General features: G+C 43.9%; 8 protein-coding genes across 20 annotated transcripts; 3 read left to right on the forward strand and 5 right to left on the reverse strand.

Moving 5' to 3' along the window:
• Positions 1 to 592: 592 nt before the first annotated feature.
• On the forward strand, positions 593 to 9,451 carry Gramd2a (GRAM domain containing 2A). Of its 2 annotated transcripts, none has more exons than XM_038324262.1 (10): positions 593 to 699; positions 1,938 to 1,995; positions 2,317 to 2,392; positions 2,917 to 3,020; positions 3,686 to 3,784; positions 4,039 to 4,110; positions 4,751 to 4,813; positions 6,406 to 6,550; positions 6,792 to 6,888; positions 9,343 to 9,451. In XM_038324262.1, exons 1-10 carry the CDS (start codon positions 617 to 619, stop codon positions 9,449 to 9,451), a joined length of 906 nt encoding a protein of 301 aa, XP_038180190.1. In that variant the 5' UTR covers positions 593 to 616. The 2 variants fall into 2 exon arrangements, with proteins under 2 accessions (XP_038180190.1, XP_038180189.1); XM_038324261.1 differs by having other exon boundaries at positions 617 to 699; positions 4,751 to 4,850; positions 6,410 to 6,550.
• Positions 9,452 to 34,161: 24,710 nt separating this feature from the next.
• Positions 34,162 to 47,379, reverse strand: Senp8 (SUMO peptidase family member, NEDD8 specific). 6 transcript variants are annotated; one of them, XM_038324403.2, is made up of 4 exons: positions 47,246 to 47,291; positions 44,129 to 44,208; positions 36,837 to 36,941; positions 34,162 to 35,373 (listed from the first exon to the last, which is right to left on the reverse strand). In XM_038324403.2, the coding sequence occupies exon 4, from the start codon at positions 35,335 to 35,337 to the stop codon at positions 34,693 to 34,695; it is 645 nt and encodes a 214-aa protein (XP_038180331.1). In that variant the 5' UTR covers positions 35,338 to 35,373; positions 36,837 to 36,941; positions 44,129 to 44,208; positions 47,246 to 47,291; the 3' UTR covers positions 34,162 to 34,692. The 6 variants fall into 6 exon arrangements, with proteins under 6 accessions (XP_038180331.1, XP_038180330.1, XP_038180333.1 ...); XM_038324402.2 differs by lacking the exon at positions 44,129 to 44,208 and having other exon boundaries at positions 47,246 to 47,297; XM_038324405.2 differs by lacking the exon at positions 44,129 to 44,208 and having other exon boundaries at positions 36,805 to 36,941; positions 47,246 to 47,297.
• A 280-nt stretch (positions 47,380 to 47,659) lies between these two features.
• Myo9a (myosin IXA) lies at positions 47,660 to 236,617 on the forward strand. Of its 5 annotated transcripts, none has more exons than XM_038322373.1 (43): positions 47,660 to 48,023; positions 84,316 to 85,226; positions 91,730 to 91,824; positions 93,315 to 93,377; positions 96,249 to 96,348; positions 97,856 to 97,912; positions 104,891 to 104,988; positions 110,105 to 110,231; positions 112,647 to 112,736; positions 116,939 to 117,055; positions 121,858 to 121,992; positions 136,152 to 136,273; positions 141,241 to 141,382; positions 145,059 to 145,254; positions 151,979 to 152,098; positions 158,726 to 158,801; positions 161,539 to 161,685; positions 162,943 to 162,982; positions 171,047 to 171,169; positions 172,389 to 172,469; positions 172,969 to 173,079; positions 175,565 to 175,687; positions 177,882 to 178,031; positions 179,177 to 179,496; positions 180,118 to 181,719; positions 184,984 to 185,065; positions 185,573 to 185,788; positions 196,892 to 197,004; positions 200,222 to 200,364; positions 202,122 to 202,345; positions 202,760 to 202,876; positions 203,356 to 203,544; positions 205,511 to 205,558; positions 210,009 to 210,120; positions 212,535 to 212,596; positions 216,352 to 216,544; positions 218,010 to 218,138; positions 218,814 to 218,919; positions 220,119 to 220,250; positions 220,810 to 220,933; positions 230,949 to 231,151; positions 232,720 to 232,841; positions 233,962 to 236,617. In XM_038322373.1, exons 2-43 carry the CDS (start codon positions 84,351 to 84,353, stop codon positions 234,420 to 234,422), a joined length of 7,887 nt encoding a protein of 2,628 aa, XP_038178301.1. In that variant the 5' UTR covers positions 47,660 to 48,023; positions 84,316 to 84,350; the 3' UTR covers positions 234,423 to 236,617. The 5 variants fall into 5 exon arrangements, with proteins under 5 accessions (XP_038178301.1, XP_038178304.1, XP_038178303.1 ...); XM_038322376.1 differs by having other exon boundaries at positions 202,161 to 202,345; XM_038322375.1 differs by having other exon boundaries at positions 185,576 to 185,788.
• Positions 124,726 to 125,255, reverse strand: LOC119809523 (60S ribosomal protein L21-like). The gene has a single exon (XM_038322379.1). It carries the CDS (start codon positions 125,253 to 125,255, stop codon positions 124,773 to 124,775), a length of 483 nt encoding a protein of 160 aa, XP_038178307.1. The 3' UTR covers positions 124,726 to 124,772.
• Positions 236,618 to 257,043: 20,426 nt separating the features above from the next.
• On the reverse strand, positions 257,044 to 264,074 carry Nr2e3 (nuclear receptor subfamily 2 group E member 3). Of its 2 annotated transcripts, XM_038324381.1 has the most exons (9): positions 264,046 to 264,074; positions 263,594 to 263,685; positions 262,963 to 263,089; positions 262,724 to 262,827; positions 262,405 to 262,626; positions 262,162 to 262,319; positions 261,133 to 261,373; positions 260,772 to 260,877; positions 257,044 to 257,176 (listed from the first exon to the last, which is right to left on the reverse strand). In XM_038324381.1, the coding sequence occupies exons 1-9, from the start codon at positions 264,072 to 264,074 to the stop codon at positions 257,044 to 257,046; spliced, it is 1,212 nt and encodes a 403-aa protein (XP_038180309.1). The 2 variants fall into 2 exon arrangements, with proteins under 2 accessions (XP_038180309.1, XP_041910748.1); XM_042054814.1 differs by lacking the exon at positions 264,046 to 264,074 and having other exon boundaries at positions 263,594 to 263,690.
• A 15,157-nt stretch (positions 264,075 to 279,231) lies between these two features.
• Thsd4 (thrombospondin type 1 domain containing 4) lies at positions 279,232 to 852,477 on the reverse strand. Its single transcript, XM_038322684.1, has 18 exons — positions 852,370 to 852,477; positions 827,435 to 827,542; positions 812,234 to 812,303; positions 759,548 to 759,909; positions 726,850 to 727,297; positions 710,843 to 710,945; positions 566,110 to 566,246; positions 362,876 to 363,080; positions 311,451 to 311,626; positions 307,997 to 308,093; positions 306,011 to 306,292; positions 297,496 to 297,625; positions 296,287 to 296,491; positions 295,639 to 295,812; positions 291,491 to 291,664; positions 287,298 to 287,477; positions 285,450 to 285,594; positions 279,232 to 281,363 (listed from the first exon to the last, which is right to left on the reverse strand). Exons 2-18 carry the CDS (start codon positions 827,461 to 827,463, stop codon positions 281,221 to 281,223), a joined length of 3,060 nt encoding a protein of 1,019 aa, XP_038178612.1. The 5' UTR covers positions 827,464 to 827,542; positions 852,370 to 852,477; the 3' UTR covers positions 279,232 to 281,220.
• A 78,033-nt stretch (positions 852,478 to 930,510) lies between these two features.
• Positions 930,511 to 1,037,899, reverse strand: Lrrc49 (leucine rich repeat containing 49). 2 transcript variants are annotated; one of them, XM_038322968.2, is made up of 17 exons: positions 1,037,665 to 1,037,899; positions 1,036,981 to 1,037,037; positions 1,034,850 to 1,034,937; positions 1,031,058 to 1,031,255; positions 1,030,626 to 1,030,728; positions 1,027,364 to 1,027,567; positions 1,022,135 to 1,022,201; positions 1,013,487 to 1,013,630; positions 993,258 to 993,319; positions 970,338 to 970,485; positions 957,919 to 958,002; positions 953,295 to 953,458; positions 945,092 to 945,329; positions 943,816 to 944,001; positions 939,930 to 940,039; positions 935,307 to 935,460; positions 930,511 to 931,118 (listed from the first exon to the last, which is right to left on the reverse strand). In XM_038322968.2, exons 1-17 carry the CDS (start codon positions 1,037,710 to 1,037,712, stop codon positions 930,915 to 930,917), a joined length of 2,259 nt encoding a protein of 752 aa, XP_038178896.1. In that variant the 5' UTR covers positions 1,037,713 to 1,037,899; the 3' UTR covers positions 930,511 to 930,914. The 2 variants fall into 2 exon arrangements, with proteins under 2 accessions (XP_038178896.1, XP_038178897.1); XM_038322969.2 differs by lacking the exons at positions 1,013,487 to 1,013,630; positions 1,022,135 to 1,022,201; positions 1,027,364 to 1,027,567; ... (3 more) ...; positions 1,036,981 to 1,037,037; positions 1,037,665 to 1,037,899 and adding an exon at positions 1,011,881 to 1,012,101 and having other exon boundaries at positions 957,919 to 957,998.
• A 20,887-nt stretch (positions 1,037,900 to 1,058,786) lies between these two features.
• Larp6 (La ribonucleoprotein 6, translational regulator) lies at positions 1,058,787 to 1,077,615 on the forward strand. The gene is made up of 3 exons (XM_038324426.1): positions 1,058,787 to 1,058,986; positions 1,071,116 to 1,071,326; positions 1,076,548 to 1,077,615. The coding sequence occupies exons 1-3, from the start codon at positions 1,058,787 to 1,058,789 to the stop codon at positions 1,077,613 to 1,077,615; spliced, it is 1,479 nt and encodes a 492-aa protein (XP_038180354.1).
• The last annotated feature ends 44,026 nt before the right edge of the window (positions 1,077,616 to 1,121,641 follow it).

The raw sequence follows: 1,121,641 nt of genomic DNA on the forward strand, positions 1-1,121,641 counted from the left end.
CTCGCAGCCGCTCTCACTTGTAGGCTGATTGGAATCTACCTTCCACATCTCTAACGGCATTTGATAAACGACCCTGCACATTGCAGCCTTTCCCAGAAACTGATAGTTTACAGTAGCTGCCAGGGCACCTTTTGAAACTTCCACTTTCAACATGAACATGTCTGTGTCCGTCCTCCAGGGTGGGGCTGGAGGCTCAACTCTTCCTGGACTAGCAAGCAGTTGCCTAGAAGTTAAAACAGGGTAGACAGACCGATCTTTTGTTCTGGGCCAGGTGTTAACTGAACTTTAGGTTTCCTGGCAAGACGCTGTGGAAGACACCTCCCCGTAGACAAAATGCAAATGAAGGTGACATAGTATGGCCTATCAAATGGGCAGAAGTGAGGACAGTGCTTGGAAATGGGAAAATGAGCTCCCTCTCCGAAGGCTGGCCACTGGGTTAATGGGCACAGCCTTTGGAAGTGACTCCAAATTATGACATCGTCAACTTTACCTTGTACATCAAGCAAGGGCAGGGGACAGACCGGCTGCTCCGGATGGACAGAGTGAGGCCGATAGGAAAAGACGCCCCCTAGTCTTCCTTTCTAACGTGGGCACATTTCCCTCTAGCAACCAACAAATGCATGGGAAGACAGCGTCTCTGAAGAGCTCTGCGCCCTGCACAGAGAAACCAGAAAAGGTCCAGGAGCCTCCAGGGGACAGGTGAGGCCCCTTTCCTATCAGACAGAAGTCCAGACTAAGAAGGGTGGGGACTGTCAGGAGGTGACCTGCTAGTGGCTGGACATTAAGGGACTGGAAAGATCCCTTTGCCAATAAATCACTTGTCTTTCCAAGCATGAGGACCTGAGTTCAATCCCCAGTGCTCATGTGAGAGAAAAAGGCTGATCGTGGCGATGTGTTTTTATAATTCTGGTGCCAGGGAGGTAGAGACAGGAGACTCTCCGTGGACAGCCAGCCTAGCCTAACGGGAGGGCTCCAGACAGGTGAGAGACCCTGACTCAAAAGAGGTAGATGGCTTTCTTGAGGATTCCTCTCAAGGTTGTCCTCCGGCCTACACACACACACACACACACACACACACACACACACATACACACGCACGCACACACATACACACACACACGCACGCACACACATACACATACACACACACACGCACGCACACGTGCGCGCGCACACACACACAAAGACATATAAATATGAGAGGTGGGGAAATCGTAGGTCTGAGTCAGGCAGAACACCTTAGCACACCTTGTAGGCTGAGCATAGCCTGCTGAGGCCTCTTCCTCCCACCCTTCCAGCCTGACCCAGTGCATTGGGACCTTGCAGGGACCAGGCTTCTCAGGTTACCAGTCTCCTCCCTGCCCACCTGTCCTTGGGCCAACCTGGCCAGAGCACTGCTTTGTATTTCAGCACGTTCTTTCCTGCTCAGTAGCCTCAGTCAGTCAGTTGAATGTGCTGAGTGCCTCAATGAGGAGGTGCAGGCTGCCCCAGGAGGCTGCACGGAGGGCAGATCTGTCTGTATCATGGCCCTGGAGCTGTGAGTCTAACGCTTCTGGCTTGTACACCCTTAGACTGTGGTCCTGAACCCACATTGCTTGTGCCTCTGTCTACTCCTTGGCTAGAGAAATTGGGGTGTCTTTGCTGCTCAGGGCTGAGTAGCTCCTCAGCATTGTGGGAGACAGAGGCTCAGGCCAAGCATACCTTCATGGGTGTTGCATTCCAATCTGCTTAGGAAGGCGGCCTCGTGTGTGCCCTTCCCCAGAGATGAGCAGCGTGCTTGCAGTTCTTACCGTTTTCATGTGTTTCTTAAAGAAGGGCCTTGGTCGCCAATCTCTGCTCCAATCTTCTGGCTCAAAGCCAGGGCAGAACTGGCACTGAGGATACATGGGCCAGACTCAAGGGTTCCTTGTCCCTGGAATGGAATGTCTCCTTTGCAGCCTACACTGGTCAGAAGGCTCGAAGGGTGAAGAGATAAAGAAGTATGGCCGGGAAGGGGTAAGTGTGTGGAGGCCACCTTTGTCTGCTCTCTGAGGGAGGTGTGCTGGGATGCCCGGATTCACTATTGGCCTCTTGGCCACCAGGCCTGTTAGCAGAAGCCCAGGAGTCCTGAGTGAGCTCCTTACCTTGATGGGGATGGTGTGTCCCCTCTAGTCACTGCTCCCTGTGCTCCCTGTAAGAACTCAACGTTACCAGGAGATAAGCTAGACTTGGAACTCAGCCCTTCACACCCTTGCTGTTTACCAAGGGGTAGACAGCATTATCTCTCCTGAGGTGGTCTGACCGCTAGCCTCTCAGAGCCGGGTCTTATGTTTGCAGACACCACTGAGCAAATACAACCAGCAGTACCACAAGCTGTTTAATGACATCCCCTTGGAGGAGATGGTTCTCAAAGGTGAGCACGGCTGGTGGATACCCAGGCCTTTCTTGGGAGCCTTTGTGCTTAATTTACATGTGGGAACGATTTAGATGGGGCTGGTCCTTCTTCAAAAGCCTGAGGAGACTGTGGTTTGGGATGTGCGGGTGAGTGCTGCAGGTTTGTGGGAGGAAAGCTCTTTCCGTTCTGCTCTCACTGCGGACAGACCCCTCACTGAGCACGTAGGGACATTTGTACAAGCTAGATCCTCTTCTCAGGGCAGGGTAAAGCCTCTTCCTGAGGTAACAGGAATCTGGGGCTAGAGACCTGGACAGGAAGTTGCTCAGACCTGTGGGTAATGGAGAAAGAGGAAACATCTAGCAGTCTAGTGGGGTGGAGTGGGACACTCAGGATTCTCAGAAGGACCCTTTGCGTGCTTGTGGGATAGACTGGGGATGGGGACAGGAGAGTCTGAGGACAGGTGAAAAAGTAAGAAGATCCAGACCTGGGCCTTCTCTGGGTTTTCCTTCCTCATGGCCATTCTTTCTCCTATGACTTCCCAGTGTGTTCCTGTGCCCTCCAGAGAGACCTCCTTCTCCATGGCCGGCTCTATATCTCTCCTAACTGGCTGTGCTTCCATGCCAGCCTCTTTGGCAAGGACATCAAGGTAGTCATGAGTGGTGAGGGTTGCTATGAACCAATAAGGCCCCTGCCCGGGACCAGGGAGGGACGGTCTCCTGCTGTATGGATGCCTCTAGCCATACCTGTTGTCCATGTCCTCAGCACATGGCGAAGCCTCTCACTGTCCGGATGAGCAGCATCAAGGTATCTCATCCCATGTTCAGGGAAGGAGTTCTCCTCCTAAAACACAGATGATCCTACATCTGCTGGCCTGAACGATGGACAGCTAAATTATACTGGCTTCAGGTATCTCAGAAATGATTTCAGGGTCAGAGTGTGGTGTCATTTTCAGGGAGAGTCACTGGTGTGATTAAGGGCCAGCTCAGGGGACTCAGTGAGTAGTCAAACAATTGTCTTTGGAGTCTTGGATAACAGGGATCATGCGCAGAGGAGAATCTGAAGCAGCGCGTGTTATCCAGGCTGGGGCACAGAGGTAGGGATAGTTGGAAGGGGACACTGAATGAGACTATGAAAGGCCTAGATGCCCCCTGCTACCACACACAAGCAAGGCTTCACCAGGGTGTGCATTCTTGGCTGTACCAGCTGTGTCTATCCTTTGCTCAAGTACAGAACACCAAGTGAGAAGGGCCTGAGAGAAGCATGCCTCCCTCTCTCTCTCTCTCTCTCTCTCTCTCTCTCTCTCTCTCTCAGGTGGTCATTCCTGTGGTATCTGTGCAATTGATCAAAAAACACAAGATGGCGCGACTCCTTCCCAATGGACTGGCCATCACCACCAACACCAGCCAGAAGGTCTGTGGGTCTCTGGGCCAACAACTTCTCCTGTCCTTCTCCCCACCATAGCTCTAGAGACTCATGGCCCCATGCCGGCCTGGTTACTCCCAGACTTGGACTTCTTACCCTGTAGCTGTTCCAGGTGGTGGTCTTGTTGGTTCTCACGGCCCCGTACACCTCTGGGCTTGGCCCTGATCTAAGGACATGGTCTGCTGGTACGGCAAGAAGCCCCATCTCACTCTAGAACTTTCTGTTTCCTTTTCATGCCCCAGTACATCTTTGTGTCTCTGCTCTCCCGGGACAGCGTATATGATGTGCTGAGGAGGGTCTGCACCCACCTACAGGTATGGAGCCCAGAAGCAAAGGTTGATCTAGGAGACTGCACCCAGGTCCCGGGAGAAGGCAATTAGGGGAGATTAACCTGTCTCTCTAGCACCAGGAATGGGAGCAGAGAGAGACTTACTGTCGGAGCTCAATACACCAGAGGCTGTATTTGAACTCTGCATCACTGGGTATATCTTTTGGTTTGTTTTGGTTTTGGTTTTTTGAGACAGGGTTTCTCTGTGTATCTCTGGCTGTCCTGGAACTAATTCTGTAGACCAGGCTGGCCTTGAACTCACAGAGATCCACCTGCCTCTATCTCCCTGAGTGCTGGGATTAAAGGTTTACACCACCACCACCTTGCATTGGCATATCTTTTGGGCAGTCTTGGTGTGTCCCCACCTATGCTTCCTAAGTGTAGAGATACAGGGGCATATGGCTGCTTCTCAGTGTACCCTCTGGCCAAGGTGAAGAAAGGGAAGCAGGGTGGGGGCAGGGACATGGAAAATGAGTTGCTTGGGATTTGCTCCCCTACAGTAGTACAAAACACCCCCAATTCCCCACTGTGCAGAAACTCTGACCTGGGCTTCACCCGACACAGGCAGCGTGTTTGTGGGGCTTCCCCGTGTTTGATCTAGCCTGTTTCTCCCCTTTCCTCCCCAGCCTTCCAGCAAGAAGAGTCTGAGTGTGAGGAAATGCCCCGAGGAAGCTGAGTGCGAGTCTCCGGTGAGAGCTGAGGCTGGGAGCCAGGGCCTGCGAGGGAGCGGGGCTCCAAAACCTTAGGGCCACCATGTAGAATTAGGGTATGGGTTCTGGAGCCGGTGGCCACACTGGTAAGGGCTCCTAGACTGCATGCCATGCGGAGCACACAGGGCCTCAGCAGATTTGCCGACTCTGACAGAAGTATGTCCCCCAAACACTGGCTGGGCTGAGTCCCAAACCAAATGGATGCAAAGCCAGTCATCCATCCTCTTTCTTTTCTCAGAGGAAGGAGGACTTTCAAAGCCACAGACATGTCCTTAGACAAGAACTCCAAAGTCAGGGGCTGGGGAGGTGGTTCTGTGGTTATGAACACTTTGTGGTTAAGAGTTGTTGCTGCTCTTGCAGAGGACATACAAGCAGGCAACACACATACACACACACAAATACAAGCAGGCAAATGACACACACACATACAAACAAGCAAAACACACACACAATACAACAGGCAAAACACAGGCAGACAAATACAAGCAGGCAAACACACACATACACATACACACACACAAATACAAGCAGGCAAATGACACACACATATACAAACAAGCAAAACACACACATAATACAACAGGCAAAACACAGACAGACAAATACAACCAGGCAAATGCACACACGCACACACACACACACACACACAAATACAAGCAGGCAAACACACACATACAAGCAGGCAAAACACACACACATACACACATACACACACACACACAAGCAAAATGTATACATTAAAAAAAAAAGAACCCCAAAGCTGTCCCTGACAACCCAGACTTCTGCTTTCCTTTGGGAGCTGAGGCCCTGCGTAGGGACAGTTGAGTTTTGAGGGCAGAGATGAAGTGTTGGTGACCTCAAAGTGTTTAGAGCTCCTCAGTAACTATGAAGCATTTAGTCCGGCATGCAGTATACAGAGGATCATGCCAGGGGTAGAAGTCATTGTTTCCTTTTGTATTGATTGGAACCATATTCACCTCTGCCAAGGCTTGTTCAGGGTTGGGATCTAGATTAAATAAGCCATAATTTGTACCATCTGAGGCAGTCTTGAACTCAGATCTGAGCACGTACTCGGGTTGTCTGACCGAAGATGACCACTGTGTGGTCTTCAGACATATTGTTTGGGGGGAAGGGTTTCATTTTCTTCAGTGTTTTAGCTACTGATAAGTTGCCCATGCTCATACAAGCAAACTCAAAAACTCAGTAGATCAAAAACAACAACAACCATAAAGCAATACAAGATGCTAAGACAAAAAGGACCAGCTGGGGCAAGAGAAAAAATGTTAAGAGAAGGTAACAAATGGTTATGGTGCATTGTATATGTATGAAATTATTTAAAATGACATAAAATTGAACCAAATGTCTTTTCAGTAGTAATATTGAATGGTATAATTACAGTTAATAATACTTAAAAGATGTTTTCTAACCAAAGGATGATATAGCCAGGGAGTTTCCAGAAGAGACATCCTGTTGCTGTAGTCCTCTCCTGCGTAGGCATCTGGAGAAAGTCTTGATAACACTGGAGTAGGCTCCTTAGGACCAAGGATGCTCATGGTCCGTCTTCTCCACAGGAAGTCCTTATTCCTGAGATGAAGTGGAGAAAAGTTTGCCCAGCCTCCTCTTCCCTGTCACTCCCAGACAACATCTCTTGTGTCTCTCGGATACCTACAGACTCCACAGATAGCTGCTTCCCCTCCAGAAAGCCTCCAGGGTCTGGTGAGTTCAGGATCTTGTCTGTGGCAACTGCTTGCTGAGTCTTAACCCTTTTCCTTACTTCTATGCAAAGAGCCCCGCATGGCCAGCCACGCTTCTGAGAGCTGTTTCTTTCTTTCTCCAAATCCATGTGGAAAATCCAAGAGCCCAAGCAGCTTCAGCACATGAAGGGAGGGGGAGCTGCCCCACTCTGGTTGGGACCCCAAGTGCCCCAGGAAGATGCCTAGCTGCTCTCCCATTGCAGAGGCCGTCTGTGAGGAAGATGTGTTGGAGGAAGAGCCCACCATGGACCAGGAATTGAGGCTGTGGGATTCTCGGCTTCTCAAAGTCATCTTTGTGATGTAGGTGTCTATACCAAGCGAGGTCTGTAACCCAGAGTGGCGGTCGTCGTGGTGATTATGGTTTAATGGGGGTTTTAGAGGGCTGACTGTTACCTAGACCCAAGGGGATGGTCCAGAGCAACTCTAAGCTCTGAAGGCGCCATGACCCATCCTCCCAGCTTTATGTCTGAGTCCCCATATTCAGACCTCAGGCAGCGCTATGGCAAGGGGCAGGGTAAACTGTTGAGAAGTGGAAAAGTTGCTGCCCGGGCTTGGGGAGCTATCAGATAACTGAGAGAAATACTAGTCAGAGAAACCTATTTTCTCCACTGCCTATCATCAGGACAATTTTCAGAACCCCTGGCTTGTCTGTATCCCTCTCTCTTTATTCTTTTTTTTTTAATAACATGTGTATATATACATGCATGTTCAAATGTATGTGATTGCATGTATATACCTGTGCCCATGAAGGCCAAAGGTTAACATTAACACTGTAAGTGTCTTTCCTGATTGCTTTCCAACTTCTATATGGAGGCAGGGTCTCTCACTTGAACTGACCTGGGGGAGAGGCTGTAGTCATTGCCCAGGTCATCACCTAGGGTTAGAGAGCGGCTGAAGGGGGGAGCCGCATCCGCAGAAGAGGGCATCCCCTGTTTATGAAAATCATGTGGTCAAAGCCTAGGAACTCCCAGAGTTGTGGAGGGCCTGGGTCCAGTACACCTCCAGACATTAGCCAGGCCTTACCTTCCGCTGAGTTGGTGGTGCGTGCAATCCAGTAGACAATTGGCAAAGGGCTTCTGCTTTGGAGAACAGAAGACCGTAACAGGAGTCAGGGTGAGTGGGGGAGGCAGATGAGGGGAAAGACCCACACTGATTTACTTTGCCGGCCAAAACCCCAGAGGTTTCAAGTTGAGACTGGTGGCTGTTAAGCCCTACTAAATTGGCAAGGGGCCACATGCTATGTGATATGGGTCTCAGAAAAGAAACTGATATGCAAGGGGCTGGGATGTGGGACCCCAAAACATCCTGCTGGTTTGGGCACCAAATGTTAGATGGGATCAGCGGAGGGAACATGGAAGTACAGGGTAAAAGATGGGCTCCTCCAGAAACAGAATTGTTCTTTAATCAGGACAGCTGAAGGGTGCAGCTTCTCTGTGGAAGTGAGACTGTGTCTGTGTGGCATGGGGGTCTTGGGGCTTAATAGGGTAGAAAAGGGGGAGCTTTGGGATGGAAGAGTCAGCAGGTCAGTTCCCCTGAAGTCTGGAAGTGGGAGATACCAGTGAGGTTAGCTGTGGAGCTCAGAAACTCCCACAGGTGTTCTCAGTCAAGGCAATGTTCCTGTCTGGAGCATCTCAACCCACCCAAGGCTTTTAGATAGTTAACCCTTCATCATCCACATCCTCTGTCTCTGCCGTCTAGGTTGATTTTCAGCCCCAGCCTCTGTAGGGGAACGGGCCAGCTTAGAGATTGACATCACCTTAATGGCCCCTGGAAGAGCTATAGGAAAAACCAAGGTGGCTAGTAAGAAAGAAAGAAGGATAATCATTTTGTCTGGTTTCCTCCGTGGCTCAGCTGAAGGGCATAGATAGAATTCTTGCTAACTGTAAGAACGTTTCTGCGATGATGAGTCTCAGGCCATCCCTGTGGCCTTTGAGAAGAATGATGGCAGGCCTATCTAATGCATCGGAACAAAGGGCTCTTTAAACCCTCCAGTCTGGAGAATAGGAGAGTGCTCCTGCTGTTTCTGGTGAGCCTCCACTAATGCCCTTTCTTCAGGAGAAAGGCTCAACTCCTAGGTGGCACTTGATGCACATGCCTGTAATCCCACGCTGTAACTTGGAGGCTAAGGTAGGAGGATCATGGATTTGAGTCTGGACTGCTTGGTAAGTTGCAGGCCTGCCTGGGCTATGTATTCAGACTGTCTTAAAACAAAACTAAACTAAACTAAAAAAGCATATGGAGGTGTAGCCCAGTTGTAGGGTGCTGCCCTAATAGGCACAAAGCCCTGGGTTTGATCCCCAGCACCATATAAATGAGGCATGACGGCATGTGCCTATAACCCTAGAACTGGGAGTAGAAACAGAAGGCTCAAGACTTCGAGGCCAGCCTGGGCTACATGTAATGTAACCCTATCTCAACAAAGCAAACCAGGGGCTGAAGAGCTGGCTCAGCAGTTAAACCTGTTTGCCTTCCTTACACAGTTCTGTTTCCTAATGCCCGTGTCGGACGCCTGCAACCACTTGTAACTCCAGTTCTAGATGAACTGATGCCGTCTTCTGGCCTCTGTGGATGTGCGTGCACGCGCACACACACACACACACACACACACACACACACAGAGAGACACACACAGAGAGAGACAGAGACAGAGACAGAGACAGAGAGAGAGAGAGACAGAGAGAGAGAGAGAGAGAGAGAGAGAGAGAGAGAGTATGAAGAACCAGAGTCACCCCCTCCCTGCTCCTGTTTCTCCAGGATCTGCTTCTTAGTGGTGTCCTCGTCCTATCTGGCGTTCCGCATCTCCCGGCTGGAACAGCAGTTATGTTCCTTGAACTGGGGCGGGCCACTCCCAGGGCACAGGTGAGGCCCTTTCTCTTCCTAATGCCTTTGGGATTGAGGGTAGAAGGTCAGGGCCAGGCTGCTACAGCCCTGATTGAACATGGCTCTGTTTTGAACTGGTTTGATAGCCCTAAGCCGGGTTGGGTATGTATGCAGGGTACCAGATCTCACTCTGGCCCACTCTCAAGGGGAGCAGGGTCTCTGGACCTTCCCTCTGATCTGAGCATCTTTCTTGTGTGCAGGTAACAGTTGCTCTGTCTTCATCCCCACACCTTGTCCAAGGATGCTCTGGGTGCTGTCTCTACCAACGAATTCCTGGGGTTTATACTGCAGTTGTGCTGAGAACGAGTATGAAGGACAATATTCTGGATCTTTCCTCCAGCCCCTTCCCCCAACACTTCTTCTCCCAGTGAGTGATCTGAAGTACCTGTTTACAGATTAACTGGCTTCTACAGTTTTTGGACTCAAACAAGATGTTAGATCTTTTGTTTTTTAATCAGTTGAGGAGTTCTGTACACTAAGCCTCAGCAACCACTTAAATGATAGAAAACATATTAACTTGTTTTTTTGAAAGCAGTGGTTCTGGCACACTGACAGAGCCCTGGGGGCCTCCTCCAGGGACAAAGGGCATGCTTTGATACCTGGATTGCTGCTTGTTGTCACATGACACACTCCAGTGAGTGTAGGGGGATGTGGGGGTTCGGGGAGTGACAGAGGCACAGCCAGCCTCTGTGAGCTCTGCTGCTTCCCTACACCCTGTGATCTCACGTGGGCCTCTCAGAATCTTTGCTCTGGAGCCCTCAGGACTTCTCTGCATGGAGCCAGGCACTTTCTCATCTGTGAGAAAGCTGGAATGTAGAACAGAGCTCACGGCAGGGGGTTAGCAAGACCAAACTTAGTGCTCTTAGCTGAGCTGGGGCTCTGGGCTGTCCTTGAACTTGGAAAGAGGCTTTCTGCAGGAGAGAATGGGGGTGGGGCTGAGATTGGAGATCCCAGAATCCCCATTCTGCAGCAGCCCTCTCTTTGGTATGACAGGTGGAACAGAGACTTTGGTATTTGGTACTAGGTCTGTTCCCAGTGGTCACAGACATTTCTAAGGTCCTGGACATAAGCAACGGAACAGTGAGGAATTTGAGGTTCAGCTGCTGGCCTACTTCCTTCATGGCCAACTGTACTTCCAGGGCAGCTTGGCTGGACGGTGGGATCTGACAGTGTTGAGCCATGTCTTGGCAGAGCTCACTTATGTTACCTATAGTCCTTAGGCCACCAGCCAGTCTGTAGGATCCAGTAATCATAAATAAGAGGTGTTGGGGGGTGGGGGGGACAGGTTCAGTGAGAGACCAGGTAAAATGATCTCTCTGAACCCCTTGGGAAGAAGATGGGAGGTAATGAGATGGGTGCCCTGATGTTTTGGTTTTTGTTTTTTTTTTTTTGCCATAGTCTTCCCCTGTCTACTTTTCTCTGAAAAGAACTCTGGTTCATCTCCTCAGGACTCTCATCTGCTAAGACAGTGCCTTAGACGGTTCTAGAAGGGCCTTAGGGAGGAAGCTGGAGGTTATCATGGGAAGGCACAGGTGGTGGGTGGGGTGGCACTAGGAATAGCCACTGTTTCCCCCTCTGATGCCGGGAGGTTAGCTGGGGGAAGAAACCCAGGTGGAAATCACTGCAGAGCTGTGATTGTCTCATTGAGGACAAACCCAGACAGGACTGGAGAAAGGACAGTAGGTGACAACTCCCTGAGCTCAGACTAGAGGTCTCTGCGTCATCCCCCTGTTGTAGGTTCTGGGACTGAACCTGTAGAGCCTAGCCTTGTATGTTGTTTGTACCAAATCTTTACATCTCAGGTGAGACCCAGTGTCCCCTTGGTTCTCCTCCTAGGGCCACCCTGTCAAATGCCCGTCCTTTAATGCCTATCCTCTTTGTTTTAACCACTCCCCATCATAATTTCCCATCGAATTTTCATGGAAACAATCCTCATTGCCCTAGGACTTTCCCTCCGTGGTCCCTGCCAGAAGATGGGAGAACAAATCCATTCTCTAAGCCTTGCTAGGTTGAGCCAGGGTTCATGAGAGGTGTGCCAAGTCACAGGTGGCTGTGCCAACATGCCGTGGAAAGCCTGGTCTCCAGCCAGACCAAGGCTCAGAAAGGGCAGGAGACAGGCTGTAGGGTAGCTGGCTTTGGAGGTAAACTTGGGGCCAGGGCCTTGAGTGATACAGGTGTGTCCATCCCTCTGGAGGGTCGTCTCTTTCCTTCACCTCTCTATCCCCACATCCAGCTTCTCTAGAGGGTCTGCCTGCCTGCTGTGACCGTTCATAGTCTATGAGTATTTATACCTTACCAACTGCATTGGCTAATGCTCTTCTGATTCTCAGAGGGTTTGGTTCAACAAGCGTGGGTTGTTCCACTATGGCATTAGCCTCTGAACTTTAAAAAAAAATGGGTTAAAGCACAGGGACTGAAAATAATGTTTTTTTAAAAAAATAAAATCTTGATTTTTCTAGTGTCCTGTGGTATGGAAGTTTATTTTTATCATGGCTGTGTGTGCGTGTTTAAGCCAGAAAACAACTTGGGGTATTGTTCCTCAGGCACCAACTTCCTTGAGACGGGGTCTCTCGATGCCTGTAATCGGATGAGAGTAGACTAGACTGGCCTAGACAGCCTTAGTGGTGCTCCTGATTCCACCTCCCCAGCGCTACAGTTATAAGCATGCTCCACCGTACCTGACTTTCTTTTTTTAAAAAAATTATTTGTTTGTTTGTTTGTTTACTTACTTGCTTGCTTATTTATTTATTTATTTATTATTTATTATGTATACAATATTCTGTCTGCATGTATGCCTGCTGGCCAGAAGAGGGCACCAGACTTCATTACAGATGGTTGTGAGCCCACCATGTGGTTGCTGGGAATTGAACTCAGGACCTTTGGAAGAGCAGGCAACAGTTACTGAGCCATCTCTCCAGCCCCTTTCTGGGTTTTTTGTTTTGTTTTGTTTTCTTTTCTTTTCTTTTTCTTTTTCCGAGCTAGGGTTTCTCTGTAGCTTGGGAGTCTATCCTGGATCTAGCTCTTGTAGACCAGGCTGGCCTCGAACTCACAGAGATCTGCCTTAAAGGTGTGCACCACCACCGCCAGGCAATACCTGGCTTTTTTTTTTTTTTTTTTTTTTTTTTTGTATGATAGGATTGACCTCAGGCCATCATGCTTGTGTGGCAAGCACTTTACCGAGCCATCTCTCCAGTCTCCATTTTTATCATCAGTTTTTTTTTAGATTTTAGTTACTTATATGTGTATGAGTGTTTACCTGAATGTATACCTACAAACCACGTGAGTTCAGTGTTCATAGGCATTAGATCCCTTGGAAGAGTCAGCAACAGTTGTTAGCTGTTATGTGGGTTCTGGGAACTGAACCTGGGTCTTTTGTAGCCACAGAGCCATCTTTCCCAGTGTATGAAAGTTTAAACCAGAAAACTCCTGTGGTCTCTTCTATAAGTGACGATGTCTAGTGTCCTCTTCTAGGACATCTAAATTCCAACTGTTATCATAACACTATTTATTTATTTATTTATTTATTTATTTATTTATTTATTTATTGTTTTTCGAGACAGGGTTTCCCTGTAGTTTCTAGAGCCTGTCCTGGAACTAGCTCTTGTAGACCAGGCTGGCCTCGAACTCAGAGATCCGCCTGCCTCTGCCTCCTGAGTGCTGGGATTAAAGGCGTGCGCCACCACCGCCCGGCATCATAACACTTTTTAAAAATTTATTTATATGGGATTGGAAGGTGGCTTAATAGTTAAGAACACCATCCTGCTCTTTCCGAGATCTGGGTTCAAGTCCCAGAACCCACATGGTGGCTCACAACCATCTGTAACTTCAATTGCAGGGCATCTAATACCATCTTCTGATGTCCACAGGCAGGCAAAACACCAATACATATAAATTTTTGTTTGTTTTTTTGTTTGTTTTTCGAGAAAGATTTCTCTACACAGCCCTAGCTGTTTTGGAATTCACTCTGTAGACCAGGCTGACCTTGAACTCACAGATATCTGCCTGGTTTTCCTGGAATTAAAGATGTATACCACCACTGCCCAGCTAAAATAATTTTTTAATTATGATTTGAGTGGTGGGGATGGCAAAATCAGTACAGTACCTGCCATGCAAACATGAGAATCTGATGCCAGGCGGTGGTGGCGCACACCTTTAATCCCAGTAATTGGGAGGCAGAGACAGGCGGATCTCTGAGTGAGGCCAGCCTGGTCTACAAATTGAGCACCAGGATAACCAGGGCTACACAGAGAGAAACCCTATCTTGAAAAACAACAAAACAAAACAAAAACACTGGCGCTGGAGAGATGGCTCAGAGGTTAAGAGCACTGCCTGCTCTTCCAAAGGTCCTGAGTTCAATTCCCAGCAACCACATGGTGGCTCACAACCATCTGTAATGACGTCTTGTGCCCTCTTCTGGCCCACAGGGATACATGCAGTTAGAATATTGTATATGTAATAAATAAGGAAATCTTTAAAAACAAAAACAAACAAACAAACAAAAAACCAAAAACACCACCAAAACTCCATGAGGATCCGAGTTTGGATTCCCAGAAGACATGTAAAAGCTGAGGGCATCCATCTGGTAACCCCAGCATTGAGGATCTCAGAGATAAGCAATCCCTGGACCTCACCAAACAGCCCATCTAGCCAACTGAATGAATTCTAGGTTTGCAGAGACCTCAAAAAAAAAAAATACAGTGGAGCACTCAAGAGATGGATCAGGTCCTGAGACCGCTTGCTCCTTCTGCAGGGGCCCCAGGCTAGATTCCCAACATCACAACAGATGGCCCACAACTATCTGTAACTCCAGTTCCAGCAGATCTCAAGTCTTTTCCCGGCCTCCAAGGGCAACCAGGCACACACATGGTGCACATACATACATGTAGGCAAAACACATACACATAGAATAAAAATAAATATTTAAAAGACAAAACAAAGCGGAGAGCCTGGAAAGATGGCTTGGGGGAAGGTGCTGGCCATCTCATCTAGCAGTCTGAGTTTGATCCCTGGACCCCAATGGTGGAAGTAGAGAACCAGCCCCAACAAGTTTTCCTTTGATTTCCAGACACATATCATGGCATGTGTCTGCATGCACATGCACATACATATACACAATAAATACCTGCTTTTAAAAGTTTTAAGGTGAAGAGGGGGTGGAGAGATGGCTCAGTGGTTAAGAGAACTTGTTCTTGCACAGGACCTAGGTTCAGTTCCCAGCACCTACACGTGGCTAACAACTGTCTGTAACTCTAGTTCCAAGGGGTATGATATCTCTTCTGACTGCTACAGGCTCCTGAGTGTATACACACACACACACACACACACACACACACACACACACGTTGGAGAGATGGCTCCATTAAGAACATTGGTTGTTCTTCCAGAGGTTCTGAGTTCAATTCCCAGCAACCACATGGTGGCTCATAACCACCTGTAATAAAATCTGGCGCCAACTTCTGACCTGCAGGGACACATGCAGTTAGAACATTGTATACATAATAAATAAATCTTTAAAAAAGGACACACACATATCACTATATATATATAATATATATATATATATATATATTTAAAGGTGGAGAGTCATCAAGGAAGACCCCTAATATTGATCCTTGTCTTTCATACACACATATGTACACAGATGAAGGTATACCTTCATCTGTGTACATCCATATGAATACACACATGCACTCATGTACACCCATATGAACACACATGCACCCATGTACACCCATATGAACACACATGCACCCATGTATACCCATATGAACACAATGCACCTATGCATACCCATATGGACACACATCCACCCATGTATACCCATATGAACATACACATGCACCCATGTACACCCATATGAACACACATGCACCCATATGAACAAATACATTCACACCTGTATGCACAGACACAAAAAATTAAAAGTAAAAAAGTATTTCTTTTAAAATTTATATTTTCAATTATTTCTTTTAATTTCCTGAGACAGAATCTTGCTGGCTAACTCAGACTGGCCTAGAGTTCATGTAACCCAGGCTAGCTTTGAGCTCATAGAACTCCTCCTGCCTTAGCCTCCTGGGTGCTGAAATTATAGGTGGATGCCAACATGCACAGTTTACTTTTTTAAAATTAAAAAATTAAATTCTGTTTAATTTTTGTGGTGTGTGCACATGTGCAAATTCATGTGTATGAATGTGGGTGTGCGTGTGCTGTGCTATATATGGAGAGGCGAGGACAAGCTCAGGGCCAGACCTTGGTTCCCTTCTAGTTTAAGACAGGAAAGGTTGCTGGCAGGTTTTACAGGTTGCTCACACCTTTAATCCCAGTACTTGGGAGGCAGAGGCAGGTGGCTCTCTGTGAGTTTGAGGCCAGCCTGGTCTTCTGATCTACAAAGAGAGTCCCAGAATAGTCAGGGATACACAGAAAAACCCTGTCTCAAAAAACCAGTTCAAACCAAAACAACAAACTAAAGGCCAGGTCTCTTTGTTCTTCCTCTGTTGCATGTGTCAAGCTAGCTGGCCTGTCTGCTTCTGGGATCCTCTGGTCCCTGCCTTTCATCTACTCGTGGAAGCACTGGGACATTCCTGCTACTGGATCTGAGGATCCATCCACTTAGCCGTCTCCCACCCCACTTCAAATTTCTTTAGATACAATGTCTGGCTGCATCACAGAGGCTGCCCTTGAACTCTGTCTTCCTGAAGCAGCCTCCTGTGTGCTGGGATTTCAGCTATGTGCTACTCTGCCTGACTCAGAGCACATTTTTAACTTAATCAAAAGTGTTTTCTTTTTTTAAAGATCTTTTTAGATTTATTTATTTATTATGTATACAACATTCTGCCTCCATGTATGCCCACATGCCAGAAGAGGGTGCCAGATCTCATTACAGATGGTTGTGAGCCACCATGTGGTTGCTGGGAATTGAGCTCACGACCTCTGGAAGAGCAGCCAGTGCTCTTAACCACTGAGCCATCTCTCCAGCCCTCAAAAGTGTTTTCTTATGGTGTGTGTGTCTGCTTTGGGGATGGAACTCAGGTTGACAGGCTTATGTAGCAAGCAGCTCACCCACCGGCCCTCTTGCTGGACCATATCAACCTTTTCTTTTTTTCCAACAATGCTCCCTTCTAGTAGTGTATTCATTCAGTAAATATTATTGAGTCCAGACTATGTGCCAGCATGCTAGGCACTGGAGATACAGCAGCAGCCATGCTAGGTAATGTCTGTGTTCTAAATACATTTAATTTAAATTCCATATAAAGGTGAGTTCTGATTAATAGGCAAACAGCCAGGATAACTATAGCTTGATATTGGGTTCCATGAAAGAAAAACTGTGATGTAAGGTAAGGAGAAACTAGCTTCAGACAGGGTCATCAAGAAAGTCCTCTGAAGCAACACTTTGCTGGTACCTGAAGGTGAGGAGCTGGAACAAGAGCCATTTCTGGGAGAGGCTCAGGGAATGCAGAAATTGGGAAAGGGCATTTATGGCTAAGAAACAGAGAAACCATCTACATGACTCTGAAATACCAGCCACGTTGTGGAGTGAGAAGAGGCCGGAGAGCTGGCTAGATGGCTCAGTAGGTAAAGGTGCTTGCTGTACAAGCCTTAACCATTTACACTTGAACTCTGGAAACCACGCAAGGGTGGAAGAAGAGATTCTGCTCCACAGCGTTGTGCTCTGAGTTTCACACGTGCAGTGGTATGTACGCCCCACCCCCGCGTCAAGTACACTCTCGGCAATATGAAGTAAATAAAGTACTTTAAAAAGAGGCTGGAAGGCTGCGCGTATAGCTCGGAGGATAAACCGTTTGTCACACACGTCTGACAACCTGCGTTTGTGCCCTGTGTGTGCGCCCTGGGAGTGACTCCGCACAGCTGTCCTCTAACCGCCACACACATCCATCGCATTTGTGTGCACCGTGCACACATCACACACAACAGCAACAATAACACAGCAACAACTAAGTGTAAAGAGGTTAGTTATAGACATCAACGGCAAAAACCAAATGGTCCAATAGAAAACAGGCAAAAGATTTGCATAGACATTTCTCTTCATAGATTTTTAGAAGTAGTCATTAACCAGTGAAAGACCGCCAGCATTTCTACTCACGTTAAAAACCATGGAGAGGCCATCACGGCGATTAGGATGGTTGCTGCCAAACAGAAAATTACAAGTGTTGGTGGGGCTAGACACAACTGCCCTCCATTGCACTGATGGGAATGAGGTCGTGTGGCTATGGCTGGGGTGTAGTTCAGTGGGGGAACAATTGCTTGGCTTGCTCAAGGCCCTGCATCAATCCCAGTACCAAGGGAAGGACGGACATACTTACTGTAACAAGATGAATGTTACTCGAACAAAAATAAATAAAAATAGACAACTAAGACATTTCAAGTTTTGGTCGGATATGTCCTAAAAAGACTTGAACGTTTGGGGTGGTAGGCCGTTTAGTGGTTGCTGGAGCCAGGTGCTTTGTGTAGCCAGAAGAAATAAACATTTGGATGTAACAGGAAAATACGGCTGACCGGTTGCAGACTTATGAAGAGCCCAGGGAAAGTCCGAGAAACCTCTTCAAGCTCCCTTCTCATTTCTCATCTCCCGGACAGGGCACATAACCCCATCTTCTCAGTTTGGTGTTGAAATGACTTAATCTTATTGGCAGAAATCACGAGATGAATATCTCTGGTAGTCCTTGAACAGAGAGTCCTGGAGGGACCTTAGGGGATCTGGATAAGGGGAATTTCTTCCAGACGGTTCTTTTGTTTGCCTCAAGAACACTCAAGTTTACTTGACTATCAAGTTGCCTCCCGCAAGAGGGAGAGAACAAAAATATGCCACTAGGTGGCAGCAAAGTCCATCAAGAGGCCTTCATTTCCTCCCAAGGTCCCTCCCGGTTTATCTCCTCGCTGGGTGAAATCTGGCCCAGGCTTCTAGTTTGTAATGGAAGAGCAGAGTCTTCGGGCAGGTGGTGGGGCCATCTCACCCCATAGGAATAGCTCAACCCCCTGTCCCTCATCACCTCCTCCCTGCTCCCAGCCTGGCGACAGGCCGGCAAACACTTCCAAGGACTCTCCAGATCTTCCGAAGATTTGGCTGCCAGGAAGGCAGGCTGGTTTGGTGTGAAGAGCAGGTGTGTCTGGATCGCACGGGTGGAGAGCCGCGGGTGGGGAATTGAGTTTCCTAGGGCTTGGAACCCAGGCTCCCTGCCCCCATGCACTCTTGCTGTAAATAGCATCCTCTGAGCACAGAATGAAAGAAATCTGGCTCCAGTAGGGTGTGAACCAAGATGTCAACAACACTCCTTGTCCTCTTCCTTTGCTTAGAGAGGCTGGTTTGAAATGTGACTGTTACATGTGCTGGGTCCACCCATGCTGGGGGAGAGAGAGAGAGCCAGGCATTTCAGTCTCTGAAACGGTAACCAGAGAAACTGGACTCCTTCCCCCTGCATGACTGATCTCCAGATGAGCAGCACCTGGTGCCCAGCGGGGGCCCTGCTTACTGGGCCCCTTCGCATCGGCAGGGCTCCCTGCCTCCCTGGAATGTGTTCCTTCTTGTTTGGCACTCAGCAGCTGGCTCCCAGCCAAAGCTGGGGTTGCGTGGAATGTGATGCCCCCACTCCTTTCTCTCCCAGGCTCTCCGACAAGGCTCTCTCTTCTGCTATGGGGAAAGGGCAGGCCTAACGGGCAGCCTCAGCCCACTGGTGCGATTTCTCCTCTCTAAGGGCCTCAGACTCTTCTGTGACTCAACGCGGAAGCGCTTGGGTGGAGGAAGAAGGGGGGCACTACAGAGCTGAGTCCCCAGCAAAAGCAGAGGCTGGGGCATATTGCTATCTTATCCCCTTGGCAGGCTTCTAAATTGGGCTGGAGTGGGCCAAGAGTTACTCACAAGCTGTTCATTAACTTGCTAAACGCAGAAAGGTTGGCTTGGGCACCGCTTTGGGAAAATGTGACACCCACTGCTCCTGGATTCAGTGGCGCATGAAGGCGTATGAATTGGTGTAGGATTTCTGATGGAAGTTTTTCTTTGCTGCTAGTTCCAAATAGCAGGCTAATCCTGAATACCATGCTCTCTCCAACACATAACTACCTGGGAGTAGTTTATTAAGTGTTTGCTATGAGCTCCTAAATGAACACTTCTTACAGATACTAGGATAGTACCACTTTCTGAACATATAGCAGCTCACCAGGCCCTACACAATGTGATTTTATGCTTGGTATCTCATTTGACTCTCAATACAGCAGCGCAGCTTTCGCACTTGACTGTCAGTACTGAGACAGATAAGCCTGAGAGGTGACGTGGATCCCCTCAAGGGAGTTTGGTGCAGAGCAAGCTAGAGGCATTAGCTATGCAACAATGTAGGACTCATGGGTAAGACTGACTCAGCGGGCGGGCGTGCAGCGTGCGTGGGCTTCAAAGACTGAGATTTGGATGAGAGGAGAGACATGTGCTTTGGGGTAATGTCAGGAAAAGGATGGTGTGGAGGAAGGTGCAGGTGAGCCCCTCAGCAGAGTTCCTGCAAAATCTCTTAGGATCCAGTGCCAGGGTGAGAACGGGAGACACGGTCCTTCAGGGAAAGAGGAGGCTACTGGACCGACTGCAGCCTAGGAGTGATGAGTAGCTCATGGTTTTAAAATGTCTCATAGAATAGTCTGGATCAATCACTTCTTGGTCTTTTGTCTAAGACCAAGCGCAGAGTCTAGACCATGTCCCCAATGGCTGTAGTACTGGCATTTGGGACTGGATAATTCTTTATTATAGGGGCTTGCCTGCATCTGATACTTAGCCATACCGTTGAATTTTGCCCACCTGATGCTAATGCACCCCTTACTTCTGGTTGTGACAACCCAAACTACCCCCAACATTGCCAAATATCCCCTATAGAGAGGGGAAAACTGTTTCCAACTGATAATCACTGATCTGAATTGCAGGAAGTTAAAGACTTACCTCAGAATATTGACAGGTTTTGAAATTTATTATTGTCATTGCTGTGTGTGTGTGTGTGTGTGTGTGTGTGTGTGTGTGGTGCCAGGGAGTAAACCCAGGGCCTTGTGCTGCACTATACATCCAGGCCCTGAGCTACAGCTCCCAGCTCAGCAGGTATTTTATTAGCACTCTGGTCAAATCTATTGACTTTTGGAATAGCTGATAAAGTAAAAATTGTCTCCTTGCCACAGGAAATGTTGATGCCAAAGAATTTCCTGGCCTAAGAGGTTTCAGAAGTAGATGGTTCTGCAAATCAGAACCCTAAGGAACATAGACTAATGTGTAGATAATGTCCTGGAGAATCACCAGCAGGAGAGTGGCTGATGGCAGGCTTCACTTCCTTCCCAATCCCCCAAGGCCCTCTTCACCCAAGGGCCCCACTGGCTGAGGAGTGTGCAAGCCGACTAGAAGGGCAGAATGGCTGAGCTTGGGGATGTTCTGAACGGAGAAGCAAGGCCACCTCTCAAACTGGAGACAGGGAACTGTAGGACTTAAGGATGACTTCACGATTTGTGGCTTGAAAGGATACAGACATCCATGAGCAGTAGAGCTCGGAAGAGGAAGGTCGGGAATGTAGTGCTTGCTAGAGGCAGCTGAGACAGCTCAGGGGCTAACAGCTGCTAAGCCCGATGACCCGAGTTTCATCACAGGGACCCACAAGGTGGAAGAAAAGAGCCCGCTCCCTTGAGCTGTCACCTGACTCCACCCCACTGAAGAAATAAATAAAATGACTGGGTGAACACCTTTAATCCCAGCACTCAGGAGGCAGAGGCAGGGGAATCTTTGTGAGTTCGAGGCCAGCCTAGTCTACAGAGTGAGTTCCAGGACAGCCAGGGCCACACATGTTTCAAAAAACAAATAAATAAATAAACAAATAAGCAAAGCAAAATAAAATCAAATAGAAAAGAAATAATAGTATTGGCCATGCCAAGTCTGAGGTAAGTTTTAGATAGCCAAGTGTGGATGTCACACAAGTGATGGGAGAGACACCGGGGCTAGTGGCTGTTTGAGTCTCACCGTGTAGCTCTGACCTGGAACTCAGAGGTTGGTCTGTCTTCTGCCTCTCTCGTGTTTTGTTTGTTGAGATAAGGTTTCACTCTGTAGCTGGCTATCCTGAAACTCACAACTGAGTTGCCTAGATTATCTTGGGACTCATGGCAGTCCCTCTGCCTCAACATTTCAGGTGCTGGGATAACAGTTGTGAGCCTACATACCTGGATATAGTAATATTTAAAAGGATGACATGGGATGAGATCACCATGGAAATGAACGTGTTGATAGACCAGGAACTGGAGGCCTGGGGACTGATGCACAGTCGCTGAGAGATCAGGAAGAGGAGGAAGAAGTGGCAAAGGAAACTGAGCAGCACGCAGGGAGGCAGGGGGAAACCCAGAAGGGCTTGGTGTCCTGGTGGCCAGTGGCCAAACATTAGTGCAGAGACAGGGACTAATGATAGCAAATTTAATTCATTTTACTCTGTGTCAATAAATGCCTTTAAAAAAGTAGACTTTTATTCTGTAGCCCAAGCCATCCTGGAACTAACTATGTAATCCAGGCTGGCCCCAAAGCTGTGATTTCAAGAATTAGAGGTGTGTGCACAGTACCAAGATTCACTCGTGATCTTTTTGAACTTAGAAGTGACCAAGAAGTTCCCAGTCTGGACCCTCAAATATTTTAATACTAATCATTAGTCCTTCTTTCTCCTTCCTCCCACCCTTTCCCTCTCTCCCTCTTCCTTCTCTTTGATTTTTGAGACAGTCTGGCTACATGGGCCAGACAGTCTTGAACTTACAGTTCTCTTGTCTCAGTGTCCTTGCATGCTGGGATCACATAAACGTGCTCCGTGTCCAGCCCTACACACCATTGTTAGGACTCATTTCCTTTCATGGTGGAAAGTCGTTCTGAGATCTCAGTCTTCTAAGGCTTCCCAAGACTGCTTCTGATTTTCTGGGTCAGACCATGCTTGTCCACTGTCTCCTGTTCCTTTGGCTGTGGCCTTTCTGCTTCACGGTTTGTGACTTCATTCTTCCAGCTGCTGCAGGGAGTGCAATTGCGGGAAAGGCTGACGAGTGTTCACCTAGTAGTCCTTCGGCCACAGGCAGCCCCTTGTGACCAAGGAAAGCCTGCGTGCGGCTCAGTACAGAAACTGTAAATGCACTTAGAACATTTTGAGCCTCGGTTTTGACAATTAAAATAGATTATGATTTTGTGTGTGTGTGTGTGTGTGTGTGTGTGTGTGTGTGTGTGGTGGCAGCACACACAAGGCAGCTGTGGAGGTCTCCCCAGGACTTCAGGCTTGCACAGTAGGCACTTTTACTTGCTGAGCCATTTCATAGCCCCCCCTTTTTTATCAACTCATTTTTTTTTTTTTTTAGTAACTCAGTTGTGTAGTTCCCCACTGTAACCTTTGAAGATGATTTCATCACATTACAATGTCAAAAGGTTGGACATGCCTGGTAGACTTACTAGAATGCCACAGCCCACAGAGCAAGGTGCGAATTCAGTGGGTAGATGTCTGATTTGAGAAGCTGGATAGCCATTTTCTGCAATAGTAAGTACTTCTCAGTGGCGGTGTCCTGTGTAGCCCCCAATCTCCTGCCCTGCCTCTAGGATGTTCCCATCTCTCTGACCTCCACTATGGTGGCTTTCTTTCTTTTCGAGGCCTCATTCTATTTCTCTGAGATATTAAAAGCTCTGAATTTCGTTTCTTTTACTATTTGTAATTGATCTCCCTTGTATCCTCATTGTCCACTTAATTTTTTTCCTTTACATCTTTTTTGTTTGGTTTTGTTTTTTGAGACAGGTTTCTCTGTAGCTTTGAAACCTGTCCTGGAACTTGCTCTGTAGCCAAGGCTGGCCTCAAACTCACAGAGATTTGCCTGTCTCTGCCTCTCAAGTGCTGGCATTAAAGTTGTGCGCCACCACTGCCAGGCTGCTTTACATCTTATAAGATTTCTTTATTGTTATATGTGCATTTTGCTTGCAAGGATACATGTTCACCACTTGCATGTGTGGTGTCCATAAATGTTAGAAGAGCATTAAATTCCCTGGAACTGGAGTTGCAGATAGTTGTGAGCTGCCATGTGGGTGCCAGGTAACAAACCCAAGTCCTCTGCAAGTGTAGCAAATACTCTTAACTACTGAATCATTTTTCTAGCCCCTCCCTCCCTCCCTCCCTTCCTCTTCCTCCCTCCCTCCCTCCCTCCCTCCCTCCCTCCCTCCCTCCCTCCCTCCCTCTCTCTCTTCCTTCCTTCTTCCCTTTTGTCCTTCTTTTCCTCCTTCCTTCCTTTTGGTTTTTCAAGACAGGGTTTCTCTGTGCACCCTTGGCTGTCCTGAAACTCATTCTGTAGACCAGGCTGGCCCTCAAACTGAGAGATCTGCCTGCCTCTGCCTCCCGAGTGCTGAGATCAAAGATGTGTACCACCATCCCTAGAAACTAGGGAGGCTACATTCAGGTTTTGATTCTAATAGTAATTTTTTCTTCTCTACTGTATAAAACAGAAAAAGCACCACTACTACTAACCATCAAGATATAACAGAGTATGTTGGTTAAGAACCTAAATACTAAGCTGGGCGGTAGCTGCACATGCTGTTGTCTGAGTTTCTGTCCTGCTGGTTCCCGCAATAGTTAAGTTCCAAAAAAATCACACAGAGGTCTACATTAACTATAAACTGATTGGTGCATTAGCTCAGGCTTCTTATTAACTTTTATAACTTATATTAGCCCATTATTCTTGTCTATGTTAGCCACATGGCTCAGTACTTTTTTCAGCGAGGCAGTCACATTTTGATTCTTCTGTGGCTGGGCAGGTCTGCTGAGGAATGGGCTTCCTTCTTCCCAGAATTCTCCTGTTCTCATTGACCTGCCTCTACTTTCTGTCTGGTTGTCCCACCTATACTTCCTGCCTTATTACTGGCCAATAAGCGTTTATTTAAAATATAATTGACAGAATATAGGCCATTCTCCCACACCAACATGCCTTTAATCCCAGCACTCAGGAAGCAAAGGCAGGTGGATCTCTGTGAGTTTGAGGCCAGCCTGGTCTACAGAGTGAGTTCCAGGACAGGCTCCAAAGCTACAGAGAAACTCTGTCTTGAAAAACAAAAACAAAAACTAAAAACAAAAAACAAAAGCAAAAAGAACCTAAATTCTGTCTTGGCTTGGGGCCACACACCTGTAAATCTCAGAATTAAGGTAGGAAGATCAGGGTAATTCTCAGCTAGAGGGGTAGTTTTTTTTTTTTTTTTTTTTTTTTTTTTTTTTTTTTTTTTTTTTTGGTAGGTTTGTTTTTGAGACAGGGTTTCTGTAGTAGGAGGCAGCTTGTTCCTTCCCAATTGTCCAGACTCGAAATAACGACACAGAAACTGTAGTACTGTTTGGCCTATTTGCTCTAGCTTCTTATTGCCTAGCTCTTACACCTTAATTTGACCCATTTCTACTAATCTGTGTATCATGGTATGGCTGTGGCTAACAGGCAAGTTTCTGGCTTGTCTGTTCCCGGTGGCAGCTACATGGCCTCTCCCCGACTCCACCTCTCTATCTTTTCCAGCTTGGCTATATTCTGTTAAGTCATTGGCTGAAAGTAGCTTCTTTATTAACCAATGGTATACAGAAGGGAATCCCACATCAGGTTTCTCTGTAGCTTTGGAACCTGTTCTGGAACTCATTCCGTAGACCAGGCTGGCCTTGAGCTCACAGAAATCTGTCTGCCTCTGCCTCCCAAGTGCTGGGATTAAAGGTGTGCACCACCACCACCCGGCTTACCTACACATAATTAAAGATAATAAAACATTCTACAGTTTGGACCTCCCTAATCCAAAACCTAGAAAGTTCCAAAATGTGATTTTTGGGCACGGTCTGGGTTGACAAAGGGAAAACTCACAGGAGCTATCCAGTCCAACTCACCTTTCAGGTTAGCAGTGATGTCACATAGAAAAGCTCATGCCCAGTCCTCAAGCATTCCTGATGTATAGAAAGAACTAATTCAAGAAATAAATGTAGGGGCTGGAGAGATGGCTCAGAGGTTAAGAGCACTGGCTGCTCTTCCAGAGGTCTTGAGTTCAATTCCCAGCAACCACATGGTGGCTCACAACCATCTGTAATGAGATCTCGTGCCCTCTTCTGGTGTGCACACTGTATACATAATAAATAAATTTAAAAAAAAGAAATAAATGTAGAGTATGGTAATGCACGCCTGTGATTTCAACATTCAGGAGGCAGGAAGATTGACACAGGATTAAAGACTACCCTGGTCTGTATAGCAAATTGCAGGTTTGCCAGGATTATATAGTCTTAAAAAAACCAATACGTAAGCAAATACAAAACTCGATGCTGGCAGAGCTATATGGAGCTGTATAGTTTTATATTATACAATATGGTATTACATGATGAATTTTAGACAGTCTTGGCTTTCTGTAAGAAAGGATATAAATGGTATGCATACTTTGGTGCCTTTTGTGAGGGTGTAGGGCAAGGACATTGAGACAAGATCTCCTGTAACTGAGACTGAGTCTTGAACTCCTGATCCTCCTGCTTCAGCTTCCCAAGCGGTGGGATTATAGTCAATGTGTCACCATGCCTGGCTCTGCCTTGTGGTTTAATTGACACATAGTAATTATACCTATTTCTGGAGTGCTTCTTGGATGTTTAAACCATGTTTTTTTATTCCTCGAGGAGAAATTTTGATTTTAAAATATTTTATTTACACATTTTAAAATATATTTTATTTTTAATGTGTATATGTAGAGATCAGAGGACAAACTTGTAGGAGTTGGTTTTCTTCTCCCATCATGTAAGATTTGAACTCAGGTGTTGGAGTTGGCAGTAAATGCCTTTACCTGCCGAGTCATCGCTTTGACTCCTTAAGGAGAAAATGGAAATAAAAGTTATTGAAGGATCTCTACAGCACTGGAGTTCCTAAAGCCTGAAATCAGAACTAACCCAGAGCCCAACAATGGGACAGCCATGGCTTAGAAAATGAAACTCTAGTAGCTCAGTAAAACTCCTTGTTACCTTTAGAATTGTGCTTGCAACATGCATTGCAACTGGGCAAAATGTGAAAACCCCCGAGAAAGCAGCAGGCCAGCTAAAAGGATGTCCCTGGCAGACTGGCCAGTTTGGTGGGTTCCTCGTTCTCTGTCAGGTCACTTAAGTTCACTAACCCTTTGCCCCATAACTTGGTCTTATGCAAACATGGAAAGTCACATAGATTGGTTTTGATTTTTGTGGCTATGCCGTGGAAGGATGGTAGTTTTCCTCTTCTTCTTCTTTTTTTTTTTTTTTTTTTTTTTTTTTTTTTTTATGAATTGCTTCTACATTCTTACTTATCCATTCAACAAACAAACAAAAACAAATGTGCTTATGCCAGGTAGTGTGATGAACAGTGCCCCCCCCCTCTCTCTCTGTCTCTCTCTCTCTCTCAACAGGGTTTCGCCGTAGTTTTGGAGCCTGTCCTGGAACTACATCTTGTAGACCAGGTTGGCCTTGAACTCACAGAGATCTGCCTGCCTCTGCCTCCCGAGTGCTGGGATTAAAGGTGTGTGCTGCCACTGCCTGGCTGACCTCTTTCTCTTACAGCTTAGTTGGGAGGAGACACAATACCAAAGATTATATGTGATTTGGACCCACTGAGAAGATTCCTGATTCTAAGAATAAACGAGGGAAGCAAACTGGTCTGGGGTGTCCCTGGGGAGGAGCAGTAGAGGCTGGCGCTCATTCTGCAGTCCTCCCTCTCCATATCCTAAGGCTATGTGTACTAGGCAAGCACTCTACCACTGAGCTAAATCCCTTAGTCCTGGGTGAAAGCATGTGTGTGTTGGAGGAAATAAGGACAGGGGCGTCTAAGGTAAGATTGGGGGGCTGGTAAAGAGGCGATGTGACTAGGGAGGACCAGATTATCCAGATCTCTGCTGGGGACACTGGCAGAAGACAGTGGGGAGTGGAGTCTGGGGAGCCTGAGAGCTCTGGAAGACTACTTTAGAAGACACTTTCAGTCATCTAGACAGGAGAGCTGCTGTTTTCTGAGTTTTTTTTTGACAATGTGTCGTTGTGCAGTTCAGACTGGCCTGGAATTCACTGTGTAGACCAGGCTTAAGCTTGCAATAGTCTTTCTATCTCAGCTTTCCAAGTGCTGGGATGACAGGGGTTCTCACCATACCTGGTGTGGAGAGAGAGACAGAGACAAAGACAAAGACAGACAGAGAGAGACTTGCTGAGAAAGACAGAGACAGATCCGGACACACAGAGAAATAGATACACAGGGAGACAGAAATACGTGGGTTAAAGCATAATTCAATGTAGACCAACAGGAATAGAAGGTGTAGTATGTGAGATAAAAAGTCAAGGTGACTCGAACAGTTCTGGTTGGAATGGGGTGGAACAGGTTGGATGGGGAAAGGTGAGTTGAGCTTTGAGATTTGGTGCATGTGAGGATGCTACGGCATCCAGAAGACATGCAGTGGGTACTTGGACATACAGGCTGAAGCTTGGAAGAGGAGTATAGGTCTGATGCACTAAAATCTATCATTGGTTTAGTAGTGGAGAGCGCAGGAAGTGTGCAGTCAGAACAGGACTGTGTGACTAGACCCCGAGAACACAGGGTGTGTCAAGTAAGAAAGTGATTTAAGGGCTGGAGAGATGGCTCAGAGGTTAAGAGCATTGCCTGCAGAGGTTAAGAGCACTGCCTGCTCTTCCAAAGGTCCTGAGTTCAATTCCCAGCAACCACATGGTGGCTCACAGCCATCTGTAATGGGGTCTGGTGCTCTCTTCTGACCTGCAGGCATACACACAGACAGAATATTGTATACATAATAAATAAATAAATATTTTTTAAAAAAAGAAAGTGATTTAAGAGTAATTTATAGCCAGCATGAAAACTCACCCCTACTATGGGCATTGAAGACAACTGCCATGTCATTTGACACACAGACATGGTAGTTGCCTCTTACTCAAGAACATTTTTCTTTTATTTGCCTGTATTTATGTATGTGTACCTTACGCATGCCTGGATCCAACAGAATTCAGAACAGAATGTCAGATCCTTGGAATGGAGTTCCCAACGGTTGTGAGCCACTACATGGATGCTGGGAATCAAACTCAGGTCCTCTGCAAGAACAGTAAGTGCACTTAACCACTGAGCCATTTCTCCAGCCCCAAGAACATTTTATTCAAGAACATTTATCACTTCATTTTCCTTAGTGGGGATTCAGGCTCATGTTGAATTTGAGGACTAATTTTCCCTATGTTGTGTAGAACCACTTTATCTTTGTTTAGACCTGATTTTTTGACACATCCCCTCTTTCCATTTTTAATAGATTCTCCAGATGTCTGCTCATGTTTTATTCCCTATCTTTCATAGATAAGAATATGAAAGGCCATCTAAAGTAGGAAGTGCACTGTAGGGCTTTTCAGAACCTTAGATCAGTACGTCGACATCAGGAGCTGGTCCAAGGATGACCTAATGTATAAAACAAAGCCAGTTACTATCCAGGTTCTGCTGCTTAACAGTTACATGGCAGTTACTGTTGGTTTCTGCAGAACACCAGCAGACTATGTCAAATCCAGAAAGGAAAGCAAGATTGTACTAGAATATGTTCCAGCAAGGACTTCTTGCCACTGTTTTCTGGAGGCAGGGAGGAATAGGTGCAAAGAATATGAGGAGACAGAGGTCACATGACTGATATTCTTTGAGTTTATTTCTTATTATGAAATGGAACTAATACCACTTGGAAAAAACATTGAGATTAAATGAGACTAGCCGGGAGTGGTGGCATATTACCTGTAAGATCAGCCCTCCAGGGGTGGAGGCCTTAGGAGCAGAAGTTCAAGGTGTTAATACTTATCAAGTTGGAGGCTAGCTGGGCTATGAGAGACTATTTCTGGAAACAAAAACAACCCAACAAATAAAAAATGATGATATATGTTTAAAATATATATATTTAGTACTCTATAACAATATATAGCACATATATTTTGATGCATGTCTAAAGTATTCTGTACAATACAGAATGTCATAGAGGTTATTTGCTGCTATTTATCATCCTTGAATAAGTTTCTTATTTTGTTTTGGTTTTTTGAGACAGGGTTTTTCTGTAGCTTTAGAACTGTCCTGGAACTTGTTCTGTAAACCAGGCTGGCCTCGAACTCACAGAGACGTGCTTGTCTTTGCTTCCCAAATGCTGGGATTAAAGGCGTGCACCAATAAGTTTCTTGTGTATGTTCATCAGGCTTGTAGTATCTCTCAGGCTTGCTGCTGTTGAGACAGGTCTCACTATATAGTCCTGACTGACCTAGAATTCACAGAGGTCCGCCTGCCCCCTGAGTGCCCACCACATCCGGCTCATCAGACCACTTATAACCATATGACAATCTAACATTAATTTTGTTTGTATTTGTGTGAAACTGGGGACCAAATTCAGGTCCTCGTACATGTTAGACAGGTGCTCTACCACTGAACTACCCCCCCCACCTTTTTTACTTATTATTTTATTTCATTTTTGTTTTTTGAGACAGGGCTCTCTCTGTAGCTCTGGCTGTCCTAGAACTCACTCTGTAGACCAGGCTGGCCTTGGACTTGGAGATCGGCCTCCCTCTACCTCTTGAGTGCTGGAATTAAAGGTTAAACCCTTTTTTACTTTTTATTTTAAGACAGGGTCTTGATGAGTTGCCCAGGCTGGCCTTGTATATACACTCCTGTTTCGGCTTCCTGAATAACTGGAACCTGTACCACCATGCCTGGCGAAAAACAAGTTTTTGAAAGTTGCTATTAGTCTTAAAAATGCAAGTAGATGGGGTTACAGAGGGAAATACTGTTTATTTTAATGTCTGTCGTACGCCTCACACTGCTGTTCAGTCTTATGATACTTACACAGACTAGCCTTGCTCCACAGCTGAGGTCCTGAATCTCAAATTTACCTGAGGTTATACATTTATAATCAGCTAGACACGGTGTCTCTACTCTCAAATCCCAGAACTTGGGGCCTGAGACCAGAGAACTGCTGCAAGCTCCAGGCCAGCACTAACTACATAGAGTTTCAGGCTAGTCTGGACTATAATGTGAAGTCAAAAAAAAAAAAAAAAAAAAAAGAAAAGAAAAGAAAAGTTAACCCCAGCACTTGAGAGGCAGAGGCAGATTCATCAGAGGCAGGGGGATTTCTGAGTTCCAGGACAGCCTTGTCTACACAATAAGTTTTTAGGAAAGTCAGGGCTATATGGAGAAACCATGTTTAGAAAATCAAATCAAATCAAATCAAATCAAATCAAAACAAACAAAAATCCCCCCCCCCCCCAAGTGAAAAACTAGACGACAGTACTGAAGGTTTAGCCCATAGAGCCTAGGATGTGTAAGACTCAGGGTTCAACTTCTTATGTACACACATACACAAAAAGATAATGGCTGGAGATGTGGTTTAGCAGTTAAGAGCACTTGTTGCTCTTGCAGAGGACCAAGAATCAGTTTCCAGCACCCACATAGTGGTCTTTAGATAGTAACTCAGCTACTAGAATTGAGTTCCAAGGGATCCAAACTCTCTTCCGATCTCTGAGAGCATCAGACACACATATGGTGCACATGTCTATAAGCAGGAAAAACACTCATGCATATGAAAATAAAATAAAGCTAAAAACAATATGGAAATTGTAAAAATTATAGCATCAGCTGGCTATGGTGTTGCACATCAGTAATCCTAGCACTTAGTAGGCCGAGGCAGAATGACAAATTTGAGGACAGCCTGCACTATAAAGCAAGACTGTTTCAAAAGAAATCTGTAGAATAGTAAAAATAAAGCATATACCAGAACTCTCATACTAGTAATTACTTAGTACACTTAATAATACTTAATTTTTAAATTATTTTCTTTTAGTCAGAACCAGTGTTTGTAAACTTCAACATCCTAGCTAATAAGGATGGATATAACTGTGTAGACAGCAACAAATAGAAAACCTGCTGAAACTGTGCATGTATGTGTGTGCATGTGCATACATACATATCACTACCTGCTAATGTTGCACTTACATGTGATAACTTCTCAATTCCATATTGAGACCCAAGTTGGACAAACGTGAATGTATTTATGGGGCAGTGCAATAGGATATTTGAAATCAAACTAGTATTGTATTAATGTTGTAGATGTTTTGCTCTTTTGGCTCTTTAGTCTTTTGGGGGGCCCACCACTCAGCTCCCAAATAAATCATACATGGAGATTTATTCTTAGTTATGGATACCTGGCCTTAGCTTGGTTTGTTTCTTGCCAGCTTTTCTTAACTTAAATTATCCAATCTATCTTTGGCCTTGGGGCTTTTATCTTTCTCTGTTCCTGTATACCTTTTCTTTCCTTCTTACTCCACGTCTGACTGTGTAGGTGGGTGGCTGGGTAGGTGACCCCTGAAATCTTCCTCCTTCCCCTCTCATTCCCAGATCCCTTTCTTTCAGATTTCTTCTCATATTTATCCTCTCTGCCTGCCAGCCCTGCCTATTTCTCTCTCCTGCCTTGCCATTGGTTGTTCAGCTCTTTATTAGACCATCAGGTGTTTTAGACAGGCACAGTAACATAGCTTCAGTGTTAAACAAATGCAGCATAAACAAAAGCAACACACCTTAAAGCAACACTCCCAACATATTAATAGTATTATTAATAAATTTATATTACTAGTAATGTAGTATTATTAGTATTGCATTAATTGTTATGGTCAAGCAGGTGCATAAATTTATTTTTTGTTTTTTCAAGACAAGGTTTCTCTTTAGCTTTGGCGTCTGTCCTGGAACTAGCTCTTGTAGACCAGACTGGCCTTGAACTCACAGAGATCCACCTGCTTCTGCCTCCCAGTGCTGGGATTAAAGGTGAGCGCCACCATTTCCCGGCTGCAGGTGCATAATTTAAGACTATCCTAGTATCTAGTGAAATACTACATGTCAACTCAAAATCTGTTATTTACAATGCCAACATTTTCAAATGATACACTCAAGATTTTATTATACTTATTTATTTATATATACACATGCCATGGTGTACGTGTGGGAGACAGAGGACAACTTATAAAGAGCCAGTTCTCTCTTTCTACCGAGTTTGACCAGGGGATCAAACTCAGGTCATCAGGTTTGGTGTCAAGTGTCTTAACCCTCATCAAGCTTACTCAAGCTTTTTAAAAAGAGACTAACTTGGAGCTTACTTCAACCGTGTTATATATTTGGGAAAAAATACTGTATATCTTTGTATTTTTAAACAAAGACTTAATAGTTTAGTTAAGAAAGAATTCATTCTGGGACAAATCTTAGGGAATTAGTCAAGACTGCTCTCATATGCATTAGTTTTTAAATGGGAGACAGTCTGATATGTAAGCAAATAAACATGCTTTGCACTATAAGAAAGACAACTCTCCCCAGAAAGGGCAGACTCATTGATGGTCTGCTCAGCTGCCTAAGTCAACAGTCACTGAAATATACTGCTTTGCTACCCATCTCTACTGGTGGCCTATCAGCAACCTGTATACCCCCCCCCCCCCCCCACGTGTCCTGTTTCATCTGTGGCTCATTGCCAGTTCCTGTTTCTTGTCTCCTATCTTTCATTTAGTCTTTTGGTTTGAAAGTACTAACTTGAAATGGAACCTTCCCCCCCCCCCCCCTTTTCTAACTTGTTTCAGATCCCATTCACAGAAGTCTGTTTATGCAGCTTGTGTTTTTACACTGTCACCATCTTCCCCTTCCTGGCTCCAGGGAACTGAGTTACTACTTCTGTGCTTGCTGACTGGCAAGGTTATTTTGGGCCACGAAGGCTGGGGTCAGGGTTAGAGGGCAGAAGTAGCTGAAATTAGTTTCAGTTGGTGAATCACATCTTTAGTTTTATTTTTTTAAGATTTATTTATTTGAATATTACATGTATATGAGTGCTCTATCTTCATGCACACCAGAAGGAATCTGATCCCATTACAGATGGCTGTGAGCCACCATGTGGTTGCTGGGAATAGAACTTAGGACCTTTGAAAAAGCAGTCAAGTGCTCTTAATTGTTGAGTCATCTCTGCAGCCCCCACATCTTTGGTTTTTACATCCTATATGTATTGCAAATTGTCATCAGGGACCCAATTAATGTGTGTGCTCAACTTGTTGTGTAAATTACTCAAAATAACTGAAAAATGTCAAAGGAGTTATGGGGATACTATTTCCTTTAGTCTTGGTTTCACGGTTTCACAATTATACTGTCTGCATTTTGAATGGAATTTGAGGAAGGTGACTTATCTTCCTTTATATTTAAAAAATAAACTGGCTCTATGTTTCAAATCATTAATGGTCTGGAGATTACCATAACTAAAAACAATTTTGCCAGATTAGTATAAAAACTATAGCTACCAAAAAGTAGAACTATGTCTGAAAAAACACCTAATCCTGCTTAGTTATCAACTATTGAGTTTTAGAACCAAAGCATGTTCAATAAAAGGAGGCGATATGTGCACAGCTAACAGACAAGGCAAAGGAAAGTCATGATCAATCTAGAGTAACCAATTCACCCACTCCCTTGGCCCACCACAGCAGTGGGTTTTGTTTGTTTGTTGTGTGTGTGTGCATGTGTGTGCATGTGCATGTTTTAAATTTTCTGCAAGTTGGGACTGAATCCAGGGCTTCTTGCACACCACAGCAGGTGCTCTACTGCTACCTTACGTCTCCAGCCCAGGCATTTATTTTTAATGAAGTTCCCCTTTCTTAAAGCATTCCAGGAATCAGGAGAAGATGGGCTAAAGTCATCTTTATTAAACATTTGCAGATGGGAAAGGCTCTGCATCAGAAAATTCCTTATTTCTATAATACGAAGGCCCTAAATGGAGTTAGGTCATGATCCACTTCCAATCAATGGCTTGCAACAAGATTTTGCTTCTTCTGCTGTTTTCTTTATGCATGTCTTAGACGGCATATGTCATAGGTTTGCTTTAGAACGTTGCTCTTCCATTAGAGTAAACCAGAGGGGTGGAGAGACCAAAAGGAAATTAATGTTATAGCAAGAAGAAAAGAAGAATTTGTGTAATGAGTGTTTTTAATTTTTTTAGGTTTTGGTACATTAAGTTCAAGACATTTTCACAAAATGGACTGTTCTTTTCGGGGTTAAAGTGAAACTTCCCATTCAGATAATGCAGAGGCTGGCATTTTTTTCAAGAAAACAAAAGTAGGAATAGTGAAGTTCCATCTCCTAGTGGTTTTCCCGCAGGCACTGAGGCTGTCAGCATAGGGAAGGGCAGAAAGAGGAGACTTCAGCATTCTTCAGGAGCTACTTCTTTTTTTTGGCAAGTCTGGCGATTAGATCTTTCCATTCTCCCCTCTTCTTTGTGATGTATGTCGGTGTGAGTAGCTGCAGTGGGGATTCTGGCTGTCGTCTAAAGAAGTTCTGACACAAGGCCTCGGTGTTGCATATCACGTACATCCCACAGTCATAGCTGTTTTGTTGAGCTGGGGCTTTCTCTTCCACAAAGACCAGTTTGTCTCCTCTGCTCCCTAAGAAAGCCTTCAGTTTTTCTGCCACTTGTTTTGCATGGATTGAGTTGCTTCTGCTGTGCGAATCATAATGAAAGAAGCTATCTTCATCTTGGAGATAAACCAACAAACTCCAGTGGGTACCCCCAGCTGCCTGGTTGGAATTATCGTTGATGGCTAAAAATACAACTCTCTTGTGGGGAAGGTCCAGGGGCTCGAGGAACATGGCAATCTCTGCAGGGCTGCTAGTGCACTTAATGAACTGGGTAACTTCGGGGCTGATGAAGCAGACATGGTCCGAGCAATCATGAAACTGACTGTTGGCAAAATATTCAAAGGCAAACCCAATAATATGATCATTAAGCCAGCTTGGAGGATCCAATAGTGAGACATCTGACTGCCGCAGCAGACTGTCCATATAACTCAAGACTACTGGGTCCATCCTGTATTGAGCAGGGCTTCTCAAAAATCCCAGAAACTGGAGGAGAGTCAGAAGACAATATTTACTGTTGAATATGATAAAAGGTTATACAACAGTAGCTACTCTTACAGGATTATTGTAAAGATGACATATAATTATAAAGTCTTTATCAATAATTTCCAACAATGCTAACATCATAAAACACTAAAGTTGGGTGGTGGTGGTGGCACACATCTTTAATCCCAGCACTCGGAGGCAGAGAAAGGCAGATCTCTGAGTTCGAGGTCAGCCTGGTCTACAGAGCGAGTTCCAGTACAGCCACGGATATGCAGAGAAACCCTGTCTTGAAAAACCAAACTAACTAAATTAACTAATGAATTAAAAAACACACTAAAGGAACTTTAGCTTATATACTGAATATGAACAATTAGAATAAAAATGAAAAGTTTCAAGCAGTGTAGAATTTTAATTTTATATTTAAATGTAGAGAGAGATTGGTTAAAATTATAGCTGAGCTTTTGCAAAAAACCATAGCAAACACATTCTAACTTGAATGATTATGTGCGGTCATGTACATCAAAAAACCATAGCAAACACATCCTAATTCTAATGAACACGTGTGGTCATGTACATCAAAAAACCATAGCAAACACATCCTAACTCTAATGAACACATGCGGTCATATACATGCCATGATGCACATGTGGCCATCAGGTGACAAGCTGTCAGAATGAATTTTCTCCTTTCAGCAGGAGGTGTCAGGCCCCGAGCTCAGGTGATCAGGCCTGCATGCCAGTGCCTTTTCCTGATAATCTATTTTTCTGGCTTATTGTCTTGGTTTTGGTGACCGCTTAAAAGAGCATCTTAAAAAGGAACATTATATAACTCTGCAAAATTGGCCAAATAAATTTCCTTGAAGATAATTAAAGAGTTTATTTATTTTAAACAAGCTCTCACTATGTAGACATGGTTGGCCCAGAACTCACTATGAAGATCAGGTTTGAGCCGGGCGGTGGTGGCGCACGCCTTTAATCCCAGCACTCGGGAGGCAGAGGCAGGCGGATCTCTGTGAGTTCGAGACCAGCCTGGTCTACAAGAGCTAGTTCCAGGACAGGCTCCAAAGCTACAGAGAAACCCTGTCTCGAAAAACCAAAAAAAAAAAAAAAAGATCAGGTTTGTTTTGAGCTCAAACAAATCCATCTGCCTATGCCTCCTGAGTACTAGGATTAAAAGCATAAATCAAATAAGTCCATTTAAATAGTTAAAAATGTTGTATACATAATATTCATATTATCAACGAGCTAATACTATAGATACAGTCAGAAAATCCAGCTAGTATTACAAACCAATTATAGCAAATGAGGGATGGAAACAAAACAGTCATTCACATTCATTTGTTTAAATAACAGGTTGGTTAACTTAGAGGAAACACAGACAAGATGTCTCATGGGAATTAATATGCTTGTGAACAATCAAGGGTGTGCTAACAGGCAAATCTGCAGGTGCACAAGATGGCTTACTTGAGCCTAAAGACTCAACTGAGGTAACGGTTAATTGCTGTGCAGTAGCCTGATCACTCAGCAGAACTTCTAAAACCACAGACCAGGAGAAGGATCACAGGCAGACTGAAAGAACAAAACAAAGCAAAATATAAGAACACAGAATGATGATACCAATTTAACCAATTCTGACCATTAGGTCAAGTATTTTTATCATTTGGTTATACTACTAAAGCCATGCAAATTTGATATAACCAATTTCACGTAATCAAACCAAACAAAATTGTACACAGAGTTAAGCATTGTGGTGCACACCTTTGGTCACAGCACTCAGAAGGCAGAGGCAGGTAGATCTCTGAGTTCGAGGCCAGCCTGGTCTATAAGAACTAGTTCCAGAACAGTCAGGGCTATACAGAAAATCCTTGTTTTGATAAACCAAACCAAACCCTTGAAGAGTTGTACACAAAAAATACCTTTCAAGAAAAAATGTTAAAGTAAAATGAGGTGATTAATGATGTGTAGAAGACAGTTTTATATACACACAGCATGTGAAAATCTGAACGACTTAAAAAACAATATAAGGCTGCTTCTGAGAAACTACATGTATTTTTGTATACATATATGCCCAGCACAAAAGCAAGAGAACGGGGGGAGAAGGGGGAAAGGAGAGAAAAGAATAAATAGCTAGAGTTCAGAAAAACTGGAGTCAGGGGTGAAGTTAACGAGGCATAGAGCACATTGGTTATTGGTGAGCCACCAACTTGGCTCTAAGCTTTTTGGCAGCTAACCAGAGAGTTAGGTTAAATATTCACAATGTCCATAAGGCAAAGAGAAAATGCTTACTCAGGGAGGTAACAGCATTCTTTGTATTAATATCTAATCGTTCATTATTATTGTTGTTTTGTGTTTTGAGTCAGGGTATAACACTATAACCCAGGATGACCTGGTACTTGCCTTGTAGCTCAGGCTGGCTTCAAATTCATAGTAATCCCATCTCAGCCTCCCATGAGTTGGGATTATTAGCATGAGCTACCACTTCAAGCTTTTGAAAGTTTTGTTTTTTCTCAAGAGATTTTCATAAAAGCAAACATGGTACACCATAATTTGTGTGTTCCACATCATCTTTATGACAGATGTAAAAGTTCAAATAAGATTGCTTTAAAAACAATCCTTATAGCCGGGTAGTGGTGGCACACGCCTTGAATCCCAGCACTTGGGAGGCAGAGGCAGGTGGGTCTTTGTGAGTTTGAAGACAGCTTGGACTACAAGAGCTAGTTCCAGGACAGGCTTCAAAGCACAGAGAAACCCTGTCTCGAAAAAACAAAATGAAATAAAACAAAAAAACAAAAAAGACAAAGAAAAAAATGATCCTTTTAGCCGGGTGTTGGTGGTGCACACACACCTTTAATCCAGCAATCCAGAACAGGCTCCAAAACTACACAGAAACCCAGTCTCGAAATACCAACCCCTGCCCTACCAAAAGATCCTTTTAAAAGATCCTTTTACTATTAAGCCGTAGCCTTTAAACCCAGCACTCGGGAGACAGAGGCAGGTGGATCTCTCTGAGTTTGAGGCCAGCCTAGTCTACAAAGCAACTTCCAGGACAGCCAGGGCTACACAGAGAAACCCTGTCTCGAAAAATAAAACAAACAAAAAAATTTAAGCCTGATGACAAATGACAGTGTAGTTGGTTTGTCAAGTGCAACTTGGTGGAGGCTAAGTACTTGGACTTAATATAAGAATACCTTATTGGGCTGGAGAGATGACTGAGCTGTTAAGAGCACTGGCTGCTCTTCCAGAGGTATTAAATTCAATTCCCAGCAACCACCAAGGTGGCTCATAATCATCTGTAATGGAATCTGATTCCTTCTTCCGGTGTGCTAGAAGAAAAAGCATACACCCACACCTACACTAAATAAATAAATCTTTTTTTGTGTGTGTTTTTTGAGACAGGGTTTCTCTGTAGCTTTGGAGCCTGTCCTGGAATTAGCTCTTGTAGACCAGGCTGGTCTCGAACTCACAGAGATTCGCCTGCCTCTGCCTCCCAAGTGCTGGGATTAAAGGCGTATGCTGCCACAGCCCGGCAATAAATATTAAAACGAAAAAAAAATCTTACTATGAAGGGAAATGGCTAGTCACATATGTCAAGCTAGGCTTCTGGACACATGTCTCCCTTTAAGGCAGTCTGTGGGTTGCAACCACCTTGGGGGTCACATATCAGATATCATGCATATCAGATATTTACCTTACAATTCATAACAGTAGCAAAATTATAGTTATGAAGTAGTTACAAAATAATTTTCTGGTTGGGGGCATCACCACAACATGAACTGTATTAAAGGGTTGCAGCATTAGGAAGGCTGAGAACCACTGGTTTATAACATCGATAACTACAGCATAGGGGTGAATGTCAGGATATACAACTTGGTAAATATCTGAGCTGTCTAGCTCTTAGCTCTCCATGACCCCACTTAATAGCCACCTAGAGATAGAAGCTTGCAAGAAAAGCACCCGAATAACAGTTTGCCTTACCTTGGAAGAAGTGACTACAAGATGCCACATGGTGTTCAGTGTTACCACTTACCATCTAATCATCCTCTAACCTGTGTTTACACTCCATCTAGTCCCACTTCATTCCAGGCACACTCAAGAGTCTCTACATACTTAGAGACACTTTTCCTATTTATTTACTTTACTTATCGGTTTGTTGATGCAAGGTTTCATGAAGCCTAAGATGGCCCCAAACTTAGGCCGATCCTCCTGCCTTAGCCTTCTGAGTGATGGTATTACAAGTATGAGCTACCATACCCAGTGAAGTTCACATTTTATTCAAATAGTTTTTGTGGTTTAGGGATTAGCTCAGAGGCAGAATGTTTGCCTAGTACACAGTCCTGTGTCTGATCCCCAGAACCAAAAACTGAGGGGAAAGTTTTGTGTTTTGTCTGAGTTTTGAAACACCCAGTGTGGTGGTTGTAGAGATGGTTCAGCAAGTAAGAGTGCTTCCTACTCTGTCAGAGGTCTGGAGTGCAGAACTCAGCGTGCTCAATGCCTTAACTCTAAGGGATCTGATGCTCATTTCTCTGTACCCTCTGAACACACACACAGGCAAAGAGACACAAACACAGACAGACAGACAGACACAGACACAAATTAAAAAAATCAAGTATGTAGGCCAAAGATTGATTTGATTTTATACAGCGTGATTATGGTTATGATTAACTCCCTGAATTATAACGAAAATAGAACTAAGCTTAGGCCAAACCACTCTGGCCAAGAAAAAGAACTCTAAACATTCAACCTAAACACATTTGGTTCTGTTATTCATCAGCTATATAACCATAAATAAATTACTTTTATTAAGTCACAGTTTCCTCTTTATAAAGTGAGACTATTAATAGACAATTTTTATCATAGGATATCTGTCACTGGAAAATGAAGAAGATAAAAATTACAACAGAAGGTATACCTATATATCTAACATGTCATCAAAAATTTTACATCCAGAAGCTAGGGAGATGGTTCAAAAATAAGACTTGAAAATAAGTTGGTTTTTACAAGCATTAGAAGATTAGATCTAGCTGGGCGGTGGTGGCACATGCCTTTAATCCCAGCACTCAGGAGGCAGAGGCAGGTGGATCTCTGTGAGTTCAAGGCTAGCCTGGTCTACAAGAGCTAGTTCCAGGACAGGCTCTAAAACTACAGTGAAACCGTCTTGAAAAACAAAAAACAAAACAAAACAAAACAAAACAAAACAAAAGATTATATTTAGCTGGATATGGTGGTGCACACCTTTAATCCCAACACTTGGGAAGCAGAGGCAGGTGGCTCTCTGAGTCTGAGGCCAGCCTAGTCTATTGAGTAGTTCCGGACAACCAGGGCTACACAGAGAGACTCTGTTTCAAAAAACCAAATCAAAACAAACCCAAACAAAATAATATAAAAAGATTAGGTCCACCATCTAATGTGTCATTAAATATCCACTTTCCTAGAAAAGAATCATCCAAAAAACAGATTTGTCAGAGAAAAAGCTCAAGCTTTTTTATTAAAAGAAATTTTTTTTTTTGTTTCCATTCTCCTGGACTTGTTCTGTAGACCAGGCTGGCCTTGAATGCACAGAGATCTACCTGCCCCTGCCTCCCAACTGCTAGGACTGAAGGCGTGCACCACTATGCTTATCCTTTGTTCTTGACTTCTTTAAAAACATTTAAAATTTAGTGTGTGTACAGGGTTTATGAGGACAGCTTTGAGTTGGTTTCCTCTTTCCACCAAATGTGACTTGGGAATTGAACTCAGATAGGCAGGCTGGAGGCAAGTGCCTTTACCTGCTGAGCCATTTTGCCTGCCCCTTGGTTATGCTTTGGACCAGGGATATAGACCAGATGATCCTTTGGAATTTATTCTAACTCTTGGACTTTCCATTTGTTGTTTCATAACTAGAAATAGCTACCAATGGCTAACATAGCACGGGCCAGTTAGGCCTGGTGGTTCAGGCCTATAATTCCTGATGCTTGAAGGCTGGGGCAAGAGGTAAGTTAAAGGCCTGCCTGGATTATAAATAAAGTCAAGCCTAGACAGTTTAGCATTTTAAATTAATTTTATATAACCTTATAATCACACTATAGGCCTCTTAGAATATGAAAATTAATACAAAACAAATTTACATTTAAGACAATAAGATTACTCAGTAAGACAATGCTTTTATATGTGTTATATATGAATGTGTGTGTGCTGTTCATGTCTCTCTCTCTGTGTGTGTGTGTGTGTGTGTGTTTGTGTGTGGGTAGAGGACAGAGGTCAATGTTAGGTCTTTTCCTCAATAGCTTGCCACATATTACTGAGATAGGATCACACTGAACTGAGAGTTCACAGACTTGCCTAGATTGGCTGGCTAGCAAGAACTAGAGATCCTCTGGACTTCTTATCAAGTGCTGGATTACGCTGTGCACAATGCCTGCTGTTTTACATTGGTGCTGGGGATTTGAACTCAGGTATTTGTGTTTCTGTAGGAGGTGCTTTACTGAGCCATCTCCCCATCTCAAGATGGCATTCTTAATTAGCTTGAAAATGTGAACTGGTCTATGAGGGTGACGAAGAAAATAAAATTGGACTTCAAATGATTAAAAATAGGTTCTACAGCTGCTGGGTGTGGTAGCACATGTCTATAATTCTAGTACTGAGGATGCACAGGCAGGAAGATCATGAGTTCAATTCTAGCCTGGGTTCACAGTCACTCCATTAGCCCCTTTTAAAAAGTTTCAACTGAAGAAAAACTGAAACATAAAATATGAAGTTCTAAAAGCATTACTTATCTTAGTCACTTTTCTATTGCTGTGTTAAGAGACCATGGCCAATAAAACTGACAGAACAGTTTATTTAGAGCTACAGTTTGAGGGGTAGAGTCCATGACCATCATGGCAGGGAGCATGGTGGTGGAGCAGCAGCTGAGAGATTCTCCAGACAGGACCATGAGGCAGAAAGAGCTAAGTGGGAATGGCATGGGCTTTTTAAACCTCAAAGACCACTCCCCAGTGACACACCTCTTCCAATAGAGGGTAGGACTAAGATTTTCGAGCCTATAATACAGATACACAAGATAATAGCTATAATTGAGACAACTGAGGGTTTCTTGGTGTCCAGAGTATGATATAGTCCCTTTATAACAGATAATTATGGGAGAGGTAGCCATTTAATTGGAAGTCATAAAAAGGATCTTATGAAGATTTTCTCCAGGTAAGAAAATTCTTAAAAAAAATCACTAGTTTTTAGTGTTATTTCTGTCATCAGATGGTTTTGTTCCCATCCCTCACCTCACAAAGGGACGGATAGCCAAACCTCATACTCTATGGAGCTTGAGATTTTAGTCTGTGCTGAATCTGTTTCTGCAACCCTGTGATAGATAGAAAGTCAACACAGGCTAGTTATGCCTTTCTGAGAAGAAGGCTTCTCAGAGAACCTGGCTCTGGAACTTAAGGAATTTTTCTCATTATGATTAGTCATATAGAAACCCCACATTCATGATCTGACTATACTTAATAAGCACTAACTGGGATCTTAGCAGTAACTTGGTACACTGTCCAACACTGATTAGTGTCTGAAGGAGACAGGTTATCTGGGCCACAAGGGTCTTTTTGTGAGTTTTACTCATCTTAGGTGTTGAAAGGACTGGCAAGAAGAGAAACGTCCTCCCATCTCACTACTAACAAGGTTTGATCCTGCTTAGCTTCTGAGATCAGAGGAGCTCTGGTTTGTGGAGGTGGGCATGGCTACAATTGACCCACAGGCATCTTGACTTCAAGTCTGAAATGAACACATGGATAGAGGCAATCTGACTGGGAAGCTGTTATTAAAAATCTCTGAACACGTGGTTAGGTCATTACTTAGCAGAGGTACTAACAGTACTAAAGGCTGCGCTTACCTCTTGACCATACCAAGTACAACCGGGGTGCACTTTTTCCCCAATTTGTTTTGTTTCTTTCCTTCCATTCGTCTTCCTGTCTCTGTTTCTTTTGAGACAGAGTCTTATCATGTAGCCCAGGCCAGCCTCAAATTCTCTAGGATCCTCCATCTTTACCCTCTCAAGAGCTGGGAGTATAGACAGTCAATACTCTATTGAGCCTCAAGAGTCTATGCAATTTTTCTTTTTTTTTTCCTTTTTTTTTTTTTGGTTTTTCGAGACAGGGTTTCTCTAGCTTTTTTAGAGCCTGTCCTGGAACTAGCTCTTGTAGACCAGGCTGGCCTCGAACTCACAGAGATCCGCCTGCCTCTGCCTCCCGAGTGCTGGGATTAAAGGCGTGCGCCACCACCGCCCGGCTCAATGCAATTTTTCAAAATTAGGTTATTAGCTAATCCTTTCATTTTTACCCTACTACCCCCAGACAGGGTCTTGATATGTATCCCTGGCTGTCCTGAACTTGTTTTGTAGATCAGGCTGGCCTTGAACTCACAGAGATCTTCCTACCTTTGCCTCCTAAATTCTGGGATCAAAAGCCTTTGCCACCACTCCCAACTCTATCTTCCCTTTTGACAATTGACCTAAGTATGATTCTGCATTAACTTTTTTCCAAATAGAACTGTAACCACATTCTTAAAAACTTTAACATCTCATTATCTTCAGCTTAGCATATATATTTTCAGCAAAAGCTCCAATTTACCGTTCTGAATAATCTTCTAGAATTGTAATTACATATATATGAATTTACAAGTTTACTGTCAGTGAAGGTTCTGGCTATTAGGGAATAGTGGGTTATTATTGGATTAGTTAATGCTCCAGGGGTAAAGAAGAAACAGAAAAGTAACCACTTTCCTGTACTCACCCCAGCCTATCACCTTTCCCAAATATGGATCTGATGTGCCATATTCTTGCTTGAAACTATTCCACTGGGGTATTCAGAAACTGGGGATCAACAGAGCATGGTGTGATTAAAATTTAAGGGTTCTAAGACCTTGGACTAGGAAAAAATGTACTTTAATTTTCAAATAATTCTGGTTCAAAGTTAGCATTTCTTCAGTAATTGTAGGTAATCACTGTAGTATTAGCAGTATGTCTTTGTCACTAAAATTTGATTTTTTTGTTTTGTTTTTTTGAGACAGAGTTTCTCTGTGTAGCTTTGGAGCTTGTTCTGGAACTTGCTCTATAGACCAGACTGGACTCAAACTCACAGAGATTTGCCTGCTTCTGCCTCCTGAGTGCTGGGATTAAAGGCATGTGCCACCAACGCCTGGCAAAATCTGATATTTTTACATTATATTAAAGTTATTGCAGGTATCTTAATATAATTTATATTCATTACTCCTTTGACATTATATAATTAGGCCTGTTGCGACATGCTAATTAATGCATAAAGAAGTACATCTATAACTACACTACTTGTTTTAAGGTGTTTAAATACTTAACATTGGCTTATTTCTATGTATTTTATTGTATACCCTTAAATAAATTTTCTGAGATCAGGTTGACAGACCAAACTGCCAAAGGAATCTAGATTGTGAGAGGTTAAGAGCTTTTGTCATTTATATTAATAAATTGCTTAAAGTAGATAACTTAAGTCCTGTGACTAGAATTCAAGGCTCCTCATAATATATCTACACATTTTATCATCTTTATCTTTTAACCACCCTACTTCTCAGACTGTGCTGCTGCCACAACAGACAACACTCTTATCTGGAGGCAGATAGACAGGTTTTTTTTTTTTAATTAACCCTAATTAATATACAGCAGTCATGCTTTCTTGGGCTTCATACAGCTCTTTCCTGAGTGCCAAGTTTATTATACTTGTTTAAAAGTTCATTTACCCAAATCTTCTGTGATTCTAAGAGGGCTGCGTTTTAAACATCTTTATATCTTGTTCTTAAATGATTAAGAAATTAGCAAGACACTTAGAATTGTCAAGGCAGTGTACAGGAATGTCTCAGGGGAGTGGATAAAAATGTGGATGCTTCTTGAGCTCTAAGACTGGAGACAGCCCTGGGCGGTGGTGGCGCACGCCTTTAATCCCAGCACTTGGGAGGCAGAGACAGGCGGATCTCTGTGAGTTCAAGGCCAGCCTGGTCTACAGAGTTAGTTCTAGGATAGTCAAGGCTACACAGAGAAATCATTTAAAAAAAAAAAAACCCAAACCAAAAAGACTGCATGTAGCTTATAAAACTTGGCTGTCAGGAAGAAGTGGGCAGTAACTGAGATGGATCTAATTAGGATTGAGGATGCGAAGCAGAACTGGTGGCGGACGCAGGGAGGATCTGAAAGTTTAAGGCCTGCCTAGGCTATAGGACAAATTCAAGGTATGCCTGCCCCTGTTACAAAAACCAAAAGCAAAAAGCAGAAAGAGGGTTGTGGATATAGTTCAGTGGCAGAGCACTGCCCAGCATGCACAGAGCCCTAGGGACAAACCTCCTGCCTCCTCCCTGCCCCCCTTGCACAGGGAACAGTGTTGACTGGAAGGCAGTAGAGGCTTCTCTTCCCTCAGTTCCCAGAGCAGTTATTTAATTCTTTCAATATTCTGCTCAAGCTCCTCATCTTATCTACAGCTCTTTGTCAAAAGATTCCAATTTTAACGTTGTGAGATCAACTCCCTTAACTTGGTTTCTGTTCCCAGTTCTCACGACTACTTCACCCTTATCACTGGTCGCCTGGGGAACTACAGTTTAATGGTGGTGGTGGGGGAGGGAGACACAACAGCATTAGTTTTACTTAAAAACAGTAGCATCCCAGGCGATGCTAATGGACAGGCTGGTGTTCCACTTTTATTCTCTGCCCTTCCTCACTCTCCCGTCACTTACTTACAGGCTCCATTTCAAACCTTCAGCCCACCCCCAGGAAGGACCGACCCAGAGCCTAGAGCTTGTCCTACTAGCTGAGTTAAACTACTTTTTTTTCTTTCTTTTCTTTCTTTTTTTTCGAGACAGGGTTTCTCTGTAGCTTTGGAGCCTGTCCTGGAACTAGCTCTTGTAGACCAGGCTGGCCTCGAACTCACAGAGATCCGCCTGTCTCTGCCTCCCGAGTGCTGGGGTTAAAGGCGTGCGCCACCACTGCCCGGCTTCTATTGTTTTTTGAGACAAGGTTTCACTATGTATCCCTGCTAGCCTGAGACTCCCTAAGCAGACCAGGCTGGCTTGTCTTTGCTACAAATGCAGGGATTATAGGCCTGTTTCACCACATCTTTTTCTAAAAAACTCACTCCGACAGGCTTCCTATTTGGCAATCCAACTGTTTTACTCTTTCAGGAGCTGGAATTATAGGCCAGACAATTCAGATAACTGGTCATCTTTTAAGATAGTGTTTGTGTTTACATTTGGTTCTTCATTTCCCTCACTCGTTCTAGTAAGTTTTTTTTTTCTCTTGTGATCAAGATATTTCTATTTACTCGTCTGGTTGTTTTAATCGGCGGTATATGCTAGGTAAATGGCAACCCCCTTGCTTTTTAGTCTTCCAGGTCACTATCACACGCTTTTTTGTACTAGCCATTCTCATGGCCATGTTACTTTTCCCACTTTCTTCCGACTAGTTACGGGTTCTAATACAAGTTTTCGACAGGCCTGAAAGCTACTTGGGAAAAGTCCTCTGCAACCATGGATTCCCCCAGTTTGTGTTCAGATCATCCTGTGTTATTTCACTGTGTTACCACCGAGGATTCTTTGTTTCCTACATCACAGCGCCTCGAAAAACTGAGATTACTTCATTTCCCTCAAATATGGTGGGGCTTACAGTACAGAAGCAACTCAGTGAACAGTCTGGAATGAATGGAAAGAAATACTTGGACTCGAGGGCGGGGACAAGTGGGGGGAGGGGCACGCGTGTGTGGAAAGGGGCGGCGCTGAGAATCCAGCCGCAGAATGGGAAAGAGGATGGGATACGCTAGAGTCTGCGTGGACCGCGAAGCGACCCACTGTTTCCACAAACTGAGACAAACCCAAGTGGGGAGGAGGCGTCTTACCTATTCCTCAGGCCTCACCAACCCAACCAGCCTTCAGGGATCTCTGTGTTGGCCGGAAAGTGAGACCTAAGGTCGCAAACTCAGAGTTTGCCCCTCCAGCCTTACGACACTTCTGCCTAGAAGCAGAGAGACTCTAACGAGGAGGCCGTAAAGTGAGGAAGGAAAAGGGAGGCGGGGCCAGCAGGGGTGGAGGAAACGGGGCGTGTCCGCGCAAGCGCATGCCGCACGCTCCAGTGGCGTCACGTGCGGAGGCGGGGCCGGGCGGGGCTGTCCCGGGCTTGGCAGCAGGGGGCGTGGGAGGTGAGTGCGCGCGCGCCTGCTCGTCTGCCGCTGGAGAGTCGCGCGGGGCGGGGCCGCGTGAGCGGGGTCGGGGGCGCGGGCGCGCAGGCCCAAGCGGACTGGGGACGCCGAGGCAGTTGGCGGCGGCTGACGGAAAGTCCTGGCACGACTGGGAGGGACTGCAGCGCAGATACCGGTCCCGCGGGCAGAAGCGGAGACCGCGGGTTGAGGCGGCCGTTCCAACGCGTGCTCTCTAGGCGGGGTGCGGCGGGGGATGTGCCTGCCCCGGCCGGGCGGAGTCTCTGTGACAGGGCGGGGGATGCGCGGACGCCGCTTGCTCGGACCCTAGGGCGGCTGGGCCCACCCTCGCGGAACCGTCCGACACCCAGCGGCCTCGGCCTCTGCTGTTTTTGTCCGGCCTGACCCTGGAAACCGAGTGTGGGAAGCGGCTACTGCAGAAGAGGAAGGGGCTGTGGTGGCCACCGCGGCACAGCCCGAGGTAAGACCCGCCCCAGCGCCCAGCGGCCCTGCCGCCCGGCCTGGCCCGGCCCACGTCTCCCGCTTGGCTCTTTGGCTCCCAGCGGGCTGCCCCGCCCCGCCCCGGCGGAGACGCCCCGCGAGCGGCTCTGTCTCTGTAGCCTGGCGAACGCCCGTATGCGGCCGGAATCCCCCTCTAGACTCTGCCCCCTCATATCTTTCATTGACCAGACACCATTCTGTCCACCAGCGGCCGCGGCGATTCTTGTCACCGGCCCCCACCCCCAATCCCCCGCTGCTAGAACCCCTTCGACTCTCTGGACTCTGATTGTAGCCTCTAGACTCCGTTACGTCTGGACGAATCCCAGTCCCGGAGCCAGGGCCACTAGTGCTTCCTACCTCATTGCAGCGTCCCCAGATCTCTGGTTCTCCTACGAATCATCGCTACCCACTGCCTTCGTAGGGTCCCTTCCGCAGTTTACTTCCAGTCTGGTTGGCTAGCTTTTCCCCCTACCCATACAAGCTTTCAGATAGCCTCAATGTCATGATGCTGTTACCTAGTTGGACTCGGGTCAGCCCTTCAAATCACCAACATAGTCCTGGATCTCCCTCATGCCCCGGTGGTGTGTACCTTTTCTAGAAGATCACTTCTTAAGCAAACCGTGCTACCTGTTTTCTACCCAGTCGGGATCCTTTCTTAGCTTGTAAAGAAATTTCCAGGAAAACTTAAAGAGATTATTTACTTAGTCCAGTGTATTCACGCCGTTGAAGCGGTCAGACTGAGACCCATGTTTGGACCCTTTGGGCTGGCTGCTGAAAGGGAGAGAGGGAAGAGTGTAGAAGCTCAGAGAAGGAGGGTGTGTGTACCATTACAAGGTCAGCAGCTTGCTTGCTCCTCATTTTGCCTTTGTAGAACGAAAGACCCAGTCTAAATCAGACGCTTTAGGGGTTTCTGTAAGGATTAAGTTGCATTATGCCAATGAAGATAAGCAAGTCTCCATACAGTATTTATCTCACTTCTTTGTAGATTTATACAGATATATAGGTTTTAATTAGAATTTTAAATGTACTGTTTTTGAACTTGTTAGGAAAACAGGGTTTATAGCTGTTCTTAACCCCTGAAGACTAAGGTTGTTTAGTAATTTTTACCAACGGATGTTGCTGTCTTCTCTACGGGGCAAATATAAATGTCATTCAGTGTCGAAGTCATTGCTAACAGCCTTCTCAGTAGTAGTAGAATAATGAATAAAATGTTTATTGAAGTTGTATTCCTGAGATGCAAAAAAGGAAATGTAATGTTAAATTAAGTGTTAAGTATATAATTTTAATGTTGATGGAAGGGTGAGGGATAATAAGATCTTTGTAGTTAGTACTTAAAGTTTTGTTTTTTTTTCATTGTGTGTGTGCCTTCGTGTAATATATAGAGAAAAATCAATTGACATTATAGGTACTAGTGAGACACCGTTTTAAAGTCAAAAGGGTCAGAACAGTAATGTAGTTTTAAAAAGTTTAGTCTCCAGCCACTCATTTTCTATTTTTCAGCTTCTGTAACTGGTATGGGGTGATATTTCCAGCATTTACAAGCTTATATCCACTTCAGTCTTAAGATACACAAATGGTTCTGTTTTCAAATAGCACTGCTAAGTCCTCGTTATCATTCAACAATAGTATGCATGGAAAAACCTCATTTACTGACTGATAGTATTCTAGTTTGATGGATATGGATTTATTTTCAGTCCTTTTCCAAAAATTTCTAAATGCTTTATTTTAAATGTATGTTTTGTTATGTATAAATGATTTTCATGATTTGAAAAAAATCTGGTGTTTTGTTTTTGTGTTGAACCTATACAAAGCAGTGTATCTAAGTGATGTTCTCGTTGACTTTCTGCGATATACAAAGAAGTGTATCTAAGTGATGTTCTCATTGACTTTCTGAACAACTGTCTTGACTAGTTTTGGTGGTGGTTATATTCATCAGAAAAATGTTCAGATTTGTATTTTTAAAAGTCACTTTAGAGCAGATTAAAAGTAAAATAAAGTTGCTGGGCAATGGTGGCGCATGCCTTAGACCCCAGCACTTGGAAGGCAGAGGCAGGTGGATCTCAGCAACTTTCAGGACAGCCAGGACTGTTACACAAAGAAACCTTGTCTTGAAACACCAAAAATACCCAAACAAATAAATAAAATAAAATAGAATAAGCTAGTTGACTAGTCTTAGTGACTTGAGGGAAGAGAATCCAGAGAGGACAGAATTCTAGATATCTTGCTAATCTTTTCCCTTATTAGTGGGGGCCACATGATGAATATTTTTACTTCATGACAGAAGGATAGGTTCAGTTGTGACATGTTAAATTATTGGCTGTTAGGTAGCTGAATTTGTGACCGAAATTCATAAAATGGGGTTTGTGTTAGTAGTAAATTTTGGAGGCAAAGATGTATATAAATAGAGGGAAAAGATTTCAGAAACCATAGTTAAAGCTCATAAAAACCTAGATTAAGTTCTTTTCAAAAGTTTTTTTAGTGAAAACCACAGCCTAATGTGTTATTTTTACTACTACTATTACTTTTTAAAATCTTATTTTTATTTCTTACAGTATGTCTGTGTGTGCTTATGTGCATGAGAGTGTTTGGAGCCAAAAGAGTGTGTCAGAACCCCCTGAAGCTGGAGTTAGAGGTAGTTAGAGCAGCTGGACATAGGTTCTGGGAACCTTACTAGGGTCCTCTGCAAGAACAGGATGAACTCTTAACCTTTCAGCAACCTCTCCAGTCCCACTATTACTATTTTTTGTAATAGGGTCTCATATCCCTTAAAACTCATGTAGCCCAGGCTGGTCTTGAACTCCTTAACTCTACCTCTGGAATGCTGGGATTGCATGAATATGCTGCTGTCTCTTTTTAATGCAGTGCTCTAGGCTGAACCCAGGACTTTGTGTATGCCAGGCAGACACTGTCAGTTGAGCTGTGTCTCCAGTCCATTTGCTATTTTTGTGAGATAGTGTTTTTCCATTTAGTATAGTTGTCCTAGAGTTCTCTATATAGCCTAGACTGGTTTCAAACTCTTGAGCACACTAAGCCCTCAGATTAGAGGTGCTAGCACACAGTGCTAATGTAGGACTTTAAATTTTTTGAATAATTTAGTGATATACAGTTTATGAAGAGATGGTATAAATTCATTGTTTTTGTTTTGTTTTTAATTTGATGGTGATTTGCTGCTTTGTATATAGCTGCTGATGTATTTTGAACTCTGTGGCTCAATTGATCTTCTTGCCTCAGCTACTTAATTAGGTAGTTGGAACTGCTAATGTGCACCATTCTGCTCAGCTAAACATATGTTTCAAAAGAAATATTACTTAAGTAGAAATTAGTAATATACGCCCTATTTTTTCTCATAATTTTGAATTATGTATATATTTATTTAATCTTTATTATTATTTATTTAATTATTTTAGTTTTTATGATGTATGTGTCTACCAGTGTCAGTGGGGGCCAGAAAAAGGTATCAACTCCCCTAAAGCTATAGTTATAGGCATTTGTAAGCTGCCTGTCATAGGTGCTGGGGTTTGAACCTCCATCCTCCGAAAGAGTAGCAAGTGCTTTTATCCATTTCAGCCTTTCAGTCATTAACATTTTCAAAGAGGTACAGAAAGTTTGAGAGTAAGTTGGCCAAGGATATTAAATATTAAGTTTTTAAAAATTTTTTGAATGGTTAATTTTTTTGTTTGTTTGTTTTGTTTTTTGTTTTTCGAGACAGGGTTTCTCTGTAGCTTTGAAGCCTATCCTGGAACTAGCTCTTGTAGACCAGGCTGGTCTCGAACTCACAGAGATCCGCCTGCCTCTGCCTCCCGAGTGCTGGGATTAAAGGCGTGCGCCACCACCGCCCGGCTTGGTTAATTTTTTTTTAGGAATAATAGTTTGAAGTAAACAGTCAGACTTTTTAGATATTTTAAAAATACATCAACTTGAGTCAAGCATGGTATTATAGAACTGCAGTTCCAAGCCGGTTAGTGGTGGCCTTTGCCTTTAATCCCAGCACTTGGGAGGCAGAGGCAGAGGCAGAGGCAGGCGGATCTCTGTGAGTTCAAGGCCAGCCTGGTCTACAAGAGCTAGTTCAAAGACAGGCTCCAAAGCTACAGAGAAATCCTATCTTGAAAACCCAAACCAAACCAAACCAAACCAAAACAAAACAAAAAAACCCTGCGGTTCCATTACTGAGAGAGGCTGAAGCAGGATTGCCAATAATTCAAGGCAAGTCAGGCTGAGTAGACTGTCTCAAAAAAGAACAACCTTCAAAGCAACAACAAAACATAACTCCACAACCAACAAAAGCATTCCAATTTAATGTATTGATTCCTGCATCTACAGAGGCTATCTAGAACTCTTGTCTTTGCTTTACACCTCATTTGGTAAAAGACCTCTGCATGGTGGTGTCACATTTCATAAGTACTCCAATCCAAAAATAAAACAGAACTGTCTCTGCCTCTTCCCCACAAAAGTAGGAACAGAGCAGACAGAAAGTGCTATTCAATTTATCTTGATTTCTTAATCGTGATTAATGGCACCCCTCTGTTCTCATCAATTTTTTAGAAAATCATGAAAATCGTCTTTTATTCTTTTCAGTTGTACCACTAATATCCAGTTTGTCTTTTTTTTTTTTTGAGATAGGGTTTCTCTGTAACTTTGGAGCTGGAGCCTGTCCTGGAACAAGCTCTTGCAGAGCAGGCTGGTTTCGAACTCACAAAGATCCGCCTGCCTCTGCCTCCCGAGTGCTGGGGTTAAAGGCGTGCACCAGCACTGCCTGGCTCAGTTTGTCATTATTTCTTGCACCTTCTTTATCATAATATTTCACAACCTTCTTTTTTTTCTGTATTTTTTATTTTAAATTCAAATGCCTCTTAGGCTTCTGTGATGCTTTCCAAATGGTTAATCTTTTTGCTTTCTATCTTATGCTGTTTGTTTCTTGTATGTTCTTTGCACTGTTAAAATCAAGTATTCTAAAATACTCTTAGGCTCATCCAGTTGCAAGGAAGAGACTCAGGTTACCTTAACTAGTTAAAGAGTGCTTTCGGAAACATGCAGAAGAGAGCCCAGTAAAAATGAAACAAGTTTACTTCAAGAAGAAAAGGAACCTATTAAGTTGGAAACAAGAAAAAAAGTTGGAAACACTAGAAGACAGATTTCACTTTAATTTATGATGGTTCTGTGAATAGAACCCAGGGTCTTGTGCATGCTGAGGTCATTCTACCTCAGGTTAGTTACTGCTTTATTATTTGTTTTTGCTTCTATTTGTTTTTGCTTAATCTCTCTCCGCCTTTTCCTCTTCTGTTTTATAGCTTCCATTTATTCCTCAGTTCTGGCTTTTGTAACTACCACGTCATTACCACAACACCTTGCTTTCTGACTGTTGTCTTTTATTTTATTTTGGTTTTTTTGAAACAGAGTTTTTCTGTGTGTAGTCTTGGTTGTCCTGAAACTTGATCTGTAGACCAGGCTGGCCTTGAACTCAGAGATCCACCTGTCTTTGCCTCACAAGTAGTAGGATTAAAGGCCAGCGTCACCACTACCCAGGGGCTGCTGTCCTTTAAACATCAGATCTTGAGATAACTCCTTTGCATTCTAGGACTTTATCATTTGAATGCTCATGAAATAATTTCTTTGGCTCAGTTATTTTATTTGCTTTTTTCCTCCTCTTCCCAGTGGCTGCTAGCTATCATTGAGTGACCATTCCTGGCCACCCATATTGGTTGTGTAATATGTATACATATGTGTGTTGGGGCAGAATCATGGTTAAAAGTATAGAGTGGTATTCAGGGTAGTTTCTACCAAATGGGATTGTAAGCTTGGAAGGCAATGTCATTGACATGATGGTGCGAATACACATTTAATTGTCCTTTCCAGTTGAAAGATCCTCAGTGCTTTCTTGTTGCTTTCAGGATAAATTTTAAGCTGTAGCATGGCTTGTCACACGCCACGTCTTCTCTAGCTTTGTTTGTTTGAGACAGAATCTTACTGTGTAGCCCTGACTCTCCTGTAATTCACTGTGTATACCAAGTGGCTTTGAAGTCACAGAAATCTGCCTGCTTCAGCCTCTTGAGTACTGAGATTGAGAGGGTCCTACATTGGACCCTAGGCTAGCCTTGAACATGGACCCGTTCTTCTCTCTCTGCCGCCTGAGCTTTTCTTCCTTTGCTTTCTCCCTGAATTGTTTTATGCATTTTATACTGAATTTAGTTTCCTTGTCTTCTGCCTGTCTTTCCTTTCAACCCTTTCCATGCTTGGTTAGTTTCTATCCAACCTCTAGGGTTCAGTTTGGGGATATCTTTTCCAGGAAGCTTTCCTTTATTTAACTCCTGGATTAAAGTGCATGTGTGTTGTCTGTGACAGCTCTCTATGAAAGTCACCTCATTAATTGTCTGTTTTCCTTTCTAGGTTTTACTTTCTTTGGTAAAGGTGATAGTATAAGTGCCATGTAGTAGTAACACAGGTATTTAGATTGGAGATTCTATTTATTGTGTATATGCACACCTGTGGATGCACATGGGCCTCTTGTAGTTCAGAGGACAACTTGGAGTCAGTTCTTTTTTTCTGCTATATAGGTTGCTGGAGGTTAGAACTTAGGTCATCAGACTTGGCAGTAAAGGAGCCCATTTTGCCAGCCTATTTTCTTACATGTGTGTATGTATGTATGTATGTATGTATGTATTTTAGAGACAGGGTTTTACTGTGTAGTGCATGCTAACTTGGAAATCATAATAATCCTCCAGTTTTTGTCTCTCTAGTGTTAGAATTCTAGGCCTGCATTTAAATACTGTAAACTTCCTATGAAATTAGAACATTTTGATAAAAACATTGTAAATTTAAAAAATATATTTTTATTTTATTAATATTTATTGAACTCTACATTTTTCTCTGCTCCCCTCCCTGACTCTCCCCTCCTCCCTTCATCCCTCCCCCAAGGTCCCCATACTCCCAATTTACTCAGGAGATCTTGTCTTTTTATACTTTCTACTTCCCATGTGGATTAGATTTATGAAAGTCTCTCTTAGTGTCCCTATTGTTGTTTAAGTTCTCTGGGATTGTGGTTTGTAGGCTGGCTTTCTTTGCTTTATGTTTATAAACCACCTATGAGTGAATACATGTGATAATTGTCTTTCTGTGTCTGGGTTACCTCACTCAAAATAATGTTTTCTAGCTTCATCCATTTTCCTGCAAAATTCAAGCTGTCGATTATTTTTTTCTGCTGTGTAGTAAAAAATTTCTCCATTGTGTAAATGTACCACATTTTCCTTATCCATTCTTCAGTCGAGGGGCATTTAGGTTGTTTCCAGGTTCTGGCTATGACAGACAAAGCTGCTATGAACATAGTTGAGTACATGTCCTTGTGGCACGATTGAGCATCCTTTGGATATATACCTAAAAGTGGTATTACTGGGTCTTGAGGAAGGTTGTTTCCTAATTTTCTGAGAAATCGCCACACTGACATCCAAAGGGGATGTACCAGTTTGCATTTCCACCAGCAATGCAGAAGTGTTCCCTTTACCCTACAACCTCTCCAGCATAAGCTGTCATCAGTGTTTTTGATCTTGGCCATTCTTTCAGGTGTAAGATGGAATCTCAGAGTTGTTTTGATTTGTATTTCTCTGATGACTAAGGATGTTGAACATTTCCTTAAGTGTCTTTCAGACATTTTAGATTTTTCTGTTGAGACTTCTCTGTTTAGGTCTGTACTCCATTTTTCTTCCATTGGGTTATGTGATCTTTTGTTGTCCAATTTCTTGAGTTCTTTGTATATTTTGGAGATCAGACCTCTGTCTGATGTGGGGTTAGTGAAGATCTTTTCCCATTCTGTAGGCTGTCGTTTGTCTTGTTGACCATGTCCTTTGCTTTACAGAAGCTTTTCATTTTCAGGAGGTCCCATTTATTAGTTGTTTCTCTCAGTGCCTGTGCTTCCTTGTGCCAATGTGTTCAAGTGTACTTCCCATTTTTCTCTTCTATAAGGTTCAGTGTGGCTGGCTTTATGTTGAGGTCTTTGATCCATTTGGACTTGAGTTTTGTGCGTGGTGATAGATATGGGTCTATTTTCATTTTTCTACATGTTGATATCCTCTTATGCCAGCACCACTTGTTAAATATGCTTTCTTTTTTTCATTTGATATTCTTTGGTTCTTTGTCAAGGATCAGGTGTTCGAAGATGCGTGGATTGATATCCAAGTCTTCTGTTAGGTTCCATTGGTCCTCCTGTCTGTTCTTATGCCAAAACCAGGCTGTTTTCAGTACTGTAGCTCTGTAGTAGAGTTTGAAGTCAGGGATTGTGATGCCTTGAGAAATTCTTTTATTGCCCAAGATTGTTTTAGCTATCCTGGGTTTTTTGCTTTTCCAAATGAAGTTGAGTACCGTTTTTTCGAGGTCTTTGAAGAATTTTGCTGGGCATTGCGTTATATCTGTAGATTGCTTTTGGCTAAAAAAATATTTTAATTAGTTATGTGTACAGTGTTCTGCCTGCATGTATGCCTGCAGATCTCATTACAGATGGTTATGAGCCACCGTGTGGTTACTGGGAATTGAACTCAGGGCCTTTGGAAGAGCAGGTAATGCTCTTAACTGCTAAGATATATTTAACATAACTAAACCTGGTAATGCCATAGTTTGATGACATAATACTGCTTTTATACCATGAGAAAGTTCAGCTGTTGTAAATTGTCATCTGCCTACAAAAAAAGATAATAGCCGGGCGGTGGTGGTGCACACATTTAATCCCAGCACTCGAGAGGCAGAGGCAGGCAGATCTCTGTGAGTTCGAGGCCAGCCTTGACTACAAGAGCTAGTTTCAGGAAGGCTCCAAAAGCTACAGCGAAACGCTGTCTCTAAAAACCAAAACCAAAACCGAAACAATAACCCCAAATAAGTACTCAGATAATGAAAATCCAGTGAGTTTTCATCAAGTGTATATATTTATGTAATCAGTACTCAGTACCTCAAAATAGAATATTTTTAGGATTTCCCAAACTACTTTATGCCTTCTAATCCTACTCCAGTTCTTAGAGGAATTTATTTTAAATGGGATAGCTTTTTTTAAAATTTTTTTTTATTTTTCGAGTGCTGGGATTAAAGGCGTGCACCACCACTGCCCGGCTAAATGGGATAACTCTTAACATACAAGTTTCTCTGCTTTTGTTTTTATTTTTTCCAGACTAGGTTTCTTTATGTAGCCCTGGCTTTTGTGAAACTGAATTTGTAGACTAGGCTTGCCTTGGACTCAGATCCTCCTACCTCTGTCTCCCAAGTCTGGGATTACAGGTACATTCCATCACACCCAGCTTTTGAGTGTATCTTTAAATAAGCATGGCAGGTAGGAATTTGATTTTGTAGAGAGAACATATATATAACATATTATAAAAACATAGTTGCTCTATTTTTATGTAGCAGACAAACTAAAACCACATTATACTAAAATTATAGTATAGAATGTTATATTAGGAAGGATTTGTTGGTTAGAGTGGTATAAAAGATTAGATAAATTGAAGTATATTTGGTGAAAGTGACCTATTTTGATGGAGAACATGCTCAGAATAGGCATAGTAAATGTGTAAAGTACTTTCAGAATTGTGTTTGGCATTTGGTTTTTAATGTGAATTATGTTGTTTATTCTGATAGTGGGGTCATCCAGGAGGCACTGAATATGTTTACCTCAGAGTGAGGAAAGGACTAGTTGTTGTGTGTCTTAGACAGCTAAATTTGGAAAAAAATGTTTCTTTTTCACTGCTAGCAATAATTGTTACTTTTCTTAAACCATTAAGTGTATATATAGTTCTTTGACTACGTAGGTATTCTTTTAAATATATGTTTCCCGTAGTTAGGCTTTTCTGTCTGTTAATCTTAAATCCATGTTTTCTAATTAAGTAGAAAGAATACGGACTTTTTTTTGTTGGGGGGGGGTCAATGACGACACAGGGTTTCTTTGTAGCCACCTGACTGTCCTGGAACTGGAATTCAGAGATATGCCGGTCTCTGCCTCCCACGTGCTGGGATCAAAGGCATGTACCAACACTGGTGGGCCAAGAATATGGACCCACCAGGGGTGTCCATCTGTAGCCCTGACTGTCCTGGAACTCACTCTGTAGAACAGGCTGGCTTTGAACTTTCATAAGATCTACTTGTCTGCTGGGATTAAAGGTCTGGGCCTCTTGCTGCAGACTGGAGGTGGAATCTTGATATGCATTTGCCAAGGCTGTTTACAAGCCTGGGCTAAGGCTGGTAGTGGTGGTGTACACCTTTAATTCCAGCACTCGCGAGGCAATGGCAGGCAGATCTCTGTGAGTTTGAGGCCAGCCTGGTCTGCAAGAACTGGTTCCAGAACAGGCCCCAAAGGTATAGAGAAACCCAGTCTCGAAAAACCAAGCCAAACCAAACCAAATCAAAAAATCCAACCCTGGGCCATAGCAGTTTGAATTACAGATGAATGTCACAGACTCTGGCTAGAATTAAGTATGTAAAAGCTTCTTTCTACAATATAGCTATCTCTTGTTATGTTTAAGAATTTCATTAGGATAAGTGACTAATCATAGTGACTTTTTTTACTATTTTTTTGTTGCTGTTAACAGAAGTAAATATTAAGGTAATTTACAATCTATCATATTTTACAAAATATTTGAAAGAAATGTGTTGCTAGACATGGTGCTACACATCTCTAATCTTAGTGTTTGGCAGAAGGATTGCTGCACGTTTGAGGTCAGCCTAGTCTACACAGTGAGTTCCAGGCCAGCAAGGGATATGAAGTGAGATTCCTTCTAAAATGGGATATGGGAAGAGGGAGGGCTTTTCTTGTTATCGCAGTACATAGGATTAATGGATAATAGAATGTATTTTGGGTCAGGTATCATTTTGAATGTGTTGTGTTTGGCAATGACAACCATTCCTTAAATCATTGACAGGTTTTAGTACTATTGCTGTTTGTAGTGTGTTAAGTATTTGTTTGCAGTCTGCTTACTCTTATCGATCATCTGATAGTGGCCTGAGTAATCTTTCTTTCACTCTCTGTTTTTTTAATGTTAGGGAGAAAGTTTTTCAGGAGACAGTAGACATCTTCATAAGTGATTTTTCAGTCATTTTTTTTCCTGAATACTGTTTCAAACTTTATTTTCTTTTAGTTTTCCTGCCCCCTCCAATTCTTTTTTCAATTATAAAATCTACTCACATTGAAAAGTTAAAATGGAAAGGGGAGAATAAAAAGGTTGAACGTATATGCTGTCTGTATTAGAACTATTTGCCTTCCATAGCGATATGAATTATTGGATTATTCTTTATGTGTCTGCATATTTTGCTGAACTTCTTGATAGTAAATGACAGCTACCATGACAAGATTGTTTCAAAGTACTTTGGAAAATGTTTTTTAAAAACTTGTTTTGTGTATGTGTATGTGTAGGTGTGGAGACCAGAGGAAGCTTGTGGGAGTTGATTTTCTCCTTTACTATGTAATTTCTGGGGATGGAGCTTAGGTCACCTTGCTTGGTAGCAGGTACCTTTACTTGCTGAGCCATTTTACTGGCCCAGAAAATATTTCTTAAAAATAGATATTCTTTGCATTTCTAGTTTACCATTGCCAAAACCTTAGGGTAATAATAATTCTCCAGAAGTTAAGTAATTTATTGTGTTTGTGCTCCATGGTGTGCATGCTGAGGTCCGAGGATATCCACAGGGGTTATTCTTCTCTACTGTGGGTTCTGGGGAGTGAACTCAAGTTACGAGCTCATTGGCAAGTGCTTTTACACACTGAACCATCTGGCTGACCTTCTAGTAAAAATTTTAATTTTCAGTCTATATTTGAAATTTCCTAGTTGTTTTTTAAAATAAAAATTTCAAATTAGAATTCAATTTCCTTTTTCATTTCATTTATCTCTTTTATTGAGAACAGTTTCTTCTCCCCAAGATACTGAAATTGCCTTAAAAAGAGCAGATTGTTTTGAAGAACAGCTTATTTTCTAGAGTTATTTGTTTATTGACTGTTGTTTAACTTGCTCTTTTCTGGGCTCTGTTTTCGAATTGGAGGCTATGTTCTTTTTTTTTAAAGATAGATTTATATATGTATGTATGTATGTATGTATACAACAATCTGCCTCGATGTATGCCCACATGCCAGAGGAGGGCGTCAGATCTCATTACAGATGGTTGTGAGCCACCATGTGGTTGCTGGGAATTGAACTCAGGACCTTCGCAAGAGCATCCAGTGCTCTTAATCACTGAGCCATCTCTCCAGCTCCGGAGGCTATGTTCTTAAGGATTGAATGTATGCTATTTTTTTTTTTTGTAAAATCTTTCCTAAGAGTCGGTGTATTTCATGTATGATATGTATGTATCATCCAGGCTGTGGCCACAGATATGAGGATAGCTATAACTTCAGTCCAACCAAAAATTGTAAACTTAATAAATCTTAAAATTCTTATGACAACACTATTGAGAGGTTCTCAAGCATGAACTTTGCAGATGACAACATGGTGTTACAGTGTTAAGAGGTTGAACAAGTCTGGAGACACATGATATTCAGTGTCCCACTATTAGTGATCCAAGTTTGACAGGGTTTAAGGTGGTATTTGCTATAACTTTATATTTTAAAACTACCTTTTTTTGCTCCTAAATCAAGTATACTTATGTGAGTTGTATTTTCACACCATATTGTACTCTGTTTTTTAGTGTTATAATAATTGCCAATTCTTTGTAGTTTCAAAAAAAGTACTTGGGGCCGGAAAGATGACTTAGAGGTTAAAGAGCACATTGGCTGAGCTTCTTTCCAGAGATTGAGTTCAATTCCCAGTAACCACTTGGTGGCTCACAAACATCTGTGCTGAGATCTGGTGCCCTCTTCTGGCCTGCAGGCATACACTATAATAAATAAATAAATAAATAAATAAATAAATAAATAAATAAATTTTAAAAAGTACTCAGCAAAGTTGAAGTTTCTTTTTCCTTTTGTCAGTGGAGTATATTTTAATAAGGCTATATTTGTTGTTTAGAATATATAGCACTCTTTATTTTCTTTGTGTGATTGGTACCAGTTGATATGTCTAGTTTTTATTTTAGAATTCATTTCTCTTTATTATTTCTCTTGTTTCACTATATAAAATAGTTGCATAGTACAAAAGGAGAAACCATATGGCAAGATAAACTTGGGAATCTCATTTATGTGAATATGTATATATGTATATTTTTCTTTCAAATTCTTGTTTATACACTCAAATTAGCATACTGTATATGCTGTTTTATACTTGATTTAAAAAATTGCATTCAGTGTGTTTCTGGCGACCATTCCTTATTAGCACATAAAGATTCTCTCTCCCTCCTTCCCTTTCTTCCTTCTTTCAGTGTGTCATAGCCCTGGCTGTCCTGGAACTCACTGTGTAGACCAGACTGGCCTTGAACTCACAGAGATACATCAGTCTCTGTATCTTGGGTGCTGGGATTAACGACCACCACCCCGGCTCCATTTTCTATTTTAGTTTTTTTTTTGTTGTTGTTTTGTTATTTGAACTTTGAGACAGGGTCTCTCTATGTAGCCTTGGCTGTTCTGGAGTACAGAAGCCTGCATGCCTCAACTTACAGCATGCTTGCTGGGTTTAAAGCTGTATGCTACCACTCCCGGCTTTAAAAATAGTTTTATGTGTATGGGTGTTCTGCCTGTATATTTATCTGTACTACCTGTATGCCTGGTACCCACAGAGGCCAGAAGAGGGTCTTGGATCCTCCAGAACTGGAGTTAGAGATGGATCCCACCTCTTTAGGCCCCTATCCCATTTTAAAAAAGTGGTGACATGATAGTCTTTGTGGATGTGTCGTAATTTATTCAGTGTATTTTTTTTTAGTTATTAATTTTTGTTTTTGATACAGGGTTTATTCGTACAGATTTATCTGTCCTAGAACTAGCTCAGTAGACCAGTCTGGCCTTGAATTCATGAAGATATGCTTGCCCCTGCCTCCAGAGGGCTGGGACTAAAGGTGTGTGTCACCACTGCTTGGTTATTCTTAAGCACTCTTTTCTTTTTTTCTAAAAACATTTTAAAAGAGAAACATTTTAATTTGTGTGTATATGTGTTTGGGTGAACAAATGCCATGTTTGTGCAGATGCCTGTGGAAACCAGGAGAAGGTTTTGGGAATCTTTGGAACTGCAACTATAGGTTCTAAGCTGCCTGATGTGGGTGCTAGAAACTAAAGTAGATTCTCCTGGAAGAGCAACAGAGCAGCAAATGGCTCTTAACTTCGGAGCCATCTCTCTAGCCTTTGTTTATTCTATTTTATTTATTTATTTATTTATTTATTTAGGTTTCTCAAGACAGGGTTTCTCTGTAGCTTTGGAGCCTGCCTGGAACTAGCTCTTGTAGACCACGCTGGCCTCGAACTCACAGAGATCCGCCTGCCTCTGCCTCCCGAATGCTGGGATTAAAGGTGTGTGACACAACCACCCAGCTCTTTTACAGACTTTCTTTCCTTTTCTCCTCCCTCCCTCCCTCTCTCTCTCTCTCTCTCTCTCTCTCTCTCTCTCACGTTCCATTAATTGTGTGTGTATTTACATACTTACATAGGTCAGAGAATAATTTTCTGGAGAGATTTTTCTCCTACCATATGAATATGGTGTCAAATTCAGGTTATTAGACTTGGTGGCAAGTGCTTTTGTCTCTGAGCATCTCATTAGCCCTATTGTTGTTGAATCTCTGAGTTCAAACAAACCCAAAATTATACACTGAGATCAGACTTATTATATTACCTTATTAAACTAGTGAGGCGGTGGGGGTGCTGGGGAGGTAGCTGTCAAAAGTATTTCCCATGCAAACAACCTGACTTTGCTTCCCAGAATTCATTAAAAAAAAAGCAGTGGTAGTGTGCACTTTTAATTCTGGCACTAGGGAGGTTGAAACAGGCAAATCCTTGGAGTGTTCTGGCCAAGCAACTTACCCTAATTGACAAGCCTAAGGACAGTAAGAAATCCATTTTTAAAGTTTTTTTATTTTAAATTTTTTAAATTACAACTTTTTTCATTTAATATATTTTAATTAATTTCTTTCTTTTCTTTTTTGGAGACTGGACTTCACTATGTATCTCTGGCTGTGCTGGAATTATATAGATCAGGCTGGGCCCAGCTCACAGAAATCCAATTGCCTCTGCTTTCCCAGTGCTAGGATTAAAGGCGTGTGTTACTATTCCTGGCCATATAATATTTTTTAATCTTGTTTTTCCACCTTTCTCAGTTCCTCCCAGATCCTTTCCAATTCCCTACCTACCCAGCTTTATGTTCTTTCTCTCAAAAACAAATACACACCTACAACCCCCCAAAAAACCCAGAGCAAGAAACACACCTCAAAAATGTAAACCAAAAGATGCAGATAAAAGACCAAAAAACAAAACCAAAATTCACAACAAAACAAAATGAAACAAAGAGTTCATAGAAGCATCACTGAGTTTATTTTATGTTGGCCAGCTAACTTCTTCTGGACATAGGGCTTGCCCTGGAGTGTTGGTAGATATACACAGTTACATTCCATTGATAAAAACTGATTTTCCCTTTGCCAGTGGGTATCAGTTCTTCATTAGGGGTGGAACTATTTTTTTTTCTCAGTACTGGGACCCCCATCTGACTTAAAACCAATTCAGGTTTTCTGTGCACTGCCACAGTTTCTGAGTTCATAGTGCATTTTTTTTAAGGATGGGTAGGCCCAAGGGAGGATTCCCAAGGTTGCTTTGATGTCGCATGCATGCAGTGTAGAAACCTGCACCTGCATACATACACATGTATATGTTTCATTGTCTAGACCAGCAAACCAGAAATACCCCTTTCCTATCTTACTTTATTTGTCAATATATGTCTCTTTGTAGTAGTAACCTTTCTCCTGAATTTATGAATATAATCTTGATTTGCTTCTCCTCCTCCTCCTCCTCCTCCTCCTCCTCCTCCTCCTCCTCCTCTTCCTCTTCTTCTTTTTTCCTCCTGGTAAAAATGAATTAATTTAGAACCCTATACTTGCTTGCTGGTCAAGTGCTCTGCTACTGCTGTGCTAAATCCTTGACCCAGTCTTTCAAGATTTTATTCATTTATTCATTCATTCATTCATTCATTCATTCATTCATTTATTTATTTATTTATTTATTTATTTATTTATTTATTTTGGTTTATCGAGACAGGGTTTCTCTGTAGCTTTGGACCCTGTCCTGGAACTAGCTCTTGTAGACCAGGCTGGCCTTGAACTCACAGAGATCCGCCTGCCTCTGCCTCCTGAGTGCTGGGATTAAAGGCATGCGCCACCGCCGCCCGGCTCCTTCAAGATTTTATTTTTTTTTTTTTTTTTTTTTTTTTTTTTTTTTTTTTTTTTTTTTTTTTTTGGTTTTTCGAGACAGGGTTTCTCTGCAGCTTTAGAGCCTGTCCTGGAGCTAGCTCTTGTAGACCAGGCTGGTCTCGAACTCACAGAGATCCGCCTGCCTCTGCCTCCCGAGTGCTGGGATTAAAGGCGTGCGCCACCACCGCCCGGCTTCCTTCAAGATTTTAAATGCCAGTAGCATATCCTTAAATACTGTATTGCTTTCATTTTTAAACATGTGAGTTGAATAACTTTATTTTATGTGATTAAGAAATTGAGTTTAGCATAATGATTGCGAAATTAATTCCAGATTGTTATAGTTAATCATAATTTATTAGATTTTACTGTGGTAAATTGATCTATTAGATTATATTGCCAATTACCCATTCTAGTTCTGATGAACATTTGAATTGATTTCAATTTCTCGCTCTTATGAGACAAATGGTAGAATGGTGAGTATGCTTATGTCTAATAACAGTACATTTAGGGCTGGAGAGATGGCTCAGAGGTTAAGAGCATTGCCTGCTCTTCCAAAGGTCCTGAGTTCAATTCCCAGCAACCACATGGTGGCTCACAACCATCTGTAATGGGATCTCTTTCCCTCTTCTGGCCTACAGGCATACACACAGAATATTGTATACTTAATAAATAAATATTTTTTTTTTTTAAAAAAGTACATTTGTATACAGACAAGTTTTCAAAAATGCATGTGATCAGAATTGCATGCTCACAAGAGCAGTTAGATAGGTCACAAAGAATGAGCAAATGAAAACTTAGATGTTAACAGGAGTTTTAGTTTTTACTTTTAACTAACACAGTATAAATTTCCCTTGGTCTTTATCCACTTTATTTTATTTATTTATTTATTATTTATTTATTTTTATAAACAGGGTTTGTGTATAGCTCTCACTGTCCTATTATGTAGATCAGGCTAGCCTGTAACTCACAGATTCCCCTGACTCTGTATTAAAGGTGTGTGCCATCACACCTAGCTCTTAACTATATCTTCTACATAATCATTACAGTGCAGACTTTATTTTTTTTTTAATTTTTTTTTTCTCTTTGGAGACAGGAACTTTGTATTTCATTTTGTTTGTTTGTTTGTTTGTTTGTTGTTTTGTTTTTTCCTGTTTTTCTAGACAGGGTTTCTCTGTAGCTTTGGAACCTGTCCTGGAGCTAGCTCTTGTAGACCGGGCTGGCCTCAAACTCACAGAGATCTGCCTGCCTCTGCCTACTGAGTACTGGGATTAAAGGCGTGCCCGGCCTGTATCGACTTTAGCACTAGATGTTGGTAGATTCTTCAGTTTTTGCCAGATGATAGTATCTTATGATTTAATGTTTCATTTTCATGATTGTTATTGAAACTGGGCATTTTTTTCTGCCTTTTAACTTTTTTTTTCTTACTTTTTGATCTTAAACTGGCTTTGAAGCCTAGATTGTCTTAGAACTCTAGCTCCTCTGGCCTCAGCTTCTTTATTGCTGAGGTATAGGCATGTACTTCATTATATGAATTTCTTCTTTTTTATTTTTTAAAAAAAGTAAAAAAACTTTTATTAACTGCTTCTATTCAGTAATTTCCTAAGCAACTACTTTGGTAAAATTCTTAACCCTTCTTTCTCACACACCACATCTAATTAGCTCAATCAGTAGACAGTGCCTTCAAAGTCTTGGCAAAACTTGACCCTTCGCCGCCTGTGTGGGTATAAGTCACAGTCCATCTGTGATTCTGTGTGTCCTTTTTATACAGTTGCTATCCTTCATTTCTCACCCAGAACAGGAGTCTCTTGTTAAAGCCTTAATCAGATCTCGAGCTTCTTCCAATGACTTTCTATTGCAGGGTGAAAACTATAATCATTACATTGCCCACAGGACCCAAAAGATTTAATTCTGTCAAGGAGAATGCTTACCTCTTCTTTTTTTTCCCATGATATTTATTGAGCTCTACATTTTTCTCTGCTCCCCTCCCTGACTCTCCCCACCTCCCTTCATCCCTCCCCCAAGGTCCCCATACTCCCAATTTACTCAGGAGATCTTGTCTTTTTATAATGTCTACTTCCCATGTGGATTAGATTTATGTAAGTCTCTCTTAGTGTCCCTATTGTTGTTTAAGTTCTCTGGGATTGTGGTTTGTAGGCTGGCTTTCTTTGCTTTATGTTTAAAAACCACCTATGAGTGAATACATGTGATAATTGTCTTTCTGTGTCTGGGTTACCTCACTCAAAATAATGTTTTCTAGCTTCATCCATTTTCCTGCAAAATTCAAGCTGTCGATTATTTTTTTCTGCTGTGTAGTACTCCATTGTGTAAATGTACCACATTTTCCTTATCCATTCTTCAGTCGAGGGGCATTTAGGTTGTTTCCAGGTTCTGGCTATGACAGACAAAGCTGCTATGAACATAGTTGAGTACATGTCCTTGTGGCACGATTGAGCATCCTTTGGATATATACTTAAAAGTGGTATTACTGGGTCTTGAGGAAGGTTGTTTCCTAATTTTCTGAGAAATCGCCACACTGACATCCAAAGGGGATGTACCAGTTTGCATTTCCACCAGCAATGCAGAAGTGTTCCCTTTACCCTACAACCTCTCCAGCATAAGCTGTCATCAGTGTTTTTGATCTTGGCCATTCTTTCAGGTGTAAGATGGAATCTCAGAGTTGTTTTGATTTGTATTTCTCTTATGACTAAGGATGTTGAACATTTCCTTAAGTGTCTTTCAGACATTTTAGATTTTTCTGTTGAGACTTCTCTGTTTAGGTCTGTACTCCATTTTTCTTCCATTGGGTTATGTGATCTTTTGTTGTCCAATTTCTTGAGTTCTTTGTATATTTTGGAGATCAGACCTCTGTCTGATGTGGGGTTAGTGAAGATCTTTTCCCATTCTGTAGGCTGTCGTTTGTCTTGTTGACCATGTCCTTTGCTTTACAGAAGCTTTTCATTTTCAGGAGGTCCCATTTATTAGTTGTTTCTCTCAGTGTCTGTGCTTCCTTGTGCCAATGTGTTCAAGTGTACTTCCCATTTTTCTCTTCTATAAGGTTCAGTGTGGCTGGCTTTATGTTGAGGTCTTTGATCCATTTGGACTTGAGTTTTGTGCGTGGTGATAGATATGGGTCTATTTTCATTTTTCTACATGTTGATATCCTCTTATGCCAGCACCACTTGTTAAATATGCTTTCTTTTTTTTCATTTGATATTCTTTGGTTCTTTGTCAAGGATCAGGTGTTCGAAGATGAGTGGATTGATATCCAAGTCTTCTGTTAGGTTCCATTGGTCCTCCTGTCTGTTCTTATGCCAAAACCGGGCTGTTTTCAGTACTGTAGCTCTGTAGTAGAGTTTGAAGTCAGGGATTGTGATGCCTTGAGAAATTCTTTTATTGCCCAAGATTGTTTTAGCTATCCTGGGTTTTTTGCTTTTCCAAATGAAGTTGAGTACCGTTTTTTCGAGGTCTTTGAAGAATTTTGCTGGGTATTGCGTTGCATCTTTAGATTGCTTTCGTTAAGATTGCCATTTATACCATATTAATTCTGCCTATCTAAGAGCATGGGAGGTCTTTCTACTTTCTGGTACTTCAATTTTTTTCTTCAAAGATTTAAAGTTTTTGTCATACAAGTCTTCCACTTGGTTGGTTAGAGTTACTCCGACATATTTTATGTTATTTCTGGCTATTGTGAAGGGTGCTGATTCTCTGCTTCCCCAGCCCTTTTATCACATGTGTACAGGAGGGCTACTGATTTTTTTTTTTTAGTTAATCTTGTATCCTGCTATATTGCTGAAAGTGTTTATGAGTTGTAGAAGTTCCTTGGTAGAATTTTTGGGATCACTTATGTAAACTATCATATTACCAGCAAACAGTGAGAGTTTGACTTCTTCTTATCCAATTTGTATTCCCTTGATCTTTCTTTGGTGTTTTATTGCTCTACCTAGGACTTCAAGAACTATATTGAATAGGTATGGAGAGAGTGGACAACCTTGTCTTGTTCCTGATTTCAGTGGAATTGCTGGAGTTTCTCTCCATTTAGTTTGATGTTGGCTGTTGGATTGTTGTATATTGCCTTTATTGTGTTTAGGTGTATGTAGTGAGGAGCTGCGGGCAGCTTCCTGCCGCCCTGCTCTCGGCCACTGGCTAGCTTAAAACCGAAAATAACAACACACAAATTGTATTCTTTTAAACACTGCCTGGCTCATTAGTTTCTTTTTCTTTCTTTTTTTTTTTTTTTTTTTTTTTTTTGGTTTTTCAAGACAGGGTTTCTCTGCAGCTTTTTTAGAGCCTGTCCTGGACCTAGCTCTTGTAGACCAGGCTGGCCTTGAACTCACAGAGATCCGCCTGCCTCTGCCTCCCGAGTGCTGGGATTAAAGGCGTGCGCCACCACCGCCCGGCTCTGGCTCATTAGTTTCATCCTCTTACTCACATCTTGACTAACCCATATCTAATAATCTGTGTAACACCACAAATGGTGTCTTACTGGGAAAGATTCTAGCCTACGTCCATCTTTGGCAGGAGCTTCATTGCATCTGGCTCCCTGAGGAGAGGCACGGCAGTCTGCCCCAGAGAGGAGAGGCGGGGCAACTGTCTGAGCCATCTACCTCACTTCCTTTTTCCTGTTCTGTCTACTCCACCCACCTAAGGGCTGGATAAGGCAGTTTCTTTATTAAAACAGAAGACCCTCTTACATCATTTAGGTATTTTCCTTGTATCCCTGCTCTCTTTAAGACCTTTACCATGAAGTGATGTTGCATTTTGTCAAATGTTTTTTCGACATCTAATGAGATGATCGTGTATTTTTCATTTTTCAGCTTGTTTATATGGTGGATTACGTTGACAGATTTTTGTGTGTTGAACCATCCCTGCATCTGTGGGATGAAGCTAACTTGGTCATGTTGAATTTCTTTTTGTAAAGTACCTGGTCAAGTTGTTTTAATTTTTTCTTCTTCTAAGGGTTCTGTCTTTATCTTACTGATTGTTAGGGATCTTACGTATATATGTGTTTTAGATATTAACTCTTCAGTTATATCTATTGTAGTAATGTTTGTATTTTAATAAATAACGCTTGCCTGAAGATCAGAGAGTAAAACAGCTGCCCTTATCAGCCTTACAGACCAGGCAGTGGTGACACACACCTTTAATCCCAGTAGCCACACTAGTTTGCCATAGATACTGGGCAGTAGTGGTACACACTTTTAATCCCAGCACTAGACAGGAATATAAAACAGGAGGAGACAGCTCCCAGACAGTCTCATTTTGAGGATTCCTGGAGGCAGGATCGCCATTTTGGTCTGAGGTAGAGGTAAGAGCCAGTGGCTGGCTGTTGAACCCCAGTATCTGTCTCTGGGTTTTTATTAATTCAACTATAATCTGTAACAAGTACATTTGTTTCTGCACCTGCTCCCCCCCCCCAAAAAAAAAGCTCAAGATAGTTATGTAGTTGAAGATGACCTTGACTTGTGATCTTCTGCCACTACCACCAGAGTACTTCCCTCTACCCTCAATCATAGCTGTTGTTACATATGCATGTTGCCCTGGCCATTATTTTTATTTTGGTTTTGGGGATCTGAACTCATGTAGTCATGCTTGCTCAACAAATACTTTATCTAGGAAGCCATCTTTCTAGCCCTCTATGTCACATTTTTCTATCTAGTTAGAAATAACTATCTTTAAAATATTACTTTGTAGTTGTATAAAAACAGTATCCATTTATGTCTGTAGACTTGTAGATTACCTTTGGTTCCGTTGGATTTTTTTTCCCTTTGTTTTTTTGAGACAGGATTTCTTTATGTAACTGTCCTAGCTGTCCTGGAACTAGTTCTTGTAGACCATGCTGGCTTTAAACTCACAGAGATATGCCTGCCTCTGCCTCCTGAGTACTGGAATTAAAGGCATGTGCCACCAGTGCTCGACTAGGTTCTTTAAATTTTATACAAATTTTATTACTGTTGGACCGGTGTGGTTGGTAAGGCCTTTAATCCAAGCACTCAGGAAGCAGAAGCAGGTGGATCTCTGTGAGTTTGAGGCCAGCCTGCTCTACATAGTAAATTCTAGAACAGCAAGGGGAGTGTGTGCTTGTGTGTGCAGATAACCAGCGAGGTCCAAAAGTGCATTGAAGCTGTCAAAGCTGCAGTTAAAGGCAGTTTGAGGCGCCTGACTTGGGAACTGAATTAGGGTTCTCTGCAAGAGCAGCAAGCCTTTTAACTGCTAAGCCATCTGTCCAGCTCAAAACCTTAAGTGTTTTAGTTTTCTGACAGTCCAATGTTCAAATGTAAAATATAGTTTTACTTTTTTTTTTTTTGACAAGTTTGTTGGCATCAAATTTGAGATAGTCCCGTTCCAGCCTCCCAGATGCTTTTGTTTTCTTCTTCTCCCCCCTCACCCTGCCACCAAGAATTAGTAACAAGTAATTGTTCCTTGTTTGGGTAGTCACTGTTGAGCAATTTAAAATTTTGTTGGGTGCAGAAATGTTTACAGATAAAGCTGTACCTCTGGTGCTATTTTTTTTTTTTTTTTTTTGGTTTTTCGAGACAGGGTTTCTCTGCAGCTTTATTTTTAGAGCCTGTCCTGGAGCTAGCTCTTGTAGACCAGGCTGGCCTCGAACTCACAGAGATCCGCCTGCCTCTGCCTCCCGAGTGCTGGGATTAAAGGCGTGCGCCACCACCGCCCGGCTCTCTGGTGCTAATTTATGACAAGGTGTTCAACCTTTAAGTTTTATAAAACAATTTGAAAATAATTTTCAAATTCTGAAGGCTGCATTTAGAATACACAGTAAAGCATGGCGTGGTGGGCACTCAGTAAGGGAGGAAGAAACAGGCAGATCTCTGAGTTTGAGGCCAGCCTGGTCTGCAGAGTGAGTTCCAGGATAGCTAGAACTAAACAGAGAAACCCTGTTTTATTAAACCAAATCAAAAAACCCAACCAACCAAACAAAAAAACCCAACCAACCAACCAAACAACAACAAAACGACTATAAAACCTAGAGTGTACAGTTAATTAAAACCAATTACTCTAGGTAGGCAGTGGTGTTGCCTCCCAGCACTTGGGAGGCAGAGGCAGGTGGATCTCTGAGTTCGAGGCCAGCCTGGTCTACAGAGCAAGTTTCAGGACAGGCTCCAAAGATACACAGAAAAACCCTGTCTCCAAAACCAAACCAAACTAACATCCCCCCCCCCCCAAAAAAAAACCCAAAACAATTGTTCTAGATGCTTCCAATTCAGATGAAAATTTATGGGTTAAGCTCTTTGTCTTGTCCTTTCTGTTCCTTCTGTCTTTGTTTCCATATTATTTCCATATTATTTCCTTGTTGGTATCATACCCAGTAATTTTATTGCTGTAAAAATCCTTGTTTCATCTTTTTTTTCCTATCACTTTTCCTAGACCTTTTGGCAACCATTAATCATTTTGATTTCCTGTAACCAAGTAAACCAAAGTTCTGTTTTGTAAGTTTTTAGTCTTGTCAATAAAACATTTCAGAAATGGACTTGGAAGAAAGCTCAAAGGCTGTTTTATTAGTTTGGAAGAAAAACAACGGAATGCAAGCTGAAAAATCTCAACATCTGCTGAGAGGTTGGAAGAGGAGAGAAATTCAGCCTTTGTTAGGTGTGGAGCTCAGAAAAACAGTGAGAAAGCCTAGAGTTTCAGAGAAAGCATGCTAATGCCACGAGTCAATATCTGAAAAAAGATAAAAAGGAAAAGCACTCTTAGGTGGCATGTAGACCAGTGCTCAGAGGGTTCTGCATTCCAGGCTCTTGTGTCTCAGAACAAAGGCCTGTACCAGATACACACACACAATTAGGAATAGAAATAACAGTTTCCTAAGATAGAGAAAGCACTTCACAGAACAGGAGTAGGTTAATAAGCTTAAGGGAAAAGCCCTAAAAAGCCTTAGGCTCAAGGAGCTTGACCATTTTCGGGACGTTTACATGTCTGCCTTTCTTACTTTGCCTGGCTTTCCTAACACACACACACACACACACACACACACACACACACACACACACACACACTCTGTTAGATAAAGCTCAGGTGAGTCAGGATTTCCAATTTTTGTTTATTGGTTTCTTTTGTCTGTTACTCTGATGCTATAGTCTCTAGATTTATTCTGCCATATCGCTATTGTTTTGCCTTTTCAGTGATGTTATATAATTGGAACCATACAGTATATAGTTATTCAGATTGGGTTTTCTTTCACTTAGCTATATGTATTTAAAGATCCTGTGTGTCTTTTCATCATTAGATTATTTTTATCCTGGAACATTCCCTGTATCACTACTATTTTTTCCCCTTCTGTGTAACAGCTCTGACTGGCCTTGAACTCACAGAGATCTGCCTACCTCTACCTCCTGAGTACTGTGATTAAAGGCAAGCCAGGTACCACTACCACCTGACTTTGTTTTGTTTGTTTGTTTTTTTGGCACTACTACTTTTTGAAAAATACTTTGGTTATTATAATTATCCTTGTTGAAGTTTGTTTGGGTATAGTTTTTAGCTTGTTTGGGTAAATAACAAGAAATGAGATGACGGGGTCCAAGTGTGTAAGAAGCTGAAACATACTTACCTAGTGCTTGTGCCCTTTTCATTCCTACCAGTGCCTCACATTCTTGCTAGTATTTGGTAGTGTTGTTGCTTTGGTATTTTGCTGTCTAATAGGTATGTGGTACTATCTCATTGTTTTACTCTTTCATTCCCAAATATGTTAATTTGCCATTTATAGGTCTTCTCTTATGGGAATATTCAGATCCTCTCTCCCGTATTTCCTCTATGCTTTATTTTGGAAACTGTCCATTGATCTTTTTTGAATTTATAATCTGTGTGCATGCACGTGTTCGTAAGCCTTCCAATGACCTTTTCATTTTCACTTTAGATCTTATTTCCTTTTTCTTGACTTTTGATTGTTTGTTTGGTTTTTGTTGTTGTGACAGGGTCTATTTATGTAGGCCTGGAACTTGCTATGTAGAACAGACTCATTTTAAATATTATATATTATTTGTTGAATGTTACTCTTTGGCTCTTTACTTTAAATTTACACTTTTCTGCCAAAATAATTAAATCATCCCCCCTCTCTGGTGGTATACACTATATAAAATACATTTTTATGAGATTTATTTTTATTTTAAAATCATTCTATTTGAGTCATCAATGGTTTGCATTTTCCTGTTGTTTATCCATCACTTTCATGATCCCTTAGGTACCATTATTCTTACTGTGTATGAATATTATGGGTGCTAAGAACAACGAGAATTAATGTTACTTCTTAGAAAAAAGGCATGTTAATTCAACTAAAAAGGCTAAATAAGCTTAAATATGTATTTTTTCTGACCTGGAATTGATTTCTGGGTGGGCGAAAACTATAGTTAATTTTGACTTTAATTTATCTTATGTAGATTCAGTTTATACTTTGTAACAAAACTTGCTATTTAATTTGAACTAGTTCCTATAGACCTCTTTGCTTTATACCTCTGTTCTTGACTTTTCAGTTCAGGAGACTTACTTTTTCTTCTTCATTCACTGTGATTAGTACACAGTGATTTATGTTTCCATCCAAGTAGTAGCCAGGTCTGACCCTACTTAGTTCCTAAGGTCAGACAGGATGGAATAGATTCAGGGTAGTGTGGCCATAGACTGATGTTTACTCTATGAAAGCTCCATTGGAAAAACTTTTTAGCTTGTGTTGGGTAGCTTTGCTTCTGAAACTCCTGAATTTCAGTCTGTCATGTCAGTCTGAGGATTGATTATTTGCCCCTTTGCTCACCTTGCGCTTAAAGTTGAAAGTAGTAATTTTACTGTTTACCTAGAAAGGGCGTATCCCTGTCTGGAACTGAACTTGTTTAAATTTTTTTGGGGGGTGGGGAGGAGGTATTCTCAGTTCTCAGATGAGTTTTACAATTTTGATTTTTGTAGTTTATCACCCCTTTCTTTTTCTTATTATAATAAGTGAGAGGTTTTTTATTATGACCTGTACTCAAACTAGAATAAAAACTCAGTATTTCATCTTATTAGTGTCTTAATTTGTACAGATTCGAAAGTTATTCTAATAACTAACAGATTTGCTGGAACGATGGGTTGACTTAAGTATTCTGTTTATTTCTGGTTTCCATTGAAGGTGGTAGAAGCTACAGGAGTTTATGGTTAATTTCTCCTTATTATTGAAACACAGTAATAATGCATAATCAACCTCCCTTTCCATCAGTTGTTTTTTCCCATGAGATTTCAGCTTTTATAAATAAAAATTTATTCATTGATTATGTATAGTGTTCTCCCTGCACATACGCCTGCACACCGGAAGAGGGCACCAGATCACATTATAGATGATTGTGAGCCACCATGTAGGAGCTGGGAATTGAACTCAGGACCTCTGGAAGAGCAGCCAGTGCTCTTAACCTCTGAGCCAATCTCTCCAGCCTCAAGATTTCAGCTTTTAAAAGCAAGTGATCTGAATGAAAGGTTTTCTTGCCTTTTTGTATATGTGATGTATGTGTTTTAAGTGAGCTTTATTGTAATTGGTTCCATAATTATGAGAGCATCACTGCAAGTAGAAACTTGTATACAAGTAAGTGTTTTTTTTTTGGGGGGGGGACTTTGAGACAGGGTTGCTCTGTGTAACCCTGGTTGTTCTGGAACTCACTTTGTAGACCAGGCTGTCCTTGGACTAAAAGAGATCTTTCTGCCACTGCCTCCTGAGTGCTAGGATTAAAGGCTTGTGCCACCATACCCAGCTGTATTTGTTTATAGCTGTTCTCATGTAAAGGCAGATGAAGTAGTTGGGGATAGAGATCATATGACCTGCAAAAGTATAACATATTCACTGTCACAGAAAAAGCTTAATAATTTTGAAACTAGACCTTGATCAGATGTCAGTGAATAGCATTTCAATTAAGTAAGTACTTCACAGTACATAGTTACTGCTTCCTAACTATTATTCCAAAAATTTCATGGAGTGTCTTTGATATATTAAACTGTAATAGGGAATTCACACATTCCGTCAGTGTTGTTATTTTCTGTTGGTTTCTTTTGATTAGTAACCATCTCAGTTCTACTTGTAAAGTTGTCCAAATAGGGATTTTTTTTTTTTTTGTATAGCAATGCATTTTAAGTCCCTCAGGGATTTGCTGTGGAATTGTTGCCGTGGTGAATTTTGCTAAACAGCTAATCCTAGCTATACTTACATGTTTGTTTTAAAGTGTAGCGCTTCCTAATCTGTATTTTTCTTTCAATAGCTCTGTCTGTGCTTTTGGTCCTGCTACAGCAGTTTCTTCAAGTCCTGTAATCGTAGGCATGTACCATTATTCCTCCTAGCTTTAGATCAGTCTCTCAGAGATTATCTACTTACTGTATTTTCTTTCTTTTCTTCCTTCTTTTCCTCCTTCCCCCTTTCTCTCTCCCTCCCTCCCTCCTTTTTTCCCTTTTTCATTCCCATTTATTTATTTTTCAGTTTTTCAAGACATGGTTTCTGACTCCTGGAACTCACTCTGTAGACAGTCTGGCCTTGAACTCAAAGAGATCCACCTGCTTCTGCCTCCCTAGTGCTAGTGCTGGGATTAAAGGCGTGCCTCACCACCACCTGGCTACTTACTGTATTTTAAGGTAGACTATACTGAGACATGAGTGAAAGGATATTTAGGTTCAGTGATGAACTACAACACAATGTGTAAGATATAATGGTTATAGTGCCAAATGTGTTACAAAACATTGTTCATAGACACTGACAATCATGATGATAGCTGATTTAGATAGTTGTGCTTTTTGATTTATTCTTGTTATAAGATCATGTAAATGAGAGGACTGGAGAGGTGGCTCTTGGTTAAGAGCATTGGCTGCTCTTCCAGATGTCCTGAGTTCAATTCCCAGCAAAAAACACATGGTGGCTCACAATCATCTGTACTGAGCTCTAGTGCCCTCTTTTGGCCTGCAGGCAGAACACTGTATACATAATAAATCAGTCAACCAACCAACCAATCACTGTTTTTTTTTTTTTTTTTAAAGTGTCTGGGGAGTGGCGCACGCCATCAATCTTAGGGAGGCAGAAACGGGCAGATCCTCTGTGACTTCAAGGCCAGCCTGTCTACAAGACTTAGTTCCAGGACAGGCTCCAAAGCTACAGAGTAAACTCTTTTTAAAAACAAAAACAAAACAAAACAAAAGAAAATTCTGGTAGAAAATGATGTGGGAAATTTATTGGTCTTGTTATAAGTCCTATGATCTTTAGAGGTAAAATGATTAAAGTCATACTTGGGCTGTACCCCTAACGGACCTCCAACCTTTATGTATTCTCTTTCAAGCAATTGGAGTATCTTGTCTATGTGAGTATACATATTGGTGTGTGTATATACATCATATATGTGTGCAGCTGCAAATACACTTTTGAACTTCTGTGTGGAGGTTGGAGGTTGATATTGGATGTCTTCCTCAGTTACTCTCCACCTTGTTGAACAAAGCAAAATACAGTTTTAAAATAAAAGATTCAACTATTTATGTTTTGTGTGTATGTAAGTGATTTGCCTGCATGTATGTCTGCATCATGTGTGTTCTCAGTGTCTATGAAGATTAGAGGGTGTTGAACCCCTGAAGTTGGAGTTAAAGAGTTCACGTTGATGCTGGGAATTGTACCTGGGTCCTCTGGAAGAACATTCAGTGTATTTAATTGCTGAGCCATCTTTTTAGTCCCTCTATCTTATCTTTGAGGTCTCTCATTGAACTTGGAAATCATTTAACTTAGATTTCGGGGCCAGTAAGCTCAGGGATCCTTTTTCCTCTGCCTCCTAGTGCTGGGGGAATTACAAGCAGTTTGCCTGGCTTTTTAAATATAGGTCTGAGAATCCTAACTCAGGTCCTTAGTATAGCAAAACATTTAGACCAGGTAATTTTCTCGGTTCCCAATTGGAATATTTTTAAAAAATAGGCTACCATTAATTTTTTAAGTTAAAAAAATCTTACCACATATGTGTGTATCTTTACTACATGTATGTCTGTGTACTGTGTACATTCCTGGGCAGCCTGCAGAAGTCAGAAAAGTGCATCAGATCCCCTAGAGTTGTAGTTACAGATTGTGAGCTGCAGGGTGCTAGTACTTGAACCCCGGTCTTCGAAGAACAGGTAGTCTTAACTACTAGGCCATTTCTCTAAGCACTGTCATATTTTTAGAGAACAAAAACAGCTGTGTGGTGGTGCATGCTTATAATCCCAGCACTTGAGAAATGAAGGCAAGAAGATCATAAATTGAAGCTAACCTATAGCATTTGAGGATAGCCTAAGATACATGAATGAGATTGCCTGAAAAAAATAAATAAGAAAAGTAACAAATCCAGGAATTTAGGGACTTTTACATTTGTTTGTTCATTTTTTGTTCTTCATATATATATTACATTCTGACTGTTTAAAAAATTTAAAAAATGTTGTGAAGAGAAGTCACACCATGCAACAAGGTTCATATAGGTTTATTGGAAGAGGAGAGAGAAGGGGCAGAGACCGGTACCTGGGTACAAGAGTGGTGGAAGAGAAAAAAAGAGAGAGGAAGAGATAGAGAAAAAGAAAAAAAGAGAGAGACGGGAGGTGGGTAGGTGATGAGGGATGTCCTTTTGTATATGTGTTGCTTTTTATTGGTTAATGAATAAAACTGTTTTGGCAGAGTGAAGCCAGAAGGGAAATCTGAACATATATATATATATATGTGCACACACACACACACACACACACACACACACACACACACACACACACACACGCAAGAAGCCGCCATGTAGCTGCCAGAGATGGTTGCCGGAACCTTACTCGGTAGGCCACAGTCTCATGATGATACACAGATTAATAGAAATGGGTTGTTTTGAGGTATAAGAGCTAGCCAATAAGAAGCCTAAGCTATTGGCCAAGCAGTGTTGTAATTAATATAGTTTCTGTGTGATTTTTTCTTTTTTTCTCCTTTTCTTTTCTTTTCCTTCCTTCCTTCCTTCCTTCCTTCCTTCCTTCCTTCCTTCCTTCCTTCCTTCCTCTTTCTTTCTTGCTCGCTTGCTCTCTTCCTCTCTTCCTCTCTCTCTCTCTCTCTCTCTCTCTCTCTCTCTCTTTTCTTTCTTTCTTTCTTCTTTCTTTTTTGACAGGGTTTCTCTGTAGCTTTGGTGCCTATCTTGGAACTAGCTCTTATAGACCAGACTAGCCTCGAACTCATAGAGATCCACCTGCCTTCTGAGTGCTGGGATTAAAAGAGTGTGCCACGACTGCCCGTCCCGCATGCGCACGCGCGTGCGTGCGTGCGTGCGTGCGTGTGTGTGTGTGTGTGTGTGTGTGTGTGTGTGTGTGTGTGCGTGCGTGTTTTCTGGGCCTGAGCAGTCAGGAATGAACAAGCAGTCTCTGGTTGCATGCAGTCCTACCTTTTAAAAGGAAATGCAGCAAATGTGCACAGGAGGTGCTCTTAGTGGCTGCAACTGAGGATGTATTCTGTCAGGACCCTAAGGGCAGGCCAGTACTGATGCCAATACTGACGCAGTTTCCCCTTTCCCCTTTCCTACTAGTCCCTTACCCCACTTCTTCTCTTCCCTCTTTCCCCTAGTCTGTTCCTCTTCTGTCTCTATTCAGAAGGATGCACACCTCCCATGGATATCAAGTTGCAGTAAGACTGAACACCTTGTATTAAGGCTGGTCAAGGCAGGTTGGTCCCATGCAGGCTTCCTGGTTGTTGGTTCAATTTCTGTGAACTCCTATGAGCCCAGTTTAGTTGAATCTGTTTTTTTTTTTTTTTTTTTTTTTTTTTTTTTTTTTTTTTTTTTGTGATTTCCTTGGCCACTCTGGTTCCTACAATTCTTCCTCCCTCTTTCAGCAGGATTTCCAGAGTTCAGAGTTAGTTGGCTTGGTGGGCATCTGCATCTGTTTCCATCAGTTGTTGGATGAAGCATCTCTGATGACATTTGGGCTAGGCACCAATCTCTTTGAGTATAGCAGAATATCATTAGACATCATTACATTGATTTTTTTTTTCTTCCAGTTGTATTTGGTTTTATCATAGGTCTCTGGGCTCTCCAGCCTCTGGGTCCTGACACTCCAATCAGTGTCAGGGATGGGCTCATTCTTATCACATGTGTCTCAGACTGGACCAATCATTGATTGGCCACTCCCACAATCTCTTTACCACCCTTTCCCCAGCACATCCCATAGATAGGGCAGATTGTAGGTTGAAGCTTATGTGGCTGGGTTAGTGTCCCAATTACCTCCACTGAAGTTTTGCCTGGTTACAAAAGATGGGCAGTTTAGGCTACATATCTCTTTTTTTTTTTTTTTTTTTTTTTTTGGTTTTTCGAGACAGGGTTTCTCTGCAGCTTTTTTAGAGCCTGTCCTGGAACTAGCTCTTGTAGACCAGGCTGGCCTCGAACTCACAGAGATCCGCCTGCCTCTGCCTCCCGAGTGCTGGGATTAAAGGCGTGCGCCACCACCGCCCGGCTTACATATCTCTTATATTGAGTCTTAACTGGGGTCATCCTTGTGGATTATTTGTTTGGTTTTTCAAGACATGGTTTCTTTGTGTATTCTTGGTTATCCTGTGAACTCTACCTGTGTGCCATGTGAGCACTCACACGCGTGTGTACACACACACACACACACAAATCTTTAACAAAATAAGCAAATGGATGCTAGTGCTCACATGGCACACAGAGTTCAGAGGACAACTTATAGGATCCTTTAACCATCTGGGTCTCAGGATTGAGCTCAGGTCAGGCTTGGTGGTAGGCACCTTTACCTGCTTGAAACATCTTGCTGGTGCCCTCTTTTACATTTAGAACAGAACCTCAGACTACAAGGAACTGTGTAATCTGATCTCTTTATATCTCTGACCTCATGTTTTTACTACTTTCCTTCTTGACTTGAACCACAGTGATTTCATTTCTCAAAGTTCCAAATTTATTCTTGGTTGAGACATTTTTGCCTTCTTCACTGCTCTTAGCTTGAAGCATATCTCTCATGTGTTAGCATAATTGGCTTCTGCATGTCTTATAGGCTTTACCACCTCAGAGAAGTTACTGCATACTACTGATAACTAAAATAGTGTGCTGGAGCTCTTTAGTATAATGTTAGGCAAACTGCCGCCCACAAGCCAAATCCTGCCGGTGGCCTGATTTTGTCCTGTCTGAGAGCTAAAAATGTTTTTCATATTTTTAAGGCTATAAAACAAAACACAAACAAAAAACTTCATGTGAAAGACTCCGTGTTCCCCAAAATGTAAAATATTTTCTATCATGTCTTTTAGAGAAAAGTACTTTCTGGATTTATTTTGTTCATTTTTTCCCTTGTTTTGCCCATCATACTCCCCCCATGCTTTCTTGTTGAGTCTTGGACTGTTGATTGTGTGAAAGAACTGAGCAGAAATAAGGAGTATTATAATTGCAGTTGAAAGGCCAGCAAGTGATAAAAGTGATAGTTGAGACTTCTTCCAAAATAGACAAAGGTGGTTTGTTAAACAGTCAGTTCATGACTCTGAACACCTCTCATGATAGTATGTAAAGAAGATGCAAATGTGAGTTTATAAAGTATATCTCTGAAATTGTTGAAGTAATTAGCAGTGCATGTATCTGAAAACTCTCCTTCCATTGGGCTTAGCAACAAATGATTTATTGAGCCATGTGCCTCTTCTGGGATTAAAGGCGTGTGCCACCACCGACCTGTGAAATGTTTAACTTAAGCAATAAAAATGTTTGCTAAATTGACATATTTATTAATGTATATGTGAATTTCTTATTATTCTCAACACATTTAAAGTGATTTTTAGATTTATTTATTGTATTTTTATGCATATGAGTGTTTAGTCTGCTTGTATGTATACAGTGTGCCATGTACATACCTAGTTCCTGCAGAAGCCAAAAGAGAGTACTAGATTTTCTGGGATTGGAGTTACAGATGATTTTGAACCACCATGTGAGTGCTGGGAACTGAACCTGGGTTCTTTGTAGGAGCAACAAGTGCTCTTAACTGCTGAGCCATCTCTTTTGCCCCTTACCATGTGTTTTTGAGGTATGAATACTCTTTGATGGAATGATGGAACTCTATTACCTTTTAGTGGGCATGTCAGACTTAAGAAACAAACCTAAAATAAAAATAATCATATGTTTAGGTTGTGTATCAAGTTCTCTGATTAAAAAGTAAGTAAGTAAAAAAAATGAGAGATACAATAAGGAGATGCAGAATAAAGGGTTATTTTAACTTTTAAAATTGTTTTATTCTTTCAACAAGGATATTTTAGATAAATAAGGAAAAATTTTCTTTTTAGGAGTTATCATTTGAGCAGAAGTCTTACTGTGTGTAAATTAAAGGATATTTCAAGGTGGTGATCCTTGCCTTTCACCTTGTTTGAGAATATTTTTTGTTTGTTCACTGCTAAGTACAGTGTGCTAACTGGTCCACCCAAGAGCTTTTGTGGATTCTCCTGTCTCCACCTCTCATCTCATTGGTGGATAGGCTAGGAGTGCTGGGATTGCAAATGTGTATTTCTGTCTCTGGTTTTATGTGGGTTCTGGGGATCTAAAGTCAGGTTCCTTGTGAGCATGGTAAGAACTTTACCCACTGTGCCATTTCCCCAGCTCCAATATTAGGTCTTGAACACCATTTTCCCATAGTTACACATCTAAAATAAGTTTAGAGTACTTAATAGCTCATTCCCCTAATATTTACAGTTGTAGGCAAATCATTTATGTTTTCTCAAATGGGCCTTGCCTCGGTAATACATTGTGCCATTTCTCTGTATACTGGTAAGACTAGGATTACAGGCCTGTGCTACCATACCCTAACCAGGTTTTTATTTCTTAAAGATGCATACATTTGTCTGGTTTATTTCTTCTGTCTATCTTTATACTGAATCATACTGTATAATTCTGCTTACTAACATTTGTCAATACATTCCTATGATAGGGGATGGAAAAATGGCTCATTAGTTAATAATAGCATTAACTGTTATTGCAGAGAACCCAAGGTAAGTTTCTAGCAGGAATATGGCAGCTCACAACTCTGTAGTCCAGTTCCAAGGATCTGATATGCTCATCTAACCTCCAGAGATACCAGGTACACATGTGATGCATATACATAAATGCAGGCAGAAAAAATTTTTTTTTTTGAGAGTGAAAGCTAAAAGATAGAGAAGTAGAGCAGCAGCTACCAGAGAGACTTCTTACCTCTTCAGATTACTCAAACTTAAGGGGCGATCCTGTTCCTACGAATTCTCAGACTAAATGCCTGAGCTCCTGTCTATTCTTGTCTTATATTTCTCTTTCTGCCCAGCCATATCTTGCTTGTCCCCACCTTCCAAGTGCTGGGATTAAAGGTGTGAGCCTTCACTACCTGGTTCTGTTTCTCCTTGAAACTTGTTCAATCTCAGGTAGCCCAAGGTGACCTTGAACTCACAAACCATTGTCTGCCTCTGCCTCCTGAGTCCTGGGATTAAAGGTGTGTGCCACCACTGCCTGGCTGCTATGTTAACTAGTGGTTTAGCTCTGCACTCTGATTCTCAGGCAAGCTTTATTTGTGCTTTTTTTCCTGTTTTTTTTTAAAAGTAGATATTTATTGAGTTGTACATTTTTCTCTGCTCCCCTCCCTGCCTCTCCCCTCCCTCAAGGTCCCCATGCTCCCAATTTACTCAGGAATTCTTGTCTTTTTATATTTTCTACTTCATGTAGATTAGATCTATGTAAGTCTCTCTTAGTGTCCTCATTGTTGTCTAAATTCTTTGGGATTGTGGTTTGTAGGCTGGCTTGCTTTATGTTTAAAAACCACCTATGAGTGAATACATGTGATAATTGTCTTTCTGTGTCTGGGTTACCTCACTCAAAATAATGTTTTCTAGCTTCATCCATTTTCCTGCAAAATTCAAGCTGTCGATTATTTTTTTCTGCTGTGTAGTACTCCATTGTGTAAATGTACCACATTTTCCTTATCCATTCTTCAGTCGAGGGGCATTTAGGTTGTTTCCAGGTTCTGGCTATGACAGACAAAGCTGCTATGAACATAGTTGAGTACATGTCCTTGTGGCACGATTGAGCATCCTTTGGATATATACCTAAAAGTGGTATTACTGGGTCTTGAGGAAGGTTGTTTCCTAATTTTCTGAGAAATCGCCACACTGACATCCAAAGGGGATGTACCAGTTTGCATTTCCACCAGCAATGCAGAAGTGTTCCCTTTACCCTACAACCTCTCCAGCATAAGCTGTCATCAGTGTTTTTGATCTTGGCCATTCTTTCAGGTGTAAGATGGAATCTCAGAGTTGTTTTGATTTGCATTTCTCTGATGACTAAGGATGTCGAACATTTCCTTAAGTGTCTTTCAGCCGCTATAGATTCCTCTGCGACTTCTCTGTTTAGGTCTGTACTCCATTTTTTTTTTTTATTGGATTATGTGTTCTTTTGGTGTTTAATTTCTTGAGTTCTTTGTATATTTTAAAGATCTTTTCCATTCTGTAGGCTATTGAGGTTTTTGATCTATTTGGACTTGAGTTTTGTTCATGGTGATAGATATGTGTCTATTTTCATTTTTCTACATGTTGGTATTCAGTTATTCTAGCACCACTTGTTTAATATGCTTTATTTTTTCTATTTGATATTTTTTTCTTCCTTGTCAAAATTAGGTCTTTGAAGAATTTGAAGAACTTTGCTGGGATTTTGATGGGCATTGTGTTGAATCTGTTTAGTACCTTGTTCTTTTTATTTATTCATTCATTCATTTATTTATTATGTATATAGTGTTTTGCCTGGGTGTATACTTGTACTCCAGAAGAGGGCACTAGATCTCATTGCAGATGGTTGTGAGCTACCATGTAGTTGCTGGAAATTGAACTCAGGATCTCTGGAAGAGTAGTCAGTGTTCTTAACCTCTGAGCCATCTCTCCAGCTCCCATTAATACTTGTTCTTGTTGTTAGGATTTTGTGTTCAGAAAGCTGCAGTCAATATGTTTGTTAAGGATTTCGTTTTGGAGCACAGAAAGCAATATCCAAATTTGACTGCTCAGTGTTTCTATCTTTATGTTACAGTTATTTTGCCAAGAAGATGGTTTTCCCAGTCCTGAATGCATACTGTCCGTTCTGATGGGACAAGATCCAATATGAATGTAAGTGATGGAGGAAGACGACGCTTTGAGGATAATGAACACACATTACGAATATATCCCGGGACAATTTCAGAAGGAACAATTTACTGTCCAATTCCTGCCAGAAAAAGCTCCACAGCTGCTGAGGTGATTGATTCTCTTATAAATAGACTTCACCTAGACAAAACAAAATGTTACGTCTTAGCAGAGGTAAAGGAATTTGGTGGAGAAGAATGGATACTCAATCCAACCGACTGTCCAGTTCAACGAATGATGTTATGGCCCCGGATGGCTTTGGAAAATCGCTTGAATGGAGAGGATTACCGCTTTCTTCTGAGAGAAAAAAATCTTGATGGATCAATCCATTATGGTAGCCTTCAGTCATGGCTACGGGTAACCGAAGAACGCCGCAGGATGATGGAACGGGGTTTCCTTCCACAGCCTCAACAGAAAGACTTTGATGATTTATGTAGCTTACCTGATTTGAATGAGAAAACTCTTTTAGAAAACCTACGGAATCGCTTTAAGCATGAAAAAATTTATACTTATGTTGGCAGTATTCTAATAGCTATTAACCCATTCAAATTTCTTCCTATTTATAACCCTAAATATGTCAAAATGTATGATAATCACCAGTTGGGAAAACTTGAACCCCACATATATGCTGTGGCAGATGTAGCTTATCATGCTATGCTTCAGCGCAAAAAGAATCAGTGTATTGTGATTTCAGGAGAGAGTGGTTCTGGAAAGACGCAAAGCACAAACTTTCTTATTCATCACCTTACTGCCCTCAGTCAGAAAGGATTTGCTAGTGGAGTAGAGCAGATTATTCTTGGAGCTGGACCAGTACTTGAGGTAAGGTATATAAAAACCCCTTTCTCTCTCTCCCTTTCTCTCTCTCTTCTTTTTTTTTTTTAAAGACAGAGTCTCTCTACATAGCCCTGGCTGTTCTAGAATTTGTTATGTAGTAATTCCGGCTTGCCTTGAATTCACAGAGATCCACCAACCTCTGCTTACTTAGTGCTGGGATTAAAGGTATGTGCCACCACACCCAGCTAGACACAATTTTCTTAAATCTTCAAGAAGAAATTGGTAGATTTGAAAAGATGAAATAAAACTATAATAATAGACATCATTTTTAGTGACCAGGAAACCTTTAAGGTGGCTAAGAAACAAGGCAGGTGTGATACTAATTATTTATTTTTGGAAGTGATTCTTGCAGGGTTTTATCTCAGTGATAGAGCACTTGCTTGGCATGTGCACACCATGGATTTGATCATTAGTACCATCAAAAGAAAATTCAACCAAAAACTGTTTCTTTGAGCCACTGGAATAGTAGTAGTCTATCTCTTTAAAAAGGTGGAAGAAGCAGGGCTCTGTTTGTATTGGGCTTTACAAAGGAAGAAGATGAAAACTAGAATTTAACATAATGTACTTCTGGAAACAAGATTTTCTCAGGAGTTGTGATTATTAGTTATGTTACTCCTGTTTTGTTGTTTCACGAATTCTGAACTAATATTCTAAATACTGTATTCCTTTTGTGGGGGATGGGATCATATAATTCTCCATTGTTTCCTGTAGTTCTGATTGAATGGAGACTTTCATAAATTCCTACACATTAATGCTCTCAGATTTTTCTTTGAGGTTTTTTTTTTTTTTTTGGTTTTTTTTTTTTTGGTTTTTCGAGACAGGGTTTCTCTGCAGCTTTAGAGCCTGTCCTGGAACTAGCTCTTGTAGACCAGGCTGGCCTCGAACTCACAGAGATCCGCCTGCCTCCGCCTCCCGAGCGCTGGGATTAAAGGCGTGCGCCACCACCGCCTGGCTCTTTGAGGTTTTATATGCTTGGTGAAGCATTGTTTTCATCCACAGCTTGGAAAGTATCAATTTTACTTTTCCCTTTTATTTTCTGCTATCATGCAGCTTCTCCTTCAGACACAAGCCTGAGCTCTTTTCTGAGCATACATATATTTTTTGACATTTGTAACCCTCTTGCATGCAGATGGCCTTCCTCATGAATGTAATCTTTAATGCCTTATTTTGACTTTTTATATTCTTATTTTATGTGTATGAGTGTTTTGTCTGAATGCATGTGTGTGTGTGCACATGTATGCAGTGCTTGGAGAAGCCAGAAAAGGATATTTGATCTTCTGGACCTGGAGTTCCAAATGGATGTTAGACCCATTAGAATTCTCTGAATTAAACCCTGGTCCTTTATTTATTTTTAAAGATAGATATCTTTTCTTTTTTAGATTTATTTATATGTATGAGTGCTCTACTGCATGTATGCCTTCATGGCAGAATAGGGCATCAGATCCCACTAGAGATAGTTGTGAATCACCATGTGGTTTCTGGGAACTGAACTTAGGACCTCTAGAAGATCAACCAGTGCTCTTAACTCCTGAGCCATCTGTCCAGCCCATCCCTGGTCCTTTAAAGAGCAGCCAGTGTGTTTAATTGCCAAGCCTCCTCTCTAGTCCTAACTTTCATGTCCTTTCAAGCCCATTTTATACTTGTAATTTATGAAGGTACCCTCATCCCCATTATTACCACTATTTTCAGTGCTTAAACAATTGCCTCTGATTGTTTTGGAGAAACAAACATGGTGATAATGTGTATAGAGAGGTTGTTCTCAGTGATCAGTGAGTCAGTTTAGATAAAGACAACCCTTAGAGTGAGTTTTTTTTCCCTAGGGAAATGCTGACTGGACAGGTTAAATCGTGATGAACAATGCTTTGGAAGAACCTTAGCTTTGTTCTTGTGGTATTTAGAATGCTTTATATAAATAAATAATTGTGGGAAATGGGTGTACTCTTTTATTGTAGAGGTAGGGAGGACGAATGAATAGTAATAGATAAAATGCTAAAATGCTAAATCCTAAAATTTAGCCAGTGTTAATAGTACCCATCAATTGAGGATTATTGAAAATCTTGGCTACTTAATAACGTTTTTAACAGGTGTTCTTTGGACAGTTCTTGTCTGAATTTTTGTTTGTTTTATGAAGGAAGATTTTTAGAGCTCCTTATTCTGACATTTTTGTTGACCTCAGTGTTGAAAAAGTAGGATTGTTGTATTCTAGGTAGAGTGGTTCTATTATCTTTTCAACAACAAATATTAATGTTCTAGTTGCTTCGTATCCTCAGTAACATTGGTCATTACCATTTTTCTTTTAACCATTCTGATAGACGCCTAATGGCTCTGTATTGGGTACATTGAGGTCTTAAATGAAATCCTATCGTTGTGTTGTTGAGCATGCTTTCTCACATGGATTTGCCATCCGTATAACCTTCTCAGCATGGTTCCATAGGATTTCACCTGATTGATAGGTTTATATTCTAATAAAAATTTACACAACAGGGAAAGCTCTGCTTGTTTTTTTTTTTTCCAGTATATCCTATATTATAGGATAGGGTTGAGCGTGCTGTATGCCCAGGTACATTGTTGCAAATCTGTAATCATAGCACTTTGATGGTTGAGGTATGTGAGTCTAGAGTTCAAGGTAAACCTAGATAGACTACATAGTAAACCTCAGGCCAGCCTAAGATACAGTGAGATTATTTTTAAAGCAAAACAAAATGGTTGCACATGTGAAAATAATAATAGTATTTTATGAAATGGCCTTGGTGTCTAATCCTGCTTTTTTCCTTAATATTTTGCCAAAGTAGCATATGACTTTTAAAGTTTATAGACCTTTTTACATTTTTTTGATTTTGTGATATTTTTGTAAATCTTTGGGAAAAATGTCTTCTATAGTGGACAAAGGAAGGACAGAATTGACAAATTGTTTGAGACATTCAAATCTCACCACTACTAAGACCACTAGTAAGGTGTGTGTGTGTGTGTGTGAGAGAGAGACATGGTGTATGTATGTGTATGTATCACATTGTGTATATATCACATTGATTGTGTTTGAGCTTCCAAACTCTTCGCATCACTTATTTAAAATTACATAATGGATTATAAACACTCACAAGCAATATTTCTAGAGATTTTCAGGAATTCATATTTGCTATGTCACTGTAGCATTATTTCTAGTATTCATTAAAATTTAATTTCAAAGAAATTGGAATACATGCATACTCGATAATGTTTCTCAGACTTTACATTGTATTTGAACAAGTAAAGCACAGATTGCTGAACCTTATCCCCAGAATTTCTGACAGTACTGTGTAGGTTCTAAAATTTTGTGTTTCTAACAAATTTTCAGGTCATGCTTCTGGTCTTGATACAGTAATACCTGTTGGAGTTGAAGTGTAGTATGAAGTGTCAGTTAAGTTTTATCTTTTCAGCTAGCTGTGTGTGTGTGTGTGTGTGTGTGTGTGTGATTAGAAGGATGTGATTCTTCTGGATCTTTACAAGAAGAAAAAAACCTTCAGCGAATCATTTCAAAATCAAAGTCTTTAAAGATATTGTGAATAGGCTACTCTAGGTAGTGAATAATTTATTTACTTTTGGTGGTATTGAAATATACCACAAGCTTCTGCTTTTGAAAATTTTAATTTTATTGAATTATAACTATTAATAAGATACATTTAAAATGTATGGTTTAATGAATAAATAAGCATGTAAAAATATTTACCCATCTGTCTTAGTAGGGTTTGGTTGGAAAAGGTTTATTTAGTTTATACTTCCACGTTATTTTTCATCATTGGAGGAAGTCAGAACAGGAACTCAAGCAGAGCAGGAACCCTGGAGGCAGGAGCTGATGCAGAGGCCATGGAGGGCTGCTGCTTATTGGCTTGTTCCTCATGGTTTGCTCAGCCTCTCTCTTATAGAACCCAGGATCACCAGCCCAGGGACTGCACTACCCACTGTGGTCTGGTTCCTCCTCCATTGATCACTAAATTGAGAAAATGGTTACTGTTGGGTTTCATGGAGGCTTTTTCTCAACTCAGGTTCCTTCCTCTCTGATGACTCTTACCTTGTGTGAAGTTGACATACAAAACCAGCCAGTATACCATCTATCATATAATAAGGTTTAGAACACCTTACAATTTTTAGATATTGTGTGTGTGTGTGTGTGGTGTGTGGCGTGGCGTGTAGCCACACCACATATGTGGAAATCAAACATCAGCTTCTGGCAGTCAGTTTTTTCTTTTGACCATGTAAAACCTGGTGATCAAACTCAGATTTCAGGTTTTCTGGCAAGGGCTTTTACTTCCTAAGCCATCCTGCAGGCCTCAGAATATCAACCCATCATCCCCTGTGGAACCAATTCCACCTCCATTCCAAGACAACCTCTTATTTACTTACTGTTACTATTTTATTTTCATATTTTTTTAAGAATTGGATATGGATAGATTATATAATTATATAATTATATAAACTCTGTCTAGTTTTTTTTATTTAACATAGTGTTAGCTATTCATCATTGATTTTGTTTCATTTATTCTTTATTGTTGACCATTATTTCATTGTTTGGTATATGCTTTGGACGATGATACAGGAAGTTTATAGCTCTTTTATCATCTATACAATAGTTTTGTTTTAAATAGATAAACATAGTGCTTTAATGAAACTTTTTATATACTTCTAGAGTGATCAGTCTTTATATTTTCTTGTTTTTTTTATTAAAAAGTATTTTTTTTCATTTTACATACCAACCACAGTTTCTCTTTTCTACTCTCCTCCCACCCCCTTCCCCTTACCCAACCCTCTATTCACTTTTTCAAAAAGAGTAAGGCCCATGGGGAGTCTACAAAGTCCAGCATATGAAGTTGAGGCAGGACTAAGTTTCTCCCCACGTGCAGCTGAGTAAGGTATCCACTGGGGATAAATCCTGGTCTCATTGCCAGTGACCCCACAGACTGCCCAAGCCACAAAACTGTCATCCACATTCAGAGGGCCTAGTTTGGTCCTATGCAGGTTCCCCAGCTGTCAGTCCAGAGTCAGTGAGCTTCCATTAGCCAGCTGTTTTGGTGGGTTTTCCCATCATGATCTTGACCCCTTTGCTTATATAATCCCTCTTCCCTCTCTTGGGCTGGAATCTGGGAACTTGGCTTGGTAATTATTATTTTCTTAACCTCTTATTTCAGCTTTGTAACATGCTTTAGTATAAACTTAAGAAATTGGCTGTCAACAAAGAGAACCCTAAGAGAGACATACATGGATCTAATGCCCTTGGGAAATAGAAAATGACAAGATCTACTGAGTAAATTGAGAGCATGGGGACCATGGAAGAGAGTAGGAGGGGAGGGAAGAGAAAGGGGAGTGAATGGTAAAAATATAACTCAATAAAAACAATTAAAAAATGAATTGTCTCTGGAATATGAAGACATCTTGATGAATGAGATTCGTCTTTTAAAAAATAATTTGTTAATATTAATGAACCTCTTTATTTTAAAAATAATCTGTTAATATTAATGAACCTCTTTATAAGGCTTCAGGCCACCAGCACACTTTTACATCCCCTCCAAAAAACAACAAAACATTATAAAATAACCCACCCCCCACCTTTAATTTTCTCTTCAGCTCTTCTACATAAGCATTTGGTCTTCATGACAACAGACTACTTAAGCAGCATCATATCTGTGTTGGAGGCAGCCCCAGTCTTGTTTTTGGCAACATTTACCCATCAATCAGCATTGCTTACTGACCATTGGCCACAGTTTCTCAAGGTTGGCAGTTAGGCAGAAGCTCTGCTTCCTCTCTAAGTGGTAATGCTACTTAAAGTTATCTGATGATATTTGTTGAATTTGGTCCTGTGTTGATTTATGCCATCAGCATTATCTCAGCCTCCTAGGTACTTCTTCTGATGCCTACAAATGTGGCTGTTGCTATGGCTCCTGTAACTGTGAAGTTGCCTGGATTTTTGTTAAAGAAACGTGTTTTTATTTTAATAATCTTGTGTATATATGAATGTGTGTTGTATGCACGTGTGTGTAGGTACAGGAACCTAGAAGTGGAGATCAGACAAGGACATGGTTCTATATTGTCACTCTCCACCTTATCCCTTGAGATAGGGTCTCTCACTAAATCTGGAACTAGTTGAAGTGGCCAAGAAACCTCAACCTTCCTCCTCTCTACCTATTGTGTTGGCATTACGGGTGCTGTGTATTGTCATGCTGGGCTTTTTACAGGAGTGTTGTGGTCTGAATTCAGATCATGCTTGCACAGCATGCGCTCTTAACAACTGAGTTTTCTTTTTTAGTTGTATATATTAGATTCTAAAACTTGAGATTCGTTTTGCTGAATTAGTATGAGTTGAAAATCTACTTTCACCCCCAGCTTTTTCTTTACTTTATTCTACCTCAAATATGAATGATTCTAAACATATAAATAAATTGCCTTATTGTTTTTCTTTAGTATTAAAGCAATGTTTAAAAATTACTTTTAAATAAAAGCAGTATTTATTTTGACAGGCTTTTGGAAATGCAAAGACAGCTCATAATAACAATTCAAGTCGTTTTGGCAAGTTTATTCAAGTAAATTACCAAGAAACAGGCACTGTACTTGGGTAAGTACTGCCACTTAGAAGCAATAAATTTTGGTAATATGAGCATACATGTATATAAAGTACACACATACATATGTACATGTTTGGTACATACATGTATATGCATTAAGATCTATTTTTTTTCTGTGTATGTGTATACCACATGCATGGAGTGCATTGGAGGACAGAAGAAAGGGCATCAGACCCCCTGGAACTAGAGTTACAAATGGTTGTTAGCTGCCATGTGAGAGCTAGGAATTGAACCCAGATCCTTTGAAAGAACAGCGAGTGCTCTTAATTGCTGAGTTATATTGTCATCCTCTGGATCATATTTTTATTTTAGTTATTACTCGTTTCATAATCTATGTATTATATTGGTACCTGCATAAAAATTGTTTCCTTTTTAGTGGGTTCAAACTGAGAAAATTGTTAAGACTAGTCATAATCTTAACATCCTTAACTTATATTTGTTAACTGTTAACAATTGCATGAATTTATGTTTATATTATAAATCTTCAAAAATTTATTTTCAGATCAGAAAATGTCTCTTTAATTATTGTATTTTCCAGCATAATCATACTTTTACATATGTATATTATTATTCTTCCAGTCAAGGTATTAATTTTGGTAAAGTAAAAATCCTTACATTTCCTATGATTAGTCATCTGATTGTGCCAGCAATATATTTTATAGATTAAAACATTAATAGGATATTCTTTAGACCAGTTTCAGAGTCATAGCAGAAGGAAGTGGGAATTATAGAGAGTTCCCAGGTATCATTTCCATTCGTTTAGCATAGCTACTCCTGTTAAAAATATCTGTGTTAGTATGGTCTGTTTGTTAAAATTAATGACAGCATTGTTGCTGCAGATTTATTAATTGTGAAATCCATAACTTGTACTGAAGTTTGCTGATTGTGTTGTACATCCTGTTGGTTTTGAGAAATGTAGAGATGCTATTTACAGTCTCCATTTTAGTACTATAGCATAGTTTTACTGTGCTAAAGTCTTTTGTGTTTGACTTATTCAGCCCTGCTACTACTTTCCAGGTCTTGGTAACTTTTGTACCATTAGACCTCATGGATTGGTATAGAAGAAAAAGCAGTGTCTAGGGAGTAGTAAAATTGAAAGTCAGCCTTGGTAATGAAATCAGACCTGGGTTCATATTCATAAGGTCATTGTGTTGCTGATTACTATTATTATGATTTTGGTTAGTTTTTATTTTTTGAAATGTGACTTTGTTGTGTATTTACTTTTGATATAGTTCACCTGCTTATCTCATTCTCTAGTCATTTGATGATGTAGGTAGGTTTTTTAGAATTTAACATGGATAAAGCTAATATATATATATATATATATATATAAATTATAATGGTAAATGTACTGCTATCATCTAGAGAATGCTTCTTTATACTTTTGAACTTTCTAAATAATAAAATCTATCATATATTAAACTTTATTTATCTAAACCAATTTTTATTGTTTATATCAACCAATTTTATTTTCTTCCAGGGCCTATGTTGAAAAGTATCTACTGGAGAAATCTAGACTTGTTTATCAAGAGCATAATGAACGGTATATATTTTTATTTATATACTTAGATCAACTTTTAGATTCTTTGTATACTGTAACCCTTAATTCATTGATATCATACATAATTTTTGTATGTAACTACTATTTCTTTTTTGTGGGGGCAGAATGCATGATTGGGAGATTTTTATTGGATATGCAGAACTGTTATTCTTTCTCAGTTATAAATAAATTGAGAACAGGAAAGTAGATTTTCAGGTGATAAACTCATTCTTACTTGAACCATCTGTCTTTATAAGACATGGGTCTTATATTTCTTAGTGGTCTTCTTGTTTGAAAGTAGTTATAAGCTAGGTGTGCTGAGTCACACCTGTAATTCCTGTATTTGGAAAGCTGAGGCTGAAAGATTACCCTGAGTTCAAGGCTAGCCTAGGGTATGTAGTAAGTACCATGTCAACTTGGGGCTGTAGTGTTAGAACCTTTCTCCAAAATCAGTGAGTTTTCACAAAAGCTCTTAGTTCCATTGTCATATTTGAGGTACGTGGAACTTTAGAAATGAAACGTTATATTTTTCAGATAAAGAAATTTAGGGAGGTAAGTTAATTGCTTCAGATGTCGGTACGTTAGCAGTAAAGTTATGACCCGGAGTGTGAAGTTAAATAGCCCTGAACTCTCGTGCATACCTTGATCTCACTTTTCTTATGTACTTAAAATCTTTTCTGTATGTATTTCAAGGCCTAAATGAAATAATAGGTTTTCTATTTTTAAAAACGTCTTAAAATTAATTAGTTAATTTTTGAAGCAGGGTTTCTCTGTGTAACAGACCTGGTCATCCTGGAACTTGTTCTGTAGACCAGGCTGGCCTTGGACTCACAGAGTTCTACCTGCCTCTGCCTCCTGAATGCTAGGATTAAGGCATGTGCCACCATGACCATCTGTTTTTCTTACTTATTTCGCTTTTTAAATTTTATTTATTTATTTATTTTGGTTTTTTGAGACAGGGTTTCCCTGTGTAACAGTCCTAGCTGTCCTGGAACTAGCCCTTGTAGACCAGGCTGGCCTCAAACTCAATGAGATTTGTCTGCCTCTGCCTCCCGAGTGCTCCTGATTAAAGGTGTGAGCCACCACCGCTCAGCATTTCTATTTTTAAGGAAGGGTATTACTATGTAGCCTTCGCTCTTGGAACTCCTTATATATATCAGGTTGTCCTTAAATGCACAGCAGTGTGCCTTCCTCTGCTTCCCAAGTGATGAAAATAAAGGTGTAGGATATCATATCTGGTTTTGAAGGACTGTATATAACATGATTAACATGGTCCTTATATGTAATAAAGGCTCAGAAATTATTGACTAATTACATAATGAAAAAGAATTTATGGCAGGATTAGGTTAAGAATTTAGTGGTTTGTGTGTGTGTGTAGCAGAAATAAGAAATAAGAAATTAGTGATGTTTGAATATGTAGAAGAAGGCTGTAGGTATACTTAGTAGAACACATTCACAAAGCTGTGGCTCAGTCCCACTATTACTAATCAGTGTGGTTTTTTTGAACATTATAATAGAGTAGTGGGGATATAATCTTGATTTCTTGTGTTAGAGAATGAATTCGAAGTGACAATACAGAGTTTACAATCTGATTGTTTTGATTGCTTTATTTGACAGATTTGTTTCTCTGTATTATGTGTTTCTGGATTTGGTTTGCTGTTAGGTTGGTCTTGATTTTTTCTGTCTGTATTCATAAGATATAATGCTCTAAGACAGTGCTTCTCAAACTCCTTCACAGGGCTCGCCCCAAACCATAGGAAAACACAGATATTTGCATTATGATTCATAACAGTAGCAAAATTACAGTTTTGAAGTACATGTGACTCAATCTTTTCAGAAGCTTTTGCAAGAAATTACAGCGAGGAATAACTTTCATCTTGTTTTAAGGAACTATAAATTAGACCTAAAAGGAAAACCTTAGAGTAGTGGTTCTCAACTTTCCTAATGTTGTGACCCTTTAATTGCTTTTCTTCTGCTTGTTGGGTTTAGTTTATCCATTTACTTCCTTATTTGTTTACCTATCCTCCCTCCCTCCCTTCCCATCTCTCTTCCTTTCTTCCTTTTTTCTTTGTTGTTCTTGGTAATTTGTTATAGTTTTTTTGTTTGTTTGTTTTTTCCGAGACAGGGTTTCCCTGTAGCTTTGGAGCCTGTCCTTGAACTAGTTCTTGTAGATCAGGATGGCCTCAAACTCACAGAGATCATCCTGCCTCTGCCTCCCTAGTGCTGGGATTAAAAGCATGTGCCACCACCATCTAGCTTGTTTGGATTTTTTAAAATTTATTTGTTATGTATACAATATTCTGTCTGTGTGTATGTCTGCAGGCCAGAAGAGGGCACCAGACCTCATTACAGATGGTTGTGAGCCATCACGTGGTTGCCAGGAATTGAACTCAGGATCTTTGGAAGAGCAGGCAATGCTCTTAACCACTTAGCTATCTCTCTAGCCCATTGTTCGAATTTTTTGAGACAGGTTTTGGTCTAGCACAAGATGGTCTGGAACTTACTGTGTAGCCCAGGCTTGACTTGAGCTCATAGCAGTTCTCTGTCTCAGCTTCCTGATTAATTTTGGAGCTCTGAAAGAGTAATTCAGTCAAATTTGTGAGTTTTTTCCCTATTACTTTTAGAGAAGACAATTTTTGAAAGCCCTTACTTTCTCATTTTACTGCTTTTGTTCTCCTTTTTTTTTTGTATTCTACATTCAATTTTGTAGGCATGCTAAATGTTGAATTTGTTATGTTGCCTTAAAAATAAAGTAAATCAAACATTGTACTAAGTAATGTGTTCTATAAAAACAGAACAAAACAAACAAACAAACAAACAAACAAAAAACTAACCAGAATTAGTCATGTTCATTATATGCTTTCTTTCCAACAGGAACTATCATGTATTCTATTACCTCCTCGCAGGAGCAAGTGAAGAAGAGAGGTTAGCATTTCATCTTAAACAGCCTGAGGAGTACCATTATCTCAATCAGGTGAGAGTTCATGAAACCTACTTAGAAATATAGGTAATGATTAGATTTTAGTTACTGAAGAAGTTTTTTAATGCTTTTTTCCCTCAAATCAGATGATGGATGGTAATCAGTACCTTTATGTAGGCAGTCTAAAATTTAATTGGTAAATTTCCAGATTTAAAAATGATTAATCCTTCATATAAGTGGTAAAAAATTAAATGCTCTTCATGCATTTTGTGAGATTCTTTTAAGAATATTAAGCTGTTTCATAGTACTTTTCTTATCAGAAAAATGTTACATTGTCTATTGTGACTTACTTTTACATACCTCAGGATGTTAATGTAACTGGTGACTAATCCTTACCTGTTGCCAAGAGATTGCTTCAAACTTGATCTAATGCGCATATGTCTGCATGCTGTGGATACTGATACAGAGTATCACTGTATAATTTAAACGAACAGCTCTCTTAGACATTTTGTGGGAAGCCAGGCATGGTGGCTCATTCTGGTAATCCCAGAATTTAGGAATCTGAGGCAGGAGGATTACCATGATTTTGAGGCCTTTATAGTGAATTCCAAGGCAACTTGTGCTGCCTTGTAAGTTTCTGTGTTAAAAACAAAACAAAATAGAACCATATGAAATTTCTCAAAGCCAAATGATTTAGAGAATATATCTTTCTTTAAAATGTAGAATTCAGCCTTAAGCTCCCGTGATGAGAAGTGATCTTCACAAATTTTCACGATATTCATTTCTCTATTTTTATTTCTCATTAAAATTCCAAATCTAATTTTTAGTAGATTGTTACTATATTAGATCATTTAAATAATAAAGCAACCTCTCATTTTTGTTTGACACAAAATATAATATTTATGGGAAAAAGGCCTATATGGCGATGAAAAATAATCTTAGGATTTTTTCCATTTAATTTATACTTGAGTGCATCAATATTATATCATTAAAAATAATGAAAGTAATGTCATGGACTTCTCAAATGTACAGTATACTCTACCTGGTTGGTATTTTTTAACTTTAAAACTTTATATTAATAGAAACCATCTTAACTTTGTTTTACTAGATCAAGAACTTAGAAGTTACATCACTTTCTGTTTGAATGCTAGAAAATTTTACTGTACAAAATTAAATATATTTTTAAAAATTACAAATTCAGCTCTTGTGATTATTTTCTTTAAACAGGTGATAACCACTTATATGCGATAATTTTTACTGACTCAGAATTTTATAGTCCTGAGTCTTTGTGGCTATGGCATACATAATGTCAGTACTTACAGGATAAGGAACTCAGTGGTTAATACAAATATCAGACATGTATAAATTGAATAAAGTAATATATGATATCCTGTAATCTGAATATTTATTTTATTTTTATTAGTGTATGTTGCCATGCAAAATAACTGTTCTTTGGATAATAAGTAGTCTTGCTTTCTGAATACTGCATTTCAGAGATCATTATAAGAAGTATAATTTCCTCCTAATAACCTCTACCTAACTAATGTGCCTTAACTTTCAGATAACAAAGAAACCCCTCAGACAGAGCTGGGATGATTATTGCTATGATTCTGAGCCGGTCAGTACAAGTACCTAAATATGTTTTGTTCCTGCTAAAGGGACTTCACATCGCTCATTTCCATCCATCTTGATCAGTCAGCATGAAGATGAGCTGATGTGCCAAGAGGGCTAGGAAAGAGGATCACTAGTTTTTAGTTACTTTGAATGGTTGATCTGTATGTAAAAGTTTGTTGCTTATAGACCAATTTACTGTTTTTGTATATTAAGCCTAATGTTTAATCTTTATTTAACATTCATGTTCACAAACAGTAATTGATTACACCTGTGGTTGCCTAGCACTGGAGCAGCTCTTTAATGCTAGTATTTTTTTTCCTTTGAGGTTTTTATTGTTCTGTTTGGGTGCAGTGTGGCTGTTATCCACACTCTGTGCCATTTTACTTCATCTCTAGCTTGATTCTTGTTTTTTGTTTTGTTTTGTTCTGTTTTATGAGACAGGGTATCTCTGGTGCATGTCCTGGAATTAGTTCTGTATACCATGCTGTCCTCAAACTCACAGAGATCCACCTGCCTCTGCCTCCCGAGTGCTGGGATCAAATGTGTACACTACCACCACCCAACTGATATTTATTTTTTAAAATTAATTTTTAGGGAGCTATAGAGATAGCTTAGTGGTTCAAATTGCTTGCTGCTTTTCCAGAGTATGGGAATTTGTTTCCTAGCACCCAATGTGGCTTACAAATTGTAGCTCCAGGTAATGTAGTGCCAGTTCTGAGTGCACACATCCACATGTATATGCACATATGAGCAAAATAAAAATTACTCTTTAGGAGCTACAGAGATAACTCATGGGAGGAAATGCTTCTTGCAGAAGACTGAACACTTGAGTTCAGATTCTTAGTACCCATATAAAAACTGTGTGTGGTGTAGGTGAGGTGTTTAAAAACAGATTTCAGGTGCTCTCTGGCTAAATAGTCTAGCTTAAACAGTTAAGTTCTAAGTTCAGTGAGAGCCCCTGTCGCAAATATATAAGGTAGAAGATGATAGGGATGACAGCTGATGTAATATGATCTCCATGTGTAAATATATGTTCCCTGTATTGAGTCTTAATATTTTTCATATAATGAATCTCTTGTACAAATATTAAAAACCCAGAGACAGATATTAGGGTTCAAGCTGAAGATAAGAGAAGTAAAGTGGCCAGGCAGTAGCTCTAATCTCTACCTTAGATTGAAATGGGCAATCCTGCCTCTGTGAATCCTCAGACTGAGACTGAAAATGAGACCTCTCTTCCCTTCTAAAATTCCTCTCTAATATTGTTATTAAAGGCAATCATGACCACTGCCTTGCCTGTATGGTTGGCTAGTATGGCTGTTTTGCCCTCAGGCAAGGCTCTATTTATTAAAACATAAATAATATAGATCTTCAGGCAATCTTTATATATTAAACCCATTTTATTTCTCCTTTTTTTGTCTAAAATAAAGGCTGTAGATAATATAAGAAAAACAATATACAATGTGTAAAATAACTATACAATATATAGGCAATAAATACATCAATGTCTAGTCCATTTGCATTTGACAAATTCAGAGAAAATAATCCCTATCTATCCTATCTTAATGAGTCCAAAAGGTTGTTCACTTTCTAAATTTGTATTATCAAATTATCTTTTAATGTCTGTCAGCCTTTTACACTTTACACCTCTTTAGGGAGTTTTTTTTTTTCTGAGTCTTGTAAACAAGAAAAACTATAGCTATAACTTTTTAACCTTCAACCTCCTCAGAAACCCAAGAAGGAAATATTAGCAGAGTAAATAGGAAGTGTGAATTAAACGACTTCCAAAAATGTGAGAAATGACAGAAACAGCTGCCTGCCTGGACAGCCAAACAAAGTTCCTCTGCAATGATGGGGCTTCTGTCTTCAGCCTCAAGGCCTAGAATACTTGGCAGACTTTTCTGTGAAGCAGGATTTTTGAAGGTCTGTTCCACCTTGTCTTGATAAGGTGTGGCAGTTATTCTCCAATTAGGAAAGCATATTGTTAGCATTCGAGGTAATGGCATTTTCTTGCCCATTGGCTTACATTTGCCAAAAAGAAAGCAAACTCTTTGTGGAATTGCCTTGATGCCCATCTTATTCTCTGAAGTAGATTGATGCTGCCAGGAGCAGACGTCTCATTGTCATAAAATTAAAACATATGTTATTAAAACATCTTAATGCCATATTCTGTAGATCTCTGAAGTGTTTGAAGATGACATATCTATCTAAAAATATATATCTGGGGCTGGAGGGATAGTTAAGAAGTTAAGAGCACTGGCTGTTTTCCCAGAGGTCCTGAGTTTAATTCCCAACAACCACATGGTGGCCCGTAGCCTTCGATAATGAGATCTAGTGCCCTCTTCTGGCCTTCAGGTGTACATGTATACATAATAAATAAATACTTTAAAAATATATATCTGTTTGACCATGTAAACATATTTAATATGACTACAAGTTTAATTGTAATAGGTGACTAATTACTAATGTGCATTTTCTTATTATCCTAAACAGTTTGTAATAATAACGTTCAAGAATTAGAAATTTGTATTAAATTGTTAAATGAGCTGTATAGGTACAAAACCTTAAACAAGATTAGAAACCTATATATAGAATGTTTTAACAAGATTAATCTCAAAATTGCATCAATATATAAAGTTTGTATGCAATATACAAAAGTCCACTCCATTATAAAATATTTAAAACCAGTAGTTGCTTTTTAAAGGTAGATTCAATAACTTTTTTGTGTGTGGTTTTTTCAAGACATGGTTTCTCTGTAGCTTTGGAGCCTGTCCTGGAACTAGCTCTTGTAGATCAGGATGGCCTCGAACTCACAGAGGTCCACCTGTCTCTGCCTCCTGAGCGCTGGGATTAAAGCGTGTGCCACCACTGCCCAACTTTCAATAATATAACTTTTTATCTTATATATCTATATCGTCCCCTTTTTATTTTATGAGTAGATCAATAATTTATCCTATTGTTTCTATATCTTTTTTCTTTTCCAACCAAGTAGCTGATCATTACCAATGGCAGTTTGAACCAGTCACTCTAAACAATGACAAATACCCATAATCCAATGAAAGACCAAAAACCACCCATACCACCTCTTGGGAATATAGGCATTGTATTCTTAAATTTACTTCCTATTGTCTGTGGCCATTGACATCTTTAGAGGATCCTGAAAAGAAAAATTTGGGTTACTTGTCAAGTCCTGGGAGATGTAGTTCTATCATTTGTTGTCCAGTCTCTGTGTAATGGTGAAGCAGAGGGCTTTACTCAAGTCCTGGTGAGAGAAGTCTGTGAGGCTGGACCATCTCAGCTAGCCACCTGCAAATTGTTCTGAGCAGTTTGTAGTTCAAAGCCAAAAATTGGTGTTTTTCACCATAGTGGTATTATTATCAGAGTCCTGAAAGAATTACCGTTTTGGGGTCCCATCCTCTATTAGGAGACATTTAAGGTATCTGTTAGATGGGCTCATGGTTCACTGCAGAAAACTGATAGAGACTCAAACCTAAAACCATGTACAGTAAGGTAGATGAAACCTTTTTCTATAATTAGTATTCTGTATGACCATTAATATCATGACAAAAAGTTTAATATATATATGTATATATATACATACATATATATACATACATATATATATATATATATATATATTAACCTTAAAAATTTTGAGATGAGACCTGTTGGTGGTGGTGCACGCCTTTAATCCCAGCACTCTGTCTCGAAAAACAACAACAAAAAAACCAAACCTGAGATGATGTTTATATCTTTTTTTTTTTAAATTTATTTATTTATTTATTGTGTACACAGTGTTCAGCCTCCTTGTATGCCTGCAGGGCAGAAAAGGGCACCAGATCTCATTATAGATGGTTGTGAGCTACCATGTGGTTGCTGGGAATTGAACTCATGACCTCCAGAAGATCAGCCAGTGCTCTTAACCTCTGAGCCATCTCTCTAGCCCTGATATTTATATCTTAAGAAAAGCTATTAAAGAGTCAATATAGAACCAAAGAATTATGAGATTAGTGGCAATAAAATAGTTGATTTTCTTCTGTCCCATATCAGGTGGCTTTTCTGACATGACACAGAGCTTTTGAATTTTACTTGAATAAGCATGCTTGGATTTAGAGAAGGAGAGACCCACACTCCAACTCCAAAACCGGCTTTAATCTTTAACTGGACTGGGACTTCAAAAAGACCATTTTACATTATATGTCTGTAAAGAACAGCAGAAACAAACATTTGAGAAGATTTATGAAATTTTATTCTATTGGATATGTGATATACTAATAGTCCAATTCATTCTTTTTCTTGGTACTTTCTTTCTGGATGATTTGTTCTTTTTCTTTAGATGTCTCATTTGTCCAGTGGTCTTTAAATTCCTTAGCTGGATGCCTTTGTTCTCCTGAAAAGACAGAAACAAACTCTTTCCCAACCTTAATTCTGGGGATATTCTCTTTTGGCAAGTTATATCTGATAAAATGAAAAGCATTTGTTAGTTTTATGGTTAGTTTAGATAAATCATTATATTTGATGAACTATCATCATCTCTTCTAATTATGAAGTGTCTCTTGTTCAGATTGAATCTTTATTAATTTTGATGGTATCCATAGCTTTTCTTCTTCCATGGACACAAAAAGCAAAGCCCTTTTCCCAACATAACACATGTCCCGGTTTCCATCTAAGGTCAGTGCATCTTTAAAATATACTGGCTAATTTAATCCTGTAGTTTTTTCTACTTTCCAACTGTTTCTCCATAACTGTTGCTTCTTCTCCCCACAGTTAGTAAAGCATTATGCAGTCTATTTCTGAGGGTCTTTATCATCTCTTTCTGTTTATTTAACATATTCTTTAGAGTGTGATTTGATCTTTCTGTAACTGCCTGGCTCATAGGATTGTGCTAGTATGCTTTATATTATAATCAAATAACAGCTTCATTTTTTTAGAGACATATGCTGGAGCATTGTCTGTCTTTATTTGTGCAGGTATACCATATGGTGGCCATAACTTCTAGCAAACGTGTGATTATCGAATCAGCCTTTTCTGAATTCAAAGCAATTGCTTATTGAAAGCCTGAATAGGTATCAGTGATGTGGTGTACATATTTTAGTTTTCCAAATTCTACCAAATAGAACACATCCATCTGCCAGATTTCATTCCTTTAAGTACCCTTTGGCTTACTTTGTGCAGGTAGTGTTGTTTGGTTGTATAAAGAACAGGTAGGACATTGCCTATAATTTCTTTGTCTTGATGGAAAAGTCTTTCTTTCAATATTTGCTATTGACAAGATTTTTTTAAAGTGAAATTCTGAGGCTTTCAACACATTTCCAATCAATAATTGATTGATTTCTGCATTACCTTGTGCTAGCTGACCTGGCAGACCCTTATGGGATTGGATGTGTTTTATGTATATGGGATGATTCCTATTCCTGATTGTATCTTGTAACTGAATAAATAATAAGTTAATTCTGTATCATCTGGTATAAATTCAGCGGTTTCAGTTTTCAAAACTACCCTTTTTGCATATTACGATTCAGTAACTATGTTGAGATGTTCTTTAAAATTCTTTAGTACCACGAGAATAGCATATAATTCTGACTTTTGCGCAGTCATAAGGGCTTTGATCCACTTAAATATTCTGATTTGTAACCTGCCTTTCCTGATTTGCATCTATAAAGAATGTAGGGGCTCCAGATATTGGTGTTTCCCATACAATGAGAGGAAGAATCCAGCTAGTTCTCTCAATAAGTTGAATTCTCTTGCTTTATGATATTTGTTATTAATCTCTCCCAAAAAATTGCTTCAAGCTCTTTGCCAAGGTTCACTTCTGCCCTTAATTTATCAATTTCATCATTAGTAAAAGGTACTACAATTTCTGCTGGGTCTATTTCTGCTAATTAACACAGTCTCAATTTTCCCTTTAGAATCAACTCAGAGACCTTTTCCACTTTAGTTTTTAATTTTTATCCTGCTTATGTGATAAAAAAATCCATTCTAAGATAATATATTCCCTTTGCTTTAAAATTCCTGTGCTTAGAGACTAATATGACCAGAATGCAGTTAAGCTTCAGATCCTTCACCAAAGCCAATTCTCTCAGCATGAGCTGATAATTTCCTGGGACTATTTAAGTCCTTGTTATCTTCTAAGGTTTTGAACAAATTACTCAGTTCATTAGGTTTTATCTCAGTAGTGGGCTCTAGATAGGAAATGTCTCCTAGCAATCTTTGGAAGTCATTAAGAGTCTGGATTTCTCTGTAGCTTTTGGAGCCTGTCCTGGAACTCGCTCTTGTAGACTAGGCTGGCTTTGAACTCACAGAGATCCTCTTGCCTCTGCCTCCTGAGTGCGGGGATTAAAGGCATGCACTACCCTGCTCATGATGTGTATTTTTTGAAGGGTCTTCAATTTTGGCATAATTTGTTTATTTCGGTTGATCACTATTATGTGTGTATTTATTTAAATGTTTTTGCTACTCTAGCTTTCCTTCATATACCTACTGTAACACCAACTGGTTTGTACTATATACATCGAGGTTTCACTTCTCAACTGTTTACTGTCTGTTATCTCTTTTTGTTTGTGTATTTGTATGCTTTTCATTCAAGGCTTTACATAAAATAGGCACCTGTTAAAAATTTGAATAAATTAACATCTGTGTATGGACTTGAGCTCTCTTCTATGTTTTAAATCTCTGAAACTCTTTAGTGCTATTAAAAATCAAACTTGGTATCCATATATTTTATAAATGCTACTAACTCTCCACCATTTTGAGATCCCGTGCCGGTGATTGTTAAGGGTAGAAAAAAAGGTACTATTAATATTTGGTAGATATATTTACTTTGCTTATCTGTACTCATATAAGAGGCTTAATGAGCCTGACTGTGTATAAATATTCTACTAGTTCTAATCATTTACACAGGAACCTACTTAAATTAATGAATGGCTCACATTGTTTTTAAATAGGTCATCTTGATATACTTTCTCCCATCTCTTGTCTTAAGTAGGATTGCTTCACAGTGGAGGGAGAAGATTTGAGGCATGATTTTGAACGCTTACAATTGGCCATGGAAATGGTAGGATTTCTCCCCAAGACACGAAGACAGTGAGTTTTAAAATTTTTATTCATTTACTATAGTTTTGTATTTCAGGTATAAAATAAAGCATGATGTGTCTTTGAGAAATTTCTCTTAGTTATTTTAAAGACATTTTTATTCTTTGGCAATTTCATACATATATACGATATATCTTTATCCCATCTATCTTCAGCTTTCTCCTATTCCTTTTCTTTCTTCTGTAACTCACTGAATAGAATTTGTGTTGCTTGCATAAGCATGGAACCTACCTGCAGCCATTCCATGAAGAAAAAAAAAGACTTCTATTTTTTCTAATCATTATGTAAAATATAACATTCCATGCATATTTACATGTGTGTTGCTGTATTAAAAATATAAAAATTTTTATCTGTGGATGTAGCTCTGTGGTAGAATACTTATTTTGTATACATAAGACTATAGACTCAATCCCTAACAACAATATTGTCAACAAACAAACAAAAAGCAAACCAAACTAACCACAGAACTTCTTTACATGTTAATATAAACAGAATGGAAACATAAAAATATTTTAATAGGGCTGATGAAGATGGCTAATCGAATGAAATGCTTGCTGTCCAAAAATGAGGGCTAGAGTTCAGATCCTCAGAACCCACATCAGGAAAACCTGGTGAGCATGATGGCCTCCCTATGATCCCAGTGAATAGGAAGCAAAGATAGGAAATCTCTGTAGCTAAGATGGAAAACATGACAAGCTCTGGTTCAGCAATAGACTTTACCTCAATATATGCCTCAAGGTGCAGAGAAATAAGAAAGGACATCTGTGAACTGGAGTGATGGTTCAGAGGTTAATAACATTGGCTGCTCCTCCAAATGAGCCGGTTCAATTCCCAATACCCATAAGTAGGGCTCCTCACCATCATTTGTAACTCCAGTTCCAGGAGATTTGCTGCCCTCTTTTGACCTTTGCAGGCACCACATGAATGTTGAATAGACATGCTTGTAAAATACTCATACACATAAAATAATAAAAAGTTGAAATTAAAATTTAGATAAAAGATAACTGATATTTAACTTGGCCTCTACATGCATTCACTCACATGCATGTACCCTCTATGTGTTCACCCTCATACGTGCATTAACAGATCAGCAACATACATAAACCAAAAACATTTGTTTTAGAAAATGAAGTAATTTATGTTTCAGTAAAGTATTTAAAAATAAAAATACAACCTTGTCTCTTCCCAGAGGAATGTTTTTGTTGTTGTTGTTGTTGTTGTTTTAGATACATGGTTTCTCCGTGTAGTCCTGTCTGTCCTGAGCTCTCTCTGTAGATCAGGCTGGCCACAATCTCACAGAGAGCCACCTGCCTCTACCTCCTGAGTACTGGGATTAAAGGTGTGCACCACCACCATCTGACTGCCGTAGCAATATTTTTTCTTTTCCTTTCCTTTCTTTTCTTCTCCTTCCTTCCCTCCCTCCCTCCCCCCCTCCCTCCCTCCCTCCTTCCCTACCTCCCTCCCTTCTTTCCTTTTTGTTTTTCGGGACAGGGTTTCTTTGTGTAGCCTTAGCTGTTCTGGAACTCACTCTGTAGACCAGGCTGGCCTTGAACTCAGAGATTCGCCTGTCTCTGCCTCTGAGTGCTGGGATTAAAGAAGTGTGCAACCACCACCCAGCAGGAATGTTTTTTCATAACTTTTATCTGTTCAGTTTTGGAGGCAGGGTCTTTATATCATGTATTGTTCAGACTGGTGTAAGGGCCTTAGCCTCCAAAGTAACTCAAACTACGAACACACACTTTTGAATATAGCTGTTTTTATAATTGTGTCTGTGGGATTCATGTTGAAGATAATGTCATATTTGGTTGTGTAATGAATGAATAATCTCTTGAGTTATGAGTTTCTATAAGGAGAACGTTAGCTTGACCTGTTTTTCTGTGTATTTGTATGCCTCTTGAATTTTAAAATTCTCTTCTGGATTCCTTTTGTTAGAAGTTAGTTAAAACCAAACAATAAAATCTATAAATATGCAAACATACTTACTGCAATACACTGAAGGTCAGTATAGGAGAAAACCTCCCTTGGTTTCTGTTATCTCTTCCCTCAGGGTCATTTACATAGTGCATATGATCCTGAGTGGATGACATATAAACTGAATGAAGTATGAGAATATGTCCTGAGTAAGTGACCCTAATGCTAAAAGCTGAATTCTGGCTTGGTGGTGGTGGCACATGCCTTTAATCCTAGCACACAGGAAGCGAACGTAGGTGTATCTCTAAATTCAAGGCCAACCTGGTCAACAGATTGAGTTCCAGGACAGCCAGGGCAATACAGAGAAAAAAACAAAACAACAACAAAAAAGATGAATTCGAAATGATCTGAAATTTAAAATATCTTGAATATTGACACATGCTCAAACTTCTTCAGACTTTGGAGCATTTGGGATTTTTAGATTAGGAGTACAAAACAAAGTCATGGACCTATTCTACAGTCTGAAAAATTCCAAAACATTAAACATTTCTTGTCACGATAATTTTGAGTGAAGTGTACTCTCTATATTAAATACCAGTGAAATGGAAGTTTTGGCAATATAGTGCTTATTTTTAATGTGTTAAAGCGATTATTCGGTATGACTGAATCCCATATTGTAAAATTTAGGAAGCAGTAAGTATTAGTGTGAGCCTTCCCTGTCTTTTATCTTCTTTTCAGATATTCCTTCACAGAAAAAAAATTTTAACTCCGTGGGTCATATTTCTAATTTTTTATTGCATAGTACTTTGAATATTAAATAATTTTCCATCTGAAATTACTTTTATCTTTTTTCCGCTCATTCAGAAAATTGTGTTGTTTTGGATAGAGAATATATTGTGTGTACCGCTACTTCCCTTTCTTGTGCCCTCAGTTATCTCAGCTAATAAATTGTAGGATTCTTTCTTATTTCCTATAATATGCTTTAGAATTGCTTTCCATAACTGTGTAGTCATCCTTAAATTTTGGCAGTGTTGAAAGTTTTTTTTTTACAATTTTTTTATAGATAGGCATATGCTATGTAGCTCTGCTATGTGGGCTCTCTGATCTTCCTTTCTTAGACTAATGAGTGCTGGGATTTGCCACCATACACAACAAAATCTGTTTTAAGAACTGTTAATGTCCTGCCTTTATTAAATGAAAAAAATTGTCTGTTATGCTGTTTCTGCATTCTATATTTTAAGATACCTACTTTTTAGTTATTTGTGTTATCTTTTAATGTAAAATTATAAACATTTTAAGACTCAAGATTCCAACTGGCATGGTAGCATAGACTTTTAATCTTCAGCGTACTGGAGGCAGAGGGAGGTTGATCTCTGTCACTTCCAGGACAAACAGGGTAATATAGAGAGACTCCATTCTCAAAAAACAGAAAAAAAAAATCATGACTCCTGTTATTTTAAAATCTTTTAAATCCTGACTTATCACATTAGGTTATTTTTAAGGTATTATTGCTTAAGAGTTGTATGATGTATTTTTGAGAACATTAATGTGCCAATTTTTGAAACAGATATGAAAAGTGGGTCATATATTTGTGTTAATTATTGACTTCTATATTTTATGATGTTTAAGAGATTCTGAGTTTATTTTTTATATCTTAGAATACTTTTATGAATTATTCCTTTGGGATTGCCTTGTATTTTCTAATTTTAAATTACTTGAAAAAGAACACTTGTGAATTAGATGCTGATTAAATACCTCTTAAAGTATATTTGGTTCTGGGCTGGAGAGATGGCTCAGCGGTAAAGAATATTGCCTGCTCTTCCAGAGGTTCTGAGTTCAATTCCCAGCAACCACATGGTGGCACACAACCATCTGTAATAGGGTCTGGTGTCCTCTTCTGGCCTGCAGGCATACACACAGACAGAATATTGTGTACATAGTAAATAAATAAATATTTTAAAAAGTATATTTGGTTCTGAATAACTATATTTTAATTAGAATATTTTATAATTTTGCAAAGTCAAATTTCAGCTATTACAAATTTTTAATTATAATTTAATTATAAATATTTAATTTAAATTTAAGAAGACACATGGTTAAGTTTTAACAATGGGTTAGATTTATTCTGAGGAAGTAGTAAGTCAATAGGCATATGGATATGTACATTTAGGATTTAAAAATATTTTATTTTTAATCACATGTATATGTCTATGTGTGGGTTTGTACTCATTAGTGCAGTATTCATGGAGGCCAGAAGAGGGTGACTGATGCCTTGGAGCTGGAGTTGCAGGCTTTTGTTAGACATCTGGCCATGTGATGTGAGTGCTGGGAACTGAATTTGTGTCTTCTTCAAGAGTAGTTGGCGGTCTTAACTGGTGAACTAGCCATCTTTCCAGCCCCTCTTGAGGGCTTTAAAAAGGTGTGTGTACACATTCATTTATGTGTATGCTTCTTTGTGAGTACAAATGCACATGTTTGCGTGGGTGGGTGTGCAGGGAGACTAGAAGAGGGCATTGGGATCCTTGGGACCCGGAGTTATGGGCATTTGTAAGAAGCCTGGCTTGTTATGTGGGTGCTGTGTTTAAACTCAGATTCCCATGATTCTACAACAACCACTTAATAACCACTGAAGTAGTAGAATGTTCAGCTGTGTTAAATGTCTGAAATAGCAGATAAGTTAGGGCATGTTTTTTTCTCAGCTAATTGGAAGTAGTTCTTAGTTGAAGCAGATGTTAAATGATAGTGAATACAAATAGCAAAGTGCCGACAAGGAGTTTGAGTTAGTATTTTATTAAACTTTTTTGTAAAGAGAAAGAGAACATGTTGAATTTAGGGTGATTTATTTAAAAGAAGAGAAATAAACAGTATTTTGATTAAAAAAAAGTTCTTCAAGATCCAAGTAAGAGGTAGGAAATGAAGACAGTACAACTCCGGAAATCAACTGGAGTTGATGGTATATAGTGTACAAGTGGAGATAAATTAGTTTTGTTTTATGCCATATGTTGTATGTGAATGTTACATGTTAATAATTTATTAACTGACATAGTTAATCATTAAAGTTTAGTTAAAGTTACCATTCTTTTGTGAAGATGAAAATACTTCATAATTTATACTGGTGAATTTGTTTTGGATTTGGAGTAAAATGAGCTTTGATAATGTATCTAGCAAACTTTAATCTGTGCTTTTATTTTCATAGGATTTTCTCTCTGCTCTCAGCAATACTACATTTGGGTAATATCGCCTATAAAAAGAAGACCTATCGGGATGACTCTATTGACATCTGTAATCCTGAAGTGCTGCCTATTGTCTCAGAATTATTAGAAGTGAGTCATTTATTCTCAGTCCTTATTTTAGATAATTGGTAACTTCTTATTTTTAATTTATATGTTCTTTATTACTTGTAAGTGGGTATATTTAGTTAAAATGATTTCATTCGATACTATTTTAAGATAGTGTTTTCAGAAGTTGAAATTCCTCCTGGATCCCTGCCTTACTTTACTTGTGAGTGTGCCAAGATCATTAGGTGTAATGTTTTCTCCCTTGCCTTCACTTCCCCTCAACACATGTATTCCTTCAGTTTGTTGACTAGGATGAATATTTCCACTCTAGGTTGTTTAAGGGTTATGTTAATGTTTCTCTTTCTAACTTGAGGTTTCTCCTTCCTTCTCTCCCTCCCCGTCCCTCTTTTTCCCCTTACCCCTTCCTCCCTCCCCTTCCTTCTTTCTTTCCTGAAACAGGATTTGTGGGTTTTTTGTTTTTGTTTTATTTTTGTTTGTTTGTTTGTTTTGGTTTTTCGAGACAGGGTTTCTCTGTAGCTCTGGAGCCTGTCCTGGAACTAGCTCTTGTAGATCGGCTGGCCTCCAGAGATCTGCCTGCCTCTGCCTCCCAAGTGCTGGGATTAAAGGCCTACGCTACCACCGCCCGGCTCTGAAGATTTATAATTTTAAAGGTCATAGACTTGATTTCAATCAGGCATTTCAGATATTTTAATCAAACATTTAATATTATGATAAATTAGGACATTGTGCCTGGGGTCCTATTTTAAACTCAGACATAAATAACAGGGATTCTAGTCTTAACTAGTATTCATTTGTCAGAGGTTAGTTAAGAGAGGTTCAGGGAAATTAAAAGAGAAATTCAGGGATTTGGAATGTCTCAGCTGGTAAAATGTCTGTTTTATCTGAGTTTGGACCCACACACTCAAATAAAAACTGGTCTTGTGCACCTGTAATTCAAGTACTGGGAGGGGAGAGTGAGAGAAGGATGTCAGGAAAGGCAATACCCTAGCTTACTGGTCAGTCAGTATAGCCAGTCGGTGAGGTCTGGTTCCGTTGACAGACCCAGTTTGAAAAAGTAAGATGAAATCAGGCATGGCGGCCATTCCTTAAATCTCAGCACTCAGAAGAGGCAGATTGATGTCTAAGTTCTAGGTCAGCTTGGTCTACACAGTCAGTTCTAGGACAACCAGGGCTACACAGATCTTGTTTTAGAAAACAAAAGAAGAGCCGGGCGGTGGTGGTGCACGCCTTTAATCCCAGCACTCGGGAGGCAGAGGCTGGAGGATCTCTGAGTTCAAGGCCAGCCTGGTCTACAAGAGCTAGCTCCAGGATAGGCTCTAGAAACTACAGGGAAACCCTGTCTCGAAAAACAAAAAAAAAAAAAAAAAAAAAAAAAAAAGAAGATCACGAAAATAAACAAATACCTGACATTGAGTTCTGCTTTTCACAGTGCCTATATACATGCACACACATACACAGAGCGCACATACAGATGCATATAACAGTTTTATTTGTATTGAAAATCCTTTTATGTGTATTAGTGTTTTACTTACATGTATGTATGTACGTCATGTGTGTACCTGGTGCCCACAAAGGTTACAAGAGGATGTAACTTTCTCTGGAACTGGAATTACACATGGGTGTTCAGAACTGAAACAAGGTCTTCTGTAAGAGCAAGTGTTTTTAACCATTTATTAGTCTCCATTTTTCTTTTGAAAAGAAAATAATTCAGTCAGCTGTTGATGGTGTATGCCTGGAACCTCAGTACTCACAAGGTTGAGGAGAAGGTTCACCGTGAGTTTGAAGCCAGCCTGGGCTACAGAGTGAGACCGTGTTACAAATAAATGTAATATTGTTTACTTCTGGGATGGGAGTAAATGCAAAGTAGTACCTTTATCTGAAAGTTTAATATGCATGTATAAAAATAAATGTAGAGCAAAAGTACTCTTTAGGAGTCTTAGATTCTAGGAGTGCTTTCATCCTTTGTCCATAGCCTTATCTTTAGATTGTAAAATCTGGAGAATGAGTGTGCCAGATTTAGATTCATGTCTCTGTTTCTAGACGTGTGTGTGTGTGTGTGTGTAAGAGAGAGAGAGAGAGAGAGAGAGAGAGAGAGAGAGAGAGAGAGAGAGAGAGAGAGAGAGAGAGAGAGACGTGGTGAGAACCCATGACCTTTTTTATGCTAGGCAAGCTCTCTAGAGTTAAACGTTTCACTTGGAAGCATACTTTGAGAAGAAACCATTTGTTGCTTTTTTCTTCTATTTTAGGTGGAAGAATTATCGTTTGTTGTATGCTTAAATTCCATTTTAGCCATTATTAAGATTGTGTATGTTTCTTTGCATTTCTTTATATTCACTGTATATTCCTAGCATTACATTTTTTCTCTAGTTAGCTTTTCAGTGTAATAATTGAGTCTCTGTCATAAATCTTGCATATTGAATTTACCTTTCTACTTTATAGGTTAAAGAAGAGATGCTCTTTGAAGCATTAGTTACAAGGAAGACGGTGACAGTGGGAGAAAAACTTATTTTACCATATAAGCTGGCAGAGGTATGGTTTTCTGGGGCATCAGTACTTTGAATACTCTAAAATATAGAGTTTGTAGTTTTTTTCTTTTTCTTTTCCCTTTTTTATGTAATGAAAATGACATTAGGCATAAAGGTATTAGCGTACTTTTGTGAAAAAAACTTTTCTGTAGGTTTGGAAACTTAAAATTCAATGTGTTTTTTTTATCTATCTATCTATCTATCTATCTATCTATCTATCTATCTATCTATCTATCTATCTATCTAAATATGAAAATATAGCCAGGCACACGCCTTTAATCCTAGCACTCGGGACATAGAGGCAGGTGGATCTCTGAGTTTGAGGCCAGCCTGGTCTACAGAACCAGTTCCAGGATAGCTAGGGCTGGTTACATAGAGAAACCCTGTATTGAACTCCCCTTCCCAATTAAAATATAACAAAATATAATAAGATAAAACAAAATTATCATGTCGAAGTTGGACACAACAAGCTAGCAGAAGGAAAAGAACCCAAGAGAAGCATAGAAGTCAAAGACCCATTTGTTTGCATACTCAAGAATTCCATAAAAACACCAAGCTGAAAGCCATAGAGGACCTGGTGTAGACCTGTGCAAGCCCTACAAGTGCTGTTTCAGTCTCTGTGAGTTCATATGCGTTTTACTAACGTTTATTTAGAGGGCATTGTTGTTTTGGTGTCTTCCATCTCCTCTGACTCTTGCACTATACCTCCTCTTCTAAGTGGTTTCCTGAGCTCTGAGAGGAGTATTTGATGGAGATATCCCATTTAGGGCTGGGTGTTCCAAGGCCTCTCATTCTGCTTAATGTTGGCTGTGAGTTTCTTTATTTGTTTATGTTTGCTGCTGGAGGAAGCTCTGATGATGGCTGAACAAGGTACTGATCTATAAGTAAAACAGAATATCATTAGGAGTCACTTTCTCAGTTTGGTTTTTGTTGATTTGGTTTTTGAAACAGTTTCTTTGTGTTCTGGAACTTGTTTTGTAAACCAGGCTTGCCTTGAATTCATTGAGATCTGCCTGTCTCTGTCTCCTGAGTGCTGGGATTAAAGGCGTGAGTCCTAACTGCCCACCTTGTTTGTTTATTTTAGATCAGTGTATTTGATTTTACCCTAGATTCCTGGACACTCTGCTCTCTGGTTTTTGGTCGCCCAAGTAGGGTCAGGGATAGGTTCTATCTTGTGGAGTAGGCGTTAAGTCAAATTAGACATTGGTTGGTTTCTTCCACAAGCTTTGTGCCACCATTTCCGTATCATATCTTGCAGGCATGATAACATTGTAGATCAACGGGTTTGTAGCTGACTTGGTGTTTACATTGCTGCTTTGGTAATGTGCAGGTTACCTTCTTGTACCAGAAACTCAGAGTGGTTTTAAATAGTAGGCTTTCATTTTTCTTCAAGGATCTTAAAAAAAACAACAAAATAAAACACCTTATTAATTTGTATGGGTGTTTTGTGTGTGTGTATATTTTTGTACCAAATGTATATAGATACCATGGAGGCAATAGTTAGAGACACTTTTGAGCTGCCATGTCGGTACACAGTGTATAGAAGGATTATTCCACAACATTTTTTGTCTAAATAAAAAGGACAAAGAATGCTTTTGTGTCCTTGTTCTGAATGCACATAAACTTTTAAGATTTATTTATTTATTAAGTATATAGTGTTTTTCCTGCATGCATACCTGCAGGCCAGAATCAAGCACCAGATCTCATTACAGATAGTTGTGAGCCACCATGAGGTTGCTGGGAGTTGAGCTCAGGACCTTTGGAAGAGCAGGCAATGCTCATAACCACTGAGCCATCTCTCCAGCCCCAAATACATAAACTTTTAAAAGTAGCATACAAGTATGGAATATGTGGTGTGCCCAAGTCAGTTAAAGTTTTTTTTTTAACAAGTAAAATATATATGTTATGTGTCTTGTAGCTTTATTTTTTTATGTTTGAAGTCAGAATTTTCACCAGGTCTTCCCTGATAAAACTTGGTCCATATTAACCCAGAACAATTCCATAGCTTCTCATGTCCTATAGGAATAAAAGCATGACCTCTCTGAATCTGAATGCGTAAAGAGAGTTAGGAGAGACAGGAGTCAACTAATCCCAAAATAACTCCAAAAGATTATTTCAAGATTATTCTTTATTGTAAAGTGAAAGAACAGGAATGGGAAGTCCAACCTCAAGGTTTGGAGTACCGGAATAAGAGAATGAGAGCTGGGCTGGCCTGTGGTTTTCTCGGGGTACCCAAAAACTCATGCCCCAACCTGGTCCAGACTCTTAAAGGTCTTTGGCTGGAGGAGGTTCCCCATCACTTCTCCCCCAAAGTAACCTATCTTTTTGACTTCCATTTTGAAGTGAAGACATTTAAAAAATGTCTAAAAATATATAGGTTGGTTTAATTCAGCAGTTTTTATCGTACAGTTTTTATAATGTGTCTTAGCAGCTGTTGTACCTTCATTAGTGATCAGACTTTTTTTTCCTGATGCCAGTTCCCAAATAACTGACAGAGAGACTTCATATTAATTATAAATGGTTGACCCGTAGCTTGGGTTTTTTACTAACTAGCTCTACCAACTTAAATTATTTATTTACATTTCTATTAATTTACATTCTGCCAGTGATGTTGCCTCTGTTATCTTGGAGCATGCTATTTCTTTTCATTTGCAGTTTATTTCTTAAGTACCATTAAGAGAGTATTAGATAAAAGGTCTCCAATTCCTTTTAATGAGGGTTTTCTAATTAAACCAAATCCACTTAGTATCTTTCTTTAGAACAGTTAAAAAATCAGCTAAGGAATGCAAGATAGCTCAAAAGGTGCAAGTACTTAACTGCCAGGCAGTGATATGTTCCCAGATAAATAAATATTTAAAAAGCAGCAATGGTATACCAACCCGGAATCTCATGATCTCTTAATAATAAATGTGTAGAGTACAAGCCTTTGCACCATGCCTGACTTGGAACATTTTTTTAATTATTGAAATTCATAAATAAGTTCATCTCTTGTGTTATGTGTTATATCTCCACTTTACAGATATCTAAGCTGTAGCCTAGTAATTCAAGTGTCTTGTGTGGTCCATATAGCTAGAATGAGTTCAGAAACAGAAATTGACTGGTAGTCTTCTCTTATTTCCTCACCACTTGAAAACAGAGATGTTAATATAAACAGTAAAACATTAGCATTTATATTCTTTTATGTGATAGGACTCAATCATTTTTTAAAAGTTTTTGTAAAGTGTTTCTTTTTCTCTCCCTCTCTTTTGGAGAGAGTTTGACTTTATGATTCATGCTGGTTCGAACTCGTGACAGTATGCCTGCTTCAGTTTCTTGAGTGCTGGAATTTACTGTTTTCTAAATGTGAATTTTCTTTAATCTATATCCTCTCCCACCTTTTTTTTCATATGTTCCCAATTTTGATACCTGGAATCTTTCAAAATTAATTTTTCATTTTGTTTTATTTTATTTCAGATTTTTTGATTCTATCAAGAAAATAGTGAAGTGAAATAAAATATAAATTTCATAATTGCCTAATTAAGAGATTACTACTATTTTTTGTTTTTTGTTTTTTTGTTTTTTTCGAGACAGGGTTTCTCAGTAGTTTTGGAGCCTGTCCTGGAACTCGCTTCATAGATCAGCCTGGCCTCAAACTCACAGAGATCAGCCTGCCGAGTGCTGGGATTAAAAGCGTGCACCACCGCTGCCTGGCTTGTTTCTGTTTCCTTGAATGAAACTGTTATATAGTACTGTGAATGACAAACTGAAGATAGCTAGTATAATGTCTATATTTTAAGAGTGAAAGAAGGATTCTACAAATTATAATGTCCTCTTTTGCTGTCAGGTTTTTTAACCTAGACTATTTTCTCCAATTATAACAGTTATAGTTATTTGTTTTCAGACTTCCCATTTTACCACCTTTGTTTGGGAGAAAATATGCCCCCATAAACAGTAAAAAAAATGCTTTGAATTGAGTGATTCATACATAGTTTTTGTTTCATGGAAATTTTTTTCTAGATTCCTGCGTTGGACTAAATTAGAGTACATACAGAAAACTTCAATTATAGGATATTTAAATTGACAATCTAGTTTTCTAATTCAGAATAGGTATTCCTTCTGAAATGAAAGCAAAAATATTCTTTGTTATTGTATCTTAGTGAAATTATAATCATTCCACTTTGCAATCTTAATTCGCTTTACACTCATAATTCTCTTTGTGTTTTTTAGGCTGTGACAGTGAGAAACTCCATGGCTAAATCTTTATATAGTGCTCTGTTTGACTGGATCGTGTTTCGTATTAATCATGCACTTCTAAATAGTAAAGATTTGGAACATGATACCAAGGTAAAGACCTATTGTATTATATTTTACCAGAAAACTTTTCAATAAACTGATGAGTATTTGAAATTTTAAGGAATAAAATTACATAGAGTCAAATCAGCTTTACTTCTGTTACTTATTTCCATATTCAGGTTAACTGTTCTGTGTGTCTTTCTACATCATTGCCCTATTTATTTACATGCTAAGTACCTTTATATACAAAGTTGATCTAAAAATATAAATAGAATCAAACTTTGTATTGTTCCAGTTTTGTTTTTTATATAAAAATGTCTTAAAATAGATTCCTATAAAATACATTTTCATCTAAGATTTTATAAAATATATCATTATATATTTTTAATAATTGTGTAATACTAGCTGAGCATGGTTGCATATACCTTAAACCCAATCCTTGGGAGGCAAAGCAAGTGGATCTCTGTGTGTTCGAGGCTAGCCCACTCACGTGACAGAATGAGTTCCAAAACCCCCCAAATTGTAATATTTAGTGTGATTTGAGTCTTAGATGGTCTCACTACAAGTAAATATTTTAGCTTCATCCTAAACAGTACTAAAATAAATACTTTTTTTTTTTTTTTGACAGAGTGCTATTGTATAGCCAGGTTGCTTTGAACTTGAGATCCTTCTATGCCTGACTGATAGGTTCTTGGGGTTAGAGGTAAACTCTACCATGTTGCAGTATAGATAGATATTCTTTTATTGACTTTTGTGTACTTCTCTGTTGGATAAATTTAGCTTGTTCTTCCTGGGTTTAAGGATGCTATCTGTTGCTCCCGAAAGGACTGTATACTTATTTTTCGTTTTTTTTTCTTGTTTGTTTGTTTTGTTTTTTGTTTTTCGAGATGGCTTCTCTGTCACTTTGGAGCCTGTCCTGGAACTAGCTCTTGTAGACCAGGCTGGCCTGGAACTCTCAGAGTTCTTTCTGTCTCTATCTACCAAGTGTTGGGATTAGAGGCTTGTGCCAGCACCACCTGGCAAGGACTGTATGCTTCTACCAATGAGCTGTAGTTTTTTTTCTCTGAACTTTTATCCATATTGTTTATTATCGGTATTTATATTTTCTAATATAAGAGAAATTATCTTCCTTTCCAGTTTTCGCCATTCTTTTTAGGAATGAAAGCCAAACATCTTGTCATGCTTTTCTTTTTTGTTTCCTTTTTTTTTTTCTTTTTTGATACAGCTTTCTCTGTGTCATTTTGGAGCCTGTCCTGGAACTAGCTTTTGTAGACCAGGCTGGCCTAGAACTCACAGAGATCCACCTGCCTCTGCCTCCCGAGTGCTGGGATTAAAGGCGTGCGCCACCACCGTCTGGTTCATGCTATAAGTTTTTATGCATTTAGTTTTGTCATTCTTTTATAATCTCTCATTTACGTATTTGCTTATGTAGAAAGGCTTGTTCTAGTTTGGGTTTATAAAATATTTAGTATTCTACTTTTAGAATTTGATTTTGTTTTCAAATTATATCTTTTTGTTTGCTTGGGTTTTTTTTTTTTTTTTTTTTTGACATGTTCTCTCTATATAACCTTGGATATTCTGGAACTTACTATGTAGGTGAGGCCACCCTCAAACCAACAGATCTACTTGCTTTTGCCTCCTGAGTCCTAGGAATAAAGGCATGTGCCATCATGCCCTGTCTTTTCTTGTTTGTTTTTTTAGGTTATGAAGTTTAGGCATAAGCTGACCATTTTTCTGCTTTCTCTTGAATGTTGTAATTATAGTTGTATGCTGCCATGCTCACCTCTGGACATTATTTTAATGTGACAGATTATATGTATATATAAAACTTTAATAATTTTAGATCCATTTTAATTTTTAATAAACATTACGCACCAATTTACTTACTGTGAAAAAGTTTCAATCTTTTTTGTTTAATCCTACTAACTCAATATAAAATTAATTTTTTTAAAAAAAATAATTTTTATTTTATGTGCATTAGTGTTTTGTTTACATGTATGTCTGTATGAGGGTGTCAGATCCCCTGAAAGTGGAATTACAGACAGTTGTGAGCTGCTTGTGGGTGTTGGGAATTGAACCTAGTTCCTCTGGAAGAACAGTCTCACCTGTCCCATAAAACTATTCTTACATTATATTTTATTTTTCACCTAATTCCATAACTTATAAAATTAAAATCTCAATCTTATTATTAAATTAACTTATTTGTGAAGAATATTATTTCATTTTCTTCCAAGTGACTAGATTTTTAGTGACCAAAATTGAATAATACCCTCTTGATACAGTTTTTTTTTCTTTTTTTTTTTTTAAACTTTATTTATTTATTTACTATGTATACAATATTCTGTCTGTGTGTATGCCTGCAGGCCAGAAGAGGGCACCAGACCCCATTACAGATGGTTGTAAGCCACCATGTGGTTGCTGGGAATTGAACTCAGGACCTTTGGAAGAGCAGGCAATGCTCTTAACCTCTGAGCCATCTCTCCAGCCCCTTGTTTTTGTTTTTCAAGACAGGGTTTCTCTCTGTTGCTTTGGAGCCAGTCCTGGAACTAGCTCTTGTAGACCAGGCTGGCCTCGAACTCACAGAGATCTGCCTGCCTCTGCCTCCCAAGTGTTGTGATTCAAGGCGTGTGCCACTACTGCCTGGCATGATAACAGTTTTCAAAACATCTTTTTGTACACCATATTAGTTTGCTTACTGCGTCTCAGCACCAGTGGAGGCATTTTATCAGTTAATCAAGAGTGTTATATCCCATGAGATTGAGTTTGGGGTTGTGGTGCATGCCTCTAAACCTAGCACTCAAGAGGCTAAAGTCGGAAGATTAGGATTTAGAGGTCAAGATCCATTTTTAGAGTTGGGGATAGGGAAGTGAGAAAGATAGAATGGTTCATTAGGTTTTATTTTTGTTGCTGTTATAACAAAATACCCGTCAAGAGTAACTTAAAGACACTATATTTTAATTACATTATGAGGGTACAGCCCTACACCTTGGGTAAGTAATTCTAGCAAGGGCTTGAGGTGGTTGATCACATCTTATCTGCAGAATGGAAGCAGAAAGAGATGGATTCTGGCGTTCAGCTCTCTCAGCCTGGGATACCTCCCCCATGTCCCTGTAACCCAGCCAGTGCAATAGAGCTGCCCACCGACATTAAAGGTGGATCTCCCCACCTCAGTTAAACTCTCTGGAAATGTCCTCACAGACATGGCCAGAAAGAGACCTTTCTCCTAGATTCTGTCAAGTTGTCAATGAATATTAGTAATCAAACTTGGTAACAGATATTAGAGTTGAATCTGAATGAATCATAGTAAGATATTACAAAGGTAATTTCTAGAAGTCAAAATTTAAGAAAGAGAACACTAAACATTTATGTCCTCTACTAAATAGCTAGGATTTGAGTGTTGTTGCAGAAGCGTCATGAGTTGATTTAGTGGTTTGTTCTTTTTTGGCGGGGAGGCAGCCTAGGGTGGTCCTTAATCATTTTTCAAACATTCATTCATGCTATCTATCTATCTATCTATCTATCTATCTATCTATCTATCTATCTATCTATCTATCTATCTATCTATCTATCTATCTATCTATCTATCTATCATTTTACAAAGTCTCCCTATGAATCCCATGGTGTCCTTGGCCTCACATTCCTCCTGCCTCTGCCTCTGGAGAACTTCTATCTGGAGGTCAGAGGACAGCTTCTGGGAGTCAGTTCTCCCATTCTACTAAGTGGATTTACTATTACTCAGCTAGAATTCAGGTCCGGTTTGACATCAAGTACCTTTACCTACTGAGCTATGTTGTATGCCCAGTACTGATAACAAAATTGTTTATTTGTGGTTTAGATCAAAGTAAGAAGAATTGCATCATGTTTTGTCATAACCAGAAGTAATTTTATTATGCTGATCTTTCACTTAGCTAACCTTTTTTGTTTTTACCTGTTGTTTCTGTTCCCTCATAGGACTTAAGATTTCTTGGTTTTCTCAAGATAATAGTTCACTCACCCTGTACTTTGTATATTTTGATACCGTAGTGCAGACATTATATGTTTAAATTTGTATTATTAAAAGAAATACTTACAATGAAAAGAGCTTACTTTAGTTAATTTGCCTATTAGCCTTAAGACCCTATGGTGTGAGTTTTCAGGAAATTGTCAATGTATACTCACACTGCTCACCCTAATCACATCTCAATTAGTTCTTGTCAATTAAATGTTATTTTTAAAGTTGAGAAAAACTGTTAAACACTAATATCAATTATCGTATTATAACCACTGTAACAGGAAAGTATAGTTTGCTCTTGTTGATTGTCATTTTACATGTTTTACCATTTGTTATAAATCTGTTTTCTTAAAAAAATCCATTCAATATCATGTCCAATGATTAATAAATATCCATGTTTTTAAAAATATTTATAACAGATTATATGGTTATCATTACATTACAGATATTTCTTACTGCATGCCTGCCTGTGTGCGTGTATGTGGGTGTGTATGATATGCATATATGTCCAGTGTCCACAAAGACCAGCCGTATCAAATTCCCTGAAGCTGGAGTCACTGATTGTTGTCAGTCACCTGATGTGGGTTTAGGGAACTGAATGTGGGTCCTTTGCAAAAGATAGTATGTGCTCTTAATTGCTGAGCCATCTCTTTAGCCCCCACATATGTTTCTAAATTAGAATGAAGTACATTTTCCTGTTATAATGGTTTTATGTGATAATTTACATAAACGATTAACAGATTGCTGTATATTTTACTTAAATACTAGACAGCACCAGAACTGTTATAGAAAGGAGTATTTTATTACTTGTAATATGAGTAAGTTGGAGACTTGTTTTTAAATGTTTTCTTTTGTTTTACAGACTTTGTCTATTGGTGTTCTTGATATTTTTGGGTTTGAAGACTATGAAAATAATAGTTTTGAGCAGTTCTGTATTAATTTTGCTAATGAACGTTTACAACACTACTTTAATCAGCATATCTTTAAGTTGGAGCAAGTGAGTATCTAAATTTGTGTATGTCTGCCCTCTTGTCCAAACTTTTGAATATTTGTCATAGCTGTTTTACAGCTTGCATTTTTTTTTCCAGATAGTGTGGTGGTCATATCACTCACTGTAAGGAATGACAAATCAGAGCACAGATTTCAGCCATGTCATACTGAAGTTTCTTCTTTTTTCAGTAGTTGCCAGATACATTTGTTAATTTGTGTTTGTTTACATTTATCTTTGAATGAAAAAATGCATGAATGTGCTTCTGCTTTTTTTTTAGGAGTATTTTTGTTGCTTTTGGGTGTGGTTACTTATCTTTAATTTTTTTTAAATATTTATTTATTTATTATGTATACAGTATTCTGTCTGTGTGTATGCCACAGGCCAGAAGAGGGCACCAGACCCCATTACAGATGGTTGTGAGCCACCATGTGGTTGCTGGGAATTGAACTCAGGACCTTTGGAAGAACAGGCAATGCTCTTAACCTCTGAGCCATCTCTCCAGCCCCTTATCTTTAATTTTTATTTAACTGCATCAGTATCTGTTTCTTATGTGAGATCAAAGAATCTTGAGTGTGGATACAAAAGTGTTTCTGGTACTGGAGAGATGGTTGAGTAATTCAGAGCACTTGTTCCTCTAACAACCTAGTTTCAGTTCTGACCCCCTACATATATGGTGCATCACAATCATCTGTAATTCCAGTTTCAGGGGATCTAACACCTTTCATCTAACCTCGATGGGCACCAGGCATGTATGTGATGTACATAAATACAGACTGGCAAAACATTCATATACCTAAAATAAATAAATCTAAAATGTAAAAATAAACCAAGAAAACCACAAAGGCTTTCTTTTTCTTCCTTCCTTCCTTCCTTCCTTCCTTCCTTCCTTCCTTCCTTCCTTCCTTCCTTCCTTCCTTCCTTCCTTCCCTCCCTCCCTCCCTCCCTCTCTCTCTCTCTCTCTCTCTCTCTCTCTCTCTCTCTCCCCCTCCCTCCCTCCTTCCCTCCCTCTCTCGCTCTGATTTTTCTCTGTAGTTTTCGTACCTGTCCTGGAATAGCTCTTGTAGACCAGGCTGGCCTTGAGCTCACAGAGGTCCTCCTGCATCTGCCTCCCAAGTGCTGGGATTAAAGGTGTGATCCACTAACACCCGGCCGACTTCTATTATTCTTAGCTGTCTGCTAATTCAGTCTATTTAGATGAAGAAACCATTTTAGAGACCATAAATAAGATGGAAGGGAAGCATGGACATAAACTAGTGTGAATTAAAGCTAAGTGAAGTGTACAGTACCATAGTTCCATGGGGTGGGGGCTGTCTAGAAAGTGATGCTAACAGACGTGAACTGTAAGTATGGTTTTGCTGGGTGTGATGGCGCATGCCTTTAATCCCAGGAGTCAGAGGCAGAAGGATCTCTGAGTTTGAGACCAAGTTGGTCTACAGAGCAACCCTGTCTCGATAAAAACCAAAATAAATAAATAAAGTTAGTATGGCCTCAAGAATAATTTTATTTTAGTAAATTTAGATTTTTTCTATTAAAATTTTTAAAATTTATTTAACATATCAACCACAGTTTCCCTTCCTTCCTCTTACTGTTCCTACCTCCTTTCTATCCTCAACCCCCATCCACTCCTTAGAAAGGGTAAGGCGGGAGTCAACAAAGCATGGCATATCATATTGAGGCAGGACCAAGCTCCTCTCCCATGCATCAAGGCTGATCAAGGCATCCACCATAGGAAACAGGTTCCAAAAAGCCAGCTCATGCATCAGGAGCAGATCCTTGTCCCTCTACCAGGGACCATACAAACAGACCACTCTGCGCAACTGTCACCCACCTGCAGAAGACCTAGGTCAATCCCATATAGGTTCCCTAGCTGTTGGTCTAGAGTCCATGACTCCCACGTGCTCAGGTCAGCTGTCTCTTGCTTTCCGTATCATGATTTTGACCTCTTTGCTCATATAATCTCTCCTCCCTCTCTTCAACTGGGCTCCTGGAACTTGGCCTAGGGCTTGGCTGTGAATCTCTGCGTATGCTTCCATTAGTTACTGGATAAAGGTTCTATGATGACAATTAGGGTAGTCAACAGTCTGCTTACAGGAGAAGGCCAAATTAGGCACCCTTTCTATTGCTAGGAGTCTTAGCTGAGGTCATACTTGTGGATTCCTGGGAGTTTCCCTGGCACCAGATTTCTTCCTAATGGCCCGCTCTATCAAGATATCTCTTCTGTTGCTCTCCTTCTCTGTTCCTTCCCCAACTCAACTATTCCATCCTTTCTCCTCTCCCCTTTCCTGTACCTCATCCCAGTTTTCCCAGGAGATCTCATCTATTTTCCTCTCCCAGGGTGATCCATGCCTCTTAGGATCCTTGTTACCTAGTTTCTCTAGGGTTGTGGATTATAGCCTGGTTATCCTTTGCTTTACATCTAATATCCATATATGAATGAGAACTTACCATGTTTGTCTTTCTGGATCTGGGTTACCTCACTCAGGATGATTTCTTTCTAGTTCCATCTATTTGCCTACAAGTTCAATGTCATGATGTCATTGTTTTTTTTACTGCTGAGTAATACTCCATTGTGCAAATGCACCACATTTCTTTTTTTTTTTTTGCCATTTTTCTAATCAAGAATGTATTTCCAACACACTTAAGATGTATCAATTAGCAGAAAAAAAACTAGTAAAATCTGAATAGGAAAGACACAGTGAACCAGCATTTTCTTTCAGGGAGAAGAGACCACACTTCAACTTAAGAAAAACCCTTTACAGTCCAGATCTTTTATTTCTTTTTGTACATCAGGCCATGAATTCGTATGGAATGGGCTCCAGCAGCTCAGGCTCCTTCCCGTTAGTCCTCACAAAGTGTGCTTCTCTGGGTGGAGCAGGCTGGCGCTTCAGCTGAACCCAGGTGCCCTTCTCTTTGGCTTCCTTTTTCTTCTGGTCGTTCTCCTTCACCCGCTTCAGGAAGCTGTCTCTGCTCTTCGAGTGCTTGATGTGTTCAATCCGCACATTAATTCTCTTGGCAAGAATCTTGCCCTTAACTTGCTTGTTTACAATGGTGCCCACAGCATGCTGGGTGACATTGTAGACTCTTCCAGTTTTGCCATGGTAACATTTATGGGGCATTCCTTTTTGAACAGTGCCCATTCCCTTGATATCTACAATATTGCCCTTCTTGTAAATTCGTATGTACGTGTCCAAAGGAACAACTCCTTGTTTCCTAAAGGGCCTAGAGAACATATAGCGAGTGTCCCTCCTCTTTCCCTTTGTGTTTGTCATGTTGGCGAGTTACTGAAAGATGGCTACCGAGGCCGAAAGCACCACATTTCTTTATCCGTTCTTTGGTTGAGAGGCATCTAGGGGTTTTTTTTGTTTGTTTTTTTTTGTTTGTTTTTGTTTTTAGGTTCTGGCTATTACGAATAATATTGTTATGAGCATAATTGAGCAAAATATCCTTGTGGTATGATTGAGCATTCTTTGCATATATGTCAAAAAGTGGTATTGCTGGGTCTTGAGGTAGATTCATACCCAATTTTCTGAGAAACCGCCATACTGATTTCCAAAGTGATTGTACAAGTTTGCGCTCCCACCAGCAATAGAGGAGAGTTCCCCTTACTCTGCATCCTTTCCAATGTAAGCTGTCATCAGTGATTTTGATTTTAGCCATTCTTACAGGTGTAAGATTATGGTATCTCAGAGTTATTTTGGTTCGCATTTCCCTGATGATTACGGATGTTAAGCAATTCCATAAATGTCTTTCAGCCATTTGAGATTCTTCTGTTGAGAATTCTCAGTTTCAATCAGTACTCCATTTTTAAATTGCATTATTTGATACTTTGATGTTTAGTTTCTTGAGTTCTTTATATATTTTGGAGATCATCCCTCTGTCAGATGTGGGGTTGGTGGGGATCTTTTCCCCATTTTGTAGGCTGCTGTTTTGTCTTATTGTGTTCTTTGCCTTGCAGAAGATTTCTGGTTTCAGAAGGTCCCATTTATTATTTGTTGATCTCAGTGTCTGTGCTATTGGTGTTATATTCGGGAAGTAGTTTTCTATGCCAGTGTGTTCTAGGCTACTTTCCACTTTCTCTTATATCAGCTTCAGTGTAATTAGATTCATTTTGTGATCTTAGATCCACTTGGACTTGAGTGTTGTGTACGGTGATAGATATGGGTGGGTCTGTTTGCATTCTTCTACATGCCAACATCCAGTTATGACAGCGTCATTTGTTGAAGATGCTTTCTTTTTTCTATTGTACAATTTTGGCTTCTTTCTCAAAAATCAGGTGTTGGTAGGTGTGTGGATTTATGTCAGGGTCTTTGATTCCATTGGTCCACATGTATGCTTTTTTATGCCAATATCAAGCTGTTTTTATTACTGTAGCTCTATATTAATGCTTCAAATCAGGGATGGTGATACTTTCAGAAGTTCCTATATTCTACAGAATTGTTTTAGCTATCATGAGTTTTTTGTTAATCCATTTAAATTTAAGTATTGTTCTTTCAAGGTTAGTGAAGAATTGTGTTGGGGATTTCATTGAATCTGTAGATTGCTTTTGGTAAGACTTCCCTTTTTAATTATGTTTGTACTACCTACCCAAGAGCAGGGAGATCTTTCCATTTTCTGCTGTCTTCTTCAGTTTCTTTCATCAAAGGCTAAAAGTTCTTTTCATACAAGTCTTCACTTGTTTGGTTAAAGTTACCCCAAGATATTATATATATTTGTGGCTATTGTAAAGGGTGTTGTTTCTCTTTTTTTTCTCAACCTGTTTATCATTTGTATATAGGAGGGTTACTGATTTTTCTTAATCTTTTATCCTGCATGTTACTGAAGGTGTTTATCAGCTGTAGGAGTTCACTGGTAGAATTTTGGGGTCCACTTTTTTATACAATCATATCATCTGCAAACAGTGAAAGTTTGACCTCTTTTTTCAATTTTTATCCCCTTGATCTCCGTTTGTTTTATGGCCCTAGCTAGAACTTCAAGAACTATGTTGAATATGGAGAGAGCAGACAGCCTTGTCTTGTTCCTAATTTCAGTGGGATTGTTTTGATTTTCTCTCCATTTAGTTTAATATTGGCTGTTGGCTTGCTGTATATTGCTTTTATTATGTTTAGATATGTTCCTTCTATCCCTGATCTCTCCAAGACCTTTATCATGAAGTGGTGTTGGATTTTGTCAAAGACTTTTCCAGCATCTAATGAGTTGGTCTTGTGGTGTTTTTCTTTCAGTTTGCTTATATGTTGGAGTACATTGGTAGATTTTCGTATGTTTAACTGTCCCTTCATCTCTGGAATGAAACCTACTTGATTATGATGGGTGATTTTTTTTTTTTTTTTTTTTGATGTGTTCTTGGATTCTGTTTGCCAGTATTTTATTGATTGTATTTGCATCAGTGTTTTTTAGGGAGGTTGATCTGTAATTCTTTTTTTATTATATATTTGTGTGGTTTGGGTATCATGGTACCTCTAGCCTCATAAAAAGAATTTTTGGGGGACTGGACAGATGGCGTGGCAGTTAAGATCACCATGGCTTGCAAGTATCTATGAGATTTGGTGCCCTCTTCTGGCCTGCAGGCGTACATGCAGGCAGAACGCTGTATACATAACAAATCTTTAAAAAAAGTTTGTCAGTGTACCTTTTTCTTTTGTGTAGAACAATTTAGGGCATTGTTATTAATGCTTTTGAAATTTTGGTAGAATTCTGTGCTGAAACCATTTGGCTCTGGACTTTTTTGGTTGGGAGACTTTTAATGACTGCTTCCTTAGGGGGGTTATAGATCTATTTAAATCGTTAATCTGGTCTTTATTTAATTTTTGGTACGTGGTACCTATCTAGAAAATTGTCCATTTCTTTTAGATTTTCCAATTGTGGATTAGAGGATTTTGAAGTATTACTTAATGATCCTCTAGATTTCCTCAAGTTTGTTGTTATGATCCCCTTTCCATCTGATTTTCTTGATTTGGTTATTCTCTCTCTGCCGTTTGGCGTAAGGCATAGGTTTGGACAAGTGTTTGTCTATCTTATTGAAATTCTCAAAGAACCAGCTCTTTGTTTTATTGATTCTTTGTATTGTTCTATTTGTTTATATTTTTTATTTCAGCCCTGAGTTTTATTATTTCCTGCTAAATACTCCTCCTGGGTCAGTTTGCTTTCTTTTGTTCTAGAACTTTCAGGTGTGCTTTTAATGCTTTTAAGTCACTAGTGTGAGATTTCTCCAAAATCCTTTTTTCCCCTCCAAGACAAGTTAGAATATGTCCTGGAACTTGCTCAGTAGACCAGGCTGGCCTCGAACTCATAGAGATCCTCCTGCCTCTGCCTTCCGAGTGCTGGGATTAAAGGCACGCACCACTAGTGCCCAGGTAGATTTTTCCAAATTCTTTATGTAGACACTTAGTGCTGTGAAATTTTTTCTTAGAATTGCCTTCATTGTGTTCTAAAAGTTTGGATATGTTGTTCATTTATTTTCACTTGTCTTTAATTTCTTTATTTCTTCCTTGACCCAGTGGTGATTCAGTTAAGCATTGTTCATTTTAATTGACTTTGTAGGCTTTCTGTAATTTAGGTTGTTGAATTCTAACTTTAAGCCATGGTGATCCAATAAGATACAAGGTGTTTCCAGCTTTTTGTTAGCTGTTGAGATTTGCTTTGTGACTGAGTATGTCCTCAGTTTTAGAGAAGGTTCCTCAGATGTTGAACAGAAGATATGTTCTTTTGTGTTTGTGCAGAATGTTCTTTGGTTTTTTGAGACAGGGTTTCTCTATAGCTTTTGGAGCCTGTCCTGGAACTAGCTCTTGTAGACCAGGCTGCCCTCGAACTCATAGAGATCTGCCTGCCTCTGCCTACCAAGTGCAGGGATTAAAGGCATGTGCTATCACCACCGCCCGGCCAAGGGCAGAATGTTCTATAGATGTCTGTTAAGTCCATTTGAGTCATAACATCGTTCTCATATTTCTCTGTAAAGTTTCTGTCTGGCCATGTGCTCAACTATGTTCATAGCAGCTTTGTTTGTCATAGCCAGAAACTGGAAACAACCTAAATGCCCCTCGACCGAAAAAAGGATAAGGGAAATGTGGTACATTTACACAATGAAGTACTACACAGCAGAAAAAAAAATGACATCTTGAATTTTGCAGGCAAATGGATGGAGCTAGAAAATACCATTTTGAGTGAGGTAACCTAGACTCAGAAAGACAATTATCACATGTACTCAGCTCATAAGTGGTTTTTAAAACATAAAGCAAAGAAAACCAGCCCACAAATCACAATCCCAGAGAACCTATACAATGAGGACCTTAAGAGAGACATAAATAGATCCAACTACATGAGAAGTATAAAAAGACAAGATCTCCTGAGTAAATTGGGAGCATTGAGACCTTGGGAGAGGGTTGAAGGGGAGAGAAAAGGCAGGGAGGGGAGTAGAGAAAAATGTAGAGCTCAATAAAATTAAATAAAAAAATAAAAAAGTTTCTGTTTGGCAGACCTGTCCATTGGTGAGAGTGGGATATTGAAGTTTTAAATTTTTAATTTATTTTTATTATATGTATATGTGTGTGTGTGTGTGCGCGTGTGCGTGTGCATGCTTGCTTGCTTGCTTGTTTTTATGTGTACTGCATACCTGCAAGTACTTGAGGCCAGAAGAGGGAGTCAGATCCTGGAACTGGAGTTACTATAGGTAGTTCCCAGCTGCCCACTCAGCATGGTTAAAGGAAGGACACATTCAGTATCATATCCCTTACTGTCAGGTCTGGTTATAGGTATAACAGGAATTCTTTTAGTAGAAAGAGATTTTGGAATTGCCTCCCTGTGCATTTCAGGATCTTGTAGGAATGAGGTCATGGTCCCAGCCTGGACTCATGGCTTATTTACTGTAAGTATAGTCTCAGACAGCTTGTCATGGTCTACATCTCTTGAGCTACCTTTTTTACCCTCCTCTTCTCAGGGCAAGGAGCTTGTTGCAGTGTTAAGGTCAGATTTAGTCTTTAGCAGATACTAAATGCAGTCCTTGTGCTTGTTTGAGTGTGCCAAGCACTGAGGGCCCAAGAATGTCACTGCCATACCACCACATGGGTTCAGATATTGCTGAACTTGTACAGGAGTTGATTCTTCATAGATACCAGCGACATTCTTTACATTCTGGAGCATTTATCTTATATATTCTTTTAGATCCTTCAGTTGCTCCAAAATTATTAGATGCCCCCCTGTTAGACTTGCTTTAAGGAACAGCTACTTTGGAAAAAAACTTCCTGTTTTTCCTCCAAGGGACTTTGTCAGGAGCTTAACCAACTGTCCTTACCATGGAACTACTACCTCATATCACTTATTTGTGTGTGTGTGTGTGTGTGTGTGTGTGTGTGTGTGTGTGTGTGTAAAACAGCAATAATTTTTTTCAGAGGAAATAGTGGGAGACAGAAGACAATAAGATAGTTTTCTTAAAAGCTTATTGCTAGGTGGTGTTGGTGCACGCCTTTAATTCCAGCACTTGGGAGAGGGCAGGGACAGGTGAAGCTCTGTGAGTTCAAGGCCAGCCTGGTCTACAGAGAAAGTTCCAGGACAGGTTCTAGAGCTGCAGAGAAAAACCACCCCCCCAATAAAAAATAAACACTAAAGCTTATTCTTTAGACCTGCCTATTAATTATATTCATATTATAACATAGATGTTTAAAATGATATGCAAAATAGTGAAATAACAATTCATTACTCTCAATAATTATTATTTTTCGAGATAGGGTTTCTCTGGAACTCATTATGTAGTCCAGGCAGACCTTGAACTCAGATATTTGGCTGCCTTTGCCTTCTAAGAGCTGGTATTAAAGGTATATCTACCACCACTTGACTGTGAAATTATTTTTTTAAGTGAGTGAATATAAATGAATATATTACTAAATTTAACAAAGATAAGGACTTTTTTACTTTAATGTTTCAGTAGAATTAAAATACACATGGAAAATAGCATATGCATAAGATTATGACATCTTTGTATTAACACGTAAGTTATGGAAACTTTTATTTGTGGTAAACATTGAAAGTTAAGCATGTTATAATTTCTAGAATAAGAACAAAATAGTAGCCGGGTGGTGGTGGCGCACGCCTTTAATCCCAGCACTCGGGAGGCAGAGGCAGACGGATCTCTGTGAGTTCGAGGCCAGCCTGGTCTACAAGAGCTAGTTCCAGGACAGGCTCCAAAGCCACAGAAAAACTCTGTCTCGAAAAACCAAAAAAAAAAAAAAAAAAAAAAAAAAAAAAAAAAAACAAAATAGTAAATAAGTATAAAATCTTTTTCAAATTAATATAGATTATAAGTAAAGCAAAAATGACCCAGGCAATCCAAACACTAACAAAAGGAAGTATAAAAGAGTACCTGTGACTGGGGCATGTAGTTCCAGCTCTTTGGAAGGGCCTGGGCTACAAAATGAGAAGCAATGCCAAGAAAATATGATAAATTTGTGAAAGAAGAAATAGTAAGGTACCAGTGAGTGCATTAAATGTAAATGAGTTGATTGCTCTAGTAGTTGAAAACTGTCAGACTGATAAATAGCAAAGTTTGTCAGAGGCAGTCCTACTATTATTATACACAAAGCTAAAAGTAAAATGGTATAAAAAGGGTTTATCAAACATTAACAAAAAGTATTTGCAGCTCTATTACCTAATATAAAAGGAACTATCTCATATTACAAAGTAGATTGGTTTTTTCTGTGTGGTTGCTTTTAAGACAGGATTTTTCTGCCTAGTCTTGGCTGTCTTGGAGCTTGCTCTGTATACTAGGCTAGCCTTGAATTCAGAGATCTACCAGCCTCTGTCTCCATGTTGGGATTAGCAAGTGTATAGTCCCAAATTTATAGGTATCTGATAATTTATTGTCAAAGTACATGAATCAAAAATTAATAAAACTAAAATCAGGAACATGCATCTGTAAATGGGATATTTTAATTTCTTATCTTGAATAACTTAATAGAACCAACATTCATAACATCAGTAAGGCTGTAAGATACTTAAAACATCAATAACAATTGATGGGTACTTTTAAGGGTATCCAGTGCTCTCTGCCTTGCGGTATGAAAGTTTTCCTGAACTTACTGATTATTGAGAACCAGTTAATGAAATGATGTGTAGAATACTGAACTCCATCTGAAGAATGCATTTTTTCTAAATTCACATGGAATATTTATATAATTAGTGTTTATATTGTTTTGAACCATAAAGCAAAAGCCAACTTTCTAACAATTAACACATATTTTAGTACTGTAATAAAATTAAAAATATAAAGGTAGTGGTACACACCTTGGGAAGCAGAGGCAGGAGGATCTCTAAGTTTGAGGCCAGCCTGGTCTACAGAGCAGAGTTTCAGGACAGTCAGGGCTACACAGAGAAATGCTGCCTCGATAAAACATAAATAATATTACCATAGAAACTAATAAATAATGAGACTAGAAAGTACATGTAGAGGTAAAAGTTAGGAAATGCCCCTTTAACACTAGGGATATTGTAGAATGGGAAAACACTTGTTAGCATGTATGTGATTCTTAGAGTTCAGCACACACTGTGCCGAGCAACCCACAATAGCCAAACCCAAGTAAATATGCTTCTTAATAGTTTAGAAGATGAATAAACTAGAAACTAGCTACAGTTAACCAGCATGCTGTGGGGGTATAGTTAATGTTAGAACATTTCATGTTAAGAATCAGTGATCTAGAAAGATATTACTAAGAAAGAGAATTACAGACCAATCTCACTCATGAACACTGATTTAAAAATACTAAATAAAATACTGTCAAATCGAATCCAAGAAAGCCCCACATTGGGCACCATTCTGTAACATGAAGGGGCCTGCCATTCTGTAACTTGAGGGGTGGCTTGTTGGGGTTAATGTCCCGCCTGCTACCCCACAGCCGGCAAGCCCCAAAGAAAATCACACAAAGCTCTCTATAAGTTATAAAACTGATTGGCCCATTAGCCCAGTCTACTTATTAGCTCTTGTAACTTATATTAACCCATTGTTCTTATCTATGTTAGCCATTTGGCTCAGTACTTTTCACAGCAAGGCAGATCACATGTTGCTTCTTCGGAGTCTGGGCAGGTGTGGGAAGAATGGGCTTCCTCCTTTCCAGCATTCTCATGTTCTCATCACCCCGCCTCTATTTCCTGTCTGGTTGACCCACCTATACTTCCTGCCTGGCCAATCAGTGTTTTATTAAAATACATGATTGACAGAATACAGATAATTCTCCCGCACCAACATCAGAACCATCATCCACCATGATCAAGTTGGCTTCTTCCCACAGATGCAGGGATGGTTCAACATATGAAAGTCTGTCAACGTAATCCACCATATAAACAAGCTGAAAAATAAAAGCCACATGATCATCTCATTAGATGCCCAAAAAGCTTTTGACAAAGCACAACATCCCTTCATGGTAAAGGTCTTGGAGAGAGCAGGGATACAAGGAACATACCTAAACATAATTAAGGCAATATACAGCAAGCCAACAGCTAATATCAAACTAAATGGAGAGAAACTCCTAGCGATTCCACTGAAATCAGGAACAAGACAAGGTTGTCCACTCTTTCCACATGTATTCAATATAGTTCTTGAGGTCCTAGCTCTAGCAGTAAGACACCAAAAGGAGATCAAGGGAATACAAATTGGAAGAGAAGTCAAACTCTCACTATTTGTTGATGATATGATAGTTTACATAAGTGATCCCAAACATTTTACCAAGGAACTTCTACAGTTTATAAACACTTTCAACAATGTAGCAGGATACAAGATTAACTCAAAAAAATCAATGGCCCTCCTGTACACATGTGATAAAAGGGCTGGGGAAGAAATCAGAGAATCAGCACCCTTCACAATAGCCACAAATAGCATAAAATATGTCGGAGTAACTCTAACCAAACAAGTGGAAGACTTGTATGGAAAGAACTTTAAATCTTTGAAAAAAGAAATTGAAGACACCAGAAAGTGGAAAAATCTCCCATTCTCTTGGATAGGCAGAAATAACATAGTAAAAATGGCAATCTTACCGAAAGCAATCTAAAGATGCAACGCAATGCCCATCATATTCCCAGCAAAATTCTTCAAAGACCTCAAAAGAATGGTACTCAACTTCATTTGGAAAAGCAAAAAAACCCAGGATAGCCAAAACAATCTTGGGTAATAAAAGAATTTCTCAAGGCATCACAATCCCTGACTTCAAACTCTACTACAGAGCTACAGTACTGAAAACAGCCTGGTATTGGCATAAGAACAGACAGGAGGACCAAAGGAACCGAATAAAAGACCCAAATATCAATCCACACATCTTTGCACCCCAGATCTTTGATAAAGAAGCAAAAAATATCAAATGGAAAAAAGCTTATTTAACACGTGGTGCTGGCATAACTGGATATCAACATGTAGAAGAATGAAAATAGACCAATATCTATCACCATGCACAAAACTCAAGTTCAAATGGATCAAAGACCTCAACATAAAGAGCCACGTTGAACCTTATAGGAGAAAGTGGGAAATACACTTGAACGTATTTTTAAATAGAACCCCAGCAGCACAGACACTGAGAGAAACAATTAATAAATGGGACCTCCTGAAAATGAAAAGCTTCTGTAAAGCAAAGGACACGGTCAACAAGACAAAACGACAGCCTACAGAATGGGAAAGATCTTCACCAACCCCACATCAGACAAAGGTCTGATCTGCAAAATATACAAAGAACTCAAGGAATTGGACAACAAAAGATCACATAATTCAATAATAAAATGGAGTACAGACCTAAACAGAGAACTCTCAACAGAGGAATCTAAAAATGGCTGAATGACCCTTAAGGAAATGTTCAACATCCTTAGTCATCAGAGAAATGCAAATCAAAACAACTCTGAGATTCCATCTTACACCTGAAAGAATGGCCAAGATCAAAACCACTGATGGTAACTTATGCTGGAGAGGTTGTAGGGTAAAGGGAACACTTCTGCATTGCTGGTGGAAATGCAAACTGGTACATCCCCTTTGGATGTCAGTGTGGCGATTTCTCAGAAAATTAGGAAACAACCTTCCTCAAGACCCAGTAATACCACTTTTAAGTATATATCCAAAGGATGCTCAATTGTGCCACAAGGACATGTGTTCAACTATGATCATAGCAGCTTTGTCTGTCATAGCCAGAACCTGGAAACAACCTAAATGCCCCTCGACTGAAGAATGGATAAGGAAAATGTGGTACATTTACACAATGGAGTACTACACAGCAGAAAAAATAACGACAGCTTGAATTTTTGCAGGAAAATGGATGAAGCTAGAAAACATTATTTTGAGTGAGGTAACCCAGACACAGAAAGACAATTATCACATGTATTCACTCATAGGTGGTTTTTAAACATAAAGCAAAGAAAACCAGCCTACAAGCCAGAATCCCAGAGAATTTAGACAACAATAGGGACAGAGACTTACACAAATCTAATCTATGTGGGAAGTAGAAAGTATAAAAAGACAAGATCTCCTCAGTAAATTGGGAGCATGGGGACTTTGGGGGAGGGTTGAAGGGAGGAGGGGAGCAGAGAAAAATGTAGAGCTCAATAAATATCAATTAAAGAAAAGGAAAAAAAAAGCCAGTGATCACTCCCAAAACCTTGGAAAATGATCAGCAAATGAACTCTGATTTTAATTACTTCAGATAAAAGGAAAATACCTTGAAATAAACCTAACCAAGGAAGTAGAAGAGCTGTACAATAAAGTCTTGAAAACTTAGAGTAAGGAACTGGAGGCACTTGAAGATGGAATGATCATCCATGATCATAGATTTAAAGAATTTTGTAAAAAATAGCTATACTGTCAAAAGTAAGATATAAATTCAGCGCAGTCCCCATCAATGTCACTATTTATAGAAATAATCCTAAAATTCCCACGGAAGTGCAAAAGACCCCAAATAGCTGGAATGGTCCTGAGCACAAAGAAGGATACAGAAAATACCACTATATCTGATTTCAAGTCAAAAAGTCTTATTAACAAAATAACATGGTACTAGTACAGAAACAAACATTTAGATCAGTGTGATAGACTAGATTACCCAGATAAAACCACATGTAACTGCGGTCTAGTTAAAGAAGAAAAAACTTTGTTGTCATATGCTTGTCATTTTCTGAAAGACAAATAAGTTGATATTTTGTTCTTTGTGTTTTTCCAGGAAGAATATAGAACTGAAGGTATCAGTTGGCACAACATAGATTATATTGATAATACTTGTTGCATAAATCTTATTAGTAAAAAACCAACAGGACTGCTCCATCTTTTGGATGAAGAAAGCAAGTGAGTATAATGCTTTTCAGTTTCATAATTGATCTTTGTGCTTTTTGAGTGGCTTCCTCTTCATTTGAGACAGAACGTCATTCATTGTGTAACTATGGCCAGGTTGGGACTAGGACTACTGCAGGCCCATGTTAGCTTCAAGAGTCACAACAGTTCTTAGGCTCCTTAGTGCTAGCGTTACAAGCACGTACCACTAACCAGCTTATGTCTAAGTAAGGATAAATGATCTAATAATGTTTCAAATGAAGAATTAAGGGTTCTTATATATGTGTCTGTAATATATATATTATATATAACCCATATATATAAGGGTTCATATATATATATATATGCTGTAATATATATATATATATATATATATATATATATATATATATTTCCAAGTAGACTGCACTTTACTCCTGAACAAATTTTTTTTTCAGAATCCTCTTACAAAGTTTGATACTTTTTCTATGTATTTTATTCTTGAGAATTTCATACATTTATGCACTGAAACATTCACCTTCCCTTCCCCTCCAACCTTCCTCTTTCCTTCCAAATTATCTCCAACACTCCAAATTTCACGTCCCATCCCCTTTTCCCACCTTTTTTTGTTGGCATGGAAGATTCACTTGCCTCTGCCTTCTAGGTTCTGGGATTAAAGGAGTACTTGATCACACTCAGTTTTTGTTTTGTTTTGATTATTCACTAAGTTCTACCCAAATATGTATGGATGTTGATCTTTGCATGGGAGCATCACTGGCCACATCCTGATACACATATTTTAAAGATTTTTTGCACTCTCTCTCTCTCTGTCTCTGTCTCTCTCTCTGTCTCTCTGTCTCTGTCTCTCTCTCTTTCTTGCCCCCCCCCACCCCTTAGACAGGGTCTAGCTACATAGCCTTGTCTGTTCTTGAAGTTGAGATCCTGTCTTTGTGTCCTGAGTGCTGGCATTATAGGGATGCAATAATTCACTCAGTTCTTTTTTTTTTGTTTCCAGTTTATTTATTTTTTATTAAAAATTGCCATCTCCTCCCTTCCTCCTCCCCCTTCCCTCCCCTCCCCTCCACCCATACCCCCACTCCCTCCCTCTCCAGGCCAAAGAGCCATCAGGGTTCTCTACACTATGTTGAGTCCAAGGTCCTCCCAACTCCCTCCAGGTCCAGGAAGGTGAGCAACCAAACTGACAAGGCTCACACAGAGCCCGTCCATGTCGTAGAGACCAAGCCCATCACCATTGTCCTTGGCTCCTCGGTCAGCCTCCACCATCAGCCACCCTCAGAGAGTCCGATTTGGTCGCATGTTCCATCAGTCCCATTCCAAGTGGACTTGGTGGTCTCCCATTAGTTCTGTCCTGCCGTCTCAGTGGGTGAACGCATCCCTCATGGTTCTGACTTTCTCTCTCATGATCTCTCTCCATCCGCTCCTCATCAGAACTTTGGGAGCTCAGTCCGGTGCTCCAATGTGGGGCTCTGTCTCTATCTCCATCCATCGCCAGGTGAAGGTTAAGGCTCACAGTGAGCCCGTCCATGCTGTAGAGTTCACATTCATTGCCGTTGTCCTTGGTTTCTCAGTCCTCCTCCACCGTCAGCCACATTCAGAGAGCCCGGTTTGGTCCCCCGTTCCATCAGTTCCATTCCAACTGGACTTGGTGGTCTCCCGTTAGATCTGTCCCACCGTCTCAATGGGTAAACGCTCTCCTCACGGTCCTGACTTCCTTGCTCATGATCTCCCTCCTTTTGCTCCTCATCGGGACCTTGGGAGCTCAGTCCGGTGCTCCTATGTGGGGCTCTGTCATTTTCTCCATCCAATGCCAGGTGAAGGTTCTATGGAGATATGCAAGATATTCATGAGTATGGCAATAGGATCTGGACATTTCTGGCACCCTCTCCTCAGCTGCCCAAGGAACTAGCTGGGGGCGTCTTCCTGGACACCTAGGAACCCCTCTAGAGTCAAGTCTCTGCCAACCCTAGAATGGCTCCCTTAAGATATATAATTCCTTGTTCCCATATCCACCCTCCCTATATCCCAACCATCCTATTCCCCCAAGCTCTTCCCATCTTCCACTTCACACTTTTCTCTCCCCATCACCCCATCCCACCCCACCCCCAAGTTCCCATTGTTTGTCCGGCAATCTTGTCTACTTCCAATATCCAGGAGGATAACTATATGTTTTTCTTTGGATTCACCTTCTTATTTAGCTTCTCTAGGATTTTTTTTTTTTTTTACGAATTATAGGCTCGATGTCCTTTATTTATGGCTAGAAACCAATTATGAGTGAGTACATCCCATGTTCATCTTTTTGGGCCTGGGTTACCTCACTCAGGATGGTGTTTTCTATTTCCATCCATTTGCATGCAAAATTCAAGATGTCATTGTTTTTTACTGCCGAGTAGTACTCTAATATGTATATATTCCACACTTTCTTCATCCATTCTTCCACTGAAGAGCATCTAGGTTGTTTCCAGGTTCTGGCTATTACAAATAATGCTGCTATAAACATAGTTGAACAAATGCTTTTGTAATATGATTGGGCATCTCTTGGGTAAATTCCCAACAGTGGGATTGCTGGGTCCTGTCACCCTGCTTCTTTAGAAACTTTTTTGTCCATTTCAACGAAAGAGAAAAATTGATTGTATGCTTTAAAATTACCCCTGGGCTAAGTGGGCGGTGGTGGCGCACACCTTTAATCCTAGCCTTCTAGAGGCAGAGACAGGCGGATCTTTGTAAATTCGAAGCCAGCCTGGTCTACAAGAGCTAGTTCTGGGACAGGCACCAAAGCTACAGAGAAACCCTGTCCTGAAAAACAAAAACAAACAAAACAAAAATTACCCCTGGGTTAGGAAGTAAACAAATTGTTGCCTAAAGACAGTAAGATGAGAATATTCTACTTGAGTTTTATTTTGCAAATGCTAGGCTTTTTTAGGCTGGTACTTGGAATTGTTTACTCTTCACTTTCACTATCCATACCTGTTTTAAGTAAGAATACCACACAATTAAAGAATTCTTAAAGGGACATTTATTTTGACAATAGGTTTAGTGGCTTGAAATAAGGTAGGATTAGATTTGGTGATAGTACTGTAGAGCTATAGCTTCTTCAAATTTCAGGAATTTATAGTCCTTTCTAGAATGACTTTAGAGCTTTGGAATGAGCTTAGAGAGAAAGTTTTTAGGGCAGGATAGTATTTGAATGCACAGCTATTAGAATAATGTCAGTGTTGAAAACATACAAAAAGACTGGACAGTCGTGGTGCCTGCCTTTAATCCTAGCACTCAGGAAACAGTGGCAGGAAAACTCTACAAGGCCACCTTGGTCTTCAGAGTGAATTCAAGGTCAATCAGGACTACACAGAGATGTGCTATCTTTGAAAAGCGGAAGGAGGGAGGGAAGGAGAGAGAAAAAGAGAGAACAAATGAACATAAAAAATCTTGTTACTTTTGTTTAATCCCTGTAGGTGGCAGGTAGTGGTGGATGCAATTATTAGTAGCATTTGATTCCATTAACACTACTATACCTAGCATTTCGCTCATCATATGAACTAGAAAACCAGCTGTGGAAGGTTGCTTGACTTGTTTCAGCACACTGACAGAACTGGTACTATAAGCTGGGATGATCTGAAGCCAGTAATCATTCTCTTCCCTGATTCTATATTTGTTATAATTTTGAATAACTTCTACACATTAAGATTGGTGTGTAGCATCTTCATAACCATGTCACAATATTACTCATTACTTATGCTAACATTAAACTGTTTTCTGAAAGAATCCCCTTTTCTGTCATAGATCTTCTATTTGAAACTCCTAGTATTTCCATCCCTGTGATGAAAATACTTGAAAGATGAAAGACTGAATGATTTACTTTGGATCCCAGTTTAATTCAGTCTGTTTCTTTGGCTCAGTTGCTTTGAGCTTGAGGAGGCTGCACATCCCAGGACATCTTAGAAACAAAGATAAGGGGGTGAACGTGGGTCCTAGTGACTTACTTCTTTCAGTTAGGTCACACCTTTTAGTAGTTCGTTCAGTTGTGAATTATTATGACCCTGTCACTTCTTACCTGTGAACACTGCTACATTGAGGACTAAACATTTCATGTACAAATTATAAACCATTTGCCCCTGGATCCCAAAGACTTATGTCTCGCTCATAATACAAATTATTTAGTTCACCTCTAAGAGTCCCTGTATAGTTTGAGCTTTATCCCAAAATTCAAGTCCAGAAGGTAACTTTTAGTTGTAATCTCCTATACAATTAAAGATGCCTGTTGTGTACATTAACATACAGTTGTAAGGATGGCCACAGGATTAATATTCCTCTGCACGAGGGAAGGATGGGAGCATAGAAAGGAGGAGGGTCCTAGCCAAGGTAAAACCAAAACCCTCTTGGGCAACATTAAATTTTCATTGATCATCTATATCTATCACCCAAGTGATGGGATGGTATAATCTGATTTTTAATGGACTTTTTGGCTTTGCAGTCTCCAGCTTTTCTGGCAACTCTCTGAGGCTGGTTACCTGTAGATTTTTTTGGAGATCTTCTATGTTTCTGGCAACTCCAACTTCCTGAAGTCTCCATTGCAACTTGGGCTCACTCATAGCCATCTTCCTGGTTTCTGTCTCTGGCTGGTCTCCCTATTCTTTCTCTCAAATCTGGTAGAATTCCTTGCAATATCACAACTCTTACAAATTTTACATGTTTACAAAACCAGCATCACCTGGATGACACTAAAAACTTTTCTTTTGCTGCAAACTTTACTGTTGGGGCCCACTTATCCTTGGCTGGAGTAACCTCTTGAGTACTTAGACAGTGGTCATTAGCAAATAAATTTTGGGAAAACAGTTTTCTTGGAGGCCCTGTTTGAATTAGGCATGGCTTACTCTTGATTAACTACATTAATAGTGTATATTAGACAACTGTAATTATAATGTACTTTAGTGTTATGTTATATAAATGATATCTTTCTTATAATTTGTTACCTCTCCCCAATTCAGTTTTCCACAGGCTACAAATCAAACATTACTAGACAAGTTTAAACATCAACATGAAGAGAATTCTTATATTGAATTTCCAGCTGTGATGGAACCTGCTTTTATCATAAAACATTATGCTGGAAAAGTAAAATATGGAGTAAAGGTCAGTAAATTTCTTACTGAATGTGGTTTTAGAGCAGAGGTATGTCTTTTAAAATATAGAACATTTTATTCCTTTACAGTGTTTTTGCATGTAAGCATTGTTTATGTTCTTTTTTTCCTTTTTCCTCTTTTTTTTTCCCCCAGACAATGTTTCTCTTTTTACAAACTTAGAGATATTCCTACCTCTGCTTCCCAAGTACTGGGATTAAAGGTGTGCACCAACACAACCCAGTGTAAACATTGTTTCTTGATCATACCTATCCCCCAGTCTTCCTCCAGATGTGTGGTTACTGTCTCTGGCATACTACCCTCTCATGCAGTTTTGGAGTTTCTGGATCATTAGTAGCCTTTGGAGACATTTTGTAAGGATAGAACTAGAATTGAGATCTGTTTTTCTTTTCTTTCTTTCTTTCTTTCTTCTTCTTCTTCTTTTTTTTTTTTTTTTTTTTTGGTTTTTGGTTTTTGGTTTTTCGAGACAGGGTTCCTCTGTAGTTTTGGAGCTTGTCCTGGAACTAGCTGTTGTAGACCAGGCTGGCCTCAAACTCACAGAGATCCTCCTGCCTCTGTCTCCTGAGATCTGTTTTTCTTTCTTTTTTTTTTTGGTTTTTCGAGACAGGGTTTCCCTGTAGTTTCTAGAGCCTGTCCTGGAACTAGCTCTTGTAGACCAGGCTGGCCTCGAACTCAGAGATCCACCTGCCTCTGCCTCCCGAGTGCTGGGATTAAAGGCGTGCGCCACCGCCGCCCGGCTCTGAGATCTGTTTTTCAAATTGAACTTTCTGCTGGTTTCCTTCTTTAGATAGATCTATTAGGTCATTCTAGTGAACTTTTCAAATTTAGAAGAACAGATTGTGTCTATGTGTCTCAAACTCATTGTTTATTCTCATAGTTCATTTGTTTTGCTTTGATGTGATACTCAATGGTCTTTTAGGAACTTCTGAGCGCTGTTAGGTAGTTGTGACTTTTCATTTTACTAGGTTTATTAATATTAACTTCTGAATATATTTTTATGGACCTGATGAGTTGGTTAACTCTTAAATCTTCAGAAGTTTAAACTTGCCACTTAAAATACTAAGTTTTCCTGGAATGCAGCAATAAAATGAAATCTTCAGATGAATGTCTCAATGGTTTTTTTGTTTTTGTTTTGTTTTCTATTTTTGAGACAATCTCCTGAAGCTCAGACTAGTCTCTGACTTTCTATATAGAAGAGCAAGTCCTTGAACTCCTAATTTTCCTGCGTCTAAGTTCAAAGTGCTGGGATTACAGAGGTGTATCACTATGTTTGGCTGTAGTAGACATCCTAATTAAGGTCATTTATCCATTTGCTTATCCATTTATTTAAGAATTATTTACAGCTGAGTATGGTGGTTCATGCCTTCAATCCCAGACACTGGAAGCAAAGGCGGGCAGATCTCTGTAAATTCAAATCCAACCTGGTGTACAGAGTGAGTTCCACAACATCCACGGCAGTTAACACAAGAGAATCCCTGTCTTGAGAAACCAAGAAATAAAAAAGCAACCGAATTATTATTTATTAAATACCATGTGCCACATTATCTGTTCAGTGTTTACAGTGATAAAGTGATAAAACTAGACAGACATTTATAATTATTTCATATGCATATCATATGTATCATATTTATACTTATTTCTAGCTATGTGCTGTAAATAAATGTTTTCTGTGAGTTAAAGTAATGAAGTAATTACATTTAAATTTTTAGATTCATAAGTACCTTTCTAAAACACTTTGACTTAAGAGAGCACCTAGAGTAAATGTTGTTGATAAGTTAAGATAGTGAATTACATGTTGTAAAGTGAGAACGGAGGTTAGTATGTTGAAGTAGTAGATTAGAGGTTAGTGAGATGATACTTTTTTTTTTTTTGAGACAAGGTTTCTCTGTAGCTTTGGAGCCTGTCCTGGAACCAGCTCTTGTAGACCAGGCTGGCCTTGAACTAAGAGATCCGCCTGCCTCTGCCTCCCGAGTGCTGGGATTAAAGGCATGTGCCACCACCGCCTGGCGATATGAGACTATTAACTAATAGTGAGATAATATGAATTCCAAGAGCAGACAGCAGGTTAAATTTTGAAGAGCTTCTAGGCCACATTGAAGAAGCTTAGGTTTTTTTTTTGTTTTTAATGGAGTTCAGGAGTTTCTTACTGTGTAGCCTAGCCCATGGTGTTGGTGAAGTGACAGTCCTGCTTCAGCCTTCTGAGTGCTTTAATTACAGATATTTGCCACCAACCTCACCATTGGAATTTAGGTTTTTTTTTTTTTGGTGTGTGTGTGTATTTTTGAAATTATTATAGGAACTGTGAAACCACGTTAAGCAGAAGATTTGTATTTTTACAGACAGCAGAAAGGGCAAGACTGGATCCTTTTCTGCCTCCTATTCTTCCCCCTTTAAATTGAGGAGAAATCTTAAATTGAATCACAAGAATAGCATTAGAAATGGGGGAAGATCTTATGCAAGGTATACTGTGAAGATATCCACATACTTTATAAATGTTCTAAGTGAATGATTTATGGTTGTAAATAATTGAGTCTGTTGGAGGAGGTACCATATCTGAGAAGGAACACACAGGTGAGAAGCAGTTTAGATATAATTTACAAAGTAAAACTAAGCAAAAATATTGAGCCTATTGCTAGATATTGGAACCAAGTATTCAAATGCCCCAGACTGAGGGGACATTTATCATATATTACACATTCCTGTTTATGTGATTTTTGTTTATGTTACTGAGTTGATTGAAAGTAATAAATGATTTAAAAGGTATAATTGTGGCTGGGTGGTGATGACATACTCCTTTAATCTCGGCAGAGGCAGAGGCAGTAGAACCTCTGAGTTCAAGGCCAGCCTGGTTTACAGAAAGAGTTCTAGGACAAGCTCCAAAACTACACAGAGAACCTCCCACCACCCAAAAAGTGTAATTATATAGGCATTCAAGAAATTAGACAAAAGTAAAGATATTACTGGAGATAAAAAGGGATATTTTATAATGATAAACGTGTCGAGTTGATAAAATGTTAACCAAAAGTTAAAATATTCAATAAATTTGATTCAAACTATAGTAAACAGAATGAGACCAAAAGTAGGGTTGAGAATGTAGCTGTGGTAGAATGCTTTTCTAGTATAAGTGATGCTCTAAGTTTAATTCCTAGCACCCCAGAAGCCATAACAAAATAAAAGTAGCTGTAGACAAACCCACTGTTGTTCCACAGGGCTCACAAACAAAATGTCAAACAGAAATATTGGGCATCACTTTTGTGCAATTGTGTCATAGGTTACTGGGTATATAATTTTGGGGGGTAGGGGTGGGAGGAGGTGGTTTTGAGACAGAGTTTCTTTGTGTTGCCCTGACTGTGCTGGAACTTGCTCTGTAGACCAGACTGGTTTCAAATCCACCTTGCTCAGCCTGCCAGCCTGCCTGCCTGCCTGCCTGCCTTCCTTCCTGCCTTCCTGCCTTCCTTCCTTCCTTTCATTTTGGTTACTAGGTATAATATTAAAGGTGTGCACCACCACCGCTCGGCTTAACTGGCACTTTTTAGAAGATACATGGTCCAGATAACTATCCAGAATAGAATTCAGTTCCATAATTTCTGTTCACATACCATTCAAACCTGTCATTTATTATCTTCTTGATTTTGATAGTCTTTTCCACAAAATCTTTTTTCACATAGGATTTTCGGGAAAAAAATACAGATCATATGCGTCCAGACATTGTGGCTCTTCTGAGAAGTAGCAGGAATGCTTTTGTCTCTGGGATGACTGGAATTGATCCTGTAGCTGTTTTCCGATGGGCAGTTCTCCGAGCTTTTTTCAGAGCTGTGGTTGCTTTCAGGGAAGCTGGAAAAAGATACATTCAGAGAAAAACTGGTAAGCCATCCTTGCTAGTATTATTCTGCATGATAATACCTATTATTTTGCTCTGTATTCTTACTATACTCTGGAATCATGTTTCCTTTAAGTGATTAAATGCAGGTTTCTCTTTTATGTAGGCATACGTCATTATATTTTCATTAATAGATAGTGATAGGAATAATGAGTGTCTTAGGGTTTCTGTTGTGTGATCAAGCGCCATGACCAAGTCTAGTTATAAATGGGAGCTTTAGATTGGGGTTTAAGCCAGGCGGTGGTGGCGCACGCCTTTAATCCCAGCACTCGGAAGGCAGAGGCAGGCGGATCTCTGTGAGTTCGAGGCCAGCCTGGTCTACAAGAGCTAATTCCAGGGCAGGTTCCAAAGCTACACAGTGAAACCCTGCCTCAAGAAATCAAAATAATAATAATAATAATAATAATAATAATAATAATAATAATAATAATAATAATGGGGTCTAGTTCATGGCTGCTATAGTGCAGGCAAACATGGTGTTGGAGCAGTAGCTGACAGCTTACATCTGACCTGAAAGTTCCAGGCAGAGAGAATGAGACTGGGCCTGGTGAGGAGTTTTTCAAACCTCAAAAACCCAGCCCCAGTGACCTTTTCCAAGACCACACTTCATAATTCTTCTCAATAGTTCTGCAAATGCAGGCTAAGCATTCATATATATGAGCAAATGCAGGCTAAGCATTCATATATATGAACAATGCAGGCTAAGCATTCATATATATGAGCAAATGGGAGCACTCTCATTCAAACCTCCACAACAAGTTTAAAGCATGAGGTAGTAGGAACAAAAATGCATGCTGATGATCATATATTGATTCAGAACTTAAGTGTTTTCACCATTTTGTTTATCTGTATTTCTTTCTACAAATGAAGTAGTAATTTAGTATGAAAAACAATTTAGGAAACAGAAATATTGGAGTCAATCAGTATAATATCGTAGAGTCTTGTACCACAGAATTACCTTATTGGTTGAGCAGTTTTGTTACTTAGAGCACTTTTTTAAAGAATCAATACTGCATCTGTTCATTAAGTTTTTTCCCTTCCTGTTTACCTTCTCTCAGTCCATTGAGTTTTTTAGTTTGAAATTTAGAAGTGATTTTTTTAATGGATACTTCCTGTTTAAACCATAAAAACCTTCCATTTTATTTTTTATGAGGGCACTTGAGGCACTTGAGGTCCTTTGGAATGTGCTGTAGTATTTGCTCTCTCTGTAATCTTAGTCCATTGCACGTAGTTAGAATTTTCTAATCTATATGTAGTTGAGACCCGCGTTTTAAGTGCAATTGTGAGAATGTTTCCTTGTTCTTCTGTGGTTCCCTTCAAAGTCATCTTTTAAACTTCATTTCTTATTTTTTAGACTATATGTGTGAACTGCTTTTTGTAAACATGAAAAATTAAAATTTATGGAGAGCTGGGTGGTGGTGGTGGTGGTGAGGCACGCCTTTAATCCCAGCACTCGGGAGGCAGAGGCAGGCGGATCTCTTTGATTTCGAGGCCAGCCTGGTCTACAGTGAGTGCCAGGCCAGCCATGGCTACACAGAGAAATCCTGTATTGAAAAACAAAACCAAAATAAACAATTTATTGGAGAAATAAATGAACTACTTTAAATCTGCTTTTCCTCTAAGTGATTTTTTTTTTTTTAAAGAAGCTTGTAGGAAAGTTTTTTTTAAAGATACTTTGATATCTTTATATTAAGATATTTATTTGGAAGAACAGGAAGAAAATAGGATGAAATAAAAATCAACGAAGCTAAATAGGCCTGTTGGACAACATAAAGCATATCAACATCTGGCTGTCCAGAAGAAAAGAGAGTCAGAAACAATATTTGAAGAAATACATATTTTTAAAATTTGACAAATTAATTCACACATGCTACATCATCAATAATGATAAGAGAGATGGGTTCAAAGAGACCCAAACATAGATATGTGTAATTAAACTATCTAGAGATAGGCCAGATGGCTTCACAGACAGGTAATGGCACTTGCCGTTAAACCTTATGACTGAATTTCATCTCTGAGACTCACAGGAAGGAAAAGACCAACTCTTGCAAGTTGTCCTCTGACATCCACAAGCCTTGGCAAGTGTGAACCTTCTACCCTATGAATAAATGTAACTAAAAATGTAATGTAAAAGAAACAATATGAAAAACAAGTGGTCATATGAAAGTGATTTGTCATGTAAAAACCTAGACTAAGATTAGCAGATAATTTTTAAAATCAGACCTCACTAGAGTAGAAGGTAGTAGAATATTACATATTTTAAATGTTGAAGGAAAAAAGATTTAATGAACAATTCTACCTTCCAAAAATTGTCCTTCAGAATAACAGTCGTTAAGCTGCTCTGAGAAAAAGCCAGGCATGGTGGCACACACCCTTAACCCCAGCACTCAGGAGGCAGAGGCAGGTGGATCTCTTGAAGTTCCAAGTCATTTTATTCTATTTAGTGAGTTTCAGGACAGCCATGGCTATTTAGAGAGACTCTTTCCTCAAAATCAAAACCTAATATCAAAAGCAAAAGTATAGTCCTAGAGAAATAAATCCTAAGTGATTTGATTATTAGCAGACTTTCCCACTATCTTTGTGTTCTATTGGTGTGAAATGACATCATGGTTACAACTCTTTTTTTAAAGACTTTTTTAAATTAATCTTTGTAGATTTCACATCATACATCTGTATCCCATTCATCTCCCCATCTCTTCATATCCGCCCACTTCCCTTATAATCTCCCCCCATAAAATAAAATTTAAAAGAAAAATGAAAAACTAACATACCAAAACAACAACTACCAAAAAAGTCTCCGCATGGAAGCTATAGTGTGACACAGTGAGTCACACAGTTTACCCTTTAATCCATACATCTTTACTTGTAAGTGTTCATTGCAATGAGTCATCAGTCTGGTTTGAGGCCCGTGGTTTCTGCTACACCCTTGATACTGGGCCCTCACTGGGACTCCTTTTGTATAAAATGTTGTTGCCGTGTCTTGTGGAGATTCAGCACCTTTGGATTTGCAGGTCTAGCCCTTTCACATACTCCAGCAGTTTATAGATGAGGTGGATGATGGGGTGGGCCAACTCATAGCCTTGGTTCTGAGCATGAGTGGTAGCTGGGTTGGTCAACCTGCCACAATGACATCACCAGAGTGAGCTCTTCAACATTGCTGTGACTAACTCACTACAGCAGGCAGCAAGAAGCTGGGCCAGTTCTGCTGTCAAACCCTTGGAGCCAGAGATGTCTCACCTGCACCCATGCCACCAGGGCCACCTCTACTGTTTTGTCCAGGTGAGATGCAGGACTCACTCTCCTGAGTGTACAACACCTCTTATAAAAGAAAACATTTAATTGGGGTTGGCATACAGTTTCAGAGGTTAGTCCATTATTGTCATGACCAGAAGCATGGCAGCAAGCAGACAGACATGGTGTTGGAGAGGTAGCTGAGAGTTATACATCCGGATGGGTAGGCAGCAGGAGGAGAGAAACACTGGGCCTGGCTTGAACATTTGAAACCACTGCCTATTAATACTACCCTTGTCTCCAACACTATCAGATATTGGGCATATTATTTTAAGGTGTGCTACTTTTGTTTGTGTTGCATTTGTTTAACTCTGAAGCAGTGTTACTGTGCCTATCTAAAACACTTGATGGTCAAATATAGATAGGAACAGCCAATAGTGAGGCAGGATAGGCAGAGCTGGCAGGTAGAGAGAAGATATAGAATGAGAAATCTGGGAGAAAGGGTTTTGGAAGAAGTAGCCCTATAATGAGTAGGACATCAGGGGTCAGCTACCCACCCACCCAGCCAACCATGGGGTAAAAAGGAAAGTAAGATATACAGAATTAAGAAAAGGAAAAAGCCCCAAGACAAAAAATTATCCCAGGACAACCAAGTCATCTTAAATGGGAATTGCTGCACACAAAAAACAAGAAGAATATAATTTTAAGGTGTAGAAATGGTGTTGTAGTCTGGAAAACTGTGTTTAGAGCTTAAAATGCTTGTAAAAGTTAAAAAAAGTAGAATGAAAGGATTAGGACACAGGTTATTTAAAACATTATACATGACATTGAATCACAAAACTACAAAGATGCAAAAAATACCTCAGTGACATTGTTATATCAAATGGAAAGTAGAGAACAATTGGTATAGTAATATTTAACAGTTTCTTAAAATTTAGTATATTTTAATAACTGTATTCTCACAAAGTAATTTTTATATCTTCTTGATTTATTTATTTATTTATTTATTTATTTATTTATTTATTTATTTTTGTTTTTCGAGACAGGGTTTCTCTGTGGCTTTGGAGCCTGTCCTGGAACTAGCTCTTGTAGACCAGGCTGGTCTCGAACTCACAGAGATCCGCCTGCCTCTGCCTCCCGAGTGCTGGGATTAAAGGCGTGCGCCACCACCGTCCGGCTTCTTGATTTATTTTTAATAGATTATCAAATTATGTATTGGTTGAGTAGATTATGAGTATAATTCATACAGATGTCCTCTTTTTGTTCTCAAACTTGTGCATGTTACCTGACTGCCATCCATATTCAGGCTAGTGTGATACCTGACCACCAAGGGTAAAATTACTGGTAATAATGAAAACTGAGTATTTTTTATTAAAGTATCTTGTGGCAATGAAATGATGGTGAGTTCTCTTTTATAAAACACTAAATATTTGCAATTATTTTGGTAAAGGAGGATCCATTTTAACAACATATTTACTTCTCAGCAGCTTGTTAAAATGCTTGAAATGGATTTTATTTTTAAGTTTTCTGTTTTATGTAAATTATCTGAATAGCTATAAGAGTACATTTTTTCTGCTAAATGATGTTTTTAACATAACATTTTAATTTTTAGCATTTTGATAAGATTCTTCTTTATTTTGTGTGTTTTTCACATCATGTATCTTAATCCCATTCTTTCCCCCATATTGGTGTGGAATATTAATTTAAGATGTGTTACATTCATTTATCCTGTGGAATATTTGCTTAGCAACTAGCTGACAGAAATAGAGGGAGGAATCATGTGTAGCTAGGGTTCTTAAGTTGGTGGCAGAGCAGAAAGACACCCCATTTTGGGGGAGATGTGAGTTAGGAGAGAAGGTTAACTACTTGCTTGCTATTCAGCCTTTTTGAGTGAACAAAATTTCATCTTAACCTTTGAATCCTGGGTTCTGTGGAGCGCTAGAGATCTAGGTAACGCTCGCTTTAGCAGCCTTATTAGAGTCGGTGTTTGAGGGAACAGAATTTCCACCTGACTGGGGCCAGCGCAGTCACACCACAACTGGTAGCTGTGGAGTTGCAATTGCTTATCAGGACAGCTACTGAATTTAATGAAAAACAATACCATACCATTGCATCTGCCTTTGCAACCCTCCCTCACCCCCAGTAAAATAAAATGAGAAAAGTAAAACAGAGAATGCTTTAAAATCTTATCGTGGAAGCTGTGGTACGACCTTACAAGTCATGCCCAATACACCTTTGTCCATACATATTTACTTGCAAGTGTTCATTGCAAAGAGTCATTGGTCTGGTTCGAGGCTCCTGGTCTCTGTGAGCCTAGCGGCTGAGCCATCTCTCCAACCCAAGTTTGATAATATTCTTTAAGTAGATTTCATCTTTTAAAAAGGCCTATTTTTATGTACTAGCTAATGAATAATAAGATTGTATTCTTTCTGCTAAGTAATATAATATTCACTGAGTTTAGAAATAAAGCTTAGGGAATTTTATTAAGATGAAAAAAATACTCTGCAAGGGTTTTGAATTAGTCTTTCTTTGAGTTTTAAAATGACTATCTTGAGAACTATTTATTTGTAAGTTATAACATTGAATCCCATTCCTAGCCGTATAATAAAGTGTACTGATGGACCTTCAGTTCATTATATTTCTCTTAATTTGTCCCTAAATTATATAGTTTTCATTTACAAAGGCAAAATTGTTAAATGTAATCATTAGTCCCTAACTCTTAAGGTTATCACTAAATGAATGACACCGAGAGTCCATCTTTTCTGAAAAAATGGGAACTCTGTATTCTACCTTAAAGCAATTTCTTGCTAATATTTGTGGTATTAAAGCTGCCCTCCCCACATCCCTCAATGTCTTATTGCTAGAATGATTCTGGTTAGCACTCATTTGGGGCTTTGGTCTTTACTTAACTCTCTCTCACACATTTACCTTTATCTTCTTTTCCAGTGGTGAGATAAAATATTTTCCATCTATTTCTTCAGATTTATAAATACAAAAGTGCTATTTGGGTTTCTGTTCTTTGGGGCTTTACTCCTTACACTTAGCATACTCTTGACAGAATACGTTCAAGTGTGGTTGATTGCCAGATTTGTAAAGGAAATGTTAAATATTTTGTTAAATTGTTCGGGTATAATTTCTCTCGGATTCTATCAATGTTGCCAACTATATACTAAAAATATTTCAGAAAGGAATAGTTTTTGAAGAACAACCAAATGATACAAATTGTTTGAAATGTTCCTAGAGTATTTAATATGGCATTAGCTCAGAATACTTTGATTAATAAAATAAACATTTTAGATGTTTGAAAAGAATATCTTTTCCTATTATTTGTTAATTGTGTAAAATTGTTCACATTATTTGATATTTTACAATATATTAAGAGAGTTGGCAGCATTGTCTTTTATTCTCTTAATTGGTTTGGGCTCACATGTCTTTTCTTTTCCCCATTTTTTGTTTTGCTTTGTTTTGCTTCTTAAGGACATGATGATACAACGCCATGTGCAATTTTGAAAAGTATGGATAGTTTTAGCTTTCTCCAACACCCAGTCCACCAGAGGAGCTTAGAGATTCTACAGAGGTGCAAGGAAGAGAAGTACAGTAAGGCTGCAAATCCTCAAACCCAGTGTTGTCACATCTATTTGGAAATGGAAATCAAGAGCATTTATGAAGGTGGCATGGAAATTGTATAGGCAACATGACCTTCACAATCCTTTATTTAGACTCTAATTTTTTCTCTTGAAATTGGTGATATGCCTGTTCTTTAATGTGGGTAACTGTTTGCTATGATGGTCACCACATAGTTAATTATCTAGGTTGCCACCACTGAATTGGATTCTATTTTTGTCTTTAAAGATTTATATCATAAAAATGAACAGGACTTTTTTCCTTTTTGCTTTTGAAAGTTTTACTGAAATATAATTAAAGTTAAATATAAGAGAACAATTTGGTAAATCTTACATATATAGAAACTCATGCATTTATCACAGTAATCATGATATTCAACACTTTTCAAAGTTTCTTCATATCTTGCTAAATTTTGTACTTGCTTACACTTGAGTCCTTCATCAGCAATGTTATAATTTCGAATCTCTGGAGCATCCATTTAAGTTGATTACAGCTCTTGATTGAGACTTTCTATGTCTGATGTAAGAGAAGTCACCACATCACTGTTTAGCATAAACAATAATAGAATCAGAACGCATTTCTATTTATTGTTTAAAATTGATATAAAAGATGTACTTGATCTCCATTTCTTCCTTTGGTCTTTGTAAGTCTGCATGAAAATAAGTTCTTTTATCTGGTGTGTGGTTACAATAATTGGGCTTAATCCTGTTGTGATAGTAAATGGGTTCTTCAGAAAACTAAGTTATTTGTGTAGACCAAATTTATTCAAAATATGCTTTGGTCATCTAATAAATTATCACAGGTTTAGGTTACTACTTTTATTAGTTTTCTAGTTGAAATTCCATAACATTTTACTTAATAAAAGATTAAGTGGAAGTGCTAAAAATAAATATGGTGAGTTTTTTTTATTGTATTGGTATAAAAAATGTATAATGTATTTTGAAAAAATTTGTAATTTTTTTGTAGGAAGAAGGTAAGTCATTTTAAAGAGGTGTCTTTAGAATTTATTCCTAACTATTGCTATTATTTCTTTTTTAATTTATTTAACTTTTTTCATTTATTTTACATACCAACCACAGTTTCCTCTCCCTCCCTCTCCAACTGTCCAGTCTTCCTCCCACTGTAGTATACCCTTCTCCCTATCTGCTTCTTCTCTGCCTCCATTCAGAAAGGGCCAGGCCTCCCATGGGCTTGAACAAAACATGGCACATCAAGTTGAGGTAGGACCTAGTAGTGAGCTCCTCTCCCTACATCAAATCTGGTCAGTGTAATCCAGCATGGGGAACAGGTTCTCAAAAGCCACCTAAATGCCAGGGAAAGGTCGTGATATCACTGCCAGGAGCCATATAAACAGACCAAGCTACACAACTGTCACATAAGCAGAGGGCCTAGGTTGGTCCCATGCAGACTTCCTAAGTGTTGGTTCAGAGTCCTGTCTCTGTGGTTACCCCATCATGACCTTGAATTCCCTAGCTAGTACAGTCACTCCTCCCTTTCTTCAGGAAGACTTTAAGAGCTCCTTTTAGTGCTTGGCTGAGGATCTCTGCATATACTGCATAAAGGCTCTCTGATGACAATTAGGATAGTCACCAATCTGCTTGTAGGAGAAGGCCAGTTCAGTCACCCTCTCCACTATTGCTAGAAGCCTTAGCTAGGGTCATCTTTTGATTTCTGGGAGTTTCCCTGGCACTAGGTTTCTTCCTAAACCTGAAATGCCACCCCCCTATCAAAACATCTCTTTCTTTACTCTCCCACTCTGTCTAGAACCCAGCCGGCACAGCCTGCTCCTTCAAGTTCCCATTCTCCCACTTCTTTCCCCTCCCCCACTTTACCAAGGACTTCTCTTATATTTCCCCTTCTCAGGGAAATCCATGTATCCTTCTTTGCTATCTAACCTCTCTGGGGCTGTGAATTGTAGGTTGGTTATCCTGTATTATATTCCTAATATCCACTTATGAGTGAGTACATAACCATGTCTGTCTTTCTGGCTGTGGGTTACCTCACTCAGGATGATTTTTTTTCTAGTTCCATTCATTTACCTGCAAATTTCAGGAGGTCAGTGTTTTTAATAGCTGAGTAATACTAAATTGTGTAAATGTACCACATTTTCCTTATCTGTTCTTGACTTGAGGGGTATCTAGGTTGTTTCCAGGTCTTGGCTATTCTGAATAATTCTGTTAGGAACATAATTGAGCATGTGTCTTTGTAGTATGATTGAACATCCTTTGGGTATATGTCCAAGAATGGTATTGCTTAATCTTGAAGTAGATTGATTTCCATTTTTCTGAGAGACCACTGTACTGATTCTCACCCAAAGTGGCTGTATAATTTTGTTCTCCTATCAGCAGTGGAGGATTGTTCTCTTTATTTATTATTTATTTATTTATTATTGTGCCTCTCCAACACAGTGTTTTTGATCTTAGCATTCTTACAGGTGTAAGATGGTATCTCATAGTCATTTTGATTTGCATTTTCCTGATGATTAAAGATGTCGAACAATTCTTTAAGTGTATCTTGGCCATTTGAATTTTTTCTTTTGAGAATTCACTGTTGAGATCTGTACCCCATTTTTAAATTGAATTATTTGGTATTTTGATATCTAGTTTCTTGAGTTCTTTATATATTTTGGAGGTCATCCCTCTGTCAGATGTGGGGTTGATGAAGATTTTTTTTCCTATTCTGTAGACTGCTGTTTTGTCCTATTGATAAGTGTCTGTTGGGGGTAGAGGAAACTGGGGTAGGTGTGATTGTGTGGCTGAGTATGTCTTGTAGAAACAGAGTCCAGTGGGTGGCAGTAGTAGTGGGGTAGCCTGCCTGCAAGTCTTTCACCTGCTGGCTGGCTGTTGGGGTCTACACCAGTGCTCTGGGTTTCCACCAGCTATTATTATTTCTAAAGATACACAATGTCCTCATTCTAATTGTTCATTTTGGTATTCTCAATCTTTCAAGACAGTCTACAGATTCTTTGAGGACAGCTTAAATGAACTTTACTTAATTTTAAAGTAGTTGCATATAGGTCAGTTGCTTTTCTTTTTGATTGAGCCTGGAATCTGTAGATTGGACCATATTGTAGTTTATGTGTCCCATTTCAGCATAGGCTGCATGGAGAAATTGTGCATTGGCAGTTTCCTAATTTCTGCATATTGATACTTTTCAGTTTTTTTAGGTATGTATTCTGTTTTCTACTGCAGTTACATTCTGATGCAGCTTTAAAATATTTTGGTACTATTCTTACACAGCACACTACATGTCTGGAATGCATTTAAAGTGTTTATAAAGAAAAAAAGTAGCTTTAAATTCTTCCTTTTAAAAATTACTCCTTTTTATTTAGGGGTGTGTGTGTGTGTCTGTCTGTGTGTCTGTGTGTATTTGTGTATACCACATATATACAGGTGATTTTGGAAGTTAGAAGGGCTTTTTGTCAGATCCCTTGGAGCTGGAGTTACAGGTTTTTGTGAACTGCCTGTTGTGTGCTGAACCCAGTCTTCTGGAAGAGTGGTTAAGTGCTCTTAACCACTGAGATCTCTCTAGCCCTTAAATTTGCACATTAAGAAAAAGTGCACTAAAAATAATTATTAAAGCTTTCACCTTAAGAGTCTAGAAAGATGAACATGTTAGATCTTTAAAAGGAAAAGCAAGCAAATGATACCAAGAGCTAAAAATCAGTGATACAGAAAGTAAATAATAGTCTATGTTTATGCTGTTGCTTTAGATAAGGCAACATATTGTAAGATTAGCAGGTAGAAGAACAAAACTTACTTCAAGGCTAGGAAGCAAGGAGAAGAAGAGACTGGAGGCCCAGGATCACTGTTGTGCATGCACTATTAATGATCCACATAACTACCACCAGGTCCAACCACTTTAAAAAGTTCTACCATCTTAGGCTAAACTGAGAGTCAGACTTCTAATGCATTGGCCTTAGGGAGACAGCCAAGATCCAAAATATGTTAACTCACTGTGTTAACCATCTATAAAAAAAAGTATGTGATCATATCAGTAGATGAAGAAAAAGTCTGCCATAATTCTGTACCCATTTCTCTTCAAAACTTGGCAGCTAAGTAGTGGGAAACAGTGGTCCCAATTTATAAAAGGTTGTATTAAAAAAAAATCTTAGAGCAGACTTTACTTAGAACCAAAGTAAAGACACTTTCTGGTAGCCACTTTAGGGTCACAGGCAGAGTAGTACAACAACAAAGGAGGAATTAGTTCATGTGACTGCTAGTAGAGAAAGGTAAAAACCTAAAACATTGTCTTAGGATTAAATGTGAACTTAACAGTCTCATAGGATACCTAATCAGCACACAAAATTATGATATTTCTAATACTTCTAGAAAATGAAGTTTATAAATGCCAGTATGGGACTTGAGGCAGCCAGTCCACTCCCACATTTTACAAGAGTGGGTCTGTGTGCAAGAAGTACATGGTAGGTGTGTCCCTTCTGATTACTATTCCTATTTTTGATGTACGTTTGTTAGTTTTCACATCACTGTCAGAGAAGCCACTTTTGTGAGCAGCACCATTCAGAGTCCCAGCAGAACTTCAGCCAACAGGTAATAAGGAACTAGGTTTCCTCAGCAGCTTGTCTGAATGACCTGAAAGTGGATCTTCATTCTAGTCCCAGGATGACTGCAGTCTTACTAGGCAGCTTGAGTACAAGCTAATTTGAGACCTGATTTAGAACTACCCAGATAACTCCTAATTCTCTGTATTTTGGAAACTGAGGTGAATGGGCCTTGAAGCTAACTTAAAATCTTACATTCCTATGAGTCAGGCACAAGAAGAGTTTAAAAAGCCAGCCTGAGTAGCTTAGTGAGAACTTTTCTCAAAAGTTAAAAAAAAAGTGTGTGTTGAGGAGAATTTGGCTCAGTCGTAGGGCAGTTGTGTATCAGGCTCAGAGCCCTTGGTTCAGTACATGGTGGTGCAGAAAGGGAGGGAAATGGAAGGAAAAGAGCCGAGGAAGGAAGAAAGGAAATCTGTGAACCAAATAAAAAGTACAGAAATAGATCCATGTGTGTGTGTGTGTGTGAGATATAGTTGTTTTCTACCAAGGTGCTGAGATAGTTGAACAGAGTAAAGAATTCTCAACAAACCAATGGCATTGAACAACCTGGTATCCATTTATTTTAAGAATACTCATTTTTTTTAAAAAAAATTATTTATTTAGCCTGCATGCCTGCACACACACCAGAAGAGGGCACCAGATCTCATTATAGATGGTTATGAGCTACCATGTGGTTGCTGGGAACTGAACTCAGGACCTCTGTAAAAGTAGCCAGTGCTCCTAACCTCTGAACCGTCTCTCCAGCCCTAAAGAATACTCTTATGTCATAAAAAATTACCTTGAAATGACTCATGCTGATTTAAGGATCAAAGTCATTAAATTTGTCAGAAAAACTTGGAAAAAAGAAAACAAGCAAAGGTTTCTTAGGATAAAAAACTTGAGCTAAAAGTAGAGGAAAATGGTAAGTTAGGGTTTTCTAAATTGAGGACTTAGTGCTTTTCAAATTATATTAAGAGAGCAAAAACCATACCACAGCCTTGGAAACAACATCTTTAATGGTTTATAATTCTGATATCCAGTAATGTATTTACAAGCAAAATATAATCAAAGATTTATCCATGTAAATTATTTTGAAGAGTAAAAATCTTAAAAGTGTACTGCCTAATCATGACTATGTATATCATTCTATTGATTTGACTCTTGATTTCTTTCTTAGTTTTATATTATTTTTTGATCATTTATTATAATTGTGCAGAAATAGAATTGATTTCTACATATCAATTAATTTCCTGTATTTTTGCAGTATTAGATTTAATATTTTTGTATATTCTTTAGGATTTTCTCTGTATGACTGTTATTTTTTAGAAAGATACATTATTTCTTCCTTTCTAGTGTATCTTAAGTGTGTGTGTGTGTGTATAATGAAATTGACTTGTATATACAGGGCCTATAAGAAAATTCTCTTGTTAAATATTCACAAGATCCTTATGGAAACTTTGTTTGATTTCCAGTGTCTTTATTTGTAAGATCACTAGATCTCTAAAGTACATGTTTACACATCAGCAGTGTATTTGTTGCCAAAAAATGATACAAAGGAGTCAGGATAGAAGTGTTTCAAGTATTTGTGAATTTTATGTGTTTTTAGTCTTCAGCCCATTTACTTCTATATTTACTAATGTTAATGCTTAAATGAAATAATTAAGATTTACTCTTTTTTTAAAATATTTATTTATTTATTATGTATACAATATTCTGTCTGTGTGTATGCCTGCACGCCAGAAGAGGGCACCAGACCCCATTACAGATGGTTGTGAGCCACCATGTGGTTGCTGGGAATCGAACTCAGGACCTTTGGAAGAGCAGGCAATGCTCTTAACCTCTGAGCCTTCTCTCCAGCCCCAAGATTTACTCTTGAACTTCCTATTTGGGTTCATTTAATCAAATTGTGGTTTTGATAGTTATTACAAAACTTTTCCTAGTACCTGACATTTATTCAAAAACTAAGTTTATTAATTCTTATTTGTCTTTAGAAAATATTTTCCTTTAGTATTTTGAAGGTACACCGGTTTGAAATTTTCTCTCTTTTTCTCTTTTGTTAGGTATAACCCGTAAAAACCCAAGAACACCTCTTTCTGATCTTCAGGGCATGAATACTCTAAATGAAAAAAATCAACAGTAAGTTTGGTGTGTGTGTATGTTTACAAGGAAATAAGAACTGAATAACAATCTTACTGATAATTTTGGATATTGCTGTGCAGCCTGGAAGCCATTCATCTTTTAATTTTCCTGCCTCAGTTTGAGTGTTGGGATTATAGGTGTGTGCTACCACCACACTTACTCAGATTTATGTTTTTGTATATTTGTGAGAAATATGTTGGGACTTATTTGTATGTGTAAGTATGAAGGCACATATGTCATGGCACATGTGTGGCATCAGTCCTTGTATTTTACCTTGTTTGAGGTGCCTCAGTCTCTTTGTTGTTCACTACTACATCAGGATAGCTGGCTCACAAGCTTCTGGAGACTGTCGTGTTTCCACCTTGTGTCTTAGCATAGGAGAACTGGGGTTACAGACCTGTGCTATGACTTCCAATTTTTACATTAGTTGTGGACTTGGTGTTTGTTGGGGTGGAGAATGTGCATAGTATGTGTCAGAGAACTTAGGGGACCAGCAGGGGACCAGGTTCTTTCCTTCACCCATGTGGGAGCCAGATATCAAACGGATATAATCAGGCTTGACAGTAAGTGCCTCAACTTGTTCAGCTAGCTTGCTAGTCCTACCCTATGATTGCTATTCTGTTTGCTTGGAGGTTTGTTTGAATCGTGTCTCGTATAGTATAGGTTAGTCTAGAGCTTGCTATATAGCCAGGGACGATCTTGAATTTCCGATCCTCTAACTCTGAAGTATTGAGACTACAGTTCTGAATGAGTATATGTTTTTTGTGAGTATGATGTTTCATTTATTTGATTGGTAGGTGGTGGCCATTTGAATGTAATAATATGGTAAATAGAAATCAGATCATTCTTCCTTTGCTCGTGTCGTCTTTGTTTGACTTGGTTTGTTTTCTTCTTGCTTTTTTTGTGCTTGTTTCTTTTCCTTCAATTGTAGACTCTTTCTGTGCCCAAGATCAGCTTAAGGTATGTTAAGAACATCACAGCTGTTTTATGATTCTTTTCCATGGACACATGCAGTTATTTTCCATTATATGCACATATGTGAATTAATTTCTTGAGTTCTTTGTATATTTTGCAGATCAGACCTTTGTCTGATGTGGGGTTAGTGAAGATCTTTCCCATTCTGTAGGCTGTCGTTTTGTCTTGTTGACCGTGTCCTTTGCTTTACAGAAGCTTTTCATTTTCAGGAGGTCCCATTTATTAATTGTTTCTCTCAGTGTCTGTGCTGCTGGGGTTCTATTTAGGAAGTGGTTCCCTGTGCCAATGCGTTCAAGTGTACTTCCCACTTTCTCTTCTATGAGGTTCAGTGTGGCTGGCTTTATGTTGAGGTCTTTGATCCATTTGGACTTGAGTTTTGTGTGTGGTGACAGATATGGGTCTATTTTCATTTTTCTACATGTTGATATCCTCTTATGCCAGCACCACTTGTTAAATAAGCTTTCTTTTTTCCATTTGATATTCTTTGGTTCTTTGTCAAGGATCAGGTGTTCGAAGATGCGTGGATTGATATCCAAGTCTTCTGTTAGGTTCCATTGGTCCTCCTGTCTGTTTTTATGCCAAAACCAGGCTGTTTTCAGTGCGTAGCTCTGTAGTAGAGTTTGAAGTCAGAGATTGTGATGCCTCCAGAAGTTCTTTTATTGTACAGGATTGTTTAGGCTCTGCTGGGTATTTTGCTTTTCCAGTTGGCTAAATTTTACCCCACAATTTATTCCAACTGACTATTTGGATTATATAGTCTTAGCTGTTCCCATTCTTGGAGAAGTTAGATAAAAAGACTGAGTACTAGCGTGGCGGTGGTGGTGCACATCCTTAATCCTAGCACTTGGGAGACAGGCAGGTGGATCTCTGTGAGTTCGAGGCCATCCTGGTCTACAAGAGCTAATTCCAGGACTGACTACAAAAACCAAAAGCCACAAAAAAAGAGAAAAAAAAAAAAAACAAAAAAAGACTGAGTACCTCTATTTTCAATATTATTCTTAACTTCTGTATAATATTACTGTCCTCACCTGTGTATACTGTTGTTCAAATTACAGACTTTCTCTCTTACCCCTTGTCCATGTAAAGAAAGAACAGTCAAAGCGCAAAATGTGACTTCCATATTGCAAGGACACATCACTATTGCTCTTATTCTCTTTCTTCTTAAGTGTTAATTCCTTTAAAATATTTATATTTTTATGGGCTTCTGAAGAGATTTAAATCTATACCTTTACCTGGAAAGCCCTTTGTTAAGTATTGTGCTATAATTACTGATAATTGTGTGTTCATTCCTCTGCCCCTAGTGCTGATGATAGTGCTCAATCTGTAGCAAAAGCTCAGTATTTTTGGTTGATGTGTCAGTAACATCTATTTATGAATAAAATGTCTCAGGAAGAAATTAGATAAACCATAGAATCATGTGGCCTGTTAATGTTATAAATCCCAGTGGGAGGTTTTGAATGTTCTAAAAAAGAAAAGCATGATAGATTCTAATATGTATTAAAATATATACTTATTTTTAACAGTATGCTAACGATGTCATCTATGTGATGTATTCATCTACCTGTACATTTGCATAGAATCTAGTAAAATTTTTTCTGAGTGACAAAGACGCCCCACTTGATTGGTAGTCACTGTAAAAAAAAGCCATTTTATGTTGCTTAACATTGAAATCTTTTAATGCTTCATATCTATAATGTAATTTTTATACCAATATAATATAGAGACAATTAAGCAAGTTATACCAATTTTTTTTCCACAGTGATACATTTGATATTTCTTGGAATGTCAGAACTGGCATTCGCCAAAGCAGACTACCGACTAGTAACACTTCCTTGCTTGATAAAGATGGGATATTTGCTAATTCAGCAAGCAGCAAACTCCTGGAAAGAGCTCATGGAATTCTCACGTCAGTATTATTAGTAATAGATTTTGTAAAGGAGTATTTTATTAAATTTTCTTACAAAACGAATAATGAAAGATGAAGTATTATTCACGGGTATAATTTTGATTTAAAAAGATTGAAATGTACTTAGTTTTAAAAACTATGAGTTTAATGCATAACATTGCTTTATCTTCTGTTTCAGTTTTCCCTATTCACTAGCACAACCCCAAAAGGTTAAACGTATTAATTACAGAGAATGATTATTGTTATTTTCTTGTAGAGAAAAAAATTTAGATCTTTTTGGGATTCCCTGTCATTGCTACAATTATTATTCTTTATACTTAGCACTTGGACAGAAAAATCTCATGCATATGCATGTGTAGTGTCATATAAATCTTATTTTTCATTACCTGATGAAGTATTGGTTTGGACATGGAGATAATCATGTATGATATTTCTTTAAACTAAAGCATTAATGTATCAGGCATTTTCCAAGCATTTATTTTTTTATGTATTATAAACTAGATATGCCTAAATTAGAGTCTAAATCTCTATTGAAGTAATTGCTTAATAGTGTCAGTAGGCTTAATTTATGGAAGTCTTGCTCTTCTCTGGATGTGTGTATTAAGTCCACTTAAGTCTCTCAACAATGCTAAGAAACAAATGGTCTTAACTGTCCTAACTTTATAGTCTATCATAGTAAACCTAACGTTTAGAGAAGTTATACTTTGATAGGTGAAAAACTTTAGATTCATTGTAGTCCTATTAACTTAGCCAATGTTCTAAGCAATGAACTGTATTTGCTCATTTTCTGAAGCCATAATAAAAGTTAATTTTTGTTGATGAATAGGAAAAATGAATAGAAAAAATTTAATTTCTAAAATGAAAGATTGTTTTATGAAATATATATTTTTAACCATTTATGAAATCTAGGCATATCTTAAAAATCTTTTAATGATAGAAATCAGTCAATCTTAGTAGGTGTTGGAAGTAGAATCCTGCCTATGTACAAGAAAGTGAAGCTTAGAGCTTAGAAATTACAGCACCATATCACTAACCTTCAGGCTTAACTCTGCTTATTCCTAAGTTACAAAGCTGGTATTTCCTCCTTGTCTTGTCCTTGCTTACTCTTTTCTCAATGGTACCTGCTTGATTCAGCCAGATAACGTTTTTGTACAGAGGGCCCACATTTCCCAAATGAGGTATTTAATTGTACGAGAGAGCTCTTAAAATCACTCATTACTACTGTAGTTTCTTTTAATGAATGTTTTATCTTTATAGACGAAACAAAAACTTCAGATCAAAACCTGTTCTTCCAAAGGTGAGTACTGTGGAAAAAATTTTTTTGTTCCCATTGAGTAACTTTTAAGAAATTGTTTGTTTTATTTATGTTCAAAATAGAGACTGTGTGTTCTTAGTTGAATCTATTTTAAAAATAATAAAGTCTGCTAGGAAGACAAGCCTAATAATTCAGGCAAATAAATTACTTTTGAGAAACACCATTCTTCTGTTTCTCCAAGCTTCTGAAATATGCAAGTACTGTTTACATAAGATCTTTCATTTTCTGTGAGCCAGGTTAAAGCAAAAATGTGAATTCTGAAACATGTCTAGTTAGAGATTATGTAATTCTCTAATTCTCATCTCTTACTAATGTTGAACAGCATTTCTATAAAGAGTTGAATAATCTCTGTGAGCCAGTGGTCTGTTTTAAGTACTAGGTCTGCTGTTGAAGGATAATAGATAATAACTTTAATAATAACAACTTTAGATAATAGGTAACTGAACAAGTATGTTCAGATGCTGAGAAAACTTCATTTGTGAATACTGACATTCGAATTTCTTTTTTTCTTTTTAAAGATTTATTTATTATGTATACAGTGTTCTGTCTACATGTATGCCTACAGGTCAGAAGAGAGTACTAGATCTCATTACAGATGGCTGTGAGCCACCATGTGGTTTCTGGGAATTGAACCAAGGACCTCTAGAAGAGCAGCCAGTGCTCTTAACCTCTGAGCCATCTCTCCAGACCCGACATTCAAATTTCATATAAATTTTTATATTAAAAACAGATTTTTTTAATATAAAGAAAGGTAATGAGGGTGCTGGATTGTTTTTAGATCTAGTATGTATTGTAGAATTAATAAGAGTTTGCACTTCATGGGTCTCTCCCCTTTTTTGTTCTTGAGACTAAGTCAGGTCCTAAATGTCTCTGGAATGAGTTCATCTCTACATTAAATCTCATGCTTCTACTGCACCCTCCCAAAGGATGGGCCTTTTCAGTTACCTACCTCTGGGAGTTGATGGATTCCAAATTCCTGCAATTCTCTAGGCTACAGTTCTCAACCTGTAGGGTCATATATCAATGTCCTGAATATCACATATTTACATTAGGATTCATAGCAGCAAAATTACAGTTACAAAATAGTAACAACATAATTTTATTGTTGGGGGGTTTACCACAATATGAGGAACTGTATTAAAGGGTCCCGGCATTAGGAAAGTTGAGAACCACTGCTGTAGACCACGGGGAAGGGCTTTAGGTAGTCATTCAAAGAACCTACTTTTTATTGGATTTTTCTTTCCAAAACAAGTCTGAACAGAAGTTTAGGCATTCTGTAGCAAACTAGATCAAGGAGAAGAAGTGACAAATACTGAATATGGCCTGAGGGACTTAAGGGACACCATCAAATGAAAGCTCTGTACATTATTGGTGTGTCTGAAGACAGAAAGAAAGGGACAGAAAACATTTTAAGGAAATAATGGCAGAAAAGTTCCCAAGTTTAGGGAAAGAAATAAGTCAGGGCCAAGGTATTAAATAATATAAATCTGGAGAAATCTATACCAAGAAATAGTCTAATCAAAACTTTAAAGATAATATTTTAAAAGCTGAGTCTTGTGTGTGTGTGTGTGTGTGTGTGTATATATATATATATATATATATATATATATATATATATAGGTCCCATAACCTCTGTGCTTAGCAGTCCTGCCTTTCAAAAATAGAGATACATTTTTTTCATACAAAAATTTGAGAGACTCTAGTACATGCTACATGTGCTCTATAAAAAAATACTACAATCAGTTTTTCAAGTGGAATATAAATAGTGCTAATTAGTAACATGAAAACATAAAATATAGAACTGAATGGTTGGGTTGGAATCTTGGCTTTGTAGGTTTAATTGCTTCCTGCTCTTTCAGAGGACTCAAATGCAGTTGCCAGCAACCACATCTAGCTACTCACAACCGTTTGTAACTCTAGCTTCAGGGATTTGATACCCTCTTCTGGCCTCTACCATTAGCACTTACACACGTGGCATACTCTCTCTCTCTCTCTCTCTCTCTCTCTCTCTCTCTCTCTCTCTCTCTCTCTCTCTCTCTCTCTCCCTCTCCCCTTCCCCCTCCCTCCCTCTCTCCCTTTCCCTCCCTCCTGCAAACTGGATCCATTAGCATAGCTAAATGACTGTACACCTTGATCAAGTGTGATTTGTAGCTCAGTGAATGGAACTTATGAGCAGTAAATGAAGAAAAACTATTTGATAAAAGTCTCCATCCCAGCCGGGCAGTGGTGGCGCACACCTTTAATCCCAGCACTTGGGAGGCAGAGGCGGGCAGATCTCTGTGAGTTCTGGAACAAGAGCTAGTTCCAAGACAGGCTCCAAAACTACAGAGAAACCCTGTATTGAAAAAACAAACAAACAAACAAACAAAAAACAACCCACCAAACAAACAAACCAAAAAGTCTCCATCCCTACATTTTAACACTCTAAAGGCTACGTATTTTGTAGCTAAATCAGTTCTTACTGAGTGGGGTAAGAACTGTAGGGCTATAACACGGGTGCCTTCTCATACCAGTTCTATTAAAATAACAAGTATTAACCAGAGAAATTAAGCAATAAGAAGAAACAAAAGTCACCCACCTTAGAAAGAAAGCAGTGAAATAACTTCTGCATCTTGTGACATGTTCTTACAGCAATCCTTAAAGATCCTTCTAGCACAAATTCTAGTTTGTCTTAATAAATAAAACCCAGAGTCAGAGTCAGATATTAGGGGGTGAAAGCTGAAGGATCAGAGAAGCAGTGTGGCCAGCCATTAGAGAGACCTTTTATCTTCACTATTGTTTAGATCAAAGGGGCAATCCTGCCTTCAGGCTGTCATAGTGCAGCTGTCTCCACCAAACATCAGTCTGCACTGAACTCTTGTCTCCTCCTGCCATATATTCCTCTCTCTGTCCAGCCTTCCCCCTTCCTGTCTCTAACTCCCAGTGCTGGAATTAAAGATATGTTATCCCAAGTGGTGGGATCACTTTTATGTGAGCTCTGTTTCTCCTTTAGATTGGATCAATTTCATGTAGCCCAGGGTGGTTTTGAACTCAGATTTGTCTGCCTCTGTTTCTTGAGTCCTGGGATTAAAGGTGTGTGCCACTATTCCCTGGCCTCTAGTGACTTAGCGCTGTATCCTTCATGCAAGCTTTATTTGTTAAAACACAAAATATCACTACACTCTAAGCACTGTTAGATATAATAAGTGAATTCAGTAAAGTTTGAGAGGACGAATGCAATGTAAAAATCATGTTTTAATAAACTGACTAGACCTGAAAAAAATTACAAAACAATTCTGTTTATAACAGCACCATAAAACATAGAATGCTTATTATAAGTTGAACCATAGAAGTAAAAGAGCTATATACAGGAAACCATATACAGCACAATAAATGGAAGTGAGCTTTCCAATTCATGGCTTAGAAAAATTATTATTAAGATAATTTCTAGCACCTAATGCCACTGATAGATTTATATATGGGATACAGTCCCTATTATCACTTTATACAGATGTGAAAAAAATAATCCTGACAGAAATGCACAAAGTCAAAGCAGTCTTGAACAAAAAGAATGAAGCTTGATATGTTGTGCTATCCATTTTTTCTTTTTTTTTTTTATTTTTTTTATTTATTTATTTTTTTTTTTTTTGGTTTTTCGATACAGGGTTTCTCTGCAGCTTTAGAGCCTGTCCTGGAGCTAGCTCTTATAGACCAGGCTGGTCTCGAACTCACAGAGATCCGCCTGCCTCTGCCTCCCGAGTGCTGGGATTAAAGGCGTGCGCCACCACCGCCCGGCCTATCCATGTTTTAAAAGAGTTGTAGCAATCAAAATAGTATTAAATTCCATTTACAAAAAAGGTAACTCCGTGAGAAAAAGTACTTCCTGCATAAGCTTGAGGCCCTGAGTTTAAATCCCAAGAACCCACATAATACTACATACAGTAAGTAGCATGCATCTTTGTTTCTAATGTTTGTACAGCAAGATGGGAAATGGAGACAGAGTCCCCATAAGCTCATGGACTTTCTGGCATGTGTAGTAGTGCAACAAGGAACTGTTTCAGACTAGATGAAAGTTGAAGGCCAACATCCAAGGCTGTCCTCTGACCGCCACAATGTGTACACTTGAACACAGACATGCACCTACACACATCATTATCCCGTCTATAAAATATTAGAAGTTTAAAAAAGGGCACAACCAACAGTGGGAAACTATAATGAACCTAGGGAAAAACCTACATATTTATGATGATTTTTGACAAAGCTTATCAAGAACACACTGGATAAAGAACAGTCTCTTCAATAAAAAGCGTTTTAACAATTGGATGTAAAAGAATGAAACTGGACTATAATCTCACCTCAGATACAAAATACCTAATGTACGTTAATGAATTAAATACATTGTATAAAAGCTCTATGACACTTGTGTGGGTGTAGTGATTTCTTAGATATTTCAAAATACACAGGAGGCAAGCAAAAAATAGACAAATAGTATTATATAAAACTAAAAAGCTACATAACCATATGTCTAATCAAGGGTTTATAGCCATAATATGTACAGACAAGTAATAGGAATATTACTCAATTAAAAAGTCCCCAGAGAGATGTTTCTCCAAAGGAGGCATGCAAATGGCCAATAGATACATATTTTCCAAATGCTTAACATCACTGATCTCTTCTGGTTCTTCCTGGTTACATGTCTACAAGAGCTGAAGCCAGCATTACAATGTTAAGTGTTTAAAATAGGTTATTTCTGTATCTTGGTATCTTGTCTAAGTGCCTACTCAGTGAATTGAGGGATGGGATAAAGGATATGTAATTTATAGCCATAGTGGAAATTAGCATTTAGTTTGTATGCATCCAGATCTGAGATGACGTGTTTCTTTTAGATAACAGGTTAGTTTTATGCACAGAAGTATCTACCTGAAATGGGACTATCTGAGTAGGTTACAGTTCAATCCATCTGCAAGATAATAACTATAATAATAGTCCTTTTGGGGGTTTTCCTCTTAGGCTTTATTTTATCCCATAACTCAAAATGGTCACTTCTACTTTAATATCCTTTCTTAAACTATTCTGTGGAGCTATATTCTTGTAATGATTTTGCATTGCTCTGTCTTAGTTACTTTTCTGATGCTTTGTTAAGACACCATAGCTAGTGCAATATATAGAAGAAAGAGTTCATTGAGGATTACATTTCCAGAGGGGTAGAGTCATGGAGCATGGCAGCAGGCATCACATCTTGTTCACAGCCATGATGCAGTGAGAGCTAACTGAGAATGAGGCTTTCTTAACCTCAAAACCTACCCCTAGTGACATACCTCCTCCAACATGGTTACACCTGAGTCCTTCACAAACAATTCTGCCAACTGGGGACCAAGCATTCAAACATGAGCCTATGGGGGCGTTATCATTCAAACCATCAAATGCCCTATTGTATATTTCTGTTTTGATATCCTCTTTTTCTCTTATTTTTCACACCTCAAATGATTTTACTGTGTTCCTCCTCTATCAATTTTTTTTTTTTTTTTTTTTTTGGTTTTTCGAGACAGGGTTTCTCTGTGGCTTTGGAGACTGTCCTGGAACTAGCTCTTGTAAACCAGGCTGGTCTCGAACTCACAGAGATCCGCCTGCCTCTGCCTCCCGAGTGCTGGGATTAAAGGCGTGCGCCACCACTGCCCGGCCTTTCGGTGTATTTTTAAAAAGTTAAGCGGTCAGCTACCTTTGCTACTTTTGCTGTTGGACCCGAGACAGATGCTGTCACTATGCTTCTTTCTGCTGCTGCTTCATTAGATAAAAACAGCTCAGTCTACACTACTAAGAGTACATAAGGAAAGTGAACTTGAGAGATGGGTTTTATTGGGTTCAGCATTTCAGCATTAGTTGAGGCAGCATTAGATTTTGTCTCACAGCACCTGGGCAGCTTTCCTATAATAAGAGGTGTGCTGGGCCAACCAAGGTGCACTTTGTGTACCAATCACAGCACACCACCCTTACAAAGAAAAGTTTATGTGCACCAGTTGACACTTTTCATCTTTCCCATCAGTTAGAACAATTTAACTGCTGTTCCCTTGGAGCAATTGATCCCTCTCTGGATTAGGTTTAAATGTTGCAAGGTCTTCTACAATTCATTGAAATTTACTGTAGCTAACAGTCTCTGGTACAAGTTGTTTAAAATAGCCCCTAGCTAGGCTAAGCTTCCAGGAGCTGGAGTAGTCAGCTCCAGTCACTATCTGATTTTGCCTGATTGTCCTTGCAATGCTCAAAACAGGGCCATAGTGGCACTGGTTATTCTTTTGCTTAAGGCTTCCAGGGCATCAAAGAGAGTCCAACAGCTGCTAATCAAGGAGTCAGATTGCCCCTTCTCCCAATGCCAATACTTATTTAGATGAAAAGAACAGCAGGAGTGCTTGCAATAAAAACTTTAAAACCTTACTACTAGAATGATTTTTAACAGTGCTTAATGTATGCCTGGAGCTCCAGGGAAAGATGTATCTCTCATTTCTTTCGTAGTGCTGAGGTTTCATTGAATTTAGTCACATTATATGTCAGGTTTCAACTGGAGAGAATTGAGTAATTATTTTTAAAATTTCTAAAATAAGTATGCAAAAAGGTAATTAGTGGAGATGTTTTTTAAAGTAAAAAGAATGTAACTAGTTAAGACACATGACTATTTAAAGCCTAAAAAATCAAGAGTAGTAAAAAACATCACTGCAGAGTGAGCCCCAGTTGTAACCAGTAAGAAGAAGATGCTAGTGCACCCAACTGCTTATGGGTACTTCTATGTATTGTATAATGAGGGGATCACAAAGATAAACTGCATTTACTCTGTAGTAATTGTGAGAACACAGATGTCTTGTACTTTACCTCTGAACACTCAGAGATTGGTAATAGAGAAAGCGGAAAATGCCTTTGTGTGCATTTTGCCAAAAGAATAGAACTAGTAGCCAGAGCCTCTGCCTCAGTTGTACTTTTCCAGTTTCATACAGTATTTGACTGGCAAATTTAAGCCACTTCCAGAACTATAGATGCTTTAGTTTGTGAAATATAGTCTAATTTTTGGTTTTGTAGCTTTTGGAGGAAGAAGGGAGTAGAATGGTTAACTCGCATTTTTCATTTAATCTTATCATTCATGAAATGTTTGCATACCTAGTATTGGAAATGAATGCTCACAGTGTTGCACAAAGGAACACATGATCAAAGTGAAAGCAAAACTGTACCACACTTTTTATTTGGGGCCACCAACCAGCTCCCCCAAATCATGATACAGAGTCTAGTTTTGAATGGTTGGCCTTAGCTTAGCTCTTTTCTGGCTAGCTCCTTTAACTTAAATTAACCTTTTTGTCTTCATCTACCATTTTCCTCAGGGCTTTTTACTTTTATTTCTGTATATCTTACTTTTGCTGCTCCTGGTGACTGCTTAGCTTCTTGCTCCAGGTGTCACCCTCGTTGTCTCCTCCTCCTCTTTCTTTCCCTTCCTCCCTTGAGCCTAAATTCCTTCTCCTATTAATTTTCTCTCCCTGCCAGCCCCATCTATTTTTCCTGCCTAGCTATTGGCCATTCAACTCTTTATTAGATCAGTCAACGTCCTTAGGCAATCAAGGTGAAACAAATACAACACTTTACATAATTAAACAAATGCAGCATCAACAAAAGTAACACACTTTTATACAGTTAATGTACTGCAGCGAAAACAAATGTAACACATCTATACAGGGTTAAAATAATATTCTACAAGAGTAAGTCTTCAAGGTGATTGCTCTTTTTTGCAAAAAGGGTATGCCAGAAACCAAATCTAGCTAGTAACTAATTTTGCCAAAATGGCTTTATCTTTTAGACCTCATGTAGGTGGTGTCTCATCCTATTGAAGGGTACAGGGCTTCACACTCTGACATGATTGGCTTATTGACACAGAGGGAAAGGGGGAGAGCCCTTGTCAGACTAACCACCTTTGGTAGAATAAAATATTTCTCACAACTGGAAATAATGAAAAGTGGCTGATGATATTTTATCATATAAGTATGTGTGTATGTATATATATTATATATACAGATTCCCCCTTCTCTTTAGCACTTGCTGGAGGTAAATTCTTTGAAGCATCTGACAAGACTCACCCTACAGGATCGGATTACCAAATCCCTTCTTCATCTGCACAAGAAGAAGAAACCTCCCAGTATCAGTGCCCAGTTTCAGGTTATTACATTTTCTACTCATGATAAATACAGTCTGTTTCTTAAAGGTTGTTGTAGAAGGATCAAAGTAAGCTGAAGATCATTGATGTGATGTGATTCATTGCCTATGATGGCATAAATTGAGAGTACTTTTATTAGAAAAGGAGTTAGGTTGTATATCCAAGAATCAGAGGTTTTTCTTTAATAAAATAGAAAGTGAAGGATACATTTAATCCTAAGCAAAAAGAAAGAAGGAAAATTACAAAGATAAATAGAAGTCTGTGAAGCTATAAACAAGAGGGTCTGGAAAGAAGGTTTAAAGTGCAAATGTGCTTGCAGAGGATTTTAGTTGGGTTGCCAGCACCAATATAAAGGGTGTTTCACCTCCAGAGAATCTGATGCTTCAGGCCTTTGTGGGCCTCAGGACTCTAGTACACACACACACACACACACACACACACACACACACACACACACACACCTTTAAAAAAATCTTAAAAAGACCTGAAGACTATTGAAGGAGAAGGAGATTAATTAAAACAAAAGCTCTGGTTCTTTGAGCATAAAAAAAAAACTGATACTCCTCTATGCAGACTAATTGGGATATATATAAAACTAAGTATAGAAGAGAGAATATCACTACACAGTTTACAAACATTAAAATTCATTTAAGGTAGTAGTTCTTTTCTGAGTGATTTCTAAAACTGACAAGAATGTAAGAATATCAATGCAGGGCATGGTGACATATGTTTGTAATCACAGTACTCAGAAGGCTGACATAGGAACATCACAAGTTAAGGTCAGCCTGAGCTTCACAGCTTGTTATAGGCCAGCCTTGAACAAATATAAAGGTCCTATCTCAAAACAAACAGGAAAAAAGAAAAGGAAAAAAAAGCAAGACTACCTTGCTTTTGTTTTTTTTTTATAAAAAAATACATTTGAATATTGTTATTTAATGAAATGTAAATAGTGAAAAATCATTCTCTAAAGAGTATTCTAAGATGCATCTGCAATAATGAATATTGCCAGGGCCTCAGCTTTAAGATTAAGTTTAAAGTGCATTCCTTATCCTCAGCAAATTCTTGATTTAACCAGAATGGGAATGTATACAGTTTCCTTTTTAGAAACAAACCCTGTATGTATAGAAGGTTGTTTCCATATTTTGCCACACTTGTTTATATTTATAAGTCACTTGTCAGCTTCTAAGTAAAAGCATACTAATGACACTACTTTTATTGCAGGCCTCCTTAAGCAAGCTGATGGAGACACTTGATCAAGCAGAACCATATTTTGTAAAATGTATTCGCTCCAATGCAGAAAAGGTAAAAGTATTCTGTATAAGACAGCACATCACTCAGGTTACTTCATAACAAAGCTCGAATTACATTAAAAGGGAATAGAGAGGAATTTTGCATAGTTTTTATATGGAAATTTATATTTCATAAATATTACTTATAGCTAGTCTTTTAATTTTCATATTACCCATCTGTAAGGTGTTTGTGGATTTGATTCAACATGTACTAGAATCTCCGGGATAAGTATTAGCAGCCCTTGAAATTCCATTAGAAGAAAAAAGATTTTTTTTCTCTGAAAATTGTATTACTATTAATACTAGTTAACCTCTTCTGTTTAGATATTATTTAGCATTTTCGTGGTTAGAAATTTTTACCCTTAATCTTTTCTATCTTAGTGCCCTTATTTATAGTTTATTGAAAGATAATGTGTAGATATGTTTGTCAGTTGGATACTCAAAAGTCAGCTGTACTTTTAAGACAAATCCGAATTTGGAGATCTATTAACCTTTTTCTTTCTTTGTTTTAGCTGCCCTTAAGATTCAATGATGCTTTGGTACTAAGACAGCTTCGGTACACTGGAATGCTGGAGACAGTTCGAATTCGTCAATCAGGATATAGCTCCAAGTATTCTTTCCAGGTTATATACTTTATATTTAAATATATGATGTATATTCATATCAAGTGAATTTGTACCACAAATTCCAATTGTTCTTTTTTTTAAGACAAGGTTTTTTTTTTTTTTTTAAATTTTATATGCATTGGTGTTTTGCCATGGGGGTCAGGCTCCTAGAACTATAGTTACAGACAGTTGTGAGCTGCCTTGTGGGTGCTGGAATTGAACCCGGGTCCTCTGGAAGAGCAATCAGTGTTCTTAACCACTGAGCCATCTCTCCAACCCCCAATTGTTCTTAATAAAAAATCCAGTCAGATATTAGAGGGTGAAAACTGAGAGATCAGAGAGGCAGTGCAGCCAGCCACTAGAGAGACCTGTTACCTCTACCAAATCCTCAGACCAAAAGAGCAATCTTGACCTCAAACTGCCTCCTTAGACTGTATCCTCAGACCGTATCTGTTGCCACAAACCTCAGACTGCACTGAGTTCTTGTCTCCTCCCACTTTATAGTTCTCTCTCCACTCAACAATATCCCTTCCTGTCTCCAACCCCTTTAATGCTGGGATTAAAGGCATGTGACTCCCATGTACTGGGATCAAAGGTGTAAGTCAACATCACCTGGCTCTTTGAGATTGGATCAGTCTAGTATAGCCCAGGGTGGCCTTGAACTCACAGAGATCCGTCTTCCTCTGTCTCAAATTCTGGGATTAAAAGTGTGTACCACCACTCCTTGGCCTCTAGTGGCTTAACTCTATACTTTGATCTTCAGGTAAGCTTTATTTGCAAAAACACAAAATATTAATCAAACAAATTATTTCTACATATTTTACTTATTATATACCTGTGTAACAGCCCTGGCTGTTCTGAAACTTGTTTTGTAGACCACGCTCTCTCGGAGATTCACCTGCTTCTGCCATATGAGTGCTGGGATTAAAGGTGTGAGCCACCATGCCTGGCTCATTTTTTAATTTTACCATTTTTAAACAAAGTTGAAAAAGCGTTAAGAGAATACTCATTTTTTTGGAAGTGCAGCAGTCTTGTTGAGTATGCTGTGATACAGTATGTGACTATTCCTATTTGTCTATTCTCATTTGATAAAAATGTTTGCTAAACCAGGTGATACACTTGGGAAGCAGAGGCAAGTGACTCTCTGTGAGTTCAAGGCCAGCCTGGTCTACAGGAGCTAGTCCAGGACAGGCTCCAAAACCCTGTCCAAAAAAAGAAAAAAGTATTTGCTGATGCTAAGTTTGACTATAGTTTAGCAATTTCCACACTGATTTTTTTTTCCAGTAATTGAAATAATTCAATCAGAATGATCTTGTCAGATAAAAAGGTTCCAATTGGTTTTTCCATAAATTTTCTTAGAAAGACTTCTTACATAGAAGACTTCTAGAATGTTACTCAGCAATCATTATCAGATATACTGCTATGTTTGTAAAAATTATATTGGAAACTTTCAGGAACTAAGCAGTTTTGTTGTATGTAAAGAGAAAACCTGATTCTCATTTGTATGTTCCAAAAGCTGCTTTATTTCCTTTCCCTCCTTGCTGGATTTCAGGTTCTTGCTAAATGATTTTTATTTGGTCTTTGGTATGGCTTTCTCAAAAAGAATAATTAAATTCTTTTTCTTTCTTTCTTTCTTTCTTTCTTTCTTTCTTTCTTTCTTTCTTTCTTTCCTTCTTTCTTTTTCTTTCTTTTTCTTTCTCTAAATTCAGTTTTCATTTGATAACATGTTTCAGACTCAGTATCTTTCCTCTTACTATGTTTTGAAACTATTTTTAAGAGATACTTTCATTTTTATTTTATGTTTATGATTGTTTTACCTGCATGTATGTCTATGTGCCATGTGAGTACAGTGTCTTTGGAGGCCTAAAGCAGGTATTGTATTCTCCTGAATGAGTTACAGATGGCTGTTAGCAGGCATTTGGACACTTGGAATTTAGCCTAAACCTTTGGAAGAGCTTTCAGTGCTGAGCCATGTCTTCTGCATCTCCTATTTATAATAAAGTAACAAATAGTTTTTTTTGTTTCATCCTACTTTTTATTAATAAGTTTTTTCTTTGACCATTTCATACATGTATATAATAAATTCTCGTAACTCTCATACCCATTCTCATTTTTCTACCCCTGCCAGTTTGCTACCTTCCACTTTTAAAAGAATGAGAAAGGCGGGGCAGTGCTAGCACACGCCTTTAATCCCAGCACTCAGGAGGCAGAGGCAGGTGGATCTCTGTGAGTTCGAGGCCAACCTGGTCTACAGAGCTAGTTCCAGGACAGGCTCAAATGCTACAGAGAAACCCTGTCTTGAAAAACAAAGAAAAAAAGTTGGGGGAAGCATGCCCTAGAGTACCTTCACTCATGTAGCCCCTGCCCTCTTCCACTGCCTTGCTTTAAAAACTTTTTTTTATTTATTTATTAAAAGACTGAGAAACCCCTTATTGTTAGTTTAGGGTTTAAAATTCATCTAGTTCTTTTGTGGTTTGATAATCATTTTCTTTTCACTTTTTAGGATTTTGTGAGTCACTTTCATGTACTTCTTCCCCGAAATATTATCCCTTCTAAATTTAACATTCAAGATTTCTTCAGGAAAATAAATATTAATCCTGATAATTACCAAGTTGGAAAAACGATGGTAAGTATATAGAGCCTTAGTCAAAATTGAGTGCATTTTATATTTTCATAATACCTTCTTTGTCATGAGTTTTACGAAAAGATAGTATGTATCAAATATTACAAGCAAATTGATTAAGCTAGGTGGCTTTAAATTTATGCTTTTATTTATTTGTATGTATATGTATGTGTATGGGCACAGATGTGCCATGGCATGAGTGTGGCGGTCAGAGGAAAACTTGTGAACTTGATTCTCTCCCTTTACCATGTGGATCCCAGCGATGAGTCTTAAGTTGTCAGGCTTAGTGATAAGTACCTTTACCCACTATACTATCTCGTTGGCCCCAAAATTTTATTATTTTTATTATTATTCTTGTTATTGTATTTGTATATGAGCAATGTATGAATGCTAGTGCACCCATGCAAGACAGTTTTCAAGAGTTTGTTGTCCTTTTGTCTTAGGTTTGTAAGACAAAACTCAGGTTCTTATGCTTACATACCAAGCACTTTTACCCAGCAACCCTCTTAACCCTCGTATCTGACCATAGGGCCTTTTCTTTTTTAATGACTTAGTAGTAAAGGTGCTTGCCATCATGTCTGATGACCTGAGTTTAATCTCAATCCATGTGGTAGGTAGAAGAGAACTGACTTCTACAATTGTTACCTGACCTACCCACCCCCACAACCTAAAATAAAATGTTGTAATCGGTACTAATCATAGAATTCCTGGTCGATGTTCTATTTCTAATTACAACTTCAGCTGTAATTCAAACCATCTCTGAATAAGATATTCTATTGTAATGACCAACTTAGCTTGTCTACAGTAACATCATCCAGATTTTTCTACTGCCCTGTTCAGCTATTTGTTACCTATTATTTATATTCCTTCATTTTGTTCCTCCTAGGAACTCTCTGTAGGCTAGCTTGGTCTACAGAGCAAGTTCCAGGACAGCCAAGACTACATAGAGAAACCCTGTCTCAAAAAACAGGAAAAAAAAAAGATGATTTCGTATCTCAGCCCATTTCTCCATTCCTGATTCCATTTTGTTTCTGATCCATAGCTCTTTTCCTCTGTGTCATTTAAATGTGTCACTTTCTTTTTATTGACTTCATGTCAGGTATTTTCCCAATAGACTCCTCATTAAGTTTATATTATCTTCCTCACGCACACTGTCTGACCCTCCATATTGTCTTGGAAATAGTACTACATACCTGTAGTCCCAGCACTAGAAAGCAGTGCCAGAAGACTCACTCATTCAAGATTGTTTTCAGCTACATAGAAGTTTAAGGCCAACCTGGGCTACATGAGCATCTGTCACAAAATACAAGACAAACAAAATCCACTTCCATATTGTAGCTTCATAATATTTAACAGTACTTTTTGAAGACTAATTCAGTTATTCAGTTGTCTCATGTGCTTTAGTTTTTCTAACTAGTTAGAAACTTTTAGTTTTTCCAATCCTTTTATTCCTCAGGTAAGATCTTTTGTCTCCATCCCATAGTAGTTTAATCTTTAACTCTTGATATATCTGCCCACTCCTAAAGATAAACCATAAGTTCTATTTCAAAGAGATATGTCTATTTTATACTTACTTTTGACTCTGGGAATGAAGAAGCTTTTAGTGCACTTTAGATGTCAAATAGATGGTTACTGTTGGTTCCTTCAGGTTGTACTCACTTTTTAAGATCAGCGGTTATTAGTTTTTCCCCATTCCAAAATTTTAAAAAATTGTGACGTGTTGACTAGTGGAGTACTGATCTTTTACAGCAGTGACTTTTCCGGATGAGAAGCAGCAATGTAGCGGGGTGTTTGACAATGAAATCTGGTACATTTTCTAACTTTCTCCATCTCCTCTCTCATGTACTCGTATCTTTTTTCAGTTTGAAAATGATTACTTTAGTTCAGGTGATAGAACTATTTTTGGTTTTCTGAGACAGGGGTTCTCTGTGTAGTCCTAGCTGTCCTGCAACTAGTGCTTGTCAACCAGGCTGGCCTTGAACTCAGAGATCTGCTTGTCTCTGCCTTTCTAGTGCTATGATTAAAGACCTGCACCACCACGGCCCAGTGTGATAGAACTATTTATCAGTACTTTATTTGCATGTCTGCCATTATATGTGTCTTTTTTTGAAAGAGTAGCTTACCTCAGAAACAATAATTCATGAATAGTGTTCATTTCTTCTTAAGCTTTATCCTTTGTTTTTCTTCCTTCTCAAAGGTTTTCCTAAAGGAACATGAACGACAGCACTTACAAGATCTGCTTCACCAGGAAGTGCTTCGCAGAATTGTACTATTGCAGCGGTGGTTTAGGGTCTTGCTCTCTAGGCAACACTTCCTCCATTTGAGACAGGCGTCTGTTATTATTCAGGTGGGATGAGACTAGGATTCTTTGTGTAAGAGTGAGTTTGGCCTCATTTAGTAACCAGAACCATTTTACTGTGAAGCATTGAAATAATAATGAAACTTCAGAGACAAGAATGAATTATAATCATTTCTTAAATGCGTGTGACACCCAATAGATTACCTTGAAACAGCAGGTAACACCTTGGGATTTAAAGGCCAGCCTGCCAGCTTGTCTACGTAGAATTCCAGAACAGTCAGAGCTACAATAGAGAGACCCTGTCAAAAATAAATGAATGGATAAATGAATGAATGAGAAAATAGAACTAATTAATCTATAGAACCTGAAAACATCTAAAAAATTTAAATTGTATAATTAACCTCAGCTAGGTTATATTATTTAAAATAGCTGTGGTGGGGCTGTTATCAAGACAGGGTTTCTCTAAGTAGTTTTAAAGCCAGTTCTAGAACTCGCTCTGTAGATCAGGATGGCCTCAAATTTAAAATAGCTGTTTTTGATAAGCAAAAAAGTTTTTTATTTCTTTTATAAAAAAACCAATTTTTTACTTATTAGCTTACATTTGCAGTATTATTGGATAATGGCCTTACCTGAAGTTTTTTACTTTATCATCAACCACTACTATATGAAATTTTTTTACCCTTGATGAATTTTCTCAGAGGCCATTCCACTCTCTTAGTTTCTTTTTGTCATCAACTTTAATAGCATTGATTTAGTGCTTAGCATAAAGGGCCTCCATCAACTTGGCATATATAGGCTCATAGTTGGGTGAAAGTCCACAAAGATGGGCATGACACTTGCTTAAGGCTTTGACAACTTTGTGAATTCACCTGTTAAGTCATTGTGGTCTTAGAAGAGGTGAGCTTCAACACCTCTTGTAAAGTAGTGTCAATTTTCATTACACCTGCAGCAGCAGTACCTTTTGTGGGCACAGCAACAGCTTGCAGGTGAGACCAAACTCAGACCGACCAGAACATCAACACAACTCAGTGGCAGCATAGAAAGAGTTAATATTATAATAATATTATTATTATTAACCACCAACAAGTTAGTTGCTTATATGCTTAAAGTGCTAATGACATAGAAATTTAGCCTTTTTTACCTATTCTATGAAATGAGTGATAACTTGACAGACATTTTCTCATTTCCTTTAGCGTTTCTGGAGGAATTACCTAAGTCAGAAGCATGTCAGAAATGCGACTGTGAAGAAAGATGCTTTGATTATGGCTAGTGCAGCATCCCTTCTCCAAGCTTCCTGGCGTGCTCACTTAGAGAGACAGCGATACTTGGAGTTACGAGCTGCAGCTGTCATTATCCAGCAAAGATGGAGGGAACTATGTAGATGCCGACACAGGGCTGCTACCTGTATACAGGCAAGGTGGAGGAGCTACAGACAAAGTAAGAAGTACAATGAACAAAGGAACAAAATTATCCTTTTACAGTCAACATATAGAGGATTCAGAGCAAGACAAAGGTAATCTATGTTAATGAAGCAGTTGATTCTTCTGTTTTTATAGGTCCTTTATTTAAACCTTTGCTTTAATACTTTAGTTATTACCTATTTTTTTTTAATCACTAGACTGTGATAAATTTCTACCAGTTTTTACCTGCAATGTCTGGGCTATAGCAGAAGTTAAATAAATGTTCATTGAATTAAGTCAAGTTGGAAACCTCCATAACTTGTGGTTATAACTGCTAGGAAAAAATAAAAACTTGGACATATGGTTTAATCTTATAAATTTGGAAATATTCACCTCCTTTTTTTTTAACCTTGGGAACATTGATCTCTGTTGTACTAAATTAAAGTCACACTATTGATGGATCTTTAGTTCAGTTAACATTTTGTTGAGGCTATCCAGATAGGAATTACTCGTATAAAGAAGATAATTCAACCTAGTATAATCAAGTTAGTTTTTGTAGGTGAATACAGTGGTACATTCTAGTCCTAGCTAAATAGGGGACTGAAGTCAGGAAGATTACATTGAGCCTGCAGTTTAAGGTCAACTTTGAACATAATTAAGGATAGCAAGGTTCTATCTATTAAAAAATTATAGTAAATTAAATTCTCTAATCCACTTTGTCTATTTTTGTATAGATATAAAGCTTTAAAAGAGCAAAGGCTGAAAGAAGCAGAACTAGAGCATGGATTGGTGCATATCAAGGCCTGTGGAACTCTAGAAATTCAGGGTTCAGACCCTTCTGAGTGGGAGGATTGTTCTTTTGACAACAGAGTGAAAGCCATAGAGGAATGTAAATCTGTGATAGAGAGTAATCGAATTAGCCGTGAAAGTTCCATGGATTTCTCAAAGGAGTCTCCAGACAAGCAGCATGAGAGAGGCAGAAGCCGAAGTGGTACAGACTTGCAGGAAGAAGTGATTGTAAGACAGAGACCCAAGTCCTTGGAGGATCTCCATCAGAAAAAAGTAGGTAGAGCCAAAAGAGAAAGTCGGAGAATGAGAGAATTAGAGCAAGCTATATTTAGCTTAGAATTGCTGAAAGTTCGTTCTCTTGGTGGGGTGTCTCCTTCAGAGGAACGTAGATGGTCTTCAGAACTGGCGCCTGAAGGTCTGCAGTCTCCACAGGGTACACCTGATAGTGAGAGTTCACAAGGAAGCTTAGAACTTCTGACTTGTGAGGAGAGCCAACAGAGCAAACCAGAGTCCCTCATTTTAGATGAGGGAGAATTGAAGATTTCATCACCCAATATATCTCCTAATCCAAAATTCCATTCACAAGACAATGTCCTCAGTGCCTCAAGGGAGACTAGCTCTACATTGACTAGAAAAGGAGCATCTTGTGACTCAGAGCATTTGAAGAATGGGACTGCTAAGGAAAAGCTGGTCTGTTGTTCTGAACCTATCACCTGTAAACCCCAACTGAGAGACTCTTTTGTTTCAAGTAGTCTACCTACATTTTTTTATATTCCCCATCAAGAACCTCTAAAAACAAGTTCCCAACAAGACACAAGTATCCAAAGAAACAAACTGCTGGAAAGAGAAGCCACTTTGAATACAGCTATTACTTTAGATATCAACAGGGAAGCCAGGAAGTGTCAGTTCTCAGGAGATCAAGTGATTCCTTTGAATACAGATGCTTCGTGTACTGTGCTTAAGAAGTTGGAAAAGCTGAATACTGAAAAGGAGAAAAGGCAAAAGCTGTTACAGCAGCAGAATGAAAAAGAAATGATGGAACAGATTCGTCAACAGACAGATATTTTAGAGAAGGAACGTAAAGCCTTCAAGACAGTTGAACAGGCACGCACTGAGGAATCTCTCTTGGCACCATCCTTTTATCAGCCAAGACAAAGAGTAGAGAGGCCATCTTCTCTGCATATCCAAAATACCCTAAGTGAGGGAGAAGCTGGTGTACTAGGTTCCCCATCAGCAGTCACTAAAAGAGATACAACTCTTGCCACAAAAGATAGTTCCTCCATTCATTTATCTCCGAAAGACCGACCTGTCACTCTCTTCTTTGAAAGAAAAGGAAGCCCATGCCAATCAAAGACTGCCAGGGAATTACCCAAGACAGAAAGAATAGGCACCCAACATGTTGCCTGTAAACTCTCTAATAATCGCATTACAGAAAGAGAACACTATAGGTCAACTCACTCTTATGGCCACAGACCTGATGACCCTTCCAGAGGGGGAAATTCAAGAGCCATTTTCTTCACACCAAAAGACAATATGATTATTCCACTGTAAGTAAAATTTGTATTTTATATGTTAAGTAGGAAGTTTCCTAGGGTAGTTTGTTGAAGCGCTTTTTTTGTGTGTTCCACTCTTGTCTATATGCATGCTACACTATCTAATCTGTAGGAATCGTTGAGTGTAGATAGCACATTTCTTTTTATTCTTCCTCATTAATTGAAAAGCATTTGTAAAGGGCAATATGGTGCTTGTCAATGTTCCAGGCATTCAGCATGTGCTGGTCGATGTAGAGCTATAAAGTGGAGTGATTCAATCTGGTTATTTTCAAGACTTTTCAGAACATGTTTTGTCACAGCTATTGGCCCTATTTATGGTCTTCATTAATATCTTTTATCATAAAATTTAAGTGTATTATATAGTAATATTAGTTGTATAAAAGTTGTTATCAACAGGTCTTTTATATCTTTAGTACTAAAACTCACTCACTAAACAGCTTTTCCCCCAGTTGCTGGCTGCTATCTTCTACTTTATAGGGTTTATGCTGGGATTAAAAGCATGTGCCACCACTATCCAGTTAGAGTTTTGTTTTGTTTTGCTTTGTTTTTCTGTATTTTTGAAACAGTATCTTACCCTGTAGCCCACACTGGCCTGGAACTCACTATGTGGACCAGGCTGATCTTAAACTCACAGAAATCTGCCTGCCACCTGGGACTGCTAAAGCCATGCACCACTCTGCCCAAATCTGTCTTATGTTTCTGAGGGTCAGTCTGCTTTAGGCATCTATTTTAAGTGGGAAGTTTTTTTTTTTATTTTATAATTTAGGCGTTTCCTTTAAGTGATGATAACCACAAGGAAAGAATTTTTATTTATTTATTTATTTATTTATTTATTTATTTATTTATTTATTCATTTATTATGTATACAGTATTCTGTCTGTGTGTATGCCTGCAGGCCAGAAGAGGGCACCAGACCCCATTACAGATGGTTGTGAGCCACCATGTGCTTGCTGAGATTTGAACTCAGGACCTTTGGAAGAGCAGGCAATGCTCTTAACCTCTGAGCCATCTCTCCAGCCCCCAAGGAAAGAATTTTTAACTCATGGCAGACATGAAGAACTGTTTTCTGATTTAGGGTTTTTATTATTATTTTTTTGGTGTTATTTTTGTTTTGTTTAATTCTAATGCTTGGAATCAAACCTGGAGCATCATACTTCCTTATTAAGCTTCAGATTTAACACAGCTAGTACTCACTGAGTCATCTCTCCAGTCCAAGATAACTTTTTTTTGAGGGGGGGGGGTTTCAAGACAGGGTTTCTCTGTAGTTTTGGAGCCTGTCCTGGAACTAGCTTTTGTAGACCAGGCTGGCCTTGAACTCAAAAAGATCTGCCTGCCTCTTCCTTCCCAGTGCTGGGATTAAAGGCTTGCCACCACCCAGCTCCAAGATAACTTCTTATAACCCCTTATGAAAGTAAAATATTTCTAATGGAAAAGTGTCTAGCTTATCAGCTAATTTTATAAGTTATTGTCTATTTTGAAGTAGTCTGATGATAGTAGTTAAGTCATGATTCCCAAGGATTTTATAGTCTAAGGATGAATTTTAAAACCCATAATACTAATTAATCAAAATAATTAGTGCCACGAAAATCTAGTTACTGTTCAAATTTTCTTCAGATTCTGACACTCTATTTCTACATAGAATTTTAATAAAGCAGTTCTATCCCTGAATTTTTCAGATAAAATTAAGTGTTCACAATCCAACTCTAATTCTAGAGTCTGTATTGTTTGTAGAATACTTTGTTTTGCTTAATAACAATTTATGTCCTGCTATTGTTAGTATTATTCTACATTGCCTCAAGTGTTAAAGTTAAGGTAGTGGATGAAAATTTAGAAGAGTTTAAGAAGTGATTTTTCCCCCCTAACCAATAGGAACCATCCCAAAGTAAAATAAGATCCTTATTATCATCGTATAAAATGATTATATAAAAAGCCTGTTTAAAACAAGTATCTTAAGGATGTGAGAGGTTTGGAATTTTTATTTTCTCATTGAATTCACTTTGGTTCTTTTTTGTTTGTTTTGTTTTTCGAGATAGGATATCTTTATGTAACAGCTCTGGCTATCCTAGAACTCCTTCATTGGTCAGGTTGTCCTTGAATTTATAGAGATCCACCTGCCTCTGCCTCAGGAGAGCTGGGTTAAAGGCGTGTGCCACCACTGCCTGGTTTGCCTTGGTTCTTAACTAGTTTTGTTGCTGCCTTTCTTAAACATAGCCTACCATAGTGTAATGTACCCAATGATTATCACCACAGTGGCCTCTAGGAACTCACCATGCATGTAGATTCCTTTTTTTTTTTTTTAAAAAAAAAAAAACCTTATTTTTATTTTGTGCCCGTTGTTGTTTCCTGCATATATATCTATGTGAGGGTGTTGGATCCTGGAATTATAGACAATTGTGAACTGCCATGTGGGTGCTGGGAAGTGAACCCAGGTCTCCTGGAAGAGAAGTCAGTGCTCTTAACTGCTGAACCATCTCTCTAGCCCCGCATGTAGATTCTTGAATATAGTATTGATTATGTAAGAACAAGAAATCTAGAAACTTGAGAGGTAGTTCAGTGGATAAGAACATTTGTTGCACAAGCATGAAGACATGAGTTTGGATCTCCAGCACCCACTTTAAAGCTGAGTGTGGCTGCACACATCTGTAGCCCTCTTTTTGGGGGCCAGAAGCATTGAGACCAGGAAGTATGAACATTACTGGAGAATACTGGCCAGTCAGTGTGGCCAAAAATGTAAGATCCGGGTTCAGTGAGAGATCATTTCTAATGATGACAAGGCAGATAATAACACAGCAGGACTTCGAGTGTTGTCCTCTGGCTTCCACAGGATAGCATACAGATGTGCAACTGCCTATATACATGCATGAGCACACATCTGCATACAAAACTACACACACATGCACAGTTAAAGACTATGAGGATGAAGAGACTATGAAGATTAATATAATAAATCCAATTTTGGAATTGACTAAGATATGGAATTATAGAATTTTGTAGGCTTCTTTGACTTGTCCTGTTCTGTTAAATTATAATTCACAACTGGGTGTGTTGTCACACACCTTTAATCCTGACACTAAATAGACAGAGGCAGGCAGATTTCTGTGAGCCTAAGGGAAGCCTGATCTGCTTGTTGAGTTCCAGTGTAGCCAGAGCTACATAGAGAGACAGTTTCAAAAAACAAAATTCTTAATATACTTTAGGACTACTTCAATAGAATATCAGCTAGAAATTGAAATGTGATCCTGTTTATTTTATTTAAAGTGTACACAGTGGAAATCCTCAAGTTCACAAACAAGATGAACCAGCTTTGAAATCTAAATTTGCAGGGCCGGGCCAACGAGAGGTAAGTATTGGATCTTGTTTATCTTTTAATTAAGATAGCTGTACCTTATTTTTGAGGTTACTATTCTTGTAGGTAGAACACCATATCTGCCTGTTTATTCCCAGGTGAATTTAGAGAAAGAAGCTATATAAACTAAGCCTTTTATAACTAGGAAGGTATGTACTAGGCAAGGAATGGTGCCTAAAAATATAAATGGTATGAAAAAGAAAAGTCACTAAGACAAAAAAAGGACAGTTTGTTCAGGTGACTTTGGTGAGACCTGTGGCAGTGAAGGGTGACTTAGTTCCCTATGGAGAATAGTGCAGACTTAGCTTCCATCGTTATCTGTTGTTCACAGTAATGTGTATGGATTCTCTTTGGTCGTCCCTGTTACTTCTGCTAATGAACAGGGCATGGTTGGGGTGGAGGGAAGTTTCCAGACTTTCATGAGCCCTCTTTCATTGGCATCTTCTCCCAAATTACAAAGACAAAACATTGTTGTGTTATTTGTTTTATCATTTGGTCAAGCAGGTTGCCAGACCGGCCCATAAAAAGAAAGCTCGAATGGCGCGGACGCGCTCCGATTTCTTGACTAGAGGTACTTTTCCCGATGGGGAGGGGGATACAGAGGAAGATGATTACGATGACATTATTGAGCCCCTTCTCTCCCTTGACCAAGCTTCTCACTCTGAGCTAGGGCCTGTATCCAGCCTGGGTCAGGCCTCTCACAGTGACTCCGAAATGGTAATTTTTGCAGCAATAAGAAAAACAGCAAGCAGATCTTCTCTGAGTAGTCCTTGCTAATCTAAAGCTAACCTTCACAGCTTTTTTCCATTTAATGGCTTGTACATGAGAAGCCTCAGTGAACACAGCCGAAAGCTAAGTCTAATAGTACTCAAATAAAGGCACTTTAACTGTACATAGCAAGTGATGATTCATGCAAAAGTAGGATTTAAATTAGTACTGACATAGAAATGTTGATTATTATACCTTAAAGGGTCTAGAGTAGGAATCCTTAGTTTTATTTTTGCTTTTGTAAAGGCACAGATAATAAATATTGTAGACTTTGTAGATCATAATCTCTGTTGCTTGCAGCATCTAACTTGACCGCTACCATGTAAAAGCAATCACAGACAACAAGATAAAAATGGGAAGATTTTTCTAGTAAATATGCAGAACCAGGCAATGAACTGTGTTTTACTTCCTGGTCACAGTTTATTGACCTGGTATATAAAGTAAGATACCTTTTAAATAAATTCAGACTTTAACTGAAAGATTATTCACTTAAAAATTAGGGGTACGGGAGCCTTTAAAGCTGCTACCCTCTCCTTTATGTTCAGTTATAGAAAAGATACATGTATTTTATAAATTTTAATTAGGTGCGGTGGAACACCGTTATCTCAAATTCGAGGCCAGCTTGAACTGTATTGTGTGACCATGTCTCCAAAAAACAAAAATTAAGATTTGTTGGTCACGCATTTAGAAGGCTGAGGCATGAGAATTGACATAGTTTATGCCAACACAATCTTACATAGTTGAAGGCCAGGCTAGACTAGAAAGTAAAACCCTGTCTTAAAAACACTAAAGGAAACAAGCATATGCAAGTAAGACTCTCAACTGATCTCCAGCAAAGCCCAGACGTCAGTAATTTAATGAACAAAATGTGTCATCCTGGAGCAATCCAGCCAAGTAGAAGGCTATGTATGGTGTGAATTTGTATTAACCAGAAATTATAACATTGGAGTTGTTTGATTTACTATACTTATTTGACTTAAAATATAAACTATATTATCTTCTGAACCAAAATTAGGTTAAACATGTTACATGTGTTATTGTATTTATAGATATCTTAGGGTAAAAAGTTTCATTCTTGGGGTTCTGGAATAATGGCTTAGTAGGTAAAGTGCTTGCTGCTTGAGGTCCTGAGTTTAGACCTCTAGCCTTCATATAAAAAGCCAAGCATGCTGGTATGAGCCCTTAATCTCAAAGCTGAGAGGCAGAGATAGAAGAATCCTGTGGTCTCTGTGGGGTACTCAGATTTACCAAATAGCTAAGTTTCAGTTTCAGTGAGAAACTCTGTCTTAAAAAAACAAAAACAAACAAAACCAACACACACACACACACACACACACACACACACACACACACACACACACACACACTGACCTCATATAGCCAAACATTGTTACTTATGCCTTTAATCCTAGCTCTTGGGTGGCAGAGGCCACCTTAGTCTATATACCAACTGTCAGGCCATCCAGGGTTACATAGTGAGACCCTGTCTAGAAAAAGTAGAGTGATAGAGGAAAACACACACACACACACACACACACTTTATTCTGATTGTTCTAGGAAATGAATAGCATAGAGACCCTAATCAAATAGGAACTAAAACGTTATGGCTGATGAAATAGTTTTTCATTTACCTAAATAAATTGACTCTCCAATCTTTAATAACTTCACTTTGGAAGATTTTTATGATGATCTTTGGGTCATTACTATTTGAGGTTTGAACTGTTATAAGATGTTTGAATCATGTTTAGACCTGGTTAGTTAGAATTTCTCCAAATTTCTAAAATACGTTGATTGTATTTTTCTTACATGGAAGACTAGGCTCAGTTTTTAGTAGTAACATTGATATTCCGTAGAGAGCAAAACAAAGACAGAAAAAAAAGCATGACATGCTCCCTGTTAAAACAAAATGAGTTATAAACATGAAGATTGTAGAAGTTGGAAATGATCTGTACTCTTTTGTTAATTTGTATAAGTAGAGCTCAGATCTCTTGACTGTAGGATTAGTATTATAAAGGTGCCCTATATTTGAGTTATGTTTACTGAAATACACACATATATATGTATGTATGTATATATATAAATTAAACTGAAAATTTTATAGTGGAACAAACAAGTCTTAATGAAAATACAACTTTATCTTGTTCATACAGATTTGTTGTTTATAGAAGAACTTAGCTGTAACTGCTACTTTGTTCCTGAGAGTTTCTTTTGTAACAATCCTTAGTTCTTTTGGTGATAAAACATTATTCACACTGGGAGCTCTTGCTGGGATGAACCAGGGAGTTAGGCTTTCTGCTTGGAGCTTTTGGCTCCTTTTGGTATTGTAGCCTCTGTTCACCTGCTTGACAGTCACTGCATGCCGGTAGTTGTAGAGCACCTTCTTGTACAGTGTGTTAGTCACCTCTAGCTTTCTTACTATCCTTTTTATCCTGTTTTAGGAACAGGTGGTGGTGCTGGTTTCTTGTGGATGCTTGCATGAAGCAGCTTTGCTTTGTAGAATAAGCTAGTAAATACTTACTGGAATGGGGGTGTGGAGGGGAGGGAAGGGGAGGAGTGGTTTTAAAATGTATCTGTTGATCCTGAAAAATGTGTCATATTCTAACATTTTCTGAAACTGTGATGATGAATCTTACTGTTTATAAGGGAAATTGATTGCATCCTCAAAATACACATTTTTTTAAAAGGTAGATTTGAGTTTATTGGGCACATGAATTTCTAAAAACTTGATTTTCTCCTCCCCCTTTAAGCCTGCTATTGTGGCATAATTTCTTTCTTTAGGGAAGTTGTTTTTGCAGCATATTTCCTAATGTAATACATTTTGCTAAACTTCATTTTTTATTGTTTATAAAGTTATGCATTTCATCCAACTTTAAATATTTACATATAAGTCTGGAACATAATTTTTATGATTCTTTTTTAAAGAAGCTTTTTTTTGAGTGATTACTTCCCTCCTCGTTTTTAAGACACTGTCTCACTATAACCTGCGGGGCTGAAACTTGCTATAGTAGACTATGCTGGCCTGGAAATTCTAGGAAGCCCTATATTAAATTATATGTTCTGAAAAAGAAAAAAGTCTGTTTCCTTAGTGCTGGTATTAATGGCCTGCACCACTACACCCAATTGTCTATTTCTTATTTTATAGATCTGTGATTTTTTTTTTTAAGTTAGCTGTGTTCTTTCTAGATTGCCATAACTATAACAAAACTACCTAAAGTAACAACAGATCATTGGCTCTGTTGCTTTGGTTCTATGAGAAGGTAGTATATCTTTGTGGTTGCCAAAAAAGGGAGGAAGGGGTGTACCTTTCCGAGCATGGCCCACTAACCTAGTTCTTCCCACTGTGTTGCCTTCATGAATTTATTAATTTGCTGATCTATAAGGTCAGAGCCCTAATGATGTAGTCCCCTTGTACCTTCCACAAGCCTTATATCTGAAAATTGTTGCTTTGAGATCCTAAGCAAAATCCTTTGAGAGCCACACCATTTATAGCACTAGTCCTTATCTAGATCATCTTTTCCAAAGTAGAATTCTTATTATGTCTATTTTTTAATTTTTTGTTTTATTGGTTTATGCTTTTATATTTATATATGTAATACTTATAATTGGTGGAATTCGTTTTCTTTGTTATATAATATGATCAGTTTTGTGAATATGCTGCACATTATTTGATAAAAAGTATTCTGTTCAGAGTGTATAGTTTCAAAATATACCCACAATCTCTACCCTCTTTGTTACATTGTCTTCAATATATACTGATCTGTCTCAGGCTGAAAACAGTAGGCTAAATCTTCTATTCCTTCATAATTGTGACTTTGGTATTTAAAGAAGCACTCTTGTAATGTTTTTTATCTTTAGTTATTGTTAATGTTTTTCTTTCCTTATCATTTCACTTGTTTTATATACTTTTGCTTAGCCTTTTATTTTATCTTCACTTAAATGTTTTCCATCAAGTATAGTTGAGTCCTACTTTGAATAAATATGCAAGTATTTTTCTTTCATGGATAAGTCAAGTCTTTATTATTGCTTTAATAGTCAGTTATAACTTTTTTTTCCAGAACAATACCACCATATCCAACTTAGTCAATTTTCAATAAGTAATATCTAATTAATTAACACCTGTGACACAGCGATCAGTCATTCCTCTTTTCTTTATGTCTGTTTTGAGAGCCTTTTTCTTTGTCAGAACATGGAATTTAATAATATTTTGCTCTAAATCCCAATTTTGTATTCACCTCTGATCTAAATTTATTTGCTTAGATGAAACTTTTCTAGCAGGCAGTAGGTAGGAAGGACTTAAAGATATTCAGTTATCTGACTTCTTTCTGTAGCCTGGATATTTGAGGAACCATATTAAATCTGTCATTTAGGAACTGTAGAAGTGCCTCAGCGATTAAGAGCACTGGTTGTTCTTGTACCTGCATGGTGGCTCACAACCCTCCATAACCCCAGTTCTAGGATATTCTGCAAGCTTGCACATTGTGCACCTAACATGCACACAAGCAAAACATTCATATACATAAAGTAAATCTAATTTTTAATTAGTAAAATAAATCTGAGATTCAGATTTTATTGAAAATACTGTCTTATTAATATCTTTATGTAGTGTTGTCTATTGCCATTCCAATCCTTTTGTATTTGTGAATTGTTTGATCTTTTAGTTTAGAAGTTCTCAGAATTCTTTTTTTCTGTATAGGATATAATTTCAAGTTGATCATTAGAGATTAGTGATCCATTGTACCTATACTAGGCTCTTTCAGTAAGTTCTTGTCTTACCTTTGTGTTTTGAAAAGTTATCTTTATAATATTTATTAGCCAAGTTTCACTATTTTGTTTCTCTTGTTTAGGAACTTCAGGTATTAGTGGGTTTTTTTTGTTTGTTTGTTTTGTTGTAGGGTTTTCCCTTCTTCTTGACTGCCTTATTTTACCTCTGACAATTTTTGTTTTTTTTAATATTTGTTTTATATCTTATTATTTTTCCCAATTAAAATTTTGTGGATTTCTTTCTTAGGTACCTTGTAAGTTATTTTTAAGTGAATTTTATCTTCTTTTATTAGTTACATTTGTTTGTTGATAGTTAATACATGTTTACTCAGTACCCACCCTTTACTTATCTTCCTCCGACCTCTTCCACCTCTACTTGGAATCCACTTTCTACATTTCATGCCTTTTTGTTTGTAACCCGCTGATTTTTAACCAGGACTGTAACTGGAGGTTTCTCTCCCACCTATTAGTTCCCAAATAACCTCTCTGAGACTTACTAATAAGCCTGAGATAAATAGCCAAAGAGTTTTGTAATTAATATTAACTAGTTCTTACAACTTTATCCATTTCTGTTATTCTGTATTTTACCACAAGACTTGTGGCCCGTTACCTCATTTTTTTTTTTTTTTTTTTTTTTTTTTGCTTCTCTGGCAACTGCTGGTGTCCCATCTCCCCCACAGACTCCACCTTCTTTCTCCTTATATCTCTGCTTGGATTGCCCACCTGGCTCTATTCTGCCTGGCTATTGGCCAAGTCAGCTTCTTTATTAACCAGTGGTAATAAAACATATTCACAGCACACAGACTGTCTTTGTGGCCCCCAGTTTGAAACTATTTTTGCACTACTGAAGACAATGACTGTCCTTTCTTTAGAGCTTATCAGTTGGAAGTGGTTCAGCATGGAGGGATTGGGCCTCATAAATGACCCCCATCTATGATAGGTTTACAGGCCCAGTGCAGGCAACTACTGCTTTTTGCAGTGGTAGGTGGCATGCCTTGAAGCAAGCATTTTACAGTCTTCTTCCTTATGGTGTGCTACTCCTTGTATAATGTTCCTCGAACCTTAGATGGGATGTTGTAAATGTCCTGTTCAGAGTTGAGCTGTCAACTATCATTTATTCTAAGCCTCTTGAGTGGCAAGGAGACTTTCTAATCACCACTGTTCACTGCAAAGAGAAGCTTCTCTGATTAATGATGAGAATAGCATTTTCTATGGAAATAAATATTTAGAATGCAATTGAGTGTCTTATCAGTTAAAAGACAGTGAGGTCTTTACTCACTCACCTGTGACTGCAGTCTTTTTTTTAAGACAGGTTTTTTTAAAGATTTATTTATTCATTTGTTCATTTATTTACATTATGTATACAGGGTTCTGCCTGCATGACAGAAGAGGGCACCAGATCTCATTATAGGTGGTGTGAGCCACCATGTAGTTGCTGGGAATTGAACTCGGGATCTCTGGAAGAGCAGCCAGTGCTCTTAACCTCCAGCCCAAGACAGGTTTTTATTACATAGATAGATCTGGATTGTAACTTAATAGACCAGGCCGGCCTTAAACTCATAGAGATCCTCCTGCCTCTGTCTCCCAGTCATGGGTTCTTGACCAGACTTACAGTACCAGATATGTACTCTTTCCAGTGGAGCAGAAAGCTTTTGTAGTGTTAGAAGGTGCTGTGCATGCTGCTGAGGTAGATACAGCGTTAGAAGTCTTATCCAGCTGTGAACCCTAAGAACTAGAGTGCCAGCTTCCAGATAAGATGTACCCACTGGTGTAATACTGACACAGATGTTATGGATTGTAATGACTGAGTTGTTTTGATTCTTATTTTGTTTCTGACTTGATATGCATTTGCTTTATTATTTTACCTTTGTATAGGTGATGTATGTTTTAATTGATTCATTTTATATATTTGTGTTGAACCTCCTCTCCATCTGTGTAACAAATAGTTTTGTTATGGAAAGCCTGTTCTTGTTTGGTGATTAAAGCAATGTGTTATTCCCCTTCTCTTTTAACTTTTTAGATTCTGGATTTTTAGCTTTCTCTTTATAACTCATTCTTCAAAGGGAATTTCTTCCCATCCTTTTGCAAATTTACTTTCCTCTAGAAGTAATGACTTTAACAGGTTCTTTCCTTTATTTTCTGAGGCAGAAGTTTCACTCTGTAGCTAAGGCTGGTCAGGTTCACAGTTCTTCAGTCTTGACCTCCCCAGAACTGAGATTCCAAGTATGAGCTACTATACTCAGCTTCTCTTTTTGATTTCCAACTCCAGGTATCCAGGTAGATCTTTTCTTTCTGCTGGTTACTGGTAAGCATAAAGCCGCTGTCAATTTTATCCTTTGTGCTTCTTCAGTTTTTTTTTCTGAGTTTATTCTTGGCAAACGTTTATGGTGAAACTAAACTAAGAATTTCCTGGATTTTGTATCACTATCAATTTTTCTGTCTGGGTAATTTGAAGTTGAGTTGAGTGCATTCTTATTTGCAATTGTTTACTAGGTTTTATGTATTTTTATTCTTCTTTGATAGTTTTTTGAGAATGTCACTATATATTTAAACATGAGGAGTTTATAGGTTGAATATCTTTTTTTTTTTTTTTTTTTTTTGGTTTTTCGAGACAGGGTTTCTCTGTGGCTTTGGAGCCTGTCCTGGAACTAGCTCTTGTAGACCAGGCTGGCCTCGAACTCACAGAGATCCGCCTGCCTCTGCCTCCCGAGTGCTGGGATTAAAGGCGTGCGCCACCGCCGCCCAGCTTAGGTTGAATATCTTAATACTTTTTCACCCTCTAGCAATTATACTTGTTTGGGGATATAAGGCCATTTTGTCTTGAGTTTTCTCTCCAGTTGTACAATTTACTAATAGTAAACTTGTGCCATTATTTAAAATAGCATTTACCAGATATCAAAAATATAAGAGGGGACCAGGAATGGCACACAGCTGTACTTCTAGCACTCAGGAAGCAGAAGCAGGTGGATCTCTGTGAGTTCCAGACCAGCTTGACTTATGTAGTGAGTTCCATGCCAGCAAGGGCTACATAGTGAGTCCCTAACTTAAAATAATGGGGCTGGTTCCAGGATAGCCAAGGCTGTTACACAGAGAAAACAAAACAAAATAATGTGGCTGGAAAGATGGCTTAGTAGTTCTTGTATTGCTCTTGCAGAAAACATATCTTCAGTTCCCAACACCTTTGTCAAGCCTCTCACCACTGATTGTAAGTCCAGCTCCAGTAGCATCTCACACATTCCCAGACACTGCACTCACCCCACAAACCCACACTCACACACAAGAAAACTGAAAAGTATGTGTATATAGGCATCTTCTAGGGCTAGCACCAACAGTGGCTTGGTGGGTGTGGTTTTCCATATAAGAGGCCTTAGTGGATGACCCCAATGTGGTAGAGCCCACCTCTTCAAAAGGATTTACTACATCAGCTGTCATTGGCCTAGTTGGATCAGAGTCCACCTTGATAAAAAAAAAATCTCTAGGCAGTTTAAATTTTTTCAGTTCATGCCACCATTCTAGGCCACCTTCTCTTCTTTCTTCTTCTGCAGAGAAGGAAAAATATTTAGGTTTATTATTCATATATTAGAAGAAAAGGCCTTATATTCAAAGTATCGTTCTGCTCTGGTCTGATTTCCTAGCACAAAATTCATGTTTCTCTGGATCCTCTTAGAGCCATGGAGCACAGTCACCATACCACTACTGAATTGCCATATAGGCGTCTGTCTTTAGGAGCAGCAAAGTTTCTGCCTTCCAAGTACCCTCTGTACTTGTGTGTTTGAGTGTGTCACACACATTGGTGCCTGTGTGCCCTTGAGTGGAGCGTAGCCATTAACTTTAGGTGTTGATCTTCAGTTGTGGTCCACATTAAATTTTGAGAGAGAGTTCTTTAATTGGGGTTGAAATTCACTGATTTGTGGGGCTTGCTGGCTAGCAAGCACAGCAGTCAGCCAGTCACTGCCTTTCCAGTGTACACCACCCTGTCTGGTGTATCATCATCGTCGTCGTCATCATCAGGTATGTGGGTTCTGGAGCTAGAGCTCAGGTCCTCATACTTGCTTGGAAAGCACTTTATGGACTGAGGATCTCTCAAGCCTATAATTTCTTTTTTCTTTTTTTTCTTTTTTTATTTCAGTGTCTACATCTTATAACCAGTCACCTTCAGTTCTGTTCTATAGCTATGCCAGCATGTATATTCTGTATCCCAAGCAAGGCTAAACAGTAAACCTGTGGATTAGCAGTATATATGAATTTGAACCAAAAATAAAGTCTCCACATTATTTTTCTTAGAAAAAAAAAACTATGTACACACACACACACACACACACACAACACGAGTAATTCTAGAGTTAGACTGACATTTGAGTTTAAAGTTCTTTTGAGGAACATAGTTATTGGTAGTGAATATATTCTTTTAAATCATATATTAAGTGCTATGATTGGATGCTATTGACTAGATAATTGATTTATTACCATTTATTAAAGTTATTTATTAATGAGGTCTAGTACATACAGTGACTTTTACAGATCTTCATTGGACAGTTTGTTCTTTTGAGGGATATGTACAAAATTATGAAACATACGATTCAATTGTCAAGATTTCTGTAATATTAACAATTTTCTCATGTTTCTACTCAAGTTTCCCTCACACTACTCTTAAGAAACAACCACTCACTATTCTAGAACTTCATAGAAACATAATTAGATAGTATACGACAGGAAAAATTCTTTTTTAAAACTGATATTGAGGTTTCATCTCTGGAATTTTGACTCTTACATAAATTTTTGCTTTCCGTTTCTGTTTTTCATCATGTAGAGTACAATTATAATTACCATTTTAATATCCTTCTAATTGAAAAATTTTTCAGTCAGTGTAAATGGCTTGATTTTTCTTGTTCTGGATCATATATTCCTACTTCTTTATTTTTTTTTTATAATTGTGAATTCTTTCTGCTTAGTTGAACTATCTTTCTCCCAATTAGTATTCTATATAATATGGTTTTCTGGTAATGTTCTAGAGCTTTGTTCTGGAAACAGTTTTTTTTTTTTCAGGCCATTCAAAAGCAGTAGACCCAATCAGTACTCAATGGAGGGTAATTATTCTTGACTACTGAGGCAAGTTCATCTGTGTACTTAGCAGCCTGTGCAGCATAGAGTTCAGTTCCTGGCTCTTGAGCCCTGACATCATTACTAACTTTATCTTTAATCATTTCAGGTGGTTCTATCCTTGGTCTTGGGTTGTTTTCACATATAATAGTGTTGATTATTACTAATCCAAATATGCAAAGGGAACCTTTTCTAGATCTCCAGATTTCTTCTATTATTCATCTCTGTTATTTGGTCACTAGTTACTTTGTTTGCCATGAACATTTATCCTCATATGTTAGCTAAAGGAGTCTAGCAAATTTCCCCTGGGCCTCCCTCTGTGTGTCACAGCACAGAAACTAGTAGTAATACCCTGAGGTAGTAAGCTGAGGCAGGTGTAAGTTACCTACTTCTTTTCTTTCTTACCAGTTGTCTTCAAAACTGTTGTCTGTCTGTTTTTATCTGTTAGATGCGCATTTACTGCACTCTATATTAGCCACAGAAATCTGTCTTTAACAACTCTGGTTATTTTCTGTTTCTGTGCCATAGTCAAGCATATCAAAAGGCTGAGGGATATTTTGGCAGATGAAATACAAGAATATTACTTGAATAAGTAACAAGAATCTCAGAACTAAATTGTCCTTAGAGTACATTAATTGCTAAATGAAATTGAAGTCCTTGTTTGATAACATAATTATTTATAATTTAGAACATAGGTGATCCTTTGGTTTTTATTCAATGTGGCCTAGCTTGTTTGTTTGTTTGTTTTTCAAGACAGGGTTTCTCTGTGGCTTTGGAGCCTGTCCTGGAGCTAGCTCTTGTAGACCAGGCTGGCCTCGAACTCACAGAGATCCGCCTGCCTCTGCCTCCCTAGTGCTGGGATTAAAGGTGTGCGCCACCACCGCCTGGCCAGCCTAGCTTTTTAAACTTTGAATGGACATAACAATAATCTATAACCTATAAAAAGTATTCCCCACCTTAAGGCACAAATAAAAAGAGGTGTAGAAAAATAATATTCTGTGTTATCTTATTTCTCAGCCTCATAGTCTTTTAAATTTGTCTTTGAATGGTCTTGACCATTTTCCTAAGTTACCAGATGAGAGTCTTGCTAAATTGTCAGGAAATGTGAACTGACGGTTGCTGAGTTATAATTCAGTCATACTATCATGTGTTTACTTGGCTTTAAGTCTGTCTCATGTGTAATTCCTACAGACATCACAACGATTTTCTTCAGTTGATGAGCAGGCAAAGCTCCATAAGGCTATGTCTCAAGGAGAGATTACAAAATTGGCAGTAAGACAGAAGTCTTCAGATTTGGAGATAAGGTATGATGTTTATAAAAAATAGGAATAACTAATTTCAGTGATTTTATTTAATAATTTATATACTGAGTTTTTAATTAAAACTATTTGCTTTTTTTAATTTATAATTTACAATTTAGGTCCTTTATTTCTCTTTGTATACTAAGCCATGAATTTATAGAACATGGGCTCCAGCAACTAACCTTTCTGTTAGTTCTCATACATTATGACATTATGCTTCTCTTAGTAGAGCAGGCTAGTGCTTCAGTTGGCTTTTTTTTTTCTGATCATTTCTTTTTATCTGTTTCAAGAAGCTTTTTCCAGGAGTGCTTAGTAGATCCAATCCTCATCAACTCTCTTTGCAAGAATCTGGCCCTTCTCTTGTTTACAGTGATGCCCTTGGCATGCTAGATATCTTCCTATTTTACCACGGCAACCTTGTAAGGTATTTCTTTTTGAACAGTGCTCACTCCCTTGTTGTCTACATTATTACCCTCCCTGTTCTTTAAGGAAAGGTCTAGAGAACACAGAGCAGGTGCTGCTCCTCTTCCCCTCATTTTGATGAGTCACTGGAATGTGGCTTTTGAATTTTAGGAAATGAGTAACTGCATTGCCAAGTACATAATAGTATATACTGAGCTTTATCTTGTGTGGGTAGCAGTGTATTTGGGGGGAAATTTCTTAATCATTATATGACTTACAATAATATATTGTAAAAGAAGAGAGATGAAATAGGATGAGATTGCTATCTTCTATCTTTGGACTTGTAGTGTATTCTGCGCTAAGTGCTTTAGGAAAATACTTTCAAAAAAGAATTTTCTTCTCTTTAAAAGTGCTTATGGGGAGCTAAGGTGAAGCTGCAACAAGTTCGCTCTGGAAGAATGAGGATTTGAATTAAAATATATACCCATGCTGGGCGGTGGTGGTGCACGCCTTTAATCCCAGCACTTGGGAGGCAAAGGCAGGTGGATCTCTGTGAGTTCTGGTCTACAGAGTGAGTGCCAGGACAGATTCCAAAGCTGCACAGAGAAATCCTGTCTCAAAAACAAACAAAAATACACACCTTATTAAAAAAAAAAGTCTGGGGCTGAAGAGAGATGGCTTAGCAGTTTGTGAGCACTTACTGCTTTTGCAGAGGACTGATGTTCAGTTCTCAGTGCCCACAACGTTCTCTCTCTCTCTCTCTCTCTCTCTCTCTCTCTCTCTCTCTCTCTCTCTCTCTCTCTCTCTCTCTCTCTCTGATCATGGTCACAGCAGTAGCCTTGCACTGTGGAGGGAACAGAGACAGAAATATCACTGGGACTTGCTAGTCTCTAGACTAAGCTCTAGGTTCAAGGAATAAGACAGAGAGAGGTAGAGCAGGACACTTGAAATCCTCCTTTGGCCTCTGGTACACATAGGGATATTCATTGGCATGGACAGGTGGATGCATACACCCAAACACACACACACACAGAGAGAGCTCATGGGATTTTTATTTTTAAATAAATACCTTTTAAAAATATTATATAAGCATTTGGGCCCTTAGTGAAGATGTCATGTATGTTTAAAAATTTTTTTTAAAAGTTTGTTTCTTAATTGTAGACCACTTTTTATAGATTGTAGAGGAATTCACAAGGGACTTAAAATAAAAAAAGATTATGGCACAAATCAGAATTGAAAAAGAAGATACAATAGACTAAAGGACATATAATTAAAGGTAGTTAAGTATATAAATTTAATTTCTATTTTATTTGCCCTATTTAACCAAACCCACAAAGGATGAAACAAAACAGACAAAAATCAAACACGCAAATGTCTTAATAGTTCAGAAAAAGTTGAATATAAACCAAGTAGGAAAACCTGAGAAAGACACACCTTACGGGGTGGCAGCAAAGATCTGATTTTAACTTCTATCTCAATCGGTTTTCTAAGCCTAAATTTGCTCAGGTGTAAAATACAGATAATAATGCTTTTTTATCTTTTTAATTGTGAAAATTAAACATAGGCTTTTTAACCTCGTAGGTGGTGAAAATTCAGCTTCAGTCTGTATGTTCATTCACCAGTCAGCGCCCCCAGTACAAAATTATAGTACATGTTGTGTCAGTATTTATGAACTGCTATTATTATTTCATTGTACTCATTGATTTACATGAAAAAAGAGGGTATTTGTCACTAAAAAGAGGCATAATAGTGTAACAAATTTCCCAATCTAGTGGCATAAACCTTTAGCCCTAGTTTCTTGAAGGTGAAGCAGGATGAACACAAGTTCAAGGCTTGTCTGATCTATAGAGTTTAAGGTCAGCCAGAGCATCTTGTGTGATGCTGTCAAAATGAGTTCTTCACTTCTGCCCTCATATCAACACTCCAAAGTTTTATTTTTATTTTAGAGCAGTTAGGATTTAGATTTAAATTTTTTTAAATTATTGATGTGCAACCTGAAATGCAATTAAAGTAATAACTATATAAGCACTCTGCACTATGCCCTTAGCAAATGTTCAAATAAGTAGTGTCTGTGGTTAATTATAACAGACAACTCAATATAAATAGAATCATTAAAACTTTCATAGTGTACTAGTGAGTGGACAGATTTAAAACTACCTTGAAATCATGATTTTAGTGAGTAAAAATTAAGATACATGGACAAAGATTAGAAAGAAATTGCTAACGATATAAAGGAACTTTTTTTAAGAGTTGTTAGTTATTTCTTTGAATGTGTTTTCTTTTTTTATAAGCTTCATGCGAGATGTAACAATGAAAAGGGTATCAAGAAGCTTAAGCTGAACTCCTAGTTCCACTGTTTTGAGACTTTTATTTTATCAAATGATTTTCTTTTCTTTTTTTTTTTTTTTTTTTTTTTTTTTTTTGGTTTTTTGAGACAGGGTTTTTCTGTAGCTTTGGAGCCTGTCCTGGAACTAGCTTTTGTAGACCAGGTTGGCCTCGAACTCACAGAGATTCTCCTGCCTCTGCCTCCCAAGTGCTGGGATTAAAGGCTTTTTCCACCACCGTCCGGCCTATCATGTGATTTAATCTGTCAGGTTTTTGTATTTTATATTCAAGATGAGGAAATTGGGATGTGTGGTTCAGTAGTAGTGTTGCCTAGCATATGGCCTATCAGGAGTTTGATACCTTGTACTGCTCCCGCAAATACACACCTAAGTTAAAATAGATTACTACATAGGAAAAGTATATAAAGCTTAAGAGGATACATAAATATTACTGGAACATCTGATTTCTATCTTTCATTTTGCTTTAAAAACAGACCCCAGAGAGCGAAGATGAGATTCTGGGCCAAAGGGAAACAAGGAGAGAAGAAGACTACTAGAGTAAAACCTGCTCCCCAGTCAGAGGTCTCGTCACTCTTTCCTGGCTCAGATGGGACATCTGCTAATCCCTTTTCAGATGGTAAAAATGAACAAAGAATGGAACTTCTTTAATTTCTATTACTCATTCTGAAAGTGTGCTGTGCCTTTCCTCTTCATAACGACAATCCTCTTGGAATGATATTTTAATGAGATAGGAGTAGTGTTGCTAAAAGCTTCCTTTCTTAGTAAAGCAAGGCATACTCTACTTGTATGAGAAGCTCCAAGAATACCTGGTGTAGAACAGTGAAGCAAACCACTTCAGTGATGATGAGTCTTGGACTAGCCTTTGTTTTCTTTTTTGGTAATGCTGGGGTTTGAACCCACATCATTGTTTTCTAAATTGTAAAGGTTTAACCAAATTCACTTATATCATAAATACAGAATACGCTTAGTAATTCATAGCATTAGCTCACAGCACCCATTGAATGCTATGTAAAACCATAATAAATGTGTTATATATATTAAATCTATTGATTTTTCAGGACAGTTTTTCTGGTTTTGCTATGATTATTATTCTTGGTTTGTAGGTGAGAACACCAAAGTACAAGTTGTTATCTATTTACACATGTTGAAATGAGAAGGTTTGGATTTGAGTCAAGGCATTCTAACTCCAGAATTATTGCTTTTGTTGTCGTTGTTGCTGCTGCTGTTGTTTTGTTTTTCTTGTGGTTTTTTGTTTTGTGTTTTGTTTTTAGGATAAGTTCTCTTTGTAGCTGTGACTATACAGATTAGAACTATATAGATTAGGCTGGTTTTGAACTCAACAGAGATCTGCCTCTTTCTCGGGTGCTGGGATTAAAGGAATGCCCCACCACACTCAGAAAGAATCACATTCTTTTTTTTTTAAAGAAGTCTTACACTGTAACCTAGGTGGCCTTGAATTTGAGACAGTCCTGACTCCAACTTGGCAAGAAGTTCCCATTCTTAGCCATTGTAATATCTGTCAGGTATTTACCATGTTAGTTACCTTCCTCATTGTGGTGGCAAAATACCTTATCAAATCAATTCTTAAAATGAAGGATCTTCAGCCTGTTTTACAGAGAGAGCTCCAGGACAGCCAATTTATGTGGTTTTTCTAACCCTGACTCTGTTTGGGAAAATTTAATTGCCCCCCGTTGCATTACTTAAGTGTTCATTTTCTTTTTTTAAAAAAATATTTACTTATTTATTATGTATACAATATTCTGTCTGTGTGTATGCCTGTAGGCCAAAAGAAGGCACCAGACCTCATTACAGATGGTTGTGAGCCACCATGTGGTTGCTGGGAATTGAACTCAGGACCTTTGGAAGAGCAGGCAGTGCTCTTAACCGCTGAGCCATCTCTCCAGCCCCCAAGTGTTCATTTTCTTAATATCATTATAAATTTATCATTTTTAGTTATTATATTCTAATATAATTCCTCCCAAAAGGAGTGATAAGGCTCATTAACTGAAAATATACATTATAAGCAGATGTCTTTTATATAAGAGAAAAGGCAAGCCAGGTGAGCTACTTGATTCCCTAACAAGTTGTTAACTATTAACAAACAGTATTGCTGATGAGTTCATGGATGTAGACTGTAATAAAAGTTATAATTATCAAATTCTCCTTGTGAGTTGGTTAGACTTACATTTAACTGGATGCTCCTTCAAACAAGTGTAACAAAGTACAACTGGATGAGCAGCATTTAATATGCTATTTTGTTGCATATTTTTCTTATTCATCTTTGGTACTAAGTATTTTTACAGTAAGGATGAAGATTTTCAGTATTTTTTTTAATTAAGTATATCTTTTTACTTAACCTGGTTTGAATTGTAGAATTAACTCAGTATCACCCAACACCTCCTTTGAGCCCAGAACTGCCTGGGAGTTGCCGAAAAGAGTTCAAAGAGAATAAGGAACCTTCTCCAAAAGCAAAGCGCAAAAGAGGTGTGAAAATCAGCAATGTGGCTTTGGATTCTATGCATTGGCAAAATGACTCTGTCCAAATCATAGCAAGTGCCAGTGATTTAAAAAGTATGGATGAATTTCTTCTGAAAAAGGTACGCTTTGCTTGCTGAGTTAGCCTCCGAGCAGATTTGACTTAAGAATGCTTGTGTATACAGGATAGGCTGTTGTGAAAAGACGGGTTAAAATTTCTTTAATAACTCAGTCATTGAATGTTTCGATAATAGGAAATGCACAGACAGGATTTAAAGTTTTAGTCTCCACTGTGATTTCATAATTGTCATATATGAAGGTGAAACTTACTGCATATTTGTAGTTGTTGTATTAAAAGAACTATAGAATCAACATGTTAGAAGGGAACTTATGTGATCTGGTATACTGTCCGTTTCTTAAGCTCTATGATGGCCAATGGCTTGTAATTTTAGAAGAGTCATTGCTGAAGAGACATTTCAACCAAGTTATTTATATCTTTTTTATGATTTGTTAATTTTTCTGTGATTGGTCCCTAGATGAATGACCTAGATAATGAAGACAGCAAGAAGGATACATTAGTGGATGTCGTATTTAAAAAAGCCCTTAAAGAATTTCGGCAGAATATCTTCAGCTCTTACTCATCTGCATTGGCGGTAAGCTAAGACCATGTTAGGAGATATTCACGGTTTGGCATAGCCTGGAATTTTAATCAGCTATAAAGTCAGACTCAAGGGTGCAATACTTAGAACTTGTTCAATTACTATGTTACTTCAACTGTTAGGACTTGCTTAATTACTGTATTAGTTTAACTGTTCGGTCTTTTACTCATACTATGTCAAGCTCCTAACCTATCCCACAGTACAAGTTGAATCAGTCTTTAAGAATGTCTTTATAGGGGCTGGAGAGATGGCACAGGGGTTAAGAGCATTAGCTACTCTTCCAGAGGACCTGAGTTCAGTTCCCAACACCCACATGGCAGTTCAAAACTGTCTATAACTTCTGTTCCAGGGAATCTGACACCCTCACACAGACATACATGCAGACAGAACATCAACGTTCATAAAATATAAATAAATAAATTATTTTAAAAAAAAGAATGTCTTATAAAACTTAACTTTTTTTTTCACATTAGATGGATGATGGGAAAAGCATACGATACAAAGACCTGTATGCACTGTTTGAACAGATTCTGGAAAAGACCATGAGGCTTGAACAACGTGATTGGAATGAATCTCCAGTGAGAGTTTGGGTTAACACATTCAAGGTGTTTTTAGATGAATACATGAATGAATTCAAGACTCTGGATAGCACAGCTTCAAAGGTAAATGAGTTACAGTTTGGTTTCCATTAAATTATAAATTGTTATAAGGAACCTGTCTAGGAAACATTTTAAAATTGATATTAGTTTATATTATTTGTGTAAAATGATAGGTTTTGCCAGGCGGTAGTGGCGCATGCCTTTAATCCCAGCACTCGGGAGGCAGAGGCAGGCAGATCTCTGTGAGTTCGAGGCCAGCCTGGTCTACAAGAGCTAGTTCCAGGACAGGCTCCAAAGCTACAGAGAAACCCTGTCTCGAAAAACCAAAAAAAAAAAGATAGCTTTCATTATGGTTTTCCTACGGTTTTCCTACTTCTATGCAATGTATTTTGATTACACTGTTCATGGTGGCACATGCCAATAGTCAAATACTGAAGAGGATGAGGCAGGAGAGTCACAGTTCAATAGCACCCTGGACTATGAGTAACAGTAAAACAATGTATTTCAACAAAATATTACAGAGAACATGGTAATGTATCATTTCTTCAGATCCTCCAAACTATTCTAAGTTTGCCATATATTTTTTGAACTTTTTTCATTAAACATATCCTTCTAATTATAATAGTGTGCTCTCAATATTATACTTTCAGCTCTAATGAATATTAATACATGAATTCACTTCTAAAAAATGATTAAAGGTGAAATGAATTATGTGTATCACTTAGCTTTTACCTAAGAACCTACAAATTAGATCTCTCTTGAAAAAGTTTTTAGAAAAAAAATGTGTATTTTTGGGACATCTAAACATCAGTAATATTAAGTTTTACCTTTTGGTCCTGTTAGTAGTAATATTAAGTTTTACTTTTTGGTCTTGTTAGTTACTGCTTGATATTTTAATTAAATTATTATTATTTATAAAATTATAAAATTATTAAAATAATTTTAATTAAATCTTGCTTTAGAGTTAGCAAATACTTTGTAATCTCTGTTACAAGAGATAGTTGAATAGGAGTTAAGAACATAGCTCTATTGATAGAGTGCTGCCGAGTATGCATAAAGCACAGAGCTTCAGTACCATATAAAACAAGGTGCAGAGGTACATATCTCTAATCCCAGCACTCTGAAAGTAGAGGCAGTAGGATCAGTTCGTGGTCGCCCTTAGCTTCACAGTGAGTCTGAGGCCAGCCTGGAAAAAAAATCATATACTCTTTGAGTGTGATGACATATATTTGTAATTTCATCACTCTGGAGACTTAAGACAGGAGGATGGAGTAGTCAAAGACAGCTGGATTTACAGAGAAATTCTAATTTTAAAAAAATCTTTAAAAAATGTATGTGTATTTTAAATATAGTTTTCTAAGTAAGGTTATCAGTGCATTTCATTATAACAGATGTAAATTATTTGTTCAGGAATATCATTAGTCTTTGTGTTGATTGTACTTCATTTTATTTTTACTATTTTAGCTTATGGATTAAATTTTTAAGCCATTTTAAATAATTTTAAGGTAATCTAGATTTAAAAAGTTCTAGAAATCCTAGATTTTGTGTTGTGGATGCCAGGCTTATAATGCAGAAGATTCTTACAGGTTTATAAACTACTTTGCAAGTTGATAGTTGTTAAAGGGTAGATTTAAGCTCTTTTGTTCTCTGTTATCAGGAAAGGTTCTCTGTCTACAGAGCTTTTCCATACTCCATATGGCTCCTTTTATATTTATGTCCATTGTAGATGGCAAAACCTTTATAGTTGGTCATTTGACTAGTGAATAAAATGTCTAATAATGGTGTGTCTTTTAGATAGAGCTGATATTTAAAAAGATCAGTCTCTAAAGAGTTCTTCCATTTGTCCGATTTTGTTAGCACTTCATTTTACCAAACTTAAATATTTTCCCAAATTTGGTTTAGCTTTGCAAGTTCCTCTTGAAGAATAAAGAACTGCTTATTATTTGTAGAAGCTGTTCAAATGTGCAAAGAAGAGAGTATGGTTAGTTTTTTGTAATTTTCAATTTATGTTTCTACTTTCCCCTGCCAGGTACCTAAAACAGAAAGAAAGAAAAGAAGGAAAAAAGATACTGATTTGGTAAGTTACATTCTTGGTATATTATAAGAAATAATATTTTCCAGCTCACTAGCTTGATGCAGATCTTGTATTCCTGTGAACAGGCTTACCAGATCCCTAGATGTACTCACATGCCTTTAAAAAAGTTAGAAAGATAATGGATGGACCTGAGATCCCAAGAACACCTACTTTTAGTACTAGTTTTCTAAAATGAAAGAAAATTTAGAATATTTTCTTATGTAATTAACTGTTTTCTAACTTGCTTACTATTTGTTTAACTTAACTCTCTAACCATCTCATGAAAGTGGAATTGTACAATTCCTGGCTTTTGCATGTGGTATTCTTGAGATTCACCCACGTTATTTTATCAGTAGTCAACTACATTGAGTATTCAATAGAATTGCATTATAAACATATCACTTATGGAAGGTTGTGCTGAGGACTTTCGGCAAGCTAGGCAGTTATTCTACCACTGATTTATAGCCCTACCCTTTTTTATTTTATTTAAATTTTATTTACCAGTTCATAGACATTTGGGTTGGTTTGTGGTTTAATTTGCATTTCCCTCATCGCTAATGATGTTAAACATCTTTTCACGTGTCTGGTAGTCATTTGTATTTCATTGTTCGGTTATTTATTCAGCATTTTTAAGTTGGTTTGCTTTATTGGGTTATGACCTTAATATATTAGATTGGTGCTGTGAAAGCTAGCAAGACTGTAAAACAATGAAACTATCTTCTTATCTGTCAGTCTTCATCAACTCCAAATGAATCAACAACCTTAGCATTAGGCCTGAAACTGCTAGAGAAAAAAGTTGGGACAATAAAACACTTCAAGATGGTGGGCATGTGGACAGAAAAATGATTAACAATTGACAGGTGGGACTTGTGAAATTAAGAAGTTTCTTTATATCAAGAAAAACAACCCAGTCAAAGAAAAAAAATGGTTCAAAGTATTGAACATAGAGTTCTCAAAAGAAAAAAAATACAAATGAGCAATAAATATTTCTAAAAGCATTAACATCCTTAGCCACCAGGAAAGAAGTAAATTGTAACTACTTAGAGATTCCAAATCACACTGATCAGAATGAGAATCAGCAGGAAAACAAATATTTTGTAAGTTGCTTTCTAGCAAATTTAAGAAACAATCTTCCAATAAAGTAAAATTGAAAAGCAATGGAAATACTGCTTAATTCCATCAAACCTTTGAAATCATTCTCACCCTGCACTAAAGCCAGATAAGGATACAACACAAAGGAAATTGTAGATCGGTCAGTGTTCTTTATGAATGCAGACAAAAAACTCTCAATAAAACATTTGCAAAGAGAATTCAAGAACTTAGTAAGAAGATTGTGGTAGTTTGAAAAAAAAATGGCCCCCAGTGGGAGTGGCACTGTTAGGAGGTGTGGCCTTATTGGAATGGGTGTGGTCTTGTTGGAGGAAGTGTGTCCTTGTGGAAGTGGGCTTTGAGGCCTCATATATGCTTAAGCCATGCCCAGTGAGACAGACCACTTCCTGTTGCCTGTGAGTCAGGGTATAGAACTTTCAGCTACTTCTCCAGCACCAGATCTGTCTGTAGTCTCATCACAGCAATAGAAATCCTAATTAAGACAAAGACCATGAATGTACCATGACCAAGTTTCTTTCATTCCAGGGATAGATATAAGGATGATTTGATATATGCAAGTCAATAAATATAATAAAGCTCATAAATACATTTAAGGATCCAGATTACATAATTATATTAATAGATATGAAAAAGGTCTTTACCAAAGTTCAACATCCCTTCATGACAAAAGCCATGAAGAAACTGGAAATAGAAGATACATGCACATAATAAATGGAATATATGATAAATCCAGAGCCAACATTATATTAAGTAGGGGAAAACCTGAAAGCATGTCCTCTAAACTCAGGAACAAAACAGTCATGTCTTTTCTCTACTCTTATTTCCTGTAATATTCAAAATCATAGCTAGAGCCATAAGACAAGAATAAAAGGAATAAAAAAGAAGTCAGATTATCCCTATTTACAAATGGTTCTATACTCACAAAACCCTAAAGACTACCATAAGCCTATTACATGTAGTAAACACTTTATGCAATGTGACAGTATAAAATTAACATAAAATAGCTTTTTATTACCAGTAATGAACTTGCTAATGGAAAAAAAAAATCCCATTCATAATAGCTTAAAAAAAAGAAAAGCCCTTATCAAGGAAGAAGATACTAGAACATGGAAAAAAATCTCCATGCTCATGGATTGACAGAGTCAATATTTAATACTATTAGCAAAAACCATCTACACATTCAGTACAGTTCCTAAAATTTGGATGGAAGCACAAAATCCCCTGAAAGTCAGAGCAATCCTAAGAAGAAAGAGCAGTGCTGGAGGTATCACAATACTTGTGCTCAAACTACGCTATAGAGCCATAATAATACAAACAACATGGTTCCAGTACAAAAATAGCCTTGTCAGGTCAATGGAATAGAATAGATGACCCATAAATTAAAACTTAAAAACTTAATATTCGACAAAGGCATCAAAAAAATAAAATGGAAAAAAATTTAGTCTCTTAACAAATGGTACTGAAAAAACTGGATGTCAATATCTGTCACCTTGTACAGAAATCAGTTCAAACTGGAAAGACCTTAATATAAAATCTGAAAAATATGAGGTGGCTAGAAGATCATAAGCAAAAATTTCAAGATTACAAGTATAGGCAAGGACATTCTGACAAGGACTTACAACATAGGAAATAGTCCCAAGAATTGACAAATTAGAGTTGCACAAAATTAAAAAGCCGCTTTACCAAAAAACGAAAACACAAGTGAAGAAACAGAGGGAGGGTCCTGCCAACTATACATCTGAAAGAATCTGTAAATTATTTCAAAAATTAAAAACCAAAATAAGACCTTTTTAAAATTAATAATCAATTGAATTGAAATTTTTCTTGACAAAAAAGTAAAAAGGCTCATACATGAAAAATGTTCAAAACCTTCATCCATCATGAAACTACAGCTACAGATTAAAACTAGTTTGAGATTCTACTTCATACAGCCAGAATGACTGGCGTTGAGAATATGAGGAAAGAGGAAGAATACTTGTATGCTACCAGTGAAATTATAAACTGGCACAGTCACGATGGAAAGCAATATAGCAATTCCTCAAAAGAATTTCCATATAATCCAACTGTATCTCTTTGGGGTATATACTCAAAAGATTCTAAACTGGCATACTACAGAGATACTGCCCAGCTATGATTATTGCAGCACTATCCACAATATTCAAGGTATGAAGCCAGTTAGTTGTTCAACAGATTAATGGGTAAAGAAAATGCTACAGGCTGGGCAGTGGTGGCACATGCCTTTAATCCCAGCACTCAGGAGTCAGAGGCAGGAGAATCTCTAAAAGTGCAAGGCCAGGCTGGTCTACAAGAGCTAGTTTCAGGACAGGTGCCAAAGCTACAGAGAAACCCTGTCTCAAAGAAAAAAACAAAAGAAAGGAAATAAAAAAATTTACATACATACAATGAAATTTTAAATGGTTGTATAGAATGTATTTGTGACATTTGCAGTAATATGTATGGAACTGTCAGACTAAAATAAGCAAGTCTGAAACAAATATCACATGTTTTATCTTGTGTAGCTTACAAATTTAAATTTTTATATATGTTAAATGTATATGTGCAGCATTAAAGTAGAAAGTGGAATGTGAGAGTGAAGTCTAAAGTGGGGGAGGAACAAGAAAGGGTAATGTATGTCATGAGAGCAGAACAAGGAACTGTTTCAGAGAAGGAAACCAGCAGGAACAGTAAGAGAGCAAACAAGAACAGATTTCCCAGGCAAGTCAGTGGCCTTTAATCCCAGCACTTGGGAGACAGAGGTAGGTGGATCTCTGTGAGGTCAAGGTCGGCCTGATCTACACAGGGAGTCCAGGCCAGTCAGGGCTACATAGTGAGATCCTGTCTCAGCCAAATCAACAAGATATGTATGCATTGAAAATGTCACATTGATACCATTTTCTCTTTTATAGTAACCAAAAAGTTGATTTAGGGAAAAAACATAAAAATGATTATTTATATTGATACTTAATGTACTTATATTTTCAATATTAATTCAAAATTAATTTATTAAATAGGTATAATTTATGAAAACAAAAGCCTTTCAAGCTCATGATTGATTTCCAATAACATAAAACATTTTTGGAATTTAAAAACATTTTAGAAATGCTGCTTTCAATTTAACATGCGTAGTCACATAAAATAGCTATCACTTGCTATAATATCTACATATCTAAGGGAAAAACTATATTTTATGTCATTATTTCTTGGAGGAATCATAATTCTCTACCTGGAATAAATACCCACTTAAGTCTTAGCAAGAGGTTGGAGGAGTTCCCATTTGCCAGCCATGTTAGAGAAGCGTCTACTTGATTGGCTGTTGTATAAATAGTGAAATCTCTTCATTCAGGTGGAAGAGCACAACGGCCACATCTTTAAGGCCACCCAGTATAGCATCCCTACATACTGTGAATACTGTTCTTCCTTGATATGGATAATGGACAGAGCCTCTGTTTGCAAATGTAAGTATTAGACATCTTTGAGGGAACAGCCTTTATGGTCTTCTCTTGTGTCCACATGTGTGCAGAAGTAGTACTGTGTTTGTCAAGTTCTGCAGCCACTTGGACTATAACTGCAGTACTTCTTAGTGCCTGAGCAGCAGCTGAACTTTGGAAAACATTTTGCTAGTTAGCCCTTTGTGACTTTAACACTACGGTTAATAACCCTCTTTAGTGCAGTCTTTCAGATGAACTCTAAATTTTATGCCACCCTGGAACTTGCTCTGGGAAGGCTGTATGACTGCTTGAAATGTCTTCAAGGAACCTTTCCTATGGTTCCAGTGCAAATTTACCATCTTCTTCTTTTTTTCTTTTTTTTTTTCTCAAGACAGGCTTTCTCTGTGTTGCCTTGGCTATCCTGGAACTCACTCTTTAGGTCAAGCTGGCCTTGAACTCAGACATCTGCCTGCCTCTGTCTTCCCCAGTGCGGGGATTAAAGGTGTGCGCCATCACCGGCTTTTCTGTTAGCAGTCTTGTTTTCCAGCCTTCTTCCATAATATTCTCATCAAGTTCTATTTACAGCATTCTAGAACTAGGGCTTTTTTTTTTTTATCCTCAAGCTCCATATTTTTCTACATTTCTGTTTGAAATCAGTTTCAGAGGTTTAAAATAATTTTTAAGTTATAAGTTTAGCAAAGACAACAACCCTACTTCTCTGGTACCAGTTTTCTATGTTTATTTGTGTTGGTGTGACCACAGTGCCTGATAGAAACAACTTAAGGGAAGACACATTTGTTTGGGCTCATGTTTTCAGGGATTGTAGTCCTTCATACCCAATGGGCTGTGTGGTAGAGGCAAACCAAGAAGCACAGGTTATGACCCACATGAGGGCAGGATGTAATCTTCAAATGCCCACCTTTAGTGACCTACTTCACCCAGTTGTTTCCACCTTGTAATGGTTCCACAGCCTCCCCAAAATGGTGCCAGTAGATGGGGAATAAACTTTTAAATAATGATCCTATGGGACTTTCAGATTCAAAATTGAATAAAGCAAGAACTTTCATTTTATTATCAGTTATCTTAAGAATTATAATGAGTTAGTAGGAAGTAATCTGAAATGTACTTGATTCAAACACTTTGACTTTAAACTAAGCAGTAATTCTCAATTTTCCTAATATTTTGACAGTTCCTCATGTTGTGACCACAAACCATAAAATTATTTCATTGCTTATTCCTAACTGTAATTTTGCTGCTGTTAGGGATTGTACTATAAATATTTGATATGCAGAATATCTGATGTTATCTACAAATGGTTCGAGATGCACCTGCTGATTTGGAGAATTTGCTTTTTTATGGCCAAAGTGCATTTAGATTAATTTTTTTATAGGATTAATGGTTTTTATGACTGTCTTGGCCTCTTCTACTTGATTTTAGTTTTGAAAACATAAAAATTTAGAAGTTTGCCGGGCGGCGGTGGCGCACGCCTTTAATCCCAGCACTCGGGAGGCAGAGGCAGGCGGATCTCTGTGAGTTCGAGACCAGCCTGGTCTACAAGAGCTAGTTCCAGGACAGGCTCCAAAGCTACAGAGAAACCCTGTCTCGAAAAACCAAAAAAAAAAAAAAAAAAAAATTTAGAAGTTTAAGAAAGAATATTTTTGTTAGTTTGCAAGAAGTTCAACTGGTATAAGCAGAATGACACAAGTCATCTTGTTCTCAACATCCCCCTATCAAGTGTCTCCTACTTAGCCAGCTGTCTGGCTACATTATTATCAAGCTATTCCAAGAAATTGTTTTTTGTTTGGTGTTTTTTGTCTTTGAGTGTTTATCTATGTAGCTTTGGCTGGCCTCAAACTCCCAAAGATCTTACTTTTGCCTCCCAAGCCTAGACATTATTTTTGCTCTAAACTTTTTTTTAATCTTATGTTTCCTACCATAGCTAATACTCTGCTTATATTATTCTTTGGAGCTCTATTCTGGTACTTTATGAATGATAAGTAAGTCCTTTCCTATTTTTAAAAATATACTGCCAATTTCATTTCAGTAAGCATTTTTGACAACAAGGCCTTTGAGCGTAATCAAGATTATTAATTGGTATTTTTGGAGTTTCAACAGGCTTTGGAGATAGATAAATAACCTGTTGGAGTTGTCGGGGTGGAGGGATATAAGTGCAGTAGAACTGGCACCCTAGAAAAAATAAAAAGCTCATTGTTCTATTGAAACAATTTCTAAAGAAATTGTTCATTGACACTGACTGAAAATGTTAGGTGTTTTCAACTGCATGTCCATTAACAGAGGTTAGCTCAAACAAAATGTATTCATGACCTTAGAGCAGATTCAGCTTCAAAGAAACAAACTATATTCAAATAAATTGTGAACTTGGTAAGTTCTTGCTATTGATTTGCAGACTAAAATTGCTACATCCTTAACCTGTTTTCCAGTGTGTAAATATGCTTGCCATAAGAAGTGCTGTCTGAAAACCACAGCCAAATGCTCCAAGAAGGTAAGATAGTCCCACCCTCAGGACTACACAGTGGATCTGCAAGGTTTTTGGCCACATGGAAAGAAGTTAGAGCTTCTTTGGGTTTATAATACAGTAGTTTTCAAACTTCACAACCCCAGATCACATTACAAAGTATGTTTTGTTTGTTTGTTTGGTTGGTTTGGTTTTTTAAGACAGGGTTTCTCTGCAGCTTTGGAGCCTGTACTGGAACTAACTCTTGTAGACCAGGTTGGCCTCAAACTCACAGAGATTTGCCTGCCTCTGCCTCCTGAGTGGTGGGATTTAAGGCGTGCACCACCACCACCCGGCTATACAGTGTATGTTTTATGTCATAATCCAGTATACATATATCTGGAGATGTATGTATATAGCTGAATTAATTTTCTTGAAACCTTTTATCTTGACTTTATATGAACTGCTAAGTTGATTCACAAGGTACAGTTTGAGAAAAGACTGCTCCTCCTGAGCTAAATATTCAAAAGTCTTCTGAGGTTCACATTAACATTTTAACCATGAACAACAAACAGTGCATACTAAGAGAGCTAGTATTTTCAAGTATTTACTTGTATTTGAATACAGAAATCTAAAAAATACTGAACATGAATCAAGGAAACAGCCTTTTTGTTATTGAGTTTTTTTGAGACAGGGTCTTTCTGTTATGTATTGCTGGCTATCTTAGAACTCACCTTGTAGACCAGGCTGGCCTCGAACTCAGAGATCCACCTGCCTCTGCCTCCCGAGTGCTGGGATTAAAGGTGGTATCCTAAGTTTTGTAAGAAAGCAAACTGAGCAAGCCATGAGAGGAGTAGGCCAGTAAGCAGTATTCCTTCATCACTTCTTCACTTCCTGCCTTGAGTTCTTGCCCAGACTTCCTTGGACTATGATGTGGAAATATAAGCAAAATAAACCCTTTTATCCTAAGTTGCTTTCGTCTAGTGTTTTATCACAGCAATAGAAACGTAACCAAGAAAACAACAACCAAACAGTATTCTGTCTAGACATCTTACACACCAAAGTCAGAGAAGGTTGTTGAGATTTTAGCAGTGGGGATAGTTCCATACTGTCAAGATTTGAATCACTGTACTTTTTTCATTAGAGAAATAAGACTAAAATTTAGAAATATTTTGTTTCAGGATATGGTTTTTAACTGAAAAGCTATTTAGCATCAATGGCAAAGAATCTAATTAGGATAGGATTTTTCAGAGTTTCACACTGCTAAGGAGGGCAAAGAGAATTTTAGGACTATTCAAAGAGAAAGCAGTTCCCCAGACTCTCAGTGAGAGCTATGTCAAGAAATACACCCTAGGAATGGGGGTGAATCATTAATAGACTGAGATTAACAATTTACCAATTAGCTTTAAGGTGGTCCTTAATTAGATTATGGTGCTATTTCCTTATTCTGAGCACCTACAAGAGAGGAAGAACCTCTCCAAAGAAAGAGAGCATCACTCAGCACTATTATATTTTTTCCAAATATACTAGACACAAAGAATTAGACAACTTAATAGTCAATAAAATATATTCCAATAGTTAAGTATCAAATATATAGCTTTAAGCTTTAATGAATATGTTTAAGTATTATCTAGTTCTGTTTCACAGTTTTCAACTATTAACTTTGATACTGAAGGGAGAACCTAAACATATTAAAAGATGATAAGTGTATTATGCATGCATCATATTAATAGCAAAACTTTTTGTTAATGTTTATTTATTTGTTTAAATCATTGCATGGAGCATTATTTTATTTTTTCTCTAATTATTATATGCTCTATACTAAGTGGTTCCAAGCCATATATACTTAGCAACTTAGTAGATGTTTAGTTAAGTTGATATGGTGACAGTACTAACATTTAATATGTATCCCTTAAACTTTCTAAATATTTTGCCTCAGATCTTGAAATAGTATTAGAGATGTTATTTTATACTGATTTAACATCCTTCAAATAAAAAATGGAATTAATTCTCTGAGAATTAAGTGCTTATACACAAAATGTATGCATGCACAATAAGAAAAAAACCTAACTCTTGGCTCTTTGAAATTCTCCAGTAGTGTCTCTTAGCTGTCAGAATAAAGTCCAAATGCACTTTATAGCCTCTGCCTAGCTTTTTGTTCATTTTCAGTTTCGCCATACCAGATGGTGTAACATCACAGACTCTGTGACTCCATGTTTCCTAGTCCTCTCTTGGTTTCTAAGGTATCACCTGCTTCTCAACATCAGTGTGAAGCATCAGATCTTTTTGAGATCCTTCGTTGCTATTTTTTGTTGTTGTTTATTTTGGTTGGTTTTGTTTTGGTTTTGGTTTTTTTGTGAGACAGGGTCTCATGTAGCTCAGACTGGCCTGGAACTCTCTGTGTAGCCTAGGATGACTTGGAACTTCTGATTCTCCTGCCTCTCCTTCCCAAGTGCTGGGGATCAAACATAGAGCCTCTTGTAAGGTAGGCCAGTACTCTGCCAACTGAGCTAAGCCCAGCCCAATCTTTCCTTTTCGGACTCCTGTGTTTCTGTAATTACCCAGTGAATATTACCTTTTTTTGGTATGTGTTAATATAGTTTTAGGGGAAATGTTCTTTCTTTACTTTTGTTTGCCTGCTACCCAGAACATAATGGTAAATATATCTATTAAGACTAGAAAGAGAAAACAGGATCAGTTCTAAGTAAGGCCTTGAGTTTCAGTTCTAACAATGCATGCACTTCACTTTTATCTATATTAGCTAGCCACTGAAAATGTCTAAGGATAGAAAGTCAGAATGTATGGATGGGATGTTAAAGGAGGAGAAAATTAATACTGTTAGAGTAGTTCAATTGAGCAGTTACACAGGTTGAAAGAGAGTAATGAGACTCACTGGGGAAAAGGTGTAGAGGGATAGACTAAAAGCTTACTGATTGGACAAAGGTTGAATGTGATGATGGGGGCATATAAAGGAGGAGGAAAGAAAGATTTGTAGAAATGGTTTCTGTCTTAGAGAGCTAGGAGTTGTCATTTTGTGTATGAATTGCTAAAGTTTTCTCCATAAGGTGTTCTGTTGCAGACACTTCAACTAGTTCATCATGTATGGTATTATATATGCCACTGAAGTCAGTGAAGGAGCACTAACACTAATCATGGACCAAACTATGTGTTCCTTTGCTTAGGAAATAGTTGCGAATAAAATTTTTAGGAAGTTTTGTCTTTGAAATAGCATAGTGTTTTAGAAATTAACAATTTTTAAAAAAATTCTGTGGATTTCCCAAAGTACATGGCAAATGATTTAAGGTTTTTTTTTTTTGTTGTTGTTGTTGTTTTAGTTTTTGCATGCAAAATTGAACCCCCTTCTCCTACAACTAACCTCATCTTCTGCTGGAATTGATTTTTTTTTTTCTCCCTGAGTTAGGATAGCCCTAGCTTTTCTGGAACCAATTCTTGTAGACCAGGCTGATCTCGAACTCACAGAGATCTACCTGCTTCTGCCTCCTGAGTGCTGGGATTAGAAGTATACGCCACCACGCATAGCTTGGAATTGAATTTTGATGGGAAGAAGTAGCAGCCCATTGCTACTGCCTCTAGTCTTTGTTTTCTTTTGTGGATTCCCAGTGGAGATGACTGAAAGTAGTATCTCATCAGTTTATATCTTTTAAGCCATAATTCCCTTTCCTCCAAACTCCAGGGGTTATCTGCATAACACTAGGAAAATAAAAAGTAATTTCCTAAAGATTGACTAACCATGTTCTGTAGTATTTGAATGCATTTGGAAACAAAATTTATCTTCCATTTAGTATGATCCAGAGCTGTCATCTCGGCAATTTGGGGTTGAACTGTCCCGTTTGACTAGTGAAGACCGAGCTGTTCCTTTAGTGGTTGAGAAGCTCATAAACTACATTGAAATGCATGGGCTTTATACTGAAGGTATTTACCGAAAGTCTGGTTCAACTAATAAAATCAAGGAGCTTCGACAAGGTCTAGATACAGGTAAGATAGTGTGCCCCCCCCCATTAAGATGTAATACTTTTATTTTAAAGGTGTTTCAGTTTTTATTACATACTGCTTCTCTAAATGTAGGGCCAGAACCTTTTCTATGGTACTTGTTTGTCTTTTTTGAATCTTTGACTGTATTCAGTTAATTCATCAAGCATGTGTTAACACTATTAATTGTACAAGGTATTGTGAGGTACTTGAAAAAGATCTGAATCTATATGACACACTAATTCGATCGTGACATTCTTCATTTATGAAGAGGAAAATGTAGGTTCAGAGAAATTAATGAAATGTTGATTCAAGGCAACAAAGATTTTTAGAAACAGTTGTGAATTTAGGGATGTCCTTTATCTTCATTTACAGATAAGGGACCAGGCTAATAGAGCAGTTTATCTTAACTACTTATCACCAACAAGTGACCTTTAATCCAGTGTTTTCTGGATCTGTAATTTAAAGTACTGCCTATTAGTCTTCACTGTCTATCTACAGGTGGTATTTTTTTTTACTGTTTTTATTGAGTTATACATTTTTTTCTTCACTCCCTCCCTTCGTCCCCCTCCCCTTCTACCCTCTCCCATAACCCCCACACTCCCAATTTACTCAGGAGATTTTGTTGTGCTATTGTTTGCAGTAGATTTTCCTATTCCTGTTTGTATTGAGGACTTTATTTAAACTGCTAGTGAGTTGATCACTTATTAGTGTACAGCTTAATCCCAGAGTATATGAAAGGGCTTGTCTTTGGTTTCATTCTCATGTTAACACTTTTTGTCATTTTTGAACCAAATTTAGATCCAAAGGTTGCATTTATGTGACTAAGAACCATAGTGTTTTTTTTTTTTTTTAACTAATCAGTAAGAAATGAATTAGTAAGAAAACAACCGGAAATGCCTGATAAAACTCAGGTAGTAAATTTTGACTGTCAGAACTTGATCTACTCTATGTTATGGGCATTTGTCAGGTTTGGCTCTTGACCTCTGCAACAGAACAAATGTCAATCATTTTATTCTGTATTCTAATAGTCTAATCAGTAACCTTGAGTAAAACAGGATGAAGGTGTTTCCATCGCATTTCCCTGCCTTCTAGTCTCTAAGAATGTCAGCCTTGCTTTTAGAAAATGTCTTTTAGGGCTTTCCCCTTAGACTTGTAAAGCATGGGTGCTCAAGTGTGAGGCATATGGGCCATTCCAAGACAAGTACAAAAAATCAAAAGTAAGCCTCTAGAAACTTCTATAATAGTTTGATTCTTCTTCCACCAAAACAATCTTTTACATTTGTGTTCACAACAGGTACAAACATTATTCCTTCAGGGTCAGAAGTGACAATTCCAAGCATAAAATTAGACTGTGGAAGATATACAGTAGTTTAGTTAGGAAACATGAAGCCTTCTTTTAGTCATAGATTTACTTTGAACTGTTTGAATCTTTTTGCATGCTTTGTTATCTATCCATTGTCCCTAATAGATGCTGAAAGTGTAAACCTAGATGACTATAACATACATGTTATTGCAAGTGTATTCAAACAATGGCTTCGTGATTTGCCCAATCCACTCATGACCTTTGAACTCTATGAGGAATTTCTTCGAGCTATGGGTAAGCACAAGCTTCATGGGTTTAAAGGATAGGCCTAGACTTGATAAAGCAACACCATCTGTTGTATTCATTATTAAGTCCTTCTGTAGGAGTATAGCCTTTAATGGTCCTAAATTAAGCTTGTGGCAGTGTACAAACTGCCAGTGTACTGTTACCTATTCATCTGTTGATTTTTTTTTTTTTGGTAGATTTTCTAAAAGTTTGAGTAAGCCACTTTGTTGCTTCTCAAAAGGTAACTGAAAGATATGGGTTATAAAAACAGTAAAGTAGCAAGTAGGAGATTTTAGGGTGGGCTAACATTCTGTTGTGAATCTAAGCAAGAACTGTGAAGCTAGCTGTTTTATTCTAGATGGGCTCTGTGCTTTAAATGTGTCATTTATTTGTAAAGGTCTGCCTAAAGGTATTTAGAGCCTGAGGACATAGAATAGTTAATTTTAATGAGAAACCAGTAAGTCACATAATGGCTGAAATACTAGAATACTTGCTGCCATCAAGGGCTGCTAGAGGGCAAACTAGATTGTGGGACTTCAAATACAGGGAGCCAAGGGGCTGAGAGCTATTTCTGCTTCCTCAAGCTGAAACCATCATTCTCTGCTGTAACGTGTCCATCCAGGAGGAAGATAAAGCATGTAACAGGAATATTCAGTGTAACTTGCTATTCTTACCATTTTTTAGGCCTTCAGGAGAGAAAGGAGACAATCCGTGGAGTGTACTCTGTAATTGATCAGCTCTCCCGAACTCATCTCAATACACTGGAACGCCTTATCTTTCATCTAGTTAGGTAACTTAACAGTTTCTTTAGGATTTTCCTTCCTTTTTTTCTCCTCCCAAGATAGGGACTCATTATGTATCTTTGTCTATCTTGGGACTCACTATGTAGATCAGGGTGGCTTTGAACTCAGAGATCTTCCTGCCTCTGCCTTACAAGTGCTGGGATTATACACCACTGTGCCTGGCTTTTTTTCAGGGGAGGAGGTCAGGATTCCATTCAGTTGAAGAACTTGAATGTATAAAGTCAGTACCTTTCCTGGGAATGTAGTTCAGAAGTCGAATGCTCATTTAGCGTGCACAGAGCCCTCGGTTTGGTCCTTACAATGTTTATAAAACAACCCCCCCCCCCCACTCCTTTCTGCTTTTCTACCTTTTGTACCTTAAAAATGGGGTTAGGGCTTTTTCAAGCAGAAATTTGCTAAGTCAAGTGATTGTTGGTCATGTAGCTGCTCCCACCTCATGGTAGCACCAAGTAATTTAGCCATTTTGACACCTGAACTAGAAAAGAGTTTATGTCTGTGAACATCAACTTTCTGGGAGTTGGTTCAGATTATACTCAGGAATTAACTGACTAGAGGATTCAGGAGTAGGTCTTTTTCTCTGTATGTAAATATTAGAAGAGGTTGGGAATATAACCCTCTCTCTGGTCAGATGTGTGAGATGTTTGGAAATGTGTTAAAAACTTCTACTCTAGGTGTTCGAGAGATGTCTCAGGGGTTAAGAGCATTGGCTGTTCCTCCAGAGAGCATGAGTTCAATTTCCAGGACCCATATGACAGCTCACAACTATCTGTAACTACAATTCCAGGGTATCTGACACTGTCACACAGACATACATGAGGCAAAACACCAATGCACATAAAATAAAAATAAATAAATCCTATTTTTAAATATTTTAAAAAAGCACCACATCTTCAACTCTGCATTCTGCAGACATGTTTATGATGTTGGACCTAAGCAGCAGGTCACAAACTTCCCTTGATAGGCTGTAATGTTGACCTATGAACCAGACTGTTTGAGAGAGTAGTAAAGTCCATTCTTCAGGTAAAGGGATAACTTTGGGGAAGTCTAGAATGTCTTCCTTAAATTTAGATGTGTATCCACACCGAACTATGGGGTTGATAGCATACTGTATTCTTTTCCATATTTTCCCACTATTATTTTATTTTTATCACCTTTTCACTGGTGTTGGTTTTGCTTTATTCCTTAGGATTGCGCTACAGGAAGACACTAACCGAATGTCTGCTAATGCTCTGGCCATTGTGTTTGCACCTTGCATTCTCCGTTGCCCTGACACTACTGACCCACTACAAAGTGTACAAGATATCAGTAAGACTACCACGTAAGGCCAGCCACATTCACCTCTACAGCCTCTACAGGATTTTAGTTGGTGTAGTTTTTTTTTATCCAAATATCAAACACAGTGAATGATTTCATAAGTTCCAGTGTCTGTAAAGCAGATTCTTGGGTATTCTAAGGCTTGCTTCAATTTAGGATTACTTACAGTTTTTAAATGCATTTCTCTTTTGTCAAGTTATTTGTAATTTATATCTCCTTGTAATAAAACATGTAGTCTAATCATGATCTTAAGACTCTGAATCTCTTCAGTATTCCCACATTTCACCCTGACCTTTTTTCTTAAATCTCCCCCTCCTTCTCCCCCTCCCCCCACCCCCCCCCCCTCTCAGCCTGGGCATTAGATTTGGTAACTATTTTCAGTTGGTTTCTAAAATGCAGACAATTATCAACCACCATTCTGAATCTTTTCTCTGAGCTCATAAAATAAAGGATGCTTCCTTTATCCTTCAGCTATCCAGGTCAGTTAAAAGTAGTCTAGGGATGCCACACTTCATTTGATTTACTTCTGCTTGTAATCGTTTTTTTCTTTCTTCCTGTTTCAGCTGTGTGGAGCTGATTGTTGTAGAACAAATGAATAAATATAAGGCTCGTCTCAAGGATATAAGTAGCCTGGAATTTGCTGAAAATAAAGCAAAGACCAGACTATCACTGATTCGTAGATCAATGGTAAGATGCAAAACATGGAACCATGTTTTGGGAAGGAGTTTTCTGTGTTTTTTGAGTATTTGTAACATGGATTATGCACAGAAGGAACTTTTCAGAGGAAACACTGGTGCTAGGAATATCTGATGATCTTTAAGTTATTTTAGCTATAATGTACAGAATATATGTAATTAAATCTGCAGAATATTTTAAATATTTTGGATAAAAAGTTGGTGGCTTATTATCTTCCTGCTTACTTTACCTGTTCATGCCATATACACTTAACTTTACCCTAACTTTCTCTACATTCTTCCACTATCTTTTCCTACTCTCAGCCATAAAATTTTTGGTGATCCTTCCAAGATTCCTGACCATAGAGAACTTAGTCATTTAGAATTGAATATGAACTAACGTGTTTGATTCCTACAGAAGCAGAATTCTATTTATGAGTCTTCTATGATCAGATAAAGATTTATTTAGGGATTTGTTGTTGGTTTTTGAGATGTGCTAATAAGTGATAATTTATTTCCTTCATTTGCTGACTTTTGTATTTAGTGTCTTCTGTTGTAATCAGTGACCAGCAATTATGTAGATAACTCCAGTTACCACTAACTGAAACAGTAGGATCTGATGTTCTGGTAAAACAACTGATGCCTTAAAGTTTAACTTTTGCCTACTTATTATTCCTCCTTTCAGTTGTAAACATTGTAGCAGCAGGCACTTATTTCAGATTCTCAGCAAATCTCTTAAAACAGCAGCTTCCTGGTTTTCTTATTTTTCTAGAGCTCCTACAATGCTTCTTCCATGTCATTATAGTTTGTATTTAGATTGGCGCTGAAATAACTCTGCTTCTTCCTTCCTATTTCAGCTTCCTTGCACAGAATAAATGTTCAACAGAGGGAAAATAAGTGTTTCCAGACATTAAATGAAGCTTGTCTTAGGATTCCCATTACTATGATAAAACACTGTGACCATAAGCAGCTTAGAGAGGGAGGTGTTATTTTAGTTTAGAGTTTGTAGTCCATCATTCATTAGGTGAGAAGCTTGAAGGGAGAGACTATGGAAGTGGGCTGCTTACAGGCTAGCCTCTTATGGCTTGCTCAACTTGCTTGCTTATATATATTACCCAGGACTGCCTGTGCAGGAGTGATACCAGCCACAATGAGCTTGACCCTCCCATATAATCTTCAATCCGGAAAATGCACCACAGGCTTGCCCACAGACCATTCTGATGAAGGCATTTTTCTCAACAGAGGTTCTGTCTTTGAAAATGACTCTAGCTTGTATCAAGTTGACATAAAACTAGCTAGCACAGTCATCATAGGATACGACCTAAATCTCCCCACAAGACATTACAAATAGAAATCCTATCTAAAATTAAAATTTTGGCTTGAGGCTTTACATGAGTTAATGCTTGTCTTTAAGACAAAGTTTATCCTTGGCACTGCAAACAAACAGAAAAACCTTTTCTGTATTAATAATTTTAGCTCAGTATTCAGAGATCTAAATTATTAAACCTAAGAAGGAAGGAAAGAGCTTCATTACTACAAAACTATATTTCAAAGCAAGTGGAAAAGTTGTGCATCCCTCCTCCCCGGTACTGCAGAGAATGGATATATCATTCCACTGAAAGGTTTAGCCTTCTCTTTTAATGGGGCAATGACATGTACATTCTAACCTTCTGCTTTCCTTTTCATGTCCTTCCTAATCCAGAAACCTGTACTAATTGCAGTTAGATTTATGAGCATTACCCGCAGTTCAGTCTCGGTATGTATTAATATTGCAATGTGTCTTAGTCACTTCACATCATCGTGTCTCACTCATCCAGGAAATGTTCTGCTCTGTCAGTCATTCGTGCCTGTCTGCCTTACATGTTCAAACCCAGTTCAGGGCCCACTTTTTGATCAGCCTTCACATGTCTTTTTCTTAATCACTTTCTTTACGTCCTTCACTTTATCTGCGTATGCAGGTGAACAGTGTTCATTTGAAATATACTGTTTTTCCTTGTCAGATAGTCCTTTAGAGTTTCTGTTTTGGTTAAATCTTTAAAACATGGGGGTTGAAGATAACTGAGGTTCTCAGATTCGTTCTGCTGTATGAGCTATATTCCTAGCAAATTCACTTTATTATTTGAAATACCTGTATGATTTTCAGTATCTATCATGAGTAATGCTTATGTATCTGTTGTTCATAACTATGACTCTAATGGTATCTTCCAAGATGTAGAAATACAGCTCTTACCTACTTAAGTGTTTGCCAGACAAGATTATGTTGTTGCTGCCTCTCTTTATTAACACTGTTTATGCAAAGGAGAAATGGTGAAAACTAATTCCAAAATACCCATCTCTGTATACCTATTTTACCGGGAAGCATTATCTTATTGATCTGTACAGTATCATTCACTAGTAACAAGAAACTGTAGAAACTGTCAATTCTACTATATCAAGCTTCCCTTTTCCTCAGAATATAGCCCTAATAGCATGTCACTATTACTTTCTTTCAGATGCATTTTTTATATTAAAATTTCAGTCATAGACTTGGTATCCTGTATTCTTCTCACTTCTTTACAGACTACACCTTTATCTGGGGAGTTGTAGGGTAAACTTCCTTTGCAGGGCAGACTCAGCCTTTATCTGGAGGAAGAATTTTGGAGTAAACAGAATTCTGCATACTGTTGTAGTGTTGTGTGGCAGTTCTGTTTGGCTGTTTTGCACTGCCCTTCTGACAGTAGTCTAACTAAAGATGAGTGGGAGCTCCAGATTTACTCTCCTAACAGTCAGATAAGACCTATCATCTCTGTGTATGTTGCCACTAACGTTTAAGCCAGTGATCCTCAACCTTCCTAATGCTGTGGCCCTTTAATACCGTTCCTCATGTTGTGGTGACCCACCCCAGCCATAAAATTATTTTTGTTGCTACTTCATAACTGTAATTTTGCTACTGTTATAAATCATAATGTAAATATTTTTGGATATAGAAGTTTGTCAAGGTAGTGACTAACAGGTTGAGAACTGCTGGTTTAAGAAGATGGTTTCATCTTCTGCCTAAATTCTTAGTGATGGCATTGACATGGTATTAGAAGCTGTCAAACTTTCAAGGGCAGTTACAAGTTTTCCAGATTTCTCCTATTTGCTTAGAAAGCTTAAAGTGTTATCAATGACAAAAATTGTCACTTTGAAAATAGGTTCCTTTCAAATAGGATCAAAGTCTGTACAATATACTCCTATGTGAATCTTTGTCAGTCAGCCCAGTATTGAAAATAAAAGCAGCTGAGTCATTCAGCTTGCTAAGCAGATTGCTGTGAGTCACAAGCATTGTACAGTAAAATACACTTGACATATCTATAGACAGATCCACAAGTATGATCTGGTGGAGAACCTGATTTGCAGAGCTTTGGGAACACTTGTCTTTTGGGTAGTCACTGTCAATTCTGGCTCTTCTCCCTTTTATAATGGGATTCATCTGAAAATATCCCAGCAGTGTATAAATCATTGTGATAACTTCCTCCTGTACTAGCAACTGGATGACCTTTTCCCATTACCCCACATTGTAATGGGGCACTGGTATGAAAGCATTCGCTCAGCCAAACCTTTGTTCTCATAGTCAAATCTACACAAATCTAGTCCCCCACAATTATCCATATTGACAGGACTTATTGACAAGAAAGGAGCCCTGAGTAGGAGAGATAGTATGTCTGCTTTTACTGATAAACAGGTCTGGGTGACCCTGAATTCTGTAACAGCCGATTCAGGAGAGTATAGTCTGCTGGCCTTTGCTCTGCCCTAGCAAGCTATTAATACTATGTATTTACCTTTACCTTTTATTTGACACAAGCTCTTAGTCTAGGAAACTGTATCTTTACCCCTAAAATATACAAGAAAAAAACCTGTCTTTTATCCATCCTGTTAATCCTAAGAAATGCATGCTTGGCATTATTGTTATTTACCAGAAAATTGTTTACTATGTCTGTGTGGGTATATAAACTGGAAACTTTGTGGGATAGGAAGGACAGCAAAGAACATCAAAAGAGGAACATTGAGGAGAAACATTGAAAAGGGAACATGGAGATGGCATTAGAGCATAGAAAGAATAAATGGAACATGATTTAAAAAGACCTATGTGAGCTAATTTATTTTGTTTACACTCAGACCTTATTAGTGAGGTTTTCACCTGCTATAGTGACCCTTCTGAGAGGTTTAGTGGGGCTTAAACCCCAACATAAACCTTGATAGTAGGTAGTTGTACAAATACTGTTTACTAGGACAACCCTCAGCATATTGCAGGGGGAAGTACTTTTTGTGTGCCTGTCATTTTATCATACATAAGTAAAAAACGAATTTAGTTGTTAATGATTAATAATTATATGACTTAACTGAATGCATGTGAAACTATTTTTTAGCTGTGAATACATGGTATTAAAGAATATGAAGACCAGTAGTACAGTTTTGTACCATTGTCTTAGTCATGTGGAGGTGTCAACAGTGTGTTTTCACCCACTGTTGGTTTTTATCTAATTAGAGTAAAGGTCAGTAAATGGAAAGAGCAAATAGCATCTTAGCATTATTATAAAAGCAATTTCAGATTGTACATCCTTTGGGAATGCCTCACTATCCCTAATGGGAACCTGTGAACTATATTCAGAACCACTGTACCAAGGCTGGGGATATAGCTTGGTGGTAGAGTACTTATCTCAATCATGCTTGAGGCCCTAGGTTAAATTCTCAACTGAGAGAGCAGGGAGAGAGGGAGAGGAGAGAGAGACTCTTGTACCACCATACTCTGGCTGGCTTATGCACTACACAGAAAGTCTAATGACATATGCAAACATACAGTGACTATATTTAAAGTATTTAGTAACTCTTATTATGGGATGAACCATAGTTACAGGTGTTAGGATACAACTTTTGAATCAGCCTCAATACCTACTACCATAGAAAGCTCCTATCTCGATATCATACAAAGTGTGGACTTTATGCAAAACTACCAAGCAAGGCTGGTAGTCTTCTAGAAAAAACTTGGATAAAGAACCTTTCTTTTCTAGGAAAGAAGATCCCTCAGACATAGTCTGAGAATTCAGTTCCTGTTTTTGTGGCTCAGTGAATGACAACAGTGATCCTTTAGTATTTGGGGTAAATTGTCTGTTAGGATTCTAAGATATGTGCTTCTAGCTATTTACATCTAGTTCTATCTGGATATTGCACAGTTCTTCCTCTTGATGTATTCAACCCTCAAACCCCAGTTACATGTACTTTCTTTGAATCATCAGAAAATATAACTCCACCATGAGGGAGGTGTCTTTCTACATAGTCAGAATCATATTTCGTCATCATTCTTTAGCTATGTAGGCTTACAATGATTAACGATATTGAGCTTGTGTCCACCTGTATGTCTTGCTATTCCTTTCTGCGTCCTTTTTTTATTATGAACCTTATAGCAAACTTTTATAGGCCATAATCATTTTAACACTAAAGTGTATTTTCTATTCTTCATTGTTACCGACTTAAATCTTAAAAAAAAAAAAAGCAATGTTAGAGAGATGACTCAGCAGTTAAGAGCACTGCTTGCTGTTCCAAAGGTCCTGAGTTCAATTCCCAGCAACCACATGGTGGTTCACAACCATCTGTAATGAGATCTGGTGTCCTCTTGATGAAGAGACCTGGTCAGTCATCCTCATCAACTTAGACCATGACACCCAATATGGATAAGTTCAACAGAACCACCTTATATGGGCTGCCCATGCTTGCTTCAGGAAAAAAATAAGTAAACTGAATCCTTCACATTAAAGCATTTGGACCCATGTTTTTGCTAGTTTTGGAAACCAACTGTAGGCTAGGCTTACAGCATTCTCACCTAGGTTTATTAGTCAGAGCTTTCTGTTTCTGATGTTTTTTTCCCATCATATATATCAGGCTTGCTTTGAACTTGCAGTCCTCCTTCCTCAGTCTCTCAAGTGCAATAGAACTACAATAGAGCATCAATATAAGATGATAAAAATCAAAACAGGGTACCTAAAAACAGACTAGGCATTTAAAGACTGACTGCAGCAAATACTTCCTGTTTTCTTTGTTGTATGCCTCCAAAATTTGTATCCTTACCACAGTGCTGTTTTGTTTTGTTTTGGTTTGGTTTGGTTTTTCCAGACAGGGTTTCTCTGCAGCTTTTTTAGAGCCTGTCCTGGAACTAGCTCTTGTAGACCAGGCTGGCTCTAGATCCGCCTGCCTCTGCCTCCCGAGTGCTGGGATTAAAGGCATGCACCACCACCGCCCGGCTCTGTTTTGTTTTTGAGATGCATACTAGTGAAGTTGTATACTATGGATTATTTTGTATCTGACATTTCAGTCAGCTTTTTATGTATAAGACTTATCCATGCTGTGCTTAGTTGTAACAGCTCGCTCTTGTTCCTGTATCCTGTTTTAGAATGTATATACCACAGTTAATCCAGTGTACTCTTTATGAACAGTTTATGGGCCTGTTTATGGGCAGTTGAGTTTTGTTTGGAGGAATAGGCAGCATACACACATTTTTGTTAGGGTAATATATAAGAATGAAATTGAGCTGGGCGGTGGTGGCGCACACCTTTAATCCCAGCACTTGGGAGGCAGAGGCAGGCAGATCTCTGTGAGTTCGAGGCCAGCCTGGTCTACAAGAGCTAGCTCCAGGACAGGCTCCAAAGCCACAGAGAAACCCTGTCTCAAAAAACAAACAAACAAACAAACAAAAATTGCTGGGTCATGGGATATATCTTTTAGCATTTTCCAAAATGGCTGAATGTACCGGAATCTCTGAACGGTTTGCTGGCTTTTCAGCCCTTCTGTAGTCGCTTCACTCTTGGCCGTGATCATTTGCCTGCCACTGACTCCAGTGTGCACAAGTGGGTTCAGCCTTCAGATACACACCTTGTTTTCTCAACATGCTAAATATGCTCTTCTGTTTTTCTATACTTGGATTGTTTATCTTTTTTCTAATTCTTTCTGAATTCTGCCTATAATCCTTTGATCAGTTATTTCTGTTGTAGGCATTCCATTTTATGGTTTGATATTTTTTAAACTCTCTTAAAAGTGGCTTTTTGAGCCATTGGTGGTGTCAAGTGCCTTTAATCTCAGCACTTGGGGGCAGATGAATTTCTTGAGTTCAAGGCCAGCCTGGTTCAGAGTGAGTTCAGGACAGCCACATCTTCACAGGGAAACGCTGTCTCAACAACAAATCAAGTTGTCTTTCAAGCCAGGCATGGCTGCACATGTAAGCAGTCCCAGCACTTAGGAGTTAGAGGTAGGATGATTAGCAGTTGAAGCCCAGTCTTGCTTTCATAACAAGTCTCTGACTCAAAATATGTTATCTTGATAGACAAAGGTTAATTTTAGTGTAATCTAATTTTATTAATACTTTGAAGGTATGTTTAAGAATTTTTATTATTTACTAAGATTGTAATCAATATCTTCTCAAAGCTTCATTTTTTTTTTATTGAGCTCTACATTTTTCTCTGTTCCCCTCCCTACCTCTCCCCTCCCCCATCAACCCTCTCCCATGGTCCCCATGTTCCCAATTTACTCAGGAGGTCTTGTCTTTCTCTACTTTCCATGTGGATTAGATCCATGTACGTCTCTTAGCGCCCACATTGTTGTAGCTTCATTGTTTTTTCTGTATTTCTTATTTGTTTTTATGGAATCTCATTTTGATTATCATATTGATAGTACTACTACTTTACTTAATCTGGCTTTTTTGTATTGTGTTACAATGTTTGTAAGCCACCATGTGGATGCTGGAACTGAACCCAGGTTGTCTGTGAGAGCAACCAGTATTCTTAACCACTAAGCTGTATCTGCAACCTCTATATTTATATTTTAAATCTGTTTTACTGTGCAGGTTTTGTTTATTTTGCCTGACACGTTTCCTTTTCCTTTCTGGCCCCCTTTGTATTTTATTGCTTCCCCCTTACTTGATATTGTTCCATTCATTTTTTTTTCATTTTTCTAAGAGGTTTTATCCTCCTTTAACCTAAAGATCACATCATTAAACTGTACCCTTTCAATGTTCATTAACTGGTACTTTTGACCTTTTTCCTAGATAATGTCCAGGACTTTAATGTGTCATTGTCTGACTTCATTTCTATTAGCAGATTTTTTATTTTTGCTATTTTTAGATTTTAAATACAAAACATCTTGTTTTAGGTAATCTGTACATTGTCATTGGTGTTTTCATTCCTGAATCTCTAACTTTTCTTTTGGGCATTTCCTCCCTGCCAATAAAAACTTCTTTTAGATGTCCGGCAGTGGTGGCACATGCCTTTAATCCCAGCACTCCTTTAGCTTAGCCTGGATCAAATTTTGTCTTCTCTTTCTCTACTTTATTCCTGAAGATTTTTGTTCAGTTCTAGATTGGTGGTGGTAACTTGTTCCTTTCATAGCCTAAAAATATCATTTTACTATCTCCCCCCCCCCCCCCGTATGTTTGCTTCTTGTATTTGGCTTATTTTTTTTCTTCCATTGTTTCTCTGGAGCTTAGAACCTAATTATTGTTATTTGTTTGCAAGTATTTTTTTTGTTGTTTTTTTTTCCTGACTGCTTCTAAGATTTTTTTTTCTTGACTTGGGTTTTTAGTAATGTTTCTAAATACCTTGACATTTTGGTCCTCACTTGAAGACATATATGGACTTCAAATCAGTCACTTAACATCGTTAATTGATTTTTTTAAGTGTTCTATTGACTTAGTATCAATATCTATTATCTCTTCACCTCATATCCACCTAGTAAACCTTAAACATATGGTGGATTTTTTTTCTCTCTCTTTTACCATCTTCTATAAAATTATCCATTTGTGTTGATTTATCCTGACTTGATTCTGGATTTTTCTTATGACCTAACTTCCATTCTACTTAATTTAATTATGTTTTACCACCTGCTTGAACAGGTTATTTTTAAGTTTGTCTGATAGTCCTTGAGAGCTTTTGTCTTCTGTTTATTTATTTTGCTAGTTTTCATTTGCATTGTCTTATTTCCTCTTATTCCTGACTACTTATGATTTGAAAAAATGATTTATAGAAAGTATTTTGAGGCCTGGGATAGCAATGAATACCTACAAAGAGTAATTTTATTTTTTGTGAGATCCTTGGGCACTAGCAGGTTCATCATTTTCATCCAGTCTTTGAAGTTTAAAATTTTTTATCAAATTTATATATAGATTATTCAGATGACTTGAAGCTAGGCTATTACATCTGTAAGAACTGTGATAATTTCAGTTTACCCTTCTGTCTAGAATGCAAACCTTGGAGGTCTTATGGGGCAACAACTCATACACTTTTATTCTGTACTTCAGGAGTTGGCAAGCATTTTCTCTGGAGGGTCATGGAGTATGTAATTTTATTAGAGTTTTAAGCCATCTCTGCCACTGTTGAACAAAACAGCTGTAGCTACTTCATTAATAATAATAAGTTTATTCTGATAAAGATTTGTAAACGTACTGTACTGTAGCTGCCAGCTCTAGATGTTCACAGTTCTGCTCAGACTCCACCATCTATCTCTTCTGAACCTGCAGATCACTAGGAAATGCTGGGCCGTTTTTATGCCACTTAGCTATCCAGTATCTTTAAGCATGAGTTTCAGGACATGTAAAAAACATCTTATCTTTCCAGAGAGATTGTCTTTATAGGGTTAAAGCTGCCAAAACTTTTTATGATGTGGAAAACAACATGTATCTTCAATGTTAGTGTGGTATGACTCTGGAGCACATGAAATGTGGCTCCTGTCACCACATAACTTAGTTTCAAGTTTTAATTGACTTGAAGCTATTTAGTGCATAGCTTAGATTAAAAGAAGACATGACAATTCTTAACACCTGGGGCTGGAAATGTGTGTTCACGTTTCAGTGTTCTTGATATAATTCTTTTAACTTAATTTGTTGACTTATGATATCTTATTTAAATATCCTATGCCTGTTCAGACCTATCATTCTCATGATGTGATGGAAGGACATTTGTTATCCAAAGTGATCAACATAAAACTGACATAGTTAGTTTACCTTCTAAAATGAATTTTCTCTGCAGGGAAAGGGGCGTATACATCGTGGAAACTATCCAAGTCCCTCCTCTCCTGTTATAGTCCGATTGCCTTCCATGTCTGATGTCCCTGAAGAGACCATGACTAGTGAAGCAGCCATGGAGACTGACATCACAGAACAGCAACAAGCAGCAATGCAGCAGGAGGAAAAAGTACTGACTGAGCAAATTGAGAATTTACAGAAAGAGAAGTAAGTGTCCAGAGGAAAGGAGACACCAGTTGTCTTTTATGATTCCTTGCCCCCTTTATTTTTCCTTATTCATTATCTACTGTGTCAAGCACTACGTCAGGTGGTCCAAATGACGAAGTTGTCAGATTCTTATTACCTATACTCAGGGTAAGTGTGGAAATTCATGAGGTAGGAATCTTGATGCAGTAGGAATAGGAGGGTAAACATCCACAATGTATGCTTTCTTAGTCCATATTCCAAAGGCATGAACAATGGAGAGCCAAGACGAGGGTATCACATCTTGACAGGTCAGAGACCAGCCTGCAGAACCAGATGTGCTTCACAAAAGGAAGAGCAAGAGTCCTTGGCTAAGACAAAGTTCTCTCCAAGCGTAAGCATTAGTTGGAGTTACATAAAGGAATGATAACATAAGTGTTATTATTTAAAAATCACTATGACCATGAGCCCAACAACTAGATAGAATAAGGCAGCACCTGTACTGGGTTCTGGGGTACTAGAGAGAGAAACCTCCATCACTCTGTCAAGACTGGGTTGACATTACCCCTTAGGGATTAACAGCCCATGGTTCTCTCTGAAGAACTAGTTATGTACTATGTTATGGTTGACATAGATCACTCAGAAATTCTAAAGCTTTCCTTGAGTCCCTATAGCTTACCCCTTAGGTCTGAGAACCTGATTCATGAAGAATCAAGAAACTTTAATGTCAGGATTGATTCTGGAATTTAGGGCAACTGAAAAGCAGCTAAGGTTCAGCTGTGGAAAAAGTGAGGCATTAGCTACAAACCCGGGGCTAAAAAGATGACCTACCTCAGCTCTGGTGAACATAGTATTAGAATTATAGAGGGGTAAATAGGAAATGGTTAGGGTGACTGCACATGAAAGTAGTGAGCTACTGGCAAGGCTATGCTTAAAAGAATAGTTTGTGTGTCTTGTTGATTTCCCAAGGAAGGCCTTACTTACCTCCTCTGAAGAGTGCATGGGGAATGGGAAGCGGGAAGAGGGTAATGGGAGAAGGGGAGGGAGGGAAAACTGGGGTTGGTATGAAAATAAAAAGTAAATTTTTTTAATTAAAAAAAAGAGAGAGAAAGATGATCTGTAGATTTCAGACTATTTTAAAGTAGAAGTAAGGCTAAGAAGGGTCTGACAAGAGAAGACTTGATTTAAAGAGAAAGAATTAGGTTCAGAGCGGGCTTATTACTAGGGATCGACAAGCTGTGTTTTCTGGATGAAGAAGCTGAGGTCCAGAGAGAGAGAACAGGTCTTGCTGATATATCATGAATGAATTTAGAATCTTCAACTCCTAGTTTTCAGTCCAAAGTTCATCTCAGAATGTCTCAGTTACAGCAACCTACATCAGCCCATCCACCCCTAGCCCCACCATTGCTCAGATTTGCTGTGATCTTGTGCTTTCATCCATCTCCTGCTTTGTATATAAATACTCTTGATCACCTTAGTGGGACAGTAAGAAATGTCTTTGTCATTTAACTTCTTTGCTTTAACGAAAGTCTTTCTGTCATCTTTCTTCTGCTCCCTATCATGTTAATGGGTTTGTTGATTGTATCTCATAGGGAAGAACTAACTTTTGAGATGCTCGTATTGGAACCTCGTGCCTCTGATGACGAAACCCTTGAGTCTGAGGCTTCTATTGGGACTGCTGATAGCTCAGAAAATTTGAACATGGATTCTGAAGGTACCACTTTTGAGAGAGCTGATAAATATATTATACTAGAGACATAATTTGTTTTGTAAAGAAGGAATAAGAATTCTCAAGCTAGGGTGGAAGAATGGCTCAGTGGTTAGGGACACTCAGGTTCAGAGGAACGGGTTCAGTTCCCAGCACCCACATGGTGGTTACAGCTTGTAACTCCAGTCTCAGGAGATCTGATGCCCTTTTCTGGCCTCTGAGGATACTGGTCACTTGGTGCACATGCAAGCAAATTTTTAAAGAAAAATTTAATGGTTAAAAAAAAAAACAATTCCCAAGCTAGGTGTGGTGGCACACATCTTTAATCCAGGAAGCAGAGGCAGGTGGATTTCTTGAGTTCAAGGCCACCCTGGCCCAGGACAGACAAAGCTATTATGGATAAACCCTTACTTTACAAAATAAACCAAAACAAATTCCCAAGCTAAGTAGAGTTTGTTTTACAAAACCACTGATTTCACACGAAAATGCAACAGATTGCTAAGGAATCACAGGTCTTTGTGATGCTTCCTCATAATTGTTCATTAGACTCACAAATGGTCATTGTAATGCAGTTAGTAACTTAATTTTGGTAACTTACTATGGAGGGTTGGGGAAAGCCAGTAATCACAGTGTATATCCATCTCATGGTCATTTCCCAAGAATGAGTGCCAAAACTGTCCTCTGCTATGAGGTGGAACTGTCACACCAAAGGAGGTGCTTGACTAGGTGCTTTATCTCAGGGAGACAGAGACTTTGGAATGATGGTGACTGTTCTAGGTCTCTGCTGGCCTTATACTCAGACATACCAGACTTCCCTGGGACTTAGTGTAAAGTATTTGTGGAACTGGGTGGAGAGGATTTGTTTGTGAACAAGTTCTCACTCTGTAGTTCTTGGGTGGCCTGGAACTCACAGAAATCCATCTGCCTCTGCCTTCCAAGCTCTGGGATTAAAGGTGTGCGCCACTAGGCCCAACTCGAGAGCTTTTTGTCATTTCTGCAAAGTAGATCATTTCAACCCTCACAGCTGTGACACATACATTTTTACTTGTGAGCACTGCCTTCTGTTCATTATCTGATGTTTAAGAGACATTGTCACATACAACTTTGTCTTCTGTGTCTCCATTAGAGAGAAGCTTAGTCCTTAGCTCCCTGAGAGTGGCTGCCAAGTCTGAGCCTTCAAGCAAGTTGCGAAAGCAGCTAAGAAAGCAGCCAGACTCTGTGGACTCAGTCAACTCCAGCGTCTCTTCCTGTTTATCTAACACTACATCATCTCACGGCACTAGAAAGCGATTTCAGATTTATTCCAAGTCTCCATTTTACCGAGCTGCCTCAGATTGTGAGGCCCTGGGTACGGAAGGACCACTAGGCCAAGCCAAATCCCTGGAAGACAGGCCTCAGTTCATCAGCAGAGGAACCTTCAACCCTGAAAAGGGCAAACAAAAACTAAAGAATGTGAAAAATTCACCTCAGAAAACCAAAGAGACCCCAGAGGGGACAGTCGCATCTGGCCGAAAGAAAACTGTGGACCCAGACTGCAGCTCAGCACAGCAGCTACCACCTTTTGGAAATAATGAGTTTATGGTCTGAATGACAGATGTGTCCCTGTGTGGCTAGAGTGGTAAACACATCTCATCTCTGGGGCCTCTTCTGGTCACTTTGTCCATAACAGTCAGTCCTAATGGTCCTGCCTCTTGTTCCAGCAGTTTGTGTGCTGGATCGCTGGGCTTCCTGCAGAAGTGGCCTCTTTGAAGGTTGCTAGGGATGGGCCAGCTGTGCCTTGGCTGCTGTCTTTGATTTGAGATTCCACTAAACAAAGCCACCTAGGACCTGGAGGATTTTGATCTACAGTTGTTGCCTCTCCCGCACCTACTCTTCCCTTCCCAACAGATACTTGTTGAACTAGGAGGCTGTTGTGATCCTGAGGAATACTCTCATTTCTAGCATTTGAAGAAAATATACAAACCTCTCTTAACCATGAAAGCAAAAGTTTTTGAGTTTGTATTGGGATAGTTAGGAGCTGTGGTAGAATATATTTTCCCCAAGGATTTATAAGCAGAAAGCCCAAGCCCTCTATTTTAAATTTAATTTTAAAATACTCCATGTTATATTTTGGAAATATGAACTATGATTTCCATTAAGCCATCAGAGCATGTCTCAGTTATCTGGTCATACAGTGAAGAGACCATGCTTTGTGTTTTGTTGATGTTGATATCATAATAATTAGTACTGGTTTAACTCCGGGTGAGTTCCTGCCGGCTATGCTGCATGGGATAAAGTTCTGGTAGCCATACTGTCATGATAGACTTGATTATCAGGTCAGAGTCCTCTAGTCTTTTGTTTGTTTTCTATGTCACAGACACATTTAGGTAATCCCTAAATGTGAAGGCTTTATCCTGATTGATCCAGCTTTTTTTGTTGTTGTATAGACTAAACTGAAGACTGTATCCGAGCCTATTCACTTGCTGGTGGAATACCACCATAGACTCAGACAAATAATGTGACCATTTTTCTACAAGTACTCACATACAACATTGCATGAGTGTTATAGAAAGCTGCCAAAAGAAATTTAGAAAGTTTTAATATGATCTATTTAACTTTTATCTTCTTTTTTTTCCTCAGACCATCAGTATTAGATGAAAAAAAAAATCAAGGACTACTTGAAGCTATTTTTGTTAATATACTTGTTCCTGAAGTTTACTGTAAATACACATGTATAGTATGCCTAGTTCTTTTAACTTTGTGCTTCACCCTTTTTCCCATGGAGTTTCTTCCTACAGCTGAGAGGCCATTGGACAGGTGGTGAGAACCACTCACCCTGGGTTGAGGGAAAATTAAGTCTTCTTCACTGGTGGTCTCCATGGACCTAAGTTATAATTTCTGAAACATGTCCTAGCAGTTGTGGGAGTAGAAATCTTTTTGCTATTTATAATGTATGTGAGATGAAACATGATGCCCTTTCTTAAGTATGTGAAAATGTTTATTTTTAAAGTAACTAAATACATTTTGTCTTAACTACCATATGCACTGTTACAAAAAGAGCCTTTACCACCTATAACCTGAATTTCGGTTTTCTTCATTTTCTTTGGTTTGAAGTCATGAGAATAATAAGTTTTTTTGTTAAGGCAGGGTCTCTCCTCTTGCACAACACTGAACCTCATGCCCCTGCTTCAGTGGTCATTGGCCAGCTCTAGAGATGAGACTTGTAGCATCATTCTGCGCAGCAACTCATGGTAGCAAGCATCCTCCCTCACCCTGGTATCTATAGTTCAGCATCGAAACACATGAAGGAAGCTTTGAAACTCTCCCCAATGATGATGGTCAATCAGTAAATGTTAAGTTTTATATCCCACAAACATTAACAACAAGAATGTTGGATATTGTCCTAACGGAACCCAGCATGGCTATATCAAGGTGGGGTAACTATTTTGGGCCTTGCACAGTCTGTCTGAGCACTGGGGAGAGCAGCTACTGCTGGGTGTTAACTGTTGCTCTCCACTTTGATCAAAATGTTACTTAACTTTTTTTTTAAGCTGTTGAACAGTTTCCCTTGTTTCAGAGGAATGGTCTGGGGAAACTTAACACTTGACATACATTCTCCCACCTAAATTTTGAGATTTTTGTCTTGTTTTTCTATAAGGTAAATTTGGGGCTGAGAAAAAATTGTCTACATAGGTCACTTTGTAGGAACTAAGTAATCGATATTAAAAGACTTTATAATTTTTCTCAGGGACCTAAATCCTGAATTTGAATAAAGTTAAATAAAAACTTTTTTTCAGTTGCTAGATTTGTAAATTTCTAATCATTTAACAAGCTGCCAGGATGCGGTGGGGGAAATCCACACAATCATAAGAATGTCTCAGCAAGTGTAGGCCCTCTTTGAGGAAAAGAATGCTATTGTTCTTGTGGGTCAGCAGGCACTGTTGGTCTGATAGAGATGAAGCCATAACTCAATACTGTCAGAACCAAATGTTCTACTCCCATCAGTTCTTGTCAGGGCCTCTGCATCACCACAAAGGGACAATGTATTGCAGTCCCTCATGATACAGTCCGCATCAAGTTCCACAGTTCTCTGTTGCTTCTGCCTTGCTGCTTTTCTTCACTCAGAATGCATCAAAAGAATCTCCATGGCAGCAGCAGAGTGGCTTACATGTGGAACCCGTGTTCCCAACTTCAGAGCATTCTAGTCACATCACATACGTCTAACCCTCAATAACATCTACATTTTCTTTTCTACCCACTTATTAATACATGTTTGTAGCTGTGCATCATAGAAAATGTAGCAGAAACAAATTCATTCTGCATCACAGATTGAAGATATTACAGCAAATGCAGGCAGAATTCAGGGAGGCAACATGCTTAGTTTGCACATAGTTTGTACTTCCTGCCATTTAGATATATATGGCCACTCTGGGCTGTTGAAACATAAAGGGAAATAGGAGGGACAAAAAGATGTGAGTTCAGGGCACAGGTCACTAGGGCCAACTCTCAGGCTTTGGAAATCTGCTGTGACTCTTAACCATGCATAGGGTGTGAAGATATTATGTGTTGGTATAGTCAGATAGGGCCAGAGCAGTATGCTGACATGATGGGATCTGTGGAGGTTGTATTGTCCCATATCTGCCTGTGAGCTCTATGTTTTTATCTGTAACTGATAAGCTAGAGAGAAGAAAGGATTCTCAGGAGGTTTGTGAAGCTGAGAGAGTTGTCCAGCTGGTTTTCTCACCTACTCTTAAGTCTTGGTGGGGAATGGATCGGCATTCTTCTGTATTGAATGGTGTGTTATATGCACCCACACACTTATGATAACTTCCCAGCACTGTGTCCCAACACCATGCTGGCCTTAGTAGTAAAATTTTTAGTCATTTGTAGGAGACCCAGCTTTCTGTGTCCTTAGACCATGTTTCTCTGGAACATTCCCATACTTGATTTGATGTTGACTGGGTAATCTCCAGTGTATTAGATCTTATTAATCTCTTGGTTTAAACTTCAAAAAAGCTCTACCAATGCCCTGTTGCCTTTTACCCATCCATTCTTAATGCTTCTTTATCAGCCCTCTTAGGTCATATAAGAGTTGCACCTCTTGAACAAAGTATTTGTATTTGCTATGGGAAAGGTGTGGACTACAGATTAGTATTATATTATTTTAATGGATTTAAAGTAATTTATAAGTATGGTTAGTGTAAATTTTTAAAATACTGTATATTATAAAAGGACATATCCTGTGAAATATGCCACTTTACTGTTTAACAATTCTATTAGAATGACTTATTCACAGAACTGATTACATTCCTGATGCAATCAGCAGCACTTTGTAGTTTTCTTTTTTTTGTTGTTGTTTTTTTGGAGGGGGCAAGACATTTGTATGAAGTGCAGTATGCGTCACTCAGAATATGCACTGTATGGCCACACAAAAGCAGCTTGCTGAACAAATCACTCCATGGCTCATTAAAGAACAAAGCTTCCAGAAATGGAATATGTGTGGTTTGTTTTCTGGCTCCCAATCAGATTCATAACCCAAAGGAACAACACTGATTTCTTATACTGATAAAGTTAAAAGAAAGGACCCAGTTCAATTGATAAGTGCAGAAGTGACTTCTGTTAGAACTCAGCTGAATTCAAAGGAGGAGCAAAGCCAAGGTACTGGTCTGTTGACTGTCAAGACAGTTGAGAGGGAATACCAAAATGGAAGATTAAAGGCACCTAATGCTCACTTTCTTTGAAGAAAAAAATGTATAGCTGCATTTTGAGGTGAACAATAGTTAAAATCAGAACCAGCCAGGCGGTGGTGGTGCAGCACTTGGGTGGCAGAGGCAGGCGGATCTTTGTGAGTTCAAGGGCAGCCTGGTCTACAGAGTGAGTTCCATAACAGCCAGGGCTGTTACACAAAGAAACCTTGTCTTGAAAAAGCAGGGAAAAAAAACTAAACTGAAAACATCAGAACCTTGTGAGACTCAGAGACCTGAGACAAAGTCATGGCAAGAGAAACAAAATATCCTGGCACCTGCAACTCTCACCCCATAATGGGGAGGGGAAAGCTGCCCCTCTATAGAGATGCATGTGAAAAAGTAGGCTCAGCTAACACAGCCAGTGTGGATGCTGACAATCCAGCTGTCAGAAGATTTCACAATCCACACTGGCTTGCTGTCTAATTAGATAAGTAATCTAAAGTCTATATAGCATCCTCACTTTAAAAACAATTTTTATATCATCTCCCTATGAACCCTTAGTGCTGTCACCAAGAGCTACTTTAGAGAACGTTTGATTCTGGATGGCTCCAGGGGTCAGAAAACCCTCCATGTTCCCATCCCTGAGAAGCCATAGACATTATATTGTAGTTATCAAGCTCATCAACTAGCTGCCTTGTAATCCAAACTTTGCCCAATAATTTAGTTGAACATGCTGGGTAGTCTGCACTCTAGGTACATATTATGACATATTATTGCCTATAGTGTCATGAGTAATTGATTTCCATCACGGGAGCATATTGCTGTATCTGAACTTGGCCAGGCAGGCAGTCTCTTTAGTGGTGGTGACAGGCCTGAGTTCTAGAGGCTCACAAGCTAGGCTTCTAAGTCTAGACACTTAGCTCTCTCTTCGAGAACTACTAGGAACTTATAGGTCTATGCCTTCAAAGCTGGAAGCTCACAGCTTTGGCCTCTTAAGGCAGAACTTACTCTCCTGAGCTTAAGAGAAACAACACCTAATGGTTGGAGTTCTAGCTTTCAAACTGTGTGTGTGTTGGAACCCTTGACTCTTGAATCCTCAGCTCTCTCCAAACTCTCTAGCAAGGGGGATGTACTATTTTTGTAGACTCAGCTCCAATATTAAAGCCTCCTCTTCCATAGTCAGCTTCTCTACCTTCAGTACCTCCACCATATTTTATAGTTAGCTTTTGCTCTCTGGAATTCTTGGCCAACTCTTGATACCATAGCTTTGAGTTTTCTGAGGGTATTGGAGCCTTCAGCTTCTGATATTCTGGAACTTTTCAACTGCCTTTTCACTGTGCAACCCATGTGAAAGAGGCTTACACACATGGCCAGAAAAGATCTTTACCATAATATATAGCTGTCAAAAGTATAAGGATTTTAAAGTCTGTAGAAAAGCACCAAGACATATCTTAGTGAAACGTCACAAAATTTATAGTAGATTTTCCAGCAGAAACACTATAGGGTATGAGGAAATGGAATGTCACTTTCCATGTTCTGAAATAAAATAATTGGCAACCAAGATTATTGGATTCTACAAGACCAGACCAGTCTTGACCAGTCCAGACTGGACCACACAGAACCAGACTGGTCTTGGCTGGACCAGACCAGTCTTGACTAGAGCAAGTCAGACATGACCAGTCTCTACTGAACCAGACTGGGACCCATCTTATCCTACTAGGAACTAACATCTTAATTACCTCCTTATACTCCATGTACATAATCATCACCACACAACAAGGCAAACTAACCAGCCACATAAATAATCTCCAACCCTTTCACACATGAGAACTAACACTAATAACCCTTCATATTTTACCCCTTATTCTGCTTACAATTAACCCTAAACTAATGATAGAACTAATATGTAAATATAGTTAAAAAAATACCAGACTGTGAATCTGGAGATAGGATATAAGCTTTCTTATTTACCAATAAAGCATGCAAGAGCTGTTAACTCATGCCTCCATATTTAAACATATAGTTTTCTTTTATAGAAGTAATCCATTGGTCTTAGGAACTAAAAACTTGGTGCAACTCCAAATTAAAATAATAAACACAATTACATCCTCAATTTTACTTATTCTCATGCTACTGGTTTTCCCTATAATCATTTCATTTACCAATATAGTAAAACACATCAACCTTCCCAACTATGTAACCCTATGCATCAAATATGCATTCTTTATTAGCCTTATTCCACTATCCTCATTCTTCAACTCTGACACAGAGTTAATAATCACCAACTGACATTGAATTACTATTGGCCCTATAAACTTGTCCCTAAGCTTCAAATTTGACTTTTCAATTATTTTTCTATCAGTAGCCGTATGTCACATGATCAATCATAGTATTCTCCACATAATATATACACTCAGACCTGTACCTAAATTGATTTATCAAATATTTACTTCTATTCCTAATTACCATTGTTATCCTAACTTCAGCCAATAATCTATTCCAACTTTTCATTGGCCGAGAAGGTGTAGGTATTATATCTTTCCTACTAATTGGCTGATGATATGGTCAAGCTGACACAAACACAGCAGCCCTACAAGCTATCCTCTATAATTGTATTGGCGACATTAGCTTCATCCTAGCAATAGCCTGATTCTGTATAAACTAACTCCTGAGAACTCCTATTTTGATAATAGACAACCCATATAATGTCCCCCTAATAGGTCTCCTAATTGCAGCCACAGGTAAGTCAGCACAATTTGGACTACACCCATTGACTCCCATCAGCCATAGAAGGCCCAGCTCCTTCCTGTATCCACACTCCTTCCATCAAGCACTATAGTTGTAGCAGGTATTTTAGCAGTCACCTAAGCATATTTACAGCAATCTGTGCATTAACCCAAAACGACATCCAAAAAGATTGTAGCATTCTCTACATCAAGCCAACTAGGGTTAATAATAGTTACACTAGGTATTAGCCAACCTCACCTAGCTTTTTTACATATCTGCACACATGCATTTTTAAAGCTATATTATTTATGTGTTCCAGATCCATCATCCACAGTTTAAATGACAAACAAGACATTCGAAAAATAGGTAATCTTACAAAAGCCATACATTTTACATCTTCATGCTTAACCACTGGCAGCCTAGCCCTCACAGGAATGCTTTTCCTCACAGGCTTCCACTCAAAGGACCTAATTATTGAAGCCAACACCTGCTACACCAATGCCGAGCCCTCTTAGTAACACTAGTAGCCATCTCAATAATAGCCACCTACAGCATACGAATCATCAACTTTGCTTTAAAAACTAAACCCCAATTTCCTTCTTCAATTATTATTAATGAAAATGACCCATTATTAATTAACCCAGTCAAACACCTAGCCTTAGGAAGTATCATAGCAGGCCTCTTCATCTCATACAATATCCCACCCACAACCATCCAAGTCATAACTATATCATGATACTAGTAATCATTGCAGGATTTGCCATCACATTAGAACTTAATAACAAATAGCCTTTCACCAACCAAGCCCTCACCTACTAACCTATTTTCAACCTCCCTAGGATATTTCCCAACAATTATATATTGAATTCTCCCTCTCAAAACAACGTAAGTTTTACAAACAGCTCTAACCCTACTGGATCTAATCTGACTAGGAAAAGCTATCCACCTTCCATAACTACACTCTGCAACCCTCAGTAACCAAAAAGGAATAATTAAACTATATTTCCCCTTATTCCTAATTACACTCCTGTCTATCCCAATCTTACTAAGCATTTAATTACCCCGAGTAATCTCAATAATAAGAAATATACCTATAAATAAAGTTAAACCAGAAACCACTATCAGCCATGCAGAGCAACTAAACAAAGCAGCCACCCCAACACCCTCCTCACCCATTAATCCTAGCCCATCACCATCATAAACCATTCATCCACCAACACTATATCCAACCCCTCATAATAATTAGTCACAAATAATATACCTATCTCCATAAGAACACTTATCAATAAAACTCCCGATACCAATCAACTAGAGACCCATGTCTCAGGATACTCCACAGACATAGCAGTAGTGTAACCAAATACAACCAACATCCCCCCTAAATAAATCAAAAACACCATTGACCCTAAAAAAGACACTAAAACCTAATACCACTAAACAACCTGAACACCCACTAACATAACCCACCATAAATAGAAGGCTTCAAATAAGTGCCTAAACAACCTAATGAAATCAATAGACTTAAAATATAGATTCTGTCATAATTTCTACATTGACTTTAACTATGACCAATGACATGAAAATCATCATTGTTATTCAACTATAGAAACACTTAATGACAATCATCCGAAAAAGACACCCATTAATCAAAATTATTAACCACTCATTCATTGATCTTCCAGCCCCATCAAACATCTCATCATGATGAAATTTCGGCTCTCTCCTGGGCTTATGCTTAATTATTCAAATCCTCACAGGATTATTCCTAGCCATACACTACACATTAGACACATCAACATTTTCATCAGTCACTCACATCTGCCGAGACGTTAACTACGACTGACTAATCCGCTATCCACATGCAAATGGAGCCTCCATATTCTTCATCTGCCTTTTCCTCCACGTAGAACGAGGAGTCTATTATGGCTCTTACAATATAATTGAAACACAGGAATTGTACTTCTATTTGCCATAATAGCAACAGAATTCATAGTCTACATACTCCCGTGAGGACAGATGTCATTTGGAAGGGCTACAGTAATCACAAATCTCCTATCAGCCATCCATCCCTTACATCGGGACAACCCTTGTAGGATGAATCTGAGGTGGCTTCTCAGTAGATAAAGCCACGCTAACATGATTCTTTACATTCCGCTTTATCTTGCCTTGCATCATCACAGCCCTTATATCCGTTCATCTCATTTCTCCACGAAACTGGCTCTAATAACCCACCAGGCCTAAATTTGGACGCAGACAAAATTTCATTTCGCCCTTACTGCACAGTCAAAGACTTTCTTGTCATCCTTCTTCTATTAATGGCTCTCATAAGTTTGGTTTTATTTTTCCCAGATATTTTCAGAGACCCAGATAATTATACCCTAGCAAATCCACTTAACACCCTACCACACATTAAACCAGATGATATTTTTTTTTCGCTTATGCTATCCTCCAATCCATCCCCAACAAACTGGGCGGAGTACTAGCTCTAATCCTATCAATCCTTATTCCCGCCCTTATACCCTTTCTCCTCACCTCAAAACGACGAGGACTAACCTTCTGCCCAATCACACAAACAATGTCTTGAATTTTAGTAGCTGACCTCCTTATCCTTACATGAATGGGAGGCCAACCAGTTGAACACTCATTCATCATCGGACAAATAGCCTCAATCGGTTATTTTGCCATCATCGTAATCTTCATTGCTATTGCAGGCATAATTGAAAACAACATTCTTGACCTAGATTAAATGTCCTGATAGTATAAACATTACACTGGCCTTATAAACCAGAAATGAAAAAGCCTTTTTCTCAAGACATCAAGAAGGAAGGACTCCTCCCCCACCATCAACACCCAAAGCTGACATTCTTTTTAAACTTCTTCTTGTACATAAATTTATATAGGACATTAATACATTTATGTATATTGAGCATTAAATTATATTCCCCAAGCATACAAGCATGTACTATTAATTATATGACATTAAATTCTTTATCAACATATAATTAATTCAACCATGACTTTAATTTACAACTATTTAATTAATGCTTATTAGACATATCTGTGTTACCTTACATGCACCATTCTGTCATAAACAGCCACCAATAAAGCGTTATAGCTCAACACTACAACATCTAAATCCCACAAATCATAATGACTTCCTATAAGTACTAATTGGGTTCATCTATGAGTATATAGATGAAATACTGTTAACATGCGTAACAAGAACACTGTTCTCCAAGCACAAGCCTATAACAACCCGATGACCATTGTTAGTTAACCCCAGGTGTCAATACTACTAATAAAACTCACCTGTATGTAAAATGTTAATCCAAAACAGGCGTGCCATAAAGAAAGATTAAAAGATATAAAAGGAACTCGGTAAACACGAATCCTGCCTGTTTACCAAAAACATCACCTCTAGCATAAAAAGTATTAGAGGCACCACCGCCTGCCCAGTGACTAATGTTAACTGGCTGCGGTATCGACCGTGCAAAGTAGCATAATCACTTGTTCCTTAATTGAGGACTGGAATAAATGGCTATACAAGGATTCAACTGTCTCTTACTTCCAATCAGTGAAATTGACCTTCCCGTGAAGAGGTGGGATAACATAATAAGACAAGGAGACCCCATGGAGCCTCAATTTACTAGCTTAACTTTCCAACAAACCTCCCTACTGGACCAAATAACAAGACATAAGCTAGGAATTTCGGTTGGGGTAACCTCAGAGAACAAACCAAACTCTGAATGATTTTTTAACCTAGACCCACAAGTCAAAGTGACCAAAATCTAACTGACCCCACAACTTTTGATCAATGGACCAAGTTACCCTAGGGATAACAGCGCAATCCTACTTGAGAGTCCCTATCAACAATTAGGGTTTATGACCTCGATGTTGGATCAGGACATCCCAATGGTGTTTAAGTTTACCCTGAAGCAATACCTGGCTGCAGAAAGAACCACAAACTGAGATTACCTAACACCACCCAAAAACAGACTGTCCAAAGGAAATGCCTAACATTCCAACCACTGTAGATAGGATCACCTGCCAGAACACACCAGGACACCCTAGAGACAATGTCAGCCAATCAGGGCTCCTAAACCTCAGAAACCCATCAACCCCACCTTTACTTCTATAAAAACCCAATTCTAACTGAGCTCAGGGCTCTCCGTTTATTCCAATACATTGGACATACGGAGAGACTGAGTTTGTAAACTTGCATAAAATAAAAGCTCTTTGCTTTTACATACAGGACTCGGTCTCCTTGTTGGCTTTTGTGGGGACTTCGCAGATGTGGACATAACACTACCCTAGTAACTGGTGATTTTGTCAAGGCCGGTCCTTGACAATAAGTAGAAAAATCAAGATAAGCATAAGTTCCTACATTTCAATAATAACCTTAATATAAGTGGACTAAATTATCTAATCAAACCTATATTCTGACTGGATGAATTTTTAAAAGTAGATGCTATGATACACACCTCTAATCCCAGCTTTCATTTGCCTGAGGCAAAGGATCACCATGACTTTGAGGTCAACCTAAGCTATGTAGTAGATACCAGACCATGCAAGATCCTATATGAAAAACAAAATAAGAATAAAAAATATGGTATGTATAAGAGACTCATTTCACCAGTATAGGCACATAAGAGCTTGGAAATGAAAGGCTGGAAAATAATATTTCAAGCAAGTGGGATCCTAAAGTAAGCAGTAGTTGCTGCACTTTATCTAAGAAACTAGACTAAGTGGGGAAGGATATCAAAAGAGATTTTTTTTTAAAGTCACTAAATAAGAACCAAAGGATCGGTTCATCAAAAAGACATGTTTCTGGGCTGGAGAGATGGCTCCACAGCTAAGAGCACTTGTTGTACAAGCAAGAAGACCAGAAGTCAGATCCACAGGACCCATGTAAAAGTCAACACGGTCCCAGGCATGTTTGTAATCCACCACTGCAAGAGGTAGAGAAAGGAGAATGGCTGGGATTTGCTGCTACCACCCTAGCCAAAGAACACAAGCTCCAGGTTGAAGAGACTCCAAGAACAAGACAGAATAACAGAAGACACCTCAAGTCCTCCTCTGATCATCACACGTGTACAGGTGCATAGCATCTGTGCACACACATACATATACTATACACACTTATAATACACAGAGACACACAGGATCATCAAATGGGTTGGAAGCAAAAGCATTTGCTGCCAAAGCTGATGACCTGAGCGCAGTCCCCAGGGCCCACATGGTGACCGGAGCGCAGTCCCCAGGGCCCACGTGGTGAAGGAGAGAACCAACTTCTGTCGGGTGACCTCCACACAAACACTGTGGCACATGCATATGCCCATACATACACAAAAATAGAATATAAAATAAATAATAAAAAGTAAATGATTGTAAATATATGTACTTGATGTTGGAGCACCTAAGTTTAAAAAACAAGCACTAGAGATAGTGAGGAATTTCAGTACTCCACTCCCATTCCCTTCCACAGAAGACAAGGCAAGAAAAGCAAGAGATGTTTGAGGTGGACCGACAGACATTTGTAGAACATTGCATATAGTGACGTGCAGGATACACATTCTCAGTGCACAACATTTTCTTTTGAATATGCCAAGTGCTAAAAGCCACAGAGCAAATCTTGACAAATCACAAAAATTGAAATACCTTCTCTGACCATAACAGAATGGCACTACCATTGTCAACAAGAGAAACTTTTAGAAATCATGTTAAGTTCATGGAGGCCAAACAGCAATATGTCACTGAGGAAGTTAGAAAAAAATTCAACTTCTGAAAACACATAAAAATGGAAGCACAGCATGCCAAAGCTTGAGCTATGCAGCACAAAGAGCGATAGAAGCAGAAAGTGTATAATAGTTAATTCCCCCCTTTATAAAGAGTGGGGGAATCACTGTGTAGGACCAGTGTATATATGTGTGTGTGTGTGTGTGTGTGTGTGTGTGTGTGTGTATGAAATTGTCTAAGAATAAAATACTAAAAATAAAAAGAATGAGGGAAAATTTTTGAACAATCTAATGATGCAAAGACAACGAAATAAGACAACCTCCAAATTTGTAGGAGAAAGGTAATAAAAGGCAGAGTGGAACTGGACATAGAGGCGCATACCTTTAGTCCCAGGACTGGGGAAACAGAGGCAGGTGGATCTCTGTAAGTTTGAGGCCAGCCTGCTCTACAAAGTTAGTTCCAGGACAGGCCATGGCTACACAGAGAGACACTGTCTCAACAAACAAAGCAAAACCTAACAAATCAGAGTGAAAATAAAATATAGTCTAAAAGGAGAATACTAAAGATGAGTAAGTCAAAATTTATTAAACAGAATTGGAAAACTTTTAGCTTAACTAACCAAGAGAGCAAACGGGAAGACTGGAGATGAAACTGAGAGATGAAAAAGGCATTTCAGGAAATGTGGTATACATACAAAGGATGATGACTGGGGACTGTTGTGAGAAGTCGATATGCCATAGAACTGGAAAGTCTGTAAGAAACGGACAAATATCTGTGATGTGGGATCCCCCTCTGTATGCTATGAATGTTCTATTGTCATTGGTTAATAAAGAAGCTGCTTTCGGCCAATGGCATAACAAGGTAAAGCCAGGCTGAAAGAGATAAACAGAGAGTAGGTGGGGTCAGAGAGATGCCATGTAGCCGCCAGAGGAGAAAGACAGGAGCTGCCCCCTGAAATCTTGCCAGTACGCCATAAGCCTCGTGCATGGTAAAATACAAAATAATGCAAATGGGTTAAGATGAAAGAGTTACCTAGAAATATGCATACGCTAATAAACCAAGCAGTGATTTAATTAATACAGATTTCTGTGTGATTATTTTGGGAATCTGGGTGGCCGAAACAAACAAGCAGCCTCCCCCAACATATCTGGACATATAGGACCTATGAAAATGGAACCTAGAGATTTTGAATTTGAACAGACCAATAACTAATGATGGTAAATCAACATTAAAACATTTTTCAAGAAAAAAATTACAGAGTTGAAAGGCTTCGCTGCTAAACCTTGTTGAGCTCTTAGAGAAGAACTAACATTGGCCCTCATGATGTCCCACTGTCCCGTGGTTTGGGAGGAGATCCTTGCATACTGGTTCTATCCAGTCAGCCAGCAATACTCATACCAAAACCTGACAATGGCGGGAAAGAAGGAGCGGAGAAAGAGTGGGGACCAGTATTCCTGATGGACATATATACAGAAGTTCTCAACAAAATAAGAGAGAATCAAATTGAACAATGCTACAGAACAATCCCTGCGACAAAGAGGAACAGAGTGACACACCCCTGTAAGGCAGAAGCAGGAAGATCAAATGAGTGCAGCCCTAGCTACATAGTTAGGTCCAAACTGGCGGTGGTGGCGTACACCTTTAATCCCAGCACTCGGGAGGCAGAAGCAGGTGGATCTCGGAATTTAAGGCTGCCTGGTTTACAGAAACATGTTCCATGAAAGCCAGGGCTACACAGAAAAACTCTGTCTCAAAAACCAAAAACAAACAAGAAGACCTGAAAGATTAAGAATAGAGGATCAGAACTCAACATACCAATGGCTTTCTAGAATAAATAAATCCATAGCCAACATCATACTGAATTGGGGAGAAATGGAGTATTGTCTCTAAGACAAGGCTGTCTCTCACAGATCTTATTCGGTACAGTATTAGACATTTTGACCAGAGCTATTCAGCAAGAGAAAGAAAGAAACAGCATGCAGATAGGAGAGGTAAATTGTCCATTCACAGATGAATAAATGAATGTCTCTATTCATTGAAAAATACAAGATCCCTGAAAGAGGATTGGAAATGAGGAATTCAGTAAGCTAGCAGGAAATATATATAATATGAAAATCAGTGCTTTTCTGTGTATCAATAATACATTTGCTGAGAAAAAAAATCATGAAATCAATTTTATTCACAATAAACCATACAAACAAACAAAACTCCAGGGATGAATTTAGCTAAGGAAGTAGACTTTTACAAGGAGAACTGCAAAGCTGATGAAAGTGTTATTCTTTTGGTTGGCCCTTTAAGGGGCAAGCCACGCCCACTCCCTGCAAACCCCCCCACCCCTCTCACTGCCTTCTTGAATCTTTTCTTTCCCTGACCCTGGGCATGTGCACGCCTGTCTCTCTGTCTGTCTGTCTCTCTCTCTCTGTCTCTCTCTGTCTCTCTCTCTCTGTCTCTCTCTGTCTCTCTCTGTCTGTCTCTCTCTGTCTCTCTCTGTCTGTCTCTCTCTCTCTGTCTGTCTCTCTCTCTCTGTCTGTCTCTCTCTCTCTGTCTGTCTCTCTCTCTGTCTGTCTGTCTCTCTCTGTCTCTCTCTCTCTGTCTCTCTCTCTCTGTCTCTCTCTCTCTGTCTCTCTCTCTCTGTCTCTCTCTCTCTGTCTCTCTCTCTGTCTCTCTCTCTGTCTCTCTCTCTCTGTCTCTCTCTCTCTGTCTCTCTCTCTGTCTCTCTCTCTGTCTCTCTCTGTCTCTCTCTGTCTCTCTCTGTCTCTCTCTGTCTCTCTCTCTGTCTCTCTCTGTCTCTCTCTGTCTCTCTCTCTGTCTCTCTCTGTCTCTCTCTGTCTCTCTCTGTCTCTCTCTCTGTCTCTCTCTGTCTCTGTCTCTCTCTGTCTCTGTCTCTCTCTGTCTCTGTCTCTCTCTGTCTCTGTCTCTCTCTGTCTCTGTCTCTCTCTGTCTCTGTCTCTCTCTGCTGTCTCTCTCTCTCTCTGCTGTCTCTCTCTGCTGTCTCTCTCTGCTGTCTCTCTCTGCTGTCTCTCTCTGCTGTCTCTCTCTGCTGTCTCTCTCTGCTGTCTCTCTCTGCTGTCTCTCTCTGTCTCTCTCTGTCTCTCTCTGTCTCTCTCTGTCTCTCTCTGTCTCTCTCTGTCTCTCTCTGTCTCTCTCTGTCTCTCTCTCTCTCCTTCTCTTCTCCCTCCCCCCTCCCTCCTCTAAGTAATAAATGTCCAGTTCTACACCTGCCTACTGTGTCTATGTGTCTTTTACCCGCCGCATGTCCAAACCCGCCACAAGCTGTCTCTCCCCACTCGCCACGTGGAGTAACCAGCTTGCCCGGGATGAGCCACCCACCGCAACCCGCCCGGGGATCTTGGGTGACCTGCTCAGGGACCGTGAGTCTCTGCCTTGGGACTGGCTGCTCCCAGAGTCCTCTGCCTGCCTACAGCTGCTGCCTGGGACTTCAAAGCATTTTTAAAAGAACAACAGAAAAAAACTGAAGAAACCATTAGAAGATTCCTTTAGAATCAGGGATGTACAGAATTAGCATTCTTAAATTACACACTTATACAAAGTGACGTATAGACTCAATGGAATTCCTGTCAGAGTATCCGTGGCATTCTTCACAGATCCCAAAATTCATATGGAAGCAGAAAGTACCCCCACTTAGCCAAAGCAATCTTGAGCAAAATGTTGGAAGCATCCTAATCACTTAATTTTAAGACATTTTTTACTGACTCACAGTCACTAAAACAGCATAGCATGGACATTTAAACACCTAGACCAACAGGACAGAGTTCCACGCCAGACCCAGACACACAAGTTCTGTCAATTTGTTCTCATATTTTGTTGGAGAAAAAAAAATAAATGGTGCTGGGTACCCTGGATATCCTCATGCAGAAGACTGAAACTCGGCCCAGGTTCCTCACTCTGTATTAACATCAGGATGTACCAAACGCCTTATCTGAACTCTGAAAACATGAGTCGAAAGAGAGAATATGGAAGAAACACACTGGCACAGGCGATGCTTTTTCTGAACAGGACTCCAAAGCACAGGAAATAGAGCTAAGCCTGACAAACTTCAAAGGCTCTGCCTGGCAGTGAGCAGAGCAGCAGCCACCCACAGCCAGGGATGTGGCTTAGTGTTGGAGGGTTTGTACTGGTGGCCTTGTCAGAGGAGCAGCAGGTGGCAGCTGAAGTTTGAGGTGTCAGCCCACAAGGAGGAACAGCCCTGATGGGTGGTTAATCTTGGATAGGCAAGGCTGAGACCACAGACTCCAGAATGTCTTTTGCTTCTGCTGTGCCCTCACATGCTTGCTGCTCTGCTCCTGACATCTTTCTCTGCTATCTGGCATTGTTAGTAGCCAGGCACACCTTGGCCCTGCCCCTTGGGAACCTGGCACCCCTCTACCATGACAAGCAGTTCCCTGACTATATGCAGGTGCAAAGATCACTTTAAGAGACAAGTTCCACCCACTCCCGATCTCTCTCTGTCTCTCTCTCTGTCTCTCTCTCTCTCTCTGACACACACACACCAAGGCAAGCAGGTCTCTGTCTCTCTCCCTTTCCCCCCTCTCTCTCCGTTTCTCTGTCTCTTTCATTCTCTCTTCTCTTCCCACTCCAATAAAGTCCACACCCAAACTGTCAGCATGGCATATTCTGTCACCTGCTGTGGCCCCCACCTGCAGTGGGACCTGCACCCTAAAGATCTAAAGTATAACTGATTCTTTTTCATATATAAAAGTTTAGATTTGTGGTTCCTTTAAGATTCCTTATAAGATTGCCTTTCAAGATAGGTAATAAATTGATTGGTCCTTTCTTTGTAACCGCAACTGCCAGTAAAAGCATATCTTGCTTGCTTACACACTGCTAAATTATAACAAGTTGCATGGATCTCAATGTATGTCAATTCAAAGGATTACAAGCTATACAAACAGTCTCAGACCTAACCATAGTTAAATGAATAATAGAAATGATATACATACACGATGGCATTTTACTTGGAAGGACAGCAAACTGCCCAGGCAGTGGTGGTGCACGCCTTTTAATCTCAGCACTCAGGAGGCAGAGAGGCAAGTGGATCTCTGGGAGTTTGAAGCCAGCCTGGTCTACAAAGTGAGTTCCAGTACAGCTAGGACTGCTACACAGAGAAACCTTGTCTCAAAAACAAAACAAAAAACAATCCCCCCAAAAACAAAACAAGAAAACAAAAACAAAAAAGCCAAGAAAGCTGAAATCTCGCCATTTGCAGCAAAAAGGATGGTCCAGGTGGACAGAGTGAAGCACAATAAGCCAGGTGCACAAAGATAAGCATGAAATGTTATCTTTCCTAAGTTGAAACTGAAAAGGCCACCCTGGAAGTATGTGGATGATTACAGGAGCCATAAAAACGGCAGAAGGCGGCAAGGGTGAAGACAGGTGGGGCAGGGAAGACAACTGTCTGGTTTATAGCTCGGTTTCTGTTGCTGGGGCCAAAAGCAACACCAGAGAGGAAAGGGTTTGCTTCGGCTTGCAGTTTGCCGGAGAAAGTCAAGGAGCTCAAGACAGGAGCGGAAGCAGAAACCATGGTGGAGCTGGTTTAACTAACTTATCCAGCCCCAGGCCCACCTGCGAGGGGCAGCACCACCCTACAGCCATTAGCAAATACCCACAGACAGGTGCACAGGTGAATCTAATGGTGGCAATTCCTCAACAGACGTTCCTTCTTCCCAAGTGACTATGGTTTGTGTGAAACTGGCACTAACTATGCCAGCAGTAAGTGCATATCTAATGCAAAGTCAGCATTTTCCCATCACGTGGACATCTTATTTATTATTTATTTATTTAATTTCAAGTGTATTGGTGTTGGAACTGAGTTACAGACATGTGTGAGATGCCATGTGGGTGCTGGGAATTGAACTCGGGTCCTCTGGAAGGGCATCTTACAACATAGCAGAACTGACTGGGATGCTTTTAGTTTCCCTGAAAGGCAAATTAACACTTCACAACGGGAACAATTCCATCCTGAGCTGTGTTTCTGCCGCCCTATTATATGACAAGGTGCTGGGAAGGGGAGGAGGTCATTTGCCCTCTCTGAGTGTCAGTTTTCCTATCAGGAATTTTATTAGTCCTCTGCTAACTACTAACCCCACTCTCCCTGTTAAGGATAGTGGTTCTAGGATTGTCCTCTGCCCCTTTCAGCTGGCTCAACCTTCCCCCAGACCTCACAGCTGCCAGAATTAAGATCATTCAGTGGGTGTCAGCTTCCTAGGAGAAGGATTTCCTGGGTTGGGTGCCTTGGACTAGGTAGGTACTTAGATCCTGAATGAGAAGCCTGACTGGGGTGAAGTCAGGTTCAAGGTGAAACAGAAAAAAAAATTAGTAAATTTCCCTTCAATGCCAAATACATTCAGCCTTTACAATTCTGAGATGGCCTTCCCTCTTTCTACACTAGAATAAGAAGACCGAGTGTTGTTTCTTAAAATGTCTATAATTGGCCAAATAAAACCAAGAAATCATATTATTAAGACTTGTCCCTGAGATAACTGAGTCCACCAAGCCCTTTTCTGATTCCAAGGCCCTGCAAGCAGAAAGATGTGAGAAAGGTCTAGGCAGATCACAGGTTGCTGGTTCTCCTTTTAATTACTCTCTGCCGAGGGTGCTCGGCAGTAGGGTCTCTATGAATCAGGGACCACCATGAGAGTCCATATGACACAGTAGGACCTGGAGAACCTTGGGGGCAGCCAGGACTCCAAGGCTGGCCTCAGGCTCCTGTGGTTATTTCTTAAGGAAACCCGGATCACACGCCTCCAGCACCCTAGTGCTTGCAGCAGAACAGTGGACACAGTGAAGTCCCCCACTCATCCCCATACTGTCTCCCACCCCCCCCCCCCCGACCCCATACTGAGCTTGCAGTCTAGTGGCAAAAGGACCAAGGCGCGGCAGACAGCACGTTGCTGGCCTAGCTTCCACTCTCTGGTTTTAGTTACTACTTTTGGTTTTTCTAGCCGTTTTGAAGTCTTTCCCAGCCCTTCATGCTTGAAATACCGACTTGGGAATGGAAGAGATGCATGGTATGAATCGGAAAAGGGCAGTTTCTCAAGAAAAGAATAGGCCTGAGTAAGCCCAAGAAACTTTTGTGGTGCTGTACAGCTTGAGAATGCTTCTGGTACTGGCGGTGAAAGCCAAACCAAATGTCTTCCAGAAAGGACCCTAAAGAAAGCCATTGCCGTCCACGTGTGCTCATCGACGGTATGTTAGCGTGATGGAATACCGAGTTCTGTTCCTAGCACCCATTTTGGGCAGCTCACAACTGCCTGGAATTCCAGCTCCCTGGGATCTAAAACCTCTAGGTTCTACAGACACCTGCACCAATTAACGATGTACACACACTTTAAAATGACTATTTAAAAAAAGAAAAGAAAAGAAAGAGTTTGGCTCACAGTTTCATCCATGGTCGATTATCTCCTTGCTTTCAGTTGGTAGAGGAAGAGGCAGCTAGCTGGTCAGGTGTTCTGTGTTTGGAGGACCAAGGGTTAGAGGAGGAGCCAGGGTCCCAACTCCCTTCCAAATAGGACCCGCCTTTTAAAGGTTGCACGGGCTCCCAACAGTGCCATAGGCTGGTGCCCACACTTTACATACCCCGTGAGGCATTTAAGATCCAAACCAAAACACCTATAAGGGAAAGCCCTCGGAGGAGCGGCCGGCTTTGAGACCAAGCTGAGGGCAGATGACTCAGCTAAGGTAGCTCCTTGAATTCTCCCACACTTCCTCCCGGAAAAACCCAGAGCTCTTTGCCAGAGAACTTCAGCAGGGCCACCTTAGCACTCTAGTGTTTCCAAACGCCAGCTTGAAAACCGAACGGTTTGGGCTGATGTGGCCCATTGCAACCACGTGCGTGTTTTTATCAGGCATCTTTGCCCCGGCCTTAAGAGGCTAGGCATAAACTCCATTAGAGACATTAGAGAGTGCAACCGCAACGCAGACATCAGGAAACCCAATAACAGGCCAGACTGATGCTTTTAACTTTCTATTTATTTGGGGTGGGAGTGGGGGTGGTAAACAGGGGGCATGTGGAAGTCTGTGGATTTTCTCCGTCCAACAGAGATCAAACTGAGGTCAAGCTTGGTGACAATTATCATTTCCCCACTGAACCACCCTGCTGGCCCCAGGCTGACACTTTAGAGGACAGAATCTCAAGTAGTTGGCCTCCTCTGGTGTGGAGGTCTTCCACCGCCAACTCTTTGCTCTCTTGGCCCAGCCCACCTTCGGCCCCACCCACCTTTCCTGAGCAGAGGGTACCTTCTTCGGGGTTGTGGGAGTCAAAGGAAGGTAGAAGGCCAGAGAACCCCTAGACTTCTAATGGCCTTCTCACATATTGTTTTTCTTCCAGCTCCTTACATTTCTGCTCTGAAGACAGGAAACGCAACAGAATGCTCTAGCAGATTCCAGAGTGGAGGGGAGAAGAGAGGAGGCAACATCAGAATTAAGCAGCCGCTGATTAAGCAGCCGGTGATAAGCAGTACAGCAAGAGGGGAGTTCACAAAGGCTTTTTTTTTTTTTTAAATTTAGAAACTGTGACAGCTGGGCCTCCTTGGAGCTATGTGAGGACGAGACAACCCAACCTGGGTACCCAGCTCACTGCCTGTTTTACACATTGCCTGACGTATGTAAATCCTGTGTGTTTGGGTGGTGGTGGGAACTGAACCTAGGACTTCATCTGCCATTTTAAGCAAGTGGCTGGACGACAGTTAACTTTTATATGTTAACTTTCATGATTATTTTCCAGGTCTCACTAACTTGCTTGGGTCTGTCTTTGTAAAAGAGGGTTTGTCTGAGCCAGGTCTTTCCCTGAGGGATTAAGGAATGATAATGAAGAGTTCACACACACACACACACACACACACACACACACACACACACACACACACACACGGATCCCCCCCCCCTTTGGCTCACCTGTTTAACATGTCCAATTAAAATGAAACACCTCATCCTAACACGGGGTTCCCCCTTTACCTTCACAGACTGCCTTTTGCCAGTGTGCCACGCATGTCTCCTCTCTATCCAGAGGCAGATCCTTTGTCCCTCCAGGACAAACACCCCTCTCCCTTTCCCTTGTCCCTGTCCCCTTCTCCCTGTCATCTGTCTCCTTAAAAAAAAAAATCACATCTGCAGGGTCATTTGCTGCTGGTTTCTGCCTGAGTCAAAAAGCAGCCACTTTCTATTTTAACTTTTCTTCCCTGCTAAATAAAGGATCTCTCTGTGAAAATGGGTGTTTGGGTGTGGTTTGTACCTAATCCAGGAGGAAGAGCCTGCAGTGCAGGGTCTCCTTCAGATACGAAGGGAGGTATTATTTGGATCCCATGGGAAATAGTGCCCAGAGCCTGGATTTGTGGCACCCAGACTCTGGCTGGGAATGGAACCAGACAAAACTTAAAAGACCTTGTCCTCATCTCTTCTGCATCTACAAGAAGAAAGCCTGGGATGCGGTTTTCTGGTTTTATTTTAACTGGGATCAAACAATACAACAAAGTGCATGGATTTTAGGTGCTCTACGAGTTTTAATGACGATCAGTTTATTATCAAGATCAAAACAAAGGGCGTCCCTAGTGCAGGAGGCTATTCCCCTCTTCCTAGTGCAGGAGGCTATTCCCCTCTTCCGGCCCCACCCAGAGGTGACTCCGACTCTTACCACACTTCCAGACTTCCAGTCTTATCTGCATCTTTTTCTTTTCTCATTTCCTTTTTCTCTTCTTTCCCATTTTCCTTCCTTCCCTTTTCCCTCCCTGGTCTTGAACCCTGTATAGAAGTTACTCATGCCTGGCTTTTGTTAAACGTCTAGCCTATGAAATGTCCCTATGTTGTCACATGGACCCACTGTTGATCCCTCTAAGTTTTTCCTACAATATAACACAACAACATCCATGCATTCTGCTGTCCAGACAGAGCTAGGGGGTGTTCCAAATAAGATGGCCATGGTTATTCCAATAAAGTATTTTGGGAGAAATTTCTGTCAGGTACAAATACCTGCCATATGGCATTGCTGGATGAGAAAGGCAGGAAATACTTAGCTCCAAAAGAGTGTTGCCCAAGTGCCTGAACACACTTGGTCTGCCTGCCCACTAGTTTTTGAACATATCACAAAGCAGCTTCTCCATCGGCGTGTTCCCTATGGTCTTTCGGAAGAAGAGGAGCTCGATGCGCTCAGCAGTGATGAACCTCAAAGACGGGAGCAGGAGGAGCAACTTCCCAAACCTGAACAGGAGAAAGGATGCTGTCAGGCTTAGGGCTAGCTGCTGAGCAAGGCGGTCCCAGATGGGGGAGGCGTGCCCAGGGCCTGCCAGGGGCATTTCAAGGAAAGACCCCTGTGTTAGACGGCTCACTTCTACCTTCCCACTGGTAGGAGCATGAAAACAGGGCCTTGAGAATATTGTCCATTATGTGTCAAGACTATTGAATGAGAAGTTACTTCTTTGCACATGTATGTGGTGTGTGTGTGAATACACTCTCATTGAGAGTGTTTCTGTGTGTGCATGTGCTTATGTGTTCAGGTGGAAGTTGAGGTCAAACATCTTCCTGGCTCACGCCACTTTATTCAGTCCCTTGGTGAACTGGAAGTTGACTGATTCTGGCTAGTCCAGCTAGCTAACTTGCCCCAGGGAGCCACTGCGTCAGCCTCCCAGTGCTGGGATTGCAAGCACTGCCAGGTCTGCCAGCCTTTGTGCCAGGTCCTGGAGCTGAGCTCCAGTCTGGTCTCCATGTTGTGCAGCCACCTCCCAGCCTCTGAGCCATTCCTGAGAGCTTTTATAGATTTATTCATTGATCATATGTACATTGTAAGTTATTAGTTTTATGTGTAAGAATATGAATTCCTGTCTCTGAAACACCTATGGTGATAGTAACTACTACTGAAAATATCTGAAGTCAAGGGAGAAAAAAAAAATCTAACCTAGCTTCAAGTAAGAACCATTTGTTAAAACAGAGGTCCCAGTGGGGAAAAAAAAACAAAGAAAAGAACAAAAAGAAAAAATAAATAAGAACCAGACGTCCGTGTGAGGAAGTCATACAACTGGGGCCACCAAGATGCTGTGCTCCACCCGGAGCTCTGCTTTCACTGGTCTAGGGAGGAGGAGGAAGGAACTGTGAAGTCTGTCTGAGAGTCACTGCAAACTGTGGGTATGGACCTACCTGGTAGATAATGATACGTAATTGCCTCACGAGTGTACTTTTAAAATTAAAATAGAAAATAAACACCAAAATGGAGACTGAGCATATTATAACTCATTAGAATTTTTTGTGTGTGGTTTTGTTTTTTTAGACAGGGTTTCTCTGTATAGTCCTGGCTGTTCTGAAACTCATTCTGTAGACCAGGCTGGCCTTGAACTCACAGGAGATCCACTGCCTCTGCTTCCTCAGGGCTGGGATTAAAGGTGTGCACCACCATCACCCTGCCTTGGTAGAGTTCTTGCTTAGCAGGCACAAGGCCATGGGCTCCAGTCCCTGCAGCATGTAGCCTATGTGTGGTTGAACATACCTGCCATCCCAGTGCTTTGGAAGGAGAGGCAGGAAGATCAGGAGCTTAAGCTTACCCCAGCAGCACGGTGAGTTCAGGGCTAGCTAGGACTATATGAAGCTTAGTCTTAAAGCAGTGTGTCAGAGTGGATCATACAAAGCAAGTGTGGGTTTCAGTGTCTCTGTGTAGGCTGTGCTAAGATACATTGACCCAGAGACTGGAGACCCTGCAGTGACACTTAGTTCTGCCTGGAGCAATTAAAGGGCAAAAGTAACCCCGAGAGTCTGTGTGTGCAGAGGCCAGAGATCGTCTTCTTCAATCACTCCCCCCCGCACCTTATCTACATTTCGTATGTGTGCATGCACACGCATGTGAGTACACACACACACACACACACACACACACACACACATGTGTCCACATCCGTGTGTTGGTGTATATGCCCACAGAGGCCAGGAGAAGACACTGAGCATTCTGTACATCCCTGCTTTCTTCCTTTGAGATGAGGTTTCTTTCTGAACCAAAACCTTGTTATTTAGGCTGCCTGGACAGAGAGCTCCTGGGATCTGACTGTTTCTGCTGCCCAGCACTGGTTTTATTTATTTAACCTGCTTTACCTAACATTTTCAGCGTTTTCACATGGGTGCTGGGGATTTGAACCCATGTCCTCATGCTTGCATAGCAAATGCTCTTATCCACTGAGCCATCTCCCTAGCCCTTCCTCCCTGTGTCTTGAGACATGGTCTCTCAATTGAACCTGGAGCTCCTCAGGTCAGCTAGGCTGGCCGGCCAGTGAGCTCCATAGATCCTCCTGTCTCTACCCAATTCAGCGCTGGGCTGACAGACACATGCCACCACGCCTGGCTTTTGTGTGGGTTCTGGGGATGCATGCTCAGGTCCTTAAGTTTTCTTGGCAGACTCCTGAACACCGCCCCCCCATAGAAAACCTTCCTCAGTATTTTTGAAATGTGATACATGATCAGGTGCCTCTGAGAGCTGGCCTCAGAGGGGACCTGTGGCTTCTGGATGTCTGTTAGGACCACTCTGGTGATGCTGTGTCAGGGCTTAGTGCCAACATTTCACCACGCTCTCGGCTCCTGCACCACATGGTGCTGACCTTGCCTACTGGAGAGAAGCTTGAGCATGCTCCTGCTGCCAGTTCTTCCGAAAGAATGCAGATAATGTGGTCTAGAATGGTCCACAGAAGCCTGGCTGAGTGGGATAATCCAGCTGATATTTCAGTGTCTTTCCTGATGCTAAACTAAGTCGGGACCCTCCACCTGCATCTACCACCCACACCCAGCCTGTGCCGGCCACATCCGTGTTCACTCATGTCTGGCTTTTCTGCACATCATCTCCGCGGTATACCTTCCACACTTCCTCCAGAGCTTGGCAAGCTCCTTCCAGACTCTCAACTTTCCTTTTAAGTTTTGAAAGCCCATTGCTCCCAAATGCATCTCTTTGCTCCTTCCTTGCCTTTAGCCAAGGGTTAAATCTGTCCCTTTCTAATTCCCAGAGTTGTTCACTGTTGTCTGTCTCCTGCTCCCTATGGTCACTCCCCAAGACTATGACAACCTGATGGAACCTCCCAGAGATGTTGCTGCTCTACCTTTTGTGCCCACAGCCACACAGGTCTGCATGAGATCCAGTCCTGGGCATGACACCTCCTCCCACAGACTCTCCAGTGTTCCCCTCCACCTCTCTTGTCAGATGTGCCTTCAGTGGGCAAGCCGAGCTCTAATCGGGCTGGTCCCAGGGCAACTCTCTGCCTCAGTCTCCCACCTTCCTACCAACAAGACTCTTTTGACCCTTCCGTACTGGACTCCTGCCTAAGGATGTGTACTTCTGGTCTCTACCTTTACAGGTAAGACTTTCTCTTCTCTTTAGACCCTATCTTGGGATGGAAACAAGGTTCCTGTCAAAGGCTGGGGTCATAGAAGGGCACACCTGTGAGCCCAGTGTGTGGGAAGCAGATGCAGGAAAACCCCAAATTTGAGTCCAGTGTGGGACATGAATTGAAATCCTGTCTTTAAAAAGTAAAAAATTAAGTCTGGCCTTCGCTATCCCTTCAGATACAAGTCACTCTCCACTCCTGGCCTGGGTGATCCTTGTGTTTCATGTGACTACATGCCGAGCATCCGTCCCTGCAGCTTCTGTCTTTTAATGCCCTCCTGGGACCTGGCACTGTGTCTGCCCACAGGAGGTGTTGGATAGATGCTGCCGACTGAGCCCTTTATCCTGTCTAAGCAGGGAAGCCCAGAGATGGTGCGGGAGAGGCAGGTAGAGGGAAGGAGGAAGGCGAGGCGGGTAGATGGATGAGTGGGTCATTACTGTCACCTAACAGGCTGGCTGGGATGGTGAGCCTTGCTATGCTGGCTGAGCATCACTTGGGACTGGTCCTGCAAAGCCTCCACATGCTCAGGATCCTTCAGGCCGCGCGTCTCTGCGGAGAAGCAGTACCAGTGAGCTCCCTTCCGGAAGCCTGCCTGATCCCACAACCCCCAAAAGTACCAGGCCACACATCTTTTCTCAGCTCCCCCGTCCCCCAGAGGAAGACTATCCATCTATACCCAGGTAGGTGGGTTTATGAGGAGCCCAGTAGAAGGAGGTCACTAGAACCCCTGAACCCCTCCTCCTCTTTTTTTTTTCTCCAAACTCCCAACCATGTCTCTGGAAAACTTGGGCCAAGGCTCAGTACCAGGTTTGAAAAGGACCAGGGCCTTCATGCAGGCAAACTCCGTGGGGTCTACTGCCAGTGCACGGAACCGGGAGATGGTCTCCTGCAGGAAGCGCATCTCTGCACTGGCCAAGACCAGCCTGCTCTGAGAGCCTCCGGAGGCCTCGGGTGGTGCCAGCAGTGGGCAGCTATCCAGGGGCAGAGACCACTGTATGGCTCCAAGGAGGAAAAGTTCATTCCACGCCTCTTCCAGCAAGATCACCTGTTACCAGAGAGGGTTCAAATGTCAGCACAGGTGCACAGTTCCTAGTGCTCCCTGCGTGCCACTTTCTCCAGGGACAAAAGGGCTGCTCCCAGGTGCCCCAAGTCTCCTCCTGTCCACTGCCTACACAGGCTCTGGCTCAGCTATCTACACAGCTACCTAGGTTTCCAGATGCCTTGTGGATTCTCTCCAGAGCTGTGGCTGGGCAATTCAGGATAAACCTAGAGCCCAGGCATGCTGGACAGCCTTCAGATGATTCCAAGAGTGAGTTTAAGAAACTGGGTGACTTTTCCAAGCTGTTCCCTCCAAACACACAGCCTTGTTGGGGCTCAGCACATCTGGCAGTCACTCTCTCCCAGATCAGTGTGAGAGCTTTGCCTGTTCAATGTGGAAAGGCTGGGGTGACACTCAGGCCTGAGGTCATGGAAAGTCTGCACTCCAAAGGTACCGAGGGTCAACCACTTTGTTGTTCGGGGTATGCAGATCGTTGTCTCAAACAGAATGGCCATAGGTCTGGCAGTGTGCGGAAGGAAAGACAATGGACACGGAGAGCCACAGGTCTTACTTTGCATCCCAGGCTCTATGCATCTCGGGCGAACATCCTTCCCCCAGAGACATACATACTTACTCACACTGCCCTGACCATTCCCAACTCAGAGACACATGTACCCTTCGGTCACCATCTGAGTCATGTAAGCCTCCATTCATTACCAGCCCAGGAGTATATGTTCCCTCAAGCTGCCTGGCCGTGCCTGGCCCAGCTCCAGAGGGCAGGCTATGTGGTGTACCTGATCCCGGAAGGGCAGGCTGGAAAACACAGGCAGGTTTTTGGCCCATTTGACGGCCATGAATAGTAGGCGAGCTGATGTCTCGTGGATGCCATCCAGGCCGCAGGGGGATGCAGGGAACTCGGGGTCGTTGCCGGTGACATCAATATTCTCTTCAGCTATTGAGGGAGGAGGTTGTGGTCTTAGTGCCCACTCTGTGGAAGCCGGGGGAGAAAGATCCATGCCCACTACCCTTCCACTTACCATCCTCCGGCTCCAGCTTAGCACAAGTTTCGGCTGTGATAAGGCTGGCCATAAAGTGGTGGCCCATGGCTCTGGCTGCCGATGAAGATGTGGGGCCTTGGGAACTGGGCCCTGCCAAGGCAGGGGAGGCTGCCAAGGGCTCAGGTCGGGGATCACTGCCTGTTTCCATGCTGTCCAGCTGGACTTGGGCCATGCTTCGGGGTTGTCGTTCATTCTGCACAGCTTGGAAGGCAAGGAGACTCAGGACACCTCCCACGGACCTCGGCAGTGCTACTACCTGCTCTACCGCCTTTCCCACCCCGCTGGGCCCACCACTCACCATCTTGGTTCATGCCTGCTTGTAGGCACTTCTTCAGTCGGCAGGCCTGGCACTGGTTGCGATGGGCCTTATCCACTGGGCACATTCCTGCCCCCACCTGGCATCTGCGGAGAACAGGGAGGTCCCAGGGGGCCAGCGTCATGCCCAGGCCGCAGGCCTTGAATGTGGACACTCACTTTCCCCGAACAACCTCCACTCGTGCTAAGCATACTGGGGCAGGCCGGAGGAGCTGGCGGCACCTGTAGATGAGCCTCCGCCTCACGCTCCTCTTGAAGAAGCCACTGCAGCCATTACAGGCGTAGATGCCATAGTGCTTCCCACTGCTGCTGTCTCCACACACGCGGCACTGGAGTGAGGGGCCCACGCCTGAGTGGGAAGACAGGACTGGATTGAGAAGGCTGCACATTTTCTCCCCTGCTCCCATTCATCCTTTTCCAAGTCTACAGGTTCCCACCTTCCCGAATCTAGACGGCCATGCCACTCCCATCTGGAAAAGCAGCTTCCCTACTGTGGCACCAATCCCTCCTCTTAGCATCTCCGCTCCCTTCACAGCCTGTTTCCAGCAGACATCCATGCTGCCTCCACTCTCCCAGCCCCCTTCCTTCCCTGTGGGGGGCTGCAGGCTCTCAGGAGAGCAGTCATAAAACACACAAGAGCACCCATTGCCTTCCTCAGCAGCTCCATTGTTAGGCCTTGATCCATGGGCATCTGAGTTTCTAGGACTTTGGAGTTGTCAGCAGACCCCTTCATGCTTACTTACAGCCTGGGGACTGGGACCAGATGGCTGGAGCTCCTCTCCTGGCCCCTGGAACCTACGGCTTGTAGTCTCTTCCCCAAGGGCCCAGACCTCGCCTCCAGACATACCCGTACCTGTGGGATCCTCTCCAAGGCCCCACCTGCCCGGGGACTCCTTCTTGGAGGCTGTCACAGCCACAGCCACAGCAGAGGCAGCCACTGTAGCACTCATTGGATATGGCAGGTCCCAAGGGCAGCCTGTCAGCTGCCTGTGAGCAGCTGCCGGGCCCAGCCTATGTCTCCGTCTACTGTGTCTGTCGGTGCCTGGTTCTCCTCTGCTTCCCTCCCTTGTGAGTTAGGAGTTTTTCCTTCTGGAGCTTGGCTCTGCGTCCAGACTTCTCCCAGCACAGCTCTGGATGCAGCATATGATCCTCTTAATCTTTACTGTTTCCACAGGGGATCAACCGGCCACACCTGCAGCATTACCCAAGTGCCCCCGGGAACCGCTCAGTCCTGCTGTCTTCACATCGACTCCCAGGCCGCCCAACATCCCGGTCCATTCTTTGCTGTTGCTGCACATACTGAACAGAACCAAGGAGCCCGGCTGAGACTGCATGCGCTCGACTATTACCCAATGACAAATCTTCTGAGGGGGGCGTGTTGTCGACCCCACCTCCCCAAGGGCTTTAAATGTTTTTAGTGACTTTTGCTATGTATTTGAGGCATGGGTACCTGTTTCCTGGGTCCCTGACCCTGGGAGCTTACTCATTTCGGGTCCTGGGAGGCCCATCCTCTGTCCTGATATAGGACTGCATGGAGCCTGTGCTTTGGAGACCTGCCCTCTGGAAGGCTGGCATCAGCAGCTGTGTCTCTGCCGTCAAGTTGAGCAGAGGGTGTTGTGTAGGCTGGGGCCAGCGGAGAAGCTGGTGGGCATTTCCCCATGGCATGATGCAGCGAGACACAGCTGCCTGGAGCAGGTTCTGAGTACCCAGGTGGCCTCTACTTCCTCCCCTGACCTGGACTCCAGGGCTAGGCAGTCACTCTGCTCAACCCGAGTCCCCCACCCAGCTGAAACCCGGGATGGTTGGAGGGAGACAGAGTGGGAGTTTGTGCCTCCTGGTGCCAGGATCCCCACAGGAAGAGAGGTGAGGGCAAGGATAGATCCACCTCCATGTATATTCCTGCTGTGATGGGCCATGCATCTCTGAGCAAGTGACTGTCTCTGTGAGCCTTGGTTTTCTCCAAATGCCTGTCTTCCAGGGTGGTTGGGAAAAATGAAGTTAAATAGTTCCCAGAATGTGTTTGGTACCTGGTACTAAGAAGGCTGAAGCAGCACCCCAGTGAACACCCCATCCTGTCCCTGCCAATCTACCCTTTGCCATCTTCTCCCAGGGCCCAAGAGGGGCAGGAAATAGCATGTTGGTCTGCAGGGGAGGGGAGTCCCATCCTCAGCTGCCCTTGCCTCGCAGGGTGGGGTAGGGCAATTCTGTCCTGCATTAGTGCCTGGGAGCTTCTAGAGGGATCATGGAGTTAAGGGAACAGAAAGGTGGGGCATGGCCCCCTAAGTGAGGCTAACCCTCACTGTGACAGGGAAGCACTATTGGGGATTTGGAAAGTCAGCTCAGGGGCTTTGCAGGGTGATCCGCAGCGGCCCCGAGCTTCTCGCCTGCCCTCTCTGTCCTCGCTCCAACCCTGGCTGGAAGCTCCAGTTAGCAGCCAAGCCAGGGCATCACGGCCCAGGTCTATACACGGAACATGACATCAGTGTCACACATCCAAAAGCCACTCTAGGAAGGCTTCCATCCTCTTGTGGGCAGTCTCAAAGGCTCAAAGGCTTCAAATGGCTTCCGTGACAACTCCACGCCAGGCTCCCCCCAGAGTCTCTGTCCTCAGCTATGCCCCCACATCCCACTCATCCCCAACTGACCCGCGCAGACATGTAAGTGGGGCCCAAGGACTTGGTGGGGGGGGGGGTTAATCAGATGCAGGGGTAGAATGGATCAGGCTGAGCTGAGGGCGTCCAGCCCAATCAATGCGGAGGGCAATGAAGAACCCGTGGGTGTGGAAGAGACGGTGGGAAGGAGGAGGCAAAGATGGCGTCTCAGCAGTAACAGCTCTGGGAAAGCGTTTGGAGACCTCTCACACAAACCACCACCTCACGGTGACCCTACAGAGAAGCTGACATCGAGCATCAACTCACAGCTGGTAGACTGAGTCAGAGAGGCCCAGAGTGGGGAGGTAACGTGCCCTAAGCCACACAGCTGTGGAACAGTAAAGAGGTCGGGGAGGAGCTGGTTGTGAACCAGTGCAGGTTCACCCCAGAGTCTCACAGGGAGACACCGGGGTGAGCTTGTGGCGGGAGGTGGGACCAACTAAAGGCAGGCCCCGGCGCATGAAGCACGGTGCCTGGCCAGCAGCAAGTCTGGCCACATTTGCTGAGCTCTGTGCACATCTCCTTCCTCAGCTCTAGAGTGGGTGGCTGTGTCCTGGGGATGGACGGGAGGTATTCTGTCCGTGGTTAGGGGGGTGGAGGGAGGAGCCAGGGTGAGGCCAGCACCAAAGGAGTTTTTTTCTTTTCTCCCAGGTGGCCTTGAGCCTCATTTGGGACTGATGGTGTAGAGGCAGGACCGAGGAAGGGATAAAGTCCTAGGATGGCCCCAGGGGGACCTTGGGGAGGCTTTGTGGAAAATTGTACCTAGTGACCTTGACCGACCAGGTGTGTGCTCCAGGCAAGTGCTGGGAACATCAGACCACAGGACAGATGAAATGCCTTCCCCTTGGGCATTGCTCTGGTCAGACCCTGAAGGCAGAGCAAACTGGTAGAGTGGATAAGGGGGTGCTAAGGAGCACCCCTCCTGCTCACCTGTTTCACCCCTACCCATCCTTCCAGACCTGCTCAGTATCCCCTCAACCTGCCCATTTTCTACTGCTAGGTCTCCTGCAGGGCCAGGCCCTGCCCTTAAAGTTGAAGCTTCCTCTGGGTCTACTTTCTCTCCTCTGTTGGGATGGAAGATTCCAGAAATGGGGTTAGAGTTTAGCTTAGCATCTGGTCAGAAAGCATTTAACAGACAGAGTTCTGTTTCTGAATTTGTATCCCCGACATTCTCGCCTCTGGCAAGCCGGGCTCCCTCAGCATTGAGCTGAGCCGGTCAGAATGGTAAAATGGTGAGCTGACACCATGTGGGGTCAGCTGAGCCTGGGAGGGGTGGTCCCCTAGCCTGTGACCGCCAGCTGCTGGGGCAGACGCCAAAGGATTACTCAACTCAAAGCCTTGAAACTGCTGACAAAGCCACCAGAGGCCACCTTACTAATGCAATTATTCCTCTAGGGGACAGGTCAGCAATTTCTTCTGACTCCCCCAGATGCCTGGGGTAGGTGATGAGCCTGGGTGAGCTGCCATACTGACCTCCTTAGGGCTGGCCTTGGAAGTCTGGCTCTGCCTGGCGGAGGAGGTGGCTCCTGAGGACCAGGCTTGGGGCTGACCTATCAGGTTGAGATGGCAGCTGCTGCCTGTCAGCTTGATTGGTTTTCGTTCCAGCAGCTGCGGGTCGACAGCATGGGGTTCCTGGAGCAGATCTTCCCTCCCACGGTTGTTGGCAGAATCTCCTTCCTGTGCTCTAGGCTGGCCTCAAGCTCACTATGCAGCTGAGGATGACTTTGAACTACTCTTTTGTACTTTTATGTCGTTTTTTGGCAACTTCATACATGTATACTGTACATTCTGATTATTATATCCTTCCTAAATCCCCCCCGACCTGCATCGTACCCCCCTCCCTAAAAATTCCCTTCAAACAAACAACACATTTTGACTTTGTGGGCTGTTTTGAGACCCAATGAGTTTAACTGGAAACACCTGTATAACCATGGGACTGAGCTGGAGGGCACCTCAGTGGCACACAGTGACTAACTGCCCCTCCCTCAGAATCTATTGGTAGCCAGTATTCAGGGGGAGAAGGGCCCCATGAGGTTCTTTCTGATGCATATTTACTATGGACAGACCCGGTATTGTGTAGGCAGCCATTGCTGCTCTCAGGTTAACCTTGAACTTCTGATCCTCCCACCTCTGCCTCCTTAGTGTTGGGATTACCAGGCGAGCCACTGCACCTGGTTTGTGTGATTCTGGGACCGGTACCAGGGCTCCATGCACACCAGGCAAGCACTCTGCCAGCTGAGCCGTACCCAGGTATCCTCCTTCTCTTTCTGAGGAGCTACAGTTAGTTGAGTGCGCAGGCTCTTCAGAGCTAGAGGCCTGGTGATGTCACTTCCCAAACCCAACCAAGCGGACATTTCCCGAAGACTGACTCCTGCAGCATTTTAGTAAAACATCCACCTGCGGATGCTGTGTGTCCACCCTTCCTACAGAACCCCAGGCGACCGCTTCAAACAGTGGGCTCTCTGCTGTTCTCTCCACTTCAAAGCCAAGACAGTGTTTCCAGCTTGATTTCATCGCTCTTAGGAGACTGAAGATCACAGGATGCCAGGCTCCTTGGCCTGGCCTTCCTGAGGCAATGGCTTCTTTATCTAGCACCGGCAGCGGCCAGGCCAGAACTCAGAGAGGCAGGCACTCGAGGACAGACTTGAGCAGTTTCTCAACAGAGGCTCCTTATTCTGCACTCCAGATAACATTTAGAAGGAATCAGATACTCCCCTACACAGCTGCCCAGCCCATCAATGGAGAAGTCTTTGCCCTGAAGCATTTAAGACCTGAGAAGACCTAGAAGGCCCTGTCCCAGGTTCCAACTGCAGGGGAGTTGCTTTCTTCCTTCACCTGAGATGACCAGCTGTGATTCTATCTGGGTCAATTCTTCCCTCCTGCCAGGCTCTCTAAAGGGTGGGCCTCTCTGTTCCCTAGCAGAACAGTGTGTGTGTGTGTGTGTGTATACATACTCGTGCATATGCCGAAAGAGGACAGAGGCATCTTGTCTTATTCCCTTGAGACAGTTTCTCACAGAAGCATCCCAGTGCAGCCTAGTCTGGCCCCTGGATCTGCCCAAATCTTCCCCCAACACTGGGATTCCAGGCACACACAACTATGCCCTATTTTTATGTAACTGCCAGGGATTTGAACTCAGATCCTTGTGCTTATACAGCAACCACTTTATTTACTGAGCTGCCTCTCCAGGCTCCTACTTGAAGAACATTCTAGAATCACCACAGAAGTCCTCATCAGAAGTAACATTTTTTTGCTATTTCCCGATGAATAAGTATTGCTGAAGCGCACAACACCTCTCTAACGCGCTACCATACAGTTCGCGAGCTTTGGGCAAGGGGCTGGAGGTTGAAACACACAAAGACAGAGACACGGACCTCTAGACACTGGTAAGAAGTACTTTATTCAATAGCACCATGGAGGCTTATATACCCAACAGTCAGGTGGGCCAACAGGTGAAAACCTTATCCTCTGATCCTCAAGGCAAGGCAACACGTGCTTGTGAAGCAGAGCTGGTAAACAACTTTGACACAGCTTTCAGTAACTCAAATCAGAAGGAAAGTAAAGATCTCTAACAGGGAAGAGCAGCTGGAGGCCAAGACTCCAAATGGTCCCAACATATTGCAGCTAAAATCAGGATAGAAGAAAGTGCTTTCCTTTCTAGTAAACAGAGTGAGTGGGTGGGAAATCATATGACCCTGAGGAGTTCTGATAAGGAACACTTTTGAATAAGTTAACCATAGGGGGAGCACGCCAAGGCTTTTCTAACCCTTCCTTAAACTATAAAGCCTACACATCTGCAGCTGGCCCGGCCCAACCTTTGCTGAGCCAACAGCTGTTGCCTGCAGCAGCCCATCCAGGGGCTCCCACCCCACCCCAACCAACCACCTGCTCAACTTCATTGTTGGGCCATGGGTCAGATCTAGGATGGGGGTTGGGAAGGGTTCTCAGCAGGGGTTGAGGAAGAGTAAAGAAGAATTTGAAAACCAGTCTAGCAGCATTTTAAAAATGGTCTTTGTTCCCTGAGACAGGGCCTTGACATACAGTTCAGCCTGAGCCCCAGCCTCCAAGGGCCGAATTACGGCTGTGGGCCACCATGCCCTGTTAACCAGCAGCAACAGGCCCAGCCACACCAACACACAGGACAAACAAAGGGATTTCTCTGCAGGAACCCCTTTGCCTTGCACGCTGGCTTTCCACGGAATGTTCCTGCAACTTCAAGGGTATTCTGGAGAATTACCATAGCTGTATATGTGAGTGTGCAGGAATGCACACATGGGTGAGGCTAGGCCACAGACCTTGGACGAGTGACGTGTTGCCTTGGCACTGCATGGCACTCCCACATCTGTTTATTCTTGAGTGCTGGACAATGTCACGACAGCTGCAAGGATTACAGAAAATCCCCAGAGGAGCTGGGCTGAGGGGAATGCTCTAATCTCACACACAGCGCCTTTTTCTATGTGACTTTCGATACAGAACCATTTGCTGATACCGCTTCCGCTTCTGAGTTCTATTCTCTCTCTTGTCAAAGCTGCTGAATTGAGGCTCACCTATCCTGCCCCTGCAGGGAGATGAAAGAGGCTTCTTTAGAAAAGCGTTTTAGAGGAAACACAAGCACTTCCTTCTCACAAGGCAGCACACATGTGTGCACAGGGAGGCCCAACACTGATGTCAGAAATTATCCTCCATTGCTCTTTCCTGGTATTCTGTAAGACAGGGTCTCTCAGTCAAACCCAGAGTGCATCGTGATGGCTAGTCTTGCTAGCTAGCTCTGCCGATCCCATCCCCACTTTCTGCGGCTGGAGTTACAGGCAGGTCACCACACCTACCTGGCATTTACATGGGCTTCTAGGGATCCAGGCTCAGGTTCTCACGCTTGCATAGCCTGCACTTTAACCACAGAGCATCTCCCCAGCCCCTCCAGGGCCCTCTCCCAAGTGTCTTCTGTCTGACCTTCTTACACAGACAGAACCACAGCCCACCAAGATGTGGTTTTCTGTCACCGAGTCCCAGACAAAGAAATCCAGTCTGTCCCACCTGCCATATTATGGAACTTGTCTCCCTTCCTCAACTCTGTCCTGGGTTCTGTCTGACCACTTGGTTTTGGCTCACCAGATGTCAGCACCGTTTCAGCTAGTATTGGCGAGTCTGTGCACTCGTGTCTCCTCCTAGCAGGAGGGGGACGTGTCGCTGGGGAGCCTGGTCTGAGGTCTTCTCATCTTGTCTATTCTGGACTCCAGAGACTCCAACCCTTTTCCTGCTTACGTTGGATCAAAAGTGCCTAACCCGCCTACAGCATCACACTACACTTAATTCGACCCACCTGCAATACACAAAATAACCACAAGAGGGCAGCACTATCCCATATCGACAGCTTTGCCTCCGTGGAGTTTTATTTCTGAGTTCTTAGCATATTTACTGACATTTGAAACTATAGAAGACTTCATCAATACACAAGTCGAAACTTCAAGCAGAGGTCTGAACTCTTAGTGCGGAATTGTGGCAGTGTTTCCAGTTTGGTTTCCTCCATCAAAGTGAAAGATTAACACATTACCCGCAACCTCCCTTAAGAACACCCGCTGGGCTTTGTTCAGACACACTGGCTCCCACGTCATTCAAAGCCAGAAGATCGGGGTTGAATGGAAGGGATTTGGATTTGTTGAGCCAAACCAAAGACTGGAACATTAGCATCAAATATTCTCTAGAAACAAAGATGTTTGCGTTCTCACGAGAATCGAGATGATGTCACAATGGCTGGAGGCAGATTTTTGGCTAGATCTTAGGTTTTCTGCATTCAGATTATCTACCTGAAGGATCCTTTACTGGGATTTGGGGAGCAATGAGTAGGAAGGACAGTTACTGAATTCAAACTCAGAAACTGCTAGCTCAAACCTGGACAATTTACTGTTCGCAAGAGGTTGTTGACACACAGATCGGCAGCGAGGCTTGGTGAGGGGTCCTCTCTGTTGGAAAAGGATAAACACAACAGGATAAGGATACACAGCCTGCCCTGAACCACTCTCTGACTGCGATTGACTGGGGTTAGCATCAGCACAGGATGGGCCGACTTCCGGTGATGGTGGGTCGACCTCTGGGGAGGATGAGTGAGTCGGGAAGCCTGAGGCCTGGAACAGGTGCAGAGGGGAAGCTGCAGATTCAGAGCACTTGGGGAGAAATGTCCTGCAAGAGGGGCAGCTGCTGAGCACAAGGGCCAGAGAATATTCTGGACACAGAACTGCCCGCTGCTTTCCCACGGTGTAGTCACAGCCAGAAGAAGTGACCTGGCTTGAAGACTTGAATGATAATGAAAACAAACCCAACTATGTGGGGCACAGTGGATTTTTTTTTGTTGTTCTTGTTCCTTTGTTTTTGAGACAGGATTGTCTGCCCTGATAGGTTTTTGTTTGTTGTTTTGTTTTTTGAGACAACCGTGACTGTCCTGGAACTTGCTTTATAGACTAGGCTGCCCTTGAACTCAAAGAGACCCACCTGCCTCTGCCTCTGAGTGCTGGGATTAAAGGTGTGCACCACCACTACCCGGTTTACAATGGAGGTGTTTTTTTAAGAAGCAAGTTCACATTACTAATTGCCCCCATTAAAACAACAACAACGACAAGAAGTGGTGAGATCTTACAGGTTTTCATATCCTGGCTGGAGCAGCCTGTGGGGACCCCATGGAGGAGGCAGGATCCTGGGAGAGCTCTGGGGATGACTGGCTGCCTTGTTTATGTCCCAGGCCCTTGCTGCAGCCAAGCCCTTCCTGAACGGACTAAGGTCGGGCTCCTTGAATTCTTCAAGCTGCTTGTTATTCCAGCCACGTGCAGCCGTCAGAGGCCAGCGAAACCATCTCTGGCCTTGGCGGAATGAATAATCTAACGTTTGAGACTGAGTAGAAGGGTGACCTTTCATGTGCCGAACTCAGAGGAAATGGCTAGCCAAACAGAGACAGCTTCACAACGGAAGTGAGCTAGCAACACCGCTAACAACTCCGCACAGAGACCTCATTGCTGCTGCATCTTGGGGGTTGGAAGCAACCGTCTGAAACAAGTGGTTCCCGGGCCTGCATATAATAACAAACTCAGCCCGTGCCCACACGTTGTGCTCCTGCTTTGGTTCTGACATGAATGATGGTGTTGGGCTCAATAGCAGCTCAGCAGCTAAAGCAAATGGGGGTGTTGTCCAACTGTGGGTACTGAGCTCAGGGGAGCCCCTGGGCAAATGTAAGAGCACCTGGACTCAGATGCAGGAGGCAGCCAGGAGCCCTGTGGTCCGGGTGAGAGGATGAGGATGTTGACGTTCAGTTCAAACAAATTTAATTCCTTGTACCCCACTGCACTTGTCCCCTCCAGCCCTAGATAGCCTCTGAACAGAAGTGACCTTGGCCTTAGAAACTTTTTTTTTGGAAGAGGTTTCGGCCTTCTACTCCCTGTGTAGCAGAGGACGACCTTAAACTCATAACTGTCTTACCTCCGCCTCCTAAACGTTCACACTTGAAGCCCATATCACCATGATCAGACGTAGAAAACCAACTTTGGGCTCTACCTATGACATAGGACTTGGAAGTAGAGGTGGCTCACTGAAGCCTCTTCCCTGGAAGCAGATGGTGGTGGGGTGTCACAGCAGGATGGCACCCAATGTCCTAGGTTCTTATCCTTCCAGAGTGGGCAGTCTGTGCAAGGCTACCACTATCAGCAGCATTTACCATGATCAACACCACGCAGGCAGGAAGTGGGTTCTGGCCTCAGTTCAGGCCCACAGGGAGATTTGTGTGATTCTTCCGGAACAGGCAGTCAGGTGCCAAGGGATTGAGTACAGGCTTTGAAGCTGGATAGACCTAGATTTGATGTCTTGGCAGGCATAGCCTGTGTGATCACGAATCCTGACGGGGATGAACCTGACTCTCCCGACTGTAAAATAGAGTAATAAGTGTCCAGACATCAGGGAGCTTCTGAGTGCTAAAGGGAAGTTGATAACAGGCAGAGAATGTGTCGGGAGAGCACAGCTTCCCATTGCCGGGGCAGGGAGGAGACCTGCAGATACACAGTGCAGGGCTGGGGTGCAGGGTTGGGGAGCGACTCGATATAGAGAGTTTGCCCAGCAGGTGTGAATGCCCCAGTACCACAAACAGCCAAAGTGAAATACACCTGTGGGACCCCACCCATCTCAGCTGTGAGAAAATGGAGCACCCATGAGACAGGCTCTTCTCTGTAGAAGCCAGGTGTGTGTGGTTGTGTGTGGCCCCAAGGGAAGGGTGGAAGCTCTGACTCTCCTGTCTTGAGGTTTGTGCTGTTTGAGGGAACAGTGGTCATGTACAGAGCCCTCACTGCACAGGGCTGTGGCACGGAGATCCTGCAGCTTCGGATCTGCAGGACTGGCTCTGATGTTGCGGGTTTGAAGTGAGGGGAAGATGGCGGGAGTGTTCCAGTCTGGACGTACGGCTCGTACGGCTCAGTGTAGAGCGCGTGCCACACAAGGCTGTGCCCATGGTCCAGGTTTGAGTCTTAGCATCAGGAAAAAGAGTGGTATCAGTGTTCTGCCTCTTGTCTGGTGGGGTCCTGACTCTTCAGTCCTGACTGAAGAATAAATGAAGTTTGTGCGTAAAGGCTGTGCCACACAAGGAAGGCTGAAGTTACCACTTAGCTGTGTACCTGACATGATCATCATGAGGATTTTACATTAAGTGAATTCGGAAGAGAATTAAGTGAAAGGGAAGTTTCCAGTAGGCAAAGATGAATATAAGGGAAGGAGGTAGCAACTTAGACAAAACACAGTTTCCAAGGGGTACTACTGATGAAGTGGTAGTGGGGTAGTCAGGACAGAGCTCCAGGCTTCCTAACGGCTGTCACCAAGGACGGCTGCCAGTTGTCATGGTTTGTTTCATCAGGAATCAAGATGATCTGAGTAATTTTGTCAAATAGAGAGCGAGGTGAAGTCAGCTCAAAGGGAGCTGGGGTTCCACTCACAGCTTCTCTGGAGTATAACCACGTTGGGGGAGGTTACGGAAAGACCGCAGTCCTGGGAGATGGATGGTCCACACCTATTTCCTCTATTCCCATCTCTACTCTCATTGCCAAGGGAATGTCCTGTAGAAACCAGGAGTCAGAGGCTCCTTTATGCAAGGCTTGCAGACTGGGTTCTCAGACTGGCTTTCTCCCAAATGGTATGCAAGGCAAAGGTCTGAGACACCAACGGTGGCAGCTGGGATGAGAATGCCCCATTCCCATTTAAACACTTTGTTCTCAGTGCTTGGTGCTCTTTGGAAGGTGTGGCCCCATGGGAGGAAGTATGTCACCAGAGGCGGGCTTTGAGAATTTAAAGCCCCTCACTATTTCCAGTTCATTTTCTCTGCTTCCTGCTTGCAGTTAAAGCTGTGGTCCCTCAGTTTCCTTCTCCTGCCACCATGCCTGTGGCTTGCTGCCTTGCACTGATGGACTCTCAGCCCTCTGGAAGAGTACGCCCCAATCCACTCTTAGCTAGCCTTGGTCATAGCATTGCCACAGTGACAGAAAATGACCTAATCTACCAAGGCCCCCGTCAAGGAAGTGTTGATTATCCATGGGAGCTCTAAACAAGATTGTTCCCATTAGCATCTGTCCTGGAGCAGGAAGTGCTCACCAAGTTCCCCGGCTGGGGATAGACAGCATTGCTGGTGTGATCAGAGCCATTGTCTCCAGTGCCGTAACCACTCATAGGTTGCCCATGCTCTATAGTAATCTTGTTGGATCACCAAGTTAGACTTGAGTGGTATTGCTCTGGTGTCTCGGTGCTTTACCCAAGGTCAGCAGCAGTTGATTCGTCTCTCTGGGAAAATTGCACACAGGTGTGAATAAAGCAATGTGGTGGTGTGAATAAGAATGGCCCCATAGACGCATGCATTTGAATGCTTAGTCAGCAAGGACTGGCACTATCTGAGAAGGATCAGGAGGTGTGGCCTTGTCGGAGGAAGTGTGTCACTGGGGGCGGGCTTTGAGATTTCAAAAGCCCAAGCCAGGCCCAGTAAGTCTCTATTTTTCTCCCTCTCTCCCTGTCCCCTCTCACCTCCCCTCTTCCTTCAGATCAGGAGGTAAAACTCTCAGCTACTGTTCCAGTAACATGCCTGCCACCATGATGATACTGCGCTAAGCCTCTAAAACAATAAGCAAGTCACCAACTAAATGTTTTCCTTTCTAAGAGTTGCCTGGGTCACGGTGTCTCTTCACAGCAACGGAACAGTGACTGAAACAAGAACACGAAGACATTAACTATTTACCCAGTTTATTGTATTTTTACAATAAAAATAAATTAGTTGTACACAAAATAGTGCTGAAAACAGCCCATATTTGCTCATATAATTCACCTTCTGCTCGTCTCCTCCTTCCATAATAATTTAACACTGTAAAGGAGACACAGACTGGTGTTGTCCTCAGTTCCCCAGTGGGCTTCTCGCTCCTGGCTCTGCAGTCCACAGGTCAGCCTTGAGGCCCTGACCCCAAGAGCCCCCAACAGGGACCCTGGGGTTGCCATCAGAGCTGAGAGGCTGCCACAAGTCCCCAAGCCTCTCATAGCCCCTTCAGCCCAGGTCGTCCACAGCTCTGACCTGAGGCATGAGGCCGGTGAAGCTAACCGGTGAAGAGAAACACAGCTGCCTGCCCTTTTCCAAGAGTTTGAGTGTGAGTAAAGGGCAGATTATATGAAAAAAAAAAAAAGAATATTTAAGACAGAAAGGTGGCAATCTTAGGCACAATACTGGTGGAGGAACCCCTGAATATGTCACAAGCAGGGTCAGTTATATTTGATCTTAAACTCCCAAAAGTTTGGCCAATCACTGTTCTAAACGACTATCAGGATTGACTTAGAATAAGACACCATGGTACAGCCATATACCAGGAGGCCGGGTTAGTATGATCAAATGATTTTATGAAAATATGGATGGCATATGTAAATAAATACCTATGTGTCCCTTTAACAATGAACATATTCTAAATAAACAGAACTATTTTGGTATCACGAGCCACTCTGCAGATATAGTTCAGAATACACTTTTCCTATAAACATCTTGTATTTACAGATAACATGATAATAAGTTATAGCAAAGTATATCCTTCTGTCGGGTAGATGTTGGGGGGCTTGGGGACAGGAAGGGGAGAGTTAGTGGATGTAACAGAATGGATTTGTCTCTCACTCAGGCCAGGGGCTCATCCTCTCAGGAGGCGGGGAGCTTCCACATTCTTGGGGCTACTTTCCATAATGTGATGGGCATCCCACCGGAACAAGGATTCAGACATAAAGGATGGTATGGGGTTGAGGGTTGCTCTTTGTCAGCAACGAAAGGTGTTCCTACAAAAGAGACTGGCGGTGAGTGGCCCAGACTAGTCAAAGCGGCCTCCATGGAGGCATATGACCTCAGGAAGGCAGCTAGCTGCTCCCCATGTCCCTGTGCCCCTAGGTGAAGCAGACGTGGAGATGGCTCTGACTAGGTTGCCAGTGGCTGCCACATGAGGTCACATGCTGTTCACAGGGAGGGGCACAAATGGGTTTCAGATGGTGACAAGGTGGTGGCAGCAGTCAGTTGCTGTCTCTAAGCAGATGCACTACCCAAAGCTGTGCCACTCGGAGAGCCACCAAACCCTGGACCTGGAGATGAACCTTGAGCAGCGAGTTGCCGAGAAAGATATCTGGATCCCTTCCCACATCCTGACACACCTGTCCTGTCTCAGCTGCCACCCCTAAGGGGTGACTGTCCCCAGCAGCCCTGCCTCCATAGATCTACATCAGCTTGCAGAAGTTTGCTACTCTGTTTCACTGAGGGTTCTCATGGTGTCTCTTCTGGGATGTCACACCTCAGAAGTCCACCACACTGTCTCTAAGAGTCTGTCCTCTGTATCAGGATTGGAAAACCACACCTGAACGTTACATATGAGCGGTAGTCTTCCTACAGACACATGGACCATGACTCCCATCTATGTTTCCTCTGTGGCCTTGGTGGCTTGTGGCATGGCATATATAGATACACATGTGTGTGCATGTGGAGATCAGAGGACATCAACTGTTGGGCTTCAGGTATCATCCACAATGTTTTTTTTGAGACACGGTCTCTCACTGGCCTGGAACTTGCCCAGTAGGTTGGGCTGGCCAGCTACTGAGCCCCAGGGATCCACCTGTCTCTGCCTCTCCCATGCTGGGATTACAAGCGAGCACATCACATCTGGCTTTTTGTATGTGGGTCCTGAGACCTGGGCTCAGTCTTTGTCTGAGCACTTTGTCAACTGAGCTAACTCGCTAGTCCGGAGTCAGCTACATCTTGATGCTTCCTCCCCACTTTCCTGACTCTCTTTGATCTTAGCTGAAGTTCTTCCCTTTCCGTCAGTTTTCAACTGTACAGTTATTCTTTTAATCCAAAGGTCGGACTTCAGCCGCTTTCCAGGGAACTGTGAGGTCTGGGCTTTCTCTTTACTTCTTCTTCTTTTTTTTTTTAAATTTCCTTCATAAATCTTTCAGACTCTTCTTGCCCTGGCTCTTGGCTCTCCAAGGCCAGGGTATTGGCCAGTTTTCTTCTAAGACATCCAGGTTACACACACAATGTTTTATCTGTCAAGGATCAGACGCTGGTCTCCCCCTGCGGGGCTGACACCTGTTATAATGTAATCACCCTGTTGTAATGTAGTCTTTCATTTTGTTCCTCATATGGGAAAACTAATAGGCCAACTCTAAGACAGCTATTAATTAAGACGAGGAGACGATCTTGGGCAGGTGTTAGCAGTATCTAGAACTCTCCACACCACACAACAAGTTGAGCTAGCATCTTCCATTTTCCAGCCCTCTAGAAATCTACCTTTACAGAGAGAGTGTTGGGTGTAAACGCTTAGAGAACAAACAGATGGAACGTACTAAAAGCAAGGCGGGAAGATAAAACACAGAAATCCTGGGCTGAGAAGAAGTAATGTGAAGGAGCAGCTGGGGCAGTTATGAGAACTCCCTCCCTGAGCCACTGAGAGATGCTGAGCAGAACTCCTCTGGCTTCTTAACAGGATGAGCATGGTTTACGAGAAGAGAACTGCTCTCTCTAGTGGTTGGGTAGCATATTTCCTGCAGACCCTGAAAGGTGAACTGAAATTCTACAGGGGCTGCAAGGAAGGTTCTTTTTCCAGGGAGTGGAAGAGAATCAGCACAGGCTTTTAATTTGGGGCTTTGTTGATGTTTGTTGGGAAAGACTACACAGAAGCTTTAATTTATCTAGTTTTTCACTCAGGGCTGGGGATGTGGCCTCTGGCACACGGGGTGGGGGACGGGAAATCAGTGTAATATGTTTCAATTCCACGTCACAGTCAATGAAGGGGATGTGAAGTGACCCGAGAAGTGATGGCAGATAAAGGATCATCTTCAGGGACTGGTATCCCCTCCCTGGTGATCACTGGGGATTCCCAGGACCCCGCTGCACACACTATGGAAGGGAGAAAGCCATGCAGATAATGGAAGAAACCAGGACATATTTGCAAGATTGGCTTCTACAACAAAGAGGTTAATCGACCCCATTCTAGAAATCCATAACCTTTTAAAGGGGACTGACCTCCGGAGGTCATTTTTCTGGGAAATTCCTCTGAACTCAGGAGAGGTGTTTCTTTTCTTTGCCTGAAGACCGGGGCCTGCCCCCTTTGCTCTGATCATCCTCATTCTACAGGAGGATCACTGTCCTTCCTATAAGAACTCTGAGGTGATGCCTGAGACACAGGATAGACAAAGTCATCGTCAACCCAGCCCAGCCCTGAGAATTTGCGAGCTGGAAGGACCAAGAGGCCCACTCTCCACAGAGAAGGTCTTTAGTCCCTGTTAGCCTGACGCTGGGTGGCTTCAGATGCTAGTACATTTTCCTTCATGGGAGCTAATGCCAGGCTTTGCATTAACCAACAGATCTTGCAGGCCTTACCCTGTGGCAAGCACACAAACACCTTCCAGTGAATTCTTCAGATGACTGGCTTGTCCAGCAAGGTGACAATGGCTGCATGAAGGAAAGGTTACCTGGGACAGGCAAAAGCATGCGGTGAGAGAAGCAGGGAGGAAATGGGACAGAAACCGCGTGTGCATCGGCTTCTCCTCGTGCTTAGCACGGGTGGCACAGTCTCTGCTGGGCTGTGTGTCTACATGCCATATGAACACGAGGAGAGGTGGCGCTGCGGATGGACGCGGTGCCTGGCTTCCCAAGCAGAGAGAGATGCTGGAGATGCTCACAGAAGACCAAAGTCAGTGATCCTGACAGAGTGAGTCAGACCAGACAGGCGACATTATTCCCATGGCTGAGAATGATTGCCATGCTGGCTGGGGCAGGTAATGAGCTCATGGAGGGACCCTGTGCTATGGTACATGCCTGCTTTAAGAGAAACATGCCCAGGACCCGAAATAAGAGAATTTCTGTAAGTTTACAATTTTTAAGAAAAGAATATTCCTCTTAATTGTCTCCCCCGACCTCCAGATATGGTTCACCTTTCAATATGCACTGAGTCCCTTCAGGCCTGGGGCCTCTGGAATTACAGTCGGCTAAAGCATGTCAGCGAAGATGGGGAGGACTTCGGAGCTCCTTTTCCAAGACCCGCATCATTAAAACTGATCTTGATGGTCAAGTCTTGTGGGAAGTAAGAGTCATGAATCACAGGGGAAGAGGGGAGGGGAGGGAAGGGGGAGAGTAGGGAAGGATGTGAGACTACCACACAACCCACAAGGCCCAAATAAGACTCCTCCTATTGCAACGTGGAGATTTCCTGATACTACTGGCTTGGCTTTCCAGCAGGGGGTACGCCACAGAGAACCCAGAAGAGATGGCAGAACTAAAGCTTGTGGGATTTTAGAATTTGTTCCAGCTCCAGAGTGCCCCAGAAAATCCCTGGCCACCTTCTTGCCTTCCCTGTGGCTTTCTTGTCTTGTGGGAAAGTTCTGTTGAGGATGGAACTTAGCAAACACCACAGAGTCCTGTCAGCAGGAGCTGCGCCTTAGGGAAGGGGAACAGGGGTGCAGACATCTTGAAAGGACTAAATACTTGGTTGAGGCAGCACTTGGGGACAGAGGAAGGGCTTCAGAAGCTTGGGCTCCATTCATAAAATACAACTCAACCCCCTGGTCCGATAGGAAGCCCCGGTCATTCTTCAGACTATAGGCCAGTGGACAGGCCCTAGGCTGGTCACTGGAGGCGCTGTGGGGTGAGATTACGCTCAGCCATCTGAGGTAGGCACTCAGCCCTGCCACAAAATGGCCAGCTCAGTTATCTGAGTTGAGCCTCAGTTCCTTGTCAAGGAGGAGCACTTATTCAACCCCTGCTTCCCGTTCTGGGACACCATGGCCTCCAGTGAGCTAAGGTCTGAGAATGTATGAACCTGCTAAACAAGAAAGCACTCTGCTGCGGGATACCTCTGTCCTGAGGCAGGAAACAGTCTACTGTCTTTAAGAATGGTGACAGGCACGGCTGGCTGAGGTAACAGGGATGCACAGGTCTCAGTAAGGTTTGTTGGTGACGTAGGATGGGGTGCTCGCCTCTCTTGACTTTCCAGAGGGGTGCTAATTCTGGACAGGCCAGTAGCACCAGGAAGGAGGCCGTGCTGGGTCAGCGGTCCAGTTGCTGACTTGGACAACAGCAAGCCTGAAGTTGGGATGAGAGCTGCATGCACGTGACTGCTTGGGTTTTGGTAGGCCCCATTAGCAGGTGCCAGTTCCCAAGGAAGGGCGTCAACAGGACAGAGTGATGCTCAAAGGGCGTTCTAGCATCCTGGGTCCCAGGTGGTACACTTTATGAAGGTGAGAGTGGGGGTCCCTGGCGGAGCACCAGCCCGCCAGGGGCACTGCTTGCAGCTGCAGGGGAGCAGGAGTGTCATGGGCTTCCCAGGAAGCCTGTGTGTCTGTTGGCCACGCGGGTGCAGGAGGCACAGCAGGCGGTCTTGTAGTAGGTGTAGACACAGAGGCGCGCCTGGCCCACCACATTGCAGTTGTAGTACTTGTCCTTGCAGTTTTCATCTATGATGGAAGAGAACAGAGATTCCTGAGCCCAAGAGGCAGCCAGGACCAGTGGGAAGAGAAGAGAAAGGGTGGGGGACGCAGAGCTTCCTCTGGGTCCTATGTGTCTGTGGGAGCCTGAGTGAGCACATGCAGAGACCAGAGTAGGATGTCAGGGATGTCCAGGAGGGGACTTGTTAGGGCTCTGTAGAAGTGGGAAGAGGGTGAAAGGGGGTGATGAGGGGGTGAAAATGACCCCCACAGAATGCACATGTATATGAGCTTGTCAAACAATAATAAAGAAAAAAGATATTTGAAAAATAAGTTGAAGAGCAATTGAAGAAACTATCTGATGATTTTTGCTTCCCTTCAGGGAGAGAGAGAGAGAGAGAGAGAGAGAGAGAAATGGAATATGTCTTCAAGAATATTCAAGGATAGCCGGGCGGTGGTGGCGCACGCCTTTAATCCCAGCACTCGGGAGGCAGAGGCAGGCGGATCTCTGTGAGTTCGAGACCAGCCTGGTCTACAAGAGCTAGTTCCAGGACAGGCTCCAAAGCCGCAGAGAAACCCTGTCTCGAAAAACCAAAAAAAAAAAAAAAAAAAAAAAAGAATATTCAAGGACAGTGGGCATGTCTGTAATCCCGGCACTTGGGAGGCTGAAGCAGGAGGACCAGGAGTTCGAGGCCAGCTAGGGAAGCATAGTGAGATGCTGTCTCAAACAAATAATAATAAAGTAGCAATCATGATGAAGAGGTGGCACTGGGATGGTGAACGCTGGTTTTGAGGGATTTTTCCCATAAATTGTAAGGAGAAAGTAGAAAATGATCGTGGGGGAGTACCTGAAATTGGCCCATTTTAATGTCGTGTTAAAATAAGTTTAACTGGTGCTTCTTGCATGGGCATCTGTGTGGGGTTATTTACCAGAGCACAGGCAACTTACAGTAGGTACAGCAACTAAGAAAGAGACTCCTTCCCCAGCCACCAAGAATACCCATGTGCAGTTCCTTGGCTATTCATGGGTATGGTCTCACAGTTCTTCCTCCTTCACCTAGTGATCTGGTCACTGAGCCAGGACTTCACCGACTGGATAGACAGGCTGGCCATCAGGCCCCAGGGAGCCTTCCATCTCTACCTCCTCAGAGCTGGGGTGACAGGCACGTGCCACTGCACCCAGCATTCATGTGGGTGCTGGGGATTTGAACTCAGGTCCTCACGCTTGCGCAGCAGGCATTTTCCCCACGGAGCCACATCCCCAGCCTCCGAACCTTTCCTCATACCTGAGCTGTGCGCGACGGTGTCCATAACTGCTGTGTGGACTAAACTTAAGAAACTGTAGACTTTACACATAGTTCCTGGCCACTTGTTTGACAGTGAATTTGTGCATTCATTTTTATTATTGGGGAGGATATATCCACATAAATATATAACTTATCCATTTTCCATTGGTAGACATTGTTTCCATTTTTTCCAGTTATAAATAATGATCGTTTAAGCATTTTTGAAAGTCTTCTTTCCGGGTTTTAAGACACATACAGTCTTACTAGATGTGATGGCTGCCTTCCAAACTATGTGGAGCTATTTCTATTTCTCTTGGAAGAAGAGCAGAATTCAATTATTTTTTTGACAGGAGGATGGGAAGAAGATGGGGTCTCACGTACCCTCAGCTGGCCCTAGTACTGGAGGGTGACAGTGACCTGATCCTCCTGCCTTCAGCTCCAATGTCTGTGGGTGATCCCAGGTGTGTGCTATCATAGCTGTTTTATGCTGTGCTGGAGATCAATCCCAGGATGCTGTGCATGCTAGGCAAGCACCCTACTAGCAGAAGTACACCCCCGGATCAGCAGATCTGTCCCCACCCCATGCTCTATTTTCTTCTGTCTAGTGGGTGCAAAGCAATCCTGGGGTCAGGTGGCACACACTGTAGCGGTGTTCCTGTTCAGGTTCCCTTTGCAGGGAGCAACTCTTTTTGCTATTGGACTCAGGATCCAAAACTTTACTGGTTCCTGTGTTGCAAGTATCTTCTCTGGCTCCTAGCTCTTCCTGGTGCTTTCTTTATGAGGTCACGTGATAAGCAGACACTTGACATTTTAACATTATTGGAATTCTAGTATTTCCCTTGTGCTTTTTGCTCTGGGGTTTTTGCTTAAGAAATTTTTCCTTACTCCAAAAGAAATTTGTTTTTCTTCAAAGTCTTTTTTTTAAAGTTTAAATTTTCTGATTACATTTATTTCCCTAGCTCACTAGGAACCGGTGATGGTGATGGTAGCATTTGTGTGTGTGTGTGTGTGTGTGTTGAGAGGCAGGGATTCAGTTTGACTGTTTCTCCATATACATGAGAATACACAAACTGTTTCATTACCATTTGTTAAACGGCGTATCCTTTCCCCAGACTCATATGCTGACCCTATCACATAGCAAGCATCTTCGGTTCATCTGGGGACTTTTATACTTTTATCTTATTCTTCTCTCCCTGTGCCAACATGCCTTGACTCGTGGCAGGGTAAGTCTCCCAACACCACTCATCCTCAAAATTTCCCTGGCTATCCTTTGCTCTTATTCGATATAAACAATTTGACATAGCCTTATAAATAATTTGATATATCCAACTCATATTCGATATATCCAATTAAAAAATCCTGTATGGATTTTGATTACCATCACTTGAGTGCTGGGGAGCTCGTGGTTACTGTGGAAGCCTGAGGACCTGGCTTTAATACCCAGGACTCACATGGAAGAACTGGGCATGTAGTGCATGCCTGTAATCCTGGTGTCGGGAGGATGAGACACGGGATCTCGGAAGTCTGTCGGATGGCCAGCCTAGCCTACACAGCCAGGCACAGGCCAAGAGGCTCTGCCTTAAAGTGAATACAGAAAAACGGAAGACGAGCCGGGCGGTGGTGGCACACGCCTTTAATCCCAGCACTTGGGAGGCAGAGGCAGGCGGATCTCTGAGAGTTCGAGACCAGCCTGGTCTACAAGAGCTAGTTCCAGGACAGGCTCCAAAGCCACAGAGAAACCCTGTCTTGAAAAACCCAAAAAAAAAAAAAAAAAAAAGAAAGAAAAAAGAAAAACGGAAGACGAGATGTGGGAAAATACTTGAAGCACATCTTAGGAAAGTGAGTTATGATCAGTAGAGAGGACTGCAGGCAGGAGGACTCAGAAGAAATCTGGATAGATCCATGGCTGGGCCATGTACCCAAGCTATATATCTGTTTGCCTTGGTAACACCACACACTTGAAGTGATTTAAATTCGGATCGTCAATTGTTCCTTGCATTGCTTTTTACAAAATACAACATCAAAAAGGAAAGTTGTCTCAGGCACACACACATGGGTAATTAAAGACGGTTAAAATGGCCAGATCCTTGGAATGGACTGTGTAGGTTTCAAAGCAAGGAGTGGTTGCCATACCAGTCCGTGTACGTAGCCCATGTCTCCTCAGCCAGGACATGCATGTCAAAGATCTCTCACTAATAAGATGTGAGAGGGGTTTTGTTTCTGAAACAGGGTTTTATGTGTGCCTTGAACTTGGTAGTAGGAGAGGATGACCTTGATCTTCTGATTCTCCTGCCTCTACCCTGGAGGGCTGGAACCACAGGCACTTGCCGCCACACCTGGTTTCTGTGGTGCTGGGATCAAGCCCAGGGCTTTATGCGTGGCAGGCAAGCTTTCTGACACTGAGTCCCAGCTGTGATTTTTCTTCAAAAACTGCTCTGGTTTGGTCTTCTAGATTTAGCTATGGTATCTTTCCAAGGGGGCAGGTGTATATCACTTCCAATATAAAACCCAATAATGGGGGAGAAAAGGAAATTATAAGATTAACAAAATGGAGTATATAAACAAAATTTTGATGACCTCTGATGTGTCTCAAGATGACACTGTCAAAGATAAAGCTGCTAAAATGTCAAGGCCAAGAGCTCGCATTATGAAACTCCGAGGAAATCCCAGTTGTAGTGTGAAATTATAATATCCCAAGCACCCCAGGACCTCCACCATGGCTGTGCGCAAGGTCACAGAGAACTGGCTAAGCCATTTTTATCCTGGATAACTTGATAGAGCTAGAGAGGGCCCCTTTCTCTTTTCTCCCAGATGGGAACCCCAAACTCACCAACTTCAGGGACACAGTCCTGAGGGTTACAGGATTCTCTCTCTTCTGGTTTCAACTGGGGGTCGCAGAGGCTACCAGGGGTCATGTCATCTGACAGACACCGCACTTCCCGGACCCGGAATCCACCCTGACAGCTCTTGGAGCACTGTGTGGCAAAAAGAAGGACAATAAATCAGTCTTCTCAGCAGGCTCTTGGATCGTCACGCCAGAGTGGAATATCAGGGGGAAATGCAAACATCTCCAAAAAGGGAAATTGAGCACTAAAATACACCCCTGCAAGCTTGCTGACCAGTTCCAGTACCCAGTAGGTCGGACTCCTTGTCTTGTCTGTCTCCCTCCCACTCCTACTCCTTGAGGTGTTCTGAGCGAATTCTGGACTCCTGTCACAACGTCCATAATATTCTAATTTATGGCTCCAAAAAAGGAGCCTGGAACATGTCCCATAGATGCATCTTATTATTTTCAAATCTATATAGTGATTCTAGTCCCATTTTAAAAATTTTGATGAATTTTATCTATTTTAAAAACAGATTTTCGGCCGGGCGGTGGTGGCGCACGCCTTTATTCCAGCACTGGGCGGGGGGGAAGGCAGAGGCAGGCGGATCTCTGTGAGTTTGAGGCCAGTCTGGTCTACAGAGTGAGTGCCAGGACAGGCTCCAAAGCTATAGAGAAACCCTGTCTCCTAAAACAAACAAACAAACAAACAAACAAACAAACAAAAAACCAAAAAGACAAAAAAAAAGAAAAAGAAAAAGAAAAAAGGATCACGTTGGAGGGAAGCAGAAATGGATAGATATAAATCAGTGTGTAAGTGTAGGACATTTTCAGATGAGAAATAAAAAAAACTAAACAAAACAGGAGGCTGGAGAGATGGCTCAAAGGTTAAGAGCACTGATTGCTCTTCCAGAGGACCTGGGTTCAATTCCCAGCACCCACATGGCAGCTCACAAACACTGGTGACTACGGTCCCAGGAGATCTGATGCCCTCTGCTGTGGGTGCTACATACAGGTGGTGCACAGACATACATGGAGGGAAAACACTCATTTACATGAGATTAAAATAAGCAAAACTTTAAAAATAACAATAATAAAAATCTCAGGATCCATATCTCCGTCATACTTGGAAATTAACTGATATTTTTATGATTCTAAATTTAAACCCACAGGTCCCCCTTCCATTGTCTTATGCTTGCTTATTTTTAACTTTTAAAAATTACAACAAATTTTCTTCAAGACAGGGTTTCTCTGTGTAGCCTTGGCTGGCCTGGAACTCACTCACAGAGATCCACCTGCCTCTGCCTCCCAAGTGCTGGGATCAAAGGCATGCGCTACCACTGTGCCTAGCTCTCCACTTTACTTTTAAGACAGGATCTCTCACTGAGTCTGAAGCTTATTGTTCAGGTAACCTGTCTGGCTGTGAGTCCCAGGGATCCTCCTGTCTCTACCTCCCCAGGGGTGGGTTGCAGGACTTGCTGCTGGGCTAGCTTACAGTGTAGTACATTTAACATTCTCTTACAGTCCCTTCAACCACCATTTTCTGCAGCAACGTTTGTCAAACTGCAGCCCAAACTGCATCCTGCTTGTTAAACACACACATTTCTTAACCAGGAGGGGTCCAGAACTGGTCTTTTCTAGCAAGACCGCCAGATACACCCCAAAGCTCAAGAATCACATGTATTATGAACACGTTTCTGTAGAAACACAAATCTACAAGTTTTGGGGATCCCCGACTGAACAGGGACCTCTCATTGTGACTTCCTAGAGTAGATGCCACAGAGGATCTAGCGTCTCTTCTTGGGTTGGCCCCGGGACCCTGCCTGGAGCCATCTATGGATGATGGTGACTTACCATGCTCCATTCTGTGCTAAACCATTTAGCTCCACAAGGCTTGAGGTGGCAGGCCTGCTGGCTCGGAGGCTTCTCCAGGAATGAACATTCATAAGGGTCTAGCACTTCAAAGATGTCTGCATTCTTCCTAACACAGATCACCTCCCTCTGCTGTGTCCCGCTGCCACACTCAACGGAACACTGGAGAAGAAGCAGAGACAGACAGATGTCATATCATGCAAAGGGGAAGAAGACCACGCTCCTGGAGGGACGTCCTCAATTCTTCCAGCAGGGCACATGAAAAAGAGCAAGCAAGACAGAGGATACAAGAAGAGAAGTTGGCGCAGCCCTGGTAAAGTCCATTGCTGATGAGGAATATAGGGGCCGGAGGGACAGTTCAGTGGGTAAAATGTTTGCTGCCCAAGTGAGAAGACATGAGTTCAGATTCCTAGCACCCACGGAAAGGCCCTGTGTGACTTTTAGTGCTTTAGTGTGTGCTGGGAGGCAGAGACAAGGAGAATCCTGGATGGAGTCTTGCTGGTCAGCCAGGTTAGACAACTAGTGAGCTGTAGGATTAGAGAGAGAACTTGTCTAAAAAGAATAAAACAGAGAGAGATGAAGAGGAGACACGGACATTGGTCTGTGTCAGTGGCGGGACAGTGTCCCGGTGCAACCGAGACCAGACCCGCACTGCAGCCCTGTCTCTGGGACCGCAGCAGCAACAAGTGTCAGAGAAGATGGGCCTAGGGCCCAGTGGGTTCTCAAGGACATGGAATGACAACCCAAGGATGGGTCCATTTCTGCCTGTGAGTGACAGTGACCTGGGGGGCAGTGATGATGGTGTCTGTAGGGGTGACAGCTGTCACACCGCTCATGGTACCCTCTGGAGCACCCACTTCTTCCACTGTACCACTGCGTGTCTTCCCAGGGGGCAGTGCTGTAGCTGGTGATCAGTTGGGATCTGGACTTAGAAACAACCTTGGGTCACACAAGCTGGCAGTCCCATGACTAGCAGATCTGCTCCAATCCAGTTTACTGTCCCATGTCTGCCGGGTGAATGCGGGCCATAAGCATGGCTTCTTGGCGCATGGTTAGGGACAAAGGCATGGCATGTCTGCCAGGTAAAAGCAATAAACACAGAGAGAAGAGATCTAATTTTGACCAAGTGCTTCCCCACTGCCAGCCATGGGCGACACCTTGTGTGACCTGACTCCTAAGCTCTCTGGGACAGCCAACCTTGACTGTCAACCTGGCACAACTCCATCAGATTGGCCCGTGGGCATTTTCTTGAGTTTAGTTCATGTAGGAGGGCCCAGCCCACTGTGGGTGGTGCTGACTGTGCCTGAGGGAGCCAGTAAGCTGCCGGCTTCTGAGGTTTCTACTGCAGTTACTGCTTGAGCCCCTGCCCCACTTCCTTCAATGGTGGCCTGTGACCCAGAAGCATGGATGAAAGGAGCCCCTTTCCTCCCCAGCTTGGTTTTGGTCAGAATGTTTATTACAGCTACAGGAAAAGTAGGCTACCTCCTGACAGCCCAAGGAGAGTGCCATTGTCCTCTGTGTCTTAAGACAAGGAAACAGACTCAGGGAGGTGAAAACCTCACCAAGTCAGGAATCCCACGAGACTGGAGCTGAGTTCAGTTACACAGGCATCCAACAGGGACGCTCACGAAACTAGCACTGGAAATAATTCAACCTATTCCCTTTGAATCTTTTGAATTTTACAGATTCTATCAATCAAAACATTAAAGGAAATCAAAGAAAACATTTCCCCATGTTGTCTCCATAAAAACAATCCATTATAAAGTGTATATATATATGTACACACACACACACACACACACACACACACACGTTTCAAGACAGGGTGTCATGTAGTTCAGGCTGTCCTCGAACTCCCCATGTAGCCAAGGATGATCTTGAACTTCTGATCTTTCTGCCTCTACTTCCCAAGTCCTGGGATTACAGGCATGCACAGCATGTCTGATTTTGTGTAGTGCTGAGGATTGAATCTCTGGCTTCATGCATGTTAGTCACGTTCTCTACCAACTGAATATGACTATATATACACACAGATATACATATATTAATTTATGTGTATGTGGGTTTTACCTACATGTATGTATGTGTACCATATGAGTGCCTGATACTCACAGATCCAGAAGAGGGTATCGGACCCTGGAACTGGAGTTAATGATGGTTGTGATCCACCATGTGTGTACAAGGAACTGAACTCAGGTCTTGGCAAGAACAACAGTGCTTCTGACTGATGAGTCTTCTCCCAAACATCCCTCCAGCCCAGTTTTTACATTTTCATATTCTCTCATTGGCTACTGTATTATGTGCACCTAGGACCAACTAATGACCATTGTGTGTGTGTGTATGTCTGTGTGTGTATGTGTGTGTGTTTTGAGACAGCATCATGTGTAGACTAGGCTGGCCTTGAATTTTCTATCTTCCTGCCTTAGACTCTTGAGTGTTGTGATTACAGGTGGGTCTCACCATCCTTGCTTGATTGTTGTTATGGTTACAGGTGGGTCTCATCATCCCTGTTGTTGCTATGGTTATGTGATATTTTCCTGGGTAATGGCAAATGAGAACATCCTAATGTCATGAGCATTCCTGTTGAAGAAGTATTTTTTCTTTGGATAATTGCCTTTGTAAAATTTTATTATAAGACAAAATGTAGTCCTGGTTCTCCAGGAACTCGCTGTGTCAACCAGGCTGTCCCTGAACTCACAGAGATCGGCCTGCCTCTTTCTCAGAGTGCCAGGACTAAAGGTACGTGCCACCATGCCCAGTCAGTTCCTTAACACTGACCCCCACGGTGGGGCGACTGAGGAAAGACAAACGGGCATATTCTGCCTCCTGCCCTTTGCTGCCAACTTGCTTTCCAAGGGGCCTGTATCATTACAGGGCAAAGCCAGCCAATTTGACCAAGGTCTGTTTTTAAAGCTACTTAAAAAAAATTCTCTATGGAGCTAGAGTCTGGATAATGTGTAAATCATGACCTTCAGCCAAAAAGGCCTTGAAGAATCAGCCAGCCCTGGGAGCCAGGTGCTAAGTGGGCTGAGAACTCAAATCCTGGGCGGTGCCAGGGTGGGTGGAGTACAGGCTGTGACAGGGCAGTCAGTGGGGTGGCTCTCTATACTCCTCAGGGGTTCATGTTCAGTGTTAGAACAGGGAGGGGAAACTAGCTCATCAATTTGTAAGTTAGTTTAGTTTCTTTATTATTTGCTCTTTATAATGTACACTCACAGCTTGAAAAAAAACTTTGTGTATGATATATGTGTACGTGTGCAGGCAAACATGGACCATGGTGCTTGCATGTTGGTCCTCACATTCTACCTTGAGGCAGGGCATCTTGCTGTTCGCTCTGTGTAGTCCAGGCTGGCTGCCTGCAAGGCTCTGGGGATTCCTCTGTCTCCGTCTCCTATCTCAACAGAGAAGTACTACAGGTGATCACTACCGTGAGTGCTACCGTGCTCGGCTTTCACATGGATTCTGGGGAGTCTAAGCACGGGTCCTCATGCTGGTGCAACAGGAGCTTTCCCTGCTGAGCTATCTCTCAGGCCCTGTCTCTAGATTTTTAAAGGGAAGCTTCTGGCATTGTCAAGTACTGACAAAACCAGCTTCAGTCATGGTAGCGATGAGGCAGGGATGGCCACTGGCTGCACCTACTGTATGCCTGGTACTGGACTACTCACAGATGTAGCTCAAGTGCTTAAATGAGCACACAGTAGGGGTACACTGAATCTTTTTTTTTTTTTTGGTTTTTCGAGACAGGGTTTCCCTGTAGTTTCTAGAGCCTGTCCTGGAACTAGCTTTTGTAGACCAGGCTGGCCTCGGACTCAGAGATCCGCCTGCCTCTGCCTCCCGAGTGCTGGGATTAAAGGCGTGCGTCACCACTGCCTGGCTGCACACTGAATCTTGTTATCTGAACGAGGCGCTTAAGTGAGCACATAGTGGGTGTACCTGTGGGCTGAACGAGGTGCTTAGGCGAGCACGCAGTAGGTGCACCTGTTGGCTGAACGAGGCACCAAGAACACGGCAGCTTTTCCGGGTCACGGCAGCAGCGAGTAGCACAGTCAGATTTAAAGCTGGTTTCTAATCCCTCTGCTATGTTGTCTCTTGCCAGGGACAGACAGATGGACCCCAATCTGGCAGCTCCCCTGACTCCGGGGCCTACAAAGATGTACCCAGCTCTGGCCACTCACCTGACTCCAGCTGCCGGAGAACCACTCCACCTTGCCTGTGCAGGGCCCGTTGTCACACGGTGTAGTCTCTGCCGGCCTGTTGTTCCCGCAGCCTTCCAGAGGCAGGCTGCTGACGTGGTTGGTCATGCACACCACTGTGCGAGTCCTCACGCCAGCCCCACACTCGGCTGAACACTGTGAGACAGAAGGAGGGCGTATGAGTGGGGCCCTGCGGGTTCTGGGGATACTTCCAGATGATGCCAAGGACTTACTGTCCCTCAGACTCTATAGACAGCTGACAGCCTCTCTCACACATGACACGCTTCCACAACAGGACATCTCTGCCTTATCGCTCGCTGCCTTATCTATTACTCTTGCCTTCTACAGTTTCAGTTACTCATGGTCCAATGCAGTTTGTTTGGGTTCTATGGGAAAATTCCAGAAACAATTCATCAATTTTAAGTAGTCGCAACCAAAGCATTCTTCTGGACTTAGGTTGCGGTATTCCACCCCATGCCCTATTCTGGACAGAGTCAGTGTGGCAGCAGTCCCCCGGTCACATGAGAGCCCTTGCACATGGCTCCTTCTTCCTGGATGCCCTTCCCTTCACCAGGAAACACCAGAATCCTTGAGGGCTGGGCTCAGATGCCCTTTTGTCTGCCCAACATCCTTGCTTTCCCCTTTAACATATTTGCCGCAGTCTCCTAAGTCACATGGTTTCTCTATCCCATTCCTTCATTTCTAAAATTGTTTAACAATTTTGCATGTGTATACAATGCATAAGTATGTATACATGGTGTGTGTCTGTGTGTCTGTGTGTCTGTGTGTGTAGACGGGGACCAGAAGTTCATGTTGGGTGTCTTCCTCAATTGCTTTCCACGTTATTTTTTGAGTCAGGGTGGCTCACTGACCCCAAAGTGCACCAGTTTAGCTACACTGGCTGACCAATGAGCTCCAGGGATCCATCCCTCTAATGCCAGGCTTTCTGGAGAGAAGAGAGAATTCCTGCCAGCAGAGGTGGGGAGTTGACTGTGAGCTGACTGATTAAACAGCCTTTCTCTCCGGTCACTTTGCTCTCCTGTCCTCACCCCCTCCATGGCCAGCCCCCCTTCTCTCATCTAGTAACTTCTTCGTATGTTTCCTCCTTGGCAGAGCAGACACAAACCCTCCAGACAGCTCCTTTTCTTCATCCTTACTTCTTTCCTATGAAGTTCTCTTTGCCACAAAATATATTAATATCAAATTAAAACCTGTCTCTCTCGTTCAGCAGTTCTCAACCTGTGGGTTGAGATCTCTTTGGGTTGAATGACCTTTTCACAGGGATCGCCTAAGACCAATGGAAAGCACAGATATTTATATTATGATTCATAACAGTAGCAATATTACAGCTATGAGATAGCAAGGAAAATAATTTTATGTTTGGGGGCCACCACAACGTCCTTAAGGAACTGTATTAAAGGTCACAGCATTAGGAAGGTTGAGAACCACTGTTCTAGCTAACAGTTGGTTAGTTCAATCACAGGCTGAAGCCAGAGAACATAATGGCAGAGGGAGTGTTCTGCCCCATCCCCCCCCCCCCACACACACACAGGGTCTCACATTGTCTTTATGACTTCAGCTCTGTTTGTATCACTGTGAGAAATCTGAGACAATGAATCAGCTCCTTGGGTTAAAAAGAAGCCGTTTGTTACAGTAACTGGAGACATTTTTGTCCTAGCCTTGTGTGAGCTGAAGTTCATGACTGTGTAACTCAAGGTGTTTAAAAACCTCTTGTAAAGAATAAAAAGCAACTCAAGGGCTCTGGAGAGATGGCTCAGCAGGTACTGGTGCTTGCTAACTGGGCGTGGTGGGACAATTTTTTAATCCCAAAAAATAATGAATGGGAGGTAGAGGCAGGAGATCTCTGTGAATTTGAGGCAAGCCTGGTCCTGGTCCACACAGTGAGTTCTAGGCCAGCCTGGGCTGCATAGTGAGACACTACATCAAAACACCCCAAACAAAACAAAAACCAAACAAACAAAAACAGAAAACAAACTAACAACCCGCCCCCGCCACCAAAAAAAAAGCCCAAGTGCTTTCTCCTTTTGCAGAGGACCTAAGTTTGTTCCCAGCACCCTCACTGAACATATCACAGCAGAATGTAATTCTACATCCATGGGATCTGATAGCCTCTTCTGTCACCTGTGGTCACCCAAATACACGACATCCATATACATACACAGAAACACAAACACAGATCAATAATAGTAACAATAAAGCAAACCTTCAAAAGTAACCCAAATGTTATTTATCTCTGTCTCAACTTTTCCAAACATTTCTCCCTACACAAAACATACACATTTCCACCTGACAAACAGACTTAATCTGCTTTCCATATTTACATGCCCCTGGGGCAGGTGGGCTCTCCAAATCCCCCAGGTGCTTAGTCCATCAAAGATGGAGCCAGGGCCCAGTGAGAGGACCCGGACGATGGGGCCTGAAGAAGGAACTTGTCTTTATTACGTCAGTGGCTGGGAAGGCATGGTAGATGTAGACCTGAAAGGGATTTCCCAGGCCTAGGAAGTCCGCCAACAGATATGAGGGAAGATGGGGTACCCTCACACAGCAGGGACTAAGCTGCACAGATCTGTTCTCGGTCCCCTAGACATGTTCCTGAAAGGCGGGCCACATCTGCTGGGGCAGGCAGAAAAGAGACAGAACCCTAATCACACTTGGGGGCTGAGGAAACAGACACACAAGGATACCTAAGCCATGTCCCCGTAAGGGTCGCCTTCTCATGACAGCAATAGTTCCGTGTGTGGCTCTCATAACTATTCAACACTGGGTGGCTTCCATCCGCTGTTCTCCACCCTGTTTTTATTATTCATTTATCTTATTTTGTGAGATAGGGTCCTATTTCGTAATCCTGGCCATCCTGAAACTTACCATATAGAACAGGTTATCCTTGAACTCACAGAGATCCACCTGCCTCTCCTTCCTGCACAATGGCATTAAAGGTCTGCACCACCATGTATGGCTTCACACTTTAGTTTTTCAGTCAAGGTCTCTCGCTGAACCTGGAGCTCACAGGTTCAGATAGGCGGGCCGGCCAGTGAACTCTACCTCCCCTGAGCCAGTGTTACAGATTACATCACAGGATTCCATCACACCTGACTTTTATGTGTGTGCGGGGATCTGAACTCAGGTCCTCATGCTTGAGCAGCGATCACTTTACCCACTGAGCCATCTTCTCAGCCCCTACCTTTTTTTCCTTTATTTTTAAAAACAGAGTAAATACATGCAAGAGCGCTCGGTTCAAGCGTCCTCTTCATCTCTTTCGTGCTTTGCCTTACTGTGTGACTCTTTTTCCCGTCTATCCTCAGAGTCCCCTTTCATAGAAGTTCTAGTTTTGTCCCTGGTAGATGACGTCCATCAGCTGCTGGCCTCTCTTGCATATAGTAGTGAGCAGAGTGAATCAGTTGTATTTGCCTTTGAGTTTTCTCTACTGGCTAGGCCCTGACAATGTCTTGTCTTCCTGCTGCCTGTGGATCCTGATCTGGAGGCAGAACTCTCAACTTCTCCAGATTCTTGTCTGCCTGCATCTGCCATGATGACAATGGCAACAGTCCCAACTAAATGCTATCTTTTATAAAAGTTGTTGTGGTCATGGTGTCTCTTCACAGCAATAAAACCGTGACTAAGATAGTAACCAAAGGGGTTATGCAACTATGGGGTTCATCTATGCAGCCATGGGGTCCATCTATGCAGCTATGGGATCCACCTATGCATCCATGGGTCCATCTATGCAACTATGGGGTCCATATATGCAGCCATGGGGTCCATCTATGCAACTATGGGATCCATATATGCAGCCATGGGGTTCATCTATGCATCCATGGGTCCATCTATGCAGCTATGGGGAAGCTGCAATGCAGCACTCCAATGCTGCTGTGCTGTCATCACCTGCCCTCCTGCAGGAAATCCCTTGCCCATGCTCTGTTAGAAAGCCCAACATACTCTTGGGTTTCCCAGGACTAACTTCGCCAATGCAATCCTATGAGGACAATTTAGACTTTATGGACACCTCCCTGGGGGAGGAGTCAACTTTGGGATTCTGAGTGACCAGCGTGCCTCTGAGTGGTTCCGGGAGTTCCTGTGACACAGCTGATCCCTGCCGGGGGCTCACTCACCCTGTCACTCCATTCTGTAAGGAACCAGCTCTTGGCGCAGGGCCCCACGTCACAGTTCTCGATGTCATTCGGTCGGAGCTTCATGTTGCACTCCTCGTCATCCACCACATCCCCGATGTTGCTCACGCACTTCACGTCGCGGGTCCGCTGCCCCACGCCACAGGGCACCGAGCACTAAAACACAGCAGGCTTTGGGGTCGCATCCTCATTCTTTGTCACCTGACCCTCAGGACCCCGTTGTTGCGTCCCCTGCATAGCCTGTAATTCCCCGGGGAGGTAATGACCATGGGAAAACTTCCTCTGAGGACCTTTTGAGTGGCATCTTGTTTACTGGCCTGCGCAGGGCCCAGCCTTTCCATCTCTAGGAAGGATGCACAACACTAGAAGGTGCTAGCTCTACTAGTGGTTGCCAGCCTTCTCTTCATACATGCGGGGTGCAGGGCCGCGGAAGTACAAGACTCACATAGGCTCACTCTTGAGACTGGATATAGGCCATGTACACCAGCCTGAACGCTGCTGAGCTGCTGGCAGGAAGTCTGTCGGCAATCAGGCTTTCCAGCAAACATTCCCCACCCTACCCATCACGGGTCCTAGTGGAGGAGACCAGAGAGTGGTAGTGGGTATCGGAGGGAGAGGGAGGTCCCATACCGAGGTCCAGTCGGTCCGAATCTGCCACTCACTGCAGATCTTGAGCTGGCAGGTGCTGGTGGTCTCAGGCTTCTCCAGGTGCTGGCAGCGGTAGGGCTGCACTGTCAGGCTGCGGTTGGCATACACCTGGCGGCACAGAACCTGGCGGTGTTGCATGCCCAGGCCGCAGGTTTTGCTGCACTCAGACCACTCCCCGATGTCCCAGCTGGCTCACAGGATGGATGGGGGGAAGGGGAAAGGGGAGAAGATTGGTTAACAGGAACACAAAGCAAAAGTCACCGAGGCCACTCCCCAGAGCAGTGCCTAAAGGTCATGTGACTGTAGGGGAGCCTGTAGGACACCCTAGTTACTGTGACTAGGTTGCCCACATTCTGTAGACAGTTATAGAAAGAGTGAGAAGGTACAAACGATTTCTATTTGGTAATCAAAGCAGACTCTCCCAATGACCCCCAGGTTGGTTTAATTTCCCTATAACACTAACCATCCTGGGAGCTAAGAGATGTCACCTAGGCATTCTCTGACGTCCACTATTTCCATGTCCTAATCCTCCTCTTCCTCTTCCTCCTCTTTTTTTTTTTTTTTTTTTTTTTTTTGACAGCCCTAGTTGTCCTGGAACTAGCTGTGCAGATCAGGTTGGCCTTGAACTCACAGAGATCCACCTGCCTCTGCCTCCCCAGTGCTGGGATTAAAGGCGTGCGCCACCACAGCCAGCTTCCATGCCCTAATCTTGACAATTACTGAATGAGACACAATCAAGTGTTTAGCACATATCTGGATAAAAATTATATTTTTCTTTACTCCAAGGATCAAGCTTTGACCTTTTGAGACCTGTCCCAATACATCTGAGATGGTCTATTTATCACTCGATAGCCTGTGGCCAACCTCTCCCAGCGCGCTTCCTGACTCTTCCGGGAAGATTTGGCACCATCTGTCTGTATACGCAGCTCACTTACGAGCTGCCTCATTGGGTTCTCATTCCTATGGCCTCCCTTGTTTTCCTGATGGGATTCCTGGCTAAGCCTGATGCCTGCTACAGACAACCAACTCCCCAGTTCTTCCAGAAACATGGGCAGGCCCACTAAGTGGTCTGGATCCTGGACACAGTTCCTTACACAGGTAAAAAACTCAACTGTATCTGCTACTGAGATTTTATGCCCATCAACCCGAAGTGACCCAAGGAAAGGTGACCTAGCCAGAGAGGCCTCTTACAAGGCTGGGCAGGGGAAGAGGTTGCAGGGTTCCTCCTCCGGGGTTGGCTTCATGCTGGAGTCGCAGTAGCTCTCGGGAACCTCCTCATGTGTATTCCTGTGCACACAGCGGAAGATCGGGTACTGTGATCCTGTAATGAGAAGCAAGATGCTGAAGGTCAGCTCACACCCTGGGATGCTAGCCCATGGTGAAGATGCTGAAGGTCAGCTCACACCCTAGAATGCTAGCCCATGGTGAAGATGCTGAAGGCCAGCTCACACCCTGGGATGCTAGGCCATGGTGAAGATGCCTGGGGGCCAGCTCACACCCTGGGATGCTAGCCCGTGGTGAAGATGCTGAAGGCCAGCTCACACCCTGGGATGCTAGGCCACGGTGAAGATGCTGAAGGCCAGCTCACACCCTGGGATGCTAGGCCACAGTGAAGATGCTGAAGGCCAGCTCACACCCTGGGATGCTAGGCCACAGTGAAGAAGCAGAAGGCCAGCTCACACCCTGGGATGCTAGCCCGTGGTGAAGAAGCAGAAGGCCAGCTCACACCCTGGGATGCTAGCCTGTGGTGAAGAAGCTGAAGGCCAGCTCACACCCTGGGATGCTAGGCCACAGTGAAGATGCTGAAGGCCAGCTCACACCCTGGGATGCTAGGCCATAGTGAAGATGCTGAAGGCCAGCTCACACCCTGGGATGCTAGGCCATAGTGAAGATGCATAGGCATTTAGATGCTGATGAAAGGAGGGTACAGGACTAGCTAGTTCAAGTCCCATATCCCTTCATCTTGTTGTTTATATAGACATACCCACAAGGCTCTGCTGGGGGCTGTTGAGTGTGCAAAGGACACACATACACACACACGGGAGGGGGGTATTTTTCGTCCACAAGGAGCTTACAATCTATTTATAAAAGAAAGCTAAAAAATGTTTATAGTTGTTCAAGTTAAATAAGATGTGTTTGGAAAAGTGGCTCAGTCAATTAAGCCCTTGTAAAAAAATTAAAAAAAAAATTAAGTCCTTGTACAAGGACCCATGTTAGATTCCCAGTGCCTATCAGAAAGCCAGACACAGAGGTACAGGCTTAGAATCCTAGTGTTGGGGAGGTGGAGACAGGGGGATTCCTGGAGCCGGATGACCAAACACCTAGCCTAATTAGTGAGCCCCCGGTCCCAACAAGAGGTCTTCTATCAAAAACAAGGATGTTCTTCCTGAAGGATGACAGCCAAGGTTGTTCTCTGATACCCACACACACATGCAGTCATATGCACCTGGTTACCCATGAACTCACGTACATGTGCATATACACATGGACATACATGTATGTATACACAATGCACCCACAGAGACAGTAAAAGAGCTCACTAGTCAACGGAGTGAGCCTAGAATGAGCACAGACAGAAACTATTCCAAGGCTCTCCACAGGCGCAGAGGGTCTAGCTGTGAATAGAGACAGCCAGGCCTGGGTGTGTCTGTGCACATGTGCAAGGGAAGGGGGCTGTCTCCTGGACTAGTGTGGCATGAACTCGCCTGCCAGCTAGGAGCATAAGTATCCAAGAGGTTGAAGCAGAGGAGACGCGAGCATTACAGAAGAGCAGCTGCCTTCCTGCTTTGAAACACATTTCACACGATCCTCTCATAGTTTCCTGATCCAGGGTCTTGGTCTTCTCAGCATCTATCCACTTCCCAGGAGGCCCTGCTTCTCAGCGCAGCCCCAGTTCACCCCCGTAACCCCAGTGCCTAACAGAGACCTAAGCTTTTAGTACTATTTTGGAAAACTAGTAACTGCTTTATGTTTTTGTTTTGAATACATACAGTAGTTTCATTACTTTAATAAGGACTAACTATTTTCTATAAAAAGCCAGTGATGGGCAATTTCTGTGTCTTAATTCAATTTTGTCTTTCTCTCTTCTGCCAACTGCTGGCCAAATTTGAGTATTGCTGGTGTCATTATGAAGTGGGAGTTAACTGTTGGCCCTACAAACTAGGCTAACATACAACTCTAATTCATTTAAAAACTATGCCTATTTGTGCTTCTAACTGGTCAGATATTTTTAAAGAACTGTAACTCACTATAATTTTAATTGCACCATGAAGGCTAACTTTTTTCTTTTATAGTGTCTTTTAAAACATTTTATTTTAATTTGTTCTTTGACAATTTTATATGCACACATAGAGCATTCTGACTACTCCCTCTCTCACCCCTTCCGCCCCTATTATCTCCTGCTCCACACAGGGAATCCATGCCTGGTACTCTAAATCCAGTTAAAAGCCCACGGCTAATAGGTGTTAGACTCTAGGACAACTTACTTCTGTTCTCAGTGTCACCTCCAAAGCGACAGACCATCAAGCTGCCCCCTAGATACCTGTGCTTATGCCCACAAGGAGAGGCCACTCTCTGTCTTCCCTTCGTAAAGACTGGCAGAGCATGCACAGACACAGGGCTGGTCAAGGGACCGAGAGTAAGAAATGGCTGAATGCCCGGCCATAACGTTTTTTTTTTTTTAAATTTCACATATTTATTTACAATTTTATTTAGTAATAAGAGTTCAAGAGTTTAATCCAATTTTCAGATCAATCTCCTAAACAATCTTCATTCTGTTAAAGGGATAAATTAAATATTCTCATTTCTTAAGAAGCTGGTGCCTCACTATGAAGAAAGGAGCAGCAAATCCAGATCCAAAGTACACAGTCATCATCGCTAGTAACCGCCTCTTGTTTTCTACCGAAAATGGCAAATTCTTCCCCGGCCCTCCTCGTAGTGGCTGCGACGGACACTCTGGCCCAACATGGCGCGGCGGGAAGCTCCGTGAGGGGCGCGGGGGGCGGGGGGGTGGACGGCGGAAGAAATGGCCGCACCACCACACTCTTCTTCCTTCACGACCTTGCTCTACCGCTCCCGGCCATAACGTTTTAATGTAAGCACCTCAGTATCATCAGTGGATGTGACCAGGGCTCCTTCAAGCTGACCTTGTGTGACACCCTGAGCCAGAGGGTAGTTTGTATGAGAAACATGGCAATTTGTAAGAGAGTTTTGAGTCTGAGATAATCACTGTCGAAATTACCGTGGCAGTAAAGATGTACATATAGTTATAACTCAAGACCGCTATTCAAAATGTTCCAATTAAGCCCAAGTATCAGCTGAGGTCAAAGCAGCTGAGACTGTAAAACAAAGCCTTTTTTAGTGTTAAACGTTTTCCAGCCACATGCCTACATCCATTATATAGCATATATTGTATTTTAAAATACTGACTCATTTTTATGTGTATGGGTATTTTGGCTGCACGTCTATCTATGCACCACATTTGTGTGCAGTGGCCACAGAGGCCAGAAGACAGTGTCAGATCCCCTGGAACTGGAGTTGCTGATAGTTGTCAGCAGCCATGTGGATGCTGGAAATTGAACCTGGAGCCCCAGAAAGAACAGTGTTCTTAACTGCCGAGCCATTTCTCCAACCCTAGGAGATTTTTTTTAAATTAAATTAAATCCACATTAAGCACATTGTGCTAGATCACAAAGCTGGGTAAGACTCAGTCCACAGCCTGCACATCTGAAATCAGCTCTTAGGGGATTAAGTAAAGATTTCAGCTTGTCTGTTCCTTTCCCTCCAGACGGTGCGGCTATAACTGTTCCACTTACAGCTCTGTGGATTGAAAAGTAAAGGTGAGGGACCCCAACTGCTTGGCACTCATAGAGGGGAAACCTAAGACATTCAGCCCAAACGATACAAGATACCATAGGAATGTTCCATGCCTGGAAAGATGGATCTTGCTTGGGGTTGTCTGGCAGATGGCCACCGCTTGCCTCCCCACCCATTTGACCGCTTTTACATGCATTGCCCATTGTCCATGGTCCAGCTCCGTGGAAAGATACCAAATAAATGAAATCAGAGGCTCTTTGTCTCTCCGGTGCTGAGAAAATATCAGCTTTATAACTCTTGCTTCTGGTGACTGCAATGTTTCTTTCTTTGGGTTAGCTTTAGTATCTGCAGAAAGGGATAATGTCACTTGGCATGTCATCTGGAGTCCTACTGTTCGAGACTGAGATGCAGTGATTCCTCTGATTGCTAACAAACAGGGGCAGGGGGGTGGGGCAGGTGCTGGCTGGGTGGCAGGATGGACCCAAGATTGGTTGTTCTTGCTTGTGCATGGGCATACTGTTCAAAACAGAAGCATGATTTACTGGAAGAGGAAGCAGAACTTGGGGAGCAGTGTTGAGACACACTAACTTGAGTTAGGCAAAAGAAGCATCAAGAAAATAATTGAGTAACTCCAGACTTGGAAATACAAGAACTAACAGAGCCAAGCCAGGAGACAGGCAGAGGTCTGGGCATTGTGGCTGATGGCCACAGTGATCAAGGGCCACTCCTGGGTACCATCCTGAGAGAAGGAAGGCTTGGGTAGTAGGATGCTGCAGAAATGGTAGAAGCCCAGGTGTGGTTCACTTCACCAGGGAGGATGGGGGCTCTGGGAGGGGGCTGTGAGGAGCAGATGATGCTCTCTCAAGGGCAGGGGCTTGGGTTTGATAGCAGGGGAAGACACATGGCCAGCACACTTGCTGAGGATTGTGCACTGGCATTGCCCTGTCATGGCCTGCATGTCTGCTGCCATCACTCAGTGGAGCACAGGGCTCCAGGTGTGTCCCTCCTGTGGATCTGAAGCCAGAGAGATTCTGAAGAGGAGCCTTGAAGAAAAAGCAAAAGTGGACATGGACTTTCTCTTCTTCTCCCATGTGACAATCAGCAGGAGCTGGTGAGCGTCTCCTTCGCTCCCTTCAGTCCGCATCTCCAACCTTCTGCTACTCTGTCACAACATTGCCACCTACAAAGTTCCTGCTCAAGAGCCTCACAATCAAGTTCAAAAAATCTTTTTGTCTTATTTTAAATAAGTTTACAACTTTGGTCTCCGGCTGCATCCATAGCTGCCTATGGTCACTTGCAGTCCCTGGCCATAGGAGGTTCCTCCATCCTGTCTATTGCAGAACAGAGAGGGGCCTGCCGAATGGCCACCTCGATGGGCCAGTAGCGCCCACCCAGGGAACAGTGGCAGGGTTACATATTCTGTTCTTGCCTAACAACACTCACAAATCAATATTGTGTAGTCCCTGGACAGGGTGGGAAAGTATCTCCTACACACGTCATTCTGGATTGCAAATCATACAGGGACAGTTTTCATCTGAGCTATCGGGGCACCACACCAATTCCTAGGTGGGAGAAAAGTTGGAAAATAGTCCATTTGGGTCTCAGGTTCCTTTGTCAATGCTGAGACACCATGCTTATCTCTATAATGACTTGGATAAAATCTTATTAAAATGATTTTGGCCTTTTGGCAGAACTATCTCTAGCTCTCTGACTCTGTTAAGACACAGTCTACAGGCATCTCGTTTCCCCTCACAAACCTAAAACAGAAGCCAGCTCAGTCCATCTTCAGCCTGCGCTCTCTGCTTACGTGGTCTGAGCACAACACAACGCATGCAATAAGAGCTCATGCAGTAATTCTCCAGTTAGCAGGTGGAATCACTGTGAAACCATCAAGGCTTTGAGCATAAAGAACTCCTGCCCCTACCCTACCCCTGTGTACCCACAAGGAACCAAAGACCTAAATCCTAGTCCCCAAAGCCACTAGGCCAGTGCTCCTATGAAAAAGAAGCAGCTGTCGAAGCTTTTTGTTTTTGTTTGTGTGTATGTATGTGTTTGTGTATCTTTATGTCTGCACGTGTGCTAATTATCAAACTTGCAAAGCTCATACCCTCAGCTCCACAACTCACTCTCTCTCTCTCTCTCTCTCTCTCTCTCTCTCTCTCTCTCTCTCTCTCTCTCTCTCTCTCTCTCTCTCTCTCTCTGTGTGTGTGTGTGTGTGTGTGTGTATTCACATGTACGAATGTCAGGGGATAACCTCCTGGGGTATTGTTCTACTTTGTTTCAGACAGGCTTTTTTGTTGTTGTTTCTGCTGTGTATGCCAGCTAGCTAGTTTGGGAGTCTCTGGAACTTTTTGTGTTTGTTTGTTTTTTGAGACAAGGTTTCTCTGTAGCTTTGAAGCCTATCCTGGAACTATTTCTTCTAGACCAGGCTGGCCTTGAACTCATAGAGATTCTCTTGCCTCTGCCTCCCAAGTGCTGGGATTAAAGGTGTGCGCCACCACTGCCTAGCTGTCTCTGGGATTTCTGCTGTCTCTGCCTCCCACCTCTCTGAGGGGTGCTGAGGTGGATTATACTCATGCTACATGTCCAACTTTACTTGGCTACTAGGATTTGAACTCAGGTCTTCATATAGAACCATCTTCCCAGCCCAGATTCAAGTCTCTTGAGAAAAAACAACAAACTATTCGCCTATTAATGTCTGGGGTGAGTCACACAGTCTTCCAGGTTTTAGAAAACTCTGGTGGAGGGGGAAGGTGGGACACAAAGTCTTTGTTTCTGTAGTATTGTCCCCTCAGAGAACAACTATTTCAGGGTGACAACAGAGCAAGATGTCCTCATCCTGTATAGGGCGCAGACTGTAATTACGTAGTAAAACGGCTGTTCCTATTCAAGGGACAAAACCAACTTCATTTTGTGATAGGCCCCAAGGTAGATATCAGTGAAGTGGGAAATCCCCTAGACTGCAGCCCAGCTGCTCAAGGTGGATATCAGCAAAGTGGAAAGTCCCCTAGACTGGAGCCAATCAGAGAGTCACTGTACCCCTTATGGCCATAACTGTAGATTTATGGGGTTTTGCCTTTTAAACCCTGCCTAAGAACGGTGGGGCACCTCCCCTAGCCCCTGCTGCGAGACAAGGTCCCTACTACAGTTTGTACTGATTAAACCTTGGTTTTGCATTTCGGTGGGTCTGTGTCTCTGGTGGTCTTCTTGGGGTCTCCGTGACCTGGGCACAACACTATAACTGTGTAGTACATGGGTGTTTTCTGCAAGGAGGACCTCAGGTCTCTTCGAAAGAGTCAGAGTCAATTTCCAGTCCCAGGAGCCTGACAGCCACACAGGGATTTCCAGACATCACTTTCCCCATCTATCCTGACTGGAGTCGCCGAGGGAAGGACCCTGCATCTGTGTCACAGTCTAGATGTGATGTGGATCCCTTCATATGTCACCCTTTGTATAAAACTGCAGCTGTGTTCTGCTTTGAGCCTAGTCACTGAAACCCCACCTTTCTCCTCAGCCCTATAGTCCTAGCTCTCTTTTGCTTAGAGAGAGGCTACATGCTTCTTGTGGCACGTGGGCTCCCTTCTTACAAGATAATACACACGGCATTGTTAGGCTAGGGGTTTTTCTTGGTGGTCCTAGCTGACTGGGTTAGGACACTGGATGAACTTGAAATTCAATTTTTTATCAGGAAGATATGAAAGGAGTAGATGAAGACGAAAGCTAATGAAGGAAACCTAAGCCCCCCAGATATGTTGTTTCCCACTGAAATCTTTAGATTTGAGGATGGCCCTCACATCAGCCACCTATAATTGATTTATCAACTTTCAGACTCTGAAGTATATGGGTATGTTCTCCAATTGTGGTTCCTGGCACAGGGAAAGATCAGCTCAGCATGCCCGAGTTGCTCAAATGCTATGGATTTTGTTGTTGTTGTTGTTGTTTTGTTTTTAACTGCCTGTCTTTGTTGAGTAGCTTCCAGGACGCAACCTTGGAGCATGGCAACACTCTGCCTGGTGCCCCCAAGGTCCATTCCCTTATTTGGGTACTTCTGTCTCCTGAGGCTGACTACCAAAGTCCAGCTATCAAAGTATTAAAGTCCAGCAACCATAGCCCCCTTTGGTTCACCTAATTAACATGCCCGATTAAAATACCACTGCATCCTAGCCCATTCTAACACACACCTTCCCTTTTCCTCTTAAAAATCACACCTGCAAGGTCTTTGCTGCTATTTCTCTGCCTGAGTCAGAAAGCAGTCACCTTAACTTTTCTTCCCTGCTTAATAAAAGATCTCTCTGTGAAAACAGGTGTTTGGGAGTGGTTTGTGTCTAATCTGGGGTCCAGGAGGAAGCCCCCACTGTGCGGGGAGGGTGTGTGCGTCTCCTTTATTGCCTGGGTGTTTTCTATACTTGTGATCTTGAGCCATGAAGGCCCTGGAGTGACGGTGAATGTCTGTTTCTGTGTGTTCAATGCCCTGGTTCTCTGGGTCAGCCTGGCCTCTGGGATGCTAGAGTGAGGCCTATGGAATGCTTGGAAGCACCTGCGCACCAAAGCATGGGTGAGCATCCCTGGAAGGCAGTATTCCACACCAACTGTCACATGTCATTGCTGGGGGATTCTGGGTGGCTCTGCTGGAAGGGGTCACCTGGAGCCTGGTCTCTCCTGGAGTTGGCCCATGTGCCCACTTGCTCAAATCTGTGTTCCTTCCCTGTGACCAACAGGGGTGTGAGCAAAGATTTCACGAAACTGGATGGGCCTGCGGCTCATCTTGGGAACCTCTAACACCGTAAGCAGATGTGCAAGCCATCTTGCAGGTGGTTTATGTGCTGAGGGGCTCCCCCATTGGCTGGGCCCTCCCTTACCTTCCTTCCTTGGGTTTTCAGCCCAGGCTTACCTTTCCCACAGGTGGTGGAGCATTCTGTTGTCCCCAGCTGCTTCCAGTTGTGGTCCCGGCTTCTCCTGGGGGGCTGCGGTGCTGGTGGCACCAAGTTGTCCGGTCGGTGGGCAGGGAATCTATCAGGATGCCTGACGGGGAAGGTCTGCGTGTGCGAGGATGCCGAAGTCAGTACCTCAGGGGCCTCAGCATGTGAGTCTTCCTTCTCCTGGTTCTTGTCCCGGTCGTCTCTGTCCTCCAGGTGTCTGTCTTCCGCTTCCAGCTGCCCATTGAACGGTTCTCCTGGGAGAGGCAGCACAGCACAGCACAGGGGTGAGCACAGGGGGAATGATGGAGAGGGCCATTTCAGACAGAGACGTCTGAAAGCCCGGGCAGGGCCCGAAGCTTTGTATTGTCTGAGCACCAAGGACCCTGACAGGCACCACACAATGTCCTTGGAGCAGACCACATCTGGGGTGAGATTGGGGGTCGGCTTTCAATCTCATTCTTTCAATCTCTCCTCCTATGAGCGCCTCAGTGGAGTGAGGGCAGAGAGACAGTAGGGGTGTCCAGGTGGTGCTTTAGCTCGTCCTAGATCCAGGGCCTTTCCTTAAGCCTGCATACATGTGTATAGCCTTTCTGACTAGGTTTAGCTGACTAATTAAAAACGATGATATTTGATATGTAGATAAACACTCAAATTATCTGCAGACAGACTGTATTTGAACAGAAAAGGGCAGGGCAGAATTCATTGCACTGTTAAGAGAGAGTCCCTCTGGGAGGAAAACAGAGGTGAAGGCTGATGCTTTTCCTTTGTTTTGCTTTAATTTGTTATCATTATTTTTTCTCTTTGTGTATGTGTACATATGTATACATGTGTTTACATGTATGTAAATGCACAAGGGTTGGAGTGCATGTGCACATGCATATGGAGGCCTGAGGTTAAAAATCAAGAGTCTTCCTTGATTGCTCTCTGCCATATTCAGGGCAAGGTCTCTCAACTGAACCCAGAGCTCACTTTTGGAACCAATTCTGTCTGCTCTGGTGATTCTGTCCCTGCCTTCTGAGTGCTGGGACTGCAGGTGGGTTGCCATGGCCACCTGGCAATTAAGTTATTCTGGAGATCTGAACTCTGGTCCTTCCCTTGCTGGGTTTAAGCCCTGATGCTCTTTTTAGAACAGTGTTAGGTAGGCAGGAGGCACGGCGTACCAAGGACTGAGGTGTGCAGAAGGCACGAAGTTCCAAGGTCTGAGGCGGGCAGGAGGCATGGAGTATCAAGGCCTGAGGTGTACAGGAGGCATGGAGTTCCAAGGTCTGAGGTCTGCAGGAGGCATGGAGTACCAAGGCCTGAGGTGTGCAAAAGGCACAGAGTACCAAGGCCTGAGGCGGGCAGGAAGCATTGAGTACCAAGGCCTGAGGTAGTCTCACGGGTCCTTACACAGGACAGAGGTGGGTGCCTGAGAATCAGAGGAGATAGAACAGTGGACAAAGCCCAATGGGAGTGAGACTTGAAGGGGGTACTGTGTTGACGACTTTAGAGGTGGAGGAAGGGGTCACAGGCCACAGAGGCTGAGGCTTCTAGAAGATGAAACAGGAGACCTCTGACCTTCAGCACCACAAGACAACTACCTGTATCTTATCCTAAAATCCTGGCTAGGAGGTCACTGCTCCAGCAGCAAGAGCAGCCGATGTAATCATCCCAGTTGTGGGGTTGGGATGTCGAACTCTGGCTTAGGATCCAGTGAAAGAAGTATCCTATCAGGGAGACACATGTGTGAAGCATGTTCTGATCCCAAGTCCACTAACCTGAAACATGTGTCCACGGGGTTGTCTGCATTGTTCAGGACACAGAGGATAAAGGTGTATGTGTGTGCATGTGCGTGTGTGTGTGCGTGTGCGTGTGTGTGTGTGTGTGTGTGTGTGTGTGTGTGTGTGTAGAGAGAGAGAGAGAGAGAGAGCGTGTTAAGAGAAAGTAACTCAGAATACTTGATGAAAGCAAGTATTTACCTGGTCTTCTGTGGGGTGGCACCTGTGGGCTGATGGCATTGTTCCCCATGATCACATACTCGTAGTGGACTCCTGGGTTGGGTTGCTGGTGTATCATCTGAGAACACAAAAATCAAAGTCACCACAGCCCTCACACACCCCAATTTCCTGCTGGCTTGGGTCTCAATAACGGAAGTGGTACCACAGCTAAATGTGCAGGCTCTTGTCTAGTTACACTAGTAACCCCGTGGCACATTAGATTATGTCACTTCCAGTGGCTTCCTGGGGGCTGCTTTTGAAGAATCCAAGACTTCGTGTGTTCATAAATCAGAAGAAAAGTGGGTGAACGGTCAAGATTTTTTTTTTTTTTTTTTTTTTTTTTTTCTCTTGGTTTATTTTTTTTTTATATTTAAAAATTTCCATCTCCTTCCCTCCTCCCCCCCCCTCCCTCCCCTCCTTCTCCCCTTTCTCTCCCCTCCTTCTCCCCCTTCCCTCCCCTCCCCTCCACCCATACCTCCCCTCCCTCCCTCTCAAGGCCAAGGAGCCATCAGGGTTCCCCACTCTATGCTAAGACCAAGGTCCTCCCAACTCCCCCCAGGTCCAGGAAGGTGATCGACCAAGCTGAGAAGGCTCCCACAGAGCCCGTCCATGAAGAAGAATCAGAGCCCAGAGCCATTTTCCTTTGCTTCTCAGTCAGCCCCCGCTGTTGGCCACACTCAGAGAGACGGGTTTGGTCGTTTATCAAGATAAAAGTTAAGGTTTTAGAAAACCCAAATAGGACAGGGTCTACAGTAGCAAAATCTGTGGCTGGCAGCCATCCTCAGCTAGGGCTTGGATCTGTGGCCTCTAAATGTCCCAAGATGTCTACACTGCAGAGGAACACGATTGAGCACTAGGTGGTGATACAGAGTCAGGCAGACCAGCTTTCCTGGGCATAACAGCCCAGAACATCAAGGGTCCTTTAATGTCTTCTAGGCCAGGGAGGCTGGCTGTGCTCCGTGTCTGCTCCAGTCCTCAGCCTTCTCTACTGCCTGACTCTCAGCTCACCTTTACACGTAGGAAAGCCCAGAACTATAATGAAATGGAACAGAAATTCAAAACCCAGACCAAACAAGCAAGTAAGCAAACAAATATCACTAACAACAAAAACCCAAACAAACAAAAACAAAAACCAACCAAACAAACAAAAAAGCAAAACACACACAAAAAAACCCCACATATAAAAAATGTAAGTCTGCCTCAGTCATATTCTTTGAGGAAACATTGATAAAAACAAACAAACAAACAATAAAATAATAAAAGTGAGTAGGATGGCCAGCAGGAGGCTGCGTGGGCTGCAGAGGTCTGGAGCAGAGGCACGAGGTAAGTAAGGAAGGCCAACAGAATTAATCCTGTCTAGCAGGCCTTCCTGTGTTCACAGCTGTTATGGTAGAGGGCAGGGTGATGGGTTGATTGGAACAACAGCACTAAAATCTACACTAGAATTGGGAGCCAAGCAAGGGGACACTGTCTTGTTGCTATTTCTACTCTGTAAAGTGGCTCTTGGTGACCAGCTTTGCAGCCCAGAGCCAGTCGCTAGACTCCTATTTTTAATTTCTTCATCAGGAAGAGAGAAGAGACTAATGACTGATCTTGAAGTCTGTTACCCTGCAAGTAGCTCCGAGTCACGCCTGCACTGGAGCCCTGGCGATCTCGCTCCTGCTACCACCTCTTGCCTTCTCCAGACTAGGGAACAGGCTTCCCCCCCACCCCCCGTCACTCACGCAGAGGCAGGCAGATGTGAGAGGCACTGGGCTCCTCACACAAGCCAAGACCATCTCATTGGCGTTGCAGAAACATGGCGCTGAGCACTGGACCCCGGAGGGACACAGCTATGTGACTGCCCATCCTCGCTGTCTACCCCAGCCCCTTCGATCCCCTCAGCACATACTGTTTCTCCTTCTGCCCTCTCCCGTGCCTCTTCTGTGTGAGGAAACACTCTGGACTTGGCCACTGAAGTCCTTATGCTGTTTATGGGGTTATTGTTGGCCACCTTTCCCAGACCACCCAAAGGAGGCTTCGCTGGCAGAGCCTTTACCTCTGATGCCGTTCAAATTTACCCAGAGCCAACCAACCAAGCAGATGGCTCACAAACCCCCCCAAGTTAACTAAAACAAGGCGTCTTTTGTAACGTTTAGCTTCTATCCCTGGAGAGGAACAGCTCAGAACTGCAGAGATGAAGAAGCAGTCCCAGCGGTTACTGTTTCTAAAAGCCTGACAGGCAAACGGTTGAGATCAGCACGGCCCTGGGAACAGTAGGCATCAGTGTGTTTATTTTAAGCTTTTGTTTCTTGTCACCCTTAAGTTCCTCATCTTTTCAGAAGACAGGGTTCTATTGGCTTCGTGTGTGCTCACATGTGTATGTATGTGTGTGGAGATCTAAGGTCAACCTTGACCTTTGGGTGTCATGACCTTGGGTGTCACGACTCAGGAGCTGCTTGAGACAGGGTCTCTCCTGGGACCTTGGGGCTCACCTATTAGGCGAGGCTGGCTGACCAGCGAGTCCCACTCATCTTTACATCTCTGCCTGCACAGTTCTGGGATGACAGGCATGTGTCATCCCAGCCACCTTTTACATGGCTGCTGAGGCTGGAACTCAGTTTCTCATGCTTGCAAGACAGGGACTTTATAGACAGAGGGAGCTCCCCAGGCCCTTCTAGTAGTTTCTTTTTAAAAGAACATTAGAAACAATGCTTGGGCAATTTAATATTAACACTCTGGCTTCAAGTAAAGTGATCACAGGCTGTCTATGTGAAACGGGGCCCTGTGGTGCAGACGTAGCCCCGTGTGTGTGTGTGTGTGTGTGTGTGTGTGCACGTGTACGCGTGTGTGTGTGTGTGTGTGTGCACGTGTATGCGTGTGTGTGTGTGTGTGTGTGTATGTGTGTGTGTGTGTGAAGCGGGGCACTGCAGTGCAGCTGCAGCCCCGGCTGTGTGAAGCCGGGCACTGTAGTGCAGCTGAAGCTTCACCATTTCATGCAGGGTAACAGGGAGTGCTCCTTCTCCATTTGCCTTGATGGGGTTGAGAAGGCTGGGCCTGGAGTGGATCGCTTTGCCCTTGGCATTTTCTTTCTCTTGCCATAAAAGAGAACACGCCAAATTAGCGCTGAGAGGAAAGAGCCTGGAGGAACCCCAGGGCTCATGAAACATGGCATTTGTTTGCCTCTGATTTGGTTCAACAAGTAAAATTGGTTTTACTGGGTCCATAAACTCCGAGGGTAATAAAGCACCTGGTAGACTTTATGGTTTCTGTGAGTCTTGTACATTCAGGGGTAAATGTCAGAGACCAACGCCAAGCATTGAAAGGGGTCCCTCAAACAGGCCTCACTCAAATGATTTTATCGAGCCCAGGCAAAGACATGTTATTTGTTCAGTGTGTTTCTTGGAAGCCATAGGATCCCAAATTTAGAGGGCACCCACAAAACACTGACACTCACATAGACATCCAGGATCTCATTGGTGGGACCTTCAGCCAAAAAGGACTCCCCGGCAGTGCTGGAGATCTCATTGGGTCGCTTGTAGGTGAACATCGTCCCTCCACCCTCATACTTCCCCGGGCGATCAATTGCCCAGTTCCCGTTGATGATGGAGCGGCCAGAGCGACTTCGCAGGGCTGTGGAGACAAATCAGACAGTTTCTCTGGTGAGCTCAGGGTGTGCCCAAGAAAGCAATCTGAACACCTAAGTCACTCATCTAATGGCCCTGAGGCATGCATAGGGTTTGTGAGCATATCATCTCAGGCTTGATGGCCACGTCAGCTCAACCATTCCCTTCCACGTGGACCTGGACCAAAACGAAGGATGGTGGGAGTGGCTGGGAGCAAAGGCAGGGGAGAATCAGGCACGAGGGAGGGAAGCTACCTTATATAACTGTGTCATTCCCGATGTGAGGGCTGTGCATTCCAGACCATGCGCTGATTCTGGCCCATGGATGGGCTTGGTTTAGCTTTTGTAGTGGTTTTTTTTTTTATTTGTTTTGGTTGAATATAATGAAGCCTAAATTTAAGAACTGGGAGATTTCACATTAAAAAAAAAAGAGAGAGTCCTGGCTCTTCTTGTGAAACAAGAAGGTGTGTAAACACTGGATTCTCTCAGGGGTAGGCAACAAGTGCTCAGAGGTTCTACAGGGGATTGCAAGCTCTGATCAGTCTCTGTTCCCGCTCATTGTTCATTGTTCCTTAACAGTAGGACCTTTGTTGTTTTTAACTAAATCTCAATGGGTCGATTTTCTAATAATGACTCAGGAGCCCGGTGCTGGGGTGAAAACCTGCTAGCTCAGAGAGGCAGAGAAAGCACCCTGCTGCTTCCTCCTCCTCTGATGTCCCAGAAAGAGAGCTTTTTCCTATACCATCAAAACCAAAAACTTCTGCACTAGATGTCCCTCCCTTCTACTTCCTGTGTGTCTCTCTATCCACCCTCCTGATTCCCTCTTACTCGCTATGATTTTTTTTCCTGTCAGTTGGTAGCTTGCTCTGCCTCTTGACCTATGGTTGACTTTATTTAATCCTGTTCACAACATTCCAGCAGAAATCTCTTGGATTAAAGGTGTGTGCTAGGACTGAGCCACACGGCAACTAGGAACAGTTTTCACTAAATAGCACAATCTCGGGGTTCACAGTGTGATCAAGTATCCTGCAACATTTCTCCCCTTTTCCGTGTAAATAGAAAGGGAAGATTTTTGAACTCTAATACAGTAAGATTGTTTACAACAATACAGCTACTTGTGCCAAGCTTCCCACAATGTCCAGCTTGGTTGTACTTTACTTGGCAGTCTTAGCACGAAGTATTTTTGAGTTCAAAGTTCTGTAAAATGTTCATGCCAGTCTCATAAGAACTCAGCAATTTGAATGTTCTAAGCAGTTTGTAGTCCGAAGTTGATCTTTGGGTGGTATTTGTCAGCTCAGTGGCAATCCTGGCTAGGTAGAACACAGCAGTCAAACCAAAGACGTCCATGATTGGAGCAGAACACTGGGTGGTTGTCCAGCGGAAAGGGGCAGCTGCTCAGGCAAGATGGTGGAATCGGTGCTGGTACTAGTCTGGGGTTTCATGCCAGTCAGCTGGAGGAGGTGGGAGATACCAGTTGGCCAGTTTGCTCTTTTTCTTGGGACATTTTCTCTTGATGATCTGTCCCATTTCTTTGGATGTTTCACTTGTACAGTGGTCTCTGGTTGGATGCTTTTGTTTTCATGGAAAGATAAAAGCAAAACCCTGCCCCAACCCTAACTTTGGGGGGGAGTTCCTTCTTTGGCAGGTTATATCTTTCCTAGGGCAAAATGTTTCTGGCAACAGAAAAAGTATAATCTTTCAATTAAAAATTTTTTGAAAAATTGAAACTAAATATACCCTGGTATATGTGGATAAATATACCTATTAATAGGTTTCTGTTCCCCAATAATAGGTTTCTCTGCTGATACAGTAAGCCAGATCAAGATGAATTGAAAAAGTATAGCAGCAGGGTTATTTGAGCAAAGCAACTCCCAGGCAGGTTGTCCAGTCCCAGAGATTGAGGCTGGAGAAGTCACACACCCAAACTCAAGCAGGGAGATTATATAGGCTGTAGGCGAGGGTGATGATATTTTGCCACAAGCTAGATTTGTGTCCAAGTATGGTCAAAGGCTGAACACTTTGGGTGGGCTGGCAGCTTCTAGCTGCCAAGAATGTGGAGCCAGACTTTTTGGTGTGTCTTTCCCTTGTTCAGAGACTCTCTGAGTGGGTGGGGTTTGGAGACAGAGACAGGAATGGGGCTTTCTGGATCAATCAGGAGTGAGCTGGATGATCCAACCAACCACACACACACACACACACACACACACACACACACACACAATTGCACAATTGTATTTATTTTTAGGTCATAAAAGGACATTTACTTTGAATTTTAGTCTGTCTTTTGTAAAGAGCTTCTAAATTTAAATTGCTGTAATTCTTATGTGTCTGCCTCTGCTTCCCAAATATTGGGATTAAAGGTGTGTGCTACCACCTGGCTATGGATTCCTTATAGTGGTTATTCTTATTCTTATTCTATAAGAATAACCACTATAATTTAATCTGGTTCTCCATTTCCCATTATTTTTTAGTGGTAGGGGTAAACTTTCAAGTATTTTGAATGTGTAATCGATCATTCTTGATGATTTATTCTGAATCCATCTCCTGGCAAATTTCAATATTCTAGTCTTAATTAAACATGATACTAATTTACCTATTATTTCATTATTTTCAGACGTTTTGTCTGTCTTGCCTGTATGAGCTATATAAACTTTGATGTCTTTGCTAAGCTTTGCTAGGTCATGCATTTCTATTCATGCTTCCCATGATAGGTCTCTCTGTCATTTATCTGCCAGTTAGTGGCTTTCCATTCTGAAGATCAAGTATTTACACCATTGCACACACCATGGACTGGAGAAGATGGAGACTTTCCTGTTGCTTTCCTAGCTGTTTGTCTTATTGCCAATAGTGCCGCACTGATTTCGTGGTTCCTTCCTCAGCACTGGCTGTCCCACCCCCTATAGGATGCCACTTTCCACTCGTTTTGGTTCCATCAGTGGGTTCACGAACCACGCCCCCAAAAGAGGTACCTACTGAACTGTGGGGGCCAACAGAATAGTCAATAGGTACTTCTTGGGGGAAGGGGAAAGTGTAATCTGGAGGTTCACAATGTGATCAAATATCCTGCAACAGAGGCTGAGTTTCATTGATGAACACAGATCTTTTATGACAGTTATAGTATTTGCCTTTCTCTTTGCAAGATAGCATTTTTCCTATAATTCCAACTGTATGCTTACTACAGTGGCAAAGCCAAGAGGGCCACATGATTTTATGCTCTTCCTGATCATATCTATTCTTTTTTTTTATTCCCTTCCTGACTTCCCTGGGCTTTTTCATGCATATTTATATACTGTATGTTTATTGTATGTATATGTGTGCATGTGTATGTGTGTATACATGTGCATGTGGTGTGGGTGTGTAAGCCTGGAGTTTGATGTCAGGGGTCCTTCTTAATCATTCTCAGTCTTATGCACTGAGGCAGGGCCTCTCAGCTAAACTTTGGATATGGCTAGCATGGCTGCCTTGTTCTGGGGCTCCCATCTTCACAGAGAGCTTTTGCTGCAGATGGGCTTCAATTCACACCCAGAATTTCCCTGAGTCCTGGAGAGCTGAACTCTGGTCCTCATGTCTGTATGGGAAGTGCCTTTAATGCTGGGCCACCTTCCCATCCTCTGTGGCTTTTGAGCCTGTGGACTGTGTTGGAGATTTCTGTACCTGCTCTCAGATGTAATGCTCACTATGTTGCTAAGCAGCTCTTGTTAGCCTCACTTTTCAGACACTGGTTGTTGTGGTTTGAATGTGAAGTGTACACTACGAACCAGTGTACTTGGACCCAGAGGGCGGTACTGTTTGGGAAGGTCGTGGAACCTTCAGGAGGTGGAGCCTTGCTGGAGGAAGTCAGTCCCTCTGGGTGGGCCTTGAGGGCTTCTAGTGGAGCCCCACTTCCTGTTTATCTTTGCTTCCTGATTACAGCTACAATGTATCCTTCTGCTGCCTCACCCTGTCGCCATGACTACCTTACCACTGCCAGGCAAAAGAAAACTGTTATGTCTTAAGTAACAGCACACTTCTTCAGGGACATGAAGTGACTTGTTTTAGTTCCTGAGGACTTGGGATAACAGTTAAGGTAGGAGAGAAGACGGGCAAGGAAGGTCTTAGACTAAAGGGAGGGTAGGATGGGGCTTTTAGAAACATTTGGCACCTTGAAACCTACATGACAGTGGAGGATTAGGCTTAAAGATGTCCCCATTTGTATATATGCTGCCAAACTGACTTCTGATACTTATGTTTAAACTCAAAGATTAGTGTTGCTCTCAGCCTTGGCTACAGAAACCTGTTTCTGCAGTAGACAGCCATGCAGAGACTCACAGCGGGTCAAAGGGCCAAGAACAAGTGACTGCTGAGTGTTCAGCCCTGAATGAGGCATTGGCATCAATCCCCAAGGCTCAGGCAACATCCTGGGAGAGGAGGCAGAAAGAACGTAAGAGCCAGTGGACGGGGAGGAACGCTGAGAAATGCTCTCTTCCGGACATGACGCGGCTGTGGACATGACACGCAGGTGCCCACTGCAGCTATGGTTGCCTAGACAACACCAAGCCAACAAGGACAGCGAATATTCCCGCAGGCAGTGCAAACTGGACTCAGGAAGCGACAGCAGTGACAGAGGAGGGCACGGAGGCAGGAGTGGACTATTTGAGTACTGTCTTGAGAGAGTGGCAGGAGGTACCGCAGAGGGCATCATCAAGATTCAGGATACATGTACGGGACTGTCAAAGGATAAATAAAAAGGTATTCTAAAAAATTAATACAGATGTTAAAAAAAGGACATCTCTGTTTTAAATGCCACAAACATAGCAGGGGTCTCCATCTCTCTGTGCTGTCACTTTACAGGACAAATCAATTTCACTTTTAAAACTCCATGATGGGAAACTTAGCTATAAACAGTTAGACAGGAACTGGCTAGTCACACTCCTCTAATTATCTATCACCCAGTTTCAATAGGGGTCACGCTCATGGTCTATCTTATTGTGTTCTGCAAAACCGAGATTCCATTTATTCTTAGCATAAAGATTCTTTTGTCCTTAAAACTATTTTTGGCAGTGTTTCTGTAGCTGGCTTTCCCAGAGACTAAGCCCCATAGCTGGAAGCTTCATGAAGGGACAGAAGAGTCACCATACTTAGGCACCCCCTCTGACCACCCCTACACTCAAACCTGACCTGAAGAAAAGGGCAGAAACGGAGGGAAAGTATCCTGAGCATCTTAGAATTTATTCACAGAGGCGGACGATGGAGACAGCTCAGCTGGGAGAATGCCTACGTGGCATACAAGAAGCCCTAAGTTCTCCTTCAACACTGTATAAAGCTGGGTGTGGGTAGCTCATCCTGCGATGTCAGTACTTGGAGCAGAGGCAAGAGGATCAGAATTTCAAAGTCCTCCTTGGTTGCCTGGTGAATCTGAAGCCAGTAGGGACTACTTGAGACTCTGTCTAAAAAAAAGGGGTGGGGGCTGGAGAGATGGCTCAGCAGTTAAGAACACTTGATGTTCTGGCAGAGGACCAGGGTTCAATTCCAGTCACCTCATGGTGACTCACAACCCTCTGCATCTCCAGTTCCTGTACATGCGATTCCCTGTTTTCTCCTCTGCAGGCACCCGTCTTGCACAGGGCGAACAGACATGCATGCAGGCAAAATACCCATAAGCACAAAATGAAAATGCATACGTTTTTAGAAAAGAGGCATATTTGGGGCTGGAGAGATGGCTCAGCAGTTAACGGGGTCTGCCTGCTAATACTCTTCCAGAGGACCTGGCTCTGCCATGCTCAGCACTCACGCTGGGTGGCTCATAACCACGTGTAACTCTAGCTCCCTCCTCTGGTCTCTGTGGGTAACTACCACCTGAAGAGCATGTGAAAACACGCTAAAAAGAAAACATGAAAACAAACAAACACAGCTCATTTCTCTGACTGGTCCAGACACAGTTTTCTTTAGCTTCTGTTCTCAACAGTCCATTGGAAGGAATTCAAGTGCCTGTCACGACTGCTTCCATGTTGCTAGGTCTGTTCCTGGGCACCAACTCATCTTCTTCACAACCTCTCCACAATGCTATCCCTTCACCCAGAAATGCCCCCTTCACCTATGAATCTCCCCCTCCCAAGACAGGGTTTCTTTGTGTAGCCTTTTTTGTCCTGGAACTTACTCTGTAGACCAGGCTGGCCTTGAGTTCAGAGATCTGCCTGTCTGCCTCTGCCTCCTGAGTGCTGGGGTTAAAGGTGTGTGTCACCAACCACTCAGCAACCACCAATTCTTACTGGTGCCTTATTCTCAGTCCAGCCCGTTTCTTCTCTCACGTGCTCTACGAGACACAGAGCCTTCCTGCAAGGCCTTTGTGTATTCGTCTACCACTAGGCTCCAGAAAGGCCAAGATGCTGATGATGCTTCACGGAACAGCTCGAGGGTACAGCACACTGTGAACCACACAGACATTTGCTGAATGGAAGAATACTCAAGAGGAAATGAAAAAAAAGGAAAAATTCAGGGAAAGAATAATAAACAAGCAATTCACAGAGGACCAAGCTCAAGTATACCATAAGCAAATGAGATGTTCCCCAACTTCGAACACAAACTTAAGCCACTCTGAGTTATTTTTGACCTACTATATTGGATTAACATTTTAAAAACTCAATATTACCAATACTGTCAGGTACAAAGTAAACAAGCACCCACAATGCAGCGGATGAGATTTTAACTCGGCTCTGCCACACTGGAGGGCAATTTGATCTCACTGTTAAGACCCTGTGTGTACTCTGGCTAAAGGATTCTACTTCTCAAAGAGTACCTGAGCAATCTATTTATGGAAGTACACAAAAGTGTTTGTAATGCGGACGCCCCCTAAGTACACAAGCTATCTCAGCGTTTCTCAGTGAGACTGCTTAAGTAAATTATAATGCCGGTAGCCACCAATGAAGGTTCCAATGGTCCAAAGTGAATGACAGGAGTTGGTGAAGGGAAGAACTCCATGACACATTTAAAAAACGTATGTATGCATGCGTGTGCATGCAGGCGTTTGTGTGGGCCACAGTGTACTCGCAGAGGTTGAAGAATAGCCTGGGCCGCCAGGCTCCGCCTTCCACTTGGTGTCCAAGAGGATCACCACTGTATTTTGCAGGCTCTCTGACCCACAAGCATCTAGGACTTCTCATGTCCCCACCTCCCATCTCATTGTAGGAATACTGAGGTTACAGATGTGCTACCACATCTGGTTTATGTAGATTCTGGGGATCACCTGTGCAATAAGTGCTTTGCTCAGTGAGCCATGCTCCAGTCCATCGATTTTAAAATGATATTTAGAACACAGTCGGATGGTGGTGGCACACACCTTTAATCCCAGCACTCGGGAGGCAGAGGCAGGCGATCTCTGAGTTCGAGGCCAGCCTGGTCTAACGTGCAAGTTCCAGGATAGCTAACACTGTTATACAGAGAAACCCTGTTTCTATAAACAAAAGAAAGCAAAAGTCAACACAGAAATGAAGATCTTTGTGAAGGGAAATGCCACGTCTTTGTTCTTATTCCATTGCTAAACTGTAGCTAAGTATGGGTAATTATCAGTTTTTAAAATATGAGGACACGTGGTTGATTCTGACCCCACATTTCCTTCGAATCCTTAATGACTTAAAAGAGTGTATCTGTGTTGTCCAGCCTCGAGTAATGTGTGACATGCAACCACACATGGTTTGTCAGAAAAGAAGGCAGGCAAAGAAGTGGGGGAAGGGGGAAGCAGGAAAGAAAAGGCAAAGCCTGGGACTTCGGGAGCCCTAAGGATCCTGGCGTCAATGCATTTGAGCATGGATCTGCAGTTCAAGAGTACTGTTTCTCCAGACAGAGCAGGAGGAAGGGCATTTGGGACAGAATGGCTCCAAGCCCACTGTGTGTGTGTGTGTGTGTGTGTGTGTGAGAGAGAGAGAGAGAGAGAGAGAGAGAGAGAGAGAGAGAGAGAGAGAGAGAGAGAGAGAGAGAGAGAGAGAGAGATTTCCATGGCTGTGAGAAGACACCAAAAGCAGCTTAGGGAGGAAAGGGTTTATTTTAGCCTACACTTCCGCATCACAGGCCAGCACTGAGGAAAGTCAGGGCAAGAACTCAAGCAGTGGAGGAACCTGGAGGCAGGGCCTGATGCAGAGGCCATGGAGGGGAGCTGCTTACTGGCTTGCTTCTTCATGGCTTGCTCAGCCCGCTTTTCATAGCACCCAGGACCTCCAGCTCAGGAGTGGTGCTGCCCACTGTGACCTGGGCCCTCTCACATCAATCATCCGTCTAGAAAACATACATAGACTTGTCTACAGGCTAATATGGAAAGGGAACTACTCAACCGTAGTTTCCTCTTTGACACTAGCGTGTGTTCATTTGAAATAAAACTCGCCATCTCAGAGGAATGGTGGGCTGTTGTGGTGGGAGCAGGGACCTGTGGTGTAGTGTGAGTCTCTGGAGACAAGACCGGAAGAGACGTCTAGGAAGACTGAGGGTTCTGGGCACCAGGGAGCAATGAGAGATTTCAGAACAGGAGATACAGGCTTGGGATCCTGGCCACACTGTAGGAAGATGGACAGACATAAAGTCCAAGAGTCCTTTCCCATCACAAACACATCCTAGGCATCTGGTGTATGCTGCCTACTCTCAGATCCAGCTCAAGACAAGCCCTACCCCTATCCACTCCGCACAGACATGCTCTGCACACATCCGCTCTGCACACATCTGCCTGCACCGACCTGCTCTGCACACACCCACTCTGTACACACCCGCTCTGCACAGCCCACTCTGCACACACCTCCTCTGCACACACACACACACACACACACACACACACACACACTCTGCACACACCTCCTCTGCACACACACTCTGCACACACCTGCTCTGCATACACCTCCTCTGCACACACACACTCTGCATACACCTCCTCTGCACACACACACTCTGAACACACCCACTCTGTACACACCTCCTTTGCACACACCCACTCCAAGTACATCTTTTAATTCAATTAGACATATGAACACATGCCTATACTAATTCCACATTTCTTCTGAGCAATTTTCCCAAAGGTCACTCAATACTGGTGATTTGAGTACCTTTTTAAATTACAACTTGGGTCCTCTGCAAGAGCAGTGCATGCTCTTAACTGCTGAGTCATCCCCTCCAGCCCCATATCCAGCTTTAATGTGGGTTTGTGGATCAGAACTCAGGCCCTCATGCTTGCGAGGCAGATGCCTTACCCACTGAGCCATCTTCCCAGCCCTGTCCTATGTTCTCTACAGCCCACACTCTGCTTAACAGTGAACACAGGAAATACGATGAGGGATGTGCAGGCAGGTGGACAGATGAGCTTCTCAGTCTCTGAAATGCCATCAAACAGAAATCTTTCTAGGACTCACATCTGATTCATCCACAGAGCCTTGAAGTGGCTAGGCCCACGGAAGTGTCAACGATTCCCTTTGCTGTAAGACTCCAGTCATTTGCCATGATTCCCTTTGCTGTAAGACTCCAGTCATTTGCCATGAACAGTGACGATGACTGAGGTGGCTTCTTTCCAACTTGGCAGAAATTGGAAATAAATTTATCTGAGGTAGGGGCAGGATGGGAGACTAAATATCTGAACTCTACTAAACTATATCGAAATCAAACTGGTTCCAAAGGTCACAGTAGTGCACTGATTCTTCCCTGATGACATGCTGGTTGTTGCAGTAATGGGAATATGAAATAATGTAACATTGGAGTCTCACAAAATCCTAGCAAATAAACACGCCAGTGGGACACACTCGGGCATGACATTGCAGGACGGAAGGTTCTTGGAGGCCGTGTAAGCACAGCTCTCTTTTTCTCAGAACCCCAGAGGTGATAGTGAAGGAGACAATGCCAGCATAGGGGAGGCAGAGGAGCCCAATTCCCCGAGCACAGCCCCTGCACAGCCCCAGAACAGCAAGAAGTGGCACTTGGCAAGGAGAGCACGCGGCTGTCCTCCCAGCACAGGAGGCAGGGCAGATTGGTCTCTAGAGGTTGCAGTGACGGCTTCTTGGCTAGGGACCCTTCCTTCCAGTTATTGTTCACGCCAGTTACCTATCTCACTAAGCCAAGCCTGCCAGTTGGCTTGGCTGAAGCAGCCCCGAGTTGCCTCCTTACTGACCGTAGCATTAAGGACGAACATTACATTATGTTGATTCAAGAGTTACTTCGACTTTCATAGATATGGATTTGGTGTTTTACAACTGTAGAGTCTCAGTGCCCTCCAAAATTCCCTTGGGTTACCATTAGGCAGTAAAACCCTTTCCAGCCCTCTTGCGGGCCACTGCTCTCTATACGTTTTCCGTTTACCCAGCACACAATCATGCTTTATGCTTTTCTTTATATCCATGTACCTTTGATTTCTTTGTCTTTCTGCCAGAACTTCCAGTACAGAGTGAGCTGGAGCAATGTGCAGTTTGCTCCTGATGGACCAGAGACGTTACGCTCAGCAGTAGCTTCCTTTCCATGCTTGTCTTGTGGAGCTCTTTAAAAACAGTGAAGGAAGTCCAGTCCTTTATTGTTTGCTTTTGTTGTTGTTGTTTTTTAAACCAGGAAAGAGTGTTGAAGTGTGTGTGTGTGTGTGTGTGTGTGCGTGCGCGCGCGCGTATGTGCACAGGAACGCAGGAAGAGGTCAAGGGAGGACACTGGGTGTCCCACTCTATCACTCTCTGTCCCTTGAAACAGGTTCTCTCAATAAACCCGGAGCCACACTGACAGCCAGCAAGCTTCAGCCCTCCTCCTCCTCCATCTCCCAGAGTGATGGAGTTACGAGTGTGTGCATGGCCATGCCCAGCTTTTTACATGGGTGTTAAGAATTTGAACTCAAGTCTTTACACTTGCATAGTGACTGCACTTACCTACAGAGTCATCCCTGCAGCCAGATGTTGAATATTTAAAATGTTTCTTTTATCTATTGAGATGTTATTTTTCTGCAGCAGTTTGTTAAGATAATGAATTACAGTAACTGAATTCTTATAATTGTTATTTTTGAGGGTTGGGGATTGAACTCATCGCCTTGTGCATGTTAGGCAAGTGATCTACAAGTAACTAAATTAAAGTAAAAACCTTTATTTATTTATGATGAATGTGCACACACTCAGGCGAGTGTATGCTATAGTGCGTAAGTGGAGGCCAGAGGACAACTTAGGAGAATTAAATCTCTCCTTTCTCCATGTGGGTTCTGGGGATTTGAACTCAGATATTCGTGCTTGCTAACAAGTCCCCTCTGAGTCATTTCCTCAACTCTAAGGAACTGAAATTTGAAATGGACTCTATATATTAATGGGATACTATGTAATGTTTCAATACACATACATTGTATAATGTTCAAGTCAGGGTAAGGTATCCATTTAAATACTTTTCATTTCTTTGTGCTGGAACAATGGTGGGATTATCTGCAGTCAGTTACTGTGCACTAGTCTCTCAGAAACCCTTTCTTCCACGTAACTAACTGTAACTTGGTATCCAAAGACCAACCTTTTGCAGTTCCTCAAGGAAGTAAATTTTCAGCATTGAACCAGCCTTGCATTCCTGGACTAAATCTTGTTGGGTTGAGATGTATTGCCTTTTATCTTTGATATATTCTATTTTCTAATATTTTAAGGATTTTTTCTTTCTAGGTTTTACACCATGTTGACAAGTCTCATGTTTCTGAACACTTGGTTCCAGCTGGTGGGGCTGTTTCGGGAGCCGTAGGATGCAGCCTTGCTGGAGGAAGTACCTCACTGGGGGTGGACTTTTTCAAAGCCTTGCCCTGCTTTCAGCTTGCTCTCTGCTTCATGGTTGAAGATGTGATGTCTTGGCTTCCCATTTCTGCTACCATGCCCTTATTCCTAAGGAACTGTAAGCTAAAATAAAATAAACCTTCTCTTCCTCTAGTTACATCTGGTCACAGTGTTTAATAAAAGCAACAGGAAAGTAAATGATGAATACAAGCTCTGTGTGTGTGTGTGTGTGTGTGTGTGTGAGAGAGAGAGAGAGAGAGAGAGAGAGAGAGAGAGAGAGAGAGAACATATGCCTCGTATGTGTGGTTGGTTACTCTCATCTTGAGAGTGTCAGATCCCCTAGAGTTATAGGTGGTTGCGAGCCTATATGAGTGCTGGGAAGCAAACTCAGGTCCTCTGGGAGAGCATCAAGTGCTCTTAGTGGCTGAGAATCTCTCTAACATCATTTTATTTTATTGAGACAAAATTCATACGCTATAATATTCTCCCTCATTTTAAAGTGTACAGTTCACAGACATACATACACGCAGGCAAAACACTCACACACATAAACTAAACCAAAATATAAATAAATAAATAAGTGTGCAAGTCATCGAGTTAATTTGCAGAGCTGCACCATTAACATTAATGCATAATTTTCAGACACGGTCATCATTCTGCAAAGCAACCTCTTAGCAGTGCTCCCGCTTTGCACCTCAACCCCTAGGGAGCTGCTATCTGTGCTATAGGCATTTCCTATAAACAACTGCGTGGTTTTTATCACTGACTTCTTTCATGTTTTCAAGGGTCATCCACATTATATTACACACCAGTACTTTATTACTTAAACTTTTTCATTTTAGTGTGTGTGTGTGTGTGTGTGTGTGCACGCGTGCGCGAGCACGCACACGCGCGCGCAGGTCAGAGAAAAATCTGTGAGAACCAGTTGCTTCCTTCTCCCATGTTGGACCTGGTGATTGAATCCAAATCATTGGGCTAGGAGGCGAGCATCTCAGCCACTGAGCCATCTCGCCTACCCTGTGAAAACTTCATTTTTAATTGGCTGATTATTTAGAAGTTTGTTGCTTCATTTCCATGTATTGTTCAACTCTAAATGCTTGAGAAGCTTCCAGTTTCCTGTTACTGATTTTCATTTAAATTCTATTGTTTGGAAAAAAAACCTGCTTATATGGTTGTAATTATAGTAAATTTGTTAAAGTCTGCTCTATAGCCCAGGGCACAGTTTATCTTGGTGGCTGCTTCACAGGCTCCGAAAAAGAACATATTTCTACTGCTGTTGCATAGGGACTGGAACAGGGCAGCTTAGCCATTTTTTTTTTTAAATCAAGTACCTTGGATACTAAAAGTCTTCAAGTACACTTGTGGATAGTTCTGTTTCTCCATTCAATACACTCTGGTTTTTGTTTGTTTGTTTGTTTGTCTCTCCCCGCCACCCAAGACATTGTCTTAACCATGTAGCCCTCGCTTAGAACTTACTATGTAAACCAGGTTGGATGGACTTGAACTCAGAGGGATTCCCCTGCCTCTGTCTCTGAGTGCTGGGATTAACGGTGTGGGTCACCACTGCCAGGCTTTGCCCTTTGAAGTTTAATCTGTGTGTAACATTTATCTAGAGTGGGCTTCTTGCAGGCAGCACATTGGGTTTTTTCTTTCCGCCTGTTTTGATGACATGGCTCTTTACCTGTCAGTGCTGGACAATGTATATTGATGGCAACCATTGGTCAGCTGTAAGTCTATTATTTTATTAATGCTCTTATCTCCTATGCTTTTTATTTCCCTGTCCCCTCTTTTCCTTCTCTGAGATTTGAATTTTTTAATTCTATATAATTTATCTCCTGGATTTTTGGTTTTAATTATATGACTATCATCTGGAGATTAAAACTCAAACTCAGTTTGTCACAGTCTACTTGGAGTTTCTGTTTACCACTAGCAAAATATATCTTAAAGATGACAATCGATCTGTACTCCATTTTTTATATTGGATTATTTGTTCTTTGATGACCAGTTTCTTGAGTTCTTTATATATTTTGGAGATCAGCCCTCTGTCTGATGTGGGCTTAGTGAAGATCTTTTCCCATTCTGTAGGCTGTCATTTTATCTTGTTGACCATGTCCTTTTCTTTACAGAAGCTTTTCAGTTTCAGGAGGTCCCATTTATTAATTGTTTCGCACAGTGTCTGTGCTGCTGGGGTTATATTTGGGAAGTGGTCTCCTGTGCCAATGCATTCAAGTGTACTTCCCACTTTCTCTTCTATGAGGTTCAGTGTGGCTGGCTTTATATTGAGGTGTTTGATCCATTTGGACTTGAGTTTTGTGCATGGTGATAGATATGGATCTATTTTCATTCTTCTACATGTTGATATCCAGTTACGCCAACACCACTTGTTAAGGAGGACAGGCCTATACAGAGAACTCTTAACAGAGGAATCTAAAATGGCTGAAAGACACTTAAGGAAATGCTCAACATCCCTAGTCATCAGAGAAATGCAAATCAAAACAACTCTGAGATTCCATCTTACACCTGTAAGAATGGCCAAGATCAAGAACACTGATGACAACTTATGCTGGAGAGGTTGTGGGGTAAAGGGAACACTTCTGCTTTGCTGGTGGGAGTGCAAACTGGTACAGCCCTTTTGGATATCAGTGTGGCGATTTCTCAGGAAAATTAGGAAACAAACTTCCTCAAGACCCAGCAATACCACTTTTGGGTATATATCCAAAGGATGCTCAATCGTGCCACAAAGATATGTGCTCAACTATATTTATAGCAGCATTGTTTGTCATAGCCAGAACCTGGAAACAATCTAAATGCCCCTTGACCAAAGAATGGATAAGGAAAATGTGGTACATTTACACAATGGAACACTACACGGCAGAAAAAAATAACGACATCTTGAAATTTGCAGGCAAATGGATGGATCTAGAAAACATCATATTGAGTGAGGTAACCCAGACCCAGAAAGACAATTATTATATGTACTCACTCATAAGTGATTTTAAAACATAAAGCAAAGAAAACCAGCCAACAAATTACAATCCCAGAGAACTTAGACAACAATGCAGACACTAGGAGAGACATACAAAGATCTAATCTACATGGGAAGTAGAAAAAGACAAGATCTCTTGAGTAAATTGGGAGTATGGGGACCATGGGAGAGGGTTGAAGGGGAGGGGAGAGGAAGGGAGGAGAGCAGAGAAAAATGTATAGCTTAATAAAATCAATAAAAAAGAAAAAACAAATACAAAACAAAACAAAAGACGACAATGGAGAGGTGACTATGACCTGACTGTAACTCCCCAGAACACATGTCAAAAGGAAAAGACAGGCAGGCATGGTGAGGTGCACTTGTAACCCCAGTACTGGGAGAGCAGAGGAGGCGGATGCCTGGAGTTCACCGACCAGAGCCTAGCTTTATTAATTAATGGTTTCCAGGTCAACAAGAGAACCTGTATTTAAAAAAAACAAGGCAAACAGCACCTGAGAAATGACAGTTTAGGTTGTTCTCCACATACAGGTATACACACATGTGCACCTACACACTCCCACATATACATGTGCAGGCATGCGCGCGCACGCGCGCGCGCGCACACACACACACACGCACGCACACACGCGCACGCGCGCGCACACACACACACACACACCAGCAGAGGAAAATCCATGCATGTGATGGATGGGGATATGGGAAATCTTTGCCCCTTCTAATTGTTTTTTGCTGCAAACCTAAAACTGTGGCGAATGAACAGTCTAGTACAAACCTGAAGCCAGAGCGCCAACTTAAGCACATTGGTCTCTTATCTTATTTACATTATGTGTGCCATACATATTATACATATGCACACAGAAGTCCTTCCAGTGTTACACTTTTTCCTTTCAATAACCACACATTTTATAGAACCTAAGAGGACTTTGGCATTGGCTCTCACAATGATCCACACGTCAGGATAGAGCATAAAGTTCCATTTCATGTTTGTGCATATGTTGAGACACTCACAACATAGCTTAGCTTTGAACTCACAGCTCTCCTGCCTCAGCCTCCTGAGCGCTGGTTGTATAGAGATGCAATAACATGGCCTGGCAAGAATCTCATTTTGGAGAGCAGGGTGACATGTCCAATGACTTGTTTGCATCTACATAGCAGGCGAAGAGCAGAACCAAGAATCAACCTTCTGTCTTTGCTTCTGATTTCTTCCTCCCATTGCTGACTATGGGAGGTGCAGAGTCCTATGCAGGCTATGGCTTTGGTGCGGAGTCCGTGAGACACAGAAGGTGTTGAGACATAGCGGTGTGAAATATACTCCTGAGGAGAACGCTTGGGACAAAGACCTGCTCTGCACACCGAACAGCTCAACCCAAGGGAATGCTCAGTCTACATATTGAGATCACGGGGATCTTCAAGCAAAGAGCCTTGCAGTTTCTTTCTGTAACGCAGTGAGCTAGAAAGGGCCACTCTTAGGTCTTCATGTGGCATCAACAGCAGAGACTGACTTGGGTCGAGTTTCTAAGGCACTGGGTCAGCCACAATCCAGCTGACACTGCTTACGTTCCCAGCTAACAAGCAGCTCAGGTCTGCAGTCATTTACCCTGGCGCTCCTCTGTTTGGGATTGGCTATTTCACGTCACCAAAATAATCGAGCTTCCCACAATAAGCGGCTGGGTTCAGTGTTCAACTCTGCGAGAACTTCATTTTCTTCCTCGGTGGTTTTCAGAGCTGCATTCCTCAGGGTTTGTGAGATTTTCATTCAGTTTCCAGAGTTCCATGCAGAGTCCTTACAGGTCATCACAGAGAGGAGCAGAAATGGAGTGGGGGTGGGGTGGGCTGGCGTATCTATTTCTTTGATATATATACTAATTCCTTGGAGCTAAAGAAATGTGAAAACTTCCAAATCAGGGACTTGCTTCAGTACCCCCACCTCAAGGGCAGGAACTTGAGGACCATTACTTCCGTGTGTCCATGTACTCAAGGCTCAAATTTGTCGTCCGCAGGCAGTGTCCACCCTGGCTCTGAATGAATCCTTCTGTCTCCACCAGCTTAAACCCTTTACTCAGTTGTGTACAAGTAGATCAGACTGGACCGCCCATGGCAAATCCTGGTGGGTTGCAAAAATATATATACTAAACCTTGGACCCCATCCCCAGAGATTCTGCTTTAATTAAATTGTGGGTGCAGACTGAGCAACTGGAGGTGAAAATGTTTCCAAGGTGATTCCAACTTGGAGTAAAGTCCAACCCCATTGCTTCAAGAGAGCTGAGATTCCCCCCCTTGTGAGTGCCCATTGAGGCCTCTCCCTCCCACTCCTGGATGGCACATGCAGAAGTCCTGCTTTCTGCTACACCAGTGAACAGTTTCACCTCTGCACACTCCCATCTTCACCTCCCGGTAATTACCCAGGGGCTTCCTGGAAGAGCCCTTTGCTTCACAGCCCCTGGGGGCTCTGTTTTTGGAGACTGCTGGGCTCCCCGCCCCCACATGAAGCTCACCCTTGCTTTTCTCTGTACTATTTCTGTTGCCGCAGCTTCCTAGGCCCTCGTGTGTGATAATCCCTCTTTTTCACACAGGTAGGTCTGCTAACATCTCTGCCCTCCAACCTTGAATTTGGATAGTTTCTGACTGAGGCCTAACAAAACCCAGAAAATCCAATTAGTAGAGCCTGCAGATTCTTCCCTTTTCCATGGTGTGGCATTTAATGGGCTGCAAAGTAAAGCCACACACCAATCCCCCTCAGCCCTCTTTATTCCAGTTCCTATTTTCAGGTGAAGGGACTGAGTTTAAAGGACGGCAATGTGGCCCAAGCCACGGAGGCTGGGAATGCGACCCAAAGCCCCTTTTCGCGGTCCTTACGCCGGCCCCGGAGCCACCCATGGACTGTGCTGTCCACTGCAGACTGGTGACAGGACCTCACAGGACTCAAACCCTCTGGCTAGTGCTGGTGTTTGACATGGCAGCGCTCCAGGGCCACCCAGACACAGTTGTGTGTAGCCTGGTGACCACAGGGCAGGAGGCACTGCCACAGAGCTGAGGATTCAGACCAGAGCTTAGGGCAGCGTGGAGGGCCCCTTGGTCTAGAAGCTGACAGAATTATGTGGTTACTTAAAAACCTCTGTGGAGAAAGTTGCCATGTGCTTGGGTGTAAACATGCCCACACACGTGTGCGTGCACACACACACACACACACACACACACACACACACAAACACACACACACAATTTATAGCAACCTGCTGGGCAAAAATTTAAAATCCATCCCATGCTGGATGCCTTCCTGTGTATGCCTTCTTTTCTTAGTTCCCGACTTGACTTTTCCCTCAGACTTGAAAAATCTTTAGCAGCTGCTCTTGACATAAACTTTCAGCTTCCAGCTCAGCTCCAATGTGGACAAGAGGAATGCCTCTGGGGCTCCCTCACTCCAAACTCCCACGGCAAGCCTTAATTTCTCTTTTTTAGCACTGGGCCAAAGACAAGCTGTGACAATCATTGCCAAGACACTGCGCATGGCCCATCCCAGGTACAGCAGTAAGGAGGTGTGCTGTCTCCAGGTTCTTTTCTCCCTCCCTCCCTCCCTCCCTCCCTCCCTCCCTCCCTCCCTCCCTCCCTCCCTCCCTCCCTCCCTCCCTCCCTCTCTCAGCAGGGTCTGCTTATGTAGTTCTAGCTGCCCTGGAATCTGCTATGTAGATCAGGATGGTCTGGAACTCACCAAAGTCCTCCTGGGATTAAAGGCATGCACTACCATGCCCAGCTTTGCCTCTAGACTTAAAAACAAACAAGAACAAAACCCCAAACCTCAAAACAACAACAATAACAACAACAAAACAAAACCCACACTGGTTTTAAAACACAGTTACTAGTAATCTAGGAGTCATGTCCTTGATTATCACAGTTATAAACTTTCCCCCATTGGAACTGAGCTCTCTAGACACACCACTGGAGATACTCACAGCCACCTTAGCCACTACAACCCTGGGCTCAGTTTCTGTCTTGTGTCTAAGGTGCCAGGCCAGATAAAAGCGACGTGAAGGGATCTGGGGAAATGGTTCAGTAAGAGCACTTGCTCTGCAATCATGAGGGTCTGAGTCCGGATCACAGTGCTTCTGTAGAAAACTGGGCAGGGCTGGGCATGCCTGTAACCCAGCACTGTGTGTGTGTGTGTGTGTGTGTGTGTGTTTGTGTGTGTGTGTGTGGTGCAGAGACAGGAGCATAGCCCAGGCTTGATGGTCACCTGCAGAGTTCTAGGTTCAGTGAGACACTGTGTCTCAAGGGGGTAAGGCAGAGAGGGATAGAGCAGGACGCACAATGTCTTCCTTCCCCCAGCCTACATACACACACACACACGCACACACACACACACAGATACACAATACACACATACATACACAGGCACACACAGACACAGATGCAGAGATACACACATATATATTTATACACACATAGACACACATAGAGACATACCCATATATATATATATACACATACATGTGTACACATGCACACACACAGACACACACACACCAGTAATTAACTTTGTAAACAGTAACTGGAAGAAGGCTCAGGAGGACCATATAGCTTCAGTGAGAAGCCCTACATTCCTGCAAGATGGCAGCTTCTACAGCAGAAATAAAACCCCAGAGAAAACTGGATTCTAAAGGTTCTAAGATGTTTCTCATACAATACACTGGCTCTTCATTAGCACTGGGAAGCATCGTGGAGGGAATGGGCGCCATGAAATTGTTCTTATTTGAAAGGCATTTGTTTGGGAAAAACGATGTTTTCTCCAAGCAAAATGTTAGCTCGCTTGGTTAGCCGCTAATCACAGCATTTACTGCTAAAAGCCAGCCTGGAATTTTGGCTTGGATTCTTAGAAGTCATGAGTCAGGGTAGAAATTACCTACCCAACCAAGGCCAGTAAGCTAAATGTTGATCTGATAACTGCTAGTTTCAAAAGGACCCGAGAGATAAGGAAGAGGCTGTGACAGGACACAGAACAAACTGGTTTGAGATTCAGGGCCTTATCGCAGTGAGCTGCAGGAATGCCTGTCACTGAGCCTGGAACGAAAGAGGAAATGATCTGTGAGGATAAAGGGGCCAGTGGTCTGGAGGCCTCAGTTCATATCACCCTTGCTCATCCCATATCTACAACATTTACATGTTGGCTTAATTAAAATGTTTGGAAGTTGAAGTCCAGCATCAGCAGAGAAGTCATGCGTTTGATGTGTGGCTTAGCAGACTTTAGCTTGATTATTCGATTCTGTCCTTAAGAACAAACTTTGTCCCTGTAGGGCATCTTCCTTTAGCTTCCAGGCTCACCAGCTTGTTTGGGCCTCTTCATAATAGCACATTTGTTAGTTGCTACCTTTAACTCTGGGTTTCTTCTTATGTTTGTGCCTCTGCCCTTCAGTCTTCCTTGCCTGACCTGATGCTTGGGCTTCAGGGTGGATTTCCCATAACTGGTTCTCCCACCTAGCTCAGGCTTAACATCAATTGTCAACAGGTCATGACTTCACCAGGTTACCTTCTATCATGCACCCCTTCCTCCTCCATCTCCAACCTTCTCTCAGACCCCCTGGAAGCCTAGTAAAAGGAAAGGGAAGCTCATTTTCTTGCCTTGGACCTGGCCCTCTTTAATCTCTTTCTTGTCTTTGTTGTCAGGTTTCCTAGATGACATTTCCTTTGGGGGTCTTGCACTTATAAGGTCAAGAGTAGTGTTCTCTCTCTCTCTCTCTCTCTCTCTCTCTCTCTCTCTCTCTCTCTTTCTCTCTCTCTCTCTCTTTTTGAGACAGAGTTTCTCTGTAGCTTTGGAGCCTGTCCTAGAACTAGCTCTTGTAGACCTGGCTGGCCTTGAACTCACAGAGATCTGCCTGCCTCTGCCTCCTGAGCACTAGGATTAAAGGCATGTGCCACCACCGCCTGGCGAGTAGCGCTCTCTTGCTGGGTCCCTCTGCCTCTATCTCTAGGTACCATAGCTGTAGCATGTTAACCACTGGTGTTAAGACTTAAGATGCCCTTCCCTGAATCTCTCTTAACCCTCAAACCTCTGGCTTTGGTCCCCTTTGACCTAATCCTTGGTCTCCTCTCCCCTGGAGTTGCTATGGAATTCTGGGAAGGCAGCCCTGCTCCCAGCACACTCTGTGATGAGTTCTAAAGTGTCTACTCCCCTCCCTGTGCTGTCACTTGGGCCATCTTGACTATGCACTCTGGAGAGATGACTCCCAAGTTATATTTTGATGCTAAGCTTCTTCCTGCATGGTGGCACTGTCCTTTCCAGTACCTGCTAGAACATTCCTCTGCCCATTTCATACACACCAGTTTGTGTCCCAAATTGATCACATCTTTTTCTCTTCTATACTCATTTTCTCCTGGTTATTGACTCAGTGTCTCCCTAATCACCGATCTGGGACCTGATGGTTTCCCTGGTGACTCTCTCACCCCTGTCTTCCTCATTCTGTCACAAGGGGTCCAGAATCGCTGCGTGCTGAGACTGAGCCCGCGCTGTGACCCACATTCTGGTATCTGGAGGCTTGCCTAGGGAGAAGGATCGTACTTAGGTAACAGCTCAGTTAGAACTGGTCTTCAGTTCTCCTAGTTAGAACTAGGACAGACCAAGGTCACTCTCCTGCCACCATTTCCTTCTAACAAGGCTTAGAGCACTGGTTCTCAACCTGTGGGTCTCGACCCCTTTGAGGGGGCACATGTCAGATGTCCTGCATATCAGATATTTATATAATGATTCATAACAGTAGCAAAATTACAGTTATGAAGTAGCAATGAAATGGTTTTATGGTAAGGGGTCATCACAACATGAGGAACTCTATTAAAGGGTCACAGAAGGTTGAGAACATTTCTTGAGTCTCTGGATGTTATCCCTCATCCTGGGAGCTGGTCCCCAACCCACTGGTCCTTCAGTATTAACAAGTATTTCCCTCCTCCCTCAGTCTTCTCTACCCCATCCAATTAGAAGCACGCCTTCCCTTTGGACTCCTGTAACATTTATGCGTTCTTTAGAGCAAATTCCTTAAGTACGTCTCCCTCATCAGGTAGACCGGCCACAAAGTCTTGAAGCAGGTGCTCGCACCCAGCTCTTTGTCTTCTTGCTTTGATCCTCTGTGTGTACAGTAGGCATGCATGGCAGTTACCGAGTGGGTGAGGATCTAGAAACCCCTCCTTCTTGATGAAAAGCTTCTAAGCTTCTAACTTCCCTCTGGCCACCACCCTCAGGGGGAGCCAGCTGGGCAGACAGGCAGCTGCTGGTGCTATTAACATACATCTCCAGGACAGTTGCATCTAGAATGCAAAGGGAGAAAGGGACTGTTCGTGAGTGGGAAGAATGACACCTGTCTAAGGTGTCCAGAGCTGGGGGAGACTCTCCTCTCCATCGTAAAGCCGTGCTTACGACAGAGGTCAATCCGGCATCTCTGGAGAATGTGGGCCTGCTTATCTTTGGGGTTTTGGTTTTGCTGAATGGGGTGCTGTTAGCATTGGCTTCCCTTCCTTCATGCAGGGAATGCCTGTAGGAGACTGTACCAAATACTGCAAGGCTGTTTTAGGGGTGCCTGGCTTGACCCTCTCATCCTTCCTGCTCTGTAGAGCACTGCTCTTCCCTTCCTGATTAGAAACCCGAAGTCACTTCTCATACCCTTTCCAGGTCAAGCGCTTTATGTGCCCTTTTCATCTGGTCCCAGTGTGTGTGTGTGTGTGTGTGTGTGTGTGTGTGTGTGTGTGCGCGTGTGTGTTTGCAGTAGGTGATGACTATAAGAAAACGGTGTGGCGAAGTGTGGTGGTACACACCTTTAATCCCAGTACACAGGAACACAGGAGGCAGAGGCTAGCCTGTTCTACATACTAGTTCTAGGCCAGCCAGGACTACATAGCAAAACCCTGTCTCAAAACAACATCCTCCCTGTCAAAGGTGGATTCTGGCTTTTTGGAAACAGAATGCTGAAAGGGAGAACGATAGGAGATGGCATCTAATTTAGACGAGGGCTTTGGACTTGCCTGAGTGTGGAGAAAGGGCTGCCTTCGTCTTTGTGGGTACAGAAGCACACATAAGAAGTAGGGAGCATCCCGTGTGGAACCCCCAGGTCAGAACTTGGTTTTAAAAAGGAACTGATAGTCTGGCTGGCTACTGGTTCTCACGACAGCAAATGACCGCATTCATCCTTCTGGAGCTGGGCAGCGGAGGCCGGCAATAACATTCTGCATAGCAGGAGCAGGAGTTGGCTCTGAGAAAACCCAAGGACCTTAACGAGGCTGAACCCCGCTCACAGTCCTAAATCGAATACTAGTTATTAACTGTCTTTCCCTGGGCCTCCATTCCATGTGTAACATGGAAGGATTGGACTACGAAAGGTCTCCAAGGTCTCTTTAAGTGAAACCGTTTTTTTACAAAGATCCAATTTAATTAAAACAATAAATTGGAAATGATGAAATCCATCAATTAAGAGCTTAAATAAGACGGGAACTTCTAAGGAGTCGGTGGCAACTTCCTTCCTTCTCCTCTGGGTGCTGTTCAGGGCTCCCGCCTGAGGGCAGTGGTGTTGGGGGGGGGGGGCTGTGGCTGAGAGTCTGCTGCTGGGCAGCCAGGCGAGCAAGGGCACCTGGTGCCTGCTGGGGAGCCACAGAGCCATCACCAGCCGTTCCCTTCAGTGTCCTCCGAAGGGAACGAGGCTGGGCATGCTGGGTCTGCCCAAGACGCCGTCTGGATTTGATTCATAGACTGCATAGCCACCTCACCCCTGACACTTCCATGCTCCATATGTTTTTCATTAGAACAATTTCAACTTTGTAAAATAACAGAAATAAATCAGGATCATTTTTTAAAAAATTAAGTGTCCTAAAATAGATGGAGGTTTTCATTTCTCCGTTTCCTCAGCCTGAAAGTCACTTCATGTCACTAACACAGTCACCTCCAGCCAGTGAGGGTCCCCCCCTCAGGCTTCTTCACGCATATAAATGCAATGATACATAATTGCGTTTAAAAATGACTTATTTCTGTTTTATGTGTATGGGTGTTTTGCCTGCTTGTATGTCTATGCAACACATGTATGCAGTGCCTACACGGACCAGAAGAGAGCATCTGATCTTCTGGAGCTGAAGTTAGCAAACGGCTGTGAGCTGCCATGTGGATGCTGGGAACTGCACCTGGGTCCTCCGCAGGATCAGCCAGAGCTCTTAACCGCTAAGCCACCTGTCCAGCCGCTAAACACTACATTTTAAAAAAGATATGAATAGGGCCTTACAATTTCTTTCATTCCGACATCTCTTAAAGTACTTCACTAGATACAAAGGTGCTCCATTATTGTCAGGGCTAAGGAACGCTTCATCATATCACAGACGCACAAATAGTTAGCTAACCATTTTCTTATTCTCGGTTAGTTTAGCCTGCATTTCATGTCTTTTTCAGTTTATAACACTGGTTGCAATGAACATTCTTGTGTGCTCATATGATTTTTTTACTTTTATTTATGTTTTTTGAAAATGTGTGTGTGTGTGTGTGTGTGTGTGTGTATGTTCATATGTATACACGTGTGTGGAGGCTAGAGGTTAATGTTTGATATCATTCCTTAGGATCTACCACCTTTTATCTTCTAAAATTGTTATTTTATTTTATGTGTGTATGCCCAAGTGCTGAGGATCAAACTCAGGTCCTCAAGTTCTGCACTGTCCTGGTCACTACAGGAACTTGATTGTTTTTCCTCCTGTGTTTATATAATTGGGACTTCCCTGCTGGAATGAGTTATTTCTATCATTTGCCTCTTTTGCAGTGAGTTCTTTTCTTTTTCACCTTGGGGGTATTGCAGGAACTAGTTTTAAATATTAGAGATATTAACCATTTTTGTTTTCTCTGTATTCTTAAATAGTTCTCAGTTTGCTATTTTCCTTTAATAGAGTCTTTTGACAAAGAGAAGCTATCAATTAATAAATATTTTTATTGGGGCTGGAGAAATGGCTCAGCCATTAAGAGCACTGGCTGCTTTTTCAAAGGCCCCAGCACCCACACAGTGCATTCCCAGCACCCACATGGTGGTTCACAACCCTCTGTACCTCCAGTTCCAGAGGATCTGTTGCCTTCTTCTGATTGTCTTGGGTACCAAGCACACATGCAGTGCACATACATACATGCAAGAAACATTCATATATATAAAATAAATAAATCTAAAACTGCTGTATTTTGCACCTGTTTTATTCAGAAACTTCTAGTCATTTTTGAATATTTGCTCTTCTAGACTTTAACATAAGATTTACTAATTACAAGTACATAAGACAAAATTATTAACTATAATCCTTATGCTGATATATCTTTAATAATTGAATCTTTGAATTCTTTAATATTTTCTTTTATATTCCCTGCCAGGCCCTGGCAACCACCACTCTGCTTTCTGATTTAACTATTTTAGATACCTCATCTAAGTGGTACCCAGTAATATTTGCTCTTACATGCCTGGCTTCTTTTACTTAGCACATCACACATTCTAGGCTCATTTAAGTTGCCACAAATAAGTTGCCACAAATGTCAGGATTTCTTTCTTTTCTAAGGCTGAATAATACCAGTTGTATGGGCATACCACAAATTCTTTACCTATTCCTCCATCAAGGGACACTTAGGTCACTTCTACAACTTGACTATTACAAATAATTTTGCCACAAATATAGGAATATAGACATCTCTTTGATGTCTTGATTTAAATTCCTCTGGAATTTAATACATACACGTATAGAAGCAGAGCTTCTGGATCATCTATTACTTCTGTTTGGAACTCTTAAAGAACTCCCATACTGTGTTCCATAAAGGCTCTAACAATTTACATTCCTGTATGGGGTACCCAGAGGCCTCTTTTTCTCCAGATACTATTCACACTTATTGTTAAATTTTTTCGGTAATAGCCATTCTAACAGGTGTGAAGTAAGAGTTCAGTGTAGTTTTGATTTGCACTTCCCTAAGGATCGATGATGCTGAGTAACTTCAAACATATCTTTTTCATTAGGGGAGAAATTTTTTATTGGATTTTTTCTGCCGTTGTTCTGAGTGAGTTCCTTATGCATTTGGATACTTTGCTTGCATTAGTTCTAGCAGTCCTAATTATTTTCTCCCTTTCTGTAGGCTGAACATCCATTTTGGAAGGTTCCGCTGCTCTGCAGGCACTCTGGAGTCCGATGTAATCCCACGGTCTTTGCTGGCATTGTCTGTCCTTTTGGTGCCACACACAAGGGCTCGTTGCTAGGCGAGCTCCAGCTGTCCTTGCGTCCACAGTTTCCTCTTATGTTGGCTTTTAGGAGCCCTGAGGATTCCTATCTCACATTTCAGGTTTTAATCCACTTTGAGTTACTACTTTGCATGTTGTAAGATAAGGATCCTATTTCCTTAGGCTTTGCATATGGACATTTGACTATGCCATTTTTTATTTATTTATTTATTTTTTGGTTTTTCAAGACAGGGTTTCTCTGTCGCTTTGGAGCCTGTCCTGGAACTAACTCTTGTAGACCAGGCTGGCTTCGAACTCAGAGATCCGCCTACCTCTGCCTCCCGAGTGCTGGGATTAAAGGCGTGCGCCACCGCCGCCTGGCTTGACTATGCCATTTTTAAGAAGAGAGAGGAAAATAGACACTGAGGCCAATAACATTATTAAATACCTAAATAAAATATTTTCAGAAACCTTACTTCAGAATCTGGAGAGAACACGTCAGAGGACATAACAGAAGAAATTCACATTCTTAGCTATGGAATATTTCTAAATAGCTACTTTTCTTCTGCTCCCAAAGAAAACATTTCCTAACTCTTGGCTTGAGTAAGCTTTGCAAGCGGTTATAGTTCCAAGTGCATCTTGACCCCTGGAAGGCTGACCAAGATACACTCTACTGTTTTAGTGATTTCTGCAGCCAGGACCACAGAACCTGGCAGAGACAACTCAAGGGAAGAGAGGTTGAGTTTGGGTCATGGTTTCAGAGAAATCTCAGCCTACTGTGGTGGGGGCAGCTTGGTCCACAGGGGAGGGAGCTTGTGGTGCCTGCTCACATGGCTCAGGCCAGGAAGGAGAGAAGACAGTCAGGGACAGTATTATTTCCCAAAGTAGGGACCTACTTCTATGAGTCAAGCCCTATCTTCTAAAGGTTCATAGGTTAGAACCACAGGCTGGGGCCTAGTGTTCAAAACAGAAGCGTGCACGGAACATTTCAGATCCAAACCTACACCTACAGGGATAACCCAGCTAAGTCGAGAGCCTGTGCCTGGGTGTGTTAATCCCTTCACTCAACTTTATCACCTTCCCTTCATAGTTATCTTTGGTCCAGAAGTTTGACAGTAACCCTAACGCTAACAGAACATTCTACACCCATTTACATGGAGTAGGACTTACACAATTTGATTTTCCGACTCTATCTTACCTTTGGAACTTTTCTGAGGCCAATTCCTGGAGCACTTTTTCAACCTTGGGGTTTTGTGCCCTTCAGGTAGAATTCACTGGTTTCTCTTATTTCACTTTGATACACAAGACACAACATTCTAGGTATTTGTTCAACAACTTTCTGTCTCCTCTTCCCCTGCCTCTCTCTAAGTCAGTTCTCTCTATTATGCAGCTTTGACTACCCCAGAACTCACTATATATAGATCAGGTTGGATTTGAACTCACAGAGATCCACCTGCCTCTGCCTCCGGGAGTGCTGGGATTAAAGGTGTGCACCACCACACCCAACCTTCTGTCTTCCTCTTAAACTCTGTTCTCTGAGGGCAGGAAGTCACAGTTATCTAAGTGGCTCCAATATGTACCATAATCGGCACCAGGAAGTAGCAAGCACTAAATGGTTTTGAGAGCGTGCCATGGCACCCCATAGTCCTGGAGGAATCCTGAGGGAATTCTAGTGTGTGGAGGAGATGACCAGGCTGTAAACCCTGGAAATCCTTGTCAGGGACAGAACTCCCTTCTGTGCTTCTTCCACGTGCAATGTCCTATTTAAATCTCACCATCATTAAATTAAAAACCAATAAAAATGAACATTCATGGACTGACAATGGCTCAGTGGGTAAAGGTGCCTGATGCCAAGGCCAGTGACCTCATCCCTAAAACCCACGTGGAGAAAGTAGAATGTTGATTTCCTCAAGCTGTACTCCTGCATACAAACACTGAACACACACACACACACACACACACACACACACACACACCACACACACACACACACACACACACACACACACACACAGACATACACACAGAGAGAGAAACAGAGAGACAGGGAGAGATTTTGAAAAAGTTAAAAATTTAACAATCATGTATAGCTCACTTACAAACATCTAAGAAAACATGAGGCTTCTAGTTTTTAAAGACTTCAAATATGAGACCGTGTATCTTGGGCTACAAAATGAATTTATATGCTGTAATTGTAATGTCATGATGTCCTATATATAACCAATACTATTTCCCCACAAGCAAGTACTCAGTGCAGCTTTCGTAAACAATATAATTTAATAAAAATCCCAAGCCAGAGTTACCAAGATGTCTCTCTCTTCCTTTTCTCATTTTACACGATGTATTCTGGAGTCTAAGGACCTGAATTTGACGATATTCTTTGATGTATTTCTAGACATACCTTTCTCCTCTCACCTTCCATCTGGATGCCAATTATAAATGGTCACATTTATAGCAGGATTCCTCAGCGGTCCCCTGCACAGCCCTGCTGCATCTGCTGTCCCTGGGACCTGGCAGGGGCTTGGTGGGGAAACAGTTATGCCCATGAGCAAGCATTCACATACCCGCTTTACTGAGCAGGCAGCCCTCACTGTCCTGAGGTAAATACCATGTTTTATTAGCATTACTGTGTTCTACCCCCCACCCAGCTCATTTCTGGTTTTGGATTCCATGCAGGCCTCTCAGTGTTCATACAGCTGCCCCTCATCCTCCCCTTCCACTCTGTTACCTCATGGTTTTGGGATGGCTCCCCTGTCTCATTTCTTACTTCCTGATTTGTTTATTTTTTCCATCTATCTATTGCAATTTTTTTTTCGAGACAGGGTTTCCCTGTAGTTTCTAGAGCCTGTCCTGGAACTAGCTCTTGTAGACCAGGCTGGCCTCGAACTCAGAGATCCGCCTGCCTCTGCCTCCCGAGTGCTGGGATTAAAGGCGTGCGCCACCACCGCCCAGCTTCTATTGCAATTTTTAAAGGGTATTTCCTCTGGAACATCTTCCAACATGTTTCCCCATCCCATTTACTGACTTGTATCATGCGACCTTAACAGTGTCTCTCTGACCTGTTCTCTTCTGTCCTGCCTACCGTGTCCCCAGTCATGATGGGGAGCCTCCCTTACTTCCCCAGTTTTCTCTCCAGGGTTATGGATTTCAGTGGATGCCTTTGAAGTCATGAGACTTTTGACTCCTTCATAGCCAAGTGCTCTGACCTGCTACACAATTCAATCGGCATTTCCAGACTGAAGGTGGGCTTCCTTGCATCTAGAAGCATCTTCAGACTTTAGATCACACTGCTCCCCTTCTCCCCCAGATGATCTTTGCTCACGACAAAGTTCTATGTCAGGGCTGGTGGAATCATGAGTCTCATTTGCTGGGGTGTGGTATTCTTTGTTCCACCGTGTTGACGTTCTCTGTCCTCGAGTTATGTTAATAGGATGGCTTCTGTGCTGCTTCATTTTCCCTTTTATGGGTTAGTGCAGGTGAGTGTGTGTGCATGCAGGCACAAGTGTCTGTGTGTCCCTGTGCATGCAGAGGCCAAGGGCTGATCGCTCCAATGATTGCTTTTCACTTTAGTTCTTGAGGCAGGGTTTCTTGCTGAACATAGAGTTCATCAATTCAGCTAGGCTGGCTGGCCAATGAGCTTTAGGGACTCACCTGCCTTTGCCTTGCCTCCCAGGATAGGGTTACAGAGGTACACTGTGGCACCAGGCTTCAGGAGAAGGCCCGAACTCTGAGCTCGGGTCCTCATGTTTACACAGAAGGATTTTACTGACTGAAACGTCTCTCCGTTTCTGTCCTTTCTCCTTTCTTGATGCGCTACAACGAATGTGGGGGGAGATGGGCACCCAGTTGTCATCCTTACCTTCAGCTACTTGGAAGTCCTTGTTTCTGTTATTCTATTTGAAAGTAATTTCCGTAAACAAAACTTGGGAATGTGGTGAGAACTTTTCGGATATTAGTAATGCGAGCTAACAATTATTAAGGGTTTACAACACTCCAGGCATGTCTGAAATGCTTCACCTATATTGTCTCATTAGATGATCACAGCTATTTTACTAGGAAGATTCTTCTGATATTTACATCTTATAAGGAAGCAATTTTGCCAGCATGTGCAAATTATCACATGTAATTTCCACAGTCTCCAGGACAGCACCGTTCATGGCACCGGACAGAGGAGGAAGGGTTCAGAGAGATGAAGTGACATCTCCAAGGTCACAGAGCTTGAACCTGGCTCCTGATCAAGCTCCCTCATACAAGGAGAGGAAAGTAACATCTGCCGGACAGATGCAGGAGTTTGTGATACTGAACATGGTGGGAGGCAGGGCACCTTCTTATCTGACTCCGCTGTCTAAACCACCTCTCCTTTCATTTAGCACCCCAGGGGAGAAGAAGGGATGGCAGTAGCTGGGGCAATCTAGAACTTTCCGTCCCCTTGTGTGGAGGTCAGAGTAGAGGATGCCTGGTCCTCATGCTGTGTCTGTTTGCGTTCCTTTGGGACAAGGGGCATTTTGTGGTCAGGCAGGCCTCTCTCTTGGAAGTGAGGGTGGACTGTGAAGTTGAATAAGTAGAAACTATAGTTAGCCAAGTCCTTTACCAAGCTCGGCCAACTCCATCCAGGAGCTGTGAATCACCCAAGGCACAAAGCCCAACTCTGAGAGAACCTCTGATCTCATTGCCCACTTACAGAGAACAGATTTCAGAAAACACACAGGAGAGAGCTACAGAGCCAGCGAGAAGGACTACCATGGGAAGGGCTGCCATCAAAAGGTCCAAGTTCTCCAACACAAAGTGTCAATATAGAAACAAAGATGGAGTTCGAAAAACATGCAGTTTGGGAGAGGTTGAAAAAAACCTAATTAAAGATGGGTGGGGCTAAACTGTAAGGTAAACAAATCACTAAAAAACAAAAGCAAGGAAGTGGTTTCTAGCGCACAGGCACCGTGGAATCGTCCATGGGCTTTGCCGTGGTCCCGTGGTCCCGTGGCTCCTGGTGCTATGGTGAGGCTGTGGACGGCCACAGAACTCTCCCAGGCTCCTGACATAGTTAGAAACTGTTACAACAGTGTGCTTGATCCACTCACTTGGGATACAATAATGGTCAGCTTGATCCACTCATTTGGGACACAATAATCACCAGCTAGTTTCCTTTTAAAGGTTCACTTATTAGGGAGCACATGCTTTTCACTCTGTTAGAAACTGAAATAATTACTGGCAGTGTTATTTCTTATGACTGCATGTGAATCCATGATTATTTCAATAAAAATTTCAATTAAACCATACAGCAAAAGGGAAAAAGAAGTTGCCAGGCAACTCAATGAACAAATTGAAGCAAAATGTTTAATTCTTGGAAGGCTTAATGACTCGTTGCTAAGAGAAAATCTCATGACCCAAAGCCATAAGGAAAGACATGCCAGGTCTTTATTAAAAGTCCGCGGAGACAGCAGGTCTTGGAGACAACTGGTGAAAAGTTAGACAGACCCAAATCTACAATTTAGGCTAAACTAGATCACAAACAAAAGTGCTCAAAGAGTAAAGATCTAAACATCCAGAATGAGAAGAGCTGACTGTAACATTACAAGGACAAAGTCATATGGACACGCATCCAGCTATTGGTGGCTTTTCCTCTCATGTGGTACGCACGCCAGGGCTGAGCCTTGTCTGAAAGGGGATCTTCATACTCACATCTACTCAGAGACCCACTTAGCTACTCATTTTTCACAGTATCTCTTGCTCAGGTGCAGGGTTTCTTTAAAATGTATTTTAATTCTATGTGTATGTTTTCCCTGCATGTATGTTCACCATTATGTGTGCAGTACCCTGAGAGGCCAGAAGGGGGCATCAGATCTTTAGCCCCCTTTAGATGTAGTGATCTACCTTGAGGGTACTGGGACAAAACCCCTAGTCCTTTACTGAGAAGCCAGTACTCTTAGCCTCTGAGCCATCTCTCCAGCTGCTCAGAATTTTAAAAAACAGACTATTTTTTTAAAAAGTGTCTGTGTGTTCATGTGTATATGTGTGTATGAGCATCTTGCAAACAAGGAGGCCAGAAGAGGACACCATATTCATGAGCACTGGAGTTACAGGCATTTGAGAGATGTCTGGCTTGCTATGTGGGTGCTGGGATCTGAACTCCGGTCCTCATGATTGCACAATAAGCACTGGTTATCACTGAACCATCTCTCCAGCCCTCTTCTTCAGATCTTTGCTGTCAGTGGACCAAAGGAAGTGTTTCCTGAGAGGTGGCCCTCCTTGTACCACCCAGGTGTGTTTCCTGGTGAGGGAATTTCCCCACATGGACAGCCCGTGGTATCCACTAGGGAGTGTCTCTGATTTTCTTCTCTCATACCCCAGGCTTCCCTCTCTCCTCACATCCTGAAATCAATAGTGAGTTAGCATCAGAGCTTATTCAGTCTCCAAACAAATTTATTATCAACCACACAGAACTATAGCAGGAAACCTAAGATGTTCACTTTTCTTTTTAGAAGAAACCATGAAGTCATGCACATTGTTGGTTTAGAAACAACCCCGATTCCCTTTTAGGTGATTATTCTTTCTGTAAAGGCACGTTTTATTGGATGACAACTCCAGGAAGATGACTTATAAGCAGAGTTTAACTGTGTAGAAGGTAATTTTAGGCATTGAATATCCAGCCACTTTTAACTGGAACATGAGAATGGGTGCACAGCAGGGTTTCTTATTGCCTGGAATATAGACAGCAATATAGCTAGCAAGCATCCAGAGCATATCAGTGTCACCTCTGCCTCTCTCCTTGCTCCTGATGCTTCCCTAAAATGTCTTCAGATACCAGAGCTAATCTTGGACTCAGACATCTGGTTATTTCCCCTCACATCCAGCACAGAGAGGAGGTGGAAGGTTGACCAGTTGGAGCATTAGATTTTGGTGGCTGAACTGAGATCATTATGGCTGAGTTTTGACCTTCAACTCCCTGTGTCCTGCAGATCAGAATCTTAAAACCTAGTTAATGAAAAGGATCTACAAAAAAACTGTGTCCTGTCAGAAAATACAGCCTTTCTCTAGTCAAATCCCCTTGGCATCCAACAACAGAATGCAGAGCGGGACGAAGCATTTTGAAGAACGGCTTGGAAAGTATCATTTCTGCAGTTCACAGATGTGAAGTAGTATCTCAACTGAGACTAATAAGCACTTTGAAATTAGACTCGTGATCATTTGTATGTGCACATCCAGTGTGGTTCCTTTATCAGTTTGTGCCTGGATATCTGGAACACTCATTGGTATACATTAATGCCCTGGTATTTTGTAATCCTTTGGGAGGGTAGTCTAGGGAGGTACTGGCTACTGGTATCAAGAATGCAGGTTACTACTTGTTACCCTCAGTCAACATCCCTGCTGTAAATTTGCCCCACCCCATCCCACCACACTGTTGTTCTGTGATTGAGGCTTAACCTCCAGGGATCTTGACTTCTGTTTTATTTTTATTGGCCTATGGCTAGACTACGCCAAAACTTCTTGTGTTCATTGTGTCTAGCTCCCAGGAGTTCACCTGAGCCATTATGACTCTAGGAAGCTTCAGCTCTCTTCTGTCTCGTGTTAATGGGGAAAGAGACTGCCAATCTTCCACTCTCTAGGACCAGACTTTCCCAAGAAGGTGAGCAGGGGTGCACCTAACCTCCTCATCAGTAAAAGCAGCTGTGCAGAGACTCAACTGCATGCAGACACTGCGCTACCCCACAGACCCTAAGCCATCCATAACCCCACTGCATATGTGAAGGGGAGGAGCTTCGCAGTCTTCAAGGAAGATGCCTAAGAGCCACAGGCACTAAGTAGCAACTACAGAGTTCAAACCCTGTCTCCAGGTCCCTGGCTCTCCAGTGATGGGGCTTCTGAAAGCTCAGCTGCCCTGCTGCTTAAGGAACTTGCTAGGGGCCTCCATACCTGAAGGGCCTCAGAAGATCTGAAGTTCAGGTAGAGAAAACGTGTCTATCTGACACTCACTCAAGGGGAAGGAAATGAGTTCAGTGGGTCGCTATGGACGGAGTCTCATGGTGTGAGCCCAACGCTTGCCTGCCAGGCGAAATGGACAAAAGATGGCGAAGGGGCAGGAAGATGGGGACTAGCATATGATTCTGTAACAACTGTTGGAATTGGGGATGAAATGTCAGCGTGAATGACACGACGTGAAATAAAACGGGAAGAACAAAGAAGAACTGGCAGGGGTAATCACTCCAAGATGTTAGCGTTTCAATCTCCAAAGCAGCCTTTAAAAATTTACGGGCAGCTCACAAAAAGGAAAAAAAAAATACTGAACAGGTAAGTTAACAGAAGAATGTTATTTTTAATTATGAAAGTTTTAATTTCCCCGTTCCCCCGCTTCATTATTTCTCCTAATAAGCTTGTCATCTGGGCTGGGGCTGACTATAAGGGTTTGGGGAAAAGGTTTTACGGCCTGGACTGACAGTTTTACACGTTGACATTTTACTTTTCAGTTTTATGAATCAAATGTAACGCGGCAGTCTCTTGAAAAATTAGGATGCCATTCAGAACATTACCTCAGGATGACTTCATTCAAGCATGCAAATGCACTCGTCCTTAGGGTGAAGGCTGGGTCCCCGTGGTGACTAATTCCATGCAAGCACTTAAAGGCAGAAAGGGAAAAAGGGTTTCTGCCACCTGGGAGAACCAGCAGGGAGCTAGGGGAAGCATTCTGGATATGGTTTCACACGGACGACTGAGTTATAAAGGTCTCCTACCAGCCACTAAATCAGAATCACGTGCTAAATCTCTACTGCATACAGAACATCCAATTGGGAACGGAGGCGGGTGGGGGGAATCCAGCTTGTGCTCACAGGGGCTGTTTAAGGAAAGCGGAATATAGACTCAGTTAGGAAGTAGAATATGTATGAACATTCATGAACAAAATGAATACGGCTAACATGGAAGCCTTAACTGTGGCCTTAAACAAATTAGGCTCAGTAAGTATCTGTTGAACAAAAGAATAATGGAGCGGGTGACAGAGAGGTGTACAGTGCACAGAGGTATAATTGCCCTTGTTGTTTGCAGATGTTTGGGCATTACAGATGAGTTGGAGATGCTTGTTTTTAAGCTTAATTTGTGTGCATAGCTCTGTGTGTGTGTGTGTGTGTGTGTGTGTGTGTGTGTGTGTGTACGTGCATGCACGTGCATGTATGCCATATAGACCAGGAGTTGATGATGCCAGGTGTCTTACTCTCTTTTTGAGGCAGGGTCTCTTGTTGAAGCTGCAACTTACTGACTAGCAAGCTTCTGGGATTCTCCTCTCTCTACCTCCCCAGAAGTGTCCTGTTTTCTAAACTTGCCATGTGGGCGCTTGAGAGCTACACCGAGGGCCTCATGCTTATGGGATGAGCACACTCTACTCTCTGAGCCACCGCCCCAGGTTTAACCTTCTAAGTGGCAGTTCAGATTCTATTTTTTTATGTACCGAGTGTTTTTCCTGAATGTATGTATATGCACCCTGTGTGTACTGTGCCTGTGGAGTCCAGAAGAGGGTGTTAGCTCCCCTGGGCCTGGAGGTATGGGTGGCTGTGAACTCCAGTGTGGATGCTGGGAGCCAAACCCAGGTCCTCTGCAAGAAAACTGCTCTCAAGCGCTGAGCGTCTCTTCAGTCCTCTTTGCAATTCTGTATTAGATAAGACCTTATCTGAAAATAAAGCCATACAAATATACAGGTTTCCACTGATGTGGAATGGTGCTTCAAAGAGTATGCTCCCCAAGACCTCTTCAAGGGCCCATGAGCTCATATCTGTTTTATTATAACATTAAGGTCTTATTTTCCCCCTTCTCCCCCATTTTCTCATGAATGTAGAGCTAGGATTACAGAGTGTATTACTATATCCAGTCAAGACGAAAATCTCAGGAGAAAAACACACAGTAGTACCTAAGATCTGGTCTTTAAAAATTTGTTAGTGTGTGAATGTATATTATGTGTATGGTGTATGTGTATATATGTGTGATGTATGTGATGCAGTTGTGATATATATATATATGATGTGTGCTATGTGTATTGTGTGTATATGTATAGATATGTATTGTGTATAATGTATGTTATGTATGATGTATATGATGTGCATGATGTATACGTGTATTTGCATGATGTGTATTATGTGTGTGTGCTATCTATGTGTGTGCTATGTATGATGTGTGTGCTAAGTCCATGATGTATGATGTGGGTGTGTGATGTGTATGTGTACGGTGCATATGATGCATACGTGTGACATGTATGATATGTATATATGATGTGGATGTGTGATAGGTATGATGTGTATGAGGTAGGTGTGTCTCTACTAATTATATTTCTGTTGCTGTGGTAAAGTATCGCGACTAAAAGCAACTTAAAGAAGAAGGAGTATATTCTGGCTCATGGTTCCAGAGGATACAGTCCATCATGGAGAAGGCATGAGATGGAGAAGGCATGGCATGGAGAAGGCATGAGACGGAGAAGGCATGGCATGGTGGCAGAATCAGAAAGCTGGCTGATGGCATTTTTTCATTTACACATAGGAAGGAGAGAGCAAGAGAGGGAGAGTGTGAGAGAAAGACAGACAGACATGTTCCATAACCTCCCCAAACGTACACGGTAATACTCTGTCTCAAAAACCAATATACCAAACAGACAGGAGGTGCTCAAGAAAACACAAGAGTCTAATAGTACAGAAGAAGTTTTAAAGGTAATTTATTGTTTTTAAAATATAAATTTATCTTTTTTTATGAGTATGGGTGTTGCCTGCATGCATCTAAGTGTACCATATGAGCAACGCCCATAGAAGACAGAAAAGGGTATCGGGTCTCCAGGACCGGTGTTACAAATAGTTGAGAGCTGCCATGTAAGTTCTGGGAACCGAACCCAGGTCCTCTGGAAGAGCAGCTAGTGCTCTTAACTGCTGAGCCATTTCTCTAACTCTCCTATAGTATTTTTAAAAAATGTTCTAGAAGGGGCTGGAGAGATGGCTCAGTGGTTAAGAGCATTGCCTGCTCTTTCAAAGGTCCTGAGTTCAATTCCCAGCAACCACATGGTGGCTCACAACCATCTGTATTGAGGTCTGGTGCCCTCTTCTGGCCTGCAGACATACACACAGACACAGAATATTGTATACATAATAAATAAATAAATATTAAAAAAATGTTCTAGAAGAGCTGAAGAGATAGCTCAGTCAGTCAAGTGTAAACCTGAGGACCTGAATTCAGCCCTGAGCACCCACGAGAGAAAGAGAGAGAGAGAGAGAGAGAGAGAGAGAGAGAGAGAGAGAGAGAGAGAGAGAGAGAGAGGGAGGCACAGTGGTGAGCAACTGTAATCTCAGCTCTGAGAGGCAAAGACAGGAGGTTTAGGTGACCTGATGACCAGCTGGTGTAGATGAATTGGTGAGCTCCAGGTTCAGTGAGAGATGCTACCTCAAACGGGATTAGCTATAGAGAGAGGAAAGAAAATACCTGCTATAGACCTCTGGCCTCTACACATGCACACACATACAAACATGACACACAGGCACGACACAAATACCAACCATCATTGGCTGGGAAAGTGGACCTATGGGTAAATGTTTGCCATGCAAGCATAAAAACTGAAGTTCTGATCCCCAGAACCCATGTAAGCCAGCTGACTAGATCTTCCCTTTTTTGATGATCAAATTTCCATCCAACTAATTAGAAGGCATCATCAGGGTTAACATTGGCCTGGAATTCTTGAGCCAGTTCTAGAAACAGCCAGCCTGTGATTCCTCTTAGGCTTGTTAAAAGCAGAAGAATTCAACTTAAAGCATGGGTATGAGATAGGGTGGGGCCATGCTGCCTGCTGAGAACCCGCTGCTAGGGTCGTGCCTTTCCCTGGGGTGAAGGTCTCAATGCCTATTAACTTTGGCAGTTCAAAGCATACCACCAAGTAAAGAGCAATGGGTTAGGCTCCGATGTGCTGCTTCCGAGACAAGGAACGGGTTCAATCTCTTCCAAACACAGCTCAGATCTCTCTTGGTGTTTGCCCAGATCCTGAAATGCCCGATCTACCTTTCTTTAGCTTCTCAAGATGTCAAGTGCAGTTCAGCCTGTCACTACCCTGCAATAGTTATTTTTGTGTTACAGAATTGCTTTCTTCTTTAGTAGACACTACATGTACTTATTAAAATCTTAAACCCACAAACAAATTTATTGACAGGTAAATTTATTACTTGGACTCACTAAGTCCACATATCGGCATCTTTGTTTGCTAGACACTTCTTCCTCACTCTCTTGCTATGGACCTGGATTTTCCACAGTAGTAACTGCCTGTTGTCCCTTTCTTCTGTCATGGTTAACACTGCCTTCAGGGGTCGGGCACAATTCTGTTATACCCAGTTCTAGTCACCATTTCCAGTGGCTTGACACTGGGCAAAGACTTGACCTACAGGATGTAATTTGGGATGAAGTCTTCTGTAGTTTGAAGCTTGCTTGTTTCCTATAGCTATAGTCTCAGAGGTCGTTGTTATGCCCATTTGGTGGTATAAGAACCATGTCTATAGAATGGTCACTCACATTCCTCCTCCTCCATACTGCAGCCCATGCTGTGGCTTCAGGCAGACAAGCTCTTTTCCCCATGTCTGACAGAGCCCACACATCCTCTAAGATGGGCTGTCAGACTACAGCATGGAAACCAAACGCAGCAATGAAATTATCGCTTATAGATGGAGTTGTTCCAGAGCACAACCATGCCTGGCCATTCTCATCCAAGTACTAACCAGGTTCAACCCTGCTTAACTTCAAAAAAAAAAAAAAAAAATCAGAGACGTTCAGGGTGGTATGGCTGTAAACCATCCTCTCATTGCCTGTAGCTGCTTCCTCACTTTGCAGGGGAGTAGCTGCAGCAGAGACCCACTGGCCTGAACAGATTCACGAATTTACTACATGTCATTCCAAAAACCAAACCAAACCAAACCAAAACACAAGCAAGGATTGTTGTGGACTATTATTTGAAGATGTGTTACATTTGTTTATGCTGTGGAATATTTGTTTAATGATGCAAAGATGGGTTGCCTTCTTTTAGGCTGCATTTGTTTAACTCTGTGAAGCTGGGTTACTTTCGTCTGTCTAAAACACCTGGTTGGTCTAATAAAGAACTGAATGGCCAATAGCAAAGCAGGACAAAAGATTAGTGGGCCTGGCAGGCAGAGAGAATAAACAGAAGGAGAAAAGAGCAAAGAAGAAGGAGCAAGAAAAGGAGGAGAGGAGGATGCTAGGGGCCAGCCACCCAGCCACCCAGCCACCCAGCCACCCAGCCACCCAGCCACCCAGCCACTCAGCCACGGAATAAGAGCAAAATAAAATATACAGAAGTAAGAAAAGGAAAAAGCCCAGAGGCAAAAGGTAGTCAGGATAATTTAAGAAAAGCTGGCTAGAAACAAGCCAAGCTAAGGCCAAGCACTCATAAGCAATAATAAGCCTCCATATATTCATTTGGGAACTGGATGGCAGGCCCCCAAAAGAACCTAAGAGAGAGAGAAAGAAAACCCGAAAACAACCAACAACAAAGGATGCCAACACTTTCTAAAAAGGCTAGTTCAAAGGCTACCTCTCTTACGGTGCCTCCCTGGATTGCCTTGCTTGAGTACAAGAGGTGGAAAAACGACTTCTACGTCATTAAAGGAGTTCCAGGCAGACTGTAAACGTATTGCCAGGACCTTGTGTTGCCTTCTTCTCTGTAATGTGCTGTACTTGGCAAGTGCTTATATGTAGCCATTGGATTTTTTTTTTAGATTAATGTTGTTTTACACAGGTATCAAAATCAGACAACTAGAAAGCGTTTCTGATTTAGAAGACTTGAATATGAGACAATGAAGGGAATATAAAACCTGGACAAGATGGCACATTGTGCTCCCCAAGCTAACAAATACGGGACTGCCTCAGGTCGTAAAGGAAGTTGAAGGGCAGGGCTAGGTGACGTCATTATAAGAGCTGCAGATGCTAAACCAGCAGGGCAAGAGCTAATCCAGGAAGACTACAGTTAGAAAGAAAAGTGTGGAGGCTGGAGGATGCTCAGGGGTTAAGTATGTGTACTGTCCTCACAGAGGACCCAGGTTTGGTTTCCAGCACCTATGTGGGTGGTTAACAACCACCTGTCACTCTACCTCCAGGGGATCTGATGCCCTCCTCTGGCACTGCACTCAATACGTATCTTCCCCACCCCAATTAAAAATCAGAATTAAATCTTCTTAAAAACAAAGAAAAATAATCATCTGAGCCCACTTCAGAGATCTAAAGATCTAGGAGAGCAGAATCCATAAGTGCTCTGCTTAGGGAAAATGGTTAAACTGCCTTGATGGCTGGTGGAGAAAAGGGAGGAATAATCCCAGGCAGAGCCCCTGTTTCTAAGCTCCGACTCTTAGAGAAAGCAAGGGAGGACCAACTGAGAGCAGCGACCTTGGAGGGTGTCCATCTGCCTGCAATTGGAGGTAAGACAACTTCAAAGTTGTTTTCGTCAGGTGTCAATTCTCCTGAATTCAACCATGTTCATTCACTGAGTGCTGCTTACTCTTCTGTGAGCCATCTCTTCCTGGGCTTTAGCATAAATAACCTTAACAGTTTCTCAACAATCTAACATACCGAAGAGGGCAGAGTTTGACTCAGAGAAGGAAGACTGAAGCACATTTGCAAGTGGGTTATGGATGGATTTTAGAATTAATGTTATCTGCCCTGTTCTGACTCACCAATAGGGATCCTGATCTAGTCTATATACAGGTAGGAGGAGCCTAGAATGTGACTGGCAACCCTGAAAGATGCTGTCTGGAGGCACAGGGAAGGGAAATAATGTTCTTACTGGGTTGAAGGTGTCAAATCTCTCCCATTAGAAACCCAAGAAGAAGCTGGTTGTCTTTAATCCCAGCACTTGGGAGGCAGAGGCAGGTGAATTTCTGTGAGTTCAAGACCAGCCTTGTCTACAAAATGAATTCCAGGCAAGCTAGGGCTAAATAGTGAGATCCTGTTTCAAAAACCAAGACCAAACAAACAAACAAACAAACAAACAAAACCCCCAAGTCCCAGCTGACTCGGGGGCTATTTTCTGAATTCAAGGGGATGTTTTCCTTGGTATCAAAGTTTTGCATATTTTGGAGACAGATAATGCAATTTAAAGCAGAAACAAACTATAGTTTATCTCCTCCCTATAAGACAAGTATAAAACAGACAAGCATTTCCAGGGTAGAGGTGCTAACTTCACAGCAGAAAACGTGGGAAGAAGATGAGCCTAAGGGTACAGCCAGGGTGACTGCATTTTGTTCCAGCATATCTGAAAGCTTGTCAAGGGCAGAGGGACTGGGAAAGAGAAAAGCAAGCCGCTGCAAACAGAGGCAGGGACACAGGAGCTCTCTCCAAAACAAAGCAGGAGGGCACGGGTCTCCCTGGCATGGGGTATTTGTTTTGTACACGCTGGATTCTGTACAGCAATCATACAAGTTTACGTTGACGAGGAGGTAAGAGCAGAGTCCATATTAAGAAAAACAACCCCCCAACATTTCACCATCACTTTCCTCATCTTCCAGAAAGATGAGGAACGGCCAGCCATCAGGGCACCGCAGTGAGGCGCTTGTGATTTGACGGCCTCCCGGGGTTGTCACGAACTGTCACAGGTAACTAGGGGGGGGCACCAAGTCCATTTCAGCATGTGGCTCTGATGTCTAAGAGGAGAGGGCTGGTGTCTGTCACAGCACCTGCTTAGACACTCTTTCAAGGGCACAGTTTCTGGGGCTGGGGCAGGGGGAGCAGTCAGCAAAGTGGTTCCTGTGTGAGCATGAATATCCCAGCATTCCTGTGAAAAGCTGGAACAGTGCTGTGTGTTTTGTATCCTCAGCACCAGGGAGGATATGACAGGAGGATCCCCCTAGGGCATAATGACCAATCAGCCTAGCTTAATTGGCCAGGCCCAGGTCCCAGTAAGAGGAATGCCCAGATCAGTTTAGCCTGTGGGCCTGTCTGTGGAGGATCGTCTTGATTGATAATTGATGTGGGAGGGCCCAGCCTATCGTGGGTGGCACCATTCCCTGGACAGGTGGCCCTTGGATAGTAAGAAAGCTAGGTGAGCCTGGGCCTGGGGCTTGCCTGTGGGCAAGCCAGCAAGCAGTGCTCCTTCATAGTTTCTGCTTCAAGTCATTGCTGGTTCCCACGTGACTCCTCAGTACTAAACTATGATCTGTACACAGAAAGACTCCCTTCCTTCCCATTAGCTGCTTTTGGTCAGAATGTTTTACTGCAGCAACAGAAAGGGACTAGAACACCACCAGAAATGAGCACTGTGAGGATGAAATGAAGGAGGTGGGGGACATAGAATTCCAATGGTCTAATATATAGTAGGACCTCCACATCACAAGTGAGGTCCAGGATGGGGACTAATGATGGAGGAGGGTCTTCTATCAATCTGTTGATTTCATTGGTTAATTAATAAAGAAAGCTGCTTGGCCTGATAGGTCAGAACATTGGTGGGTGGAGTAGACAGAACAGAATGCTGGGAAGAAGGGAAGTGAGTCAGATGCAATGAAGCTCCAACCCAAGATGGACGTATGCTAGAATCTTCCCGGTAAGCCTCCCCTCGAGGTGCTACACATATTACTAAATATGGGTTAATCAATATGTGAGAGTTAGCCAGTAAGAGGCTGAAGCTAATGGGCCAAGCAGTGTTTAAAAGAATACAATTTGTGTGTTGTTATTTCAGGGCATAAGCTAGCCAGGTGGCTGGGAGCTGGGCAGCAGGAACACAGCCCGCCACTCTTCACTACAGACTAAGACCCCCGAATGTCCCACATACAGCCTGCATGCCCTTGAAGCCCCAACCCCACCTTTATTCCTGAAGCCCCACTTCTCACCCCAGCTCCTAGTCCATTTTGTGGAGTTGAGAGAAGGAATGTCCAAGGCCGGGTTGTTTGTCGTCAAGGAGCGAGTGGCCTCACAGAGAAATGGCAATAAAAACTGTAAGTGCCCATGTGGGGAAATGGTCAAAGGCCTGTGAAAAATCCCAAGAAAAAGCTTACTTTCTTTGTTTTTCCTTTCCTTCCTTTATTCTTCTGCCATGCGGTAAGGACTCCAAGTGCCAGAAGGGTAGGCTCTGAGAAGATTTTTCAGTTGAGAGTTCTGTTGCTGGGCTGAGAGCTAGCAAACCAGAGGCCCCTGCCAACCAGCTCAGAGAGACCCCTCTTGTGAGCGAAAAGAGAGGCTTGGGCTGGAAGCTAAAAATTCAGAACGAGTCACTGGAAAGTAATTGTGATGGTACCTTAGGTATATTTTTTAAATGAATTTTATGAGTATGGTGTTTTACCAGCATGTACCACATGTCTGCAGTGCCCGCGGAGGCCAGGAGAGGGCGCTGGATTCCTGGAACTGGAGTTACAGAGGGTTGTGAGCCACCATGTGGATGCTGGGAACTGAGCCTGGATCCTCTGGAAGAGCAATGGTGTTCTTAACCACTGAGCCAGCTCTCCAGCCCCTGATTATCATCTTTTAAAGCCACCATTCAAGTTCATGTCAAGGCTTCCTCTGTTTTTTTTTCTAGTTGTTTTTTATAGTCATACAACACCTTATTTAAGTCTTATTATTAGTGTGTGTATGTGTACATGATGTATGTATGTATATGTATGTGTGTGTGCCAGGGTGCATGTACAGAGGACAACTTCTGTGGAGTCAGCTATTTTCTTCCACTCGTGTTTTATTCCCAGCACCCACATGGCACACATACATACATGTAGGCAAATATCCATGCCCACAAAAACAAAACACAATATCAAAAAGAAAGGATCTATCAGCCTGTGTGTGTGGCTACAAAACAAGTGTATGAAACAGACTGCACACACATATTTAATCAGTGACATAGCGGAAAGAAAGATGGCACATATCAAATCAACAAAAACTGTAAAATACTTACAGATATACCTAATAGAGCTGACAGAGCCAACACAAGGAAACCCTATTAAAACCCACGATCCAGGATTTATACCATGTTCTAGAATCAAAGGACTCAGCACTGTGAACATGCCCCTCTTCTACCTCAAATTAACCTATACATTTACCACATGCTTACGGCAATTCTAGGTAAAATCCCAATGGGTTTTGTGGATTTTGACAAGATACCTTTCCAGTGCGTTTGGAAGAACAGATGCATGAACACACAAGAATATTTAAGGCAAAACCAAGGCGATCAGGCAAGGAATTAAGGAGAGGAAGAGAGGTGACCCACAAGCGTGAAACTGACCACAGAATAACAGCGGCCACCAAAGCGGGGAGGGAAATAATTGAGAGGAAAAGTTTAAGTAGGGATGAGGAGAGGAGAGGGTAGGGAGTGGGTCAGAGAAGACTAAGGCTACAGGAAGAAAGAGACTTTATATGGAAACTAACCAGTTTGGAAGCTAATTTAAAATGCATTTATTTAAAAGAGAGTTTGAACAGAGTACCCTGGATGGATGAATGATGTTCTTCTGAGAAGACATGGGTTATTAGAAAATGCCACTGCCAGACACGTTATCTTCCCATGTTATTGGCTAGGCAAGCCCCAGGGACATCCCAAAGAACACAGAGTATTGCCATTGCTATTTGCTGTCTGCCATACCTAGATGATACGACCCTATCACTGAAGATATCACTGACCTTGGATACAGGACACAGAGGAGTCAATCCCGAACTGACTAGGAAACCCATTCCATAAAGGATAGTTCATATAGTTCCGGAAGGTGTATGCAGGCTCCTGGGAGAGAAAAAAATACCAGCGAGCCTACTCAGTGCTGGATTCTGTGTGGACCTGCATGGACCCAACAGGGAACTGTTAGCAAGATGTGCCCACTGGGGCAATGGTAGCATGAGGCTTTGGGGGTAACCAATCACGTTCTGATTGGATATGAGCCACAGGAAGGATTTCATGTCTGGCATTGTAAGTTGTGTCAAAGCCTGTATTTGGGGAGATCATATGCCTGTTGTTTTGCTAAATGGTCATACTGTCAAACTATACTCTAAACATTTATGTTTGTACCTACAGATTTGTACTGTTCTCAACTATGGCGAGATGAGCTTCTTTGAAGTGGGTAGTGGTTAAGGCAGAGGCTTGTAACTGGTCAAAATGCTGAGAACAAGTAACCCTGAGCATTCGGCATTGGATCTGTATCAACCTTCCACCACCCGAGACGCAAGGGACTTTATGGAAATGGTGGGCAGAAAGAACGTGAGAGGCTGTGATGGAGAAGAGAGCTGAGAACGGCTGACTTCTGGAGATGACCCGGCTGTTGCACAGGTCAGCTCTCTGCAGCTGTGGTTATCCACACCACCAAGCCAGTCAAAATTTCAGTATGGACGGGGAAGGACCCCAAGGAGCTGTCTGTTGATGGCTGGCCATTCTCCTTTGTGGATGTGGATGCTGGTAGGTTGTTCATGCTCCAGCAAAGAGCCACAAGCTCATGTACAGCATTAGCTGGGCTCGGGGGTTATTAATAATAACAAAAATTAAATAAAAAGGACATGAAGCTAGGATGGAAATGAGGCAGGGGTACTGAGGGAAATTGGAGGGAGGGAGTAGTGGACAGACACAAACATTATACATTATATAAATATATGGAATTTTCAAAGAGTAAAATATTATTAAAATAATAATAAATAAAAATACAATGACAGTAATGCAAAGACTATGGTACTAAAGTAGAAGACACCAGCAGGATGTACACCGAGGGTCCACAAGTATATCTATATACGTTTGTATGTAATATGTGGTATAGATGATAGTTCATATTAGTGGGGGAAATTTGATAAATGCTTTTGAGCAAACTGTCTATCTGGTAAAAGAAAGCCAAATCATTCCTCACACCGCACACAAAGATCGGGTCCAGAGAATTAAATATTTAAATATAAAATAGAGCTAGAGAGTAGCCCTTTGTTAAAGGCTGCCTTTATAATGCTGGCAATGGGCAGGTCCTCCCAAGTAATACAAACACCTACGAGCTTTCACGAAAGCTACCAACAGATCTGACTAAATAAAGCCAAAAGATGTGCACCACAGAGTACTAAATAAATCATACAGAGCTGAAATGCAAGATAAAGGCTAAGATTTTCAACAGAGACAAACAGAAAATGGTTATTACTTATAACTGTGAATTTTAAAAAGCAGCAAGAGAACCTCAGTTTTAAAACTGGCAAATTAAAATCCAACAATTTTAAAATTGGCAAACTCATAAGAATGTGAAAATAATTTAAAAAACCCAGTAGCTAGAAAAATGCAAAGAAATACACTGGACCTGGAAGTTAAACGCATGCATAATGTTTGTTCACTTGAAGGGGGCAGATCCAATGTAGGATTGGTACAAAGAGGGGATTTTACTCTTTTGCTTTCTATTCCCTTAATGGCTTGACATTTTTTCTAATGTCCATGAAAGAATCCTTGGGATTAATTGTCATACATCTATAAGGCATCATATGCTTTTTTGTTTTTTAAAAAAGATTGATTTTCAAACTATGTTTAATTATGTATATGTGTGGGGGTGTATGCATGTGAATGCAGGCACAGTTTCCCTTGGAGCTGGAACTTCAGGCAGCTGTGAGCTGTGAACCCGGAAACTGAATTCAGGTTCTCTACAGGGGCAGCATGCGCCCTTCATGGCTGAAAAATCTTTCCAGTCCAAGATATCACATTCTTTCAAACATTCTGAGCCTTCCCACATAGAAAGTTTTCACCTAATGAAGCCTGCACATTATAGATGTTTCATGAGGGTTCTTGAGGTGCTAGGTGCTAACCATCGTTATTTTAAAGATTTGTTCATTTTATTTTATGTGTATGAGTTTGTTTACATGTATGAGAATGTACTGAGCACATGCCTTGCATCCACAGTGGCCAAAAGACCTAGATTCCCTGGAATTGGAGTTATGGATGGCTGTGAGCCACCATGTGGGTGTTGGGAACGGGACCTAGGTCCTCTGCAAGTGCAGCCAGTGCTTTTAATGGCTGAGCCCTCTCTCCAGCCCCCATTATTATTATTTTAAACTTCCATGAGAGCATGTTCCAAGGGAGCTGTATTACCAGCTTGTTTTTAAAATCTTGCAGATCTCCAAGAACTCTGTCCAAGTCTAGAGCCTATGAATGGTGGAACTGGCTGGCAGGTAGAGCATGCCCCGAGCTGTCGGCCTCTGCCGGCTGTGCTTTCATGTCCCAGAGCTCAACTGTTGCATAATGGCATTAGTAAACCGGACCGATTCAACTGTGCCAAACTCTGATATTTCAGCTAAAATCATTTTACAACATCTTATTAAGGGAGAAGTAAGTCATACACACTGCCAGTCATTTTAATAACATTAAATTCAATGTTTTTCCTCCAAATAGCAAGTCCGAGAATAAGGAGAATTCATAGCTTTACAACAGATAGCAGTTCTAGAGTCTCAACGTCTGGTTCTGACTAAACAGGCTGAGCTTTGAAGGACATAAGACATTTTTACTGTATGACTTTAATAAAAATGCAGCTCACTCTTAGAGTGTCCTTGGCTTTACAACCCGAAATGAAATGAACACGTGCTGTTTCTCATATGTGTGCGCCATTAAACGTCCCAGTTTCTATAGTGTTGCTCACTGAAGAAAACAGGAACATGGTGAAGTGTAGGCAGCCTGCTCCCCCCAGCTCCAGGGAGCCAACCCTCCTGTGCCTGTGAGCTACGTGAAGGCAAGGGCCAGCAGGCAGAAGGCCAGGGGCCAGCAGGCCAGGTCTGTAGGCTAAACTCAGAGGTAAGTTTAATACACCAATATTGCCGATGTCTCAGCTAAGGCCTGTTGGTTCCTATGCCTCCCTCTTCTATGTAGTTCTTGTTTTACAATTTTTAATTTCCCGAGCTGGAAATGGTGTTACATGCTTTTAATCCCAGCAGTTGGAGGACAAAGCAGAAGTATTTAAAATCTGAGATCATTCTGGGTTTTATAATGAGATCTTGTCTCAAAAATGTTGTTATTCAATTTTCACACTCTAATTGTAAAATTGCACCTTTTGTAAGTAACAATAAAATCTTTTTTAAAAAAGGAATTAAAAAGATAATTATGGGCTGGAGAGATGACCCAGTGATTTAGAGCATTGGCTGCTTCTTCAGGACCTGGGTTTGATTCACTGAGACCATACATGGCTCCCACTGTATTTAGGATATACAGGGTCCTCTTCTGGCTTCCTTGGGTACCACACATCACCAGGCGTGCCATTGGTGCACAGATACACACACAGGCCAAGCTCTTGCTTGTGATGTGTGGAGGTCAGAGGACAATTTGAGGGAGCTGATTTTCTCCTTCCATTATGTGGGTCTTGGAGGCCCAATCCAGCCATCAGCAAGAACTTTTATCCGCTGAGCCACCTCACTGACCCCCCCACCTACTGTCTTCTTGAGTCACGCACAATAGTGGATTTCACATCCGACAATGGCTAACGATGACAATTGGCCTTGGGGTTTAGAAATCACAGCTGTGCCTATGGGCCAATGGCTGTGTGAGCCTCAGGAAATCTCAGGCAAACAGCATTGAACAGAGACTCTATAGGTAGAGCAGGAGGTGAACAGTTGAGGGACTCGCGTAAAGAAGGCCCGGGATAAGAAAAAGACCACCCGACCACTGTGTTGTCAAAAAAGGATGAAGTCTATGGTATGCAAATTGTATTCTGAGTTTTAAGGACAGAAGGAAAATCTAGAACATTCTGAGTGACATCAATGCTATGGCTGGAAGCTTTGGTTCTGACTCCAAGAGACTCCCTTCCTCAAAGCCTGCTCCTGCTCCCCTCTTCTTGCTAACACACCATCATGTAACACTCGCGAATGAGGCCTTTCTCAAGATCCCGCTGGTTTCTGGGCATAGCGAGTCAACATGGACTTCCCGAGTCATTCTCCCGTGGACTCTTGGTACTTCCTTTCTCCCTCTGCTTTCTCTTCATTCTTCTCATGGGGAGGGGAGATTTCTATCCCACGTTTGTTTGTGTCTGTGCGTCTGTATGGATATTAACGCATATGGGGCTGTGTGCATATTGGCAATAGAGTTTGACGCTGGGCAATCCCTCTTCATCAGCTTATGCTTTTATTTCCTGAGGCAGGGTCTCCTGTTGAACTTGGAGCTCGCTGAGTGACTAGTCTAGTTAACTTGCCCCAGGGCTTGTGTCTCTGCCTCCTGAAGGAGTGTTGGGGCTTAGCTGGATTACAGAGCTAGTACAACATGCCGACTTGGCCTGGATTTGGGGGATCTGAACCCCAGTCCCTTTGCTTACACACTGAGTCACCTCCCCACCATCTTCCATTAAGTTTTAGACCCTGACAAACTCCCTGAGACAAAAGGAAGGGACACTTGTCAATCACCTTCCTTGATGTATCTGTTCTCTTCTTAAGTCTTAGGACAAAATTCTATACTCTTGACGGCAAGAGCAAGGGTCTGGTCTGTTTCCACTCAGATACCCTGTGGATGTTCACAAAGAATGTCCATTGTACCTTTAAGGAGCCTGAAGCTGATTACAAAATGGGACCAGCGATAGCGAGGGAACATTCCCGAAAAACAACATAAAGCTAATAAAAACTGGCATTGTTTGCTGTTGTGTCTAAACACAACCACACTTCAAATAACCCCTGAGGAACATTTCCCACTGTAGGAGGCAGGATGTGTGTGGAGATGGGATCTTATAAAAGCACCAGAGAAAAGCGGAAACACAGAGATCATCATTTAAGATGTGGAATGACACAAACCGCTCACAGGGGAATTTAGTTTCCTGCCACTTTGTAGGCGCCTGGATTTGCCAGAGAAAACGTAACAGTTTTCTGCTTGAACTGGGTTTGTCTCAGAGACATCTGCCATCCTTTTCTGCCCCAGACAATTAAACTAAAGGAAGTTAGTCTGGGCTGCTTTTGAGGGGGTAGAGATGGTACAGGTGTAAAATGACTGCTGGAAAGATGGCTTGGGCATTTTAAAATGTTCGCTGTGCAGACGTTAGGACCTGAGTTTGATTCTTAGAACCCACATAAAAAAAGCAGGTACAACGGCTCATGTGTGTAACCCCAGTGCTGAGGATGTGGAAGCAGGCAGATCCTCAAGGCTGACTAGAAAATCCATCTGGCTTACTCTGCACGATCCAGGCCAGGGAGCGCGAAAGCAAGGTGCTGACACCTGAGGAATGACACCTTAGGCTGGCCTCTAGCCTTCACGGGTATGTGTAATCATGTGTGTACACACACGCACACATACACATGTCGACCACCACCACCACCACCAACAATAACAACATGAATGGTATCTCAAAAACTTCTGGTGGGCACTGACTGCCACGCGACCAGCGGTAAAGAAGAGGAAGTCCATGGGTATTATCTCGTGTTAGATTTCTATATCTAGAGCTCCCTTCCCTTTGTTTAAATCCCAGTGCTGCTTCTTCCTTGCTGTATGACTGTGGCTTGTTCTCTGACCCCTATTATGTCTGTTTTATTTGCAAACCCAGGCAGGGAATAGCTCGGAGGCTATTCCCAGAGTGTTCTAGGATTTTATATAGAAAAACCCATAAGTATATTGCCTGGCATAGATTTGTTCTGGACAGGTTCTGTTCAATAAAATTATTGAATAATTATGAAGAAAATGTCTATTTCTGCTCATTAAATGTTTGAAGACATGACACCCTAGGCCAAGCTTGGTGGTTTATGACTGTAATCCTGCATGTAGGAGGAAGACCAGCCTGGATTACATTACAATTTACAGGCCAGCCTGGGATACAGATCAAGACCCCACCTCAGAAAACAAAACAGGCACCCCTATAATCTTGCTTCACTGATTTATACATGCTTATCTGACTTAGAAACTGGTAAACACCCATTCTTGTGACACTGCACAGTGGCAGGTATGCGAATAACCCGGATTCCAGAAGACCACACCAGCAAGGCTCTCTCGCCTGCAGGGAAATGGGCTAAATGCAGATGGCGCTGGCTGAGATGACCGCTGTGGGGTCCACAGCAGTTCAGAAGACCTGCAGGGGCCTGCTCCCCTGGCAGACGAACGAGAGCAAAGGCAAGGACTGCCTTCGCATTAGACCTCCATGGAGCGACTATCTGGGAGGAGTCCTCAGCGACCCCTGTCCCCAGACCCCAAGAGAACGAAGACTTCTCCTCTCTCCCTCCCTGACAAAAACCCCTCCCAGCTCAAAGGAGTCTCTTGCTCATTTCATGGTCATGCCTTTCTCGAGTAAAGCCTGGTGTAAATATATAGACATTATACCACCTGTAGTGACACGTCTCGTGTGTGTGTGTGTGTGTGTGTGTGTGTGTGTGTGTGTGAAGAGGAGAAATGAACTCTCACAGCACTTGTAGTGACACGTCCCGTGCTTGCGTGCGTATGTGTGAATGTGTGTGTGCACGTGTGTATGGAGAGGAGAAATTAACTCTCACCCAAATAGTTGTTGCTCTTGTGCATCTCTGTAATGTTAATTTTCGTGGCTCCTTGGGGAATCTCGACGACGCGGTGGTAGCCCAGGCTGGTGAGGGCATGCTTGAACACTCCCGACACCACCTGGCAGCCTGTGTTGTCGCCTCCGCACACCCCACACTTGTCCACAACCTTGTCGGAGCCCAGGAAGTCGTCACAGCCAATGCTCTGCAAAAAGAGAGGAAAGGTGTTGTAGAACGATCCGGAGCGTCTGGGAGGGAGGAGCAAGAAAGGATGGCTGGCGGGAGATCTACTGGCCTCAGACCGACCTTCCTCCTGCCCTCACTCCTGAGGCCGAGGAAATGGCTCAGGGTGGCAGTGAATGCCTATGATCCCAGCATTTTCAACACTGGAAGGCAGAGGCAGGGCGCTCCTGTGTGGAGGGGGCGTCCTAGTCTAGCCAATCAGAGAGAGACAGTTTCTGTAGAGAAAGACGTAGTACCATAGAGGACAATAGTCAATGCTGACCTCTGGCCTCAACAGGCACACATAAGTTGCATGCCCACATACCCACATGTATACACACACATTTTTAAAAGTTCATACATTCCTTCATTCAACAGCTATGCACATAGCACCTACTCTGGGTCAGAGCCTTCCTTTTCAGCTACTCGTTGACATATACCCTCCAGGGGTAGGACAGAAGCCCCATCAATAAACAAGATAGATCTATCTATTCAAGAGTATATTTGGCTGAGATAGTTGATCAGAAGAAAATGAATAAGAAGGAGGTAGAGCTTGATATTTATATAATTGTACAGTGATACTGTTTCACAATCCTTCCCTCCAGACTACAGGAGGGTCATGAATGCCCCATGCTGGGAATTTCTTAAATCTCTTTGGAACCACAATAAATACCCCCACTTAAAACTGAGGTTGGCCGCCAAGTCTGTTCTACATTGCAGATCCTACCACCACGTGACAAAGCAATCCCCACCCCCTGCCCCACGTGCTGTTTCCTGGCCCAGTTTCACGGGAAGTGAGAGCTTGAGCTTCACCAAGGCTCCACTGGTAACTGTGGTTCTGGAGACCTGAGCACAAGCACGCTAGCTTGTTACTCTGAGGTGCTTCCCAGAAGTGCAATGACTCAAGCACCCGCAGGCCGGATGGCGAGCTTCTACCAGAGACTTTACCAGACAGTCAATCTTGTTTATGGAAACTCCTGACTAACCTGAATCTGCCCCCTAATCCGATCTCATTACTCAGTTTTTTTTCCTGCTTTATCTTTATTTCCCATCATCTATAATTTTGTTTTGCATTAAGAAAATAAAGCTTTGGAACAAAACGTAATGATCTTGATTGGAGTCTTTCTCCCACTGCCCAAGCTGGCTCCGTAGGGCTCGTGATCCTGTTTCCTGAATTCAAAACTGGGACTTGTGGTCTGGGCAGAGAATTCTGTCACATCTCCTCCATGGGCAGAAGGAAACAAGCAGAATGTAGTTTGGATGATGAAATATTGGGATTACAGAATTACCCATTGGGCTCTGGGGTTGCAGAGGATGAAATGGGAATGGTATTCTAAGACTTGAGACATATGTTCCCTGACTCACAAGCTTGTTTCGATTCTTGAACCTAATAGCAAACATGAGATCACATCTCAGGGGCAGAGTGGTCAGAAGACCCCTCCCAGTTCACATCTGATTGCATTAAATAACCATGGGTCTATCCACGTGGGTCCTACGGGTCGAATCCTATGGGCAGGGTCAGATCTCACATCAGAGGTGTTTAGTTTTGTTCCTTCGCTTTGATTGACATCATTCTGCAGGCACTGTTCTTCTGCCTTACTGCTTCCATATTCCCGAGTGCACATAAATCCATCAATAACACTGCTCTCTCTACAACAGCTTCTCTGTAAAACATCATTTCTGACAATAACAGACAGCATCTCAATACGTTCATCCGTATCCAATTAGCCTTTCAAAATGTCATGTTTGCTATGTCTTTCTTCCCCCTTAAAAATGTCTTGCCTGTACCCCCTGAACATTTTAGCAGAAAAGTAAGGAAAATTAGAGCCACACCCTCACTGTCTTGTATATTCCCTTGCTTTGAAACAAGGCAATACTACCAACGTCAGGGTTCCTAGAAGACAGAAACCCTGGGAATGGAAAGATGGCTCCCTGGTTAAGAACACTGGCTGCTCTTGAAGAGGCCCTGGGTTTGGTTCCCATTACCTACATGGAGGCTTACTACTGTCTGTAACTTCAGTTCCAAACCATCTGATGTCCTCTTCTGACCTCCATAGACACTATATGCATGTGATTCACACATATACATGTAGGTAAACAGGTATATACATAAAATAAAATAAACTTAAAAAATACAGTACATCCTATTCCACCAAAACTAAGAGTCTACCTAAATTGATGATTATGGATGGGTAAGACAGACAGTGTGGTAGTTTGAATGAGATATCCCCTGATAGTCTCAGGCATTTGAATATTTGGTACCCAGTTGGTGGCAGTTTGGGGAGGATGAGGAAGCAGGGTCTGGTTGGAGGAAGTAAGTCACTTTGAGTTTTCAGAAGACTTGTACCATTCCCAATGTGTTCTCTGCCTCTTTCTCGGAGTCTGAGATGTTGGCTCTCAGCGGTGCCTGATGCCCCATGCTCTGCTATCACAGAGTCTTATCCCGCCACAATTGTAAGCCCTTAAAGCACTCTTCTATAAGTAGCCTTGGTGTTTATCACAGCACTAAAATAGAACTAAGCTGATCAGTCCTAGATAGAGCTCAAGATCCCCTCTCTCTACAAACTTTGGCCCATTCTGGCTAATCCTAAACTCATATTAAGTAGAGGGGACACATGCACAAAGGCACAGAAGAAGGAACGAACAAAGCAAATGCATACAAGAAGCTAGATCACCCGGCAGAGGCAACTTAAAGGGGGTAGAATCTATTTAGACCCATGGTTTGAGAAGGTACAGCTCACCATGGTGGAGTTCATGGTAGGGAAGTGTATATGGTTGCTGCTTGCTTGTGGTGAAAACCAGAAAGCAGAGAGAATGGGTTGGAGGTGACAGCCTCAGAGCCTATTCCCTATTGACCACTTTCTCCACCTAGGTTCCAACTGACAAAGATTCAAAAGCCTCCCAGACTATTACAACCAGTTGGAGACCTAGTGTTCAAACATGTGTACCTATGGGAGACATTTTACATTTAAATTATAGCACAGGGTCTACAGGGTCGGGTTGTAGCGAGGGATGAAATGAGGCCAGAGCATCAGATAGACTCTCTGGGGGGAAGCATTAGAATTTTAATCTAAGGAATCAATGACTACCAGATGCATAAAGAAGTAGAGGGTCATATTCAAGATGTGTTTTGAGGACAACAGTGTTGGCTGCAGTGTGGAGTGGGTCCTACCTAGAGATGGAAAACAGGCAGTCTAGACAGCTCTCATAGAAATACTCTTGGAGATCGGGGATGGAGAGTATTTCAGGAATGAACAACGGGAACTCTTGTAGAAGTCCATCTTGGAGAATATGGACTCTGCGCTACATTAGCCCTCTGTCCAGAAATGCAGTCAGAACAGATTTTCCATTGGAAATTATATAAACACACTGCTTTAGACAACCACAGTCAGGCAAAATGTTGCTTGCTCTTTTGAGTTAGACACTATTGGGTGGATCTCCACTTGATTTCCTGCACAACTCAGTCACTGTGGATGGATTGAGACTTTGCTACTGAAATCTTCCCAGCAGATGTCCACACAGCTTGGAGACTGGCTTCAGTGAAGGGAGTAGCTACACACAGTGCCAAGAGCTGACAGTGATACCCTGTCTTCTCAGAGCACACCCTGGACTCTCAGTGTGGTTTAGGTTTATTTCTCAAGACAGAAATCAAAACAAAGGGTGGGTGACCCTTCCTGACATGAAAAGAAGCCACTGGAACATCTTTCTCATGTTCTAGTGGCTCCTCAGCCTTTAGAGAGAGGGATTTGCCATGGAGTCGTACAAACTGCGACCCACTTCATGAAGCAGGAACGACGACTCTAGAGTGAGGACCGGGCAGACAGCGTGGATCCAAGACCTTCGTTCCCAGCTCTAGAGTGAGGACCGGGCAGACAGCGTGGATCCAAGACCTTCATTCCCAGCTCTAGAGTGAGGACCGGGCAGACAGCGTGGATCCAAGACCTTCATTCCCAGCTCTAGAGTGAGGACCGGGCAGACAGCGTGGATCCAAGACCTTCATTCCCAGATGAAGCCACAGAAAACTTATTTACGTGACAGGTGCCCTGTTTCCTGACAGGACTATACCGAAGATCAGTGATACAATGAAGGACAGTTAGATTGACTGAAAAGATGACCTTTGGACCAGGTCTCAAAGGACAAGAAGTATTCGTCAGGACGATCTAACCATATGAATGTATATTTTATTGATGATGTCACTGGGGACCACACCAGGCAAATCACCTGGAAAGTACCCAGTTGAATCAGACTGAGGTCTCACCTCTGGGGGAGGAATTAATTTTTCAGGTTTACTTGATACATGCACACAGATTATTGGAAATTATTAGGCAACAAGGACTACCTGCATTTTTTATGTTCCCCCAGGACAGGATCAAATCTCTTTTAGAAATTGAAAATTGGGTTCGTGAAGACTAGCGGGTGCTTCAATATCCCAGCTTGAAGTAGAGTGTAGGGGCTGAGGGACATTCAGATGTAAAATGAACAGGACGCTATGACAAACAGACCAGTAGAAGGAGAAAGAAGATTTAATCCTCCCACATTGTTTTCAACTTTGTAATGTCTAATACTCACAGAGGTTTTATTATATTATAGGTTCTTTGGAAATCTATTTTTCTCATTTTATCTTAAAAGCAGTCCATGGATTGCTGTAAACCTCAGAGAGCTAAGACTTAGACAGAGTGATCAAATACCTGGGTAAAGTTGTGTTGTTAGCTGTATGGTTTGAAACCAAAGAGCATGTTTTAAAAACTTTGATGTACAGATTAGAGACCAAAAGGGTCAGTGGACGCGCTGAAGGTGACAGTGTTGCTGAAGGAGTGGATGGTGGCAGTGACTAAGCACAGAGAACAAGTTCAAGGTGATGTCACCGTAGAACCCTGGACAGAGCTCAGCCCAGAGGTGACTCTGATGTGCCTGTTTTCTAGTCATGCGAAGGACCAACTGCATGATGTGTCTCTCCCATACTGGTTGCTTGAACATTATACTCTACGTGGAGCAAATGAATAAATATTCTAGTTTGTCTTCCTATTATATTAATTTCTTATTGTAAGAGCTTTCTATTTATTTTGAAATACTTAGACTCACAAGGAGTTGTAAAAACACTACAGGGAGTTTTGTTGACCTTCTACCCAGATTTCCCTAATGCTTGAATCTCACTATGCGTCGTCAGAGCCCTGGGTACCACTGGCATCAGCATTATACCACTAACTGAAGAGTAGACTGAATTTGAAGTTTGCCATTGTTTATATACACTTCTTAGAGTGTGTCGTTCTGTGAAACATTATCCTGTGTGAAATGTTTCTTTCTTTAAAACAGCTGATTCCCCCTGTCCTGGTTAACCTTAATTGTCAACTTGACATAGCTTAGAGTCATGTAAGAGAAGCCTCAATGTGGACTTGCTTAGATCAGCAGGCCTGTGGGCATCCCTGTCAGGGATTTTCTTGATCATTACCAGATGTAGTAGGGCCCAGCCCACTGTGAGCAACACCATCCCTAGGGCAGGTAGTCCTGGGTTATACAACGAACTGTTAGTTAAGCACGGACCAGTGAGCAAACTGTTGAGTGCGCCGTTCCGTTATGGTCTCTGCTTCAGGTTCCTGCATCGAGTTCACGCCTTGACTTCCCTCAACAATAGATTGAGATCTGGAAGTGTAGTATAAAACAAGCCCTTTCCTCCTCCTCAGCTGCCTGGAGCTAGAGTGTTTCACCACAGCAAGAGAGACCAAACTAGGACACTTCTCTCCAAGAACACTGTCATGTAATTGTTAAGTGTGGTTGATGCCACCTAGCAGGAAAAGCAGTTGGAATGAGGAGGCCAGGGATATAGTCCTGGCTTTGTCTCTGACTTAACGTGGGGCGATGGCCAGGCTACTCCACTACAGCATGCAGGAATAATCCTATACTGAGATATCTAAGAACAGTGGACGAAACTCTGGCTTGTGTATCAGGAAGCTGACTAACTCAAGTCTAACGGGGATGACTCCAAATTGGTGACTTACTCCCAAACGCTTTGGGAGGCCCCAGCAAAGTGTCATCAATGTGCTTAAGATGAGCATGGGAGTCTTCCAGACACGGGTCCTGTCCCACCTCTGTGCTTCTGAATCCTGGATCTTTGGACATGCCCATTGAGTTGGCTTTTGGGTTCTTTTGTATTTGTGACTGGAGATGCTGCTGTCATAGTGTCTTCTTCAGGCTGATGGCAGGACCAAATGAAAAAACAGGCAGAATGAGGTGGCACAGCTGCTTCTCAGAGAATGCTGGGTTTTGTTATCATTGGTTTTATAGATTTGATTATGCCTGAAATTGATCCATTTTAAGTAAATCTCATTATCATGTAACCAGAGGATGCATCCATATTTCTATAACACCCCTTGAGTAGAAATACTTTCTTCTTCATTTGGACAAATTCAGAAAGTGATAACAAAGATGGCTCTTTGTCTTTGGAGAGGGGTGGAGTGGGAGTATGGATGGAAGGGAGGGGAGGGAAGGGGGAGGAGGAGGGGAGGAGATGGAAATCTTTAATTAAAAAATGAGAAAAAAAAAGAAAAAAAAGCCAAGGGAAGGGCATAGTGCACCTCAAAGACAACTCCTTACACAGCTTCTCTGTTCTTACTCTTCAAGGAACCAGAGACAGCCAGAGCGAACATCTGCTTCCCACCCAGCCACCTCTGTTCTGTGTTTTCTGCACTGCACCATGAACTGCCACTCAAAAGAGATCTATCTCGCAGTTACAAAGGTGATTGGATAAGTATCAGATGTTCACACCATTTTCCCAGTAATTTCTTTTGCAACACATTGTAGGAAAATTTTGCATGTTGCAAGTCATCATATGAGAAATTGCTCAAGAATTACCCTCAATTGTGTGCCAAAATTAACATAAATGAGATTTCCTGAGGGAAACGAGCAATCTGGACGACATATTTGGTGGTAAATTTCACAGGGAGGAGGCTAAGTCCATTGTGGCAGGGAGGGTGGTGCCGGGCACACAGATAGTGGCGGGAGGGTTCCAAGTCCCTAATGGGAAGCAGGTGCTCTCTATGTGTTTCACAAGCACACGTGGCAGGGCAACCTCAGAGGGCTGGCTAGGTGACCCTGAGAGGCAAAACATGGAGCCTTAATAAGCAAGCCATTACAGCAGTGTGGGAGAATATTCAAATGATTTGGCGCTAACACCAATTTTCTTGTATTTATGGTGAGCTAATTTGTGAAAATACATATGGAGGCCAAAACTTTTATGGATGCCATTCTGTTGAAAGAAGTCTTCCGCATATGATAAATCCTTCTCCCGCGTCACTGTGTGGGGAATGTAGATGAACACAACCTTCTTGGAAAGCAGTGTAGCAATCAATGCTGCTCCAAGCATTACATTCTTATTCTAAAAATTTACACAAAGGAAATGATAAGAAACGAGGCCAACAATTTCAGAACGATAGGGCTCATCAGGGTGTTTATCAATACTGGCGTCATCCTTAGTGTTCAACATAGGGAAATGGTTAAACACCCTGGGAAATATTGGATGGATCTCCCTCCCAGTGCTATTTTCATTAAAATGTTCTCGAAGGTGCGCTTGTACCCTTGGCCCTCTGTATCATTCAGCAAGTTTCCTGAGCTAATCACAGGAGAGGACCAATGTGACGTTAGGCACAGGAGAACAGCCATGAAGAGGAACTAGACATGGCTCCTGCTTAGAGTCAAACCCGAATTAGCAAACAACTGATCTTCCTGCCAGATCTGGCCCAACCTCTGTGTTTGTAAATAGAGACTGAACATAAACATCCCCATTACTTACTGATTATTTATGGCTGTCTGGGGGGGTCATAACAGTAGAGCTGGGTAGTAACGCAGATAGTCTGGTCCACAAAGACTAACATATTTATAATCTGGCTTTTTTAAAAAAAAGTTGCCAGTCATTGGTCTAAACAGAAAAGACATAAAAAAGTCACTTCAATATAGCTTTGCAAATGTTGTAAGAGTGGTGGGCACAGATTCCTGTGACGCAAGATTGAGGCTCTATTCCCTTTCTGTGCTACTCTAATCTGGCTTAATTATTATACAGAATGCAAAGAGTTATTATCTAAGGGGGCCAGGGAAATAGCTCAGCTAGTAAAGTGTTTGGTGTGTAAGCATGAGAACCTGAATTCGGATCCACAGCACCCATGTAAAAAGTAGGATGTGGTGGTGCACCCTTGCAATCTCACTGCTGGGGAGGCAGACAGAAGGATTTCTGATGCTTGCTGACCAGTCAGCTAAGCTGAATTGGCTTTAGGTGCAGTGAGAGACCCTGACTCACAAACGAGGAAAAAATAAAGACATCTCTGGCATCAGCATGAATGCGTGTGTATGTATGTGCACGTGTCTCTACATGCATAAAATACACACAAACCTGCATGCAAACATACCTGCAATACACAAACATGAACATGTACTTGCACATACATGGAGAGCTATCCTACTGCAAGTCTTCCCCTTTTGGGGTGCTAGGGATTGAGCCCAAGTCCTTGGGCTTGCTAGGCATGCACTCTACCACTGAACTACATCCCTGACCCTCTTTTTTCCCCTCTTTTTTTTAAGTGGGGAAAAACCCCATTCATTTAAAAGTAAAGTTTGTATAGAACTACAGAACTTCCCTACACAGACTGAGAAAAGCAGACAGAGTCTCTTGGGCTGAAGAAGGGCTGCCAGGGTGTGGAAGGCCAGCGATTCACCTTTGAGCCCGCTCTCCTTCCTCAGGGCTTGAGTCTCTCCATCTGGGCCCTGCTGATGTTCTTTCATGTAGCAGTTGTCTTATGCACTCTATACTGCTTGGCTCTACCTGTTAGGTGCGGGGCTCACTCTTCCTCCTCAGCGTGATAAGCTAATCAGACATTGCCAAGTACCTCCAAGGGAGAGGAGCCGCTTCGAGAGCCTCTGCTTTAGGTCATATCACAGCTTACGGGATATTTAGGAACACACAACACCTCTACAGAAGGCTTCAAAACGATAGAAGCTCCATAGAAATATAAAATTTGTCCTGGTCTATGTCAAAGAAGACAGTGAGTAAATGATTGTAGATTATTCATTTAAAAAGTAGTTCCTGGCACCCACCTAGAGTTCTCGAGTGGCTTTTTAGCTTAACTTCAGCACGAGAGCACAGCGTTTGCCACACAGTAGGTGTTTAGGAGGTGTTGCTGAGGAAAAGAGCTGCTGCCTGAGGGCTGGGTAGAGCAAAACGCTCGCCTTTACAAGTGTGACGATAGAGTCTGATCCCCAGAGCACGTGAAAATGACAGGCATGGGGGCATGCACTTGAAACCCCAGGGCTGAAGAGGTAGAGACCAGAGGATCCCTGGGCCTCATTGGCCAAGCTGACTAGCCTAACTGGTGAGTTTCGGGCTGATGAAGAGAGACTCTGTCTCAAAGAGGTGGGTGGTGGTGCCCCTGAGGACAACACCCGAGGCTATCCTTTATCCTCCACACAGATGTGCATATGTACACACACCTGAACATACAAATGGACACCCACAGAACATGAACATGCGTGTGTGCAAACACTGAACACATCTGCCTGGGGAATCCAGAGATCAGAGTCATAGGACCAATCTGTTCTCAGGAATGGATCATCTCTAAGGTCCGTTTTGGTGTCAGATTGTTTCTGGGGGGCGGGGGGGAGGGGGAGACATAAAGCCTTGATCCAAGGAATCTTTCCGTGTTTAAAGTCAAGGAATATGCTTCTTTGAGACAAAATTAAATTGGAACCAGAAATCTCTAGAAAAAAAAATAGATGCTGTCACTTTTGATGGGAGAAATGGCAACAGTATTGAGGAGAGTTTGGATTCCTTGGTGAAGTCAGTTGGGAGGCTGGCGACTGCTTTTAGTCAAGCTTATGGCTGTCACATTGCAGGGCCCATCCTGTCTCATCAGAGAGCAGCACCTCATCAGGGGACTGAGCAGAGGAGAAGGTTGGCATTCCTATAGGAGACATTGGGTAGGAACCAAGTTCAGCCGTGTTTACAGACCCTAGAAGAGGAAACCTGTCAGGCAAACATCTCATCCAGGGAGGATGGAAACATCCCAAGCTACAGTGCCAAACACTTAGCTTTCATGTTCTAACTTCTCAGGGACTGAGATGGGGTGGGGGAAGAGGGCATGGAATGATTAATGACAGTCATAATATACAAAAGTAAGGTTCCACACTTTCGTAGAGAAGACTAGAAACGTCTGGACTTAAACCTTTTAACCCTATATAGTGAATTCGGTTTAAAGCTATTAGACAATTCTGGAGAAATGGTATAATTTTTCAGGGTCCCAGAAGTGGGCTGGCACTCAGAAAATCCTGCATCTGATGTGTCTATCAGAGGCTGTGGACTTGGCTGCCAAGTCAAGAAAAGGCTGCTTGATGAGAGCACAAGACTGGCCAGGATGGGCTGGGGAGTGGTGGACTGGCTAGGGTGGGCCGGGGAGTGGTGGACTGGCCAGGGTGGGCCAGGGAGTGGTGGACTGGCTAGGGTGGGCCGGGGAGTGGTGGACTGGCCAGGGGTGGGTTAGAGTGGTAGACTAGCTGACTAGCTAGGGTGGGCCGGGGAGTGGTGGACTGGCCAGGGTGGGCCGGGGAGTGGTGGACTGGCCAGGGGTGGATTACAGAGTGGTAAACTGGCCAGCAGTGGGCTGGGGAGTAGAGGACTATCCAGGGGTGGGTTAGAGAGTCATAGACTGGCCAGCTATGGGCTGGGAGAATGGCAGACTGAAAGTTTTTTCCAGATGATCCCTGGCTGACACAGGTTGTGTTCTGGAGAGGGAGGAGCCTAGAGGCTGAGAAACATAGTCAACTGCATTAGGAGGAGCACAATGGGATGGGAGCCTGGATGTTGGGAATGGATTTTGAACACACGGTGAGGGCACAGCGATAGTGTGCTGAAGGAAAGCCCAATTGGACTGAGAGAGGGCACCAGCAGACGAGAAAGCTAGAAGTACACAGCCTGAGACCTGTCAGAGTTTTAGTGATCCTCAGAGCCAAGACCCACGGGGTGGACGTGGGGCAGTCATGTGATGGAGTCATCTTTCAGCCAGGGTCTAAAGTGGCTCCCGAAGATCATTCATTTATTTGCCTGCCATTGAATTCACTCATATTAATTTCCTCCCTCTACCTCTCTCACTGGAACCTTCTACAGCTGAGAACATTGTTATTCTAACTTTGGGGAATGAAGATCTGATAAAATTCACTGTCTACTTTAAAAAAAAGTCAAGACTAACAAGCTTACTTTGGGGGCTGGGATGTGGCTCAGTTAATAGAGTGCCTGCCTGGGGTGCATGAGGCTCTGGGTTCCATTCCCAGCACCTCATAAACTGGGCCTGGTAGCGCATGATTAGAACCACAGAACTGTGGAGGTGAAGGAGGAGGACAGGAGGATCAGAAGTTCAAGGCTGTTATCAACTACATGGCCAGTGTTAGGCTAGCCTGAGCTACATGAGAACCTGCCTCAAACACACACACACACACACACACACACACACACACACACACACACACAGAGAGAGAGAGAGAGAGAGAGAGAGAGAGAGAGAGAGATACACACTAAGCTTATTACATCTATTTTAGCCTCTAGTTAACCAATGTGTAGCCACAGCAGAGCAGACCAGGTCTTACCAGGGGGCTTTTATTTTAAAAAGAAATCTTGGGTCCCTCCCAGGCACAAACCGAACCCGCAGCTAAACAGTACCTGCAGGTAATTCTTGAGGGCACTGAGGTCTGCCAAGTGCTGTCCTTTTGTCTTTTGTACAGGGCTAGACCACATGGGTTCTTGTGGTCAGCACCATCTTTTGCACAGGGCAGGACCACATGGTCTCTGTTACCATGGCTCGGCTGGGCTACTGCAGTCTGAAAGCTGTTCCAATAAAACGTTACTGACAAGCACATTTGACAGCTGAATCTGGCTCCTAGACCAGATTTGGTTCACCTGCCAGATTTGCTCTGCTGGGCTGCAGTGTCTGAGTCCCACTTTAGACTGTTCCCCGATGTTCCAAAGGGTGAGGTGCTGAAGTGGCTCCATCCCTTCCGGATGCTGGAAGCCACATCTTGGAGCCATCAACCACCTTTGTGACTTCCTATGTGGTTGTTTCTTGTCCCTTGGAAATAGACAAAGGGCAAATGAAGCAACCCAGAACTTTCTGGACCAAAAAAAGTGGGTTTTCAGCTGGGTGACACACTCAGCAAATTGTCTTGGTCAAGTTGTCACTGTCTCCAAGTGTGAATTTTCTTGTTTTTGAAGGGTGTTACTCAGACCCCTTTGCTTACTGTATGGAGGTTCTGACAGAATGAAGAGAATTTTAAAAACTTTTTAAAATACGAGGATGTTGAGCATAAAGTATCTCATGAACCCAAGCTGCTCTGACGCATTCTGGTTGCTCCATCCCGACAGCGTCTCGGTTCCTCCAGTGCTCAGGGATTCCCACAGCAATGGGTCTAGTAAGACCAGATCGTAGAGTGACTTTGGAGCTTGCTCAAGTTGTCCAGCTGCTAGGAAGCAGAGCTTGCACTGCCCTGCTGTGTGTGTCACCAGCTTACACTAATACCCTTTGCTACACACATTTTCAGGGCAATAAGAAGCATGTAAGGGAGACTTGTGCTTTTCCACAAGTTTCCTGATAGACAACTTAAAATAACTCTTTCTCTTTCTCATAGGCATTCAAGGAGGCCATAGCTGCTGCAATCTGGGATCATTTGACCCGTTAGGTCATTTTCTGTTGACTGTGTGCGCTTTCTTCTTTTCTCATGTTGTATCCTAGTCTCCAAATGACAACCAATTCTCTATCCAGTCAAAACAGAGACAACACAACACGATTGCTCTTTGGCTTCCACTGGAGAAGAAAAAGCCTTTGGAAAGCTGCCCTCTGTGATATTTATAATGGGGGTAAAGGGGAAGACACGCTCACAAGCTTGCCCACCCCTAAGCCTGGTCCATGAAGGCAGTGAAGGATCTAAACCAAGCCCAAGCAGGAAGGAACTTCTCCAAGTTGGTGAGGTGAGGCCTTCCTGCCGAGAGCCTCCTTCTTCAGCCAGGGTTTGAGGTTTGACCATTTCCCCCCATCAAATGGTCTACCTCCTTCCCTTTCTTTAGAATTTATCCCTTTGACCAGTTGAGGGCACTTTTATCTACCACTGGGATAGTAGCCACTCCCTGTAAAGGGCGTACACTCCTTTTGGAATGGATGAACTGTTTGGGTGGGAGATGTGAGTCTGAGGTCTGGGGATCAGCAGAAACTATGGCAGGAAGATAACAGACAATGGTTAACTTGACACAAGGCCACGTGGGAAAGACTGGCTTCAGGCTGGAGATGTGGCTCAATAGTAGAGCACTTGTCTAGTGTGTGAGGGCCTGCTTTGATCTCCAGCACTCAAAACATACACAAATGAAGAAAAGCCTGGCCTCCAAGGCTGGAAAGAAGGGAGAAGATAGAGGAAAAAGGCAGGAGAGAAAATAGAGGCAGTGGAGAGCCACTGAGAAACCCTGTGTGGCAGGGAGGGAAGCCAGAGGGTGACCTTGGAACTGAAGTTCACCTGCTGCGACTTCGAAAACACCTTCTATTCCCACCCTGTCAAATCTTCATGAAGGTCTCCATTTAGGCTTATATACCTGTCTGTCTGTCTTAAGAGTTCCTGCTTTGTGGGAGAGCTGGCCCTCCCAGGGCAATGCAAGAGTGCTCACTTTGCTGGTGAGGGCAGTGGAGAGCTGGCACACTGACCAATCCTGCAACTACCCAGGGCCAGAGCCAGGGCTATGTGTTGACTCAGCTCAACATCTGCCCATCTGTGACCTGCTGGAGCACACGAAGGGACTGGTCCTGCAGATCCAAAGCTGCAGGACTCCATGACATAGGGCAACAGCAGGATATCTAAGAGGAGTCCAGTGAGGGCTCAGCATCAACAGTGTAACAGAAACCAGAGGCCTTGGAACAGAGCAGTGACCCTTTGCAGTGAACACGTGCAAGGAAAGGTGTGTGGATTAAAGGGTGTTAATGCATTACTCACTACACTGTGTGTAGTGTGTGGTATACTGTCACACCTCAGCTTCCACAGTGAGACTGAGTTTTCTTTCTTTTTGTCTTAAATTTTATTTCATTTCATTTTATTTTTTTGAAGAGGAAGGTTGCAAGAGCAGAGGCTGGATACAAAGGGATGAAGAAATGAATGGGATGGAGATGTATGCTGTGAAAGACACAAAGAATCAATACAAAAGAAGGTTAAAAGAAAAAGAGTTCTTGATTTAGTTCCTGGCCCCTCTCCAATTCTCTAATCTGAAGAAAGATGTCCCTGCAGTGGGCCTGAGCCTTTGCGAGTCTTTCTCTAGATCCGGGGCTGTCCACCCAGGAACTTTCCCAACATGCCATACGCCTGCAGGTGACAGCTGTATAAGAATAGCACTGGAGGATAACCATAGGCCTCCGCGAGGCTTAACAGGCAGAAGAAGGTAAGGCAACTTGTTCAGAACTGCATGGGGAAGGAGCTATGGGAGCACACGTGGGTTTGCCTTTGCTCCAGAGGCTCCCTGTGACTCCCTTCAGGGCTTGGCTCACTGGGAATCTGGCCGCTTTATCCCACACAAGGTGCACACACCTCTGCACCAACAGAAGGGCTGGCCTGTTTGTAGAGTCTCCGGAAACCCCACTTCCATTCACACATAGTTCTGGGGGGGGGGGAGGTTGCAGCCAGTTCCAGAAGAGTCGAGATCACAGTGGTTGATCTGCATTTTGATATTGTTCTGGGATAATGTGAACAAAACTTCCGGAGATCTCTTTTTAAAAATTACTCCTGTTATTTTTTGAAAAGATTTATTCATTAATTATGTATACAGTGTTCTGCCTGCATGTATACCAGGTCTCATTACAGATGATTTATGAGCCACCATGTGGTTGCTGGGAATTGAACTTAGGACCTTCGGAAGAGCAGGCAGTGCTCTTAACTGCTAAGCCATCTCTCCAGCCCCACTTCTGTTATTGTTTTTTAAGATTATAATTATAAAAAAGATTATAATTATATAAACTTCCCTTTCAGAGAAATTTCTTATAACTTTGTTTTTTATATGGATGTATGTGCATGTTTGTGCATGCAGGTTCATGTGCACACACATAGGTGTGTAAGCGGAGCTCAGGGGTTGATGCTGGGCACTGTCTTCCTTTATCATTCTCTGAACTGCTTTTATTTTAAATTAATTTTTATTTTATGTACATAGATGTTTTGCCTGCATGTATGTCTGTGGACCATTGTGTGCAGTGCTAACAGTGACTGGAACAGGGTGTCAATCCCCTGGAACTGGAGTTACAGATGGTTGTGAGCCGCATGTGGATGCTGGGAAATGAACCTGAATCCTCCAGAAGGGCAGCCAGTGCTCTTAACCACTAAACCATCTCTCCAGCCCCTTTGCCTTATTTGTTGAGACAGGTTCTCTCTGTATTTGGAGCTCTATAGTTGGCTAGAGTGGCTGGCAGCAAGTGCCCAGGGACCTTCCTGTCTCTGCCTCCCCAGTGCTGGGGTTACAGATACACACCATGATGACTGGCTTTAATGTCAGTGCTGAGGAGCTGAACTCCTGGCAGGCACTCTGTCAATGAAGACATCACCCTAGTCTTCCTTTCTATTTTTTTTTCTTCCAGTTTTTCGAGACAGGTTTTCTCTGTAGCTTTGGAGCCTGTCCTGAAACTAGCTCTTTTAGACCAGGTTGGCCTCGAACTCAAGGAGATCCTTCTGACTTTACCTCCTGTGTGCTGGGATTAATGGCGTGCACCACCACCACCCAGCTCCTTTCTATTTTTTTTTTAAATGTAGTTTTAAATGTGCATTTCATGATTTGTCTTGGAGGCCAGCTATGACAAAATTTCTAAAGAAAGGATTAGAAACAGCAGGGGGGGGGGTCATCAGATGGAGCCTGTAGCTCAGACATGCTGGATGACAGTCTTAGATGAACTAGGTGGAAAGCCTGCCAGCAGAGATCCAAGCATCCCTTAGAAAATTGGGTGGTAGGAAGCCTTGGGAACACTCACCATGTTCTCACATCATTTCACATCTCTCAAGAATCTTGAGAGGTAGGAGTTACTCTCCCAGCTTGTACTAAAGACAAGGTTTTATGTCAAAGCTCACAAAGGGGAGGTGACTGTGAGGTGGAAGGAAGGGCCTTATGGCTCTGCAGCCCAGGCGCCTTCTCTGCTGGACAATGGAAATTCCTTTTCCCTGGCAAGAATCAAGGCTGGTTGCTGGTTGCACAAGGGGCACACATACTCGCTTATATTTCTTGGGCTGTTTTCCAGTTCTCCCTAAGACTCTTCCACAACGCGGTCAACTCCCACCCCAAGGCCTTTCCTCACACAGGAACTGACTGTGTTGTAACAGCCTCTTTTTCTACAGCTTTCCTATCTTCCAGCTCCGGTAAAAACCTCTGTAGTGCCTGTCACTCCTGTGGAGGGACATGCAACACACCCCTTCCTCCTATGTGAACGTCATAGGTCCCAAAGTTCTCATTGAAGTAGTAGTTATTTTTCTTATTTGTCTTTCTGGCAATGGAAACTGCCAGTCAATATTTATGACTTAAGGAAAAACACAAGGGTCCTTGGGCCATGATGTGGCCCAACCAAGAGCTTGCTCTTTGAGCTCTGATTACTATGGAACTAAAGATAATTTCTCCTTATTCTTTTTTGTCTAACCATACACATATCCAAAATGAACATTTATTTCACCAAGGAAATAAAGACATTACACTTCATGCTTTCTCAGAAGGAAGAACTTTGGCTGAAATATTTAAACATGAAGGCTCCTTTACACATCTTTCAAAGGATGGTTAGGAAGAAGGTTATCTGTCAGATCAATGTGTTCCATAACAATCCTTCAGGTGGTAGCCAGATGAATAATTCTCAGGCTGGCAGGATACTTCCTCTTTTATACAACTCTAACCCAAGAGGTAGGGTAATGGCAGACATGATGCCTACATGCGCTTCCCAGTGACCACACCAAGGATACGAACTCGGGACAGCAACTATCTGGGCTCTGTAAACCAGCTGGATAAACACTGATCCCTCACCTTCTTTGATAGAACCTTGAAATTCTTAATTTTCACCAGTCCCTTCCTGAAAATCCTAACCATATTTATGAGCTTTTAAATCATGCCCCCAGATGTGGACACATCAGCACGGCAAAGCCTCACGGTTCGAGGTAATCTATTCTGCATGTGGACGTGAAATTCATCTTCCTGAGGTGCTGCTGTCATCATGTCATTCCTTGGGCTCAAAAGGCTTCCTGATGTCACCTGTCACTTAAACAAGATGATCATTTCCTCCGAGCCATTACGTATATACTTAAGTCCCCGATTCCAGGTGGGGGAGAGGCTAATGCCCAAGGCTGCAGCAGCTTCAGGACTATTTGATCCCAGGTGTGGATAACGCTGCAAATGCCGTGGTTTTGGGAATGATCCATTGTCTTTACACTTTGACAGCAAATGCTCTGGTAAGATGGTAAGACATACTAACTAGGGGCAGTAACTCAGAAGTGCATAGTCTAAACTTTCTGAGTTAGTTTTCTGACATAATGGGCCTCTTCACTTATGAAAAGCATCAGCATGTGGGAGGAACTCAATATTATTATGCTTTATTTAAAGTCAAGTGAAAGCAAGCATAGCAAGTTCAAAGAAATACAAACAAATCCTATCCATTCCTACCTTAAACAATGGCTGCCCTGGAACAGCTAAAGCATACTTTAAAGACTGGAGTGCAGGGAATGCAGAAGGACAGGAAGAAAAGCATTCCTCCTGGAGAGCTAAGCCAATTGAAACAAATGCCAGGGGAGAGACAGAGATTCAGTCCTGACAAGTGAATGTCTGGCCACATTGAGCTCTGTTCACAAGGCAGCTCTCACTCGAGGGAGGTCACCAGCAGTGCTCAAAAACACACAGCAAAACAAAAGAGGGGACAGGGATTTTACTGAAGATCTACCAGGATGAAACCATTCACTACAGATTTAGTAGAGGAGGGCCGAGTATCTTGGCTGAGGTCACAACCAAGAGCCCTGATCTGAATCCCAAGCGCAAGAGTAGCAGAGAAAAAACGGTGGAACCAAGAGGCAAGGCCAGTGGAGGGATGAGAACGGCGGGACGGTGGCGAACCAGGAGCTGGCCTGGTGCCAGAAGGCACGCAGCCTAGGCAGCCCAGGCTTGGATTAAAGGTCAGGAGTCACATCATCATCACCAGGCCTTTGTAAGTTCAGCAGGAAATGCCAGCCTTTGAGCTCCATCTTCCTAGTTGCCACAAGTGCTGTATGCAGCCCTGCATGGAAAGCTTTCAAAACACTTTTGCCATTGCAACAAAAGACTCTGATGCAGCACCCCCACCCCTCACTCTAGTGTGAATCCACAGACTGGGCCTCCAAGTTCCTTTGAATGGGTTCTATTTCATCTGGTAGCTCACTCTGCTCTGGCTACCAGAATGCTCTTTGATCAGAAAGAGTCTAAAACCTTCGAACATTTGGGTTAATGTGTATTACCCAGCAACAGAAGAACCCTGCCACCACCATGTGTACCTTTCGAGATCTGTGATTCATATATAGCTGAAGGCTACAAAGAAATCATCCTATCATTTTAATTTGTTTAACTTATTATTTTTCTTAAATACCCGGTTCCTTTAAGATAAGGAAACATGTAGACATCTTGAGTATGGGAAGGCCATAGCCTAGAGCTTAAAAAAAAGGCTGCAGGAGACTGTGGGTCTCAAGCCTATAAGTTTTGTGAGTTGGCCAAGGCACTGCTCCTGAGCTGAGGGGTGAGCTGGACACCTAAAGAAGTTTTTGGAAGAGGCTACTTCGATGGCCAGAAACCAACCCTTCTCAAGTCAGTTGATAACTAGCAAAATGGTCTCTCTTCTTAGGTTGCTGGGAAACCATGTCAGCAGCATAGGTGAGGGCACTTGCTTTCCTCTTTGCTATGGCTCAATCATAAACGAACAAACAAAAAACCCAACCAACCAAACAAAACCAAATGGTACAGGATCTGGGGAGATGGCTCTAGTGGTAAAATGCATGCCGTGTAAGCACGAGAGAGGATCCATGTCTGGAGGCTCTGCATCCACTTGAAGGTAAAGCCAAGTGTGGTGGTGGTATGTTCCTTTAATCCCTGTACTGGGCAGGTAGATGGGATAACTTCCAGAGCCAGCTGGCCAACCAGTCTATTGAATCAGTATACTCCAGGTTCAATGAGAGACCTTGTTTTATAAATTAAGAGGAAGGTGACCAAGGAAGGCACATGACATTGACCTCTGGTCTCCACAAGCATATTCATCATACATGCACACCCAAACATATATATGCATATACTAAACACACACATTACACACACACTACATGCATAGTACACACATGCATGTGTGTGCACGCACAGATACACACACGAGACACTGAGTTTCCACCCTGTTACAAGCTGAGATATCAAGGGACATATTCAGAGAAAGAATAGTATTGGACCTTGATTTCACTGGCAATGAATATCAAATTTGGATTTCCTTGCCAAATTGGAGCCTGCAGAGTTTAAGCTTTGCAGGTATTGGTGTCTTTGTGGAAGGGTGGCGTTCTCTGCTCTATATAAACCCTCCAAAGTGGATAGGAGCAAAAATAAAATGAATTTGAACTAAAATATAGCTATTACTTTTTTTTTTAGAAACTCTTACTAAAATTTCATTTCAGAAGACTTTCACAACATAGAGAAGAATTACCTTTGTGTGAGAGAAGAAGGTACAGCTTATCACGGTAACCCTCAGGCTAATCAACATTCTCGCTGGGTCAGAATGCCAGAGCCCCAGGGTCTCAAAGTGGAAGGGAAACTAGAGAGCATCTGGTCCAGCTAAGGTCCATCAGACTTGGGGACCAGCCCAATTCTGGTGCTCTTTGCTGGGATTCCAGCAGGCTACCAGTGTGAATCTAACACCTTAAAGATGCCTGCTAAGTGAGAAAAGTCACTGGCTTTCAATATACTCCAAGGTTCTACTTCAATGTATTTAAAGCATATTTTAAAACAGTACTAATAATTGAATAGTAACTTTTAAAATGTTACTGGGGATTAACTATGCTAGATATATATTCTACCACTGACTCATATCCCCAGCTTTACATACTAATGTTTTCTTTTTGAAAATGATATTTTTGTTGTCTTCAAGAATTTCATATAATATGTCTTGTTCATATTCAATGCCACTTCCAACTCCCCAACACTGTGGGCAGAGACAGGCAGATCCTATACAAACAGCTTCCAGTTTAATGACAGACCCTGGCTGAAGGTAATAAGGCAGAGAGAGTCACCTGGCATCCTGCAGCACACATGGATAACCCCTAAATCTCTATGTTCTCATCACCAGACCCCACACCCCATCACCACCCCACATCCATTCACCACCCCCAAACCCCATAACCACACCCCTATACCCTATCACCATACTCCACGCTCCATCATCACACCCCACACCCCATCATCACACCCCACACCCCATCATCACACCCCACACCCCATCATCACACCCCACATCCCATCACCACCCCCAAACCCCATAACCACACCCCCATACCCTATCACCATACTCCACGCTCGAACATCACACCCCACACCCCATCATCACACACACATCCCCACACCCCACCACCACACCCCTATACTCTATCACCACACCCCACATTCCCACACCCACACTCCACATCCCCACACCCACACCCACACCATCACTACACCCCACACCCCTACACCATGCTCCCACACCCCATCACTCCCCCACCCTATGATCACATCCCCACACCCAGTTACCATATTCCCATCCCTATGTCACTACAACCCATTACCACACCCCACATCAACCCCCACCCCCACCCCCATCATCACACCACCACACAAGGGAACCAGGGATGAGAACAGCCAGCCTCATCCTTTAAGTCACAACTATGCAAAGCTTTTCCTTGGGTATATGCTTGTGTGGCATACATATGTGTACATGTTTATGTATGTATGTTTGCATGCGGGTGCTCTCCAGAGGCTGGCATCAGCTGTCTATCACTCTCCACTTTATTTTCTGAGACAGCGTCTTAATTAACCTGGAACTGGGGTCATTGAGGGGTCCATTTGTCTTCATCCCTGGCCCCTCATACTGGGGTTACAGACAAATACAGCCATATTCATGGATCTGGGGATTTGAACTCAGGTCCTCAAGTTTGAGTGGCAAACACTTTACTGGCTGAGTCATCTCCCCAGACTGAAACCATACTTTTCTGTTACAACTTCATTCAACAGAAAGATGTTTAACATATTTAAAGCCTGGCATGATCACCTGCCCATTACAACTAATTCTCTTGAGAAAAGAACATGCAGGATTTGACTCTGCCTTCCTCTCAGAACTAGCACACATTGGGTGGTAATAATTCTCGAATCAAGTACAATTCTTAAGGCTACAACTTAACTTCTACCCAGTTCACAGAATATCTTATTTCAAGAATAAAGAGATACGAGTTTAGATCATTGTGGGATTGAACTTATTGCATTTAGATTTGTGTTGCAAATGGGCAGAACAACAATAATGATGATGATGATAATAATACTACTACTAATAGACAACTGAAGTATAAAGGGACAGCGGACGGGCTGAGTGCAATTGCTCTTCTACTGACATTTCATCGCCTTTCCAAGAGCCCGTGAGGCAACAATTATTTTTCCTGTTTCACTTTTAGTTAAAGCACCAAACTAGAGTTCCCAGCACCAATAACAGGTGGCTCCCCACTGCCTGCAACTCCAGCCTCGGGGATCCAATGCCCTCTTCTGGCCTCTGCGGCACCTATACACACTAGCATATATCTTTAGCACCCCTGCCCCTCATATATATATATATATTTATATATATGCATATATATAAATATATATATTTAAAAATGAAAACTTAAAATATTTAAAATGGGTATCTATTTCATAGGTTTTTAAGAACTAAATGTGAAAATTCATCAAGTGCTAACATTTAAAACGTTCAAATATAAACCCCCAGTAGACTTAAATTCCCTCATTGTTAGGGTGGTGATTATTACCCCGCCCGTATCTCTAGCTCCACACTGTTGCTCTGCAACAACCAGGGAAAGCATACATGTACTAATTCTGTGCAATCTCTGCACAGCATGGTTTCTGGAGGCTCTTCTTTTGCTGAGAACTTCATTCATGCGTGTAATGCGTTTTGATCCAATTCCTTCCCCATCTCCCCAACCCTTCCCTCCCATTTTCATGTGCTATCTCCTGTTTGTTTTGTTTCAGATCCAGAGTCCATTTGGTGCTGCCAGTATGTGCATGGGCACAGGAGCATCTGCTGGAGCCGGGCAGCATTGCAGGGCTACACCCCTGAAGGAAACTGACTATCCTCATCCTGGCACCCCTAGGCTAGGGGTGGTCTTCCCAACCACCTTCCCCTTCCATGACGGGTGTTTTCTGGCTTCATCCTGCACAGGTCTTGTGCATGACGTCACAGGCCCTGTCAGTTCATATGTGCAACTGCCCCGTTGTGTCTGGAAAACAGTTTTAGTACACTCCCCTGCCTCTGGCTCTCATAACCCCTCTCCCTCTCTTCTTCTTAGCCATAGGCAGAGGGGCATGATGGAGATGTCCCATTGACTTGCTATTAATTAAACCATTTGATAACTAGGCCATGTTTACCAACCAAGCAACCATGGGTTTCCTACAGAAGAGAAAACAAATTCAATTATTTTGCTTTCTAGTAGAGCATGGTTGTGAACGGATCCATTTTTAATCTCACAGACAACTGAGTTGTTTTCTTCAAGACTATCTTCTCTCACGATTACTTTTCCCAGATAGATTTTCATTTTCCAAGGTGCCTCAAACAAAGTGGTGTATGTGTGTGTGTGTGTGTGTGTGTGTGTGTGTGTGTGTGTGGTGTGTCCATATTCCCACCCAATAAATCTCCTGTTTGGCAGAGAATGTTGTTAGCTTTCATGAAAGAGTCCTTTTGTCTGCTTCTATCTAAGAAGCTTTTTCATTACAAGTCTGGAAGTCAAGGTAAGTGCGGTGTGGAGTCAAGGACCCCTTGGCTCTTCTCCCACGTCCAAATTATCTCCCAGGAAAATGCAATTCTCTGTGCTGCAGTCAGCTAACAGGAGTGACAGCGTAGAGAGCTTCAAGCCTGGCCTTAATTAATGGGCTGTGCACAAAGGTGACCGAAGCAGTTTTTGCAAAGAAGGGGCTTTAAATAGCACTGAATGCCTGTGAGCACAAGGCCATGCGATGGCAGGAACTATCTGACCATCTTAATGGGATCGGACTTTTGTGCACAAACAATGGTGAGCAAGCCACAGCCCGGCAGAGAGCCATTAGGATGGTTTTCATTTGTGGTGGTGTGGAGAGGCCCTTAAAGAGCCACTAATGAGAAAAGAGAAAAAAGAATGGAGTGATTCAAGCGCAGTAAGGCGGGGTGTCCTCATGAGAGACCCCACATAGGTGATGGTCCAGCTTACATGGGGTGGGCACTCCCTTTCACCCCGCTGTTGCCCTAAGCATGGCAGTTAGCCTTTTCCTTCGAGACGCTCTGCCTCTGACCTCTGAAGTGAATTTTACTCTCTTGTTCTAACATCTCCTCTCTTCCACTTGCTCCTTTTGTACTGTCAGTGAGACTGTTCCCAAGTTCCCACTCCAGCCAGGGTTCTTGGTCTCAGCAGAACCCCTTCCAAATTACATTGGGATTTATGAATGTCACTTGTCCAGAGACTTAAGAGATGGCTTATTGGACCACATGCCTGCTACGTAAGCCTAAAGACCTGAGTTCAGATCCCCAGCACCCACAGAAAAAGCCAGGCATGGCCACACATATCTGCAATCCTAGCACAGGAGAGGTAGAGATGGGAGGAGCCCTGAAGCTCACTGGCCATTCAGTTTAGCCGGTCAGGGAGTTCCTGGCTCAGAGAGAAACCATGTCTCAAAAAGACATTCAGAAGTGATTGAGGAAGACATGTGATGTTGACCTTTGACCCTACGTGAATGAACATATCACATACAACACCCCCACACTCACACACATAGACATTTACATACACTCTCTCACACACATTCACATACTTATGCTCACACACACTCACACACATTCAAACACTCTTACACACACATTCACACATACTCTTAACACATGCATCCACATTACACATACACACACACACACACACACCCAAGCACACTCACATGCTCTGCTCTCAAGGGACACTGGCAGCTCATCTGGATCACTGCAGCGGCTTCCACAGGCTGAGAACCCTGGCTGTCCTTCAGGGTGCTTCACACACCCCACTCAGTGCTCTTCTCGGCCCAGTGAGGCAGTTCCTCTGGGTCCTTCTTTGACAGATGACAAATCTTAATTTTGCACAGAAGAGCCAAGGGGGGACTTTCCCCAAGCGAGGGAGCAGGTACACAGCACAGCTAGCACCCGAGTGTGGTTATGAGCCCGGTCTCATGCTCCCACCCCTCATGCTTCTCGGAGTCTCCTCTCAGCCGCTTACTGCACAGTCCAGCCGAGGGGAAGACACACTGGTGCAGATGCTTGTTAGATACCCCATTGGGAAACTGCAGTGCAGAGACGGCTGCACAATAATCATAAAGCTATACAGCTGAGGACTCAGAACTCGCCCCCTCAAAAGCAATACTGCTGCAGATGCCTCACGCTCTCACTTAAATGTGGAGATGAAGATTAATCTCAGAGGATGAAAGAATAGAAGAGTGGCTACCAGAGGCTGAATGGGGAGGACTGTGGAGAAAGGGTGATTGGCAGGAAGGTGCATTGCATACACACAAATGCAGTTGCATGGGATGGACAATTTCTTTTTTAATAAGACATCATCATCATCATCATCATCATCATCATCATCATTATTTGGTTTTTCAAGAAAGGGTTTCTCTGTGTAGCTCTGAGCCTGTAGACGCGAATTCACAGAGATCCACCTGTCTCTGCCTCTCGAGTGCTAGAATTAATGGCGTGTGCCACTACTGCCTGGCAAAAAGACTTTATTTTTTCTTTTTTTTTTCTTTTTTTGGTTTTTCGAGACAGGGTTTCTCTGCAGCTTTTTTAGAGCCTGTCCTGGAACTAGCTCTTGTAGACCAGGCTGGCCTCGAACTCACAGAGATCCGCCTGCCTCTGCCTCCCGAGTGCTGGGATTAAAGGTGTGCGCCACCACTGCCCGGCTAAGACTTTATTTTTTTTATCATTTTTAATCACGTATCTCTTTTTCTTCATGTAATTTGTGCATATGAGTGAGATGCCTGCAGGGGTCAGAAGAATGCAGCCCTGGAGCTGGAGCTACAGGTAGTAATGAGCCCTCCAGTGTGTATGGACGCATGTATTTGTGCTGGAAGTCATTGTCAGGGGTCGTCTTGGGCTGTTCTTCATCTTATTTTTTAGACAGAGTCTCTCACTGCACTTGGAGTTCACTGATTTGGCTAGTCTGACTGGAGAGTGACCCCCAAATATTTGTCCATTTCCCCCCAACTCCCACCCTCAAGTGCCAGGTTTACACTCTACCTTGCCTGGCTTTTAAGCAGGATTTGAACCCAGGTCCTCATGCTTGCCCAGTGGGCACTTTACCAACTGAGCCATCGCCTCAGGCCATTTGTCCTTTATGGCTCTCTTCTTTTATGTTCTCTTTTCCTTCCTGTTCCAACTTCACTTTCAAATTAAGGGCAAGTAAGATGTCAAACTGTGGAGACCCGAGGAAAACGACCATTGCACAAGACAACTGCCTCACACACAGCCTGCTGTTCGTGGGCTTGTGGCAGGGATAGGCTCAGACAAGAGCAGAAAGAACCCTGACTTCAGCTTCCCCTCACTCACGAACTAGCCTTCATCATCTGCCTCTGCGTCACCAGGGAAAAAAAATCTCATGTGGAAGCTGCTTGAGAAGTTGTCTTGCTAGTGTAAATAAACAGGGTCCGGCAGGAAAGAAATTCATGAGGACCAGGCAATGCTTCCAAACCATGCCTAATACTTGCCAGGAAAACCAAACTTTGTATTTAAAACATAACATGGGGAAAAAGAGCATCATTTTCATCCAAAACACATAAACCATGGACAGGGAAGTCCATTTGACCGACACTCAGAGTTGCTTGAAAGCAAACATGCATTCAGAATCCAGGCATGGGAAGCCAATCAGTAATCAGCACTCTCTGGTCACGGGAACCACAGCTAACAATTCCAGCACGCGTGGGGGTGGGGCACAGAAGAGCCTACAGATCTGTTCCGACCATACAGCATTTGGATTTTAGCATGTTGGTTGCAGTAAACCTCAGGAAATGGACAAGTCACCTGGACAAAGGTCATTTGAGTGGCAGAGAAAGGTAGACATCCTAGGAAGGATGAATGGTGTTAAAGACCAAGCAACGACAGCAGAGGCAGGAAGGGGAGGCAGACGTTCAGAAAACATTTCCATGGAACACAGAACAGGACTTTTTGATCTCTGGATGTCAGAGCCCAAGAATAACTAGTGGTAGTAGCTGATGTCCCTTGAGCCACGGCCTCTGGTCTCCGTGCTTGGCAGGGGTTATCTTACTGAATTCTTTGGCAGCTCGGAGGTAGGTCTGATGATTTCTCACTTGATAGATGGGAAAACTGAGGCCCAGTGAGGTCACGTTGTTCATTTCCCTAAGCCATTTCAGTTAATAAGACATGAATACAGAAACTAAATGCACCATCTCCCTGTGACAACAGAAATAACAGTGTGAAATGGTCACATATTTTGTAGCTTAGGGGCCCTGGGTGCTGTGATTGGAAACCTAGAAACCAGAATGCTAAAGCATCTTAGTTGCTTGTTTTCTCTTATTAGCATGAACCTTACATATCAAAGGTAAACACCGGGTTGTCACAAGATGCTCAAGACTATTCTCTCTCTCTCTCTCTCTCTCTCTCTCTCTCTCTCTCTCTCTCTCTCTCTCTCTCTCTCTCTCTCTCTCTCTCTCTCTCTCTCTGTGTGTGTGTGTGTGTGTGTGTGCATGGATGCATGTGCATGTGTCAGGCACACATGTGGAGGCAAGACGTCAATCTTGAATGTCTCAGATCTTGTTGAGACAGGGCCTCTCCTTGGCCTGGAACTTGCTGATTGCACTAGGCTGGCCAGCAAGCTCCAGGAATCCACCCGTCTGCACTTCTCTTGAGTTGGGTTGACAAGCGCACATCGCTGCACTGAGGTTTTTAACATGGAGATTGAGCTCAGGTTCTCTGCCTTACACACCGAGCTCTTTACTGACTGAGCTGCTGCTCTCCACCGATACTCTGAAGCCCTTCCTAATTCCCAGCTAACTAGAACCATGGGAACCAAGAAAGGCTGATGCTACATTGCTCCCTCTGGCCCTATCTCTGCCTATTTTTCTTCCCAGAGCTTCCAAGTATCAGTCCCTAAGACCCTTTCTTCCCCTTAAGAAACTCTCTTCTCACAGTCTGGTTGTTCTTTGCTTCCTGCTGATGTTATAAACACCATGACCGGAAACAAGCAGGGGAGAAAAGGGTTTATTTCATCTTAGAGGCTCCATTCCATCATCAAGGGAAGTTGGAGCAGGAGCTCAAGACGGCAGGAACTGGGAGGCAGAAACTGAAACAGCAACCACAGAAGAGTGCTGTCTCCCAGCCTAGGGATGGTACTGCCCACAGTGGGCTGGGCCATCCTACACCAATTAACAATAGTGAGAAATGCCCCACGGACATGTCCGCAGGCCAACACGATAAAGGCAATTTCTCAGGTGAGTTTAGTCATCCCAGGTGACTCTAGGTTTGTGTTAAGCCAACAGCCAGAGCTAAGTGTGACACTGTATATGAGGTGTCCCCAGAAGTCACCACAGCTCTTCTTTCCCTAATACCCTAGAATTAAACAACAACAACAACAACAACAACAACAACAAAAACACAGGCCTTCTTCATCTCCTGAGTTCTACCAGCCACTAAGCTAGGCCATGAAAAGAGACACAGGCATTCGGTAAGGCTGTCTGTCGCTCTTTCTTTCCCTTCCCTTTCTGACTCCCAAGCCCACAGAGGCCATGTAGTCACCCTCCTCCTCCCAAAGGTCTTTTTCTGCCTGAGTATATGCTAGAACCATCTTGGCAGGGGGAGGGGCACTTTGAAGGTGATGGGTACTCAACACCTAGTCCCAAGATAGCCTTACTCGGCCTCGTGCACGCCTGCCGGTGATGACCAGTTCAGCGTTCTTCATGACATCATATTGCATGCCCACTGCTCTGGCCACCAGACCCTGCCCCTTCCACCGGGAGTTCCTTATGTAAGCCTGTCCTGGGCAGTGGCTCTTCACTGGAGGAAGTCTGCTCACCCCAGGCTACATTTGGCAGTGTTTAGAGATAATTTTGATCCTACAACCGGCAGCAAGTGAGGATATGCTATTGGCATCTGGTGGACAGTGGCTGTGGATGAAGGTAGAGGCTGCGGATGCTGCTGAGCATCCTCCAGCACACAGGGCTGCTCTGTGGCAAAGGATGCTTTATTATTGAGAAGTCACTGTCAGCAATGGAGACACGCATTCATGAGTTCCGATTTCCCAAGGGATCTGAAGGCCCTACTTAGGGGCCTTAGTCTTTGTGAGGCTCTTTCTTGCCTGGGTATCCTAGGCTGATGCTACCATTCTTTTTTTTCCTCTTGGGCATGCAGAGCAAGGCACACACCACAGAGCTGCATTCCCAAACTCCTGTGGCCATTCCCTAAACAATGCAGTGGAAGTCAATTGGCCATGTCCTATGGCCTCCACACTTGAGAGGGCGGGTGAAGCAGCTCTCCGTCTTCAGACCGGGGACCCCAGCTTCACATTTTCCTGCGCAGCCATGCTCAGAGTGCTCACACCTCTTTAATTACATAAAGAAAGTTCTCAGGGAAAGCATGACAAGAAACAAGAACCCTGAAATTGTGGGTAAAATATAAACAAATGTTTTGGCTGATGGAGCGCACATTTTTTAATCACACAGCGTGTTTGCAGAGTGCACTGAGCCCTGCCTCGAATGGCTCAAATTAAAGATCAAAGGCGGTGCCGTGACAAGACAGAGTGGTGCTCCCAGCCGACTTAGCATGCCGGCTTCCCCTCCCGCAAACAGCCATGTGGTCATCCGTTTCCCTGCGAAGGGTTCGTCTGAAGCCCCCATTAAGACAGCGAGAACTGATTAAAGGATGACTTATTTATTTATTTACTTTTGGTCTGTTTAGTTTCTGTTTTATGGTGTGGTGTGTGTGTGGGGGGGTTCAGAGTACAGTTAGATAGCAACGCATTTAAATAAGAGGACAATTGTGATAGAAATGGAGCCAGCTTTCAAAGGCATATACGCCTGGAGCCTGCAGAGCGGAAACTATCCAGACGTTCAAACTTACGGCAGGAGATAGATACTGGCCAAGGGTGGACAGAGGCCCCTGGGTGAGTACATGGGGAACCTGGCCACATGTGCAAAGGTGCCTCCCTAGATCCTAAGGCTCAGATGCTCCTACTCTGTTGTGTGGGCACAGAGGAAGTAAGGCAGCAGGTACCCAGGCTGTGGTCAGCACATCTGAAGGGTGCGCTGGTTGCTGCGGGTAACACGAATTTGATCTGGATGGGACAAGATGCATAAAAAGCAAAGAGAAGCTTTCAGAGAGGCTGAAAACTGGGGGTTTGGGATATGGAGTGAGGGTGTGGGGGAAGAAAGTATGTCAATTAATATTACAAAAGAATAACTGGGGGTATCTATGAATCATGCTATGCTTCATGTCCCCAGCTCTGAGTCAGTCAAACTATCCAGACTAACATGGTCAGAGGAGGTGAGCACCCCACAATATGATCTGAGCACCCAGAAGTGGAGGTAGGAAGATCCAAGATCATCCTTAAATACATTGTCAGTTTGAGGCCAGGCAGACCTACATGAGACCCTGCCTCAAAAACAGTTGGGGAGACAACTCAGCAGTTAAAACATTTGCCATGGAAGCGTGAAGACAGGGTTTGGACTTGCTGCAGCAGGTACCAAAGGGCCTTGCTTTTCTTCCTAATCAAATGCTAAGAACAGCCTCCTGCTCACTAGAGAACTCAGTAAACATGGGCAGAATGACTAGAGGCTCATCCATATCTCCATCACTGTGGGCCCCCTTCTCATTCCCAGCGAGGCCCCTCTCATGCCCTAGCAGGACAAGCAGCTCATGGGGTCAATGTGGGGAACCCCCACATGGGGCCAACTCTCACTGTTTTCTTATGTGCGACTGTCCTAGTTAGGCCATCTATTGCTGCAAATGAAACATCATGAGCAAAGCAAGTTTGGGAGGAAGGGGTTTATTTGGTTTACATATTGTAGACCATCACTGAAAGAAGTCAGAACAGGAACTCAAGGGCTGGAATCTGGAGGCTTCTTAGCTACCGCGTAACCTGGGCTAAGTTAGTTTTCTGATCTCAGGCATTCTCATATTTACAACGGGGATGAAAATTCACAGGGCTGTTACACAGTATTAGAGGGGCCACAGTCACACACAACTACCCAGGTTAGAATGTGGGGTACTGAAAGACCTAGTGAATATCTGTCTGGTTAGCTATGTGTGGTTCCCTCTAAAATACTGTCTCCCTGAGGGTGCAGAATGCCTGTGGTTCCCGCTTGTCTTCCATTTCATGGTCAAACACAAAATTCTGCCTTGAACCAGGAGATGAACTTTTGGAAACTCCCAGATACCCCACCCCCTCCCCCACAGAGGAAAAAGACACAGCTCAACTGGAAAAGTCTTTGTTTTGAACCCAAGGCCACTTCCTGCTGGGGCTGAGCACACTCCACTGGCAATGCTTCATAATCCTCACCCAGTGGGGACTTTTTTATGTTAAGAAGATATGTAACACAGCCCTCAGTACCATTGCCAACCAGGCTTCAACAGGTGGTCCTCATAATAGACTTCCCGACTCTTTACAGCCTCCAGCAAGCTCTTCGGGGAGACTGTTATGAGCTATGCGGTATCTATCTCCCTCTAAAAGCTAATCTTCTGGTTTAGTGATAGGCTGCCATTTGCAGCCAAGGTCACAGAAAGACAACCTAAGCTTAGAGCAACTTGGATTTTCTTCAAAGAAGTCATTTCGGAAGCACTGGCCCTAGGTGGCCTAGGGATCAAGAAAAGCCTGGAGCAGAGCCAAGAGTCATTGCCACAGCCACAGGTAAAGATGTCCATGAGTTTCTGCTACACAGACCCACAGAAGCTGCCTCTCAGGAACCCTTTGTTGGAACAAGCGGAGTCACTGATGAGAGAAGGGACATCTAGGTCCCCCTTCACGGAAACACATATTCTGCCGGCCCAGTAATAGGGTGCTCTCCCTCAGCAGCAGCAGGGACACCAGTTATTATCCCGTAACCCCCAGGTGGGTCTTTTTCTTTCCTTCAGTGCTCACCTAAATGAAACGAGAGCTAGAGCCAACAGACAGAAAGCCTGAGCAGACCAATACTGCCAGTCACTGCCCTGACGAGACACTAGTCACCCAATGCCACAGCTCGCTCTTCTCAAACACCAGATCCAACTACAGAGAAAGAAAGTGGCTGGGGCAGATGGCACAGTTGGTGACGGGGTTGCCTTGCGACTCTAAGTGCTGAGGTTTTCCATGGGTGCTGAAGTCATTCCCAAGCCACCACTAAGAAACAAACAAAGAGCCAGGCACGGCGGTATGTAATCCCAGCCTTGGGGAGCTAGAGACAGGAGGTTTTTTGGGGATCACTAGCCAGACAGTATAGCTGAATCACTGCGCACCAAGCCAGCTAGATACTATATTCCCAACAAAGTGGTTAGTGACCGAGGAATGACACTCAAGGCTGACCTGTGACTTCCACACTCATTCGGTGACTGCTTGGTGGAGGGGTAAGCCCTGGCACTTTGTCTCGCTGTCACTGGGACCCTCTGAAAGGCCACCTTGGCTCCTGAACTCAGAAGTATCGGCCGAGGTCTCTGTTGTGCTTTTCCATGCCTGGTGGGGCTGTCCCTGACACTGTCCCCAAAGATGCTCAAATATATACAATGTCAAAGTCTGTTTCCTGGGGGACCCAATTAATGACACCCGTCTGTCCCGCAAATATTTCACCATTATAGAATTTTATTTTCTGCTTATTTATTAAATACCTAGGATGGAATACAGAGATCTTTCCTTAAAATTTTCAAAGTACCGAGACTAGTGATAGGCAAAATAAATATTGGCCAGTTCTCATGTCTGCCTTCCAAATTATTCCTGATGTTATCATACGGCTTAGGTCAAGATCCTAGGGCTTACTTAGGGGAAAACATGTAACTGAAATCTCTGGAAAATGGGATTCAAGTAAAACATTTTAAATTACATAGAACTTTCCATTGGAGGGTCAAGGAGGACTTCCCGGAGGGAAGAATTGGAAAAGGGCAAGTCACATGTGGTTTCTAATGTGAAGAAATTATTGATTTGGATAAAATAGCTTTTCTTTCTTCAAATAATCCATATAAAGCACAAGGCACGTTGGTCACAGAGGCAATGAATGAGCTACCAGCCATGGCGCCTCCTGGTGTCACGCTGGTGGCAGCCTTACTTTTCATAGTTCTCTTCTCTCATTGGGTTTTCTCCCCATTTTGTTTTCCTTACAATAATTTCTTTTGATGATCCCAAATTCATTTCCTAAGGCATAGGGTCATTTTATCATTCTTCCACTCAACATTATTCAGGGACTTGATGACCCAGACTGTGACAAACAGGCACCTATGACTCTGCCTCCCTGTTCTGGTATAGTTTGGATTCCTTCACCCTACTTTCTTTTTCATTCCAGAATCTTCTCAGTTAGACGCAGGCCCAGCAACCTCGCTGCCTCTCAGTTTAATTCCATATCTGACCCTGCCCTGAGCCCTAACTTCCACCAACATTTTTCTGCATGCCCAATACTGTGTAATCAAAGACGTCCCTAAAGGTCTAGCTTTTCTTCTGGTCATAATTGAGTTTATGAAGAAAGATGGAGTGGAGAGAGGACTCAGTGGTTAAGAGCAGTTGTTGCTATGGAGAGGACCTGGGTTTAGCCCCCTGTACCCACATGACGATTCACAACCACCTCTAAGTCCAGTTCCCAGGGATCCAATGCCCTCTTCTGACTTCAGTAAAAACACTAATACACATAAGTAAGTCTAAAGACAGATTTTAGAAAGGGCTCCCTTGATGAGTACTTCATTAGAAGAACTTCCTGCAAATGGATGTCGCTGCTCTGAGGTCTCAATTAAGTACTTGCACACCTTTCAAACTGTAAAAGGATGGAAATAAAATATAGAGTGGACATCAGAAGAAGAAGAAGAAGAAGAAGAAGAAGAAGAAGAAGAAGAAGAAGAAGAGGAAGAGGAAGAGGAAGAGGAAGAGGAAGAGGAAGAAGAAGAAGAAGAAGAAGAAGAAGAAGAAGAAGAAGAAGAAGAAGAAGAAGAAGAAGAAAAGAAGAGGGAGAAAAAGTGACTCCTACCCATAAATAACCCATCAGACCAAATGCCGAGCTGGGGTGAAGTAAGAAGACAGATGGAATTCGTCTAAAAGGAGTCAATTGGCTTCCAGATTCAGGGACTGATGCCTCCGAGCGACTGTTGCCGGTGGAGACTCCAGCTTGAGAGCAACACATGAGACAGTACCAGCAGTCAACAGTTCACAGCTCTCAAAACCATCTCCAGTAGGGAAAGGCTTAATTAAGCCTGACAGAAACTATCTAGCAGCTTTTATAAGTAATTGCTATTGCCCAAAATAGGACTGACTCATAATTTGCATGATTTCAGAAATGATGAATCAATAAAAGTGTTTATAGAAATAGCCTTTTGATTAATTCCTTCAGACTAAAATCTGCGGGGCATGTGATAAAGTGAGATTTCTACTGTCAATTAGGAAGACTCAGAAATCAAACCCAGCCCTCCAGCGCAGCCCTCGGGATAACTGATCCCAGATTTGGGCAGTGCGGATGATTTGGAAGCAGCCTCTCCAAGATCAACCACATCACACCTCCGGTCTCGATCAGTTCAAAATCACATTAATTTACAGCCACACTAACAGCCAAGTGGGAATCTGCCATAATGGGTCGAGGTCACTAAGAAGACTTGAGAAATCTAGCCACACAGTCTTGGGAAGACACACAACTTCTTGTCCTGCTTGTATGCGCATCCACAAGGAAAAAACATCAGCGGTTACAGCAAGGCAGGAATTAACATGGAAATATAATCTCCTCAGAGCACAAATAAACCTATGCTTGTTATATAGTGCTCTGTTCACAGAAAATGGCTCTTGAGCTTCCATAATAATATACAGGACTTTTTAACGTGGTGTGTGTGTGTGTGTGTGTGTGTGTGTGTGTGTGTGTGTGTGCGTGTGCATGCTCAGGTGTGTGCATGCGAATGCAGGTATGCACATGCCATGATCCATGGCTGCTGCTCAGAGGATAATAACCTTGGATGCTCCTCTTTGCTTCCCACCTTGCAGGCAAGGTCTCTTGTTTGCTGCGGCATATACTGGGCTAGTTGGCCTGTGAGCTTTGGAGGAGTTTCCTGGCTCTGCCTCCTATGTCACCATAGGGATGCTGGATGATTGCACCTCTAGCGCTTCATCTACTTCACTCCTAAAGGAACTTTTAAACTTTATCAACAGATGTGTGATTATTTTCCCGCCAGTTACAGTAGATAAGTTATCTATTTAAAAGCAATCCCTGTATCAGGACTTGAACAGCACCGAGCTAGTTAGAATGTCAGTAAATACTGCAGTGAAACTGCATGTGTATAGAAGTATTGGGCTGTTACAGCCTTCTCGTTTTCTACCCCCAAATGCTTTATAGTTAGTGAACAAGTAAACAGAAGAACACTAAGTACCTAAAATAAAGTTTGCATGTCATAACATTTCAAGTTTGCATACACACACACACACACACACACACACACACACACACACACACACACCCACACACACACACACACACACACACACACACACACACACACACACACACACACCCTGAAAGCAATTTATACAGTATCTTTAATGTTTTGGCAGGAGCTTGTCACTTGAAGCTGGATGTAGGATCTTTCACTTGTGATGGCCTACTGACGCTTCTAATGTTCATATTTGAGAGCACTTAGGGTTTGGAATAGTTCGGTTTGGCTATTTTGGTCTGTATTAACAACTACTTATTAAAAGCTCTCCCTGAAGTGGAAAAGTGTCTGTGTTGTGAGTTTGTACATCCTGTCTGGGACCACACATGTCAAGTCCTAAAGTACCAAGCTAGAGGCAATGGAAATTTTAACTCATTTTTATCATCAAGCAGGAACAAAACTCTGCAGCACGTAAGCTGAGTGTGATCAGGACTAAGGCATTGCACAGAAAGCGTCTATAGCTTTAGCAGCCGGCTGCTGGAGCAGAACCACGAGTCACTCAGACGTGACTCTCCTGGTCCTTCTGTCCTCTCTGAGACCAGAGATGCAGCTTGTTTCCACAGATACCACCTCATCCTGCCCTGGGTGTTTTCATCTTCTCTGTATATGAATGCTAATCTGGCTTTATATTGAATTTACAAGATATGTGATGATATAGAAAAGTATTAAAAAGTTATATTGAAGGACCCACTAATTTAGTTTATGTTTACATTTGCTTAAAATAACCTAGTTTATTTATTTTACAGCTATGTAGGTATGTATGAATTATACGTGTGCACACGTATGTACATGTATGCCATTGTGTGCATGTAAAGGTCAGAGGACAACTTACAGGATCTGGTTTTCGATGTCTCACTAGCCCCAAGGTATTTTCTTTTTTAAGGAGACATCTCAGCACTAATATTTAACCTTCTGGATGCTTCTCCACTGCTTCCTGCTCCCCAGAGAAGGCATGGGAACCTAGGGTATGTATCTGTGCTCGCAAATGTATGTTTTACATTTTCCCGAAAGCTTGCATAATGGTTCTGTATCTCTCAGAGTTTTCATCCCTTTATGTTGCTTTGAGATCTATCCATGTCCACACATGTGCATCTGGTTTATTCATAGTTGCTGTGAGGTAAGGTATATGTGTGTATATGTGTGCGATCACAGAGGGGGGTCCTGACAAGTCCAGCGGAAAGTAGGCCTGCTGCGGTGAGCGTGTGCACAGCTTCGCTTCAGCAGTGAGTTCTCTGTCTTTAAGCTTTGCTTATCAGCTCACACTGTCTCTACATCTAAACAATTCTTCATTCAACCTTCCTAGGGTAGGCTAGTTGGGTTAAGTCAGCACCACAATTGTCTTCAGAAGGCTATGCTGGACACTTAGGGCTTTTAGAACCCTCCATGACCAAGCTTGCTTCCAGGCTTTGGGCTAGAACTGGGTATGGACAATAGGGAGCCTTGTTGTTTAGAGGTGTGGGCTGACTGTTTGGGGTCTTTGAACATTGACTGGTGCCGGCTGGGTAGGACTTGGCAAATGTCTCCTTTGAGGCAAAAGACAAACAGAAATAAAGAAATTCCAGTGCTAAGTGGGAAACTGTTTTCATAATTCAATTTTGTTTTACATAACCTTGCTCCCCAAATGTTAGCAATTTAGCCCTGCGAGCTGCTGGTGCTATTGAATAGTCACCAAATGTTGCAGAGACAGCTCAGCAAAATTCGCAAACAGACAAGCCATTTTATGACCATTGTCTCACCTCGAGGGTGGCTTGCTACACTCTGTTCAGGTCCCTAGGGCCCCACGGTAATAACATCTGTATTTTTTTAAGACCAGCTTTGTACCACACCTGTGTATCAATTCCCCCTTTTGACTTCTGCCTCTAAACGAAAGCCAAATGTCTGGCTGCACATCTGGTTTCCGGGCTCCAGCGAGTATCGAAGACAGGAGCTTCAACACTTTGTGACCACCCCCCCCCCCCCCACACACACACATTTTAAGTGATGCTAATTGAGTTCTGGGAAGGTTTAAATTTTTAAGATCTTAGAGGAAAAAGAGATGAAAGGAATGAAAGGAAGCAAAAAGAAAAAAAGGAGCAGGCAGTGAGAAATTGTGACCAAAACAGAAGTTGAAGCTAAATGATGGTGGAAACACTTCAAACAAATGAGTTCAGAAAAATTATTACACTTCCATTTCATGTGCTTCCCTTAATTTATTTCTGGATGGCGTGCGATTTCACTTAGAAGATAGAACATTGCTGTTAACTGTTCTAGAAACAACTGTAGGAGAAAAGGCTGCAGAATTAGTTCATGATGGTTGACTTGGCATCAGAAATCGCTACTGCCATTTGCCACAATAACACACCACACAATGTGACTAAGTAATGAGTCAGTTTCTAATAATCAGAAGTGACCACAGATTGGCCAATACCTGGTGACAGGAAGTTACTTTCCAAGTCCTTGATATAGTCTGGGTAACTATGGACAGTAGGCCTTAATTTGGGAAGGTTCCTTGTAGATTTAATCCTATACATGATGAATGAGGTGGAACAGTCACAGATGCTGGGCACCGCAGACCACCCGGTCCATGCTCCTTCACTACTGCAGCAACCCATCTGCACCTCCCTATGAGGCCTGACAGCTGCCTTCTAGAACATTTGCAGTGATGGGATCTCTTTGCATCTGGAGACAATTCTATTTTCTAGAAAATTTTCCTCCAGGTGGACTGAATGCCTCCCATTACTTCAACTCATTAGTCAAGTTCTGCCACCGAAAGTCACACACAAGCAGCGGATTCTTCCTTTCCAAAGCAGTATCGATGTGATGCTGCCTCCTGCCAGCCTCCGCCTGTCCTCCTCCGGGGCAAGCCATGCCATCTCTCTCCCTCCTGTGCTCTGTTTTTCCTTTGAAGTGGAGCTGGAGCTTATTAAAAAAGGAATCTTAATATTAATTAAAGCATGAGGATTAATAAAATGAAAGGCACTTAGGGAAAAGTAGGTCACAAATAAGCATCAGTGTGGACTTCTCAAGGGAGAGTTACTTCAACTCTAGCCCAGTGGTCCTGTCCTTCTGCTATGGTTTTGTTTAAGCTGAGCACAGCCTACCCTAAAATAAGCTTCCAAGAACAGAATGCACTATGAGCTGATGAGACAAACAAGCACGAGAGATTGCCTAGGACTCCCGTTTCTATGAATGCAACACAAAACTAGATTTCCCTTTAACATTCCACGGCACTGCTGGCCTTTTACAGCTCAGCCTGAGATGAGCTGCAGAGTTCTAGACCTAAAAGGAAGCTACTGTGGACCTTAGCTACCTGGAGCTCTTGACTTAGGTCCGTCTTGTGCTTTAAAGATGTTGACATTTGTCTGGCTCTCCCCCAGCTTCTTGGTCAGCTACAATATTTATACTGTACATCTCTTCAGGACAATAATCAATCCCTTTTAATCCCGTTAATCTTCAGAGCAGCTCACTAGCCTTGAGAGGTCTGAATATTCATTCTGCTGCAGGCATTTTGACCTTAAACTCTGGATTCCCCATATCACAAACACATTTTACCCCGGTCTTGGTCCGGCTTCCCTGTTTATTCGTGGGCCGACAAGGCATCAAAGCTGGGCTGGAGAGGGCTCAGTCAATCAACTATTTGCTGCACAAGCAAGAAGACTTGAATTTGGGTCCTCAACACCCGTGGAAAAGTCCACAAACACACACCCCAATACACGCACCTACGCACAAGTCATAAAGAATCTAGAATCCTTTCCCACACGAGTCTTAATGAATTCTGTCAGGGGCCGCCCAAACTCTGTCTTCTTAAACCCCACTTCTGTGTTCATCAGAGTACACAGTCCCCTTCCATTCAACATAATCACCCCTTGGAAACCCGAGTTCACAGTCTCAGTTTTTTGGGGGGTTTCTATCCTTCCCCTATTCTCAATGATGTTCTCCATCATGGGAGAGTGACCTGAACTGAGAAGTTTTGCTTGGTTAGTTTGTTGCTTTAATTTATTTACTATCCTAACCTACATTTTATGTTTAATCCTTCATCTGGGGCAGCTGTGTCCCTTTGGAGTTTTTGATCACCTGACCCTTTTTATTTTTTCCAAAAAAGCAAAAACAAACAAACAAACAATCAAAAAACCCAAATCACAGAGACTCTACACATCCTAGAAATCTCATTTCCATCTTTTCACCTTAAAGTTAACAGGGTAGTGAGCAAGCCCTTGGGGAAGAAATGGAAAGCTGGGGAGCACGGGACAACCGTGTCACAAAGGTGAATCCACATGTGCAGTTTACACAGACGGTGGTATGAGCTGAGAACCATCCCAAACACCGGCCCTCCCTCAGATGCTATTTTTGAATGACATCAGGCTCTCCTGTGGTGGAGAGCATGGCCTTCCTCTTGACAGGACACTTCAGGTACAGGCGTCTCCATTGCTTGTGAGAACTTGGAGAGGAAAAATGTCCAGTTCTGCACCCAGCTTCAGATTTGTACCTGGGGTGGTGGGGGCTTGCCCACATTCTTGTGAGTTCCTCTCCCTTTGCTCTTGAGCCTAGCTCACTGCCTTCTTCCTTAGAAGGTGGGAAAAATGGTCCCATGATTCCTTGTCCTAGAGAAAGAAAATCTACATGCAGTAAATACATCCCCCCACCAGGATGCGCTGTGTCTTTGGGTCTTTCTGCAATTATTCTATTCAACACTCATCTTTTCTTTTCTTCTCATGAAGGCCCTGAGGAGGCAGAAGAGGCTAATGTGTGAAAAGTGGTACCTGGCACAGACAGTGTCCCGTGTCCCTGGGAATACTGGGATGGGTAACAGAAGAAATAAGTGGTGGTAAGGGAGGGAGAAGTGGTCCAGTTCTTCTCACACACTTTTGGGAAGAGCTTATTTGGAGAAGAGAGAGAAATATTTAGTCAGAATTGTTAAAAATTACTGCTGGGTTTGGGAAAGGATAAAATAGAGCACCTTAGAGAGTAACCGACCTCCTGTGCCAAAGACAGAACATTGGTGTCTGGTGGTGGTGTCTAGGTTTAAAAACTGAATTGACAAACAATACCTGGATTGATAGGAGGAGAGAGAAAATGGTCTGTTTCTTCATGTGGCCATGATCTAGTCTGTAGGCTGCAACTCCATTCAGACTACAGATGAATACACACACACACACACACACACACACACACACACACACACACACACACACACACGACCAGAAGAACAACACCACAAATAAGAGGAGGTACATGGGATATCTGGGAGTTTGGTCTGAATGTGACATACTTCCTCCAATTAAGACTGCTTTACTAACATTTACTGGTTTAGGAGAGAGAGGCTCTTAGGTATAGGCAGAAGCAGCCCATTAGGACTCAAGCCTGAGGAGTCTGGGTTCATGGGCAGGCTGAAGGGGAAAGCATGTGGTCAGAGTCCTTTCATTTGGGTGGGTATTGGGAGTCTAGGTGGCAGAGCAATTTGGATAGAGAGATTGTAATTCATTTTATATATGTAGCTCCATATATTTTTTAGCTAAAGATGGCTTACCACTGTTAAAAGTGAGAAGAGAGAGCTGGGAAGATAGTTCTATTTGACTGGTTCCCGGTCCCAGTGACGGACCTTGTCTGAAGGCAGAACAAGGTGCTGGAGAGATGGCTTAATGGTTAAGAATTCTTCCAGAGGACCTGGGTTTGATTCCTAGCATCCACATGGCAGTAAAAATCATTTCAACTCTAGTCCCAGGGGATCTGATGCCTTCTTCTCACCTGCATAGGTACTGACACATATGCACACATATGTACACATGTGTACACACAGGCAAAACACCTATATGCATAAAATAAAAATTTAAAAACAAAATATAAAATAAAAGCCAAGCGAGTAGCTCCTTGTTGTTGGAAAACAATTCATAACTGGGTCCTTTTAGGCATGTGACCCTTTCAACTGTCACATTTAGAAGGAATAACAGAGACAAGTTGAACGGCCTCTCTCTGGCTCCAGCCCCATCGCTCACTGCCCCACTTGAGTTTAAAGAGCTGCATATCCCTCTGCCTTTGTCAACAGCCAGAGGCACAGAACCTTGTCCCTTACCTGAGTATCTGTCTAGAAAACACACTCTGATGTCACACACCAATATAAGAGAACCCCAATGGCACACAGCAACATCACAGAATCTGGAACACCATTCCAGCATCTTCTCCCTTGCTCTTTGAAGTCCAGTTCTTCCATCTCCATGTAACCATCTCCATTCTGACATGCATTCAGAGATCCTCCCATACCTGACCCCATAGCACACGAGGGCTGTGCTGAAGCCTGGCGTCATTCATACTGGACTGCTCAGTGCAAACTGTGAGCTCATCTGGATCAAGGTTGTGGTATCTGTTCTACAAAAGGGGTGCCCTCCCCTTTAGTAATCTCGCCCACAAAGGCACAGGGTGCATGCCGTTCATGACCCATTTCCAAGGGTCTCATAGGGCTCTTGGCTCCTCTTACACAAATCACAAAATCCCAAGTTCTTAAGTGCTGTCCATTTCCAGGGTCATGACTAAGAGGAGATGTCTTTCAAAGGACTCAGTACTCCGGGAATCCCACGTGTCTGGGCCACGGGTGCTGCGTAATGTCCACTTGTTTAAATGCCTGAACACAGGAGTTCTTGGCAAAAGGTGCTTACATAACTGCCAGTTCAAAGTCAGCAAGACCTGCCTTGCCTTATTTCCCACCTAATTACAGTCACTTTCTTACTCCCCCTCCCAACTTGCATCCTTATCCAGCATTCCCCGGGATATAGGCATTCTGGATTCTTCCCTGTTCCTTAATCTACTGCAAACACCTCTGACTCCAGCCTTTACTTGTGCTTTGGGAAACAAACAGTATTCTGCATGTTCATATGGAAATATCATTCCCTCTGAGGTCTCCACTGGCCCAAATTCCTAAAGTAGGGTTCATCCTTCTCCCTAAACCACACAGAGCATATGCTGATTACCGTCAGGGTAGGCATTAAGTCAGCTTTCCTGTAAGTGTAGGCTGTGGAGGTGGGAAGTGGCAAAATGGAAAAAGGATGGCCTTCCCTTATTCCCAATCCATTTCTAGAAAGGAAATGAGAATAGTTTTCATGTCCAATGAAGTGCTTGGTACCCTCCAAATACCTGCTGCAGAAAAGAGATCAGCATGGTGACACTAAGAAGCACAGCAGAGATCTGCTCCCTGGAACCCACCCAGGCTGCCAATTGCATCTTAGTCAATTGAACAGCTAGTCACATGGCATAATGAAAGACAGGCCCAGTGTGCCGATCATAAATCCGCGTGGTGGTGCACACCTTTAATCCCAGCACTTGGGAGGCAGAGGCAGGTGGATCTCTGTGAAATTAAAACCAGCTTGACCTACATAGTGAGTTCCAGGACAATCAGAGCTATGTAGAGAGACCTTCACACACACACACACACACACACACACATTCTTTTAAAATGATTTGCACACTAGGCTGGGAGACGACTCAGCAGTTGAGGGCACTCCCTGATCGTGCAAAAGGACCATGGTTCAGTTCTCAGCACCCACACAAAGGCTTATAACTGTTTGTAATTCCAGATCCATGGAGTCCCCATGCTACCTTCTGGCCTCTTAAGATACTAGGTACATACATGGTCCACAAGCAAACATGCAGGCAAACCACTCATACACATGAAATAATGAATACATCTTTAAAACATGTCTGCATATAGTTGTATGCTAAGACTCGGGGTTAATACAGTATTTATTCATGTGGTCTTCTCAGTATCCCAATCTTTCTCCTGCCCACATTCATACAAACATATTTATGAGGGTGAACATGTGACTCTGGGTGATGGTGACACACTTACATACCAAATCACCTCGGGTTTCTCTAACTATCCCATTCTCATGGTGGAATGTCTCTTGTATTTTCTCCAATCTGCACTTGAGGAATGAGCCTCAGAGAACTACCTTCCAGTTGTAAGCAGTGTAAAGATGAACATTTTACACAATTCAGGGAAGGGGAAATCTACTAAACACATGAGCAAGCTATAACATAAACATGCATAAATGCACTAAAGTCATGTACACTTGAGGGCTAGTGAACTACTGGGATCAGGAGCGTCCTGCAAGTCTGACACTACAAGAACCCACCCCCATAGGAGCCTCCCTTAGTGACAGGATACTCTCAAAGCCAAGAGTCCCCTTGCTAATCAGAGTCCCATTGATTGCACAGGATTTCTTTTTAAAATAAAATTCCCATTGCTCTGTGTAGGCTTTAGGTTCTTCCACTGAACAATGCTGGCTGTCACCATTCACATCACTTACTACATGACATGTCGTCTTTTCCTGACAGGAGCAAGGAGTGCAAAACTCATGGGGGATGTAGGGTGGTCAGGAGATGCCCTGTGTCGAGAGATCCACACTGGGATTTCTGCCATTCTGTACTGTGTATATCCTCTGAGACTGGAAAGGAGTTGGCATCATGGCCAGCCTGATGCTCCCCTCTTCTTTAATACCACTGTGTTTGTAAGTCAGGGGAGAAATGCACATGACTGAGTGTGTTTGGAGTGGATTATTCAGCTCTGTTTGGAAGCAGTTTTCACCTCTTCACTGTAGATAATGGTCTTGGACACTTTTCCAGGGAGCCTGTATTTAATTTGCTTTTCTTACTGGGCCCTGAGCATGCCAGAGAGAGTTACTTTCCCTAATTGGATGACATATTGTAAGTACTCAGTAACAGTCACTCTGGCTATTATCCTCACACACTCTCCTGTGTGTGACCAAGTGACATTACTGACCTCTCTTGGTCTTAAAATAGAAAAACAAATCCACACAACCAGTATGGCTGGACTTAAACTCCCAAGGTGACCTCAGACCCTGGAAGAGCATGACCTCTGACCTCCAGGTCCAAAAGACAGAAGGGGTGTGGGAGGAGCCAGAGATGTGGCTGAGTGAGCCAGAGCACAACGTCACCCTTACGAATGACACTGTCTACAGTTAGGAGCCTCTCCACTGTTTATAAAGTGCTGCAGCAGGTGGCCTTTGTTGACGGATTTGTGTGGACTCGCGAAATGTGGCTTATTATTGGTAAGTGACTCACACCTTACTTTTCTGCTCTTTGTTGTTTCCTTCTCTCCACAGAGCCGGCCTTCAGCTCATGAATGCTCTGGAGAATGATGTGTCCCTCAAGACTTCCTGAGCATCAGTGCCGGTATCCACCCACTTCAGGAAAGCCAGCGTCATGGTGTGCATGTCAGGGTTCTGGACTTTATATCATTTTCCCAGACCCCAAATCCTTCAGGAGTCTGTCACCTCACCCGACGCCTTTACCGAGTCAGTCAAACCAGACCATTGTTCTGTCTCTAAACAGAACAGGTATGCAGTAGAGATAGGTGAAAGCCTATACTGGCCTCATTTTCTTTACCTATAAATTGGGGTATGACTCACTATTTGACCACTCAATGCGTGGGAATATAAAGGGGGATTCGGACCTGTTGAATTTTAAACTCTCTTACTTTTGTAGAGTTCTATGGTGATACACTGTGAGTTGCAGCATAGGTTGTAAGGACTTTTTGGAAGGAGGATATTGGGTATCACTCTGCCTTATTCCTTTATGCAAAGAAAGGCAAGGTCTCTCCATTAATCTGGAGTTTGTGTTTTTGGCTAGGCTGGGAGTCAGCAAGCCCCAGTGATCCTTCTGTCTCTACCCAGTCAGTGCTGGGGTTACAGACACACACAGGACCATGCCTGGCTAACTTAGAATTCTGTCTTAGAATTCTGGTCCTCATGCCTGCATAGCAAGGCCTCTTACCAGATGAGGCAGACTTCCAGGCTCAAAACACAATAATATGGAAGAATCAGTCATTAAGTTAAGGAACAGAAGGGCGATGGAGATTTGAGCAGTAACAGAAAGATGCAGCAGAGTGCTAGCAAGAGAGGGTCATTTTCTTCTTTGTATCACAAGTTTTCCTACAAGGAGTGTGCATTTTTTTTTTTTTTTGGTTTTTCGAGACAGGGTTTCTCTGTGGCTTTGGAGCCTGTCCTGGAACTAGCTCTTGTAGACCAGGCTGGTCTCGAACTCACAGAGATCCGCCTGCCTCTGCCTCCCGAGTGCTGGGATTAAAGGCGTGCACCACCACCGCCCGGCTAGGAGTGTGCATTTTTAAAGATAGAAAGGTCACAAATCAGTGGAAACAAAACCTTAGGAAAGGGCCCGCCATGCTCTAGCCACGTACCAACTCCTGGCTCCTCTCTCAGCTACTTTTCCTACTAAGTTACTGATATTTGGCCCTATACTTTCTTCCTGCCCACTCTCTACTCTCTTCCAGGTTCCATAAATTTCCAAAATTCTCAATTTCTCTTCTTCCCAGGGTCTTTCATGCTATTCTACACACTCTGGTGTGTTCCCATGCTATTCTTGACACTCTGGTGTGTCCCCATGCTATTCCTGACACTCTGGTGTGTTCCCATGCTGTTCCTGACACTCTGGTGTGTCCCCATGCTATTCCTGACACTCTGGTGTGTTCCCATGCTATTCCTGACACTCTGGTATGTTCCCATGCTATTCTTGACACTCTGGTGTGTCCCCATGCTATTCCTGACACTCTGGTGTGTCCCCATGCTGTTCCTGACACTCTGGTATGTTCCCATGCTATTCCTGACACTCTGGTGTGTTCCCATGCTATTCCTGACACTCTGGTATGTTCCCATGCTATTCCTGACACTCTGGTGTGTTCCCATGCTATTCCTGACACTCTGGTGTGTTCCCATGCTGTTCTTGACACTCTGGTGTGTTCCCATGCTATTCCTGACACTCTGGTGTGTCCCCATGCTATTCCTGACACTCTGGTGTGTCCCCATGCTTAAAAATTACAGGGCCCTTATATTGTATCTGGTTAAGGCCATTTTTTTAAAGGAGGAAGGTACATCATACCTGTACTAAGACAAGAAAGGTGCTGTCTCCATTGGGCTCTTGCGAGCACCCTCCTCACTCCCAATGTGGTACCAGTGATAACCTCACACTTTGGTTTCTCCAGGATGATAGCAAACTACAGCATAGGTGCACACAGAACCTTCTTCACCTGAGTTCTCGGTGGGGGCCAGGACATATGGATCTGAGTAGTTAAGTCATGCAAGGCTCCTATCCCAACCTGTGACTTACAGCTCCCAACTCTCTGTTCTGGCATTCACAAATATCATCCATCCCTGCCTTTGAATGCCCTGCATGCTGAGATATCATCATGATGGTCCCACTTGATCCCTTATTCCCAAGATGGAAAATTTCCTTTCCCTGATCTTTGTAAAGGCTCCTAAAATCCCACTGGGCTATGGAATAGAACCCCCTCCAGCACTTCCCCGTCTGGGGAGAGCATCCATCTTCACCCACATGGGCTCTCTGGTCTCAGGCAGAGCATCTCCAGTAACTCCCCTTAAGTGCTCCCCACCATCTCCCATGCAGTCCCCTGAGCTCACATCTGTCAGCACATCCCTGTGGGTGCTGCGTGGGTATATTCTTTCTTTTCCTGTGTCCCAAGCAGCCAAGCTGTCATCCAGACCCACCTGCTCTTTAGATCATCCCCTCATCCTCCAGATAACCACATTACATGCTTCATTTGAAAAGGATTATCTCTGGGAGGCCTGTTCCTTTGAGTGCTTTATCTTACTTCTTTGCTGGAGTTTGAGGCGTCCCAACTGCACCGCCCTCTGTCCCAGAAGCTTAAGTGGCAGGGAATTAAAAAAAATGAATGATCATACTGCTACCCAGTGATCCTCCCAAAAGAGCCAGGCGCTGACAGGAGAGAACACAGCTTCTGGGTTAGCCCCTCAGCCACAGAGCAAGTCATGTAGGAATGGGGTCTTCTTTTGCCTTTGTCTTTTCATCAGGATGGAGGAGACAGTTTGAGATTAGGAAGAGAGCACTCAGACATGCAAGGAAAGGAACATTTTCTCTGGAACTCGCTGCAGCTGGATGCCTGCCCACACTGTGCAGTCATTTCTGCTGTCAATGCTATTATGACACGAGGCTACTAACTCCAACCACCAGGGCGGAATATTCATTTTACCTATCAAGAATATGGGACACGGCAGGTTACACCTGCCTTGTTGAGATGCTTTCTTCAGTCGGCTTCTAGAATGGCATAATGTCTTAGATGGCAGGCCTGCCTGCATCCTATCCTTTCCTTCTTCCCTCCCTCCCTCCCTCCCTCCCTCCCTCCCTCCCTCCCTCCCTCCCTCCCTCCCTCCCTCCCTCCCTCTCTCCCTCCCTCCCTCTCTCCCTCCCTCCCTTTTTCCCTCCCTCCTTCTTTCCTCCATTTTCTGAACTTTAACTACTGGAGAACCCCAGGTTCAGTCCTTTGGCCCCCTCCTCCTCTCTGTCTACACCTGGTAATCCTATCCCGTCTCTCAACATGAAATATCACATTCATATCTCCATGCTCTAGCCTCACCCTGAACCCTGTCCTATTCACTGGCTCTACAGCATCCCTGCTGAGGAGTCCAAAAGGCCCTGCAAACGTCACAGCCAAACTCTACCTCCTCACTTCTGATCCCAAATCCTTTCCTCCTAGTCGTCCCCATTTTGGTAGCTGGATGGGAGTCTCTCAATTGTTGAGGGTATTTTCACCCAGGAGGCCAGCTCCCATGACTGTTTCAGGGTAGCAAGAAGAAAAATCTCAGACATGAGGGCTTAGGAAAAATTTGTATCTATCTGAGGGCTAAAATTTTTCTATCTGAGGAGAAAAATAAGGAAACACACATGCTTTCTGATGCTAACTTTCTTTTACTTCATCATAAAAATGCTCTCTGAGAATCTCCCTGTCTCCACACAGCTCCATAGCTCTCTTTATATACATACATCTCTCTCCTACACGGCCATACATCTCTATACGCAGTCGTGTCTATTTTCACATGGCTACATATCTTTCTTTTACATACATTTCTCTCCTATATCTCTTTTCTATACAGTGTCATTGTCCTTGTCTCCACACAGTTACAAGTCTCCACACAACTACACATTTCATTTACACAGCTCTGTCCCCAGACAGCACTTTACACAGTTCCTCAACATAGCAGCAGCTCCTCCACACAGCATGCTTTCCCTCATACACACACCCCCTTCTACATCACTCACTCACTCTCTACTCACTCACTCATTCCCTCTCACACTTTGCTCACACTTCTTCATCTCCCACATTTCTCTCTCCACACCAGTTCTCCACATAGCTCTCTCCACAGCAACCTTCTGCATAGCTCTGCAGGCTTCTCTCAGGCTAGGGATGTCACATTAACCAGTCAGTGAGTTACGCTTGGCCAAGCATGTATCTCTAAGTTGGTGAGGGTTCCCAGACAGAAAATGGCATTGAAATTAAATACTTAACAATAACAATTAGTTAGCTGAACCTGAAGTGGTAGGGAGTAGGTGCAGAAAGTCCATTAGTGCATGAGGTTTATGTCTACCAATGTTTGCCTCAAGCCTGACCTAGAACCAGCAACAAACACCTGGGAAATTGACCTCATGTCTTTGTCTCTAGGGGCAACCAGATATTCATCTCCAGGGGCAACAAGTTTGCTTTCAATCTGTTCTAAAGTCTTAAAAATTAGCTGTCTCTGTGGCTGAGAAAACTATTTATTCCTTTCCTTTGTCAGTTTGAATAATGAAAGATGTCCTAGTATTATTTCTATTCATCAGAATTATACATTTAAGCAGAAATCATCTTCCTGACCATCCACAGCTATATGTGTACCCCGTAGACAAGATATTTTTCACAAGATAAACACACAAGCAGTGGGAATACTCCCATAGCTGTTATTAGGGAAGGAATGTAGTGGCATATGAGAAATTACAGACAGGAGCAATGGGTCATTTACTGGCAGTAACTCCACAGCTTTGCTAAGTAGGGCTCTCCAGCAGAGTCATTCATCTTGTGGGTCAACCTGAACACTAGCTGTTAGCTGCTGTATACTCCCACAGCAGCTCTCAGCATGAGGGCAAGGATGGTGTTATCCCACCAGTGCAGCCCAAGTATCCTTCCCCCATCCCTTGGGTTTGCTCAGTAGTCAGTGGCTGGCCCTCCTGTGTCCATTAGAATAATCAGTGGTAGAAACCCCAGGGGCTCTATCTTGATATGTAGAAAGGCCCTAGTATTAGTGTATTCTCAGGGTGATGCTAAACCTCTTAATTTAAATTTTTCCAAGAATAAAATAATGGCTAGACAGCAAGCATAAATCTGAGTCACTCGGGGCCAACAAGGTTTTCATCCTTCCCACAATGCCCTTACAACCTGGTCCTATCAATATCAGGCCATCATCTTTATGTCCTTTGGTCCTTCTGTTCTAGCCACACACTGGCTCACCTGCTGACTTTAATAGACATTATTCAGCTCGCCAGGTACTGGTGGCAGTGGTATACCTTGCCTCCAAATACTCAGGGCCCTTCTGATTTCTCCTTTTGAAATTCCTATGTCATTCATTTGAGGTCATCTTTAGAATTAAGTACATTTGAACTGGGATTCTCAAATGACCAAAGGAATGCTAGAGTAAGTCCAACTACATGGTTTCAAAAGGCAATGAGTAATTAAGAGATGTCAACACAACCTGGTAAGCACCAAGTGCTATAAAAGCGAACTCTGTGGCCAGCATGACTACGCTTTCAGGGCTCTTCTTGGTAGCACAGGCAGAGATTTTGCCTTCCTGAAGTAGAAGCAGGGGAAGGCTATACTTGACTGGATGAGGGCCTGGGAGAATTTGATCATCCTCCAGGGTCACAACCTCAACATTATTTAAGTCCCTAAACTTCCATAGTCATCTTCCCAAACAGGTCCCCCTCATTGCTTTATAACCACCCTTAGGTTTTCTGTTTCTTGTCTTCCAGCCTGGAAACCCAGGTTTAAAAAGAAAGAAATGTACGTGTTCCACAATTCCTCCTCTCCATCTTCTGTGACCCACGTTTGTCTGACAGAGCTCCTGACCTGTGTTTCATTGTCTATAGTTTAGTTACCCCTTGTCAACCCAAATCTCAAAATATTCAAGTGGAAAATTCGAAAAATGAACAGTCCATAAGTTTTTTTCTTTTTCCGAGACAGGGTTTCTCTGTAGTTTTAGAGCCTGTCCTGGAACTAGCTCTTGTAGACCAGGCTGGCCTTGAACTCACAGAGATCCTCCTGCCTCTGTGCTGGGATTAAAGGTGTGTGCCACCACCGCCCGGCAGTCCGTAAGTTTTAAATAACATTTCTTCATGTGTTATTATAATTACTCTATTTTATTACTAGCTATTGTTAATCTAGTATGGTACCTAATTTACATATTAAACTTTATCACAGGTATATACATATAGGAAAATAACATAGTTTAGGAGTTGATACTATGAGAAAGAGGGCCTGTTCCCCGCAGGGAACGAATGTGTGTGCAGACTGTAATTCCTTCATCTAACTGTTATCTATTTTCAGCCTGTCTCTCCAATTCCATTGTCAAATGTATAAATTAACTCTTCTCCACTGACACCTAATGGTCTTGGGTGTTCTCTTTGTTCTCTCCTATCTTCTCACCAACCCACTCTTCCTCACTGGCTATAATCTCCCTCAATAAAAGAGCACTTGGTAAGGCATTTTGAGCCCTTTATAACCTGGCTCTTTCCCACCAACTCTACCTACTGCAATCTACCATCTGCAGGGATGAAAAGCATTTCCTCACCAGGATGGCTCAAGTAGTCTCTCACCATGTCTCCCCTCTTCAGAGCCGATATTCTGTATGTTCCCTACAGCTCACAGACTCGTCATGTGACCTGCGACCCCTGCTCTCCATTGCATCTGCCATTCAGCACTGCGGTGTTTCATTCTTTGCCCGACAGTTTGCAACCAACCTTTTTGTTAATTAAGCCCTCATAGGTCACAAAGGACAAAAAGCAAGACAATATAGGGGAGAAGCCAGGAAACCCTGAGCTCAAAGCCCAGTCGGCCTACTTGCGCACGAGCTTCATGCGTTTGAGGCCATGTCTTTGTGTCACACATACACACATACACACATAAGCACATATACACACATACGCACACATAAGCACATATACACACATATGCACACATATACACATGCATAAACACACACACACACACACACACACACACACACACACGGCTGCTTTGTTACAATTGTTACAATAAAGAAAAAGAATGTTACGGAGAGGTTTCTGATCTTGTAACCAAACTTCCATGACGACACGGCGCAGAAGCAATGTTACCCTTTGAAAGTGTGTAAGAGGGACGTAATAACTGTCGCTAGCCTGTTACAGAACAAAAGCAACCCTACGTCCATCAGCAGTCACTCCCATCCCTCCTCCTCTCAGGTCCTGGGGATCACAATCAGCTGTCTATCTTTACAGAATTGAAGATAAACTTGCATCTAGGATGGCTGCAAAGATGTTTCCCAAAGCTTGTAGCCAAGAATTCGGCACCTAAGAGGATTTCAGTAAATTTCAGTAGAATGTTAATTATTCTGCAGGCCTTTTCCTACTCCCCAGATGACACCCTTAAGTCCAGATGGCACATGCTCTTTACCCACCCCACCTCTCTGGTTTTACACCCCCACACACATTCCTCTCTGCTCTGTGGATGGCTGAGACCCACCTCCTCCATAGAAAGCTTCTCTGGAGTGACTGCCTCACACACGGTTACATTCTTAAGCTACTATGGATGAAGGGAATGTACTTTGAGCTTAACTTTAAATATTCCTACAATGAGATTCTGGTGGTGACTTTGGGATAATTTAACTTGTGTTTATTCTAGATAAAGACAACACACACAGACACAGACACACACAAGACAACACACACAGACATACACACTGATATACATACACAAATATATACCCACATATACATACACACAATATATACATACACGTGCTCATAAATACACATAAGCACATATACACAAATACACTCACACACACAAAAGCACATATACACAGACACATATATACACATGCATACACATACATGCATATACACACATAAGCAATATACATATATATATATATACATGCATACACATACACACATATACACACATGAGCACATAATACACACACATATACACACACATACGCACACACGGCTGCTTTGATACAATAAATAAAAAGAATGTTATGGGGAGGTTTCTGATCTTGTAACCAAACTTCCATGACGACATGGCGCAGAAGCAACAGCCAGGGGTGTTTCAGCGGCCCCTACCCCGTTGCAGCATCTTCCCACGTTCTCTGACTCGCCAGTTCAGAGCCACTGAAGATCATAACCTTTTCAGAATTTATTTGGTCTTGGAAACTTTTTAAAATGAGTTTGACATTTTTATTAGGCTCAAAGTCATTGACCAAAGCCTGTTGCAATTGCAGCCACTTATAAAGTACCCAACATGAAAAGGGGCCTGGCAGACCCATGGCAATGCCTGGTCCAGGCAGGCAGCCTGGAATGTTCCTTGGTTTAAAGTTCCTTAGTTTGGGAAGCATGGAGACCCAAGGCAATCAATCCCTAGGGACTGGGGGAAGAGCAGGTGACCTGCAGCCTTCCTCGTGTTCTTCCCAGCAGCCAAGTGTTTTCATCTTGACCCGAGATTACACATGCCATCACCCCACCCCCATGGCCCTAGCCCTTGAGGGAAAAAAGAGACAATTCACAGGCAGCCTTTGCGATACCAGAATAACTGGCGGCTTTCATTTGTCATCAATGATCTGCCTCCAGCCTTCACTTAAAACATGCCACTGTTTTTAATGATCTCATGGATTCAGGGCTGGTCTCTCTGAAACTAAAGTGAGAGACCCTGTCTCAAAAACAAGGTGGATCGCGCCCAAGGAATCACTGCAGAGGTGGACTTCCAGCTTCTGTGTTTGTTCACACGTGGGCACCGCCACGCACCCCTTACATATCCCCCAAACAAAACAGACATAATGGAAAGAGTTCCCAGAGATGAACAAACAAAGCCCTCTGGAAATTGAGAAGGCAAATACATGGAGAAATCCAGGAAGGAGGTAGCTCTCCAACTACTAAAGCAGTAAGATTTGACCTTGTGGGATCAGTGGCACTGCAGAAGAAGACAAATATCCCAAATAGGGACAGAACTCTCTGTGTGAGTGACAGCGTTGCATGGAATCCTGTCTAACCCACACTACGGACTGGAACTAATTAGGGGTATTTTCCAAGGCCACACTGCTGTAACGTCTTAATTGCTATGTTAGTCTTTAAGAAAATGCTTTTGTTGCTTGAATCAGTCACTTTGGAAGAGAAATTAGTCGGCTTTCATCAGATGGAGCCATAGCAGAAAGATGACTCTTAGCCTGACATTTCAGAAACTGAGCCAGGAGTTTGCAGGCCAACAGAGGGAGGGCCACAGTGCCTCCGGTGTGCACATCTATGGTCCAGTGCTGAAGGGGAGTATCCCATCACGGGAAGACACTGGGGCTTTGTGCTACCCCTGGGTCTTTTAGGTTCAAAGCTGACTCCACACAATGGGGGAGGTGACATTTGCCCTTGGATTTACACACATGTACTCCTCTGGGCCAGCCGCCAGAGTCCACTAGGGAACTGAGTAGCTGAACGGAACCGCCCTAAGGGAGCGCATACCGCTGGCCTGGTGAGCGGAATGAGGCTGCTTTATGATCTGGGCAGGGATCCGGGCTCCAGGGGGCCTTCCCACTCCTGGAGATGCTGCAATGCATTTCTGTGACCTTGCAGGTGGCAGGGGTTAAGTCAGGATAGTAAGGCATTTGTAGGACTCAGAGCTGCGAGTTTAGGAGCACAGAGAAAGCAAATGCAAAGAGCCTGGCAGGGGCCCAATCTGTGTCTTGTCTGTGCAAATCAATAAAGTGACAGGAAGTGGGGCTTTGGCTCAGAAGACTGGCACCCTCCTGAAGGGACAGTCATCTGCATTTCTGTTTGAACATCGGCCACAAATCAACCAATCAATCCTTGTACTAGACAAGCTGTTCAATGAGCCTCACATTATGCTAGATGTGAGTGAGACATCTGAAGACATCTAAAATGCTGTTTCTAGTTGCGAAGGCTTATAGTTAGGAAGGCAAGATGGAGTCACATAACATACTCACACCCAGTACCATTAGGGTTTTTCTGAGGTGTCCAGGTGGGCCTTACTGTGAATAATGATCAGCATACATGGAGTTCAGAGAGGAAAGAGACACAACCAGACCGAGTAGTTGAAAGGTGTAATGATGGGCTCCGGACATAAAGTGACCTTCTCCCTAAAGTAGGTGGCATGCATCGTCATCAACATCCAAACCAATTCCTCTGTGTATGAGTGTGTGTGTGTCTCTGTATGTGTGAGGCCAGAGTGCAGCCTAGCGTGTTACCCCAGGGAATCACCCACCTTGTTTCTGAGACAGAGCTGCTCTCTGGCTTGAATCTCACCAAGTCGTTGACTAGTGAGCTCCGGGGACCTTCCTATCTCCACTTCCCTAGGGCACTGGAATTACAAGCACACACCATGCATGGCTATTTATTTGTTTCTAAATCTGGGTTATGGGGATTGAATTTACGCCCTTATACCTGCAAAGCAAGCACTGACTGAGTTTTCAATCCAGCCCCCTTAAAAGCAGTTTCTAAGAAGGGAATTAGGTATTACCATTTTTTTTTAACCTAGAAACCTTGTGCGGCTGTGGTTTTATGACATAGGGTTTGGTTGAGTCAAAGGTGAGGCAGGATTTGACCCAAAGCTGTTTTTGAACCTTACCCAATATAATCCAACTCTCCCAAGCTTTTGTCTCACCCCAGGAATTATAAAATAATGTGGTTCTTTCTGAAGCACTTTCAAAATAGCATGGTTTTTCTGGATCCTGTATTTACAAAGCTGGAAGGGACAGAGAATAAAAACAGTTTTTGACAGAACCGAGCTGTTGTCCAGGGCATAATAAGTTAGAGTTCACAGAGCAGCTACACTCCACACTTGAGAGAATGATTGTGAGAATACAGTTCTTGGCTTTGGCTTGGGGACTCTGCCATCTTTAAGAGTACTGGCAATTCAACACACAAAGATTAGCAAGGTTTCTGAGGCCTAGAGAGGCATCCTCACCGAGCATGGTGGGATTTTCTTAAACATACCCACAAGTCCTATTGGTTCCTGCCTTAAAGAACACCTGTTTTTTAGATTTTTTTTTATTCTAGTGTCTGAGTGTTTCACCTGCATGTATGTCTGTGTACCACCTGCATGCAGTGCCCACAGAGGCCAGAAAAGGGCATCAGATACCTGAAATTGGAGTTACAGATGCTTGTGAGCTGCCAAGTGGGTCCTGGGAATTAAACCCAGGTCCTCTGGAAAAGTAGTACATTTTCTTAAATGCTGAGCCATCTCTCCAGCCCTCAAAAGAATATCCTAATGCATATTAGCATCCTTGAGTCCCTGAGGGTAAGTTGAGACTTCAGCAGAAAATGTTAGGTAGGGAACAGAAAGGAAAGTAGCAGGTCATAGGGAAGTGAACACAACAAAATCTGTGACCCTGTCCCCCACTTCCAGTCAGATCTTAGTCTTTGTAATGGATTCTCTAGTATTTTTATACTGGAGGTCCTTCGTACCCTCTGGCCCCTTTCTTCTCTATGCGACCAGATGAAAGACAAGGCTCTTGGCCTTGGGGATGACATAGACACACCAGTCCAGTTAGCACTGATCAACAGTCAGGTTCAAGTTCTTCTGTGCTTAATTCTTGCTCCTATGACCTGTAAGGCTCTTCTCGCTCATTTTCCTGGTGAGTTGTGTGTTTAATGTGGTGTGTGGTTGGCGTATGTACATATGTGTGTGTATGGATGCTTGTGCCCACTGCATATGCTTGTCGAGGCCAGAGGATGACCCTGGATGTCTGCCTCTGTCACTTTCTACCTACTTTTAGAGATAGGGTTTCACACTGAACCTTTCCAGAGCTGGTTCAGGATTTCCAGCAAGTTCCCAGGATCCTCTCAACACTGAGGTTCCAGGCACATGCAGCCATGCCCAGATTATATACATGGGTGCTGGGGACTCACAGCTCATGCTGTGTAGCAAGTGTTCTTACCTCCTGGGCCATCTCTTCAGCTTCGAATCTCATCCTTAGAATGGTTTCTCTAATTAGGGTCTTTGCAGTATGTATTGTCGATGACTAGACACTATATAAATACTCTGTATTAAAAAGTCAAGAAGAGCTCTGTCTCACACCCCCACACCCTCACACACGTGCACTCATGTGTCTGCTTTAGCATGTCATGTATATTCTACTTAGCAACTCTTGAGACACTTGCAAATATTGTCAGTTTTATCCAGGCTGTCTTTACACAGTCTCGTCTAGCAGAGAAAGAAGAGTCCAGCGGCATCAAGGAAAGCCTCTGATAGGCAGCACTCTCAGGAATTTGAGAAATTTGATGCTACAATTTCAAAATAATCTAAATAGTCTTTGGGTCCACCCAAAGACACAAGATTAAAAACACAATATTGTTGGAACAATAAGAAAAGAAACAACTTCAAAGCTCAACTTTCAAGCAAAGAATTCAAGCTGAAAGCAAAAAGTGAAATCTAGTTAAATATTTTGGTTTAGCAAGAGTTCTTTGCTTTGCCCAGCCCTGTTCCCTAAAACTGTGGCTCCAATGTTCCTTGGCTTCTTTCCTTGGTCCCCACCCCCAAACCCTGGCTGTAGCTTCTAAACAACAGCATTCCAAAGCTGGAGGGCCAGGGTCACCCCAGGGGCCAACAAGGCAGAGACAAGACGGGTACCTCTTTTTGTTCTTATGGGGGTTCTGCCTGACCCTCAACACAGCAATGTACACCCTCCCATAGGAAACCTGCAGAATTCCAACCCCACCAGGCAGCAGGAGAAACAAACAGAAAATGGTTTCATCACTGACAGCTTGGCCAAACTGAGTCTGAAGCACTTCATCCAAACACCCATGAGACTAGAACTCAACACCAGGGGACTCAAGCCTTCAAAGAATTGCCCAAACTGAATCAATCTGGAGGAAGCAGACACAGCTAAATATCTTCGCGGTCCCCACGGAGCCAGCCATAGTTTGACATGACAGACAATCTCAACGACTCACACTTTCCTCAGCCCGGAGCTCTTAGCCAATGTTCCCACCATGCCGTCTAGAAGATAGACATTGGATTAACCGCATTAGAGAAACCGATGGCCGTTTCTGGAATGCGGGGTAAGACGGTCATAAGAAACGAGCTTTTGGATAATGATCATGTGTTTGTCCTCAGAGAACACGGAGAGATGCCCCAGTGATGTCACGGTGTTGGGTACACACCCGCCCACAGCAGGGTGGCACAGTGTGGTGTTGTTTGTGGAAGGCCACTCTCCCCTCAAACCAGTCAGCAAAACAGAAGTAGCAGTCATCTCACTCACTGCCGCAGACAGGGCGATGTGCCACAGATGTGGCTGTCACAAAGGAATAATCATAGGGACCGCGAGCTCAGGAAAGGAGACCTCAAGGACATTCTGGTTGTGATTTCAAAGAACACAAGACAAGCAGAGTTTGACTGGAATGAAAATAACAGTGGGGAGGTTGGACATGCCTGATGGATCGGATGGAAAAGCTGTGCCTTCTACCTCAGTCAGAGCCACGTGTCCCACCATGCAAAATGACTCAGACCCTTCTTGGTAACTTATGCAGACTTGGCTACTAAGTTCTGTAGGTTCTTTGGCCTCTGTCTCCTCATCTACAGAATGGCATAAGAGGATTTGACCATTTCTAACTGGAGAGCATTGAATTTACAGAATCTAGAGCAATGGAACATTCTAGTAATTCAAGGAAGACTCATCTACACTGAAAGGTATTTGCAGTTAGTGATGAAATACAAAGACTAGGAAAGGATGCATCTTCTTCCTCCGGATGTACATCCCACACACGCAGTTTGGGGATCTTCGCATGCCAAAGCTCTATCTCTGTCTCTTGTTTAAATATTGTTAGAATCCATGGACTGCTATCTGGACCTTTCTGCCCCAAATGGCTTCCCACAATATCCCCTCCCTCTACATGGTCTAATCACAGCTTGGTTAAAGAGGGAAGCCCATGCATTTAGTTTAGGAAAAATACCACCCAGCTTTCAAACTTGGTTTTTCTTTGTCTTCTACACTGAACTTCTTCCATTTCTCCATACTCACCTACTCATTTCCTAGCTCTGGGATCCCCTAGTCCCTGCAGTAACTGTGAATCCTTGCTCCTCTGTCATACCCAGCTAAGATGTCACCTCCTAAGAAGTCACCTCCAGTTCTCCTAAGGAAGATTGGGCTACTCACTCAATTCCGTTTCAGGCTCTCTGAAGATCCTTAGTGCTTAAAGGAAACTCTGGGTTCATCATTCTCTCTCTCTCAACTAAGAATTCCTTGAGACTAACATAGCATGCTGTTTTCCTTCACGCTGTAACATACCACATCATACGACTAAAATGAGCATGTTCCCACTGGCATCCTAGAGCTTTGCTGGAACTCAGGGAAGGTTTAGCCACCACTTGCCTTGGTAGCTGGTTTGTGTGGCTCTTGTCTAATTGCCAGTTCTCTTTCTTCTTAGTCAGTATTCCCAATACCCCAATGCTCAGTCTTCTAGTGTTGCAGGTGGGTTAGGTTCCAACTCTTTTGTTGGGAGCTAAACTACAGACACTTCCCTCAGGCAGTGTTTGGATACCCAGATCCACCCAGGAAAGCCATTCTGGCCCATAGTGGATTCTGTCATTGCTCTGCGGATGAAAAACTGTCAAGGAGGATTCGGTTTCCATGGGAACATCTGTTATGAATTAGAACCTACGAAGTCAGGCACACCTCCACAGCGAGTTGACTGCTGAGCGTTGGGCTAGCAGCCTAAGTGACAAAAAACATTCCTGGATGGTTCCAGGAAGCCACCGGGGGAGCTTCTGCCATCCTCCTTCCCTGCGTCACTCTGTCCTGTGGCTGTCTATCTGTCAGGTACCTGACCACTGTGTGGGAACTTCAAGGCCAGGGCAGTCCTCTCAACAATCGTCTGCTCAAGAACCTTAAATGGCTTCTTTTGGGAAAGATTGAAAGGTGGTTTGCTAGTGTCTGAGGTTCCCGAGAGCCTGCTTGCCTCGTGGCAATCACACACTGGCTTCTAAAACACACTCTTTCCTCTTTCAACCCTATCACTGAGTGATACAGAGAAAACACTGGGCTGTGATGTAGGTGTGTCTTCTATCTATCTGATGATTTCATTGGTTAATTAATAAAGAAACTGCTTGGCCTGATAGGTCAGAACATAGATGGGTGGAGTAGACAGAACAGAATGCTGGGAAGAAGGGAAGTGAGTCAGATGCAATGAAGCTCCGACCCAAGATGGACATAGGCTAGAATCTTCCCGGTAAGCCTCCCCTCGTGGTGCTACACACATTACTATGGTATGGGTTAATCAAAATGTGAGAGCTAGCCAGTAAGAGGCTGAAGCTAATGGGCCAAGCAGTGTTTAAAGGAATACAATTTGTGTGTTGTTATTTTGGGCATAAGCTAGCCAGGTGGCCAGGAGCCTGGCAGTGGGAAGTTGCCCGCAGCTCTCACTACAGGGCTGTGGAGTAAAATCCCGGTTCCGATCATGGCTAATACACACAGTAGCAGCAGTGACCTTGGACACACAAGGAAATGTCTTAGCTCCCTTTTCTTCAACACCTGCCTCCCGGGAGAGTCTGGTAAACAAAACAAAACAGCCTGAGATCATGCTGTTCCTGTCAGATATTAGACCTACAGTTTTTTTCTTTTATTATTTATATGGTCAAATAACATTTACTTTCTTGATTCCTTGTTAAACACCTACTTGTTTGTTGGTTAGAAATAGATGATATCTTGGTTATCTCCCCTAAGAAAAGTGTCTGCCCCTAGTCTAAAATCTACACTTGTTTGCAGACTGGTTGCAAACATTCTTGCTAATGTCCTGGGATTTATGTGCCCAGACAGCAGTTGCTGGACGTCCCCTGAAACTCCGGCCACATGAGCCCACCAGGTGTATGCAGTGCCAAAGGACCTCAGGTGGCATTCCTCAGATGCTAGCCACATGATTTTTGTTGTTTTGGTTTTAGACAAAGTCTCTCACTGGCCTGGAACTCATCAAGCAGGCCAGGGTGGCTAGCCAGGAAGCCCCAGGGACCTGCTTGTCTTCACCTCCCCAGCACCGAGACTGAACGTGTGCTGGCCCACAGCTGTATTTGCCGGGTGTCCGATGTGATGACTGGCTTTCTGGGGTTAATAAGAAGCAAATGCAGTGAGAAGACACGGAACAAGGATGTTCCTATCTTGAAAAGCTCTTCCATACTGCATAGCACCATCCTTACAGGCTTCATGAACACTTGTATACAGGAATGACCTCTTCTCAACCCCTCAAGGCCACACTACTGCAAGTCTCCACAAACTGCATACTGGCCCACAAACAACCCTGTGATTCTGTTCTACACAACTCTTTTGTTTGTTTTCTTGAGACAGGGCTTTTCTCTGTTGCCCTGGCTGTCCTGGAATTCACTTGTAGACCAGGCTAGCCTCCAACTCACAGAGATCCACTTGTCTCTGACTTCTGAGTACAGGCATTAAATGCGCCACCACTGCTTGGCTCTGTTCTACATAACTTTGTGTTCTGGTTACCAGACTTCTGATGACTGAAGAGCTGGGGCTGAATCCTTGCTCCTAACCCCATCCCTCTCTCCCCTCATCAGACAGGACCACTGTCCTTAATGTGACATTATCATTTTCAAACAGTTATATCTCCACTAGTATACATATACATAATTTTGTATTGTTTCAGCTTCTTTTTCCTTTTCTTTTTTCTTTTGGTTATTTGAGGCAGGGTTTCTCTGTTGTTTCAACTTTTAAAAGTATACGCAAATCATATAATAGTACATGTATAAGTCAGAAACAATTTTTAAAATTGATCTTCTGGGTTTTTTGGTCCCTGTTGCTACATATGGATCTAGTTTTGTCTGTGTTTTTTAGTGTGACTCTGAACTTCATTACACGCATAACTTACAACTTATTTATCTGTTCTCTTGAGGAAGGACACTGAGAAGTGTGTTTTTAGTTACCAGTGATTATCAACAGCACTGCTAAGCCACATTACTGAACTTGTCTCTGTATACAGATATGCTAGACTTCCTTTGGACAGCATGTATTTTCCCAACATCTTTGACTAACTCCCATAGTCTGTGCCACACAAAACAAAATATGTATGCACACACGCACAACCTGGAGCTGTTTTAAGAAATAAGATATTGCTTTTACTGTGTCCTGTGTCCTTTAATTCACCCGATCCCATTTTAGTTTATATTTTAAATGTCAGTAAAAGCCCACTGAACTCATTTTGTGATGCATTAACAAGCCTTAGGTATCTACCAAGGCCTGCAATTACAGGAAGGAGAGAGGTCTATGCTGGGTAAAGCCTGCCTATGACAGAATGCTACTTGAAATCACTCTGCAACTGACAGACAAAACCCAGGTCCATAATGCATACAGCCTTCCAGCAAAGTCCCAGAAGGCCCTCTCTCACTAGGCTCCCTATGACTCAGCCACCTCCCTGAACACACTGTCAACACTCACCAATTAGCAGGTCACCCCCTGCCCCTACAACACCCTTTGTTTGTCCTCCCCATTTCTCAAGCAGAGTTCCCCACCTTCCGGTTCTTTTCTCTCCCTTTCTAGATACTTGGTACCCATTTCCCCAAGTGTAGCCATCTACCCCAGCCCGTGCTGCCCTTCAGCTCCAGTTAAAAGCATTTCTTTCTGACTGTCAATGCTGTCCCACTTTTCCCAGCGACAAGATGCTTTTAAAAATGTTTACTATGACTCTTAATTTTTTTTTATTTTATTTTATGTGTATGAGTGTTTGCCTGCTTGTTATGTCTATGACCACAATAATGCAGTGCCCACAGAGGTCAGAAGAGGGCACCAGATCCCTTGGACATGAAGGAACTAATGGTTGTGAACCACCAGGTGGGTGCTATGAACTTAATGAGTCCCCTGAAGGAGCAGCAACTGCTCTTGACCACTGAGCCAAGCTCCAAGTGATATAATTATTGTGTGTGGGGAGGAGGGGAGTGTTAAAGACAGAAAGTCTCAGAGTAGCCCTGGCTGCCCTGGGACTATTTCTGTAGACCAGGCTGGCCTCAGATTCTTAGAGATCTCCCTGCCTCTGCCTCCCAAGTGTTGGCTTAAAGGTGTGCACCATCATACTCAGTTCTCAAGCGAGGGACAGTTCCTGCCTTAGAGCCGTGAGGTAACACTCTTGAGCTGAAAGTCCCACAACCCAGCCACTGTGTTTGTTCTCCCGTTTATCTTTTTAGCTACTCAGAGCTCCTGTTTTCTCATTTATGAAAATAAAAATGTGGTTTAAAAGTTTTAAACCATATTGTTTAATCCTTGTGTGCTGTATATGTATTATGGTACATGTACGGTCAAAGGGCAACTTTTAGGAGTTGGAGCTCTCCTCCCACCATGTAGGTCTTGGGGAATCTAACTCAGACTCTCAGGCTTAGCAAAAAGGATCTTTACCTGCTGAACCATTTTTGCCATCCCTGAAAATGTGGAAGACAAACAACAACAACAACAACAACAAAAGTAATTTCCTAGAAGCTTTGGTACCCAAGGAGAAGGTTGTGAAATCCTGATGGAGCTTAGTTCTAAAAAGGATGCTTTGAGAAGATCCCATGGTCCCATATGGGCAGAAAGTCTTCCTACGGACTGAGCTGCAGCTCTTTCCATGACACCATCAAAAGAAACTAATGAGGCAGCAGTAACCTACGTGTCACTTTTATGTCACCTTGACACAAGCTAGAGTCATTTGGGAAGATAGAACCTCAACTGAAAAAAATGCCACCACCATGCTGACCTATAGGAAAGACAACGGTATATTTTCTTAGTGATTGATGTGGGTGGCGCCATCCCTGGGTAGGTGGTCCTGGGTGCTATAGAAAAGCAGGGATGAGCAAGCCTTGGGGAACAAACCTGTAAGTAGCATTCCTTGACGGCTTTGCATCAGCCCCTGCCTCCAAGGTTCCTGCCTTGAGTTCCTGCCCTGACTTCCCTGGATGATGGACTACGCGCTAAGATGAAATAAACCCTTTCTTTCCCAAGATGCTTTTGGTCATGGTGTTCTGCCACAGCAGTGGAAACCCTAAGGGAGACACCTGAATCGTGAACTTTTGAAAGAGCATATCTGACAGCTAGATGACATCAGGAAAATAATATGTGAAAAGTGCCAAGTTTAGAAACAGAGGCCATAGGAGAAAATACCCCAGAGTTGAAAAATTCAGTTATTGAACTTAAAAAATGAGTTTCAATAATAGAAAACAGAGCAGGTAAACCAGAGAACTAAAAGCCTGGTCATTTGTAATGATCGTTTAGAGAAACAAAAATTTAAAAACCAGGAATAACTAAGAAAAAATTTAGAAAATAGAAAAACAAAAAATCCAAAAACCAAAAACCAAGAAAGCCTAAAGGGATTGGAGCTTTAACTTAACCTGTGAACTATGGGACCCCACAAGAAGGAGAGAGAAAGAGAGAGAGAGAGAGAGAGAGAGAGAGAGAGAGAGAGAGAGAGGTTTAGTTAATGACATAATACTAAAGTGATGTAGTGTCTTATGCATCATAGTTTACAAAGCCCTTTTTCATTTTGAAAACTTCCCACAACACATTCATTCCACCTCCAGGAAGGGGAAATGGTCATTTACCACCTTCCACAGAGGCTGGCAAGCCAAGCTGTCATGTTCAGCACAAGAGAACCTGGGAACGAAGAGGCGGATCTCTGTGAATTTGTCTACCTTTATTGTTGGGTAAGATGGATTCGTTTTTAAAGATAGGGTCTCATTATCTAGCCTTGACTAGCCAGGAACGTGCTATGTAGACCAGGCTGGCTGGCTTGAACTCACAGAGATCTAACTGCCTCTGCCTGCTGTGCCACCATGTCCTGCAGTAAGAAATGTAAAAGAAATAATTACTATCTAATGTTTACTACAATTTCATACATCACATAACTCTAACACCACAAAAATAATAGAAAGGGTATGAACCCAAAGTAAGCGGTAACTGTAGATACAAGTGAACAGACCTAGTCTGGTGAGACCACAGCAGTCTTCATTATGACCCTTGCTCAGGGCAGGGGCCAGAGCCTCTGCCTTACACTGTAAGGGCCTTGCAGGCAAGGCTGGTCCTATACAGTAACTCCCGCCTGTCTTTCTTCATGGCTTTGTCAAATGCTTGTATATACAATCCCATGTAAAAGAGATAAATGTCTTACATCAGGGGGCTGGAGACATGGCATGGTGATTAAGAGCACTTGCTGCTCTTGAAGAGGACCAGAGTCTGTTCCTGGCACCCACAGGGCAGCTCACAACCTTCAATAACTCCAGAGTAACTGACACCCTCCTCTGGCCTCTAAGAGCAACACACACACACACACACACACACACACACACACACACACACACACACACACAGAGTCCACATATATATATACACAGGCAAAACACTCATATGTGTAATTGTAAAAATAAAATCTTAAAATTCCCATAGCCCTCTGGAATGAACCCATGTAGCCAGATCTATTTTAGAGATGAAAACAAGACAGTGTCATCTAGTGGTGACGAGGGTAACGCTAGGCTTCCACATACAATTTCAAAATACAAATCTTTCTAGAACAAGGGCGATTTAGTAGGTGTGCAGGACTGTCAATATAGCCTATTAAAACCAAAATAAGCAACCCATCTTGGTTCTCAGTACATTTCTGGATCTACAGAGGCTTTCATTTTCCTTGTTCATTTTATTCCGTGATAATTCCTTTCCTACAAAGGTTAACACAAAGACCCAGGACTGCTCCACGTGTAAGAAATAAAAGACCGCAGACGATTCTATCTGAAATACGACATCTGTACCATACTCCCCCTTCCAAGGCTTGGGGATCTTTGTGGAAAACAAGGAGCAAAGATGGAAAGAGCTGGAGGTGCTGGTATCTACACGGGGCACAGCAGAACGCATAGGAACTTACAGCAGTTATGACAGCAAGCAGAAGACCTGGGCGAGCTCAAGCCAGACAAAATCTCAGCAGGGAGAGGGGAGGCAGGCAGGAAGTCCCAGCTATTGACACTTGATAGCTGCCGGGAGAAGGAGAGTCGGTTTTCTTTAAGGGTGTGCCCGGTGGTCAGTTGACCAAGCTCCAGGGCCAGCCCCACACCCAAGAGTATATGGGAAACACAAATCGGACTGAATAGGTTGATAGAGAGGCGAGGGGCCGGGGGTGGGGGTGAGGGTGGGGGGCATGCATCAAGTCAGGTAGCGTGGTCAGTGAGGGTGGAACTGGGAGGCATGGGGAGGTTGTCAATATAATAAAAATCAAATTCTCAAAGAATTAACAAGAATGTTTTTAAAGATAGATACAGTTTGGTAGAAGAAGATTTAAAGGAAATAGGCGGGAGAGCCATTGAAATCAGCAAGAGGCTAAAACCAGTACAAGCCACACCTCCCAAGTCTTCCTACTTGCTGACTGTGGACCAGAACCTGAAGCTTCCCAGCAAACACCTGAAAGCCCACCAGTGGGGAGGGAAGACGACTCAGATGATACAGGAGGCACTGCTGCCCTGGCTCAGGCTTGAATTGCACTTACCGTTAGCCAGGGTGACAGCAGGGCTGCTCAGCACAGTGGGTGCGCACTGATGGCCTACTATGTACCCTGGCGGTAGAAGGAAGTGAAGGGTTTTGCACATTTCCAGTAAGTCTGCGCTTGCCTGACGCACAGAGATTCTCTCTGTTTCCTAAGAGTCCCCGGAGGAGCATTTTTAAAGCATGGCAAGTCCTTCCCGGAGCAGGCATTTATTAGGCACCTTGCTCGTTCCAGGCTTCTAGTAGGACCTGGGGACACGGTGAAAATCAAAGGTAATCAAAGCCACACAATTAGTATTAAGTTTCTAAATGAAGTCACAACTCGTGAGACCACAAGAGATCAATCAGGCCTCATACTGACATTTATTATGGGCCATAATCCTTCAGAAACAGTTGATTCATAACCGACCCCCATGGCAATGGCACTCACGTGAATGAACATATTGTAGAAGGGAAATTAGATTATCCAATTCCCTGGAGAGTCATTAATTTATACAGTGGGTTTCAGGAAATATTTTTACACTAAAACAGTATGGTGTTTAACTTATTTCACAGGTGGCATTTGAGGGAAGAAGGGACCCATTGACTAGGACCAAACTATGCAATTCACAAAGCAGAGATTAAAGTTTAGAAGGCTCTAGAAACATTCCATTGGCCAGTCTGCTCCTACAGTCGAATTCCTTCTCAAAAGCACACTCTAGTTTTTGTTCTTGGCTTAAGAAAAGGAATAAAAGTAGAGTGAGCTGGGTAGCTGGCTTTAAACACCAGCCAGTCTCATCTGCGCCCTTCCTAAATGTCCTCTCTCGGGGGTCTCTGCCTTCTGCTCTCCTTGCACTGTTCCTGGCATTTTCAGCCTGGATTCCCACAACAGCTTCTTTATCGTGTGGCAAATATTGAGCGTCTGGTGTATATCAGGCACTGGGGTTCGTAGCCAACGGAAGTTACAATTCCTGTGCTCACAAGACACTACCCATTGTCTCCAGAAGCTGTGTTCTCCCACTTTTGCTACCCATTGCTGCTCATAGATGCCACGGTGAACTTAGGTTCTAGCTCCAGGTCAGGCCTACGCTGGCAGCTCCACACGGTACGACTGTACCATGTCCTTGAGATGAAGTTACCCTCTTCAGTGTAGCATCGAAGGCCTCTTCACGTCTGTCTCCAGCAAAATTCCCAGTGGCACCCTAGTCCTCTCTTCACAGGCCCTCCTGGCACACACCCAGGCCAGCTGGGTTCCCCTTGTCAGGCTGTTAGTCTTCCCTTCAGCAGCCGCTCCCTTCTCCACCCGCTTCATTTATCTTTAAATAACTAGAGTGAGGTGGTGGATCTGATTTAGTTGCTGAAGTGCTTGTCTTGCAAGCATGAGGACCTCAGTTTGATTTCCCAGAACCCATATGAAAAAAGCTGGGTGTATTTGTAATGCCAGTGCTGGGGAGATGGAGAGAAAAGGATCCCTGGGGCTCATGGGCCGGCTACCTTAGTCTACCTGTGAGTTCCAATCAGACAAGGGATCCTGTTTTACAAACAAAGGTGGATTGCATCTGAGGATTGCCCCGTGGTCTATACATACTCATACATGTGTATATTTACTTACATATATACACATTCTTTACACATGTGTTACCTACACACATGAACACATACACTCACAGTCTTTCTTGGGGATCTCTCTCCCAACTCATGAGACCACAAGAGATCAATCAGGCCTCATACTGACATTTATTATGGGCCATAACCCTTCAGAAACAGTTGATCCATAACTGACCCCCACGGCATTTTGATGTCATTTCCAAACAGTACCCCTTAGTACCCTGTGACACTGAGGTGGCCTCCTGAGTTCAGAATTGTTCACAGGCATGACACATTCTTAGTACCAGGGCCCCCATTACGCTCCCCAAAGCTAAGCCAGTATTTCCATTTCCCTATGCTTAGAGCCATCTTAGTGCATAGTGTGCACCGTATATTCTGGGTGTGGCCATCATGCAACAATGGCTGACTTGAAGGTGGGTCTGAAGTAAAAAGGTGGAAACTTAGCACATAGAAAGGGTTAAAATAATGGCCTACCTCACTCATCTGACTCATACACAGCTCTTGACAGCTCAGTGACTTGGGAAAATTGTTCACAGTATCATATAGCTATTATCTTCCAAATGCAAATTCACGTAATTGGCAAGTATTGAGGATAAATCATCATGGACAAGCAGACACTTTAGGTTATTATCTGTGTACGTGTATGGTTTGCATGGAAGGGCTTGTGCCTCTGCATGCAAGGCTGCCAGCGGAAGATGCTGAGGAGTGTCAGGCCTACACTGAGTCTCTCATTGAGTTGCTGAGGTAGGTTGGATGCCAACATGACCCAGTGATGCACCTGGCTCCCTCCAAAACTCCCAGTGGTCAGATTACAGGGGCACATGCAGTCATGCTGGTTTTAACAGACATATTTCTTATTTATTGGTTGATTGATTGATTGATCTGTTTGTTTGGGAGGGGGAGGACACATGTGATAAAGAACATGTGCGAAGGTCAAAGGACACTCACAGGTCTTGGTTCACCCTCCCACCTTGTGAGTTCTGGGGAATAAACTCAGGCCATTGGGCTTGGCAAGTACCTTATTGGCTGAGCCTTCTTTCCAGCCCTGACACCATACTTTTACAAATCCAAAATTCTAATAGCAGGAGCAGGAGGGCTAGCTCAGCTCAGCACTTATGGGCACCGACTGTTCTTACAGAGGGCCCTGGTTCAATTCCTAGCACCCACATGGTGGCTTACAACCTTTTGTAATTTCAGTTCCAGCAACTGATGCCCCCTCTGGCTTCCATGGGCACCCAAACCAGCCATACACATAAAATAAAAAAAGTAAAAATACTAACATCTGTAAGTTTATTGAAGTGGGATTTTATTTGACTTCATTATAATATTCTAAATTCCCCCACGTCGGGTCTGTTCCTTTCTGTTTCTCTGTCTTTTTTTCTCAACAATTACTATAAGTTACAGTTATAATAAAAGTCAAATATCCAAAAAGGAAGGGCAAGTTAGACTGGCAAAGATGTTCTTTTAAATTCTACTCTGCTAAGTTGCTGAGGAAAGCAACTGAGAGACACCACCTAGGTTGTTCCTGGATGTCACGCTAGCTAATGAGATAAATTGCTATGGTCACCCAGGCAGCTGGCTGTACTGCCATCATCAAGGTAGACAGACGGCCTTGTGAAAGTGCCATATTGTAGGACTGGGAGATGGCTCAGTTGGTAAAGTACTTGCTGAACAAGCATGAGGACCTGAGTTCAGATCCCCAACACTCATGTTATAAAAAGGCCAGGCTCAGGGGCATGCATCTATAATCCCCGAGCTGAGGCAGAGACAGGAGGATCCTGGGTCTCCTGACCAGTTGCTCTAGCTCCATCAGTGAAGTCCAGGTTCAGTGAAAGAGGAGGTCTCAAAAATAGAGTGGAGAGTTGATAGAGGGAGACACAATATTGAGCTCTGACCATCATTCATGTGTGTTCACACAGAACCCCCCTTCATGTCTAAGCACATGGAGATAAAAGGACGTGAATACACACCTAGACACATGAGTGCAATATTGTATATTATACAAAGACACACCCATACACACACAAGTGTAATATTATAGGAACATATACACAAATGCAATTATTACACAGTGTGGAAAGACACACATATATACACACAAGTGCAATACTGTGTAGTACAGAAAGACACACATATATACACACAAGTGCAATACTGTGTAGTACAGAAAGACACACATATATACACACAAGTGCAATACTGTGTAGTATAGAGAGAGAGACACACACACACATATACACACAAGTGCAGCATTATACAGTATGGAAAGACCAGCACATATGGAAGAGTGCCTGTAGACCATCGGGGAAACGTCTAGAGTTTCTTCTGCAACCTTTGCAAAGATATTCATCTCCATTTCTCCCGCAGGGCTATGGGAAGATCCTGTTCACCATAAGTACTCAAAATGTCTTCTAGGGGATAAATACAGGCTTAAAAAGAAAACCAAACCAAACCTACCAGACAGCTGAGGATTTGGTGAGGTGACCTTCCCTCACTGCAATGGGAACATGGAAATCACATTTTGAAATACAAGCCTGGGATCTTTTTTTCCATTAAATAAGGAATTTCTTGGGATTTGCTAAACATTTCTGTTTTATTCAATACAGAAACTTTAAGGCACAAGGGGTGCCAGAAACAAACCTGGAGCCTTAAGCCTAGGATGGGGTTTGTTTATTTGGGCACAGGAAACCAGCACACAGCGTTCTGCACCCCTGCTCCCCCCAGGGAAGCCCTTCCACAGAGGCACAGTGGAGAAAGCAAGCTGTGTGCATGGGTCCCTGGGCTCGGAGCTTTTATTTATTTATTTATTTTTTTTTGTTGAATTCTGCACCAGGTCTGATTCTAGTGTCTGGAGCTCTCCACTTGGACTCTTGCTCAAATAATCCATGCAAGATGAAGCATCCATCAAGTGGCAGCAAAATATGTCCTGTGGGTGCTGTGGAGACACCCTGCGCAGCACCTGGACTCACAGGGAGTTCTGGCTTCTCTCAGCCCGTAAGACTCGGCTGCCTTGGCCCCAAGCAGGCTGAGGCGATGGAGACGGCTGAGTGACCCAGACACACTGAGTCCTACTGCGGAATAATTGCTAATGTGAAAATAACTCAGAACACCCTGGAGTGTAGCCTGGGAAACCTCCTGGAGCCACTGAGACACGAGACATCCAGCCACAGCTGGATGAATCTTCCGAGGTAAGTTATTAACACTCTCACTTAACAGCTGAAGAGGGGGCAGCTCTGAGAAGAGAAGAGACTTGCCCGGCCCTACAGCCAGTTAATGGCAGAATGGACTCCCAAAGCCACATGTTCCTATTTCTAGCACCAGGGGCTTGCTCTCTGTCATGGCTACTATCGAGTGTCGTCTTGACTAGATCTAGAGTCCTCTGGGGAGACACCTCTGGATGTGTCTGTGAGGGACTTTCTAGACTGAGTTAATTGAGGTGGGGAGATCCAAGCTAATTGTGGGTGTAGCCAGTGCACTGGCAGGGGTTCTAGGAGGAATAAAAAGGAGAAAACAAGCTGAGTCCCAGCATTTGTCTCTCTCTGCTTCCTGACTGGATCTTGCATCACCACTTCCCAGCTATGGTGGACTGTCTCCCCCAAACTGTGAGCCAAATAAGCCCTCCCACCATAAGCCACTTTTGTCAGCGACTTGGTCACATCAATGAGAAAAGTCACGAATACACCCCCTAAATGACATGGTGGAAGGCTATCCAAAAGTTCTGGCTTCACAGTCCAGTTCACCATTGACAAGACATGCAATCTCACTCCCCTCATGTCATGAGTTCAATTTGAAATATTCCCACAGGTTTGTATTTGGAGTGCCCGTTCCCTAGCTGGCTGACGGTGCTATTTGGGAGGATGTGCAATCCTTAGGAGGTGGGGGCCTAGTGGGCAGAAGGAGGTCACCAGGGGTGAATCTTTCAAGGTTCTTATACCCAGCCCTTGGTTCCAGTCTTGGGCTTTTGGATTCCTGGTCTGTTGCTCTATGCTCACTATGTCATGTTCTCCCTGCCACAGAACAACCTAAGTAAGAACACGCATCTTCTATCAACTCTGCTTTCCAGACAGAAGCAGCTGCTGCATAGCGTGTTCGCGCTGCGATTATGTTGGTGAAGATGATACACATGAGAAGTGCTCGGCTGATGTTAAGTTCCATGGCTTGAGTTCTCAACAGTAGCTCTGGCTCCCCACAACAAATAGCGAATCGGGCTTCAAGCCCATGTGTCCGCCCTTCAGCCTGCTTAGCTCAGAAGCTTTCCTCAAATGAATGAGCTTTATTTTTTTTTCTACCCTTCAAGTTGCATATTTGAATATATTGGTTTCTGGGTTTTCACGACTAGGAAACTCAGAGCAAAATCCCCCATCTATCTCCAGCACTTAGCCAGCGGCATGGGTTTTTGACATGAGTATTATTTGTGTCTTACTTCTGTTCTACCCGTTTCTCCTTTCCTGAATTTTACCTTCCTTGTTGCTGACTTCCATGCTATGTTCACTTAACGAACAAAAGTTGCCTCAAACCATTTTTAGAATGAAGTCTCATAAACGAATAACTTTTCAGAGATGATCAGTCACCACCGTTGATGATGGAGACGGGAAGCAAACAAGGGCTGGCAAGATGGTACAGCAGGTTAAGGACACTAGCTTCAAAGCACCGTGACCTGAGTTTGATCCCCAGGTCCCACATGTAGAAGACGAGAACTGACTCCTGCAATTTGTCCTCTGACCCGCACACATGTGTCATGGCACACACATGTGCGTTCCCAAACACACACAACAAATGTAAACAGACAAGAGGAGAATTCACTTTTTTAAAAGTTCTCCTTTCCCTTCCTAATTCGTTTCTCCTCTTAACTCTCACATGTGTGATGCTTTTCTTGAAATACAAAATCAAATGGCAAAGAAAGTCTTGGTGTGGGTCTGCCCCACATCTGTGAGCACCAGAGGATGGGATCTACATTCCTTCAGAGCTTTTGACCAGTGAAGAAAACAACCAACATTCTGAATTTTTCAGTGTCAGGTCACATTTTATCCTGGATGCTTCTAGCCTCCCATCTACTTTTAGGAGGGGGAGGCACTGTGATAAAAAGCAGTCAGATGGGATGAAATAATTTACATTTTCTCCCCATATGAAAGTAATGCATTTTCATTAAAGAAAATTACCACACACCATACAGATAAGCAGTAAAAAAAAATAATTGATAAAACTCATGGACAGAAGGAAATATTTTAAACGTTAGCTGAGGGGGGGCACATGAAATACAGCTATGGAAAGTTCTGGAGGCCACCTCTGCTGGTACTTGTTTTTGTTTATTTTTATTTTTTGCTTTGGTCTTTCGCAAAGGTTCTGATTTCCAACTCACCCAAACTAAGAATCTTAGGGTCCAGTCTGGCCCTGGATGACCTCTTAGAGTACCACTCAGGCGATGCCAGAACCTCTTATTTTGTAATATCAGAGGATTAATTAATCCTGAACTCTTCCTGCCTCTACCCTCTTCAAGTGCTGATTGCAGGTGTGTGATGCCACACCTGGTTGTATACAATGGCAGGGATTAAACCCAGAACTCTGTGCATGCTAGGTGTAAATACCACTGACTAAGCTACATACTGGCCCACTTTACTAGCCTCTAACAAGAGAGGACTGGCTGTCCATCGGTCCGTCTGGCTCTGAAAACCCCTCATGTACAATACGCTACATCTATATAAGTTCAAGTGTTTGGGGAGGAAAAAAAAAACACCACAGGTTTCTTTCCTAGTGTGCTTTCAGAATCCCAGCCCATTCTGCTCCAGCTTGCAGGGTGGGCAGCTACAAGGTGGCTCCAGAGGAGAGAATAAAACAGTGTCTGGAGTGATTATCACATCTCCCAGGACAAGGAGTGGTTTGGGAGGGACAGAGCAGTCACTGTGGGGCCTGGAGGCATGAGGGCAATTTGTAAATGGACAGGAAATAGCAGGGCCTTTGGAGGCCAGTGGAAACGCACAAGTGACATCATCTGCTTAGAGGACAAGAAAGGATGGGGGCAGAACAGCCCGAGAGCAGCATCTATACTAGGAGCTCTGGGAGCAGGACGCTGTCAGGCAGTGTCTGAGGAACAAGAAAGAATCCTAACCCTGCCCTTTGGAAAGCCATTCTCAGCACATTGCTTTTCGAACCGCAAAGGGCGATAATAATCTCTATCACAGAGGACCATGGAGATTACAGGAGGATATCTAGCCCCTCACCACGTAGGAGATGTTCCGTCAACCCTAGAAGGACACCATCTTGGGCTGCAAGACATGCTAATACTTTAAAAGTAAGCACTTTTACTCCCGGCTATTTCAAAGCTACTTTGCATTTTGATTTGATTAAATCCTCGTAAAGAGGAAACATGTACAACACCCAGATTATGCACTCTTACAGAATAACCATGCCGTGGGGGTACTCGAGTTCACTATTGAATTTCAGGGGGAAAAAAAGAAAGAAAAAGAACTCTAAAATAAAACCAAGCGAAATGGTTTGTTTGCTACTAAGAGCTGTTATGACTGAATGAGTCTCCTCTTTGCACCCCAGATTTCCTGTGATGAAAACTGAGGTGGCGACGGGCCAGACGCACCTAGGGTGCTATTGTTCTGGGTTTTGGGGCTCTTTCAGTCCTGGGGCCTGCTGAGAAAGAGGAGAAACAAGTCCTTTATGTAGCCATAAAGAGGCCACTTCTGTCTGTCATTGTCACACTTGTGTGCTGAGTACCTCTGAAGCCGGCCTAGCCCTCCCAACCCTAATGGCTCCTTTGGTTTTCTTCCCTCGTCAATAAATTAAAGAATGTTTTCCCCCTTGTCACCATTCCCCTGTAATTTATCGTCCTGTGGTCTCAGGGGTTCATTCAAGGCCCAGGAAAAATCTGTCTTCTATTCCTTGAAGATTCATTGCAGTGTTTGTTTGTAATTAAACTTACAACAAAGTCCTGTGAGCAGAAATGAGAGATAGCTGGTCTCTGCTGTCACTCCGGCAACTCTTCCCAGGCCCAGCCCCAGGTCTGAGACACTTGGCCTGCAGCTGTCTCTTGCATTTCTAAGCCATCTTATCTCTGGGATGTGCAGAGTCCTTGTTATGGACTTGGCCAGGTTCTAATTGCCAGCCATCAGGGAGTTGAGCAGGGACTTATGTGAGGGAGACTCTTCCCTGGTGTGTACAAGCTACAGTGGTTCTGCTCCTAAGACTGCATGGCAAAAAGGTGTATTATGTGGTTACATCTTTGATACACATGTAGCAGATATCTGTGATTTGTAAGAAGATATTTCTTTTTATTAATTTTAATTACATGTATATGCTTGTGTGCCTGTGTGTATGCACGTGAGAAAGGTGTCTTCAAAGCTCAGGAGAATGTCTGAGTCCCTGGAGCTGGAGTTGAGCATGGCTGTGACCTGCCCAACGTGGGTGCTGGGAAGTAAACTCAGGTCCTCTGCAAGAGCAGACCGTGATAGAAATCTCTGGGTCATCTCCCCGGACCCAGACATTTGTGAGTTTTTTGCTTACTAAGCATCACTTTTCCTGGAAATACAACTCCCACATCACTTTATGATCCAAGCAGGCTGAACCTACTGCTCACTTGAAGGCCTGTGCCAGGACTTAAACTGGTCAACTAGCATATTTTCCCCCACTGGCTCCGGGCTGAGTTTGCAGCTTAGGTCGGCTCTGTGACAGTTAGCTCTTGGAATCTCCTGTGACTACAGACATAGTCTTTTATTCAAAAATCTCTAACTCCAAACGCTTAACATTTCAAGGTGGATTTTTAGTGACTGCTATTTGGCTATTTATTTATGGTAAGATTGGTATTGTACCCATTTGGTTGTGAAACACAGCTTACCAGTTGACACGCCATCAGTAAGAGCCTTGACAAACAGTACCTCTGTGACTGAGCGAACACAGCTAAGGACTTCAGTGAAACCTGTGCTAAGTCTTATACCATACACGTACCCTCCTGCCATATTCTGAAACAGATGGGTTTTGGATAAGAAATATGAACTAGGGCAGACATTTTGCATTTGTACATACTATTTCCCATCTGGAAAGTTCACCTACCCCACATCCATCCTTCTCAACTTAAAAATGCCTGCTTACTTCACATGTTCCAAACGACATCTCCCTCCTTTGGGAAACAGACACTGATCTCCTCAGCAGAATCAGCCATGCTATTACTTGGTTTCTCCACGTATTAATATCAGGGGCCAATGACACAGCTGGGGGTAGAGCATTTGCCTTGCATACACACAAGACTCTGGGTTCAATCCTCAGCACCATCTAAGAGAAAAAAAATCCAAAAGAACCAAAAACACTAAATATTGATCCATAAGTGTTCCAGGGGTTTCTAACCTGCGATCTGATCATCCCTGCTTTCTAGGAGCAGGGATGTGTCTCGGGGTCTGTGCACAACGCAGGCACGGTGGAAGTAGAGTCCCCTCCCTGCACTGCTTCCCACAGAGGGATGAGTGAGGGAAATGACACAGAGCCACTGAAAGCACACACATCGAGTTCCTTATGTTGGAAAGCATACACACCAGTACAGCTTGTTCTGTGAAATAGCAAACAACTGCCTTTTTTATCAACATAGAATAATAACATGAAGGGAAACGAAAAGCACTATAGAAGTGCCTAACAGGCATGTTACTGAGACCAATGATGGACAGATCCCTCCTAATCCCAACAAGCAAAGGCTGCCGCAAACCTGTGAGCCACAGGACCCCTTTGGAGGCTGGTGCATGGTGGGGACTCAATGTGCATTTGACACATGGAATGAAAGATGTCCTCGCCCACTGGGTAATTTATTGCAATGAGAGCCATGACCCCGAAGAAGAGAGCCCTAGCTGCGGACTAGCCCCTTTGAGACTCAACAAGGCCTTATCTGTTAAGGATATGGACAAACTTCCTCTAAACCCAGCGAGTCAGTACTTACGAATATGCTCACAGCCTGGTTATTCAGAGCTAATTAACATACGTGGACTTTACTTTCTACTTCAGTGTGCTTTCTTTCTCGGGAGTAGGTAAGCACCAGCATGATGATTATTTGGCTTACCCACTGTGATGTGTATCTGGCTTCAGGTATTAATAGATTCAGAATCCTGTTGATCATGAAAATGTGTTGAGTCAATGGGGCTAGAGGTGTGGTTCCACCTTTCCCTTCCTCCTCAGCTACCTTCCAACAGTTTCAGGTGGTTGATATGCAGATCTGACCATGACTGCAGGACAAGCACACTTGGAGGAACAAACTGTATACATCTGAGGTCTCTGTACAAAAAAAACCTTCAACAGAACGTCTCCAGTTTAAGCACTAAAACCACAGACGCTCTCAAGGAGCCTTAAGCCTTCACTTATCCAATGGTCTTAGACACCACAATTGGCTTGTATAGATCCAGTTGCTCTTGGATGGCTACTCACTGTCCAACTGGAGTTAATCCATGCAATGGTCTTGGGCACACCACAAAACCTTCTCAACGATTTCTGTGCCTCCTAAGAAAAATGAGTGCAATGGACTGGATGATCTCTATGCATCCTTCCCCGTCATCCATACAAGGGAATTGTATTTAATATCTTTTTGGTTCTAGTGAAGGGAGTGTTTTAATCAAAGTTCCAGCTGAGGTTCTTTGCCATGGAAATCATACAGGTTTCCTAGCTCTGTGCTTCACCAACTGGGATGATATGACCAGCTTGTAGTCTTAGGAGTCCTGTTGTTTAAGATTTATTTATTTATTTGTTTGTTTGTTTATTTTGTATACAGTCTTCTGTCTGCATGTATCCCTGCAGGCCAGAAGAGGGCACCAGATCTCATTACAGATGGTTGTGAGCCACCATGTGGTTGCTGGGAATTGAACTCTGGACCTCTCAAAGAGCAGCCAGTGCTCTTAACTACTGAATTATCTCTCCAGCCCTAGGAACCCTGTTTTTGTTCTTTCTCGCTTAGCAACAGTATGTCCTTACCTTCCCCTTCTCAAAGTACTCAAGACATTTTCTCCTCCCTTCTCTCCCTTCTGAACCCCTGATGGCCATCAGATTTGCCAGAGGAAGCTGGAGGCACATCTTGGATTCCCCTCTCCAGGGTTCTTTGCTTTTCTTTTCATTCTCAGGGATGCTTGTCCCTTCTCGATCCTGTAATCATCTCTCGTCCCGCTGACTTTATATTCTGTGTGTATAGGGCCAGGTTAACCTGGGCGTGTGGGTGGGTGGGTGCTCCTCAGGTATTTCCCACTTGGTTTTAGAGACAGGGTCTCTCACCAAGTATTCTAGACTGGTTGGCCAAATGAGCTCCAGGAACCAACTTAACTTTATCTTCTCAGTGCTGGGATTACAAGCATGTATCACCATGCCTGACTTCTTAAAAAAAAATATGGATCCTGGGGCTCAAACTCAAGTCTTCAGTCTTGGGTGGTAAACATTTTACCAACTGCATCGTCTTCCCAGCCCTGCACTGCGCTTTAATTTGACACCCTTAACAGTCTTTCCTAGTTCCCCTACTCCCTTTACGCTAGGCTTTGAGATTCTATTAGTTATTTTTGTGGAGCTATGACCAAATTATCTGAAAGAACAAGCTAAGAGATAAAGGACTCATATTACCTCATGGTCAGAGGTTCTGTTCACCATGGTGGTAGGAGCACATGGCAAAGAAGTTTCTCCACTTCGCCATAGGCATGAAGTAGAAAGATACTGAAAGGAGCCAGGGACAGAATACCACCCCTACGACCTGCCCTAATGACGTAGTTCCCTCAGGTTAGTCTCACATGCTAATGTTTCCAAAACACCCCAAGATAGTACCAGCAGAAGGGCTAATTTAATATGTCTATGGGGGAAATTTCATATTTAGGTCATAAGAGACACAGACATCGCTTTTTTTTCCAATACTCGGAGCTGCCACCCACTGAGCATTCGCTCTGCATAAACACTGGGCGGGAGAGGGGGCACTTTCCTCAGTCTTCCTAACACTGATGCTGACATGATTCTCCCACTTGAACAACGCTAAGTGATGCTTAAAGGAGTTAGCTAACCCAGCTAAGCAAGAAAGACACAGGACCAGTGATTCAAGCTGAGGTCTGGTGCCTTCAAGTCAATAGGTCTTCGGTGCCCTCTGTACGGACGGCACTAACACTGTTCGGGGGTCACAGTCCACATTTGCAGCACAGACCATCTTAAAGCTGAAAAGCATTTAGGAAACCACTTCATCTTCGTGAGTTCTTGGAGAACCCAGGAGATTTAAGAACACATCCAAACAGCATAAGGGAATGGCACAGTAATATGGATGGGTGCCCACACATTACGCATGCCTATATTTACACTACAAATGTAAAGCTGCTCTTTACAAGCTGCCATGGAACACTTTCAAAAATTGGTATATTTGGCCACAAAACCCTCCCCTCAATCCTTTTTTATTTAGAACGCTGAGGTTGTGTTGTGAACAACACGTCCTCCAGCCTACATGCATTATCTTCTCCTGTGGGTACTTAATGTTCTAGCCAAGAGGAACAAAACTGCCATTGTCTGAATATGCCCTTGCTTTCTCCAACTCCGTACTTTCTCTGCCCACATTGTTACCCAGGCTGTGGATGCCTCCCTCAGTTCTGTCTGTGGAAGGTCTAAGCGTCCCTTGATCCCACCTCATACACTGGTTTCTTCTGAGGGCTGGTCCTGCCCACCACATGCCAGCCCTCACCAGCATATTTCTCAGTGCCAAACTTTGGAGGGTACTTAGGTCCAGCCTCAGGGATTTCTAACACACAGCATGAAACCTTCCATACACAAAAGTTCTCAAGACATAGACGTTGGGTATAACTTAGGTTTCCTTGTTTAGCTTTGTGGGAATGTAGAAAGAAGAAAAAATAGATAGGTTGACCAATTTCAATATATTCTAATATAAACCACTCTGTTTTATATTAAATACTCATTTTGTCCTTTAAATATGCCCACTTTGAGACTGCAGCATTCTTTCTGTGGATTCACATTAGCTTTCTAAGTAAGCTAAAGTAAATAAATTTATATACTCGGCTGAATCAGCAAATAGGATTAAGTCAAAACATCTTTTAAAAGGAGGAATGGCTAATTGAGTAGGAGTGTCAATAGTTAATGGAAAGAAGCAGAAGAGAAGAGAAGTCACCCATGGTAGGACGTGTTCTTAGACAACAGTTATGACCTCAGGGCCAGCCCTTTCACCTGCCTCAGGTGTTGATGGGCCAGGTGGGAGGAGTAGGGGCATCACTCCATCGCTCATGCTGCCTCAAGACAGGTAAGGAATGTGCACAGTTCTCCCATGCTCACAACTTTGGGGCTGGCTCACTCACCCCTCCTCCAACAGGGCCGGCTGTATTGGGCTGCCTAAGCGAGGAGCCTCAAGTTGCTGTTGGCCAGAGTTTCATCACAGGACTGGAAAACACACTAGAACAACATGCATATGTTCACATGGAGTCCAGAGACAACCTTAGGCATCATCCTCCAGAATGTCACCCACCTTGTTTGAGACAGGGCCACTCATTGGCCTGGAACTTACCAACGTGTCCAGGCAAGCTGGTGGGGGATCCCCAGAGATCTTCCTGTCAATCTCTGCCTTTCCAGTTCAGGGATTACAAGTGCATGACACCAGACCTGGCCTTGTATGTGGGTTTAGGGGATTGAACTCGGGCCTTCACAGTTGCAAGGCAAGCACTTTATGGACTGAGTCGTTCAGCCAGCCTCAAAGAACAGGACTTTCTACTAATATACCCAGTGGTTGGTTGGCAAGTGATATTCTCACAAAGAGCAAACTAAATTTTAACTGAACTTCTCATGATATCTCAGCTACAATCGGCTACTTTTCTATGGTGCAACTGCAAAAGGAAAAGCTAAAGGAAGATGCAGAAGGCCACCCTTCACATCTGCATGAACCTTTGCAGTTTAAAGCTCCATCTTATTAATCCTGGCATTATATCAATTATATTATGTGGTATTATATTAATGCCTACTGAGATCAGTATTACCATCACCCTACTTTGTCGATGAGACATCATAGGTCTAGAAAAATTGTTTATTTTAATGAAGTTTTGTTTGGAGGGAACAAAAGGACCCAAGTACATCTTACAGGATCTGATAGAGGTGTCTGTCTTCTTCTCCCCTTTCCAAAATTTCCCTGGGAATGGCAGGAAAGACACACATGTAACTACAACTATAAAACAAAAAAGGATGCGGTCAGCAGATAAAAATTCTAAGGAATTTCTGGATGTGAGAGTTTGGGTTGGCAAGAAGCCTCAGTGGAAGGGGCTACCCAGAGCGACCACTGCAAACATGGGAACATTCTAAACTCAGAAGCGACCGTACAACAAGAAGAAGCTGCTAGACACTAGTGGCCATTAGCACAAAGGAGAGGATGGTCTGATGAGACAGCAGCCATGGCCCTGTAAAGAATCTGGTGGGAGATCTCAACCAGCTTCCTTGAAAAGGCACACAAACATTAGCAAAGATATAGTAGACACGGACCATTTTATCTATAACCTTGATTTAATGGATACATCAAAGCATCCCTATTTATTGTGGCACTATTCACAAAAGGAATCAACCCAGGTAGTCATCCTTGGATGAACGGACAGGGGAAATGTGCCATACACATACAGTGCAGTAGTATTCAGCTAAAGGGAATAGAAGCTGTCCTTTACCACAATTTGGATGGCACTGGAGAACATTATGTTAAGGGAAGCAAGGTAGGTACAAAGAGGCAAGGGCTGCTTGTTCTCACTGTGGGAGCTTAAAAACAGATCTCATGAAAGTAGACAGAATACTGGTTACCATAGGCTAGCAAGAGTGGATGGAAGGGGTGGAGGAAGGCTGACTGGTGGAGACGGGAATGCAATTGGGTAGGAGGAACAGTTTTAAGGTTCTGCAACACAGCAGACAGCTATGGTTGACATTAATTGTGTAGTTCCAAATACCTACTAGAAAGGAGTTTGAAAACTCCTAATACAAAAAGAAAAATATTTGAGGGGATGCATATACCGAGTATCTTGATCTGCTCATTACAAATTGCATGTATCCCACTGTATTCCATAAGTATGTTCAATTATTGCATCAAGGAAAATCTTAGTGCGACAGCAGAGAGGTAACTCAACTGGTAAAATGCTATTGCATTGGCAGGAAAGCCTGAGTTTGGTCCCCATGGAAAAAGCTGAGCTTAGTGGTGCACTGTTATTGAGACCCAGGGCTTGACATAGGGACCCTCATGGCTAGGGAGGCAAAGCCAGGGGATTCCTAAGTTGTCGAGCTCCAGGGCCCAGTGAGATTCTGTCTCAGACAACAAGGTGGTTAGCTCCTGAGTAAGACAGCTAACCCTGACCTCTGCTCTCCAGACTTGCACACACGCACATGCATCTTAATACTTAGTTACAAACAAGTACATATCTCCCACCCATTCACCCCCACACAAAACTATAAAAGTACACTCTTAAAGTTCCAGTGCTCAATTATAAAAATATGCATCAAAATGAACATTTTCTCAAATAACTCCGACAATGTTTACAGGACGCCTGTCCATAAAATCAGCCATATAGCAACAGCTCTCAAAACCTCAGGATCACAGACACCACATTTTCTGACCACAGTATAATCAAGTTAGAACTTAAATTGGGATTAGGAAAAAAGGGCCAACTCTCCATACTTATTTTTTAAATTACATAATGCACAGGCCATGTCAATTTTTTAAAACATGGGAGTGAAAACAGCCATCATAAATAAGATCTTACAAACTATGGGCTGGCGACATGGTTCGGCCATTAAAGATTCAGAGATACAACCAAAACAGCAGTTTCTCACACTAACAGATTAATGAAAGAGGATCAAAGTATCTCAATAGACAGAAAATATCAAACAAAATCCAATGCCTAAAGCCAAGTGTGGTATAGTGTGCCTTTAACTAGGGAGGCAAAATCAGGCGGATATCTATGTGTTCAACATCAGCCTGGTCTGTGTAAAGCATTCTGGGTAAGTCAGGGCTACATATTGAGACCTTGTTTCGAAAAAAAAAACTCAATACCTATTCATTAAAAAATTCATTGTCTTGACAGAACAGGAATAGAAGAGACATTACCAAACTGATAAAGCATGCAAGAAAAAATTTCCATCAAATTGTTTTCAGTAGCAGCATATAAGACTTGAAAAGGAAAAAAGGTCATTATGTACAGGGAATTATGTGCTTAGAAACTAAAAAAAAGTTACATTTTCCTGAAAATCTTTAAAGGCATAAACAAATGCGAAAGGTATACTATGTTCATAGAGAGAATGTCTCAACATATAAGTGATATCAGTGTTCTCATATAGAACTACAGATTTAATACAGTTCTGATAAAAATCACCAGAGGATTTTTCAAGAAAAATTGACAATACAACTGCGAATTTCATTAGGAAGAGCAAATATTTAGATAAAGCCAAGATGATCCTCAATGAGTGAGATGAAGAGATGGGCTCCGCAGAGTGGGCTTTGCTCTCCAACTTGAATTACAGATGCAAAGGCAGAGAGATGACTGACAGGGGACACAGAGACTGAAGAAAGCATGCATGGGAAACTGATACCAGACAGAGCCGGCACTGTAAATATGGTGCAAATTTATTGAATTGTGTCCTGTCAATGACGGACACAATCAAAACAGATCTTTATCCACAGTCCTTAGGAAAATAAGTTCTGGGTATCACCATATTAAGAGATTTAACTTATTTCAATATTGTTTTTCTTTCATTTGTGGTTCTTAGGGGTGTGTGTGTGTGTGTGTGTGTGTGTGTGTGTGTGTATAACTGTCTAGGGGACAGAGGAGACCAACAGGAGAGAGGAGAAGGGAGGGAAAAGAGGGCAGCGAGGTAGGGGTGGGGAAATATGCTCAATATGCAAAAGCTTGAAAATAAATAAAGGTAAACAATTTTAATGTGATTTGTCAGACTTTGATAATTTTAGAAAACAACATAAGAGGCTACATCTATATCCTCAGAAATGATTGCTTAGGAAGCAGAAAGAATCAATATAAAGAAATTAAACATACATTTAAATACTTTAAAACTGAGAGCCTCTGTTCAGACAAAAATATAAATTTTTATATGAGCTACTAGAAAAATATTACAAGCAAATAACATTCATATCAACATATAACAAGGAAAGGATTCATAATCAAACTATGTAATGAACCCCTAACTTGGTGCTGAAATAGCAAAAATCAAATTTAAAACCAGGAGATAGTTATAGACATCTCACAGTCTGTGCACACACATAGGTTACATGGTAATAGGTAATGGTCAGAGAAATGTCAGTTACATACTGATACTATGTTATACCTACCATATCAGTAAAATTAGCCTGCTCTATAATACCAAATATTGGAAAGATGGTTGGTGCATCCTTGAGAATTTGCCTGCACTTCTAAAGGACATAAGAGTGGACACAACCCGCCGCAGAAGCCAACTTGGCATTACCTTCTGCTAAGCACATACAAAGGCAAATCCCCTACAGGAGCCCTTGGTGATTCAGAGAGGACACACGTTCCAGAACATCCATAGCAGAATGCTTATAGCAGGAAGACAAATAAGAAAACCCAAATATCTGGGGCTGGAGACATGGCTCAGTGGTTAAGAGCACTTGCTGCTCTTACATAAGGCTGGGTTTGAGCCCCAGCACCCACATGGTAGCTCACAATCATCTGTAATTCCAGTTTGAGGGATCCAGTGACCTCTTCTGTCCTTCGAGGGCACCAGGCACACATGCGGTGCACATTCGTACATATAGGAAAAACACTAGTACACAGAAAAAAAAACCTAGATAAAAAACCCCAAATATTTATAGTAAGAATGATGCTGATTCCCATATAGCAAGTTCTACATACTCAAGCTGTGTTGTGCTAAAATGATGGACCCATAGCTGCATGGACCATTCATGTTAAAGAGAAATCAAGCTGAATACAATGTCAAGAGACCATGTTTATACAATTTAAAAATCAAACAAAATCAATTAATATGGCTTTTAGAGATATATACATATGTAATCACTACTACTAAAGCTATTTTTATATTATTTAAGGCAGGGTCTCACTATGTATTACTGGATATCCTGGAACTTGCTTTGTAGACCAGACTGGTCTTTTTATTCAAAAAGATCTGTGTACTTCTGTCTCCCGACCTGGGATGATTGGTGTATGTCGCCACCACCCTACCACACACACTAGTTGTGATTACTGTTTCTGAAAGCGATGGCAGGATAACCATACATTTCCCGGTGATGTTCATCTCTGAGGGACAGAAGACAGGCTGGAGGGAGCAGCTGGTGGTGAGTACAGGGCTGGGATCGCCTGGTGTTGTTAACCGGCCAATGGCCATAGCTGTTTAATTATCCCGCTTCACAAGCTACCTCCACAGTCTGCAATTTCTCCTACACATATTAAATGCTACCCCTTTTATAGGAACAAGAGTCATTCTTTTTAAAACACTTACCTACTCAAAAGACCATTCCTTTCCAAAAGGCCTTGGTGGTTTTACGATTCATTTTGAAACTCCTTGGAGAAAAAAGGTAATTTCTCAGGTGTTTGAACTGCTTCAAAGCATGTGAGCAGATGAGAGACGTTTGAATTTTATAAAACTTTGGGCTCACACAATTAAAGATCGCCATGAACCAACGGCACTGATTTATGAATATTGCATTGTTATCTTTTATAAATCAAGTAGCGAAGGCAATCACTAACAAGCAAATCGGTAGCCGGGTAACTGTAAAATCACAGCCAGTCCATGACCACATAGAATCACTATGTAAATACAGCAGAGAAAAATGGCACATGAGTATTTTATGAAGGTGGACAAAGTTTGATAAAATTCCACAACCATTCCTGATTTTAAAAAAAAAACGTGGATAGGAACTTATAATTGAATAACAGTATCTACCTAACGTATCCGGCAGGCCTCATGCTCAGTGGTGAAGTGCTAGCATTCGAACATCTAAGTCTGGAAGGAGTTGAGACCGTTCGCTTCCACTGCTCTTACTCAACTTGCCCTTCTAGAAGGTCCCTGCAATTTTGACAGGCTAGCAGGAAGGAAGAGGTCAGTAGAGGAGGAACTCTGTCATTACACACAAACTGAAGGCGTCATGCGCTAACACGCACACGCATACACATTCCTTTATAAACACACACAGATGATTCTGGGTGGAGGATGCCGAACTGTAAACCATCGTTCTATCTGAGGAGAGAAGAAAGAACCCTCACAATGAGGCTGGGCAGCTGGTGCAGTTGGTAAAGTGTTTTCCCTGCAGAGCATGAGGACTTGAGTTCAGATCCCCGCAGCTGGGTTAAAAAGCCCGGAATGGTGGTAGGTGCCTGTGATCTCAACACTGGGGAGGCAGAGGCGGCAGGATCCCAAGCACTTCTCAGTTGGCCAAGCTAGCGGAATTACTGGGTTCCAGGTTCAGCGAGAGATCCTGCCCTACTCCATTGGGCTGTTGCTTGCCATGGGCAACTGATGGTTGCCATGGAAGGGAAAGTCGTTTTCCTTGGGGATATGGCTGCTAGTAGGTTGTTTTCGCCCCAGCGGATGGCTACATGCCCACATGTATACAGGCTGGACTCAGGGTTATTAGTAGCAAAACAAAAAAAAAAAAAAAAAAAAGAGGACACCATGTTGGAAGATGAGATGGAGGGCGCAAGGGGGAGTTGGGCAGAGGCAGAAGTGGACGGATGTGGTCAATATATGCTGTATAATGTGTGTGTGGTGCTCCAAAGAACAAAGCATTTCAATGAGCTGAAAAAAAAGATGTCACCGATGAACATGCCAAAGTGAGTGGTAAAAGCCCATGAGACCTCAGCCCTCCACAAAGGACTAAAGACAACCGAGGAAAGCTGGGAGCGGGACAGGCGGTCTTCCTCAGGGAACACACCATTTGGTTGTCCAGTGCCAAATGGTCAGCCCTGAAACATACGTACGAGTAACACTGTAAAGACTCAACGGGTTATATTTAGGAATATTTTGGATTCACACACACACATACACACACACACACACACACACACACACACACACACGCATGCACACACACATGCGCACAATAAAAATTACTGAAAAGTCATGAATCTGAAGAAGAGCAGAAGACTATATAGGGGGGTTGGAAGAAGGAAAGGGAAGAAAGAAATGTAAATAAATTATAATCTTGGGAGAGCTCGCCCTTGCACTTGAGAAAGATGGCCTGCTGCTCGCCACAGGTATGCATGAGGTACACAGGTGAGCTGAGCCTGAGGGCCCGAGAGCAGCATAGCTGACCCCGCCCCACCGCATCTGCCAGGAGGTGACGTGGATGAGGCAAAAATGCTCTCTCCCCTCCATCCCTTGCAGACAAGAGAACTGACCCCGCGTTCATGAGTGAGAGAACTAGCCTTGTCCCACACTCATTGCAGCAAAAGGAGATCAGGTCCTGCACCCGCCTGAGCAGCACGCTAGAGAGCTGACCCTGAAGTCCGGTCCCAGTTGAGCCAGCCCTGAGGGCCTGAGAACAGGAGAGCAGACCCCATCTTTCCTAGTGTTCCCCCTAGGCAATCAGGAGAGAGGGCCCTGCACCTTGTCTGGGCAAAACAAAACAGCTGGGACCTGGAGCTGAGGGCCCTGAGAACAGGAGAACTGGCCCTGCTCCTTGCTGCAGGCTGCACTGGGTGAGCTAGCAGAGGCAGTGCGGGAGAAGTGACCATGAGGGAAAGCTGGCATGCCACCATCCAGGCCCAGAACCAGGGCTATGAGTTGGCCCACCCCAATTTCCAAGGAATCTATGAACTGTTAGAGCTTATAAACAGGATGAACCTACAGATACAAAACAGCAGGATCTCCATGATACAGGACAACAGGATATTCAAGGGGGTGTAGCAGAAACAAGAGGCTTTGAGCCAGACCAATGACTCCGGGCAATGAACAGTTAGAAGTAAAGATGAATGGATTAAAGGGTAGACTGTGTGACTCAACAGGCCACATTACAGCTTCCATGACAAGATTCTTCTTCTTTTGCTGTTTTTTTGTTTTGTTTTGCTTTTGGTTTTTCCTTTAAATTTGGTTTTGATTTGGGTGGGAGGTTGCAAGGGCAGAGGGCAAATGCGAGGGGATGGGGAAATAAGCCGGATGGGAATGCATGATGTGAAACCCACAAATAATAAATAAAAGTTAAAAAATTATGATCTCAAAATTAAAAATAACAAAAGTGTAGAGGAGAGGGAGGGAGGGAGGGAGGGAGAGAGAGAGAGAGAGAGAGAGAGAGAGAGAGAGAGAGAGAGAGAGAAAGAGGAAGATGTTTGACATTGACCTCTACATACATGCCTGTGCACACACAGGCATGTCTACCTGCATACACACGCGCGTGTGCGCACACACACATACAGACACACTTTAAAGCATTTCATTTTGGGCTGGAAGTGTAGTTCAGCGGCAGGTTAAATACCTACCATACACGATACTCTAGGCTTATTCTCTAGCACGAAGGAAAAAAGAAAGGAAAAAAGAAAGAAAGAAAGAAAGAAAGAAAGAAAGAGGAGGGGAGGGAGGGAGGGAGGAGGGAAGAAGAGAGGGAAGAAGGGAAGGAGGAAGGGGGAGAGAGGAAGGCGGAGAGAGGGAGAGGAAGAGAAGGGAGAGAGAGAAGGAGGGGGAGGAAGAGAGAGGGAAGGAGGGAGAGAGAGAGATACAATCAGTGGTTTTTAGTGTAGTCACAAAGTTGAGCATCTACCCCAACACCACCAAATTCACAAACATTTTTGTCACCACAAAAGGAAAGTCTGCAACCATTAGCAGCCCATACTCTTTAATTTGGATAGGTGTCGCCATATTGCTTTACCAAAATTAAAACAACATCCTTTCACATCGTCTCACCACAGAGTACGGACCCTTACGGGTTTCTGGCTGCCCTTACTGCCTCCTCCCTGAACATGCCAGATCTCACTGGTCTCGTTGGATAAGGACAGAGAATGCAGTGCTTCCACTCCTCTGTCTCCACAAAGACCCTGCATCCTGGCATGCTATCCACACTCACAAAGGTACTGAAACAGCTGGGAACGGGGTGCAGTGGTAGAGTTCTTGTCTCACACGAGCAAGGGCTGGTTCCATGGCCAATATTGGAAATAGGGGACTAAATGCAAATATAGTGTGTTTTTGAAATTGCACCAAGGGCTGGAGAGATGCAATTTCTCTCCAGAGGAGCCTCTGCTCTTTCTTGCAGAAGATCAGGGTTTGGATCTCTGCACCTTATCAGGTGACTCACAACTACCTGTAACTCCTGCTTCAAGTGATCTGATGCCCTCTTCTGGCTCCGTGGGCACTGCACTCCTGTGCATATGCCAACCCCACCCCCCACACAAACAGTTATAAATAAATCAAAAACTTTTTAAAAATACACCGAAAGGCCGGGCGGTGGTGGCGCACGCCTTTAATCCCAGCACTCGGGAGGCAGAGGCAGGCGGATCTCTGAGTTCGAGGCCAGCCTGGTCTACAAGAGCTAGTTCCAGGACAGGCTCTAGAAACTACAGGGAAACCCTGTCTCGAAAAACCAAAAAAAAAAAAAAATGCACCGAAAGTCCAGCCTGATTTCAACAAGCATTTCAAAGTCCTTCAGAGGATGCACCACTGTGTGCCAATGTACATGGCTACTATTCCAATGTTGTCAAGGGCAAAGGCATTCTAGTGACCCCAAGGCTCTAAGTTCAACACCATGGCAACAAGGAAACAAAAGCAACAGCAGCCTTTTCCACCCCATGCACTGACCTAATACCAGGTTGCTCTGTCCTTGAATGACAAGTACCTATGTACACAGGGCCATCCAACTGAGACATCCTCTGCACACACTTGCTTCCCCCACTTTTGGGCCTCCAGGCCCCCATTTGTCTGGAAAGACTTCACACCCACGACAACTGGTTCTGCAAACTGGTCCCAGCTCTGCCGCTGGGCTCACAGCCCTGGGCTGAGAACGCAGCGGGTGCAGCAGCCTGGGTAGACAACGCCTGCTCCCTTTCCTTCCCTTCCTCCTGTGTGCTTTAGGGAACATCCGAAGGGAGGATAATTAGAACCTGCAAGAAAATCCACTGACAGGCAGGACGAAAGGAAACCGAGGTAACTAAAGGACGCCGCCACATGTTTATGGGTGCATGTTTGTAAGTAACACGGCAATAAAAACAGACGCTCCTATAAAATGCCACATTCTTCAAAGCTCTATATAAACGACATTCTCTTTTAAGGGGTAGGGACTCCGTTATGCCCTTTCCTCATCATTTCACTTCCGATAAGCAAAGAACATCCTAATGGTACCGTCTCTTAGTAGGGAAGACATTTACAGAGCCGACTGCACAGAAACATGCACACACATGCTGGAGAAATAAAGAAAAGGCGCAGGGAGATCTTTTTATGGCTCAGCAGGGCAGGTGCCAGGGGTAGCAGGGTAGGAGTCTCACAGCCTCTCTTCGGGCTTTTTGGCTGTTCATATTCAGCATACATACTCGAACTCCAAAGCCAGTCTGGTCCCACTCTCCTGAGAGAGCAGCCAGTGCTATTTACATGCCATCAAAGTAAGGGTGTGTCTGTGTGTGTGCGCTCCGCTTTCATTTCCTTCTGCTTTGCCAACTGCGAGGTGAAGCAGAGCCCTCTGCCTGTGTAAGAAGCTCCAGGACATGCATTCCTGAGTGGCCCTTCCCGGGAGCCAGTTGTGGTCAGGTAACTGAAGCCTGACTTCTGCCTTGCTGTTAATAAGAGTAATTGGCACACCGCGGAGGGGCTGCGGCGGTGCTGTGATTTGCTCAGTACAGAGGTCTCCCCTGACCAGATGTGTCGGCAGCGGTGATAGAAATACTTTCCGTATGAGCTTTCCTCTCGCTTGCTTAAGTGCTCCGGGCTGACTGAGGTGGGCCCATTTGCCATTTACTCCACACAGTAAAAAATATCAACATGGAAGTTGCAAACTTCAACTACAAGCAGAGGCCAATGGTCTGCTTTGAGCTTTCAGCTTTCCTAATCTACCAGGCATCTCCACTTCCCTCTCGGGAGCTCCATTCCCCAGAGACTATCCACGGCGCAGACGGCCAAAAGCCTAGGACAAATGACCCGGGAGCTGAGAGCTCATGGACCCCTCCACAGCCTTGCAGCATGGGCACAGGCTGGGGAAGCATGCTCGGGGAGACATTAGCTTTCAGGACTCACTTGGCTCCTGACAAGGTGAACAAAAGGCAAAGCTGGGAAGTGGCCTCATAGCCCTTTTAGAAGCTTGTATACAGTAACTGGGCTTTTCACAGAGGGAGATGAGCTCAGGAGAAAGGCTGCCTTTGCGTCACCCCTGTCTCAGGCTTTCCCTCCAAGTCAGTAGTGAAGGAACGGAGGAAGAGTCAAAGTCGGTGCCAGCTCATTTGCACGGCAGGGTGGGGACATTAAATGTTCCTCTCCCCCTGCTCAATGATCAACATTTCAGGCTCTGCCTGCACCAAAACTGGCTCCCGGAGGCATCAGTGATGTTCAGAAACATACCCAGCAAACACACGAGCTAGACCAATAAGAAGCTTCCCCCACAAATCCCGAAAACATGCCTCCTTTTTCTGGCAGATCTAAGCACACTTGTAGCCATGCTGGCTGCCACTTTCCCTTTCCACACTCATGACAGAAAGTGAAACACCGGTTTACCCACGCCTCTCGAGGCAAAGAAAGAGAAAAGCATGGCAGGAAGGCAGGAAAGCAAGGCAATCTCTCACACATGCAAACTCTCTCTGAGGCACTGGGGGGAAATGCCTCAAAGGCTATGTCCTTCCTGCATCTGTACTAGAACCTACTAGAATCTAACATATACTCCACCCTCCACCCCAGAGCCCCGCAAACAGCAGAAGAAGCATGCATGCCTCAGGCATCTGCCACCCAGGCCATGCCAGGTCCCCAGGGTGGCAACTGCATGGACAGGCTCAGCACAAGACTTCAGAAAGTACAGGATCCTTCAAGAAGAGAAGAAGTTTCCCGTGAGAAAAGTCTAAAATAAAGTCATATAAAGCAATATTCTTTGCACACCATAAAAACCTATCCCTTGATCCCTCTTCATAGAAAGAAGGGGGAATTTAATACTGACAAAAAGAGAGCTTCTGACAAGATCGTTTATTTGGCTTACCTCTCCCCCTGGTCTTGCTAACATTGCTGTCTCAGTGTGGAACAATGTTAATAACAGGTAGCTGACAAGCATTATTACCCAGAGTCAGAGCTACCCTGGAGGAGAATCCGGCAGCCAAGAGCTAACGCTAGCAGATGCACTTGCGGCTCCGGGATCCCAGCCTGGAGTTCCGTGGGCACCGCGCTGGTTCCCTGGCTCCTTCCCTCACTGCGCTACCCCTGTGCTCCAAGCTCAGCCTCTGCGCTGAAGAAAACTGGTAAGCTGATCTCTTCATGTAATAACTTCTCCTGGCTGGGGGAGGGGACAGGAGCCGGCTGGGAGCTGGGGGGCTGCCTTTAACAGAAAGCAGAGAAGGGGAGGGACAGAAATGATCAATGTGGAGGCTGCATCTGGCCTCATTCATGAACAGGGCTCCAAGGTAAGCACTTCGAATGCAGGGGGACGGCTCTGCCTCCCCAACTGAGGCAGGCAAGAGGCAGCCGGCTGTGGCAGGAGGAGCTGCAAGCTGGCAGCTTAGGGATCTGGGACACTCAAGGCCTTCTTCTTACCTCTGGGTCTGGGGCAAAAGGGCTTGGTGAGCTACACAAGTTGCCGGTCCACTCTGGGATATAGCCCCCCCCCCCCCACTGGTCCTAAGTCAAGAGGTGGGTGGATAGCTTCGGCATTCCTTTCCATCTGATTTGATGGTTGCAGAAGTCTAAGCAAAGACTCCACTATCAAAGGCAGCCTGGAAAGTAAAGAAGTCACCAGAGGGCCACCTGCTTGTCACGTGAGCACGAATGCACGGGAACAGGGGAAGCCCCTGTATCTCCCTCTTGCTGCATTGCTGGGTCATTGTACCTACACCAGTATGAGGAGGTATTACTGTTGAGGATGTAAAAATAAGAGATAAAGTGCCCGGAAGTGAACTCTGTGTGGTTACGTTGTCGAGAATGTGTGGGACGCAGGATGTTCTCGGAGAAAGAAGACTCAAGCCTTGGACTCAGAGTGACTGCCAGAGTGGGATTGGGCACAGGGGCTCACACAGACCTGTGTTTTGGTGGCCAGGGAGAATAGGGCAACATCAGGCCCAGTGTCCACTGGAATCAGGCATGTGTGGGTTCAAACCCCATCTCTATAATTAACAGCCCGCAGATAACCCCAGTGAATCCTGGTGGCCCCTCCTGTGAAATGGGAAAGTGTCACCCAATGATTAGGGAGACACACAGGTCACACAGACACCCAACTCGGCACAGTTTGCGCTGTAGAAGTACTGGCTTTGTCTTTGGTCTGATGTAAGTTCGAAGCGCAACACCAGAATGTAAAATAACAAATGCTTGAAAGTCCCAGGCTATGGGTATTATTCTGCATGAACGAGGAACAGCCGAGCCTAATCACAGTTTGCAACCTCTTATCATCGCCGGCCGTGCAATGATGAGTTACCAGTGAGATTTCTCAAAAGGCTTGGGGGAAAATCGTTTAGATGTCCTCTTGCCAGAGAATCAAGAGCAAGGAGGATGCTACGGTCCCATATCCACAGACCTCATTTCGGTGGTCCTTCTGAGCCCAACAGTCAGGTCTTATAACCATTCCACTTCCCACACATTCTGCAGGTGAGAATACCTGGGACTCCCCTTTTCCCACCTTTAACTCCTCAACAATCCTTCTCCAAGCTATCAGTGCCCAGAGTGACCGAGGAACGCAGCAAGGAGGAAGAAAGAAATGGGTAGGGTTTTTTTGATCTTAATTTTGTCTTTGCACCCCCCTCTCCCTCCTATTCATTGTTATGTGTCCACACTGAGTTTTTTCTGCTCCCCATTAGAAGCCTAGTTACTGACTCAGTGGTCTGCCAAAAGTGCAGGCATTATTTAAGCACAGCTCCTTACAAGACCAGGGATGTTTCCTAGCCAGGGGTTGGGAAATTCCCTGTAGAGGGTTTGGCAGGAAATACTTTCAGTTTTGCAGACCATATGGTTGTCTCTGCGGCAGCTACTTAGCTCCCATCATAGCAACTGAGCACACTGTAGATGTGGCTGTAACACAGTACGACATTACCTGTGCAGACAGTCTCTTGTTGGCCTGTAACTGCCCGGCAGGCCAGGCTGGCTAGCCTTCCAGCTTCCGGCATCTGCCTGTCTCTGCCTCCTGGCTCACTGTCCCTGAGGTTACAGGCTATGTCACTGCACACAGCTTTATATATGGCTTCTGTGGATCCCAGTTCAGGTCCTCAGACTTTCAGGGCAAGTGAGGCTGTTTCTCCAATCCTGCAAGCTGACTTCTGACACCCCTTCCCTGTGGCAGGAGCTCTGAAAATGGGAGCAGGGGCCTTCTGTCTCAAAGCACCAGAGATCATGTCTTAGCTCTTATGTGACTTCTCGGCAACGCTGACCATGATGCTCTTCAAAGAGATGCTGTAGTGAGAAACACCCAACTTCAGGTTTAGCCATCATTCGTTATGCAACTGAGCAGCATTGGCAACACGCGCAATACTGTGCAGTTCCACCACTATCTGTTTCCAGAACTTTTTCATTGTCCTATGAGAAATTATGTATACATTAAACCATAACTCCCACCTCCCTCTCCTCTTAGTCCTTGGCAAGTCCTAATCTAGTTTCCATCTCTATGACTCTGTCTATTCCCAAACATGGAATGACAGACACACTTTGTCCCTTCCTATCTGAATTATTTCCCACACTGTAGGGTTTAGAATTTACTTATGCTGTGGCATATATCAAAACTTCATTCCTTAAGGCTGATTAGCATTCAGCTGTACAGCTAGACATTTGGCGACAGTGACTAACACTGCAAAGAACACAAGTTCTGAATGTGCTCTGGAATCCCTGCTTTCAGTCTGTCTGGATCTAAATCTGAAAGTGGAATTGCTGAATCACATGGTGACTCCCAATCCTCCTGACGCCGCCTCTTCGGCATGTCCTACCAGCCTGTGTAACTCACTGAGGATCAGCTACACTGCTTCCCACGGTGGTGGCACCGCTGACATCTCTTCCTGTGACATACAAAGGCGATGTAATACACATCAAGTTGTCTTTATCCCTGGCCAGTGCTTGTGACTTCTCACCTTCTGATACCAGCCATTGTAGTGGAGTGACGTGCATGTCCTTTTTGAATCACTCCAGGAGGTTCCTGGAGACCACCTCCCCATCCCCACCCCCATCTAGTTTTCTTTTCATTGGTCAGCATTTCTCTGAGCACCATGAACAACACTTGGGCTGGGTCTCACCTAACCCTGACAACAGCATTATTGTGCTAAGTAGCTTGACCCATGCCATACAAGGTGTCCAATGGGTAGATGCTATGGCCAGTGTTCTGGTCCTAACACCCACACCCCACTACTAGAGCCCATCTCTGAATGCCAGAACAGCACTGCCACCATGTTTTCTGAACACCCTCCGGTCTCCATGACGCCTCATGGGGCAGAGCTTCTAAAGACCTATGTTCCAGGCCATTTCCCTTCTACCTTTGCTCTTCTTGGGCCAGCTCACTATTTTACGAGGGTGATTGTCAAGCACCATTTACACACTCATTGCTGCTCATGACTAGTTACAGCTAGGTCTGCCCCCGACCTGCCGGCCTACAGACCCAGGTGTCTGGTGTATAGGTAGATTTCCTGCTGTATCCCACATTCAACAGATCTAAAACTGAACAGCTTCCCTGAAAACCCATTCTTCCTCCTGTTTCTCGTTGTCCCTCCAAGAACGATGTCATTTTGTAGGACAGCATTATCTATCTAATTCCAGAGGCTGAATTCCATGCTGATGACATGGCTCTTCCTATCCCCTCCCCTTCTTTATTTAAACCACCGCTGATCATACAGAGATCCCATCTAGCCACCTCCCTGAGTCCTGCTGCCCTTGCTCCCTTCCAGCCCTTCACCATCTCACTGTGACTTTTGTGGTTCACCCCCTTTTCTCCTTCCTTTATTTTCCAGCAAAAGCACCAGTAAGACGCAAGACTCATTATGCTGCTCTTCTGATTTTCAAAACCTTTTTATGCCAGGAAAGTATTCAGGCATAATTCAATAGGAATAGAATAGTTTTATAGGGAGATGAAAACCAGTTTTTCCTAATGTTAGTGTCTTAAATGTAATAACAATAGTTAACAGACTAAATGGATTACTACACACCAATCCTGCTCATTCCCAACTGGCCTAGGTGCCATGTTTCTCAGGAGTTACACCTCACCTGGCGCCCTGGCCAGCAGGGGGCAGTGACCCTGTCTCCTGTCTCCAGCTATCACCCTCTGACCACTCCCAGTGTAGCATTTACTGCCATTCATAGTTGTGATTGCTGATGAATACACCATGCCTTCATCAAGACACAGTGGGCCCTCTGGGACAGCTGATGTGTCTTTGTGCCCGTGGTCAAACTTAGACTCAGTCCAGGCTGCCTTGTTCGGAGTGGGCTGAGGAAGGGAATGGAGGCACATGAGGGTCTCACAGGGAACTCTTGCTTGATTTTGATGAGTGGACAGGTCTAACAGTTCATCTTAGAAATGAGAAAAAGCAAAGGGGACAGGAGAGCATCCAGAACACTGTCAGGGAACACCTAGGTGACAGGGGGAAGTGTGTGTGTGTGTGTGTGTGTGTGTGTGTGAGAGAGAGAGAGAGAGAGAGAGAGAGAGAGAGAGAGAGACAGAGAGAGATCGAGAAATCAGAACTGTCTTACTGAGAATAAATTCACAGTGTATTTTCCTCTCTAAAGTTTTACTTTATTTCTTACAAAGGATGTCCCTCACTTGCAGGCAGGAAGATTCAGTCTTCTTCACAGAGCACACACGGTATATTTACATGCTATGGAATAGACCTATGGCTAGGGTGCGACCGTCAGTAAGGGAGCCAGCTCCATGCACTGGGAAAGCAGGAGAAGCAGGTGTTAGTAATTAACTTTCCCTTTGTGTGAACCAAAGAGCCATTAACTGGCTGCAGAGGTGGGAAGCAGAAAGCACTTTACTGTTGGAGTTCTAGCAAGTTCTCTCCATTAACGGTAAGGAACATCAAGAGCACCTATAACAAGTGGAGTCACCCCGCCCTTACCTCTCTCTGGTTTGGGCTGAACAAAGTCTGGCTGTGTGAGCACCTGTGGTCAGCAGGGCAGCTGGACAGACTTACAGAAGATGGGGCGGCTATGTTGCTTGGCTCAGCTGGGTTCAGGGGTGTGACACAGAACTGAGAGCAGATCCCAGCAGGAAGCCCTTCACGTGCTGTGGTTCAACCTAACTCTGCTAACACACCAGTGAATTACTTTAGAAGAGGCTTCAGGGCTATTCTCTTATTGGCAATATTCAAAATTCTTGGTTGCAAGAATGTATGAAAATACAGACACAAAATGTGCTCTCTAGATTAGCATCTTCAGAGAACTTGGCAGAGATGCAAATACCTGCATCCCACCTTTTACTAACTGAATCAGGAATTCAAAGAATGGGTCCCATTGGTTATAACACGGGTGGATGTCCACTGGGATGCCCTATGCTGGAATTCTCTGCTTGTATTTATTATTATACATCACTACTAAGAAACAGCTCTGTCTAGTCAACCTCATTTCAAATTTCAGCTCAAGGAGGAGCTCCCAAGGTCCTGATGAGGAGCAGAAGGAGCGAGAACTTGAGGGAGAAAGTCAGGAACGAGAGGGGTGCGTTCACTCATGGAGACGGTGGGACAGAACTAATGGGAGATCACCAACTCCAGTTGGAATGGGACTGATGGATCATGCGACCAAACCCGTCTCTCTGAATGTGGCCAACAGCGGGGGCTGACTGAGAAGCAAAGGACAATGGCTCTGGGCTCTGATTCTTCTGCATGGACAGGCTCTGTGGGAGCCTTCTCAGCTTGATCGATCACCTTCCTGGACCTGGGGGGAGTTGGGAGGACACTGGTCTTAGCATAGAGTGGGGAACCCTGATGGCTCCTTGGCCTTGAGAAGCAGGGAGGGGAGGTATGGGTGGAGGGGAGGGGAGGGAAGGGGGAGAAGGAGGGGAGGGAAGGGGGAGGAGGAGGGGAGGGAGGGGGGAGGAGGAGGGAAGGAGATGGAAATTTTTAAATATAAAAAAAAATAAACCATGAAAAAAAAACTTATTTTTGTATAAAATGGAACAGCCAGATATGAAAGCATAGTGTCAATCTACAATAAATGCAACTCAACCAGCAAAGGAAGAGACAAGCCCTTTCCACAGCTAAGCACGTCAAAGGATCGGCATGCGATCATCAAGCCAATTCAAACCTGCAAGGGAAGGATGGGAAGGCTTGGGGACATGGCTGGCCACTAGGAAGCGATGAAGCTATTTATCTAATTACCACCAGGTGCCAAAGTAAATTTCTGATGGATTAAAGAGCTCAGACAAACAAAACAAGAATGAAAATGGAAGATGGGTGAATATTTCTATATTTGGGGGGATGGGAAAGGACTTGCATGCACGGCTCTAACAAGAACAGAGATTAGGTCTTCAAATTACATATTTATGGATAGCTTTGTAAACCTTATTCATCAGAAATACCATAAACAGAATTAAAAGTCTAATGCTGAGGAGAATACAGACTTCATTTTCTCATTTTCTTAAAATAACAGGTCCTGTGACGGGGCCTGAAAACACGGTGGTCAGCAAAAGCAGACTCAATTCCAGTCACCGTGGAACTGGCGGGCGCAGAAGGCCAATGCTAATGAAATCCGAGAAATCCGCCTGATAGTGCAAGGCTAAGGGGCTGCAAAAGAAGGACATGCTATGGTGTGAGAGGTCTGTCCTCATTAGGGGGATTGCCTTGCCTTGGGAGCAATAAGGGCTTTTATGACGACGGGAGAGGAGCAGGTGTGGATGAATAGGGGGAGCGCGAGGGAGGCCAGCATCAGCTTGGGCTGAAGACAAAGGGAGGCACCATGAAAGAGTTCTGTCTTTCTGACTGTCAGCATCTACTGAAAGGGCAGGGGCAGCCATTACAGGACCAAATTTGCATTTTGCAAAGGCTACTTTGTTGTGCGGAGAGGGATCAGAAGGCATGAAGAAAGGAGGCTGGAAGAGGACCGGAGGTTACAGCCATGGCCAGCACTAAAAGGGATGAGAGCTAAAGCAGCGAGGGAGGACAGAGAAGTGAAATCAGAGCATATATCACGGAATGGGGCCATGCCTGTAATGTATCTGTTAAAAGGGCACAGCTCACATAAAGGCAATTTTGACATTCAGGAGAGTGGCTAATGAATAAAGCATGGCATGTCCCCAAGGGAAAATCCTACCCAGTCACTTCGAGTGACCATATCATTTACTTATTGATATTGGCACATTTTTATACTATGTTTTAAGACAAAAGGAGACCACACAGTAAAGAACTCTTTCAATCGCTGGAGCCAGGTTAGATGGACACTGACCTTCAGAAGGAGGAAGATGGGCTCTCTTCCTTCTATTGCACACAAAATGAACTCAAAATGGATCGGATTGTCCATCACAGTGCTCACAATATATAATGTCCTGTGCTATGTAGTGATACAGTGTATATTGTACTAGTACACAACACAGCATAGCGTACAGCGGCGTAATTTACTGGGTTATATACTTAAAATATACTCTCAGCAATTTTCCAGTATGAACCATAAACCAGAATATGACATAATAAGTATGTCAAAAAGTTTGATTTTGCTGGGTGGTGGTGGCGCACGCCTTTAATCCCAGCACTCGGGAGGCAGAGGCAGGCGGACCTCTGAGTTCCAGGCCAGCCTGGTCTACAAGAGCTAGTTCCAGGACAGGCTCTAGAAACTACAGGGAAACCCTGTCTCGAAAAACCAAAAAAAAAAAGTTTGATTTAGTCAGTCCATATATCAAAATATGTGGTATAGCATATATATATATGTATATATATACATATATATATATGTATGTATGTATGTATATGTATATATATATATATATGAATAAATAAAATAAGATTTTTTATTTGTCAATTAAAAGTATTCTAGGCTGGAAAAAGCTCCCAACTTGTCGCCATTCAAATCCCTGGAGTCTGGGAACATGCTACGTGTGCTGGTCAGCTTTTTGTCAACTTGACACAAGCTGGAGTCATCATCTGAGACCCGGGAACCTCAATTGAGAAAATGCCTCCATGAAGATGTAGGCAAGTCTTTGGGGCATTTTCTTAGTTACTGCTTAATGTGGAAGGGCCTAAGCCATTTGAGGTCGATGCTATCCATGGGCAGGTGGTTGTGGGGTGTGTAGGAAAGCAACTGAGCAAGGCAGTAAGCAATGTTGCTTCAGAGTCTCTGCTTCAGGTTCTGCCTCCAGCTTCCTGCTCTGGTTTCTCTCAGTGTTGGACTACAAGTTAAAAACTGAAACAAACTCTTTCCTCCCAAGTTGCTTTTGATCTGTTTTTTTTTCTATTTAAAAATTGTTTTAAATTTAATTATTTTAGGTGATTGAGTGTTTTGCCTGCATATATGTATGTGTATCATGTGCATGCTTGGTGCCCATGGAGATCAGAAGAGGGCATTGGATCCCCTCAGACTAATAAATATGGTTCTGAGCTATTATATGGATGCTGGGAATGAACCTTGATCCTCCACAAGAGCAGATGCTCTTAACCACTGAGCCAACTCTCCAGCTCATTTGGCCGGCGTTTTTACCAGAGTAATAGAAATATAACTATTATAGGAACACGGAAAAGGGAAATTAAAGAACTGGTAGAATGACCAGCTAATTGGGTGACTTTAAAATAGGTAGGTTAGCTTGTATTATCCAGGGGGATTCAATCAATTACAAGGATCCCTTAAATATGAAAGAAGGAATGATGAAGTCAGAGAGATTTGACTTGAGAGGCACTCAGCCTGCCATTGCTGGCTTTGCAGCTGAACAGGAACCCTGAGCTCAGCAGTATGTGCAGTCCATAGAAGCTTCAGGAGACAAGAAGACAGGAATCTTCCCTCAAGTCTTCCAGGTATCCAGTCCTATGAACACCTTAGCAATACTATTATTACTATTATTGTAGTGTTGTGTGTGTGTGTGCATACCAAAGTGCACAGAAGTCTACAAGAAAGCTCTCTGGAGATTGTTGTTGTTGTTGTTATTATTATTATTATTATTATTATTATTATTATTATTATGTGTGGTGTGTGTGTGCTTGCACATGTGTGCATGTGCATGCATGTCACAGTACATACGAGAAGCTTACAGGAAAGCACTCAGGAGCCCGTTCTCTCCTGTTGCCTTCAAACTCGGGTCAGCAGGCTAGCATGGCAAGTTCTGTGCTATTTGGTTGTAAGAGGTGAACTAGAGACACAAGTTCTGAGATGAAGGAACCTTGCAAACATAAAGCTAACGGAGGGAAGCCAGTTCCAAAAGAGCATTTGTTGGCTGCTGCCATTTATGGGAAAAGTCTGAAATAAGAGAACATATAAAGGCAAAAATCAGATTAGCATTTTCCTAGGCTGAGGAGCTAAAAGGGAGGTAGGGAAATGATTGTTAATGACTATGGAATTTGGGGGACTGTTGCAGTGTGTGTGTGCGCGCGTGCGTGCGTGTGTGTGTGTGTATGTGTGTGTGTATTTTAAACTGGCAAACTGCATGATATGTGAGGTAGATCTTAGTTGAGTTGCTTTTTGAGGCAGCCAAAATTCAGCGTCCTTAAAGATCTCTTTTGGGTAAGCACCAAAAAGTATTAACCCCCTTCTTGTTTTTCAAATGTTAGGTATTTTCTACTTTTCTTTGATACTGGGCCAAGATAAATAAGTCACTTCAACTGACAAAGTTATTCATTCGGAAAAATTATGAAATAAAAGTGGGGAAGGCCATGAACAGGCAACCAGTAAGCGAAGACTGAATCAAGCAAAAGAAGGTAGGAAGTAGAAAACAGAAGAGACACGCAAGGAAACAGAAAACAACGTGCTGCCACGCTCACCCCATCCACCTTCACAGAAAATGAGTCTTAGCAATGATTTCCCCGGGGAAGCAGGTGGCATGGAGCAGCTGGTGAAACCCTAGGCTGGACAGGTGCTTCCAGCATGAGCTTCTCAAACACAGGGCACCTGGAACCTCTCCATATCTGTAATCAGGAGATCTGGGGGGCAGGGGATAGCCCCTAGTGATGCTGGCAGTCACTGCAGGGAGGGGCAGCGCCCACACTTTGAATCGTAAAGCCTCTAGTAGGCAATATCAGAAGGCTTAGTAGCACGCATGGTTTGAACCAACACCAATTCTCTGTCCATGAATGACACAAGTCCAAATTATCTAACGACAGTTTCTGTATTGTTTGCACGAGGGAAAAGCCTTAGGAATGTAAATGTTTAACCACAGGGTCTGAGTCACCTTTCTGTTTAATTTTGACTACCACTTAACTATATAAATAACGTGTTGCAATATTTATTGACACTGACTGGGGCTTACTATATTGGTTACTTGTCAAGTGAAGAAAAGTTGCAATGCAGTTTTGAGGGTGGAACCATGTCACGATGGACCCGCTGAGAAGGTGGCTCTCCAAGTACCATAATACTAGCTACAGCTCTGAGTGGTAATTTTTATTTTTCCCGATTTGTGAATCTACATAGTTGAATGTTTCCACCACAAACTCATGAAATTTTAGTAATCTTAAGAAGTGAAATTTACTTGTAGCCAGCTCAGCAAAACATGCAGCAGCGCCCTCTAGACGCCATTGACTCAACTGCAAACCTCTCACCAACAGGGCTGAGTCAATATTCCCAGTGGATTCATGGCAGTGCGCTAATGGGTTGCTTGGTTTTCTCCCAAGGATCCTAATTATTACCCTCGTCTTATGTTAATTTGACTTAATTAAATATGGCTAATTTTCCTATTTGAACAGAACAGGGGTGATTATTTCTCTGGCTTTGTATTAACAGACCTGTCAAATTTCTATGTCAGTAAAGTAATAGTGCCACGTGTGTTGGTAGAATGACTTAAACATGTAGGATGGAGTTCCATGTTATACAACACTACCTTCAAAGCTGCTCGATTTCATTGCTGTGATACAAAACACCTTGAGCAAAAGCAACTCGGGAGGGAAGAGTCCACTGAGCTGACAGGTTACAGCCCACTGTTGAGGGGAAGCCAAGGCAGAAGAAACGCAAGCGGCTAGTCCCATCACATCCTCAGTAGAGAGTAGGGAGAAATGAAAGCACGCAGGCTGTCTGCTCGCTCGCTGCTGCCTATGCTGAGATACAGTTCAGGGTCTAGCATATGGAATGGTGCCACCCGCTGTGGGCTGGGTCAATTAACAATCAAGACAACCCCCACAGACACCCCAACCTCATCTAGACAGGTCTTCACCTGAGATTCTATTCCTAGGTGATTCTAAGTTGTGGCATGGAAAAACTAGCCAGTACAAGGGTTCTGGTCAGTTCCAGGAGTTTAGTCTTGGGACCTCCCAGCATGTCTGTCTTTCTGCTTCACTTCTCCCAGGCCAAGGCTATGGGATAAGTAAGTGCCAAAGGAACCACAAAGCTCTGTGCATTTCCAGTCATGGCTGAACACCTCAACGGTACATGCGTGCTTACTTCTCAACAGTGTGTGGATCCTTATTGTAGGCTGCAAAGCTGCAGAAGTTTCTGAGGGGTTGCAGAAAGTAGCATAAACTGGAGAGATGCCCTTGTAAAATGAACCTCAGGCTGTTCCTATTAGTGAGCCAGAAAAGAGGACAAGAAGCGGGACATACCAAGTCCATGAAGGATTCTGACGTAGCCCTGGGCTTGCTCCACCAACACAATTTAGGGGCCTGTTGCCCAATTCCTGCATTTTTTATCAGGCAGTTGAAAAAGTACATGTGGTGGTGGTCTGTTCCCCTAAAAGCCTATATGATAAGGGCTCAGTGAGTGCACATGTGTGTGCACATGTATGTAGAGGTCAGGGGCCACCCTAGCCTGAGGTCACTCTTCACTGTGTGGCTTTTAAGACAGAGTCTCTCTCTTTGACCTAGAATGTCCCAATTCAGTGAGGCTGGCTGGTGGTCAAAGGGCTGGCCACTGAGGGACAAAACTGAAATTCAAACCCAGGGCCTCTGTCTCCATGGCTGAGCCCTTAGCCACCCTGCAACTGTGACGGAATTCACCCACTTGTATACAACTTGACTGTCTCCACTGGCCAAGCCACCCATCTCCCCAGACAGTTTCAACTGGCTCCTAACTGATTTCTGAGATTCTACCCTGAGTGACACTGGAAACCAAAAGTAGAAACAGGTTGCCCCCTGTTGGGACAATCTTTTTGTAAACTGTGTGAAGATGTGTCCTTTCTTACTTGCCTAAGGCGCCTTCTGACTGGTTTAATAAAAAGCTGAACGGCCAATAGTTAGGCAGGAGAGGAAAGGCAGGACTTCCGGGGGAAGTGGGGGAGATAGGAACTCTGGGAAAGAATCAGAGCTGTGAGAGATTCTCCAGCCAGCTGCAGAGGAAGTCAGATATACAGTACTGAGGGAGGTAATGAGCCACATGGCAAAACACAGATTAATATAAGTGGGTTAATTTAAGTTTTAAGAGCTAGTTGGGAACAAGCCTAAGCTAAGGCCAAGCTTTCATAATTAATAAAAAGTCTCTGGGTCATTATTTGGGAGCTGTCATTCCAAAGAAAGTCTGACTACAAGCCCCCTTATTAACTTAAGGTTTCCTATTAACCGTGGGATAAATGAGAAGCCTTTGAAGCTGAATGAAGAAGTCCACAGTGCCACAGGAAGAACCACATGCCTGGTACTGTAAATCTGGTCAAGAACCAAGGGTTGGAAAGTCTACATCTCCAGGGTAAGCCTACTATTATTGTTTTGCTAGACAGATTTAGTATTATATTGCTCTCTTAATGCCTATCTCTCTACTCATAGAACAATGCCACTCTTCAACCTCCTCACCAGAGAAACTTCTCAGGGCCATGGATGGTGACTAATAAACTCTAACCTGGTCAATTTATGCAGAGCCAGTGGCATGCTCAGCCACAAATGGGACACCCATGCTCCGTACCACCAAGTCTCAGAGACGGCAGTGGGAGGACCAGAGCAGAGCCATGTCTTCCAGACATGATAGGACACTGCTCTTGTGGACTCACGGCTGCTGTGGCTGCTGCACAGGATTGCACATGATTGAGCCAGTCGCCATTCTATCATGGAATGGGAATGGGGTCTGAAAACCCCCACCCCTGAGGATCTATGGAGAGATGATGGCTTCCAGGGGAGGGATAATCAGATTTCTTTAAGTGTGTGGCTTCTGGTAGGTTGACCATGCTCCAATGGACAGCCCCACCCCCTGTAAATGAACCAGTTGAGGGAAATGGGCTATTAAATTTTAAGAAGTATGAAATCTGAGGGGATGGGTTGAGAATGAGTGCATTGTGTCATGTGTTAGCCCGGGGGTAAATGTGACCCCCCTCCCTAGTTGCTTCTCTCATATTTTTGGTTGTGAGCCTAGCTTGAACGGACTAGCCCCCAATTGCTTCTCAGTCCTACGGCACGGCGCCCTTCCTTTTAGACCTGCTGAAGCTGAAGTCTGGGAAGATGAAGTTTCTTTCAGTGTGCTCTGTTCAGGATAATATAAACTTAAGACACCAATCCGGACAAATAATTAGAGGAAAACTGAGTAATTTCCCAAATTCTGAATTTAGGATTGAGAAAAGTACTATGGTTGTTTCTCCTCCTCTTTCTAAGATCCCCGCTCAGGCCAGCACCCGGCAGCAGGAGTGTTTAATCTAAAGCACAGTTCTTAAAGTTAATCACTAACTCCAGCTTTCAGCTGAAAACTGTTGGGTAAAAAAAAAAAAAAAAAAACCAATCAAACAGACCTCTCGCTGACAGAGAAGCACATTCCATTAGTCTCATGATCAATAGACAGAGAATATTTTAAATAAATGGTAGGGTTCATTTTTAGACAACTATGAATTTTCTTTCTCCCATAGTGACCAAATGTAAAATGTGCTGTCCTGTTGCGAGGAATGTCAAGTTTTGTCCTAAGAGGGGGTCAATTTTCAAAACATATCCCTTGTTTCGGCAGGTTCATTAGCTAAGAGAAAGCCAGCAGTCACAGGTCCACCTTGGCATCTCAGTGGCACTGAGGAGCCGCTTCCTTGGCTCAGTCCAGATTTGGGGGCAGGAGTATGCCGCTCCTCAGAGCCTCCGAGGGAGCCAGGGTTCCCGAGGCACTGCGACTTGAGCATGACATTTCCAAGGTCATCATAGGTGGCCACCCACATGGCAAATGGGGAGGGGAGATGGCAGGGGACCATCAGGACTGGTCCACTTTCCACTGGCCCTATCCAGCTGCAAGAGGGTCCGGGACCTGGAGGAAAGAGACATAGGCAGGGGGACTGACAAACAGCCCAGTGGTCTCCACCATAGTAGTCAGGATGTCTTCAAGTGGGCATCTCAACCCCTGGATGATATATTTTCTAAAAATGAGGTGTGTTTGTCACAAGGTGTCACAGCCCAGACTTCGTCCTTACCCTGTATGAGATGTAAATACCAGCTACATACAGCATTAAGATTTCTCTCTGTTCTTCATTCACTCACACCCAGCCAAGAAATGGGTGGGCTCCTGAGAGGTGCATTGTCTTACCATCCCGACAGCTATGCTTAGCTATTTTATACCCAGAAATAGAAGCCGTGGCCCAGTGAGTGAGTCTTGGCCCACATTATCAGGTGCAAAGAAGAGAACATTCACTGACGACCTGCTCGGCAGATCCCTCATTTAATAACATTATGAGAAGAGGTTTTCTGCCCATTTTTCTGATGAGGAGGCTGAGGTCCCTGGAGGGGATAACTCTGCCAGCATGGCAGAGGCGGATCTGGGTCTCGATGCTTTCCATAACCCGTGGAGTCACTGTGGTCGGGCCTGGAATAGGAAGTCACTGTCAAGGCCTCCAGAGGCAGCTCCAGATGTTCTCATGGGTCATAACTTACATCCTTCATAAAAGTGCCCGAATGCACAGAGAGGGGCACTTGCCTCTGATCGCTTCATGGCCTCTAACAGTAGAAGGAATGGAAGGATGACCATGACATGAAAGTAGCTGTCTCTCATACTCAACTTCTGTGATTTCCAGTAAGCTTTTTTTTTTTTTTTGAAACTTAGAGGCTTTCCCTAAGGCCAGATGTGGTGGTTTGAATGAGAATGGTCCCTACAGGTTCTTATGTTTCAATACTTGCTCCTCAGTTGGTGGAATTGTTTGGGAAGAATTCGGAAGTCTATTGTAGCCCTGTTGGAGGAGGCATGTCACTGGGGCTGGCTTGGAGGTTTTAAGTCAATACATTCTTCCTTCTGTAAGTTACCTTAGTCATGGTGTCTTATTACAGCATTAGACGTAACTAAGACACCAGGAAAACCCGACATGTTGCTGTCTTTCCCAGGCTTGTACCTAGCCTACAGCAGGCAAGATGTTTCAGCATGCACCAAAACCAGGAGCACAAATCAACAAAACCACTGCCGTATTGATGGAAAATCTCTCGGGGATGAAGCTGTAGCTCAGGCGGTAGGGTGCCTGTCCAACAAGTCTGAAGCCCCGGGTGTGAGCATTTCATAAACTGGGTGGAGTAGTGCATGCTTATGATCCCAGCACTCTGCAGGCAGAGCCAGGAGTGGAAATTCAAAACTGGCCTTGGTGAGTTTGAAGCTAGCCTGTTTCTAAAGGGGGGAGCCCACAAAATTTGAAGAAAATCCAGAAAACATAATAGCAAGTAATTAGAGGGGGGACCTAGGAAAAGAAGGAGAGGGAGAAGGGAGAAGGGAGAGAGAGAGAGAGAGAGAGAGAGAGAGAGAGAGAGAGAGAGAGAGAGAGAGAGAGAGAGATTCTTAGAGTCTATTGCTATTGTTGTGAATGGATCGGAGGTCTGTAAGCTTTTTATGTGTGTCTACAAGGCATTACCAAATATTCTCAAAAATTGTCCATCTAAGGGCATTAAGTACATCATTGACTATCAATTTCAGGAAGGTACAAGAACTTGCCACTACTGTCATATTCACCATCCTGTGGCCCCTGTCATTGGAAAGTATTGTTTTACTGCCCTACCCATAATGCTTTTCTTATAGTCATGAGAGGAAGTGGTTGCATATTTCAATAAACAAGCTAGTCCATGTACACTTCTATAAAAATGCTGAAACTGACTAATTCATTAAACATAAAAATTTCTTTCTCACAGTTCGGGGCTAAGATCAAGGCCCTGCCGTCTGGTGTGGTTGGAGGCCTGTGTCTCCTTGGGAAGTGGGGTCTTGTTGCTGGGCTCCCACAAGGTAGAAGATAGAAGAGGAGATACCTTGTGGCTTGGTTACCTTGGAAAAAAAATCACCTCTTCACACTACTGTGTTGGGGATGGTGTTTCAACATAATCCGAGAGTCATTTGGGCCCTAGTTCTGGCCATTTCTCACATGTGCTAACTTGATGTGCTATCATGCATGGCATATTGTGCCTCATTGGGTGTTATGCCCATAACCCACTCAGGTCAAAATACCACCCGACAGACACCAAGAGACCTATTCCAGACTGAAGTAAAAATAAATTTTACACAAAGACCAAAGCTTGGCAGAATAGCCGTGTGTCCCGCTAAGTGATCCATCACTGGGCTGCTTTTAGGGATTCGCATCGCTCAAATGGAAAGATGTCAAATAAAAGCCACGGCATTGGCACAAGTGATGGCGAAAGCTTCCTTTCACATGTCTGGTCTGTCATCCAGGCCATAAACACGCCAAAAGAGATTCAAACCCATGTTTCCAATGCAGACCAAAGAAATCATTTCTTTCAGGAAAAGCTCCCCTCCCCCAAACACACCCTTAAAAGCAACTCTCAAATTAACCCAAGATAAGCAAGCACAATGCAACAAGCTGCCAAGAATGACAGCCTGTCTGGCCGGGAGAGCAAAGGACCGTCTCTACAGGGGGAAGGAGGGACTTGAGGATGTCCTGCCTGGGCCCATGTTGTGTGATTTAAGAGAGGAAGTACTTAAAGGCTTAGGCGACCTTCACAGGGACACTGGCAGCTTTCTGCGAGTTTGAAGACACTCACGGTCCCCAGAATGCAGACGCCCTTCTCTCTGGGAACCACCAGGAAGTCAAGTTCATACACTGAGATTTTAGAGGGGCTGTGAACGAGGCAATGAATCAGAACAAATGAAAACTCGGATCAAGCAGGTAGCAATATATCGCGGTGCTGTCATGGGCTACAGGGATACAAGCTAGACGGTCTCAGTGAAAAAGTGGCCCGTCACTGAAAAGGCTTTAACCCTGGCTACGGTATCCAGGAGCACCTGCAGCTGAATGGTGTAGAAGCCCCTGGATGAGACACACTGCCCCAGCCCTCTAGACCTCAAAGGCTGCAAGGACTTGGCAGTGTTTCAATAGTTAGGGATGTTCCAGGAAGCTACAGGGGTCAGAGCCTTTCGGTAGCATTCATCAAACGCTGTGGCTTTCTTTGCCACATATGTTCATGCACACGTGAGCAGAGGCTAGAAGACAGCCTCGGGTCAGGTGTCATTTCTCAGGCACCAACTACTTTAGAAAAACCAACACAAAACACTATGTGTGTATGTGTGTGTGTGTGTGTGTGTGCCTAAGCATGGTTTTGTGTACGTGTGTACAGTACCTGAGGGAGCATGAAGGAGATAGCTCCTCTGGAGCTGGAGTTACAGGCAGCCCTGAGTCTCCTGACTAGGACCTGAACTCCAGTTCTCGGCTGTGCCGCCCTGAGACACCATCTTTCTTTTTTGAGGCAGGGCCTCTTACTATCTAGAGTTAGGAAGCTAGGCTGGCTAGCTAGTGAGCCCAGTGCCTCTCTCTGTCCCAGAGCTGGGACTACGAAGCTATGCTCTCATGCCCAGCTTTCTATACAGTTGCTGGGAATTCAAATCAGGTCCTCCTGTTTGCAAGACAAACTCTTTACATACTGAGCTATCTCCCCAGCCCAACACTGTGTCTCTCCTGCACATGTGAGCCGAGGGAATTTTCTCTACGTCTTAAAAGCCTCAATAGGTCCTGGCATTTAGTGTGAGTTCCGGTGCAGACTTCTAGGTCTGTCCCGTGTGACAGATCAGAGAGAATGCTAGGATAGCAGTACTCAGTTCCTTGGCTTCCTGGTAATGAGTGCTACTAGGAAAAGCATCCCACTAATAACAAAGCCTTCGCCGGAAACCTTTCTGTACTTAAATCTGTGTAACCAACTCTCTACCTCACATTCACACAAACTCATTCACAGGTGCTTTTTGACCAACTCCCCGAAGGCCCTGTGCCCAGGCCTGACCTTTCCCATTCCGTACTGTCCTTTGCCAACTTCCACTTGCAAATCTGATCAACGTCTCAAAACAAAGGTACAGTTACATCCATACACTCATGATTAGGAACATTAGTGTTCACATTTAATTGCCTTGACTCAAATGTAGGTAATATCATGTCCTTGCTGGGTGTCCTTGGTAAACTTACTTACTCTCTGTCTATACAACTAGATGGATGACAAAACATATCCCTTAATGCTTAACTATAAGGATTAATTGAGATATTACATCCAAACAATGTAACACGGTACCTGATGTAAATGACCCGTAACTCTAGGCTGCTGGGCGGGGGGAGGCAGCAGTGGGGATTGAGCCTGGGGTCTTTCTCAAACTAGGAAAGTACTCTACCATTAGGCTATATTCCCAGCCCTCTTCTTTTGACTTTGGCATAGTCTCTTTCAGTTGCATGGGCCAACCTTGAATTCATGGTGTAGCCCAGGCAGGCCCTGAACTTGCAATCTTCCTGGCTCAGGCTCTGGAGCTGCTGGGGTTGCAGGCTTGTGTGATCAAACTGGCTCCTGGTCTTTGTCCTGTACTCATGGAGACATGACTAGTCATCCGTAGCACTCCTTCCCATCCAACCCCCTACAGCTCAGCAGCTTAGCTTCCTCCACAGTGGCAGGAAAGTCAGCCACCCGAGGTTTAGAGTCACATCCTGACTACCACACCTACTCCAAAGCATCAGTCTCTGCTGTGGAGAGGGCTCCAGAGAAAGAAAGAAACTAAACCACACAACAGCTGTACAGACACTGAAGAAAAGGCAGTGCCTCCGTGCCAGGCTGCACAAGTGCCAGCTGTTGGCATGGGTCCCTGTGGCTCTCCTCAAGGCTGGCAGAGGTCTCAAGGAAGAAACCTGGCCTTCAGCAGAACACCTGGCTCAGGTTTTCTCCTCTCCATCTTTCTGAACCTCACTTATATCCTGTTGTTCTCAGAGGGCAGGGAGCCACACAGTGGTACTTTCCAGAGGTGTGTGGACCATTTGGTTCTTCAGACATCCTGACAAAACAGGCCCACTGTCAATAGGTCAAAAGGCTGTCCCCAAAAACCTTACTCAGGCAAGAATAATAAACATCATGTTAAAAGCTAGAGCCCCAAAGGACACAGGCCTGTCCTTCGGTGACCCACTGGCCCCTTTCCTCTCCCGGTGCCTACCCATGTAGCTATCCCATCTCCAGTCCTGACGTTCCAGAGCACACAACTTTCAGTAACATGTCTGATTAAGATATCGTCTTTCTTTTACAAGCCTCATCAGTCACTAAACAAAGTCAACCATAAAGTTTTTCCTGGTTCTGTACTGTCTGAATTCCCATGGCCTCCACTTGGGGTAGTTCCCCATTGGTCAGAGCAGTTGATGAGCCTGGGGTCTCCACCTGCCTTCCCTCATTACCCTTGCCATCCTACATGCATTGAACCAACTTTCCAACACATTAGATATGCCCTAATCATGCCCTAATCCCAGGAACCAAGGCAGGTAACCTTACTTGGTAAGAAGGGTCTTTGTAGACAAAAGCAATGAGATCATTAGGATTATAGAGCTGGGCTCTAAATCCAATGACAAATGTCATGCCTGTGTGTGTTTATGTGTATGAACTTAATTGTGGAGAACAGAGGTTGACACTGGGTATATTCCTCAATCAATCTCTCTTGGTTTGAGATAGAGACTCTCACTGAATCTAGAGTGCACTGATTTGCATAGACTGGCTGGGGAGTGAGTCCCGACATCCACTTTTCTATGCCCCTTTAGTGCTGGAACTACAGCCATTTGCGACCACATCTGGATTTTGTACTTGGGTACTGAGGACCCAAACTTAGGCCGGGCCTCTGAACATACATAGACTGAGAAGCAACCAAAAGACAGGCACACGTCACATTTGTGTGCACACATGCAGGCATACATATCCCATGGTGCATTTGTTGAGCTCAGAGAAAACTTCAGATGCCAGTTTTTGCATTCGACTTGGGTTGAAACGGGGATTCTTGTGTTGTCTGCGGCAGCATACACCAGGCTAGCTGGCCTTGAACTTCCAGGAACCCTCCTGCTTCTGCCTCTAATTTCAGATTAGGATAACCCAGATTACAGATGTATGCTACCATGACTGGCTTCTAAATGGGTTTGGGGGACTCAAACTCGGGCCCTTATGTTTGCCCAGCAAAGGTTTTACAAATCACTGAGCCGTCTCTCTAGCCTTAGAGGACAGTTTGGAATTTGCTTCAACTGATCCATGGTTATGAAACATAGTGGCTAAATAAATCTAGGCAATAATAATAAACAAGTTGGAAAGGTTTGGAGATATGCATAAAATATACAATCATTACACAGGATTTGAGTTCAGGTAAAAAAAAAAAAAAAAGAGGGTCCTAACAGAAAATCAAGAAAGAAGTCTGAGGTCTGACACTGCCATTTCTGGCTGGGTGACTCTCTGGGTTCCATCATTCATTAAGAACGCAGCAGGCTGCCAGGATCTGTAAAGCCCTGGTCCATCGCAGACATGGGGTGGATGCAAAGGTAATTGGGAAGATGTGTGACCTGTTCAAGGAAGCCCCACTGAGCCGGGGATGCACTGGAGAGGCTGAGGCAGGAGGACTGAATGTCCCAGGTCACCCTGGGTTGTTTAGTAAGATACTGTCTCAGAAAACAAAACAAATTAAAATGAAATAAACAAAATGGGATTGTGGTGGTGTTGTCCTGCAGAAGGAAAAGGGCCACAGACTGGGTGACAACCCAGTAGGCCTTTGCCCCTGAACTTTGTGATCCTTCCTTCAGGGAAGAGCCCCCAAGAGGACTCTCAGCCGACTCCCTGCGCTGACTCGGGGACAGGGAGGCACTCAATATGCTTCTGCAAATGCTGAACAAGTGTTCCTTATTTGTAAGTATTTCCTTCAAGAAACTCAAGGAAACATTCAGTTATGGCAAAACTTCATCCTACCAGATGAGTCCAAAGAAAACTGACGGGCTCATTAGCAAGTGACTTTAGAACAGAACCAGATATTGATGGCAGCCCAAGAGTTCACCCTCTTTCTCATGGCCACTTGGCAGAAAATACAAGGCCCCTCCACAGCAGTCCAGTTGCCCTAAGTGGTTAGGGACTATCAAGTCAGAGAACCAGGTGCATGATCAAATCACGGCCATGACCACAGAGTCCACAGCAACTGAAGTCTGCCCATTCACCCATACTTTTAAATCGGAATAGACACACAGTCTTTTAAATAAGGGATGAAATAGACTCAATTAAACACGATGCCTAAGGAATCTTATTTTACTGATTTAAATAAGTTTGTTTTTAAAAGACACCTTGTATTTCAGTTTAAATAGGAAGTATCCACCACAGGCTCATGCGTTTCAACACTTGGCCCCCAGCTGGTTGGTGCTGGTTGGGGAGGTTGGGGAGCCTTTAGGAGGTGAAGCCTTGCTGAAGGAAGTATGTCACAGGGACAGCCACTGAGATTTTATAAACCATCCCATTTGCTGTCCCCTCTCTACTTCCTAAGTACGGATGGAATGTGATCAGCCAGCTTCCGGTCCCTGCTGCCATGTCTTCCCAACCATGACGAACTCTAGCCACATGGAATTGTGAGCCCAAATGGGCCCCTTCTTGCCTAAGTCACCCGGGATCCGCATATTTTATCATAGCAACAGAACAGGAACTCTATCCTGCGTGTTTATTTCCTTTAAAATTGTGGGAAACTGAGACAGAAATTGTCCATAATTTCACCGCTTGTTTTGTTTGAGGGAAAGAATGGAGAACTAGACAACTTTTGGGGTACTTACTGGGTAAAACGAAGGTCACGCTCAAACGCTGTGGTTTTAAATTAAGCAGTGGGAAACAAAGAAACCCATGACTTCTTGGTATTTTCACCACCTTCCCTTCCATCCTTGTCTTCCCCTGATGCCAGTACCTCCAGGGTCTTTCCTGGCACTGCGGTCACATCTACCAACATTTCAAAATCAGCATGGTCTCAGAAAGAGACATTGGCTGCTCTTGTCCAAGCTTCTTGCCTGGTGTTGTAACAGCCTTTTGTTCTTTTTGATGTACCACGACTTCTTGGAAAGCACTCCAGCAACCTAGCAAAGTGCTTGTAGTAAGATGCATGAGGCTATACCTTCTGGGGTACAGCTATCAGGAGCCAAATCTTAGGTTCATTGCTTATTACATAGTTGTAACCAGCCTTGTTAAGGCCAGAGTCTAGGTAGACCTAACAAGCCAGGTTCAGTTATTCATCCCCATAGGCCAGTTAAAAGTAACACAGAGAGGAGGTTCATTGAACATGGCAATGTTGAGAAAAGGAACTAATAAAGTAGTCCACCAACACCCCACACCTGCCCCCCAAGTCCATCTTTAAGGTCCTGACATGAGGTTTAGGTTTAAAGAGAAGGCAAGAGCTATGTATAGCCATGCAGTTCTGGTAACAATGCGGTCCTGCCCGTCAGGTCTCGGCTCCAGTCTCTCCTGACCCGTGGTCTGGCACACTGTCAGAATCATGTGAAATCTCTTTCCAAGACACAAGCTCCTTTTCTGACTGGTAGCAGGTTCAGCCTGTTCCTTCCTCCCAGCATGAGATTCCTGGGGAAATTCTAGTTCCAAGGGACCACTGTTTTGATAGTCTGATGGTCAGAGGGAGGGGCACAGCAGTTCTTTATTCCTGCCAGGATAGTTACATAATCATTTCAGACAAATTATGGGGCCTGTGTAGAGCTCGGTGGGATCCATTGGAAAAGCAAGGGATAGCACCCAGGCTACAAGAGTTGTGTTTATTGGAAGGATCATGCGTGCCCGGTGCCCAGCACAGAATCTGGTACATGGAAGCCTTAGCCATTGCTACAGCTCCTATTTCAGAGAACAGGTCTGTGTAAACCTGAGCTTTCCTGTAAGCCAAGGGCAGTGGGATAGGAGGGGACAAGATACTGCCTTCCTGAGAGAAAATCACTAATGCTTCATGAACCACCTAAGAGAACCATTTCAAGACAGGAGGCCATGGCACCACCCTATAGGAACTGCAGGACACAGCAGCCCCTGGTGTGACTTTCTAGTATGAACATCCCTGGTGTTAACCACAGTTGTTGGGATCATGGAGCAGGTGGGATGACTTCCATCCCATCCCCCTCACTGCTCTCTCTCTCCAATCTCCACAGCAGCCCCTCTCTCTCTAGTGACCTGTTACAATTGATGACATGGTGCAGTGGGAGACAGATAGATACGCCATGCAGAGAGAGCTTGGGTGTAGAGTTTATTTAGTGGGATTGGGAAGAGTATGAGGGTAAGAGGACTATATAGGGAAGAGAGGGAGAGAGAGAGAGAGAGAGAGAGAGGAAGAGAGAGACAGACAGAGAGGGAGAGAGAGAGAGAGAGAGAGAGAGAGAGAGAGAGAGGAGAGAGAGAGACAGAGAGGGAGAGAGAGGAGAGAGAAGAGAGAGAGAGGAGAGAGAGAGACAGAGAGAGAGAGACAGAGAGAGAGAGACAGAGAGAGAGAGACAGAGAGGTAGCTAGGGCAAGATACACCCTTAGAGACTCATCCTCACCGACCCACTTCTCCTAACCAGATGCCACGGACCTACGATTCACTTCATCAATGGATGAAGTTAGTTCTCAGGATGCAATCATCTCTCGGCAGCACCATCCCCTGGGGACCAAACAGGGCAGGAATCTGTTGGGAGGCCAACTTCTTATCTGCATCCCAACAGACAGTATTGTTGTGAGAATTAAATTACGGCAAGAAAGGCTTGCAGTTGGATAGACTCAGGAGGAAACGGCTCACATGACTGTAGTTTGGTCACAGCCATGACCACGGCAGTGAGTCCCCCACAGCCACACTCTTCTCCTCTCGCCATTCTCTAATCTTTCACCCTAATTGTACCTCACTGGCTTCCCAGAGTCCCTGCTTTGACTGAGAGGGACGATAAACAGATTCTTTTCCTAACCTTCCTCCCTTGGTGCCAAAGTATTAACCCTAAAACCTCAAGTAATTTTTATAAAGGAAAATATTTCATCAGGGCTTGCTTACATTTTAGAGGTTTAGTCCATCATCATCATTGTGGGAAGCATGGCAGAATGCAGACAGATGTGATGCTGGAAGCACAGGTGAGGTGATCTGATCTACATCCAGATCAGCAGGCAGCAGGAAGGGAGGGAGCCACTGGGCCTGGCTTGAGCTTCTGAAACCTCAAAGCCCACCCCCAGTGGCACACTCCCTCCAACAAGGCCACACCTCCTAATGCCACTCTTTATTCAAATACGAGTCTACAGGAGCCATTCTTATTCAAACCACCAGACCTGCAGAGAGCCCTGGCCATGTTCAGTAGGCTGGTCATGTTCAGTCTTTTTCTCTCTGCTCTGAACTCTTCCAGATGCCTCTGGCTGTTCTCTCTCTCTCTCTCTCTCTCTCTCTCTCTCTCTCTCTCTCTCTCTCTCCCTCTTTCTCTCATATATCTATATGATTTATTGGAATGACTTACAGGCTGCAGTCCAGCTAATCCATCAATGGCTAGCTGTGAATGGAAAGTCCAAGAATCTAGTAGTTGCTCTGTCCCACAAGGCTGGATGTCTCGGCTGGTCTTCTGTGTATGCTGGAGTTCTGAAGAAGTAGCTCCAATGCCAGCAAAGGAATGGATGCGCTAGCAAGGCGAGGGCAAGCAGGCCAAGAACAGGAGCTTCCTTCTTCCCTGTCCTTATATAGGTTATAGAGCAGAAGGTGTGGCCCACATTAAAAGTGTGTCTTCCTACCACCATACCTAAAGGTCAGGACTAGAAGTGGATTCACCCACTTCAAACCAAGCGGAAAATCTCACACGGGTGTACCCTCCATATCTGGATTGTAGTTCATTCCAGATATAGTCAAGTTGACAACCAAGAATTGCCATCACAATGTGTGTGAGTGCTTTGTCTGCATGTATATGTGTGTACCGTGTACATACATGCTTGGTGCCCACAGAAGTCAGAGAAGGGTATCTGATAGCCTGGAACTGGATTTACAGATGGTACTAAACTGTCATGTAGGTGCTGAGAATAGAACTCTTAAGTGCCGTATCCCAGACCCATCCGTCTTTTTAAAGTAGAGTCTCTCACTGGCCTGGACTTGCCTGGCCAACAAACCTCAGTAATATGCTTGTCTCCTCCTTCCAGTGTTAGGATTTAAAAAAATGTGCCTAAAAATGTGTGTGTGTGTGTGTGTGTGTGTGTGTGTGTATGAGAGAGAGAGAGAGAGAGAGAGAGAGAGAGAGAGAGAGAGAGAGAGAGAGAGAGAGAGAGATGCGGTGTGTATGTGTGTGTGTAAGAGAGATGCAATGTGTGTGTGTGTGTGTGTGAGAGAGAGAGAGAGATGTGGTGTGTATGTGTGTGTAAGAGAGATGCAATGTGTGTGTGTGTGTGTGTGTGTGTGTGTGTGTGTGTTCTGGCTTCAAACTCTGCTCTTCCTGCTTGCAAAGCAAGCATTTTACCAAGTAATCCCCAGCTTTGAGCCAGGAGAGTGCTTGGCCCACACTAATCCTCAGTGACTATTGCCGGATGAACAAGGACAGGATGGTGCCGTTCAAACACCACAGCGCTCTGATTAGACACATCTGGCTTTACATCTGCGTTTTCTGTGTGGGTTTTGAGAACTTACCTCTCTAGGACTCAAATTCTAACTAAAACAAGGAGGAAGGGGGAAATCACATCACTAGGGTATGGTGAGGATCCATGAGGTTGTGTCTACCACATCTACTACACAGCTTCAAGGAACAGCTGTTCTGATAGCTATGATCCATGGGAAGATGGAGACCTTACACTAAGGTTACCTAGCCGTAGGCTAGCCCTAGCCATAGGCTGGCTCTACCATCCCACCCAGGTGCAGACTTTACTTTGGGAAAATTGCCTTCCTTTGCCCAGGAAACGTACTGGCTCATCACGATGCCTTCCTGATGAAAACTGAGCCCGTATTTCAGGGCTTACGGCTAACAGATGCAGGATCCCCAGGTATTCCAACGTCTTGTATAAATTATCTAGAGGAACTAAATTTTCCATAGCCTAATTGAATGTTTTAAGAATGGGGAGGGGGCCGGGGGAGAATACAGGACCCTTCCAGATTTGTACTCCCAGGGAATGACTTACTTTGTGCAATCAAATCACGCATGTGTGTTGCCAGAGCCTCCTGTCCTCTGAGGCTTCCCAGATCCACTTCTCCTGAACCTTCCTGCCTGAGGTCTCAGGATAATCAAGGAAAGAGAAGGTCTGGTCTGTCCTATTCGCCAACATTCACAGCCAACAGAAGAAGCATCTGCTATACCGTGTTTGTCTTCCTCTGGGGACCCTCGAGCAGCTTCACGGCTCTGGCAGGAATTTTTTTTTTTATGTAAGTGGTTCAAATCTGGGGGTGGGAAGCCAACACAGTTGATAAAGCGCTTGTCACACAAACCTAGGGACTTGAGCTGGGAGACACGGGGACAAAGGCATGGCGGTGTGCACTCATGATCCCAGCACTAGGGAAGTGGAGAGAGGAGGGTCGAAATTTGAGCGCTCCAAGTTCAGGGAAAGATCCTTGCTCCAAAACAAGGTGGGTAGCCCCTAAGGAATGACTCCTGAGACTGACTAGGGGAAGTCACACCCGGGTAAACACACACACACACACTACATTACACTACACTGAAGCTCCAAAAAGACTCAGTACTATGAATTCAGAGAGTCACATAAAAGTGAGCGAGCTGGGTAAGGAGCGGTGACTGGGTGCTCTGACTGAGAGACTGGAGATGGGCAGACTAAGCTCTGAGGTTGTTGGAGAGGTCATCGGGGACACTGACCATCAACACTGGGCAGAGGGCCCTGATGACATCCCAGAAATAGTGTGGGGCCGACAAAGCATGCCCACAGAGCCTGCACACCAAAAAGTGCCCAGTTCAAATGTCATTCTGCTCGATTCTCTCCCTCCTTCCCTTGCTAACAGCTCCTCAGGATGCCACATGGACTGTTTCAGTGGCCCACAGATCCTTTGTAAAGAATACAACCCCCTACAAGCTTTTGGGTATCTGTTTCCGCTGCTACAAAGGCCAGAGTGTTTCCACTTGGTCCCAAACCCTACGCAGACCCAGGCTGAGTGCTCTGTAAAAGCCTGGTCATGGATGTACAGAGCTCATCTTCCTGCAAGAGAGCATCTCTCAAGCCATTACATCTGCTGATCCTTTGAAAAAGATGCCAGGGTTCTGCCAGAGTGTGCCCTGAAAGATAGCCAAGGCACAAATTAACACCCACTTTCCGGCAATGGGAACTGTTCCTGAAAAAGCCACTTGCAGAACCGGAGGCAATCTGGCATAATCTGGGAGCAAGCACACAATTTATTACTTCACAAAGAACAGGACTGTGGTCCAGCGGCAAGCTAGCTGCTGGGAATTTTCCTTTCCCACACAGCTGTATTTCAAAGGCCTGACACTCGGTTTACAGGCCCGGCCTTTGAGCAAAAAGCTTTAAACAGCAGGCGACCTACAGGATGCCTTAACTGAAAACCAAGTAGTCTATGTCCTCCTCAGTCCCTCACCCTGGAGATGGGGACCCAGGGGCCCAGAGGGTGAGGTCAGTCACACAGCAGGAGTGCTGCAGACAGCCCCCAAACTGAAGCACCAGGACCACACATCACCCCTTTTCCCAGCTCCCCCATTTGTTGACAGCCGCCAACCCACCCATGTGTTCAAATGAACCTTTTTGAAAGAGCTGTTTTTCTTCTCACAGTAGAATACAAAAGGCATCACTGGTTTGGGGAGTCAGAGCTAAACAATATCAAAGATGGATTTCTAACTGATCTGAGAGCTCAGGTTTCTGTGGGTGGAGAGAATACTTAACACAAGCACTGAGGCGCTGCCCTGAGTTCAGGGGACATGGACAACATCCACTCACTGCCACTAAGTACCTAAATCGATAAAGCCATTAAAAATTCTGACAATGTTATCAGATACCTTAAAGACAGCAAAACCTTTAACCCAGAATTTGAATTAGAGAACTTTCTTTACAGAAATTATGAAAAAATGAGCCAACAAGATATTCTCGTACAGGAAGGCAGTAGGTAACAGCAACATGTTTGAAAAAAAAGAAAAACAAATACAATTTTAAGAAACCTCATTGAAACCTTAAATACATCACAGGTGATATTTTACTTAAATTTGAAAATCATCACATATGAAGTCTCATACGAATGGCAATTTATTTATTAGCATGTGTACTTGTTTGTATATATATTCTGTGATAAAAATGTTTGCTGATTACTGATTGAAAGGCACTTTATAAAAAGTAGCATATATACTATGAGGATATTTTTGTTTAAAAAGTATCTTTATTTGCTGGAAATGATAAAAGGTCATTTACTATTATTGTTATAGAATAATAGGATTAAAGGAGGTCTTAAAACACTCTCTTGGTTTATATTTCTATTAGTTTTTGCAATACATACACGTGGGTTATACCGTGAGTATTTCTATGTGTATATGCAAGTATGGTATATGGGTAAGTGTGGTGTACATGTGCTCTGTATGCACTACATGAGGGTGCTGTGTTCACAGACGCTGGGGAATGATGTAGGTGTGTCTTCTATCTATCTGATGATTTCATTGGTTAATTAATAATGAAACTGCTTGGCCTGATAGGTTAGAACATAGGTGGGTGGAGTAGACAGAACAGGATGCTGGGAGTGAGGCAGATGCCTCGGGCAATTGCCATGCCTCTCCTCTCTCTGGGTTAGATGTGATGGAGCCAGCCACCAGGTCAAACATGCTGAATCTTTCCCCGGTAAGACACCACTCGTGGTGTTACACAGATTATTAGATATGGGATAGTCAAGATGTGAGTAAGAGGCTGAAACTAAGGGCCAGGCAGTGTGTGTTATTATTTCAGGCCAGTTTGTGTGTTGTTATTTCAGGTGAAAAGCTAGCCGTGTGGGAGCCAGGCAGCAGGAACGCAGCCCATGGCTCTCCTTCTACAGGGTAAGGTCACCAGGTTCTTGGTCTACCACTTTCTGCCTTATTCCCTCAAGACAGGGTCTCTCACTGAAACTGAAGCTGGGCTGGTGACTAACAAGCCTTGCCATCCTCCTGACTCTGCGTCCAACAGTACTGGGATTATCAATATGCACTGCTATGCACAGCTTTTCACACGGGTGCTGAGGATTCAGACTTGGGTCCTCATGTTTGTACAGCAAGCGCTCTTTCCCACGGAGACATCCTCCAACATGGAAAGATGCACAACCACCCCAGTTTATGCAGAGCTAGGAATCAAACCCAGGGCTTCTTGTATGCTAGGCAGGCACTCTGCCAATTGAACTATACCTCCAGCCCCACTGTGAAGATGTTTAGGTCTTAGGAACTGGGTTGTAAAGGTAGAGAGTTGTTCTCTTGCAAGAAGAACAACCAGGTCATCACCCTTGTGGGAAAGATCCTCACAGGCTTCTTATTTATTTCCTGAGGTGGGTTCCTACAGAGGGGCAACCTTAATACCTGCTCTTCTGGAAGACTCTGCCGCTCAGACAATGCTGATCTCTGTGCCAACATCTGTCAAGCCCTCCTAATTATTCCTCAAGGTGACTGTAATAAAAATTGGCTCTTTTCATCTCAGGTGCCATGCCCAGGACCGGAATGTGAACTTGAAGGTATCCCCTCCCTCCCCCCTCACTTGCTGCTGAGCCTGATATCTCTTGCCTGCTTCCTATACCAGCATGAGTCCCTGGATCTGAAGTTAGGTGGCCCCATGTTCAAGCACGGACTCTTTCATTTATTTCCTGCTTGACTTGATTACGTTTCTTGATCTTTTTGAACCTGTTTACTTTGTAAATGAATGATTTATACATCACATGACACAGCCCCTAAGTGTATATCTTGCTGAGTTTTGACAAACATTTATAAATATGATCTGTTTATAGATGTGATTCTACTACTGGAATAAAAATATAGGATATTTCGCTCATCCTCGAAGAACTACCCCACCTATATCAAGTCAGTTCCCTAAACTAATGTGTCCTAGAGCTGCAGGCAAGTTGAATCCGGCGGATCAACTCTATAACTCTGGCGGGAGCTTCTCCTCTTTCTTTTACTTTATTTATATGTATTTTATGTGTGTATGGATGTGTAGGTGTGTGTACTGTATATGTGGGTGCCCTTGGAAGCCAGAAGAGGGCTTGGAATCCTTGGAGCTGGAGGAACAGGTCACTGTGAGCATCTGACATGACATGAGTTCTGGGAGCGAAACCCAGGTCATGTGGGAGAGCAGTAAGCCCTCAGCTGCTACCCATCTCTCTAGTCCCTGTGCTGCTCTTTTGATCAACACAATGACTGAGACCCGTTCCTCCACACTGTACATCAGTTGTTTTCTGCTGAGAGGATCTCTCCTATTCATCAAGCAACACTTTGTTTTCTCACCCACCTACTGAAAGATGCTTGGGTTGTTTCCATTTCTGAGTTATGAATACAGCTGGTATTAATAGCCATGTCCACATCCCCCCCCCCCATTTTCCTCTTTCTAGCAACATGCATGCACAGGCATGGTTTGATTTCTTCTCAGTGAATACCTAGAACAGAAATTGCCTGGTCATTTCTCCAATGGGGCTGTGCCATTTTATGTTCCTGCTAGCAATGGATGTGAGGTGTTTAGTCTCCCAACCTTTTCAACACTTATTCTCTCTAGGGACATCATCTTAATGGCACTAAGGAAGTTTCTGCTTACATTTTCCAGATGGTTTATGATGGTGAACATCTTTACACAATTACTGGACGTTCATATACCTTCCCAGGCTACACACTGATTTGAACCTTTTGCCCTTTAAAAAATTAAGTTGTTAGTCTTATTATTCAGATTATGACATACACACATATCCATACATACATGTGCACACTGTATACAAGACCTCTGCCATGAAAATGGTTTTGAGGATACTTTCCTAGCACCTTCAAAGTGAAGACCAAATGAGATGATTCTCTGACAGCCTATGAAATTATCCTGCTACTTATAAAGGACAGCAAAACTGGGCTGGGAACAATGCAAGGACGACGTGACCCCTATGCACAAGACAATGGATGCCATCAGCTCCTTCCATCTTGGGAAGTCCCAGCAATGCTACACAGAGGTATGATCTACTATGCAAGTGCTGTGTTCTTTCTTTTGCTCCAAATGACTTCCCCACCTGCTCCTTTTGTGAAGCAAGAATCAAAATGTTAGTACAGGGATGAGCAGAAAGAGGGAAGTGAGGGTGCTGTAGAACGCCCTGTGGCCTAGGGCAGTATTCTACCTGCAGGGCAGGATGCCTCCACCTCTTCATCACCCATCTCTTCATCAACTGCTGAGTGTCAAGGCTGTGTTGAGCACAACTTGGGCAGTATAACTATGAACACAAGAGACCCAGGTTTTTTTTTTTTACACAGCTTATTTGATGTTAGTCAAACCACGAAGCCAGCCAGTACTATAGTACAGGGTACCTTGTGGTTGAGACTACCCAGGCCATGTGTCTGCCAGTTTCCTCCTCCCACATACTCACTTTAAACTGGAGTATTTGGGTAGATGCTAACCTAGCTATGGTGTATGCACTAAGATCTTCCTAGCACCTTGAAAAGTTAAGGGTTTGATGAAGCATGTTGTGTTGGAATGTTTCCTTCCTTCCTTGCCTTTCTGATATACCACTACTTCTTCAGGCATGTTTAAATACTGCATTTCTGTGATAGGGCGATGGTGCAGGGGATGAAGTACCTACTGCACAATCAAAAAGACCAAGTTTGGATCCCTAAATTGCTTTTGGTTAGAGTACTTTATTCATATTTATTTACTGCCATCTGAAAATAAACTTAGATATTTCATGCCTGTTTGAAAAGGACTTTGGGAGGAAATTCTTTTGTGAAATAAACTCATAAAAAATCCCCTGGAACGCTTATGATTGACCCATGGTACTTCTCAAGTATTTCCTAGAGATAACTCATCTGGGCTGAATCCCACATTCAAAACCCCATACGTGTGCGAGCCACCATCATGATTCTACAAGTGAAAAATTCCATACAAAGGTGCATGGATGGGGGCAAAGCTCAGGTAGTAAAGGGCTTGCCCGCCACTCATGATCCCCAGCAGCACACACAACTAGCGTGGCGGTGCATGCTGCTAAGCCAGCATTCGGGAAGTAGAGGTAGGAGGATCAGCAGTGTGAAGTCATCCTCAGCTACAAAGTGAAGTTGAGGCCAGCCTGGGGTGCATAAGACCTTGTCACAAAAATCAACAACAACTGACTGTTTCGTGCACAAAATGCTAAAAATATCTCATGAGCTGCCTTCCGGCTACTTATATAAAAGGTAACATTCAAACTACAGTGTATAAGCTATGGAGAACAGTCTGGCAGTCACAGAATGGTAGAAATACAGTTACCACATGAGCCTTCATGAATGGTATTAGAGCCCTTACTAATGAGGTCAATGGAGTGTTTTTCCCCATCATAGCATGAGGATGCAGCCAGAGGTACCATCTGCGAAGTAGATCCTGAACCCTGACCAGACACTGAATCTATTGGAGCTTGATCTTAAACTCCTGGTCTTCAGAATTGTAAGCCATGAGCATCAGCTGCTTATAAATTATGTAGCATTAAAAGTGTGGGCTGTTGTAATTCGATGGACTAATACAACAGCCAAAATTAAATCGACACAAATGAAAATCAGTAGATAAATAGAAAGAAGATATGGAATTATATTTTGTCTCATGAAGGAATGAAGTCCTGACACATACTATAGCATAGATGGGCTCTGAAAATACTTTGCTGAGTGTAAGAAGTCAATCACAAAGACCGCAGACTGCTGCATGACTTATGAAATAGAGTAGGCCAATCTAGAGACACGGAAGCAGGCTAGCAATTATTCTTTTTTCTTCCCTGTGATAAAATATCCCCTTGAAAAGCAAATTAGGTGAAGAAGGGGCTTACAAGTCCAGTTCACAGTCTATTGAGAGAAGTCACAGTGGCAGAGGACCAAAGCAGCTAGTCATCCACTCAAGAGCAGAGAGGGAAAAATGTATACATGTCTGCTTGGTCGTTTACCTTTTCATCTCTTACACAGTTTGTGATCCCGTGCCTAGAGAACAGTGCCACCCACAATAGTCTGGGTCTTCCCCACATCTATTAATAATCAAGACAATGTCCCATAGACATCTCTATAGAGGAACCTGATCTAGACAATTCCTTAATTAAGATTATCTTCCTGAAGGACTCTTTCAGATTCTGTCAGGTTGACATTTCAAAATCAACAAGCACAGTGATAGTCTAGTGGTGGGGGCTGGTGGGAATGGGGAGTGGTTACAAATAAAAGTATAGGCTTTCTAAGGTGGGAGGAGACAGGCGCTCAGGATTCGGTCTGGGGTTTTGTAGAGACAGCATTCAGTCTGAAGATTCATGGAGACAGGATTTTGTCCACTTTGGTTTGAGCATTCAGTAGAGTCAAGAACTAGTGGCTGGCTGCTCTGCTTCTCTGACCTTTCAGCTTTCACTCCCTAATATATCTAACTCTGGATTTTTATTATTAAAACCAATTAGAATTCATGCTACAGCTTTCTGTTTGGGGTGCTGTAAATATTATAAAAGTAATGGTTATGCAACCTTGTACACACACATATAGGGAGAAAAGGGGAGAGGGAGAAAGAAAGAGAGAGGGAGTCAATGAGTCAGAAACAGTGGACTTTTTTTAAAGGCCAAGTTAAAACACAGAGAAGTCCAGGTATGTTCAGGACTTGCCACTCCTGAGGTGAGGAGGGGCTCAAAGTAACACACAAACCATTGCTGGTCTTTGTGGTCCTTTTGGTTTGTTTGTTTGTTTTTGTTTTCTGAGACAGGGTTTCTCTATAGCTTTGGAGCCTGTCCTGGAACTAGCTCTTGTAGACCAGACTGGCCTCAAACTCAGAGACCCACCTGCCTCTGCCTCCCAAGTACTGGGATTAAAGGCGTGCACCACCACCACTGAGCTTTGTGGTCCTTTTATAGATGTTTTAACTAACTCTTAGGAAACTACCAACATGCTCTAATACGGTAGTTTCTGCCCTGGGATGGTTAGTTTTAAATTGTCAACTTGCAACTTCAACTCACTTGAGAGGAGAGCCTGGATTGAGAATTGTGTGGATCAGGTTAGCCTGGGACCCTGTCTGTGAATAGATCAGGTTAGCTTGTGTCCAGATGTCTAGTCTGTGGATAATTGTGCTAATTGTCAGTCTGCTTAGACCCAGCCCATTGTTCCCCAGGAGAGCGTCTTGAAACAGAAGAAAGTGAGTAAACAGCAGCGTCCATGGATTCACTTCTCTCTGCTCTTGACTGGGAAAGTGATGTCACCAGAGGCTTGAGCTCCTGCATCGTTTTCCCCAAAACGTCCACAACTTACACTATAACTTACCACTGAAGCCTATAAACCCCTTCTTCCCCTCAGTTGCTTTTAGTCGGGGCATTTTATCACAGCCAGGGAAATGAAGCTAAAACACACCCAGCACACAGCTATTTACATTTAAGTTCTTAAATATGAAAATGATTTAGAATTCAGCTCCTACTCTAGGACTTAGCGACCATGAATGATCTGGCAAACACAGAAGAGTGCCCGCCCCACAGAAACAGGGCTCTTTGTGGTGACTGTTGGCTATTTAAGCCCAGTGGTCATGTGACAGTGGTCATGGTGCTTTTTCTAGCATGTGAAAGCTAACATTCTACATCTGCACATGCAAAGAAGCAGGTCCCTGAAGAGCATGAAGACTTAGGGCTGACTCCGCGTGGCTGTCACTCGAGACATACACAGTTGCCCTGTCCTGTGGGATACCGAATGCTTTCATGTCTTTAAAAAAGAAACACAGGGAAAGAAGTCGAAAAAGAATCCCGGTTCTTGTTTTTACAATGCTGGTGGCATAATAAACAACCGTTTAATGTTCTGAGTAGAAAGTCAGAGCCCCCAGGGAAACAGGAGGGAACAGAGATCAATATTTACCAGCAGTCCTTACCCCACGTTAAATATTAGCTTAAACTTAAAGCCCATGGTTTTTGTGGCCGCCTCCCCTTCAGCTCACATTGCAGCCATAGAGAAACAATCAGTTCAGGAGCAGTGGGAGCAGTTTGAACCGTGGCTATCCTATGTGCTTTACTGTCGTCTATGATGGTTCCTGTAAACACAGGGTCTCAGGGAAATACCGCCCCCTGAAGTGGCTCAACCTCTGCGGCATGTGAACTTGGGAGGAGCCACCAGCACAGCTGGTGCAGCTGAAGGAGGAGCAAAGTTAAATGATTTGTGGGTTGAAGCGATGGTTCAGTAAACACTTGTCCTGGAAATGTGAGGAACTGAGTTGAATTCCCAAAGCCCAGATTGAACAGGACACAGTAGCACACACCTATAATCTACATTCTCCTATGGTGAGACAGGAGGCAGAGGCAGGAGAAAATCCACAAGTTTTCAGGCCAGTCAGTCAGTAGCAAGACCTGGTCTCAAGCAAGATGGAAGGCAAGGACCCACACTCTGACCTTCACACCTGCACCACAGCAGGACAGAATGCAAAAGAAAAAAAGAAGAGTCATTTGCTGGAGTGCTCCAGAAAACCCATGAGCTGAAGTGGGGGGTTGGCATTTCACACGAGCCCTCAAAATAAGAAACATTAGCTGCTGGCTGCAAGGCCTCTGCTCACATTCCAGAACTCTGCTGAACGGAAACCTTCACACCTAAGGAGAACACATGAGACAAGGCAGAGAATTTGCCCATCCCTGGTGCCCATGACAAAACTTCATCATCATCCTTTACAGGTAATATGACTCCATGGGCTGTTTGCTGCCAAGCCTGATGACCTCAGTTCGATCCCAGGGGTGGGTCTTTTCTATATAGTGGAAGGAGAGAATCAATTCTCATAAGTTGTCTTCTGACCTTTACACAAACACTGATATGCATGTACCCACAAACACACACCCAGAGAGATAGACTGAGATAGATAGATAGATAGATAGATAGATAGATAGATAGATAGATAGATAGACAGACAGACAGGCAGACATATAGATGTACAAAACAATTCTAAAGCCCCCAAACCAAAAAAGAATGGAAATGTAGTCTTTAGGGGGACCAGGGGTTTCTGTGGGGAACATGGACTCAAAGAAGAGGTCATTCTAGAACCGCGGGGAAGCACCAATCAGCAAATCCCCCTTTACATATTGAAATATTCACGGACCTCGCCCTTCCTACAGCCTTCAAAAACATCCTTAACAAACTCTGACTGAATAGAATCCCACACCAGCTCTGGGCATGTGCAGTAGATCCCAAGGCTTCTCTTATCCCTGCTCCAGAGGGAAGGGACTGGCCTTCAGAAACAGCCCAGGGGCTCTGGCATTGGAACCGCTTTGTTGAAATTCATTGTGGTCATTGACAAGAATCAATAATGACACAGAGAACGCTGGAAGCTGAGCTGTGATTTCATCGAAGTTGCTTAAATGATTGATGGTTGGAAGGATCAGAGAATCAATCTTCCAGATGAGGCAAAAGCCTAAGCCAAATTGGGGGTGAGGGGTGAGAGAGTTTTGGAGACCCGATTTTCTTTACATAGATCATTCACGAATATGAACTAAACACTCAACATTTGCAACGGAACATTTTTTATTTTTTGAGACAAGGTCTTTCGTTGACCAGGCAAGCCTTGAATTTGCTGTGTGGCTCAGGATGGCCTTGAACTTCTTATCCTCTTCCTTCTACCTCACAAGGGCTGGGATTACTGACTTGTGTCTTGTGTCACCGTCCTGGATTTATGTGGTACAGGGGATAGAACCCAGGGCTTCATGCATGACAGGCTTGCCATCTACTAACTCAGCAACATCTTCAACCCTTAAACATATGTTTAAATTTATTTTTCTGGAAAAGAATATCTAATTTTATGGTATTCAACTCAGTGAGAATTCTCAGGCTTTGAAGAAAGTCCTTATCCTGTCACCTTTACTGACAACCTTTGTCTGGATGACGGAGAGAACTGGCATGTTTCCTTTAGTGTGTAGAGAGGTGATGTTTCCATTCTCACCTTGGTTCAATCCTTAATTAGCAAGAAGACCGAGTTTGTGACCAGGCCACAGACAGCACAGCCCTTCCCTTCTCCCCATCCCTCCCAGTTTCTCATTTCCATTTGACTCCTCTCTTTCAAATCTCTCCCCAAATCACTTAAACATGTGACCAAACACCAACTTCTCATCCACTGTCTTAAGAGCCTAGAATGTATCAAGATTTGTTAAATTCAAGCAAAAACTTATTTCCCACCCCGGAATAGCATCTGAAGTATATAAGGAGACCTCTGAGCAGCCTGCCTTATATGCAGGCTCTGCTGCCTCCAGTTCTGGCTCCTGGATAGTGGAGACTGATGTTCAAGAGAGACCAACAGGGGGAAAAAGTTGGGCTTCAAATAAACCTGGTTCCTTTTCAGTTCATTCTCCTGCTTGTTCTAGATCCAGGGAGTGTCACTGTGTCTCTGGGGCTTGCTTCCTCCCTTTGCTCAGGTCCTCAGCACATACTACGCCTGTGCAAGGACCACCCCGCCCACATAATCTAAAATAGCTCCTCAGGATATCCACTTCCAGCCTCTTTTTTCAGTGTGTGTGTGTGTGTGTGTGTGTGTGTGTGTATGCCAGCGCACGCCATAGGTGTGGTATATGTGCAACACACATCTGGAGGGCAAAGGAGGACCTTGGGTTCCTCCTCTCTTACTATCTTATACCTTTAAAGACATGGTTTTTCATAGAACCTGGAGCTAGGCTGGCGGTCAGAAAGCCACAACAATACTCCTGTTTCCATCCTGCCCCCACCTGGCACCAGGGTCCCGCATTCCTATGTAGCCACATAACATTTTTGCTTGTTTGTTTTGAGACAGGGTTTCTCTGTGTAAGCTGTCCTGGAACTTGCTCTGTAGAACAGGCTGGCCTCGAACTCACAGAGATCTGCCTGTCTCTGCCTTCCAAGTGCTGGGATTAAAGGCGTGCACCACTATCACCTGGCGTCAACACGACATTTTACATGGGAGCTGTGAATTTGAACCCAGGTCTTCATGTTTGCATATCTGCCCTTACTCACTAAGCGATCTTGTCAGTCCCTGATTAAATACTCTTTATACATTTTAAAAACATTAATTGTGTGTGCAGGGGGCATGTACGGGCCATGGCACATGTGTGGTCAGTGGACAACTTTCTTGTTTTAAGGCAGGGTTCGTCTTGTCTTCTCTGCTGTGCTGAGTACTGGCCTGCTCACTTCCAGTAGATTCCCCTTCTCCACCTCCCGTCTCACTATGAGGGTGCTAAATACAGATACACACCACGGTATCTGCCATTCTTTTACATGCGTTCCGGCGATTGAACTCAGGCCATGAGGAATGCACAGAAGTTTTCACTCACTGAGTCATCTGTCCAGCTCCTGGGACATCCTTTGGAGCTCTTGTCAATATTTGATGCTTGTGTACTTTCTATTATCTGTTACCCTGGATAGGGCAGCAAATTTGCATCGTCCACTCCTCATCTCTCGTGCCTAGTATGGTGTCTGTCCTTTTACTAGAACCTCAGTAAAGCCTCTGGAATAGGTCCACAGGCAGTCTCATTCCTTGGGAGAAATGGTTACCAATCCCAAGTCATAATTATGCCTCCCAACTGCTGAGTGCTTTCTAGATATTAGACACTGTGCCAAGTTCCGTTAGCAAGCAGCTCACTGGGTGTTCCAACGAAATGATTTCATATCAATGGGCAATGCTCTGTTTTTAATCAATAAAAAGCCTCTTACGCTAGTATAGTAGCGTCGCATGTCTCTAGGGCTGTTCTTCACCCCTTCTCTACCCCAGTTCAGAGAAAGCTTAGACTTTCAGCCAGTGGGTAGTAGAACGATTCCTACTGTATTTGTTTCATTTTTAAGAATATTACTGGAGGAAAAAATTCTTTTTAAGGCCAATAAAACACCACAACAACCAATGTAGATGTTTTCACTCAGTCTGAATGAGCCAGTTGTGTGGCTTGGTGGATGAGACCTCTAAATAAGTCACAGATGGTAGTCCTGACAGGCAACTAAGGTCAGCGGCTTTCCTTACTGAAGAGCCCATCTCCGGAGCTCAGTTTATTTCATACCAAGTATTTTCAGGTTACTAGAGGATCTAATGGGGGGAAGCACCTGATGAAATTTGTAAGCTTTGAGGTCTCAAAGACCCAGGTTAGGTTCTAGTCCCAGTTGTACAAAGTTAAGAGGTGCTTTTTCTCCTGAAGTCTTGATGGACTTCCTGCCCAAGTGTTACTGTATAACTAGCATACCCTGATTATTTGGTTCAGGGGTTGAGTTTATCCTACATACTAGCTCGACCAATTTGGTGAGGTTTCATAATACAGGCAGATCTGAGATCACTGAACGAGGAGACAAAGAGCTTCCTTCTTTAAGGCTCAGCAGACAGCATGGATGGCCACATTTGCTCTTATCACTTTTGGCCCAAGTCCACTGAGTCAAGATGGGAAAGCCTACCAGCATGTCCTGTGTGTATGTGTGCTTGCGCAAGCATGTGCACACATATGTGTGTGTGTGTGTACTCACATGCATGCACATGTTCATGTGGAGGCCAGGGGTCAACACTGGATGTGTTCCTCAACCAACTTCCATCTTCTTTATTGAGGCAGGGTCTCTCACTGAACCTGTGATCAGTGGTCTGGCTACACTACTGGCCAGCAAGGCCAAGGGATCTGCTGTCTTTGTCTCGCCAGTACTGGGATTATATGCACCTGCTACCACACCTAGCTTTTTTATGTCGGTTCTGGGAGTCAAATTCAGGATATCATGTTTGTACAGCAAGCACCTTATAGACTCAAGCCATTGCTCCAGCTCCATGCCCAACCTTTTGACATCATTATACTATGCTGCCATCTACAAAGTTCACATGTGAGACACATAATAAAATTATATTTTCTTCATACTATTGTAAGCTTATGAGTTTATGTTGGATGGTACCAGGTCCCTCCACACTCAGGTCCCTCCTCCTCCATCAGGCTCCTCCTCCATCAGGCCCCTCCTCCATCAGGCCCAAGCCTCTGATGGTAAATCATCATCATTAACAGTTGACAGCTGATAGGTATGGCTTAATTCAGAGCAGAAGCAGCTTGGAGACTCTGGTAGGCAGGACAACAGGTGGGCTCTGGGGAGACATTGAGGGGCTAGCCTCTGCTCTCTGACATATCTAGACAGTTCCCCACTCCCTGGGTCATGAAGAAGTTCCCTTTCTGCCTCCTTAGCAAGGTTCAACCTCACACAGAACACTTTTTCAGTAACACGCTCATCTCTCTCTTCTCCCTCCACTATCATCTCCCGGTAACCTGACAGTATCACTGTGAAATAATAAGCTCTTTGTTGTCATTGCTGCTGTCGACTAGGCATTTGGTAGCAGTGCCCTGGCCATTCCTCAGGTGCAGAGGTGTCAGAGAGGTGGCAGGGTAGCATACATCATTATGTCTAATTGGGGAACTGTTACTGAGTTGAGCTAACTTACAGTGGATACACCGGAGCTTCATGGAATTAGTCCTTAAAGACATAATTCTGGTCCTGCTTCCACTGGGAGTGTCTGTGTAGAGCAAACTCAAGGACCCATGCTAACTCTGAACCAGGGCTGAGGGGTATGGGATCTGAAGATTCAGGGTTTTGTCTTTGTGGAACTTGAGGTGCACAGGGAGGTGGATGAAGCTCAAAGTGAAAATAAATGAAATAATTGCTAAGAATATCCATTAATACTATTACTGTTATTACTATAAAGTTATTACTGTTCAGCCCTTTTCTTTTAAAGTCTGGGAGGATGGAGAAGACAGTGTTCCTGGCCCAGACTTTGGTTTGTGACTGGCAGGGAACTACATGGCCAAGTGCAAGCCTTTCAATACATTCCCCTCAAAGCCCTGTGTTCTAAAGGTAGTGGTCTGAGATAGACCCTGTAAAGGACAAATAAGGGCAATGACTTTTACCCCCAAGTAGAAGGGGCGGTGTCTGGAGTCTGCCTCTGGGGTTGTTAAAACATGCAGTGACAGAATCATGGCTACTACATGTCTACTACATGGCTACCAGGAAAGCTTAGGATGTGGAGTTATGGTCTGGTGAGGCAGCCATGAAAAGTCCAAATGGGAAGCCCAACCAACTGCAGACCCAGAACCCAGCCAATTAGAGGGAGCCTAAGGCCTCCCTCCCCATCCCCATGTGTGTGTGGGAGTGTGGTGTGGTGTGTTCCTGTTGAAGATAACAATTCAATGCTCACTACTCTACCTCCCACAGTCTAAGAATTATGCATGAGTCAGCATAACTTGCATGGTGTGCTGATATATATGTATGCATGTATGTATGTATGCATGTATGTATGCATGTATGTATGTATATACCCTTTCCCCATTGCTTGTTAGCTAATCAGTATCACAATAGAAGATGGAACAGCACAGGCTGCACCTTCTAGAGGCAGCTGGCAGGAGGCTTTGTTGCAGCACAGGCATGGGGATTGGGAGGACACTCCTAAGGGCTTCAGAAAGAGCAAACAAACCATCACTCATCCCAACAGAGATGCCATTTCAAAACACATGGCTACCACCTGGACTGCGGAGGGGAAAACGAAAACTGTAAATAAAAACTCGTCCACAGGGCTGAGGCTGTGGTTCAGGTGAGAGAGTGCTTGCCTAGCATCCGCACCCCCGAGTTCAGGTCCCGGCACCTCACAGACCAGGAGGCTCACACCTATAATCTCACACTTGGAAGATGCAAGGAGGAGTAGGAAAAGCTCAAGACCACCCACGGCTACATAAGGAGTTCCAGGCTAGTCCGGGCTACATGAGACCCTGTCTCAGAAAGCAAGCAAGCATACAACAAGGATAACAATTAAATTTGCTCACAAGAGGTTTGGTTCCCAAGACATAAATCAATAAAGCTGCAAATGGTAATTAAGCAAGAACTAGGTGGGAAGTAACCGCACCATGACTTCCCGTGGGCGGAAACCAGCCCTTGACACCATGCCTGAACAGACAAGGTCACAGGGACTTCACCCAAGCAAAAGAAAACATTTGTCATGACGCTGTGGGCACGGGCCACAGCATTCAGCAAGTGCTTTTCTTGCACTTTCCCCCCCAGAACAAACAAATAAAACACCATTTTGCTGACCTGATCTTTTAAAAAGATTTCTTAAGCTTTTTAAAAATTCTTTTGCTGTATGTTTCTCAAAACCAAACAAACATCTGAAGCTCCTGATTATACAAAGAAAACAGGCCTGAGTTCTAGTCCTCTGGTTGGTCCTTTGACCTCCTAATTAAGCCTGAGCTAATAGCTATTAATCACCTAGGGGCTGCCACAAGCCTGTTTGTGCTTCCTAAATCACAGCACTTTCCTTTTGCAAGATCAGATAACTGTATTATTTGGCATTTCATTAAAAATGGCTTTCCTATTGGAAATGTACTTTTCCATCTCTGTTTCTATTCCCACACAAACTTGAACCACTTAAATTTCCTCTACTTTTGCAAAATTTTAAGGTTGGAAACTCTTTCCCTCCTTCAGCTTTTGACCATGGCTTTTCCATTTTGACATTTGCTATTTCAGTCGCGAACTTTGGCCCTGTTTGATTTGGCGGTCTACTTTTGGCCGCCATCTTGTTCTTTTTCTATATCTAATTTAGCATTTCAGCTCTTTCAGTTTCCTTCTCCCAGCCCTCAGAACAAACCTCTTGAAACCTCTCTTCTGTCCTGGGTAAGAAAGCCAAGCAGGATCCTTCCAAGCACAGGGTCTCAGTGAGGTCCGGAGAGCTCTCTCGTGGTGATCCTTTACTACCTCTGAAACCCTCAAAGACAGTGCTGTGAACAGACAGGACTGCAGTTAGAAACAGACCAAAGTTACTATCCCTAGTAACTCTGTAAAAATCATGATGAAGGTATTTCTCTTCGGTGGTTTTCTTCCCTGACAGCCACTGATTTCTAGAAAATGCCTGAGAACCCATTATGAGGAATATTGCACAGCACACTTGAGCACATTCTTCAAAAATGTCTAGAGCATAATAAACAGAAAAGGCTGAAAAACTGCACGGTCCTGAGAAGACGATGGAGATGCAATGATTCAGGAGAGAGCGGATCCTGGAATGAAACGGGAGAGGCTGAGAAGTTCAGAGAAGTCCAGAATACCATTAACACTAAAGTAGCAAGGGTGGTTTTCAGTCTTGACAGATGTACCTTGGTAACCTAAGGAGTAACGTGGTGGTGCCGACACTGGCTGAGCTATCCCTAAATCAAACATCTACCCAGAAAAGGCAATCAGTATTACAGGGAATCCCTCGGCTGTTTGAACATGTGGCTTTAGCCGCGGGTTCTATTTCCCAGCTTTCTTCTATTCTGCCTCCTGTGAGCACTCACAGAAGCCATCTGTGAGAGGAGCACGTGGCTTTAGTTTCCATTCTTCCAAGATTCCCTGTAAGGTCTCCTGACCTAGTCAAGAGGTTCTTTTATTTTTAATCGTGAGTCTAGGGGTCTAGCTGCTAAAGTGCTTGCCTTGTCAGCGTGAGGTTGAGGTCAGTCCCCAGTATGCATGTGAGAACACCAGGAATGGTGGTTTGTGCCTGGAATCTGGCACTGTAGAGGCAGAGCCAGGAGGATCTGGGCTTTGCTGCCCAATGAACTTCAAGTGAGCATCAGGCTAATGAGATGGATGAAACAAATGGCTTCCTAAGCATGGTAGCCAAAGTTGTCTCCTGGCCTCCACACATGTACACATGTACACATGTATGAACACATGCACATACATACATACTTGTGCTCATGCATGAACATACCCATGTGCACACCCCAGGTTCACACATACACACATACATTCATGAACATGTGTGCACATGCATGAAGACACACATGTGTGCATGTATGGACACACACATATACACGCCCACATAAAAATGTCACGGGGTGCTTCTTAAAACCAGCAGCGGTGACTGTTTTTACGGTCTCCCTGTCTTTAGCCCTGCACACACAAGTGTGCCCATTTCCTCACGTGTTTATTCACCACGCACAGACTTGGGGTCTGCCACAGGCCAGGCTCTGAGCTGCACTCTCGACCTGATCTGCTTTCGGAGTGCCAACCCTCATTGTCACCAGGATAAAGGATGTGGAGCTTTGTAGAGCTCGCTTACACAAACCCAGGCCGACCTCAGGGCTCCTGCAGAAGTGGGAAGTGCAGCTTGCGCTGCAATTTGAGAAGCCTTCCTTTTCCTTCTTTTCTGCTCCTTGCTTCTTTCCCTGAACCCTAACTCACTAAGGAGCTGAGTCCAATGGGTGCTCACATGATGAACACTGGTACGGATCCACTTTTCACAGATGCCACAGTGCAAAGACCTGTTCTTGTGCTCAGTGTGGGACTTTGTTCCCCTGAGAGACATGGGAAGGGCAGCTCCATGTTTGTCCCAGTTAATGCTGAATCAAATGCAGTTAAATGAGGCCACCGACTCCAGCTGTCAGTAAGGAGGTGGCGCCCTTCTCTGGGGGTGTGGCTTAGTGCTCAGGACCAGGGCTCTTGTCTATCAAGGCCTAGGTTCAATCTCCACCATGAAAAGAGAGGTGAAACTGACCCTTCTTCCTTACTAAAGATGCCATGGCCAGCCCTCCAGTGTGCAGAGTGCAGACGTCCCTGAACTGGGTCCTGGGAAGGCTGATGGAGTTCTGCTGGCTTCCCACGCAGTGCGGAGATGGGGGGTGTCTTGATTCACTTTCAGTTGTGGACCCGACAGGCACTCAAAGAGGGGCTGAGAATCCCAAGGTAGACTAGCTCTGTACAAAAGCCGGGTCCTGAGGCCTTCACTTTGGGTCCTGTGATGATGAGCAAGTGTGCTATATGAGTGAGTTGAGGAGCAAACAGCAGGCTTCATGTCCAACCTCAGTCCAGCTGACTCCAAAGAGGGCTTTAGTCACATCTCTCAAGTCCCAGCAGGAACCATTTCTGTAGTTCCCAAACTGTCTTGTCTATGGCACCCCACACTACTTGGAAGTCAGTTCTGAACTGTGCATGTTTAACTTGACTCATATAACTGCACACACACACACACACACACACACACAGGCACACATATTTATGTATATATGTATAAAACAGAATACATATTGTGTTCTATGTAAGCTCTCATACCATATAATCAATTATAGGAGTTCATTTGGCTACACAGGTTTGAGGGGACAGAGGACCCTGATGCACACAGGAACTGACCACTAGCACGTTCATCTGAGGACTGAGGACTGAGGACTAATACTTTGGTCATTTGTCAAAAAAGGTTTTATTTATAAAAATAATGCATTTTCTAGCTCCAACTCCTATTTGAAATATTTCCTACCTTTATCCATGTTAAGATAGAGCCTGAATTTATTTTCTATAGAGCATCTTGCTTCTATTATATATGTATATACTGTATGTATGTATTATATGTATATACATATTTATAAAATATTCTATATAGCATTAAATCCATGGCATAGCATATATGAAGACTAATAATGTTATGTCAGGTCTTTTGATTCTTCTGATGCTTTAGCATACAGTATTTCAATCTCTTTTTGTCTTCTCCTCCAATTCTTTCAAGGTCCCTGCTCCTATTTAACATGTGAAATGGTGGACAGGAGCCATCAGGACAGCGTGCAGCTCAGGTTGAACAATGAGAGTAGATTGTAACATTGCTGAATTGAAATCTCTCTTACTTGCTTTTTAAAAAAAGTTTACAATTACATTTATTTATTTAATTGGGGAGCATGTGACTTGGTGCAGGTGTGCAAAGGTCAGAGGACAACTTGCAGGAGTCTGTTTTCTCCTCCCACCACGTTTGACCTAAGCAACGAACTCAGGTGGCCCAGCTGTCTTTTTAACCTTCGGAGTCATTCAACCAACCCCTTCTTGCTGGCTTCTGGATGAAAATATTTGCTCCTTTTTACTTGTGATCCATAAAGAGTTTTAAGTTGTTTTCAATACTGAGTGTGTGTGTGTGTATGTGTGTGTGTGTGGTCTGTACACATATGTGCACAGGTGCTTGTTCATGCTTATGTGAAGGCCAGAGGACACAGGGTGTTCTGCTCTGTTATCTTCTGCCATATTTTCCTGAGGCGGGGACTCTCACTGAACCTGGAGCGAGGCTGGCAACCAGCAAGCCCCACCAACGCTCCTGTTCCCACTCTGCACAGCACTGGAGACACAGGCATGCATGGCCACTCCTGATTTGAACTCAAGTCCTGATGATCTACGCTCTGAGCCAGCCCCCAGGGCCCTGCAGACAGTTTTCCTTCACCTGGAAGAATGCGCAGCCTTTTCGCAGTCTTCTGACTGATGTTACTCTTCCTAATTCCTGAGACACACAGAAAGTGCTGTATTTTCAGATATCTCTAAGAAGACCTGCCCCAGTTATGGCATTCCCTTCCGTAACTATATTAACTCCAGTGACCTAGCCGTCGATCCCCGCACAAGGGGGCTCTCATGAAAGTCCAGTTCCCACAAACGGTCCAGGGTTTTATGAACTATGTCTCTATGAGATCCGTATTGTGGATTAGCTCTACTTGATTCCCGACATTCATCACTGTCAAAGTCCTCATTTGCAGGCTCGCATTTACAGGCAGCCTACATTCCTGGGCAGATCTTAAGCCGAGTTCAGTCCATGCGTTTCTCTGCGTGACGGGCCCCTTCTCTGGCGGCGGAAAGTATGGAATATACACTACATAAAGGATGCAGAGACGAGCAAGAGGAGCCAGGAGGAGATGGTCCTGCAGCGTCACACCCCCCACTGAGGGTGTGCGTGGGAGACAGAGAGAGAAGGTGTATTTCCAGCTTTAAATTCAGATTTACCCACTGATGTAACTGTTGCAAAGACACCAACCAAGCGTAGTGGGTTGAGCCAGCTCACTGGGGCTACTCTAGCCACTCAGCTTTGTCATTCTGAAAGGCTCTCCCCCAGTGACCATGGCATTACCTAGCATTGGTATGAGGAAAGTCAACAGCTCACAGTGGTGGAACTAGACAACAGCAGCATGGGACAGGAGAGGTGGGGACAGGAAAGAAGAGATTGAAAATGAGAAGGAACAGAAGCCACACTGGGAAGCCAGACTGACCTGTGCTAGATGATCCCATACTGACGCACAGCAGCCATGTGACCTTTGCAAATACAGTTAGTAAATGCACACCCTGGCTTCTGCCTGCGTGAGGTAAGGATACAGCCACACATTGCAGGTTTGCACTGAGGATAACCATACACAGAAAGGATTTGAGACCATGACAGTGGTACATATGCATCAGCTGCTGCTTCTACCTGTTTCTAAGGAAACGGGGATGGGGGCGTGAGTCAGTGCTTTAGTGGTTCTCTAAATACTATCTTATCACCAACAAGGGTCTCACTGTTATATAGAAAAGTCTGTACTGAAGAAAAATGCCTCATAATTACGGATTATAAGACTGGGGTAACAGAGATGGATCAGTGGGTAAAGGTACTTGCAGCCAAGCCTGACAACCTGAGTTTAATTTCTGGGAGTCCTACTCACATTGTATAAAGAGAACCAACACCTACCCATTGTCTCCTCCCTACCCTGCTCATACACACACACACACACACACACACACACAAACACACCAAGAAAATCTTCAGTAAGAGCAAAATTTGTGTGTGAGTGTGTGTGTGTGTGTGAATATATGTGTATGTGTGTGCGTGTGTGTGTGTCAGAGAGAGAGAAAGAGGTGTGTGTATGTGTGGTCACAAGAAAAGGAAAAGTAAGGGCTGGGGATAACTCAGTGGCAGACTACTAACCTGGTATGTGAGAGGCCCTGGGTTTGGTCCTCACCATTTCAAAATAATGTGTCAACTACCAGAGGCACTGAGTAGTTTAGAAGGGCTGAAGAGATGGCTCAGTCAGTAAAACACTTTCCCTGCAAGCATGAGGACACGAGTTCAATCCCTAGAACCTACTTAAGAAAGCCAGTATGGTGGTACATTCTTTTGGTAGCGCTGCTGGGTCTCTGAAGACAGGCAGATCTCTGGAGCTTGCTGGCCAGGCAAACTAAACTAAACTTGCTTATCCCCAAGTCACAAAGAGACTCTGTCTACAAAAACAAAACTAAACAAAAGACAAACAACCCAAAGAAGACCACCCAAGGGCAACCTCTGGTCTCCACCCACATGTACCCATATATACACTCACATGCACACACCTGCACACATACACAACTGCATGAAACCATGTAAAACTAAGTGTAGAGACACTGCGGCACATGATCTCCTGTGTAACACAGTAAGAAGGTGCCAGGGACAATTTGGCATTCAGACACTAAGTCCTAGAAAGTCTGCTCTTCCTTGGGTGGCCTCAGCAAATGGAGAACAGCTTTTTCTCAGAGCCTTGGAGGAGGGAGAAAGAAGTTCTGCTTATGTGGAGGCCACTGGTCAGCAAAACTGCATATGAGGAGGGAAGCGCAGAAGACGGGGAGTTGTACAGACTGTAAGGGTTCACACTGAAAGTCTGTGCTTGGGAAAGGCTGAAAACTGAGCACCAAGAATCTGCTCTACCATCAACTCTACACCAACGAGTACTCTTGAGCTGGCCGATCCAATAGCCTTGTCATACGAAGACTGACCTTGTGGCAACACAGACTTTATGGGAAAGGCAGAACTGAGGGGCAGAGAGCATGGGGGTAGCCCCTGCCGTGTCTCAGAGCCACTGGTGAAGTCGGGACTTGAAGAGTCAGAGGAAGGAAGGCGGGATTTAGACAGACAGTAGATAAGATTATCTGGGGAAGACCTACCCCCCCCCCCAGAGGGGAAAAATCAAGAGATTAAAAAAGTTAAAACAATGAAAGTTTCCCAATGACTATTAACCAGACATCATTAACTTGTAAGAACAATGATAGCAGGAAAAGAAAGAAAAGAAGTGGAATATTCCAACATCCATTGCTAGCACTTAGACACAGCAGGAAGGGTCTTTGGGTCTCAACTTGCAACAAGCCCTAAAATGTTAGCATTTTTAATTAGGGGAGAAGTAATCGGCTTTCTCATGATGGAGTAGTTCCCTGGAAAGCGTGATGAATGATGATGCTGTGTGGACCACGCCCCTGGATTCCTTCTGTCGTGAAGTGAGGTCTAATCCGGCAGCAGGGTTTCTATGGTACTTAATGGTCCAAGTGCACCAACTGTTAGACCCCAGCAGCTCCCTTCCTGCCGCCCTGGCTGGGCTAAACACCCAGGTCATTGGCTCACTCATGCTTGGCCTCCCTTGCAAAGAACTCAGATTCCATTGTATATGATTTTAGCCCTCGCAACACAATGCTGAATTCCTCAGTCTGAGAAACCCTCTGGCATGGCTGACATTTAATCTCAACTATAACCCACTCAGTAGACGGTCCCAGAGCAATCCCTGACTCACAGAATGTTGGAAGCATTTATTTTGTTAACTGTGGCATTAAAAACACATCCTGTGACGTCTATAGCCCCTCACAGCTGCATGCAGAGGTTGACAACCTTATGCTGGTAAACGGAAAGAAAACCACCTCAGACTGCACACAGGAGGAAGAGCATGTCATACTTATCCTTCTGGAGTCTGGCTGAGCTGAGCTCCAGTTCTTACCGTTTTGTTTTTTTTTTTTTTCAAATGACTCACATTTTAGAAGACAAATTTATTTTTAAGTGTAGGTGTTTTGCCTGCAGATATGTCTGTGTACCATGTGCCTGATGAACCAGAAGAGAGCGAGACTAACCAAGGCTAGAGTTATAGGCAGTTTTGAGCTACCCAGTGGGTGCTGAGAACTAAATCCCAGGTCTCTGGAAAATGAATATATATTCTTTTTTTGTTTTTTTGTTTTTTGTTTTTCGAGACAGGGTTTCTCTGTGGCTTTGGAGCCTGTCCTGGAACTAGCTCTGTAGACCATGCTGGTCTCGAACTCACAGAGATCCGCCTGCCTCTGCCTCCCGAGTGCTGGGATTAAAGGCATGCGCCACCATCGCCCTGCTGGGATATATATTTTTAACTGCTGAGCCACCTCATCTCTCTAGCTCCTAAATGATGTATGTTTTATTTTTAGGGTTGAATAAGCCCCATTGTAGAGATTCCTTACGTTCTCTTTGTGTATTCATCTGTTGGGAGACATCTGGACTGGTGCCATAGCTTGGTTATTGGGAATACGGACACAAATATATACACAGATACACACAGACATAGACACACACACTACACACATACACACACAGAGATACAAATACACACATACACACACAAATAAAACATGGGATGAAGCAGGAAGAAAAAGGGGCTAGCAGAAGGAAGAGAGGGATCAGGAAAGAGTCATGAAATATGATCCAAGTATATGATATAATTGGATATAATATCAGGAAACCTATTTCCTTGTACAACGAGTGAGTATACACTCAGTGAAAAACATTTCAAGTAATAAACAGCATATAGGTGATTTAAAAAGCCTTAAGAACTGGGGACCCACACAATCCATGAAGCCCGTTTGGCTAGCTCTGCTGTATATATAAGTTCACTCAGACAAGAAGCGGAGAGTTAAGCCCTAGACTATAAGCTTATCCTACGCATTTGCATCCTTCTCTGCTTGTATGTTTAGAGACAGAGGCTCACTCATCCCAGGCTGGCCCTGAACTGGCTATGGAGCTGAGGATTATTTCCAACCTTCCTATCTTTAGGGCCCCAATGCTGGGATTGCAGGCATGTGCTACCACACCCAGTTTTTATGGTCTATGTATCTATAAACAATCTTTCAAGGACATACTCTGTTCAGAGCCACAGTCAAAGAACGTTTCTCTTTCATGCTAATAAGACATTTTGTAAAACATTCCAACTGGTGCAACTGTATCCTCCCTGTAGAAGCGTCCACCCCATAGAAGCGTCCGCCCTGTAGAAGCGTCCGCCCTGTAGAAGTGTCTGCCCGCAGAAGCGTCTGCCACGCAGAAGCGTCACCCTGTGGGGGACAGCTTCAGAATCTGAGCACCTCCTTTCTTTCTACTGAACCCTGTCTGGAGTGTCAGCTGGTGTTCTCAGCCCTAGGATGGGAAGGTCTGCAGTTTGCTCGGGGCTCTTGTATTTTCTTCTTGTCATTATTACTCCATTCAGGACGGACAGCTTTCAGAAAATGCTCCCTGGGTGGCGACTCTCACTGTCGGCTACTGATAGCCACTGCCACACCCAACTGAAGAGGCAGAGAGCACAGCACACACTTTTAGCTAATCCTGCTGCAGCAGATGCTCTGAGTCATACCCAGTACCCATTCTCCCCTCCTCCTGAGGGCAGAATGCCAGGTTTATTTCATGATCAATGTGCCTGTGTGGATGACTGAAGTTTCTGTTCCCTTCTCCAGGGAAAGGCTTTAACCACAAACAAAGGGAACTACACTTTTAGCTTTTCTCCCCTTGCCTTAGCCTGCCACCTGGGGTGCAGCTCCGTGGACAGAGCTCTAACAACCATCATGCGCCCTCAAACAAGCTAGTTCAAGGGGACACACTGAGGGTGTCAGAATAGAGAGCAATTCAGCATGGTGGCTGTCCCCATTCAGATTCCTTCAGAGTAAAATGACCAAACAAACAGTGAAACAAAACCCTTTGGGACTGATGGCTATCTTTGAGCCTCCTGTCCATGCCCTTGATTCCAATTTTAATTAATACAAATATTTGATTCCACAGTGCCGTATTGTACCCTAAGTGAAATGTAATATGCCCAACTTATTTTGTTCTGCCCCGCAGGGACATCAGGATCAAAAGCTGTAGCTCAGGTTAGTTACAGGTGTGATTGCACATTCCTAAATCGGCTTACCTCAGTTTAGCCAAAGAACATTTCAGATGCATCTGTAACTTAAGTAGCCAAGGTGGGTATTTAAGCCATAATCCATCTCTTCCTGCTAGTGAGCAGCTGCCGCCACCAGCCACCAAGTAGAACCATGAAGAGCTGGATGTTTTGCTCCTCGGAGGTGGGGGTGGGGAGGGGGGCGCGGGAGGCATGGGAGCCCTAGCTTTCCCTTCTGAGTAAAAGCACCTCCAAGATCTGGACTTCGAATTGGCCCCTCCGATGACTGCTATAAGCTTCTAAGGTAGACATTCATTTCCTGGAGAGGGCAGCCCAAAAAATCAACTGAAAACCAAAAGTACAGGATGCCAGGTGAGACCCTGGGAAGAGGGAAGCATGTGTGTAAAACAGTTCTCAGGGAAGAAGCGTTAGGCTCATTCCTCTGTGGCCCATGGGAGGATTCACATTCCAGATTTAGGTGTGTGTGCTTGCATGTGTGAGCATATGGAAACCAGAGGACAGACTACCTCAAGTGTCCCATTCCTCAGGAGCCATCCATCCTGGTTTTGGAGACAGAGTCTCTCACTGGCCTGAATTTGTTCATTTGGCTCAAAAGCCTGAGCATTGAGGCTCAGGGATCTGCTGGTCTCTGCCTCCACAGTGTTTACTAAGTGGGTTCTGCGAATGAATTCAGGTCCTCATGCTTGTACTACAAGTGCTTTCTTGGTTAAGGTAGTCTGCAGCCCTCACTACAGATTCCTAGTCATCACAAGGACAATGACACCGGCCTTCGTTCCCACCCTGAGCGTTATGGAATCTGTACCCATTTGATGTGTGGCTGTCAGAAGCCTTAAGCACAGAAACAAAGGCCTTGTTCTCTTTCCCTTGCCATTTTCTAACAGAGAGAAATTACACAGTTGGGGTCCTATTTCCATTGAGTGTTATGGGAAGAGCAGGAGTGGAGGGGGATGTTAGGGAGAGCCCACGTTCAGGGTCCGCCGCTGTCCCGGGCAGACTGCCACTGTGGGAGACGGGCTCTCAGCTCCTGATAAAGGAACTTGGGTACTCAGGTGTCTGGATTGGGGGGGTCTGCATTTGAGGGCGGGGCTGGCACCACTACAAGCAGTAGGTGGGGAACACTCATTTTGGCATTCTTAAAAAAATCACCGAGTGCCTCAAATTTACGGCAAGCAAAGCAAGGCTGGGTTGCTACTGGCAGCTGTCCTCTTGAGGAGTTAGCAGCTTCTACCTTTCGAGGAAACCAGGGTCCCTCCCACATCTCCCTACTTTCTGAAAATCCATAAATCACCCATGTTTCCTCAGCCTCCTTCCCCTTCCCCAGCCAAGAGCCATAGCTGGGTCACCTGTATCAATACTTGGGAAGGTGCTTGGCCCAGTAAGTAGGGGAGCAAGAAGGGTCCTGTCTCCCAGCACCTCATCAGGTCCCATAAATTACTTTGTAGGCCCTGGAAGAGAAAAACACACCCAAAAGCTGCCGATTTATAAAATGTTTTTCTCTCTTTAGAGTATTTTATTCCTCCAGCCTCATGTGACATAAATAGCGTCTAACCCTTACACAGGAGTTTTTAATAACCAGCTGTGACATTTCACTAGCACTGGTCCATAGTGAAAGGCCAAAAATAACTCCTCCCAATGTATGGAGGCCTCTGTCCTCGGTCGGGCTTTGATTCGGTAACAGCTTATGAAGCCCAGGCTTCTTCCTGGAGCGAGGCCGAACTTCACAGAGAAATGTCCAACGCACGTGCCGGCACCAAGCCAGAGGGTATTTCTCTTGGGGTCCATCATGAGGTCGTCGAAGGAAGAAGCCAGAATAGGGAACAGTAAAGAGGAAACACTACATAGTACAGACTTAGTTTGCTTGGAAGCTTTTAGAAACACTCAATTAGCAATCCGTGCCATGGGTCTGGGATGTTGGTAGAGTGTTTGCCTAGCACGGAGGAAATCCTGGGTCCCATGCCCAGCACTGTATGAACTGGGCATGATAGCACATGCCTGCTGTCATCCTGGTACTTGGTAGATGGAAACAGGAGGACCAGAAGTTCAAGGTCTACATACTGAACCTGAGGCCAGCCTCCACTATATGAGACCCTGTCTCCAATAGAAGTCCTATTCGTCTAGGAGCTGTTGTGTTTCCTTTGAATCTGGGGAATGTGATAGCAATTTGTGACCTTTAGCACATCCAGGGCACAGGTTCCCAGACCTGTGGGATGGAGAAGAAAAGACAAAGACAGAGACCAGCTCTCTCCTTTCCATATTAGTGGGGGCCATAGCTTAACAACCACCCTGGGCAAGCTCAGTTTCCAAACACAGGCAAGAAGAGCTCGCCTGGCAAGTCTGCATTCGCAAAGCTTTGGGTGTCAGTTTTCAACTCTCCTCTCCGTATATATAATTTCCTCAGAAAGTTGACCCTTAGACTGGGAGCATAAACTCAGACGCAGAGTGCTCACCAGTAAGCAACAGTCTCTGGGGCCATGCCCAGCTCTGAAAAACAAAACGGAAAAAACAACTTGATGTTCACAGCTTTCAAACTAGAAGTAGGTCAGGGTCAAGGCTGCTGGATATCACACCCCCAGGACTGGAGCCACACAGGGCAGTTCTCATACTGTAAGCAATAGTGCTATGCCCCATAAGGATGCTGCTGGGGGCACCCCCCCAAGCTGTGATAATAAACACAACCTCTCTGTCACATGCATTTTGACTAAGACTACAGGTTATGTGGAAGGCACCCAGATGAATGGCTGGGCCACTGTGAGAATACAGTAGATATCACTTTCTTGGTGGCAGAAGCTGTCCCCAGAACTATGAGAGACCTGCTGGCAACTGTGGGGTATCTCACTTCATTCACCATTCAGAAGTCTGGGGGTAGTAGAGCAAACTAAGCCCTGGTTCATATTCAAATGCTGGTGTACACTAGCCATACGATGCCCATCAGTACACAGAGGGTCTTGGGACCTTGGTTTATTCCACCATACAATATAAACAATGATTATATTTCTCCATACATGATAAAGATTTCACGTAAGAAGTACAATGGGCATTCTACACATATAGGTTATTATTAAACTTGAGATGGCTCCAGTCCAAACTCAAAGGGAAGACTATAAATGTGTCAATGTTGTAGACTTGGGTGACAATTTTGTCAGCAAAGGGCTTGCTATGCAAGCATGAAGACCCCAGTTTGATTCCGGAACCTACTTCAAAACAAGCTGGGGCATGGTGTTGTGTGCTTACAATATTGGCAACAGGGAGGTGTAGGCAGACAGATCATTTGGGCTCACTGGCAAGCCAGTCTAGCCCATTTAATGAGTTCTGGGTAGTGAGGAACTCTGTCTCAAAAACAAGGGGTATGGCACCTGGGGAACAACAATTGAGGCTGTCCTCTGACCTATGCCCACATGCATACATACGCTGGCACACGCACACACGCACATATTTACATACACAAATACACACATACATACAAACACACACGTACATGTACAAAACTCAGAGTAGAGGCCACTGGTAGTTCAATGTCAAAAACCTCTGGCTCTGACACAAAAATTCTGCTACAGTCACACTGCCCTGGAACACGGAGAGTCTGAAGAAGAGCAAGCTGGTCTAGTGCGCATGTTTGTCTGCAACTCCCCCCCGCCCCCACCACAACCTTCCCAACCAAGTGTTGCCCTATCAACCGAGGCAGCTTATATCTCTCAACACACAAGGAGCATCCATGTGTATCGGGAGAACCTTTCTGTGGACTCTTCTCAGCCAAGATGCCTATCCCAAATCACAGTTTTTATTTGGAAAGTCTAAGGCCTGGAGCAGTTTTTCGAGGGGGCAATTTTACTCATCACGATTAACCCTTTTAACAGCTTGCTACACGGTGTCTGAAAACACATAGAAGGACTTAAATATGGTGTATTCGGGAATAATGCTTGCCATAAGCAAAAGGAAGCCAGTTACTGGGCTCTTTGTGCATGGAACTATGATTTAGGGGCTTCTTCAGGAAAGTAGGGGGGTATGCTTTTCCATCTTGAAGAAATATTGTGTTAATTCTAGGCATAAGCAAAGAAGAGAAATAAAAAGATGCTCCCTCCTGGTGCCAACTACTTTCTTGGAAGCCCTCTTTTCTCAAGTTAAGGGAGGGACAGGAATTTGGAGGGTGAGGAGGGAAGTGAGTTTGCACTGAGGGTAGCAGGGCCTCGGCCTTTGGTTTCCCTCCTGAACACACTGCAGGTGGTCCCTTCAAAGCAACAGCACAGGTAGGTGTGTCAGCACACAATCTCAATCCCAGTGCTGGGAGGCAGAGCAGGCGGACACTTGAGGCTCACCCGTCTGCCAGCCTAGAGCTGAAGGCTACGGGGAGACTGTCTGAAAAAAATAAGTGGATAGCATTCCAGGAAGGACTGCCAAGGCTATTCTCCATCTCCACATACATGCACACACAGTCCACCTGCACAAACACAAACTTGTACACACACACACACACACACACACACACACACACTGCAGCAGTGAGAACAACCAAACTACTTTAGATGAACGGGGTCCCATTGACATGGGAACCGAAACTGATAGTACCATTGTTTTGAGAAAACACAAAGCTGCCAATACTCAAAGCATCAAGTACATATTTCCATCATGTACAAATGGGTCTCCGAGGCTAGCGAGAGAAGACCACTACCTCCCAACCTGAAGACAGGCAAAAAGCATGAACAGGTCATTCAAAACAGAGCCAGTGGTGATAACAAACATCTCACCTCATCAGTATCCAAACCAAGCAGAAATAAGACATTCTTTCCTTAACTTTCTAATTTTGTAAAGATTAAAATATAATTATGGTCTGGGGAGATAGCTGTGTTGGTAAATTGCTTGCTAGCAAGCATGAGGATCTAAGTTCGAACCCTAGAACCCACTTAAAAAACTAGGTGTGGCATGCATTGGTGATTTTAGTTCTGGGGATACTATACTAGGCAGGGCCCTGAGGCCAGCCTTCCAGTCAGTCTAGCCTATTTGGTGAGTTCAGAGCCAGTGACAGTCCCTGTCTAAAAAAAAGGGTTGGGTGGATGGCACCCAAGAATGACACCTGAGGATGTCCTCTGGCCTCCATACACTTACACTCACTTGCCCACAACCCTTACCCACACACAAACAAGACAACAAGACTATGTACATTGTCACCGTGACAGTGAGCAAAAGGACAGATTCTCATTTTTTTCACAATAGTTAACAGAGTATTAACTTTTCTGGTGGACAGTTTGGCAAATGCCATAAAGATATTCACATCCCTTTGATCAAAATAATTCTATTTCTTCGGGACAATACTGAGAAAATATACATATATGCTACATATATGCACAGAAATAAACCTGAAAAGGTTTTTGCTATAATGCAACTGCACATTAACTTTGATTTGAAAGGCTGGTAGTTTATGCTTTAGACTTGGACAGTCTCTTATGAAACTACTCAGTGCCACTGTTTTTATCAATAAACCTGCCATTGGTAATATATAAATAAATAGGCACAACTGTGTCTCAGTAAAAACCTTCTGGATTAAAAACAAACACCAGTGGCTGGGTTTAGTCTATAAACTATAATTTGCCAACCTAAATAGTACAAATTAAAATTTAAAAATAGAGCCACCTACATCTTTACCAATCTGAAATGACAAAATACTTTATATGGTCAGTACAACCTTTTTTATGAATAAAGGGAAACACTTGTGTGAAAAAAAAATCTGGACACAGGCCGTAGGCTTAGAGAAATCCCAATTCCCTAGGGGAAAGAAAATATGTAAGCATGGAAAAAGGATTAGAAAGGAACATACATGATTTTTAAAGCAATGGTGGTTTTAATTTTCTTTTTATACTTCTCAAGATCCAAATCCTCTATAATGTGTATGTGTTTAATTTTTTAAATTGAAAAAACAAAGTTTGAAATCACACAAGTGGACTTTTGCTGTGAACACGATTGCACAAGTCAGTCCTTTCCCTAGTCCATGTGGAAATAATCCAAGCTTGAGAACAAAGAGGAAAAAGCCCATCATCTTCCATTTCTGGCAGAATCAGGAGACAAATTGCAAAATTTTTTAAAAATTTTATTTGTATGTGTGTGCATGCGTGAATGTGTGCATGAAGGTGTGTGTGCGTGCGTGTGCACATATGTGTGCACATGAAGGCCAGAAGAGGGCATTGAGTCTACAGGAGGTGGAGTTATGGTTGTGAGCTGCCCAACATGGATGCCAAGAACAGAAGTGGTCTCCTCTGGAAGAGCATTCTATGCTCTCAACCACTGAACCATCTTTCCAACCCCAACAAACACCAAGATTTTTTTTTAAAGGATACATATAGCAAACAGAGGAAAAGAGAGGGATGTATAAAGAAAAAAAGGAGATTTTTAGAGGCAGCAATTTCATAAAACCCTACAAAAAAACACACTTCTGGAGCTCTGTCTCCACAGAGCCCCACTCCCATAATGCTTCACCTCCAAACTACAGGTCTCCCTATTTTTTTTGGATACACAGTCTTAATCACATTTTAGGGCAATATGCTTTAACATTCAGGAACTCAGAAAACTGCTCCCATGAGCCCTTCTGGAGAAAGTCCTAGAAGATAATCGCTGGCCAAATGGAAGGTAACTGAGTGGAAACTGGGACACTCTGGCTATACTAATGGTAAAGCGAGACCACAGAAAATGTGGGCACTGGAGGACGGGATAGGAAAAATAAACTGAGGAGGAGCAGCAGGAAGGAATTAATAAAAACAGCAGGTATTAGAGCGATGGAGTAACTCACTAATAGAATAAATAGAGCTAAAAGCTTTTAGAGGGCAAGATAGCCATCTGCTAACCAGCTTAATCAGGAAAGGGGGACGGAGCAAACATTCACAGTAAGAAATGTTCTGAAGAAACAAGTACAAGATCTAAGCAGGAATCATAAAAGACTACTTTCCTAAAATCAAGACAAACACATATGAAAACCTAGATGAATGGGACAATGTTCAAAAATAATAGAATTTGGCTAAACTGACTCTAGAAGAGGAAACATAAACAGACTGATTTCCATAAAGGATAAGAAGAGGCTCACTGGTAAGAAGCCTCTCCCTAGAAAGGACCAGACCCAGCTGGTTCCACGAAGGGCTTCTATCTAGCTTCAAAGAGCAGAAAATGCCAACTTTATCAAAACTATTTTAGAACTTAGATGTATGTCACATCTCCCACATATTCCAAAGTGAACACTAAACAAAATGTATGTATACATATTGGTGTAAAAATCGTGAAGTCAATATTAACAGACACTCTAGGATACTGACAGAACTATCATAACCAGGTGTTGTTTATGACAGGAATAAAGGCCATTCAATTGTAGAAAATAAATTAATATGTCATACTAATAAATTATAAGAAATTGTCATCTAAAATCCAACATCTTTTGCAGGGTGAGGAATTGAGTCAAAGTCTCTCTTCATGGCCTTGGCTGTCCTAGAACTCATTATCTAGACCAGGATGGCCTCAGACTTGAGGCAATCCTCTTAGCTCTGCTTTCTAAGCCCCAGGATACCAGATGTGCCCCCACTGCATCAGTTCTCACTACTTATTCTTGATTGGAGCATTTAAGAAAATAAAAATGTTACCTTAATATAATAACAATAAACCTACTGTTTCTTAAGAATTTATATTATGCAAAAGGGAGAAATGCAAGATGCATTTTTTATAATATCTGGAAAAAGACAAGGATTTAACTTATTTAACATTGTATTGGAAGTAGTAGCCTATGTAATTAGATAAGAAAAGAACTAAAGGTTAAAAAAATATTGACCAGAAACAGATCAGATCATTGTGACTAGTAGATACAGCTATGAGCTTTAAATATTAAAAAAAAACAAGTGAAATACTAATTTCCAGAATCCAAGAACTTTCATATTTATAAACAGTAAGTGCATTTGAACTTTGCTGGAGGAAATTCACAACAGCAGGATAAAAAAAGATGAAAATACACAGAAGACAGTTTAAGAAATGTGAAAGTCAGCCAAGTCGCGGTGGCACGTGCCTTTAAATCCTAGCACTCAGGAGGCAGATGCAGGCGGATCTCTGTGAGTTCGAGGCTAGCCTGGTCTACAAGAGCAAGTTCCAGGACAAGCTCCAATGCTACAGGAAACCCTGTCTCAGAAAACTAGAGAGAGAGAGGGAGGGAGGGAGGGAGGAGGGAGAGAGAGAGAGAAATGAAAGTCACCTACAAGGTCCTTCAAAACTTTCCAAGCTTCAAAATAAATGCTAGAATTGAGTCATTTCGTGTTCTTAAATTAAAGTAGAATTATGTTGAATGTACACAGACAACAGCAGCTTCTCTTCTCTGGGCACTAGATGGACATCTAGATGCAAGACTATGCTAGCTATGGCCGCCCCTGCAGACACAAGGCAAACAGGAGCTGCTCTAAACCACACTGTTCTGGGCTTTCCTGCTGATGATGTCTTGAATGTTGTGGCTCTCAAGACAGTCACCAAATCTAGGCACATCTGAGGCCCAGAAGCTGTGGCCTTAGTCAGCAAGAACAAAGTTAGCACTGATCTTCCATAGTGTAATTTCGACTGGGCTGTGGGGCTGAACACTGGTCCACAGGTGTTAATAAAAGCCACTGACTCCAGAGGCAAAGGGAAAACAATAGAATTTCTTTTCCTGTAATGAGATGTGAACTGATATGTATGGCCCATCTTCCCATCTTAGGCACATTGTTCAGACACAGACACACAGACAGACAGACACACACAGGCACAGACACACACACACACACACACACACACACACAGAGAGAGAGAGAGAGAAAGAGAGAGAGAGATCATATAAAAATTCAGAATAAAAAAGAAAAACCTGAAGGTATCACAAAATAAATAGAGCAAATAGAGTCAGATTTTATTTATTTATTCACTTATTGTAGAACTAGGGGTTGAACTAAAGGCGTCAAACATGGTAGACTAATGCTTTACCACTGAGCTATATCCTGGCCCTGGCCGCAATTTTGATGTAATTGCAATGCCGTTGAGTATGGCTGTAGCCAGTATCTCCATACTGCAGTTAGCTGTGATGACTGTACCCATCACTTCCATACCGCAGTTAGCTGTGACTGTAGCCAGCATCTTCCATACCAAAGTTAGGTGTGACTGTAGCCAGTATCTTCCATACCACAGTTAGCTGTGACTGTAGCCCATCACTTCCATACCCAAAGATGACTAGATCTGAGGAGTGTTCTCAGAATAGACCTGAAAGTGATGGAGGATTCTCATTGGCTAATAAACAAACTGCCTTGGCCAGCCCTTAGGTGGGTGGAGTAGACAGAACAGGAAGAAGGAAGTAAGGTAGATGGCTCAGTCAGATGCCACGCCTCTCCTAAGTTAGGCAGACTGCCGTGCCTCTCCTCAGGGAAAGAGATACGATGAAGCCAGCCACCAGGTCATACGTGCTGAATCTTCCCCGGTAAGACACCACTTGTGGTGTTACATAGATTATTAGGTATGGGTTAGTCAAGATGTGAGTAAGAGGCTGAAACTAATTGGCCAGGCAGTATTTAAAAGAATACAGTTTCCGTGTAATTATTTCGCATAAAGCTAGCCAGTGGCTGGGAGCCAGATGGCGGGAAGCCGGCCCACAGCTAATCACTACATGAAAGCCTTATGAACTGGTGGAAAGATAACAGGCAGTGTTTTCAGAATGGCAGAGTTTAACCTAAAAGCTGGTTCTATGGTACCCTCACATATGCCCCATTGGTAAGCTATTGAACTCAAGGTGAAGGGGGTACCTTTAGGAGCAGGGCCCCTATTGAATTGGCTCACACTCTAGAAGCTTACGGCCACCTCCAAGCACCAGCCATGTCAGCAAACAGAGAAATTCACAGACAGAGATTACAGGGATAGCTATGGATTGAAAGATGGATTCGTGGGTAAAAGTAACCGCTGCCAAACCTGAGGACCTGTGTTCAATCCTTGGAACCTACATGGGAGGAAGAGACAACTGACCCTCACAAGTTCTGACCTTCACACACGCACCATGACGTATCTGCCCACCTAAATAAATAAATAACCGTGTGTGTGTGTGTGTGTGTGTGTGTGTGTGTGTGTGTGTGTGTGTGAAAAACGAAAACCAGAAGAGAAACAGAAAGAGGCCTGTGAACAACAGGTTCCCATAAAGGGTTTATTAAGATGTGCACAAACCCGCAAGCTGCAGTCAAGGTGCCAACACCACGGAGAATGGACACTTGCTTCCAAATGGTATTATACAATGGCCGTGCTCTAGGAAGTGGCTTTCTCATTTCAGCCACATAATAATGGCACTGTGGGGCAAAACTATTCTTCCCATTATTCTCCAACTGGGCTTTAGAAAACTTAACTTTCCCAGGGTTACACCACTAGAACCAGAACTCCCAAGCCAGCCAACAAGTGAGGAGACATGGCTGCTAATGAAAGAATTCAGGGTTTAAAATCTCCCCAGGAAGCAGAACAGAATGAGAGAAATATTGACTGGAAAGAAAGACAGACACGTTCAGTTCAGTCCTGACTATAAAAGGGGCTGTTTTATGATGTGGTGTGTGCATTAGTTCTAACTGTCGACGGTGAAAAGTCTAGAGTCACCTGAGGAAGGAGCCTCAGTTGAGAAATCGTCTGCATCTTCAGAAGAGACCCAGCCCACTGTGGGTAGCACCATTCCCTTGGCAGGCGAGAGGGCAGACGAGTGTCTTAGTGAAGGGAGCTTGCTGAGCAAGCAGTAGCATGGGTGTCTTCAGTTTTTTCTCTGCTTTTGACTGGAAGTGATGTATCTAGTTGCTAGAAGTTTTGCATCTTCACTTCCCTGAAGTGACGGACTGAACCTCAAATTATAAGATAAAATAGATCCTTTCTCCCATAACCTGCTTTTAGTCAGAGTATTTTATTGTAGCAACAGAAACAAAGCATAAAACATACAGGAATGGGTATTAAGGACACTCAAGACTAAAAACATAATATATATATAAAATGTCTCATGTACCCAAACTGTATCATCTCTCACACAACCAGGAGAGGAGAGAAAAATGATCTGACTTCAATTTGTTCAGCACTTATTTTCTTTAAAAATGAGAGAGAGAGAGAGAGAGAGAGAGAGAGAGAGAGAGGGAGAGAGAGAGAGAGAGAGAGACTTGCCACAAGTAATTACTATGAAAAGCTATGCCTGGGAAGAACTTTTTAATCATGAAATGGTATTTAACAATAATTATTCTCACAGTCTGAAAAAGGAACCCATCAATAGGTTACAAAGTTCACAGAGGATGCGCAGAGAGAATGGTCTATGCTGCTGATACTAACAGCCACCTACTCAGGAATGACATAAAATGCTTGTTAATACCAACATGCCACTCTATGAAAAGCAACGCAGGAATATCTCTCTCTCTCTCTCTCTCTCTCTCTCTCTCTCTCTCTCTCTCTCTCCTCTCTCTCTCTCTCTCTGTGTGTGTGTGTGTGTGTGTGTGTGTGTGTGTGTGTGTGTGTAAAAGCATGGGGTCACGTGTGTGTTGGTCGAAGCCAACCCTGGGTTGTTATTCCTTAGGATTCCACCTACTCAAGTTTCTAAGAGAGGACCTTTCACTGTCATGGAACTTGCCCTGTAGGCTAGGCTGACTGGTCCCCAAGCCCCAGGGATCCGTCAGTGTCCTCTCACTGCTGGGACGTGAGAGGATGCCACTACCCCCAGATGTTTTATATGGGTTCTGGGGACCTAACTCAGGTCCTCTTCCTTGCGTTTACCAACTGAACTATCATCCTCCCCTCATTCTGGTCTTTCTAAAGAGCTCAGAATCTTGGGTAAGTTACTTGGGTTGTGGTCTCCTCTTCCACAGATGATGAAGTAGGTCTAGGGTCTACAGCTCTGCTTCCAAATTCTACTCTGCTTAGGCTCCTTCTCCCCAGCAAGACTGGCAATGCCCAACAGTCAGGAGGCCATGGTTAAGCTCAGTTTTCTTATAATGATCTCAAAACATTTTAAAGATGAATTTACATTAACATCCTCTCCTACCACTCAACTGCAATCACTCTGAGCCAAAATAGTCAAAAATGGTGAATCGTCACTCTATTATAAAAAAGGAAGTCTGCGGAAGTTCCCTAGAGAATAAGCCACCCGCACTGATGAGGATAGCAGAAATGGCCATGGTGATTATTCATTTGACACTTTTCCTTAGCCCGGCCCTTCACTTCCACATTTGGAAGCTTTAGCTGGAGAGAGCAGCTCAAGGAAAAAGAGTGGAGAACTGGCATCCTTGGAGACAGAGTGTTGTAAACACTCCTGGAAGGTCACTGAAATGCTCGGCATAACAGAAGACTAGACCAGAGGTCAGTTTCAGAGAACATGGGATAACCTCAAACCAAGGACATAAAAAAAACCCAAAAAACCTAATGCTTCCCAATGAGTTGGAAGGAAATCTTAGCTCCAGGTTTTAACCTCATAATGAGGTGTCATTCCACTGTAAATTTTATAGTGTCATGGACAGGCTGTGTCATGTCTCGGGCTCATTTTCCTCATATGCAAAATGGGGCAATAACTCAACCTCACAAGTGAAAAGAGAGTTACATAAGATGTACTTAAAGGAGAAGAGAGAAGAGGAAGCAGAATTTTGTGTTAATGCTGTTGCTTTTGACCCCTGGTTGAAGCTGAGGTTAAGAACAACACCTTAACAGGATCTGCACACGGTGCAATAATGGCTCCCTTACAGGAGTAACCAACCACTTTCTGATTTGATGTGTGCCTCTCTCCATAAGAAGAACTCCTTATCTGGTACTGTAAACATGGTCAAAAGCACATGGCTGGGGCTATCATAGACTCTAATGGAGAAGCTACTGCTTCTATTTTGTTAAGCAGATATGACATGCCCATCAAATTGCCTTCTAAATAACTATATTTATGCCCACAGGTTATTGCTGCTGTTGGCTTTAGTCAAAGAAGGTTCTTTTTGAAAAGGGCAGAGGCTCATAATTGCTCAATTTGATTAGACTAAGTGACAGTTGAATGCTCAGCCAGATGCAGGACATTTACATCATTCCCCAAGGCTAGGGGAACGTTGATGAAGACTGGCAGGAAGAATGTAAGAGATGAAAGGAATGTGTCTATGGGGTGAGTGGGGGTTACTATGGAATGCTGACTTTGCTGAATGGCATGGCCACTGCATCCCTGAAGCTTATGACAGCTGTGAGTCACTAAGAAATATCGGCACATGATTAGGCCATCAACATGCGGTCATGGGCAAGGAAGAGATCACGTGGCACACATCATCCTTGAGGATATGTGCAGTTAGTGGATACTGGAGGAGAATTTCCCTTAGTGGCAGAAATGGGAAAGGTGTCTGTGCTCCTATAAACAGCCCTAATGTAACTCATTGTGTCATTAAATGAGGAGAGAGAGAGAGACAGAGAGAGAGAGAGAGAGAGAGAGAGAGACATTAGTGCCAATAGATGGGAAGAGAAGGGATCAGCAGGAATGGGAGAGACATAAGAAAGAGTGACAGGAAGTAGAATGATTAAAAAAACATTATACACATATACAAAAATGTTTAATATATGAAATATATGTACTACTAAAAAATAGCTATACTTCAGGATAATACAGATTGAGTTCAAAGTCCAGCTCTGTGCAACTTGGTGCCAAATATATAACCTTTTTGAAGCTAGTTTATTCATATTTAAGTCTGGACTAAGCCTAGTTACCTATCTCCCTGGAAGAAGAATGAAGAAGAAAGCTGTGGCCATTTGCTCTTCTGATGCTGCTCATGGGAGCAGCATCATGTGGGCTGCTTTAGGGCTGATGTAGAAATGTCCTCCGTAGACACGCTTCATAATTAAACAGGGCTGGTGCTGTTAGGAGAAGTCAGCAGACAGGAAGGAATTCCCTGGCTGGCAGAACACTAGGAATTTCAAGGGAAAAATATCCTGAAAGTTTCCTCTTGGGACTAGTCTTGCCTCCACCTCAGCTTCAGATTCCAAGAAAGCCCAGGCTCGGAAAAGATGTTTGATGTTATAGTAACATTTTCCCACGGACTTGAAAGCTCTTGAATCTTTTGTTTTGTATGGTTTGGAGAATGAACTACAATGGCCAGTTCTTATTGAGTGAGTTTACTGATGTCCTGATTAGGTATTTGTCAACTTGACACAAGCCTGAATTATCTGGGAAGAGGAATGTCAGTTGAGAAAATGCCTCCATCAGATTGCCTATAGGCAAGTCTATGGGGATATTTTTTTAGTTAATGATTGGAGAGGGAGGGCCAAGCTCACTGCGGGCAGTGCTACACCTGGGCAGGTGGTTCTCGGTGGTGTAACAGGCTGAGCAACTTCCTCCATAGTTTCTATTTCAGTTCCTGCCTCAAGTTCCTGCCTCGGCTCCACTCAATGGACTAAACCTGGAATGTAGAAGACAGACAAAGTTTCTTCCCCACGTTGCTTTTGGTCATCATGTTTATTACAGTAATAGAAAGGAAATTAAGACAATTAAGCACACAGTAGGCCAAAATAAAAGACTAAATAGCAAGCAGTGAATGGATGGCCGGCCGGCTGGCTGGCTGGCTGGCTGGCTGGATGGATGGATGGCATAGCATCATCAAACTGGGCATTCACAACACCCAGAAGGGGAAGCCCCTCTATGGCAGCCAGCTGGAGTTCTCAGAAGGAGGTGTGTCCAGGGCAGAACGGAGTGCCCCTTGGATGAGGGTTCTAAATAAAAGGGCAAACAGTAAAGCAGAGGCAAAGTACCAAACTGGGAGCTCAGAACACCCAGGAGAAACCAACTGGGGAGGTGGAGGTGTCAGCTGGAATTCTGAATTAAGCTTCCTCTCTAGGGCTGAACTTACAGCTTCCTTTTCCAAGTGTGGGAACTTTTACATCAAGGGTAAGCAGGAGGGACCTCTGTTGGAAAGAGTTCACTTCTCACTGTCCTCAACACACAACGTTCCTACACTGGGGATGTTTTGTGGTTTCTTCCATATCACAGTTAGGGAGGTAGCACAGCCCCAGACCTTGGAGGATACTTTGAAACAGACACACTTGGATCTGAACTGGAGAGGGGCAAGCCCACTTCTAGAGCCAGCTTCTCAGTGAGCTCTAAAAGCACACAACAGTTTATTGATGTAACAGACACCAATCACATCTTTACAAAGCCTCCCTAGTACGAAACAGGCAGGGTGGATGCTGTTTCCACCCCTAAAGAAACCAAGAAGGCAAAGGCTCAAGTCCAAGCTAGTTTTCTTAAGCAAACTGCCAAGCAGCTAAATAAAGGCTGTTCTTAGAGCCCTTCTCGCTCCACTTGGCTAAGGCCAATAACATCACTCTCACTGAAATAAAATCTTCCCAATCGAAACCCAAATAGGCCTCAAATAGGAGTAATTAGCAATCCCTTACCTGTTATGAAGCAAACGTATGTATAATACAATTAAAATGGCTACAAGCCACATATTTTCATATATTGACCCACTTGAAGTTTGGGAGCAGTTTCGTAAGTCTGTAGACGGAAGTTTCTGTCCTGCCTGGTCGCACAGCCATTCAGTCCCAAGTGAAGATGGTATTTGTATTGGTCAGTTTTACGTTACTATAGCAAAATCTCTGTGATAGCTAACGTGGAAACTGTTTACTGAGGCTCACTGGTTTGGAGGTTCTGGTCCAGGACTGGGCGGCTTCGTTGAGAGGACTGAAGGCCTAGGACCTCTTACTAGGCCCCTCCTCCTCCAGCACTACACCTCCCAATAACGTCACACCAAGGACCAAGCCTTTGACCCTGGGGGCTCTAGGAGGCATTCAACATGCAGTCACTGTAATAATCAAGAAGGCATGCAGGCTCAGGAGAGAGTTCAGCTGGCAACATGATGACCCTAAGCTCTGCACTCAGAACCCATATAAAACAAAACAAGCAAACAAACAAACAACAAAACCAACAACACACATGCACAGTGGAAGACACTTTTGATGCCACTGCTGGGGAGGTATACGCGGCAAATACCTGGCTAGCCTACTTTACTAGGTAAATCTCAGGTCAGTGAGACCTTGTCTCAAAAACAAGGTGGGTCGTGATTGTCCCTGGCCTCCACCCACACCCACAGGCACATATGTGTATGCCTACACACACACACACACACACACACACACACACACACACACACACGGTATTTGATAAGATGTAACCAGACTGAAAGATTCAATCCTACTTGGGTATCTGGATGCCAATGTTTTTTCTTTTTTTCTATCCTATTAAAGACAACACTTGGTTATTGTGCATTCCTTATTGTGGCTATGCTGCTTACTAGTGATATATTATCAACAATCTTCTCAACACTTATACTTTTTTGATATTTTCATTTTTAAAAATTGCCATTTTAAGGGCTGGTATGGTGGCTTGTTATGTAGAAGCACCTATCACTCAAGCCTGATGACCTGACTTTGATCCCTAGAAACCATATCAAGGTAGAAGGAGAGAACCAACTCCACCAAGCCGTCCTCTGATCTTCACACATGTAATTTGGCATGCACACACCCATGTGCATATACACATTACACACGTTATAATAAATTAAAATTTAAGATTAATGCCCATTTTTTGTCATAACTAGGGATGGAAATGCCCAATGAAATGTAAAATGAGCTCTGATGGGCGGGGGGGGGGGTAGTGTGTGTGTGTGTGTGTGCATGTCTGACTGTGTGTGTGTGTGTGTGTGTGTGTGTGTGTGTGTGTGTGGCAGCTGGGGGGAAGCTGCAACGCTGTTCTTTCCCTAGCTTTCCCTTATCCTCTGTGCTATAAACTCAGATGTAATCCTTGTAGCTTCAGGCACCTCCATGGACCGTGGGAGAGACAGTAAGAGAATCAGTGGAAATGGTACCCCTGCTAGACCACTGAGCCAACCGAGACAGCGCCGCTTCTAGACTGCTTGTTAAGACAGGAAAATGAATCCTTGGCTGAAGCTGCTGTAAACTGTTTACTATTACTTGAAACCAAGCGCCTCAACGGGATGATGTAAGAGCTGCAGGGATTGCTTTCGCCCTCATGTTTTGGTAGTGGGTGACACATGATGTCAGAATTCGGGGACTTGAGCTTTGGGGTGGTTTTCCTGCTGCTGAAAGTTAAAAGGCTGTGAATTTAGCTCAGTGGTTGAATGCTTGCTTAGCAAGAGAGACTGAGGCCCTCAATTTCTTTCTCCAGTAGCCCTCCCCTCAACCAGTTAATCATCAACAACAACAACAACAAAAAACTTGCTAAACCAATTCTAACCATTCTAACCAATGGCTGGAAATACAGTAAGAATCCCCTGCCTTCTCCATATTCACTCAGGGAGTCTACCCCAAACATTTATCTACTTAGAGCCACAGTGTTCTTGTAAATGCCCACAGCATGAAGGATTGATTGGCTTAACTAGGTGAGAAAAGACTAAGCAAATAGATCCACTCTATTCAAGAAGGAGTGGACACACGAATGTGTGCATGCATGCATGTGCATACATGATGTGGGATTTTTCTTCTTTTCTTTTCCCTCTTCTCTCTTCTTTTTGGACAATTAAAGATTCAATAAGCAAATGAAAATAAGAAAGGCTAAAGCAGGAAGAGAAACCAAAGTTCCTCTGGAAGGAGAGAAGACAGGAATGTGCCAGACAGTGGCTCTTGTCTCTGTCTTGTGTGCAGTGCATGTGTGGGTGTGCATGCGTGTGTGTGTATGTGTGTGTGTGTGTGTATGTGTGCGTGCGTGCACCCATGCACACATGTGTTAGCAGGGAGCGTGCTCTCCAGTGTTGTTTGTTGAAATCCAGAAAGGGTGTTATCCATCCACCCTATAAAACAACCATTCTGTATCTTCTAGCTTTAATGTATACGTATACTTAAAAATTTCAGCAAGCATTATCAAGGTAATATGAATGTACACATATTCGTATATAATATACACATGTATGAGTAAAAAAAACCTCATTTTATAAATACACTTAGAGGCTCAGATTTTTTTCCACATAAGCTTGGTAACATTGTAGGCTAGAGCCAGCCAAGAACTTTATCCCTGGTTCTCTATTAGAATGTAGTTGGAGCTGGGTAGTGGTGGCACATGTCTTTAATCCCAGCACTCAGGAGGCAGAGGCAGTTGGATCTCTGTGAGTTTGAGGCCAGCCTGGTCTACAAGAGCTAGTTCCAGGACAGGCTCCAAAGCTACAGAGAAACCCTGTCTCCAAAAACCAAAAAGAAGAAGAAGAAGACGAAGACGAAGACGAAGACGAAGACGAACGACGCCAGAGAAGAACAGAAGCAGCCCGGCCGACGACGAAGCAGACGCGAAGAAGAAGAAGACGAAGAAGCAGGGACTCGGGGGATCGGGCATAGGGGAGGTGGAGGGGAGAGGGCGGGGTGGGATAGAGAGAGGAGGAGGGGGTGGAGAGAGGAGTTGAGGATGGGGGGAGGAGGAGGAGGAGAAGGAGGACGGAGGAGGTTCGGAATGCATGGAGCGGACGGGGAGTGACAGGGGTTAGGAGGTAGGAGGAGGCAGAAGAAGAAAAAAGAAGAAGAAGAAGAAGAAGAAGAAGAAAAGAAGAAGAAGAAGACTAAGAAGAAGAGAAGAAAGAAGAGAAGAAAGAAGAAAGAATGAAGGAAGAAGAAGAAGAAGAAGAAGAAGAAGAAGAAGAAGAAGAAGAAGAACGTAGTTGGGCTTCTTAGTTCACAAAATCTAAAAGGTTCCATGTAAACCCCACTGACTGACTGTGTGGCAGTTAACTATTGTCAGCACAGCTGTGTAGCTGCTCCAGAATCTCAGTGACACACAGACTCACCTCTACCCTCTTGCTCCTGAGGTGGCACGATGGCTGAGATGACACTGATTAGCAGCGAGGCAGGTAGATAATCTCTCAGAGAGCTTTACATCCCTTCTCAACCAAATCTGGGTCTGGGTCTTTAGTTTTCTTTTCTTTTTAGCTTGTTGAATACCCGCCCCCTCCAAACATAATTCCACAGACTATTTAGCTAACCAGAGATATCTGACTTAAAAAAAAAAATCAAAATCAAAACTTTATGTTATGCTTTACCCAAAATTCATTTATGTTAATTTATCTTTTAAAGGTGAATTGGGTGTGTAAATAGCATGCATGTGGCTTAGCGGGTGGTAGACTAGTGTTTGGGTCCATTGTCTACCGTGTCTCTTCTCATGGGCCCAGGGTACTTTCTTCCCCTTGATCTGAGGCTGGGACCAAACTTGAGCACGTATCTTACTTTGACCAATGAAGCATTCGTGCCCAAAGATGTCTTCTAGGGCTTGAAAAACACTGATACGGACGGCGTGCACACCTATTCTTCCACTGCTACCGTGAGAATGACAGTGTCACTGTGAGACAACTCCAGAAGGGACAGAGAGGAACGCGGTGCAGGTTCTCCCGCCTGCCTCGCTCCCATCTCAGCCGTCCTGCAAACTCGGGAGCAAGAAAGCAGGGGCGCGTTCTGTATGTCACGGGGATTCTGGTGTGGCTACCCAGCTACAGTATGACAATGGCTGACTAAATTTAAAAGTTAGATAATAAGTTGTGATATATGTGATTGTGGTAGTTTGAATGCCCCCCCACCTTTGGGATCATGTATTTGAAAGCTTGGCCCCTAGTTGGTAGAACTGTTTGGGACAGATTAGGAAGTATGACCTTGGAGAAGGTATGTAACTAGGGGTCAAAGTCTATTCCATTCTCAGTCTCCATATTCTGCCTCTCTCTCTCTCTCTCTCTCTCCCTCCCTCCCTCCCTCCCTCCCTCCCTCCCTGTCTCCCTCCCTCCCTCCCTCCCTCCCTCTCTCCCTCTCTGCCTTTTTTATGGATCAGATGTAAGCTCTGAGCTACTGTGCCAGCACCATGCATGCCTGCCTACCTGGCTGCCTTCTGCCATACTCCCTGTCATGATGGTCATGGACTCATCCTTTGGAACTGTAAGATCCCATTAAATGCTTTCTTCTTTAAGCTGTCTTAATGGTGGTGTTTTGTCTTGGCAATAGAAACGTAACTAAAAGACAATGATGTAGTATTAAATGTTCATTACCATTAACCTTGGTCATTCATATCTCTTCTGCATGGAGAGACAGAAAATGAGATAAACTAAGAAGAAAACATGGAACAAACATAGCTACAACAGAAGGAATGAGGGCTGGGAGATGGGTTAAGAATGGGTACTACTCTCCCAAAGGACTCTAATTTGGTTCTCAGCACCCACATCAGGGGGCTTACAATTACTCTAACTTCAAATCTGATGGGACCTGGTGCCCTCTTCTGCCCTCTCTGAGTACCCACATGCACACACATGCGTACATACACAGACACATAAATAAAACTAAATCTTAAGAAAAGACAAAAGTGAATTAATCCTTCAACATAAAATATAGAAGCAATTTTGTGTTTATAAATCCCAAAAGAGATACCTACATGTTAATAGCATTTTTCTCTGAACAGCAAGAATTTTTTTTAGATATTTTTACTTCCTTACTTCATTAAAATTAAACTTATAGCAATTTTACTTATGATGAAAATAAATGATTTCATACACACACACACACACACACACACACACACTAAAAATTTAGTGGTAATTCCGACTGTAAGTTGACCAAGAAAAGAAAGCCTTTTACAAGCTTCTTTAAAAGTTACGGGTCTGCCTGGTTTTGTTTTTAATCTGGCAACTGGAGGCTGACGTGTGCTCCAAAAGTTAAACTGAAGCCCCTTCAAAAAAGAGGACCTCGGCCTGTTTCTTCCACAAATTTGTCTGTTTAGTGCATCAACTGATGAAAATTCATCGTCTGCCTCCGCCTCTGCGCAGGGTGAGTAAACATGGCCCTCTGTTTGCCAAGGTCAAATTCCCCTCTCTCCCAGGACTACCTCTCAATGACTTGTCCTTGATCTACCCATAAAACCCCAATCCAGAAGTCATGATTAGGAGACCACAACCTCCAATAAAAGCAATTTCATGAGTGTCAAAGAGAGAGAAAAGCCAATTAAAAAGAACTGAGGCTTGTCATCAAAACATAGCTCTAGATACCACAAATAAAACGAATGCATAGATGGACACAGTGGTTATTATCTAAGTCTCCTGGGAATCTGCAGAATGCATCCATATAGAACCTCTTTAAGGTATAGGGGAGAATGCAAACATTTCAGTTAAAAAAAGAGAAAGAAGGAGGGGAGGAAAAGAAAGGGCCTCCAGGCCCAGCTGGCATTTACAGAGCCAGACCAGAGCTTACAAACATACGTGGCCTAATTTCCCCACACGTGTTTCTGTTCCCCCAGGACTGCTAGTCACTGTGGGGGCCACTGCATGCTGGCACTGAGGATTATAAGTTGTTTCAATTACTGGACCTGAAGCAGACCTGTGGTTTCAGGAAATATTAAAAACCCGTTCACTTGTAGAACAAGGGCAGAAACTTTCATCTTGGCTAACTAGTAAACAGTCCCCTTTTCTAATGGCCCATTGGGGAAGACCAGGAGGGAACAGGCTCTCGGAACACCTTGCCTGGGGCCTGCAGAGGCCCGTATGGCTCTTGTCTCTCACAGTCACTCAGCAGGTTCCTCAAGAGCTCCCATTATCAGAAATGCAGCCATTGTTTTGGTTACAGGGTCCATAATTATCCCAGGAGTAGGTGTTTAAGCAACAGTGACTTGAATTGTGGTTGCTGCCTACAACTGAGGCTCATTCTACATGCCTAGATCTCAATTCCTCTGCTGTGGCAACCCAAGGTCTAAACCAGTGGTTCCTAACACTGCAACCCTTTAATACCCTCATGTTGTGGTGAGCCCCAGCTACAAAATTATTTTTGTTGCTACTTAATAACTGTAATTTTGCTACTGTTATGAACTGCAATGTAAGTATCTGATATGTAGGATATCTGATATGAGATCCCCATAAAAGGATTGTTGGACCCCCCAAAGGGAGACCCACAAGTTGAGAACCATTGGTCTAAACCCCTTTACAAAGTGGCACTGCTTGTGATACTGTTACCCAAAGTACTATGATTTGGATTCCATTTAGCCACCAAACTCTATTGTCTGGGAAAATTGTATGTTTCCATTTAGCAGACAATTTGCTATGGATACTGTATATGTATGTCCATTTCCAAACACATGAGTATAGGAACATAGAATTCTGTATATGTCAAATACACAAATATATGGCGAGATACCAGATAAGGTACATTCAAGGAAGTAGAGGAGAGCACAAATCCAGGAGGAGGGTGAGTATAAGGTATGAGAGTTGGTGTGAACTGTCATCTTGACAGGACCTAAAGTTGCCTGGGAGACATGCTTCTGGACATGTCTGAGGGGGATTATCTTGATTGCATTCATTGATATTGGAAGACGCATCTTAACTGTGGGCAGAATTATTTTCTGGGCAAGGGACCCGGGCTGTACAAAGAGGAGAAAGCGAGTCAAGCATGAAACAAGCTTTCATTTTTGTCTTCTAACTGAACACACGTGACCAGCTGCTTCAAGCCCCTTGACTTTCCCCACCCCGGGGGCCATACCTTAGATAGTGAGATAAAATTATCCCCTGTCTCCTGAAAGTTGCTTTAGCCAGAGTATATTATCCCAACAACAAGGAAAAACACTAAGATGCAAGCTGGCTCTCAGTCTTTTGGTGCAAAGGGCACCAAAGCAGCCGCTTGCTCAGAACTAAGATGGTGATTCCCATCCAGTCACGCCTGAAGGAAGTTTATCCCAGGGTCCTCATTACAGGCTGCTATGGAAAGTGGTGAGCAACATCTCTGAGAAAAAGAAAATAGTGCAAAGACAGCGAGCAGGGGCAGGGCGGTGCTTCTTACAGCCCTAAGCACACGCCTTCATCCTTGGGCCTTAGCATCTGAGAGTACCCGGCTCAGATGCACAGTGCCTAAGGCAGCCAGATCCTGGAGTGTGTGGCAAAGTGTGTGTGTGCTAGCGGGCATCCGTCTAGAAATTACAAAGCAGGCTAGAATGGCTAGCCAGGAAGATCTGCCTGCCTCTACCTTCCTGGTGCTGAGATTATAAGCATATGCTACCCTTCCTGGCTTCATTTCAAATAGGTTCTGGAGATTGAACACAGGTCCCAAGCACATGATTCAGCCACCTCCTCAGCCCTCTTTACAGCAATTATTTCATAAGGTGCAGAGTCCAGTCCTCAAGTGAAGATTGTCTTGAGGGTTGGAAATATAGCTAGAGAAGAAGGATGGGGTCAAAGGGAGGGAAGATGGAAATGTCAGAGATGCTGGCGGTGGGGCTCTCAGCCAGAGGCACAAGTTGGAGGATGGGAGGAGTCCTAGGCTACATGGTGGGGAAGCCAGGAGCCTCTCCACCTCCAGGGAGAAGGGTTACACAATGAGACTGGGAAGGGCTGAACGCAGGAGGAGTTGGGGACGCAGAGACAGCAAGGTGCCCATGAGGTGCAGGAAGCAGCCGCTTCTATTTCTTGTCTCCATTGTGGGCAGCGGTCTCCAATGTGGCCTCCATATCCCCAGCCCACTCCTGTCTGCCCATCCTTTCATCTCTTGGCACCCAAGTTGCCTTCAGCTTGGGGAAATGAATTCAACACCTGTGTCCTGTGGCATGGCACGTCATTTCCTCTACTTCTGCACAGCTTCCAAATGGCTGCAATGCAATTTTCTGCACGTATGCACAGTGGTACTTGCTGTGTGTTTATGTTCTCCTTCAAGGGCACAATAAACAGAAGAAGCAGCTGGTGTCTGAAGGAGCTGGCCATGTGATACCTTTACGCAGATGGCCCTGTGCCTGGCTGTCAAGGCACGGGTGGAGTGCTGGCTTCCTTTCTGTGCTTCCTGCAGAGCCCAGGGGTTGGAGAGTCTCTTTTGTGAGCCTGCTGGATCTTTATTACACATTGCTTGTATGTTTACCTTGGTGAACTGTGCTACTTGGGGGACTTAATTTGCACACATATTTCTGAGAGAGAGACAGAAAGAGAGAATGGGCGGGTCAAGTTCCCCCAAACTCTTTGCAGACTGCATCATGATGTTTTGGACAACAAATAACATGTGGGAGAATGGTACCCGTAAGACTGTCATAGAGCTGAAAGACCCCTCATCACCCAGTGATGTCAAAACACTGTGTCTCACAGCTTAACACATTTTGAATGTGTCTTTGGTGGTGCTGGTCCACACACACCTTTTGCATCAAGACGTGATGCAACACACTCAATTATGAGCGTAACTGGATGCTTGGCGCTAACCCATGGTGCAGCTACTGTGATGCAGTTTTACAGTTTACTCCCACTCTTCAACAGACAGACAGACAAAAGGCGCTCCCACCAGTCAGTATGCTGGCACTGCATAGGCAGCAGCCTCCTACATCTAATGGGTACTGTGTCTCTTGATAACTCTAGTAAGGTATACCAGGGACCAGTTAGTGGGGACCAGTCGGATGGCCCAGTGAGTAAAGGTGCCATGAAGCCTGACGATTGAGTCCAATCCCCAGGACTCACACGGTGGGAGGATTCATGAAGTTTTGTCCTCCACATGCAGGTGTGGCATACGAAATCCTGGAATACACACACACACACACACACACACACATATACACACAATAAAAAAGTAATAAAATGTTTTAACGTAAGTCACACTGAGTGACTGATGCAAACTGTCTAAGTTTGTATCAGTACACTCTCTGCCATTTTGGGAAACCATCAAATCAAGCCCAGACAAATGTTTAGCTTTACATACATACTGGTTTACATCTTCAGGGATGCAGGAGGGTATCACGAGGGAAGTGAGGAGTCTGACCCCTGTTTTCTACTGGGAAGATGCTACTGGATCCTCATCGATGCATCCTATAGGAAAGGAAGACAGGCATCCTACAGGAAAGGAAGACCAGAGTCTGGAGCAAGGATAAGGCAGCTGGGGCTCCCTCAGGTTCATTTTTCTAACAAAAGCACCACCAAAAAGCCTGAATGTGTACTGTTCCAAACAGATCTCCCAGTTTCAGCATCTACACGGAGCACCGTTGCATAACCCAGGTAGTCTCTGGCCTGCGTTACGTGAGACAACTCCCACGGCCCCCACCACTGCTGTGAAGGTCTCATTTCCTCCTCAGAAGAGGTTTTCTAAATTTAGATACAGTCCCCCAGTCACAGTTTCAATTAAGATGGACTTTATGAGAATAACATGCTGTGAACCACCTGTGAAAGCCAACGGCTCTTAAAACCCGAGACGCAATTTCATGTAGGTCAATGAACTGGACTTCCAAAGAGGCATCCACAGAGAGGTTTGTTTCTGGAACATTCATCTAGGAATAGAGGGGAAAGTCTTTGGGGAGACCAACCCTGGGTTGTTGACTGAGAGGCTCTGCCCATTAGAGAAGTCAGGCTTGGTTCACCTCAAAATGCAAAGAATCCTCTCCCTCCCACAGGGCAAGTTCTCACCAAGAACCTCAACTGGGAACTCAAGGGAGCAGAACAGGAGGTTCCTAGGGATAGTTGAGCCTTGCTGAAAAGGGTTCCTGCCCCTGTCTGGGTGAGTCTTTAACAGACACTCAGCAAGCTTCCTCCAGAGAAGGTCAACTCCCCATGGTGATACAGATGAATATGATTGGGTATGGTGGCTCACGCTAGTGAGCTCAGTGCTATGGAGGCTGGGATAGGGGTTCCAGGCTAATCTGAGCTACAATTTGAGTTTCTGACCAACCTGTGTTACCAAGACAACGCCCCATCTCTAAAAATCTACAAAACCCTTAAAAGCAGCTAACATTGACTGGAGGTGTGGGTACACCCTGCAGCATCCTGGGCACTTGGCTAAACTAAGTCCATAGCTTCTATCCAATAATGCAGGTGTGGTTATTATGAGCATCCTAAGGAGGGCAGTTGACAGGGTCACACAGATGTGGCCAGGCAGGGATAAAACCCTCTATCTGCCCCAACACCCGGACTGGGTTTCACTAACTGCTCCTATTACCTGCTTGGATGGAGCCCTGTGACTGCGCCGTGAATTCTCACCACTGCTCTGTCAGGAAGGCCTTATTATCCTGTCATATAGAGAGGGAGCTACAAACAGCCCAGGGGATTTTGTAAGGCACGTGGCTGAGCCAGGACTTGAAGCATGGCTGAGCAAGGCAGTACTTGCTTCTCACTGTTGGAATGAACTCCTGCTACATTACACAGGAAAGCCATTAGCCATGGTATCGGGGGTAAGGCAGGCACAAAGGACTAGCAAGGATGGGTGATGGGGGACAAAATGGTCCCTTGAGGATCCCAGAACACCTTGGGGCTGGCCTGGGCAAGAAGGACCATGAATGGAAGGGAGCATACCATTGAGTTCAGCTTTCAGAATGAAGTGGACAACATCAAGCATATTTACCGCCCTGGAGGGAGCCTGGACTCCTGTAGGGCTATCAACACCCTAGAAATGTCACCCTAGTACGAGGCACACAAACACAACACAAGTATACCTATATCTATTTATGTATATATGTATAATTTAAAGACATACAAAGATACAGTCTACTAACTTCAAATACAAGTTAAACCTTTGGAGCTCTACAGCTGAGTTCAAGGTCCTGCCTCAGGTCCTCACTAGGGTTGAGACCTTGAATAAGCTTCTAAGACCTATCAGTCACATACATTATATACACACATGTATGTATGTAACATATGTATGATATATGTTTTTCTCTATATTGTAATATACAAAGTGTGGCTCTCCATTTAGATTTTCAATTGTTTTTGGATCTTCTCTATCACATACTGTTGATTTATGTCTCTGTTAAACAAACACTGACTGGAAGTCTCCCATATGTCGGGTTCCACTCTGTACCCTAAAGACTGACACAGCTGAGAGCGAGACAAGCACCGTGTAGCTCAAAGGCAGGGAGATAATCAGACTCTGGGTTTCCTGCCTTTTTCCTCCATAAAAAGGCAGTCTTCCAGAGGTATATTTGATGCAGATGTGCAAAGCATAATGTGAACACACATCTGGCTAAACATCCTTGTATGGATGCTACGGTAGTAGATAGATACCAGCTGGATCTCATCCCACAGGAAGGGGCAGTCAGAAGAGCAGAAGTCATTGGCTGGCAGTATCCCTGCTATGAAAACAGCCACTGGCACCTATCTGGCAGACTGAGGACAGAGAGGCCACACCAGTCTCTCACTGTGCCTGCCGAGCAGTGCATGTGTGACTGCAATTTCAACGGAGAGCTGGGGTAATCTGAGTCTGGAACCTAATGAGCAACTGCGCATGTATGAGGGGAAGAGCTATGTGTGAGGCTGGGGATGTGGTTCGGTTGGTAGAGTGCCTGCCTAGCCTATGTGGGGCCCAGAGAGCAAGCCCCAGTAACACATTAATTGGGGGTGGTCACACAAGCCTAGAAGCCTAGCACTTGAGAGACAGAAGCAGGAGGGTTAGAAGCTCAAGGTGAAGGTCACCCTCCAAAGACACATGAGACCCTGTGTAAAGAAACAAAACAAAACAGAAATGACAAAATCAACGTCAAGTGCTGTGTGGGGCGTGTGACACCGAGGACCGCTGACATCCTGATGGCGCCTGGGCAGTACAGGTCATGAGAGGTTAGTGTGGCCTGCAAGATTGAGAGGCTTGACCTGCCGAATCCTCTTTGGAAGTGGGTAAATGGAAGAAACATTCATGTTCTGTCCTCAGATGTGTAGCCTGAAAGGAGTCTAGCCACACAGAAAAAGAAGCAGGGCAAAAAGAGGGGTGGGAATCTGTGGCGACAGGTGTGATAGATACAGTCTGCGGGTTGCCTCCACCCCATACTGATTCTCCTAATTGCCATAATAATCGAACTAAAGTATTTTTGTGTGTGTGAGGCAAACACCCAGCTAGAATAAAGAATACATTTTTCCAGACTGCTATGCAATTAGATGTTGCTACGTTACTAAGTTCTGAAAAATAGGACAGAGGCAGAAGTAATATGTCAAACTCGGAAGGACATTTTGGGCTTTGGTGGTGGTGAGGGTAGAACCCATGGATTTCTTTGTTCAACCTAGACAAGGAACTCTACTTCTTAGTCACACTTTCAGCTCCTTGGACTTTCAACATGTTAACATCTTTAATTGTATGTGTATATTTCTCTGAGTGCAGGTGCCCCAGGGAGGCCAGAAGAAGGCATCAGATCCCTGGAGTTGGAGTGGCCGGAGGTTGTGGGTTGTCCAACTGGGTTCTGGGAATCAAACTTTCGTTCTCTGCAAGAGCACCGTGTGCTCGTAAGCACAGAGTCATCTCCCTGGCCTTCCACTTAGACATCTTAGTAGTGAGAATGTGAGCCCACTTTGCTGACTGGACTATGTGTGGACGGCAGGAGCTGCAGCAATCCCTTCAGTTGGTCTCATCTTGATAATAGAAGCCACGCATAAAGGAAGCCGACAGAAGAGGGTTTGACACCACAGCGCCCTGGACTTCTCATTGCTCAATCTGTTCGATGAGAGACTCCTTTGAGTCACTGTGATGTGGGAGAGTCTTCTGTTTGAGTTGATTTCATTGGCTAATAAAGAAACTGCCTGGCCCATTTGATAGACCGCCCCTTAGGTGGGTGGAGTAGACAGAACAGGAAGAGGAAGCGAGGTAGAAGGATCAGTAAGATGCTACGCCTCTCCTAAGTTAGACAGACCGCTGTGCCTCTCCTCAGAGAGAGAAGCCAGACGCGATGAAGCTCCAGCCCAAGATGGACGTACGCTAGAATCTACCTGGTAAGGCACCACTTTGTGGTGCTACACAGATTATTAGATATGGGTTAGTCAAGATGTGAGTAAGAGGCTGAAAATAATGGGCCAGGCAGTATTTAAAAGAATACAATTTGTGAGTTGTGATTTCGGGGCATAAGCTAGCCGGTGGCCGGGAGCAGGGCGGCAGGAATGAGGCCCGCAGCTCACCACTACAGAATGGCACCCAACGTGGATAACTGAATCCATAGAAAACCTGAGAAAGCTTGGGAAAGAATAGAGTAAAGCATGTTTTCTTGGTAGCAGCAATTTCTCGGATCTGAGCAAGCGCTCTCATCTAAGAGAGGCTTCCTGACTCAGCTTTAGCTGCAAAACCCTGCAGCTCTTTTAAGAGGTCCTGCTACGAAACACTTAAATGTCGTTGATAAAAGCTGACTGCATGCTTGTTTGTTTTCAGCCATAGCAGGAAAAAAGTTGTGCTGTTTTAAAATGCTGGCATTCTGGTCTGTACTGCCAGGACAAACTCTGACTCTTTCAAGCAGGCGGTCCTGACTGTTGTTTGACATTGTTGCAGCTTGCTTGCTGGCAGGGACCTTGAACCGCCACAGAGTTGTGGTGATAAACATGGGTACAGCCAGTACCTCTGCCATGAGGCTGGAAAGCTAAGGAATGGGCTGGATCTAGCTGTCAAAGCCACGGCTTTAATCCTACCTATATTGCTTGGTAAATTAAAGACTCGTGTGGTCAGAAAAAGAGAGATATACAGTAAAGAGAGATTCAAAGACAAAGAAAACCTCTAAATGGTTTGCAGTGAGTTTAAAATATACGCAAGCTAAAGGTTAAAGTTCTTAAAAGTAAAAAAAAAAAAGGAAGTAGCTAGGGTGTGGTGGTACACACCTTTAATCCCAACACTTGAGAGGCAGAGGTAGATTACCTCTGTGACTTCAAGGTGTGGTAGCACACACCTTTAATCCCAATGCCTGGGAGGCAGGGACAGACGGATCTCTGTGAGTTCAAGGTGTTGTAGTACACACCTTTAATCCCCCCGCACTGGGGAGGCTGAGGCACGTAGACCTCTGAGTTCAAGGACAGCCTGGTCTAAAGAGTTATTCCAGGACAAAGATATACAGAGAACCTGTCTCAAAAAGTAAAATAGAAGAAATAGAGGTTAAAACAAAGCCGCATAAGATGGAAAATACACAGAGAATCTTGATACTGTGTACTATTATGCTCTCTTTGAATTGTTTGGATGCTGAGGAAGGAGCAACAGCTGCTAAAAGATACTTGTTTATAAATGCTGCTGAACTAATCCAAGATAGATATTTTGAAAATACCTTGACTTCAGAATTTGGATCTAAGGATATGATACTTTGGAAAAGAGATTCTTCTTTTGTTTTTACAGAAAATGAGACCTTATGGATTGCTTCTTTCCCAATATGGTATGATAGACCACGCCCTCCTGAAAGGTTGCTGTGAACACCCTCAAAAAATTACTTCACCCAACTGATGACTGAGATGAACCTGGCACACAGGTTACACCATGAAAGATCTGATTAACAGCGTCCCCATTCAGCAGGAAGCAGTTTGGAGAGAAATAACTGCGCCCATGTTCCCAAATATTGTTTATAAGTGTTCTTTTACATTTAAAGGGGGATATGATATGGAGATGAGTAATTTGCATTGATATGGATTTTGCTTTAGTGATTTAAATTTAAGGTCAGTTTTGTTATATGTATATGTATTTCTGATCTTGATTAAGGTATTATGATTTTGTAGTTCATTTAAAAATGTAATGTATATAGGTTGTTAATGGATAGTCATCAGTAATAGTCAAACTTGTAGTCATGTTAGATTTTCTAGATATATAGAGATATATTTTAGTTAGATAGGCATTCCTAATATCTTTCAAAGACTACAGAATATTCCACTTAAATGTTTTAATAACTTAAGGCTTTTCATGACAATGAGACATATCTGCTCCTGGCAGCACTAGCTACTTCAAGAGGAAAATGGGCATCGAAGAGGATCCTTATGGAGTTTGACAGCCATTTGGGCAAGAAACTGCTCTTGCCTGGACTGTTGCCGAAACTGGACACAAAGAACCCACAGAGAGAGGACTGCTGAACTTGCCTAAAGGTGAGATGATTCTTTGGGATTCCTGATTCATGAAAGAGTCCGCGAGACATTCTGCAGGACACAGCAGATACTGACTGAACTGACTTTGAAATTTCCTGCATCATGGAAATGTCTGCTGGAAACTATGGGCTTGAAGGCCGAAGATGGATGCCCCAACGGTACAGAGGAACTTTGGGTGACTGTACAGGCAGCGAGATGTCTCTTCATTTCTAGAATTTTGTAAGTTGCTTACTTCTTATTTACTTAGGTAATATTATATCCTTCTGGAGTCTTTGATGGAGTTGAAGAATGGATAGATAGTTAAAGTTTTCCTTTGTTATGATAAAAGATAAAATGGATATAAGTATTGTAACTAATTCTTACTTGATAACTATTTTGTTATATGTAATTTTACTATGTTAAAGTTAAAGCCTTTCTTTTATTGTTTAAACAGAAAAAGGGGAAATGATGTGGGAGAGTCTTCTGTTTGAGTTGATTTCATTGGCTAATAAAGAAACTGCCTGGCCCATTTGATAGACCGCCCCTTAGGTGGGTGGAGTAGACAGAACAGGAAGAGGAAGCGAGGTAGAAGGATCAGTAAGATGCTACGCCTCTCCTAAGTTAGACAGACCGCTGTGCCTCTCCTCAGAGAGAGAAGCCAGACGCGATGAAGCTCCAGCCCAAGATGGACGTACGCTAGAATCTACCTGGTAAGGCACCACTTTGTGGTGCTACACAGATTATTAGATATGGGTTAGTCAAGATGTGAGTAAGAGGCTGAAAATAATGGGCCAGGCAGTATTTAAAAGAATACAATTTGTGAGTTGTGATTTCGGGGCATAAGCTAGCCGGTGGCCGGGAGCAGGGCGGCAGGAATGAGGCCCGCAGCTCACCACTACAGGAAGCCACGCATAAAGGAAGCCGACAGAAGAGGGTTTGACACCACAGCGCCCTGGACTTCTCATTGCTCAATCTGTTCGATGAGAGACTCCTTTGAGTCACTGCCAACCCGATTTCTTTCTCTTCAGTGACAGCTAAATCAAATGTTATGAGGAAGTGAAAAGAAATGACCAGAAGAAGGGAGTGCCAGTAAAGGTCACTTATTAAAGTCACCTCTGGTGGCATTTCTGGATGTGCCTCCCCGAAATACCTTGGTGTAGACAGAGGCTGCTCATTCGTTTCCCGGACACTCAGATCCAAATAATCACACAGAAACTATATTAATTACAACACATTTGGCCTATTAGCTCAGGCTTCTTATTAACTAACTCTTACATCTTAGATTAACCTATTGCTATTAACCTATGTATCACCATAAGAATGTAGCCTACTGGTAAATTTTCTGCATCTTTCTCTTTTGGCAGCTACAATGACTCTGCCTACTCTCTCTATCTCTGTTCAGACTTCCTATCTGGCTATATTCTGCCTTGCCATAGGCCAAATAAGCTTCTTTATTAGCCAATGGTAATAAAACCTATTTATAGCATTCAGAGGGGCATCCCACATCACCTTGGCATACTAGCACTTCAGGCTGCAGGAACTCCAAAGACGGCATGTTCAAGGAATACTGAGGTGAATAAAACTTTTAGTAAATCAATGTATCTTTCTCCTGTTAACCTGCTTTTCATTATAGTGACTTTAGCCATGATTCTGGGACATGGGATGGCTAAGGAAAATAATTTCCACTCCCTTTCATACCTTATGATCACCCCAAACTTGGAGACATTGAGTTAATGCCTTGTGCATTTTTTTTATAAAGTAGATCTGGCAGCTTTTCGGATGAGGACTGAGGCCAGGGCAACATGCGGGGCTGAAGATTGAGGAAGTCAGACAAAGCAAGGCCCTAGAAGTCCCTGGAAGCCACGGGATGTTTCAGAGCATCTAGACTTTTCCATCTGAGATGGAAGCAGGAAGGTGTGAAATAAGAAACAATGAAGTGTGCTTGGGTAAACAACCTGAGCCTGAACCTTCCGCTCAGGAAGACCAATGACTAAGGCATTGACGAGCGTGACTTCTATGCCAATGGCTTGGGTCACAGTCTGGGTAGATGCAGGTCTTGAACTGAAATGCATGTCACCCAGGTATGAAATAACGAGTCCTCTTTCATCTGAACTCATGAAATATGAAGCCAACAAGAGTTGCTAGGGAGAAACTAAGACTTAAATCTACCAGCCAGCTCTCTAATATGGAAAGGACTTGAGACCCCACTCCACCGCCAAGGTAGCAGGAACAGCCTTTCAATCCTGCCTTTTGTCTGTCCCTGTCTGCCTCTCACAGTCACCCTAATTAACTGTAACTCAAGTGTCAAGCTAGGAGTCCAGGCCAAGACACAGCAGAGTCTGTGCCGCAGCGAGCAAAGGGGAGCCTTTGTGTATCGCTATTATGTAATAAGACGTCAGTCACATCGCACTCCTGTGGGGGCCTCCCTGAAGTTAATACAAAGTAAAGAAATTCTAGTGGCTAACCGCTAAAATTTCCTAAGTTAAACTATATCAAGAATGAGGAATTGGATTTCCATCTCTAGGCATTTACCTATCAAGGAAAAGAAACTACTCAGGTAAGTGTCACACACAAATAGAAATTTTACTTAGTTTTAAGTGTGTATACTTACTTTATCATTAAGGCATTATTAATATTAGAAACACAGAGCCAGGTAAAGGGGGGGCACATCTATAATCCCAACACTTGGGAGGCTGAGGCAGGAGGATTTTGAGCTCAAGGCTAACCTGGGCTATAGAATAGGATGCTGTCTCAAAGAGACAAACAAAAAAAATTTATTCATTTTTCTAAGTAGGGGTTGAGGGTTTAAGGGAAGGGGTGTTTTCATCTCTTATGGTAACTGAAGTCAAAGTGTTGAAGGCCCTGGAACAGCTGGGAGGTGGTAGTTTGCTTCTCAAGAAGGCTTGTCACCACTTAGGAACAGCATGTGGCTCTCAACAGTGGGGAAACTGTAGTATTGTGGTTTCTGATCAGGAAGATTAAAGCTTACACCACAGAAGGGAAAATGTCACGTGGTAAAATGGAGACATGTGGAGACAGTGGGTGTCCTGGGTGGGGTCAGGAGACGACCACCAAGTCCTGTATCCCTTGTAAAGAAACTCATGCAAACTGATGCGATTGCACCTTGTTGACGGAAGGGTCTACAAATCAAGGTGCGGTCACCCTGAACCGTGACACCTGGTGACAAGTGCTTTTCAAAGAACACCCCCAAGAATGCCATTTTCAGACTGAGCACCTTCTCCTAGTTAATGCAGTACTCACACGTTGACATCCGATGACCTCCTAACTGGAAGCCTGTCTTTTCCTCTCCTATCTGCCACCACTTTCTGGATCAGGGCGAAACATGGTCCTCTCTTTATCTACAGTGATTGACTCATTGGAAGTCACGCATAACAGTGATATTGATAAAAAAAACAAGGAGAGAGCCCAGCCTTGGTGGAGTTGCGCAATCAGGTCGAAGCCAAAACAGAGGGCACAGTCCTGATGTGCGTGGCTGGGTAGCTAGGACTGTGGGAGAAGCCCAACTTGAAAGGGCTTGCTTTCAAAATGGAGCTCCATGATTGCTTGCCCCCAGTTCACATGTGGGCAGTGTGGGTAGCTGGGCAAGGTACACTCCAAAGCACTGATATGAAATGGGCGTAGCTTGCATTTGTACCAAACTCTTTATTGGGGCTGGAGAGATGGCTCAGAGGTTAAGAGCACTGGCTGCTCTTTCAAAGGCCTGAGTTCAATTCCCAGCAACCCTATGGTGGCTCATAAAGCATCTGGCGTGCAGGCATGCAAGCAGACAGAACACTATGTGCATAATAAATAAACAAATACATCTTTTAAAAACAAACAAATAAATAAACTCTTTCCTAGGTAAAGATTTCAATTAGAAAAGTCCATAACCCTGAGGTTGGAACCCTGCTAGAGAGGATGAGGTTAAAAAGTGAGCCAGGATAGCCGGAAGGAATGATTGACTAGGACCTGGCAGACTTGGCATCACACCTGGTTTATGATATTTACAAGCAATGAGGTAAGACATGGTCCTAGAGTCTGAGAAAGAGTCAGTCAGCAAATCTACCTGGATGAACCTAGCATTCTCCTCATATGGGGGCTTAGGAACTCGAGCAAAGGAGACAACTCCCAGCTTCTCTATCCATTTTCTTCCTCTAGAGCAAGAGGCAGGTCATGACAGCTGCCAACTGCCAATGTCAGAGACCCAGAATGTATTGATTAATCAAGGCATTTGGCAAAGTCTCTCAGGAAATTCTTGTGGACAAGATGGAGAAATGCAGACCAGATGACAGTATAATTTGGGCAACTCGGAGTTGGCTGAAAACTTGTTCTCCAAGAGTGCTGAAGGAAGGGGGAAGGAAAGCATCTGGGGGGCCTGCCAAGAGGTGCTGTCCCTGTGTTAGCCTATTTTTTATTACAGTGAGCGACTTGGATGCAAACACCAAAGGAAGCAATGCTGATCAAGGCCATAGAGGACACAAAGCTGGGAGAAATAACCAATATGATGAAATCAAGATTGAAGAGTTAACAGATATCAAAATGAGCTCAACAGGCTGGAACAAGGAGCTGGACCAAAGAAAGAACTGCATGGGGATAAATGTGAAGTCTTTTATTTAGGTTCAAAGAAACCAATTACGCGCATATAGACTTGGGATGTCCCGAACTGCCAACAGTTCCCTTCAACAAACACAGATAATATTAGCTCATCACAGCCAAAGATAATCCAGCAGTTTGACATGGTTGCAAAAGGAAGCCAATGGAATCTTTGGTTATAATAACAGAAACACAGCATCCAAATCAACGGATTTGGAAGCACAGCCTTGCTTGCTCCGCTCTGTCCTTTTCAGACATCTGGCCTGGCGCAGCGCCTTGCCAATAGAGAGCATTCAGCAAATACTTGTCGCGCAAATGAATGGATACCACGCTTTCAGATGGATCTCAACGGGAAAGGGATTTGGAGACTGTCCTTAGAAGAGAAGCCTGAACAAACATGGGATGTAAAGCCTGGAGCAAACCAAGGAGACTTCTGTCAGAGGAGGTTTCAAGTATGTGAAGGACTATCAAGTTTGGTTTTGTTCCAAGGGGGAAAATCTCAAGGATCGACGGTCAGAAGATATGCAAAGCTAAATTTGGCTCTAGTGGGTAGGGAGAGTGCTGGACACTGGGTGTGCTGACATGCACCTATAAACTTAGCAGACCGGCTGAGCGGAAAGACAAGTAGAAGTGTAGAAGGGTTCTAAGTTCCAGTCCAGCCTGGGCTATGCAGCGAGCTAGAAGCCAGTCTGAACTACCTCACAAGATCCTGTCCCAAAATATCCATTGCCTGCCCTGCTAAAATAGAAAGAAAAATAGAAAGAAGTGGTAGTAATGTATTTTTCATGTTGAAGAAACTAAAAACTAGAAGTGGGCCAATCATTGATCCCATCTTTAGAGTTCAGAACATACACATGGGAAGCCAGCCTGGAAGGTCTCTAGATATGATTCTAGGGCCTGGGGAGAAAGCTCATTTAGTAAAATACTTGAGGACCTTAGTTTGATCTCTAGAATTTGTACTCTAAAAGCCAGTCTGGTAGTGCAAACTTACAATCCTAGTGTCGGGTAGCAGAGGCAAATAGATCCTTGGGGTTTGTTTGCCCCTGGAGCTTGGTGAATTCCAGGTCAGTGAGAGATCTTGTCTCAGCAAGTAAAGCAGATGACACCTGAGAAACAACATCTGCATGGCCCACTGGCCTGCACAAGTATTTGCCCATGTGTGTAACCCCCCCCACACACACATACTTGCATTAGTCCACACACACGGACGTGTGAACACGCAGAGAGATGGTTGTATGATGCGCTGTCAGTTTGTTCACCCAGCTCCAAATAAACTTGCAACTCAATGGAGAGGCTTGTGCCAGGCAATCTTGGCCATGGACTTGAGAGCAGCTGCTAAAAAGGCAACTGTCCCCCGCCAGGGTGGGACCCCGGAGTGGTAACTTGTGAAAGGAGACTGAGTTCTGATCTGTTTGTTTGACTTTCCTCAACACAGACCCTAGTTTTTTATAATAACATCTAAGGGTGGCCAGAATATTCTGCCTTTTCTTCTCTTGTGGGAAGCTCCAGGGTGCCCAGTGTTTAGAGAGGAAGGTCGTGGCATACCGATACCACGCTCTGTTGCTCGCCGGGCTCTTTTGGCACCTTGCTTTATTTGAGTTTTATAGCAGCTCCCAGAAGTGGGCACCATGTTTTTACAGGTGAGGAAGTGCTTGTTCAGAAGCCAGTGAAGGCTTCAGAAGTGCCAGCAGGGTACGCTGGACTGTATGAGGCGCCCTATGTGCGCTGCTGCAGTCTGGCCTAACACAGACCTCTTAAAATGCACTGTGCTCATGCTGGAGATCAGAACACTAACATTTAGAAAGGGAAGTATGTTACCTATGATAACACCACTATCAATATTCTCAAATGAAAACTAAAGCTAACCCTTTGAGCTCCAAATCCTAAGGATTGCTCTCTATATAACAAGATAAACAACATAGCTCCTTGGGTATGGAAGTGACAGAATCCTTGTCCCAAAGTTGGGCAGTGTTGAGGCAGTACTCCCAGACGTGGAAGTCTCTCTGCCAACCGCTTCTACCAGGCTCAAGACCTCAGATAAATTACTATGTGTTAGGGGTTCCCATCTATGAAATAAATTAGGATCGTGACACAGTATACTTTGTAAAATTGTTCTGGGGTTGGGTGAGATGGCCAGGTCACATGCTCACACCTTGTATATTCCCATCACAGCCACTCAGTGCCCTTGCTGTGACGGGAAAAGGGTCCTTGTTTGGTTAGTTGGCTGGTTTTGTTTTGTTCTGCGGGAAGCATGACCCCTTCACCATCTTACCAAGGGGAGCACTCTGTAGCCCTGGCTGGCCTCCACCTCACAGAGATCCTCCTGCTTCTGCCTCCGGAAGCAGTGCTGGGATTACAGGTGTATGTCACCACACCTGGCTATTTTACCAATTTGTTCAGGCAGAGCCTTTGCTGCAGGCAAAAATTCTCTCTGGAAGCAGAAAAATTTTTACAGGCCCCAGACAGCCTACAGTGTGAAGAGAGGGGAAATACCCATGGGGAAAAAGAAATGATCAAATGGCATTGCTGCCTGAAAGCTCTTTGGAGGCCTAATAGGGAATGTGTGTAATCTATTTATTTAAGTCACCCAAAAGTAAACCACAAAAAGTCAGAAAGGCTGGAAGCACGCCTTCCTCCCATCCATACCAAACTGCAAAGCAGCATTGCCACTCTTCCAGGGATTCTACTTAAGGAAGTCAATCCAGACTTAGTTTGTAGAAGGTGGCCCTGGCTCTAAGGTCAGTAGGTCAAACTGGGCTGAAATGGACATTTGACTAAGGCAGAGTCACAGAGGAAGGCAGCTGAGCTCACTGAGTCTGGGTGGGATTGATACCAGCCTCTGTTGCTCAGAGACCTAGAACTGTCAGGACAAGGTACAGGGACTGTGAGCCTGCTCGCCTCAGCCCAGGGCCACTGGGGTAAAGAGGCCAACTGTGCCTTTGGGGCTTCCACTTCTGTTTATTGGGGCGGGGGCTTCTTTAGCCAAACTTCTGTTCCTTGCCTCTCATCCAAATTATGGTCCATATGAAAGAGTTCTACCCCAAATTCACGTCTACACAGGGGAAGGCAGGCTGCCAAGGAGAACAGCAATGTGTTATGGCTGGATTTCTGAAGCTGAAGGCAAAGTGAAGTTGAGGACGGGGCTTGTGGCGATATGGAGATGGTGTTATAGAGAATTGACACAGAAAGGACCTCTAGGCATGTCTGTGATGGAGTTTCTAGACTGGCTTAACTGAGGGGGGAGGTGGGAAGGACCACCCTAACTGTGGGCAGCAACATCCCCTGGGCTGAAGACAAAGGAGAAAACAGATGGGCAGGAGCATTTAATCTGCCTTTACTTCCTGACTATGGACGCTGTGGGGCTGGCTGACTCAAGCTCTCAGTACCAGGCCTTCCCTGCCATGACGACTGTACCCTCAACCCTCAGCAGAGACGAAGCCTCCCTCCCTTAAGCTGCTTATGCCCAGCATTTTGTCACAGCGGAGAGAAAGGGTACCAAAATGGACTTGGCTCAAGAGATGAGTGGCTGTGGTGGGTTGAAAGACAGCTGCTCATTGAGACACAGGCTCCGCCCATGCCGGAGGCAGGTGACGTAAGATGTAGCTCCTCAGTCTAAATAATGAGCCCCCTAATGTGACATTGTGCTGGCTAGTGTTAGGTCAACTTGGCACAAGCTAGAGTTATCTAAAAGGAGGGGACCTCAGTTGAGAAAAAGACCCTGCTGTAAGACATTTTCTCAATTAGTGATTAATGGGGGAGGGCCCAGTCTACTGTGGGTCGGGCCATCTTTGGACTGGTGGTCCTGGGTTCTATAAGAAAGCAGCTCGAGCAAGCCATGAGGAGCAAGCCAGTAAGCAGCACCCGTCCATGCATCAGCTCCTGCGGCCAGGTTCCTGTCTTGACTAGCTAAAATAAACCCTTTCCTCCCCAACTTGCTATTGGTCCCAGTGTTTTGGTGTCACAGCAACAGAAACCCTAACTAAGTCTTCAGTACAGCTTGCAGCTCTGCACATTCCCTTTCTGCAAGTAGCTCAGGCTCAGTCTGAGATCTTTCTCTCCGGGTACACAGACTCCCAGCAAGCTCTCCCAAAGAACCAAGGCCACCAAGGAGCGTGTGGGTAAAGAGAAGTCGTCTCAAATCCATGCAGACAAGATGCAAACCCCCAGAAGCAAAGCCATGGAGACTCCAAGGGGTCTGGCTTTGGAATGAGAACACACACCTCTCTTCTCTGCCCTTTAACTGAGTTTGGGGGACCTTTGATAATCTAGGAGAGTAAGTCTTAGCTACAAATGTGAATTTGTTTGGTTGCTCTTTGGCCATGAACAACATAAGGGACAAGGATTGCTGATGAGAAAGAGAAAGAGAGGCAGAGAGGGAGGGAGGGAGTGAGGGAGGGAGGGAGGGAGGGAGGGAAGGAGGGAGGGGAAGGGGAGAGGGAGGGGGAGGGGGAGGGGGAGAGGGAGAGGGAGAGAGAGGTAGTTTTAATTTTCAATTACCTTCCTGGCCACTCCAGATGAATTTGAACAGCTCGAGCTTTCCCTGGGACATTCTTCCTTTGAACTCCCAGACTTCCCTTCATTGTAAATTGTTGTAATATGAACCAGATTTTTTTCCCTTGCTCTTGTTTGCTTAAAAGGCGTTAACTATAAATTAGAGTGTCTGAAGAGCGAGGTGTCACTCGTGGGGCCTGGGCTCCTTGGGCCCTGGAGCCTCATGGCTGGGAGAGAGGCCAGGCTGCCTGGCTCTTTGGCAGCCAGGCTCCCAGACCCAGGCCAGGGATGATCCCACCTCCCTTTCAAAGCTATCCACTTACATCGACACACTAACTGCCCTATTTGAATTGAGCGTTAAACCATATTCCTTTTTCTTTTTCTTTTTTCCCCCCAAACTTTTTTCCTAGAGGAGCAGGAGAAGGAAGTATTTGAAATGCACACTTCTCTTGAATTATTTTCCACTCGATGCTTCTGTTCTAATGAACCTTCACACTATTTGCTTCTTTGTGTGTGTGTGTGTGTGTGTGTGTGTGTGTGTGTGTGCTGCACACACACATGTGCAGCCAGGTGCACATGCCTATGCACATGTGGGGAGGACGGGGGAGAACCCTGGATGCCCGGTTCTGCTAGCATTTTCCTTAGTCCCTTAAGTCAGGGTCTCTCATTGAACATCAAGCCAGGCTGGTGAGCCAGAAAGCCACAGCAATTCTCCTGTATCTGTTCCCAGTAGTGCTGGGCTTCCTGGCAGGAATATGGCCACACCTACCTTTGTCACATGAGTGCTACAGGTTTTTACTCAGGTCTTTGAACTGAGCCACTGTCCTAACCCTAATGACAATTATTAAAACGTATGTACCCATCACAGTTGCATGAGAGAAATCTCAGTGACACATACTTCCCTCTTTCAGGATCAGGAAAACAGACATCAACATATAGACAATACGGCAATGTAGCTTGCCTTTGTTTCTATGGTACCCAAGCTCATGGGTATCACTCAATTCAAAACACAAGAAACAGTCGCTGAGTAGCCAGTATGTTCACGGGGCATGCATAGGGACACAGAAAGCAGAAAGGTCTCTGGTGTCTTGTCTTTCTTTTTTAAATGTATGTGTTTGGCCTGCATGCATGTGTATGGACCACATGCATCGCTGGTAACCAGTGAGGTCAGAGGATGGCATCAGATGTCCCTGGACCTGGAGGTACTGACAGTTGTGGGCTGCCATGTGGGTGCTGGGAATTGAGTCTAGATCCTCTCCAAGAACAGTTGGTGCGCTTAACCTCTGAGCCACCTCTCTAGCTCCTCTGACATCTTTTCTTACGAGGACATACAACCTAAACAGCTTGCTCAGGGCTTCCTCTCCAAATACTATCCCATCATCCCATTGGAGAGCATTTTCTGCTAGAGAGGGCAAAAGGAGGAGGCATGGGGATGGGCAAGCAGAGGTAAAGCTGACCAGAAAGGAGGGACAGGATGGAGGCCAGAGCTCACCAGTTCTCCCATGTGCCGTGGGTATACCTAGAGCTACAGAGAGCACAGCTGGGATAAATAAGGTGAGGACAGAGGGGATGCCCAGAGCCATGGGCGTATTCCACAACACTGTGGAACTTGAATGTTCTGGGCCCAGGCTCTATCTGCTTCCTGAGGGTCACCTGTTCTGCTGTGCCCAGTTTTCCCTGTGCAGGCACAGCTCCGCTACATGGGACTGAGAGCAAGGGTGTCTCCAGCTGCCTGCTGCAGAGCACAGGCAGGGTGAGTCTCCACTTGTCTTTTGTTGATGCTGCTTGGTGGAACGTGAGGCCCTTTGGCTACACACCCCTCAGTGCCACTGCAGTGGTGACAGGCCCACCAGCCCCCCGAGTTTTCAGATACATTGCTGGATTTATTTGTCTCAGTCCAAATCCTCCTTCCCCTGTTCCTGCCTTTGATTGCATCTGGATTTAATAAACACAACCTCCGTAGGCTACTCACTTCCAGGCTGGAGGGCTGTCCCATGCCGGAAGAAACCCAGTCTGGTATCATTTTGATGCTGCTCATAGCTTCTCTTTCTAGTTTAAATCGTAAGTGATTTTTTTTCTTCCCATCTGCAAACATTTTTATGAAATGTGGTGGAATCTGACCACAGAATGAGGTGAACACTGACTACTGATAACTCTTTCTTTTTTAAGAGACAGGTTCTTGAGTATCCCAGGCTGGCCCTGCACTCCTTACGTAGTTGATGATGACCTCAAACTCTAGATTCTCTTGCCAAGGGCTGGGATTATTACCACCACACACTGTTCTGAGACTGAATCTGGGGCTTTGTGCATACTAGGCAACCATTCTACCAACTGAGCGACACCCCAGCTAAGCTTGCATAGTGGATCTTACAGACCTGGGATGCTGTTCCAATGACCGGCTAGTGGATCTTACAGACCCGGGATGCTGTTCCAATGACCGGTTAGTGGATCTTACAGACGCGGGATGCTGTTCCAGTGACCGGCTAGTGGATCTTACAGACGCGGGATGCTGTTCCAATGATCAGCTTCTTACCGTTCAGTTGTCTCCTGTTTGCAGCACAAACCAAATCCTCCCAATGAAGTCCGATTTCAAACGTACTATCTCAGTTTGAGCCGAGGTTCTCCGGTCAAATTTCATGTCTTGCTTTGGTCCCAGTGCATTTTTACAATCTGGTTACAGCAATTCTAAAAGGGCTGGTTTGGAAAGGAATAATTAACTCCACTGACTACTGGGATTTCATGTCAGAATATGGTGAAAATATCAGTCTACTTATCTTTCCTAGTTTCCGTGTAGCGGGCGACGGAACTACCTGTCTTCCTCAGACGCTATAATGTAGATCCTGTGTTCCCAACCTGTTTTTCTAAAGCACAGAAATGCTAATTACACTGTGTAAGACTGCAAAGGTGTAGGGACAAGACCTAGACTGGCACCCACATCTTCCTTGCTCCTCTTCTTACTGAACTGTCACATAGAAGCAGTGTTCAGTACACCCCCAGAAAACTGCATATCTGTCGTATTGGATAACGATGTTTATTTGTGTTGACAAAGGAATTTAAAAGCCAATTCCTTAACTGCTAACAATATGTCCCCACCATCTGGAATGTGACGGCCATGTCAGGGTATGTGACAGAGGGAACAGGGTTCTCTGGGTGGTGCCTTGGGTAGCGCCGAGGCCCTACCGGGAGAATCAGCCACTCTGTGTCCTGATTTGTCTGCAAGGCTGCAGTGGGGGAGAAGAATGGGGTCTACACAATCACTGGCTGCGTTTACAGTTAGTCCTCAGTTCTCACCACCTCTCCTTTAACCAAATCCACCCACCCAGCCGCACCTGAAAGCCACTAATATTGAACTTTTCATCACCTTTATTCAGAAATTTGTGAGTTGCTTCTAGGTAGTTAAGTCATCTGAGTATGAGTTCCACTCAATGTGTGTGTGCGCCATCTAGAGGTGAGTGGTGGTAACTGCAGGTTCCGTGAGCAGTCTTTCCTTCAAGAATTATGTGGAGAAAGCAGGAAGAACACCATCGACACCCTTATGATCTGGCTGCATCTAGCATTAAAGGTTAACTGTAGTTTTCGTTTTTGAAGACTATAGAATGAGTTAACAACTCCAATTTTTTATGACTGCAAGATTTTTTTTTTTTTTGTATGCACTAAAATCTCATTCCTCAAATGGTGCCAAAGTTCTACTGGGAATTAAGTAAGAGTAAGATGTCTCTTAAATGGTCTATGCCGCCAAAAATCTGATGTTGCCTTGGGAAAATAACATATCTCTGGACCTGAGTCTTCCCACCGTGTCGTGTATATTCTTAGGGCAGTGGGTATCCTAGTTAGCCTTAACTGCCAGCTTGATACAGCCTAGAGACATCGGAGAAGGGAGTCTCAATCAAATGATTTCCCAGATCAGATTGCTTTGTGGCCATATCTGAAGTAGGGAGGGCTGCCGTCTTGATAGTTAATTGGCTTGGGGTGCGGGCATTCCCGCCATGGTGGCATCATTCCCTAGGCAAATAGTCTGGGCTAGTGAAAGCTAACTGATCATGAGCCACTGAGTGAGCAGTTTTCTATGGCTTTTGCTTCAAGTTCCTCCCCTGGCTTCCCTCAATGATGGACTGCGTGTGACCTAGAAGCAAAAAGCCAAATAAACCCTTTCCTCCCCTAATTTGCTTTTGGCCATGGTGTTTGTCATCGGAACAGATGGGGAAGTAAAATCGTGACTCATATGACATGACAAGGATCACGTGCAGGTATCTCTACCTGACATCCCTAAATGGTTGCTCCTTGGTTTCAAGCAAGCAGAAGATATAACTAAGTTAAATCAGCTTAAGACTCTTTAGAGAGGGGCTGGAGAGATGGCTCAGTGGTTAAGACCACTGACTGCTCTTCGGAGGACCAGAGTACAATTCCTAGCACCCACATGGAGGCTCACAACCATCTGTAATTCAAGTTTCAGGGGATTTGATGCTTTTCTGATAACTGTTGGTACCAGACATGCATGTGAAACGTAGACATACATGCAGGTAAATACTCACACACATAAAAATAATGATTTTTTTTTAGAACAGAAGACTCTTTAGAAGTGGCACTACCTAAGTGTATACACAACACCCAGCTTCTCTTTCCCTACCTGCCCGAACATGGGCTAAGTGGAGTAGAATAGGCAGCATGTGCTCAGGAGACCACGAGGTCACACACAGCAAACAGCAGAAGGACCCTGGGCCTGGGATGAACCGCAAAGGTATTCAGGGCTCTTCCCTTAGCAATGCCTTTCACCTGCAAAATGACTCCTGCATTCTGTGCCCAGCGCCTTTTCTAATGGTTCCACACAGGGTTTGCCATTTGTGGGTTTTACTCAACAAGCGTCGCTGTGCAGGCTTGTGACAGTGTCCTGGGAACTGTGCTTTTCAAGAGAGCTCCATCACAAAGCCTGGGTGGCCAGGGAGCAGCTCCAGGGCATTACTGACTCTTGCAAAGGATGGGATGGTCAGAGAAGTCTCTTCAAGGGGGCTCCTTAGCTGAGCATTGGGGAATTTGTTCATCAAAAGAGAGGGAAGGCTTCAGTAGACACCACTGTGATGTGGGAGAGTCTTCTGTTTGTGTTGATTTCATTCGTTAATAAAGAAAACTGCTTTGGCTCATTTAATGGGCCAGCCCTTAGGTGGGTGGAGTAGACAGAACAGGAAGAAGGAAGTGAGGTAGATGGCTCAGTCAGATGCCACGCCTCTCCTAAGTGAGGCAGATGTCATGTCTCTCCTCTCTGAGACAGATGCAATGAAGCTCCAGCCCAAGATGGATGTACGCTAGAATGTTCCCGGTAAGACACCACTCGTGGTGCTACACAGATTATTAGATATGGGTTAGTCAAGATGTGAGTAAGAGGCTGAAACTAATGGGCCAGGCAGTGTTTGAATGAATATAGTTTGTGTGTTGTTATTTCGGGCATAAGTTAGCCAGGCGGCCGAGAGCCGGGCTGCGGGAAGCGGCCCGCAGCTCCACACTACACCACTGTTTGCCAACACAATGAGTATCATTTCCTTCCTCTTGGCGGAGGGTACCTTGGTTTTCACCCACTTCCCTCCCTACTCTTGGCTTCATTAAATGCCCTTGAGGGCAGCTAGGTTCAGAGATAGGCACAAGATGAATGTTCTTCCGCAGACAGGTTCCAAAGATGCTTTCTCCATTTGTCCGGAAGTGCTCCAAACAAAAGAAGCTCCTCCTCCTTTAGATGGACCACGTTTTCCCAAGATGCCCAGGCGTGCAGCAGACATCTGGGAAACTGGGCAGAAATAAACGTGAGGAACTCACCAAGGCCAGTGGAGTGGGAATGGGAAGCTTGTTCTCCATGATGCCGTAATGTTCATTTATCTCCCCTGGAGCCACCAGCGGCAGGACTCATGAGAGTTGATAAATCTTTAGTGTGTAAGCTTTTGGGTGGGATTTTCTGTACCTGCAGCCAGCATGCCAAGACATTCTAGAAGGAAGCAGGAACAGACATGCTGGAAGGACTGAGAGAAGGAAGGAGGTGACTAACAGCAGGCCAGTGAAGAGGATGGAAGCTCGCCGGGACGGAACGACCCAGAACAACAAGGGAGAACTGAAGACAGTGCAGAAATTTCTGCAAGTTTATCAGCAGGAGAGCAATGTGTTTATATTCATATTTCCTATGAAGGCACTGGCAAGTGTGTATAAGGAAGAGCAACCTCAGAGACAGGAAAGCCCAGGAAAGCCACCTGCTCCTCTAAACAGTGGTGATGAAGACTTAAAGAGGAGGAGGGACCCACAAAGCTGCACATTCTTTCTGGGCCTCAGCACTAATGCACCATGGGACCGAAGGAAGAATCTAGGCTGATGTTTATATATCTGGCCTGGCTGACTGGTGTTGTTCATGAAGACGGAGAAACAAACAGGCAAACAGCAACAAACCCATCGCTGATGTCAAGGTTATTGTCTTCTGGAGAGCTTGATGGGTAATGAAAGGTGTAAGTTCAGTTTTAATTACCCCAAGCCTTCAGGTTCCCATTGAAAGCTGGGTGGAGCTATTCTGCATGCTGTTGCTATGGGGTAAGGCACAGATAAGTGTGTTACTGAGCTGGTGGTGGGGGTAAGGGTGGGGGTGGGGTATCTTGTGCTTAACGCTTTGACTCACACAGAAAATACTAGGAGTCTAGGCCTGTCACAGGTAAGCTCTGAATCTTACATCATCCCACAAGAGCCTTTGACTAAAATGATGTTCTTGACCCATGTTTTGACCTCATGACTTGGGCACCCAGCTGCCTACTTGCAACTGCCATTTGGAACTGACCAGAAGGATGACCTAGCACAGAGAATCCCCTGCCAATGGAGTTGATGGGGTTAAAATGTGGACTCTGGGCATACATAGGGGTGGCACACCTGTGCTAGATGGTTGTAAGGGCTACCTAGGAACACCTGGTAAGAAACAAACAGATTATACGAAGGGAGGAAAGTCCTGCTGCTTCCCGAAGCAGTCTTGTGCCACGACTTGTTATTTAAACACATCTTCTGTGTGAGGACTGCACGCTGACTCACTGTGAGAGACAGCGGGAAGATCAAGGATGAACAGGACAAGATCGCTTACAAGGCTAAGGTGCTTCTGAGCATCCACAGGGAGGCAGACATGCGAACTAAAGGGGCAATAGAGAATGACAGGTGTAAGCAGACATGGTGGTACACATCTAGAACTCAACACTTGAGAAGCAGGGGCAAGAGGATCAGGAATTCAAGGCCAGCCTGAGCCACATAGTAAGATCTTGTCTAAAGAAAACGGGGGGGGGGGCGCGGGGGGGAAGGAGGCAAGGCCTCTTGTCAAGATCAGAAACTCAAGAGCAGGTTCAAGGAGGGAATAAATATAAGGACCTGGGATTTGATGCCAGGCGGTGAGGAGCACTGTACCAGTGTGTTGAGGTAAATCACTAAGTGTGGAGCCCAGGACAGAGGGAGGACTGGGTTGCTGAGGACAGACACACTGACTCTCTTGCTATATTTCTGCTCTAGTTTGTTAGATTTTCTATTGAATTCTTCAGAACTCCTGACTTATAGCATCTTAGCAGCAAAGGGATGCAGGGCTAATCTTGTCCATGCCTGTGCTTAGCAGAAACATCCCCTCCCACCTCTGCACTCGTCAATCCAGTTCGTCAGTCTGTCACACTCAGCCTGGACACTCACTGGTGTCTGCCACTCTGTCCTGGCTGGCTAGTCACCACATTGAGACAGGGGCTCATTAACCATAGCCCAGGTTGGCCTCGAACTCATTACGCATCAGGAGGGCGACCTTGAATTCCTGATCCTCTGGCTCCGCCTCCGTAGTGCTGCATTTACAGGGGCCCACTACTATGCCCAGTGCTATGCAGTGTTGGAAATGCTTCCTGCACGCCAGACAAGCCTACTCTCCAGAGCCCTGCATCCCTGTGTGTTAGTGCTTTCTTGTACTGGCTAAAAAATCAAAGCCTTGAGCTGGGGTGATTGTGGGATTGTCAGATTCCAAGCTGACAGGAAGTACCTATCTTTCCCTGTAGCATTTGCCTCAGACCTTCTTCTCCTCCAAATGCACAAATAAGCAAGAACATCTTTTACACATCTTAGAACATTTTGAAATCTTAATCCTTCAACACAGAGTGTGCTAACTAAGTGGTGCGTGCTTCAGAGTGAATGGGCAGAACCTGGCTTTGTATATAGCTTTTTTTTTTAAAAAAAAAATGCTTTTCAAAAAAGTACATCTTGTAAGCCTTTAAAATAAAATAAAAACAAACAAACAAAAAACCCAAAATCTGCATGGTGCAGTCCTGAAAACTGCCAGCAGGGGGCTCCCGACAGTGAGAACACACGGGGCAAGGGCGGGGAGGAAGGGTTGCTTTGCACCAGTTTTGTTGTTGTTTTCTTCCTTGAGAACTGAACGGCATTTTCTTCCTAGCAAAACTCAGCGTTGCCGTTTCCTAACCCAAGTTAATGGACTGGCTATACCAGGAGTCCTCTTGCACATAAACGAATGCTTTCCTGTTTCTTACAGTTCAGACCCAGCTGGTCAGCGGGGCAGCCTGGGTCGAGGGACCCTGGGGCGGAAGGGACAGTGCTGCCGTTCACCTTCTTGTTCTGGACAGTATTTCTGAGAACCCATGGAAGTCAGACAAGAAAGAGGGAAGGAACACAGGACGGGGAGTCAGGGCTCCGGTCCAACCTTCCCCACTAAAGAAACACTGAAAATTCAGTTTAAAAAAAAAAAAAAGGAAGAAAAGAAAAGAAAATCTTCCACTTTTCTCCCAACTTTGTACTTTGAAAGACTTCAAATCTACAGAAAGAGTATAGGAAAATTTGGCCCAGAGGGTTAACATCAGCCTCCCCATGTCTGCCGTCTGTATCTTCTGCATATTAATGGATTCCATCAACAGTTTTTACATATTAGTCAGTTCCATCAACACTGATCTTAAGGTCAATGTTCTGTCCTCAAACTGCTTTAGCAGGGTGCTCAGGTGTGTGAAATCTGTGTGCGAGCACGAGAGAGAGAGAGAGAGAGAGAGAGAGAGAGAGAGAGAGAGAGAGAGAGAGAGAGAGAGAGAGAGAGGACTAATCTAATGAGGGTGGGAAACCCAGCAGCTGAGGCTGAGGCTGGGGATGCCAGCCAGGCTCAGGGACACTGCCCTGACAAGTTACCTGTGAGAAAGACAAAGGAAGAAAACATCTAAGCCAAGAGAGCTGCTACCTGGAGGGTGGAGAAGTCAGAGGAACGGTCCTCTGGAACAAGCCAGAGTGCCAAGGGTCAGATGGTGCCAAGGGGCTCACGTGCATCTTCTGGTTTAATCCTCACAACCTTGTAGGGCCAGCACTGTAACCAGCCCCTCTTTATAGAAGGGAAAAAATGAGGCTCAGAGCAGTCACGTGACTTAACAGAGGTGACTCAGCCTGGGAAGGGCAGCTGAGGAATCCCTCCTGAATGTCATGCTGTCCTCTCAGGGCAGGTGGACACTCTCCACGGCTACTCAAGTCTTCTGTCTAAATTCCTTCCCCTTCCCCACAGTAGCCTTCTCTCCTCCAGAGACTCAGAAACAGGTGGCTCCCTTTATCTGAGGCTCACAATTCCTTATGTCTCCTTATATCATAAAGTGGTTCCTGAGGTTCCAGAATCCAGTCACGACACCCAGGCCAATGTCCATACCGAGCCACCACTGTCGCCGCTACCCACACAGATGAACCTGGCCACATTCTCGCACCACAGCTTGCCTGACATCACTATTACTGCCGCCATCGCCACCACCATCACCCTTGGCATGGTCACTCAGGACTCAGTTCCCACACCATGCTGATCCCAGCCCTTCCTGTGGCAAAGAGCTTCCTTTAATTCTCCAGAAACTGTAGGCAGTGGTATGAGCCTCCCAAGTTTACAGATTGATCCTCAGAGGCATGTGGGACCCATTCGAGGCACTTGAATAATATGTTTATACCGCTATCTTGTTGGGGAAGTGCTAACATAAGGCTGATCTTAAACAAACAAATACTTAACTTACTAATTTAGAATTAAGTTCGGGCAACAGATTTTTCTGTGCACAAAGTGCCTGGGTGCTGTTCAAGGCTCTTGGTGTTGTCGTAAGGAGAATTCACTCTTCTAGTTCTTAGCCACAGAACTCTAGTTCCATTTATTTCATCCCGTTCTGTTTAGTCTATTGCCACCTCTCAATGAAAACAGTAATTTATGATAGACTCCTTCTGGGAGGCTCTAAAGCTCATGCAATTCCACCATTGACCACTAGATGCCACTATCAACCAGTTCTAGACAGCTTTACTCACCAACCCTGGTAAAGTCTCAGGCAAAGTGTGACATGACCTGACCTATCTACAAAGGCTGAAACACACAGTAAGACACGGGCTTCCGATAAAACATTACTGGATCCCAGTTGCAGTCTGGGGGAACCAAATATTGGCTTTTATTAACTTCTTTCCTATCATCAAGGCACGTGAAGCGCCATTAACCCAGCAGGACCTGTGTTTTATTTTTATAATGTATTTGAAGATCCATATCATACACACATTAAGTATTTAAGTTAGACTCCTAGAGGCTGACTAGGAGCACAATGAGGGTGGGCATGCTTTGGGTTTGGAAGTGAGCCTCACCTTGCAGGAATGAGAACCCACGTCTGGTTCTTAGAAACCAGGCCTTTTTTTTTTTTTTTTTTTTTTTTTTTTTTTTGCTAGTGTGGTGGCATATGCATGTAATTCCTCCAGCACTGGTAACGTGGAGAGAGGTGGATGGGTCCCTGGGACTCATTACCCAGGCTAGCCTAGCCTACTTAGTAAGATGCATGCCACTGAGAGAGATCCTGTCTCAGACACAAGGTGGACAGCATCCAAGGAACAACCTTCGAGGACAGAACAATTCCTGAGCATGCCCTCTGGCCTTCACACGCATGTGTAGATGTGTGCGTGCGTGCATATGCGTGTGAGTATGCATGGGCAGTCACTGCCTCCTCCTCTACCCCCTGCTACTTCACCCCTGAACGGTTTCTCACAGCTCTCAGGAGACACAGGAGAAAGGAGGATTTGTTATGGGAACACAAGGCTCTAACTGGAAACCAGATGCTCGGATGGCCCCTTCAGCACTTTAACAGAGCCGCTGGCCATCCCTGATTTCCCTTTCTTGTTATGGAGTCAGGGTAACAACCTCTTCCTCGGGCCCTCCACTTAGGATGTGAGGAGAAGATGCCCAGGTCATGCCTTGCATTTCACCAGGAAGTGTAGGAGAAGAGGACTTTCTGAGTCATCAGAAGACAGGTTGATGCGCCTAAAAACTGAAGTGATACTGGAGCCGGACAGATGACTCAGCAGTTAGGAGTTTCTAGAACTCTCCCAGAGGGCCTGGGTTCAGTTCCCAGCTCACAACCAGTCCCAGGGATCGATGCTCTTTTCTGGCTCCCAAGATACCAGATATGCACATGATGCAGACATACATGTACGGAAAACGCCCATACACATACAATAAAAATGTATAAGTCTTTGTAAAAATGTGATCCATGAAATAGAATAAAACATAAGAAGGTCCTGCCTGTTCACTGAAAGGCAGTAAATGACTTCAAGAGCAGAGCCATGCTGCCCAGGGGAGGAGTGATTTCCCCAGCCTACAAATCTAGTTTGTTCTGAAATCAAGAATTATATATAATCCCTGATGTGGGAGGGTCTTCTGTCTATGTGTTACTTTCATTGGCTAATAAAGAAACTGCCTTGGCCTTTTGATAGGCCAGCCCTTAGGTTGGTGGAGTAGACAGAACAGGATTCTGGGAGAAAGAAAGCAGAGTCAGGCAGACACCATGAAGCTCAGGCCTGAGATGGACGTAGGTTAGAATCTTCCCGGTAAGCCATGACCCTGTGGTGATACACTGATTACTAGATATGGGTTAAAGCAAGATGTGAGAGTTAGCCAAGAAGATGCTAGATATAATGGGCCAGGCAGTGTTTAAATGAATACAATTTGTGTGTTGTTATTTCGGGGGTAAGCTAGCCGGGATCCGGGCAGGAATGCAGCCCGCAGCCCCTCATTCCTTTTACTACAAGTCCCAACTTCCCATTGACCTTTGCTCTAACCTACTCTCATTTTGCCATCTGGAATTGTTGTAATTCTTGCCATCATTGCCCTAAAAGCCTTGGGAAAATCATTTCCCAAAATCAAGTAAAAAATACAATATAAACAAAATGCTTTGCAGCCAGGTTGGTGCACCTGTATTCTGAGCACTCAGGAGGCTGAGACAGAAGGATTTTACAGAACACCAGTGGCAGAGGAGAGCAGGCTGTCTTTCCTAACCTTAAGATGCTTGTGTGCTTTATTTCTCTTTCAAAACATATAGTATATGTGTCTGAAAAAACGAACAGTTTAACAGAGTAGCATAGAAAGTCCAAAACATTTATGCACCTACAGCGACAAAATCTCAAAGACCCTCAACAACAGTAAGTGTAACCGAGCGGCCACCTGAAAAACAGCAAGATAAAATCCACACCTCACGAGACACGCAGGATACATTCCAATAGGATTCACAAAAAAAAAAAAATGTAAGAATGTAAACACACAGAACCATACATTACGATCAGAAACACAGGAGAGGGAGTCTCACTACATATCCAGGCTGGCCTCAGTCTCCCGATCCCCCTGCCTCAGACTCCTGAGAGCTAAAATTAGAAACGTGTACCACCATACCCAGCTTGAGAATTCTTTATAACTTGCACAGTGTAGAAGACCTATTACATGAAAACCTTAATTATAAAAACCTGATAAATTCCCCACGTTCAAAATTTAAAACTTCTGCATGAAAAGAAAGAAAATCCCATCAGCAAAGAACAAGGTCAACAGGCTACCTAGCCCTACCCCCTAAAAACATTTTTGCAATATATAACATAGAAAAGAAATGTCTGGTGTATGAAACATCCCTACTGCTGAAGAAAACGGTCCATGAATAGAGGAATGGGCAGAGGATGCAAGAGGACAGGTCTTCTAGAGAAATGTAAACAGTGATGCCTGGGTCAGGAGGGTTCATGCAGGCTGGACCACTACCAGGCACGTCAGGAGTCTGGGGCACACATTAAGTCTTGCCAATCAGCCAATGCCTCCTCAAGCTTCGTATCCCAAGTACCTCACTCACATTAGGTCCTTAAAGGTGTGAAAACAAACTATCCCACAGAGAAATAAAATTGACTAGGGGTACCATTATTCATTTATCAGAGTGGCAAAAGTCCAATTGGCTATGAAAAATGGCCTCCTTTGGTAGTGGTAGGAGTGGCGTCCCTGCCAATCACACTAGGGAGCTATTTGCCATGCAGAAACTATTAACATTGCAAATCCACACATACACATCGTTTTTTAAAAGATTTATTTTGTGTGTATGTGTTCACAACATGTGCACGCCCACACATGTGACACATGTGTGGGTGTGCACAGAGACTAGAAGGGGTTGGAGTTCTAGGCAGGGATGAGTCATATAATATGCATACTGGGTACCAAGCTCTGGAGCAAGAGCTCTTAACTGCTGAGCCATCCCTCCAGCCCTGTATAAGTAGACACTCTTACGTTGCTTCAGAGAGTTTATCGGGTGCTTGTAAATGTGAAAGGAACCCACAGACACATGCATGTGTTACGGCATTGCTGCTAATGGTCAAAGACTTCATGCGATGTATCCTGCTTTCCTTCCACCATCCAAGACCGCACTAATGTAAAATGAAGGGAGGTGTGCTTTAGATGCTGAGACGAAAAGCTCCCCCAATACAAGGTCAGGAAGAAAAGAAGGTGTGAGGCAGTATTGCAGCATGTATCGAGTGGAAGGAGAAATAATAACGCATGAGAATTGGAGAGATGCCTCAGTTGGTGAAGGCGCTTGCCACCAAGTCTGATGACCTGAGTTCAGTCCCCAGGACCTATCTGATGAAATCTGCACGTTGTTCTCCAGCTTCCATGTGTGCGAGCTATGGCACATGCATGCATACACAGAAACATGTAAACACACAGTAAATAAATAAATGCAAAACTTTTGAAAGAAAAAAACAATAAAACACCAATTGTCAAGTAGATGCATAAAACCTGTCTTCGTGAAGATGCTATCAAACGCTGGTTCTTTCCTCTTGCAGGATGAGGAAGGATAATATTTTTGATGCTTAAATTAGATAAATGTCTGACTACCAAAAACACAGAATATGGTTATAGAAGGATGAAGTTCTAGGCTAGCTATCCAGCACCACACAAGACAGTGTGGGGGTGCATGCCTGCAATGCCAGGACTGGGGAGGTGGAGTCGGGAGAGCAGAAGTCAAGGTCATCCTTAGCTACTTAGAGAGTTCAAGGCCAGTCTGGAATGACAAGACCCTGTATAAAAAAGAGCAAAAGGAAAAATAGTGTCCTATACGTTTGTCCTCTAATGTTGACGTCTATCGAGGTGTGCAGCACCCCAGCCTGTCTTTCCAGAGGTTTCCCACCAAATTTGTGGTGGTAAAGGGATACTTGGTTCACTCAAACTTTGGCAGAAATTTATAGGGGATGCCTAAAGATGGTGTTGAGATGGCATATGTCCCCTTCACATCTTCACCAAGACATCCAAGCCAGGCCCCACTCCGGCCATCACTGTGCTAAGAACACTATGCCCATAGCAATAAGAGTACAATCCCACACGTTACCAGTAGCTGACACAGGATACTTCAGCAAGGACATGTACAGGGACCCAAAGGAAGTGTGTTTCTTCGCCTGGGCTGGCTAGTGTTTGCCAACTTCACACAAGTTCTACAGTCAACTAGAAAGAACAACCCCAAGCAAGAAATTGCTTCTATCACATGGGTCTGTCTGTGGGCAAGCCTGCTGGGCATTTTTCTTGATTGACTGATGTGGGAGGGTCCAGTCCAGTGTGAACGTTGTCACCCCTGGGCAGATGGTCCTGGTGTACATAAGATAGCAAACTGATCAAGCTCTGGGGAGCAAGCCTGTAAGCAGCAGCCCTCTATGCTATGGGGAACAAGCCAGTAAGCGGTAGCCCTCTATGGCCTCGCCCTCTGTTGCTGCTTGCAAACTCCTGCCTTGAGTCCCTGCTCTGATTTCCATTCAATCTGGACTACAGCTGAAAGCGGAAACCAACCCTTTCACAGTGCCCATTAGCCCCTTAGTCCGAATAGGCTGCATGGGCTGTCCAGACCTGCATAGGTCTCTGAACCCCTGATACGTTATGTCATGGCTTGGGGACAGCACCTATAGGTGTGACGGTATCAAATGAGCATTGTATAGCGGTTCTGCTCCTGCACCAGGACAGATAGTAGCCCCAGTGCTGGGACAAATGGTAGTCCCAGTACCCAGACAGATGGTAGCCACAGTGCCAGATGTGCTTGGTTTAAGGGCAGGGCCTCAGTGGATGTTTCCCCTCTTCCTACTACTAAGTGACAGGTGCAACCCCTGCCAATTTAGATAGAGCCCTGCAAGATCCCCACCTCTTCAGAAAACCATGGGAAGGGCCACGAACCCTGCTCCTCCTCATGCACTCTAGCCAAGGAGGGGCCATTAGGACCACACGGGAAGCTCTGGGCATCCTGTCTGTATTCTTACCCATAGACCTGTTTTTATATTGGACATCCAGGATGGCCTCATATTTTATTCCTGACTCATTATATCATCCTGTTTCCAGGGGAGTCTGTTGAGACTTAGACAATGACGTAGTGGAGATTTCCATTGCTAAATCCAGCACAGGTTCAGGAAGATGTAAGGGCCTCCTTAGCTAAGGATAGCCCCATCAAGAGACCAGATTAATTAGGGGCAGAGAGCAGAAGTAAATACAAACCTGGCACCCCAACATCTGCCAGCCCCTGCGCACCTCATTGAGTCAGGTCTTCCTATTCCGGCAGCTGGAGGTCAACAATACTGCCTCTTCTTGTCACCTGGACCCTGTGCTCCTCAGACACCTCCCTGTGACAGTCCACTTAATGAGACTTTCCACAATTATTCATGTTTTCAGGACCCTGGTACCTGCCAAGAACTCCTCCAACTTTGTAAATCTTTTGCCACTCAACAGGCTTTTTATTATCTTTTTCCTCGGGGCTTCAAGCCTAGTATGGTAGCAACCGTGTTGGTCTTTTCCATTGTTTTAGTGCCAGTGCCTAGCCCCAGTGTGTGGCAGGGATCTGCTAGCTGCTGAATGGATAATTATGTGTAGTACTGAGGATAATATAGAATTATATATGACACCTGGTAGGCAAAGAGTTCGATACCTAAAGAAGATGGCAGCTGTGTCTCACGTGAGGCAGTGGGGCCTCCTTGTGGTTAGAAAATATTTAAGCTGCAGACTCAATGCTCCTGTCGAAACAGTGACTAAGCCACCGGAGCATCTTCCCACACACATGTACCCCAGGAGTGTCTGTACCCTCAGAAGACTTGGATTTCAATGAAGCATCATTCACACTATCATTGCACTCCCCTGCGCACTATCATTGGTGCACTTCTCCTAAGATCACGAGAGGAAATCCCCTAAAAGGGAAATCCTGTCCATCATGATTTGGGAAGGCAAAGGGTCATCTTAGGGCATGAATACAAAACCTGCCATATAAATACCCATAAAAATTCCTTAACATTCACAACACAGAGCTCATTGGGTTGTTTCTCAGATTCTCCTTGAAGTGCTTGCTTTGTTCAGTGAACTTCTGTTCTGTCTATGTCTCTAGACTGAATTCTTCACTGCAAGAAGACAAAACCCAAGAGACCCCTATAATGTTCAAGTGTGCATGTGTGCGTGTGTGTGTGTGTGTGTGTGTGTGTGTGTGCACGCACATAATTAGAATCAAGCATATACTAATCAAGAAATTAAGACAGACTTAACATGTTAGGGAGTTGTCCGAGTGGCTAAAAATGAGAGAAAGAATACCCAACAGAAAAGAACTATACAACCAGGGAAATTCACCAGGTTTATGTTCAGTTTCAGCTTTAAAACATTTGGAGGCAGATTGCCACAGGCAATGCCTCATTTGCTGGAGTCCTGGAAGCTAGGCTACCGTACACTGCTTCACATAAGGACTTTTCGAGCTTATTTGAAGATTCTAGCAGGGGAGCACAGCTACTCTTGAACTCTTGACCAAAAAGAGTTCTTCCTTTCTCAGGGTGGGACACCCCCTTAGACTGTGTAGGAAGCTTTAGAAGGGTGAATACTACAGGAGCAGCGAGAGAGGAAGGAGGCACCTGCTAGCCTGCGGGATCAGCCTGCAGCCAGATCTGCTCACATCATGCAGATTTTAGGAGGTCCTGAGAGCAGAGCAAGGGCTGCAAAGTTATGATCCTCTACTAACCGTATTCTTCCTTGTTTTTTTAAGGAGAGGTTTACCAACAACTTCTAAGTTTGCTTATTCATTCATATATTGAAGAAAATTTACTGAATAATTTTTAAAAATTAAGCACCGAAGATAAAATATATATGATTACATATAACACACACACACACACACACACACACACCATATATAATTGTCTTTCTGGTTGAGGCACCCAGGCACTGTTGACATAGCAAGATGGCCTTTTAATGTCACCAGCACAAGGTTCCATTAGAATGATTTGCTGGAGCAGCAATCAGAGGGAGTCCCCAGTGGGGCACATAAACTTGGAATTCAAGTAAATGAGAAGCCTTCCATCCTTCTCGAGGCTGAATCATGGATGCAACTGTCTAGAACAGATAACCCAATTCAATTAGTCAGCTACAATTCTAAGCAGAGTCTCCATGAGGCTGGCGAGACGGCTCAGTGGGTAAAAGATGCTTACTGCCGAACCTTTGGATCTGAGTTCCATCCTCCGGAAACCATATGGCAGAAGGAGGGAACAATTCTTCCAAGTTGTCCCCTAGCCTCTAAATACACACCAATACACATATACACAAAAAAGTATGTGTGTGTGTGTGTGTGTGTGTGTGTGTGTGTGTGTGAAGCAGAATCCACCAATTAAAGCTGGTAAGCAAAAGAGAAGGTACCATTTAGAGCAAATGAACAGAGAAATGGGTGTGTACCTATTAGCCCCAGGGATGGGGAGGCAGAGATAGGAGGGCAACTGGAACACCCCACCACATCACTAGCTTAGCCTTATCAACCAGTGAGTTCCAGGTTAAGGGAAAGATCCTGTCTCAAAAATGAAGGCAGAGAGCAACTGAGAAAGGTAAGCTTGTCAACCTCTAGCATCTACATGCATTTAACACGCAGCACACACACACAGCACATGGCACACCTCAGAGGGCTCTTTGCTGGCTTGCAGCAGTGCAAACACTTGCCCTGTTGGGATGCTGAAGTAATCTGTTCTTCACAGAGCACCAACTCCTGGACTGTTTGTATTGGGATAACCTTTTTGTATACTGCATGAAGGTGTGTCTGTTTAACCTCACCTGCCGGAGGCACCTTCTGATTAGTTTAATGAAGAGCTGAATGACCAATAGCTAGGCAAGAGAGGATAGGCGGGACTTCCAGGGAGAGATAGAATATCTGGCAAATAATCTAGGTGCCAGAGTTTCGCCAGCCAGACATGGAGGAAGTTAGAGATATGGTACTGAGGAGAGGGAACGAGCTACATGACAAAATGTAGATTAACATAAACAGGTTAATTTAAGTTTTAAAAGTTAGTTGGGAATAAGCCTAAGCTAAGGCCAACATTTGAAATTAATAAAAAGTCTCTGTGTCATTATTCAGGATCTGGCAGACCAAAGAAAGACCCATTACAGGTTTGGCTCCCCCCAAAACATTGCATTCACATGGGATATCAAGGAGGGTCTCTGCCTCCGTCGTTCTCAGCTTCCTTCATTCTCCTTCTGATACGACCAACGCTGCATTTAGTAAATGTTTTTACATTTTATTTGAAAGTTTCTCATGGAAACAGCACCGATGGATGCATCTTCTCTGAATATTAACATTGTAATATAATTCGGTAAACTGAGGCTGCAGGAATCTTTGTGACCATGGGACACTGAGGCTAAACTTGGCAGAATTCTTTCCAATAAGTTTCTCTTTTAAAAGAGAAGTTTCTAAGCCACTGGGGGTGGGCATTGGAGAGATGGTTCAGTGGGTGAATCACCGGCTATGCTAGCAGGGGGTCTGAATTTGGATTCTCAGTGTCCACAAAAATCCAAATGTGGAAATAGAGTGATCCTACGGTGAGATGGGAGGTGGAGGCAGGAGAATTCCAGGAAGCTTGGACCAGCAAGGCTGGATGGAATACCAGCAAGATACGAAACCCTGTCTCCAAACAAGGCAGAAGATAAGGACTGACAGACGAGTTGTCCTCTCCTCCACGCATGTGCTGTGGAAGAGGCATGCATCTGCATTCACACACATGAATACATATACAGAAGGGTTGTGGGTTTGTTTTGGAAGGCGATGATGGAGGAGGTTGTACACAGAGATATGTAAATTGTACTTCATTCACTTTGATATTAAAGATACAGAAATTTACATTCCAAAAACATTATAGCCAAGGGGCTTCTCCTCGAATGAAAGTCAATCCAGCCATCTATGATGCTCTAACTGAAAAAGCATTGCATTGCAGCCTGTTTTGCATGGACAGCAATTAGGCCTTAGCTCCAGAAGTACCTTGGTAGACAAAAGGAGGGTAGAGGGCCAGGTAGAGACACATGTAGTTATGAAGTCTATGCTCTCTCATTAAAATGCATGTTTTTAACTCAATCTGCCCCATGAAATGTGTGGTGGGGAGTTCGTAGAGTAGATTTCAGAAGCCTGAGGAGGTGGCAAGCTTCTCGTTTAAAGTCCACCGTCTGCTATAAAAGGTGCTCAACAACTTTCCTCTGGAAGCTTGCCTCAAATGGGGGAGGCAAAATAAAATAGACCAGTCTCTTAAAATGCCATTCACACATTGGCGGCGTCCATTTCCAACTAAGACAGCCATGCCCTTTCTACAACCTCGACTTCCTAGGTGGAGAAAAGGCACCAGACATCACCAGGAAAGACAGTGTCGAGTGTCAAGGCCCCTGTGAAGTATGCAGTGTGCAAATAAATCGGTTAATGGCTGAAAAGCTAGCATGACACGGCGCTACTCTCCAAGACCAAACGCTCTGAGCCGACAAGCTGGCTCACCTCAGCCCCGTGAAACCATCAGCCATAGGTCAAATACCTGCGCCACAGATTCTCAAGCCCAGTGGCACAACTTACCTTGCACTGTCCCGAGACACAGATGGCTGTGCCGTTCTGATCACAGGGGGTGCCATCAATGACCTTCTCAGCTTGTCGCACGTAGAAGCGGTAGCCGGTTGCTTGGCAGTTCAACTCGCACTTCCGATTGCCCTTTACTATAAAAAAAAAGAAGAAGAAAGATGAGGTATGGGTGACCTCAGCTCTGTAGAGTCAATCCTCACTCTTCCACCTATTTTTATGGAGATAAAACTTCACATAACCTAAAATTAACTGTTTCGACCAAAGTGGGGTGAGTATTATTCATAAGATTGTAGAACCAACAGCCACAAAAAATTTTAAAACAGTTTTCATTACCCCAGAAAGGAACCTCATGCCTGTTAGCTCTTCATGTTTCTTCTTCCTCCAGAGCCTGGCAGCTACCAATTTTCTTCCTGTCTGTTCTCAAGTATGTCTTACAGTTGTGGAAAACTGTTAGCCCCTCCGCATTGGACAGTCTGGGAAGGAAAGGACTTTTTAAAGGTCTCACCCCTATAAATAAAATTTCTTTTACACACTACCATGATTTTTTATTGTTGTAGTTATAGTCTATGAATTTGCAATTTTGGTGAGCGTATAATTTTTAACTTTGCTGCCTTTTCTTGAACTTAAAAGCTACACGGAGACTGGGGATATGATCACTTGGTAGAATTCTTGCCTAGCAAGCATGAGACCCTGGGTTTGAGCTCTAGCATAGCATAAGTAGGACATAGTGGTACATGCCTGTAATCTCACCACTCCAAAGGTAGAAATTCAAGGTCACCTCCGTGGTTACACAGATTGCTGGTTAGGTTCATCTGGGAAGAGGGAACCTCAACTGAGAAAATGCCTGCACCAAATAGCCCTACAGGCAAGTCAGTAGGGCCTTTATTTTCTGACTGATGGCTGATGAGGAAGAACCCAGCACACCATGGGCAGTGATGCCCTGGGCAGGTGGTCCTGGACTATCCACAAACCCAGCCTTACAGAAAGTACTAGAAGGAAATCTCTAACCCAAGGGAGTTAGTTGCACCCATGAAAACAAAAGCAACAGATAACCTCATACCAGCCAGCCCCAAAGAAGGGAAACACACTAAAACACTACCACCAAAACCGAACAGAAATTAACAATCACTGGTCGTTAACATCTCTTAATATCAATGGACTTGATTCACATATAAAAAGACATAGGCTAACAGAACGCATATGGAAACAGGATCCATCCTTCTGCTGCATACAAGAAACACACCTCAACCTCAAAGGCAGACATTACCTCAGAGTAAAGGGATAGGAAAAGATTTTCCAATCAAATGGAAATAAGAAACAAGTAGGTAAACCAGGCGGTGGAGGCACACACCTTTAATCCCAGCACTCGGGAGGCAGAGATAGGCGGATCTCAGTGAGTTCAGGGCCAGCCTGGTCTACAAGAGCTAGTTCCGGGACAGGCTCCAAAGCTACAGAGAAACCCTGTCTTGAAAAAGAAAGAAAGGAAGGAAGGAAGGAAAAAAAGAAAGAAAGAAAGAAAGGAAGGAAGGAAGGAAGGAAGGAAGGAAGGAAGCTTAAATCGCATATCAAACCCCACATACTAATAGCAGGAGACCTCAACACCCCACTGACGGAGGACTCTCATTGGCTAATAAAGAAACTGCCTTGGCTTTTTGATAGGGCAGGATTTAGGTGGGTGGAGTAGACAGAACAGGAAGAAGGAAGTGAGGTAGATGGCTCAGACAATTGCCCCGCCTCTCATCTCTGGGACAGTCGCCATGAAGCCAGCCACCAGGTCAGACGCGATGAAGCTCTGGCCCAAGATGGATGTACGCTAGAATCTTTCCGGTAAGGCACCACTTCGTGGTGTTACACAGATTATTAGATATGGGTTAATCAAGATGTGAGTAAGAGACTGAAACTAATGGGCTAGGCAGTGTTTAAATGAATACAGTTTGTGTGTTGTTATTTCGGGGCATAAGCTAGCTGGTGGCCAGGAACCAGGCGGGATGAAAAGCAGGCCTGCCCACAGCTCCTCACTAACCCCACTCTCACCAATGGACAGGTCTGCCAGACAAAAACTTAACAGAGAAATAAGAGAACTAACAGATGTCAGGACTCAAATGGACTTAACAGACATCTATAGAACATTTCACCCAAACACAAAAGAATATACCTTCTTCTCAGCACCTCATACAGCCTTCTCTAAAATTGACCACATACTCGGCAACAAAGCAAATCTCAACAGATACAAAAAAAAAATGGAATAATCCCCTGTATCTTATTGGACCACCATGGCTTAAAGTTAGAATTCAACAACACTAATCACAGAAAGCCTACACACTCATGGAAATCACAGTGTTCAATTGAATCACCCTTGTGTCAAGGAAGAAATAAAGAAAGAAATTAAAGACTTCCTAGAATTCAATAAAAATGAATTCACAACATACCCAAACCTATGGGACACAATGAAAGCAGTGCTAAGAGGAAAGTTCACAGCACTAAATGCCTACATAAAGAAAGTGGAGAAATCTCATACTAGTGAATTAATAGCACACCTCAAATCTCTAGAACAAAAAGAAGCAGATTTACCCAGGAGAAGTAGATGACAGGAAATAATCAAATTGAGAGCTGAAATCAATAAAATAGAAACAAAGAAAACAATACAAAGATTCAATAAAACAAAAAGCTGGTTCTTCGAGAAAATCAACAAGATAGACAAACCCTTATCCAAACTAACCAAAATGCAGAGAGAGAGAACATCCAAATTAACAAAATCATAAATGAAAGGGGGATATAACAACAAACACTGAGGAAATCCAGAGAATCATTAGGTCGTACTATGAAAACCTGTACTCAACAAAATTGGAAAATGTAAAAGAAATGGACAATTTTCTGGATAGGTACTACATACCAAAATTAAATCAGGACCAGATGAACAATTTAAATAGACCTATAATCCCTAAAGAAATAGAAGCAGTCATTAAAAGTCTCCCAACCAAAAAAAGCCCAAGGCCAGATGGTTTCAGCGCAGAATTCTACCAGAACTTCAAAGAACAGCTAATACCTATACTCCTCGATTGTTCCACACAATAGAAACAGAAGGAACACTGCCAAACTCTTTTTATGAGGCTACAGTTACCCTGATACCCAAACCACACAAATATTCAACTAAGAAAGAGAATTACAGACCAATCTTACTCATGAACATTGATGCAAAAATTCTCAATAAAATACTGGTAAACCAAATCCAAGGACACATCAAAAAAATCATCCAGTATGATCAAGTCAGCTTCATCCCAGAGATGCAGGGATAGATCAACATATGAAAATCTGTCAATGTAATCCACCATATAATAAGCAAAGAAAAAAACATATGATCATCTCATTAGATGCTGAAAAAGCCTTCAACAAAATCCAACACCCCTTCATGATAAAGGTCTTGGAGAGATCAGGGATACAAGGAACATATCTAAACATAATAAAAGCAATATACAACAAGCTGACAGAGAAACTCAAAGTAATTCCACTAAAATCAGGGATAAGACAAAGCTGTCCACTCTCTCCATATTTATTCAATATAATACTTAAAGTTCTAGCTAGAGCAATAAGACAACAAACGGAGATCAAGGGGATACAAATCAGAAAGAAAGAAGTCAAACTTTCACTATTTGCAGATGATATTATAATATACATAAGTGACCACAGAAATTCTACCAGGGAACTCCTACAGCTGATAAACACATTCAGTAATACAAGGATACAAGATCAACTCAAAAAAAAATCAGTAGTCCTCCTATATACAAATGATCAAAGGGCTGAGAAAGAAATCAGAAACATCACCCTTTACAATAGCCACAAATAACACAAAATATCTTGTGGTAACACTAAGCAAAGAAGTGAAAGACATGTATGACAAGAACTTTAAGTCTTTGAAGAAATAAACTGAAGAAGATATCAGAAAATGGAAAGATCTCCTCTGTTCTTGGATAGGTAGGATCAACATAATAAAAATGACAATCTTACCAAAAGCAACCTACAGATTCAATGTAATCCCCATTAAAATCCTAACACAATTCTTCATAAACCTTGAAAGAACAATACTCAACTTCACATGGAAAAACAAAAAAACCCAGGATAGCCAAAACAATCCTGTACACTAAAGGAACTTCTGGAGTCATCACCATCCCTGACATCAAGCTCTATTCTAGAGCTGCAGCAATGAAAACAGCTTGGTATTGGCATAAAAACAGACAGGTAGACCAATGGAATCAAATCAAAGACCCTGATAATAATCCAGACCTGATTTTTGACAAAGAAGTTAAAATTATACAATTGGAAAAAAGAAAGCATCTTCAACAAATGGTGCTGGCATAACTGTATGTCAACATATAGAAGAAAGCAAATAGATCCATATCTGTCCCCATGCACAAAACTCAAATCAAATTGGATCGAACACCTCAACATAAAGCCAGCCACACTGAACTTCACAGAAAAGAAAGTGGAAAGAAGCCTTGAATGCATGGGCACAGGAGACTACTTCCTAAATATAAACCAGTAGCACAGACACTGAGAGCAACAATTAATAAATGGGACCTCCTGGCACTAAGAAGCTTCTATAAAGCAAAGGACACAGTGAATAAGACAAAATGGCAGCCAAATGAATGGGAAAAGACTTCACCAACCCCATATCAGACAGAGAACTGAACTCTAAAATATATAAAGAACTCAAGAAACTAGACATCAGCCGGGCGTTGGTGGCACACACCTTTAATCCCAGCACTCGGGAGGCAGAGGCATGTGGATCTCTGTGAGTTCGAGGCCAGCCTGGTCAATAAGAGCTAGCTAAAGGATAGGCTCCAAAGCTACAGAGAAACCCTGTCTTGGAAAAACCAAACCAAACCAAACCAAACCAAACAAACAAACAAACAAAACTAGACATCAAAATACCAAATAATCCAATTTTAAAATGGGGTACATATCTAAACAGAATTCTCTACAGAAGAATCTCAAATGGATGAAAGACACTTCAGGAATTGTTCAACATCCTTAGCTATAAGGTAAATGCAAATCAACATGACTCTGAGACACCATCTTATACCAGTCAGACTAAGATAAAAAATACTGATGATAGCTTATATTGGAGAGGATGTGGAGTATGGGGAACACTCCATCATTGCTGGTGGGAACACAAAGCCATACAGCCATTTTGGAATTCAGTATGGTTGTTTCTCAGAAAATTGGGAATCAATCTACCTCAAGACCCAGCAATACCACTCTTGGGCATATACCCAATGGATTCACACTTATACCACAAGAACATTTGCTCAACTGTGTTCATAGCAGTGTTATTTGTAACAGCCAGAACCTGTAAACAACCTAAATGCTCCTCAGCTGAAGAATGGATTAAGAAAATGTGGTACATTTACAGTGGCGTACTACCCAGTGATAAAAAAAAAAAAATGACATCTTGAAATTTTCAGGCAAATTCATGGAACTAAAAAAAAACACATCCTGAGTGAGGTAGCCCAGACCCAGAAAGACAAACATTATATGTACTCACTCATAAGACATAAAGCACTCATTAGACATAAAGCAAAGGATAACCAGCCTATAGTCAACAAACCCAGAAGCTAGGTAAGAAGGAGAACCCTAAGAGAGACAAACATGGATCCCCATGGGAAAGGAAAATAGACAAGATCTCCTGAGAAAATTGGGAGTGTGGGGGGGGGAGCAAAGCGAGGGTGGAAAGGGAGGGGAAGGAAAAGGGAAGGAGAGAAGGGGAGAAGAGAGGAGAACATAAGGGAATGGGATGGCTGAGATGGGGGAAGGACAGAGAAGGAGAACAAGGAAAGAGATATCTTGGTTGAGGAAGTCATTACGGGGCTAGCAAGAAACCTGGCACTAGAGAAATTCACAGGAATCTACAAGTATGACCCCAGCTAACATCCTAAGAAATAGTAAAAAGGATGCCCAAACTGGCCTTTCCCTGTAATCATTGATGACTACCTTAATTATCATCATAGAACCTTCATCCAGCAACTGATGGAAGCAGATACAGATCCACAGGTAAGCACTGGGTCAAGCTCCTGGAGTCCAGTCAAAGAGAGGGAGGAGCGATAATATGAGCAAAGGGGTCAAGACCATGATGGGGATACCCACTGAAACAGCTTACCTGAGCTAATGGGAGTTCATTGACTCTGGACTGACAGCAGGGAAAACCTGCATAGGACCAAGGCCCTCTGAATTTGGGTGACAGTTGTGCCAGCTAGTGACCTGGCTTTATCCAGGATTTATCCCTAGTACTTGAACTGGCTTTTTGAATCCCATTCTCTTTGGAGGGATACCTTGCTCACCCTAGATATAGCGGGGAGAGGACTTGGTACTGCCTCAAAGTGATATGCCAGACTTTGGTGACTCCCCATGTAAAGTCTTACCCTCTCTGAGAAGGGGATGGGGGGTGAGGTAGGGGAAAAGTGGGGGGAACGGGAGAAGAGGAGGAAGTAGAAACTGGGATTGGTATGTAAAATGAGAAATGATCAATTTTAAATTAATTAATTAATAAGAAAGGCAACTCAATGTGATCCTGGAGAGCAAGCCAGAAAGCAACCTTCTCCACAGTCTCTGCTTCAGTTCCTGCTCTGAGTTCCTGTCCTAACTCACCTTCAACACAGAGTATACTGTGAAAATCAACCCCTTTGTCCTCAAATTGCTTTTGATCATGGGGGTCTTTAGTACAGCTACAGGAAGCAAACCAGGACACATAGTGAGTTCGAAGCCTGCTTGGGCCACGTGAAATCTTGTCTTACAAACAATAATAAATAAAAAACAAACAAAAGACCCACATGGTTACATCATTTTTATGCTCTTAAGTTTGTTTGTTTATGTGCGTGGGTGTGGATGCAGACACACGCCTTTCCAGAGAGATGTAAGTGAGGAGGGAAGACCTAGCCCAGAATTGGGGGGCATCATCCTGGGCTGAGGCCCTGGACTGGATATCAAAGAAGCAAAGGAGAAAGTGGGCTGGGTGCCAGCCTTCTGCTCTCCCTGTGTCCCGACTGTGGACACCATGTTACTAGCTGCTCTGCACTCTTTCCCACAATGGTCACCTACACCCCAAGCAACAGGCAAGGACAAAATCATCCCTTCCTAAGTTGGTTTTATCACATATTTTCGAGGCAGCAACAAGGAAAGAAACTAATCCACGCTTTCGTGTCTTCTCATCTGTCACCTGCCAACAGCATTCCCTACGTCAGACTCTTTGTACTTTTGTCACCTTACACAGGACCTGGTACACAGCAGATGCTCAGTGTGTGCTAATTGCATAATGTGAAACAGTCTCGCTGTTCCCAAAAGAAAAAAATTTATATTTCACATCTAAAAGAAACAGCCAAGCCAAACAATGATTTTTTTCAAACTGGTTTTTGAAAGCAATATAAATTCCATGCTTAGTCACAGGCAGCAGGTTCAGGGTCATGCCTCCGTTGAAAACCCAGACTACTGGATTTGGTAATACTGGCTTTTTCCTATACAACACAATACATCATATTTTCCCTAGAGTGGCTGCCTGCCTGTCACAGCAATGAACTTCCTTCTGTTCCACAGCCACTAGATCCTGCTAACAGGAAAGGACGGAGGCTCTGGGACCACAGGGTTCAGAGAAAGTCGAATCCTTTGTGAGCACTGGGATGTAGCTTACAAGCCCAGAGACTGCTTTCCTGCTTGGGTTGGAAAACTAACTTCACAGAATACTGAACACCAAGATGGACATATCTCTGGGAATTTCCCCAAAACCAAATCATTTTTATTACTTTAAGAAATCTGGAGGTTGAGGGGACAGCTGGCAGGTGTGAGGCACTGGGTTCTGGATCCAACACAGAAAAAACGGGTGGGGGGGGGGTGTAGGTGGGCAGAAGCAAAGGAGTGCAAGCCAGAGCAAGGCTCGTAGCCTGGACACTACACCTGAGTGCAGGGACCACAGTGGTCAAAGAGGATGTCAGATCCCTTGGAGCTGGAGCTACAGCAGTTGTGAGTCACCTCACATGCTGAGAGCTAAGGTCGGTCCCCTGCAAGAGCAGCATGTACTCAACCGCTGAGCATCTCTCAGCCACATGACTTTTCTGATTTTATTCCATTCTTCTGGGTCCTCACTCTGTGAAGAGCTAGCCAGCACCATCTAGGTACTGCAATGTTTTTTTTAAATCTGAGACAGGGCCTTCTCTGTGTAGCCCTTGCTGTCCTGGAACTCGTTCTGTAGGCTAGGCTGGCTTTGAACTCACAGAGATCTGACTGTCTCTGCCTCCCCAGTGCTGAAATTGCAGGTGTGCACTGCCACACCAACTACAATTTTATTTCTTGGTATTTGCAACCACATTCTACAAAGCTACTTGGAGAATGTCCTGCCTAGTTTTATGCCAACTTGACACAAGCTAGAATTATTTGAAAGAAGGGAAGCTCAATTGGAAAAATTCCTTCATAAGATCTGGGGATAAGGCATTCTCTTAATTAGTTATTGCTAGGAGAGGGTCCAGCACATGGTTGCTGTTGCCATTTCTGGGATGGTAGTCCTGGATTCTCCCTCTACACATTCCCACCCCCACCATCAATGCCTGAGGCAGGTGGGAGGGCTAGCCCTGAGGTCATCAGAGCAGTAGAGCTGGTCCTGTCCCTGACTACCACTCAGGAGAGAGGGCCCTGCCCCTCAACCCAGGCAGCACAGAAGAGCCAATCCTATTGGTGGAGGTGTGGGTGATCCAGTCCTGAAGTTGTGAGCATGGGAAAGCTGTCCCCATTACTCCTCTGATATGTGAAGGCATGAGCTGGAGAGATGACCTCCCCCTTCCCCCACCCATCAGCACGTGAGGGAGGTGACAGAGCTGTCCCTGCCTTTCACCAGCTGCAGTATTGGGGAGAGTAGTCCCATGCCTCACATGGACAACACAGTAGCACTGGCCCTGAAGTTGTAGGTGTGGGAGATCTGACCCAGGATAGGAAAGTCAGAGAACTGGCCCCCCACCCTTGCTCCTTGCTGCAGAGGTTAACTAGCCAAGGCAATGCTGGAGAGCTAACCTAGGCTAACCAATCCTGCAAACAGGCCCAGAACCAGGGTTATGTGTTAGTCCACCCCAACATTCACTCTATCTGTGATCTGCTGGGATACAGGGGAAGGGGAGGTTGGCGGGTGTCAATCCTGTGGACCCAGGACCAAAGGATCTTGATGACACAGGGGAGCAAAGGTATATCCAGGAAGATGCTTTTAATCCCAGCACTCGGGAGGGAGAAGCAGGGGGATCTCTGTGAGTTTGAAGTCAGCATGGTCTACAGAGCGAGTTCCAGGACAGGCTCCAAAGCCACAGAGAAACCCTGTCTTGAAAAACCAAGAGTCCCAGTGAGGGCCCAGCATCGATGGTACAGCAGAAACCAGAAACCAGAGGTCCTGAACCAAACTTATGGTCCTTTGCGATAAACGCCTGCATGTAAAAGTGCATGGATAAAGGGTTTACTGCTTGACCCACTGTTACACGGCAACGTCCACAATGAGATTTTCCCCTTCTTCCCCCCTTTTTCTATTAAATTGTATTTTATTTGGAAGGGGGAGATGGGTGGGATCGGTAGACATGATGTGAAAGACACAAAGAATAAATGAAAAGAAAGCTAGAAAAGTAAATAAATATTTAAGAAGAAAAGAGAGGAAGGAAGGGAGGGAGGAAAGGAGAAACAGAAAGAGAGAAAGAGAGAGACGGGGTAGGAGAGAGACAGAGACAGAGACAGAGACAGAGAAGCTGAGCAGATAATGGGAAGCAAGCCAGTAAGCAGCATCCTCCATGGCCTCTGCAGCAGCTCCTGCCTCCAGGATCCTACCCTGTGTGAGTTCCTGTCCTGACTCCCATCTGTGATGAACAGTGGTGCAGAAGTGTGAACCAAATTAACCCTGTCCTCCCCAGGTTGTGTCTGGCCATGGTGTTTCATCCAGCAACAGTCACCCTGACTAAGACAGAGAAGGGGGAAAAACAGGAGAATGTTAAATATGAGACAGTTGGGACAGAATCGCCAAATGGAAACAACCCAGAAGGATGGCCTCAGGCCTGGACTCATTCTCCCTACAGCTCCAACCCGGCACTGGGCTAGACCCCTGCTCCTGCGGCTTACATGGTGACCCCTTCTTCTCAGATCTGCACCCTAGAGCTCACGTGACTTCCTGAGAATACCACCTCATGTCCTGCTGCCTTGGAGAACAGCCTAGAGCTTCTGGGCAGATTCCACCCAGGCTCCTCTGCTCCCTGCATGCATATATATATATATATATATATATATATACACACACATACATATATATATACATATATACACACACATATATACATATATATGTATATATATGCATATGAATGCATGCACATATGTATATATATGCATATGAATGCTATATATATGCATATACATACATATACATATATATATGCATGCATATATATGTATATATGTGTGTGTGTGTTACACCCCCACACACACTGTACCCAGTGCCTTTCCAGTTCTAAACGAGGTATTTATTTTAAATCGGTGAAGGGCTCAGAAGGACGTCTGGGAAACAAGAGGCCGATATCATTCTTATTTCTCTCTCTGGAATAGAAGAAGTATAATTTTAGGACTGTGGAGCTCAGTGGCTGAGCACATATATGTTTAACATATGGAGATCCCAACACTCAATCCCAGCACTACTAAAAATAAAATATTGCAGTTCCGATACCGGGCAGTTTCTCTCCGAGCAGATTCGCCATAGATTAATAGTGTAGGGAAAGAAGAAAAATTCAAAAAAAAAAAAGGAGTCACCAACTAGCAGCTGCAGATTAAGTGCCAATGGGCACACATTTCTTTCCCACGTCCCTCCTGCCTGTTCCTCCCCGTCTCTGTTCTCCTCTGTTTCCCAATGCTCCCCTGGTTCCCATGGAGAGCCCTTGACTCTTTACCCACGAGAAGAGTGGCTCTGGGTTTGTCTGTGGTGGTCCCTCAGCACCAGGTATCAGTTGGGAACTTGCTGAAATGTAGATTCTTCAAGGAGGTTCCCAGACCTCCAGAGGGTAGAACCCTGGGGGTGAAGCCCCATCCATCTCCAAGTTTTGGAGCCACTGTTCTCAAGAACTGTCAATCTGGGGACACATCTGGAAAGTGATGAGCAATCGTGCTTAAGCCCGCGGTGTCCAGATCCCACCGCTAAAATGAAAGATAATCCTGGGTGGGGTGGGAGCTGCGTGGTGGAGTACCTGCCTGGCACAAAGGAAGCCCTGGCTCTGTCTCATCACCACAAAGGGAAAAACTGCAAGATAATATACCCAAAGTACAAGCATACTCTTTAGCTGCAGTTAGGCTATTACCAGGAATCAGAGTCCCTGGCATTAAAAAGTCCCCTGGTGGTGCATGAGCTAGCTTGTTGGAGCCCATTCCCTATGGTGGGATGCCATGCTCAGCCTTAGTGCAGCAGGGAGGGGCTTGGTCCTGTCCCAACGTAATGTGCCAGACTTTGTTGACTCCCCATGAGAGCCTTTACCCAAGGGCTGGGGGAGAGGCAAGAGGGGTGGAAGGAGGGATGGGAGGGAGAACTGTGGCTAGAATGTAAATTGAAATTTAAAAAATTTAAATAAAATGCATTCCAGGCTAAAAGAAAAAGAAGAAAAGAAAGTCCTCTGGTCAGGAGAGAAGTGCTCACAAACATATAAGAAGATCTAGACTATTTAGAAAGAGCAGCCAATAGCCGAAGAACTGACCTACTAATACATCTGAAAAATTTAAATTACTTACTGAGCTCTATCTTCTTGGAAAGTTCCATTGGCACAATAGTTTTGCTTCTGTTTTTTGTTTGTTTGTTTTTTAACTAATAAACCCAGAGCTGGAGAGATGCTCAGCCACAAAAGCATGAGAACCTGAGCTTGGGTCCCAGCACTCACTTAAAATCTGGGTGTCTATAACTCCAGTGATGAGAAGGAAACTCCTGGCTCACCGGAGTTCCCCACCAGGCGGTCAAACCAATCACGACACTCTGGGTTCAGTGAGAGAGCCTGTCTTAAACCAACCAACCAACCAACCAACAAACAGTGAAGAGGTAAGACATCCAGCATCAACCTCTGACCTCTGTGCACTTACGTATTACACACACACACACACACACACACACACACCTGATACAAATACACCAGATACAGACACATAATATATACTGTATATTACATACAAACTCAAAAATACAAAGACAAGAGAGAAGGGTTAACAGTTGCATTTCAAAATCCAGGAAACAGAAGTTCCCAAGAAAGCAGGTCTTAACTTGGAATTGGAGTTTAGCAGTTCAGAATCTCCAGGGGATGCTTTAAAAAGAGGGGACAGTGGGGACCTGCAAACATCATTCTGTAGTGGGGATTACGAGTGGTGGCTACACTTTCCAGGACAGCTGCCTAATGCTCTGGAAATCAACCTGCACACAACACAATTCAGATGCTGGCAAAGACATCTAGGGTGGCTATCTTCTATCTTTTTGGGGGTGGGGTGTTGAGACAGGGTTTCTCTGCATAGCTCTGGCTGTCCTGGAACTCACTCTGAAGACCAGGCTGGCCTCAAACTCAGAGATCCATGTGCCTCTGCCTCCTAAGCACTGGGATTAAACATGTGCACCACCACACTTGACTTTGGAGTGTCACTATCTTAATGGCTATCTTAATTCTGGACAAAATGGACTGTTGTAGAATATTAAGATACGTCACATTTGTTTATGCTGTAGAACATTTTGTTTAATGATGCAAAGATGTGTTGTATTCTTTTATGTTGCATGTGTTTAACTCTGTGAAGCTGGGTTAATTTGCCTGTCTAAAACACCTGATTTGTCTGATAAAGAGCTAGCTGGGCAGAGAAAGGATAGGCGGGGCTGGCAGGCAGAGGGAATAAGGGGAAGAAAAAAAATCAAGGTGTGAGTGAAGAAGGGGCCAGCCACCCAGCTACACAGACAGACATAGCATAAGAAGAAAGAAAAGATACACAGAAATAGACAAAGGTAAAAGCCCAGAGGCAAAAGGTAGACAGTATAAGTTAAGAAAAGCTGGCCAGAAATTAGCCAAGCTAAGGCCGGGCATTTATAAGCAATATTAATGTTCCATTTAATTTATTTGGGAGCTGGATACTGGGCCCCCAAAGAGCTGAGAGTAGAAAACACCCAACAACAATGGACTTGAAACTGTCATTAGTCACCTTTTACAGGTCAAAGGGTTAATCCATCAGGAAGACACTACAGAGAACCCCTAAAACCATGAAGGAAAATGGGATAGGATTGAATGGGGAAGTAGTGCACACCACCACACAAGGCCTTCGAACACCCGGAGCAGGTCAGTTCCCACTGTCGACACAGCGAGAAGCATCTGGGAGGAGACTCTTAACAAGGCACTCGCTAGACCTGTGGGCACCTAAGTGGCGTCTGTCTCCATTATGACGGAGGTAGAAGGACCCACCCTAAATATGGGCAGCACCGTGCCATGGGCTGAGCTCTAGAGAGCTGGCCGAGTCCACAGCAAGCACGTACGTATTCTCTCTCTGTACTGGGATGTGACCAGCTGCTTAAATCCCCACTCTGCTTTCCCTCTGCGCCAGGCTATGACCTGGAATTATGAGTCAGTGAACCCTTTCCTCCCCTGGGCTGCTTTTTGCCAGTGTTCTTTTATCATAGCAACAGGAACAAAACTAGAACAAACCTCTCTGAGAGGGCAAATCCATTCCTGCAAGAACCAATTCTGTCTCAGAAGAAAGACATTAGTCTTTAAGGTACCACCTCCCCCCACCACTACACTGACACACCTCAGTGTGAACACCATCTCCCCCCACTACACTGACACACCTCAGTGTGAACACCATCTCCCCGCACCACTACACTGACACACCTCAGGGTGAACACCACCTCACCCCACTACACTGACACACCTCAGTGTGAACACCACCTCACCCCACTACACTGACACACCTCAGTGTGAACACCACCTCCCCCACCACTACACTGACACACCTCAGTATGAACACCACCTCACCCCACTACACTGACACACCTCAGTGTGAACACCACCTCACCCCACTACACTGACACACCTCAGTATGAACACCACCTCCCCCCACTACACTGACACACTTCTGTGTGAACAACAGCACTTTCAAAAGTGTCATCTCTCGATGCCGTCACATTGGATATTAGATTCTAACATGTGAATTTTGGGGGTGGACATTCAGGTTATAACAGGAACATTATTCATCAAAGCTAAAAGTTGAAACAACCCAAAAATCTAGCTGATGAATGACAAGGAAAACATGCCATTTCTATTCAACGGAGCATCATCTCCCAGTTCAAAAGAAGGCGAAACTCAAACATCCTGCAGCGCAGATAAACCTTGAAAACATATGCTAAGCGAATGAAGCCAGTCATATAAAGTCACATGATGTATAATCCCATTTACATGAAATGTTCTTCAAAGGCAAAGTAGATTGGAGGTTGCGGGGGCTAGAGAGAGGGGGTGCTGCTGACAGGGATGGACTTTTCCTTCAGATGATGGGAGTTCTCTGTAGTTTCTATAATGGAGACATTACACATATATAATCTTAATGCACCAAAAGCCACTCAGTTGGTGAGTTTATAAGATGTAAATTTTAAAGTACAGGAGGTGCAGAAACAGTTACCTTCCCAGATTTACAGGCAATCAGCAAAATAAACAGCTCAAGAAAACTTCCCAAGGTCCATGGGGAATGGTGTCAGAAGCGGGATTTGAGTTTCACTCAATTACAATCGGTAAGTTAGCTATAATGAGTACAAAGAGAAGAGAGAAGACTCTCACGCCAGGGATCAAGGGTGCGAGGGATGGACCAGTAGCAGGTTTGTTCAGTCTTTCTTGGTCTCATGGCCCACATGTGCAGTGAGTAGAGGTTCATGGGATACTCGGTACACGGTGGTGTGCAATGCAGCTGGAGAACACCGAGCACAAGGGATCCACTGCCTCTACTGGGTGCAATGGACAGTCTGTTCTTCATCCCCAAGGAGACCCATCTCCTACTGCAAAGCTGCTCAGTGCAAACACAACTTTGAGAAATGACCTGGTTCTAGAGTGCTAGGACCTTGCACTCTTGACCTATTTCACATGACTTCTGAGGGCACATGAGACCAGAGAGAAGCATCTTTCATGGACAGAAATAACCTAACACTAGGGCATATCATTGCAAAATCTCAGAATACTTAGGACAAAGACAACCACTGCCTCCAAGATGGCAGAGGCACACCACAAAAACACAACCACAGCCACCAAAACAGAAGAGGCACACCAATAAAAGACAAACCAGAGTTCTCAACAGTAGCTTGAAATTTGGATGATAATTGAACATACATTATAATTTTTGAAGAAAATAACCTCAAAATTAGAAGTCTAGACCCAATCACATAGTCCATCCCTAAGGAAAACAAAGTATTTCCGAATGCAGTTTGCCTCTCAGGGACTCTTACTGGGAGGTGCATTGTGGCTGGGAGTTTTCTCTGTCCCGCTGGTCCCCTGGACCAGTTTCTCTCCCGCTCACCAGTTCCCACAGCCACTTATGAAATAATCATTCAGAGGCTAATATATTGATTTGACCAATGGCTTCAGCTTCTTACTGGCTAGCTCTATAAGTTAATCCATTTCTATTAGTTTATATTTTACCATGAGGCTCGTGGCTTGCCAGTAATATTTAGAACTATTTCTCCATTGGCAGTTGCACAGCATTTCCTTGGCTCCACTGACACCTCTCTCTCTCTCTCTCTCTCTCTCTCTCTCTCTCTCTCTCTCTCTCTCTCCCCTCTCTCTCTCTCTCTCTCTCTCTCTCTCTCTCTCTCTCTCTCTCTCTCTCTCTCTCTCTCTCTCTCTCTCTCTCCAGATTTTCGGCCTAGCTTTACTCTGCTAAGCCATTTGCCAAAACAGCTTTATTTATCAACCAATAAAAGCAACATATACGCAGAAAGACATCCCACATCAATGCGTTCTCTCACAATAAAGGACTACACCCAAGAATGTGGAGATGCGGCACCTGGGAGACAAAAGATCTAAGGTAAGAGGAAGCAGAGAACACTGAAGACTGGGACGAACGACGTCCCACCCAGACAGGTGTGCACAGGCAACACACCCGCAATCCCATCACTCAAGAGGCTGAGACAGGAGGATCGTGAGTTTGAGGCCAGCCTTCATAGTAAGACAATAGATAGATAGATAGATAGATAGATAGATAGATAGATAGATAGATAGATAGATAGATAGATGGTGAGTATTGGAGAAGGGTCAAAGGTTCAGAGCTAACTTACTCTAAGGTATGCACATGCTTAATTAAAAATAAAAATTAACTTTCAAATGTAAAAGATAACCTTAAGTCTCAGTCTCAGAAACAGACTCCTTCTCTGCTGGGGCCACAGGTGGCAGGTCCCTCTCGTCTCTCTTCAAAAGGAACACAACATACACAGCTCTTTGCTGTCTTTCAAGGAATTCTGCACAAGTGGGAAGCAAAACAACTCTTTCTAGGACAGTGTGATATGCCTGGTATGGGGGCTTTAGACTCCCGGGAGCTTCCTTCCCATCTGATCAATGAGAGAGAGGCCACTGGGCAGATGACAGGATGGCGGCCAGAGGTGAGGTTCAAGCTGTTCGTGCAACTGCACATCCTTGGGCTCCTCGTGGGGAGAGAGTTTCAGGTAAGTGTGAAGGAGCGCCCCTGCACACAAGAGCTCAAGTCTATTCTTGGACTACCAACCGGTAACATCTGGACCTGGTGTCAGATCCACTCAGACTTGCCAAGTTCACGCCAAGTTTAGCACTGGGCCTTCATTTCTCAGGCTGCAGTACTATTTTAAGGAAAGAACTATACGACAGCCCTGTTCAACAGGAGCAGCTTTGCGAATGCAGCCCATAAAATCTGGACATGGCAGGATGCTGACCTCACCCATGCCGATGCGAGAAAGTAAATGAGTTAGACACATGTTGATGTGGGTCAGGAATGAGTGAGGGGCTTAAATAAGATAAAAAGTGTTGCCTGGACCAGAATTATGGACACGGGTTTCTGGAATCAGTCCCAGTAAATAATCCAGAAGCAGCAGTGGCAACATGACCCATGTGCTATTCCTGTTTATGACAGAGGATCTGCCCGCCCTTATCCTCCGAGTTCTGGCCTGGATGATGGCTCTCTCCTAACCCCGCCCCATCAAGACTGCATTTTCCAGGACAAAGCTATGGAAAATCAGATGAGCAGAGTTCTTCTAAGGGCCCCGACTCAGCTCTGGAATTATAAAACTCTTCTGAAAAAGGCAGAAGAGCAGAGCAGCGAGACTGTCTGAGTCTTAGCTTTTCCTGTTCAGAAGAGGCAGTTTGGAGAACATTCCACTTTGAAAGCTTAAATGCAAAAACATCCCACTTATCAGCTGCCTAGTATCCTAACCTCCCATCCCGTGCACAGGTCCTAAGCTCTGGACATTTGCCTGTGGTGCCCCAATCAATCTTGTTTCATTGACAGTAAATAGGTTCATTGATAGTAAATAGAGACAATCAGCAAAAAATTCTCTCTCTCTCTCTCTCTCTCTCTCTCTCTCTCTCTCTCTCTGCGTGTGTGTGTGTGTGTGTGTGTGTGTGTGTGTGGTGCATATACCTGTCCATGAGGGTATGTGCACATGTGCTTGAGGGTGCACATGTATGTGGGTGTAAGTACATATGGAGGCCAGAGATTGACATCGGGATCTTCCTTAACATCTCTCCACTTTATTTTTTATTATATTTATTCATTTGTCTGTGTGTTTGTGCATGTGCTCACTGTGTGTTGGGAGGTGTAGATCAGAGAATGATTTGTGGGAATCAATTGTCTTCTTCTGATGTAGGTTTCTGGGATCAATCAAACTCAGGTCACCAAACTTCAAACTTCCCTGCAAGGAACTCTACCCACTAATCCATTTTGCCAGCTCCTCCACCTTATTTTTCCGAGATAAGGTCTCTCTTTTTATTAAAAAATAATTTATTTAACTTTATTTTCTGTGCATTGGTGTGAAAGTGTCAGATTGCCTGGAATAGGAGTTACAGGCAGGCATGAACTGCTGTGTAGGTGCTGGGAATTGAAACCAGGTCCTCTGGAAGAGCAACCAGTGCTCTTAACCACTGAGCCATCTCTCCAGCCTCAACAAGGTTTCTTACAGACCCTGAGGTTCACTGATTCAGCCAGGCTGAGGCCTGTGGGGTCTAGAGGTCTGCCTATCTTTGCTGCCCAGTACTGGGAGAATAGGCATGGACCACTATGCCAGCTTCTTATGTGAGCTCTAGGGATGGAACTTGGGCCCTCGCCTTATTGCCTAAGCCACTTCCTCAGTCTCTGCAAAATATCTTTTTTTAAAACCCTGAAAAGTCACTGGCCCATAAAGCTCCAGTCATGTTAAGCTCCTGTCTTCAGCACTCATCAGTCAAACATACATGTCCTGCCAATGCTGGTTTTGTGACTCCCATGTCACTCACCCCAGAACCAACTGGAGATCTTGTTAAAACACACTCCACTGGACCCTGGACTCTGATTCAAAAGCTCTCTCCCAAGGCCAAGAGCCGGCATTTCCAAAAAGACCCAGGGGATGTCAAGTCAATACTGCTGCTCTATTACCATCCAAAGGAGACCAGGCCCTTGACTGACACTGGCGAATCTGGGTGGAAGAAGCGGCTTAGTCTGGCCCACAGGCCACTGGCTCACATGCTGGGACTGCACAGCCAGAGTTAACCTAGACAAAGGACTGCAGCTGTAGACTTGCAAGCCAGCCAGTACTGCAGTTATTTAGAGGCCTCATGAGAAGGAAGTTCTTGGTTGAACTTTCTGGGAAGACCCACACTTTAGAGACAAGGGGGAATTCTGAGTACCCTAGTATTTAGCTGACCTATGCCCACCTTTACAGTTTTGTTTGTTTTGAGACAGGGTCTCATGTAGCCCAGGCTGGCCTGGAACTTACCTTTGCTGTTTTGTTTGTTTATTTCAATTGGACACAAACCTAGAAATACTGGGAAAGAAGGAATCTTAATTGAGAAAGTGTCTCCCTAAGATTAGCCTGTAGGCAAATCTGTGAGGATTTTCTTGATTCATGATTGAGGTGGGAGGGCCATGACCACTATGGTCAGTGCTATCGCTGGAGTAGTGGTCCTGGGTGCTGTAAGAAAGCAGACTGAGCAAGCCAAGAGGAACAAGCCAGTAAGCAATACTCTTCCATGCCCTCTGCTTCAGCTCCTGCCTCCAAGTTTCTGCCTAGAATCCCTGCTCTGACTTCCTTAGATAATGGCCTACGGCCTGAGAGCTGTAAGCTGGAATAAATACTTTCCTCCCCATCTGCTTTTGGCCATGGCGTTTTACCCCGGGAATAGAAACCTCACTAAGGTACCACGATGTAGCTGAGCATGACCTTGAACTTGTGATCCTCCTAAATTTTGTTTTATGGTTTTATGTGTTACTGAGATCAAATCTGGGACTCAGAAGCCTGGCAAGCATTCTCCCAGGTGAGCTACATTCCCAGCCCCACCGTTTTGTTGTTGCTGTGGTTTTCAGTTTTCCTTTTGTTTTGTTTTGGTTTGGTTTTGGTTTTTCAAGACAGAGTTTCTCTGTGTAGTCCTGGCTGTCCTGGAACTTACTCTGTAGACCAGGCTGGCTTCAAACTCACAGAGATCCACCTGCCTCTGTCTCCCAAGTGCTGGGATTAAAGGCACACGCGACCACTGCCCAGCAGACCCACCAATTGTAATGCCTACACTTCACTGAGCATCCATTACATGCCAGACTCTCTCTATAAATTGACCCAGCTACAGAAAATGAAGACACTGAAGTCTGAACAAGCCTAGTGGTTCACTCGTAGCACATAGTGGCCATCAGCAGATTAACCCTTGTTAGCATAGTATTCCATATGAACTATCCCATGCTAGAAGCTCTGGGCTGCTCAAAAACAAACAAATAAACAAAAACAAAAAAAGCTTCCAGGTGTTGTTTGGTTTATAACTATGGTACTACCACCTACCAGAACATCTACTAGATGCCAGGTTACATACTCACTCCCATGTCCACTGGGTATACTGGGTAGCTGAGGATTTTCTTTGCCTACAGGGCAGCTGGTAAAGAAAGCCTGTTTCCTGCCTTGATCTTAAGCCTGTGAAGTGGTCTGTTTCCTTTCTGGATTTCTAAAGCCGCACGTTTGTTCTTTCCCCGACTCCCCCATCCATTTCAGGACAACTGCAGAAGTGAGTGGGTCTACAGCCATGCCAAGCACTAGAGCTGACTGTCACCCATCCTTTGATCCCTCCACCCTTGCTCCTGGCTGCCTCTACTCAATCGTGCATTCATCTGAATGTCAAGCAGTCCCCTGCTGGGCTGTCAATCACCCATGCCCATTCTAGGGTACAATCTGATTTTCTTGAGGATGGACTGCATTTCCGTGAGAGACAGTAGGCATTCTGGAGACCTCCTTTTACCTCCTGTCTTGGCACTGACACCAGCTGTGCCATTCATATGTTCTAGATTTTCCCTTGACCATTCACTCCTCCTGCCAATCCCAGCCCTGGCTTTTGTAGCTCTGTCAGAAGGACACACGAGTTCCTACCTAGAGTCCCTCACCATAAGCTCCTGCTTTCTCTCATTCATCCGGTTCAAGCAGTGTGATCCCCAATTCTTCCTTCTCAATAAACCAGTTCTACAATGTCCATCTTCCTTCACTCCTGGGGAGCCACCTTCCCACTACCATCCTGTCCTAAATGCCATATGTGCCCTCTCCACTTCTGGGGCTTTGCACAGCTTCTTCCATCTGGCTGCCAACCCTGCGTCCTAGTCTCTGCCTAAAACAAGCGCTATCTGTCTTTCTAGATGTGGCTCAGCCACCAGTTCCTGGAAGCTCGCTCTGCCTCAATCACTCCCTCTGATCTTGGTGTCTCCCTACTATATGGACTGTCACACTTGGAAAGAACCCAGCTATGTCCTAATCCTCTCATTCTGCACAGTATGGAAACTAAAACTCGGGAAAACGAGAGGCCTCGCCTAGAGTCGCTGTGGTCCATGACCTCACCACACTTGAATGCACAGAGGTTTGCTGAGTCGATCATAAGGATGTCCAGGGTGCAGGAGCCTGTATCATGCTGTGTGCTTGGGAGGCACTGTGTGTAGACCACTTTGTTATCCTAACAACTCATCCTACATTACAGACAAAGAGCTGGAGGCTGTTTAAAAGTCACATGATTAGAAAGTGGGAGGCTGGGGCTCAATGGGCAAAACACTGGCCATCCATGCATGAGGCCCTGAGTTTGAGTCCCCAGAAGGCACACAAAGCTGGGCATGACATCCACGCCCATAATCCCAGTGCTACTCCTGTGTTGAGATCGAAGGCAGAGCAAGAATCATTCCTGGAAGGTCAGGTCAGCTTCCCTGGAGTACACAGCAGCCAACTACAAAAGAGACCCTGTCTCAAGCCAGGTGGAAGGCTAGGACTGACACCCCAGGTTGGCTTCTGACCGCCACATGCATACAACGGCATGCATGTTTGTGGCCCCTGCAAATACAAATCCAGACCTGACTGGGATACAGAAGTCCCACTCCCAGTGTTCATTGTTATTTTATGTTAATTCCTTCCTGCTAGTACATGTTATCCTTCTAAGCGGAAGCTCCTGTCTTCAAAGCCAAGGACAGCAAGGGCACGGTATCATGTAGGCAGTGGCACTTGTACATGTCATCTCTCCATTACTATTGTGTGTCACGCGCCATGCTGGGTACCAGCGCTTGCCTCTCGCGCACTTTTCCATAGAGACCTGGAAACAGCAGTGGCTCCCTGTTCGTAGTGCGTTCCTGGACACATAGGTTCATGGGGATCAGCTAAGTCATCTTTGACCAAGTCAGCCGAGTTTCTGAAGTGTGTCCTTTCTTTCTCATGCCACAGTAAATCCAAAGCTAGAAGGAAAAAATGACTAAAAACAAATATCGTTATGGAAAAAATAAACCCAACAACATGCTGTTCAAACTCTTCAAGCTGTGTGACGTGGGGTGGTACATCTTAAAATGTTCTCTATTTAATAAAAACGAAAAGTCCGAAAGGGTGCTCTCAGCAGAGAGCCAGCTTGGCCCACTGTCAGGAAGGCAGCCTGACAGCTTCAGCAGAAGCAGCAGTTCCTAATGAATTTCTTATGGCTTGAGAAAACTTAAGGCCATCTGAGTAGAGAATAAGTATGAAAATATGGCAGACACACGCCCTCCGAAAGGCCATGTGGCAGAGGGTTCTTGTTAGGAGGCTTGACTAAGGCTGTCAAAAGCTTTAAGAAGGAAGTGAATTCTGGTACAGAATGTTCTATGAAAACATTTCAGCCAGAGACCTTCAGCAGAGAAAATGGTAGCATTTCAAATGAGGCCTGTAGGATAGGCTCACTCACTTCCAGATATCAACTTAGTAAGATCCATATCCATACATATGTGTATTCAGATATGGTACATATGGTATGTCTGGACAGTATAGATTAACAGGCTTGTGAATTGTGTGTATGTGTGTATATATAGTGTATATGTGTGTATGTATGTATAGTATGTATATATGTGTCTGTGTATATATAGTGTGTGTGTATGTGTGTGTGCGTGTGCACATGTGCCTATATGTACACATGTGCACTCAGAAGTGTACATAGGTAGGTCTCTTCTGGGGTATGCTGGTATTAAGCCCAAGCCATCAAAAGCAATATGAACAAACCATGGGTGTCAAGAGTTCCCTAATATAGTTAGCCTTACTAGCTAGACTGTCCTGGGGATCCTTTGTCTTTGCCTTCAGAGGCTGGAATTATAGGCAGGCTGCCTGCCACACCTACTTGGCATGTACATGGGTTCTGTGAACTCTGAACCTCAGTCCTCAGGTTTGCTGAGCAAGTGCTTTAATGACCCACCCATCTCCCAGTCTGAATTGTATTCTTAATTATAAAAATCTTACCTTCCAGCAGCTTGATTTTTCTCTATCTGTGGTCACCATCCCAGACTCAGAGCAAGAATAGTCCTTAAGAACTTAGCTAGGGGCTGGAGAGGTGGCTCAGCAACTAAGAGCACAAGATGCTCTTGCAAAGGACCAAAGTTTTGTTCTCAGCACCCGGGTCAAGCCGTTCACAACTGCCTGTAACTCCAGCTCCAGAGAGACCGACACCTTTGCTTCCAGAGAGATATGCACTCAGACGCACTTACTCACACACAGCCACACACAACCAAACACACACATAATTCAAAAAATATTCAGATTGGGTGTGGTGGTGCTCTGTCTTAACCCCAGGACTAAGGAGTCAGAGGCAGGCAGACTCTGTAGAGTTCAAGGCCAGCCTGGTCTACACGGTGAGACCTGGTCTAAAACAAACAAGCAAATCTCAACTAGTCTGACCATCGTCCTCTGTGCCAGAAGAGGCTCAGAAAGGAGTGTGGGCTGTTCAAAGTCACAGACAGACCTCTGGTGCTTCTGTCAAGCCTCCCTGTTGTGCCCAAGTTAGCACTGAGTTCAAAAACACAAAACAAAACAAACAAATAAAAAAACCCAGTTTAATCCATTGCTCAGTTGAATTAACAAACTCATTTACATGTCTCTATCCTGAGGGGCTGAATAGACACAATCCCAGACGTCTAGGAGCTTGCACAACAAAACACACAGCAAGCCAGACAGCTTATGCACAAACACAGGAGCAGACACAAAGGACGCGACGCCCCAAAGGCCCCCTTTGCTCGGCCTACAACAACGGTCTTCTACAAGCTTCTACAGGAGCCTGGGAACGAAGGCTTGCTTCTGTTGGCTTAGCCCTTTGGCTGTACAGGGCAAATGTGAAAGACAGTCCTTTCTACTGTGGGGTTGGAAACACTGACCACTTTGGGCCCCAGTGGTTTTTTTTGGTTTTGTTCTGTTTTGTTTTTCAGGCCTTCTCTACAGGCAGAACACGTTCCCTCCAAACCTACACAACCAAAAGGAGGCTTAAAAAAAAGCCTGGGGCTGCTCCCTTCACCACTACCTACCAAACGAATGCAGCCCCTAACAGGCAGGCTCCACATTCACAGGATGAACGCTGGGGAGAAAATAATCCCCCTAGTGAGCCTGGCTTTATTTAAAAGATGTCAATCCACCCACCCCAGCCACAATCACAGGCCAGCATCTCCCTCCCCAAAGACAAACAAGGCTTTGGATAAATGAGAAAGGAGGTGCCCTTGTGGCAGCATGGAAAGGAAATTCTGTAGGCAGCACAGCTCCCTCTCAAAGGAAGCCCCAGGAAGGACGCTCTCTTCGGGCCACACAAAGCGTGCCATGAACACATCATGCCAGAACCTAATTGAAACCTCAGGCTGAAACAGTATTTTGCGGTATTTGGGGAGAAAAGATGGGTACAGACAAAGAAGAAAAACAAAACCTGTATGCAGAAGAGGCATGAAAAGCAGCCCGCTTTTTGACCGTGGGACAATTTGGATGGTGGCCACTGAGTTAAAGAGGTGTAGCTTCCCTCCCAAGCTAACTGAGACCTGCGGGCACTTTGCAAAACTGGCTGCTGCCAGCACTCTGATTCCATAGCCAAGTCCTTTAGGGCCCAAGAGGCTCTTCAAACTGCCATTGTCTTCAAAGAAGTATAGCATGGAAGGTGCTGCTTAGACCCAGGACAAACAACCAACAAGAGAATGACATAAAAAAGGCAAAGAAAGAAAGAAAAAAGGGGACTGGGGAGACTGCTCAGTTGGTACACACACAAAAATACAAGACGAAGAGCTAAAGGAGACATCCAGTATCATCCAATGGCTTCAGACACAAACCTGCATATGGGCATGGTGGGGTATAGTGATTTCTGCATGACCCTTACTTAGGTCTAAAGATGAGTTCTCCACTAATTGAGCTTGTGTCACTGGACAAATTCTGGCTATGAACCTTGTCTTTCTTATCTGTCAGAATGGGTACGGCTTATCTCAAAGGCTCGTGTACACGCACTGGATAAAAACAAACTTCTTTTTTCTGTCTTGAAGCCGGATGCCCAGGGAAGTAGTGGAATGCCTGCCTGCCTGCCTGCCTGCCTGCCTGCCTGCGGGAGTTTTACATACATGGAACTATGTGTCCTGATCACGAAGCAGCAACCGGTAGCAGATTTTTTGCTTTTATGAGGTTTTCATTGGCCGGAAGGTAGTAAATTGTTAGGGTATTGCCAAAACCCTTCTGAGCAGTCTGCTGTTTTCATTTTCTTTGATAATCATGGAAGCATGGCCAAGTTGAAAGATGCCTGGAAGAAGGGTAGACAGGTCAGTTCTGTGGTGTCTTGGCTGTTCTTCAGGGCTCCGGCTGCTTGGTGGCCAAACCTTGGGAATTCTGCTCAAAGGCTCAAGACTTGACTTCCTTCTCTTCACGGTCGTGCAAACAGCCACCTCCAAGTTTTATTTTGTCAATGGACCTGCACAGAGATCATTTTAATCTCTCTGCTCACTAGAGTCTGCTTATGGTCTGAAGGGCCACTGTCTCCAGCAATTCAACCATCACCCAATGACAGAAATAATCCATCTATTTTGTCTTAAAATTACATTTACTTATTTATTTATCTATTTATTTATTTATGCTTGTCTGGGTGCCAGAGGGGACTGATACACATGTGCAGAAGTCAGAGGACAACTTGCAGGAGTCAATTACTCCTTTTTAGCCTATGGGCTCTGGGAATTAAACTCAGGTTATCTGGGGATTGAACTCAGGTCATCAGACTTGGCAACGAGCACCTTTGCCTACTGAACCAACTTGCCATCCCTGTATTTATTTCATGAGACAGGATCTCCCTGTGTAGCCCCATCTGGCCTCAAACTCAGTCTCAATCTACTTCATCCTCCTGAGTGACAGGATTGCATGTGTGTACTACCATGCCTAGCTGTTAAGTACAACCTTAATGAAGAATGGGGTGGTTCAAAAGAGAAATGTCCCCCAAAGGCTTAAGCCTTTCAACATTCGGTCCCTACCTGGTCACTACGGGGGCTGGAGTTAGGAGGTATGGCCATGATGGAGGGAGTATGTCACTCAGGGTGGGCTTTGAGAGTTTATAGCCTCGTCTCACTTCCTGTCCATTCTCCTTCTCTCTTCTTCATGTGGTTAGAGATGTGATCTCTCACCTTCCGGCTCTGGCTGCCTGCTGCCCTGCCTTGTCCACCATTACAAACTCTCCCTCTGGAAGCATAAACCCAAAGAAACCTTTCTTCTATGGCTGCCTTGGTCATGGTATTAATCATGGCAACAGAAAGGTAACTAATACATGGGATTTATCTACTACTAATCTTTCCTTCAGCAATGTCCCCACCAACATATTCTCGGTGTTACTGAAAAACTGTAAACAGAGTGTGAGACTGGAAACACACACACACACACCAGGTATACACACACCCACACACCAGGTGTACACACGCCCACACAAGCAAGCGGCACATGCATGTATATGGTACGTAGCCATAGCCAGGGAACCTTCGAAATTATGTTCTTCTTGGGTTCAGTTACACATTTCACCTCGATTGTGCAGCCACAGCCTGATATTCTTCATTGTTTTGGACAGATGTAGCCAGCCATAATTATCTAAAGTTGGAGTGTTCTCTCTGGAAAGATGTGGTATTTCTGACAAAGTGATACCAAATATTAACTATTCTCCTTTATACTTTATCACATAGATCAGGATCTGAGAAAAATTACTGGGTAACTTAGTATAACAAATTCCTCCTGGGGTGAGGATTTGATATATAAATGGACAAGCACTAGTTTAGATCTAGACCCTCCATAGTCTGAGAAGCCTGGAGCTGAGAGGAAGCTATAGCACAGCAGGATCAGCCTAAACTGGGATGATATTCTGCAGGGGAATGACAGGCAAGCACTGGTAGCTCATCTATGCTGCTCACATGCCTTCCAACAGTCCTAATCTTCATATTCTCTCTAATCTATTCTGGGTTTCTTCTTTCAGTTAGACTCTTGGGACCAGTTTATCAAAAGCAAAGTCCCAGTGCAATGTTTAGAGTTAACTGTCAAGCTGATGGGGTTTGGAAACACACAGGAGAAAAGCCTCCCAGACACATCTCTGAGGGATTCTCTAGCCTCTGGGCAGGCCTATGAAGGAGTCTATCTATTAAGTTAATAGAGATAGGAAGGCTCACATGAAAAGTGGGTGGCACCATTCCCGGGCTTGGGTCTTAGACTGTATGAAATTGAGAAAGTGGGGCTGGAGAGATGACTCAGAAGGCAAGAAGAACACATGGTGTTCTTCCAGAGGATAAGTTTAATTCTTAGCACTCATGTTGGGTGGTTCACAAGCACCTGTAACTCCAGTTCTAGGAGATTTGATGCCCCCATCTAGCCTTAGTGGGTACTTCAGGTACATACTGCATCGACATATACTCAGGCACACATATAATAAACAGATGAATAGTATTTATTAAGGAGGAAGTTAGTCAAACACAAGCATTCATCTTGCTTTGCCTCCTGATTGTGGGTGTGATGTGACCAGCTGCTTTCAAGACCATACTTGGTGCAATCGACTGCATCATTGAATTATGAGCCAAAAGAAATCTGTTCTCCCTTAGGCTGACTTGGTTGTGGAAAAGAAACTAAGGCACCCACTGCAATCAAGTTAGATAGCAAACAGGAAATACAAGCCATCTTAAGCCTTTGGCTTGGATTCTACTGGGTCCATCCTATTTGGACTTTATATTGTTTGGTTTGTTTGTTTGTTCGTTTTTGAGAATAGATGAATAAAGGCAATTGTTAACATTTTCTGATATGCTGTTTACACAGAAATGGGATGAAGGCTTATAAATGTTTATTTTTTAATGGAAATAACACCTCATGTCTAGCATGATGGCTGTTAGCAAAACATGTTGGCAAGTGTGTGGTTTGAATGAGAATGACCTCCACAGGCTCAGATCTGTGAATGCTTGATCTCCAGCTAGAGGACCTGTTCGGGAAGGATTAGGAGGTGTGGCCTTGTTGGAGGAGGTGTGTCACTGAAGGTGGCCTTAGAGGTTTCAAAAGCTCCTGCCATTTTCAGCCAGCTCTCTCTGCCTCCTGCTTACAGCTCTCAGGTACTGCTCCAGTGCCATGGCTGTTGTTGCCATGTTCCCTGCCATGATGGTCAAGGACTCTAACCCTTCAGAATTGGAAACTCCAAATTAAATGCTTTCTTTTATAAGTTGCCTTGGCCATAGTGTTGTTTTTGGGGTTTATTTTTTTTTGTATGTGTGTGTGTTTGTTTTCCACAGCTATAGAAAAGGAACTAAGAAAGCATTGATGTGGAGAAACCTCACCGTTGGTAGGAATGTTAAATAGTACTTCTGTGGAAAATGACAGAATTGTTACTCAAAAACATTTTAGAAAAGAATTACCGCATGACCCAGCAATTCTACTTCTAGTTAAATACCCTAGAAAGTTGAAAGCCAAGCCTTAAAGAAATATGTGTATACCTATGCTCATGGAAACATCCAAAGGATCCAAAAATCAAATGGATAACCAAAATGAACATAAAATATACAGTGGGGTAATATTCAGTTTTAAAAAGAGAATTTGGATACATGATATAATATAAATGAACCTTGAGGATATTATTTTGACTGAAACAACATCAAATCCTATATGATTTCTCTTATGAGGCATTTGGAGCAGTGAGATTTATAGAGCTGGAGGGTAGAAGGGAATGAGGGGGAGTGGGAGGGGTGTGTGTATCTGGGCACGTATGTGCGTGTGCGCAGAGGTGAATATACCTGCGTGTCTATATGCAGAGGCAAGAGTAGAAAGTCCTGTGCCTTGCTTGATCACGCTCAACCGTGTTTTCTTTAGGCAAGGTCTCTTACTGGACCTGGAGCTAAGCTGGTAGCCAAGAAGCCCAATGATCCCCGTCTCCCTCCCCTCCAGTGCAAGTATCACAGGCACACATGTGGCATTCTTTACGTGGCTGCTGGGATCTGAACTCGAGTCCTCCATCCTGCATAGCAAGTGCCCTAACTCATGAAGACATCTCTCCAGCCCCAAGAAGTTTCTGTTTAATGGGACACATCCTAGTTCTGACAGATGAAGAGTTCCAGGCATTGCTCACACAGCGTGAACATGTTTAACAGCATTGAACTACACACTGGAAAACAGCAAAGACAGTAAATGTTGAGTATATCACAATAAATAAGAAACCAATACACCAGAGTCCACACAAACCTCTAAAAGAGTGGTTCTCAGCTTTCCTAATGTTCTAACCATGTAATAGTTCCTCATGTAGTGGTGACCCCCAACCATACAATTATTTCATTGCTACTTTATAAATGTAGATTTACTACTGCTAAGAATCATAAATGCAAATATTTGATATGCGGGATATCGGATATGTGCAAGACATCTGATGTGCAACTCCAAAGGGGTCACGACCACGGATTGAGAACCACTGCTCTGCCGGGCGGTGGTGGCGCACGCCTTTAATCCCAGCACTCGGGAGGCAGAGGCAGGCGGATCTCTGTGAGTTCGAGGCCAGCCTGGTCTATAAGAGCTAGTTCCAGGACAGGCACCAAAGCCACAGAGAAACCCTGTCTCGAAAAAAAAAAAAAAAAAAAAAAAAAAAAAAAAAAAAAACAAAAGAGAACCACTGCTCTGAAACTTTTCCATACCTCTCCATACATAACTTCAAAGTGTCTAATAAGCAGCCCAAAGAAATGGAAAAGTAACACCAGTGACCAGACCTAATGACTCAGAGTGATCTCCATGCTGACTGTTCTACCCTACGGGGTGGGGTGGTCTGTGTACTCTATCTGGCCCCTCTCCATCTGAAGCTGGGCAAATACAAGGAGCTGAACAACCACAACCCTGCCTGAAAGAAATGTGTTCTAGTAGACGAAAACACCAGCCAGCCTTTGGAAACCGAGGTGACGTCATGGACCTAACGTCAATGAGGCGAGTGTGAAGCCAGCTGTGTGCGCCCTTCCTGAGCTGTACATCATAGCTGCACCTGAGTGTCCTCTCTGTCACACCGTGCCTGCACAAGGTGGGTCTCTGCAGCTCTGCTGGCCAAATGAATAACTCACAAAGAAAGGGGAGCGAATCCAGCAGCTTGCCTGCAGAACTAAGAAGCCCTTGGAGTGGTTGAAATTCCAATTGATTGCCTCTTACTGGACAAATCCAAGGGATGGTCCATGAGTAGCAAAGCAGACAAATTCATGTTAAGTCTCTTGGCTTTATAGAGAACGTGAGACATCCAGAGAGCTGTTTTGGTCTGTTTTCTGTGCATGCATGGAAAGCAATAAAGCCCTTAACTGTCCATGGCTAAGAAACAAATGTGTCTGCCTTTCCCTGGACAGATTAAATAGCTCTATGTGGAGGGAAGAAGCTAGATCAAAGCAAAATCCACATAGTCCTGGCCGGACTGCCGCTAGAGGTTTCCTGGCCGGAGGAGAGGTGGCCTCTGATTGAACCATGAGGAATGTGCAAGAGAGGTCCTGGCTGGCAAGAGAGATGCTTCTAATAAACAGTTCTCATCGGGAAATCTGAGGTACATACTTGGGAATCCTTGACTCTCATGTCACCCCTAAATCCTTGTGGTATATACTAATAAATAACACGCTATGTTTGTTTTTAAATACTGTATTTATTCTTTGACACCTGTATACATTTATAAACATATTTCGAGTACAGCCCTCCACCACTACTTACCTCCCTCCAACTCCACCCAGTGCGCCGCCCCATCACCATCTCCACTTCACGCCTGCTCATTTTAGTCTAACTAGTGTGGCACATTCGTTCATAGGCCTGTGACAATCTACCGAGGCTTGGGAGACCTCCCAGTGGCCATATCACCAAAGGAAAGTGGCTCTCTCTCTCAGCAGTCATCAACTGCCAACAGCTCCTCTGCCAAGCATGGAGCCTCGGGGATCCATCCACCATCCATGCTGGAATTCTGACCGCCTTGAACTTATGCAGGTATCAAAGCAGGCCAACTGTCAATCAAAACTGGGAAATAGGACCCTATTGCTGAAGACACCTCTCATTTGCATGCAGGAGACAGAGAAGCTGGCCTTGAACTAACCAGGGAACTCTCACCTGGCTGATCATCTTATATAGTACCAGATAGACTTCTTTATGTGTGTATATGTGTGTGTGCAAACGTCTGCGGAGGCAGACAGAGTACATCCTCGGATACCATTCCTCAGGGGCTGTCCATTTTTTTTCGTCTTTTCAGGTAGGATCTCTCATTGGCCTGGAGCTCACTAACTAGGCAGGCTGGCTGGCTGTTCAGTGAGCCCCAGAGACACACCTGTCCCCCCATATTCCTAGCCCTGGGACTATAAGTATAAGTCACCAAGTCAGCCCCAGCTCCTTTTTTTAAATTAATGTGGGTTCTGGGACTCGAACTCAGTCCTCTCGTTTACTTTACTGACTGCACTAGCCCTCCAGTCCCTACTTCTTTTTAAAAATTGTATCATATGCATTGAGCTCACCACGAAAAGTGGGATCTTTGTGCAGTTGATATAATGTTTTGGGAAAAGTGGAGCAGATACTAAGTGGCTTAGTATGTGCCTAGACCTAGTCACCTCCTCCTGGAATTCATTTTTGCCCTAAAATCTGAGTCTGTCTCCATCATCTGAAAATCTTATTGAAATGAAATTCACGCTCTTTTGTATCTATCTAGTCATTAAGAAAAGACTTGGGGAGAAAAAACAAGGAAAGAAAGAAAGAGAGAGAGAAAGAAAGAAAGAGAAAAGAAAGAACAAAACAATCAAAAATGATTCCCTTTAAACTTAAAGCCTTGTTGTCACCTCAGGCTAATCCTCAGGAAAGCCCTCAGTGGAGGCCATTTGATTTGTAGCAAGAGAAAAAGCCTGAAGCCAGGGCGTGCACAGCAGATCTGAAATGTTTCCCTAACCCTGTGGTCACCGAGACGACAAAGTCTCAAGATTCCCTTTCTTCAGCAGTCCAGCGGACTTGTTGTTGTTGTTGTTTAAAATGTTAATGAGTTGAGCCTAGCTGCTGGCTCCCAGCGCTCTGCTATTCAGCTCTTCCAACCTGTGGTAAAAACACCCGGCCCCGGCCCTCAAAAGCCCCCCAGACAGAATATAGGCAAGTTCGGGAAACAACTTGACTCAAGGCCTGCAGACAGAAGAGTAGAACGCTAAAGGGGAAAAGACAAGGAAAGCCCGAACCTTGCTGTCTTGACCCCTAAAGCATTCTGTATGATACTGCAAACGCATGACGGGAAGGCAGCCAGAATGTTCTGCTGTCTGCACTTTCCACACACAGGAATGATGATGGCCAAACCCACCTCAAGCAAGGAGACAGCAGGCTGAGGCTTTCATCCTTCCAGAAGAAACGACCCCCCCATTTAGTTAGAAATCCAAGCCCTGAAAGTCTTCAAGGAGTTTCTAACTAATTTAAAGCAAGGAAGCCCACATTTTAGAAAGTTTTCTCTGCCTCTTCTAAGGAACAAACAATCCTGCCTAAAGAGGGGGGTGTCTGGGGCTGGCATGCCTGTCAACAGTTCCCTTTCACGTGGGAACATCTCCACCTGCTGGAAGTGCATACCAAAGTTACATCCCCCCATAAATCTATGCAAATATACTTTTATTTTCTCTCTCAAACTGGTCACCATCTGACTGAAAGCAGCGGTCTGTCCCTCTTCCTTTTCTTGGGGTCCCTAGTAGGGACATTTACCCCCATGAAATTTACAGGACTGCCCCAGCCTTAGCCTGGGGTTAGGCAGGTCCTTGCCATTTGTCTTCCTTGACAACAGGACATCCTTAGGTCCGTCCTGAAAACCCCTGCAAGCCCTCCGGAGTTGGGAGATTGTCAGCCTGAGGGTCAGAGGTTTCTGCACTTCAGTGGGCTGGCATTCCTTTGAACTGCAGTCTTAGCTTTTCACAGCCCAAGTGTCTTTATTTGTCCGGGCAAACTATTTAGAGATTGTCTGTTTCATCTTTGATTCTCAAAGTAAAAAGACTCATAAACATGTAGGCGGCAAGGGCAGACTGTGTTTGCCGTTTCTGGTGTGGCTGATGCTGCCAGAGTTCCTGTCCTCTGAAGGCTGACTTTCTTTGCATGCTGGCTTTCTTCAACCTCAGAGCCCCCCAGAAACAGCCCGCTGCAGTTTAGGTACTGAGGTCTTCCCAGTTTCATAGGTTCACAGCTTGCTTCTCAGGGTGGTGGTAGTAAGAGGTTGGCAGAATGTTTACAAGGTGGGGCTTGGTGGGAGGTCTTCGGGTGATTGGGGTGGGGTGAGGTTCCCAGACAGGACTGCAGGACTCCTCCTTTCTTCTTCCTCTCTTGCTTCAGGCCATGAGGTGAGTGGGTTTGCTCTTTTGCAATCCCATCATGGTATAATCCTACCATAGGCTCAAAGCATTGCGTGATCATCTTATTTTGTAGTGGAACATTCAGATCTGCAAATCAAAATCAGGCTTTTACTGTAAACACAGAAAGATGTCCAACACACAGCTCAGGGAAATCCGGTGCCACAAGACAGAGAACCCTGCTCCCTCAGACTGTACAGGTTTTTCCTCCATTCTTTCTTTTTCTTCATTAGCTCTTTAAGAACTTTTTTTCTTTCCTTGGCAACTTAGATTCCATTCTGGCATTCTCTTCATTTTTTTGATTTTAAAAAGTATCTTTTTTAATTTTTAAATTATACACACACACACACACACATATGCACATATATATATGTGTGTGTGTGTGTGTGTGTGTTTAAATATATATGCACTTGTTAGTGTAAGTGCCTATATAGTACAGAAGTGGACACTAGATTTCCTAGAAGTAGAATTACAGATGGTTGTGAGTGTGGGAGCCAGCCATGATAAGCTAAGTATGGGCAGGTCACCCAAAGAAAGTTCTTTACTTCTAACAATTATCACTGGCCAGAGTGATAAATTCGGCCATCGATAAATTTAACAAGAGGCCTGGGTCTCAGTAGTTTACCCTGAAGCAATACCTGGTAGCCGAAAGAACCACAAACTGAGATTACCCGACCTCGACCCAAGAACAGATCGTTCAAAGGAAATGCCTAGCATTCTAACCGCTATAGATAGGACCACCTGCCAGAACACACCAGGACACCCCTAGACAAATCTCAGCCAATCAGCGGTCAGGTGCCTTTACATGCTGAGCTGTCTCACAGGCCCCACTCACTTCTTAAAAATAAACTGATGCATAAACCCACTGATAAATCATTGGTCCCCATGTTAACGTCACAGTATGAATTTGAATGGCTTCCTGGGCCTCCCTCCTTTTATGTTTATAGCAAGGAGACGGGGAAGATATCATTCTGCCTGTGGAGGTTTGAGGGAAAGGCACACACGTGTCATGAAGCCAATCTGCTTCAGCCACCTTCTCTTCTAGACAACGAATCTGGTGGCGTCAAAGGCGGGGAAGAACACTGTCCTCTTAGGAACAGGGGGGGGGGGGGGGGGAGGGGCTGGGAGAGAGCCAAGCTAGACTGGAGGACACCAGACAATGAAATAGCAAAGCCGGGAAACACAGGACAGCTGGGACCCCACCCCCGACTTCTCCGAGGACCAAGAGCACCATCTCTCAGCCTCCACAAACATCAGCCAAGATGGAATGAAAGCAGTGAGAAACACTAAGTGATCACCCCTTCCTCAGACCGCAGCTGCCTAAATCAGCAGCAGAAGCCTTCAGAAGCTTTTGATCTCAATAAACAGGTTTCCTTCTCAGCCCTGGAAGAGAGAATCGGGGTTATTAAGTAGTGACTCACAATAGGAGATCCATTTTTCAAAGTATGCTTCCATCATGGCTGATATTTAAGATTATTCCATTAAAGGGAAAGCAAATACTGATGGACAGGGCTGGTCCAGTCTCTAGCATTTTCTACACACTGCAGGATGTTGACGGACACGGGACCCTGTGCTCTTCTCAGGCGCAGATGACCTGCTACTGTCTCAGCAAAGGCTCTTCCTGAAGACACTGTGAGTTTTGGCAATAAATACCCATCCTGAAACCACAGCCCTCTGCTGCTGTCATGGACGCTTGGCACAACCTCCACAAGTCCCTTCTCTCTCTTTCTCCTGTACCTCTCCGTTTCCGTGGCCTCCTGCCTTCCGGCTGTTACCCTGGTTCTATTTCTTTGCCATGCCAATGCAGGTATTCCCCAAAGGAAAGTCCTTAGGTTCCTCTGGGTGACTGTGTGGAGGTGTGTCTCTGTCCTTGCCAGAGCTAGGTCAACAGTTCTCAAACTTCCATGCACACTTTAGTCACCCACCCAGAGGACTTAAACCTCTGCTGCCAGGTTCCCTTCTGAGTCTCCAATTTAGTTAAGTGTGGGGTGGGGCCTGAATGTGCTTCTCTAACACAATCCCAAGGACCTGCAGTTAGGCCAGGGCCACGTTTTGATAACTAGTGCCCTAAGTAACTACATCATCTCTACCCCTCGTTAACTTAGTTCTCAGGTGGAACCCTTCTTCCTAGGTTTACCAGGACCTCTCTCTAATCCCATACATCATCATCCACACTGTTCACGTGTTCTGTCAGGAAATGAGCAACACACCGAGAATGACACAGGCAGGCAAAGGCTCTGTCACCAAGGCAAGAGTCACAGTATAGGGCTGAAGGTAAGAGAGACACAAACACCGGAACTGGCAGACACCGTTGGGTGGGAAAAGCTGGGAAGTGCAGCAAGCACAGGCTGCCTGGAGAGTACAGTCAGAAGCAGCAAACCTAGCCCAGGGAGGTCCGAGGAGGCTAACAGAGGATGGCACAGCTGCTGGGACCTGAAGACACGAGAGAAAGGAAGGCAGTAAGATGTGGTGTTGGAAGGACAACCATGGAGTCAGCTCTCAGCTCTCTCATTCTGTCTTTCCATATTCCAGGGATCAGACTCGGGTGCCTAGGTTTGCCAGGCAATCACCTTAACTCACTGAGCCACCTTGCTGGCCGCAGTAGGTAATGTTTATCCATCCATGGAGGGCACACACGTGCAAAGGTTCAGAGTTGTTTTGGCTTTAGAGCAGGGAAGGGGGAAAGGGTTGGGTGAAGAAATGTGTGTTTGGGTGAGATCCTCTCTGAGGACATGTGGCGCTACCTGTGACTTGTAAGATGTATGCCTCAACATGAGGCCCCTAAAGCACACCAGACCTCAGACTGTGGGCTCATGGATGCCCAGCGGGCAATCTGCAGGTATTATCCCACACTTTGCACCCACTCCTAGCCCAGGCCACCATCTGTGAGTGGTTTCTCGCTTGACTAATGGCTTGCCTAGAGAACTGTTTTGCATGGTTATAAACAGGGATCAGGCATTTGCCTTTGCTGCCTGTATTTCAAGCAAGTAAGCTGACCTCATTCCTACAAGAAACCTCTTTCCTAGAACTCACTGTGTATCATCAGGGCATTGCTCTGTTGCAATCTAGCCCGACTCCCAGGAAGTTGCAGGGATGTCCAGAGCTCTGCTGAGGTAATCGAAGCTTTCCCAACAGCTGAATGGATAGAAGATAACCCTTTGCCCCAGAACCATCGCTCCGTGTGTGTGTGTGTGTGTGTGTGTGTGTGTGTGTGTGTGTCTGTGTGTGTGTGTGTGTGTGTAGCTCTGTGTCTTTCTCTGTTGCTCCCCAACCTGCTGTGTGTACATGTGCGTGTGTGTACATGCATGTGTGCATGCATGCATGTGTGTATGTGTCCATGTCATTTACAAGTGTACTTGTACATGCTTGCATAAGGAGAACAAGCTTCGCTGTCGTTTCTTAGGTGATGTCCATCCTGCTGGTGGTGGTTTTTGTTTGTCTGGTTTTTTTTTTTTTTTTTTTGCTGTTGTTTTTGAGACCCAGCCTCTCACCTAGACCTCACTGAGGTGGACGAGGCTGCCTGGTCAATGAACCTTGGAGATCTACCTGTCTCTGCCTCCTCAGGCTTACAAATGTGTCCTACTACATCTGGCTTTTTCCTCTGTGAGTTCTGGGAAATGAACTCGGGTCCCTCAAACTGAGCTATTGCCCTAGCCTAGCAAGCTCGTTCTGACCTGCAAATTGAGATGAATATTTCCCTTCGTTACTGTGTCCATCCATCGACACACAGAATGCAGTTAGCTCCTGCCTCCCTTTGGGAGACACCAGATACCCACCAGCCCTCCTCGCCTCTTTCCCGTCTGGTCTCCCTTGCAGATAGGACCGCCTGACTATGAAAGCGAAAACCATGAGGAGCTGCTGTTCTGCAAGGAAAATCTCACTCCCTACTACATCACCATTGGAGAGCTCAATCACCTCACATGCCAGGGCATCAAGGGAGAGGCGCCAAGTACAGAAACATGTGTTTGTGTCACCCGGCGGAAGGCCATGCAGCACGCAGCCCGAGCACAGCTGTTCTACAGGACGAAACAGAAGGCAGCATTCTGCATATTCCAACCCACCCTCTGACCTAGCACGAAACTGAATTCCTTCCAGTGTTCATAAAGCATCCCAAGGAAGGGTCATCCCAGTGACTCTACAACTGACTGGCGATCGTGCCCTTTAGTTCCCAGGGACCAGGGTCCAACACGTGTATGTGCATAATGCTTTCTCCAAACTAGCCTCACTTTCAGTGGCAACGCCCTCTTCCGTGACCTGATTGTGACCCTCAGAATGAAAAGGCAGAGACCCACCACACAGTCACAGATTTTTGCAGAGAGAATGGACTTTGAGAACATCTGCCTAAAACATCTGCTATTCACAGAAAGGCAATTTGCCTAGGGGTCAGTCCTTGGCGGCACTGGGCTAAGAACTCAAGTGCCCTGATTAACCATGCAAAGCTGTTTCCAAAGCAGGAGGAAGAGCTCCTGCTCTTCAGAAGGAGTGCAGAAGGAAAATGTCACCAGAGGGTTGAGAGCACTCCACTGGCAAAGGGCTTGCTGTGCTAGCCTGGGGGCATGTGTGTGATCCATAGTGCCCACTGGAAAGCCAGGGGTGACATGTGCACTATAATCCCAGCTCTGGGGAGGCAGAGACAGAGAATCATCCCAGGGGTCACTAGCCAGCCAGCCTAAGCTAATCACTGAGCCCTAAGGTCTAGTTAGAGATTCTGTTTCAGAAAGCAAGAAAAATAGCTTATGAGGAATAGTAATTAAGGTTGACTTCTGGCCTCCAGGGGCACACGTGTGCACACGCGCACACACACACATGTGCACACACACAGCATCCATATGCACATATACACCATGTAGCTATACACACCCACACTTTTGAAAGATAAATTTGAGGGGATGAAGAGATGGTTCAGTGGTCAAAAGGACTTGCTGCTCAAGGCAAGGACCAGGATTCTGATCCTAGCACCTATAATATTTGTCTCATATAACAAGCTGAGCATCCTGGACATGCCTGTGACCCCAGCACTGAAGGGGCAGGGACAGAGGACAACCGGGGCTTGCTGGCTTCCAGGGTAATTGAGAGAACAGGAGTCCCAGGTTCGTGGAGAGAGCATACAGGAACAGGCAGAGGGTGACAGAGGATGACGCCTTGAGGTCTCCACACACCTACATGCTCAACACTCACAGAAACACATAAGATGAACACATATTTTATTTATGTGTTAAATTTTTTAAAATTTACTTTCCTGGATATGATGAGTGTTTTATCAGCATATATATGTATACTATGTATATGCCTAGTATCTGTGAAAGCCAGAAGTAAACATTTACATCCCATAATGCTGGAGTTACAGATGGCTGTGAAGCACCATGTGGGTGCTGGGAATTGAACCTGAGTTCTCTCCAAGAGAACAAGTGTTCCTAACCGCTGATCCATTTCTCCAGTTTCCAGTAGAAATGAAGTTTCAGTATGTCAATGTTCTTCAGTGATAATTTGCTAGTTGGGGTCATAAGTGGCTGTAAAATACCATGTGTGATCCTTCTGAAGGAGAAGTCACGAAAGTCCAAGTTCAAAGAGAGCCTCAACTTTACACGCAGCCAAGAAGAAAGCAAATCCCAGTCTTTTGAAATGCTCAGTTACCAAATCTACCCATGCTAGTTAGGCCTCAGCCCGGAAGTCACGGCATTCGGACAGTTAGGGCCAGCTTACACATCATTTCTCATAAAACACAAGAAGTTAAGCATTAGACTTTAAAAATAAAAAAAATGTGTTTTAATTCATCACTTGTAAGTTACGGGCATTTTTAAAAATAATATTTTGATTAAAGAGGCCATCAAGACTGAAATCAGGCAATACTCAGAGATTGTTCCCGACTTCAACCCTAACTATCTGAGGATTCTTAGGTCAATCCTTTAATCTCTTAATTTTTCTTCTCCCTAAAAGAAGATTGTCACAAAGATAAAAGAAGGGTTGGCACAGAGTGACTGTTGAGCAACTGTGGCAAGGGTATGGAAGGTCACGCCTGTGAAATGGGCGCTAAAATAAGGCCATTCCTGGAGGAGCGCATTCTGAAGAGGCACGAATTGCAAAAGCAATAAACCAAAGCTCACCACCCGACTCTTGAATCCCCAACTCACTGTGGAGGGTAGGGGAGCAGTGAGCACAGAAGAGTTTGGAAAGGAATGTTCTTGGTGGGGGCTTTGCTGGCAGGTCTCTGCTAAAGCAAAGAAGTGGGTCCTCCCTCAAGGAGAGAGAGAGAAAGGGGACAGGGAAAACCACTAGGGGGCTTAGTCGAGTTTCCCTACAGGTAATGGATAGTGAGTGCAGGGTCTAATTCTTGTCTGGAAAATCAAAAAGACCAGATGGTCTTAAGAATGGCGTTGTTGTCTTGGGCGCGGCCAAAGCAAGAGCTACGCGTCTTGTTCACTGGGCAGAAGACAGGATGGGGAAAGCGTCTGTCTGGGTCTGTCTAAAACACCTAAGGAGATTCCATGAGAAAGTAAGCATTCCAACCGAGAGGCTCAGAGTGGACCAACCAGTAAGAAAAACAGCCAGAGAACTGCCGGAAGGGTCCCAGAACTTAACACACAAGTGCACTGTGCCAGAAACACAGATGAACATACTCATGGCACACACAATGGCAGAATTCATTGAGTAACAATACATACACAAAGTTTATCAGAGTCAGGGTTGGGTTTTTTTTTTTTTGTTAGGTGGACACAGTCTACAGTGTTCTGGGAAAAGGAACCTCAATTGAGAAAATACCTTCATCAGATTGCCTGTACGCAAGTCTATGGGGCATTTCCTTAACTGCTAAGTGATAGAGGGGGGGCCCAGTCACCTGGGGGCAGTGAGCTCCAGGCAGGTAGTATAAAATACGAGCCAAGCTAGGTATGAGATGCAAGTCAGTGAGCAACTTTCCTCCATGGCCTTTGTTCTAGTCCCTTCTTTGAGTTCCTGCCTTGATTTCCCTTCATGACAGTCTACAACTATAAACAGAAATAAGCCTTTTCCTCCCCAATTTGTTTCTGGTCACGGTGTCTGATCACAGCCATAGAAAAGTAACTGAGACAAGCCGTTTCCACGACTGCCATTTGTCACACAATCCGCCTAGCTGGTAGCCCAGCTGAAGCAATTGCAAGTTCTCTTATTCCAATCTTTTTTGCTGTCCTTGTTGCTTTTCAAGACAGGGTTCCTTCTCTGTGTAACAGCTCTGGCTGTCCTGAACTTGCTCTGTAGACCAGGCTGGCCTTAAACGCACAGAGATCCGCCTGCCTCCATCACCTGGTCTTTTATTCCAGTCCTTATTACGCATCGTTAACTCTCATGTCACCCAGTAATATACAACCCTCCCCACTGCCCACGTAGGGGTGTGTGTGTGTGTGTGTGTGTGTGTGTGTGTGTGTGTGTGCGTGTGTGTGTTACAGAATGAATAGGAGCTAAAGAGGCTGGAGCAGCGTTCAAGAGGGCTGAGCTCCAAGACCCAGAGAAGGCTGACCTCTGAGGAGCAGAGCTCTGAAGTCGCCGGAGAGAATCTGTACTGATCTGATAAAGAACCAGTGCTGGTGGGGGCTGCCATGGAGCTGCTGGTTTGAGACTGAAACCAGAAAAAGGCAGGAGCAGGAAGCAGCCAGTCAGGTCCGGGTCCAGAAGGCTGACCAGGTAAACAGACAGGCTGTTGAGTAGGCTTCGTCAGCAGTGCAGGACAGAGCCAAGGAAAGGAATCTTGGTCGGAGAGGCACACTCCAGGTATGAGCTGACAGGCTGGTGTAAGGCCATGCCATCTCTGTGTTAGGTGTCCATTATGGGGTCCAGGTGAGGGAGTTACATCCTTCCCTTGGTCTGGTATGTCTGATAGGTCCTTGGACTTGGTTTCCCTGATAAGATTTTAATACAGTGTTACTGCTACAGTCTCGCTTCATCCCAGTTCCAGCCCATCAGAAGCAGAGCTGGCTCTGCAGACTTCCCAGGGATACCCATCTCGCGGTGGCACTAGGATGAGCAGGCTTTCCTCCGCTCTGGTCATGAACAGAAATGAGGATGAATGAATGGCCTGTAGAAAGGACCCCTACATCTCCTCTTCCGGGCAGGGCCATGCTGGCTCATCCCGGAGTCCTTTCCTTCATCAAAGCTGAAGATCTGACTTGAGTTAAGATCCTTGCAAGGTTAAGGAAACTCGCCCAGCTACTGATGGTGACAGCTCACACCTTTATCCCCCTCACCTGACAGAAACGTCCACGCTTTCCAAGTTCCAAGGTCAAAACTTGTCCTCACCAAAATGACTCCTGGCAAATGAACCTTCTTCTTGTTCTTTCACTTTGCCCTTTCTGCAGGCTCAGGAAACGGCCGCAGGGCTGGGGAGCTGAGCAGTCAGTAAAGCATCTGCTGTGCTGGCGTGAGTACCTGAAGCCGTGTAAAGCACCGGAGTGGCACAGAGCATGTGTGATCCCATCACCATGGGGGAATCACTGGATGCCCTACTTTGCTTTACCTGTCCACTTAATACAGCCCAGGTCACCTGAGAACAGCGTCTCAACTGAGGGGTTGCCCAGACCAGATATGTCTATGAGCCTGTCTATGGGGGATGATATCGGTGTTAATAGACACAGGAGGGACCAACCCACTAAAGATGGCATCATTCCCTAGGACTGTATTAAAAAAAAAAAAAAAAAAAAAAAAAAAAACAAAAAAAAAAAACTAGATAAGCCTAAGTTTGTGAACAGCCAGCAAGCAGCTTCCCTCCACCGTTTCTGCCTTCAAGTCCCTGCTTGAGCTGCTGTCCTGACCTTCCTCAATGATGGACTATAACCTAGAAGTGTACGCCAAATCCATTCTTTTCACTCCCGAGATGCTTTTGGTCAGTATGTTATTACACCACAGAAATGAACCTAGAGGCTGTGGGTGGTGGTATATGCCTTTAATCCCAGCACTCAGGAGGAAGGCAGGCACATAGCAAGCTCCAGGCCAGCCAAGGCTACAGAGTGAGAGGGACCCTGTCTCATTAGATAGCAAGCGACGAGGAACTTGAGGAACTTGGCCTTGACCTCTGGCCTGCACATATGCGGAACCCGCTAAAGCTGCACATCATTTTAATCAAACTAGCCCAAAATCCTTCTGCCCAGACGCCACATCTTCTATAGTCTAGAAGAACATGAAAGCATTGAATATTATATCTGGAAGGTTTATTTGTAGAAAGCTTCAAAAAGAGTGCACGCGGTGTGTGTGTGTGTGGGGGGGGAGATTCTGAGTATATTTCCCAGGGAATAACAAGGCATTGCTTTAAAAGCGCTTTCTGGATCATCAGCTTTTATAGGTCTGTGCCTCTCACCGTTTTTAACTAAGCTACTTTACAACTCTATAAACTGCATACACTGATAGTGCTGCAAATGAATTCATCAGAAGAGAGGCCGCTGTGAGAGGCTCTGCTCCCCAGGGAGCCAGCTTTACCCGGGCAGCAAATTCCTTCAGCACTCCTCCTGGCACTTTTGTGCTCTCAGGACCAGCTCTGACACCACACAGGGTCCCTCACTAGTTATTAAACCTCAGACATGTTCATTTATTTTGAAACTGAGCTATGATTTTATCCTTTTACTAAAATAGCACCCAATGTTTTCTACTGCTGCCAATCTGCCTGGACTACTCCACTTATTTCTTTTTCTCTTTCTTTCTTTCCCACCTATTGTGTTCTGTTTCTGCTCTGTTCCTGCTCTGTTCTGTTCTGTTCTGTTTTCTACTCTACTCTATTCTGTCCCATTCTATTCACAGGCCCATTTCCCCAGGGACCACAAATTCACATTCACACACATACTCATTTACATATGCATATCTCTCTCTCTCTCTCTCTCTCTCTCTCTCTCTCTCTCTCTCATACACACACACACACACACACACACACACACAAGCACATGCACGCGCGCACTATGAACCTTGGGTTTTCTTTTGGGGGAGAGACAGAAAGGGAGAAACAGGAAGGAGCAGTAAGATAATAAATTAAGCCTAATAAAGAGGATGGATGCAAAAATCATTACTCTCAGATCTGATGCCCTGTCTTATGGTTTGTTGATTCTAATTTCTTTATAAAAAAATGAGATTGATACGGTTCCAAATTCAAACACTACAAAAGAGTAAGTATATTCTCCAACTCAATATACTCTGGTCATTTATCTAGGGACAATTCTGTGGCTCTTCCTCTCATTACTGGACCTCCTTATGGACCCATGTTCTTCTGGGCGCCTGTTAACAGACCGAGGGTTTGGTCAAACTGGAGATCTACGCTGACAGTCAGCCCCTCTCCTTTCCTCTGCTTTCCAGCCGCTCTCGGCTGCTGTGCTCACGCCACACTTGCAAACACCATCTGCTTCAGCAGCAGTGGCCATGGCACCAAGAGGGATGACACACGTGTACCTGGAGGCCAGAGGTCAACCTCGGGTGTCTTTCCTCAGGTGCCACTCACCTTATTTTTACTTATGGGGGTGGGGGTGGAGCTGGTGCGCAGAGTAAGGATGTCCAGGGAGACCAAAAGGGAAAGCTAGGTACCCGGAAGCTGGTTAGAGGTGGCTGCGAGTCAGCCTGGTCATGCTGGGAACTGAATTCTGGTCCTCTCGAAGAGCAGTGCTCCTAACGCTGGAGCCATCTCCTTCCCAAACACATTGTTTATTTAGGTTTTTGTCCAGCTTGGAGCTCACCTATTAAGCAAGCCTTGCTGGTCAGGGAGCCAGCGATCCACCAATCTCCGTCTCTCCAGCACAAGTGCCTGCCATTATGCCCTCCCTTTTGACATGGGTGCTGGGGATCATATTTAGGTCCTCATGATTGCAGTAAACACTTTACCAACTTAGCCAGCTCCCCATCCCTCTAACGGAATTTCTGTTGGCCAGAAGGTGCCAAGACCTGTCTTAGCATACTCCTCATCTAAAGCACAGTGAGTGACAGTTACTGACTATTCCCTGGATGGATAGGAAAATTGTCTCACTGTAAGGGCAAACTTATCATGGGAACACTCTGTTAAATCCCCAAGAACAGGGGCCAAGGACAGGATTGAAGGCACAGATGAAGGAGGGGAGGGAGACTATAGTATCATCTGTGCACAGCAGTGGGGGGAAGGGAGTGGAGGGGCGACAGGGAGAACAGGAGGGTGGGGGTGCTCCATGGGAATTGACTAAGTCTTAAAAAACCCAGAACAGAGGAGGCTGGGAAGACAGTGTGATGGGCATTATTTGTAGAAAGGGGAGTGTCAGGGCAGGGCAAGCCTGAGAAAGGGCACGGAGGTGTCCTTTCCCCAAAGAGCACAAGCCTCAGGTTCTTATTTCCACAGTGAGCCAAACCCACCATCTACAGACACCAAAGCCACCTCTTGGAACCTCATCCAAGATGGAAGTATTTGGTAGTAATCACAGGCCAGGGCCAGCATGAATTATTTCTCACTTTTCAAATCAATAAGGCAGTTGGTAGTGTGTTGGGGAACAGGCCTCAAAACAGATTATTTTACAAAATAACCTAACTCAATTATTTTCAGACGGCAGAGAGGGAAAATCCATTTCTCGCCACATTTAATTTTCTCACTCTCTTTCCTTTATCCTTCCCAAATCTCCATCCCCACATCTGGAATGTGATCCTGATGTGCAGTCCCCTTTCTCTGCCAGAAAGGTTGCTGGAGCCTGCCAAGACACTTAATCCAGCCCCCGCCCTTATTGAAACTGCAGGCTGGAAAGCAAGGGGGAGCAGAGGCAAGGGTGTGGGGCTCCACTCTGGCTCCCCATGCCTTGAATACTTTCCCTAAATCTGGCAGCCACCCCCATGGCTCTTGGCTGTTGTAGCCCACGCCCTCCGGAGAAAGTAAGCCTTTGGGGAGTTCCACCGGTCAATATAAAAGAGCAAGCCTGTCAGATTCCACCCAGCTAGGGGTGGTGTCAAGAAACACATGCTTCTGAGAAGACCATGCCTATGACACCCCAGATGGAAGGAGGTGCCTGAGTCGGAGACTCTAACACATCAGTGAAGTACCCACAGTCCCTGTGGCAAATGGCCTATACTAAGTAGGCTGCCTGCCCATGCCAGGCCTTCAAACACAGAGACGTTGAACTGAGAGCCCCGCTAGGGGAAGTAGCAGGAAGAGTAGAGAAGAGGTCTACTTCTTGTTGTCCCACCTGCTGGCTGACAAAAGGCCTTCACTGACAATTCAGAAACTCGTGGTCCTTAAATAGCACACACAGGGCAAGTTAAGAGTGGCTACCACACCCCACAGAGCAGCAATGACACGCTTATCCTGAGCTCACAGGAAAATATCATCTACACTGTTGAGGTGTGCAGACCCTCTCTGCCGGACCTGTCTGTAGTCTTTCCTCTGTGTCCCTTGGCATCCTCATGGTGCTCAGTGCTGCTGCTGTTCTGGGAGGAAGCCTGCCCTGGGAAGGAAATGTGCAGACCTAGAAAGCTGGGGTTAGGGAAAGTGGTTAAGGGAGGGGCAGTGCCAGCCTCCTCATGCTGGGAAGCTGTGACAGAGTCCATCCAACCCCAGCAGGACTGCAGGCGTCCAGGGAGTAGAGAAACCACCCTGAAAAGAGACACTGCTATGAGCTGCATGAGCTCTGAGGAACTGAGAGCCACGGCCTCTTCTGTTTCAGCAGGCTTGACACGAGACAGGTTGCCATTCCCCTAGAGTTCTTCCCAGCCCCTCTTCTCCTTCCTCCCCATCTTGCTGTTTTTCTGCACTTTAAAAAAATCAATTTTTCATTGAGCAACCCCTCTGCTCCAAGGACCTTTGTTTTAGAGACAATAAATAAGAAAAACTTCTGTGTAGAAAGAGAGATCTAGCAAACAGAGAGGCATTCAATGAGAGCTTTCCTTTTGAATACACGTGCACACTCAACAGATGCACATACACACATGACTGTAGAAGAAGGTCAAAGTTCAAAGGAGCCAGGGAAAGCATGACTTTCCAGGAAGTTATCAGGTTTGGGAGCCAATGTCAAGCAAAGGAGAGTTCCTCATGAGCTCAGTGCAAGAAGGCTGGGATTAACACTCCCCTTCGGCAGTAGGCCTGAGAGATCAGCCTTTATCACAACAGTTTGTTCCAGAAGAACCTTTACTTGGAATGTGGCTTAATCTGCTATGCATGGAAGCCTCCAGAAAGAAGGCTGTGACCTCAAGAAGGTCATGGATCTAAAAGAATCTAACACAGGGCCTGGCTCATGTTGGCATTCAGCAAATGGTATTTTTGGAAGCCTCCAGAAAGAAGGCTGTGACCTCAAGAAGGTCATAGATCTAAAAGAATCTAACCCAGGGCCTGGCTCATATTGGCATTCAGCAAATGGTACTTTCAGGTTCCACAGATTTACCTCCTATCCAAAGAGGAGCACAGGCAAGAATCAGACACAAGGAATGCAAGGTTGGCGTGATGGCTCATGCCCAGAATCCCACCACCCAGGAGGCTGAGGCAATGACATCAATGCCGGTTCGAACAACAACAAATCAAGAATCTGCTTCAGGACTGGGAGAGTTTAAGGGGGAGACATCACTAAAAGCACCATAGAAACAATCAGAGTCAGATTTATCAGCCACCAGACACGGCTCTGACCTGCCACCAGACGCAACTCTGATCTTGCCAGCGCAGCGATGTAGGATTTATTTGGCACTGAAGGCATGTAAAGGTAATGAGAACTCTCTTTCTTTAAACCTGGATAGGTCATGCTCATGCTCATGACCACACAGTACTCCTACACGTTGTTTAGTTGGTTCATTCTGTGATTGTGAGAAACTGATCACAGGGAGGAAGGGGTGGAGCTAGAGTCCAAGAAGCTAGTGGTAAGACCCACAAAACAAGCTGCACACCACCAATGACTTTGCCCAGCACCTAAGGGGTACCCAGTTAACTTCTATGGAGTGCTTAATTCATCGAATACTTTCTGAGTCATCACTTGGAGAGCTAGTACTTAGGGGTCTGAATGACAAACCCACATTGACTCTCCATCTTTATCTGACTAGCTCAGTCTGAAGCCTCTCTGCCAACTCCCTTCTTGGTAACCTCTTCCCTTCGTCCTGGATTCTCTCCCTTGGGTGTCCCTCGGGTTCCCTTGGGTTCCTTGGAGTCAGTTTCCTTCATCTGTTTTCAGACATTTCCTCGGATACTCTAGCCTCAGTTTCTTTTCTCCTCAACATCTTGGGGTTTTCTCTGTTCTACCCATAGGTATGACAGGCCCTTACATCTGTGTCCATATTCCTTTCTTAGTGGGGAACTACAGGGAAAAGGTCACACAAGAAGCAAATGGCAGAGGCAGCATTTGAATTCAGTTTCATTGTTCCTCAAGCCCAGGTCTCCTATGCAAAGATGAGACTTTCATGGCAGGCACTGTAGAAGTAGTAGGGCTCCAATACTCCATGGACAACATATAAACCAGTGGCCCTGTTACTGGGCCTTGGAACAGGTAGGAAAGCATAGGCCGTCTTCCTACACTCTCAGTATGTGTCAGCATGCTAAAACAGAAGCATTCTATGTACGATTTAGAGTTTGTCCTCCATCCCCTAGAAGTTCATTGGCGGCTCCTTCTGAGTGGCCTCTGACTTCAGCTCTCCAGCCTGTAAATACCTTTGAACTACTTTAAAGAAAACCGAGGTGTGGGTGTTCTTTCTCATCTGCTCTGACCTGCTCCAGTAGGCAAGAAGAAGACACCATATTATGAACTGTTTTACGAGCAGGTTAAATGTGTTCATAAAGGGCTGGGAATTTGGCTAAGTGGGCAAGGACTTGGCCAACCATGCCCAAAGTCTTGGGCACGAGCTATAGCACTGAAAAACAAGAGTGCTAATTAAAACTGGACATTGAGGGGTGGGGCTATCAGTCATTGGGTGGAGTGCTTACTTAGCCTGCCTGAGGACCCGTGTCTTATCCCCAGCACGGTATAAAGTGGGCATGGTGGCACATGTCTACGATCGCAGTAAGCACCAGAGAGGTAAAGCCAGGAGGATCGGGAACTCTAGTAGTTATATTCTTGGCTATATACCTAGTTTAAGATGACATAACAGCTTGTCTTTGAAAGAAAATAAAACTGTACATTAAGCTCTTATTATCATAGTTCATTAATTATCAGTTGCAACTCAGCTGAAACCAACTGTAGATAGTGCAGCAGCATAACGATTTGATCTCCTCTCCTCCCACTGCTCATGTAAGATCATCCCAGGATGAACACAGAATGACCTCCGGGGCAGCCACACCGCTTCTGCTTTTCATGCTGCCCATGGGTGGACACAAGAAGAGCTGGTTGTGTGTGAGAAGATGGCATGGTGGGTAACAGTGTTGGCCACAAAAGACTGAATGCCTAAATTCTGCCTCTGGAACCCAAACGTGGCAGCTTACACTCCTCTAACAAAACAGGTGACAGAGGTCGGGAAATCGGCCAGAAGCTCAGGGGTTAGCTAGCCTGGTGCACACGGTGCATCAGCAGGATTAACAAGAGAGACTCTGCCTCAACAATGTGAATGCTAAAAATCAACTGGAAGTTTTCCTTTGTCATACACAGGCACCCCTGTGCACCTGCATGCATGTATATATACACACGTACGTGCATGCAAGCACACATGCACATGCACACACACTAAATAAGAGTCTCAGTGGGACACAGTAACTATGAAATGAAGCAAAGGGCTGTGAGATATGAGGGACTGATGCATTAATACATAGGAATACCTGCGAGGCCCTCAGAAGGCAGCTTAGACCTTCCCTTAGCCTCACCTACCCAACCTCTAGATCAGCCTCGCAGAAGCAGCATCTTTGGAGTCACGGGCCTCCTGAGCTATCACTCACACTGCTACCTTCTTGTAGACTGTCTTTCCACCTGTGGATCCAGATGGAAAATTCCATTAAGACCCTCTCAGCACCCAAGCTCACAACTGCTTATAACTCTAGTTCCAGGGGGTCTGATGCCCTCTCTGTCCTCCTGGGCACTGGGCACACATGTGACACACACACACACACACACACACACACACACATACATACAGGTAAACACTCACACAGACAATAATCGTTTGTTAGGTAAACACACATAGACAATAATCATTTTTGTTTGTTTGTTTTAGGCCCAGCTTAACTGCAAAGCTTTCCTTAGCCCAGCAGTTTGGGTTGGAATCCATCACTCTTCACCAAGGCTCACAAGAGTACAATGGGTAAGCCTCAATCACCACACAGAACATTGTGTTCAGTTCTGTTCCTCCGGCATCTCTGAGCTCTTAAGAGAAGAACCCATGTATCCCTAACAGACCACATAGGATCTCAATAAACATTCTTGGAAACCAAGTCAACTATACCAGCAAATCCCAGGGTGTCTGGAAGGCTTAGCAAGTTTCTCTATGTTCCAAGTTTCCTGGCTTCTGAAGACCCACACCCTTCAATGCCATCTGTAAAGGATCCAGTATACAAAGTAATGTTGCTACCCAGCTTTGGAGCTGTAACTGCGAGAAACATTCTGTAATTCACCTCCATATAAACACGTTGCTAAGGAAAAGAAACAGGTCTCCTTTGTCAGAGGGAATGGCTGGCAAGCAGCAGGAGTTGGGATAAACTCAGGCCATGTGTTTCCAGCCAGGACCTCACCTCGCAGACCAACCATCAAACCTCAACCTGGCTGAGAAGCTCATGTAACGGAATCAGGGCACCGGGCAGGCCTGGAGGCTTCAGCCTTTCCAAATGGACATTCAACTTGCTTCTGGTTGGAAAAGGATGCTAAACAGATGAGAAGACAAGAAAACATCAACCCTGTTCAAAGCGCAATACTGCCAAGCATAAATGCGTGTGGAAACCTCTTCTCCGGCTTCCCTGCTAGGCATCCCAAAAAAACTAAGAATGATGTGAGGAAAATAGAGTTGTCACGATTCTTCAAAGGGGCTTTTACTGGGGAGCTGGAGGAATGTGTTGAGAAGTGTAACCGAAGAATCAGGGCTTGTAAGCTGTGGGCGGAAAGTCGAATGCCAAAAAGAAATGAGTTTCCTTAATGGAGATCAGAATAAACAAGTTAGCAGCATTTGGCGACTGACTTCTGGATTCCCATGGCCCTGACAGGGAGTGGGAAGACAATAGCAAAGAGATGCACCAGGAGGCCTAGGATGCTGTTTTCAGGTCAACCTGGCTATGGAGAAAACAATCTCTATCCCAGGAAATGGCAGGTGACTGTCATCTCCCCATCTCCAGCCCCTAGAGCAAGTCTCAGGCCCTGGGAGCAGCTGTGGACAACATTCTACAGGTTCATATGGAAGGTGACAGCAAGACACACGTGTGAGGACTATTTCAAGAGCATTTGAGGATTATCAAAGGCTTCCTTAGTGTGGGGAGATGTCTTGGTGACTACAGTACTTGCCCTACAAGTGTAAGGGGTAATGTTTGGGTTCCCAGAAACCTTGTAAATGGGGGTGGGCATTGTTGGCCTGTCTGTAATTCCAACCTCAAAGGGCAAAGAGTCGGCATCTTCCAAACAAGCTGCCTAGCAAGGCTAGCTATGTTGGCAAGCTCTGGATTTGATTGAAAGACCTTGCCTTGCTGAAGATGAGAGAACCATAGAGGATAATTCCTACCACCAACCTTGGGCCACATATGTGTGGACCCAAAGATGTGTGTGCACACGTGCAGAAATGAAAAAAAGAAAGAAAAAGAAAAAGGCTTCCTTACTTTTGTATCCAGAGAGGAAATTAGAGCAAGTGGCTGACAGAAGTAGCAAGATTGAAAGTCACACGAAACCCATAAGCAGACAGAAAAATTGGTATTGAGAGGACAAAGCCAGTCCACAGAAGCAACACACTTTATGGGGACTTGTCACACATGTGTGTTTCATTTGTATATGCTTTCCCCAAAGAGGGGACTTTGCCACCACAGCCTCCTCCTCCCCCACTTCCTCTTCACTTCCACTTCTTCCTCTCTGTCTTCTTCCTTATCCTTCACTTCTTCTCTTCTTTTCTTTTTGTCTAGAACAAGGTCATAAAACAGTGCGCTATGGTTGGGAATGCAGACAGCTCAACTCAGCACTGGCATCAGGTCGCCTGGCCTCTCGCTAGCAGAGGGGATGCCTTCTATTCCACACGGGCCAGGCGGAGCCAGATGCTCCCTAGAACCTTGCAGCCTTCACAGCCTGTGATGGCTTTACCATGCGGTGCTGAACTGGGGTGCAAGGCTGCTTGCTGACAGTATGAATGGACTGTTCCTACTCCCCAGGGCATTTCCACAACAACCCACTGATCCTCCCAGAGCGCAGCTGGCCCTGGAAAGTATTTTCCAAACAGAGGTCACTGGTACCCCAGCTAGCATTCAAAGCAAAGCTGTTTCAAGCACAATGTGTCGACAGGCTTCTCGGATGGTGTTCTTTGAACACGGGGGGCATGAGTGGCCTCACACATCACATCATCTTAAAGGCCATAATAAAACCAGCACCCCCCCCACACACACACTATGGGGTTTCTTAAAAGAATAAACAACAGGTTTAATGCATAAGTATGGGAACCTGGCCATGCACCTTGCCTACAACAATGCATTTATGTGAAGTCCCCTATTGCAGTATTTGAGAGTAGCATACAGTTGTCACTAGCTCTGGATTTTCCCTCTCCTCCTTCCTTCCTTCATTCTCTTCTGTGCCTTGCTTCTAAACTTCCAAGGATACCTCAGGCTTTCTGGCTGCTCTGTCTGGCTAAACATCTTAGAAATCAAAGAAATCCAGCTTTGAAGGTTGTGTTCAAGGGACTATATTACGTGGACTCTGGAGTTGGTTGTCTTGAGGAATGAAGGGAGAGAAAGAATAGCTCAGTGTTTCCACTCTATGGACAAGAATATGGCACAGTGGACAGAGTGCTTGCCCAGAAGGTACACTGCTTTAGGTCTCATGCCCAGGACTTCATGAACTAGGAGTAGAGGCACAGCCGAAATTTCAGCACTAGGGAGGTAGGGGCAAGAGGATCAGAAGTTCTAGGAGACCCTCATCTACACAGCGAGCTTGAAGCTAACTCCGTCTCAAAACCAAACACACCAACTTATGTTCATTTTTATAAATTCTAACACTGGGCTCTCAATATGCCAAAGATCCAGAAGGGAAAACAGTCTGGCAGTCCCTGGCAGTCCCAGTTCCAGAACTCAGAGCTTTGGACTCCCAGCTTAATCCTATTCCGTAACGGAATGACCTTCGGGTTCTAGCGTGGCTGGCTCCCCATCAACAACATGCACTTCAAAGCAAAGGAATCAAAAGGAAGCAGACAGACAAACAGACACCAACAGCCCCTTGTTTCATCTACTGGAAAACAGGATTTCGGGGTATTTTTAGTGACTACATTCTTGTGGTCAGAATCAAGGCGAAAACTGGATTTTGCTTAAAATAATAAAGCTTAAGTTAATGTGCCCCACCTTGTTTTTTGGCATTACACCCCCCCCCTTAAAATTTACTGTTTCTATAATTATAGGGCTGGAGTTCTATCACACCACTGGGCAAGGAGTCACTTGAAATGTGCTAGAATAAAATAGAGATGGAGATTTAATTACCATGCTACCACAGTTTTCTTTTTTTCGGAGAGAAGCATGTCAGCACTTCCATAAACCGATTTGCATTACGTTAAAATTAATAGACCGGAACCTTGCACTCCGGAGAAGAAGTGGACCGTACCCCAGTCCTGCAGCTCTCTACCTCCCAGCACCAGCTGTACATTGGCCAACACTTGAGTCTCCATCGTAGTTACAAAGCCCCTGTGGCCTCTAAGAGTAAGACTGCCTATCCCAGCCCAAACCCACACCAATCCCATTCTCAGGACCTGCTGGTGTGGTCTTGGGGCAGAGAAATAGCAGCTCAACAAAATGCTGAGTCTCAGACCTACTAAAGAGAAGCTTATCTCTTCTTTCTCTCCACATTTATCTATTATATTTATTGAAGAAGAGAGAGAGAGAGAGAGAGAGAGAGAGAGAGAGAGAGAGAGAATACATCAAAGCATCCTTGTAGAGTCCAGAGCACAACTTGATTGAGTCAATTATCTTCCTTCCACCACGTGGGTCCCAGCAATTGAACTCCGGCCAGAAGGTCAGAAGGGTCAGGGACAAGTGCCTTTACCTTCTGACCCTCTCACATTGCTGGTCCAGACTGTGTAGCTTAATGACATTTCCACAGAGTGAAGTTTGAAAAATGCTGATGTCAAGGAGGACGCCCTGTTCCAAGGGCTTGCTTCTGGGGAACTGAAAAGACAGCCTGGAACTGACGTTCACAAACATGATGGTTAGCTTCAGCTGTTAGCTTACATGTGGGAACAGAGTCTCAAGGAGGGATTATCTACAGCAGGCTAGCCTATGGGCATGCTTGTGAGGGATTTTCTTAGCTGAGTTATTTGAAGTGGGAAAACTCACCCTGAATGTGGGCAGCACCATTTCATGCTGGTCCCTGAACTCAATGAAGGGACGAGAGCCACCTGAGCAGTAGCCAGAGTGCACGAGCCACCGCTCTGTGCTCTTGACTGTGGATGCAATATGACCAGCTGCCTAAAGTTCCAGCCGGTGATAGACTGGAACCCGAAACTGGGAGTCAATTAAACTCCTTCTCTGTGTTGCTTTATTTATCACACAACGAGGAAGAAACTGAGACACCAAGTGTGGTACTCTGAATGTAACTGGTCCCCATAAACTCATGAGGAATGACACTATTAGGAGGTATGGCCTTATTGTAGGAAGTGTGTCACTGTGGGGGCAGGTTTTGAGGTCTCCTATGCTCAAGCTACTCTCAGCATAGCCACAGTTCACTTCCTGTTGCCTGCGGCTCAAGATACAGAAGTCTCATTTCCTCCAGCACCTTGTCTGCTTGCATGCTGCCAAGGATAATGGAATAAACCTCTGAAAAGGTACCTCCCAGTTAAATGGTATCCTTTACAAGAGTTGCCATGGTCACAGCGTCTTCTCACAGCAGTAGAAACCCTAACTAAGACACCAAGGATGACCTGAAAAACAGCTTTCCAAAAGCTTAGGTCAGCAGGGGGGATAACTTTCATCTTTTCCTTCCTTTGTCTGGCTCCCTTCCTTGTGTGTGTGTGTGTGTGTGTGTGTGTGTGTGTGTGTGTGTGTGTGTGTAGGGAGTGGAGCATATTCACACATGTAAGTATTTCTGGATGCCAGAGGTTGACTTCTGCATTATTCCTCAGGTATGTCTATCCCCTTGGTTTTTTGAGACACTTGCCTGGGGCTCATCAATTAAGTTAGGCTGGGCGGCCAAGGAGCACTAGCAACTTCTCTGTCTCCACCTCTCCAGCACTGGGGTTATAAGTGTGCACAGCCATGGGAGGCTTTTTATGTAGGCCCAGGGAGCAGAGCTCAGGCACTCCTAGTACAACTGACTAAACAAACTCTAAACTCTAAATTAACTAATCCATTTATTTTTGCAGAATTAGGGATGGAAACCAGGGCTTTGTACAAACTAAGTAGACAGCCTACTACTGAACCACACTTCTGGCTTGAAATTTTACTTGTATTTATTTATTTACTTATTTATTTTTATTCTTTTTGGGGGGTGGAGTCAGTTCTGGAACTCGATTTGTAAACCAGGCTGGCCTTGAACTCATAGAGATCCGCCTGCCTCTGCCTCCTGAGTGCTGGGATTAAAGGTATGCTCTACCATAGCTTGACTCTTTATTTTTTAGACAGATTCTTGAGTCTCTCAAGTTGGTCTCCAGCTTACTGTGCAGCAAAAGACAGTCTTGATTCTCCTGCTTCCAATTTCTGATTGCTGGAATTACAACTGCATACCAATAAGGAATAAACCCAGGACTTTGTAAATGCTAGGCAAGGGTTCTACCAACTGAGTTATGCACCAAGCCTCTGTTTAATTTTAATTAGCTTAAATTTAAAAGCTTCCCATGACTACTGATTATCTACTAGAGGCTGCATGGGTATCTACAAACACCATGGCAGCCCCTGCACCTATTTCAGGCCCACGAAAATCAGGACAGACCCCATTAAAAGAAGGGAAATTGATGAGATACTAAAAGTACCAATCAAATAACCCAGAAAGGCTTCAACAAATATGCTTATACATGTTGACTATATCCAGAGAGACAAACAAGCAGACCATCAGATCACCAGTGGGAAGAAGGTGGCATTCACACAGGAGGCAGACCTGGAACTAAAGAGAGCCTCTCCCGAGGGAATGGTGAGCAAAATATTCGGGGTGATTGAACACATTGGCAAGTTTATCAAAGACAAAAGGAGGACCAAGGGAGATGGCTCAGTGAATAAACTATCTGCTTCAGGAGCATGAGTCCCCCCGTCCTGGTGCCCAGCAGGAAAAGCCAAGCAAGCTGACATGTGTCTGTAATCACAGTGCTGAGGGTGAAGGCAGGCAAACAGCAAGGACCCATGGCCAGTCAATCTAGCCTCAACAACTGGTGCCATGGCCAGTGAGACCCTGTCTCAAAACATAAGGTGGAGAAACAATTGAAGAAGATGTTCTGGCATCAAGCTCTGACCTTTATTTGTGCCCACACAAGCATGCACACACACACACAACTACACAAAGATCTTTGTTTAAAAAAAGGGTTAAAAATAGAAAGAGCTGTACACCATTAGGATTCAGCCTTCTCTCTCAGCTCCCTTCTTACACCTCTTCTCTCAAGGGACTGACTGCTGGCACCTGGAAACGCCCTTTCCATTCTTCTTCCAGCTCCCAAGACTGCAAGTGGACAACTCCTTATGGTCGGAGTCAGACACTCCCACCCCCACAAAACGAACCAACAACAGAAAAGGAGCTCGTGCAGACAGGAGAACCCCCTGTGTGATTACAGTTGGTGTCACAGCCTATGACTGTGACTGGACTGAAGAAAGATCCAGGTCAAAATGAATAAACCTTAAAAGTCACTTCTTGGCTTTTTCTCCTTGGATGGTTCACGTTGTTTAGCCTGCACACTTATCCAGAAGCTTCTCCCTCATAATCACACACATAGTTGGAATTCCTCACTTGCTTTCCCAGTACCACACCTGAAGACCATCACTGCCCCCGCAAGCCTCATGTGTTAGACCCTAGGAAGCGATACTATGGCCTACCCATGGCACGAGACTCTGACCGGCAAAGGCCATATGCATTAAGTAGATGGTTTTATTTGTTTTTTAAATCAAATTATAATTTCATCATTCCACTTTGCTTCCTCCAACCCCTCCTATGTCTTTTCCCTCAAACTCCAACTCTCATTTTGTAATTATATCTACATATACTATATATATATCACATGTATATACATAAATATATGAACACAATTTGCCCAGTTCTTTAATGCTACTTGTGTGTTTGTAATTTCAAGGCTTACCAACTAATACTGAATAACCATAAGGGGCTTATCCCAAGGGAAGATTATTTCTGTTCTCAGCATTCCTTAGATACATATATATTTTTTAAGTTTTATTTTATGTATACAAGTCTTTGCGTCTCTCTCTCTCTCTCTCTCTCTCTCTCTCTCTCTCTCTCTCTCTCTCTCTCTCTCTCTCTCTCTCTCTCTCGTGTGTGTGTCTGTATCCCACATGCATGACTGTGGAGGCCAGAAAAAAGGCACCAGATCCCGTGGAATTGGAGTTATAGGCGATTATTAGATGTCAACTGAGTGCTGAGTATTGGACCTGGGTCATCTACAAAAGAAGCAAGTTTTCTTAACTAATGGGATCTCTCTAGCCCTGTGTGTGTGTGTGTGTGTGTGTGTGTGTGTGTGTGTGTGTGTCTGAAGTCAGGTTGTCAGACTCAGTGGCAGGTACCTTTACTGGCTGAGCCATCTTACTGTCCCTCATTAAACAGATCTTAGGATGTACAGCAACACAGCTGCCAAGGGGGTGATCACAAGAAATCCTACTGAATGCTCATGATGACAACTTGGTGTTTCCATATTTCTCCCCAAGTGTGTAATGATACCTGAGCCCAGAGGAACTGTCACACGATTACTTATTACACCTACGTTAGTTGGTATGGCAAGAAGCAACTGAAGAAAAACTTACAGCATGGGCTAGGTGTCAAAGAGGACACAAGAGGAATCTCTGTAAGGGCTTAGGAGCAGGAATCCAATCCAGTCAGCACCCCGCCTGCAGGCCTGGTGAGGTGGCACAAACATTTCCGAGAGGCTGTCAGTGTGGTGAGTCAAATGGTGTTCTTAACCCTCAAATAAGCCCCTGCACTAAGCCTGGGACCTACGAAACAGGCATAGTTTAATCTTTGCAGGCATAATGAGGTTAAGAATCTAAATGACGTCATGCTGGATTTAGAGTAGCTCTATATTCAATGACATGAATTCTTACAAGAGAAAAGCAGGGGTGATTTGAATCATAAAGACATGCAGAGGAGATCTTAAAGGCCACGTGAAGACTGGGACAGAGGGCGCAGAGGGGCTTCTACCAAGGCCAAGGAAGCTGAGGATGTCTGGGGCTTCCTGTACTAGGAGGCTAGAAAATAAATCGCCCAGAGAACTTCAAGAAGCAGCCAATCCTCCTGATCCTTGATCACTGGCTTCTGCTCTGTGAACTGCTTAGGAAAGAAAGTCTTGTTGCTTTAAGCCACTAAGGTGGGGGCAACCTAGGGCAACCCGCAGATGGGGGTGGTTTTGCCATGGGTAAACACATTTTTGTCTCCTACTTAGGGTACCATGAGGCAGGTAGGCACAAAAATCTTGCATTCTGAGGTCTTTCTAGGCCCTTCTTATGTATATAGAACTATACAGAGAAGGCACAGGAATAACTAGGAGGCCTCAAATACCTTCTGAAACTCAATACTAAGAAAGGCAGAAGATCACAAAGCTACAAAGACACACAGAAATAGTAAGTCAAAGAGTTTCCAGGAGCAATGGGGTATCTGTAGCAACTAGCTGCTGCCTCTGGGCCAGCTCACCATTATCCAATGAGGAGGGTACTTCAGGAACTGCTTGGAGCTGTGGGGCTTCTTCTGCTCAGCACATCTACCAGGGATGAATGCATGAGAGATGGAGTCTTCTGTAGCCTCTGTAGAGTCTGGCCCCACCAGAGCATCTGTCTTCAGGGAAGGGGCACATAGGGATTCTTGATGGGACAAAAAACTCAGAGGGAAGATGCTATCGCCAGCGTGGGTTTAGAGGAGACGGGTCCACACGCAGCAACACTGTACCTCTGTCGCTGCTTCTTACAGCTCAGACTCCCAGCATTTAGGAGAACCACAGGCAGAGCTGAGCCAAAGCCCTCATTGTGTGTGCCCAGAAGCCTCCTACATCCCATAGCAGCCTTTCCCACTACCCAAAGCATGATCTGAAACTAATCAGTTATGATGTTTGTAAGCTCCAGAAGGAGAATGGGATTTAGTGGCTCTAGTAAGTATAGTCTACTGTTCTTCTCTAAGATACTATTTTTAAAATCTGTGTAGGAGATGTGTGAACAGGCTCATGTGTATGTATGTATATATCACCATGGTGCTGCCCCTCCCCTTTCCACCTTGTTTGAGACTGGGTTTCTTTACTGTTAGATGCTGTGTAAGCCAGGTTAGCTGGCTAGCAAGGCTCTGGGTATGTTTCTTGTCTCTGCCTCTCACGTTATTGGAGGAATGTTGGGGTTACAGATATGAGATACCATATCCAACTATTTGTTTGTTTGTTTGTTTGTTTGTTTATTATGTATACAATATTCTGTCTGCGTGTATGCCTGAAGGCCAGAAGAGGGCACCAGACCTCGTTACAGATGGTTGTGAGCCACCATGTGGTTGCTGGGAATTGAACTCAGGACCTTTGGAAGAGCAGGCAGTGCTCTTAACTGTTGAGCCATCTCTCCAGCCCCCATATCCAACTTAAGTGCGCATATGAACTCAGGTCCATGGGCTTGTGTGGGAAACAGTTCACCCACTGAGATATCCCTCTGTGTGCCCTTAAATATATATTTGAAAAAGCATTTTGGTCAAGTCAAATGATGCACCAACTTTTCCACCTGAGTTCACCAGCTCTGTTCCTCTTTCTTGCTGTTTTTCTCTGCCCTCCCACTTTCCCTTCTGCCCTCTCCTACCAGAGGGATGTTGGGAATTATGCTCACTTACTGCTAACGAGTTCATTATCAGTGGTTACACTTTGGAGCAATCTCTTACTTCTTGGCTTTCAACTATACTGCCTGCATTCGTTATACTGGATGTACATTGGGAAAAGACTGGGACATTGAAGTCATAATTCTAGAAGAAATATAGTAAAGCTCTACTATATATAAAGGAAAGGAAGACACAAGGAAAGAGGTGAGGCAAGAAAAATAGAAGGAGGAAGAGAGAGGCAAGAGATTATGGAAGAGAAAAGAGGAAGAGAGGAGGGGAGAGAAAATTAGAGTGGCAGAAGGAAGGGAAAGACAGAGAAAGGAGAGGGGGGACATAAAAGAGTAGGGAGGAGGCATGAGGGGGGAGAGGAAGGAGGGAGGAGAGAAGAGAGAGAAGGAAACAAAATACGAGAGTGAACCCTACACACTAGTAACGGTGAGGCCATCACCGCACACCTACTCACACACCCCGGAGATGGTGCAGACCCTCCGGCCTCACATCACAAGCCTAGGAGCAGCTATGGCAAACTTCCAGAAGCTCATTAAGGCTGGCCTGGGCAGCGGGAAGCCACTATGGCCAGAGTTCTCCAAGGGCAAGAACGCAATCACCCCTCAGGGCTTGACCTGAGAGACTGGAAGCTCCCATTACAAGGAGGATGACACACTGGCCTCTCTGGTTCATTTTCCAAGCAGATGTCCCAAGCTTCTGTCACTTATGGTCTCTAACAGGCCCTGAAGTCAGTTATCCTCTCTGAGTCACAGCGTCTTAGTCTATGAAGCAGGGATAAGAGGCCCAGGAGCAAACCCAACCAACCTTACACAGGGCAAGCTGTGTAGCTACATGCAGAGTTCAGTCAGAGAGACGCGTGATACACAGCGGGTTGATAAAATGCTCGGCTCCAAATGTGAACCGGAGCCGGAAAAGTCAGATCCACCTCAATACTTAAGCCCACGCACTTGTAAGCTTTCTGTGTGCTTGCCACGTGATGCTCGTCACGCCCACCCTGGGAGGTAGGAAGCTTAGGATTCCCATTTCACAGACTGAAGCTGCTGCAATCTGGGTCTGAAGATATCAAAGGCCCATGAAAGGGTGCAAATGGAGGGGGGCAAACCCTTTAAGTGGTATGGCCTTTGTGAGGTCCTTAGGTCATCAAGACACATGCTCTTAAAATGGATTTGGGACCCCAGGCCGTCTCCTTCTCTGTTCTCTTGTTGGTTGTACTGGTTAGATTTTTGTTGTCAAACTCGATACAACCTAGAGTCACCTGGGAAGAGGGATCTTCAAATGAAAAATTACCCAGATCAGACTGGCCTGTGGCCATGTCTGTGAGAAACTGTTTCGATTGGTGATTGGTGGTGGGCCCAGTCTATGGGCAGCACCATCCCTAGGCACGCAGACCAGGGCTGGGCATCAGCTGAGAGAAAACAAGCTAAGGAATGAACAGCCGAACATTATCCTCCGTGTTTCCCACTTCAGTTCCTGACTGACTTCCTTTCCTGACTTCCCTCAGTGATGGACCGTGACCTGGAAGTAGAAGCCAAATAGACCCTTCCTCCCCAGGTTGATTTTGGCCAGTGTTTTGACTAAAACAGGGAACAGGGCAACAGGGAAGCAAAGCAGGACGCTGGCCCTGAGGGGGACAGTGTGCTCTCCCACACATACAAGGCCACTCTTCGCTAACACTCAGAACCTTCACCCTGGTTCCTACTGCCCTCTGGCCCTCAGTTCTGGCTCTCTGAGTTGGACAGTCCTTTCTGATTTTTTCCCTCACCCTTCTCTCTTCATACCGTCTTTGTCACCGTAGGGGGCTGCTTAGGAGAGCTTTCTCCTTCCAGTCACCTCAGCTTGGTTCAGAGATGAGCTAAGCGAAAACAACAGAACTAGCTCAAAAACAAGAGCCAAACTCCCAGTCCTAACCTGCTGGATCCTTGTGTTTGTAAATTCCCAGTCAACTGCCTCCAAGTCTCCCTGCCTTTCTCCGAAGACTCCATAAAAGGAGAAATCAGAACAGAAAGGACCTCGCTACAGAGCAGAGCCACACAGTAATTTACAACAGTCCACATGCTCTGGGCATTATGTCACGGCCCGCATCTAGGCTCCACACAAGTGCATACCCTGAGACTTGAAATTCCCTTGTATCTGAAGGTGGCTTACTCCAGGGTCAAGGAGCATTTCTCATGAAATACGTAAGCAGACTGTTTGCTTTCCAGTTCTCCTCTGTTGTCAAGGAGCTGCCGGCAGAAAGGGGCAATTGAGCCATCACCCAGGGGGTCCTCCACTTCAGGGGCAGCCAAGACCATGGGACTGGCTCTAAGCCACATAGCTAATTAGGAAGTCTCTAGGACTCAAAGTTCAGGATTTGGATGGTGGTCCTAGGGGCTGACTATAGTTACTATCAGGCATCGGGCGTGCTAAATTAGCTAGAAGATGGGATACTGAATTTCTCATCACATGGAAATGATAAACGTTTGTTCCGGCATATATGCTCATCACCCTGGTCTGATTCACAGTACACCAAGAGTTATACTGAAGCATCACACTGTACCCAACAAATAGATACAATATGTGCTAATAAAACTTCAAAAATAAAATAAATCTTTTAAAGGAGGTAGGGGCTGGAGAGACGGCTCAGTGGCTAAGAGCCATAGCTGCTTTTTGCAGAGAATCGGGGTTCAGTTCCCAGCACCACAGGGCAGCTCCTGACATTTGTAACTCCAGTTCCAGGGGATCCAATGCCCTCCTCTGGCTTCCTCAGGCACTGGGCACATAAGTGGTACAAAGACATACTTGTTTGCAAAACACCCCTACTCATCAAACAAAAATAAATAAATCTTTAAAATATTAAAAAATTAAAAATCGTCTTTTACTATAATTGTCAGGGAAGTATGAAAAGGGAGATTTTTAAGCACAGGACAGTTTACCAGCTGAGTGGGGAAGGGAGAGGCAGCACGGAGAAGGTCCCTCTGCTGGTGGCTCCCGGGTGTTCCCAATAGACTTTTCTGTTTAATTCTCATCACCCTTTAAAGACGTTATCGGTACCATTTTATATGGGGAAGAAACTGAAGCAGGGGGGGGCATGGAGTAACATGCCCACAATTTCTAGCTACCTACTGGGGAATGAGAGTCCAGAGAAGAGTCCATTTTACCTTCAAAGCAGCCATTCTGCCTTCGTTAGTTTCCCCAAACCATTGCCTAATCCTGCAGCTCAGAATGTATCCCGAGACCTCAGCCCTCTCTCAGGACCATCTAAAAGCCTTTTCTGTGTGTGCCCACAGAGGGGCATCTGCCAGCCTGGCTGAGGACCTTTCCTTCTAGCCAAGGTTCTGGGAACCTCACAGAGCTCAGTAAAGATTGAGCAGTGAACACCGCCTTGGTGGAACGGTTTTGCCAGATGGAGTGGCTATGTGCTCTCTCTCACCCCAGCCCTGCCTGGAAACCTCTTGGCTTTTCACCAGGCCAGACCAGTTCAGCCAGTTTCTGTTTAGAATGGCTTACTAGAGCTAATCAGTTGATTTTAGTGATGCAGGGTTTGGTTCACTAGGTAAGCAATTTTTCCAGAGGATGGGGGGTGGGGAGGGGAGACAAGACACACTGCTGCGCCCCTCCCCCAGAGCAGGTTTCTTCTGGCCACCTTAGACTACCCTGCTTACTACCCCCTGTGGCTTTTCCTCAGGGTTACTACCTCTGTCCATTCTGAATCTCTCCGGGTTGTAATGCAGACACCAGTTCTCTGGGCCATCAGTCGGGCACGCGTAGAGCTTATCATCACCTGTGTGGTATTTACAGCGCTTACCACCTCCCACGATTCTTTCTTGGGTTAGAAAATTGCCACTTCACCATCTTAGCTGGTTTAGACATGGAAATAGGGAAGTGGCTGAGGACAGCACCCACCTACCCACAACCAAGTGCACAGCTTCCTTCTGGCTAGCCCAGGACCCCAGTGACTACAGACTTCTTCCTTGCTCTCCCATTCTCCCACAATCTTGTGCACTCCACCAAAGTACCCCGTACACACACACACACACACACACACACACACACACACACGCAAATCAAAAAAATGTCTAATGAATCGGTTGCCATTGTTCTTTGTACCTGTGGTCCTGTGTTAAACATGGACTATAGTTGATGACCAGTGCTAACGTAAACTGCTTAGACTACCTGCTTTAAACTTCACAATGAACAGTGGTGCCCAAATAATCACTTACTTTCTTTAAAGCTTAAGATCATAAAACAAAAAATTCCATGCTTCATATATTGCTAGTGAGAAAATTTAGTTTTTTTAATAACTTGGATGCAATTTTTTCTTGGTTTTTTTTTTTTTTTTGAGAGAGGATCTCACTATGTAGCCTTGGCTATCCTGGAAGTGTAGACCAGGTTGGCCTTGAACTCCCAGAGATTCACCTGTCTCTGTCTCCCAAGTAATGGAACTGAAGGTGTGCACCGCTACACCCAGGTTAAATACAAATGAAAATTGAATCTAACAAGATAACAAGCTTCCAATAGAAGATATTTGTAATATTTTCCACATCACTTCTGTAATCCTTTGTCACTCAGACTGAAGTCATAAAAATTGACCTTAGCTTTAGAAGTTGGAATTGAGGTGGGAGCTGGGTGGGTAAGCACCTGCTGTGTGAGCACGAGGATGCGTTGGGACCCTAGAAGCCATGCAGAAAGCTGAGCAGGTAGAACATATAACTCCAGTTCTGGGGAGGCAGAGACAGGCGAATCCTGGTGGCTTCCCAGGCAACCTAACCTCATCAGCCACCTCTCAGTACCAGTGGGAGGCCCTGTCTCAAAAATCAATGTAGAGGGCTCCTAAGGAACAACATTTAAGGCTGACCACGGGCCTCCACACATATGCATGTATGAATGTGCACCACATGTGTGAACATGAATGCCTACCCATGAGCACACAATCATTTTTTTTTTTTAAAGTTGAAAAACAATTGTCCTAAATTACTTAACTGATTAAGTACATTCTAGAGGGCTGGGTCCCTGGAAGACGAGAGAGAGAGAGAGAGAGAGAGAGAGAGAGAGAGAGAGAGAGAGAGAGAGAGAGAGAGAGAGAGAGAGAGAGAGAGAATAAGCAGGCCTCACAACCAGCTGGAGGAGCAAGGCATGAAAGTCATTGCTTTTAGTATCATATACACTTCCCCTCTGGATTCAAATGCCAAAACTGTCCACCAAAGTGGCTTTTCAGTATGAAGATTTTGTGGCTTGCTGTGCCTCACCGGGGTCCAACTCTTTGGCTGTGGCTTTCTACATTCTGTCTCTACAGCTGACCCCCACACCCCTTTACAGGGAGAGGGCGGCAAGTGGGAAACCCCATCCAGCATCTCTCAGACCTTGGTTTTATGGCTTTATTATACACATCCTCATTCTGCAGGAGGCTCCCTGCAGATGTGGAAGAGCCTTCATCATTGACCTCTTGTTAAAAGACAGCCAGGAACCGGAAACAAGCCCAGCATGATACACAGCTGCTCAGATCCCAGCTGCTCTCCAGAATGGCAGTCTCCAGAAGAGACCTGGGCTCCATTTCATCAAGACTGCTGAAGGTTCCTGGTAAGGGTAGAGATGGCATTAGGGCAGTATGCCTACACCCTTCTCCCACACTCCTGATGAACATTTCCCATCAGCAGCTGCACTGTTTTCTCTAAGCCTCAAATCAGATCTCCTTTCAAAAGGCAATGCTGATCCTGTATTAAATCTGTTTGCTACCCTAGGGTTTTATTTGGGGGTGGGAGCACATTTTGAGTCAGGGTTTCTCTGTGTAGCCCTGACTGTCCTGAAACTCACTCTGTAGACCAGGCTGGCTCTAAACTCAGAGATCTGCCTGTCTCTGCTTCCCAAATGCTGGCATTAAAAGGCATGCACCTGGTTTACCCTAGGATTTCAAAGATATCTTCTATTGTATTATGTCATCAAGGATGACCTTGATCTTCTGATCCTTCTCGTGTTACCTCTCAGATGCAGGGATAAAGGTGTGCACTCTCCTTCCTAGTTTATGTGGTGCTGGGGATGGAGCCCAGGACCAAAACTTCGTTCATATTCAGTCTACACTTTACCAACTGAGCTATATTTCTGCCCCCATCCTGGAAGTCTTGAAAGACCTGTCCCTTTTATGAGACAGAGTCTCAAGTATCAAAGCTAGCCTCAAAATTGATACATAGCCAAGGATGTCCCTGAGTTTCTAATCCTCTGACTCCACCTATGTGCTGGGGTAAGAGTCATGCACTTCTTTTTCTGTGTGGTTATCAAACCCAGGGCTTTGTGCACTTCAGACGCACATTTGCCAGGTGAGTTATATCCCCCGCCTAGAAAGCACAGCTTCTAGAAATGTTAACTTAACCTCTTTTCAAAACAGTCTAATTTTCGTGAGGATTCTAAAGAGTAAAGATTCTACAAAAACGATCTGAAATCAGAGTTTTTCATTCGGCGTATGTGGTTCAGTCTTCCAGTAGGCAGGGCTGCTTCTGTGGAACACTGCTTCTCAAACCGACAGCTCTGGTTTAAGCAGAGACATCACCCAAAAGAAGATGCTGCTGCTGGCGTGCGCACGCCTCTGGAGCGTGAGCTATACACCAGGCGTGATTCTGACCATGCCACATGGACTGTCTCATATAATTAATAAAAGATGATTCTGATGCTAACACAGCCCAGGATCCAAGACTCATTTTTCAGATCCAACGTGTTTCACAGATGAGTGCAGCCCAAGTCACACAGGACGGCTGCGTGCCAAGAGTGCGCTCACCCGCCCAAGACCTGAACTCCAGTAATTCTGCTTGGGAAGCGGGGCCTTTCTGAAATCCGGCCCAGCCCTGGCCCATCTGTTCCAGTCTGTCACTAGGCCACATTCTATTTCTGACTGCCCAGCTTCAAAAAGCAGCTTCGTAACATCTTCCCGCTTTGTCCCAGATGGATGGTGTGGCTTCCACAAAGGATGTGCCTTGTCCTCCTCCCATCTCTGCTGACAGTTCTCAGAACAGAGAAGGCCACAAACCCAGATGATGCCAAGGCCTTAATGTTGGGAGCCAGTGCAGGAGCTGCTGTTTGCCTGGTTCTTGGGTCAGACACTGGCGTGCAGAGCCACTTGCCTTGTTGGGCCAGCCTTGGGTCATAGCCCTGGGCAATACCAAGTATGGTGTCATTTGGCCCTGGGGGATATTCTCTGTGGATCCCAGAACAGCCTTGTATCAACTGCCCCAAGAACTGGGGCAAGAGAAAAATAACAAATGATGATAAAATTCACAATAAAAGTGAAAGCTACTGATTTTATATGGATATTTAGTAAGCATCACAGCAGTCTCGCCCTTCACCCCTGACCTTGCCTCTGACCTTGGCTTTGGAAAGGGAGCCGCCGTTTACTTCCTAAAGAAAGGGTCCTGGAGTAGCCAAGCACTGCTTTCCAGGTTGGAGATGTGTGTCTTAAGTTCTGTTTCTTTTGTGAGCAGGAAAAAAGCCCTGCTTGGGGTTATGTGTCATAATGAAAAACGGCCCACAAGAATATGTTCTTGACTGCGCGTGCAACCTAAGTGAGTCCCAGTTTATGTGGTTACAGCTGCTGATACGCCGCTCCTGTCTCCTGTTTGCTGAGTGTACCTTATCATGTCTGTCTTCCAGGTCACTTTTAAATGCATACCCACAGCCCCTTTAAAACCTAACGCCCGACTAAACCACTGAGCTTGTAGGCAATGCATTGCTTGAGTACAGAGGTCGTATCTTACTCATCTCTGAATCTACATATTTTGCGTAAGAGACACAGAGGATACATGCTATTTGAGGTTAAAGAATTAAAGGGAGGGAGGGAGGGAGGGGAAGGAACACAAATATGAGCTTCTTTATTTAGTGTTATCTTGTCCACTAGAGTGAACATTTCTCTAGCAAGCATTGGCTAAGAAACATTTCCTGTCTGCTTGATGCTATCTTAAAAACTGGGCGTCTGAGGAGCTGAGGGAAATGGTTCAGTCAGGACAGGGCTTCCTGAACAAGCATGTGGCATGAGTTCCATCTGCAGAGCTAAATGAAATGAACGGCTGCACGGACAGTAATAAGTAGACATTGGGCTAACTAGGACCTACTCTCAGAACCCATGCAAAAAACCCAGGCCCACAGTGTGTACACCCCTGTAAGCCCAGTGCTGTGAGCGCAGAGACAGGAGGATCCCTGGTTCTTGCTGGACAGCCAGCCTAGCTAAACTAAGAACTCTGGGTTCTGCCACAAAAAGGTGTGTGTGTGCGTGCGTGCGTGCGTGCGTGTGTGTGTGTGTGTGTGTGTGTAAAGAAGACACTCAACATTGACCTCTGGTCTTTCCACATATGTGCATACACATTAATATGTGCACACACACACACACACAGGCACAATTTGGGTATTTGATACAAATGTTGACTTCCCTGTGTGGGAAACAGCATGAGTGAAGTGTGAGCCGTAAACTTCTCGTGTTCTCAACAACAGCCATCGCCACTCACATCTCTGACTGACTGACTCTTGAGAAAGCAGAAATGCTGGTGCCAGTGCCATGGGAATGCTCACTGACATCTCTGCCCTTCTGCATTGTGCCAGCTGCCAGCCACTCCAAGCCGCATTTTTCCTGTCCAAAACTGTAAATGCAAGAATGGCAAGGCTCCTGGCCAAGGAAGCCAAAGGCTCAGCCTAATTAGTGCATGTTGAGGGTGAGAAAGCTAATGTCCAAGAGGCCACACGTCACAAACAGGAAGCTGGCCAGCAGCTGCTTGGAACCCCCAAGCCATTCTCCTCTTCATGACACAGTAACAGTTGTCAGGACAGTTAACAAGGGGATTGGGGCTAACTGGACCCACCCACAGAGCACATGCCTGATCTGGAAGCCAGGCCTCATAGCTACAGAGAAAGGGAGCTCACACACTCAGGCTGGGCTGCTGTGTCAACAATGCTGCATCTTTGTCCAGAAGGCGTTGGTGCCCAAGTGGCTACTTCTGCCAAGTTCCTACGGACAGAAAAGAGGGGAAGGGTGCTTTCCCCCAAGCCTTCCACTCCCCCCACAGAATCAGTGCTGCTACAGGGGCCTGATGAAGGAGACTCTCAAATGGAATCTAGAGGAGTTAGGCTGGACCCCAAGCTCAAAGGGCCATGATAACACTTCACGAGCACCTTCTGTATACAGGCACTTTCATGAGCACCTTCTGTATACAGGCGCTTTCATGTGCACCTTCTGTATACAGGCGCTTTCATGAGCACCTTCTGTATACAGGCACTTTCATGAGCACCTTCTGTATACAGGTGCTTTCATGAGTACCTTCTACATACAGGCGCTTTCATGAGCACCTTCTGTACACAGGCACTTTCATGAGCACCTTCTGTATACAGGTGCTTTCATGAGCACCTACTACATACAGGCACTTTCATAAGCACTAAGGGTCCTGCATAACACAGCAGATAGAAACTTCGCTCGGCATTAACTTTGTGCATCTCTGTGACAGCAAGAGGACTGTAGGGTCACAAGCCTTTAAGTATGGTTCATATTCAGGCACACTGGATCCTAACTTGTTGATCTCAGGCAGCCAGCTTTCTTGGGTTCCGTGCAGGACTAAATTTAGTAAATAACTTGAAAGACTTCAACAGGCGCCTTCCCTTATCAGGTCTTCCTGATTCCACCCTTGGATTAATTCCTTTCTCTCTCATGCCCTCAAACGTCCGCACAGAGAGAGTTGTCGTCCTTACGGTAAGATGCGCCATCCCCGACACCTTTCACCTCTTGTCCTCACAGCCACTCTGCAGGATGGCTACGTGTGGCACCCAATGAGAGCGAGCATACTTTACAGACCTCAGATTACAGGGCACGAAACCGGCAAGAGCCCCAGCTGCTATGTTCCAAGTCCATTACTACAGCGCTGTTGGCACCACGCGGAGCTTCCCACGGCCTGTTCCCAGGGGCAATGACTGGTCCCAGGAGGGTACAGAGGCAAGCCTATTCCCAGGAGACCCAGGACTCCTCTGGAAGTTTACTTGACTAAATGATTCCTAGATGGCTTTGGTGACCCTCCTTGGTGACTGAAAATACTTCCCACCAACCTCTGACCCCTCCCTCCTTTGACTGAGGCCAGGCTTATGTTACTGCCTGATTGGTCTCCTAACTATCTGTTTCCCCTAATAAAACCTTGGCATGTTTAACTCCATATTGGTGCTGGGTTCTTGGAGGATGTCGACGACAGAACTGTGTCGTGTCTTAGCATAGATGGAGAAGAAAAAGTCCAGGAGACGAAAGGTGTGTCAATGGTGTAAAGAAGGTGGGGGAGGTGCCACAGTTCAGGACTAGCTCCCTGTGAATCCTGATGCACAGGGGGCTTGCACTCTTTCCACAAGCAGCTCTCAAATGGGGTCCTGAGGTGTTTCCTGAGAACCAGTCTACCTTTCCATGTCTCTGACTCCCGTGACTGAGGATCACTAAGTGGAAAAGAGAGTACGTGTCTTCAGTTTCTGAAGGGTTCCTCCTGCCTTATACCTTAGGGTCAGGCAGGCCTTGTACCATCCCAGGGAAGAAGAACCTCTGTTGCTTCCCCACCCCTAGTGCCTGTAGAGCCTCACTTGGCAAGTCTGGGCATTTAGAAAGTGTGTTTCAAGAAAATAGTTTCATAAAAGTGAGTCTACCAACTTGGAGCCAGAGGAGACATGACTAGTCTTGCCAAGTGCAAAGTCAAAAGTGAAGCTACATCTCTCCAGAGATTTTGGCTGCAGGAGACCCAAGTGTCTGCAGATGGAGATCAACTTAGATGTGGTTCACGTGACCACATCAACATTCTCTTTGGCTGTCTCATTTGAAGATCTCAGACCTGTTTCCCCAATGCCAGGAGGAGCCCAGGACAATGCTGCCTGACCTCCAGAAAGCCATACACACTGCCTTCTGTACCGCAGCGACTGGGGAGATAGCCACTGTCACTTCAGGAAAACCAATCAACTGGGGAGATAGCCACTGTCACTTCAGGAAAACCAATCAACATGATCTAAATATCTTAGCAGAAAACTGGCAAGGGAAACAGACAGCTTCGCTGGACAAAGGCCACTGAGGGACGTTCAGGGAACGTGTTCAATCTGCCTACCCCGTTGGGAGAGCAAGCCGCCAGGGCCTCATGGCCAGCGATGCCTGAGAAACGGGCTTGTGTCTGTGTCATTCAAACATCTACTGTCCAGTGATGTCCATTTAGAGTTATGCGTCAGCTTAGCCTCTTTCTCACTCCTGGCAGCAAACAGTCAGTGACGGCAGCAGCAGAGAGAGAACACAAATGCGAGAGAACATTTTCTGAAACAAGAAGTCAGGGGAGCACAGAACTGAAGCTCAAAGTAGTGTCAGAAACATGAGACGGCAGGAAGGAACGACTTAGTGACAGAGGTCTGTCCTACGTGCCAGGCACCGGGTACTAATTGATTTGCATGAACTGTGTCATCCAAGCCTCATGGAGACTCTAGAAAACTGACATGATTCTTCACAGAAGAAGAAAAAGAAGTTCAGATTTGTGACCAACTTTCCCAACGCCTCGCCATGAAATACAGCCCCAAACTGGATTTTGACTGTGCAACATTAGAGTTTATTCTATGGAGGGATCTGGGGATGTATGTAGTTCAATGTGTAATGTGATTGTCTAGCGTGACCAAGACTCTGGTCCATTCCCAGAACCATGTAAACCAAGTGTGGTGGCGCATTCCTGTCACCCAGCACTCAGAAGGGGAAGACAGGAGAACCAGAAGTTCGAAGACATCTTTGGCTACATACTGAGTTTGAGAGCAGCCTGGGATACAAGAAATCATATCTCAAAAAAATAGCTTATCTCATTTTATATGCATACATATATGAACATATATATACACACACATATATATTTTATGTATCTATATAAAATCTAGGAACCACAAATGAGAGAAAAATATGTATTTTTCTCCCTGCAATTGGCTTAATTCACTTAATATGGCATTTCTATTCTCTTGCAAAAACTATAACTTCATCCTTTGTTTGAGGGCATATGGTTAGCTTATCGTTGCTGCTAGAAACTGTGAAGGTCCTGCCTCTATTCCCCAGGCCAGTGTAACCCTTCCTAACTTTATTAAGTAGCTTCCACATATTTTGATTATGTCACTTCATGAAATTATTATTTTTAGAATATTTATATGGAGCTAGAGAGACAGCTCAGTGGTTAAGACTAGTTCTTGCAGAGGACTTGGTTTAATTCCCTGCACCCACATGATAGCTCACAATTGATCATAATCCCAGTTTGAAGGGATCCGACGCCTTCTTCTGCCCTTTGGCTCTGGTGTTCCCATTGAGTCATCTCGCCAGCTCTCATGTGATTAACATATTTATTGATTTTTTAAAGATTTATTTATTATGTTTACAAAATTCTGCCTCCATGTATGCCCACACGCCAGAAGAGGGCACCAGATCTCATTACAGATGGTTGTGAGCCACCATGTGGTTGCTGGAAATTGAACTCAGGACCTCTGGAAGAGCAGCCAGTGCTCTTAACCACTGAGCCATCTCTCCAGCCCCATATTTATTGATTTTTATATGTACATATGGGTCTAAGTAAGTTTATGTGTACCATATTAGTATAGGATCCTGCAGAGGCCAGAAGAGAGAGTCCGATCCTCTGAAACTAAAGTTACAGATGGTTGTGAGCCACCACACAGCTGCTGGAGATTGGACCGAGGTCCTCTGCACAGTAGAAACTGCTAACAGTTGAGCCGGCTCTCTAACTCTTCATGTAATTCTGTTAATGACTTTAAACAGTTTATGCTTTACCTGTGTCTGAGAAGAGGAACTCGGAAGAGATGAGCTTCACGGAGGTCATAGGGTTAGTGGGGACAGCTAGACTGAGATCAAATCTCAGTGGTCACAGGGGCATGCCCAGGGGCAGCCATCCTTGTATGGTAGGAGAATAGTGGGTGGGTAGGGTAGGGTGCTAGTGTGGTCAGGGTGAAGGTGAGCTCCCAATACCACAGCGCTCCTGTTATTTACTGAACCATATGCAGAAAGACACCCTGGTACTATAGACCTGTCATACAAGCAACTTACCCTAAATGTCATAGGGAACCATCCTGGGCTCAGAAGGTCAGGAAAATACCAGTCACCTAGGCAGAGCTGGATTCTACTAACCCAGGGCCACCATTTTGTCTTCCTTGGTATCTGATGGGAGGCTCCATCCGTGCAATCTTTACAGTGTCACACCATTAAAGTGTACCTTTTAGGAGCTGGGGAAATAGTCCATTCTGTCAAATGCTTGTAGCATAAGCAGGAAGAGCAGAGTTCGGATCCCCAGGACCCAGGTAAAGAGCTAGACACACCATTGTATGTGTGCAAACCCCAGCTATGGGGCGGGGGTGCGGTGGAGGAGATGGGTGGATCACTGGAGCTCACTGTGCAGTCAGTCTATTTGGTTCAGAGAGACTCTGCCAACAACAGTAACAACTAAAAAATGGAGAATGACTGAGGAAGACATTAGATTGACTTCTGGTCTCGATGTGCATGCACTCACATACAGGTAAGTTCTTCACATACAGGGACACACTAACACATGAAAACATACAAAAACACCTCTCCCCCACTGCCAACACACCACTAAGTGAGCCTTTTGGCAGCAGAAACTCCTTAAGGTGGGTTGTTAAGGAAGCAGTAAAGGGGAGCAGGAGCTTCTGAGCAGCCTCTAAAAGAACCTTCTAGAAGTAAGTCATGGGCAGTGCATCACTCAGCAGTCTGGCTACCTTTCGCTCTACCTCGTGCTTTCCTGAAGCTGAAGCCTCCCACGGTATGCCTCAACCTTCCCAGGAAACCTCTGTCCTTTCTAGTCAGTGCGATTTTAGCCTCAGCCTGACCTCACCCTCCGCAGCCCACTCCCTGTCGCCAGGCAGCCAGATCCTCCCATGATGATGGATACAACCTGTCAGGAAAGCTGGGAGTATTTTTAGCCCCTGATTTTTATCTAAATTTAACTCCAGGCCTCAGCACAACAACCACAAACGTAGACGCGGACGGCAGCCAAGGTTCTCAGGGAGACACATTTGCAACGCAGCAAGGGAAGCTCAGCTCTTCTCAGATGCCCCGGCCAGATTTAGGCTACACAAGGCCAACAGTTCTTTAGGAAAACAAGTTGGATCTTCGTGTATACATGCATGTGTGTGATTTGTATGTGAATGTGCGTGTGTGCATATGAGAGGGAGCACTCTTATGTTCATAGCTCTGAAGACTGGAGGTCAGCCTCAAGTGTCTCCCTGTCACTCTCCACCTTATTTGGAAGGCAAGAAGCTCGCCGATTCACCTTACCTGGCCAGCTGGCAAGCTCAGGTTCTTCTGTCTCTTCCCCAGCTCTGGAACTGCAGGCTTGTGCTACCATGTTCAGCTTTTTCTGTATTGAAGGTCCAACCTTGGGGTCTGATGTTTTCTCAACAAGTACTTACTTCACCTACTGAGCCATCTTCCTAGCCCCAGGATCTAGATCATGAGTTTCAGAGCCATCAGGCTAGGGAAACTGAGGCAGGTAAGCTTGAATAACTTCAACCACAGAGTTTAGTTTTGCTTTGGCAGTCTATGACACTGCAGTGCCCCTAGGGAACATGGTGAGCTCATCACATGGGACAACCGTGGAGGGCCAGAACGCTAGTTTATAAATCCTAAATGCATGAGCTACAGCATCACGGGACTCTCATCCACTGAACTCTGACCTCTGGCACATGGTGACAACTTTGTCATTCCGTATATTAACACACCATGGAAAGTGGACTGGGTCCAATGTCCAAAGTCTAAGGTGGTGAGTGCTTCTCTCCTGGAGAGCAGGGCACTATCAGCTCGATCCCCAGGGCCTGGAATGCCATCTGGCACCCAGGGATCCTGGACAGATAATTCTGTTAAATTGGCAAACTGACTGAATCAATGAACAAATGAACAAATTCGATCAACAGAATCATCGGGCCTGAAATGGGCACTGGAAGGAAGGAGAGAAGAAAGACACAAACCTAAGAAGGCGAGTTCAGCTTCCTCCCTCAGCACCCACCCACCCAGGAGGCCCACAGTGCGGGCCTTCAGCAGAGTTAGGAGAAGGGATGGTGGGCTTCCATCACTTACACCAAGGACCTGATCATGTGACTGGAGAACAATGAAAAAGAAAATGGAAGTGAAAAGAAGAATAGGCAAGAAGGAGTGGATGGACTGAGCAGCACAGCTGACAACAGGGGAGCCATGGGTCTCGGTGGTATAGGGCCTTGAACTCCATTACATCAGTTCATGGCTTGGCAGGGAACAGCATACATTCCGTCAGCATGGCCAGAGGGAGAGTATCCAATTAGAGGAAGCTGTGGGTAAGGAGGCTGTGCTTGCTGCAGCACACTTATTTAAACTGAGAAACCATCAGTCATTCACAGATAGGACTGAGTTAATCAATGTGTCCTAAGGTTCAGATGAAATCTGAGTCACCTCAGGCCTCACCCTGTAACACATTTATTTTTGCAAGAGGGTCACTAAATACATAAATAGGATAGCTTATTATTTCTGTATATTTGACAGCACATGATATGGGAGGTGGGTTTGAAAAAAGAGAGAAAGGAGGAATTTATTGGGAAAAATACAGTAGTATTTACTGAATAGTCCCTATATGTTCACATTGTGAAGGATTTGGGGAGGGTGGGCAGAGAACAGATGTCATAACAGACAGGAGACAGGACTCAGAAAAATAAATATAACAGAAATCTTTTAACTTCAGAGAGTTCAAATTTGCTAGAGATAAGGCAAGCAAAATAAAATAAATAATATCAATTTCCAAACATTACACAGCAAGTGAGCCAGTCCTGTAAGCAGGGAGGTTCAGAGACCCCATCAAGAAGACCCTTGGGAAGGCAACCATCGAGGGACAGCTTCCCAGGAGGAAGTGACAGGAAGAAGAGTTTAGGACACTGGAACTGGTGGGAACAATGACAAGGGGAGGGCAGTGAGCCCCTCTGTGACCAAGATGACTTCACGAGTGAACAGGGCTCCCATAAGCAATTAAAAGGAGGAAATGGACCATAGAATGGACTGCTGAGGTGCTCACTGCTTTACTGAGTACCTTGTTCGTGAGCCAACCTACCAGCACCTGGTTTCCCACAGAGGATGTCCCTCACTCATGGCGATGATGAAGGAGGTCTGCTCGACTTCACAGGCGGACACTTGAAGCTCACCAAGATTCAAAATGACAGTAAGAACAGGAGGCAAAAGTCTGCACAGTGGTTCCTGGCCCCACACATCTCTTTCTTTGACTACTTCAGTGCCAGGTGGGGTTTGTGCTCTTCACAAATTTAGGGAATCTTTCCCAGCCATTGCATCTTGGCTACACCTGCAATGCAACCAGAAAATCTTTCCTTCCTCATGTTACAGTTCCCGCCCCCATCACTGTCACTACCACTGCCAACATTACCATCTTCACAATCAGCGCTGGTGTCATTATTACCACATCACTATCAATATAATCATTCCTTGTAGGGTCACCAAAATCACTATCATCACCACCATCAAGAGAATCATCATGACCATCTGCATAATTAGCACCACCATCATCACTACCACCATGGGTACCATTAGCATCATCACTAACATCATGAGTGTCATCACCATCACCATGGTTACCATAAGCATCATCACTGTCATCATGAGTGTCATCACCATCACCATGGGTACCATTAGCATCATCACTGTCATCATGAGTGTCATCACCATCACCATGGGTACCATTAGCATCATCACTAACATCATGAGTGTTATCACCATCACCATGGGTACCATAAGCATCATCACTGTCATCATGAGTGTCATCACCACCACCATGGGTACCATTAGCATCATCACTAACATCATGAGTGTCATCACCATCACCATGGGTACCATAAGCATCATCACTGTCATCATGAGTGTCATCACCATCACCATGGGTACCATAAGCATCATCACTGTCATCATGAGTGTCATCACCATCACCATGGGTACCATAAGCATCATCACTGTCATCATGAGTGTCATCACCATCACCATGGGTACCATTAGCATCATCACTGTCATCATGAGTGTTATCACCACCACCATGGGTACCATTAGCATCATCACTGTCATCATGAGTGTCATCACCATCACCATGGGTACCATAAGCATCATCACTAACATCATGAGTGTCATCACCACCACCATGGGTACCATTAGCATCATCACTGTCATCATGAGTGTCATCACCACCATGGGTACCATTAGCATCATCACTGTCATCATGAGTGTCATCACTACCACCATGGGTACCATAAGCATCATCACTGTCATCATGAGTGTCATCATCACCATGGGTACCATTAGCATCATCACTGTCATCATGAGTGTCATCACTACCACCATGGGTACCATTAGCATCATCACTGTCATCATGAGTGTCATCACCACCAGCAGCATCACTACCACCACCACTACTACTGGTATAATTATAATTATTGTTTCATTGCTACTATTACCATCATGAGAATCATTACCATCAACATTATTAACTACCATCACCATCACTTCCACTACCATGGGTACCACTATCACCACCGTCATCACTTCCATCACTACTACCATCATCACAAACCCAGCAGCAGCAGCAGCACTATATCTTTATCATTAGCACACTCATTACCATCAGCATCATCACTACCATCGCTATTATCATCATCAACACCATCTCTACCATCACCACCTTCACTACCATGGGTACCATTATCACTATCACAACCACCATCACCACTGGTACCATTATCACACTCAGTATCATTCCCATCACTATCATCATCAGCACTACTATCATCCTCATCTAACATTTAACTCAGTGCTCACTCTGGACCAGATAATGAGCGGGGATGCTAACATGCATTTACTTACTGGGTTCCCACAACCACTCTCTAGGGTTTGTGTTAATTACTACTTTCCCTTTATGGATGAGGAAACTGAGGATTGAAGTTCAATCACTTGGCCCAGCTCACATTAGTGACCAAGTCTGGAGTCAAGCCCCACCTTTCTCCCACACCATCCATTTCACCCTGGCAGCTCTGTAGAGAAGGTACATGGAATTATTAAGCAGATGTTCTTACTCTACTAGGAGGCAACATTTATTACTGAGGCGGAAATCCTTAGAGGATTTGCCATAATATATTTCCTGTGTATATCACTAGATTCAAGGGGAGAGAGAGAAAAATATTCCCAGTAAAACCTTTATTTTTGACTTTGATGTCGTCATAAACCTACAATGTCCCCTGGACATGGGGCATTATTTAGAATTCCTAGAGGTTTTCTTGCTTAACTAATGTCACGTTCAGTTCAATGAGCTTCTACTTAATGTTTCCTTTGACTGCACTCTGATCTGAGTTTGGTGTTTTACCAACTGAGCCCTGGTCATGGGAGGGTTGAAAAACCAGTCAGTATTTGGGATGGAGAGATGCCTCGGTGGCTTAGAGTGTGAATTACTCTGGTAGAGGATCCAAGTTCTGTTCTCAGCACCTGATATTGCAGATCACAACTGTCTGTAACTTCAGCTCCAGAGAAACTGACATCCTCTTCTGCCCTCTGTAGATTCTTGCACACATGTGTGCACGCACACATTCACACACACACACACACACACACACACACACATACACACACACACAACTAAAGCTAAAAATAAAACTGAAAACAAACTAGTCACCATCACTATGCTACTTTACAGATGGGTTGAGGTTTGAAGCAACAACAAACCATGGGACTTGAGCTCCAAGGAGGAGCTTGCTTGGAACCCTTTTCAGTTGAGTCCACTCTTATAACATCATGCATTTGCAAAATTTACACCAGCATACTAAGCAATCAAGTGACAAAAATTACTAAAGAAAAATATTGCAATGTTTTAAGAACGTTTATGATTGTATGTTAAGCTAAATCTATAGTGGTTATTGTTGCAGTTGACCAACATGGGATGGGTTGGGTAAGTCTGTGGGGTTAAGAGTATTCTATGGTGCTCTCTGGGTAATCACATTCCCCATATCCTTCTCATCCCTACACTATCTCCTTTCTCCCACTGGGCTGAGTTTAGCACAAACAAAATTAATTTCTTAGCCTTGGGACTAGCCAGCATCAGAGTAGTGCTCAGGGGTTACAGAAACGAGCGGTGAAAAGAAAAGCCAGGGGCTCAAATTGGAAGCAAAAGAGGAGAGCCAATGGAGGCTGGAGACCAGAATGCCACTCTTCCTGATGAGGGAAGAGACTCACAGGGATCCTGAGGAGTCTGAGGTAAAGTTGTAACTACTGAGGTGTGGACAGAACCCCAGTTTTCAGCACAAGGGCTTGCTTATACAAGTTACTGTCCACTCACTTAAGAATATGCCATGAAGCTGCTTTGATAGATAGCTATACTGCACGTGTTGTCTAAGAGGGTGAATGTGTGCCCACTGGAGGCAGAAAGAAAATGCAGCTACGACAGTTATCTCCATCCCTCCAAGGAACAGCAACATAAAAATAGATATATAGCATATAGGTGATATTGAAAGTCCATGGTGGCATTAGAAAGCTGTCGTATGGGGGCATTGATGCAGACCAGGCTAAAAGGCACTGATGTGAAATTGTTCCTGACTGGGGACACCTTAGACACTATGCTCCACGGGAAAAGCAGGGAAAGATACCACTACACACACATATACACAGATATATACATACATATATACAGAGAGAGAGAGAGAGAGAGAGAGAGAGAGAGAGATATTAATGTATTCCTATCACTAGAATATAAACTCACATTAAATAACAGTCTTTAAGTTTAGACTTGGGCTACATATTATTTTATGCTCTACTTGGTTATCAGCAGTTTTCAAAGTCTGTATAATAAACATTTTTTTTTGACAGAGTCTCATATATCCCAGGCTGATCTGGAACCGGCAGTGTAAGAATCTTAAATATTTGATCCTGCCTCTACCTTCTGAGGCTGGTATTACAGTCATGTACCACATGCCTGGACTTACACAGTGCTGGGGATAGAACCCAGGGTTTTATGAATGCTAGGCTATATATTTGATCAAAACCATAGTCTTTAAAAAAAGATTATGCTGTGGTCCCTCTGAATCCATGGAGAAGTAGCTCTAGGACCTTATGGACACTCAAATCCTCAGATGTTAAAGTGCCTTTTATAGCATGCTGGTTGAGACTGGTCTGGTCCAGTCTGGATTGGTAGAGACCTGTCTGGTCCGGTTGAGACCAGTCTGGTCTGGTCTGAACTGGTCAAGAATGGTCTGAACCGGTCTGGTCTGGTGGAGACCAGTCTGGGCTGGTTGAGACCAGACCAGTCCAGTCTGGACTGGTTGAGACCAGTCTGGTTCGGTTGAGACTGGTCTGCTCCAGAATGGACTGGTCTGGATTGGTTGAGACCGGTCTGGTCTGGTCGAGACCAGTCTGGACTGGTTGAGACCCACCTGAACCAGTCTGGTTTCATGGAGATCGGTCTAGTCTGGTCTGGACTGGTGGAGACCGGTCTGGACTGCATATGTCCCCACACATCCTCTTGCATTTTTCAATGGTTCTTTAAATGTCCCAAGATGACTTGCAACAGCTGATACAATGTACACAAGATTTGCATATGCATATGCATATTTGTATAAAATGTTATGTTGAGTTGCATAGGAAATGGTAGCAGGAGGAAAGCCTCTGCATGCCAGTTCAGATGCAATTCTTATTTTGGATATTTTGACCTGTGGTAAGTTGACTCAGAGGTTAAGAGCACTAGCTGTTCTTCCAGAGGAGTACATGGGTGATCTCAGCCACTGTAGAAGTTCATCCCCCAGGGTCAGCCTCCCCAGCAAGACACAGACTCAAAACCACCACCCACGTGTCTGAAGTCTGAACCCACAGACATTTTTCTAAGATAAATATTTATTGTTGTTTCAAGACAGTAAGTTTGGAATAATTTACTGTGCAATGGTACTATAATATATGGGTGGTTTTAGGTTTTTACCCATCAACTTAAAATGAGAAAGAAATGGATGTGGGGAGATGGCTCAGACAGTGTTGTGCTTACCACAGGAACACAAGGACCCAAGTTTGATCTCCAGCACCCATGCAAAAAGCTGGATGGGGTACCATGTATCTATAATCCCAGCACTGAGAGGAGGGGTAGGGGTGGGGATGGAGGCTTCTCAGAGCTTGCTGGCCATTCTAGCTCAGTTCAGTGAGTGCTAGGTTCAGCAGGAGACCCTATCTCAAAAATAAGGTGAATGAGCAGGGGGATGCCTCACAACAGGTAAAAATGCTGCACAAGCTGGACTGCCAAAGTTCCACTTCAGGATCCCACGGCTAATGGAAGAGTCCACTCATGAGTTCTGTCCTCTGACCTACACACACACACACACACACGCACACACGCACACACACACACCCTCATCAACACATGAACATGTACAAATACAAACACCCACACATACATACAATAAAAAAAAAGTAAAGTCTCAAGGATTCAAGAAGTCTAGTGTAGGAAGTTATCCGGGTTTCTCCCTTGGACAGCATTTCTTTTGCCAAGCCCTCTTCTTCAGGGTAACTGTAATAGCCAGAACTGCTCCAGCCAAGGCTGAATACAGGTCACCCACTTCCGGTCTTGGCCTGCCAGGCTCACCACCTCAGGGAAACCCTCTTTCCCAGCAAAGGTACAAGGAAGTCCAAAGAGGCTTCTTAAAAAGTTGTAAGTTCCCTCCAGGCCAGATGCCACACTAGGTGACCAACCTGTCTTTGTGAAAACCTTACTGGGTTTAGTTGATGCCAAGCTTGTTTTCAACTCAATTTGACCCCCATTAAGAGAACAGAAGAAAACCCTGTGCTACCATCTTTTTCTATTCCAAGTTTCCCTTTTAGTGTTTAATGGTCTTTGTCATTGACATTTGCAATTGTTGACTGTGTCTTTTGTTGGGTTTAGCTATTTGGTGGGGGGAGGTTTAAAAACACAATAGGGGGATCTGCCCATAATAAACTGACTGCAATAATCTAGGCTTCTTCTAAACGTCTGCACACAGCAGCCCGTTTGTTGTTTACACAGGTCGTGAGTTTTGGTCCAACTGTTGTCTTCTGTTAGAGCATTGCAAGAATGCAGTCAAGCCTGTGGAGTTCAGGGCCCTCAAATTCACAGCTGCTCTCAATATTTTAATGACTTACTGAGTTCGAATCTGTTCTCAGGCTACGGCTTTGAAACGCTGCCGGAAGGAAAACAATTTTTTTTTTTTTTTTGGTTTTTCGAGACAGGGTTTCTCTGCAGCTTTTTTAGAGCCTGGCCTGGAGCTAGCTCTTGTAGACCAGGCTGGTCTCGAACTCACAGAGATCCGCCTGCCTCTGCCTCCCGAGTGCTGGGATTAAAGGCATGTGCCACCACCGCCCGGCAGGAAAACAACTTTTAAGAAACTATACAGCTCTCATTTAATGGACAGGCTGACCCCAAAGTTTGAAAGAGAAACCTGCAGGAAGCCTTTAGACCAGTGGTTCTCAACCTGTCGGCTGCGACCCCTCTGTGGGGGAGGAATCACATATCAGATATTTACATTACAATTCACGACAGTACCAAAATTACAATTATGAAATAGTAACAGAATAATTTTAGGGTTGGGTCACCACAACATGAGGAACTGTATTGAAGGGTTGCAGCATCAGGAAGACTGAGAACCACTGTCTTGTAGATCTTGGCCCCAACTCAGTCACTAACAGGGACAAGTCAACTGTCCCAAATCTTTCGGCCTCTTTAAGGTCCGGGCCACATTTATGAAAAAAGGCTCTACTGACCCCACAACTTGGCTGCGTCTCAGACAGTGACAGGGCAGCTGCTATGCGGTGGCACCAGTCTTTGTTTGGGTGTTGTAAAAGTCACTGTCAAAGGGAATATTAGCTCCCTGTGGTCCATGGGACACCCGCATCACTTTCCACAGATTAAAGCTCACAGTGAACTACGGACAAAAGCAAACCTGCATTGTCGAGCCCGCTTAGGTGCCACTGAAGGCTGGGTCAGTGTGAGGATAAAAACCTACCTAACAGGGAGGTTTTCCTTGTACGTAGTTTGGGTCTGACAGAGAACTGAGAAAGGGCATCTCCACCAGAGGAATCCATCCACATGAAGATTTTAGGCTCCGTGTGAAAAACCCAGGGTTGGAGGCAAGTTCTTCAGTACAGGGTCCCCTGGGTGAACACCCTCACGTGCCCCCAACCAATCTAAGGTGGGCTGCCTGTGTCAAGAAGCCAGATACCAGGAGAACGGCTAAGGTGTTGCTGGAAAGTGTGAATACGGGAGTTTGATCCCCAGGACAAACAGACACACACACACACACACACACACACACACAGAGGTACACACATGGTGGAAGGAGAGAACTGACATTCTAAAGATGTCCTCTGACCTCCAAACACACATGCACATTCATGCACACCCAGACAAAATAAACAAAAAAGTATGACAAGAAATTAAAGATAAACAAAAAGCCAAATGTGTGAGCTGAACTATTTAAAGTTTTATGTAAACCAGGGTCTAATAGAGAAAGAGGAAATAATTCATTATACAAAGTCTCCTTGCTGGGGTCCCCAATGAAAGGGAAAAGGTGACAGGTTTGGGCTAGCGGGGTACTACAAAACAGAAACACTGAATAGGGTCCGTTAACCCTGAGAGGCTTCCACCTGGGTTATCGCTGCTGACAGCACACCCCTCATGTACAGAAGTGTTCCATGAAGTCAAAGCTCACAGAACACGGAAGGCGCCATGGACCCACTCCACTGGGCTGAGATGTGGCTCTTCTGACCCACTTCACTGGGATATGGAAAGGTCACAACCTCGAGAAGCAGGAGCTCACCCAGACTGCCCGCCTGGTAGTCCTGGAGCTCAGCGATGTGAGTCTGAGTCAGCGATTCCCACCTCACCCTCAGGAAGGTGGGTCTGGGAGAGCTCTGGTGAAGCCACAGCTGCCACCAGCTTGGAAAATGCTTCTGGGGTTGTTGTGGCAGAAAAGACTACCGCACCTTCCTTTCGAAGATCCATGAACTCATGTTAACACGGTGTGTTCACCTTTGCTTACCCATTCATTCTCTCACCTGACCGGATATCCTTTCACATCTAGCTGAGGCACCCAGAGGAACCACGGCCTGGTTGGCAGCCACAGATCACAGCACAGAAAATATGGAGTAGAAACTGCTAGGTTTTTCTCCAGTGCTTGGAGCTTAAAAGAGGATTTGATGGGGAAGGATCTGGGGGACATCTTAAGAGATTTGGAATTCTTGTTTCAGATCAACAGTTTAGTGCTTCTTACTTCTCCGCCGCTGACCACCACCGTAACTACCTTAGGTGCCCATTGCTGAGATAAAGACCTTGGCCAACTGACGGAAGTGAGGACAGGAACCTGGAGGCAGAAACTGACACGGGGTCATAGAGGAGTGCCGCCTACTGGCTTGCTCCCCATGGCTTCCTTGCTCGGCTAGCTTTCTTTCACAACCCAGGACCATTGACCTAGGGGTGAGCAAGCCCTCCCCACCCCCATCAATCCTTAGTCATGAAGATGTCCCCCACAGGCCTGCCTATAGGCACCAAGTTGACAAAACACGAACTAGAACAGTCTCTTCAAGAACTATGGTGGCCCAGCAGATTAAGGACATAACTCCATGCCTCTGAATCCTCTCTCCCTCTACCACCACTCCAAAGCCCTGATAGGTAGACACTGAGTAAAAATTGCCCCGGCTCCAGGCATGTTAATTCTATATTCCTCTTTCCACAACAATAGTGAGGGTCAGAAGAGCCACTAACATCTACCCTGCACCGACCAAACATGTCTTCCCAGTCTAACGGTTTAGGTAACTTATTTCATTCAACATAGTAAGAATCTGTGAAGGTGGAGGCAAGGTTGATGGCCCAGACAGTAAAGTGCTTGCCTCTTAAGTACAAAGACCTGAGTTCGAATCCCAGAAGCCATGGGAAAAAAGCTAGGTGTGGCAGTATATGCTTGTAATCTCAGATCTGGGGAGGTGGAAATGGGCAGATTACTAGACTCACTGGTCAGCCAGACCATCCTGCCTAACATGTTCCAGGACAGTGAGAAATCTTGTCTCAAAAACCAAGGTGGACAGCTAAGAATGACATCTGAGGTGAACCACATGTGCGCGCGCGCACACACACACACACACACACACGCACTTACATGTGCATGCATATATACACACACCCCAGAATTCTTTGAAAGTTGAAATGATCACTTAGAATTGTAAAGAGAGACAAATTTCCTAAAGGCACAGATTACTATCTTCAAAATTATTCTATCTAGTGGCCATGGGGAAGGGGTTTACAGGAGGCAATGCTCCTTTGCTTTCTAAAAGATGATCACTTTGAATTCTCTCCATCCTAAGTCTATTCTAGAGATAAAGAAAGTGGAGGCTTGGTAGCTTTCATCTAAACCACTGTAGAATCCAATATCCAACTCTAAAAGTTATCCCATGGCTGTACTCAGAACACTCTTAGAGAGCAAACACTTAGGCAATCTGAGCTGTCCAAACATTTCATCCAACCCATCATTTTAAATCCCTGGGTCCTGCCAACACTTTCTGAGGGACTCTGAAAGGCAATTCCCAGGGCTCCTTTATGTTACACAAAAATATATTGTCAGGATTGGGAATGGTTTATGAGGCTCCACTGATAATTGTAACATGAAATATGATCATTTGCATTTGTTCCCAATATGGACTTCTACAGCAAGCAAAAACAATAATACAAAATACAGTAAAATAAAACAAAGGTCTTAACACTGAATTCCTAGATTTCAGCCCCAACACCCATCGCGTAGCCTTCTTAGAGAACTCCAGTGAGATGTTTGGCCATCACTCTACCAACCGAATCCAACTGCACTAGAGGCAGCAACCTTTAGCTCCAAGGAGCCTTAACACTAGAACTAAGGAAATCGATCCCCATGTTTTCTCGGGGAAGGTCCGTGGTTAACCTGCCATTTCTGCAAAAGTCTGAGATGATCTCCTTGGGTTTTACTATTTGTTCACTTACTCCCTTCTCTACGCTCCCTCTCTTTGTTCCTCTTTCCTAACCTCCACTCTTATTCCCAGTCTCTCTCCTTCCCTCTCTCCCCCCCGCCCTGCCTCACTGCCCCATCCTAACCTGGGTAACTGTTGGATGCTGAGAAGCCGGTGGGATTGCAACAACCATGTTCTGCTTTGAGGATGAATGATTTCTGGATTTGAAGAAATGGCCCTGTTTACCTGGTGCTCATCTAACCCCTTTCTTCCCAAACTTGTAGCATCTCTCAGAATCCCTCATTGGGTGCAATCATATGGCTTGACCGAGTTGTAGTTAATGGCATATGGGCCACAGCAAGATATGCCACCTCCAGACTCAGCTATTGAAACCTCCAAGAAAACTCCATAGAGGCTTATGTCTCATGGCGTAGGAAACACTGCAGGGCCCAAAGGCCCCCAGAGGCAGCAGATCCATATGACAGAACGAGCTGGAAAACATTCACCCCTACTCACTAGACTTGAGGATTGTCTGTCACAGTGATGAGCCTATCATGGTAAGCGCCCAAGGCACAAGTGTCAAGGACTCCATCTTGTTTCTCTGGTGAGGCTGCTAAGCTCCTGTGACTGCTTCTTTCAGGAACATCCAGATTCCTGGCCAACTGGAGGGTCTAGAATTTTTGGCTGGATCCTTCACACAGATGGTAATCATCAGGAAGCAACTTAGCGCTCAGTGTGTTCTTTGAAAACAGATCTCTATATGCCAAAGGCACATTGGTGGGGGAAAGATGAGCTACTCAGTTTTGCCATATGGAAAAAAAAAACCAACAGCATTTAATCCCAGGACTGGGAAGGCAGAGGCAGGCAGATCCTGGCCTACATAGTGAATTCTAGCCAATCAAGGATACACCGTGAGACCATACCCTTAAAAGAAAAGAAAAACAATTATAGGTACAGTGAAGAGTACAGAAAAGCAAATTTCACATAAATGAAAATTTAAATGTAAAATAAAGCCAGTTCTAAGAAGTATGAATAGGGAAAAAGTACTCAATACAAAGAAAATATCTCAAATTTTTCTGAAAGATCCCAAAGTGCAAACCAAAAGGAAAACACTAGAGAAATTGATCCCGTTCCAGCAGAAGTTCAGTAGAACAAATGACTTCATTATCAAATATATGTATAAGCTGGAGAGAGACGGTTGCTACACACCTGGTCTCAGTGGCTTTCCTTAGCTGCAAAGGGAGATTCCATGACGCCTTTCTTCTGTCCTTGACTCTAAAGCCAGAACCAGGTAGCCGAAGCTTCCAAGTTCTGCTACTTGCTAGGGATGGAACATGGCCCCTAATTCAGTTACATCTTCACCAGCTTTCTGTTTTCCATGCTTCCCTTCACTGCCTAAGCTTGGATGTCCTGGAACTTGCTCTGTAGACCATGCTAGCCCCAAACTCAAGAGATCTGCCTGCCTCTGGCTCCCAAGTGCTGGGATTAAAGGCGCGGGCCACCACTGTCCAGCTCTAAGATTTTCTTTAACTCCTTTCACAAGTTGGAAACTTAGTTGGGTGGGATCTTGTCCTGAGGTCACCACTCCCTTTATTCCATTTAGTATCAGGCTTTTCTTTAATCTGTTTATCTCCATGAGCACAGGACTTAGCTCCATTCCACTTCCTGGTGCCCCTTTTTCTCCTTGTACATTTTGTATTTTTCCTTGTTCAGCTTGCTCCTTTTCATTATAGATCTGCATAAGAGTGACCACTAATAACCACACAACAGAGTCAATATTGGGCTGTTTTGAGACTTCCTCTACCAAGAGAATTAATCCAAAACTCTTAAATTTAGCTTCTGGCAGACTTTTTGGACAAGAGCAAAAATCAGCCACATTCTTCACCAAAATATCATAAGAATACTTCCTAAGTCACAAACTAACATTCTTTATCTCTGAAACCTCTTGAACCAGGTCCCCCTAGTTCAAATCATCCTCAGCATCACCGTCTTCCATGTTCCTAATAGGCCCTTTAAACATCACTTAAAGCCTTCAACTGATTTTCTAATTCAAAGTTCACGTTCATCCAAACAAAAGCATGGTCGGGCCTATCACAGAAATATCCCAGTCCCTGGTACCAACTTCTGTCTTAGTTAGGGTTTCTTTTGTTGTGAAGAGACACCATGACCATGACAACTCTTATAAAGGAAAACATTTAGCTGGGGCTTCTTACAGTTTCAGAGGGTTAGTTTATTATCATCATGATGGGAAACACGGCAGCGTGCAGGCAGACATGATGCTGTAAACGGAGCTAAGAGGTCTACATATTGAGCCTCAAGAAGCAGAAGGAGACTGTGTGCCACATCAGGTGTAGCTTAAACATATTAGTCTTCAAAGCCTGACCCCGACAGTGACACACTTCCTCCAAGAAGGTCACACCTCCTAATAGTGCCACTCCCTATGGGTCAAGCATTCAAACACTTGAGTCTATGGGGGCCATTCCTAGTCAAACCACCACATGTATTAACAAAATAAATAGCAAATAAAAATTGTGAGAAGGTATTAGGTAACATAGCATTTTATGAAAACACTGAAGAAATACCACCTATTTTGCGAAGTATATGCATAAGTTACCAACATGAAAAATGTACCTGTAGCTTTGAGATTGTAGTTTCTGCTCTTCATGAAGGAGAGGAAATGATGAGGCAGATTTTAAGGGCAACTGTGTCTTTAAAATTTTAAATTAAATATAGCAAAATTGAACCATGCTTTGCACACTGGTACTCAGCAGTGTGATTTTGTTTGTCTGTTTGTTTGAGACAGGGTTTTACTATGTAGCTCAGACTGGCTTTGAATTCAGTTGGTAGCTGAGAATGACCTTGAATTTCTAGTCTTCTAACCTCTGTCTTCCAAGTGCTAAGATTATGTGTGCCACTACTCCCACTTCCTACGATGCTGGAAATTGAACCTAACACTTTGTGCATAAGAAGCAAGAACTCTCCCAACTGATCCATTTTCCCAGATCCTTACTTCTTCTGTATGCTTCTCTCTCTATCTGAAAGTCTTGATTTTTAAATATTAATATCATAAAAGTAAAAAAAAATCAAAAGTACAGATAACTACTACTAAGTATTATCCATAGCTACCAATTTGTAAGGCAAAGGGAACTGAGACCCTGTGAAACACAGGGCCAAAATGAGGCATGCCACATTGAAATACCAGTCTTCCTTATTCTGAGAACAAAGACATATCTCTGGCCTACCAAGTTGCCATGAGAATTAAATGAGCCATATGTTTTGTAAAAAAGCACTTTACATAATGCAGACATGTAATTGCTGCTGGATAAAAGGGAGGTATTTTAATCATTTTTTGTTATTATAAGTAAGTTTCTAAGCATGCATTTGAACAGTCAATACAATACAGGGGAGATAAGCACTAATCAGAAGTCATCCTAAAATGCAGAAAGTTGGTCAAAACAGACGAGAAACGCTTCAGTAGAACTGCTTAAATGTGACCTGTGAAAAGTAATTCCTAAATCAGGCAAGGTAGAGTGTGATCTGGAAGAAGGGTTGTGGTTGTGAGATTAGCCCGAGCCGCATGATAAAAACCTCTGGTTAACACAAAACAAAACAAAAGCTGGGAGGGAGATGTAATTCCTAAGTGAAGGGTGGCCTAGCAAGGAGGGGAAGAGATCAAGAGGTCACCTGCACAGCATCAGGAAAGGAAGGCCTTAGCACACGGATTATTTCGCCCAGGAAAGAGCACGTCCTGGATGAGCAGGATAAGGGCCTATTTTTCAGGACATGCACAATCTGATCATTACAAAGGACACATCCAGCTCTTCATTTAAGCCTTCCTTGGCTCACTCTACTCAAACTCAATGAGCGAGAACCCTTTTAATAAAAGCTTTGGATTAGGCCATATAATCCTCTGCATTTCAGTTCAATGGAGTGGCTACCACGCTATTTTATGAATGAGAAAACAGATCCTGCAGAGGTAAGGTGACATAAATCACAGCCTACTAGAAGGACTCATTAGCAACCTCTGTGCTGCCAGCCCAGGTTCAAAGCATGCTCTCTCCACTGTGTTATGCTAACTGGAGCTTCTCCGATATACTCTCCATGTGGGAGAGGAATGTGGAGACAAGCCAGTGTCAGTTCCTAGCTCACAGGGTGATCATTCCTCACAAGCTAGGGCTCATGTGACAGAAGCCACTAACATCTTACCCTGATCCTGTAAAGTGGATACAGCCAAGGGTCCCCACTCTCTCCTTGTCCTTTGACATGGCAGTCATTTCTCTCTGTTTCCGCTCTCTGCACTTCCCGCATAATTCAGACAACCAAGAAAGAGAGCACCGTCCACTCAGAAGCGGGTTGCAGAGGGACTACGACTGACAATTCCATGAGGTGATGATTTAGCTCAGAAAAGCTTAGGAAACCACATGAACATTTGTAAGTCACTCCCACATGCCTGCAGGAGCCTGGCTCAGCAAAACAAAGAGGAGCTGGCACAAATGGTTTGGCAGAAGTAACGCTAGGCACCTCTCATTTCTCCTTGGCCAATTTTACAGGACCACTCTTGCTAAAGCAAAAGCTGACAGCCCAGCTCTGATGACAACTTTTGAAAGCCCAGGGATTAAACAGAGCCTTTGCCTGCTCCTGTGTCTCTTTTTTCTTTATCCTGATATCATCAAAAATATAATTTAGGATAATTTGGGCCCTTGGGTGTCATTCCCAACCTCCAGGTCTGGCTTCCATTGCACAGCCCGTGCACAAGTCCAGCCTGATGGAGACCACTACAGAGATCAGCTGTAATGGCATTTCATTTGTATTTTAATAAATAAAGCTTGCCTGGAGATCAGAGAGTAAAACAGCCCCACTGGTCAGCCTTACAGACCAGGCAGTGGTAACACACACCTTTAATCCCAGTAGCCACGCTAGTTGCCATAGAAACTGTGTGGTGCATGCCCTTAATCCCAGTGATGCATGCCTTTAATCCCAGCACTAGAGAGGAATATAAACCAGGAGAAAACAGCTCTCAGACTTAGTCTCATTTTGAAATTCCTGGAGTCAGGATCGCCATTTTCAGACTGAGGTCGAGGTGAGAGCCAGTGGCTGGCTGCTTTGCTTTTCTGGTCTTTGGGTTGAACTGCAATTTCTATATCTGAACTATTATTAATTGTGCTTCAATCCACAACCAGTCAAAATGCAGAGATTAACTGTCCATGAGGTACCTGACCCTAACTGACAAGTTTTCAATGCAAAGTATGACCTGGGGCTCAGGGACCATCCCAGACGAGGAGTGGAACCATTAAGAGCCAGATGCCCAGGATGACTGCTGCTCGATAGCGCCCCTCCTAGGCATGACAGGGACAATGCACCTATGAACTCTCGACAATATGGTTGCCTGAACAAGAATGGCATAATGAGAATACCAGTGGACATGACAGTGTGGATGGGGGTAATTCCACAGGTTCTACCTCTAGATGAAGAGCTACAGGTAACCAACGGGGGCTGAGAGAAGGGGGCCAGCTGTCTCCAGGGATGAGCCCCCACAAAGGTTGTCCAATCCCAAGTGACCAGCTTTGGGTATATATACACATAGGGACTGCTAAACGGGCCAGCAAAGCAACTTGGTGAGTGAAAGCGCTTATTGCCAGGCCTGACAACCTAAACTCAACCCCCAGGACCCACATGGTAGACGGAGAGAACTAATTCCAGTGTTGTCCCATGTCCTTGACACATGTGCCAAAGCACGCATGTGATGTGTGTATGTGTGTGTGCATGCACAGGCATGTGGGCACACACACACATACACACACACACACACACTAATTAAATACATTTCATAAAAATACCTTTCTAGTCTACCATCCTTTAAAGGGGGACTCTAAACGTTGCATTTGTTTACAGAAATAGTCTTGAATGTAAGAGGTTGTTTGAGTTTTGCAGGAGGTCTATGCATCATTCAGAATCCCTAACTTGCACTCTGGTGTTCCGCAGCCACATGGCAGTGACACTTGTGACATAAACAAGATTGTGAAGTAGCTGTGGCTTACCCGAGGCAGGAAACATAGCTACTTAGTTCTTGTAAAATGCTAAAAATAGAAAATCTTCTTAGAGTAACTGATCAAAATCAAAAGTTACCAAGCCTAAGCCTTGACATGTCTGTTCAGCCTGAAACAAACAAGTTGAAAACAAAATGAAAACAGAATTCAACTTCTTTCTCTGTCAGCCGCTCTCACCACTAACCTGTAAGGGAAGCTGTGGTGGCTCATTGAGCCCTTCTCAGTCACCAAGAAACACTAAGGGCTTCCAGAACATCTGCGTTCAACACCCCTTCTAACAGCAGCATCCTCTCTCTCTCTCTCTCTCTCTCTCTCTCTCTCTCTCTCTCTCTCTCTCTCTCTCTCTCTCCCTCCCTCCCTTCCCCCCCTCTGTGTGTGTGTCTCTGTGACTCTCTCTCTCTCTCTCCCCTCTCTCCAATGGAAGCATTCACATGCCTGAGCGCGTGTGTGTTGGACAAAAGGGACACATTTAAATGATGGTTTTCATTTGCTTTGGTTGGTGGCAGCCTGTGTTTCTGTCTACCTGACAGAAAGGATGGAATCCTGCAACGACACCAGTGGGGGCATGAAAGGAACAAAGTTGGTGTCAGTAAAGGCTGGGCACATTAATCCAAAACTCTGAAATCCAGGTGGTAAGTTCCACACCTGGCTTCTGTGACAGACTATAGTCAAAACATAAGTGTAATCAAAAACATGGTTTATCTGGTCCCACAGCTAGGGAGCCTTCATGGGACCAATCTAGGCCCTCTACATATGTGTGACAGCTGTGTAGCATGACCTATTTGTGGGACTCCTAGTAGCAGAAGCAAGGGTTGTTTCTGATTCTCTTGCTTGCTTTTAGAAACCTATTCCTCATACTGGGTTGCCTTGCCCAGCCTTAATACATGGGGAAGAGCTTAGTCCTACCTCAACTTGATATGCCATGCTTTGTTGACACCCATGGGAGGCCTGCCCCAGTCTGAACAGAAACAGAGAAAGAGTGGATTGTGGGGGTGGGTGGCAGGGGGAGACAGGGACAGGGAATGGGAGGAGAGAAGGGAAAGGAAAAAATGCAGTCAGGATATAAAATAAATAAATTAATTTAATTAATAAAAATGTGGCTTAAAAATATCTTCAGGCTAGAATGTATATATGAAACACAAACAAATTTCATGTTTAGACTTGGGTCCCATTCCCAAGATAGCTCATTGTGAATATGCAAATATAAAAAAATTGAGATCACAAACATTTCTGGTCCCAAGCAGATAACAGCCACTCAACCTGTACCAATCTGCTAAAGTACAGAGAAACGATTACATGAAGCACAGCCACGATGTTTAGTCACTTTGGGGCAGGGCTAAGCACAAAAAATTGCAAAGTAAAAGATAAGACAATTCTCTCAAGAAACTGTTTCCAGCAGCAGACTCAGTCTTCCTCTCGAAGCAGTGCTTTTAAGACTCTTCAGTTGTCCACATACGAAAGCTAACGTCCTCGTCCACCGGCTCTTTTCTTCCCAGGCTATCCACTGGGCTCCAGCAGGCGCCGTGTGCTGTGCTAACACTGTGCTGGAGCCGCAGCAGAGAACTGAATGAGACAAGGGAGCTTTAGTAGAGCAGCAAGGCAATCAGCCAGGGACTTGGGAGCACTCTGCAGAAAATGGGTGGGGTAATATGGCTTCATGTAAGGCAATACATGACATTGTGTAAGGTTATAAATGACATCATGTAAAGTTATATATGACATCATGTAAGACCATATATGACATTATGTAAGGCTATAAATGACATCGTGTAAGGCTATATATGACAATGTGTAAGGCTACATATGACAGCGTGTAAGGCTATATATGACAGTGTGGTGTGTAAGGATACATATGATAGCATATAAGGCTACATATGACATTATGTAAGGCTACATATGACAGTGTGCAAGGCCATATATGACATGTAAGATTATATATGACATTGCATAAGCTATATATGACATCCTGTAAGGCTATTATGATGGTTCCTTTTAATTGTCAACTTGACACAACATACAGTCACCTGGGAATAGAGTCTTGTGGGGATTGTCATGAATGTCTTTACTGATGTGGGAAGACCCAGCTGGAATATGGTAGCACCACTTCTGGGTTTGGGGCCCTGGACTATGGAAGTGTAGACAAAGCTTAGCTGAGCACTAAACATGATGCGCACATTCATTTCTCTCTGCTCTTACCTGTGGATGTCATGTGACCAGCTGTCTCAAGCTCCTCCCACTGTGATTTCCTGGCAGTGATGAGCTGGAAAGCTGGAATTGTGAGTTAAATTAAACCCTTTGCTTTCCGTAGGGTGTTTCATCACAGCAGCGGGAACAAAATATGATAGTGAGAGCCTTGCAGGGGGATCTGAATGATAAGGAGGGAGACCTGTCGTCAGATCACTGCAAGAGGCAGGAACAGGTGCAGAAAGGGTGTGTGTGTGCGTGCGTGAGTGCGTGTGTGCGTGTGTGTGTGTGTGTGTGTGTGCGTGCATGAGAGAGAGAGAGAGAGAGAGAGAGAGAGAGAGAGAGAAAGAGAGAGAGAGAGAGAGAGAGCCAATTGGCAGAGTAGAACAAGCAAGGAAAGGTTGGCACGGTAACCCATGGAAGGCTAGACTAGTTTGCACAGGTTTCCACAACAAAATACTAGTAGCTGACTGGCTTAACAAACACAAACTCATTTTCTTCTAGTGCTAAGAGCTAGTAGTCCACAGGCAAGGTGGCAGCAAGGCTGTTTCCCCAGCCTTTCTCTGTGATTACCTCTTCTCGTGGCCATCTTTCCATCTTTATGAGTTTCTGGGGCCTGTCTCTTCTCTGCATGCCCCAGGCAATTTGTTGGGACACCAGTCAGACTGAATTAATTCCCACCCTAATAGACTTGTTTTAAATCTTCTCTTTCCAGCTTCTCCTCTCTTTTTCAAGGTCCTATCTCCAATTACATTTTACATTTTGAGGAACTGGAAACTTGGGCTTAAATATATAAACTAGAGGGGGCATAATTTAGCTCTGAACAGAGGTCATGGAAGCAAAGAATTCTGGGTTGTTTCCTAAATATACCAGGAAGGAAATAGTGCGGTGCGATTGAAGCAAATGCCAACTGCCCACCGAGCTACATGGAGATGGGCTATGGGGACGGAAAGCTAGCAGGACAGGCATGGGAGAATCTGCTGAAGTTTGGATAGGAGATGACAGTGGATGGTATCCTAGAGGGGGAGAAAAGAGGGCAGACGCAGGCCATACCCAAGATGACAGGGCAGGATTACTAATGGATCGAAGCAAAGCGAGGAGAGAGCAAAGGTGGCTCCCAAGTATTTGGCTTGGAACAATGGGGAGAATGGTAGACCTTTTATCAGATGCACATCACACAAAACAATGCCACACCAGCGTCTCACACTAGAGTCATCACTGGCAAGAGTAAGGAAGGGGTTTGCAGAGGTCAGACGGAAGGCTGAGTCGGAGAGGAAATCAGCCAATGCCCCATGGAAATCCCAGAATTTTAGGAGTCTGGGACTACTGTGACTCTGAGGTGTGGCACCTCTCTAATTAGGTAAAAAGTTTCCTGGAATAGGTCAGGTTCTAGGAACTATTTAATATCACATCCATGCCAGAGAGTGTTGGATGTCTTCCCAAACACAGTATCTTTAATAAAAGTAGAACTTTCCACTGAGCCAACGGCTTTCCCCTTTACAACTACATTTCTAGGCCTTCCTCCAAGCTAGGTGTGGCCAGTGGGATGCGGGGCAAGTATCCTGTGGCAGCTCCCTGGGGATTTCCATTTTGGAGCCGCCACTCTGCGCCCTTTCCTCACCAAGTCCCCTTCTCTCTAACCTGCCTTCTGGAATGGAGATGCAACAGCTGGAGCTCTGCCCACATCTGGGAGTCTACGAACGAGGAACAAATCCCAGGGTGGATGAGCGGGTGCATGGAGATGTAGCTCAGTGCTAGAACACAAGCTGGCACGAGCTGGGTGTATGCAAGGCCCTGGGGTCAGCCCTCAGAACGCCACTCACCCACCCACCCACCCACCCACCCACCCACCCACCCACCCACCCACTCACAAGTGATGGGTGTTTATGCTTCAGGCCCAAAGCAGCAGTCATTCTAACATTACATTATCTCCCCTTGCCCACGTTTTTAAGTCATGGAGAAACCCACTGTGTTCTTTAATCCACTTTCTTTGTGTGTGTATGTGGGGCGGGGGTGACTGCTACTTTAACAGTAAATTCAATCCGAGCTGATGCAAGAGGCAAAAGATAATTGGTGTATTGTGGTAAGGGCACTTGCACAGTGTCCCCGGCATTTGCTTTAACTTAGTGATAACTAGTTTCTAACAGATCCTTCCCAACCCCATGTTCGGAGAGCCGTTAAGTTTGTGTTGGTTTCATAAAATGAAATTACGCTAAGCAGATAAAGAAGCAGGCAGAATTGCAAGAGTATAAGCACTAGAGCTGTGGGGGGGGGGGGGCTTCAAAGACCACTGTACGGGAACCACTACCCTAAATGACAGTGGTGTCGGCACTGTCTTGCTGGTCTATCTACCTAGTAGCTAGACTCAGTACTCAACCTTTTAGAGCTTGTGAACAGTAAAAGTTGCAGCGTGAAGGTGAGCTGCCCAAGTGGGGCACCAGCAGCACCTGGGAATACAAGCGGTAGAATAGAGAGCCTAGCAGAGGTGAGAGCATCGGGACCTTCTTGCTAGCCTGTGTTCTCACTACATCAGGACCTATACACACACATCCCTGTTCAGAAACAAAAGAGATACACATAAATACACACACATACACACATAGACAGAGGGAGGGAGGGAGGAAGGGAGGGAGGGAGGGAGGGAGGAAGGGAGGGAGGGAGGGAAGAAGGGAGGGAGATGGTTTTTATGACCGTTTAGTGGGGGAAAACTGACTCTTCAGCAGATGGTGTAAGGACAACTGGATATCCATATGCAAAAGAATGAAGCAGGACCCTTACCTCACACCATCCATATGGATTAACTTCAACTAGATCTGAGACCAAAACCATTTACAAGTTTTCGCTATAACTCCTAGAAGAAAATGTATGAACCATGACCTTGAATGAGAGAGAGGAGTCTTAAACATAAAACCAAGCACTTAGCAGAAGAAAAGAAAATAACAAACCATCTATCAAAATTGAAAACTTTTGCACTTCAATGGATACAATCAAGAAGGTGAAAGATTACCCCTGGGAGAAAATACTTGAAAACGGATCTGATAAATATCCAGAGTACATAAAGAACAGTTACAATTTAACAGTAATAAAAAGAAAAACCAACTTTAAAATGGTCAAAGAATTCACATGGATGTCTTCCCTAAGAAGACATGCGAATGGACAGTAAATACACAAACCGTATATCACGAGACATTAGTGCAAGACAAAATTAAACCCCAGCAAGCTCTGACTTTACTCCCCACCAGAAGGCTCAAGTCAGAATGATGGAGAACTAACGTCAACAGGAGGTGGAGTTGGAACCCTCACGTGATGCTCGTGGAAATGAGCAAGGGTGTCATGGCCGAGGGAAGCCGTTTGGCAGATCCTCAAAAAAGGAAAATACGGAGTTACCATATGACCCAGCAATTCTATCCCAGGAATATGCCCGAGAGAAATAAAATATACATCTACACTACAGTCGTGCACACATGTTCATAGCAGTACTGTGTTAAAAAGTATTAAATGATAGAAAGAATCCAAGCGTCCATAAGCAGATGAACAGAGTATAGTATATTATGGAATATTACGTAGTGATTAAAACAAATGTAGAACTCACACATGCCATGACATGGAAGACTGTTGGTCTATGACAACAAGCTAAATAGAGGAAGCCAGTCACGAAAGGCCCTGTACTGAATAATTCTATTTATATGAAATTCCTACAATAGATTCACAGAGGAAGAAAGCAGCCAAGTGGCTTCAGGATATAAGAGGTGTGGCTGGGAAACAGGGTTCTGTTGGCCATGACTGTAAATTTATGGAATTAGCTTGAGGCAATGGTTACACAACACAATGACTACACTGCAAACCACCTAATTGCACACACAGTAAGATGGTAAAAATGAGGAATCTTGTGTTATCTTGAGGCAGGATGAAAAGACAGGGACAGTTAGAGCCATGTGGGAAGAGAAAGACATCATTCACCCCAGGCTCAGTTCCAGGCTCATACTAAATGAACACCAGACTTCAACACAACTGGCAAAGAGGCCACTGCCCACAGAGACAATGCTCTCTTCAGAGATATCTCACGGGTGTTTAAAACAGGAAACGAACTCCGCTTGCTTAGGGCCAGAATATGTATGAGCTCAGAGTAATTGTGACTGTCCTTCAGGGTTCCTGCTTCATTAAAGAGTCTGCCAGACATTCTGCAGGACGCAGAAGAAAGTGATTGACAAACTGCTAATATAGGTGGAAAAGTCTCCTAGATACTATGGGCCTGTGGGCTGAAGATGGATGCCCCAACTGATGGAGGAGAGTTATCTGTCTATGTTTCTTTCATTGGTTAATTAATAAAGAAAACTGCCTTGGCCCTTTAAGAACAGAAAATTAGGTAGGTGGAGTAGACAGAACAGAATTGTGGGAACAAGGAAGTAGAGTTAGGGAGAGACGACTTCAGGCAGTCGCGTGGTGAGTCTCCATGCTGCTCCTCTCCGAGATGGACGCAGGTTAAGATCTCTCCTGGTAAGCCACAACTCGTGGTGCTACCCAGATTACTAAATACGGGTTAAAGGAAGATGTGAGAATTAACTAATAAGAGGCTGAAACTATGGGCCAGGCAGTGTTTTAAAAGAATACAGTTTCCGTGTAATTATTTCGGGTGTAAAGCTAGCCGGCGGCGGGTGGCGGGACGCAGCCCCGCCGCTTCACACTACAGATTGGCGCTCCAACGTGGTGACTAAATCCACTTAAAAACCTTGCCCGCTTGGGATCGGAAAGAAAGTTCTCTGAGACCATGCCAATGGCTCACTGCTCCCTGCCTGCACCTGGGCAGATGGCGGAATCAGGCTTAGGCGAGCGGGACAGCATTTGCGGATTCCTGCCGCCATAGAGAGAGAGATGTTTTCAGACTGAACGGTGCTCTGCGCTTCAGATTCGGCTGTGACTTGGATTAAGAGAGTTTCTGTGCTGCACGCTCAGTATCAAAATTAAACTGCTGAGTGCAGCTCCAATGTGGACTGCTGTGCACCTGGAACTTTGTGCAGCTCAGGGGCACCAAATGACTGAGGCAGTAGCAGCTTTGGCTCTGCTCCGCCATGCTGAACTGTACTGAGCTCAGGCAGGATCTATTGTAATTACCATGATAACAGCGCAGTTAAGGTTTAGACTTGGCTGGAAACAGGCAGTACGGTATTACCTATAAGTGGCGCAACTTAAGTTTTTAAGAAGTGGTTAACATTTTAAGAAATGCTCCTGGATAGTAAAAAATTACAGATTCACAATAGGACAGATTCAGACATAGAAGACCCCCATATGGGTCACAATGTTGGATGACTGTACGTAGGCTTGAGAGAGAGAAAAAAATAAATATATAGAGAATAAAGTTAATGCCTTAAAAAAGGGGTAAAGTCTTTAAAGAGACAGAATAAAGTAAAGTGATAGAGTGAAAATAAGCCACGTAAAAATGAAAAATTCACAGAGAGTCTGGATTATGTATTTTATTGTGTTTTCTTTGAAATTTTTGACTGTAAAGGAGCTAAATACAGAGAGACATTTCATTATATGGGCTGCCAGGCGGCTAGACCAGAATGGACATCTTAACGGTATGACTTCAGGATTTGGATCTAAGAACATGATGCTTTGGAAAAGAGTTTCTTCTTTTGTTTTCACAGAGGACGAGACTCTGTGGATTGCTTCTATCCCAATATGGTATGATAGACCACGCCCTCCTGAAAGGTTGCTGTGAACATCTTCAAAAAATTACTTCACTCAACTGCCAACTGAGAGGAACCTAGCACACAGGTTATACCATGAAAGACCTAAATAACAACGCCCCCACTCAGCAGGAAGCAGTTTGGAGAGAAATAACTGTGCCCACATTCCCAAATATTGTTTATAAATGTTCTTTTACATTTAAAGGGGGATATGATATAGATATGAATAATTTGCATTGGTATGGATTTTAAGGTCAATTTGTTATATGTATATGTATTTCTGATTTTGATTAAGCTATTGTGATTGTAGTTCATTTTAAAGAATGTAATGTATAATTAGGAAATATAGGTTGTTAATGGATAATCATCGATTAATAGTCAAGCTTGTAGTCATGTTAGTCATTTTCTAGATGTGCATAAATATATTTCAGATAGGCATTCTTCATATCTTTCAAAGACTGCAGAATATGGCATTTAATGTTTTAATAACTTAGGGTTTTTCATGACAATGAGACACGTCTGCTCCTGGCAGCACCAATCTACTTCGAGAGGAAGATGGGCATCGAAGAGGCTACTTATGGAGTTTGTTAGCCATTTGGGCAAGAAAATGCTCTTGCCTGGACTGTTGCATAAACTGGACACAAGGAACCCACAGAAAGAGGACTGCTGAACTTGCCTAAAGGTGAGATGGTCTTTCGGGGTTCCTGATTCATGAAAGAGTCTGCGAGACGTTCTGCAGGACACAGCAGAAAGTGACTGAACTGTCTTTGGAATTTCCTGCTTCATGAAAAAGTCTGCTGGACACTATGGGCCTGAAGGCTGAAGATGGATGCCCCAACGGTACAGAGGAACTTTGGGTGACTGTCTAGGCAGCGAGTTGTCTCTGTCATTTCTAGAGTTTTATAAGTTACTTATTTCTTATTTACTTAGGTAGCATTATATCCTTCTGGAGTCTTTGATGGAGTTGAAGAATAAATAGATAGTTATAGCTTTCCTTAGTTATGATAAAAGATAAAATAGATTTAAATATTGTAACTGTAATACTTGCTTGATAACTGTTTTGTTATATGTAATTTTGCTATGTTAAAGTTGAAGCCTTTCTTTTTTGTTTAAACAGAAAAAGGGGAAATGATGGAGGAGAGTTATCTGTCTATGTTTCTTTCATTGGTTAATTAATAAAGAAAACTGCCTTGGCCCTTTAAGAACAGAAAATTAGGTAGGTGGAGTAGACAGAACAGAATTGTGGGAACAAGGAAGTAGAGTTAGGGAGAGACGCTTCAGGCAGTCGCGTGGTGAGTCTCCATGCTGCTCCTCTCCGAGATGGACGCAGGTTAAGATCTCTCCTGGTAAGCCACAACTCGTGGTGCTACCCAGATTACTAAATATGGGTTAAAGGAAGATGTGAGAATTAACTAATAAGAGGCTGAAACTATGGGCCAGGCAGTGTTTTAAAAGAATACAGTTTCCGTGTAATTATTTCGGGTGTAAAGCTAGCCGGCGGCGGGTGGCAGGACGCAGCCCCGCCGCTTCACACTACACCCCAACAGTACAGAAGAACTTTGGGTGACTGTCCAGGCAGCGAGATGTCTCTGTCAATTCTAGAGTTTTGGAAGTTGTTGACAATGCACTCCCTGTTTACTTAGGTAATATTATATCCTTCTGAAGTCTTTGTTGGAGTTGCAGAATACATATAGTTTTCCTTAGTTATGATAAAAGATAAAGTAGAAGTAAATATTGAAACTGTAATTCTTGCTTGATACCTGTTTTGTTTTATGTAATTTTTCTAGGTTAAAGTTAAAACCTTCCTTCTTATTTAAACAGAAAAGGGGAGGTGATGTGAGATTCCCCTCTGAATGCTGTAAATACCATTGGTTAATAAAGAAACTGTCTTGGGCCTGTGTAGGGAATAGAGGTAGGCAGGGAAAACTAAACTGAATGCTGAGAGAAGGAAGGTGGAGTTAAGGAGAAGTCATGTAGTCCCACCAAAGACAGACACTGGGAACTTTACCCAGTAAGCCACAGCCACCTGGTGATACAAAGATTACTAGAAAGGGGTTAAATTAAGATATAAAAGTTAACCAATAAAAAACTAGAGCCAAGCAGTGATTTAATTAATACAGATTCTGTGTGATTATTTCGGGTCTGAGATGCTGGGCGGCCGGGAAACAAACTAAAAAGAGGCCTCCTTGTAACATAACTGCATCAGTCTTTTCTTGCATGTGTGCAGGGTGTGTATGTACAAGTGCACTGTGTGCCATTATATATGATGTGTGCATGCATATGTGGAGAGACAAGGGGAAAATCTCAGCCATCATTCCTCAAGGTCAATCCCTTTGGTTTTGTTTTTGTTTTGTTTATTTTTTTTTGAAGGATTTGGAACTCAACAACTAGGCTTAGGCTAACAGCCTTTGAGACCTGGAGATCCACCTGCCTCCAGTTCCTGGGTGCTGGAATTACAAGTGTGTGCTACTAGATCCAGAGCCTTTTGTTTCTCTATTTTGTTGTTTTCGTGGGCTCTAGGTATTGAATTCCGTCCTCATGCTTGCAAGGTATGTGCTTCATCACTGAAGGTATCTCCCAGTTTTTCTCATTCCTAGATCTGAACAATATACCGCACAAAACTGCCTTACAATTTCATTCACAAAAAGGAGAAACAACGAGAGGGGAAGATGAGATAGTATTTGGGGAAAGGAAGAAAATGAACAAAACTTAACTTATTCATGTATGAAACTCTAAAAATATATTTAAAATTTTTCAGAAAAGGAAAAATTTTAAAGAAATAAGTAACCCCCCCCCCCACACACACATACACACATTGTTTTTTTGAGACAAGGTCTTATTGTAGATCTCTAGCTGTTCTGGGACTCATTCTGTAGATCAGACTGGCCCCAAACTCACAGAGATCTGCCTGCCTCTGTCTCCTAAATTGCTGAGATTAAAGGCATCCATCACCACACCTGACAACCTGCACATATTTTTATTTAATTAAAAAATTTATTTTGTTTTTATGTGTGAGAATTTCATACATGACTACTGCATGTACATTATTTTCACCCCATACTAATCCCCCCAACTTTTTCTGTGACCCCCATTTCTGAATGCAATTACTTTTAATTCTATAAAACTTGGGTATCAGACATTGGGGTATAAACCTGACAGATCCACAGAGTAATGAAGAAATGGTCAGCTGACCCTTTCTCTCTAGGCTTCCCAGATTGAAAAGGCCCTGGAGTCTTTCTCAGCCCCTCCCTATTCCTTCCTGAGTCTCTCTAACCTAACCTGGGTCGGCCAAAAACTCTACGGTTAATTCTGTTCAGCCAATCACTAATTCCACCTCCTGATTCAAGGTCAACTTTATTGGCAGCCTGGGGAGTGTCAGAGTGTTATCAAAATATACTACAATACAAGCCTCTCAATTCATGACATCTTCTTTAAATATGTATGTGTTAATATTTTACACACATATATATATACATATACATGCAAGCACACATGCACATATGTCACCTGCTGTATAAATATAACCTGCTGAGCCCATTTAGTGTTGCCCTTATGTACATGTGTTTAAGGATGACCGCTTGAAGCTATATAACCTATCAGGGCATTCATCCCTGAGAAGACTGACCCCTCCTTTCATAGCAGGCAATAACTGTCTGTAGCTCTTTATCTAGGGATGGAGCCTCTTGAGACTACACCCATTCACGTTAGGATATCAACTGGTATTGTCATTGTGTGGTCTTAAATATTTAGGTGATCATATTAAGTTTTTAAACTTTACTTAATTTTCAATTTTTTCCAAGTTATGTCCTTTGAGCAATGTAACTTACAAACCCATGGAAACACATAGCTAGTCAGCATAAAAATGTCTATGCATGATTTGTTCGCTTGAGACGCCCACAGTCACACCTGGGTGCACACTGCCATCTCCCTGTGTGCCTCTCCACACCAGCGCTTCCATCTAAAGATCTCCTGCCCCGTTTCTACGCCACAGACTCGCCACCTTCGCTCTACCAGGACCCCTACTGAAGTTCTTGTCTCGGGTGGAATCTGAGGGAGGTCCTGAAAGGGGAAACCTGGCTACTGCCAGGAGAGCCGCGGTGCATGATTCTGAGAGTGCAAAACTTACATTTACATAAAATAGAAACAATAAATCCCTTCAAAAAGAAAAAAGGAAGGGTCAAGGAAGAACAACAGAGCAGGCCTTTGGGGTTCAAACCCTGCACGTTCTAAAGCAAGGTTCTAAGGATTGACCCTTGGGCGAATCCTGGGGAATAAGCACCAAGCACCTAACCCATCCCTCTAAGAGCAGGCTCACGTGTGCTTGAAGACTCGGGCCACCCTACTTCAGGGTCAATCCATGCTTTGTGCTAATGGACAAATGCGCTCTACCAATGTGGCCAGATATGCTTCTCCTGTCAAGGCGGTAACGGTGAAGGACAGTTTTTGCTTTGGAGTTGGGGTGAAGAGTTGGGAGGAACGGAGCCTGAGTATCTGACATCAGTCATATAAACTGCAGCACTTCAAAGTGACTGACCTCAATAAAACCCTGGGACCTAAGGCTTGGGGTACTTCTCTGGCCAGCCATGATTCTTCACATTTGTGCTCACCTACCATTGGTTCCTGGGGAGGGCATACATGGAATCTTATGTCTGGTTTCCCTTGACTTTACTCCCATGCACTTTCATTCTCTGTTCAATTTCACCTGCCTCTTTGTGATGTATAAACTGTCACTAGCAATCTCAAGCAGTGGTTCTCAATCTTTGGGTCATACATCAGATATCCTGCATGTCAGATATTTACAATTCATAACAGTAGCAAAATGACAGTTATGAAGTAGCAACAAAATAATTTTATGGTTGGGGTCAGCACAACATGAGGAACTGTATTAAAGGGTCGCGGCATTAGGAAGGCTGAGAACCACTGATCTAAAGGATTCCCAAGTCCTATAATCCCTTTAAGTGAAGCCATCAAGTTTGAGACCCCTGACACATAGATTCCTAACAGCTCAGTGGGATGGTGCATCCCGAAGAAGCTGTAACCCCTGAAGGCATGGACGGAGCCAAACACAACAAAGCATCACAGTTGGGGATGACGGGACTTCTCATTAAAGCTACACTGCACTGCTGTGACCAAGGCATGACACCTGAAGTCAGCTTTCCGGGCCACTGAGGACAGGCTGAGGAGCCCACAAGGCAGATAAAATGGAGTCTTAGTTAAGAAAAGTGACCTTCCCAGGCAGAAGTCCCACAGAGTCCCCAAGAACAAAGGAGAACATGGAGTCTTAGGTGACTGCAGGGCAGCACTTGAAGGGGAGGTAACAGGGGGAGAACCCTAGGAATGTGCTGCGTGAGAGCGGGTATGGACACATGCGTGTGAGTGCATATGGGCATGTATGTGTCTTAGTGGGGTGGCCAGAGGTCAGGGCCGGGTGCTGTCTTCTATCTCTCTCTACACTATTTTTCAAGCAAGGTCTCTCACTGAGCCTGGGGGTGGGGGACTAAATGGTTCAGCTAGGCTGGCTAGCCAATGAGCTCCAGGGATCTGCCTGTCTCCTACCCCTAACTAGGATTATAGAAACACATCACAGTATCTGGTGTTGACATGGGTTCTGGGGATCTGAACTTACTCATGCTTTCATGGCAGGTATTTCACCAACTGAACTATCTCTCCACTCCTTTAAGATGGTGCTTAAATGTCCTTCCAGACAAGGAGTTTGAGATGTACAATTGGATTTCATTCTGGTATTTTCACAGTACGGCCTGGTATCGTACCCTTTAGGGACCCATACTATGCCTGAGAAATACTGGGTTAAGCAGTTTTAAATAGTTTTTCTTAAGTTGCAGGATGGTGTCTCAGAGCTTCATTTCAGTATGGTAGGATAAACCACTAAATATCAATACAGAAACATTACACATGTAGCGCTTACAACTTGGCAAACACGTTTCAGAGATGTGCTATTTTATCAGACGCTTGGCTGAGGAAAGGGTTCATGTTGTGGAATAGAAAACCACACTTATATCGAGAGTTTAGTAGGTACGCTGCTTGCCACTTTTAAAAGCATGAGAACCGAGTTCAATGCCCAGCACCTACCCTAGAAGTCAGCGGTTGAGGTACATGCCTCTAATCTCAGACCTGAAGAGGTGGAGACAGGTAGATCTCTGGGGACCACTGACCTGCTAGCCCAGTTTAATTGGCAAGTTTTGCGTCCCTGTAAGGTAGATACCTCCTAAGAAATGCTATCTACCAGAGGCATTCCTCTCACCTCAGGCATTCGTGCATTCCAACACACAAAGTCACCCACACATAGACACCACACGAAAGCCACGCTTGGCAAACACACGGCTTTTCTCTCGTGAACCCTACTACCTTGCTCCATCTGTCATAATTTCCAACTAAAGATACGAGAGAAGCAGGAAGGTACTCTGGAAAGAGCATGGGCTCCGGAACAAGATCAGCCTCGGTGTGACCTCAACGTCCCTGAATGCAGCTATCACACTTCTCAGAATGCTATGAGGCCAAGAATGAAATAAGAAAATGTATGAATAGCTTAGCAAGAGGCTGGCAGTAGGAGAAGTCAATGGAGGATTTCCTTGCCCTCGCGTCTGAATGGCTTGGAGCCCTGACACATCTCTTTGAGAGGTCTCAAGTAGCCTTGCTTTTCCTCCAGTGTCACCATCTTGGCACTGGCCCCAGCCATCTACACACAATGGCGGTGAGTCCTGGGCACTTCCAGGACACAGGACACTGTCAGTCAGTTCCAGGACACAGGACACTGTCAGTCAGTTCCAGGACACAGGACACTGTCAGTTCCAGGACACAGGACACTGTCGTCAGTGAGAGCAGTGAGTGGGAACTACACAAGGCAGGATTTGAAGGTAGCAGTGAGGGGGCCCCTTCCCAACAGAGCAGTCGCCACATAAGAGCATTGGAGTGGTGTAAAAGGCCAAGAGCTTCCTCTCTTCTCACCCACCTCACCTTAACAACCCTCCTGTGCTGGTTAGTCGTTTTGTTTTTGTGTTTGCGTTTTCTCAAGTCAACACAAGTTAGGGTCATCTGGGAAGAGGGGACAGCAATTGAGAATTTGCTTCAGTCAGATCTGTGGGGCATTTTCTTGATTAGTGACTGATGTGGAAGGGTCCAGCCCAAGGTGGGCAAAACCATTCCTGGGCAGGTGGTCCTGGGCTGTATCAGAGAGGAAGTGGAGCAAGCCATGGGGAGCAAGCCGGTGATGCGAATTCCTCCACAGTCTCTACTTCAGTTCCTAATTCCAGGTTCCTACCTTGAATTCCTGCCCCAGCTTCCCTTGATGGTAGACCACGGCTTGGAAGTGTAAGATGAAATGAGCCTTCCTTTCCCCAGGTGGCTTTTGGCCATTGTGTTTATCAAGGCAATACAAAGCCAGCTAGAATGTCCACTCCCCATCAAGGGTGACTATCAAAGAAAGCAGGTGCATTACAGGTACCGAATGGTTCTTTGTTTTGTTTTGTTTGTCTGAGAAAGGACTTCTCTGTGTAGCCCTAGCTGTTCTGGAACTCGCTCTGTAGACCAGGCTGGCCTCAAACTCACAGAGATCTGCCTGCCTCTGTCTCCTGAGTGCTGCGATTAAAGGCATGTACCACCACCACCTGGCTTGGTACTGGATGTTTATTATCACAACCTCATTAATCATCCCACCAACACTAACTAACAGAGAAAATGAGCTGGGAGGGCCAGAAGACCTTAAGCAGTGCCAGCTAGAAAGGAGCAATCAGGATTGGAACCCCACCTGTCCATCTCCAAATCCGGGATACCCACTGCTCTGAATTCACTCTGGATCTCCACCTTTGCCTTGCAGCCCCGGGGCCCATCTTGGGGTGGTGTTGGGAAGACAGTTCACCCACATCAAGGATCTGGGCTTTGGCTGTAGCTGCACACAGCTCCCCTCTTTCCATCCATACACAACAGATTGCAGCGGGTCTCTAGGACTCAAGCAGGTCCTCTTGGGGACTGGTAATGACCTGGATTGGAGAATTTGATGTGTTAAACAAGGAAATGAATAGAGCAAAATATTCTGGTCCAGGCTGGTACATGACCGACCATGTGATTTCTATTTCCCCATTATTCCTCAGCTCTTGAGAAGTGGGGAAACATCTCTCACCTTTTTAGAGTTTCCGGGAGAGTCAGGAAGCATTCCACCAGCGTGGAGATGTCTAGGAAAGAGGTTAAAGGAAAGAGGATGGGGGCACGTGCATTGCACCAAGGAGGTACTGCAAAGAAGCCTGTGTGTTTACTGCTGTGGCCAAGGCGAGAAGAGTCTTTATTGGAAACGTGTATCTGAGAGCATCTGGATCCACTTAGTAAGCATATTTATTTCATAACAACATGAGCTCACAATGCCAGGATGATTAATGAGCTTTTATATTCTGCCACTCACTTTGCATAAATCCCCAAGTCTGTTAGGGAGATTAATTACCTGGGATGGGGCCTGCTGGTTACTTTTGAGCAGGGGGTCCCTTACATGGAATCCACGTTGCCATGGACAAGGCTAGGAGCAATGGAACCTCCCTCGAGGCATCCCCCAAAGCAGTAGCACCTGAATCCCCAAAACTAATTTCAAGGTTTTTAGGGAATACATGTATGTTTTCAAACCCCAGGGGAAATGCTGAGAGAATCCTCAGGCTGGGCAAGAAATAAGAAAACAGAGATTTGGGGCTGGAATTTTAGTGATAATACTGACAATTATGCTGCCAAACATTAAACATGGAGAGAAATATCAAATATTTTCGCGTCACTGGAAGCAGTGTCTGGAATGGGACTGTTGTTCTTTCTATGGCAGGCTTCAGAATAGATGGCACACCTCTTGACCTCTATCCAGGACTGTTTTAGGTCTGGAACATTGTTGCCATGGCAATGTTCACCCTCTGAAAGATGCACAGGCTACCCTCTCCTCCTCATTACTTGTCTGGAGGGGGCAGCGGGTCTCACCCAGAAGGAACGAAATTTCCTTCCTGTTCCCGAGGAAAGAGGCCCTGCCCTTTGTGTGGCACAGATCTTTAAGCTGCTCTGGGGTAAGTTCACCTCTGGGGCAGCTATTATATTTGGATGCCACTGTGAAAAGCATTCTGCCCACAAAAGTGCCAAGGATGCAGTCTGCACCCATCTTTGCCTGTTAGCATAGTGCTTTTCCTTGGAGTCATGTCCTTCTCAATCAATGACCTGCTGTCTGTTCTTCAAGGTCATAGGAAGTGTGGAGCAGGGAAAAGCAACCAGACAGGCCCACACAGGTACAGGTCTTCCTGGGAACTCCACAGTGACACTTGAACGCACAAGGCCCAGAAGTGCAAAAGGAGTCACACTGTCCAGTGACCATGACAGAGTTACGGTGCCAGGCTATAATGAGCCTAAACAGCAATGCAATATCTTCCCCAAGTACCCAAGACATCAGTAGTACCTAGGGTGGGTGAAATCAAATGGAAGACTTCTATAGAGAATGTGCAGGCAGAAGCCAAAAATGCAAGATCCTAGATGAGGCAACACGCCAAAACCCAAACACCACCGTCTACAAAGCCCACAGTCTTCCAGACCCCCAAATGCCAAACCAAAACCAAAGCAAACGTCTCAAACGTAGTGATCCACCCGCACACAGGCATGTCTGCATGTCACATTTATAAGCGAGCACCTCTCCCTTTGCAACTTACAGCCCACTATATCATCTCCCTCCCATTCTTGCTCTTGGTCAAAGCAAACAACACTGTGTGCCAAATATTTGTAAAACCTGTGCTGACTACGTGTTCCCTGCCTCAGCACTCTAATCAGAATCCGTGGGAACTCTACCTAAACGCTTGGCCACTGTCCTGTTTGTGCTGGCAAACACATGGTGCTCAGGACTAGTATCCTTGAGTATCTGGGCCACCCTGTCACAAATCTGGAAAAGGTCTATTTTATTTGATTTTACTTGTTGAGGCAGGGTCTCACTTTGTATCCCTGGCTGGTCTAAAACTCGCTATATACACCAGACTGACCTTGAACACATAGAGATGTGCTTGCTTCTAGCTTTTGAGTGCTGGGATTAATGGTATGTGTCAACACGCCCAGCCCATGAATCCCCAGTGTTTCCCCTACCATATCGTCCTGGGTGAGGGCTTAGGGGTCAGAACGGCCAAGAGTTTCATGAAAGACTCTGTGGATAGCCTCCTCCTCTTCTAGCTTGCTGTTTCTAGGACCAAACTAGGGACTCACAGGCAAGTGTGAGGATGGACTGTACAGCCCTCCTGAGCCCTCTGCACAATGAAGAAGGGTCAAGGGATGAAGGTCTCTTCCTAGATGAGGATTCAGTGGGCACGGTATCTGTAGGCCATGGTGTTGGAAGAAAGTAACACTCAGCTCTGTAACTCATGAGCTCCATCACCCTAGGAGTGACTGGCAGATCATTACACACCATTTCACCTCTAGTCACGTGTACTTCCTTTGGATCCAAAGAAAGGATACAAGAGGGTGGAAAGGAATTGTGTGTGGAGACAGTGGCTTCAAATCCCCAGAGCTCAGATCAGCCTCCTTGTAGCTCGAGTGAAGAGGAAATGGGCCTTTGACAGGTGGTATGGCCCCACCTCAGGCATCAGCTGACTGGGGCCTGCTCTGCCTAGCTGTCAGAACCCGGCTGAATGGAACTTGCTCAGCTGTCCCCCTGACACCTGACACTGCTGGTCTCTAGTGACCTCCTGGACCCTCTGGCTTCCCGCTTCACTCATTAGGTCTTCGTTTCTCTGTTTGAATGCCTGTCCTACTCTGTCTACCCCACCACTGCCGATATCCATCCCAACATGGGAGAGCAGCTCTGTCCATCCCTTGTAAAGGCAGAGAACCCTGCAAATGCCACCATCAGTTACCCCAGCACTCATGAGGAGCTGACAGAAGGGTCACCAGGAATTGGAAACCAGCCCGATCTATACGAGTTTCAGGCCAGCCAGGGTTACAATGCAAGACTCTGTCTAAAAACAAAACAAAATACAAACACACACACACACACGAGAACTACACAAGCACCAATGGTAACTGGTTTAAACTAGGGAAACGGTTCTGCCCTAGATCAATTCAACTAACGTAGGGTTAGGAGATGGACTTCAATCATTTTGAAAGATGCCAGGAAATGGATTCCAATGTGTCATCGTGGTTAGAAAACTCAAATAATTCAGTATGGGGTAAAGAGTGGGAGAGAACAAAGTTCCCCTCAGCCACAATAGCTGAGGGCAAATGAAAGGCATATGGAAAGAGCAACCCTTTAATTAGCAAAAAACAAGGAACAATTCATTAAAAGGACACAAATGGCCGGAAAACATGCAGAGAAGCGCCAAAAAGAAATCGGCACGTAAATTCAAACAGCAAAGAAGGAAAGAACGATTAGTAACTTCTGACGGATCCAAAGGGATGTCCCCTGTACTGCATTCAGTCTCTGTTTCTGCTTAAAAACAATCAACAGTGTGTACAGTCACAACCTTTCGTGGGAGAACTGGTTAAGGCCATTGGTGGAAAGTGCTCTGAGGGCAGAAGTGGCTCTCCCTCCTGTAGTCAAAGACCCAGATTATTTTACATCAGACATGATCTGTTTGGATTGAATCACCTCAGCCAGCAAATTCTTGTGTCCTAAAGGGGAAATAAACAGACATTCTTTGGAGGCAGGTGGCTTAACAAACAGACAGGCTCCACCCCACCCCTGCCCCCACCCCACCCCCAGCCATGATTTCAGGGGCCAGGGGAGCTGGTTCCTGGGGAAGATGGTTATCACAGGTGCTTTGATCTCCTCTTAGAACTCACCAGCACAGTCCATTTACTTTATTATCCTGCTTGTAATTTCTTAATTCGGTACTTAGTCGAGTTCTTTTGTATACCATCTTCCTTCCAGACAATACGCCAAGAGTTCCAAACCAAACAAAGTAATCAAAAAGACCATGCAACGTTATTAGAACTTTCTACTCTTGCCCTAGTGTGTTCCCGGAGGTTCTCAGGGGACAGGAGTGATAGGTGACAAGCATTTAAGAGCTGAACTCCACCTACGTGTCTGCCGAAGTAGCCAACTATCCCAAGATCCCTGCTGCCCACACACAGTTCTGAAAGTCCCTAACAGTTAGGAAAACCCAAGGAGAGAGAAAAATACTAGTTTTCAGAGCTTTCAGGGAAGGCCTTGCAAGTGGTTAGAAATCCTGAAGAGGTGGTCTTATGGTGGCCCTGACAACCAGCAGGCATGGTAGATGTCACCAAGATGCTAAAATGAGTTCCTGTTATGCACATTGTTCTGCTTTGCTTCATGTGGCTTGTAAGTTTCCAAGCAGAGGGGAACTGCCCAGAACAACAAAGGAGGCACTGGCCCCTGGGGACTTCCTTTCTCCCCTTCCACCCTCCGAAAAGTGCAGAACAAATATGCCAAGAATACTAAGCACGCAGATCCCCAGCTTGCTCCTATCTACCAACCAAGCACTCTGAAAGTAAACACTGAACTATGACCTATGGCTTAAACTTCAAAATACGACAAAAACATTCTGAACAGATTCATACACAGCCACCCATGTCCCCACAGCTCCTTTTCTGGTTATTCTCCATTGTGCTTCTTGTCCCCACTGTCCCACTATGACCGGAGACTCATGAAAGATCAGGGTAGAATCAGAAAGGACCAGGCCAGTGCAGCAGGAAAACAGAAGTAACAGTTTCCAAACTGAAGGTCAGGAGAGGGTTAAAGGGTAGGGGATAGGAAAGGGATGAATGGGGTGGCAAAGTCCACCCAGCGTATTTCTAGTAGATGAGGCCTGTCTATCGTCAGTTGCTTCTGTAAGGGCTTGTAAAGTGGTCTCTCTAATCTGTTTATTTTGATTTTTGTTTTTAATTTGAGCATTCAGGAAGACAGGACAATGGAGAAAGAACACATGGATTCTTGGGAATACAGAAATGCTATACAATGAAAGTCATCTGTAAAGGAGATGGGAGCTTTTTAAGAGTATCTAAGGCCCTCTGCCAGATGTGGGGCCCCATAGCTTTTCTACCTCTCCTTTCAACTAAGTGTCAATCCTAAAGAGTTAGCATGCAGTCCCCAGGAGAGAAAGAGTGTGAGCTTCCCAGCATATAAAATGTGTCTAAGGTGGAGACTGAGTGGGAGTAGGTCTGCATTTTTCTGACTTTCGTGGTCATGTTCTTCTCAGAATCAGTTAGACACTGCAGTAGGAAAGAGGTAGGACGGAAGTCATTCCTTGCTTGGCTGTCAGAAAAGGGCTATAGGCTGCGGCCCCACAGGAGTGTCTCCTTAGGGGGATGCTGATGACCTGGAGGACACCACAGGAACCCAGTCCTAATGGCTTCAATTGCAGCACACTTGCAGCGCCTCCTGGGGTCCCAGTCAGAGACATCTTTGTTCTGGGGAAGTTCCCACACCAGGGCAGGCAAGGAAAACAGAAAATGCAGAGCTGGGTACCTTCCCTAAGAGGGCCCCTGAGCTGAGGGTCGTGATCAGACCGGAGAGACTGCTGGGAGAGTAGGATCCTGAAGCCATGTTCATACTCAAGACCTAACGACAAAGGTTCTCCTCCTCCAGGCAACTGGGATTAAATGAAAGATCAACATCACTCCAGAGTAAAGAGAAATTAGCCATAAAGCTCCAGGTGTCTGGAAAGGAGGAAATATTGAGGGGAGCCTTTCATAGAAATGAAGGCTCATCACATTAAACACACACACATACACACACACACACACACACACACACACACACACGAGACAGAGAAAGAGAGAGACAGAGACAGAGAAAGGAAGAGAGAGAACATGGGAGGCTTTTATGGTCTACACAGCTGATGCCCTGGTCAAGGGGAAAATAATTCCTGCGCTACTGAGTATTGCACAAGGGTGGGGTTGCCAGTTAACAGAGAAGAACAAAGAGCACAATTGTTTCACAACTAAAACTGGCTAAAAGGTGATAATGATAAAACAGAACAGGAACAACAAAAAGTTAGACATGCAGACGAGTAGAACAAAATTCAAAGCCTATGCTCAAGTGCTGTGAGACGAAGGCACCAGGAACGCTCAAAGGAAAAAACTGGGTTTCTTCAGCATCTGATGCTGGGACAACCAAGCAACCACATGCCGTTGGGCCCTTACCTCACATGTGAAACTTAAATCAAAATACTCAAAGATATAAATTTAAGCACTGGAACTATAAACTTTTTGGAAGAAAAGACAGGAGTAAATCTTTACAGCCTGGGACTTGGCAACAGGATTTGAGACAGGTCTTCCAAAGCGAAAGCAACAAAAGAAAACGAGACAAATGAGGTATTGTAATAATAAATACTGCCAAAGGGCATTATCAACAAAAATCATATATCTAAAGAGGATCAAATATTTAGAATATAGCCTTGGGTATCAGTTCTAGTCAATGATGGCCGTATCTATGACAACAGTTGTATTAACAACTTCTCCCGTTGCTGTGACGGGATCCCCGATAACAGCGGCTGGCTCACGCTTTGAGGGTGCAGCTCATCGTGGCACAGAGGCATGGGGGCAGGAGCATGAAGACAGGAAGCAGAGCGAGGTGAACACTGGGGCTCAACTCACTTTTTTCTTTTATTCGATCTGGAGTCCCAGCCCATGGACTGGCACCAACCACATTTGAGGTCTGTCTTCCTTCCTCATTAATCCCATCCAGAAACTCCCTCACACATATGCTCAGAAGTTTATCTCCCAGGTGAACCTCCATCCCACCAAAGTGATAAGGTTAAGTGTCACAGTAGTCCCTTAAGATGGCATTGTCCAGGGATGGCTTATGTAAGCATGGTTTGTTCAGCGACAAAATCCTCTAACAATGCATTTCTCAGAGTGTATCCCTATTAGTAGGCAATATGTTACTATATAAAGAACTCTTACAACTAATTACTCAAAAGACAACAACCTGATTTTAAAATGAGCCAAAGATTTAAAAAGACATTTCTACAAATAAAATAAACCAGTGGCCAACGAGCACATGAAAAGACACTCACACTGGGCCACTGTGGCACACACCTTCAATCCCATAACTCGGAAGGCAAAGGCAGGTGGATCTCTGTGAGCTTTAGGCCAGTCTGGTCTTCAGAAGGAGTTCCAGGATGGCCAGAACAGTTACACAATGAAATCCTGTCTCAAAAAAAAGACACTCATGCCTTCAATCTAAATGACAATGACACACTTCATAACCACTAACTAGGGTGGCAATAATATATAAATATATATATATATTTTTAAGAAGTACAAGCCTATAATCCCAGAACTTCGGAGGCAGGAGAATTACCAGTTCAAGATCAGCCTAATCCATATAGCAAGATCCTTTTCAAAAAAGAAAAGAGTGGGGAAGAAGAAAGTAGGGAAGGAAAAAAAGGGAGACAAGGTATGAAGGAAATTAAATAATTTTATGTTATGCGAACTTCAGCTCATTAGAAGGAAGCTATATATGTGGCCAATAGCACAGGACAACATGCGTAACAGTGGAAGAGGACCTGGCAGGTAGCCGAGGGAGGAGGAGGAAGAGGAGGAGGAGGAGGAGGACTTTTCCACTGTAGTCATATTTCATAGGTCACCTCATTGGATCCTCACCAGACCCCTGATGTCACAATTATCAACCATACTGCGCAGAAAGGGGGACAGAGTCTTTCAGAGTCATTAAGAACCTACTCACAGCTAATAAATGACAAGGGTTGGGGCAAGGCTTGCACCAAAATAACAGCAACTAAGATTATGGCTTAAAGGAACAGGACATTTTCAGATGCACTGAACACTAGCCCCTTGATTTTATAGCACTTTTACAATGTGATAACATATAAAAACCTGCGATAAAGTTTTATGTGTATGAAGCCAGAGATGCAGGGCTCTGGCCTGGGCTGGGGATAATGCGGGGCAGGTGCTACAAGATTTACACATGCTGCCTGGAGCAGCCTCCAGTCCTGCTGGCTGTAACTGCTCTTCTGACCCCAGACAAACACCAAGAAAGACCTGGCAGAAGCTTGGGTCATGCCCTAGAGGCACAAACTCACAGAGACAATTGGCCTCAGGAAAGCTTCAGGGGTGACCCAATCCAAGCGAGTTCAAAGGTGACCACTACCAGATGGATCTGAGTCACCTGAGGGCTGGTTAAATGCAGATTCCTGGGCCCCACTCCAGACTTCAGGGGAGTAGGGCCCAGTAATGAGAAGGTTTGAAAAGTTCCCCCAGGAGAAGCCCTTATACATTGTTTGGAGGAATGTGAAATGGTACAGTCATTTTGGGAATTTTCCTCAAAAAATTAAACACAGAGTTACCAGATGACCCAGCCATTCTACTTCTTGGTGTATACCCAAGAGAAATGAAAACATATGTCCTCACAAAAAACACATGCATATGCTTATTCTTAGCAGCCTCATTCATTGTTTGCTAAGTCTGTCAAGTGGGTCGATGATCAAGAAATGAATGCATAGATAAATACAGTATATTCCTACAATGGAGTACAACACATGAATTGTTGATATACACTACAATACCAATGAGCCACAACTGCATTAAGGGAAAGAAACCAGATGCAAAAGATCATCTATTGCATGACTGTAATTAGATAAAATGTCCTGAGGATATAAATTTATAGAAACAGAAAATATGTATCACTTGCTCCCTTGGAGCAGAGAGCAGGAATGGAACTTGACCAACATAATGATAGCATTCTAAAACTCATCTGTGGTGATGGCTGCACTAAACTTAATTTTTTAAAAAAATCACTGAATTGTATATTTGAAATACATGAGTTTTATGAGGTTTAAATTATTCCTCAGTTAGAATTGTCAGAATTTTGGTTTTACGTTCCTGCGAGTTTCTGTTGTTTTGTGATAGTTCAAATTGACTGCCAACTTGACAGGGCATAGAAGATATGCAGGAGACAGACAGGGCATGTCGATGAGGGAGTTTCTAGATTGGGTTAATTTAGCTGGGAGAATCCATCACAAATGTAGGCCGCATCTTTCCATGGTAAGGTTCTGGTCCGCAGAAAACAGAAAGGAAGCTGAGCGACTGTAGTCATTTCCCTCCAGTTTGTGACAGTTTGCTGTGTGACCAGCTCCCTCAAGTTCCGGTCACTGTGACTGCCCCACTGGCATGGACTGGCTCTCCTGGAACCGTGAGTCAGAAGAAACCCTTCCTTCACCATGTTGTTTTTGTCAAGAGGTATGTGTGTTGGGGGGTCACAGCGGTGAGGATAATAACTAAGACTGATTCCATTATGTACATCTGAGGTCGAGGAAACCACAGCCCAGAGAGGGAAATGACTCACTAAGGGGTCAGAACGCGTATTTACAGAGTCAACAGACCATGGATCTGTATCTCTCTCTATAAATAGAAGCATAGTTCTGGGGGTAGGGGGTGGGCGGTGAGTAGGTGACCTTCAGAAATCAATCAAAGAGGATCAATTACCAGTCTCTAGGGGTGATTCCCCATGACTCCCCCTTTCCCGCAACAGCTGGAAACTGTCTTGTTTTGCTTGAATGATCCAGCAAAGGGCTGAGGAAACAGCTGTGGGGCCATGAACAGAGCTAGGGACCTTGGGTTCACATGGGGATATGTGGCTTTGGATGTACATGGTGGCCCTGGACTGGTCACTTCACCTACCATAGACTCATCTTGGTTATCAATCTGTAAGGGCAGCCATCACACCAGGCTCCCAGGACCACAGCAGAACCAGGAAGGAAGACATTAAATAACCAGGCAAGAGATGATTCCAGAGGATTTCCTCCCTGGCTACTGTGCAACCTCAGCCACCCAGCTCTCTCTGTTTACCTACAGGCTCTCCACCAAGAGCATCCACCCCTCCCTGACTATGAGGCCCCCACTTTCCCTGACTCACAGATGGCGTGGGTGTCCCCATCTCCACTTGATGCAAGCTCCCAGGTGCCAGTGCCATAAAACTCGGGAAAGGTGGTAATGGGAAGGTGCCTGTCACAGATATATAGAAGCCTGGGACTAAGAATATGCATTTAAGTAACAACCTTCCAAGCATCCACCAATGCATCAAATGCTGGATTGGGTGTGGTGTTATTACAAGACCAAGAGAATGTAAAACATCCTGTAATATAGCTCAGCTAGAAGTCACTGCCAAGGGAAAGAAATCTGTCTTCTATCTAAAAGGAATGTTTGATAATTGTTTGGGCCTTGGATAAACTCAGGCCATACATTTTGCGCCAGGCATTTACATTATGAACTAATGAGAATGCCCCATGTGGACACAGACATCGTGGGGACAAGAAGCACGTATGCTGTAGAGATAGTCAAGGCAGCCTCTGCATTCAGATAGAGATACAGCCTGTATGGAGTGAACTGAAGCCACCCCCGCTGGATTCTCAGGGGTCTGATATGAGGGTCACCATATCAGAAGGCACAGGTGAAAAGGAAGCGTCCAATTCAGCATGCTCAGGCCATGTCTCACTTGATCTGTTAGATGCAAGAGAAATGTCACTTCTGTGAGGACCGTGTGAGTGTCATTCAGTTACTGAGCTGGAGGGTGACTACGGATAGGTGTTCTCTGTGCAAGCTCACTTGGGACAGAAAAGAGGGCAAGCTTAGGCTGTGGGACAGAAAGCCGGCCTTGAGAGAGAGAGAGGGACAGTTATAGGAGGACGGATGGCAAAACCACCGTGGCTAGGCAGAGAGGAGGAAGACAAAGGTGGGTAAACGGATATCTGAGGCCAGAATAGCAAAGACAGCATATGTGCTCCAAACCGCCCAGCCTGGATTCATGGTGGCCCCAGGACCTCCCAGGAAGCAGCCCCCTATGCCTGCAAAGCAAGCTTAGATTTCTCCTCTTCTAGTTAAATACGCTTCCTTCCTCTCCCCAAAGCCCTAAGAAATGGTCAGCCAAAGAAGTGTAAGATGCTTCAGCTCACAGAAGCAAAGGGAGAAAAAAGAAAGAAAAACGGAAGGCATCTACAAAGAAAAAGGTTTTTTCCGTCATCAATCTTGAAGACAAGAGGGGCGAAAGAGCAGTAATAAAGCCTAAGTTATAAACCCAGTGCCCACACCAAACAAAAGCCCCAGGGCCTCAGCCCCTGGAAGGACAGGTACCAGGAGGGATAGGGATTAGGGTCAAAATGTGCTACAGGGCCCACTTCACGCAGCCAGAGCACTATGTGTTCCCCAGGCCCTTCTCTAAATATGCAGTAAGTGTATGGTCTAGAGAAAGTGAGGAGGAACTGCAGGCAGATGTTGGCACAAAGGTGGGTGAGGTGCACTCAGAAAAGCAGAACTACATCCATCTCTCTCCAGGCAGGAGATTATGCCTCTGGAGAAAGCGAACAGCCTCAGAAGAAAGGCATCCGCCTCCTGACGTGTGTGTGTTTGTGTGTGTGTGTGTGTGCGTGCGCGTGTGTATATGTGTAGTTCCAACAAATCGGCACAGTTCAAAATCTGTTCTCCACGAGAGAAGCTCACCGGCCAAGGACTCCACCCATGCACGCACAACTTTCCATTTGGCTTCCACTGCCTTGCTGTCTGATGCAGATAATCACCAAAGGATGACAGACGTTTGGGGAGAGTCCGTGACATGAAATACCGAACCAAAACTAACGGAGAAATTGAGGGCTGGCTCAGGGGGTAAATTGCTGTCTGCTCAAGCTTGGGGACCTGAGTTTGGAGTCCCCTGCACTCACTTGAGAAGCTTGTCATGGTGGTGTAAGCCTGTACTTCCAGCCCTGGAAGATGGAGACAGGCCAGCTCCTGGAGTTCCTGAGCCAGCCAGCCTACTCAGCGAGTTCCAAGCCAGTGAGACCCTGTCTCAAAAAAGATGGACAGTGGCTGAGAAGTATAAGGTTGTCCTCTGGACTCCACGCTCAGCCACATCCTGGCACACACACACGTGCACACATACATACATGCACACACACGCATGCACATGTGCTCACAATCAAATGTACACATATACAGAAAGAAGAAACAAAGTCTGAATGATAGGCTATTTTATGTGTTTGAGTGCACTTGAAAAAACACGTTGCGTGTTTAATATTTCTGTGTCAAGGTGTCTGGGTCACGGAGTACGGAGGTACACGGTGTACCATTCTGGGCCTGTCTTTGATGCTGGTTCTGGAATGTTAAGATGAGAACAGATACGCCAGATAAAGCCAATTGTGTTGCCCTCACCCTGACTTGACAGACCTCATCCAATCAGCTCAAGGCTGGAATAGGACAAAACACTGACCCTGGCTTGAGTGAGCCGCGAAGGCTTCCTGCTGACAGTTGGGTGGGTAGATTGGTCCCTTCCTGCCTTCGGATTCCAGCTGAGACATCACACCTGCAGCCTACAGGCTTTCAGGCAGCCATCATGGGTTCTCTCGCGTGCACACTGGAAGAAGACCGTTAGCCCTCCGGGTATGCAGCTTCCCTGCAGATTCAGGGATCCTTCAGTTTCCATGATCGTAAGAGTCTAGCCCTGCTAATAAATCTTTTTTACTCACATACACACATTATTGGTCCTATTTCTCTGGAGAGCCCTGACCAAAACTTTTTTTTTATTTAGAAACCAATGTGATAACATACAAAAGAGCTGTAGTAAATGGAATTTTCAGCCATGATAATGTAAACAATGACTCTTGAGACATTTATCTGTCTGTATTGGGGCTGGAGAGATGGCTCAGTGGTTAAGCACACTGGCCATTCTTTCAGAGGACTGGAGTTTGATTCTCAGCACCCACAAGGCAGCTCACAACCACCTGTAACTCCAGTCCCAGAGAATCCAATGCCCTCTTCTTGTTTCTGCAGGAAATGCATGCACTTCGTGTATATACATACACGCAGTTAAAAAAACACCTAAATGGATAAAATAAAATGGAAAAAATTTAAAGTTCAGCTATAATGATATGAAGAGGGTAAAGGAAAGGTAGGAAGGCTGGGGTTAGGGGGTCAGGGATTATATATGTGAGTACTAAAGCCACAGTTACACCTTCCTAAGAAACTAAACTAAACTATTCAAATGAAGAATTTACATTGTCTAGAAGCACGGAAACAAACCACAGAAGAAAAATCCCAGAGGGTAGAAAACAGCGGTGTCTGGGGACAGAACAGAACCGGAGAGCAAAGAGGAAACTGTTTTCCTTGGAAGCTTTGCACATGAATTTCTAATATCATGCCTGTGTTTGTAAATAAAATTTAAGAAGGGAAAGCAGACTCCCAACACATCATTGATGGTACAACTATACACAGTAAGAAGGGTGTGGGTGGAGCTGGCAGTGGCAACAATCTGACCGGCCACTTTTTGCCAGGTTATTTATCTGCAACCCGTGACTCTATATGGTATTGAGTGTTTCGTGAGTCACAAGCAAAATATAAAGGGAAGTAATTTATACAGCATCACTAAACTAGATGTTTATACAATGTCTGAAATTAAGCAGCAGTGAATGGTGTAGCTCTGCCCTTTCTAGGAATCAAAGCTGGACATAAACCTCATGACAACATATTTTACTTCCTCTTGGCAGCAAAAGGACTTCTGTAAGGGCTGGATATCACTATAAACAAGACTATTTTTAATAAATGTGTGCACCTATGTGTGTCCATTCGTGTGTGTACACGCATATGTAGATGCCAGAGGACAACCCTGGGTGTCATTTTCAGAAATGCTATCCATCTCCTTTGAGACAGGGATCTATTGCTAGCTTGAAACTCATCAACTAGACTAGGCTGGTTGGCCACCAAAGCCCCAAGGACCATCTTCTCTCTGCCCCCCCCCACAGTGCAGAAATAAGAGTTCACTTAGGTCCTTATGCTTACAAACCAAGTGCCTCACTGGGGCTATGACATCCCCTCAGCTCCTTAGCCATTTTTATATTATTATTATTATTATTATTATTATTATTATTATTATTATTATTATGGCAAGCCATCCATGGATTATTGTGGAAGTTCCAGAGACCTCATGAGAACAAATGAGGGGCAGGATTCCAATGGCACACACATGAAAAGTTTGGGATATTTCCAATGATAGCAGTTCTTGGGGACTCACAAGATACTTTATAGCTCAGCTGCAAACACAGAACTCACTCTATTTAAGAGGTAATGTATTTAAAGCAGCGGTTCTCAACGATGTACTAGGTACAGCAATTCCACACAGACCCTCCAATACTCTCCTCCATATGCCAACTATGGAAAAGAAAAAACTATTGAAAAAGCTACATTGTTATTTAGGGTCGGGGCAAATCTGGGTGAGGAGGCAACACCCCCTCCCCCCCGTCTGCTTTCTTGTTCTGGATTCCTCAGTGAAGATGGGTCATCCCCCATAGAACACAGCAAAGCGAATGTAACCACTCTTCCCTTGTCATGCAGAAGCATGGCAGATGTTTTGGAGTAAAATTTTGTGTCAACCCTGGAGCAGAGGAGGCATCTAGTACAGAGTGATCAACTTATCCTACATGGGTGCATACAAGCTTTAACCTACATGGGTGCATACAAGCATTATCCTACATGGGTGCATAAGGCAGAGAAACACTGAACAATATGACTCCCTGCATCCCTAGGGGACCTTCTCCACCCAGATGCACTTACCGTGCTCATCATTCTCTGTGTGCACCCCCAGATCCCCTCTCTGTCCTTACCAACCCTGCTCTGTGTCTGAGGGAGTCCTTGCCCCAAGGCTTCCAAGCTGCTAGCAGGAAGTAGGACAGTGAGGAATTCAGGACATTGGTTTAGACTTCCTAACCCCACATTTAGTTAGATCTCAGTGGGCCACCATACACCTCCAAGCATCAAGGTTTCCCCTGTATACAAGGAAGAGCCTATGTGTCTAGCTGGGAACTCTGCTTCACCCCTCACTCCAGACCCCACCTTCAGAAATCTGCTAAGCAGTGGCTCCTCCCCTGGAGCTACTCAAGACCCTACATACAGGGTATTTAAAACTGCTTCCTGGAGCAAGGCCAAGTTGTTTTTTTCCAGACTTCCCTCCCAGTCTCATCTCTGGGGTCAGGCATATCACCCGGGAACATTTTACCCAATAAACTTGGTCTTTTATTTTAATTTGGGTTGATTCAGATTAGTGCTTCAGTGGAGAGACTTAATATCAAGGTCTAGAAACCTTTTACGATCTACAAGGTTTTCAGTTGCTGCTTCTTCACAGATCTCCAGGACAACAGATCCTCACCTTTACCGAATGAAACAGACCTGAATTTCACACTGAGATTCCTTTCTGGCCATCAAGATGCTTCCCTTCAAATGAGGTCAAAGTGGCAGGATAGATTTGTCTTATCTCTCAGCATTGTTTACTGTTCACCCGTCATCACCTGTCTGAATTTGTGACCCTGAGCTGTCACCTCCCAAGTCCACACTTAGGAAACTTCGCAATTAGATTTCCAAATAAAGGGTTTTTTTTGTTGTTGTTTATTTTAAAATCCTGTACTTTTTCAGTGAGCCTAAGATTTTGCCTTGGGTCACATTCATAGCTCCCCTTGGCCATATGAAATTGCAGCCCACAGACTGGACACAGCTGGAGCTAGAGAGCATGATATATATATATATATATATATATATATATATATATATATATATATATATATATTGTATGGACTTACCCAAATATGAAAAAAAGAGTTTATTTATTCAGAAAACTGTTTTTTCCCCAAGATTTTTAGGGAGTATGTTCAGCCTCCACCATGGAACACCTTTTTCTAAACAGAGGAGGCTTTCATACTCCCTCCCAACTTAGCATCTGGCACCTTCCATCAGTCAAGAAGAGCTGCCCCAACTCCAACACAAAGCACTTGAGATGTGTATGGTCACCCTCCTGATATTTGCCTCAGAGTGGTGAGTCATCCACTCCTAGGTGGCAGGGTTCATTCAAAAATGTGCAAGATGATTTTCCAGCAAGCTATGTATGTCTCATGAAAGGCTACTTTACTCTGGAAGTTTTTTTTTTTTTTAATCTCATGTTAAGTTCCCTACCTGAGGGCATTTTCTAATACATTACTTCTTTTACCACAGGAAATCAGATTTTTTTGATAGTGTCTGGAACTGCTTTGGATATAAAATATCCAAATTTAAAAATGTCCTCATGCATATTAGAGAAGAATGTAAGAACATTCATATTATCCCATAATGCTTATTACAGATAGAGCTATGGGGATAGTCAAGATCTGTAGGTTCTTATAAAAATACTGTGGGATAATAAGTAGATTATACTTGATTTTTCTTGGATGCTAGCACAGTTTCCTAAATATTAAATGTTAACCCATTGTTCCATAAAATGATGAACTTCCTTCTATTGCCTTCCATAAATATATATTTAATCATCACAGGCTATGTGTATACTTCGCTTTTTCCTTCCTTCCTTTTTCTTCCTTACCCCTTTCCTTTTTCTTTTTTTTGAGATTAAGTATCAGTAGCTCAGGTTGGCCTCAAACTTTCTGTGCAGTCAAGGATGACCTTGAACTTCTGATCTTCCTGCCTTCACCTCTTAAGAATAGGAATTATAAACCTAACCTACCACACATCAGTTTAACAAGTTCCCAAGGCTCCATACATACTAGGCAGGCATCCCACTTACTGAGCAAATCCCCAGTCCTTTGTTTTTACTTTCTAATTATAAAGTAGTTTTTTCCTCTGTTGTATTTTGCAGGCAGTGAGTGTTTATGACTATGCCTTTAACTCAAATACATTTCAAATGGAAATACTGGGACTAAGGCGGCAGTGCCATGGGTGAGAGTCCTTGCTGCAGAAGTGTAAGAACGTGAGTTCAATCTCCAGCATCCGTGCAAAAAGCTGGATGTGTCCAAGCCTGTGATCTCAGTACCATGAGCAGCAGGGACAGGAGGATCACTGGGGTTGCTGACTGCTAGTCAAGCCCGAGTGGCAAGCTCTGAGCTCACTGAGAGACCCTGCTTGAAAACTGCAAGAGGTCTAAATAAATAGATTGAAGGATGAGTAGGAATCCGGGGCAGTGTCAGCACATAAACCAGTTCCTGCTGAGGTGTCTGCCTGGAGTAAGAAGCACAAAAGGTCAACCAGTGAGAAAGCACACAAGCGCTCACTGGGCCTGTGTGCACTTCACACCAAGGAGTGAAACTCAGATGTCAAATTAGCTGCTTTTCTCATTGCCGTGAGAAAATACTTGCTAAGAAGCAACTTAAAGAGGGCTTTCTCTCCATACCAGGCCCAGCGATCTCTAGTCACAGCCTAGCACCATGTCCATCGCCCTGGGCTGTCCTTCTATGCCCAGGCCCATCCAGCCATTCAGACGCTTTTTTGGTGAGTCTGCCCAGTTCCTTGCCCAAGTCATCATTCCAATCTTAGACTTTGTCAGAAACTCAATTTGCGCTCTTTGTCAACCCCCACTAAATTCAAATCGCGCTGGTGTCGCCAATCAAAAATCAACAGAGTCACTCTGAGGGGCTAATTTACAATCTCCTCCTCTCTGATCTCAAGTTAACCAAGTCTGGAGAACAGAGAAAACAAAAGCATACTTCCATTCAACATAGCCGGGCTAGAAGCTCACACCAGACATGCGCCCAATCCACAAAATCCACATGCCAGCTCCCATGACGAGAACACGAATATTTGACAACTAGGACAGTATGTTCTCCCAAAGACCACAGGCTTTAGAGAAATATTCTCCAGTGAGAATTATCAAGGAGAGCCCTGGACACAGAATTTAAATGGACAATTTTAAACATGATCAAAGAATTCAAGGAGTTTAAGGGGGGGGGCAGCATAAAACACCTGAATAGTTGAAAAATGACAGGAATACGTTCTTGACTGAAGGCTCAGAAAGTAAATCCACTACATAAAACTACAAATACAGCTCAGGACTTAAAAAGTGATTTCAACAAAGAGGAATACTGTAGAAAACACAGGCAGAAATGAAGATGGAATCGAGTGATTCAATTACCCAATTAGAAAACTCAGGGTAAAGTCTTGCCAGTAGAATGGATAAAATAGAAGACAAAATATTGGTACTTGAAAATAAAACAGAGGAAATGAACTATTCAGTCAAAGTCTAAGATGATGATGATGATGATGATGGCGATGATGAGGATGAAGACGATAACAGTATAGGAAAGGAACTTTAAGACACCAGGAACAAACCGAATCAATGTGTTACAGGCATATCCTTTGGAAAGAAATATTATCCAGCTTAAGTCATCTTTGTAATGAACAAATACCAATATTATCTATAATGTTGGAACAAGTAACATTTATAGAGCAGGTACCAGGTACTTGGATTATTTAATCTCCAAAACCTCTGAGAGGGCAAAAACATAGCACCACTGTCCTAGCCCAGCAGTCACAGCCAGCATCCTGAAGAGCTCAGCCATGCCGGCTTGCAAAGACCACCACGGGTGGACTCGCTAACAGTTGATCCTCCTCACCTGAGTGTCCCGCTACCTCTCCCAGCCAGTCAAGAGCAAGTCTGCCATCACTGCCTATGACCCAGTGACCTCGGAGTCTTCAGAAGGAGCTATGAACAGAATATACAGGTGGCAGGGGCAGCGATTGAGAAGGACCCCATATGCGTAGCCATGGGGAAGCCATCACTCATGCTAGGGAAAGACTTTCCAGAGTGGCTCCTTTAAGGTTACCCAAACTCCTGTCAGTAGCATAGATGCTCTGGAAGGAAGATCATAAACTCACAGGGTGCTCAGGGGGGAACCTCTGCTGGAACGGAACTTTGGTTTGTCTTTGTGACCTTAGAAAGAAGGGGTAGATGCTGCCTAATGCTCCCAGGGGCAAAAACTTCTTGCAACAGAGAGCAATTTCACTTTTCTTCTTTCTTTCTTCTTTCTTCTTTCTTTCTTTCTTTCTTTCTCTCTTTCTTTCTTTCTCTCTCTCTCTCTCTCTCTCTCTCTCTCTCTCTCTCTCTCTCTCTCTCTTTCTCTCTCTCCCTCCTTCCCTTCCTTCCTTCCTTCCTTCCTTCCTTCCTTCCTTCCTTCCTTCCTTCCTTCCTTTCTTTCTTTTTTACTGATAGGAATGCCAGGTCCTCTGTTCAGGAGCAGGGAGACTCAACAGTGGCTGCTAATGACTCTTTCACATGGCTCCATGCTAAAGGATGGTGCGTATGACCACGATGGACCCATAACTAGAATCTTTGTTATCAAACGGCTTTAGGATTATCCCTCATAATACCAATTTCCTGGCAGTATTAAAGCAATCTGTAACTACTGAATGAGGCCCTCTCATACATGCAAATATTTTGAAATGGCATGCAGATAATCTCAAAATTTTCTAGTGCTCTGGAAAGGCAATTCAATGCAACAAATTGAGTCACAAAGCACCATATATGCTGGCTTTCTATAAATCAAATTCAAGCCATATTTACTCAAGGACTTCGCTAGGGTGGACACACGGTAAATATTTAATAAAATGAAGAATTGCTTTGCAATCTGCACAGTCATTCAACAATTTATCTGTTTTGGAAATTTGGATTTATAGCAGACTCTTGACATTCCTGAGGCATACATCCGGAACCTTCTCAAATTCCCAGATTCACAAATACAAAAATGTTTATAGAGGCCCCCAGCTTTCTCTTGAATCACATTTCCATGGAGAGTCGCGCGGGTTTCCTGTCCACAGCATTATGCCGAAAAGTTAACCGTACTTTGGAATCTCGCTGACTAAAAAAGCCTCTCATTTAACTGCCATTTTTCACAACACAAAATGATTTTTAGTTAAGTTAACAAGCACTGTTGTAAACGTGCCCGTGAGCAGAGAGCGACGACGAAGCTGGGCTGCCCTCGGTCTAAGGGTCTCTGTGAAGGAGACACTGAGCTCCCAGCTCTGTCAAACCGAAGCTACAGACTCCAAGGGGGGGGGGAGGAGAGGAGGAGGATGATGACACATTTCCAGCAGCAAACCTGCAAATGGCATGCACACAGAGGCGCTAAACACACTTAGGTTTTCCTGAGCAGTGGCATATCTGTGAAACCCACAGGCATTCCATTGTTCTCATTGAGGCAAGAATTACGGAAGTTGGACCTGGGGAGGCAAGTCAATCAGCGAAGTGCTTGGTGTTCCATTCATCACGAGGACCCAAGTGAGGTCACCCAGAACTCGTGTTAAAAGCCAGGCAGGGTGGCAGGCCTGTGATCTTCAAGACAGGAAGATCCCTGGAACTTGCAGGCCAACCAGTCTAGCTGAATTGGTGAGTTCTGGGTTCAAGAGACCCCACCTCAAAAATAAAGTGAAGCAATTGAAGATGTCATTTAGCACTAACCCCTGGTCTCCACACACATAAGCATGTACAAACAGAAAAAAAATAAGGGGTGAGTTTTAGAGATCAACTGAGTTGAATTGAGTTTGATTATAGACCGTGCCGGCTACCTGAGCCACAAACCTGTCCTTTGAAGGTCTCGGTTGATTAAAAGCTGAATTTAGAGGTCTTTAGCAACAGAGCTAAAACACTGTGCACACCCCAAGCTCCTTCCTGGGGCTCACTCTGTGCTGAGTCATCCCTCCCATCCCCCAAATCCACCATGAACCCTGAAAGGCACACAAAGAGGGAGGGAGGGAAGGGAAGACAAAGGACAGGAGGAAGAGAAAGAACACACACACACACACACACACACACACACACACACACACACACGTCTGAAATCTTAGCACTTGGGACAAGGAGGCAGAAGGATCAGCTCAAGGCTATCCTTGGTTACATAGTGAGTTTGAGGCCAGCCTAGGTTACATGAGACCCTGTCTCTAAACAATGGGTCAGTGGTTCTCACCCTTTTGAGGCTGTGGCCCTTTAATACAGCTCATGCTGTGGTGACCCCAAACCATAAAACTGTTTTTGCTAATACTTCATAACTGTAATTTTGCTACTGTTATGAATCATAATGTAAATATCTGTGTTTTCCAGTGGTCTTAGGCAACCCCAAAGGGGTTGTGGACCACAGGCTGAGAACCACTGATTTAAGTGCTGATGAGACACAAAATCTCATGATCATTTTGAAACATGTAGTTTATATATTTCAGAACACTTGGAAACATCACTGCCACATTTCTGAATATGTCGCTATCTCTGCCCCTTTCAATCCCGGAGGTTTTGCAGCATTTTGCTGCCAGCTTCATTTTCCTGAAGCTCAGCTGTGATCCTGTTACTCCTGTCCCTCACTGCTTATAAAATAAGTTCAATTTCCTCAGCCTCCTATGTGAGACCCTCTGTAACTGTCCCCAGTGATCTCCGCCAACCCTACCTGGCATTTCTCTCATTCATACACCACCGCTCCAGTCAAAGAACACTCACTGATGTTCCCAACACCATCTGTTAGTTTATTTTACACCTTCATTTTCTTTCTTTCTTTCCTTCCTTTCTTTTTTTCTCTCCTTCTTCATTCTTTTTTTCTAGACAGGTTCTCACATAGCCCAGGTTGGCCTTGAACTCCTGAACTTTCTACTTCCACCTCCTAAGTGGTGACAACCCAGGCAGGAATGCTACCACACCCTACTTTGTATTCTGTGTTCTCTGCCTGGACACTTTGCTTACGTTTTTCTCTCTGCCAAGAATGTTTCTTCCTCCTCTGTCCTTATGTACCCAGCTTGCCCCGCTCTTGGAGGCTAGGAAGTCATATGTGCAACAGGCATTCCAGTACTGCAAGAGGAAGATAACATTTCCACTCATCCTTATATACAGCATCTCCCTGGAACCTCACAACGGGAGCAAGTTGTTTCTTAATTTTCCAGATAAGAAACCGTGGCCTCAGAAGGCTGTGCCCAGGGACGTGGTCTTCCACCAGCTGTGCTTCCTGCTACCAGCTAGATTTGGCAGGGTGCTTGCCTAGTATGCAAGAAACCCTGGATTCTATTCCCAGCACTGCAGAAACCAGGCATGGAAGTGCATTCCTCTAATCTCAGTGCTCGGGAGGTGTAGGCAGGAGCACAGGAGGCTCTGACCTTTGTTCAGAACAAAGGATGGCTTTAAGAAACAGCCGAGCGGTGTTCTGTCTTCTCAAGGGGCGAAAAGTGAACCTTTGCCTTCTGTGTGAACTCCAATTCACTTGTCCAGTCCTGAGTCACAGTTTCACTTGGCAGCTCCAGATACGGCCCTTGCCAGGTTCCACAAGGCAGGACACTGGCTGATTGAGAAGGCAGAGACTCGGGGAGCTGAGGTAAGTGAGATGCCTCCCTGCCTTGGAGAAGCCATGAGAACACACACCATAAACAGCCTTGGATCACATGCTGCTGGAGGATGTTTAAAACGTGCCATTTATCACCCAGGGTGGGAAAGCAGGTTGCTAAAGCTATTTATACAATCACCAAAGCCGGCTTAAACAAACAGCAACTGGGTGTTGGACACGGAGCCATGATTGATTGATGGAGGTCTATTAAGCATGCAAAGCCCAATACCTACACACTCTCTGGATGAAGGCCAAAGCTATTACATGATGAGCTGTTACATAACCTTAATGAATGGAATTTGTGCTGTGTACATCCCATCTGCTTCTCCCTTCTAACCTGCTGGGCATTAAGAGCGTAGCGTACTTGGATGGCTGGAATGTAAGAGCTCAAGCCTTCATCTTCTCCTTTTTTAAATGAGGGGCAGATCTTGTGAACAGAGCCAGCACAGCCTCCCGTGGTTACTAATGTACCAACGACTTGCCCCAAACCCAAAGCTCCACTGTCTTGTGTAAATCTGACCTATTCTTAAAGGTTTTATTTTTATTATGTATATGTGTGTATGTCCGTGTGTAGGTATGGACACATGAGCCTAGGTGCCTGTAGAAGCCAGAATAAGACCTGCCTAGTTACAGGTGGCTGTGAGCTGCCAGATAGAATTGATGGGAACCAAATTCATGCATCACCATGTGAGATCCTTGGTGGCTCTCCCAGTTTCTCGTTGCAGTCCTACTGTGCTGATTCGAGCCTCCCTGGAGTTTCCTGCCCCACCGTTCCTCTTTAATCTTTGCCTTGAGTCCTTCCAAAGCTTAGCTCCCACCCCATGAGGGGCCTCACTCCCTCAGTCTGGCCTTACAAAGAAATAGCAAGCCAGAGGATGTCAGAGACACAGAACAACCACAGGCAAAGTGGGGCTTTGGAGGCTCTGGACTTCCCTTAACTTCTTAGTAGCAGTTAAAAGTTCTGCTGACTTTCAGACTGGGGAAGCACTTTTCAGCACTAGAACTCAGAGGGTGCCTTTGGTGGAGCTCGTTCCTGTGTTCTTTAACGCTAAATAGTATGCATTTTCTTTGGGTACTCCTAAGAACTTGCTTTTGTTTGTTTGAGACAGGGTCTCATGTATCCCGAGCTGGCCTGCAACTTGACCTTGGATTTCAAATCCCCGCTCATAATAATTAGCAAGTGACCCCACTAGAAGATTGAAAGTTTGGGATGGACTTATGTTCCTATAGAACCCAGAGGAGGTCCTTTCAGGTGCTCCTACCTCCACCTCTTTGAGTCTGGGGGCTAAGGGCATGTGCCACCACACCATGCTTGGTTTAAACACTGTGCTGGGGATCAAAGCCCAGGGTTGGTGCACAGTAGGCAAGGACTCTAGCACCTGAACTACACCCCCTGACCGTCTTTATTTCTGAACCATTTAATCACGGCTAAACATGTCAGTTCACAACGTTAGTGTGAGATGGTGACTGGTGGTGGTGGCAGCTGTGGCAGCAGCAGTGGTGGCGGCATTGTCTGCCATGCTAGACAGGAAAACGAACGAATGCTCACTGAAAAGTGGACACTACCCACCGACGGGCGCAACAGAGTGCGGTGGAGCTGTGACAACCGCATCTGCTTTGCATGGATGGGGACGACAGCCTCGGCGCTCTCTTAGACTTTGCATTCAGAATCCCAGAAAAACGCGCCTACTTCAGAGAGGCCGCTCGATATCCGAGGACACTGAGAGCAGCCAAAAGTGTCCAAGCGGAAATAGTCGCAGTCACAGAACGGAAAGAAAAGGCGAAAAATCTAGAAATACCTCATTGGTTCAACAAAACATGGCTGTGAATTGTAGTTCTGGGTAACATAACTCACAATTAACAACACCAGAGGAAAATACATCCCTGCCAATACTCTACTACAAAGCACTTGGGTTAAAGGGACCCCCAGTTGTTATTTGCTGGTGAAGCCTAGACAGCAGCTAAGAGGTGATGGTGATTTGTGTGACTTTAGAATCTGATGACAACGCTCTCCAGGCCGCGTTGGAAGCTGAAGAGTGCACATGCAAATCATGGCTGCCATCTCAGTTGGTTTTGCTAGAGTGGATACAACTGCAGATGCGGACAGGAAGTACAGCCAAAAGCAGAATGAAAAGGTGGATGTCAGAGATGCTGTGGTGCTTTCAACCACTTGGTTTCATTCCTTTAGATCCACTGCCCCATCCTAAATTTCTGAAGTTAAAATATTTTGCTAAGATGGATTAGGGAGATGGTTCAGTGGGTAAAGTGTTTGTCATATAAACATAAGGCCCTCAGTTTGATCCCTAGAACCATGTACAAAAAGCCAGGCATGGTGACACACACTTGTAATCCTGGTGTTGGGGAGGCTGAGACAGGCAGATCCCTGAACTCACAGACCTAAGTTTACAACCCGCCTAGACTGTTCTGTGAGCTCCAGGTCAACAAGAGATCCTGTCTCAACAAACAAGATGGACGGTACCCGAGGAGTAGCACCTAAGTTTGACGCAGACCTCTGCCTCCACACACATGCACATGCAACTGTTTTCTCCCCCAAATGAGCATGCATTCACATGTGTGCACATGCACGTGCACACACATACACAATTGCACTAAGAATGGAGGCCTGTCTCTGACCATCAGTCTTTGTAAGTCTTCTTACTGTTAGATACACAGTGTTGAGTTTTTATTTCCATTTAAAATGTGAGCCCATGTTCAACAATGTATAATGGTATGTATTCATAGTCATTTGTACAGCCTTTCCACCATCACTGAATTTTAAAATCAGAATCTTACTATAGACGTTTGCAGTGTTGCCTAAGGCATTACCTGGCTAACATTATGAACATCTAAGAATCACGCCCCCGGGGCTGGGGATGTAGCTGATTGCTCAGCACGTGTTTGCTTGGCAGACATTAAACTTTGGCATCCATCCCCAGCACTGCAAAAACTGAGTGTGCCAGTGCACACCTGCAATTCCTGCACTACTGGAGGTAGAAGCAGGAAAATCAGCAGTTCAAGGTTAATCTCTGCTACTTAAATAATGCAAGGCCAGGTTGGTATACGTAAGATCTTGCCTCCCCCAAAATAAGAAAATAAAAAGAATCCCATCTCTGTTCAATAAGGAGTATAGGTTCATCCCAAATTTTCAAGCATTAGTGAGGTCAACATGCTTAGTTTAGTAAGCAGGACTTGAAAAGCTGCAGAGCTGAGGCGGCAGGTGTGCTACTATTTCCCCCACCAGGTCCCCCAAGACATCATTAATCAATTCCTGACATTCCTGTGAGCCCAGCTCCTCAGTCACACTCAGTCAGAGCCAGCATCTAGGAGGAGTGCACTACATGCTAAAGAGAATGGCCCACGTGCTAAACATACAGCGTGTCCTGTACCCCGACAAGCAGCTGAAGAAAGGAGAAAGAAGTATTTACAGCCTTGGAGAAGGAGAATCCAGGGTGGCATTGGCTACTTTAAAAGATCTGAGTGGGAAAGCCTGGGCCTTCAGTTCAACAGGGCTGCTATGAAGGGTAGCTAGGCTATAAATAATCACTTTAGGGCAAACCCTAAAGATAAGATAAGCATGCCTGGAGGCCAGCTTCACCCAGGTGGGGGCAGGAACATTTTCCCTTCTCCCTCTCTCTGCCTTGAACTATAGATATACATGGGATTTTTCTCTTTAATCCTTTGGAAGCAAGTCCCACTGAATCATGGAATGTTCTCTGCAATTTCTGAGAACTGGAGACAGGGATGGGCGCTATTTAACAGCTTTGGGGGGATGGATTAAGTCAGTGGGAGAGAATGTTTTTGATAAGTATGCAAAGAGAGAACTGAACTTCCAATTTAAACATACACTGCCCATGTGTTGGTCAACGTCTAATCATAAACCCTCTCCAAAATCCCCTGAATGCCGAGACTTTCTCAGCATCCACGCAAGGTGTGACAAAAAATCCAACCGGTCCTTCTGGGTGCCCTCTTCCACCCTACAAGCTGGTGGCCTCTGAGAGAGCGAGAAGAGAATGCAACAGAGAGTAAGAGAGAGCCCCAGGATTTCCTGGAAAAGTCTTGATAGTCCTTCATGTACAAACACATTTGTTTGTTTTTCAAAGAAAATGAATCAGTCACAGCTTGGTTGCAGGAGGGAAGAGATTCCTTGTGGGTCCCGGAGGCACAGGACTACGCTCAGTCCCAGAGGCTGTGCTTATGCAATGAGTACCTCAGTGTGTGCATGTGCACATGGATGCAGAGCTATGGGTGTGACATGTATGTGGAAGTGAGAGGACAGCCTCAGGTGTCGGTCCTCAGACCTTCCACCTTTTGTTAGAGAAACCATCTCTCAATGGCCTAGGGTTAGCTGGCCAGCAACCCTCTTGTCTTTACCTCCCATCTTGCAGCACTGAGACCATAGGCATGGACCACAGCTCTCGGACTTCTGCCGGTTCTGAGAATTTGAACTCAGGTCCTCATGTTGCAACGCAATCACTTTACTGATTGAGCCATCTTCCCTATGCCCATAACTCATTTTTTTATTGGATCCATTTTTTTCTTTATGGCCTGGCATGACCATGTAACCATCATGTGCTGCCACAGCCTGCAGAATGAAGCTGCTGTGGAATATGACATCAGCCCTGTCCATCCTGAGCAGCCGCACTCCCAGGACTCTGCGAAGTGGTCCTTGCAGAACACTAGGAGGGAAACAACAGGATTGTGTCTTGTTGTTTAATATTTTGCAATGGGCTTAAGTTCTATGCTTGACTTCAAATCCTTAAGATTATTCATATTGAGGCTAATCTGCTTATTAGATGTTGAAACACACCCTTGGGGTGTTTTTCACTAATTACTCAGAATGACACAGCTTCAAGTGCCAGGAAAAAAGTTGTTTTTTTTTTTTTTTTTTTTTTCATAAGAACCAGCTACACCTTCCAGAACACCCCAGAGCTGGGGCAATTTTCTCCCTCCAGGGATCTTTCCTTTTCCATATCCTCGGGTTCCTGGTGACAAGACTCAGAGAGTATGGGAAACAGGCCCCATCTTGCACTCACCTTCCTCTTCAGCTAGGGACAACAGTAGGGAGGCAAGCAGCAGGCATGTTCTAGAAGCATTCCACATTTATAATCCTGGTGGGGCAGGGGGAGGGAGGAGTAGAGCCAACCCACTGTGTAGGAAGGAGTAAGGCCATCAGAGGAGAAGGAAGAGAGTCCTCACAGCCTCCCTTTGCTTCCCCAGCACCCGAGGCCACCCTCATACACAAAGAACAGCAGCCCACGCCCATGTGCAAATGCACACTGCTCCACCAGAATAATCACCGTAGGCAAGTGGGAGCCGCACAGCCTCATGCCACCCACACCTAGGGAAACCATTCCTACAGTCTTCGGGAACACAGAGCAAAAAGAATGGGAGACCATTACCCTCTGCTAGATCGCAGTTCCAGTCTTCTTCCAAAGGTATGAAGGAGCCTGCCCAGAGGCTGGGGGATGGCTTAGAGAGGGCAGCCTTCACCCCTCAACCTTGATATCTGGAGTTCAGATCCTCGCACCCTCTGTAAATGCCAGGCAGGTGGCCAGCCTCTGTGCTGACAGCCAGCTGACAGGTGTGAGGACGTGTCACCTTGAAATTTTAATCTGCATTCCCTGGTATTTAGTGATGTAGGACACTTCACGATACATCTGTTGGCCTTTTGTATGTCCTTGAGAAATGTCCATGCTAGCCATTTGTCTATTTCAAATAGGACTGTTTTCATGTGTTGGATCATTGAAATTCCTTATATAAACTGCAAAATTTGTAAGTTAATTTCTCCCAACTGTGGGTTGCTTCTTCCTTTTCTTGCCTGACTCTTTTTGGTAGAGAAACACTTTAGCTGGCTTCAATCCCTCCCGTTTGCTATATCTACCTGTGAGATTGAGTTCTGTCTTAGCTCCACTGCAGTGAAGAGACGGTGACCAAGGCGACTCTCATAAGAGAAGCATTTAATGGGAGGTTTGTTTACAGTTTCAGGGGTTTAGTCCATTATCACCATGACAGGGACCACGGTGGCATGTGGGTGCTGGAGCAGCAGCTGAGGGCTACATCCTAATCCTTAGGCAAAGAGAGAGAATCAGGGGCACAAATGAGACAGGGTGGAGGGTGGTGGGATGGGGGGCAGAGAAGGGTACAGGGAGGAAGGAAGGGAGAAGACAGAGACAAACACTGGGCGGTGACACACTTCCTCCAACAAGACCAACCCTCCTAATCCTTCCAATCCTATCAAAGAGTTCCACTCCCTAGCGACTGGCATTCAAATCTATGAGCCTAAGGGGCGCTTCTCATTCAGACCACGTCAGCTCCTGTCGGAAGTCAAAGGCAGACAGATCCTTCATGCTTCCAGTCGTCTTATCACTGCCAATCTGCATTTCTGAGTCTGTTTCCCCTAAAATCCTCCTGTTCCTCTTTTGGCAATAAAAAAAGAGAACTTTAAATAAGACTAGGAAATCTTAGAAAATTTTTACAATTATGACACTTACATTGGCAATAAGGGTCACTTTCCAGAATTGAAAGAACAAAGGGAGAAGGAAGGGCAAAGAAAATAACTTTTAAATTGCACTCTGTGTGTGTGTGTGTGTGTGTGTGTGTGTGTGTGTGTGTGTGTGTGTGTTGAGGTACATCTGTGGAAGTCAAAAGGACATTCTAGAGGAGTCCGTTCTCTCCTATCACGTGGTTCCTGGGGATCAAATGCATGTCATAGGCTTGGCAGCAAGCACTCTTAGTCGTCACTAAGTCATCTTGCTGTCTTGAGAATATATTTTTAAATCTCTTTTTTAAACATTATATTTTATGCATATGGATTTTTGCCTGCATGTATATTTGTGTATCCCAAGTGTGCCTGGTGTCTGTAGAGGCCATTAAGAGAGTGCTGGATCCCCTGGAGCTGGAGTCACAGATGGTGATGAGCTTCATGTGGGTGCTGGGAATCAAAAAGAAGTAATAGCATACATTTTGCAGGAAGAAAAGAGAGTGTCTCTTTGGCATCCTTGTTTCTCAGACAGAACAGGTTCATAGATAGGCTTCTAGCGAATCCTTGCTCCTCTGTGACAATCTCATTCTTTCAGTCCTAAGGAAGAATATCCAGTGCTCTTAACTGTTGAGTCATCTCTCCAGTCCAAAGAATACTTTTTCAAAGTACAGTTCTTTGCAATAAAATACTTGGGTTACAAGGTAGCAGTCCTATGGGATTGGGAAACTGCATACACCTGTGTAACAGCCATGTCTATTAGAATAGAGAACACAACCATCAATTCAGAAGGTTTCACCATGTTCCCTTTGAGCTAATCTTCCCCACCACTTACACAGGCAAACACCAGAATTCCTTCACCATAACCTGGCTGTGGTATGTCCCCCCCCTTCTATAGCATTACAGGAAAGGAATTGGACAGCATGTTCTGGCTGATTTTGTTCACCATAATGTTTCTGGGCTTCAACCAGAATTTTATACGTGTCAGTAGCACATTCTTTTTTATTGCCAAATAACACTTTGCCAGATGAATGCACAACTAGGTTATGTAGAATCTTGTTGATGAGTACTTGGTTTGTTTCCAGTTGATCTCTTATGGAAAGAAGTGCTATGAATATTTTGAAGCAAACATCACTATGGACATATGCTTCATTTGTCTTGAATAAATTAATTTTTGTTAAATGGCAACGAAGCTTTCTTTAAAGGTGTGCAATGAAGTAATAGCATACATCTTGCAGGAAGAAAAGATGGTGTCTCTTCAGCTTCCCCACTTCTAGGACAGAACAGGTTTGTATATATGAATCCTTGCTCCTCTGTGAAAATCTCATCTTCTTGGTCTACAGACATTATGATCTCTCCACCATTCTCAACAAGCCTTTTTCTTTCTTCTTCAACCAGTGAACATTCTCAATATGCCTTATACATGGCAGACTCATTTTTTTTGTTTTTGTTTTTGTTTGTTTTGAGACAGGGTATCTCTGTGTAACACTGATGACTATCCTGGAACTTGCTCTGTAGATCAGGCTTTGAACTCACAGAGTTCCACCTGCCTCTGCAGGTGTAGACATTAATCCTATCTGCTCAGATACTTTTACCCATCAGACCTCATATAATTGCAATTATTTTCTTAGAGGCTCCATTGTCAAATACAAACACAATAAATTGGGACTTCAGTATCTAGTCCTATCTAATATATATATATTAGGATCAAGATATCTAGTCCATAAATTTCATTGTAGTAAATTAAAGAGAACATTATAAATAATTATAAATATCATAAATAATGAGCATCATGGTGAGAAGCATTACAGCATGTAGGCAGACGTGGTGCTGGAGAAGGAGCTGAGAGTTCTACATCTTGATCCTCAGGCAACAGGAAGTGAACTGTATTTCACAGTAGGTGTAGCTTGAGCATAGGAGACCTCAAAACCCACCCCCTACAGTGACACACTTCCTCCAACAAGGCAATACCTACTCCAACAAGGCCAAATGCCCTAATAGTGCCACTCCCGTTGGGGGCCATTTTCTTTCAAACCACCACAGGACCATAGCTGCTAGACAAGCTCACTATCAACAGAGCTACATCCCCAATCCCAAGTCTCTTAATTTTGCTTCCTTGTTGTGATATAAAGCTTAGTTTTTGATCCTTATATGATCCACCTTGTGGATTTTAAATTCTCTTGAAGGTCTTATTCAATCATCTTTGGAGGTCAATGACTCAATATGAATATGAATCTTCAGACCTCAGTGATCTCTCTAAGTCCATGTCTCACACCTTCAGCTTCCTCCTGGACATCTTACTAGCTGAGGTCAACACTAATTCAAAATGAACATGGAAGAAACAAAAACTATCCTTCTGTCTCCTTAGAGACATTGACCTCTGCACTTTTCTCTGTTCTCCAGGACACTCCATCTCTAAAGCAGACACATGACCCAGGCTTGCTAGGTAGTTCCTCCACCATATAGAAGAGAGCTCGGAGAATGGATCTTGTGAGGGTATTCTAGATTCTTCACTGAGGAATGAGAACTGCTTTCCATTTCCCCAAGGCCTTCCTGTCATTTCTAAAGGCTCACAAATCCTAAGGATTAAGGACTTAAGGAACACCTTAATGCCAACCCATTATACTTACTCATCCTATGCCTCCCCCACTGTGGCTCATAGTTTTGATAGCACTGCATGTGGTTTTTTTTGCTTTTTTTTCAACAGCATGGCTAGTGAGGGAATTGGCACCTTGTGCATCTGGTACTAACATTCTGATGCCAGATACCATAAATATCTGCTACCACAGAGCCCTAATCAATGGGAAGAACTTTATAGTCCCGTGGCACGCTGTGGATATTACAGACCAGAATTACTAGTAGTATTCCCAGGAACAAAACCCTCTAATCTTGTGAGCAGCCTTAAAAAGGTCGCTGGGATTTAAAAGAAAATAATTCAATGGAGTTTTGTACCTGTCCTGGTCCTTAGGGCTTATCACTAAGAGACTATTTTTCCTAATTCTTAATATATAGTTGGATGATGGCAACCTGCTTCCTTTGAAGTGAAGACTGGCATGTGACTTGCATTGGCTAATGGGATGTGAGCACAAACAGTGTGGACTACTGTTGGCAGAAACTTTAAAAGTCTGCGAAGGAAGCTAGACTTTTAAAGCAAGAGCGCACACCTTTAATCCCACCACTCGGGAGGCAGAGACAGGTGGATCTCTGTGAGTTCCAGGTCAGCCTGGTCTACAGAATGAGTTTTAGGACAGCCAAGAAATCCTGTCTCGACCCCCTCCCCCCCAAAAAATCTGTGCTGAAACGTGTTTCCTTGCCCATATCTCAGGAGAAGTCTGAATTGAGATGCAGCTTTTTACCAGCTGGGGACTCCCAGTGAGTAGGACACATGTTTCATGACTATGTAGTCTGAGCAAGAGAAACTTTCAGTTAAGTCATTAGGACTGGGGATGTCACTACAGCACACTCTAGCCACTCCTGACCAAATGTAATTAATTGCCTTGCTCCTGTCACATGTCACCAGCAGACAAGCTGCCATTCCTGACTAAGCGTGACCCTGGGCTTTCAGAAGTCCACTCTGTTTAGCTCATCTCTCAGGAACACAGCATATTGAAGACACCTGAACACAAGTCTGCCCCTGTGGCTATGAATTAACACTGTCATCTGGGCTGGGCATATGGCTCAGGGGTAGAGTGCTTAGGGCCCATGGAGGCCCTGGGTTCCTTTCCAGCACTGTGGAATGAATCAGCACAGAAAGAAGGGTGGTATCTGCTGTCTAGACTACAGCAATCTAACAGAATTTGACATCAGAATGTTAGCTGCCCCAGTGGCCTTGATGAAAAGAGGCACAGTGGTGTCTCCTGTCTGGTTTCACCGTCCAGCTTCAATATCTAGGGTCAATGCTAACTAAAAGATTATTAAGTGGAAAATTCTAGAAGTGAGCAATTCTTGAATTTTAGCTTGTGCACCATTCTGAGTAGCACAATGACTTGGTACTACCCAAGGTTTCATCACCTCCAGGGGACCCAGGATGCATCTTTCATGTGTAACAGGAGACAGAGTACCATATAATTTGCCCCAATGTCCAAGTCTTCTTGTTAAACTGTTCCATTCGAGGTGCTGTGACCACATATCGAATTATCCAAGCCAAATATGAGAGTAAAAGAGAGCTGAGGTAACAGCTCCAAACAAGACACAGGGCACGCTGATTCTCCTTCCAGCCGGTTACAAGCTTCAGGTCCAGAGCTGTGAGAAAAATTCCTAGAGGCATTATCTGAGCCGAGGTCATCATAGCCAGGAAATGAGACTCAAGGCCCAAGAAGAACCATCTGGTGAAATGAATGTGTTTATCAGAGCCTGCTCTCTGCTTTTACTATTCTATGTGGCATTGGGCTGAATGAGAGCAGCTGTGTCCCTAAGTAGGCACCAGCGAATAGCAGAAGACATACAAACATAGCCCAGGGCCCAATGCAAAATCCAGCCGTCAAGCCTGAACACAACACAGAAACACTAGCATCGTCTCCCTCCCACTGCTCAGCCTGGGAGTCATTTGAGAGGAAGAAGAATAAAGTTAAGGAGAGAGTCTTAGGGGGAAAAACTTGAGTAAGAAGAATAAAAATTATTTAAACAAAGCTGAACTAAATGTACCTCCTGCAGCCATTTGTCTCCTTGTAGGTCTGTGAGAAACTCCACTGTTAGTAAATATTATAAAAGACAGCTAAAATTTCTAGTTAACAGAGTTTAGGAGAGAGCTGCTAAACCCTGGACTCTTTTGGATGTGACTTGTAGTCAAGATAAGCACACTGTTTTCTCTCTCCCTCCCTCCCTCCTTCCCTCCCTCCCTCCCTTCCTCCTTCCCTCCCTCCCTCTCTCTCTCTTTGTATATGCATGCGTGTATGTGTGTGCGTGCATGTTCAGTGGGCTGAGACACAATGTGGCTGTGCACACGGAAACCATAGTCAACCTCAGGAACCACCTACCTCGAGGACCTTTGCTAGGCTGTCTGGCCAGTGAACCCTCAAGTCTGTCTTCATCTCCCAACACTGGAATTTCAAGTATGCCCCGTGCCTGACTTCTTACTGGGTGCTGAGAATGGGACTCAGGTCCCCATGCTTGCATGGGAAGCACTTTCACGGCTATCTTCCCAAACCTCTCACTGACTTTCATGGAAGAATATTTTAAGGTTCAGCCCCAGCCTCACTTGACTACCTCTGTTTCATGAGATGTGGGTACTAGCCCGAGGAATCTCTGCCTCAAACAGGGTTCAGGGATGGAAATACGATCAGAAAGGACAACCCTGCCAGTTTCCTAACATTGAAAATCATCGAGACTGTGAGTTTCCTAGCACTGATGTAACATGTCATACATACACTATTAGCAATAGGAACAGACTCACAGATGTGGTAGCCAGGAATGAAAGTCAAGGAGTGAGCATGTTCTCTCTAAAGTGTCAGAGAGGAGGGCATGCAAAAATCTGTCCATGTCTCTTATTTCCGGCAGTTACTGGCAATCCTTGGTGTTCCTTGCTTGTAGCTACACTGCTTCACTTCCTGTTGCCTGTCATGGCTGTCTACATCTTTACACTGGGTTCTTGGCATACTCCAGACTCAGCTGTACGCCTGAGGACAGGAGTCATAACACACACGGATTTACCTGTCTTCACTATGAACTCACCTTAACCAACATCCTGATTACAACTAGAAAGGTTATTGACAGGGTCACAGTCTTATTTGGGTGTCTATTGCTGTGATCCAGCTAACTGCTGGCAGCGCATCACAACTTTGATCTCAGTACTAGGGAGGCAAAGGCAGGCAAATCTCTGAGTTTGACGTAGCCTGGTCTACCAAGTGAATTTCAAGACATCCAGGGCTTTACAGAGAAATCCTGCCTTGAAAACAAAACAAAACAATAACCAACCAACAAAATAACCCACCATAACCAAAAGCAAGTGGGAAGGAAAGGATTGGTTTCATCTTACAGTTTATGGTCTGAGAAAGTTCACGGACATCTAGAAAGACACCAAGTTATGATGAAGGCAGAGGCACATCAGTGACCGCATCATGATTGCTGGACACTATGGGATGTAGGAGAACTTTCTCTTCTGACGAGAACACCATCCATTAGAGTTATAAGCCCACCGGCTCCACTATAGACTTAATCCAGGCAATTAATTTTAAAGAGTTATTACACTTTTAATTATGTGCAGATGTCTGCATCTGTGTGTGGGAATGTGTACATGTACATGCAGATGTCCTCGGAGTCCAGGGTAAGACTTTAGAACCCCTGAGGCAGGAGGTACAGGTGGTTGTGAGCTGCTCAGCCTGGGTGCTGGGAACCGAACTCCAGTCCTCTGGAAAAGCATCAAGTGATCTTAACTGCTGAGTTATCTTTTCCACCCCCTTAGCCTAGGTAATTATATCTGCAACAGCCCAACCCTATTAGCAAATAACAGAAGTTGCATACTGAGATTCTAGCATGGATACAAATAGGGGTGGGATGGGGTTACACAATTTACTCCTGTGTATTCTTCCTTACCCGTACAAAGCCTTTTCAGAAAATCACAGAGTGGTCATAAGACCAACCTAAATGAAAGCACAAAATCTCTTATTAAAAAAGTTTATAATCTGAAACCATTTCAGAAGGACAGTACAGTTGTCAAAATAGTACAAAGCAGTCTTCCCCACTCTCCATCTAACTTGTTCCTGTCTTATAAAACCATGGAAGGTTTATATACAACCAAGATACTGGCATAGCGCTCCCATCTGAACTGAGACACTGGCATAGCGATCCCGTCTGAACTGAGACACTGGCATGGTGCTCCCGTCTGAACTGAGACGCTGGCATAGCGCTCCCGTCTGAACTGAGACACTGGCATAGTGCTCCCATCTGAACTGAGACACTGGCATAGTGCTCCCGTCTGAACTGAGACGCTGGCATAGTGCTCCCGTCTGAACTGAGACGCTGGCATAGTGCTCCCGTCTGAACTGAGACGCTGGCATAGCGATCCCGTCTGAACTGAGACACTGGCATTCCCATCTGAACTGAGACACTGGCATAGTGCTCCCGTCTGAACTGAGACACTGGCATAGTGCTCCCGTCTGAACTGAGACACTGGCATGGTGCTCCCGTCTGAACTGAGACACTGGTATGGTGCTCCCGTCTGAACTGAGACACTGGCATAGTGCTCCCGTCTGAACTGAGACGCTGGCATGGTGCTCCCGTCTGAACTGACTGAGACACTGGTATGGTGCTCCCGTCTGAACTGAGACGCTGGCATGGTGCTCCCGTCTGAACTGAGACGCTGGCATAGTGCTCCCGTCTGAACTACGCAAGTGCTGCTATTTCACCACGTTTTCCACCAATGTCCTTCTCATTCAGGATCCAAATTAGAATTCTATATTGAATTCAACATATCATTTTAAGAAAGGAAAAGATCAAAGTTCCCAAGGATTTTAGATTCTTCCTTCCCCCACTCCCCCGGGACCCTGGGCCCTCCTTCCCTTGCTCCCCACCCAACTTCAATCTTCCCTCCTTTGCTGCCCAGGACCTCACAGCCTCTCTCAGCTATGTGCCTCCTCTTGGCTCTATGTCTTATCCGCATACCTTTCCTGACTGGGTCCCATATCTCATTTAAAGTCGCTTGTTCTTAACAACCTTGAGGTCACAGGGCTGCCTGAGAACCTAACAGCTCACAGACTTTCCTCCGGAAACAGTAGGACTTTGTCCTCAGTCTCAGAGCAGTTAGCGTTCCATCTCCTTCACCTCTTACCAAGGGACAGGACAGGCACCTTAGCATCTCCTCAGGCGATATTGGCTTGGCCCCCGAGGGAGTAGATTCCTCAGCACATCTTACCACCAAGCCTTCCCCCGACATTCTCAAGATCCTGGACATCATAGCAATGTTTTGGACTTTGGTTTTGGGGCACACCAGCAACTCTAGCTGCTGCCTTGGGCTGAAGCCAAAAACTAACATCCAGGCAAAGATCTTCAAGGTAACAGGACTCCTCCTCCAGCCAACAGGGCTGCCAGTGTAGGATCCCTGTAAGCTGTCCTGGACCAATGCTAAGACTACCTTGTAGGAAACATCTCAGAACCAAACATAGCTTAATTCACACACCTAGCTATTGTGTGAATATTGACAACGAAAAATGACTCTAGTATGTGGAACAGTACTGAGAAGCTCTGCCAACTTCTGACCATCACTGGGACATTGCAAGAAGCCTTGGTGTACTTCTGCGTTTGGAAGGGGCATAAGAAGTCTCCTGATGTGGGAACAATTGTCAGTCTACATGCTTTCTTAAGCACACACATCAGCCCTTCTGACAGATATCAAGGTTAAAAACAAACAAACAAACAACAACAACAACAACAAAAAACAGGAGTGGAGAGCTGGCTCAGCTGTTAAGAGCACTGGTTGCTCTTTCAGAGGACCTGGGTTCAAGTCCTAGCACCCACATGGCAGCTCACAACTGCCTGTAACTCCAGTTCCAGGAGACCCAGCATCCTTACATAAGCATACATGCAGGTGAGACTCCACTGTACATAAAATAAAAATAAATCTTAAAAAAATAAGTTAAAAAAACCAAAACCTCTTGGCTCTCAGCTTGCTCATGCTGTATTGACAACCTATTCCACATACCCTGCTCCAGCCCACTTCTGCTGCCGCTCTCAGCTGTTGTCCTCAGCCACACCTCACAGCCAAGGACAGTCCAAGCATGTTCTGGGCTATGGGACAACTGCTGAAGACCTCTGTAGTCCATTCTGCTCTAAGTGTCACATTTTCTTCAGCCAAGGATCACCTCAGCACATCCAGGCCCAACCGAAAAACGGCAGAGTTGCAGGGTTGGGAGAACAAAGTGATGATGACATATAATAATAATAATAATAATAATAATAATAATAATAATAATAATAATAATTCCTACTGACACAGCTGAGTCATGGGAACAAGCCCAGTTGCCTTACCTTCTGCAAATGGTTCCCATTCATAAAACCGGCCCATGAATGGCTTGTTGTTGTAGGATGCACACTGGACCTCCCGGATACTTCTACCACTTTCCGGACATGCCTAAAAAAGCAGATATAAGATATGCAGTTAGGAGCCACACTTTTGTAACCTGTTTTTTCTGATTTTATGTACATTGTTGTTTTGCCATGAGTGTCAGCGCCCCTGGAACTGGAATTACAGACAGTTGTGAGCTGCTATGTGGGTGCTGAGGATTGAACATGGGTCCTCTGGAAGAGCAGTCAGTGCTCTTCACCACTGAGCCATTTCTCCAGCCCACTTCTGTAATCTTAGCAAACCTTTCAACTCTGAATAACAGGCCTCCTCCAATGAAACCAGGACTTCTGGAAATTTTCTGGTCATCTTTATTAAATCTTTTAGGGCCAGGCGTGTAGCTCAGTGGGGACCGTTGTTCCTTTAGCCTGTAGTACCCTAGTCTTAGACAACCCAGTACTGCATGAATAAACACATAAGCAGATAAAAATAATAAATGAATTTAACGGCTAAGGAGATGGTTCAGTGATAAAGATCAAACACAAGGATCTGCACTTGGGGTCCTTCAGAATACATGTTTAAAAAGAAGAAACAGAGAACAGAGGCTCACACCCATAACCCCGGCACTGGAAAGCAGAGAGCAGAGGCTCACACTCATAACCCCGGCACCGGAGAGGCAGAGAGCAAAGGTTCACACTCATAACACCAGCACTGGAGAGGCAGGGAACAGAGGCTCACACCCATAACCCCAGCACTGGAGAGGCAGAGAGCAGTGGCTCACACCCATAACACCAGCACTGGAGAGGCAGAGAACAGAGGTTCTCTGGGGTTCACTGACCAGCCAGTCTGGCCAAACTGGCCAGGCCCAGGTTCAGTGCAAGGCTGTATCTAAAGAAAGAGATGGATAAGGCTCAGGGGACATTGCAGAGGAGGTGATAGAAAGGCTGTAAGAAGGCCAGAGATATGCTGAAAGATTGTGTCTCCTAGTAAGGTCAGAAGCTACACCTGTCAAGTCTCACCAACATAATTACCCAAATGTGAGCTGAAGAAGGATGTCGCCAATGAACATGCCAGACCGGACAGGGAAAAGCCTTTGAGTCTCAACTCTACACAAAGGACTTAAGGCAGCTGAGGAAAGCTGGGAGTGAGAGAGCCAGTCTTCCCTAGGCAGCACACCAATTGGCTGTCTAGTGCCAAATGGTCAGCCCTGAAATATACATACAAGTAACGTTATACGAACTTTATAGGTTATACCTACTAATATATACGTATATATGCATGCAATAACAGTTTGTGATAAAAAGAGGTCATTAATTTAGAGGAGAGTGGGGAAGAGTATATGGGAGGGTTGGGAGGGAGGAAAGGAAAGGGAGAGATGCTGCAGTTAAATTATCAAAAATAAAAAAATACTTAAAAAGCTAAGGTGGAGAGCAACAGAAGACATCAGACATTACCTCTGGCCTCCACATACCCATGCACATACCTGCATGCATACCTGCACATGTGCACACACATACACGTATGTTAAAAATTTAAGACTAATCTAATGCAGATCTTCAGGCTTCACTGTAGATTAGAATCATTGTGAGAATGATAATGTTTCTTTTCTTTTCTTTCAACAAAGCAAAAGCCTCCCAGGTTAATTTCTTGCAAATCACTTGCCAAGCCTTCAGCTTTGGACCGCTAAGTGTGCTTCCCTCTCTCGTAAAGTCAGTCCTTGTGCATGACTTTCATCTGGCACGGGACAATGTCACAGCTAACACATCCAGAGGCGTTGGCCAGGCCCTCCCCAAATATATTTCACATACCACTCATCCTATCCTCACAGTTGCCAATAGGTAAATGTCATAATTTCATAGATTGATTATTTCATGGATGGGCCAACTGAGGCACAGAGGTGACATGGAGCTTGGGAGGAACCTAGATTTCAATCCAGACAGGGTGGTGCCCACCAAATGCTCTGCTCTTCTTTGTTCTCTCGATCTTTTCTTGTCTGAATTCTGTCTACCCTCTAAAGCACAAGCTCCCAACCTCCAACATACATGAAAATCACCCAGCGATCTTGCTCCCTGGAGCCCTCCCCACGTGATTTCTACCTCACAACTCTAGGATGAGGTCTGTAAACTTGTATCTTATCAAGTGTATCCAGGAGACTCTGACACCCAAAGGAAACAGGCAGTTCCATGTGGCATTATTTCTATCTAACTTCTAAATGGCAAACACAACAGTGTATGATATAAAATAGATGTAAAAGATCAGAACCACTAAATCACATTGGTGGTAAAGTGCTATCATTTCAAAACCTAGCTACACCATTTATAGTATATGTACATGTATGAATATGGGATGTGTATGTCTATGTATATGTGTGTATGGAGTATGCATGTGTGTGGAGTGTGCATATTGTATATGTATGTATCTCTGTGTGTATACATGTGTTTATGTGTGTATGTGTATATTTGTATATATGTGTGTATTTGTATATAAGTGTCTGTGTGTGTGCATGTGTGTAATAGAAGAGAAGGGTTTAAAGATCCCCCTGGCCTCTTTAATATTACAAAGTACTGTGCATAGAACTTTCTGGAATGAACTGCTAATAGCTCAAAATCCTCAAGGGTTTATAAAGAATTCTGCTGTATGTCATCAGAAGCATAAAATCTTCTGGAAGATGAAAGAACAAAGGGAGGAATGAGACCCAGCAGGAAAAGGTCATTCCATGCTTGGTAGGGGATAGTGGAGGGAGCCTGCTGGTCCCCACCCCAGGGTAGCCAGAACCTGCTTGGCCTGATGCAAACCATATTCAAGAAGACTCCATTTGAGGCAGAATACAAAGGACTCAGTGGGTGGGCAGGCAGTGCAGGCTGAGCTCTTACAACCCATGAGGGACTAAGGTGGGAGCAGCCCATCTCCTAAGGCTCTGGAAGTCTACCTGCTGGCCACCCTGACTACAGACTACATATGCTCCCAACCATAGCAGCTGTCCTCAGGAAAAGATCTACTTTTGAGACAAAGTCTCACATAGCCCATGTTAGCCTCATGGTAGGCATTGTAGTCCAAGCTATCCTTAAACTCTCTTGCTCATCTCCCAAGTGCTGGGATTGCAGGCCTGAGCCACCATACTCAGAAGAGACTCAGGACAAGATGTTGTTCCTGCTCCCTTTCCAGAGTCAAGTATGGTTAGCAAGTGATTAGTTAAATAACTTGGAAAAGTCACCATCCCACACCACTCCCCAGATTTGTGGGAGAAAACAAAACAAAACAAAACAAAACACTAGGAACTTCTTGGGCTGGTGGGATGGCTCAGTGGGCAAAGCACTTGCCACCAAGTCTAGCAGCACAAGCTCGACCTCTGGGACCCACACAGGGAAGGAGAAAACTGTCCAGCTAGGCCCTCCAGCTCACTCCTGCTTGATTCAGAAAGCCCACTCCTCCCTCCAAGCCCCACCCTCTCAGAGAATCTCCAAGAAAGAAAAGTCTAGTTCTGCACTCCTGTGGCGATGGCAGCCCCTCCCCTGAAGTTGTCAGCGGCCAGTCAACTTTTGACCACACTTGGACACAAGTCCAGCTTGTGGAGGACACGCCATCATCCCTCTCCTCCAGGGTGCATAATCCTCCTGCTTTAGTTCGGGCGTGTGACTTCTCCTGCTTCCATCTCCGGGACTGGAGAACTAACTCACCTGGGAGTTGCTTTGCTCAAATAAACCTGTTCATTTACTTTTTCAATTCTGCCTGATCTGGCTTACAGCATTGGTGGAGAAAACCATTATCGAGATATAGAAAACCCATTAAAAACCAACTCCTGTAAGCTATCCTTTAACCTCTATATCAAATTTCTGGCAAGCACTCAAACACATACCAAGTCAATAAATAAAAATATAATTAAAAAAATTAAAAATAGCTTCTTGGGCCCTACACCAGCTGCAGGTGAGGAGAGGGTTCAATAATGATCGCTTCCTTGGTGATGGTGTACAGCAGGAATAAAGAGCCACACCCACCCCAGTCTCTCTCCAGGTCAATTAGCCCAGAAGTGTGGATCTGCAGAGTTAACCTAAAGTCCTTTAACCTACAGGTGCGAACACTGAGGTCAGAGAGTGGTATACTTTGCCTGAGATCCCACAGGACACAGAGGCAGGGCCCAGAGACTGACCACAGCCACGGTCACTGGCCTGCAGGCTTTCCTCACAGAAACAGACCAGTACCAAAGGGCCAAATGTTCTGATTCGTGAATAAGCACACCTGCATGAAGCCGAGCTGCTCCACAATGAGGCTCTGGCTAGAAGCCACCTTCATCAACCTGGCAGCACATGTCAAAACTGAAGGTCACAGACCACAGAGAGTCTGCTTCATACCTCTCTATGAACAGAACGGTGGTTTGAATGAGAAGGCCCTTAGAGGCTCTTATATTTGAATACTCGCTCTCCAGTAGGTGGAATTGTTTGGAGAGGGTTAGGAAGTATGGCCTTGGAGGAGGTGTGTCACGGAGGGACCTGCAAATGTGCAGCTACTATGGAAACCAGTGTGGCAGTTCCTCAGGAAGATGGGAAGTGATCTACCGCAAGATCCAGCTATACCGCTCTTGGTAATCTACCTATATTATAGTTTATTATTGTCCCTTAGAAGTCTATTTGTTTTCCAATGAGAGATAGAAAGTGACTGGATCCAGATGGGAAGGGAGGTGGAGAGGAACGGGGAGGAGAAGAGGGAAGAGAAAACATAATCACGATATAATATGTGAGAATAAAAAATATTTTCAAATAAAAGGGAAAAGGAAGGGAGGAAGAGAAGGAAGGAGGGAGGAGGGAGGAAGGGGGGAGGACGGATGACCTCATAGCAGTCCTCAGCACTGTCTTGGAGAGGAAGAACCACTACACGATTTGTTAGCATACTGCTTCTTGGGGCTGGGGTGATAGCTTATTTGGTTATGTGCTTGCTCTGCAGGCATAAAGACAAAATTCATAGCCCTAAATGGGATGTCTACATCACATTCCTCCCCTCAAGGCTCAGGAATCTATGAGGAAGAGGTTGGGGGCATTTTAAGAGCCAGAGAAGAAAGAATGACTTCAAGGAAACAACTTTTTCTGGACATAAAGGGCTGATACACATGTGGATTCCCAGTGACCCTGACAGCATGCACAAGTTCATCCCTGACAGCATGCACGAGTTCATCCCTGACAGCATGCACAAGTTCAACCCTGACAGCATGCACAAGTTCATCCCTGACAGCATGCACAAGTTCAACCCTGACAGCACACACCAGTTCAACCCTGACAGCACGCACAAGTTCATCCCTGACAGCATGCACAAATTCAACCCTGAAAGCATGCACAAGTTCAACCCTGACAGCATGCACAAGTTCAACACAGAATGCACAAGTTCAATCCTGACAGCACGCACAAGTTCAACCCTAACAGCATGCATAGTTCAACCCTGACAGCATGCATAGTTCATCCCTGACAGCCTGGAGGAAGGGAACTGGACATGGAGCTCCACCCCTAACCAAAGAGTTATTGACATTTGATTGGTACTGGGAGAGGGAAAGTCAGTTTCTTTGATGAAGTGATACCTGCTGTATCAACCACACTCCAAAGGCAGGGCCCACGTTTACCAGAAGTCAGCCAACACAAATAGACTCTGGTTTGAGAGGCAGGCAGTGGATGGGTAGAGAGATGGAAGAGGATCCAGGGGAAAAGAATAATGATCATTGTATGAAACTCTCAGTGCATAAATAAAAACGTTATTTAAAAAAAATTGAGTTCAGGCTGAAGAGATGGCTTAGAGGTTAGGAGCACTAACTGCTCCTTCCAGAGGTCCCAAGTTCAATTCCCAGCAACCAGATGGTGGCTCACAACCATCTATAATGAGATCTGGAGCGCTCTTCTGATGTGCAGGCAGAACACTGTATATATAATAAACAAACAAACAAATAGATTGAGTTCAGTCTCATCATTGAGACACACACACACACACACACACACACACAGAGAGAGAGAGAGACAGAGACAGAGACAGAGAGACAGAGAGACACAGAGACAGAGACAGAGACAGACTCAAGTACTGGCACCCATGCCTAATTCCAGTGCTGACTACCACAGGGACAGCAGCCCTAAGGAGTGAGGAGGACACCAAGCAGGGCAGGGAAATTCTGTCTTACGTCTTTTGTAGATTACATTTGATTGTACTAGCCTCCTATCATCAGCATATAATCTCTCAATTTTAGCAGACTTCGTGAAGCTAAAATTTCCAGGTTACTGATGGCTGTACATTTGTTAGATTTTTAAGTTGGCTGCTTCTGATGTCATGGCTGAATCATCCACCCTTTACCTTATCAGTAATCTTCTGTCTCTCTGCTAAACTGTGAACAGCCTGGGCAGGTTTCCTGCAGGGAACTGAGCCTAGCCCATGGGCTACAGATTCTTAGTCTTTAGGCCAGAAAACTTGTGGTGTGGGGTGGGATGGGAAGCCATGTAGAAAGAGAACATGGTTATTCAGGACGGAACCAACAAAGGCTGGAGCCTGACAGCCATGGAATGCCCTTGAAGAAACAGCCTCCCCTCAAATGGCCCAGTCGGCCCCAGAGAGGGAGGGATGTTTCCACTGGAGCCTTACTGGAAGAAAAATGAGGATCCACTTCAGTGTGAACTGCATCCTTATAAAGCAGTATGCCCTATCCAAAATTCTGTCTCACAAGTGCCCGGGGATGCTATGACTCACACAGAGAATCATGGAAATTCTGGCTACATTTCTAGTGACCCTGGTTAATCAGAGTTGACAACTTTTAGTGCCTAATTCCACTGTTCAACGGCCGCCATCAGTGATCCAACACTCACCTTTGGTAATTAAGTTACTTTGTTCTCTTGTGGAGATGAGGAGGACTGTACCCAGTGAAGATGGTGTCATGAAACTTGACCTCAGATCTGCCTGGGTCAGATATATATATATATTTTTTAAATCCTTGAAGTTATTCTGGGTTCAATCAAAAGATCAGCTACCACAGCAACAGAGGGCACATTTAACTTCTCCCCTGAAGGAATCTAAAAAAGATATCTAGAAATGTTCCCATGCTTTCATGAGAAAGAGGCTGGCGGAAATGAAGACATTTTGCAGAGAAACCTACATCCCCTCAGTCTAACTATTAGACTGTTGAAACAGGGGATCCCAAAGAAATGAGTCTCCCCACCCCAGGAATGTGATGCTGGGGGGGGAGGAAAAGCACCCATGAGAGGAGAATGTGTCCCCAGGAAAGGCCCTTCACAAGGTTCTAACAGCCCACCCTACAGGGTGAAATTGCAGTCAAGTGATGGTCATTGGTGGGCAGGACCAAGGTAGTAATAGGTCACTGGTGGGAGGGACCACACCTTGGCTGGACTGCTTAGATGTACAATGTATATCCTTGGCCCTCTATTTAAGCTTTGTTCTCACTTCAGGACCCCAAGAGGAAGAATGACTTGGGGGTTCCACTGGATCTCTTTCTTCCCCATGTAGCTGCATTGAATAAAACCCTTTTCCATTTTCCACTTTCAACCTGGCTCTTTTATTTAGCTTATGGAGAACGGGCAGCCAGACATCCTTGGAGCACAGATGGTGGCCCTCAAGTCAGTAACTGCTGTATGGGGGGCTGGAGAGATGGCTCAGTGGTTAAGAGCATTGCCTGCTCTTCCAAAGGTCCTGAGTTCAATTCCCAGCAACCACATGGTGGCTCACAACCATCTGTAATGAGGTCTGGTGCCCTCTTTTGGCCTACAGACATACACGCAGACAGAATATTGTATCCATAACAAACAAATAAATATTAAAAAAATAACTGCTGCATGGCTTAGGTAAAACCCTTACTTGGGGGACTGAGGATAAGGCTGTCAGAAAAGTGCTTGCCAAGGAAGCATGAGGACCCAAGTTCGAGATCCTATAGGAACCCTCAGAAACCTTATGAAAAGCTAGAGTAATATGCATTCTTATAAACCCCTAGACTAAAGGGGTTAATTATTACAAGGAATGGCAAACGTTGAATCCATCCCTGCCTACACCTAATCTCCAGATAACTGGGTGAGGCTTAGGATGCACCAAAGCTGCCAGCTCACAGCACTGCTCAGAGAATGGTAGCTTAGCAGAACACACCAAAGACAAATCCAACGTGGCAAACCTTTGCGTGAGCAACTGGAAGGCTGGCACTTTTGGCAAACATTCTCCTACTTGTTCTTTCCTAGCTGGAAAATGGGATTCATCCTCCATCTGAATAACAAGGACCCAAAGACCAAAATGCCTTCCCAGTTCCGTGTGTGTGTGTGTGTGTGTGTGTGTGTGTGTGTGTGTGTGGTGTACCATCTCCTTTCTCCAGCCACACAGAACCAGTTCCACCCTTCAGAAGGTCCCACGCCACCTCCCACCACTCCCATAATTCTCCGGTCAGTGAAATGGTTTGTCTGAAGTCAAGGCATTGCATTTCATTTATAACCTGAATTTTTCTTAATTCCCAAGTGCATCATTTTTCATCCAAGAGAAGAAGCTCATAATGTTCCCCCAGAAGAAAAGTTTTCTTCTCATTCCAAGACATAGGTCAAAGCCCGAAAGCACGTCAATGTAACTAAATTCATCTGCTCACAGAAGAATATTTTCTTTCTTTCTTTCTTTTTTTTTTTTTTAAAGACAAGGTCTTAAGTAACCCAGCTGGCTTTGAACTCATCATATGGATGGTCCTGGACTTCTGTCCTTCCCACCTCTACTCCCTAGTGCGAGAGGACAGGCTGCTACACATCTGCTCTATGTGGACCTGGGTACCAAACACACAGCCTCGTGTATGATAGGCAAGCACTCTTCCATTGATGCCACATCCCCAGCCAGAATCCTCTATTTTTAAGTTCTCTGCGCTGCACATACAAACACAAAATCCTAGGCCCTGTCTCAGGCCATTCATGTATTTATGTGTTTCTGATTCTTTACGTTATCTGTAAGTGTCTATACCTATAGAATGGTTTTTAAAGAATGCTTTTTGCTGACTTGTTGACAAAGAATACACTTATTCAAACATGCAAAATGTAAGCCGTCCTAAGGAACTTAAACTTCCTGGTGGTGACATCAGGAATTCCACTAACAAGGGTGGCTTCCTCACTTCCTTCTGCCTGCCTGGTAGAATATGAACTTCTACTCCAAAGCAAAGTCACTGTGCAGGTGTGGCTCAGGGGGCACCCCAGTTCCTTGCAGGGACCACACAGGCAACTCAAGAAAGATCCATAAAGGCTCCTGACCAGGGTGGGGATGGGGCAAGGGAAGGGGGGAAGGGGCATTTAGCCAGCAGGGCACTTGGTGTCTAATCTAGAAAAGCAAAGAGTCCACTGATCCTTCTTAATGGTGATAGATTTTTTTAAAAAAAAAAAAAAAGAAAAAAGAAATCAACCTACTGGATGAAGCCAAACCTATGACTGAGAACACATATGTGGCAGCAGAAGCGACAGAGTCAGGGAGGAAAGGGATCATTTCTCTCTTTCTCAGAGGGGATGGGGAAAGGCTGGAAGTTGATATAGAGCGAAACGGACAGGCACAGGGACTCTATGTGTGTGTGTGTGTGTGTGCGCCACATGTGTGGGAGCCAAGCTCAGGTACTGTCTGTCTCTCAGGTGCTATCCAGCTTCCCCTCCCCCCACTTTGGAGACAGGGTCTCTTACTGGTGTTGCTCACTGATCAGGCCAGCTTGGTTGGCCGCCCAACCCCAGGAAACCACCTCCCAGGGCAAGCTTTTTATCTGGGTTCTTCTGGGGATCACATTCAGGTCCTTAAGCACTTTACAGACTAAGCCATTTCTACGACCTAGGAAGTGCATCTTTTAAATGACTGATTGCTGCCTTTGGAGCCAGATACATCCATCTCTAGCATCACAACGTTGTTATTTAGACAGCTTTATCTTAAAGCAGTTATAGTCATTGTTTATTGAACCACTTTAAAAACATTACTACATTTTATTTAGTTTGTGTGCGTGCTTGTGCACACAAACACCTTCCCCTCCACCATCCTGGTGTGTACGTGTGCACAAGTGCACACATGCACAGGCCAGGACAAACATATGGAGGTCAGAGGACATCTTGAGCATGTCAGTTCTCCTATTCTACTATATGGATCCTCAGGCTCTCACTCACATCATCAGAGTGTCAACTGCATTTACTGCTGAACCATTTTATCGAGCCTGTACCATATTTTTTAAGCATGTAAAGTGTTGACTGTAAATAGCACAAATGTGTGGACAACTCATATGTATAACTTGTATGCATGTGTGTATATATACATATAAACACACATATATACATTATATTGTAAGTCTATAAAAAATTACCATAGAAATTCCAAGACCCCTGAATAGAAAACAAAATTGCCCAAAGCACCGACACCAGCACTCATTTCTCGGCTACAGGAGCTCCGTCGGGTGGTCAGTCCATCTAAGCCACTGCTCCACGATGTCCTGCGGGCTTTCAAACCTTCAGATGGATGTACACCAAATTCTACCTGGACCATTTCTAAATTCCTCTCCATCAAATAGCAGTCAACAAACTGACTTTCGGCTCCCGCTCCTTCACGTTCAGTCTAGACGCAGGACAGAATCGCATCTGCCTGCAGAGACGCAGTCCAGCTGCCCCAAGAACTGTTTCGCTAACATCTTCCTTCCATTTTCACCTACTCTAGGACAGAAACAACCGACCCCAAACAGAAAAACCAGCCCTACCCCAGGGAAATCTGCAGCCACAGAGCCCCTGCTGTCTGTGCTTGGGGAAACCCACCTTCTAGCCTCAGGCATCGTTCCCCTCAACACGTTAAGCGACTCAAGATGTTAAGACTAAGCTCAAGATGGCTCCTTTGACGGCCAAAACCCTTGACACTCATAACCTGGTCCCTTTGTGGAACCACGTGACTCTACAGTCCACCTCCTCCAGAGGGAACACGGCATCAGTCTGATCCCTGAAGAGAATTCAGTGAGTTCAGTGGGTCTAAGGGAAGAAGCTGGGGAGAGACAGATACCTTAGTCACAGACATCTTGGGTGGTTGATATATTTAGCAAATACTAACAGAGACCCAGAAGCAGATGGTAGAAAAGACTTTGTAACTTCACATTTTAAGGCACCAGAGGTTTGGTATCTCCTTCTCTGACAGTATTCCTAAGGAAAACAAAAACAAAAACATAAAACCCTAGCTTTTAAGTCTAGGGAAGTGATTCTCAACCTCTGGGTCATGATCCTTGTGGGGGTCAAACAACCTCTTCACAGGGGTCGCTAAGACCCCCAGAAAACACAGATGTTTACATTTCAAAACAGTAGCAAAATTACAGTTATGAAGTGGCAACAAAAATTATGTTATGGTTGGGGGTCACCCATATACAATGCCAGACAAGTACCCGCAAGCAGGACTTTCCCTGAAGAGCTTTAGACCAGTGGTCGAGACTCCCAACAAACATTTATCTTCAGAAATAGTTACATTACAGTTCACAACAGCAACAAAATTATACTCATGAAGAAGCAACAAAAAGTAACTTTATGATTAGGTGGTTGCCACAACTTGAGGAACAGTACTGTATTACAGGGTCTCAGCATTAGGAAGGTTGAGATCCACTGCTTTAGACCATTATGCGTAGATGGCGGAGCCATGAGCAGAGAAGAGTCAGGGTTCTGATTTATATAAGTCTGCAAATCTATTTATAGATTTGCCCCTAATCTGACCTTCTCATAGTCAGCACCGTACATCTCAAAATTGACCCCTTGTCGTAAGAAACTTAGAAATGGGGGGGCATCAAAACTGAAGACAGGCTGAACACAAGTTTAAGGATGGAGTTGAGAACCATGCTTGCAGCCTGCACTCGATTGCATCCCTATCTTTCTCTTCTCCCAGACACTGCCCAGAAGAGAACTGAAGGTGCATGTGTGCTTTTAATCTTCGGGAAAGACCTAGGTATTAGCCTGCATTCTCTATTAGTTTTGGTAACGCTTTCTATAATATTATTCCTCTTGGAGTAGGAAGACCTGCATAATTTAGGGGTTCATGTCATCTCTTCATGGGCATCAGGAAGGGGAGGGCACGGAGATGTCTACTTGACATCATTGGCGCTAAGATGCTAGAATGTTTGAGACTGCTCTCCTTAGAAAAGCCTGTTTGCAAAGTTGGGTGGGGGCTGAAGTCTCGGAGCGCAGACTTCTGGACTGTTCTCTCCAACCTCTAAGGGCAAGCATAGCCACCAGGATTCCAGTCTTTGTATAAACAATCTAGTCTATGCAGAATGCCTGCTTTCTTTTGCAAGTCTAGAATTTTGTAAAGAGACAGAGAATGGCTGGATGACCAAATCTCCCCCCCCCCAAAAGCTTTAGTATAGAGAAATGCGTCTCTAGCAGAAAATTCACTGTTTCTCAACAATTCACCAATAGAGGACCCATGCTGAGATTCCAAAGGAGAGGGCTCTTGGGACCCAGCACCTGGCTGTCTTTGGACTTGTCTTTCTCTTTTCCGGGTTTTCCTTGTTTAGTCTCACCATAAGAAATTACAAGTATAACTATATACTGAATCTTGTAGACCCTCCCAGGTGATCATCATACCCAGAGATGGCCTTGGAGACTCCTAAAAAGGGAAGTTTTTAAGTATTCATGGTTTGTGGTACAAGTCACAAGAAGTTCAGACCTTATAAAAAGAATACAGGCAATATCAGGACGCATGGGAGAGACAATATCTCCCCATAAAGGCAGGCAGGGTGTGTGACCTGGACAGTGGCATGCACTGTGCAAAGGTTCACAATAAAATTATGGAATGAAACCTATAAGGTACAGTTGATTTTGTCCTGTACTGGAGACCTAACTATTTTCTACTATTAAAATGTCCAGAACACCGGGTGTGGTGGTGTACGCCTACAATCTCAGCAGAGTCCCAGAGCATCCTCTGAACACAGTGAATTCACAGCTAACCTGTGCAACATACCCCCCCCCCCCCACACACACCAAATCAGATAACATCATGAATGAATTCAGGTAAATCCTTCTCTGCACTCAGTCCCTTCATTGGATTTACTCTGGCTCCCAGGGAAGCCATGGTTTCTTTCTACTGAGAGTAAGCAGAGTGTCTGCTTTAAGAATGCAAGTCAAGGGGTCAAGGGACCAAAGAGGTGACTGGCTCACTTCTATTTCTCTGTATCATTCCTAACTCTGTTTTGTTTGGGTTTGGTTTGGTTTCTAGAGACATGGTCTTTCTACATAGCCCTCACTATGTAGACAAGGCAGGTCTCCATCTCTTGGAGATGAGCCCGACTCTGCCTCCCAAGTGCTGGGATTAAAGACACATGTTACCACATCTGTCCCTAGCTCCCTATTTTACAAACAGTAATTGGATAATAAATTGATATGCGTGGAGCTGGTGAGATAGCTCGCGGGCCAAGATCACTTGTTCTTCCAACGCCCCTAAGTTCAGATTCTACTACCTACTTCAAATGACTCGCGAATGCCTGTAACTCCAGCTCCAGGGGATCTGACACCCTCTCCTGGCTTCAAGTACTCACATGCATATAACAGACACCCTCTCTCTCTGTCTGTGTGTGTGTCTCTGTCTCACACATATAACATATACCCCCTCTCTCTGTCTGTGTCTCTGTCTGTGTGTGTCTCTGTGTCACACATAAAATATACACCCTCTCTCTTTGTCTGTGTCTCTGTATGTGTGTGTCTGTCTCACACATATAACATACACCCCCTCTCTTTGTCTGTGTGTGTCTCTATCTTACACATATAACATACACCCTCTCTCTCTGTCTGTGTCTCTGTATGTGTGTGTCTGTCTCACACATATAACATACACCCTCTCTCTCTGTCTCTGTCTCTCTCCCTCATACACACATATTTTTTTTTAAAGAAAGAATGCAGGCCAATGAAAGAAGGGCTAAGTGATGATGGCTTGCATTTAATCCCAGGGTCCTCTGTCTTTTCCTTCCTCCTTATGATTCACTTTGATCTTAAAATTACAAAATGTACTTGTCAATGGGAGAATATGTTCTACTTTACCAAAGAATTTATTTCATTTTAATAGAACAGCCATGTTTATTCCAAACAAGAGCCACATCTGATCATGTAGGCAAGCAACTCCTTACTTTTTCAATTCACAAAACATTTTTAAGAGACAACACCTCATTTGATCCTCATAACAACACAATAAAGTAGATTTGACTTTTTTTCTTCATTATGGAGGATGAAACGCAGAGCCTCATGCACGCTCGCCAAATGCTCTACCACGGAGCTCCATCCTCAGTCCAACAAGACAATGGGGCTTTCATCTTCCATGGCACAGAAAGCGCTGTGATTTGGCTGGCTGGCTGGCTATGGCTTTAGAAAAATGAGAGCTTTATAGAAATGAATAATCCCTGAAATCTCACCATGGAGGAACAGGTTAAAAGGCAAGACAGGCGTTTGGAGGAATTATTAAGATCACAAATTAAGTCACTTCTATGGACTCCATAGCAGGAAATAGACTTTTAATGAGGAAATTGGAGCTAATACATACCAGCTGTCCCGTTACCCACTGACGAGTATTAAGGCAGATTAAATTATTAATGGAAACTGTAGCAGCTTAGAAGCTCAACCTCCCCGCATCCCCTCCTTCCTCTTTCTTCTCTCCTGGTACGACATTGCTGTTTGGAGCCGCGCAGCCAGCCAGACACACTTTGCAGCAATCACCTGCCTTCCTACCCAGTAGCTGTGGTGTCTGCCCAAGTTGTTGACCCCTGCTTTGCAGCTGTGGAACAGGGAGAACAACAAATGCATCGAGCTAAGTAGAGGATTCGAGGAGGCCGGAGAAGTAGCACGTGCAATGACCGGTTTGAGGTGAGCTATTAACAGGAGCAGAGGTTCTTGAAATACGGGAAGAAGGCGGGATCAGGAACTACTTATTGAACTAATAACAAAGTGAGTATTCAAATTGTCTACACCATGATAGCTATTCAAATTCTTAAGATCCTTGAAAACCTCTGACAAGTGAGAACGAAATTGCTGGCCAGGGCACTCTGCAGGCAGCTACTGTCCCAGCTGTCTCGGCTTCTCTCCTAAGATGAAACTCTTACGACCTCACGACCCTCTCCTTTGTGGTACATCACCTGAAGTGTTTACTCTATGGAGTAGCAAGGAGCCTCCCTAAACACCTATTTCCTTGGCAGCCATAGACTCATGAGAAAAGAATAGATATTGTTGAGGCTAAGGATATGGCTCATTGGTAAAGTGCTGGCCACAAAAGGGTATGTAACGTGTGCTTGTAATCCCAGTTCTGGGGAGACAGAAATGAAAGGATCCTTGGGGCTTGCTAGCCAGCTAGAATAGCTGAATCAGTGAGCTCCAGATTCAATGAGCTCTTGCCTCAAAAAACAAGGAGCTGGAGAGATGAACCAGCAGTTAAGAGTATATACTGTTCCCAGAAGATTCAGGTTCAGTTCTCAGCACCCACATCAGACAGCACACAACTGTCCAGTTTCAAGGGACCTGATGTCCTTTTCTGGCCTCCATATGCTCTGGCACCTACATGAGGTATGTAAACTCAGAGAGGCCCACACACATACAGAAAAATAAAAATAAATAAATCTTTTACAAGAAAAGAATAAATAAATAATAAGGTAAAAAGTGGATGAGGAAGACATGTGACACAGACATCTGCCCTAAACACACCTCTGCATGCACATAAATAGGTGAAAATATACAAAATCATAATCATTTTGGCATACACCCTGATACTTTCAAAGTTGTTATACTGAAATAGGCAATTAATAATATTGCTATTTCAAGATTATTGATGTGATTCTATTAGTTATGTACATTTTTAAAGCATTAGCTTTATATACACACACCAACACACACACAAGCAACACATATGGGTGAATACATGGAGAGAAAAGAAAGAGGAGATTGAGCCCCCTCAATCTTCCATGTACTGGGTGTCAATTACCCAGAAATTAAGAAAAACAGACTGAGGTTTGTGTACTCACGTCGGTGTTGCACAGTTTGTACTGCCGATAGGCTCCAATGCATGAGATGGCTGTAGACCGCAGATGCTGGGAAAAGGCCTGAGCTGAGCCCTGGGGCCTGGCACCGCTGTTGCTGCTCAATTCCGTACTGTGGTAGAGGCCTGGAGCTGCAGGATAGCTTTGATCATGAGTCAAAGGCAGCTGATAGATAGAGGCCTCAGAAGCCGGCAGTCCAGAACGAGGGCCGCTGTCACTTTGGTAGAGAGGTCCACTGTGGGAGAACTGGTGGGCTGGCGGCCTGTAGCCCTGCCTAGAAGCAGAGGCCTCCTGGGACCTGGAATGCCGGGATGAAGGCCTTTGTCTCCGAAGCCTCTGCGGAGTATGCGTGGTATCCGTCTGCAATGGTAAGATGTAGGGAGCCTTCCCATAACCGTACTTGCCAGGGCCGATGGGACCTCGGGTCCTGCTCCTAAAGACAGGCACACAACAAAGACCAGCAGAGTCATGTGAATTTCTATAGCGACTCAAGAGCCCAGAAGAGACATCATGGAAGCCAGAACATAGGCTCCCTAGAGACTGATGTAGAACGAACTGAGGTTGGATGACCTGCAGGTAATGTGAGAGATTAGAAACAAAGTTAAAATCACAAGCGGTGGTCAGTGTAAGCTCACTGCACTGTGGGCATTTCTGCAGGTCATAGGGAGATACAGGGCTTCCTGAGACCTGTAATGATATAGTTGCAGCTTCAGCAACAGTTACTTTCCCATTCACATTTTTTTCCTTATAATGAATGTTTTTCTCACTCAACTGTGAATTTCTCATGATCTCCATGACCGTGAGGATCCAAAGAGCATTTTTGGGTAGGTGGCGCTTTGCCTAAACCATGATATTCTACTATAGTCTTGAGACCTAACTTGCCTTGACCTTAAAAGTTAAGCAGGGATTAAGCGACTGTCTACCATCCCACAATTCCTGAGGGGACCTATGCTACACAATGAGTTGTCCTCATGCTGGCATGAGTCTTTAGACTTTGTAAAGATCCACTGCCTTCTGAGACCTTGTGAAAATACATACGCAGTGGTTATGCCCATAAATGTTTAAACTGCATTTCTTGAAATCAAAAGGCCCTGACTTGAAGCATTTGCTAACTTCTATGGTATAAATACACCCATCGTGTCCAATTTCATGCCACTACTAGGAAAACAGTCAGTCCTAACAAACAGGTAAAAAAAAGCAGCAGCATTGTCCCCAACCTTCTCCCTGGTAGAGGACACCCTTCACGTGCACGAGGCTTGGTTTCAGTACCAGCACTGCAAAGGGAAACCAGAGCCAGGCCCAGAACTGCCTGTCAAGTTACTTAATTAGCTTTTAACTTTTCTTGGGTGGGGGAGGGCAGAAGAGGGCATCAGATCCTCAGGAGCTGCAGTTACAGGAGGTTGTAAACTGCCAGATGTGGGCACTGGGAACTAAACTCAGGTCCTCTGCAAGAAGAGGAGAGGCTCTTCAGCCCTGAACATGTCAATTTGTTATGCAAATACTGTGGCCACAACCCAGAGCTAGGAATGGTGCAGAAAACCAGAAGGGAACCAGGCACGTGTTCCAGGACCCCAACCTCACAACTAAAAGCAACAAGAGCAGAATGCAGGCCAGGGTGAGAAGCTTAGAAATAATCTACTTCATTGTGTCTGGGGGAAATTCTGAGGCAACAGGAAACACACATATCCGAGGGATCTGAGAAGGTGTCCTAGCCATTTCGAGGAGGGACTCCCAGCATTCATTGCTCTGCAGAAAGACTTAAGCCATTCAATTCTTATTTGAGAAATGACTAAACTGGATTAAATGACCGCCAAGGTTGCTCCAACTCTAAAATTATATGCTTCCATAATAATTAATTCTACATTTATGTAAAACTGGAAATGTGCCCAAGGGTTTCTGCAGGATGGCCCCATTAAAATAAGCACATTAAAATAGCAATCAAGGTGAAACATTGATTTTTGCCCTCCTGGGGAAATTCTTTCTCCACTCTATATAACCATGAATATAAAACTTAACAGAGCACAACTAATTATTAACATCTTTATCACTAATTGCACCTCCATTCTTGGCTGATATGGTTTTGAATTAAACTAAGCAGCAGTATTTATTTTACCTTCAGGCATTTCTCAATTAATCTTGGCAACACTTGGGACTCAGTTAATGGTGGAGGCTTTAACAGATGCCATTACGAAGTAAGTCTTAGAATACATATAGGACTTGGAACCAATTTGCCTCTTTCTTTCTTGTGGCAGGCCAGGTAAAATGAATGACATCATAGGAAGGCAAAGGAAGGAATTTTGGAGTGTGTATGTTTTTTAAGTTCTGAAAGCCTACCAAAATGGAAATCTAGCCCCAAAGTAAGTGCTCAGTGTAGACTCTAGTTGAAGGTAATGGAGAAACCCAGACAACTGGGGTAGAACATCTCACAATTGCTGGTGCCTAGGACCTTGCTGAGATGCAGGTTCTGGGGGCCAGAGGGGGCTCACTTGGTAAAGTACTTGATATACAAGCATGAGAAGCTCAGTTGATCCCCCCCAGGGTACCAACAAAAAAGCTGGCCTGCTGGCCAGCTACTCTAGCTGGCCCAGTGAGCTCCAGGTTCATGCAGAGACTTTATCTAAAAAAGTAAGGGGGTGAGTGATTAAGTAAGACCCTAACTTTGACCTCTGGCCTCTTCATGTGAGTACACACACACACACACACACACACACACACACACACACACACACACACACACGTAAGGGTGCACTTAAGTTTGCAAGATCTGGGATGGAGCCTGAGACCCTGCATTTCCAACAATCCCCCAGGAGGGTCCGTGCCACTGGTCCACAGATCCAGAGCTTTGAGGAACAAAGTCAGAGAACTGAACTAAACTGAACCTCCAAAGGGGTCAAAATTTAAGATCAGAAATGATTGGTGTTAGTGAAGAACGAGAGAGCAATGGTAGTAAAACAAAAACAGCCCACTGTTTCTGGGGCCTATGGTAAAGGTCTGCTTGCCTGTGCACAGGCTGCTGTCTGTCACCCACTCAGCGCACACTGATGAAGCCACGCCTGCTTGATGACACTTGTGGACCGCAGAGAGCAGCTGCTGGGATGGATGACGATGGAAGCGTCTTCCCCGAGGCAGACCCTCACCCCGAGGGTGACACACACACAAAAATGTCTAGTTTCGTAATCGCATTGTCTTCTGTGGTGGAGTGGGAGGAGAGGGGAGGGAGCCTCTTCACAATGCTCTAAAGCCATTCAAAATATCCCGAAACTACCCTACCTTTGGAAAGACAATGATGTGAAAGCATTAAATGGTAGTTTTAGTTTGAGAAACAGATTACAACGAGCAAGCAAGTCAGACATGGTTGTGAGCAATTTGATTTCTGAGCCCTTGACTCCTAACGCGGGGGTAACAGCAACAAAGTCACCCCCACTTGGCTGGGACAGCTTTTGTTTCCTTGCGACCCATCAGAGCAAACAATCTTGGTGGTTCAGGGTGGCCTCTGCCTCACTAAGACAGGGACCATCTGGCCACTTGCGGGGGGCCTCCGCAGAACGGGGTAAATTTACACAGCGTTGTGACAATAAGCACAGATGCGGCCATGGGGCCCCATGTGGCTGTTTAACCCTTCTAGGAGAGCACGCAGCAGCTGCCGAGGGGGATGATAAGTTGGCTTATTCTTAAGCCTTGTCAGAACCAAGCTGTGGAATTTTCCTTTAGGAATTTCACTTGACAAATTTTTGGCTAATTGTTAAAAGTTAAGCAATGTGCTGGTTAGTTCTAACTGTCAGCTCTGCATTATCTGGAGTCACCTGGAGTCGCCAGGGAAGAGCAGAATTAAATAGGGTAGCCTGGCCTGTAGGCATGTCTGTGGGGATTGTCTTGTTAGTTAGTATAGGAAGATCTAGCCCACAGTGGGTAGCACCATTCCCTAAGCTGGGCCCTGACCGATGCAGGAGTGGAGAAGGCTGGCTAAGAGCAAGCCAGCAGGCAGCTTGGATACACTCGTTTCTATTTGTTCCCATAAGGATTTCTTCCTACCTTGACTTCCCCACAATAATGGACCATCATCACCTGGACCTGTAAGCCAAATAAACCCTTTCCTCCTGTGTGGCTTTTGGCCAGGGTATTTATCACAGACATGAAACTAGAACCAGCAATAAGTTACACTTCAGAGACCAGAGATGTGAAAGCTAAAATACCGCAGTGGTCTAAGATAGACACCCTGATGCCAAGAATCATGAGTGAGAACCTCTGCTCTGCCACTAGTGAAAAAGAGGTCATCAAACTAGCTTAGGGGCATTGAATAAGCTACTCAATCCTTGTGCCTCAGTTTACTCCTAATGGGGTCAGAGCTAGGTTACTTCCCAGTGAAGTACTAGGATGTGACATTTCAGATGATACTCCCCAGGGGAGGCAAGTGACAGCTAGCCATTAATGATAATGTTTTTTGTTTTTTTTTTAATGTTCCGTGCTGTTAAGCTGTGTCTCACTCCAACCCCTGTGCTAAACCCATACTCATTTATAAAGATGGCATCACAGTTTGAGCATCCTGACTACACCACAGTCCTGATCATCAACACCTATGCCTGGCTCTAAACCAGCCTGTGAGGGGGCAAGTAAATCTCCTAGGGGTCACAACATTTGTCAGGGGTGATGAGTCTGCATTTGTTACAAGGCCCTTGGTGTCAGCCACGCCGCAGCGGAGGGCTACACTTCAACAGTAGCTCCTAGGCACTGCCACACACATCTGGAGCAGCCCACCCCAGTCTTGGCTCAGCATCATAGACTAGCTCTCTAGAACACCTAGGACACCTGCTACATCAGACTGTGAAGCTCCAGCTGCCAAGTCAGACCTGGGCCTGAGATTTTGTACTTCCAAGAAGCCACAGGAGGTACTTCTGCTCTTTGTCTAGGGAACACACGTAGGGACTGCTAGTCTGTCTACAGCACTCCATCCCAGATGTAGACTGGCTCTCACACTTTCCCCGCTTCACAGCAGGAAGCCCACATCTCGGCTGGCTTGGCTAGTGTGGATTACTGTGTCTTCTGTCCCCTAAGCCCTGAGTGGACCAGTCCTGCCACTGTCCCTGCAGTTTCTCTCCAGGCCTGCCCAGCCTTGGTCTTTACTGTTTCCTCAGCTCATGCTGCCTGCCCAGCCTAGGACCTGAAATGCACACCTACCTATGACTGAGGTTCTTCTCAGCAACACAGCCTGATCCAAACTCCAACACAGCTGGTTACAGAAAATATGTCCTTCCTTCACCTCCCATTGGACCCCATGGAGCTGTCATCTTTTCTTACAGTGGGTCACATTCCTGCTGGAGTCACTGGAGTGCAGGCTCCCTGAGGCTAGGCTTCTAGGTCTTATTTATCTTTATCTCCACCTCCTGCCACAATGACAAGGACACAATGGGGGTTCACTTTCACTGACCAACCACTGATGGGCTGGAGAGATGGCCCAGAGGTTAAGAGCACTGACCACTCTTGCAGAGGATATGTGAATACAATTCCCAGCATCCACATAGTGGTCCACAACCTTCTCTAATTCCAGTGTCAGGAGACCCGGCCTCCTCAGACACGGCACACACATGGTGCAGAGATATAAATGTGGGGAAAACAACCATACACATAAAAAATAATTTAATTAAAAAATAATAATTAACCACTGAAAATGGTAAAGCACAAATGAATGGCTCCAGTCCCTAACACCCAAGGGAAGCAAGCCTCCTTACTGCATGTTTCTTTTCTTTGATATGAGATAGCCAAAAGGGTGAGTGGTAATAAAATACACTAAGAGCAAATGGATATTGTATTTTATCTAAAGAGTATTAATCAACTGTGGCCTTGAGGACAAGGTTACCTCCTTCTATGTAGAAATCAAATATCTTTGTTTGGTGGGAAACTTCCTGACACCTAGAGAAGAAGCAGGTCCTTGGACTAGGAAGGAAGGTCATACCCTTTGTTCTCAAACTGAGAGAAAAAATAGGCTGGACAGATACTTAGCCAGTGAAGTGGTTGTCTTACAAGCATGAGGATCCAAGTTAAATCCTCAGCGCCCACAGTCAAAATGTCCATGGTGAAGTGAGCTTGGAACCCCAGCACTGGGGAGGCAGAGATAGAGACTTCTAGGCTTGCTGAACAAACAGCCTGGTCTACTTGTAAGTTCCAGGCTAGTGAGAAACTCTGTTTTAAAAAAAAATAGAAGAAGAAAAAGAAAAAGAAAGAAAGAAAGAAAGAAAGAAAGAAAGAAAGAAAGAAAGAAGAGGGAAATAGGTAGATAGATAGATAGATAGATAGATAGATAGATAGATAGATAGATAGATAGATAGATGCCAAGTAAGAAATAACACCCAGGTCATACATGTGTATATGCACACATATGAAATATGCAAATGCACACACACCCTTCTTTTGAAAGGCCTGAAGAATTTAGAATTCCAATCTTGCATGACTATCTTTTTAGTTAAAGAGCCACTCAGGCAAGGCTAACAGGCACTTGTAACCAATAGATGGCTTGCCACCTCTTAGTTCCAAGCATAGCAAAGAACAGGCAGTGAGTGGCCTTTGGGAAGCAGAACTGTTTATGTTTCTTACACTCTCCATGTTTATTTCTCTTCTCTTTCCCCTTACAGCTCAGTCAGGTAGGTCCCTGCAAGAGGCCCAGCCCCTCAGCTGTGCTAACATTAATCACATTCAAGGACCCAACATCCCAGAGAGTAACAACCCCTGTGACTGCCACCTTCAAGAAGCCTCAGGAAGTCTGAGGGTCAAGGGAGATGGGACCTCTGCAGAGGGGCCACCTAAGAGCTCTATTGCCCCGAGTGTGCCAAAGTGGCATGGCTTTGCTGGGGATGTTCAGGGTTTTCCACAGTCAGAGAAATAACACTTCTTGCACACAGAGTAGTCAAGTTTTGAGGAGAAATAAGTCTTCCCCAGAGAAGACAGCAAAGGAGCTTGGGAACAGAATGATCAAGGGAGCAGACTATGGTAAGTAAGGGTGGATGGAAGGCGCTGTCCCAGATTCTTTTGAAAATACAGCCCATACTGTGTCCATTAGAGAATGCCCACAGAAGTAGAAGGGGTCCTTCCCGCCATATTCTAACTTTTCACTGTTCTCTAGCAAGCAAAAACACTTAGCAGGCCCGCGCTGTGCACCCTGGTCTTAGCACCAAATTCCAGCATGCGGAAATGATGCTATGTATCACAAACACCCAAATACAGAGATGCTGAATCTGAAGCTTGCCTCTACTCCTGGCTCGAGATACACACGAGCCCCTTCCTGCTCTCTCCTCATTCCACATGGTCCTTGCAGCTAGGAGAAGCAGGAGGGAAAGGGGATTTGCAGTGGTGACCATCACTCAACAGTTCATCAGGACAACCCAGAAGGCTTTTAGTACTGATGCCTTCTGGACACGGCAGAGCTCTCATAAACTCACAGGAGCCGTGCTTTCTACACAACACCTCTACAAGACCAAGCCATAGCCAATTCCAGTGTGGGTGGAGCAGGGCTCAGGAGGGCCCACCCCTAGCCTCGGATTATTGGCAGTTAGAGGCTGCAATTGAGAGAGAAAGTCCTTTTCCTTTGGGGGTGTGGCCTCTGGTAGGTTGTCCATGTTCCAGCGAATGGCCTACACCCATGCTCAGACAGGCAGCTCTAATTAGATGCAATGATTATAAAAAGAAAAGCAAATGGGCTATGAAGTTGGGTGGGGGACTTCTGGAGACATCACTTCTGAGGACATCTGGAGGAGCTGGAGGAAGAAGGAGGATAGGGAGGATTGAAACACGCTGTATACAAGTACGAAAGCCTCAAAGAACAGAGACATACAGTTTAGAAACAAAATCCATTTTAAGGGTTTTTAGGGATTAGAACTATAGCTCAGTTGGCAGACAGCTTGCTTAACCACACACAAAGCCCTGGGTTCCTGCAAAAACTAGGGGTGATTGCACACACCTGTAATCTCAGCAATTGGGAGGTGGGGGAAGGAGGACAGGGGTCCAAAGTCATCTCCGGCCACGTAGTGAACTTGAGGTCAGCCTGGGCTACCAGAGATATCTCAAACACACACACACACACACACACACACACAATCACACACACAACAACGCATGCATAGACACACACACACATGCACGCGCGCACACACATGCACACACGCATGCACGCGCGCGCCATTAGCAACTACCTCTAACACCTGTTCTCAGTGCTGGCAGATGCACAAGAAACAAGGTCTGCTGAACCCACAGCATCCTGGTACTCTAGCAGGAGGGATGGTCTGAGGATCAGACAGCGCATCTCTTTTAGTAACGCCTTCTCTTTCCCAGAACTCATTTCCAGAATAAGAGAGAGGACTGCAACACCAAAGAACCAGATACCGCAAACAGGGCATGGTGGCGTCAGACTGTAAACCCAGCCCTCAGGAGGACTACTGAAAGTTCAAGGCCAGCCTGTGCTACAGTAGTGAGTTCCAGGGAACCTGGGTTACAATCTGAGATCCTGTCTTGAAACAAAGTAAAATTATCACAAGGGGAAAGGAATCTTTAGGAATGGGCTGTGTAGTTAAAGAGCCAACATCTAGGCTGCAGAGAACAAAAGTATAGCTTATACCACAGACCACGGAGAAGGGGTTAGGGCCTTAGAATCATCCTTCCAAACTCAAGGAGAGTGTGAGTCTGTGTAGCAGGCAGGTAAGAGAGGAACTGAGAGGCAACAACCAGAGATTGAAGCCTGAGTCTGAAGGCCTGGGTAGTACAGAGAACCGCGTGCTTTGTGGAAAGTCTGTTGCCAACATGGCGGCTGACTGTGATGTGGTAGTAAGACACAGTGCCCTCTATGTGCAACCCCTTTTAGGGGAGCTGAGGATATGGTTCAGTTAATAAAATGTTTGCCTTCCAAATGTCATGACTTGAGTTTGATCCTCAGCACCCATGTAAGAACCAGCATACTGGTCAGCCAGTCTAGTTGGATCAGTGCACTCAAAACCCCATGAAGATTCTGTCTCAAAAATAATAATAATAAATGATGGATGGGTCGTCCAAGGTATACTTGCAACACACAAGCACACACTGTGTGTTGCACAAAGTTACATACAAAACAAACAAACAAAACCGATCTGTGGTTCATCTCTGGCTAGAGAACAATGTTGAAATCTGGAGGACTTTGGGTTTGTAGCTATCTAATGCCCTTCATCGCTCGTCCCCAGTCTTCTTGGTCTACCCTCTGGTCTTCAGCTCCTCCCATATCCTGAACCCCAGCCACAGTGGATCAAACCAGGGCTCAAACAACCAGACTCCAGTTGGAAGTCTGCCTCATTGGTACACTCAGACACTAGTGCAACCTTCTAGGTCCAACATGAACATGGGCTCCTGGTCAACTTTTTCTCATAGTGGATGCTCTCAGAGACAGCCCGTGCACCGTTGCCTGTGTATGGCTGGGCAGTGGTAAGTCAAGATCAAGCTTCCTCATACACCATTAGCTTCTGCAGGTCCATGCTCAGTCATTGCTTATCCAGTATGTATAATCCCCAAGCTAGTCCCAAGTCTGACACAGAAAGCACTCTAAATATTTGCTAAAATAACACATGCGAGAGGCAAAGAGCTTAAATGCTCAGCATCTCTAACCAATGGGCCAAAAAAGCCTGTGACTCATAGAGACCAAAGGCTCTGCATTCCAGTAAAGCAGCCAAAGCAGCCCTAAGCCCCTACGTGGAAGACCAGGGAGGTAGCAAGACTAGACCGGTGACCAGCGGCTATCTACAAAGTTCTCAGAGTTCCAACTTACAGGAAGGAAGCTAAGAGGGAGTGGAAACAAGGACCAGAAACATGTGTGTTCCAAAGCTGTTATCTGAAGCAGGCTGCGCAGGAAGGGGTCTGTGGCCGAGGGCTGGAAGAGCCTGATTTTCCCTGAAGCTCCCTGTTCCTTTTCCAGCACCTGCCAAAGGAGAAGGGAGACCATGTGCAGCCGGAGTTCAAAGCGGTTTGGAGCAAACGGTTTGGGTTGAGTGCAGATGTCCTTTTAGAAGTTCACAAGACTGTAGTTCCTGCCAGGGTGGGTCTGGGCAATAAAATATCTGGCGTCTACAAATGATAAGAAGCAAAACTCTGGCCACTCCATGAAATACAAATTAAGATGATGAAAACCACCACTTTCCTGGCTGACTACTGTGTAGTAAACCCAAGATGAGGGTTTGACCGGATCTGCCTCTGTTCCCCATGACTGGGGTAAAAAAAACAGAGTGAGAGTCAGCTGATGGGCTTGCTCTGAGCCTGCAGGAAAGAAGGGTCCCCTCACCCAACACTCTATGTAGGCGGGGAGGGAGGGGGAGACTTGTGGGGTGATGGGTGTGTTTCACCAAAGGCAAAGGAAAGCTATTACCCTGGGAAGCTCGCAGAAGTCAGGAGCCAAGGACCGCAGGCAACAGAAGTGGAGGAAAGGTGGTTCTGGAGTGACTCCAAGTTTATGTTTTTATTGTATTTTAAGATTTTATTTTTATTTCTGTATGTGGGCATGGCACAAGCGTGCAGGTACCTGAAGGGGATAAAGGAGGGCACTGGATGCCATGCCCCAAAGCTGAAGTTACAGACAGTTGTGAGCTACCTAACATAGGTACTGGAACCTGAACTAGGGTCCCCTGGAAGATCAACAAGTACTCTCAACTGCTGAGCATCTCTCTAGCTCCAGGACTCAGACTTTAAAAGCCCTCTTTTCTTGCATGAGAAAGCCAAGTTTTAAGAAGACATTATCTTTGGAGACTTATCCACTGCCTGCTGAGTGGGTAAAGTTCACAGGGTGGAACCCACGCACTACCACCTCCAACATAAACAAAAGAACAACCTTCAGAATAAACCCCGTCCTCCTGAGAAGAAGCCCCAACTCCAGACATTGACTGTAAACATCTTCTTTTCCAGAATCATGTTGTAAAATCAGCCACGTGCCTAAGAGCAAGTCACGCACGATGCTCACCTGAGGGACCCTGGGCTTCCAAGACTGCTCTGAAGGTGTGTTATTCAATGTGACTCAAAGCGAAGAAATAAGGACAAGCAAGTGGGCATTAGGAGAAATTATTTCCCACATAGCAGAACAATCAATGATCAAAGAGCAGCAAAGACGGCACTTAGAGCCAAACAGTATTCACTAAACAAGGGCACGTGAGAGTGTAAGGCAGTGTGTCCTCCCACCGGGCAAATGACCTGGACCAGAGGAAGAGACATCCTTTGGGATTTCCACAAAAGCAAGAAATGAACCAGTGAAGCTCTGCAAGAGAGACATTCAAGCAAATATGGTAGCGCAGGATGTAGGAAGAGCCCAGAGATCCCATCAGCCTGGCCTGCTAGGTCCCTCATGACCTGTGTAACCATGGGCAAGCCCCTGCACGGGGCTCCTCTTTCCAGCAGTCTAAGAGAGACAACCATGCCCCATCCATCTGGTAGACTCAGTGAAATCACTCCCAGGAAGAGCCGAGCACAGGCATGGCTGCAGCGGCTACTCCCGACTGCCGGTTCCCATGAAGACTGTATTGCTCTGAAGGTTAAAGACAGAGCCTCTGACCTCAAATGTGGGGGCCACAGCAGAGGCTTAGTGTCACACATGGCACGGGGAGGAGAGCTGCGGAATGGCTTTGCAAGAAAGAACAGTGAATGCATTCATTCTTCTAGTATGAGTAAGAGAAGCCCTCTTGGGAGTCCAAGCTGCTGCCAACGTGGGCTGTAATCTGAGCTCCAGTGGCTCTTGGGACTACAAGGGTTTTAAGGGGAACTGAATGGGATTACCTGTGGGGCAAAGGGCCTGGTCAGGGCAGATACTGAGTGAACACTGGCTCCTAAACCCTCTCTCCTGGGGCCTCTCAAACAGTGCCCCTTGTCCCTGCTGCTGACCCTCTGCAGCCTGAAGAAAATTTAAAATTGATTTTCTGCAAGTTCTGCTGAATTCATTAACACAACCATGATAATGATTCTAACATGAATTATGGTTTCTCCATGAATTACGTTTTCTGAGCATCTTTTACGTGACTGGCTCACATAGGAAGCAAAGCTATTTCCCTTGGATTCTTGATGTCTCTCCCACTCTGTATGCTACTATCTGTGTGTGTGTGTCTCTGTGTTTGTATGTGTGTGCATGTGTGTGTATGCAAGTGCACATATGTATTTATGTATGTGGAGATCAGAGGATAACCCCGAGTATCATTTATTCCTCCTCCTCTTTCCTTGTTCCTTTGTATTAGGATCTTACTGCCCAAGAACTGCCAGGTGAAGCTGGCTCTCCTGTCATCCCCAGATGTCCTCCCATCTCTGCTTCCTCTCCTGTCATTGATATGGATGACAAGGGCTCACCATCACACCTAGAATTTTTAAATGGCTTCTGGGAATGGACCCAGGCAAGCACTTCACCAACTGAGCCATCTCCCCCAGCCCCTTACAGCATTTTCTGTGTGTCCAATTACCATATATCACTTCATCTTTTTCTTCATTAGAAATATGAGGAAGAAAATCACACATAATTATGACTCTTCTTTGCATTAAAGGACTCCCTTTAGTTTAATGGTGTGTATCTTCTACTCTTAGTTCAGTGAATGAGACAGAGATTCTTCCTCGAGTTTTACCTGATCTCTAAAATTACTTAGCATAGTACACTTAAATAATATATGTAGTATTCAAATAGCTGTCACAGCAAACCACCTGCCAGTGCTTTGTGCGTGTGACACCATTTAACCAGCAATGCAAACAGTGAGATAGGTTATGTCTCTTTTTCATAAATGAGTAAACCGAGGCTACAAGATATGAATCAGCCTGCCAAGCTGGTAATTCTGTGGTGCACAGATATAATTTATTATTAATGAATGTTACTGAATGGATGACTGATAAGCTCTTAAGGAACATGAGCATCTGCAGTTGCTACAGTTTTTAAATGCCAAGTTCATATTCATAGCAAACAATGGACATGAATGACTTAGGAAGAGAGGGTACTAGAAAAATTAAAAAAAAATTTTGTTTCTCCCAAAGCCAGAAAGAAAATGTCTTCAGCACCAGAATGAAATGGACTGTATGCTACAATCTTTGAGGACCAGGGAAATGTCTGCCCATTGCTGCTGTATCCACAGGGGCTCATGAAGATCAGATGTTTGTACAAGGAAAAGGCTCATGAGGGACTGAAGAAAAGACTGTGTGTCTGGAAGGCACAACATAGGCCCCAGGGGGCTTGGCCTGGCCTGGACCAGGCAGCTACAGCAGAGTCTGGAGCAGGCAGAGGATCTCAGCAGTTAAGAACAGGGGCTTGGATTGGGGAGATAGTTCAGTTACTAACGTGCTTGCCTTACAATCTAGGGGACCTGGATCCAAGCCTGGAACCCTCATTAAAAACAAACAAACAAATAACACCCTTCCCCAAAGGCATGGTGTTTATAGTTCTAGTGCTGGGAAAGCAGAGATCTTTCTCTTTCACACACACACACACACACACACACACACACACAAAAGCATGTTCTGGGTCTCAGAACTTGTCACTTATCTATCTAAGCACAGAATGCTTCTCATCCTATAAAAAGAGGGAGGCGATGTGAGTGGCTTAGACAAGAGCACTGTAACGGTAAGCCAGAGCCTCAGCCGCTCTGGAGAACTCCCACAGAATCAGTGAACACCCTTCACAGCCCCGGTCCTCAAAGAGTGTAGCATACAGTCCATTTCATTTTGGTGCTGAAGACATTTTCTTTCTGGCTTTGGGCCAGATCCCTTCAGTCTATAAGAGCAGGATCCTCGACTTCCATGCTGCCTCCATACCACCTTGTCCTCATGTCTGCTTATCAAATTCCTACTGCCCATTCTTACAGGGACTCAAAAATGCATTTAAGTCCCCTCCCCCACTGTCCTTCCCCTTCCTTTCCACTCCCCTTCTGCTGGTCCCTTTACATACTCAAACGTGGCATCTACTTTGAAGTCCCATGAAGCCACCCTCTCTTCCCCACCATTACAATCGATTCCTCTCCTATTAAGGTCAGTGTCTATTGACATATGTGTATGAAAACGTCATAATGGAACCCATTGCTTTGTATGCTGACTTAAAACAGTAAGTGCAAAACTGATAAAAACAAAAAACAAAAAAACCCCACTACTTGAATAATCCAGGATTATCTCCCAGTCCCAAGATGCTTAAACTAATCACATCTGCAAAGATCCTTTTCCAAATAAGTAAGCATTTACAGACCCTAGTCTCCTGGGGGAGACTAGGGTTATTCAGCCCCCTGTGCAGAATTAGCTGCCACTGGCTGTGAAGTGTTCTGCTGCTCCTTGTTAAAGGAAACAAGACAAAGAACTCCACTGCAGAGGAGGGCTTTTGATGTTGATAAGAAAGCAAGGACCTGAAAACCCTGGGGGCTACAAGCACCAACAGAAGGCTGAACTATACAGTAACTATGGCAGCCAGCCCTGCATGCCTCTCCTGTGGTGATGTCACCTGCAGGCACACTGTGAGCAGTGGGAACAGAGGTTTTCCAGGGTCAGGACCCCTGCACTCAAGTCCCACCCTGCCCTATGCTGTGGCAAGACAGTATGACCATCTTTTACTCAGCTCAGTGTCGCAGGGAGGTCGAGACTAATTTAACACACCATTGCTATGACAGATCAGCAGCACATGCAGGCTCCGGCAGGCAGTGCCAATGAAGGAAACGCCAGGAAATTCCCCTCCATCCTTAATGTGGGCAATTGAGACTACCACTAGGCGTGCCCCGAAGCCCCAGGGTTCCATATTCTAAGCCAGGATCCCCATCCTCTGGATCACAAATATTGTAGGCAAGCTTTTTCCAGGGTCTGCTGTATCTCTCTTCCTGAATCAGTTCAGAAAGGCTTGGAGAGGGTTCAATACAGCGAATGTGATCTGTGTTCTGATAACTAATGGAATACTTCTGACACTTACCAAAACGCCACAAGGGGTGAACAAGGAATCTTTGGAGGCTTGTCTGAGATCAGTGGAGCCCAACGTCAAGATCTGGCTCCAATCTTCCCTAACCTACAGGCAGAAATGTACACACAGGAGAGCCCAGCCCTGCGACAGACTGAGGACTAAGGTCTCACTTCTAGAAACCAAAGCGCATTAAAGTGCTTATCTGCTTAGCATCCACAGGTAACTTCTTGTCAAACAACTCAAGGACCACGTGGTATTCCTGACTCAGAAACAGAAACAACTCTTTACTTGGAAGAGAGAGAAAAACGACAACAAAACACGAAGCTTACACGGCAAATATATTTACCTGTTTTCTCCTTACCTACCCAGCATGGCCAAAGATGGTTTCTCAAAAAAGAAACACAGATAAGATACTTTCCTTCTCCTTGCCATGTGGTTTCTGAAAGACTCCCTCAGCCTCACCCCACCCCTGTACCATGTAATGAAACTCCCTTGGTATCCAGGGAGGGCCAGGAAACCAGCGGGCTGTTCTGTCAAGTTAAACTAACAGCAGATCTTCCTCTCTAACATGAAGGGAGCCCACAGCTCCTGGATCCCTCAGGACAGAAATAACATATTGCCCCAGAGTTAAAAATAGAAAAATATGAATGGCTCACAACTGAGGGGACGGAAAGGAGGATCTGGAGAACAAATGACTGTTACCTGCAGCCAGGGCTCAGTCAGGGGGAGATGCGGATGGATGAAGAAAACCTGTGATGGAGGCGTGGTCCTGTCTGCCCTGTCTGGAAGCTAGTGAAGCTTGCCAAACACACACACACACACACACACACACACACACGGCATGCATGCACGCGCACACACACGGCACGCATGCACGCGCACACACACATGCATGTACACATGCACATACACACACACGGCTAGAGAGATGGCTCAATGGTTAAGAGCACTTGTTGGTCTCTAGAGAAACAAAGTTTGGTTCCTAGCACCCATGTCCAGTTAACTAGGAACTCCTTGTCTCTTCTGGCCTTGGCTAGCCAGCATATACACACACACACATACACACACACACACACACACGCTCATATACATAAATAATAAAAAATTTTTAAGTTGCACACATTAATACCCAAGCACATGCATATAAATACACACATATATAAGCATGCTTGAACACATACATGCAAGAAGTTAACAGAACAACTCCCAAAGAATATTATCTGCTTAATGATATTAAAATAGCTACATCATGTTGTTTTGAGCAGTTTTAAATTTTATGAAGAATTTTTACAGCTGTTACCTCATTTGACTCCCCCTCCCCCTTCATGACACACCCATGTGGGGGACAGAGAACATGCAGCTATTCATGTTTTATAGATTACATTAAGCAGTTCCCCTAGGTCTTGCCATCAGCCAATGATGAATCTGAGACAGGAAGTAGAGCCTAATGACTCCCAGCTCCAGGAACTTCAACTAGGTAAGATATGGGAGTCCTTCTAATGAAAAAAGGCTGAGGTCCCCCTACCCCTAGGAGACCAGTGGCTGTGAGTGACACTTAGGAAAAATCCACAGCGTGGGACAGAAGTCTGAAGACGTGGCTTTGAGGAATTGTGACACCAGTGCATAGAGAGGAGAAAAAGAAACTGCCAAATATTCCAGAAAGAGAAAGAAAGGCCTGCAAGCATGCCTCTGAGCTGAATCTCCTAGCCACCTTCTCTTCCTATTGTACTGGATGGCGAAAGCAATGGCCATGCCATTTAAAACAGTAACTGGTGTTGGGGATATAGCTCAGCTGCTAGTAAATATGTACTTATCATGCATAAACTCAGGTTTTGATCCCCAGCGCCCAGGGATATTAAGGCAGGAGGATCAAGAAGGTAAGGACATCCTCAGCTACATAGTGAGCTCAAGGCCAGCCTGGGCTACATGAGACCCTGTCATAAACAAATGCAATAGCTTGCCATTGTAATGTATAAAAGCCCTTGATGACAAAACCAGTTTCTTTCACCAAGGTGGAAACTATGGCCCAGAGAGATGAGGTGACTTACCTGGAGCCAAAGCATCTGTGAGAACTAGGAACTGAGCTATGGCTTTGGGATGTAGAGCTATGCACGCTACACCAGCTGCCTTGGGCATGTATGGTTTTAAATTCATTATTATAACCATTCCTAACTAATACCACAAGTTAGGATAAAAACACTTAAGAGTAGGGAGGGGAATGTGTGGTTTCCCTCTTTGTTTTTCTGAGGAATATCACCTAATTCCAGAAACAGCAACCAAGGATGCTGGGGAAGGGTGGTAGACAGTCCAACCACTTGGAAATCCTAATGATCTTGAGCTATTATAGAATGAGAGTCGGCTGGCTAGTGTCAGTCTCAAGGGTTTCCATCGACCCATCCATGTTGCCTTATATGGCAATGGGACTTTGCAGTTAAGATTAAGCCAACGGGGTGCAGTGATGGCTTGGCAGTTAAGAGCATTTGCTGCCCTTCCAGAGGGCCCAAGTTCAAATACCAGCCCAAACACAGGCCACGTTGCTCACAACTGAAGCCTATAACTCCAGATCTAGAGGATTTGATGGCCTCTTCTGGCTTCTACAGGTATGGCATTGTGCACATTCCCACACATTAACACACAAATACATACATAACTAAAAAATACAATATATCTTTAAAAGACACTGGAAAAATAGAGATTAAGCCTAGGGACTTAGGACAAAATTATTCTGGATTGTCAGGATAGCTCATTGAAATAGCACAGATCTAAATGAGAAGGGGGCAAACAGGTAAAACGACAGCAGGAGGAAGTAACAGGCTGGAGTGTTAGGCTGTAATGACATGAGACAGGCAGGAGAGCAATCACTCCCTGGAGCACTAAGTATAGAAGTGTTGAAAATTGTCAAAATCTAAAAAACTCATTATTAGAGTTAACCGTAGTAAATTCTTATTGTGATCACTCCCTCTCATGCTCATTTTTCCTGTAAATAAGCAAAGGGGATAGGGGATGGGGCAATCTGACTCCCTGATTAGAAACCGGTGGACCTTTTCATGCCACTGTGGCTACCTCGGGTAAAAGGATCAGCCAGCCAGTTATATTATGCTTATGTTAGTACCAGCTATCCTGAGTACTTCATGGGTGCAACCACAGAACTACACAAGGAAACCAGCAGATTGCACCAGCTCCCAGCCTCAGTTATTTCCACTTGAAACTGTTTATATTGGACATTTTGCCATTATAAGCCTTGCTAAACTGTAGGTGACCTTAAAATCATTTCTTTTAAAGCCCCAGGGAGGATAATTCCTTTGGCTGCCTAATAGGGAACCCATGACTGGGACTGAGGAGGAAAGACTATGATTGGCCCAAATACAAAACTTCATTAGCATGTAAGGTGCACTGTGATTGATCTAAACACCTCTTCTCTGACTATATACATGGATCACTCGGGAACACTTAGTAAGCTTTGAGACACACTTTCCGGGCTGACTCTACTGGTGTAGCAATGTTAGCTATACTATAAAGGGCTTTTTTCAAATAGTCTTTGCCTATTATCAGTAGTAATAGGCAAGGGGCTAAACAGTAACAATGAGAAAGGAGCAACAGACAGTAGCAGAGCAGCCGTGGCAGGGACAGAGCAATGAGCAGACTCTGCTGGGAAAGCAACAAGGCTGTAGGAAGCTGGAGAAAAGGACCAAGGCCTGGCTACCAGAGTGCAGTCAAGTCCCTAGAAATGAGGGGCTCAGACCCAGGGCCAAGAGCTGTAACACAGGCTGCTGTTAGGGCTAATGAATCCCAACTTCTAGGCCTTCACTTGTAGGGCTAAGGGCTGCTATTCTGCAGGTCAGTACAAGGACTGTGTGCTTAACATTGCATAACATTGTGCCATGTGGTCTGGAGAATGATCTATGACAGCCATACTCTCAGTTTTGAAGAAAGGAGCTTATTACTTTCACAAGCAGAAGTAAAATAATAAATAGCAGGAGATAAATAGATAACAAACGTCATTACGTTGGATGCTCAGACCATCCATCAGAAACTACGGAAGCTCCATTGGGACAGCCAGCTGGAGTTCCCAACTGAGCTTTCTCTCCATGGCTGAGCCTCACATGGCAGAGTTTCATGTGGCTAAGCCTACAGCTTGTGGCTCCCACTGTCCCCATTTTTATCTCACAGAGTAAAGGACAGGAACCTGTGATGGAGGTGGTTTACCTTCTAGCTGTTTTCAAGGACACAAAGTCTACAAAGTCTTTTATTCTTTTTGTTTTTGTTTTTTGTTGTTTTTTTTTTTTTTCAAGACAGGGTTTCTCTGTAGCTTTGAAGCCTGTCCTGGAACTAGCTCTTGTAGACCAGGCTGGCCTCAAACTCACAGAGATCCGCCTGCCTCTATCTCCCGAGTGCTGGGATTAAAGGCATGCACCACCACTGCCTGGCTTTTTTAATTCTTTCCTTTAAAAAGATATTTAAAGATATAAAAAAGACCTTGAAAATATATTTGAAATATATTTTGTCGTATAATATATTCTGATTATGTTTCCCCTCATCCAACTCCTTCCCAATTATTTCCACCTCTCCGCACACCCAACTCCACATCCTTTCTTTCTCTCTCATTACAAAGCAAACAGGAATATTAAAAATGATAATAAATAAGATAAAATTAAAGCAAACAAGCCAGAACAAGACAAAACAAACTGGAGGGGGGAAGAGTCAAAGAAAAAGAAAAGAAACACATATAGACCAGAGACACACATGATTACACACATAGAAGTCCCATAAAAACATAAAACCAGAAATACACACACACACACACACACACATGCAAGACACATGTAAGATTAAAAAGAAATGCTCAGACAAAGCAATATAAGACAAAAAAATCTCAAAAAATACTATTGAGTTCATTTTGTATTGGCTATCTACTGTTGGCATGGAGTCTGCCCTTAAGTGTGGTTTTCATACCCAGTGAGACTCCACTGGAGAACGCTAATTCTCCCTTGCAAGCAGTTCTCAATTGGAGATAGCTTCTGGGTAAGGGATGAGTGAAGGCTGGTGTCCACTTCCCCTCTCAGTGCTGGACCCCATCTAGCCCAGACCTGTGCAGGCCTTGTGTATCCTCACACAATCTCTGTGAGTTCATATGTGCATCAGTACAAAGTCTTTTTTTAACTGATTCTTTATATTAAAATAAAAGTATATTATTCCCCCTTCCCTTTCCTCCCTCCAACATCTTCCATGAACCCCTCTCAAACTCATGGCCTCTTTTTAATTGTGTGTGTACATATGTATATATGTACATATATATATATATATATGTGTGTGTGTGTGTGTGTGTGTGTGCATGCATGCACAAATATATACAAAAATAGATAAATACAATCAACTGAATTCATTTAGTGTTGCTTATATGTATATGATGTTGAGGCTGAACAATTGGTATTGGATAACCAATTGGGGTCTCATCCCTGGGGAAGACTAATTGTCCCACACTCAGCATAGCTGCCCATAGCTCTTCGTCTAGGGTGAGAGCCGCTAAGATCTTCCCCTCCCATGCTAGGATGTCAGCGTTGGCCTTGTTCAGGTCTCACTTGACAGCCATTCTGTCAAGACATCATGGAGGAAGCTTCCCTGTCACTCCTAGGAGAGTCTCACAGCAGGTTTCCTGGGCCTCTGGTTCTGACAACTCCCTTCCCAAGAGCACATGTCTTTCCTTTCATTGTTCTCTCCTCTCTGTCACACGCTTGTGGGGGAGAGGCAGCTCATCTCCAGTTAAGGGGCCTGGAAGGCCACTTGACATAAACTTGGGTCTGAAGTTGGTGCGGCGGTAGCCCCATTCCAACATCCGGTTACACCCTCCGTCTCAGTGAGCTCAAATAGAACATGATGATGTCTTAATACAACATATATTCCGTAGATGATACTGCCCCATCCACCTACTGCCATAGCTCACTGCTGTCTGTCAATATGGGAGAGACAGCCTCCCAAAGAACAGCACTTGATAAGCTTCTCCTTGCCCATCCATGGTTTTTCCCCTGGGTGTGGTAGAATATCCTCAGCTGGCTGCAGGTAGCAAAGGGGAGGAGGCCTATAAATGAAGGGCCACAGTGGCCTCCGGAAGCTGGAAAGGGTAGGAAAAACCTCCCTGCAGCTGTAGAAGAAACCCAGACTTGCCAGCACCTCAGTCTTGGCTTCTGGCTTGGAGGGCTCTTCTGCATTCTTTGTTTTCATCCTTCCCATTATCTTAAGCAATGAAGGTTGTGTGAGTGGCGCATTATCATCAGAAATAAAGGTATTTATAACAGGCCTAAGGAAGCAGGCCTGGGCTCCTCGGGCAGAAGCTACTGCCTTCCTGAGATGGGTGAGGGTGAGGTGGCAGGAGGCAGGGCTAACACTGTGATCCCAAGGGTGCTAAGGAAATATTTAAATGAAATGTATGCATGGATGTGCTGCCTGCTTTAAAGTAAGGACCAGTTGCCCTTCTTGGTTGGGGGAGGGGGGGCTTGCCTTTTTCAAAGGATTTCTAGGTCAGTCCCCACAGGATGGAAAGGTCCCCCCCGCCCCCTCTGAAAGGGAGGCTGTGGACTTCCCCAGGCTAGCCGGGATTTCATTTCCAGCCCGAGCTCCAGCCTGGACAAGCCCTTTGCTACCTTAGAGTCCAGCATGCTCACTCATGCCTCCGGGCCTCCACCCTTCTGCTTTACTCTCTGGGGAAGTGCCCTTTACATCCAGGCTGTACTAAAGCCATTCTTCAAAGTCCAGCTCACTGATCACCTCCTCTGGGGAGCCTTCCCTGGCTCCTCCGTGTCTCTTTTACCTGTCTATTGGCACTGGTGCCCAGAAAATGTACAAAGAAAAGTAATGGAATAAAATGATAACAAAGTACACAACACAGCAATGGCCTGGTCGTCTCTATGGAGCCCTAAGATGCAGAGAAAGACCTGAAAGCAGGTAACTTCCCACGATGTGATAGTTAGGGGTTTTGTTGTTCTTTTTTCTCTTAATGATTATTTTTATTTTATGTACTTTGGTGTTTGTGAGGGTGTCAGATCTCCTAGAACTGGAGTTACAGACAGTAGGGAGCTGCCATGAGGGTGCAGGGAATCGAACCCAGGTCCTCTGGAAGAGCAGCCAGTTCTCTTAACCACTGAGCCATCTCCCTAGCCCCTTGGGATGGTTAGTTTTAACTGTCAGCTTGGTACAACCTAGCATCACCTCCGAGGAAGACAGTCTCCATGAGGAATTGTTTAGATCAAGTTAGAGCGCGGGGTATGTCTGCAAAGATTGTCTTGAAGTGGGTGTCCCATCCGTTGTTTCCCGGAGCACGTAAGAGAAAGACAGCTGAACAGTAAACAAGATATGTATCTCTTCTTTCTCTACTCCTGGATATGATGTTACTAGCTGTCTCAAGTTCCTGCTTGACTTCCCTGAAATAATGGAGTATTACTTGGAATCTCAAGCCAAACACACCCTTTCTCCCCTTAGTTGCTTTTGACAGTGTGTTTTATCACCGCAACAGAAGCGAAACTAAAACACGTGAAGGCTTGGCATAGCCACATCCTCGAGCTAGCTAGCCAGTACTTTCTCTGGGCTTCCCTTGGAGGCTTCAGAGCTCCTGGTAAGGCAGTTTCTGTGCTACTATAGCAAAGCCGCAGGGTAGATATTAGAGAACAATTTCACTTTCTACTGCAGACAGTAATATTTCCTTATCAATCCAGTTAAGGAGTGCTACCTTTAATGTTGAAAGGGGGCTTTCTGCCAGGCGGTGGTTGTGCTCGCCTTTAATCCCAATACTAGCGAGGCAGAGGTAGGTGGATCTCTGTGAGTTCCAGACCAGCCTGATCTACAGGGTGAGTTCCAGGACAGCCAGGGTTACACAGAGAAATCCTGTCTTGAAAACTAAAAAGAAAGAAGGGAGGGTGGGAGGGAGTGAGGAAAGGAGGGAGGGAGGAAGGAAAGGAGGGAGGGAAGGAGGGAGAGGGAGGAAAGAAAGGGGCTTTTTAGAAGGGCAAATATGGGGTGAGACTGATATGTAGACTTGGGTTCCTTCTCCCCCGTGATCTTGAAGGAGACACTGACCTGGCTTTGGAGTCTGTCACCTATAAATGGCAACAGCCCAGGCCTACCACACAGCTGTGATGAAGAAGGGTGACAGCCGATGTGGCTGGCCCATGGAAGGCCACCTTTAAGGAGTGCTTATTGTCAGAGCACAATGTCAGAGAACAGCTGCTGCTCCTGCTGCAGGCTCCGCCCTTCCACAGACACTGACAGATGGGTGCCTACTGGGATGCCATCTACAATTTCTCCCCTGGGAAGTGAGTTAATACCAAAGTGGCTGTAGGTACCAAACACATCCTGCTCCCCAACTGCTTCCTGTCTGGGAATCAGAGAGCCTAGCTGCTGGCTCTTACTAGGAAAGACTCCCATCCTCAAAACACCTAAGAGACCCGGCCCTCGGATAGCTTTCCCTAGAGACCCCACTGTGCTGTTGCTTCTGTTGGTGCCTGGCATCGATAACTGTCCTAACAAACTCATTGTCCCCCAGTAATCTGTCTCAGTGTCCTTCTCAATCCTGCCCCCACCCTTAACCCACGACTATACTAACCATTGTTACAAGGCTGTCAACTCACTCACAACACCAAATGACAAAGTGTGCTCTTATTCCCTCTAGGGAAAGCCTGGGAAATGTGGGTAGGACACAGGCCAGCGAATGGTGGAGTTAGGCAGGGACTCCAACCATGTCAGTTCTAGCCAGTCACAGCCTCTGTTCTGCTGCACTGCAATGCAGAACTTTATTTGAAACTGCATGGCACAGCTGTTGCAGTCAGGAACTCAGCAGCCAAGGCAACACCTGGGTAAGACTGGGCCCATCAACGTGCCAGCGTGGATGGGGAGAGGACTCAGAAACCCCACCTCCTCGAAGAGGTAGCCAGTTAGCAGACAGTGGCTGGAAGCAGAGGCGGGAGGGTGGTAGTAGGTTGCTGGGATCCCATTTCTCAATGGTGCAGCCACAGGTAAGTTGCCCTTGTTCAAGTGAATAACCCCCTACTCATGTTCATTCCTGCAATCCTAATTAAATGCCACTGGACACACACATATCAAAGAAATTATGAAATTATAAAGTAAACATAAAATGCCAGTAATTGATATCTGCCCATACATCATCCCTGCAATTCAGGTCTGTCTGTAGGGCCTGGAGCAGGATCAGGGCATCCTGACCTGGCTGGGCATCTCCAAAAGGAAATGAGCTCCACTCCTCAGGGGAGTTCTGGGAAGCCCGTGCTTCTCAGCCTCTTTAGACCCTAAACAGAAAGGAACACACACACACACACACACAAAGAGAGAGAGAGAGAGAGAGAGAGAGAGAGAGAGAGAGAGAGAGAGAGAGAGACAGACAGAAACAGACAGACACAGACAGACAGACAGAGGAAGAGAGACTGATTTTTTTTTACAGCAGGTATTACATGTCTGAACAACTACATATTCATCTCTAAGACATAAAGGCTCAGATCTGCAGTGCCTGCTGGGTAGGGGATGAAAAGCTACTGAGGGCCCCATTCCCAGGTTCCAGCTGGCTAACAGGTATAACCCAGCCAACAGGCCAATGAAGGTAAGCATAAGGAATGAATGCAGCACATGGGGAGGGAAGGCCCGAGAGCAAGCCCTTGGGCAACCAGAGTGCTCAGGAACTACCTGACCTCCTCAGAGAAGGGGCCGCTGCCGCTGCTCTGTTTTGTGGAAACTGAAACCATGAGACTGAAAAGCACCACCATGCATCCGTGAGGCTGTGATCTTGACCCTGAGGACCGGCCATTGGCTCTGGATGTCACCTGCACCAACCAAACATGTTGAGAATGGGAAGACAACCATGGTGGTTTTGATGTTATAAAAGGAAAGGTTCTCCAGCCAGGCGGTGGTGGTGCACATCTTTAATCCCAGCACTTGGGAGGCAGAGGCAGCCTGGTGAGTTCGAGGCCAGCCTGGTCTACACAAGCTAGTACCAGGACAGGCTCCAAGACTACAGAGAAACCCTGTCTCAAGAAAAAAGAAAAAAGGGATAGGTTATCCAAGAAGATACATAAATGCCCAGCAAGGGCATGAAAAGAAAAGTAAATCCAATCACAATGAGATGCTCCCCCGGAACTGTTAGGATGGCTTCCATACGAATGCACAGACAGAACACAGAGAAATTTGAACCCTTGTGTACTGTTATGGGGACATAAACGGGTACAGCCACTAGGGAGGGCAGTGTGGCAGTTCTTCAGAAATTAAAATAGAGGGCTGCTGAGAGGGCTCAGGGTGTTAAAGCACTTGCCGCCAAGCCTGAAGATCCAGGTTCAATCCCTGGGAACAAATGGTGGAAGGAAGGAGAACAGTGACTTCCAACAGCTGTTCTCTGATCTCCACATACATGACAGAGGCTTGAGCATCCTCACATACAATGATAATACATAAGAGGAATTCAAAAATGAAAAACAGAAATACAGTGTGACTCCCATTTGCTTCCGGGCATCCACCCAAAAGAACCCAAAGTGAAGCCATGAAGGGACCTTTGTATACCCGTGGTCATGGCAGCCATTATTCACAATTAAAACCTGGAAGCAACCCCTGTGCCCATTGATGGATGAATGAATAAACAAAACATGGCACATATACGCAACAGAGTATTATTCCACCCTAAAGAGAAAGGGAGTTATGTCCCGTAACAACATGGATAAACCTTGCAGACAGTAGGCTGAGTGAAACGGTTCAATCACAAATGACAAACACTTTCTGTCTCTATCTATCTATGTTGGTCAAAGTGTTGAAGCAAAAAAATAAAACGGTACGGGCCCAGGCTGGTGTAGGAGAAAGCGGGAATTACTGTGTAATGGCTCGCGTCTGTCTGGGAGGATGAAACAAGTTACAGAGATGAATGGCAGTGACTGGCCTTACACCAAGAAGCATGCACTTAATGTCACCGAACTATATACTTAAAGGTGACTAAGATGGGGTGATGGGGAAATGGCTCACTGGGTCAGGTGAAAACCTGAAGTCTCACAGGAAATGAGATCTAATTCAAAAGGAGATCTGGGTAACACAGCCTGGGTGCAGCCAAGACCCCAGGGCCAGGGCTCCCCACCCTCTGCTCCTTCCTACAACTTGTTCAGAAATGCCTTCCACTGAGAGTGCCATTCCTGAGCTGTTGAGTCAGGACAGTGGCAGTCTGGGGAGGCGCTGGCAGCAGGAGTTCAACCTTCAGGTCTTAGCTAATGGATTCCGTTTGGCCAGGTTCTTCCTTACTTTCTAAGGTTGTGCCCCAAGGTGGTTGAAGGGGATGGAGTGGATGGCAGAGGAGGGGAAGGTATGAGGGTGAGTCCTGCCAGAGCAAACAGCGGTATAGCAACCCACACCCATGGGACTAAAACACTTTTCACAAGGAAAGACTTCTCCCACAATTTCTTAAAATAAGCACCTATGGCCTGAGGAGGGAAGGGCCTGGAAGGAACCTTGTTATTATATACACTCTGCCATCTCTTTTTCCCCCTCGAATCAAAAAAACTGAATTCAAACATATATAACAGAGCTGGAGATATAGCTTAGCAATAAAGTACTTGACTAACATCCCACACAAGTGTGTGTGTGTGTGTGTGTGTGTGTGTGTGTGTAGGGGGTGATATGTGTGTGAACATGCTGATATGCTCACCTATATAGCTGTTTCTGGAAGCCAGAGTTTGCTGTCAGATTGTCTTTCTTCTCTCATTCTTTTTTTCTGAGACATAATCTTTCACTGACCCTGAAGCGCACAGGCTCACAGGTTGGCGTAGACTGTCTGGGCAACGAGCTCCCAGGTTCCTCCTGCCTCCGCCTCCGAGAGCTGGAGTTACACGTGTGTAAGCCATGTATGGTTTTTATACAGGCACTGGGGATATGACCTCAGTTCTTCAGCCAGGCCACCGTGGCAGGCAAGACATGGCAACAGGCGTGTGAGGTGGTTGGTGGCATGCCATGCACAGCCAGGAAGCAGGAGAGATGGACGCTGGGGCTCAGTGCCCTTCTTTTTATTCAGCCCAGGATGCCAGCCCAGGGAATGCTGCTACCCATAGTCACGGTGGGTTTTCTCACATCATTCAACACAATCTAGAAAAAATCTCTTAGAGATACGCCCACGGGCTTGTCTCCTGGGTGATTCTGGACACTGTCAAGCTGGTAATCAATATTAACCATCTCAATCGCTACTATCATTCTTAACCTCATAGCGATATGAGACAAGGGAGGGCCGGGGCCTTTCAGCTCTTTGAACCTCACACTCTGTAGGAGCGCTCTAACGGGGCAGCCCCTGTGAGGTTCCAGAGTGGAACTTACAGTGTGCCCATGTGTTTGAATCAAAACACTTAAAAAGGCCTGGTATGAGAGCAAGTAGAATAAAGAAGCTCCCAGACAGATCTCATTAAATAAATTCTATTTGTAGGAGCAGACCCAACCCCTAGCTGCTGTGGGCAGCCGTCCTGACTGCTCCCTCCTCTATAGTCCACCAGCACGGGCAGATCTCGAGTGTGTGCCCGTCTTCTACCACCACAGAGTAAGAACTCCCCCGAATGGGTTGTTGCTTTTGGTTCTCTCAGCTCTTATATGCCTAGGACTAGATGCTAAGAGGGGTTTCCTGACAAAGGGAGTGAAACAGTCTGAGGGAGACACTCAGAGTAAGTCTTGACTATGAAATTTCTTCCCCTTTTCAAGACTGTCTGCTCTCCAAGCAGATGTTCTGACCACATCTGCTGGTTATCAGCTGCCTCCCTTCCAAAATACCCAGCGTGGAAATAAGACACAGGCTGCAGTCTGTCAGGCCCGTGTGTGCCAGAACCAGTGCTGCTTCCAATGTGGGTAATTGTGAGTGAGTTCCCACACTCTTCAGAATGTCCACGGGCCCGTGTGTAAAATGTGAAGAACAGCGTCTGCCTTGAGGAGCTACGTAAGTGTGTAAAATGCACTGTGCGTGAGCCAGAGTTAAACGTGGTCCCCATCATCACACTATGCTGGAGACATTTGTATACGTGTCCTCTCTAGCCCTCCAAAGCAGTGCCTCTCAACTTCTGACCTGCACCACTGACCTGCAAACTAGAAGCCCCAGGAGATAAGGAGAGGGTGGGGACTTGTAGCTCTTTTTAACAAGCTGTGCCCTCTCCATAAATATACATACATACATACATACATACATACATACTACATACGGTAAGAGATTGTGATATGTGCTCACCAAAGTAGAAAATTCTGCAAGGTGATATTAATTTCCATATTCTTTCCCAAACAAATATGATGTTCCAAAGACCAGGGGCTCCCAAACTGGGCTGGATTGGAATCCTGTCCCTGTCTGAGGATGAGCCCCAGAGATTCTGAGGTCGGTCTGGAATATGGTGCAGATGTCAGGGTTTCTAGAGAGGTGGGACGAGCAGGGGGGTCTAGTTTCCAGGCAAGATTGAAAACCATTATACTGTTTGGGTCTAGAGTCCAGTTTTCTACAGCAGTGACCTCGAGGCTCCCTCCAGAGCAGACCAGCTTCTATCAGGGTACACACTGGACTGCCACTTCACACCGATTTTGCAGAAAGGATCCTCATGCTTAAAAGGCAAAAACCTGGGCCGCAAAGATGCTCAGTCAGTAAACTGCTTGCGGCACAAGCACAGGCACCCATATTTGACCCCCCCCCCCCCCCCCCGAGCCCACATTTAGAAGATCCAGACGCAGCAACGCACACCTGTAATTTCAGGGCCAGGATAGGGTTTGGACAGAGACAAGAGATCACTGGGACTCAGTGCCAGCCTCTTGTCAAATTAGTAAGTCCTAGGTTCCAGGTCCAGGGAGAGAACGTTTCTCAGAAAAGCATGGTAGAAAGCAATTGAGGAAGAACACGCAACATTGGCCACTGGCCTCCACACATGTGCATGAACGTAGGCATGTGCATATGTGTGTATGTGCGCACACACGGGGTGGGGGAGCAAGAACACGGTAGGTTTGCAAACAACTGTTCCCACCCACCAGTAAGAGCCTTGTGGTCCCACAGAGCTGTCTGTATTCACTGTTGTGTCTGTCCCAGGCCTCCCAACACACTGGATACTGCATAAATATTTGTAGGAAGGTTGACTCGTTCTATTTATTATTTGGCTCAAATTAAGTTCTCAGTTGCTTGGCTCAGCAACCTAACAGTTTTTACAAGCAGCTAAACGCCAACAGCCTCCGCCTCAAATCTCCAGCCCACAACAGAGAACAGAGTGGTCAGCTCTCCATGGACCATGCTGACATTCCTCCTTGGGGTTAGATACACGGTGTGAGTGCCTAATGACTGATGAATATAAGCAAACGTGGACTGCATCTGTCGGGACGAGGCCAGCATTCCTCAGCAAGCACAGGCCTCCCAGCTAATATTTGGATTGTTTCATCTGAAACCGTCAAATTACAAGAGCATGACAAACACCGAGTAGGAACCTCACAGTAAGCAGTAACTGACCCTTTGCCAGTAAGTTAGACGAGCAAAGGTACCCTGCTATCAAATGCTCAGCAGAATGTCTGCAGCATGGTCAGGAGGCGCACAGAGCCTGCACCTCCTGGCAGATCTCCTAGAAGCTCAACCCCAGAGTCCCCTTTCCACCCAGTACCTCCCTCCCATTCCCAGGTTTCTAGCCCCAAAGCTGGTGCCCCCAACAGACCTGAGCACCGTAAGCAGTCTAACAGCACACCTTCAGATTTCACCTTACTGACTGGCTCTACAACTCCGGGCTGTCACTCAAACTCCTCAGTCCCCAGACACCGACTGTATTATCATCTCGGCTTTATCAACTCCGTAGAGCTACCACCACCTTGATGCAAATCCTGACTCCATCCACTGCTTCTGGAGCCTTGGGGAAAGCACCCATCTCAGGCAAACCTCTATGTCCTCCCCTTTAGGAAAATATTAGCGCCTGTCTCAGATGTCAGCAGAAGGCAGCAAGAGCAGCACCTGGTGAGCAATGGGCATGCAACGAACCTTAGGGATGACCTCACCTCAGTTTTGAAATCAAGAGTTCCAAAAAGCAAGCTTCTGGCTCTGTCTTTTTATTATGCTTTGGTGACAATACTCACTGGGCAGGAAACCTGATCTTCACTGGTTTAGGCTATTTAGAGTCTTATTGTTATCCTATTTGGTGGGAGCATTCATGGTTCCTTGGAGAAATAATTCAGGGTTTGGTCATGAAGGCAATGCCAGATCATACAGGGAATGTTAAACATATGTGAAATTCATCTCGAATTCTCTCTCTTAAACATAGACAGTTCTGTGTTCTAGAACACAGTGGTAGTCTGGGGAAATGGCTCAATGGGTAAGAGGGCTTGCTTTGAAAGCACAATGATCTGAGTTCAAATACTCAGTTCTCACATGAGAAGTTGGGCTTGGCCCTGTATGTGATCTCAGCATTGTGAGGGGCAAAGACAGGAGGTTGGCTGGGTCTTAGTCACCACCAGCCTAGCTTCAGGTGCAGTGAAGGACTGCTTCAAAGAAGCAGGCTCAGAGGGCTGGAGCAGGACACCCAATGTCAACCGCATCCTCTGCTTCTGGGTACACATGGTTCACACACATGCACAATACACATAAATAAACAATTAAATCACAAAGTGTCATAGGTATCTCAGATAGGGGAACTCTGCTGGGGGGCCATAGTGAGGAGGAAGACAGGAGACCTTAAGGCCTGAGCTTCTGAAAAGAAGCATCCACAGTCCCATGACCTATTGAAAATACATCCTAGAAACTTCCTAGAAAAATATTTACTATTACAGGATTCCGTAATCACAGCTTGGGGGCAGCTAAGATTCCAAAAATGTGACCCATCCAAATACTGGCAGTATGGATTAGCTCTTTATATACCTGTTTTGTTTTGTTTTTTATTTTTTTTGAGAATTTCATACACGAGTACTGTATTCTCATCATTTGTACCCGTCCATCTTTCCCTTCCAATTCTTCCTGTGTTCTGCGTCCCCAGACTCCCTCTGAAATCCATATTCTCTTTCTTATTCTTGTTTATATTTGTGTATGTATGTATGTATGTACGTATATACATATGTATATCTCCCACTGAGTCCATATGTATTGTTCATATGTATTTGGAGCTGACCTCCCAGGATTGGATAGTCTATCAGGCAGTCTCATTCCTGGAAAGGACTGATTCTCCCCTCTCAACAGTCATTAATTGCCTATAGCTCTTCATGTAGGTGAGATTTCCCCATCCCTATTGGTATGTCACTTGGTACTGTAATTAATAGGTCTTTTTAGGAGACCTCATTGTTGAGCAAGTCTCTGTGTTTTGTTCTCTCGTTAACTCAACACAGCCTGTGACTAGTGATTTCTAGCTCCCCACCTCTTTCCAACACAGTGGTGCCATCTTGGGACCTAAGTATCTCAATTAGGATTACTATTGCTATGGTAAAACATCATGACCCAAAGCAACTTGGGAAGTAAAGGGTTTGTTTCACTCACTGCTCCAGATAACAGTTCATCATCAAACCAGTGAGGGCAGGAGCTCAAGCAGGGCAGGGACCTGGAGGCAGGAACTGATGCAGAGACCATGGAGGGCTGCTGCTCACTGGCTTGTTCCCCATGGCTTGCTCAGCCTGCTTTCTTATCCAGCCCAGGACCACCAGCCCAGGAGTGGCTCCACTTTCAATGGGATGGGCCCTCCTCCATCAATCACTAATTAAGAAAATGACCTACAGTCAGATCTGATGGAGGCAATTTCTCCTTTCAGGTAACTTTAGCTTGTGTCTAATCAGCACACACAAAAAAGAGAGTCTCCTCCTCTTTTCATACCTTCTCAGATCTCCCTGAAGTGTGACATCTAATGGCTTCTCAGAATTTTCTCCATGATGTGGGATGTCCTTCTGTATATGTGTTGTTTTTATTGGTTGATGAATAAAGCTCCTTTGGCCAATGGCTTAGCAGAGTAAAGCCAGGCAGGAAATTTGAACAGAGACAGATAGATTAGATAGATAGATAGATAGATAGATAGATAGATAGATAGATAGATAGATAGACAGACAGTGTCTGTGTGTGTGTGTGTGTGTGTGTGTGTGTGTGTGTGTGTAGGCAAAGTCAAATAGATGCCATGTAGCTGCTGAAGGAGAAAAATGTTGGAAACTTACCGGTATGTCACAGCCTTGTAGTGATACATAGTTTAATAGAAATGGGTTAATTTAAGATATAAGAGCTAGCTAGACATACACCTGAGTCAGTGGCCAAGCAGTGTTACAATTGATATAGTTTTTGTGTGATTATTCTGGTCTGGATGGCTGGGAAACAAACGAGCAGCCTTCATCTACACCTTCACTTTGAGAATTAATTTTCAATCAAAGAGCCAGATAGGAGTGGCCTTGGGACTGTAGAAGCTGTAAAACCAGTAAAAAGCTATGTGGGGGCTGGGAAAGTGGCTCAGTCAATAAAATAATTGTATGCAAGGAGGAGGACCCACGTTCCACTCCTAAGAACACAGGTAGGGGTGGGGGGAGCAAAGCTAGGTGTAGCTGGGGAGGAGGAGGCCGGTATCCTGAAGGCTCCTGATTGGCCAGTCTAGCCAAATCGTGAGTTTCTGGTAAGCAAGGGACTTTTTTTTTTTTTCAAAAAACTGAAGGGTAGACTTGGTCTGAGGAATCACACCGGATGCCGTGCTATGGTCTCCACCGGCCCCCACAGGCCATTTATGCACAGAAGGGGCTGTGGTAAGAATTCCTCTCATTCTGCACAATCAATGTAGAGGCTACCCTGTTGTCAAGGCAGGGACAGACACAGGGACTATGGTGTGCACATACCTTCTCTCTGAGGGTTCTCGGCCCCGGGCCTGTGGGTGGCGGCTACCTCGCACCACTGTAGGGCCTGGGCGGCTGGCGTCGGAGCCAGCCGTGGCACGTTGCTCCTCACGATTTCGATGCAGTGGTACTGAGGTGCGTACGGCTGACACGACATGGCCAGTGAAGGACAGTGTAGGGCCACCGGGTCGCGAACCTCCACGACTGCGGTAGGAGCTGGGCAAACAGGGCCGTGTCTGCTCCATCACACCGCCACTGCAGCTGCGCGAACAGGCAGACCAGGGGCCCCAGGAGCCCCAAACTCCTGGAGAGCCACCACCACTGTCCTCTGGGGTTCCCTCTGCCACGGCCATCCGTTGTGGGACCTGCAGAGACAAAGGATATTAAGGGACCTGAACCTGAGACACTTGGGACAGGGTTAGTTTCTCTCCTGGATCCATGTAGACACAGGGTACAATTAAGATTCAAAACTGAATGCATATAATTCAGCCTGGGTCACAATCTATACTAATTCAGTCCTAAGAGACAGCTAAAGTGCCCAGGAGCCAGGAGAGTCACAGTGCAGGCTAGCTCTGAGCACTGTAATGACTCATCTTTACTATCAACTTGACTGGATTTAGAATCACCATGGAAATACACTTCTGGATTTATCTGTGAGAGTTTCTCTAGATTATAAGATACAGTAGGAAAACCCACTCTATGCAAGGACGGCACTATGCCATAGCCTGGGGTTGCTGACAAAACTCAGAAAGCAGGCCTGGGAGCAGCATTGATCCCGCTCTGCTTTCTGACTACACCCATGATACAGCCGATTTCCCCCTCTCCACCATGGTAGGCTGCACCCTCAAACTATGAGCCAAAGAAACCTTTCATGAAGTTGCTTTTATGGGTGGTAGCTAATGAGGGAGGTAGCTAATACGTGAGTTGTGGTCTCAAAGAGCAGGTATGGAGTCTTCAGGAGTCCCGCTCTTCAACTTCCAGCCAGATGCCTCCCTCTAAACTAGAAGACCTGGACTCCCTTTAGCTGCAGGGAAATTTCTCCATCTCCCTGAAGGAAAAGTAATGGCTGGAACAGTTTGGAGGCTGTGCCCCAGAGCCAGGCTGCCGGAACACATGCACACACACACACACACACACACACACACCCCTACTACCTCCTCCTAAGCATGACTAGGAAGTTTCCAAGCCTCCGACACCAGTGCATTTGGTAAGAGAATGGTCCCACCGCCTTCTAGGTCATAAATGAGGTTGTCTGTGCATAGGGAAGTTTGGCATTAAGAACGTGTTAGCAAGCAGTCATGACCATTTTTTTGCTCCCATACACACCAGAAGTGGGAAACATCGCAGCGTGCAAGCTCCAGCCAGAGCAATTCCACCCTTTGTTGAGCTGGTCTTTCCAGAGACCTGCCATGCTAGGTGCTGAGCTAAAAGTCGCTCCAGAGAGGCTCCTCTGTTCTGCAGACGTGAACTGAAGTTCCAAGAAAAACTGCTGCACACGTGTTAAAGGTTCTGCAAGGTTGACAGACAGACTTGAACTTCTGTGATTATGGAGAGCTGGAATGTTGCAATGCCAGACCCCAAATTACCTTGGGTTCCCTATTAGTCCCCTTAATAGACATTCTTGCTTGCCTTTGGATTTGACCTCACATCCTTGGAGCAAATCCTTTTTAGCTTCCACCTTAGGCTTATAGCAGAAATGTGGCTGTAACCCACCTACTGATGCTCCCAACAATGCATTTTAAATTTACCTTGTTTTTCCCCCCTGTTACTATAAAAACATGATATATGTTTGAACATAGTGTTTGGGATAACCTGAGTCTGTTTTTCTGGACCATGGCCACTTACATTTGCCTCCAGAATAAACTCTCTCTTCTTTCCACTGAAGAGACAGCTATGTTTTCCCCTCAACACAGACACATTCTGAGCACCAGCTGTATACCTGGCTCAGAATCAGGCAGTCTCCCTTTCATTCCCTGCTGCTGTGATAAAACACCTGACCAGAAGCAATTTAGGGGAGAATAGGCTTGTTTTAGGTCCAGAACTCCAGGGGCATCATTACAGGGATTATTACAGCAGGAATGTGAAGCAGCTAATCACATCATACCAACGCTCAAGAGTGGAGAAAAATGAATTAATGCAGGCACGTGTGCTACCAAGCTTACTTTCCCTATTCTTATACAGCCTGGGGGCCCAGACTCAGGTATAGCGCCCTCCATAGTGGGCTCGGTCATCCTATTTCAGCTAATGTAATCAGGAAAACCTTCCTTGGGGTCAAGGACATCATGAGAAAGCTCACACAATCAACTAACCGGGCCTCATAGGGGCTTGCAGAGACTGAACCGACAACCAGGGAGCCCGCATAAGACTGACCTAAGTACTCTGCATACATGTTATAGGTGTGTAACTTGGTCCTCTTGTGGGACTGCTAATATCACGGACAAGGGCTGTCTCCAACTCTTTTACTGGCTTCTTGGACCCTACTTATACTTGCCCAGCTTTAATACATTGGGGAGGTGCTTAGTCTTATTGTAAGTTGATATGCTATGTTTTATTGATACTCTAGGAGACCTGCCCTTTTCTGGATGGAGATGGAAGAGGAGGAGGATTGCAGTGTTGGAGGGAGGGAATGGGGGAGAGGGACTAGGAGGGCAGGATAAGAGATGAGGCTGCCTCCAGGATGTAAAATAAATAGATGAATTTGAAAAAGAAAAAAAAAACCCTCCTTGGACATGCCCACAGGCCAAGCTGATCCTTACAACTCTTTACTGAGACTTTTTCCCCAGAAGATCTCAGAGTGTAGCAAGCTAGCAAGCTAAGCACATCAGGCCCTGACGACAGAGAGGAAAGCACCCAGGTCCATATGAGCGGCATAACCACAGCAGGTTATGCTGTCAATAATGCTGTCAATACACCATGAGAAGGCTCCTAGGACGACTGGCTGCCTTGGCTGGCTGGATGGAGGGAGTAGGAGGCTTGAGAAACAAGGGCTTTCCAGCAGAGCTGTGACTCATAAGAACCTACTAAACTCTAATTGTATGTACAATCTGAGTCTGTTTTTAAATTTTGTTTTACTTATTTATGTCTTGAGTGCTGTGTGTGTATGCCTGCAGGTTAGAACAGAGCACCAGATCTCATTGGAGATGGTTGTGAGCCACCATGTGGTTGCTGGGAATTGAACTCAGAACCTCTGCAAGAGCAGCCAGTGCTCTTAACCGCTGAGCCATCTCTCCAGTCCCCACAGTCTGAGTCTTGTGCCTATCCACCAATATCCTTGTATGGAAGGGAAACGGAGGCTCAGAAACACGGTGTGGCTAGTCCCCAGTCACTGTACTGTATTCAGACATAAACAGGTCTCAAAACGTTCGAGTTCTGGCACTTGCTCTCCTCCCAGCAGACATGGCCTTCCAAAGCATCCTCCTCAAACATCTTTCCTATCCTTGGAGCAAATCTATGGCTTTCTATAGAACATGGATTCTTTTCAACAAGCCATGGGCTTATCTATGCAGTGCCAAGATGCCTACAGATGGCTTTCATTCATTTGTGTTTTGACTGACCTTGGATTTTGCCAGTTCAAAGGTCACCAAAGGATTATCTGGAACAAACTTGACAAGGCTGACTCCCAGGATGCCACCAGGTGCCCGTGTGATGTCACCCATGAGTGATGGGACTAAGCCTGCCTCACAAGGTAGCTGTGAGAACTGGTCAGGAACCTGACTAACAAGCATGAGTAAGTACTCCAGCTGTCCCCGTGGTCACTGAAATGCAGGGCTTAGCTCTTAAGCTTAGCTCTAGCCTCAGGTCATCAGTCACCGTGAAGCTACTGATGTATAATCGGGGTCACTTTCATTTAACAAACTGTGGAGTTTCTCAGACCATCTTTATAGCTCACATTGGCTCCTGAAGGTTCTGGAAGTAACTCGAGCAGGATGAGATAAAAGCAATAGTCAAGCAGAGGAGCAAGGGGTTTGTCACGCTGAAGTCAGCTACCTCAGCTGGAACTGACGAACTGATTTAGGGAAGCTACATCAGGAGAACCAAAGCAAGGGTAGAGGTGATGTGGGTGATCCAGCTGCAGACAGGGACAAAGCAAGAACAAGACAGACAGAGGAGGCAAGTCTGAGTGGTGACTGACAGCTGCTGACTAGAGGACGCTGGTTCTGACCTCAGACAGAGCACATGAGCTCAGACCCACCACACTGAGCGCCCAGAGAGAAGGGTTTTCTCCTGTTTATAAATACAGAACAGGCAAAGACATAAGGGCTGGGGTCCAGTGAAGCAGAGAAGACAGAGCCCTGAGGAGAAGGCAATGAGCACAGGGATGTGGTCAAAGCCACGGAGACCTGAAACCACCAGACGCTAAAGCACAGAAGGGGTCTCCACCTGGGGATTGGGGAAAGTACACATAACTGGTAACATCTGGCCTGCGGAACAGTGAGGGAAGTCACCTCTGCTGTTTTATGCCATCAAATCTGTAGTGATTTGTTCAAATAAACAGAGCATTGGAGTGCTGGGACAAGGCAGGAAAGGATACCAGTGTCTCTGATGGGAGCCTTCTCCCTATAGGACACACACACACACACACTCACACACATAAGTCAGCTCCTGGCAGGACAGAGGCTACCACCACCAGGTCATGTGTTCAGAGAAACGGAGGTCCCAAGAAACTGTGGGATGTGCTATGGGGTCAGGCTAATGAGATGCACAGAGCAGCCTACAATCAGGTAAGTTCTCCACTTCCCTAGTCTCCTGGGCATTTCCCCCCTGTAAGATACCGCCACCCTGCCTGTTCTGTCGGTGGAAAACAGAAGCAAAAGGAGGGGTAATTCCATTTGTATGGTTTTCCTAGCACAATGATAGTTAGGGATAAAGGAACAAAGACAGGAAGGCGTTTCTGATGCCCGTGGGGATAGATGCTCTCTGTCCCTTCCCAATCGCTCGGTAACAGATAACCACTACACATTCTGTAACATTCCATTAGACATGGAGCTACTACACAGGGGACCACTTCCCTCAACTAATCCCTCCCTAATTTAGCATCTAGTTGCCAAATTGGGCAAGATCCTGGTGGGAAGGAAAAATGAAACCACATTCCATCCTATTCTACTGGCGTGAATTCTCAAATTTATAGGTGTAATTCTACAGCGAGTGACCTGAAATTCCACTACTCCCCATCGTGAAAGCCCAGCCACACACTCTGGAGCTGGGTTTTAATAGGGCAATCTACCTTCCATAGTCTATGCTAGCTATACTCAAACTATCACATAACGTTGCATACATGTTACACATGCATATACAAGAATGGCTATCACATCATGATATGAAAAGAACAAACTGGAAACAATATGAAGAGTCTAGACACATCCTAAAGAGCCCAACCAGATGAAAAGTTTCCTTACTACAATGGAATATAATTTTCCTGTTAGAATGAGGCCAATTTACATTTGTTAAAATAGTTTTTATAGCATGTTAACTGTTAAAACACAAAACAAAAAGTAGGATAATATAAGAAATCTGTTCACAGCTACCTCTCTTTAAGCATTAGGTCGAAGCATTAGAAAAACTTCCTATTTGACAAGATCTGATCTTCAATGCTGCAATTTCATGTGCATTTTTTTTATTTAATATGACTTAAGAGTTCTCTGGCTTTGTTAACCAGAGGGCCCAACTGGAAAATCTTTCCATGCCAAGCAGAGTGACAGGAATGAAAAGAGCAGAAACCACTGTGGCTCCAACACCCACCTGCCCAACACTACCAGCTTCATATCACCAGCTGGCTGCCCCAGGGGATCGTGGATATCGCAGGCAGCTGCAAGGCCAGACCTATTAGAATATGTTTAGCAATTACAGGAATAACAACCACCAGCTATTCAGTGCAGAACCCAGGCCAACCAAAGGGCTAATTGTTTTAGTTGTATTATCTAACTGAACATCCAGAACAGCTATTGTCTGTCATCTACCCTGGAGAAATCAAACACGTTACAGTGTTAGCAAAATTTCTACCAGCTTGCAGATAGCCAGGAAAGGTCCCGTGGCGAGTCCAGTCATGTCTGGACTCACCTGAGGTGTGGTGTGCACAGTTGAGCAGAAAGAAGCTCACTAAACCTGGAGTGATTACTTTTAAATGACCTTGTCCCCTGAGACTGGTGGTTCCTAAGGAAAATTTTGATAAAAATACTCAAATGATCAGAAAAGGAAAACAGGAGCAAGCACACAGCAAACACCATCTCCACTGTGGAAAGGAGCAGCAAACGGGTGCAAGGGCAGCAGTGGGCACTGCTGTCCACAGGAACGGCATCAGCATCTCTGGAAAAGGCACGAGCCCCCTCTGAAAGACCAGGGGAAAACCAGAGGGTGGCGACAGGAAGGGCAAAGGGGAGGGACGACAAACACATCCTCATATGCTGAAACTGATCAACACAACCCAGAGCCTGATCCCCATGGGATGCATTTCTGCGGCTCTCATTCCCACTTTGCATCAGTCATTGAACAATGGCGTGGTCCAGTGGCTGAAGCTTCAAAAATGGATGACCTTTAATGCCACTTCACCAGGGTTGTTGGGTGACTAAGTGACACTTCCGCCTAGCAGGGGCAGGTACCATGCTCCTATGTCCCTTTTAGTAGGAGGACAGATGGCATGAGTTCAAAGTCTTACAATGCTTCAGAAGCAGACCAAACCATAGATCAAAGCGGCACCCTCTCCACTCCACCAGGGTTTTCAAGGACGTGAACAGGAAGGGTAGGATAACAGCTAAAGAATGGACACACCCAGAGTGCAAATACCATATGGAGACCCTTCTCTGGAGAATATGTTGTGTCTCCCGTGGGGTGAGGGCTAGAGTCCAGGGAAAGATATATCAGACAAGATTCTATGGGCCTTTGGGGGTTCTCTTCCTCTTAAAAACTATGAGGTAACATTATAGGAGCTCTCTCTGTCTACTCCCCCTACTCCGTGTCTTAGTTAGGGTTTCTATTGCTGTGAAGAAAACACCATGACCCAAAGGCAAGTTGGGGAGGAAAGGGTTTTTTAATTAGGCTTGCACTTCAGCATCGCTGTTCATCACTGAAGGAAGTCAGGACAGCAATTCAAATAGTGCAGGATCCTAGAGGCAGGAGCTGATGAAGAGGCCATGGAGGATGCTACTTACTGGCTTGATCCTCATGCCTTGCTCAGCCTGCTTTCTTATAGAACCCGGGACCAGCAGCCCAGGGAAGACACCACCTACCATGTGTTGGACCCTCCCCCATTGATCACTAATTGAGAAAATGTCTTACAGCTGGATCTCAAGGATGAATTTTCTCAGCTGAGGCTCCTTCCTTTGATGACTCTAGCTTGTGTCAAGTTGGCACACAAGACCACCCAATTCAATGTATGTGTGTGTGTGTGTGTGTGTGTGTGTATACATGCATGTGTATGGATGCACATATAGAGGCCAAAGGTCAACCTCAACCTTGGTGTTGTTCCTCACGATATCATCTACTTTGTTTCCTTCTTTTTTTGAGACAGGATCTCTCACTAGCCTAGAATCCCCCAATTTGGCTAGGATGTGCTGGCTAGCAAGCCCAGGGATCAATCTATTGCTGCCATCTTAGCACTGGGATAACTAAGACACTCCACCATGCCTGGCTCTTTTTCTGTGCCTTTGGGGACAGAACTCGGGTCCTTGTGTGTACAAGGCAAGCACTTTAGTGACTGAGCCATCTCCCTAGCACTATGAAACCTCTCTGAAAACTCACTAAGGAGCCAGAGCATAGGGGTGGAAGGAAGGGATGTCATTCAAAGACATGAGAAAAGTAGGTAATCATGTCCCGATTTAACACAACAGTGGAGCTGTGATAATACCAAAGGAAACAGAAACTCCTCAAGTATTCTGGTTTGGGAGCTGAACTAATACTACCTGAACTAACATTACATTTGGAAGGTTGTTTCATGCCAGTCAGATGTGTATAAATCTACATGCATGGGAAGACATGTGGATGTGAACCTGGTAGCCCTTTCCTTTTGGCCTTTTAGGAAATCTGGCTCCGTGTTGCATAAAAGGCATTGGGAATGTATTTGGGGACCAGCTAGCTGAAGCCAAGGCAGATAGAGTAGATCAACTAGAATTGTTATCTCCTCACAAGTGACCAAGAGACCAATAGCTTTGGGTCCTCTGCTCTAGTAGCTGCTTCCTTGGTCGTCTATGCTCTGAGACCATTCTTGTGGTGGTGTTACTCTCAATGGTACCTACACCCACATCCTACCTACATCCTAGACTCATCCCAACCTGGCCTCCCTTGCATTTGCCATTTCTGTGGCTTGCAGTAAAGAACTCTAGATGGTATTTAATGATGGCAGATGTATACACATAAAATGTTAACCAACATGACATAAAATGAAACATGTCTGCCTCTGGCACGGGTCTTAGAGGAGAGAAAGCAGCTATTGGGGACTTCCAAAAGAGACACGGTTGGTCTGGCCACTGTGCTGATTTGTTTCTGTGAACTTGACACAAACCTAGACATTTCTGGGAAGAAGAAATCTTAAATAAAGGACTGCCTCCAATCAATTCTGTGGGCATGTCTTTGAGGGGTATTTTTCTTGATTAATGACTCATGTGGAAGGGACCAACCCACTATGGGTGGTGCCAACCCTGGACAAGTGGTCCTGGGTGTTATATATTTTAACAACACAAACATCAACAAAGCAGGCTGAACAAGCCATAGGGTAGCAAGCCAATAAGCAATATTCCTCTCACTTTCTGCTTCATTCAGTTCCTGCCTTAAGCTCCTGAACCTCAGTGATGAACTGTGATTCAGAAGTACAAGATGAAATAAACACTTCTCCCCCCCCCCCCACCATGGTTGTTAGTGTTCTATCCCAGCATCAGAGAAGCAAACTAAGCCAGAAAGGAGGCTCAACTCAGGAAAAGGCACTTGCCACCAAGTCTAACAACCCCAGTTCAATCCCTAAAACCCACAAAATGGAAGCAGAAAACCAATTCCTATTGTCCTCTATCCTCCACACATGTGCTGTGACATGTAGACACAGACAAGCATGTGCTGTGACATGTAGACACAGACAAGCATGTGCTGTGACATGTAGACACAGACAGACAGACACAGACACACACACACACACACACACACACACACAAAGTGGTTGGTCTGTATTTGTCAGAAGTGGCAGTGAGAAAAAAGAAGCCTGGACTGAGGAATCTATAGACAGTGATTGTAGTTATGCTGGAGTGAGGAGGGAACCAAGCCAGAACACACACTGAGGCCAAGTGGACCGGAGACTGCAGGGACAGAGGATAGTTAGGCTTGGAGAACAGGAAACACCAGCTCCACCTCAGTCAGTTTATTTCATTATGGCTGCCTCCTCCCAATTTTTGTTTTGAGATAGTACCACTATACAGCCTCACCTTGAACTATATAAACACCATATAGCTGGTCTTGAACACACGAGCCTCAAGAGGGCTAGGTATTGAAATTTTGGCCATACACCACCACACCCACATTGTATAAGGGAAAAATCCATAAGGCCAAATAAAAAGATGGCCAAATAAAATTAGGCTTCATGGTTCAACAAAACACCGTAATCATGAGCAATACAATGCAATAAACAGTCTTGTAATATAATATAAAGTAAAAAATGCCAAATACAAACTTGAAATTACACCATGATTATACTGATGTAAAGGTTCTGTACGCCTATGAACAAAGTCTGGAAGGGGGGGTGGAAAAATGAAACCAGCTGACCTAGTACCAAAGCTGAGTCTGGGAGTTTTCTTGTAATTTCAAAAATTTCAGCCATGGTTACAATACTGCTTGCTCAATAAATAAAAAAATAAATAGATTAAAGAGGAAAAGATTCAGAACAGACTGTGTGGGGTGGGGAGGAAGAGGCACAGACTAAACTAAGGCGGACGATGTACTGCTCACAGAAAGCCCTGGACATTTCTCCTCGCCACCAGGAAGCCCCTGACTAGGCATCATTCTGAATGTATTTGGTTTCGGCACTAATTTGAAATCATGTCCCATTTCACTAGTTTCTAATTCTCTTGTTAAAGATGAAGCCTCCCATCTGTTCTTCATAGAAGAGGAGTCACATATGAAAGTCTCTTACATTCTAAAGCCTTGTTCTAGAAGAGACATGAAAAGAGGAGGTTTGGGCGGCCACATAACAACATTGGCACCCTAAAGCAAACACTAGGAAAAGACACCTTGGAGTTGGAGACCAGAGAAGAGAATTTCAGAAATCCAGGGGCAAAGGACAGCGGGATGACCAGCGGGCAGCTTAGCTAGGCTGGGTTTGACCGGGGACCTTGGACAGGGGACCTGGGAGAGAGGGGGGGGGAGGGAGGGAGGGAGGGAGGGAGAGAGAGAGAGAGAGACACTCCAGTCTGGCCATGCCCATCAAGGACATTACTTATAGTCTTGTTAATTTGTTGTGTTTTTAAGTAGATGACTGGATCTCACATCATGATTGCCCATGCTGACACAACACAAGAGGGCTCAAATCTTATCTATCAGCATTAATATTAACTTGATATCAATCCAAAATGAACATAAGAGCCTCAAAGAGGGTTATGAAGGTGGAATAGTCCCTTGCCAAAGAAGCGTAGGGACCTGAGTTTGATCCCCAGTACCTATGTAAAATCCAGGCACGACAACCAACTCACATCTGTAATCTCAGTACTGGAGAGGCAGAGACGGGAGGATCGCTGGAACTTGCTGGTCAGTCAGCCTAACCAAATTGGAGAGCATTAAGTTCAGTAAGAGACCCTGTCTCAGAATATAAGGTGGTGAATGATTAAGGATGGCATCCAACACCTACCTCTGTTTCCACATGCATGTTTATCACATATGCACATATACATACATACATAGAGACAGGAGAGGGGGAGGAGAGAGGAGAGAGGAGAGGGGATGGAAATAGAGGGGTGATGAAGGGAAGGATGGAAGGAAGGAGGAAGGGGGAGAAAGAGAGAGAAAGAGAGGATAGAGAGAATGCACCTCAAAGATAAGGAAAAATATAGTAAAACCCCTTGGCCTCAACTGGGTGAAAATCTCTCCAGTGGTTATATTATGCACATGAACACACACTACAAAGGCATCTCAGAAGCAGACAGAAGAAATGCATTTACACAAAACCCAAGCGAATGAGAACTGAGAATGAGAATGAGTGGAGGCCAGGAGGAAGAACAGAAGGACAGACAGAGGAAGCGCTAGCTAAAGTAAGAACCGTACAGAGGAGACCCTGACATGCCGCCAGTCGTGAGGCATCAAACAAGGGTCAAGTCGGCTGCTTTAAGACTGCTGTTCTATCTGCTGTGCTCTATTCTCTCTGTGCCCTCCAGTGGAGAATCTTGACAGCTAAAATCTCAGGCCCTTCAACTCCACCACACTCACCCACACACATGCTATTGAACATGCTACTCTGAACCAGACACTAGAGAATAATGTCTACCCCTGTTCTTTCACTTCTAGTTCTGCGCTTGTCCCTCACGGGTGACTCCTCAAGGTGACTTAAAACACAACCCACCTCACAAACTTAAACAAGAACCCCTCAGGGAGGAACCCAAGAAGGTGCTTCTCTAACTATCTCTCTGGTCTGGGAGAATTGCTGGCCACTGGCCACACTCAGGCAGGACTCGAAGAGGGAAGTTTAAACTGAGCACGCTCCAGGCTTTGGATCTTGACCCTTTGTTGCTACTTTCTTCAGCCTCAAATATTCCAGCCACGTCATTTTATCACCTTCAAACTTCTTAGTTCTACGTCTGCCACTCCCCATGAAGCCAGTCCAGTCTACGGCACAAGACAGGAACACATTTGTGAGACCCCCACCTACCTAACATGGCATATACACCAGGAAGACACTTTGGAAAATACTCTCTTGGGAAGGAGGTTGAGCCGCCAATGAGCCACAGAAAAATGAAAGATGGAAGGGCAAACTTGGAGGAAGCTATGGGTGGAGATGCTATCTTGTCGACCCAAGGCTGTTCCCACTTACTGTGTGACATGGGACTAGTACGTCTGTGGCTCTGACAGCCAGCCCTATAGGTCCAGCAAGCCGACTGCATTTGACTGGGACAGACACCCCTTCTGCTGCTGCCAGACACTGGCTTTTCCTGGAAGACTCTTTACATCCCTTGCCACTTATTAATCTGCTCCAAATATCCTGAGAGCAGCGGAGACAGTCCCAGACTACGCCTAGAGCTCCCCTGCCGGCAAATAAGAGGCTCCAGGCAGATATCTTTCGTTCCAAAATGTAAAGGAAGGCCTGGGTGTATTTCTGCTGAACTCAAAGGCAGGGATCATGCAAGCGATGCAATGAGGTAAATATTTGGATGTGATCCCTGTCACAGGAAACACTCCCCGCTTCTGAAACTGACCTGTCTCTTTCATCACCAGCCACATGGGAATTTTCTTCCCTTAGAACTCGATCCTAACTCGGAGCATGTGCCTGGGTACTGAGCCCGCCCCATGTTGCTGAGCACTGACTGGGAAGCAGAAGCAGATGTCACTACGAAGGGCCTGGGTGTGTTCTCTGGCATGGCCTGGGTGTGTTCTCTGGCGTGGCCTGGGTGTGTTCTCTGGCGTGGTGGTTAGCCCATGTGGCCTGGTGTTCTCAATGGCAGCTGCCTATCTGCCCCAACCAAGACGGTGAAAGTCATGAGCGATGCACAAAATAAAGAGTGCCGAGGGGCCAATTTAGTGGTGGCAGCCTTCGAGCCAGAGAGTCTGTTGGGCGATCTGGCTACTCACACAAGGACTGATGCTCAGCTGCTTGCTGCAACGTCGTGAAGATCAGAAAGAACCTCATAAGAAAGGCCTGCTGTGGGCCTGGGGAGATGGCTGCACTTAGCGCTTCCTGAGCAAGCACAACGCCCAGAGTTCAGAACCCCAGCCCCCACCAGTTGAAGCAGTAGGTGCCATAAACCTAGCACCAGAAATGGGAGGGGGGATCCCTAGGGCTTGTTCGGCAGCCTGCCTAGCTGAATCAGTTCATTCCAGTTCAGTGTGAGATTCAATGTTGACGTGCCCCCCCCCGCCATCCCTGTGCACGCACGCACGCGCGCACACACACACACACACACACACACAGAGAGAGAGAGAGAGAGAGAGAGAGAGAGAGAGAGAGAGAGAGAGAGAGAGAGAGAGAGAGAGTCATATGGAAAGCATTTTCCTGGACTTTTTGTCAACATCTGATAAAGAACTATTCACGGAGTAAATGCTCAATGAGAAAAGCAAACAGATTAAAAAGGGGCCCTCACCTAGATTCCTTGCCTCAGACCCTCCCACCACACGCTCAGAACTCCCATGCCACCACAGTTTACTCTTGAAATTAAGCCTGATTTGTGTTACTATTTTGTTTAGCAGTGACCCCTAGGTTCTCATGTTCTAAAAGACGAAATCTAAATTAAAGGATATTCTACTCCTTTTCAAATCTTCCCTCAACCAGGCAGTGGTGGTGCGCACGCCTTTAATCTCAGCACTCGGGAGGCAGAGGCAGGCGGATCTCTGTGAGTTCGGGGCCAGCCTGGTCTACAAGAGCTAGTCCTAGGACAGGCTCCAAAACTACAGAGAAACCCTGTCTCGAAAAGCCAAAAAAAAAACCCTTCCCTCAGCCTTCCTTTCTAGCTCAACTCTATCACTGCTTCCAACTCAACACACATGAAACAGGGCACGCCCCTTCTTTTCTCTGGCCTTCATTCTGGGTGTCCTCTCAACACACATGAAGCAGGGCATGCCCCTTCTCTTCTCTGGCCTTCATTCTGGGTGTCCTCTTAGCTCAAAGGGATTCCCTGCTCCCCATCTGTGAACAAACATTTTCCATTCATGCCAAATGGTCCCTCTCCCATTTTTCAGAGTCATTATGCACACACATCCTTTTAAAGCACTTAACGCCTGGCACTAATTATATTCAGAGCAATTATCTTCCCAGCAACACTGCAAACTCCTCGAGGCAGATTATGATTTATTTTATCTTTGTATTCAACACATTCTCTTTAATAAGATCTCAGATGCAATCTGTCACCTTGTGGGCCCTAGGGAAATACTGAGTGGATGAATGGATGGGTGGGTGGGTGGACTGAAATGAGGGATGGGTGAGTAGATGGGAGGATCTATAGATAGGTGGGTGGGTAAAAAAATAGAAAGGACGAATGTTGAGTGTATGGGTGTACGTATGGATGGAAGTATGGATGGAAACTTACCAAGCTTGCTTATCTATGAAATGTCAAATACTTCCTTTCTCTGCTCAGTACTTGACTGGGGATCGATGAGGCCTCTACTGTTCCCCTTGCTCCCTCTGCCTAAATAATAGAAACTCACAATCCAAACAACAGTTCTTCTGCTTTCCAAAGCAAGTCCCTCAGGATCTGACCCCCAGCTATGCTCGATAAATGAAACTTTCTCTCCCCTTGACTCTGGGACACCACACTGTCTTGGTGCTTCTCCTAGACCTCTGGCTACCTGGGACCCATTCTTGTTGATCTACTCACCCCATCCAAATTGGTGGGAAATGCTGTCATTATAGCAATGACCTTCTTTGGTGATGTGTTCCGGGTGAACACATAGTCCCAACCAACCTCCTTCCTCCAGCTGGACAGATCGCAGCCCGTCCTATTCAGGAATATTGCTAGACTCCATCTCTCCCCATCCTCTTGGCCCGTAGCTTAATCAGCTCTCACTTCCACTTGCATGTATCTGCCCTGCAGCCATCCCACAACTCCATCTCTACTTGAGAATTATTTCTGCAAGCCACAGCCTCCAGATCCCTATGGGCTAGTCTCTCTAGTCTTTCTTGCATCTGGAACCAAATCTAACTACCCAGAGCCCTTACTCCTTGGCCTCCATTTAACCCTGCAGCCTCTTTGGCCAGAACATCCCTATTCCTAAGAGTTTATTCAACCACAGCAAGCTTTTAACAGCCAAGTCTCCAGTGCAGAATGCTTTCTCCCCAAAGCTTACCTCACCTGACAAATGCCTGCTTATCTTTAAGACTTACCAAACTCTGAGTTTCACACCCTCCTTGAGAACCACCCTAACCCCTCAGGGAGGATAATTGTTCTCTCCTTTATGTACCCACAGTGTCGTGAGCATACATCACTGTATTCTACTATAATTTCTATTTTTGTGTACCATATCTCAGGTTGTTGGCCAAATCCAGCTACCAATTTATTAGACTTATTGCTCTGACACAACTATAACCAAGTCTGCGATAAAATAAACACAGATATAAAAACAAATAAAAATAAACAATATTAAGCAATTTATGTGTGTGTTTTGCATGTGGGATGCAAATGCATGGTGTGCAATGTAGAGGTCAGAGGTTAACTTTGGGTGTCAGTCCTTATGTACCTTCTACCTTCTTTGAGACAGAGTCTCTCACTGGCCTAGAACTTTGACATACAGGTCTGGGTAGGGGGCTCACAGGATTCCAGAGACCCACCTGGCTCTCTCTCCCATCATATCATCCATCACTGGGATCATATTATGTACCACCATAATTCATGCTTGCAAAGTATGAAGATATTTATCCACTGAGCTATCTCCCCAGCTCCAGTATATTAATGTAGGAGATAGATGAACCTACAAAGATACAATTGAATATAATCACAGGATGCACTTAGATCACTGAGTTTGAGCACGATGGACCATCATTTAATTCTTTTTTCTTTTCAAAAATGACCACATTTTAAAGCACTAGCCCATTACTTTGAAGGATGATACATAAGGTTAATCAAAGTTTACACAATGCTCAGTGGAGAAGCACCAATACTAGTCCCACCATATGTACTGCTGGTGGGTGACAACAGAAAGTTACAGCCAGGGCAAAACAGCTGCCAGGGAAACAATCCGTGTCCTCTGCAGGGCAAGATCTTTAGGGGCTGTGAGGCATAAGCAACTTTAAACTCTTTCTCACCAAAATAAAGACTTTCTGGATTATTCGAGGATGACTGTATCTTCAAGCCATCATCAAAGTGAAAATGCTAAACTTAAAAAACACTCAGCAGCCATTCCTGAAAGAAATATGATAACTTGGGGTTATCAAAGCATTTTCTAACTCTATTATTTCCAAAATTCAGTTAACTGCTGTGAGACTCTTCCGATCATGTCTAACAAAACATTAAATCTGTTTTCCTGTGGTTCAATGATGGTTCTGTGATTATTTTACTCACTTAAATTTTTATTATATTTGTCTTGTGTAGGGAGGTGTGGCCACACGCATACCAGTGTGTGTGTAGAAATCAATCAGAAGACAACCTGTGGGAGTTTGTTCCCCTCTTCAACCACACAAGTCCAGGGGATCGAACCCAGGTAGTGAAGTTTAGGGGTCAGCACCTTTACCCGCAGAGCCATCTAGCCGGCCACACTACTTTGGCTCTTGAAGAAAGACAGGTAACTGGTGCTTGTTAAACTTCTACCATGTGGCAAATATTTATTAACTCCACTTAGTCCTCAGAGTTGCCCCTTATTATCACTGGGACATTAATCTAAATGTCACCCCTCATAAGGGTTCCTGGAGCAGTGAGTGCTAAACTAGCCAATAGTGAGTACATGTAAAGGAACACACAGACAATCACACACATACACAATCACACACACACACATGCCCATCACATGCATACATACTCACATACACAAAACACACAGTCACCCATATAAACAGTCTCCCATAGACACACACACAAATAATCACAAACACATATACATTCATATACACACCTGCACACATGCTCTCACACACATAGTTATACAGTCACAAATGTACAGTCATATAAAATCACACCCACATGTCACATATACACACAATCACACCCACAGTCACACACATAAGCAGAGTCTCACACCCAAAGTCACACCGTAGAGTCATACATACAATCACACATACACAAAATCATGCTACTGTGTTTCTTTCCTCTCCTAATGTTTCATACAGCCAGAGAGAAGCTGCTGGAATCCACCAAGGTCAGGCTGCTAGGAGACAGTATAGCCATAATTCGAACTCCAATCTACCAGCTCCTGCAGCCAAGAGCTGCCCACGGCCTGGAATGCTCAAACTCAGGTTGTATTGGTGTGCCAAAAGGCCTAGATATCCCAGAAGAAAGCATGTGGCATCTTTCTAAACTCTTAATTTCAACAAGATTTTTTTGTCCCTAAACATTCAGAAAAGGGGTGACTATTTCCCCAGTGTTAATTACTTCTTTTTCTTTTATTATTATTATTATATTATTATTATTATTATATTATTATTATTATTACAAATTTTCACCTCTTCCCCTCCTCCCACTTCCCTCCCCTCCCCCATTCCTCCTTTCCCTTTCTCTCCAGTCCAAAGAGCAGTCAGGGTTCCCTGCCCTGTGGGAAGTCCAAGGTCCTCCCCCTTCCATCCAGGTCTAGGAAGGTGAGCATCCAAACAGACTAGGTTCCCACAAAGCCAGTACATGGAGTAAAATCAAAACCCAGTGCCATTGTCCTTGGCTTCTCCATGTAAGCCACGTTCAGAGAATCCTGTTTGATCACATGCTCCATCAGACCCAGTCCAGCTGGCCTTGGTGAGAGTTCCCATTAGATCGGCCTCACTGTCACAGTGGGTGGGCGCACCCCTCGCGGCCCTGACTTCCTTGCTCATGTTCTCTCTCCTTCTGCTCCTCATTTGGACCTTGGGAGCTCAGTCCAGTGCTCCAATGTGGGTCTCTGTCTCTATCTCCATCCATCGCAAGATGAAGGTTCTATGGTAGTATACAAGATATTCATCAGAGTGGCTATAGTATAGGGCCAGTTCAGGCGCCCTCTCCTCAGCTGCTCAAGGAACAAGCTGGGGACATCTACTTGGACACCTGAGAAACTCTCTAGAGTCCAGTCTCTTGCCAACCCTCAAATGGCTCCCTTAATTAAGATACATACTTTCCTGCTCACATATCCACTCTTCCTCCATCCCAACTGTCCCATTCCCCCAAGTTCTCCCCATCCTCCCCTTCTCACTTCTCTCTCCCCATCTCCCCTTACCCCCATCCCACCCCCACCCCCAAGCTCTCCATTTTTGCCTGGAAATCTTGTTTACTTCCAATATCCAGGAGGATAACTACATGGCTTTTTTTTGGGAGGGGTTCACCTTCCTATTTAGCTTCTCTAGGATCATTAATTATAGGCTCAATGTCCTTCATTTATGGCTAGAATCCACTAATGAGTGAGTACATACCATATTCATCTTTTTGGGTCTTGGTTACCTCACTCAGGATAGTGTTCTCTATTTCCATCCATTTGCATGCAAAATTCAAGATGTCATTGTTTTTTACCGCTGAGTAGTACTCTAATGAGTATATATTCAACACTTTCTTTATCCATTCTTCCATTGAGGGGCATCTAGGTTGTTTTCAGGTTCTGGCTATTACAAATAATACTGTTATGAACATAATAGAACAAATGCTTTTATAGTATGATAGGGCATCTCTTGGGTATATTCCCAGGAGTGGTATTGCTGGATCCTGGGGTACGTTAATCCCGAATTTCCTGAGAAACCGCCACACTGATTTCCAAAGTGGTTGCACAAGTTTGCATTCCCACCAGCAATGATGAGTGTTCCCCTTACTCCACATCCTCTGCAGCAAAGGCTATCATTGGTGTTTTTGATTTTAGCCATTCTGACAGGTGTAAGATGGTATCTCAAAGTTGTTTTGATTTGCATTTCCCTGATCACTAAGGAGGTTGAGCATGACCTTAAGTGTCTTTTGGCCATTTGAACTTCTTCAGTTGAGAATTCTCTGTTCAGATCAGTACCTCATTTTTTTATTGGGTTAATTAGCATTTTAAAGTCTAGTTTCTTGAGTTCTTTATATATTTTGGAGATCAGACCTTTGTCTGTTGCGGGGTTGGTGAAGATCTTCTCCCAATCAGTAGGTTGCCTTTTTGTCTTAATGACAGTGTCCTTTGCTTTACAGAAGCTTCTCAGTTTTAGGAGGTTCCATTTATTCAATGTTGCCCTTATTGTCTGTGCTACAGAGGTTATTTGTAGGAAGTGGTCTCCTGTGCCCATATGTTGTAGACTATTTCCCATTTTCTCTACTATCAGGTTCAGTGTGTTCAGATTGATAATTGAGATCTTTAATCCATTTGGACTTAAGTTTTGTGCATGGTGATAGATATGGATCTATTTTCATTCTTCTACAGGTTGACAATCAGTTCTGCCAGCACCACTTGTTGAAGATGTTTTCTTTCTTCCATTGTATACTTTTAGCTCCCTTGTCAAAAGTCAGGTGTTCATAGGTTTGTGGGTTACCGGATGTTAATTATTTCTAATGTCAATCTAAGTAATAAAATTGTTTGACAATTTAAAATGTTATATTTTGAGACAGAATGCCACACTCTGATGATTGTCCAAATAGACGCCACAGGCCATGTGTGTGCACACATGCAAATGTGTGCTCACCACGGGCAGGGGGATGGAAGCCTTTGAAAAGTGCCTTACTATCCTGGCCAGTGCCCCAAGTGCTGATATTGAGCAAAGAGAGATGTAGCCAAACAGATGACCTCCCTCAACAGGATTTGAGGGCCATAAAGAAGGTTTTATAAGCAGAAAGATAACAGGCTGTTGATAAGGGTATCACGTGGGGGGGGGTACTTAGCTCAATGGGAGATTGCCTGCTAAGCATGCACAAGCCCCTGGGTTTGATCACCAGCACCACACTGGCTAGAATAGCGGATAGGCATCTCCTCAGGGCAGTGCAACACAGGGCAGATTTGTCTTTCTGGGATGGCTTAGGTATGGTCATGCCTAAAAGAGAAACTCCCTGCAAAGTATTTCTATCTCAAGCTCTCTATGCAGCCAAACTAGGAGCTCCCACCACTGCTTCTGGAATGAGCAAAGGAGCCACTCTTAACATTCTCTGGCTGGATCTGAGAGTGCTAGCTCCAGATAGATATTCGTGGAGAAGGTAGCCCTGCCCACATTGCTTGCTGAGGTACAAGCCCACCCTCTAGCCATGCTGGTGGCACCAAGGAAGAACTCTTAGCCATCTGCTGGTTCACATGGGTCATGTGTGCAGCAGAAGTGAGCCCTGAACTCCCCACAGAACACAGGCTTCCCCAAACATTTCAAGTCGCTCTGGCTCTGAACCAAGAATCCTGCTCAGAGCCAACCGCTCACAGCCCATTAAAAACCCCGTGCAAATGCAAACACTCTGTCTGTTAGACAGGGAGAAACTAGAACCATGTCTTGGGACGGAGCAAGTCATTGTTGAAACTAGACTTAGGGGCTGGAGTCCCTGAAGAGGAAGCATCGCTGTGTTAGAAACCACAGCTATTTCCAAAGTGCACAGTCAATGCCATGGGAGACCAAAGGTGCCCTTGGAGGCAGTAAGCAAGCAACTGGTTCTGCTGTGTGCCAGACAGCTCCAGTCTGGGAAAACGGGAGATACCTTAGGATTTCTAGCTTCTTGAAGTTTGAGATTCAGTGTGTTTAACAGAAAGTAGTCTACATTGCTGGAGAAGCCAAAGACCCTAAAGGGGACTCTACTATGCCCATTCTTCCAGACCAATTTAATCTCTAACTTTATTCTAAATCTTAGCTGTATAGCCACAGATAAATGTAGCTTTCACGTCTCATCAAAGAAGCTTTTTTTAAAGAATATATGGAGACTATCACAGAGATGCACAACTGGTCCAAAATGTAGAGAATAATTGGTGCTGAAGTGCCTAGACCTCAAGGAGTCATGTACAGTGCCACCCCTCCATCCAAGGCTCATGGGAAATCACAGAAGAGGGGTCATAAAGAATGTAGGATCCAGAAGACCAGGGTACCTGCTGCTAATAGTGTCTTCGAGATAAGAATGGAAAGCTGTAGCCCAAGCAATCTCGACAATATTGTTCCCTAAGCAATATCTACATAAGAAGACCAGCTAACAAGCCAGTGTGGATGGGGGAAGGCCCCATCCCAAGACGGAAAGCTATAGACAGTCAATGACTACTGAGAAAGAGAGAATTAGTTTTCTCCAGGAGTGATCCCTAGTGGGGGTTATCCAAACCCAAATGCTAAGTCTAAACACATGTTCTTACGAGCCATACTAGATAGACTTGGTAGATTATGTGTGTGTGTGTGTGTGTGTGTGTGTGTGTGTGTGAAATTAAAGAAGTCATGGAATTGAAATAAGAATATAGAAGGAGTAGGTGGTAGGGATGGAATAATGTAAATAAAGTACTCATGTATAAAGTTCTCGAAAAGGTAAAAAATTTAAATAAAAAGAACATGAACAAAGCAGTTATTGTAACCTGAGCCTGCAAAGTCAACATCACCCTTGTTTAGAAGCTGCTGCAATGATGGGCTGGTCACAGATACTGAAAGGACCAACTGAGGAGAGGCGCCGTTATATAAGCCTCTGCTCATTGGCCTTGTCTTCTACCTCATATTCTGTCTCCTCCTCCTATTCTCTCCCCATCTCCTCTCCTGTCCTGTTCTCTCCTCTCCTCTCCTCTCCTTTTTTTCCAGTTACTTGAGGCTATTGGTCATGACTTTGAGAGCTTAAAGTTGGTTCCATTGAGACCCGGAGTCCAAGCTAGATGTCACTCTTAAACTTGAACATGACGCTACACTGGGAATCATTAGACACCAACCCAGAAGTGTTTCCTAGAATTTGATTCCCCAGATAGTCTTCCAACCGTGACTGGATATAACAGAGCTGGTTAAAAACAGTCGCTATCACATGGTACTAGGCATAAAGAGATTCCAGAGGGAAACGACGGAGAGGCCCGGAAGCAGCAGCTGCTTCCCGGGGTGCACACAGCTCCAGTGGAGCTTGCCACCCACAGGGCATCTCGGCTATAGTGGCCCTTGGTGGTGGTCGTGGGCAAAGTATCAATGTTTCTGTTTCCTGCTCCTGTCCCAAGCAGCTTCACCTCTTTACTTTCCGATAACACAATGGATTTATATGATAATGTCGGTAAGTTTTACCAAAATCTACCTTGTGCCCATTAGAAATACTTCATTAAAATCCTCAGAGAGAGGAAAAAAAACCTTTGTAATACAAGTGTAAATTCTCTTTTCCTTTTTAAAAGATTTATTAATTATCATATATGGGTACTATGTTTATATCATTTCTGCCCTCTCCTCCCTCCAACCCCCAACTCCCTCTCAAATTCATGATCTTTTTCTTTATTATTGTTATATATTATTATTGTTTTATGTGTGTATATATATGAGTAATATATAAATACAACTTGTTGAGTCCATTTAGTATATGTGTATGTTTTCAGGGCTGACTTTTTGGTAATGGATAACTAATTGGGGGTGCGGGTGACCCCTGGAAAAGACCAATTCTCCCTCTCTCAGCAGTCACTAGTTACCTCCATCCATATCGGCATGTCAACTGGTATTGTCATTGTTCGGGCCTTGTTAGGCCATATTGTTGAGATTTCATGGGTGTAGCTTTCTTGTTATGTCTTCACTATATCATCTTAAGGAGGAAATGGTAAACCATAAAAATCCAGGCAGTAAAGATCCAAAGAGAAAAGGCTGACAGAGAGTGCCTGTGGGGGAGTTTGCATGCAAGGAGGCCGAGTTACACGCAGAATCTGCCTTGAATGTATCTTGGCACCAGCATAAAGGACTTGGGATGGCCACTTGCTTCTTGATCCATCACTGGTGGGTGTTGGTTGACATGAGCTGCTTTTCAACAAAGTGACTAATACAATCATATGACAGGAATTCCCAGGGAATCTATAAATGTCAGTTAAACTTGCTACTATGCTAGTTGATTAAACTTGATACCCAAGTCAACTGTAAAGATGTTCAAACAAGTTTTGGCCAACTGAGATTTTTAAAGAGAAAGAACTTCTCTCTGATTTATGAAATACAGAGCAGAGTGCTGGAATATCTGGGTTGCATGTGAACTTGTATGTGAAGGGACCAGTTATCACATCAATGGATGGTGGGGAATCACTGAATGCAAGATCAATGAGCACTCCTGACCTCTCTGCATTTCCTCTTGTGACTTCCGCCAGACACCCCTATCTTAACAGGCTTTCTCTTTCCCATATTCCTGCATCCCAATGCCCACAGGCTTTCCCAAATGTAAACAGAAAAACAGCATTGTTGACACCATCTTGTCACCTCTCTGAAACTCATCTCAATACCTTCACACCTGACCCCTCAGGATTACCCCCCCCTCCTTGGGAAGGTTGCTGTCCACAGGTAATTCTGATGCTCTCCTGAAATCCAAGGCTCAAAACAGAGCCTTTACTTTTCCTTTCCAGTCTCCTTTCCCCTCAAATCCCCAAACCCACTCATCAAGTCTTCTTGGTTTCCATTTGATTATAACTCTCTTAGCTTGGGTCTCAGAATCCATAGTGAAAAGCCCCTGCTACTTCAGGCTGGGTCCAAATACTGCTTCTGCCATTTATGAACTCTGACTCCATGGAAGCTATTTGGCATGAGTAAGCCTAGTTTGCATTACTGGTTAAGCATGTTCATCTTGAGGAGCTATTAAATATGCAAGATATTATGCATACATAGCATTTAACTCACAACTCAATAATTGATAACTATTATCAGTAGTTTTACTCATTGTTTTTTTCATTGCTGAGGCAAAATGTGTGAGAAAATTAACTGAAAGGAAGATGGATTAGGCTCATAGTTTGAGAGGTTTAATCACAGTCACTTGGCTCTGCGTCTCTGGGGTTGAGGGGACCCAGACATCAGTGGAAGCGAATGGTGGAGTAAAGCTGAAAGCCTCAGGGCAGCCAGGATGTGGAGTGAAAGGAAGGAGCCACGGACAAGGCACACCCCTGAAGGACACGCTCCTAGGGAGCCCCACCTCCTAGTTCCCACAACTGCTAAATAATGCCACGTCTTATTCCTACTTCTTAGGCAGTTCTTCCAGCTCAAACTCTCTGTAGAACATTCCATAGGGAAATAATTATCCACGGCTTCCAGAGAAGCCACTGGATTGGATACTGCAAAGTAGACATTGCACATAGGGGACACTGAAGAAGCGGTCCAATAGTCAGAGGGATGTACATTTTTTTTTTTAAGAACTTAAAAGGGTACCATAAGCCAGGTCACTGCAGAAGACTGGGAGGATCCAAATGGGTTTGTAGGGGACTCTATAAGCATGGCTACACTGAGGCCCATGTCTTGGATGTCATGAGAATGAGTGACAAAGAGAAGCCAGGTCCAGCAAGCCCACAGACCCACAGAACAGGCGACTAAGGAAGTGGAAGCCTCACACTGCCAAAGGTTCCCCTGGAGCCAGGGTCGGGGAGGGACGATCAGCAGTGTGGGATGGGGAGAGGGAGGAATAAAAATTCACCCCAAGGCAGAATGTGGAGGTGGCAGGCTATTCATCTCTAAAGTCCTCTGCAGTGACCTTAGCACTAACTATTTGAGTAGCCAGGTTGTTATTAACTCTGGCAGCCAACTAGGCTAAGCCAAATGTGGGGAGAAACGCTACCTGAGTCTGCAGGCTAGCGATGGGAGCATTGTTTTTATTATCTACTAAAGAGAGACAGAAAGCAGAACCTAGACAGACAAAGCTTCGGTAACCCCAGCAATTCCTCTTTCGAGGACACTGAACAAGAGCCAAAGATGGAGCACTGGAAGCTTGTGGAAATCCCAAGTGTTGTATCTTAGAGCACTGAGCCTCAATGCTGAGCCTCTTAACACGGTGCTGCTCAGCACTGACTGCTGTTCAGGGTGAGGCTTATCCCCCCCCCCCCCCCCGTCACCCTTATCACCAAGCACACCAAGCAGCTTGACTAAGACCCAGGCCAGAGGACCATCTGAGGGCCGCACTGATTCTCACTCCTAGAGCCGGCCCAGGCTCTGGAACAAATGCAGGAACTGCGGAGCGTCCCCCAGGATCCCAACCATCCCACAGCAAAGTGCAGCCATGTCTGGCTGGGGAGGTCTCACTGCTCATGTCTCTCCTAAACCTCCCTGATGTACAGACAAGCCTCCAGTTACCTCAATTTTAAAACCAGAAAGGGACAAAGAAAAAGGATTCCCAAGAAGGAGGGAAAACTAACCCAGTAAGCAATTAGAGCTGTGTGGAGGGCCGCTAGGGGATTGGGGCACCTTAGTAGAACAGCCCCCTCCAGGGGATGGGGCAGAGTCTCCTATCCCCACATACATCATCCTCCATACAGACAGCTGTCACTGATGAAAGGGTGAAATCAAAATGCTCAGCTCTGATCTGAAGCATGCTAGGAACTGTGGGACACGGAGGTAAGTCTGTGACATGCTTGCTGTCCTAGAGGGTTTATAACCCTGCTGGGGCTGAACACTGGAATACCTGAAAAAGCAATCTCAATAACAGATCCATATTAAAATTGACCAAGGGGATTCAAACACATGCCATCGTACTGCAGAGACTTACGAAATTCAGACAGCATGTGAGGATGAAGAAGGCTAAAGTATGGGGAGCCACATCGCCTCTAGAGTGTGGACATCACCAAGAATGTAGGCAAAAGTTAGAGATAAAGAATGATCCCATGCATTGAACCGACTCCTCCAGAGAAGGATGGAAGGAGATGAGATTGCAAAGGTGGGCTAGGACCGGACTAGAAAAGTCTATGGACTAATCCCAGAGCTTGGTCTTCACCTGTCCTGATAGCCACAGGAGTGGGAGAAGCAAGCAGATGAGGACAGCACATACAATTAAAGACTCAGATCCCAGAGTCAACTGGAGTTTCTGTACCACTGTTTACAACGTCCCAGACTACTTCCCGTGTGTCTCCTCAGAGGCAGAACAGATGACGACGATAATGGTGTCCGCTGACTCCTAAGGATGGTGTCCGCTGACTCCTAAGGATGGTGTCCGCTGACTCCTAAGGATGGTGTCCGCTGACTCCTAAGGATGGTGTCCGCTGACTCCTAAGGATGGTGTCCGCTGACTCCTAAGGATGGTATGAAGCTGCCTTTGCAAACATATTGTACTTAGCATCGAGTCTGGAACAGAAGAGGCACTCGATAGACATCTGCAGCCAGGGAGCGGAGAAAACCCCTATTATAAACAGGACTCTTGAAAGAAATGTAGAGAAGGGGGATGAATTGAGTGGCTTCTGGAAGGCTGTCAACAAGGAGGCGGCAGAGGCCAAGACAGGGATGACAGGTGTGAGAGGAGACTGAGGGGAAATGGGCCAGACATGGTTACTGGCAAGAAAGTAGGGCTCAACACAGCTGGGATCCCATACCTGGGAGATTAGAAGAGATGGTCATACCCTAAGAAAAACAAGGAAAATGGGCTAGGAATATAACTCAGTGACAGGATGCTCGCCTAGCATGTGTGAGACCCTAGGTTCGATCCCCAGCACAACACACACACACACACACACACACACACACACACACACCACAAAGTTAAAAGATAAGGTCAATTTGGTGACCACAAAAGAATGCTTTGTTAATCTTGTATCCTGCTACATTACTGAAGGTGTTTATGAGCTGTAGAAGTTCCTTGGTAGAATTTTTGGGGTTTCTTATGTAAACTACCTTATCATCAGCAAATAGTGAGAGTTTCACTTCTTTTCCGATTTGTAACCCCTTGATCTCCTTTTGTTGTCTTATTGCTCTATCTAGGACCTCAAGAACTATATTGAACAGACATGGAAAGAGTGGACAACCTTGGTTTCTCTCCATTTAGTTTGATGTTGGCTGTTGGCTGTTGGCTTGCTGTATATTGCCTTTAATATGTTTAGTTATATTCCTTGTATCCCTGCTCTCTCTAAGACCTTTATCATGAAGGGATGTTGGTGTATTTTGATGAAGGCTTTTTCAGCATCTAATGAGATGATCATGTGTTTGTTTGTTTCTTTGTTTGTTTCAGTTTGTTTATATGGTGGATTACATTGACCAATTTTCATTATATTGAACCATTCCTACATCCCTGAAATGAAGCTGACTTGATCATGGTGGATAATTTTTCTGATGTATTCTTGGATTCAGTTTGTCAGTATTTTATCGAGTATTTTTGCATCAATGTTCATGACTGAGAATGGTTGAGTATTTGTGTGGTTTGGGTATCAGGGTAATTGTAGCCTTATAAAAAGGGAACTCTCAATAGAGGGATCTAAAATGGCTGAAAGACACTTAAGGAAATGCTCAACATCCTTAAGCCATCAGAGAAATGCAAATCAAAACAACTCTGAGATTCCATCTTACACCTGTAAGAATGGCCAAGATCAAAAACACTGATGACAACTTATGCTGGAGAGGTTGTGGGGAAAAGGGAACACTTCTGCATTGCTGGTGGGAGTGCAAGCTGGTACAGCCTCTTTGGATATCAGTGTGGTGATTTCTCAGAAAATCAAGAAACAACCGACCTCAAGACCCAGCAATATCACTTTTGGGTATATATCCAAAGGATGCTCAATTGTACCACAAGGACATGTGTTCAATTATGTTCACAGCAGCATTGTTTGTCATATGCAGAACCTAAAAACAACCTAAATGCCCCTTGACCAAAGAATGGATAAAGAAAATATGGTACATTTACACAATGGAGTACTACACAGTAGAAAAAAATAATGACATCTTGAAATTTGGAGGCAAATGGATGTTTCTAGAAAACATCATATTGAGTGATGTAGCCCAGACTCAGAAAGACAAATATCATATGTGCTCAGTCATATGTGGCTTTTAGACATAAAGCAAACAAAACAAAACAAAACAAAGAAACAGCCTAAATTCACAGTCCCAGAGAACCTAGACAAGAATGAGGACCCTAAGAGAGACATCCATGGATCTAATGTACATGGGAAGTAGAAAAAGACAAGATCTCCTGAGTAAATTGTGAGCATGGGGACCATAGGACAGGGTAGGAGGAGAGGAAAGTGGAGAAAAATATATAACTTAATTTAAACAATAAAAAAAGAATGCTCTGTTCAGAGCTTCTGTGGAGGGGCTGAGGCTCAGGAGACAATCAGGACAGTGTCACGGGGGAAGGGAGCCGTCCTGGAAGAAGAGATCCATCCCAAGGGAAGGATGGTGTGTCTGAGAGGTGCTAAGGGACACTGAGAAAAGTCTCCATGCCCAGGCAGGAGACAGCAACAATACGAGGAAAGAAAACAGAAGAACCACAACAGAGGCAAGCGCATGCAGCTATGCGAGGCAGAGAAAACGCTCGATGGAATCCTAGGTCCAGAGCTGAGCCCTGCTGAGGAGGCGCTGGCAACTTCCAAAAGGGTCATTTTCAGGAAGCACGAGAAGTGGCCATGCAGGAGAAAGTGGGTCCGCAAAAACAACAGGGTAGAAAGCAGGCTTGAAAGGCACTTCCTCTCCCTGGGACTCCGCTCATCTCCCCCACTGGGAAAACTCCGGGAGGAGCTGTGGATGACCAGCAGCTGCTACTGCTAGCATTCAGTGCCTTCGGCTCTGCTCCAAGACTGTGACTTCCTTCTGACAGTCCTGAGACTGGTGGCTGTCACTCATTCCATTCTCCTCTCGGGAGGCCTCGGAGGCAAAAGAGGGTAAGCGCATGGCCTTTGGGTTGTTCCCTTCTGCTCTGCCTGATAGGAAAGGATGCAGGGAGGGGTGGTGGAGCAATGGGACGTTCAGGAGGGAGTATCATGAGTTGGCAGACAGCTTCTAGTAGCATGTGCTCCAGGCAGGTGCCTCTGACCCACATTCCCGGTTCTGTCTGAACCTTCGATTCATGCACAATGTACGTAAGGCTGCCTAGTCACAATTCCACCTCCAGACACTGGCCTAGAAGTGGCCCCGCATGGATGGAGTTTTTTCAGTCCCCTAAATGATGCTAACCTGCAGCCAAGACCAAGAACTCCCTCATGAACTTGAGATACAAGTTCCACAGACATTTCAGAGATTTGATTTTGAATGGGCTCTTCGTCTGTCTAATTCAGCAAACACAAAAGCTCAAGAGCCGAGCCTGTTTGGGTGGTGTTGATGAGGGCTACAGGGAAAAGCAAGGGTCTCTGAGCCAGAGTGCAGCTAAAAAGAATACTGATGAGCGATGTCTACCCCAAGTTGGGAGGGAGGCGTGGCTGGGACTCCACCATCCTCTGTCTAGCATCTCTAATCCTATCACAGTCTCCACTAAGCAGGCTCAAGCCTGCTGAGCACTGCAAGTCCAGGAGCCCACCATTCAGCAGCTGCCGGCTTGGATGAGCTCCAGCGGCACCCAGGGAAGTATCTCCGACTATGCACTGCAGCATCATCACCAACCCGATAAGATGCAAACTTTCAGACCCGCTATAGGGCTTTGAAGGCTCTCACCTCCAGGAGGAGCTTCCACCCGCTACACTTGAAGAACGGGTACTCTAGGAGCCATAAAACAAAACCCAAAAGCCTCAAAGAGGTCAAGATCCACTAGCGCTCACCGAAACGAACTCTGAAGGCCGAGTCGAGGCCCCTGCATTGCTTAAGCAGAGATCACTCAACTGACATGAGAGAGGAGAGCCCACACTGCTGTCAGTAGAATTCCTAGGAATATTCAGAGAACCCTGCTGGATGACAAGCACCCTGGAAATGGGCTCAACAACACCTGTAACTGGCCCCTAAACTCCTCGAAGCTTATTTTCTTTCTCCATAAAACAAGGGTGCCTTGACCATGATTACCACACTGCTGTGAGGCCAGAAAATGACAATGTCTTGCTTAGAGTATGACCCTAGAATTGGCATGGGATGACCTCTCTAGGAAATAACAAAGCACTGGGCAAGCCAGGAAATACTTGTAACCTCAGCATTGAGCAGGCAGGAGCAAGAGGACAGTGAGTTCCAGGCTGACTTGGACCTTGTCTCAGAAGCAAAATTAAATTCCCTAAAAGAAAAAAGAAAGGGGAAAAAAAGGGATATGAGTAGGGAAAGAGGGAAAGATAAATGAAGGGAAAAGAGAAAGCAACAGAAAGAGAGAAATGGGGGGAGGAGGGAGGAAAAAGGGAAGAAAGGGGAGGAAGGAGGAGAGAGGAGGAAAGGGAAAAGAGAAGGGGAGGGAAGAGAGAAGGAGGGAGAAGGGAAAAGGCAGGGAAGGGAGGAAGGAGGAAGGAGACAAGAGAGGGAAGACAGAGATGGAGAGGAAGCCGGAAGAAAGGAGGGAGGATGGGAGCAGGCATGTGGAGCCTTTGCTCTGATCCAGATAGCCCAGTATATCCGAAAAAGATGATCACCACCCAAAGCGCAGAGAAACACCCCACGGAGCCTTTCCCTGATGGCCCCTGGGGGACTGAGCGTGTTCTGACTTCGCCACAGGCTCCTGGAAATGAGTCCTTTTGAGTTTTATTTTCCTGTCAGAAATCATGTTGAAATAATCATTCCAACCCCTGTTGAAACAGCAGGCTCATGTCGATTCTTGGCTGGAAGTTTCTGCTCTGCCGAAATCAAGAGACCAGAACATCCATTTGCCACATGCAGTCGTGTGTAAAAATCTTTAATTGCCCTAGTTAATGGCATGGGACATGGGAGAGGGTCAAGCAGTGGCTAGCTAGTGGAGAATAGGCAGAGGCAGTCTCCTTGGGCCAAATCCTGTCGGCCATTGGCAGGTGGTTGAGTGCCCATCAAAACGAGGATAGACTGAATCTTTCTTTTGTTTGCTTTTCTTTTTTGGTGTGTGTGCATGTGCATGTATGCGTGCGTGTGTGCGTGCGTGCGTACGTGTGTGTGTGTGTGTGTGTGCTTGCATGCACATACGTGCACATTTGTATGCACATACATGTGCATGTGCACAGATGGGGTGGGCATTACATATACATGCTGCACATGTCTGTGGAAGCCAGAGGTTGTCTCCATTAACGTCTCCCCACCTTGTGTACTAAGGCATGGTCTCCTGACACTCACCAATTCTAGCTACCCTAGCTAGCCAGCTTGTCTTGGGGCTACCATTCCACTGCGGCCAGAGAGCCGAGATTACAGATGGCCACCACCCTGCCTGGGTTTTCCTTGGGTTCTAGGGATCTCAACTCCAGTCCTCATGAAGTCAGCCCTCCTCGATGGAGTCACTGCCCCATCTCTAAATCTTCCTTTCACCCTTGGTTCTCTCATGCCAGAATCCCTAGAGCTCTTTCTGGTGTCAAGGTGAAGCATGCGTTCCCCATCTTCCCTCCCAGCCCCTAGATCTGTCCTTCCCAGTCTCCAGCAGGCTCTCAGCTCCTCAGAGGAGACCTCTGTGATGTTTAGGACTCTGCTCTGCTCTACCCCCACCCCTCAGCTTGAGCCATCTCCATCCTCTGAATCACCCTAGGCCTGCCTAACCTTCCCTAGTCCATCTCAGCCCTGGGTGGCTCCTATCCCCTCTAGACAGCTACATCCTCCACCTCAGGTCTCTAACTCACTTTAAAATTACACATAACAGCTAAAACCCTAAGCAGAAGAGGAGAGGGTGTCCGAACTGGACTTGCTCTGTAGTCAAACTGATGAATGTCTTAAATATCACCAAAGAACCTTCATCAGCAACTGACGGGAATAGAGACAGAGACTTTCATCGGAGCACTGGACTGAGCACCCAAAATTCAGTTGAAGAGTGGGAGGAGTGAGATTATGAGCAAAGAGGTCAAGACCATGATGGGGACACCCACTGAAACAGTCTACCTGAGCTAATGGATGCTCACCAACTCCAGCCAGACAGGGAAGTAAATAGCATAGGACCAAACTAGACCCTCTGAATGTGGGTAACAGTTGTATGGCTGGGTCAGACTGTGGAGCTACTGGCAGTTGCACCAGGATTTATCCCTACTGCTTGTACTGTCTTCTTGGGAACCCATTCTCTTTGGATGGACACCTTCCTCAGCCTAGATATAGTAGGGAGGGCCTTGGACCTTCCCGAAAACAATGTACCTTACCTTCTCTGAGGAGCGCATGGGAGATAGTGGAGAGTGGGTAGGTGGAGGGAATAGGAGGAGGGGAGGGAGTGGGAACTGGGATTGGTATATAAATGAAAAAAAGATAGTCTGTTTTCTAAAAAAAAAATTAATAAAAAAATTACACATGACAAATCGTCCACCCCTTCTAACTCAGAAGTGGTTGACAGGCATGAACAGGATAACTGCAATTCACCATCAAACTAGGTCCCTTTTAAGAGGAAAGGGGTGGTATTAATATAGGATTCATTGGACGGCAACTTGACATCTGGGACAATCCTGGTTTATGCCTGCAGTCCTGATATGATTATTAATAGTTTGATCATATCAGGCCTGCAGGCATAAACCAGGATTGCCCCAGATGTCAAGTTGCCGTGCAATGAGTCCTATATGGTATCTAACCCTTTCAGTCCCTGGACCATACAAACCTGAGTTGACAAAGGGGCAGGCAGGAAACTCTAAAACCCCTTGAAAGTTTAGGAATCATCTGGCCTGCACTGTGCAGGGTAGAGGGCAGCCAGAATGCCCAAAGCTCACAGCTCGCAGTTATGAATAGAAATGAGCAAGCTACACGCTGCTTTTATTTCATTCTCTATAGAGATGCAAATGTAAAGGCTGACGTAAGGTTGAGGCAAGCCTTGCATGAGAGACGCAGTTTGCATAGTTTAATATAATTTAATATCTACCCATGGCCAGCTAAGCATCTGTCTCCAATTCCACAGCCACAGTCCTTTCAAAGTCGCTGTCGTTGGACGGACACATCTTGGAGAGACTAAACGGTCCAGCGCCTGGCAAGCGTTAGCATTTGTTAACCAGGGCCCCTTCCATCCCAACATGTTGCTTTTCCCGGGCTGTTTTCTAGCTCCAGGAGAAGGACAATGGGCAAGTCAATCAGGCAGGATCACCCTGGGGCAGGGGGCACCTAACAGGCAGAACTACAGTGACAAAGACACAAGGGGTAATTGGGGCTACACAGAGAAGGCCACTTCCGCCCGCGGCTTTTGCCCTGTTTTCTAGAAAGGCTTTAGTGGAGGAGAAAGGATGGAGGAAGGGAAGGCCTTGCCTATTAACAAATATTTCAATATAGCCATCAGCCTTTCCTGTCTGGTGCTGGCGATCAGCCCTTGCAAAGAAGGCATGGGGCAAGGGGCTCAATCAGGGATCCCGGTTTGGTTTGTTCTCACTACGCTTGCTTCCCTTGAGGAGAAAAAGCAGCCGTGCCTCACTTGCAAAAAAGCATCCCGTGTCTGGTCTGGTCTTATCTAGAACGTATGCTGCGAAGCGATGTTACAGAGGGTGGAGGACAGGCTGAGTTTCTGACTACAGCCACCACCTGGCAAGTCTGAAGTCTAGGGCAGAGGCCAATGAGGACAACTTTGGGAAACTTGACTTTGGGGCTGCACAGGCGTAGCTGGTGTTTAGACGCTGCAACAAAGATGCTGCCGTCTATGAAGCTCACACTCAAGAACAGGGCAGCTGAGTTACAAAAATAAATCACACCCACAAATCGTTATACAGTGTTTTAAGTAAGCTTATGGTTTTTGTGTCATCCGAAGTTGTCTGTGGGCCAAAGGTTGGACTAGCCTGAACTTTCCACTAGGTGGTTAGAGGGCTTCACTTGCGCCTGCGCTGCCTTGCAGTCACTGGTGCTGCAGTAACCGGTGTTCCACCTCAGCAGGCTCCACGGTAGGTTCTGCTTCGGGGAACAGCCACACTCTTGCTTTCAGGGTCAACAAGAGACAGAGCAAACACGTGGAGCAGAAGCGACTTGCCCAACATCACTTGAGATGCAGCTTGAAGGACTCAGAGATCAGCAGGTCCTGCCAGCCCCAACTTTCCCACAGAAATACAGCTCTTATAGTCCCCTTTGAGCCTCAGCTCAGAGTCACATAAATAACCACTTTCAAACTGAGTTATCTCCCCAGTCATGGGACAGCATTACACAACCAAGTGGCCTCACCACCTGAGGAGGGAGGAGAGGTGAGGCACCGGGTGGAGGCCCAGGTGACTTTTCCAAGAAAGCAGATCACATGATGTCCAGACCCTACAAATGAGGCTCAAGGGCCTCAGTCACACTGCCCCCTGGGAACACAAAGACCATCTCATTCATTTCTTTCAAGTCTTGGTGTTTGCTGGTCCCTTACCCCTGAATCACTTCTCCTTCCTTTCTTTGGATAATTCTTTATTACAATTATTTGATGTGGGATTCCCTTCTGTATGCTGTGAATAAGTTTTATTACCATTAGTTAATAAGGAAGATGCTTTGGCCTATGGCAGGCAGAATATACCTAGGTAGGAAATCCAAGCAGAGATAGAGGGAGAAAGAAAGTGGAATCAAGGGAGAAGCAAAAAAAGTCTCGTGGGAAAATATAGAATAATAGAAATGGGTTAATTTAATTGGTAAGAGCGAGTTAAAAATAAGCCTGATCTAGCAGGTCAAACAGTTTATAGTTAATATTATGCCTCAGAGTGGCTATTTGGGGACTGACAGGAGGGAGAGAAATGTCCAGTTACAATTATTTATTTATTCTTTTATGTTATTTATGGGGGCACCACACATACGTGGAGGGTGGGGGGACAATTTTCAGAGGCCAGTTCTGTGGGTCCAGGAGGCTACAACTGTCAGTCTTGGTGACAAGCATTGCATGCAGAGCCATCTTGCCAGCAGTCCTTTCAATGTGCCTTTTAATTTTTTTTCAAGCTTGCCCCCTGAATTATTCGTACCTGGCTTTCAAGATTCTGCCTGGAGGCTTCTTTGAACCTCCATTTCCTCATCTGTTAACACGAATAGCAGCAGTCCCTGCCATGCAGAGGTACCACGATGATATATACTTAGGTACTGGGCATGGAGACCCATACTTACCACTGCCCTCCCTTGTGATCCCAGTATCCAGCCAGAGGGTAGCCACTTGCTGCAAGCCACTGTGCCTGCCATCCTCATTTAGGCCCTGCATTCATGCATGCTCACTAACCCTCGTGCATTGTTCAAACCAATGAACACATCCATCAGGGGCTCTGAGCCCGCCTCCCCAGAGCCCGTGTCTATGTGATGTGTCTTCCATGTGAGCAGTACAGGAGGCACATGGAGGGTGAGGACAGAATGCTCTCCTAGTTACTCAGAAGGAGGCTCAGAGACTGTAACTCATTTGTCCTCTGACATTTTACAACGTCCATTGTCTCTGTGTGCTTTCCACAGATGCTGGGGGTGGGGTTGTTTGTGGTGTGTGTGTGTGTGTGTGTGTGTGTGTGTGTGTGTTTAAAACCATGAAGACAATACAGGGCTGCCAGGATGGCTCAGTAGTTGAGAGCACTTGCTACTCTTCCAGAGAACTAGAGTTTGGTTCTCAGTACCTATGTTGGGCAGCTACAGCTTCCTGAAGCTTCAGCTGACCTCCAAGGGCACCTGCACACACACAGCAGGTACTTATACAGACCCTACACACAGAAATAAAAAGAACATAAACGTAAGAAGACAAAGGGTTATAATACATATCAAAGCCAAAGGTTATAAGATAGAGTAGAAAATTAAGACCCATGGGGGCTCATTAAAAAGAGGGATAGGCCAAGGAAGAATCAGGTGATTCATGGGCTTAAATCATGGTTTAAATCATTACCTTGTAAAATAAACTACTGGTGGATCAAAGAGAAAAAGACACAAGACCTCCAAAAGCCAGTGCATTCTGAACAACAGTCAGTATATCCAATTCCAATAAAGGACCTTGACCTTAGGCATTACCCCTTTTCTGTCCTAAGTTCTTTGTATGTGTACAAATCTTTGCATGGTAGTAGATAAACACATATATGCATGCATGTGTGCATGTAGAAGTCAGAGGCCACCTCGGAGCTGTACCCTAGACTCTTCACTTCTCCTTTGAAACAGAGTCTCTCATTACACCAACCAGGAACGCTAGGCTAGCTGGCCAGCAAGCTCCGGGTAGCTGCCCACTTGACCTCCCATCTCACCATTGCTGGGACGACACCTGGCTTTCTTACACGATTGAACTCAGGTCCTCACAATTGCCAACACTTTTCCACCTGAGTCATTTCCCCAGCCCTATCTTAAGTTCTCATATGACCCAGCTATTCCCCTTCTCTGTGTTTATCTAAAGTCAGCACATCACAGAGACACTCACCATCCATCTCAACTGCAGCCCTGTTCACAGCAGCGAAAGAGTGGACCCAACCTATGTGCCCATCAACAGAAGGACAGATGGGGAAAATGTGGTGAACACACACAATGGGATTTTCCAGTCATAAAGAAGAATGAAGTTATGTCATTTGCAGAGAGATGGGCCTCAGTAGAGATGATCATGTTAGGTGAACTGAGTCCAAGAAGACAAACATCCTATGCTTTCTCTAATTTGCAGGTCCTAGACCTTATAAATATGCAAGACTACATTTGTACCAATGACATGAAAGTAGTAGCAGAACTGTCTGGAGGACAAAGGGGACTCAGGGGAAAGAGTCAGGCAAGTGAGGGAGGGTGCAGAAGCATGGGGAGATATGCCCAAAGTACAGTGCATACGTGCTTGAAAATGGTCTGAGTGACTGCACAGAGACAATAACAACAATAACAAAGAGGTTTGACTACAGGTTTCTGCTGCTTGGTAGCAAGGACTTCATGTCTTCAGGCTGAGATTTCTTTGTCAATAACAAAGAAAACATCTGTTCTAGAAGGTGAATATGAAACACCAGTAGCCAACCATCATCCCACGTGAGCCCAAGGGTCTGCTGGCTAAGCCACCAGAGCTCACTCTCAGCAGAGGCCAGTGGTCTGGACAAGGGCCATGGCTAGCCCCTCTCACCCAGCACACATTCCCACCTGCACGGCTCTGGATCCTACCTTCTTTCCCCCATTAATGCTCAGCAGTAAACTTTTCAAGCTGTACCAGCTGGGATTTGTTTTTGAGGGTAGCTCTGAGCGATGTCCTAGGAAGACCTGACATCCCCCCTTTTTTTCCCAGAGAAACTGAAATTTTTAAAAGGAAGGGGACACTGCTTTTAATTATTTACAATTCCCAGTGTGTGTGTGTGTGTGTGTGTGTGTGTGTGTGTGTGTGTCCGTCCCCATCCATGTATATATGTTATATAGCATGGGAATATGGAAGTCAAACTGTTGGGAGCCAGTTCTCTCCTTCCACCATGGAGGTCCACAGTTAGCAAGCATAACTGGAATATCAGTCAGGCAGTCTGCTAGAGGCCAAGTTCTCAGAACAACTTGAAACAAATGATGAATTAATGGGCGGGGGGAGGTAGACATGCATGTAGGTTAAAACATACATGGTGCATACAAAATTAAAAAAAAATAGCTTCTCTTTACTATGCCTTCAAACAGATGAGGGAGCCAGCATCCTTGGTGGGCAAGGAAGATAGCTGGCATGTGAAGATTCCACTTGCCAGATTACTCCTTCACCAAAATCCAGAGCCAGGGTTCAGAGGAGACAGACCACCCAAAACACTCAAGGCCAGTGGTCCCCAAACTATACTGATTCATTTTTTTCTTCCAAAGACTAAGATTTGTGGCCTAGGTGATAAGTTACTCTGTCAGTCAGAGCTTTGTTTTTACTGTAATCTGGCCTGGAAATATAACATAGTGGAGAACTGAGGAGCTATTGAAAAAACACCTTTTTATGGCTTGGGTTTTGTGTGCATAAGTGTGGGAGGGAATGGAAATTTTGAGGAAAAAAATTAAAGCACATAAAATCCTCATTTTCTTAGAACCATTTATGGTCCCAAAGTCACTTTGTTAGTATCGAAACACACAAAAATATCTCCTTGGCTTGCTCATGGCAAGATCACACTGGAGATAAGGGCAATAGAGCTCGTTCAGACAATAATAACACACTTATAATGTATTTATTTTTAAATACTGTTAGAAATGGAACCACGGGCTTCCAAAGGAAGGAATTTAAACTCTTGGATTGTGTTTCTGTGAAGCAGGCAAAATACATACTAAAAACCTTTTGATACAGCAAACCAACATTGTTTGTTTAGCTCTGCGTCTGCCTTTGAACTTTGTCACAGTGAATTACCAACAGAGACTGGCTGCCAGGCAGAGGGTGTGATGGGAAGAGTCAATGAACACCACCTTTACCATATAAATGTGGGACACCCCAGTTTCTCTAGCTTCCTTTCTGATGTCCCTTTCTGGTGGCCTTTAGCACTTCTATAAGCAGCAGAATCAGAGACCTGAGCTTTGGTGGAGGGGTCACCACATGCATCGTTTTCTCTTTAAACAAATAAATAAATGTCCCTCATATTTCTGTTCATACCATTTGACTTGGCGTTTATTTTGTCTGACATTAATACAGCCATTCCAGCTTTCTCATGATGACTATGTTTTTTTTTCCTGCATGTGTGCACCTGTATGTATATTCCTGTGTGTGCAGGTATGTGTGAGGGGCATGAATACATATTTATTTGTGTGTGTGGAGGCTAAGGGATAGTCTCGAGTATCATCAGGAACACTATCCCACCTCCTCAGAGACAGCATCTGGCACTGGCCTAGAGTTCACTAACTAGTTTAAACTGGCTGGCCAGCAGGAGGACCCAAGGGTCCTCCCGACTCTGCCTCCCAGCACACACTGCAATTTTACTTGGGTTCCAATTATCCAACTCAAGTCTTCGTATTTACAAGGCCAAGAGATAATCTGACCAGGCAACACTTAGTCCTTTGGTTTGGTTTGAAACAGAGTCTAGCTGTCTAGCCCAGACTGGCTTCCAACTTCCGAGATCAAACAGTCCTCCTGCCTCAGGTTCCCGAGTAGGCACCATTTTGTCTGCACTGGACCTTTTCCACACCAAGATCGGAGTGAGCGTTGTCAACATGAGTCTCAGGCTGCACGGGATGGCCATCGTGACTTCCCCCTAATCTTGGTCAGCACCAGGATAGCCAAGACAAACACCCTTACACAACGTGGAGGGCTAGAAACCAACTCGCATGGAGCTGGCCAAGCCTGACCCATGCAAAGAGCTCAAGCGGCAGAACAGGCAGGCTGTTAGGATTTCAATCTGAAAGTTCCCCAACTGGCCACTTTGAACATTGAGTCTCTACCTTGGGGCATTAGGGTGAAGGCTAAGGACCCTTTTAGGAGCTGGCCAGAGTGGTGGACATAGGTCACTAGGCATGAGCCTTTAAAGATCCTATCTGCCCTGGTTTCAGTATGGTGTTATTCACCCTGCCATGCCTCCCCTGCCATGATGGCTATAATCATGAGCCAAAATAAACCTTTCTGTGTGTTAGTGACTTCTGTGCTTATGGCAACAAGGAAAGTGTCTAGTAGACCCCATCACAGTCAGGGGAGTCAGGAAACACTGCCAGTGCAGTTACAGTATGCTCCACTTTGTACTGCCTCCCTAGGAATAACAAGCTCCCAGATAATAAAAGCAGAGAGCTGAAGGGTCCGTTGGCTTTCAGCAACAAACAGCTAAGCTGCCAGACCTGCCCTGTGATCCCTGAACTAAAGGCCTGAAGATGGCCTCCCCTGCATGCTGCAAAGGGTCCAAACACCAAGTCTGACACTCGCTGCTGCATCTTTACTAGAAGCAAATGTGATGGTTTCCCCTGCAACTGAATTTTAATCCAAGACTTTAATATAGCAAGAATCAGTGAGTGTTAGACCCTTCTCATATTAAGACCTTTGAGTCTATGATCTCGCTTAACTTTTCCAAAGCAACCAGTCATTTTCACGACCTTAGACACAGAATGCTTGACAAAGAGCAGCTGGAGGGGACACAGTGACTGCTTCAGAATCTACTTCCAACTCTGCACAGCTCTGTGACTGGACGCTTGCCTGCTGACAGCATGCCTGTGGCTGTTCTTTGAGGAGTATCTTTGTCTCCTGGTCACTCCCGAAGGACAATCCCATGCCCCTCCAGGGCCTCTGATTGTCATATCAGTACTGCATTAGAGTGAACACATTCTCTCTGCTTTTTCTCCACGACTGACTGCGTGTGTGTGTGTGTGTGTGTGTGTGTAAGTAATCTGTGTAGAATATACATGTATATGTATGCCCAGAAGTCAAAGGACAACCTTGAGTACCATTCCTGAGGTACCATTTGTTTAAGACATGGACTCTATATTAATTAGGGTTCTCTAGAGGAACACAGCCAATGGGATGAGTATATGCTGAAAGAGAACTTGCTAGCTTGGCTTATATGATCGTTGGGGTAGTCCAACAGTGCCAACTTGCACTGGAGAGGCCAAGAATGTGCTAATTGCTCGGCTGGTGCCCAAGGCCTGGAGGCTTCCTAAAAAGGGCCACTGATATTTGTTAGAAGCCTGAAGAGGTTGATTCTAACGCCAGCAAAGCAATGGCAATGGCAGTAAGAGCATAGATGAACTCGCCAGCAAAAAGGTGGGATGAACAAGACAAAGCTGTTCTTCCCTGTCCTTCTTCCCTGGCCCTTTATCTTGACCACTACTAGAAGGTGCCATCCACATTTAGGGTGGATCTCTCCACATCAATTAAGGCTATCAAGACAATCTCTTCCATACAAGCCTATAGGCCACCCTGATGTAGAGAGTCCCTGAGAGGACTCTCCCTATGTGATTCTAGGTTGTATCAAGTTGACAAATAGGCTAACCATTACAGTCTCTCATCAGCTAGGTTAGACTAATGGACCACCAAACTTCTAGGCTCCACCTATCTCCCCTTCCATACCATCATCCATAGAACTGCTGGCTCATGCCATGGGTGCCCAGTTTTTACATGGGTTCTGAGGACCCAAACTCAAGTCCTCATGCTTACAAGACAAAGGTTCTGCTGGCTGAGAAATGTTCCTGGCCCCTCCACTGACCTTTTTAATTGAGAGTTAATATATGTAAAGCCATAAGGTCTGTTTATTGTAAACATATGGAGTTTTAGCCTTTCAAGACCTTTATAGCCTCTACCTGTGTCAAGGGTGAGAACATTTCTAACACCCTGGAATGTTCCTCTACATGCCTTCCCAGCCACTACCTACTTCTGTACCCCATCAATGCCTCCTTTCTCATGGTAATCCAGAAATCTTCTTTTCATCTTGAAACTAAGTATAAAAGGAAAGAAAATGTAGGTTCCTGTGTATTTAGGTTCTTATAACCAACATGATGACTATAAAGATTCATCTGTTGGAACTGGAGAGATGTCTCAGTGGTTAAGAGAGCAACAGAGTTCAGTTCCCATTACTCGTATCACGTGGTTCACAAACTTTGAAGTCCAGCTTCAGGAGATCTGATGTCTTCTTCTGGCCTCTCTGGGCACCTGCACATACATGCACAGAACTATCGCACATACACATATAGAACATATACACATACAAGAGAATACCTAGAAAGCAAATCCTTAAAAAATGATTTTTTTCATTTGTTGCTTACATTATAAGTAATTTATTTTTAAGAGTTTCACTGAGGTATAATTGACCTATAAAGAATTTATCATAAAATGTACAATTTGGTGCTGTCTCATTTATATGCACTCATGACACCACCACCACCAATCAAGATATGTAAACATCTATCATTCTAAAACCTCTTTGCCCCTTAGTCACCTTTTCTTCCTCTGCTACTTCTATCCCTCACAAACATAAAATATCCTTTCCTTGTGCAATTGGCCATTTTTATATTTTTTCTAAAAAGCATCTATGCAAGTCTTTGGTCCATTTATGAATCTGGTTGTTTTGTTGTTGGGCTACAAGAGTTCTCTGTATGAGCCAGGTGGTGGTGGTGCAAACCTTTAGTGTCAGTCCTGGGGAGACAGAGGCAGGAGAATCTCTGTGAGTTCAAGGCCAGTCTGGTCTACAGAGAAAGTTTCAGGAAATCCAGGGCTACACAGAGAAACCCAGTCTCAAAAATGGAAAGAAAAAAAAACACAAACAAAAGCTAAAAACAACATGAGTTCTCTGTATATTCTTAATATCAATTTCCTGATTGTATAAATATTTTCCCAGTTTTCTGATTGCCTTTAGAGGCTGATGCTACTGCCTTTGGGACAGAGTATTTTTTTTTTAATTCTTAAAAAAGAGATGTGTTTTACTTTATGTGTTTTTTGCCTGCATGTAAGTGTATTCATGTGGGTACACTGCCCATGAGGAGACCAGAAAAAGCCATCAGATCCCTGCAACTGGAGTTACAGACAGCTGCAAGCCATGATGTAGGTGCTGAAGAACCTGGATCCTCTACCAGAGCAGCCAATACTCTTAACCACTGAGCCGTGCCTCCAGTCGCAACATTTCCTATTTTCATTAAGTCCAATTGTCTAATTTTCTTTCGTCATTGTACCTGTGGTATCACATCTAGGAAATCTTAAAGATTTTGTCCTATGCTTTCTTCTAAGTTTTCTGTAGTTTTTTTTAAGTCTTATGTTTAGGTGCTTGATCCATGTTGAGTTGTCATTGTATATGGCATGAGGCGGCATCAACTCTGCTTTTCTGCATAGGAATATACAGTTTTCCCAGCATAGTTGCTAAACAGATTGTCCTTTCCTCATTAAATGATCTTGGCACCCTTGTAAGAGTCATATAGGTACCAAATGCTCAAGCTTCCTTTCTGTCCTTTCTGTTCTCTTCCACTGTTGCTCCAGTTGTCCTCATACTAGTCCTGTCCCGGATTGATCAATGTCACTTTGCAATACATTTTTTAAACAATGATTTTTTTAAAAAAAGCACGGGACCTCTTGCTTTGTTCTTATTTCAAGACTGCCTTGGCTATCCGTTCTCTTGAAATTCCATATAAAATTTAGGGTGACCTTTTTATTTCTACAAAACATTAAACTTATTATAGCTACATTATTCATAGGCAATTCAGAGATAGCATTGGGTAGTACTGATATCATAAGCATAGCAATCCTTCCAGTTCATGAACATGATCAGTCTTTACCTTTATCTACGTCCTCTTCAATACCAGCAACACTGATGTGGGAGTACCCTTTGTATGCTGTGAATATGTTTTATTACCATTGGTTTAAAAAGAAGCTGTTTTTGCCTATGGCAGGGCCGAATATAGCAAGGCAGGAAATCCAAGTAGAGTTATAGGAGGAAAGAAGGCAGGCTCAGGGAGATGCCAAGTAGCAGCTGAAGGAGAACACCAGAACCTTACTGGTAAGCCACAGCCTCGCGGTGATACACAGATTAATATAAGTGGGTTAATTTAAGATATAAGAGCTAGGTAGGGGGCTGGAGAGATGGCTCAGAGGTTAAGATCACTGACGGCTCTTCCAAAGGTTTTGAGTTCAATTCCCAGCAACCACATGGTGGCTCACAACCATCTGTAATGAGATCTGATGCCCTCTTCTGGCCTGCAGGTGTACATGCAGGCAGAATACTGTATACATAATAAATAATAAAGAAAACATTTTAAAAAAAAGAGCTAGGTAGGAATACACCTAAGCCTTCAGCCAAACAGTGTTGTAATTAATATAGTTTATGTGTGATTATTCAGGTCTGGGCAGCTCGTCAATGAAGGCACACTCTCCGCTTACACAACACTTTGCAGTATTTCTTTTCAGGATTTCACCTCCTTGGTCCATTTCCCATTTGTATTGAACACTTTTACTGGGTAGATACCTAACTGATCTTTGTGTTGCTGAATTGGCATCTTGTTGTTTTGCTGAGTACACTTATGAATTCAAAAATTATTTTCCTCATCCTCTTCCAGTCTGAATGTCTTTTCTTTCTTTTCTTTAACCAAGGTTTCTCCTTAGAACTTTCAGTTCTATGTTGAATAAGTGAAAAAAATGGGGACCTGTGCCTGTGCTAGCTCTTGCATGAGAACTGTTCTCTCTTTTGCCATTGAGTGCTATAGACTTCCAACTATATGGCTTCTATTATGTTAAGGGGAATTCCTTCCATTCTTCATTTATTAAGCTTGAGTTAATTTATATACTATTATACAAAAAAAATGATTGAAGTCCATATTTTGGCATGTGGATATCCAATGATTCCAGCAACATATTAAATTGGATATATAAAGCTATAGATCAAAAATTCAGTTTTTCATATATATGTGGATCAATTTTTATACTCTGTTCTATCCCATTACCTATATCTATGCCAATAACATACTATCTTTATAATGATTACCCTACCTAATAAGATAAATATTAAATGGCATAAATCTTTCAATTAAAAGACATACTAGTTTTACTTATCTAAAGTCCTCTGCATTTCCCTGGAGAATTTGAAATCATCCTGTTGATTGCAGCAAAAACATCTGCTGAAAATTGTCTTAGAATGATGTCAAAGCTACAGGTCAGTTTGGGAAGAATGCCTGTCTCAATCTGAGCTTCTTCAGCCATAAACACTGCATATTTTTCTGTTGATTCAAGCATTTTTAGGGTTCTGTTTTACTTCTTTTTGGGTTGTAAGCTATTCTATACTGCACTTTAATAAGTTTAGGGCATATAGTACTATGATTAGCTTATTAAATTTAATTTATCTAATTTAACTTCAAGGAATATAATACCTTTTGGCATATGGTATAGTAAGAACCTCACATTGTTAAATGTACCCCTTTTCTATCATTTATTTTATTGTTGCCTTATATTTAGGCATATAATATAAACCCTGTAACAGAATTATTCTTATTTAAACCCAATCTTTGAAAGACACTTAAAAAGAAAAATAATCCTCATATATAGTCTCATGTTACATAGAGGTATTTCAGTCAAAGGCAGAATATATGATAGGGCCCCATAACACTCTTTTTTTTTTTTTTTTTTTTTTTTTGGTTTTTCGAGACAGGGTTTCTCTGTAGCTTTGGAGCCTGTCCTGGAACTAGCTCTTGTAGACCAGGCTGGTCTCGAACTCACAGAGATCCGCCTGCCTCTGCCTCCCGAGTGCTGGGATTAAAGGCGTGCGCCACCGCCGCCCGGCCCATGACACTCTCTTGCTTGGTGACACCATGGCCAACCTAGCATTTATAGGTACAATCTATGATGTCAACATAAAAATGAAATAATCTAACACATTTCTCAGACCATATCCACCTCCATAAATGATGTCCAACAGTATTCACCAATGTACTTATCAATGGCCTACTCCTTCATTTGTGTGGAACCATACTTTCATTTTGTCTACAGAACTTCCTTTAGAGATAGCAAGACGACTCGGGGTAAGTCTTGTCATGCTATACAAAGTTGTTCTCTGACCACCCCCCCCACACACACATGTACACTATGTCAAATGTGTCCACAGGCACATATTATACATCATACAATATTTGACCACTTCACGTACACTGTACCAAGTGTATCCATGGGCATATATTATATGTACACACAATAAAAAAATATTGAAAAACAATTTCCTTTAACAGAGTCTTAATACTTAACCCAAGCTGGATTTGAATCCAACCACTCAGCCTCCCAAATGCTGAGGTTACAGATTTGTTCCAGCATGTCCAATCTCCTCTAATAATTCTGGTAGGGAAGTGAGGTGCATTGTTTATACACTTTTAAATGTACTTGTTTTATTTTCATTTTGCTTGGTTAAAGCCCTACATTCACAACTTCGTTCTTTCAATACTTTCAAGATGTCGCTATGCCAGTGTAATGACAAGAGACGGGAATCTATTCTCATCCTTGATGTTGTTCCCAGAGACTTTACATTTTCCTCTTTACCACTATCCTGGGGCAGTATAATTATGACTGCTACCATTTTCTTCACATTGCTAGTGCTTAAACTTTAATGATACTGTTTGCTGATAGTTTCCACTCATTCGGAAAACTTCCCCTTATTTCTTCAAGCATGTCTCCTGCCCCCCACCACACCTCCTCTCCTGCTGGTACCCTGACTGTACACTTGCTCTGCCTGAAATTACTGATGCTCTGTCCATCCATTTCAAACTCTTTTTTCGCTGTGTTTCATTTTGTAGAAATTTCTCTTATCATGTCTTCAAGTTCACTCAAGTTTTCTTCTGCAATATTGAAGCTGTGCTTAATCCTCTCCACTGTATTTTTCCAACTGCCATTGTCATCTCAAGAGATTTGACTTAGGTATTTTCTATTAGATATCTCCCAGACCTCTGTGGAGATTGCTGAACATAGAGAACACCACTTTGGGGGTTTCACCTCTAAAGTCCGAGTTCCCTGCATTGATTACAGATGATTGACCACCCTCCCCCTGTGGAGAAGGGCACAGACACGTTTCTGATTTTGTGCACACTTGGTAGTCACTCAATTAAATGCTAGACAGCTTGGGCTTTACCCTGATTGGCGCTGAGCATTCTCTGATTCCTATAGTCATTTATTTCACTGCCTAGGACTAAACCAGAGCTTTCCACATGCCAGGCAAACAGTCTGCCAACGGACTAGTCTGCAGCTCAATACACTCTTCTGCTTTTTTGAGCTTTATGCTAGGATATAGTTGAGTTTTAAGAAACAACTGGATCCTTTCAGGGCACAATCTGGGGTGACTTAAGTCCCAACACTGAGGCAAGAGTTTTCTAGGTCTTCTAAAGTACCTTTTAAATTGAGTTTTCAAAGTCCAGTCGCTGGGAGCAGCTCATATGCCTAGATCTAGGCAAACACTAAGCACTATTTTCTTCCATGATTTCCAGCCATTCTTTCCTAAGCCTTAGACGTCTCCCTCACAGGTATGTGCTGACCAGTGTGAGCTCCAATGTTCAGGCTCTGCGGTGACACGTGGAAGTTCTGATGGCTCCTATCCTCGGCACACTTACACTGTCAGTGTTTTGATTTTAGCAATCATGGTAGAGACACCTCAAGATTTTAAAAGATATTCATCCAGGGGCAAACATTTCTCACCAAACAGCTTTGCGCACACTTACTGACCATTTGGGTGTCCTCTCATATGGGCTTTCTAGTCAATACTTTACCCGTTTTTAAATTATTAGTGTGTGTGTGTATGCACATGCACGTGCTCACACATGCATGTGCACATACAACAACACACATGTGGGGATCAGAGGACAAAACCTGACTCTCCTTCAACTGTGAAATCCAGACATCCTTTCTCCCCACCACTGTAAGATCCAAAGAGCACATTGAGGATACTGGGCTTGCAAAGCAATTGCTTTTACCTGCTGAGCCACCTACCATCCCTGTTTTGTCCATTTTTAAGCTGACTTGCTTTAACTCTTATTAATGATCAGCAGGGATTCTTTGTATATTTCAAATACAAATCTTCCATAAAACACACCATGGTTGACTATCTTCAGCTCAATTATATTTTGGCTGTTTACAGTTTGTTTTGATTTTCCTAAGTCTTCGACTTCAATATGGTATAATCCTTTTCTACTTTATGAGTCTGTTTCTTCATTTGCTTCTAGGGTTCATGTGTTCCAAGCAGATGCTCTGCTATGGAGCTATAACCCCAGATGGGCAGATAGGCCATGTTAAAGGGCTTGTCTGCCTCAGATCCCTAAGACGTTCTCTACGTTCGCTCCCAGGAGCATTCATTTCCTAAAGCATCAATAATATGAGACGACTTTTGCAATTGAAAACTTTTTGCAATTCCACAGTCTTTCTTCTCAGCCTCTAGCCAGGGGACATGGTTAAAGGGGCATTTAAATGCTGTGACGGCACATCCTATTGATTCAGTGGTGGCTATGGCCTATCAGAAGGTCCCCCTGCTTGCATCAAGACCTGCTTATCAGTTAGCAAAGCAAATATTTTACTTCCCTCACTCCACTCTGTAGTATATCTGCTGTTTGTTTGAAAGTTTCTATAAACACCAGACTGCAGTGTGGCCCCTGGCCAGCAGCCCTAGCAGTGAGTTTTATTTCCTCCTTCCAGTCACCATCCCTTTCTACAGCAAACGAGAAATGTGAATTTTAAAAATACACGTAAGAAACAAAAGCAATTAAAATTAATTATATTTTCATATCTGGAAGTTGAGAGATACAGTACTTCAGGCTGGGAGACGGCTCAGTCTATAAAGTGCTTGTCACACAAACAAGAGGACCCGAGTTCGCACCCAGGACCCGTGTCAAACGCTGGGGATGGTGGTACATGTTTGTAACCTCATGGGGAGTTAGAGACAGTAGGATCCTGGGGCCAGTGGCCAGACAACTTAGCCAGAACAGCAAAAGACAGACAAAGTCTCAAAGATGATGATGAGGAGGAGGATGGGGATGGGGATGAGGATGGTGTGGATGAGGATGGGGATGAGGATGAGCATGAGGATGATGTGGATGGGGATGAGGATGATGTAGATGAGGAGGATGTGGATGAGGATGGGAATGAGGATGGTGTGGATGTGGATGAGGATGAGGATGGGGATGAGGATGAGGATGGGGATGAGGATGAGGATGGGGATGAGGATGTGGATGAGGATGAGGATGTGGATGAGGATGAGGATGGGGATGAGGATGATATGGATAAGGATGGGGATGTGGATGAGGATGGGAATGAGGATGAGGATGGTGTGGATGTGGATGAGGATGGGGATGAGGATGAGGATGGGGATGAGGATGATGTTGATGAGGAGGATGTGGATGAGGATGGGGATGAGGAGGATGTGGATGAGGATGGGGATGAGTATGGTATGGATGAAGAGTAACACTAAAGTAAGTGCACAGGCATGCTTGTCCCCCATGCATACACAAATCAATATATTTAACGTAAAATGACATTATTTCACAGTTTTCCTGAATAGAGAGTTTGCCTTGGGCCCTGCTTTAAAAAAATTAAAGAAAAAAAAACCACCTACCACCCTCTGCCAAGTATCAACAATTAATTCCGAGACTAGAGGGTGAGCGGGTAAGTGGTCCTCCGTGGGGTTGCTAATCCTGCCAGAAGAGGAGGCCTTCTGGACAGAAACATCTGGAAAGAGCTACTTACACTCTGCACTGGGTCCCCCCAGCCTTTATTATTACATAGGACAGTTCTAAAGAGATGTAGCCAGTCACCCAAGCACGCTGAGACGTGCATAGTTTACTTGACAGCATTTACAAATTATGTCTCCTGGTTGGAATAACTTACGTCGTGGAAACACTTCCATATGCTAAAGTTGGACACAGCACAGTAAGAAGGAAGAAAAGAGAGCCTTCGAGTAGCCGGCTTCCATATACATACTCCACTAAAACACGTGCAAATTAATAATGCTGTCCCTACAGAATTGACCGTAGATGGGTTTCTAATTCTTTCTCCTATTCTCTGCAAACAATCAAGAGTAGCAATTTTATCACAAAACTAGAAGTCAGTTATGAATGTATTTATGTAATGAAAGCAACTAGATAGCAATTATAAATCTTATTTTAATCAAAAACTATGTGATTTTTCTCCCAATTCCCTTCTGTTCTTTCAAGTCCCAATAAGAAACTATTTCCACCTTCAGATTCCAAAATACATGTGTGCATGCACACACATATGTGTGTTCCTGTGTATTCATGTGCACATGTATGTCCCATGTATATCATGTGTGTAGGTAAGAGGAAAACCTCAGGCGTTGTTCTCAGTCACCATCCACCACTTTTTCTTTTTTGAAACAAGCTCTCTTGCTGATCTGGAACTCATCAAGTGGGCAATGATGGCTGGTCAGTGAGCCTCAGGCATCCCCTGTCTCCATCTCCCAATGGTGGGATTACAAAGGTGTGCCATCACTTCCGGATTTTTAAATGGCTTCTGGGGATTGAACTCAAACACCCCACTGAATGGACTATATTCTGAGACCTAGTTCCTTCTTTTACATTCTGAATTTGGAGCAGAGGTTAGCAAACTTCGGCCCACCAGCCAAATCCGGCTCACCACCTAGTTTTGTAAATAAGGCTTTACTGGCACACAGTCATGACTATTCATATACACAGTGCCTCTGGCTGCCTCCGGGCCAGCCAGAGAGAAATGACTGAAAACGTGGTCCAGAAAAATTTAAAGTATTCTCCACAACTCTTTATGGACAGTGTCGCAGGCCCAGTTGTTAATGAGCATGTCCTTAGTCTTGGTTCCTTATAGACAGTGTTGCAGGCTCAGTTAACCAGCATTCCCTTAGTCTTGTCTCTTTACAGTGTTTCAGACCCTGTTAATAAGCATTTCCTTAGTCTGCCTCTTGCAGGCCTAAGTAGATGGATGCTACTACTGCCAGCCCTGCTTTTCCTGCCAGGTTTTTGGGGATCCCCAGGATAACAGCCACAGTTGCACAAGGCCCTAACAAAACAATGAAAAGCAACCTGCCACCCAAGGAAGCCCGAGTGTCTTCTTTTCTTGGACGCATGGCAAGAAGACACATGTGTTTATTATGAACCACAACTGTTCTGAGATGTCTTTCCCCGAGTGAAGAAATCTATAAATGGCAGGAGGCGGGTTTAAACCTAGCCTTCAATTGCAAAGCTCTTAATAATATTTTGACAAGGAAGTACTACATACCAAGATATGATACTGTTTAGTTTAGTGTTCTAAAATCAACATTCTAAAGCACCTCATAAACCTTTCTGTTTCCATTATCAGTAAAAAGAAAACCTTTGAGAAAGATGAAGGGGGTGAGCAAGATGGCTCAGGAGGTAAAGGTTCTTTCTACCAAGGCTGATGACCTGAGTTCAATCCCCAGGACCAACACAGTGGAAGGAGAAAGCTGACTCTCACAAATTGTCCTTTGATCTTCACATGTGCCAAGGGGCACATGTGACACACACACACATGCACACATGCAAACAAGCACTCGCATGCACACATGCACTCACTTACGCACACACATTCACACACAAAATGAATTTTTTTGTTTTTTGTTTTACATCCCAACCAAAGTTTCTTTTCCCTCCTCTCCTCCCAGTACCTCCCCCATTACCTTCCCTCCTCCCCTCCCCTCCCCCATCCACTCTTTCTCCTCTGTTTCTCTTCAGATACAGGGCAGGCTGGCCTCCCATGGATATCAGTCAGTTACAGTGAGACTAGGCACCTCCTCTTCTATTAAGACTGGATGAGGCAATCCGGTAGGAGAAAAGGGTTCCGGAAGCAGGCAACTGAGTCAGAGGCAGCACCTGCTCTCACTATTAGGAGTCTCAAAAAAAATACCAAGCTACACAGTTGTAACACATAAAGAGGGCTGAGGTGAGTCTCATGCTGGCTTCCTGGCAATCTGTTCGGTCTCTGTGAGCCCCTGTGAGTTCAGGATAGTGGGTTCTGAGAGTTTTCTTGTGGTGCCTTTGACCCCTCTGGCTCCTACAATCCTTCTGCCCCCTTCCCCAAGTTCTGCCTAATGTTCGGCTGTGGGTCTCTGCATCTGTTTCCATCAGTTGCTGGGTGAAGACTCTCTGATGGCAGTTGAACTCAGTTCGACTCACATTAAATGAAATTCAGCAAAATAATTTTTTTTTAAAGAAAAACGAAGGTAACATTTATTTGGGAACATTTTACCCTGAGGCTCAATATATAATTCAGGTTATCTTGAAAGACAAAGAGAAACAGCAAAAAGAAAATTGGATTATTTATAAAATATTTTAACTCTGATTGCATATTTTGGCATCAATAAGAACAAAAAGGACTCCATTAGGGCAAGTCAACTATTATCCCAATAATATACCAACCATTAATAACTGAGAGCACAATAATAAGTTTTACAGCCTTCTGCTTATTAAAATTATGACTGGGGATGAGACAACAGAGTGAGAGGCTATAAATTTCCAAATCAATCTGGCAATACGAAGTTTGGACCTTGGTCAGGTCCCAGTCATTCGTCATTCAACAAGTACTGCGTTGAGCACCTAACTAGGCCAGGCTCTACTCCAGAGTTACAGCCGTGTGTGAGAACCACATTCACGGAGCTGTCTTGCCAGTGGGGAACAAGATGCTATAGAGACTTCTATCTGGTTCGGATAAACAGAATGTAATCCCAGGATCAGAAAGAAATTAAATAGATCAGATGAGAACAGCAAACATTGCTTGGGAGCAGATGAACCCTTTGCATGTGTTCCTCTCGGTCCATTTCTGCTTCGGAACTTCCTGTGAAAACCCTCTCCTAGCCAAGGACCGGATCTGCTCAAGCCCACTTCAGTACTCTCAAGACCCAGGGAGCAGAACCGGACTTGAGGTACTTTGGCCAAGCATCACATGTCTACTTCTCAGGATACACTAACAGAGCCCCTGCTCCGTGGGCAGGCAGCACCACGCGGGCTAATGCCCCAGGGCAAAGTTCTACACGAGGTGGGTGGAACTTGAGGGGAAATGAGTTCTTCATGTCCTGTGGGCCTAGAAGGCTGGCCTCTGGGGACTGAATCGTGGGCTCTTGTCAATTCTCTAGACCAGTGGTTCTCAACTTTCCTAATGCTTTAACCCTTTAATACAGTTCATTTAGTTGTGGTGAGCCCCAACCATAAACTTATTTTGTTGCTGCTTCATAACAGTAATTTTGCTAGTTATAAATCATAATGTAGATATCTGATATGCAGGATATCTAATATTTGATCCCTGTGAAAGGGCCGTTCAACCTCCAAGTGGAGAACCACTGGTCTAGACTAATCAAAGGGAAGCATCAGCAGGAGTCATCATGGGAGGACAAAAGGCCACGTTCTTCCTTCCCAGAGCCTTCACTGGCAGTAGAGGCTGGGCCCCTCCATCAGTGACTACAGCTCCATATCTCAGACACGGGGGTTCCTCTCACAACACGTTTGCTTTTCCGATCTTCCTCTGTCTATGGCCTTGCAGGTGTGCTTACACGGGTACCAGCTCTGTCATGGCTCCCTCTCCTGAGCGGGGCCTCTGCCCACAAGCCTTTGCAGGGCTTTCCCAGTCGTCTCTAGTGATACAGGCTGCAAAGTCAGCTCTGCTCACAGCTCAGAGACTGACTCTGAGCACCGGCTTCATATCCGACTTATGGAAAAAATGAGAAGGCTGCGAATATTCCAGAAACGGGGCTTCTACTCGGAATCAGCTGGGAGTAACCTCCAGCTGGAGCAAGGATAAGGGAAGCGGCCACGGTGACCACACTCCCTCTGGCAGAGAAGCGCAATGGCTCCGAGTGGCCAAGACTTACCTTTCTGTGTTCAGTAGAGGACTGTGGGCAAACAAGCTGAGAACCAAGCAGCAGGAGGGTGGCCAGTGCACTAGGAAAGAAAAAGAGCAACAGGCAGGTCTGTGAGTATGGTCCTGGAAGTACCTAGAGGAAGTTGGCATCACCAGCTCATTCCTAGAAGGAGGAAGTCCTTCCACCCTGGGTCCTGAGACAGACACAGAGAAGACACAAAGGGAAGAGGAAGCAGTCCCAAGCTGGAGAAGCCCATGACACGGGGCAGATGTGGGGTGAAATCCCAGGCCTACTTGCTCCTGGCAGGACTTGTAGCTCCAAAACAGCTTCTGGGAGCCTCAGTCTCCCTTCTGTAAAATGGGGATAACAATGAAAGTAGGCTCAAAGCTGTGGAGGAGGCTGAGTAGGATGGCCACCACCCTCACACAGAACACAGCATATGCCAGCATGTGCTGGTTAGCAAAGTAACAAGATCAGCATAAAAGGGGGGGTTCCTAGCTGGCCCAGAAGCTCCCTCCCCCAATAGTTCAGGCTTGCTTTAGAGCTCTTATTCTGCCCACCTGTAGCAGAATAAGGTATCACAGGAGGTTAGCTACCTTAATCACCACTGTCACCAGCCCTGATTAGGACCTGTATCAAGTAAAGGAAAGATGCAGATTTTTGTCTGTTTGTTTGTTTGTTTGTTTTGGCCTGGCCCAAAGGCAGCATGAAGCTCTGATTGCAGCTACATCTAGGCATGGATAGGCATGGATCCAAATGCTGCCATTCCCACGTGGATGATCCTGGGCAAGCTAACATCTCTAAATGAGAAATATTCTCGTCTTCTGTGAGGATCATGGAACACTGTGGTGGTTTGAAAGAAAATGGCCTCCAAAGCGAGTGGCATCATTAGGAGGTGTGGCCTTGTTGGAGTAGGTATAGTCTTGTTTCAGGAAGTGTGTCACTGTGGAGGCGGGCTTTGAGGTCTCATATATGTTCAAGCCACACCCAGTGAGGCAGTTCACTTCCTGTTGCCTGTATAAGATGTTGAACTCTCAGCTACCTATCCAGCACCATGTCTGTCTTGCACATCGACATGTTGATAATGAACTAAACCTCTAAAACTGTAAGCCACCCCAATGAAATGTTTTTCCTTTATAAAAGTTGCCATGGTCATAGTATTTCTTCACAGTAACAGAAACCCTACCTAAGACAAACATGATAGAGGGGAAAAAATATGTAGATAGCAAGTCAGAGGAGAAGCAAGTGGTTCCAGGACTGAAGCAATGGCTCAGCCAGTAGAGTGCCTGTCATCAAGCATAGGAGCTAATTTCACCCCCTGGATATACACTTTAACAAAAAGCCAGGTGGGTGAGCACTAATCCCAGTGTTGGGGAGGTGGGGAAAGGAGGAGCCCTGTGACTCCCTGGCTAGCCAATCTAATGTGGATACTCAGTGAGTTCCAAAACCAGTGTGCAATCTTGTCTACAAAATAGTGGTACAGCACCTAAGGAATAACACTAAGACTGCTCGGGCTTTCACCTGTGCACAAGTGCACACACACACACACACACACACACACAGGAATTTAAGTGCCCAGAGTCCTGGTTTCTAATTAACAATACCATTATTCTGAGCATTCCTGGATCACTGCATCTTTTGAGTATATTTTAGTGCTTAACCCTGAAGGCAGTTCAATTACGCAGCAATTCCCCACTTTTTTGAGGCCTCCATCACTGTGGGGTTCAAAACACTGCCCTATTCCCCCCAAAATAAACCTCTCTGTGGGGTTAGGGATGAAAACATAGTGGCACCTGGGAGTCAAGGGTACAGAGTTAGAGGAGAGCTCTAAGACCCAATATGCCACCAGGCCAACAGTACTAAATGAGGATTTAATAGTAAAGGCAAAAGTATGAAGAGTTGATTTATCGCTTGCTGAGCCTCTAGCTAGACCACTGCGACCCAGCAGGATTTCCCACGGCGGCCACATGCTCTAGCTTCACTTTCCAATGCACAAATAAATCCACACCAGTGGTCCTCAACCTTTGGAGTCCACCCCTTTGGAGTCGAACAACTCTCTCATAAGGGTCACCTAAGACCATCCAAAAACACAGATATTTACATTACAATTCATTAACAGTAGTAAAATTACAGTTATGAAGTAGCAATGAAAATAATTTTATGGTTGGGGATCACCACAGCATGAGGAACTATGTTAAAGGGTCGGTGTTAGGAGGGTTAAGAATCACTGATCTACACTGTTTGGCACTCACAAGGCTTACATTAAGTAAAGAATAGGTCCCAATGGTGATGTTACAATTCCTCAATTAATACTTACTAAAACATTATCAACAACAACAAAAAACAAGTATTCATCTATCAAAAACATCCTAAACACACCTTAATTTCAACTTTTGATTTTGTGTGTTTCACTTTTTAAGAAATGTTTTTAGGACATCTTTTTCTAGATAGCCCTGGCCAGTCTGGCACTCACTGTGTCATCCAGATTGGCTTTGAACTCTCAGAAATTCTTCCACATTGGCTAAGTCTCATCTGGGTAATCCTGGGTAAACTAACATCTCTAGGCCACAAATATTCTCATCTGTGAGGATCATGAAGCACAATGGGCACAAAAATTTCCAATACTATCAGAGACGATAGTTTAAGTATCTGGGACTGGGGAGGTAGCCCAACTGGGAAAACATCTGAGGTGTAAGCAAGAAAACCTGAGTTGGTCTCCAAGAGGCACAGTGGCGTGATGTCCTGCTGTATATGTGTTGCTTTTATTGGTTGATGAATAAAGCTGTTTCAGCCAATAACTTAGCAGAGTAAAACCAGGTGGGAAATCTGAACAGAGATATATAGAAAGAGTAGGAAGAATCAAAGAGATGCCATGTAGCTGCCAAAGGAAAAAGACACAGAATATTACAGGTAAGCCACAGCCTCGTAACAATACATAGATTTATAGAAATAGGTTAATTTAAGATGTAAGAGCTAGCCAAGAATATGCCTCGGTCATTGGCAAACAGTGTTGTAATTAATAAAGTTTATGTGTAATTATTTGGGTCTGAGGGCCAGGAAACGAAAGCACAGTCTCTGTCTACAGTAGCACAGACTAGTTTTTGTCTCCCTCACCTTTTATTTAAAAATTTTTTTCTCACATAATCTATCGTGATCTCTTGACCATAGCTTCTCCTCCTCCTATTCCTCCCAGTTTCTCCCTACCATCCCTCACCTCTAGATCAACTCCCTTTCTATCTCTCATTAGAAAAGAGCAGGCTTCAAAGAGACAACAGAACAAGTTGGCACTTCCACCAGCAATGGATGAGTATTCCCCATACTCCACATCCTCTCCAGCATGAGCCATCTCTTGTTTTATTGTTCTTACCCATTCTGACAGGTATAAGATGAAATCTTGAAGTAGTTTTGATTTCCATTTCTCTGATGGCTAAGGATATTGAATATTTCTTTAAGTGTTTCTTAGCCACTTGAGTTCCTCTTTTGAGAATTCTGTTTAGACCTGCACCCCATCATTTAATTGGGTTATTTGTTTTCTTGATGTCTACTTTCTTGAGTTCTTTATTTTGTATTTTGGATATTAACCTTCTGTCAGATATGTAGTTGGAAAAAAATCCATTCTGCAGGCTGAGTGGAATGTACTTGTAATTCCAGTACTCAGAAGACAAAGGCAGGAAGTCCTGGGACTTTCTGGGTGGCTAGTCTAGCCTAAAGAGCCACCTCCAGCCCAGTGAGAAGCCCTATCAAAATAAGACAAACAGTTCCTAAGCAATGGCACAGCTACACCCACAAGTACGTATGTGTACACACACACACACACACACACACACACACACACACACACACACACACACACACAATGAAGCTTCTGTTAAAATGGCAATGGGCCAGAAAAGTCCCCAAGCCATGCTACAGTGACAAGAAGAAACATCTGGAGATTGGCTACCCAGACAGTGGGGGAGGATGGTCTTCCTATCTCCCTAAACTCAGTTTATCCTAGAAACCAAAACATACATCTCTGCTAGGCAGTATGCATCCCTACGTTTTATGACTTTGCCTATTACCTTCTCTTCCATACCTCAGTTGCCAAATCTATAAAATGGGGATAGCATGGCCTGTCTAGGCCACCTCAAGTGAGGAACGCACACTTTGAACCTGTGCCCACAAATCAGGATAATTTCTATCATAGCCTGGCACTGCTTACTCTTTTCAAAAGAAGACCAGATTTGTGTGATTTCATCACAAAAACAAACAGAAGCTCCATAAATGTGTCATACATACTTCAATCCTCAGAGCCCTTGGCTCCACAATGTGCACACACTTGCAGTGTCAACAGGAGCATCTCTGCATCAGCACTAACTCCTCTGGATATTTAGGGGGACAGAGCAGGAGAGGGCCATCCACTTCCCTGTCTCAGGAGAGGGCCATCCGGGTCCCTGTCTCAGGAGAGGGTCATGCAGTTCCCTGTCTCGGGAGAGGGCCATCTGCTTCCCTGTCTCAGGAGATGGCCACTCAGTTCCCTGTCTCAGGAGAGGGCCACTCAGTTCCCTGTCTCAGAACTTATTGCAAGTTGCCTATGAATTCCACCTCTTACCTCAGCTGCTCATGTCTCTGCTTAGAGTTTTTTGTCTTCCATGAGATTTTGTAATAATTGCATAGAGCCATTACATCTTCCAGCCAGGACTATTTCTTCTCCCCCAAATGACTCTGTGACACCCACGTCTCTCTTCCCATAGAAAGTACCACCAGGTCTGGGGAGACAGCACAATGAACAAAGTGCACAAGCACCAGACCTGAGTTCAATCCCTAGAGCCCATACTAAAAGGGCCAGGTAAGCCAGCTCTCCTTGGAATGCCAGGGCGCTAGGGAGGCAGGGGAGGACAGGCTTCTGGGACTTAGCAGCTGGCCAGCCTAGCCTACTCAGTGAGTTCCAGGCCAGTGAGAAACACTTTCTAGAAAGAAAGAAAGAAAGAAAGAAAGAAAGAAAGAAAGAAAGAAAGAAAGAAAGAAAGAAAGAAAGAAAAGAATTCAAGAAGGATGGCATCTGCAGAATAATACCAGAGCTGTCCTTTGGTCTCTACACATATCCACACCGTGTACACATAAATGCATCTGCACACACATACGTACACCTCCCCACACATACGTACACCTCCGCACACATACGTACACCTCCCCACACATACGTATACCTTCACACACATACGTACACCTCCGCACACATACGTACACCTCCACACATATGTACACATCCACACCCATACATGTACTTCTACATGCATGCACCTTTACACATATACGTGCATCTCTACACACAATCACACACCTCCACACATACATGCACTTCAACACACACATAACATCTCTACACATACACATGCACCTCCACACACATACATGTACCTCCATACACATGCCTACACTATACACACAAACACACGCACAGACTAGTGTGAAAATGGAGGAGGAGTGTTGATTTTGTCTCTGTCTTATCCCTGTCCCTAGCAGAGTACCTATGACACATAAAGTGCTTGATACATTTAATTAATGGATGACGAGCTGAGCTCGGGAATAATGCGCTGCGTTAATGAGCAGTGCATGGAACTCACGAACAGCGCCTTGAGCTGGTAAATGATGCTGCCCTATCCAGATGACCTCTGAACTTTCAGAGAGATGGGACTCACGGGAATGAACAGATTTTATAATGTCCAAAATAACTTCTGGAGCTTCTAAATGTTCTTTTAGAAAGGATTTATTAAAAGAAGATTGGTATAATGTCCAAAATAACTTCTGGAGCTTCTAAATGTTCTTTTAGAAGAAGATTTATTAAAAAGAAGATTGGTTTTATTTTTAATTTCTATGTGATGCCCACCCCCAAAAAGTAATCTTATCCGATTATCCAAGAGAAATGTTTGCTGAAAAGCTATTTAGAGGTTCCAGCGTCTCCTCTCTTTGCTAGCTGGGCCCTGGTGAAGCTCAAACACACAGGAATCCTCAACAAAACCATTCTGGGATAAAACCTTAGTTATTAAATAGGCTCTGCTCTGAATGGAATAAAATAAATTCTCCCAGAGGGGAAATTATTCTTTGGGCTGCAATAACAACAGTCGGAGCAATATATAACCCCAGGGGCCAGAGGAAGCTCTGCCAAAGGCTGAAGGTTTCCTACCCCTGCTCAGCGGAGGCTGTCTTGGGCTCCCCAACCCTGCTCACACATACCTCACTAATTAATAGTCTGTCTCGGTGCCCATGCCTCTTCCAAACACAGGACAGCCCAGCACAAGGCCCTGCTCCTCCTGACCCGGTTCCAGATGAGTGCCGAGGACCAGGAGAGCATGCATGTGTCTGTACGAAGCTCCTGTGCTATTCCACCCGGATAGTTTGCCTTGGCAAAGGGTGCTCAGCTTGCAACGTTTTGACAGATTGAAGGCTACCAGGGCCTTTGGCAAACAAATCACAAGTTCCCTTCAGTGTGGAAGGTGGGGAGCCACATAACTCCTAAGATTTTCTGATCCACCTTGCAGTCAAAACTACCCGACATTTCACAGGAATCAAAATAAGAGATACGCTATTTATCCGCCGCTGGTGTAGATTTCAAGCATTCTACGAGAAAATACCGCTCCGTAAGATGGTACAAGATTTACATAACGGAACTAGGGCTCCAGGCTTCTGTATTTGCCTTGGCCTACCCTGTTCGCCACACCCAACCATCCAATTCCAGCATAGGCCGTGTCTCACCGCTGCCCAGTTCACATCCCCTCGATGGACTCAACACCATTTGAGAGTTCTAAGTATCAAAACAAGGAAAATGGGTGGGAATCTCCCTCCACATCTTTTCTCCTTTTGTTAATACAACCCAAGAGATACATAGGGAACCGCCTAGAACTGAATCAGCCGGCACCAATGTCTCAGCACGGAAATGCAAACCCCAGCTGGGGCAGCCACACTCTCCCAGCCCCAGGCTCTCAACTGCCAGACACGGGAGCCTCCTGGGGATAACAGCGTTCTCGCTACAAACTAACCACTTGCCATTTTTAATGCATCCATTTTCTCCCTGACAGAAAAAGACAAGAGGAATGATTCTGATGAGAGAAGGAGGCTTGAGAGGAGGAGGAATGATGGCAGCAGAGGCAGGCAATCATCTAAATTCCAATTTCTTATGTCCCCTAGTTCCTTATTCAGAGTGTTCTGTGCTCAAGTAATTTTTTTTTTTTTTTTTTTTTTTTTTTTTAGCTTTCCAGCATCCCCAGGGTGAGTGTCCTTCAAAGCCCTGGCCTTTGGTGCACACAGAGTCTTGAGGGCATTGTGGACTTCTGGCAAGAGAGCGAGGCCCAGATATGTCACCGGCTCCTTCCTTGTCTCGGTTGAGAGACAGTTCACTGTACAATAGTGTCCTCTTAACTTGGCTCCCATCAAGTTCCCCCTGGCCTGGGAAACCTGTATCCAATCAAATCAAATCCAACAGGCTTTGGGGAAAGGCCTGCCTGGTCTGGGTGAAGTGAAACATTTCCATTTTACAGCGCAGACTTAGACACCTTTCTAACTGCACATTGGTTTTATTGCCTATTTCCAGGTCCTCGGTGCTTGCAGCCATTCATGTTCCCTGGGAATGCAAGGTGCTCTATCATGCCACAGCTTTTTAAGACCCAGAGCCCTCTGGTGAACGCCTCCCTCTCTCTCCAACTTTTGATATACCTCTGCAGCCAGCAGAATCGCCAGTACAAAACAATGAAGGAGAGAAAAGAACAGAGGGTAGAATGGAAGAGAAGGGAAAAAGGAAGTGGGAACGAGGAAATACAAAAGAAAAGGTAAATGAGGGGCGAGGGGTGTGGCTCAATGGTAGCATATGGATTAGCATGCTGCTTGAGCCCAGGGTTCATCCCCAGCACCATATGAACTAGGCATGACACGGTGTTTTAGCCCTGTATTCCCAGCACTCAGGCAACGGAGGCAGGAGGATTGTGAGTACCAGATCATCCTCCGCTACATAGTAAGTATGAGGTCAGCCTGGGCTATATGACACTGTTTTCAAAGAAAAAAGCAAGAAAAGACAGGGGGGTGGGAGTAGGGGGAGGCAGAAGGTGAACAAGGCAGACAAAATGGAGGGAAAGGAAGAAGAGAAAGAGAAAGAGGGAGAGGAGAAGGAAAAATGAATCAGACTGAGGCTGTCATAGAACACTCCTCATCAGTTTGGGTTTTGTTTTGTTTTCTGGGTTTGTTTTTATATTTTGTTTCTTTGTCGTTGGTTTTGTTGGGCTTTGGGGTTTTTTGAGGCAGGGTTTCTCTGTGGAACGGGCCTGGCTATCCTGGAACAGACTCTGTAGACCAAGATGGCCTCGAATTCCAAGATCCACCTCCTAATCTGCCTCTGCCTCCAGAGTGCTGGGATCAAAGGAGTGCGCACCACTACCAGGCTCAGTTTTTGTTTTTATTTTTTTTAATGCACCCCATAATTCCCCATGGGAAAGACAGTAAAGTTAGTAAAAGGAAGGTAAGCTAATAGAGTCCTACAAATTAGAGCAATTGGTTCTAACTCCTGAGGGGGACAGTAAAACAGTTACCTGGGGAGGCAAGGAATGGCTAGCTGGCAACCCAGTGATCACACCTTGACAGCATTCAACTCCATCTCAGTACAGAATGTTCTAGCAAATCCCACAATCAAGCACCGAGTGATGAGGACAGGGTCCAGGTACAGGGCTGTGCCAGGCATAAGGCAAAATCAATCCCGTCTGGATGCTTGCCGTCATTTTATAGGTAGGCTTTGCCAGGGCAACCCTCCAGAAACTCATTTTTATTTCCTCTGGCCTCTCTGCCTGCCGTTCAGATGGCTCCTACCAGAAATCCACAGATGAGCGTCCAGTAGGTTCTTCCTGGACTTATGTCTACCCTTTTCCCATTAGCGTGGTAGCACTCACAAGCCCCCGTTCCCAAGCCTGTTTGCATTGGTAGCTAGCACTGCTCTGGATTACACAGAATGCCCTAGAGGTCCACCTGAGCTGTGAATCAGAACACAGCAGCAGGGGTGTTTGATGGTAGTCTCTAGGAAAGTGAGCTTTAGGCTGCGGAAAGACTCTCTAAGGCCCGCAGCCAAGGCGGAGGAGCCGCTGGCAAATGAGGTGTGGATGAGATAAATGCAGATGATTAGGGCAGAAGAGAAAACCCTTAAAGCCTAGACTAACTCTGTCCTCAGAGCGCTTTGCAAATGTCTTGAAATTCTCACCGGGCTTTAAGGTGGAAACCTCAGATAATGCCTACGGGTGTGGTTTGCACAAGAAAGACAGTCAGGACTTCCTGCGCAAAGGAAGGCTCTTGGCCCCACATCAAAACAATCTCTGTGAGGACTGACGTGTGTTTTAAGTTTAAACTGTTGACAGTGTGTCGCCCGTACGGTTTCCATGCTTTCACCTACGTTCGTGATTAAGTCACTGATCATCCTGGTCAGGAATAGAAGTTCGTCCTAATTTCTTTCATAGAAAAGGTAATTATTGCTTTGTATTCAATATTTCATCTTACAAGCCCTAGCCAGACGGGTTATCCATTGCACGGCTGGACTGCCACTCATTCGATATTCTGATCTATTTACTGAGTGTCACCTGAGTAGTGGTTTAGGTGACAGCTGACACAAACCCCAGTCTGACTTTTTGTTTGTTTGCTTTGCTTGATTTAAGGGTTTGTTGTTGTTGTTGTTGTTGTTGTTGTTGTTGTTTTAAAGATAGGGTCTCATGCAGCTTCAACTCTCCATCCTCCTGCCTCAGCCTCCCGAGTGCTATAATTGCAGGTAGTGCCTGGATGGCCTGCCTCTGAAATACCAGGAAATTGAAAAGCTTGACTCAGTGGCCTCTTCTTCCTTTCCCTCTACTTCCTCTTCGTTGTTGGAGCCCGCTTGTTGGTTCCTGGCTGCTCAGCCCCGAATAATCACACAGAAACTATATTATTTAAATCACTTCTTGACCCATTAGCTCTAGCTTCTTATTGGCTAGCTCTTACATATTAATTTAACCCATCTCCATTAATCTGTGTATCACCATGAGGTTGTGGCCTACCAGCAAAGTTTAGGCATATCTGTCTCCAACAGTGGCCTCATGGCTTCTCCCTGACTCCGCCTTCTCTCTCCCAGCATTCAGTTTAGTTCCCCTCACCCCCAGCTAAGTTCTGCCTTGCTATAGGTCCAAAGCAGTTTCTTTATGAATCAATGGTACAGAGAGGAAATCCCACATCACTCCTTTCTCCTTTTCTCTAATTTCCTCCTCTTCTTCCTCCTCATTTCCTGATCTCCCCCCAAAAAATTGGACAGTGATTGACCCCTGTGACCTTTCCAATTATCACATATTTCTTCACCCCAGGGGAGACTGCATTGTTCACTACTAATCACATCTCAAACATCCAGCCCCATCTTGGATGCTCTCACACACAGGCAAACAGTTTCTGAGCCCACTTCCCCTCACATCTGTCCTCAGGGCCCTTTTCAGAGTCCCCAAGAGGCCCCAAGAGCAGTCACCCTTCTCGCTCTCATTTCCTCAATCCCTTTGGGTTGTATTTCTAAGTGGAATGGCTGACAGGCTTAAAGTAATAATACTTTACTGGAGTGTATATCAAGGAAAGGAGAAGCTGATGTTTTCAAAGACTAAAACCAGACACTTGACCTAAGGCCACGGACTGTAAAACCCTTAAAATGATCCAGACCTCTCCTCCATAAGACCTATAAAATTCACCATCTCACTGTAATGGCCCTAATTACATCTGCATTTCTTCAAAAACTACCGTTCAAAATAAAAACGGCCAAATCCATTCTATTTCCTGCCAATGTAACCACCTCCTTGGCATTTAGTAGTTTTGCTTCCGCTTGTGTTTTCATTGGAAACGTGAGGTTTGTCAGCTCTGCTAAGCTCAGAAGATGCAAAGAGCACCTGCCGCTCCAGCACTCACGGGCTGCTGGCTGGTGGGGTCAGCTCACCATCCTCGTGGATGGCTAAGCTTCACGGTGAGAAAGTGGGGGAGGTGGAGCCAGGGAGATGGTTCAGTCAGCGAGGTGCTTGTTGTGCAAGTATGAGGACCTGAGTTCAAATTCCCAGCACCCACATAAAAACCCAGGAGCGGAGGACAGGGCAGCAGGCATCTGCAATCCTCGTACTGGGAAGGCGGAGGCTGGAGGCTACTTCAGGTTTGCCTGGCCAGGCAGTCTAGTGCAATCAGCGAGCTGCAGCTTCAGTGAGACACCGTCTCTCTACGAGGAAGGTGGAGATCTAGAAGACTAGAAGACGCCTGGATTGGACCTTTGACCTTCACACTCATTCGCCATACACAGAGGCACAGTTGAATGCATAGGCAAACACAAACATGTGCACACAACACACACAGGGCATGTAATTTGAAGTCTAAGAGATACAAACCCTTCTGTGTGTATGTCAGTTAGCACATTTCCCTTCTGACTTGAAATAAATGCAGACAAGTTTGACTTAATCTAGCTTCCTCCAACCTTTTGATCCAAAGGGATTTTACTCCTCCAGAAGCTTTCCTGTGCGTCCGGAGCTTACCCAGGACTTAACAACCAGCTACCCCGCTCCTTCAGGGTTAAAATTTTAATGCATCTCTGCTACTGGCTTTGTCTAGGAGTCTTTTCATTACCAAAGTTAGGAGCAGAGCAGGGGTCTATGTTAATTCCTGGGCTTCACTGTCTCTTTCAAATGTGGATGAAGCTGACTTTCTGTTGTTCTGTGGCTTGGCAAAGCCTGGGGAAGGATTTTTAAACTAAATCTCTGAATGTCGGTATTGTGAATCCCCTTGAATGTTTTTTCCTCTTGGAGATTTTCTGGGCAGCGCATGTCTAACTGCAACCTGCTTTCCCTCTGCCTAGAGAAATCCCTTGAGTCTTCGCATCCATCTCCACGAAGCTGGTTGCTTTGATAAATGCAGAAACCAGCTGAATGAAGCACGCGTGCTTGCTCCTCTTCTGCTTTGTCAGAGACTTCTCGCTCTTATCGGAACACTCTCTTCCTCCAGAATATTTTGAAAAGCATTTCAATAAAAGGTGTTATATAGCTCTTGCTATATATAAGCTCATATATATATATAAGTTTTGCTTGTAAAATATAAAATATATTGAAATGGGCCTGAAGAAAAACGTGTACATAAAAGTTGCGACGGTGAGATAGCTCCTTAATAAAGCACGTGACACTAAGCGGAATGATGTGCGGGATCACTCGTGTACACACACACACACACACACACCATTTTTTTAAAGACATACAGTGAGTGATGTGTGTCTGGCTCTGAGCAGGGCTTTGACAGAAAACTCCAGTTTATGCTTCTGCAGAGCCACCTGCCCAGCCCCGTAACTCACATTTTCCTCCTCCAACCCTGACAGCAGAACCCTTGAAGAAGCCTCCACCAAGCAGACCTGCCAAAAGAGTCCTTTTGCTCTGACCAGTGCAGGAGGGGCAACCATTCGAATTCCAGGATGTGAAGGAAAACATAGCAAATGGGCCTTTTCCCAGGAAGCGCTCTGCTATGTCGCCTGGGTGGCCATGTGTTTGAGGATCCCTGTGTCTTCTGAGTGCCTTTTCGATGACAGCACACTCACACCCGCTTGTCATGTAGGGAGTCCCCTCCATTCTCCGACTTGCTCTTCGCATCCAGTTCAATATCCGACTGTCACTTCTACTTCGCTGTACCCAGTTCCGCTGCAGAAGCGCCCTGATGGCCGGACTGACTTTACTTCTTTACTTACTTTACTCCCCTGGCGCTCTGCAGCAGTATGCTGGGGTCTCCCCTATGTTTGGCGCATATTGTGTGTTTAGAAATAGCATTTAAGGTTTGAGGTTAACAGCTCAGCTGATAGAGTGCTTGCCTAGTAGACATGAAGTCATGGGTTCCACCCTCAGAACCCCAAAACCAAACCAAGGTGGTGCACACATATAATCCCAGCACTAGGAGGTGGCATCAGGAAGATCAAAAGTTTGAAGGCCATCCTTAGCTTCACAGAGAATTCAAGGTCAACCTAGGATATACAGACTCTGTTTCAAAACAAGTTTTATTTTGAAGTGCTAAGCTTCAGGTCGTTCTGTTGATGGCTGGGTATTATACAGGTCAAAAATGAAGCTTTTCTGTCCTCTCTTCTTGTCATCTGACATACCTGTGACCATGTCATTAATACACAGTTTTGTACTTCTTGCGGGACTTTGTGTTTCAAGCATGCACATGACTGTTCATGTAAAATTTTACAAGCAACAACATACTAAAGCACACACACACACACACACACACACACACACACACACACACTATACTACACTCAATTAAATACTGAGTAAAAATCCTGAAGCATCTGCTTGGCAAATGTTGCAGCCTAGCCGGGCAATTGCACATGGTGACATCATAACATGTCACAGACTGTTTGCATTTTGAGCCTGAGTTGTTGGCATCTGAGGCTAATGCATGGTTAGAGAGGAAGAAAGACTGTAAGACACCCTGAGGATGCAGCTTTGAGACAGCAGGCTCTTCTATCTCTCTGTTCGAACTGTCAATCAACTTATGTAAAGATTATCCCAAAACCTCAGGGTGACCTCATCAGAGTTGCCATCAACTTACTAGGGATATTCAGGAGGCTCACGAGACAGAGTAGCTACAACAACCACTCAGTAAACTCAGTGTAAGGAGGATGTGCAAGAATCAACCTGAAATCCTGACTCCAAATGTTGGTGTCTATAACAAAAGATTCATTGATCTGACAATAATGTGTAAATGTTACAAATTTGTTCCTAGGGAGTTCGTTTATGTCAATAAAACCCTGTTGTCTACTCTATATATTGAGATCTCACATAGGATTTTGATGAAATAACTTTTTTAAAAAATATTTATTTATTTACTATGTATACAATATTCTGTCTGTGTACGCCTGCAGGCCAGAAGAAGGCACTAGACCTCATTACAGATGGTTGTGAGCCACCATGTGGTTGCTGGGAATTGAACTCAGGACCTTTGGAAGAGCAAGCAGTGCTCTTAACCTCTGAGCCATCTCTCCAGCCCGATGAAATAACTTTTAAATTCATCTTTACTGGTGGGTGTGGGTGTGTGTGCGCACGCGCGCATGCTCACACACCACAGAGGTCGTGTGGAGTTGGCACCCCTTCCAGATGTCAGTGCTCTACTTCCACCTTGCATTCCAGCTCCTGGCCTTGGGTCATCAGGTTTGCAAGGCAAATGCTTTCACCTGCTGAGCCATCTCACTGACTCTGATTAAATAATCCCATCTGCTTATTTTATTCTATTAAAATAGGATCTCGTGTAGACAGGCTTGCCTCACCTATAGAGTCAGTTTCTGATCCTCCTGCCTCTATTTCCTGAGTACTGAAATTATAGCCATGTGCAACCAAGCCCAGTTTATTTGGTACTGAGAATTCAAGCACTCCACCAATTGAGCAACTCTAGTCCCGTTAGCAGTTTATTTGTTTGTTTGTTTGTTTTTCTTTTAAGTTTAAAGTCAATTACAATAGCATGGATTATATTTCCAATGTTTGAAGTGCGTATTCTGAGTCTGTAGATAATATAAGTTCATTTCCATAATTTAATGTCTCTGAGAACTGATTTTCTGATCCACAAAGTAAAAAAGCAGTAGTTACTCCACTTACCACATACACATACTTAACATCAGAAGTGGGATTTCAAATTAAAGTGGAAGTTCACGGAAGTTGTAAGCAGAACGAACTAGGGCAATAATGATACCAGACAGGTTAAATCAAACTCTGTGGAGTTGAACCAGGACTACCTGTGGTCATAGGAAACCATAATACTTTTCAAGTTCCTTAGATAATCTTATTACATAAGATAATATAAATATTCACTGATATAATCCAATTATTTACCTAAAAATAAATTTTGTTTGGAGTCACAGAGTTTCCCAGAAAACAGCAAAGCTCCAGCCACCTGGACCTTGTCCTATAGTGTGTAGCTCCTGGCCCGGATAGACTTTCGGGACTGCAGAAAACTGCAGGCTTGGACTACTATATCAAACACTATTGCTATGTACAACCAGAAGGCCAATTAATTCAAGAACCCATACAGTAAAACAAAAACATCCAACTCCGTTTTGGGCCAGGGGGATATGCTTTTCCGCTACAGTATAGACTGAACCCCGAGCCTGGAAATGTTGGGTAAGGGCATAGCACAGAGCACACCCCAACTGTTGCTTTTGCTTTTAAGGGGTTTTCTGCTCACCTGAGACAGCTTGTGAAATGGGAAACCATGATGCTGCAGGTCCAGGCTAAGGCAAAGGTTCCTCAGAGGGGTTCCCCGTTTTCTGCAGGTTCAAGTGATGTTCAACTCCTATAGAAATGAACATGGTTATTTTTTTAGCATCTCTTGCCTAGAAAAGTTCTAGAACCCAATCAGATAAAGAAACTGGGATTAATGAATGTGAGACGGCGGACAAGATGACTCAGCTGGTAAGGACAGTTGCCACCAAACCTGCCAGCCTGACTTTGATCCCCAGGTCCTGCATGGTAGGAGAAAACTAACTGGCACAAGTTGTCTTCTGATAGCACTATGTATGCCTTGACAAACACCACACACACCATAAAACGAACAAATAGAAAATGTTAAATAAATATTAGTACATTTGCATTAATTAAAAGACCATACAATAGAAGCTATTAAAAGAAAAATGCCATTTCCCAGTCACGGTGACCAGGAGTTCCCAAGTGGAAGGTGATACTGAATGAACACGAGGGAACAGCCTTCCAGGATACTCAGTACAGTCTCTGACTGTGACAGTCAGTCTTCACTGGCAGGTTGAAGGTATTTGGAATCTCTTATAGGACACTGTGGACGCATTTCCCGAGAGGTTTAACTGAGGAAGAGCCATCCTGAATGTGGGCAGCACCACCCAGGGGCTGGGAATCCCATACTAAATGGGAAAGGAAACAGAGAAACCCAAGCGACCATCAGCATTCCTCTTTCTCTGGGTCCTGATGGGGAGCACCACGTGACCAAGCAGCTATGCTCTCAGGGCCATGCCTTCCCTATCAAGATGGACCACATCCTCTCCAACCATGACAGCAGACTACGCTTCCCTTAAGCTGATTCTATATTTGGCCACAGAAACAAGACAAGTAACTAATGTGCCGACCCACAGAAGATGCTCGGTGGATTACTCTCAGGATGATGCCCTCCAGTTCTGGGGTGACGAGGCGTTGGCATTAGGCAAACTGTACTAGAAATCCAGTGGCTTCTGAATGGCTACCTGACCAGAAAGAAAAAAATCATTTGGGCAAGTCAGAATTTTGATTTCCCAGCCGTATAGTATATTGTAAAAGTACTGCCTGTCAATTAAAAGCTTAGCAGTTCTGACACAAGCTGTGGCATAGATGAACCTTAAGAAAGAACGCACATTACGTGACTCCATACACAGGTAGTATTCAGAATAGGAAAACACACAGAGACGGAGAGTAGACGAGGAGCTGCCAGGAGCCGGGGGAGGAGAGAAGGAACGCGGTAATGGAAAAATACACCATTTGTTCCTTGGGTGACAGAAGTGTACTAAAATTAATAGTAGTAATTACACAACACCGTGAATAGACTATAACCATTAAATTATTGACAAAATATGAGGAATCTCTCGATAAAACAGCTTCAAAAGTACTGCCTAGGGCTGAGGATAAGCTCAGAGCTAGAGTTCTAGTTTAGCATGGATAGAACTCTGAGTTCAACTCCCAGGACAGAAACAAAAACCCTACATGAAATACTACAGGTGGGGGCTGCAGATGTAGGTCATCTGGTAGAATGTGCCTACACGCACAAAACCCCAGGTTCCACCCGTCACCATGTAAAACAGGGCTAGCACGCCTGTAATCCTACCGCAGGTAGTCATACAGATCAAACAGGGAGGCAGGTGAAATGCGTGTGGCCAGTGGCTGGCGCATAGTGGCACTGACTTAAGGGTGGCTCTGGTGATATTTATGCAGAAAGGAGCAAAGGGACACTTAAGAGTATGTTATCACCTTAAGATTAAGTAGAGAGAATACCTCCCCTACAAACACCACTTTACTCTGGTGTCCTTACCAAACAGAATTCTAAGTACTGGCAAGCAAGGCATAAGTCTGGAAGCAAAGCATAAATCGCCTCAGAAAGGCCAGGGCGGGAGGTTTGCTTGGAATGCGATGGAACTCTGGAGGAGAGGATGGCCTGCCCCTGCACCTCCCTCTGCTCCTTTCAGGAAAGACAGATGCATGGAGCCAGGATACTGTGTGGGTGCAGACACGGGACGGATGACACCCTCTCACGGAAAGGCAGGGTTTTCAAAGATCGTTGCTCTCCACATTCTTCCCGGGATGGCAGGGGTGGGGAGGTAAATAATTATGAGGATTTACAAAAATGAAAAGGACAAGCATGAGACCTGGACAAGTCTATTCACAGGGGGAAAGAACCCAGAGCTTAAGTTCCCAGAAGCCCTTTCTGGAGTTGTTAAGAAAGGAAAGCCTCTTAGCTGCAATCTCTCCTAGTTGCCCATCAGCAGCTCATGAAGTTACTCGTGGTATTGAAGACCCTTCCCATCTTGACTGTCCGCCAGAGGTTACAGTGTGATCTATGAGGAAGAAGGCCTGCAAACCAGATCTCTTAGAGAGTCTTCTGCATCTTCTGTTGACTACAGGGCAGGTACGCAGCAAGGCAAGACACTGAACTTGGAAGGCAGAGCAAGTTTTGCCAAGCTGTGGGCTAATAAATATTCACTCAACAAGAGATGTGCTTGGGTCTTTTCCACAGTGCTCTGGCAGGAGATGGGGGGGAGGCATCAAGATTAGCATACAAAGGCTAAGAATGAAAACTTCCCACCAATATATAATATATAATAAATATAAGGGACAGAGCAGGGTAGAGAGAGGGGTGCATGACAAGGCCCAGAAAGAGGGCTCTAGTGGCCTAGGGCTATTGAACTTGTAACCTTCTTCACCACACCCAGTTTGGGCAGTGCTGGGAACTGAACCAAGAGCCCCAAGCATCTGAAAGAGGCAGGCACTCTACCAACTGAGCTATCTCCTGAGTGCCAGAAAACAAGTAAGATTATCCACACAATGTGACAACAGCTTTACAACCAACCACCGCTGCTGCCCCCATCCTGATCGCCCTCTGTGGGTATTTATGCTTTCAGGTTTTTATCCACCCAAAGAAAGGCATCCACTTGCATGCCATTTAAAACATGGCTTCTTTCGTCTGCATCCCACCCCTTTAAAATGAATATTGGGAGTATGTGGCCACATAGTGCACTGATAGAGAAAAACAAAAAAGTAGCCAAACACAATGGAGTTGGAGGCACAATTATGTTTTGAGAAATGTAAAAAAAATTAACTGCACAATTTGGAAAAATGGAAGGCACGACTCCTGTATGTCTTTTGACTAATTTCTTGGCAAGGGTTCTGGTTTGGATTTTGGGTTTTGAGACAGTCTTACTACATGATAATGCAGACTGACCTTGAACTTCTGATCCTCCTCCTGCCTCAGGCTTTAAAGTTCTAGAATCCACGGATGCCTAGTTTTATTTGAGTGGCCATCACCACATGCGGTTAAAGAGCTTACATAGGGAGAACGGCCAGCTCTCTCATTGACTCGGGGTTCACACAGGCTTCCACGAGGTGTCGTCTATTCACCCAGCTCCACTAGTCTAGCTGTGAGTCCCCTCCACCCCTAGAGACATGAAATTCATTTTGTGGGTCATGACGAGGAATTTACTAACAGACAAAATGAATGAAGGAGAGGAGAGACAGCAGCGTTTATCTCACATAGGGAGGGCATGCCTCACTGCGGTTTACAGCCGGGCAAGTTCAAAGTTCCCTCTCAGAAAGGCCAGGCACAGTGAAGGAGTAGAGCTTATGATTGTGTGGAGTAGAAAATGAGAAGCCCAGTAAAGCCCGTTCTCTAAGACCCTGTAAAGCAGCGCCAGGGATTTTGATGAGATGCGCAAGAAAGAGCCATTGTTAGCACTGGCGGGAGGGGAGCCCAGTAAAATGAGGTTCCTAGAAGATACTTTAGGCAACAGAGGGCTAAGCCATTGAGTCAACAAGGGCTCCATTGGGGGAGTCTCCTTCTGAGGTTTGTCATGATTTACAACTTTGAACACAATGTCTAACAATGCAGTTTCTGAAGCAGTGGACGCTCCTGAGGGGTTGGAGATCTCACCTTCTCTCTGATCCAGAAAGATTAAGGGAAAGCTGAATATGCCTGCTGATTGTCTCCTGATTTGTTTCCCTCACAGTCTCCACACCCTGGGAGGCCACAGGGCTTGAGACAATAAAAGCAGCATGGCAGATCCAAGCCAGGGCAAAATGCAATCCCCTCGACTCCTAAAGACATCAGCATGCCCTGACCTATGACACAACCGCATTGTCCGATGCACTGAGTGTTCTTCCTGCCCTTTGTCCTCATGGTATGAATAAAGCCCCTTCCTGACTCACCTGGTTCTGAAGAGATGGCTCTGCTCTGCCCCCCAAGTCAACACCAGAGGGGCCCAAACCCAGGTTCCTGTTCTCCCCACTCAGCTCTCCTTCTCAGACATGTGCCAGGAACTCACACAAGGTAAAGCAACCACCCATACAAACAAACTCACTAGTCCCTGGGTACAGGAAGTGACTCATGAGCAAAGAAGTAGGGTCAAGGATTTTAGAAGGAGCCTGGCTATGTCCCAGGCACCCGTGTCTCTGTTGTTAGGGAAGTTAGAGAAGACTGAAAGACCCCTTTCACTAGGCTCCTGAGGTGGTACACAGCATGCTGTACAACCCTCAGCCAAACTGGGGGACTAACATCTGGATAACGGACAGACGAGGACAAGGGAAAAGGGCTGATCATTGATGAAGGCTTCCAGAGTCAAGGACCTCAATGTATTTGGAATGGACAAAGCTTGTCCTGTAAAAAGGACCACAGAATGGCAGAGAGCTGAGGAATAAGGGTCCAGATGTGCTCTGTGGCGAGCCAGGCAGTAGAAACCAAGGTCTAGGGCCCCTAGCAAAGAAGATCCTGCCCAGCGAGGTGGCAGCTGGACAGGACAAAGGTGTCTCCACACCCCAACTGAGAAAACACTGTGAATGGGAGGGAGCTTTGGAGGAGACAGCTGCCAGGAGTGAGGGCCAAAAGCAAGAGGCAGACAATGAGGCTTGATTTCTTCAAGGGAGACCCTGCTTAAAGCAAACGGGCTATCCTCAGCACGCAGAGGGCTAGATAGCCTTCTAGGCATGTCCAACCTGCAACCGCTGGCCACACACAGCCAAGCACATTTTAAATGCAACCACTCAATTATAAACTTATGTATAACATTATGATGAGATTTTTTTTTTGTAACTAGATTGCATAGTTCTCAAGAATGAATTTTGTAGATGGCAATGTCGTATTACAAAGGCATAAGGCAACAGTTAGCATTAACAAGATAAGCAAACATGGAGGGGGTGATGGGGCAGGGGCAGGCAGGTAATAAAAAGCTGGATGAATGAATGAGTGGCTGAATGAATGACAAACGTGTTGTGCGGGCACATGCGGACACCAGAGAGGCCCATGTCAAACAGCTTCCTTAATCGCTATTTCCCTTACTGTTTTTTTCTTTTTTCTATTTTTCGTGTGTGTGTGTGTGTGTGTGTGTGTGTGTGTGTGTTTGCATGTGTGTGTTTGTGTGTATGCTCGAGCAAAGGGTTTCTTTTGTTTTATTTCTTGTTTTTTTTTTCTTGCATATATGTATGTGAGGGCCCCAGGTTGATATGTGGAACCATCCTTGATCAGTTTCCCTCCTTATCCATTGGGACGGGTCTCTCAATCAAACTCAGAGCTTTCCAATATGACTAGTCTTGCTAGCCAGCTTGCTCTGGAAAGCTGGAATTACAGGTAGCCATGCCCACCTGCCATTTCACCTGGGGTTCTGTGATCCAAACCCTGGTCTTCCAAGCTTGTATGACTAGCGTTTTAAGAGCTAAGCCTTCTCTCCAACCCTTCACCTTATTTTTTGAGACGAGGCCTCCTACTCAACTTTGGAATTGACCTACTCAGCTACACAGGCTGACCAGCAGGCTTTGGGGATCACCTGTCTCTGCTTCTCCAGGGCTATGGTTACAGATCCCATACCTGGCTTTTTGTATAAGTACCAGGGATCCGAACCCAAGCCTTCATCCTGGCATCTCCCCATCCAGAATTTTGCATACCAGAAAGGTGGTCTTTATCTTACTTCCCTATAGGTGCTACTATGTGTGTTCAGCAAATGTCTACCGAAAGCCCCAGGAGCAAGCACACATACCAACCACTGCAGATACAGACATCTGTTGCCTCTGTGGAGGGTCTGACCTCTCCAGCCTTCCCAGGCAGTCCTGACTCCACACAGCCTTTTCAGGAAATCCGGCCCCAGGCCACAGGGCACACAGGGAAGCTGACCTTGGGGCCCCAACCTGGTCACATTTCCAACTTCTGTACCCCTGGAGGGAGGGTAGCCAGGGGAATGTTCCCCCAGCCAACTTGTCCTTGGCTGACTGTCTTTCCTCCCAAGCGCGTCATGCAGCCCATCCCTTTTTTCCTCTGTCACTCAGCCACAAAACTCATTTCTTCCCACGGATCCCCCATACTGTAGACTGGCTGGCTCACCCTGAGCAACGAGGAAACACACAGACTATGAGTTAGGAAAAAATGTGGAGATCTATGCAAACTCCCTGGCTACTTGCAAGCAAATACATTACCACAGGCTTTGTCCTTCATTAAGTGGGGGGGGGGGGGAACCCTTGCAGCTCCTTCCTCACCTGGAGAAAGGTGGTTAGCCAGAACAGATAGCATCATCTTCACGGTCATTAACACTGCTATGGTTGTATATTTGTTTTCAATCCTATAAAGGAAATCGTTTCCCAGGTAACTAGGGAAAATATTCAAGTGTTGAAATATCAGGCAGACAGGCTATTTCACATACTCGAGCCATTTGTGCTGGCTTCTGCAGAGCTGTTTTTTTCAACTTCAGAGGCATCAGATCAAATGGGAGGGAATTCCTCTCTGGCGTCGGCATCTGAGCCACAGGAGTCTGTCAGTCTGGTGACATTAGTCTCACATACAGGACTCTGATCTAGCAACAGTCACCCATGCTATTATGACCTCTTCCTCTTTCCTGAGTCTTAACTTTTCACAGCCAGTGCCTGGCATGAGGCTTGAACACAGCAGGTACCCAGTCAGGTGACATCCAAGTCTAGCACTCAACCTTACCGGGAGGGTCTTCTCTTTGAGACAGATTGCCCAGCTGGGGATCTGAACAGCAATGGTGGTCTTCTGTAGCAACTGCTAAGTGTTTCTGAGATTAACACAGTGGGCAGCATTCTCCAACCAACTCCTAAAGCCCCCAACACCCAGGAAACCCTTCTGATGGACCACAGGTAGCCCTCCCTAGGATTCAGACACCTAGAGGTGGACTCTAGCCTATCCCCTGGCATTTCCCCATACAGCTTCTTCCAGAATCTTCTTCCAGGAACAGCCTATACTACATGGGTTGTGGTTATGAAAGGAAAAACAGCAGACTATTCCAGCGTTCATGAGACCTGCAATTTTCCCAATGGCCTTCCCTGGGCCGTCAACAGTGAGCCATCTCATTTCCAAACTTCTACGTGTGCTCTAGACACTGTGGCCATAAGCAGGTGGCCATGGGACAAGGAGAGAGTGTCAGCTCAGACCACCTTTCCCTTCGGACTCAAGGCCTTAGTTTGCCTTTTTCTTCATTAGGATCTATGTCCCACTGCCTACAATGGTCCTTTGTCATTCTATGGGGTATCTGTGGCCACGCACATATACATTCTTTCCTACTCTCTCTTTTCTCTCTCTCTTTCTCTCTCTCCTTTCTCTCTGTCTCTCTCTGTGTGTGTGTCTCTCTGTGTCTCTCTCTCCTTTCTCTCTCTCCTCTCTCTCTCTCTCTTTCTCTCTCTCTCTCTCTCTCTCTCTCTCTCTCACACACACACACACACACAGACACACACACACACACACAGCATGGCAGGAGAGGTCATGTATGTGTCAACAGTAAGCACAAGAACAAATTCCTAGAGAGCAAGTGACACATTCACTCACAAATGGATCTTGGTGAAACTTCAGAGTTGAGCAGGACATAGATAATATGGTTTTTCTATGGGGGGTGGACTATGCACATAAATTATGCATGTTCCTGGGTTTTAATCCCCACTCCCATAAAAATGAAAAAAAAATCATGCACGTTTATTAAGAAAAGTCAAAAGCCTATAGAGAAACATGAATGGGAACGGGCTGATTATTTACTGTCTCATAATCTAACATCAAACAGCTCCTGGCACTTGACATCAGCTGTACATTCTCCAAAGAATCGTTGGTCTACGTTCCCTGATACACAACATTCAGGCTGCTGCTGGGCTCCAGCCAGGGGAAGTGTAAGCTGTGCTCTGCCCAACTCATTCCCAGCCAGCTCTGGCCTTGAGTCTAGGATCTCTCCCCAGTTCCCTGCACGCCTGTTCATGAGCGTGAGCCATAAATCAGCAGGGTCCACTTTCTGCCCTTGGTGCTTCCGAGTGTAGGGGGAACGAATTTGCCTTTTCCTGCTCTGCTCCTGAGGCCTACGCCTCCAGGCTTCTGTTACTACATTACTTTTTCAAAGCGACAGAAATCTGGTCAGTGGTTTGTAGCAAGCGCAGCTAGCTGTTCCCTGTAAGCTGGAAGCTCTGAGTGACCCCTCAGAGAGCTGCAGAAACCTAGCGAATTAGTCTCGTGCCTCTGACACAACCCATGACAGGCCCGAATCAGGTCAAGCTGAAGTCAGGTGTGGTGATTAAAAGATTAAGGCCATACCAAAGAGATGGGCAGCACATAAACTAAAACAGTTCCGAAGGGAACGGAGCTCAAGAAAAACAATGAGAGGAAATTGAGCTTGGGAAGAAGAAAGCTGTTAGCAGGCCCTTTGCTTGAACCCCATCAGCACCGCTGCTGCGACTCCATCCACATCTGTCTCCCTTTGCCGGCTCACGCTAGCCTTCAGGCAAAGCTGGAAAAGCTGCCAGCAATAGCACAAATGTCACAAACTCCGACCAGTGTCTTCGTGACCTGACCTCTGGGGCTGGGTGTCTCACTCATCTCCCGGAAGCCCCACATCTTAGGCCCTATCATCCCATCAGCTTCTAGTTTCCTCTTGTGGGTGGCTATTTCAGGGCAATGAAAGGACAGTCACCAGCTGCACACTCAGCCCTGTCTCCAGAGAACGGAGCCCAGTGCTCACCCAGGCCTCGGTGAGTCCCACTCCCTGTGCCTTTGGGCCCAGTCTTTTGCCAACCCTCAGTCTGTCCTCTGCGTTCTCTCTCGGATAACCTCTCCTTCATGCCTCCTTCTACCCAGCCTCATCAACCACCACCCTTCTCACTGTAGTCAGTGCTTCTCTGGCTTCCCTGCACTTCCCTTTCTCAAAATCCAAGCACAGAGCTGAAGCAATGGCTCAGCGGGAAAACACAGCCACATAAGAATACAAATGAAAATTAGGACTCCCAGGCAATCCCCAAGAACAGTGGGCAGGCAAGGCAGCACCCCTGTAATTCCAGCATTTGAGAGGTAGAGGCAGGAATCTCCAGGGAAAGCTGGCTGGCTACCTAGACTAGCTGAGTCTGAGTGCCCCAGGCACAGGGAGAAACACTGCTCAACAAATACAGTGGGACAAAAGAAGAAGACATCCAACACCAACCACTGGCCTCCAGCACACACACATACACACACAAGCATGCATACACACAAATGCATGCACACACACGCATACACATACATATTGGCACACATGTACTTATATATCGGCATGCATGCACATACATATTGGCACGCATGCACATACATATTGGCATGCATGCACATACATATTGGCATGCACGCACATACATATTGGTACACCACACACATGCACACACATATTGGCACACACATGTACACAGGCACACACACATGTTGGCATGCATATACACATAAGCCCAATCACAGAGGAACAGGCACACCTGTCACCATGGTCTACCTGCCTGTCCCTCCAACTGCACCACTTCGTCCTCATCACCCTTCCGCAAAAATCCACACACTGAGAAGACCAGCTCCTCCTCCTTTATTCCTCTGCAAAATCATTTTCAGATATTTGACCATGAGTTTGTAATCTCAGCATTTAGTAGGCTGAGGCAAGAGGTCAGCACGCCGCAGGCTAGCCTGGTCTACATAGCAATCCGTTGTCCCAAAAAATTAAAAGACTGACTACGAAGACTGTTGCGGGATATGTGATTATACTGTGAAACTTTGAGACTGTGTTTATAAAATTAACCTTGGATTGGGGGTGGGGCCAGCAACCAGCGGACAGGAATTAGCCATAGGGAGGATGGAGGACCCAGGAATATGGATAGAGAGATGCAGAGGAAGGAGCAGGGAGGGACTTAGAGGTTCGCAGGCTTTTGTTTGTTTGTTTGTTTGTTTGTTTGGAGGAGTGGAGAGGTACTTCTCTTTCTGCGCCTCCACCCCAAAGGGAAGGTCAGCTGGTTGCATCTCGGCTTTTCTGATCTAGCAGGTCTAGTTCTTTCACCCCAACATCGGACTCCCAAGTCTTTATTGGTAAACAGAATACAGACTTAGTTAAAACCTATGTTTGGCAGCTGTGGCCAAGCCTGTGCAAGCAGGCCCTGAAATCCCACCAAGCCAAGGTCTGAGCCTCAGGCTGCTGACTGCATGGCACAGACTGTAGTTAAAGTATCAGCATTCGGGTGCTGCCACTAAGAAAAACAACAGATGGGTCTTGGTTCGAGACTTCTTCCAGTTGAGGTTGTGTCTTATGCAACATTTGAAAAACTTTCTGGGAACTATTCCATCTGGGACCTTTGAACCCTGCCTACTCTCTCCTCCCCTTAACAGGCACAAATATTGGATCCTCTGCTACAGTCCTACAAGTCCTGTGGCCCAGGTCTGCTTCTCTCTATGGTCCAGGTTGGGTAACTTGTTGCATCTTCGATTCGCTGTTTCTATCCTCTTGTTTCTACTCTCCTATTTAGTCCGTCCAGTGAGATCTGATTTCAGTTATGCGTTTCACTGCTAAAAATTCCATGCACGATTAAAAACTTAAACATGAGACCAGGAACTATTTTTAAAAATTGGAGAAATACTGCGGAGCATTGGTATGAGTGATGATTTTCTAAAAATCTGGTCACCCCCTCCCCAAGCACAGGCAACAAAACAAAAGCATGAATAAGATCACATCAAACACAAAAGCATTTGCAAAGGAAAAAGGAAGAGTGTGAAAAGATAGCCTATAAGCCAGGAGAGAACGCTTACAAACCATGTGTCTCATAAGGGATTGATATCCAAAACATGAAAAGAACTCAATAGCAACAACAAACAATAAAATGAAAAAGTGAACTAGGAACCTTGTTAGCAGCTTTCAGAAGAACACATACAAACATCTGTAACCATGAGGAAACTGAACGGTAAAGCAGGGGTGAGCTTCCATCTTACGCACGTCGGGATAGTTGTTATCAGACATTCTTGAGATGACAATTGGTGCAGGTGGCAGGGGGTGGGGCTTTCAAATAACACTGGTGGGACTGGGAGTTGGGCCAGCCATAACGGAATACTGTATGGAAATTTTTCAAAAAAACTAAAAAGAATGTTTGGTGCGGCAATTCCTCTTTTCGTATTTATTCTAACGTACTTAATCTGTTTAATGAGGAGATTCACGAACCTCGGGTTCCGTGCAGCAATTCTTCCCAAGAGCCGCACTATAGAGATTAGCATAAATGCTCAGCAACCAATGGATGGATAAAGAGAATGCTAAGAGGACTACTATTCAGCCTGTGTAAAAAAAAAAGAAGGAAGCCTTGTCATTCAGGACAACACGGATAGAGCTTGAGGATATTACGCTAAGTGAAATGAGCAGACATGTTCTCGCTGACATGTGGACTCTAAAACAACCCAACCCGTGGACACAGAATGCAGCTGGCGGTGAAAGGCAGCAGGAGTGGGAGCGAAAGAGAGAGGCAGTCGAAGGGCACTGAGCGGCCCTTGTCGTTTAACCCACTGCACAGTTCGCTGTGTAGTTAATGACAGACAGCACAGTATGTATTTCATAATTGCTGGGTTGCCCTCTCTACAAAAAAAAATGACAGGTATCTGAGATAAAGGAGAATGATCTTGACTTAAACATCCTACTTTGTACCCGGGAACTAGACATTATGACAACTTACTGATTTATAATAAGTTTAATATTTAAAAATAAAATTTCCAGGGCTTAGTAATAGAACACTTACTTGTCATGTGCGAGGCCCTGGATTCAATCCCAGCATTACAAAGATAGATAGAAACTGAACACCGATATGTAGATAATTGACAGATAGAAAGGCAGATAATATAGGATGAATAGATGGATGGATGGATAGATAGGTAGATAGATAGATAGATAGATAGATGATAGATAGATAGATAGATAGATAGATAGATAGATAGATAGATGATAGATAGATAGATAGATGGATGGATGGATGGGTGGGTGGGTGGGTGGATGGAAGGACAGACCGATGGACTGACGGACAGACAGACAGGCAGGCAGGCAGGTGGATAAATGGTAGGTAAGTGATTGGTAGACAGATGATTGATTTATAGATGGGTGAATGAATAATAGATCGATAGATAGACGGTAGATAGATGTTTGATAGGTAGCTAGATGGTTGACAGATTGATAGATGACGGATAATAGAGAAAAATTTCCATTTGTTGAGCCCTTCCCATCTATTTCTTTTTAAGATCTCTCCTCATTTCTTTCAAGCACGTGGGTAATTATTTTTTGAGGTGCTTTCCAGATGGGGCGTTTAAATCCTTCCTGGACATCTCTCACATCTTTGTCAGCTTAGTGCTGGCCTCCATCTATTGTCCTTTCTCATTCACTAGAAGATCTTCCTGGTTCTCATGACTGACTCTGTGCTAACCCTGCACATCACAGGCATTGTGTCATGAACAAAGATCTTATTTAACTGTCTTCTTTTGACACGCCAAAGTTGGGGAGGGGCTTTTCCCTCATCAGGCTCGGCTGGGGACAGAAATTCAAAGTCCCCATTTGGTCTCCACGGAGGAAGGGGGAGTCATCAGTACTTCCGGGCAGGATGATGGTAGTTCCCGTTCTCCAGTGAGTCTCCATCGGCATTCCCCTGCTGCAGGGGAGGAGACAGGATAAAAGTGAATCATAGCACACACCACAGTTCCTCATGTGGCCTCCACTGAGTCCACAGATGGGTGCAGACAAGAGGGAATGCATGTCTATTCCTGTGGATGGGGTAAGAGTCATTGCCACCGCTCTCAGGGGAGGTAGGAACATCTTACTGCTGCTGGGGAAGTAAGGATGAAGGCCTGTCGCAGTTGAGAAATGTCCCCTACAGATGATCTAGTCAATCACTGCTCGTTGAGGAATGAAGAATTAGGACAGTGGTGACACACACCTTTAATCCCAACACTTGGGGGGCAGAGGTAATCAGATCTTTGAGTTCAAGGTCAACCTGTCTTCAGAGTAAGTTTCAGGACAAAGAAAAACCATGTCTGGGGTGGGGGAAGGAAGAATTAGCGACACAGCAATGGGCAATGACTACTGGCGGTCAAATGGGCAACCCAACGGCCCATGACTCCAAGATCACTAGTCTACACAACAGAGAGCTCTCTGCCAGAGAAGAACACCAGCCCCCTGCCCAATGAAACAATGGGCCAAAGGATAACAGCTGCCTCCCTTCAGATCCTGCCAGCCCCCAGGCCAGAAAGCACACATGGCTACGTGCCATCGCCCCCTAAACAACACAAACACACGCCTGCTCAAGTCGAGTTTCCTTCCAACACATACAGCGAAAGCAAGTTCAGGAGCCAAGAACCACAACCCCACAGTCACCTTCAGGGCTGGTGGTCTCCCATCTGGAGAGAATCCTACTTTCCTGCCCACTGGAATCTCTGAAAGCAAGATCCACTCAGGAGCTGGGGAGATGGGAGTAGCCAAGAGGCCCCTCCTGGCCAGAGAGCTGGGTCTGCACCCAGCTGGATCCTTGGTCTGTGGAGCTGGGGCCCCAACCAGCAGTCTACACAAAGCTGCATTTTGTCCAATAAGGGAGAGCTGGTGACCTGGGCGGAGAACTCAGCTTTCCAACAAGCCTTTGTTTTTGTTTCCATTTAAAAAGGTTAGTGACTTTATTGCATGTGGAAAGAACCAGAGAAACAAGCTCAAAGAGGCTCAGCATGTTTTTGGAGCTGACCAAAAACACAGGACTTTTGAGTCTAGTTGAGAGGAAAGGGAACAAGTTTATCCTGCATTCACCATGTGCCAAATACAAGCCTGGGAGCGCCTTCTGTGCCCTCCCCTGGTAGATTCAGCCAGAATCAAGTCCAAATTCCTTCCCACAGGCCCTCAGGAGATCAGGAGTCAGAGCTACTGAATTCCAGGATCATATACAATGAGCGACTGATGTATAAGTTCCCTTTCAATCAGAAATCAAAACATCACCTAATGCATTCATCCATCAATATTCTTGAGGTGGCTGGCACATACGCATCCCCACGACCACCAATAATATTCAGACTGCTCAAGTATATAAAATGCCATGGTATTTGTCTATAGCCTATGGACATCCTCCCATACACTTCAAATTACCCCTGGGGTATTTATACTACCTCACACGGCATAAATGCTATGCAAGCGGCTACCTTGTTGAAACGGCATGGTATTTGCTTATACCCAATGCACATCCTGCTGTCTGTACATTTTAAACCATTCCTGGATTACTGACAGTACCCCAAGTACTGTACATGTTATGTGAACGGTCACTGTACTATATAGCTCTAATAAATAAAGACAAGAATGAAGGTCTGAACATGTGCAATACTGATAAAATTAAAAATAATATTTTCAATCTGAGCCAGGCAGTGATGGTGCATACACATCTTTAATCCCAGCACTTGGGATGCAGAGGCAGGCAGATCTCTGTGAGTTTGAGGTAAGCCTTGCCTACAGAGCGAGTTCCAAGTCAGCCAGGACTACACAGAAATCCTGTCTTGAAAAGCCAAAATAATAATAATAATAAATTATATAGATTATATAGGCATATTCAATCTTCAGTTGGTTGGTTCTTTAGAGGTATAATATATTCCTGAAGTCAGTGGATGCTAAGAATTTTGAAAGTATAATTTTTTATTCACTACAATAACAACTCAACGTATGATAAATTATATTATGACAACTACTTAAGTTGGTATAACCCAAGCTCATAAACAGCCAAAGTTGCTGACTAAAACTTACGAACTGAACTAGATGCTTATTGGACACTGGCATGCCTATGATTTCTGTGGACTCTCTAGGACACTGCTGTGGTTAAAATGTGAGACGTCCCTCTACATCTGTATATTTGAACTTGGTGCTGTTTGGGAAGGCTGTGGAGCTGTTGAGGGGCAGAGCCTTTCTAGAGGAAGTAGGCTACTGTGGGGGGTGGGTACTTCCTGATGTGGATGCAGTAAGATCATCCAGCTTCCTGCCCTGCTGCCACGCCCTCCTCACTAGCCGCCATGTCTTCCTGGCCATGGTGGGACCATCCTCTTGAACTACAAGCCAGATGAACCCTTCCTCTAGTCTAACGCTTCTTGTCAGGTGTTCTGATGCAACAACAATACAAGTTACTCATCACACAGATACGCTCACAGTCATTCTTCCTAGAATTGGAAAAAGTCTTCAGTAGCATGCTAATCTAGACTAGGAGTCAAGAAACTCCACTGAACAAACATATCATGTATATGTGTGTGTGTGTGTGTGTGTGTGTGTGTGTGTGTGTGAGAGAGAGAGAGAGAGAGAGAGAGAGAGAGAGAGAGAGAGAGGTATGACATGTGATGTGGATGCTGAGATGATGAAATTGCCATCACAATATCCCAAAAGCATTTTAAAGGAGATTTTATCTTCATTCGTGTGTGTATGTTCATGTACACGGGTCCCTAAAGAAGTAGGAAGAAGGCATCCGACTCCCTGGAGCTGCAGTTACAGGCAGTGGTGAACTACCCAGGATGGGTACTGGGAACCCAACACCACTCGTCCACAAGAGCAGCAAGGTCCCATAAGCACTGAGCCACCTCTCCAGCCCCTACAGGAAGTTCTATTGGAGTGTATCAATGACCTTTCATTTAGGGACCGTCTGGGGCTTCACTGATGCTCAAAAGGCGGCACTAATCACGTGCAATAGGGATCCGTGTCCTGCAAAGCCCAGATATCAACTGGCAATTTTAAGAGATACTGCGGACTAGAAGCAACATTGCAGCAGAACTGTGTGGAGGCTGTGCTGTGTCGAGTACATGCACACACTTGCATTCGTTCGGGGGGGGGGGTAGTAGGAAGATTCACTTATGAGGGCTCGGTTCGGAGAGGTGATCAAGGATATGGCTATCTCATAAAGTATGAATGGCTTCCACTTCCTTTAACCCTCTCTCTTCCCCTCGGTTCCCCACGGGGTCTTGCCCCCCATTCCCAGCCGCAGCCTCTCTGAAGTTCCACCTCCGAGTCCATCTCCTTTCATCTGGGCCGTTCACTATGGCTAGTACAATGACTTTCCTATCACCTGCCTCTGCCTAGGGCTGTAAGAATCGCCAGCTTAGGCAGAAACACCATCTCATGTGTCTTGACCCTCCATGTCTGCTTTGATCTGCAATGTGCCTCTCAAAGGCACATATTAGTGTGTTTTCTTTTACAAAATTTGTTTTTAATCTTTAATTACATGTATGTGTGGCAACGTGCACACGAGTGCAGCTGCCTGGGGAGGACCAAGTTGTAGGATCCCCGGGAAGAACTGGAGTTCCAGGCAGTTGGGAGTCACAGCGTGGATGCTGGGAACAAACTGGGGTCCTCTGCAAAAGCAACACATGTTCTTAAGCATTGGGGGCATTTCTCCAGCCCCATATGTTAAAAGTCTTAGTCCCCAGTTGGTAACGCTACTGGGAGAAAGCAGAACCTTTAAGAGGTGGGGACTAGGCCAGGCGGTGGTTGTGCACGCCTTTAATCCCAGCACTCGGGAGGCAGAGGCAGGCAGATCTCTGAGTTCGAGGCCAGCCTGGTCTACAAGAGCTAGTTCCAGGACAGGCTCTAGAAACTACAGGGAAGCCCTGTCTTGAAAAACCAAAAAAAAAAAGGAAAATAAAAAGAAAAAAAAAAGAGGTGGACTAGTGGAAGAAGAAAGGTCACATGGGACTTAACCTTGTAGGCATATTGGAATCTATCTGACCCCTTATATCTCTCTTTGCTTCTTGGCCACCATGAGGTGAAACTCTCCCTCTATCATATGTTCCTGCCATTATGTTCTGTGGTGCTATAGACAAGAACCAAAAGGACCAAGCAACCATAAGACTTCTGACGTCATGAACCAAAACAAAACCTTATTCCTTTTTGTTGATAACCTCAGGCATTTTGTTACAGTAACAGAAAGCTAATACAGTGTCATGAGCAAACACTAGGCTAGCTCCACTATGTTTTCTAGTATGTATGGAGATTATTGGCCCATTGTACAAGAGAACAAACTGATTCTCAACTAATGCTGTCCCAAGCCATACAAGCAGTGGAGTCTGGAATCCACACATTTTACAATGCACACTATTGCTCCCTGGTGCCAAGTAGGGACTGGGAGTTAGGAGCATGAATGAATGGATGTCTGGCCCATTATGGAATCAGTAACATGTGTGAGCATAATCTAGGAAGTCACCAGCACCTTCCTTCAAGGAACTCTCTGAACACTGACGTAATTTCCTTCAATGGAATTCAGAAAGTCCCCATCCCACAATGTGTCCCCCTGCCCGCTAGAGGGGTGTTGAGTTCCTCTAACCTGAGCCCTGAGGAGAGAACAGAACTAGTAAGAAGGAAGGCGTGGGTAGCGATGAGCCCTCCTTGCCTTCTGGTGCTCATGCAGGCCTCCAGGAGCGTGCTCTCTGTGGGTTCTTGAGTACCGTGGGTCAGCATGACCACCAGGCGACCATGTGGCCTGGATCCAGTTTCCAAGGCAGAACATGAGATCAGAAATAGATAAAGAAAAGCAAATTGGATGCCTTTCCTGGTGTGCTGATTTTTGAGATTAGGGAAGAACTAAGAAACAACCTAGCTCCTAATAGGGTAGGGAGGGGCTGTGGAAATCCTCACAGTACTCAAGAAATGGGAATCCAAAAAGAACTTAAAAGGGGGGCTGGCAAGGTGGCTCAGCTGTTAAAAGTACTTGCTGATCTTTCAGAGGGCCTGAGTTCAGTTCCCAGTACACACAACAGGTGGCTCCCAACTGTCTGCAACTCCAGCTCCAGGGGATCTGACACCATCTTCTGGCCTCTACTGGCACCCACGTCCACGTATGTATGCTCACACACAAACATACACAGAAACACAAGCTAAAGAACTCTCCTATATAACTGCTAAATATGGGAAATATTTACACAGACACACGTTAGCCAAAAAGACAAATGTGTACCAGTTAAGTTATAACGTGAGCTTGTACGGGGCTGCGAGACGGTGGCTCAGCCAATAAAGCACTTGCTGAACAAGCACAAGGAGCTGAGCTCACATCCTCAGCACATGCAGAAAAAGCTGAGCAGGATGGCCCACCTCAGTGATGCCCATGCCGGGGATGCGGACGCTGAGGGGGGCCTGGGAATTGCTGGCCAGCACAGCTTAATCAGTGACTTGCCAGGATGAGGGAGAGCCCCTGTGTTCTGTTAGGGTTTGGGGTGTTATTGTCTTGGTTTGGTTTTTTTTTTTCTTGGTTTTTGTTTTGGTTTTGTTTGTGTGTTTGTTTTTTTATCAACTCGATACATGGGTCATCTGGGAAGAAGAAATTTCAGTTGAGACAATGCCTCTGTCACACTGGCCTGTAGGCAAGTCTGTGGGGCATTTTGTCGATTAATGTTTGATGTGTGAGGGCCCAGCCCACTGTAAGCAGTGCCAGCCCTGGACAGATAGTTCTGGGAGGTATAAGAAAGCAAACTAAATGATCCAGTAAGTGGCATTCTTCCATGGCTTCTGCTTCAGTTCCTGCCTTGAGTTCCTGCCCTGGCTTCCTTCAATGATCAGGATGTGCAAGCCAAATAAACCCTTTCCTCCCCAAGCTGCTTTTGGTCATGGTGTTTAACACGGCAATAGAAAACAAACTAGGGCACCTCAGAAAATAAGGTGGGAGGCTACTTGAGGAAGACCCTACCATCATACTCATCCGTATATATGAACATACATGAATGTGCACACACACATACACCATGCATACATACCAAAACCATAAATAAGCATACACAAAGGAAAAAACAAATCGTTAGAGGCAGCTGGCATACTATGCATAAATGAGATGGAGTCTTGATTTTTGTTTCTTGTTTGTTTTTCATTCACTAACTGGTCTGTTTGTTCCAAGAGTTTCTGTTTTGGAGCCAGGTAGAACTCAAACGTCACTCTGCTGTACCCTTGCTACGTGAGCCTCCGCTGTCTGAGCTATGGAACAGGATAATGTCTGGCTGACCTTAGAGGACCTAAATTCACACAGGTAAAGGTAACACCTCATGCAGGGCTCTGAACAGCAGTTCCCCCATCTCTCAGCTGGTGATGAAGCCTCTGCCCTTGAAGCACAGTAAAGGCCTGGGCCTGACTCCAGCACCATAGGTGAAACAAGGGTGAACAAGAGTCCCTTCCGGCCGGACTCTCCATGATGCTGAAGGCTGCATTGCCAATACACATGAGCAATGAGACTTCAGACCTTACCCTGTAGCACTGGGAATGTAGTTCAGTATTAAAGCACTTGCCTGGCCCGCCTGATCAAGCTCTAGGTTCAAACCCCACTACCACCAAACAAGAAGGGAACAAAACAGTAAGAACAAAAAAAATGTGCATCATGGCTCTACCTATGCTTGCCCTATACCTTCCTGCAAGCTCTTCACAGCTCCCAGGAGACCTCAAATCCACTGCGGGGACTGGTCCTCCTAGCAAACATTAGGTAAGTGCAACTTATCAGCGCCAATCCAGGATGAGGTGATGGGAGCTCAGGGGAAGCCAGAACAGGGGGCGGTGCTTGGGTTTGCATCCTGGCCAGATGGTCTCCACAATTCCTGATTTTTTGCAATCCTTTCTACTCTCATCCACTTGGCCTGGGGCTCCTGGGTCATATCACAGCTAGCAACGAGCAGAGGAGAGCAGAACCGGCTTAGGCCACCAGAGGCCCAGGCTGACATCACTATCTAGCTCACCAGCATTCTGTCCAGCTAGCAAGGAGGCAGAGGGCAAGGGGCTGGAGGGCTAATCAAAAGGGCAGCAGGAGGCCATGGGGCCAGCACCAGAGGGTGGAACCAGAATTTAAAGCATGCGGGGTCAGGGGTCAAACAAGCCAGATCAATCAAAGAGTTAAGTCACTTCACAGAAGTGAGTCCTGGAGGCGGAGGAGTGGAGGAGCGGCTTCTGTCCTCAGGAGGGGTGATGTGGGATAGGTGAGAAGAGAGACAGCTAAGACTGGAATGGCCTGGGTAGGAGCCTGGGGCTGCTGACAGCATCGTACAATGTCACGAATCTCCCTTATGCTGTATGCTGCACTGTTGTGACTCCCACTTTAAAGGTGGGAAAATGACAACAGAGTAGTTAAGGACCTTGTTTGAAGCCAACAGCGTGCTGAGACCTAGACTGAGACTCTGAGCAGGCTCTGGAGAGCTGTCACCTTCTGTTCTCCACACACACAGACTGCTGACACAGGAGTGGACGGGGACTCCATCGGGGAGAGGTGGTATCTAGCCCGGAGGCAAATGCTTTCTTTGTTTATCTTCCTGGAAATGACAGGCTGTTGGAGGAACCCCCCGGTTCAGGAGGGAAAAAAAAGCACGCTCTTGGTAACTGCAAATTTGCCACTTGCTGATAGCATCAGCAGCTTTCTGAGGAGGCAAGGAGGCAGTCTCCCAGAGGTTGATGCAGCCCCAGGCAGCAGAAATTAATCATCTCTCTCATGATCTCACCTCAAAGAAAATGATCACAAAGTCAAGGCCCACAACCATCCCCACAGTAGTCAGACGCGTGGCTGCATCCCTGCCATAAATCAAAGGCGATGCCCAGCTTTTCATCAGATGCCTAAAGATAATTCCCCTGCCATTTCCCGGCTAGGAGTCGGAGGGCCACAGCTAAAGGGTTAACACCTCATTTCCTCTTGTCTTTCAAGCCTTAATCCCCATCCTGAGCTGGGTGCATTCCAAGCCCACCTGGAGCAGGTCAAGACCAGCCTCCAGCCCATGACTGGTCCTTCATTTCCCCTGGCAGGAGATTAGATGAGGCACCCATTAATCACTCATTACCTCTGTCTTCCCTGCTGGTCAGACCTCAGGCAGCCTGCCAAGGGGCCTGGGAGGGTGTCTGGGAGCTGGCCAGTGCCACCCTCCCTGGGACAAGACACAGAGGCACAAGCCCGGCTCAGGACTCTATGGACCACACCCAAGCAGGGGGAGAAACTGCCTATCTTCCACCTAAGCTATCCTTAAGGCTCCCAGACCACAAGCACCTACTGCTGCTGAACTGAAGGATTAGGGAAAGAAAGAGAAGAAAACTAAAAATGGCCACTTTCCCCAAGATGACAATCACCAGGGAGAAAAACCGCTGCCCACCTGGTGTTTGTGCCCTTTAGAGGACCCAAGGGGAAACTGGACAGGAAGTGGAGAGAAGATGGGATGCCGGCTGGATGATTACCGGAGTGCAGCTGTGTATTCAATGGCTGGGTTGGAGTGCAGGGCAATAACAGGCAGTCCTTCAGACAGAACCTGCGCCTGACAGGGCTAAGACTGGATGCAAGTTTCTTCTGGAATAGGTTTAGTGAGTGCCCATTGTGTCAAGCACTCATCAGTCAGAGTACACAGGAGAAATGGGAAGTGACACTGAGCACCTACTCTGCGCCCAGGCTTTTTCCTAAGGGGCTTCAAACCCACACCAGCCTCCAGGCTGCCTCTCTCCCATTGCTTTATGTGAAGATCGTGTGGGAGAAGGGTAAGTAGAAAGAACTGTTAAGTGAGAATCTGCCATAGGTCAGCGAGCACTCTAGGGAAGAAGCATGGCTGTGGCTAGCCTAGCCTGGCCAGCCCTAGTGGGAAGATTACAGCCTATGTTGTACCCCCACCAGCTTGGGGTTTTCAAACCAAGGCATTCTGATCTTTCTTCTTCACACTTGTTCAGACTTTGGGATGCAAGGGCCGGGCTTAGATGCTTTCAGGGGAGGACGAGAAGGATGTGTTGAGCTTTCAAAAACTTCTTTTCCAAGGCCCCTTAAACAACAACAAAAGGGAGGCTCTCTTGAACTCACAATCCCCCCTACTCATTCCTATAGGTCAAAGTAAAGGCCCTCTGATATAAATAAGAAAAGAGAGAGAGAGAGAGAGAGAGAGAGAGAGAGAGAGAGAGAGAGGAAGGAAGAAAGAAAGAAAGAAAGGAAGGAAGGAAGGAAGGAAGGAAGGAAGGAAGAAAGAAAGAAAGAAAGAAAGAAAGAAAGAAAGAAAGAAAGAAAGAGAAAGAGAGGCTGGAGAGTGATACATGCTTATACCATTCTGGGACAGAAAAAAAAAAGGCATGCCCCTGGGACTTAGATTGACATTCTATGGCCTGTGTGGCACACATGCACACATATAGGTGCAAATGCACACGTGCATGCATGTATACGCATACACATACACACACAGAGATAATCCAGGACAACTAAGTCAGGCATGGTAGCAAACACCCATGATCTCGGTGTTCCAATACCTGAGGCAGGAGGATGACCAGCTCAAGTTCCAGTACCTGAACTACATGTTAAGCACCCTTGCCTGAAAGGGGTGGGGGACAAGCCATTTGTGACAGACCCTGCATCTGTCACTATAGTCTCATTCCTGGCTCAAAAGGCAACCAGGGGCTGAGGTCTTCAAAGCCGCATGTGCCTAGGACTCAGTTTCTCCCTCCCCTGTCTCCTAGATGCTCTGCTCACACATGCACATGGATATCCATATTCGCTCTTTCATCTCCTCCCTCCCCCACCCCCTTTTGTTTCTCTCTCCCTGGGTGGTCATTTATCAGCCACTCTCCTCTCAGCCCCTGGAGGGCAATGAGACATCCTTGCTCAGTATAGGCCCCCATCACACAGTAATAATCCCTGGCACACAGTGGATGTTCAGAAGTATTTGCTGGGGGAAAAATCCAATGGAAGTGAATACTGGGGAGCCATTGTGATTTTGTGCAATGTGGTGAAGTCAGAATTTCAGAAATATTCATCTGTCAGCATGAAAGAAGATGGATTACAAGGAAGAGAGCCACCCAAGGCTAGTAGTCAGGAAGGGAAATTGTTACTGCAATTTGGACATGGTTTAAAGTAGGGGCAGGAAAAGAGTTTGAGAGATCGTGAAAGAAAGATTGTGGAAGGGGTTTGTGATAAATGAGCTATGCATATAGGAGATGGGATAAGGGTGCTGGGGGGGGCACTTGGGTGCCAGCAGCCAATATGGATAAAAGTGATGTCCTGAAGGACAGTGTGGAGGGTAGAGAGGAACTCTGTGGGCAACAGACAAGATCGCTCAGCAAACAAAAACTTCAAGCCCTGACCTTCCTCCCAAACTGTATTCTGTTCCTCTGCCTTCACACCTGGCCATGAGACTTCGCCATGGCACAGCGGGTGAGGGTGGGGCAATGGTGCCCAGCCCAGGGCCCTGTCATCCTCACAGTGAGGCCAATGCCATCACTTGTGCCAGCAGTGGCTCCTCATGTTCTCCTCACCCAAACTCATTCATTCTGCGAGGCTGGACCTTTGGGAATTCCCGGCTCCAGCCCTGCAGAGGTTTATGGGAAAGCCCCGGGACTCTCGCTGCTTCCGCGCATTGATTTTCAGGGTAGGATTGCATTTTTCAAAGGAATTCAACTACAGTGCCAACAAAAATCTATAGGAATTTAGTAGGGCTACATTTAAATGACAGCTTATTTTAAAATGTTTGCTCCTTTGTACACAGAGGCCCAGCTAAGATTCTCTCAAGCCCAGCAACTGTGTCAATTCCATCTCCACCAGGTCAGAGACGTCAACAATGTCATTGACAACACAGTGGCTCTAAAAGGTGTGAGATCTCAGCTGCTGTCGGGGTGTCGCAGATGCGAAGGAAGCTGGACACGACAATCCCTTGGCATTCTGGGCTATCTATTTCACTTACTCCAAACTCTAATGGCCTTCCATCAGCTCCCCAGATGCAGGCTTCCATGCACCCTACTGCCTGCAAAAGGGCGGGACACTGTCGGATGAGGGGTGCACTTTCCATGACACAGAAAGCTGGGGGACTTCTGAAAGTCTCCCTAGACCCACAATTCCACATGCTAAGTGGGTGTCTCAAAATCAGCTTCCTAGCGTACGGCTGCAGTTATTTCTAAGAAAAAATGAAACTTCATTTCTAGATCTCTCCCACTTCAAGGTGAGCAAGTTGGCCAAACGCTAATTCTTCAATCACATTAGGGCCACAGTTCTATGAGCTGTATCCCAGGCTGACAGAAACAGCAGGTCCACCTGGGCTAGCAATGACACTAGGCTGCAAAGACTAACCTGACCTGGGGGTCAGAGGCTTTCTAGAAACCAAAGTGATGGAGGCTCCAGATTGGGGCTCTGGGGCTGCTGCTGACACTCCACCAGCAATCCCAGGCTAAGCAAAGGAAAGCAAGGCTGGGGTGGGGGTACAAGCGCAGCCTGTGCAACTCAGGAGTTCCCCCTCTGAGCTGAACAGAACGCAAAAGGGCTAGTTTGCCACTTCCCCCACCCCAGGTGGCCTGGCTCTGGAGTTAAGGGTCCGAGCTGGTGAGTAAGGGCAAAAGAGGCCTCCAGGAAATGGGAAGAGAAAGGATGAGAAGAATGAAAAGGAAAGAGAAGACAGAGAGTAAAGGGAAAGAGGAAGAAGGGGAAGATGAAAGGAAGGGGAAAAGGAATGAAAAGAGGAAGGGAAAGAGAAGAAGAGGAAACAGAAGAGAAAGGGAAAAGGAAGAAGAAGGGGAAGTGGGGAAGGAAGGAAAAGAGGAAGGAAAGAGAAGGGAAGAAGCAGGTACAACGTCCCGAGCGACCATGGGCCCCAACAGACCCACGCGTGCCAGGTTGTGTGGCTGCCCCGGGCTCCGGCGAACGGCGGGCCTGGCTGCGCGATCTGCTCACCTGGAGCTAGTCCGGAGCGTCAGCCTCCTCAGCTCCGCGTGCTTCCCGAGCGCCGCCGCATGGACGGCCGCTCGCCCCGCACGGGCTCCCGCAGCGCCCCAGTGAGTCGGGTGCGCGGGCGGCAAGCGAGTGCCCAGCGCGCACGATTCAGGCGCAGAGTCTGCGGGCGGAGAGCGCGGTCCGTGCGCCCTGCCCTCCCGCGCGGCCTCCCGCTGTCACCTCCAGCCTCCCCTGCCGCCCCCTGGCGGCCGCATAGGGGAGATCCGGCCCTGACCCACCCCACCTCCCAGGGGCTGAGGGGCTCTTTAAATCCGTGATGCTGCCGGACCCCTGGAAACCTCGAGAGGAGACATACACCAGAAGAGGCAGGAGAGGGGAGGACGGTCTGGACAGAGGCTGGAGGGCTGGTTAGAGACTGGAGAGTGGTGATCGAGGAACTTAGAGGGCTCCCAGGCTGGTCATGGTCGTCAGTGGGAGCGCTGAGAGGAAGACAGAACCAGAGCCTGAAAGTCAGTTTGTGGGAGCTTTATGGACATCCTTGAGTATTGAAGAACAGCCATTCTGGTTGCAACCACGGGGTTAAGGTTGGTTTTCAGTGAAGCCCTTCTTTCTGGCTTCCAGGGTTAGAGGACATCCCTAAGAAAGAAACTCCCTGAGAACCAGAACAACTCAGCATGCCTTCTTGATCTAAAGTCCTCGGGCTTGCCCGCAAGCGCCTTTGCCTGCTAAGCCATCTTGTTGCTCCCGCTGCCAATTCCTTGAGTCCATGCACAAAGATAAAATGTTTAAATTCAATCCACGTGTCTAGAGCTGGGAGAAGTAAGCAAGAAAGAGAAAACGTCCCTCTTTTCCCAGAGAGGGCAGGATGACCTTAAACAATTGAAGAGACATCCGGGCACAGGAGTTGCTCTCCCTTGATGTGAATCAGCATGTTTGCTTATGGCTGCCACAAAAGCTTGCCTGCAGGGGGTGTTTGGGAAAGGGCAGGTGTACCTGTGTGTAAAGGTGGGTGGCAGCAGAATGCAGGCACTCTACCTTAGAGCCAGGCCGCATCAAGGGGTAGGTGTGGTATGGTATGCTTTGTGGGAACAGAAAGATACCCCTCCAAGAAAAAGAAAGAAAGAAAGGAAGGAAGGAAGGAAGGAAGGAAGGAAGGAAGGAAGGAAGGAAGGGAGCTGGGAAGCACAAGAGATGAGGCCAAAGAAGGAGAACCAATTTTGAGTGCCTGGCACCTGGGTACAGCTGGGACGGACTGCGTCCAACTGGTTCAAACAAACACATTCTGATGAGAGGCACCTGGTGTTGCAGTGTGGCTCGAAGAATCCTGGTCCAGATCCAGTGAATCAGACAGATCTCCAAACTCTAACTCATTCCATCCATTTAAAACTGATTGGCAGGTGAGGCGCCCCCCCCCCGCCCCCCCCCCCCGCAGTCCCAGTATTCCAGTGGTGGCGGCAGGATGATGGGGGTGGGGCAGGACTCAAGGTCATCCTTAACCTCCTATCCAGTTTGCAGCTAACCCGAGATGCATGAAATTATGTTTCAAACAACAAAGACGACATAGCCAAGGTTAGTCGTGCAAGCCTATAATCCCAGGTGCCAAGAGGCTAAAGAGGGGGTATTGAAAGTTCGAATCCAACCTGGGCAACATAGTGAGATACTATCTTAAAACAAAGAGTGCAAGCACGGCTTGGGGTGTAGTGGAGGGCAGAATGTCTACCAGGCATGCATGAGCCCTGGGTCTATCCCCAGCACCAACAGAAATAAAGAATTCTTAAAGGACAAAGGCTATTTACTAAACAGGATGTGGCAGGAACAGCACAGGAGGAAAGGACATGGGTTTCTTTATGGCTTTACTTTTGAAGACATGTTGGGCTTAAACCTGCAAAGATAAAAAGGAGAATAAATAATACCCTCCTGTCCCTCCCCCTTCTGTCCCCTCTCCCTCTAATGTTAACATGTCACATAACCAAAGTGCATTGTTAGTGACCAGGCTCACTTGACCTAGGCTGTCTCTCGGGGATTGATCCTGATCCACTTAAAAAGTTTAGAGGTTAAGAGCACTGCCTGCTTTTCCAGAGGCCGAGTTTAATTCCCAGTAACCACATAATGGCTCACAACCATCTACAATGAGATCTGGTGCCCTCTTCTGGCATGCAGGCATACATGCAGACAGAACACTGTATACATAGTAAATAAATAAATCTTTTAAAAATATTCATCCAGGTGGTGGCAGCACACACCTTTAATCCCAGCCCTCGGAAGGCAGAGGCAGGTGGATCTCTGTGAGTTCAAGGTCAGCCTAGTTTACAGTTCCAGGACAGGCTCTAAAGCTACACAGAGAAACCCTGTCTCAAAACACCAAAAAAGAAAAGAAAAAGTTTTCGGCATTCTGAAGGCATTTTGCTTTTGTCACAGAAGTTCTCTTTATTCAGCCAAAATTAGTCATTAAGCTGGGGAGATGGTTTAACACTTAAAAGAGAGCGCTTACTGCTGTCCCAGAGGCTAGAGCTCAGTTGCCAGCACCCGTATTAGGCAGGTCACAACCATCTGTGTGTGACTCCAGCTCCAGGGGATCTGATAACCTCTTCTGGCCTCTGTGGGCTCTGCACACACATGGCAACCATTCATACCGGCAGACACACAAACAAAAATATATCTTTAAAACAAACCCCCATTGTTATAAGTTGAGATCTTTGCATACGAGCACTTTAAAAATTTATACTAAAGTAGTAAGCTTCCCTTTTCCCACCAAGTATTATTGTGTGGCTGTAAATCCTTTTACCAGTAGAATGTTTCTTGAGGCCACACTTCCCAATTCTGAACAAGCACGAGTGGGTACTTCAGGGGCTGTGTCCCAGCAGGGACAGAAATGGTGGTTAGCTGCTAGCATTTCAAGGTGGAAAGAAAGGAGACACCCAAGCCTCTCATTTCAGCCTCCTGCTGAGTCACTAGGCTCCCTCTCGGTTCTTGTGAAGTTCTTTTCATCGTCATGCTTGGAAACTTACCTGCGTTGTAAAGGCAAGACAAGCTTGGGCTCAGCAAACAAGGAGGCATGGCTTGAAGGCTGAACTCGTCTGCCTGACAGAATTAAGAATCACCTAGGAGATACCCCGTTACTGTGTCTGTGAAGGGTTTGATTAAGGTAGGAAAACCCAACCTGGATGACCACATGTGGGTGGCATGTTCCTTTAGCTGGGGCTCTGAGCTATAAGTCTAGAGGAGAGGAAGACAGAACATTGGCACATTGAGGCTAAATAAAGTCCTCCTTCTCAAAGTTGCCTTGGTCAGAAATGTTGTCAGGGTCAATAAAAACAACAACAAAGCCTCCTAAAGTGCTGATAAACTTACTGTTTAAAATCATTTCTTGGGGGCCAGCAAGATAGTTCAGCAGGTAAAGGTGCTTGCCACCAAGCCTGAAGGCGTGAGTTCAATCCCCAATACCTACATGGTGGAAGGCTATCACTGACTGAAGCAAGGTTGTCCTCTGCCTTCCATAAACACTCTATGGTATCGTGTGTTCCCCTAAGATAAAGAAAGGGTGCAATTAAAAATAAACTACTACAAATCAAATTTAAGTATTTTTGGATAAATTTTCTGTCCTGCTTGCCTCCTTAACTTGCTTCTTTTTCTCTTCTTCTTCCAGGGATCTGGGATAGTAACTGACTCCGTGCCGGTACTGACTCTGTGTCCTTGCCTATGGCTGGCTGCAACTTGACCTGTAACATGACTACATGACAGACCAGAGACTAATTTGTCTGCAGCCAGAGTCTCTGGAGTCATGGGAGTCGAGGTATTTGGATGGACTGTCAGGGACTGTCGGGGATGCCCATGAACTGTCCCAGAGGCCTCATGCACACCTCGAGTTATCGTGCTCTGCCCTTTCTATTTCTATCGCCCTCTCTTCCTCTCTTGGCCACATCCTGTCAGCAGAGATAGCGAAGTGGCCTTACCTGGTACTGCACGACTTCTGGAATTCCAAACATTCGGACTATGTCTCCTTTTCCCTCTTCCAGCCAGGAGGCAGCCTTCCCTCTGCAGTTGCTTCTCACTGAGAGTAGCAGTGCTAGAGGGAAGCAGGAAGAGAGAAGATGAGTCAAGTGACCCAAGTAAGAGGGGACAGACCTGGCAAGCTTGTTCTAGAAAGAAAGTCACTTAGAAAGGACCAGCGGGAGGCAGAGGCAGCCTGGTGTATCCACAGCTCAGAATACAAGAGAGGAAAATGAGGGATGTGGGGCAGGGGGTTAGCTGGGATGACTGGGATGCAGCTATCAGATTAATAACCACGAGATAACCACAATGGCTAGGACCTTGTTCCATCAGAACCAATAGGAACTGCAGGCTGGGCATGGGCCCAAAGCTCCTGCTGTCCCAGACGATGAATTACAGAGCCTTCCAGAGAAGTGGTAGCTGCTAGTCAACAAATAGAGACGAATATGGTTTTAAATAACGGAGAAAGCTATACTGTGCTAGCCCATTCCATGCCAGTGATGCTTATGACCATTTCTGAACGTTGTATCATTTTCAGACAAATGAAATCCCAGTGGGAATGGCACTAGGCCCCCTTTTTGTTATTTTATATATATATATATTCAAAGTAGTGCAAAAAGTCGTTCCACAATTCTCTTGTAATGAACATACTCAAAGCGAAATAAAACAAATTCATCATTATAAAGGAATGTTGTTTGCGTTCCCTCCTTCCTGGAAGACTCTCCTAATAAGGTCTTGTCCTTCACCCATTGCACACAATGCCTCTTCTACCTCCTGTGGCCAATATTGCCAACCCCCAAGACAGCCAGAGGGGTGACGAAGCTCCACCAGCAAGCAATGGCTGTGTTTAAGCTAATCAGCTGCCATTGCCGGAAATCACTATCTCTTCGGCCTCATTGGCTACTCTTCTGTAGCAAGCTGGCTTTCTTGTTGAAGGGGTGCTGTTTAGTCAAGCCTGGGAGATGCAGCAAAGCCAACGGGCACCGGTCAGCTGCAGTTTATGAGGAAACCAAGTCACTGCAGCCCAGGAAGACGAGTGGAGTCTGAGTTGATGACTTCACTTTGCCTCAACCTCCTCCACCCTGCCTTGCTTTCAAAGACCATCTACTGTGACCGCCGGTGACACCTCACTAGACTTGACTGCCCCGGTGTAAATTTTAATTTTTTTGTGTGCATGTATGTGTTTATGTTTATATATGTGCACTTGCACATGTGTATGCATGCATGCAGAGATGGCAATTAACCTTGGGGCTATTTCTCAGGAGCCATCCACCTTGGTCTTTTTAATTTTAATTTAATTTTATCTTATTTTATTTATGCATACAGGTGTTTTGCCTGCACATATGTCTGTGTACCACGTGTGTGCCTGGTGCCCACAGAGGCCTGAAGAGGGTGTTAGGTCCTCTGAGGCTGGCGTCGTAAACAGTTATGAGGCACCATGTGGTTGCTGGGGATCAAACCCAAGTCCTCTAGAAGAGCAGCCTGTGCTCTTAACTGCTGAACTGCCTTTTTCCCCATCTTGGTTTTTGAGAGAAAGTGTCTCACTGGGACCTGGAGCTCACCAATTAGGCTAGTGTGGCTAGCCAGTGAACCCCAGGGATCCACCTGTCTCTGCCTCCCGAGCACTGAGTTTATAAATGTGCGTCACCACACCTGGCTTTTGCATGAGTGTTGCAATGGTCCTCGTGCAGGCCGTTGACAAACTGTTCCCCCAGGCCCCTCTGTTCTTTCTCACCCTTTAATATTTCCTGTCTATGGCTCTGTCCATGAAGCTGGGAAGTCATTGTTTATTAAGTAGCAGTTTGGCGTTAGACAGTGGAGTCCTGAAACCTGTGTCAGCATCAGTCCCTGGCCACCCATCATAGGAAAACATGCCCACTCCAGCTGTGGTTGTCCCACTGGTACAACGGGAAGCCCAACAACACCTGTTGGAAGAAAAAGAAGCCGCTCACACATCTTCCAAAGCCTTTTCCAGCTCCCAGATCTACCACTGGCTCAGAAAATGCAAGAGGGAAATTACATGGCTCATTGTGGAGCCATCTGGGAAAACATGACATGCACAAAGAAGTATGTGGCTTCTCTTTTTTCAAAAACCATTTCAAGCTGCATTTGAAATCACGTCTTTCATTCACCACAGTGTGGAGGATTGCCATATACCCACAGTGGCACATCAGGGTTGCAGGACAAGGTCCCCACAGCCCACATCTTGGTCATGGACCAAGCTCCCATGCTTGCTGATTTCTGGGGAGAGTCACAGAGCTCCTGTTGAGGACTGACTCTGAGCAGCTCCCATATTTCCCTTGAATTGGATGCCAGTCCCAAACCACAAGACCGTGCACAAGGCCAGCTTCTTCCTAGACCATCTTTTCTGTTTATGCTCATGGAATCCTAGAGGTAAGAGAGGAGTTTTTCTCTTATTCTTTATGTAGTCTAGGCTAGCCTTGAATTCGAGGTAATCCTCTTGTAGCTTTCTAAGTCCTAAGGTCACAGATATTTGTAGTAATACTCTGTTGCTAAAAAAAAAAATCTTAAATTTAAATATTATACATGCCAGGCGATGGTGGCACATGCCTGCACTCAGGAGGCACAGACAGGCAGATCTCTGAGTTTGAGGCCAGCCTGGTCTACAAAGTGGGTTCCACGACAGCCAAGGCTACACAGAGAAACTCTGTCTTGAAAAACAAATAACTGCCCCAAACCAAAACAAATAAATACATATCATATACATTAAACTTGTTTGTTTGTTTGTTTGTTTGTTTGTTTTGGTGTGTGTGTGTGTGTGTGTGTGTGTGTGTGTGTGTGTGTGTGTGTGTGTGTTTTCAAGACAGGGTTTCTCTGTGTAGGCCTGGCTGTCTTGGAACTCACTCTCTAGATTAGCTTGGTCTTGAACTCAGAGATCTGCCTGTCTTTGCCTCCTGAATGCTGGTCTTAAAGGAGTGCACCACTACTGCCCAGCTAAATCTGGGTATTTTTAGCCTCATGTAAAGGATACTTCATCTAATCAAGTTATTTATTTTCCTTCTTTGGGAGTAAAATAAAAAGCATCAATAGGCCTTGTTCCCCACTCCCCACAAACATCCAGGTTTGTCCCGAGTCCCAGCCAAGTAGCATGCACCTACAGTTTCTGCCATTCCTTATGGGTCTTTCCAGAACTCGGAAAGCCTGTTCCCCAAGCTTCTGGGTGTGTTCATGAAGAGGTTTTTTTTTTTTTTTTAAAATAATTTATTTAACTTTATTTTATGTGGATTGGTGTGAAGGTATCAGATCCCCAGAAACTGGAGTTATAGACAGTTGTTAGCTGTCATGTAGGTGCTGGGAATTGAACCGGAGTCCTCTGGAAGAACAGCCAATGCTCTTAACCACTGAGCCATCCCTCCAGCCCTCATGAAGAGTTTTGAGGCCCAAGAAACATTTTTCCTTAAAGCCTGGAGTCCGGCAACTGAGCTACTTGTGTATCATCTCACCCCATGTCCCCCTTCACAACAAGTGGCACCTATTCTGCCTCTGTTGGTCAGCAAGCTGTTAGCTACCTAGCACGGGCATCTCTCCTGGCAAACGGTCAGACTTTCACAAAGAAAGCTGCTGTCCCTTTAAAAGACTGTGAACACACCTGCGCGAGGAACCAGCCAAGGTCACCAAGTCACTCTGACTCATTCCTGCAGGCCACCTAGAGTAAACTATGTTCTTTATACTACACTCTGTGGCCAAAAGCACCCAGGTCTGCCATCTCCTCCTTCTGAACATGCGCTCTTTTAACCTTTAGAAAATACCCAATGCCCTCCCATTTAGAACAGTGATATATTCCCTATACTGAGCATGCTCAGGAAGGTGCTTGCCCCTACATGCACCTTTCTGTACATACAAGCTCTTCAATGAATTCCCACATTGAGAGGAAATAACCCCACTGCTCTTATCTGCTGCAAGCAATAAAACTTCTCCCGGTTTGTGGATGCTGTTAGAGAAGGTGGAGCCCCCTGCTTTGTCTGGTGGGTACCAGGACAGGTTCCTAGGAGTGGAAGGATAGATGCAAGACTGCCAAGCTGAAGAGACAGAAAAACAAAGTTGGATTGGGGGTGGTGGTGGCTAGTGATAACAGCTGGGGTTAATCTGGGCTCTAACCATGTGACCTTGAGCAGACACTTAACCTTGCTGAGCTCCAGAACGTTCTTCTGAAAAGGCTGGGTCTAACTCACTGCCAACTTTGCTCCAGTGGAGACGTGGGAACAGACTCTCAAGCCCTCGACCTTCCTGCTGAGCGTTCTCAGGAGCCCCGCTGCATCTGTCCATGGTGTGCTTAGCTATATTGCAGTACTTGGGTTGTCACAAGATCTTTCTTAAGGATAAACAAAGGGTCTGGGATAAGCAGAGAGCAAACACAAGCAAGAACAAATGTGGCGATTAAGATACAAATGTTTCCTGACCTGGTCTTGTGGATAGAAAATACACCGAGTAGGGGGAAAACCACACACCACCCCGATAATCTGTAATCAGATGTTGTGGGCAGGTCAAAGGGTGCCCGCCTCCTTCCACGCTTCCTTCCTTCCTGCAGGTTGTTGCAAGAGGAGGAGGGAAACACATTCTCACAAAATTAACTTTGATTGGGAGGTCAGACTAGTCCTTGTCAGCATCTGGAGTTCCCGGGAAGCTAATAAAGGCGTCTCTGTGGAAGGGTTTGTGAAGAGGAGGTGCCGAGTCATGCAAGACATGGGTGTGTGCTAGGAGAACCTGTGCCTGTGACCCTTGCTGTGCTGTGTTTGTGCAAGAGAACGCATGTCTGTGATCCTTGCCAGCTGTGAGTGTGCAAGAGAACACGTGCCTGTCATCCTTGCTCCACTCACTTTTCAAGCTTTTGGAAAAAGCGACTTTATAGAATCTGAGAATTTGCTTCTTTTTCCAGCTCTCAAGTGGCAAGAGTGTCTCTTGTTGTTTGGATACGGTCAGTTTACAGAGGCTCCCCACTTCCTCCTCAGTGACAAGAGAGGATTTCACCTTCCTGTCCCCTTGAGCTTAAAGGCAGTCATGTGATGTGCTTTGGACCAGTAATGTGGTTTCTTTGGTTTTTTTATTCAAAAAATGTTGATCAATATACAATGAAATCAGTGTACAGTTTATGATGTCCGCTCCCAGTGGAGACAGGATTGTGTGCGCCTTGTCTAGCCTGAGTCTCAGAGGCCTGGGAGGAGCCTGGAACCCTCAACCTCTGTTGGTTCTTTTATTGTATTAAATTACTGAGATTGGAATTTATTACTCAACACTATGACTCTTAACAGCTGTTGTTACAATAAAATATGACAATCTTTGTAAATAAAATCTGGCAATCCAATTGTTCCAAAAGTCATTGCTGCTGTGATAGCTAAATACCCCAGCTAAAGGCCTAAGTAACACCAAAGGGGTGCTTAGGGGAACTCACCAGGCTCTAAGGAGTGGAGGCATAAGTGGAAGAGGACAGGGCCAAAACCACAGACCCAGGGCCTGTGGCAGCTGGCAGGGGACACATGCTCTGTGCGAGGCCCCATCCTCATCTCCTGCCAAGGCCGCACATGCCGTCCTCCTGTGACCATTTTCTCCTTCATTCTCTACAGCCACCCATCATCTCATCTGGAGTCAGTGTCTAGATCACGCGCAAAGCACAGAGTTTTAACTGGAAATCACAGTTGGGTTTTCATTTGTTGATTGGTTTGGTTGGCTTTTGTCAGCACTAAAATCAGTCCAGACTCTAGTCCACAGACTAGAATAAGCGTTCTGGTGAGCCAAGCGGCTCTGTTTACAGTGAGCAAAGGGCCGGAAGAGAATTCCTCATTTCAAAGTCACTGTCCTCTGACCATGGCAGCAGGGGGACAGTTCAACAGCACACACAGCCAACTGTTGGACATGGGGTGACTGCATGCCACTCTTCTCGAAAGTATTAATCCACAAAGAATGCTGTTATCTCTCCCATTCCTCAAAGAGCAGATGAAAGGTTTGGTTTCACCTTGCTCCTGTGGGCCATCAGCACAGGCAGGCAACTCTGCTTTGACTTGGGTGTGTGCCCGTCCATGTGTGCCCTGGCAGTTGCTATTGGCTGGCTTCTGTAATTGCTCTCTACCTGCTTTTAAGACAGTTTCTTCTTAAATCTGACACTTGTTGATTTATAGACTGGCCATGGAGCCACGAAGATCTTCTGGTCTTTGCCACCCCAGATCTGTGGTTACCGGTGTGCACCTGGGAAGAGTCTAATGAAACAGGATGACGTGGGTAACATTTGGGTTTTGCTCTTGGTTTCAGGCACAACGCACATAAAATCTTGGGAAATCCCTGAGGAGTAGTGGTGTTCTTTGTTATCTGTAGTTGGCCTCTTTTACACACTCAAGTTTAGACTAATGGGATTTTAGGAAGGGCCCCTAGATAGCCGGAGGTTGGGATGGTCACTAATAAGGCCCAATGATTTGAAGGCTGGAACTTTTAGCCTTCCTGAAAACTTCTAGGAATGAAGTGGAAAGATAGAGAGGCTGAGTGAGCTCAGACAAGGCCTTGAACAACAGATTCAATGAGATTCCGAGTTGGTGACTGAATTCTCAGGCCAGGAAGATGGTGCATCCCTGTTTCCATGGGCAGGAGCCTCTGTTTCTCTTGACCTGGCTGTTGTATATACCCTGTCCAGTGAGATTGCAAACTTAATACAACATTTCTCCACGTCCTGAAAGCCACCTTAGAACACTGTTGAACCTGTGGAAGGCAGTTACGGAAAGCCTGATCTACAGCTACTCAGACTTGTGATTGGCACGGGAAGTGGAGACAGTCTTGTGAAACCAAACCTTATTGCTGGGGTCTGATGTTGACTCAGGGTAGATGGTACCAGAAATGAATACACTGCAGCATGCTCGGCTGCTGTAGGCAGAGTGGGAGAGCTGCTTATCCCCAAGTCCACATACTTTCTGATAGGAAGATCCTTGGTGAGAGTCACCCCTGCACGATCCATCCCTTCCCTTTGCTCCCCATTCTTAGGCTAACACGCCCTTGTAATATAATTACCAAGACGGGAGCTGCTGAGTAATCTGTTTTGATTTACAGAACCCAGAACACCTGGAGAGCTTCATGTCCTATCTCTTCCTTATTTGTTAAGCCTGTGCATTAACTAACACAACATATGTAAACTGCTGTAAGGTTTAACTTGAAGAAGAGTACCACGGCTGCTAAAGAAGATCCAGGAATTAGTCCCAGGAGGATGTTGGATTAAGATGCTCCCACAACAGGAATAAAAAAGACGCTCGTGCCCTGGGCAATAAAGACAAATATTCAACATGAAGTCTTACTGCACCTCTTTCCCTCCTTATAGAAACCTCGTTAGGGATTGGAGAGCTACTTCAGAGAGTAAGAGTAATGACTGCATAAGCCTGAGGACCTGAGTTCAAAACTCCAGCATTCATGCACAAAGCTATGTGTGGCCATGCGCACGGTTCTAACCCCAGTACTGTGGGCGACAGAGACAGGAGGATCGCTGGGCCTTCCTGGCCTCGCTCCAGGTTGGGATAGAGACCACGTCTGAAAGACAAAGGGTGGTAGGGCCGACTCTCAGTCTCTTCCTTTGGCTTCCGTGTGTACATGAGCATGCACACGTGCATGTGTGCCCACATATACCCCCCATTCACACACTGTTCTGTAAATAAGTTCAGAGAGATGGACTTTGGAGGACAACAGCCCTTTCATCTCAGGATGCTGGCTCTCAGATGAGTCTGATCTCCTTCCCACTGACTCTTTGCTTCCAACTGTTGCTTTTTGAGTGACAAGCAGTCAGGCCCTAGGTCTAGTTAGTCATAGAAAAATCAGTTAGTTTCCCCTCTACATGGAGTACCCAGTCATTTCAGGCTATAAGAATAAGCTATTGGTGTCCCTAGAATTTTCTAAGTGAAACTCTGGAGGAGGAGAGTTTATCCTTTAGATAAATGAAGATCATTTCCCACATACTGAATGACTAATTTATTTATCATATGTATTGTATTATTTATTTTACATCTGCATGAATGTGCATGGGTGAAGAGGACAGAGAAAAATTTTCCCCAATCAAGTCACTCCTGTCATGTGGGTCTTGGGGGGTCATCAGGTCATCAGGCTTAGCAGCAAGTACCTATACTCCCTGAAGTGGCTCACCAGTGCTTTACAAAACATAAGGAGGCCAGGTACGGTGGTTAGTGCCTGTGGCCCTAGCTACTCAGGAAGCTGCGGCAAGGAGATCTCGTGAGCCCAGGATTTGGAGGTCAACCTGGGCAACACAATGAGGCACTGTCTCAAAGACAAAACAGAAATCAAAAGCAAAAAGAGAGCACAATTCCCGAAGAGATGGCATCAGAAAGGATAACCAACGCCATTATAAACTCTGAAGGAATGAATAAAGTGGTCATGCGCAACAAGACAGACTGTAGAGTTTGGGGAAGAAAATAAATCAAAGTTCCATTCAACCAGAGTGGTCTCCCTCCTCCTCCTCCTTCAAGGCTCATGTGCTAAAGGCTTAGCCCACAGCTAATTTACCTAATTTTTGAGAGGTAACTAGATCCCGAGGGTTCTAACATCCCTGACAGATTAATCCATTGATGAGTTCATACTGAATGGGGTATTAGGAGATTGGGTTTTGTTAGAGGAAATAAGTCTTTGGAAGCATGTCTATGCCTGGTACATCTTGTCCCACACCTTCCTGCCTGCCTCTCTCTGCTTCTTATTTGCCATAGTGATGATCACGCATGTATACACCTGCATTCCACAGGAACACACACACACACACACACACACACACATACACACACAAACATACATTATCCACAGAGGGGGGAAACAAGATAAAAATTAAATTAAATAAGCCACAACAATATAATTCAAAATTATTCAGCATATAAGCAACCATTAAGGTCCTGACATGGTAATGGAGAGAAGCCCAGATGTATGTAGTACATACAGATGTGAGGATTATCAGGTAAAACATCTGAAAGCAGTGAGAATGACCATGTTGCCCGAAATAAAGGGGAATATGCCAGACACAACATTCTAATAAAAGACAGCAACAAAAAAGGAAGATTTAAAGACAAACTAACTGGAAAAATTTAGAATTACAAAGTCACACTAACTTAAAATTTTACTGATGAGTGGAGGTGCTTCAGTTACTCAGTGCTTGCTCAGCAGGCATGAGGATTCAAGTGTGACCCAGCACCTTGTAAAAAGTGGGGTGCAGCACAAGACTGACTCAGGTTAAACTAGACAACATCTCAGCATGGATAAAAAGGATACAAAAGTCCCATCCCTAAACAAGAAGCCACTTGCAATTAATACCTATTGGGAGAGGAAAGAACAGTTTTCTCCAGTGGGGTGACAGACACTGTCACCATCCAGGGAAGGGGCCATGCCCAGAAACAGCTGGCCAACACAAAATGACTCCATGTTATCATCTTTGTGATTCTTGTCTTGTTTTGCTCTGATTGGGTATTTTGGCCTCATTGTTTGTTTGGATGTTTTACTTCGGGGTTTTGTTTAGTTTTATTTGAGAGAGGGAAAGCATGAGGTTGAGTGGGTAGGAGGTGGGAAGGCTCTGGAAGGGCTTGGGGGATAGGAAAACTATGATGAAAATTACTGAATGAAAAGTCGTTTAAATGGTAAACAAACAGGTGGGTGCAGCATTGTGTACCTATAATCCCAGCACCAGCTCCTTAGGCTCACAGGGTGTAAACATGGTGAGCTCTGGGTTCAGTGAGAGACCCAATCTCTAACAACAAAGTGAAGAGTGTTGGAGGAAGATACCTTACATTGACCTCTGGCCTCCACGTGGACACACACACACACACACACACCCCACACTACTCACACATACACATGCATGCATACACGCTCATGTGCACATACATACACACACAGTTAATTGAGTGCAAATGAAGCTGAAGATATATCACTAGAAAATACAGCAATGAGCCAGGCGGTGATGGTGCATGCCTTTAATCCCAGCACTCAGGAGGTGGAGGCAGGTGGATCTCTGTGAGTTTGAGGCCAGCCTGGTCTAAAAGAGCGAGTTCCAGAACAGGCTCCAAAGCTACAGTGAAACACTGTCTCGAAAAACCAAAACAAAAACAAAAATAGAAGAAAGAAAATGTAGAAACGATCTAATCCGAACAATAAAAGAAAACTTAAAAACAGAGCCTCAGAGACCCATGGGGGGAAAATCAAAGTATCAAATATTTATGTTATTAAACTGCTGGAGAAAAAGTGGGCAGGTGTTGAATGGGAAAAGAAATATAAGCCACAAAAAGTGAACAGGGAAGTTGAAGATGCTCGACAAATCTAAAACTGAATAAAATCAAATGAATCACACATTAGAAATAAAACTGATGAAAGACAAAACCAAAATATTTCTAAAAGTAACCAACTGGCTCATTTCACACAGAAAAGCCATAACTCCAATGCCTGTAGTTTTTTTTTTTAAACAGCAAACCTTGGAAGCAGAAAGAAGATAGAACAACAGTTTTCATGTGTTGAAAGGAAGATCTGTCAATTCAGAGTTCTATGTCCAGTGCTAAAAGAAAAATATTGTCAATCAACAACTACATATCCAAACCTGGGAGGTTGCTGGAGCTGGTATAAGCATGCCCATGCAAGTCTGATGCCTTGAGTTGGATCCCTGGAGCCTGTGTAAGACGGATGTGATGGCAAGCGTCTGTAATCCCAATACTCCTTCAGTGAAATGGGAGATGGGGACAGGACAATCAGTCAGAAGCTTCCAGGTCAGCCAGCCCAGAGTACTCAGTGAAGAGGAACCCTGCTTCAACACAGTGGAAGGTGAGAAGTAATCTCTGAAAGTTGTTCTCTAATCCACACGTGTAGACACACCATGGTATATATGTGTACACGTGTGCACACGTGCACACACACTTGTATTTAAAGTGAGTCTCTTAGCCAGGGTAGAGCATGCTTATAGTCTTAGAACTGTGCTGAGGCAGGATAATCACGAAGCAACGTGGCTACATCATTCTCTGTCAGAAATGTTTGAGTAAAGTGAGTTCTATAGGGAGTAGGTAGTGGTGTCTGACTTTTTAATATCTGCTGTTTTACTGACAAATCTGGTGGTCAGATCCTAAAAACAGCGTCTGCCCATAGTGAATGCATGTCCATGCACAAGCCTTCCAAAATTCAGAGAGCTGCTGAGTTTCTTCTAACCAGTACAAAAGGCCAGGGTGCTAGACATCACTTCCTGGATCACTTGACTTAAGACCGTAACTTCTATCTTCCCCCATCACATATATTTTAGATGAATTAGATTTTTCTAAATGTTTATGGCATCAACTGTTCTTCCTTCCTTCCTACTATTGTTTCAAGTGTCCCTCTGCCATCTCATTTCCTGTGAAAAATTTTTTTAGAATTTCTTCTGGGCAAGAGGTGGTGCCCTGAAGGTTCTTACTTTCCCTCCACCTATAGTGTCTTCTGTCTTCATTTCTAGGGATACAGCCTAGGGATGGTGCTGCCCACAGTGGGCTGGCCTTCCCATCTATCAAGACAACCTCTTGTAGATATGGCCACAGGTCACTCTTATCTGCAGGTCCCCTCTTCCTAAATGACTCTAGGTGGTGCTAAGTTGACGATAGAACTGAGTGGATAAATGCCAAATCCATAGCGCTACAGAGTTATACCTTCTTTTTCAATAATAGTGAAAACAGACAGGAAATCAGAAAAAAGCAGAATGCCAATAACCATCTGGATTTAACTGACATTTATTGCCCACCCACCTAACAGCAGGATACACTTTTCTTTCGACTGTATGTGGCACATCTTGGGGCTTCATATGCAAAAGATGGACTCTTTCCCAGCCTGGTCAGAAGCAAATCTGCTATCTGAGAAATGGGGCTGCGCTGGGTAGGGGGATTCCACCCAGCAGAGGTGGGTGTTTTATTCGGTCTGGCCAAGACCTGACCTTCCTGAAGGTCACTCTGGGACCATAAAAGGCAGTTCTCATTTTAATTCAATTGCAACCAGTTTAAACAACTAAAGAAAAATTGTATTTGCAGAGAATTGTTTAAACACGTAGGATCAGATTAGATCTGGTTTGAGAACAGGTGGGTATCTGGTTTTCAAACACAAAGTTTAATATTTTCTTTCTGTTTGGGAAAGATACACATTTATATTGTGATTCATATGAATTATCTTTCCATTTTGGTTTTTAATCTGAATTGGATTATACTGTAACTTTGTCCAGTCTCTATATCTTTTCTTTCTGCCTCTTGGATAAAAAAAAGTATCATTACTAACCTGTGAACCCTAGGTGGTCAGCATGATTCTGAATTCATTTCACCCTAGCCATCAGCCTTGAAGTTTGTGACTCCACATGAGCAACCAAGGTCCCTGCAATGGATGATTTGGTTCAGAAACTCTTTGAAGAAAGAAAGAAAGAAAGAAAGAAAGAAAGAAAGAAAGAAAGAAAGAAAGAAAGAAAGAAAGAAAGAAAGAGGGAAGAAAGAGGGAGGGAGGAAGAAGAAAGAAAGAAAGAAAGAGAGAAAGAAAGAAAGAAAGAAAGAAAGAAAGAAAGAAAGAAAGGGTTTTATCAGAACTTCATGTGTATTGAGATTATGGAAGGCTGTTGAGCAGTGGCTGATGTATTTACAGTGACTCTGCCCAGGGACACAGTGTCCTCTCAGACCCTGAGGGATCACTTCCTCTTGAAAATGTGCCCTCTCGAGAGCCTGGCGCCTCATGAATTACTTTGGATGAAGTCATTCAACTGTGTTGTTCCCATGAAAAGAAAAAGTTTCCCAAAAATAACTCTCTGAGAAAGCCAGCGCATGGACACAGTCTCTTCTTCCTCTGGAGAAAGATCATCTCTAGATAATTAAGAGGAGAGGGGTAATTGCTATTAAGCAAACAATTTGCTCCCAAGTTGATTAAAACTTGGGCTGGTAAACAGTGTAAGAAATGACTTGAGGGATATGTATCCTAATGACAAAAGGAATCTCGAGGTCAGTGGACATAAAAGCTATGTGCTAAAGCACTAAGGAGCCTTTAGGTGAGAAACAAAGAGCGTCTCAGTATTCAGCCCACACTGGCCTGGAACTTGTGATCCTCCTCGGTAGCATGAGTAATAAAAACCTAGAGACAGAAATTGGGGTTCAACTCGAAGATCAGAAAAGTAAAGCAGCCAGCTCCTGGCATTTACCTCTACCTCAGACCGAAATGGAAGACTCCTTCCATGAGTCCTCAGAATGAGACTGAGCTGAGAGCTGTCTCTTCCCATTTTATATTCCTCTCTAATGCTGGGATTAAAGGTGTGCACCACCACTGCCCAGCCTATATGGCTAACTAGTGTGACTGTTTTACTTTCTGATCTTCAGGCAAGCTTTATTTACCAAAATACAAATGAAATATTACTATATTTCCCCTTTTTTGTCTAAAATAAAAACAAGGCTATAACTAATATGAGAAAACTATATACAATAAGTACAATGACTATATATAATATATACAGGCAATAAATACATCAACAATGTCTAGTCCATTTGCATTTGACAAATTCAGAGAAAATAATCCATATCTATCCTATCTTGGAAATCCAAAGTCTTGTACCTAATTTACTTTCTATCATAACTTGCTTTCTACATCTGGTAAACAAGGAAAACTATAACTATCTAGTGTTCAACTACTTCAGAGACCCAAGAATGAAATAATATTAACTGAGTAAGCAGGAAGTGTGAACAAGTGACTTCTGAAAATTGTGATAAATGATAAAAATAGTTGGCTGCCTAAACAGTAACCCAAAGTTCCCCTCTGCAACATTGGAACATCCATCTTTAGCCTACAGGCCCAGTATATCTGACAGACTTTTCTGTGAAGCAGGATATCCTGAAGGGCTGTTCCTCTTTGTCTTGACAATGTTTGGCAGTCACTTTCTTTTGTGTCCTGCTTGTCCAATTAGAACAGCACACTGTCATCAGTCAAGGCAAGGGCACTTCCTTGCCCAGTTGCTTACTTTTGCCACAAAGAAAGCAAACTCCATGTGGAGTTTCTTTGATGTCCATCATCTTCTCTAAAGTAGATTGGTACTGCGAGGGCAGACATGTCTCATTGTCATTAAAAAAAAAGAAGAAAAAAAACCTATGTTATTAAAATATCTTAAATACCATATTCTATAGATCTCTGAAGTGTTTGAAAATGATTTGTCTATCTAAAATATGTCTTTGTTTAATCTTTAAAATATATGTAATATGACTACAAGTTCAATTATAATAGATGATTAACTACTAACCTGCATTTCCTTATTATCCTAAACAGTTGGTAATAATACTTTTCAAAGACTAGAAACTTGCATTACATTGATAATTGAGTTGTAAAAGTATAATACCTTGAACAAAGTTAGAAATATATGTACAGTATGTTCTAACAAGATTAATCTCAAATTTGTATCAGTATACAAAATTTGTATACAATATACAAAAATCCAATCCAATGTAAAACAATTAAAATTAGTAGCTGCTTTTTAAAAGTAGATTCAATAACATTTGTATTTTAATAAATAAAGCTTGCCTGAAGATCAGAGAGTAAAACAGTCCCACTGATCAGCCTTACAGACCAGGCAGTGGTGACACACACCTTTAATCCCAGTAGCCACACTAGTTAGCCATAGAGGATGAGGAGTGGTTTGCACACCTTTAATCCCAGCACAAGAGAGGAATATAAAATGGGAGGAGACAGGTCTTAGCTCAGTCTCATTCTGAGGATTCATGAATCTCTATTTCAGACTGAGGTAGAGGTAAGAGCCAGTGTCTGACTGCTTTGCTTTTCTGATCTTCAGGTTGAGCCCCAGTTTCTGCCTCTGGGTTTTCATTATTCGTGCTATAGCTCCTGCCTCAGCTTCTTGGTGCTGGGATTATGGTATGTGTCATCTCACCCAGCTAAGAGCTACTTGTGAAAAAAAAAAATAATAACAGTGATTGATTGATAGGGCCATTATAGTGCACGTGTGGAGGCTGGAGGACAATCTTCAGGAGGCATGGCTCCCCTTTCACCATGTGGTTCCCAGGGAGTAGACTCAGGTGTCAAGCTCAGCAGCAAGTGACTGTCCTACCTGCTGAAACATCTTGCCAGCCTCAGCCCCAACATCTGACTTTGGATGAAAAATTTATAGGGAGGTCAGAGAGAGAAACAACTAGAAACAATTCTATATCCATGAGTTCTACCTTTATGGATTTAACCAACAACAGTATGAAATAATAGTGTAAGTAATGTGTATCTGGACTGGAAAGTGGTTGAGGACTGTCGTTCAGTTTCCAGCGCCCATATCAGGGGTTCACAACCACCTGTCCACCTGTCACCTAAGCCCAAAGGATCCTGTGATGCTCTCTTCTGGCCTTCCAGGGCACACATGCATAGATTCCAATACAGACTACACATACACACACTTAAAGATAAATTAAGTCTCCCTTTAAAAATTGTTGTCTAGCCGGGCGGTGGTGGCGCACGCCTTTAATCCCAGCACTCGGGAGGCAGAGGCAGGCGGATCTCTGAGTTCGAGGCCAGCCTGGTCTACAAGAGCTAGTTCCAGGACAGGCTCTAGAAACTACAGGGAAACCCTGTCTCGAAAAACCAAAAAAAAAAAAAAATTGTTGTCTATACTGATCTGTCCTTCCCTAAACAGATTATAACAACTATCTGCATAACTGATATTCATTAAGTATGATTTAGACTTAATTTAGGGATTACATATGGATGCACATGAAAATATGCAAATACCGTATCACTTTCTTTATACAAGGAAATTAACACCCATGGATTTTGGTCTCCTTGGAATGTCCAGAGACCAGACTCCTATAAATGCACCTTGATAGGTAACTTTTTATTTCAATAATTTATGAAAACAAATGCAGACGATAAGACATAGGGTGAGGCTCGGAGTGTGTGCTTTGCATGTTAGAAGTTCCAAGTTCCATCCTCAGGTATAATGTAGTATAGCATCAGCAATCTCACCATGTCTTTCCTCCATAATAAATACATAATTGAAGTATTCGTGAAGCCAGATGGCAATTCTGCCAGATCCACCTGGTCTAAACTGGCCCATGCCGGTTCTACTCAGCTGGGGCATTGCTGTTGACACCAGAGCTGATGTGAGGCAGTTTAAAGCAGTTCCGCCCTGATAGATGTGATTTTGAATGAGTTCCATTCAGAGTCTGTTTGTTCTGTAAAAGTTACTTCACACCCTTTACTTCTAACATAAGGCAGCCATGGGGCCCACGCCCTGCTGGCTTCCTTTTAGAACTGCTTTTGCCCTCACCAGGTCCAATCTACAGAGTCAGACAGATGCAGGTTTATCTAGTCTCAATCCGCCAGTTTGAGCTGAACCTGATCTATTTCCTTCAAGAACCACATTTCCTGTTTAGGCTAGCTTTCTGGATCTAGAGAAGCTGGGTTTGACCTGCTTGGAATCACTTTAAACTAGTTTTAACCAACTTTGATTAGAGACCTCTGGCACACAGTTTGGCCTTGTTTCTCTGAACCAGAGTAAACCACCCTGATTCAGGGATATTCAGGGATAACTTTTCAGTCTTGTCTGAAACAGGAAGAAGTGGGGTTGGGAGGAGTCCAGGTTACCCAGGGTTAGGGAGTCAAAGGGGAGGGCACTACACGGCCCTCCATTTATATAGGCTCTTCTAGATACTGGCTGAAATAGCTATTTGGGACTAAGAGATAGCTTTTTATTCAGGTTATTGCAAATATGAATGAAAATCTCAGGAGATATAGAATAGAAGGGCTGGGCAGGAGACAAAGGGAACATTAAGGAGCTGGAGGTGCAGCTCAGTTGGCAGAGCATTTGTTTACCATACACAGAGCCTGGAGTTCTGTCCCTAGCATCATGTAAACAGGGCCTGGTGGTACACACCTGATCTACTGAGAAGTAGAGGCATGAGGATCAGAGGTTCAAGACTGTCCTCAGTTATGAAGAGAGTTTGAGGCTAACCTGAACTACATGAGATCTACTCTACCTCCCTTTCTAAAACTAAAATTAAAATGGGAGATTATATGGATGATTAGTTTAATATCATATGAAGAAAAAAAGCATGTTTATCATAGAACCGTAAGTCTAGCTCAACAGTTGACATAACTGATTATTTTGATGACTTAAGTGTCCAAGTCTTCTTGGACATTTGGTTAGCAGGTGCACATCTATTTTAGCTTCTTATCCCTCCCTAGTTCCCGTGGAAGGATGAAAGGAGAAGAGTGGGGTAGGTCTTGGCTAGCCATAAAAGACAACAAGTTCCAGAAACCTAATTTCACTAAGGGATTCCAGGGAGGGGCTACCAAAGGTACTATGTCCTGGATGTCAGGGTCCTGGAGAAGTCCCACGAAAGACCACCATCCACGCACGCTATCAGCAAGAGTGTTTATTATCTCGGGAAGAGATCTACCGGCATGCTGGGGCTGTGCATCCAAAACAAAGGCAAATGGTGAATGACGACCTCCAAGAAAAGCTTGCAGGCTTTTATACTACTAAAGGAACTCAAAAAGCAGTGTGATCATTCTCTCTAGGATTGCCTTACACAAGTGGCAGTCTTAGTCGGTTTCTAAGTGGTTAGGGCTAACAGGGGTTGGCTAAGGCTACAGCTTTTACATTCTTGGGCAAGTCTGGACAAGTTCCAGGCTTTGTCCTTATTTGGTTATTGCCTTAAGGTAATGAGGGGGAGGGGGTAGCCCAGGCCTAGTAGCGAGGTCTTCACACCCTCGCTGTCAAAGGCATGGGCGATTGGTTGCCCTTTCTCTGTGTCTTCCTCGAAATTGTCTCGTTTAGTTTCAAGAAGCAGGAACTGAGGCCTGGTTCTTACTGAGTTATTAGGGGTCTGTCATCTGTCATGATATTTGTCTGACCCTCTCACTGGGCTGCCTCCAGTGACTGCCTGATCCTCAGGCCCCATGCTCACATATCTGGTGTCAGGCTGTGCAGCAGCAGAAACCAGCAGCAGCCCCTCAACAGACTGACTCCGGTGTGAGGAGAACCGTGTGCTCTTGTATGTTCAGTGCCATACATGTGACTTCCACATGTGACAACCCCTACATGTGACATCCACATGCTGACTCTTTAGCCACAGTGGCTCCCCGTCTCTTTTGAATGTGCTGCAATTTGGGAGCAAATTATATAGAATCACCACTTTTAAGGGCATGGTGCCGTCATCTGTCTCTTTCTTATTTTCTCTGTTTTCTTCCATAGAGACTTCGCCCACCTCCACAGCTTAAAATGCCTTTCTTTTAAAGGTAACTCTAGGATCTTCCCCCACTTTCACAGTATCCGTGGAAATGACATGTGTGGATCATTCCTGTGCGCTCACTCTCAAATCCAGAAGACTGTCACCTGAATACTTATTGAACTTGGTCCCAGGGCTAAAGAAAGATAGGAAATAATTGTTGCTATGTTGGAAAGTAAAAGTGTATATGTACATGTTGCTAGGGTTCCTCTGGAAAGCATCCAGGAATCATCTGAGAAACTCCATTTCCAGGTGTGAGTTTCTTTAAGGAAACATTGCGGGGCAGAGAAGGAGCACACAGTGCACCGCCATTGGCTGTGGTGTTGCTATGTGGATCTACCATTAATGGATAGCAAAGGAAGGAGTGATGGGGAAATAGAGCATGAGTGGGCAGAACACATGTGCCCCTGTCCTCGGAAGCCTTCTCAGGAAACAGTCATGCTTCTGTGCTTCCAGGGTGTGGGCAAAGGTAAGCCAATGTTCTGCAAAGACAATGGGTTCTGTTCTGGGACCGAGGAGTAAGCCTGTCTTTCTGCTGACTCCAGAGCTCCCATTTAAAGCAATTTTGCCTTTAGGAACTCCCCTAGGGGTTCTGAGGGTTCTTACTGTCTTTGGGAGCCTGAGAAGCCTGACCACCTGGGGTTGACATCATCGGGAGGGGTGAGCAGGAACAGATCAGCAGCTATGGTTAAGACATTCCCATCTCTGTAGATGGCCCACTCATCCAGAGTCACTCCTGGGGTTTATTTCTAATCTATACCTAAGAGAAGAGAAGCAAAGACCCTTGGGAAACTGACGAACCATATGCCTGTGGTCATCTAGAGAGAGAACTGTTCAAGCTGCATCTGTCTATGAGTTATGAGCCCAACCACACTGATGAAATGATCTAAGAGCATTTAAAAATTGATAGATGTCAAAGAGAAAAGGGAACTGAAATCTGGCAGAACATCTGCTCTGAGTTAGGCCCCCTGCTAGGCACTCCATGAAGAACTGACCTAGTCCTTATACAGATCTGCCTGGCTAACACGGACCCACCTGGAGTCCTCATGGATGGTGACCAGGAGCTTCGTTCTAACACATGTGGTGTGGGTTGACATCCCCCACACTGAAGACACTGGGGCAGTCAACGAAGCCCTGACCAAAACTGTGACATCTAGCTTTCTGAGATATAATCCAACTTGTGTCTGGAGGGAAACCGACTTCTTCCTTCTTCCCGATGGCTGGGGGTATATAGAAGTCAGCTGGCAGGGCAGATTTCCAAAAACGGAGTCTGCTTGGGTCCAATCTGGAGATAAAAGTTTGATTAGATAACATTTACATGGGTGTGAATCACAGCTCCCATCTCAAAAGCATGGTGGGGGGAGGTTAATTCTAAAGCCAAATAGGAATGACCGTGACCTGAGGAAACAAAGTCAGATTACCCCCAGTGCCATGTTCCAATGTGGTAACCATATAGTGAAGTATTTATAGGAACAGGACAAGGAATGACATAAATCAAGGCATTGAAAAAATACATGAGTGGGAACATCAAGCAGGTGGGTTATAGAAAAGCAGGGAAGTCTCTGCTATGGGTCACAGATGCTCTTGGATGAGTGCTAGCCTTTGGGGTGGTGGGAGATAGAGGTCTGTGTGTATACTCCCTATCTCCCCCAAAAGAGGATTCTACCTAAGTCTTAAAGATATTAGGTCAAACACAGTGGTGGGCCACACATGGATTTTAAGGAGGCTAACAATAGAAAAGACCATTTAGATCCAGACCTACTATGTTCTAGCTCCTTAATCAGAAATTCTCATCAGTCTTGGAGAACAAGAACATGAGAGAGTGAGAAGGTGACACATCGAAGGAAGATGTCTTTAAAATTTTTTCCCCAGGAGAACATGAACAACACCTACCCCTCCTCCCAAGGTCCTAACCACAAACCAAGGTACAATTCACCGAAGTTCACCCAGGAGAACCCATGAGTACCCTGGACTCACTTACAGAGCAGTAGGTGAGAGGGTTATGGGTGGGAGCATAGGTAACTTCAAAGCATCCACCACACTGGAAGTCTTGTTGCCCCCAGCTGTAATGATGCCTTCCCCATTCCTACATAGATAGAGCCCCCTTTTTTATTACCTCCACCTATAGCCTCTAGTCCCTCCCACACCCACCTCAGAGTCATAAGCAACCAGAGCAGATTTTCCTGTAACTGGTTGGAAGGAGGGTGCTGAATCTCAGACGATGGTTCCATGATCCCCCATCTGCCCGCCTTCAACGAGTGAGGGTGAACAGCCCCCAGGAACAGCTGTGTTCTTTGTCAGCAGGCACAACAGGACTCCTGAAGATGGGAGCAGTTTGGCTCTGGAGGAGAGTGCTGCACTGCAGGTTTGTTGACAAAGAGTATGTTGGGGCGTGGTTACCGCTATGGACCCTCGAGGACCCTCTACCACATCCCTCAGCTTTGTCTGTTGAAGGAGAGTGCTATTCACCAATTCCAGCTCCTCCCTGGGAGAGGCTTCTTGTAGTGTTGACTCATTGGTGCCTTAGCTTGAGGCAATACCTCCAGGAGGCTTCTGGGGCAGGCTAAAGGATCCTTCCCTTCCAGAAAATGAGAGAAGGTAGAAAGAGAAAAGTGAAAGTTTAAGAACACAGACAGTAAGAAAATGTTGGCCCAACATTACAGCCTAGATGGGAAAAGTCAGAAGAGCCAGCTTCTGGGCTGGGACATGGCTCAGTAGATAAAAGTGTTTTCTGGACCTGAAATACTGAGTTCTATCCTCAGCACCCATGTGAAAGCCAGGCAAGCTCCAGGTTCAGGGAGAGACCCTGTCTCAAAAAATAAGGTAGGAGTGATGCTCCTTCCAGGTCGAGAAAAGCATACCTAGGCTATATCCCCGACAGACTACCCACCTTTCCCGGATTCCTCCTACAGGCCAAAAGTCATCTTTCCCCATCTCTGTCAGTATCCATATCCCAATGGCTTTCTTCCAGTCCGTGGAGGTGTAATCTGGCTTTCCTTTGGGCTGCTAGCTCACAAATTAACTATGTAGAAACTTATTAATTATAAAAGCTCAGACTTAGCTTAATTGTGTCCCATTAGCTCTGATAACTTAAATTAGCCTGTTTTTATTAATTCACATTTTACCATGTGGCTTTTTACCTTCCTTTTATTCTGTATGTCCAACTCCTTCCATGTATCATGGGCATCTCCTCTGTGCCTCGATCTCCTCCTCCTACTTCCTCTCTCTGCCTGGAAGTCCCACCCACACTTCCTGCCTAGCTATTGGCCATTCAGCTCTTTATTAAACCAATCACAGCATTACATCTTCACGTCGTACACCAATATTCCACAACAAGGGTGTGCTTACCTACTAGCACCAAGTGGCAGCTACCCAGGGGCTAAAAGTTAACCTTCACCTGAGGTTATCCATCTCTAGGACAGATGAACTCTGTTTCGGCGTGGTCCTTGCCACAGGAAGTTTGCCTCAGCTGAAAGCTACCATGGAGGGTTATTTGAGCTTAACTGAGATTTATTAAGCAGGGTGAGCCATGAGTTTTCCGGCTTTGTTGAAAGTGGTTTAAAAACCAATTTGCAGTGCTCTAAACTGCCCTGCCTTCTCTGCTGGGGGATTCTCTTATTCCATGCCAGGTGCCAGCACAGATGGCCCCACCCTGGCCAGGACGGGAGTCATCGAAGTGAGACTGACCTTGTTCAGATGAAAACAGAAGTTGGCAGAGCTGCTTCAGAAGCCCTGAGCACAGTGATTGCAGGGTACGCAACCGAGTTTATCAATAATGTAGTAAATTTGCAATGTTTTTAAAGCCTTAGTTTCACTTTTTAGTTTTTCATTAATTTAATCTTCTCTTATATTTATTCCCCTTCCTCCTCTCCTCCAAGACCTCACACCCCACCTCCCCGCTCCCCCAGATCCACACCTCCTCTGTTTTCCTTCAGAAGAAAGCAGGCCTCCCAGGGATATCACAGAAAATGGCATAACAAGTTACAAGGCACAAATCTTCATATCAAATCTGGGCGAGGCAACCCAGTAGGAGGAAAGGAGTCCCAAAAGCTAGCAAAAGAGTCAGAGACAATTAGTGCTCCCATAACATATGCAGAGGATTTAGGTCAGACCCATACAGGCTCCATGGTTATTGCTTTGGTCTCTGTGAGCCCCTATGAGTCCTGGTTAGTTGATTCTTTGGGCCATGTTCTTGTGATGTCCTTGATCCCTCTGATTCCTACAATCCTTCTTCCCCCTCTTCAGCCAGATTCCCCAACCTCCACCTAATGTTTGGCTGTGGGTCTCTGTATCTGCTCCTATCAGTTGCTGGATGAAGATTTGCTGATGATGGTTATGCTAGGCTCTGGTCTATGAGCAGACCATCATTAGAAATCTGACTTTTTTATTTTGCCAGTCATGTTTGGTTCTATCCCAGGTCTCTGGGCTATCCAGCCTCTGGTTCCTGGCCCTCCAGGTAGTGTCAGGGATGGCTGTCTCTCATGATGTGGGTCTTAAGTTGGACTAGTCATTGGCCACTCCCACCCACAATTTATGCTCCACCTTTATCCTAGCACATCTTGCAAGTAGTTTAATTGTAGGGAGAGGGTTCTGTGGCTGGGTTGGTGTCCCAGTCCCTCCACTGGAAACCTTGCCTGGTTACAGAAGACAGCCAGTTCAGGGTCTGTATCCTTTATTACCAGGAGTTCACTAGGGTCACCCTCATAGATTCCAGGGAGATTCCATTGCACTAGGTTTCTACCTCATCCCCCAAATGCCCCCCAATTCCCATTTTCTCTCCCAGTAGTCTCTCCCTCTGTCCCTCTACCACCCCCACCAATTCCCTACTGTTTGTATCCCCATCCGCAGTCAATACATGAAGATGTGAGTTCAATTCCCAGTAACCCACAAAGCATCTCACAATGTCTGCAAGTCCAGGGGCTCATATGCCCTCATCTGGCTCCCATGGGCACTGCATAAACATGGTACACAGACATGCTTGCAGGCAAAACACTCACACACACACAATAATGGGAAACAGTGGAAAGAGATTGTGGAAGGCAGCTGACACTGGCCACACACACACACACACACACACACACACACACACACACACACCCCACTTTCCAGAGGCAGCGCGCTTCCCAGGTGCAGCTAGGAACTCTGGAGACTGAGAGATGGTCACAGCTCCTCTCTAGCCAATGATGGCCTTTGCAACACTCAGGGACAGTGTTAGTAGCTTTTACAGCAGTAACCTGCAAATTTCTTTTTTAAAAAAATGTCTATTTTATGTGTATGAGTGATTTGCCTGCATGTGTGTCTGTGCACCACATGCCTGCCTGGTACTTGTGGAGGTCAGAAGAGGGGGTCAGATACCCTGGAACTGGAGTTAAAAGTAGTTGTGAGCAGCCATGTAGAAGTTGGGAACTCAATCTGGGTCCTCTGGAAGAGCAATGAGTACTCTTGACCCCTGAGTCCTCTCCAGCTCCCTCACATGAGACGTTCTTGAACAAGGTATCTGAAAATTATTCTGATGGGCCAGTAGGAAGGCTGTGTTACTGGGGTTCAGCAGCCAGGACAGGAGCTTGGGAGAGAGAACTATCTGGGGTCAAGGACCAGTTCAGTCACATGGTAGCTGTGTACACTTCAACACATGGTGAAGTATCTTCATCTGCTCTGGTGAAGTTTCTCATCCATAAAATGAGACTAAATAGCAGGCAAACGCTGCTGTGCTCATTGGGGATTCAGAAAGACTGCTCTTTCCAGTTTCTGGTACACAGCAAATACTCAGGAAGTCCTGTTTGTTGTTTCAGAGCCAATCAACAAGCATTTATTAAGGTTCTACATGTTGGACCCTCCTTCAGGGGTCAGAGAACACTGATGAACAAAATTGAGATGGTTCACTGTGGCTGTCAACTTGATGGGACTTAGAATCACCATGGAAACAAAACCTGGGTATGTCTGTAAGGGATCTAGATAGTTTAACTGAGGGGAGAGAATTTGCCTTAACCATTGGACAGGCTGGGGTTCTGGGCAGAATGAAAGGACAGAGGGCACTGGGCATGGGTATTCATGTCCTTCAGTCGCTTCTGGATGGAGGACGCAATCCACAGTCTCTTCTGGATGGAGGACGCAATCCACAGTCTCTTCATGTTCCCACCTCCATGCCTGCCATAGTGGACTGTACCCTACAAGGGTGAGTCAAACAAACCTCTTCTTCCATCAGCGGTTTTGTCTCAGCAATAAGACAAATGACCAATTCAAAGATAGATACAGGTTTTAGAAAATTTTATTACATGTATTTGTTTATCATGTTTGCGAGTGTGAGAGCGTGGACCTGCCACAACACACATGTGGAAGGGAGTCGGAGGACAATATACAGGAGCTGATTCTCCTCTTTTACTGTGTAAGTTCTGGGGAGTGAACTCAGGTCACCCAGGCTTGGTGATAATTGCTTTTATCTGCTGGCTTTCTAGACTCCGTTCTTGATATAGCATTTTGATTTAATTATCTTAGAGATAATGAAAAACTAAATGCATTAATTACCATTATATTTTCAGGGAGCAAGTATGTGGCCAGAGATCTGTATCATTGTGGAGAGGAACACAGTGTTCCTGGGGAAGCTCTCTAGACAGCAGGTACAGGAAACATGAAAAGCTATGAACTGAGCTAAAGTTAGCAGATTGAAAAACAGTAAGATGGTCAGGGGTGTAAGAAAATGAAGGATCAGGAAGGAAGGCATTGATGAAAGGGAGACAAAGCAGACATTTGTGGGACATTTGGATCCCACAATAAATTCTGAGCTGGATTGACACAATTTGTTTTGCATTTAAAAACTATGCGAGACAGATAGATCACTGGGATTCACTGGCCAGCCAGTCTAAGCAAGTGACAAGCTGCAGTCCAGTGATGAACCTTAACATATATATATATATATATATATATATATATATATATATATATATTTCCCAAAGCTGGACAGTTTCTGAGCAATGACACCAAGATTTACCTCTGGCTACCACATGATAATGAATACATATGTACTGGCACCTGAAAACATGTACCCACACACACATGAACACACATGACCAAGAACTGAGGGAGCCCAAAGAACTGGATCTGTCCCACCTTGACCAAAGGCCAGAAAGTTCAGGCCTATTCATGCTCCTTCAAGACTATCGAGAAAAGATTTAACTTAAGGTTTGGCTACTAACAAAGATATCTTTTTAAAAAATATTTATTTACTTGTTTATTATGTATACAATATTCCGTCTGTGTGTATGTCTGCAGGCCAGAAGCGGGTACCAGAACTCATTACAGATAGTTGTGAGCCACATGTGGTTGCTGGGAATTGAACTCAGGACCTTTGGAAGAGCAGGCAATGCTCTTAACCACTGAGCCATCTCTCCAGCCCCTAACAAAGATATCTTGACCTAGGGTGTGGTTAATTGGTGTTTTGGGTATTAAGATGGTAATCCCTTTCTTTGTTCCTTGTATAATGATAAAAAATAAAGTCTTTTGCTTTCTTCCCCTTTTCTGGATTGGAGTATTTAAAGATTGTACGAAATAAACATGGGTACATTCAGTATTCACTGGGTTGCCTCCCAGTACTATCCTATGTCCCTGTATTTCTGTTCTTCTCGCCTAATATTCTTAATCCTCATGCCCCTACCCTGGAATGTATGAGCCCGTCGAGGCTGGACCCTGACGGATGGCACCCGGATGTGTGACCAATGGTACAGGAAAGAACGGGTGGATGAATAAGACACCTCAGGTGTAGGAGTAAAAGGTGAAAGGTGAAGTGAAAATTTCAGGAGTAAATATTTGTAAATAATAATTATAGATATGGGGAAGGGAGAAACCAATCAAATGTCTATACAGCTGCTTGGAGATATTCTAAAGGCTCGAGGAGCTTAAAGGCAGCAGTAGTAACAAATACAGAAAGTTTTAGAATTTATAGAGCAGCTGTGCCCTTGGTTTTCCAAGCATGGGACCTTGGACGCAGACACATGGAAAGAAATTGGGGTAAAAATCCAACGACATTATTACAAATATAGGCCTGAAAGCATCTCTACAGATACTCTTTGCTTCTGGGAGCTTATACAGAAGAGTCTAGATTTAAATCCTGAACAGCAGGAGGTACTTCCACCTCAGCCAGTTAGAAGTAAGACAAACAAAACCCTCTGCACCTACTGAGGAAGCATTAACAGGACTGGGTGATTATGATCAGTTCAAGTCTGATGACTTAGAGAAAGGCACCGTTAAGCACAATAATGAGGAGTTTTAACCTCCCTTGATTCTGCTGAGAGGCAGAGACCTGCTAATAAGATTCAACAGCAACTCGAAGGCTTCAAAGAGTTGGTAACATCACTTTCACAGAAACTAGAAACTCTGCAAATCCCCTCTTACTAGAAGAGTACTTCTTTTCCTATCGCAATAGCTGGTTTAGATCTGTCTACAGTGCAGAGACCTCCAGGAGCAAGGCAGACACTTAGCATTAATTGTGTGTCTCCCTTGCAAGCTAGCATTAGAGGGGCTTCTTGCAGAGGGGAGGATGTTCAAAGGTTTCAAATGTTGCCTGTGATGGAGCAAAGAGATGTTCAGGGAAATCTAGTCAGGATGCATACGCCAATCTCATTCAAATTACTCAAAGAATTAAAAGCAGCTTGTACACAATATGGCCCTACAGCTTCCTTTATGTAGATGCTTCTGGAGAATATGGCTCTAGAAACTCTGCCCCCAGGGCATTGGAAACAGTTGGCCAAAGCTTGCTTGTCAGGAGGGGACTGTCTGTTCTGGAAAACTGAGTTTGCAGAACAATGTCAGGCCACAGCTGAGAGAGATCAGGCCCAACAAACTCCTATTTTCTATCAAATGCTTGTAGGTGAGGAACCTTGTACAGGGGCAAATCAGCAGTTAAACTTTGATATAGCAGTATATGCCCAAATGAATGCAGTTGCCAAAAAGGCCAGGAATAAACTCCAGTTTTCTAAAGAGCAAACTGAATGAGGACTTGTCTAATATAAGTTAACGACCAGACAGGCTGTTTCAGGACTTCATCTCCAGGATGATGCATGCACCAGATAGGTTGATTGGAGATTTGACAGTTATACAACTAGCCTTTCAGGATGCTAATGCAATATGTAAAACTGCTTCAAGACCTTTCAGAAAGGTGTTATCTCTGATTATACTTGGATTTGTTCAGATATTGGTCTTTTGTATACACCAGGACTGGCAATAACCACTGCTTTACAGGGAAAGACAGTTAAAGATGTTCTCTCCCAACAAAGAAATCAAGACCAGAGAGAAAAAGGGCTACAGGGCCTCCTGGAAGCTGCTTTGGATATGGTCTTATGGGATGTCAGATCAAGCAGTGTCCTGACGGGAAAGTAAGCGCAGGGGTGAGGAAGGAACTGGGACTGTACCTGAGATGCAGGAGAGGAAAACACTGGATTAACAAATGCAGGTCAAAGAGAGATGCCCAAGGGAATCCCCTGCTGAGAAATGAGCAGAGGGTCCCTGAGACAAATCTATGGGGTGATCTAGCAGTTTGTTCCCCCACAAGGAAATCCATTCAGGACCTTTGCAGAGCAACTCCAGGCAGTGCAGGACTCGATCTCAGCTCTTCCATCTACACAGTTCTAACTCCTGAAATGAGGATGCAAGCTCCCCCAACTAGGGTTAGTAGACCTTTACCGAAAAGCATTGTAGGATTAATATTGGGGTGAAGTAGCACTACTATGTGAGGGATTCTTCTTGTTCCTGGAGTCATTGTGGCTGATTTTGAAAGAAAAATCAAGATTATGACTCACTCACCTAATGGAGTTTCTGTGGTAAAGACAGGCCAGAGATTTGTACAATCAATTTTACTTTCTAAAATGCAAGCTAGAAATCAAGTTAATGGAGGTAAGAGAGGAAAGGCTGGATTTGGTTCATCTGATGCCTATTGGCTAAAAGCCATGGGTCCACAGCAACCAGCTCACTTTGTTTATAAATGGAAAAACGTTTTCTGATCTTCTGGATACTGGTGCAGAGGTGTCTGTTATAACTGCCAATCAATGGCCTAACATGGGGGCTATTACACGATTACAAGGGATTGGTCAAACTCACAATCCTGAAAAAAGTAGCAATCAGCTTTCATGAAGAGATGGAGAGGGTCAAGAAGGAACTTTTCAGCCATACATTGTTTTCTCATTTACCTGTAAATTTGTGATACTGAGACATTATGGCCTGAATGGGGATACATTTGTTAGATTCCCTTCTGTATGCTGTAAATTATCATAATGTTTTATTATCATATGTGTAAATGTTTTATTATCATTGGTTAATAAAGAAGCTGCTTTTGGTCTCTGGGAGGGCAGAATAAACCAAGGAAGGAATTCAAAGCAGATAAAAGAGGAAATAAGGCAGAGTCCCCATGTAGCTGCCTAAGGAGACAGACACCAGAACTTTACCGGGTAAGCCACAACCTTGTAGCAATACACAGAATAATAGAAATGGGTTAACTTAAGATGTAAGAGGTAGCTAGGAATATGCTAGCATCATTGGCCAAGCAGTGTTGCAATTAATATAGCTTCTGTGTGATTATTTCAGGTCTGGTCATCTGGGAACAAACGAGCAGCCTCCACCTACATCCCCCAACAGTTATTGCTAATCAAATGTTCCACGAAGGGTTGTTGCCCAGTCAAGGTCTGGGCAAGAAGAATGAGTGAAGGATTGATCCTATCATACCTAGCAAAAGGCCTCCCAGGGCAGGATTAGGGTATTTTTAGGAAAAGTCACTGAAAAGCCTGCACTCCATGCAGACCCGATTATTTGGAAAAATGACAGCCTGTATGGGTAAATCAGTGGTCTCTAAGAGAAGAAAAATTACAAGTTGCCCAGTGGTTAATGCAGGAACAGCTGGATAATGGTCACATTACACCCTCCAATTCTCCATGGAATTCTCCTATTTTTGTAATTAAAAAGCAATTAGGGAACTAGAGATTGATGCAAGATTTAAGAGAAGTTAATGAGACCATGCAACTAATGGGATTGCCTTCCCCTATAGCTATACCAAAAGATACCTATAAGATTATTTTAGATTTAAACAACTGTTTTTATACCATCCCTTTGGTACCACAAGATTTGTCAAAGATTTGCATTTAGTAGTCCATCAATTAATATCAAAGTACCATTGTGAAGATATCTTTGGGATGTCTTGCCTCAGAGTATGGTAAATGGTGCCACATTATGCTAGAAATTTGTAGCTCAGACTATACAAAATGTTAGAGATCAAGTTCTACAAGTTTATACTATTCATTATATAGATGATACCTTGCTTGAACATAAAAATGAAAGAGTTTTACTTGAGACACATGGGCAACTTCAGTAGAGTCTTACCCATGTAGGGTTAGCTATTGCCCCAGAGAAAGTGAAGAGGCACCCACTTTTCCAGTATTTAGGTCGTATGTTATATCCTAAAGAAATTAAACCTCAGAAATTGGAAATTAGGAGGGATAGCTTGCAGACTCTGAATGATTTTCAGAGATTATGAGGAGCTATTGAGACATATTTTTTTTAAGATTCCATACGGGAGACCTCAAGCCATTAAGTGAAATTCTTAGGGGGAGCAGTGACTCAGATTCCAACAGACACCTTACAGACAGCTATACATGTACTGAAACAGGTGGAATATGCAATACAGAAACATCAGGTACATTATATTAATTATGATCAACCTTGACAAGCATATATATAACCTACAGAACTCATTCCCACAGTGAGTATGGCAAACTGGTTCTCTTTTATAGATACACCTTATTGTTTCATCAGTCAAGATTTTAAACCCCTATTTTGAAGAAGTGGCCTATTTAACAGAGAAAAGCTAGGTGGAATGTAGGCGATATTTTGGTAGGGAACCTAATGTGATCAGCATTCCTTATGCTAAGCAACAGATTGATTGGTTATTTCAAAATAATGATTCTTAGGCAATGGAATTTTCTCAGTTTATAGGCCAAGTTGGTAATCTTTTTCTAGCTGATTGTTACAATTTGTACAAGCACATTATTTTTTCTAAAATTGTAATGGAATATCATGTAAAGGATGCTATGCTAATTTTTACAGAAGGTTCTTCCAATGGAAGAGCAGCATATGTTACTGGTGGTAAAGGATATGTAGTGAAAACAGATCCAGCCTCAGCTCAAATAATTTAGCTTCAGCTTGATGCTGTAGTATTCAGCTTTATGCAGATAATGCATTTGATTTATATAGAGACAGTCAGTACCATTTTTAAAGCTCTTCAGGTAATAGAAACAGTTACATCTATTAGGGTTAGTAATAATCAGGTTAAGATGCTGTTCCTGCAAATTCAAGATGCCATTCGTCAAAATTGCCAGGCTTTGTGGGTCATATTAGAGCACATTCAAATCTTCCTGGTAATGCCTTAGCTGAGAAACTTAGTCAATCGCTTTATCTCAGACTGAGCATGCTCAGTAATCACATGCTTTACATCATCAAAACAGTAAAAATTTAAGAAAACAATTTTGATTAACAAGAGAAATTGCTAATCAGATTACTAAACAATATGATATATGTCCACAATATTTATCTGTACCTCATCTGGGAGTAAATCCTCAAGGCTTGCTTCCTCGTCATTTATGGCAAATGGATGTTACTCATATTGCAGAATTTGACAAAATAAGATATGTGTTTGTGACAGTCAATACATATTCAGGTTTCTTAATGGCCTCTGCACAGACTGGAGAAGCCACTAAGCATGTAATAACTCAATATTTAAAATGATTTTCATATATGGAAATTTCTAAAATTATAGAGGTGGATAATGGGTCTGGGTATGTTACTAAAGCATTGCAGCAATTTTGTTCCCAGTGGAATATTGAACATAAAACAGACATTTCTTATAATCCTCAAGGACAAGGAACTGTGAAGTGTGCCCATGGCTCCCTCCCTGAAAACATAACTTCAAAAGATAAAAATGGAGAATTATACCTTCAGTTGCCACACACATAATACCTTAAATCATGCCCTTTTTACTCTAAATTTCTGGTATATGGATACCCATGAGCAATCTGCCATGGATAGAGTTTGGCATCGGAGTGACCTTTGCTAAAGCAAAAACAGAAAAACCCTTGCACTGTATTATGGAAAGGACCCGAACCTGTTTTAATATGGGATCAAGGACACAGGAAGAGAATGAGGCACGGTGGCTTCTGGAAGAACTGGTCTGGTGTGTGCAGCAGAAGGATGCCAGTCCTGATGACACTGTCCACTGGTGCCCCCACAGAAGAGTCAGAGTGAGATTGTTGAACCTACATTCCCGACCCTCCAATGTCACGCTGCAGTCTGAGAAAGGAATAAGGATCATGGTGATGGTTGGCAATTCCCAGCTTCTTGGTGAACCTACTGCACAAACATTCAAACCTTAGTGAGTGCTGTTTACTTTGGAGCTATTCCAAGAACACTAACTGAATGTTTGGCAGTTTATCCATACTATATCTTGGGACACAAAACTCATTTTTGCCAGTATAATGTTCAACTGCTAAGAACTGAGACCTCAGAAAATTTCCCTTCTTGGGGATAGAGACTTGTTAAAGCATTGGAACACTATTATGGAATCAAAGAGTGACTGAAGCCCCTTTTCAGAAATGAGGAAGAATGGCATAAAAGTTTTGCTGCTACTCAGAGACTGGGACAGTTCCAACTTATCTTTGAAAGTTAAAAGCAGCAATACAATTGGACTATAGAAAAGAAAAAAGACTCATAGTTCACCCATCACAGAAACCTTCTCTTGTTTTGATTAGAACAGATTTAAGAGAATTAAATTAAATTAAATCTGTGTGTTTATTGTTAATTTTCATACTAGAATTATAGTATCAACCTGTTAATGGTTGTAACTGCTTTAGTTCAACATGAAGATATTACTGATTAGAAAAGGGTTAGAGCTTGTCTGAGAAAAATTTAATATAATGTCAATGAGTCTTTAGATTTGATATGTTTAATGAGATAAATTTGGATTTTGATGCAGCTAAAAACTTTTAAAGACATCCTAGACCAATATAAAAAGGACATCCCATAGTGGTCATCCTCCACTCCTTTCTTAGGAGATTTTGTGGCCATAGGAGCATGTATATCGCAAAGCATTATCTGCTTGCATATTCATATCTAGTTATCTGTGAACTCTCTCAATGGAAAGTTGGCTCAGAAGTACACAGTGCCCAGCTGTGCACTCTCCCTTAACCCTTTATTTACAGAGGCTGGTACTCAATGATGGGTAAGATCTTTTTTCCCTCAGGCAATCTAAGGCAGGACATACACGTATGTATCAATGATGGATAAGTCGGGAAAGTGGAAGAAGGCCACTTAAGCCAGGCATAGTTGTCTCCTGTAGCAGAAGCACAGGCTTTATTAAATAAATTTAAAAGGGAGGGATATGTGGGAGCCCACAGAAGTAGACCCATTTTACCTTGACTAAAGGTCAGAAAGTTGAAGCTTATTCTTGCTCTTTCAAGGTTACTGACAAGAGATTTAACTTAAGATATGGCTACTAACAAAGATATCTTGACCTAGGGTGTTGTTACTTGGTGTTTTGGGTATTAAGATGGTAATCACTTTGTTTCTTATATGATGTCTTTTGCTTTCTTTCCCCTTCTTAGATTGGGTCTATTTAAAGATCATAAGAAATAAACATGGGTACATTCAGTATTCACTGTATTGTCTTCCTGGTACTATCCTATGTCTCTGTATTTCTGTTCCTCTTGCCTAACATTCCTAATCTTCCTGCCCCTACCCTAGAACATATAAACCCATATGGCTGGACCCTGACAAAGAACAATGAAAAGATGCAAAGTAAGTTCATCAAATGGAAAGGGTACATGGGGAGAAATCAGAAGCAGCCATAGGCAAATTTCTAAAATTCCTCTCCTCAGAGATCAGGACAGACATCCTGAATGCCTCCAGCAAGATCAGTCTACCTATGTGAAGTATTGTCTATTGGAAGCTCAAAAAAGACTTCTGGGGTTAGACTTGGAGCTAGGCACATAAGCATTCAGTGCCTCGCAGGCGCCAGATTGTAGACTCTCGGAAGGAAAGAAGGTATTTGGAGAGAACCACTGAGTACATATAAACCCTGTAGGTGCTGGGAGAAGTCCCTATTATTGGCGGAAAGTTTTATATCCATTTTATGGGTCAAGTTCCCACATGCCAGGCAAGGGGCCTTCCTAAGAATAGCAGCCTCAGGCAGTGTGTAAACTCTCTTCTCCTCAGTTGTATATAGTTAAAAGTAAACTATGCATATAATGGTGCTAGAAAATGTCTTAATCACAACACACAGTACAAACATGGGCAAACTCTTTGCTATCTTTCTGAAGTTTTAAGATAAGGCACTATCCTCAAATATTGATACAATGATGCATATTTTTTCACAAAGAGGATCCCATTGAGATAATAGGGCTTTGGAGGGGCCTTAGAAACCTCCATGCACCCCAGCTAGGGGCTAGTAATTCCTGATGGTTTCTGGGAGAGGGGAGTCAGCTTTCTTTAAGGGTATGACCCCTGGTGGGTTGACCTTGCTCCAGTGGATAATCCCACACCCGTGAGTATACGGGCAGCACACAATAGACTAGGTGGGTTATCTATTTTAAAAAAAGGTCATGGATTTGGGAGGGAATGGAGATCATGGGGTAGATCTAGGGAGAAGTAACAGAAAGGAGTGGAGGTGAATATGAGCAAAATAAATTGTAGACAGAGAAGAAATTCTCCAAGAATTAACAAACTAATTACTTAAAGTGAAAAAAATAGACACTAGAGCTCTAAGTTAGAGTTCTGGTTCCATTCATATATCACAGGATATTTGAGCAACTGTTAAGAAAAATTGACTTGGTAGCTTGAGCTAGGATTCAGTCTGCCTTTGAAAGATCAGTCACATCCCTACAGGACAAAGAGTTGGATACTCATTAAGGGAGCCGAGGATTCAGAGGATTGTGCCCTTGAATGACTCAGAAAGGGATGGGGTTGGCTCTGTACACCGAGCGCTGCTCCAAGGAGAGCCATCTACATGGTTCTCCCATGGAAGGGGTGAGAACATCTCTTTTGAAACCAGGAGTTGTGGACGGTGTGCTGGTTCGTTCTGATCCTGAGCACAGATGAGCAAGGGGTGGTGTTTGAGTGGTGTTTGGAGGTCCACGTCTGGTTGTGATTGGCCTGAAACATTCCTCATGGGCTGGTGTGTTTGAATACTTGTTCCAGACTGGTGCTGCTGTCCTAGAAGACTGTGGAACCTTTGGCCCCTGGTTCAGCCTTGAGAGATTTAGCTCAACCCTGCTCTTGTGCTTTCTATGCTTGCTGGTCTGTCCAGGTGTGAGGGGCCTCTGCTACAGGCTCCCTCTCCACGGCCTCCGCCATGACTTCTCCTCTCTGATGCACTGTACCCTCAAACTGTGAGCCCAAGCGAATCCTTCCCCCTTAAGCCTCTTCTGATGGAGATTTTGTCACATCAGTGAGGACATGTCTACTGCAGGTGGGCCACAGTAGAGCCTGACTCTGGGAAGGGTTACGGTGAAAGGCGGTAGCAGAGGCAGGGATGAGTGCTGGATTATGGAGTTTGCTTTGTTTTGCTTAGAGTCCTAGCATGTGAAACCCTTTGATATCTTCCTGGACATCTAAAACAAAGCACCCCCAAATATTGATATGAATCTATATTTTGTCACCAAGAAGACTCTATCAAGACATTAGGGCTTTGGAGGAAGCAGAGCTTAGAAATCTCCACTTTCTGTGTGCGGGATGGCTTGTGGGACAGGGTCAATTTTCTTTAAGGGTGTATTCCCATGGTAGGTTGACGGTGTCGCAATGAATGACTCCACACCCATAAATATATGGACAATACAAATTGGACTCAGTGGGCTATTATATATATATATATATATAGATAGATAGATAGATAGATAGATAGATAGAGAGAGAGAGAGAGAGAGAGATAAGAGGTCATGAATTTGGGGAGGATATGGTGGTTTGAATAAAAGTGGCTCCAGAGGCTCATAGGGTGTGACGCCATTAGGAGGGTGACTTTTTGGAATAGGTGTGGCCTTGTTGTAAGAAGGATGTCACTGGGAGCAGGCTTTGAGGTTTCAGAACCTCAGGCCAGGCCCAGCATCATGCCCTCTGCCTGTTGTCTGCGAATTTAGGAGGTAGAGCTCTCAGTGACATCTCCAGGACCATGTCTGCCTGTGTGCCACCACGCTCCCGGCCATGACCATAATAAACTAACCCCTCGGAAACTGTTAGCCAGCCGCAGTAAAATGTTTTCCTTTGTAAGAGTTGCAATGGTCATGGTGTCTCTTCACAGCCACAGCGACCCTGTCTAAGCCAGAGGGAGTGGGGATCATGAGGGTGGATTAGAGAGGAGTTAGGGAAAGGAGTGGGCATGAATATGATCAGAATATATTGTATGCATTTATGAAATTCTCAAATAATTAAATATTATATTCAAATAAGAATAGAGTTCCAATTTAAGAAAAAATACACCCACCCCTGTCTCTGTTACCCTGGCTCTTCCCAGAGTCAGGCTCTACTGTGGCCTACCTGCAGTAGACATGTCCTCACTGATGTGACAAAATCTCCATCAGAAGAGGCTTAAGGGGGAAGGATTCGCTTGGGCTCACAGTTTGAGGGTACAGTGCATCAGAGAGGAGAAGTCATGGCGGAGGCCGTGGAGAGGGAGCCTGTAGCAGAGGCCCCTCACACCTGGACAGACCAGCAAGCATAGGAAGCACAAGAGCAGGGTTGAGCTAAATCTCTCAAGGCTGAACCAGGGGCCAAAGGTTCCACAGTCTTCTAGGACAGCAGCACCAGTCTGGAGCAAGTATTCAAACACACGAGCCCATGAGGAATGTTTCAGGCCAATCACAACCAGACGTGGACCTCCAAACACCACTCAAACACCACCCCTTGCTCATCTGTGCTCAGGATCAGAGCGGACCAGCACACCCTCCACAACTCCTGGTTTCAAAAGAGATGTTCTCACCCCTTCCATGGGAGAACCATGTAGATGGCTCTCCTTGGAGCAGCGCTTGGTGTACAGAGCCAACCCCATCCCTTTCTGAGTCATTCAAGGGCACAATCCTCTGAATCCTCTGCTCCCTTAATGAGCGTCTAACTCTTAGTCCTGTAGGGATGTGACTGCCTGACTTTGCTTTCAAAAGCAGGACCCACATCCTAGCTCAGGCTGCCTTTCTTTGAACAGCTGTTTGATTATCCAGCAGTATGAGTAGAACTACTTTGAAGTCCACCTGAATATATATGAGTCATTGCTAAGTAGCTCTCATACCCATGGAAATCCTAATCCTCAGCCCTGTTTCACCCAGTAACAGCTTTACCTCGTTTACTTGACTTTCATTCTTTCCCCCTTCTTTTCAAAGGACAGGGCTCAAGGAATCAGTGAGGGGAGATTGTGCCTCCCTTAATCAATTGGTCCATTCATAAAAACCATGTTTTGGTATTCTTTTCAAATCCAAAACATCACCCTGGTGGGAATTCCCCGTCTGGGATTTTTTTTTTCCCTATCCAAATTTAGACTCTATCGCTGTGTGGTACTGGGGTGTTTCAGAACAAATGACATCATGAAGACCCAGAGACGGATGGTCAGACTTTCTGTGCCTTGTGAACTCAATTCCGTGCCATGCACTGGAATGGAAAGGGGCTGGGCCATGCAGAGGGAGTTTCTAAGAAGAGTGGGTGGAAGGGCCCACTTTCCCTTCATTAAACAGGAAGCATCTGGCTGAACACACTGGCAAGGGCACCCAGCAGTGGGCACATGGAACCAGTGCTCAAACCCACAGTAGGTAAGTGCTCTGGCTTCCTGGAGCAGATTTCTAAGCTAGATGTTGAAATAATTTTCCATCCCACCCCACCCCACCCTCCAGAAAGGCATGGGATAATGGAATATTTTTAGCAAGGAAAAAAATCTTATAAAAATGAACATATAAATACTTTACAGAGGACAGGGCACCTTCCACCACTTGCCAAGAGATCCCTGGAGTGACTGTTATATTTAATAGGCTTTGAAGCCAGTATAGGAGACAGACACAGGTCAGCATGGGTTGGAAAAGAGGACAAAATGAAGAAACTGGTCAGAAGAGAGCTATCTATAGCTGGCAAGATGGTGCACACCTGTAATCCCAGAAATTGGGAGGTCGAAATAGGAGAGTTGTGAGTTCAAGGCTAGCTTGGGCTGTCTGAAGCATATGTCTCAAGCATGCGCACGCACGCACGCGTGCGCGCGCGCGCACACACACACACACACACACAGAGACACGAGAGAGATACATGAGAGAGAGACACAAGAGAGACACGAGAGAGACACGGGAGAGAGACACGAGCGAGCGAGCGAGCGAGAGAGAGAGAGAGAGAGAGAGAGAGAGAGACAGACCGACAGACAGACAGACAGACAGAGAGGTTGAGATCACAGGTCATTGAGGAGGGTGTAGCTGGCACAGGGTTTGACTCTTCTATGGGCCCCTGACAATTTCAGACTGCTATGACTTTCTCAATATGCACCTCTCCTCTGTTCTTCTTGTGGCATCTAACACATCCTCCCAACCCAGGCCTCTGTGGAACTTCCGGTCTTCACACACTCCCCACTTCTGCTTCTTAGCAAACAATACTGATTTTCCTCTCCGGCCTCCTTTCCCTCCCCCAGACCTCAGGCTGCAGTGGGGGTTACCCTGGGAGACTCTTGACACTCCACACCACTTTGTTGGTGATTGTTGTGCGAGAGGGCCTGCTTTTGGTCTCGGCCGCCCTAACTATTTTACACCTGAAATAACCACATAGAAATTGTATTGATTAAATCACTGCCTGGCCCATTATCTGTAGCCTATTGTTGGATAACTCTCACATCTTGATTTAACCCATTTCTATTAATCTGTATAACACCACGAGGTTACCAGGAACAATTCAGCATGTCTGACCTGGCAGCTCCATGGCAGCTCTCTGTCTCCCTTCTTCCCAGCATTCAGTTCTGTCTACTCTGCCTACCTAAGTCTGCCCTATCAAAAGGCCAAGGCAGTTTCTTTATTCAACCAATGAAAGCAACACACAGACAGAAGAACCTCCTACACCAGGTGAGTCCTGTTGGCTTAACTTCCTGAATATGCTGAACCCTGGGTACTTCTCTATACCCCTTGCATCTGTTGCTCCCACCTGGTCAGTTCCCCAGGATCTGTCACCTGGGTCATTGATTGAATTTGTTTCCTGAGTCTCCTACTTGCTTTGCCTTGTGCCTATGGACAAAGGCAGAGTGCTTAGGTTGACAGTGTTAAGGCAAAGGTGGGATGGCATTATTCTCTGCTCCAGGACTTCTAGCCTACATAGAAAGTGTCCCAGTTAGCTGCAACTGTCAACTTGGCATAGCCTAAAGTCACCTGAGAAGGGGATCTTAATTGAGGGTTTTCTCAGATCAGGGTAGCTTGTGGCCATATCTGTGGGGGGATTATCTTGATGTTAATTGACGGAGGAGGGCCTGGTTCACTGTCATTGGCACCGTTCCTGAGGCAGTGTTCTTGAACTGTATAGGAAGCTAGCTGAGCATGAGCCTGGACCAGCCAGCCAGCAAACTCCCTCCATGATCTCCATTTCCAGTTCCTGCTTGAGCTCCTATCCTGCCTTCCCTCACTGGCAGGCTGTGACTGGGACCTGTGAGCCAAGCAAATCCCTTCTTCCCCTAAGTTGCTTTTGAGTGTTTTATCTCTGTAACAGAGAGAAAGCTAGAACAGAGCAGGAAGCCAAACTCTTGTGATGGCCTTCTGGATCCCTCCTGGTCCGGTCCCTTGTTGATGCAGCTCTCTTCCTAGTGAACCAGGGCTTCAGTGCACTGCAACCCTCAGGCTCCACGTCAGGTCTCACACTCTCCAGACCCACTCTTTCGACCCTGCCCCTTACCCTACTTTTCCCTTTGCCAGAAATACTTGTCCCTCAGATGCTCCCGCGACTCTTCCATTCCCTTCCAGCCTTTACCAGGTGCCGCTTTCCTGTTCACACCACCCAAAAGTGACTGCCTTGACAGTTGTTGTGGGCTGGGATCTTCTGTTTCTCTCCCAGCTCTTAGAATCATCCAGCTTAGTATGGAGAAAGCTTACTTCCTTGTTTGCTACTTATCTCCCACCAGAACGCGGCTCAGAAAGTGGTGGCTTCTTGTCTTCTGCTTGCTGTTTTATTACTGCCGAATACATTGTTGGTCTTTTGTTGTTGTTGTTGTTGCTGCTGCTGTTTTTAATTATTTGATTTATTTAGCTGAGGAGGTGAACATGTGCATTCCATAGTACATGAGTCAGGGTCAGAGGACAATTGGAAAGCTGATGCTCTCCTTCCTTCCATTGTATGGGTCTCTAGGATCAAACTCAGGCCATCAGGCTTGTTAACAAGGGAAGCTGTTTGTGAATGAATGGCTGATGGTATCAACTAAATCCCGCAACATTGCAGGCCTCTCTTCTGCCAGCGAGACAGACACGAGTCTTGTCCCATCTCTGGGCACAAGTCACCTTACACCTCTCCTGAGCCTCTTTCTACCCAGGCATGGCATGGAGCTGCTTCTGCCTACACTGTGGATCTGACTCAAGGAATGTCTGAGGTATGATGATGCTACCCAGGCTCTCTGAAGTCAGGAAAGCCCTGCCAGCTTCTCAAAGCCCTGTGAGGTAAGTGGTTTTGGGGAACTCCAAGATAACACTTTCTACTCTGTGAAATAATTCTTCTGAGGATGACATGCAATCCTGTCTGTGTTATTTCTCCTAGTGCCAATGTATCTTTGCTTCTCTGGGGGCCTCATGGGCTGACAGAACCTTCAAAGGGCCTGTTACTTTCAGTCAACCCAGCCCACTTGTCCACGGCCACATCCTTCTTTTAGGTTCCTCTGGTTCTGCAGGAAAACATCTTGATGAAACCAGATGAGTTAGAGACAGTCGCTCCAAACAAGAAATCTCAAGTGGTCACCTGTGCAAGCAATGCTGTCACAGGGACTTCCGAGTAGACACCAAGCCAAAGGCAACCGTGAGGTGAATCACTAGCTAAGTTACTGAACCCATTGGAGACCTGTAAGCACCGCAGGCTCTTCTGGGTCTCTTGGTCATTATAAAAGCTGTCTCCAAATATACAGTGTCCCTTGCCTCCCCCATACCCTCTTCCCTGTCAAATAGCCCACAGTGCCCTTGAGGCCATCCCCCTCAGGAAGGTTTGCGATGCCCCACTTCCACAGTACTGAGCCCACCTTAGGTACTTAGCTCATCACGACACTTGTGCTTCACTGTCTGCCAGGTTACAAGCCTGACCTTCAGCCCTGACTGTGGACCCTGTTGTCAGGAGCTCTGTTCTGGTCATCTCGGTGAGCTGGGTGACTAACAAATATCCGGATGTGGTGGTACGGAATAATATTCTCTGAGTGACTGGACAGGTGAGTAGGTAGAAGGACGGATGGCTCAGTAAGACAAAGGCAGCCTCCATCAGCCCCATGGAAGCTCCAAGGGGAGAGAAGACGGCAGGGCAGGAGAAGCGTGCGGGAGGGGAAGGGGCCACCTCCCTGCTGCTGGTCCTCTCCTGTCTTCCTCCTTGCATGATTTTTCCTCTGAGCTTTCTCACCCATCTGCTTGGCCCTTCCCATCCCAGTATTTCTGATTCCTGGAGCACCGGTTCCAAGTTGTGTGCCAAACGTGACAAGCTTTTCCAAAAATGTGTTTCTTGCCCGTGGCTTTTCCCGTTGGTTTTCTACAGCTGTCGTGTCTCCATGATGCAGCTTGTCTATCTGGACTTGGGTGCGGTTGCCTCCCAGAAATGTGCAGCTTTTCTGTATGTCTAGAGAATCTGCAGGATACTCTCAGAGCCTCCTCCTCTGGGAGCAAAAGGAAAATGCATCCCTTGTTGCCACGGAAACATGGTATTTCACAGCAACAGAAAACAGAGAAGCAAAGCTAAAATTCCTTGCGGCTGTGGTGCTAGCACAGTCCACAAAGTGCTTGCCATGCAAGCTTGGGGACCTGAGTTAGATCCCCAGTACATGTAAAACAGCTGGGGTTGGCATGAGTTTCCAACCCCAGTGCAAAGGAGGTGGAGACACGAGCAACTCTGGGGCTCACTGGCCAGCCATCCTACTTACTTGGTAAGCTTGGGGCCAGTGAAAGACCCTGCTTCAAAAAACATGTAATGACATCTGGGATGGACCTCTGTCTTACACACACACACACACACACACACACACACACACACACAATGACTTGCCTTGCAGGACAGTAGCTCTTGTAACTCACAGAGCCTAGATGCGGAGAGCAGGTGTGGGGAACGTCTGGCCTCCGGCTGCTGGCTGCATTTTCTCCCAGCCTTCTGCAAACATGACAAACGGTGGTTACGTTAATGAGAATGATTCTTATCGGTCAGCGATGCCTGTCTGGAAGCCACCCGGAGCCAGCTGGAAGGCGCACAGGCAGGGAGGCATTTTACAAGCATGCCCTGCTCTGGGCATCAGAATGCACCTGGGTGTCTTACCTTACAAGTCTCCCTTTGAAGCGCCTGCCTCTGCTCCCGAACGCTGACGAGGTTTCAGAGGAAGTGTTCTGCGTTCTGGTCTTGTTTTACATTGTGGACTGAAGTCGTAAAGTCACAAGACATGAGTGGGAAAGACCCTGGCAGATTAGCTGTCTAACCTCCTTTTTTCTTTCTTCCTTTCCTTTTTATGGTGAGGAAACTGTCAGAGAGACTTTAATTTTGGATTTTATGAGGCCTGTTTGTGTTGACATGACAGATGACTCTGCTTCCCAGACAGCCTCATAAAAAGCAGCAGCTTGCTTCCTGATTGGGCAGACTGGGAAGACAGCTTTGCCATCTTAACTTCCTGCCTTATATCCTTCACGGGATGTTGGATGTAATTGGAGATTTCTACCCATGGCCTCTCCTCAAAGGAAGAAAAATATGGACTAATCTGAGCTACTTCCCATAGACAGAACTGCCTGGAACCCTCTAGAGCAACCAGGGGCACCTATGATTCCTGGAGTGTCAGTGGGCTTCTCTTTAAATGTATCAATTCCTACAGGATAGTCTGCAGTGTCCCTTCTGGGGGCATGGCTAGGGACTGGGGGCGGAGTCTTGGTTGTGGACCCTGGTGGTTTAAGAGTTGTGTAGCTCTGGCATAGGACAGGGAGCCAGTAGGCTGCAGGTTAGAATATGGTAACAACACACAGTTTGCAGATAGAAAAACAATATCACAACTTGTTTTCAGAGCCCGTGGATAAGATCTGGAACGGAAAACTGGCTCCACATGATAGCTGGGGTTGGCTGTACTGAAGGGCGGTGAGCTGACTCAGCAGAAAAGAATATCACTAAGGTCAGAATGGTCGCTCGGGCTTGAGATTGTGGAGGCAGTGAGCAACCTATGCCTTTCCTTCCCCTTTTTTATATAAACTTTATGTTACTCCCCTTAACACCTCCCCCCCCCCGCCCCGCCATGACATGCGTTCTGTTTAAAAAGTCAGGAGCTAGAGGACCCGGCAGTTAAGATGATGTACTTCCTTTGCAGGGGACCTGAATTTGGTTCCCAGAGCCCACTAGCGGCCTATAACTCCTGCTTCAGGAGATCAGCTACCCTCTTCTGGCCTCTACAGATACCTCTCGTGCACAAACCCAACATAGATCCACGTGTTCACATCACTTTTTGAAAATCTTAACAATTTGAAAACTTAGGGTTTCTAAGGTTGTACAAATCTTTAAAATTTGTCCGTGCGTGAATGTATGTGTGTGTGGCACAAATGTGTGATTCAGAGGACAACTTGTGGGAGTCAGTTCTTTCCTTCCCTCACGGGCCCTATTTCCGACGTTTGTAATGTTTCTTCCATATCTCATCAGCAACCTCCCTCTCCACAGTGATGAAGCTACGTTAACAATGAGCTTTGGATACAATAAGAGAACCCTGGAGGAACACTAAAGTGGGGATTATTTTGTGGAAATAGATGGGCGATTTGACAGAAGAATGGGAGTTTTTGGCACAATTTAAAGAGTGTCTAGCAGACGAAGCCCACGACTTGCTGTTATAATCTACCCAGGAGGGCATCCTCCTAGGACAGCATGCACAAACAGCAAGGATCGCCTTGAATGGTAGTCACTATTTACCCAACAGAGCATAGCCCTATATAAAAAGGCTTTTAGCATCACTGAGGGATGCAGAGGTGAGGAGGGCCAGAATGAGTAATGAGGGCAGAAGGGCTTGATAAATAGGTATCCATCCGAAGTCCTACTGTCCTGGCACCAGTGAAACCTGTATCCTAATGTGGGACTCAGGTGGCAGGTGGGGCTTTCACACACAGCAGATCAGGGACATGCTCATTACCGCTCGCCCCCAGCTGATGGGGAAACCAGCAGGATGTCCATGTCCAGAAGCAGAGAGGTACCAGTAAGGGAAATGGTTCTTGTGCATTGCCCCTCGCAAGGCTGTGTGGGAGCTGAGAGCTCTCCGTATCCAATCAGAGGATAGCCTGTTTCTTCTTTTGTCCTTATTGTGGTGAATGGCACTGATTTAAATTTCCAAGTGTTATGCCAACATTGTATCCAGGATGAAAGGCACATGGCCATGGCGCATTATCTTTTATGTTATCAGATTTTGTTCACTAAAATACTACCAGGAATTTTTGTGTCTGTGTTCATGAGGGGCTTGAAATGGAATTTTCTTGTAAAAAAAGATTTTATGTGTATGTGTGCATATCTGTGTGTATGACATGTGTGTGGGTGTTCACAGAAGCCAGAAGAGGGTCACATTCTCTAGAGATGGCATTATAGGCAGCTGTGAGCTGCCACATGGGTGCTGAATTCAAACTCAGGTCCTCTTCAAGAGCAGCGAGTGGTCTGAATCACTGAGCCATCTCGCTAGCCCTAGGGTATTTTCTTTTTCCTATTGTTTTTGAATTTCATGTCAGAGTCATATTGGGCTTAAGAGTGAGTTGGGAAGTGTGTCTATCTGCTGAAAAATTCTAGAAGAGTTTGTGTGGAGTTAGCACTTTCTCTCTCTCTCTCTCTCTCTCTCTCTCTCTCTCTCTCTCTCTCTCACACACAAAACAGAATGTTACATCATCCTGTTTCTTGAACTTTGGCTGTTTGTGTGTTTCAACTAACTGGTCCATTCATCTAAGCTGCTAAGTGTGTGTAGTCTTGTTCGTAAATTCCTTTCAGATTCTGTTAATGTTTGTAGAATTGTGATTGTGTCTTTTTCTATTTCTTGATATCATTGTACATTCTGGGTTTTTTTTTGCTTATTTTGTTTTGTTTTGTTTTTTTGAGACAGGGTTTCTCTGTGTAGCCCTTGGTTATCCTGGGACTCAGAGAGATTCACCTGCCTCTGCTTCCCAAGAGTTGGGATTAAAGGTGTGCACCACCACCACCACCTGGCTCTTTTTCCATTTTCATGTCATGTGTATAGCATAAGTGTATGTATGTATGTTTACAGGTGTATGGACATGTATGGTTGGGTTGGTGTGCACTTGCATGTGAAGGCCCCTGCTGGAGACTGGTATAAGGACTCACCCTCCATGGCTTTTCAGGGTCTCTCAGTCAAACCCAGAGCTGTTGGTGTGCCTTCTCTCATTAACCAACCTACTCTGTGGATCCCCTGTATCTGCCTTCCCAAGGCTGGAATTCTAGGTGGGCTGCCATACTCAAGAGGCATTTCTGTGGGTGCTGGGAAGCCAAACTCTTCGACAAGCACTTTAACCAATGAGGTATCTCCCTTCTTTTTTTAAAAAAATAACTTAATTATTCTGACTAGACATTATGAACTTTGTTGATTTCTTTAGAAATGAGCATTTTGCTTTCTACTAATTAAAAAACAACCTTCTCTGTGTGTTCTGTTTGTATATGTATTTATGTGTACCACGTACATGCTTCATTCCTGAGAGCATCAAGAGGGGCTCAGATCCCTTGGAACTGGCATAATGAGTGACTGTGAGCCACCATGTGGCTGCTGGGGACTGAACCTGGGTCCTCTGCAAGAGCTACAAGTGCTCTTAACCACCAAGCCATCCCTCCAGCCCCAGCTTTTCATTCATTTTGAAGTTTATGTATGTTTTCCTTCTTCTCTCCTCTGCTTTCCTTTCTTGGGGGTGGTCACTGTTGCTGCTGTGAGTTGGGATTCACTCTTAATCTGGAGCCACCACGGCACAATCTCACTCAGCACCCCCTGCCCCAGTCTTCCCAGGGCTGGGATCAGAAGTCTTTGCCTCCAGCCTTACTGTCTTTTCTTAAGGTGGAGACCAATAATACTGATTTGAGAATTTTCTGTATATTTTCTTCAAATATTAAATTTTACATTTAATAATTTTGTATGTATTTTGTGTGTATTAATTAATATTTTGTGTGTATTTGTATGTGGAAAGAGCATTTTGCTCTTTCTATGGAGGTCAGAGAACAACTTGCATGGGTTGTGTTTCTCCTTCTACCACTTGGATTCCAGGAAATGAACTTATGTCAGCAGGCACGGTGGCTAGCATGCTTACCTGCTCAGTCATCTCCGTGACCCAAGTGTTATTTTATTAGCATAGTCCTATATTTGAGCTATTTTGATTTTATATTCATCTGGCTCAATTTTATAAATTTCTTATGTGTTAGTTTTCATATACTTGGCTGTTTTCCAGGTATCTTAATCTTTTAAGAAAATAAGCTTTTAATTCCATTGTAGTTAGAGAATGTCCTTTGAAAGAACTGAATTATTTCTAATTCCTGGTGGCTTGTTTCTTATCCTAGAATAATCTCTGTCTCATACATATTCTTGTGAAGAGAATGTGTGTCATGTTGTTGGGTGGAGTCTACGAGGAGAAATATATAATGTTTGATTTATAGTGTTTATTGTTTTGGTCGGGTCGTCTATGCTTTTAGCGGGTTTCTACAGGTGTTATCAGTTACTGAGAGATGCAGAAATGTGTTTCTTTTTTTCAGGTCTATCAGCTTTTACTTCCTCTAGTTTGAGCCGCTGTGACTTGAAAATTGTGATGTCTGTATCCAGTGCTTCTGTGTCTCTAAGACCATGATCCCGGACAGAAACCACTTAAAGGAAGGAAGACTGATTTCAGCTCCTGGCTTCAGCCCGTCACACCCTCCAGCCACCAGGAACCAAGCTATTCCATCAGGCTTTCCTCACCGTGATGGCCTGACACTGAGAACAGGCAGGAAGTGGGCCGAGACAACCTACCCTGGGTATGCCCCAGCAGTGACCTCTAACTAGTGCCCCCTACTCAAAGTTTCCAGAATCTCCCAACATGGTGACATCAGCTGAGAATCAAGCATTCAAACCACAAGACTGGGGGCTGGGGAGATGGCTCAGTAGGGAGAATGTTTGCTGTGCAGGTATGAGGACCTGGTTTCGATCCCCCAAACCTGTGGAAAAGCCAGGCAAGGCAAGTCTTATCTGTAACTCCAGCACTGGTTGCACAGAGAGAGACAGGATTCCAGAGGACTGCTGGCCAGCTAGACCAGTAAGACCCTCTCTCAAAAATGTAAGTTTTAGAGCAATGGAGAAAGACACCTGACATTGACCTCTGGCCTCCATATGTGAACACATGGGTGTGGACACATGGATACACATGTATGGGTGCTTATACCTGCACACACAGACACACAAACATACACAAATCAAGGTGGTTGACACCTGAGGAACTATACTCAGGGTTGACCTTTGACCTGCACACGCATTAACATACACACAAATGTACCTATACACACACATAAAATGATGAACAGCATTTAGTTTTGCCTCTCTTCAATATCAATTGTTGTTACCCTCAGAAGGTTACACTATTATTTCCTTGCTTTTTATGATTTCTTCTTAATCTCTTTAGACATTATTTCTCTTCATCTTTTTTTTTTTAAAAAACTTTACTTAACTTTATTTCATGCACAATGGTATAATGATGTCAGATTCTCTTGAACTGGAGCTACAGACAGCTGCAAGCTACCATGTGGGTGCTGGGAATCGAACCCAGGTCCTCTGGAGGAACAGTCAGTGCTCTTAACCACTGACCCATCTCACCAGCCCCGTTCATCTTGAGTTAAACACTTGCCTTGATAGATTTCAAAATTTCTTGATTCCTGATAAACTTGTCTAGATTTGTAAAATTTCCCTTTAAATACTGGTTTTTCCTTTAAATGCTGATCATCGCCAAGTAGGGCTCCAGGTTGTTCTAGTTCTGCCCGAGTTAGGATGCTAAGGGCTGTTCCTACTATACCTGCTCAAGCCCCGAATAAAAGGTAAAGGGTTCGGATGTCTTTGTGACTGGTGGAAAATAATCAACAGTTAACGAACATAGGCAAATGGCTGAGAAAAGCATTAGACTGTAAATCTAAGCACAGAGGATAAAGCCTCTTTTTACCAGGCCTTAAGGTGATAATCTCATCGAATTGCAAATTCGAAGGTGTAGAGAACTGAGTCTCCTAAGGCTTCTCCCGCCCCCTTTCTGACAGGCGGGAGAAGAGTGAAGCCAGTTTGGGGTGTTCAGCTGTTAACTAAAAGTTTATAGGTTTAATTCCTATCGATCTAGTTGAGGATTTAGCTTAATAAGAGCAATGGATTTGCACTCATAGATGTGAGATGGAGTTTTGCAGTCCTTATCAGAAGTTAACCTTTATAGGTTTGCATAGGGCTTTGAAGGCACTTGGACTGAGTATCCTAAACTTCTATTGTAACAAGAGTAGAGAGGATAGTGGGGAGATTATTGTGGTTATGATTATTAATGATGATAAGATATTGTTAGTTTTGTGTGTGTTTGGAGTTATTGTTTGTGGGAAATATGTTGAATGAGGTTGAGTAAATTAGGCATGTATAGAAATATAGGTTGATTAAGACAGTTCTTGCTATTAATGGCTAGGATTAGGTTATTATTTTTTAGGAGTTCTGAAATGACAGCTCATTTGGGTAAGAATCCTGTGAGTGGAGGTAGTCCTCCTGCTGATAGAAGGATTAGTGAGATTATGGGGAGTGCTATTGGTATTTTGTTTCATATAAGTGATACAGAGGTGGTTGATGTAAATGAGTGGAAGTGAAAGATTATAAACATAGGAATAGTTATAATAATGTGAATTAGTAGATTTATGATTGTGAGGGATGGGTTGTAGGGTAGGATGGAAATTATTCAGCCTATATGAGCAATAGATGAGTGGGCTATGATTTTTCGTGTTTGTGTTTGGTTTAGTCCATTTCAGGCCCCAGCTGGGCCTGTAAAGTTGGGTTTTAAGATGCTTCTGGTTTATTCATTTTAATAACATTATGGGTTCTTTTCTTAACTTAGAAATCATCTAATTGTGCACTATGGCACTCAGACTTGTGGGGTCCACTTTTTTTCCCATGCCACAAGAGGGCGTGGGAAACCTCACACACGGGACACAGACGGCCCACGCCGCTCTGTGACAGAATTGAACAACGGGACCAGACCCGGAGTTCGAACCCGGGCCCTCGGACTCACAAGCGCCGCACTTAACAGGCTGAGCTACTGCTCAGCTCGTTGGGGGGGGGGGGTCGTCTACTTTTAAGTTAAGTTAGTATCAAGAACTGTGAAGACGGCTGCTGAGATCTCAGCAGGCTAAAGGCACTTGCTGTCAAGTCTGAAGGCCCAAGTTCAGTGCCCTGAGATTTGCATGGTAGATTGAGAAACCCACTACACACGTCCTCTGGGCTCCACAGACATGTCATGGCATGCACGTGTGTTCCCTCCCAATAAATAGATGTGATAAGAATATAAGCACCGTGGAGAGCAATGGAACAGCTGCAGGTTCAGAAGAGAGGACAGACTTCCGCCTCCAGGGCAAAGGACCTCAGCACTTACCTTTCTTGCTTGTCCTGGTTCCTCCCGAACCACACAGGGAATAACGCATGCGTGAAGGTTCCTCCCGAACTGCACAGGGAATAACGCATGCGTGAAGCTGGAGAAGTCTGCATTGGATTTAAATCACCGCTGAAGGTGAGTGAGCCTGAGAAACTCAAAACTTAAGAGCAAATTTTTATTATTATTTCATATGTATGGCTATTTTGCCTGCATGTATGTCTGTGTACCACATGTGTGCCTGGTGTCTGCAGAGGCCAGAAGAAGCTATTGGATCTCCTGGAACTGGAATTAACTAACGGTTGCAAGTCATCGTGTGGGTGCTGGGATCAAACCTGGGTCCTCTGGAAGAGCAGTCGGTGGACTTAACTGCTGAGCCATTTCCCCACAAGAAACTTCAAACTTTTCTAAGTCGGGCTGTGAGACAGCCCAGCTAACCTTTGCTCCAAAGAGGCCGTCTTTATCATACTGGACAGTATACACCCTGTCCTCTGCTGGGGAGGGAGATGCTGGCTTTGTTTTCACGGACTATTTCTATAAAATCCTTGAAAAGATAGCTCAGAACAAAAACCAGCAAGTGCCTCTGCTTGGATGAGCACAGAAAACTCTGGGACCCATGCACGCTTGTCTCTGGCAATGGTGGTTTTGGGATTCGTTTCTGAATGGCTGCAATGTGGTGAGAGAATATTTGTTTTTTAGAACCTGCTGCTGATTTATTTTATTTTTCATGTATGTGTGTGTTTGTAAGTGTGCATTTGCACACTTAGGTGCAAGATGCCCAGTGTAACCCCAAGTGGGCATGGCAGGTCCCCTGGAGCTGGAGTTACAGGTATTTGTGAGCTGCCCAATGTATTGGTATCCAAATTCTGGTTCTCTCATAGAGTAGAGAGTACTCTGAACCACCTAACCACCTCTCCAGAAAGCACAGAGAGAGAGAGAGAGAGAGAGAGAGAGAGAGAGAGAGAGAGAGAGAGAGAGAGAGAGAGAGAGAGAGAGAGAGAGAGAGAGAGAGAGAGAGACTATGAAAGTCAAGAAGCCAAGGCCCACCTCCATTGGCCCACTTCCTCCATCAAGGCTCTACCTCCTAAAGGTATTCCTTAATAGTGCCACCAGCTAGGTACCAAACATTCAAATATTCATATTTAAACCTATATATATCCAAACACATAAATTTTGGGGATATTTTCTCCTTTCACCCCAGTATAGAATCTATTTGACTCTGGATTCAATGTACCAAAGTGTTGTTTTGTTTTTGTTTATTAAGTTTGGGAAAATATTAATGTGTAATGATATTAAATGACATATTTCATATTACGGTATGATGCACTTCATGGTGGTTATTATACATTTTTAAAGGTATTATCATTTAGATATATGTTAATAGCCTGAAAAGTTGATATCTAGAATTTGCTCTAAATACTGCCCCCAAAATTATGGTTTATAAATATGTAATAGGCAATGAAAACTTTGAATAATTTATCTTGAAAGCTTAAGATGATGTTAATTTAATTAATTTTTTTTAATTATTAAAAACACAGTTATAAATTCACCATGGCTGTGCTTGAGCTCTTCAAATATGGCCAAATCTACACTTGCATTAGAGCCCAATCTAAGGCCACAGAACAATGGACTTATTCATTTTTTTGATAATTCATGAGCTTGTTTCACACCTTCCTAGGGGATATTGGCATACATATTTTAATATCTTCCTAAGCTTTCAGTTATATATGTTTACATCTTCCCAGGCAGGGAATAATGTTACAAGCCCCCAAAGAGGAAATATCCACCCTCAGCTCCACGAGCTGTCGAGCCTGGATCGTGCTGATCCCTTTGCAGTCTGGGCACAGGGCTCGCCATCAGGGGAGGTCAGTTCCAACACGAGAATTACCACAGTACCATTTTTAAGGTGTTGCGTCCCTCCAGGTTTTGCCAATATTATTGTTGCTGTTGTTTGCGACCTGATGCCTTTTAGGAAATGATGTACTGCTGAAGTCTCCCATTGCCAAGGCTACAAAAAGGCATGATATACCGACCGGGTCTGCTCTTTCTGAAGAATTCCATACTGAGTATTGGTATTTTATTATTGAGATGAACAGGGTCAGCTGGTGCTTTCATTTCCTGTGAGATGAAGCACTGGGAATGGGTCCTACATTCTTCCATTCTGGTGTGTTTGACTAATTCGTCTTCTTTAAAGACCTTCGCTGTGAGCCAGCTGTGTGTCCCACAGGTACACACACTGAAATCCTAATCTCCAAAGCCCTGGTGTTGGGAGGTGGAGCCTTTGGGGTTGGTTATGACTTAATCCCAAGAGTGGTGTCAGTGCTCAAGCAGAAGAGACCTCTGGGAGTGTCTGTCCTCCCATCTCATGAGGGCATAGCAAAAAGTTGCCCTCTATGAAGAACAAGCTCTGACCAGACAGATATCCAGGCTGTTGACACCTTTCTCCTGGTCTGCCAGCCCCCAGAATGTGAGAAATAAAGGTGTATTTCTAAGCCACCTACTTATGGCACTTTGGTATCTTAGCCTATTGAATCTTCCACTCAATGGTTTTTGTGCAACCATGGATTCAGATTAAATATTGGAATGTTTGCCCCCCCCTAAATTATTACACATCAATCACGTTACTAAGCAAAGCTTTCTTCTCTCTTTCTGATAAAGCTTGTTAGTTATTACCCAGAATTATTGCCTTATTTGTTCCTTTGTTCTGTTTCCCCCTCAGAAACAAACATATGGACACCTATTTATATTTTTTATGAAATTGTAATTTAGTGGGAGTGAAAAAATACCTGTATAAAAATGATGCCCATTTAAAAATTCATTATCAAGAGATATGCCCAGAATTGAATACCTTTTCAAAAGTCACCACCAGGGCTGGAGGGATGGATGGTTCAGCGGCTAAGAGCATTTGCTACTCCATGCAAGTAGCTTCCAACTGCCTGCAACTCCAGCTCCAGGGGATCTTCTAGCCTCCGTGATCACATGCGTGCCTCTCTCTCTCTCCCTCTCTCTCTATCTCACACACACACACACACACACACACACACACACACACCATACCACATATGAAAATAAAAGTAAATCTTAAACAATTAACCCAAGTTTTAATTTTATATAAATTTATATATTTCATACTAACTTTAATTTTTCTTTTGGAGGTATAATTATGAGTCCATTGGTCCTTCATAGGCCTAACTCATTTCAAGTTTCCTTAATAAAATTAGTATTTTGTGCACAAAGAGTCCCAGCCTCATGCACAGAGGCTTTTATTTGGGTCCTTTGGTCTTCGGCTACTACCCCTCACATGTTTTTAAATAGAACCCTTACTTTCTGGGAACAGCAGGCGAGACCAGGCTCATTCCGAGTCTCTTGACACAAGGGCTCATCTGTCCTCTGAGGGGTCCTGGTTTCTTTTACTTCACGACAGTGTTACACAGCAGGCTTGGGAGGATGCAGATGAAAGGAGCCCGAGAGGAATCCTGCCAAGGCTGTTGAACCATCTGCTTTGGAAAATGACTTCTCCGATAAATCATGGTTTCCTCTGTTTTTGATGCTATACATGGTTGAGGATGTAGCTGGGCTGGCAGAGAGCTTGCCCGGCATGAAGAGCTGGCAGAGTGCTTGCCCCAGCACTGCATAAAACCAGGTATGACCATGCACATCTGTAATCCCAGCACTTGAGATGGGGAGGCGGGAGGAGCAGAAGTTCAATGCCAGCTACACAGTGAATTTGAAGTCAGCCTAGGCTACGTGACCCTGTCTCAAAACAAAAGAAGAAAGGTGTATATCATAAAAATCCCACCTTTTATATAGTAAGTGGTGTCTCCCGGCACAAACACTGTGTACTCTATACCAACAGCCAGGTCAGCAAACAGGTGACTGAACATAGTTCAAGCCTGTCCCTGAGGACCAGGACAGTATGAGCTACACAGGAATTAACCCTCTCTACTCTGTTCTCTCCGCCTTAAGGCCTTAGATGCTGCTTGTCCAAATACTTTACCGCCTTTGCCACATAACAGCGCTGGAATAATTTATAGAGACAGTGGCAAGCATGGAGATTTAAAACCATGTTCACGGAGGACTTCGAAAACTGAGATACAACCACAGGTTGGAAACTGGATACTGATGTGGGAGGTGATATATGCTGTGAGTATGTTTTATTGTTATTGGTTAATAAAGAAGCTGCTTTCAGCAGGACACGACCTCATGGTGATGCACAGATTAATGGAGATGGGTTAGTTTTTGATATAAGAGCTAGCTAGAAAAACACTTAAGCTATTGGCCAAACAGTACTGCAAATGATATAGTTTCTGTGTGATTATTTTGGGTCTAAGCAGCCGGGAATGAATGAGCAGCCTCAGTCAACAGACAAAATAAGGACATTGGGATAATAAATAAGGACACTGGGATAGTGGATAAGGACATTGGGATAGTGAAGCCCAGGGCTAGAGCAGAGTTTAGCAGGGAAGAGTACTGCCAAAGTACAGGATGGTTGGTGCAGCAGATCATGTGGCCATATCTGGCCTTGTATTTAGTATTTGCTTCTTTTTTCCTTTTGGATTTAATTTTTATGTTTATATGTGTATCTCACATATGTGGCTTATACATGCAGTGCCCTTGGAGTCCCTTGGAGTGCCCTAGAGTTACAAATGGTTGTGAGCCACCATGTGAGTACTGGGAACTGAACCTGGGACCTCAGAAAGAACAAGACTCTTAACCTCTGGGACGCCGCCCCCACCCCTTCTTTTGTTTCTTGCAAGTAACTTGTAGAAACTGGTTCCTACTGAAACTCTTACTTCCTCACCTCCACCAGAGGATAATGGTGTGAGAGAGACAGAGACAGGGAGACAGACAGAGAGAGATACAGAGAGAGGGGTGTTTGAGTGTGGGAGATGATGGAGTGAGAGGGATAAAGGAAGGTTCTGGGGAGTTCGAGACCAAAGTAAAGGTGGAGAAGACAAGCATGGAGATGATGGCAGAGGTGCGGAGGATATTTGCAGCATGAGAGGAGAGGTAGGCAGCAACATGGAGAGAGGAGAGAGAAAGAGAGGAGGAGGAAGATGGGCAGGGCCTTCCCTGGACCACAAGTACAACTGAGTTAAGCAACCCACAGTTAAGATGTCTTTAACTGGACTTGGATCCATTACATGGAATAGAGAATACTGCATGGCCAGGCTCCAGAGGACCTGACACATTTCCATATTTGGTTTGGTTGATGTTGCTGTGCGTCAGTCATCAGTCTCCTCACATGTGGCTACAGCATCTCCATGGCCATCTTGTTGGCCACTGTTGAATGACAGCCTTGGAAGAACCATGACTACATAGTCCGGTCAGTCACAGTACCAAATGCCTCTGCTTGCTGACAGGCAGGACTGGGGTTGTCTGGGAAGGCTTGGCTCTGTCTCCACAGGCCTGGTCAGAATCGCCCTGTCCTGGTACCTCCATCTCTGTCAACACGCAAGCCGGACACTTTATCCATGTGAATTCTTGATCTTCAGTCTCGCATTACGACTGTACTAAGGGACCTGCCACTATACTGCTCCCCCCCCCAGCTCAGTAGCCATCCTGGAGCAAATGAAGAGATTCTGAAGAGCTACTTTCATCCCTCTCTTTGGCAGTTGACTCCCTAAACTGGAATACCTCAGGAATGTCATACTATGAGAAGGAGAAGTCCTTGGTGCCAGCCAGATGTAGGGCCTGTCTCCCTAGACAGAAGTTGGCATTTTACAGACCTTGCCAGAGAGACAAGAGCTGAGATAATGATGGGTGGAACCACATCTTGCCAAGGACTACTAAGTTATGCATACTCCTGATCCTCCATTTAAACCCAGACCTCATGCCAGGACATGGAAGATGGACTGGGGGGGGGGGGACACACACGCGTCACTGGACCTTTCTTTCTCTTCCCAAGGTCACCACATTGAGTGCATGCCATTTTACGTCTTTTTACTCTTACCTTGTCTATTTAGCTCACCTGCTGGTCCCGCTTGGTTAGAGCTGCCAGGTTCTGACCCCAACCCAGGTGATATCTTTGGGAAGATGTTTCACATTCTGTAGGACCTGGCCTATACCTGTGCCATGCTCCAAAGAAGCCCATTAGCACAGTGGCTACTCAAATCTGCTGCTCCATTTCAGTGTGGGGAAACATGTGTAAGTCCTTGACATCTGAAGATGGGTAGAGTGAGCATTTCAAAGCTACTTGGAGAAGTCTTTGGATTGTTCTTGTTGCAGAATAATTTCTTCATATTACTATGGACTTCTATCATTTGGCATTTGATCAGGCAACAAGGTTAAAATGGATTCCTTGTCTGACTTCAGGGACTGGCTCAGAAGTGTTTGACTCTAATGACACCAATGGCCAAAATTTGGTCCCCAAATGTGATAGGCAGAAGAGACGCTATGGGAGCCTGTTCACATTCTGGAATGGAGACAGACAACTAAGACTTAAGACTTCACATAATCATCAAAGAGCAGTTCCCTAGGATAGGCATTCCCAGGCAAATCTTCAAGAAAATGTTTCCCAGGGTAATAAATAGGTCTTTGCTAACCTTTAGGTAAGTGTGCCTTGCCAATCCTGAATGAGGTCTGTTGCTTGTGTCAGGTGTAGGTCAACGAAAGCCACCGTCACCAACAATAAGTTCTCGGGACAGGTTCCTAGTCACTGTGAATGTGATGGGAGGAACTGATGTTGACCTGTGATGAGCTGCACACCTTACTTAGTGCACAAGGTGTCCTTGTAAATTGGTTAAGAAATCTAAAGTTCAGGCTGGAGAGATGGCTCAGTGCATAAGAGCACTGGCTATGCAAACATGAGGGCCAGAGTTTGAAGCCCCAGCACTTACATAAAAAATCAGGCCTGGCTTTGTATGCCTATAACCCTACCACTGGGGAGCAGAGACAGGCAGATCCAAGGTGCTTGCTGGCTAGCTATCCTAGCTAAAATGGTGAACCCCCAGGTTCAGTGAGAACATCTCATGGATTCAAGGAAGAGACTAATGGAGAAAGGCAAGCAGTATAATCCTCTGGTCTTATGCATCTGACTTTTGGGTATACACATACAGACATATGCATCTACATACACATGTACACACACACACACATACCACACATATGCACCATCTCACACAACACCCAACAATAATGACAAGGAGATTTTATGCATTATGGGGGACTTTCCAATCTTTAAAGGGCAGAGAGATGGAAGAAGGGAGGGAGGGGAAAAGGAGGTAAGGACGGACAGACAGAGAGAGAGAGAGAGAGAGAGAGAGAGAGAGAGAGAGAGAGAGAGAGAGAGAGCGAGCCAGGGTCATGCCCTATCCCATCTTCGGAGAGGCATTCCCAGCATTTGGTGCACGTGCTTTGCATTTTTGTTCTCTTCTGCTTTATGGCGCTTTCATCACACTTAATGACTTCCATCTCTGGCCACTGCAGTATCCGTGAGGTCTTCTTATCTAGTATCAAGAGTACATACTTTTCCTTTTCTGCTCTCTTTGTTGTGCACACATGGTGACTTTGATAAGATGGAGCAATTGGCTGCCAGGCAGGGCCACCATGGGATTGTTCCGAATGCTCTTTGATGCTGGCTTCTAAAGGTCTGGCCTTGACATCTGGGAGATACACAGGCTGGCAGCACAGAGGGATTGGAACAGCAGGATGTAAAGATGCTGTCCTGGTTAGTTTTTTCTTTTGTCAACTTGACACAAGCTCGAGTCGTCTAAAAAGAGGGACTCTAATTGAGAAAATGTCCCCATCAGATTGGCCCATATGTGAGCCTATGTATGCACTTACTTTTGGTTAATGATTAATATGGGAAGGACATCCCACTGTGGGGGGGGGAGGCAGCTCACTGTGGGCAGTGCTACCCTTGGCAAGGGGTCTTCAGGTGTGTAAGAAAGCAGGTTGATGGAGCCATGAGTAGTAAGTCATGAGCATGTTCCTCCACAACCCCTGCTTCGGTTCCTGCCCTGAGTTCCTCAGATGATAGGCTATGCTGGGACTGTAAAGAGAAGGAAACCCTTTCCTCCCCAAGTTGCTTCTCGTCATGGTGTTTAATTACAGCAACAGAAACTAAGATGCTGTGAGTGGAGTGTGAGACTGTCTCTGAGATGGGATTGTCTACAATGCCTGGGGAAAGCTTTAGCAGTCATCCGATATTTTACTCACTGCTGGAGACAGGACGACAAAGGAGAAGAGACAGTCCAAGGAAACATAGGCCACAAGGCCAGGTAACTAGAAAATTATAATTAACACAACGAAAGAAGTGCAGGACGCTGCCTACATGCTGATGAATGTCTTTCATCCAGACTAAGCTCAGAAGTTCAGGATGCTGCACACATGCTGATGAAGGTCTCTTATCCAGACCAGTCTCAGTATGGTTCACCGGACAGCAGAACAGAAGGAAACACTACAAAATGGTCAAAGGTAATTTTCAAAAATGATAGCAACTGGATGATGCTATATGCCTATAATCCCAGCACTTGGGTTGTAGAGTCAGGATGGCTAGCAGTATAAAGTCACCCTTGGCTATATAAGGAGTTTGAGGCCAGCCCAGGCTACAATGGGAACTGTCTGAGAAAACACAACACAACACAAAACAAACAAAAAACTGGCTGCCGAGGTAGTGTGACAGAGTGACTTTGATCTTTACTGGGAGCTAAGCTTCTATATGACTCCTGAGATAGATCATAAAGATGATAAAGTTTGGGTCACTTGCTCTTGGAACTCAGTCACCATGCTAGGAAGCCCAAGAAGTCAGTAGGAGAGGTTTGTTTTAGGTGATAGTAACACTGAGATTCCAGCTAGTAGCCAGCAGCAATTACTGTGTGACTAAAGACGATCCCAGACCCCAGCCTTTCTGTCTTCCTCGGCGAGGCCCCGGTTAGTAGATCTGGAGTTTCGCAGCGGAGAGAGATTCAAGCTTGGTTCTGCCTGGCTCCTTCTCACCACTCCCGTCGCTCAGCTCTCCCTTTCCCTTGTGTTATTGAAGTAGCTGCAGGGGCAACTGCTTCTGTGTTTGCACACTCCACATTAAGAGTGCTCTCCTGCTACTCCCAACTGCACAGACCAAGCGGGGGAAAAAAGCAGTCTGTACTTCTCTCTGATTGAACCTACTTGATGGGATGGAGAGATGGCTCAGCAGGGAAAGGGATCTGATGACAAACCTGACCGTCTGAGCTTAATACCTGGGACCTATATGGAGGAGGGCTAAAACTGACTGTTCCACCTTGTCCTACACCTTCCATAAGAGTGTCAGCACACACCCGCACCCAGACAAAAGAGACGAAGTGGACTTACTGGGGTCAGTAGCTGACTTAAGTCTGGTTGTCTTCCCAAATGTCACAGTTCTAGAGGCAGTGGGACCTGCGAGAATGGAGCTGACAAACAAGGCAGACAAAGTCTCACGCGATAGCCAACTTGATTCATAGCACAAGATAATTTACACTGAGGGTTAAGTAGTGTCACCAGAGTAAAGTGTACAATCACAAGGACGAGCCACATGTAGTAAAAACATGTTTTTTTTTATAGAGAGACATATAGACAAATAACAATGGCCAGTTGTAACAAATCACCTGAAGTAAACTCAGTCCTGTCCACCACATCTGGGAGGGGCATGACAGCTCGTTTCAAGAACAACCCTGTGTCTTGAGGTCACATACTCTCAGGATTCTGGGCTCAGGACTGCATTCTTGGACTGTGTCCAGACACACACAGCTGGAGCAGGAAGAAGCCAGTCTTAACTGGATAGGCCAATCAAAGTCCATCCCTAGAGCCAAGCCACCAGCCAAATTTCTGCTACCCTGGCAGTGGAGACTATTAAAACACCAACCACATGAAGGCAAAGACACATGTCAACATGTACATTTACCAATCATTTTCTTCAGGCCACTGGTGGGTGACCAGGATGCACAATTGCAGATTAGTGATTCTATGGAAAGTTTGGACCTTGGGGGCTGGAGAGATGGCTCAACAGCTAAGAGCATGGGCTGCTCTTCTAGATGACTCAGATTTGGCTCAGCACCCACATGGCTCCTCACAACCGTCCGTAACTCCAGTTCCAGGGTATCTATTGTCATCTTCTGACCTCCACAGGTGTCAGGCATGCAGATGGCATACAGACATAAGTGCAGTCAAAAATACTCATAGACATTAATAATAAATACTGGCTTAACTAGTGAACTTTTACCTCTAGCTCTTATGTATTATGCAGCCACTCTAAGTGCTACATTATTATCAGACAAAGCACAAACTGGTAAATAAATTTAATTTTTCCAGAACAAACAAAGCATACCACTTTACCATATGAGACAGATAAACTCTACTACCAAAGGCAGAGAGAGGCTAATACAGCTGAAGCATTGATAGTTCATTCCTCAGAATAGAACAGGTCCAAGCCTTATCACTATCTACAAGGTATAAGCTGGCCGTAAACAGAATGATGAATGTTTTGCTGGATGGAAAGCTGGAATTCCTCTATCAGTTGCTGTCAGTGGGTGTTGCATAACATTGCTGGCACTCGAGGGGGAGCTCAGACACTCTCTCGCGTGTACCTACAGGCAGATGTTTGTGGTTGTGCGGAGTTCAGACTGGAACTTGGCAATCTGTGTGGCACGTAAGTGGGGAGGAGAGTCAGTGACCATCTTCTCCAGAGAAACCTTGGACTGCAGAACGTTCTTCTTTCGTTTAGTTGATGCCAATTGTATGATGTAAGTTGAAAACGAAGCCTTTAGGTACTTGTGATTGGCTGAATATCAGCTATGTTTCCAGGCAAGAAAGCTGTTTACGTTAACAAAAGGGATTTAGTCCACTCATTTTACAGAGAAAACACTGGTTTGTACTTTCTTTATTTTAGTGTGTGTGTGTGTGTGTGTGTGTGTGTGTGTGTGTGTACACATGGATGCATGAAAACGAAGGTCAATGGTGTCTTCCTCAATTGCTCCCCATCTTATATTGTGAGATGCAGTCTCTCACTGAACCTGTAACTCACTGATTTGGCTAGACTGGATGGAAGTCCCAGGAAGCCTCCTGTCTCTGTCTCCCCAGTGCTGGGATTACAGACATACATCATTACTACACCCAACTTTTATATGGGTGCTAGACTGGGGGATCTGGACTCAGGCCCTTATGGGCTTGTATAGCAAACACTTTATCAGCTGAGCCATCTCCCTAGCTCCCAGGCTTCTATTTTCTTTGCATTGAGAATAAGATAAAGCAATTGACCAAAAGGAAGTTACTGTGTGTCTGACTTTTTACCACATCAGATGAAGAAAGAACTGTAACTCAGGAGATATGGGGATGGTAAGGTTTGGTACCTGAGGACAGGTAACATTCAACAGCTTTGGCTGAGCACAAAGAATGGCGTGTCCTAAATGGGATATCTGTATCACTCCCTTACTTACTCCCCCCCACCCCCCAAAATCCACACTAAGGCTCAGGGATCTATATGGAAGAGGCAGCAGAAAGACTGTAAGAGCCAGAGGTGGTGGATGTCTCCAGAAAACAGTGTCTTCCAGCCACGACAGCACTAACACACATGTGAACCTACACGTGTGAACTCACAGAGGATGTGGCAGCAGGCACAGGATCTGCATGGGTTCAAGGTCGACAGAGTCCCAGTGCTGCAAAGGGATGGAGGACAGAGGATCCAACCTCTAACAACCTCTAGCCTATTTGTTTTCTTTAATTTTTGTTATTGTTTTTATTGAGCTATATAGTTTTCTCTGCTTCCCTCCCTTCATCTCCCTTCCTACCCTTTCCTATAGTCCCCACACTCCCAATTTACTTGGGGGATCTTGTCTTTTTCTACTTCCCATGTAGATTGGATCCATGTATGTCTCTATTAGGGCCTCATTTTTGTCTAGGTTCTTTGGGATTGTGAATTGTAGCCTGGTTTTCTTTGCTTTATATCTAAAAGCCACTTATGAGTGAGTACATATGATGTTTGTTTTTCTGGGTCTGAGTTATCTCACTCAATATGATGATTTCTAGATCCATCCATTTGCCTACAAATCTCAAGATGTCATTATTTTTTTCTGTTGTGTAGTACTCCATTGTTTAAATGACATTTTCCTTATCCACTCTTCAGATGAGTGGCATTTAGATTGTTTCCAGGTTCTGGCTATTACAAACAATGCTACTATGAACATAGTTGAGCACATGACCTTGTGGTATGATTGAGCATCCTTTGGGTATGTACCTAAAATTGTATTGCTGGGTTTTGAGGGAGGTTGTTTCCTAATTTTCTGAGAAATCGCCATACTGACATCCAGAGCTGCTGTACCAGCTTGCAGTCCCACCAGCAATGGAGGAGCATTCCCAAAGGAGTTATTTGTAATAGAGTTTCTTTGGTGGAGTACCACTAGGTACACTAAAGGCAGGCCCCATGCCCGGGACTAGTTGGCCAACAAAATAAATTTCATGTTATTTGTTGGTGGGTTTTGTTTGTTTGTAGTTGTTTTTGGTTTGTTTTTTTTTTTTTTTGTCTTACTGTTCTTTTGTTTGTTTGATTTTGAATTTTTTGGAGGGTGGCTCAGTTTTTGCTTTTTGAGTTTTTTTGTTTTTTTTTTCCAAGAGAACATGAATTTGAGTGGGTTGGGAGGTGGGAAGGATCTGGGATAAGTTGGAGGAGGGAAAAAAGAAATCAAAGTATATTATATAAAAATTTTAAAGTATAAACTTTTTAAAAAAGAAGTGAAAGTCAATCAGGCTACCTTCTTAGCTAGTCTGTCCTTTGTGGAACTAGAGAAAACCTAGTCCTGCATGATCTTCAGGCACGTGATCTGGAGGAGGAAGCCTGGTCCTGATTGATCTCTGGAGGAGCAAGGCTTCATGTCAGAGTGGCTCAAGTGTGAAGAACAGATCACCAAGGTCCCTGGGCACTGGAAATCAAGGGCTGAAATGGAAGATCAGTTAGAGCCAGTGGTGGCTCAGGAAACACCAGGAAATGGGGTGGGGGTGCGGGAAAGAGGGATGGGGACCACTGTCTGTCTGTCCTGTCAGAATGAAGACATGGTATTGATGATGATCTCATACACGTCTTTTGCTTGGAACCCATACCATAGGTAGTTAACACGGAATGATGCAAGGACAGAAAGTGAGCATTCTTACCAACGATGGGAAGGAGTTTGTTTCCCCATGCCCATCCTTACTTGTTTATCTAGCTTGAGGTGCAAGCAAGTGGACCACTGTGGCTTCCTATCACTCTGTGTGACTCTAATAACCCTAATTTGTATTGATTTCAAAATACATAGACTAAAACATAGTCACTATGATTGGAAAATACGAAAGGGGAATCTGAAAGTCCCCAAGATAAAATGCCAAGCCTCCGACACATGAACCTTTATGGGACACTCAGTCCCCACAGCAGAACACCATATAAAAGGGAGGGAAGATGGATGGAGGGAAACTGTTCTAAGGTTTTACCTTTTCAAGAAGGAGAATCAACACTGATGAATATTACAAATCAATGATAATCAATGAGAAGGCAAGGGACTATGTGATAAGTTCTAGGGAACTTATTCCAAAAGTAGAACCAGGTTGTCCAGTTACTAAACCTATAAAGGGTGAACTCTGTAGTCAAAGGGTACTCACGGGGCTGCAGGTAGACCACTTGCTAGAGTGCGAGGTTTGGTGTTCAAACAGCAGCATTGCAGCAAACAATTTGATCTTCATAAAACAAAGAAGTTGAAAGAGGAACGTAAAACATGGAATAGGAAAGACAAATAAAATCATATATTGTGAGCTAATTTAACCTAAGTTAACTTTGTAATTAGTAAATATAGGTGAACTAAATTCAACTTGTTTAAGGGTTGGTTAGTGGATTTGATAGAAACATACATTTAATTTATATACCTTTAAAAAGAAACATAGAAACTGGGTGTGGTGACATAGGCCTGTAATTCCAGAAGTCAGGGGGCAGAGGCAGGAGGATCACCACAAGTTTTGGGGAAGCCAGGCTGTAGAGTGAGACCCTGTTTCAAAGAAAACATAAATGCACAACTCTAGTAGAAACAGCTTCAAGGTATTCAATCATTGATCAGCCTTGTAGACAAGTAACAGGATACAGATATTAGAATAGGTGTTTTGCAATTTTGGCCTGGTTGGTCAACAGATATTGTGGTCTTCACTCAGAAATGGGATGGAACACTCTAGCCAAATTTCAGGTTAGATGCTGATGATCCCACATACATGTATCAAGAGAGTAGCAGGCTTAGTATTCACATAATAGGATCAAAAAAATCAAGACACTGAACAGCATGCCTTTAAATAACTTGTGTGTCAAAGAAGAAATTCCTTAAATGTGAAGGACATAACTTTAAAGCACATGGCTCTCCCAAGTCTCTTTATATAATGGAGGAGTAGGGAATATAGAGATAAAAAAGTTTACAGACAAACATCTCTAACAAACAGAGACACAAAGAAATGTGAGCTAATAAAATCAGGCAATATTTGAAAAGATAATATGCATTTATTTTAGGAATGCAAAGTTGGCTTGAACTTTGAAAAGTCAGTGAATATAATCAATATTACCAGCAGACCAAAGAGGAGCTATGTGATCATTTCAGCAGACATAGAAACAAGCTTCACAAAATTCACTACTCCTTTGTGATTAAAAAAGTTCTCAACAAATTAAGAGTAAAAAATCTAACTTAGTTCATCTATGAAAAACCTACTGCTACACTGAAAAATAGTGAGATATTGAATGTGGTCAGCCTACTGTTAAGGAAAACAATGTGTCTCATCATGCTTCTGTAGACATCGAATTTGCAATGCTAGCCTATGTAATAACACAAGAAGAAAAAAACAGAAAGAATTAGAACAGGACAGGAAGACTTAACAGTGTCATTATTTGTACAATTCTTTTTTTTAGTGTGGAATGTTTTAAGAAAGTAATATGGGATGGAGATAGGATACAAAGTTAAAATAGCAAACTCACATCATTAAAGATAGTTGTTTTTAGAGGGCGTGTGGATCTGGGGGAAAGGGGAGATAAAGAGAGCTAGGCGTGGAGGGAAGGGAAATTGTGCTTGAGTGGTACTGTATAAGAAAAAAACTCTATTTTCAAAAAAAAAAAAAGCCAAAATCGTAGTTGTTTTCTCTAAAGTTCCTGTGAATATGAAACTAGTGAATACAAGTATTTCCCCATGGAAAATACAAAGCTCGATGCTCGTGAACCTTGTTGTTGTTGTTTAGTCATCAAGAAGCTCACTCTTTTGTTTTTAAAAGACAGCTTTTCCAATGCATACCGCCAATTCATTAACAGAGTTCATGCCAACAGCACAGGGTCTTTAGATCTAAGCAAAGTTGATCTAATACACACATCTTTTCTAATATGCAGATTGTAACTTGCTTGCATTTAGGAACACTAGAGAATATAGGAGCAGTAACCCTGTGGGCATTTTAAACAGTAGAATCACCAGGAAAAAGAACAAAATGCAGTTAAGTATGGCAGCAGATAGTAACTGAAAAGCGTACGTGCTTGCCTCACGAGAACTCAAACAGGAAGGCAGTATTCCTTCTTCTGGGAGCATGTATACCAGGGGGCTTACATTTTTAAATCATTTTGTTCGTTTCCACAAATATTTGGAAAAGCTCCATGATTATTGACTTGAAGGTTACAAACAAATTTTATCTCAGAGGCAAATTTCCAAATATTAAAGCTGAGAATTACAAAAATCAACAATATATAAAATCAAAAAAAAAATCAATGATACATAAGACAACTATGACACTGGACATGAGAATGTGATTTATTTACAATAGATAAAAATGCTGTGTTACTCGGTAAGCTAATCAACTTGTGTGTGTGTATACATATTTATGTGTATATGCATACGGGGTGTACAAGCAGATGTGGAAACATTTGTGTATGGGTCTGAGGTCAGTGTGGGGTATCTTTCTAAATTGCTCTCCCCATTTTTTTTAGATAGAGTCCCTCAGTGAACTTAGAATTCATCAATTCCTCTAGCCTGGATAGCCAGCAAACCCCAGGGACCCTGCTGTCTCTGCCCTCCAGGCCTGGGATTGAAAGCATGTGGAACCATGCCTGACTCTTACATGTATGCTGAGGGTCAAACATAGGTTTGATACATCTCTCCAGCACAGATAATCCACTTGTAGAGGTATTTATTTGGGCTCATGGTTTTAGAGAGCGTTGCCCATGGTCTGCTGATTTTGTGCTTTGGAGGGTATATTGAGGAAGTTGCTTACATCATGGCAGCCATGAAGCAAACAAAAGAAGAGCAGGGCCCACTAACTCCTTCCAGGATGAGTACTTCACCACCTCCAATTTCCTAGGCCCCATCTGGTAAGTGTTCCACTCTGCACAATCACACACAGGCTACCCAAGCCTTTAGCACGCTGGCCTTTGGGAGACAATGGAGGATTCAAACCACAGCAATGCTTAGGAATACATTTGCCTCAGAAGAAACTGTAGTCTTAAAAATTACAAAGGAGAAGTATTTAAATACACGAATACATCATATAGCATGATAACAGTCACGGTTTGAGAGCCTCTCGAGCTCATTGTAGACTCAATAGTGTCCCAAGTCTTTTAAAAAAATTTATTTGCAAGCAGATTCTAAAATTCACATGGAAACATAAGAGACAGATTAGCTAAAGCAACTTTTAAAAAGAAAAAAAATTAGCTTAAAGTGTTAGAATACTTGTTTCCAAAACTTACCTAGAGATACAGGATTTTTGTAAAAAAATTAAAAAGGGACACAAGAGTAATGAAAAAATATACACAAGTACATACAACTCAACAGTGGGCTTTGCTTTTCCTTTTTAAATAGCAAGGCAGTTCAATGTGGGGAGGAAACCCTTTAAAACAATCTGTATTGGAAAAGCTGAGCTTCAATGTGGGGAGGAAACCCTTTGAAACAGTTTGTACTGGGAAAAGTGAGCTTTCACAAGCGAGGGAAAATGAAGTTGGACATCTGCTTCACACTGTTCACAAAGAGAATTCCAAGGTGAGCATAGTAGGAACACACTGTTCCCAGAGTATTTGGGAGGTTGAGGCAGTAGGATCACCAGCTTGAGCTACAGTATTAAATTTGAGTTCAGCCTAGATGACCTTATCTCAAAACAACAAAAATCCAACCAATCTAAGAAGTTTAAGGTGTCATGAACACAACTGTAAAGCTTCTAGAAGATAGGAGATGTAATCTGCAAATTTGAGGTAGGAAAAGCATTTTTAGAGAGATCATAGAAGTCACTCAGCATAGAGGCGTATGCTCTGCTACTGTATCTGGAACCCACAGAGGATTCACATAAACCAACACTGAAGACAGCTGAAGACTATATTTTTTTTTAAAAAAAAAAAAAAGAGGGTCACAGTCCTGAACATTTCACAAAGGATTTAAAAATGACCACAAAGCACCCAAAAATGCGCCCAACAGAACTTCACATCGGGGAAAACACAATTAAAGCAGCAATGATATGTTTGGGAAAGCCATGTGAGAATAGCTCCCATTGTTTTTGCAGCTCACAACAAACATGGGCAAAAAATCATGCAGCTCTCAGAGCCTCTACCCATTGCCTTTGCTGGAGGCTGTGCAGAATTGTCTAGCCATGATGAAAAATGCATGTCCATTCCTTCTCAAATTAAACTTGCAACTACTCTGTGCTGAAAAGTTGTACTGCAGGAAAGGATGTCTTTACCTGCCAGAGCCCCAGGCTAGGAACAGCCCAGGAGAATAGATAATCAAATTGCAATATATTTAGACCAAGCAACATAAATCAATGGATTAGCAATACATAACACAACACAGCTGATCCTCAAAGTGCTGTGTTGGGTAGGAGAAGCCAGTGCAGGAAGAGTGTATTCCTGTGTGGTTCCCTTCCCAGTGGGGAATTATAGTCATATTTGCTTACACCATAGAGCAGGGGTTGTCTAGAAAGAACTGAAGTAAGCAGGATGTTAATTATATTTTCAAGTTGCACCAAGTTGTGTACTTATTGCATTCTACTGTATACTAATGCGTGATTAATAAAAACTCAGAGACAAAAATTGGGGTTCAGCCTAAAGGTCAGAAAAGCAAAACAGTCAGTCACTGGCTCTTATCTCTACCTCAGTCTGAAATGGTGACCCTGCCTCCAGGAATCTCAGAATGAGACTGAGGTTGAGAGCTGTCTCCTCCCATTTTATAATCCTCTCTAGTTCTGGAATTAAGGGTGTGCACCACTACTGCATGGTTTCTATGGCAGGCTAGTGTGACCACTGGGATTAAAGGTGTGTGTCATTGCTGCCTAGTCTGTAAGGCTGGCCAGTGTGACTGTTTCACTTTTCTGATCTTCAGGCAAACTTTATTTATTTAAAAATACAAATGAAATTCCACTACATTTCCCCTTTTTGTCCAAAGTAAAAAAGAAGGCTATAACTAATAAAATAAAAATTATATACAATAAGTACAATAACTATATACAATATATACAAGCAATAATGATATCAATAATATATAGTCCATCTGAATTTGACAAATTAGGAGAAATTACTCCATATATATCCAATCTTGGTGAATACAAAGTCTTTTACCTACTTTACTTTCTATCATAACTTGCTTTCTGCATCAGGTAAACAAGGAAAACTATAACCATCTAGTCTTTAACTCCCTCAGAGACCCAAGAAAAAATTATATTAACTGAGTAAGCAGGTAAGCAACTTCCACTACTTAATTACCATTGAGTAATGACAGAAAAAGGTGACTTCCTGGACAGTCACCCAAAGTTCCTTTGCAACGTTGGGGCATCCATCTTCAGCCTGTAGGCCTAGCATATCTGACAGACTTTTCTGTAAAGCAGGATATTCTGAAGGACTGTCCCTCTTTATCTTGACAATATTTGGCAGTCACTTTCTTTTGTGTCTTGCCTGTCTAATTAGGACAGCATACTGTCAGCAGTTGAAGCAAGGGCATTTTCTTGCCCAGTGGCTTACTTTTGCCACAAAGAAAGTAAACTCCATGTGGAGTTTCTTCGATGCCCATTATTTTCTCTGAAGTAGATTGGGGATGCTAGGAGTAGACATGTCTCATTGTTATAAGAAAGAGCCTATGTTATTAAAACATCTTAAATGCCATATTCTGTACATCTCTGAAGTGTTTGAAGATGACATGTCTATATAAAAATTTCAGTCTCATTCTGAGATTCCTGGAGGCAGGATCACCATTTGGACTGAGATAGAGGTAAGAGCCAGTGGCTGGCTGCTTTGCTTTTCTGACCTTCAGGTTGAAACCCAATTTCTGTTTATAATCATGCTTCATTATACTTGTTTGCTTTCTATCACTGTTCTAAACACCATGACCACACGTAACTTGGGGCATGGGGGTGGTGTTTAGCTTATACATTCTCATCAGCCAATCATTGGGAAAAGCTGGGCAGAAACTCTAGCAGGAGCAGAGGCAGGAGCCATTGCAGAATGCAACATACAGGCTTCCTCCTCATGGCTTACCCAACCTGCCCTTTTATACCACCCAGGACTACCTGGACAGTGGTAGCATCGACTGCAGTGGGCTAGGCCCTCACACATCAATCATCAATCAAGAAAATGCCTCACAGATATGCCCACAAACTAATCTCAAGGAGGTAATTTCTTAGTTGGCTTTCCTTCTTGCCCAGGAGACTCTAGCTCACTTCAAGTTGGCAAAAAAGCTAGCCAGCACAACTGTATATAAACTATGTTTTAATATAAATTCCTTGTGCAATCTTTCTTCTGCATAAAAGTCACCAATTTAGTATATAATACATATATACAACCTGGAATACACACAAACACACAATACAACCTGGCATACACACACATACATATATCTAGCATACATACATGAATACACACACAACTGGACACACACACACACACTGGCATGTACACAAACACATACATAGAACCAGACATATTCACACACACACACACACACACACACACACACACACACACACATTTACTTTCACATACCTGTAGCTAAAATTTTGAGTCACCAATCAGCTACCAAATAAAGACAGGGAAACGTTAATTATGAATGCTCAGCCTTAGCTTAGACTTGCCTACTAGATCTTTTAACTTAATTTAACCTGCCTCTATTTATTTATGCTTTGTCTTGGAGCTTTTTACCTTTCATTCCGTTTGTCCTATTTTCCTGCTTCATCTGGGTCTGTCTGTCTGACCCCTGGCATCTCTCTGGCATCTCCCCGAGCCTAAATTCCTCCTCCTCTTTACTCTCCCTTCCCAGAAGCCCTGCCTATACCTCCTCCCTCACTATTGACCATTAGCTTTTTATTAGACCAATCAGTTACCTTAGGCAGGCAAGGTAAAACAGCAACACATTTTTACATAATTAAGCAAATGCAACACATCTTTCCATAATTAAACAAATGCCACACGTCTTTATATAATTAAACAAAAGCAACACATCTTTGCAAAGTTAAACAAATATTCTGCAACATACACCAGGTTGCAAAAACTGAAAACTCTGGTTGTCAGTGATGGGAGCAGAATTTGGTAGACATCTCATTATAAAGCAATGGACGATAGCGAATACAGCTGCGTGTGCTTTGGGCCAGCTGGTCCTGTACATGTGGTGTGCCACAGCAACAGGTATGATGTCCACTAACGGGGAAAGAGACACATCAGAATCCAGCCCACAGAGGGATCACAAACAGTGATGAAAACAGCTACTACCATCGACAAGGATGGTCCTCAGAAAAACCAAAAAGAACACGGAGGGGAAAGAACTGCATGTGGTTTATACAAATTTGGAAAATATAAGACTCAATTAAATAAACTCCCTATGCATTTATGCATAACAGGAATAGTAGGGAAACAGGAACGGATAATCAGCATGAAATTCAATACAGTGGTTACCTTTAGGGAGCGAAGGAAGGGGCTCAGGGGTCCTTCTCTATTTGTAATGTGTTATTCTAAGAACCTGAGACAAATGTGGAAAATATTAAGATCTGTTATGCTTGGTGGTGGAGCCGGGTATTTATTTGAGATACTGTTAGGCGTGCATTTCTTCATGCTGAAATATTTCAAGATCAACACGAAGAAGGACTCAGTGCCCTGACTGCTGAGGTTTAGAGGTACCATAATAAGGAATTCAGTGTCATTGTCTCCTAAAGAAACGATTCTGCCCCCTAGGAGTGCACTTCTTCTTCTCCAGGACGTTTATTCTCTAGAGCTTTGAAAGCACGTTGGCTCTTTCAGGGAAGGACTGGAGCTAGCCTGCTAGAAAGGGCACATACCAAGAACCAGGAAGACATAAATATAAGTAGAAGGTCGGGATCAAAGATAACAAATATTCCATCAATACTGGTTGACCACAGCGGTTGTGATCACGTTTCCAACTTGGCTCAGAATTTCTTGGCAACAGTCACTGCCACTCCATCTCAAGCCGACCCAGAGAAGCGGGCTAGGAAAACTAACCTTTGTTCTCCAAGGTTTAAAATTAATATTTTCCTGAGAAGTCTTCTCTCTATTTCATTTTGTATTTGTTTTGCTAACTAGCCAGCACCTCCCCCTCCTCCATCATCCCTTATTTCTCCTCTTCTTCCCCCACTCCGACCCCAGAGTATCTTACTAAACAGCCTCAGAGCTGGGAGAATTAAAGCCTGGGTTTACACGGAGGAGAGCTGACTGGGGCATGGTTAGATCTATCAGGTGAGCTTGGATCACAGTAAAGAAAGAGGGGCTGGAGAGATGACTCAGTTTGTGAAGGGATTGCCATGCAAGCATGAGGACCCAAGTTCAATCCTTAGCACCATGTCAAGCGACCAAGGATGAAAGTGTAGTTGCAATCTGTAATTACATCTGGAACCTCAGCTCTAGGGAGGTGCATGAGGAGGATCCCTGAGGCTCATTGGCCAGCCAGTATAGCCAAATCAGCAACCTCCAGATCCAATGAGAGGCGTTGTCTCAAAAAATAAGGTGGGAAGGTGAAATCAGCCTCTGGCCTCCACACTCATGTGCATTAACCTATGCACACACACACACACAAACACACACACACACACACCCCACACAAAATATAGGAAGATGTGCATGATTACCAAGTTAAATAAACTTAGTTATAATCAAAGAAAGCCTAAAATAGAGATGTGACTACATTAAGAAATATAAGAAAAACAAGCACACTAATTATCTTAATATAAAAATAACACCTGTTGCTAAATGCTGATGGCTCCACATTTTATAATTTAGTTCAATGCATGCTTCTCCACTTGCCTTGCACTTCCTGTCGCCACTTGAACTGCAGGTCTGCACTTGGACGCTTGGCCACCATCTGCTCCTCCTCTGGACGGATGCTCCAAGCACCACGGCCTCTCATGGCAGTGAATAGCTAGCTAGTGGGTCTCCTCGTTTGCCCATCAAATACCTGGCTTTGTCATTCACCCTGCCTCTCCTACCCCAGATCCCAACAATCATGCCTTTAAAATGAATCCAAGTGCAACCACTTCCCCACAGGCCTCTCACTCACTGCCATCTGCATTCACCTCTGTCTTTTCCTAGATGGGTACAGTGCCCACCCAACATGGCATCCCTGAGTCCATTCTGACACTTGACACCTCAGGTTGATTAGTGACACATTATTGGTAAGAACATGGCTAGTATTCTTATACTTTTCATGAAGGCCTACTACATAGCAATATGCATGTGCTCGTACATATTTCATGTTAGTTTTTATTCTTCATGCCCTTCAGTGTTCTATAGAAATAGACAAATGGGAGAAATTCTGTTTTAAGTTCTCAACACAACAAAACACAAAAGCAGTTCAAAAAGACCTCAGGCAGGCCGGGCGGTAGTGGCGCACGCCTTTAATCCTAGCACTCAGGAGGCAGAGGCAGGCGGATCTCTGAGTTCGAGGCCAGCCTGGTCTACAAGAGCTAGCTCCAGGACAGGCTCTAGAAACTACAGGGAAACCCTGTCTCGAAAAACAAACAAACAAAAAAGACCTCAGGCAACAAGCTTACTCTGATGATTTGGCTAGTAAAGGTACTTGGCATCAACCCTGATGACCTGAGTTCAATCCTTATGACCTACATGATGGAAGGGTAGAACAGACTAACACCAGTTCTCATCTGACCTCTACATGCATACCTTAGTGTGTGTACAAACATACACACACATATACAATAAACAAATAAATGTGACCCAAGCAATAAATAATGTAACATACGCATGACTTTTCTCGGCAGTGAATGGAGGCCTTACCTTCTAGTTTGGAGCTGAAATAAGCTTGGCTGAGCTGCTGAACCTCTCTCAGCCTCAGTTGTTCAGATAGGTGTGACCAGAATGTGTGTAATAAAGTGTTGGTGAAAATGAGAGGGGAACCTGCCATGGCCTTTGAGCAATCTGCAACACTGCTCAAGGGATCCTGGTTGTTGTGGTCTTTATCATTCAGCAAGGAGACTATGCACCTTGGAGTAGCCCCTGGCCTGATCTGTCCACATACCAGGCATTCAGTGGAGTGAAGCACCATGAGTGGGGAGCCAGCACCATGAGTGGGGAGCCGGCACCATGAGTGGGGAGCCGGCACCAGCTCCATCCTCGGCCTAGTGCAGTTAAGTAACTTTAGGTCCAAAGGCACACTCTGTAAGTACCCAGGAGCTGATGGCTGAAGCTGAACATGGATGGTTGCGGTATTTCCCTAAAGAGGGGAGCCTGGGTGTTTCTACTTTGGGGGTAACCACAAGCTCAATTGCATTGGTCTCTACTTACCCCAAACAGAGGACTCTGGCTCCCCTAGTGGCCCTTTTATTCTGAGGTGATTATTTTCACCCACGAACTCTAGTAAGCAAAATGAGCTTGGAGGGTAGAGCCTGACAGGCACATGGGAGAAAGCCCAGAGTCTAAGAAACTGGAGAGATGGAAGGAAAGGAAAGATTTCACCTTTCCAAGTAATTCTCGTCAAAGGAATAATTATTCCTCCCATCTGTTTAGCATGACTTAAGGTGAATCCATTTCCCTGAAGGGTGGTCACTTAGCCTGGTGATTGACAGTCCAGCGGGATTCCTGGGTCTCCATCCAGGCCAGGGGTAGAGGCCATTCTCTTGACCAGAAGGAAATGGTTTACCCTTAATGGGTCTGTAACGCAATGAGGAAAATGAAGTTCAAATGGGTCCCAAGCTAGTAAGAAAGTAACTCAGATGCCAAAATACTAACCCAGATAGTGACCTAAAAAGCCTACGTTCAGAAATATCATATGAACCGTTAAGCTGGAATACTCCTTCTGGGTGGAAGGGGCTGACAGAGAACCCAGGGTGTCCCTTAGGACTGCAATAGTAGCACTCGGCTTCCTCCCGGGCCTCTGCCTGCCTTTTTCTCTTACATTTCCTCTCTTGTTCTCCCACATCTGGTATTTTTACCGACACAATTGCTCTTACGTAAATTTGAGCACATTAGTGAGTTCCCTTACTGACCTATAGGATCAGCTTCCTGAGGTTGTATCGCCCACTCTTCTTACCAGAATGGACTAGCCAAAACCCCTCATTGTCTTACTTACTTGTTTGAGTTTTCAAACTGAATTTAAAAACTAGAATCTTAGCCGAGCAGTGGTGGCACATGCCTTTAATCCCAGCACTTGGGGGTTGAGGCAGGTGGAGCTCTAATTTCAAGACCAGACTGATCTACAAGAGCTAGTCCTAGGACAGGCTCCAAAGCTACAGAGAAACCCTGTCTTGAAAACCAAAAAAAAAAAAAAAAAAAAAAAAAACACCCAAAAAACAAGAACAAAACAAAACACAAAACAAAAAAACAAAAAACAAAAACCCTAGACTCTTCTACCCATCCCTAATATTTCTGAAGGGTGAGTACACACGCATGCCTGTTAAGAGACCCCTCAGTGTCAACGCCAGGAGGAAATGCCTCTCAGAGAAGCGCTTTACGTACTCAGCTGTACCTTCATTCTCCCCAGTCCTGAAAGCTAAGCATCCTCCTCCTGTGCTAAACTATCTTCACATTTTCAGCCCACAGTGGGTCCCCATAGTACCCTAAGGTACCTCAACAGGCCTCTTTCCACAGAGGTAGCTGAATAGCAGGCACCCCGCAAACAGAAGAGGAACATAACCACATAAGACACTGGACTTGATTTTTTTTAACTAATGTATTTATTCTTCACTCATAAAAAAGAACATATGCTTGGCTTTGAAATCATGACATAAAAGAAAAAGGCAAAAAAAGGGGAAAAGTCTCGGCTGGAGGTTGGGAGAAGCAATCATGCTAGCCTGTCAGCACACAGTGCGTGCTTGGGCTGGAGCAGGCACACCAGTCAGAGCGGAAGGTGAAGAAGCATTCTGACCCAGCAGACAGGCCTCCTTCCATGGCCACTTGGTTTCCCAAGTGTGTGTGGTCAGCACGCAGAGGAAAAGAGTCTTCCCTCTCTCCTGCCTTCCTCCTTTCCCGACAGTGTGGGCAGCAAGGCTTTGATGCCACCCTTTCTAGTCTGTGGGACAGTGGTGGTGTCTCAACATGCCTAACCTGCATCTTGCCAAACTTTAAAAAATTGCTCAAATCAACCAGAAGTAGGAGCCATCCCTATTTCTGGTCAGTGATCTGCTGCAGGCAGAGCTTCATGTAGGAGTCCTTGCTGCGGATTTCTATGACGGCGTCTCTGACAAGCTCAATGAACATCTGTGGCCACAGCTTCTGCAGAGCCTCGTTTTTCATGTTGATTGCTGTGGCTTCCTTCACAAGGTCTTCCACATACATCTTGCAGAACTTCTTCTTGTCCTTTATCTCCTGTTAAGAAAAAAATGACATTAAGTCATAACTAATTCAAAAGCCAAAACAATAATTAATAGAATCAGAGAAGCTTGGAATAACCCATTCTACACACCCATGCCTCTCCTGTCCTGTGTCTTCGGGCTAGGAACTCTTCCCCAGCAGCTCCTGGTGGAGAGTTCTGCTCCAGCAGGCAGTAACTAAGGCCTCATTGCAGGCCTCTGCGTCGGTTGAGCATGGTGCTTTCCAGAGGAGTAAGGGTTGGGGTACCGATGCTAACCCTTCTAATCAGTCTGGGTTAGCTACTATGTATAATCCTTTATACCCAGACTTTGGATTTACTCTCTAGTATAGAGACAGACATACAGAATGTCACACTGTAGCCCAGACTATTTGGACAAAGTTTGAGAAAAGTGCCTAAAAAGGAAGAACTATCACAAGCTTTGGACACGCCCACACCTTCGAAAGAGCAGCACTCTGGCTCAGCTTCTGGGCCTGGCAGCCTGAAGGTGAGAAGCTGCTTCTACACACAGCAGGGTGTGCTGAGCCCGAGGACATTTGGGTACTCAGCTCCAACTTCATCAAGGATGCTAAGGAAGTTATCTACTGGGGTTAGGGGATAGCTCAGTGTTGAAGTTTTCAGTCTAGTATGTTTGAAGGCCCTGGGTCTGATACTCAACACACACACACACACACACACACACACACACACACACACACACAGAGAGAGAGAGAGAGAGAGAGAGAGAGAGAGAGAAAGAGAGAGAGAGAGAGAGAGAGACAGAGAGAGAGAGACAGACAGACAGACAGAGAGACAGACAGAGACAGAGAGAGAGGAAGAGTATTTATTTTGAAGGTTAAATGTTGACAAGAAACTTAAGACCCATTTAAACTTCACACTCAAAACACAAACACTCTAGGATGAATTAAATTAGTTAGTAAAAGTGCTAGCACTGCTGGATGAAAGGGTTAGAGAGCAACCAGCCAGTGTCGAGGGAGGGGAGTCCTTGAGCTAGGCTGTCAGGCTGTCTTCAGGAAGCTCAGGAAATAGGAGAACCCGGGCTAGGCACCCAGTAGGTCGTAGCTCCCCCTGTGGCCTTCAGGAACTCACTAGATGACCCTAAACAATTCCTGAGCTTCCGGTTTTCCTCGCCTGTCTAAGAGGAGAACTGGATTCTTTAAAGCCCCTTAAATCTCTTTTAGATGAGGCAGGAGAATGGATGGATGGGCGAGCCTCAGGCAACAGGACGTGTAATGAAAGGGACTGTTTAGCCTGATTTGTGAGCAACTCACCTCCATTAATTTTCCCAGGCACTCAGTGAGCTCAGGAGAGAGAGGGCCCTGCTGCTACACTGTGTAAGTACTTTTCAAGATGTGGGGTGCTGGGGGGACGAGAAGGAATGCTGGGCTGGGAGTCAAGAGACAGTGATTAAGGGACTTGGGCAAGGTCTCCCAGGTAATAAGTGGTAATCAGGGCTCAAGGCCAAGTCTCTTGCTAGCTTGGTGCGCGTCCCAAAGTGTCACGTGGCTTCAGATTTCTCCCTTGCCTTCGAGCTTTCTCAGAACAGCAGCCTGCGTCTCCTCGGGTTACTTCCTCATTGTGTTTTTATCGATCACGTCACTTTAATCCAGATTTTGTTTGCTTGATTCTGCTGAAGCTATTTCCGTTACAAATGACCTTGACTGCTAAATTTATGCAAAATCTCCCTTATAGTCGGTCACTCGGAGTGTTCAAAAGTCACCCTACCAACCAAGGCCCTAAGATTTCCTCTTCGTTTTTAAAACTAAGAAGTTACAAGTTTTAATTTTTATACTTTGGCTTTTATTTGATCTGGAGTTAATTTTTTGCTGTATAGTACAGATGGGCTCAGTATGTTTTCCTCAGCATTATTTATGAAGTAGACTGCCCCCACCACTTTGTAATGGCTGCTGTATGACTAAGTCTCCCATGCACGCGCAGTGTCGCTCTGGCTCTGGTTGCTGTCCACAGTTTGTCTAGTCCTGCCTGGCCTTAACTGTGACATTGCTCTGGTTGGTTCTTGTCAACCTGACAACCCAGAGAGATCTGGGAACAAGAATCTCAATTGAGAAAATACCTCCTTTAGATTGATCTGTAGGCAAGTCTATAGATCATTTTCTTTATTAATGATTGACATGGGACAGCCAAGATCATCATGGGCTGTGTCACCCATGGTTGCTCTGGTGACATAAGAATGCAGACTAAGGAAGCCACCGGGGCAAGTCAAGAAGAAGCCTTCCTCTGTGGTCTCTGTTCAGTTCCTGCCTCCATTTTCCTGCCTTGAGTTCCTGCCCTGACTCCCTGCATGAAGAACTAAAGGCTGGAAGAAGAAATAACCCCTTTCCTCCCAGGCTGCTTTCAGCCAGTGTTTTACTACAGCAGTAAAGCCTTAACTAGGACACAGACCCTATCATAGCTACCCGGCATCTGGCACAGCACCTCTGTATACTGAAGGTTCTGGTTGCATCTGATAACTTTTAGAATTAAGTAACTGTACAAACTTGAATTGGAACTGTCTTATATTCATTTTATAACACGGAGTGCTCTGTCTACGAATATAAACTTTTCAGCTCTTTAGTGACCTGCAAGACAGGTCATGCATGTGTGTCTGTGCGAATATCGAACGCAAAGGTTGATGTCACGTGCTTTCCTCTAGCGCTCAACAAACATCCCTCAACAAAGTAAAAATTAAAAAACAGAATGATCTGTTTTTTGAGGTCACCAACTTGCTAGGCTTCCTCATCAAATTATCCCTGTTTGCACACAGCAATTATATATTTTTTAAAACATTTTTTCAAGAGAATTTGTATATTTAGACTTTCTAAGCATAGATATTAATTTTTGACTCACAGGACCTTAGGAAAAGAGCTCATAATTCTGCCAGCTGAGCTTTTGTTTTCCTTGTCCGGCAAAACCACAAAGTCTTTATTAGGTGACAGTCATGCTCTGGACCTTTCCCTACCTTCTTCACATTTGACACTGTTGGATTATAGAACACTGATTGTGTGTGTGTATGAGAGAGAGAGACAGACAGACAGAGAGAGAGAGAGAGAGAGAGAGAGAGAGAGAGAGAGAGAGAGAGAGAGAATGCACGATGCCGTGGCCCTGTGCACTCAGGCAAGTGCAGCACTGAGCTTCCCTGGCCTCCCATACCAGAACTTGAGGCAGAACCTAAACATCCTTCAGGATGCTGCTGAAAGTGTTAGATGTGCTGCCAAAGGTCCTCAAGCTGTTCTCCATAGGCGTCTATAGATTCCAAAAATGCTTTGGATTGAGAGCAGGGTGAAGGGAAATCGGAAAAACAGAAGATCTAGTTAAGCTCCTCCTAAAGCAAGTGCTGACCGCCCCTCCTCTTCCTCTATGCTCTAGCATACTCTGCTGTTAGGTGACCCTGCTTTTTAGCCACTCCTTAATACAGAGTTTAGAGCTGACAGGGAAACACGTATAAGCCTGATGTTTTACTTCTAGTTTATACATATGTTTGTCAATCTCTCTCTCTGTTTATATCTAATTTGTCTGAAGAATTGTAGAGATTTAAATAGCTCTCATGAGGTGCCTCATACATGTCACTAGATGCTCAATAAACAGATGTGCCTGCCCTTTTGCCTTCTGCCACCTCACAGCTGCCGCAGCATGGTTCTCTGCTGCTGTGTAGGTGACGCACTTCTTCAGCTATTCGGTGAGTGCTGTTAAGGCCGGCACTGCACGCTTTCTCCACCTGTGCCTCTGGCTACCATGGCAATGCTGCCTTCCCAATAAAGCTCACGTAAGAAGTGCATGATCGCTCCACACTCTCTTGGCTAAGAAGCTCTGCTGGGAAGGAAGCAGCCATACAAACAACTGGGAAATCGGTGACACAGAGTGCAGTGCATAACTAAACACCATAAGCTAAGCCAAGAGCTCTGGAGTAGAGACTCTGGCTAAACACCCGTGGTGGAAGCCTCTCTCCTTTTCTCTTAATCTAGGCAGATCAGGGCTGTGGGTCCTATTTTAATTTGGATTTTTGGCCCAGCTTTCTTCTGAATAGGCTTTGTGTTGAGACAGACACCGGACTAGAGGTTCTCACTTGCAGGCTTGCTGACCTCTCAGTCCCCACTGGTATTGGCCCAGCATTGTGTGAAGGATAACCTCCAGTCCCATGCAGCATGGACTGCAGGAGGCGCTAGACCACAGATGGTGTACCATACCTCCAGCTTCTCGTGGTAGAATTCTCTGGTGGTATAATTCAGGGTAGCGCGATTCGTGTTTTCCACTATGAGCCTTTTGCTGTCGCTGGTCTCCTCACTGATAATGCCAGGTTTTTTACCTTTGCTTTCTAGTAGGTATCGGAATTGCTTTTTCCTGCAGAAGATGGTAAATGGACTCAGAGTTACTTATGAGAGCAAAAAGATTGTGTGCAATTTTTGCTGACTTCAGAGGGAGTACACACTTTGTTAAATGTCAGATCTGTGAGTCTGAGCAGTTAGTACTCCAATATTTCAACTAATCAAGGTATTTGATGCACATTACTTGTTTTGTTTGAGACACGGTTTCACTATCGTAGCTCAGGCTGGACTCAAACTCCCAATCCTAAGGACTCAGCCTCCTGAGAACTAGGTTTATAGGCTTGTGACAGTGTGCTGAGCCCCACCACAGCCTTTCGTTCTGTGACTGCTGATCATCAACACTAACAATTTCAAACATTTCTACAATGAGAAAAGAACTCTACCTTAACAGGAAAATATCCAAAAGGTGAATCAAAGCTTAAGCCAATTAAAGGTGCGAAGGACTGAGCCACACAGTCCTAAGGTATGTTAGTTTGCTCATATAACCACATACATAGCTCACAGTTCCTTTATTTGCCTAAGCGGTGTTCCTAGCTAGAAAATCAAATTGGATGTGGAGTTAATTTCAGCAAAAATCAAAACGGAAAGCAGTGAAAGCCCAGAGGTGCTGGCAGGAGGCCACATGATGGCTAGAGGCATTGTGGGATACAAAGGGACACACCAAAGAAGCAGGAGCATCCCAGAGCTGTCGCCCAGAATCCCACCCATCCCAGCTGACTGCAGCTCCTCTAACCGCAGGCCTTTTCCACTTCTGCTTACCATTCAGGGTGCTTCTGAGAACTTAGAATATGACTTTAGTGGGAATAAAACTTCCCGGGAATATAAACTTTTTTTTCTTTTTCTTTTTCTCATTTAAAAGTATAGTGATGTGTTTTTAGAAATTTGGAGAAGTATAAATTTTGAAAAGTGTAAGGAAATAGTCTACAGCTCATAATTCTATATAAACATCTAGTGTTTGCATTCAACATATTTCAAGACAATGATAGTTCCTGTGACTGAATGGAAGTCAGTTGTGATGCAGATCACAATTTTGTTCAGAGTGTGTTTTAGGAAACATTTGTGTAAAGAGCACAGTGAGTCGCTGGACATCTGGATTTGCGCTTAGGCAGATGTTATATTATGTTGCCTTTCTGCGTCCTTCCACTTGCTTTTGCTTTACTTAGGGATCTTTCTTTTCATTCTTTTCTTTTCTTTCTTTTTTTTTCAAGACAGGTTTTCACTGTAGCTTTGGGGCATGTCCTGGAACTAGCTCTTTTAGACCGGACTGGCCTTGAACTCACAGAGATCTTCCTGCCTCTGCCTCTAGAGTGCTGGGATTAAAGGCGTGCACCACCACCGCCCGGCTACTTAGGGATTTTTCTAGGTTCTCAAGTGAAGTTTCTTTCATTACTTTCTAGTCGTTCTCATCTTTTAGTAAACACACTAAAGACATGTACGTCATTTCCTCTCTGTGCAGTTTTGGCCATATCCTACAGAGTTCTAGATATTAAATGCACTCATATATTTAGTATTTCAGCTTGAATTTCTTCCTCAATTCAAAAGAGTTTAAATACACTTAAAGTACAGTATGACATACAGCACAAAGATGCTGGAACAGGACCCACTACTTTGTATATTAACCTAAGAATCAGTAAGAAAAGAAAGGACTTCCAAAATACTTTTGAAAAATGAGAATATTTTTAAAAGAGCAATAAAAATAGAACAAAAACTAAAAAAGAATTCAAGCAGCACACACACATATACAATTAAAAAATCCTTATATTTTGCATGCTTTTGGCCCATTTTCTCATTCAACACTTACAGACAGTTGTTCTTTTACAAAACAACAAACAAAAACCAAAAAACTAAAAACAAATATTTAAAAAGTATCCAGATTATTTCTGAACTATATACCCTATTTCTCAAAAAATGGAACCTGCCACACAACTATCCTATGCTTGGTGCTTCCTGTTCTGGAACATCACAACCTGCTCTAGTTCCATTTCTTTGCTATGACAGACACTGTGACCAAAAGCTTCTTTGAGGATGAAAGGGTTTATTTGGCTTACACACCCATGTCTCAATCTGAGGCCAGTTTGGACATGAACGATGTGGGATTCCCCTCTATATGCTGTGATTACCATTAATGAATAAAGGAACTGCTTTGGACCTATAGAAGGGCAGAACTTAGGTGGTGGTAGGAGAACTAAATTGAATGCTGGGAGAAAGGAGGAGAAGTCAGGAGAAGTCATATAGTCCTGCCAGAGATAGACACTGGAACTTTTCCCGGTAAGCCACAGTATTTGTGGCAATAGATTAATAAAAATGGGCTAAATTAAGAAGTAAGAGTTAGCTAATAAGAAGCTAGAGTTAATGGGCCAAGCAGTGATTTAATTAATACAGTTTCTGTGAGATTATTTCAGGGCTGAGCAGCTGGGAACCAACAAGCAGCCTCCTCCAACACATAAACTTAAGACAGGAACCCTGGAAACAGGAACCATGGAAGATCAACACTAAACGGTTTGTTCTCTAGCTCAGCTAGCTTTCTTGTATGCATGGTGACCCTCTTACATCAATCATCAGCCTAGACAATCTCTCACAAACATAGCCACAGGCCAATCTGATTCAGGCAACTCTTCAATTGAGGGTCATTCTTCCCAAGTGATTCTAAGTTGTATCGAATCAAAGATAAACAATAGGACACACCCACTGTTTAATATAGGAACTATATTAAATCATTTTTAAAGCTACAAGTAGTTGGTTTTGTTCTACTAATGGACGTTCACTATTTTGTTACAGACACAGTTTGTGATGGATATCTTTGGACATTATTCATGTTCATGCAATATGTCTAGAAAGAATTCTGCTTAGTGAAAAGCTTTAGTCAACAGGCACGGGCAGTGAAAACACGTTAGGTAGCAGTGAGTTGCTATGAAAAGAACCACAGCACTGGCCATCACTGCTTAGCACATAGGACCTACCTGAATACAGAGCATAAGCTACACCCACAAAAGTAGTTCATTATTTTAAAACTTGCATGGCTATAGCATTGAATGGAGTCAAATGGGATTTTTTTTAAAAAATTATTTATTTTTATTTTAAAGTCTCCTATATTTTATATTTTGGTAACTTCATTATCTGGGTTTTTGTTATTTTCCCACTGCACCAAGTTAAGTTCTTGGCTATCTCAATTCCTTAGCAACACAGCCTCCTCAGCTCCCGTGACTCCCTGTGCCAGCCATGCCATGCTGACTACGTGCTCCTGTTGTTACCACAGAGATGCACCTCCGTGCTCCTAACTCACTGCATCTCATTAACTTCAGCCTGTAGAATTCTGATCAGAGACAATGACCTGTATGAATATGGCTTTTAAATACATAGATTTTCTTTGAGTTGAAGATGTATCCAGCCTCTACAAACATCCCATAAACATTTGGATACTTTTTCACAATCTGACTTTGGGCATAAGATTCTGGGAACAAGGTTTGAAATACATTTATTTGATAAATTATTAAAAATCTTTTCTATTTTCTTAATTTATTTGATCTGATTTATGAGGACCTTTTGTTTTCAAGTAATTAAATTTCTCAATACAAAGCATAAATATTTATTCAGAAGAGCATAATTTTCACTGATTTCTATCTAAACTATCACTTCTTAATTCAATACCTCCTCAGGATTTTTGTACACCCCTCAAGTATTTTTGTATATATGTGGGGGGAATGATCTGTGTGTATGTGTGCGAGTGTGTGTGTGTGCATGTGCTTGAATGTGTTTGTGTGTGTGTATGCACGTGCGTGTGTACATGTGTGTTGTGTGTGTAGGCCAGACGTTGACATCTGGATGTCTTCCTCAGCTGCTTCTTCATCTTATGTTGAGACAGGCTCTCTAGAGGTTGCCCTTGCAGATGGACAGCGAGCTCCTACTCTGCCTGCTTCTGTTCCTTGGCTCTGGGGTTGGACATGTGCTGCCATACCCAGTTCTTACATGGGTCCTGGGGATCTGAGCTCAGACCCTCAAGGTTGTTCAGCAAGCACTTTACCCTCAGGATGCTTTTACTTCACAACAGTTCAGTGGGTTGTAGATGGTATTTACATTGATCAACCAAATGCGCTTGAGTAAGATTTGAATTCATAACCAAACTGTTCTGTTAATAATTCCTTTTTTAAAATTGATCTCTTTCTCCATATTTTAAACCTAAAAATCCCCTACTCATTCCTAAAGAAATATATTAAACAGGAAGCCTTTTCCAGTGTTCTTAAATCCAGCTAGTCTCTACCCCAGCCCTCTTGCTACACCCAAAGAATCATATTTTAATTGTTTATGTGCACTTTAGCTATTATTAGACTACAACCACATCTTAGATTATAACCACAGGGAAAAAAAAGGACTCAATTTAAATAGGGCCAGGGACAAGCTAAGCCTGGGCTGCACTGCCTGCATGACACACAGTGCACAACTAAGAGGCATTTCTAGTGCAACAACAATCTAAAAATTCGGGCTTACCTGGCATCACCCAGAATTGAGATCATGCGGTACTGAGGCAACTCGGAAGATGCCACATGGGCCAGGATTCCAAAGAGCCGCTCAGCCATTATCATGTCATTTTGTGTCACCTGAGAAGAAATGGCAGAGAAGGATCAACAATGACATTGCTTCTTAGCTTCGTCTAACAAACACAGTTCCAAAGAAATGTCTGGATTCCACGTTTTCTTTTAGCACAGGAAAAGACCCTTCCCTGGGCTCTAGAAGAGTCTTCACTGAGATTCTGCTTTATCCTGAGTCCAGTTACAAAGGAGAAGCTCAAATGTGACTCCCAGAAGCTGACTCGGGGCTGACCAGTCAGCTCTGAACTTAGAACTCATGATTCCTGAGGACTGCGCTTGAGGTACCTTAAATCCTTACAGGATGTTTTTCTTTTTCTTTATTCATGTTTATATATGTGTGGTGCATGCATGCATGTATGTATGCATGTTTGCAGGTGTGTGGGCACCTGTGCATGTGGATGTGTGTGCATACGTGCATGCACCTGTGGAGGTCCAAGGCTGATGTCAGTAATCTTCCTCAAGTTCTTCCACATTACATTTGGAGGCAGGGTCTCAGTCAATCCCAGAGTTCAGAGGACACACACAAACTCTCCCAGCCGTATTACTCAGAATCCACCTCTGCCTCTGAGACTAGAATAACAGGTGGTATTTATGTGGATTCTGGGGATCCAAACTCCAATCTTCTTGTTTGCTTAGCAAGCACTCTAACAGCTGAGCCATTTCCCTGTTCTCTTAACGAATATTTTAAAAAGGAATAATAGAGCTTCTTGAGTCAGTAGGGGAACCTCATCTTAACAGGTGCTGCTCAGGGTTTTCCCTGTTAAGGATAACTTTGTCCCTTCCTTGAGAGATGGAATACTTAGTAGACTAGCAAAGATACCCTGGTGCATTCTAAACCCATGGCAACCTTTCCCCTATAAAGAATAAAAGTCAGGAGTATGTACTCCGGAGGCTCATCTCTGTGTTAAATCAGGAAAGTACAGAAAGATTCAGGTGTGGTGACAGATCTGACATCCTAGCACCTGGGAGGCTGAAGTAGGAGTAGATCAGTTCAAGGACAGTCTTGTACTACACAGCGTGACCCTTTTCCAAACAAACAGTTTTATATTTAATATAAAACAAGGCTAAGATAACATTAAAGGTACCTTTTCTGTTTTGGTGTTTTGAGATAGGGTCTCACTTCGTAGCTCTAGAAGGCATGGAACTCACTCTGTTGACCAGACTGACCTTGAACTCACAGAGATCCACCTGTATCTGCCTCTTGAGTGCTGGGATTAAAGGTGTGCACCACTACTTCCACTCCTTTCTAGTAATTTTTATAGTTATAAATGTTTAATAGACTTTTGAAAAAATGCTATTTGATTTTTAATTCTATTATCATGACATTAAAGAGATTGATTTTAAAAAGTTAATATAAAACAGGGTAGCCTGCATTTTCAATATAGTTGGTTTCTCTACACAGTGTAATTTGATTTACCAACCAGGGCCATGCTGTCTCCTCGGACTACTCGACAACACTTGGTCTGGTTAGGGGTGATACTGACATCTAGTGCACGGAGCCAGGGATGCTGCTAAGTGTTTTAAATGCACAAGAGAACTGCCACGATGGTTATCTGTGCCAGTGTGAGCAGAGCAGACACTGAGAAAACCCTTGTCTTTGTGTAAGCAGTTTTAGATTTAAAAACAAAACAAAAAAGCAACCAAGAGGCCTCCATCTACTTATTTATTTAGAGAGAGTGCATGCGTGGTATAGGTGTATGTGTCTACGTGTGTAAATGTACGCTCACTAGTGCATGCACACACAGAGGACAGGGGTTGGTGTCAAGTGTCTTCTGTGCCATTCCCAGTCTGCTGTCTATGAGACAGGTCTCATTCAGCCTGGAGCTTGCACTCTCAGGCAGGCAGGCTGGCCAGCTCTAGGGTTCCAGATATGTGCTGTGCCAGGCCTAGCTCTTACATGGGTCTGGAGGAGCTACACCCAGGCTCTCATACTTTTCAGACTGAACCATCTCTGCAATGTCCCGTGCCTTTTGGCACCATGAGACCATGAGACAGGGTTTCCCAGCAAACTGCCTGTTCCAGCCTCTCCAGTGTTGGAAGATCAGGTGTGTATGTGTACTTGTGATGATATATGACAGAAGCATCTTCTGATGATAACCCCACAGTTCACATACGATTCATACACACTGTATTTACATCAGTGTAGACTGGTTCTTCCCTATCCTTGACATTCACGATTAGGCATGCGGCTCCTCGAAGCCTTCCTTTAGCTGACAACTAAGTTCTCTGGTCCAACACAGTCACCTAGTGGCCAACGCAGGCCACTGCTCCATCTTCTCGATGCTCATCATTCAGTTCTACCTCTAGCCCCACCACTCTGCTACAGAAGGGGAGGTTAAACACAGCACATATGGTATAAGACAGCAAGACTGCGGGGCAGGCAAATCCTTTAGGGGTTTTAATAAAATATCAAACAACCATGGCACTGAGAGTTTCTAAAAGCTAAACTAGAATATAGCATTGGTTCTGTTTAATCCCGCTGTACGATTACAATACTTTTTAGGGTATTGTAATCGCATAGTAATGCACACCCGCAGCTGGGGAAATCACTACTTACAGCTAATTAGCACACCCAGTTAGCCATTAATGAGGAAGAACCCTTCACTCACATTCCAAAGAACCTGCGTATTGTATTTCCAGACTAATCTTGAAAACCCTCTAGCTAATTACCAGACCCTACCAGAGCTACAAGTTCTGTCCCATGCAGTGCTGAAGGGCACACAAGTCTGCATTAGACTCCCGCGAACCAGCAGGGGGACTGTCAGTCATCTGAAGGTTCCAGGCTTTCCTGGTACTTTAACAGAAGGCTGACACCAAGGCCCTGGGCCTACTATGGTTGAGGTATGGTATGGCTGCTTTTGACACTGACCTTTTGACACAGATCTCCACACTACCAACAATATGTTGGGTTTTAGCAGGTCTGGCCAGAGGGAGCTGTGGGGTCCTAGTTGGGAAGCAATACTAAGCCAGCAAAGCTGACTACAGTTCATCTTAATAGGGAAGTCTTCTGAACTTCAATGGGCACCACAATGAGACTAACAACAATTTGAAGATGGTTTTCCTTTGTGAGGTTATTTAGCAATAGTGATAGAAGCATAGTTTCCTCTCCTCCGCCCCAAATTAATATCTAAAAAGAACACAGTCTTTGAGTAGCTGGGGGATTAGCCTTGGGACAAATTAAAAAAAAAACCAATCTAAAAATAGCTTTCCATTAATAATTTTCCAGTTATTCAGCTCAGACCTGTGTTATCCCACACCATGCCATAGCAGCCATGACAACTATTAATAGAGCAGTCCAGATGTGAGCTGAAATTTTCTCTTTCTACTTTATTCCTCGCTTCTTTATTAGTGGACACTTAGTTTATTCCCATCCTCTTTTGTATGCTGTAGTCTGCAGAGCATTTTGAAAAATAAAAGTTTGCCTTACCTACAAAAGTAGTATTTTTTTCTTTTGAAAATGTCATTTTCTTTCAAAGTTTTACTTCTCTGAATGCTCACAAACATCAGGAAAAGTAGCTACTATTCACCAGGAAAAAAACATCTGTTCACTGTGTCAGATGCTGTGCTCGTGGGCATGAGTGCGAGCATGTGAGCGTTCAGTGTGTATGCATATGTGTGCATGTGTGCACATGGGTTGCCTGTGTATGTTTTTTAATATTCTGAACACTGTGATTTTATTTTGAGAAACAGTGTTTCTGCACAGTTCATCACATATCACAATTAATTTCCATCCAGGGCTCCGTCAAGTGGAAGCTCATTCTGCAGTCTGCTTTGCTTTTGCTTACCTCTGTTCCATTTATTTTCTGCATGCCGAAGTGGCTGAGCCTAAACAGCACATAGTATTTCCAGAGTGTAAAGTTGACCACTGGGTTTCCCTGAGGATCAATTGTCAACTGGTCAACCCGACGAAGTTGTGCTAGGGCATTGAACTGTTGCAGCATTACAAGATTGGTCTCCTTGAATTTAAGGTGCTGCAATAACAAACGAAACACAATGTCTTCGCTTGGAGTGGAAACACCTCAACATGTCGCAGACCATTTCCCATGGAACTCTGTAAGTGTCAGGCTTAGTAAATACATTAAATCAATGAAATGCTCTAAGCTCATTTAACTTCAATGTGCCTAATCCATCAACCATTGATGGCTTCCATCCAAAACTGAGTTTTGGGTGATTCCTTCTGCAAGGGACCTCCTCAACAACCAGGATCTCTTAGAGTTATCTAAATACTAAATAATCCAGACTCTTTTAGGATTTACCTATTCTATACATTTTGCATTAACATTAATGTATAAAGGAAGGACTGGAACATTTCAGAAATGTCTAAGGACTCACCCTGGTCCTGAGGATTAGCATCTGCAATACTCTGTCTTTCTGAAAACCATGTCGGTCACTTAAATTGGCAAAGCAGAAGCAAAGTATTAAAACAGAAACACTAAAGCAAATGGTCTATTTGCAAACTTGGACAGTCTTTCCAAACACCTGCCTCGATTGCTACCTATCTTCTCTGGGGATGGTGGAGAAGGAAAATACATAAACCATAAAAGGATGACTAGAGAAACTCACTGTGGGAAAAGCTCAAGAGGAAGCTCCCTGTACATGACTATTTCCTAGTGCAGGCCCAGGGCCAGGGAAGCTGCCTTTGAATCAGCAGCCTGAGGTTTTTTCTGTGCTGTCAGAGGACTACCAACAGGTCATGTAATGAATATACATATTCCATCCATACCAGTTTCAGATCACATAATGAACATACATGTCCCGTCCATTCCAGTTTCAATGTCTGAATACATGCTATAGGATGTGTGGCCTTCTTTGTAAAACTGAAAGAGATAATGCTCATAAAATTCCATTGGTCTTTTCTATTGCATAAAGGATTGTTTTTAGAGATACAGTTTCTAATATTAACACAAACCTGCAAGGGCATTTATGGAACTAATTTAAATTCCAGTGCCAGAGATCAGCCCCTAAGGAAACTACAGAAACTGAAGCTGAACCAGGCTTTGGCCTGGGCACACAAGGCACAGTGAAGAACAATTCAAAGAACTTCCAAAGGAAAGTGTTTACCAGAGAATTTGGAAACTTCATCTTCAGTTTGGGAAGCACTTGGACAATTTCATCAAACTCGATGAATGTGAAAGAGACGGTGGTGACCGCGCTGGCTGTGTGGACACTCCAGTTCCGGTCCAGGCACTCCAGTGCCCCTGAGCCGTACAGGGAAAGGGTTTCCCCTTCTATCTCCACCAAGTGTGTTTCTGTGACCGACAAGCCTTGTAACGCACTGCTGAGCCCTGGGTCTAGAGACCTGCAAAAGTCTTTTTTTAAGTAAAGTTTTGAGCATGCAAAGGAAATAACAGGCTAGGACAGCATGGTAGAAAGCACTCTACAGTTTAATATTGATTACCTCCATTTCTGTAATTAAATCCAGAGCATCACAGATTAATTTTTTTTTAGTTTTTAGAAATTAGCTTGCACAGTAACAGGCTTGATTACTTGATTAGCATTTTCCACACCAGTGTTGTTGAGCCTCCTTCCCCCACCGCATCCATCTCCTGCTGGCCCCATTCCTCCCCACTCAGCCTCCCGCACGCTTTCATGTTTATGTATCCTTAGATTAATTTACTAGGTTATCTGAAAGATTAACATTAACATCCTATCATGTATTTTAGCTGAAAATAAGAAAATTATTAATAACCCACCCCCAAGTCCAAATTACTCATCATATTAATGAAAGATAATAATTTCATATACCTTAAATATGTCACTGAGATCCGTTTATATTAATATAAATATACTTTTCAAATTTATAAATCTAGCTAAATGAATACATTTTACAATATATTTCCATAAGACATTGTAAATTATTATTTATAAAATACAATATAATGTTTGCAAAATATATAATATTAAATTATTTTCTGCCTTAGTTACTGAGTTAAGTGAGCAATGCTGACTCTGTTTTTGAATGGTCTGACGCCCTAAAAAACTATCAACATATAGTTTAGTTGTAATCAATAAAAATCAATCAAGTCTTCCTCCCTAAATTGAAACAAGAGTGATAAAAACAAATTATGCTTTAGACACAATATCATATTGGATACTCCACAGATAGGGCCATTTGTGTTATTCCCAAAGCAGGAGCCATGCTACTATAAAAGCCGACCCGAGTGGCAATCAGAGAATCAATAAAGCTCCTTGATCCAGTTCAAAATTTTTTGCTCTGTAAATAGAAATGTAACGTATGGTTCTGCTCCAGTTCAAAACTCGGACAGCACTTGACTTTTTCTCCATGTGTTTTCACTGAGGGTTTATTCCCTGCCCTTGTCTGTTCCCTGAACAGCAAGCTGGGAACTTGGGTACCCATCCAGGGCTCCATGCCTCAGAGTAATCATAATTACACGTTAGCAATTTTGTTTCTTCCTCCACATAGTTAGTTCATGAAGCTAAAGAGCATATTCTTCTCATCTGGAGACTCTCAGGTCCATCCACTAATGGGATTCTCACAACATAGTAATCAATTATGAAAGATCTTCAATGGTTTTTAAATGCTAGGGTTAAACAGTCAGCCTGACAGATGATTATCCCAATGGTTCATTAGATGTATTTCACAGGTAGCAGTGAACTGTTTGTTACACACCTGTCTATACATTAACACCTGTCTATACATTAACACCTGTCTATACATTAACACCTGTCTATACATTAACACCTGTCTATACATTAACACCTGTCTATACATTAACACCTGTCTATACATTAACAAATTAGCTAATGACATTTGTGATTCAAAATGAATATGCAACTAAGAAAATATACACAGTTATTCCTTATGAGATCCTTAATTTATATCAAAGGATTAAGAGGGGCAATGACCAAACACCCCATGAGTAGTGGTGTGGACTAGCTTAGTCTTAGAAAGGTAAAAGCCAATAATGGGACAGAATTAGAAAAGAATTACTTCCGCCTATTGTGCTTTGCAAGCAGAGCAGAATGATTCCTGCTGACACAGGACAGAGAACAGCAGTCAGCATTTGATGCACTAGAGGGGAGAAGTATGGATGGTGCACACACTCACAGCAACAGCACCAATAGCGGTGCACCGCAACACTGCAACACTGCTCACTGTTCAGAGCTTCTTGTGTGCATCAATCCTGCTGCATGTACCACAGTGGAACCAACATCTAGCAGTGCCCAGTAAATATCTCTTGAATTAATAAACCAAGAAGACTTTCAGGGGTATCTGTTCAATCTCTATAGGGCGCTGTAGAATGGGCAAACAGACAGAATGGAGGACATGGACACACAGTAGGTGCTAACAAGGCTAGTCAGGGAAGACAGAGACATGCAGTCAAAGAAGCTGAAGGGAAAATGTCATTTGATGTGGGGGTGCTTCATGGCCACAGCACCCAGGAAAGTGTAGGTTTAATGTCAGTTCAGTGGAGAATTAGCTGGATACCAAAGTGAAGAGCAAACCCACTGGGACGTGGTCTTGTCCCATATCAGATTTTTAGGAGTGGTTTAACTTTTCTTCTGCCATGTGAGTAAAAAATTAGGAATATAGCAGAGTGGTGGAGGTGCACGCCTTTACTCCCAGCACTCAGGAGGCAGAGGCAGGCTGATCTCTCAGAGTTTGAGGCCAGCCTGGTCTACAGAGTGAATTCTAGGACAGCCAGGGATACGCAGAGAACCCCTGTCTCAAAAAATCAAAAAATAGGAACATAAACTCTAAAGCAAAAAGTCTGTGAGGATAAGGCTATTATTTTGTGTATACTTTTGGCAAGCATGCTGTTGAGAAAAAAAGCAAAAAAATAAATAAGCCTACAGTTAGGACGCTCTAAGACATTCAGAAAGCCAAGCCAAAGGGAGCTCCAGCTGCTGCAGACCTCATGAAACACGTGGCTGCTGGGCTGTAGCCAGCCTTGGCCTTCCCCGGAAGAAAAAGAGCAGCTGTTCCCCGTGACATGCAAGGCCAAGCCAATTAATGAGGCTGCTGGTCTGGCCTCACACTCAGGCCACTGCTTACTAATTTGCTTCCTTAACAAGATATGCTCAATTTCCATAAAAATGATTTTGACTGCACACTGAACAATGTTTATATGTTGGACAGTATCCTTGCATGAATGATAGAGGTATGTCCCATCCTTTTAAGTTAGAGACATGATATGTACATATCAGTTCATTTATTCACTCATCAAACATCTCCAGGAAGGCTGCTATGTACAAAGTTCTATGCTAAGTCTGCCGGCACAGGTGACTAGCTCATCTGTATTGATAAGGACATTTGGTAGTGAGCACATACACCTTTTCGTTTTGATGTATCAAGACTATTGTTGTAAAGCCAAATTATGGAGCTATACTTCCCCAGACACCGTGGCTGTAATCCTAACAAGCAAGCCATATAATTTCTAAACTGAAATGACCTCAATATGTCATCGAACTAATCAGTAGGATTTTGCAGAGAGCTTATTATGTATGTGACATACTGTGCTAGGCATTGGAGATATACAAAGAAATCAAGATATACCTGCCCTCAAAGATTTTCCAGTCTGGATAGGGGATTTAAAAGAAGGGAAACATGGACATTAAGTATGATGTGCTAACTGTCACAGAGTGGGTATTTCAACCTTATGCTACGGAAACAGAAAAATGAATGACAAATCCCGTTGGGGGAAGAAGCTGGGTCACAAGAAGAAGCAGCCTTTAGACTGACCCTTGAGTTGTGGGTACAGTATTCTACCAGAAGCAGAGAAGGAGCATGAGGAAAAAGGGGGTAGAAGCCTATGCTGAGCAGTGGTGGGAGCTCAGTTTCAGTATGACTGGAACCCTGGAACATGGGACTGTAACACGGAGACAGGGGAACGGGCGAGGGAAATGAAGCTGGAAAGTCAGATATTATCCCATAGCTAGAGGAACAGAAAAGGGTTTTAAACAAAAAGGGAAAGACCATATCTAGTGAGCTTGGAATTTAGCTCAGAAATAGAGCACATTCATGTCTGAGGCCCTGGGTTCAATCTCCAGAAATATGCACATATACAAGAATGGAAGGAAGGGAGGGAGGGAGGCAGAGAGGCAGGGAGGCAGGGAGGCAGGGAGGCAGGGAGGCAGGGAGGCAGGGAGGTCACAGTTGGAGCCTTTGTAACATAACCCCACAGAGTCAGACAAGGTCTAAGTCCTTGTGCTGGGATACACAGATGAAGCGCATGCACCCTTGGCCTTCAGGAACTCCCTGCAGACATATGAAGGATTTGAGAGGAAGAGGGTGGATGCTGGGAGATTAATAAAATCGGTGCCATGTCAACCAGCCCACAAGAGGGCATAACAGAAAAACATGGTAAACTATAGGAGAGGTGGCATTGCCCATAAAATTGGATGGCCCTTGGCTAAGCCTCCAGACCTGCCACTCTCTCAAGAAGGTTCTGGATTTGAGTTTGAGGTTCCTGGTATATAAATGGTAATTCCATATCATTATGTTTTCATAGGTGCCGTGAAAACCAGAAATAATAAAGGCATAAAACCATGCCTTGAAGTTAGTTCAATACCTTTGTGACCATTATCAATGAAGGACAACTTATCACCAGGTATTTAGGATAAGATAAAAGGGGAATTAATAGCTAATTGGCCATAGAAAATGAGGGGGAAGAAAGAAGTAGGTATGCCTTCAACTTCTAGGGAGTGACTGGGCCCAGCCAGCTTCCTACCCATATTCAGCCTGAACCTGCACCATGAGAAAGTCAGGATTCTTCTGTGGAGGCTCCATGATTTTCAAGCTTGATTTCACATAAAGCTAAATACCTTACTGCTATGTTCTCCAACTCAAAGATGAATACGTGGCGGCAGGAGGGAGGATCTCCAATGTGAATTACCTTCAAGTTCTTTAGTGGTTAATGTCAAGACCAAGTACCATCTATTCAACCAGCTCTTTCTGAGACAACCAGGAAACATCCTGTGTCTCCTCAATTACTGGAACAACCTAAGGAAAGGTGGTGGTGGTGGGGGGGGGTGTTGTTGACTTGATGCAGTAAAGTGGCAAATTCTTAAGAGCCAGGCCAACTGCAGTCCACACACATGCCAACAAAAGACACTATTCCAGGGGCCTGTACACTTTTTTCTTTCCTACCTTCAGGCTCCTTATAAACAGGCAAGAACAGGAATGCTTCACGTCTTTCCGATGATTTGTTCCCACCGAGTAGGTGGTGCTGAGTCCTACAATAACTCATTTTATGAATTTTCTATTACAACATTCATGCGTGTGGAAATTCATTTTACGCATTATATTTTATTATAATAGTGTTGGCTAAAAGACCAGTGTTCATAGACAGGAAATGACCAAAAACAAGCCAGCTTCACTGCATGCATCCAATGTAAGCAAAGGAAACCTTACACCTAGTATTTTGCCATTTCTGCTGGGCAAAAGGCCTCTGTGGCATGTCATTTACTGCTGAGCTGTCCCAAGTTCAGGGAACAGTAAAATCATTAATGGGATATAGCAAGGTGTTAAAGAATTTCTTTCCTTTATATACCTATAATGTTTTCATGGACACTTGCTCTTAGGCATTTAGTTATATGCCCATAGGTCAGAGGTCATGAACACGGTAACACAAGAATGTCCTATCTTTTTAGAATATGAAATATTAAGGACTATCGATGATGGCTTAAAGTAGAAAACCACCTGTAGCATTTAAACATGAGTTGAAACACTAAAGAAAAGACTCTGTAGCTCTCTACAGTAGCCTAACACCTTTAGGAAGAATGGCTTGCATCACTGTCCAAAGGCAAATGTTAGTTTATTTTAAAGATTAATAAAGAATATAGGAATACAATTGCTAGCATTTATAATGCTTTACCCTGTACTCTCGATCAAAACAGCAGATAGGAATGAGCACACATGTCTAAATCCCTTGCTTTCAAGGTGCCATTCGGGAACCTAAAGTGACTGAGTAGGTATAAAGTCCCGTGAGCTCGATGTGGACGACTGTTGGCAGCAGGGAGCCCAGCAAGCTTCAGGAGAACGGACAGTGAGGAAGGAACAAACCGCAGCCTTGGCTATGCACTGCGAATAAGGATGAAGATGGCAGCCGCTCCACTGAGAGAGCCCCTCAAGGGACGAGTAGGGCGGGAGTGAGAAAGGAGATGACCCAGGGCATTAACTGAAGCTCTGGAGGACTAGACTTGGGGACCAAGCTCGGTGGCAGAGCTCTCACTGAGAACAGTTATGCCTCAGGTTAATCCCTAGCACTGAGTGGGGCAGAAAGAAACCCCCACCTACTCCCACTGCTAAGAAAACATGCACATAGATCCCAGTGGGAAAAGGAAAGAGTATTAGGAATGGAACACTAGAGTAAGTGCTCGTTCCTATAGAAGGAAATGAAAAACCAGCCCTCACCTCAGGCAAATCAATGTGAGGTATAACCAAGACTGATGAAGACCAAAATTTAAACTTTTATGAAACAAAATGAGGACAATATTTTTAGAATTTCTTTCTTATGCAACATCTAAATAGAAAATCCATAAAGGAAAAGAAATACATTTTGGTGTCTTCATCTATAAATGGCCTTTAAAGCCACTGTCATGCACAAGCTTCCCAGTTAGACAGTGGAGGAGGGGAAGAAATCACAGAGTAAGAGCTGGGATATTCTACCTCTAACGATGCTGAAAGGACAGAAAAAATAAGAGAAATAGAAGAGGATATGAGAACAAAATATAACACCAGGAAGAAGTCACAGCCTACGAATGACACGGCAAACCAGAGGGTCCAAAGGCAGTGACAGGACTGGGTTAGGCAGGGGACAGTGGACTTCAGGAGTGCAGCTCTGTTCAAGGGAGAAACGTCACGACAGTTACAGGCCCATTCCTTTCGACTTTAAAAACTGTGCAATATGAAATTACAGATTAAAAAGAAGTCGTGTAAGAAGAGAACACTCAGATATGAAGCAAACCACAATGTGGCAAGGTCTGGACAGCTTGGGGGTGTGGTGAAAAGAGGGTGTCTTCTCTCTGGGTGACATGGAGACCAGAAGAGTGTTAACACACAGCTTAACTCCGGAGCCAAGAAGTATAGATCCCACAGAAACTCAGATCTGCTAAGCAGTTGTCAAGGCTTGAATGCTTAGGAGAGCTGCTAAGGCTTAAATGGTATCAGCTGACCAAGTTTTGTGCTTGCAGAGTGGATGTGGATGTTGTTGATCTTGCAAGGTAACACCACAGATAACAGGCTCTAACTGGAGTCCTAAGAGGGAGGGAAAATAGAATAGGAGCCAGACTATGGACTCCACTCTAATACAAACCAATAGGCACCCTAGAAAAGCAGTCAGACCAACAGACTCTGAGTTCTAGCATCTAAAACTGACGAGAACCAGAGGAATACTCAGTGAAGAACGCTGGACTGTGATGAACTTCAGCGAGAGGCTCAGGCATCGCCACTCCCCTGATAATCCGCACTCCCCAGCTGCTGCTCATCCTCAAGGTGACAGCCACAGGCAACCAGGCACACAGTACAGAGCACAGTCCCCAGAGCTGCACCTGTGTTCTGTTGTCGGGACCTGACTCTACCAAGGTTTGCCCTTGAGGAGCTTGCCCTGAAGCATCACTGGGGCTAAGGCAACTGCAGGGTAGCATTTGTCCAAAGCCTTTTCGGCGGTGAGGACTGGACCTGGCCTTGTGTATGCTTGACAAGTGTTTTCCCACTGAGCCACACCCAACCTTTCGTCACTTACTTTTTCTTTAATTTTGAAACAAAAACTCAGTAAGTTGCCCTGACTAGACTTGCACTTACTCTCTAGCTCAGATTTGAACTTGTGATCCTTTGGCATCAGCTTCCCAAATAGTTTGGACTTGGGCGCTAGGCCTGGCTGTCAGAAGCATTTAAAGGGGCATGTAGAAGCCCAGGGAAAACATGCAGCTAGCAACAGACTCACCAGACGCCTAGGCCAGAAAAGGCTGGGGAAGAAGGTGAGGATGGAGGTTCAGAAGCTCTCTCGAGCCAGGGAATCTCCAAGGTCATGTGCATGAACAGAGGGCCTCATAGGCTGCAGTTAGTCTCTAGACTTTTCCCCTTCAAAATAGCAAACCACTGGGGGGGGGGGGGGGGGGCGGTTTCCAGTAGGGAAATGTTACCGATTTATATTTTTAATTTTTTCTCTTAACTTCTTAATCTAAACTTTGGCTTTCTTAAGAAAATTATTCCTCAAAAATATTTATGTTAAGTGGTTTACCATCTCTTTTCTAAACTCAACTCTAGAAGCGCCAGGAGCATGAGAGCGCCGTTGCATACCCTGTTTCCTCTGGAAATGCAGAGATGGCGCTTCCATCCATCTGACAGGGCTCCTGCAGAGGGGACTCGGAGTCCTTTCTGTCCTGGGTGGTGGCAAGATTGGCTACTCGTTGCTGCAAATCCCACTTTCGAGCGACATTGTTAATTGTTAGCCTTTTCTTCTCCTACAGGAAGGTAATGGAAGAGTGGTTATATGGCATGTATCTGTGAAGAGAGAAACACCAGCTCCCTGTCCTTTTCTTCTGGTACCTTCCGAACAAATTCCCTGGCGGTAAACAACCAGCACACCTTCTAAAGCCAGCCTATGAGTCTGTGTTCACCCCATGCTCAAATCTCTTAATAATGCTGTCAGCCTACGTGGAAAATTAGACGACTTCTTGTTCTGAACAGTGATATATATTTATTTTACTAACTGAAACTCTGGCTTGGCAAAGTTATATGCCTCTGTCCTTAAACAGAGCAAGAAGTAGCTATACTATACTTTCGTCTTTTTACCCAATGATTAAGGAAGGGAAGAAGGGTGGAGATTGATTAGTATTTCATATTTCATGGTGTAACTTGGTTTTAAAAATACTTATTTTATGTGAATGTATGTGTGGGTTGCTGTAGAGGCCAGAAGAGAGCATCAGATCCCCTGGAACTGGCGTTATAAGCACTGTGAACCACCAAACATGGGTGCTGGGGACAAAACTCAGGTTCTCTGCAGGAGCAGCGAGCACTCTCAGTGCTGAGCCCTCTCTTCAGCCCCCATGGTATAGATCATGACATTTAAGGATGAAAAAATATTATCTAGGCTACTAGGAGAAGTTCTACTGGGTAAAAAGATTTCTGGATAGCTACTATCATTGTAGAAGACCAGGAAGGCTAACTAAAGTGAAGCAATGGGTGATGCCTTGGGCAGGGGCTCTGAAGTTCAGGGTGCCTCAACTAACCCGCCTTTGGAGGGTCAGGAGTCTGCCCCTCTACCAAGCTCCAGTACTTCTCATGCATCGAGAACCACTGACTTGGAGCCTTGGAACTCAGCTGTCTCATAGAAACCCTTCTGAGAAAAGAAACTGTAAGCCCAAAGAAGCCATGCTCCATTAACACTCTCTATTCAGTGCAGATGCAGCTGACAGGGACTGGGTAAGGATTCCTATTCTGGTACTATCACCATTTTCAAAAGGTAATACTTAATTTATTTTTATTTTATTTAAAAATTATTTGTTTATTGTATAGGTGCTTTACCTGCATGTATGTCTGTGCAACACAGTTTCAGTGTTTATAGATGCCAGAAGAGTGTGTCAGATCCCCTGAAAGTGGAGTTACAGACAGTTGTGACCTGCCATTTGGATGCTGGGAATTGAACCAGTGTCCTGTGCAGCCAGTGCTCTCAACTGATAAGCCATCTCTGCAGCCTTTACTTTTTTTTTTTTTACATTTTATAGCGTGTGCGTGCATGTGTTAGTGTGTGTGTGTGTGAGTGCCTGTATGTGCCATGATGCATGGGTATGGAGGTCAGAGGTCAAAGGATAACTTGCCAGAGTCAGTTGTCACCTTCCACCATGCGAGTTCTTGGGACTAAACTAAGGTCGACAGAATTGGTGGCAAAAACCTTTACTTGCTGAGTCATCTTGCTGGCCTCAAAAGTTAACATTTTAAAATCTCAGTTAGATTAGAATGCTAAATATAGATTCTTCTTTTTCTCTTTCGTTCAAAATTTGCCAGTGATAAACATCCACCAAGTGAGCTACTAGCCCCTCTCCAGGAAGTCTACTCTGGAGCCAGGGAAGGGGAGGGGCTTCTCTCCCATTCCCTTGGCGCCTGCACAAATGAAAACAAGCACTTGTAGTTGCGCCTCTGCCTATGTTTGCTTACCTAAGAGTTTAGCAAGTGTGTGGCACTGGACAGGAACCGTAAGTGACGGCTTGCTTAATGGAACTAACCTTTTCAAAGTTCTCCTTCTACATTTAGAAATGTTTTTGGCCCAAGTTCTCTGTTCTGCAGTTTGTTATTTCAAATGTCTGCATAGTTTAGAACATTGTAAATACTGTGTATATATGTCTGAGATGATTGACATTTTGTGTGTAATGTTCTTATGCATAGCAATTGAAGTCCTGCTATTCTACTATAAAACACTATCACCCTATTTAGAATATGAAAAATAAACTTACCTTATAAAACTCTATTTTAGTTATTTGCTGTGCCAACCTAACTCTCTAATCTAAACAATGCTGTTATCTCCACCTAGTGGCAAGACCACTGGCTCCATGTATTTGGCTTCCTAGCTGTCAGAAAAAAATCATAATGAGACAGATAGACACAGCAGTGTTTAGAGAAAGTCATAGAATCTTTTTCCACCACGGGTGTATGAGCAAATGTGTAACAAGATAGCCTTGGAAAAGGCAAACCCTTTCTCACGCCCACACCAGAGTGGCACTTCCTTTCTCCAGGCTGTTCAAAGCAGCTTGGTTCTAGGTTGACTAAGTCAGTAGGTGATTTTGTTGGGGTCTAGAGAAGAAAAAAAGTCATGAGTCTATCCGGAGGTCAAGTGGGCATTCCTGGTTGGGCAGAGAGCCACAGGAGGGCTCAAGGTGTCTATGGGGTACAAAGGAAAGGCAGACCCAAAAGGTAATGGCAGCACTAACAGGCCAGGTATATCCATGCCTGTCACTGCTCAGTGGCTGCAGGCTGTCAAGTGTTTGTGGAAGAGGCCAGCATCTGAGGAGTGAAGTTCAGCTTCTAACATTTGAGTCTGTTCTTCACTGGCCAGACAGGACCTCACCAGTGCATGTCACAGCTGTCGCTTCCCTTCCTCTCATAGATGGCATGTGAAATAGGAAGACAGTGAGCACAGCTGAGGCCGCAGGCTCTGCACGCCTCGGCTCCTTCCCACCCCACTTCCGTCGTCTCCATGATCCATAAGTGCGGCTGCAGGGAAGCAGCCACGGGAGCGCTGGAGCTCTGTTCTGACGTGGCCAGGCCTGAGGCTGCTGGTGCCAACACTTCTCTTATTAAAAAACAAAAAGCTACACAGTCTTCATAAGCAATCGGACAGAGAGCTAAGACTTCAAACAAAATGCTAAATTTTCTAAAGTTGTCGCTAAGCTTTCCAAACAGTCCTTTAACTGCTCATTAGAATTCATGGCACATTTTCCTAAATGTTGAAAAAGCTGAGTTGGGGGGGTAGGGGAAGTAATACTGAGATAAAATTTCAGTTGGACATGAAAGTCAAGTTGATTCTGTCCCAGGCTCCCCTCACACTGGCAAGCTGGCAGCCTTCTAGCTAAACCCTCAATAGAGTTTCCACAGCCATTCTTCCTTGCCATGCCCTGGGCCTATTGCACAAGAGGTTTCCACAGGCTCGATTTTACTCAAGTGTGCAAACGTCTCTCGGACCATCTCTAACTCACTCATCCACATAGGCACTGGACAGCAGCAACGGTGTGGCAGGTAAGGCCACTTGCCCAGCACGGGCCACTTAGAAAAGGTGTGACTAAGTGTGACCTGTCAGTGGCAAATCTTGCTCCTGTAGACATTTTTAAAAATACCACTGCAGCTATATTTTTATAAACAAAACATTAAACATGTAATTTTGATAAACTCTTAGGGGTAATCCAACATAAGAAAACTAAGACCGTGTTGTTAGGTAACGAATCAAGAGGAATCTATGTCAGGACAGAGGTAAGCACACTGATGAATGGATAAGGGGTAGCCAAAAAGATCTGGGAGTCTGGAGGTCAGTGGCAGCAGCAGGGAAGAGGATCGCCTACAGTCAGTACATGACTCATGTCTCTTTCAGATCTGTAGTCTCGATTTGCAAGGTGCTGGAGAATGGTTTGATGCTAACTTAGGAATCTTTCCATACTGCAGAACAGTTCTGACAAATGCATGTCCTTGTGCAGCCCGGACCCCGACCAAGCCACAGAACATAGCCATCCCTTTGGGGATCTAAGGATACTTCATACATATAACTGTGACCTGCGGTCACTTTGAATTTTGCATGCCACTTTAATGAGAAAAGCGTAAGAAAAGGAGTACTGCTTAGGAAGACAGGCTTAATTTAGAGCCCAGCTGCCATTCTAACCTGTCTTTACCAGGCTTTGTGATGACAGCGTGAAGATTCGAAAAGAATCACCACTGGGGAGCTTTACATCAGTTATGCTTGATTGCTTAGAACTACTTTAAAGCACATTTCACTTCTGAATTCCTCAAGAGTTTCACCATTTCTGTATCAAAGGTGCTAATGGAGAAACATTTTAGGTTTTAAAAGCTGTCATTAAAAACTCAGAGCAAAGCTTATAAAACCATATCAGTAAAGATAGCTGTCAATCACAGATCTATCAAAGTGATATACTAATGCCAGGCAATACACAAATGCCACACTGGCATGAGAAATGCCCTAAGTCCCTTTATCCTGTTGCTGCGACTCTTTTTACAATGTTCATCTTGCACATCTTGTATACACAGCACCTCCGTATTTCCAAAGTTTAGATCTATTTACATAGTAACCCATGGAAGTTCTTAGCAGGGCTATTTACAAAAACACAAACTTAGTTTTGAAAGTCATGTTCCTACTGGCTGGCCAGCATCAGTGTGTGTGTGTGCTCCTGTGTGCAGTGGAGGCAGACATTGAGGGATATACCTTCAGCAAAGACTGCTTATGACTTTCCCTCTTCTTCTCCTCCTCTTTTTTGGCTACAACAGATGCCACACGTCTTTCTTCTTCCTAGAAAAAAAAATGTTTTTTAGAGAAAGTATCCTGAGGTGTTAAGCCATGTTGCAATGAGGTGTGTGCTAACAGAAAACAGTCCACGGAGGAAGGGTTGGTATTTTCTCTATCCTTTCTTCTCACCTCCTAATTCTAAAATGAATTGTATATTTGTAAGCCCGCACATAACCCTGTAGGTGAGCTAAATCTAGCAAGTTAATACAAGAAAGAAAACAAGAGGAAGAAAAGGAGAGCCAGATCATCCACTTTCCATTATCAAATTTTCCCTGTAATTTTGTCAATTCTACTTTAATAAAGGTGGAAAAATAAACTTGTGAAATGAATTCAGGACACATCAGAAAGATCATTCATCATGATTAAGTTGGCTTAATTTCAGAGAGTCGGGAATGGCTCAATATATAAAAGTCAATAAATACTATATGTTACATAAATGGAGTGAAGGACAGAAATCACACAGTCATTCAACTTGATAGGTGCAGAAAAGGCTTTTGAAAAAAATCCAACATCTCTTCATGATAAAAGTCTTGAAGAAACTCAGAATAGAAGGACCATATCTCAACATGATAAAGACTATAAACACAGGCTGGAAAGATGGCTCAGCAATTAAGAGCATTGACTGTTCTTCTAGAGGACCAGGGTTCAATTCCCAGCACCCACATGGTAGCTCACAACTGTCTAACTCCAATTCCAGGGGATCCAATGCCCTCAAACAGACATAAATGCAGGCAAGCCCCGATGCACATGAAATAAAAATAAATAAAAATTTAAAAGACTACAAACAACATACCTCCAGCCAATATTATAGTTAGTGGAGAAGAGCCTAAAAGCATTCCTACTAAAAGCAAGAACAAGATGTAGGTGTCCACTTTCTCCACCCTTAGTCAATATAGTGCTGGAAGTCTAAGCTAGTAAGACAAGGGAAGCAAATAACAGGGATGTAGACAGGAAAAGGGGAAGGCAGAGCATCTCCATTTGCAGAGGGTAGGAATCCATACTTAGGAGATCCTAACAACTCCACCAGGAAATTCCTAGAACTGATAATACCTTTAGCAAAATGTCAGGTTAAAAAAAAAGTTAACATACACAACCAATAGCCTTTCTGTACACCAATAACAAACACAGTGAGAAAGAAACCCAGGGAATATTTATACTAGCCTCAAAACAAAAACAAAACAAATAAACAAAAACATCAGAATAAGCCTAGCCAAGCATATGAATGACCTCTATACTGACAACTAAAAACACTGAAGAAAGAAACTGAGGGATCTACAAAGAGATGGAAAGACCCCCACCCCACCCCCATGTGTGTAGATCAGAATTAGTATCATGAAAATAGCCATCCTACCAAAATTAAGCTATGGATTTAATGCAATCCCAATAAAAAATCCAGGGCCATTCTTCACAGAAAGGGAAACATAATCTTAAAATTCAATACATAAGCAAAAAGGACTGGTTAGCCAGAACATGTCTGAACAGAAAGAATACTGTAGGAGGTATGATGACTTCAGGCCCTACTACAGAGCCAGAGAATAAACCAGCAGCACGGCACTGGCCCACATCCAAACTCCTAGGAAATAACAAAGGAAAGGGAAGAAGGAAAAAGAGGGATGAAGGAGGGAAGAAGGAGGGAGGGGGAGGGAGGAAGGGAGAAAAAGAGGGAGGGAAGGAGAAGAGGGAAACAAGGGAGGAAGGGAGGGAAGGGAGGGAGAAAAAGAAATGGGAAGAAATGAAGAACAGATGCTCTGAAAGGTGTTGGCTTGGAGTGAAACACACAGTCAGTGACAAAAATCAGGCCAGAGACTGCCTGGCTTGAAACGTAACTTGTAATACTGCTGCTGTCTAAATAAAGATTTATGCAAGCTTACTTTTCTAATTTTAGAAGTTTATAACCTAGCAGTGTTTGGTCATATGATGTATTTGTTTTAAAAGGAATGGAAATTCAATGTGGTTTTGGTAAATTTAAAGTATGGAAAATAATTGCTAATTAAAACAAAACTAAGCACAAGTAAAAAGGAGAAATTAAGTAAAAATTTCAGAACTTTGCTCCCTAGCTTCACACAATAGCTCGTTTAGTAACTATGCCACACCGTTGACTTAATAAATCTGCTGGGTGCTAACAGTCTCCTCTGTTAGAGGTGATCTAAAAGGAAAAAAATACTGCCTACCTTTCTAAAACAACAAAAAGTATTACCCTATGATTTCAAGGACTGTGCAGCATCTCAGAGTCACAGAAAAGGGGGCTGTTCTGCTGCCTTGCCAGCGAACCTCAGAATCCACCCAGTGTGTTCCGCCTACACTGTGCCGTTCCTGAAGGAGCAGAAGACAATGGTGCCCCGAGTGGCCTCATCTCGAAGACGCATCAGTTATTCCAAGGGCCCAGATACAAACACAACAGCAAGCTGCGGGGATCACGTAGGACACATACTTTAGAGATGCTCTCATCTGATTTTCAGAGAAAGTGAGCAGCTATTAAAGGCAGTAGGACTTTAAAAAGAATTCTCAACCCTGGAAAACTGGATTTACACCAAATCCATTTAAACACTGAGGGTTTTAAGGATATATATGTATATATGTATGTAAATATATTTGCATTTGATGGCTATATTTTAGCACACATAATATCAAATAGCTGATTTTATAAATAAAAAAAACTGAGACTCTGGCTGTGAAGATGGACCATGAATCTGTTGGCAAGAAAGAAAAGAAAGCCAGGGATAGTTCTGGCACCTCTAAGACTAGCTCAGACTCTGGGATGAAAGCCACATCCATCCTTTGTGAGGCTAAGAAGGCAATCTATCTGAAGCCAGAGATTTAGACATTTTTCCTGCCTTTAGTTTGCCCAGGAAGACCCAATATAAAAACAATGTCAAGTTAATCATCAGTGCCGGATGTCCTGGATCACACTTGCTTCAGGTCCCAAGCTCTGAAACAACCACAGACGATCTGAGAAGTCCCAGTGATGGCGGTTCATTCTCTGGGACTTACTTCACTCCAGTGTACTTTTAATAACACACTTAGAACACACAGCTAGAGCTACTGTTTCCCTTGAGTACACAAACACTAAAGCTCTTAGGATTACAGGCACTGTGTTGTTTGTCCAATATCACTAGACAGAGAAGAGTGGTTTTTACAGTCTTTAAAGTTAAAATTAGGAACCAAGTTACCCGTCTTCTACAGCTGTACTAATATTATTGTCGAGTACTGGGCTGAGGAGATGGCTCAGTCAGGAAAGTGTGTGCTTGCCCGTGCCTGCAGCTCCAACACTGGGGAAGCAGAGGCGGAAGGGACTCTGGGTCTTACTGGCCAGAGAGTCTGATGGAATCAGTGAGCTGTGGTTCGGGGAGAGACCCTGCCTCAGAACTAAGGTGGAAAGTGATTGAGGAATACACCCGTCAGCTACAGGCCTTCACACGCATGCACACTGACATGTGCACATGCGCTCACGCAAACATGCACACACACAAACATGTTATAGACACAAAAAGTGTTAAAGAAGTTTATTTCATGCTAAAAGAACACTGCAGATGTTTTTGGTGCAGGGTTAGGTATTCCTGGCAGCTGCCATTTGAGGGCATCTTATGCTCAGTGCACGCTTCCATAATGACCAGGGCACGGGTCATGAACATAAAGAATCATGAACAACACACTGGTTTCCAAATGTCTCTCTGGAAATGACACATATTAATGATGCATTTATGTAGCCAAAGAAACTTATAGGATCACATGCAACTTCAGAGGCCACACACTACAGAAGGAGAACCCAATTTTCAGTAGCCTTAGTAATGTCAGACCCTGTAATGTCATTTTTTTTTAGATCAAAATTTACCTTGAACAAACTAACTGTGGGCTTGGGGCGGGCGGTCTGATATAAATTCTCTTTAGAATGCTGACTGCACCTGCGTTCCCAAAGCATTGTCTTTTAAATAGAGAAGAAAACTCCATTTTTTAAAAAGGTATTTTACTTTTATTATTTGTGTATGTGTATTATTTGTATGAGCGTCCACCATCTATGTGTGTGTGTCCTTGGAGTCCCTGAATCTGGGGTTACAGACATTTCTGGACTCTGGATGTGGGTGCTGGGAACTAAACTCCGCCATCCCACATTTCCTATGTAATGGTCTTTGTTCTACCTCCTCAGGTTGTTACACCCACTGCCAAGTCTTCCTTCTCTGTTCAATCCAGGTGCCCCGAAATGCTACAGATGGCTACCTAAAATATAAAACTGCAGCTCAGAGGCTGGGGAAATGCTCAGTGGGTGGTGCTTGCCCTGCAAACATCAAGACCAGAGTTCAGACCCCCAGCACCCATGTGAATGCCGGGTGTGCGTGGCAGCCTCCATATAATTCCAGCATTCTGCAGTCCAGAGAAGGACAGGGTATCATGGAGGAAGCTGGCTACTCAGACCTGTCAGTCAGTGAGCTCTGGGTTCAAGTGAGAAACACTACCTCTGGTCTCTCCTGGATCCTTACACATATGCAAACAGGCATATGCATACACACATATAACACACACACACACACACACACACACACACACACACATGAACATCCTAAAAATAATAGTTCAGAAGGAATCTGACCACTGAAGGGAAAAGGAGGAGGATTATCTCCATTTCTTGATTTCTCTGCTTCTACAAATGCATATAGTTTGAAGCCATGCTAACTATCATTCATAATTCACTCAAGTTTGTTCAGGTTTGTCCATGCACACGCTCGTCGGGTCACCATTCCCCACACCTGTGTTGGTGACCCTTCAGTCTGTGGCTGCCGTGAGTAAATATCCCTGCACCTGCGCTAGGGCTGGTTCAGCCTGCTGCTGCCACTGCTGATGTAAAGTCAAATATTGTTTCAACTGATCTAATGTTTTACCTTCTGAAATTCTTTTATTTTGCTAGACAAAAGGTAATCAGATTTTTTTTCTGTAAAAGACATAGAACTGGGCCAGGTGTGGTGCTTCATATCTAACCCAGCACCTGGGAGGCAGGGCTTATGAACTGGAGGCCAGCCTGACCTTCATAGAGATTTCCAGGCCATCCAGGGATACATGAGTAAGACCTTGTCTCAAAACAACAACAAAACAAAACAAAAACCAAATAAGAAAATAAAACAAGGGACGGAGGGATGGTTCAGTGGTTAAGAACACAGACTATTCTCCCAGAGGTCCTGGGTTTAGTTCCCAGGACCCACATGGCAGCTCATACCTGTCTATAATCCCCAGGGGGTCCAGCATCTTCTTCTGCCTCTGTAGGTACTGGGTATGCATGTGGTACAAACAGATGCATGCAAGCACAACATTCATACACATAAAACAAGCAAATTTTAAAATAAAATAATCAACACTCATGCAAGCACTCACATGCACACACATGTTTGAGAGCCATATGAAGACAGATGTGGATGGATTTGTCGTAGGACATTGTTTTCAAAGCCTGTCTTGGACCGTAGGTGGGTGAGCTACTTCTGGATCCTGACTGGATCAATCTAAGTTCCCCAGCTCCTGTCACCCACACACTATATCAGGCAGCATCAATATTCCCTCATCTAGACATTAACAAAATGTTCAATAGAATGTTGGAGGAAAACCCACAGTATATCCATGGAGATTTCTCAGAGGCTGGCATCAGTCAGTTCCTGTGATCTGTGGGTATACATGAATCAAGAACCTGCAGGCACCCAGCTTGGTTCAAAATGAAAGCAATAAACTTTGCCAAATGCTTTGCTCAAATACCAAAGATATGGTCTATCCCAGTCTCTGAGAGGGACTACTAATAATTAGCCTATTTTGATTACTGTTACACACACACACACACACACACACACACACACACACACTATAACTATGTCCCACAAATATCGACAGGTATCATGCCAACTAAAAATGTTTCAAAGAGAATTCATTTTGTCTGGAAGGAGATGCTCAGTGAACTAATGGTGCCTCCTAGTGAGCACTGCCTGCAAGGTTCAGGTTCTAGTTCTTCCAGTCAACCTCAAGCTGTCACGCTGGGGACTTTACATTCTTTCCTGTGATAAGAAGACAGCTTAGCTACCGCTGCCTTTCAGCTGCTCTGCTACTCTACACCACCGGGCCAGAGTATAACCTTTAAAAATATGTATGTATGTATAATGCATGTATTGAGGGTGTATATATCATTACAAGAACGTAGAGATCAGAGGACAATTTTCAGGAGTTGGTCCTCTCCTACCATGTTGGTTCTAAGGATCAAACAAAAATTGGTCAGCTTGGTGGCCAGTACCGGTACCGTCTGAACCATCTTACTAGCCCCTGCTGTAACTTACTTAGTCCAGCAAATCATTCAGTAGATCAGGGCTTGACAAACTCCAGGACACAGACAAAAGGCCAGATCTGTAAATAAGCTTTCACAGAACAAAGCTGTGTTCCTTTATCTGCATATTATCACATCTGCTTTCACACTGCTCCAGCTGAGCAGTTCCGGCAGGCCACCTACTCCCCAAAGCTGTGAGTTCTTGCCCTCAGGTCCTACAGGGACGAACTTCGCTAATGTCAGCACTAGACAGGCCTGGACCCAAACCTGTCCCACGTTCATCTTGTGAATCTTTAGTTTACTCTTGTTGAACCACAACCCATTCTTCCGAGGAGATAATCTAATTAAGAACTGAGGACAGCAGTGGGTCAGCCATTCGTGTGTGTTTCCCGATGTTTAATTAGAGTCATTAGCAAGAGCATAGCTGAGGAGTTTAGTTTTGTTTTGGAGTGTGGTCAAACAACGCCCAGTGGCTACAATGCCCAATAAGGAAAATGACTTCTTCCTGAGCAAGCATTAACTGCCAATAGCTTCTCAGGAAGGGGTGGGGCCTAAAATCCCCCCCCCCCCCATGATGGAATGTTAACAGGCCCTATCAGGTTGGACAGCATTTTTAATAGGCAAACTGTTTTACTAATTCAAGGCTTCAGGAGCTCCTCTTATTAAGCATAGAACAAAAACACTCTAAGCCTGCTTAGACATCTTTTCCTTCAGCATTTCTCTTCCACAAACACCCAATGACTAGCTAAACTTAGCTGCTGTTATCAGCTGCCACATTCCCTTAGTTCCCCCTGCACCGTGCATATCACCCCCCTGTACTGTGCATATCACCCCCTGCACCGTGCATATCACCCCCTGCACCATGCATATCACCCCCTGTACTGTGTATATCACCCCCTGTACTGTGTATATCACCCCCTGCACTGTGTATATCACCCCCTGCACTGTGTATATCACCCCTCTGCACTGTGTATATCACCCCTCTGCACTGTGTATATCACCCCCTGCACTGTGCATATCACCCCCTGTACTGTGTATATCACCCCCTGTACTGTGTATATCACCCCCTGTACTGTGTATATCACCCCCTGCACTGTGCATATCACCCCCTGTACTGTGTATATCACCCCCTGTACTGTGTATATCACCCCCTGTACTGTGTATATCACCCCCTGCACTGTGCATACCACACCCTGCACTGTGCATACCATCCCTTTGCACTGTGTATATCACCCCTCTGCACCATGCATATCACCCCTCTGCACTGTGCATATCACCCCCTGCACTGTGCATATCACCCCCTGCACTGTGCATATCACCCCCTGCACTGTGCATATCACCCCCTGAACTGTGTATATCACCCCCTGCACTGTGTATATCACCCCTCTGCACTGTGTATATCACCCCCTGCATTGTGCATATCACCCCCTGTACTGTGTATACCACCCCTCTGCACTGTGTATATCACCCCCTGTACTGTGTATACCACCCCTCTGCACTGTGTATATCACCCCTCTGCACTGTGTATACCACCCCTCTGCACTGTGTATACCACCCCTCTGCACTGTGTATACCACCCCTCTGCACCTTGCATGCCACCCCTCTGCACTGTGTATACCACCCCTCTGCACTGTGTATACCACCCCTCTGCACCTTGCATGCCACCCCTCACCCCTGCACTGTGCACACCATCACTCTCCACCTAGACAGCCTCGTTTCACTGCTATTCTTCAAGTCCCGAGTCAAAAGTTTTCTCTTTGAAAGTTTTCTTACTTCTCTGATAAAGTTAGGAGTTACTTTGCCTTCTTGTGCAACTTTGCCTTAGGCTTCCATGAGTATGTAAGCTTGTGAGTGTGCATGCAAATCAGGCAGGCAGGCAGGCAGGCAGGAAGGCAGGCAGGCAGGCAGACAGACAGACAGACAGACATATAGGCAGGAAGGCAGACAGAGCTGCTGTGTTTTCTAACTAGATTGTCCCTATCTGCTGTAACCTGGCTGCATACCTGCCTCTATCGTAAACTGTAAAGAACTGTGACTCTGCTCTTGTCTGATGCCTCATACACACCCTACGACAGAAATCTCCACTTAAGGTGTGTACAGATCCTGTGAAGAGTATTTTCACAGTGCTTCTTGGTCAAAAGGAAAGTGTAACAATTCCCTTTATTAAGGTCCAAGCAACTAAACTAGCATTCACATTCTAACAAAGTAGACACCGTGTTCACATTCCAGCTAAGTAGCCATTTGAAAAAGCCATCTGTGCAAACTGAAAGAAAGATAAATATTTTAACCCATCAGTGAATACACCATCAGTTACAATGACTGGTAGGTGAGTTGTAGGGTGCATCCTCTCTCCCACCCAGCCTCAGACTTGACACTCTGACCCTCATTTCCTGGTCTAAACGACCAGGCCAGCTGTTTTTTTTTTTTTGTTGTTGGTTTTTTTTTGTCTACCACTTTATACTGATCTAAACTAACCTACATATGTGTGAGGAACAAGATCAAAAACAGAAAGAATAACTTCATAAGTAAGACCTGCAGGACTGGATCTTCATCTGAGTAAATATTATCAGCAAAGGAGCAAGCATGAATAACGTACCTATTGACAGACTGCAACAAAACAGAGAAAATAGACATTCATGCCAAAGATATGTTACACAAAATTTAATTTCAAAGAAAAAGTGAAAAATTTTGAAGTGAGGGTCGTTCTATAAAACAATTCATCTATGGAAAAAAGAAAGTATATTCAACAAATGGTGCTGGCATAACTGGATGTCAACATGTAGAAGAATGAAAATAGATCCATATCTATCACCATGCACAAAACTCAAGTCCAAATGGATCAAAGATCTCAACATAAAACCAAATACACTGAACCTCACAGAAGAGAAAGTGGGAAGTACACTTGAACGCATTGGCACAAGAGACTACTTCCTAAATAGTAGCACAGACACAGAAAAAAAAATAATAAATGGGACCTCCTGAAACTTCTGTAAAGCAAAGGACATGGTTAACAAGACAAAACAGCAGCCTACAGAATGGGAAAAGATCTTCACCAACCCCATGTCGGACAGAGGACTGATCTCCAAATATACAAAGAATTCAAGAAATTGGTCATCAAAATAACAAATAATCCAATAAAAAATGGGGTATAGGCCTAAACAGAGAACTCTCAACAGAGGAATCTAAAATGGTTGAAAGACACTTAATGAAATGCTCAACATCCTTAGCCTTCAGAGAAATGCAAATCAAAACTAACTCTGAGATTCCATCTTACACCTGTAGGAATGGCCAAAATCAAAATCACTGATGACAGTTTATGCTGGAGAGGATTGGGGTAAAAGGAACACTCCTGCATTGCTGGTGGAAGTAAAAGCTGGTAGAACCCCTTTGGATATCAATACGGCAATTTCTCAGAAAATTAGGAAACGACCTACCTCAAGACCTAGCAATACCACTTTTGGGTATATACACAAAAGATGCTCAATCATACCACAAGGACATGTGCTTAACTATGTTCATAGCAGCATTATTTGTCATAGCCAGAACCTGGAAACAACCTAAATGCCCCTTGACCGAAGAATGGATAAGGAAAATGTGATACATTTACACAATGGGGTGCTACACAGCAGAAAAAAAATAATGACATTTTGAAATTTGTAGGCAAGTGGATAGATCTAGAAAACATCATATTGAGTGAAGTAACCCAGACCCAGAAAGACAAATATCATATGTACTCACTCATAACTGGCTTTTAGACATAAAGCAAGCAAGCAAATAAACAAAAAACCTGCTTACAATTCACAATTCCAGAGAACCTGGACAACAATGAGGACCTTAAGAGAGACATACATGGATCTAATCTACATGGGAAGTAGAAAAAGACAAGATCTCCTGAGTAAATTGTGAGCATAGGCACCATGGGAGAGGGTTGAAGGGGAGGGGAGAGAAAGGCAGGGGAGCAGAGAAAATGTATAACACATTAAAAAAAAGAAAAGTTAGAAGAACCCATCTATAACCTTCCTAAACGTCGCAGACAGGAAAGGTGGAGAAGAGGTGGGTTGTTTTACTATGGAAAGCAATGTCTCAGTGTAGGAGGGTGAATGTGGCGCTAGTCTCTTGTCAGTGTTAGTGTCTCAGTTGCGCTGGCAGAATGTGGTCACATGTGGTCATTGCTGCAGAACTGACAACATTGTGCTCTCAAAAATGTTCTGTGCTCATAACCTTAAGTTTGAGGTTGATTTTTAACTAAAAAGTGAACTGTGAAGGAGCAGATGTGCTGTTTTTATGTTTACAGCTGTGTGTTCTGTAGAACTGCTGGCTATTCAGCAGAGCAGGTGACCCTGTCATACTCCCGGGCCAGGCAAATGCACTCTGTGGAATGGATGAGGGGAACAATCATACACGGATCATTCTCCTTTATTACATATATGAAATTAGGGAATTTTCCATGGATCAACAAGTCATTATTGAGGCTTAGTAAATCCAACTCCATTCTGCAGCATTATGTGAGGCAGAGAAGGAGGGGACATCTGTAGAGCACCTGCTGTAGAGAGGGAAGGAAGGGGTTCTACCCCTGAGCACTGTCTACTGTTGGACAGACGGGGCTGACATGCAACAGTGCAGCCATGTACTCAACTACTCACATACACAGCCAGGACAGACAGGGTTGAAGTACAACATGCTCAACTACTCAGGGGTTAGCTCTACATCTTTTCTGCCTCATCTTCAGCAAGAAGAACAAACAGAAGTATCCAGGATGCCCAGCTAAGAAAGACATGGAAACAAGGGAAAAGAGTAGCCCCTAAAATACAAATCACTGCTGACAGCAAATGTCTGATTAAACAGACAAAGAGCTGTCTCTCCATCATGGAAGAAGAGCACAAGAAACCCCTAGGGCCCACCCATGGTGCTCACGGATTCACCTGCATGTTTAGCTATTGACCACTCACTCCAGATACCCAGTGTCACTAAACGATCAATGGAAACGGCACACAGTGAGGAGCTGACATTCCAAGAGTAAGTCATGAGGCAATCACATGAACCCAGCTGCAGACTCCACATCAAATCGGTACAGCTTGGGGGAAAAGCAAGTAGAGGCCTGGTATATGTCAAGGACAGAGATGAACACACTGAGGTTAGTCTTGTATGTTTTCTGAGAAAGTAAGCATTTGAAGAAATGTGAAGTGTCATGAGAGAGAGGCAGGCAGGTCTTCTTGGAGCCAGTGCCATGCTGATATACACTGTGCCCTGGAGAATCATATGCAGATCCCCTTAGAGCAGTGTTCACACTGAAAAAGAAGTCTCACTATAGGAAACACAAACCAGAAAGAGAATGACAAGGAACGGCTGTATACACTAGGAGCTACGACATCTTTATCAACAGCAAGACCAGCAACCATAAGACTCCACACAGCTCCTGGGGCCTCACAGCCTTCAGGAGTTTATACTTTTGTTCCCCCCACAACCCTGTGGGACGGGGTACTTAGGTGACTGCCTAACTTGAAGGAAAAGGAGATGAGAGGGAACGAGTAACTGCTAAGGAATGGTCAGCATGACGTCAAACTGCCCTACGGCTCCAGCATGACACTGTGTTACATATGCAGCTCTCATTTGTCATTTTGAAATCAATTATTAGCTAAATATTGAGCAAGAATGAAAAGCAAATTTGGAGTCTGGCTTGATTTTAGGAATTTTAGAAGCCCCATTCGACGAAATTGGAGATGGGCAAGATGGTTTAAAAACAACCCTGTACATACAATTATGAAGTATGTAACCACACTAACCCATAGTTTCTTTATTAGTTAAATTAACAAGCACTCACGCAACTGGAACCCCAATTTCCTACCCACACTCAGGGGAGCAGGGAGGTACATGGGAGGCCACACTCAGGGGAGCAAGGAGGTACTGGAGGGCACATTCAGGGGAGCAGGGAGGTTCTAAAGGAAACACTCAGGGGAGCAGGGAGGTACTGGAGGCCACACTCAGGGGAGCAGGGAGGTACTGGAGGCCACACTCAGGGGAGCAGGGAGATACACTGAGTGGTGCTCACCGTGATTCTCTTCATGTCTAGCTGGCGCAGCTGCATCATATTCTGAAGGACCGTGTGTTTGTACCATGACTCTTGAGCTATTGGATTGCCATCAAAGGTGATGTCTGAGAGGGACGTTGACTCAGCAAGGCAGGAAACACTGTCAAAGCTGCAGAAGAGAGGCCACTGAATTATTCTGAGGCTTTTCAAACAATATTTCCAGTTTTTAAAAATAAGATTTTGTTTCTTTTTTTTCTTTCTTCTTTATGTGCACACTTGTTTCTGTGAGTGTGTCAAGATTCTCTGGAATTGGAGTTACAGACAGTTGTAAGCTGCTATAGGGGTCCTGGAAATTAAAGCTGGGTCCTCTGGAAGAGCAGCCGGGGCTCTTAACCCCTGAACCATCTCTCCAGCTCTTTTTTTGTTTTGTTTTGTTTTGTTTTTAGACAGTCTTGCTATGCAACCCTGACTGATCTAGAACTTTTGTACTAGGTAGACGAGGCTAGCCTGCTTAGAACTTACAGAGTAGGTAGACTAGGCTAGCCTCAGGCTTACAATAATCCTCACCCTCTAAGAACTGAGATGACAGGCAGGCACCACCATGCACAGCATGTTATGGACTTTGAAAGAATAATTTAGATCTGCAGAAAAATTGAGATGATATACAGAGTTTTCACACACTCCATCCCCGTGTCCCTCTGCACCGTGTGTATGTACGGGTAGACAAGCTGGCACTCCCTTGGTTCCTGGCACTACAGTGCTTACTCTCTGAACTCCACATTCCCTACCCATTCCTGAAAGCAACCATTTCTCAGCACAGCACTTCCTTATATTAGGGACCGGAATCAGCAACAAAGCCTGGGACAGAATGTACTTTTTAGCTATTGCGACGCCACTTCTTTTAGGCCCCTCAGATGGAAGAGGAAATATGTGTGTGTGTACACTGCCCTGTGTGTCTGCATAAGCACATGCTTTAACATGTCTCCATATAGCCAGCTGTGCTCATATTAACAAGCACAAGTTCATACTGATGTCTCCAAATCTCATCTATTATCCAAGCTTCCTCCCCTTCCCTGTCATAAATGCCCACTCCAAAAGGGAGGAGCTTGGCTTATATCATACACTACCCATTTACAGGAATTTTCTATTCCAGTTTAAATGTTTAGAGGCACTGTAATTTTTTTAAACTGCATAAACAAATGACCAATGTTATTTATATAGGCCACCGTGCCCCTCCGTACCCCAGAGATTGGTTCATATATTTGCAATATAGTCAGAATTTCTTAGGGTCAGAGCCTGCATCCCTTACTGAGATATCAAAATCTCTTGATGGTTTTTCAAATGTTACACACCTTGAGGTTCACTCTTTAGGGTTCTAACATTCTGGAACTTGTAACAAATGCACAGAGTATGTGTTTACTGCTAATACTGTATGGAATAATTCCCATGGTTAAGAGAAACTCCCCTGTGTTTTACTCCGTCCCCCAAATTTCTGGAAAGCGCCAATCTTTCTACTCTCATAGTTCTGCGATTTCCAGAATGTTGGATGGCTGGAACCATGTACTATGACTCTTAACTTCTCTCACTTGGCAATATACACCTAGCAGACTTCCACCCATGTCTTCTCTTCATAGTGCATTTTTCATAACTGAGTAATAGTCCATTGTATGATTGTATCACTTTCTTCATTAACTCCAGAGCACGCCTTCATAATATGTGAAGATGTTGTGAATCCTTGTCCACAGCTCTCTCTGGACTAAGCTCTGGATACATAACAAGAGTGCTACTGCTGGCTCACACAAAGGCTGATTACCTGGCCGTAAAAGATACTCAGCTAGGGCTATCAGCTCCCAGTCCCTGCCAGCATTTGGTGTTCACCGGTGTCTCTGGATGCTAGCGACTCCATCAGGTTAACAGTGGCATGGCGTTGTTTCCTCAGCAGTTGCCTACTGACCTGAGCATCTCCCACACGCACGTTTGCCCGTGCTCTATCTTAGTGGCGTTTTCAGAGCCTTTGTTCATTTTAAGTAGATTCTTTGTTTTCTTATTGTTGAGCTTTACAAGGTTTATTAAATACACTATGGTTATGTGTCCTTTACCAGGTGCATGCTTTGCAAGTATTTCTTACCTGTTTCTTTAAAACATAATATTTAACAGCCAGGGGGTAATGGCAAACACCTTTAATCCCAGTACTTGGGAGGCAGAAGAAGGCAGATCTCTGAGTTTGAGGCCAGCCTGGTCTATAGAGTGAGTTCCAAGACAGCCAGGGCTACACGGAGAAACTCTGTCAAGAAAAAAATCAAAACAACAACAAAAAACAAAACAAATAAAAATGTATATTTATTTATATAGTGTGTATATGGATATGCACATGCCATGGCAGATGTGTGAAGGCCAGAGGAAAACTTGTGGAAGCCGGTTCTCCCCTTCCACCATGTGGGCTCATTGGATCAGCTCAGGCCCTTGGGAATGGCATTGGATACCTTTACCTGCGAGTCAACTCCCTGGCCCCTCTTCATTCCCTTAACAGTGTCTTTCCAAAACAGGGGATTGAATTTTAATGATATATAATTTAGTAATTTTCTTTTTTTTAAAATCCTGTTTTAGTTTCTGAATGCTGTCTGAGTTTTCTTCTACAATTTAGTTTTGAGAGTTTTACATTTAAGATTACAACCCATCTTGAGTTAATTCAATGAAAGGTCCAAATTCACATTTTCTCACATTGATGAATTGTCTGCTTTTTTGGTTGAAGATCCTCTGGCTGTATCTATTTGGGTATTTCCAGGCCTGTACTTGGTTCACTGATAAATGTGTCTAGTCTTTTACCTCTGACCTGCTGCTTTAAGTGTTGTGGCTTCAGAGTAAGTCTCTGTAACGCAGCTTTGAGATGATTCTAACACGTCATAGTTCACTCTGCGAACGTCACTGACAAGAACATGAAGTACAGTCCCCTTCCCATGGAGATGTGACATTGTACCTAATCAAGTCACAGGTGAATGACTGCCTTCAACTACGAGGCTCCATAATAAGCATCAGTCTGCCATCCCCACAGACGTACTGAAGACCCAGCCTGTGGCAGGGCTGCTTCTGCCAGCTGTAAATTGTTCTCCCAAGAGTCACTGGCAGCACCAGCTCCACTTGTGAGTGCAGTGGGGCCTGTGCGCCATCATGGATCTTGTCTGTGCTGGTCAAACCACCTCTATGAGTTCCCACCATAGAAAAACACTCCTCAGCTTAATTAGACTTCATATCTACAAAGGCTCCCTTCAATCTGCTCCAGCACCTAGACTGTAACAATTGGGCTCGAAGTGACATAGAAACGTCCTGTGTGGTCACTACGCCTCATCTGTCAAGCTCATTCCTTCCTCCCTTGTCAAGCACTGTGAATAAAAGCAGAGGAACATTGCCTCCCCCACAGGCAATGAACTGTGTGTTAATGAAATCACAGTGTCATGGTAAACTTAACTGTACAAGACAGTCCTTACAGGCTGCTGTGAGCCTTCAAGCTTTGTCCTTCAGCATCATGCCAGGACCCTGGGTACCAACCCTTACACATGAAATGTAGAAACCATCTCTCGACAACTAGAAAACCATACACTGAGATTTTGATTTTTTTAAAGATGGGAATAATCACTTTATAAATATTAGTCCTGAAAAACCTGGGAAATTCATTTACACCAGAGCTCAGCAACTCAATTAATACAAACACTTATGCTGAAGAATAGATAATTTTTCAGGATTTATGTTGAAAATTACACCCCTCTATGAAGAAGAAAAAACACAGAATAGCGTGCTACAAAAAACAACCACATGACAGGTACAGTAATGTTCGTCATTCTTTGTTGTCATATTCAGACAGCTCTTCATGTTTTGATCAGACTCAGTAAAAACATCCGATGTGATGTCACCCCAGAGTTGATCTTTACTGATCTGTGAGTTCACGATCTGAATGTGTGTTAAGGCATTTGAGATACAGCAGGATAATTACAGGAAGGCATTCAAAACAGGGGGAAATGAAGTTTGCAAACTTAAATTTAAATTTAATAATGGCTTTAAGTAGATTTGAATAAACAGCTGCAACTATGCACCAATGCCCTTCCCCAAACCAGTGACTAAGGACAGGAACAGAGAGGAGTCGTGGGGTATTTTAGGTGGTGGGGGGAGAGGGCTGAGAGTTGGGGGTGGGTAATGGAGGCAGGGATGGTGGATGGGTGGCCGTAATGTAACCAGACCTGTCTCTCAGAAAAATCCCAATTTAGAGACATCGTGTAGTGGATCCAAGGAAGGAAAGAGGTTAAGAGTAGAAAGGAGGGAAAGGTTGTTGGAGACCAGTGCATTAAAAACTGTGGCAGTCTCCCTGGGAGTAAAGAGCAGAGGCCCACGGAAGACTGGACTGTGAAGTGGAGTTCCTAATCATTTGGATGTAATAGAGAGAATGCTGAATGATATCTAGGCTTCCCTCTCAAGTGACTGACTACAGTTGTGGCTACAGGGTACAAATGCTGTCAAAATTCATTAGACTATGCTTCAAATGAGTACACCTTATTACATGTAAATTATTTCTCAAAAAGATGATTCAGAAGATTGGAGACTACTTTATAAGAACACAGAGTTCCATGACGGAATAAAACAACAGGGCAAAGTCTAATTGTTCCAGAGCTTCCTACTGATGAAAAATGATAATTGGATTTTCTCATCCTATTCTGAGAATTATTTAAAAGGTTATAGACTATTCAAGCATTAGTATGACCTGATGTATATTACTAATCAGATATATACACCGAAAGAAATGCAAACAGTGTTCCCAGATTCAAAGAAAAGCGTGACGCCTGTATCATACAACAGGCGGGTTCTCTCTGTGTTATTTACCACCTGCAGCTAGATGCAGAGCCTGCGCTTTGCTTCTGCTGCTGTGTGTAATTTTAAATAATGCTATCATCCAAACTAAGGATGCATGGAAATGCAGCTAACAGTCTCAGTAGCGTAAGTCTCCATCGGCCGCCCTCTCAGTACTCCTTTGGGGTTGGTCTAATCTGTTGAAAGAATGGGTGGTGCCACACACAAAACTAGATGTTGTCTTCAACAAACTCAAGGATAAAATGTGCTTGTGTGTATAGCAGAGAGCTGCACACCCAGTGAATGTGGTCACAATGGCACACTTCAGAGATTTGAAAGACGGACAGCTAGCTGATCCACATCTGCAACTCGGACACAAGCAGAAAGACTCCAGGAGGGGAAGCGACTATAATTCTAGGCAGATGCTGTCCTTGATGCCAGCCCCAGCAGCTCCCACCCAACACTCACACATACTCTCTCACACACACTCACATTCACAACCACACATTCCCATGCTTGCGCGTGTGCATGCGCACGCACGTGCACACACACACACATACATTCATACAATACACATGAAATCACTACAAAGATCCATAAAATACGTATAATTATTAGAGTATAAATCATATTTAAAGAAAAAACAGTACAGGAATGCATATTGGTTACCATCAATACACATGATGAACTTAAGAACTGAATAAAATACATTTGAAAAATCTCAAATGAATTAATGATTTGCTCAAAAAATCAGGAAGCAGAAAGATGGGGGAAAGGAGAGGGAGGAAAAAGAAAGGAGGGGAGTGGAAATACAGGAAAGGAAGAGTATAAGGGAGAGAAAGGAAAGAGAGGCAGAAAGAGAGGAGGAGAGGCAAGCCAACAGCCCCAGAAGCAAAACAAAACAACTGCAATGTGGGATTTTCTGAGCCCAGGGATCTCGAGCTTTGGTATGCAGGATCTCTGATGCTGTGGGGTAGTAGACAGATCCCAGGAACTACTCAGGTTAGAAAATCTAACTTGACATTGGTTCATCAATGCAGGACTCAAACAGGGATAGAACAGTGATGGATGCCCCAGCTGCTCCCCAGGGGACACTGCCCATCTCAGCATGTGCCTCATAAGAAGGGAGTTAGGTCTTCTCTGATTAATTTTACATTTAAAAAATAATTTGAAGCATGAATCTGAACTGAACAGGTCTAAAATATTCCAAGAGGAGAATCATTTTCTTAAGATACCCAAGTCTGCTTATGATGGAGGACTCTCATTGGTTAATTAATAAAGAAACTGCTTGGCCTGATAGGTCAGAACATAGGTAGGTGGAGTAGACAGAACAGAATGCTGGGAAGAAGGGAAGTGAGGCAGTCACCATGATTCTCCGACCGAGACAGTCGCCATGCCTCTCCTCTCTGAGACAGATGCCATGGAGCCAGTCGCCAGGTCATACATGCTGAATCTTTCCTGGTAAGCCACTACCTTGTGGTGCTACACACATTACTAAATATGGGTTAAAGCAAGATGTGAGAATTAGCTAATAAGAGACTGAAACTAATGGGCCAGGCAATGTTTAAATGAATACAGTTTGTATGTTGTTATTTTGGGGCATAAGCTAGCCAGGCGGCCAGGAGCTGGGCAACAGGAACACAGCCCGCTGCTCCTCACTACATGCTTACACTATAGAACTCTGACAACAGATTAGATTCAAGGACTCCAAAGATTAGATATTAGATATTAGATATTAAGGGACTGCCACCAATACCTATAGCAACAAAACAGCTCAATCTTGTAAAAAAAATTAAGCTATCTGAAGACCTGTAAAAAACAGGTGGCATAGTCAGACTGGATAAGCCTTCAAAAATTGGACAATCAAAATCTATATAGTCTTAAAATTCTGGGTCTGGAGAGATAACTCAGGCATTTAGAATACTTGCTGCTCCTAAAGAGGACAGCAGTCCAGTTTCCAGCACATATACTGGAAAGTTCACAACTGTCTGTAATTCCAGCTCTAGTGATTCCACTTCCTCTTATAGACACTATGGCGCCCCCCACACACAAATAAATAAATAAAATAAAAAATTTAAAGACACCTACAATATGTCTTATAAAATAAAAGCAGGCTTGGAAATGTGAACAAAATAAAAAAATCAAAGAGTAGATGAAAATAAAGGGATCAAGTCTGTGTTCTTTTTTTTTTAATTAACTGGTCTGTAGAAATGAAAGCCACAAGAGAAAAATCTATCTTTACAGAAGAATTATAGTTAAAAACAGAAGGAGGAAGGAGGAAGAGCAGGTTGGGAGTTAGTATGAATCCGGAATACAATGATGGAAACAGACAAGGCAATGAATGATTGGCACTTCGCTTTGAGATGGGACACTTCACTAAAAGTGAAATAAGCTGGTAAGAGCCGAGCCCTACAATCAGTTTTAACATAGTAAACAAGCTGTCAAAACCTAAGAGGAGCCAGCTCAGTTCTCAGAAATCTTGGTACCAATTTTCATTTGGGTATCAACTTATAACAGTTACTATTAAAGGATTACAACACCTGTCCTGTTCCTAGAGGTAAATATATATACATGCATACGTACATACACAAGGGGAGCGCTAACTCCCTAGGTTAAAAGCCTGGCTCTCTTGAGTCAACACACATTTGCCCAGCTAGGTCACAGCTGTAAAAGGCAGAAATCCACATCAGTGCCTTAGTGCCAGGATGGAGCGCAGTGGGTGAGAAAACAGGCTCTCCCAACTCTCTCAAGAATGCAGTGAAGGGAAGTGGTACCTGAGCAGGGACACGTGGGTGCCCATGCTTAGTACGCTAATTGTCACTGGAGAATAGATGAGGAGGAAGCAGGAGTCATTCCTATCTAGGTCAGGCAGACAGATGGCTTTGTGAGGTGAAAGAGACTGAAGTAGAGCAGGGAGAGGCATGGCATGGGCACCCTCCCACCCCATCCCCACACGCAGGTCAGATGAATCCAGAGTGCTGGCAAATAGAAGGTTTTGATACCGATGTGTGCAAAAATGAAAGATGCCCTCACAGGAATACCCACTATTACCAGAACTCTTCTCTAACTGCCAGAAGAATTCTTCCCTGTAGCAAACCCTTCCACAAGCTGACTCCACCCCTGTCCAGGATGGAGTGCTTTGAGCAGCCCATATGTCCTTGGCCAGGGTGACTACTTCCAACTGGTACCTGACCTAATTAAGGACACTCAAAATTCTCAGCAGCAACACCTCCCAAATTGAGTCACCAGGATCTCCAGAAAATGGAGCTGTGATCCAGGATGGGGCTTGGCGTTCACACTTCTACTAAGGTTCCCAGTGGGATGAATGCTGATGGTCCAGAGACCTTGAACCTTCCACTCCTTGGAAACTTCCTGCCCGAGTCTGCACGGAGGGGAGGGGATGCTCTTCCTGGTGGAGCCGTAAAGGGACAGACTGGTACACACAGTGCTGGCTTCCCTACAACCCGCAGCATTCATGTCTGCCACTTGGGGTTTGGTGTGTTCTCTGTGACTTGATCATACAATTGTAGGAGACAAAAGCCAAACATTCAATCTCTGCCACTCTCAACAATGTCATCTCTGGTGTTTTACAAAAGGAAATGTGTAAGAAATGACTACAACAACAAAAATCAAGCTCCTTAAGGAAAGAGGTGGGGCACAGACTGTCCTGAGTTAGGAAAGACGCAATGACAGAGGGAACCCCGCTACAGCAGTGGGCAAAGGTGAGCGTCCTCTGTGTACTTAGGATTTCCCTGACTCACTGGACAGGAGCCCCTGGTAGCACACTCAGGTCCTCTGTGCTGTTTTAGGAGAACAAACAGTCAACACCCTGATGGATAAAGCAGCAAGACTCCCCAGGCCCCGGCAGAGAACTCCTGCCCTTCTAGCAGATTCATTCAGTGATTCCCAGGGAATCTCACTGAATATTAAAACTGACAGTCTCTGACTTGAAGGTTTCCAGCAGACACTGCCAATTTATTTTTAAGCCATTAAGTGAGAAGTTTTATTTAAAAAAATGACCTGAATAGACATCTGTCAAAAGCATGTATGCAATCAGCCAACAGGCACATAAAAAATCATAATGAAATTCCAGCTGAAGCCACAGTGAGTCACTATCTCATCATGTTTGTTAGAAGGGCTACTATCAAAACGTAAGGAGTGGCTGTTGGCGAGGACAGTGGGTCCCATGACGCTACTCAAGGGTTTCTCACAGGTTTGCATTCTGAATACTGGTTCCCCACCCGGTGGTGCTATTTTAGGAGGCTTCTGAAGGTCAGGCCCAGCTGGCCTAGCAGGTCACTAGGGCATGGTTTCCAAGGCTATACTGCCCTGGTTCTTGCCTTGCTTGCTCTCTGCTTCCTAGTCATCTACAATGTTAAGGGTCCCCACCACACCAGTGCCTCAGCAGCATGCCTTCCTCATCACAGGGGCCAGAAACCCACAGAAGTCCTCAGTCAAAATGAATCTCTCCTTCCTCGGTTTGCTTCTCTCAGACATTGTGGCCGCGGTGATGCAAAAGTAGTATGTGGAGGAAGGGAGCCTTTGCATTCTGCCACATACTGCTGGCAGGGGTTTAAGCCAGGCTAGTCAAAATGAAAATCAGTACAGAGCACCTTAAAAGTTAAAAACAGAGCTGTGATGTGAGCTGGCAATCCCATTTTCTATCCAAAGGAAACAATGTGACAGTGTGAAGAGACACACTGCTTCCCATGCTCATGGCCACACCACTCACAGAGCTAGGATATGGAACCAACAGCAGAATGGACACAGAAGTGTGGTATAAGTTGCCAATGCCTGATGAGCAGCATCTGAGGGTGGCTACACTGTCCACGTGTATGTGTACTCATGGACACACATGCACATACACAAGCACCGAGACACACATGAATGTGCACATGCACACACATGAATTCCCACATGCACACACACACACACACACACACACACATGCACACACACACAAGAAGAAAGGAGATTCGAGGTGTGTGTAGTGTGTATGTAGCACAATCTTTGTTAACCTCAGAAGGCAATCTTGACTTTTGCAGCAACAGGGGTAAATGTGGAAGACATGGGATTGAGAAAATAAGTCAGGGACAGAGGGACAAATCTATTTTATCTTACTTATATGTGGAGTCTCTGAACTTACAGAGCACTGAACAGAACAGAGGTTACAAGGACTTGGGACAGGAGCAGTGAGTGAGTGGAAGGGCAAATGCAGAGACCATGTTCAAAGGACACATCTCTGTTAGAAGGAATACATTCAGGAGAGCTGCTGTATTGCATGGTGAATATATTTAACAACAATGTTTCATATTTTTGAAAAATGCAAATTGGTCTGGTCATTCCACAAGACATACATAGTTTGCTTTCTGTTGCTGCAAAGACGTCACCACCAACAGCAATGTGGGGAGGAAAGGGTTAATTTGTCTTATTAAACTCCAAGGGCCTTCAGAGCAGGACTCCAGGCAGGAAGCTGGGGGGGAAGGAACTGAAGCAGAACCCACTGCCTTCTGGCTTGCTCCCCGTTGCTTACTCAGCTTGCTTTTTTTTTTTTTTGTTTTGTTTTTTTTTTGTTTGTTTGTTTTTTTTTTTTTGGTTTTTTCGAGACAGGGTTTCTTCTGTAGCTTTTGGAGACTGTCCCGGAACTAGCTCTTGTAGCCCAGGTTGGCCTCGAACTCACAGAGATCCGCCTGCCTCTGCCTCCCGCGTGCTGGGATTAAAGGCGTGCGCCACCACCGCCCGGCACAGCTTGCTTTTTTTATACAGCTCAGGCTCACCTACCCAGGGATGGCACAGCCTACAGTGGGTTTGCACCTCTTACATCAATTAGCAATTAAGAAAATGCCCCAAAGGCATGCACACAAGCCAACCTGTGGAGGTAATTCCTCAGCTGAGAGTCCTTCTTCCCGGGTGTGTGAGGCTGACAGCTGAAGCTGATTAAACAGCATATATCTACATTGCAAGTCGGTTGATTCCTGTACCTCTTCAATTGAGTCCAAGCTTAGAGCAGAAGATAAAGGCTAGGATTACCAAACACCATGTCAGCAGTTCCTTGGAGAGACACTCCAGTAAGTCTGTTCCTCATAATGGAACAGCACGGTGTTTGCGTTTCCGTCACAACGGAAGCACGCTCTCAGAACAGCACGTCCTGCACTCTCAGAGCCAGCTCGCTTAGTTCCTATGATCTCGTCAATGAAGACTAGGATGAGCTGAGGGACAGTTATGACAGCGGTTCTATAGGGAGAAAGAGTAATGAAGACACGAGTGTGGGATATCTGGACTCTACATGACACCTGGGTAGAGCTTGAAAATCTAACAAGCAGAGTTTCAGGCCTTTTCTAAAGTGTACAGCTCAATTACAAGGAAAGGTTTACATAGAAAAGCCAATCTTTCAGTTGAAGATTAGAGTGTATCATTAGCTCCTAGGTAAAATGATCATTTTATTGGTTTCTAAGGAATTCATGGCCTGTAAGTAAAGGCAGAGATGACCTATGATCTGTTTCAACAGTTTGAAAACCTGGTAGACAGAGCTTGCAGTTTAAGCCATGATGATACCAGACTTGTTATCACAATATAAACTACTGCAAAACGGGAGAAAAAAGTAAAATCCAAGTGATAAATGAGACGTGGCATAGGGCTGTGCCCCCTGGAGAGAGAGAAAAACACACGAAAATCACATTCACTGTGGCTTCTGCCTAGAGACACTTTCCAGATCACAGGTATGTAAACAGACCTGTATGAATTTTGGGGTTAGTGATTTGGAGTCCTGCCTTATATAGAAATCCCTCCCCATATATGTAGGCTGCATACACCTTTCTCACATAACCCCAAGGGGCAAAACAGAACATGGGGAAAAATGCAGGGAAATCACCATCTCCTATGGCTCCTGTGTTTAGTGTAAGGATAACATAAATATGTATCTTAAAATGTGTCATCTAGTTCAAGAATAAGTATTACTCTAGATCTGACCTTATTCAATTAAAAAAACTGTAAACATTCAAAAAGACTTTCAACTAAATCAAAGTGATTCTCCAGTAGGTAATCAAACAGAAACATAATACTTTTCAGTAAGACAACACAACCCACACTCTCATCAATGTCTTTGGGCACTGTGGAATGCCCAAGACGAGTTCTTAAAAACTGCCAGACTAGAAAGCAAGCAATGAAATATAAAACACATACTGTGGAGGAAAAAAAGTACCAATGAAAACACAAGACGTCGGAAGTACAAAGTCAGGACTTAGACTGCACACAGTTTGTAAAATCACACCTCCACACTAAAGGACACTCCCTTCCCTTTGCAACAGATGACTTAGGAGCTACCTCAAGGAAGATGTCAGTTTTCTTCAAGAAAAAAATGTTAATCTTCTCAAATGTTCAAAGAGTACGCAGTTGACAGCTTACAGCACTGAAGAGACTCTTGGTCGGAAGATCTTGAGACCGTGTGAACACCACTGCAAACTGAGCTTAACTTAGCTTATTTGTCCTGCTTACTTTTGAAAAGATTTACATCCTAGGCTATGGCCACAGGAATCAGCAATAGACTGAATCCTGAGACAGCTAACATGAGAGAATTTGCTGAATGAGGCCATTAAAAGATCTATGAGATGCAGGAGAGGTTCAGCAGATCCAACTGTCTCTTCTGGTCACTCTGGGCACCAGAAATACATGGGAAACACACACATGCAGACAAAATGCTCAAACATACTTTCAAAGAAGTTGTTTATGAATACTGAGAATCATCAGGTTCAGTGTGGTTTTATTTACTCATTCATTAAAGCGAATAATCATTACCAGCTGACTTGTGCCAGATGTGACAAGCTACAACAACATGAGCTGACTGGGCATCCTGGGTTCTGCAAGACTGAGTGCAGAGGAAGAAAAAGAGGAAATCATTTCTTCATTTGGGGCTGGATACCCAATGAATGAAAAGAATTTTTTCCATTTGGGCTTGAGTTTTGATTGTAAGAAGAATCACATTTCCTCCAGTGGATCAAACTGGAAGGACACATTTGGGCTTTGACATAACTGATTGTAGACAGGAGTGTCTGCTCAAATTAGCTGACTAATGAATTCAGTCATTTCAATGCTTTGTCCTTGTCTGTTTGCCTCTGTATCAAGTGGTCACCTCACCGCAGGTAGGGTTTCATTTGAACACTAAGGCTTTCTTCGTCTTGCATTTGGCAGTAGACACATCTATTATGCATATCTATATCTGTATCTATATCTGTACAGTCTACAGTGAATCTATAGAAACACTATGAAAAAAGGTGAGCTACTTAAGAATGCTCCTAGGAGGTCTTGTCTAGTTCCCCTTCCCCAGGGGATCTATGTATATATGTTTCTCTTAGGGTTCTCCTTGTTATTTAGCTCTCTGGGGTCTATAGAAAATTGGGAACATGGGGGTGAGGGGAGAAGGAAAGGCGAAAGGGGAAGAGGAGGGGAGAAGGGGAGTAGGGAGGAGAACTATAGGGAACAGGATGGTTGAAATGGGGGAAGGACAGAGATGGAGAGCAAGGGAAGAGATATCTTGATCAAGGGAGCCATTATGGGGCTAGCAAGAAACCTGGCACTAGAGAAATTCCCAGGAATCTACAAGGATGACCCCAGTTAAGACCCTAAGCAATAGTGGGGAGGGTGTCTGAACTGGCCTTGCCCTGTAGTCAGATTGATGACTATCTTAAATGTCACCAAAGAACCTACATCCAGCAACTGATGGAAGCAGATGCAGAGAACCACAGTGGAGCACTGGGCTGAGCTCCCAGAGTCCCATAGAAGATAGGGAGGAGTGAGAATACAAGCAAAGAGCTCAAGACCATGATGGAGACACCCATTGAAACAGCTTGCCTGAACTAATGAAAGCCTTCCAATTTTGGCCTGACAGCTAGGGAACCAGTATGGGACTTAACTAGGCCCTCTGAATGTGACAGTTGTATGACTGGGGCAGACTGCAGAGCCATTGGCAGTGAGGCCAGGACTTCTCCCTACTGATTGTTCTGGCTTTTTGGAACCCATTCTCTGGAGGGATACCTTGCTCATCCTAGATGTAATGGGGAGGGTCTTAGTCCTGCCTCAAAGGCATGTGATAGACTTTGTTGACCCGCCATGGGAAACCTTACCCTCTCTGAGGAGTGGGTGGGAATGGGGTGGTGGGCAGGAGGGGGGAAGGTGGAGGAAGCAGGACAAGTGGAAGGAATGAGAAATGGATTTGGCATGTAAAGTGAGAAAAGATAGTTTTTTTAAAAGAAATAAAATTATTAATAAACAGACAAAAATGCTGTTAAAAAAAGAATTCTCCTAGTAGGTTTCTTGGGTTTGTTTTTTAAATTGCAAATTTAATCTATTTATACCTTAATTTTCTGAATATATTTTTAATTTCTTCCTGTTTGATAAAAAACCAAAATGGAAACCATACATATTGTTTTTGCTTCTGAACCAAGAAAAAAAAAACTACCCAATATTTAATTGCAAATAATTTTAAGGCTTAAGGGCCTTCCTTTTAAGAATATGCAACAAAAGCTCCTATTCTAGAAACTTCACATTAACAAAACCTCAGAGGTCTTTGATACATCATTGCTTTTAAAATGTTAATTCAGCTGGGTAGTGGTGGCAAATACCTTTAATCCCAGCACTCGGGAGGCAGAGGCAGGTGGATCTTTGTGAGCTCAAGACTAGCCTGGTCTACAGAGCGACTTCCAGGACAGGCTCTGAAGCTATACAGAGAAACCCTGTCTTGGAAAACAAAAAACAAACAAACAAACAAGCTGTCAGTTCAACTCATAGCTACTGGGAAGAGCCTATCCCCTGAGTAGTATAAGACCAACTAACTCTCTCTCTCTCTCTCTCTCTCTCTCTCTCTCTCTCTCTCTCTCTCTCTCTCTCTCTCTCTCACACACACACACACACACACTATTTCCATATGGCTTTTTCAGATGCCTTTAGTGTCAGCTATTCTTCCCCTATTCCCTCCTCTACCCTCCCCTCCCGTCCTTCTTTCCACTTCCCCACCTCACCTTCATGTCAACCTGTGTTCAGTTCAGAGGGGTGAACAGTGACTCATGACTGGCCAAAGTGAGAGAATAAGCATCCGTGGACAGCTCAGACATAAATGGGACATAAATATATATGTGTGTGTGTGTGTGTGTGTGTGTGTGTATATATATATATATACACATATGTATCACATGCTAACACACACACACACACACACACACACACACACACACAGAGCTCAGGGACCATCATGGAAGAGGAAGTAGAAAGATTGTAAAAGCCAGAGGTCAGAGAAAACTGGAGACAAGTAATGTCTCTTGGACATGACTGGGCCACTCTCTCCAATTCACGGCAGTTATGGATGCCTGAACAAGACCTGCACAGGAGCAAGCCAGTCAGTATTCTAGATTGGAGGGAGGTGGGGCTTATAAGCCCCTATCCCTTGCTAAGGATCTATGGACAATTGATGGCTTCTAAGAGAGGCAGAGCCAGTTTTCTTTAAGGGTATGGCCAATGGTTGGTCTCTAGAACCCTCTCTCGGTGACCTTCTCCAGTAGATGATCCCATATCCATCAAGATATGGGCAGCACAGACTGGATGCAGTAGGTTATTAAAAAAGAGGGACAGAAAGTTGGAATAAGGCTGGGATGGATCTGGGAGGAGTCAGGGGTAAATGTGATTAATGATTTATCTACATCTACGACAGTCTTAAAGAATTAATAAAAATTATATTAAAAATGTGGCACATACTTGTAATACCAACACTAAACAGTTTAGTTACACAGCAAGTTCAAGACTAGCCTATGCTACATAGCAAGACCCTCTTTCTAAATAAACATACATACATTCATGCTAATTCATTGCCAAGAATAGCTATCAACCTCTCAGCTTCTTAAGTGTGAATTCAGCCTGATGCAAAGTATGTGCATACCCAGCAAACAAAATCTTTGTTTAATTTCAGTTTAAGAAGGCTTCTATTGAGAAAAAAATACCTCAGTTTATTTGAACTCATGAAAAGGAGTCTTTATAACTAAAATAAATGGAGGTAGAAAGTTCACGGTGACTTCAAATCATATGTGTTTATTGATAAGCTGGTTGAGAAGGCTCAGAAAATCTCTAACTGACCAATGAAACCCACAGAAGAAAGGCCATCTTTGAACTGAGAACATAAATGTGGAATGATTAACCTCAACATTTTCTCCAGAGGACCTAGACAGTCAGTAAACTCAGGGCCACTCCCCGCTTCAGAATGCCTCACTACAACCTAGGGCAACATTTCTATGTACTTTTGTACCTGCAGAGTTAATATTTCAAATGACTACAGATAAGAAATGACAGACATAGAGGATAATAAAACAATGCATACAGTAATGGTGAAACAAAAAATGTAATGATGTGCATTAGATTTCTGTGCCTCTCTCCTTCGGTGACCACATAAGAGAATAAACAAGCACGGCAGAGGCCCCAGACTTCCTTCCTTCCTTCCTTCCTTCCTTTCTTTCTGTTTTTTCTTTCTTTTTTAAACTGTACTTGCTTCATGAACTCTGACCCTTCAATAAACTACAAGGCTTACAAACACTGTCCTCAGAAAACACCATTTCTGATAGTTGCTGAGACCAGAAAGAGGAGAATCACAGTGCAGAAGGAAAAGCCATAGGGTCACACAGTCAACTTCTCAACAGCCCATTCAAACAAGACTGCTACCATTGGGGTCATCTGGCTTTCAGGGCTCCCTAATAACTCAAAGAATGAACCTCTATACTCTATTCATGTCCTTTAAATACTTTTCTTGGCAGTCAACTCCATACACAATTCAGTGAATTAGAAGACACATGTAAGTACATTGTTAATAGTTCAAAGAAAACCTCACCCAAGTTAGATTGTACAAAATACAAAGACTCAGAAGACACACAAAGGAGTTGACTTCTGGTGCTCATTTATCTACAGAAACACTTAAAGTTACACCACAAAGTTCTAGGAGAATGGCAGTGATGTTAGTTTCTATAACAGAGGGAAATCTTGGGCTTGCTTAATATGTATAGGTCCTGAGCTCCAACCCCACCAACACACACACACACACACACACACACACACACACACACACACACACACGAAGGAATAGGAAAAAGAGATCATTAATGGTTATAATTCCTAACAGAATCCACTAGAGTCTTCTCCTTTAAGAAAAAGTATTTTTTGTGTTTTTATGAGTATTTTGCCTGCACTATGTATGTACACTACATGTATGCCTGGTGCCTCCAGAAGTTAGAAGCAGGTGTTGGATTCACTGAAACTGAAGTTACAGATATTTGTGAGCCACCATGTGGATTCTAGCCCTCAGATAGACAAGAATTTTTCCTAAGCCATGGCCACATTCGTGGATCTTTTGCATACCCTGGTGCTGGTTGGAGGCTGCCCACCCCCGGTTAGCATATGTCACCAAACCTGGTAACCTGAATTCATTCCCCAAGACCACGTGGTGGAAGGAGAAAACCAAAGCAACAAGTTGTCCTCTGACCTCCAATGGGTGCTGTAGCACATGCCCCTGCACAATAATAAATAGTAAATGAGAAAATAAATGCTAAAATAAAAAAGACAGCACTGAGAACACTGTGACTGCTTTGTAAAAAGTTGAGCTAAAGACATGGCTCAGTGGTTAAAAGCTTTAAACGCTCTTGCAAAAAGACCCAAGTTTAGTTCCCAGAACCCAAAGCAGGTGGCTCACACTCCTTGCAACTCCATTTCTAGGAGATCTTCTGGACCCTTCATGTATGTGGCATACACATCACACATACTCACATACACATGCACGAATGCATGCATGAATGCAAATAAAACTATTTTTTTTTTAAGTTTCAAAGGCAGAGTGTAGTGGCTTACATATGTATTTCCAGGAATTTGGAAGATAAGGCAGGAAGATTGCTATAAGTTCAGTAAGACTCTGTCTTAAAAAGTTAACAACAAAACACGACCATAGCAAAAAGTTTCAGTAAAACTCAGAGAAAGCTGAGTCCAAAGCACTATCATTATAAGGAAAAGAGGTCTGCCAGGTACATCCTTGCAGGGAGTAATGCTCCATCATCCTTGTGCTTTAGGAATTCCAGTGCATGGGAACACTAAAAGGCAACCTTATATTTTCCATATTATTCTATAAATGCCTTGCAGCCATTGTTCCTGAATAGACACAGCTCAGAGGTGGCCCTATGCATAGGCTCCCCTGCATATTCAAAAGCCCTTGTTTCAGTAGGTTTTTCTTGTACCTAGAAGTTCTGGACAACAGCCTTGCTGACAAACCAGTACATCAACCCTAGAAGCCTGAGACATCTGCCATGAGAACATGATTATTTACGGCTTTAAACCTCATGGGTCCAGGCAGCAAACAGAACCTGAATGACCTAGCAACAGCATGACAAAGGAAGGACACAGCAGAAGTAGACCCTCTATTGGAGGAGTTAGATCCTGACTGGAACTGCCTACACACTGGTAAATTTCGCACAAAGAGCATGACGAAATAATGGGCAGCACACACATATTCCTTTGTTGTTTCCAGTTCACGGTCTAGTAGAGGATAATTTAAAACCAGAGCACAAGCTACACGTTTCAATAACAATATACCCAGCTCAGGAGGCAAGAGCCCACAGAAACTCTCAAACTTTAAAAACCAAACTTATAGTGAGAAATTTCCCTATTTCCATTATAAACCAATTCATACATTCCTAGAATTAAGTGCCCCCCTCCTCACATACACACATACACACACACACACAGAGAGAGAGAGAGAGAGAGAGAGAGAGAGAGAGAGAGACAGAGAGAGAGAGAGAGAGAGAGAGAGAGAGAGAGAGAGATCCAGTCACAAACCAAAGTAGAAAAATTGCATAAAACAGTGTTTTCCTTACAGTGTAGTGTGGACTCTGATATTTTCTCTTCTTATTTTCCAGGTCCTGAGGCACCAAGCTGGTTAGTTATAGCATCCCTGGTATGTTCTGACTTGAGGTTGTAAGACACACAAATAAGTTTTCAAGTCAGATATAGTTTTTTGTTTTACCTTGAGTTCTTGAACTGAGTTTAAAACTACAGAATTGGGTTGGGGGCGGGAACTATGGAATTGGAAACTGCAGAAAGTAACTCCAAATGCTGCATTTAGCATGTGAACTCTTGGTGTCATTTAATCTGAGAGGTACAGGGTGATCTGGTTATTCTGATATGGAGAAGAAATGAAAAGGTGATTGCCAAAGGAGGCAGACACAAAGACTGAGCAGAGGTAAGGGATGCCTTAAGGGACTAGGTGGGACAGAATGTTGAGCATTGTGGAGGAAATGAGAACTGGAAGATTAAGCATGGCCTGTTTTGCAAGTTCCCTCTTCTGGCGTCTTCTATACTGTCTTAAAAGTACCTGAGTGCTCACACTTAGGAAGGAAATTCTGACATGTACCAACATAGATGAACCTTGAGTATACTATGCTAAGTAAAATGGGCTGCACATAAAAATGCAAACACTGCAGGATTCCATTCAAGTGAGGGATCCCCCTCCGGAAATCAAATTCAGAGACAGAAAGTAGCGTACAGGACACTAGCAGCTGAGGCCAGGGAGTAATGCATAATGCAGACTTTCTTTGTAAGTTCAGAGCTCTAGGTTTGCAAGATGAAAGAGCTCTTGAGGCTGGCTGCAAAAAAGCATGGCCACACCTCACACTACTGATACACACTTTCAAAACAGCATTACACTGCAAAAGTCCTCGCCAGAGCCTCAGTAGATTCTTAGAACAGGGACAGCAAGTGTTGGGAGCAGACATGACTAGGTTGTTCTGGCAATTCCGGAAGGGCTTGGCAAGAATAGACTACCTTTTGCCGAGTGGTGATGGCACACGCCTTTAATCCCAGCACTCAGGAGGCAGAGACGTGGGGATCTCTGTGAGTTCAAGGCCAGCCTGGTTTAAAAGAGCTAGCTAGTTCCAGGACAGGCTACAAAGCTACAGAGAAACCCTGTCTCTGGGAGGGAGAGCTATGGGGGATATACTACCTTTCTCAAGATAGCTGACTCCTGAACTAAGCTCAGGCTCAACATGGAAACAAAGGCTAATGGAAGGGTTCTAGGTATGACTTTATGGCAGAGGTCATCAGGGCAGGGTTCTAGGTATATCCTGATGGCTGAGGTCACCGGGGCAGGGTTCTAGGTATGTCCTGATGGATGAGGTCAACAGGACAGGGTTTTAGGTATGTCCTGATGGCCAAGGTCAACAGGGATCCTCCATGCCCAGGAGGCAAGTTTCCTTCCTGTACATGCACATCCCAAAGAAAGCCCAACTACAGATCAGATGCGCTCCCTCAGGACAGCATTCTCTGCATACGCAGACCCTCAATTTACCATCTGCATTCACAGAGCCCTTTAAAAAGAAATAAATTGCCTTAGTCATTGTTCTATTGCTTCGCAGAGACACCATGACCATAGTAACTCTTATGAAAAGAAAACATTGAGTTGGGGCTTGCTTATATTCCGAGGTTTAGTCCATTATTGCCATGATGAGAGGCTTGGCTGCATGCAGGCAGACATAGTGCTGGAGAGGTACCTGAGAGTTCTCCATCCAGACTGGCAGGCAAAGGAGGAGAGCGAGAGTGCCACTGGGCCTGGCTTGGGTTTCTAAAACCCCAAAGGTCAAATGCAGTGACACACTTCCTCCAACAAGGCCATACTCACCCCAAGGCCACACCTCTTATCGTCACTCCCTAAGCATTCAAATATGAGCCTATGGGGACCATTCTTATTCAAACCACCACATAAATCTATCTACGAATTTCATAGTGAAATCTCATTTTGGAATTTTCTGTATTTACAAGGCATCTAAGAGTTGATGCAAATGGATCATTAAGAATCCCAACAACTTGGTGAAAACCTAGGAAGTCCTACAACAGAAAGGGTCAATAAACTTTCCCCTCTAAATGGCCACATACTGGATAATTTCAATTGTCAGATGCAGTCAGCATCTCTCAGAGAGGACCAGAAGATCCTATGGTATATGCTATTATTTTGTTGCTTCTTCTTTTCATGACCTCTGCTACTCAGGAACACTGGGCTGTAAAGCCTCTATTAACCAGAATATGGAGTCCAGAAAATGCACTGAGTTATCATTAAAGGTAGTCTCTAGCGGTCTGTGGCATAGCTAACTGACATATATGTATCTTAAGTAAAGTTTACACAAATGTTTTCATGGCTTGATCCCCAAGAGATTTTTCTTCCCCAGACCCAATATACTCATGATACAAAACCTCTGGGCCACTGGGCGGTGGTGGCACATGCCTTTATCTCAGCACTCAGGAGGCAGAGGCAGGCAGATCTCTGAGTTCGAGGCCAGCCTGGTCTACAGAGAGAGTTCCAAGACAGCTAGGGCTACACAGAGAACCCTGTCTCAAAAAACCAAAAAACCATACCTGTGGCCACAGATATCAATACAGAGCAACAGATCCAATTTGCCTCCGACACAGATCTGGGAACACTACAGAAAAGCTGAAGCTTAGCCTCCTACACAGATAGGGGAACACTATAGAAAAGCTAAAGCTTAGCCCACGGAGATCACAGAGAGGGCAGTCACGGGGAAAACAAAAACCTTGCAATGCTACCTCACTTATTTCTCAATTTCTTAGGAAACCATGCTTTTTCAAGAAAAAAAAATCCCATTATTTTTATTTTGTTGGCTGGGTGAACCTCCCTTCCAGACTTTGAAAGAAAGTTGTCCAGTATATAAGCAACCAGTGCTGACTCCTTACAAACCCAGAGTTTAGGAGTTCAGAGAGCTTGGTGCCCTGGGGCCTGGGCATAACCTACATATAAGCAAATACATACCTCTTAAGTTGCTCACAAGTGAACAACAAGAAGAAACTAGTTCACCGCAGACTGGGGAAATCTAAGGCTTTGCAGCAGCTTAAACTAATTGTGCATATCAGATATTTACAATATGATTCATAACAGTAGCAAATTACAGTTATAAAGTAGCAACAAAATAATTTTGTTTGGGGGGTCCCCATAACATGAGGAACTGCATTAAAGGGTCGCAGCATTAGGAAGGGCGAGAACTACCGCTTTAGAGCTTTGGCAGTCTTTAGATAGAAATCCCCTGAAGAAAACCAGTGCCAACAGAAGAAGTTATGCACATGCACACACACACACACACACACACACACACACACACACACGACAGCAGGGCAGCTAGAAAAGTCCCACACAGGCTGAGAGGAACACGGAAAGGCCTGCAGAAAACTTCCATGCTTCTCACCATCTTCAGATAACTGTTTTCTTTTAGAGATACAGGATAGGAAGACGAGGTTGAACCCAGGAATGGGGGGTGGGGGCAGTGAACAGGAAGATGAAAAACCCATGGTTTCTAGTGCTCAGAAGCACAGACCTGGATTCCGGGAAGAGTGTGCTTTTAAGCTTAGTGATTCCCCTTTCACAAACGGTCTTGAAGAGAAACTGAAGAGGACAAGTCATGGAATAAAGTCCAAACAAAGATCTAGGGAAGGAGGCAGGACAGACTAGGGAAGTGGAGGTCTTTCTGCACTGGGAAGCAGCCTCTGCCTCTGCTTCAGTTCTGTGACCTCCCACACTAACCCGGAACAAGACATCACAATATAAGGACAAGGACGGTAACCAAAATGTGTGTGTTCGTCTATTCTAACGCCCTTCTCTGCAGAAACTATCTCAGCAGGCAGGCAGGGCCGATTCCCATGCAGCTCAGTGACAAACATAGCCTGCTTTATTACAAATGCTCAGCGGCTGTGCGAACTGCAGATGATAATTCATGAAAGAAACTAATTCAGTTGAGTGAGGCAGTGGCTGTCAAACAAAGGACAGCGAATCCACACTGACGACCCCACGCAGCCCACCAGCACAGCTAAAGAAAGGCCATGCTTTGCTAATTGCATCATCTTTAGCAACAGAGGCAGAAGACTCGAGAGCTTCCTTTTCCCAACAAAGAACTTTGTCATGGGCGGTCCTCCCATTTTCAAATGTAAAATCTGTCAGGACAGTAAAACTCTCCACTCCGCTGGCTATCTCAAAGCATTAGAGCCCACACAGACAAGTTATCTATTAATGACGAGTTGGGAGTTCTCACATACCTAGATATATTGTTGAAGCTGAGAAAGAGGCGTTGGAGGCAGGGCAAATTATCCACATCACTCTAGAAGAAAACAGAAAGCAAAAATTTATCAGTTGAAAGAAAAAAAGTACCGTATTTTAAAATGCTTTCTTGTTCAGCTGCTGGAAGGCATTCATGTCGCTCCCCCTCCCGCAACCTCGCTCCACCGTTCATTTCTAGAGCACTCGGAGATCCATTCTTTGCTGCAGAGCGAGTGGGAGGGTTTCAGCACATCCGCAGGATGAGCTGCACCAGCGCCAGCAAGGTAAAAAGCAGTGGAGGGAGCAGGGAGCGCTGCGGCTAGCCTCCTTCAGCGTGCTTTTGGGAAGGATGCCAGGATGCTACTTCAGCATTTACTGTAGCATAGCGGTGTGATCAGGGCTTGTTCAAAGTCACTTTTCAAAGGGAGACATCCAAAAGCTTTCCAAACAATGGTATAAATTTCAAAGCGATTTGCTCATTATTCTCAAACTTGGAAATAGATCCAATAGAGGAACACCCCCCAAACAAAAAGCAGACCATAATGTCATTGGAGGGCACGATAAGGTCAGCTCCTAATCTAGGCACAACCCGAAGGTTTAGATTGTGTGCTCAAACACGCGCTAAAAGCATCCCTGCAAAGAAGTTGCCCTTAGTCAATACTGAAGTATTTAGGCTGGGATGATTAAAAACTGTTACAAAATAAATACGCCCAACTTCATCAGGGAAAAGACAAACAAACAAGAAACCTTCTGAAAAGCATGGCATACTAGCGGCACGGACTCTGCAGAGGAAGTGGAGCAATCTGACTTAGTCCAGAGAAGAGAGCAGCCGAGGCAGCTGCAGGTGCCAAGTGGAGGGTGGGCTAATGGGGCGGAGGGTAGACTGACGTGCAGAGGGTAGTGGGCTGGAGGGTGGGCTGGCACGGTGGCCACACAACCCCAGAGGCTGAGACAGAGCATTCTGGACTCCACGCACTCAGCCACTTCCCATGTAAAACTGTTTTGTTTCCAGATCAGCATCTGCCTTCTGTAGTGAGTGTCATCGCTGCTCCCTGAAAAGCCTGATTCACAAGGGTGAGGAGTGGCGTCTAGATCTTTCCATGGTCAAGGTGTAAGTCTATAGACCACCGGACGGCAGATTAACCACACACCCTCACCCCCGTGATTGTGAACCGTGTAAGTCGGTAAACTTCCAGAATCATCTCTTGAAGCCACTTCTTTCTGACTTTCCCACACTTAAGGAGGAGTGCAGGTTTCACTCTGGACCCTGTTTGCCATAGGAAATGGGAGCTGCTTTTTTATCTCTTCAGAAACAAGTCAAAGCTGACCTGAAAGACTTCTCTCTACTCTCTTATCCCCAAATTCCTCTGGAGCGCTACCTCAAGTATTTCTGGGCACAAGCATTGTTGACACTCGGCTGGGGAATGGAAGCAGTGGCCTGCATCTCCTGGGAGGCAGAGCATCCTTTTAAGACTACAGTCTCTCCCATGCCACACGCAGAGCATACACACTCCTTTCAAGACATGATTGCTTTGCAATTAAAGTACAAACTCAAATTATTTTTAGGAATATATTAAATTTTTTTAAAAAATTGTAATGCTTCTGTATTTATCTTCTTTTATAAAATCTACCAATTTTTCAATATCATTAACTGTCATTTCTTGATAGCTTTAAAAATACTCACAAAAAACAAAAACTAAAAATCCAAATTTAGTTTGTATACATATCAATAACCAATTCTGTAGCTAGCCTTTCCAGGACTTCAAAAAGCAGAATAATTATCTACAATATTTCTGTTGTCTCAAATTTAACATCAAGAGAAAATAATTATATTTTAATTTTCCTAAAGATTTTAAGATATATTTTTATAGCAAAATTCTAACATTACAACAGATAAAAGAACACATACTTGTCATATTAATCAATTACCTAGGCATAAATTTCTTATAATAAAAAGATATGTTTAAAAATACTAAAATATGGGGCTGGAGAGATGGCTCAGAGGTTAAGAGCACTGGCTGCTCTTCCAGAGGTCCTGAGTTCAATTCCCATCAACCACATGGTGGCTCACAACCATCTGTACTGAGATCTGGCGCCCTCCTCTGGCATGCGGGCATACACATAGACAGAATATTGTATACATAATAAATAAATAAATCTTTAAAAAAATACTAAAATATGGCCTTCAAAAGGAAACTCTGTAAGACCCAACTAGTAGGATTTACCACCCAGCGCAGGGGATGAGAGCAAGCGCTCACAGTCTCCCTCAGCCAAGCACCTCAGAGTGTCCTGGGCAAGGCAGCGTCAGGGAGAAATGCAACAGGTCACCTGAAGTCTGGACGGCAGAGAGAAATGTTACTGCACTCGGGGTGGCTTTGTTATTAACATCTGAATCCTTAATTAATGGGTAAATGAGTTAGTTCTAATGCCAGAAAACAAATAAACAAACAAAACCACTGAAGTTTAACACAATGATCCAAGTCTAACTTTGAAAACCTTGCTTAGCTGTGTCTAACAACCTGAATCCACTCTATCACAAATGTACCAATTTTAATTGAGCACAAAAGGCCTTCATTAAGGCTTTGTTTTTATAGAGTATTTAATGTACTTATTTATTGCATGTGTACGAATGTTTTGCCTTCATGTATGTCTACACACCAGGTGCACGCCTCAGGCCCCTGGAGGCCAGAAAAGAGTGTTGCACCCCCTAAGGTTGCAGTTACAGCCAGTTGTGAGTAGCCGTGTGGGTGCTGAGAAGCCAACCCTAGTACTCTAGCAGAGCAGCCAGTACTTTTAACCAAAGAGCCATCTCTCCATCCCTTAAAGCCCGATTTTCTCTTTTAAAATATTTCTTTAAAGGTCTGTAGTTTTCTTTTTAGGATCTGTAGGTTTTGCTACTGTTGTTTAAAGTTTATCTATTTATTTATTTTAGTTTTTGAAATTTAGATGTCATTACATTTCCCCCTTTCCCTTCCTCCCTCCAACACTTCCCATGGACCCTCCTCAGATTCATGGCCTTTTTTTAAATTGTTGTTACATATGCATATTCCTAAATGCATAGTAAGCATAATCTGGTCAATTGCTATATTACTTGTATGTATATGATTTCAGGACTATTTAGTACTGGCTTCCCTGGGGAAATATCCTGCCTTTTCCTTCATAAACCAGACCAAGACTATGAGATAGCAGCAGACTTTAAGCTGAGCTTTGCCAGTAAGTTATTCTGATGGTAGGACTTAAATCCATCCACCTGCTTGACACCAAAATATGATGTAAGTATTTTGGAATGATAGAGGAAGGAGAATTGGGGGTTGGAAAGCTGTAAGAATGCTCAAGCCTTATATCTCTTTAAGGAAAAGCCAACAAATTAATTTTACTGTTACAGATTCAACAGTGCTAGCACATCTCCTCTGGAGGTAGCTATTTCACAGGCAAAGAGACTATCATGGGACAGCTAGAATATTAATAGAATATTAATATAGAATATTAATATATATATAAGCATGAAAAGAAAATGCTAATACTGGCCAAAATATTTATAGGTCACATTATTAATCTGCTCATCACCTTAAATTTATTGCACTTAAAACAATACTAAAAATTATATTCAACAGCCAAGCAGTGGTGGTGCATGCCTTTAATCCCAGCACTAGGGAGGCAGAGGCAGGCAGTTCTCTGAGTTCAAGGCCAGTCTGGTCTACAAGAGCTAGTTCCAGGACAGGCTCTAGAAACTACAGGGAAACCCTGTCTCGAAAAACAAAACAAAACAAAAAAAAACAAAAAAATTATATTCAACAGATTTCTGAAGCATGATTTAAAGATTTAGCATCATCTCAAAATTTTGTTAAAAATGAAGCTGAATGAAATTATGAACTCTAAGACTGATGAGGATCAGAATTCCTTATTTTCCCAAAAAATGTCTTTGCATCTGAAGAATTTGTCTCCTCTGCTCAGTACTGTTCTCCATATTCCCTCACTCTGTAATAGAACTGAATGACTCAGCAATCTGCCTGTCTAGAATGACTATTACTCATGACTCAGCAATATGCCTGAATAGAACATCTATTACTCAGGCTATTCTTAGTGGCTCTTCTACAGAGAAATAAAGAAGAAGCAGGTGAAGACATAGGGTGCATTGAGGGGGTAAATAGAACAAAGGACAAAGAAAACTTCTTTACTATTGTTTTCATTATAAATTTAAAAAGTCAGGATACAATACACATAAAGGAAATCATTTCAGTTTGTAAAGTTACAAATGGATTTACTGAGCATGTTTTAGAACAGGAACAAGAAAACAGTACTTCTTTCCATTAAAAGACTAAAGGCCTGAGTCAGGGAACTCTATAGGAGCAAGACTGAGCCAGCGACCTAGGCCAGAACAGGTCTGAGGCAGCGAACTCCAAAAAAGCAGGACTGAGCCAGTGGACTGGGCTGGAGTGGGCCTGGGACAGTGAATTCCACAGGAGCAGGAGTATATTCAGATCAGGGTCATTTGCAGAAGCAGGACTGGGCCAGCAACCTAGGCCAGAGCAGGCCTAAGACAGCAAGCTCCAAGTGAATAGGAGCGGATCCAGACCAAGGATATTTGCAGAGGCAGGACTGAGCCAATGACCTGGGTCAGAGCAGAGCTATGACAGTGAACTCCACAGGAGCAGGTACAGGGGAGCAACTGCTGAGCAAGTGGGCCAGAGCCAGAGACTGCTGTGGGTCTGGGTGTGAATCTAAGACATCTGAGGGAGTAGACCTGAGCCAGAACCTCTGTGAGTCTGGGCATCCGTCTGGGACATCAAAAGGAGTAGGCAGGAACCAGAAACCTATGTGGGTCCAGGCATGAGTCTGGGACCTCTGAGGGAGTAGGCCTGAGCCAGGTCCCTGTGGGGCTGGGCACACCCCAGTCTGGGACTTCTGAGGGAGTAGATCAGAGTCAGAGATCTTTGCAGGACCAACCCCAAACCAGGGACCTCTGCAGAAGTGGATCCAGACCAGGGACATGTAGTGGGGAGCAGTGGGCTGGCTTCCCGCCGCCCGTCTATCTTATGCCCCGAAATAACAACACACAAATTGTATTCTTTTAAATACTGCCTGGCCCATTACTTCCAGCCTCTTACCCACATCTTGACTAACCCATATCTAATAATCTGTGTAACACCACGAAGTGGTGCCTTACCAGGAAGTTTCTAGCTTACGTCCATCTTGGGCTGGAGCTTCATTGTGTCTCTCTCTCTTAGGAGAGGCATGGCAGTCTGACTAACTTAGGAGAGGCGTGGCATGTGACTGAGCCATCTACCTCACTTCCTTCTTCCTGTTCTGTCTACTTCACCCACCTAAGGGCCGGTCTATCAGATGGGCGAGGCAGTTTCTTTATTAATTATCCAATGAAATCATCAGATAGATAGAAGACACACCTACAGGGACATTTAAAGAAACAGGGCTGAGCCGACAAGTCTAGGCCAGAGCAGACCTGAAACAGCAACAAAATCAACAAAATAGAAACAAAGAAAATAATACAAAAAATCAATGAGACAAAAAGTTGATTCTTCAAGAAAATAAACAAAATAGACAAACCTTTATCCAAACTAACCAAAAGGCAGAGGGAGAATATCCAAATTAAAAAATCAGAGATGAAAATGGGGACATAACAACAGACACAGAGGAAATATAGAGAATCATCAGGTCATATTTCAAAAACCTATACTCCAAAAACCTGTAAAACTTAAAGGAAATGGACAACTTTCTGGATAAATATCACTTGCCAAAATTAAATCAAGACCAAATAAGCAAATTAAACAGACCTATAACTTTAAAAAAAAATAGAAATAGTCATCAAAAGGCTCCCAACCAAAAAAAGCCCAGGACCAGATGGTTTCAGCTCAGAATTCTACAAGATTTTCAAAGAAGAACTAATACCAACACTCCTCAAATTATTCCACACAAAAGAAACAGAAGGAACATTGCCAAATTCTTTTTATGAGACTACAATTACCCTGATACCCAAACCACAGAAAGACATTATTAAGAAAGGGAATTACAGACCAATCTTACTTATGAACTTTGATAAAAATAATACTAAATAATATACTGGCAAATCAAATCCAAGAACACATCAGAACCATCATCCACCATGATCAAGTCAGCTTCATCCCAGAGACGCAGGGATGGTTCAACATACGGAAACCTTTCAACATAATCCACCGTATAAACAAACTGAAAAATAAAAACCACATGATCATCTCATTGAATGCCAAAAAAGCTTTCAACAAAATACAACATCTCTTCATGATAAAGGTCTTGGAGAGAGCAGAGATATAAGGAACATACCTAAACATAATAAAGGTGATATACAGCAAGCCAACAGTCAACATCAAACTAAATGGAGAGAAACTCCCAGTGATCTCACTGAAATCAGGAACAAGACAAGGTTGACCATTCTCTCCATATCTATTCAATATAGTTCTTGAGGTCCTAGCTAGAGCAATAAGACAACAAAAGGAGATCAAGGGGATACAAATCAGAAAAGAAGTCAAACTCTCACTATTTGCTGATGATATGATAGTTTACATAAGTGACCCCAAAAATTCTACCAAGGAGCTTCTATAACTCATAAACACCTTCAGTAATGTAGCAGGATACAAGATTAACTAAAAAAAAAAAATCAGTAGCCCTCCTGTAGACAGATGATAAAAGGGCTGAGAAAGAAATCAGAGAATCAACACCCTTCACAATCAATAGTCACAAATAGCATAAAATATCTCAAACCAAACAAGTGGAAGACTTGTGTGACAAGAACTTTAAATCTTTGAAGAAATTAAAGAAGACACCAGAAAGTGGAAAAATCTCCCATGCTCTTGGGTAGGTAGAATTAACAAAGTAAAAATGGCAATCTTACCAAAAGCAATCTACAGATTCAATGCAATGCCTATCAAAATCCGAGCAAAATTCTTCACAGACCTCGAAAGAATGGTACTCAACTTCATATGAAAAAGCAAAAAACCCAGGATAACCAAAACAATCATATACAACAAAAGAACTTCTGGTGCATCACAATCCCTGACTTTAAACTTTACTACAGAGCTACAGTACTGAAAACAGCCTGGTATTGGCATAAGAACAGACAGGAGGACCAATGGAACCGAATGGAAGACCCAGATATTAATCCACACACCTTCAAACACTTAATTTTTGACAAAGAAGCAAAAAATATCAAATGGAAAAAAGAAAGCATATTTAACAAATGGTGCTGGCATAACTGGATATCAACATGTAGAAGAATGAAAATGGATCCATATCTATCACCATGCACAAAACTCAAGTCCAGATGCATCAAAGACCTCAACATAAAGCCAGCCACACTGAACCTCATAGAAAAGAAAGTGGGAAGTACACTTGAATGCATTGGCACAGGAGACCACTTCCTAAATAGAACCCCAGTAGCACAGACATGAGAGAAACAATTAATAATTGGGACCTCCTGAAAATGAAAAGCTTCTGTAAAGCAAAGACATGGTCAACAAGACAAAATGACAGCCTACAGAATGGGAAAAGATCTTCACTAACCCCACATCAGACAGAGGCTGATCTCCAAAATATACAAAGAACTCAAGAAATTGGTCACCAAAAGAACACATAATCCAATTTAAAAAAATGGAGTATAGACCTAAACAGAGAACTCTCGACAGAGGAATCTAAAATGACTGAAAGACACTTAAGGAAATGTTCAACATCCTTAGTCATCAGAGGAATGCAAAACACCAGTCAGAATGGCCAAGATCAAAAACACTGATGACAATTTATGCTGGAGAGATTGTGGGGTAAAGGGAACACTTCTACATTGCTGGTGTGAATGCAAGGTAATACAACCCCTTTGGATGTCAGTGTAGTGATTTCTTAGAAAATTAGGAAACAACATTCCTCAAGACCCAATAATACCACTTTTGGGTATATATCCAAAGGATGCTCAATGTGCCACAAGGACATGTGCTCAACTATGTTCATAGCAGCATTGTTTGTTATAGCCAGAACCTGGAAACAACCTAAATGCCCCTCGATCCAAGAATGGATAAGGAAAATGTGGTACATTTACACAATGGAGTACTACACAGCAGAAAAAAATAATGACACCTTGAAATTTGCAGGCAAAGGGATGGAGCTTGAAAACATCATTTTGAGTGAGGTAACCCAGACCCAGAAAGACAATTATCACATGTACTCACTCATGAGTGGCTTTTAAACATAAAGCAAAGAAAACCAGCCTATTAATCACAATCCCAAAAACCTAGACAACAATGAGGACCCTAAGAGAGACATACATAGATCTAATCTACATGGGGAGGAGGAGAAGACAAGATTTCCTGAGTAAATTGGGAGCATGGGGACCTTGGGAGAGGGTTGAGAGGACGGGAGAGGCAGGGAGAGGAGCAGAGAAAAATATAAAGCTCAATAAAAATCAATAATTTTTTAAAAAGTCTAAATTAATTCCAAATTGCCTGTTGCAGCCCAGACACCCATGCTATCCAAGGACAGTACCCACTAAGCCATCATATTCTAACCACACCTTTCTTTAAATGTCTATGAAAATTGTCAGTATCTGCTCAGGCTTCTAAAAGGCATAAATATTCTTATTTGCACTTCCAGTTTCCTACCCTTCCTAGGGCAAATGATAACAGTCAGTCAGCTGTGTGCTGTTTTTCTGATCTGATTTTCACCTCCATACTGTTGTTATTTCACCAAAGAAAAGCTAAGGAGGCATTACAAACTGGACTGGAACGCAGGTACTTGTGCTGAGGAGGGAGATCCCCACCCCTACACTCTAAAGCACTACTCTCATAGTTGTGAAGAAAAGGACTAGGCACCTAAATGTCATAGTCAATGGCCTTCCTGTATTTGAATGTGCACCTGAAATTTACATTACAAGCTATATGTATATATATGTATATATATATATATATATTGAATGTGTGTGTGTGCATGTGTGTGACAAAAAATCTGACAAAAGTGCAGCCTGATATATGTGCCTCTAAGCCTCCTAAAAAACTGTCTTAAAGATATAAACTCAACAAGTTTCACAGCATTCTGAGGATCCCAACCTACTAACTTCTACAGAAAAAAAAACAACCACGAGGAAGACTGATCTGATATGCAAATCGTCAAGTGAAGAACTGCTAAGACAGCGGGGGAGAGAATAAGCTCAGTGCACACTACGGACATCTACACTTAAAAGTTACTAGAGATGCAGGGCACTAGTGGTGCATGCCTTTAATCCCAGCACTACGGGGTAGAGGCAGCTGGATCTCTGAGTTCAAGACCAGCCTGGTAAACAGAGTGAGGTATAGGACAGCCAGGACTGTTACATGGAGAAATCTTGATTCGAAAAACAAAACAACAACAACAAATCACTAGAGATGTAAGGAAAACATGGCGCCAGGAGTGAAGAAGCTCTGAGCTTTTGGAAAACATGATACACAACTTCCAGTACGGAAAAAAAAAAAAAGGCAGCTGGGCGGTGGTGGCGCACACCTTTAATCCCAGCACTCGGGAGGCAGAGGCAGGCAAATCTCTGAGTTTGAGGCCAACCTGGCCTAGAAGAGCTAGTTCCAGGACAGGCTCCAAAGCTACAGCGAAACCCTATCTCAAAAACCTGAAAAAGAAAAAAAAAAGGAAAAAAGCAATTACTGATAACTCAATAGTTAAGACTGAAAATCAGATTAAACAAGAGATTTTTTTGTATTCTTTTCTTTTAAAGAATCAATTTCAAGGTAGGAGTAGAGAAGTAATAAGAAAATAACGATGTACCTGGGAGAAATTATAATGACAGAAATTATTAAAGCAGGATTAAGGAATAAGCAACATAATGAGAAGGCCTGAGGTTTAGTGAAAAGAGAAAATTGAAGGTGCTTTTTATGAAAATGCAGATATAGAATGTTCCCATAGTTAATGAAAGACATGATCATGCAGATTCTGGAAGCAAAAATATTAGGTTTGTTTATAAAATTTACCATTATTTTTCAGTATGTGCAGCGGTTAGAGAAAGCGAAGATGACAAAGGCCATGCTGGGGCAGCCTACCCCAGAGAGGGGTTGATGGCAACGGAAGGAAGGCGCTGGGTTGCTCACCCGTTCTCTTTACACAACATTCTTATGCACTATACGCCCATGTACTGAAATTTCACAATTATCATAAAATAGGGGTCTAGGAGAAGGGCTCTGAGGACAGAGGTAGGTACGGAAGGGAAGGGTGGGGCTAGAAAAGCTATTTGTAATTATCACTTACTTTGACAAACACGACAATTCAGGTTAGTGGGGAAACAGGTCTTTTCAATAAAACATGGCCAAGAAAATAGATATCCATATGTGGATAAAATGAACAATCACAAACTATGTTCAAGCACATAAAGAATTAACTAAAGGGAGCTCACAGCTCTGATTGAAGAGAGAAAGCTGTAAACTTTCTAGAAGGAACACAAGATAACACAGTCAGGACTCTGCAATGTGAAGAAAAGTCCTCAGACAGGACACAGAAGACACCGAGGACAGAAGAGGTCAAAGTATAGATGATGTCACCAAAACTGGAAGCTTCCACAAACCAAATACTGTTCTGAAAAAGTAAAAATAGCAAGTCATGGAAAATATACTCTCTGTAGACATACAGATAGATACTGGGATAAAGAGATAGACAGACAGAGAGACAGAGCAAGGCAGAGAGACAAATAGCCATAGGAGACACACACACACACACATACACACACACATACACACACACACACACACACACACAGAGAGAGAGAGAGAGAGAGAGAGAGAGAGAGATCAAAAGGTTGAATTTAGAATATCACATGACTTTTAGTAGCAACAGTCTAGACCAGTGCTTCATCACAGATGACAGATGAGATGCTTGAAAAAAAAACTTGGTGCCTTCACCCATCAAGAAAATGCAAATCTAAAATGATGGGAATTGTTTGTGAACTACACAGATGCTCAGTGCCAACTGTTTCTGATGAATTTAGCATTTCCAATAAAGTCAGACAGTTTCTGATAAATTCATACATTCACATGCCATTCGTTTGTTTCTACCTTGGAAAAATAGGGCTTTGGCCCACTAAAATAAATAGATAAATAAAAATAACAAGACCGGTCATCCATAGTGATTTTGTGTGGCCAAAAAGTAGAAAAAAGATTGGAAAACAAGCAAGCAAATGCTACGATAGCTTTTCTCCAGTGAAATCCAACCCAGCAATTGAGAAAATGATGAGAAACACAACAAACTGATGACTGTCAAAACATGGCAAATGCAGGGCAGAATCCAGGTTATACATCCACGTGCTACACAGTGGCCTCACAGATAATGACTACACACACAGTAGAATCTAGATGTGTGCAGGCCACACCACCTAGGATTACATTAAGTCTATGAAGTAATTTCAACAACAAAATCACGTAAGACTAAATTTCTAAGCATGCATCCCTGATATGACATGTATGTAGCTGTACATACTTTTTGTAAAGTACAAATGTAGTCAAAATCATCCAGAGACAGACATCAGAGTACCTCTGGAATAGGAGCAGGACTGTCTAGAAAAGGGATGCAGAAGAACTTTCTAGAATAATAGAAACATTTCAGACTCCATGATATGGTTGGCAGTTACATTAAAATAAAAACACACTGACTTATACAGTTAGAATTTTATTGCATCTAGATTATAACTCAATCAAGTCTGGAGGGAGGCCCTTGGCACTGTGGGAACATGGGGGATGCAGTACGCTCTAGAGGCTCCTCTCCTGTCTACACGAACGCCCTCCAAGCAGTGGCAACTTGTTCTGTGTATCTTTGTAATATGCAACAAATAAAGCAGAGCTGGGGAGAGTTTGGTGGGGAGGGGTGCTTGCCACCAAGTCTGATGGCCTGAGTTTGATCTCTGAGACCAGTTTGATGTTAGGAGAGAGCTGCCTCTTGCCAAATTGTTCTTTGGCCTCCACACCCATGCTGAGATACAACTCCGCCTCCCCTACTAGCCCACAAAATAACAGGAAAAATAAATAAAGCAAAAATAAGAACTGTCAACATGACTTTTACTTTGAAAGTTCTTTTACCCATTTCAGAGGGCTGCTCCTTCCTGCTGCATGGCTTGGCAGGGCACAGGTCACCTCTGGGCCTAGCTCAGTGACAGCACAGAACACATCTCCGTGAACTCCATGTCCTCCTTTTACTACATTTGGTTCTTAATTATAGGAGCAGAGGAAGTGCAGCCATTTTCAGCAAATCTCGTCTATTCCACTAACAGTGGTTTAGGCTCCCAGTGCTCTAGTCCTGTCCCTTGGGGAGTCTGAGTGATGCTCCATTTGTGCAGAGCACAAGCTTGTCGCGGTGGAGATTGTTTCCGTGGGGGCTTGCTAAAGCTTCCTGGTCATTAGAGTAAGCTCAGGTGCTTTTGGGAGAGCCAACACAGAAGGGATGCTGAGGTCTCCGCACAACTGTCACGGGCTCATAAAGACGGCACGGCTCTTTAAAAACAAGTACAGTCTGAGAATTTATATTTGAGCTGGAGAACCTAGCTCAAAATGTCACTTATGACTACTAAGCACATTTGGGTTGAATACCTGAGGATACAAACAGCGCATGCTCCTACTATATTGCTCAGGAAAGCTGTAAGTAATAAAGGGCACTAGCGCATAATGATGAAAGGAACAACTTACCAGGAAGAAATAGTGATGTCAGTTCTATTTTCTAGAATATAACTTCAAAATATTGACCATATTCTAGACAAATATTGATGACATGCTAGGCAATATAACAAATTTCAAAGAACCAATCCATTTTCATTGGACACAAAGCAATTAAATTAGAAAAGACAGCTATAATAAAATGAATAAGAAAATCATATATTTCAAAAATTAAAAATATACTCCAGGGGCTGGGGAGGGGCAGAAACAGTGACCAAAATGAAAATAAGTAGAATAAGAATTGTCATTTGATTAAAGGAAACCAAAACTGTAAAGATTGCCTGATGTGGGAGGGTCTTCTGTTTTAATAAAGAAACTGCCTTGGCCAGCCCTTAGGTGGGTGGAGTAGCAGAACAGGAAGAAGGAAGTGAGGTAAATGGCTCAGACAATTGCCCTGCCTCTACAGCTAGACACGATGAAGCTCCAGCCCAAGATGGACGTACGCTAGAATCTTTCCGGTAAGACACCCCTTCATGGTGCTACACAAATTATTAGAAATGGGTTAAAGCAAGATGTGAGTAAGAGGCTGAAAATAATGGGCCAGGCAGTGTTTAAAAGAATACAATTTGTGTGTTGTTATTTCGGGGCATAAGCTAGCCGGTGGCCGGGAGCCGGGCAGGATGAAAAACAGGCCTGCCCGCAGCTCCACACTACAGAATTGCCCATTCAAAGTCAAAATCACCCAGCCAATTTCCCAAAGAACTTTCACTAAATGCCTAAGGAGGGCATTATCTTTAGCTCATATCTAAAGATTCTAAGTAGGAAGGCGAAGTGGGAAATCAAAGGATGTGCAAGTAAGAGGCCCTCTGTAATTCCGTCTGGGGCAGGCACAGCATCACAGGATGAGAATCAGAAGAGTAAGAGGAAAGGAATTGCAGGTCATCTCTCGTCCTGTAGATATAAATATTACAAACAGCCTTAGCAAATGCCCTCAGGACTGTGCACAAATGATGGCCTAGACTATGTGAACAAGATGCTAAAATGACCTAAGGATTTGGAAAATTAATTTGCAAGCTCCATGGATTTAAGAATCAAATCTAATATGACCTATGTAAGAGTTACAGAAAGCATTTTAATAAAATTCAATTATCATTAATAACATAAACTTAAAGCAAATAAAAAAATAGAAGACAATTTCTTAGGCTGGAAAGAAGGTGAGTTCTTGCTCTGTGAGCATGAGGATCAGAGTCTAGACCCCTAGCCTGCAAGTAGAGAGCTGGAAGGCTGTACACATCCATATCTCCTGTCTCAAGGCAACACAGTGGCTGTGGACATCCGTGTCTCCTATCTCAAGGCAATGCAGTGGCTGTGCACATGTGTATCTCCTATCTCAAGACAACACAATGGCTGTGCACATTCATATCTCCTGTCTCAAGGAAACACAGTGGCTGTGAACATCCGTATCTCCTGTCTCAAGGCAACAGAATGGCTGTGCACACCTGTATCTCCTGTCTCAAGGAAACACAGTGGCTGTGCACATCCATATACAATGGCAGTGCTAAATGAAAGATGCTCCAAGTCCTTTCTGTTCTGTGTGTACACATATGGGCACTGTTCCCACACACTCACATGCATGTAACACTCAAATTTCTTCAGATTGGTAAATGGTAGCTAATGAAAATAGCTAGTGATACATTTTCTTTAAAACCGGGAATAATTCAAGAACCCACTCCCACTTCTGCTTTAGCTTTATGCTAAAGGTTCTAGCTCAGCTGAACAAAGAGCCATCGAATTCAGTGCCTAGTAAGGATCCTTCACTTGATGGCACCTTCTACATGTCCTCACATGACAGAGAGCAACAGGCTCCTCCAAGCCTCTCCTAAAAAAAGGAAGTCATTCCATTTGCCGACTCACTCCCTACCTCTCAAGCCCTTCACACTGGTGACAAGGTCTCAATAAGATATTAGAGGGGGACAAACATTCAAACATACAGTGCATATATAATGGCTAGTAGGAAACTGCTATTGCTTTAGAAAAAAGCAACAACCAAAAAAAAAGTGTAACTGGAACACCCATTTAGATAATTTAGTACATTACTAGAATAAGAGCTCAGAGCAAGGTTGTTATAGATAAAATGAATGAACCAAAATAAACAATGATTACACATGCTACCAACAGTAAAAAATCAATTTCTTACCAAAAATTTCACAATATTAACAAAAGATAAGATATGGGAAGAAATCTGGCAAAGCATGTCAGCTATCTGTGAACTTCAAGGCAACCGACATAACAGTCTTGCATCTACCAGCTATCTAACGATTTCTGTGCAGCCTTCCACAGATAATTGGTATACTCTTCTCTCTTCTCCCACCCCAGCATTGCTTAGTTGCCTATAGTTATTTGGGTAGGGTTGAGGACTCTACTGTCTCTCCTGTCTACTCTGGTATGTCTACTGCTGTCCTTGTTCACCTCATGTTAGGACAGTCATGTTGGTGAGACTTTATGGGTGTAGCCTATTGCTGGAGACACAGTCTCAGCAGACTCCCTGTCCTCCAGCTCTTACAGTCTTTCAGCCCCTCTTCCATAGACAATAATCTAATTATATTTTTGAAAAAGAAGGCAAGAATAAAACAGGAAGAAGGAGTTGATTTCTAATTGGTCACAAAGTCAGTTTAGTGGCTGAGACCAGGGTATCTTCAGAGCAATATTGTTAGTGAGATAGAAAAGAACAGGCAGAATGTGGTGGTTCTCAGAAGAGGCAGGTATGGTCCTTGGGATGTTTTCATTTTCTGTAATGAGACCATATGGACATGTATGGAGCAGTCATGCTTCAGTATTAATTGTTATTATAGACTAACAAAAGCATCTAAAAGTTCTGTCTGTAGGAATGCTTTTACACATGTGCACAAAGAAATGGAATGTTACTTGTACCACTTGTAATAATGAAAAATTGCAAATAATACAACTGTCCAGTATGAATCATAACCATTAGATAGGATGCTATATTGCTACCAAAATTAGGGAACTAGAACTAGAGGTACTAAAATGAATGACTCTCAGGGTGTCAAATAGAGCAAAACGCAGAAGATATGCACCATGAGATGGCTTCATGCACAAAACACTTAAAAAGCATGCAAACCCATCACTGCCTATTGTTTAGGAGGTGGCTTGGTGGCTGAGTGCTAACTCCAAGTGTGTAAAGCCCAGTGCTGATCCCTAGCACTGTAAACAAAAGGAGACGGAATCAGATGTGTGAAAACAAGCAACACCAATCTCAAGACGGAGGCTGCTTCTGTGAGAAGACAGTGGCAGGGAGGGGACCTAAGCCCTGATCTGTACTTGAAAGGGTTTCATTTATTCCTCTGAGTGAGAGTTACCAACATTAATGTATTATTTTCAGTTACTGTAAATGTTTTAAGATTTTCTTTTTCTTGAAGCAGAGTCTCACTCTAGTTCACACTGATCTCAAAGTCACCATGAAGCCTAGGCTAGACTTGAACTCATGCTAAACCTCCTGCTTCTTCAGCCTCCTGATAGTTGGGAGAACAGGCCTGAGCATCACACCTAAGTTTTAATTTTTAAAAGGGGACAATGACGTGGGATTCCCCTCCGTAAGCTACGAATATGTTTTATTACCATTGGTTAATAATGAAGCTGTTTCAGCCAATGGTTTAGCAGAGTAAAGTCAAACAGGAAATCTGAACAGAGATATAGAGAAAGAGTAGGCGGAGTCAAGGAGATGCCATGTAGCTGCAGAAGGAGAAAGACACTGCCGCTGGAACCTTTCCTGTAAGCCACAGCATTGTGCCAATACACAGATTAACAGAAATGGGTTAATTTAAGATTTAAAGACTATCTAGAAATAAGCCTGATCTGTTGGCCAGTGTTGTAATTAATATAGTTTCTATGTGATTGTTCAGGTCTGGGCATCCAGGAAGTGAATGAACAGTCTTTTCCTACAGGACAACACCATGGAAACTAAAAAGATATTTAGTTTGACAATGACCCAATTTCCAAGACAAGACTGGCAAATAAACATGTGTCTTGACACTGAAACACTAGAGGTTTCTGTTCATGAGGATGAAGGACACACCATGCTTCCTTCCCAGGGCTCAGGAGAAACACACTAACCTAAGTAAATTCTTAGAAATCAAGAAAGTAAGAGAGTTGTCAGTGACAGATCAACATTTTGGATGGATTTCAGGAGGCCAGAAGAACTTCCCAAGAAACCCCGCTGAGGAGGAGGGCCTGCAGCTGGGAACCACAGGAGAGGTGCAGAGCCGCACACAATTCCCTTGGATGGGAGGCCATGTTACACTCGGTCTGGACATGCAAAGATCATGCCTGGGTGACATGAAGGAAGCACATCGGGTAGGTGTGTAATTTAACATCTGTCTGCTCAACAGCAGTTCCTGAACCAACACTGACCCTATCCCACCTGCCGCATTCACACAGCCAGCATGGCTGAAGGAGTCCCCAGCAGGAGCCCCAGGCCTGTGCTCTCAGAGCAGGTAGAGTAGGTGGGACAGGGGAGTGGTGCTTCCTTTAGGAAAAGGGTTAGTAATAGCAACAAACAGGGGTGGGGTGTGACAGGAAGGGCAGCTCAACCCACACAAAGGGAAACAAAGTCCCTCTACCCACCAAAGTAAAATCTTTCTTATTTCAGTAACTACCACGTGAACCCGCAGTTTCCCTCCATTCATCCTGAGGGGATGGGTGTTCCGTATGTCCAATTTAAGAAGCTACACAATCCAGTGATCTACTGGGAAGGAGACAGACAGAGAGACACTCCTTCCCCCACCCCTTATGGCTAAAGAAGGGATCAAACACCCAAGCTATCACCCAACGGAAGCTTTTATTTTAAAGTTACTAGCTCCAGGGCTGGGGTCCTTCTGTGTCAGATCAAAGTTTGGTTCTGAGCACCCACACCAGGCAGCTCGCAGCCACCTGTAACTCCTACTTCAGAGATGCCAAATCTCTGCACCCACACTTAAAAATAATAAAAAACAATAAATCTTTTTTTGGGGGGGTGTTCAAGACAGAGTTTCTCTGTAGCTTTGGAGCCTGTCCTGGAACTAACTCTGTAGTCCAGGCTGGCCTCGAACTCACATAGATCTGCCTGCCTCTGCCTCCTGAGTGCTGGGATTAAGGGCATGTGCCACCACCACCCAGCTAAAATAATAAGTCTTAATAATCACTAGTCATTAAATAGGAAAAAAACCAAATGTGGTAGAGGACACCTGTAATCTGCTACCTGGGAAGTGGAGGCAGGGATCAGTCCTTGGCTACAGAAGGAATTAAAGCCAGCATGGGCCCCCATGAGACCCTGTCTCACCCCAAATCTCCCACTCCCTCCCCAAAGAAAGAGTAGGGTGGTGACTAAACCTAAAGGCAGGAAAAGATGAAGGAAAATTTAAAAGTCTTTTGGATTTTTTAAGCAAAGGTTTATGCCAGACATGGGAGCTCACACATTCAGCAGGCACAGGCAGAGCTATATAAGAAGGCCTTGTCTGGAGAGGGAGAGACAGAGACAGACAGAGATGTAGGGGGGGAGAGGGGAGAGAGGGGGAGAGAGAGAGAGAGAGAGAGAGAGAGGGAGGGGGGGGGGGGGGGAGGGAGGGAGTACTTTAGAAATGATTGGAACTTAAGATTTGAACCACACCCCTATCTATCTACCCTTTCATGTACATTTAACTTCCTGCATTACCTGCACTATACTTATCACTACTAATGATATATGAACGATACTGTTGTCTTTTAAAGTTTCACGGATGGATACAATTTCCTTTCCCAGAGATGCTGCTGCTGTCTCAGCTGCCACAGTGATGAGCAGAGACCACACTCACTGGCAGTCTGTGAGTTCCCAGCTGAGCAACACGTGCTTTCCCAGGGAAAGCCAGACTCCAGGCAGGAACATGCCAGGGGAGCAGATGGCTGCCCCCAACTAGCAGAACTCTTTGGATGCTTACCGGCCCCAGTGTCCCAAGGACGAACTAAGGTCTGACTGAGCAGCTTGTGAGGATTCAGCAACACAGCAAAGTAATCTAACCTGGAAGCTCTGAAAACAAACAGCCCTTCTCCACCATTCTGTCCAACCTGGGGAGGACTTGACATGATTCAGAAATTGTGCAATAAATCCATGTCTTAGAAAAGGTTCAGGAAGTCTCCCCCCTCCCTGAAGACATGGGTGTTAGCTGCCTTCGATTTTCTGGGAAAATGAAAGTGAAACCAATTCATACAACGGAGCGCCATCTGTCCCCAACATCTGCATGCCACAGAGAGCACACTGCACTCTTTCCTAAGGAAGGTATTCTGTTAGGGTGTGCCTTGTGTGCCTTGAAAAGCTCATGAAAGACACCGGAGAGCCCAAAGGCAGCTTTTCGACAGTGGGGAAACAAAGGGGACTTTAAAATGATGATGCCAAGTCCACTGGGTTGGTATCTTCTCATAAAACTGAAGATGTGTTTCTAGTACCTTCCACCTTTGTATCAATACCCAAGGCCTCCACATGAGGCTACTATTTAGGCGCCTGCTTCCAGCAAAACCATCAAGTCCTCCTGCAGGAGTAGAAGTAAGGGTAGCCATCCTATGGATGCTGGGAAATGAACCCAGATCCTGACGCCACAGACGAGCCTAAATTCTCACCGTGAAGTGAGGAGGAGAGATCACATTGTTTTAAGCTCCATTATTATTCTGCCAACACAGCACCACAGTCAAGCCCAGTGGTTCTCACCCGCCCTAAGGCTCAGACCCTCTGTACTGCTGCTACTCATGTTGTGGTGACCCCAACCATAAAATTATTTCGTTGCTATTTCAAAACTATAATTATGCTACTGTTATGAGTTGTGATGTAAACATTTGTGTTTTCTGATGGTCTTAGGCATCCGCTGTAAAAGAGCCATTTGATCCAAGAATGACTTCTCTAGTTGTCTGAGAGCTCAAGTCTTGTCCCCACAATATGTCTCTCCCCCTCTGCTCACACACCAGTCTAAGCTGTCGCCATGCCCTCTTTTAGAGTCAGCAAGCCAAGAGATGCAAATGACAACCAAGCGCAATTACTTCATTTTTAAATAAATCTGCAATGAGCCCCAGCTAGTTCCAGTGTTTCACCCAGGATCACACAGCTGATTCGAGGTGAAGCTGAGACCGAGCTAGGCCTCTGTGGTCCTGGGCACTATTCCCTTTTCAAGAGGCCTCCTTAAAACTGCCAGAAGACAATCAACTGGACCTCTACATCCTCTCTCTGTGCCTCTCCTTCTGGGCACAGCTGTCGCTCACCAATAGCCTCCCTTTCTCTCTCAGTACCCATGACAGAAGGAATGACGAGCAGTGGTCACGTACACCAGACGGTTCATTTAAAGGTAACACTTAGACCATTTTTGAATTTATATTTATCTTTTAAAACAGAAACCACTTTCTTTCCAGATCAACATATTACAAAGCTCCATAGTTATGGTCACAATTCAAATCCAGAAAAACAAAAACCTAGATCACTTCCAATTCTGGCGTTCCACACTCGATACTGAACTACCATCAGTTACAGAAGTGGGCGCACCTGCAGCCTGCAGTACTCACCACAGAAGTGATCTGATTGTGTCTAAGGTTAAGTTCAGTTAGAGAATCCAGACCGTTGAGATTGTCAACGTGACTCAAGAGGTTCCTGGCAAGGTTTAAAACTCTCAAATCACACAAATGATTAACATTTTCAATCTTGGTTATCTGGAAAACAAAGGTGGGGGAAGAGCATGATTAGCATGTAATAAAACTCCAAAAGTAAAACATTCAAGTCCCCAGATTTAGTGACAAGTTTATACCGAGACATTTACAGTCCATTTAAGGGTCTCAAAGCAAGTCCTATGAAGTCATTTAACTTGTAAAAACGAGCCAAGGATCCTAGTTGACCATTTGACCATAAGGAACATATCGAGTAAATTTTCTCAAATAACCAGTGAGTCCCTCTGGAGCAGCTCTTTGGCTGCCAGGCCCACATCTACGCACTACCTGTCACACAGACACTGACTCTGGCCCCGAGGCACATACTCACAGTGCTTTGACAAGGCAAATCAAGCCTCTCAGAGCAAAAGCAAAGGACAGGACTGACCTGCGCTTGCCAGGATATTGAGGGCAGTGAAGAGTGCGAATGGACAGACGGTAGGGACTAGAAGCCCCTGTGGCAGGAAAAGATGGACTCTGGAACATTAGTGCTTAGGCCAGGAGACAATGCTCAGTTAGGTGCAATGTGGTAGGCACTAGCCTGTAGGACAAAAGACCTTAGGTTGTGGAAGCCACACAGGCACATAAGCACAGGGCCAGAGCAGAACAGCCTTAGTGCTCAGGAGGTAAGGTGAGAACAGCACCTGTATTAAAGCCCCTGTATTACTCAGCCAACACAGTCCAAAGGTTGAGTGTCTCCAACACAGGAGCTGGGAAGGGTGCTCATCAACCTCTTCACAGGACTTCCTTAAGAAACCGTGAGTTGCTCAATGTGTCACTTGTCACTAAGGGGATATATCTCAAGAGCTGGGAAGATCCTCAGGGTTGAGAGAGCTTGCTGTCCTTGCAGAGGACCAGAATTCAATTCCTAGTATCCACATGGAAACTCACAACTGCCTTCCTGTAACTCCAGCACCAAGGGATCTGATTTTCTCTCCATGGCACCTGTGTACGTACACATGTATGTGTGCACATACATGCACACAAATCTTTTTTTAAGAATAGATTTCACCATCTGTAAATATGAATCTGTTCATTTACATGGCTATAACAATTTTATTTTTTAAAAATCTAACATTTCAAGGTAAATGTTTGCTAAAAGACTCTTTTTAGATCCACAATACAGTTTCCACACTGTTGTCTGGACTCTCTGCAACCAGCAAACACCACCTGGATTCTTTCTAGGCTCAGGAAGAGACACACACAGTGGTATATTATAAATTGGAAAACATATGAGGGTAACCTGTGGTTATGTTTAAATTTTGTTTCAAGATTTTTTATCTAATTGATTTAAAGTGAAATAAAATTATATAAAAATTTAAAAAGAAACAGCAAGGTTATGGAAACATATAGATGGCAGAACTGTACACGCAGATATAGAGTAAGGCATCTGATAATAAATATATGATGTAATTTGAAATATATAGACTTAATAAAGTTGCAACAGAGAGACCGTGTAAAAGGAAATCAGTAATGTAAACATGTGCTTGAAAAACTCGCCCAAAATACAGAGACTAAGCAGAAACAGAAGAGTGAAAGAAAGACTGCTAACAATAACAGAAAAAGAACGATGCTTGAAAACACGCACTGAGACTCGGCTGGGCTCAAGAATGACAAATGGGTTAACTATGGTTGGGGTCAGTGTGCCCCACAAGTCCCCAGAGAAAGGTTTCTTTCCCAGGGTGCCGGTATTGGGAGGTGCCATGAGTATTAAGTAAGGCCTAGAGAAAGGTCATTAGGTCACTGGGATGTACCCCTGAGGGGATTATGGGACCTCAACCTCTTCTTCTGTTTCTTGGTTTAAGATGTAATGCTCTTTTCAGCAGTTTCTCCAGTGTAGCCACCTGGTTTTGGATTTGAACCTTTGTGAGCAAAGCTGCACCTTTCTCCCTGCTCGAGTGCTTCCTGCAGGCAGTTTGCTTTAATGAACTAAGGAGACGAAGGCACATGCACAGCAACTCTCTTCCTGCACACATTCATGAACGTTCCTTTCAGAAAACCTGCTTCTCCAAGTCTTCATAGACCCACAGGGTCTGAAATTAGATCCTCTGCATTTTTCTGTTGCTTTGACTTTGGAAACATTGTTAGTTCTTGTATATAAGTATTTGTCTATAACTTTAAAAATATTTATGTTTTATATATATAACTCATATATACATAGTACTCATATATACATATATATGAGTATTTTGCCTATATATTTGTATATGTACTACATGTGTGCTTAGTACTGCTGGGAGTCAGAAGATGATACTGGATCCCCTAGAACTGGAGTTATAGATAGTCATGAGCCACCAAGTGGGTGCTGAGAATTAAGACCAGGTCCTCTGCAAGAGCAATATACAGTCTTAACCACTGAGCAATCTCTCCAGCACCATTAATTTATAAATCTGGAAATATATCACTAGGGATTTTGTTTAGTTTCTTAAAACTCCATAAATCACAGCAACTGGTGGAATAAAGTCAGTTATTCTCTGATGTGGAATTCTCCTCTGTATGCTGTGAATACCATTGGATAATGAATATATCTGCTTTGGCCTACAGCAGGGCAGAATTGAGTAAGGTAAAAATTCCAAGCAGATAAAGGAAAAAAAGGCAAAGTCAGGGAGATGCCAGGGAGATGCCAGAGGAAAAAGACGCCTGTGTGCCTGTACCAGTAAACCACAAGCCTTGTGGTAAAAAATAAAATAATAAAAATGGCTTAATTTAAGATATAAAAACTAACTAAAAAGATGCCTAAGCTATTGGTCAAGCAGTGTTGTAATTAATACAGTTTCTGTGTGATTATTCTGGGTCTGGGCAGCCTGAAAATGAACAAGCAGTCTCTGCCTACAAATTGGTGCCAATGCAAACAGCTACATACACATTACTCAGATAAAAAGTGTTTATATGCTACACGGTGCCTCCCAGAGTTGAGGTGGTGAGGATGGCTCCCACCCAGCAGTCTCAGAGGCAGTGAACAGACCTTCGTCATGTTGGACTGGGAAGAGCCAAAAGGCAAAGCAGTCTTAGTCCTAGCCACGCTGCTTAGCATTTTAAGAAGTAGTCCTGGTCAGAAAATGATTGCAGATATGCAATAAAGACAGACTGAGACAAAAACAAACCTCTAAATGGGTCATAGTGTATTGAAAAATTTACACAGGCTTAGAAGAGAGATAAAAAGGAGTATAGACAATTATGATATAAAAGAGTATAGACAGTCATAAATTTTAAAAAGTAAAATAAAATAAATATTAAACTTATAAAAAAGTAACAGAGTTAAAAAATAAGCCATGTAAATATAAAAATACACAGAGAGACTGGATTATGTATATCATTGTGTTTTAATTTTTTACTGTAAATGAGCTAAATACAGAGAGTCATTTCATTGTAAGCTAAACCAACATATATATTTTAAAGGTATCTTGACTTCAAAATTTGGGCCTAAAGATATGTTGCTTTGGAAAAAAAGAGGTTCTGCTTTTGCTTCCACAGAGGATGAGAATCTGTGGATTCCTTCCAAACTAATATGGTTTAATGGATCAAGATCCCCCAAAGGTCTCCGTAAACCACCAAATACTTTGCCCAATGAAAATCAGTTTTTTTTAAAAAAAAAAACTATGCCCAAATTTCCAAATTTTGTTTATAAAGGTTGGTTTACATTTAAAGGGGATATAATATAGAGATGAATACATTTCATTGGTATGGATTTTAGTCTATTAATACAAATTTGAGGTCAATTTTGTTATATGCATCTCTGCTCTTGTTTAAGGTATTGTGTTTGTGCAGCTCATTTAAAAATATAATGTATAATTAAAAATATAGGTTAATAGATAATCATCTATAATAGTCAATCTTGTAGTCATTTTAGTTAGGTTTTCTAAATATATAGAGATATATTTCAATTAGATAGGTATTCTTCAAACCTTTCAAAGACTAACAGAATATGGCATTTAAATTTTTAAAAAACTTAGGACGTTTCATGACAATGAGACACATCTGCTCCTGGCAGCACCTCTTAAAGAGGAAGATGGGCATCAAAGAGGCTCTTTATGAAGTTTGCTAGCCATTTGGGCAAGAGATTGCCCTTGTCTGAACTGTTTGATGTTATGCTGTATAAATTGGACTCACAGAAAAATGACTGCTAAATTTGCCTAAAGGTGAGATGGTCCTTCAGAGTTCCTGCTTCATGAAAGAGTCTACCAGACATGCTGCAGAACACAAAAGAAAGTGACTGATAAACTGCTAATATAGGCAGAACTGTCTTTAAAATTTTCTGCTTCGTGGAAAAGTCTGCTAAATACTATGGGCCTGTAGGCTAAAGATGGATGACCCAACATTACAGAAGAACTTTGGGTGACTGTCCAGGCAACAAGATGTCTCTGTCAATTCTAGAGTTTTGAAAGTTGCTTACAATGCACTTGCTGTTTATTTAGGTAATATTATATCCTTCTGGAGTCTTTAATGGACTTAAAATATAGCTATAATTATAAAAAATAAATATAAAAATGTAGACTCACAAAGATAAAGTAAATGATAAAGTATTTTCCTTAATTTGCCAAATGTAAATAGACTAAATGTTGTAACTATAATTATTGCTTGATAACTACTTTGATATATGTTATCTTGTATATTAAAGTTAAAACCTTCCTTTTTATTTAGACAGAAAAGGGGAGGTAATGTGGAATTCCCCTCTGTATGCTGTGAATACCACTGGTTAATGAATAAAGCTACAAAGGCCTGTAGAAGGGCAGAATTGAGTAAGGTGAAAATTCCAAGCAGATAAAGAAAAAAAAAGGCAAAGTCAGGGAGATGCCATGTAGCTGCCTGAGGAGAAAGACACCCATGTGCTGGTACCAATAAATCACGAGCCTTGTGGTAAAACACAAAATAATAAAAATGTGTTAATTTAAGATATAAGAACTAACTAAAAAGATGCCTAGACTATTGGTCAAGCAGTGTTGTAATTAATACAGTTTCTGTGTGATTATTTCGGGTCTGGGCGGCTAGGAAATGAACAAGCAGTCTCCGCCTACAATTCTCTCAACTATGGACAAAGTCTGGGCAAAGGCTGTGCAAAGAGCACACACAGAGGCCTCGACTGATCTACCATACATAGACAAAATGGCAGGAATGTTGAAAAGAAAGGCCTAACTGTGAGCCACACTGACTAGAATCCAGGGCTTTTGAATAACATCAGGAGAGCTGTAAATTCTAGTGCCTGAGTAAACACAAATTTCCCACCTCTGTGTAAGGAAAGGGCAGTGTCTGCCAAGCACAGGAAGGGTATGCTCTCCCTGTACTGAAAGTATTGAAAGAGTAGAATCTTCTAGGAGCCCGTTTGTATCTTTTTGAAGCATTCCTAGGAAAACAAAATCTGGTAAGCCAGCTCAAAATCTGGACTGAAAACCAGAGCCAATCTCCAAGACTCCTCTGTATTCACCCCTGCTCTCATAGAGAAGGCTAAGTCTTGATGTTTCCACTTTTAAAATATTTATTCTATCTGTTACCTTACCACATACCTACCACTAAAGTGTCCTCATTGTGAGATTATTCTGACTTGTGTCCCATCTGTCCTCTCTCCAGAGAACAGTTTCTCCCTGTGCCAGTCAGTCCTTTAGCACTTAATATAAGCTAGAGTTATCCAGAAAGGGGAAACATCAATCAAGGAAGTGCCACCACCCAGGTGGCCTGTAGGGAAGTCTTTGAGGGATGTTTTCTTAATTGACTTATTTGGAGGGCACAGCTCACTGCATGAAGTGCTACCCTTGGGCAGCTGGTCCTAGTTGCTATAGAAAAGTAGGCTGAACAAGTAAAGAAGAGAAAGTCAGTAAGCAGCACCCCTCCATTGCCTCTGCTTCAGTTACTACCTTCAAGTTCCTGTCTGACTTCCATTCAGACTATAGACTCCAGGCTGAATTAACTCTTTCCTCCCTGGGGTGATTTTGGTCACAGTGTTTATCACAGCAGTAGGAAGCAGGCTAAGACAGCTCCTCTCCATCTCTTTCCACCCTCCGATCCATTTCCTGACCAGAAGCGTCACTCCTCAAAACACTTTCACATTCATAAGACAGCTGTACTGAACATGATGTTCACTAGGCAGTCTTAATTTCTAATGAAGTAGAATGAGGTAGAAAAGACCAATTATTAGATATTGATTGACTGATTTAGTGATTCACTTACAGCATTGCCTATTTGCTAGACATGGCTTCACTTGCAACATGGAACAGAATGACCTGGAGATATAACTGGAATAATGGGCTGTTGCCCTTAACGACCTGATGACTGCAACACAGGCTTCTTGCTGAGTGCCATGTAAGCGTCTATGAAATCTTGATTGCTTGCTTACCCACCTTGTGGTTTTAGAGTATAAAATGGGAATACAAATTAGATCCAGCATTAAAGGTTTGCAAGAGCTGTCCTGGCATCTATCCACCAGTGACCTCTCCTCCCTTCTGTCCCACAGGTGTTGGAGTGCACGGGTGACCTCTCCTCCCTTCCGTCCCACAGGTGTTGGAGTGCTTACTCCAGAGAGGTTTCCCCCATCACTAATGAGAGTGGATTCTAAAGATCAAACACTCTCCCTTAGCTGGTGCCTAAGCTTTATTTATTTTTATTACATTTACTCATTTATTTGGGGGGAGGCATGAGTGCAGAGGTCAAGAACAACTGTGGGAGTTTGCTCTCTCTCCTGCCATATGGGCTCCGGGAGTAGAGCTCAGGTTGGCAAGTCTGGGAGTACATGCCTTTCTCCCTTAGCTGTCTCACAGGCCTTGATGATAATCTGATGTTTGTATCGAATGGTTCACCTCTGGATATATTTCATATAACGTCACAAAGGCTGTACCCCTTTGCTCTGAAATACACAAAAGTTTTGCTTGTTGAAGTTGAATATTTTAAAAGGAGACTTAGATTCTCATTTCAAACTCCTCTTGTGGCTACAGAACTTAAGGAAATAACTATTTGGTACAAATGTGCAATCTTAATATCAGACTGTCATAGCACGGTGAAACTTAGGAATGCAGTAAGGCCCTGAACAGTGGCCAGCAGATGACGCTTGCACACGATCAAGTGATTTGTGTTTGTCACAGATGCCTGTGAACTCTCAAAGGCATATTGTAACTTGAAAACCTCAAGTATTTATTATTTCAATATCAAAATAATCTTATTAAAAGTATTAGCATCACAAAATGCTTCATTTATAGTGATAGTTTTAAAAATAGTATGACTGATGGCTGGTCTGGTGGCCAGGCTGGCTGGATGTGGAATGAACTGAAACACAGGCTGACAGGCACTCCATAGGGGTATCTTCATCAGATTACCTGAACTAGGAAGGAAGATCCACCTTTAAATGTGGGTGCCACCTTCTGATGACAGCCCAGATACATGGGTACAGAAGAGGGAAACTGCTTTTTGCTTGCTTGCCCTCCCTCTTGCTGGCAAGGTCCGCTGCTGTGGTCCCTCACAGGTGTTAGAGCCAACTTCTCTGGGCTTCCCCTGGACACTGAAGAACAGCAGCACTCCCAGAATCCTTCAGGCCTGTGCACCAGATTGGGACTGCTGAAACATCCAGGCTTGTGGACTGAGCAACTAGCGGATTTTTGTTCTCTCCAGTGGGAGACAGCAATTGTTGGACTATGTGAACCAAACTGTATGAGACATTTTAATAAAACACACACGCGCGTGTGCGCGCACGCACACACACACACACACACACACCCACACACACACACAGTCATAGTCACCATTTCTAGTCCTGTGATGAAATACCATAACCAAAGTAACATTGGGGAGGACAGGGCTTATTCAGCTCACACTTCCACACTGTAGTCCATCATTGAAGGAGACCAGGGCAGAAACACAAACAGGGCAGGAATCTGGAGGCAGCGGCTGATAGAGAGGCCACAGGGGGTACTTCTTACTGGCTTAATGGCTTCCTCCTCAAGGCTTGCTCAGCCTGTTTTCTTATAGAACCCAGGATCACCACCCCACAGATAGCACCTCTCAAAATGGGCTGGGCCCTCCCACATCAATGACTAACCAAGAAAAATGCCCTACAGCTGGATCTTATGGAGGCAATTTCTCAACTGAGGTTCTCTCCTTTCAGATAACTCTAGCTTGTGTCAAGCTGACATAAAACTAACCAGCACTATATATTCTATCAGTTCTGTTCCTATAGAGAACCTTGACTAAGATAAAATATCAATTTCTTAAAACCAACTTTGTCATAATTAGACAGATCCCAAGGTCTCATCTGTGATTTACTTCTAAGAAACTAGGAAATCCTGCACCAGGAGGCTGAAGACCTCAGAAAGTCCATGAATCCGTAAAGCGACTCTTACAATTCAATGTTAGTGTGATTCTTAAAACATTTATAACACAAAATGTGCTGGAGACTTTCAAAGAGAGAGGGACACAGAGAGGAAAGTAAGGAGGGAGGAAGGGAGGGAGGAAAAGAGAGAGGGAGGGAAGAAAAGAGAGAGGGAGGGAGGGAGGAAGAAATGGAGGGGTGAGAAAGAGCTGTACAATACCTGATTTCCGTGAAGGTCCAAGACATCTAAATTTTTTAAATTCTCCAGATTTGAGATTTTCTTGATTCTGAAAATTAGAATAAGTAGAATTGATGAGAAATGTAATCACATCTTATCTATGAGTAACTCAAAGCCTGCTGAAGCAGAATGGTATGTTCATTTTAATATTTAAATTCTTGATCTCTCAGTGAATACACACAGAGCAGTACTGTTACTGCCACTGGGGGAAAGATGCATAAATGTCTTATTTTAGAGAAAAGCAATTCTGCTTCTGCTTCTAACCTTAGGTCAAGGCACGTGTTATGGGAGGAGGGAGGCAGTGCCAGGCACAGTAGCACATGCCGATAGTCCCAAAGGAAAAGGATCACTTGAGTCCAGAAGTTCAGGAATTCGGAGCCAGCCCAGGAAACACAGTACAATTATACTTTAAAATTTTTTTTTAAAAAGCTTTTTTTTTAATAATTGCATTGCTAAATTTAACTCCCTGGTGGTTAGGCCCACCCATGTTCTTCTCTGCCTTGCTATTCACAGGACACTCTCTTAGCATGAAAGGCTTATTTTCATTGTTCCTATGGATCCTACAGATTCGCACAACTACTCAGTAGAGGCAAGGAAATAAAGGAAAGATGTCATCCTTACCAAAGCATCTATCATTACTTATTCCTGCTCTCATTATTTACTGGGTCAAAGAACAGTGTTCATCTTCCTCGATGCTTCCAGAAGCCAATCATCATGCTAGCACAGTACACACTTAAACCTCATCAATAGTTATTGCTTTCAGGCCTCAGCCATCTGACATCATTGTCAAAGCAACAACGACTCCATCGCAACCCAATTCAATCCAGCTTACTGATAAAAATGGCCTCACCTCCCCGCAGATAGCACGGCTGCATGGCTGTAGCTCTTCTCTCCATCCAGACAGACTGCACTCCCCCCCATCTCCTCACTTATCTCTCCCCACACTTCAGAAGCTGTTCTTCTCCTGGAAAGCGCACTACTGAAAACAGCACTCCGACTTCATGTCACCCGAGCCAGAGCATCCCTGTGGACTCGAAGGCCTTATCTACAGCCAGTACTTCACACCATGCTAGCTAACATCTATAGAGAAATATAAATGAATACTGAAGTGCAATGGAACAGACAAAGCTTTGATGATTTTTCTCCTTTTTTCCCCTTTGTTTTTGTTTTTGGGTTTTCTGTTTTGCTCCTGATAAGCCTAGAACACTTGGAGGAAGTTACAGAAGCATACAGCTTAGGAAAGAGCTGTGCTTTTTAACAACAATTTGATCTCATGGCTATCAGAGAAGTCGCTGATCCCATTCTTTCATATTCCCAAACTGACAGTCCCTAAAACATGGTTCCAGCTCCTATGTGGATCAGACTTAGCTCAAGAGCTTGCTAAACATGAAGGAGCGGCTCCTCCTAGCCAGTCTCCTTTGAATTAGCTTGGTCCTCCAGTTAGTTCCCACATCGAGTTAGTCAAACAATGGCCTATATTTAAGCTACTTATGAAGAAATAGGAGGGGTGTGTGTGTGTGTGTGTGTGTGTGTGTGTGTGTGTGCAGTATGTGTGCATATGCACTGTGTGTATACATTCACTCGTGTATGTAAGTGTGTGTGAAGGTCAGAGGCTGATGTGGAGATATCTTGCTCTAATAACATCTCTGCTTTATTTATATATTTATTTTGTTTTTGCTTTTCTTTTTGAGACAGGATGTTTCTCCAAACTTGAAGTACACTGCCTGGCCAGCAAGCCTGTCTCCATTCCCCATAACTGGGGTTGCAAATGTACATGACCATGCCTGACATTTTAAATTGGAAATCTGAACTCAGGTCCTCATGCTTGTGCAGCAAGCATCCTGCCCACAGAACCATTTATCCAGGCACAGAATTATGGTTTTAACACTGAAACTTACTCTCCATGGATAACAGAAATTGTCCTCATCCAGAGAACTCAGATCAATGGCCCAATGGAGAACATGTGTAGTTATTACAGCAAAGTGTGACTGGAGGTTTTTGGGTAATCATGTACACGACAGTGAACCTGATACCTGAGGGCTTAAACAACATAAAGGCAATGGCACTGAAGAAGCGCCACTGGCCTTCTGAGCCTAGAAGCTTGCATACTCTAATTTTCAAAAGAAGGTGGAAAAACCTGTTCTGAATAACGGGAGGCAGAAAGTCATCCACAACACACAGCTGGAGATGCTCAGCCAGGTCCCTCATGCTCACCAGAGCTCTGCATCTAAGAGTCTGGAGGACTTTTGTCAGATGTCCGGCTAGGAGCATGGGCAGATGTGTGAGGAATCAGAGGCATATGTTACAGAGACCTGGGAGACACCTGATCTTGGAGAGTAGCACATTTTCTTGTAACACGTTTCCCTTTGATTCATGAGCACTAGCAGTTCAAAAACTGTTTAACAGTGTCTCCGGTGAAAATCCAAATACAGTTTGTAGAGCAAGCAAACAAAAAGACAGAGGAGAAGGAGAAGAGGAGGAATCTTATTAGATTGTTTCTGTTGTAGCAAAATAAGCACAAAGCAGAGGGTGTTAGACCCCTCAAAGTAGGAAACCTCAGGTACTTCAAGAAGGCCAAAGCAATGCTGTCTTCTGGGTCAAGATGAACAAATTGTTCCTGAGAAACCGAAAAGTAGAAACAGGCAGAAAGAATAAAGAGATGATTTTAACTGGATGCAACCAGAACCAGCCTTTGAATATTGTTTACATTAAAGATGGGGATCACAGATATCTTTAGAAAACACCTTCATCTAAGGATGAAAAGGGAGTTATTCAGGCCATTGTACTAAAGAATTAATGTGAGCTAGGCACTTATAACTCAGAGAACCAGAAAGGAGCCATGCCTGTGGAAGCTGGCACAGAACACCTGGAAAAAAAAACTTAAAGTCAAAAGTCAGCTCCTCCTCACTTAGCTCAGCGAGCTGCCGGGAAACCTACTCCTGGCGTGTGGTAGTTCTTACACAACTGACTATACCAGACCCATTTGACCACTCCGTTTTCACATCTCTAAAATGAAAGGACTGGCTTCTGAGGTCACTTCATACTTTAATATTCTATGGGCTTATAATTTCCCAAATTCTCTCAAACTATGTGAAACTTTTTCTTTTATTATGTTTAACTATGTGTTTATGTGTGGAGGGCCAGTAAGCGCACTGCCCACAGAGGCCAGAAGAGGGTGCCGGTTCACTAGAGCTGGAGAACAGGCCCGACGTGGATGCTGGGAAGTGAACTGCAGTCCAGTACACGCTCTTAACCACCGAGCCATCTCTCCAGCCCCCAAACTCTGTAATTTATTTTTGAGTGGAATTCTTAATGCAACATTTGAACTAATAAACTACACTAATAGAAACTTTCAGAGAAACATCAGGGGAAATATGATGCTAAAATCTGGGACATGACCTTGAGAATATAGTTAGGAACACATCTCCAAACACAGCACTTTGAATATTACAAAATTTAGGCTGAAATAAAGTAAGAAATCTGGAGAGGCAGGAAGGTCACACTAACCTCCTCCCACCATTTCCCCCTAAGGCCATAAAAAGACTCTTTGACCTACATCCCCCAAGAGTACATCCCAAGCCCTTTATAAACAGAAGCAACAGGAATAAAACAGCCACAGGAAAGCCAGCACTAAGGGCCTTGCAGAGTCAGTTCAGCCATGGACGACATGGACATTCCTTTTGCCCAACACATTCCACTAAGACTGCCCACTAGCCATCAAACCTACAAACACAATGTGACTTTTAATCTGTTTCTTTGGGTCTTCTTATCTGAAGACTACTCTGTCATATTAGGTTATATATATATATATATATATATATATATATATATATATATGAGAATATGTATATGTATATATGTACATATATACATATATATATTCTCTTACAATCTGTTCTTTGCTATCAGGATGTCAGCCATGAGCTTTGGAAAGGCCAAAAACCAAAAGGTATTACTAATTTTTAGACTCTGTTAATCCTTCTTCTAAGGTATTCAAAGTTATTTGGCAAAACTTCATGAAAAGTCATAAGTGATTTCAAGGCCATGAGTCAGGAATTGTGTAGCTACTGCCTGACGGTGCTATAGCAAAGGAACTGGGACAGTACACAAACAAGATGTGGCACTAAAACATACTCGGGGGCTGGAAGTATGGTGCCCCCGGTAAGAGCACTTGCTGTTTTTGCAGAGGACCTGGGTTTGGCTCTCAGCACCCATATCAGGCAACTCACAATGGCCTGCAATTCCAGCTCCAGGGATTTAATGCCATCTATAGGCACCAGGCACACAGGCAGTACAGAGACATGCACTCAGGAAAACACACACGTATACATAAAATTCAAACCATAAACAAATATTTAAATGAAACATATGAGAACTACTCTCTGAAAAAGAATTTACTACTGATTTAACAATTGCAAAGTAGCAAATGTCCCTCTCAGGTAAACACCAATAAGAATGGCAAGACACATACAAGCTTCAAGTGAGCACATATGCTTAAAACATATATAAGAAATCATAAAGTCAAAGCTGGACTCTTCAATCACTTTTATCTAAGGCATGGTGCTGGAGCAACGCCATGATTGTCAGACTAGGAATCACAGAGCAAATCAGGATAGATTCTTCCAGAGCTAGAACCCAACCCCAGGCTCTCATGCATGCTCAGCCAGTGTGCTACCGCTGACTTCCGCTAAGCTTTCCTCCAGTAATACCTACAGTATTAGTCTGCTGTGACTTACCCCTGAACATTCTATGAATTCTACTAGGCTACAAGCAAGAACTGCTTCTGTAAGACCTTAGCAGCTAAGAGTGCTACCTATACAAGCAAGGAACTGAATTTGCATCCCAAACATCCGCATGAAAGCTGGGCGCAACAATAGGAATATCCTGGGGCTCACTGGCTGGCCAGTTTGGTGCCCCACCCCACATACCCAAAAGGAAAGTTCTAGGTTCAGTGAGAGACCCGCCTCAAGAGAAGAAGGCACAGTGACAGAGCAGGACACCAAAGGGCCTCCTCTCACCTCCACATGCATCGTGAGCACCTGCACAGACATGTGCACATATACACATCTGTTCCTACACACACATGCTCAAACGCACATGCACTCGTGTGTACAGTGCACACTCAAACACACACCCTGTATACACATACCCTCCCAACACACGCAACACATGCACATCCCCACACATGGAGAGAAACTGCTTCACAAATACCTGTTTTTCCCTAACAGAAGGACACGGAGAGACCTCAGAGTGGAAAGCCCACTGATTTCTTCAATCTGGTTATCATACAAGTCCAAGAATATTAATCTCTGTAGATTAGAAATATTCTGGATCCGAGTTATAAAATTGTGCTGAAAGTTCAGTAAACGAAGGTGTTCTTCCCCATCGATGATAGGACACACAGTCAACTTCTGTCTAGAAAAAAATGTAGGTAAGATTCTGAGTCAGCATCCTCGTCCTGCTTCCTCTATCAAATACGATTAAGTAGTATGTTTGTGCACCCAGGCTGTGAGAAGGGAAACATAAGTTGGGGCTGGAGAGGTGGCTCAGCAATTAAGAGTACTTACCGCTCTTACAGAGTATCTGGGTTCAGTTCCCAGTACCTCACAACTCAGCTCAAAACTGCAGTTCAAGGGATTCCAGCCTCCTCTTTTGACATTCACAGGCTCAGGAAAGAATGTGGTATGCAGACATGCACACATGCATACAATTAAATTAATTTTTTTTAAATTAAGAGGTTATTTGGACTACTTCCTGACCCCCGGGGAAGAGACCAAAATTTAACCATGAATTGTGGGGGCGGGGGGGACGACAATGAACACTGACAGGGGTAATCACTAAAGTTAAGTCTAAACTCTCACTGTATTTTAAAACAAGTCTCTAATATTAATTTCACATGACATTAATATCAAAAGCTTTCAAATATAATTGTCTTTCTGGAAGAGGTTTAGATGGTCAAATCAAGTCACAAAACCAGAAAAAAATGCATTTGGTATCAGTCACTGATGTCAAAATTTCTCTGAGTGACCTAGTCATAGGAGCAAGAACTATACTAACGGGCTTATTTTAGAATCACTGACTCACAAAAGTTCATGAGACTGAGAAGAAATTCTGCCATCTACAACAGGGGACACTGATGGAAAATTCCATGCAAAGCCCCTTGATTGTAAGGCAACCTTTACTGAGCAACTCTTCACGAGGCTGGATGCTGGATTCAATTGTCCAAAACCAGCTTTAACTCTGCAGAATATTCATGGTTTTCAAGACCAGGTGTATTTGGTTGTATTTAAAACAGTGAACTTCTTCTGTCTCCTCTGAGGAGTAAAAAAGTCATGACCCTTGAAGAATTCTACCCATGTCATAACATAGTGAAGGAGATTCTGCATGGAGAGTCAAAGGCTCTTCAAGGGAAACATAGCCTCTGGTTGTACATTAACAATGCTAGTGTGGTTTGTTAGAAACATTCCCTCAGTGACACCTCATGAATGGGAGTTTTGAAGAAAGTCATCCAGAATGCTATAAACACAGGCAGAATATGGATGGATCAGGGTTCTTGTTGCAATAAAAAAAAAATGGTTAGTGTGGACAGGGGAATACTAATGGTCATAAAGATATCCTGCTTTAAGAACAGACCCTTAAAGCTGGGCACAGTGGTGCACGCCTTCAATCCTAGCACTGAGGAAGCAGAGGCACAGGCGGGTGGGTATCTGATTTTGAGGCAACCCTGATCTCCATAGTGAGTTCTAGGCCAGCAGTGGATAAAGAGTGAGGCCCTGTCTCAGAAAGAGAGACAGAGAGCAGGGTGGGGAGGTATGGGGAAAGAGAAGAGACTCTGGGGAAATTGATTTAAGAGAGAAGAAAAGTAAAAATTACTGGGTAATAGCACCAGTTTTGTGTGGATCACATTTAGAATTCATCTCGTGTTTCATACTCTCACAGCTGACATTTCTGTTACATAAACTATAACTTAAATGACTGCAGATATGCTAGCTGAAGTTTGTAGCTTTGCTCTTAGCAAAACTTGAATCGTGTCCTCTCTGCTCAGTCTGTATCTCATAGGGAAAGCCTCAACTCCTATCTTTGCTACCCACAAAGGAAAATCACCTCCTGCCCTCCTTTCTCAAATCACTAAGTCTTGAAATAAAGTCACTTTCCCTTACCCCAGTAATCCCTGCCACTCCAGCAGAGCAGGTGAGAAAGCAATGGCCTACCCACCCCAGGGGGGCTCTGCTGTGTCTGTAAACGCCTTGGGTTATTGCACCTTCTTCCCTATCACGGATGTCTGTGTAGGACTATGATTTGGCATCTGTTTCCTTCTTGGAACATGCTGTTCTCCTGATATTTTAGGCCTACTTTTAAATCAGTGAGGCCAAGTACTTGTTATGGTTAGAGTCTTCCCTTGAACACTCAGTTCCATGACCAAGAAGCCACACACACAATAATGCAGAAATCACTACTATTACCAATTGGCTGTCAAACGGGGCTTCCATGGTGGTACCCTGCTGCTGGTCCAACTCTGTCGTCTGCACATACGACAGTGATGGCATCATTGTGATGCTACCATCTCATGGCCAGCCTTCAGTCTTCAAAGGAGAGCCAGTTCCCTTGGTCCTGACTTTCTTGATAAGTAAATGTCTATTAATCAGTGCTGGTTTCTCCATTCTAGACACTCAGCCTGCCAAAAACTCATCTTTAAAGCTGCCCAAGCTACCCCTGAGCTACCATAGAAGCACCAAACTTCTTAAGTCACAGTCTTACAAACAGGGCCCCTTCTAATGTCAAGCAACACAAGACTAGGTTACTGTTCTTGACTGTGTTTTTAAAGACTGAGGGAGACGTTCCTACACAATCCTTCAAACATGAAATGCTGCGGAGAAAGGCATAAACATAAGGCAGTATTTAGGGTGGGAACTTCAAAATCGTGACACTTTCTAAAGCTGTCATGAGAGATGTTGGTCTCAACTAGAACTCTGCCTTCAGAACAGGGCCTTTCCCTGGTACACGCAGGAGAGCTGACTCATGCAGCAGCTGCATCCTGCTAAAGCCAGTTGTGCACAGCACAGATGTTTCGTCTGTTGGGATTCTACGCCCACCATCCCATTACAAATCCCTTCCTGGTTATAAAGAAGGGCACCAAACCTTATACATATTCACCTCTTTCTACAGCATTTAATCAAGAGCCCACGTTGTACCTGGCTCTCTGTTCTAGGTGCCCAAGAACACAACTGAACAAAAATCACCATTTATGGAGATTATATTCTAGTAGGTCACAGACAACAAACACAAGTCAATATTTAACATGCTAGAGAACGGTAAACACTAACGGGGAAATAAAGCAGAGAAGGGAGTGGGCATGCGTAGGTGGTAGGGACTGCATCTGGGGAAACAGTGGCCACAAGATGACATCAGAGGGAAGACCAGAAGCAAACAGGAGAGCAGATGTTGTGAAAGGGAGAAAGATAGATGTGCTCACCTTTCCAGGGTCAGCCTGTCTGAGTAAAGAATTTTCTCTTCAGAGGAACGCTGAAGAATAGGAAATGATGGCATTGAAGAGCTCACCAGATTAATATGATCACCTGTTGAAAACGATACACAAATCACCTGATTAAGGCAAATCGTGGCAGCTATGAGGCTAGAGCCACTGTTTATATAGGGATCTTTGGAGCCTACAGGGACAGCTTTTCTAGCCATTTCCACAGCTTCCATACTAGGAGCTGATATTACACTGGGGTTGTCTTTTTCTCAACCCTAGCTCTGTGCTCTGTGGGTGCAGGTAGCTTTCCCTGGCTTCACAGGCCAGCTAAATAATCTAATGTGCTCTGGCGCTGTCTTGATCCCTTTACTGTTCTAACTCCTGACACTACATGCCAACTACAGGATACGCTACAGGATTGCCCCTCATTACCAGATACATTGGGGCCAGCACTATGACAGCCCTGCCGGATTCTGGGCTTTGAAGGTGTCTGAATGGAAGAGTCTCCGAATGCTGACAGGGAGCTTGTGGCAGTTCTCATGTCCAGCCCACAGAGTTCTGTCACGTTTGTTGTGGATGAGATGCATGATGACTTATTACGAGGCGACGGACTTATTACTCTTCCATCTCCTTCAAAATATCAAAAAGTTTATCACAAAGCTACACAACACATGACTTTGCTATAGGATAGACACAGAAAGTAACATGGGATAGCGGACGTAAGCCTCACATCATTGTTTGTTCCCTGTACGTTAGGCCGCTACCATTGCTAGAGAATGCTGCAAAGACAGCAAGTGGATGTCGACAACTGAGGATACTGTAGCTGGGACTCAGAGAGGATATGATACCCGGCAAAGTCTAAAGGCTGTTGGCTGGGTGTTTCTGATAGAAGCTTTTCTTGAAGAAAAACACATAGGAAATGAATAAGCTAGAACAATGTGCAAAAGGACAGACTATAAAAGAACAGTACAGAGCTACAAAGGGAGCCCAGTGGTTAAGAGCACTGGCTGCTGCTACAGAGGACTCAGGTTTAATTCTCAGTAACCACACATGGCAGCTCACAACCATCTCAATTCTGGGGGATCCAACTCCCTCTTCTGGCCTTGCTTGTGATACAGATACAATGCAGGCAAACATCCACACATAAATTTTAAAAATGCTTATAACTACTTTAAAAAGGAGACCAGTCCCTTTGCACATAGTGTGTCTAGTTAGTGGATGATAAAACACACCCCAGATGAGAATAGGAAGAGGTGAACACTAAGGTATATTCTAAAGAAATAGAAGATTACAGAGTGGTCTGGAAGCAAAGAGAAAAAACTCTAAAAATTTTGAATACCAGAGGCTTTCTTCTATATTTGTCTCTGGAGACTGACCATCACTGAAAGCAGCAAGGGACAAGGAAGTACCTGATGGTAGGATGATAGAACCCAAGGCTACTGCAGAATTCTGCTGCTTAGACTACCCGAAGAGAAAAGCCTAACCAAGAAGTTAGTAGACTTTCTTGTCACTACTGATGAGAGCCTAAAATCAAGCCACACACACACACACACACACACACACACACACACACACACCCTCTTAACTGAAAGGCAGTGGTATCGGAATTAGCTGGCCTTTCCAAGTCTACAATGCCAGGCCATCTCATGCTTTCCATCAAATAATCAGAGCTCACATCTCACTTTACTAAAGACCATGAAACATCAAGACAGCCAATCATGCTGTCCCAAGAGGTAAGCACCTAGAACTGACACCATGCTCAACAACAAACATCAAACGAGAGGAACACTTGCTGGCAGGATCCCCAAGCCACAGCAACCAACACACTGATGTGGAGTCCAAAGCCAAAAACAGCCCGAGGATTATCTACAGCATAAAGATTAGCTGCCAAGGTCAGTGGAACATGATGAAAGGAAACGCAAGGGAATAAAGAATCTCATTTTGTCTGATTAACATTTCATTAGGGTTTTTGAATTACTATAAGAACTTCAAGGCAATCTGAGATTTAACAGATCAAAACCTTCCATGACTTGGAATGTAGAGGCAAATAATCAAAGAATAAGTTTCACTTACTCTTTATGAATGAAAGAATTCTGTCCTTACATATTTCAGCTCCTCTTACATGCAAATGTCAATATTTTCAGTTTACCATTGATGTGATAGACACCCTTCTGTAGATGCAAAAGACTAAAACGATTAGGTGAAAAAAGTCTTACAATCTACACACAGATCCTGTGAGTGGAACACACAGGAACCTTTGGACAGCCATGTATTTACGTGGGTATGCACTGACATGCGGACTGCCCCCAGGTGGCTGGACATCCGTGCCCTGACTTCCCGACCCGATCTGTAAGGTCTCGACAGCTGGCCTCATTTTATATCTCAGCAGAGTTTAGATGTAGGAGCCAACCAGGGGATAAACTTTAGAGAAGCTTAACTGAAAATTTACTTTGTATTTTATTTCTATTTTTTTTTAAAAAAAGAAAATCAGAAATTTCTGCACTTTAGTGTAAATAGTGTCTCAAAGTGGTCAGAGGCAAAATGGTCTACAACTGGTTAAAGCACTTGATGTGGTGTAGGCTCGACAGCAGGTGACGGACACGTGAGAGGGTGGTAGAGGCGGCAGGTGGATGGACACGTGACAAGGTGGTAGAGGCGGCAGGTGACGGACACGTGAGAGGGTGGTAGAGGCGGTGGTAGAGACAGGCAGCTCGGGGAGCAGAGCACACAGCAGTGGCTGTCGGCTAAGCTTCATCTTGGAGAACCATCTGATGACCAAGATTCTGACATGATTTCCCACTCCTTTGTCATGAGGCAAAAGTTGAGCATCGCCTCCTTCCTCCATTACTTAAGCGATCTGATGAGATTGCAGGGGTCACTGGGGAAGCTAGATCTTACCAACCTGAGGACACAGGCTAACGTGCAGCTACTCCCCACCAGGCCTTCAGGAAATCACCTTAGAATCTAAACCTTACAAGTCTGAAGTCTAAACTTTAGACGACTTGTTTTGAGACATCAAGCTCCTTCATTTTGACTGAGAGAACCATGGTTATGTTGTGCTGGTGGCTGCGCATGGTTCATTTTTAAAGTAATAACTGTCTGAATGGGGTGTGGGGCTAGATGTGACAGTGCCGTTTACCACACGTGGGTGGATCTTCTTGCCCGACAAAGCTTAAATTCAATTTTTAAAAATTTGTTGACTTAAATTTTTTTCCAGAGTTGTATGCTCTAGGTTGTATAAAACTGAGTCCGGAAGTCAAGAGAGCAGCTACAGCTTGTGTGGCTTCCTTTACATAATACTGCCCAGACCATGGGAGAGGTGCACTGGACAGAGCAACTCTGCATTTAAGACACATCAAATGAGTGTCTTGTCACAGAGAATCGCTTTGAATGGGACCTTTTAAGAAAAAGAAAATTCAATTTCTTTCTGCCTAAATTTACTTTTATTTTGTATTTTATGGGTCAAGGCTCTCATATATGAAACTTTGCCTCTGGGCTTCACAAAATCAATACATCCGCAGTATGTCCTCATCAGCAAATATTTGGTAATATTTCACCCCTTATCATACATGCTTCAGAAGTACAGCAGATCCTATCACCTACCATCCGTTCAAGGGCAGTCTACAAACCACACCACCACCCCTGACAGAACCACCCTGGCACCGTGAGTACACACCCCAAATGCCACCCCAAACTGACCAAGTCAGAATGATCAAGGTGGGGCGGGGGACGCACCAAGAAGCTGCACTTCTAACAAACTCCCAAGTGATTCACCTCAAGAGTAAGGCTTCTAGCGAAGACGCGCCTGTGCGCCTGTGTGACAGTGGGGAAAACGATGTCTTCTTCCTATGCCCGACTTCCCACTCTTCTTGCTTTCAAAAAACTTGTCTTCCCAGATCCTCAGATTAGCCATTATTTTTATTTCTAATATTTGATCAGAACATTCTTTTCCTATTCTTTATTGTAATCTACATTAAAACTAAAATAAGTTTCTTTTGGTTTTGTTTGTTTATTTAGTTTTAACGCCTAGGAAGCAATCCACTATGGGGTATGTTTGTGTGCGTGTGTGTGTGTGTGTGTTGTTAATCTATATCACCAATTCTGATTTAAACAAATATCAAACCAATTTTGTAACGACTAAACTATTTCCTTTTGTAATTCAGGTTTAGTCATAGAAACAATGATTTAAAGAAAGCAAACCTGCTCTCTGTTCTCTGACAGTACCTTGCCTACTGGAGTAGTTTCTCTCTAGGTCATGCTGCAACAGTCTGCCAGGAAATGATGGTGTTTCTCTATTAAGCTTGAATTCAACCTGCAATACAGCATTTAAGAAAAGATACTGTGAGAAAAAAATCACAGTAACAAATAAAGTTTAATATAATGTAAAAGATAAAATATGCTTTAAAAAAGGTTGACCCTTGAAAACATCAGGAAGGGCCACATATTAATCCAATTATATGAACTACACAGAGTTGAAAAATTCATAAAAACAGAAAGCATATCTGTAGTGTCCAAAGGGTTAAAATAAGTGGGGAATAGGGAGCAACTGCTTAATAAATATGGGATTATGTTTGGAATGATGAAAATGTTCTAGAACTAAACAGAGGTGACGATTGCACAACGCTGTGAACATACTTAATGACAATGAGTTGTAAATTTTAAAATGGGCTAAGTTGGAATTTGCATGGGAGGTGTAATTTTCCAAACATAAAATATAAAACAGTTATAGAAGATCAGATTAAAATAGTTCCAATCCCTCCCCAAATACCATGACTGAAAGAGTCATTTGCTCAATAAAAAAGAAATGCAAACAATAAGAGCTAATGGAACTGTTTTGATTTTTAAAACCCTTTAAATGTCAAATTTTAACATAATAAAATTGCATATTTAAGAAGAATTTTAACTGTCTTTTTCAATAATTTTTATTTTTAAAAAATGTTAATTATTTTAAAAGTTAATTTTAAAATTAATTAATAATCTTTAAAATACTTTTTAAAAATATTTTTCATAGTAGGACTGAAAGCCAAAATCAGAATGACCTCTTATGTTTTGCAACAGAAACTTTAGAAATATATCTTCCGAGGCTTATGATGCTTCCCATTCACCCATCCTCTAACCTCCACATCAGCATCTGCATCTTATCACCATGAACACTACATGGCTACACTCAAAACAGTGAATGGTACCAAAAGGATGTTGAAATAAACACAGCACACCTAAGAGGGCTGCAACAGGAGAAAAGGACTCACCTGGCAAAGACAATTAGGAAAGCTTTACAAGCAATCCATCATGCCTGATATTAATAAGAAATACATTTTTCATTAATCCAGCTATTACTGAAGATGATCAGATGATGAGACCAAGGGAGTCACACAAGGAAGTGTTTGCTATTTTCACATTTTAGAGGCTGCAGGCTCCCTTCCATTCACCTTCCTCTGGCCCTTGTTGATTCTCTTCCTGCTGCTTTCTGTGAACTCCAGGGATGCCTATTTCACATCTCCTTAGGGAACAACTGAATTGTGATGGCTGAACGCGACCACTCTGGCTAAAGGGAGAAGTGTGTGGTGTATGAATAGCATGGGAGGGTGGGGGAGCATGTGTGAGTGCTCAGGTGAAGCGGGCAAGGAAGAAAAGGGCTCATCTCAAAATCAAATGAAGCCAGCAGTTCTGGAGAGTTCAAAGCTATTACAGGTAAATGGTGTGAGTGTAGAGAGATGGTTCTGAGCTTAAGACCACTGCTGCTCTTCCATGGGACCTGTTTGGTTCCTAACACCCATGACAGGTGTCTCACGACTGCCTGTAACTCCACAGAGACACAGAAATAGACACAGAAGCGCGCGCATGCGCGCGTGTGCACACACACACACACACACACACACACACACACACAATCCCACACTCAATACACTATGCAAACATTCTAACAATATTTCCACTGCTAAGCCAGTTTGTCTTCCCTGATTGGAAATGAAGTACAGAGTGAAGCCCTCCTAAATGTTACATTTTATTCTTCCCAAGATGCCACCAGTAGGATGACAACATCATTTTACCTATGTCTAAGAAATAAAAGCATTTCTCAATTAAGTTATGTCATACAAACAATTTTAAGAAATACCTTCGGCAGAAATGTTTAAATGTAAGGGGGAGAACTCTTGTAACCAATGGAATGATCTAAGTTGGTATTAGGGGGTGATTTGGCTTTTTGTAGGCAGAAAATAAAATATGCTTTTTACACTGAAGACCAAAATAGATATATACCCATCTCCAGGTCAGACTCTATTGTTAAAGCATGCAATGATTTGTGAAGATCTGACAATTTATTTTCAACTTAAATTCAAATCTGCTTAAATCTTACTTTGTTTTTGTCAGAAAGTGATGACGTTTGAATAACCAGATGAAGTCCGCAGTTTACCTGAAATGTAAAAATTAAATCACAAAATGTCATCTTAATATTTATAAATACACACATAACCCCCCATGATATAAAGACATCACAAAAACTGGAACACCGTCAAATGCTCCATCATTGCTTGCCTTTCTAGTTAATAACCATTTTCCCGAAGAATTGTAAAATGACGTCTAAGAATTAAAAGCTTTCATTGATTTATTTTTCAAAATCTCGGAGGTACCAATTCGACCCACCTTGTACCTCAGGCTTTTGATCCCTGCCATTTCTCTTGCCAACCAATATATCAGTGTAGGAACGAAGAAGGTGAGAGTGTCTAAGAACAGGTTCCTTTATCAGGCGAAGAAAAGAAAGAAAGGGGGTGGGAGCTAACTAAAGGAATCCCAGTGTTTACCTAGCAGACCAGCTCCACCTTCTGGGAGCTCAGATCCTCGGCAAGATTTTAAAGACCCATCATACCATATTCAAATACTCTCCGAGTGCTCTGGACTAGCCCACGAACCCCTAGCTTCAGTCAGACAATAGCTTGAGCGGCCCTGGTCCCAGTTATGCAGCCCATCACCTAGGACAAAGACGCCAGTCAGAGAGGACAAGACTACTGGAAAGGGAAAAAAGCAGGAAGGCCCAGCTCACATTGTTTGCAGCTCGGCCAGAAACGGAGCGGTATTTCCCGGGAATCATGGCAGGAGACAGTCCAGGATGGTCGAACCTCCTTCGAGGTAATGCTACAGCTAAGATTCAAAGAGACCAAAAGGGGTCATCTCCCAGGCAACCGGCTCAGGCGTTGCCATGGAAACCACCATTTCCGGTCTGGTCCTCGTCCCAGATCTGTTGACAGTCCGAGTGGTTAGCCTTGGGGTGTATCTGTGCGGCCCGGTGCGTCAGCACTTCCTCGTTCTGGCTTTTTTTTTTCCGGGTCTCGTGAAAACAGCGGGAGGATCCGGAGGAGGATAAGATGGGGAAGAGGCTGGCCACATTGGCGGCTATGACAACCGCGACTTCCGGTCCTTTCCTCTTTACGACCCGCCTCAACGCTGCCCGCGGGATGTTTGATTCCCCTTGCCTACATCTCCTGGTTTTCCTGGGAAAATCGCTGGGAAGAACTGGATGAAAACACCCAAGAACCTTCCCATTTGGAACTCCAGTTCGGCACTTCCTCTGAGCCGAGGCCAGGAAGGACCTGGAGGCAAACAGTGAAAGAGAAGCTGCTTCCCTGAGGCCACTGCTAGCAGAGGGACGGAGTGCTCTGGACCTGGCAGCCCCTGACCCTTAGCTCCAAAACTGTCGACATAATTGAGAAAGGAAACTGAAGACCAGACTTGCTAATAATCCCTTCCTGTACCTAAACTTCTTTTGACTATTACTAGCTGCCTTCAAGTTCATGTTCCTGGCAAGCTGAACTTCCCAGCTTGTCCTCACTGCTTAACTTTCTATTCCCATAAACATGAATTACACTTACCTTGCATCTGGTTACTACTGCTTGCTCTCTTAAAGACTTCCAAGCTCTCTTTGAAACAATCAAGCTTCCACCCTATTACCATTACGTGGATTAAACAATGGCTCCATAATTGTGTAGAAGAAATGTTTAGCTCTAAATCTGAGGAAAGTTTGCCAAGAAGTCAAGTGGTCTATAACTGACATTTTAGCTTTGAATATGTGAGACATGGATAGGATAATCGGGCTGAAGGAAACCTTATTTCCCAACTAGTCCAAACCCATCATTTTTTTACATGAGGAGACTAGCCCAGAAGAATTAGTTTCCTCAAGGACCTGGAATTCTTAGCGTAGTTCCAATTGCCAGCCCAATATTCTTTCTTCAATACCGAGCTGCTTTCCACATCTTGGTGGATGCCTAAAACCCGTTCTTTAGTGGTATTCTGTCACTGTTTGAAATGCAAATGATGAACACAGCTTACACATCCTTGCGTGCTTTTTGTCCTTGCCCTCCTACACCAGCTCAGTTTAAGACCACTGTCCTTAATTATTTATTCATAGATGTAATATTGACCTAAGATTTTGACTCCTCTATATTCCTTTCTACCGAGACTGTGCTCAGCTGTTCCAAGAAGTAACCGGAGTTACTCCCCCTCCCATTTTCTGGCACCATCAATAAAGTCCTGCATGGCAATTACAAGAATGGACTTGGTAGTCAAGTCCTGGGCTTCAGTTATAGCTCTGCTGATTACTAATCATTCTACCTTATCTTCCTGTGCCCAGATTCCTCATCTGTAATGTAAGGGTGTGTTCACTTCCTCTGTCGAGAGCTATAGAGTGCTAACTACTTAGAGCAATGTCTGATGCACAAACCCATCATGCTAAGCCTTGGTTGTAATCACAGTCAAACCTGGGTCTGTGGGTCTTGCTTCTGAAGCTTGTGTTCAGCCTGATCTTTCTTTGTTGACTCCTTTTTCAAGCAATGTTTTGAATGCTAAATACTCTGAAGCTTGTGGAGACACTAGCTGTGATGCTGACATGAAGCACAGAGGAAAGACTGGAGCAGCCAAATCAGCACTATGGGAGTTAGTCCATGCTTGTTGCAGCTGAAACTCGGGGGAATTATCTGATGTAATCCCTGACTGCTGTGCTCTCAGCAATTCAACTGTGCTGGCTGACCTCTGTTGTCTGTTTGACTAGATCTGTAATCAATTAAAATGTAAGCCAGGAGGCACACCTACAAGAAATTTCCTTGATAAGATCATTTGAAGTGGTAAGAACCTATTCTCAATGTGAGTACCTTCTGATGGCAGCCCAGCTGAAAAGCAATGGTCTATGGGAACTTTGCTGTCTACCTGCTTGCCTTTTCTCCTGGCAGGTTCATCTGTCTTGTTGCTGCATTCCTTCTCTAAGACTAGAACAAGCTTCTTTGGATTTCCAACCAGCAGCTCTCCGGGAATACTCCTAGCCTTAAGTACTAAATTGGGACTGCAGAGACATGCAGTCTTGTGGACTGAGGAACTAGCAGATTCTCAGCCTCTCTGCTGTGATATGACCATCATTGGGCTACCAGGACCACATCCTATAAGCCAATCTAATAAATCACCTTTCAATACATGTTGAGAAGATCAGTCTGTGCCTTTTGGAACCCTGGCTAATGCACCAGCCTTCCTGTTTCTGGCAAACTCAAACCCACTCTTCTCTAGAAATGGTTCAGTAATAAAACTGGATACTCATGCAAGCCCTGCTTAGTGGATTTCTCTAGAGTAATTGGATCAAACCCAAATAACCCAGTCATCTTCCTATGGGGAGGATCAGCTAGTCACTGACTGCTGAGTTTTCTTGTGTTTTGGCAGATGTTCAGATAGTACCTGTTAAATGGATCATGGAGGCATTCTGGTGTAGTTAATGCTCTAGACGTTTTGGATCTTCCTGATGAGCTCTGAAGGAGACCCTACTAATCATACTCATTCCTTTTGTGTGTATGTTTATCCTTTGCTTTTTCCAGCTCCCCTGAAAAGGTTAGAGATGGAAGGAACTTGGAAAACCATCCAGTCAGAATGCTTCATTTTATCAATGAGAAAATGCAGTGAAGGATGCCAGCACTGACAGGGCTGTTTAGTGAAAGATGACATAAGTCTTCCCTGGATCACCAACTTAAAATTGTTGTTTTGTTATGTCTGTGTCACAGGACCCTCAAAGAAGACCAACACAGAGCTGGTACCTGATGCAAACACACTGGGGTTTATTGATTACAAGTTATCTAATTCAGACCTTAATCTGACACTCTGACACAGTGGGTGGGGGAGAATGGCCTGGAGGCTTCAGGGTAATGGGTTTTTAAAGGGGAAAACTGCAAGCAAGGTGGCACAAGCCTTGGCATTTCAGGATTGGGTAAAGTATACAACTTTTGAATTCATTAGTTGGAATATGGGGGAATTTTAAAACAGTGACTGTTGGCAAGAAAGAATTTCAAAACAGCAGTTAATTAGATGCCTACAAGGCATCTTGAAGCAAGCAGATGTGGTTTGGACACCCCGGTGGGTCACTTTGACCAGGGCAGGCACAGTTTCTTGGAAGTGTTTATGACTTTGCTGGGCAGCATTCACCCCCACCCCTCCCCAAAGTTAGATTCTGTCTAAAAAGGAGCTCTTTCTCAAAATGGAGTTTGTTCTGCCCCTTCATTTTATGGCCAGTTAAAGGCACTTGCCACCAAGACTCAAGCATGACCTGAGTTCAATCCCCAGGACTCACAAAGAGGATGGAAAGAACTGCCTCCCTCAGGTTGGCCTTTGACCTCCATATGCGCACCATACCATATGTGTGTATGTACACAGACAAAAACAGGTAGGTAACAACTTTTTAAAAAAAATAAAAAACACCATTTAACTGCTTCAGGTAACTATCACATATTTTCTACTTGTCCTTTGAATGTTTCCTAATCTTTCCTCCAGATCATATTCTCAAGCTTATTATTAATTTAAAGGATTTCCTCTGGGGAAAAACTTGACATTCATATGCAACTAAGTCTTGATATTAATGTAAATAACTTGGCTACCCAGGTGTTGTCACCTACTCATCCATTTCCTACTACCCAGGTCTTTTTTGTTGGGTGGGGGTTGGATTTTTGAGACGGGGTTTCTCTGTGTAACAGCCCCAGCTGTCCTGGAAGTAGCTCTTGAAGACCAGGCTGGCCTTGAACTCACAGAAATCTGCCTGTCCCTGCCTCCTGAGTGCTGGGATTAAAGGTGTGCACCACCACCGCCCAGCCCACCCAGGTCTTAATTTCTGCCCGGGGCGGGGGGGTGGTGGTGGACCTTCTTTCCTGATGGAACCAAGAGGACTGGATTGGCAGGTGTTCCAAGGGAAGGATCCCTGCCTGCTTAGTTTTAAGTCACAAGGATCCCAGATACTTGGGGCATGTTTGGTATTATCCCATGATGGTATTTGTAGCTATATATTCTCAATTTATTTCCAAGACATGGTTTCCCTGTGTAGCCCTGGCTATCCTAGAACATGTTTTGTAGATGAAGCTGGCCTTGAACTCAAGAGATGCTACCTCCCTCTGCCTCCTGAGTGCTGGGATTAAAGGCAAGCACCAGCACTGTCCAGTTTATATTCTCAACATTATACTGCATTCTGAGATAACTAAAACCAGATCATCCTTAAAGAGGTTTTCCTAGCTGAACTGTTTTGATCAGGTATGGTTTTAGTTACCACCACCAGGGAATAATGAATTTCTACAGCAAAGGATTGTGTTTTGCCAGGGTCCAGCCTCAACTCTGGTTGAGGTCCTGAGATGGGGAAAGGGTATCTGTGCAAGGACGAAATCTGACCACCAGGTGGATTGCACTTAAGTGGCCCTGACAACTCAAGCTGTCTTTATTTATACTTTATTTTTTTTTCTACCAGGCTTACACGAACAGCTTTATTATTGGTTATTTTTGACTTTTAAGAAATACATCATACTTTACAAAACACATCGTAATCATTATTTTAAAAAGCCCCCAGGGCTGGGGAGATGGCTCAGAGGTTAAGAGCATTGTCTGCTCTTCCAAAGTTCAATTCCCAGCAACCACATGGTGGCTCACAACCATCTGTAATGGGGTCTGGTGCCCTCTTCTGGCCTGCAGGCATACACACAGACAGAATATTGTATACATAACAAATAAATAAATATTTTTAAAAGCCCCCATTGTTCACCTTTATGCTTCCCCAAATACACTTCCCCACCCTCTTCATAACCATATTCCAGACAGAGAGTTCAGCATTTTTGCAGGCCTAACTAAATATGGAGCCAGACACATCCTGCACTCACAGCGCTTAAGTCAGCTGGCAGCTACTTGTGGTTACAAAGTTAAAAAAGTAATAGACACAGGTACAGCGCTTTAAGAACAATAATATTCAAACCCGAACAATTCTTTCATGTCTGCAAGATATGCTTTGATACAGTCCCCCTTTCTACAAGAGGGTCCCATGTCTCAATCTCTGTAAGAGGCAGACTTTGATAAACCTCCCTTTTCCCATCTCACTATACCATATATATAAGCTCCACCAATATGAGCTCCTGTGTATGGTAAAGATGGATCGGTCATTTCATATTTTACATTGCATTTTTTCCCATTGGATCATTCAAGAGCCTATCATTGATTCTATATGCTTGGTGTCCAGGGAATTTACTCTCAACAGCTGTGTATTCCTGAGGCTTTTTCCCTATTCTGTGTGTGCATGCCTTACTCACCTTTCCAGAATTGTGAGACATGCTTAATGTCCCAAGTGTTGTTTTCTCATGCGTATCTAACTATTTCTATTGGGTCAGAAAAGTTCCCAGGATTCAGAGTAATTCCAGATAAGAGATTTGAGAAGTGCTAGTCCTCTGCTGAATCTTAGGGGGAGATAATTGAGAGAGAGTGGAATTTCCGGGGAAAATTACAGTTATTGCATGTGTGACTGACAAAAACTTCAAGTCACTCAAAGAAGCAGCAATATAATAAGAGAGAAAAGAGCCTGCAAGCTGCACAAATTTTGCAAATTCCTACACTGTTCCGTGGTCTTCTGGGCCATGTGAGAATCTGTTTCCATGGGTGCCTTGCTCCCAAGGAACCTGTTGGACCAGTAGTCATGCTGATCCAAGACTAGGCTGCATGGCTCCTGACAGTGTCTTTGGTATTTCTATCTTTTCTTTACTTTAATTGCTTTATTTCTTTACTAACAGTACTACCTAGTCAATAGCTTGCATCAAAGGCCAAAAATTACAGCATTCCTGTCAAGAGTTATAATGTGTTTCTCCATTTCTTAACTTTGGTTGGCTATGTGACTTACTAGCAAAGGTAACTCAAGCTGAGATTTGAAAAGTACCTGAGCAATGGGGTGGCCCCTTGCCCTGTTACTAACCCCAGGATTACCAGGAAAACTACCTCATCCCGAGAATGAGAAAGCCATGTGGAGAAGCAGTCAGGCCCTTCAAAGAGCCATCCAACTGTCCCTGTGTGAATGAGGACACTCTAGGTCGCTGAGCCTCTCCTTATGTATAGGATGACTGAACAGACGTGAATAAGGCCAGGAGACCCCCGAGCCTGCCAACACAGACCTTCCTAGTCAACCCAGGAAACTGTGAGATGAGGCAACAGTGTGCTTTAAGTCATAAAGTTGTATCATTTGTTATGCAGCAAACACTATCCAATATACCAGTGGTTTATCAGACTTCCTTTAAAAAAATAAATTACTACTTTCTTCTCCCTTCATCATAGCTCTTCCTATTCTTCTACCCTGATACATTTGGTTAGCAATGTATCAGGTGTGTGCGGTGTTTTCCTTCAATGATGCAACAGTAGACTATGATGGGAAAATAAAATTGGCTCATTTAGGGGGCTGAAGAGATGGATGACTCAGAAGATAAAAGCACTTGCTGCTCTTGCAGAGGCCCCAAGTTCAGTTCCCTGTACCCACATCCAGCAACTCACAAATGCCTGACCTCCATCAGCATCTGAACATACAGACAAGCAAGAACATATATATACACCCATAAATAAATAAATAAATAAATAAAGCTTTACGATTGGGTCGCTTGCAAATGTAAACTTAGATTCAGCTTGATAAGATGTTTTAAGCCTGCCTGGTTTCTCTCATGGGTTTTGGAATCTCTTGAAGAAAAAAATGTCTCTAATTCTCTCCGTGTTCTACAATTTTAGCTCCAAATTGCTTTCCCCAGTGGACACAGCAGCTGTCTTAGATCTGTTTAATGAGCCTCTCTGGTTTAAATTTCCTCTTTATTAAAAAATACCAGTAATTTTCTCCTTCTTAACAAACTTCTTCTTCGGACATGTAAACTTTTGGAAAGCCTAAATTACATCGCTACTTTCTCCCCAACACCATTCCAGGCTCTAGATTATGATTTCAGATTCCTCCAATTGGATGCCTTGGGAAGTCACTTCCAAACACTCATTCCTTAAGCTCGTATCTTTATACCTGTTATGAACATTTTCAATCCTTCAATAACCTGAGGATAAAACAAGAATCCTGGTTTAAAAAAAAATCAGTCCTTGCCCTCAAAGATCAGCCAGCATATTGAAAGAGTATAAAAATGAATTCCTGCCATTTTCTAGTGAATATTTTTTCCCTGGTAGAAAAAGGAAGGTTTCTCTGAGTGGTTTGGTGACCCTGAGAGGGATCCGAAGAGTCTACCAGGCCTGCCCCTAGCAGTCCCACATCACCTCTAGAGCCACACAGTTCCGCAGGGACTTGGAAGGTCACAAAACAGTGGCGAGCAACTTGACGGCGTTCCTGCAGATTTCTACAAATGAACCACAGTCGGGCAGGCGCGGCAGAGTTTGATGACAAATTGTGGGTTGCTCTGCCGCAGCCCCTCCTAATCCCATTTGTCCATGACTCACCCGTTCCAGTCTTCAGGTCTGTAAATCAACAGGGAGAGCCGTGCTCCATATCTTTCATTCTGGATTGGTCTCTGCTGTTGGAATCATCTTCACCCAGGACAGGAAAATAATGTTGCTTTGACATTTTCCAAATTTCAGATAAAGTCTCCCAGCTTTTGTACCAACTTGACGTAACCAAACAAAACCTCCAGTACTGAAGCTGGGTGTAAGGAATAGGCATGTCTAAGGAGGGGCAGGGGACCCAGGGGAGGGTCTCCTGTAAGTGGGTTTGTTTTGATGGGGGGGGTTGTTTGTTTTGTTTTGTTTTGTTTGCTACAATTCACTGCTGCAATTTTAGTCGCAATTTCTTCTTAACCAAAGAAGTACAAACACTCAGGAGAGTAAGAACAAAGTTACATAAATGAAGCCACCTGCTACTCTGGGACATAATTACAAGGAAGAGGAACCCACTGTAATTAGCTCAAGGCCAGAAGAGAACTCACCAGAAGCACCAACAGTCAGAACTGCAACGGTTTCATGCGTGCAGCCCTTCCCCATCCTGCTTTATAAGGGAGATTAGATAGCGCTTTGTGGGTTCAGCATGTGTTTGTACTGACCATAGTAGCCTCCTCTACTGAGGATGGCTGAAGATGCCCACATGCCCTACATCGACATCCATGCACACCAGAATAGTTGCCTAACCACAGTTTGGGTGCTTACCACTGCAAATTTACAAGAGCCACTGATGGCTGCACCTTGGTCAGGTGTCTGTAAAGTACCCAATCACGTACCAACTGGAAAGCTGAGCTCCCTTGACATGTAGCCTCTTTGAGGAGTATATTATGGGTGGGAGGCATTATTCCAGGAGATTAGGTATGAAAGAAATGGTTAGCATTTAAAGTACAAGTACAAATACACTACCATCCAGAAACCATCGAGCTAACATTTTAGTGTGTTCTTTAGCTGATATGCTGTAAGGTAGGAATGGAAGGAGGCATATATAGTTGGTCTGTCTTACAGATATCTCTATCTTGGGCTTTTCTTTTATGTGTGTGCACAGTTGCACATGTGTGCACATGCCCGTAAAGGCTAGAAATCGACTTTCCCATGTTGTTTCTCAGGTGCCGTGCACTTTTTCTGTTTGAGGCAGGTCTCTAATTGGCTGGAACTTGCCGAGCAGACTAACCAGGCAGGTGTGAGCCCTGTGGATCCGCTTGCTCCTGGCTCCACAATACTGGGGTTACAAGCACATATCACCACAGCTGGCTTTTTCTTTTAAGACTTATTTTAATTTTTAATTATGTCTATGTGTGGTAGGGGCGAATTGTGTACATGCCCACAATGCCTGAGGAGACCAGAAGAGGGTGTCAGATTCCTGAGAGATGGACATTTTGTGAGCCACTCCATGTCCTTGTCTGTGCTGGAAAACAAACTCAGGGCCCTGGGAGAGCAATAGGAGCCTCTAGCCAGAGTCGTCTCTCCAGCCCCATGCCTGGCTTTTTTTTTTTTTTTTTTTCGTGGGTTCTGGGAATTGATCTCAAATCCTCCTGTTTGAAAGGCAAGTGCTTTGGAGGCTGGGCTACCACCCCAAGCTCTTCACTAAGTAAAATACCACCAGATTTTCATCTTGTCATTAAAATCTTTCCCCAGATACTTTGGTGGTGGCATAATATTCCACCATGAGGGATGACTGTCACTTTTGAGCTGTTGCACAAGCATATAAGTTCCATATGGGTAGCATTTTATACACTTTGTGCTTTAAGGAGCGGTGTGATGCAACAGAAAGGCTTTCCTTCAGAAGATCTGAGCCATAAGCCTAAGTGACTCCCTTCTAGATTTGCAAATTAACATATAATGACTTATTGCTTTATTATTACTTACTACTTACTATTGCTGTATCTTTTATTTCTGATTATTTTCTTAGAGATACCTACACTGAGATTTATTAGATGGTGTTGATACTTACTTTTTTTTTTTTACTACCAAGTTTGTACCAAAGTATCTGCCCATCTGCAATTATTAAGAGGAGTCATTGTAATTCCAACTGTCACCTGTTTAGAAAAGCAAAGCATAGGACAACACATTATAACACAGGGGAGGTCTGGCCAGTCTGATTCATTGATTTAACTGTCCAAAGTTCAAAGCGTTTCTTAGCACATGGTCCCTGGACCAGTAACATGAGCATCACCTGGGATCTTGCTGGCAAAGCAGGTTCATCAAGCTCTTCTTGTTTGTGTGCACATGTGTAGGTGTTTGTGTATGTAGATATGTGGGGGGGGGGGTATGCTGTTTCAGTTAGGGTGATTGAGCCAGAATCTTGCCTGACTCGGCCTTCCCAATTCTGCTTTTACTAGCATTTGTGAACACACACAGATCTCATTTCGGTGGTGGGGATCAAACTCAGGTCCTTATTCTTGCAAGGCAAGCACTTTGACGTCTGAGTCTTCTGTCCGGGCACAGGATTTGAGTTTTAAGAAGCCTTCTGGATCATGTTCAAGTTTGAGAAGAACCTGTTGAAAACCTTGAAGAGTCCTTGCCAACCCTCAGAAGTATTTGCCACTTGCCTTTAAATACCTGAATTCCATTTTCTGGGCTCTGTCCACTTCTAAGGGGCGCTGTGATGCAACAGAGACACTGAGTTGTCATTGGGGAGCACTGCGTTGCTGCCCTGGGAGATTCCCTAGTGGGTGTGGCCAAACACTTGTGCTAATGACTCAAATGCTGCTGTCTCTTCCGATCAGGGTGGAAACGTCTCTGTATCATTTAGCCCAAATGTGGCACTGGAAGGAAATTTGAAGCTAAGTCACCCCAGATGTGTCATGCTTATGCAAGAATACAGAGCATAACATGTTTTCCTCACTGGATAAAAACACGCCGCCGTAAGTTTTCTTCAGCACTGTGGCTAGAGCTTACAAAACGGGGTGGCTGACCATCTTTCGGACTGTTATCACCCTCCCCCACCCAGGGCAAAGGACAATCCAGCCAAAGAGAAGGAAGAACACAGTGTTGTCAAATCCATAGCTAACGTAATGCTGGGAAAGGAGAGGCCACAGCATCTGGAATGTGTAAAACAGAGATGACATTGTGCAGTGTGAGCACACACGCCGCCACTTCTGTTTCTGACTGTTTCATTCAGAATGGCTCCAGGAGGCATGACCCCGGCGCACGGCTCGAAATGAGGCGAATGGCAGCTTCAAGTGCGACAATCAGGGAGAAAAACAGGAGAAAAGTATTTCTAGTTCTCTTCAAAGAGCATTGCAGACATGATGGTCTCCTTTACCTCAATTTAATAATGTCCCCAGTTCACAGACCGTTCACACCTTTGTCTCGTGGCTTCTTCAGAAGAATGCTCTGTGGTGTCATTGAAAAGGTGATGATTGGATGCTGGCTGACGTGATTGATTAGAAACCTATGCTGGGCCGATTCCAGCCGCTCAGTCTTTAGCAAGTATAGTGGCCTGCCCTGACTAGATTAAGAAGTGCCAAGATCAGTGGTTCTCAACCTGTGGGTCGCAACCCTTGTGCAGGTCGAATGACTTATTCACAGGGGTTGCCTAAGACCATCCTGCATATCATCTATTTACATTAGAGTTTGTAATGGTAGTAAAATTACAGTTATGAAGTAGTAATGAAATAATGTTTTGGTTAGGAGGGTCACCATAACATGAGGAACTGTATGAAAAGATCACAGCATTAGGAAAGCTGAGAACCACTGCTCTAGATTAATAAAGTAGACATCAGAGTGTGTCTGTGAGGACATCTCCCGAAAGAGTTAAAGCAAGGGAAGATGTGTCCTGAATGAGGGTGGCACTGTTCAATAGTCTAGAGTCCCAAAGAGAATGGAGGAGGAGGAAGAAGAGGAGGAGAAGGAAGAGGAGGAGGAAGAGGAAGAGGAGGAGGAAAGGAAGAAGGGGAGGAGAGGGAGAAAGAAAGGCAGAAAGAGGAGGGGGAGAAGGGGAAAAGAAGGGGAGAAGGAGGAGACCCACAAGTTTAGACAATCTCGTTCTCTCAGCCTCACTGGCCGCTGAGGTGGGCTGTTCATCTCTGCCTCGCCCTCCCACCACAATGGACTAGAGTCTTAAAATCCACAGCTCAAGCAAACTTTCCTTCCTTATACTGTGTCATTTAGATGCTTTGTCGTAGCCAAAAGCTAACGCCATGTGGCACTCAAATTTGCTGAGCTCCAGTTTGCTCACAGTGTCTCACTGGAACGGCTGCAGGGACTGGAGGAGGCCACATTTAATCCCTGTCCCCTTCTTTGCACTACTCTAGTGGCCTTTCGGTACCTCAGGCCCCCTACCTAGTTGGGGTGGACAGAGGGGGTGCAAAACCACTGCACTGGTTTTCAGAAAGATCACAGAAGTTCCATCATGCTTCGGGACATCCCTCCACAGTGAGGAGGTGCTCTTGTCTAAATGTTCTCACCTTTGAGACCTCCCAGTACTCCTCACAGCCTTGCTAATGGAAAGCGGAAGGAAAAATTCCCTTCCCAAAGTCTGGCCTGTGTGACTCAGGAGAAAGAAGGCAGAGAGAGAGAGCAGACTCTGAGGTGGAATAGAGACTTCACTTGGTTCCTCAAAACTGTAGCCTAGATTCGTCGCCAGCAGAATTCGTCACAACACAGCACCCACCGCTTTCTCAAACCTATCACCAAACTACAACCCAGGTTTCCTTCAAGCCAACCTGACTCTGAGTTGACCTGGAGTTCAGACCAACTCCGCCACCCTTAACTTCAACTTCTCATCCTCTCAGAGACTGATTATCCAATGAGTCTGAGGGCAAATGTGGAGGGACTTAACTCTTTTGAGTCAGTCACGGTTTTTCAGGACTTTCCATTTACCCTTCTCATCTGTTAAAGTCATAAATAATCTGTCCTGATAGGCTTTATCCACCAACCTGACACAGCAGAAATAATCGGCAAAGAGAACTTCAACTGAGGAATTGCCTAGATCTGGTCGGCCCTTGGGCAATTCTGTGGGGGATTTTCTTGATTATTAATTTATATAGGATAATCTGGCCCACAGCGGGAGGCATTATTCCTAGTTAGCCCTGGACTGTTTTTAAAAAGTTATTTGAGCAAGGTGGTGAAGGTGTGCACCTTTAATCCCAGCACTCGGGAGGCAGAGGCAGGCGGATCTCTGTGAGTTTGAGACCAACCTGGTCTATAAGAACTAGTTCCAGGACAGGGTCTAAAGCTACAGAGAAATCCTGTCTCAAAATAAAAAAAAAAAAAAGTTATTTGAACATAAGTCTGCCTACCAGCCAGCAAGTGATATCTTCCATGAGTCCTGCTGGACTTCTTTGGCTGTGAAGCTAGTTCCTTGGTCAGAGGCAATGCTGTGTGGAACAGCAAGCATGCCTGCTTTCAATTTCTTGTTTTGAATTTCTGCTTTGCCTTCCTTCAACGATAGACTCAGTCTGGTATTGTGAACTGAAATAAACTCTTTCACTCCCTGGATCGCCTTGGGTCAGGGGATCTGTTACAGCATCGGAAAGAAAACTAGAATAGCCTCCCAGCTCCAACGTGCTGCCCAGGGCTCGGTGGGCCATTCTCTGTCCAGGTGCTTAAGTTGAACCAATCACTTGGTGACTTCCTGTACTGGCCCCACCCTCCCTGCTAGACAGCAGTCTGCCGACTGAGCAACCTCTGACACTTTAATCGGGCACAGATATGTCCACAGGCACTGCAACCAATAAGGAGCCCAGGAGGTGCCAAAGCCGTGTGACAGTGTTCTGTACATTAGCCGAGAGTGCTCCATGTATACGCTCAATTGCTGGAGTTCCAAAGTCGTGTTCTTCCTGTTCGCTAGTTTGGAAGGGTTCTAGGGAAACGGCACTTTCCATTTTGGTGTGGTCTCCTTGATTTCCACTAGCACTCAGATCTATAGCCAGGGACTGTAAACAAGGGCTAGGTCTGGGCCCTTCAGCCAAACAAGCATGTGTTGAACGCTAATCTGAGCCCCGAATCATTCGTCCTTCCTGACAGTGGAGGCTTTGTGAGTGGGTCAGGCTTGTGGTGCCTGGCTGCCCCAGCCCTGGGATGAGTATTCGGTGTCTCCTTGGTGTCTTTAGAATCTGTTTAACAGTTCCTGGAACATGCCAGATTCATACAGACTTTAGCAGAGGCCGTGGTTCACACTCCTCCTGGGACTTCCATTTTCGGGTTGTTTCTTCCACATCAGAATACTTAAAGAAGGGATGAGATTTTTCCTCCAATTTAATTACATTTTAATTACAGTTACATAAGTGTGTGTGTGTGTGTGTGTGTACAAATATGGCACAGCAGCTGTGTAGAAGTCAGAGGACAACTAATGAGAGTCAGTTTTCTCTACTGACTACCACATGGGTCCCAGGGATCTAGCTCAGGTCTTCAGGCTTAGAGGCAAGTCCCTTTATCTGCTGAGCCCTCTCACCAGCCCAAGGATACAATTTTATTTGCTCTTGTAATTTTTCAAAGGTGACGTAATACACCTGAGAGACTCATTCTGTAATTTCCCGATGTCTCAGTAAACTCTAGGAAGACCCTGGGCTTGAATTAGTTCTTGTTAGTTGCATCTTGAAGTCTGGAGAACCAATAGCCAAACCCCAGATATGTAGAAAAATTGAGAACAAAAGTTCTGGCACAGATGTTCTTAACTACATACGTGTTCTGTATATAGACTCACCTGGGGGACTTTGAAAGCCGGGCCAGATGCTTGATGCCTGAAGTTCACTCCCAAAAATGTAATTGAGCAGAGAAGGCAAAATAATAATAAATAATAATAATAATAATAATAATAATAATAATAATAATAATAATAATATTTCTCAGGTGATTCTAAGCATCCACCTGGACTGTGGTGTGGACATTTTCCACAGATGGTCTCATTTTAATCTGTGTGTTAGGCTCCATCAGATAAGGATCATTCAGGCCATCAGACAGGCAAGAAAACTGAGTCTCTGAGAGCGGGTGGAGCTAAGAGTCGATTAGAGTCTGAGTCCAGGCCTGTCTGATACTCTGTTGGGTGCTTCTCCTTAATACACTGTTGCTCACAGGTGGGCCCTCAAAGCAAGCTTCAGGGCCAGGCAGGTGGCTCTGTTTATAAAGGGCTTCCTGCACAGGCATGAGGACCTGTGTTCAGTCCCCCAGTATGCCTGTGGGAAATCCTGGCCTCAGCATCCTGTGCTTGTCACTCCAGTACTGTGGAGGCAGAGACCCGCAGGATCCTTGGGGCTTCTAGCCAGCCAGCCTAGTTCTACTGGCGAGCCCTAGGCCAAAAAAAAAGATCCTGCCAGAAAACAAACCAACAAGCAGCAAATAAATATTAAACAAAATGGATAACTCCAGAAGAACTACACACAAGGCGACCTCGAGCCTCCACACACATGTGTTCCTGTGTCCATATGCACATGCATACATGCACACAAATGATAATAAAGCCATGCTGCAAGGCATCCTTACTGGCCATAAATTACGGTACCTGCTGTAGCTGCTGCGTTCTTATTATTACAATCTGCCTCTCTAGACTGTCTCCATCTCCTGGTATTCATTCATTATGCCTCAGCCATTTTGCAAAACTGAGTGTGGTCCGTGGTCTGATAACTGACACATGCCTAAGCAAATGATAGTTCGAGTCCTTAAGAGCACCCTCAGACCTCTGGGTGAACACCTAGCCGTCTCAGTTTTGTTCCTTTCACACCTTATCCCTTGGTCCTTGGTTCACAACTCTCCTGCCGGATACCACAAAAAACATTTCTAACTAATTGAAACTTCATGTACTTGGATAGTCTTAGTAGGTCTGAGTTTTGGTTTCAGCCTAGCCTCAATCCATCATGGTGCCTTGCTTGCCTATTCTGTGCCATTCTCAGGAGCTAATAAAAAAAACTGTTTCCCACTCTGATACTAAAACAAGGCCCTAAGATGAATAGTCTTCCATGGCTCGTGGGAGTGCAAACTTGTACAGCCACTACGGAAACCAATATGGTGGCTGTTCAGAAAATTGGGAACTGATCTACCTCAAGACTCAGCTATAAACCCAAAGGACACACTATCACACCACAAGGACACTTAATCAACTATGTTCATAGCAGCATTATTCATAATAGACAGAAACTGGAAACAACCTAGATGCCCCTCAGCTGAAGAATGGATAAATAAAGTGTGGCCCATTTACACAATGGATTATATACTCTGCTGTTAAAAACAATGACATCATGAAATTTTCAGGCAAATAGATGGAACTAGAAAAATCATTCTGAATGAATAAACCAAACCCAGAAAAACAAACAGGGTATATACTCACTCACAAGTGAATATTAACTGTTAAGTAAAGGATAATCACGCTACAATCCACAGACCCAAAGAGGATAAGTAATATAGAGGGCTCAAGGGAGGAGGGGTGCATGCAAAGATTTTCTTGGGCAGAGAAGATAGAATAGAATGGGTGGAGTGGGGTGGGTGGGGATGGGAATGCATCTCTCTGATGGAGGGTGAAAGGACAAAGGGAGAGACTACTGGGAGAGATGACAGAAACTGGAACATTTGGGGAGTTATGTAGAAACCTAGTACAGTGGAAACTCCCTGGAATCTACGAGAGTGACACTTGCGAAATCTCCTAGTAACAGGGATCCGGAGCCTAAACTGGCCATCTCCTATAACTAGGGAGGTTCCCAGCAGGGGTACTGGGACATCAACCAAGTCACAAAACCTTCAACCTACAAGATGTTCTGGGGCAATGGTGGTCAGCCAATGACTGGTCCAACTTGAGACGAACACCACAAGAGGACGCCCATGTTGACACTGCCTGGATGGCCAGGAACCAAAGGCTGGACAACCCAGAGACCCAAGATAGAACCAAACATTGGGAGAGCCAATGAAATGATTCCAATGAAATGATTCCTAATGATGGTGCTCTGCTATACTCATAGATCAGTGCCTAGTCCAATTATCATCAGAGAGATGACATCCAGCAATTGATGGGAGCAGATGCAGAAACACGCAGCCAAACACTAGGCAGAACAAGGAAAACCCTGGAGAAGAGGGGGAGGAAGGGTTGTAGAACAAGGGGTCAAAGACACCACAAAAACAAAGCCCACAGAATCAACTAAGCAGGGCTCATAGGAGATCACAGAGACTGAAGGGACAAACATGGGTTCTGTATGTCTGAGCTGGGTCCTCTGCATATACCTTATGGTTGTTAGCTTAGCATTCTTGGGGGATTCCCAACCATGGGAGTGGGAGTGTTTCTCTTTTGCCTGTGCTTGGGACTCTTTACTCCTACTGAGTTGCCTCATCCAGCCTTGACAGGAGGGTTTGTGTTAAGTCTTATGGTAACTTGCTAGGCCATGTTTGGTTGATATACCTAGGAAGCCTGCTCTTTTTTAAAAAAAGAGAAAAGTGGGAGTGGATCCAGGGGAGGGGAGGTGGGAGAGAAAGGGAGGGAGGAGAAACTGCAGTCAGGGTGTATGAGAAAACTTAAAAAAACAAATAAAAAATAAAAACGAACAACAACAAACAAAAAAACAGAAAACAAGCCCCTAAGATTCCAGGAAAAGATGGTAGTTGCAGGCTGAAGTCATGGTTTTGTTTAAAGGCATTTTGCTCATGTCTCAATGGTGTGCCAAACTTTGCAGGGTGCTTAGGACAAGCCTGGGGAGGGGAGACTGGCCACGTCCCCTGTTCGGGGAAGGAGGAAGCTGGAAACCTGAAGGGGTTTGAAAGTCCCTGGTTCCTCCACCTCTGGTGCAGTGCTTGAGCGTAAACAGCTAAACTGAAGCAGCGATTGTTCCAGAAGCAAGGCTCCACTGGAGCGAATGCAGGCTGCAGAAGGGGGAAGCACAGTGGACGGGGCTGCCCTCAGAAAGCCTCGTTGGAATTCACTTTTCCTCATTAGACAAGTAACCGAGCTGCCTCCTCTCATCAAGTCCTCCAAATGCACGTGAGGGTTTTTGTCTTCCCCTCCCCCAGATGTCACGCCGAGTCAGATACTAAATATGAGAACTCTGCATGAAGTTGTCTTAAGGTTTTCATTCAATTCCAAAGATATTCCAAGTTATTTTAAAGCTTGTATATGACGCTTCTTATAAATATTTGGGGACATCAATAACTCAGGAAAATGTCCTATATTTATCCTACCTTGGTAGGGACCTGGTTTCGCGCGTGTGTGTGTGTAGTGTGTGTGAGAGAGACAGAGACAGAGAGACAGAGACAGAGAGATGCCAATGCCTGTGTGTGTTGGTGTGTGCACAAGTGTCCTGCTTTATCACTTTCTACCTTATTTCCTTGAGACAGAGTCTCTCACTCTCCTGGAGCTGGAGTGGCACTCAGCAAACCCTGACTATGCCTCCTCTCCCTGCTATGCTCTAAGGTAGTGCTTCTCAGCCTTCCTAACGCTGCCACCCTTTAAAACAGTTTCTTGGATTGTGGTGAGCCCCAACCATAGAATAATTTCGTTGCTATTGCATGGCTCCAACTTTGCTCTTGTTATGAACTGCAAATGTGTCTGATATGCAGGATGTCTGTTATGTGACTCCTGTGAAAGGGTGGTTGGAGTCATGACCCGCAGGTAGAGAGCCACTGCTCTAAGAGTGCAGGTGAGCAGTCACACCTGGATTTTTACTTAGGTAATAGGAATCAAACTCAGATCATGCTTGCCCATCTAGCCTCCCACCCGCTGAGTCATGTCCTCCTCCCCAAGGGTTCCTACTCTTTAGTGTACCTGTTCCCTGCCCAGAGGAGCTGTGATGGGACTGAGGGTCGCTCTGGGTCTGTCCACAAGAGTGCTTCTAGAGATTTAACTGCGGATGGAGGACCCTCTCCAAATATAGACAGCACCGTCTCATCTGCGAGAGCACCTGACTGAGTAAAGGAGAAAGCCGGCTAAGCACCCACATTCTCCTCTCCCTGCTTCCTGACTGTGGATGCAAAGGAACCAGCTGCCTCAAGCTCCTGCGGCATGTCTTCCCCATCATGGTGGGTCTACTACACCCTGAAACCGTGCGCCAAAACAAACTTTTCCTGCCTTACATTGCATTTGTGCGTTATACTTGTATATTGTCATAGCAACAAAAACAGTAACCAATACAGGAGCTCAGGGCTAGGTAGTGTCTGACAGCATCTCTAGATCCAAAACTCTTCGTGGGGAGTCATAAATAAATAATATCAGAAAGCATAGGCAGACCTATTTGCAGGATGTATAAATTCATTTAAAATTTTTTATTTTATTTTGATTTGTGTGCATGTGTGTGTATCTATTCATGGGTATGCACTTGCAGAGGCAAGAAAAGAATGTCAGGTCCCCTGGAGCTGGAGTTAGTTACAGGTGGTTGTGAGCCACCCAGTGTGGATCCTAGGAACCGAACTCAGTCCTTTGAAAAAACAGCAAATGCTCTTAACCACTGAGCCGTCTTTCCATCCCCCCCAATTCAATTTTGCTTCAAAACATCTAATCACATAAAATTTGGTAGAGCATATTCACCTGCTCCGTGGGATGTCTACTCCATGTGCAGTAGCCATACCTTTATAAAGGTCTCCAGGAGACGTTTGGTTTTGGTTCTGGTCCTGGGAATCTAACCTAGGGCCTCTCTCTACCACTGGGCTTCATCCCCAGCTACAGGGCATTCTTACAGCAAAGCACTTGCAAGTCTGGACATAAGATAATGATAACTTTCTCATGAATGTAAGGACCCAGCAGGAATGTGCACCACTGGGATGTGAACAGATGGCAATCCTTGGTGTCCTGCCACAGTGTGATCTTGGAGATCATGGTTCTTGCCTTGTGAAATCCAGGAAAGGATTTTTGTCAGAGAGGCCACTATAAATCCCTCTCCTCCTGGTGTGGGTTCTTTAATCTCTGCTGTTCCGGAAGAAGGTACGTCTGGCTTTGGAAAAATTATGTATGGTGTTTTGCCTATATATATGCCTGCACATCCTGAACATACCAGGTATCCACAGAGGCTAAAAGGAGGTGCCAAAGTCCCTGGAACAGTAGTTATAGATGGTCATGTGCCACCATATGGGTGCTGAGAGTCAAACCCAGGTACTCTGGAAGAAAAGCCAGTGCTCTTAAATAATGTGCCGTCTCTCCAGCCTTGAAAAATTCCTTGAAAAAATTTGACTGCTTGCCTCCTTGTCGCAGTAGCTCATTTCCCCAGAAGCTGTGAGCAACACGTCTGGTGTGGAGACACACCCGTCACACCCAGGGCCCTTCTCTTCCTCCACTTACTCCAGGGCTTCCATGGAAAGAGCTCTGACACAAAGATAATGGTGTTGGGGTGTGTGGGGAGCATGCACAGACCTTTAGTCCCTGCTCTTGAGAGGCAGAGGCAGGCAGCTCTCTGTGAGTTCAATCTGAGGCCAGCCTGATTACACAGCAAGTTCCAGGCCAACTAGGCCTACACGTCTCAACAAGATAAAATAGACTTGACAATGGGACACAGATTTACACAAGCCTCAAATGAGGGGCCATGATGTTGAGAGCATAGCTCAGAGACAGAGCAATTGTCCAGTGTGCAGGAGACTATTCCTAGTCTTGAAGGGGGAATAGACTTCCTTTCTGGGCCCTAAGCTGTCTCCTGGCCTCAACCCGGAAACCAGGGCACTAGGCATGGTGTCCTAAGTGTCTCCTGCCTCGAGGTCCTACAGCAAAGCAAACAAACACGTGGGACAACAGGTCTGTCTGTCCTTTGGTGCCCTGATGTTGCTAATGTGATCAATTATGCTGAAGGGCTTAGATGAAGAGCTTCGTGGATACAAACTCAAGTCTTATCAGGTTCCTTGTTCCTGGACATAAAGTGGGTGAGATAGAACTCATCTTAAGGTTGAATAAATAGTCCCTTTATTCACCCAATAAATCTGAGTGCTGTCTTAACAGTATCTCAATACAGCAGTGGTTTTGAAAGTTAGGATGCTCTAGCATCTTTGGAGGCTCCTTAAAATGCAGATCCTGATTCATGCGGTTTGCTCCCGGCCTGACAATTTGCTGTCAGATCAGCTGCCAGGTGTGTCTGGTGCTGTTAAGGGGACAGGACGCACCCTATTAAGGCGGCTCTGTTAGAGGAACTAACGGTAGAGATTGTGTTTTCCCTCACCTTGGCGGATCTGTCAAGGGAGACAAGTCTGGGAGCTGTTGACTTGCGCCTGTCTCCTCTAGTCCAGTCCAAAGCCAGAAACCAGCTGAGCGGTGTTTGTGAGCGCGGCAGGGAGGAGGGAGCTGTGGGGCTGGAGCGCCACCAGACAGGGACGCAGGGAGGGACTCGGTCTGGGATTTACCCCGGGACAGGCCTGTGGAGCTCGGGGAGTCGTCTCTGCGCGGCCGCTCAGGGCGGTGCCCGCGGTGCGGCGTGGGCCGGATCGCGACCCCAGTCCCTCCCCCGGGCCGAGTCGCAGCGGCGCGCGCGCCGCCCACGCGCGATCGTCGCTATCGCGGCGGCCCGGCTGGCCCGGCCTCGCAGCGCGGGGACCCTGCCAGCCATGGCCCAGATCAGCGACCAGACTCTGCCCGGGCCCGAGACCACAGTGCAGATCCGTGTCGCCATCCAGGAGGCCGAGGACGTGGAGGATCTGGAGGAGGACGACGAAGGGACCGCGGCGCAGGCAACGGGGGACCCAGCCCGGTACCTCAGTCCTGGCTGGGGCAGCGCCAGCGAGGAGGAGCCAAGCCGTGGACACAGGTAGGCGAGGTGGCGCGGCCTGGCGGGGGTACATGGGGCTCTGGTGTGCGACAACTCACCAGGGCAGAGGGGTTGACTCAGCCCCGCCACGGAGGCTGCAGACTGAGTCAGAGCCCGCTTTTGGGGGGCAGTCTGTGCCCCAACCCTCAGCAGGTTTTGATTCGTGATTGGCAAGGCTTCTTGGAATGGGGGCGGGGATCTGAGGGACCCGGACTTGCGGGGGAGGGGGGTGCTCTGGGATCCAAAAAGGGATATATGCATGGGCCATCATCGCCAGCTCTACTTCTGAAGGAGACGCCCCCTTCGGTGGATGCACCCCACCAGACACTTGACCCAGCCTGGAATTCCCCCTGAGGCTGGGCCTCCCTCTGATGTCAGTGGTCCTCAAGAGCCTTCATCACCATCATCACCTGCTGTGCTTGTCAGTCCAGTGGTTTCTCTCTGGGGGGGGGGGGGAGGGCCCGCAGGCCAGGCACAGCTGATACATGCTAATGGGGGCGTCCAGCAGGGTTGATTTCCTGGTGGAGAGAGCTCTCTTGCCCTCAGTTGACGTGGCTGAGGGCCTTGCTGCTTCACCTCCCTCAGAGCCTGGGGGTTTCTGTTTCTGTCTGCCTGCTTGCCTGCCTTGTGGGCCTGGGGCTGGCTCTTTCCCTGCTCACTGAGAAGTGGCTTGAAGTTGGTGTGGCACCCATCTGACCTTGTCCCTGGGCCCTGAGCTTTCTCCTCAGCCAGACACCCATCGCTAATGGTTAGGCCCTTCACAACCATGTTTTCTTATTGCGGTTAAAGAGATATCCTGCATGGAGCTGAGTAGAAAAGAGACACAGCAATGGCACTAGCAAATGCTGGAGAATGCCAAGAGGCCTTTGGTAAGAGTCCTCCTTTGAGATGCTGAGCAGCTGTGAAGACTTTGCGGAAGTACCCTCTCTATCACTGAGAGAAGGCTCAATTGCAGCATGGGAGCATACTGGGGCCTCCTCCAGGGGGCTGCCCCATCCCCAATTAGAAGAGACAGGACCCTGGTTAAAAGGGTCTGGAACCCAGAATTTCAGGCCCGATCAACAGAGGCAGCTGTTATGGGAGAAAAGGCCAATCTCACAGTTTAGGGCAAGAATGATAATTAGTGTCCTGGCATCATTGTATAAAAAGCTCTCTCTATGCCCAGCATAAAAATGATGAGCATATAAAGACAGCCACCGAGCCAGATAACCTCAGAGGTCAGGCAAAATACCTTATGGCTTTGCTCGCCAGTGACTACAGCAAAAAGCAGCCCCCTCCTAACTAGCCAAGGTTAAGGTCCCACTTATTCCTTGGTCCTAGAAAGATTCTCTATGGAGTCCTAGGAAAAGATGATCCTTGGGGCCTCATCCCTCACGGGTCACTCCAGGGCCTCCCTTCATTACTTTGAGCTCCGCAGCTCAAGGATCATGGAGCCTCCCGCCTGCAGCGCTTTTATTGCCTGTTGACATAGAGCTGGCCTCTGAAATCCCTGTGACTCTTCAGACTAGTGAGCTGACAGAGCCTGAAGTTCAGACACCTAGAGCATGGGGAGATTCAGCCAGGGCCAGGTGTTCTCTGGGCCCACCATGGCGAGGGCAGCAGCTACTCTACTGGCAGAGGCTCCCAGTGAAGAGGGAGCCCCAGTTCCTAAATCTGCTGAAGATTTAACACCCACCTACCTCATCCCCTCAGCCCATGGCTGCCTTCTGTCTTATCCCATGCTCCTGGGGCACTGTCCCCTTGAGCACGGTGGTGTGAGGGGTGGGCGGAGCATTTTAATGCCTGCGTGCTTCTGCCCGCCCACTTCTCCATTTCCTATTGGCCCTCTTGTCAGTCATGCAAATATCTCCCTCTTCCCCCCCCCCCCAACCCCTCCACAGTCCCTGTGCCCCTCCCTGAGTGAGCTAGGTTGGTCCCTCTCTGTGTTGCTTTGATACTCGGTGCATTTCAGGTCTAACACCTTTTACAGCCCTAAATCCACAGTTACACCCCCCTCGAAGGTCTCTGAGCTCCGTGCCTGTAGTTTCGGATGCAGCACCAGAATGGACCAGCACCTAGGAAATATGTGTGGGATGAGTACCCTCACTTCATAGTGTGAAAAGCCACAGGTCCCCCTCAGTGAGACACTGAGACCCTTGGTTGGAGGCAGGGGCATTGTCTCAGCCCTTTCCACTTCCATAGTACCTAGTCCTGTTCCTAGACAGGAATAAATGAACTGTTACTGTTGTTCTTTTGTTGTATTTGTTAGATGCATAGGACTTGCACGGTTTCTCCGGAACGGTGTGAAAGTATGTTGGGCCTTGAGTCACACCTGAAATACTTCATCTTGCAACTCTTAACAGGGTTGTTCCCTAGGAAGCTGTTAATGCTACCATTACCAACTTGGAAAATGAGCAGGAATTCCCTAACGTAACCTCCCAGATCAGCTTAACAGTCAAGTTCCAGGTTCAGCGTCCCACAGTCATTTTCTACAGCTGCCTCAAAGCAGCAGCCAGTCCGTTCAGGCGGAGTTTGCCTGGTGTGCTGTTTCTAAAGAATCTTTTAGTGGCGAGTAGAGCTTCTCAAAAATGATGAACCTGTAAAGACAGAGGCTGAGCCAGACCGTGGGAGGTGGGGAATGCATCTGCCCATGCAGACCAGAAGAGGGCATCACTCCCCCAAATGTGGCAATGTTCTCAACAATTTAGCAACAATAAAAGATGTTTAGCCAATATGAGGTGTTTCTAGTCGTGCTCGCCCATGTTGTGACTTCCTTGCAGCCCTGGTTCCGAGCACAGTGCACACATTCTTCCGTGCACATGCTACCACACTGCCAAATGCCAGCAAATGCTGCCCCAAACACCTCAACTCAGATTGAAGACTATGGAATGGTAGTGATTGTGGTGTTTTTGCTGTGTGTACAGAGTGTTCTGCTCTCATAGAAACATGATGGGTTTAATTATGGAAAACACAGAACTTCTATATTTTCCTAGTTAGTCATTCTTTGGTTACATCAAATTAATTTCTAATTGTTTAATTTTAAGACTTCGTTTTTAAAATCTTATTTTTAATTGTATGTGTGGGGGTGTAGATAGCGCAATTTCCCACAGAGACCAGAGAAAGGTGTCTGGTCCCCTGGTACTGGAAATGTGGGTGATTGTGAGCTGCCCAGAATGGGTGCTGGGACCCAAACTCAGATTCTCTGGAAGAGCAGCCAACACTCTTAACCTGTAAGCCATCTCTCCAACTCCTGATTTTAAAAATTGCTATCTGGGTTGCTGACTTGAGCTTCACGGAAATACTTTTAAATGAGTTTTGGCTTGGCATTGACGCAGAGCTTCCCGTTAATTCTGAAATGCTCTAGACATTTTTCTACCACTTTGCATTACATATTTATGCAAAGCAGTATCATCTGCATTGGCAATGAAAACTATTAATCGAAATGATAATCGTCTCTGAAAAGTGCCCTTCATCCTGCAGTACCAAATACAAGCCCAGGCTCCATCCTTGTGTAACAACAAGCATGTACATCCCAGGATTGTACCTTTGTTTTGTCTTTAATAAAATGATAAAAATTAGGGAGTGGGAGAAATGGCACCGTGGTTAAGAGTGCCGGCTGCTCTTTCAGAGGACTGTAGTTTGATTCCCAGCACCTATATGGCGTCTCACAACCGTCTGTGACTTCAGGTCTGAGGATCCTCTGGATTCATTGGGCACTTCATGAAAGTAGTTCATAGACACACATAAATACCATTTAAAAAGCATTACCACTGAATTGTTTCAAAATAAATGTCTTTATTATTTATCACCAATAGATATTTAATTTACATACCTGTATATCTGAGGTCATAAAAAAATTCTGGGGCAAAAGGGGTTTCTAGGGGAAAACTTGAAGAAGCCCTGTTCTGGAACATTCTTAACCTTTTTCTTTCTAACGTTTTACTACTTTAACATAAGACCAGACACTTTTTCAAATGTCTCATTTTTAGATCAGTTTTCATAGTTTTCATTAGCTTGGTCCTTTGTGCCAAAGGCTTTCTACAGAGGCAGAAGCTAGGGGCTAATGGGTGAGTTGAATTTGGACTAACATTTTGGCAAGAGTATTCCATAGGCTGCTCCTTGACAGTGTTACATCGCCTCAGAAGACATCGTCTCACCACTAGTGATGCTAAATTTGACTATTTGGTTAAAGGCATCTCCTTCACACAGCTCTTTCTTTGTGATCCTCCTGCCCTTCACTTACTAATGTGATATGCCAGTTTTTATTAGAATATGTTGGACCATCCTTGAACTCCAGGATTAAGTCCTGTTTGATTGTGATGGATGATACTTTTATTTATTTTCATTTAAAAATTTAAAATGTATATTAATTGTGTATATACCGGCATGCGGGTTCCCCAGATGCCAAAGGAGAACATCAGATACCCCTAGAGCTGGAGTAACAGATGGTTGTGGGCTGCCTGGCATGGGTGCTAAGAACTGAACTCTGGGCCTCTGAGAGAGAAGTAGTGTGTGAGCTGCTGGGCTGTCTCTGCAGACCCAGTCGTTTTGGTTTTGTTTATTGCTTTAGTTTAAAGAGGCAAAGTCTCAACATGTTGCTCAGGCTGATGATCTCTTAGGGTCAGTGCTCTGTCCTCTTGTCTGAGCCTCCCAAGCAACTGGGACTGCCTGCAGGTCTATTCTCTGACTACTGGACAGCAATCCTTTCAATCTGTTGTTGAAGTCTGTCTGCATCTGTGCTCTTCAGGAGTATTGGACTATAACTTCTTTTCTTGTAGCGCCTCTGTCTGGCTTTAATGATGGAGTAATATTTGTGAAACAAATTCGGGAGTATTTCGTCCAATCAACATTTTGGGATGAGTTTGAAAAGAATTGGTATTTGTTCTTTCCTAAATGTTGATGAAATTCATCATAAAAGCAACCAAATTACAGATTTTTTTTAATGGGAGATGCTTGTTTTTAATTTAAAATTTTGTTTCATTGTTTTATAGTTTGTCTGTGCATCACATACGTGCAGTGCCTATAGAGGCCAGTAGAGGGCATTAGATACCTGGGTCTGGAGTAAACAGGTGTTTTTGTGAGATGCCAAGTTGGTGATGGGAACTGAACTTGAGTCCTTTGGAAGAGCAGTTAGTGTTCTTAACCACGGAGTCACCTCTCCAACCCCTCTCCTTTGGAAAAGAGCTTTCTCTTATCTTCTGGATTGACTAGGGTTCCTCCCAATGAGGCCAGAGGAAATAGTTAATCAGCTCATCTTAATTTCTGTGTCAGTGTTAACAGTCTTACTGAATGCTTTAAATGAAGGCCTTGTCTCAAACGTGAGCTTTCCCTCATGTCTATTCATGGGTTTTAACCTGTTTTCTTTCGTCATAACTAGTGACAGTCATTATTCTGGGTGCTTAGACTGTCTATCACATAACTGGAGGTGGCCCTTCAACCCACACACCCTCTGGGCACGCGTCCTCTTGGTTTTGGGCAGAACCTCCCTTTCGGGAACTCCATATTCCAGGCTTAATTGGTACTTTTCCTCTGCCAGTCATGGAAATTAGCAATTCCCACAGGAATCCATGGCTTTCTGAAGCACGAGTGAGAAAGCATTTAGAAAGCAAGGCCTAAAATAAGAAGTGCTTGTTTCTACCAGGACATCGTCACCTTAGGGTCCTTCCAGGCACGGGACTGCGTTTAAAAATATATCTGTATAATAATTCAGTTTTAACATTACAAGATTTTGCTGTTACTTTCTTTTTTTCACACCGAGAAAGCTTGACTCCCTATGTTGTCTGTAAGAATATCTGAGAACTGCCATGCAGTACACACCACCTTCACCACTGGCATCTAAAGCTTGAGGGTTCCTTTGACACCTTCTCCAAAGCTGAGAGCATATCCAGATGTTTTTCACATAACTCAGTGAAGAGCCATTATCTTAAAAAAGAAAAGGAAAAAGAAAGAAAGAGGGGAAAAAAAGATTTATTTGTGTGTGTGTGTGTGTGTGTGTGTGTAGGTGCCATCTGTGGCCAGAAGAGGGCATTGGGTTCCCTGGAGCAGGAGTTAATAGCCAAACTGTGAGCTACCCAATGTGGGTGCTGGGAACCAAACCAGTTCCCTGCAAGAGCACCAAGTGTTCTTAATCATTAAGCCATCTCCTCGATCCCAACAATTACGGTTTGTTCTTGTCTTTTTGCAGTGCTGGAGACTGAACCCAGGGCCTTGAGCAAGCTCCTTCCTCAGCCCAGAACCCTCTGATGTCTGTATATTTTTAATCACATTGACTTCCCTCTTTTGAACTAACTCTGATTCCTTCTTCTCTTATTGTAGAGGTGAATATAAACCAACGCTGTACACAGTTCTGAACAGAAGGGTTTTGTGCGTGGTGTTTCTTTCTCCTTTGTGTTCATTGCCCTCTTTGTCATTGTTAACACTTTCCTTATCTTTGCAGCCCAAACACTCTAATAGATCATTTACACTATAAATGCACAAACTCTCCCTGGGCTGGACGTCCTACTGAGGATCTAGCTCCGTTGGCATCTGGGTGTTTTCTTTTCTCAGAACATCTTTTGGTCAACCACCGAGTCAACACATCCACATTAGGTTGAGAATTTAAGAGAAAAACAGCTTTGGAGATTTTACTCATTTTTTCTCCAAATTCCTTATAAAAAGAGATAGATATTACAAGACTGCCTTCTGGAAGCCAATCATCAATTTTGATCCAATTTCTACCCTCTGTGTTGAATTCAAACCAAATTATAGCCATAGTGAAAGAATTTTCTCAATTTACAATGTTTTATGTGAACAGCAGAATTTAAGTATAAAACTTTGTCTTTTTTTTTTTTTTTTTTTTTTGAGATGGGCATAGCCCAGACTAGCCGGAAATTTCTAGGTAGCTGAGGATAATTAAGCTCCTAATCCTCCTGCCTTCGCTTTTTGCAAGCTCGAGCTGCAGGCATGCGTCTCCTCACCTACTTTATGAGGTGCTAGGATCAAACTCAGGACTCCCTCTATGCTTGGTAAACACCTACAGCTGAGCTTCATCCATACCCTCAAGCCTTCTTCAAGAGCAATTAATATATATTTACTAGTGATTAAACTTCCTTTCTAGAAGAGTCTCTGAGAGCCATGTATAGTGGTGCACAGCTTTCATCTCAACACCTAGGAAGCAGAGACAGGTAGATATCAATGAATTCAAAGCCAGACTGGTCTATAAATGGAGTTTTAGACCAGTCAAGGCTACATAGTGATCCTTTCTCTAAACAAAGCAAAGCAAAGCAAAACAAAACAAGAAGACAACAACAAAGGTCTCCGTAGATGTGGATTACCATAGCAAAACCTATTTACTTTATATTACAAATACTTTTAAAACTTCCTACTATGAGCAAGTCTCTTAAATGGTACTAAAATAAGAGAAGCCAACATGACGTCTACCTTTCAACTTAGGGTTCAGGGTGTTAATAAAATACACACATGAGGAGTGATGATACAAATAGAGACAAGCATTAGAGACGGTGATTTCCTTCCTAGAAAGTCACTTTGGAGATGCATGGCTAAGAGGGGGACAAGCCATTCAAGGAGTCAGGAGTAGCGTGTGCAAAGGTAGGAAGTGAGAAAGCTTTGGGTCACTGTTTACTCGGACCAAAAGCCATTGAAGGAGGCTAGTGGGGATGAGCTTGCATGATGGAGACAGCTCCATTCAAAGTGCATCTGAATACGGAGCTAGGCGCTTTAGGTTTTGTTCGGTGGGCGATGGGAACCGTGTTGCAATGGGTAGTACAGCTGCACCTTCTAACAGCTTCTTTGCAATATGAAGTGTGGCATTGTGTGGAGGAGGCTGGAACCCGAAATACAGCACGGGAGGTGGGAGGAGGTGGGAGGTAGAACAGGGAAAGGCTCTGCTTGGGAAATGTATGCAAATACAAGAACAAAAAGAAAAGCAATGTCTGAAGGGTAATTTAATTTACATTTTTCCCTCTAGACCTGTTTTCCAACCTGTCTACCAGCAAAGAGAGTCAGGCAACACAGCAGGTACTGCCAAGCAGGAGCAAAGAAGTGAGGTCATTCATTTCTTAAGGAATTGGTTGTATTGCTGAGTTTCAGGGAGGCTAAGGGGGAGTTGGGAGCTGCAGGGAAAGCCTCTCTGCTCAGATGGGTGATTCTCAGCATGTTTGCTCTCAGTTGAAGCCTGCCCCCGTCAAGTGTTTAAAGCCAACTAGAAAGAGAGCCAACAAGGGTGCAGAGCTGCAGGGGGAGCCATGTAACCCACTAAGCAAGGTACCAGGTCCTCCTCCTTCCAACTGAATAGTAAAGAGCTCGCTTCCCCCGAAGAGGAAGCAAGGTATCCTGATTGCTTCCAAGGGAAAAGAATGGTTTTTGGTGGAGAAACCTGACCAGCACCATGCAAAGCCCTGTTGCTAACTGTATCCTGATGTGATGTGTGGAGGATGGAAGTTTACCTCTGCGGTCCTCATCCTTAGGTTCCATGCCTTAAAATACCCATGGTGGAGGCATCAGAGAAACCTCAATGGCAAGACATTCCACAACATACCTAACTAGTACATTTCAACACTGTCAAGGTCATCGAAGATAAGGACATCTGGAGAAATTTAGAGCCAAGAGGAGCCTCGGGAGACATGTAGTACAGCATGTCCTGAGGATCCTGGGCGGGAGCCGTGAGGGGGAAATGGTCAAGGTCTAGACTATATACTTCAGCTAATGATACTGCATAATTGTCCTCGTTAAGAAGTGCACCGCAGTTTTGGGAGACATTAATAATAAATAAGCCTTGTGTGAGGCCTATAGAACCTACTGTGCTATTTTAATAACTTTTCTGCAACACTAAAACTATCCTAAAATAAGCTTATTGAAATTTTAAACGAAAAGTGAATTGTTTATTAGTCACTAGGAGCAAAGCAAGAGCGTGGAAAATAATTAGAAGAACAGGCGTCACAGAACACGGAGGTGGTGGTGTTTTAAAAGTCAGTACCCTGAGAGGGAATTTAAGCTACTGTATCCACCAAATAAGAACAGTGTGTTCTTAGAAGGGAATAGTGTAGGGCTGAGGAGATAGCTCAGTCAGCAATGCACTTGCTGTACAAGCATGAAGACCAGAATTTGGAACCCCAGTACCCACATCAATGTGGAACAGGCATTGTGGCTTTCCTATAAACCCAGCACATACACATGTGTCCATATACATATGAACATACCCCCCCCACACACACACATGGACTCTTGCAAAGAAAAAATAGCAGGAGGATGCAGTCTGAGGATCAACAACTGCCCTTCACTACTAAGGCAAAGACAGCTGGCTCACAGGGAAGGATAAGTGCAGATCAGTTCACATAGTCACTTAACTATCAGGACACATTCAGAAAATAAATATAACCTGAGCTGGGCATGGCAGTGCATCTGTAATGCCGCCACATGGAGGGTGGGGGCACCAGGAACTGGAGAATCCAAGGCTAGCCTGAACAACACAGTACCATCAAAGCTACCCTGACCATCATTGTATGACCAAAACTGTCTCCAAAGAGACGGGTGTGTGGCCCTGTGGTGGAGAACTTGCCTAGCATGCTCAAGACCCTGGGCTTGATCCCCGTCCAGCCCTTAAACAAATGTTATTCTAGCAAATCACTGCCTTCCAGGGAATGTGTTTACACAACCACGATAATAAAATAGATTAACTTTCAACTTTCCTAGCCATCTCTAGACAGCACTTGAAATATTATTTTGCAGCATAGAGTGAGGTAATAAACTATGGAAAATAGAGTAGAAGTTCTTCCAATTAGATTCGGAAGGCTGGAATTGGAAGGAGAGACGGCGAAAGGTGAGATGGTACAGCACACATCTATGCAAGGAGCAGTGATTCAGATAATACCACTGAAGTAAGAAACCATCTTAAACATACTCTCAAAGTAAACAGATCCAGGATATGGTTCCACCGTGGGAGTGCTTACCTAGTGTTCAGGAAGCCTTTGGCTTGATCCCCAGCACTGTGTAAACTGGGCATCATGGTGCACACTTTGTGCTCCCAGCACATGGGAGGTGGAGGCAAGAGGATCAGAAACTCAAGGTCATCCTTGGCTACATAGTGAGTTTGAGGCTGACCTGAACTATGGGAAGCTATCTGCAAATCCCAAAACAGACAGTCAGTCAGTCAGACAGACAGACAGAAGGCTAATAAACAACCAACAGTAAAATAAAAATTTCAACATTTGAAGAAGAGGCCATGGGATTTAAGTGACCCCAAATTCTCATTTTATAATGGAATGGCTTCAGACACTACACCAGTGAAAATGACTTCAGACACCAAGGGATTCTCAGCCCAACCAATAGTGTCTATTAGCAAGGGCTAGGATGGAGTATATGACAATGACCAGTGGACAGTTTTGGCTGGATTCTGGTGCATTAGCAAATGACAGAACTTACTACAAATGGATCACAGAGGGAAGGGACAGACCAATAAGTTCTACTCCCAAACTGGAGCAACTGATGCCCAATCAAATGTAAACTCATAAACACAGCAAGACAGAAAGAGGACAGCGAGCGGAGCCTCTGCCTCTCAGGACCTAGGTGGGAGCCCTGGGCTTCCCAAGGCCAGCTATGTCTGCTTCCTCCCTGCACAGCGCTCATCTCCCACCTGACACAGACCTGAAAAGATGGGGCACAGCCAGGCCTCCCCTGTGCAATACCCCTCCAGAGACAGTTTGCCTGGGCTCCCGGGCTCCATCTCATCCTCTGGCACTCACCACAGGACTTAACACCATCGTCCACCTACTCCGTACCCTTTCCCCGCTGGGCATAGGTCTTCCCTGATTCATTCTCCCACCTCTCTCTCTCATTTCTAAATGTTCACTTCCTCCAAACATCTACCCTTGAGTGGACACTGGCTCTTGTTTGAGCTGTACTCCCCCTTGGCTGTGACCACATGGCCATGAAGGAAGAGACTTTTTCTCCCCAACCAGATAACAGATCAGGTTTTGGTCTTTATGTGGAGTATCTCTAGCACAGCGGGGTCTTGGAAAGCCCAGGGCTCTAGGACAGGCCCTATGATCCAAAAACTCTCTTCTACTGTCTTCTAAAAATCACATCTGATGGGAAGGCAGGGAAGGAAGACAAAAACTGTGTGTGTCATTTGGGAACATGTACATTTTGCTGGCATCTGAATGACACAGATATCTCAGTAGATGGTGTAACTATCTCCCATCCCCCCCTTTAGTTTACTTTTGTGCAGGTGTGTTTGTATGTATACATATGTGAAGGTCAGAGGTCGACACTGGCATCTTCCTCAGCTGCGCTCTACCCTATTTTTTTGAGTCAGAGGCTCTCTTTGACCTGGAGTCCACCGATTTTACTGGCCTTGCAGGTCAACAACCCAGGGATCTTTCTGTCCCTGCTTCCCTAATATTGGGATTGTAGTCAGGCACTACCATCTGCTGGCTTTTTCCTCTTGTGCTGGGCATCTGAACTCAGGTCCTCACACTCATGTGACCAACACTTTACCAACTGAGCCATCTCCTCAGTCCCATTATACTTGTTAAAACAAACGCTTGACTTCTTGGGTTCTTGAAGACAGAACCTTCTGAATATTTTATGGTCGTGTGGCTAACCACCTTTAAGGAAGACAATTCGGATATGACCAATCTAACTTCCAAGAGTTGCTATGACAACCAGGTACATGCTAGATGGTATATAACCAACACAGAAGTCCTAAATGAGGGGTCCAGTTCAGATGGGATCAAATGTCCACTCAAGGATAGCTGCTTGGAGAACAGGTACACTTAGAAGTGGAAGCAGAAGGAAGAGATGGAGCAGGGACGTACTCATTATTGTGGTACTGGGGAAGATCTGCCAGGCGTCTCCCCGGCCGACTTGGTTTTCATTGTCACCCTAATCTCCACCTTCATCCTGTGTAGCCGTTTCTTTTTGTGTGCCCATGCCCAAGTCCCTGGCTTTTATGAGGACCTCATCTGCATGGTATTGAGGGTTATCCTACTCTACCATGAGGGCTATCCTACCCTACAATGGGCTCACACTTATGTCAACATCCACGGTTCCTGACTCCAGATAAGGCTATGCTCTGGGCCCCTGGGGCCTGATGTGGATTTGGAGGGTGACGATTTGGAGGGTGACTAACTCGCTGTCTCCCTCTGACCTCAGCAGTGCCACGACAAGTGGGGGTGAGAATGAGCGCGAGGAACTGGAGCCGGAGTGGAAGCCCCCGGATGAGGAGCTCATTAGGAAGCTGGTGGATCAGATCGAGTTCTACTTTTCCGATGAGAACCTGGAGAAGGACGCCTTCCTGCTCAAGCACGTGCGGAGGAACAAGTTGGGCTACGTGAGCGTCAAGCTGCTCACCTCCTTCAAGAAGGTGAGGCTGGCCTCTCAAAGGCTGCTCAGGGTGTTTCTGGGGTGTGGACATCTAATGGCGTTAAACATTGTTCTGTTGTTGTGCTTTGTTCTCCACCCCAGTCCCAGCCACGGACCCTCCTGCCCAGCCAATTTTTAATTAAATATGATGCCTGAGAAAGAGAAAAATTATCAAGAGAAGGGATTTAATGGTGCTAAGGAGCTAACTTAGTCAATAAAGTGTTTACCATGTAAACATGAAGGCCTAAATTTGATCCCCAGAACCCACATATAAAAGCCAAGCTTGGTTCCATGTCTGTAATTTCAAAGCTGGGGAGGTAGAGATAGACCTGTAGAACTAAGGGGAAACCAACTTAGCCTACTGGGTGAGCCGTATGCCAGTGAGAGGCCCTGCCTTGAAAATAAATAAATAAATAAATAAACAAACAAACAAACAAACAAATAGCAAAGCGGATGGATCCTGAGAGGAATGACACCCAGGAGTGACATCTGATTCCCACATATATGCATGTACACACACACACACACACACACACACACACACATACACACACATCAGGGTTATGAGAGCATTCTTAAGAATATACTTGCATGCTATGTAAAGGGTTCTGAGTGCCAGGACAAATCTCGGCTGGTGATTATTAAGAAATGCTGATACTTGTTCTCAGTAAAACTGCGGTCCTCTTGCGAGCCAATGGATGCCCAGAGGGTGCTACACCAGAACAGGAGTCCTGGAGCCCTCCAGAGATGCCTATCAGTCTAGAGTTGCCTTGACACCCATTCGGGCTTTCCACTTGATGATCCGAGTCAGTATGGAATGGGAGAGAACACACAAAACTCGATGAGAAAGTCCTCCTCCGTGACTCCAGCATGCTCCGCTCTGTGTGATACCGAAGGGATCTCTGTGTACCAGAGTGATAGATGCCGAGGGTGCAGCCACGCAGGAGACTGTCTGTCTCTGCTGTGGACAGGAGCAGAACTTGGACCCTAAACTCCCTGCTCTCGGAGGATTGACTAATCAGTTGGAATGATAACTCTTTATCTCCCTTGAGGGGAGTGTGTTTACTAGAATGGAGAAGCTTCATGCGGCCTGTTGCATAACAGCTTATGTAAGGAATGGGCCCACGTAAGGGGTGGGTCCGGCCAAGATGTCTGTGCACTTTATGAGAGAGCACTGGGAAAGAGCTCCGCACCTTGGTGCTCATCTCTGCCTGGTTCTCTGGTACACTCTGCCCTTTCCTTGGGCTCTTTTTCTTTTATTCATTCACCAAACATATTCTTCTTCGTATTTGATGAGTGTTGTGCTAAGTGCAAGGGGTACAAAATAAATATGGTGTTCAGTCTTTCTTTGAAACACTGACAGTCAAACAAAAGATAAAAGATCCATGAAATGCAACAGGGTGGCTCCAGACAAACTGACGGAAGACGTAAAGGTATCTATCTGGGGACTAGCTGATATCTGGGGACTAACTAGATATCACTGCTGATCAGAGCAATGGACCCTGTCTACAGAATGGAGACGTCTTGCTGGAGTGGTGGCGCTGGGATATGGTCTTGGAGTATGACTAGGAGCCACAAGGTACAGATGGTAAGGAATGTGGAAAACACATTCAGGGTTGGGGAAAAGGTCAACGGGATCCTCTGCACAGCCCCCTAATTGCACTCCCCAAGGGCTTCGAGAGCCACCTTGATTTTCTCTCCTTTCCTTGCTGCCACTTACAGATCCATTCGGGAGCCTTCTCGCTTTAAAGCCAGCTGCACGGTGGACATCTCCAAATTCAGAGCAGAGACTCTTTCCCTTCTAGACAGCTTCTTGCTAATCACAACGAGAAACATTTGAGGAAGGCAATGAACATGGGGACATCACAAAGCCTTAGTTTTTTTTCTCATCACTGTGACAGAATCCCTGACAAATGCGGCAAAAGGCTTTGGGTCACCGTTGAAGGTGCACCCCATCATGTCAAGGAAGGCCTGGCAGCAGGAGTGTGAGGAGTTGGTCACATGGCACCCACAGTCAGGAGGCAGGGAGGGGTCAGTGCTGTGGCTCGGCTTGCTTTCTTTTTTTGTTCAGTTGGGGATTCTGGCCCTGAGATGGTACTTCCCACGTTTAGGGCTCATATCCCCCTGCAGTTAAATCTTTACCCAAACATCCTCACAGACACATCCAGAGGTTTGTTTCTGTAGAAAGTCTCAGCCCACTCAGGTTGACAATGATGGTCAATCATCACACAGAGTTTCTGACAGTCTTACAATGTGCTAGAGATTGCACAGGCCAAACGTCTTCCTTAAAAGAAAACCAGTTTATGTGAGTATGTGTTAGTGTGTGTATGTGTATCGTGTGTATGCAGAACCCTCAGAGTCCAGAGGAGGGCATCAGGTCCTCTGCAACTGGAGCTATAGACTGTTGACAGCCGTCAAGTGGGTGCTGGGAGTTGAATTCAAGTCCTCTACAAGAGCAGCCAGTGCCCTTCACTGCTGAGCCATCTCTCCAGCCCCCTGGTTCCCTTTCTGGTGTGATACCGGAAATTATCATAAAGCATCAGAGATGCAAACCTGAGATGCCCGTAGAGAAACCAGGGTTTCCCAGGGAACCTGGCTCTTGCCTCTGTGCGTTTCCCAGACATCTACAGCTTTCCTCTGGTAGTACATGGTCCTTCCTAATTCTCACCCTTCAGGGTAAGATAGCACATGCTTCCATACTCCAACTTCAAGCTTAGGAGGAGTTTCTTTGCCTTTCCGGTGTGCTCCCTTCCCAGCTGTCTTCACAGATGGCTCCATCATGCCAGACCTTGGCTTTCCTACAGCCTCAGAGTGACCTTCATCCATCTCAACCCCTTCTGGATTCCCAATTGACTGACTGTTCACTAGAAAGCCAACCGAAGGCCCAGGCCTGCTTCTCTGTACCATAGTGATCAGCCCAAGGACTCTGTAGGTGACCTAGGTTTCTTCAGGCTGATAACAAGAGGCCACAGGCCAGAGTGGACAGTGCACAGGCTCCAGCAGTGTGTCAGTCAGGACTTGGACTCTGTGGATGTTTCCCTGACCTGCCCAAGTAATAAGCCTTCTTTTCTTACTTTCTGTGCCTTTTCTATTTGAGGCCCAGGGGCACAGGGAGTTCCTGGTTCCTCTGCAGATCAGCCTCCTGGGCCTGGCCTCAGAGGACTCTGGGTGATTGCCCCATCCAGGCTCAGGTTCCCCACCCCAGCCACATCCACCAGTTCTCTGGAATGACTCATCTCCCTGGCACATTCTTCACTGGAAGTGGGCCTCCGCAAAATTGCTGTTTTATGAAATAAATATAGCTTTTCATCTACTGCGGCATCGATAAACAGTTTCCATCATGGGAGAGAAAGGGAAGAGCTGTTTCATCATTTTTCAAGAGGGCCAGGTCGATGTAATTCTGCATCGTGTCTGTGCCTGTTACTCTTGGGGGAGATTACAGCGGAATGGGGAAGATCTTCGAGAGGCTTCTCTTTATGAGCAGTCCATCACAGCTTCGGAAAAATGTCAGACCCTCCAAATGCTTTCAAAGTAGCAAGCAGCACATTCGGTGGTGACTACTTCCAGGCCCAGCATTTTGGAGACCTAGACTGGAGAGGTCATGAGTTTGAGTGCAGCCTGAGCTATAGAGTGAAGCCCTATCTCAAAGAAGCAGAAAAAAAAATCTGGGCTGGGGCTATAGCTCACAGAAGATTGCTCTCCTGACATTCTGTATTCAGTCCCCAGTACTGCCCAAAACTAGTGACATACATATTTGAAACAATGATAGCACATTGTTATTGAGTATTCTTTGGAGAGTGAACTGCTATTTTAAATTTTGTGTACAAATATGTCTCTCTCAGTCTTTGCTATTCATTTAGCCCATGTGTGTGTGCGCGCGTGCGCATGTGCAAGTGAGATATGTAGTAGCTGGAGATTAATCTTAAGTATCATTCTTCAGAAGCCAAAGATTTTATTTTTGAGCCAGGGTCCCTCCCTGCCTGGATCTGGCTGAGTGGTGGCTGGCTGGCAAGCCTGTCTCTGATTCCCTTTGCTGACATTAAGAGCATATGTCACCCTGCCTGGCTCTATCACATGGGTTCTGGGAGTCAAACTCGGGTCCTCATGCTTACGTTGACAATTAACGGAGCCATCTCCCAAGTCCTCTTTTATCTTTGTGACAGCGCTGTGAAGTAGACATTTGTAATGTCTCTAGCGCTCAGATGAGGAGGTTGGATCCTGAGAGGATGAGTCATTTTCCAAGTCTTCTTAGTGGATGGAGGCGAGGCTTGGGTCTACGTACACAGCAGCTTTGTTCTAGAGAGCACAGAATCTGACCTGTGAACTTGGGAGAATGTCTACTGTCATGCAGTACTCCACGGCCCAGCACTGCTCCAAATGCACCTATCCTGATCTGAAGCTGAAGAAAGAAGGGCTGGAGCTGTAACTCCATACATGATGCCCTAGGTTCAATCCCCAATACTGTAGATAAAAATAATAATAGTAATAGTAATAATAATAATAACAATAATAATCTGCCTCTGCCTCCCGAGTGCTGGGATTAAAGGCGTGCGCCACCATCGCCCGGCTCACATTTGATATTAAAAGTATAAAACCCCAGGCGGATCTCTGTGAGTTCGAGAACAGCCTGGTCTACAAGAGCTAGTTCCAGGACAGGCTCCAAAGCCACAAAGAAACCCTGTCTCGAAAAAACCAAAAAAAAAAAAAAAAAAAAGTATAAAACCCAATGCGAAGCGCACGGCTTTAGAATAGCTATTCTAACCACTCATTGAGTTACGTAGACTTTGGGTTTGGTTAATTTCAGTGTATGATATTTTTTGTAATTTTTTTTTTTGGTTTTTCGAGACAGGGTTTCTCTGCAGCTTTAGAGCCTGTCCTGGAGCTAGCTCTTGTAGACCAGGCTGGCCTCGAACTCACAGAGATCCGCCTGCCTCTGCCTCCCGAGTGCTGGGATTAAAGGCGTGCGCCACCACCGCCTGGCATTTTTTGTAATTTTTATAATGATGTTTATTAAACATTTCTTAAGGAAAGAAACCATTGGAGATGTAGATGGAGAATATTTTTTGTTTATTCATTTTCTGACTGGTGTTTGAGTGTCTCCCACACCAGGTATGACTCTAGTCATCGGTGTTACAGAGGCAAAGAAGGAAGGGGGAGGGTGTAGCGCATACAAGTGTGGAAAGGAGAGAAGGTACCACTCAGACCTGCTTTGTGTTCTTTAGGTGAAACACCTCACACGGGACTGGAGAACCACAGCACACGCCTTGAAGTATTCAGTCACCCTGGAACTGAATGAGGACCACCGGAAGGTTAGGAGGACCACCCCTGTGCCACTGTTTCCCAACGAGAACCTCCCCAGCAAGATGCTGCTGGTATATGATCTACACCTGTCCCCCAAGCTATGGGCCCTGGCCACGCCCCAGAAGAATGGAAGGGTGCAGGAGAAGGTGATGGAGCACCTGCTCAAGCTCTTCGGGACTTTCGGAGTCATCACATCGGTGCGGATCCTCAAACCTGGCAGAGAGCTGCCTCCTGATATCCGGAGGATCAGCAGCCGATACAGCCAGGTGGGGACCCAAGAGTGTGCCATTGTGGAGTTCGAGGAGGTGGAGGCCGCCATTAAAGCCCATGAATTCATGGTCAGTGAATCTCAGGGCAGGGACAACATGAAAGCTGTCTTGATCGGGATGAAGCCACCCAAAAAGAAACCCCTCAAAGATAAGAACCATGATGATGAGCCCACAGCTGGTATCCACCTAAACCGGTCTCTGAACAAGAGAGTGGAGGAGCTGCAGTACATGGGGGACGAGTCCTCCGCCAACAGTTCCTCCGACCCTGAGAGCAATCCCACCTCTCCTATGGCTGGCCGGCGGCATATGGCCGCCAACAAGCTCAGTCCTTCTGGCCACCAGAATATCTTCCTGAGCCCAAATGCCTCCCCATGCTCAAGTCCTTGGAGCAGCCCCTTGGCCCAGCGCAAGGGTGTCTCCAGAAAATCCCCACTGGCTGAGGAAGGCAGACTAAACTTCAGCACCAGCCCCGAGATCTTCCGGAAATGCATGGATTACTCTTCGGACAGCAGTGTTACCCCCTCAGGCAGCCCCTGGGTTCGCAGACGGCGCCAAGCTGAGATGGGGACACAAGAGAAAAGTCCGGGGGCAAGTCCCCTGCTGTCTCGAAGGATGCAGACTGCAGATGGGTTACCTGTGGGGGTGCTGAGGTTGCCTCGAGGCCCTGACAACACTAGGGGCTTCCATGGCGGACATGAGAGAAACCGAGCCTGTATATAATACCTTCTATTTTTAATACCGGCTCCGCTAAAAACAAACTTTGTTTTTGAGGTTCTCACAAATAGCTAGCATGACAGAGAATGGAATTCAGTCCCCTTAGAAAGTTTTTGTGTCCGTGTAGACCTTGTAATTTATATATTTGTAAGGTAATTGTAATGTGTGCCATGGTTTTAAGATCATCTTCTGGCTGGGGGTACTTGCTCCCAGCATGGCCACTGTTCTGACAATGCCTTGGCATGTGTGAGTTTGATGACTCTGAAGGGCTGTGGGGACACGGGCTCTCTGGGAAAATGTAGCAGTGAGTTTGTCTGCCAGGATTGGCTTTTTCCTGCAATGACTGAGCTCTCTGTCCTTGGCAGACCATGCAATGGCTCCTGGGACCTCAAAGGCGTTTTTGCTCAATGGCAACTCCTTCAGCCAATAGCATGGTGTCTTATAGGACTGTCTATTCCCTGTGAAATGAATAAATAATTAAACACCCACTGGGAGTCCCGTATCTGAGGTCACAGGACAAGGAACCTTACAAGGACGTATTTTCTCCGTCTACCCCACAGTGTACTTCCCAGCGCAGGCCTGGACTCTCCTGGAGAATCCTGGATGCTTAGGAGGTCTGCCCTCACAATGAGTCTCACGGAACAGGCAGCTTTAGTTTCTGCTAATGTCCACCCAGCATCCCAGACCATCAGCATTGACATCACCTGAGAACTTACTAGAAACACACATTTCCAGGCCCCATCCCAGGCCAAATAATTGAGAAACTGCCAAAGGAGGAATCTTTGGTGTGCTTTTAAAGATTTGTTCTTATTTAATGTGTGTGTGTGTGTGTGTGTGTGTGTGTGTGTGTGTGTAGATGTATGCCATGGGTGTGCCTAAAGAAGCCAGAATGGGAGAATGGGGCATCAGATCCACTGAAGCTGGAGTTCCGGGTATGAGCTGCACAGTATGGATGCTAGGAACTGAACTTGGATACTCTAGAAGAGCAACAAGTGCTCTTAACCCTGAGCCATCTCTCCGGGACCAGAGTTCAAAAAGCCCTGCAGATGATTCTGATATGTGCTAGTGTGAAAATCCTTGGGGTGACCATAGCTGCAGGACCCCATGTCAGCCAGTCTGACCCCACGGCTCTCACTCCTATTCTGTGACTTGGGTGTGGCATTAGGTTTCCTGAGCTTCTGCTGTCCTTGAGGAATGTAGTCAGTGCTCCATAAACATTGACACTATTTCCTTCTCACCTGGCTTAGTGTCTATTACCATAAAAAATCATTGTGGTGTACCACACCCTGGCTAGAGTCCAGTGTTAGCTTATCCATGGACCGTGTGGGGGATTTAGGACTTACTTGTTAAGGACCAAGTGGTGTTTGTTTGCCAAGAACTTTGGTAAAAGCTTCCCTGTGCTTTATCTCAAGTAAATCATCCCAACACCACATGAAAAAAGGTTCGCATATATATATATATATATGTATATATATATACATATATATATATGTATGTATGTATGTATATATAAAACCAGATTTAAAGAAGAAAAAAAAAGACCTCATGTGAGAAGCTAACCTGTGTCTGGGTTGATGGTTCTGGGGTTTGTTTTGTTGCTGCTGATGATAGTGGTAGTGGTGATAATGATGCTTGTAGTGGTGGTGGGGATGGTGGTGGTATTTTCTGAGACAGTCTTGCCGTGTAGCATTGGCTGATCTCAAGCTCCCAATCTGTTGACTGAGGTTTCTATTCCACCTGGTCCTGCAGCCGTTTAGTCCCAAAGAAATACACCAAGGTCTACATTAATTATAAACTGATTGGCCCAGTAGCTCAGGCTTCTTATTAATTAATTCTTATAACTTATATCAGCCCACATTTCGTGTCTGTATGCCATGTGGCTTGGTACCTTTTTTGGCGAGGCAGTCAACATCTTGCTTCCTTTGTGTCTGGTTTCCTTTCTGTCTGGGTGACGACTGCAGACTGAAATTTTCCTCTTCCCAGAATTTTCATTGACCCACCTATACTTCCTGCCTGGCTGCCCTGCCTGGCTACTGGCCAATCAGTGTTTATTTAAAATACAAGTGACAGGGTACAGACCATTGTCCCACAGCACTCCCCCTTTTTTTAAACAAGAACTCTGAATCGAATCTTCTTTGTTTAGCTTTTTTCCTAATATTATCCATAACAACTTGTAACCAACATTCTAAACAAAGGCAAACATCCATACCAATCCTTTAGCCTCAGTCTAGGGAGGCTACATATGTACCATCACCCCAAGCTAGCATTAATTTTTTTTGGTTTATCATCATCATTATCATTATTATGTGTGGGTGTATATAAGATGTGTGTTTTCACATTTAGGTCAAGCTGTAGTGTGTGTGTGTGTGTGTGTGTGTGTGTGTAGAGGTCATAAGAGTTACAGGTGTGAGCTTCAGGAGTCAGTTGTTGCCTTCCACTGGGGACTCCCAGCGTCAATCTCAGGTCATCAGGCTTGCATCCCTAGCATCTTTACTCTCTGAGACATTTTGCTGGCCACACTCAATGGTTTTGACCTTGCTCAGCCTTGCCATCCACATCCATGTAACACAGTCACGTGTGCTGCTGTGAGTTTGGCAACTCCCTCGTCCTCAGCATCTCTATAAGCTCCTATACCGGCAAATTTACACATGCAGTGGCAGAGGTAAAAAAATAACACTTACCTCAAACAGTTGTGAAAATGGATAAAAGACAACTTGGGGTGTTTTTGTTTTGAGACAGGCTGTCCTCAAAATCACCATGTAGCTAAGAATTCATGACTTGAACTTCTGGTTCTTTTGCCTCCATCTCCAGAATGCTGGGATGCTGGGATTACAGGCACATGCTACCACCACATGTAGCTTTATGCTCAAACCCAGGACTTCGTGCATTCTGGGCAAGCACTCTGGCCAACTGAGCTCCATTCCCCACTCCAGCAGTGTATTTTAAATTGCACAGGTGTATCCAAATCAGCAGATGACTACCTGGTTGGGAAGGGGATATGTTGTTGTTCTTTTCCATTGGGACCACCAGCCCACAAATAATGACACGGAGACTTGTTATTAATTATAAAAGTTTGGCCGTTAGGTTAGGCTTGTCCCAACTAGCTCTTATAACTCAAATTAACCTGTTTCTATTAATCTACATTCTGCCATGTGGCTCAGTTATCTCTTCTCTGTACCATATGTCCAGCTTCTTCAGAGACTCCTGGTGAATCCCTGCTTCTCTTCTTCCCAGAGTTCTCTCTCGCCCCAGAAATCTGCCCATTCTCTCCTGCCTAGCTACTGACCATTCAACTCTTTATCAACTAATCACAGTGACACATCTTCACAGAGTGTAAACAAATATTCCACAGCGGTATTCCCTTTAAGGTCCAGAGTCAGTATGGACACTACCTGTAGGAACTAGATTCTCCACTTTTCCGGGCTACCTGCTGCAGCTTGTGTCTAGACCCCAGACTGTGAGACCTTTTGACCCTATGAGGGATCATGGCCCCTTCCAGACACTCCCTGTATACCATTCCTCAGCCCTTCCCCCATCACTTCATCATTGTTGCTGCCCAATCTATCCTTGTAATCTTGCTCTCTGCTCCCAGGATGTCAGGCTGTCTGGCCATCTCCCGCCCTTCCCTTCAGGGTCTCCCGTATGCTGTTCCACCCCCATTATGCTCCCACATGGTCACTGGACTTTATTTTAGGTGAACACATGTGCACCACAGCTACTTTTAAGACCTTCATCTTTATACGTGAGTACAGGTGGACTTTACTTCCCCTCTACCAACCGCCCTGTGGATGTTCCACTACGGCTCTGAATGTGGGAGTAGGCATGGGCTTTTCCAGTAAATAACTGACCCCGAAAAAGTCATTTCTGCAGCCGGTAGAGGATAATCAGGTAGATGTTCCTGAAATAACTGGAGTAAGTATCTTATAGATCTAATTACATGTCTCCCTCCAGTCACCTCCAAAGACGGCCTGAGCCTTTGCCCAGGAGTTCAAACCTTGGTTCCAGCTGACAGCACTTACAGAGCCCATCCTTAGGAAGGTCTGGTTTACCTGGCTCTGGCGTGAGGTTCCCTGGGTGACTGTAGAGGACAGGCAGTATTGACATCCATTCCTCCCCTTCCTTCAAGGCCTGGTCTTGGTCTCTTCTGTAGATGTCACCGCAGCCACAATGTGCCAGAGGCCCAAGCGCTTCGATGGACCTGCTCTGTCTATCTCTCTGGCCAGACCTTCAGGCTGGGTCATGGCCTTCCTGTTTGTTAGCACAGCTGGCTTTTCTTGAACAGCTTGGCCAGGAAACTCAGCCAATTGTATTTTTACAGATGTTTCATTCTTTTTAATGAAAACCAGCTCTCTCCCACTCTGTGCTGGCATGCGGATTCCCCTGGACATGTCCCGTTCAGGGGCTGGCAGAGCAACAACATGCTACACATGTCCAGATGACCACCTGGGGACCCGCCCTGCCTTCGCTCCCATGCCTACCTGCTCCTGCTCTTGACCTCCCTCCCATCTGAGCGAGTGACGTCACCCTTTCCAGTCACTGAAACTGGAAATGTGCAGAAAGTTGGTTCTGGGTTCAAATCCAGATGAATTTGTTTCTCGTGGCCTGGTTCCCTTGGGTGGAGGACAGCAATGACTGCCTCCTGTGGCTTGTTTGAATCTGATGTGTCAAAACAGAAAACTGGCTCAAAGTCAGTGTTCCAAGGATTCCAGGCAGCCCTCCGTGTGCCTTCTCTCCCAGCTCCTGAATTCAGCCAAGATGTGGGAGCCATCCGTGGAGCTCCCAGGGGCCTTTTGGCATCATCTCAACTCAGTATTAATCACTCTCCTTGGATTTCTAATGTCTGCATGCCCCAGATCTCCATTTATTTGTATGAACATGTGTGCACCTGTTTGTGTGGGGAGTGCACATGTGTGTATAGGTGGTGTGTGCGTGTGTGTGTGTGTGTGTGTGTGTGTGTGTGTGTGTGTGTGTATCTGTGGTCTAGAGAAAACTTCATGTTGTTTCTCAGGCCTGGCACTAACCAAGTAAGTGAGGCTGGTCAGACAATGAACCCCAAGAATCCACCTGCCTCTGCCTCCACAGTGCTGGTATTACGAGCATGTACCACCAAGCCTGGATTTTTATTTTACTTTTATATAAATTCTGGGGGTTGAACTCAGGTCCTCAGCCTGCCCAGCAAGCACTCTGCTGACTGGGCTGTCTTCCCAGCTCTGTGTCTCCAGGACTCTTTATTTCTCTTATTTCTTATCATCAAATTCATCTTACTAATACAATTCTGATTGCTTAACTTCTCTATATTTTTTTTTTTGAAGCAGCCTATTTTTTTATGTACTTGCTTTGGGGAGGTGTTTTGTTTTCTTTTTCTACAAAAAGGCCAAGCTGCCTGGCCACACCACCAACGCCCTGCCATGCTGCTCTCTTGTGGGGAAGACTCTGGACATTACTTGGTGGATCCACATCCTGTCAGAACCCAGGGTGACGTCCTGAGCTGGCACCAGGCTCTGTATCCCAAAACATGCCCCTGTCTGTGTCTCATTCGCTGTCGCACCGCCCCAGGGTGTGGCTAGCTTGAAAACAGCCCCGCTTGGCTTCTGTCACATGAGACTGAAACATGCCAGCAAGTCCTCTTAGCAGATAAATTGCTCATCCATGATTTTTACTTCTTTCCCATAAGTCATAAAATAACTTTGTTTTGGTAGTTTTAATCCCTGTTTCTTGTAAAATGCTGCCCAGAAACAAACAGCGGAGCTCTGGGGCAGGAAGAATGGTGGCCACAGGGAATGCCAGCTTATGCTCAACAAGGATGCAGACCCTAGTGCAGATCCTGGTGCATGCCACCCTCAGGAAAAAAAAAAACAATCTGGAGGCTTCAGCCTTCCTCATTATTCTTCATTGTGTGTGTTCCCAGCAGCCCACTGTGACTTGGTGAGGTGGGAGTTGACAGGAGTCCTGATGGACACCAGGAGACCTGGGATGAGTGTTCTGCTTGGGGCATCCAGTGTGTGTATATAAAAGCCCCGTGTGAGCTAGCGATCGTCACTTGGACCGGTCTCTAGTCAACTGACTGTTTGCACACCACCCCAGAATGGAGCCAGCTGTAAGACAAGGAAGCAGGGTGCATGTCATGGGATCTATCTGTCCTAGCTTACTTTCTGTGGCCGTCATAAAGCACCATGACCAAAAGCAATTTGAGGAAAATGTTTGTTTGGGTTTTATTGACTGTGTCCCAATCATAGACCACCAAGAAGGGAAATCAAGGCAAGACCTTGGAGGCAGGAACCTGGAGGCAGGCACTGAAGCAGAAACACAGAGGAAAGCTGCTTCCTGGCTCACTACTCCTGGCTTCTTCGGGCTGTTTTCCTCCACAACCCAGGACCACCAGCCACAGCGGGCTGGGCCCTCCCATGCCAGTCACCCAAGAAGAAAATACCCTGGAGACCTGGAGACGTGCCCACAGGCCAGTCTGATGGAGGTATTTCCCCAGTACCTCTTCCCAAAGACATCCCCTTCACTATAATATAAAACATAAACGCGAGAGGGGCACCACACACTGGCATTTAATAAATCCCACGGGGCTGCAAGAGCTCTTGGCCAGGGCTTTTATTTCACTACTGCTTTTCACCTGAGAAATTTATAATTTGTTATAGATATCTAAAATAGGTATACAATCAGACACTTGCTGATAATAAATCATAATGAAGTTTATTTTAAAACAATTATTTGGTGGACATATAATTTACCATTTGTTGAAGCTGAACTTAATTTAGCATACTAATGAGATGGACTTGCTTGTCTATTTTTGCATAAAGAATTAAATCTTTTTAAAAAATTGTATGAGTCAGGGTTTCTCTGTGTAGCCCTGGCTTTCCTGCATTTTGTAGTTTCCTGCACCTGTAGACCAGGCTGGCCTCCAATTCAGAGATTCACCTGCCTTTGCCTCTCAAGTGCTGGGATTAAGTGTATGCACTACTATGCCCAGCTAAGAATTAAATCTTGATTGAATACTTGACACTATGTCACAAGAGAGCATTTTCAGTATATTTCAGAGTTCATCAATATTTTGGTTTTATTATCGTCAATGCCAAGAATACTTCTTGCCCTAAAAACATAGTACAAAATTCCAGAAGTATGTTTAGGGCCATTTCAGCACATACTGGAAAACCTACCCTAATCCCAAGCCAATTCATTACATAATTTTCAGATGACAATCAAATAAAATCAAGACAACAAATGTTTAAAGAACAAACACTCTAACACAATACAACCCAAAGACACAAGAGCATGGTAGGTGACCAGGAATGCTATACTGGATGTCTTTCCTTTCTGTAATTAACCCTGCTTTGCTCCCATAAGAGCAGAAAACTTGGCAAACTCAAAAGGATTTCAACTCAGCACACGCAAGCCTCAGATGGGACCTGGGGTGTCGGCCAGCGATGGCGGCAGGCAGTGTGTTTGTACATTCAGAACAAAGGCCACAGTGAAGTGAGGGATGCCAGGCTGCTGGGCACTGCCAGAAACACTTCTGCTTTATTCCACACTTAATTTGGAATTAATGTTTGGCTGTTGAGCATTCAGAAATCTTTTAATCCTGGAAAACTGTTGAGAAATGCATCCAGTTGTGCAATGCTGTGTCCACATCTGTCTGCAGACATCGAGTTAGATTTTTGTAGCAGCAAGCATTCCAGACCAGGGCTTCTTAAGCAGCTGGGCTCTGCATATGGGATAACATTGAAGCACTGTGTGTCAGGGGCTTTGTTGGGAGACGAGTCCTGTGATCCTTGTCCTCATCGGTCACTGCAGAATACCCTAGACATTATAGTCATCACCAACTCACCTTCAAAGATGTATTCAGGATGCTCTGCTGCCGCTGCCCAGCTGTGGCTGCAGGGGGAAAGCCTCTCTGGTTTGCTCATATCGCCCTCTAGTGTCCACACTGGAGAACAGCCTGTCTAAGAGGACCACAGCTCAGCCTGAAGCCCTCGAGCATTCACTCCCTTTGCTGGGGAATTAAAAAGACCCTACATTAAATCCCAGCCTTTGCCACTTTCCGAACTGTGAAGCCAGCCCCTCTTTTTTTAAACTTCAGTTCCCTCAGTTGCAAAGGAGCATGCATCCTACACCGTCCGTGCTCTTGTAAGAATTAAAGGGAAAGTACTACATCGTACTGACATTAAAAAAAAAAAATTGCTCTCACAAAATAGATCGCCACTAAGACTCTCAGCCATAAGCTCATTCTAAATCATAAGGATGGGGAGGCTTATCTAGCCCACCTGTCACCTCGTGCTACCGTCAACTGTTTATGCTCCATTTCCTTGCTGGAACGTGAGACACAAAGCAAGGATGCCGGGTCTCATATACCATCTGGCCTGTGACAGGAGCTTGGGAAATATTTGTTGAGAAGACATTGAATAAAACCCCTTTTTCCCCTCTAACATTAACAATGCCCTGTGGGTTGGAAAGATGGCTCTGCTGGTAAAATGCTGGCCTGCCTGTAATCCAGTGGGAATCAGAGACAGACAGGTGATGCTGGGAGCAAGCTGGTTAGCTGGCTATCCAAACTGGTAAGTTCTGAGCTCAGAGAGAGTGCTGCCTCAATGGAAATCCATCGAGGAAGACACTGGGAATCACATGTACACCCACGCCACACACACATGCCACACATACACACACACACACGCCACACACACACTCACATGCCACACATACACATGCCACACATACACACATACACACACACATACACACACACACACGCCACACACACACGCCACACACACACGCCACACACACACATATACACACACATACACACACATACCACACACACACGCACATACATACATACACACACCACATAGATGCACACTCACAAATATCTCCCAACACCATATTTGTTTCCAAGTGTACAAGCTGACTCTCTTGCCATGGGACCCTATAGTTTAGCATTATTTAGTAACTTGCCCCTGCCCGGAACTGCTCTGGCTCTCAAATACACCTTTACATATCCATGGGTCTCAGAATAAAGTCTGGCATGGGACTCCAGAGTTCTAGGCCCCTCAGCAACCTGAAAATGAGAAAAAGCCCCTGGAATAGATGGGTGAGGAGCTTGGTCAATAGTGGTAGAAGCCATGGACCAAGCAGGTTCATCAGAAATCAGAATCCAAGTGCCCCCCTTCTTATGCCTCCTTTCTTCTGGATGAAACAGGGTAGCACTCCCAGTCTGAAGCACCTGAGTGCACATTGCTCAGGTGGCTCAGTCAACAAGAGCACACATGAATTCATTGTCCTTCCAACTAATATGCCATCCAAGTCTGTCATGGGGTTGACTATAGAAAAGAACAAACGGAAACGGCTTTGAATATCAATATTTTCTTTGCCCAATAATGATTATTCTTCTATAATTTTTATTAGATTTAGTATTATGTGTGTGTGCACATGTGCACGTGTGTGTGCATGAGAATAGATGTGGTGGTTAGCGGACAACTTGGAAGCTTTGGTTCTCTCTTTGCACGGTATTGGTCCTGGGGATTAACTTGGGCTTGACAACAGGTGCCTTCATCCACTGAGCCACCTTGCTGGTCCCTCTAAATGATTCTCCTAATATCTCATGCCCACAAATTCACAATCATGGGAAAAATATAAATGGGACAGGGAAGTCAAATGTCATGTTTAAACACACACAGGCATAAATATCTATGTATCAACTATATATAATAGTATAATGTCATAAAACAACTCCCGAACATTGTAAGGTGACATTGAAAATAAAATTCCACAAATAGTTTGTCATCTGATCGCCTTGTCTAGGTCACTGATTATGTTCTGAGATAAGTGCTTTTTCTTTCATCTTTGCTGGAACTTTTATGATTTTATTTCACTGTTGAAAAGCATCATAAAAAGCACACAACTGTGTACCTACTACTCGGGTGTCCCAGGTGTGTTTGCTCTTGCTCCTTATCTTGTGGTTTATTTACTGAGGAAGTTGATGGTCCTCTAGTTCCTCTCACACTGGCTTCATTCTTCTGTCCATGGCTATCAGAGCTGTTCCTTAAATTGGCCATTAGATCCAGCCAGGATCTGAAGTTTGGCTGCACCAGCTGCATTGGAGCCAGAAGCAAGGGGGCTATGGATAATGCTGAGCCTGCCTTTCGGTGTTGCAGCAGAATGCATTTCAGGCAGCTCAGAGCTTAAGAGTGTTTGTTGCTTTTGCAGAGGGCCCGAGCTTGGTTCTCAGCACCCATGTTGGGTGGCTCACAGCTGCCTGGGTACTCCAGCTCCAGGAGAGTCAACTCTCTCTTGTGGCCTCTGCAGGCACTGCAGCCACTTGTACATAACACCACACACACACACACACACACACACACACACACACACACCACAAAATTTAAAATAAAAATGAAATCTTTTAAGATAAATGTTATTTACCTTGATGGTTGACTTTTTTGTTTTTTGGTCTCACTAGAAACTGATCATTCTCAGGTTCAATTTTTCTTAAGAATACTCCATAGCGTACTGTATTCCTCTTGCCTCTCACTGAGATGGACCAGCTTCCCTTGCCTCATGTTAAAATGGACCAGCCATTATCTATAGCTCAGGAGGGGAAGTAGGAGAAGACAGAAGCTCCTAACTTGTAGCTGAATGCATAAAAGGGGATGTGAGTCAAATAATCCCAAGCTAACTCCAAAAAATTCCAATACTGCTTTTTATTGCAAGGAGAAAACTGGCAGAACAGGAACAAGAAGTCCTACCTCAAGGTATGGAGCATGGAAACAAGAGCTGGGCTGGCTGGTGGTTTTCTCTGGGTACCCAAAAGGTCAAGCCCCAACCTGGTCCAGCTTCTTAAAGGCCATTGGCTGAAGGAGGTTCCCCATCACTAACTGTGTGAATTTTTTATTTTGCTTTGTTTATACAGCCAAACATATTCTTTCCATGTGACCAATATGTCAAATTTGAAACTGTTTATTAGAGAGAAACAGCAGTTCACACTCACACGAAAGCCTGAACACATATTCATAACTGACCCCAAGCTGAAAGTACTTCAAATGTTTTAGCTGGTAAAGGGTTAACACATTGTGGACTGCCCATAGAAGAGAAGCTGGTAAAGGGTTAACACACCATGGATCGCCCATAGAAGGGAAGCTGGGAAAGGGTTAACACACCATGGATCACCCGTAGAAGGGAAGCTGGTAAAGGGTTAACACACCATGGATTGCCCATAGAAGGGAAGTTGGGAAAGGGTTAACACACTGTGGACCACCCATAGAAGGGAATATCATACAGCAGGAAAAAGGGGCGAGCTGTTGCTAGACACACCAATGTAGTTTAATCTTAGTTGAGTGATGCTTAATGATAGCAACAAAGAACTCCTGGGAGTGCAGGGGCTCAGTGGGAAAACGCTTGCTGTAAAAGCATGAGGACCAATTTTTAGTCCCCAGCACTGTAAATGCTGGATACAGAATCATGTCTATAACCTTGCTGTCACCAAAGGAAGATTGGGGTTGGAGACAGGAGACTCCCCTGAAGCTCAGGGACTAGAAAACTGTGTGTAGAAGAGTAGCCTTTAAACCAGAGCATGATGTGAAACCCAACATCCGAGGCTCTCCTCTGACCTCCACATGCATGTCCTCTATGTGTAAGCCCACCCCCCACTTTTTCATGTATGCATATTGTACACGAAAAGATTCTTTCCATCAGCTGCACGATCCCATCTATCTAGCAATCTGGAAATAATGAAACTATAGAACCAGCGAGTAGATCAGCAGTGCCAAAGAGAGGCAAGAACGGATCATAACAGGAGCAGAGGGCAGTAGAAAGGATTTGTGGGCTGGTGGTGGTGAGCATGGGGGTTGGGGGCTGCTGGTGGTGAGCATGGGGGTTGGGGGCTGCTGGTGGTGAGCATCTGGGATGGTAAGGATGTTACAGACAGGTGTGGGTGCCCCTGGCCCATCTGTGCATAAACCAAGTTCAGGTGGCCTGTGAAGAGCTGGGGAAAGGTGGTCACTCAGGAAGGGCTGAGATGTAGGTAGGTCCAGCCCATAGAGGACCCTACAAAAACTGTAAAGAACCTTCTTTGCAAAGATCATTCTTGTTACTATGTGGGGGAAAAGAAAAAATAATTCTTCATTTTAAAAAAAATATGGTTAAGTGGAAAAGCAACCACAATCATACCTCCAAACAGAAGTCTAGTTAATGGGAAAATTGAAGCAGGACCAAGGCCTGGGAGAGAGAAGAAAGCAACCTTGCTTTGCCAGTATGGTTCTGCCCGGTGGTTAGAATTTCCTTGTTTGGCTAATTTCAGAGTTGTGGGGACAGCAGTTCCCAGAAACATGTGTGCCTGACCTTCAGTCTTGGGATAAACAAACGTGGTGTCTCCAGGCTTTTCAGAGGGTCTCGGGTACAGGGTGACACAATCCAGACCACAGGAACTCCAGTGCCAGCCTGCTGCCAGTTCCCAGCGGGGCCCTGTTGCTATAAACACAGGCACAGGAGGCCAGGGCAAGTTTGAGCCCTTCCAGGAGCAGTTTTTATGCCTTCCCAAAGCCCAGGAACAAATGGGACTTAAAGGGAAGAAAGGGGCCTCACTAGCAAGGCAGCACCTCTGACCCCAGAAAACATAGCAGCATGAGTGTACTCAAGACTGTTGGAAGCCCTGTGAGGGTCAGCTACAAGTGGGGGGTAGGGGTAAGGGTGGGGTGGCTGTTTATGGCTGCTACTGCGGGAAAGACTTGACCGTCAACAAGATGTTTCCCTAGACCTACAGAGTATCAGGGAAAAAGAAAAAAGAAACAGAAAACAAAAACAAAAACCAAGGGCTAGAGTGTGGCTTGAGGCTGGAGAGAGCGTTGAGCGGTTCCGAGTACTGGGTTGCTATTGGTTTCCCTTTTGCTTTAGCCCCACGTTGGAACGCTGAAATGTTGGTGGTGGTTTTTTACTAGTTACTCTTTTGTTCTTTTACTCTTTTGGGGGGGCCCATCACCCAGCTTCCAAAAACAAACACAGAGGCTTATTTTTAGTTATGAAGGCCCAGCCTTAGCTTGGCTTGTTTCTTGCCAGCTTTTCTTAAATTATTCGGACTACTGTTTTGCCTCTGGGCTTTTTCCTTTTCCTGCTTCTGTAGATCTTGCTTTCGCTCTGTGCCTGGCTGGGTGGCTGGCTCCTGACATCCTCCTCTCCTTGTTCTATCTTGCACCCCCTTTCTCTCCCCAGATTTCTCTTTCTATTTATTCTCTCTCCTGTCAGCTCTGCCTACCCTTTCTCCTGTATTGCTATTGGCCGTCAGGTGTTTTAGACAGGCAAAGAATCACAGCTTCACAGAGTTAAACAAATCAGCATAAACAAATGCAACACATCTTTACATCGTTAAACAAATGCAACACAGTTTAAAATCCTATTCTACAACACTGGATGCTCTTGCATGGGACCTGGGCTAGATTCCCAGCACTCACGGGGAAGCTCACAGCCATTTTGTGAGTCCAGTTCCAGGAAATCCAGCTCTGCTCTCATGGTCACCACAGACACAGCACACCTGTGGTACCCAGACAAAACACTCATACACAGAAACATAAAAATTAGGAAAGAAAGAAAGCATTTTTGCAAGCCAAGCATCGTGATATTTGCCAGCACCAGGAAGGTAGAGATAGGTGTCTCCCTGGGACAGCTGGTCACGCTGCATAGCCTACTGGGAGAGCTTCAAACAACTGAGAGACAGTTTCACAATATATGGACATCCCCTGAGGAAAACCTTCACACACATACACGTGTGCTGCACATAGGAACACATGCATGTGTTCACACACTCAGTGCCACACAAAATCCCCAGTTGGAGGTAGATAAAATGGCCGCACTAACATTCCTCTGGATGGTCAAGAGATCTTTCAGTATGAGGGCATAGAAGTCTTTATTGCTCCCTTTGAAGGTCCAAGGGGGCCTTGCATTTGATTTCTGGAGTGTTTCCATACCTCTTTCCTGCCTTACTTCCCCTCTTCAAAGGTGCCCTGGCCACCTGGGCTGTGGGCAACATCTTGTCCGTGAAAGGTCTTGGGCTTGGCCCGCTGGAATCATTAGCATGAGGACCAGCGCCAAGCCAGGGGCTCAGTTTCAAGTTTTCCTTTCAAGGGAAATCATCTGATACGCCCTGCCCACACAGTCCTGCAGTCTGGGGAGGCCCAAACAAAGCGGGGAATTCTAATTTGGAGACCCAACCCCCTTACCACACTAACACTGGTAATTGCTCTCTACAAAAATAGAAGGGGAGAGAGAGAGAGAGAGATAATAAAACTTATCTTTAACTGGCTCCAGAAAACCCCATAAAAGGCTGTTGAGTTCCTCGGCGTTTCCCACGAGTTGCCCGCCATGTGTTTGCCATGGCCAATGTTCAAATTCCCAGGGTCAGGGAGACACCTGGGAAAACTGAAAATACAAACAAGACCTGAGTGGGGAGTCAGGAGAAGCAGGTTCCAGGCACTGTGACCCCAGTGGCCCAGTCAGTGGTCCTTGCCCCCTCTCTGGGTCTTCATTTCCTCAGGTGTGAGTTACAAACCAGGACATTGTCTCATACTGTATTACTCTCCAGTGTGCAGGTAGCTATTGTGTTCTTAGCTTTCTGCCTTCTGGGCTGGGGTGTAGCTCAGTGGGAGAGCACTTATCTGTCATGCACAAGGCTTTGGGGGCCATTCCTAACCATAAGATTTTATTTCTTCATCTTCCTCACCTCTTATTCATTTTTAAGATCTTGTTTTTAAGCATGTGTCTGTGTGGGTATGTGTACATGAGTGTCATGCCTTCAGAGGCCAGAAGAGGGCATCAGATCCTTTGGTGCTGGAGTTACAGGTGCTTGTGAGCTGCCCATACAGGTATTGGGAACTGAATTTAAGTCTTCCAGGAGAGCAGCAAGCACTCATAATTGCTGAGCCATCTCTCCAGGCTCCCCACCTTTATTAAATATGACCTCATGTGTCTAGAAGGCTCGGCTTGAATGTGGCACTGCTACCCAAACCCAACCAAGCAGAAAGTTTGTTTCCAGACTGCCTTTCTAAGTCAGTCCCTTCCCCTTCCCTCTTACTGTGGTGGGGCAGTTTATGGTAAGACTTGAGTACCAGCTTTCCTTCCTCTTGCAGGGCTGTGTCTCTCTACACTTGGGAGTAGGGTCATGTCCTGCCCCTGCCTGAGTTTCCTCTAGGTTCTGTTCTCTTCTGGAAGTTTTGGGTTCTGTTTGGACCACAGTTCAGATCATCACTAGGTGGGCCAGCCCTAGCAGCCTCAGCCTTCCTGCACAAGGTCAACATGCAGGGAAGGCAGGCACGGGGCCCTTCTCTTTTTCCATTGTCACTCGAGAGTGAATGTGTGACTTCATTAGCAGCTAGAGGATGTTCCAACACATACGGGAAGGGTTTTCATGAGCAGCCAGCACCGCACTTCTGGTGCTCACAAGGAAAACTGCAGGCCATGGGACCTGTGACAGGGCATGCCTGATCTGCTCCTGACCTTCAGTCTGTCTTCCTCCCAGAGACACGGTCTTCTTAGCAAATGTTCTCTCTGGAATGCCGTCATTTGACCGCCTCACCCGCGAACCATGTGTTGGGAGATGGCTCAGTCCTAAAGTACCTGCCTTCGCAAGCAGGAGGACCTGGGTTTGATCTTCAGAGTCCATGTCAAGAGTGGTGATGGCAGGTTGGTGGAGGTGACTGAGGAGAAGGCTCAGTGGGCAAGATCATTTACTAGACCTGAGTTCAAATCCCTAGTGCTCATAAAAATCCTGGGCATGAACACATGCTTATCACTCTGGTGTTATGAGGCAGAGGCAAATCTAAGCCAGGAGCTTGCTGGTTAATCAGTTTAGCCCAAAAGAGTGACTTTCTTGTCTTAAGGTAGTAAGGCAGAGACTACTGGACAGCTGAGTCCTCCTCTGGTACATACATATACCATATACCTCTCTCTCTCTCCCTCTCTCTCTCTCTTTCTCTCTCTCTCTCTCTCTCTCTCTCTCACACACACACACACACACACACACACACACACACAGTCATGGCATGGTGTCACAGACTTATAATCCTAGCACTGGGGAGGTAGAGACAGACATCTTGAGCTTGCTGGCCTGGCAGTCTAGCCTAATTAGCAATCCCCAGGTCAGTGAGAGACACTGTCTCCAAAATATAAATAAATGAGGTATATGACGATGGAGAAATGACGCCTGAGATTCACACACATGCTAAATGTGTACACCTATCTGCATACATGAACGCACACAAGCACTCACTTGTGTTAGGTGTTTCCTTCAACTGTTTCTCTGCTTCATTTTCTGATACAGGGTGTCTCAGGGAAACTGGAGCTCCCTGGTTTGGTTAAACTGGCTGTCCAGTGAACGAATGCAGTCTGTTGTCACTAAAACCTGTCTCCCAGTGCTGGGATTACAGGCATGTGTCACCATGGCTGGCCTTTTATGTGGGTTCTGGGGCTTGGATGTAGGTCCTTATGCTGGTATAGAAAGCACCTTACCAGCCAGGCAGTGGTAGTACACACCTTTAATCTCAGCACTCTGGAGGCAGAGGCAGGTGGATCTCTGTGGGTTTGAGGCCAGCCTGGTCTACAAGAACTAGTTCCAGGACAGGCTCCAAAGCTACAGAGAAATCCTGTCTTGAAAAACCAAAAAGAGAAAGGAAGAGAGAGAGAGAGAGAGAGAGAGAGAGAGAGAGAGAGAGAGAGAGAGAGAGAGAGAGAGAGAGAGAGAGAGAGAACCTTTCCCATTCAGCCATCTCCCCCAGCCCTGTTGAAGTCCTCAGCTGATGGGGCCAGCTGTTTCTCAGTCTCTGTCTCCATGGGTTTCAGAGATCTGGGTTTGTTTGCAAGCATTCAGGGAAAGAGGATAGATAATCCTTCCAGTTATAATGGTAGCAAAAAAAAAAATTGATGTCTGACTCATGTTTGCAGTGATGTCTGACTCAGGCTTGCTGTGACAGCTCAACTTGACACACCTGGAGAGAGGGCCGCTCGGTTGAGGAATTGTCCCCATCAGATTGGCCTGTGGGAACTACTGATTGGTAGATTTAGGAGCACCCAGCCCACTGTGGGTGGTACCATTCCCTGGGCAGGTGGTCCGGGTTGTACGAGGAAGTAAGCTGTGCCCAAGCCAGAGGGAGCAGGTCAGTAAGAGCATTCCCCCATGGTCTCTGCCTCGGTTCCACACTCCATGTTCCTGCTTAGTTCCTTCCCTGACTTTGCTCAGGAACGGGCCACGATGGAAAATGTAAGTCAAATAAACCCTTTGCTCACCCAGGTTGCTTTTGGTCATGACGATTATCGGTTATGGGTTCCTGTATACAGTAACTGTGAGGAATCGGGAGTGCGATCACCTCTACTCCAGGTGAACGTCTAGCTACATAGGCAGACCCTTATTTTCAGTGTGAAGAAGTGACTACAATTATTACCGTACAGTGCCTGACACATTGAACATTCCATAAATGCAGGACGTTGAAGCATACACATGCAGTGACCCACTTAGACCACCAGATGGCAACACATCAAAGGTCACGATAGAGCAATGCTCAGGCCTGGACTTTTTTGTTTTATCAAAGAAGAGGTGGTAATTGAAGCCGGAGAGGGAAGAGGAAGCACAGGTGAATTTTGTCTTGGTTTTACTTTGGCCCTTTATTTTATTAGGTAGATGGATCACAAAAGTTATTTCAAAGTGGCTGAAAACAATTGAGACCAGCAAAGCCTCGTGACGGACATCTGTGTGTTCATTGACTCTTAGAAAGTTAGGCCTGGCCTGAGAACTAGAGTATTTTGTCCTTAAAGACAGAAAGTAGTTCCATTTGGATGCTATGCAAACAAGCCCCTGCCCGGAGTATTTCCATTTTCATCTACTTCTCACACACCTCCCCACCAAGTGGGCAATTCTGGGAAACTGACTTGTAGAAACGTCGATCTCAGGGCTTTCGGTCTTATCAGTGAGTCAACTCTTAGTTTGCTCCTGCTTACAATCTCATCACTGGGGAAGGACCCAGGAGCTCACTGGCTATCCTACGTGGTGAGCGTTGGACCAGAGACCCTGTCTCAAGAGAGCGAGGTGGATGGTTCCCTGAGGAACGATACCAAGGTTGTCCTTTGGCACACTCTCACACGGGATGTCCTAGCTCCTTATTCACATCAGGTCTCTCACTTCCCCGCTCTAGTCCCCTGTGCCTCTAGGCCCCCTCTCTTCACAGCCAGCACTGAAGCTCCCTGTATGAGGGAACAAAAGAGCCTCTCTAAGCTGTCACAATCCTTCAAGGCTCTGAGCTGGGGAAAGGAAAATGGCCGGCAGGAAAATAGTTTGCTATAAATAAAAAACAAAACATTCTTCCTGCTCTCTGGTCCTACTGATGTCATAGCTGGGCATCAAAGTATGCCCCTATGCCACCCATGCGGGGAGGCCTTGCTAACCACACACAATCCTAGGCAGATAAATGGGCCCAGCCCCTCAGTGGCAGACCCAGACCTGGGACTCAACTTTGACCTTCAGTTTCCTGTTTCCTACTCCACTCCTCCCATCCCAGGTTGGGCAGCCTGGAGACCACCCTACACCCATGCCACATACAAATAGCTTTCAAAGTTTCCGGCTGCCTCTGGCATTGACCGTGTTCTGCCCTGTTCTCATGCCCAAGGCTACCAGAAAAGGCTCATACTCTTGCTTTCCTTTCCACACCCGATGGCCTGCAGAGAATCCACCTCTGGGGCCTTTGCTGATGACCTCATAGGGAATTGCTGCCTGCAGACTTCCTGTTTTTAATATTCTTTTCTGCTCTGCTTATTTTTCCTACTTTGCTGTTTTTTGTACCTTTCTAGTTCTCCTCCCTTAACCCAGCCTGCAAAAACGCAACTTTATTTTCTGGGGTTATTTTAAATACATATTTTGATAAGGAAAGGAATTTGTCTCCCCTTCTTTTTTTTTCCGTTTGAGGAGTGGCTTGGAGTGGTGTCCTCTTTCTTTCCTTTCCCCGTCTTCAGGCCCCATGATTTATTCCCCTTCCCCCGCCCCATAGTCTTTGGCTTCCATAGCTTAGAAGAGACAGACTCCAAGGCCTGTGTTTGCCAGTCCCAAGTACACTCCAGGGTCCCTTCGCTGGGTGCTATAGGAGACAGAGAGCTCTGAAAGACAGAGTCTCTAAGTCTGGATCACATGGACTTTCCATCTCTTCAAGAGCAAGTCCGAAGTCCTTAGCATGTGTGGAAAATGTTCCAAAGACTGCTGGCCCAGGGTAACTGCCGTTTGTCCCATGGTTGGTCCCTCTGCTTTTCCTCCCACTTTCCCCAACTCTTGTTTGCTCCACAGTTCTCATCCTTTCCCTCTATGTCTCCTATACACTGAGAATAGATATATTTATTTAGGTATTTTTCTGTTCTTCCTCTCTTTTGTTGGAGTAGTTGTGTTTGCAGGCAGGCACTTGCCTGTGTTTATCTCTCCCATCCAGGCACTAACCAGGGCCAGTCCTGCTTAGCTTCAGGGATCAAGGAGAATGGGTATACTCAGGGAGAGGGTGTGCGTTTATTTTGGAAGCAAGTAGCTTTCTGTTTGACTTCGTGTGTGTGGGGGGGGGGGGGGCACAGAGACAGAGATTTTGCTCATTGTAGTCTTTGAGCATGATTGTCCACCAGAGCCTGTGAGGCTGTGAGGCAAGGCCCTGGGGAAAGGCATGAACTGAAAAGGTTGGCCGCTCACATGCTGAGCAGAGGCCATGGATCATTTAACAAGAAGCCAGAATCTGAGGCAGGTGGGGAAAGAAATACCATCTTCAGGCCCTTACCTTGTTAAACATTCTGATTCCCAGACCTGAACCTCATATCTTATGAATGTAAGTCTTAGGAGTAGGCTCCAGGAATTGCACATTCATAAAGCACCGAGATTCTGTTGCACCATGAGACACTGACCCAGGTGCTTCGGGAGCCTTCAGGCATTCCGCCCCAAGCGTAGACTTTCAGTGGCTGCTCTACAACCCTCCTCGGTATGTCCACCATATGTAACACTTAGTGTTACTGACACTCCCAACAGCGTTCCCTGGGAGAGACGCTTCTCCCTCCCTCCTGTACCACCACACACTGTTTCTGGTGTCTGTCTCATGCCTTTCCACAAGCTGAATCTGACACTTCCTCCACAGGCCCGTTTACTCTTGGGCTTCCTCCCAGATCCTGTCATTGACTTTGCCCTTGACATGTTGTCCCCAGCCCATGGTGTCCACCCCCACATGGTCAAGCTGATGGTGTCAAAACTGATATTTCCAGTGTGGTTGCTCTCCTTGGCCTCCTGCCTAGGCACACACTGCCTCCCCTAAGCTCTCCCCAGCATGAGCCCAGGCATCTCTGCTTGTGCACCTTCCTCCTTCACTTCCTATGTCCAAGGAAGACACTTGGCACTGAACTGGACACCCAAGAGTCATCCCACCCTTGCCACTTACTAGCTGCATTGCCTAGAACAAGCTACTCATCTCTCAGTGTCTCCATTTTCTTATCTGAAATATAAACATAGTGACAGCACCCACCTCATTGGGTTGTGAGGAGTACAGAGCCCATAAAGCACCTAGAACCTGACACGCTAGAAGTGGATGACAAATGCCAGTCATTTAATGTTCATGAACCTGACACTAATAAATACTTAGTTGTTGATAATTGTGTGTATTATCATGGTCTTTTCCTCTTCCATTGTCCACAGACAAGTTAGCTACTAAATCTATGTTCTGCCTTCAACATCCCTTCTTCTCTGTAACCAACCTCTCCCTCCCTATCACCTCTGCTCTACCACTCCTCATTTCTTTCCTTGGGCAATCCAGGACTGGTCTCTCACCTGGATTCCTGAATCCTTTGTCACCCTTGAGACTCCTAGAGCATCAGCTGAGTGCAAATCAAGTTTACTGACTAAGTAGATGACACATAGGATGAGTAATTTTTGGATGGGTGGACAGATGGATGGATGGATGGATGGATGGATGGATGGATGGACGGATGGATGGATTACCAGTGGACACTAGACTGGGTGTTTCCAGATCCTTAGCATCTTCTTCAGAGAACTGAAAAGACCTCTGGGATGGTCATTGTTAATTTTCAACTTAATAGAATCTAGAACCACCCCGAAAGAGAATCTCATTGAGGGATTGTCTATATCAGTGGTTCTCAACCTTCCTAATGCTTCTACCCTTTAATACAGTTCCTCGTGTTGTGGTGACCCACAACTGTAATTATATTTGTTGCTACTTCATAACTGTAATTTTGCTTCTGTTGTGAATCATAATGAAAAATATCTGATAAGCATGATATCTGACACACAACCCCTGTGAGGGCTAACAACCCACAGGTTGAGAACCCCTGATCTAGATCAAGTCAGCCTGCGGGCACATCTGTGGAGAGCTGACCTGATTAACTGAGGTGGGAAGATCTGCCCACTATGGGTGGCACCATTCCCTAGGCAGAAGATTCTGAACTGGATAGAGTGGGACATAGCTGAGCACTACTGCTGATGCATTGATTCCTTCCTCGCTGCTCTTGACTGTGGATACAACATGATTGGCTGTTTTAAAGGTTCTGTCTCCTTGTCTTTTCCACCAGCGATGAACTACAACCCAGAACTGTGAGCCAAATTATCCCTTCTCCTTTAGGTTGCTGTTGTCAGGGTGTTTTACCACAGCAATGCGCAATAACTAAGACTCACACCAAAAGCATAGTAGCATGGGATTTCATTCAAAGGCAAGGTAAAAGCACAGACTAGATACAACCAAAGGGAACAGTGTGCTACACACACACACACACACACACACACAGACACCCATGCCTGTGCACATGTGGGCGTGTGTGCACACACAAACACACATGGATCTCAATAAAAATAAAACACTACTGATCAAAATTGATAGATGGAATATGATATTTCCTATTTTTTGACTTAAAAACTACCATTTATTTTTTTACAGAAATGGCATTTCAATGATTTATTATTGTATAATATACCAAATTTCAGTGGCTTAAAATTATACTTCAGGTCATTTATGTTTGTTTGTGTCTGTCTGTGTTTTGCTTTGTTTTGTCAAAATTTATTTTTGTAGCCCCGGCAGCCTTCTACTCACGGTCTTCCAGCCTTAGCCTCCAAGTGTTTCGGGCTGGCCTGGAACATGATTCTAAGAGCAGCTTACTGCTGAGCTAAGCAATTCATCTGCTGGCATTGCCTGGCCCCAAACATTAAGCATCTTTGTGAAGATTGGAGGATGCCAAATGGTCTCTCACGTTTGGTTTTTAGAGCTGCCTGTTCACTGGGCCAAGTGTTTCTAGCAGCTCCTCGGGCTCTTGACTCGAGACATTCCATGTTTACAAAGGACTCAATGGCCAAAGCAAATCCTATGGCAAAGCCCAGCATCAACGTATAAAGGATAACACAAGAAGAGGGATCCAGAAAGGCAAGGCTCGTTGGAAGCCATTACGTAACAATATACCATACCCCACTCAGGGTGCAGGCATATCAAAAACTCCCTGAGCATTTAATATGAGCCAGACCCAGCTTGTTGGTGAGCATAAGGTGAGCATCAAGTCATCGGGAAGAACTCTGAAGACTGGACAGGCTCTGATGGGCTGAGAAGGCCGAAAAGCAACAACGACAGCTCTGCCCAGGCGACTACGAATGCAGTGATCCTGGTGTGTCTGTGTGTCTTTGTCTGTCGATGTATCTGCTAAACAAAAGCTAGGGAGTTCTTTGGACAGTTTCTCCTGGTCCTCAGTCATGCTGCTGCATGCAGTTGAAGCTCAGTAAACAACCCACTACTTCCCGAGAGATAAGACTCCTTCTAGGCTTTTCTTCAGATTCTAAAACACTGAAAGAAGTGTATGCTCCGTGACCACAAAGAGCTACTTGAGTTTTTTTTTCCTTTCTGGAAGCTGGGCCAACCCTTAGATGGAGGCCCATGCTTGCTGACTCTGATATTTCCTCCCTCCCCACATTCCTGCCACCCACAGCTGCTCCGGTCGAGAGCGAAAGTTCAGAGGTTAAATACTTATGACCCAAACAGCTTCTCCAGTATGACGGCAAAGAGACAGCTCATTCGAAATAAACAGCCGTGGCTCCGGCAATGCTGGTCCTGGGCCTCCTTGTGACATACGCTCAGGTCCCTATCAGATCACCCGGAGCATTATTTGTCAGGTGCTGGATACTCAATCCATTCCCTTCAGAAGAGTGGACGTTCTCTTTGCAGGGTCAACTTCCATTCTGTCAATGATCCAGCCAGGCTCTTCCTGCTGCAAAACAGAGGCTCAACATTACTCAGAAAAAAAGTGTGATACATAGGCATTCAAAGCTCCATTGAGGGCTGCTTTGGAGGGGGCAAACCATCAAACCAGGAAAGAATACAGTCTGTGGGAGTACAGCCATTCTGTGTGTGTGTATGTGTGTGTGTGTGTGTGTGTGTGTGTGTGTGTGTGCGTGCGTGTGTGCATGCAGAGGCCAGAGGTCATCATCAGATGTCTTTCTCAGCCTCTTTCTGCATTCTTTCTGTAATGGGGTGATTCTCCAGAACTAGAGCTCACTGAGCTGGCAGGCCAGCAAGTCTCAGCGATCCTTCCGTCTTGCCCCTGGTACTGTTAGCATGTGCCTTTGTGTTTCTCATTTTGACAGCTGTGAAGATCAAATCTTGACTGGTTGTCTCTCCAGAATGTTAACATGGAATCAGTTGCTGTCTATCTGATCCCACCATCGCAAAACACTGTGAAAAGTTACAGAAGAATTTTCATAATCGCGCTGTAGAAATCTTATGGAATGAAGAGAAAGCAACAGAGAAGCTGGAGAAAGTTGATGGAAGCTCTTCTTTAAGTGTTAAAAGCTAGGACCAGAGAGGGAAAGCAACTTCCTCAAAGCCCCGCAGGCCATACTGACAGAAGGGCAAACCTGTGCCCTTACCCCGAGCCAGCGCTTTCCAGTCTCATTGTATTCCTTCTTGCTTCTTCTATTGCACAGTGCACACCCTGCAAACCTGCTTCCTGCCCCAGCGATGCTTGGCCACCTGGGAACTCTCTCCTTGGGAAGGGCTATTGGTCTAGGCATTCAGTGACCAAGCAAGGGTTCTAATGCAACTTTTAAAAAGATTTACTTTTATTTCTCTTTACATGTATATGTCTCTGTGTGTGCACGTGTGTGTACCTAGTGCCCAGAGAGGCCAGAAGATGGCGTCAGACCCTCTGAGGCTGGAGAGACAAGTTTTTGCAAGCCATCAAACATAGGGAATCCAACTGTGGCCCTCTGTAAGAACAATGAGCGCTCTTAACTGCTGAGTCCTATCTCCGGCTCTCAGGTGTCTCCATTTAAATTGAGCTGCTAAGGTAGGATTGGGGGAATCCCCGCTTGCTTCCTAATAAATATGATAATTGGTGCTGCCTTCTAAGGCCATTGGACTGTTCCCCCAGATATCCTCAGAGAGGTTAGGTGAGAAGTAGTCTTGTGTGACGAGTCTGGAAAGTCCTATAAAACCTGTATATTTCAATCCACCTGAAGCCCCAGATGACAGGAAGGCCTGGAGATGCAGATTTCATGCATGATGGTGAGTGCTGGCGGGTTGAAGATGCAGCACACATTCCAAGAGTGTCTCAAACCCAAGGCTCCAGCAGATGAGTGATTCCCATCAAGGGAATCAACTAGAAGCCTCACTTCCAAGAAGCTGAGTTATCCCTGCGGTCCCCAGTCCCACGGATGGTGTTTCTGATGGCCACAGGAGAATTCAGAGGCCATTTCCTTACCCTGAATGGCGCAAACAGCACTGTACGTGTCCTTGGTCTGGGTCATCTATCACCTTTCCCACCCCCATCTTTTAATCTTTATGTCTTTCTTTAAGTTGATCTCTGAACTGGATTTTCCTAATGTAAGATGAAGGAGCTTCAGCCATTCTGAGGCTGGTGATCAGTTGAGGTTAGCTGGCCCATGAACCCCAGGCTTCTGCCTGCCTCTACATTGCCAGTGCTGGGATTACAAACACATCCCACCATGTTCTGCTTATGTTATGTGGGTGCCGAGGATGGACCCCTGGTCCTCATGCTGTGAGGTGCTCTAATGACTGGCCTCTATTACAACATCTAGAGAAAAAGTTGACTATTAGAGATAGGATTCATTATACCAAGGTACAGCATTTCAAGTTATGGGCAACTGGAAAGCTGTCAGAATGACACTAAGAAGTGTATCCATAGCAACAGGAGCTGGTCAAACAAAGAAGGAACAGTTGCAAAAACATCATTACAGGATGATCCTGCTTTTGCTTGAAAAAGGTAGATTTGTGTGTATTTTGTATTATACATACACAAACTTGTATGATTGTGCACACACACACACACGTTTGTGCTCTCCAAACATGCGCTCGCCATGCCATCCGCTCTCCTTCACCACCTGCGTGCTCGCCACCTGTGCATCCTGCCTTATTTTGACTGACTCCTCAGACATCATTTCAAAGGAATGTCTCTTCATCCACAGCAACCACATAAGAATCCTACAGAAAAACAAAACAAAACAAAAACAAAAACAAAAAACCACTCCATTTTAATTTAGTCCCAGCAGGCAGGTGACTTGGCCTGGGAAGCACACTTGTTCCCCCAGCAAATGGAGCACTGGTGGCTGCTGGGCTTGATTAGCTAGGAGGTGAACTCCAACACCCGCCACCACCTAACCCATGAAGCTAGGCAGCAAGTGATTACATAGCCTGACCCTTTCTTAAATTCCCACTGTGAACTGGTCAGTGGCCTTAGATCCCAGTGTGTTTTGTCTCTACTCAGATAAAAGCACCAATATTGATGTATCTTCAGGGGTCAGAGATGCAGTGTGTCCGAAGGCCACGGATTAACATTGTATGTTGGTGACTACCTACCCTGAGCAGTGAGAAGTAGATTCCACTCCCATGCCCCCTCTCCTTTGAAAGCTGATTTTCTTTTCTTTTCTGTTTATCTTACACACACACACATACACACACACACACACACACACACACACACACACACGGGAAGTTCTCCCAGCCTTCTCCATACTCAGCAGTTTGTGTGGGCTTCCACGTCCCGTTGGCTGGCCCCTGGGAAATGCCTTGATGTGTTGTTATTTTTCCTTTTATGTTGAGGTCTCCTGGGGTTCCCTTGACTCTTGCAGTTGGTTAGAGTCCAAGCATGGACTCATCTGCCTGGGACCAGAGGCAGTACCGAAGAATAAGGCTGATGGGAATTGGGGAGAGGGGGCTTTTCCACATTTTAAAAGATAATATAATAACATGGTTGAGGTTGACATAGAAATTCTTCAGAGGAAGCATGGCTGTGAGACAGAGAGAAAAAAGCAGATCCCACCATCCCACCAACTGGTGGCTGGTGGGGGACTCTGCTTTCCCTGACCCCAATACCAAACAACCTTCCAGACTGAGTAAGGCTAACTTGTGGACTGGATCATGGATTGGAACCTGCCTACCAGAAGAAAGTCAGAAAAGTGCCTATATGGGCAAAATTGGGTTTCCTTTAACATCAGAGGGATATTGTTTTTTGATTGGAAAGGGTAGGGAGTGCCACCCTGTCTCTTCCTCGGAGCTATGCCTGTAGGACTTTCACGGGGCCCTGTTTGATGAGGCCTACCTTGCCCAGCTCCTTGTCAACTATTTACTTATCACTAATCAGAGATGCACTGGGTCGCAAGTATTAAGTGGGGAAACACGGGCACAGACTAAGCAGGTTGTCTAACATCCCCTACAAGGAACTGGAAGAAGCTGGAAATCCCATGTGACTCATACTTGGGGGCTTTTGCTCTTCGACTGGTTGCCAGATGTGTGAGAAGACAGACAGTTGTCCAGGTGTTTCCTGGGTTCTGTTCCTGCTGCCTGCAACTGTTGTCCCTAAGGCTCTGACTTCATAGTGGCTGGGGTCTGCCAGCCTTGGGAGCAAACAGAGGACACCCCAATGTCTCAAGTGGATTCACCTGCATACTTGACTCCTAGTCTCAACTGAGTCCCTGCTGAGGGTTCACAGGCAGGGCAGTCATGGAGACCACTGCTCTCACCTCCCCATCCCCAGGACCAACAGCGCTGCAACAGCTGGCCAAGATGTTTGGAAGCGATGTTTCCACTCAACAGCCGGATTGAAGTTCTTGAGACTTCCTGAGAGCTCCCCCCCCCCCCCCGCTTGGAGCTTTAATCCTTCCCCCAGTGTGCTTCCTGCCACCTGTAGTCTAAACTTAGTGACAAGCACGTCTTCCTCAACCACTTTTGGCAGACCACCACACTGCTAATGAGCAAGCATGTGCTCCCTCATCAGGGATACCTTGACAGGGGACGTTTGGGCAGGAGCCGTGACAATAATCTTCCTATGGGTTTTAAACTTTTTTTACCTCTCTGTATTCATGTATATGAAAATGAATAGCATCCTTACACCTCTTACTGGAAAACCTCACTGCCAATATTTTCATCCAAGCTTCTTTATATTTGTATTTGAATACGATTTTTTAATTCTGACAGCAATAAAAGCTTACAGATAAAAACATTAGATGAAAATGAACAAGAGATGTCCTAAAACCCAGACTTAACAGTTAACATTTTACTAGGTTTACTTTCAATGGTTGTAGTTTTTCTCTGCCTGCCTTCTGCTTTCTATCCTCTCTTTCTTTCTTTCTTTCTTTCTTTCTTTCTTTCTTTCTTTCTTTCTTTCTTTCTTTCTACTGAGTTGAAATCATACCTCTCCCCTTCCCTTTCCCAACCTCCACTTATTTTGGGAAATAATCAGTCACCACATTTTAATTCCAAACTGTTTCTGTCATTTCTCAACACACTATTCCATCGTTTCAATGAACTGTAACTTGGCCATTCTTCTGCTGTGGACAGCAAAATAAAAAAGATTGTATTTCTCACCCACTCCCCAAAACTATGTAACTCAGTGGTTTACATTCTTATCCTTGACTCCATTTAGAATTACTTCCTTAAGATCGATCCATGGGCCTGAAGCTGTAGCTCAATTGATAGAGTGCTTGTCTAGAACCCCTGAACCCCGGGGCTCAACCATCAGCACCTCATAAACTATGTGTGGTGGCACATGCCTGTAACTCCAGTACTCAGGGAGCAGGGAGATCAAAAGTTCAAAATAAGTCCTGCAAGATGACTTAGCATGTAAGCTGGCGACTTGTCACCAAGCCTGACCAACTGCGCTCCATCCTTGGGTCCTATAAGATTGAGGGAGAAGACCAATTCCTGAAAGTTATCCTCTGACCTCTACAGGCAAATTATGTACAGATGTACACACACACACACACACACACACACACACACACACACACTGAAATATTTTTAAAAGCTTAAGTTCCTCCTTGGTTACATAAAATTTTTGAGGCCAACCTGGGCTAAATAAAAATTAAAGATTGATTGCTAGATATAGGATTGGTTATGTGGGAAAAGGCAATGAATCTTTTTAAACACTGTGGTCTTTTATATGAAAACATTTTCCAGAAGAGCTTGAGACATTTCCCACATCCCCTTCCCTGGGATTTAAGGTGTAGACGGAGAGCAATCTTGAACCCAAATTCAAAGACAGAGAAGAAGTTGGGGTGACTGGAAAACCATGGTCTAAGGGGGGCAGTCGGCATGGAGGGAGGGGTGTGAGGCTCTGCCTCCTGCAAAGGAAGAGCCTTGCAGACAGGGTGGTGGGAATGCCAGCCTGGTGGGGCTTTCCTCCACATTTAATGGGGAAGCCGCTCCCTCCTCTGCCCTCCTTCCTGGACAGCTAAAGTTCGGTGACCACAGCTCTGAGGACACAGGACTGAGGCAGTTGTGCTCGTCAACCCTTGAAGGATAGCTCTCCTTAATCATGGTGACCACCTGAAATATGGGAGCTGAGCAAAACACCCTAGGAGCAGGGGATCTTCAGGATCCTGCAGTTACGTTCACAACAAAGCCTCCAGGAGTGAAGCAACTTGTCTAAGCAGTGACTCACAGGGAGTCTGTGTTCTCCTCTCCATTCTTGTGTGATGATAAATGAAAATGACCGGGTTTAATTTGAAGGTGCACACCTTCCAGACACCATTCTTTGTGTGCATGCGTTCCGTGTCCTGTGCCCTCCCTAAACATCGAGGGCATGGCTGGCTCTGTGCAGCTGCCTACAGCACTTCAGGCAATCGCAAACATCTGATAGGAAGACTTTAGTTCCTGCCTCTCAGGTATGCATTACCTGGGTGAACTGTTTCTCATGTCTTTACTAATTTTCTGGATGCATTCAAAAGAAGTTAATTAACCTGAAGTCTCCGCCCACCTGGGCTCCAGTTTGTGCACACCCTCATCTTGAAGTATTGTGATCCATCGGAGAGAGAACTGTAGCAGCTAGATATGAAGTTGGAGGTGTTCCCCCCCCCCCCGTGTGTGTGTGTGTGTGCTGTGTGTGTAATGACACATGACATACATTGAGAAGAGAACCAAGGTCCAAAGATTGGGAAGCAAAGACCTTTGCATTTATTTACAGTGAAGCACAGGCTCCTAATATTGCTTCAAGTGGGACCTTTTCCATCAGCCATACTGAATCTTTCGCAAGAGCAGGGATGTCCACTTAGATGCTTTTATATTTTTTGTTTTGTTTTTGATTTTTGAGACAGAGTTTCTCTGGGTACCCTGGTTGTCCTGGAACATGCTCTGCAGACCAGCCTGGTCTTGAACTCAGAGGTCTTCCTGCCTCTGCCTCCCAAGTGCTGGGATTGAAGGCGTGCGCCACTACTGCCCGGCAGTGCTTTTATATTTTTAGGGGGGGGTATTTTTGAGACAAGTTTCACACTCTAGCCAAGTCTTGGCCTCCTGCGTACTGGGATTGTAGGGGTGAGTCACGCTCCCAACCTACTTCTGTGTGTTTGTACATTCAGTGCCAATGGACTGAACAGTTAAGGACCACAATGAGCACCAAGCACTAGCCATGTGCAGCACTAGACCCTGGGGATGGATATACAAGAAGATAGTGGAATGGCTACCCTCCACGTCTCATGATCTAGTTATAGACATCTCCCAGTCCTTTAAAACACAAACACATGTATAGGGTTTACCAAAATCCAATGGATTACCTCTATGATGGAAAGAGGAAAGGAGAGTCATTTCAAATGAGTTAAATGGGTGCCAACTGCTGTGGGTCGTGTTGTAAAATTCCTCTGGCGGGGGGAGGGACGACGACATAAGTGTCATCTACCACTTCTCATAAAGTCTCAACAGTAAACCAGGGCCCCATGCTGCCATGTTCTCTCTGGGGAGCCAGTGACCCATTAGCTAGGATGGCCTTACACCTTAACACTTTAAACATGCCTTAATCATCTCTATGTGTCAATGTTTTAGATCTTACTAACTGGTTAGAAATTCATTGCATAATAACATCTACACCAAAGGCAGAGCTTACTCTGTTTTCAAAGGTATGAACAAGTCATCGAGGCTTTCAATACACTCCCTACGACAGCAGCTACCTCGAAGAACCTTCTGTTTCTGTTTTGTGTTGTCATAACAGAGCATCTGATGCCGGGCAATGAACGAAGATCTTGTAACCACAGGGTCTCAGCACCGCAGCGCCAACACGGTGAGTGCTTTCTTTGCAGTCACTACACACGGTAAAGAAAGAGAAAGGAAATGGCTATTCACGAAAAGGGCATGTATACAAGGAAGGAAGCAAGAGAGATGTGGGGGCGGTGTCAGGTTCTCTTATTACAGCCCACACTCAGGAGCCAGGAAAAGATCCAGGATTAACCTTAAAGATTCAGTCATGTTTGACTAGTCCTGACCTTTTAAAGATTCTCTTGCCTCAATGCTGCACCGGGGCCAAGCTTCCCTCAGCACCGCCACACTGGGGCTAACCTTCCTTGGTACTAACTAATATACTGGAACCAAGCTTGCAGCTTTGGGGAGACAAACCACAGTAGTGGAGAAATGAGATCCAGTGACATTAATTATCAGCCTACGCACTACCACGTCTTACTGTTCTGTTGCTGTGAGAGACACCACAACCAAAGCAACTCATAAAAGAAGGTGGTTAATTTGGGGTCTTGCTTACAGTTTCCGAGGGTCAGTCCATGACCATCATGGTGGGAAGCAGACAGGCATGGTGTTGGAGCAGTAGCTGAGAGCTTTACACCCTGCTCCACAGGCAGAAGGCAAAAAGAGAGAGACACTGAGCCTGGCATGGACTTTTGAAACCTCAAAGAAGGAAAGTGACTGCTGCCTTCTGTCCAGGTCACTCGCCCTTAGTATTAATTGTCATTTGGTCTCTACGACCTTGGAGCTGTTGATCTCCCCTCTTCCTCTCTTGGCTGCTCTCAAGCCTCTGTCCTAGGCTGTGTCCCTCTGCACACTTCCTGGGCTTGCCTGTGCATTCCCATGCTCGCCATCCCTTCTGCTGATATCCAATCCTTTATCTTCAGCTCCAGACCCACACATCTTCCTGGATGCCAGATGTAGCTCAGGTTTCTCTAGTCTAACAGCCCAGACAAAACCTTTCCTAGCTGACAAACACATTACTCTGTGAGTGTCCACTTTTAGTCAAAGAACATTTATCGCTAAAGGTGTAGTTCAGTAGAGGGAACTTGCCCAATCTGTGTGAGAGCCTGGGTTCCATCCTCAGTGCTGTAACAATAAAAACAAACACCCTGTGAAGTTACTCATTCATGTAGTCAAGTTTAAAATTGGGAAGTCAGCCTTGACTTTGCATCTTTCACTACTGTCTATGAACGGGTTGTTCGTATTTAATTTCTGTCACTGTGATAAAATATTCTAACAACAAGCAACTTACAGGAGAAAGGACTTGTCTGGCTTACAGTTTTAAGTTATAGTTCATTATTACAGGGAAATCAAGGCAGGAGTATAAAGTGTCATATCAACAGTCAAGGGTAAGGAGAGTAAACGCAGCTCTCAGAAAGTTGTTTCCTCACTTAAAGGGTTCAGGAACCCCTGCCTAGGGAATGGTGCCACCCACAGTGGGCTGGTCTTCTTATATCAATCAACAATCAAGACAGTCTTCCATAGATATACCACGAGGCCAACCTGATCTAGATAATTCCTCAAATGAGGCTCTCTTCTCTGGTGATTCTAGGCTGTATCAAGTTAACACAGCATATAAACTATCAGAGTCCATCAATTATACCTCAGAATCTCTTAAGTCTGCCTCCACTTGAGTTCCTGTGAGGTAACCTTTAACCAGCATGACTACAGCCTCTTAACTGATCGTAGGCCATGTACATATCTCACAATAGAATATCTCTTGCTGTTTGTCAACATTAAAAAAAGACTAAAGAAATTGGAAAATTAGCGATTTTGTCAATCATGTACAACCCCACATTCTGGTTCTAGTATTCTTAGGGGAGTCTGCTGTCCTCCAGACCCATTAATTCATGGATTGTGTCATGGGGCTCTAAAAAGCAACCATGAGGTAGCCATTGTGTATCAATTCACACATTAAATAGCAATAAAACTGAATTTATTTCTCTTGTGTAGGAGAAAATTAAGTAGAAATATAATTTTTAGTATTTTCTTCTCTTTCCTCAAAAGATCGTCTTAGTGACTCTAGGGGGCTTACTTTACTTTGTGGACTTTACACTAGTCCCTTCTAGAAATTGTTCCCTAAAAATATGTTCAGGCTGGAGAGAGTTCAGGTGATAAAATGCTCCCTTCTCTTGCAAACATGAGGACCTGTTTTAAAAACAAAAACCCGGCATGGAATTGCAACTATAATCCCAGAACAGGGGAATCAGAAGCAGGATAATTCTGAGGGCTCCTCGTCTGCCAGCTTAGCTCTCAAGAAACAAAGTGGATAATTCCTGAGGAACCACACCCAAGGTTGTCATCTGGCCTCTATGCATGAGAGTGCGTGCGTCTGCACATGTGGGCACATGTGGGCACATGCACACACATGCACGCATACACGTAGGTACACATGCACGCATTCACGTGGGTACACATACACGCATGAACATATAGAAATATGTCTGGCTCTAACCCTTGGGACCTGTGAATTTTCATGTCCTTGTGTGGAAACAGGGTCATTGTAGAATTTAACTAGCTGGGCCGAGGTCATCCTTGAGTAGGAGGGGTCCATAGCTCACTCTGACTGGTGCAGGAGAGGTGCAGGATGCTTAGAGAAAGAGGGTTTGGAGAGGAAGAAGGCAGGCAAAGGATGACCCTGCAGACACTGGAGCCAAGTGATGTATCTACACAGAAGAGCCAGGGAACAGCAAGCGGCTGTGGGAGGCTGTGGAGGAGTCTCCTGCGGCTTGCAGAGGGAATGCAGCTTTGCCACCACCTGAATTTCAGGCCTTTGGTCTCAGAGATGGCCTTGGATTCACACATTGATGGTGGACTATCGTTATGGTGGCTGTAGCCAGCCCACGTGGAAGAGATCCGGAAAATGAGTGAAGAAGGTCCAGAGAGGCAGCAGGAGGCCCAGGAGGTTGAGGTGACCCCTGGGCCTGAGGAGGAGAGAGGTCGGAAAGGCAAAGGAATCAGATGACACCTGTGGGAGCTGGAGGATGTGAGCAAAAGCCTTGGAACACGCTGCATGGGCTCTGAGCTGACCGAGGAAACGCCTGCCAAGAGGAGGTGTCCTGAGGACAGCCAAATGCCCCTGGGTAGGACGCGCAGGGCAGCTGAGAGTTCTCTAGATGCCCATCCCTTCTGCTCTTCTGGGCTTGGCTTCCCTCCTCTGGCACCTGCGTTTGTCACAAGCCCCCCAGGACGTTCCCTCTAGTCATTTTGGTGATGCATTTCTGGGCTGCCAAGTACCCATCCCCATTTGTTCAACTGCTCCCGGCCCCAGCCCTATGCTCTCTGCCTAAAATTCTACCTTATTGGAGTCTCCATCATAAGGCCCTTTTAATGAAGGTTTACTTCATCGCCATAGCTCCCTTAATGGCACACAAAGCAGCTGTTGTTGAGTAAAAAGAAAAGTTTTTAAAAGAACAGTTCTATTTTTACATGTAAAATGAATCCATGTGCAACACATTCTCCCTCAAAACAAAAACAAAGAATTAAACTGTTGAGGCCAACTTGCTTTTCAATGTATGTATTACATATTTGAATTAAACACATGCATTACCTATTTAAATTATTTTATTTTTAAGTCTTCTCATTTTTATTTTGAAAGTCTTTGCATTTACTTATTCATTGGTGGAAGGGATAAGGCCTGGCATGAGTGTGGGAGCTGGGGCGACTTGTGACCATCAGTGTTATCCTTCCACCATCGTGTGGGCCCCAGGGATTGAGCCTTTACCCATGAAGTCATCTCACTAACTCGCTAATTACTTAAAAAAAAAAGAAGTACCCATTCTTCTGGTGGGGATGTCATAAACATTTGCATATAGCATGAACTCACTGGCTATGACTAAATCTGAGACTTTGTGACTGAGTTCAGAACCAGAGTGAGGCATGACAATGGAGATCCGCTATTAGTTGGTTTTCGAGGATAGGAGGGGCCGTAAGATAAGGAATGTGAGCCTGTCTCCAGAAACAGGGGAAACTGAATGCTTTACCACACTTTGAATTCATCTGGGCGAATCTGTGTGAGATTTCTGATTTACAGAGTAGAGTTATTTTGAGCCACTAAATATTTTTTTTTGGTAATTTATTCAGCTATAGTAGAAAGAATGCCTCAGATTCATCCATCAGATTGAATAAAACAGAATCTCTGTCTTAAAGAATTTATGTCTTACCAGGGCTTTTTTCAGGTGGATATGTTTGTTTGTTTGATTAATTTGTATCTGTGTATGTGTGTGCCCAAGTTTATGTCTGCGTACCACACGCATGCAGGTGCCTGAGGAGACCAATAGAGGGCGTTGGATTCCCTGGAACTAAAGTTACAGGCGGTTTTGATTTGCCAGGTAGGTGCTCTAGTGACCAAATCTGAAACTCCTGCAAGAGCAGTAAGTGCTCTTAACCCCTGAGTCCTCTCTTCATTTCTCCATCTGCGTTGTAGGTTTCCTATCTTCTCCTTGGTGTCTTTTATTTACATTTCCTTCGCTGGTAACCTCATGAAGTCTTGCACCAACCATATGCAGATGACCTCCAAATATATCTGTCCATCTCAGACCTCATCGATGGCTCCTAGATGAAAGACCTAACCTGCTACATGGACCCGTCACCTGCTGCTAAACATGGCAAATATGGGAGTCCCATCTTCCCGGCTCCTCTCTACCACCTGCTCCGCCTACGATCTTGCCCAACCACCTTCAGACAATTCCTTCCTTTTAGATGATTAAATTGATAATTGACTCTTATATTTCCCATCAGCCATTAGGAACTTCGACTAACTGTGTGTCCAGAATCCAATCATGTCTACTGCAGTAACCCTAGTTGTCTTAGGTTTCTTTTGCTGTGAAAATGATCACAACCAAGAACAACTTGTGTGTGGGGAGGTTTATTTTGGTTTATATTTCCAAGTCGCAGCCCTGCATCAAAGGAAGTCAGGAGTCAGGACAGGAACCTGGGATCAGGAACTAAAGCAGAGACCATGGAGGAACGCTGGTTACTAATTTGCTCCCCAGGGATTGCTCAGGCTGCTTTCTTGTACAACTCAGGCCACGTGCCCAGGATGGCACTGTGCAAATCAATTGCTAATCAAGAAAATGCTGTGGAGGATTGCGCACAAGCCACTCTGGTGGGAATTTTCTCAAGTGAGGGCTCTTATTCCCAAACAATTATAGCTTTTGACAAGTTGACAAAAAAAAAACAAAACAAAACAAAACAAAACAAAAAAAAACTAACCAGCATGCTAATCTAGTCACCAGTATCCCTTACAAAGCCCTGACGCCCCACCAAGGAAAGTCCCATGCGCACTATGTCCTACCAGGCAGGCTTTGCATGATTTAGACATCAGCCCCACCTTGCACCTCTCCAGGCTACCTCCCCCTCCTTGCTCATTCTGCTCCAGCTGCACTAGCATGAACTATTTTGTCACGCTCCACTGAATACACTTAGGGATTGTGTCAGAAGAAGGCACGTCAGTACTGTGAGCACCACTTTGGTGCCTCTGATGTGGGAAGGATGGGGAACAAAGATGAGGCCAAGGTGGGACTCAATAAAAAGGGGCTATCTGAAGGGCATGAGAAGGGGCAGGGGCAGGGAAAGCCCCTACTCCTTTGGACATAGCAGTGAATTTTAAATATTCCTTTTTTTGTGTGACAGGGTTTCTCTGTAGCTTTGATGCATGTCCTGGAACTAGCTCTTGTAGACCAGGCTGGTCTTGAACTCACAGAGATCTGCCTGCCTCTGCCTCTTGAGTGCTGGGATTAAAGGCGTGCACCACCACCACTCAATGAATTTTAAGTATTCTAAACAGCAGAACTCAATAACTGCTTAGTGAGTTCATGAATAAATTTTTTGGCCATACATTTCCAAATGACCTCATTCTCTCTATTTTGAAGAATGCTATTTGTAACGTCATTTGTTTGTTTGTTTATTAATATTTGTCTAGACTGTTGATTTGGAGGCACCATTAGCTAGGTTTTTAATTTAACAAAAGACTGTAGGTTTTGGCCAGTGAGAAAGCTCAGCAGGTAAGGGTGCTTGTCTGAGGAGCCTGAGGAGCCCAGGTCAATCCCTGTGGCCCATACAGAGTAAGGAGAGAACCAACGTCTCTGGTTGAGCTGTGACCTCCATGTGCATCCATGTGCATGCCATGGTGTGGTTCATCCCTCTCCCCAGCACACACACACAAATAAATAAATAAATAAATAGGAAAAAAATCATATTGTTCATGTGACTCCAGGGATATTGTCATTAATAAGCAGTTCTAGAGGACAGATCTCAAAGGAAACACAGCTCTACTCACAAGGCTTGTGTTAAGCCTGGAAGCTGAGCTGTACCTGTTGTGACAAGAGTCATAAATGAAACTGGGAGGGCACGATTCTGGAAGCTCACCTCCCAGTCACCCGTGTCTCTGTGAATGCTCCTCTCTGGTAAGCATTCCTGCTCCTAAGCTGGGAGCTAGACCATCAATGACCTTTTGTTTAGATGGAATGAAGCTAAGTCTCTTTGAGTGAATTGTTTTTATACAGAAAACTCAACTGCTTACATGGTCGGCTAAATCAACAGCAGTGTCTCAGGCTCCCACTCCTGAAAGCTGTGTCAGCTATTGCTCAAGAACGTGGGCCTGGAGTCACTCACACACACGCGTGCGTGCACTCACACACATACACTCGCACACACACGGACATGTACCCACACACACATACACGTGTGCACACACACATGGATGTGCACACACACACACTCACACTGCCGTTACACACGAAAGCGATCAGTCTGAAAAATCTCTATATTGAACCTTCATTCAGTTGTTGTCTTCTTTACATGAGCCTTTCAGGACTTTGTGGGTAATGTAAATGAAAGACCAGAACTGAAATTCTATTGCCTATTACCTATTCCTTACTCTGATATCAGCGAATCATTCAAATCACTGCAATTCATACTTGATACTCCCTTTTTTGTTCCATTAACTTGGTTTGTAGGAGGTTTGGTGTGTGTGTGACGTTACAAATAGCATATAGAAAGTGGTCCTATAATCTCAAATTTATCCTCATTCCCACTAGATACCCCAGAAACCTTCCCTGGTGGCCTCATGTCTCATCCTAGGTTCATTTAGTGCTGTGCTAGAGGTTTCCAAGAATTTTGGTGAGATGGTTGAGGTCACATGTCAGCTTGAACTCCAGGATGGAAGTATTTACACCCTGGGAGCTGGCAGCTGCTGAGATGAGTCAGGTCTCTTCCCACCCAGTTGCAAAAAGCCAGTTGTTAAACAACTTACAAGCACACCTCTGGATGGGTTCAGCACCAGGCTTGATGACGTCAGAGTTCCTGTTTCAGCAGGAGCTGACTTTCTGTCTGAATGTTAACTTTCTACGGCGTATCCCGTGTCTGTGCAAGTTGTTTGCAGTTTCACATATGTCCAAACGAGTGACAGGCACGAATGTCTCTTCCATTTGTGGTGTGACACCCATTTATACTCTTGGTCCGTAACAACATGGCCTGGTTCGCAACTGTAACTCTCCATCCTTCTCCTTCACAACTCTAGTGTGGATATAATTGAGCAGCGTAAGCTCCCGGTCCATTGCTTAATAAAACTGGGATATTATTATAGAATATATTACCCATTTAGTTGCCAGGAGTATTCAAATAATGCTTGCAAAGGATTTAGCACAATGCTTGACACTTGGTAATATTTTAATGAATGGTAGTTACTTGTAGTGTGGGGGGCCACCGAAGGGTGGAATATAATGTGTTATCTGCAGATATTTTGATCAGTCCCTTCTAGCTTTTGAACACAAACTGTGCTCCTGTGGCTCAGCTGTTGGGAGTCCAGTGTGGGAAGTCCAGTGTGTAAGGCACTTGGAAAGACAGCAGCTGAGAGATTACCTCCCTTCAGAAGAACACTAGTTACTTCTGAGATCAGGCATACCTCGCTGATATTAGGGGCTCTAAGCCTGAAATGCCCCGGCCTCTAATCAGACCTCACTACCCCTTCCAAACTTGCCTAAGCACTGCTCCCAATGATGATAGTGGCTCATGAGAGACCTCTTCCTTCTATGCCAGCCTAGTCACACTGGTAGTCACACTGGTATCTGTATCTTTTACCTTTATCCCCTTATTACATCCCTAAGCTTCTATCTAAGGGCTAACATCCCTTCTTGCCTTCTCTCTGTGTCTCTTTTAAAGTGTTTGATTTAATTTCATGTGCATCGGTATTTGTCTGCATTAAGGTCTGCATGAGGGTGCCAGATCCTCTGGATATGTTGGGGGCTGCAGACCCCTGGCCGCTTGACTTTCTTTGCCTGCCTCAGACCCTTTGCCTGCTGGAGTGAACTGAGCGAAACAACTTGTTTACCTGTGCCTGCAGCTGCTCTGAGCATGAGACTCCCATGAGTTCCTGATGACAGGGGAGTGAATTCTGGTGGGTTTTACAGCTGGAAATTCCAAGAGCTGGGGCGTGGCCATTAGTTAAGGAAAACCCTATATAAGTTGCCCTGGAACACAATAAAATTGGCATTCTTGTTTCAAGGATGACCCCCCCACCCCGTGTGTGTGTGTGTGTGTGTGTGTGTGTGTGTGTGTGTGTGTTTCAATCTCAAGTCCCTTGCCTGACACATGACCCCAGAGAGTTAGGGAACTAGGGATCTCTGAGAGATTGCCCTCGGGAATGGTGAGGGTAGATTCAAGGTGGGTATGTGTCTATGTGTTTTTCACTCCCCAGACCCTTGCCCAATAGTGGTTCCGGGTGGTGCAGGCACCATATCCCCTAAATCAGATTTCTCCCCTAACAGAAGACTGGTAACACATTTCATTACCATAGTTATGATTTTTTTTAAAAAAAGGAGACAATAAACATGGGGAAGGAGAGCATGTTCCACATTAGGGAACCTGTGACTGCAGTCCTTGAGTCTAAAAGATGACTTTCAGATTCCTAATGAACAAAACCACTCCACAAAACAGCTGTCATATCAGAAGTGAAAGACAACAGGTTCTCAGCAATTATCAACGCAGCATTCTGAAATAAATGTCATGCAAGGAGTGGCTTTACACACGGGACAGGGAGCACTGTAAGAGGCGGTCTCAGCTATAAGAAATGTCTTTGTTGGGCATCCATCCATTCCTACAGTAATTAGAGGTTTGTCACAGCTGATGTGTAAGACACTGATAGAGACTCAACAGGAACCATTAAGCAAAGAGGTAGATAGTGACCCTGAGTGGGTAGGAATGATGATGTTTGGAACAATGTAACCATTCATTCCCCATCATATTGGCCTGGGCTGACCATGGAGCAACTGAGTGAGGCTATAAAGAGGGAGTTCAGCTATAAGACTGAAACTCATTGGAAAAGTGAGGTTGGAGACACAGATTTAGGGTTCATGGACAGAACAGATGAGTGAACCTTAAAACCATGGAAGTGGGAATACCCAGGGCTGTGATGCAGACACTGTGATGTTGAGACGTCATGCAGAGAGAAGAGACCACAAAAGAGGCTGGCAGGGAATAACTAGAGAGCAGCAGCAGTCCAGAGAATGGAATAGACAGCAGCCAAGAGAGGGTGAGTTCTCAAAGATGAAGGCTACCAGGTACCTCTGAAAGACGGAGAGTACAGGAAAGATGAGTAGCCAACAGGTTTCACCTTCCAGGCATTCCCAACGGCCTTGGTAAAAGAGTTCCCAACAGTTTAGGGGAGGGAAGGTTGGTTAGAGTAGATTGTAGAGAGAATGGAAGGTGGTAGGGTAGAGATCGTGATATGGAGGGAGCACCAAAACCCAAAGGCATCTAGAGAGCAGTAGAGCATCTGTGGGAAGCTTTCCATTCAGAGATGGGAGCCAGTATGGCTTCTACACAGGCTCGGGGGAGAATGGTCCCGCAGTGGGGCAGCTGGCTCCATAGCAGTATTCATCTATAGGAGTCAAGTCCTTAAGATGGTGAGGAGGCGGGCTGGAGAGATGGTGCTGTGGTTAAGAGCACTGACTGCTATACCTGAGGACTAGAGTTCAATTCCCAGCACCTACAGGCAGCTCACAACCACTTGCAGCTCTCAGTTAAGGATCCCTATATAAGCTGCCCCTGAGCACAATAAAGTTGGCATTCTCCTCTCAAGGATGAGCTGTGTCTCCATCTTTTTGTGTGCGTGTGTTTTTAAGTCTCCAGCTTAGTTCCCAGCTCGCGTACTGTTCCGTAGTGCAGGCGCTACAGATCTCATGCGCAGAGCAGCTACAAGTATAAGAAAACAAGTTGTTTTCTCTGGAAGGCAAAGGGCCATAGAAAATTCAGGGTCTGAGGGCCTGCAGTCCCCAACAGAAGGGGAGATAGAAGGAAGGGTGGTCCTAAGTGATAATTAGAAGAAAGAGCTTCCGGTGTTCTATTGCACAGTAGACTGACTGTAGATAATGATGTACTGTGTGTTTGGGTTATTTTTTTCTAAGCTAGAGAAAGGATTTTGAATTTTTGCATAAATCAGTGGTATACATTTGAGGAGAGAGAGGTTTATCTGAGTGAACATCGCACATGTATATAGAAACATCCCGCAGCTCTTCTTGACTATACACTGTATTCATACATTAGTCTACAAATGAAAAGCTGAAGTGGGATTTAAATAAAACCATTGAAAATAGGGAGTGGTCAATTGCTTGTTAGATGCTGACTTGGGCCAGTCTAGAGTTGATGGGAGTTTTCTGGTTGGAAGGGTTTATGTGACCGCATGGGCAACCTTCACTGTTGTCAGCGGAGTTCTGTGATGCTCCCCATCTGGGGACTTCCCAAGTCACACGACTCGAGATGCAGTTCAATTTGCTGCTAGAAGCCCACCCTCTTGAGTGTGAGGAGCCTGGATTCATTTGCATTTGTGACCTGACTTGTCACCGAAAAGTCATGAGCCAGAAAGCTGACAGGTCGCAGGCCTCTACTGTTCCTTCAGTCCCGGTCTCAGGGGTGGGAAGAGGTGCACCTTGGAGTTAGCTTTAGAATGCTCTGCCTTGATCCTGGATAAATGCGTGGCTACACCCTTCTGAAGTTCAAAGGAACGATTCTTAATTGCTGTTTAGTCCAAGGGTGGTTTTGAAGTTTATGGAGCATAATAGATACATACTTCTTCCCAGCATGATGAAATTAAAACATACCTCGTTTGAAGTCCAGAGTGTGTTGGTGTTTTAGTGTGTTTGTTATTCTCACACATATTCACTTGTGGCAATGGCATTTATTAAAAGCGATAGGAAAAGTGTAAATTGTAGCTGAATATTTGTTGGTATTTATGCTAAATGAACATAGGTGCTATAAAGAATTTATCATGATGAAACCATGAAAGCAGATCGGAAGACAAAATTCTCAGAATAAAGTGTGCATTGAAAAGCAGTTCTGTGGCCTTGCCCTGTAGACAGACTGATGAATGTCTTAAATATCACCATAGAACCTTCATCCAGCAACTGATGGAAACAGAGGCAGAGATCTGCTTCGGAGCACTGGACTGAGCTCCCAAAGTCCAACTGAAGAGTGGGAGGACTGAGAATATAAGCACAGAGGTCAAGACCATGATGGGAACAACCACTGACATAGTCTACCTGAGCTAGTGGGAGCTCACCAACTCCAGCCAGACAGAGAAGAAAACAGCATAGGATCGAACTAGAACCTCTGAATGTGGGTGACAGTTGTACGGCTGGGGCAGACTGCGGGTCAACTGGCAGTGGCACCAGGATTTATCCCTGCTGCATGTACTGGCTTTTTGGGAACCCATTCTCTTTGGATAGATACCTTGCTCAGCCTAGATGTAGTAGGGAGGGTCTTGGACTTTCCCTAAAGCAATGTGCCTTACCCTCTCTGAGTAGTGGATGGGGGAATAGGTGGAAGAAATGGGAGGAAGAGAGGAAGTGGGAACTGGGATTGGTATGTAAAATGAAAAAAGATAGTTTGTTTTCTTTCTTTCTTTTTCTTAAAGCAGTTCTGATGTTTACAGTGTGACACGGAACAACAGAACAAAGGTGAGAGCTGGAACAATCTCCCAGATTTGAGGCTTATACCTTGATTTAAAATTGCCTCTCCCTGAAACATGGCAAGAAACTATTACTTAGCAATTGTATTTTATTTTGCATTTTAATTTTCAATGAAAAAATATGTATTACTGTAGACAGGGTTATAGAAGAGATACACAGGGGGAACAAACCACTAAAAAAAAAATCACACGGGTGCACGCACATAGGGAGGAACCAGGTTAGTGTTAATGTCTTCCTCAGTCACTCTCACTTTATGATTTGAACTCAGCCACACTGGCTGGCCAGCAAGTCCCAGGGACCCCTCTGTCTCTGCCTCCCCATTGCTGGAATTACAAGGATGATCCATCCATTGCACCAGCTTCTCACATGGGTGCTGGGATAGAACTTAGGTCCTCATGCCGGTCCAGCAAGCCTTTCATCAGCTCGGCCAGCTGATCTGCCCCACCCAGCATTAGTCTTTTACAATATCATTTTATCCAGACTTTGTATTTTACATAAAAAGCGAGATTTACATGCAGATATATTCATTTGTTAGCATATTTGATGGAAGAAGTCAAAATAGCACTTTAAAACATGAAGTTTTATCTGTGGTCTCATTTAAAGCATTCTTTTATGTATAATAAATAATACAATATATGACAAATATTTACATATATTTTTGTCAGAGCATGAATTCATCTGGTCCCTTTCAACAGAGCTTAATATAGTCAACAGCAATTTCAATTTAAGTGACTCGAGGCTCAAAGTTCACTGTTGGTCAGGAAGCTTAATTGGTTGGTTTTTTTCTTTTCTTTTCCTTTTTTTTTCTTTTTGGTTTTTCAAGACAGGGTTTCTCTGTGTTACAGTCATAGCTATCCTGGAAGTAACTCTTGTAGACCAGGCTGGCCTCGAGCTCACAGAGATTCACCTGCCTCTGCCCCCGAGTGCTGGGATTAGAGGGCTACACCACCACCAATCAGCTCAATTAGGTTGTTTCTTAAGTGCATTAGAAAATGAGAATTAGAAATTGATTTGTTCATTTTTAAGTGTCTTGCTATGTAGGCCAGGCTAGCCTTGAACTTGTGATCTTTTTGCCCCCTTCTCCGGTAAGCTGTGGTTGCAAACTTATACCACCGCAACCATTTTTAGTTTGGCACATTCCTTCTCTTTACAGTTATTTATTTGTGTGTGTTGCATGGACATGCATGTGTGTGTGTGTGTGTGTGTCTGTGTGTGTGTGTGTGTGTGTGTGTGTGTGTGTTTCTGTCATAGTTTTCCCATGGAGGTCAGAGGACAACTTGCAGCCCCTTCACTGGCTGAGCCTTCCACCAGACATAGCTTGACTTACTCTTCCTGTAGTGTTTTTCATTGGGACGTGGTGCCACAAGTGGCATGGAACTGACTGCATTATGTGCTGGTAATTTAATCATCCAGGCATGAATATTTACTGGAAATTGCCAGAACTTTAAGAGGTCCTTTGGAGATCTGAAAGAGGAAAAATAAAATAGCCAGAATAAGTAAATGTGCCACTTGTAAGATCTGTGGAGTCAGACTTCGCCATCTTTTCCATTCAAAATCAGTATCTTTTCT

This window comes from Arvicola amphibius, chromosome 3, assembly GCF_903992535.2.
Source record: "Arvicola amphibius chromosome 3, mArvAmp1.2, whole genome shotgun sequence".
In the NCBI taxonomy this organism is placed as follows: domain Eukaryota; kingdom Metazoa; phylum Chordata; class Mammalia; order Rodentia; family Cricetidae; genus Arvicola; species Arvicola amphibius.

What these genes read in the sequence shown, in the direction of transcription:
- Myo9a (XM_038322373.1), top strand. Translation starts at nt 84,351, where the DNA reads ATGCATACTGTCCGTTCTGATGGGACAAGATCCAATATGAATGTAAGT. An exon ending in TACCATATAAGCTGGCAGAG is followed by an intron (nt 112,737 to 116,938) that starts GTATGGTTTTCT and finishes TGTGTTTTTTAG; the next exon opens with GCTGTGACAGTGAGAAACTC. An exon ending in TTTGAACATGGATTCTGAAG is followed by an intron (nt 232,842 to 233,961) that starts GTACCACTTTTG and finishes TGTCTCCATTAG; the next exon opens with AGAGAAGCTTAGTCCTTAGC.
- Larp6 (XM_038324426.1), top strand. Translation starts at nt 1,058,787, where the DNA reads ATGGCCCAGATCAGCGACCAGACTCTGCCCGGGCCCGAGACCACAGTG. An exon ending in GAGCCAAGCCGTGGACACAG is followed by an intron (nt 1,058,987 to 1,071,115) that starts GTAGGCGAGGTG and finishes CTCTGACCTCAG; the next exon opens with CAGTGCCACGACAAGTGGGG. An exon ending in TGCTCACCTCCTTCAAGAAG is followed by an intron (nt 1,071,327 to 1,076,547) that starts GTGAGGCTGGCC and finishes TGTGTTCTTTAG; the next exon opens with GTGAAACACCTCACACGGGA.
- Thsd4 (XM_038322684.1), bottom strand. Translation starts at nt 827,463, where the DNA reads ATGGTTTCCCATTTCACAAGCTGTCTCAG. An exon ending in CGAGAACCCTCAGAGAGAAG is followed by an intron (nt 727,298 to 759,547) that starts GTATGTGCACAC and finishes GCCTGTCTTTAG; the next exon opens with GAGCAGGACCCGAGGTCCCA. An exon ending in GGACTGTGTCCCTGAAGTTG is followed by an intron (nt 281,364 to 285,449) that starts GTGAGTTTGGGG and finishes CTTCCATCATAG; the next exon opens with ATGAAAACTGCAAGGACAAG.
- Senp8 (XM_038324406.2), bottom strand. Translation starts at nt 35,337, where the DNA reads ATGGACCCAGTAGTCTTGAGTTATATGGACAGTCTGCTGCGGCAGTCA.
- Nr2e3 (XM_038324381.1), bottom strand. Translation starts at nt 264,074, where the DNA reads ATGCAGTCTCAGCCGGGCTCCTTGGTTCT. An exon ending in AGGCGGAGGCTCATCTACAG is followed by an intron (nt 262,828 to 262,962) that starts GTGCCGCCAGCT and finishes TGTTCTCCGCAG; the next exon opens with ATGCCAGGTGGGGGCAGGAA. An exon ending in CCTGGTCCTTTTCAAACCTG is followed by an intron (nt 260,878 to 261,132) that starts GTACTGAGCCTT and finishes GCTTCTCCGCAG; the next exon opens with AGACGCGCGGCCTGAAGGAT.
- Lrrc49 (XM_038322968.2), bottom strand. Translation starts at nt 1,037,712, where the DNA reads ATGATTCCCGGGAAATACCGCTCCGTTTCTGGCCGAGCTGCAAACAAT. An exon ending in ATAAGCAGTCTTTGCTGAAG is followed by an intron (nt 953,459 to 957,918) that starts GTATATCCCTCA and finishes ACCTTCCTGTAG; the next exon opens with GAGAAGAAAAGGCTAACAAT. An exon ending in TCAATTCTGGGTGATGCCAG is followed by an intron (nt 935,461 to 939,929) that starts GTAAGCCCGAAT and finishes CATCTTCTGCAG; the next exon opens with GAAAAAGCAATTCCGATACC.
- Gramd2a (XM_038324261.1), top strand. Translation starts at nt 617, where the DNA reads ATGCATGGGAAGACAGCGTCTCTGAAGAGCTCTGCGCCCTGCACAGAG. An exon ending in TCTTTGGCAAGGACATCAAG is followed by an intron (nt 3,021 to 3,685) that starts GTAGTCATGAGT and finishes TCTCTCTCTCAG; the next exon opens with GTGGTCATTCCTGTGGTATC. An exon ending in GGGTCTGCACCCACCTACAG is followed by an intron (nt 4,111 to 4,750) that starts GTATGGAGCCCA and finishes TTTCCTCCCCAG; the next exon opens with CCTTCCAGCAAGAAGAGTCT.
- LOC119809523 (XM_038322379.1), bottom strand. Translation starts at nt 125,255, where the DNA reads ATGACAAACACAAAGGGAAAGAGGAGGGACACTCGCTATATGTTCTCT.